General features: G+C 46.1%; 1 protein-coding gene across 1 annotated transcript; it reads right to left on the bottom strand.

Annotated features, from left to right (window-relative positions):
* Nucleotides 1-353,218: 353,218 nt before the first annotated feature.
* ARID3C (AT-rich interaction domain 3C) lies at nt 353,219-846,291 on the bottom strand. Its single transcript, XM_078674696.1, has 8 exons — nt 845,934-846,291; nt 828,765-829,298; nt 555,793-555,865; nt 382,178-382,361; nt 379,875-380,119; nt 378,439-378,723; nt 376,484-376,573; nt 353,219-358,891 (listed from the first exon to the last, which is right to left on the bottom strand). Exons 1-8 carry the CDS (start codon nt 845,970-845,972, stop codon nt 358,719-358,721), a joined length of 1,623 nt encoding a protein of 540 aa, XP_078530822.1. The 5' UTR covers nt 845,973-846,291; the 3' UTR covers nt 353,219-358,718.
* Nucleotides 846,292-1,153,433: the final 307,142 nt, after the last annotated feature.

Below are 1,153,433 nucleotides of genomic sequence, written 5' to 3'. Positions count from 1 at the left end.
ATAGAATGGGTGCTATCAAAATTGTGCTAGTAACACCACATATTTCTAGCACTTAGAAGCAGCACTATTACAATATTGCTAACCACACAACATTTTTTGTTATTTGCTCATACATAAGACATTAATAAATATACATTAAAGTCGAAGAGCTACTTTTATTGAGGGTGACCTACTATTTCCACTCAATAAAATGTGGGAGTGTAACAGTTTTTGGATAAACTTGTTTCCATGCACCCAGTTAACACCACCCCTACCCACCCAGGTGAAGTTTCAAATCTCCATGTGACCTGTGTGCAACCTCTCCTCCTACCTTCTATGCACATGCATGATTCACTGATGTGCTTGGGCATATATATTTAGGGTTCAGGGTCAGTTTTTAGTTTGTGGGTAAAGGGGTATATTTAAGGTTCAGGGTCACTTTTCAGTTTTTGGGGAAAGGGGTATAATTAATGTTCAGGGTCAGTTTTCAGTTTTTGGGTAAAGGGGTATTTTTAGGGTTCAGGGTCAGTTTTCTGTTTGTGGGTAAAGGGGTATATTTAAGGTTCAGGGTCAGTTTTCAGTTTTTGGGTAAAGGGGTTTATTTAAGGTTCAGGGTCAGTTTTCAGTTTTTGGGTAAAGGGGTATTTTTAGGGTTCAGGGTCAGTTTTCAGTTTGTGGGTAAAGGGGTATATTTAAGGTTCAGGGTCAGTTTTCAGTTTTTGGGTAAAGGAGTTTATTTAAGCTTCAGGGTCAGTTTTAAGTTTGTGGGTAAAGGGGTATATTTTTAGGTTCAGGGTCAGTTTTAAGTTTTTGGGTAAAGGGGTATATTTAATGGGTAAGGGTCAGTTTTCAGTTTTTGGGTAAAGGGGTATATTTTTGGGTTCAGGGTCACTTTTCAGTTTTTGGTGAAAGGGGTATAATTAATGTTCAGGGTCAGTTTTCAGTTTTTGGGTAAAGGGGTATTTTTAGGGTTCAGGGTCAGTTTTCAGTTTTTGGGTAAAGGGGTTTATTTAAGCTTCAGGGTCAGTTTTAAGTTTGTGGGTAAAGGGGTATATTTTTAGGTTCAGGGTCAGTTTTAAGTTTTTGGGTAAAGGGGTATATTTAATGGGTAAGGGTCAGTTTTCAGTTTTTGGGTAAAGGGGTATATTTTTGGGTTCAGGGTCAGTTTTCAGTTCTTGGGTAAAAGGGTATTTTTTGGGTTCAGGGTCAGTTTTTAGTTTTTGGGTAAAGGGGAATTTTTAGGGTTCAGGGTCAGTTTTGGGTTTTTGGATAAAGGGGTATTTTTTAGGGTTCAGGGTCAGTTTTCAATTTTTGGGTAAAGGAGATTTTTTGGGGTTCAGGGTCAGTTTTCAGTTTTTGGGTAAAGGGGTATTGTTTAGGGCTCAGGGTCAGTTTTCAGTTTTTGGGCAAAGGAGAATTTTTTGGGTTCAGGGTCAGTTTTCAGTTTTTGGGTAAAGGGGTATTTTTAGGGTTCAGGGTCAGTTTCCAGTTCTTGGGTAAAGGAGTATATTTTTGAGTTCATGGACACTTTTCAGTTTTAGGGTAAAGGGGTATTTTTAGGGTTCAGGGTCTGTTTTGTGTATATAAAGTGTGAGAATTTTTTTTATAAATATTACAAATAATTGAAAGATTTTTGTGAAAAAATGTTGCTCATTTTTATGCTAATAATAATTTTTTGAAATACTCAGCAAAAAATATACTACTAATATATGTTAATAATATTTATTAAATATATATAAATATTTGACAAATTTTACACTATAACATTATACTAAAGTAGCTATTCTAATTTATACATGGTCAGTCTTCAGCACCTTTCCAGATATTATTTTCACTTGAGTAGGAATAGTAAATAATAATTGGTCAGTGTCCAGCAACTTCTCTGATAATACTTTGACTGGAGTAGGAATAGCAATTATTAATTGGTCAGTGTCCAGCACATTTGCATATAATTTTACATTAGTGTGTTATTATATTACAAGACAATGCAAAATGGATGTTTTCAAAAAACTTTATTACAATTTTCCAATTTTTTCATGTGTAATACAATACAATCACTATCAAATATAACATAAACATTTTTGGAAATGTTGTATTTGCAGAATAACACATTATCATTTATGTACATGTTTTAATTTGTCACACAAAAATTTTTCACAACATTTTTTATGTCAAAACAAAATATTATTATCAATCACTTTCTGTAACAAGTATTTATATTAAATAAATAAAATTCAAGTTATTTTTCTGTTTCTTCCATTTATATTTAATAATGTTAATATTATATATTAATATTATTAAATATTTAATTTTAATATATAAATTTTTATAAAGTAACATGGCAATTATTATATTTGCTCAAGATATGGAAATACTAATTAAGACATTTTTTTTCACATATTTCTGACAATGTTGTTTTTAAATTATACATATAAATATATTATGTTGTTAACTTTATAACTGTAAAGGGGAATAATATGTTTAATAATAATATCTGGTATTGGTAAAAGATTATTTATGCAATTATATACTTTTATAATACTTAGACATTATTATAATTTTTTTTAATTAATACAAATAATAACAAATATATTTATTATTATTATTATTAATTAATAAACTTAAACATTTATCTTTTCTTTTCAGAAATACATACATTCAGAGAAATAAAAATACATTATTTAAGGGCATTATTTATATAGTAAATGGTTATAATTTTTATATTAATAATAATAAATAAGTTATATTATTTATTATTATTAATTATTTACAAAACAATTAATAATGTTTAGTTATAAACAAACACAAACTCATTCCTATAAATGTACACAAAAATAAATTTTTTACATATATCATTTCAAGTGTTACATAATTATTTAATATTATTAATATATATTAATTAATATATATTAATTAATATTAAAAGAAAATAAATTTTTTTTAACAGTTTAAATTATAATGAGTCTACTTTATTAATTTGTTACAATAACAATGTGTATGTATTATATTTTTATACTATAACATTGTATTTTCTATGATACCTTTTCAAAATTGGTTTAAGGGGACTACTTTTTTACCGCGTAAGGTTATTGCGCTTATTCAAGACTGGAGAAGCTCGCGGTTGGGAGTTGCTTCGTGTGGAGAGAGGTAAGGTAAATTTTATATACCATTTATGACTGAGTGGTAATGTTTGAGGGTATATTCGAACTGTGTAGTGTTTTTGTGTGTATGTATGATTTGTTAATGTAGCGTTTAGGTGTAATGTCGTCGTTATAGATGCGTCGTGTATGTTTTATTTTTTTTATTATTTTTTTTTTTTTTTGAAAAACCTTTATTTGAGTAAGCAAAAAAGTACAAGGATGGGCCTACAACCACACGGGCCGGCCGCTAAAAGAGGAGTAGACACATATCATATATGCCCGCAGAGGTAAAAGTCAATCAACAATGCAATACTCAGCTCTATTTACAGGACAAAAACAGATTTTATTTATATGAAAGAACAAACACACACAAAAGGCGAAAGTATAGTACCGAAGGTCAGCTCAATGGATGTAAGGGGGGGGACAGCAACAGAAGTACAGTAGCAAAACACTAAGCACTGAGGAGCTCGGAGGGAGGGGGGGGGAAGGGACCCAGAAGTCAGTACAAAAAGGGGGAGGGGGAGGGCCGGAGACACCAGCACAACCCCTATATGAAAGGTTCCAAGAACGCCTGCCTATGGAGACAGGGCAAGCCCAACAGTGCCCACAAGGGGAGGAGTACAAATGTCGCCACGGTAGTCGTTCCAGTGACCCCACATCTTCACCCATGCCCTGGGTCTGCCCCTGGCCACATAGACAGTTTTCTCACGGAACATGGACCAATCCATGTTATCCTCCCATTTCGAGAGGTCAGGGGGCCTGGAGGCCCCCCAGAGTTGTGCAATGTCTCGTTTCGCAACCATATATCCCAGGGTGGCCCATCTAGTCTGTGCCACCGAATAGTCCGTGGGCTCCCAAACATTCAAAAGACATCGACGAGGTTCCGGACACAAGGACACACCTGTCACCACAGCCATCACTTCAAGCACGGCCGCCCAATAAGCAGCCACCATCGGGCACTCCCAGAGAATATGTAGGAAAGTAGCACGCAATCCACACCCACGCTTACACAGTCCATCGGAGGAAAAGCCCATCACCACCAGTCGCGGTCCCGTCACGTACACCCGATGAAGGATCTTCAATTGAACCAGACGGAGACGAGCCGGGATAGCCACCTCCTTCGGGGAGGAGAGGGCTGATTGCCAATCCTCATCATCAAGTTCCAACCCATCTCCCATCCACAATTCCCGAAGTCGGGCCAATAAGTCGGACCGATTGTTAATCAACTTTTTATAGATCAGGGAAATAGTGCTATCAGGAAGATGTCCATCAAGGATACGGTCCTCAAGGGGGGAAGAGTCAGGTGGAATCTCACCAGGAGCAAACACCGAAGCCAGGGCGTGCCTGAGCTGTAAATAACGAAAGAATTCCCGACCACTCAGGCCATAGTCAGCCTGGAGGGCCTGAAAAGAACGCACAGAACCCTTAGAGTACACATCCCCCACCTTGGAAATCCCAATCATGTCCCAACGGTCGAAACCCTTGGAAGACCAAAGACCGCCCAGACGTTCTGAAGCATAAAGCGGCGTCGCCAACGTCAAGCGATCCTCCCAGCCCAAGCTCACATTCGCGGCACGCCACACCGTCAAAGCAGTCAACGTAGGTCCCACAAGATGGCGCCCAGCGGAGCGAGAATAAAGCACTCTGTTAAAGTCACCTCCCGGAAGCTGAAGTTTATCCATTTCAAACGCCGGATTACGACCTGGCGAAAACATAGCGTGATTGATGGCGGACAGATGGGAAGCCCAGTAATATCTCTTAATATCGGGGAGCGCCATGCCCCCATCATACCACGGGATGGAAAGTTTCGCGAGAGCAATGCGCGGACGCCCATCCCAAATAAGCTGCCTCTGAAGGCTCTCAATCTCCCGAAAATAGGACTTAGGGATAGGATCAAAATAATTCTGGAGAGCATAGAGAAACCGCGGCAATGACATCATCTTAAACAGGGCCGCCCGACCCAGGGGAGACAGGGGAAGTCTGCGCCAGCGGGCAACGTCCAAACGTAGCCTAAGTAACGGGGGAAGGAGATTACGATCAAAACGAAGGGACGAGTCCAAGGTAACAAAAACCCCCAAGTATTTGAAGCCATCCCTGGCCACCTGAAGAGGAAGTCTGCTCGGCAACGGAGGCAAGACACCAGACAAAACATACACACAGGATTTAGTCCAATTGATGACGAGGCCTGAGTTAGCGCCAAAGGACACAAGAACGTCAAATAAAACAGTTAAAGACTTGCGAGGGGAAGTAAGGTACAAAAGGATGTCGTCCGCATAAAGCGAGACGCGGTCTTCGAAGTCCGGGGCCCAGCGAATCCCTTTAAGGGACGGTTCCCACCGGAGCCAGGCCGCCAATGGTTCAAGAGCGAGCGCAAACAACAACGGGGACAGGGGGCAACCCTGACGGGTACCCCTGCCCAAGGAGAAGGGAGCCGACACTCTACCGTTTACCACAACTTGTGCCAGAGGTTCCGCATACAACAACTGAATCCAGCTAATAAACTCGCACCCGAATCCGAATTTCTCAAGAGTCGCCCATAGATAGGGCCACTCCACAGTATCAAAGGCCATAGAGGCATCCAGGGACGCCAAAATGGCCGGCTCAGTCAGAAGCCCCGCCCTCGCCATCACGCCGTGAAGGCGTCGCAGATTCAAAGCAGTGTTGCGATGCGGGATAAAGCCAGACTGATCCGGATGGACCAAATCCCCGAGAACCGAAAGGAGACGAGTCGCCAAAAGTTTTGCCAAAACCTTGGGTTCAACATTTAACAGGGATATGGGTCTATATGAGGAACAGAGGTCACGTGGTTTACCATCTTTAGGGATGACGACAATTGTCGCCAGGCGCTGATCATAGGGAAGGATGTTACGTTCACGAGATTCTAGAAACATGGCGCGAAGATACGGCGCCATCTTATCGGGGCGTAGCTTGTACAACTCAATGGGCAACCCGTTCGGGCCCAACGCTTTGCCCGAACGGAGCGAACGGATAGCAGTCGCTATCTCATCATTCGTAAAAGGGGAGTCCAAAGCAATACGGTCCAGGTCGGTGACACAGGGCAAAGTGATATCGCGCAAGAGTAAGCGGGAGTCAGCCACGTCCCTCTCAGACACGGGAGCATACACAACACGGAAATATTCCGCAAAACGATCAACAATGGCAATCGGATCAGTCACATTCTCACCACTCGCAGACTGAATCACAGGCACCACACGATTAACTCTTTCCTTCTTGTCCAACCATGCTAGGAGTTTGCCCGCCTTATCACCCACATCGTACAATCTGCCTTGTTGCTCACGAAACATCACCTTAGCAGCGTCTGTGACCAGGGATTTATATGCAAACTGTTTTAGACCCAGGGCATGGAGCTTCTCAGGCGTGACACCAGATTCCAACTCATCCTCCAAAGCAGAGATCTCCCCCTCAAGGTCCACCACCTCCCTCCTCCCGGCTTTCTTGGCTTCAACAATCAAGGAGAGGGCCTGTCCACGAATCACAGTTTTAAAGGCTTCCCACAGGGACACAGCCGAAGGGACCGACCCCTCGTTCTCCAGGAAATATGCATCTATGGACTTGAGCAAGAGGGTACGAGTCTCAGGAGAGGAAAGATACCATGGGTTAATTGGAGCCACTCGGCCCGCTGTCTCCACCCCAACCTCGAAACGAAGCCAAAGCGGCGAGTGGTCAGAAATACCCCTTGGCAAATGCAAAATCTCGCGAACCGCTGACGACTGGGCCGCGGGCATCAGGAAATAATCCAGCCGAGACAGACTGCCATGAGCCCCAGAATGGAAAGTGTATTGGAGCTGAGTGGGGTGCAAAAGTCGCCAACAGTCCACAAGGCCAAAGGTATCTAGAAACCCACCCAACCACTGCTGAGCCTGCGGAGTATCCCTAGGGGGATGGCGATCGTGAAGGCCGGAAAGCACCGAATTAAAATCTCCGGCCAGGAAGAGAGTACTTTCAGGGAGATCTAACAAAACACGGCCCAAATCAGTGAAAGTAGAAGTCTGTAAACCCGGGGGAACATAAACATTAAAGAGAGATAGGGTGCGGCCCTCATATCTACCCACCAAGACAGTATACCTCCCACGGTCATCCTGAATCACCTCGTCAATCGCTAGGGGGAGGGAGGTTCGAACAAGGATACCCACACCCCTAGATCCGGAGGTAAACCCCGAGTGCGCCACAAGGCGGTAGCCCCATCTATTCATCGCATTACAAACATTACCAATCAAATGGGTTTCCTGCATGAAAACAATATCTGGCGACAAACGTCGTATACAATTCAAGACCACACTGCGCTTAATACGATCTCCCAGGCCATTAACGTTCCAGGAAACAAATTTCAACCCCCTACCCCCCATCCCAACCACCCGAGCCAAGACCCCTCATCCACGAGCAAGACACCAGAAACAGCAACAGACACAGGAGCAATTCGCCTTGAAAACAACACACAAAAAAGAAAGAACTCCCCAGCCCCCCTCCCCCAAACTGAAAGGAAACACCCCCCACCCTGCACCCCTGCAAAAAGCTAAAAAGCCACCCCAACCTGCAGTGTGCCTGTCGCCCCATAACCCCTAGTCTACACAAAGACCCCGGAGGAGGAAAGGTCTCCGTTCCACCCGCCCCTGACAAACATCAAGAACGAAAAGTAACAAAAGAAAGATGAAATAATCACACTGCAGAGGAACGCCGGTCAACAATCCTGAAAATGTATTCAAAATAAAACATGTGAGCCAAACAGTCAGATCTCCACACCACCTTCGGCACCACCAGGGTGAGCGGCGGACTCAGTCTCAGGAGCACGGTCAGGCAAGGAGTCTAGCCAGTCATTAACAGCATCTGGGCGATCAAAGAAAAGGGTACGCTCATTATACTCGATCCGAAGTCTGGTGGGATAGAGCATAGCATAACGTAAGCCCCGATCCCGAAGACGCTTCTTGGCCCCACGAAACTCCATCCGTTGTTTCTGAACTTGTTGGGAAAAGTCCGGGTAAAAGTTCACCGTAGCATTCTCAAAGGCCACCGGGCCCTTCACCCGTGAGGCCTGCAGGATAGCGTCCCGGTCTCTATAGTGAAAAAGCTTCGCTACAATGGGTCTCGGCGGGGCTCCCGGCCGAACCTTGCCCCCTGGAACACGATGTGCGCGTTCCACCGTGAAGAACTTCGTAAGGCCGGAAGGGGCAAGATGGTTCAAGACCAGATCCTCAACCAGGAGATCCACCGAGTGGGGTTCAGGGTTCTCCGGTACACCAACCAGGCGAACATTGCAGCGACGTGCCCTATTTTCAAAATCCTCCAGACGTCGGGTCATGAAGTCGTGCACCCGACGGAGATTGCCGATTTCTGTCTGGAGCTCCGAGACGTCCTTTGTGAGGCTGGACGATTTAATGTCCAACGATTGCACCCTTTCATTCGTCTTGCCGAGATCAGCACGAATAAGATTAACCTCAATAGCCACGGTGTCAAGTTTATGGGCCAAGGCCTCGTACTGTAGGCCGGTGGATTCCCTCACGCCCGAGATGGCGCCCATGATGTCCTGTAGGGAGGGCTCCGCCGACTCTTCCAAAACTCGTTCGGACGCTGTACTAGAACCAGGCAGGGCAGCTCCGGGGGACCCCTTAGAATCAGTAAAGCGGTCCATGACATTTGATTGGACCGGGGCTCCGCGCAGTGGTGCCTTCGTCTTGCGCGTCTCTCTGTCCCCTCTGCCCGCCATTTTGAAGATGCGTCACAGGACAAGCCACCAGGGCCGACGGGCCCGACACCCAAAGCACAGGATCAAAAGTACACAAAAATGAGGGGCACAACTCGGGTAGAGGTCGCCAAGCCAGCAAATAGTCCGCAGGTAAACCCAACAGCCGATCCGCCTCCAGGTCTCAGCCGCAACTCGATAGTCACACCCGTGGCCCAAGTCGGAACAGAATCGAAACCGAAACTTAGGAAGGGGGACCCACAAGGCCAGATCTCCTGCCGTTGTTGTTCAATTCCAGGACGGCTACAGAACCGCACCCCGTCCCGGGCGCACCTCGAGGGCGGAGTCCAAAAGTTCAGACCATCATATCTCAGGAATAAGAGATCCAAATCAATTTCTGAAAGGTGCCAGGCTGATCAGCCAAACGTCCTCCACACGGATTCTCGTAAGAAATCAGGATTCAGTCAGGATAAAATGCCGGGGGCGGCGAGGGTCCGGAGAGCGCTGTGCTCAAGCGGCCATCTCGGATGCCCGCCAAGCTCCTCCTTCCGTCGTGTATGTTTTAGTTCTAGTGTTATTTGAATTGTTAGGAAATGTCTTCTTACATGGTTAATGTTAATTGTGAGTGTATTTACAAATTTTATGGGCTATTTGTGGGTGGGTTTCGTTATGTATGTTTTTTTACAGGTTCCGGTTCCTCGCATGAAAACTACATGGAAGGAAGCGTGTTTTTTTTCGGAGATACTAATGTATGACTTATTATGGTTATATTTTTACGTGTATCTCCTATTTTTCGTGTTTGCCAGGAGCGGATTTTACTAATTTTAACCTTTTTTCGGGATTTCTGAGGGTTTTGTATTGGATTGATACATTGGTATGCGTCACCGTTTTTTTTAAAGTTGTGTGTATATCACTTTAAATACTAAAGTGTCCACACTACTGTTTTCGGGATTTCCTGGAGCGTTTATTTTATTTTTACATAATTTTCGGGTTTTTGATGGTTTCCCATATTGGATTTTTCGTACTTTGTAATGGATTGTATTTTGCTTCATTACGTCTCTTTCATCTACAGAAATTGTAATTATTTTTATATTTCTATTTATTGGGTGGGAAATGTCGATCTTTATGTAATGTGTATGTGTGATGTAATTATAAATATTGCAAATTTGTTCAGAAATAATGTGCAAAATTTTGATAAGTTTGTAAAACAAATATGTCTTATTTATAATTGTTTAGAAATGTTTATGATTGTTATATGTATCATTATTGTAAGAAGATATTAGTATATTTAGTCGACATTTTTATAGTAGGGTTTTAGCTATTATTGCCAGATATTCTAATCCTCTAGTTGTAGGGTATAGTGTGACTTGACTTTGCAGTAGTCGGAACATTTGTTTAGTTTGTTTACTTAGTTTTGGACCAATTTGGGTCACAGATTGTTCCATTCTTAGTTCTTGATAGCTTTGTTCTTTTATCAAAGCTTCTAGTAGGTTATGGAATGTGGGTCTTGTTCTGCTTGTGGTGCTTGGAAAGCATTATGCCACCCTTCTACACTGTTGTTGGTTTTAGACTCTTGGTTTAAAGTACTAAGATAGACATTCCACCAAGGGATTTGGAATTTGGGTTGGCGTCGATGTCCAGATCTGTGCAACCTTCCCACCCAAGTATCTTCGAAATAATCCAGTAATGGGGTTAGTTTATCTTCATTCCTCTTTTAATATGTGCTGTCAATTAATAAATTATAGTCTTCCGCTACATCGGTAACAGGAACGTAGGCCAGTGCTATCAATTTTTTTATTTGATAGGCAAAGGTGCTATCTGTTGAGTACAAAATACTTAAAGTTGATTTTTGGAGATGTCTCCATATGCTCTGATTGAAATGATAGTAGCAACCCTGGATTGCTGTGTGGGGAAATAATTTCAAAATGCTATTAATCATAGCTAATTCGAAATCAATAATTATTTTTTCTGGAAAATAATTATTGATTTCATTTTTGAGAACTTCTAATATTTCTGTGTAAGTGTTTTGCTGTTTGTTTGGTAGCAAACAGTAAATGAAAGGGATGTTATAGTTATGGTATAACCCGTGGATGGAATGTAGTTGATAAAAAGGTTTTGGGCATGGTTTAAATGTTCCATCCATCATCCATTGGGGACACTGTTGGATTTTTCTTAAATTACTTGCAGTTGCAAACATTATGATTCTGTTTGTACTGCTTTCATTGTCAAAAAGGATACATTTGTCTTTATTGTGTGATGGACATTTCTGGTGAAATAATAATTTCCTCAAAAGTAGTAGGGTTGGGTGGGGTTGTGGAAGTGCGTCTTTTAGTGTATGCAATTGTGCGTTTTAGGGAGTCAATAGAGGGTAGTTGACCTGAAGCATGGGCTGGGACTTTTAACAGTTCCTCTTTAAGGATTTGTGTTGTTGGTCTATCACTTTGTGTGCTAGCAGTCTTTATACTTTCTAAAGCATCTCTTATTTCAATTTCTGTGACATTGGGGGGATGATTGTGTTCCCTGGTAAATAGCACATTAGTTTCCTCTGTAGTAGCCCTTCCATAACATTTGTTTGAGTAATATTTTGTACATTTCCAGAAAACTTTTCTACCACTTTGTCTTTCCTGGCTATAAACATAACCCATATAACATAACAGTAATTTATTTTTCTGTGACATAACAAATTCTGCACCTTCTGTCATTTTGTTTTACTTGTTCTAGGAAAGAGTAGAAAGAAACAAAATCAAATAACATATATTTCACTTAGTGGTGCTAACATAATTAATGTTGTATTTATACTTACGTTTACTAAAAGTAGTAATCACAAATGCAGAACTGTATTTTGAAGGACTTTCTTGTATGTATTTCTTTATTTACTGTTGGTATGAAAATATAGAAATGCTAAGTTAATGTTTATACATAACAAACGTTTTTCCTAGGAAAAAGCAGTTTTTTAATTTGCTTAGTACTACATTTGATGTGAACATTACATATACTTACTTGTTTAAATAGTTGAGTTGTAGTATTTGGTGGAGTACATCAAGGTAGTAAAGTTTAGATCTGTAGAGAAGATAGAATAAATACATGTCACATATGATAAAAATTATTTTGAAGCGTTGGGAAATTGGAAATATTTAAAAGTATACTAACTTCTAAATATGTACTTTTCTTTGCTGTAGGTAGAATAGATGTATGATGTATTCACAATATCTGTAGAGGAAATATAAAATACATAACATGGTGTTAAGAACATAGTTCTTGTTTTTATTGGAAGTTTTAGACAAATTGAAGTATACTTACATTTTTTACAAGGGTAGTCTTGTCTTTTGGTATAGTTGATGTAGGATGTTTTTATTGGATCTGTAGGCAAGATGTAATATGCAAGATATGTTGTTTAGAAATTAGCATTTTAAATATTGGTTGTTTACTAACAAAAACATATATACTTACATGTTTAATTAGTGTAGTTCTATACATTTGTAGTGTTGAAATCGGAAAATCGCTGAATATCTGTGAATAAAATGTTTTAAATTAAGTATGAATCTTGTGAAATACTGTTTAAAAACAGCTGTTGTTGTATAACAGACCATTAATATATACTTACAATCTTATTTTGCAGGGGAAGAAATAGGAGCATGTATTAGGAATTTTTTTGTAGTACTTTCTATCAGAAAAGTAGGAGGAGATAAAAATTAAATAAGTGGAAGAGTTAGGAGATATAAGTAAAATAATAGACTACTAATTTACATTGTTAAATAATGGAATGTAACTTACTTGAATGATTAGCTAGTGAGCTGGATCTTTAAAGATGTTTGTTCAGGAACAAAATCTTCAGAGTGTTGGCATCTTCTTTCTATGGAGTTAGCAGCAGCAAATGGTAGAATGCATTTATCCCTTTTATAGTATGTGTATTTTGTGTGCTTGGATTTGATTGGTTGTAGGATTAAAGGAAGGATTGTATAGGCTAGTTTGAATTTTTTTATGTTAATTGGTGTGTTTGTTGATGTGAGAATGGTGGTATGTGGTGCTTTCCGCATTAAAGCAGGTCAGTTGTTAAATAAAATAGATGTGTAAGTGTAAAAATATTATGAAAATTTTAGTTACATGTAAGGATTCTTTTTAAAATGATAGAACGCATTTAATATAATGTATAGCAATGATGATAAATAGTAATGTTATAAAAGTAACAGGTATTATATGTAAAATGTTTTTTGTATAGAGCAATGACTTTTATAGACCATTAATATGGTATTTTAGACATGAAAGGGTACAAAAAATAACTCGATATTTGTTTAGAAACGATATTTTTGTACTCTATATTTTAGTAGTCGATATTTTTGTAGTGTTAGGTGTAATTTCATGAACAACGATATATTAGTAGTCGATATTTAATAAGACGATATTTATGTACTCGATATTCTAAATACTCGATATTTTTTTGTCGATATTTTTGTATTTTGTGTAATAAGTATACAAAGTCGATATTTTTGTAGTCGATAATTATTCAACGATATTATTGCTAGTCGATAATGTGACCGTCGATAATATTTCAGTGATCCGTATGATTTAAAAGATTGCACTCTTGCTCCATCTATTATAAGAATCTAGATCAGGTTTAGGGTTTACATGACTATTGGCTTGCCTCTTAGTTCACTAATGGAATTGTCACAGCCACGTATGTTTCTAAAAACTTTTAATAAATTTCTGTCTATGTAGTGATATCATCAGATGGACTAAGGTGAAACGCTTCCTCATGTTAAAGAAATATATTTCTCAAATTTTTGAAGAGATTGTTTCATATTTTTACATGATATACAATTGCAAAAGTTTTCATGGCCAGACCTATAGCTCACCGTATGTTTGGACGCTCAGGCATTGCCTGGGGAGACCGGGCATGTTCTCCACGGGGCTGTGCAACATAGCCCAATGGAGAACATGCCAAGTGCGCATGACGGTTTGGCCGACCCTACAGGGCCGGCCAAACTGTCATGTGCATTTAGAGGAGTACAAACCACTCCTCCTCTGCTCTGGCGTCAAGGAGCCAGCCCCGCCTAACTCCTGAAAGAAAAAGAAAATGATATTTACTTCTAGCTATTATCATTTTCTTTTTCTTTTTTTCACTGCTGCAATAGCAGTCGGGCGACGCTCCTCCGCCTTAGCAGAGGAACCACCACTGATATTAAGGCAGACTTTTGGCTCTCGGTACAGAGATTGAGCAACACTTTACCAATAGATTCAGCCCAGCTTATTTTCCCTAAGGGACCGGCTAAGACTTCATGCATTTGGCACAACTCGTAACAGTGAAGTTGTTTGAGGTGGCGAGGCAACATGGAGGGAGGACTAGAGAGAAGGATGTGGGTGGAGGACAGGACACGCAAGAGACAACGGGGAAGCACACCAACAACGGAGGGTGGACGAGAAGAGCTGGGAAGGCAAATGGATAATAGAGGTTGGGCAAGAAAGTCTGGGGAAGCAAGATGACAAAGGAGGGTGAGCAGCATGAACTCAGGAAGCACACTGACCACTGAAGGCAGACAGGATGGGCTACAGGAACAAGCTGACAATGAAGGGCGGGATGGGTTGGGTTTTAAGCAAGTTGGCAATAGAGGGCAGGCGGGAGGGGCTCGGGATACAAGCTGACACCAGAGGGTGGGGGATAGCGAAGCAAGATGATAACAGATGGCAGGAGAGAGACGCTAGGGATGCAAGCTGACAATGGAGGATGAGTTGGAAGGGCTGGGGAAGCAAGCTGACAATGAAGGGTAAGTAGCATGGGACAGGGAAGCAAACTAACTACAGAGGGCAGGGTTTGGATAGGCCCGCTGACAACGACAGGCAGTCAGGATCGCCTGGTGAAGCAAGCTGACAAAGAAGAGTGTTTGGGAGAGGTTAGGGAAGTAAAGTGACACTGGGGGGCAGGCAGAAGAAGCTGGGAAAGTCCAGCTGAAAATGGAGGGGGTGCATTAGTAGTTGGGGAAGCAAGCAGACAACGGAGTGTGGGCGGGGGGACTTGGGCACCAAGCTGACATCGGAGGGTGGGTGAGAGAGGCTGAGGCAGCAGGCTGACACAAGAGGGTGGGGCAGGAGTGGTTGGGGCAGCAAGCTGACAATAGAGGGGGCGGTAGTAAATGGAGTAGTAATCTGACAATAGTGGGTGGGCGGGAGGGGCTGGTGAAGCAAACTGATATGGGAGGGACGGTGGGAGAGGCCGAGAAAGCACTCTGATAATGGAGGAACAAAGAAGGGCAGGCGGGAGAGGGGCTGGGGGGATGGGGTGGCACGCTAACAATGGAGGGCAAACAGGAGAGGCTGGGAAACAAGCTGGCCATGGATGGTGGGCTGGAAGGGGGATGGCTAAGCAAGTTAACAATGTAGGGTGGGTAGAAGGGGTAGAGAGACAAGTTGACAATGGAGGGCAAGCAGGAAGGGCGGTGGCAGCAAGCTGGAAAAAGAGGCTGGGCAGTAGGGACGGGAAGAAAGTTGGCAACAGAGGGCAGGGTAAGCAAGCTGACAATGGAGGTCAGGCAGGAAGGATGAGTGCAGCAAACTGACAACAGAGGACAGGTGGAAGAAACTGACAAGCTGACAACAGAGGGTACACAGGAGTGGCTAAGCAGCAAGCTGACAACATGGTGGGCCAAGGAGCTTTGGCAACAAACTTACAATGGAGGGTGTGTGGTAGGGGCTGGGGTGGCAAGCTGACAACAAAGGGAGGGTAGGGAGGAGCTGGAGAAGCAAGCTGACCATGGAGGGCAGGAGGAGTCTGGTTAGCAAGCTGACAACCTAGAATTGGTGCGAGAGGCTGGGGAAGCAAGCTAATAACAGAAGACGGGCAGTAGGGTCTGAGGAAGCACGCTGACAAAGGAGGGCTGAGGAAGGGGATAGGGCAGCAAGCTGACAAGGAAGGGTGGGCAGGCAGTGGCTGGGGAAGCAAATGGGCAATGGAGAGTGGGAGGGTAGGCTGGTGAAGCATACAGACTGGGAGGTGGTGGAGAAGCAAGAACGGCAAGGGAATGTGGGTGGAGAGGAAGCAAGAATTACAACTGAGGGATAGCAATAAAGAGGAACACAGAGGGGGGAGAAGTACACTTGGGAGACAGCTGGAAACAAAGACTCTCATAGAGTGTGGAAGCAAAGAATAACAGCATTTGCAATGCAATCGGTCTCGCATTTGTGAAAGTTAGAGGTATTGGTGTTGTAAATGTTGTTGTGTTTTTACTTATGTTTATTGTTTGAAGTGAAGTGGAGTTATGTTGCTTGTTGTGGAATTATGTGGTTTGATTTGGATTTGTTAGTTGTGGAATTGTGCAGGGTGAAATTGTGTAGTGTATTTGTATTTTTGAATTTTGTGGAATGGTAAATACATGAGGGCGAGTGTTTGTATGTGGCATGGAGTAGATTTATGTGGAGTGTAATTATGTGGTATGTAGTGGATTGTAAACATGTTGTGTGATATGGAATTGAGTGGCAAGGTGTGGAATTATGGGAGTGTAAATATAAGGCACATTGTTGAGTTGAATTGTGTTATGTAATTATGTGTTTTGGAGCTGACTGAATATATGTGGAGTGTAAATATGTGGCGTGAAGTGTAACTATGTAGGCTGGAGTGTAATTATGTGTAGTGGAATTATTTGGAGTTAAATTGTGTTGCATGGAGTGTAATGGAATTATGTGGCATAGAGTGGTATTATGTTAAGTGGAATTATGTGGCATGGAGTGAAGTGGATATTTGAGTAGTTGAATTTGATGCATTGTCATTATGTGGTATATAATGGAATAATGTGGGGTTGATTTGTGTGGTGTGGTATTATTAGATGGTGAAATGTGTTGTGTAGTGGAATTATGCGGTGTGCATTTGTGTAGACAGGTTTTCATTAATGGTTAGTAAGGCCAAAATAGCCTGCAAGGCATGTGCCAGGGTTGTATACAATGTGATAGACACCTACTTCATTAATGCAACCATTTTAAAACAGCGCAAGGTGTCTTGCTTGGTTTGCACAAATCTTTTTGTGGCCCCTGTATTTTCAAGAGTTATGTAGGAGCGAGAAGGGAATTTTACAACGGCAAATAACCATATACGTGCAAAACCAACCCTCTATGTAGGGGCAAGAAGGGAGATTCACAACAGCACAGAACCCTATATGTGCAAACACAACCAGCGTGTTACAGCGCACACACATAAGCTACTGCATTAGGGGATGGGGTGGTAAACATCATTGCTTCTACTTAAGACCTGGCAACCATTTTTACAATACAAAATGACATGAACCCCTCCCCAAAGTTTGGAAGAAGATTTGTAGCAACACATTATATTTTTCAAATTGCGTTTTAAATGGCAACAAAAAAAAACTATAATTTTAACACATGTTAACTTTGGTCTGATCCCGGCACAACCCCATTTCCTAGGTGTGGAGAAAGCCCATTGTAAAGAAACATGGAGATAAGTGTGACTAAAGCATATTATACCCTTCGGAGTCATGGGGGGGGCTTTAATACTTGCCAAATGGAAATGTAACAAGCCCACAGAAAGGAAAGGCAGACAACTGAATTGAGGGGGAAGAATGGGACACAGGGATGGAATTGAGGCCCAAAACATAAAGAGATGCAGGAACCGTTCGCGAAAAACAAGTGACCACAGGCAGAAGCATGTGGGCCAGGGAGGGCAAGCTTAAGTGGAGCCAGTGCACGATGAGGCGAGGAAGCAAACAGACGGGAAAATAGAAGACAACAGGCATGGGGCGCATACAACAAACATGAGTGCATATCGCGACACATAGGGTCAACTCAGGTGCTCAACAAAAAATACTCTGTCAAGGCCCCTGCTGACCCCCCACAAATCAAAGCATTGCAAATTAAAAAATGCAAAACTACTTCAGTCACAAGAAGGAGTACCCACTGCTGAGGAGGCAGCCAAGACGTCTACAGAGAAGACCACCCGGAGCTCATCCCCACACCCGCGAGCTGGTCAACATCACGCAATGCGAAAGCCACTGAAATGGATCCACACCCTGTGGAAACCAGAAGCGTCAGCCACTGCCTCCAGAGTTCACCACGCAGAGCCCCCCACCATGGTCCCAGAGCTGCCAAGTTCCGAGCTCCACCACATGCAGCACCTCCATGCCCTCGATGTGCACATGTGACACTCCAACAACGCTTGACACTTCCAGAGAGACACCCCAAAGCAAGCAGAGGAAAGCAGCCATGTCCATGCAATGAGACAACACAAGTGATAGACCCCTTTGTGAACCGCAGCGGACACCAAGCCCTGCCCTACCACATTCAAGACATGGGCTTTCGAGCTCCAACACACAAGTGGTGACGACACAAAATTCTGAACTGCCTGTCTTGAGTCCCATACACAGACTCCCCTCCAGCACAAAAAAATAGATTAGTCCTGCATAGCCGACCTCCACCACTGCTCCCTCACCAGGCAAACTCAATTGTCCTGGTCGCAGACACATGCAAGCAATAAAAATTAAGCACCTACTTGTGACTGAAATGTAGCAATGCCAGCACCGCCATTTGTGAAAAATTTGCATGGGCAACACACCAATACAGTTTTGCAGCCCTCTGGGACGCAAAACATCCCATGGCTCTTACAATAATGCATGCAGAAAAACACCCACCTCTGCATCCCGCATCACCCACGGACACCCGACATGGAATGCAGCCCACTGCAGTCATCGAAGTGCACTGTGAGAAACAAATGAAAGATGCCCATTGCATGTTGCCCACTTACAATCCACAACACTGGACAACTCATCCTCCTCTTATCCTCCGTGGTGAAATGTCCCACCTACAAGTCACCTGCAAACAAGGCGAGACATGCAGGACAACCCAGCGCCAGCCAAGAGAGCAGCACGTTCAGCTCGCCCATTCCACTTTGAAGCAGCCACACCGCTCCCATGCAGTGCCCGCGAGGAGAGAAGACAACGATGCAAAGCGCAACGCCCCCGAAGCGGGTGCCTTGCTGCCAAAACAAAAGCTGTGCAGCGTCCGAAAGCATACAGACACATTCTGTACAATTTAAACAGCAACACACGCCTTTTCTCTTTTCCTTCCCAAAAGTAATTTTAAAATGGCTGGCAAACACAAGAGCTGCAACCAATCAATACGTGCTCGCACACTTAAAGAGCAGAAGCCAAAATAATTAGCTAGGAAGGGAAACTCACGAACGTGCGTGAACACAAGCCCCGAAGCAGATACAAACAACAAAATAGAGTGCAGAAGGAGCGTAAATTAAAAAATGTATACGACCACATGTAGCAGGGGGAGTCGAAGGGAGGATCTAAAACATTGTACATTACAGCGTACCTTGCAGAGCAGCACATGCGCTGCCCAGGCTCGACCTAAAAGAGCAGCCTGAAAAATGAGCAATGAAAGAATACAATTAATGTGTCCATGTACCGAGGGAGGTACAAACACAAGAAAAGGAAAAAAAAAGTCACCAGAAACTGCAGAATAAGAAACAAGCAAATGAAAGTGACAATGAAGCCAAACAATAAGACATGAACTAAAAATGATGATGCACCATGCTCAAAACGGCTTCTGTCACACCACTGACTACTATGCTACAAATTCTAAATTTATTCTAATTTGCATTTGTTAAGCACACAATTACCCTAGAATGGAGTGTCAACCCCAACAAAACTTATAGCAGAAATGTAAAATAATGGTGCTGGAGGATGCTAAAGTAGGCATACTATGTGTACAGAAGCCGTATGTGCCAAATGTGTCTTATAAGTTGCACATGTTCGGGCTATTTATTTGGCTTTCCACACAGAGATAACTTCTGATTGTCGGCATGAACTGGCATAAATGTGTGTATGTACAAAAAATACACTTGTATATGTACTTTTATCCTACATACAGGCTTTTCGTGCATGTTTAGGAATGGGAAAAACTGACACATTTATAATTTACCTTCAGGAATCCTATTTGCTCCTAATTCATAATATATTTCTCGAATATGTTCTTTCTTCTTTCACCCTCCTGTGAAAACCGCAGCAATTAGTGCACGTTCCAGCACTTTGGGCCTGATTCACAAGCTGCATTTTTAGTTGTATTAAATCGTCCTACTGTAGTACTACTCAAGTGGTACAAAATGGGATTTACAAACCTACAACAGGACTCTACACCTCGTATCTCCTATCTTTTATGTGCAGAGATATCCGCCAATCAATCAATCAATAACGGCATTTGTATAGCGCGCTACTCACCCGGGAGTGTCTCAAGGCGCTGGGGGAGAGGGTTACGTCACTGCTCGAACAGCCAGGTCTTGAGCTGCTTCCTGAAGGAGAGGTGGTCCTGGGTCAGCCGAAGGTGGATGGGGAGGGACTTCCAAGTCTTTGCTGCAAGGTAGGAAAAGGATCTTCCTCCGGCGGTGGCTCGGTGGATGCGTGGTACGGAGGCGAGGGCGTGGCTGGTTGATCGTAGCTGGCAGGTGGGCATGTAGAAGGTCAGGCGGTCGTTGAGGTACTTTGGGCCCAGGTCGTGGAGAGCCTTGTGTGCGTGGGTGAGGAGCCTGAACGTGATTCTCTTGCTGATGGGGAGCCAGTGCAGGTCTCTCAGATGGCCGGAGATGTGGCTGTGTCATGGGATGTCCAGGATGAGTCGTGCGGAGGCGTTCTGTATGCGTTGGAGTCTTTTTTGAAGTTTGGCTGTGGTTCCGGCGTAGAGGGTGTTCCCGTAGTCCAGTCGGCTGGTGACGAGTGCCTGGGTGAAGGTCTTCCTGGTTTCGGTGGGGATCCATCGGAAGATCTTGCGGAGCATGCGCAGGGTGTTGAAGCATGATGAGGAGACGGCGTTGACTTGTCTGGTCATCGAGAGGGAGGAGTCCAGGATGAAGCCGAGGTTGCGTGCATGGTCCGTTGGTTTGGGAGTGGTGCCCAGGGCAGGGGGCCACCAGGAATCGTCCCAGGCGCAGGGCGATGATCCCAGGATGAGGACTTCCGTCAGTTTCAGGCGGCTGTTCTTCATCCACTCGGCAACGTCTTTCATCCCCTCGTGTAGACTAGCTCTGGCGGTGGCGGGGCCGTTGGTGAGGGAGAGGATCAGCTGGGTATCGTCGGCGTAGGAGATGATGTTGAGGTTGTGTTGGCGTGCGATGTCTGCGAGGGGGCTCATGTAGACGTTGAAGAGGGTTGGGCTGAGTGATGATCCTTGTGGTACGCCGCAGATGACTTTGGTGGCTTCGGATCTGAACGGGGGGAGGCGGACTCTCTGGGTTTTTCCGGCGAGGAACGAGATGATCCACTCCAGTGCCTTCTCTTGGATTCCGATGTTGTTGAGGCGCTGCACTAGGGTGCGGTGGCAGACAGTGTCGAACGCTGCGGAGAGGTCCAGGAGGATGAGGGCCGCTGTTTCCCCGTTGTCGAGCAGGGATCTGATGTCATCGGTGGCTGCGATCAGGGCGGTCTCGGTGCTGTGGTTGGCTCGGAAACCGGACTGTGAGGGGTCGAGGGATCCGTTCGTCTCGAGGAAGGCGGCGAGCTGTCTGTTGACGGTCTTCTCGATGACTTTGGCAGGAAAAGGGAGGAGCGAGATGGAGCGGAAGTTCTTGAGGTCGGTGGGGTCCGCTGTGGGTTTCTTCAGGAGGGCGCTGAGCTCGGCGTGCTTCCAGCTCTCCGGGAAGGTGGCGGTGAGGAAGGAGGCGTTGATGATGTCCCGGAGATGGGGTGCGATGATGGCGTCGGCCTTGTTGAAGACGTGGTGGCGGCAGGGGTCGGTGGGGGATCCGGAGTGGATGGAGTTCATCGTGCGGGTGGTGTTTTTGGTGCTGACCAGGGTCCAGTTGCAGAGGGTGGTGGTGGCGGGCGTTGGTTCGGTGGTTGGGTGCGTGGTCTGTGCGCCGAAGCTGTTGTGTATGTCGGCGATCTTGCGGTGGAAGAAGGAGGCGAGTGAGTCGCAGAGGTCTTGCGAGGGGGTGATGTTGTTTCCGGCGCTGGGGTTGGAGAACTCTTTGACGATGCTGAAGAGTTCCTTGCTGTCGTGGGCGTTGTTGTCCAGTCGTTCTTTGAGTGCTTTTTTCTTGGTGGCCCGGATCAGCTGGTGGTGCTTGCGGGTGGCATGGTTGAGGGCGGTCCTGTTGTCTGTGGTCTGGTCATGGTGCCAGGCTTTCTCGAGGCACAAATCTGCACACATACATAAATTTGAAAAAATAAATGCGAGAGGGACAAGGGGAGAGTGGTAGGAAAATGAGGAATAATTACTCAAAAATGGGTAGAGACATGGGAAAATTAAGGAAGGATTTGTGAGGGACATGCTAATATAAAACATACACCCCCAGTAAGATTATTGCAATTCACTAAATTCACTAGCAAAATTACTACAGCCCTAAAAGGGTCAGGCAATTGTAAATGTACTCCAGGCCAGCCTTGGAGTAAGTGAAACACCACACATTGTGAACCACTGGTGCTGCATCGCACTCCTATAGGAAAAATTGGAGGCAGGGAATTAAAATAACAACCCAGAGACATTAAGGATACATTAATTAATTTAGTTTGACATCATTTATTTATATAAAATATATTTTATTTTGTTGATTCAATTTTAGGAAAGCAAAAAAGTAATCAATAATCATATATATTTCTATACCTAAAACATATGCATGTATGTATGTATAGTTATATATACCAGCACCAACCCAGAACAAAATGTTCAGAGATAAACATGCCTCACTCATGATCATTTGATCAAGGCTCTCTTGAGATGAAGCGCATCAAGGGGAAATAAACACACTTCGCACTGTGTTTCCTGAGTGAGCATGTTTTTCTCTGAACATGTTGTTCTGGGATGGGGCACACTGAATTCACTGGGCTGTGCATCTAGTGCAATAAACGACACAGCCATTTGGGTCGGGCATCCGTTTGAGCAGTTGCTTTTTCATAATTATACAGAAGTATATACATTAATGAGAAATATATATAGACCTATTATGTAATATGTAATTATGCCTTGTGCATAAAGGCTTGAAGCACACCCGTTTCCTGATAGGCAGCCACTGCAGTCTTTCAATTTTCTTGGCGACAGATACAAATTTGAAAGTACCTGTCACAAGTTTTGCTGCCGCGTTTTGCAGGATCTGCAGTTTATTAAGGTGCTGCTCCTGAATATTCAAGTAGAGCACGTTGCAGTAATCCAGCCGTGATAAAATGAGGGATGAGACGACAGTAAACTGTCTTCCAGCAGGAATGGTTTAACCTTTTTAATCAGTTTAAGAGAGTGAAAAGTGGCTGAGGTCATGGCATTTATCTGATCCTCGTAGTTCAGTCTAACATCCATTAGGACACCCAGGTTTTTTGCCTTCCTCGTGAGTTCAGGGGGGATATCCAGTTCTACTGGCCATCAGTTGGGTGTCCAGAAATTGGCCTTATTTACGAACATAAGAATCTCAGTTTTGCCTGAGTCTAGTTTCAGACAGTTCTGTGTCATCCAGGTTTTAACTGCTTCCATGCAGTCATGAAACCTCTTGCTCATCCCTGATCCCGGTAGCAGTGACACTATACTTTGTTTGTCATCTACATATGAGGTAAGGCTGAAGCCATAGGATCTAATCAGGGGAGCCTAGAGTGCCACGTAATTATTAAAAAGGGTAGGGCTAAGGGACAAACCCTGCAGCAGTTCACATGGCAGAGAAAAGGGTTCGAAGTAGAATTTCCCTAGGGACACTATTTGTGTTCTGTCAGTTAGAAAGGCTTTTAATAACTTCCATGCCTTGCCCTGGACCCCACACTCTGACAAACGATCCATCAGGGGATCTTGGTGGACCGTGTCGAAGGCCGCAGAGAGATCCAGCAAGATAAGTGCAGCCTCACCTCCCTGATCCAGGATTCCCTGATTTCTTCCGTTGATTTTATGAGGGCTGACCTGTGCTGTGTCCTTCTCTGAACCCATATTGAGTGGGATCCAACACCTGATTCTTACAAAGAAAGGCACTCAGCTGGGAGTTTGTTACTTTCTCAACCACTTTCGCGAGCAGTGAAAGGCGAGAGATTGGCCTAAAATTATTTGGGTCCATCGGATTCAGGTTGTGTTTTTTCAATAATGGAAGTATTGAGGGTATCTTCCATATGCAAGGGAAGTCTGCTGACTCAAACATGGCATTGAATACGGAAGTGAGTGCGGTGGCAATGGATACCAGGGCTAAATTAACCACTGGTAACGGACAGGGGTCATAGGCAGACATTGATCTGATTGAGCCAAACAGCATTTTTGTGTCACTTGTGGAAGGTGGAACAAATTTATCGGGTGAAGCGTCTCTGGCTTGCTTGACTCCCATCATCGGGTTTCCTGTACCTCCCTGCAGGAGCTGGTTGAAGACTAGGAAAATGGCTTCCGGCTTCCACCTTCCAACTTAGCACTATTCTCGCTTAATTCTTGGCTTGACTCGATCTTAGTTGGACTTGGAGAGGCAAGCTTGGATACAGTTTTAAAGAGTTCTTTTGAGGAGTTTTTTGCTAAATTGATTTGGTTTATAAAGAAAAGCTTTTTAGCATTAAATGCAGACTGTTTATAAACACTAGGGCTTTGTTTATAGATTTCTGCATTCAGTGAAAGGCACTGTCTTTCAGTAATATGCTCTTCTAGGCGCATGTGCAAATGTTCAGTGTTCATGCCTGTGCTAAGAACAACGCATTTTTTTGTATTCAGTCGCACTGCCCCGACCTGGGAGCATCCAGTTAGGTGTGCACCATGGTGCAGGGACAATGCACCCGATGTGTAATTCGGGCACAGACTGGACAAACGAATCAGGTTACTAATATTGGAACTACAGGGCTTATTATAAGGTATTTGTTTTATGGGAATGTTGGTTGCAACAACAGTGCCCTTGATCCTCTCTGCAGGCCATCTATTGATTTTATAACGATGTTAAGCCCAAATATAGGAGCCGTAAGGATTACTGGTTAGTTTAGGCATTATCAATAAACTGTTTTGTGACGGGAGCACTGAAATCCATGAAAAGCGTTGTTTTTGGAGCAAATGTAAATAAGACATCTGCAAAGAATATCTCATTAAACTTCTCAGCTGTCCACCAGGATTTTTTGTAGCATCTTATAATACCATGGAAATTGGATTTGAGAGCACAGGCAGGTAGAGCCAGTCACAAAATGATGTAACCTGTTATTCTACCTTGCGTAGGGAGAGTAAGCTATAATAGAGGTGGGCGAGCCAACAAAGTAAATGGGAGAGCCGAGGCAGAGCCCGTGCACGAGCCAAGCCCTGAAAATATTTGCTATGTAAATCATTCAAAAAACACCACATACAATATAATAAATCCTCTTCAAAACTCAAAAAATTTATTTCTTTAACATGTGGCACTGACAAGTGCTTATAAAAAGCAATATTTTTGCACAACTGGTAGCAGGGCTTTAATTGGGCCGGGTCTCACTGGTGCTGAACACCGGCAGCTTTTTAAAGGACGCTTCTAAACAGGTCTCTTTCGGGATCTGTTTTGTGCCCTGGACTGCAGTGATAGCAGGCGCATCGATGTGCGCATGCTTACACTGCTCACTTCTCACTAGTGGAGAAGTTACGGCATTAAGTCATGTCAAGTGAGTGTTGTAGGGGAAGAAAAGTTCTCTTTTTGAAACTCAGGAGCAGCAACATTGTTGTGGTGTCACCAGGGCTTCAAGTGGACGCTTTTTTAATATAATATATAAGCCATAGTTTCTGCTTATTTGCCAATAGTCCTGGCTTGTTGTAGGTATGATGTTACTTGTTGTATCATGTATCTGGATACAATGACAGAAACAGCAAAATACCAGTCGGGCGGCACACTATGTTATGCACAGATTCGTTGCTTACTGTGCTTTTAAAGTACGGTCAAGAAATGGTCGTAGTAGATTTTTAAAGTTAAACATATAGAGACAAACAATTCACCACACACGATTCTGATTGTATTCAACAGAAAAGGGAGGAAATTTAATTTCCAAGAGTGATACATACATTAAATACAATTATGACTCAAAGCATTAATGTTACTGCATGTATCGGCTTAAATACATTCATAGTGCATGTAGTATTTACAGTGCTCACAGTGTGATAGAAGAAAGAAGGGGGTATTTGGGTGATAGGGATGAATTGGTGAGTGAGGGACAGGGTAAAGGTATGGTGACATAGGCACAATCACTGTTATGTACAATAAACCCTTTCCAGCCTTATACAGGTCTATAGTTCCCATATATACATAACTCATAGGCACATATTTATTGGCTTGTTTTGTTTCTATGAGTTTGTAGGTAAGCAGTAGATGGATTACGTGTTGACCCCTGTTGAGTAGAGGGTGATTTGCTCCTCACTGTGGGGTCTTCATCAGGACGAGTTCTGTAGAGTACCTAAAAGTAATGGGAATGATTTAGTGTGTGAAGTGGATGAGGTGAAAACAGTTAAGTAGGTGATCTGAGTAAAACCTACTTCTGGTAGAAAAGACAAGCAATGATCGATCCTGGTTGGGCACTCAATGGCTCCTAAACATCTGCAGTGAAATAAAATAAATGGTCTCACCAATGAGGTGAAAAAAAAGTCAGAAAACCTCATGGACCCTGTGTGCGGTACAAAGACTCACTCAGCTGAGAGGCTGTCATCCGGGGTAATACATTTCCCGACGTGAGTTGGAATCAGTCAATGGACAGGGTCTATGGGGAGAGACAGGGGGTTAAGATCAGGGACAAGTCTGTCTACATGGTGGAGAGAGAGTCAAGGTTGACTGGGCAAATAACAAACGGTGCACTCAGAGTTCCGAGGAAGGGCTGTCTAAAAAGAATAAATCAGCACTACGGGGCAGATTTATGTTAACTGGCGCATCCCTAGGGATGCGCCAGTTAATGTGCACCACAGCTCCGCCACCCATGGTGCGCCGCATTTACAATGCGGAGCACCATGGGGCAAAAACGGCACAGATGCGTGACGCATCTGTGCCGTTAAGGTGGCGCATTGCTGGAGTTGCGTCGCAAGCCCGATGCAGCTCCAGCAAGGCTCGGGGGTGCCCCATCTTAACAATGCTGCGTCAAGACCTACGCCTGCTTCAAGCAGGCGCAGGCTTTTGACGCAGCATTGGCCTGAAAGTGACTGAGTGAAATCTTTTAGATTTCACTCAGCCACTTTTGCGAGGCGCACCTGCCCCGGAACGCCCACCCTGCGCCGGAACGCCCACAAGCGGCGCAGGGCTTTACAACATGACGCATCTGCCTAGATGCGTCACGTTGTAAATCGTTCGTAGGGATGCGCCACGTTTACGCCGCCTTGCGTGACGCAACAGCGGCGTAAAGGTGGCTCAAGGGCCTCATAAATCTGCCCCTGAATATTTAAAATGACTAATGCAGCACAATTATGAGGGGCAAAATACGTTCAAATGCCAGAGATATACGTTGACAGGGATACGTCTCTGAGCCAGTAAATACAAAACAATGGGTGTGCTACACTGCAGTATCGACATTTAGATAATAAGGCTATCTGTGTATGACTACACTTCTCAAAGGCATATGTGATTCAATCGACAGAGGTGGCCGTGCATCAGAGTGTGTTATTACATAGAAAGCATAATGCGTGTTACTTTGGTATGCCGAGTACAGTGTTGTGGCGTCAGCGTGATGCATTATTCAGAAAAGGGGGGAAAGACAGAATCTGTCCATGACGTGTCACCTCTCAGGCAAAAAATGGTAAATGCCCTATGCATGCATGAAAAACAAATACGTTCTACATAGTTCCGTATCCTCAGCGTATGGGAAATATGGCCAATATGCAGTGATCTTAACAGAGCGTGTCCCCGGGGACACTGAAGAATGGGCTCTTACCTCTCTCTTTGAAGAAATCACCCTCTACTCAACAGGGGTTGAAACGTAGACCATCTACTGCTTACCTACAAACTCATAGAAACAAAACAAGCCAATAAATATATGCCTATGAGTTATGTATATATGAGAACTATAGACCTGTATAAGGCTGGAAAGGTTTTATTGTATATAACAGTGATTGTGCCTATGTCACCATACCTTTACCCTGTCCCTCACTCACCAATTCACCCCTATCACCCAAATACCCCCTTCTTTCTTCTATCACACTGTGAGCACTGTAAATACGACATGCACTGTGAATGTATTTAAGCCGATACATGCAGTAACATTAATGCTTTGAGTCATAATTTCATTTACTGAATGTATTACTCTTGTAAATAAAATGTCCTCCCTTTTCTGTTGAATACAATCAGAATCGTGTGTGGTGAATTGTTTGTCTCTATATGTTTAACTTTAAAAATCTACCACAACCATTTTTTGAACGTACTGTACTATTGACCCAGGCCGGGTAGTTTGATGGGCTTTACCCCATTAAAACTTAACACATACAGTGTTTTTAAGCCAAACCCTTAATTACATTGGCCACGCCCCTTTGAGAGACTCCCCAGTTTTTCCATCCCACTTAAAGCCCTGACTGGTAGTATGAGCTCACATATTTGGAAGTGCTTTGCTTTCATGGGCGATAATGAAGACCAAAGAACTTTTATGAAGTAAAACATTTGACCAAGATCACACATTTCAAGTCAGGAAGCCGCAATTTCTCCAGGTTTTTGTACAAATTAGCCAGTAAACGGGTATCTATTTGTCTTTCCTTATGTTAAGGCTTAGTTTTTACTTCTTATTTAAAAAACCTGACACAAAGTCCAGCGCTTTTCAGGAGACCCAGTCCCATGCATTGTTTATTTGCCCACAAGCAAAGGATGCTGCGCCGACACAGAGGCCCTAACCTAGTTCTCCAGTTCCATAGTTGGCAGTTCATACTGTAGCGCCACATTATGGGTAGGGAAGGGAAGCAGGTGGAAGCCACATGAAAACGTAGCGCGTTATGTGCTCGAGGTTGCAACAGGACCTTGAGCAGGCTCGAGCCTTCAGTGGCTCGTCCAACCTCTAAGGTATATATAATATACCACTGTGTGTCTCTAGTTATAGTTAAGTTCAGTAAACTATGGGCGCTTTTGATTTGCTAACGGCTGCAGTGCTGTTTGACTAATCTGCAAATGGTTTCTTGTGGGTATAAGTGTGTGCCTTTGTGTGTGAATGCACGCACCTGTGCGGATTTAGTGGTCAAGTATTTTTTTAGGTCTGGCGTTAGCACAGCCGCACACCAAGTAGTTCTCTTCCGTGCCTTAAACTACTATTGCATTGTGTGCTTTCTGAGTACAAAGAGTATTTTTGCTTTTAGCCAACATCATTTTATATTGTCAAGGGTCCAGCAGCTGCCTAACAAACGATTACAAAAATATAACAAAACAAGCATTGACAGGTGCAAAAATCAGCCGAAGCCAGACCTCTTGGCTTTGCCAGTGCTTGTTTATTTGGAGAACATTGTTGAAAGTCATGTTATCTGCCTGTCCAAACACAGATCACCTGTCTCCTCTCCTGGCACTTCCATTCCTATTAGAATAAACAGCTATTGATTTCCGTTCACAGTCGATGGGAAGATGCATTACCTGGAGGGATTTTATTGGCTATGGTCTTGGCTCCATTTATATTAACATTTTACGCCTATATAAATCTGTATATTGATGCGCAGAGACAAATCATCCAAGGTTTAAGTACATTACACAGTATCAAAGGAAAGATGCAACTCTTAATGCAACTTTTCTGCTGACAGCACAGAATGCTTAAATAGCCAAGGAGAGGAAAGGGAAGTTGCATAACTCCTGTCTTATCATTAACTGGTTGGACTTTGGGAGTGTGACAGGACAAACTGGCTGCAAATAGCTAATGCATGTTGTGCATGAATTTGTTCTGCATTGCAGCCCAGGAACATTGCTAAATCCTAGTATCATCATGTTAAATATGGAATTTCCGTACCTCTTGAATACAGTAGAGAACCTGAAAGCCTTAGGGTGGTCTTCCTCCTCCATTTTTCTGTGCCACGTTTTGCTGTCTTTAGGACTATGCACACTTTATCACTGTTCATCAGTGTTAAAGTGCTTGTATTCTCTCCTCTAAACATGGTAACATTGACTTATACCCAATGGGCATATTTCCTTTACTTATAAGTCCCTAGTAAAGTGCACTATATGTGCCAGGGCCTATACATTAAATGCTACTAGTGGGCTTGCAGCACTGATTGTGCCTCCCACAAAAGTAGCCCCTTAACCATGTCTCAGGCCGCCATTGCAGGGCCTGTGTGTGCAGTTTGCTGCCACTTCGACTCAGCATTTAAAACTACTATGTCTGACATGCTATTTGCAGTCTTTTGGCCTGGTCATACTTCCACATTACATTGGTCTTGTAGTCCTGGACTCATGTCCCTCAATTGTGTAATGCACACTCCTCATCTGATCCACAGGTGTGGCCCCTACAGTCTGTGAGTTTTTTCACTCGGGCACTGTGTCCCTGCAGTCAGCTATGCTAAAGGTTCTGGACAGCATATGTTACTGGGACTTTGATGTGTGCTTCGTGGGTGGGTCAATTGTTTGCACAAAGCCTGATCTCTGACATGTGATCTGTGTGTGCCTTAGATATGTGTTCCAATTGCTGGTCTGTCTCACCACATGTGTCTGGGGCATTTAAAACACACCCATGCAGCAGGTGAGTCCATTTAGTGGCCTCAGGAGTATGTATATCAAGTGTGTCACACTTCCATCGTTATTTTGCTCACCAAGCCACCCCAGTTCAGACATGGCCATATGCAAATCAGTCTTGACCCTGTGCCTCATGGGAACAGTCCAGCCCCAACTGCCAAGCCATGTCTTCCCTGGACTGGAATCAAGCATCCTAGGACCGGTTTCTGGCTATCAGCCGTCGTCAGCCAGGATAGCTTGACTCCAGTGGCTTAGTGAACAAGGGACCCACGTCTGGCCTCAGGAGTATGTATATCAAGTGTGTCACACTTGCCCAGACACCTGCCTACTGTCCAGGCCTATACACTGTTTCAGGTTTACCTGGGCATTCATGCCCACTCCAGGGCATTGGGAGACTCTGTACTCACACTCCTGTGTATCGACCTACTGATTGTGCTTAGTGAAATGTGCCATCAGGTGTCTGACTCTATGTCATTGTGGTGTGGCTTCCTTTTTGGGACAACTGGTGTGTCCATAATTTTTAGGGTCAGCAGGACATCTGAGATGTGACTATAGGAGACGATACCTGTGCACCATATAGGTGTGTGATCACTTGACTGTGCATAATGCTGTATGCAACAGTGAATTTCAGGCAGCTGTGTTTAATTCACAGCAGACTGTGAGGTGCTCATGTTCAGGGAGTTGTGTTTGCAGTCACTCATATGTCTGATTTTTGTGATGTGGGGTCATCATAGTCCAGAATATGTTTTTGGCAGGGGACGGACACGTGAATTTGTTCTGCATTGCAGCACAGGAACAGTGCTACATCCTAGCATCATCATGTTAAATATGGAATTTCCGTACCTCTTGAATACGGTAGAGAATCTGAAAGCCTTAGGGTGGTCTTCCTCCTCCATTTTTCTGTACTAATTTTTGCTAGCTTTAGGACTATGCACGCTTGATCACTGTTCACCAGTGTTAAAGTGCTTGCATTCTCTCCTCTAAACATGGTAACATTGACTTATACCCAATGGGCATATTTCCTTCACTTATAAGTCCCTAGTAAAGTGCACTATATGTGCCAGGGCCTATACATTAAATTCTACTAGTGGGCTTGCAACAAAACACACAAGATGATGGACGGAATGTTGCACAACGGCAAAACATTCACCCCCAGTCACAAATCTGGGTTTAATCCATCGTTATTTTGCTCACCAAGCCACCCTAGTTCAGACATGGCCATATGCAAATCAGTCTTGACCCTGTGCCTCATGGGAACAGTCCAGCCCGAACTGCCAAGCCATGTCTTCCCTGGACAGGAGTCAAGCATCCTAGGACCGGTTTCTGGCTATAAGCCGTCTTCATCCAGGATAGCTTGACTCCAGTGGCTTAGTGAGCACGGGACCCACTTCTGGGCATACCCTTCCCACATAGGGTGAACAGCAAAACACACAAGATGATGGATGGAATGTTGCACAATGGCAAAACGTTCACCCCCAATCACAGATCTGGGTTTAATCCATCGTTATTTTGCTCACCAAGCCACCCCAGTTCAGACATGGCCATATGCAAATCAGTCTTGACCCTGTGCCTCATGGGAACAGTCCAGCCCCAACTGCCAAGCCATGTCTTCCCTGGACTGGAATCAAGCATCCTAGGACCGGTTTCTGGCTATCAGCCGTCGTCAGCCAGGATAGCTTGACTCCAGTGGCTTAGTGAACAAGGGACCCACGTCTGGCCTCAGGAGTATGTATATCAAGTGTGTCACACTTGCCCAGACACCTGCCTACTGTCCAGGCCTATACACTGTTTCAGGTTTACCTGGGCAGTCATGCCCACTCCAGGGCATTGGGAGACTCTGTACTCACACTCCAGTGTATCGACCTACTGATTGTGCTTAGTGAAATGTGCCATCAGGTGTCTGACTCTATGTCCTTGTGGTGTGGCTTCCTTTTTGGGACAACTGGTGTGTCCATCATTTTTAGGGACAGCAGGACATCTGAGATGTGACTATAGGAGACGATACCTGTGCACCATATAGGTGTGTGATCACTTGACTGTGCACAATGCTGTATGCAACATGAATTTCATTCGCAGCAGACTGTGAGGTGCTCATGTTCAGGGAGTTGTGTTTGCAGTCACTCATATGTCTGATTTCTGTGATGTGGGGTAAGCGCTCCGCTCGCGGATTTTGCGGATTTTCGGTAAATTCGCGATCCGCGAACTCTCGCGAATTTAACGAAAATCCGCAATCCGCGAGCGGCGGATTCCTCGGTCAAAAGTTCAAGCCTAATTTACGATGGCGCCGGCAAGCTGCCAGCGCCATCCTCAAATAGTTACTTAATTAGCTTCAACAGGAAGCTCTAATAGATAAGATAAAGCAGGGGCTCGAGCGCCTGCTTTATTTTACCAATTGGAGCTTCCTGTTGAAGCTAATTAAGTAACTTTTTTACGATGGCGCTGGCAGCTTGCCGGCGCCATCGTAAATTATTTACAGCAGGGGCACAAAACGGTGGTGTCTTCTTGAATAAATATGAAGGGCAGGGTTCATTCTGGCACGACGGTCCTGGCACAAAAATTAAACCTCAACAGCAAGCACTTACAGATATCCGTTACGCATGTGCCCTAGTTGAAGCTTAAATTCAGTGACTCATTCATCGGCCTTTGCATCCTTGACTTTCACGAGCGCAATCCTCGTGCTGTTCCTGTGGCCAGGAGCTTGTGTATCTTTATCTGCTGCTCTGATATTTCCAGCCTCGACGGTTCGCTGGGCTTTAGCGAGTTCTCAATGTATTACGGAGCAATCATACATTTCTACATCCTTCCACTTGAAGTGTGCTTTTAAATATTACACCACACGCTAATCAAGTTGAACATGATAATGAGAGCACGTTCACATTGTTAAAGTAAATGAGGCAAAGCACTTAAAGTGGACGCACATTTGAACCACATTATATGCTCTTCAATATTGAATGGTCGAGGCAAAACTGTGTTCGTTATCGGGGGGTACGTGAAATAATGTGTTTCTCGTTATCTTGACTAGTATGACTGTCTTACTTTGAAACCCGTGCACGAAGCAGTATTTCATACAGCTAGTATAATTTATTTACATTTTACATTGATTTTTTACTTTTTTTTTATGGTGACTTTTCCTTCAAGTTTGGACTCCAAAACACTCGACGTGCAATTCCATGGCAACCTTCAGCTGGAGAGACCCTGCAATCGTACAGTTCAATACAACTTCATGAATAAAATCGGGTAGAATGAATAACGCGCAGTACAAACATTCAATTGGAAATAGGACGAGACTGAAACAGAACAAATCAGTTCTTTCCAATAATCCTTGCGCGACAGATATGCACCGTTAGAATGATTCCTCGAGAAGAAAGCAGTCAAGGAACATATGCCCTTCAGCTAAAGAGTAAACACCGTAGTGCAGATGTCCACGTTAGAGCTTCTGATCAACACTTTAGTTTCCCCTTTTCCTATGAAAAAGTAGACGTTCAGACTAGTTCTGCTTCTGTGTCTGCGATTTCCCTCCACAAAGAATCACGTACGGATGCAAAATATTTAGTTTGGAATCAAAGTGGAACCCTGTGTACAGAGGTGCAGATGTTTCATGAAGTTTTTTTTAAATTTTTTGTCTCGCATGGAAGCCCCGTCCGTTTGGCCCCGCCCACACACTCGACGAAGCCCCGCCCCCAAATCCGCCGATCCGCAAAATCCGCGGATTTTGCGGATCCACGATACGTGAATTCGCAAATTCGTGAATCGTGGATCCGCAAAATCCGCCCATGCTTAATGTGGGGTCACCATAGTCCAGAATATGTTTTTTGCAGGGGACGGACACATGAATTTGTTCTGCATTGCAGCACAGGAACAGTGCTAAATCCTAGCATCATCATGTTAAATATGGAATTTTCGTACCTCTTGAATATGGTAGAGAACCTGAAAGCCTTAGGGTGGTCTTCCTCCTCCATTTTTCTGTACTAATTTTTGCTGGCTTTAAGACTATGCACACTTTATCACTGTTTACCAGTGTTAAACAGCCGCGGTCGGTAGGGGAGTACCCGCCGGAGCGGTGACGTGGGGAGGGGGAGGGGTGGATGGGGGTTAGTAATGTATGGATAATGGAGATTTGCAGGTAAGTAAACATTTAAATAAATCAAACGAATTCCATTCCGCGCACTACATTGCATTTGGGGATGCAGTGCGCGCAACGAAATTCGTTTGATTTATTTAAATGTTTACTTACCTGCAAACCTCCATTATCCATACATTACTAACCCCCACCCTGCTCCTCCCCACGTCACCGCCCCGGCAGGTACTCCCATACTGACCGCTGCTGGTGTTAAATTGCTTGTATTCTCTCCTCTAAACATGGTAACATTGACTTATACCCAATGGGCATATTTCATTTAGTTATAAGTCCCTAGTAAAGTGGACTATATGTGCAAGGGCCTATACATTAAATGCTACTAGTGGGCTTGTAGCACTGATTGTGCCTCCCACATAAGTAGCCCCTTAACCATGTCTCAGGCTACCATTGCAGGGCCTGTATGTGCAGTTTACTGCCACTTCAACTCGGCAATTAAAACTACTTGCCAGCTGCAAACTTCTCTTTTATTATATATGTCACCCCTAGGGAAGGCCTTGGTAACGCGAGGGCCTAGGTGGTACGTCAGTAAAAAGTAGGACATGCACTTGTATGTTTTACCTGTCCTAGTAGTGACAAGCAGCTACATTCGTTTTTCATTGCTATGAGGCCTACTCCTCTCATAGGGTAGCATTGGGAATTCCTGAAAATACATTTAAGCTACAATTCCTGATAGAAAACAAGTAGGTTTTTCCTGTTACATATCTTTGGAATGGTAATGATAAATCCTTTTTACTGATAAAGTCAGATTTAACATTACTATTTTACAAATGGCACTTTTAGGTAGTGGACATTTCTCTGCTCTTACTGCTATGTGTGCCTTATAGCCTGTCTTTAATACACGTCTGGGCTAGGTGGCAGTTCCTTTTGTGCCTTCCTTCAAGACAGACACAGAAAGGGCTGGGTTTGATTTAGCACCCATCTGCTTTCCATTGGGTCTTTCTGGGCAGATGGGAGGAAGGACCTCACCCTGACACTCAAAGGGTAGTGGCCTGACCCCAAAGAAAGGTCTGCTAATCCCCCACTGGTAGTCTTGAGCAAGGGCTGTGTTGAAAGGGATACTGCTGCTCTTCTAAACCACGCTTTGGAGATTCGGTCACCTTAAAGGAACATTTGGGTATAAGCATTGAGTCTCTGACCCCATCAAATCAGACAATCCTGGATGTTGAACAGAACCACTGTCAGTGGATTGCTGTGCTGCTGCTCAAAAGACTCAACTAGCCTGCTTTTCTCGAAGGACTGTTTTCTTGCTTGTTGCTCTACGGTCTAATACTCCCTGACTGGGCTGGAAGGGGAGCTGGACTCTACCTTCCCTCCAAAGTTGATCTCCAAGGGCTTGTTGGCTTGTTTGCTCTTTCGGAAGTCTCAGGGACACAAAATATTTCCTACAGTTCTGCTGGTGCTGCTGCACTTTGCCTTCTGTGAGTCCTACCCGTGCCTGAGCGGCCGTCTCCAAGTTCAGGGCCTCAGAAATAGGTTCTACTGCTGAGGTTCTACCAAATCTGACAATAAGCCCCGCGAAGCCTCGCTACACAGAGGACAGCTCTCGGAACTGATGCTGGGCAACACAAAGCCTTGCCATGCAGACTGCACCCCAGGATCCAAGGTAGTGTGTTAAGTGGCCCACGTGATTCCCTGTAGTGGGCTCGTACTGCAACACGGTCTGCCTGAACTTTGGATTGGCATCGATCCCTTTTATTTAAAGTAACCTTTTTAGTGCTACCTGCAACTAAGCGCTTTACTGCATTTATTTCTTCAACATTCAATATCTCTACTTCTACTACATGGATTTGGGTCGCTTTTGTAGTTTAACTCAGATAAATATTCTCTATTTTTAAACTGTTGTTGAGTCTTTTTATGGTTTATTTACTGTGTTGTTGTATGAGTTGTTGCACCAATACTTTTCACGTTGCCTTGCTCTGTGCCAAGCTGCACAAGGGGGAGCACAGGATAATATAGGATTGTGTTGTGACTTACCCTCACTAGGATTGTGCCAACCTCTGCCAACTCAGTTTCAAACAATGAGGCCATAACAGCAAAATGCATATATTTATCAGTGTAAGTAACTATGGGGTCTATTAGGATGGCGGACGGATGGCCCCCACCGGCGGTGGCAACTGCCGGACCGGCGGCAGACATCCGCCTGCGATCGCAACCTGGAAAACCTGCGGTCCCATTAGCATGGCGGTGACGACCGAGGTGGTGAGATTTTCCGCCCGCCACTTTTCCGCTAGTACCAGTTCGCACGCCTGCCTAGCAGGTGGAACTGGACCACCACAATGGTGCCGGTGCAGGGCCAGGCTCCGCCGACTTGATTATGATGCCGGCGGTAGCCCGCCTTTCCATGGCGGTGGGACCGCCATGGAAAGGCATGCAGAGAATGTCTCTGGGGGCTCATTGCGGGCCCACAATGTGTTGGGGTGTGTGGGTGCACTGGGGGGTACTATGTCCCTGTACCAGGTGGCAGGCACTGTGCAGTGCCTGCCACGCAGTGCAGTGATATGCATGACATGCTCCTTTTCACATCCCGGAGGTGCTGCTGGCAGAGGCAGCACGATTACTTATACAGTTCAGTCCCATAAAAAGGTGGCTGGCAACAATTTGGTTAGTTGCATTGCTTCTCCCCTTTCCATCTAGTTCATCACCTGACTTCCCACTTCTCCACTTTGTTATTTTTCCTCACTTTAGGTTCCTGTGCAACCTTGAGTTAGAGAAGCTTGTTTCTCTCTGTTGGTTTGTCTGTAATTCCTGCTTTGAAAGCCGGGTCTGGCGGTTTAGTGGACTAATTCGTCCACTTTGGGGGCCTGTGTTTTACCTCATGGTCACAGGTACAAATCCCTGCGGGTCCACTGAGCCTTTCACCCTTAAGAGGTTGATAAAATGAGTAACATTGAGTTGGGTAAAAATAAGCATCTGTTATTCAGCGCTGTTAGACCTGTCTGCCCTTTGGGTAGTCCCTCCTAACTATTTATTTATTTTGTCCCCTTTTTGCCCCTCATAACCTTTTAATCTTTTTGTGTCCACTGGATTTTTTTTAATGGTGTTGTCCTAGGGGTTAGGTGCTCTTTGCCCTCATGGTCCTTTTTCTTGAGGCCTAGGTGTCTTTCCTGACTAAAAAATAGAAGGTACCTAAAATGGTGGCCATTAACTGCCATAACTGCCATCCTCTGAGGAAGTCCCATAGGATAATATAGGGACCTTCCAGAAACTTCTGGACCCTACTGGACCCTGAGTGGTCCGTCTATAAAAGGACAGGGGCAAGGTAGCCATTTTGTGTAGTCCAGAGAGCTTGAGGAGTGAGGCAGCGGCTGGTGAACCAGGTCCTCTCCGGAATGGAGGCTTTCTCCGCTGCTTACCTGGATGACATTGCCGTCTTCAGCAGCAGTTGGGAGGATCATTTGCATCACTTGCAAGCCGTTCTCCAAGCCCTGAAACAAGCTGGCTTGACAATCAAGGCCAGTAAATGTCAGATTGGGCAGGGGTCAGTTGTGTACCTAGGTCACTTGGTGGGTAGGGGAACAGTGCAGCCCCTCCAGGCAAAGATTGAGGCAATCATGGCCTGGGAACCCCCCAAGACCCAGACTGAGGTCCGAGCTTTCCTGGGCCTCACAGGTTATTACCGTCGCTTTGTGAAGGGGTATGGCACTATTGTAGCGCCCCTCACAGAGCTCACATCCAAGAAACAACCTCGACGGGTAGTCTGGACAGAGGCTTGTCAGCAAGCCTTTGAGAAATTGAAGCAGGCAATGTGTGCAGCACCGGTCCTGAGGGCCCCGGACTTCTCCAAGGAGTTCATTGTCCAGACAGACGCCTCAGAACATGGCATTGCGGCAGTGTTATCGCAACTCAATGAAGAGGGTCTGGATCAGCCTGTAGTTTTCCTATCCAGGAGACTACTTCCCCGGGAACAGAAGTGGAGTGCAAATGAGCGGGTAGCTTTTGCGGTGGTATGGGCTCTGAAGAAGCTGCGGCCATACCTGTTTGGCTCGCACTTCCTGGTTCAGACTGACCACCGACCCCTCCGTTGGCTGATGCAAATGAAGGGGGAAAATCCCAAGCTGTTGAGATGGTCCATCTCCCTACAGGCAATGGACTTCCGGGTGGAACATCGGCCTGGAGTGGACCACGCCAATGCAGACGGTCTCTCTAGGTATTTCCGCCTTAGTGATGAGGACTCCCAAGGGGTTGGGTAGCTCTCCTCACTTTCAGCTGGGGGGGACGCGTGTTAGACCTGTCTGCCCTATGGGTAGTCCCTCCTAACTATTTATTTATTTTGTCCCCTTTTTGCCCCTCATAACCTTTTAATCTTTTTGTGTCCACTGGATTTTTTTTACGGTGTTGTCCTAGGGGTTAGGTGCTCTTTGCCTTCATGGTCCTTTTTCTTGAGGCCTAGGTGTCTTTCCTGACTAAAAACTAGAAGGTACCTAAAATGGTTGCCATTAACTGCCATAACTGCCATCCTCTGAGGAAGTCCCATAGGATAATATAGAGACCTTCCAGAAACTTCTGGACCCTACTGGACCCTGAGTGGTCAGTCTATAAAAGGACAAGGGCAAGGTAGCCATTTTGTGTAGTCCAGAGAGCTTGAGGAGTGAGGCAGTGGTGAGGGGAGGTGGACGCGCAAGAAGTAGTTAGTTTATCAGAGAGATAGACAACCTCTTCGTGAGGACGTTTCTCCCCTAGCCCTTGACCGAGCCCTTTTGTTGGATTTCGACATCTGAGGAAGTCGGCTACGAAACTACAGCTGGCTCCTCTTGAGACCCTCTTGCCCCTGCTTTCCCAGATCCTGGCCGCTGACTGGGGCAATCCCCACTAGTCCGCCTTACCGGTGTAACAGAGGAGAAGGCAGGAATAAATTGAAGTGTCCTGTGCCGCCCGAAGAGTCTCTGAAGAGGAGGCGGGTGTCTGCGGAGTTGGTGCCGGGCAGGGCGCATGTGCGAGGGAAGTGCGACCGACTGTGGCGAGGAGCAAGGAAGCGCTGATCTTTGCGCAGGCCCAGAAGCGGTGAGCGATCGACGGAGCAGGAAGAGAGGCGGTGCTTTGCCGAGACACTGCTCTCCCGCGCCTGTGTAGTGGCGCAATCGTCGAGGGAGCTGCGGAGACAGCGCGAGTAACTGAATTAATGGCAGCCCCAGTCCGGCCTCCCCTCGGTGCCGGCTTTGAGAACTCTTGTCCTGGTTTCCGTGGGAGGAGCCGCCGGGAGAGGAGAGCTGGTTGACTGGTCTCGTACATTACTCAATTGGCCCCAAGTAAGGTGGAGAAAGGGGGGTTGTTGTGTGACTGAGAGATCAGCTGCGTGACCAGTAGGGAGCGCTTTCACGCCCCTAATTCCGGGGGTAACTGTAAGGCTAGCCCTGACAAAATTGAGAAAGATCGTGACTGAAAGTCATCAGGATTGAAAGGAAAGTTGAATAAGTGAAGCAGGGAAACGCTACAGTGCTGGATAAGAAAATTGAGCCCCTGTGGCTAATAAAGATGGGGGTTGAGGTCTGATGTTGTATTCTCTTTCAGAGGTGGAAGGGGAGGAAAAACTGTGACTTTATCTTGTTCAAACACATAAGCAAACTCTAAAGGAGCTGATTGTAGCATTGCATCTGGTATCTGAAATCCTGGGGTTTCTCACTTGATTGTGGGGAAGGTGTCACATGGTGTTTAAAAAGGTAACAGTCCAGGTTCCTATTGCCTGGATATACCCAAGGTGTTAAACCGGGGTGGTTTATGAATTAATGATTGACACTGTTCTTAGGTAAAGCCAGAAATGCCGGAGTAACAGAAGAAGGAGGGAGTGGGGAAGTTTACATAAACAAGGAGAGTAAATGCACTGAATTCATTGTAACTGTGATACTGATTTACATTTGAACGTAAAGTAGAGGTCAGCAACTAAGAGATCTTTTATAAAACAGCTCGTATTTTTCCAAACTTGGTGTAGTGTCCTTATTTTAGAGTGAATGGATGTTTTATTACTGATGGGTGTGACGCAAACTTGACACATGTCCTTGGAGTTAGGCCTACCCATTTAGTGCCAAGCTACCCTATATGACTGGGGTGTTCCCTAGGTCCAACAAGCGCCAAGATACTCTTCTGGGTGACAGCGCTTTATAAATACACGTTATGTTAATGTTCCCGTTCATCAGCATCCAGGGTTTGTCTGCTAGTTCCCGGTAGTGTGAGGGCTCATAGAAGCTACATCCATCTGCCTTTGAGTTTGGCAAGTTATGAAAACTTGATTTTCGCATATTGTCCATAAACCACCATATGTGTTTATAAATGTGTCTACTTTTCCTCACTGTGCCAATACTGACTCCCAAGATAATGTGTCCGAAGACTGAACCAACTCACACCAATGATCAGCTCTATTGTCACTATCTCACCCCCTTGCCCTTTCCCCTGTGTGTGGGAGGAAGAAGTGATTTTAACCACTTGCTGGAGAGCGGGTGGAAAGGCTGGAACTCTCAGCAGACATATCTCCTTCGGCCAAGCTTTGCATCTTCAGATCCCTACAATTGGTCAAAAAAGAAAATCTTACATGGCGCGATGTTACGTTGTATAGTTATCAGGATTTACCAAAGCTATTGCACACATACAGAAGGCCTTCCTAGCATGAGACCTACTTTGAACATCCATTATAGTTGCTCAACATTGTTATTTGAAAATTATGCATAATGGTAAAGCTATAGATCTTTTAGGATTCAGCAAAACAGAAAGATTGTTTACAAAACTAATAATAAGGAGGGTAAGATTGTGCCATACGCTATTTCATCTTACTCTCCGTACCTTTTGAGATGCTAATTCTCTTTCTTTTGTTGCTTTCAACTCGGTTTATGTTGTGAAGATGTTTACTATTCCTGTGTTTTTGTTTTTGTTCAGTTTGAAACTACCTCCCACTGAGCTATTTTACTTTCCTTATCTTTATTTTCATACCTGTGTTTCATTTCCACACTAAGGGGCCTATTAGGATTGCGGTTTTTCCGCATCCTCCGGGCCGGCGGAAGCCACCGCCGGCCCAGAGGATGCGGAAAAACCGCAGCGGACCCACCAGAGACCCACCGCCACATTAGGATGGCTGGTGGGTCCCGGTTTCCGTCATCAGCTATTCCGCCGCGGTTGGCTTACAACCGCGGCGTAAAAGCTCTAATATGGTGGAGGTGTCTCTCAGACACCGTCCACCATATTAGGAAATGCTTGAAAAGATGCTTTTCCGCGGTGGATTTTCCGCCGTGGAAAAGCATGTGGAACTTCACTGCGGGGGCCCGTTGCGGGCCCCCTAGGTGAAGGGGGGGTGGGGGGTGCACATGGGGGGTACCTATGGTACCCCCCTGCATTTGTATCCAGAGATCGGCAGGCACCGCGCGGTGCCTGCCGCTTTCTGCATACAAAAGCAAAGTATGCATTTTTTACATTGCGGCGGGTGCAGCTTGAAGCTGCACCCGCCGCAATGTTAAGGATAGAGGATGTGACCGCCACCCTGGCGGTCACATCCTAATCTTCACGGGGGGAACGCCGCTGCCCATGAGGTCGTTCCCCCCTACTCTATGGTGGCGGACGGACTCAGGTCCGTCCGCCATCATAATCGGCCCCTTACTTTCTATTCTTTATTTCTAGGGCAATTCAATGTATTCTGTTCTGGCATTTTATGCTTAATGTAATTTCTATGGCAAGTGAGGTGTAATCATACAAAGTCTTTGAAACACAAAAAACAACGGGTTGATAATTGTTACAACTGTGAGTTATACATGTCCAAGCGAAGAAGGTGTACTCCTAGCTTTCTCACACAGCGTGCTGCAGGAAGCTTGCCACCTTGACTGACACCTTGCAGAGGCATTGAGCGCCTTGCATGAAAGATTCACTAGAAGAAGGCAACCCAATAATCCCCAAGGAACTGGGTAATATAAGTTTAATAGAAAAATGCGCCTTGAGGAATTATTTCATATTATTACTCATTTTATATCAAGTCATATATATGTACATTGATTGAAAGGAACATAAGAAATATGGTATCTTTTGTTAGGCTTTATATCACACCTGGAACAAATATATGTCACAAATTGTTACAAAAATTAATACAAAGACTAGGCAACAAAAAACACTACTATATTCAATACATCTTTTAGTAGTGCATTATACCGTTGGTACAATATATTAAACATATATATACATAAAGTGCTCCTGAAACATCAGTCAGCTAATCCATCAATTCTTTTTACAGATCCTGTTGTTGGTGATTGTAAACCAAACGGTATATAGGCGTCGACGTTTCGGTCTTCATCGTACAATTCTCACCAAGACCATCCTCAGGACTATATGTTGCACAAGATATCTACAAAAATATACAATATATACACAATAAGTATATTAGACCCTACTACTTATGTCCAATATAATCGATTGTCTGCTAACATTAAACTAACCGTCACCACACCCAGTTTGACAATCTAAACTAATCTACATAAATCCAGCCCCATCGGGGTGTCCAATACTCACTGAACAGATATAAATCTCCCAAGTCTTCCAGATCGAATTCAGGCTTCTCAATAAAGACCAATCAAATTCAGACGTACTCCTGTATAAGTACAGAATCATAGTATGCCCGATCAGTATGTCCTTAGACCAGCTTATGTCTACCCATACAATACCACCGTAATACTGGGAGCATGGCTTACCTCCACAGTGTTGTCAGGGTAGTACGGTTCACACGGGTATAAGTCCGCTATATAATTTCATGTGCATACCGTCTTACCTACAAGATAAAAACAGGAGCGTCCACTATCAGATAATTGTGGAACCAACCTCAGGTTACAAAAGACACCTCTATTGCAAACTCGTGCCCAACAGTGGTACTCACTCGTATGCTCCGCTCACGACGGGAAACCTCCCTCGTCTTTCTCAGTCAGCGTCTACAATCAACAACTGCGAGAGAGTGATAGACATACTCACGTAGGGTTCACGCATGGGCATATGATTAGTAGCGTGCATGAACAGGCAGTGGCCATATTAGAAAGGTACAAGTGATTATCATAAACCCCTCATTCGAGTAGGAGCGGCAAAATTAAGAAATGTACATTAACCAGATTCACTATACAAATTCGCCAAAAATACATGTAACACAGCAATTGCCAAAGAAAATCAATTTATTTTTATTTTTCTTATATCTGATACCTCTATATAAAAACTGGTCAATACCAGTATATACATGGGACAATAGATGACTCCTTACCTAGGGCGTAACCCCTCTAAAAAGGACCAGTCAAAGAATACCTCAATATTTACAGTCGAAATTTCAGGTTCATCACAGCCAGAACTCTCATCATATGTATTATAAAGTGAAACAATCACAGGGTCGCTAGACTATGCCATTCCACATCATGATTTAATCCATGCTCCATCGTCCTACTGGTCCATATCCATCTGTTTTCTTTTAATGTTAGCAGACGATCTACATTGGTCCTCCTTTTAGAACCCTTGATGACCTCCAGCACAAACCATTTCATATCTTTCGGGCCATGTGATTTGTGAATGAAGTGTTCTACTAGGGGTGCTGTCAGTACCTTGCATCTAATTCGTGATTGATGCTGAGCTATTCTTTTTCTCACTTCCTGTGTGGTCTTCCCAATGTATGTCAAACTGCAGGGACATTGTATACAGTAAATGACGTTCTTTGTCAAACAGTTGGAATGATGTTTCAGCACAACTTGTTTCCCATTTAGAACACAAACTTTTGTCACTGTAGTAGTATCACATGCTACACACTGTCCACATGGGTAATGACCCACGACTGGTGCCAGTCCCCACTGACTATGTATGGTGTTAACGCATGGTTCCCTGTAGGTTTTCACCAAATGGTCGCGCAGGTTCCTAGCTCTCTTAAATGCAAAACGAGGGAAACTTAACTGTGGTTCAACTTTCTGTATCAAATACCAATTCCTTGATATGATCTTTTTAATCTGGTTGGACTCAGTTCCAAAGGTAGTAACACAGGCAATAGTGTTTTCAGCCTTATCCTTTCCCTTGTTCTCATCTAAAAGTGCTGTCCGATCGTAGTACCATGCACGTTTAAGAGCCCGTTTAACCAGTCTGTAGGGGTATTGTCTGGCACTTAATTTCAGTTGGAGGATTTTTGCCTCTCTGAAATAATCCTCCCTTTTGGTGCAATTGCGTTTGATTCTCAAAAATTGGCCAAAAGGGAGGTTATCGCGTAGATTCCTGGGGTGGTGGCTAGAATATTTCAACAGAGTATTACGAGATGTGGGTTTCGTGTATAGATTTACCACTAGATTGCCATTATCATTCGTGATTTTAAGATCCAGAAAATTTATAGAATGGTTACTGTGCTCAATAGTGAATTGTAGATTGTTATTTTGCGGGTCTGGGTCTCTAAGACTTTCTCAAGAATGTTTATTGCCTCATTCTGTGGAATGTTCGAGTATAAACTCTCAATATCCATTTTTAAGGAAATCAGCTATCTGTGTTTCTAGCTTTCTAAGAAACTCCTCAGCATCAGTAACATTCATAAGAGCGAACAACACCTCCCCGGAAGACCTATTGTGGCGGGGTGTGGGTCAGTTCTACAACCCTTGGCGGAGTATGTGGACTTTTTTATAAAACCTTTTGTGCACTTACAAAATCTTATACTAAGGATAGCATTAGTGTATTAAATGCTTTGGAAGGGGTACCATTCGATCCCAACATTAACATCCTAGTTACTATGGATATTGAGAGTTTATACTCGAACATTCCACAGAATGAGGCATTCAACGTTCTTGATAAAGTCTTAGAGACCCAGACCCGCCTAATGCAAGTACCTGTGGATTTTGTTATTAAATGTGCTAAAATAGCTCTTGAACGCAATTATTTCCTATTTAATGAAGACTTCTATGGCCAACGAAAAGGAGTGGCGATGGGAGCAATTTTCGCCCCGGATATAGCCAACCTGTACGTGGCAGACTTTGAGGATAAGATCATTTATAACAACAATCCATTTGAAACACATATAAAAAGGTACCTTAGGTACATAGATGATATCTGTTTAATTTGGGAGGGCCCAGAAGATCACCTATTGTCATTCCATGCATGGCTAAACGAGCAAAATAACAATCTACAATTCACTATTGAGCACAGTAACCATTCTATAAATTTTCTGGATCTTAAAATCACGAATGATAATGGCAATCTAGTGGTAAATCTATACACGAAACCCACATCTCGTAATACTCTGTTGAAATATTCTAGCCACCACCCCAGGAATCTACGCGATAACCTCCCTTTTGGCCAATTTTTGAGAATCAAACGCAATTGCACCAAAAGGGAAGATTATTTCAGAGAGGCAAAAATCCTCCAACTGAAATTAAGTGCCAGACAATACCCCTACAGACTGGTTAAACGGGCTCTTAAACGTGCATGGTACTACGATCGGACAGCACTTTTAGATGAGAACAAGGGAAAGGATAAGGCTGAAAACACTATTGCCTGTGTTACTACCTTTGGAACTGAGTCCAACCAGATTAAAAAGATCATATCAAGGAATTGGCATTTGATACAGAAAGTTGAACCACAGTTAAGTTTCCCTCGTTTTGCATTTAAGAGAGCTAGGAACCTGCGCGACCATTTGGTGAAAACCTACAGGGAACCATGCGTTAACACCATACATAGTCAGTGGGGACTGGCACCAGTCGTGGGTCATTACCCATGTGGACAGTGTGTGGCATGTGATACTACTACAGTGACAAAAGTTTGTGTTCTAAATGGGAAACAAGTTGTACTGAAACATCATTCCAACTGTTTGACGAAGAACGTCATTTACTGTATACAATGTCCCTGCAGTTTGACATACATTGGGAAGACCACACAGGAAGTGAGAAAAAGAATAGCTCAGCATCAATCACGAATTAGATGCAAGGTACTGACAGCACCCCTAGTAGAACACTTCATTCACAAATCACATGGACCGAAAGATATGAAATGGTTTGTGCTGGAGGTCATCAAGGGTTCTAAAAGGAGGACCAATGTAGATCGTCTGCTAACATTAAAAGAAAACAGATGGATATGGACCAGTAGGACTGAGGAAAAACAGCCCAATTTACAACCGATGCCCAGGCTGCTGGCACACGACGCCTCTTAGTTCCCATTTTGACCAGTTACCAAATAAAGAGACGGGCGCTGGAAGCGGGAGTGCAAGAACAGAGTTTTATTTCTCATGAGGAGAGCCTGTCATTTCGGACACACGCACAGTGTCTTCAAGAGGTGCTCTAACAAGTTTCTTTGAGGCTCCGTCTTTTATACACAGGTTTATGATGTACAAACATTCCTTACTGCAATAAAGGCCCTTTGAAGTACGAAAAGGCATGTTTGGAATCCCAGCTTCAGGCCTATTCCCATACCAGTCGTTCGGATGTCGTTTCCCCTCCCAAATGTAACATGTGATTGTAATCTTACAGCCGGACATTCCAACAGGACACGAGGGCAAGAGGGGGTGGTCAGATCTAAGGTTGGGCAGGCGATAAGATCGGGATCACGCTTTGCTATGCGGGGCCAGGGGGGTACATCCATGAGGCTTGGTTTTATGACTTGGGACCGGGTCGGGGGGCCAGGTGTAGCCGGGGGGGGGTCATCAGAAGAGGGGAAGGGTGTTCCTGGGAAGAATGCAGGGGGTGTCGGTTAGACAGGGGTGTCACTTTTAGAGCGGGGTCGCGCAGAGGGAGAGGGTTTTATGGCCTATGCATGAGAGACCGGGGGCTGTCGGGGATGCTTGCGAGGCTGGGGAGTGAGGGGGAGAGAGAGATGCTGGCTATCGGGAGTGGGCAGAGAGGTCTTGGTGCCTAAAATGGCTGTTGTATACGTGCGTGCATGGGCCTGTACTGGCGAGATGATGCGGGCAATGCTTCGCGGTATTCGTTCTGCTTACAGCGAGGGGTATGGTGAACACAAATGAACGCCGCTTATGTACATATACATTGTCATTTTCCACAGTCGCCGCTTTTTAACATAAGTTAGTTCATTTCCGTGTTTATCATAACTGACGGGGTGTACATATAGCCATGAGTGGTCAATGAAATAGCGTTTTGTCAACACTGGCGGATTGCATATAACCATGTGCAGTTGATACGACAGACGAGGTGCAATACAGATGAATTTACATTTGTCGTGTTATGTACACATTATGGAACCATGTTCTGACTCTCTCTCCGGCGGTATCAATGTACAGTTAAAAGTGACCGATGAAACATTTTGTAAGCAATACAAAGTGGTTGAGGGAGGAATTCAGTTCAATACAAGCAATTAGTCCGGGGGGGGGTAGAAAGTCCAGAAAGGGGAGGGGGGGTCTTCGCCAGAGTTTCTTTTTAGCAGCGAGCCATCACTGGTAGGTTCTAATAGTTCGTTTTCTTCCGTTGGCGCTGTTGAGCACCGGCGGTGGAGCTATAGGTCCAGCTCGGATCCATCCTTACACGTCGCAGGGTGCGATCTGTCCTCTGCTGTTAGACCACAGTCCTGTTTCCTAACTAATCTTTTTTAAGGGTGCCTCATGCTGGGCACCTGCATTTCGTTCTCCTTTCGTGGCAAACCCTATTCTACCTAAATGCTGTTCTTCTTCTCAAAGTCAAAATCCATGTGAAAGAAAGGGGGGATTGTCGGATAATCGAGGGAAGAGAGGGCGGAGTGGGATCAGATCTTTGAGACAGACCAAGGGAGCAAAGGGTAACGAGCAGGCAGGCCCATCAAATCGGGCTCAAAGGGGCGGGGACTTCTGGCACGCGTGGGTCAGCAAACAGAGGGCTTCAAGGCAGCCCTCCATCCTTTCATTTTCCGTGTTTGAGAGTGGTGCCTCGTCCCGCGTCTCGTTGCTCTGCAGCTCCACCTTTGGTCGAGGTCACATGTGCTTCATGATCTGCAGCTAGGCTGTGCGTCACGTCCGGCCCCTCTCCTCCGGTGATTGTGTATCTTTGAATGGGTACAAAACAAGTTTTTAGAGAACTGGCAGGAGAAGACATTTATACATTTCAATTCCTCCCCCAATCTTAAGTAGTTGGGGATGCGTTCATCGGTCACGGTCAGAAATTATCACTATGGAGTATGTATGCGGGCATTTCTACTGAGCTTGTACTAAGTCTATTTGGCGTTCATTCATGACGTATATGGAGAGAAGTCAGACTCTTATCAACTGCGTATTCCATCAAACACGAAATAGGATCCTTCGGTAGAGACTCGTCTTTCTAACCCAAGCCCTGGCAGTCTTCTATCATCATGAGAGAGGGACAGAGGCTAAACATTCTTTTCTCGGGGAACAACGGTTAATCAGGGTCATCAGTTATACTTCGGGGTATGGAGCTGGGGTCAGTCGGGAGAAACGAGGATGTTTTGGACATCCGTACTTGGGTGCAGAGAGGTGGGGCAATCTGGGCATTGGGGATTGTGCTTCTAACGAACTGAGAACAGAAGGCCACTGACATATAGTCCCCCTATGAAATAAAAGCCAGATTAGGGGACATCAGTCGTCTTACCTGTCCTTTCCTTCTTAGCCAATTCAAATTCCATCATTTTACAGAAAGGAGAGGTAGTAATATGGCAAGTTACAATTGTCAATTTTGCCGAACACCTTTGTGTTAAAAAAAACCAATTAGGCTTGTGCCGGCGGGGCACAACGTTACCACACAAAGGAAGAGGGAACAGGGGGACCCTTAGAGAGAGAGTCGTCCGCATTTTAAACGAACTATTCGGTACACGTACGACATGGAGAGAGAGAAAAAGAGAGAGAGAAACGTGTACAATAATAGGCCATTTAGTGCGCACACAACACAGAACAGCAGGGGTCAAGTTATATAGAAACACAGGCTGAGGGACGACGTAGATCCATACATTACATACACATGAATTCAGGCGGGGGGGAATAGTACATGCATTATATACAAGAATCCAAGACAAAACATAGAACAGTACTTGGTCAAAAAGATTTCTTCCTGCATGCTGCGCATCCTTAGTATCCTACTTAATTCATCTGGCTGCCTTTGCTGGTGGCCTCGGTTGCAAATACTTACACCCTTGTCAATTGTTCGGGAACTAACCTGGTCGGGCTAATACTCACGGTGGGATCTTCGAATCATTTTTTGCGAATGGGTATCCAGGCTGAGGCAACGGAGGGTGTCAGTCGGGAGAACAATGGGGCAGCTTTGAGTTTCATGTCTATGAGGGTGCAAGAAGGAGGTGGTAAATCTTAAACATTTGATAATATTCCTAGTCTTCCAGGAGGAGGGTACTTGGGTAAACCTCACCCCGGAATATTCCTGAACCCCTCCCTATTTAGTTACCGTATCAATTTACTCATGGGTGCACGTCATTCTTGGTTGCAATATTTGGGGTGCCGGTTGGAGTCATATTTCATCATACTGCAATAACCCACCAAGTTTCTGCTTCGGGTCACCCTCCCAGTCGCTGGGTTCAGAGAGAGAGAGACGGTCGTTTCTAGGTAAGGGAGTGCTACATCTTTGTTTGTTCGTCGTGTATAGGCACCATGTTCGGACCCCTTTTTCCCATTCCATCGGCCGTTCGATCATCACTTAAGTCATACATAAAACATTTCTCTTATCAATTCAAACGTGTGCAACGCGTATTCAGTCGAGCTATACACATCGGGGCATACACGCGTGCTTTCACATCACACAAATTCGTCACGTTCTCAGGGGCAGTCCCCATAAAAAATATACAATTTTCCCGTGCCGACCCATGGCGTATTGTTTAGGCCTTCTCCATACTTCGGTCGACGTTCCGATGTGTCCTGCAGAAAGAAGGGAAAAAGAAGGGGGTGGGGCAGCGTTTTAAAACACATCAGCGCGCATAAACCCGAAAATGCTTTTACTTACCACATACTAGACCTATCTCCGCGGGATGCAATCCCTTTCATCTTGGCGTTTAAGCCCAGAGGGACCGGTAGTGCGGGAGATATAATCTTTGATGGACTGTGTATTGCATAGATCGCCCAAGTGTGGTATTACGGATCGTGTGTAGGGAAGGGTCAAAACAAAGGGCAGTCAGTATAAAGTGGGGGGTGAACTCGTGCTCTCCTTCGAGGAGGAGGGATGGTCTACAGTGGTACAGGGTCGTTTTTGTTCACTAGGCACGGAGACTAGAGGGGCTAGGTGGCATTCCTTTGGAGTGGCTTAGGGGCATCTGAAACAACTTCCCTGATACATGTGGCACATAAGGTAAAGGCTAAATACCGGGACCTCTATCGATTGCTTTACGTTGCACAAAAATAAAAATATATAATAAAAAACATATACACAACAAACCTGGACCATTCACATTTGCAATATTTCTGTGTACTCTGCTTTTTAACCTTTCAGTAATCGAGTTGCTTCATTTCACCTGTATTTTACTTATATCGGAAACAGTGGCCATTTATTCGAAACTTACCAATCTAAGCGCTACAACTATGTTTGCTTTTAAAAAACTTTATTTAAAAATGTTGGCGCACAAATACAGGTCTACAACCACGTGGGCGAGCCACGGAGTAGACTGGAACTGTACCTGAGGGGATATTTATTTGAACGGAGTCGGTGACCGTTGATTTCATAAAGGTGCGACAAGTGCAATGAAAACAGTGACGCGTCAGAACTTGATATCAATTCATTGTCCGAATGTTCGATCAGTACCCATCCCCTCTCACCATGCGCTTCAAACATTGCATACATATCTCATGATATCAAGGCTGAGCAACCGGAACACAACAGGGAGTTGCGAGTTTCATTTGTACCGGTGCCATTTTGGGCGAGGTCGGGCAGGTCCAAGTATAGTCAAAATGTCTCCACCGACTCGTGGTTGGACCAGAGCCTCTTTCGGCAGTCCAAAAGTTTCGTTAAAGGGCACAGAAGGGGCCGCCGATAAGAACCATCAGTCAAAAGGGGGGAGGGAGGCAACAATCTTTCCTACCGGGTCATACTGGTGTTCCACCGGAACTGATCAAATTGGTAGTCGGCAGGATTTCGGTCATTCAAACTGAGGCTGGCGCCAGCATGAGAGCGTCGACGTCTCGTGGCTACATCTTGGTCGTTCCGCGGGCAATCATGGCAGTCATTCTCCATCGGGGGCCCGCGGGGGTCGGGGCCCCTGCGGCTCTCATAGAATCTTCAAAGCTGAGGAGAACGCCTCTGGACGGGGGGGTTCATTTTCTAGCTGGCAAGCGACCTGGCCATCTTTGCACGCCAGGTCCAATCTCGCAGAGTCGACCGTCATTTTACGAGTTCTGCGGCAACCGGCAGTCGTTGGATCGCAAGGGCAGATGGACTCCAGCCTGTCGGGCGTGGTGTTGCACCACAAGAGTGGACGAACCCTTGTCGGGTGAGTGGAGTGTTGGGGGTGCAGCTGAGAGGCCTCCACCTGGGGAGGTGGGAGAGGCTCGTCCGCGCCGCCTCTTTCTCCCAGTGCACCCCACGCCGTCTCCCAGCGCTGACTTTCGTGATGGCCGGACCAGGCGATGAAAGAGGGGGGGGTCGGAGGCATAAGCAAGACATCCCCCCCGTGGCCTGCAAGGCGTCAGAAGAAGAGGATGGGAATACCAGTACATTCCGGGCCATCCACTCCACGACTTCTCCGGCCGATGGCATTCGTGATGGCCGGACCAGGAGATGAAAGAGGGGGGGGGGTCGGAGGCATAAGCAAGACATCCCCCCCCCCGTGGCCTGCAAGGCGTTAGAAGAAGAGGATGGGAAGACCAGTACATCCCGGGCCATCCACCCCGTCTCCTCTCCGGCCGAGGGCGGCCAGCCGGGCCCCGCCCTGCACGTGTCGAGGCCTCGTCTTCCGGATGGGCGTGACCGTGGACCTGTTGCACTTCGGGAGCTTCCGGAATGGGGGTAGGTATCTGCTGACTTGTATCTGTCTTATGTTACCGTTATTGGGCGTGGCGGGCGGTGGGACAGACATGTTTGGAGCAGTGAGGGGCGGCGGAGCCTAGCTACCTCGTGGCTGCCGTGATGTCAAGCTTGACTTCTCTCACCACTTTCATGTTTCTTATTGCGGGCTATTTTTAACGTTTCTTATTTCTAGCGAAGTCAAAAAACTCATCAGTGGCCTACTGATTTTGCTCGATTTCTTTTTCCTTCCTTTTCTAGTGTGTTTTTGCGCTAAAGTTTCTGTTAACAGGATACGGTGATTACTTCATATTTTACATATGTCCTTTTTATTAGGGGCACCTTCCGGTTGAGCCAGATGGTCTACCTCTAATAAATGGTCCGGGTGGAACTAGTTTACCAATCAGTGGGGAGTAGATAGGCATGACAGATTACAACGGGGGACAAAGGTCCGCATTACCTACCCTTCACTACTTGCAAAGACTAGACAGAATATTTCTATTCCACGTTATTTGCAAACAGAGAATACCGCAAAAGAACTATTCCTTGAACAATAAATGTCCAGACAATCAATCAATCAGTCAGGAGAAAAACAGGCATGACGTATTACAACGGGGGACAAAAGTCCGCATTACCTATCCTTCGCTATCTGCAAAGGGAGACAGAATATTCCTATTCTTCTCTGTTTGTAGACAGGGAATATCTCAAAAGAGCGATAATCGATAAAAATCGATAACAAACAATCAGTGGGGAGAAAGATAGGCATGACGGATTACAATGGGGACAAAAGTCTGCATTACCTACCCTTCACTATCTGCAAAGGGAGACAGAATATTCCTATTCTTCCCCGTTTGTAGACAGCGAATGTCTCAAAGAGCAACAGAGCAACCAATCAATCAGTGGGGAGAAAAATAGGCATGACGGATTACAACGGGGGACAAAAGTCCGCATTACCTATCCTTCACTATTTGCAAAGAGAGAGGAACGTTCCTATTCGTCGCTGTTTGCAAACAGAGAATGTCTCAAAGAGAACCAATACTTCAAGTAGCAACCAAGGCTAAATGAACCAATCAATGAACAATACCAGTATTTAAATACCGATTCCAATATAAACAATCAATCAAACGTAAAGGCGTCCTACTTAACCGTACCCGGACCGGACCGTGTGGACAGTTCTTCGCCTTCCCTTTCCAGCGCCCGATCGTTCTCTTACTCCATGTTTTTACTGCAGCATTCCTGTGGGATCCCAGTCAGGACAGTAGGTCACTTGAGAGAGGTCCGTTCGGAATCGGTGAAGTTCATTCAATCGGCAGCTGGACGAGGGCCCTCTCAAGGCAGGTATACTCCGATCGTTCAGATGTTCACCCCATCGTCTGGACCTCTCTTACTGGACCTTATGTCGCTGATGGGCCCCGCGTTGGGACGCCAATTGAGGAAAAACAGCCCAATTTACAACCGATGCCCAGGCTGCTGGCACACGACGCCTCTTAGTTCCCATTTTGACCAGTTACCAAATAAAGAGACGGGCGCTGGAAGCGGGAGTGCAAGAACAGAGTTTTATTTCTCATGAGGAGAGCCTGTGATTTCGGACACACGCACAGTGTCTTCAAGAGGTGCTCTAACAAGTTTCTTTGAGGCTTCGTCTTTTATACACAGGTTTATGATGTACAAACATTCCTTACTGCAATAAAGGCACTTTGAAGTACGAAAAGGAATGTTTGGAATCCCAGCTTCAGGCCTATTCCCATACCAGTCGTTCGGATGTCGTTTCCCCTCCCAAATGTAACATGTGATTGTAATCTTACAGCCGGACATTCCAACAGGACACGAGGGCAAGAGGGGGTGGTCAGATCTAAGGTTGGGCAGGCGATAAGATCGGGATCACGCTTTGCTATGCGGGGCCAGGGGGGTACATCCATGAGGCTTGGTTTTATGACTTGGGACCGGGTCGGGAGGCCAGGTGTAGCCGGGGGGGGGGGTCATCAGAAGAGGGGAAGGGTGTTCCTGGGAAGAATGCAGGGGGTGTCGGTTAGACAGGGGTGTCACTTTTAGAGCGGGGTCGCGCAGAGGGAGAGGGTTTTATGGCCTATGCATGAGAGACCGGGGGCTGTCGGGGATGCTTGCGAGGCTGGGGAGTGAGGGGGAGAGAGAGATGCTGGCTATCGGGAGTGGGCAGAGAGGTCTTGGTGCCTAAAATGGCTGTTGTATACGTGCGTGCATGGGCCTGTACTGGCGAGATGATGCGGGCAATGCTTCGCGGTATTCGTTCTGGTTACAGCGAGGGGTATGGTGAACACAAATGAACGCCGCTTATGTACATATACATTGTCATTTTCCACAGGACGATGGAGCATGGATTAAATCAATATGTGGAATGGCATAGTCTAGCGACCCTGTGATTGTTTCACTTTATAATACATATGATGAGAGTTCTGGCTGTGATGAACCTGTAATTTCGACTGTAAATATTGAGGTATTCTTTGACTGGTCCTTTTTAGAGGGGTTACGCCCTAGGTAAGGAGTCATCTATTGTCCCATGTATATACTGGTATTGACCAGTTTTTATATAGAGGTATCAGATATAAGAAAAATAAAAAAAAAATTATTTTCTTTGGCAATTGCTGTGTTACATGTATTTTTGGCGTATTTGTATAGTGAATCTGGTTAATGTATTACTCGAATGAGGGGTTTATGATAATCACTTGTACCTTTCCAACATGGCCACTGCCTGTTCATGCACGCTACTAATCATATGCCCATGCGTGAACCCTACGTGAGTATGTCTATCACTCTCTCGCAGTTGTTGATTGTAGACGCTGACTGAGAAAGACGAGGGAGGTTTCCCGTCGTGAGCAGAGCATACGAGTGAGTACCACTGTTGCGCACGAGTTTGCATTAGAGGTGTCTTTTGTAACCTGAGGTTGGTTCCACAATTATCTGATAGTGGACGCTCCTGTTTTTATCTTGTAGGTAAGACGGTATGCACATGAAATTATATAGCGGACTTATACCCGTGTGAACTGTACTACCCTGACAACACTGTGGAGGTAAGCCATGCTCCCAGTATTACGGTGGTATTGTATGGGTAGACATAAGCTGGTCTAAGGACATACTGATCGGGCATACTTTGATTCTGTACTTATACAGGAGTACGTCTGAATTTGATTGATCTTTATTGAGAAGCCTGAATTCGATCTGGAAGACTTGGGAGATTTATATCTGTTCAGTGAGTATTGGACACCCCGATGGGGCTGGCTTTATGTAGATTAGTTTAGATTGTCAAACTGGGTGTGGTGACGGTTAGTTTAATGTTAGCAGACAATCTATTATATTGGACATAAGTAGTAGGGTCTAATATACTTATTGGGTATATATTGTATATTTTTGTAGATATCTTGTGCAACATATAGTCCTGAGGATGGTCTTGGTGAGAATTGTACGATAAAGACCGAAACGTCGACGCCTATATACCGTTTGGTTTACAATCACCAACAACAGGATCTGTAAAAAGAATTGATGGATTAGCTGACTGATGTTTCAGGAGCACTTTATGTATATATGTTTAATACATATTATACCAACGGTATAATGCACTACTAAAAGATGTATTGAATATAGTAGTGTTTTTTGTTGCCTAGTCTTTGTATTCATTTTTGTAACAATTTGTGACATATATTTGTTCCAGGTGTGATATAAAGCCTAACAAAAGATCCCACGTTTCTTATGTTCCTTTCAATCAATGTACATATATATGACTTGATATAAAATGAGTAATAATATGAAATAATTCCTCAAGGCGCATTTTTCTATTAAACTTGCATGAAAGATGGCAGGACTGCTTAATTTAGTACTAGGCAAAAGGTGTCAAACTTAGACTTCTTTGTGACGAGACCAACTCCATGCGTTTCAAGAAAGGGAAGTACCCAAGCCTTATAATATGCCCTTTCCAAGATGGTGATCGATCCATTGAATGATATCTGCAGTTCCCATTCCAAGATCAAAGAAAGTCTTTTCCTGTGATCTCAATTTATATTTTAATCATATATAAGAAGGTATTTTTAAGTGATAGATACATCACAACACATTTGTTTCCTTATTTTTCATTGAGTTTTCTAGTCCATTGCTACTGTTTTTGTCCCTGAGGTTGCTTCTAGCAGTTGGAGCGTCTAATGGATCTATTTCTGCATCCTTATACCGGGCTCTTTCCTGCTTCCAGGTGTCAGGTAAGTTTGGTGCCTTTCTAATGACATCAGTTGTAATGTTCTTTTTCAATCAAGAGCTATCAAATTGCGAAGGAGGTTTTTTACCCTTTGTGGTTTTTCTCATACCCATTAAGGAGACACTTGACACCTTTCAGGTGTTTTTTTCTGTGTAGGGTCACCATTCTGGCTACTGGGAGGAGTCACCCTTTCATCAGGCAACCAAGAAGAGAACTCAACAGACCTCTAAGAATTCATCTTTTGGTAGTAATGATATGTATTCTCCCACTGTTAGCCGTAAAAATTGGATTTGCCATCTTATGTCACAAAATTAATGTATAAGTGTTGTCACAGAGGCATAACCTGATGGTAAATGTTTGCTTTGAGATGTGCTGGTCAATAAAACTCATATTACTTTGCCAAATATGTATGGTCCCATCTATAAGAATTCCTTCTTTTGGGGTAGTATTAAGCCATTTTAATATATGTGCTTGATATTGTGAGTGTCTGATCCTGTTTTAGACAGGAATTCATGATGTAAATTATATTCCTAACTAAACCTATACAGCTTTCTTGGTTGCCATAAATGCTTGTTCACCCTCATGGAGAATCTGTAATACAGAAGGTAGTAATTTCTTTCTTTTCTCTTATCCAGTCAATTGCATTTTTACCAGTAAAGCCATCACAGCTTATTTGACAAAGCCAGAAATAGGTTCGATTTTCATTTAAGATCATGTTTGTTATAGTAACCTTGGACTACATTATTAAAACTAAAAAGCTAGTAAATGAAGATGTAGGGCCTGATTCACACATGTTACACTCTTTTGATTAAGGAAACACACTTGTGAGTAAGTTTACACTTTTGAGTAAGTTTACTACTTTTCAGTATTCACAAACGTCACTTTTAAGTATTCACTAGTAACTTTGTTGTAACTTACACCTTTGTAGTAGGATAACGGAAGTAGGGAATTAAAATAAAACCCCATTAGAAATAATGTTAAATATAATTTTAATATTTTGAATTGTAAAAATATAAATAAACATAAGTTAATTTTAAAAAAAGTACAAGAGCAGGTAGCAAGTCTTTCACTTATGTGGGCTCAATCGCATGGAATCAGCTACCTCTTGAGTTGCGCACAGTGAGTGATGTTGCAGTGTTCCAGAAAAAGATGAAAAGTTTTCTTTTTCTGCAGGACCAACTTCTGCCCGACCTATGGATTTGCGCCGGGACACTCCATGGAGTAACTGTGTGCACTATAAATTGCTTTGATCATCAAAAAATAGAATATTATAGTATTTAATTATTATAAAATATTTAGTAAGCTATTATTAATGTAAAGCATAATGTAACATTCATTTGTATTACAAATAATTACATTCATTTTAATTACTTCTATGTCTAATACATAACTAATTATATACATAACTTTTAAAAAGAAGATTTTTTTTCTTCAGGTGAGAATTTACTTTTTCCTTTATACTTACAAAAAAACATAATTTTATATATTTCAATAAACATTTTAACTCAAAATCAATGTAATATTGCTGTAGCATTTTTCAAATGTTTTCTACATTTAATGTACATACATGAACGGAATTTACAAAAATATTTAACAAACAAATATTTTAACATTTAATTTTAAGTAAATACATTTTTTACATTTTCCATATACTTTACGAAAAGAAGACTATAACGTCGCTCAATAGTATAATTTATTAATCAAATAATTGTTTCTGTCAAAGACACCATTATTGTATTGAAAAGTAATTTAATATAGTATATTCTGATGATACAAATCCATCTCAACAAGCTCTTGATGATTTTGTTTAGAAATATTCCTGAATTTGAATATGATAATGTAGTCATCTTTAGAAGAAATTTAAAAACTACTCAGTCAAAATATTCAAAGGCACAGGTTTTGGTGGTTTATCTCATTAATCTCTTGTATTCTTTTATATATGAAACTCGGACTGGCAACCGGGCTTTTTGGCATGCTGCCAAGCTGGGGGCTCTTTTCGTTGATGGGGACATGCGTGTGCTGAACGAAATTCATTTTACTTTGTTTATTTCGAAGCACACGCAAGTCCCCATCAACGAAATTAGCTCCCACCACAGTGACCACAGAGCCCCCAGCTCGCCAGCATGCCAAAACGCCCGGTAGCCAGTCGGCCCTGCTAAGATTCCCCTCAAATAATAAGAATCATAACACTAGTAAAAAGTACAGACCTACACCTTTAAATTACTGCGCCTGCAAAACTTTTAGAAACAAAATGGCTAAATAAGTGGAATCATATATTCTGATGATGCTATGATATGACTACTCTGGTTTTCTTAAGGGTCAATTAGCATATGATAATGCTAGAATGGAATGGAGAAATGTTATCCTGAGGGTCGAACAACTGTTGTTCCCATGGCAGCAATTTCATTAGACGCAGAAAATGTTTTTGACAAAATCCGCTAATCATTTTTTAAGACCTTACCTTGGTCCTAAATTTAACATGAATGTGTGCTTTATACTATTTCCAGGTGCCTGTCTGCACAAGTGCACTTTACTTTACTGGCCATTCTTTGCTGTGGTAGCCTGAAGCTAATAGCACCAATCTAGGGACTCAGAAGAAAGCAACATCCCTGCCCACTGTTGACTGACTGGGTGCGTGCTCCTTTGGCGCAACCCACCACCTTCATTTGAACACTCCAGCTGAGTCCTGAGCACTTCAATGTCTGGCTGAGCTGATGGAGGCCTGAAATTCTGGCCCAGTGTTTTACAGGTCTTTTCATTCGTAGTAACAATAATTAATTATTTGGTGCATACTGAACCTTAGTGTCTGATAATTGTCAAAAAGCTACGAGAGTGCATAATATTAGTGAGAGGAGGCTCAAAACAAACTATTAAACTTTCTATGGCTATGCTGGAAAAACAATCATTAATGAGGGCATAGCTGTCTATCAATCAGTATCCCGCTCAGAGATTTTCTGCAGCAGCAAATTTGAAACAGTGGGACTTTGCAGATAAGTTACGTGGCTTTGTGGAGCCCTCTCAGGCTCCTGCCTGCAGCCTTGCCCCACAGGGGAAATATCAGCCCCAAAAAAGTGAATATGTATTCTTCTTAGATAGGGCTTAGGAGACCTATATGGGTGCAAGACATATGGTTCACAACATATTTATGCTATTTGTTTATTAATTTAATCATAATGATTAGTTTTAATTTTTTTATATAATTTTAGTATGTTTTAATTTTTGGGGGTGTTGGGTTTCTTGCTAGATTGGGTGGGTATTCTTTTAAATTATACATTAATTAATGATGTGATTAATGTACTAATTTAGTATTTTTTAATCGGTATTCTGTACATTGTTTACTTTTTTTTTATTTTCAAATTACATTTTACTTTCGGGATAAAAGGTTTATTGGGGTATTGAGTGGATATTATTGTAGTTAGAATATATATGAATTAATAATATCCTTTTTACGTATTATTTCAGTTACGTTAATTTTAAAGTTGGTAATTTTTTATTTTTTCGTTATTTAATTATTTGTTGGTTTTTCATTTGCTGCCATTTTCTGGTACAAAGACTGCAAGGTAAGACCATTTAGAACTTTTTCAGAAGTGGGGTAGTTTCCACTAAAGAAGTGGAAACCCTAAAATAAAGTAATCAAAGGAAAAAGGATGACAGGTTCTCTATATTCAACACTAAAGACTGATTTAAGGGTGGGAGTCCAGAGCATAGAGATATGCAAACGGACGTATCCCCTAGCGATAATAGCAGCCTACAAGATATCAACAATTGTATTGTATTGCAGCATTTAATACCCCTATGTGGGGCACTGAAGTGCTTGCCTACATGTGTACCATTGTACACCGTATAGGGTGTGTGGCTGGAAGTGTGTTGTCCTTTGTTTTTTTTTAGTTTAGAAAGCTTTATTGAATCAAATAAGCCAAGTACAACATCAATACAGAAACACAATCAATAACAGAATAAGAAACGGAAAAATGGGATAATACAATATGAACGTGGAATATAAAAACAAGAACACCAAAAGGGGAAATATAAAAAATATACTGATGGAAAATGCTTTTTTAAATTTTAATGAATTAGGAAAGGAGAGAAAATGGGGAAAAAGAAAAGGAAAATAAAAGAGTGAAAGAAAGGCTAGAAGAAAGGGGAACAGAAAGTAGGAATATAGAAAGAAGGAAAGAAAGATAAAGGAGAAAGATGAGGCAAATCAGGGTAGGCGTCTGTAGAGAAAATCAGTTAAGGGTAACCATAACAAATCTCTTTTAATTAAAAGAGAGGTAGTCGTAGCATGTGCACGATCCAGTCTGTGATGATGACATAATAAGTTCCACCAGGCAGTAGAAGAGATCTTTGAGGTATCTTTCCAACTTGATGTAATAATCTGCAACAAAATGGCTATAAACAAATCTATAAAATTACGAACATTGCGTGAAACATTCCAAATAGGAGAGGAACCACCTAGAAAAATGTGAACAATATCAAAGATATGATTGGAATTTAAAATCTCATTCAGCTTACACCATATATGCTGCCAAAGGGATGCAACCAAGGGACATTGAAAAAACATATGAAACAAAGTGCCATCAGGATGAGAGCATGGCCAACAATGGCTGGAGTCTAGGACCTTGAACTTAAAAAGGTCATTTGGGGTAAGAAAAAGTTTATTATAAAAGAAATAAAGAATCTGAGTGGTGCTAGCTGAACGGGAAACAGTGTGAATTTTAGACCAGATGGATTCCCAAATTGGAAAGGAAAAATCCTGTGCTAGATCCTTTTCCCATGCAAGTTCAGGTTTGGATTTGGGGCGGTCAGGAATAGAACGGGAGAGGATCTTATAAATGGTAGCCGCTTTGTGTGGGGAGGTAAAAGCTAAGGGAGTGGAATCAGGTGGGACAATATCTGAAAGGGTGGCGTGGAATGAGGAGAGAGTAGATAGGGCTATTTTGAGATCAGGAAACTGGGGAGAATGGATATTTGAAACGAGGAGCAAATGGTAGGGAAATCCAGTAAGGAACTATCAACAAAGAGATCATCTAAATACAAAATGCCTTTGTCAATCCATTCCTTCCAGAAGAGAGCCGTGTTGTTGATCTTCAGAGAGTGATTGTACCATAACGGGATAAGGGAGTGTAAGTGTGCTTGAGAAAAAGAGGAGCGAAACAATGAAAGGGAAAGTGCCCTAGAGAGCTTAAAAGTGGGAGAAAGAAATCGTTTTGGGGGCTGAGATAAATGGATAGCAGCGAGAAAAGGGAAAGGCAAAAGATGAGCTTGCTCTAAAGCACTCCATGCAGTGAGAGGGGGGGAGGCGAATCAGCAAGGAATGGCCAGATTTGCTTCAAAGTGAAGGAAGAAGGAAAACGGACAAGATTGGAAAAATTTACGCCACCTAGATGCTTTGGTTGTTGAAGGCGAGATATGGATATCCTGGATTTACGGTTATTCCAGAGGAAACGAACGAGAATACGATTAATCTGAGTAAAAAAATAGGCAGGAAGAGAAATAGGTAACATAGAAAGGTAAACATTAATAATAGGGAGAAGCATCATTTTAACAGTTGCCCCCATCGACCCCATCAAGATAGGAATAAGGGGGACCAACGCTCTATTAGGGCAGAAAGCTTGGAGAGAATATCTTTATGATTAATGTTAACAGTATCTTTAATAGATGAAGAATATAGGACACCCAAACATTTAATACTGGTAGGATTCCATGCAAAACCGGAACCATGAAACATATGGGCAAGATAAAACTTGTTAAGAGGTAAGACTTCAGACTTATCAATATTTGACTTATAACCAGAGACTGAAGAATATTCGGTAAGTAAAGAAAAAAGTGCCGGTAAGGAGGTAGCAGGGTTGGAGATATAAAGTAAAATGTCATCAGCATATGCCGTGAATTTGATATCCAATGATTTGTAAACAAAACCAGAATAGGAGGTGTAAAGGCGAATTTTTTCAAGGAAAGGTTCTAATGCTAAGATAAAAAGGAGGGGAGACAGGGGGCAACCTTGTCTAGTGCCTCTATGCAGAGGAAAATAAGATGACTGAGCACCATTAACCCAAATAGAAGTAGAGGGGGACGAATATAATAATTGGATAAGTTTGATCATATGAGGACTAAAACCATGCCGGCGAAGGGCACCGAACATGAAATCCCAATTAACCCTGTCGAAAGCTTTCGCAGCATCGAGGGTGATAACAGCGAGAGGGGTTGTCATTTTGGAAGCTAGGTGAATAATGTTAAGGAGAGCTCTGGAATTATCCGTGATAGATCTGCCCTTAACGAAGCCTGACTGATAAATATTGATGAGGTCCGGAACAAAAGTAGATAAACGGGAAGCTAAGATTTTGGCATACATTTTACAATCCGTATTGATTAAGGAAATGGGCGATAATTTTTACAAAGGGAAGGATCTTTATCTTTTTTAGGGAGTAAGCATAGCATGGCTTGGGTAAAAGAGCCTTTAGATTCACCAGCAGAAAGAAAAGAAGATATCAAAGAAGAAAGGTGGGGTATCAGACAATTTTTGAACTGAAAATAAAAACGAACAGTAAAGCTGTCTGGACCGGGAGATTTGTCTTTGGGTAAAAGAGTAATTGCTTGTAGTATCTCTTTCACGGAAATGGGGACATCCAGAGAAGAGAAATCGATATTAGCGGAAGAGGATTTGGGTATATTGAGAAAAAAGGAATCTATTTGAGAAGGAGTTGGGGTAGATTCAGGTGTGTATAAAGAGGAGTTATACTGAACAAAACAATCAAGAATCTTATCATCCATGCAGTGACGAGTCCTAGAAGCGTCAGATATAACAGCTATTTTAGATTTTTGTTTCTTGATTTTAAGATAATTTGCAAGAGACCTGCCCGCTTTATTGCGCCCGCCGTACATCTTGGAATTAAATTTTAAGAGATGGTTGCAGGCAGAGTCGCAAGAAAATTTATTAAATTGAAGTTTAGCTTTGATGAGAGAAGAGAGAGCTTCAAGAGAGTTGAATGTGTAAAACATGTGTTAGAAATCTTTAATTTGTTTGAGAATAAGAGAGGATTGGAAAGGGCCAATTTCTTTTTACGCGAAACAAAATCAATAATAAAGCCTCTGGTTGAGGCTTTAAATGCATCCCAAACGAAATGGAATTGAGAAGTGAAATTAAGATTAGCATGAAAGAAACCATCCATAAAAAGAGTGAATTGATCGACAAACTGAGGGTCCAAAAGAAGAGAATTGTTGAAACGCCAACGGCGAGAACTGGGAGCAGGTGAGGGTAAATCAATGTCAAGGATGACAGGGGCATTATCTGAAATGAGAATAGAGCCAATTTCAACATTTGTCATGAATTGAAAAGTGTGTTGGGTGAGAAAAATATAATCTATCCGGGAGTGAGAAGCATGGACAGGGGAAAAAAATGAAAATTCCAAAGTATCAGGGTGAGAAAGTCTCCAGGAGTAAATTAAACCTCTAGACGAAATTGCTCGGTGAAAGGACTTTTGCATTGTATTAGAAATATATCTGGTCTGAGATTTACGATCCAGAAAAGGGTCCATTAACTGATTACAATCACCTCCAACAATTAAATCAACACTAGCATGAGAGGAGAGGAGTATGGAGAATTCAGTCCAAAAAATAGGGTCAACACCATTCGGACCATAAACATTACAAAAGGATAAATCAGTATCATTAACTTTAACATCTAAGTACAACAATCTACCATCAGAGTCAGAAATCTCATTTTTTAACTGAATTGACAACGATTTATGAAACAAAATAAGAACACCATTCTTATTGTGAACTGACGGTGAACAGAAAACATCACCCACCCATTGTTTACGCAGAGATGAAAGATCTTTTTGGGAGAGGTGAGTTTCTTGCAACAGAGCAACTTGGTATTTCAGTCTGGCTAGATGGGATAAAACCTGTTGCTTTTTATTCGGGTTACGGAGACCTTTAACGTTCCAAGAAATGACACGAAGACCATTCATTTAAAAATAAAAAAGAAAGATAAGCAGAAAGGTAGAAAAAATTGAGGAAAGAGAAGATAGACAAGAGCAGTAGAGAGATTTTCTAGAACGGAGAAGGAAGGAAAAATCTGAAAGGAGAGAGATAAACCAAAAGGGAGATAATGAGCCATTACCACAGGGTATGAAGAGAGAACAAATGAAAAAAGTGAGAGAGAAAAGAGAAACAGAAGTACATGAAAAATGCCATAAAGAAAGAAAAAGAAAAGGAGGGAGGGACATTAGAGGAAAAGAGAAGTGGGAGATTACAGCTCCCCTGAGAAATAGAGAAGAGAGAAGGATGGCAAAAAACCAAAAGGGTTTCAGCCATACAGAACAACTAACGTGAAGATCAGTAGAGTGAGAGCGGGAGCAACAGGAAAAGACAATCGCACAAAAAAAATGATGTCAAATGCATGGTCACAATAACATGAAATAAAGGAATGAAAAGGAAGATACAAATGAAATGAGAGACCAAACACGACGATATAAAACAAATGAAGGAGACTTACCAAACAATTGTGAAGGGAAGGCAGCGAACTGGGTGACTAAAACGAACAACAGCCCAGTACATTGGTGGGATCAAGGAACCAAAACACTTGAAGAGGAGACCTAGAAAACAAGGTAACAAAACAAAGGAATATTACAAGGAGGAACAATAAGACGTGGAGTTAAAAAAAAACAGAAACGGATTACAGTGAACAAAAACATTGAGAGGTTAAGAGTTGCTGTGTTCCATGGAATCTTCTTTGTGAGAGTGGATAAATTTGCGAAGGTCAGCCGGATCGTCAAAGCTAAATGTCCGTTCCTTATATGTAACCTTGAAAAAGCAAGGATGGATGAGGCCATATCTAGCGTTCATGGATCAAAGAGTAGGTCGTAAGTCCAAAAATTCCTTGCGACGTGCAGCAGTCTGCTTCGAAACATCTTGAGAGAAAAAGAGTTTGTGACCCGACCATAATAATTGTTTGTGCTGTTTGGCAGAGTGTAGAATAGTCATGAGGTCGGAGTAAAGAAGAAAATAAGCGATGATGCCTCTGGGCTTTGAGGAAGAAGACGAATTCTTGGGGCCAAGACGGTGCGCCCTTTGAATGTTCACATCCACATGCTTAAGCAGACCAACGATAGGTAGGACTTGTGACTTCAAAAATTGGATAATGTCTGACCCCTCCGAATTCTCCGGAACACCATAAATGCACAAATTATTGTGCCTATTTCGATTTTCCAAATCCTCAGAGGTTTTCTTGAGCATTTCAACATCCTTAGTGAGGCTATGTACCTTGGCGGCAACATCTTGAGCGTCACTAATTTTTTGTTCGACATCCGATACTTTCTTGTCCAGGTTGGACCATTTATCGTCCAATCTCTGTAAGGTGGTAGCAGTATCCGCCATAAAAGGGCGAATGAGGCGAAGTTCCTCCATAATATCCTCAAGAGTGACAGGAAATGGAGATTTGGAGGGAGAAGGGGGGTCTTTCTTGAGGCGTTTACCAGTTGAAGCTGGGTCTCTGTGTGTAGCAGAAGCTGCGGTAGAGGCTTTTGAGTTATGTGCGTGTTCCATCGTTGCAGTGCTGAAGGGACCAGCGTAGTGTGAGAGAAAAGGCAACTCTGCTTGATGCGCGAGCTGGGAAATCACATAATGAGCCGCATCAATGAGGCAAAAAAAACACCTTAAAAGAGGATAAAATACAACAGGAGGCAGGAAGTAGCGTAAAGATGGTGCCACAGATAGGTGGGTCACAAAGTGAATCCTGAAGCCAGTGACCGACACTAGAAGAGAGAGTCTAAGGTAAAAAAACGTTTCAGGAAACAGCCATGGACGAATAAGAGAAAACATGCCTCATATGAGCAATAATGAATGAAGAAAATGTGATTTGAAGGCCAAATCCAGGGAACTGAAACTATATAAAAAAAATCACAAAAAACGAGTGAAAAAGAAAAAACAAAATGGCGGCCATTTTCGAGGAGTCATCATTTTCTCATTTTTCTACATCAAAAGATGCATGTTGCAGTCTACAAACATACCCAGCAGCAGGGGGGTAATTCCAATACCGAAAACAGCAGTTTCTGCCCAGAAATGCTAGCTGGAAACGGGTCCTTCGTCGAGAAAGCGTCGCCGAAATCGCAGAGCTCAAGGGGGAGCGGCCATCTTGTCCGCCACGTCGCGCGCCCTCCGTGTTGTCCTTGTTTTGATCCTTTGTAGGTGGTGTTTCTATGTTGTGCGTGATGACCACAGAGCTGCAGTTATTATGGGACTAAGCGCTTAGCAGTGTGCTTGTATGAAGAAGTGTGAAAGAGAGGTGCACAGTTTATAGTTTTCAGTATGTTGGCGACATTGGTTTGCTCTGCAGGTCTGTTTATGGTATTTCTTTTGATGTAAAAAAAAATTACATCCATATTTGTAAAGCGCAAACTACTCACCCTTACAGGTGACAAGGTGCTGGGGGCCGTCGTGGAAATTAAGTGAGCTATTGCCCAGAGTCACATGGTGCTGAGGAGCTGCCGTTGGAGCTAGGGATCGAACCGTGAACCCTGTGCTCCAAAGTCAGCTGCTCTGGCCACCGTACCACACCTCTCCACATGTCCCAATGCTGTAGCTGATACTGTACAGGGGTATCAATACTGAACTATTTTGCTTAAAGTTTAGGGTCCTGATCAGAAATGGGTTGGAAAAGACATAGTGGAGACATCTGCTCGGATGGACTTGGGTAATAATATCCCATATCTGACTGTCACTGCGAGATGTCAAGAAGCGTTCATAGTATATGGCTTATGAGACCGTCTGGCATGTCACTCCATCACAGTGAAACATTCCCACACACACTACCAAAACTACCCAAGCACGTCATCATTAATATTAATAAAACTATTTTAATGACATGGGTACATAAATCAGCAATCGAGAGGCCAAAAATACTTGAATAATCTGTTTTAACAACATTCCTCTAAAAAAGTGCTGCTGAAAGAAGCAGGCCTGAGGAGCTGAAAGGGAAAAATGCATAAATTGAGGGTTGGTCAAAAATACTTGATGCAGGCAACACTGATAGGAAAAGACAGGGCAAAGAGCGTCCATGGCGCATTGCTCTAAACTGACTCTACTACTACAGCTAACCTCCAAGATAGGGTACCCAGAATGTTTTGTACTCTTCAAACAAGCAATTGCCATATTTTTTTATATCTGCAACAACAAAAGATTGGAATATTTACATTTATCTCAACAGTCGCTCTGGCCGCATTCCAGTCCAGCATATTTTGCCCACCGTGCCACTATAGACAGAGGTTCACCATATGCATATCAGTACCGATTCTGCTCATGGCTGGAGAGTGTCCCCTCCAGAAGAAACCACATGCAACCTCAGACTGTTTTTGCCTATTTGGAGCTCATGAGTAGGGTTGAGAAGCCTGAGTCATGTGGCTCAGTGAGCTATGTCTAGGTACCCCATTGGACTTGGGGTGTTAAATGCAACAACAATAAAGTGATGGATGAAATGCTTGAATTAATATTAGTCACAGGCAATGAGTCCAGCTACTTTCTAGTCCATTATTTTGAAACAAGAAACACCTGAAGAGTAGGAGTGAGTTTGAAGACACCGGCACTGAGTGCACAAGCCCAGATCAAAGACGAAAGCATTGCGCATTTGTTGTGAACACAGGGGTACTCAAAGTAGAGTCACAGACAGGCACAGTGGCGGCTACTGACACTAAAACTTGGTGAGCAGCGTGGTGGGTGTAGGAGGAGATAATACCCAGCACAGGAGATGCGCCGGGATTGGTCCGAGTGGGCTGAAATGCCACTCAGTTAGGGACAGGGAGCCTGTGCCTCTTCTCCCACCGGGCTGTGCAAGACAGCAGTGTTGGAGAAATGTAAGTGCGCATGTCGGTTTGGCCTTCCTAAGACAGCCGGCCAAACTGACATGCACACTTACTGTGCACGACCACTCCTCGTCTCTGGACCTGGCTGCTGCTGACGCAGAGCATGGCCCGCCACTCACTAGACTCAGCAGACTCAGCCGTGTAAGTGAAAAGTAAAATAGCTTCATTATCATTTTGTTTTTTATTTCATGGCCGTCAGCAGTGAGGCGATGCTCCTCCGCCATAACGGAGGAGCCGCCCCTCAACATGCAACAAAGATTAGGGGAGAAGATGTAGCCTTACGGCTAGAGCAGTCGACTTCGAAGCTATGGGAACCGGGTTAGAGTTTGGCAACAATGCTCAACACCCTGTGATTCTAGGCAAATCACTTAATCTCCCCGTGCCTAACAAAAATGAATGTGACCTTCTATAACGAAACTGGAGCTCATGTAAAGCGCACTGATATCCGATTTCTCAGGTCTAGTTTGCGCTATATAAATATATATACATATATATATATAACATTGATATGGTATCTGTATATAATAAATCCCCTTTTTTTGTATATATATTTGTATAGATAAAAGGAACGATGTCATTTCAATCGGGTAGCAAAAATAATGTTATGAATTTTTATAAAATTTGCAATTTGAAATTGAGCCCGTTTTGAATGTGAAATGCATATATTTTAAATCATTGTAGATAGCGATTTTAATATTGCACAATAGCATGTGAAATTACCTATCTGCAATAGTTGTTATTTCCTGAGTCTGTTTTCCAGTTCCATGTTAACTTACTGACCATGTGACTAGAGTAGGATGGGGCATATCATTTAAAAATGGCTACAACCGAACCAGTCTCTATGTGATCAAGGGCTCTCGAGCCCGAAACGCGTCATCTGTCGATTGCTGACATGGATATTTATGGTTGAATAAAGAACATCTTGCCTGAAAAAAGAGGTTCGCTTCTCCTTCTTCGCCGCCGAGGCTTTGGTGGAAGTGGTCGGAGTGTTTGCTCGCCATATAGATATAGATATATATATATATATATATATATATATGTATCCACACAATCCTCTCGCTCAACGAAGGGACGACAAGCCACACCAGCCAGGTACGATTAAATTCTTTTTATTGGGCACAAAATATATATATATATATATATATATATATTCACTGAAAAAAACATAGGTTTGACACCAGTTATAGTTAGCTGGAAATTTTACTCGCATAAAACCAATGAAATTCCCACGTTATAGTTAGTTGGACTCACTATAACTTGCGCGTGCAATGCACTGCTGATGACGTCACATATTACATCACTCATGACATGGTCAGTGACATCAGTCATGACATCACTGATGACACTATCCAGTGAATGTGTCTTTTAAAAAAAAAAATATGTGTTATATATGTATATGTAAAAGTTGATGGAAGAATAAATGTTTAAATAAGTGATTAATTGGATGGTTTTTTTTTTTAAATTGATTGGTTAACTGGTTTATTAAGTGTATCTTAGTGAATACATATATTAGAGAGTAATGTTTAAATATTTAAATATATGTATTAGTGTTTCACTTTGTGTATAAGTGGTTGCATGGGTTGGTGAGTAGCTACATGTGTATGTTTATGGGTTATTAGATGTTTTTGTTAGTATCAGTATGAGTGTTTGTATGGTTTGGTGGGGGTATTACTTAACACATAGATGCATGAATGACTGACTCTCTCTTTGTATGTGTTTTGAAGACAGCATATGTGCAGGGCTGTATGGGTGGAAGAGTGTGTATATGTGTGTGTTAGTGAGTGAATGACTGTCTCACTAGTGTCTTTATCAGTAACTACATATGTTTTAATCTGATATATGTGAATATTGATGTATATAAGTGAGAATATGTGAGAGAAAGAGATTGTAAGAGTTCCTGTTTAGATAAGTATGTGTTTCTATAAGTGATTGTTTAAGAGAGTAAGTATGTGTAAGTTTCCATAGAAGTAAGGTGGTTGTGTGTGTATAGCTGTATATGCAAATAAATGGATGTTCAATAGTTTATTTGCATGTGTGAATATGTGTGAGAGTATCTTTTGGATGACTGTCGGTGTGTAACAGGATGTATAGGTGTATCACTACATATCATGAGTGAGTATATGTACGAGTGACTATATAGAACTGTTGATCAATGAGTGGATGTGTATATAGATGGTGGAATTATTGAATTGGTTGTTGTAACTGGTATGGGTATCTCCATTTGTTTGAAATTTTTAGTTTCTATTTTTGAATATGTGTTTCAAGGGTTACATTACAGTGAAAAGAGGTCTGTCACTCTGTCACAAGGATGGTGTCATCAGTGATGTCATGACTGATGTCACTGACCATGTCATGAGTGATGTAATATGTGACGTCATCTGCAGTGCATTGCACGCGCAAGTTATAGTGAGTCCAACTAACTATAACGTGGGAATTTCATTGGTTTTATGCGAGTAAAATTTCCAGCTAACTATAACTGGTGTCAAACCTATGGTTTTTTCAGTGAATTTCATAGGTTTTTTAAATGTTACTTCCTAATTATAACGTGTTTAAAACCTATGTTTTTTTCAGTGAATATATATATATATATATATATATATATATATATATATATATAAAATTTCTATGGCAAAATGAAACCCCTCATTTTGTTCCTTTTCAAATTAAATGTATTAAGTGTTACCACTTTATTCCAATCAAGATGACTTTAGGTGTGCCATACTTTTGTCATAAGTAAGACTGTTAGCGTTCTAGTTGTTCTTTAGAACACTCTGGGACATTGTGTCATTGGGCTATAGTTGGGCTACATCTGGCTGATATTTGGGCTACATTTGGGCTCTTTTTTCTCTGGTGGCCATCTTGGGAGACTGCATATCAGAATTTTTTTAATGAAATATAAGAGGATTTGAGAAGTCACTTAAAATGTGCCCTAATTTTTCTTTCTTCAGCACTAATCATAATTTCTATGACAAAATGAACCCCCTCATTTTGTTCCTTTGCAAATTAAATGTTTTAAGTGTTAACACTTTATTCCAATCAAGATGACTTCAGGTGTGCCATACTTTTGTCATAAGTCAGACTGTTAGCGCTCTAGTTGTTCTTTAGAACACTCTGGGACATTCTGTCATTGGGCTACATCTGGCTGATATTTGGGCTACATTTGTTTTTTTTTGTCTCTGGTGGCCATCTTTGGGCTGCATTGGGCTACATTGGGCTACATTGGGCTACATTTGGGCTCTAACATATATATAGCCCAATGTAGCCCAATATATATTTTTTCAAAGTTAATTTTCTCAGCAACTACTGAACAGATTTACACCATTCAAAGAAAAGCGTAATCTGCGAGCCGGACTCTACCTTTCTACCAAATTTCTTATGAATCCATTCAGCCGTTCGAGCTGTAGCCGTGTGTAAACGTCCTATGGAAAATAACATGGGGAAAACACGTTTTGGGACCCCCTTTTATCTCAGCCCCCACTTGACGAATCCCCCCCAAACTTTCAGGGAAGGAGCGGAGCGGAGCAGGCCATCTTCTTTGAGAAATTCGCAAAGATTCGTCCACCGGCGCCAAAGTTATTCTCAATAGAATGTTGCAGATTTCCTATGGAAACTAGGTCCTAACTACTGTCATTGGGCTATAGTTGGGCTACATCTGGCTGATATTTGGGCTACATTTAGGCTCTTTTGACTCTGGTGGCCATCTTGGGAGACTGCATATCAGACTTTTTTTAATGAAATATAAGAGGATTTGAGAAGTCACTCAAAATGTGCCCTAATTTTTCTTTCTTCAGCATTAATCATAATTTCTATGGCAAAATGAACCCCCTCATTTTGTTCCTTTGCAAATTAAATGTTTTAAGTGTTAACACTTTATTCCAATCAAGATGACTTCAGGTGTGCCATACTTTTGTCATAAGTAAGACTGTTAGCGCTCTAGTTGTTCTTTAGAACACTCTGGGACATTCTGTCATTGGGCTATAGTTGGGTTACATCTGGCTGATATTTGGGCTACATTTGTTTTTTTTTGTCTCTGGTGGCCATCTTTGGGCTACATTGGGCTACATTGGGCTACATATATATTTTTTCAAAGTTAATTTTCTCAGCAACTGCTGAACAGATTTACACCATTCAAAGAAAAGCGTAATCTGCGAGCCTGACTCTACCTTTCTACCAAATTTCCTATAAATCCATTCAGCCGTTCGAGCTGTAGCCGTGTCTAAACGTCCTATGGAAAATAACATGGGGAAAACACGTTTTGGGACCCCCCTTTTATCTCAGCCCCCACTTGACGAATCTCCCCCAAACTTTCAGGGAAGGAGCGGAGCGGAGCAGGCCATATTCTTTGAGAAAGATTCGTCCACCGGCGCCAAAGTTATTCTCAATAGAATGTTGCGGATTTCCTATGGAAACTAGGTCTTAACTATAACTACCTACTGGCGACCGCCAGTAGGTAATATATATATATATATATGTGCTGCAAGGCTCGTCTTCAAGGGGACGAAAGGACGAGGAAGACCCAAGTTTAGTGCAAATTTTTAAATATTTATTTCTGTGCTTGCCATATTGTCACGACACGTTTCGGCAGATCCCTGTCTTGATCACATGACAACAGTGTCGTGAGATACACCTCTATTTAAAGTGACAGTGCGAAAATAGGCATAAAATAAATACTGTCAGTATTTTCTCACTTAACATTTCTGTAAAATACAAAGTCCAAGAATCAGTCAGTATTTCTTAATCAAACAATAATGTATAATACATAATATAAAATTGTTATATCATAACACTGGTTTAAAGTGACATCTGTGACTCAGCAGACTCAGCCGTGTAAGTGAAAACTAAAATAGCTTCATTATCATTTTGTTTTTTATTTCATGGCCGTCAGCAGTGAGGCGACGCTCCTCCGCCATAACGGAGGAGCCGCCCCTCAACATGCAACAAAGATTAGGGGAGAAGATGTAGCCTTACGGCTAGAGCAGTCGACTTCGAAGCTATGGGAACCGGGTTCGAGTTTGGCAACAATGCTCAACACCCTGTGATTCTGGGCAAACCACTTAATCTCCCCGTGCCTAACAAAAATGAATCTGACCTTCTATAATGAAACTGGAGCTCATGTAAAGCGCACTGATATCCGATTTCTCAGGTCTAGTTTGCGCTATATAAATATATATACATATATATATATATATAACATTGATATGGTATCTGTATATAATAAATCCCCTTTTTTTGTATATATATTTGTATAGATAAAAGGAACGATGTCATTTCCATCGGGTAGCAAAAATAATGTTATGAATTTTTATAAAATTTGCAATTTGAAATTGAGCCCGTTTTGAATGTGAAATGCATATATTTGAAATCATTGTAGATAGCGATTTTAATATTGCAAAATAGCATGTGAAATTACCTATCTGCAATAGTTGTTATTTCCTGAGTCTGTTTTCCAGTTCCATGTTAACTTACTGACCATGTGACTAGAGTAGGATGGGGCATATCATTTAAAAATGGCTACAACCGAACCAGTCTCTATGTGATCAAGGGCTCTCGAGCCCGAAACGCGTCATCTGTCGATTGCTGACTTGGATATTTATGGTTGAATAAAGAACATCTTGCCTGAAAAAAGAGGTTCGCTTCTCCTTCTTCGCCGCCGAGGCTTTGGTGGAAGTGGTCGGAGTGTTTGCTCGCCATATAGATAGATATATATATATATATATTCACTGAAAAAACCATAGGTTATACACCATATATAGTTAGGAATTAGCATTTAAAAAACCTTATTTTACTCACACAAAACCATTGAAATTCCATATATAGTTAGTTGCACTAACTATATATCGCGCACCCGCAATCCACTGCTGATGATGTCACATATTACATCATTCATGACATGGTCAGTGACATCACTGATGACATCACTGATGACATCTCAAATGACATCACTGATGACTCCACTGATGACATCTCATTTGACATCAATGACCACATCACTGATGATATCATTCATGTGACAATACAATGCATCTCCTCACATTTTAATATAACCTCTGTTTCACCCAGTGTTAAATACAGAGTATAATTTTTGAAACCATTGACACACTAATACTAGTTACTACATATGTACTCACTGATTCCTACGTCTACACACACATTCACTCATTCACCCATACAATCATTCATACATACAATCACTCATCTTTACAACACTATCATATGCACTCATACACCTATACAGACACTCACACTCTGCCACTCATCCATGGAGTTACTCACACACCTAGTCAGTCCTGTAAAGAATCAATCACACTTCCATTTTCTTGTCTATACAGTTAAACATAGAGCACCTTACATTTTCAAACATATACTAACACATACTTACCTTGTTATACAATCATTGATATAAGTACACATTGATCTGCACAGAGTCACACACCTCCCAGCCAGCCACACACACACTCAGTCTCCCATACAAATACTTGGACAATCAATCAATAACCCATATAGTTACTCATATAGCTACTGATCAACACATGCAGCAGTTTACAGAACAACAGACATAATGATGCACAAATTAAGACAGTTTAGTCACTAACCCATGCACTCAGTGAGATACATTTAATCACTCACTCATACAGTCAGTCATGCACCTACTAAATCCTTCGTCCAGACACTTATACATCCACTCATTCTTCAATATGTAAGACATATTTAAACTTTACAGAAACATAAAATCACTGGATGTTGTTATCAGTGATGTCATCAGTGATGTCATTTGAGATGTCATCAGTGATGTCATCAGTGATGTCACTGACCATGTCATGAATGATGTAATATGTGACATCATCAGCAGTGGATTGCGGGTGCGCGATATATAGTTAGTGCAACTAACTATATATGGAATTTCAATGGTTTTGTGTGAGTAAAATAAGGTTTTTTAAATGCTAATTCCTAACTATATATGGTGTATAACCTATGGTTTTTTCAGTGAATTTTCAAGGTTTTGTAAATGCTAATTCCTAACTATATATGGTTTATAACCTATGGTTTTTTCAGTGAATTTCAATGGTTTTTTAATAGCAAATATCTATAGCTGTAAAATGTATTCTTATTTAAATCCAAAAATATATTTTATATGTTTATTAATAATTTTTTTTAAATATTTTTTTTGTTTCGCTCCCGGTCCGCGGACCGGAAAGCTTCCCGTTAGCTCAATTTGATGCCGCGACCCGGTCCGCGAACCGGTAAAAAATCAACATAGTGACGGTATCGCGTTGCCGCGTAATGCGTCTTATGACGTACTGCGTTAGCGCACCCGGAAGTGCCCCGGGGCGCGGACCGAGGCGCGAAACGCAGCTCCCCGGAAGTGATCCGCGGCGCTTCGCGAAAACGCGACGTATCGCGTTGCCGCGTAATGCGTCTTGTGACGTACCGCGTTAGCGCACCCGGAAGTGTCCCGGGGCGCGGACCGGGGCGCGAAGCTTAGCGACCCGGAAGCTAACCGGGGCGCGTTCCGCAGCGCGTAACATGAGCGTGAGAGGTCATGTGACTTGTTAATAAAACTTTTCATTGGTTCATTTCACTTTTGGTTTCATAATGATGTAAGGCTAGGTCAGGTGACCTAAAAATAACACTTTTCATTGGTTGAGAAGTATTGTTTTTCCCAAATGATGAAAACCCCTCCTTCTTTCCTCACTCTGACTTTCATCATTGTGAGAAGAAGACCTATTTTGCTTGTTGGAAAATGGCTTCATTGGTAGCTTCAGCTGGTGGACCCCCACCACCACCTCCACCTCCTCATGGGAAGAGAGGACCACCTCCCCAGGTCATTACCAACACTGAGGAGGAAGATGAAGAAATGGATGAGGAGGGAGAAGAACCACAGTTCTTAGAAGAGGTGCCCCGGGTTTCCAGAAAGAAAGCCAGTTTCATCTGGCAGTTTTATTCGATCCCTCGTGGCCCAAAAAAAGTCAATGCGAGGTATGTCACCTGCCGCATATGCAAAGAACAATTGTCCAGAGGGACGGACAAAAAATATAGCTATGGAAATCACACAATGCACAGGCACATGACAAGGAAGCATCCACTAAATTACAGCCGGGCGGAAATAAGGGATATGCTTGACAATCCAAGACCAACTCCTGTGGCCAGACCAACAATACCGATTTCTCTAACACCAGAAGAGGCACGGGAAACTGTGCCAAATATTCAAGAAAATTTTGGGCACATGATTCACTTATGTATGCACTGTCGTGCATTATTAGTTTGTGGCAACATGAGCATCAATGCACTCAACCTGGCGTATGAACACCATGATTGCCCTAACCGCCCCCAGTAATTTTTTTTTGCTCCTGTTGAGCCCTTTTCAACGCCTGTTTTTTGTTGTTTCCCCCCCCCCCCCCAAAAAAAACAAAAAAAATATAAAATCGTTCAAAAAATACAAAAAAACAAAAAATGTTCAAAAAATAAAAAAAATATATAAAACAACAAAAATATTTAAAAAAAAGTTCTTTTCAGAACTACCTTCCCTTTCAAAAAAAATTGCTAGAATGTTTAGCACTCTGGCAAGCTCTATTTCTTTTGGTTCGCTCCCGGGTTAGCTTCCCGGTACGCGGACCGGGAGCTAACCAAAAAAAATAAAAAAAAATAAAAAGTGTAAGTATAAGGAAAGTAAACAGAGAGTGATGTTAAAAGAAAGACAGCTATAGGGAGTAAAGAAGAGATACTTATGTATGAAACTTATATAGCGCAGGACTTACCCTGGGGCATCTCCGCGCTTGCTTAGGGAACCCGTCCTGGTATTCCCCTGTGAGAAACCCCGGCAGGGTGTCCACAAGGTGAAAGCCAGGCATCCCGCCGCGAGGGGCCGATGTGGAGATTAAGCAAGCTATTGCCCAGAGTCGCAGAGTGTGACCCCGTGAGTCGAGTAGGCACCGGAGCGAGAATTGTCGAGACCGTGGAATTTATGAGCCCGAGCCCCGCCGAGGCGGGGAATCGAACCCTGGTCCACGGTCGATCTCAGATTCCGGGTCTGCCGCCTCTAACCACTGAGCCACACTTCTCATACTGTTTAATAGATCTATTTACCGAAGAAAAGACAGAAGAGGGTATAATTGTGAAAAACAAAATAGATAACGAAGTGAAAGAAAAAAAAGAGAGTATAACATTAACAAAGAAGAGTTTCTTGGAGAATGTGAGTGAATGTTCAAAATAAGATTAAAACATGAGGAATAACAGAGAGAAAAAATAGAAAACAGAAAACAAAAAATAACAGAAAAAGATTAATTGAAACAGCAAAGAAATGTAAGTAACATAGAGCCATATCATCAACATAGGCAATAAAAGTTTTGCAGCTTTTATTGGCAGAAATGTGTCGCTAAAGCTGCTTTTGTGGCAGAAAACTGCCGCTAAAACCACTTTTGCACCAGTTTTCTGCCAATAAAAAGAGCAATAATTTTATTGGCTGTGTTCATAATATTCCCCTTAGTGTGCTTCAACTACACAGAGAAAGCATTATGAACAAGTAGTGATAGAGTGATCAGTCAAAGACACTAAGAGTAATAGAGACGGAGTGAGTGAACAAGAGTGAGGAACTATGAGAAGAGAGGGACTGAGGAAAAGAGTGGAAGGAGTTGAGTAAGTAGGTAATAGAGAAAGGAATGAGGAAAGTAGCAAAGGCAGGAAACTGAGGGTTAAAGAAATGAAGCTGTGGAACTAATAGTAGGTGAATGTGATAGAAATGTAACGAAAAGAATACAAAACATTTACCTTATAATTGTCGTTAAATTACTCACTTTTTGTTTTTATACTTTCAATCTGTGAAAGAGAGAACAAACATTTGAAAAATATTAAAACATGTATTTAAAAATTAGAAAAGACAAGGGAAAAGATTGAAGGACAAACAGTTTTTCAACAACTTTGACACTTACAGAAGCTTCTGCTTCTCCAGGCCCCCTACACAGTCCTAAAGATATACATTTTAAACTAACAGTATCTTGATGCAGATGAAGTGAGGCCTATCTTAAAACATGGTGCATCTTTTGCATTGCTGTTGTTTCAGAAAAGTGTCGCAAGACACTAACATTTTAAATAATTGCTTCAGGATGCCAATAAGATGTCTACTATCCAGAGGTTTGTTTGAGGTGAGGCCTACTCAGGGTTGCAGATGAGATTTACACTTGTTGAAGAGTACAGAGGAGATAATACATGTGAAGGTCTACCAATGAAGTGAGTCATGTCCACTGCACTCTTCAACAAAGTCCAAACCTCCTATGTTTCCCTGGACAGACCTAAACTTGATCTGCACAATGTGATTCGTAATGATAGGAAACACAGGTGATGTAAATGAAATACGTGCAATTTATTTTGCTCATTTCACAATCACATCACTTGTGTTTCCTTTGCTTAGGTATCTCATTGTGCAGATGTAGTCCAGCATATGAAAGAATACGCAGAAGTGCAGCACTGCATGCAACAACTTTGACACTTACAGAAGCCTCACCTTCTCCATGCCTCCTACACAGTTCTACATATACATCATAAATGCAAACAGTACAGAATTAATTATACATGTTAAATGGTTTATTTTTGCTGTTCTCAGAATGTATCAAAATTCACTAAAAACAGTGACTTGAAGGTATTCATCATATAACAGCGGGGAAAAAAAACACAATCAAAATGATTGTGTTTAAAAAACCCATACAACATAAGAAATCAAAATTCAGAACTCCTTAAAGTTAACTTACTTTCCATGACGTCCAAGGATGTCCTATGAACAGCTTACACTCTTTTGTGCTGTTATTACTTTCAGCCCGCCACTTTCTGAAAGAAAATCTCCATCGTTTTTAAAAACACGTTACATGCAATAAATGACTTCTTGCTCTCTACCACAAGTTTCCACAAGGCCAAATCTGGTCAGAGCCATTTATAACTCTTGGATTTCTTGTAAGCCAATCCCGTCATTTGGCATTTCCGCAACTTTCAGAATTAAAATGTTGAAGATCATTTTCACAATCCTGGAATAGTAATATCTTCCCCTTCTTGCTCAGTCATGTTCTACATTTCCTATGACACTGATACTGCTTACTATGAAGCAGACTTACACTACCTCTATGACTACTACAATTATTTAATTCTCTACATCACTTTTAATCACAAAGCAATGTAAAACAGTAGACAGCATTGCAGACTTACATTCCCTCTACTCCATGTTTTGATTGGCTGCTTCAATTAGCTTATAAAAAGAAACAGTTTTTCTGAACTCATTCAAAGTGCATGTATTTCTCCATGACGTCCAGTCCTATGGTTAGAAGTTATGTCTCTGAACTACACTTATCCTCAAGGCCAAATTGTGTAGGAGCCATTAGAACTTCTTGAAATTCCACAGAGCACATCCCGAGATTATTTCCCTAAAATTTTGGTTTTAAAAACACCAGGTAAGAGTTTTTAAGGTCATACGGCAATTTTTTTTTTAAATTAAAACAGAATCATTGCAGAATGACCAGCCATTTCTAGACTTTAAATAAGCTGTGTAATGTCCTGATGTTATTGAAGGGCCGTCATGATATATAATTGCTACAGTTACAAAAGTCCTTCCTGATATTGACAACTGCGAAGCTACAAAATTTTTAATTAAAGTTGTCAATTTTGTTCCATCAGGCCTACATCGTTGGAACATTAAAATGACATACTGGCCATATGTTCGTATAAATAATGTGGACATCATTTCAGATTTACATTGGCTACACTCCATGTTGTGATCAGCTGCTTTTACTAGCTTATTAAAGGAGACTGATTTACTGTCTGGCAAAGTTAAATATATAAATCTTTCTGAGTCTACACTAGTAGTACTTGATACCATACAGTTCTCGCAGTCATGCTGCCATTGATAAGAAAGCCCAAACAGCTGATCTACATCTACACCTTCAGCATGTAATACATCAAGCATATACATTAAAAACTCCTAACAATCTTGCTGAATATTTTGAGAGAATTGTGTTTGGCCTGAACATCTGTCTAACAGATTTCGAATTTCAGACACACTTTCTATGTTTCTTCTATCAGTGCTACATTTCTCTAACACAGAATTTAACAAACTGCAAAATCTTTGATCAGAATTGACCACAATCTCTTCTTTTACATTTTCTAGAGAAAACAAAACATTAACCACTACATTAGCATAGCAGTTGACACCAGAACTGTTTTCAAATTGAAAACCAACAACATCTTCAACAGAATCCTTTTTGTTTCTGCTTGTAATTTTAGGTTCATCGACTTTTCGTCTTTTTGCTACAACCTCCCCAGTATTGGTCACATTTCTTCATTTCCGGCCTACCACACGTTTCTCAAACAAAGGATACTGAGGCAAATGTGGCGCATACTCTCTTCTTAACCTATTGTATTCCTTAACACAATCTAGATCAGCACAAATGTTTGTGACATCACACTCAATCAAGTACAATCACGATAAAGTTCTAACTCGTGACAATGCCACATATGCCATACCCTCCTTGAACACAGAACTGCCAATATTCACCAATGCACTGTCTACACTTAAACCTTGCGATTTATGGATTGTCACCGCATATGCCAAGCAAACAGGAAACTGCTTACGGCGAACATATAAGTCTTTTACAAGCAAAAATCTAGCAGAGCAACGACCAATTAGCTGTACTTCCTCAATGCCATCAAATTTAATTTTTAAAAATTCAATTCCATCTCTATTTCTGTATTTTACAAAATCAACAACATTACCCATTGATCCATTTACCAGACCTCTTTCAACGTGTAAATTCCTTCTTAAAATTATACGGCAGTTCAAGCACACATTCAGAGTCTTTTCAAAACCTGCAGTTTTAGATATACTCTTCTCTAATGAATCCAATTTTGTTTTCAGATTCTCAGACAAAATAATTGTTGATCCCATATGCTCTACTCTGTCAATAGCTTCCAGTTTCACAATCTCTTGCTTTTCTAAATGCAACATTTTGTTGTTGAATTTGGCACATTCTGCAAGAGTTGGCATCAAACATATTCCAGATTTCTTATCAGTAATTTTCTGAAAAATATTCTCAGGCACAACATCTTGTTCTGGATATAAATTTGACAGTAATCGTGCATGTAAAGCTTCTTTCCCATGCTCGGTCACTTTTCCAATTCTAACATCTTGTAGAATAGTCTTGTAAACTTCATCCTTCGCCTGACGCATATTTTCATGCAGTTCAACATAATTGAAGTTTAACCATATATTGACGTTGCCAATGCTGCCTAGGCACTTCCTGGTATCTTCATGCGTGAGCATTTTGAACACAGGTTGCCCTTTCACTGGTGTCAGCTGCAGAAGATCTCCGAAAACAATGATGTGTTTGCCACCAAATAACACATCATACTCTGTTTTGAGAACTTCTTGCATCCTCAAATGCACAAAGGCAAGCATGACATTGGAAACCATGCTTACTTCGTCAATGATAAGAAGTTTCATTTTCCTCAAGATTCTTGAAACTTCAAAACAAGCATCTCGAGATAGCTTGTGATATTGTAATTTGTTGTCATGCTCCACTGGCAGCATCAGTAAACGATGTAAAGTAATCCCTTTAATGTTATGTGCTGCCAGTCCAGTTGGAGCGGTGACAACACAAGACAGCGATGACTCTGTCCTTTCCTGCAAATAGCATGAAATTGCTTTAATGAGGAAACTTTTTCCAGTTCCCGCTTCTCCACTCACGTACAGTCGGACAGGCTTCAACGACGTACATGAGCACTCTTTCTTGTCATGACTTAATCCATGATCAATTTGCATGGTAACTTCGTCATATATTTTCCTCTGCTCAACGTTGAGTTGTCTTTCCAACTCTTCTAAGTTAACCGCATCCTCCTGAGCATGTGCCATGGCTCTTTCCACTTCATTCATGGCAGTGGCAGCTTCATTTTCGATAACAGGTCCTCCTAGTGGATCCTGACTCAATGAAGCAGAACTCTGACTGTCCTGAGAACTGTCTCTGGCAATCTCGGCTGCAATCGTTGCTTCCTGCTCAATTTCCGCATTCAACATTTCTACATATTTGGGAAAAGCAGGACATTCTATGGTCTCCTTGGCGGCATTGAAAGAGTCTTCGTAACAGAGGAAATCTCCAAGCAGTTCCTCTTCTGCACGCCAAGGCTTGAAAAGTTGCAAAAGTGCTAAATAGAAAAACTCCTTTTTTTGAGGAGATTCGCCACTCAATTTTCGATGGTTTACCAAGTGGCATTTTCTTTGCTTGACCAGACATCCCTCACTTCCTATTACAGCATACACTCCTTTCTCAGTATCTTCTTTGATGTTCCTCTTGAATATGTAATTTTGAAGAACCTCATACAGACAAACATTGTCGAGGTGACTGCTTCTATTTGGATAATATGTATCCAACATGTTGGTCTTCAAAATGTCGGTACTGTTTGGCTCCTTTTCCGCCAAATACTCAATTTCCCGCACAGGTTTCAGAACTCGATTACGCGTTGCAGCAAGACCAAGACTCGCCCAAACGATACTCCTGGACTTGGCATAGAGACTTGCTGAAGACAACCGGTCAGAGCATTCGTAAGCTCCAATTTCTCGATGCGACAACATCTTCAGACTGAAACTGTACAACTTCTGGCTGAGGCTCTTTTCATGGGAAATGTCCTCCCACATATCCTTCAATTCTGTCTTCTCTTTTTTGGTGATGTAAGACGTCACATACCGAGCCACAGCCATACAGTTATCAGTCACAAACTGTATATCCATGTTAGCATTCCACATGGACAAAATCACCGGGTTGTAGTCGTTGATGTACTTGGACTCTTCGTTCCTCTTCAAATTGTATGTGTTTTTAGGTGATTTCTTCATGACATTATGTCGCAGCAAAGACATCAAACTGTTTACTCTTCCTTTAGAAATCACCGGTCGTGGAAAACCGAAACGACATTTGGTGTAGAACTTGTCCTTGTTTCGGAATTTACGACGGCAGTACTTTCCACATCGATGGCTTTGGAAACGCAGAACTTTTTCTCTTAGGCTTTTCTTCTCCTTTGCGTTTGGAACAGCACACGTAGAATACTGTTGGATATAACTCATCACTGAGTCTTCTGGATCCGTTCCAAATTTAGGTGCATCCTTGATCCACAGCAACATATGTATATGAGGAGCACCTCTTGCTTGGTACTCCTTTCTCCAGAAGAAATCCAACACCTCTCCAAGAGGTGGATTCTTCTTATTCATGATGAAAGACATCATAGCTTCAAATCTATGATTGAAGTACCTACATACATTGACTGGATCCAAAGAGCACAGTTCTCCGGGTGTCTTGAATTCGATGTTATCTACGTTAGCATTTGCCTCTCGTAGAAATTCAAGTAAGTCTTCCCAGCCATACTCGGCACAGCTCAGAGTGAGGAACCATGTGGGAGTACCTAAGTTCCTCAGCATACATTTTAAATCACCATGACGACGGTACCAGTACTCATTAGTACCACGCTGACACGCCATGAGATTAATCAGGTGAGAATCCAAAATACTGTCTTGGACATTGACTTTATCCATAAAGTCACTTGCCGAGATGTTTTGCATGTGTATACCACTTTTCAAGATGTGGTTCACTGCATATGACAGTCCAGACAGATCGCTTTCAAACAGGAGATGAAACAAATAGGGAATGCATTGTCGAAACCTAGCATCTCCTGCATACAATCGCAAAGTCCGGTATTCAGAAGCAGGAATTTGATGAGGTCGCTCATCATATCTTCCTCCCTGACCTGTTGGAAAAAGCTGTGGGAAACACCGAGCTTCCAAACTTTCCTCCCAAACACTAATGGGACTCCCTTTGGCTTGTTTCATTTGAAACAACTCAATAGCATTCCCCATGACTTCCTTGGAATGCAAAGGATGAACACTATAATGTTCATATATTTCTTCACTAGTAGAGGGTTCTACTTTCTCAATTTGACCAGCACACAAATCGCTATCCTCTTCCTCACTTACTTCCTCTTCTGCAACATATACATTCTTATAGTATTTATTATTATTTTTCAAATACAATGTTGCCTTTTTAACTTTCCTAACATCTACTAAATCTTGCCATATTTTCTTATTCTTTGTCGGAACCCCATTAACTAAGATAACCAGAGGTTCCTCTTCCACTTTTTCTACTCCAATTGTGTTAATGTTTTTCTTCAAATCTAGAGGCAAATAAACAACTCTTCCCTTTAATCCTCTCTGTAAATCTGATGGAGGCAATTTCCCTGTCTTTGGCTCCATTCTTACAATAGCCTGAAAGGGATGGATACTTTGAATCAAAATAGATTCATAAGTATTTAAATCCTTCAATTCAGAAGGAATCTCAACCAATTCCAGATTATTATGAACTGCTCTAGCAGGCATCTGGTTTTGATTTAATTTGCAACAACAATAAGTACACACACGTTGATCCAATCCCAAATCAAAACAATTTTCTACCATCAAGTATGTTGCGAAATCCTTCCATTCACTATTATCTTCCCTTTCACTTTTTGCATATAAATCCACTAACTTAGTCTGATTCTTATAATAAGTGCGTCGACAACACACACAAGTGAAATTAGGCCTCTCACTTGATTTCACCTCAAACGTCGCAATTTCCCTCTGGAAATTATCTGTACTGGAAACCTGTACACTATCTTCCACATGACCCTCTTCTTCTTGCTCAATTTCAACATTCTCCTCTTTACTTCCAAAGTAACAAAACTCAATTTCTTCACATATATTCTTCACATCTATTTCAGAACCATGCAAAAGAGCAGCGCATAATTGTTTAAGCATAATTGCTGGACTCTTAGCCTAATACAACATTCTAACTAATTTCCTCACTTTATTATGATGCACTGCTAGCATCCTGAAATGATGAAAAACACTCTGGCATACTCTCCTGGAAAGACAAGCCAGTGAATGACCATGCAAACCTGTCACTTCTCTTACTCTGCAAGGATCTAATTCTTGCAACAACCTTATTTTCTGCTTCAAACTTTTCTTATTAAATGACCGTACAAAATCACAAAGCAAATTGATGGAATCCTGTCGCACACTGCAAATACTACTACACTTCCAGGTGTACACAGGACCCTTAGCACGTCTTCCTAAAACCTCATTACCTAACACCTCTTCTGCCTCTGTTGTCACAAGTTTTTCTTTTTCAACTGGACAACCATCTTTCACTTCATAAGCACGACCACTGGTGTCAACTGCATGCACCAAATCATTATCCTGGAAATAACTCTCCTCATTAAAACATGCCTCACAGCTTGAACTATGCATCCATTCTCCAGAAAAAACTTCACAAAAATTACTACGATTAACTATTCTCTTCCATCTACTATTTCTTTTGAAATCATAAATTGCCTTGTTTAGCTTCCTAATTCTATTGATTATCAAAATAAATAACTTACGTTTAATTTCAAATGCCTGATCAATAACTTTCTCAACTTTTTTTTTCTCTTATAAAAAACCAGTTTCTGTTGACCTTTCTTAATATTTTTTAACAAATTGCCAATTATCCTGTTGCGGAACATTCGTTTACGAATCTCCCTAAACTGTTGTTTCCTTCTACTATCATGCACAGAGTTATCTCTTGCTCTAGCAGTAACATTTTTGATTGGCCTTTCCTTTCCATTTGAATTCCTTCTCGTTTTATGGACTGAAACATTTTCTGTAGTAATATTTTTTTTACTACACATATTTCTTATGAAATATTTTGTGCTCTTACCCGGTGCTTTCTTCGTGACTTGACAAATCTTTTTGTTAGAGGACTGCTGCTTATTTTCTTTCACCTGCTGTCTTTGACGTTTTGCAGCCTTTCTCTGTCTTTCTATTGTTGGCATGGTGAAATCTTGAAATGATCTGCAGTTGAATCTGTGGTAAAATATAATAAAAAATGTTATTAACCATTATTACCAAACAGTAAAACAATAACAGTGATCAAAAACTTAACACACTACTTGACATTTTAAATAGAAGATTTTTTAGTCCTTGCAAATTTACAATACAGAAATAGCAGAAAAGAAATGACATTTATATTTATGTTACCTGTGCTATTTTATATGTGAATCTGATCTGATTTTATGAGCATATTTTAATATTTTATTGAAGACACTACACATAACCTGCTTTTGAAGGTGTCTTTATTTTTAAATTAAACGGTTTACCTTTTTACTTTTTATTAATTATAATTTTTAAAAATAAATGTTTATATTTCCATAGGCTCAAGCAGGTCAGCTTCCCATCCTATGTCATATAATTCGGACAAATCTGCATCCTCATCACGCTCTTCTTCATCCTCAGGATTTAAATCATCCAAGGGATCAACATCCACTGATGTTTCAATTACAAGTTCAATGATTAGGTCAAAATCAACTGATTGCAGATTGTCGCTCATGTTGAGGTTGTCTTTATCTTTAAAGAAAGATAACAACAATGAGATGTTGCAGAGTAAGAGACAAATCTCAGAGATTATAATAGTAAAATTGTTTAACAAGAGTAATATTTTGCAGCTATTATTTAGCCATGTCCAGCAATGCTGAGCAGGTGAAGACTATGTCTAAATTTTCAGTGAACAGGACTCATCTCTTCTTAACCTTGGATAAGCCTCACCGACTCTGTGTGTCCTGCACATACTTAAATGTAAAGGGGCAGATTTATGTTAAATGGCACATCCCCAGCCATGCACCAGTTAACGTGCACCACTACTCTGCCACCCATGGTGTGCCGTATTTACAATCAGATAGGAGAAAGCTTCGTCAAAACCCTGCGCCTGCTTTAAGCAGGCATAGGTCTTGACGCAACATTGTGGAGATGGGGCACCCCTGAGCCTTGCTTGAGCTGCATCGCACTTGCGATACAACTCCAGCAATCACTACCTTTACAGCACAGATACGTCACGCATCTGTGCCATTTTTGCCCCATGATGCCCCGTATTCTAAATGCAGCACACCATGGGTGGCGGAACAGCGGCGCAGGATGACTGACACATCCCTGGTGATGCACCAGTCATCATAAATCTATCCCTAAGCTTCTTATCTTGTTACAGATGAACCGCCATATGTAGCATGAAACTATTTTGCATTTCCTAAATAGCGAATTTTAAGGAATAAATAGCAATTCTTTACCATTCCTAATTTGCAATGAGCAAATTGCTAATTGCAAGTTACCCATTCATTTCCATGGGCTAGGAGGCTCATAGGAATGAAGGTTTAATTTGCGATTAGCAATTTGCTCATCACAAATTAGGAATTTTTCCAAGGGTGCAGGGGTGTCTCAAGAACACCCTGCTGCACCCCTGAAAAAGAAATTTGGGGGCATATGGCACACATACATGCCCTAAGGGCATGTGTTGGCGTCATATGGCACCTTTTGTTTTTTGAAAAAAAAGCTTTTTGAAAAGAATTCACAAATTACCACCAATTTACCACAATAGTTTCCAAATCCTTAATGTCATTTTTTACATATTTTTTGTTTGATACATTGCATTTAAGTAGTCACAAAATTTGCAAATCCTTCAGTGCAATTGCAAAATAAGGAATAGCAAATTTTGCTACTCCTTATTTTGCATCAAACTTGTTTGATACATACCATTTGTCTAATTAACATTCGCAAAGGCCGAAATTCGTAGAATTTTGATCTTTGCGAATGCTAATTAGCTTGATACATATGGCCCCAAGTGAGGCCTGTCTTGCGACATGGTGCATCTTTTGCATCACTGCTGCATCGGTTTCATGTGGTACGTTTTTTTTACACCATGACATATCTGCCTAAATGCATCAATTTGTAATGTTGTCGCCTCATAGCAAATCTTTTGCACCGCCGCTGCATCATAAAAGTGACGCACAGTGGCACAAAAGAGGCATACACCTATCATAAATCTGTCCCTAGCATTTTAAAAGATTAATCCAGGATGACGATAAGGTGTGGCCTATCCAGAGGTTTGTTTAAGGTGAGGCCTACTCAGGATTGCAGATTAAAGTTACGCTTGATGAAGAATACAGAGGAGATAATACATGTAAAGGCCTACCAATGAAGTAAGTAATGTGCACTTTATTGCGCCAGTCATCATAAATATATCCCTAAGCTTCTTATCTTGTTACAGATGAACCACCATATGTACCATCAAACTATTTTGCATTTCCTAAATAGCAAATTTTAAGGAATAAATAGCAATTCTTTACCATTCCTAATTTGCAATGAGCAAATTGCTAATTGCAAATTAGCACCGCCGCTGCATCATAAAAGTGACGCACAGTGGCACAAAAGAGGCATACACCTATCATAAATCTGTCCCTAGCATTTTAAATGATTAATCCAGGATGACAATAAGGTGTGGCCTATCCAAAGGTTTGTTTAAGGTGAGGCCTACTCAGGATTGCAGATTAAAGTTACGCTTGATGAAGAATATAGAGGAGATAATACATGTAAAGGCCTACCAATGAAGTAAGTAATGTCCACTTTATTGCGCCAGTCATCATAAATGTATCCCTAAGCTTCTTATCTTGTTACAGATGAACCACCATATGTACCATCAAACTATTTTGCATTTCCTAAATAGCAAATTTTAAGGAATAAATAGCAATTCTTTACCATTCCTAATTTGCAATGAGCAAATTGCTAATTGCAAGTTACCCATTCACTTCCATGGGCTAGGAGGCTCATAGGAATGAAGGTTGCAATTTGCGATTAGCAATTAGCTCATCACAAAATAGGAATTTTTTCAAGCGTGCAGGGGTATCTCAAGAACACCCTGCTACACCCCTGAAAAAGAAATTTGGGGGCATATGGCACACATACATGCCCTAAGGACATGTATAGGCGTCATATGGCACCTTTTGTTTTTTGGAAAAAAATGCTTTTTGAAAAGAATTCGCAAATTACCACAAACTAGAAGTTGGTGGTAGTTTCCAAATCCTTAATATCATTTTTTACATATTTTTTGTTTGATACATTGCATTTAAGGAATCGCAAAATTTGCAAATCCTTCAGTGCAATCGCAAAATAAGGAATAGCAAATTTTGAATTAAGGACATTTTAAGTAATTTCCACATGTGCAGTGTTTTCAAATTATGATTTGAAAATCGTTTTTGGGGAAAAGTAATGGTTTGCAAATTTATGACAAGGACATAATGGTGTATGCTTCTCTATAAGGCATTTCAGTGTCTCTGATGTCATTTTTCCCATATTACATTATAAGACCTTTCCCCATGGAGCACATTCCTTGTAAATATGCTCCCACCTGTGCATGGTGAATTTAGATTTTGACTGTTTGAGTCACATAGCCATGTTAAAAGTCACCCCAAAAAATTGCAAACGCTTTAAAAAAACACATTCATGTGTCTTAAGGACATTTTAAGTCAATTCCCCGTGGACAGTGTTTTGTAAGTGGCGCAAAAGAGGCATACACCTATCATAAATCTGTCCCTAGCATTTTAAATGATTAATTCAGGATGACGATAAGGTGTGGCCTATCCAGAGGTTTGTTTAAGGTGAGGCCTACTCAGGATTGCAGATTAAAGTTACGCTTGATGAAGAATACAGAGGACATAATACATGTAAAGATCTACCAATGAAGTAAGTGATGTCCACTTCATTGCGCCAGTCATCATAAATGTATCCCTAAGCTTCTTATCTTGTTAGACATCAACCGCCATATGTATCATATAACTATTTTGCATTTCCAAAATAGCGAATTTTAAGGAATAAATAGCGATTCTTTACCATTCCTAATTTGCGATGAGCAAATTGCTAATTGCAAATTACCCATTCATTTCCATGGAGCAGGAGGCCCATAAGAATGAAGGTGCAATTTGCGATTAGCAATTAGCTCATCGCAAATTAGGAATTTTTCCAAAGGTGCAGGGGTGTCTCAAGAACACCCTGCTGCACCCCTGAAAACGAAATTTGTGGACATATGGCGCACATAAATTTTAACAACATTCCTTTACCTCAAAAACGATTTTCAATTCATAATTTGAAAACACTGCCCACAGGGAAATTACTTAAAATGTCCTTAAGACACATGAAAGTGTTTTTTTATTGCCTTTCCAGCATGGTTGGGTCACTTTTAACATGGCTATGTAACACAAACATTTAAAATCTAAATTTCCCATGCACAGGTCGGAGCATATTTACAAGCAACTTGCGCCACAGAGAAAGGTCTTACATTAAAATGGGAAAAATAACATCAGGGACAGTCAATTGCCGTATAAAGAAGCATACACCATTATGTCCTTGTCATAAATTTAAAAACAATTCCTTTTCCCCAAAAACGATTTTCAAATGATAATTTCAAAACACTGCACATGGGAAAATTACTTAAAATGTCCTGAAGACACATAAAAGCGTTTTTTGATTGCCTTTGCAGCATGTTTGTATCACTTTTAACATGGCTATGTAACACAAACATTCAAAATCTAAATTTTCCATGCACATGTGGGAGCATATTTACAAGCAATTTGCGCCACATAATTCATAATTTTCTCCTAAAAGCACACTATTCTCTATCTAAATTAAAGAAATATTTTCTCACCTTAGCAAATACTTTGAGTTTGAAAACAGTCTCAGAAACACACCAATTTGTCTTCAGCAGAGCAAAAGGTATGCACTCCAGAGTCTGCAGCTATCAAAAGCACAGAAATGCTGTAATTCTTCACACATATCTCTCATGTCACCCAATCAAAACTCTTCCCTCACTTTTTTTCAAATGAAAACCCTTCCCCCCTCTGCCCTTTCTGCCTTTTCTGCATGGCAACCACCTCTTGGAAGACTTCTGGTGTTTGCAAGTTCACACAACTTTGTTGCAATTGAACTCTGAACTCTCAGTGCACCTGCATATCCAGTGCATTCTTTCATTTAATGATTTTTTATTGACCATTCAAAATACATCTTTCAAAGAACACATCCGTGCACCCTAACTTTCTGTTTTCAGCAATCAAAACCCACCAATCACTGTTACTGCTTCATGAACACAGAAACTCCACAGTTTTTTTCATTTTAAACTCTCATTTTTTCAACTGCCATTTCATTGCCACACTTCATCTGACTGCAGGAGAACCTTCTCTCACCATGTTTTCTGTCTGGATTGTTGGACATAGTTATATTCACTGGGCTCAAAGGTACGTTGAAAACAGGAAATTACCTAACCTCAATTTACAAGATGTGGAAATTAAGTGGTTTGGCCACAGAGGATTAAAATGTCACCAATTGATACCATTGGTGAAAACCTTTATGCATTTGCCCAAACCTGACCTGTTAATTGTGCACTGTGGAGGTAATGACTTGGGCACTTTGACTGGTGTAGGTCTGGAAATGCTTTTAAAGGACACCTTTGAGCAATTAATGGCACTTTTTCCTCAGACTGCCTTGGTATATTCAAATATATGCCAAAGACAGAAATGGAGGTGGTCAAACCAATTTTGTCCACAAATTGAGAAGTCGAGGAAGCATGTAAACAAATCTGTTTCAGCTTACATGAGAGACCATGGAATGGGCTCCCTGTACAACAATAACTTGCGTTACTACATGCAAGATATCTACAGAGGAGATGGAGTTCACTTCTCAGATGAGGGCAACAGAGTTTTCACTCTGAATTTAAGAATGTGCATTGGTACCTACTTATAAGTACCTAAATGTACCATAAACCCAAAAGCTCTTCTCAGAGCTACCCTACATCTGATCACTCACAATTATTATTTTACTCTAACATTTTTCACTAATTTTCAACAAAGTACGCTCCCTGGGGCGCTACCCGGTACGCGAACCGGGAGCTAACCTCGCGAATTTTTTTTTTTAAAATGTTTTTTTTTCGCACATATAAGCCTCCTCAGCCACCCTCAGAAAACCTAGGGGGTCAAGATAACTCTACCGTGCCCCCTTCTACCCATTCTGAACATTATTTGCCCTCCATCTTGTATCTTAATTCGACCGAAACACAAAATGGTGGACTCCCGGAACGCTTAAGGTTCGCGAACCGGGGCGCTCAACGGTACGCGTACCGGGTCGCTCCCTGGGAAGCGCACCATCAAAAAAGGTGGGAAAGTAGTTCACAGAAAAGCCACTGGAGACAATTTCACCAAATATAGATTAGCTCATACTACATACCAATCCCTACCATTTTCACAAATTTGATTGGAATTCCATTTAGTCATTTAGCCTGTAGACCTCTCTAAATACCCTGAGGTAAATTACTTCACAAAACACATCTGAAGTGTTGGAATTGACAACCAATGAAAATGTTACTTTCATTTTCTACTTTTTTTACCTGACATTTCATTGGTTATATACCTGAATATATATAAAGGAAGAGAAGAAAACACAGCCATTTTGACTACTACTTCTTGCTGTACATTTCAATAGTATTTTCACTAATTCCTTCAACTTCTTTCTAAAGGTAAGTTTTTATTTTTAAAACTGAAGTATATTGTGCACTATAAGTTAATATGGTAAACTTTTTCTGATAGATATATACTATCCCTCTGTAGTAGTTATAGATTTAGAGAGACTTCTCTGTTATAGTTATGGATGGAGTTAGGCTTCTCTTGTATAATTATGAATTTACTTACGTTAAATCACATACACTTTTTTATATTCCTACTTCCACTCTGATACTATACACTGCCCAAAGATAAATTCACTGATAAAAAATGCCTATCTAAAATTATTCCCAACATTGCCCTATCTCTACTAATATATATTTTTTTAATCCAAATTTCAGGCAAAATGGAAGGCGAAAACCAAGTTTCTTTTGAAATGGACCTGCAAGAGAGCAGCCAAGAATTGATTGATACAATTGATCAAATTGACATTGAATTTTTCGATGAAACTTGGGACAATGAACTACTGCAATGTGTACAAGCAGTAGATAACCTCCTTGCAAATGAGGACATTTTACACCCTCAGAGACTACAATGTATATTCCATGATAATTATGAAATTTCTGACAATGAAATGTTAGAAAGTTTAATAAATTATGAAACACAATCACAATAAAAAAAAATGCTTAAAAAATAAAAAAAATAAAAAATAATCAACAAAAACAACAATCAATTAACATACAGCATTTGAAAAGTCTATCATTCATTTTTCATTGCAGTACGATGCCCAGAACGCTTCCCGGTTCGCGGACCGGGCGCTCCCCACGCAAAAAAAAACAAAAAATTGTTTTTGTTTTTTTTGCCCCGCGGGGCCCTTTTAAAACCTCCACATTAAACCTAGGGGGTCAGGGAGGATCTAGTATGCCCCCTTATGGTCATTTTCGCCTTTGTTTTGGCCTCCTCTTGTCTCTCAATCCTACCGAGAGACAAGATGGCGGCCGCTCCGGACTGTTTAGAATGTTGACAGACACCGGAGAGCCAATCAGCTTAGCTACGCGAAGTTCCGGTACGCTTAAGGTCCGCGGACCGGAGCGCTGCCCAGAGCGCGCTTACAGATATATATCTTTTTTTAAACGTTAATTTCTCAAAATCCACTGGAGCACATATATTGAGACCTAGAAAAGGCACATCGGGCTACCAGTCCCTACAATTTTGCCAAGTTTCATGCAAATCCATTCAGCCGTTCGGGCTAAAAGTGAGGCCAACCGCCCTATGGAAAACTCAATGTTAAAAACACGTTTTGGGACCCCCCTTTTTTCTCGGCCCCCCTTTGACGAAACCCCCCCAAATTTCCAAGGGCTGCTCAGAAACAAAATGTTCCATTTTCCAGAAAATTTCAGCCAATTCCGTCCACAAACGCCAAAGTTATTAGACATAGAATTTTCAAAAATCCCATAGGGAAAAAATCCTAACTATATATACCTACTGGCGACCGCCATTAGTCAATATATGTATCCACACAATCCTCTCGCTCAACGAAGGGACGACAAGCCACACCAGCCAGGTACGATTAAATTCTTTTTATTGGGCACAAAATATATATATATATATATATATATTCACTGAAAAAAACATAGGTTTGACACCAGTTATAGTTAGCTGGAAATTTTACTCGCATAAAACCAATGAAATTCCCACGTTATAGTTAGTTGGACTCACTATAACTTGCGCGTGCAATGCACTGCTGATGACGTCACATATTACATCACTCATGACATGGTCAGTGACATCAGTCATGACATCACTGATGACACTATCCAGTGAATGTGTCTTTTAAAAAAATAAATATGTGTTATATATGTATATGTAAAAGTTGATGGAAGAATAAATGTTTAAATAAGTGATTAATTGGATGGTTTTTTTTTTTAATTGATTGGTTAACTGGTTTATTAAGTGTATCTTAGTGAATACATATATTAGAGAGTAATGTTTAAATATTTAAATATATGTATTAGTGTTTCACTTTGTGTATAAGTGGTTGCATGGGTTGGTGAGTAGCTACATGTGTATGTTTATGGGTTATTAGATGTTTTTGTTAGTATCAGTATGAGTGTTTGTATGGTTTGGTGGGGGTATTACTTAACACATAGAGGCATGAATGACTGACTCTCTCTTTGTATGTGTTTTGAAGACAGCATATGTGCAGGGCTGTATGGGTGGAAGAGTGTGTATATGTGTGTGTTAGTGAGTGAATGACTGTCTCACTAGTGTCTTTATCAGTAACTACATATGTTTTAATCTGATATATGTGAATATTGATGTATATAAGTGAGAATATGTGAGAGAAAGAGATTGTAAGAGTTCCTGTTTAGATAAGTATGTGTTTCTATAAGTGATTGTTTAAGAGAGTAAGTATGTGTAAGTTTCCATAGAAGTAAGGTGGTTGTGTGTGTATAGCTGTATATGCAAATAAATGGATGTTCAATAGTTTATTTGCATGTGTGAATATGTGTGAGAGTATCTTTTGGATGACTGTCGGTGTGTAACAGGATGTATAGGTGTATCACTACATATCATGAGTGAGTATATGTACGAGTGACTATATAGAACTGTTGATCAATGAGTGGATGTGTATATAGATGGTGGAATTATTGAATTGGTTGTTGTAACTGGTATGGGTATCTCCATTTGTTTGAAATTTTTAGTTTCTATTTTTGAATATGTGTTTCAAGGGTTACATTACAGTGAAAAGAGGTCTGTCACTCTGTCACAAGGATGGTGTCATCAGTGATGTCATGACTGATGTCACTGACCATGTCATGAGTGATGTAATATGTGACGTCATCTGCAGTGCATTGCACGCGCAAGTTATAGTGAGTCCAACTAACTATAACGTGGGAATTTCATTGGTTTTATGCGAGTAAAATTTCCAGCTAACTATAACTGGTGTCAAACCTATGGTTTTTTCAGTGAATTTCATAGGTTTTTTAAATGTTACTTCCTAATTATAACGTGTTTAAAACCTATGTTTTTTTCAGTGAATATATATATATATATATATATATTACCTACTGGCGGTCGCCAGTAGGTATATATAGTTAGGATTTTTTCTCTATGGGATTTTTGAAAATTCTATGTCTAATAACTTTGGCGTTTGTGGACGGAATTGGCTGAAATTTTCAGGAAAATGGCACATTTTGTTTCTGAGCAGCCCTTGAAAATTTGGGGGGGGTTCGTCAAGGGGGGGCCGAGAAAAAAGGGGGGTCCCAAAACGTGTTTTTAACATTGAGTTTTCCATAGGGCGGTTGGCCTCACTTTTAGCCCGAACGGCTGAATGGATTTGCACGAAACTTGGCAAAATTGTAGGGACTGGTAGCCCGATGTGCCTTTTGTAGGTCTCAATATATGTGCTCCAGTGGATTTTGAGAAATTAACGTTTAAAAAAAGATATATATCTGTAACAGCGGACCTGGCAGCGTCCCAGGACGCGTACTTTTCGCGCAACGGAGCTTTGTGAAGCGAAGCTGATTGGTTCTCCGGCGTCTGTCAACATTCCAAAAAGTCCGTAGCGGCCGCCATCTTGTCTCTCGGTAGGATCGAGAGACAAGAGGAGGTCAAAACAAAGGGGGAAATAACTATAAGGGGGCATAGTAGATCCTCGCTGACCCCCTAGGTTTGATGTGGAGGTTTTAAAAGGGCCCCGCGGGGCAAAAAATAATAATAATAATAATAATCGAACGGCTGAATGGATTTGCACGAAACTTGGCAAAATATTAGGGACTGGTAGCCCGATGTGCCTTTGCTAGGTCTCAATATATGTGCTCCAGTGGATTTTGAGAAATTAACGTTCAAAAAAAGATATATATCTGTAACAGCGCTCCGCTTCGCGTAACGGAGGTTTGCGAAGCTGATTGGTCATTCTGTCACTGGGCTATAGTTGGGCTACATCTGGCTGATATTTGGGCTACATTTGTTTTTTTGTGTGTCTGGCGGCCATCTTTGGGCTACATTGGGCTACATTGGGCTTCATTGGGCTACATTGGGCTACATTTGGGCTCCAACATATATATAGGCCAATGTAGCCCAATATATATTTTTCAAAGTTAATTTTCGTAAAAACCACTGGAGCATATATCTTGAGACATAGCAAAGGCACATCGGGCTACCAGTCCCTACAATTTTGCCAAGTTTCGTGGAAATCCATTCAGCCGTTCGAGCTAAAAGTGAGTCCAACCGCCCTATGGAAATGAAGGAAATGAATGGGTAATTTGTAATTAGCAAATAGCTAATCGCAAACTAGGAATGGTAAAGAATCGCTATTTATTCCTTAAAGTTCGCTATTTAGGAAATGCAAAAAACTTTGATGATACATATGGCGGTTCATCTCTAACAAGATAAGAAGCATAGGGATACATTTATGATGACTGGCGCATGACCAGGGATGTGTTAGTCATTCTGTGCCGCTGTTCCGTCACCTATGGTGTGCTGCATTTACAATGCGGCGCATCATGGGGCAAAAACAGCACAGATGCGTGATGTATCTGTGCCGTAAAGGTGGCGCATTGCTGGAGTTGTATCGCAAGTGTGATGAAGCTCCAGCAAGGGTCGGGGGTGCCCCTGTCGCAGGGTTTCTGTTCTCACACAGAACTGTGGACAAAGGATTGGAACCTCGGCGAATTAGGGTGTCCCAAAACTCACGTTAGTAATCAAAAACTCCTTAGCAAGCTAGGTACAGTGTCACATTGGATATAACAAACTCTCAATGTTTAGACAATCCAGAATATGAACTTATAGTACCTCAGGATACGTGGAACTCATGAACAGTCGGTCGTTATATATTTCTTAGAAACCAGAACATGGAGTTAAGAAGAACACATGTGTATTTGAAATGTTTATTTCCTAATGCCGTCTTCTCAGGCGTAGTATCTTAGATAATACAAGTACACATATTATCAGTAGCAAAATTACCAGCATAGTTACTAGTACATAAAAAGCGAATGGTGATAGTATGTTAACATGCTGTAAATGAATAAGAGTTAGCAACACTTATAAGCAGCCGCGGGCCGTGGAGGGAGTTACGGTGAGGCAGGGAGGCGGGGAGGGGGAGAAGCAGGGTGGAGAATACAAGTACACATATTATCAGTAGCAAAATTACCAGCATAGTTACTAGTACATAAAAAGCGAATGGTGACAGTATGTTAACATGCTGTAAATGAATAAGAGTTAGCAACACTTATAAGCAGCCGCGGGCCGTGGAGGGAGTTACGGTGGGGCAGGGAGGCGGGGAGGGGGAGGGGCAAGGTAGAGAGGGCTCCACCCTGCTTCTCCCCCTCCCCGCCTCCCTGCCTCACCGTAACTCCCTCCACGGCCCGCGGCTGCTTATATCTCACCCTCCCTAATACACATATTATATTATTTGCTAAGAAGGTCTCTTTGTGTTGGTTTAGGGCGTGCCCATACTTTAGTGTCTTAGATTTGAAGGAATCACATCAGCATACACCAGCTCTCTCTTCATGTGAACCGCATCAACTGTTGTGTATGTGTGTTCGGCAAAGCAATATAAAACCCGCCTCATGCCCAGAATTGGCAGAAGTTGCACTTATGTTATGAGTATGAAGTCGTGGAGATCAGACCTCATAACAATTCTGTATCGTGTTGTTCTTGAAACTTTAGCACTCGCTGTACAGATATAGTTTAACAAGCAAAGCAGATAGTAGAGCAATAACATATTATTCTCATGTAAACCACGATGAACTACTAGGTGGAAAGCTAAAGCAACAACTAAGTGTCGTGTGCAGAAGTTGCAAAAAAGGAAAAATGGCGTTTAAACCGGTAATGAGCCCATGCTAACTTAACACGGTGTAAAGATATCCAGGACCTAGATGACACCTCCCCATGATCCGGAAACGAACTGAATAAGATAATAGAAGTGCCATCTCATGAGAGCAGATTGCAAGTTTATATGTGGACGGTCCGCAAGGTAAAGCATTAAAAACTAGGAAAATTTAATGCTAAAGAAAAATAAGACAGCCAAGTACTTTATCGAGTCTTAAGCCAATAGGCAAGGTAAATAATAAAAACTTGACAAATAAGTCAATGAATTGTCAATGAAATGCTAGTACTCAGCATATCAAACATGAAAAAGGTCTATGACATAACTGTGTATGCAAAATAAGCTGCAACAGCCTCCAATAGGAAGTCACCGTCTTCATCCGAAAACAGTTCAGCCATCCAATTTAAAAGCGGAAAAGAACATACGTGCTCTCCCAGCACCGGATCCTCTATCACCATCAGAGGACAGCTCGGTGGGTTTTCAAGAAAGCTCTGTTCCAAGAAAGACTGTGCTGCCGCCAGTAAATTCCAGGGACCAAGTAGTCCATGCATCAATGCCACAGCCATAATCCTTTCGCCAGGACAAACCAACTCGTGAGTAATGATAGGAGTCATCAGCTGATTAAAGTCGACGTCAGGAGAAACCGGTCCGCAGAGACACAAATCAATGGCCCAATCGAAATCACAGGTCAGGCAGTGAAATACAGGCTGGACACAGGTGAAGTAGGAGAATCGAAAAGATAATCCATATGCCGTGCTTAATATCGCCAACGGCATTGTGCCATAATATTCTAGCATGCGATTGCGGAACAGTGTCAGCAGCTGCAGGGTGGGAGGTTGCATAGGAGGGACATCCATATTTAAAAATGTAAAAAAGCACAAGAGCGTCCGCTGGTAATGCAAGTAAAAATGCCAATCCACGAACCAGAGTGGAGAAAATAGAATGAAAGGAAGCAGGGATGACTCCAAAGATTTTCTCAAATGAAGTCACGAGACCACTGGTAACAACTTTAAAAAAGTGCGCCAGGGCCTTTGTGGAGGATGCGTTAAAGATAGTCGGAACCATCTTGCTGAAGTTGAAAGGCAAATCTGAATTGAAAAGGGTCTGCACCTCTGTACGGGTGTTCGCTATGTGAAGCACGAAAGTTTCACGGGCCGAACTCAAGGCCACCTCTCTCTGAGACAAAAGAGCTCTTATTCTTGCCATGCCGTTGAAATCTGTCCCAAGGTTGGTATTTGTGGCCAGATTGAAAACTCCCTATGTTCATGTGTGGGAGGAAATAGAACATTTCTGCAGCAAATAACCCGTTCACTTACTGTTACGATAAAAGGAATACTTTTAATTAACTCAGAACAATCTTCATTATTGAGCATCAAATAACTACCATTTTCCAACAACTTGAACGTGGGGATGATAGCAGGAACTGGCGTGCCTTGCAACACGCAAGCCATATTTGGTCGGTGTTTGTTGCATGAACCGTGTAACTGTATGTGCCTACACATTAGTGAATGATCTGGCGTCTCAGTGCATTCCTCTCCATTCAGATAAACTTCTTGATCATCTTTGAAACATCTGTATGTGTATGGAAGCGACCAGACCTCATGAAGAAAAGCACTACCTAAAGGTTCATAACGACCTATTGGTATATATTTCATACAATTTGAAAACTTATATAAAGCAAAAGGCAGCGTTATTAAACCGTGGATAAGGCACGTTGCCAAAAAACCCGCAATCCTCTGCTGATGATGTCACTGAGCATGTCATGAATGATGTAATATGTGACATCATCAGCAGTGGATTACGGGTAATAGTATCTCTAGTTTACTCCCCTATAGCTGTCTTTCTTTTAACATAAGTGTCTGTTTCCTTCCCTTATACTTACTGTTTTTGGTTCGCTTCCGGTTCGCGTACCGGCGAGCGAACTGGGAAGCGAACTAAGAGAAATAGAGGTTGGCACAGTTCCAAATATTGTACCAATTTTTTAATAACGGGGAGGTAGTTCTGAAAAGAACTTTTTTTTTATTGTTTTTGTTGTTTTATATTTTTTTATTATTTTTCGGAACATTTTTTTACTTTTTTTGAATTTTTCTGAACAGTTTTATATTTTTGGGGGTTTTTCTTGGAGGGGGCAATGAAAACGATTCATTGTAAAGGGCTCAACAGGAGCAACAAAACAAAAAAAGAAGTATTTATTATTTTGGGCGTTTCGTACAAACTTGCATATGATAGTCAATAGCTCTGTTGATCAGAGTGATGCTTCTTTCTCCGTAGGAAATGAATCCATCGCAAAATACGCAGATGTGTTTTACTTCACCAAATTTCATTTGTATATTTGGCACCATCTCCCTGCCCTCTGGTCCCGTTACTTCCGGTACAACAGATCTTCTGGCCATAATAGGGAGATTATCTAGGTCGTTCCGAAACTGTGCAGCACTGTAGTTGTTAGGATGCCACCTAGTCATATGGCGATGCATTGTGTAGTTTCCGAAACTGTATTTTTTCTCGGTTCCTCTGGACAGTCTATCTTGACATATAAGGCAAGTTACGTATCTTGCATTTACTTTTTTCTGACCTTTGGGAATTTTAAAAAATTGCCAAATGAAGTTTTCTTTCCGGTGAGACGTCCTGGGCTGCTCAGGCAAAAACTGCCTCTCTTCGTGCTCGTCGTCCTGTTCCTCTTCTTCCTCTTCTTGTTGAATTATAACTTGAGCAGGTGGTCCACTCTTCCTTGGATGTGGTGGAGGTGGTGGGGAAGCACCAGCTGAAGCTACTAAAGAAGCCATTGCTCAGTGATCACAAAGGGTCTTTCTCTCACAATGATGAAAGTCAGAGTGAGGAAAGAAGGAGGGATTTTCATCATTTGGGAAAAACAAGAGTTCTCAACCAATCAAAAGTGTTCATTTTAGATTATATGACCTAGTCTTACATCATTAGGCAACCAAAAGTGAAATGAACCAATGAAAAGTGTTATTACCAAGTCACATGACTTGCTGTGTTTACGTTAAGCGCTTTGCAGGGCCTCCCGGTTTGCTTCCAGAAACCTGCGCTTTGTGACTCGCTTCGCGTACCAGTTCGCTAACGTAGCACGTCAAATGACGTATCACGCGACAACGTGAAACGTCATGCGGACGGGAGGCGTCACGATGTTGTTTTCTAACGCGGCACTTGCGGTAAAGAAACGTTTACCGGCTCGCGGTCTATTTCGCGGCATCAAGGTCAGCTAACGGGAAGCTTCCCGATTCGCGAAGCGGGAACGAAGAAAAAAAAATATTTAAAAAAAAAATTATTCATAAACATATAAAATATATTTTTGGATTTAAAGAAGAATACATTTTACAGCTACAGATATTAGCTGTTAAAAAACCAATGAAATTCACAGAAAAAACCATAGGTTATAGACCATATATAGTTAGGAATTAGCATTTACAAAACCTTGAAAATTCACTGAAAAAACCATAGGTTATAGACCAAATATAGTTAGGAATTAGCATTTAGAAAACCTTATTTTTCTCACACAAAACCATTGAAATTCCATATATAGTTAGTTGCACTAACTATATATCGCGCACCCGCAATCCACTGCTGATGATGTCACATATTACATCATTCATGACATGGTCAGTGACATCACTGATGACATCACTGATGACATCTCAAATGACATCACTGATGACATCATCTAGTGTCTGTGTGTTTTTGTAAAGTTTAAATACGTTTTACATATTGAAGAATGAGTGGATGTATGGAAGACTGAGTGTGTGTGTGGCTGGCTGGGAGGTGTGTGACTCTGTGCATATCAATGTGTACTTGTATCAGTGATTGTATAAGAGAGTAAGTATGTGTTAGTATATGTGTGAAAAGTATGGTGTTCTGTGTTTAACTATAGATGAGGAAATCGAAGTGTGATTGATTCTTCACAGGACTGACTAGGTGTATGAGTGCATATGATAGTGTTCTAATAATAACTGACTGTATGTATGAGTAATTGTATGGGTGAATGAGTGAATGTGTGTGTAGACGTACGAATCAGTGAGTGCGTATGTAGTAACTGGTATTGGTGTGTCATGATGTCATCTGTGATGTCATTTGAGATGTCATCAGTGATGTCATTTCAGATGTCATTAGTGATGTCATCAGTGATGTCACTGAAGTATGGTGTTCTGTGTTTAACTGTATAGATGAAGAAATGGAAGTGTGATTGATTCTTTACAGGACTGACTTGGTGTGTGAGTAACTCCATGGATGAGTGGCAGTGTGTGACTGTCTGCATAGGTGTATGAGTGCATATGATAGTGTTGTAATAATGAGTGACTGTATGTATGAGTGATTGTATGGGTGAATGAGTGAATGTGTGTGTAGACGTAGGAATCAGTGAGTGCGTATGTAGTAACTGGTATTGGTGTGTCATGATGTCATCAGTGATGTCATTTGAGATGTCATCAGTGATGTCATCAGTGATGTCATCAGTGATGTCACTGACCATGTCATGAATGATGTAATATGTGACATCATCAGCAGTGGATTGCGGGTGCGCGATATATAGTTAGTGCAACTAACTATATATGGAATTTCAATGGTTTTGTGTGAGTAAAATAAGGTTTTCTAAATGCTAATTCCTAACTATATATGGTCTATAACCTATGGTTTTTTCAGTGAATTTTCAAGGTTTTGTAAATGCTAATTCCTAACTATATATGGTCTATAACCTATGGTTTTTTCTGTGAATATATATATATATATATAAAATTTCTATGGCAAAATGAAACCCCTCATTTTGTTCCTTTTCAAATTAAATGTATTAAGTGTTACCACTTTATTCCAATCAAGATGACTTTAGGTGTGCCATACTTTTGTCATAAGTAAGACTGTTAGCGTTCTAGTTGTTCTTTAGAACACTCTGGGACATTGTGTCATTGGGCTATAGTTGGGCTACATCTGGCTGATATTTGGGCTACATTTGGGCTCTTTTTTCTCTGGTGGCCATCTTGGGAGACTGCATATCAGAATTTTTTTAATGAAATATAAGAGGATTTGAGAAGTCACTTAAAATGTGCCCTAATTTTTCTTTCTTCAGCACTAATCATAATTTCTATGACAAAATGAACCCCCTCATTTTGTTCCTTTGCAAATTAAATGTTTTAAGTGTTAACACTTTATTCCAATCAAGATGACTTCAGGTGTGCCATACTTTTGTCATAAGTCAGACTGTTAGCGCTCTAGTTGTTCTTTAGAACACTCTGGAACATTCTGTCATTGGGCTACATCTGGCTGATATTTGGGCTACATTTGTTTTTTTTTGTCTCTGGTGGCCATCTTTGGGCTGCATTGGGCTACATTGGGCTACATTGGGCTACATTTGGGCTCTAACATATATATAGCCCAATGTAGCCCAATATATATTTTTTCAAAGTTAATTTTCTCAGCAACTACTGAACAGATTTGGGGGCGTGGCCTGGAGCCGAAGATGGTGGACGCGTAGTTCCAGAGCTCCGTCCACAGCCCAAAAATACTAGCAATATATCCTGCAGCCCCATGCGGCAGCCCATCTGATTTCTGCTCCGGAAGCCCCCGGGGGGGTGCTGAAAGCAGCGGTGAGGTGTTATTCCACTCGGCCAGCAGCGCGAGAACGCTGCGTCACCGGCCCTTGCAGCGGCCTTCGGGACGAGGCGAAGCCCCGGGCTCAATTGGGTGGCCTGCCCGACTCGCACTGCACCATCAGCGCGGTCCAAACGGGGCCCCTGATCAGAAGTGACTGTGGACTCCAGCGGAGGCTCCGGAGCACGCACGGACACCCTCACATGTCCGTGGCCCTGCTGCCTGCCTTCCAACACTGCGCACCTTCCGGCTTCCCTGCTGTGAGACCTGCGGGACGCGCGGGAACCTCACCGGATTGGTTTGCCGGCTCGCCCTTCGTCCTTGCGGCGTCTGCCCTCGGCAACTCTGGTTGGGCCTGCAGGTGCAGTGCTACCGCTCCCTGGACCATCGGACCGGAGTGCCCGACCCTGACTGGACCTTTCTGAGTGCACCGGGGCTGTGGTGTATTGACTGCCTCCGGCGCCATTTTGCCAGCTCAGCCGGGCAGTACCCTCGGCGCCCTGAAGGTGAGACGGGGCCTTGAACCGGGGTGTTGCTCCCCTCAGACCGGACATTTTACAGGGTGGGACACACCACTGAGAGCCGGAGGACCCGCACCGGCCCGTTGCGTGGAAGTGCGACGTGAGCAATACCGCCTGGCCATATACTCCCAGCATAGCTGCCCATCACGCTCCTGTTCAGGATTCCGAGTCGTGCCTAACAACACCTAGGGCCACACGGTCCCTATTCTTCTACTCCCTGGAAGCAGGGGAGACGACTGTCTGCTGCCCCCAGTAGACTTACAGGCTCCCCAACTACAGTGCAGCGCGCATAGACCATATATACGCTCTGCCCTCTTTGACCACTACATCCTGTATCCCCGGTGGCCGTGGACTGCGTATTGGTTGGTCTCCGGAGCAGGCAACGGCGTCCGGAGGTACCCACTGCTGCGTCACCCTGCACACGAGATCCATGGGCAAGCCCAGGGGCAGGACCCATGGCCAGGGAGCCGCGATGGACGTGCAATCCACGGGCTCTGAAGACCCACTGGCCTCCTCCAATGTGGACATCATCCCACCGACCGGAAGGGGCTCCCAGGATGCAAAATTGGACCTCATCCTAAACGAGATACGCGCGACGCGCGAAGCCTTGGAATCACGTATAGATACTATGGCGACGGGACTATCATTATTAAGGGCTGATCACAACAAACTGGCAGAACGGGTAGCGGAACAAAAGATCACACTGAATGACCTTGTACCGCAACAGACGGAACACTCCACTAAGTTGGAAGGTGTGGAGAAACAACTTAAACAACTGTGGGATAGGGTGGACGATGCCGAAGGGCGGGCCCGTCGCAACAACGTCCGCATCCTAGGTATTCCGGAAAGAAGCGAGGGGAGGAACCCTACCCAATTTGTGGAAGACTGGCTGCGGCAGTTAGTGGGCCAAGAAGATCTCACTGCCCTCTATAGTGTGGAACGGGCACACAGGATGCCGCCGCGACCCCCCAAACCTGGAGCACCCCCTCGTCCTCTGATCGCACGCCTCCTTCACTACAAGGATCGTGACGCTGTCCTGCGGGCAGCCAGGGAGAAGGCGCCGATACGTTTTGAGGACAAGAACGTCTCGGTCTACCCTGATTTCACTCCTACTGTACAGCGTGCCAGGTCCACCTTCATGAACGTAAAACGCAAACTAAGAGACAGAAACATGAAATATGCGCTCCTGTTCCCTGCACGGCTCAAAATTCTGCACGCAAACAGATCCCACTTCTTTGATTCGCCAGAAGAGGCAGAAGAATGGATGGAAGTCACCCTATCACCGCCGGCCTCACAGGACCCGTTTGAAGATCGCCAGGGCGAAAACCGTGGGAACCCTCCGACTCGACAGGACAAAGGCCCCAGCCCGGGACAACACTCTTCCCAGGGTGTACCAGCGCAGCCGCACCATTCTGGTGCCCTCACAGGCAGACACCCATCTTCATTACAGCGACAACGGCTAACGGAGGAGGCCTTGGCAGCGCACGACGCGGTAGCAGCTGCAGACAGGCACACCATCTCCACTGACACCCGTACTGAGGTGTCTGGTTCGGTCGACAGCTTGCCACTCTTCCCGAAGGTCACAGCCCAGATGGCGGAGGAGTTCTGAACTGCTGCAAGTATGCTCCCCTCCGGGTGGTAACGTATGACTGTCCCCCCCCCACTTGTATGGTAGGCGGTGGGTTGCATGAGGGGCCTATTTCTGGGTGGGCTGTTGAACTAATACAGGCCGTAGAGAGAGAGACTACTGACAGAGGCCTGTCACCCCCGAGATGCATACAAACTTAACTGACTTGTGCCCACGTTGGGCACCATGGTTTGGATCTCGGGCACGTTTGCCTGGGAACCCTTTTGTTCAGGGAATCCAGGGTTGTAAGACACTCTCATCCTTTCACGGAACCGGACTGCCATGGGTACCCGGGTTTCTCATCCGGCTGAGTCTCATAGATGGAAATGGGGCCGCTTAATAAATACCAAATGTGCACTTGGAACGTGCGTGGCATGGGGGCGGTTCATAAACGCCATAGGATATTAGCCCAACTTAACCGCAGGGGGACACAGATTGCTTGCCTCCAAGAGACGCATTTGAATGCTGCTGAGAACATGAAACTCCGAAAGAAATGGAGGGGACAGCTCTTTGCTACCTCCTATTCTGCGTTCTCCAGGGGGGCGGCGATCTGGTTCCGCGGCTCTGTCCCTTTCCAGTTGCTGGAACACAGAATCGATACTGAGGGGCGCTATGTATTTGTGCGGGGGCTGCTGGACGGGGAGGCTATTGTGTTTGGGTGTGTGTACTCGCCGAACTCGAACCAGGCGGAGTTCTTGTTGACAGTGAACGGGGTACTTGCAGACTGGGCGGATCATCAATTGTTGATTGGAGGGGACTTTAATGCTGTGCTTGATGTTGCTTTGGATAGGTCACATCCCCCTTTGCAGGCGGCTGAGAGTAAAAAACAGGCAGAGGTTTTAGCGAGATGGTCCGAGGGATGGGATCTGACAGACGTGTGGCGTAGTGCACATCCACGAGACAGGGAATATACCTTTTTTTCACCACCCCACCAGCTCCATACCAGAATCGACCACATTTTCTGTTCCCGTTCCCTAGCGGCTTCCATAGTCCGAACCCAACACATGGGGAAAACTCTGTCTGACCACAGTCCGGTAGAACTCACCTGGCAGTGGGGTAGGCGTCTGACCCCCATCCCAACTTGGAGACTATCTCCAGATCTACTTGAGGACTCTGTGTTTCGGGCCTCCCTGTCTGACACTATAGTTTCATACTTTTCCACAAATACTAACACGGCCAGCTCCCGGCTAGTGGAGTGGGACGCCTTTAAAGTTTGCCTGAGGGGGGAGGCAATGGCTGCTGGGACGGGTAGGAAACGTGCGGTAATTGCCCAATTGAAGGAAGTGGAGAACTCACTTGCGCCCTTAGAAAATGAGGCAGCTGGCACCAATGCACCCTTCACGCCACTACAGGAGGCTCGCATTAGGCAAGCGGAACTACTGGAAGACCTGAGGCTCCTAGACTACAAAGAGTACACGAACAGGCAGCATACACAGGCGGATAGGGCCGGCCCCCTGCTAGCTCGCATTCTCCGTGACTCCCCAATTCATCATCCCATCCTGAATATTCTGGATCAGGCGGGCACCCCAACTAACACCCAACTCGGGATTAATACGGCGTTCAAGGACTACTATATAACACTTTACAGCCCTCCGCAGCCCCTACCCGAAGATGCATTCGAGACCTTCATGAGGGACCTGACTCTACCTCAACTCACTGAGAGTCAGGCCAAAGACCTGAAACGCACCATTACGATCGCTGAAATTAGGCAGGCGATAAGAGCTCTCCCCAAGGGCAAAACCCCTGGTACGGATGGCCTACCGGCCGACTTTTATGCGACATTCGTAGACCTCCTGGCACCGCGCCTGCACACTATTTATATTGAGGCCTTACGGACGTCGTCCCTTCCACAGTCGTCAATGCAGGCGTTGATCACATCTATATTAAAGCCTGCCAAGGAAGGGCTGCAAATGGCGGATTATAGGCCACTTTCCCTCCTCAATACTGACTCCAAGATATTGAGCAAGGTACTGGCAGCGAGACTAGTGCAATACGTGCCGCAACTGATCCACCCGGATCAATGCGGTTTTATTCCGGGTCGTAGCACGGCCATGAACCTTAGACGTTGAGCACAACTGATGCTCGGAGGCGGTGGAGACGTACACTCAGAGGGCTGCATATCTCTGGACTTGAAACAAGCGTTTGACTCCCTTAGGTGGGACTTTATGTTCGCCACCCTGTCCAAATTCGGGATACCCTCTGAATTCCTTGACTGGGTCAGATTGCTCTATACCGTCCCCACAGCGAGAGTACGCACCTCTGGACTTATATCGGCTCCTATAGCCATAGCAAGGGGCACCAGGCAGGGCTGCCCGCTATCCCCCCTCCTTTTTGTCCTTGCCCTTGAGCCCATGCTTTGTCGGCTTCGATTGATGGCTCCCCAATATGGAATACGCAGACACGGGACTGCACATATTGTATCTGCTTACGCAGATGATATTATATTGTATTTCCGAGACCTGAGGGGAGACCTGAGCTCTGTTTCCCAGGTCTTCGAGGACTTTAGGGCGATCTCTGGTCTGACCATAAGCGAATCTAAGTCCTATGGCTACACATTTGCGGCAACGGGCTTGATTACACCCTTACCCTTCGCCCCTCATGCATTCCAGATGGCGGAAACCACCTTTAGATACTTGGGGATGCAAATATATAGGGAGTCCGACCTGATGATTGATGGAAACCTTGGGAGGGCCATCAGAGCACTGAAATCACAGATTCAATTCTGGTTGACACTCCCACTTTCCATACCCGGCAGAATAGCGATATCAAAGATGGTGATGCTTCCCCGTCTTATCTATTATTTCACCAACTTACCCTACCTGATCCCAGCAGCGACATTTAAGACCCTGGACACTCTCCTTACTGAGCTCATATGGGGGCACGGCCGCAGACGTATAAGCTTGTCTAAGTTGCAACTCCCCTCTGGCGCGGGAGGTATGGGCCTGCCGGACTTTAGAGCTTACAACTACGCGTGTCAGCTTCAATGGCTGGCTTACTGGGTGGCTGGCCGTAATCTCCAAGAGATCGACATGTCGGTGGAGGGCTACGGTGGAGGGAAATTGCACACACTACTCCTACCTAATTCGAACATACCGAGGGATGCCCCACCACTACTTAGACTAGCGATCCTTTACTGGCGGAAGGCTCTGAAATACACTTCGCCTAAGTCTTCCTATGCCCCCACTATCCCACTTCTGGGCATCCCATTGGGCACAGGAGCTCTCACGATGACCGCACTAACCACATGGCATGACGTGGGAGTATCGCATGTAGGTGACCTGTTTACAGACGGCCACTTGTTGTCCTTTGAAGACTTCAGAACCACACAAGGCATACCCGGGGGATCATTCCTTCTGTACGCCGGTCTTCGCAATTATATCACACATACATGGGCACCTGAGGGACAGGAACCTGACACAAACCCCCTCACTAAGATGCACTATCTAATGGGACCGGGTGCACATCTGACGAGATGGCTTGCTGCGGGCATCAGAGAAGGGAGGACATTCCCTCTCTCGTTTCTCAAGGAGACATGGGAGGAGGATATTGGTAGACCCCTGAGAGACAAGGAATGGGACCGAATACTGCAGTTTCCCAGGAAAGTAGCCAGGAACCCCAAGTTCAAATTCATACAATTAATGCTGTTACATAGGGCCTACCTGACCCCGCACCGCTTACATACGATGTTTCCCGATGCTAAAAGCAATTGCCCCCGCTGCGACACTGAAGATGCATCACTGATACACATGATGTGGCAATGCCCCAAGTTAGGCTACTACTGGACCACGGTCCATGCATCGCTTGAGAGCGCAGGAGCCCTGTCCCGATCTCCTACATTAGAAGGCACGTTATTGGGGCTGAGACCCTCCCAGCGCAGCAGGACAGTGGCGTCACGCTTTGCAGATCTGGCCTTATTATTGGCGAAGCGAGCTATCACAATGAGATGGAAGTCATCTAACCCACCCAACCCTGAATTATGGAAGGCAGAGGTAGTGCGCTGGAGCAGGGCGGAGGGAGAAGCGCTGCAACGCGAAGAATACAGAGGGTTGCGGAAAAGGCCGATCTCACTGGACTGGTTTGCCATGTTGGGGGAGTTTGAAACGGGGGATGATGGGGAGGAAGGGGATAACAGTGACACACCGAATATGGAATAAAATGTCCGAAGCCGGAATTTCATCTCACACACTGTCACCGGCTGTGTTGCAAGGTTATGGGTTGAGGACCGTCCAATCACTGGCTTGCTGCCTCGCACCGACTAAGTGTACTGAAAAAGAGACTACATGTTGTACTAATAAGGGTGACCCAGATAAATGTTCGTTCTATTCACTTCATTTGATAGCTGCAAAGAGAGTGTCGGGTGGGTTGTTCGAGGGTGGTGGGAGGGTTTCTAAAGATGGGGGTTTGTTTAACTGCGACAGTTCTGATCGCCATAAAATGTAAAATGTGAAATCGAAATGACAAAGCTACAGATTTGTTTTAAGCGGATATCTCCATGGTTTATTTTGATATGCTGAAATTGAAATGTGTGTAACTGCTTCACATACTTTGCTAATAAACAGATTTTCAAAAAAAACTACTGAACAGATTTACACCATTCAAAGAAAAGCGTAATCTGCGATCCGGACTCTACCTTTCTACCAAATTTCTTATGAATCCATTCAGCCGTTCGAGCTGTAGCCGTGTCTAAACGTCCTATGGAAAATAACATGGGGAAAACACGTTTTGGGACCCCCTTTTATCTCAGCCCCCACTTGACGAATCCCCCCCAAACTTTCAGGGAAGGAGCGGAGCGGAGCAGGCCATCTTCTTTGAGAAATTCGCAAAGATTCGTCCACCGGCGCCAAAGTTATTCTCAATAGAATGTTGCAGATTTCCTATGGAAACTAGGTCCTAACTACTGTCATTGGGCTATAGTTGGGCTACATCTGGCTGATATTTGGGCTACATTTAGGCTCTTTTGACTCTGGTGGCCATCTTGGGAGACTGCATATCAGACTTTTTTTAATGAAATATAAGAGGATTTGAGAAGTCACTCAAAATGTGCCCTAATTTTTCTTTCTTCAGCATTAATCATAATTTCTATGGCAAAATGAACCCCCTCATTTTGTTCCTTTGCAAATTAAATGTTTTAAGTGTTAACACTTTATTCCAATCAAGATGACTTCAGGTGTGCCATACTTTTGTCATAAGTAAGACTGTTAGCGCTCTAGTTGTTCTTTAGAACACTCTGGGACATTCTGTCATTGGGCTATAGTTGGGTTACATCTGGCTGATATTTGGGCTACATTTGTTTTTTTTGTCTCTGGTGGCCATCTTTGGGCTACATTGGGCTACATTGGGCTACATATATATTTTTTCAAAGTTAATTTTCTCAGCAACTGCTGAACAGATTTACACCATTCAAAGAAAAGCGTAATCTGCGAGCCTGACTCTACCTTTCTACCAAATTTCCTATAAATCCATTCAGCCGTTCGAGCTGTAGCCGTGTCTAAACGTCCTATGGAAAATAACATGGGGAAAACACGTTTTGGGACCCCCCTTTTATCTCAGCCCCCACTTGACGAATCTCCCCCAAACTTTCAGGGAAGGAGCGGAGCGGAGCAGGCCATCTTCTTTGAGAAAGATTCGTCCACCGGCGCCAAAGTTATTCTCAATAGAATGTTGCGGATTTCCTATGGAAACTAGGTCTTAACTATAACTACCTACTGGCGACCGCCAGTAGGTAATATATATATATATATATGTGCTGCAAGGCTCGTCTTCAAGGGGACGAAAGGACGAGGAAGACCCAAGTTTAGTGCAAATTTTTAAATATTTATTTCTGTGCTTGCCATATTGTCACGACACGTTTCGGCAGATCCCTGTCTTGATCACATGACAACAGTGTCGTGAGATACACCTCTATTTAAAGTGACAGTGCGAAAATAGGCATAAAATAAATACTGTCAGTATTTTCTCACTTAACATTTCTGTAAAATACAAAGTCCAAGAATCAGTCAGTATTTCTTAATCAAACAATAATGTATAATACATAATATAAAATTGTTATATCATAACACTGGTTTAAAGTGACATTTGTGACTCAGCAGACTCAGCCGTGTAAGTGAAAACTAAAATAGCTTCATTATCATTTTGTTTTTTATTTCATGGCCGTCAGCAGTGAGGCGACGCTCCTCAACATGCAACAAAGATTAGGGGAGAAGATGTAGCCTTACGGCTAGAGCAGTCGACTTCGAAGCTATGGGAACCGGGTTCGAGTTTGGCAACAATGCTCAACACCCTGTGATTCTGGGCAAACCACTTAATCTCCCCGTGCCTAACAAAAATGAATGTGACCTTCTATAACGAAACTGGAGCTCATGTAAAGCGCACTGATATCCGATTTCTCAGGTCTAGTTTGCGCTATATAAATATATATACATATATATATATATATAACATTGATATGGTATCTGTATATAATAAATCCCCTTTTTTTGTATATATATTTGTATAGATAAAAGGAACAATGTCATTTCCATCGGGTAGTAAAAATAATGTTATGAATTTTTATAAAATTTGCAATTTGAAATTGAGCCCGTTTTGAATGTGAAATGCATATATTTGAAATCATTGTAGATAGCGATTTTAATATTGCAAAATAGCATGTGAAATTACCTATCTGCAATAGTTGTTATTTCCTGAGTCTGTTTTCCAGTTCCATGTTAACTTACTGACCATGTGACTAGAGTAGGATGGGGCATATCATTTAAAAATGGCTACAACTGAACCAGTCTCTATGTGATCAAGGGCTCTCGAGCCCGAAACGCGTCATCTGTCGATTGCTGACTTGGATATTTATGGTTGAATAAAGAACATCTTGCCTGAAAAAAGAGGTTCACTTCTCCTTCTTCGCCGCCAAGGCTTTGGTGGAAGTGGTCGGAGTGTTTGCTCGACATATATATATAGATATATATATATATATATATATATATCTATATACATATATATATATATATGTATCCACACGATCCTCTCGCTCAACGAAGGGATGACAAGCCACACCAGCCAGGTACGATTAAATTCTTTTTATTGGGCACAAAATATATATATATATATATATATATATATATATATATATATATATATTATGCTCCTTTTTGCCCAAAGATTGGAAATGCACTCAGGGAACAGTGTACATCCTGCCATCCATCACTCTCGGGCTGCAATCCCTGACGCGTTTCGGAAGTAAATTCCTTTCTCAAAGGGTAAATGGCACACAGTTCTCTGCTTATTTTTCAACGCACTTTATTTATAAAACACCTTCTGATAGGTTGCGCTTCCACCTTCTGATAGGCTACTTAGATAAGTCTCTCGCCTTCTGATAGGCTACTTTGAAGAGTCACAAGCATATTGCCTGTTGGGAAATGTAGTCCCCAGTGGATGCAACTAACTCGGGGTACCTTCTGCATGCCCTCCAATGGGCCCCGAGGCGTGGATGGTAACAATCCTCGGTGCTGTAACCTCATGGAAATGCCGGGCGTATCCTCAGCTCCATGCCCGCTGTAATTTGGGTGGTGCATTTCCCACGGCGGGGCTGCCGTGTAACATTATGCTCCTTTTTGCCCAAAGATTGGAAATGCACTCAGGGAACAGTGTACATCCTGCCATCCATCACTCTCGGGCTGCAATCCCTGACGCGTTTCGGAAGTAAATTCCTTTCTCAAAGGGTAAATGGCACACAGTTCTCTGCTTATTTTTCAACGCACTTTATTTATAAAACACCTTCTGATAGGTTGCGCTTCCACCTTCTGATAGGCTACTTAGATAAGTCTCTCGCCTTCTGATAGGCTACTTTGAAGAGTCACAAGCATATTGCCTGTTGGGAAATGTAGTCCCCAGTGGATGCAACGAACTCGGGGTACCTTCTGCATGCCCTCCAATGGGCCCCGAGGCGTGGATGGTAACAATCCTCGGTGCTGTAACCTCATGGAAATGCCGGGCGTATCCTCAGCTCCATGCCCGCTGTAATTTGGGTGGTGCATTTCCCACGGCGGGGCTGCCGTGTAACATTATGCTCCTTTTTGCCCAAAGATTGGAAATGCACTCAGGGAACAGTGTACATCCTGCCATCCATCACTCTCGGGCTGCAATCCCTGACGCGTTTCGGAAGTAAATTCCTTTCTCAAAGGGTAAATGGCACACAGTTCTCTGCTTATTTTTCAACGCACTTTATTTATAAAACACCTTCTGATAGGTTGCGCTTCCACCTTCTGATAGGCTACTTAGATAAGTCTCTCGCCTTCTGATAGGCTACTTTGAAGAGTCACAAGCATATTGCCTGTTGGGAAATGTAGTCCCCAGTGGATGCAACGAACTCGGGGTACCTTCTGCATGCCCTCCAATGGGCCCCGAGGCGTGGATGGTAACAATCCTCGGTGCTGTAACCTCATGGAAATGCCGGGCGTATCCTCAGCTCCATGCCCGCTGTAATTTGGGTGGTGCATTTCCCACGGCGGGGCTGCCGTGTAACATTATGCTCCTTTTTGCCCAAAGATTGGAAATGCACTCAGGGAACAGTGTACATCCTGCCATCCATCACTCTCGGGCTGCAATCCCTGACGCGTTTCGGAAGTAAATTCCTTTCTCAAAGGGTAAATGGCACACAGTTCTCTGCTTATTTTTCAACGCACTTTATTTATAAAACACCTTCTGATAGGTTGCGCTTCCACCTTCTGATAGGCTACTTAGATAAGTCTCTCGCCTTCTGATAGGCTACTTTGAAGAGTCACAAGCATATTGCCTGTTGGGAAATGTAGTCCCCAGTGGATGCAACGAACTCGGGGTACCTTCTGCATGCCCTCCAATGGGCCCCGAGGCGTGGATGGTAACAATCCTCGGTGCTGTAACCTCATGGAAATGCCGGGCGTATCCTCAGCTCCATGCCCGCTGTAATTTGGGTGGTGCATTTCCCACGGCGGGGCTGCCGTGTAACATTATGCTCCTTTTTGCCCAAAGATTGGAAATGCACTCAGGGAACAGTGTACATCCTGCCATCCATCACTCTCGGGCTGCAATCCCTGACGCGTTTCGGAAGTAAATTCCTTTCTCAAAGGGTAAATGGCACACAGTTCTCTGCTTATTTTTCAACGCACTTTATTTATAAAACACCTTCTGATAGGTTGCGCTTCCACCTTCTGATAGGCTACTTAGATAAGTCTCTCGCCTTCTGATAGGCCACTTTGAAGAGTCACAAGCATATTGCCTGTTGGGAAATGTAGTCCCCAGTGGATGCAACGAACTCGGGGTACCTTCTGCATGCCCTCCAATGGGCCCCGAGGCGTGGATGGTAACAATCCTCGGTGCTGTAACCTCATGGAAATGCCGGGCGTATCCTCAGCTCCATGCCCGCTGTAATTTGGGTGGTGCATTTCCCACGGCGGGGCTGCCGTGTAACATTATGCTCCTTTTTGCCCAAAGATTGGAAATGCACTCAGGGAACAGTGTACATCCTGCCATCCATCACTCTCGGGCTGCAATCCCTGACGCGTTTCGGAAGTAAATTCCTTTCTCAAAGGGTAAATGGCACACAGTTCTCTGCTTATTTTTCAACGCACTTTATTTATAAAACACCTTCTGATAGGTTGCGCTTCCACCTTCTGATAGGCTACTTAGATAAGTCGCTCGCCTTCTGATAGGCTACTTTGAAGAGTCACAAGCATATTGCCTGTTGGGAAATGTAGTCCCCAGTGGATGCAACGAACTCGGGGTACCTTCTGCATGCCCTCCAATGGGCCCCGAGGCGTGGATGGTAACAATCCTCGGTGCTGTAACCTCATGGAAATGCCGGGCGTATCCTCAGCTCCATGCCCGCTGTAATTTGGGTGGTGCATTTCCCACGGCGGGGCTGCCGTGTAACATTATGCTCCTTTTTGCCCAAAGATTGGAAATGCACTCAGGGAACAGTGTACATCCTGCCATCCATCACTCTCGGGCTGCAATCCCTGACGCGTTTCGGAAGTAAATTCCTTTCTCAAAGGGTAAATGGCACACAGTTCTCTGCTTATTTTTCAACGCACTTTATTTATAAAACACCTTCTGATAGGTTGCGCTTCCACCTTCTGATAGGCTACTTAGATAAGTCTCTCGCCTTCTGATAGGCTACTTTGAAGAGTCACAAGCATATTGCCTGTTGGGAAATGTAGTCCCCAGTGGATGCAACGAACTCGGGGTACCTTCTGCATGCCCTCCAATGGGCCCCGAGGCGTGGATGGTAACAATCCTCGGTGCTGTAACCTCATGGAAATGCCGGGCGTATCCTCAGCTCCATGCCCGCTGTAATTTGGGTGGTGCATTTCCCACGGCGGGGCTGCCGTGTAACATTATGCTCCTTTTTGCCCAAAGATTGGAAATGCACTCAGGGAACAGTGTACATCCTGCCATCCATCACTCTCGGGCTGCAATCCCTGACGCGTTTCGGAAGTAAATTCCTTTCTCAAAGGGTAAATGGCAACGAACTCGGGGTACCTTCTGCATTTACTTCCGAAACGCGTCAGGGATTGCAGCCCGAGAGTGATGGATGGCAGGATGTACACTGTTCCCTGAGTGCATTTCCAATCTTTGGGCAAAAAGGAGCATAATGTTACACGGCAGCCCCGCCGTGGGAAATGCACCACCCAAATTACAGCGGGCATGGAGCTGAGGATACGCCCGGCATTTCCATGAGGTTACAGCACCGAGGATTGTTACCATCCACGCCTCGGGGCCCATTGGAGGGCATGCAGAAGGTACCCCGAGTTCGTTGCATCCACTGGGGACTACATTTCCCAACAGGCAATATGCTTGTGACTCTTCAAAGTAGCCTATCAGAAGGCGAGAGACTTATCTAAGTAGCCTATCAGAAGGTGGAAGCGCAACCTATCAGAAGGTGTTTTATAAATAAAGTGCGTTGAAAAATAAGCAGAGAACTGTGTGCCATTTACCCTTTGAGAAAGGAATTTACTTCCGAAACGCGTCAGGGATTGCAGCCCGAGAGTGATGGATGGCAGGATGTACACTGTTCCCTGAGTGCATTTCCAATCTTTGGGCAAAAAGGAGCATAATATATATATATATATATATATATATATATATATATATATATATATATATATATATATTACCTACTGGCAGTCGCCAGTAGGTATATATAGTTAGGATTTTTTTTAATAGGGATTTCTGAAAATTCTATGTTGAATAACTTTGGCGTTGATGGACGGAATTGGCTGAAATTTTCCCCTGAAAGTTTAGGGGGGTTTCGTCAAGCAGGGGCCGAGAAAAAAGGGGTGTCCCAAAACGTGTTTTTAACATTGAGTTTTCCATCGGGCGGTTGGACTCACTTTTAGCTCGAACGGCTGAATGGATTTCCACAAAACTCGGCAAAATTGTAGGGACTGGTAGCCCGATGTGCCTTTGCTATGTCTCAAGATATATGCTCCAGTGGTTTTTACGAAAATTAAGTTTGAAAAATATATATTGGGCTACATTGGGCTATATATATGTTAGAGCCCAAATGTAGCCCAATGTAGCCAATGTAGCCCAATGTAGCCCAAAGATGGCCACCAGAGACAAAAAAAAACAAATGTAGCCCAAATATCAGCCAGATGTAGCCCAACTATAGCCCAATGACAGAATGTCCCAGAGTGTTCTAAAGAACAACTAGAACGCTAACAGTCTTACTTATGACAAAAGTATGGCACACCTGAAGTCATCTTGATTGGAATAAAGTGGTAACACTTAATAAATTTAATTTGAAAAGGAACAAAATGAGGGGTTTCATTTTGCCATAGAAATTTTATATATATATATATATATATATATTACCTACTGGCAGTCGCCAGTAGGTATATATAGTTAGGATTTTTTTGAATAGGGATTTCTGAAAATTCTATGTTGAATAACTTTGGCGTTGATGGACGGAATTGGCTGAAATTTTCAGGAAAATGGCACATTTTGTTTCCGAGCGTCCCCTGAAAGTTTGGGGGGGTTTTGTCAAGCGGGGGCCGAGAAAAAAGGGGGGTCCCAAAACGTGTTTTTAACATTGAGTTTTCCATAGGGCGGTTGGATTCACTTTTAGCTCGAACGGCTGAATGGATTTCCACAAAACTTGGCAAAATTGTAGGGACTGGTAGCCCGATGTGCCTTTGCTATGTCTCAAGATATATGCTCCAGTGGTTTTTACGAAAATTAACTTTGAAAAATATATATTGGGCTACATTGGGCTATATATATGTTAGAGCCCAAATGTAGCCCAATGTAGCCCAATGTAGCCCAAAGATGGCCACCAGAGACAAAAAAAACAAATGTAGCCCAAATATCAGCCAGATGTAGCCCAACTATAGCCCAATGACAGAATGTCCCAGAGTGTTCTAAAGAACAACTAGAACGCTAACTCTCTTACTTATGACAAAAGTATGGCACACCTGAAGTCATCTTGATTGGAATAAAGTGGTTACACTTAATACATTTAATTTGAAAAGGAACAAAATGAGGGGTTTCATTTTGCCATAGGAATATATATATATATATATATATATATATATATATATATATATATATATATATATATATATTACCTACTGGCGGTCGCCAGTAGGTATATATAGTTAGGATTTTTTAGAATAGGGATTTCTGAAAATTCTATGTTGAATAACTATGGCGTTGATGGACGGAATTGGCTAAAATTTTCAGGAAAAAGGCACATTTTGTTTCCGAGCGTCCCCTGAAAGTTCGGGGGGGTTTCGTCAAGCGGGGGCCGAGAAAAAAGGGGGGTCCCAAAACGTGTTTTTAACATTGAGTTTTCCATAGGGCGGTTGGACTCACTTTTAGCTCGAACGGCTGAATGGATTTCTATGAAACTTGGCAAAATTGTAGAGACTGTTTGCCCGATGTGCCTTTGCTAGGTCTCAAGATATGTGCTCCAGTGGATTTTGAGAAATTAACGTTCAAAAAATATATATATCTGTGACAGCGTCCGGTTGTTGTGTTGTGTGGGTGATGTAAGTACCAACATGTAGGTACCAATGAAGAGTCTAAAATTCAATGTACACCGTCTCCTCTGTAGATATTTTGTATGTTCTAATATGGGTTATTTAAATGTAAATGTGTGGAAAAGCACTTCATGCTTTAAAGCAATTGTATTTTTGAACTGATTGTTCTTTCCTCTTAGTCCTCCTCTTTGTTTTTTTCCCCACACTCTTCTTCAGCATGATAGTTGATAAATGTGTTACCTTAAAAAATTTATATACATACAAAAATTATATTAAATACATATAAAATATATTTTTCCTTTAAAAGAAGAATACATTTTACAGCTTTTGATATTTGCTATTAAAAAACCATTGAAATTCACTGAAAAAAACCATAGGTTATAGACCATATATAGTTAGGAATTAGCATTTACAAAACCTTGAAAATTCACTGAAAAAACCATAGGTTATAGACCATATATAGTTAGGAATTAGCATTTACAAAACCTTATTTTACTCACACAAAACCATTGAAATTCGCATATATAGTTAGTTGCACTAACTATATATCGCGCACCCGCAATCCACTGCTGATCATGTCACATATTACATCATTCATGACATGGTCAGTGACATCACTGATGACATCACTGATGACATTTCAAATGACATCACTGATGACAACATCCAGTGACTGTATGTTTCTGTAAAGTTAAAATATGTCTTACATATTGAAGAATGAGTGGATGTATAAGTGTCTGGATGAAGGATTTAGTAGGTGCATGACTGACTGTATGAGTGAGTGATTAAATGTGTCTCACTGAGTGCATGGGCTAGTGACTAAACTGTCTTAATTTGTGCATCATTATGTCTGTTGTTCTGTAAACTGCTGCATGTGTTGATCAGTAGCTATATGAGTAACTATATGGGTTATTGATTGGTTGCCCAAGTATTTGTATGGGAGACTGAGTGTGTGTGTGGGTGGCTGGGAGGTGTATGACTCTGTGCATAGATGTGTGAGCAGTTGATTCACTAGATGTATGGGTTCAAAAGTGCATGTGGAAACAGCTGTATGGGCGGTTGACTGTGTGCATGAGTGTATTGGTGAGTGAATGGATATCTCAGTGCTACATGTCAAAGTAAGTACATATGTAAAACACAGTACATGTGAGAGTTGACATATATAAATAACTGTGCATAAGAGCCAGTGAATGTGTGAGTGGCTGTATGGATCATTGTGAACTTGTATCAGGGATTGTATGAGAGAGTAAATATGTGTTAGTATATGTTTGAATAAGTAAGGTGTGTATAACTGTATAGTTGAGGAAATGGAGGTGTGATTGATTCTTTGCATGACTGACTAGGTGTGTGAGTACCTCCATGGATGAGTGACAGTCTGTGAGTGTCTGTTTACACTGAGTGTATCTAAGGTTATATTAGAGTCTGAAGAGGTTCATCGTATTATCACATGAATGATGTCATCAGTGATGTGATCAGTGATGTCGTCAGTGATGTCATCAGTGATGTCATTTGAGATGTCATCAGTGATGTCATCAGTGATGTCATCAGTGATGTCATTTGAGATGTCATCAGTGATGTCATCAGCGATGTAATTTGAGATGTCATCAGTGATGTCACTGACCATGTCATGAATGATGTAATATGTGACATGATCAGCAGTGGATTGCGGGTGCGCGATATATAGTTAGTGCAACTAACTATATATGCGAATTTCAATGGTTTTGTGTGAGTAAAATAAGGTTTTGTAAATGCTAATTCCTAACTATATATGGTCTATAACCTATGGTTTTTTCAGTGAATTTTCAAGGTTTTGTAAATGCTAATTCCTAACTATATATGGTCTATAACCTATGGTTTTTTCAGTGAATTTCATAGGTTTTTTAATAGCAAATCTTTATAAAAATAATACATTTTAAATTGAATTTTATATTTTATAATTCTGTCATTTTTTTTTTTATATTCTTTTTGGTGCGCTCCCGGGGCGCGGACAGGTGAACGCATGGGTAAGCGCAATCTTGCGGCGCGCCCCGGGGCGCGTACTGATGCGCGTCCCGATAGCGCTATTGCCGCGAACGAAAACAACATCGTGACGTATCGCGTAGCCGCCACGCCTTGCGTCATAAGACACGTATCGCGTAGCCGCGAGATGCGTCTTATGACGCACCGCGTAAGCGCACCCGGAAGCGCATACGATCGCGCAACGTAAGCGCCCCAATGCGCTTACGATACACGCCCGGGACGCGCCCCGGGGCGCGTAGCGTAAGCGCGTCAAACCATGTGACTTTAAAATAACACTTTTCATTGGTTCAGAACTTTTTTTTTCCAAATTGTGTGAAACCCACCCATTTCTCTCACTATTGCTTTGTACTTGGAGAGAGCAAGAGCTGTTCTGTATACTCTGTTTATCTCCTACTTTTCTGATCTCCAGCAATGGCTGCAAGAGAGTCATCCAGCAGTGATTCAGACGGATTTTTAGATGAGGACCCTCCTCAGCAGAAGAAAAAAACCCATTTCATCTGGAAATTTTATGACATCCCTGAAGGACAAAAGAAAGTCAACGCTCCCAAAGTAACCTGCAAAATATGTGGGAGTAGTTTATCCAGAGGCAATCCTCTGAAAAAATATAGTTTTGGAAATGCTAATTTAATCAGGCATGTGAAAAGAAGACACCCTAACAACTTTGCCAGGGAGAGTGTCAGAGAGCTGGCACGGAATGTACCCACAGATGGCGGCAGCACCTCCACTGGTGGAGCAACACCTTCGGGACCACCCCGTGGAAGAATGGTCCCTAACATTCAGCCGGTGTTTGCAGGCATCAAATTTCTGTGCACGGAGTGTGACGAACTGCTCTGCTATGGGGAGCAGAGTGTTGAACTCATTGCCCTAAAGAAACAGCAACACCGCTGCTCTGCCAGTCCCTAAATTTTCAAATTTTTTTGCTCCTGTTGAGCAGTTTTGGAATCCTTGTTTTTGTTTTTTCCCTTGACAAAAATCCCAAAAAAATATAAAATTGTTTTAAAAAGTCTAAAAAAAATATAAAACAACAAAAACAAAAAAATATATATAAAACAACAAAATCAAAAAAAAAGTTCTTTTCAGAACTACCTCCAATTTATAAAAAGAAGCTTTTTTTTTTTTAAAAAAAAGTCTGTCATTTTTTATCTCCTGGTACGCTCCCCCGTAAGCTCCCCGGTGCGCGTACCGGGCGCTCCGTCCCAGCCCCCCCCCCCCCCCCCCCCGCGAAAATCAAATTTTTTTTTTTTTTCACCCGCGGGAGCCTTTTATGTCCCCCACATCAAAAGTAGGGGGTCAGGGGGGTGTACCCTGCCCCCTTTTGCTCATTTCCCCCCTTTGATTCTTGCCACCTCTTGTGTCTCAATCCTACCAAGACACAAGATGGTGGCCGCTGCGGACTGTTTCGAATGTTTACAGACACCCGAGAACCAATCAGCTTGCCGTGTGCAAGTCGCGTGGCGCGCCTGAAGCGCTCCCCGGTACGCGTACCGGGCGCGGCTCTAGATATATATCTTTTTTTGAACGTTAATTTCTCAAAATCCACTGGAGCACATATATTGAGACCTAGCAAAGGCACATCGGGCTACCAGTCCCTACAATTTTGCCAAGTTTCGTGCAAATCCATTCAGCCGTTCGGGCTAAAAGTGAGGCCAACCGCCCTATGGAAAATTGCATGGCAAAAACACGTTTTGGGACCCCCCTTTTTTCTCGGCTCCCCCTTGATGACCCCCCCCCCCAAATTTTCAGGGGCTGCTCAGAAACAAAATGTTCCATTTTCCTGAAAATTTCAGCCAATTCCGTCCACAAACGCCAAAGTTATTAGACATAGAATTTTCAAAAATCCCATAGAGTAAAAATCCTAACTATATATACCAACTGGCGACCGCCAGTAGGTAATATATATATATATATATATCAGTGCCTTAGGCAAGGCGGATGCCCTGAGCAGAGCTATTATCTGGTAAGGCCTAGATGAGTTATTTTATTGCAATGCTAATATTCCCATATTCCCATCCTGTGACTGAAATAGTTTGATGGACTGGCTCTGCGTCCATCTCAAATCATGTCAATGAAAGAATATGTGTGGCTACTGCCATGTGTGACTTTAGTTAATTGATTTGAACCCCATTTGCTTTCCGACAACTTTCCTGTTTTTTTTTTAAAGATCTTTAAGTTCACTTTCTTTCTCATTTGATACCGATCAATGCTGTTAATTCCCTCATGTGACATCATTTAGGGAGAATCAATGGGAGAAGAAAGAAGGCAATTAACGCTTATGGGGAAATTACATGTTTATTCTTTCATGACATCCTGTAACAGATTAAAAAAATCAAGTTAGTAAGAAAGAAAGCAGATAAAGCGATTCACATCTTCCTGGTGCACCAACTCAACCACATAACGCTCAATTGGAGTGCTGTAGCCATAACAAATGGATTAAGGGTTGCCGCAGAAATAACATAATCAATTTTCTGCAGTATAATTTAATGATTTAAGAAAAAGTAAAATGTGCTTCTCGTGCTCATCAGATGTTGGCTAAGCGCCTTTACTCTGTGAATAACTATATTCAGACTTTGAAGAGGTGATAACCTCTCTGTACATAGAATTAATACTCATATTGTGGCCCTAATGGGTATATTAAGAGCCTTTATCTTTTACATTTTCCAGGATAAGTAACATGCTTAAATACCTTTATTTAGAGATGAAGGCACCAAGCACGTCAAAGTGACATCGCACGTCATTTGACCTTTACTTTTGACTCACACACACATGTTCACACAAACTAAGACATTCATACACTCTCGCACACAAACACACTCACCCGCAAGCATGCATACAGCATATAATTAACAGCATTTTTTACTTACCTTAGCTTCCAGAAAGGTTTATATTCCAGCTAATGTACTCCATTTTATTACACTAATAGTGAATAATATTATTCACTTTTAGTGTAATTAAAAAATGGACAGAAACCAGGCAAGTGGAGCTCCAACCAGCGTCCATCAGGGAGAGCTGCTCCTGTGCTCAGGGTCTGATTTTGCCATCTTCGATGCCAAGGGGGGGGTGGGGTGGGAGAGGGGTTGTCTTTATGGGTCTCTTAAGTATGCAGGGGGCAGACAAACGCTCATCATGAACGCTGGAATACAGCGTCCATAGGACATAGGAAACCAAGCAGGAGCAAGGCAAAACCACAGCTGGTGGGTGAAATAGAACAAGGGAAGAATGAAGGAATAGTGGAAGGAGGGGCGAAAAGAATGCTGTATGGATGAATGAGTGAGTGGATGAATAAGTATGTGGATGAACGAGTGGATGAAAGGATTAGGATAATAAGTGGCTGGTCAGGTGAGAGGATGGCAGAGTAAAGGGGTGGATGAGTCTGTGAAAAGATGAGTGAATGAATGTCAGAGCGGATGAGTTCCATGGCAGAGTGGATGGATGAATAGCAGAGTTGATGGATGGATGAATTTCAGAGTATATGCATGGGTGGCAGAGTGAATGGATTGATGGCAGAGTGGATTTGATGCTTGGCAGAGTCAATAATGGACGGTTGGATAGAAGAGTCGATGGATGGGAGAGTGGATGAATGGAAGGATGTCAGGAAGGATGGATGGATAGGTGGATGTGGGTGGATGGCAGTGTGAATGATTGGCAGAATAGGTGGCTTTCTGAATGGCAGAGTGAATGGATGGTAGAGTGAATAAGTGGCTGGATGGCAGACTGGACGAGTGGATAGATGGCAAAATGGATGGCTGGATGGAAGATTGAAAGGTAGAGGGGATGGATAGATGGCTGGGTAGATGGATGGAAGGCAGAGTGAATGGATGATGGCAGTGTGGATTGATTGATGGCAGACTGGACGAATGAATGGATGGATGGCAGAGTTGATGAATTGATGAAGGGATGGCAGAGAGGATGAATTGATGAATGACTGGCAAAGTGGATGGATGGCAGAGTGGATGAATGGTAGAGTGGATGAATGGATGGATGGCAGGGTGGATGGCAGAATATATGGATGGATGGATGGCAGAGTGGATGGATGGGTGAAAAGTGGATGGATGGCAGAGATGGCAGAGTGTATGGATTTATAGAAGGGTGAATAGATAGATGGATGGATGGATGGCAGAGTGTATGGACAGATGACCGAGTAGATGGATGGATGGTTGGTTGGATGGATGGATGAGTGTCTAGATGGATAAATGATGGATGGAAGAGTGGATGGATGGCAGAGTGGATGGATGGCAAAGTGGATGGATGGCACAGTGGATGGATGGAAGGGTGGATAGGTGGATGGATGGCAGAGTGGATGGATAGATGGCTGAGTAGATGGATGTATGGATGGATGTATGGCAGAGTGAATGGATGGATGGTTTGATGGATGATGGCAGAGTGAATTGATGGATGGATGAACGCCTCCTCTGCACCCGACATCACCATCGCCATCCCAGACGGATACAAGATCACCCGGAGGGACCGCGTCAACCAGACTGGAGGACGCATCGCCATCGTACACAAGAACACCATCCGCATCACGACCGACTCCAACGACACCTTCTCCGCAGCCGAGCACCTCCACTTCCAGATACACAACGACCCAAAGACGACCCTCAGAGGCACCCTTGTCTACAGACCCCCGGGACCACGCACACAATTCAGCGAAGACATCACAGACTTCATCAGCCCGCACGCCCTCCCCTCCGCTGACTACATCCTCCTAGGGGACCTCAACTTCCACCTGGAGAACAACAAGGACTGCAACACCGCCGCCCTGCTGGACAACCTCGCCAACCTCGGACTCAAGCAACTGGTCCACATCCTCACCCACTACGCCGGCCACACGCTTGATCCTGTCTTCTCATCCAGCAAGCACATCACCTTCAGCCACTCCACCGGACTTCACTGGACCAACTACAGCTGAGTCCACTTCAGCTTCAGAAGAACCACTACCCACCACCACCCGCAACAGGTTCCTCACAGGAGCTGGAGCAAGATCACCGCCGAGCAGCTCACCACCTCCCTCAGCCAGAACCCACCCGCCAGCACAACGGACCCCAACGAAGGAGCCCGCAACTTCACACAGTGGCTGACCGCCTGCGCAGACGACCTCGCGCCACCTAAGAACCCTCCCAGCAGACCCAGAAGCAAGAAAGCCACCTGGTTCACCAATGAACTCAAGGACTCCAAGAAGAACTGCCGCACCCTTGAGAAAGCCTGGCTCCTCGACCAGACCACAGACAACATGACCACCCTCAAACAAGCCACCCGCAAGCACCACCAGCTTATCCGCGCCACCAAGAATAAATCACTGAAGGAACGACTGGACAACAACACCCACGACAGCAAGGCCTTCACAAGACCTCTGCAACTCTCTCGCCTCGTTCTTCCACCGCAAGATCGCCGACATCCACAACAGCTTCGGCACACCATCCACGCACCCAACCACCGAACCAGCGCACCCAACCGCCACCCTCCGCACCTGGACCACGGTGACCACCGAAGACACAGCCCGCACGATGAACACCATCCACTACGGATCTCCAACCGACCCCTGCCCCCACCACGTCTTAAACAAGGCCGACTCCATCATCGCACCCCAACTCCGGGACATCATCAACATCTCCTTCAACACCGCCACCTTCCCGGAGAGCTGGAAGCATGCCGAGCTCAGCGCCCTACTGAAGAAACCAACAGCGGACCCCACCGACCTCAAGAACTTCCGCCCCATCTCGCTCCTCCCTTTTCCTGCCAAAGTCATCGAGAAGACCGTCAACAGACAGCTTGCCGCCTTCCTCGAGACGAACGGATCCCTCGACCCCTCGCAGTCCGGTTTCCGAGCCAACCACAGCACCGAGACCGCCCTCATCGCAGCCTTCGACGACATCAGAACCCTGCTCGACAACGGGGAAACAGCGGCCCTCATCCTCCTGGACCTCTCTGCAGCGTTCGACACTGTGTGCCACCGCACCCTAGTTCAACGCCTCAGCAACACAGGTATCCAAGAGAAGGCACTGGAGTGGATCATCTCGTTCCTCGCCGGAAGAACACAGAGAGTTCGCCTCCCCCCCGTTTCGATCCGAGGCCACCGAAGTCATCTGCGGCGTACCGCAAGAATCATCACTCAGCCCCACCCTCTTCAACATCTACATGAGACCCCTTGCAGCCATCGCACGCCAACACAACCTCAACATCATCTCCTACGCCGACGACACCCAACTGATCCTCTCCCTCACCAGAGTCCCCACCACCGCCAGAATGAGCCTACACGAAGGGATGAAAGACGTCGCCGAGTGGATGAAGAACAGCCGTCTGAAACTGAACTCAGACAAGACGGAAGTCCTCATCCTGGGACCATCGCCCTCCGCCTGGGATGACTCCTGGTGGCCCCCCGCCCTGGGCACCACTCCCAAGCCAACAGACCACGCACGCAACGTGGGCTTCATCCTGGACTCCTCCTTCTCGATGACCAGACAAGTCAACGCCGTCCCCTCATCATGCTTCAACACCCTACGCATTCTCTGCAATTTCTTCCGATGGATCCCAACCGAAACCAGGAAGACGGTCTCCCAGGCACTCATCACAAGCCGACTGGTCTACGGGAACACCCTCTACGCCGGAACCACAGCCATGCTACAGAAAAGACTCCAACGCATCCAGAACGCCTCCGCCCGACTCATCCTGGACATCCCCCAATGCAGCCACATCTCCGGCCACCTGAGAGACCTGCACTGGCTCCCCGTCAGCAAGAGAATCACATTCAAACTCCTCACCCACGCACACAAGTCTCTCCACGACCTGGGCCCCAAGTACCTCAACGACCGCCTGACCTTCTACACGCCCACCCGCCAGCTTTGCTCTACAAGCCTCGCCCTCGCCGCCGTACCACGCATCCGAAGAGCCACCGCCGGAGGAAGATCCTTCTCCTACCTGGCGGCCAAGACATGGAACTCCCTCCCCACCCACCTTCGGCTGACCCAGGACCATCTCGCCTTCAGGAGACTACTCAAGACCTGGCTGTTCGAGCAATAGCGGACCCCTTCCCCCAAGCGCCTTGAGACCCTTCCGGGTGAGTAGTGCGCTATACAAATGTTATGATTGATTGATTGATTGATGGATGGCAGAGTTGATGAATGAATGGATGGATGGAAGAGTTGATGGCTTGATGAACGAATGGCAGAGTAGATAGATTGATGAATGAATAACCAAGTGGATGGGTGGATGGCAGAATATATGGATGATTGAATGGCAGTGTGTAGGGATGGATGAGTGTCTAAATGGATGGATGGATGAAAGAGTGGATGGACGGATGCATGCGTGGAAGAGTGAATAGATGGATGATGGATGGCAGAGTGTACGAATAGCAGAGTATGGATAGGTGGGTGGATGGATGGAAGACTGGGTGGATGTATTGCAGACTGTTTGGGAGGCAGATTGGGTGGATGAATGGATGAAATGGGGAAATATTGAACGATAGATGAAAGAATGAGTGGATGACAGAATGTGAAGGAGAAATAGTGGATATTAGCAGGCAGATGGAAGGGTGAAAGAATGAATAATAGATGCATGGATGAGAGAGACAAGGAAGCTTGTCTAGGGAGAGTAAAGCTCACTTACTTGGTGGCATCAGCCCTTTAGGTCAAAGTTTGTGCTATTTTGATTTTCTGGCTACTCCCTTACTACAGGGTCTCTAAATTGGAAATAGTAAAAGCCTATAATTATCTAGGGGTGAATATATCAAATAACGAAGCCTGGGCGTTTTTTAGATCAGTAGAATAGAGATAGTCCCTTCCTATTACAGTTTTATTTAAATACGAATTCTCCCAGTAGCGTTAATCGGGGTAGAATCTCATTAGATCAGTGCCTTGAAAAGTTATGTGTATATTGAATCAAAATTATGAAAAAGTTACTTAGATGAGGGGCCGGTCCAGCTCTATTAAAATGATTTGTTTAGAACTTTCATTAGCAAGTATTAATTTTAGAGCAAATAAACAGATTTTACGCTATGCCTATCTGCTTTTTACAATCTGAAAAACTGTCTTAAAAATACATCCTGCTAGTTGTTACACACAATTCGAATAAGGTTTACACATTTACAAAATCATTTCTTTACTGTGACCAGACATTACACTTTCGAGAGATGGGATATTTGCATGCAATTCGATTAAATCATTGTCTTTTAATTTAAAGAGCTTTCCGAAATTAAAGAGCAATCAAAATGATTGAGATCATTGTATAAAATGACAAAACAGCAGATGAATTGTATATTGCCTAGATCAGAATGAATGCAGTTTTATTTAAGAGTTTGGAGAATTTTTATGAAATTTAAATTTGGGTCGCTTCCTATAGAATCTGATATATGGGTATGTAAAGGGTCGGCACATGGCCACCCAGGTTGTCTTTCACTTACTGTTCTTTTGTCCAGGAATGGAAAAAGATCAGAAAAAAAAGTATCAAGACAATATTTGGAGAAAATGAATGTGAAACTTTTGAAGAAGCATTAATACGTATGATGAATCCTTCATCAGCAAATTTATTACCAGCTGAAGAGCTTTTTCACGACATTTTTAAAGGTATAAATGAAGGGAATTTATAGTTTCATTGGAATTCTTTATCAAAGGTATATTTGCATTTTTTTAAATGGTGGTATAATGGTGTATTGTGGCTATATGATGAATTTTTTTGTATGTTGACACAGTAGTGTTTCTGTGGATTCATTATTAATTTAAATGAATATTGTACACTCAGGCTACCGAGGACTTTGGGAGACAGTACTGTTTACTTTCAGACTCTTCACAATACCCTCTGTATTACATTAACACTCAGAGAAGTGAGCCCTCTTGTCAAACCCCACAGTAGATGACTGGCAGAGCTATTGACACCCCTGTTAAAACCAATAGGCTGAAAATAACCACTCTTACTGGTTGTCATCCCTTGATAGTTTTCTATGTGCACACGTACACTGTATATGGAGTATTTACCAGCCGTGGCCCGAGCAGGTAAGAGCGGTGGGGAAGGTTGGGGCGATTTCGATGAGCAATGACGAGGGGAAATTCATAATTTGTTTAATTTTCCGTCTGTGTCATCCGTCGAAATCCCACGTTGCCTGGCCCCACCCCCCCATCGCTCTTACCTGCACAGGCCGTGGCTGGTATTTAGCTGTCTGTTTAATAAAGTACTTCTGATGAAGTGCTAGTTGGGCATTGGTGTATTAAGTGTTGTATCACCATGCTAAACTCTAAGGGCCTGATTCATTAAGGTACTTACTTGCTGTAAAGTTTTGAGTATGGAATCTCTGCACTAATGGTGGAATCTACACACTTGGCGCGGAATCTCCGCTCTGCACACTCTCTGCTGTGCGCTATGCGGAGATTCGGCCATGAGTGCGGAGACTCCAAACTCTACTACACTTAAGTACCTTCATGAATCGGGCCCTAAGTCTCTAGCGCACACCTTCGCTCTAAGAAATTTTTGGAATAGTCTGTTTTGCTAACCTTAGGGTAGTAAGGGAGCACAGTACTCACAGATAATGGAGATTCACAGCAGCAGAACGATGCGTAATTCTCAACTCCCAACTGAGAACTCAACTCAGCCCCCAAACGGTAATTGAGATCTAAGTGAATTCCCATGGGGGAAAGTGGAGTGGGATAGAGAAGAGACTACCTAGTTTAGATCGTCTTAGGCTCTCCGCTACCTCTCTCCATTCTGTTCTTTTTCGTCTGACTGGAATATTAGAGTGTTACTGGATGAGCTGTCACATAAATAACACTAATTAACACTCTCCACACTTTCCCTATCTATTACCTGTTCCCACTACCCTCCTGTTTGCCACTCTTCTTACCCGCTAGACTAAGGTCAATTGCTCCTCTTCTTATGATGCCATGTGTAAAAGATACTTTACTGTATTTGTATGACTTTCTTCACAGCTATTCTTATTGGGAATTCATTAGACCTTTTTCACCAATCCAATAGTTCTTCTTGGTTATAAAAACATTTCAACTCAAAGTTTATCTTTTCTCTCTCAAAACAAGTTTTTATAATTGCATTACTCTATTTTTAGGTCTCGGCCAGCGTAGGCTGTGCACATGCGCAGTATTGCTGGCGAGACTTAATGACTTAGAGTGAGTTTCAGTAGTGAGGTTAAGCCCCGCCCCTCTTTTCCATTGGCTGGCGTCACCGTTCATGATAAACGGTGGCCAGCCATTGGAAAAGAGGTTTCTGTGACGTACTTCTTTCTATTTTAGCCCCGTCCTTTTCAGACAGGCTTCCTTGACTTACTGCTGTGGTAAAAGCTTTCTTATCTTCTTTATGAGGCCATCTGTTTCGCCCCATAAAGAAGATAAGGAACATTTTACTCCAGCAGTAAGTCGGACTCTAAAGGAGAAAGCAGCACGTCGCCTTTTTTTACACAAAGGTAGCCCCTCTACACGCGTTTCCTCTCTGTCTTTCAGCATCAACTCCAATAGCGGTGCTCCTATTTCATGGAAGCTAAGCACTCCAGACACGTTGATGAGGAAGAGTGACATGGCAGGAGTCCACCCTGCATCTGCCTTTTTATCTAGTGCGCGGGTGCCCACCCCGCAACCTTGTCAGCATTTTCGTGCGCGGGTGCCTACCCCACTTATTTTATTATTTATCTGTGATGGTGCCCACCACGCGACTTTGCCCGTATCTCTATTTAAATTTGAGTGGGTGCCCACCCTGCGTCTCACCACTGCAGCCCAAGCAAGGGAAGCTGTTGCCGGGCCGCTGCCTAACACGACCCGGAAGTAGAAGAGGTAGGCGGGGTCAGTGCCTAAGGCACGTCCGGAGCCTCGTGGGCGCCCACTCGAGGTCCCGGTCTCAGGAGAGAGGGGACCGGGTGAAGCACGGCGCACACATGAAGTGGGGCTCCCGTAAGTGAGAGAGAGCCCCGCAGGATCCAGCAGCAAAGACCGGCGAGGAGAGGAGACTGGCAGAGTGAGAGAGCCCGGTAAGTGTGGCTCGCTAGCGAAGGGGCAGTATGTCTAATTTCCGAGTCCCTGAGCGGGACTCCAACGCGCTGCCTACTGGTGCCCATTCCATGAGCGGCCCCGCCTGATAGAGGGGCGCTCCATCATGGCCCAATGTAGTTTTCTCACCTTGGGCGGCCCCGTCTTGCAGCGAGCCGCCCCCACGAGGCAGGCATTATCTTGCGCTAGGAGCCAGCCTGCTCCACCGATCTGGGGGCATACTTTTTTTAAAGCCCCGTGTGGCTTCCATGCTTCTGGCCGCCATTTATTTTAGAGTCCCCATGAGGGGCTTGGGCGCATAATCATTTCAGGAGCTAGATTGCTCCCAGACACATATTTGTCTCTTCACGAATGTGCTTTGTTAGACTGACTGCAGGCGAATCTCGGACAAGGTAATTGAATTCCCTTTTAGGATAGTAATTATTAACACTTTGGTTTTTATAATATCCCAGTATTTTTATTTTTGTAGGCGATCATCTGACACTACAGCTAAATCGCATTTATGGGTATAATCACTGATTCTACAAGTTAATTCCGTTTCCACTTTCTTTTAGAGATGGCCCACTTGTTGCATCAATTATTTGAACCTTTTCATGTATTTTCTTAACCACAGGCTGCATTCGATTCCCCGCATCAGTGATTTACTCGAGACATAGCCATATATTTAACTATTCCTTTCATCCAATGCATAGAATTCTTGACCCACCCCACCCCCACAGACTATTGCTTGAGCTCCTTAAATCTCATGACCACTGTAGGTAGAATGGACCTTATTTGGAGTGATTTTTTAACTCTTTTAGATGGCTACGACTCAATCAGTGCAAACAACAACGTAGCAGTTACATATTTGGCTAATCACCTTTCTCTAGTATACACACCTTCATATTTCATCTAATTTGGAGGCACTGTGTGATCAATTCAACACTGAGCACAGTCAAGATGCATTAAATGTCAAAGCTGTTCTATGCCTGTAGTACTAGTCACTAGTTATCTGTTTTTCAAAACCTTTCCGGTTATAGCAGTTGTGTAAGGCTAAATGAGAAGAGTTAATATAACACCCAGGATAATGTGCTGCATGGCTAAATACTTTAAAGTTTCCTAAAGGCGAGACCGCTGCATTGCAAATGCTTGTTCTTTTCAGAGACTGCGGTTCTTGCATGATACGTCCGATGATCTGTTCTACTTCTTCACAATGTGACCACCGAATTCAGGTAAGTGTTTCTTGACTTTATCTTCAGATTTTGCTTGTCTTAGGCTTAGGCTTTAGACAGAAAAAGATTTGGAACAGGAATCTCACTTAATCGGACACAAGAGCAAGACTTCAGAGTTTTCACGCTTTGTAAAACAAACTAATTGAATCCGCGTACTTGAGAGACACTAGCCTATTGCCAACAACAACTACATGAGTACACAAAGGACACTACACTATCAACTATCTGACTAATTCGCACATGCGTGAATATAACAACATGGCCGTTGAGGAGTCTGAGGTGAAGTGCGCGGCTCCAAACATTTTGCGTGCACTACACTGTTCTAGTCGTGGTCCTGAGTTGACATGGACGATCACATCACAGTTCTGAGATGTAAAGTAGTCAGATCCAATAGATATTTCCGCCCTCCAGTGGTGGACTGTGTTAAAGTCCTCCAAATTGTTCAGCAATGTGTAACAGATCTCTTTAGTTATTCAATGCCTGTTCATTTGGTGGTGTTTGTGGCTTTTTTGGCTGTGCAGTGCTGGTGGCTGATGATAGTCAATCTTCATTTCAGTTATGTCTTAGGTGAATTTATGAGATACAAGTTACAATTTGCTGCTGACTGCTGTGTAGTATGGTCTTATTATTAATGTAGGCCTTTACTGTTATATGTGCCAGTAAGAATGTAAGTAGTAACTTCGTTGTTTCAGCTTGGCACATATAAGCCATACAATGAAACATACAATGAAAGCATAAAAAGGCTTAAAAACATTAATCTAGTGCAAAGCTGATCATTATAAGATCATAAGCATGCTATCGTGCCTTGCGAGACTCAACCTGAGTGGACGAGTTTAGAACAAGTAGAATGGCAGCCTTCACTACTAATAAATACAATTCATAATGCCACAGTATTTGTACAAAATTGTAATTAAAAGGCTGGACACATCCTGGATAAGGGGATCAATCACTGGACAAGATGTACAAGATTGTGATAGTAGAATTTAAACTGGACAGGACATAGTATATACTGTTTGTGAATACTTCAAAGGAGTGTGAGTTAGCAGGCCACTGTGGAGTTCGTACTTGAACGTAGTTAATATTCCACCCATGGCTGGCACCCAATGTTGGACGCGGCATGCTTAATATTATACATTAATGATCATGCTAGATAGACTAACACAGAGTTGTCCTTTGCAACGCCAAACAAATCCTAACACACATTGCGACACTAGCCAAGGCAAAGAGATTTAAAACAAGGGAAAAGGGAAGTACCTAAACCCAGTGGGGGCTGCTTCGGGTCAGTACAGTACTGGTGGGGTGGGTAGAGAGGGGTTAAAAAATGAAAAGAAAATGTCACCTACCTGGTGGCCGGCCATCGCCTCTCCTCCATCCTCTTCTGTCAACCGGAAGCACACAGGCTCCCAGACTCCCCTAGCCAAACAGGACGCTGCTGTCACCAGCATAACAGCAGCTTCGTGATTGGTCTGAATGGCCTGGTTTGGCACTCAGACAGAAAGGGGGAGTGTTAGAAATAGGATCCCTGGGGGGCGTGGCCAGGCACCAACGAAGATGGCCGCTTAGTTACCGAGCTTCGCCGGGACGACTGCTGTCCCCACAAAATCCGTCCTGAAATCCTGGCTGGAGCGGCCCCAGGCAAGCGCACCAGCCCCCTTAGATGAAGCGCTGCTGATTTGCGCTTGGAGCGGAGTTCGTGCTCCCAGCGGGGACGGAACACCGTCATACTCGATGCTGCGGCCGGACCTGTGATCGAGACCCAGAGCCCGAGGACCGGAGCGGCGCGAAATCGAGGCCCCGGTTCGCGGCCTGCGTCGCGGCCCGGTCGGAGGGGGCCTAACATCCGGAACTTCGGCGAGAGGCGGCTCTGAGCTGCGCCGCTTATGGCGGCCTGGGAATCCTGTGTGCCCACCGGCGGAGGAGACACTGCGGAGCCTGGCAAGGTGCTGAGTGGGCCCAGCCGCCAGAAAGGGGAAGCCTCCTCCACAGAACTACCGCGCACGCACCCTGGTCGTGGCGCAGACCCTTGGGAGTGCGCCCACGCATAGCGACTGATCGGAGGGGAGGGCTAAACGGCCGGTGAGGCAAGACACGGCTCCCGAGCATTGCAAGACGTGGCCCGACGGAGGACCCTCACAGCCAGGCCCTGGATCTGCCCACGGTGACGCACTGCGGATTAGACGGTCAGTGAGGGAGAGCCGGCTGCCAGCGGTGGTGCTAGGCTGCTCCAGGGGCCGAATATACAGAGCCGGTCGGCCAGTGGAGCGACTACCTGACCGGGGCCTCCTATGAACATCGCGACCCTTCACGAGTCGCGGATCCCTGCCTGCTCCGCGGCCTACCTGGCCAGCCAAGTGACTTTGCCACGCAAAGGGGTGTAACGGCTGTCAGCCATCGACCTGTGTGGCGGGGCCGGAGGGTGTCGGCGCCGATATCGACGATGAGGCCTAAGGTGGGAACCACAACCCAGACGAACAAACTGGATAAATATGCGGTGGCGACTGGCCCCGCACAATCTGGAGCGAAGGGTGGAGGTACCACTGATGCAGCGGAGCCCTCATTGACCTCCATAATGGCCGCTATACAAACGCTCGGCACAACTCTAGAGACAAAATTGGACAAAATTACGATTGAAGTAAACCTGCTGCGCACCGACCTTGGCAAGACCACCGAAAGATCCAAAACCAACAAGACGGACATTGGGGCGCTCATGGCCTCCTCTAAACAGCTCGAGGGGCGGGTAAACGAACTTGTCCACCAACACCGCCAAATGGCCCTGAGGCTCGAGGACCAAGAAGGGAGGGCCCGACGGAGTAATATACGCGTCGTAGGTGTGCCGGAGGATTCAGAAGGGCAGAGTGCGGAGCTGTTTCTGGAAGACCTAATCCTACACCACCTTAGGCCTAAGAGACTCTCTAAGATTTTTACCATTGAACGGTCCCTAAGCCTAAGCCGGGGGCCCCACCGCGAACGATGATCGCAAAAATTTTGAACTACAGGGACCGTGATGCCATCCTCTAGGCTGCCAGACAACAGGGTGACCTGCAATATGAGGGAACTACCATTCGATTCTTTCCGGATTTCACTTTGCAAGACCAGCAAGACCGACGCTCATTCATGGGAGTGAAGGCGGCACTCAGAGAGCGAGGCATCAAATATATGATGTTCTTCCCTGCAAAACTCAAAATTATCTCGGGTGGTAAGTCCAGATTCTTCACCTCGCCAGCGGCGGTCCAGGAGTGGCTCGATGGGCTGGCGCCGGAGGCACCGGCACCGCAGGACCGCGACAATTGGAAGGAAACCAGGGCCCCCTCCCCTGGGTCGGCAGCCGGGAAATCAGCGGGGGACGAACAGAGCCAAAGGTCGTGGCGTTCCAGATCTTACAGTCCTCGCTGGGACTCACTCCAAGACAACACAGCGCGATGAGATCCAGACTGCTGAACCACGCATTGTCGAACAGTACTGAACAAGCATCCACAGTGGTAAGACCGCAGCATCTTCGGTGTGTGGGAAGTGGACGCTTTCGTCCTTGACTATTGAACTTAAAAAACTGAATCCCACTACACCATAGACTTAAGGGACCTAAAGTATGGGGGCCGATGGGCATGGCGGCTGGAGTTGGGGCTGGCCCACGTGCTCACTAACAGAGTTTCCTCGGGGGGGGGGTCCACTCTCTCCGGGGTGGGGTTGGGCGACAGGCGCTCTGCTAATTGGGGTAGTGGGTAGTTTGAAACCTACAGAGCAGGGAGCAGGGTGGGGGGGGTTTGTTTCAAAGAGGAGGGAAGGTAATGGGGGGGGGATCTGAAGGAAACCGGTTTGTTGAAAATGTCATTATTTGCATTAATCATGAGTGTTGGGGGGGTAGCTGGGAGGGTAGGGGAGTTGGGACGGTTTTACGGTCATGTATAGTTCGCACTGCCAGACTCGCCATGGACACCAGAATGCAGGTACAGGTTTCTTCGCATAGCAACGGTTATGGCTAGGAGATGGGAAAAAAGTCTCAGAGTCCTGAGCTGGAACGTCAACGGGCTAGGAGACAGGCTCAAACGCACCATAGTCCTACAATTCATAAAAAGATATCAACCGGACGCGGTGCTGTTACAAGAAACGCACCACATGGGGAACACATGTCAGGCCCTCAATAGGTGGGGGTACACCCTTGTAGTCCACTCAGGCTTCACCTCAGGCTCCAGGGGGGTGGGGATCCTGCTGCGTCGATCACTGCCTATCCACATAGACCACACTGAGTCAGACCCACAGGGCCGCTCTGCGGCAGTGTCCGGCAGATGGGAAGGTTATCGCCTGAACCTGCTTTCAGTATACATCCCACCGGGCCTCGAAACTCCCGCTTATATACACCTGGGCAAACTGCTACTCTCCCTCCCTGAAGGTCAATTGGTAATGGGAGGGGACTATAATGCTGTAGTGTCAGGTAACCTGGACAGGCGTCCCCCCAGAGACACACCACAAGGGCAGAAATGGCTGGCGAACTTCATAGAAGCCTTCGGGCTCACTGACATCTGGCGGCTGCTGCACCCGGCAGACACTCAATTCACCTTCTTCTCCGGGCCACATCACACATTCTCTCGCCTTGACTACATCCTCACTCTACTACAACACGACATGGTGGTACAAGAAGCGACACTCCTGACACGTGGCATATCTGACCATTCGCCAGTCTTCACGCATTTAACGTTTGGGACGCGACGAGAGGGCTGCATCGCACCGATCAGCGCTTGGCACTTAAAGAATGAGGAGACTCACTCACTACTTTGATGATAATGTGGGATCAGTGGACTCCCCTGTTACCTTGTGGGAGGCCTTTAAAACCGTGATCAGGGGGAGGCGCTGTCCACCATCGCGGGCAGGCGGAAAGACAAAGACAAGCAAGTTACCGCGGTGGAAGCGGACCTGGCTGTGCTAGAGAGGGAGACACATGAAACTAGGGCAACTGACGTACAGCATAGGATTAGGCTCAAACAGGCAGAATATAAGGCACTAGTTACACAGGAAGCTCAAACGGTAGCGAGACACAGGATTGGAAGGATATATGACCAAGGCGACAACGCTGGGAAACTTATAGCGTGGCTAGATAAACAACAACAGGCCAACAGAGTGGTCCCAGAACTCTTAACGGCCTCAGGGACCGTGGTAACTGAACCCCGGGAGATAGTGGCCGAATTTGCACGACACTACAAACGGGTATACAGCCGGGAGTCGGACCGTCCGGAGGACGACTCGGTAGCCCTCCTGGCGGACATCCGAATGCCTTGCCTATCGGAGGAAGACCGAGAAGCCCTTGAGAGCCCGCTCGAATCCACTGAGCTACAACGCCCAATTAGCGACCTCCGCCCGGGCAAAGCCCTGGGGCCCAATGGCCTCCCAATAGAGCTCTACAAATTACAGCCGGATGCCCTCAGCAAACACCTAACACTCATGTTCGAGGAGAGTAGAGAGAGGGGTCTCTTGCCACGGGACCAGCGCTTAGCAACGATAGTGGCAATACCTAAGGAGGGAAAACCCAGAGAGTCATGCTCCTCTTATAGACCGTTCTCACTGCTTAACGCGGAGTCCAAACTTTTGGCCAAAACATTGGCAAATCGTCTTCAGCCGGTCCTGTCCACCCTGGTCCATCCGGACCAATCAGGATTCATGCCCCGCCGCAACACAGCGCTTAACATTCGCCGTCTTAACGGGGTGCTGGGGCAGCGACACAGGCTGCTAGAGGATGCGGTGGTGGTTTCTCTTGATGCCACCATGGCGTTTGACTCCCTGGAGTGGCCCTACATGTTCGCGGTACTTCGTAAACTGGGCTTCGGCCCGAATTTTATATCTTGGGTGCGTCTCCTCTACACCGAACCGCTGGCCCAGGTGGTGGTAAATGGTAAGGCGTCCGAAGTCTTCACCCTTGAGAGAGGGACTAGACAGGGCTGCCCTCTCTCTCCCCTCCTGTTCGCGCTCTCCCTTGAACCGCTCGCGGCCTGGATAAGGCAAGATGTCTACCTTAAAGGTATAGCCTGGACGGAAGGATGGGAGGACAAAATCTCCCTATACGCCGACGATATCCTTCTGTACCTCTCCAGACCGAGTAGATCTATCGCGGCGGCACTCGACATTTTCGCGAGCTTCGGACGAAACTCCGGATTTCGGATAAACTGGAGCAAATCCTACCTTTACGTGCTACACGGAGACCCACCGACGCTCCCAGCCACTTGTCCTACAGCAGTGGCAAAAGAGGGCTTCCGATATCTAGGGGTCTTCATCTCCACGGATAAGACTCTGCTGTACGAACGTAATCTATTACCACCCCTAAGACGGCTCCAACGAGATGCCAAATCCTGGCAGCAACTTCCATTGTCATTGCTGGGCCGGGCGGCCCTATTTAAGATGGTGGCGCTGCCGAGGTTTCTCTACGCGTTGCAGAACTACCCTGACCTAGTCCCCAACTCATACCTCGCAGCAGTCGAAGCGGCGCAGCGGGACCTCCTTTGGGCAGGGGCGCCTAGAATCGCACTGCGCAAACTCACACTGGGGTGGTACGACGGTGGAATTGCCCTCCCTGATATCCGCAAATATTATTGGGCCGCCCACCTATCGGCAATCAACCAAGGGACATATAGTGACGGGAACGACCCCGGGTACGGGATGGAAAGATGGCTACTACCTGGGGGGAACTATGAGATCGCACTCTATTCCAAACCAGGTAAATATCGACTCACGGGACCAACACAACACTCAGTACAAATATGGCACATTGACCAGAAGAAACTAGGGTGGTCAGATGTCCTCACTATGTCAACTCCGCTATGGGCCTCCGAGAAACTTGGCACCCTGGGGCGCACCAAGGGGTTCCGTAGCTGGGACCTGATAGGGATCTCACACATCAGAGACCTCTGGGGGCCGCGGGGAGTCCACACGTTCACCCATCTGCAAGAAACGTACGACCTAGCCCATACCGAACACTTCAGATACCTGCAAGTGCGTCACTCCCTACAGGCAAACATTCCACCAGACACTACCCTACCTCAGGCCTCCCTACTGGAAGACAGATTGCTAGACGGACACATCCCAGAACACGCCATCTCTCACACATACAAAAAATTAATCAACAACCCCCCTGAGACACTCCTTCCCCTGAAAGAAAAATGGTTCGCTGACGGGCTGGAGATTGACGAGGAAGAATGGTCATATGCTCTCGCCTCCCCTAGGGAGGTAGCGATCTCGGCCCGATTAAGGTTAATCCAGCTGAAAATCCTCCACAGAGTGTATATTTCGTGTACCAGGTTGCAAGTGATGGGGAGAGGAGGAGAGGGGCTTTGTAGAAGGGGATGTGGAGGGACAGGCACCTTCTTCCATATTTTATGGGAATGCTCCAAAGTGCAGAGATACTGGAGACCGGTGGTGCAATGTATGCGGGAGGTGTGGGACGTAGAGCTCCGCCTGGAGGCGAAGAGATGTCTCCTGAACATTTGGGAGCCCACCGACCTGTCTTCAAAAGGGAAAACCTGGGTGACACTCGGGCAGATGGTGGCCAAGAGGAACGTTGCGAGACTGTGGGGGGCCCCGAATCCACCGAAACTGATAGACTGGCAAAGTGACATGGATTGGTGCATGCTGCAAGAAAAAACTGTATATACGGCGAGGGGGTGCCCCCGCAAATGGGGTGAAATCTGGTCAAGGTGGAACGAATTCAGGGGAAACATATGCGAGCCTCCTCATGTCTCGCAAAACGGCCCGGAGGACATAGACTGAGATATGTTTCATGTGGAGATAACCGCGAGAACTGTATAAACTACTGATGTATTACTAATGCTATCTGATTCGAGTCTGATGTAACTTACTACTGACCATGTTTGTTTCTTTACCTAATAATAAAAAGAATAAAAAAAAAAAAAAGAAATAGGATCCCTGGCTGGCCCGGGCTTGCGCCAAAGTCAGTTAGAGACCACCACTCCTAAGTCAGGGCAAGGGAGTTACACGCCAAAAAAAACCCTGCTCACCCTCTAGGTAACGTGGCGCGAGCAGCAAAGCTAAACTTGGAGGCGATGTGAGCTAAGTATTTGAGCACGCACCCCAGCAACAACACCCAAGGCACAACACAAAGGAAACTCCACACAAGGTTATATATAAAAATAGCCTTTGTATTATACCAAAACACATTAGATGAAAACACACACTTTACAATGTGCCAACAGGCACGGGCAGAATTTAAGGGGATATGTACAAGACAGGGCCACATGGACCACCGTCAGGAATCAGCACTTTTAGAACTTAGCACTAGGTAGAGTTAGCACTTGGAACATGGAACATAAATCACTGTAGCACAAAATAGAACATAAAGCACACAACCAGTAACCACTGGTAAAGGTTAAGTACCACCTACGCAATCCTAACCACCTTAGGAACAGGTCACGCAGGGAACCAGGACCTTACTAGCACCACCTGTACTAGCAAGAACAACCACCTAAGTATCACAATACCTGTAGGGGTATAAGCACATTACACATGAAGCATCACAACACATTCAGCGGTGTAAGGAACCAGGCACATGATGCATTAACAACACATTCAGAGGTGCAGGGAAGGAAAAGACATGATACCTAAAAACATTCAGAGGTGTATCAAAGAACACATTTGCGCAAAAATCACCTTAGCAAGTAAATCACAAGTTGTGCAAAACTCACATTAGTCACCACCTGTGACTGTCCCTATGCCAACTGGCCTTGTTGGGGCTAGGACGCCCTGTGTCCCAATGTCAGGGCCTAAACGTAGCAGCTGCCCACGAAGTGCTGGGCAGCTGGTGCAAACAATTGGGGGGGGGGCAACTTGGGAGCCTCGCAGGCTCTGACCAAACCAACTGACTGTCCCCTGAGCCTCTCTGGCTCAACCAACAAGAAATGTCCCCCTAGAGCCTCCGTGGCTCTGAACAACACTGTGGGGCAAGGTGGGAGTGGCCCGCTGCCTTCTGGGGCCGCTCTACCACTGAGCAACTGGTGCCCCCTGAGCCTCGCTGGGCTCGCAGAAACGATGGTGGCACTCCAGAGCCTCTCTGGGCTCTAAACAAGCGAATTGCCCCCTGGTAGGTGGAGTCCCCCCTCCTGGGACTCTGGAGAAATGTGCGCGTCGTTGGAGTCCCTCTCGGGACTCAGTGACCAAATGGGGGGGCTGGAGCCTCTCGAGGCTCTGAGGACAACTGTGCCGCCCGTTGGAGTCCCTCCTGGATTCTAAAAGAATGCCCCCGAGCCTCTACTTCTACAAAGAAGAATGCCCCCAGGTCGGAGCCTCTCAGGCTCGAAATGCAGACTGCGCACCTAATGCCCCCGGTGGAGTGAGCACACGGGGGGGGGGGCGGGCGCCGGCAATGTGCCCCGACACCCCCCTCTTCAACAAACTAGCACCACGGGGCCACAGGGCCTCGCACCCTCTCCTCTTGGCTAGATCCACTCACCGGCACTGTAGGCACTCTCTGCCGGTCCTGCGGCAGCGATGGGAGGACTCCGCCGGCGGTCGCTCTGGTGCCGGTCACCATGGGGCTCTTTAGCGGCTCTCCACGGGAGCTCCCGCTCCTCGGGGGCTCCCTTTCCAAACTTCTCCTTCTCTCTCCGGGGCTCTCCCTCGCTCTTGGGGGCCCCGGGGGGGGGGAGGAACGACCAGGCACCGGCTCTCTCTCGCTCTGCGGCTGCAGGGCGGGACTTCCGATTCATTGGTCTCGGGGCCGCGCTGCGATTGGCAGGCCGGCCCCAACACTTCCGGGTCGTCGCGGGCAGCGCGGCGGCCCGTTTTAGGCAGGCAGGCGGGGTATCAATATCCGAGGGGTAGGCTCCCTCGTGATTAAATAATTAAATACCGGCCCATGTGTGGCATGGGCAGCCGCTTAGGAGTTACAGAATCCCTGGCGGGGAATATCCGGGTGGGCACCGGCCTCAACGAACAAAGCGCTCCCAAGCGCTATAAAGGCCAGTACAGCGCTCCCAGCGCTAGAGGGGAATAAAAGAAAGTCCCTGTCGATATAAAGCGCTCCCTCAGCGCTATGGCAAAAAGTAAAACTCCAGCAGGGTCTGGAGGCAGGCAGGGGGCAAGGCTGGGCCCAGAGCCAGCTCACTGGGTCTCCAGGCAGGGAGACAGTCCAAGTGGCGGTCCTCCTGGCCCCAGCAACAGCAACAGCCCCTCAGGATCCTGGAACAGAGCAACCTCTGTGGGGACACAGCCCCATTTTTATACACCACATTCCTTTGTCTTTGTGCAGGGTGGGGGAGAAACCAGTCGCAGCTGGTTTTGGAGCACTCTGGATGTGCTCAATCACCCTTTTCATTCACTGGCAGGACTAGGGTCATCAGTCGCACCACAGGGGGTGGAGCCAGCATTGTGTGGGGGAAAACCCAGCCTCATTCAGGAACCAGGTGCAGCCCTCCCCTCACATCAGCATGCTAATCTCAGCACTCACCACTGGGCAGACCCATCCAGACATCCTGGATCCTGGCATCCCAGCCAGCTCCAGCCAATCACACTCCAGCACCCTCACAGCACACGTACAGCCATGTCTAGAAGTGGCACTTCCACACTAGACACATTCATGCCGCATACATCATTTCGCAGCATTCAATCACACGAGTCCGCACATACCAGACTCGAGCCTGTACACCCCACGCATCAGGAACTACCAGGAACACATACATTCCCCATGCATTCCTATGGGAGGGCAGGCCTATCTCACACACGCACTCAAAGTGCGCACGCACTTTACACTGGGACACAGTGAAAGTGCGCAGGACCCAAAAATCACCATCACCAGGTCACCATTAAAAGCAAAAAGTCTAGGGGTGAACCTGCCAGAAGGGCCAAGTCCAACACAACCCCCTTCCAGCCAAAACGAAGGGTAGACCAATCACCACCGTGATGGACTTCCTTGCTTTGGGCGATAGAACACGGACGCGGGCCCGCAACTGCAGGGACACCCTCCTGTTCTACGCCACGGTGAACCCCTGGGGTTCCTTCTAAAACTTCTGTAGGGACTAACTGGGCTACCCCACTGGTACTCTCCAGCTGTCCTCGGCCAGGACCAGGCCCTAGGCCACCCAGGTGCCACTGGTTCCTGCCTACTCACAAAGTGGGGGGTAGTAACCCCTGGCACATAGTAGCCACTCTCCACTCTTCCTGTCTGCAAGACAGGGCCAGACTGCCACTGGTTCTCCAGCCTAGGGTCTACAACCTCAGGCGGACCAGGAGTCTCAGGGAAGGCTCTCCTACCCCTACCTCTTCTCCTAGGGTTCCTCCTCCTCCGGCGAGGGGTACACCTAGAACGCCATTCTAACCCCGGGTTTAACCCCTCAGGTTGCACCGGGGTCAGAGGTGGGCTCTCCCACCCTCTGCACCCCCTTCCAGAGGTCTGCCCTCTCCCAACTGGAGAGGTTCCTCTGGAAGAAGAACCGGTCAGGACACTGGTTACAGTCGTCCTACCCTTCAGGTCAGGCTGATCCTGAACCTGGCCTCCCAACCTCTGGTCTAAAACCTTTGGTGGACTAATTGCCTGGCACTCCAGGACTTTTGGGGATTCACACGCCATCCCCCTGAGGCTGACACATGACCCATGTGTCGTGGGACTGTCTGTCTGGCGCAGATCTCCCGTCCCCTGTCCACCTGACAGGGCGCGAAGATCCCCCAGAACAGAAGTGGTGTCACCATGGTCACTACACGGGATCCTAGCCCAACTGGGTAGTCCCTGACCCACTGGTCCTTCCACTGGGGAACTCCCCCAATCACTCCTCACTTCGGACTCCTGTGCCCTCCCAACTGGAGTAGCACTGCCGGACACTGGAACCCCAGGAGCTCTAGTTACAGATGTTCCAGGTTCCCTAGACACTAGGAGATCCTCCTCAAATGGACTAACAGGACAGCCTAGGTCCCCAACCTGGTGTTCCCTAAAGAAACCATCCAAGTCCTGAGGCAGGGCTTCGTGCGTCTGGGGACCCTCGGTCGCCCACTTACTCCTGCTCCACTGAGCCAGGCAGTAAGCCCCTACACTCTCCTCGCTATCCTGGGACCTAGCTGGGCTACACTGAGCCTCCTTCACCACGCTGGGCTGGAAGATACCTGAACCACTACTTTTGGAATCACTCACTAATGACTCTAAAGAACCTCTAGCCCTTTCCCAGCGGTCTGCTTCATCTGCAAGCTCACATGCGTCAGTCAATCCACACCCCAACAGGTGTGTGCGCAACCCTGGTGAACAACAACTGAGCAGGTGCTCTTTGACAATCAGATCAAACAAGACGTCAAAATCATCTTTCGTGTGAACCTGTACCCAAGCCCACAGTGTATCACAACATTCAACCTCAAACTCCTCCCAAGACTGGTGAGACAGTTTCCTACTGTCCCTGAACTTCAACCTTAACTCTTCCTCTTGGGAAACAGGTACCAGACTGGGGGAACTGGGACTGGGATTTCCTCCACTGAAATCTATATAGCTGCCACCACTGGACTCAACCCGCCCTGGTGAGTCCAGAAAATTAAAATTGCGCGCAGGGGATAGTCTACCCTCCAGAGCTACTTTGCCCCTGGTGTAGGCCCTCTCAGCCTCCTCTATCCTCTCCTGCGCCAAGACCCTCTGAGTCTCTAGCTGTTGCTTTCTAACGCCCAGCTGGGCCATAGCCTGGGCATGCTCTAGCCTGAGCTTTTCTAAAGCCAGCTGGTGCTCCCTTTCTCTCCTCCTATCCTCCAACTCCTCTGGGGACAGGGAAAGGGATGAGGCGCTGCCTCCTACGCTGGACCCCGCAAGGGACTCCCTATCTATGGGGTCCTCACTATCTGCAGGTGTCCCTGTACTCTCATTTTCTTCCTCCTCTTCAGACTCTTCAAGGCTCCCCTCAGACCCACCACCCTCAGGGTGTGAGACCCGGGCCCTCTCCTCACTGTGCTCACGCTCCGAGTCATCCTTCTGCCATTGGATCAGGTTACCCCTAAGTTGGGACTGGGTGTCTGACTCATTCACTGCAATGTCTCTCTCTTTGCAAAACTCTCTCAGCTCATGCATAAACAGACCCCAGACATTAAAAGCAGACTCCATCTTGGCAGGATGCTCACAGACACGTGCAACACAGGGGACTTAACTGTCAGAGCTGAAGCAAGAGTACCAAATTTACAAAGATTCAGTGAGCTCCCTAGAGAACTCACCCTTCACTTGTCTAGTGCCACACACCATTCATTCACACCCAACCCCCCCCTCGGACTGGTAAGGCAGTTTCTACCACCCCTGACTTCTCAACCTGACCACACATGACACAGGGACCAAACTCTGGGCGCGGGGCGGGGGAACAAATGCACTGGACACTATTTGAAAATGACACTCTTAGGAGAAGAAAATGGAACTTCAAAAAAACAATAATCCCCAAAATGTGGTTATCTAAAATGCAGAGTTTTGTAGTGCGGCCAGTTGCCACTGTGGTACAACGCAAACACAAATCCGGATCCCACCGCTGCCACCAATGTTAGAAATGGGATCCCTGGCTGGCCAGGGCTTGCGCCAAAGTCAGTCAGAGACCACCACTCCTAAGTCAGGGCAAGGGAGTTACATGCCAAGATAACCCCTGCTCACCCTCTAGGTAACATGGCGCGAGCAGCAAGGCTAAACTTGGAGGCGATGTGAGCTAAGTATTTGTGCACGCACCCCAGCAACAACACCCAAGTCCCACCACAAAGGAAACTCCACACAAGGTTACATATAAAAATAGCCTTTGTATTATACCAAAACACATTAGATGAAAACACACACTTTACAATGTGCTAACAGGCACGGGCAGAATTTACAGGGGATATGTACAAGACAGGGCCACATGGACCACCGTCAGGAATCAGCACTTATAGAACTTAGCACTAGGTAGAGTTAGCACTTAGAACATGGAACATAAATCACTGTAGCACAAAATAGAACATAAAGCACACAACCAGTAACCACTGGTAAAGGTTAAGTACCACCTACGCAATCCTAACCACCTAAGCAACAGGTCACGCAGGGAACCAGGACCTCACTAGCACCACCTGTACTAGCAAGAACAACCACCTAAGTATCACAATACCTGTAGGGGTATAAGCAGATTACACATGATGCATCACAACACATTCAGCGGTGTAAGGAACCAGGCACATGACTCATTAACAACACATTCAGAGATGCAGGGAAGGAAAACACATGATGCCTAAAAACATTCAGAGGTGTATCAAAGAACACATTTGCGCAAAAATCACCTTAGCAAGTAAATCACAAGTTGCGCAAAACTCACATTAGTCACCACCTGTGACTGTCCCTAGGCCAACTGGCCTTGTTGGGGCTAGGACGCCCTGTGTCCCAATGTCAGGGCCTAAACGTAGCAGCTGCCCACGAAGTGCTGGGCAGCTGGTGCAAACAATTGGGGGGGCAACTTGGGAGCCGCGCAGGCTCTGACCAAACCAACTGACTGTCCCCTGAGCCTCTCTGGCTCAACCAACAAGAAATGCCCCCCTAGAGCCTCCGTGGCTCTGAACAACACTGTGGGGCAAGGTGGGAGTGGCCCACTGCCTTCTGGGGCCGCTCTACCACTGGGCAACTGGTGCCCCCTGAGCCTCGCTGGGCTCGCAGAAACGATTGTGGCACTCCAGAGCCTCTCTGGGCTCTAAACAAGCGAAATGTCCCCTGGTAGGTGGAGTCCCCCCTCCGGGGACTCTGGAGAAATGTGCTCGTCGTTGGAGTCCCTCTCGGGGACTCAGTGACCAAATGGGGGGGCTGGAGCCTCTCGGGGCTCTGAGGACAACTGTGCCGCCCGTTGGAATCCCTCCTGGACTCTAAAAGAATGCCCCCGAGCCTCTACTTCCACAAAGAAGAATGCCCCCAGGTCAGAGCCTCTCAGGCTCGAAATGCAGACTGCGCACCTAATGCCCCTGGTGGAGTGAGCACACAGGGGGGGGGCGGGCACCGGCAATGTGCCCCGACGCCCCCCTCTTCAACAAACTAGCACCACGGGGCCACGGGGCCTCGCACCCTCTCCTCCCGGCTAGATCCACTCACCGGCACTGTAGGCAATCTCTGCCGGTCCTGAGGCGGCGATGGGAGGACTCCTCCGGCGGTCGCTCTGGTGCCGCTCACCACGGGGCTCTTCAGCGGCTCTCCACGGGAGCTCCCGCTCCTCGGGGGCTCCCTTTTCACACTTCTCCCTCTCTCTCCAGGGCTCTCCCTTGCTCTTGGGGGCCCCGGGGCGGGGGGGGGGGAATGACCAGGCGCCGGCTCTCTCTCGCTCTGCGGCTGCAGGGCGGGACTTCCGGTTCGTTGGTCTCGGGGCCGCGCTGTGATAGGCCGGCCGGCCCCAACACTTCCGGGTCGTCGCGGGCAGCGCGGCGGCCCGTTTTAGTCAGGCAGGCGGGGTATCAATATCCGAGGGGTAGGGTCCCTCGTGATTAAATAATGGAATACCGGCCTATGTGCGGCGTGGGCAGCCGCTTAGGAGTTACAGAATCCCTGGCGGGGAATATGCCGGGTGGGCACCGGCCTCAACGAACAAAGCGCTCCCAAGCGCTATAAAGGCCAGTACAGCGCTCCCAGCGCTAGAGGGGAATAAAAGAAAGTCCCTGTCGATATAAAGCGCTCCCTCAGTGCTATGGCAAAAAGTAAAACTCCAGCAGGGTCTGGAGGCAGGCAGGGGGCAAGGCTGGGCCCAGAGCCAGCTCACTGGGTCTCCAGGCAGGGAGACAGTCCAAGTGGCGGTCCTCCTGGCCCCAGCAACAGCAACAGCCCCCTCAGGATCCTGGAACAGAACAACCTCTGTGGGACACAGCCCCATTTTTATACACCACATTCCTTTGTCTTTGTGCAGGGTGGGGGAGAAACCAGTCGCAGCTGGTTTTGGAGCACCCTGGATGTGCTCAATCACCCTTTTCATTCACTGGCAGGACTAGGGTCATCAGTCGCACCACAGGGGGCGGAGCCAGCATTGTGTGGGGAAAACCCAGCCTCATTCAGGAACCAGGTGCAGCCCTCCCCTCACATCAGCATGCTAATCTCAGCACTCACCACTGGGCAGACCCATTCAGACATCCTGGAGCCTGGCATCCCAGCCAGCTCCAGCCAATCACACTCCAGCACCCTCACAGCACACGTACAGCCATGTCTAGAAGTGGCACTTCAACACCAGACACATTCATGCCGCATACATCATTTCACAGCATTCAATCACACGAGTCCGCACATACCAGACTCGAGCCTGTACACCCCACGCACCAGGAACTGCCAGGAACACATACATTCCCCATGCATTCCTATGGGAGGGCAGGCCTATCTCACACACGCACTCAAAGTGCGCACGCACTTTCCACTGGGACACAGTGAAAGTGCGCAGGACCCAAAAATCACCATCACCAGGTCACCATTAAAAGCAAAAAGTCTAGGGGTGAACCTGCCAGAAGGGCCAAGTCCAACAGGGAGCATGTACATGTGAACTATTACTCTCAATTGGGGTGCCTCTTTGGGCTTGGCTCTAGACATGGGTTTTGGCAGGACATTTTTGGGGTAAAAGTTTGTAATTCTGTTTGGAGTTTATGCTGGAGCCCATCTAGACCTGAGCCGGTAGGCTGCGGACGCTGCAGCGGGAGAACTAGAACATGATTACTGCATATGAGCAAGGTCCAGGTCCAAATCTGTGGGACTGGAGGAGGAGGAAAGCTGATTGCCTGAGACTGACTGACTGAAATATTTTTTAAAGCGCTCGAATGCCGCGGCGTCTTGGTGCTATAGTACAATAGAGGCGGTGAGAGCAGGTTTAGGGCAGGGAGAAGAGCCAGGTTTTCAATGCCTTTCTAAAGCACATTTTGGATTTTTGTGAGCGCAACGCAGGGGGCAACACGTTCCATGATTTGGAGGCTCGGTAGGAAAAAGATTTTCCACCCCATCGGGCTCTCCTTATTCTTGGCTGACATACTAAGTCCTGGTTGGCTGATCTCAAGGTGCGTGATGGTGTGTATCGAGGAAGGAGTTTAGTGAGGTCGTCAGGTCCCTTGCCATGCAGGGACTTGTGGACCAGGCAAAGGGCCTTGAACTCTATCCTGCACCTAATTGGGAGCCAATGAAGTTCGCGTATGACTTTAGAGGTTGTGTGACGCTTTGGTAGGTTCAACAGGACCCTAGCTGCGGCATTTTGGATTGCCTGTAGCTTAATCAGTTGTTTTTCTCCCGTGCCCAGGTAGAGTGAATTGCAATAGTCCACTCGGGACATTACCAGGGCTCCCATCACCGTCTTTTTAGGTCTCGCCTGTCATTGCGCATGCGCATTGAGCAGAGCGAGACTATAGCGACTTAAACAGACTTTACCCAACTGGGCGATTTGGTGCAGTGCCCGTGCGCTTTTAGGTCAATGCGCAAGCGCATTGACCTAAAATGCACGTGCACACCATCAAATCGCCATCCCTTCCCCAGCAGCACTCCTCCCACTCCTTTGAAGTGAAGCTTCACTTCAAAGGCCCCTGCTGCTTCACACTCGCCGCTCTCCCTGCTCCGCCCCGTGTCGCATTTCTCCTCCCCCCTCCCACAGCAATGCCCTCAGTCTTGTTTCCCCCCCCACCCTTCCTTTGATGTCTGCCGCGCGTGGCCTCTGCCTGTCACCTCTCCGTCCTTCCCTGAGCTGCTTGTTATTCCTACTTTGTGCACCGTCTTTTTTTGTGCATGAACAGTCCTGCCGTGCTTTAACTCCCTCCCCCCTCACCAAAGAGCACGTATTTTTTTATTCTTTATTTTCCGTCTATGCCACTCTTACATCAGCATTCCACTCTTCCTCTGCCATACTTCCCTTTTCTTCCGTGCTTCTAGTTATTTTAAGGGGCGTGCTACATTTTACTTTCACTGCCAGTGTTTATTATATTTTGGGAATAACATCCCTCTACATTACTTCTTATTAGGCGCATTATCCTACTGTTGTCTGCTTTATCAACATGTGTTTAATGGCATCGCTCTCCATTAAGGATCACTGATCAAGTTCAGCCTCCTTCCTGACAGTCTGTTCTATGCACATAGCTTCGGTCTTCGTGTACACCCCCAGGCCATCATGTGGTTTGTGCACGAAGCCTAACTCTTCTTGTACTGTCTCCATACATTCTGTGCACACAGCCTGACTCCCTGTCCTGCCTTTATTTATTCCAGGTGTTTTCTGCATGCAGTTGGCCTCTCATGCACACAGCCTCACTCTTACTGTCAGCCTCCATACCCCCATGTGCTTTGTACACACAGCCTCACTCGTTGTGTACTGCCTGCATGCCCACATGCGCTCTGGGCACACAGCCTTACTCCGTGTTCAGACCCCATATCTTTCACGTTTTTTCACCACGCATTTTGACTTGTGATTTGCCTACTCGTACACACAGGCTCACTGTTCATGTTCAGCTTATATCCCCCATGTACTCTCTGCACACACACTCGCTCTTCCTGCACTACCTCCATGTCTTCATGTGCTCTTTGCAGACAGTCTTGCCCCATGTTCAGCCTTCATCTTTCCTAGGTCTACGCAGTTTGCTTTCAACGCACAGCCCACTGTTTGTGTACTGCTTACCCCCCTCATGCAGCCTCCTTCCTGACAGTCTGTTCTATGCACATTGCTTCGGTCTTCGCATCCACCACCACCACATCCACCGCATCCACCACCACATCCACCGCCACATCCACCGCCACATCCACCACCACCACACCCACCACCACTACATCCACCACCCCATCCACCACCCCCACCCCATCCACCACCACCACCGCATCCACCATCACCACCGCATCCACATCACCACATCCACCGCATCCACCACCACATCCACCGCATCCACCACCACATCCACCACCACATCCACCACCACATCCACCACCACATCCACCAACACCTCCACATCCACCACATCCACCGCATCCACCACCACCACCACATGTACCATCACATCCACCTCCACATCCACCACCACATCCACATCCACCATCACATCCATCGCCACATCCACTGCCACATCCACCGCCACATCCACCACCACATCCACCGCCACATCCACCACCACCACATCCACCACACCCACCACCACTACATCCACCACCCCATCGACCACCACCACCGCATCCACCACCACCACCGCATCCATCACCACCACATCCACTGCATCCACCACCACCACATCCATCGCATCCACCACCACATCCACCACCACATCCACCATCACCACTACATCCACCACCACATCCACCACCACATCCACCATCACCTCCACATCCACCATGACATCCACCACCACATCCACCACCACATCCACCACCACCACATCCACCACATGCACCACCACTGCATCCACCACCACATCCACCCTTGGCATCCACCACCACATCCACCACCACCACATCCACCGCATCCACCACCACCACATCCACCACCACATCCACCACCACATCCAACACATCCACCATCACCTCCACATCCACCATGACATCCACCACCACATCCACCACCACATCCACCACCACCACATCCACCACATGCACCACCACCGCATCCACCACCAACACATCCACCGCATCCACCACCACATCCACCATCACCTCCACATCCACCATGACATCCACAGCCACATCCACCACCACATCCACCAAATCCACCACCACCACATCCACCACATGCACCACCACCGCATCCACCACCACATCCACCACCACATCCACCACCACATCCACCACCACATCCACCACCACATCCACCACACGCACCACCACCACATCCACCACCACATCAACCGCATCCACCACCACCACATCCACCACATCCACCACCACATCCACCACCACATCCACCACCACTTCCACCACCACATCCACCACCACCACATCCACTGCATCCACCACCACCACCAGCACATCCACCACCACCACCACATCCACCATCACCTCCACCTCCACATCCACCACCACATCCACCACCACATCCACCACCACATCCACCACCACATCCACCACCACTTCCACCACCACCGCATCCACCACCACCACCGCATCCACCACCACCACATCCACCGCATCCACCGCATCCACCACCACCACATCCACCGCATCCACCACCACATCCACCACCACATCCACCTCCACATCCACCATGACATCCACCGCTACATCCACCACATCCACCACCACCACATCCACCACATCCACCACCGCATCCACCACCACATCCACCACTGCATCCACCACCACATCCACCACCACACCCACCACCACATCCACCACACCCACCACCACCACATCCACCACCACATCCACCGCATCCACCACCACATCCACCACATCCACCACCACTTCCACTACCACATCCACCACCACCGCATCCACCACCACCACCACATCCACCATCACCTCCACCTCCACATCCACCACCACATCCACCGCCACATCCACCGCCACATCCACCCCCACATCCACTGCCACATCCACCACCACATCCACCGCCACATCCACCGCCACATCCACCGCCACATCCACTACCACATCCACCACACCCACCACCACCACATCCACCACACCCACCACCACTACATCCACCACCACCACTACCCCATCCACCACCACCACCGCATCCACCACCACCACCGCATCCACCATCACCACATCCACCATCACCACATCCACCACCACATCCACCGCATCCACCACCACATCCACCACCACATCCACCATCACCACCACATCCACCACCACATCCACCACCACATCCACCACCACATCCACCATCACCTCCACATCCACCGCCACATCCACCGCCACATCCACCACCACCACATCCACCACATGCACCACCACCGCATCCACCACCACATTATTTACAAAATTAAAAGCCATTGGTATTTGTAATATCAATACATCTAGGTCACGTAAATACAACACACATTGCATTACAAATGCTATAGGTGTCACATTTGCAAAAGTTAAAACTATTGACATTGTAACTGACAAAGCTATTAATTTTGCTATTTTCAAAACCAACACAAATGAAAAAAGTGTCATTTATAATACCAATCGCTCAAACTTTCCTAATGCGAGACCTATTGCATTTCCAATGCTTGTTTAGTGTTGGTGGGATGTATGGTAAGATTTTTCTAAGAACCTTGATGGTATAGAAGCAGGCGGAGGTCACCTGGTTGATTTGCGCCTTACAGGAGAGGTCTTTATCTAACAAAAAACCAAGATTCCTAACCTTATCTGCTAGACGGGCAGGAACCCGCCTCAAGAGGCCACCAGAGGTCGCTCCAAACGGAAGGTTTCTGGCCGAACTCAATTACTTCGGTCTTATCCGTGTTTAACTTTAGAAAGTTATGACTCATCCAGCTTTTTACACCAAGGAGGCAGTTCCTGAAGCGTTCTGCTGAGTCAAGGGTTGCATGTTGGTTTAGACTTAATTCAACAGAGATCATACTTTGGGGTTGACAAATTCTGTCTTTTTTCGGAAGGTCCCTTGCCCGCAATTAAGACTGTGCCTTGTGTGCTCAAGTTTGGGGTAGCGTTGCGAGGGCAAGATGATGGGGTGCGAGCTCCATGTCCTGTGGCTTGGCTTCTGGCTAGTTGGATCGGACTCTCATTTTCGTTCCCTTCCTGATAATCCTCATGAATCTATCGGAAAGGACAGCTCTTATGATCTCAAGGGAAAACCTTGCATGATGGAGGATGGCCTTGTGTTATGTAGCTGGCAAGGGGGTCAGTGCCGGAGGAACCTGCCTACACCGTGGGTTACCGATCTGACAGGCAGGCCTTCCTGTCCAGCTGGATGTCTGCCCAGTTGCTGTTCTTTCCCCTGATGGGCATTGTCCCCTGTAACTGCTGTTTACGGTTTAAGGTAGGTGGATGCAGTTAGCTCGCTCCCCCAAGGGCACAGGCACTCCTTTTCTACCCTTCTTCTCTTCTCTTTTCCTTTCCATCCTGTTTTTTTTCTTTTCTTGTCCTCTGGATGCGCTCTCAGTGTAGGTGGCAGAGTCCAATAGCTGGTATGGTGGCTGATGAGATGGCTGGTAATATAAGTTAAATAGCTATACACTGTAGACTGTGCAGTTATGTTGTAGCTATTTTGCAGCTGATGGACCTTTTATATCCACACTTAGAGGTGAGGAGTGTTAGCATTTCATCAATCGATTTCAATTAGCAGTGTAACCCATTTGGCTTCACAATTAGGGCCAGGAATCTGTAACTATGGTTATGATGGTTTATTACCAATTAACAATCAAGTTATGGTACACTATCCTTAGCACCATGCTACAAAGGTATAGAATTACAACAGTAAACCCCAACCTCCAGAAGAAATTGAGGTGAACTAAAGTTGGGCACACAAGCAGTTCAGTCACAGCAATACGCAAGAGAAACACCAGAACTTGAAGCTCAGAGAAAAGTCTTACGTTTTCTATTCTAGCCATTAGTAAATCTAGATTTTGTAAATTAGAGTCCAAGCTAGGAGGATGGTTCCTTAGCACCTAAAGAATCGCAAAAATCAGGGAAATTCCATAAAGGAAACATATAAAAGGCAGGAAAAATTAGGTAGGAAGGTGTCAGCATTTTAAAAGCTCGGTCAAGGGTCTTCTTGTGTCAGGGTAGTAAGTGTTAGCCTAAGCCACACTTAGGAAAGAACCAAAGGGAAGCATAAAGGTCTGGACCTCTCAAAGTCTAAAGGGGAGTGCTCTGTAGGGTCTGGAAAGGTTCTGGAAGCATCCAAAAAGAGAGCTGAACTCAGACGGTGTGAAAACTGAGTTACAGCACACAAGAGTCTCTGGGCAACACCCCTCTGTACACATCATCAGGGGTCCACTGTCTTTCTCCATTCTCACATTGCAGACTGCAACATTTGCAAAGAATCCGAAACCAGACATGCGATCGACATCGTCTTCTCACACTCAGATTAGATGGTGACATTTCAGTTAATGCTATGGCTTTCCATGTTCTTTTGTCAAGGTCTTCTTCTCAGGCTGTCTCTCTGTCACTAGCACAGTAATTTATATATTCTCAAACTAACAATGTGTGTGAATACCTGCAAGAAATGTCAATTAGCAGAAAATGGAAAACAGGATTTTATGCAGCATGGTGAAATGCATATTATAATACAACAAGGGCACCCAAGTAAGGTCTGCCAGGGACCCTAGGAATCGATTATTTTGAACAACAACGGTCCCTAGAAAGGTTTGCGATAGGAAACAAAAGGCATAAATATAGACTCAATCAGTGCTTTATTAAATGGACTTTTCCAGCCATACAGAGGTCAATTATTTACTTATAAACAGATAAACAAAAGTTTAAACATTGATACATAAAATGGGACACAAGCCTGTGTCCTATTTAACCAGACAGGAACAATACAACAAGCATTTACAATGCAATGGTTTCGCCTTTGGAAAAGTTAGAGCTATTGGCATTGCTCACACACAGAGCCCCACACACAAATACACACACACACAGAGCCGGACACACAGAGCCAGACACACACACACACACACACACACACACAGAGCCAGACACACACACACAGAGCCAGACACACACACACAGAGCCAGACACACACACACAGAGCTAGACACACACACACAGAGCTAGACACACACACACAGAGCCAGATGCCCACACACAGCGCCAGATGCCCACACATAGTGCCAGACGCCCACACACAGCGCCAGACGCCCACACACAGCGCCAGACGCGCCCACACACAGAGCCAGACGCGCCCACACACAGAGCCAGACGCGCCCACACACAGAGCCAGACGCGCCCACACACAGAGCCAGACGCGCCCACACACAGAGCCAGACGCGCCCACACACAGCCAGACGCCCACACACAGCCAGACGCCCACACAGAGCCAGACGCCCACACAGAGCCAGACACCCACACAGAGCCAGACGCCCACACAGAGCCAGACACCCACACACACAGAGCCAGACACCCACACACACAGAGCCCCAGAGCATAATTCCAAGAGCCGCACGTGGGGTCAGTTATGTCATAGCGTACTTAGTAACATAGTACGGTTCATCCATCACAGTAAGAGACAGTGTGTTATACAGTCTACATAGTAAGGATACACAGGTGGGGAGGACAAGTTAAAAACGGGAGGGGGCCAAACATGGCTGGTTAACAACACACAAATGAAGCGTACTGTCGTTAGGCCTGACTTACCCAGAGCAAAAGGTGCGCTTACTCCTGTCGTCTCCCCGGCGTAGGACACCTCAAGGTGGTTGTCGTAGGGAAAGGGAGAGAGAAAGACATGGAGATGCACCTACAAACAAAAGTAGTGGGGGAGGAGGAGTGGCCCACTTGGTAAGGGAGAGAGTCTGGAGACCCTAAAGGTCAACTCACCGGACCCTGTGAGGTCAGGGGAAGGAAAAGGCAAGGAGGTGCCAAGCCCAAAGGGGTCACCTGCGTGTGGCTCAATCACTCGCCACAGTATCCAAAGGGCGTGGTTCCTTACACCAAGTAAGGGTAGTCCAAAAAAATACCGACATCGAGACCGTCACACCGGAGCCGAATCAGGCCAATGCCCGTCAGGTGACAGGATACGTCCCAAACCGTGCTCCGCCGCGCAGGCAGTAGATGGTGGCATCATGGCAGAGTCCCCCTCGAGCAGTAATTAAGCACGCCAAGGGCACTTGGAAAGAGACAAGCCCACACGCTCTGCTAGTCCGTAGGCAGTGTAGGCTCCGCGTCGGTAACCCCTAGACTCCGGAAGCAGTCCAGGGTAATACTGCTGCCACCCAGTATCGTGAAAGCACTCACCTGTTCTAATTAGAACTAGCACCGGCAACCTACCCACGCGCTATGTCCGGGTAGACGGGGCAATCCCTGGTACGTGGCACCGCAGTTTAAATGTGAGATGGAGATCGCGCCAAATCCCGCGGGACAACGTGCATCCTGAATACGTCATGGACGACGGGGAGTGAAGCGTACACAGGGAAAAAGGTTCAACATTCGGGCGGCCATACTGGAATGCTGGGATCAGTGCCTGGTGTGCCGGGGTGAATGCTATAAATAGCCGGAAAGTAGTGAGATATTATTAAGCCCCAAGGTCGGTGTGAGTATAAATCACAAAAGTTAATATACAGTAAGGGCTTGGAAAAGCTGGACGCTCAATGTCCATGCCAGGTAACGGGAAGTATAGTAAAATCCCGGGGGACAACGTGCGTCACGAAAACGTCATGGAATGGGGCCTTTAGCTGGTGATTCCAGCATCTAAAGTGCAAAGTTGCCCTCCACCAAAGCTATGTCACCCAGGCACTGGAGGAAGCAGATAGAGGTATGCGCAGCCATAAAGAAGGCCAAGACGACCATTGAGACCCGTGAGGTGCAGCTCAAGCCTACCTTAAACACGGACAGCGGGAGGAGGGCGGGCGGGCACACGGACAGCGGGAGGGGGGGCGGACGGCTACACGGACAGCGGGAGGGGGGCGGGAACGGACAGCGGGAGGGGGGGTCGGGAACGGGATAAAAACAAAAGGAAACAGAAAAAAGACATTAAGAGCGAAAACGTCAAAATACGTACACATACAAAGTGAAAACACATTTATAAAGAAAATGCTCCTTACCTGATCGCTTCGTGGGAACTCAAATCTTGCAGCCAACTCCAACAACAAACACTTGTAGAAAGAAGAAAACAGGCCGACTCGAAAAAAAAAAATAACACACACCCACCGCCGCGATGACGATCAGAAGTGGGTGGAGAGCGAAAAAATCGCGGGAACGCCCCCGAATCTGGTCCGGCCTTGACGGACAGATCCGGCTCCCAATGGCTAGCCTCCATTTATGGAGCTAGCCAATGGGAGCCGGGGGACGTTCCTGTAGCCCATATTGTAAACATTAGATTTCGCCTGCGCCGAAAAGCTGCGCAGAGCGCAGCCTTCGGCAGGCGAAACCTAAAAAAAGACAAAATAATGAAATAATACTATCACAAAATGTGCTGAATTACGCCACATAATTTGCCATTTCTTACCGCATAATTTACTCGACCCTACCGCATAATTTCGCCCTCCCCTGCTGCATAATTGCAATGGCCCTGATTATAACTCCACACTCCTTTTCTACCCTTCTTCTCTTCTCTTTTCCTTTCCATCCTGTTTTTTTTCTTTTCTTGTCCTCTGGATGCGCTCTCAGTGTAGGTGGCAGAGTCCAATAGCTGGTATGGTGGCTGATGAGATGGCTGGTAATATAAGTTAAATAGCTATACACTGTAGACTGTGCAGTTATGTTGTAGCTATTTTGCAGCTGATGGACCTTTTATATCCACACTTAGAGGTGAGGAGTGTTAGCATTTCATCAATCGATTTCAATTAGCAGTGTAACCCATTTGGCTTCACAATTAGGGCCAGGAATCTGTAACTATGGTTATGATGGTTTATTACCAATTAACAATCAAGTTATGGTACACTATCCTTAGCACCATGCTACAAAGGTATAGAATTACAACAGTAAACCCCAACCTCCAGAAGAAATTGAGGTGAACTAAAGTTGGGCACACAAGCAGTTCAGTCACAGCAATACGCAAGAGAAACACAAGAACTTGATGCTCAGAGAAAAGTCTTACGTTTTCTATTCTAGCCATTAGTAAATCTAGATTTTGTAAATTAGAGGCCAAGCTAGGAGGATGGTTCCTTAGCACCTAAAGAATCGCAAAAATCAGGGAAATTCCATAAAGGAACATATAAAAGGCAGGAAAAATTAGGTAGGAAGGTGTCAGCATTTTAAAAGCTCGGTCAAGGGTCTTCTTGTGTCAGGGTAGTAGGTGTTAGCCTAAGCCACACTTAGGAAAGAACCAAAGGGAAGCATAAAGGTCTGGACCTCTCAAAGTCTAAAGGGGAGTGCTCTGTAGGGTCTGGAAAGGTTCTGGAAGCATCCAAAAAGAGAGCTGAACTCAGAAGGTGTGAAAACTGAGTTACAGCACACAAGAGTCTCTGGGCAACACCCCTCTGTACACATCATCAGGGGTCCACTGTCTTTCTCCATTCTCACATTGCAGACTGCAACATTTGCAAAGAATCCGACGCCAGACATGCGATCGACATCGTCTTCTCACACTCAGATTAGATGGTGACATTTCAGTTAATGCTATGGCTTTCCATGTTCTTTTGTCAAGGTCTTCTTCTCAGGCTGTCTCTCTGTCACTAGCACAGTAATTTATATATTCTCAAACTAACAATGTGTGTGAATACCTGCAAGAAATGTCAATTAGCAGAAAATGGAAAACAGGATTTTATGCAGCATGGTGAAATGCATATTATAATACAACAAGGGCACCCAAGTAAGGTCTGCCAGGGACCCTAGGAATCGATTATTTTGAACAACAACGGTCCCTAGAAAGGTTTGCGATAGGAAACAAAAGGCATAAATATAGACTCAATCAGTGCTTTATTAAATGGACTTTTCCAGCCATACAGAGGTCAATTACTTACTTATAAACAGATAAACAAAAGTTTAAACATTGATACATAAAATGGGACACAAGCCTGTGTCCTATTTAACCAGACAGGAACAATACAACAAGCATTTACAATGCAATGGTTTCGCCTTTGGAAAAGTTAGAGCTATTGGCATTGCTCACACACAGAGCCCCACACACAAATACACACACACACAGAGCCGGACACACAGAGCCAGACACACACACACACACACACACACACACAGAGCCAGACACACACACACAGAGCCAGACACACACACACACAGAGCCAGACACACACACACAGAGCCAGACACACACACACAGAGCCAGACACACACACACAGAGCTAGACACACACACACAGAGCCAGACACACACAGCGCCAGATGCCCACACACAGTGCCAGACGCCCACATACAGCGCCAGACGCCCACACACAGCGCCAGACGCCCACACACAGCGCCAGACGCGCCCACACACAGAGCCAGACGCGCCCACACACAGAGCCAGACGCGCCCACACACAGAGCCAGACGCGCCCACACACAGAGCCAGACACGCCCACACACAGCCAGACGCCCACACAGAGCCAGACGCCCACACAGAGCCAGACGCCCACACAGAGCCAGACACCCACACAGAGCCAGACGCCCACACAGAGCCAGACACACACAGAGCCAGACACCCACACACACAGAGCCCCAGAGCATAATTCCAAGAGCCGCACGTGGGGTCAGTATGTCATAGCGTACTTAGTAACATAGTAAGGTTCATCCATCACAGTAAGAGACAGTGTGTTATACAGTCTACATAGTAAGGATACACAGGTGGGGAGGACAAGTTAAAAACGGGAGGGGGCCAAACATGGCTGGTTAACAACACACAAATGAAGCGTACTGTCGTTAGGCCTGACTTACCCAGAGCAAAAGGTGCGCTTACTCCTGTCGTCTCCCCGGCGTAGGACACCTCAAGGTGGTTGTCGTAGGGAAAGGGAGAGAGAAAGACATGGAGATGCACCTACAAACAAAAGTAGTGGGGGAGGAGGAGTGGCCCACTTGGTAAGGGAGAGAGTCTGGAGACCCTAAAGGTCAACTCACCGGACCCTGTGAGGTCAGGGGAAGGAAAAGGCAAGGAGGTGCCAAGCCCAAAGGGGTCACCTGCGTGTGGCTCAATCACTCGCCACAGTATCCAAAGGGCGTGGTTCCTTACACCAAGTAAGGGTAGTCCAAAAAAATACCGACATCGAGACCGTCACACCGGAGCCGAATCAGGCCAATGCCCGTCAGGTGACAGGATTCGTCCCAAACCGTGCTCCGCCGCGCAGGCAGTAGATGGTGGCATCATGGCAGAGTCCCCCTCGAGCAGTAATTAAGCACGCCAAGGGCACTTGGAAAGAGACAAGCCCACACGCTCTGCTAGTCCGTAGGCAGTGTAGGCTCCGCGTCGGTAACCCCTAGACTCCGGGAGCAGTCCAGGGTAATACTGCTGCCACCCAGTATCGTGAAAGCACTCACCTGTTCTAATTAGAACTAGCACCGGCAACCTACCCACGCGCTATGTCCGGGTAGACGGGGCAATCCCTGGTACGTGGCACCGCAGTTTAAATGTGAGATGGAGATCGCGCCAAATCCCGCGGGACAACGTGCATCCTGAATACGTCATGGACGACGGGGAGTGAAGCGTACACAGGGAAAAAGGTTCAACATTCGGGCGGCCATACTGGAATGCTGGGATCAGTGCCTGGTGTGCCGGGGTGAATGCTATAAATAGCCGGAAAGTAGTGAGATATTATTAAGCCCCAAGGTCGGTGTGAGTATAAATCACAAAAGTTAATATACAGTAAGGGCTTGGAAAAGCTGGACGCTCAATGTCCATGCCAGGTAACGGAAGTATAGTAAAATCCCGGGGGACAACGTGCGTCACGAAAACGTCATGGAATGGGGCCTTTAGCTGGTGATTCCAGCATCTAAAGTGCAAAGTTGCCCTCCACCAAAGCTATGTCACCCAGGCACTGGAGGAAGCAGATAGAGGTATGCGCAGCCATAAAGAAGGCCAAGACGACCATTGAGACCCGTGAGGTGCAGCTCAAGCCTACCTTAAACACGGACAGCGGGAGGAGGGCGGGCGGGCACACGGACAGCGGGAGGGGGGGCGGACGGCTACACGGACAGCGGGAGGGGGGCGGGAACGGACAGCGGGAGGGGGGGTTGGGAACGGGATAAAAACAAAAGGAAACAGAAAAAAGACATTAAGAGCGAAAACGTCAAAATACGTACACATACAAAGTGAAAACACATTTATAAAGAAAATGCTCCTTACCTGATCGCTTCGTGGGAACTCAAATCTTGCAGCCAACTCCAACAACAAACACTTGTAGAAAGAAGAAAACAGGCCGACTCGAAAAAAAATAATAACACACACCCACCGCCGCGATGACGATCAGAAGTGGGTGGAGAGTGAAAAAATCGCGGGAACGCCCCCGAATCTGGTCCGGCCTTGACGGACAGATCCGGCTCCCAATGGCTAGCCTCCATTTATGGAGCTAGCCAATGGGAGCCGGGGGACGTTCCTGTAGCCCATATTGTAAACATTAGATTTCGCCTGCGCCGAAAAGCTGCGCAGAGCGCAGCCTTCGGCAGGCGAAACCTAAAAAAAGACAAAATAATGAAATAATACTATCACAAAATGTGCTGAATTACGCCACATAATTTGTCATTTCTTACCGCATAATTTACTCGACCCTACCGCATAATTTCGCCCTCCCCTGCTGCATAATTGCAATGGCCCTGATTATAACTCCACATAATATTGTGAGTCCCTCTGGTGCCTCCAAGGATATCGTAATGCGAATAAAAACTTCAAAAATAAATAAATAAAGAGGTTAATGTTAAAGGACGACAGGGAAGGCAGAGGGGAATCAAACTATAGAGTGATTGGTTTTAGTTGGTTAAAAATGTTAATTATTCAAGCTCTCTGCCGCGGGCGCGTTAACTCACTGAACTGTCTTCCTGCGATTAAAAACTGTAACCTGCAGGGACACGCAGACTCCCCCCACCCGACCAGTGCATTAACCCCTGGCATGCCTCGCTATCCCCGCAGTAATGCCTCTCAATCAAACATCAGCTGCTTGGCACAAGCCGGGAGTGGCCGGATGGGGGAGGGGCGGGGTTGGGTCAGTGCGGGAAGGCTTCTTGACGGCGGATGCTGGGCGTGTGTGCAGTGAGGCTGCAACCGCTGCTGGGAGTGCACTACCACCCTCCTTTAAATCTGCCCCGTTCATCTTCCTCCTGCACACCCTATCCCCATCGAGCGTCTGCCCTGCTGTGCAGCAACCATCTCTTGCCAGTACGCCACCTCCTGCAAGCGCAAAGTACAACTAATATGACAGGGAAGGCAGAGGGGAATCAAACTATAGAGTGATTGGTTTTAGTTGGTTAAAAATGTTAATTATTCAAGCTCTCTGCCGCGGGCGCGTTAACCCACTGAACTGTCTTCCTGCGATTAAAAACTGTAACCTGCAGGGACACGCAGACTCCCCCCACCCGACCAGTGCATTAACCCCTGGCATGCCTCGCTATCCCCGCAGTAATGCCTCTCAATCAAACATCAGCTGCTTGGCACAAGCCGGGAGTGGCCGGATGGGGGAGGGGCGGGGTTGGGTCAGTGCGGGAAGGCTTCTTGACGGCGGATGCTGGGCGTGTGTGCAGTGAGGCTGCAACCGCTGCTGGGAGTGCACTACCACCCTCCTTTAAATCTGCCCCGTTCATCTTCCTCCTGCACACCCTATCCCCATCGAGCGTCTGCCCTGCTGTGCAGCGACCATCTCTTGCCAGTACGCCACCTCCTGCAAGCGCAAAGTACAACTAATATGTACTTCATCTACCACAGGCAAAAGCAAAGACGGCTCCGATGTAATAATGCCTCCTATTTTCTGCCAAGAAAATTAGTCCAGCTTTCTTAACCTTATACTAGCCCCTTTAGAGGGGGTCAGACAAGGATCTTTAAATGACACAAAAAAGGTGCATCAATGGTGCTTTGCACAAGTATGAAACAAACTGTATTTCACCAACTGCAGGACAGGAGTTCAATTTCCTGCAGCCTTTTCACAAGTTGGGGAGGGTGTGGGCGGTGGAGGTACCAGCGCTCATCACACCATCGCTGGTCTAGTGGCGAAACGCCTAGCTCCTAACTTTGGAACATAGGGACCTGGGTTCTAATCCTTGCTTCGGCACGTGACTGCAAATCGTGCGATTCTGAGCACATCAGACCGTTTCGATGTTCCTCCTCAGCAGGTACACGCTTCACACGTACCGACGGCATACAAGGCCTGCAGCCCCAAACTACACACGACGCAATCCCCAGCAGGCCCCTCCTACTCAGGAAAAGAGGAGGGCGCAGGAGGAAAGGATGCCACCTCGTGAGAATAAAGGAATCCCAAGTCTGGGTATCGGTAGTCACAACAGTGTACCAGTTCTCACGGTCGCGGGGAGATGTGGCCTAAAGGCCAGAGGTGCCTATTTTGCAACGGGGGATGCGGGTTCGATCCCCGGCGTCGGCTCCACCTCCTGAGATTCTGGGCAGAACACTTCATGGACCTCAAAATAAAAATATAACCTCTTGCAAAGTATGCTGGTGCTTATGTGACACGTTCTGAAGCCTCTAGGCCACGTTCGGCCATATACAACAACTGCAAAGAAGTGTGTCCCCGGCTGGGGAAGGAACTGGCAATGAAGTCTGGATGATGACAAGTCTCTGCTAAGAAGAGAGCCTACAGGATGCCGAAACTTTGTTGTTTTACAGTTTAGGGCAAAACCTAATACAAAAGAGGCCATATAATGGATGGGGATACGTTTTCAAAAGCCCTCGTACTGCAGTACTAAGACGATAAAAAAACATGTCAGGTCCCGGCCGGCCAGCCAATCACAGCGCGGCCCGGGGAATGACATCACGGGGGTGTCCCGGGCCGGCAGCCAATGACAGCGCGGCCCGGGACAAAGGGGCGGGACTTAAATAAAGTCCCAGAAACGCCCCCGAATCGCGTTTTCACCAGAAAGCGTGATTGACCGCCTCTGTCTCCCAATGGCTAGCCTCCATTTATGGAGCTAGCCAATGAGAGACAGAGGCGGAACCAAAGTCGATATTTAGGATCATGAGGTTTCGCCATGGGCGGGGCAACTGCTACGCAGTTGCAACGCCCAGGACGAAACCTAAAAACGAAAACAAAAGGGGGCTCAGGCAAAGCTCTTGCTTTGTTGCATAGGAACAAATAGCATTTTCAGACAACAAATCGCGTTAGACACCTTTACAGTAATCAATTGAAAAATGTTAAACGTATAAGGTGTTTTTAAAATGTCGACGGCGTTTCGATCCATGTGGTAATGTACGGATCATCATCAGGACATGGGATATTATCAGGGCTGGACTGGCTACCGGGCGTTTCTGTGTGCTGCCGAGCTGGGGGCTAATTTCTCTGCAGTGGGGGCTGATTTCGTTGATGGGGACCTGCGTGTGTTTTGAAATAAAAAAAGCAAAATGAATTTTGTTCAGCACACGCAGGTCCCCATCAACGAAATCAGCCCCCAGCCTGGCAGCACACACACCACCCGGTAGCCAGTCCAGCCCTGGATATTATGCCTGTACAGTAGAGCCTTAATGGAAAAATAGTCCAGAGGCAGGGATTAGGGGTCGAGCCGGGGACCGCTACAGCAGAAGAGGGATATTTCGACCTCGGTGGAATCTTGGGAGCCGCGTGTGGGTACTAAAGGGTACAATGGCTGATAGAGAATGGACGCGCTCAATATCACAATGCTGAACTCGGCAATGCGTTTTCGTTTTTGTATTGTTCCTGTCTGGTTAAATAGCACATAGCATGGTGAAATACAGGTGCACTGAGGACAACTTATAACTTTAACTCAATGGTGCACATTTAATATGCGTATGCACATTTAAACACATCTGAATATATTTTGTCACCATATTAGAATCACATTACATATAGCATACAGTAAATCTTAAATGTATGTTTATAACTATGTCTAGGAACTACATTGTATTGTAATATATGAAACATTACTGCCAGGGCACAAGTCCTAAAAAAAGAAGTGGGGGGACGCTGACGTCACAACAGGAAGTGACTGACGTCACAAAAGGTGGCTTGCACCATCAACTCATTGCCTCCCCTCGCTCACCCCTTAGATGCGATTGCATCAGAGAAGCCAGCACGTGAGCAGTATTCTGAATGAGCTCCGATCTCGCCCCAGAGAGGCCAAAGAGTGAATGTGTGGCTCCATTAGCTCCAGTTATCGAGCTCCCGGTAAAATAAGTGGGGGATGCCGTCCATCTGCGTGGTACCCCGACTCGAGCCCTGATTAGTGCACACATTACAGAAATCTTTTGTCATTTCTAGACTAATCAGATTCTACATAGCTAAGGATTTTTCTATTCGACCATCTAAACAATACATGTTGCTTAGTGTATTAAGGCACACCTTAAGTAAAGTGAGCTCGGTTTTAAAACGAGTACATGTCTACTAAGTAAGGATGGTTTATTAATACCTTATTCGATACAGTTAAGGCACAAAGTATAAGTAGATTCACTAATCCTACAATGGATGCACTTTAGAAATAATGTCAGGTGCAACACTTGTTATAATGTTGTTAGACCCCATGAGAGACAAGTGCACGTTCAGGTTATACATCTGTTATTAAATGTGATGTATTTGCGACGTGTAAAGGGTGGGTACAGCTATGACACAGTAGGTGTTACAAAGTGACCAGGTCGTAGTCGCTGCTTGGGCGGGTTTATAGAGGGCTAAGACCGCTGCCTCCTTCTAAATGTCCTTCAGAGGATGGATGTCGGGAGCTGCAGCTTCGGTGAACTGCGCTGGCCTCGTCCGGTGGGGGCAGGAAAATTAATCCAGGGTGGATACAGAGCAGGAGTCTTGGCGCTCCTAAACGAGAAAGTGTCTACCTTCGCCAGGTGGAACACTAAAACTAGCGCCTGAGTGCTCTCTAAGTCAAAGACCACCAGCCGGAAAAACTTTGAAACCAGAACTTACAAGGATGTGAAGTAAAATACGTTTGTTTTTCAAAAGTCCAAGGAAGTATAACTGTAGCAAGGTGCTCTGGACTTTCTTCCTTATACTGACTGATGACGTGAGTAAATGACTGAGTACTGGGTAGGCGTTGGAGTACGTAGGTGAATGAGTATGGACGAATCAGTGAATAAATCATATGTATAGATAGTCACAAAGGCAAGTGCTTCATTAATGCCAATCCAGACAGTTTTTAGTGTTCACACAAATTGTCACAAGGGGGTACCAGATTGCACCAAATTGTGTCAAAAAGACATTCTTGCTCAGAACAAACGAGCGCCTGGACGGTAAATTATAATTTTGCCTGCTTTTCCTAAAACCCTTGAACTGGAGCGAGAAGCCAGAGAGAAAATCACTACCGAGGGCCTGCTTTAGAGTTTGTCGGACCGTGACGGATGTCCCGTCCGCCGTGGACATAATGGACTGGTAATATGGCGGGCGGAATATCCGTGAAGTTTGTGACTGAGTAAACCGGTCTGCAAAACTCTACATTAGGCCCAATAAGTGTTGTATCAAAGGAAGCAAGCGAGAAAGGTTATCACGAGGAATGAGAAACGAGGAAAAATTTGCTAACCAATCCTAATGCAGAAGACATGCTTTATTTCTGCGTATTTTGCCCTTGTCGAGGAGAGATGACATTCTGGGTAGTAGAGACAAGCCCACTGGGATGTGCAAATACCATGCAAACACACTGTAATTATGAATAACAACACGCATGTATTTCCATTTGTGAACGGTGCCAGCGGGCCAGAGCGACGCAGAGGGGTGCCCCTCGCCTGCCGCCGCTAGAAGGGGAGCCCCGGACATCAACGGATTATAAAGAAGGTCAATTTTAAATTATAAAGTGATTTGTGAGGCCGGGTCACCACCTGCCGCATAATGAAATGACTATCACCATATGTGTCGCCGGGCGGCCAGGCTGCTTTGCAAGCATGGCGGGGCAGAGCTAATGTCCCCTTAAGCCGGTTATGGAAATCACCTGTCATGTCGCCCCTCCCCCCAAAGAGGGTCATTCGTCAGCGCGTGCCCTCGCCCTCCCCTCCTCGGATCACCGGGTGCTTATTTAGCTATTTATTTTTGGGGTGCTGTGAAGCCTCTGCCAGCCGTGCCCTCCCCCCATTGTTTCTCTGTCTGTTGGGGGGCGTTCCTCACAAAGACGCAAAGTCAACAACAAGGTCCGTGTGCAAAAGCTGAAATCCCTCACGGGCGGGCCACTGGCTTTCCCGTCGAGTGATGCATTCATTTCTGGGTGGTCGGTCGCCCACCCTGGCCGTGTATGTCCCCCTCCCCTGCTTTGCTTTCACCATCTATCTTGAACATGATTTACGTTTTTTAACTCTCTTTTTCTCCCTTTCCTCTCACTTCTTCTCTCACACATGTTCCATTTTTCCTCTCGCTTCTTCTCTCATGCGTGTTCCACCTTACCTCTCGCTTCTCACATGCGTGTTCCACTTTTCCTCTCGCTTCTTCTCTCATGCGTGTTCCACCTTTCCTCTCGCTTCTTCTCTCATGCGTGTTCCACCTTTCCTCTCGCTTCTCACATGCATGTTCCACCTTTCCTCTCGCTTCTTCTCTCACGTGTGTTTCACCTCTCCTCTCACTTCTTCTCTCACCTGTGTTCCACCTTCCCTTTCACTTCTATCATGGATGTTCCACCTTTTCTCTCACTTCTTACATGTGTTCCACCTTTCCTCTTGCTTCTTCTCACATGTGTGTTACACCTTTCCTCTCACTTCTTCTCTCACACGTGTTCCATCTTTCTTCTCACTTCTTCTCTCACGCGTGTTCCACCTTACCTCACACTCTCATGCATGTTCCACCTTTCCTCACTTCTTTTCTCCAGCATGTTCCACCTTTCCTTTCACTTCATCTCTCATGCATGTTCCACCTTTGTTCTCGCTTCTCTCACACGTGTTCCACCTTTAGCTCTCACTTTTTCTCTCATGGGTGTTACACCTTTTCTCTCACTTCTTCTCAGATGCGTGTTTCATCTTTCCTCTTGCTTCTTCTCACATGCGTGTCCACCCTTCTTCTCTCACCTGTGTTCCACCTTCCCTTTCACTTCTATCATGGATGTTCCACCTTTTCTCTCACTTCTTCTCACATGTGTGTTCCACCTTTACTCTCGCTGCTTCTCACATGTGTTCCACCTTTCCTCTTGCTTCTTCTCACATGTGTGTTACACCTTTCCTCTCACTTCTTCTCTCACATGTGTTCCATCTTTCCTCTCACTTCTTCTCTCACGCGTGTTCCACCTTTCCTCACACTCTCATGCATGTTCCACCTTTCCTCACTTATTTTCTCCAGCATGTTCCACCTTTCCTCTCACTTCATCTCTCATGCATGTTCCACCTTTGTTCTCATGTCTCTCACACGTGTACGGCCTTTAGCTCTCACTTTTTCTCTCATGGGTGTTCCACCTTTTCTCTCACTTCTTCTCAGATGCGTGTTTCATCTTTCCTCTTGCTTCTTCTCACATGCGTGTTCCACCCTTCCTCTTGATTCTTTTATCATGCATGTTCCACCTTTCCTCTCACTTCTCTCACGTGTTCCACCTTTCCTCTCGCTACTCCTCTCATGCATGTTCCACCTTTTCTCTCACTTCTTCTCTCATGTGTGTTCCACCTTTCCTCTTGCATGTTCTACCTTTTTTCCTCTTCTCCGCTATCTGATGATATTTCTGAATTTAGGACCCCACAGCAGTGGCTGATGCTGAGAAAACTTGAAGTGGTGTAGAGTACATTACCTCAGACATTGGTACAGAGCAAACAATCACCACAAGCGAGCCATCCATCCTCCACATATATTTGGGGTGTCAGGGATGCTGGCTCTACGCTGGGGGTCACCACCGTATGACAGCCACGCCCACCACATTCATGCACTGCTCACCATATGTCACAAAATGTCATGTTGTACCATCAACGGGTCTCTCATGCCCCCCCCAAAACATGTAGGGGATACCATAAGTCACAGAAGCCCACCCTAGGGCGGGATGTATCCATAAACCAGTGACTCCCCACTGTGGAAATTTAGTTCGTGTACTGAACATTATCTACGCCATCTTGCAGACTCACGTATGAGAATACACGACAGCCATTTTAGGTACCATGGTCTCCCTGTTCACGATCGCCCGTCAGCACATTTCCCTGACCATGCAAGCCTTCCCCGCGCACCCTGGCTGCCCCCGCGCTCACATGCACAAGCCATGAAACCCCCCATGACTCTGTCTCAGGGAATCACACCCCGCGCCTGACCAACACCTCCTTCCCGTCCATGAATACCCCTCTGTGGATAAACCCTTCCACCACGCTCGATTGTCCACACCAGTCCTTTCCGTCCATGAATACCCCTCCTTTGATGTCCCCTTCCTCTGAGCCTGAACGTCAGCACTGACTGCTGGTCATCCTTTAGCCCGAAGATACAGTTTATTGCCCATTACCGTACGCCCTCGCCTCTCCTGAAAGAGGCCACTATTGATCATGACATCCCCGCCCCCGGAGATTCGATCAGGCGCACACATTCCAAAGAGATCGGCAGAACACTCAGCTGCGTGATAGCCCCTCCCAATCATATGAGGGGAAAGGGTCTCTACTGTTGTCATGTGTTGGAAGGGGTTGGAACTGGGGGGTGTCGGAGATATCGTTCTGATGTCATTCTCATGCTCTACAATGTCCCTGTTGTAATAAAGGACGTTCACATGTCTTAAACCAGTGTATAAAAGACCAGGTCTCAGAGAGGTTGAGAGAGCACCTCGAGACGATACCTCGTTGTCCGATCTGATGTGTTCTACTCCGTCGGAATAAAACTTGTTTCCTGTCTTCCAGTCTCCAGCGCCTGCCTCTTTATTTAGTAACTTCGTATGGTATTAGAGGCGTTCCACGCCGGGCAAATTTAACTTAGGAAACAACTTCTGAAATCGCCTGACCATTGTAAATTGATCTTTATCAATTGGCGTCCCAAACGCGGGGCCCATCAGCGACACGTGGATCCAGTGGGAGAGGTCCCGACGACAGAGTGAACGACTGCAACGATCGGAAGAGCTCCTGTCCGATAGACCCTCGTCTGACAGCCGATCATCTGAACTTCACTGATCGCGAGCAGACCTCTCCCGAGTGATCTACGGTCCTGACTGGGAACCACCAGGAGTGCCGCGATAGCAACAGAGAATAGAGGATGATCGGGCGCTGGAAGCGGAAGACGAGAAACTGTCCATGCAGTCCGGGTAAGGTCGTGACACACGACAAATTGCGAAATTGATTGATTGATTGTTTGAAAATACTAGTATTACTTATTGACCGTTTCTGAGAAATTCTCTATTTGCAAACAAACACAGAATCGCCATACTCTGTTTAGTCTTTGCAGATAGTGAAGGGTAGGCAACGCAAAACTTTAACACGTCGTGTCTATTCTTTTTTTCTCCCCATTGATTGATTGATTGAATCGAGCATTGAATTGTTCGAAGTTGGTTCTCTTAAGGATCTTCTCTGTCTACAAACGGGGAAGAATAGGAATATTCTCTCTCCCTTTGCCGATAGTGAAGGGTAGGTAACGCAAAACTTTAACACGTCGTACTTATTCCACTCCTTCATTGATTGATTGTTTGCCCAAACATTGACTGTTTTGGGAATTGGTTCTTTCTGGAGGTATTCCCTGTTTGCAAATAGCGTAGAATAGAATATTCTGTCCAGTCTTTGCAAATAGTGAAAAGATAGGTAGTGCAGGCTTTTGCCCCCCATTGTAATCCGTCATGCCTATCTTCTCCCCATTGGCTCATAGTTGGGTCAACCCGGACCGCTTATTAGAGATGAACCATCCAGCTCCACTGGAGGGCACCCCTAATAAGGACATGTTTACTAAACAAGGACTAGTCGCTATAGCTTATAGTAAGTTATGGCATAAATATACAAAAAGGGATCCTAAAAACCAGTGGCCACTGATAGGTTCTTTTGATGAAAATAAAATAAAAACACTAGAAGCAGCTGTAAAAATAAATAAGGTAACGCCCACTATGCTTGTTAGTATTGGCATATGGCGCAAAGAAGCAGACCATCGCAAAAAAAAAGGAAGAAGCAAAAACAGTGAAAGAATTACGCAAAGCAGCCCATCTGGCTGCAAAAGAACTAGATGAAGAAATAAGAAGAAGAGAGGAAGTTAAACAAACGCAAGAACCAGGACTGACAGGTCAATGCCCTGTCAGGACCACCTCTGCGCTCTACCCGGAGATTCCCTCCAAACAGCGGGCAAATGACGAGTTACTGCTCGGTCCTCCAATTATCTACATGCCTCCTCCATATGCTCCCTGCCAACCTCTAGCACAACACTCACCAGTTCAAAGTGCAGGCATGGGTGACCATAGCGCTAGTGCCCCGGCTCTTACGGCCTTCACACCAGCCGCGTTGGTAACAACAGCAGATGAGCATGAGACCAACAGGCATCTAACAGCTAGACCAAACAGGTTGAGCAAAGATGAGCGGGATGGAATCGACCAAATAGCAAAAACCCTGGTAGAACGAAAAGAGAGCGAAGAATATACGATGAATATGCACAACTCGCATGCCGGTAGTCACAGACGGCATTTTATTTTACGGTTCAGCTACCACACCCTGAACGCGTATGAGGATAGGTACCAGACTAAGGGTCCTGCTAAAGTGACGGCTCTATATAGAAGGGTCGATGTCGGAGATGGGGCTGAAAGCGATGTGACGGACCTCTTCATGCAAACGCTTGAGGTCTTCCGCCACCTCGCGGAACAGAAACCAGAAGTCAAGATCACAGTCCCTGAGACGATTGGGCCCTCATTAGAAGCAGCCAACACCATGATGCCTATCAGAGAAGCCGCCCCCTATTGGGTTCCCCCAAGAGGTCAGGGAACGAACGATGATATCAACCATGTAGATGCCAAAGGGAGGGTTGTGTACAACTGGGTTTACCTACCATGGGATCGGCAAGATATTTTAACTTTTAGACAAACCCTGCCCGATTTAAGAAAGAACCCTACAGCATTTTATACTGAATTAGGCACAGCCTTGGGCTCAACCATAATGACTCTAGCGGACATGGATTTGTTTTTCGGGTTGTGTCTGCCGGCTGATGTGTGGAAGCAAATCCGGAGAGCCGACCACACAGATATGTTCGGACACACCTGGACAAAACTCGATGAACTAGATAGGCAGCGAGAGCCCGGAAAGAAACCTGTAAAAGACATATTGGAACTCCCCGACAAAATAGTGCAGAAGCTAAAAACGTTGATCCCAGAAAAGAAGGTAGACTGGTCGATAGTCACAGCCTGCCGCCAGAAACCTCAAGAGGACGTATCAGAATACTTCTCACGATTTGAAACAGTGTTCTCCGACTACAGTGGCCAAGACATGACCACCGCAACCGGACAACACCTATTCGTGCAGAACTACGTAAAGGGGCTATCGCAAGAGGTCTCCCAAAAGTTACAGACTAGCGAAAGTAGTTGGGGAGCCTCTAAACCTACAGCTATCCTTCAGATGGCTCAGTATTACGAACACCAAAAGAACGAGAACGAAAGGGCAACTGAGAAAAAGAAAAAGGACCTAAAGGAACGAGTAATGATTGCACAACTACAGGGAGTGACCACAGGGAGGGAACAGTATAGGGGAAATTACCAGTCAAATACCCCTAGGAATTCGACCCCTAGAGACCGCAACCCCACCCCTGGCGCTCCACGAACCGACCTTGATGAGAACCAATGTGCATTTTGTAAAGAATTTGGACATTGGAAGTCTCAATGCCTAGCCCTTCGGGAACTGATTAAAAATAAGGAGACAAGGGACATGGCAAATGGCCCCAAAACTGGAGGGCAGGGACGAGGACAGACCCACGACACCACCAATGACCGATCTGGTAAATCAAACACATTTGACCGCCCCCGACAGAATCAGTACCAGCAGTCCGATGGCAACAATGCTCACGACTCTGCATAGGACTGCCAGGGGCAAGGGAGGGATCCAGTCGAGCTCTGTGTTGACCAGCAAGGTCCTTATGTCACTGCTAAGGTCCTGGGTACAAAGTCTCAATTTTTGGTAGACACTGGAGCGACACGTAGTGTGTTATCAAAACGACTGATTCCAAGGGCGCCCTTGTCTGGCTCGCACATTACCTCGATAGGTTTCGATTGGGACGCACTCCACTAATCCCCTGTCGGTACCTATCTCCTTTGACCTAGGAAACAATCCCACTGACACAACGTTTCTGCTCTCCTCCAACTCCCCTGACGCTATTATGGGTATTGATTTACTGAAACATTTCCGAGCTACTATTAGGTGTTCCCCGGAAGGAGTCCGAGTCATCCTGTACGACAACCCGAACTTGACCGGACCCTACCCCGCACGACATATGTGCACTTTAACAGATGTTGACCTATCCTTGCTCGATTCGCTACCCCTGCACCTATGGGCCAGAAACGACTCGGATGTGGGACGAATGATGATCGATCCTGTACACATAACTGTTCGACCAGATGCAATACTCCCGAAACTCCCACAGTACCGGATATCGCCCGAAGGCGAGAAGGCGTTGGTAGCGATTATTCAGTCCTTGGTAGATGCAGGAGTGGTAGAGGACGTGGTTAGTAATGTCTGCAATAGTCCAATCCTACCCATTGTTAAGAAGCAAGGTGAGGGGGATGAGAAAGCGTACCGCTTCATCATCGACCTGCGAGAAGTCAACAAAGTGGTGGTGCCACAGTACCCCGTAGTCTCAGACATCGCCACCATTCTGACTCTCGTCCCGTCCACTGCCACCACCTTCACCGTTATAGATCTTAAAAATGCATTTTTCTCTATCCCCATCCATCCAGACAGCCGTTATCTCTTCGGTTTCACTTTAAAAAACCGTTCATACCGATTTTGTAGAGCTCCCCAGGGCTACACTGAAAGTCCCAGCATTTACAGCCAGGCCCTAAAAAGGCAGCTGGACGCCGTCCAGCTACCAGATGGAGTGGTGTTGATCCAATATGTCGATGATATCCTTTTGGCGGCCGACACCACTCCACTTGCAATCACAGCCACTATCCAACTCTTGCACTTTCTCGCGGAGAATGGCCACAAAGTCTCCAAAAAGAAACTGCAGTTCTGTCAGTCCCAAGTAACATACCTGGGTCATCTCCTGTCCAAAGAAGGGAGAAAACTTACACCCGACCGAATCCAAATCATCCTAGACACCCCTATTCCAAAAACACAGAAGCAAGTCCGTTCATTAGTAGGCCTTACTTCTTTCTGCCGACAATGGCTACCAAATTTCAGTCTCATTATAAAACCCCTACTTTCCCTGTTGACCAAAGATGTTCCGTTCCCACTCCCGTGGACCCCTGAATGCCAAGCATCCTTTAAGGAGTTGCGGGATGCCCTTTGCTCGGCACCCGTTCTAGGAACACCAGATTACTCCAAGCCCTTCTCCCTCTACACTCACGAAAGGGAGGGATGCGCATTGTCTGTTCTGACTCAGCCCATCGGCGCCAAACAGCGCCCTTGTGCCTACTTTTCTGCCACTCTTGATCCAGTCGCCAGAGCTCTACCAGCCTGCCTTCGAGCAGTAGCCGCTGCTGCTGTCTCTATCCGACAGAGTGAGGGAATTGTACTTTCGAACTCCCTCACAGTATTAGTACCCCATGCAGTTGACACGCTTTTGAACCAGACAAAGACTCAACACCTGACTAGTGCACGACTGACAGGATACGAATTGACTTTGCTTGCGCCCCACATCACCCTGAAGAGATGCACGACATTGAATCCTGCTACACTGTTACCCTTGCCTGAAAATGACCCCGATGTGCCCCCTATACACGACTGTGTGACCCTCACGGACGAACAGACTAGGAGTAGAGTTGACCTCCGAGACATTGCTTTCACAGACCCTGACGGAGAACTATGGGTAGATGGCTCTTGCATCAAACTCCCAGACGGCATCACTTCTGCTGCCTATGCGGTAACGACTGCTCGAACAGTAGTTGAAACAGCTTGCATCACACAACGATCCGCACAGGCAGCAGAACTAATTGCCCTCACACGAGCATGTATCATAGCAGCAGGAACCACGGCAAACATTTACACGGACAGCCAGTACGCCTTCGGGGTAGTTCATCATTTTGGGATCCTTTGGAGGGAAAGGGGATTCCTGACGTCCCATGGTACACCCATCCTTCACGGAGATTTAGTCTCCGCCCTGATTGAAGCAGTCCTTCTCCCCACACGATTAGCAGTGATCAAATGTCAGGCACACAAGAAGGTGACAGATTTAGTTGGACAGGGAAACGCACTAGCCGACATCACTGCCCGAACCACAGCTGAGAATAGGGCCACGACACGCATGTATGTGACCAGGTCACAAGCAGAAAAATGGGCCAACGCTAGGGAAACGATCAGGGATATACAATCGGCCAACACACCACACGAACTGACTGAGTGGGCACGGGTGGGTCTAAGGGATGACGAAGGCTGCTGGCGGACAAAGGACACAAACAAATGGTTACTGCCTGATGCATACTTGATCCCCATACTGACAATGGCACATTCCCCTGCACACATAGGTTCTGCCCCCATGATCGAACTCATTTCCAAAGTCTGGCACAACGGCAAGATCCCGACTCAGCCAAACGCCTAGTCCAACAGTGCCTTATCTGCTTACAACACAACCCCGGGAAAGGAACTGTAGTACCCCGGGGAGGGTTTGGGATCCCCGACCACCCCTTTGAGGTCCTCCAGATGGATTACATCCAATTAGAGAGGTGCCAAGGCTTGAAGTACGTATTAGTCATTGTATGTGCCTTCAGCAAATGGGTGGAAGCCTATCCGACCCGTGATAACACTGCCATGACTACTGCCAAAGTACTACTGAAGGAGTTTTTCCCCGCTACGGCCTTTGTCGAATTTTATGGAGCGACAATGGCCCCCACTTCATAGCTGAAGTTATCCAACTCATCCTGAAGGGGTTGGGGGTCAAACAAAGGTTCCATGCGGTCTTCCACCCCCAATCCGCTGGCCTGGTTGAACGACACAACGCTACACTGAAACTGAAACTGTCAAAAATAGTGGCCACCACAGGACTTAAGTGGCCAGATACCCTTCCACTGGCATTGCTATCGATGCGCTCCACCCCCACTAAGCATCACTTGACCCCCTACGAGGTTGTGTTTGGACAGCCTATGAACCTCTGGACTGCCCCCAAACCAACCTCCATTCATGACGTCCCCGACGTCCTGCTGTCAGATTATTTGTACAAGTTAACTAAGACATTGTCTGTCATTCATCAACAGGTGCAGCAGGCCATCCCCGATACTTCCAGGGGTCCCGGTCACGATATCCAACCGGGTGACTATATCTTGATCCGGAACTTTCAACGAGCGAAGAGTCTGGAACCCCGGTGGCCGGGCCCCTGGCAAGTACTGATCACCACTCGGACGGCTCTTCGAGTGGAGGGGAAAAAGAATTGGCTGCATGCGCACCACTGCAAGAAGATTTCCTCGACCCTGGCCACGACAGACAACGTCAGCACCCAGGAAGAGCTCCTGAACAAAGACCGACCGTCACTGAACTGCTATCCTGATACCGAGGCACTTGAACTTGCAAAACACTCTGATCCCACTGTGCCATCTCGAGAAGGGTATTTCCTGCGTCGAAAGGAGGGAGCTTCGGCTAAGTAGGCCACTGACTAAGTTAAAAATCTCAGAACGGTGACCCAAAGCAACCAAGGGTTACCTGGAGAGAAGCTAAACTAAGTCTGTGGTTCTGCCCACTACCGAGCACCTTGAAGATGAAGATGATGGAAGCGCCAGATAAGAAGATGATGGAAGCGCCAGATAAGAAGACGTCGAAAGCAACAGGAAATACCCACTATAGGAATCCAAAAACTGACAATTTGCACAAATCAAAGACAATTGCTTTCTTCATTATCTCCCTGTTCTGCCTCCTCCTCATGACTTCCTTCTGGATCCTGGAGGCAAGCACGCCCGCTCACCAGATGTTGCCAACAACTGTCCAGCCAACAACCGTGAAAGAGTACCACCTGATCACCCTTTCACCTCAGCTTCGAGAAAGGCGTAGGGAATTCTGGAACAATTCCTTTGTACAACTGTTGCACCAGCACAACCTTGCTGCAAATGCCACAAACTGCTGGATCTGTGGGTTGCTCCCACATGCTACCGGACACTCCATCCCCTTTATTCCTTCACCTTTCTCAGTTCACGGCTCTTGCCTCGCCTGGTTGATCCTCATGCAAGAAAGCCACAAGGACAATGCTGCTTCTGGTCAGACAGTGTCGCACTTCTACTATGGGTTCTGGCCGAACAACACAGGAAAGCCCTTTTCTCCCGCAATTTCAGGTTCAACCTTCCTTACGAACATCCCTGCCAACGAAAGGGTCGAAATGCAGGTGCTCCACAATCCAGCCAGATCCACCTTCTCCCACCTGCGGAAACAAACGGCTGCCACCCTGACTGCAGCCCTGTCTGTCATCAATGTCACAGGGCTTGTATGCCTCGAAGGACAAGGAACGCAGCTGGTGGGTCACAGCTCTTGCCGCATCACCAAAACATTGGCCTCAGCTAACACCCCCTCCTTTGTTGCTTTCCCGAATATGTACTTTGTTTGTGGCACCAAAGCTTACACGTGGCTCCCAAAAGGCTGGAAGGGTACGTGCTACATCGCCTTCATTCTTCCTCCCACGTATGTGGCTCCAGCCAACCACCACCGGCAAAAGCGCGCTGGAGATGTTGAACAAGCCGACTCCACCGGAGCACAGTTCCTAGATGCAGCAAAGGGACTTGTTCCTCTGTGGGGACCAATGGCAAATAGCCGCGCTATCCGACACCTGACTCAGGCATTAGAAACAACCATTAACATCACCGCTGGCGTCCTCGCCAACAACACGGCTGAGCTTCAGGCAGTCCGCCTGGTGGCTCTTCAAAACCGTCTTGTTCTAGATGTGGTTCTGGCCGACCGTGGAGGTGCATGCCGCATCATTGGCTCCAGCTGTTGCACCTACGTGCCAGATAACTCACCTTCAGTCTACAAAGCAATCGAACACCTCCACAGACTGTCCTCGGAGGTTCACCAGGAACAGGAAGGATGGTCGCTTGGAGGCTGGTTCTGGGACACTTTAAAGAACTGGGGATGGAGAGTGTTAACGTTTTTATTGATACCAATCATGATACTATGTGGGTGTTGTTTAGGTATTCAATGTTTACCATCTTTATGTGCACTCGTTTCCAACTGTATGTGCCCGAAGACTTTGAACTTTAAACCAGAGCACATGAGTCCCCTATACGAAATAGAAGTGCGTGGTCTCATGGGGATTGATCCGAACTAACAAGCTGGCGAGACATGTTAAAGGGAGGACTGTGGAAATTTAGTTTGTGTACTGAACATTATCTACGCCATCTTGCAGACTCACGTATGAGAATACACGACAGCCATTTTAGGTACCATGGTCTCCCTGTTCACGATCGCCCGTCAGCACATTTCCCTGACCATGCAAGCCTTCCCCGCGCACCCTGGCTGCCCCCGCGCTCACATGCACAAGCCATGAAACCCCCCATGACTCTGTCTCAGGAAATCACACCCCGCGCCTGACCAACACCTCCTTCCCGTCCATGAATACCTCTCTGTGGATAAACCCTTCCACCACGCTCGATTGTCCACACCAGTCCTTTCCGTCCATGAATACCCCTCCTTTGATGTCCCCTTCCTCTGAGCCTGAACGTCAGCACTGACTGCTGGTCATCCTTTAGCCCGAAGATACAGTTTATTGCCCATTACCGTACGCCCTCGCCTCTCCTGAAAGAGGCCACTATTGATCATGACATCCCCGCCCCCGGAGATTCGATCAGGCGCACACATTCCAAAGAGATCGGCAGAACACTCAGCTGCGTGATAGCCCCTCCCAATCATATGAGGGGAAAGGGTCTCTACTGTTGTCATGTGTTGGAAGGGGTTGGAACTGGGGGGTGTCGGAGATATCGTTCTGATGTCATTCTCATGCTCTACAATGTCCCTGTTGTAATAAAGGACGTTCACATGTCTTAAACCAGTGTATAAAAGACCAGGTCTCAGAGAGGTTGAGAGAGCACCTCGAGACGATACCTCGTTGTCCGATCTGATGTGTTCTACTCCGTCGGAATAAAACTTGTTTCCTGTCTTCCAGTCTCCAGCGCCTGCCTCTTTATTTAGTAACTTCGTATGGTATTAGAGGCGTTCCACGCCGGGCAAATTTAACTTAGGAAACAACTTCTGAAATCGCCTGACCATTGTAAATTGATCTTTATCAATAAGAGAAGTCTTGGGAGCCGACCAACACCCGTGGTGGTCACCAGATTAAAGAGGGGGTTGACCTGCTTCAGGGATGCCGTCATATTCCAAGCATGGCCATGAGGAAGGGGTGCTGCTAAGACGCAGCAGCGGTAGAATCACTTAATGTCAGTCCACATTTGGTCAGCTTGTTGACTCCCAAACCCCAAAGAGTCCAGCTCACTTATTCACCACTTCGACTTAGTTAAATGTAAAATTTCATTCTATTAACTGTCACGTAGTAATATATTTACAATTTTTAGGTCTCATCTGAGCCAATGCGCTTGCGTATTGCTGGCGAGATTATAGTAGGGGAAAAGAACAGTCTACCGAAACGGTGGATTATACACAGTTCATGTGAGACAGGTGTGTGCACAACGCCAGCCACGTCACACCACCATTTGTCTGTGCCTCGCATCAGACTTCAAAGGCTGCCGCTCCCCCGCCACCGTATCAGACTTCAAAGGAATGCGCTCCTGCTTCCCAGTCCCCCCGCACAGCAATGCCGAGAGCTTGTTTATGTTCACTCTCGCGGCTCCCATTTCACAGCCGCTGGTCATTACAGACCTTGCACTTTTATCCCTTCACTTAACGTTTCCTCACCAGGGCTTTAAAAAAAGAATAAATGTTTTAAATTATACTTGTTACCAAAGTTCGATAGCTCAGCATCAAGGGAAATTAATAAAATAAAATAAACCATTACCTTCCTAGACCCCCATGATTCAGGAGCACACCATGGGCAGGCTTTTGAGTAGACGCTACCATCAGACTCGGAGGAGGGGGGGGGGGAAATCTTCAAATCTCCACCTTCGAGCTAATTTTCTTTTGTCGTTCGGTGGGATGCTAACAAGAAAAACGATCGCTAGATGTTATTTTACGCCTTATATGGCACGCAATCGAGCTACAGAAATTGCAAACCCAGACACATATCAAACATGGTATCACTCTCATGAGGAAATAGGGACAATAAAAGTAAATTCCAGATCAAGCGGCAAATGGAGGCAAAGGACAGCAATGCAAGTCGTTTCGAAGCATTTATTTATTGACAAGTGAAGAACACACTACGAAAGTTTAAAAATATGCTACTGAAAGTATTACACTTGCACACAATTAAATTAAAAACTTCCCATTTAAATTTTTTCGTTGACGCAATTATTTTCTTTCTTTCTTAACTCAAAGCATATTCTTATGCTCAATACAGAAAAAAATATGTATTTGACTTTTATATTGTTTTCCGGTCTGATATAGCAGTGAAAACTCAAAAAATCACTATTTCAAATTGATTGGTTTATTTGTATTCACAGTGAGGGTTGCACGTCCCGCCAATCTTTTTAGTAAACTTAGCAGGATGCAAAGCGGCTGTTGTCCGGATATGTGCAGGCAACGACATTTACGCTTCCTCTACACTATTTTCCGATTACACCACAGCTTTTTAGGTCCCGCTGGAGCCAATGCGCTTGTGCATTGCTACGGCGAGAAATTATGTATGGGCTCCAGGAAAACCTAACAAGAGGGCTTTGGAATGCGGATTATGGCCCATGCATGTGCGTGTATGTGCGCCGGGCGCGCGCTCACCATTTGCTCCCCCCCCCCCATCAGACTTGAAAGGAAGCCGCTCGCACACCACCATTTGTCTGAGCCTCGGCACCAGACTTCAAAGGAAGCCACTCCCCCGCTCCCCCGCGCCCCCATCAGACTTCAAAGGAATGCGCTCCCTAACTCGCTGGCCTCGCTCTCGTGAGCCTTTATTTATTTGTTTTCATGGTCTGTTCTTCATCCATCTCTCTCTCTCCTTACCTCTGTTTCTCCCCCCTCTCTCGCTTTTAACCTTGTTTCCATAGGTTACTTTCCTTTCCCCATTCACTCTAATTTTTCCCCTCCCAATTCCTGCTTTCCTTTCTCTCACATGTCCCTCCTTTTTCTTTCCCACATTCTTAATTCACTTTCATTTTTCCGTGCTCTCTGTTTTCCATTCTGCTAAGCTCTGTACTTTTCTTTCATTTTTCGGCACTCTCTGCTTTCTTTTCTCCTAGATTCTCCTTCGTTTCCTCCCACACGCCGTCTTCCTTACTGCCATTCTTTGCCTTCCCTTTTGTCACATAAGCTGCCTTCTTTTTTCACATATGCTCTTTGCTTTATGTGATAACGTTTGCTTACTTTCTCCTAGTGTAACTTATATTCTTTTCTGTGCACTGTGCCCCAAGTTTCTCATGCACTCTGCTTTTCTTCTCCCATGATCTCTGCCTTCCTTTTTTCCATGCACTCTCCCATCCTTTCTCCCTTGCTGTCCGTCTTCATTTTTCCCATGCACTCTGCCTTCGTTTTTCACTCTCACTCTGCTTCCCTTTCCCCATGCCCTTCACCTTCCTTTTCCCATGTCTGCCTTGCTGTCACCCACAATCTCAGCCTTCCTTTCTCCCACGCTTTCTAGCTTCTTTTTCCCTCTCTCCCATACTGTCAGCCTTCCCTTTTTTCCATTCTGTCTGCCTTACTCTCTCTCATGAACACTGCCTTCCCTTCTTCCTTGCTCTCTCCTTTCCTTTTTCCCATGTCGGCTTTTCTTTCTCTCATGCTCTCTGTCTTACTTTTACCCTTGCTCGCTGCCTCCCTTTCTTCCACAACCCCTCCTTTCTATTTCCTGTTCCACGATACACACTGCCTTTTGTTCAGTCTTAAGGTCTACTGTTGCTTCTCTCATGGTCTCTCATCCTTTCTTCCATGCAGTAGGGTGTAACTTTCCCCTTAGTCTCTGCCTTCTGTTCTCCCATAAACAGTTATTAGGCCGTGCCTCCTGTCATAACTTCTCCCAGAATCTGCTCTCCTTTCTCCATTAGTCTATTTGTCTTCCATACAAATATTTTATTTTGCATACACTGTATCCCACTTTAACACATGCACTCTATCATACATTATCCCATACAACCTACCTTCCTTACTCCCATACAGTCTGTAGTCTTCTCCCATTCAACCAGACTTTCTTTCTCCTATATACGCAGCCTTCCAGTTTTTTACAGTCTCCCTGAATTTGCCTCATACATGATGCCTCATTTCTTAGGCTGTCCTATCTCCCATACACTATACCTCCCTATTTCCCATACAGTATGTGTTCCTTACTCCCATGCAATATTCTTAACTTTCTCTAACCTAATCCCTCGGGGACACCACCACATCACCCAGGGACACCACCACATTTCTCGGGGACACCACCACATCACTCGGGGACGGTAAACAACCTTTACAACGCAACTTTTACCACGCAGTGCCTTTACAACGCAACTTTTACAACGCAAACCATTACAACACATTGCGCTGGGGGCGCTCTAGGATAGGGAATGTGTTTAATGTACTATCCAACACCTTCCCTACTATCCACGGGGACTGGAGTTGGAATAGTAAATTAAACAATTCACTATCCAGCGCCTAAAAGCACTATGCGTTGTAATGGTATGCGTTGTAAAAACCGCGTTGTAAAAGCATGCGATGTAAAAGCATGCGTTGTAATGTCATACATCCCTCGGGGACACCACCACATCACTCTGGGACACCACCACATCACTCTGGGACACCATCACATCACTCTGGGACACCACCACATCACTCTGGGACACCACCACATCACGCAGGGACACCGCCACATCACCCAGGGACACCGCCACATCACTCAGGGGCACCGCCACATCACTCAGGGACACTACCACATCACTCAGGGACACCACCACATCACTCAGGAACACCACCACATCACTGGGGGACACCACCACATCACTCGGGGACACCACCACATCACTCGGGGGCACCACCACATCACTCGGGGGTACCACCACATCACTCAGGGACACCACCATATCACTCAGGAACACCACCACATCACTCAGGAACACCACCACATCACTCAGGGGCACAACCACATCACTCAGGGACATTACTCAGGGACACCACCACATCACTCAGGGACACCACCACATCACTCAGGGACACCACCACATCACTCTGGGACACCACCACATCACTCGGGAACACCACCACATCACTCAGGGGCACCACTCATGGGCACCATCACATCACTCAGGGACACCACCACAACACTCAGGGACACCACCACATCACTCGGGAACACCACTACATCACTCAGGGACACCACCGCATTACTCAGGGACACCACCACATCACTCAGGGGCACCACTCAGGGGCACCACCACATCACTCAGGGACACCACCACATCACTCAGGGACACCACCACATCACTCGGGGACACCACCATATCACTCGGGGAAACCACCACATTACTCAGGAACACCACCACATCACTCAGGGGCACCACTCAGGGGCACAACCACATCACTCAGGGACACCACCACATCACTCGGGGACACCACCACATCACTCGGGGATACCACCACGTCACTCAGGGGCACCGCCACACATCACTCGGGGACACCACCACATCACTCGGGGACACCACCACATCACTCGGGGACACCACCACATCACTTGAGGACACCACCACATCACTCGGGGACGCCACCATATCACTCGGGGACATCATCACATCACTCAGGGACACCACCACATCACTCAGGGGCACCACCACATCACTCACAAACACCACCACATCACTCAGGGGCACCACCACATCACTCGGGGACACCACTTCATCACTCTAATACACCACCACATCACTCTAATACACCACCACATCACTCAGCCCAACCACAGTATCACTCAGCACCAGAACAGCAATGTCCTTGCTTGCTACCAATAAGCATTGCCATAGCCAATAGGACTCGCATTAGGAAAGTGTAAGCTATTGGCTTTGTGAATAACAATGCTATTAATTTTTATATTTTCAAAGCCAACACATATTTAAAAAAAATGTCATTTACAATACCAATAGCTCACACTTTCCTAATGCGAGACCTATTGCATTGCACATGCTTGTTTAAAGGTGGGATCTTACTAAAACATTTCACACCTGAGGGAGTTTATAAAAAGAGTTTACAATGAGCTTGCAGAACAACAATACGTATAGCACGTGACGCATAAACGGTCCGATCTGCAGGTTAGTGTTGCCTACCCTAACAAGATAACTCAGTAATGGAAAGATCTGTTTCTGGCTTGCTAGTCACATATAAGTTAACCGTGGTTAGCTGGGTGGGTGGATTAATGAACTGGGTGAAGATATTTGTAACCTGAAGTTAATATGGTTAGATCCCATTAATGCAGAATGTCAGGTCAATGCACCTGCTGCAGGTAGCGGCTGCACCTTCCTATGCCCGTATGATAAAAAAACAGGTGAAATGAAGGTAGGTCTGTCAATTCCAGGCATTGATTACAAATAGGCCACATAACCCCTACCCCTCGGTAAACTCCTGCTTATACAGTAATCAGAACTATAGATTATGCAGAGTTTACTGCACCCCGTAATTACCAGTTGCAATAGACTCTGGAGCACACCCTAATGGGAATGCCCACAGCAACATCCATGGAACACCCCTTTCACGCAAAGTGCTGCGTGAAAAGGGGCGTATTTACAAGGACACGAAAAGCCATGCAGGATGGCTTTACGTGGCCTTGTAATTATGGGGCACCACACTGCGCCCCCGGTGTGTTAAAAAAAAGAAGCACCTACGGCGCAAAGAGTATTTAATCATGCCCCCTTTCATATAGCGTCGTACTCCCGCACATACGTCATGTGTTACGTGTCTGCACCAGACACTGTGTAACCTGCCCGTGGCAGGTTCAAGACCCAGTTAGATAGCTTAGGGGTGTTAATTTACCAGCTGTAGAGAGCTTATGTACCCTACAGCATACACATCCCCACCACAGTAGGGTACCTCAAGGTCCTACTGTCCCTACTGTGCGATCTAGATTACACTGTAAGTTAAAGGGGTTAATGCACCTGCTGCACAGATCTATATGTGACCTACAGAAGACAGGTTTCATTCCCAGTAAATCTGATACAGGCTACGCTTACCCCAGGGATCTGCATGAAACCTGCAGAACACTTGTTCACTGCATCAAGACAGTGCAGATTTTCACTCTTAACCATGGCTAGATTGGCGGTGCAGCACTAACAGCTGGTGCTTGAATTGGGAGTCAGGACCTAGGGGTCTGTATTAAACGTGCTCTCTGTTCCCCACTCCACTCTCAAACAAAATAAATGCACTTTCCAGTGTTTGGTGGAATGGATTAGGGCAATCGGCACAGGGGGGGGGGCATTTGAGGGTTGGGCCCACTCATAATCATCTTTGCCCCCCCCCCTCACCCCACCCCCAATGAGCCAGGAAGCTGGCCCAGCATTTACCGAAAAATCGGTTTATCTAAACAAACTGCATTCACATATGAATGCATACAATCCAATCAAAGTAAAATGTCAGGGAGCGCTGTGGCACCCCCAAAATAACCATTTGGAGGGGATTGTTCTATCGCTTACTTGGACCCAGCTTGCTGCCTTTGTTCTTGGTCACCGAAAACCTCCACGGCTCACCGGACCCGCTGCGCGGGTCCCGCAGCGCTAGTCCATCAGCGGGAGTCGCTGGGGGTATTGCCTGACTTGAAGGAGGTTCCTGGGCGGAATTTGTGCGGAGCAGAGCTGCGAGCGTGTGACAGGGACTCCGTATCCCAGGAGTCCCTGTGCGCCCAACAGTCTACACCTGGGCCGCTCTCCCTGCAGGGCACGCCCCCCGCCCTCAGTGCTAAAACCGGCTGCCTGCCTCTCCACGTTGGGATTGTTCTATCGCTTACTTGGACCCAGCTTGCTGCCTTTGTTCTTGGTCACCGAAAACCTCCACGACTCGCCGGACCCGCTGCGCGGGTCCCGCAGCGCTAGTCCATCAGCGGGAGTCACTGGGGGTATTGCCTGACTTGAAGGAGGTTCCTGGGCAGAATTTGTGCGGAGCAGGGCTGCGAGCGTGTGACAGGGACTCCGTATCCCAGGAGTCCCTGTGCGCCCAACAGTCTACACCTGGGCCGCTCTCCCTGCAGGACACGCCCCTTGTGCATCTTCACTCCTACTAAAGGCTGTCATTATTCCCACGGCGCGGGAGCGACCGGGAGAAGCCCGGGACAAGGGCGGGCCCTCTGTGGCCCCGAGAGGCCTGAGGAGACTGGACTGGGCATAACCCCTTGATTGTTTTTTTACTCGTGTCGGCCTTCAGCAAGTTAATCCTAATTTAACTTTTAAGCCGGTTGTCTCTTTATAAATGTCATTGCCACCTTCAAGTACAGACCTAGTTATGTCGGACAAGCCAGGGGGTACGTCTAATGGAACCTTGGACAATTATTTTACTAAGTCTGGGGGTGATGTTCCCAAGGAAGTTGTTTTAGCTGAACGACGAGCAGAACGCCGTCGTTCTGTAGAAAGTCTGAAGAATAGGTTAGTGTCTCAGTCACCTTCACCTCCTGTCTCTACTGCTGAAGGGAGCCAAAACGTCAATGAAAGCTTATTACTACTGGATAGTTTGCCTCTAGTATTCAGAAATTGTCCGTCGATATCCAGTACTTGCCCTAAGTCAAATACTAATGGCCTTTCGCCCATTAGCCATAATAGTACCCCTAGCATAACTAAGGCACCGACCACGCCCTTACCTATGCTATGTATAAATACACGGAACAGGGCTAAAAAAGTCACTCCATTACCTAGAAATTATGGCCCACCCCCTACCAAAAAAAGACGGAAAAGGGGGGAACTCTATCAACAAAAACTGAGCCATTCTGACTTTGGCAAAAAGACAAAGATTACTACTAGAAGTGATAAGGTCTACACAGCTGCACTTGAGGTTATAAACTCTATGCCCCTACCGTTAGATATTATGCAGACAGATAGGGAGGCTAGCATTGATACCTGCCCTGATGCCATTGTCCCTCAAACAGTCCAAAATTTTGTTACTTTGGATAGCATTGAAAGTTTAATTAGGAGCTATTCCCTAGCAATTTTAGAAAGATTGAATAAGGTGGAAGAAAGACTAGGGAAAATTGAGCAGGAACTGGGGAAAAAGGAAGTCCCTACTAGTACAGCCGCAAATAATGCTTCACAAACTTTCACATTGTCAACCCAACCCATCACATTTGTCCCGACTCCTGTTGTAAACACGAACATAATCAACTCAAAACCCATTGATAACAAAAACGATAGACAACACACTTTAGCTCTTAATTTGCCAAAACCCAAACTTGACCAGACTTCGGCTGCCCTAGTCAGTAAACCATCTAAGGGCCTAGGAGACACATCACTGAGGAGACCACTAAGGGAAGCAGAAGGCACTAGGCATACCCGGGGGAAACCAAACCGGGTGCCACTTCCTGAACTACCACCGGAAGCAGTGCCTTTTGTTGTAGTCCTCACAGGGGTCCCTGTGCTGGAAGAAAACAAACGGGAAGGTTATGTCCAACTAAAGAACAAGATCATCCACTGGCTTAGGCTCAATAGGCCAATTGCAAATAATATCAACGGCGACATCGCACACGTTCGCCGCACTCAGTGGCTGGGGGGCAGACCAAAGGATATTGAGGGTGATGTGGTTGTAGTGAATTTTAGGGACCCCAATGCTGTTCATTTTATATTAAATTGGCCCCCAGGCAACACTAACAATCGCATCATCCCCCGTCCACTGACATATTTCTATCCAAGATCAGTGGTTTTTCCAGCTCAGCACCAACCCCCTCATTATATGCAAACACAAGCTTATCCTTCAACCTCACAGGACGTCAGGAACCCTCCATATGTGCCCTATCCCTTGCTGGTCCCTGATCCCTATGGGTGGAACCTTGTACCAACTAGGTCCAATTTTACCTCCAACAGGAGAATGGACCACTTAAATCCTTTCACGCCATTGGAGACCATAAATAGGTTTGACATTTTCAACGGCCTAGATGATTGTGATTGACGCCCTGTGAGTCTAGGGGATGAAGGAAGTGGTATTTATTCCCTTAGTATGGATGGCATTTACATCGGAGCGGAAGGTACGGGGACTCCAGTGGCTAATTTTTCAACTACTGTAATATTCTTAAATAGCCCGATAATAAGTACAAAATCGGTAGCCCCGAGAATGATTGATAATAACCAGAGACCCGCGGGGTGCGATGAGAACCCAGACCCCTTAAGTATATATGGGAAAGGCTGTTCACGATACAACTCGACATTTACGGTACCCTCCAATGAGCCTGAAGATGGGGGATCCTCGGGTTTTTGTCATGACCAAGCTAAAGGAGTTATCCGAGGGTGCTCAACTGTAGTAAAATTACCATTGGCCGGTATGGCACCGAGGGATTTAAGTGTAAATGGGGAGAGTGGAAGAGGTCCTCATGCTCTAGGAGCAGTAGAGGAAACGTTGACATGTATGTCTACAACTGAGGAGACAATATTGGTGTCTCATCCTGTGTCCCTGGTCGATGTGGTGGAGCCCCTAAGGTTAGTCTCCTGGAATATAGCTGGAGTTTCAAAGAATTTAAGGGACCCCGAATGGGCAGAATTCATTGATACCAATGATTTTTGTCTGCTGCAGGAGACCTGGGAGGTGGTAACGCCTCATAGACTAGGATTTAAATCTTTTGGAATAGGCGCTACACCATCCAAGAGCGGAAGGCCCTCTGGGGGCCTATTAATCTGGGTGAAAGTTAGTTTGAGAGTACAGATTGAGGTGGTAGATGTAAATTCTCTTGACATATTAATACTAAAAATCACCACATGTGAAGGGAAAAAACATCTCCTGATAAATGTTTATAACAGACCAACACCTTTATCAAAAGAATCATCTACATTAGTCAAATTAGATTCTTTTTTAAATGGATTAGATGGTAAAGACGATCATGTTATTTTGGGTGGCGATCTGAATTGCAATTATGAACCTGTCCTGGGGTTGAGCGACATTTTCGAAGATGAAGACCAAGCTAATCAAATTCCAGCACTGGAGAATATCAAACCGGCCAAATGTTCGGTTTTGGCTGTCCAACTAACAAAATTATGTGCGGAGTATAGTCTCAGGGCCTGTAATGGACGACTCCCGTCTGACTATTCGAAAAAACCTACCTTCAGTAGAAATAATTACAGGAGCAATTTAGATTTTGTGATTGTATCTATTCCTATCTGGTTGAGTATTTTGGACTTTGAGGTAAAGACCAGGTTTGAAAGTGATCACTTTCCCCTGAGCCTTTTAATAGAAGCTTCCTTGTTTCAGGGAGCTGCAGGCACACCACTCGTAGATGTAAATAACGGAGATAACACTGAGATACACATCAGTAATAATAGACGTGTCCTAAAATGGCCTTTTATATTGGACCATGGTGAGATTCTGGCAGATATATACACACTTTTTGCAGGGACCTTTGGCCCATATATAGGCTCCAATGTTAGCGAAGGAAATCCTATCCACTTTATGTCACTGCACAAAACTTTTTTTAATGATCTAAAAATGTTAGTCACCAAAATGCCCAAGAAAAACCAACAAAAGATACAGAATCTGTCCCATAGCAAACCATGGTATGATAGAATCTGTAGGGAAGCTAAAAGGGTGCTTATATCGGCTATTAAATCCAAAACTCTATCCGATATAAAAATAGCAAGGAATAACTACAAGTCAGTACAAAAGGCTTCTAAAAAAGCCTGGGAGGAAGAAATATGGGCCAACATGCTGTTAGCGGTCAGATCAAATGATAATGTAGGCTTTTGGAGGTTGGTAGCTAATGGGAACCATGTAGGTAGAGTGGCTAAGGACGTCCATTTGGACGAGCTAACATGGGTTAACCATTTCACTAACCACTATAAAAAGTATGATGATGCCCAATCCGATGTGGATGTCCCACATCTTGTTTATCCAACTGATTGCCTGGACTTTACACTAGCCGAAACAGAGATGGCAATCAATCTAGTAAAGACTGGCAAAGCCCCAGGCTTGGATAAGATCCCCGGTGATTTATATAAACATGATTTAATAGTTTGGGCACCATATATAAATTACTATGTTATCCCTTTGCTTAGACTGCCCCGAAAGTTGGAGGGGGGCAGAAATAGTTTTAATTTTTAAAAAAGGGGATTGGAAGGACCCCTCTAATTACCGGCCAATCAGCTTGATGGATATTCTCCAGAAAATTTACTCACGACATATTTTAACTCGTGTTAGTAACTGGATGGAGGAGAATGCAATCTTAACCAAATTTCAAGCTGGATTCCGTTGCAAAGTAAGCACAATAGACCAGATATTTAGATTCTGTTGTCTCTATTGGAAATATGTACATATCAAAAAGGGCCATTTATACGTTGCTTTCGTTGATCTGAGAGCTGCGTTTGATTTAGTGCCGCGCAATCTTTTATGGAAAACATTGAGTGACGTAGGGTTGCCAAATAGCCTTCTGGTTCAGATAAAAGAACTGCACGAAGGGAATTTTGCGAAAATCCGATGGGGTCCAAGTGGGGAGCTGACCCAAAAAATTCCCATCGAGCGTGGCGTTCGCCAAGGTTGCGTATTGGCCCCCACACTTTTTTCCCATTTCGTGAATGACATCCCTACACATCTAGAGGGATGTACAAACGATTCACCAAAACTGAACGGAGATAGGGTAACATCACTACTGTTTGCAGACGACATTATCCTGATTTCCCAAACAAAGAAAGGTCTCCAGGCACTACTTAATTCCTTTAGTGATTATTGCAACAAGAAAGGACTGGAGATAAACGGGAAAAAGACGAAATGTATGGCCCTTAACCCACCGAAAATTGACAAAGGATGTTTAACACTGAATGGTGCTAAATTAGAATCGGTCCCACATTTTTCTTATTTAGGGGTCACCTTGGATTCTAATTTTTCATGGAGAGCCCAAATGGAAAAAAGCAAGCTGCCATTTAGCCAGAATGTAAAGCCAATTCTTAGGAAACAAAGTTTGAGTACCAGCAAAGCAGTGTCTCAGGTAGTTGAGCTTTATAAATTCAAGGTCCAACCAGCGGCATTGTATGGTGCAGAAATTTGGGGGCCAGGGTTAAAAGACACTTTTCGGGTTCTGGACAACAATTTCATGAGAAGTTTGGTAAGGGTCCCAATAGGCACTCCCTTAGTGCCACTTGAATTGGACCTAAATATGAAAAGAACTGACCATTACACCATAATCCGCCCACTGATGTTATGGGTTAGATTGTGGCGGGTGCCTGAGTTGCAGGATTACAGGGATGGTCTAAAAGAAATCATGGGGTATGATAACTCAACAACTATCCCATGGTTAAAACATGTCAAAATTTGGCTTACCAAAATAGGCTTAAAACAATTTTGGGAGAACCCAGAACACCTCCCGTCTAACCCAAAACTAATACTAAAAAGGGCCTTTTGGAGTTTCATGGACAACATGGCAACAAACGCCTCGGCTGCTGGAACCTTGGTAACAAATTTTCTCAGCTTCAAGGATGAGCCACTATTTGAGACTCTTCTAGATGAGATAGAGCCCCCACTTGCTAAAACTCTATTTCTAAAATTAAGATATGGTAATCTTTTGACCAAAGTAACCTTAGCACGGTGGTCAAGGAGGTCTAATGCTTCATCCCTGGAGGCTGACGAAATTTGTGCAATGTGTGATTGTAGCCAGATTGAAAACGAGACCCATATCTTCTTTTTTTGCCCCGCCTAAGCACTGGCTAGAATAAGATGGATCAAACCACTATGTCTATTGCTAGGCCTGAGATCATGCAACCAGGCTCTGAGAATACTCAAAACTAATACAAATCAAACAATAATATTTAGTGTTAGTCGATTTTTACATTCAATCTTTTTCCTAAGGAAAAAAAAGGGGCAACAGCTTTAAAATGAAGTATATCCTTAAAAACAGAATCAAAACATGCCTAGTAATTTCTGGGGGATATTTGGCTTATTCTATTCAACTGGATGTGCCCTGATTTAATTGTATTTAGTAATGTGTGGTTTTTTTTGTATTGATGTTAATATTAATGTAATGATGTGCTGTGACTCTTTTATGGCATTTATGCCGAAATAAAGAATTTGAATTTGAAATTTGAATGAGTAATAAAAAGGCCTTTTTTTGTTTTTTATGTTGTTACATTTACTATGTATTCAAAGACATAGGTCAAATATCAAGCTATGCCTCCTGACAAATTGCTACTTAATCTTTTAACATGGAGATGTTGTTTACTTTTCTTTCTCTGACTATAGAGTGGGAGAATGTTGTAATGTGAACTATGTGACAATCTCACGTGGGTGCAGGGGGGGACAAAAAGAAAGACTGTAGGATGTCATTTTTTTGAATATGCAGCCACATTTAAATACTTATAAATGAACTGTACAGTTATTTCAAAATATATCATCAGTAATGAAAGCACAAATTAAGCACATTTTGTTTTGGATTGCTGAAGTTTTATGGAAACAAAGATTTTAATAGATTCCCAAAAAATGTAGATGATGCGCAAATGATACATATAGTATTAAAATGTGTATTGTATTGTATTGCAGGATTTGGATAGCACTTACTACCCTATCTGCGGCACTGAAGTCGTTATCTACGTGGGCCCTATGGGATGTGTGGTTGGAAGGGTGTTGCCTTTGTTTTGTGACGTGGGAAGTGTTTCCATGTCGTGCCTGATGGCCAGCGAGGTGCGGTTATTGTGTTATGGGGCACAGCGGTAGTTCTTATGAAAAAAGGGTGCCTAGCTGATTAGTGTACTGGTTTGTCCAATCAAGAATTCTGTGGATAGTATCGTTGGAGTGAGAGAGAAGTGGAGAGATCTTCAGAGATGGACATAGTTACTATCTTCCCAAATCTAAGTGTCATTGTAAGATGTAATGAAGCGGCAATGTTGTATAGATATCTGGGACCTGCAGTGGTAGATTAGAGTCGTCTGATTGACCAGTAGTTTGTGATAGATCTCTTCAGTTATTCCATGCCTCTTCAAGTGCTAATGGTTGATTTATTGGCTGCACAATCCTAATGGTGCACAACTCTTGAAGCAAATGCACCTTACAGGAATGTAAGAAGTGTAAGTTACAGTTGGCTGCCGACCGCCGAATATTACTATTAATGTGGGCCAGAAATGCTACCTATGAAATTCCATGAAAATATAATATCCCGGCAAACCATAGGTCATCTCTCCTTAACTTACCAGCCTATTGAAAACATTTGCTAGTTGAGTTGTTTCCAATCTGTGGATTGTAAGCTGAAGATTGAGGTTGAGGGTGCAACTGTATTTCTGGGTTCTGTTGTTGGGATGTGAAGCGCTCTAGTTGTCTTGAAAATAGCTATGTTTTCAACTGTCTTCAGAAGTGTATATGCTTCTGGATACTTCAAATACTGGTTGGTAGTGTGTTCCAGAGCTTGGTGGCTTGTCCTGACAAAGCAGTGCCTTCTGCAGATTTCTTATGGTAAGGTGGTATGATGATAAGTGGTGTAAGCCTGGAAAGTAGTGTCCTGTTGTACTTGTATTGCTTGAATTTAACTTGTAGGTATAGCGGTTCTTGTCCTTGGGAGGTTCTGTGGACAATGCAAAGTGCCTTGAACATTGCTCTTCTAGCTATAGGTTGCCAGCGGAGTGATTGCAAGACTGGAGTCATGTGTTCTCTTGGGTGCAGGCGGAGAAGAAGTCTTGTGACACCATTTTGGAAGGGTTGTAATTTGCATATGGTGAATATGGGTGTGTCAAGGTATAGACTGTTTACATAGTCAGGCTTGGAGATGCTGAGTGTGAGGATGGCTTGCAGTTTCTGTTGGTGTCCAAGGTATGGGAATATGTGACGTAGTATTTTCACTGTGATGTTAAGATGTGGTACCAAGTATAGGTCTGAATCCATGGTTATCCCTAGGTTTCTAACCTCTCTTGATATAGTTGTATAGGCCTCATGTTCCACGGGCCATATGGCAATAGACTGATATTTTTGCCACTGTCCGCAGGTCATAATCTCTGTCTTTTCAGTATTGAGCTTCAGATGGATATTCGTTCATCCATGTGTTTATGGCCCGAAGGCAGTCATCAAGTTTTAAATTGTAGGGGTCTTCCAAGCCATCCATTCTAAAATGATGTGGGTGTCATCTGCATAGTTGAGGTAGAATGACTTAATCAGTTTAGTAAGGGGGTGATGTAGATGTTGAATAATAGAGTGGATGGGATGGATCCTTGAGGGACTCCATAGTGTTGTGTGTGAGGAAATTATGTGAGATGTGGTATCAACACTAGTTTGTAGTCACAGCTGAAAGGCCAAGAATTCAAGGGGCATTAGCTGAACTACCTTCTCACCTATTACATATTCCCGATACATTAATGGTTGTCACTACCTAAACCTACCAGCCATTCAGAAGCAATGTCCAATCAGGAAATCTACAGATTCCAAATAGTTTGTAAAGTTAATTTGCCTGCTGCAGAGGGTTGCAAATACCGGAACTAGCAGTAGTGTAAATCTGAAATGACCCACTATGAATGAATAATGAGTGAATGAATAAAGTATTTAATAAAGCGCACGGTGGCCAAACGGCTTCCTGGCGCTGGGGACCTAATCAGAGCTCAGCAGAGGGAACCCAGGAAAATTAGGAAGGGAATGCCTGAGAGAAAAGAAAAGTTTTAGGGCTTTGCGGAAGTGAGTGTAGATAGGAATGGAGCGGATGGAAAGAGGAAGACTGTTCCAGAACTGGGGGGCCAGGACTGAGAACCGAGTGCCCCCTGTTCTGGATTTACGGAAGCGAGGGATGTGAAGAAGAGAGAGAGAAGATGAGCAAAGAGTGCGGACCGGGGCATGAGAAGAGACAAGAGAAATTTTGAACAGGGGCGCAGAACGGAAATGAGCCCGAAAAGCTAAGCAGGCCAATTTGAAAAAGGATCTAAAGCGGACAGGAAGCCAATGAAGTGATTTGAGAACCGGGGTGATATGAGAAGATCTGGGGAGGGAAAGGACGAGGCGAGCAGCTTGATTTTGAATGGCCTGTAGGCGACGGGATTCGTAAGCAGGTATGCCCACGTACAGACCATTGCCATAGTCAAGGCGGGAAATGACAAGGGCCATGACTATGGATTTAAGTGCATCGGTAGAAAAAAAACGTGAGATTTTCCGGATTAGACGAAGAGAGAGGAAGCAAGAATACACGACGGAACTGATCTGACTGTGCATGGATAAGTCATGACTGACTTTAATACCAAGAGTGCGAACAGAGGAGACGGGCACCGGGGGGGGGACCAAAAGAAAGGGGCCAAAGTGCAGGGGACCAAGGATTGGAGGGGCCACCAGTGAGAACAAGTTCCGTCTTGTCTGGATTGAGCTTCAGATGGTTAGCGCTCATCCAGTCAGAGATAAAAACTAAAGTGGAACAGAACTTGGGAAGAGAATCAGGGGTAGAGGAAAGATCAAAGACGAGCTGGAGGTCATCAGCGTAATTGTACACAGAGACCCCCAGCTCAAGGAGAGAGGTGATGAGGGGGTGAATATAAAGATTGAAAAGAAGGGGGGAAAGAGAGGAACCTTGGGGGATGCCGCAAGTGACTGGGCGGGGAGAAGCAGAGAAACCGGAGAGATGGACTGCCTGGGACCTATCCCGCAGGAAGGACGCCAGCCAGGAAAAGGCCGTGCCCCGAATGCCCGCTGCGCTGACACGGTCGAGAAGGATGGAATGGTCAACCGTGTCAAACGCAGCGGACAAATCGAGAAGGACCAGGGCTTGGGGGAGGTTGGAGTCGGCCTTCCCCTTGAGCTCATCCAAGACTGCCAGGACCACCATCTCCGTGGAATGGCCCGGGCGGAATCCCGCCTGATGGGATGCAAGGAGGCCGTTCTCCTCTATATAAGAGGAGAGGCAGGAAGTAACGTGAGCTTCAAGGATCTTGCCGAGGTAGGGGAGAAGGGAGATGGGACGGAAATTGGAGGGAAGAGAGGGATCTAAGCAGTTTTTTTTTTAATAGGGAGAACTATAGCGGATTTGAAAGAAGAGGGAACAGATCCTAAAGCCAAAGACGAATTAAGAAGAGCAAGAGGGGGAGCAGGACAGTTGGTGAAGAGAGTTTTGAGGATGCGTGCTGGCGCGCAATCCGCAGGAGAGCCGGACTTGATTTTAACCAAAAGTTTTAAAAATAAGTCGGTGGAGATGGGAGGGAAAAGGGCAAAGGAGGAAGAGGGGCAGATGGAGGAGCAAGTGGGACGGGTTGAGGCACTGTGGGAATGTTGGCTTTAATCTTCACGATCTTGTCGATAAAAAAGTCGTTAAGTGAAGAACAGAGGGACTGTGAAGGAACTAAACTAGGAGTGGAGCGATCAGAGGTGGCAAGATTGTGGACCAGAGTGAAAATTTCACGGGGTTTGTTGGCCGCGAGAGCTACTCTCTCAGTGAAGTATGCGGTTTTAGCCGCTAGGATCGCTTTTTTATATTCAGTGAGGAGTGATTTGTATTTGACGCTCAAAGAAGGGCAATAGGTCCGTCTCCAGTGGCGTTCCGACCGCCTAAGGTCGAGTTTAAGTGTTTTAAGTTCTGGGGAGAACCATTTGTGCGCGTCATATGGACGGACCGCCTTGATCTTTCTGAGCGGGGCGACTAGATCGCACGAAGAGGAAAGCCAAGTGCCGATAGCGTTAACCTGAGATTCAAGATGAAGATTAGTGAGATTGGGGGCAGAGGAGGCCAAAGTGAGCGAGAGGGAGTCAAGGTCGGTCCGATTCCAGTTACGAGCTAAGATGTTTTTCGGACGGGGGGACTTATCGACCGCTCCCAGATGGATAGAGAAGGAGATGATAAAATGATCCTTCCAAACGCATGGGGATATGAGAGGAGGTGAGACAACGGGATGTGAGAACCAAATTTGGTCCAAGATATGACCCTGGGCGTGAGTAGGGACTGAAACATGGGATGTGAGGTTTAGGCATTGAAGAGTGCCCGAAAAATCTTTGGAGGGGAGATCTTCCCTAGGGTCGCCGGGCCAATAATTAAAGTCGCCGAGCAAAAGGACGGAGGAATTGTTGACCACGAGAGTGGCCATAAGGTCCTGAAGGGAGGCTACAAAGGAAGGCATAGATTGGGGGGGGCGGTACACAAGGACAACAGTGAGGGCGGCAGAAAGATTGAGAGAGCGAGCCACAAGGTAGTCCACATTGGATATGGGGGGATAGTTGAGAAGTTGAAATTTGAAGGACGACACAATGATCATCGCCACCCCTCCCCCCACCTTGCCATCCGGGCGGTCAGCCCGGAGGGCATAGTGGGTGTCAGGGAGAATGGCCAGGAGGTCGGGAAGGGAATCGGCAGTGAACCAAGTTTCGGTCAGAAAAAGGAAGTCCGGGGAATCGGTGGTTAGGAGGTTAAAGAGAGCTGTCTGGTGTTTGACAGCAGAGCGGGTGTTGAGCAATAAAGCAGAAGCTACAGTGGGGACAGGGACGAAGGGGAAACAGGGGACAGGAAGAGGGTCAGCAGCAGGTGGAGAGGGACTAGTATAAACTGGAGTCGGGTGAAGAGGAGAAGAGACAAGAATGCCAAGTGTGTGAAGGTGTTGCAAGAGTGATGGTGAGGGAGGGAAGACAGCAGTGAGAGCGATAAGTTGGGCTGGGGTGTATACCAGAGAAGGGGCAGGGTGCGTGGCCCCTGGTCCCGGCCCGTCGCGGACGGGCGCAGACGGGCTTACCTTAGGCGCGCCTTCGGCGCGCCCGCTGCGCGTACGGGGGAGACACATGATTTGTAGTGGCGTTCAGGGCGTGGCCTGGCGGAGGTGGGCGTGGCTAAGGGGCGGCTCGCTGGTGGCAGCGAGCGAAGGAAGCCTGACCCGCTGCAGCATCAACCTCGGCTGCGCGGGGGGCCACGAAGCAGGAGACAGGTCCCTGAAGGGGACAGAAGTAAATTTTTAAAAATGAGAGTGAAAGGTTAAAAATGCAGGGCTTCGCTGGTCTGAGCTCCCGCGGAAGGCAGGGGAGGATCAGGTGAGTTGAGCTAGTAATCAGCTCCTCCCTATAAGGACAAAGTGGGCGTGGCCTGGTGGAGGTGGGCGTGGCTAAGGGGCGGCTCGCTGGTGGCGGCGAGCGAAGGAAGCCTGACCCGCTGCAGCGTCAACCTCGGCTGCGCGGGGGGCCACGAAGCAGGAGACAGGTCCCTGAAGGGGACAGAAGTAAGTTTTAAAAAATGAAGCAAAATGAGAGTGAAAGGTTACAAATGCAGGGCTTCGCTGGTCTGAGCTCCCGCGGAAGGCAGGGGAGGATCAGGTGAGTTAAGCTAGTAATCAGCTCCTCCCTATAAGGACAAAGTGGGCGTGGCCTGGCGGAGGTGGGCGTGGCTAAGGGGCGGCTCGCTGGTGGCGGCGAGCGAAGGAAGCCTGACCCGCTGCAGCGTCAACCTCGGCTGCGCGGGGGGCCACGAAGCAGGAGACAGGTCCCTGAAGGGGACAGAAGTAAGTTTTAAAAAATGAAGCAAAATGAGAGTGAAAGGTTAAAAATGCAGGGCTTCGCTGGTCTGAGCTCCCGCGGAAGGCAGGGGAGGATCAGGTGAGCCTGCCATGTCCGAAATGGCTGCCATAATCGACGTTCTATCTTTCAAAAATAGTTTATTATCTTGAAAACCCAACCAGAGTCAACATGATGACGATTCATCCCCTTTATCCAATTATTGTGGAAACCATAATTAGGGCATCTAAGGCTGTAAGCAGTTTATTAAGTGATCTCTCTAGACATCGCTGCACAACATCGACTAATGTTTTCTGATTTTTACATATTGTAATCTCAGATCTGTGTAGTATGAATCTGTTTTTTGAGATTTATAGGCTCCTTTGAATTTCTGCTTTATCTTTATTTAATTAGTGGCCATAGAAAATAAATTGCTCTTACAAGGTCCTATGTCATTTTTGTACTCAATGCCTAATACTTGGTGAACATTTGGGGTACCGTTTTTAAGGGGAGAAGTGTTAAAATGATGGGCGGTAGGAATTTTACAGATCATCACAGATTCCAGAATTTTCCTTTACACAGATATGATGTAAGTTTGTGATTTAGCCAAAGTTTGGTGTTTAAAGGGCATTCTGGGTAAGAAAACATATTGGGATACATGAAACCCACACACTCCACAATTCCCTCGGTGCCTTGTTTTCAGAAATGTCTGGGCTCAGCAGTTTTCCCTGACGCTGATGAGCCCTGATCTAAATACCTCAACTATCCACGTGGCCAGAATTGATCAATTTGCAAAATCTTGATTTTTGTTTGAGACTTTCCTTTCACGGACAATAGCCCAGCCACACAAGGGGGGTACTATTGCTATTGGGAGAAGTGTGGCAACACTGTATGGTAGGATATTTGTGGATCCATGCAGATACTATTGATATGGGGTGCTTTCACTTTTGTTATGCTCTGACAACTGCATACACGGTGTGCTATACAATAAACAAAAAAGAAAATCAAACTCAGGACTCAAGTGCGACATTTCTGCATTTCCTCATGTCCTGACTTTGTGGTAAAGAAAAGATTCCTGGCGTTCTTATCACCGCACTTTGAAGGTAGTACAGTGAACATCAATTGGTTGTCCTCTGCCTTACAGTAGTTAAGCCCACCAAATCCATGTAGCAGGATGTTCTGTGCAACAGAATGGACAACAAGCTGCAGGAGTATGATGACCATTAAATCAATGGGGTATCACCCACCAAATCAAAGGGCCTGGGTATCAATGATATAAACAAAACAATGGCCCTAGACTATTGATTAGATTGACTTAATCAACAAAGCATTTTTGGTTTAGGAATGCGATTCAATCTGCATTTCAGAAATCAAGCTACATGGGAGAGAAGGTTATTAAATGAGCAATGAACACCATAACCACATTTCAAAATTGTATTTATCAAAAAACAAACTAACACAGTTATTTACAATATCAACAAATTATACTAATACACGGCGCAAGAACTAGAAGAATTGTAGTCAAGAGTGAGAAAGGGGTGCTCAAGTGAGAAGAAAGAAATTCAAAGGCAGTTATAACGTACAATTCAAATATTTACAAAAAAGAGAAAACAATGTCACGCGGTATTGTTTCCGCTCGTTGAACAAGCCTGTCCAAACTATTCAAAGGGAAAATGGGGGGAAAGGAGGGGTACAGGCACATAAATTAAAAAGTGTCGACGTTTCGACCCTGATGCTCTAGGGATTTTTGCTTCCTCGGCTGCGGGTCTTCATCAGGACGTAGGGGGAGGGGAAAAAAAGACCTGGCCGTGATCACACTTGCTGTCTGGATCAGCCACCAAAGCAGCTAGTCAGGTGGTACCTGCTTTCTTTTGGGAACAAACCAGTGGCAATTCCAATTTTACGCCATGTGTCTGTAATTATTCACACAAGCGGCGTTTAAACTCTTTCCCGCATTACCGGAGGGCCCTGGAGGCGCCGGTAGGATACCTTTGATCCACACGACATCGGTTCTACGTTTATACCACAAGTCCAATTTTAATATAGGATCATCTGAACCATGATTAGGTGAATCCGGATGTATGACGTTACAACGCATACTTTTACAACGCATACCGTTACAACGAATTTTTTACAACGCAAAAACTTTTACAACGCATACCATTACAACGCATGTTTTTACAACGCAAGTACTTTTACAACGCATGCCATTACAACGTAAGTATTGGTAAGTATATAATATTTTTTTTTGTAAATTAATTGTAATTAATATAATTTAATTTAATTTAATTTAATTTAATTAATTTAATTTTTTTTACCCTGTACCCCAAAAAACCCAAATTAACCCAACACCCTAAAAATACCCCTGTACCCCAAAAACCCAAAACTGTCCCTTAACCCTAAAAATACCCCTGTACCCCAAAAACCCAAAACTGACCCTGAACCCTACAAATACCCCTTTACCCAAAAACTGAAAACTGACCCTGAACCCTAAAAATACCCCTTTACCCAAAAACTGAAAACTGACCCTGAACCCTAAAAATACCCCTTTACCCAAAAACTGAAAACTGACCCTGAACCCTAAAAATACCCCTTTACCCAAAAACTGAAAACTGACCCTGAACCCTAAAAATACCCCTTTACCCAAAAACTGAAAACTAAAAAAAAACAAAAACATATAAAATATTAAATATAATTATATACTTACCAATACTTACGTTGTAATGGCATGCGTTGTAAAAGTACTTGCGTTGTAAAAACATGCGTTGTAATGGTATGTGTTGTAAACGTTTTTGTGTTGTAAAAATGTCGTTGTAATGGTAGTGCGTTGTAAAAGTTGCGTTGTAAAGGTTGTTTCCCGGTGAATCCTAGCCAGCTTGGAGGGAGTCGCACCTGACTAGCTGCTTTGGTGGCTGATCCAGACAGCAAGTGTGATCACGGCCAGGTCTTTTTTTCCCCTCCCCCTACGTCCTGATGAAGACCCGCAGCCGAGGAAGCAAAAATCCCTAGAGCATCAGGGTCGAAACGTCGACACTTTTTAATTTATGTGCCTGTACCCCTCATTTCCCCCCATTTTCCCTTTGAATAGTTTGGACAGGCTTGTTCAACGAGCGGAAACAATACCGCGTGACATTGTTTTCTCTTTTTTGTAAATATTTGAATTGTACGTTATAACTGCCTTTGAATTTCTTTCTTCTCACTTGAGCACCCCTTTCTCACTCTTGACTACAATTCTTCTAGTTCTTGCGCCGTGTATTAGTATAATTTGTTGATATTGTAAATAACTGTGTTAGTTTTGTTTTTTGATAAATACAATTTTGAAATGTGGTTATGGTGTTCATTGCTCATTTAATAACCTTCTCTCCCATGTAGCTTGATTTCTGAAATGCAGATTGAATCGCATTCCTAAACCAAAAATGCTTTGTTGATTAAGTCAATCTAATCAATAGTCTAGGGCAGGAGTATGATGGCTATGTTGCACTAACTTCTTTTTTCCATGATCACAGGGGGCTTTTCCAGAAGACGCTTAGGGTGGTAGGTTTCAGGGGCTGGGGAACAGTGAAAAGCACAGTGGCCAATGAAAGGTGGCAGCTGCTGGTAATGGACATACACAACCAAAGAAAAGTTTCCGCTGCCATAAACAGACTATGGAGAAGAGGGCTAGGAAGAGAAAAAAAATATTGAGAAGTACAGAGAGATAGAGAGGAGAGGGGGGAGAAAAGGAGAGGAGAAAGAAGGAAAGGAAGAAAGGAAGCAGTGTAAATAGAAAAAGCAGGAGAGAACAGGAGAGACAGAAGGGGGAAAATAGAGAGATGCAGCAGCAAACAGTAATGGTTAGCGTGGAAAATAGCAAGAATTTTCTAATTGTGATTCTTACTGAATCACAATTAGGAAACCGCAATTCCAGATTTAAGAAAACACACATCTTTAAATAAGGATTCTTAGTGGGTCGAAAATCTGTCTACCTCATGAATATTAATGAGGTAGGTTGCAATATGAGACCCATTTGGAATTGCAGTTATCACACATATGCTGGCCTGCTGAGGTCAGCAGGACACCATATCTGTGATTGCTTTCTAATAAAGCAAACTATTTTTTTAACGCAGCCGTTATTCCTTAAAGGAAAACAAGATGTGTTTAGAACAAAACAATGAAATTTCCAAAGATGTGTTTAGAACAAAACAATGAAATTTCCAAGTTTCATTTTTAGGTCTCGCCTACGTAGTGCGCATGCGCTACTAAGAAAAAGACCTTTAGCCATCGCTTCACTTTTGCAGACAAAAACGTGCATGTGTGGCATTGCTTTCAATGGCAACGCAGGAGCGAGCAGCGGCGCCATATGTTAGCAATTATCGCACCTTGCTGCTCGCTCCCGCAAGGGAATCCGGCACAGGCCCCCTCCCCCTGCTGCCGCGCGAGGCGCATACATGGTAAACTTGAGAGCTTTGCACTGGATAATCATTTCACCAGTCGAACTGAAGGAGAAAGCTTCAAAAGGCTTACTGTCACGCTTGAAAATTAAATGAAGTCACGCTCTCCAATTCAGTGTATGCCTACATCTGCATGTTGTTGCTATGTGTGTCGGAGCGTACCTGTAAAAACTAAGTGCCTTCTGGGAGTTGCAATCCTAGCTCACTTCAACTGACTCAACATGTTATGAAGCCAACTAATGCCATTTTAGAGTAATGGCTGTTGTCAGTTTCCATTCGCACACACTTCCAAGTCTCCTGAATGAGATGGGAGGTGTCCCCGCGTGCGGTCCTTACCTCCCACTTGCCATCGCACCACCTATGAAACCCGATTACGGTTGCCTTTCTTTTACCCCAAATGAAACTAAAAGCACGACACAGCTGTTAGACGGCCAGTTGTAATGATTGACAGACCAAGTTACGATCCTACTGGAGGGCTGGCTCTGCGATTGGCTAGAGAGAGCTAAATTATCCGGCCCGAGAAACACACCTGGTCCCACCCTCTGCTCTGCCGGAAGTGATCGTGCCCTCGCCCCGGAACAGATTGATGTACTATAATAAGTAGTTTTATATGTTCAGCTGTGTTCATTGAATCTTTGTAAGCTATGGTCCTTCTATTCTCACTGTACTCAGGCTCACTGACACCAGCACACGGAGCGTCACCGCCAGGAGACTGGTCAGATGAGAGGTGCAGCACAGGCGGACTTAATATAACCATTGGTACACGGACCTGAACATCACCTTGCTATAAGAAAACCAGTGTTTTTCAGTGTATACCAGGCTCTACTTGAAAGGGAGTAGTTAATCTAAAACTCCGTTCTCTCTCCATATTCCTCCATTGGCACCAAACCATGGGTTTGCCGGTGAAAATCCACATTGATGAAAGATAAGTCCCAGCCTCGAAGAAATTAATTTTCTGAGTGGAAGACTTCTCGAAAATGGTTTAAGAAGCAGATTTAAAAGCTTGATTTAAGGTAAAGGCGGTTTTGGGGTTCATCGCCTCGCCAGTCTAATGCCACCCTCGAAACAAAATCATACAATATATACATACATAACAAGCATTTACAATGCAATAGGTCTCGCAGCATTAAAGTTTGAGCTATTGGCATTGTATATTACAATGTGTTGCATTAATTTGTTATCAAACTCTGAATTGTTTTATAAAGATGATTTGCAAACTGTCAAATGTTGCTGAATAGTAAGCAACGTTGTGAATAATATTGTTTGCTAGTCATCCTTGGGTACCAGAGTACTTCACTTGAGGCAGAGGTATTATCTTTAGACTACAGGTGCCGGTGCCGCTTGAGCTAGAAACAGGGCCAGCCACTCACTACTCTGCACTCACCACTCTGCACTCACCACTCTGCACTCACCACTCTGCACGCACCACTCTGCACTCACCACTCTGCACTCACCACTCTGCACTCACCACTCTGCACTCACCACTCTGCACTCACTTCTCACTACTCACTGCTCTGACAAACATCTCTTTATGGTTCCTCTCAATCAAAGCAGCATCGAGGTAAAGTTGCACAGACAGTGGGTTTAAAAATAAAGCGCTTCGGACTTGCTATTCGCGGCTAAACGAGAGCAGTTGTTTCCCACCCATGCTGCAGGGGCTACAGAATAAATAACAGAATAAATAACAAAAAACAATCGTTGCTTCTAATTCTGATAAAATATATCTGTAAACTCCGATGTATATTAGGAAGAGTCCAGCCATGCCTTAGTATCAACGTTTAACAAAGTCATATTTTGTCAAATATGCAAACAGTGTTTTAAAGTGATAGGCAGCTAAAAAGAAAACTTAGTTTAGCAAATAGATGGTTTAATAGTCTCTCCCCTACAACTTTACTTGCATCTTGTAAAAAATAGATGGGTCTGCCGACTGGTGCATTAAAGACTTTTTTCAGACTTAAATGTTAGCAAACTTAACGAATTTTGAAAATTGGTGCGCGGGCTAAGCAGCTTACTGAAGAAAAGCACTCGTGTGTCTGTGTGCGTGCACGTGTGTATGTGTGTGGGGGGCTGTATGTGCGTGCGTGCATGGGCGCATGTGTGTGTGTCTGAGAGAATGCAGCGAGCGCGTTCGCGTGCGCGGGCTTGTTTGAAATCGCCTCCAAGGCGATGCGCGCGGCCAGGATTGTCTCCTGGAAAGGAGACACGGCCACAAAAAGCCAGTGACAGTGTGATGTACGCTCTCGCCCAAGCACGCCTTTGTAACTGTAATGAAAAATGCTTTGCAAACCATCAGCAATAACAAGCCCATACTAAATGAATGTCAGCGCTGCACACACACGCTTCCAATGCCATATAACGAGGTACAAAACAATATTCCGCCGTGTGATAAAATACAATAAGTCTCGCCACTGGCATCTCCGTGTGCACAATAAATTACAAAAGTTAGAGAAAAGACAGTGTCCCGCATTCTGATGCTTTACAAGCGCCTGGGCTCAATTTCAACTTTGCAACTCTGCTTATATAATTTTGTGCGACCTAATAATGGATTTTGTATACCACGTGCTTCAGTATTCCCAGCGTATGTGTGGTCGCTCGGGCGCTGCTGAGTCTGTGCACCATGTGATTTTCTGTGTCTATGCCCTAGCCCAGATTCTAGCGCCTAGAGTCTAGGCGCTTTCTCTGCAGGCCATTTAATGGAATGCGTGATTTTGCATAAAGCCCTCCTACCGCGCATGGCTAACTAACACTGGGCGGCAGTGAACAAAAGATCGAGGCACTCTTTGGCAGAGCCAACAGTTTTTAAGCTTACCCCCAACTTCCGTCTGTGTGCGTTTCATTACCATACGAAAGACAACGGCCAGCACTCCCCGCTCGTGTCAAAACAAACCGGAGAGCAGGCTATACTGAGGCGTCTAACGGTACTGCTAAAACAAGTAGCGTAACCAATTACAATTTGGGCACCATATGTTACGTTGTGAGTTCCAACACCAATTCAATAGAGCTAACCAGGGGGTAAAAAACTGTCTTGTTAATTCCAAACGGTCTTCGCGTTTCTTTCTCGTTCTGCTTCCCCCAACAGTTTCCATAACGCGCCATTAAAACACCCCCGTCGTTTGCCTGCTCCTACCTTACCTCACCTTTTCTGCACACACCCTGCCATTTTCTGTCTGCCCTAACTGTTGAATGCTCAATATCTACAAACTTCCCCGATGGCCTGGCCTGTTTTCTCTCCCCATTTATACTTTCATTACCTACTCCTTTTCCTGGCTTTCTGGAAGCCACTCGCGCCACCACAACCCGATGTAAAACTCGTGCCACCCACGCTTTTCTCTGCTTGCCTTCCATCCCTGCCACCACCAGCCGCCCACCTGAATCTACCTCCCCGTCCACATTTTCTTTGGTCTTTATTTACGGTAGAGATTATGCCTTGAATAGATGCATGAAAATCACTTCTTTCTCGTCCTGAGACTGAGTTGGAACATCCCACAGTGAATTTACGGTTAATGTCCCTTCGCAGTTAGCGTTAAGTTGTAACCTTTGCGTGAGTACCGGAGTGGAAAGTGGAAGTGGGGCAGGACCCTCTCATCGGATCGCTTCCAACCCAAGCAGATAACAACGGCATGGCTTGAGAGTGGCTTTCCTCGCCTCGAGGGCTGCAAACATCGCAGTGCAAGGGAAAGGCGGAAGGCCTGGGAGTCGTGGAAATGCGCTAAGGAGACCTCCATGGTGCACTTAAGTAGCCAGGCTCTGGGTGCACTTAAGTAGCCAGGCTCTGGATGCACACAAGCCGCCCACGCTATACTGAATGAAGGCCTATACTGCCCCTGAAGAGTAACAATTCGCCTGTAAACAAGGGCGGTAACTCGCATTGCAAGGCCGGCGGCAGTAAAGTGCTCCCGCTCTCGAGCCTGTTTACTTGGCCTGCTGGCCTCCACTGACCCTCCCCTCCCCCGTGCACCTGTGCATACTTACCCCGAGGTGACCCGCGCAGAGGCCGGTCCTTGGCGGGCTGGTCCGCGGATTTCTGGGCCCCCGCTCCAGCGGGCTGAGAGGGGAGGGGTCCGGCTCCAGGTGTACTCGCCCACCACTGCCCTCAAATGCATTTATGTGACCTCTCGGGGGCCGACACTGGGCCCCTCCCCCTGAGCGGGTCCCGCGGCGCGCCAGCCTAGAGGCGAAGGACGAGACACTGCCTCCTACGTAGAATAAAAGGCCTACCGACCTACTCCGTAGTGACAGCGCTTTCATTAGGTACGCACAAAGTGCATACTTATTCAAACACGGCTCACCCGCTGGCCGCTGCACGTTTGTTCTCTGTGTGTTTAGTCACGACTCCAACACTGCGCCCGCGCCTCCTGGAACCCAAAGCTCTCTTTGCCTCAACACTTCCACACACGGTTTTTACACTTCGAGCGTTTCTTCTAAACATGAGCGACAGGACGAGCGGATTATCCTATGCATGCCTATTGCAACACGTCTCCATTAGTACATATGTATACATTAGCCGTTTCGGGACACATACTAAACAGATTATCTCGGGGGGCGAAGGGGGTGCATTCAACGAGAATTCCAACCTTCATTTTCAGGCTCTTGGTTTTACGGACTCAGACGCTGCATTGTGGGAGTTGAAGTCTGTCAATAAAGCCCAAAGCTAAAAACACGTCGGTGTCAAAAGTTAAAGCAGATTTTCTAATCTTTTGAACTTTTTTTTTTAACTAACCTGCAGTTTGGGTCATAAACAACTACTAAATGATACGCGTGAAGTTAGGACACGTGAGCAGCCAGCGACTTCTCGGCGCATTCTTTTAAACCCCTAATCTACCAATCTTGGGGAAATTCTGCATCGTGCTAAAGGAAGTTTAACGGGCCAGAAGCGACCATGATGACGGTCCACAAACGAATACATTTTGAGCACCGGTTACTTGTAAGCGATAAACTAGGGATGGGCCTCCAACACCCAGCTACTCCACACACAGCTATACAAACTCCTTCCGCGATGTGTCCGGAAGTCAGGCAAAGTCGCCTGTGACGGGGGCGGGGCTGCGTCTGCACCGGAAAAGAAGGCAGGCGGAGTGAAAGCGTCTCGGGACGCCAGAAGGAGAGCGGAGTCCCTCTACATTGAACTAGTAAGTTGAAAAGAGGGGGGGGGGGCTCGGTGCACTCGTGTGTGTGTGTATGATGTGTGCGACGGCGTGTGTGTCTGTGTGTGTATGTGCATGCGTGTGTGTGGTGTTTTGAGCTTCCTAGGAGACAGCGCCTGGCCGCAGCGCTCGTTCACGAGCGCGGGCTCGTTTGAAATCGCCTCCAAGGCGATGCGCGCGGCCAGGATTGTCTCCTGGGAAGCTCACATGCCAACAATAGGGGCTTGGCGGAGACGCGCTTCGCGCGGCTAGCCGAGACCTAAAAACGGGATTTGGGCAGTCCTCTTCATCGATTTGAAAGTGCAGTTGTTATTCACATTTTGTTGTCGCTCACCGCAGCATAGAGCATGGTGCAATGGATCAGCCTACTTCAGCCCAAACACTATGAGTGTTGTCATTTTGTCTGATCATATGTGCATAGTAGACTGAACAAGCATTGGCATAGCCAATAGGTCTCGCCTTTGGGACCTTATAAGTGTTTAGACATGCAACACTTGATGTTGTTGCAGCAAGGATATTGTGCTGGATAACTAAACACTTGTAAGGTCCCAAAGGCGGGACCTATTGGCTATGTCAATGCTTGTTTAAGAGTAGGCAGTGGTCCAGTAGACAGTGTTCTGTCGGACCACAACCTGCTCTGGAAAAAAAATATTTTTTACATTCTCAAATGGGAAGGGATCCCTTGGGGACCTCTTCCTATTTGCGAATAGGTAACCATACCTTCTCGGTGTCAGTAAAGAATGAATGTTATGCAACCTGAATTTGGTTGAAAAACATTCATACATACCACTGCGATTCTGAATTTGGAAGGGACGTCCTAAACACACCCCTTCCAAATACCAAATTACTAAACCAAATTGCAATTTAGTATTAAGTTACTGATTCACAATTTAGTATATGTACATGTGGTGATTTTCCTCCTGGGCCCACTTTGGTTCTCCCTTTATTGCACGTATTAGCTGTTTTAGGCTCTCTCTGCTTTGCACAGCCAAACATAATAAAAAAAAAATTGTGACATGATATTATTTCAGAAATAAGCTGCACATATTATTTGTTATTTAGTGACACTTCTTGGGATTTCGTACACGGTCGAACAACATTGTGTACTGCTTTTTTGTGCCCGGTCAGCAACTTCCCCTAATGCTTTTAGACATAACACAGTAGTACAGCTGTGTTTTTCTAACACAATAGTTGTTATATAAACCATGGGGCAGATTTACAAGCCCCTTGCATTATTTTTGAGTCATTTTTAACAAGGGGAAAATTATGCAAAAGTGACACAAGGGGCTTGTAAATCTGCCCCATGTGATGCCCCCTCGGAGGGCAGAGAGGAGAATTCCAGCAGAGAGACCTGTCCTGGAATGGAGGCAGCTGCCTTGCGTAAACTGAGTTTACACCTATGTTGTGGACAACCTAACTACACACAACAGGTATGGGAGCCGGTGCTAACTCCAGAGATCACTAATATATCCGTGTGCTCACATAGTGAAGATAGGCCTAGATAGATATTAATAGTAATGTTGATTACGTTGCTTAGTTGTATTTGTTTACTTATCGCAGCACACCTGTTTCAAAATAGACTACGATAGTTTCAATAAATATATTGTAAACTTACTTTGTGTCTTTCATTTGTTTACTATGGACATGCATGAGTGAGAAATGAAAGGCGACGATCTGCTTCTCTGAAAAGGTTAGGAGTTCAGGTGAGTCACTGTGAGCTAGTCGGATTTGGGCCTACAGGTAGGAATGTGGATGAAACTCGGTCCCTACATTATGATGCCCCGTTCTCCCAAGGCACAATTCTGTTTCCAAGCAGAATCCCAGCAACATACATTAGAAATTGTTGTTTTTACGGTGGCAAACTGGCCGATTCTGCGAAACAGCCTGTTTCCTACTGCAAAAATGTTTGCTCATATGCCCCCTAAAGTAATATTAAAAAAAACACCCTGCATAGTAGTCTCAGAGTTCTACTAAGGTCCAACCATGTACATGATCCACATTGCTGTTTACAAATTGCTTAACTATGGCATCTCTTGTTATTTGTTACTTCATGTTCTAGCTGAGAAGTGCTGAGAAGTGCTGACGCCTTCTCCTGTAATGCATTACTGCCATGTCTACATTTGCGCATACAGTCGCTGGAAAGTCGAACTTACTTACTGAGAAGTCCAAGATCTATATGGAGGTGATTAGGCGTTCTATTGTATATTTAAATAAGGCAGCCTCTTGTCTGTTTCATAGCATTAAGCTTAACTTGTACCTTTAGTAATGATGAGCAATCCCTCTGCAAGTAAGTACTTTACATTTCTAGTACACATGGCAGACTTCCATGCTTTTTACAAATACCACTCATAAAAGTACATGCTCGTCCAAGCAATGTTAGGTGACACCCTCCATGTGCCTATGCAAGCAGAATCAAAGAGAGAGGTTATCACAGAGCAGGATTCTAGTTTTAAACTGTGAAACCACCACTCTTTGAAGGATATACTCTAAGCTCTCTGTAAATTCATTTTAAATTAGCTGTGAGTTAAATTAAACGTTCATGTATGAGGTTATTAGGAAATGCCACACTTTATGAATAAGCTTATATTTACTAATGTTAATTGGTTTACAGTTTATCCCTTTGGGTTTTCCAGATATGATGATTTCCCGATATAGAGTGTCCCAGGTAGGACATCCTCCAGTAATGTTGAGTGTCGAGCCTGGACATACACCACCTCGGGTAAGCAGGGTGAAAAGGAGAGCTCTGAGCTGAGGCCAGCTTATTTTCTTTTTTTTGAAGATCTTCATCAGGTCTGCATTTCACAAAGCTTGAACTCTAGGAAATACATAAAGTCAGCCGACTTTACAACCTTTACTCCTCTCTACTTTAAATCCTATCTAATTGATTGAGTTTAAAGTTGGATTGTGGAAAGTTGATTGAGTGTGCTTTAAGATGTACCTTAAAACATATTCCTTGAAGTAGAATCACACAGCGCACAACCCGAATAGCGAAATCAGAATATATATGGCACTGAATATTGAGGACAGAAAATTAAATCCAAAATATTGACAGGTAGGTGAGTATAGATTTTTATACCTTACTCAACGTAGATGAACCTACATGATATATATATCTTCAAGGGGCGTCGATGTGAAGTTAGGAATAGTAAATTTATACTTCCTTATATGCACTTATCTTTTGACTTTCTTTCCTCGATATTCTTGCTCCACGATATTCTGGGGGTGAATATTTAGTAGTACATCCAATCACACTAATAATGAAAAAAATCACCCAAAAACATTGTGTACTTTAAAACCTTGAATACTGTACCCTTTTCCCTACAATTACTTGGGAATGAATATATCAACAGTGCACAGCTTTAAAGTTTGTTCATAGCTGAGTTTGTTGGTTTCAAGCCAGTGGGCTGGAGGTCGACACACGGGACGCCGATTTTGCCATTACTTTGATTGTATCCAAAGCACATTAATTACGGAACCACCGTGACTTAAGCAGCAGTTTCCTGCACTAACATATATTGTTTCACGTTTACCGTGTGCCGTTCTGAAGATTTTCTATTAATACATGAATTTTAATCGGATATTTACTTCGGTGCCCAGCAACTGTATCGTTGAGACTGTTTTGGTTCAACTCATCATATAGTGTCACCTAGTATTTTGCAAGATTGCAGTTCCTGAGAAGTTTCTTAACTCGCTGGACGAGGGAGCGTGTTTTTTAGCATAGGAGGTACCTACCCCATGTGTTTACGCTTCAATAGAAACCTCTGAGAACTGTTGGGAAGACATTTCATGTAACCCTGATGAAGGTGGTTTAATCATGTGATCCACCGAAACGCGTCGCATTAACAAAAAGGAGGATTGTGTTTCAATCATTGAGAAAATAATTTTGACACTTCTGTTGAGTTTAATTTTCTGTATTTACCTCCTTTTACATTGATAGGAATTTATTGTTTCCTTACTTTTAATGTCCTTCCCTCTTTTTTAATTATTGTTGAATTATTGTTTTTAAACATTGCATTGTGTAATAAATTGTCCAGATCTTTTCATAATTTCATTTGTGTTTTGCCTCATAAGTACAGTATTTTTTAGTCTATATGTTTTTGGTTTTAATTCTGTATTGAATGTTTGTCACTTTAATAAGGTGCCCCAAAGGGAATTTTCCGCTTGACTGAATAGTCTCCTTGGTACCCCATCCCTTTGGCTGTGGGGTCCCTCTCTCTTTTATTAGTGTTCATAGCTGAGAGCCATGACCCCTAAAATATATTCTTGGCTATTTTTAAGAAGAAGAAAAAGTAAAATGTAAACAGGTTTGTCTGTCTGCAATACATTAGTATGAACAGAATTATGGATGGCCCTCGCTCAAACCCAAGTTCCTGGTTTCCTCATTACCAAGGTGATAGGTGCCTCTTCTGACTTCCTTCTGCATTGATGATGGTCTTGGGGACAGAAGACACAGTCCGGTGGACTGAAGACCTAGTTAATGGAGAATACCCGTCTCACATTTAAGTCTCCTTTTGGAACATTGCCAAGGCTTGAAGTTCCAATGGATTGTTTACCTATGCACGTAGTGATGCACAATCCTAGCAGTGCGAGTATTGGTCAGGCAGCCCAGCACCTGGTCAGGCAGTGTCACACCAATGGCGGCCATTTTACAACACAATGCAAAGGTCAGGAAGTGCAGCCACAGACTCATAGGCCAGTTAGCGCATTGTATCTGAAGGAGCGGCCATTTCATTTACACAAAAAATAATATCCAGTTTGCAGGGACTTTAGGGAAATTTGTGGATGTATCTCAGACAAAGTGTGAGAACATCCAGTGACTCAGAAATTATTAGTAATTTTACAGTTATTTCCCATTAAAAAAGAATTTTGTTTGAGGTTCATCTCACAATTTGTTGCTTCAGAAACAAACACCTTAGCAGCTCTCTATCTAAGTTCTACTTGGTTGCTAGTGAAAAGTGTGCTTCAATATATGAATAACATACTTCAGTCTGAAAACAAGGATAGTGCATTCTAAGAAAAGAAGTAAATATATTTGAGACTGCTTGTTCTGAAATTGTCTTCCTGAGTTACCAGGTGAACCACCATTAAGGTGGACAGAGTAGTAGAGTATCTTCTATTTACTTAAATGCAGACTTTATTAAGTTCAGGGCAGACAAGAAGAGATATTTATTTGAGCATTCGTTGATCATGGAAGGTCAGGAAACATTTGGGACTTGCCAATTACCGTCCAATGAGGGGGGGAACATTTAGCCTAATCTCAAGAAACCTTAGCGAGGTTGGAAAACCATTTCCGTTAGCTACTGTAAGGAAATAGACTCTTTGCAGGTTCCCCACTACCCCACACTTTTCGCCCTCAATTGGACTACTAGATGCTATTTTTTTGACTCAGAGAGTTCACTGTGGCCTGCTAACCAGACCTCAGTGCCAATGTTCTAATCACTTTCAAAGAATATGTCAAATTGGATACCCCCAATTGGCAGAGACTAACTTATTTATGAGTACCTAGTATATGGTACCCAGGGCATGTAAGGCAGGGTGTCCACCCAGGGCTATAGCACTGATTATGCCACCCTTGTGTGACAAAGTACAACATGGTTTCCAGCCTTTCACTGCAGACTGGAAGGGCAATGATCACATTACTAGTTTGACTTAGCCATTTAAACTAATGGCAAAGCCACCACTTCCCTAAACAATCTATGTTAGTCTCCCCTAGGGAAGGCCTTTCTGGCCCTGAGGCAGGAAGCTGTATATTATTAACTACGCCATGTATTTTATATATGGCCTGACAGAAGCACTTCCAAATAGTTGTTTTGCTATGGAAGAATTATTAGTCCCATTGGCTAACACAAGGTTACAGGCTGACCCCTCAGCTTGGCTAACTTCTGAATGGGACTACTTAGATGGGTACTGTATGGTATCAAATTCATCGTGGCATTAAACCCCACTTCATGTCCAAGTCAGATTTAATGTCACTATTAAAGAAATGCAACTTTTAGAAAGTTACTACTCCATGACCCGCTTGTCTAGTGGCCTCACACAGTCACTGGCCACCAGACAGCTTTCTGCCCTACATGGGAGTCAATCAATCAATCAATCAGAACATTTATAGAGTGCGCTACTCATTCGTGAGGGTCTCAAGGCGCTTGGGGGGGGGATGAAGCAGTTACTGATCGGACAGCCAGGTCTTGAGGAGTCTCCTGAAGGTCAGCAGGTTCTGGGTCTGTCGCAGGTGGATGAGGAGGGTGTTCCAGGTCTTGGTGGCGAGGTGGGGGAATGATCTGCCACCGGTGGACGTGGATGGTGGCGAGGGCAAGGTCTGCGGAGCGAAGCTGGCGGTTCGGGGTGTAGAAGGTGAGTCATTCGTTGAGGTATGCCGGTCCAGCGATGTGGAGTGCTGTGTGGGCGTGGGTGAGGAGCTTGAAGGTAGTGCTCTTGTTGATCGGGAGCCAGTGCAGGTCTCTCAGGTGGACGGTGATGTGGTTGTGGCGGGGGATTCCAAGGATGAAGTGCGCGGAGGCGTTTTGTATCCGTTGGAGTCTTTTCTGGAGTTTGGCCATGGTTCCAGCGTAGAGGGCGTTGCCGTAGTTCAGCCTGCTGCTTTCGAGGGCTTGGGTAACCGTCCTCCTGGTGTCGGTGGGGATCCATCTGTAGATCTTGCGGAGCATGCGGAGGGTGTTGAAGCAGGAGGAGGAGACAGCGTTGACTTGCTGGGCCATAGAGAGCGTTGAGTCCAGGATGAAACTCAGGTTGCATGCATGATTGGTGGGTGTCGGAACAGCTCCCAACGCAGCTGGCCACCAGGAGTCATCCCATGCAGAGGGGGTGGAGCCGAGGATGAGGACTTCCTTCTTGTCAGAGTTCAGTTTCAGACGGCTGGTCTTCATCCACTCTGCGACGGCCTTTATTCCCTCGTGGAGGTTTGATTTTGGCGGTGGCTGGCTCCTTGGTGAGGGAGAGGATTAGCTGGGTGTCGTCAGCGAGATGATGTTGAGGTGGTGTGCTCGGACGATGATGGCGAGCGCTGCCATGTAGATGTTGAAGGGGTCGGGCTGAGGGATGATCCTTGGGGTATGCCGCAGGTGATCGTGATGGCTTCGGATCTGAATGGGGGGAGGCAGACTCTCTGGGTTCTGCCTGTGAGGAAGGAGGTGATCCAGTTCTGAGTTTTGTCACAGATACCTGCGTCGTGGAGGCGTGTGCGTAGGGTGTGGTGGCAGATGGTGTCGAAGGTGGCCGAGAGGTCCAGGAGGATGAGGGCCACGGTTTCGCCATTGTCCAGTAGGGTCCCTGTGTCGTCGGTGGCGGCGATGAGGGTGGTTTCGGTGCTGTGGTTGCTGTGGAAGCCAGATTGGGTGGAGTCCAGGATGTTGTTCTCCTCCAGGAAGTGGGTTAGTTGTCTGTTGGTCGTCTTCTCAATGACTTTCGCCGGGAACGGGAGCAAGGAGATGGGTCGAAAGTTCTTGAGGTCCTTTGGGTCCGCCTTAGGTTTCTTGAGCAGGGCGTTGATCTAGGCGTGTTTCCAGCTCTCCGGAAGGGTGGTGGTCTCGAAGGAGCTGTTGATGATCTTTCGGAGTTGGGGTGCGATGATGGAGCTTACTGTGTTGAAGATGTGGTGGGGGTCGGGGTCGAAAGGAGAACCGGAGTGGATGGTGTTCATGATTTTGATGGTGTCTTCGTCGTTGACGTGGTTCCGGGAGAGCAGGAGGTCGGTGTGTTGGGTGGGTGTTGGGTCGGGCTGTCGGCGTCTGTCGTCGGTGTGTGGGTGTCGAAACTGTCCTGGATGTCTGCGATCTTGCGGTGGAAGAAAGTGACCAGGGAGTTGCAGAGTTCCTGCGACGGCGGGATGTCATTTGTGCTGGAGCTGGGGGAGCAGAGTTCTTTCACAATGCTGAAGAGCTCTGTGCTGTTGTGTGCATTGTTGTCGAAGAGTTCCTTGAAAGAGATCCTTTTGGCGGATTGGATGAGATGGTGGTGCTTGCATCTGGTGTTCTTGAGGGATGCGTGGTTGTCTGGTGTCTGGTCTTGGCGCCACTGCTTCTCGATTCTTCAGCAGGTTTGGTTGGAAGACTGGAGGTCGGCGTAGAACCAGATGGCTCTTGTGTCGATACACCTGTTGGGGGGTTTCTTGATTGGGGCGAGGGTGTTGCTGCAGTTGTCGATCCATTGTCTGAAGTTGTGGGCAGCTGCACTTGTGTCAGAGGGCTCGGTTGGAGTGTCTCGGGTGAGGGTGGTGAGGAGCTGGTCTTGGGTGACTATGTTCCAGTTGCAGTTGGATGTGCGTGGTGTGTTTCTCAAAGGAGAAGTGGAGGCAGTGGTGGTCGGTCCAGCGAAGTTCGGTGGTGTAGCTGAAGGTAATGTGGTTGCTGGCGGAGAAGAAGGGGTCGAGCGTGTGTCCGGCGGAGTGGGTGGGCGTCGTGATGAGCTGTTTGAGTCCGAGGTTGGCTAGGTTGTCGATCAGGGTTGTGGAGTTGCTGTCGCTGGGGTTCTCGAGGTGGAAGTTCAGGTCTCCGAGAAGGATGTAGTCTGTGGAGGCGAGGGTGTGCATGCTGATGAGGTCGGCGATGTGGTCGCTGAACTGTGGTCGGGGTGCCGGGGGTCTGTAGACAAGGGTCCCTCTGAGGGTGGTGTTGTGATCGACGTTAATCTGGAAGTGTAGGTGTTTGGCCATGCTGAGGGAGTCTTCGATGTTGGTTGAAATTCTGATGATCTTACTGTGGACGATGGCGATTCCTCCTCACGGATTGTTGTTTCGGTCCCTGCGGGTGATCTTGTAGCCGTCCGGGATGGCTACGGCTATGTCGGGCGCCGAGGAGGCGTTCATCCATCTCTCCAGCAGGAAGGCGACATCCAGGGACGTTGAATCGAGAAGGTCCCAGAGTTCGACAGCATGCTTGTGGACTGAGCAGATGTTAAGTAGTATGCATCTGAGACTGTTGTGGCCTGCTTTGGTGGGAAAGGCAGGACGTGCCGGTGTGTGCTGGCTGGTGTAGCTGCACTTACAGCAGTTGAAGGGTCCATGGGTGAACTTTGGGCTGGCCTGGAAGCAGGTGGAGGATCAGCCGGCGTTGAGTGCATGGAGGGTGTTGGCATTGTAGCAGCATCGGGTATTGCAGCGTACGCAGGGGCCAGGGGGTCTGGCGCTGGGCGCGGTCGAGGCACGGATGGGCGCAAATGGGCTTGCCTTAGGCGCGCCTTCGGCACGCCAGCGGCACCAACTGAGCGCGTCCAATGCAGGACTGCACAGCAGTTGCCATATATAGGGAGGGTGGCGGAAGCAGAGTTCGGGAGGCGGGAGCGGGGCTGAGTAGGGGCAGGGAGGCTGGAAAGTGGGCAGAGGTGAGGGGAGTCAACAACACAAGAGAACAGTGGCAAGGGGCCAAGGGGAAGTAATGAACCAAATACACTAAATTAAAGTAAATAGCCCAGAAGAACAAAACAGTGCGGGCAATGCAGGGGCAGCAGGGAAGCAGAGAAAAAAATGGACACAGAGCAGATACAATGCGAGACCTGGTGAGCAGCAGGCTCGGACCCTGTACGGCGGAGGGACTCTGTGCTGGTGCTGTGGACGGAGCGGCTGAGTGGTGTGCACAACTCCCAGGCTTAGGAACAATAGCAGTCTGCTACAGGGTGAGGTGTTACCTCCCCTTCGCAGGAAGCTACTGAGGGTGTTAGCCCAAATGGTGAGCTTCAAAGGCAAAGCTGCCTTTGGTAGGCAACTGGCGATCACACACTTGAGGGACAGCTCTTTTTTCAGGTAGATGAGCTGGCGGCTCAAACAATGAAGGGCGACCAGCAACTCCTAACATCTGAGGAAGAGTACAGGCATCTTGAGAGAGGGTAGAAAAGTACACTCTGGGATTGCTAGATGCCACACATATCCGGAAAGGAGGGGGCCTGGCAGACCATTTACTAGTGACCACATAATCTTCCCCATGGCACTTTCTGGGAATAAATATGGCACCCCAGAGCCCCTGGATCTCAGATGACGTCGGACTGGACAAGGACAAAGAAAGAACTGCCCTGCTAACCCCTGGACTTGGCGAAGAGAGGCTGCACCATCTGATGGACCGCACCTGAGGCACCTTGGCCTAGCAAAGAGAGGACTATACCTGTGGCTCCTAGCTCAGGGAAATGTTGTGCTCCAGGCCAAAGAAGTGAGTCCAAGGGTCAGTTTTTGATCTCCTGGAACATGCACAAGGGCCTCATAGCTGAAGTAGCGCAACTCAGCAAGTCAGTAAGCACTTCAGAAGAATCTCCACTGACTGCCGCTGAGAGCCTCAAGAGAACAATCCGCGGTAGCCAAAAGTTGCACGGAGTCAGCTGGACCTGGGAGTGCCATCTGATTCCACAATGGTCGCTCAAGAGGGAAACCAGCCTCCACCAAGGGATATCTCTGGGACAGCTTTGGACTGAGACCGGCGGCTCAGCTGCAGCTGACATTCTTGTGTCTCAAAGAGGACTTCAAGGGGCCCGACCTCAGCGGCCAAAGTCGCCCCACCTGCCCCGTGGACTGAGGAATAACTGCGATGGCATCCCCGACGACCGCAGAGCACGGCGACCGCACAGCACCCAGAGCATTCTTGAGCATCTTCCATCTCCTGCATCTGCAGCATTAGGACCACTCCATTAAAATCTATGGCGGTTGTGTGGTAAAGTTTGGAACTTGACTAGAAAAAGCTCTGGAGGCCATAAGAATGTCCAAAAACTAATTATTGCCCCCCCCAGACCTTCTCCCTTTCTGATTTAGTCACCAAACTGGTCTGGAGTAGTCGAACTTAACTCTTGTAAACTGTTCAAAACTGTACAGACCTTACAGTTACCAATGCTTGTTTGCAGTTAAACAAAGCATTCAAGTTTTCTTTAAAAATCTGAATCTTTGGAACCCTCCAGTGGACTTTACTCATTTTGGTCTCTAAAATTCATAGAAATATATTATTTTTATAAATTACTGTCAGAGTTCTCTAATGTGTGTGTCTTTCCTATTCCGTTGTTTGCTACTGCTAAATGCTATACACTAGGGGACAGATTTACAAGCCCCTTGCGCCCCTTTTATGCCGCCGTTGCGTCACTTTTGTGACGCAGCGGTGGCGGAAAAGAAGCGCCATGGTGCAGGGTACTTACAACGTGACGCATCTGGGAGATGGGTCACGTTGTAAAACCCTGCGCCAGAAGGAGGTGTTCCTGCGCAGGGGGGGGGGGTGTTCCGGCGCAGGAACGCCTCCTAAAAGTGGCTGAGTGAAATCTACAAGATTTCACTCAGTCACTTTGGGGCCCATGCTGAGTCAAAACCCTGCGCCTGCTTGAAGCAGGCATAAGGATTGACTCAGCATTAACAAGATAGGGCCCCCCCGAGCCTTGCTGGAGCTATGTCGCGCTTGCGATGCAACTCCAGCAATGCACCGCTTTTACGGCACAGATGCGTCACGCATCTGTGCCGTTTTTGCCCATTGATGCGCCGCATTGTAAATGCGGCGCATCAATGGTGGCGGAGGCATGGCGCACAATAAGTGACGCATCCCTGCTGATTTGCAGGGATGCGCCACTTATTGTAAATCTGCCCATCGGTTCTTTGTTCAAGCTCGAACCCTTAGATACACAGGGTTCAGCTAAGGTTTTACGAAGGAGCTTGACTTGCCCCAAGATTTTTTTGTGAGTGAATTACACGGTAAGGCAACACAGCCATACCATACAATACACCCAAATCCTCACAGCTATCATACTTAATAGTGAGATGTCACTATTTTTTCTCAAGGGAACAACACACTGGTGAATCTTTAAACATGTATGTAGTTTCACCCCGTGAACTGGAAGTAAAGTGTGAGTTTGAATCATTTACAGAGCAGTAAATAGGGGATCAGCTGATCACAAAGTGCTACAGCTAAAGAATTCAAGAAAAACTACTGATTTGTTAAAAAAAAAACCTCAATGTATGAAGCAGTGGAAATAGCAAACAGCACAGAAATCTGAAAAAAAGCTTCATAATAATTGATCAAATCATTTCAAAAGAGTGTGTGCAGTGTCAAAAATATGAAAGATAGCTTTAAATGAGAAGAAGTGCATGTTACTGAAGGGTTTCAAAGCAACTTGTTGCAACGTTTAAGTTTTACTAAACAAGGAAGAGGAACTGCAATAAGTCTGGGATGGTGGGGTACATTGGTAGGGTGTTCATAGCGAGTAAGCACAGAGTAGTGGTGAATATTGTTGCAGAGGACAGCAAGCCCAAAGAAAATGTAAAGAATATGATGCTTGGTGTGAAAGTGAGTGAAACTGATTTGTCACAGTGCAAGGAGCTTGTTGTTGTTTTTTTAATTGACGAGGTAAAAGCTCTACTAATCTCAGAATGTGATACCATTACTTCAAAGGACACACTTGATAATTAGAAGCTATTTAGAGAGCTCCAACCTCCAGATGTCAGTCCTGGGGGATATGGAGGTACTAAAATTTAGCTTTTGAGTTACATCGAAGGACAAGTAGCTTTCATACAAGTGACAATAGAGCTATTTGGGTGGATGGTCACCTGCTACCTCGAATAGATGAAATGCTAAGCATGCTTAGCAGTGCAAGTGGTATTTCAAAGTTGGACCTGCGGGTGGCCTATCGTCAGATTGTATTAAATAAAGAATCTAGGCATTTAACAGATATGGTCACCCCTGATTATGTCTTCCAGCTCTGTAGGAGGCTGCTCGAGGGCTTGGTGTTTCAATATCTGAGAAACAAAGTCCTGAAAAGTGTCTGAGGAGTTTTAATTCTTCAGGATGATGTTTTGGTATATGGCAAAGGTGTGAGTGGGCAAGTGAAACAGCTAAATGAAGTTTTAGCCAAAATGTACAGCAGGAGATTAAGGCAGAGAAAGGATAAATGCATCTTTTCCAGTACATTCACTGGGAATGGGAGCAGGGAGATTAGCCGGTAGTTTTTGAGTTTGCTGGGGTCGGCTGAGGGTTTTTTAAGTAGTGGTCTGACTCTGGCATGTTTCCAGGCATCTGGAGCTGAGTATGGTTGTGAGTTCCTGTCCTGGCCGATCCTTCAGTTTCCAAGGTTGAAGATGTGATGCGGGCATGGGTCTGTGGGAGCTCCCGAGTGGAGGAATTTCATGGTGTAGGTGGTGTCCTGGGTGGAGAGGATGTTCCAGGTGGTCAGAGTGGTTCGTGTTGGTTACAGTGGTGGTGTATTTGTCAAAAAAGTCCGTAGGTGTGGGTTAGACGTTTCTGTATATGACTGTGGTCTTGTCGTGGAAGAAGTGGGCGAGGTTGTGGCACAGCTCCTGTGAGGGTGTGATATTGTATCCGCTGGCATCCAGGTTGGAGAATTTCTTAAAAATGCTGAAAAGTTCTTTGGTGTTATTGGTGCTGGGTTTAATGCGTGCGGCAAAGGCTGTCTTCTTTGTTGCTGTCAGCAAGCAGTGGCAGAGGTTGAGGAAGGTCTTGAAGGCTGCCCTCTCGGAGGTGTCCGTGCTGGTGCGCCATCTCCTCTCCAACTGTTTGCTGTCGCGTTTCACTGTTCTGAGTTCTCTGGTGCACCAGCTGACATTTTGGGAGGATTTTCTCTGGATGTTGCTCTTGATAGGGATGATGCAGTCTGTACAGTTGGTGATCCAGTTGTTGAAGTGTTCACTCCCTGTCGAGGTTGGTGGTGGTAGCAGGGTTGGAGGTGTTGAGGGCATTCGTCCAGATTTAATTCCACCTCCGGTTGGGCTTGTTGGTCATCTTGGGGGTGGCAGTGCGGGGCTGAAGATTCTGAAGTGGACGATGGAGTGATTGCTCTGTGACATGGCTGTTTTTGACGCAGTTGCTGAAGGTGAAAATTGGGTCCAGCGTGTGTCCTGCAGTGTGTGTAGGGTCATGAACGATCTGGGTCACTCCGAGGCTACTCATACTGTCAAGAAGCTATGCTGTGTTTTTGTCGTTGGGGTGGTTGATGTGGACATTTAGCTCATTTAGGAAGATGTAGTCCTTGGAGTCTAAGGCTAGGGGCACTATGAAATCAGCGATTGTGTGGCAGAAGCTGGAGCGTGTGTCTGGGGGTCTGTATGCGAGGGTGCCTCTGATGGTTGTTTTGTCATCCGTGTGCAGCTTGAGCAAGGTTTATTTTGTGTACTGGTTGTTCTGTTCTTTGTTTTTTCTTGATTATTATGGACCACATTGCATAATAAAGTTCTATTCTTAATTTCTTCAAAGTAGGGTATTACTGTGTTATGTGTTTTAGTTTTTCTCATTCGTTATGTGTTTTCTCTTTCCTGTTCTTTTTTAGTTTTTATTCATGTGGTTAATTTTAATTGTCAAATCTGTATGAGGAATGAAGATGTGTTATGTTTGACGCTGTCATGTCAATTGCTTCTTCTAACATTTTGAGATAGCATTCCATGCTCTGGAATTGTTGCTGTTTGGATGTAGTCAGTTGAACAGTGACCGGAGAGACAGCAGCAGACACTTCTGTTTGGGGGCACCATAAATCTCTTTTCCACTTACCTGTGTGTGGACTAAATACATGCATTGATCTCTTTCTTTCTGCCTGCTGTGCTGGTCTAGAGAGTGTATGTGTGTGTGGTGGAGGTGAGAGGCAGCATGACAGTAAATAAAACAGAGGTGATGGCAAATGGTTCACTTCAATGCTTCAGGGGGAATCCTGCAGTCTCCGTGCTCCTGGTCCAGGGTTCTGATAGCCTACTGCAGTCGTGCCATTGAGCAGGGCATACATCAGTCATGATCAAACTGAGTTTTCTACTGATGTGGCCCAGGTTGGCTGAGTGTCAGTCCTTAGAGCGGTCTGTACCAGACGATTTGAGGCACTTCAACCAACACATGCTACCCACCCACTGCAATCATCTAAACCCACCACATAACAACACCGGTCTTCAAAGGACCCTTCCATAGACTCTCTCAAAGCAAATCCTCACAATCCTAATGGCCATTTTTTTTTGTTCGTTTTTTAAAAAACTTTTATTAAGATATATGCAAATATCAGGTACAAACAAAAGGGACAAGAGTCCCAACAGAGGAACCAGCCAGTATGACAGTATATCAATAAACGAAGCTTTACAGTACAGGACATCGGAATCACATGCCAAAAATAATACAATGATCAGGCAGCGCCAGCAGTCTAGGTAGTAATGACTATACACATATCAATCTGTAGTAAGAGCCATTTCGTATAAAGATAGGCACATTAAGCATCAGGGGCGAACAGTGAGCACACTTAAGCAACATCCGACAGTGCAAGGTTGTACTGGATGGAGAATATACAGAACTAAATGCAAATTAATCAAGCACATTTAGGCAACTCAATATTAGGCATCCACATCAGGACTGGGTGCAGGGGTCTCCGTCACAGCACGCGCCCAACACAAGAATGGCTCCCATATATCGAGCGGACGTGAAGCCGGGGGCATCAGCTCCCAGAATATGCCAAGCTGTGTGTGGCCATATGTCACATCAATTAACCAATCCTCAAACCTGGGAACCCTCTTTCTCCCCCAGCGAATAGCCACCTGTCGCTGTGCATACAGCAAAAGAAGAGCATGCAATTTGCGCTGATTTGGTGGCGTGTCCTTTACATAACCCAGAAGGGCCACTTCCGGGGAGGGGGCATCTGTTCTGTAAAACAATTTGGTTTACCGCAGAGAAAATCTCCAGTCAAAACGTATGGATTCTCAGACAGTCCCAATGAAAAAATTAACAAGCATTTGCAATGCAATAGGTCTCGCATTTGCGCGAGTTTGAGCTATTGCCATTGTAAATGACATTGCCTTTTATTTATGTGTTGATTTTAAAAACATAAATAAAAGGCATTGTTTTTTACAATGCCAATAGATTAAACTCTCGCAAATGTGAGACCTATTGATTTGCAAATGTGGAAGGGCGAGATTTTGATCGATACCTTATCACTATTGATCTAAACCTCGATCTGGTCGACTGAACCTTTGTTGCCTGTCATTGAGGGAAGAAAGTGCATCTCTTACCAAGTTAGTTCACCCAATAAAGGACCTCGCTCCAAAAGATCACAAACAACTTCTAGCTTTCAAAAGTTTATTGTAAGGTTAGGATAAGCTGCAAATACAGGCATCTCAGAATGAGATTCACGAGATACACAGGTCCAACTACATACATGTGCTCTCTGAAAGCCCTCAGACGAGCAACGGAAATTACCAGCACAAGTTCTAAGAATAATAAAGCTATCAGCATTGACGCATATTGAGATCTCTCCTTCATTTAAGTTGGAGGAAAACACACAGGTTAGGCTGTCCCTACCCTGCTCTAGATGGTATCCCTACTTAACCAAGTCTCAACCTAACAAAAGGTGTCAGCAGTGAATGACCCCCAAGGGAAGTCACTCACTCTTAGTCTCTTGGTGAAAACCTATAGTTCTCCAGTCATGACCCCTCTCTGCCTACCCATCCGCTCTCTAAAGGGTCCTCAGGCATCTGCTCTAACTCCACCCAGGGGTGCTGTTCCTAATACAAAAACAGTCAACAACATTTGAGACGCCCCTCGTGAGACGCCCCTCACGTGGTGTAGCTTCTGGCTTTTTCCATGCTGCTTTGTATTGGGCCTCATACGTTGGAGTTGACCTTGCTTCTCAGACTCTTCTCCGGCCCGCTGATACCCCTTAAACATTCCGGAACCCTCCTCCATGTCTGGGCCGTCTACTGAACAGACCTCTATTCATATTATTTATAATCGGATCCTCCCTTTTCTCTTGCAGACAGACATCTGCAGCCAAGAACCCAACTCTCATAGACTTCCAAAAAGGTTCGCAACATTTCTCGGCCCAGACCAATACGTGTAAATCAATGTTAAAACATTTCAGGCCTACAACATTTCTCACAATGATTATAGCATTCAACTTCTTCATTTAATTAAAGCATGTTAATACTCTTATTCTATTATTCAGTAAACACATCTATAAATCATGGCCCATTAATGCAATGACCAAAACATTAGTTCAATCTATGTCGTGGAAAGAAACACCTTCCCCTTCCCTTCTAGCTCTGGCCCTGAGGCCTACCACGTTCTGCGTTTAACCACATGCCATCTTACATTTTAGCAGCTACACGACATGGATTCAGGAATAATCACATCTAATAAAATCATATAGTGTCACACATTTCTGTATTAGTTCCATTTCTACTTAAATCTCTACATTAGCTATACATTCAGAATATAATTGCAGATACTACTAGCACTCATGGCATTTCTCCTCATGATTTGTGCTTACTACGGGTAAGTGTGATGCACTCATACATTTAGGTCAGTTTGCGCTCTCTCAGTTCCCCCCTTTGATGACCTCTCGGGGTCATCACTAACATTTAAACTGCAGTTATTGCTAGCATAACTTGTCTCTGCGTTTCCAGAGCCCTCAGACTCCTGTACTGATTATCTTGTATGGCAGCCAATCTCTGCAGCTGCTCTCTTTGGGCCCTTTCTGACCTTCTTGCTCTGTACCATTTGAATACCCTCACCAATCCCCACAATATGATCCCACAGATCAATATTATGATGATAGGTTTTAGTATATACCACACAAAGCTTTTGCCTAAGGTGGAGATCCACCCTCCAACTTCACTCATTCCGTGGCCCACCTTTTCCCAAACATTTTCTCTACTCAAGTCTTCGATCTCCTTGTGAATATCAGTTATGTTCCTAATAACTTTCTCAAGGGGCTTTGAATTGTCTGGAATGTAGGTACAACATTCCTGGACCTTCAAAGCCTTACAGACCCCGCCCTCTTTTGCTAGTAGGACGTCTAACGCAAGACGGTTCTGAAGAACCATAGCCCTTATCGATTGCATCTCTCCTTCTACCAGCATTAAGGACTGAGCAGTGCTGGCAGACAACCTGTCGACGACTGTTGCCAGTCGTCTAATTTTAACATCATTAAGGATTAGTCCCAAAAGAGGGAACATAGCTCCAAAGACATCTCCAACCATTTCTGCATCTCCTATATCTCTCCTTCCCCTCGATGATGTCTTGCCCTCGATGATCTCTAAGTCTTGTGCATGATATATTTTGGGGAAAACAATTGCTAGGTAACATGATCCATACCAGTTGTCAGGTAGTCTCACGTAGGCATTTCTTCCACATACAAAATACACATTTGGAATCACTTGCATTCCCTTCAGGAAATCTTTAGTATAGTACTCTATATTGAAAGCATGTTCACAACTGACTTCTCCCACGTATACATTTTCGTAATACGTTTTGGCTCGGTGAAGACATAGCTTTCCTTTCTGCGTCTTATCTAAAGCTATTGGACCACTACTACCCTTTCTCTTGTGTGCCTTCTCTTCCTCGGTCCAATCTGTTTTCCATTGTCCTGATTTTTTCAAAATCTTTTGTCTCCTGTAACGATCATCCACCTGCCCTATGAACTTCTTCTCGACTTCTGACACTTTGCATGTCAGGTTATTTCTACGGGCATGTGAAGTATCTAAGGTAATCCAAGGAATGAAGAACTTGGCCAGTCTGTCTTCACTCTTCCAGTAGTCCCATTTGTTCATCTGCTTATAATTTGGGACTTCCGGCAACACTGAATCATAGTTGGAGAAATAGTATTCAAAACTATCTCTCCCATAAAATATACTAAGCAATAAGCTACATGTAATGCCATATGTCAGCGGGAGGTGATGATATCTAATGCCTTCATCTACAGACGCCGGCAACTGCATGCAGACGTAACAGTCCTTAACCTCCATGGCATCCACGTATTCATATAAGAGTTTAGCATAAGCATTTGACCTAAAGTCTCCTTGGGACTCATCTACGTGTAACCTGCGGGCTTCTGCAGCTAATAACGCTTTCTCTTGAGTGTTTTCCCTTTTCTCACCAGCAACAGTGGGTGTAAGCGTTTCTACAGATTTCACATCAGTTACCTTCGCCTCTTCCTCATGTCCCTTTACATAAGAAATTGTTACCACTAAAGCTATTAATATTATCACTCCTACTATTAGTGTACCTATTATACATTTAGCTCTGCGGTTCTGGGTGCCGGCTTCCATTTCGTCAGACAATATAGCTCTCTCTTATCTTGGCACAAGTTCCTTTCTTCTCGTTCCTTTACAGTCTCTTTTTACTCCTTTTGTCTTTAGAATCCACACAACTGGAAGCTGACAACCTTCTTCGCAAAAAGTCCTTTAACAGTTCAATAAAGACAACCCTAGCCCTTCTCCATCAACTCAAGGGAAGTTCCCTAATATTCTCTGCTTCCTGGGCGCTAGGTAATCTTCTTTTTCTGCTCGCTTTATTTACAAAGTCCTTTAAGCATCTACTATCAGGTTTGTGCCTGCAGCTTCGATAGCAAAGTTCAGTATTTCCAAACGAAGATTGTGCTCTTCATGGGCTGTTATCGTTGTACCAAAGTCGGGGAATTGCAATTCTGAGAGAAACATGTGTTTTAACTTGCTGAGGCGGGGAGGTCTGGGGAGCATGAATGTTAGTGACCCTTCTTGTTCGACTCCGGGTACCAACAGTCGTATTTCCACGGTGACGATGGGCTCAGAACTGGACACCACCACCGCTCGAATCCTCCCTGTCTCCTGTTTCAAAGACATTTGTCGCCAGATATGTCCACTCAGGGGTGGAGTATCTTCTGCTTGGCGCACGCACTCTTCTTGACCTTCTTCGGTCCGGTGCTTCAGCGCCCTGAGCACCTTCTTCCGGGTCTGAGTCTTCTGATATCGGAGGAAGGGTTATCTCTGGAGTTGACCTCAGGCTAGAGCTCCTTCTTTGCGGCCAATTAGCTTCTCCACGTGCCCTTCTACTCCTTCTCCTTCTTGTCTGTTCTCGCTCTCTGTCAGACCTGTCAGTGTCTGACTCGTACTCCCAGCTACTTTCTCCTTCTGTAGCGTCGTCTGTTTCGCTGTTGTACTGACCGTCCTCAGCTTGGTCAGACTCGTTCCCTGCTTCCGCTGGTACCTCTTCAGCTTGGCCAGCCCCCTCTATGGCTTCTCGGTCCTCTGCTGGACGTCTATCCGAGAGAGGAGCTGTTTCTTCCCGAGGTGCTGGAACCCTTCGCGTATGTGACGCGTGGATCCAATTGGGCAGGCCTCCCACCTTCACAGCCGTATTCGCGATCAGGATGATCTGGAAGGGCCCACGCCAACGAACATCCAAGCAGCTTCTTCTCACATGTTTTTTCACCAGGACCCAGTCCCCAGGGTACAGGTCATGGCACGGGCCCTGGCACGATGGAACCTCGGCAGCCTGCACCTGAAGGGACACAGAATGAATGGCGTCAGACAGCCCCTTACAATAGTCCAGGATCATATCATCTGTGATATTTAACAGTGCAGTAGTTGGGACAGATGGCAGCCTCATTGTTCTCCCCATTAACACCTCATGTGGTGACAACCCCGTTCTTCTGTCTGGGGTACTACGAAGGCTCATGAGGACCAATGGCAGGGCGTCAGGCCAACTCAGGGTCGTTGAGGAACATACTTTTGCAATTCTGGCTTTGATCGTGCCATTGATCTGCTCCACAATTCCTGAGGCTTCTGGTCGGTAACTGCAATGCAATTTCTGATCTATGTTCAGAGCCGCACAAATCATCTTCACAAGCTCGCTGTTGAAATGCGTTCCCCTATCTGATTCCAAAGAGGCCGGCACCCCGAAGCGCGGAATGAGTTCCCTAAGCAGTAACTTGGCCACTGTGAGGGTATCGCACCTACGTGTAGGGTATGCCTCAACCCATCTGGAGAATACACAAACAACCACCAGGACATAGCGGAGGCGGTTGCACCTCGGCATTTCAATGTAATCTATCTGCATTCGATTGAATGGACCTCCAGACCTTCCTATGTGGCTCAGTGCAACTGGTGTTCTTTTCCCTACGTTCAACTGCTGACAGGTCACACAACGCTGGCACACTGCTTCTGCTGCTATTCTAAACTTAGGATTGTACCAGGTCTGTCTAAACACTCTCAGCATAGCGTCTCTCCCTAGGTGTACGGGACCATGTATGTGTCTGGCCATTGGGCTCACCATCTCATTGGGCAACACTGCTCTGCCGTCTGCTGAGACCCAAAAATGGGACTCACCCACTACACATCCTGCCTTTTCCCATGTTTCTTTTTCAAAATCAGGAGCATTTTCTTGCATGTTTGCCAGTTCGTCCCAAGTATCAACAGTTTCCAATATCATGGCTAATTCAGTCCTTACATTTATTCCACCCACTTCCACCTCTGTGAAAGAGTACCCTTGTTCTGCGCAATACCGCGCGACTTCGTCGGCATATCTATTGCCTTTCGAGACGAAGTCCTCATTCCTGGTATGTGCGGTGCACTTTACAACTGCGATACCTGCTGGACATTGCAACGCCTCTAACAACAGGCGCACAAACTCTCCATTGCGAATGGGAGAGCCTGAAGAGGTCATGAACCCTCTTTGAGACCATAACTGCCCGTAATCATGAACCACCCCATAACCATATTGGCTGTCGGTGTATATGGTGACTCGAATTTGATTGCTTGCCAAGCAAGCACGTGTCAAGGCAATAATCTCGGCTACCTGAGCGGAGTGTACTCCTTCCAGGCACCCAGCTTCCACCACTCCAGTAATTGTACAAACAGCGTAAGCTGCTCTCAACTGCCCAACTTCGTCTCTTACACATGAGCCATCGACAAAGAAAATTTCGTCTGGGTCGGTCAGTGGCTCATCTACGATGTCGGGTCTGGGTTTGGTGCATAGTTCAGTCACATCGAGGCAGTCATGGTCTGTACATTCATCATCATCCTCGATATCATTTGGGAGTGGCATCAAGGTGGCAGGGTTCAAAACAGAGCATCTCCTGAGGGTCACATTCTCTGCAGCAAGAATAACTTGCTCATAGCGCGTGAGCCTGCTGTTGGTCAGATGCTGTGTTTTGGTCCTGGTCATCAACAGTTCAACAGAATGGGGCACGCACACCTCTAACGGGTGCCCCATGACGATATTTTCACATCTCTCAATGCTGACACCCGTTGCAGCAACGGATTTGAGACATCCGGGCAACGCTGCGGCTACTGGGTCTAAAGTAGCCGAGAAATAAGCAACTGGTCTACGGGCATTCCCATGGATTTGGACTAACACAGACAACGCGCAACCTTCTCTCTCACAACAGTAAAGCAAAAATGGTTTATTGTAATCAGGCATTCCCAATGCCGGAGCACGACACAGGTCCTCTCGCAGCTGTAGGAATGCCATCAAACAGTCTTTGTCCCATGGTACCGGATCGCTCACCTCCTTATGCGTCAGTTTTTGCAAGGGCTTTGCTTTCAGTGAAAAGTTCGCGATCCACTGTCGGCAATAACCCACCATCCCTAGGAACATCCTGACCTCTCTCTGTGTCTTAGGCGCATTCATTTTCATGATCGCCTCTATCCTGTCTGGTGACACCTTTCGTTTGCCTTTCTCTATTCTGTGTCCCAAGTACTGCACTTCTGTCAGGCAGTACTGCAACTTTCCCGGGGACACCTTGTGCCCATTGGCAGCTAGGTGATTTAACAAAGCAATGGAGTCCTCCCTGCAAGCTTCTTCTGTTTCTGACGCCACGAGGAGGTCGTCTATGTACTGGACCAGAACTGACTTCTGGGGCAGCACTAGACTTTCAAGATTTTTCTTCAAAAGCTGGTTAAAGATCGATGGGCTCTCTGTATACCCCTGAGGAATACGACACCATGTTAGGACGCGACCTTCCAGCTTAAATGCGAAAAGAAAATGGCTTTCTTCGTCCAGAGGGATCGAAAAGAAAGCCTGACAAAGATCAATCACAGTGAACCACTCAGCTTGGAATGGAATCTGAAACAGTATCACTGATGGATTCGGTACCACTGGACAACACGAAACGACTATGTTATTAATCTTTCGAAGGTCCTGTACTATCCGGAATTTCCCATTTGGTTTCTGCAGACCCATAATCGGGGAGTTGCATGGACTACCCACGATTTCTTTCAGTATTCCCTGTTTAATCATGGACTCGATCACGGGTTTTATGCCTGCAATCGTTTCTGGAGTTAATTTATATTGGGGTGTTCTTGGGAACTCAGCATGCGGTTTCACTACAATTTTCACTGGGTCCACCCCTTTGACCAATCCAATCTCTTCCCCAGTGAAGTCCCATACTTCTGGTGCCACTGTCTCTCTCAAGTCCCAGGGGAGCTCATCTACTGTCAAAGTAGGGTACAGCTCCACGCATATTCTTGAGTTTGCAACTTTGAAGTCTGCGTCATCATCATTGGTCAATACCTCCACTCCCTGAGGTGTACAGTATATTGTACAATTCAATTTACACAACAGGTCTCTGCCTAGCAGACACACAGGACTTGAATCGCAAACCACAAACTGGTGCTCATCGCTGTACTTCCCTATTTTCACCTGTACCGGTTCTGTCAATTGGCTGGTTATTCTCCTGTTTGCGACCCCCACCACTTGTATGGTCTCTCCAGACATGGGCAGGTCTGGAACTGCAGCTGATCTGATCGTGGACCTAGTGGCTCCTGTGTCCACCAGAAATGTCGTGGGGCACCCTGCTACTTCTGCTTCGACATAGGGTCCCCTCTGGTCCACCTCCAAGGCTGCCCCGAGGGTGCAGTCTTCTCTTTCCACTCTCTGTCCGGTTAATGGGTCCACATAATAGCACTCTTCTCCTTCTACAAACAGGGGCATCTGTCTATAGGTCTTACCCATATTCCCTACTCGGGGAGGTTGCGGGAACTGGGCTCGGGGAGGAGCCCCCCCCCCTTTGAGCACCTTTCCCTGGTATGGCGTCACCCCTCTCGTAGGCGCGCTCTGGACCTCTTCCTCCTCTTCCTCTTGTTCTCCTATCTCTACATTGTAGGGACACTCGCGTTTCCAATGCCCCACCTCGTTACACTGGTGGCACCTAGTCGTTTTCTTCAAGGCAGCTATGTCTATTCTGGGTCTAAAGGTGGAACTCTCCTCATTGCCCTTGTTCTGACTATACTGCTTCTTTCCTCCTGTACCTGTTCCTTGCTGCTGTTGCTGCTGTCCCCCCTTCCCTGCTGCCTGCATCTGTACCACCATCAATTTTTCTTTTAGTTTCTTAGCCTTGGAGTCTATCTCATCACAGCAGTACCTGGCATATCTCAGTATTTCGTCTAGGGGTCTATTTTGCCAACAAATCAAGTGTTGCTGAATCATTAAACTAATATCCGGTCTCAGTCCCAGGACGAACTTGGACACAAATTGCCCTATGTCTTTTGGATCCATTACATCCAAGCCGCTATACTGTTTAAACGCCTTCAGCAATCTCTCATAATATTCGTGGACTGTCTCTTTGGGTTCCTGTCTGGTTCGGTCTATTTTGACCCAATCTATGTCTTGCATTGGCACTTTCTCTTTCAGCCAAGTCATCACTCTCTCGAATTTTGCCATCACAATCTCGGACGGCCCATTAGTCTTAGCATCTCTCTCCGGCTCCGTTGTGGGCCACTCAGCGCTAACCTTGCATGCTGTCCACAGATCTCCTGGTACTACAATGTCAAACAGCGTGTTCAGATCTATCCATAGGACCTTTGAGATTTTTACAAATCTCTCAACTTGCTTGTACCACTCCACTGGGCTTTCCCGCAATTTGGGGAAGGAGGTGGTAAAAGCAGCTAAATCTCCCCTACTCCAAGGGACATGTACATAATTCCCATTTGCGACTTCACGCAAAGGGTATGCTTCTATTCCCTGCAGCCTTCCTGGTGTCGTACCAAGCGTGCTTCTCCTGACGGTCCCTTTCTTGGACCACCTCTCTTCCCACTTATCTAGTGCCCTCCATGTCCTTATTCCAGTGATCAGTTCCCTTATGTGCGTTTTCAGCCCGATCGTTCTCCTCTCATCTAGGTCTCGATCTGTATAATGTAGCCTGTGGTTACCCTGTAATGCTTTGGTTCTTGACAGGTCCACCATATATTTGCCTGCTAGTTCGACTAACTTCTCATGGATTGCTCTCGCTTTTCGAGTGATGTCCTTTGCCATATACAGTATTTCATCCTGCTCATACATTTCCATTCTTTCTAAAGGCAGGGTACCATCTACCATGTCATCCAGGTCTGACCTTAAGCTGGCGACATCGAGTCTCTTGGCTTTTATCTCAGCTCGCAATATGTCTTTCGAAGGGGGCTCACTGGTCTCCCTACCATCCCAACTCCGAGCTCTACGTTTGGGCTCGGGAGAGTTAATGAGTGCTCTCCCTTGCTCCCATCTCTCCAGGTCCCATGCTCGGCCATCCGATCTCGGAAGGTGATGGAACACGGGCCTGTTACCCCCACTCTTGCTCTGCCCACTCTCTCCTGCTTCTCTCCTTTCACCGTACTCCTCTCTGTTATTTTCCCTCTGGTCGCTACTCTCCCTTTGCCTAGTATCGCTCAGTATCCGATACGATCCTTCCTGGTTCCCCATATTCCCTGGGCTGCGCTCGTTTCCGTCATCACAGGGACTATGGTGCGACCTCTCACAACTCCCATTCAGTTCTCTGGTGCCGGGCACACAGTGGGTACACTTAAAGCTGTTTCTGTACTCTTGCGTTCTCCTCTCCCCTTCACTGAGTATTGGGCGCGCCACCCCTCCACTCCCGGGGCCCCCGTTTTCCAGGTCCGTTCTATCTCCACTCCGGGCCCAATGGGTGACTCCCCTACTATCTCTCTCTCTCCAGTCCCACTCCGGGCTGCTCTCCCCAGCCCCGCAGTGAGTCCGAGCTCTGCTGTCTTGACTTTCCCTTTCAGCTTCTGCAGCTATGATGCTCTTGTGAGCCTCCACTGCCTCATCCCACTTCTTCATGTACTCATTTAGCTCTTGAAAGGATTTTCGTCCAGATCCCCTCAGATCCACTGGCCATCTAGGGCCCCCAGGATCCCCTCCTGGATCCCCTGCTGTGTGCATCGGGGTGCTCCACTCTCTGGGTATCGGCATCTGACTTGGGGAATTGATCGTATCGTTCCTCCTTGCCGTCTCTGCTCTTTCTCCGTCCTTCCGTACCCGTTCTTCCCCTCTTGCTCTCTCTGGGTCATATATCGATACTATAGGACCTATGGTAACAGGTACCTGTAGTGCAGCTGGTAATCCGTAGGATGTGGCGCACTCCGTTTCCGGCGCTCTTTGTACCACAAACCTCCCGACTACCTGTTGCACCTGACTAGGCTGGGACAGCTCTTTCTTTGCCTCAGGATCCCACTCTGAACTGGGAAGCGGTCCATGCTCTCCTGCATTGCCCCCCTTTTCTCCTTCACTATGCTCGACCTCTCCCCCTGCTCTATTATACGGGGGTGGCCTGTCTGTCAATAATCTGTTTATCAGGCTGTCCTCTGTTTCGCTCTCATCATCTTCTTCTAGGGGGCTTTTATTTCCGGGCACCTCTAACACCGGGTACAGTTTATTTACTTCCATGTTATGCACTCTCCATCTTTTAGCATCCGCATCCCACCTGGCATCCTGCACTGCCCTTACCGATCGTTTCACCCTTTCTTGTCGTCTGTTCATATTTTTTTCATGCGCTGCCCTAATCCATGCATCAAGGGCTTCAAACTGGGTCGGTCTAGGCAAGGGTCTCATTGAGGTCATGACTGATTTTAATCGATGTAACACCTCTAATCTGAACGTCCCGTACTTCGGGAACGTCAGTTCCTCATTTCCTTCCGTAATCTTACTCCACTCTGATATCCAAAGGATCGTATGCAGCCCAACATTCACTGCCATGTAACGAGCCGGCGTACCCTCCGGCGGGGCTTCTTCCCCTTCATCCGATCCCCGCTTCTCTTTTTTAAACGCCGCTCTCAGCCATTTAAAACACTTCATAATTATGCGCACAATATCCAGCCTCGCTACTCTGTTTACTTCCTGATGACAATCCACCAATCCTAACGCGGCTTTGCTAACTTGGCCTATCGCAGCGCGGTCTTTCTCCGGTCGGCCAATCCCAGCTCGACACTTTCTGACGTCTTTGCTAGCTGGCCTATCACAGCGCGGTCTTTCTCCGGTCAGCCAATCACTGCGCGACACTTCCTGACGTCACTTTTCTCCGCTTCGCAGCAGCACCCCTCCTTTCTCAACTCGTCTCCCGGTCATGCATGCGTCCCATTCATACACCGAAAAATGACTACTTCCGACCAAGCGGTCACTTCCCTCGACTGTACGTCCACAGTCTATATGTAATTGTCAACACAACTGACGAAATGTCTATCGTCTCTCTGATAGGTTGCTTACACACACAGTAACCTCCGACCAGCGTCCGTTACTCACGCACTCACTCTTACGTTCCCCCTATCTCGGTCTTTCGGGTGATCAATGGTACCTCATGACCCCCTTCACACTATTTGACAATTACTCTGGGTGTCCGATACACCCGAACCACTTAAGCTCTCCTTGCTCTTAAGATTTCCACCGGTTGCGCGCGCTCACAACCTGTTCCACAGTCACTCTACAGACATTCAACTCCGCCAGACATTACAACATAGATACAATACAAAAACACCGCAATCTAACACGCATGACCCTTTATACTCACTCTCGACCGATACTGCTGCTTTTTCTGTCTCACGTCATCCGGATCTTCTTCGGCGGGCGGTTCTTCCGATCATCGATCTCTAGGGGCCTTGGGGTAAGCTAACCTGGCCTAGGTCACCGTCCTCAAGAAGGCAACCATCCTCTATAGCTACCAACTGGAAGGGCGAGATTTTGATCGATACCTTATCACTATTGATCTAAACCTCGATCTGGTCGACTGAACCTTTGTTGCCTGTCATTGAGGGAAGAAAGTGCATCTCTTACCAAGTTAGTTCACCCAATAAAGGACCTCGCTCCAAAAGATCACAAACAACTTCTAGCTTTCAAAAGTTTATTGTAAGGTTAGGATAAGCTGCAAATACAGGCATCTCAGAATGAGATTCACGAGATACACAGGTCCAACTACATACATGTGCTCTCTGAAAGCCCTCAGACGAGCAACGGAAATTACCAGCACAAGTTCTAAGAATAATAAAGCTATCAGCATTGACGCATATTGAGATCTCTCCTTCATTTAAGTTGGAGGAAAACACACAGGTTAGGCTGTCCCTACCCTGCTCTAGATGGTATCCCTACTTAACCAAGTCTCAACCTAACAAAAGGTGTCAGCAGTGAATGACCCCCAAGGGAAGTCACTCACTCTTAGTCTCTTGGTGAAAACCTATAGTTCTCCAGTCATGACCCCTCTCTGCCTACCCATCCGCTCTCTAAAGGGTCCTCAGGCATCTGCTCTAACTCCACCCAGGGGTGCTGTTCCTAATACAAAAACAGTCAACAACATTTGAGACGCCCCTCGTGAGACGCCCCTCACGTGGTGTAGCTTCTGGCTTTTTCCATGCTGCTTTGTATTGGGCCTCATACGTTGGAGTTGACCTTGCTTCTCAGACTCTTCTCCGGCCCGCTGATACCCCTTAAACATTCCGGAACCCTCCTCCATGTCTGGGCCGTCTACTGAACAGACCTCTATTCATATTATTTATAATCGGATCCTCCCTTTTCTCTTGCAGACAGACATCTGCAGCCAAGAACCCAACTCTCATAGACTTCCAAAAAGGTTCGCAACATTTCTCGGCCCAGACCAATACGTGTAAATCAATGTTAAAACATTTCAGGCCTACAACATTTCTCACAATGATTATAGCATTCAACTTCTTCATTTAATTAAAGCATGTTAATACTCTTATTCTATTATTCAGTAAACACATCTATAAATCATGGCCCATTAATGCAATGACCAAAACATTAGTTCAATCTATGTCGTGGAAAGAAACACCTTCCCCTTCCCTTCTAGCTCTGGCCCTGAGGCCTACCACGTTCTGCGTTTAACCACATGCCATCTTACATTTTAGCAGCTACACGACATGGATTCAGGAATAATCACATCTAATAAAATCATATAGTGTCACACATTTCTGTATTAGTTCCATTTCTACTTAAATCTCTACATTAGCTATACATTCAGAATATAATTGCAGATACTACTAGCACTCATGGCATTTCTCCTCATGATTTGTGCTTACTACGGGTAAGTGTGATGCACTCATACATTTAGGTCAGTTTGCGCTCTCTCAGTTGCTTGTTTCGTGTGTTTACAAGAATGTGTCCAATTTAGTATTTTTTTCTACTTTAAGTCACATTTTTTGTTCAAATTAATGATTACAGTCCAGGCAACATCAGGCAGCAAGGTATGGTGTTTTCCTTATTCATTACACGCAGATCGATTATTTCGGCGTAGGTGTTTTAGCAAGGGCGCGCGTTCCCACTTAGTTTAGGATCTTGAATGGCCCTCTTTGCAATGCCAAAGACAGAAAGCTACAGACACACATGAGCGGTGTAATCACTAACAGCCGCGTTTATCTTATATTTACATGCTCAAGTATTCTAAAGCGTGCGCAGACACCTTAACTTTAGTAATCTGAACAACATTCCCCTCTGTCCTAGTGAACATGAGGCTAGACTAGCAAATGAACACGTCATAGGAGGCAGTGGCTTACTACTACTGCTACTGCTCCTACTAGTACTACTCCTACTATACCTACTAGCACTACTACTACTAGTAGTCTTACTAACAATAATAGCAATAATCATAATGCATATTATTATTATTATTTTATATGGCGCCTCTTGCCGCACTGCTGTCGCTTCATAGGGCTATAAATAACTGAAAGGTATTCGCAAAGTTACACTTGGCAGGTGTACTTATGTGGATGTTGTAGTCATTCATATCTTCCAACCTCTCCACCCAAACACACGTACCTTGAAAACACGCCCCACTCAGACCTGTGTGTAGCCTGAATGTCACGATCTGAAAACTCAGACTTTCACACTTCTGTTGATAAAAAGCGGGCCACTGCAATGAGCGATAATAGGATTTTCCTTTACCGCCTAGACACCGCACCCCCATTCCGTCAACTTTCACTGCCAAGAAGGTTACAGTGCCAGAATGGGGTTCAGGTCAATGTGCGTTATTAGAAAAATGCACACTGACATATTCCATATGTACGTTTCCATACTGCACCGTGCACATACTAATAGTGCTGCAAGTAAAAAAAAGAAAATAAACACGAGGGCTAGATACAAACAAGAACGAGGTTTAGGTAGCGTTCTAAAAAGCTACTGTAAGTCCCCTGCTCGACGTGTAGTCTTTATTTTTGTTATTTTTGAAATGCATGACTGCCGCTGTCAAAACGGGCGACAGCAACCTAACTCCGCCCTCCCCCCCCCCGTAACTGTCACACCTGGGGACAGGTTCGTTACTGATAAGTCTTAGTGGGACGCATTGACTGTAACGGGATCACACAGTAAGGCAACTCCGCTGTTACCAAATGATTAAGTTGTAGTTGGACAAACTCCCTAAGCTTCGAACGTCCTTATCTCTGAAGTGCTCCCTGCTGGGGTAGAGCGGCTCAGCTACTGCCCCGGCCTCCGCTCGCTCTGGGAGGGGGTGTGTGAGACGCGGTACACTTATAGGATTGGGCAGAGGGGGGTGGTAGGGTTGGGGGCAGAGTCACTCGCATACGAGTCCTCCGCCTGAACCGCCAGGCAGTTCCCGACGCTCCGGAGACCTTGGTCTGCATCAGCCCGCACACGGAGCTCCGAGGCGCGATGGGTGAGCTTCGCCCGCCTTGCGCAGTTTGCAAATAAATATCAGCGGCCTGAGCGGAGGCGCCACCGAGCGGACACTGCACGCAAGTGCGCGAGGCACCAACGGCAGCCCAGCAGCCGTTCCAAAGAACCAGCAGGTTAGGGCTCACCCAAAACAGTCATGCTTTCTGTCTCCTCGTTTTCCCAGGTGCAGACAGCACCTACTTCCTGTTTGGCCGGCAATGCTTCCGGGTCGCCGCAGGCAGCGCGGCGGCCCGCCCTGCACGGGGAAGGGAGGCAGCTTTCGAGGAGGACAGCACCTGGCCGCGAGCGCGTTCTCGTGCGCGTGGCCGTAACAAATCGGCGCGCGCGGCCAGTGCTGTCCTCCTGGGAAGCTGAGCCGTTAACAATAAGGTCTCTGGCGAGAGCGAGCTTCGCTCGCTTCTAGCCGAGACCTAAAAAGGATGCCGATGCATACCCACAGCGCCAACATCTATCATCCTCCCTAAGTTTCATGCGGTGTAGACTGACTGGAGTTCTATATTATCTATGCAAAAATGTTAAATGCACTAGGCAAAGTCTGTAATTTGGGGAAAGTTCAGTCAGCTGTCTACAGCAAAAGTCCCACTGCTCTTGCGTCAATTGAGGGTCCAGTTCATTGTTCCAATGCTGGAGGGACTTTGGCCGGATTACCGGGGCTGTATTTTGCATACTGGTATATAAGCGTGTGACTAGTTTGTGCGGGGATAGTGACTTCAGGACAAGCTCTAATGCAGATAGAGTAGGGGGGCCTCGGGAAACCCTGTCCAAAGCGCACGGCATGCAGTTTTTAATTTGTGGTATACAAACAGCTCAGCAAACGATATAGCGCGATCTTCAGTCCTGACTGGGGGGGGCCTGAACTCGCCATTAGGGTACAGATCATCAAAGGTGTGTAATGGCATGTTTTCAACTAGAGTCTTGCTCACCCCACCTTCAATGCATGGGAGCATGGGGTTTCGCACCAGTGGTATGTTTGGCGCACATAGAACAGGGATGTTAGCTCTCTTCCTGAGTGCGCTCCACGCCCAGCGCAGGGTGCCCGCCGTGTCCACATCCTCCCTCGGCTTCTGGTAAAGCGCCACCTCAAGTGGCACTGGTGCCACCGCATCTATCTCCACCGCCACGTGAGGCTGATAGGGCGTCTGGTGCACCCAAAAATGAAGAACTTGAGCCTGAGCGCACAGAGCATATAACTGCATGTCAGGAGCACCGAAGCCACCTTGCCTCAATGGAAGCGTCAGCAGGTCCCATGATACCCTAGCCTGCCCTCCCGCCCACACCAGGGATAGTAATTGCGATCTTAAGCATGAAAAGAAATGTTGTGTGAGGGGTATCGGCACGTTGACAAACAGGTACAGAAACTTCGGTAAAATCACCATTTTTGTCAGTGCTATCTTCCCGGTAATGGACAAGGGCAGCTTGGACCAGATTGCCACCTTTCCTTCCAACCACGTGTATGCTCTGCAAAAGTTCAAGTTCCAGATCTCCTGCAGGTTTCGGCTCAGCCAGACCCCCAGATATTTGACCGCCTCATCCTCCCATCTCAGTGGGAATTCAGATGTCACCTTGGGAGTGCCATCCGTCAGTGGAAACACTACCGATTTCTTCCAGTTAATGGAAACACCTGCCATCCCCCCAAATCTGATAAATTCTCTGAGGACCGGGTATAGGTTTTCTGCGGGATTGAGAATATATAACGTTACATTATCCGCGTATAGTGAGATCAGTAGGCTATGTGTGCTGAAACCAATCCCCCGTGCAGTATGATGTTGCCGGATTCTGGCAGCAAGTGGCTCAATGGCAATTGCAAAAAGCAGGGGCGAGAGGGGGCACCCCTGTCTCGTGCCCCGCAATACATGAAATGGTTCAGATAACAGACCATTGACCCTGATCCGGGCAAGCGGCTTCGTATATAGCAACCAGATGCGAATTATAAACAGAAGACTCAGTCCTATGCATGTGAGTATTGTGAACAAATACGGCCACTCAAGCGTGTCAAACGCTTTCGTTGCGTCTACAAAAATGGCAGCAGCATGAACACTCGGATGGAGGTAATGCAACACTGAGAATAATGTGTGCAAATTGTGCGACGTCGATCGTCCGGGGATAAACCCCGATTGGTCCTGGAGTGCAATTATCGGAAGGAGCGGCTGTATTCTGTTGGCCAACAGTTTAGCATATATCTTTATGTCTACATTAATCAAAGACAGTGGCCTATAGGAGTCCACCTCCGTCTCCGCCTCAGGCTTCAACAGCGTTGTAATTATTGCCTCCCTCATGGATGCTGGCAGGATGCCCGCCTCCAATGCCTCTTCGTAAATTGCAAGCAGTCTAGGGGCCAACTCTTCAGTGTACACTTTGTAGAAAGCAGTGGTTAGACCATCAGGCCCGGGGGCTTTGTTGAGTGGCAGACTTTTTATGACTTGTGCCACGTCCTCCAAAGTAATTGGGAGGTCCATATAGACCCTGTGTGGCGTTAAACCATACCAGGGAGATAGAGTCCAAGAACTCCCGTAGGCCCTCCGGACTGGAAACCTGCGTGGCAGTATACAAGGAGGAATAAAAGTTGGAGAACTCAGTGAAAACTTCTGATTGGCCCCTAATGGTGGCCCCACTGGCAGTGTGTAGCTCGTGTACGAAAGCAGTGGACCTAGGCGGACAAATCATCCCTGCCAGTGTACGGCCCGGCCTATCTCCCTCACCATATCTCCGTGCCTCGGCATACTTGCCCAAAAATGTTACCTCTCGCTGCGATTCCTCGTCAAACTCCAACAACTTCGCCTTGAGCAGCGCAGCCACCTCGGGGTCAGTCATAGAGTAGAGTTGTTTCTCGAGGTCCCTGATCTGACCTTCTAGAGCAGCTAAAGTGCCCCTAATAGCCTTAAGTACTCCAGCCTGCCTTGCAATACATTGTCCCCTAATTACAATCTTCAGTGCCTCCCATAACGATGCCTCGGTGTCCACAGACCCAGTGTTAAGAGCAAAATACAGGGAGCATGGTCTGACAGCGAGCGTGCCATGTGGACCACCTCAAGCGTCCAGGTGGCGACATCCCACGATACCAACCAAAAGTCCAAGCGGGACCAAGCTGCATGATGAATGGAAATACATGCCCCCTCCTTAAGCTCCGGGTGCCTGACCACAAAATGTCTAATAAATCCCCGTCAGACATAATGTCTCGTAATCTCGGGCTAGCTTGAGGGTGTAGGGTATGGGCCAAATCCTGTCTGTCGAGACCGTCATTCAGAATGGCAGTAAAGTCTCCGCCCCAGATTAACATGTGGCACCCAGTTGCTCTAATCCGTGTCCAAAGGTCACCAAAAAAGTCTGGGGTGTCGACATTTGGTCCATACACAGCTGCTAGTATTATAGGCAGACCTCCCAGCTGTCCATGCAAAATTACACATCTCCCTTCGGGATCAATAAAACCAGTCTCGTCTCTGTTCCCCAGTCTAAACCTTTTCGTATCAGTACCGCCACTCCCCGTGCATAGTTGGAATAAATCGCGGAATGCGTTTCTCCCCATATACTGCATCGCAGCCGCTGTGATGGCTTTACGTTAAGGTGTGTTTCCTGCATAAAGCATATATCAATGTGTCTTGTCAGATAGGCATGCACTAGTCTAGCCTTCCTGCCGTCGTTCAGCCCCCTAACGTTCCACGAGATAACATTCAATGTGGTATTATGTGATCTACTAAAAGGCAATTGCAACCAGCCCTCACTCCCGAACCTCGTAGCCTGCCAATAATCTAATGAATTACACCGAAGTGTCCTGTGTCGGCATGCTGGTGTAAAACCAAAGAACCAAACCGCCCCACCTCCCGCCATCCACTCCGACCCCCCCAATCTGGTTGTAGAATACTCTTCCAAGCACCAACACGTAACCACTGCAAACATAACATAGGGAGACTTCCCATGGGGGCAAGGTGAAGCTGGCTAACCACCCTGTCTGCACAGGGTGGCCGGGAGTAATGCGAATAGGCAATCAGCGATCACAGGTACACAGTAAAGGTTCAATCTGGTCGGCCCTCCACAGCCCCGGCACCATTAGATCTCTTGCCGCCCACATGCTTGGCAAATTTCAATGCAGATTTGGCGTCCGTGAAATAGTGTGCCGTGCCATCGTGTGAGACCTTCAGCTTAGCTGGATAAAGCAGGGAGTAAGGTATCTGAGCCTGCAGAAGGTGTTGAAAATGGCAATGTATGTGTACATAAGCGGCGTTCATTTGTGTTCACTGTACCCCTTGTTGTAAGCAGAACAAATAATTACGAAACACTGACTGTGTTATCCCGCCAGCATAAGACCCATGCACACATGTACACGACAGCTATTTTAGGCACCGTGGCCTCTCTGACCGTTTGCTAAACCCCCGACACCCATCCCCGCGCGCACTGCTCATGCATCGACCACAAGACCCTCTCCCTCTGCGTGACCCTTCTCTAAAAGTAGCACTCCTGCTTGACCCACACACCCATTTCCTCCCAAAGAACACCCTTCCCCTCAGCTGACAAACCCCCCCCCCGGCTGCACTTGACCTATCGACCCGGTCCCAAGTCCTAAGACCAAGCCTCGTGGATATACATCCCTCTTTTCCCTGCCCAGCATAACAAAACCCGTGATACACCAACCGAAGTGTCCGACCTTCCACCTGACCAACCTTTGACCTGATCATCCCCTCCTGCCCTCGTGTCCTGTAGGAATGTCCAGCTGAGAGATCACAATCTCTTGTTACATTCAGGAGGGGAGGATGACATCTGAGCGATTGGTATGGGAATAGGCCTGAAGCGGGGATTCCAAGCATGTTTTTCCTACTTCAAAGCGTCTTTATTATAATAAGGAATGTTTGTGAATCGTAAACCTGTGTATAAAAGACGAAGCCTCAGAGAAACTTGTTAGAGCACTTCCTGAAGACACTATGCGAGTGTCCGAAATGACAGGCTCTCCTCATGAGAAATAAAACTCTATTCTTGTATTCCTGCTTCCAGCGCCCGTCTCTTTATTTGGTAATTGTTCAAGATGGGAACTAAGAGGCGTCCTGCGCCAGCAGCCTGGGCATCAGGTGTATTATGGGCTGACTTTTCCACAATTGGTGTCCCAACGCGGGGTCCATCAGCGACATAAGGTCTGGTAAGAGAGGTCCAGACGATGGGGTGAACATCTAAACGATTGGAGTATACCTGCCTTGAGAGGGCCCTCGTTCGGCTGCCGATTGAACGAACTTCACCGATTCTGAACGGACCTCTCTCAAGTGACCTGCTGTCCTGACTGGAACCCCACAGGAATGCTGCGATAAAAACATGGAGAAATGAGGCGCTGGAGGAAGGAAGGCGAAGAATTGCCCACATGGTCCGGTCCGGGTAAGGTTAAGTAGGACGTCTTTACGTCTGATTGGTAGGATGGCTTATCCATCTGATTGATTGATTGATTGTTTTGAAATCAGTATCTAAAATACTGGTATTGTTCATTGATTGGTTCATTTAGCCTCAGTTGCTACTTGAAGTATTGGTTCTCTTGGAGACATTCTCTGTTTGCAAACAGCGACGAATAGGAACGTTCCTCTCTCTTTGCAAATAGTGAAGGATAGGTAATGCGGACTTTTGTCCCCCGTTGTAATCCGTCATGCCTATTTTTCTCCCTACTGATTGATTGGTTGCTCTGTTGCTCTTTGAGACATTCGCTGTCTGCAAACGGGGGATATTCTTCCCCGTTTGCAGATAGTGAAGGGTAGGTAATGCAGACTTTTGTCCCCGTTGTAATCCGTCATGCCTATCTTTCTCCCCATTGATTGTTTGTTATCGGTTTTTATCGATTATTGCTCTTTGAGATATTCCCTGTCTACAAACGGGGAAGAATAGGAATATTCTGCCTCCCTTTGCAGATAGTGAAGGATAGGTAATGCAGACTTTTGTCCCCGTTGTAATCCGTCATGCCTGTTTTTTTCTCCCCACTGATTGATTGATTGTCTGAACATTTATTGTTCAAGGAATAGTTCTTTTGAGGCATTCTCTGTTTGCAAATAACGTGGAATAGAAATGTTCTGTCTAGTCTTTGCAAGTAAGGAAGGGTAGGTAATGCGGACCTTTGTCCCCCGTTGTAATCTGTCATGCCTATCTACTCCCCACTGATTGGTAAACCAGTTCCACCCGGACCATTTATTGGAGGTAGGTCATCTGGCTCTGCCAGGAGGGTACCCCTAATACAAAAGGACAAATATAAAAATGCGGATTAGCCGCTGTATCATGCTAGCAAATAAAAGAGAAAAATATATATATATAAATCGTTAGTGAAAAGAAAAGGAATAGAGTGAAATCAGTAGGCCGCTGATGAGATCTCTTTTCAACCTCGCTGAAATGGAAACATAGGGAACAACCCCTCAGGAAATATGAAACTGGTGAGGAAAGCCGAACTTAACGCTATGACTTCGAGACAGCTTGGCTCCACCACCCACCCCGCCCAATTAACGACAAAACTTAGGCGAATAATAGAAAAATATATAACACTCTAGCGAAGTAACAGGTGAACACGTTTTATTTTTTTTAACAAACAAAAAAAAAAAAACATTTAAGCAACTATTTACATGACGAACTGCTGCAACGACAAACGAAACCCACAATGCATTTCGCCGTCTGCCTGACGCCGTTCCAGCCCTTCCTTCCCCAAAGTAGCAATGTTGGGCTACTTTGGGCTACTTTCTAGTAGTTTTTGGGCATTTTAAAGTCTACAAAAACCGTTGAGGGCGGTGGGGTGGAAGGACCACTACGCGAATAGCCCGAAGGCGGCGCCACATGCCAAGGCCTGTCCCCCGGATGAACCAAGGGACCCGTTCCTGGGGCCGTGGCGAAGAGCGTCCGGCCGCCATCAACCGGAGGCCCGGCCCGAAACGTACTAGGCGCCACTTCTTCAATAATGGCTGCGACAACACTGGGGGGGGGATGTCTTGCACATGCCTCCGACCCCCCCCTCGTCCTCATCACCTGGTCCGGCCATAACAAATGTCAAGCGAGACGCCGTGGGGTGCACCCGGAGGGAGAGGCGGCGCGAACGAGCCTCTCCCACCTCCCCAGGTGAAGGCTCCCCAGCTGCACCCCCAACGCTCCTCGCACCCGGCAAAGGGTTCGTCCACTGTGGCGATGCTGCGACACCTCGCCCGGCAGGTTGGAGCCCGTCTGCTCATTTGACCCCGCGATTGCCGGTAGCTGCCGAACTCTCAAAATGGCGGTCGACCTTGTAAGAGCGGGCCCAGCATGAAGGAATGGCCCGGTTGCTTGTTGATTCCACCATCATAAAAGTTCTCCTCGACCTTGAAGATTCTATAGGAGCCGCGGGAGTCCCCGACTCCCGCAGATACCCCCGATGGGGAATGACTGCCATAACTGCCGGCGGAACGATGAAAATGTAGCCGCGGGACGTCGGCGCTCCCATGCTGACGCCAGCCTCAATTTGAATGACTAAAATCCTGCAGACTACAGTTCGGATCAGTTCCGGTGAAAACGCAGTATGACCCGGTAGAAAAATGTTGCTTCCCTCCCCCTTTTGACTGATGGTTCATACTGCCGATCCTTTCTGTTGCCCTTTAACGGAACCTTTTGGACTGCCGAAAGAGGCTCTGGGCCGTGGAAATTTAGACTATGCCTGGATCTGCCTGGTCGCACCCAAAATGGCGCCGGTACAAATGAAACTTTCAACTCCTTGTTGTACTCCGATTGCTCAGCCTTGGTGTCATGGGATATGTATGTAGTTTTTAAACATATGGATTGATAACAACTGTGTGATGACACTGCTGGGTTTTTTGCAAATAAAATTGACTCTATCTACCAAAATATTGCTCAATTCACCACTTTGGTCGATATTAGGGATTCCTTTCCTAGCCTTCAGCTCGGAACAGCTGGACTTGGCCCTTCTGTACTGTCCTCTATCCCCGAGATCAGTTTGGAGGATGTCAACTCACTGATTGGGACGATTAAATCGGGCAGCCCGGCGGACCTTGTCCCCGCCCGAGTGATGCATCTTATAGGGAAGGTTCTTAGTCCCACTATTCAGACGGTGATTAACCGCTCTCTCTCTGAAGGATTAGTCCCACTGGAGTGGAAAAAGGCCCTGGTCAAGCCCATAAGGAAAAACACCTCCATCCCTTGGTCGGATATGACCAACCTGAGGCCTATCTCCCTTTTGCCGTTTGTCGGCAAATTGATGGAGAAACACGTCAATCTCCACCTCTCCAGCTTCATTGAACAGACCTGCTGTCTGGACCACTCTCAATCAGGTTTCAGACCTAGGTATAGTACCGAGACGGCTCTTCTTTCTGTCACGGATACTATACGTATGTCTTTGGACAGGGGTCTATCTGTGGTGTTGGTGCTGTTGGACTTGTCCGCAGCATTCGACACCATATCTCATACCATTCTCCTAAGAAGATTAAAGGAGATTGGCGTAGAAAAATCTGCCCTGGCGTGGTTCACCAGTTTTCTTGCAGAGCGTACCCAGCAGGTTAATATGGGCTCCTTTAGCTCCATCTCTACCAAAATTACCAGAGGAGTCCCGCAGGGCTCCTGTCTCAGCCCTACGTTGTTTAACGTTTATGTTTCCTCCCTGGCTGATATCATGAGGTCTTTCGGGTTTTTACCCATTTCATACGCTGATGATACTCAGCTGCTGTTTACTTTTAAAACTTTTACTCCCGAGGTAAGGCAAGCTTTCTCGAATGGCATGACTGCGGTCGCCAGCTGGATGGCCAGGAACTTTCTCCAGTGCAATGTGGGAAAGTCGGAAGTCATGCTGTTCGGGGAAGCAAAAATCCTGTGGACCCCTGACTGGTGGCCTACCAGTCTGGGAGAGGCCCCCTCCCCTAAACAGGTGGTGAAAAATCTGGGGGTCCGTCTTGACCATGACCTCACTCTTGTACATCATGCCAACACCACGGTGGGGTCTTGTTTCTATGTCATTAGCCTCCTTCGTAAAGTGTTTCCTCTTCTCCCTGACAGCACAAGGAAGACCCTGGTTCAGGCCCTCGTATTGAGTCGCCTGGACTACTGCAATGGTCTACTCTTAGCGGCCAATGAAGGCGTGCTAAACAAACTCCAAGTGGTACAGAATACCGCGGCACGCCTGGTGACAAATGCCCCCCCCAGAACACCATCCCTGCCCCTTCTTAAACTGCTCCACTGGCTCCCTATCCGAAAACGGGTGGAATTTAAGACCTGCTGCGTGGTGCACAAAAGTCTCCATAACCTAGGGCCGCCCTATCTGGCCGAAAAATTTGTCCATCATCGCCCCTCTCGTAACTTACGCTCCAGTAATCAGCTGTTACTGCAGATTCCCCGACATAATAAGACCAGACAGGGAGGACGTGCCCTTTCTGTTATGGGTCCACGTCTGTGGAACAACCTCCCCCTTTCCCTTAGACAGTGCTCTAGCCATTCAGCCTTCAGGAAGAGTCTCAAGACAACTCTGTTTCAGTATTAGCACCAGCTTGGACCTGTTTCCCCCTACAGCACTGCGCGGAGATACACCTTCGGGTGTGATTCCGGCGCGTTACAAATCCATAAATAAATAAATTAATTAATAGGATGTGTACTGATTATATGTTCCGACAATGGATTGATATAGGATGTATACTGTCAGTTCGGACAATGAATTGATATAGGATGGGTACTGATTATGTGTTCGAACAATGAAGGACAATGAATTGGCATGAGATGGGTACCGATTGAACATTCGGACAATGAATTGTTGTTAAGTTTTGGCGCCTCATGATTATTGCAAGTTCGAATTTTAACACTTATGATACTCGCCCACACTGAATTCTCGACATGTTTTTATTGCACTAGTCGTACTTTTTATTATAAAACAAACAACCCCCGACTCCATTAGGTTTTTCACTAATAAAGTATCCCCACATCTACAGTTCCAGCCTGCTCCGTGGCCGGCCCACGGGGTTATAGACCCGTATTTGTGCACCGACATTCTTATTAAAGATTTTTGGAAAAAACGTACGTAGTTGTCACGTGTAAATTGGTACGTTTTGAATAAATGACCACTGTTTCCGATATAACCGAATTACAGGTGAAATGGCTCAGTTCGATTAGTTAAGGGTTAAAAAGTATAATACGCAGAAATATTGCAAATATGAATGGTCCAGGTTTTTGTTGTATGTACTTTGCACATTTTTGTACGGCCTAAAGCAATCGCTAAAAGACCCTGGAATCCAGTCTATACTTTATATGCTACCTGTATCAGGAAAATTGTGCTAAAAATGCCCCTAAGTCGCCCCGAAGGAGTGCCACCTGGCCTCCCTACATACGGTCCGTAATACCACACTTGGGTGACCTATGCTATCCACCGGCTTCCGATAATCATCTCTCCCACACTAAAAGGTTCATCTGGGCTTAAATGCCGAGTTGGCAAGAACTGCATTCCGTGGAGATAGACCGAGTATGTAGTAAGTAAAAGCCTTTTCGGGTTTATGCGCGCTGATGTATTTTTAAAATGCTGCCCCCACCCCCCTTCTTTTTCCCCTCTTTCTGCAGGTCACTTTGGAACATCGATTAAAAATACGAAAAAGAAAAAGGTGATCTAACGGATGAAGAGACGGGAAAAAGGCGTTCGATTATGGTGCCTACGCACCCCGAATAATACAACCAAAAATAATGTGCACTCATGATTAAGCACTCTACACTTAACTAAATAGGGAAAGGTTTAAAGAATATTCTGAGGTGAGGTTTAAACTCTAGTACCCTCCGTTTGGAGGACTAGGAATGTTGTCAGTGTTTAGAAATTACTACATCCTTTCCACACCCTCATGAACCGGAAACTCAGAGCTGCCCTATTGTTCTCCCAACTGACACCCACTGTTGCCTCCGCCTGGAAACGCATTTAGCCCGACCAGGTTAGTTCTTGACCGGTTGCCAAAGGCGTAAGTGTGTAAAACAACAAAGACCAGTAAAGACAGCCGACAATAAAAGGAAAGAAAAGGGTAAAAAGAGCTTAGGATGCTAAGATACGCAGTATACAGGAAGAGATCATTATGGCCAATAACGGTTATATGTCTTGTCTTGGATTTTTGTATATAATACATGTACTGTCTCCCTCACCTGAGTATGTGTGTACGTAATGTATGGAGCTACGTCATCCCTCTGCCTGTGTTTCCGTATTACTTAACCCCTGTTGTTCTGTGTTGTGCGCGCACTGAATGACCCATTATTGTACACGTCTCTCTCTCTCTCTCTCTCTCTCTTTCTCTCTCCATGTCATACGTGTACCGAATGGACCATTAAGAGTGCGCTCTCTCTCTCTCTCTCTCTCTCTCTCTCTCTCTCTCTCTCTCTCTCTCTCTCTCTCTCTCTCACTCTCTTTTTCTCTCTCTCTCTCCAAAAGCCCCCTGTTCCCTCTTTCCTTGTATGGTGACGTTGTGCCCCCCCGGCACAAAACTTAATTGGGTCTCCTTGAACACAAAAGTGTTCGGCAAAATTGACAGGAACTAAAACAATTGTGACTTGCCATATTACTACCTCTACTTTCTGCAAAACGATAGAACCCGAGTTGGTAATGAAGGAAAGGACAGGTAAGACGACGGATGTCCCCTAATCTGGCCTTTTTATAGGGGGACTATAACGTCAATGGCCTTCTGTTTTTCGGTTCGCTAAAAATGCAATTCCCAATGCACAGATTACTTCGCTCCTCTGCACTTAAGTGCGGATGTCCAGAGTACCCCACTTCTCCCGATCGACCCCAGCTCCCTGTCCAAAGCGTCCCCGTTTCCCCCTATCAACCCCAGCTTCATGTCAGCTACCCTCGAAGCGTAATTGATGACCTTGATTAACGGTCGCTCCCCAAGAAAAGCATGTTTAACATCTGCCCCCTCCCCCTTCTTCATGACGATAACGCCCCTGCTTACAAGAGTTAGCCGACCCCGAAGGGAAATGTAAGATTGTTGATACTTGGGTTAAAGGGAAGGGCGAGTCTCTACATAAGGACTTGATTTTGAGTTTTGATATAATACACTGTGTATAAAGGTCCAATTTCTCTCCACATACGTCACGAATGACCGCCAAACAGGTTTTATGAATTCAATGGTAATGCCCTCCTACATACTCCATAAGTGATGACTTCTGACTGTGACCGATGAACTTATCCCCCACCTACATAGGATTGGGGACGGAATTGAGATGTATAAATGTCTTCTCCGGCCAGTTTTTCTAAAACTTATTTTTTTACCCATTCAAAGATACAATCACCGGAGGAGAGGAGCTGGACGTGACGCACAGCCTGGCTACAGATCATGAAGCACGTGTGACCGTGACCAAAGGTGGAGCCACCGAGCAACGAGACGCGGGACGAGGCACCACTCTCAAACTCGGCAGATTAAGGAATAAAGGGCCGCCTTGAAGCCCTCGATTTGCTGCCCCACTCGTGCCTGAAGTCTCCGTCCTCTTTGAGCCCGACCGATGGGCCTGCCTGCTCGTTATCCTTTGCTCCTTTTGGTCCCTTGATGTGCTCAAAGATCTGATCCCACTCCGCCCTCTCTTCCCTTGATTATTCAACAACATCACCCTTTCGCATAAACTTTTGACTATGGAATAAGGTTTTGCCACGGAAAAAGAAAGACACGCAGGTGCCCAGCATGAGGCACCCCTAAGACAATGAGTTAAGAAACAGGACTGTGATCTAACAGCAGAGGACTGATCGCACCCTGCAGCGTGTAAGGATGAATCCGAGCTGGACCTATAGCTCCACCGCCGGTGCTCAACAGCGCCAACAAAAGAAGACGGACTCCGTTAAAAAGACATTGTGACGAAAACCCCCCTTCCTGAACTTTCTACTCACCCCCTTGACCAAATTGCTTGTATCAACTTGAACTCCTCCCTCAGCCATTTTGTATTGCTTTCTAAAATGTTTCATCGGTCACCCATGTATCTAGTTTTCCAAAGCACTGATAAGACCCGAAGGTATCAGATTACTCTTACTGTATGTTGATGTCACCGAAGAGAAAGTCTGAACTTGATTCTATAATGTTTCGAAACCTCTTTTCTTGATTGACTTCGACTAAGTATTATGCCGATCTCTAGACTTGTATGAAGAACCCAACCAATGTAAATTAACATGTATTGTATTCTGCCTATCGCATCGATTATATAGAAAATGAACTTGCTTATGTAAAAAAAGCGGCGACTGTTGAAAATGGCAATGTATGTCAACATAAGCGGCGTTCATTTGTGTTCACTGTACCCCTTGTTGTAAGCAGAACAAATAATTACGAAACACTGACTGTGTTATCCCGCCAGCATAAGACCCATGCACACAGGTACACGACAGCTATTTTAGGCACCGTGGCCTCTCTGACCGTTTGCTAAACCCCCCGACACCCCTCCCCGCGCGCACTGCTCATGCATCGACCACAAGACCCTCTCCCTCTGCGTGACCCTTCTCTAAAAGTAGCACTCCTGCTTGACCCACACCCCCCATTTCCTCCCAAAGAACACCCTTCCCCTCAGCTGACAAACCCCCCCCCCCGGCTGCACTTGACCTATCGACCCGGTCCCAAGTCCTAAGACCAAGCCTCGTGGATATACATCCCTCTTTTCCCTGCCCAGCATAACAAAACCCGTGATACACCAACCGAAGTGTCCGACCTTACCACCTGACCAACCTTTGACCTGATCATCCCCTCCTGCCCTCGTGTCCTGTAGGAATGTCCAGCTGAGAGATCACAATCTCTTGTTACATTCAGGAGGGGAGGATGACATCTGAGCGATTGGTATGGGAATAGGCCTGAAGCGGGGATTCCAAGCATGTTTTTCCTACTTCAAAGCGTCTTTATTATAATAAGGAATGTTTGTGAATCGTAAACCTGTGTATAAAAGACGAAGCCTCAGAGAAACTTGTTAGAGCACTTCCTGAAGACACTATGCGAGTGTCCGAAATGACAGGCTCTCCTCATGAGAAATAAAACTCTATTCTTGTATTCCTGCTTCCAGCGCCCGTCTCTTTATTTGGTAATCGTTCAAGATGGGAACTAAGAGGCGTCCTGCGCCAGCAGCCTGGGCATCAGGTGTATTATGGGCTGACTTTTCCACAAAGGAGGCGCTTAGCTGGGAGAAATTCTCTGCGTGCCGCCTGTACCGCCGGGGTAAAATCTGGGTAAAAGATGTTATTTCCTTTATGATTTACTTGCCCCCTTTCCCTTGCCAGGCGCAGAATCCGATCGATGTCCTGATAATTTAGTAATTTAGCTAGGATTGGTCTCGGAGTCCCACCCACAGGGGGTTTCGGGCCCAAGGATCTGTGGTCCTGCTCTATCACGAAGACCGGAGACAGGTGAGGGTCAAACAGCTCATGTAGCAAGTCAGACACGAATACCTCCATTTTGGAAATAGCTGTGGTCTCCAGAATTCCAGTAATCCGGAGGTTATTCCTTTGAGACCGCGCCTCCAAATCATCATTTTTGCCCCTAATAACACACAGTAACTTATCCATTTGTAGCAATTGTTCCTTGGTTTCAGTCTGAAACTCGCGGAATTCAGTGTGTCTATTCTCCAAGCAGTCCAATCTGGTCTTGTGCGTGGTCACCTGCTTCTTCACGGAGTCTAACTGTGCGGTCAATGTATCTAGCTTTGTATCTATATTCCGCAAACTTGACCGCATTTCCAGGATTAGCAACCGCAGGTCTTCCCATTAGTCCTCTATCTGCGATACCTGGTTTGAGGCACCCTGTGTGTCGGGTTCAGATTCATTTTGTCTAGTAGCACGTTTATTCTCAAAGTTCAGCTTCGGTAGTTTGTTGTCTGGCTTGCCCATGGTTCCGACGAACAGCAGACCACCGAGCCCACGCACCTATGCAACACCTACCACCACTCAGGCGGCCACAAGATCGCAAGATAAGCCCAGCTTCAGAGGACAGGATACCTCCACTGTAACTTCACACTCCACAGTTCTTGGACATACCACCTATATAGGCCGACTTCAATAAATCAACATTCAGATATCAGCCTCACCTCGGGTAGCATAAATGTACCGCCAGTCCCAGCGCGCGCCACGTGTGCCACCTCCTCCGTGACCAGATGCGCAGAAAGCTGTCTCAGGCCTCACTTCCTCTTTACCACTATTTAGCCCCCAAGCTTAGCACCAGAGTCTTGCACACTTGATTGCAGTCTGGCGTACTCCCTCTCACGTGTGCCTTGGTGTAGTGCCCTTACTTATGCCTATCCATCAGGCAGCGCGTCCTCATTTATCATTGCACATACAGGATGACACCCGATCATCAGCACGAGTCCGGCTAACCTGAATGTATCTGTGCTGCGCGCTCTGCCCTCGTCGGCCTACGCATTAGGATTATAGTGCACCACTAGGCTCAGGCACCGACCTGCTCAGTCCACACCGTGCCCACAGTAGGTCGCCGTCTCCTCATGCCGCCATCAGGTTCGCCGCATCTCCCGGGAGTGCCGCAAAGTCCGCCACCGTCCTTGGACCACCGCTCCACTCTCTACCAGTCTCAGTGCCGTGCAAGCTCAGTAGGCCAACCGCCGAATGCCCCGGTCCTAGCACTAAGCAGAGCGCGGGGTCACCAAAGCACAGCACGATCCGCTGTCTCTGCCACAAAAGGCACGTAACGGATGGAAGAGCAGCCTCTCTGAAGGATCTTGGTAGCCCCGCAAAGCAAGGGGGGCGCAACGCGAAAGGCGCCTCGCGACCGCTCTGCGGCAGTCCACTCTCCAGGGCGCCACCTCACTTGACCGCGGCTCCGACTCTCAAAAGATGGCGCCCGCGGCCCAACTCCCAGCACTCGACCACAGCTCCCCGGCAGGCTTCCGATTCTCAATGAAGCCTCTAGTCCTCTAGCACCTGCCAGGATCTTCGTCCAAGCGGCCGCCGCCCCACAGCAACTAGCTCCGCTGCCCGCCGCCTCAGGTCCTCCAAGTGCGTTAGGCTGCTGCAGCCTCGGGCCAAATTTTCAGGTCTGCCCGGTTTCCGCTTGCACCCAGCCTCGAGGATGTTGCCGATGGTACACGCGACCGCCTGTATCTTTGGTAATCGGTGAACTTCGCTACCAACAACTACACCGCTGCAGGTGTCAGTGTCTCCTCAGCCTGGGGATATCTTCTTTGTGTCGCGATTGCCCCACCGTGTGCAGGAAGATGTCAGGATTGCTTCCCGGCCGGCGGAGCTCGCTTACAAAGTGGCCATTCCGCGGCTCGGCTAGCCACGCCCCCCCGATAGCCATAGTTAACCTCATGTCTGACATTAACCCCCAAATGCATTCAATCACCACGTACTAAAAGACAAAATTCACACCCACTCCCACTGAAGCAATGCCCCATTAAATCAAAACTCTCTGCATATTAAGACATCCAAGTACTCCCCAACAATAACCAACACATCTACATACAAGAAATTAATTCTGAAAACCTTAAGTCCATCAAGACTTTAACATCGTTTACCTCATCATCAGTACAAAGGTCTTCCTCAATGCCAATCTGGGAGCACTTTGTTTGCCACCCACATTGTTTTTTTTTTTTACTGACATATCATCAAAAGTAATCCCGGGTGGAGACCTCCGCTCCGCTCGCAGAGTGTGCAGAGATTTGCCTTCTCCGGGTTCCGCGGAGAAGGCAAATCTCTGCACAATCCACAGCGAAGCGTAGTTGGCCAGTCCCCGCCACCACCCCCCATTATAAAAAGTAATTAAAGATTATTAAAAAATAAAATTAAAACCACTTACCTGGCATGCGGCGTCCACGGGCAGCCCTCAGCCATGGTGCAAATGTAATATTGATGCATGTTGCTATGTTTGACGTTCACTCATTAGTCATTTCATTCAGAGAAAGTCTCGTATTTGTTCGAACATCTCCGAGGGACATTTGCAATGAAGGTGTTGAATAATTATTAAAGAAAATGAGATACTGCTTGTGTGTTAAGGTAATGACGTTTATTTTTTATTGTGTCCTGATTCTCTAAAGAAACTATACTTTTGCTCACATCACAATGAGTCTGCAGTGTTACTAATTTCCTATGCATTGTGTATAAAAGAACTGGGGGTGAGCCATAATTTTGACTAAGATTTTGAAGACCTTCCTGTGCTACTAAGTATGCTGTTTGTTTACTTTTTAGTGACTTTGCTGCCCACTGGAACTTAGGATAATTTCCGTTTTTCTTTTTTGCATACTCTGTATAACTTTTTATCTGAGCGCCTGCCTTCATGTCATATATTTATTCTGTATCACTCATTTCGACTTTTTGTAATAAAACCCTTTAACTTTTCATTGAGTTATAACACAGTTCTAGTTATAAAGGGCCAATGCACTCAAAAAGGAGAAAGGAGACTAAGAGGATAGGAGTCTGAAAAAGAAAGGTTTTAAATTTAAGAAGATTAGGGCATTGCCTCAGAGGGGTGGGGAGCTGATTCCAATACAGGGTAGCAAGGTAAGAGATGGCTTTCCCGCCCATCCTTGACTTCTTGACCCGGGACACCTGAAGAAGAAATTTAGATCCTGGTCGTAGCACCCTAGTGGGGGTTTACTGTTTAAGTTTCTCAGCAAGATAGACAGGGCCCATACCATACACGGCCTTAAGGACGATGCAGCAGATCTTAAACTTAATATGCTTGTGCACCGGAAGCCAATGGAGCCAATTACACAAATAAAATTTTAAATGGCACCTATTGTTTATATAATTATTTTACAGCACTTCTCATCCAAATGTGTGGTGTCAGAGTGCTTTACGTCAAACACAGAGGCAGAACAAACCATACAAGTGTGCAAATCAATGTACAGGAAATGTCACAAAAGACATTGAGGGTTGTATTGGGTAGGAATCACATATCATTCAATCTTGTAGACATTATATGTTAAGAGTGAATGATCGCAACCTCAAGTCCCATGCAGACGTCCATGCCATTCTTCCAGAGCCCAACAAGGGCGGATCTGTATTTTTCCACTACGGGTAATGTCTTGCTTAACGATGTAAGGCCAAAGAATAACAGGTGCCGCTTGTGTAGATTACCACCAATCCACTCCGTGCCATGGATTGGGAGTAGCTTTGTGGACAGGGGAACATCCCACGCGAGGACCTCGGCCAAGCATCCAACAACCCCCCTCTAGAATCCCGCTAGGGCCCTGCACTCCCCGACAGTATGTAGAAAAGTCCCATCTTCAGATTCGCATCTCAGGGACCAGAGGGACTCTATGAGACCCATATGCCACAGCCGATGTCTAGAAAAGTAGGCATGCTACAAATATTCAAATTGGATTAGGCACAGGTGCGAGGATATCGCCGCCCCACAAGGGGACTGCAGGGCCTCAACCCCCTTTGTCGTCGTCCAAATCCTGTATACCCCTTTGCCATGTCGTCCAAAGGCCCTCCAAGGTGGTGGTACTATTAGTAACTAAGGGTTCAGAGATCTGTGGTATTTTCTGGTTGCCTAGATCACCCATGAGAAGTTTCTCCTGCAACAGGGACTGGAGAGAACATATGTATGGGGTCATGTCGCCCAGAGTAGATATCCCAATCTAATCTCATTCCTGAAACCCCTGCAGCTACGCCACTTGGGGAAATAAGCATGTTACGCCATAGCGGAGTCTCATGCGTTAAGCTTCCCCACCACCCCAACCTGAAGAGGGACTGCCTCAACACCAGGACCACCACTTTCATAGCCGGGGGAAGGGAACCCACATCTGATCTGCTATATAGAAACCTAATCACAGAGGGATCACTTATCACCCAGTGTTCTACCTCATACACAGGGTCGTCGCTGAGGCAATACCACCATTCATTTATTACCAGTAAATGGGCGGCTGCATGATAGGATTGGATGTCTGCAGCTGCAATGCCACCGCAGTAGTAGGATTGAAAGCAGGTATGCAATGCCATGTGGCATGCACCCCCCACACCCCCACGATTGCACCCCCCACACCCCCACGAACTGACCCAGCACTGCAGTGATCTGTCTGATATTGGAACAGGGAAGGGGTATTTTTGCAGCTTTTACAGAAGAAGGGGCAGGCAGATCATTTTAAAAATAGTAGAGCGACCCTAGAGGGATAATGGTAGTTGAGGCTATGTTCTGACTTCAGTTTTCACGCGCTCCTTTAATGAAGCCAAATTATGACCCCATGTGATTGATGGGATATAAATTCGATGAATATATGTTATTGGCCTAATATATACAATATAACCTTATAACCGCACGTTAGCATTGCAATATTCACATTGTATTATTGTAGTTAGGAACGATTCACTCCCTGTCTGGTCAAACCTATTGGTGTGATCGGAGCCATGTTCTTTCGTTTCTCTGTTTCAAGTACTGTTTCCCTGAAATCACGTGATTAAGCTTTCTGCACGAAACCATGACTTAGCTGTCTGCCCCACTCGCTAGTTTGTAGCTCAGGGAAACCCAAGGTCACACCTGCCCTTTTAGTGGGATGCGCACATTCTAGTAGAGCCTGTTCTTGTCCTCCTCGAGCTTCAGATAGAAAGGGAGGCACCCTACTGACCTGCCCTCGGAATAGCTTAGGCCGAGCTGCTAGCAATCAATTGTGCCTTATATGGGTCTTCCTGTTGGCCCTTTGACAAACTGTATCTTTCCTTCTAAGGTGACATTGTGCTATGTGTGAAACATATATATGCTTGTATTACTTGTGTGAAGTCAGTCTCCTCTGCGCACCTCTGAGGGTCGTGCAGACTGAGGCTCCCCTGTCAGGGTTTGTATTATGGAATAAACGATTGAACCTTCTCCATTGCTGACTGAATTATTATTTATGGATAAGATATATGGGCTATTGGTGAGTATAGTCCATTAGTATAATATTTGGTTCCTTCAGTTGGCGACTCCGCCGGGACTCCGCGATAGGGTCGCCCCCTCCTGTAAACAGGAGTAGTGGGACAAGGAGGAGTTCTGGCCGAGAGGGTGGACAGAAAGAGGATCCTGATTTGAGACACCCGTTTGTGGTACGTAAACAAGAAACTCCACTCTCGAGCCCAGTATCCCTCCCAGCTGCTGAAGACCCTACGCCGGAGTCCTACGGGCTTAACCTTAGAGACAAAGAGACTGTGTCGGTCTGTATAGGAGTCGGCAGTGGAGAACTCGCAATCGACCTGAGTGCACCAGGTGAGTGAATTTTGATTATATTGGATAAGAAATACTTGGAAGAAGTGTTTCCTTGGTAGCGGTTAACTGCTTTTGAAGGTGGCTGGGGAAGCCGGACCACGAGGGAATCTGGGGGTCTGACGTTGCGGCGAAGTGGCTGCGCGGGTAGATACCTCACGGACTTGTTTGGTGAAAATTTGAGACCACACCTGGTGCCTTAGTGGAGTACGGAGTTACTCGCTCGGCCGAATCCTCTTCGGAAAAGCCCTGGGAGCAACTGGGTAAGCTAGGGTTCTGGAGCTACGTGCCCAGATGCCCGGCCCACCCAGAACAGGACCATGGGATGGCCTGTAAGAGGGTTCGTGGTTCGCCTATCAGGTGATCTCAGTACAGTCTGGTGACTGTTCCTTTTATGGTTGAATTTTGTTGATCTGGAATTCTTTTGAATCGATTCCCCGAACAGGAGTCGACGGGCTCTGTTGGTATTTTGAAGACGTCATTTGCATGGAACTAGTAACGGCCTTGCGACACTTTACAGCACTTTATTGTGGAAGAATACGAGAGTGTGAGTCGTGAGAAGGAAGCGTCCGAGTGTGAATGGTTTTTGGAGTATGTGAGTAGAATTGAGTAAATACCATTGAAATGCCTTGTTTTAGTAAAATATGTTTTGGATGCTGCTGTCGGCGAAGTACAAGGTTGGAAGAAAGACAGCATGCCCCTCCCGAAGGCAGCCCCAGTTTCGATATGTATGTAAAACACGGTCTCCAACCAATTTTATTTAATACGCTCTGGCATAAATATACTAAAGACAATTCTGATTTGCAATGGCCTCTAACGGGGTCGTTTGATGAGAAAAAGATCAATTACATTCAGAATAAGCTATTTATGAAGAAAAGCCGCCAGTCGATGTTTGACTCTTTGAACCTATGGTTGAAGGAGGCAAAACGACGACAGATAAGGGAAGAGAAATTAGGAAAGCTTAAATCAAGACAGACAGTCACGCAGAAAGCTGTAGCTTATGATAAAGCCAAGGTGGAGGAAAACATTGTACAAATGGATAGGCAGTTCCATTTAGAAACGGACAAAAGTTATGTAGCTCGACCTGATACTGGAGACGAGTTAGAGGATTTATTAGAAGCCAGACCACCTCCTCCTTATGCCCCTCAGGGCCTATACCCCGCCGTACCTTTGGTACGAGCGGACCAACCTGGAACAGCATCGGCTGTCAGAGCGACGGTGGGAACGGTTGCCACAGCCCCTGCTGACGGGTCAGTACTGAGTGCGTTACTTCCCCCTCCCACTCTCAGACAGACTACCTCACCCTTGATATCCTTACAGCCGGACGCGGCCGTTCCTGCCCTTCGCACCCCGTATTTCTCTCCCCTCCAATTCAGACCGCTATAGATCCCCGACATGCGGCTTGTCTGGATACCACGCCCAAGCACCTCAGGTCTTTTTTAAGTGATCAGCGAGTATATACAAGGTCGCTGTTGGGTATGGAAGAAAGAAAGGCTATAGTAATTCAGGCATCCCAGTGGATGCGAAATGCCATTTACACCTTGGAAGACGTTTGGAGTACCATGAAAGATTTTGTACCGGTTGCACAGCAACTGGCTTTGGAGAACATGGCGATTCGATTGATTTCACTATGGGAACAGTGTTTCGAGGAAGGATTTCCTCCTTAGATACTGCGTGATATAAGAGATCGAGCTCATAAATTCCAATTGCAGGCTGATGAGGTGTATCAGAATGTAGAAACTCTAGTACATTATCGTGAACGAATGCACCGAAAGTGTGCCGGTTTGGGAGCACAGCACCCCATGAGAGAGGTGCACCCCCTCTTTTATCCCGAATTACCAGAAATAAAAGATGCTAATAATGTGGTAACTAGGGCTCGTGTGGATGCTAGGCTTCAGGAACAATGGGTTTATACCCCTTGGAAACGAAGCGAGGTCCTCACTTTAAAAGCTCAGCTCCCTGATCCTCGTAAAAAACCTACGGCCTATTATAAGGAACTGACTGAGGTCGCCAATTCTGCTATCATGACAATACCTGATATCGAACTGTTCTTTGGACTTGTGATCCCGGTAGACATTTGGAGAAAAATACATGATACTGACCATGTCCCCGAATTATGAGGGACATGGGCTCAATTGAAAGCATGGGACAAGGAGCGCAAACCTGGGGAAAAACCTAGAGATGAGGTCTTGACCGTACCAGCTAAAATTGTTACCTATATGCAAACCCTCCTACCTCCCAGGAAAGTTGATTGGAACAAATTAACGACTTGCAAACAGAAGAAGGATGAAAGCGTATTGGATTTCTTTACTAGGTTTGAGAAAGTCTTTATAGATTTTAGTGGACAAGATCTGTCTACGGAGGGCGGAATACGATTGTTTGTTAATAGGTTTGTAACAAATTTGCTCCCCGAAGTGATGTCCCGCCTCCAAGCAGCCGAGAGCACGTGGACTACGGCTGCTCCGTCTGTGATTCTCAGTATGGCCCAATATTATGAACATCGGGAAAATTAAAGTAAAGAAAAATCAGAGAGAAAGACTAAGGACTTAAAAACTAGAGTCTTGTTGCAACAAGTTAGTAGAGGACAGAATGCTGGACGGGGAGTGCGTGGTTCATTTCAAAGGGGTGCAGTGATGGGAAGAGGTAGGGGAGGTCCGCCGAACATTGGTATAAATCAATGTTCATATTGCAAACAGGAAGGACATTGGAGGGCAGATTGCCCTCTGTTGCTAGCCAGGAATGGTCCTATTAGAGGACGAGGAAGAGGTCGAGGAAATATAGACCGGAATAGTATGCGACGGGAGGAAATGCAACATGAGGACTCTCGGAAGAATTATTTTGATATTCCCCAGAATCTACAGTATACAATGAGACTTACAGGGATGATGGGTATGACGGACAGGATTATGCATGAGATAGCCAACGACAGAGCGGGGGCCACATTACAGTACCAGTCGTGTAGTGTAGTTCCTACCATCCCAATAGGCTCTGCGCATTGGAATAATACCTACAGCAGTAAAGGCCTAGACCAGACGTTAACTAGGTCTACTACTGTCGATACTAGACTTAAAGTTTTGGGTTTGCCAGCTAGCTCAGAGTTCACTAGAAACTTTCTCGAATGTTCAGGAAGGACTTAACTTCCCTGATTAGACAAGAAGGGATTTAGTTTCTGACAACCATAGAACATGACAACTTTGCTCTCCCCTAATCAAGAGTATATCTTGAGAGTCGTGTGAACAAAAGGCAATTTATTTTACTCAGTCAGTACGTGCATTCTTAGTCTCATCAGATTGTAGAGAAAAGGAAGAGACGGGCGTGTTCAATAAAAAGGTGTTATTTATTGATCAGTCTCTTTTCTCATACAAGAGAAATGGATCGATATTATTGCAATACTTATAGCTAAGTAAAGTGCATACATTAAAAGCAATAGTATAAAATAATACTGTAAAAACATTGATATGGTTTCTAAGCCATAAGATGTTTTAAAATGAATAAAATATATTACATACACATATACATTTGACTAAACGTACTCAACTGGTGTTTCTAAATACGCCTACCCCGTGTACCTGACCTAAGCCTAATACGTGGGCGGGAATAGAAAGTTACAGTTTAAGTTAAGTTTGTTTTTGCCAAGTGAATAACTAAAGAATTCTCTGTGAGGGGTTATTCAGTTCTGTACCTGGAATCTAGGTTGAATGAGGGATGGTATCTCTCGTCTCTGGTCTCGATATTCCAGGCTGCCTGCGAGGGCTACCCAGAAACGCCGGTGCTGGATTTCTCGGCAGGAGAAAGCAGCTTCTCTCAGCGCGTCAGGAAGGCGGGGCTGCGCCAGCGGGGTCTGCTCTGCTCTGGGCTTCGGCAAGTATGGCTGCTCCGTCTCGTCACCACCGCGTGTGTTTGCATAGGGCAATATCGGTAATATTTATACCTTTAAGGTGCCGAGATTGACGTAAGGATGGACATAGATACGTCAATAAGGATGTCATACGACTTGCTCGTTAGCACATTCTTTTGCTGAAGTTCTCGGTGAAATCAAAACAATGGACGCAGGATTTTGCCCAGGTTGTCATAGGTTTGATTTGTTATGAGAACTCCGTATGCCTTATCAGGGGCTGGAGGAATATCGCTTGTCTAATTAGATCGCAAGCGTTATGACCTAATCAGATAACACGTTCCTGTGCCGTAGTGTGACTGCGTCAGATAACGGTATCTGCATCATGGGGGTTTTCTGCCTCATGGGCTGACTGTTAGTTAACTTGTTGGTTTGTTTAACCAGAATAGGGTCAGGAATAGGGGGATCGATTCAGAACCTATAGGAATACATCACACCCACTCCACGCTAACTATGGTCATATTTACTAATCTATGCATAGTAAAACATAGTACAACATACTATAGAGTATTGTGTATACCTTACCACCCCAAAATACATAAATGCATTTTGAAATTTTCAAATATACTGAAAAATTGCAGACATATGTATTGTATGCACTCAAGCTGTATAATAATGCCAAAGTAATCGCATTTGTATACATTATTGCTATTTGGTATATGAGAATTACACATGAAATGGCTCTTAATACAGAAAAAAAGTTCGAGACCATTCCATCACAGAATAAAATATTTATGAACATACCAGCGGGCAGCTAATGTCTATAAGCTATCTAAAATTTAGAAACCTTAGTTCTTTAAGAATAGTTCTTACTTTAAGCAGAAGATAGTGTCCCGAAAAATATGAAAAAATATTTTGGGGCTGCTGAAAAATTGCTGTCCGTGAACTGGAGGAAAAATTGTTCATGTGACTTTATTTTTAAAGTTGAAGGCCGAATTCAGGGAACGCCGTGTGCGAGCTTGTTCAAAAGTCTCTATTTCTGCTCTGGTGAGAACATCATATCATTTAGGCTTTCGAAAAAACTGTCAACAGCTTCCTGGGAAAGTTCCACTAACTCGGAAATAGGTGTAATCATGCATTCGTGCGCATGATTGTTTCCATTGACATTCTGATTTGCATTGCTGACAGAAGGTCGTACCTGATCGATGCTGCTTTCATCTTGAACTTCACTACCCATCAATCGTAGTGGTGAAGCTTCCACGAATGCCGTCATCAGGATTGGTAGCCTTTGAGGGCAGCACAAAGCATGAACCTTGATCGGGCTCAACAATGTTTCTGCATCCATTGGCGCATCCGATTGTAGCGTCAGACAGGTGTCTAACACGCATTCTTCTCCGCATAGCAGACACCTTAATACAGGTAAAACACATCTTTGCCACATTGGTCGAAATGATAGAAACCAAGTCATGTTCAGGTCTCTAAGCCGGGAGAGTCCCAGGATTTTTGATATCCGGTCCCGGTATCCAATGGCCAGGATTGTTTCTTCCCTTGTCGCAAGAGTTTTGTCTGTGACATGGGTTGCCATACCGAAAAATAAGGACCAAGAATAGGACTCCTGCAATTAGTCCCAAGATCAGGGGAAGTCCGCCAAAAATCGAATGGACGAAATCTGGAAAAATACCCAGTATGGCCTTGAATGGTGTTAATGCCATCGAAAATACTGTCTTAAATACCTTTGAGACCCCATTGGTATCAGAAATATTTAAGATTTCGTTTAGTATTTCTGCGAAATGTATGGGGGAATTAGTTGATAACAATGAATGTATCTCTGCAGTCGTCCTTGCGACTTGTAGATCATACGTTTCTTTTGATGACGTGAGCCTTGTAGGCGTCTGAAGAAGCACTGTTTTCATTCTGCTTAAAGTATCTATTCGAATAGAAGTAATTTTCAAATTGGGCCATGCCCTTGCCTCCCTGTCTGGAAAGGAGCTGGGGAACAATGAGCGTCCACAGCACTTGACCTTCGCAGTCGTAGTGACTAGATAAGGAGTCCCGGGCATAAGACTACAACATCTGCGGTCTACAATTAGAATGTAACTCCCATTATAGAGTCTTTGAAAGAATGGTTCTATTTCTGTTGCAGGTGCGCCTTGCTGGTGACATGAAAGGTTGTATGAATTCCCTTCACAGGCTCAATGCAAACTAATTCCGTTACACAGAAGCGTGCCGCTTAGTGACATCGCACAATTATTGCCACTAAGAAACACTTTCTGTCCTTCATTACTGACACATGCATGTGAATAGGGCAGGTTCCATGATGTTTTAATGTACCCCTTTCCCAATTTCTCGTACATGCCAGCCTGTATATATTTTTGGCAGTATTGAAACCTGAAGGTTGAGATTGGAATATTTATTATCCCATGTATTATCCATTCACTGACAGGTCGTTCTGACATTGTCACTGGTAATCTTTCGAGTTTTTCAATGCTCAAGATTGTATAATCAGCACCCTTTTGTGCCATACTGATTTGTCTATCAGTAAGGTTAAAGATTTGGAATAGTGACGTTGTGTTGATTAAACGCCAAGGCACATAGCCTGAACGCAGATTTTGTAACGTCCAGCCAAGCTGTACAATAGAGCGCAATTGGGACTGACCGTGTTGTAATAACAGTAAGTCTTGCGACAATATGTCGATTGCTGAAGACACAATGCTGTCCAAAGAAAAAATTCTGGAGGACAGAGTCATTAACCCATTGTCCACTACAGAAAGTGATTTTTCCAAATTAATACGGTCAATTTCCCGTATTCTCTCTGCTGTTTCAATTTGAGTAACCTTCCAGGCCTCATTGTATGCTGCATATACAGAGGCTGCTATGAAACGTTTTTGACGCTGTTTGCGCGGTCCCATAATGAAATCACGCAAGTCAGCACCATCAGTAAGTAAAGTTAGGTGTTGTTTAATTTCTGCTAGTGTGGAAGTTTGTAGCCATTGAAGGCATAATTTGCCCACACTGTAGGTGGTTATTATCCCTGGGTGATGTCTTTGGGGATATCTAGGGTCTGGCCTGGTCATTTTGAACCCCTGTGTTTTGTTCAGGAATCTATCTTGACAGTTATTTGTATCTGTGGGCCAGATCAACCACTGTTTCCAATCAGGATGTGTTCTGTTTTGGTTTAATACATAATTTACGTCTATCTCTTCATCTGTAGAGCTATTGCTGAACATTGTTGGCTTTGGAATAGACGGTTTATTTAAGTCTTTGATTTTGGCTAGGCCAAGACAGGTGGTTTGTTGAACAGTGTCATTTAAAAATATCATTTGTTCTGGGATCATGCAGGCTCTAAACATAGATTCTATGCCCTGCACTTGCCATTCTTTTGTACCCCAAACACTTTTCAATTCAACATTTTTGTCCCAATAATCAAAACCAAAAGTATTCATTTTTTCAAAGAATGAGTCTGAATATATCAATTTTGTGTTGGTTATCATGGTCTTTGTCCCTGTCTTGTTTGACAATTAAAAATAGAATGCTTCAGCATTACTTGTGTTAAAACCTGAAAAGTATGAATATTTGTCATAGAAGGTCCTTGAACTTCCTTTTGGAGGGGTTGCACAATGTTCCCATTGATTATAATTTAAAACATTTCTAGGTTGTGCAGATCTATGTAAAAAATGGTTACCATAGTGGTTATAACAGTACATACTATCATAATTTGTAGAACCCTGCAAATAATCATGTTTGGTAAATTTAGCAGACATTACTAAGTCAGACATCATATTATTAATGCTTTCGAAGTCCCAATCATCAGCAAATGAGCTTGGTTTTGCAAAGTCACTCAATGAGATCTTAATTTGGTGTGGATATTTCAGGATTTCGACCGGACCATAAATTTCATAGTCAGTGTTGTCCCAGGCTACCCCACCAGGTATCGGATTGGCTGTGAAGTTGACTGAAGAAAGTTCTCTTTTCTCGATGTGTGAAGATGTGTGTGGTTTGAGGATCAAGTTGATTTTCTGACTTGCTGTGTCCATTTTAGCATATTTTCCCTCAATGAAGCGTCCCAAAGTTAGTATCATGATGAGCCAAAGTATGAGGATAAATGCACCAAAACCCACCCAAAATTCAATCCATGGAGAAATCAGATATGTTTCTTTCAGTTGTTTCAAAAGTTCTTTAGCTTTATCTTTAAAGGTTTTTGATGATGGCTGTGTCTTTGATTCACTGAAGCCTTCAGAGGAATCATCGAAGTTTATGAAGTAGCCGGATGCAGTTCTGTCAATTGTTCCAATTGGTTCAGGATTTCTGTTTCTTGCATTTTCACTTGGTACTTCATTATAGATTGGTGTGTCTCTGCTAAATGTTTTTATTTGGGTTTTCAGAGGTCTGAGTTCTATTGCATTGTTGCATAGTCCTTGTTGTTCTTCTGTAGGCGTTTCGAATGTGATGAGCCTCTTCGTTAGGACCTCTGTACTGGTAGCAAACCTTGGTGTTCTGCTACTTATTGGGAGTCCACTTGGCCTACTGTTTGTTATCGGCCACATGTTGTGGTTTTACCAGGTCGATGGATACAACTCGGTTCTCCTTTTTTCCAGCAAGTGTCGGTAGTACAACTGATCTTGTCCCCTTGACAGACAAGACAGGAACTGCTTTTCTGTAAGAAGGCCCAAATTCCTTCTTTACCGCGATCTTTTCCCTGACTAGATCCCCGACTTTTGGAATCCAGACAGGTCTTGCTGGGACAGGTGGTGGTTCTTCAGTGGTTGTTGGCTGTTGTTTCAATTTTATGTTGCTCAGGTCTTTTCTTGTTTTGTTTAAGTCCTGCAAAATAGCCAAACGGTCTTTGATATCAAAGCTTTTTTCTTTCACCACTGAAGTCTGACTATCAATGTCAGAGATCAACATCCTAGTTCCAAATAATAATTCGTACGCACTGAATCCCTTCAGAGAATTTCTTGGCAAGTTATTTAGACTACGTTGGACACTTATTAGATGTTTGACCCACCCAGCTCCCGAACCTAATATCTTTTCCGTTATAGATTGCTTTATGCCTTGGTTTTTTCTTTACACCATCCCGTACCCTCAGGAAGGAAGTGAGAAGATTCCCGCTGGGCTATGCTCATTTGGTCATGTTTCCCCTCAGGCTGGAGGGCTAGAGTGAAAACAATGGCCAAACGTAGCATGCTCTTAGCGTATATGCCATTTAGACTCGCAAATCTTTGTATAACAGTCCAGACGTCAGCCGAGTGCTGGTGATCTACATTATAAGTGGAAACTAGCCTGTATATGTTAATCGCAAGCCTTCCTTTTTACTCTTGATTTTTTCTGGAGTAAAACGACGAGGTATTAAACTGTTTCTCTCCCCACTGCGATCTCTGTTGCAGTTTGGGCAGTTTTTTACAAACATGGTATGTCGCAGGCTCATGCCTGGCCACCAGTACCGTGATTGTAATTCTTCCAGAGAATCTTTTAGTTTGAGGTGTCTGAGACCCTCGCCCATATGTGCGTCTGCGATTAACAAGTTTCTCCTGTCCATGTTTGGAATCACTCTATCCCCCACTCCAGGGATTCGAGCAAAAGGGACGGAGTTTGCATCGATTATGTATGTATAATTGAGTGGATAGTTGATCGGTAACGCTGAGCAGTCGCCTTTTGATGACGTTTTCACCGCCAGTACTGTTTCACCGTCAATGTATTTTAATGTACGCTTTTTTCGAACTACGGGAGCCGATTTAGTGGCTGCCGCTGTGGCTGTCTCAGCCAGTGAATTCCCTGCAACGTGAACGCCATCACGCTGATGACTCAGTGAGTGTGTCACATGAGTCTTTGGTAGCTCTTTTTGTAAAAGAGCTATTTGTTCCCAAAGCATTTTCTGCTTTATTGTTGCATCTGTGTCATCTTTGTAACCGTTTTGAATCCATGTCTGCAAATCCTTGTTATATGATTTGACGCAGTAATAGGAATCTGACACTATAAGTGTCGGGAATTCGCGATCCGCATTATCTAGCGCCATTTTCAATGCCATTATTTCAGTCTGTTGTTCTGAATTAGTTTCTACTGCGTGTGTTTTTGTTAATAGAGGTTTTAGTTTACCTCCGCGCCACACTTCTTTTGTAATCCCACATGTGGGGTTGTATGCCTGTTCTCCCCAAACGGGGGGTTGAGCATGTCCGTCTGTATAAATTACACAGGCGTAATGTCGTAAAGGCAGAATGTCGATTGGCAGAGGATATGTTTCTTCATATTCTAAATTTTTTAATTCTTCTAGTTCTGGATCAAAGTAGTAGTATACTTTGTCCGTTGTAATTGAATTCACCCATTGTATCCATTCCGGATTCAATGTTGTTGTTGGTAAATTACACGGTGTTGTTAGTGCCTCAAAGGCTGATTCTGCTGTTCTGACTGTGACATGTCTACCGTCAGCTTGATCTTTTTCTCTAGCTATTGCGGTTTGAACAGCATGAACAATTTTTTCTTTAATGCTGAACTTCTTTTCAGCTTCTGTGTACAAGTGTGATTTGAATGCAATTGGTACCTTTTCTCCCTCATTAGAGGTCAGGTATGTGAATCCGCATCTCCCTGGGATGACTCGAATCACAAGATTGCGTGTGTTATCACGTGTTTCTAATTTTGTTTTAATTAGCATGTCTGTTTGTAGGGATCTCAAAATTTCTGTGTGTATTTGAGTCCAATTGGATCTTTTAAAATCGGGTTTTATCAGATCATAAAGGGGTTTGACCCTTTCTGCGTAATTTGCAATGTATGTTCTTCCGAAATTTAGGAAGCCTAGAATTGACTGTAAGTTTTTTAGTGTTCTAGGTGCTTGGAGTACGGCACATTTCTCTAGGAAATTGTCAGCCAGGCTTTTGCCTTCACTTGATAATTCATATCCTAAGAACAGGACTGTCAGATGGGCAATTCTGGATTTTTTAAAGTTGAATTTGTAACCCTCTGCTGCGAACCCAAGTATTATGGTGTTCACTCTTTTCAAGTGAGTCTCCAAGTCATCATCTGTTAAGTATATGTCATCGACATAAGATAATGCTTCATCATCATATAGTTGTAGTAATTCTGTTACTCTCGCTGAGAATACTCCCGGGCTGTTCTTGTACCCCTGGGCTAACCGACAGAATTGTTTTTGAGTGCCATTTATTGAGAATGCAGTTAAATATCTGCTCTCTGGTGCTATGTTTTGACAAAAGAATCCATTAGAGATGTCTAATGTTGTTTTGTATTTTTTGCGCACTATGTTATTCATTAGTGCAGCACTATGTGAGTTTTGCACTGCAAAAGTTTTGCAACATGTGTTAAGGTGTCGGTAATCCAAAACTAGACGATATGAGTTGTCTGGTTTGGAGACCGGAAACAAAAGGTTGTTCATTTGTGAGGTGCAAGTTTCAATCACCCCCTGGTATTCTAGCTGATCTAGTATTTCATTTACCTGTTTTTTAGCTTCTTGCTTAATTGGGTACTGCCTTTGTGCAGTTGGTTGTGATTTTAACTGGATTTTGTGAGGAGGAGAGTCCTCATCCCATCCCACGTGATTTTTATATAAAGCAGGAGCTAGAGCCACTGCCCACTTTCTAGCAAGTGTGTATTTTTTATGAATTGGAATTTGATTTGAGAAGGCAGGCATAATTATTTCTTCGCCATGAGGGCACTCCCTGACAAACTCTGGTGGCCAGTCTTTTTCAGCTAGAAGGATATCATAGCCCTTGGAGAGATTATCCCAAAATAGTCCCCTTATTTTTCTAGTCTTATCCCCCTCTATACGCAATGTTATTTCGTATATTTTGTGAGGTTTGCTAACTCTGGTGTCCGCAGTTTCCACTTGAAGATATTCATTCGTGTCCACTGTCTCCAGATGATTCATAAGGACTTTGCGAGCTATGCTCACTTCTGCTGCGCTGTCTAGCATTGTCTGAGCCCATTCTCCGTTTTTCAGTTGTGTCCTCAGTATTCTCGGCATTGTTAACTACCTTGATACTGGCTACCTTCTTTTTTGGAAATTGTAATTTCTTTTTTAGCTGAGCAGGTTCCTTGTCTTTGGACTTGGCGTGCTCTTCTCTTTGTTCTGATCGTCCTCTTCTTTCCGATTTCTGCGAGGAAGTCTGAAAAGATTGAGAGGGACGTGTATCAATGTCTTGATATCTATCAGGTTTTTTAATATTATCCCTATTTCTAAGGTTATATCTTTTCCCAGAGGGGTCACTCTGAGGTGACCTGTGTCTTTGGTTCGGAGATTTTTCTCTTCGCCTAGGAGACCTTCCTCGGGACTGGAATTTCTTTTCTTTAGGATTGGATTGTTTGTTTCCATCCCAGTTCTTTTTTGGTGATGTAGAATTATTATTAAAAAATATTTTTTCAGTACTTTCAATTAGTTGCGGTTTTACTGGTATTCCACCTAAACTATCTCTACCTAGTTCCTCATAGGATTTTTCTATGATTCTGGCAATTTCAGCTGGTTGGTCTGCTATATCTGTCTCTTTTAACCTCTGGCGGATCGCCACGTTTGCTGCTTCACCTTTTATGTTGGCTAATAATATAGCCGAGACCTGCTTGAAGTCTTTCAGTAATTTCATACCAAGAGTTAAAGCGGGTTCTGGACCATATTCATCTTGAATTTGTTTTAGCACATCTGGTATTACCGAAATGGATGGAACACCGTGCGTTTTTGTGTAGATGGAAGCAAAGACTGTACCCCAAGTGTCACAGTCCTCAATGTGTGGTGCGATTCCCATTGGAAGACAGATAGTCAGAATCCTGTGCTTTTCTAGCGGGGTAGTGTCTGGAAACACCGCCTCTATTTGGGTGATTTTCTGCGCTAGCCAGAATGGTATTTGTTCCCGTTTAGCCGGTACTTTACCTAGGCAGGACTGGATGTTCTGTGGTGTAATTTTATTTGTGTTCCCCTGGTGAGGGGTCAGCTGTGGGAGTTTAATCGCTGGCTGAATTGTTGAAGTCCGCATCACATACTGGACTAATTGTCTATGTATTTTTATTAATTGTTTTAGCTGTGTTAACAGGTTAGCTGCAGACATCCCGTCGATGTCTGGATGTGGTGTGTATCCGGCTAGGACCGGCCACGTTGCTCCTGGTCTACCTAAAGGACCGAGCCTGGTGATGTGATTATTATGTTTTAGGGCGCCATCAAATAAGAGCAAATGCTCTTGAAATTTGAGTGGTACTTCCACCTCCTCGAAAGGAGTGTACGTTTCAGGAGGTTCCTCTATTTTGTAATAGTGGAAGTACTTTGTTACAGGATTTGCTGCTGGAAAATTTATCCATGAATAGTATACCTCTGTCTGCCGATATTCGTGTGCCTCAATTACGAATATGACTGTACCACCTCTAGGTGTCAGTCCATTTTCTATAAGTTTTATGGTTATAGATTTCCTTTTGATGACCGGAATGAGTATTATATCCGGGTCTGCTTCTTGCATGGTAGCATCAGCTGCTGCGAGTTCAGTTGCTAATCTAACTGCCTCTCTTTCTTCATCACTGTCTACCATTTTACCGACAGGATGGTTATTTTGTTTGTTTGCAGATCAGGTTTCTTATGGAAACAAAGATCAGATGCACAATATTTTGGAACAGTGTATCCTTCAACGTTGACTTATACCAAGAACCATACATAGGAGTTCCCTCCTGCGAGGTCTGGCGGATATAACCTTTCACCCACTCCAGACGTCTTTGGAGTATTATGGGAAAAGGGGTCTGAGTGAGAAAGCACGACTGAGTTACTCTAAATGTCTTACGTTAGTTTTATCGCCCTTTCCAAACGCGTTGGGCGCCATGTAGTGTAGTTCCTATCATCCCAATAGGCTCTGCGCATTGGAATAATACCTACAGCAGTAAAGGCCTAGACCAGACGTTAACTAGGTCTACTACTGTCGATACTAGACTTAAAGTTTTGGGTTTGCCAGCTAGCTCAGAGTTCACTAGAAACTTTCTCGAATGTTCAGGAGGACTTAACTTCCCTGATTAGACAAGAAGGGATTTAGTTTCTGACAACCATAGAACATGACAACTTTGCTCTCCCCTAATCAAGAGTATATCTCGAGAGTCGTGTGAACAAAAGGCAATTTATTTTACTCAGTCAGTACGTGCATTCTTAGTCTCATCAGATTGTAGAGAAAAGGAAGAGACGGGCGTGTTCAATAAAAAGGTGTTATTTATTGATCAGTCTCTTTTCTCATACAAGAGAAATGGATCGATATTATTGCAATACTTATAGCTAAGTAAAGTGCATACATTAAAAGCAATAGTATAAAATAATACTGTAAAAACATTGATATGGTTTCTAAGCCATAAGATGTTTTAAAATGAATAAAATATATTACATACACATATACATTTGACTAAACGCACTCAACTGGTGTTTCTAAATACGCCTACCCCGTGTACCTGACCTAAGCCTAATACGTGGGCGGGAATAGAAAGTTACAGTTTAAGTTAAGTTTGTTTTTGCCAAGTGAATAACTAAAGAATTCTCTGTGAGGGGTTATTCAGTTCTGTACCTGGAATCTAGGTTGAATGAGGGATGGTATCTCTCGTCTCTGGTCTCGATATTCCAGGCTGCCTGCGAGGGCTACCCAGAAACGCCGGTGCTGGATTTCTCGGCAGGAGAAAGCAGCTTCTCTCAGCGCGTCAGGAAGGCGGGGCTGCGCCAGCGGGGTCTGCTCTGCTCTGGGCTTCGGCAAGTATGGCTGCTCCGTCTCGTCACCACCGCGTGTGTTTGCATAGGGCAATATCGGTAATATTTATACCTTTAAGGTGCCGAGATTGACGTAAGGATGGACATAGATACGTCAATAAGGATGTCATACGACTTGCTCGTTAGCACATTCTTTTGCTGAAGTTCTCGGTGAAATCAAAACAATGGCCGCAGGGTTTTGCCCAGGTTGTCATAGGTTTGATTTGTTATGAGAACTCCGTATGCCTTATCAGGGGCTGGAGGAATATCGCTTGTCTAATTAGATCGCAAGCGTTATGACCTAATCAGATAACACGTTCCTGTGCCGTAGTGTGACTGTGTCAGATAACGGTATCTGCATCATGGGGGTTTTCTGCCTCATGGGCTGACTGTTAGTTAACTTGTTGGTTTGTTTAACCAGAATAGGGTCAGGAATAGGGGGATCGATTCAGAACCTATAGGAATACATCACAGTCGACCAAGAGGGACCTTATGTTAAAGGAGAACTGTTGGGAACATCAGGAACATTTTTATTGGATACTGGGGCAATGAATAGTTCGGTTGCCCATACATTGGTCCCAGGGGCTGCTCTGTCTGACCAAAATAATGTCTCTGGAATACCTGTGGTAAGCCCCGTATCTAAGCCTCTGCCTTTCACTGTGGGTCCCATTTCTATACAATCACCTTTTCTTTTGACCTCTAATTGTGGAGAAAATCTCTTGGGACTGGACATCCTGAAAAGATTACATGCGCAAATGTATTGCTCCCCTGATGGTGTCTACTTAACAATGCAAAACCCCCCTTTAAATGCAACTCAGTATTTTGCTAAAAACGAGAACCTCCCTCCTGAATTCTCCACTATCCCTTCTACACTATGGGCCACGGGAGACACTGATGTTGGCTTGTTAAGAATAGCTACCGTGTCAATAACCTTGAAACCTAATGCCCAGCTGCCCCGCATTCCTCAGTATAAGATTTCCCCAGAAGGTGAACAGGCCTTGCTGCTCATTATACGAGACCTCATTAAAAGGGGGATGGTAGAAGAGAGAGCTGCCAACGTCTGTAACAGTCTGATTTTGCCGATCTTGAAGAAAACGCCAATTGATGGTGCCCCGGATTATAAAGATACATATCGTTTTGTGATTGACCTTAGAGAGGTGAACAACATTGTAGTCCCGCAATATCCGGTGGTGCCTGACATTACTGCGATTTTAACAATGATTCCCCCTACGGCTCAGTATTTTTCAGTAATAGATTTGAAGAACGCGTTCTTTAGCATTCCAATTCATCCTGATAGCAGACACGTCTTCGGATTCTCATTAGCTGGCCGAAGCTTTAGATTTACACGCGCACCTCAAGGCTATACAGAGAGTCCTAGCATTTATAGCCAAGCTTTAAAGACTGTTCTTGATGAATGAATTCTGCCCCCAGGAAACTCAATCATCCAGTATGTGGATGATATCTTAGTGGCCTCCGATACGGAAGAAGGTTGTAAGGAGGCCACAGTTAAATTACTGAATCATTTGGCTCAGAAAGGGAATAAAGTGTCCCTTTCTAAATTTCAGTATTGTCGACAGGAAGTGACCTACCTTGGCCACTTACTGTCGAAAGCGGGGAGGCGATTGATCCCAGAACGAATATCTGTAATTACTAACATGTCTGTTCCTCGTACTCAACGTGATGTTCGTGCTTTTATTGGCATAACCTCTTACTGTCGCCAGTGGATTCCTAACTATTCACTCCTCTCTAAACCCTTGTTGTATTTGACAACCAAAGATGTGCATGAACCCCTACCCTGGACGGATGAATGTCAAGAAGCCTTTGATTCTTTAAAATCTGCTCTTTGTTCTGCACCTGTTTTAGGTACTCCAGATTACCGGAAGCCTTTTTCACTTTATGTGCACGAGGTGGACGGTTGCTCACTTTCAGTGTTAACACAGTGTTTCGGCGGAAAGCAGAGACCATGTGCTTTCTTTTCATCTGTCCTGGATATTGTTGCTCGAGCCCTCCCGAGTAGCCTGAGGGCCACTGCTGCAGTAGCGATGGCCATCCGGCAATCAGAGGGGATAGTCCTGAATATGGATCTCACAGTCATGGTACCGCATGCTGTGGATATTCTTTTGAATAGAACTAGGACCCAGCACCTTACGAGTGCTAGATTAACAGGATATGAGTTGACTCTGTTTGCACCCCATATTACGATCAAAAGATGTGCCACTTTGAACCCAGCCACATTACTACCCCTTCCCTCAAATGATGTAAAGGACGATGTCCATGACTGCATATTTAAAACTGAAGAGGAAACGAAGGGGCGCGTAGATCTCTCTGAAACCCCTTTAACTGACCCCCAAGGAGAGTTGTATGTGGATGGCTCTTGTTTTAAGTTACCAGATGGCACTGCGACAGCTGCCTACGTAATTACGACACTAATGACTGGGGTGGAAACAGCAAGGATTTCTCATCACTCGGCTCAAGCAGCTGAACTAATAGCCTTATTAAGAGCATGTGAGTTGAGTGAAGGATTGAGGGTGAACATTTTTACGGACAGCCAGTACGCCTTGGGCGTGGCGCACAGCTTTGGGAGGCTGTGGCGGGAGAGGGGTTTCTTTACTACACATGGTCAGAAAATTTAGCATGGTCCTTTGATTGATCGATTGTTATTTGCCTTAACGCTACCAGAGAAAGTGGCCATCATTAAGTGTAGCACCCACAAGAAAGTTGTTGATTCTACTGGAAAGGGAAATGCTTTTGCTGACTCAGTAGCGAAAGAAACAGCCCAGACTAAAATGAACCCCATGTTCCCTATTACATCGGCCCGATGGGTAGCAGAGACATATTTGTTTGATAATACTATTGAAAGTGTGAGAGAACTACAGAAAGAAGCCACACTAGATGAAGTGCAGAGATGGGAACAGGAAGTAGGAAAACTTGATAAAAATGATTGTTGGATAGATCTCTCTGAGAAACAGCGATGGTTACTGCCCAATGCATTGGTATATGCTGTAGTGACTATGGCCCGGCCCACATAGGTACGAAAGGTATTTGCGCTGTGTTAGACCCAGTATGGAACAACCCAAATATTTCCAAAACTGCAGCACATATAGTGAAATATTGCCCGGTGTGTTTACGCTATAATCCAGCAGGTAGAGAATCTGTTCTGAGTGGAAGCTTTGCCCCGCCATCCTTGCCTTTTGAGGTAATAAAAATTGATTATATACAAATGGAAAGAGTGAATAACTTAAAGTACGTATTGGTGGTGGTATGTGCTTTTAGTAAATGGGTTGAAGCCTACCCCACCAAGGAAGCCACTGAGTTGCCACTGCAAAAGCCCTGGTTAAAGAATATCTGCCTCGGTATTGTTTGCCCCGCGTTATCTGGTCCGACAACGGGCCTCAGTTTAATGCTCTACTAGTCCAGAGTGTGTGTGAAGGGTTGCAGATCAAGCAAAAGTTCCACGCCGCTAGGCATCCTCAGTCGGCTGGATTGGTTGAAAAATATAACGGAACATTAAAATTGAAAATGGCAAAGATATGTGAAAGTACTGGACTAAAGTGGCCTGATGCCCTCCCATTGGCCTTACTGTCCGTAAGAACAACCCCCCATACTAGAACTGGATTGTCTCCTTACGAGGTGATCTTTGGTCGGCCTGCCAATGTGTGGGGAGTCCCCAGACCCCGATCCTTTAGGGATATTGATTACCCATTGATGACAGATTATCTGTACGCTTTGACTAAAGATTTGCGTTCTATTCATCAACAGGTATCGGACACATTGCAGCCCCAGGAGGGTCCTGGACATCGCTTGGAGCCCGGCCAGTGGGTGATGGTGAGGAATTTTCAACGGAAATCGAGTCTGGAGCCGAGGTGGTCCGAGCCCTATCAAATCATCTTGGTGACCAGAACGGCGGTGAAAGTGCATGGAAGAAAACACTAGATCCATGTGAGTCATTTGAAACGTCTCCCGCTGCCCCTGCCATTTGATCTCAGGAATCGAGAAGGAATTCCGAGTCAGGAAGGAGAGCTGAATCAAAGCTTTGTGCCCTTTTCGGACGCCCTAAAAATAGGGCAACCAAGTGAGGTGTTGCCCACCGTGGAAAGTGCGACCGCTCGATCAGCGGAGTCTGTTATTCCTAGGGCACCGCAGGTTTCGAATGCATCAGATACCCTTGCAGCGGAATTGTTTTCGGACCAGGAACAACCTGGCCGTTGTAAATACGACCTGCGGCCCCGAAAACAGCGCGGTACCCCAGCTCCCAATGGTAGGAGCTAGACAGAGACCTGAGTTGAGGAATATCGGATAGAGCTACTGGGGTACTGAGCGAGACACTGGACTGAACCCGCTGAGAGCTAAGGACACTGTGTTAAATAGCTCTGTTCAGAAAGAAAGACTGAGTTAAGGGCCCCGGTTGTACTACTGGAATATACAAGTTGGTTCTTTTTGATGAACGATAGGAGTCTACCTGTGAGACTCTAACGGACACAAGGAGAAGATCCCTTAGTGGGAAGAAGAACCCTCTGGTGGTGTGCGTGCTTTGTGGATACAAAGATTCGATTTGGACTTATAGAGAGAGACCGAGTTAGATTTGGACTTATAGAGAGCATGTTTCCTTTTGCTCGATTTGCAATGGAGGATGAACGATCACTCGCCCCTCGACGATATGTTGATAACATGCATCTGTTTTCCAGATGGCTCACCAGAGTGAAGGTGGCATTAGTTGCTTTCATTGTTATAATAACAGTGATTTTGATGTGTGTATTTGTGTATTTAGAATTCCAGCACCCTGTACAGAAACTGTTAGGAACTACCGTTGCCCTGGAGGAACACCTCTTTTATTCCCTGCCCCCTCATAAGGCTCGACATAGAGAAACTTATGTGAAAAATGCTTTTATTGAAATGTTACATCAGACCCATAGTACTACGAACAAAACTAATTGTTGGGTTTGTGTGTTACTTCCATCAGTAATACACCAGCATGAATTGTTTATTTCCCTACCGTTATCTTACTTAGCTAGCTGTGAAGCCTGGTTCCAATTATTGTCATTGATGTATTCTCATTATGTAGCTGAACCTAAGATATATACTGAAAGGGATTATGAGGCCATTTTGAAGTATATAGAACAGCATCAAGGATTTGATGCCGAGGGAAATGGAGGAGAGGGATCCCTGGATCCAAATGCTTGCATGAATGTATATACTGATTATAAAAATGTGACCTGGTTACAAGAGGAAATGCAGGATTTTGAACTTTTCAACTACACCATGTATTTTCAGCATTTTAAAGAACGAAATGTCACTAATGACAAAGACTTGCCGATCCCTATTATTAATACTACCTCCCCTTTTGCATACAGGGACGGGTTCATGTTAAGGTAGGGAAGAGTAGATGTAATTACACTTACACCTTGCAGACATACAGTACTCCTCCTATGATTACTCCTCCCGATGTGTATTTTGTGTGTGGTGAGAACGCGTATACTTGGCTTCCAAGAGGATGGGCAGGGCGTTGCTACCTCTCATTTCTCTACCTTCCAGTTTATATTGCCCCACCTGATTATCACAGGACACATCAATTGGTTCGAAGAGAGGTAGCAGCCAATCGAAGCATTAGGAGTTTTGATACTGAGAGTACCGATCAGACAGACACCTCCTTGCAACAATTTGAGGATTTTGCCAAAGGTCTTACCCCCTTTTGGGGACCTATTTTTAATAGCCGTAGTATAAGACGTTTGTCAAGAATAGTGGAAAATGTGGTTCAGACCACCACTGGGATCCTGACCAACATTACTGTTGAGCTTCAGGCGACGAGGCTTGTTTCGCTTCAGAACCGAATGGTTCTTGACGTCATCCTCGCAGATAGGGGCGGAGCCTGCCGCGTGATCGGCAGCTCTTGCTGTGTGTTCATTCCTGATTCGGCCCCCACCATTCATCTTACAATACAGAAACTACATCGGTTAGCCAGCGAAGCCCATGTGAATAATGGTACCTGGTCCCTTAGTAGTTGGTTTTGGGGTTTCTTAGCTACTTGGGGTTGGAAGATATTTATGATTCTGGCTGGAGCCTTTGGAGTCATATTTACTTGCTGCCTATGTCTCCATTGTGGCCCGGCTTGCTGTTCTTTCTGTGCAGCTAAAATAACGTTTGCCCTGAATGTCTCACGACAAGCCAAAGCCAACAAACAAATGATTCAGAAGGAGGTGTCAGATCTGATGCAGATAGACGAGGGAGTGTTTGTAGAATAAATCTAGTTATATTGGCTATAATAGGCCAAAAGGGCCGTCTGATGGGATATAAATACGATGAATATATGTTATTGACCCAATATATACAATATAACCTTATAACCGCACGTTAGCATTGCATTATTCACATTGTATTATTGTAGTTAGGAACGATTCACTCCCTGTCTGGTCAAACCTATTGGTGTGATCGGAGCCATGTTCTTTCGTTTCTCTGTTTCAAGTACTGTTTCCCTGAAATCACGTGATTAAGCTTTCTGCACGAAACCATGATGGCAGACTTAGCTGTCTGCCCCACTCGCTAGTTTGTAGCTTAGGGAAACCCAAGGTCACACCTGCCCTTTTAGTGGGATGCGCACATTCTAGTAGAGCCTGTTCTTGTCCTCCCCGAGCTTCAGATAGAAAGGGAGGCACCCTACTGACCTGCCCCCGGAATAGCTTAGGCCGAGCTGCTAGCAATCAATTGTGCCTTATATGGGTCTTCCTGTTGGCCCTTTGACAAACTGTATCTTTCCTTCTAAGGTGACATCGTGCTATGTGTGAAACATATATATGCTTGTATTACTTGTGTGAAGTCAGTCTCCTCTGCGCACCTCTGAGAGTCGTGCAGACTGAGGCTCCCCTGTCAGGGTTTGTATTATGGAATAAACGATTGAACCTTCTCCATTGCCGACTGAATTATTATTTATGGATAAGATATATGGGCTATTGGTGAGTATAGTCCATTAGTATAATATTTGGTTCCTTCATGATGACGGGACACACCCAAGTATTGAAAGCCATCTGCCGCCACAGTCGTACCCATAGCCCATGCAGTGTCTCTTGGCAAACCCCTCAGCGGCAAAAGCACAGATTTGCTGAAATTCATGTACAACCACAACGTCTCACCAAACACCTGCATAATCCACAGGTCCTCGGGTCTGGAGGTGGCGGGCCTGTGATGAAGAACAGGGCATTGTCCCCATATAGTGGTATACGGTCCGACACTTCCCTGGACCATTCAAATCTCCGGACCAGTGCATCTATCGTCACCCAGGCCGCTAATGGCTCTGTGGCCAAAGCAAACAAGAGAGGGGACATAGGACACCCCTGTCTGGTGCCGCAGCCAATGGATAGTGGGGCCGAGGCCATGCTGGCCACACAAACCCAGGCCGTCAAGTAAGTATAGAGTAATCCGATATAGGAGATAAATCTAGTCCCCATATTAAGTCGCCAGAGAAGCAAAAATAGATACGTCCAACTGACGAAATCAAAGGCCGTATTGATAATCGGCAGTAATATGGATGCCGGGCACCGCGGGCTGTCCACCAGGGCCATAGCTTTGTGAGCTTGTTGGCTAATATGACGGGCACCATGATGGGGCATAAACCTGGCCTGGTCTGGGTGAACCAGATCAGACATGTGGGGCATTAGTCTGTTAGCCAAAGCCTTTACCAGCAGCGTAGCCTCAACGTTTAAGACGGAAATAGGGTGATAAGATGCGTAAGCTTCAGAGGGATGACCCGGCTTTGGAAAAATAACTATCTCGGCATGTCACCAATTTTTAGGCAGGCGCGCTTCCTCAAGTGCTGTTTGAATCGAACCCAAATAATGGACTCCCATTAGGGGCATATATGTAGAGAGGAATTTGCTTGGAAACCTATTTGGGCCAGGGGCTTTGCCTGGTCGCAGCTCCGCCAGCACAGCCGTCAATTCCTGGATGATAAAAGCTCATCGAGCAGTGCTCTAGCCTCTTCCAAGAGGCTCCTAAGGGACATATCATTTAGGAATTTTTCAATTTACGCAGGCGTTTGGATCTCTCTCTCCACATATAGGGTCTGACAGTAGCCTGCAAAGCTGTTGGCTACTGCTCCAGTGACGGTTAGGAATTTACCCTGTTCATTGCGGAGGACAGGGAGATGGGCCGTCGTACTGGCATTTTGACACAATCTGTGTAGCATTCCCCCAGATTTGTCCCCCCAATGGGAATTAGGTAACTTTTGTGGTGTCTAAATTTTGTGATACAGTTTTGCTCCCACAACAGCAAGTCACTCAGATACCTAGAGAAGATTTGTTAAAACAAGGCAATACTTGTGTGTCTCCTAAGAGGCATCAAGGTCTTGTAGTGAGGAAAATTGTAAAGGTTCTATGTGCAGCTACTACAGGTCTTGATTATGAAAGTGATGATAGTACTTTGCATGAGCTATACAATCTATATCAGGCTTCTTCAACGAGGAGGTCAAGAACTACTGGTAGCTCTTCAGCTACCTACAATTAGTACTCTGGGGTACAGCCAGACCTACACAAGTAGAAGCTTTTGTTTGATTAAATTAATATATGAATACCAAAATTAAAAAGCATGTCGTGAGAGTCGTGCAGACTGAGGCTCCCCTGTCAGGATTTGTATTATGGAATAAATGATTGAACCTTCTCCATTGCCGACTGAATTAATATTTATGGATAAGATATATGGGCTATTGGTGAGTATAGTCCATTAGTATAATATTTGGTTCCTTCATGATGACGGGACACACCCAAGTATTGAAAGCCATCTGCCGCCACAGACGTACCCATAGCCCATGCAGTGTCTCTTGGCAAACCCCTCAGCGGCAAAAGCACAGATTTGCTGAAATTCATGTACAACCACAACGTCTCACCAAACACCTGCATAATACACAGGTCCTCGGGTCTGGAGGTGGCGGGCCTGTGATGAAGAACAGGGCATTGTCCCCATATAGTGGTATACGGTCCGGCACTTCCCTGGACCATTCAAATCTCCGGACCAGTGCATCTATCGTCACCCAGGCCGCTAATGGCTCTGTGGCCAAAGCAAACAAGAGAGGGGACATGGGACACCCCTGTCTGGTGCCGCAGCCAATGGATAGTGGGGCCGAGGCCATGCTGGCCACACAAACCCAGGCCGTCAAGTAAGTTTAGAGTAATCCGATATAGGAGATAAATCTAGTCCCCATATTAAGTCGCCAGAGAAGCAAAAATAGATACGTCCAGCTGACGAAATCAAAGGCCGTATTGATAATCGGTAGTAATATGGATGCCGGGCACCGCGGGCTGTCCACCAGGGCCATAGCTTTGTGAGCTTGTTGGCTAATATGACGAGCACCATGATGGGGCATAAACCTGGCCTGGTCTGGGTGAACCAGATCAGACATGTGGGGCATTAGTCTGTTAGCCAAAGCCTTTACCAGCAGCGTAGCCTCAACGTTTAAGACGGAAATAGGGTGATAAGATGCGTAAGCTTCAGAGGGATGACCCGGCTTTGGAAAAATAACTATCTCGGCATGTCACCAATTTTTAGGCAGGCGCGCTTCCTCAAGTGCTGTTTGAATCGAACCCAAATAATGGACTCCCATTAGGGGCATATATGTAGAGAGGAATTTGCTTGGAAACCTATTTGGGCCAGGGGCTTTGCCTGGTCGCAGCTCCGCCAGCACAGCCGTCAATTCCTGGATGATAAAAGCTCATCGAGCAGTGCTCTAGCCTCTTCCAAAAGGCTCCTAAGGGACATATCATTTAGGAATTTTTCAATTTACGCAGGCGTTTGGATCTCTCTCTCCACATATAGGGTCTGACAGTAGCCTGCAAAGCTGTTGGCTACTGCTCCAGTGACGGTTAGGAATTTACCCTGTTCATTGCGGAGGACAGGGAGATGGGCCGTCGTACTGGCATTTTGACACAATCTGTGTAGCATTCCCCCAGATTTGTCCCCCCAATGGGAATTAGGTAACTTTTGTGGTGTCTAAATTTTGTGATACAGTTTTGCTCCCACAACAGCAAGTCACTCAGATACCTAGAGAAGATTTGTTAAAACAAGGCAATACTTGTGTGTCTCCTAAGAGGTATCAAGGTCTTGTAGTGAGGAAAATTGTAAAGGTTCTATGTGCAGCTACTACAGGTCTTGATTATGAAAGTGATGATAGTACTTTGCATGAGCTATACAATCTATATCAGGCTTCTTCAACGAGGAGGTCAAGAACTACTGGTAGCTCTTCAGCTACCTACAATTAGTACTCTGGGGTACAGCCAGACCTACACAAGTAGAAGCTTTTGTTTGATTAAATTAATATATGAATACCAAAATTAAAAAGCATGTCGTGAGAGTCGTGCAGACTGAGGCTCCCCTGTCAGGGTTTGTATTATGGAATAAATGATTGAACCTTCTCCATTGCCGACTGAATTATTATTTATGGATAAGATATATGGGCTATTGGTGAGTATAGTCCATTAGTATAATATTTGGTTCCTTCATGATGACGGGACACACCCAAGTATTGAAAGCCATCTGCCGCCACAGACGTACCCATAGCCCATGCAGTGTCTCTTGGCAAACCCCTCAGCGGCAAAAGCACAGATTTGCTGAAATTCATGTACAACCACAACGTCTCACCGAACACCTGCATAATACACAGGTCCTCGGGTCTGGAGGTGGCGGGCCTGTGATGAAGAACAGGGCATTGTCCCCATATAGTGGTATACGGTCCGGCACTTCCCTGGACCATTCAAATCTCCGGACCAGTGCATCTATCGTCACCCAGGCTGCTAATGGCTCTGTGGCCAAAGCAAACAAGAGAGGGGACATGGGACAACCCTGTCTGGTGCCGCAGCCAATGGATAGTGGGGCCGAGGCCATGCTGGCCACACAAACCCAGGCCGTCAAGTAAGTTTAGAGTAATCCGATATAGGAGATAAATCTAGTCCCCATATTAAGTCGCCAGAGAAGCAAAAATAGATACGTCCAGCTGACGAAATCAAAGGCCGTATTGATAATCGGCAGTAATATGGATGCCGGGCACCGCGGGCTGTCCACCAGGGCCATAGCTTTGTGAGCTTGTTGGCTAATATGACGAGCACCATGATGGGGCATAAACCTGGCCTGGTCTGGGTGAACCAGATCAGACATGTGGGGCATTAGTCTGTTAGCCAAAGCCTTTACCAGCAGCGTAGCCTCAACGTTTAAGACGGAAATAGGGTGATAAGATGCGTAAGCTTCAGAGGGATGACCCGGCTTTGGAAAAATAACTATCTCGGCATGTCACCAATTTTTAGGCAGGCGCGCTTCCTCAAGTGCTGTTTGAATCGAACCCAAATAATGGACTCCCATTAGGGGCATATATGTAGAGAGGAATTTGCTTGGAAACCTATTTGGGCCAGGGGCTTTGCCTGGTCGCAGCTCCGCCAGCACAGCCGTCAATTCCTGGATGATAAAAGCTCATCGAGCAGTGCTCTAGCCTCTTCCAAAAGGCTCCTAAGGGACATATCATTTAGGAATTTTTCAATTTACGCAGGCGTTTGGACCTCTCTCTCCACATATAGGGTCTGACAGTAGCCTGCAAAGCTGTTGGCTACTGCTCCAGAGACGGTTAGGAATTTACCCTGTTCATTGCAGAGGACAGGGAGATGGGCCGTCGTACTGGCATTTTGACACAATCTGTGTAGCATTCCCCCAGATTTGTCCCCCCAATGGGAATTAGGTAACTTTTGTGGTGTCTAAATTTTGTGATACAGTTTTGCTCCCACAACAGCAAGTGCCTCAGATACCTACAGAAGATTTGTTAAAACAAGGCAATACTTGTGTGTCTCCTAAGAGGCATCAAGGTCTTGTAGTGAGGAAAATTGTAAAGGTTCTATGTGCAGCTACTACAGGTCTTGATTATGAAAGTGATGATAGTCCTTTGCATGAGCTATACAATCTATATCAGGCTTCTTCAACGAGGAGGTCAAGAACTACTGGTAGCTCTTCAGCTACCTACAATTAGTACTCTGGGGTACAGCCAGACCTACACAAGTAGAAGCTTTTGTTTGATTAAATTAATATATGAATACCAAAATTAAAAAGCATGTATTCGAGATGAAAATGTGTGCATTTTCAGAACTCATTTGCTGATGTTTGGAGAAAAATGGTTGAAATTAAAATGTAGGTGATTAATCTTGCAGCATTAGGGGAGGCTTATTAGTTATATTATTTGATGCCAAGGGCATTGCAGCTGTACATAGTAACCAGGTAGAGGTATTCCAAACTGGCAAAGCCTTTTTGACGTTACAACTAGTCAGCGACGGCTCCTCCATCATGGTGGAGGAGCATAGCCCCGCCCGCTGTGAGTGCAGCATGCACACGCATCAATAAAATGGTAATAAATACCATTTTATTAATGTGTCCCAGGCTCGTGCTGTTACAGCGCGAGGGCAGGGGCGGAACTGATTAGTGCACTTGCACTATTTATGCAGCCCCCTGCTACTGTGCACGTCAGGTTGGCCGGCCGCCTACAGCCAACCAAACTGACCTGCGCACTTCAGAGACTGCAATACCAGGGCTGAGAAACAGCTGAGGGTTTGCAGCCGCAGGCCCCCAGCCTCAAAATGAATGCTGGGTGAGCCTGCTCCAACCAATCCTGGAGCTGGTTGCTTTCGGGCTGTACAAGAGATGAAGTCCCTCACCTTCTGCCCGAGGCAGTGCCAAGGATGAGAGCACCAGGACACCCAGATGGAGCCGCATTCAGCGTGACCCTGTAGCCGGCATTTATGGTAAGTGTTTTGGGCATCGCACCCTACCATATGGTAATGTTGCCGGCTGCCGCTGCAACTGGAACCCTCACGGACGCACCAAGGTGATCACTGTGGGTAGCCTTGCATAGGGTGGCCACCAATGTAATCTTGCCTGATGCGGTCACTATAACAACACTAATAATATTAGTAGCACAGAATGATTTTGATTTAGCAGAAGTAGCTCTCATTACAGAAAGGGTGAAGAGCCCTGATATATGTATTTGTATCATGGACACCGGCCACTTCTTCTCTCAGATGTGAAGCCGAGCATCATGGACCCGACCAAGACAGACTCCATCTTCATCTCCATAGCAACATAAAAGTACTGATCCAGGACAGGCTTTCAGTGTGCAATGAGACAACTTCACAGCGCAGCTCACCAGGAGCGCCAAGTCACCAACAATCGCCAAATTCATTGTAAAGGGGCAAGTTACTGCTGCTTTCAAACCCTGCAAAAAAAGCAAGGTTAGTAGTAATTAAACAGTCTGGCACCCTCTAAATAAAAACGAATTGCTTATTTGAGTTTCACAAATTGTTCTTCATTTTTACTTGAGTTTTCATAAATTAATCGCTCTTTGTATTTTTTCAGTTGCTAATTGGTGCAATCTCCATAAAACTTTTGTATTTTTCCATTTATCAAATTCTGGAAGAAAGTGTCTGCAATTTTGTTGGCTAGCCTGTTAGTCTCCCCATTTAATGCTCTGATCCATAATTGCTATTTATACCTCTGAGCAAAATATTTGTCAATAATTGTACCCATGTAACGTTATGGCCCCTATCACACTATTTAGCTAAAACATGGAGGGGGAGCTGCATGTAGATTCAGGAGCGAGCTCAGTTTGCGCTCGGTGGGTTTGGAGGTAGGCCAAGATTCTCGGAGGCCCCTTCGTTATTTTCCCCATCTATTAACAATCTTAAAATGCAGCTGTTTGCTGGAGGAGTGGTGCACCAATCAGTAAATGAGAACTCACATTGTACAGCTGAAATCATGTCGTCAGTTCGCATCTGTGTTACCTCGGTGGGATCAATCAGACACAACATCGGACTGCAGACACCTAAGGAGCTATGAGGCAGCCTTCGAGGCGCTAGCACCGCGCAGCAGGAACAGCGCCTCTCAGGCATCAGGCAGCCCGCGCGAGGCAGGCGCTGCACACAATAGCCCGCGCGAGGCGACGGCCAGCAGTAATCACTTCTTCCCAACGCCTCTTTATTGAGGCCCTCGTGGTTATTGCCTCTCCATGGCGGCTGCTCCGTTATCAGCTGATGTGCACTTACAACACATAGATCCAGAAATCCATACCCGGGCCGGAGACACCGGCTCCTGACAGCCGCGGATAATTGGCTCAATAATCCGCCCCTCCTGCAGGCCGCGCAGATTAATAACCCGGGCTCTCGCGGGGCGCGCGGCGGCGGCGCGAGGGGGCACGTGACCTCCCTACAGAGGTCTTGTTTCCGCCTCTGTGGCTTGTCATGGCGACAGAACGTGCCTAGGCTGATCAGGGGGCTCGAATGAGCTTTTACATTCCATTGTAATCAGGGCACAAATCCTAGAAAAATAACTGGGGGAAGTGAATTCATGGCCTGGGACATCACAGTGCATGACATCCCGGTGCGTGATAACGCACGTGGCATCACAGGAACTGGCATCACAACCCAGGACCTCACAGGAAGTGACATCACAAGAAGTGACATCAGATCTTAAGACCTCACATATATTTAGCAGTTCTATCATGCGGCTATTGTGGACCCAAAGTCTACCACCCGCCACCTGAGATCAATCAAGTCCTATGCTCAAGACTTAGTGACTTTTTTTAATAATAAGATCTTCAAAATCCAGTTAAACCTGGTGGGTTTTAACAATCTGGATCATGTACTAGGGCCTGGAGACATAGCAGGGCCTACAGCAGGAACAAAGCGGACGCTTTTCCTACAACCGTAGACAGAGGAACTGAAGGCGCAGTTTGCAAACTGCAGCTCAGGGTCTCCTGATGACCCATTTCCACCACACATCCTGAAGGCTATTGCAGTCAATGTTGAACCCACTTACCAGGAGCTATCCTGTCTCTCTCCATTCAAGTGTTATACCAGGCTCCTTAAACAGGGCCAACGTAATGCCCCTTCTTAAGAAGGCACATGCGAAGCCTGAAGAGCTAGCGAACATCAGACCGGTTTCACTACTTCCAGCGGATACCAAGATTCTGGAAAAGTTGGTGAACCACCAGCTCACTACTTTTTTGACAGAAAATAAGCTCCTACACCCATCACAATTGGGTTAAGAGCACGACACAGCACTGAGACGGCACAACTGGAGGTCTCTGAATCCATTAAGTCCAGCCTTGATTCAGGACTCAATGTAGCTCTAGTGCTGTTGGGCCTGTCAGCTATATTACAAAAACAACGGATCTTGTGGACAATGTACAAATAAATGATATAAAACTGCATCGAGCAAATTCAAACCAGAAAATAGGATGTCCAGGGAGAAAAGATTATACACAGAACAATAAAGAGTCCAATTCTTACTCTAGACAGTTAATGTTTATATTTAAAATTTTCATAGTGCTCAGTGTCCCGTGTCAAAAGAGAACCACAAAAAAGGGACTGTGACATGATATGTTTTATAAAGGTTTCTTAATTATCTGTCAACGACCATACATAAATGCGCAGTGTCCTACAGAATCAGCTTTTAAATTCAAAGGGGCCAGAAATGGTTCTTTATGACATAAGTTGATGCCATTTCGACCCCAAAAACGATAAAGGGTCTCATCAGGACCTTAAAATAAGGGACATCTGGCGTTTCAATGAGTAGCTTGACCCAATGGGGAAGTGTACACCATAGAAAGTGAGAGTATTAAGGGAATGTTACTCACATAGGGCCCAGCCGGGCACCTAGTGTGGGTGGAGGGGAAGAAAACCAGTGAGCTGAAAGGATAGGCCGCAGGATGTAGGCTTCCACAATGGTACGGTGCCTCGGACACTGCTGTTGCAGGGTGTATGGTCCAATCTGGGCATCTGAATGACTCACAACTTTCCTTCAGTGCCCAGGTTTAGGAGGTGGTAAAATCATGTTTCTGGATTCTTGGCATGCTCAGGAAATTCTTGAACTTCTTTCCTCACGAATCAGAGGTCAAAGTGGTCAGGGCGCTGAGTTTATCTAGGCAGTGGTTCCCAGGGCCCAGGAGAGTCCATGAGGCCCTCATAACAAACACATTAGCCCCGGGAAGGCCTCCCCATTTATGAGAAGCCTAGCTGTTCCAGTCCCATCACTAGGTTAAGTAAAAACATGACCAAACCCACCCCCAGTCAGGTGAACCTTGTCTACCTCGTGGTACACTGGCCTCCTGAGGTTGATAAGTCTGTGCCTCACGAAATCCCCACCATTACCCCTGCATACTTTCGCCATGGAGGTGTTAATTTTTCTCCCAGCTCTCTCCAATGCCACATGGTCTAATGCCTGCATCCATTTAGGCCAGGCTTACACCTCAGACCATATAAAGTCCGCTTGGCGGACCAGCCTTGCGACTGCCGTCAGACCAGATATCATTGCCTCCAGTAAATCTTCTCCTCTGAGGTTTGCCAGATCATTTCCCCCTAGGTACACTAAAACCACATCTAACCTCTCTTCAGCGGTGTTCCGGAAGAGCACATCAACCCTTGCGATGGACAGAAGAACCCTGTCAGCTGTGTAATCCCCAGGGGTACAACTGAAGGGGGTTCCCTGAATTTGGTGATCTCAAGCATCGCCGTACCCATCTGAGATAGTGAGTTTTGCAACTTTATCCTTCAAAAAGACACATATCAGAAGCCATGATTTTCTAAGGATTAACTTGTGCACAAGGTTTTTTTTTTTACAAAATCTTTTTTTTATTGAAAACAAGGCGTGATCAATGACAATATCATGGTATACATACATTGGCAATTTAGTTACACTTCAAAAGTTTCTTAAGACTTAGCGGCCACAAAACAGTACTTTCAGTCCCCATTTACAATATCTTCTCTCGATCTTGGAGGTTCACAAATCTCTCCTCTGTGAATGTTCCATTGGCCCCAGACTTGCGACCATTTATTCGGGCACCCCCTGGTGGCTAACTTGTGCACAAGGTTGATTTTATGCTCTGGCTCGTGCCACTGGAATTATGCAGCAATGTTACTGGTTTTGTGGCCGTGTTGCTACGTTATTCTGTCATCTTGCCATTGTTAGCCCGGCCTGCCCTAGGCTTCCTCGTATTAGTATCTATGCTATGTTTCAATACTGCCATCGTCGACTGAGGGGGGCTCAGTTGACACTTTAGAACAGACCTGGCGCTGTGCGCTGACACCTTTTGTAATTTTTGGGAAGGCACAGGTTATGCATACTATAGTTTCTGTGGCCTGTGTGGTAACCCCAAAATGATAAGCCTATGAGTCGCCTAACCCAGTGGCTTTGGTTAGAGTACCTTCATGCAATCGCTCTGATGTACCCCATTGGGAATATTATGCTCCTATCCTTAATATGCACCTGTGATCCTGAGCAGGGGTTGCTGTCTGTGGATGCCCCCCTAGTTTATCTCTATTCTATGGGGCATTATGTGTAACATAGCTCCCTGACTGTACTGTCACTGACAGTACCAGCACTATGGGGCACCATAGCACTCCTACAAGTGTGACAATTCAGACTGTTCCAAGCCTCCAACGCCTTAAGAATGGCATGGGTGGCGGGTATTAGTCCTTTAATGTATAGTGGCTTAATAAACAACTGTTGTGCTCATCTCTCCATTGGGCAACAACGCCACCATGTAGCAGGCTGCTGTAAGTGCTGGTGCTATCTAAGCGCGGGTGCCATGCGGGGGAAGGGAGCAGCTCCGGGTCAGTCGAGAAGCCAGGTCTTGAGGCCCTTCCTGAACGTGTGCAGGGTCGGGGAGCGTCTGATGTTCACAGGGAGCTTGTCCAGGTCTTGGCTGCCTTGTGAAAGTGACACACGGGCGAACAGCCACAGAGGTTTCCCGCATGCCGGTCAGTGGGAGGAGCTGCAGTCAGCAGTTACTTGTGCTGGTGTTTGCCGGTACACAGCACCAGCACTTTATTCTAAGAGTCAGCACTTTTCTTGTCAGTCCACCACATGGGGGCGCTGTCTACCTATTTTCCACAGAGCTCATCAGTTTAGCAATTCAATATACACTAAAAATAAAAAAATAGCACGGCTAGGCCATTAGTACTGGCATTTTGCAGCACTGGTATTGGATGGCGCCAGTTGCAGTTGCATCCTAAGTGATACAGTGGGGCCCTGGCCCCTTTATTCGTTTCAAATTTAAAGACTGCAGTCAGGTATGCAACAGCGCAGAGGCCACATTGGTACAGCCTTTGAAAAGAAGGCTAGGACTCCTGTCCTCACCTTTCCTTGAACCAGAGGATAGGAGTTGTCATTTTAGATGCCTGCTTTACTAGCTCATCTAATCTGGAACCACAGAGTTTCTGCCACACAACTGGTGGTTTAGTAATGCAGCTGCCTGTGGCTATAATAATGAAACAAAAAATTGCCCAGCAACAAAATTGCCACCATGGAAATCCAAGCAAAGAAGCTCAAACAAATGTAGTCTTACAGAAAGCAGATCTATTTTTCAGTGATGTCCATTTTACTCCTCACAATCCTGTTCTTTTGTGAGTGTGGCCCTCATTAAGGATTTAGTCAATTAAAGTTTTAAAACAAAAATGCTCTTGGGGATTTGTCAGGTCCTTGCAAAAAGATTAAAAAAATGGCAAAGTAAAAAAAAGGCAAGACAAAAACTACAATGAATCCAGATTGGCCCACCAGCCATTTTACAGAAGTACTCTTCTATTTAGGCAATGCACATCGTATGATAAGAAATCATAACAAAAGAGATCAGAAAGTTCTCCTGAGTTACCTTGTGAACTCAGTAGAGCTGTGAACGTAAGTGGCGAACATGAACATGTTTATCGACTTAAGCATGTTGTTTTTGTTGTGTATACAGCAGAGGTGCAGGCTTTTTGTGTGTTTGTAGCACAATCTGACAAGTTAGTGGTCTGGAGGGGCAACAATGTTCACCAGAAGCAGTTGTGCATTTGGTCTAATAGTCGCACAGGGGCTTCTAGGCTCTTGTGCAAACCATTACTGGTCAGTGAGGTGTAACTGCCTTCATGGCCTTGGGAGTTGTGTTGCCAGCAGGGAGGAAACCTCAGCTTGTGGTAATTGTAATTTGAAATTGCATTTATATAGCGCTTACTACCCAGGACGAGGCGTAAAGCGCTTTTCGGCGAGTAGCACGCTACTCGGAAACCCAAAGGATTAGTGGTGGATTATCATAGGGAAATATAAGTACCACACCAGGAGTCCTGCAGTCTTCCATAATCCTTAGAGTTCCAGAATATGTTGTCCCTTGTGCTGGTGCTCTGATCTTCACTGAATCCCATGGTGAAATGATCTTCTGGTGTCAACGCTCAGCTTCTATTCAGTTGTTGAGGCAGGTGGTGGGCGGTCAGTCTGTCCCTTAAGTCTTGTCCAATACTTCACAACTGGAAGGAGACAAGCAGAATCAACGGAATCAGTGGCGGGTCCCTCGCTATGGGGGAGAAGCATCGCCCCCTCACCCCCTGCTGAGAGCCAGCTGAGGGAAATGGGAAAATTAAAATGATACATTTTTATTATCATTTTATTTTTCCCGTTCCCCTCTAGAGCCAGCCAGGTCTTGGTTGTCGTCACAGCCAGAGAGGAGGAGTAGTGCACACTGTAAGTGCGCATGACGGTTCGAAACCTTAATTCGCACTTGGTTTCTCTAACCCAGCTGTGTTGCACAGCCGGGTGGAGAAACAGCACAGGCTCCCAGACACTGTCTGAGCAGCAAATGAAGCCTCTCAGACCAATCCTGTTGCTTCTCTCATGCTATTGACAGCAGCGTCAGAATTGGGAAGGGAGCCTGTGATGGCATCCCAGGGACTGCTAGTACTCCATCAGGAGAGAAGAGGAGCGCCAAGGTGCCCGACAGCATCGGAAGGGGTGCATTTAAAATAAATTATAATTATTTCCCTAATTCCCCGTCTCTCCACCCCCTCTCCTTCCACCAGCTCCCATTCTCTTGAGTTTTGCACCAGCCGCCACTGAGCGGAATGCTTCTAAGTTCATTCTTCAGTCCCATGATTCCATGGTCCCCTAGTAGTTTCAGTGTGTCAGGACCATGGTGATGAGAGACATCCCCAGTGCTGGCAAGGGATGTGAACTCCTCCAGGCAAGCCTCTGCTAATGAAGGGCTGGTCATGGGGATTCACCTCGTCTTCTTCCACAGAACACAGCACATGGTTGGCATCATGGGTGAGCCATGCTTTTATCCATGAGCTGCATCTTGCAAGGCAGAGGGTCACCTGCCAGATCCTTGTCAAACCAGGATAGTAAACACAAAGGTGTCTTTTCTGCCCCATTGTATGATGTGTGGATCCAGGCCTGCGCTCCTCAGGTCTGCACGAGGAGGGTGGGTAGAGAGAAGCATCAATGAGTAAGGGGGAGGAGGAGACAGTTACCAGCACGGACTACACCTGTCTTCCGTCGTAGACCATTACCCTTTGGGCTATAGATATACACAAAGCGACCCAGTTAGATGTACCATATCCCCTCATAGGCACCCAATATGTATACCACGTGCATCTCATGCTTGTGGGATGTGCGGTGTCTCGGTTATAATCAACTTCCCAAGTGTTAACAGGGACCCTGCAGACTTCAGCGGTGGGATGCCCCATTGCTGAGGCAGCCGTGCGCTTTATAAGTATTTTAACATAACATTACGGTCAGTATGCAGTTCCCACAACATGATTTCAGAAGAAGGCCTCAACACATGCATCATGCTTAGCTGCCACCAACTGCTAGTCATTGCATGGCTTTGACAGGTAGACAGTGGTGTTCTGAGGTAAATAACACACTGCCTCTACCAGAAGCGATTAAATGAGGACTGCACAAGGACTTTAACTCAACACTCCCTCTCTCAGCAAGCTGGCCTTCATCCCATAAGACCTCTGCACCACTTTGTGTCCATTGCCTTTCCTCTGGCATTGCAACTTCATTTTAAGTGATTAAGGGACTTCCTTTTAGGCTGAAGCTCCTTTTGTACATTCATGAAGTACTGCCCTCCTGCTTCTAAGGCTTGGGCAGAGGGGGAGAAGGGGTAATAGTAGAATTGCACATTTAGGAGGTCCTGAAGAAGGCAAGAGGTCAACATCTGCAAGAAAATGATTCTTAATTCCATCTGCACTCTCAGATTACCCAGGTTCCACGGTAAAAATGGCAACTACCATTCTTCCAGAATCATTAAGGAGTCACAAAGTTAGAGACTCAAAATTTTTAATAGCAGTACTTAACCTGTATCCTTCCTAGAGGCGGCAGTATTTGCCACATAATGCCTGCCTCTGGTTAGACAATAAAAAGCAGGTCTTGTGGTAGGGAGGCAGGACTCTCTTTTCTTCCCACTGAAAAGGAGGGACTGGACCTTTCTTTTTTCTACTGTGTTAGTTCTTCTTGTTAAGTTCGGAAGGCCCAAGGCAAATAGGGAAATTATGATTCTGTCTGTGTCCATATCACATAAAACCGTGACCCTTGAGGTCATAACATAGTCCCAATTTAACAGTTATAAAGGATACAGGAGGCCCTGTTTTACCCTCTAATTTCCTACTTAAACTTATTTTGAGCTATGCCACATGACATGTTTTGTCTGGCGAGAGCGTCAGTATTGAAACCTATCGTTCCTGTGCTGATCTCTTTACCAAGTGAACCCATATAGCTCTCAGCAATGGCACTAACGGGGAAAGAGGAGCCCTTCATTGCAACATGGGTCCGCCACAAGTAAACTTGCTGCAACTTTGTTACCTAGAGACCTCGGGAGCCAAGCAGAGATAAGTACAGCGTTTATTTTGCAAAGTATAAGATAATAAATAAGGATCCCACACACAGCCTGTCCTCATGCATCGGATGCCCACAGAAGACTGAGCAACAATGAAAGCAGGGGATTGGGTTTTGATCAGAAATTGCACTAAAGTCAAGCGGGGTTAATCAAAATTTTCAAAACCAATCTTTTGTTGAAAGAGCCTCTAAAGGCTCCCTACTTACGAAGGACATAGGCTGGTGGAGTAAGAGAGATCTGGTCAAGATTACACAGGCAGCCTAATTTCAAGCTGTGTGAGGCTATAATGGCAACAATTCCTCTCTTGAAAGCACTCGGTGGGAAACAACTCAAGAGCATTCAACTGACAGCCAAGGGTCATCTCAGATTGATAATGCAAATGATTTGTTACTTACACAGAAGCAACCTGGTCCAGACATTGTTCCCGAACAATCTAATGATTGCAGTACATCCCATAACGCCAGAGCTGTCCGCCATACTACTATGCCGTCTAAATTTAAGGATTACTTATGTATTAAAAAAAGAATAGATGTAGAGAAGTAAATATTGTGTTGCTAAGGCTTATGTTAGATATTTTTATTTTATATTTTTTTCACACAAATTATTTAGCTTTGTGTTTGTCAAAAGCGAACAGTTTTGTACCGTGAGATATTGCAGTAATATATGGAGAGCAGGGTACCTGTAAGAACTTGTTATGAGCAAGCAAACTCCTGCTTTCTGGAGCGAGCTCACTAGTCAAAAGTAAATGCATTCCAGTTGCTATGTTTCCTTTAAAGTTCTTACTTTATGGCGTGTGTTGCTGTCCCACATCGGTTGCTCAGTCTTCATTGGGCATTTGATGAATGAGGACAAGGCGGCTTCTGGGCTCAAACTATCAAAAACGTGCTGCCCTTCATTTCCCAAATGACTAAACAAAATAGCAACCTTTCTTTTAGGCTCAAAGCCATCTGCTCCAACGGTGATTGAATAGTTCTAAAAAGATCTTAACAAAGCATTAAACGTAATCAAAGGCTTGTCAGGAAGTTGAAGAAAGGGCAAGATCTGAGCTAAATTGTTAGAAGCCATTAAAACAATTGTTTAAGATGCCCCATTCCAATGAAGATTTGTAATTACACCGTTCTGAGAAGTCAATACGTTCACTTGAGCCAATTCGAACAAAATCTCTCCTGTTTTAAAGAAATGTTGCTATAAACTTGCAATATCCAAAGAAATTTAGAACTGGCATTGAAATATGAGCGTATTGATACAACTTCGATAAATGAAGCAGAAACAGATCCGAAATGTCAGGAGGACATATGCATGTAGGGCAGCTACGTATTTACTTGTAGGACAGGCATATAATCTGAAGAAATTATATCAAGCACATACATGCGCGTGTTGGCTCGGTGGCTCACCCGTGTTGAGGAAGAAGCGGGCACAGAGAGCCGAAATGAGGAAGTGGGCAGAGCTGTGCTTAAAATAGCCTAAAAGTAGCCATGGGCTGTGTGGGCTTCAGGAAGTACAGGAGAAGCACTCACCAATGATAACGTGGGTTATCCGGAGTACACTGTAGACTCCAAATTCCCAAAAGTCTCAGATTTCTTGATAAATCGTCACCAAATGTTACATAGAGACTTCGGAAGCCAAGCGGAGATAAGCACAGCGTTTATTTAGTAAGTAGAAGGTAATACATAAGGAGCCCACACACAGCCAGTCCTCATGCATCAGATGCTCAATACAGATTGAACAACCGATGCAGGACAGCAGAGCGGGCCATAAAGCAGTAACTTAAAAGGAAACGTAAACACCGGAATGCATTTACTTTTGACAAGTTAGCTCGCTCCACAAAGCAGGAGCTCGCTCACTCATAACAAGTTCTTAAAGGAAGCACGCGCTCCATACATTACTGCAATGTTTTATGGTACAACAGACTTGTACCACTAAACCTAGACCAAACAGGCTTAGGCTCATGCTAGTGGAATCTACTTAGCATGGAAAAACAGATAAGTGCATTGTTGCAGAAACACCTTTTGTCAACTGATGCTGTGGGACCACAAGAGATTATCATCCCCACAGCTTTGAGGGGCTATACTTGGTTACTAAATGAAGGCTCATTTCCTCTAATGATGAAGCACTAGTTTGGTTTGGTTTCCTGGGGATCCCGTCAAAGAGGATCTCAGAGTAGAGAAGCATCCTTAACTAAAAAACAATCCCCACAAGTTCTGGAAATGTGTGTGTCGCCCAAGGTGTACGCTGTGTCAGATTTGATATTGAAGCTAAAATAGCATAGCACACCTTGGCTGAACATTTTAAACAGATATTGAACCACAAATGAATCAATCAAAATGAAAGTTAACAAATGGCAGAACCCTTCTCTCTACAGACTGACACAAAAAAGGCCCCAGGCAGAATATGATTACCCCAGAAGTATTGTTTGTTTTTTCTGCAATTATGGTGAGCTTCACTTTTGCAGTCTTATTTAATTTAGTTTACTTTGCTATTGTAATTCCCAAGTTCTTAGAAAAACAGTACAACTGTCCTGTTAGACAAGCAGGTCACAATGCACCATCCCAAATCACCAGAGCAATCAGCTTGATTAATCTAGACTGCAAGGTCTACACCACAGTAACCACGAGGATCCAAAGATGTGGATCAAATGGAGAAATGTTTAAGCTCCAAGGGAGCTGCTGTGAAGGCGTCTCTACCATCAAACAACTTTTTGGTTTACACTCATTTGTACAGAAGCCTGCAAAAAGGATGAAATTCTATATAGTTTTAAAACACTTTTAATCTTCATTTATCTAGTGAATAGAAGCAAATCATGGAAAAAATGAAGAAAATCAACTTGGAAGAACCTTTCTCAATATCATTCATGGCTCTGTTCTCCGAGACGTTGAACAAAGTGCGGATAAGTTTGAGCACTCAAAATACCACTAAATTTGGACCTTTACAGGGGGTTAAACAAGGCTGTCTTCTGGCACTGACACTCACTTCCCTATACATCAATGATTTACACTAGGACACATTGGCAACCTCCAAAGACTTTCCAATAATCCAAGAAATTGATGTTCCCTTATTGTTGCAAGCTGCTAATTCAGTGTTTCCTGCCCACACTCCTAATGTTCTGGAAGAGGTGAAGGTGTATCACTACCTCTGAATCCAAGTGGTGAACACTCTAAGCTGGAAAACACTCTTAAGACTGACTAAAGGCAAAGCAAAATGACACACTGTTCTCCGATTTGCCAGAAAGCATGGCAACGACTTATCTCTACAAGATGACAATGTCCTGAAGTCTAAGTACAGCAGTATTCTGACATGAGATGCGGAAATCTGAGGTCTAGACCCTAACACCCCAAGACTGGAGTTAGCGAAAGGGGTATATGGAAAAAAATGATGATGCCCAAAAAGCTTTTCTTCGTTTGCCGTACAGCCAGATCTCGCCATTAGAACAACTCACAGTAAGAGGATACAGAACTATCCAACAAGATATACTGCATCAAAGGATTACATCAGCCACTGACCACCTAGTAGACATAGCCTGGAGTGAATGCCGCAATCTCAATATATCCGCGTTGACACATCTGGAGCTACACACTACAGAAAGCAAAACCGTTATCTTTACATTTTTAAAAATCAACAGTGGGACAGCAGTAAAAGAAAATAAGTGTGACTTGGAAAGGTTGTAGTGTCTTGGTTGGTGGGACATTTGTGTCTGTGAATCGCCAACAACTATTCGCAATAGCAATGTGCAATGTGCTTCCGAATGCTAAAAATCGGGTAAGGTAGAACTTGGTATTATCAAGAATATGAACCTGTCATCTAAATCATCCAGAAAGTCTACAACATAGGTGAAATAGAGCAGGAGCAAGAGACAAACAACAGCATTTCTGTTCTTTCTTTGCGACCAAAAGACGACTGTAACTCATGTTGAGAGGGCATAGATCTAAAATAGGACAAAGGCCTCCTTGATTCTTTGGCACAAGTAATTGTGGGGGCACCAGCGAGTCCCTATGGCCAAGGCTGGGACCCTCTCTACGGCTCCTCTGGCCAGAACTGCCTTCACCTCGTGGAGCAAGAGGGAGAGTGCTCCTCTGACAGATGCTCTGATGTGGGTGGAAGGTGCAGCAGGTCTATAAAGAATGGTAGGGAATAGCCTCACTGAACGATCAGTAGGACTGACCTGTCAGATGTTATTCTTAACCACCTGTGTAGGAAGTGTCTGGTCCTGCCGCCCACATGGTGGTTGTGTATCACTAACGGCAAAAAAAAGAAAAGGGTCTTGAATGGTGATGCCGCAGGGGCGGGGGACTGGGAATTATGTTGCTTCTGATGGCTTGAGCGTTATCTGCTTGGCCCCTTCCCAAAAATGAGTATCACATCCAAGTGTACTGCCAAAGCACCATGCGAGTGCCAACTGCTCTGCCCAAGCGGCTGATGGTGTCCGGATGATGAAATCTCAGCATCCTGCCTATCCATGGTGATTTGAGCCAGGTTGGCCTAGATTTCTTTGGGCAATGCGGTAAAAATCACACCAACCATGTCTCATAAAGCATGGGTATTGCGCACCAGCTAAGAGATGGACTGACCGGAGTGCTGGACTGGCAGTGAAGAACACCCGCTTCTTGAATGCCACAATGCATTTTTTTACTCTCTGTCAGGAGGAGTCGTGGAGAAAGAACTAGGATTCATCCTACTGGTGGAAGCCTGCACAACCAAACTTTCTGGTGTAGGGTGTGCGGTCAAAAATCAAAGTCACCTAGCACCAGTCTGTGGTATTTAGCAACCATCCTGTTCACTTGACTTGTGGACAGTAACGGTGCTTGGACCAGGTGCCCATAAGGATGTCAGTCAGGGATTTATTAAATAGAAATAAGGTTTCTGCGGAAGTTTGTCCTGGCTGAAAACCTCTGCAACTATGTTAGTTTTAACTTATATAGTTGGCAGTTTCAAATCTAGTACCTCTGCTGCATGTCCATTACTACAGCTAAGCAGGGATTTTCTTTCGTTGTTGGTCGAGGGGGAGGGCACAACCCAGTGCCCAGGGAAGTGTCCAGCCCACTGGCCTCCTACAAGTTCATATACAAATTGTCATCATAATGGTGTTGGTGGAAATAATCCCCTTCATCTCCATCATCATCTCCAAAGGAAGGCTGGCCCAGGTTAGAGTCCAAACTGAAAAGTTGTTGGAGCGCTGTGGTGCAGCTCCAAGATAAATGTATGGTTCAGTTTGAGTCCGATTGAACTGGGACCGGGTACGTCAGTACGGCTTCAGGATGCAACAGTGGTCGGGGTTGAGATGAATTCTGCTCAGAGTTGGATAGGCCTATAGGACCAGGTCTTCCTCTGGCATCGGCAGTGTCGATTGCAGCCCCACCTGCGGTAACCCGACTGGAGGCCTACGCAGATCCTGTGGCCCAGAGGTGTGCCAGAGGGAGCCAGAAGAGTGCCAAAAATTCACAACATGGGCTCTCAATAGGACTCAATATCTTGCAAACACGCTAATGAGCCTGGAAACACAGGGCGCAATGGCATTAGTTGCAAGATCGGCTCCTCGGAAGGAACCCCGATGTCCTAATGACTTCTCGGGTTTAGAGTGGCACGTCTGAGTCCACTTGGCCTTCATGTACTTCAACTTGCCCGGAAGTCTTGTATCGTGATGAGGACCTTTCGTGTGAATGCAGGAATGGGTCCATGCCCTTGACTTTCAGCAGAAGCGTGGCTTCTGAGACTTCTCTCTGTGTTCGATCACGTTCTGCTTCCCTTTGTGTTCTTGGATCACCTTCGGGTTCATAAGGGAAGACTCCATGCAGGACTTTCAGTCATGAGCCGAACCCAGACACCAGAGGAGCTCCACATGAGGATATTATAAAACATTTGTTTGCGACTGCCCCTACACGGCTTAAACCCAGTTGTTTTAGGACAGGAACTAGGGCCAGACATACAAAGGGTTTTAGCAATTGTAAATCCTCAGCTTCAGTAACCTGGAGGGTTAGCGAATGCTAAAACCCTTTTCTAAATCAACCACGCACATTTAATGATTCAGAAAAGCATTTCCAAAAAAACATATCAAGTCAGTATTTGGAAGGGGTGAGCTTAGGGTGCCCCTTCGAAACACTGATTTGTTATGGTATGTATTCATGTGTGCAACAAAAATCTGGTAGTAAAATATTCATATTATAGTGACACCTCAAAGGAGTTGGTAATCTGGTCTTAGGCACCCCTTCCTATTTTGTGAATGTTAAAAAAAACATTTTTTTTAAGTTGAATGGTCCACTGGACCTCTGATTATTCTTTAAAAACGGTGAAACTTTTGTTTCTTTTTCTTTTCTTCTAGAGCATCCAATTTTCCTTTAAAGATAACAAACTGCATTAAAAACAAATGCTTTATTTAAAGTCAGTCAAAGACATGGTGGTCGGCTGACCCCAGCAGGCCACCAACGCTGTGATGGCAACAAATTGTTGTGGGTCGCAATTTGTGAACTACTTCATTTATGCTAATGAAAGAGGTATGTCAATCTGTGACCCACCGTATTTTGTCAATCCACCTATTAGTACATGGGTCAGTATTTAAAATACCAACGATGTGCAAATTGTAATCACCTTTACAGAATGCATTGTATGTACATCTGGGCAATAGTTCCCATGCACACTTAAAAAATACTTTTGCAAGAAAAAAACTCATCAAGGGACAAGAAAAAGTAGCGCGCGAGCTCTGGATCCATGTACAAAGGCTGGGAAAGAAAGGATCAGATGTTCTCGCACAGGAGTAGCGCTTATATGCGTCTCCACAGTCACTTCTGGGATGGAACGAAGTCAACGGGGAGCCGCACCGCACTATTTACCAGCCGACTGAAGCATTGCTGCTAACATCATCCAGAACCAGTCTGGTGCCTTGGGATATTCTAAAGGTGAGGAATCAGCAAACAAAATGATTTAACAGAAATAATCTTTCATAGTGGCTTCTGCAAGGCTTTGCTGGACTCCAAACAAAACAAATAAAAGACATCTAAAAGAGGCCTGAATACAGGACACCGCACCAGGTCACAAATTTGTCAAAGTGACTGGCATAAATAGGTTGCATAGAGGGACACCTGGCAGTAAGGATGACATCGATCCCTTCTGGAGGAAAACCAAATGTAGTCAATTGCCACCACTCCATCTCCAAGCATTCAGCTGTAGATTTCATAGATCTAGGTGGAGGACTATTAGACCTGTCAGTCTTGGGATGGCCTTGCCCCCATACCTTTTGCCTGCACTCCTATTTTTGCTAAATTTGTTTTTTTTAGCCTTAGGACTCTGTACTTTACCACTGCTAACCAGTGTTAAAGTGCTCATGCTCACTTCCTAAAACATATTAAAATTGTGTTGCACCTGATTGGCATATTTAATTTACTTTTAAGTCCCTAGTAAAGTGGTATACCATATACCCAGGGGTGGTAAATGACATCCTATGAGTGGGCCTGCAGTACTTATTATACCACCTACTTAAGTAGTCCTTTAAACATGTCTCAGTCGTGCCATTTCAGCCTGTTAGCAGTTTTAAATTGCCAATTCGACTTAGGATAACATTGAGTTACCTTATTACATTGAATAAGTGCTAACTTTTGATTGGGTTCAATAACTAATAAGGGGTTGGCCCTGTTTAACGTCAGCGAGGCTAGGCCACTATCATATCCAAGAAATAAACAAGCGCCAGCACGGATTCTGTTTTAAGAACAAAATGATTTCTATTTGTGATCACACAACTTAATATTGTGATCACTTTAATTTTCACATTGTACATCAGAAATTATCCATTCAACTTATAACGGTCAGTAACAGAGGAGAAACGTCTTCATGTAACTAAGCACACAATCATACATTAAATCTCCCACATCAAAGGGACATCAAATCATTGAAACTACACTAAATTGATAAACACAAGATAACACATGACAGAAAACATGTAAGATTCAATATACCAGTTCTGAAATGGAAAGAAACCAAAAGGGGCACATAGTGGAATGTCCTTACTCAGCTGAATTGGCTTGTAACCTAGGAGTGTTAACTTAACCTTTCTTTTAGTTTGAGGCCTAGCACATGGATCCGTCCATTCAATTTATTTTGCACCAATCATTCCCTGTCAGCCTATAATTCTCTTTAACACTCTAGGTATCAAGCTGCGTTTGACAAAAGCTGCTGATAATTAACTTTTGGATGTGGTCCTCTGTGTAGGACAGTGTATCCTGTTCTGATATTTTTTTTATTATAACTAAACTAGGGACTCACGATCTGGGCACGCCTAGTTCAATTATACACTTTTAGGAATTATTTAAGGGGGCTAAAATCACTAACCCCAAACGGAAACCCGAAAACCCACAGGGGTGGGCTCTGGCCCAATGTCCCAGCCTTTTTGAGGTAGAGCCAGCTCTGTTCTGCAGTCATGCCCTGATGACCTCGAATAATTCTTAAACAGATTATTTTTGATGTGTGTTTATGTTTCATGCAATATTCATGAAAAAGGTTCTTTTAGTTCAAAATATGACCTCACATATGAGAAAAGGGGGGGGGCTGGAGGGGGGGTGTCCCAGAGATTATTTGCAGTAATATTAGTAAACTGCTGCTGTGTTACAATATTTTTTTTAATGTCACTATCCCTGAATATTAGTTGTAAACACGTTTAGAATTTGGAAAAGTGTGTCTGTGCACTGTCAGAAACCTGGTCTAGGAAGGCAAGAAAGAGCTGAAATTGGATCATAAATTCAAAGTTGTTCCAAACAGAGGCCCTGAAAATAAGATTGACCCAGGGCCCAAAAATCCTTAAAATGTCCCTGTGCCAAACACCCAGTGACGATGTACACCGTTCATCGTAACTTAAAGGTTCTGAAATCAGCTAAGGCTCTATCCCCCTGGCACAGTGGTTAAGTTGTAAAAAAAAAAGAATACGTGCCGGGGCTCTTGTCAGGAGCAGCTTACACCAGCCCATTTCTCCTGTTAGCGCCACAAAAAAAGAACCAACTACTAACCATGAAAGTGGGGATGAGATGCGGCATAATGGCTAGAGCTCCCAACTTCAGAGCTGGGGAACCAGGTTCAAGTCTCGGCATTGGCTCAACATCCTGTGATTCTGGGCAAATCACTTAATCTCCCCAGGCCTACCATAAATGAATGTGTCCTTAAAAGGTGCTCATTAAAGAGCTGGTGTTTATGATTAAGTCCCAGTGCTGAGCACCGGAAACCACTGGCTCAAATTAAGCACTTCTCCGGCAGCTTGGATGGTTTCTGTTGTTTGCACACTATTCTTTGGTAATAACTTTCCGTCCAGCGTGGAAACATGCTATGGCTGATACGCTATCGTGGCCACGTCTACAACCAGAGACAATAGCTGATCCACCACCTTAGCGAGCCAAAACTAATTTCATTAATTGCATTCAAGCTCACCCTAGGGGCTCAGCCCGGCTAAGGCACTCTACCAAGTTGACGTCAAGGTTTGGCTGGCTGCTCATCCCCAAGGTGGACTAGAGCAGGGACTCCCATTGCATGGCAAACAAATGTACTTACCTACCATTGAATTGCAGCAGCTGGCCTTGAGTTGGTGTCAGGATTTGCCCCTCTCTGGGCACTATGTAATCTCCAAAACTCACTAGCTGATGAAACAGGAATTCTGGTGGGACACTATGGCTGCGGATTGTCTGGAATACATTTTAAGTTGTGGCGTGTGCGCCACAACCAAGAGTGAATGCAGAAAAACAGCAGGTTTACTGAACCCTTCGCCCAATCCACCTCAACCCTGACACTAGTTAATGCGAATCATGATTCGACACCGAAAAGGGACATTAAGCAGACGAAGGACCCCAGGTAGATGCAGTAGCTTAATAGGTTTCAGTCTGGTACCACATATTTCACAGATACCTTAGTAAGTTTTCTTTCTTTTCCACTATCATTTATAAGTAAGATGTACACATGGCATAAATACTAGAGGAATTAGTACAGACTTGAACATGATCTCTTCCCATAAACTGTTTGGTTGCGGCAGGAGCATATGGGCAAAGTTTGGATATCAGAGGGTTGACCTAACACTAAAGCAGAATTTGCGATGGGGAAGACTTACACATATGGAGATGTATGGGCATTAATGCTGGAATATAAGTTCTATCATGCTGATTGTTTCTTATTTCTTCTGCTATTACAATAATGGCTCTGCTGTAACGGAAAATGATGTATGGACGGTACCGAATGTAATAATATAAATGACAATAAAAAAGATAGGTTATAAAAGATTCACTCCCTTTTATGTCCTGTACGGTTTTCATCCCAGATCTCTCCCACTGTTGAGCATGTCTTCCTCTAAGAACGTATCGACAAATAAACAACATGAACTGTTACAGGATATGTAGACCAAAGTAAAAGAACAGTTGCCCCAAGCTCAAGTTGCTTGCAAAAAATGTACAGACAAAAATGATGAACTCTCCTAGAATTTACTGTCGGACAGACGGTGTGGCTATCCACCAGGCACTTGTGCCTTAAAGGACCCCTTAAATTGTTACCTCTCTTCATTGGTCCATTTCTCATCACTAAAATCTATGGTAAAACCGCAGTAAATTTGCCATTACCCAAAAATATGAAAATCCATCCCACTTTCCATGTCTCTCTGCGCAAACCCGTTCTTCCTAACCTATGTTCCAGGAAACCCCCAACTCCCAAAGCCGTTCAAGATCATCATAATAGACTCACGATTGGTACGTGGGAACTGTACTACTTAATTGATGATTGGAACGAGTCTGGTCCTCATGGAAGAACTTTGGGGCCAGCCACATATGTTCATACCCCTAGACTCGTTTGCTTGTTCCATAATGGAGAAGTGTGGCTCAATGGTTAGAGCAGGCAGACCTTGATGCAGAGCTCTGGCCAGGGACCAGGGTCAGTGGCGTCACTAGGGTTGGTGTCACCCGGTGCGGGTAACTCATGGTGTCACCCCCTCACGACTTACCGCATGGACCATCTCACCCTCTGCCTGCACCATCTCCCCTCTCCCTGCACCATCTCCCCTCTGCCTGCACCATCTCTCCCTCTGCCCGCACCATCTCTCCCTCTGCCTGCACCATCTCCCCTCTGCCTGCACCATCTCCCTTCTGCCATCTCTCCCTCTGCCTGCACCATCTCCCCTCTGCCTGCACCATCTCCCTTCTGCCATCTCTCCCTCCGCCTGCACCATCTCTCCCTCCGCCTGCACCATCTCTCCCTCTGCCTGCACCATCTCTCCCTCTGCCTGCACCATCTCCCTTCTGCCTGCACCATCTCCCCTCCGCCATCTCCCCCTCCGCCTGCACCATCTCTCTCTCCGCCTGCACCATCTCTCCCTCTGCCTGCACCATCCCTCCCTCTGCCTGCACCATCTTTCCCTCTGCCTGCACCATCTCTCCCTCTGTCTGCACCATCTCCCCTCCGCCTGTACCATCTCCCCTCAGCCTACACCATTTCACCCCCTGCCTGCACCTTCTCACCCTCTGCCTGCACCATCGCACCCTCTGCCTGCACCATCTCTCCTTCTGCCTGCACCATTTCCCCTCCGCCAGCACCATCTCCCCTCCGCCTGCACCATCTCCCCTCTGCCTGCACCATCTCACCCCCTGCCAGCACCATCTCACCTCATGCCTGCACCATCTCCCCTCTGCCCGCACCATCACCCCTCCGCCAGCACCATCTCCCCTCCGCCTGCACCATCTCTCCTCCGCCTGCACCATCTCTCCCTCTACCTGCATCATCTCCCCCTCCACCTGCACAATCTCTCCCTCCGCCTGAACCATCTATCCCTCTGCCTGCACCATCTCTCCCTCTGCCTGCACCATTGCCCCTCCACCTGCACCATCTCTCCCTCTGGCCGCAACATCTCCCCTCTGCCTGCACCATCTCACCCCTGCCTGCACCATCCCACCCCACCTGCAACATCTCACCCCCCGCCGGCACCATCTTACCCTCTGCCTGCACCGTGCAGGCAGGGGTGAGATGGTGCAGGGAGATTCCTAAAGATTGTCACTCAAATGGGTACGAAGAAAACTCCGTGCTCTATCGAAGCGCACAGCAAATATCCCCTAAGGTTTCAACACAATAATGAATCACTTAAACATAAATTCAACAAAGACTCTGTGAATCAGATTAGTAATTACATTTTTTGAATATATTCACAATTAAATCTTTGCGACAACAAAACAGTGCATGATTGACGAATCAAATCAGATTGTACAATATTATCAAGACATGATATAACGAATCAATCAATGTTTTCAGTTACGTATTTTTCAGTGACCAAAATGCAAAGAGCTATATCAAACGAGGATATCCTCGGGAAATACTGGGTTCTGCCAAGGACTGCGCAACTCAGAAAGCCCGCAAAAATTTTTTAGCATCGACATCACGATCCAGAAGCAAAAAAGAGACGTTATCGTGTAGAAGTGCAATCCCAATAAACTATTTTAAAGACAAGTGAAGACTGCTCGAGAGAAAACAAAGTCAAATTAGAAGAGGTATAATAATGCAATATATGGTACACACTCAAGCACAAGATCAAACGCTACGTAGACAATGGTGGCACTTGTGCAAGTATATCAAAGCAAACAAAATGCATTGCCATTACCAGGCCTATCGTGACTGCTCAAGGGGAAGGAAGAAAGCTTTGGTGCACCCCACCTGAAGAGGGCCGTGTTTTCGTTTGAGCGAATGTCCGGCCCAAGAAAAAAAAAAGCATGTACTGAATCTCTGATTCATTTGTGTGCCACTGCACTGCCACATTTTTATACTTAGTTCATGATTCATATATATAAATAAATGATATATTATTTCTCTCATCTCTCTCTCTCACGTCGCGTTCCAAATTTGAAGGGAAGACCAGTCACCAGACCATGACGGCGCTCGCGAATCGCGATAAACAGAAGATGGTGGTGTCGGTATTAATTCTCTTTCTTCTCCCGACGCAAGCACTCTCGTCGTCTCCTTACTGGCGGGCGCGTGACCGCCGTGATGTGTAAGGTGCGCACAGCGCGCGGGGGCTGTCCCAGGGCCATCATTGGCACTAGCGCTAAGATTGACAGCCCTGGGACCCACAAACTGCTGGGTACGCTGCATACGCCGTGCGCATCCACTTCGCACCAGACAGTGACGATCACTACATGCTGGTGCGTGCGTGCGTGGCGACGTGCTTCTCGCTGCAGTGAGTGAGTGCACACTCACTCACTGCACTGACTGATTGCAGTACAGTATTATTTTAATTTTTTGTAAGAAGGTGCGCAACTGCGCACAGCACACCGTGGTGGCCTGGCGTGCGCTTGCACACTAAAGACAGTGACCGAGCACTACTCTGGCCAGGCAGCTAACTAACTAGATTGGTGTCACCCCAGATGGGGTGACACCCGGTGCGGGCCGCACCCCCCGCACCCCCTTAGTGACGCCGATTCCCGCCTCGGCGGGTCTCCGGCTCATTAATTCCCCTGACTGGATATTCTCGCCTCAGTGCCTGTTCTGATCATGGGTCCCACGCTGCAACTCTGGGCAATAGCTTGCTTAGTCTCCACAACGGCCCCAAAAGCGCTGGGATGCCTGGCTGAACCTGGGGGGTGCCCAGGCGTGGACATTTCCCAGGAAAGCCAGGAAGGGTTCCTAAGCGGTATACGAACAGCGCCGGGTCACCTCCGGTGGAGGTAGCTGTGCGCTTTACAAATTCCGACATTTACATTTATAATCACCATCCCGATACGCTCAGCCATGAACCCGGGCCTTGGGAGGGGGATACTGTCAGGAAACCGCTCTGCGGGCCCCAACTCTCACCCTCAGAACTACCCGAACTCCCTATATCCCTTGAACCCTGGGGCCACTTTCTCTCTGTTCTGTTGGTCTCGCTTATACTGGGCTGCCCTGTGGAGACAACATCTGGGAAAAACAACTGCATAGGGATATGATGCATAAAGGCTATACACAGGGTGTATGAATCATTATTAGTTTAAAGTTGTACTTACCTCTGAAGTTTTCCTTACTTCGTGGACTCAGCAGGCTCTGCAGCCTTAACATCGTCAGGAGGGCTACGGCCGGTGCAGCGTCTTACAGCTTTCTAGATGGTCCTTTATGACTGGGGCACCACTTTTGGGATTCTGGCGGTCCTTTGCTGCTGTGGCGGCTGGGGCTGCGGTTTCGGGCAGTCCTGTGCAGCTGGGGCTGCACCGACGTCTCGCAATGGCGTCACAAGTCTCGGCAGCCATCTTAGTTCTGCAACACTATTTAAATCACACCCATGAACAGCGTGATGCTTTGCATTGAGTTTTGTTGGCAGGCGCAGTTTCATCAGCTTGAACCCTGAGGAACCTTGTCTGCTAAAACTTGTGTGAGTGCCAGAGGTTTGATTAGGAGATTATTCTTGTGAGTGCAAGCGAATTGAGAGACATCGATATTCCTACTTCCTAGTTTAGTGCACGGATGTGACACTTTTGGGGCATAACCCACAAGGTAGAGAACACTTTGGCCAAGTCGGCAAAATCTTACTCGAGATACTGTGGAACTCAGGATCACAGCCCGTTTAAATGTTATTGCATGTAGAACTACAAGTGTTGCAGTGATTCCCTTAAGGCATTATTAGTCTGTCACTGGTTGAGCATCTTTATGTGATGTGTCTTTTGTTCTTGTGAAGTAACATTAGCATTTTGACAAGAGAAAACCCTGATCCTCCCCAGGGATCAATGTGCAGCGAAGGTGAGGGCTATTGTATTTGAGTTGCCTCTTACGTCAAGGGTTGGACACATATGGAGTGTGATGGCTTTGCTTAGATAAAAGTTTATTAATTTCAATTTCTCACTTGAAAAGGCAGGACCAGACATGACAAGCTCTTATTGTGTACATGAACACCAAAACGTCGAAGGTTGAAAATTAAGGTTATATTAGTAGGCAAAAGATTCAGAGACAAGACTTGTGATCTCACTGTTTGTTTTCTCCGCTGGCATGCACCTGAAATTCCAATGACCGTCAGATGTTATCGATGGATTGATTGGTTCATGCTGCCTCTGCGACTAAACATGAGAAGAAGAACGTGTTCCACCTAAGTCCATCCGTACAGCCTGCATCTTCGTCCCGCCGAAGATTTTCGATTTCCAAAAAAGATACTAATTCAGAATGAAGGATTCTTCACTGCGACTTCGGCCAGCGGATCCCCAACACCTTCTAATACACCACCAGCTGTCTTGTCCTGCTGAATTTAACTTCTCAAACAATTTTTCTAGAACTTTCTTCTAAGCCCCAAAGTGAGCGGGGACCTTGTATCCAAACCGCGCTCCATCGTGGTCGGCCATTACTTTCAACTTTGCCCTGGTCTTGCACGACTAGATGTCCGCAGTTGGTGTTTTGATCTTTTAGGTGCTAGATTTTACTTTAAACTTAAAAAGTTCATACCTCCGGTTCTACTGGTTGGATTTTTGTTGTGTTGCTGTCAAATAATTTATTAAAATTTACTTTTTTATTCCAAATTGCTGTTAGATTTTTCTTGTGATGTGGTTTCACTTTATTACTGTTTGAATGCTGGATACATAGTTTAAGAGAATAAGATTAAAGGCCCTGCGGTGTGGTCACTAGATCCTTATTAAAGTCTGAGAGAAAAGGATTGATATCTATCCTCTAGGTATTCTATCCACTACTTTTCAGATGCAAGACTGTACATATTATATAGAGGCAATATGTACAGTCTTGCATCTGAAAAGTAGTGGATAGAATACCTAGAGGATAGATATCAATCCTTTTCTCTCAGACTTTAATAAGGATCCTTGTGACCACACCGCAGGGCCTTTAATCTTATTCTCTAACTTACCCCCGTCCCTGTATTTTAAGATAGGGGTATCTTCCTAATAATTTCTGCATACTACAGGATAAATAGTTTACACATTGCCTCAAAGTTACGCCTGACTGCTTTTATGCCAAGCTACCTGAGGGTTAAGGCACAGAATAATTGAGTGGCTTTATTGCTTCACTATGATAGGGAATGTGGCTGTTGTTTGAACATGGTTTCACCCCCCAACCAACAACCCAGTTTCTCACAAGGACCCTGCCCTGTTGCTGAGACATGAGGTCCTCCCGAAGTAGAAGCTTGATTGGAGAACAGAAACTTATGCTTAGGAGTTTTGAGTGCAACACTCTCCTGGACACTTAGGGGCCACCCAGAGGACTTCAGTCCGGTCATTCTTGATTGTCTTCAGAACGAGAGGCAGGAAAGGAAGTTGCAGAAAGGTATTCCTTGCTCCATTTCAGCCAGAATGCAACTCCTAACGAGTACACTTGTGAAAATTCCAATGCGCAAAACTGGCGAGATGGTGCTTTCTCATCTGTGGAAAAATTATCTAGCCAGGGTCTTCCCAATGGTGGAAGATGCCCTGTTCCACCTCAGAAGAGAGCCGTCACCAATAAATGCCAAATGATGTCTGCTTAGTTCATCTGCCCTGGAATTCAGGGACCTCTCCAGGTGATTACCAACTGGGAAGACACTCTTGCGCTCCAACCATCTCCAGAAATGCAAGGTCCCCTGGCACCGGACCCCACCCCGCCCTGCTTGTTGCAAAATCACATGGAGGTGGTATTGTCTGTGAGAACCTGCACCAGCCTCACAGGAGGAAGGCCTTTAGATCCAGATGAATGGCTCACATGTCCAGAGGATTGAAGGCGAGCCGGCCCTCCACCCCCAGGTGGCCTCTCCAAACCCAGCAGTGATGTGTCTATCACCCCTGTCAGCTCTGGGTGGCGAAGGGCGAGTAGCCTCCTGCAGGATACATTCTGGTCAGTCAACCACCACTATAAATGTTGAGCTGCCTCATTCAAGATCAGGGCGGTGTTGGTTCTGGAATTTGTTTTTATAATCTCTTTTTACTAAGTAGTTTTTCGTGATCAACAAAGTAACGTTTTAATTCAAGTAAAGGCATTGTAGGCTGCTCGCAAGGGCCCTGGCCTACGCTGGGGACCTTTTCCCATCCCCCTCTTCCCGTCCTGAAAGGTGCATGTTGCATGATGGGGGAATGAATGACAGCCCTCTTGATTCTGGGATTTTACGTTTCATTGTAGGGTCAAAGAAGCCTCAGAACGCCCTCACCTGGATCCAGGAGCGAGCCTGAAACAACAGAATCATGTATCCTGGATTTCCCTATTAAATGAAAGCATCTTGTAGGGAATCAGGTGGGAATTAAACTTATTTATGGAGAACTCCAATGATATCAGGAGTTCTGCCATTGACGAGAGGTGGTCCACAACTGAATGCGGAAAGCACCGCCTTCATCAGTCAGCTATCAAACTACCGGACTACAAAAACTTCATACCTCAAAAGATGGGCAGCAACCACCACAATTACTTTTATGAACACCTGAGGGGGACTTGTAAGACTGAAGGGGAGCAAGGCAAACTGAAGATGCTCCTGATCGCCACTGAACCACAAGTAATGCAGGACGGGTATATGGACGTACAAGTCGTCCTGCAAGTCCAAGGACACCATCCAGTCACCAGGGTCCAAAACAGACAATGTGAGCATCTTGAATCTGTCCTGCCAATGGAAGGCATTGAGAGGACGGAAGTCCAGATAGGCCTGAAGCCCCCAACCTTTCTCAGAGTTTGATACCTTCTCTATTGCACCTTTGGAATGCAAAAGGCATACCTCCTATAGGAAGATTGACAGATGCTCCTCTCTGGGAGGTTGTTTGAGTGAGGAGGAAAGACAGTACTGGGCATAGCCAATTTGAATATTTTGCAAGACCTATTTGTCAGACCGGATGGATTACCAACCTGTTGACCATGCTGTAGGGTAAAAGGAGCTGTAAGACTAGTGCCCCTACGGGTCTGCTCATTTTTGTGCAGGATCTGTGTACCTGAAAGAACTGGGTTGCCTGCTGCATCACTATTGTATTGTATTGCAGGATTTCTAGAGCACTTACTACCTTATGTAGGGTACTAAAGTGCTTGCCTGCATACGCAACAAACTTCTCCATGCAGGGTGTGTGGATGAAATGAAATGAAAAAAGACATTTATATAGTGCATGGCTACTCGGGGGCATCCCGGCTCTGGGCAAGACTAGAGACCAGTAGCAGAAAAACCTCGGGATACAGTAGTGTCTTCAGCTGCTTTTGGAAGGCAGGATGGCTAGATTGCCTGCGGAGATACAGTGGCAGTGCGTTCCTGAGTTTGGCTGCATTACAAGAAAAGAGTCGGCCGCCACTTCTGGCCCTTTTAATCCTTGTGACTTCAACCAGGTGAAGTTCGTCCGAGCGTTGTTTCCTGTTGGCCTTGAAGGGAGGATCATGATCGAGTTTATCGGAGGCCCGTTCTCTTGCAGGGACATATGGACAATACAGAGCGCCTTGAAGCTAATTTTTCCTTTCACCGGTAGCTAATGAAGGGAGCGAAGGGCAGGTTTTGCCAGGAGGCAATTAGACATTCCCAACAACAGTCTGGCTGCACAGTTTTGAACAGTTTGAAGTTTTGTAATTACTGCGATTGGGGCCCCTAAGTATAGTGCATTTCCATAATCTATCCTCCAGAGTATCAGTGATTGGACCAATATTTTTTTGGCCTGGGAAGGAAGAAGAAGCACTTTGCGAGCCATTCTGAGCAGGCCTTAACAAGTGGCCAGCATCTTCCTTGCTTTCACCCTAAATGTCAAGTTCTGATCTAACCAGATGCCCAGACACTTTATCTCGGTCTTAGGGACTGGGCCCGTACATGCTGGCCACATAGTGCTCAATGTAAAGCTTGAGGGATTGCCCAGTATAATGAGCTCAGTCTTTTCACCATTGAGGTTAAGGTGGGACGCCCCATCCACTTAGAAACTTCCTCAAGACATGAGTAGAGGACATTTGACAACTGCTTTGCTTGATTCAACGCAAAGACCAATTGGTTATCGTTGGCGTCGGTCACAATGTGGATTCCGAAAGGGGCCACGATAGCAGCCAGCGGGGCCATATACACATTAAAAAGAGTCAGGCTTAGCGATGAGCCCAGAGAGAAACCACACAGCAATGGCAAGTGTTTAGAAACTGTCTCCCATTTCAAATATCTGGAAAAATCTTCCCTCCAGGAAAGAGCACAACCATTGCAATGCAGCCCAGTAACTCCTATATTTCTGAGACTGTGAATCAGGATACAGTGATTCACTGTATCAAATGCTGCACTCACGTCGAGGAGTATAATGGCTGATGACCCTCCTGAGTCCAGGATCTTTCTGCTTTCTTCTACCACTGCTAACAGAGCAGTTTCCGTACTTTGTCGTGGGCGGATCCTGTTTGGGAGGGGTGAAGCAAATTGGGGTTTTTCAGTAATGTCTTTACCATGGCCCCTTTCCAATTGGAGGGGACTATTCCTGTAGCAAGGGAGGCTGTTGTCTTTATTATGTGATCCTATGTGGAAAGTGCTTCCATGTCGTGCCTGATGACGACCGAGGTGCCGTTATCATGTTATGGTACACAGAACTTAGCAGTGTGGTGGAAGATGTGGTATGAACGACAGACACACAATTTGTGGTTTTCAGTAAGCTGGCAGCTCTGCAAGACCTTTTACGGTATTTCTAATGGTCATAGTTGTTGGACGTGGCCCGTCTGGCAGGTCCACCCCTGAAGTTTTGTGCTTATTATATGTGTCCGGGGGATGGTGATTCCCCTTCTGAGTGTGTGTGTGGTGAGAGAGACCTGCCTCCCATAGGAATGCATGGGGGATGTATGTGGCTCTGGTAGTTCCTGATGCGTGGGGCGTGCCGGGCCGTGTTTGGTATGTGTGCACTCGTGAGGTTGAATGCTACAAGATGATGTATGCGGCATGCGTGTGACTAGAAGGGAAGGGCCACTTCTAGACCTTGGTGTGTGTGTGCATTAGGTGTGCTGGCGCATGATTGGCTGAAGCCGGCTGGGCCTCCCCCACCAGGCTGGCCCCACCCCCCTGGGGGTGCGTCCAGTGTCCCTAGCCTGGCCAGTACCAAGAAATTCCTTATAACCAGTTCCAGCTGGTTCTCTCCCTGCCTGCCCCTTTGGGAGACAAAGGGAGCTCCTGTATAAAAGGAGGGTGGGCCCTCTTCTCTCTCTCTTCTTCTTCCTGCTTGGGACCCTGCCTGGGTCGTGCTGCTGCTTGGGCTCAGGGAAGGGCGGGCCTCTCTGGGCCCTGCTCTGCTCCTGAACTACAGACTCCCTGGAGCTCCTATGGATTCTGCTTTCCATGCCCCTCGCCCGTGGGATCGCTTCCCTGCGGTCCTAGCGCCCTAGGGCGCTTCATCTAGGCTCCTAGCGCTCGGGAGCGCTCTCCTGCTGGCCTAGCGCCTTGGGGCGCTTCATTCATGCCCTCGCGCTGGGAGCGCTATATTCAACCAGACCGGCGTCTGCCCCGTGCTACCGAGGGTCTACAACCCCAGCGAGTGCCTACCTCGCTTTATGTCCTGCCTTTGTGCCTTACGAGAAAGCCTACTCCTCGTCGATTTCCCCCCGAGCTCACCGCCGCCGCCCGGGACCCTCGTGACGTCATCCCCGGGCCGCGCTGGTATTGGGCGCCGGCCCGGGATTCCCCTGTCACGTGGTCCCCCAGGCCGTGCCGTGATTGGCTGCTGGCCCGAGGGAAGGAGAGAGGCCGGCCGAGGAAGAGCGACGAAGCAGGAGCGGCGGGAGCCTACTCCGCGCTCCTGCAAGACCCCCGTGAAGCTACTGATCCCCCCCCCCGGGGCCCCCGAGAGAGAGAGAGCCCCGGAGCACACGACGGAGGCTGGCGCAGCCAAGGAGACCGGCGCAACAGACCCGGTGAGTGCAGCGGAGGGGAGGGGGCGTCGGGGCACATTGCCGGTGCTCGCCCCGCCCCTCCAACAACCCGCCTGTTGTGCCTCGAGGCCCGGAGGGGCCCCAGTGATGCCGGGTCCCCCGAGGGGGGCCCCGCCTGCCCACAGTTCTCTCTCTGAGCCCCGAGAGGCTCCACCATGTGCGCCCCTGTCTCTCTGAGCCCCGAGAGGCTCCACCATGTGCGCCCCAGTCTCCCTGAGCCCGAGAGGCTCCACCGTGACCCTTTGTTTACCGAGCCTGCGAGAGGCTCCACCACGTGCCCCCCCCCCCCTGTCTTCCTGAGCCCTGAGAGGCTCCACCACGTGCCCCCCCTGTCTTCCTGAGCCCGAGAGGCTCCAGCTGTAATCCCTGAGCCCCGAGAGGCTCCACCACGTGTCCCTGACCCTGCGGAGCCTGCGAGAGGCTCCACCATCGCCCCCCTGTCCCCCTGAGCCTGCAAGGCTCCGTCCAAGTCCCTCAGCGGCCCAGCACTTCGTGGGCCGCTGCCACGTTTAGGTTTGCCCCGGGCCCCTTTCAGGCCACTTTGGACATCGAGACTCTAAGGCGCCCTTGCCCCAGGAAGGTCATCTGGCCTAGGGGGTGCTACGGACTAATATCAATGTGATGCTGAGAATTATTATGTGTTGCCCTGCTGATGGGGGCCTCTGTTGTGTTATGTACCTTGTCCTTTCCCTCCTGAATACCCGATGTCTCATGTATGTGATCCCTGGTCAGAGTGAGTTCTACTGCTAGTTCTAGGAAGCTCCCAGGAGATATGTGTTCTAATGCCAGTTCCATCAGATGCGTAACACTGGCAGTGGTCCCTTGGCCCTGCCCTGTACCTTTTCCCTGGTAACCCCTGCCGTGCCTTGAGCACCTTGTAAAGTGCATGTTCCTATGTGTCCTGTCTAATACAAAGACTATTTTCATATATACTTCGTGTGGAGTTCCTTTTGTGGGAGGCCTGGGATGTTGCTGTTGGTGGGTGCGTGCGCAAATGCTTCACACATGTCCTCCGAGATAGGCCCGACTGCCCGCGCCGCGTTACCTAGAGGGCGAGCAGGGGTCGACTTTATATAGGAGTGGCGGTCTCTGACTGGCTGTGGCGCAAGCCCTGGCCGGCCGGGGGTCCCATTTCCTACACTGGTGGCTAGCGGTGGGATCCGGACTTGTGTTTGCGCAGTACCACAACGATAACTGGCCTCCCTACAAAAATTCTGTATTGTAACTGGTCGCAAAGAAAGGAGATTATTGTTTTTAGGAGGTTACTGAAATGTCCGTTCTGTGAAAAATGTGTTCTGGTTAGGTGACCCTAGCCCGGGAGGGTAGATCAACCCCCTAGTGCAATGTGTTTTCTGGATTCACCAGAAGGGTGGGATCCAGTGGTGGCAGCGTAATTGTGTTCAATGTGTATGGTCCCTGTCCCTTCCCTGGAGTAATGATACCTGCGCCACATGGGGTCAGGTCAGGTTGCTAAAAATGTCTGTGCTGTGGAAATGTTTAATGATCAATAGAAATACCTGTTCTGTGGAAAGTTTTAAAGGTTACTTAAATGTCTGTTCTGTGGAAAAAGTGTGCGTGTACACTGTTAGGTAGTTGCCCCTAGCTTGGGAGGGTAAATCATCTCCCTAGTACAACATGGTTTTCTGGATTCACCAGAAGGGTGGGATCCAGTGGTGTCTGCGTAGTTGTGTTCAAATGTGTATGGTCCTTGTCCCTCCCCTAGAGTAATGGTACCTGTGCCACAAGGGTCAGGTTGAGGAATCGGGGCGGTAGAAAACTGTCTTACCAGTCTAGGGGACGATGTGTGGATGAATGTTGAGGTGTGCTGAGTAATGGGGTGTAAGTTCTCTGGGATGGGGAGCTTGCTGAATCAACGATAATCCTGTCTTTCCTTACCCCGCTGGTTGTGGTTTAGGCGTCAGGTGTCGCCCTGGCTGAATTTATGTTGAGTTGTACTGAGACCTGCTGGCGCTGCCGCGGCTCATCTTGTGGTGTTTTAGGTGTCAGGTGTCGCCCTGGCTGAATTTATGTTGAGTTGTATCCCGGACAAGGAAGACCTGCTGGCGCTGCCGCGGCTTGCCTTGGGGAGAGCTGAACACTGAGACCTGCTGGCGCTGCCGCGGCTCATCTTGTTGTGTTTTAGGCGTCAGGTGTCGCCCTGGCTGAATTTATGTTGAGTTGTGCGGAGACCTGCTGGCGCTGCCGCGGCTCATCTGGTTGTGTTTTAGGTGTCAGGTGTCGCCCTGGCTGAATTTATATTGAGTTGTATCCCGGACAAGGAAGACCTGCTGGCGCTGCCGCGGCTTGCCTTGGGGAGAGCTGAACACTGAGACCTGCTGGCGCTGCCGCGGCTCATCTGGTTGTGTTTTAGGTGTCAGGTGTCGCCCTGGCTGAATTTATGTTGAGTTGTACTGAGACCTGCTGGCGCTGCCGCGGCTCATCTTGTGGTGTTTTAGGTGTCAGGTGTCGCCCTGGCTGAATGTAGGTTGAGTTGTATCCCGGACAAGGAAGACCTGCTGGCGCTGCCGCGGCTTGCCTTGGGGAGAGCTGAACCGTGAGTCCTGCTGGCGCTGCCGCGGCTCGTTTTGTTGAATTTATGTTAAGTTGTATCCCGGACAAGGAAGACCTGCTGGCTCGGCCGCGGCTTGCCTTGGGGAGAGCTGAACGCTTAGTTCCCAGGTGGAGGACCAGTGGAGGGAGGAAGCTCCAAGACTGGTAGGAAAGTGTGTTCTGAGGGTGTTTCTCCTGGGAGAACGCGGAACCTCAGAAGTAGAGGTAGGGTGGGGCATTCTTGCCCGTGACCTCTGGCAAACCTGAGGGTGCGGACCCTAGGTGGAAGGAACAGTGGTAGTCGTGGCTACACTGAGAAAGGGAGTGGAGAATGGCTATTGTGGGCCAGGGGTACCGCCCCCACTTCGGATTAGCGGGGACCAGGGGTATCTGGATGGCTTAGGGCCTGGTCCTAGTCATGGACAACTAAGGAGTACCAGGTGGGTAGCCTGGTTGGGCCTATGTCTTCATTTTATTTATTTTTTTATTTTTATTATGTTGTTTGCTTGAACTTTTATTAGTTTAGTCTGCGTATGTCTATTGGTCCGGCAGTGCGGGCCGCGTCCACGTCCTATCGCCCTGCCGCAGGGAAGTCCATCACGGTAGTGATTGGTCTGCCCTGCGTCTGGGCTGGGAGGGGCACATGTTGGACGTGGCCCGTCTGGCAGGTCCACCCCTGAAGTTTTGTGCTTATTATATGTGTCCGGGGGATGGTGATTCCCCTTCTGAGTGTGTGTGTGGTGAGAGAGACCTGCCTCCCATAGGAATGCATGGGGGATGTATGTGGCTCTGGTAGTTCCTGATGCGTGGGGCGTGCCGGGCCGTGTTTGGTATGTGTGCACACGTGAGGTTGAATGCTACAAGATGATGTATGCGGCATGCGTGTGACTAGAAGGGAAGGGCCACTTCTAGACCTTGGTGTGTGTGTGCAGTAGGTGTGCTGGCGCATGATTGGCTGAAGCCGGCTGGGCCTCCCCCACCAGGCTGGCCCCACCCCTCTGGGGGTGCGTCCAGTGTCCCTAGCCTGGCCAGTACCAAGAAATTCCTTATAACCAGTTCCAGCTGGTTCTCTCCCTGCCTGCCCCTTTGGGAGACAAAGGGAGCTCCTGTATAAAAGGAGGGTGGGCCCTCTTCTCTCTCTCTTCTTCTTCCTGCTTGGGACCCTGCCTGGGTCGTGCTGCTGCTTGGGCTCAGGGAAGGGCGGGCCTCCCTGGGCCCTGCTCTGCTCCTGAACTACAGACTCCCTGGAGCTCCTATGGATTCTGCTTTCCATGCCCCTCGCCCGTGGGATCGCTTCCCTGCGGTCCTAGCGCCCTAGGGCGCTTCATCTAGGCTCCTAGCGCTCGGGAGCGCTCTCCTGCTGGCCTAGCGCCTTGGGGCGCTTCATTCATGCCCTCGCGCTGGGAGCGCTATATTCAACCAGACCGGCGTCTGCCCCGTGCTACCGAGGGTCTACAACCCCAGCGAGTGCCTACCTCGCTTTATGTCCTGCCCTTGTGCCTTACGAGGAAGCCTACTCCTCGTCGATTTCCCCCCGAGCTCACCGCCGCCGCCCGGGACCCTCGTGACGTCATCCCCGGGCCGCGCTGGTATTGGGCGCCGGCCCGGGATTCCCCTGTCACGTGGTCCCCCAGGCCGCGCCGTGATTGGCTGCTAGCCCGAGGGAAGGAGAGAGGCCGGCCGAGGAAGAGCGACGAAGCAGGAGCGGCGGGAGCCTACTCCGCGCTCCTGCAAGACCCCCGTGAAGCTACTGATCCCCCCCCCCCCGGGGCACCCGAGAGAGAGAGAGCCCCGGAGCACACGACGGAGGCTGGCGCAGCCAAGGAGACCGGCGCAACAGACCCGGTGAGTGCAGCGGAGGGGAGGGGGCGTCGGGGCACATTGCCGGTGCTCGCCCCGCCCCTCCAACAACCCGCCTGTTGTGCCTCGAGGCCCGGAGGGGCCCCAGTGATGCCGGGTCCCCCGAGGGGGGCCCCGCCTGCCCACAGTTCTCTCTCTGAGCCCCGAGAGGCTCCACCATGTGCGCCCCTGTCTCTCTGAGCCCCGAGAGGCTCCACCATGTGCGCCCCTGTCTCCCTGAGCCCGAGAGGCTCCACCGTGACCCTTTGTTTACCGAGCCTGCGAGAGGCTCCACCACGTGCCCCCCCCCTGTCTTCCTGAGCCCTGAGAGGCTCCACCACGTGCCCCCCCTGTCTTCCTGAGCCCGAGAGGCTCCAGCTGTAATCCCTGAGCCCCGAGAGGCTCCACCATGTGTCCCTGACCCTGCGGAGCCTGCGAGAGGCTCCACCATCGCCCCCCTGTCCCCCTGAGCCTGCAAGGCTCCGTCCAAGTCCCTCAGCGGCCCAGCACTTCGTGGGCCGCTGCCACGTTTAGGTTTGCCCCGGGCCCCTTTCAGGCCACTTTGGACATCGAGACTCTAAGGCGCCCTTGCCCCAGGAAGGTCATCTGGCCTAGGGGGTGCTACGGACTAATATCAATGTGATGCTGAGAATTATTATGTGTTGCCCTGCTGATGGGGGCCTCTGTTGTGTTATGTACCTTGTCCTTTCCCTCATGAATACCCGATGTCTCATGTATGTGATCCCTGGTCAGAGTGAGTTCTACTGCTAGTTCTAGGAAGCTCCCAGGAGATATGTGTTCTAATGCCAGTTCCATCAGATGCGTACCACTGGCAGTGGTCCCTTGGCCCTGCCCTGTACCTTTTCCCTGGTAACCCCTGCCGTGCCTTGAGCACCTTGTAAAGTGTATGTTCCTATGTGTCCTGTCTAATACAAAGACTATTTTCATATATACTTCGTGTGGAGTTCCTTTTGTGGGAGGCCTGGGATGTTGCTGTTGGTGGGTGCGTGCGCAAATGCTTCACACATGTCCTCCGAGATAGGCCCGACTGCCCGCGCCGCGTTACCTAGAGGGCGAGCAGGGGTCAACTTTATATAGGAGTGGCGGTCTCTGACTGGCTGTGGCGCAAGCCCTGGCCGGCCGGGGGTCCCATTTCCTACAATAGTCTACCTAGCTGGTTACTGCACTGAGTTGTCCAAATCTGAGATTTTGAGTTAGTCATGGTTCTGAGCTAGCATGGTTAGAGAGAGCGAAATGGGGCGATATTTTGGGATGGGCATTTTTATTATCATGCTGTATCAGAGTGTCTTTGTCAGATGTAAAGTATCAGTCAGATTGCATGCAGATGTACATTGCTGTTAATGGACAACCCTTGTAGCAGATATGTCTTATGTGAATTTAAGAGGTATTAGTAACAATTTGCTGCTGACCCCTGCATATGTTCTTAGCATTATTGTGGGCCAGAATGTCAGTCCTCCTTAGCTCAGCTGTATTTCGAAAGCAGTTTGCTGGGTGAGTTGTTTCCAATTCATAGGCTGTAATCAGATGATTGTGCTCGAGGGTGTAACGGTTTTGTGGACTCTGTTGCTGGGGTGTGGATGGTGCAGTTATCTATGTAATAGCCTTGTTTTTAACTGTATTCGGATGCGCATATGCTCCTGGATGCTTCTAATGTTGGCTGGCAGTGAGTTCCAGAGCTTACACTTAAAAGCAGTGCATCCTACGGATTTCTTATGATAAGGTGGTGCAAACATGGAGTGCAGTGTTCTGTTTTGTTTGCATTGCTTGAATTTAACTTGCAGGTATAGTAGTCCCCTTCCTTAGGAGGTTCTGTGGAATGCAGAGCTGCCTTGGACACTGTCCTTCTAGCCAGTGGACTGATTGCTGGGCTGAAGTCATGTGTTCTCTTGGGAGGATGCGCACCACAAGACCTGCAGCAGCATTTCTGCTATTGATGTTGATACATTCTCTAAAGCGCGCAAATGCCAATGGTGCTTTTTGTGCTAGTACCTGCCGTACAGATTAAACAGGGGTCTAAGGGTGGAAACCTGTTATTTACCTTTTATAATGAGTATGTGAAGAGCTAGGTTCTAAGATGATTTCTGAAGCTTAGGAAGTTGGACTGGCCTCTACGATGTTCCAGTAAATTGTTCCAAAGATGGGCTGTAGTGTGAGTAAAGCTCGTGATGAGTTGATGGCCGAGACCTGCACAATAAGGCTCTCTGAAATGGGATTGCATTGTGAGCCTTCCTCGGGCTGGGATCACAATCTATTACTCGCTTATCTACGTACAGAACAGTGTCTTAGCTGATCCCAAAAAATATCCACCTAACAGACTGAAAGTCTGTTTTCCACGAAGACCTCTGACTCTACGTCAATAGAATGTAGCTATTGCTTGGAAGGTGATATTGGGCTGGGACCGCCTCGCTAAGTGGCCACAATCCCCTGGGGTCCAAAGGTAGCTTTGCCTTCTTGAGGGAAATGAACAAGCTAACCAATTTTTAGATAGATATTTGTGAATTTTATTAGTAATATAGTAGAACTTAGTTGCATTCTCACACAATCATGCTCTTTCAAAGGAAAATATGATTCCAGCTTTTCGAGAAATTAAGTATCGCGTGCGAATTGTCAAAGCCATGGTTAGCTGAATATCTAAAAAGGCAACATTGTTTAAAATAAAATAATGCTCATGTGAGCAAATTGTTATCTTTGCAGACTGCCATTCTTCTCTTTGTGCTGTAGCGGATCAGTCATGCTATTTGACAATTGTGTTTCGGTTGTACCCCGGGCGTTAACTACTCCAATATGCGAGATATAGTATATATGCCGATGTGCAGAGTGTAATTTATGGTATTCGGGGAGAGGCCTAGACTTGAGAGCCAAATCCTGAAGTGGATCATGCAGTTACCCACCCTCCCCCAACAATAGTGATAAACATCATTGCTCTCCGGGTCATCTGACTGTCCTGTTTAGGTAGGTTGTTATTTTTTTCTGAAGTTGTTATAAAGCAAGGTGTTTAGCTAAAAGGACACAAGGGTTTAAAATAGTGCAGTAAACTCAAAATAGCTAAGTCTTGAGTGTGGATCCAGTTGTCTTCTGTTGTTATGTTGTTCTCGAATAGGCTAGCTTTCTTTTTTGACAATAGGCGAAGTTGCACTGTGGTAAGAACTGTATGATTTGACTTTGTTAGTACATTTTTCCAAATAACTTGCTATTGGGCCTAATTAGTTTAATCAGACAGACATACATATTTAGCATTCCATATTGTCCATCTTTAGTGGAATATAAATAAACCTGCAGATTGGATTAATAACAATTCAGAATGTACTCGAGTAGGATAATCTCTGGACATTTCTCCTGCTTTGTGGGTTTGGATTGGTTCTAAGAAATTCCCACTATTAACACACCTCTAGTGCTTGGAGATACTGAAACTCCTTGCTAACCACTATTTTCTATGCTAGCGACTGTTTCTATTTATTTCTATTTAATTCATTTATAGAGCGCAATAGCTGCCCAGCCAAGAGGCGTCCCGGCGCTAATAGCAGAATTGGCAACATCAGCGCAGGAAGCAGGTTACACAGTGGGAAAAAGAAAGGTTTTGATAGGTTTCCTAAATGCAGACAAGTTGTCAAGCCCTCGAATATGGGGTGGCAGAGAGTTCCAGAGAGTCACCGCTCTATACCGGAAGGAACGGCCTCTGTTCAAAGGGCTACAGATGTTAGCATGTGCTTGTTAGACCTGTCTGCCTCTGGGAGTGTCCTACCAATTATTATTTATTTTTGTCTCCCTTGGCTTCCTGATGTTTCCTTCTTTTCTTGGGTCTACCAGGATTCTTTTTCAATGTTGACAGGGGACTGGGTGTTCCTTGGCTATGATGTTTTTCTTTTCTTACCTCTGAGGCCTAGTCAGCCTCTTGAAAATCTAGGGCCGCCTAAAATGGTGCCCAGTAACTGTCACAACTGTCACCGCGTGAGGTCACCCCATTGGACTTCATGGGGAAAGTTCTGGAACCTCCTAGTAGGTTCTGATGGTCAGAGGCTAGCTTATAAAAGGCCGGTGACAGAGCAGCCATTTTGTGTAACAACAGTAGTGACCAGTGAGGAGGGAGGCAACTACAGGAGGAGGGCTGTGCACTGGTGGGGACAAGATCGACCCGTGGGCCGGCTGTGAACCTGCTTGGATGTGACCACTCTTGAGCTGACCGAACCCCACTGAGGCAGAGATCCATTTGTGCACCAGAAATCTATTTTAGCATCTTAGAAGCACTGAAAAACCTAACGGTGTGAAACCAGAGAGCAACGGGGGATTGAGCACACCTCAGAAACCCCCCCCCGACCAAAAGTAAACTCGTTCTACCCCATTGGTGGCGCTGCAGGAGAAAGAACCAAGAGAGCTGTGAGCGCAGCCTGGTGAGACCAACTCACTGTGGGAAGAGCGGCGGAGACTGCGGCAGCTAATCTGACAGAAGTTGGCCATCGCACTTTGTCGTCCCTGAAGCGGCGTTGATGGAGCGGAGGTCCAGCTGTTCCGCGCTGACGTCGTGAGAGGAGGCGGACCAGCGTTGGAAGAGGCCGGGTGCGAGGAGGAGCGTCCGTCCGGAGGTATCGTCAGCGAGCGGGAAGAAGGCGGGTCCACGTCGAAAGAGGCCGGGCGAAGGCGTCACTTCCTGTGGTGATCCCCGCGGCTGAGGTGAGAGCAGCGGGCGCTGTGCCGCGCCTCCACAGCATCGAGGGAGAAGACAGCTGATCCGAGCGAGCCGGCGACGGGGAACCCAGACCACTCCCAACCGCTTCCCCAGTGCAGCGGCAGATTGAGACTTCAGCAGAGTTAAAGTAAGCTGGGTCTTGTGCGGGCAGAGGGCAGAGGCAGCACCAAGGGAAGCCAAACTTTGGAGGGTGTCAGACGTGGACAGAGCTCATTTCCCAGACCATTGATGACTTTAAAGTGCCTAATGACATACGAATAAACAACCTTCACAATGGAACTGAGTAACTATTGAACTGCCAAATAAACAGAAGGGAAAGCTAAACATGGGGAGTAACGAACCATAATTAGTGAACAGTCTGGTAGAAGCACGAGAGAACCAGGCTGCAGTAGGAGTTCAGGGTGGTATGAAGAAGAGAACAAACCAGGCATTAGCGTGTTACTCGAGCTGTCCAAATCTTATTCTAGAAGGAGGGGAATTTAAGTAGGGTTAAAGGAAGTGAAATTCTAACCTACTTATTCTTTTCTAGTGGTGCAGCTGTGAAAAGTACCGACAGAGTTAATGATCTTTTAGCCTGTGTGTGTCCCTGCTCGCCTGGGGTAATGTATTGACCAACTATCGTGAAGAAAGCTTCAAATTGAATAACCCTTGTGCATTAAATATTGTTCCACTCTCATAAGGCAGGGGGAGAGGCAAGTTACCTTGTATTGTGACAGGGAAATGTTCGGGATGGTGATGTAAGAATATGAAATGTGATCATACTGTACCAAATTGTAAGGGGTTGTACTCAAAGTGAAGCAATTATTCAGAACCACAAAGAAAACAGATGCAATTTTTATAAAGTACGAACCGTATTTTTCTAAGAACTGGTGTGGAGTCTTTATTTTAGTGTTGAGTCATTGAGTTACTTGGAGTGGTTGTTAAGCATTACACGCCAGCCTTGGGGGTTTTAGCACCTCCCCGCTCTGTGCCAGGCTACCCTATGTAGTTTAGGTTTCCTAGGTCTAACAGTGCTCTGTTAACAATAAATGCTGCATACTTTATATTCGTTTTGCACTTGGCTGTATTTTCACTTATGGTATATTTGAGTTGAAATATTAAATGCAAAGTCACTGGAATTATGTGTCAAAGAGAGCCAAATTATGTGGCAGTGTTGACTAAATTATGCTGCAAGAAAAGGCAAATTATGCGGCATAATATGTCACATTCTGTGAGAGTATGATTTTATTATTTTGTAATTTGTACACTTTTGAACACTGGGCATCAATACAATTTAAATCTACATATATTGGAAAATACAGGGAAGAGGTGTGGCGCAGCAGCCAGGGCGAAGGACTCCGGAACCCGGGGGCGTAAGGTTCGATCGCTGGCGGCAGATCAGCACAGCACCATGTGACTCTGCTCACTTGATCTTCCCGACTGCCCCCGCGCCTTGACACCATCGGGTAATTGTTTGCGCTTTACAAATACTGGACATTTATATTACCTTCCTTATACATGTATACCTTACACGTACTTATGTTTCTTTATATTCATTACTTTAATTCTCATTCAGGATCTCCAGTGCACTACCCTATATATCACACTATACCTCTCAATATATTCTCCACCTCCAATCTGACTGATCCCAAACCCCATGCTACTAATATGATGCACAAAATAATCCTTTCTAGACTCTTCCCAACTCTCCTTGCTTCGTCTCATACCTCTTTTACTATTGAAATCTCCCAAACAAGTCTTTCTAAACCTTTCCCCGTTGATTCTCACCCTCCACCTCCTCTTTACTCATGCCAAACCTTGTCCTACTGCTATGAGACCCCCCAAAAAACACTTCTAAACCCTTCCTTCTTCTATCCCTCCCATATCCTTTTTAATCCAAATAACAGACTAACATGTCCACCGCTCAAATTAATTTCATATTTGCCTGTACTAATTCCTCATTAATCCTGTTTGGGTTCTGGAGTAGCGTGCTACTCGCCGAAAGCACTTTGACACCTCACCAGGGGTAGCAAGCGCTATATAAATGCAAAGCCTTCCCTCTTCTATCCCTCCACTATCTTTTCAATCCAAGTAACCAACTCATATGTCCACCGCTCAAATTATTTTAATATCTCCCGGCTAATTATTTTTGGGTTCTGGAGTTCTGTGCTACTCACCGAAAAAGAACTTTGACACCTCGTCAGGGGTAGTAAGCGCTATATAAATGCAATTACAAAACAATACAAAATACAAAATACAATTGTTAATCTGGGTCATCAGGCACAGCTCTAGGGTGTCTGGCCACCTGTCTGTTCACAGGCAATCAAGAACATAGTTTCGACCAGGAAGCCATCACAGTACCTGTAAGAATATCACTAAAAAGAAGCAAGGGCTCAGATATTGCTGGCCCAGGCTGAAGGATTTACTTCAAAACATTTCTTTTAGTCTCAGTTGCGTGCAGCTGTAGCTCTAGCACCTCAGTTTCCATCTGAACCACCACTGCAAATAAAGCACTCTCTGCCGTTGGTGGCCCATGTGGCAAGTCCAGCTCTGTCTTGGGGAGGTGTCAAGCCCACTGGCATTCTGTAAATCAAGGTATAAGGCATTATCATTGTAATGAGTGGGGTGCAAGCCATCCTTCTCACCGTCATCAGCGATCCCACCATGCTCTGGCACAGGATCAGAGTCAGAACAAAAAGATAATGGAGCTGCTGTGATGCAGTAGATTTAGAGGATTGGCTGCATGACAACCAGTTGTGCTTTTGTAATTTTGTAGCGCGACATCCACTGAGCTCGAGCTGAGCTCGTTTTAAGGATCTGACAGAGGTGTCGACACGGGTCATCTTCTGGCATCGTTGTTAGAGGTGTTGGGAACTGGTGTGCATCATGGGCCCAGTGTGTGGTAGCAGGTCCTGAGTGGGCAGAAGGTGCTGGGTGAGGACCCACCATCAGTAGCTCGACTGGAGGTGCATCAAAGGGAGCCAAAAGTAGACTAAATATCTGCAGTAAGGCCTCTTAGAATGTCTCAATCTGTGCAGGGTCGACGACGGCCTGGGAAACTTGGTGTGTCGGGATCAGCTGAGGAATCAGCTCAGTGACCATATTGTCAATGGAGGGCGACTTGAATCTTGAAGCCCTCTGCTCCTGGTAATCAGAGTGGTAAATTGGGATTGAGTTCCGCTTCACAGTTTTATGCTTGCATTTGGACTTGGGGTTATTGGAAGACGTTGAGCGGAAAGTGGAATAGTCACAACAATGTCCTGAGATCGGGTTGGAGTGCAGGCCCATGACTTGGAGCAGAAGGAAGAGAGACCTAGACGAAGGCAACAACTACTTCTTGTGCTCAAAGATATAGTGTCACCTCCTGGTCTGAAATCGCCTTTGGATGTATGAGGGTGCACTTATTACACAATGCAAGAGTTGTGTGCTCCAGAATTTAAGACCAATATAATGGTACAGTTTGAATCCTGACCGTTTCCGATTGGTGTAGGCAAGTGCCCCATTTTGACAGTCACCCCTACTTTTTGCCTGGTGTCCGATGCAATTTTGACAGAAGTGCACTGGGTTCCTGCTAACCAGGTCTCCAGTACCAGATCTCTTTCCCTAAACTGTGCAGTTGCTCCCTCAATTGGCAATCCCTTTAGCACTCCCTGTAAGTCCCTAGTAAGTGGTTCCCCTTGTACCTAGGGCAAAGCGGCTAAAGATGTTCCCCTAGCGCTGCAGCATGTATTGTACCACCCTAAGGGACCCCTTAGCACCAACATGCTAACTGCCATGGCAGACTGCGTGTCATGGTGCAGATACAAGTGAAAACACAACATGGCACACATCCCTGTGTGCCATGCCTGCAGACACTGCATGCAATTTAGGTAAACCACCCCTATAGCAGGCCGTACAGCCTTAAGGCAGAGTGCATTATACTCCATGTGTGGACACATCTGCATGAGCAAATATGCCTCCTGTGATGTTGAAGTCAATTCTTAGATATCACAAGTGACCAGGGTAGCCATTCAAGAATGTGTTGGACACTGGTAAAAACGAATTCCCAGCTACATGATGGCGTCACTGAAATCTATGGTGTTTGGTATCTAACACCTTGTAATAACAAACACACATTGATTCAGGTGGTGGGTTTATTAATACATGCACCCAGAGGACACCTTAGAGGTATCCCCTGAAAACCTACCAGCCTCTAGTGAGCTGGCTGACTGGCGTCAACCAGCCTGCCATCACAGAGTTCTGACCCCCTTGTAGGTGAGAGTGTACACTCCATGAGGGCACAAACAATGCCTGCTCCAGCCGGAGGTGTTGTCATCTCCTCCAAGCAGGATAGCTAAGTAATCAGCATATCAAGGCAGGATGCTTCAAAGGCCTCTACCGCCTTGTATATGTGACCATGGCTGCCCCAGACAGGGGAAATGCCAACCCTCTGCCCTGGGCCTATTTTTTTATTATTCAAAGTTTTATATAGCGCGAACAAGATCCTTACAGATATCAGAGCGCTTCACAAAGACAGGGTTGGGGCAGTGCGAATGAACAGAGATAATGGGAGCAGTATAATAGTCACTTAACATGGTAGAATAATAATAACATACATAAAACATATCAATATACAATCAGGTAAACAAGTAATATAAGACGGCACAAGTCATTGATCCCACTACAGAGGAGTTCAGGTACACCCTGGGTGTGTGGATGGCTTATACCAATGTCTTAGTATAGAGAGAACATTGAGTGGGGGCATCAGGGGAGTGAATCAGTAAACCAAAGTGTATCATATATTGGTCGGTAGTAAGAGAGTAGCGTAATAGTGTCCCCATCAAGTATAAGTATAGTGCCAAAGGACAAGGTGAAGAGTGATACAAAGCAATGCAGAGTCTCTGATCCAGCACCTATAAGGTTCAGGAGATCTTGGCCAGAAGGATGGTTTTCACCTCTTTCTTGAAGAGTGCAGTGGAGGAGATAAGCCTGATTTCAGGGGGGAGCGCATTCCAGATCCTGGGTGCCATTCCTGAGAAGGAGTGCTTGTATGTTTTCTCTTTCCGCAATCTACGAGGTTTCAGGAGTAGATTTTTTGTACTTCTATTGGATCTCGAACCTCCTGATATAGACAACTTTTGAGCGAGGTAGTTGGGTGCATTGTGGTGCACAGCCGAGTGTGTCATAACTGCAATTTTTAGCTGTATTCTGGCTTCAAAAGGCAGCCATTTTAGAGACTTTAAGTCTGGGGATATGTGAGAATGTTTTCTTGAGCCAGTAATGAGTCTCACGGCAGCGTTCAGGGAGGCTCTTAAGGGTGCTGTTGTGGATAGCGGGAGTCCGCAGAGGGCCACAATTCCGTAGTCTATTCGAGGGATGACTAAAGCTTGTACAGCAGTTTGGAAGTCTTCGGCAGGGAGGAAGGGTTTAATTTTCCTCAGTGTGTTGATTTGGAAATTAGCTGCTTTTGTGGCTTTGCTAACGTGCTGCTGCATGTTGAGCTTGGCGTCGAGTGTGATGCCTAGGGATTTCGCCGAATCCACGATGGTAGGTTGGACATTGAGAGCTGTAAGGTTATTGAGCCAGGTTTGGGTGGTGGAAATTTTCGCCGGGGGTGAGATGAGTAGGAACTCAGTTTTCAGAGCATTTAGTTTGAGGTGATTATCGGCCAGCCAAGATTGAGTGTTAATAAGCTTGGAATTCAGATGTTTGATATCTTCCGGGGATTGTAGCTTTAGGTAAAGTTGTGTGTCGTCGGCGTACATATGGAATTGGACATTGGAAGCTTGGAGCAAGGTGGCGAGCGGTTCCATGACGAGGTTGAACAGTGTGGGGGAGAGGGAGGATCCTTGTGGAACACCTAGATCTGCAGGCACAGGTGTAGATAGCACATTGTCGATCTTGAACTTCTGAGACCGGTTGTGAAGGAAGGACGAAAACCATTTGAGAACAGTTCCCGATAGACCCATTCTAGTGCTTAGCAGCTCCAGCAAGTTCTCATGTTTGACCGTGTCAAATGCTGAAGAGAGGTCAAGAAGGATGAGGAGGCAGGAATCATTGCGATCAAGAATTTGGAGGGCGTCATCAATTATGTGTGTCATAGCTGTTTCCGTGCTATGTTTCGCTCGGAAGCCTGATTGATGAGGGTTGAGGAGGTCAAATTGATCAATGTGTTTTGTTAGTTGGAGTTGGACACATTTCTCCAGCAGTTTGGCCAGGGTGGGGGTATTGGTGATGGGCCGGTAATTGTTTAGGTCAGACGGATCAGCTGTAGGTTTCTTGAGTATAGGCGTGACTTGCCCGACCTTGAGGGAGTCTGGAATGAGGCCTTGTTGTAGGGAGCTGTTAACGATTTTGGTCCAGAGAGGGAGAAGCAAGGGGATGAAGTCTTTTACTGCATTAGCAGGTAGAGGGTCTGTGAGGTGATTCGAGGGCTTCAAGGTGCAGAGCAGTTTGTGTATTGCTTCTTCCGAGTAGGTATCGAAGTACAGCCAAGATGCCTTGTTTTTAGGTTGAGTGTTAGACATTCTGGTGTGGTTGGGGAAACGGCTTACATCCATGATGAGGTCATTTCTTATGTTGTCAGTCTTTAGCTTAAAGAAAGCAGAGAAGGCTTCACAGTGTGGGGTGTCGCTTGTTGTGCTGTTTGATTGTAAGGGTTGTATCTTTGTTTGGGTCTTGATTAGTTCGAACAGCTTTCTTGGCCTGTTTTTTGCTTGGTCCAGCTGGCGGCTAGAGAAGTCCGACTTTGTGCGCTTTATTTTCCTGAAGTAGGCATTTCTCTTGTTCTTAAGCCTTTTGAGGTGCAGTGCTGAAGGGTCAGATCTCCAGGTGCGCTCTGCCATTCGCATAGTACGCCTGTCGTCATTGAGTCTATCGTCATACCAGGGGTTAGAAGTTTTGGTGGAGACTCTCTTCAGTTGCAGTGGGGCGACTTCATTGACTATTGTATTCATAGAGACAAGGTAGTGGTCGGTCAGTGATTGAACATCCGAGGCACCTGAAGGGGGAAGGAGGAGATTGCCGATGTGGGGAGGCAGGGTAGAGGGGTTAAGATTCTTCATATCCCTTTTCCATGTTTTGGATTTGATTGGTTGAGTCGGGTTAGGTTTAACTTTTTCATTGATGAAGAAGGTGATAATGTGGTGATCTGACCAGTCGCAGGGTTGGATCGCCTCTAGTTGTGTGGAGTTCTCTTTGGCAATGATGAGATCGAGTATCGAGCCTTTGTCGTGTGTTGGTCTATCGCATATTTGGGTGAGGTCAAGCGCATTAAGGAAAGTTTTGAGACTATTCACCACTGTGTCTTTCTGATCGTTCCAGTGGAGATTGAAGTCACCCAGGTAGACTTGGGTGGTCTGCCGACCGGCACTGGAAGTGATCATGTCCATGAGTTGTTGGGTGAATATGAGATTGTCACCAGGCGGGTGATAGATGAGATGTAAAGCACAAACTTGTTTGCCCTCGCTGATGATGTCGAGGCAGAGGAGTTCACAGGAGGAAAGGGAGGGGGAGTTGACTTTAGTAACGGAGAGGTTGCTCCTAAAAATGCATGCAATTCCCCCGCCCGTCTTGCCAGGAGACCTGTCCAGCCTAATGATGTGATAATTGGGGGGGACTAGTATGTCCATAATCGGGGTAGAGGCTTCAGTAAGCCACGTTTCCGTTAGAATGGCTAGGTCCAGATCCATAGCTGAGACGAGATCAGCGATGTCGGAGGAGTGTCTCTGGGCCGATCTGCAATTGAGTAGGATTGCTCCTAAAAATGCATGCAATTCCCCCGCCCGTCTTGCCAGGAGACCTGTCCAGCCTAATGATGTGATAATTGGGGGGGACTAGTATGTCCATAATCGGGGTAGAGGCTTCAGTAAGCCACGTTTCCGTTAGAATGGCTAGGTCCAGATCCATAGCTGAGACGAGATCAGCGATGTCGGAGGAGTGTCTCTGGGCCGATCTGCAATTGAGTAGGATGCATTTGAGTTTGGGAGAGAGAAGGGTGGTCGAGCTTTCTAGTGTGAGCTGAACTTTTCTGAGGTTGTTAGGGACGGAACCTCTGTTGTTGAGTGTTGGGAGCCTCAGAGGGTTTGTAAGAATTGTGGGTATGGGGATGTGTGTGTTGGATATGTGTTTTACCGGACCTGGGCCATAAGAGCGTAGGAGAGAGCATAGGTCGCGGTCCGACAGTGGGTTGAGGAGACGACGGGGGCGGTGGGAGTTATTGCGAACGGGGATAGTCGGCCATCGCGTGTGTCTTGGAGGCGAGGGTATGTAGGGAGGGTGCGTCGTTTGTAGGGTAGAGGGATGGTGGGAGGTAGACTGGGCTGTGAGGAGAGAAGGTCTTTGATTGCGTGGACATCTTTTTTGATTTGTAGAATATCCTCTTTGACTTGTTGGAGGGTGGATAAAGTCAGGTCAGGAGGTGGATTGGGGATGGGGTTGGTGGTGAGAGCCATTGGTGACTGGTTGAGTAGTGAGCTGGAAAGCAGGCAGGGTATCGAGGGGGGGGATATACTAGCGTTGTTGGAAGGTTCTGCGGTGCTAATGAGTGGGATGGCATTCAAGGTGTGGGCGTGTTTGTGGGCGAGGGGTGTGGGTGAAGTAGGTGAAGGCGGTGGGTGGGAGACGGTGCCGGTGAATAGAAGAGTGAGTGGAGGCTAAAGACAGTGGGGGAGACAGGAGGGTAGTGAGGGCTGAGAATAGGAGGTGGGAGAGAGGGGGATGCTAAGGAAGGGGAGGCGGTATGTTCTGTATGTTTTGTTGGGAGGGTGAGAGTTTCGTGGGTGGGAGTGGGGAGGGAGCTGGGGAGGGAGAGGTGTCCGCCGTGGGGGGGATGGGAAGGGGGGGTGGATAAACTCCGAATGGTGGTGTGTTCAGATGGTGGCGTGTTGTGGGTGAGAGTTGTTACGTCAGGTGTGAGAGTGTCGTGGGTGAGAGTGGGGAGGGAGCTGGGGAGGGAGAGGGGTCTGCCGTGGGGGGGATGGGAGGGAGGGTGGATAAACTCCGAGCGGTGGTGTGTTCAGATGGTGGCGTGTTGTGGGTGGGTGATATGTCAGAGGGGAGAGGGATGGGGGTATGAGTGGGGGTAAAAGGGGTCATGTTAGAGGGGCGGCTAGTATATGGGGTGGGGAGATTTGTGACTGTGCTTGGGGAGTGCGGGGCGTTAACAGCAGGTGGGCCATTTACTGGGGTGCTGGGGGTAGAGGTGTTGTAGGTGGGGGCTGCGACATCAGGGGTGATAGTGCTGGTGGAGTTCTGGGTGGGGGTCCGCAGCTTGGAAAGGTGCTCTTTGAACTTGGGGAACAGGTTGTCTCGTAGTTCCAGGTTCTTGTCCGTGGATTGAATTAGGACAATCCCGTTATTGTAGATAGTAATGGTAGTCCTGCCAGGGAAGAGGTGGGAAGGTGTGATAGAAAGAGTTAGGCCATGAGTTGTTTTCCTGGTGGTGGAGACGGTGAGTAGTGTTAGGAACGCTTTTCTCCATTGGGCTCTGCGTGAGGTGTGGAAGATGATATCAGTATTTAGGGCTCCATTGCCCGGTGAGAAGTAGGTGTCGGCAAAGGGTGTTTCAGGGTGCGACCTCAAGAAGTTATGTTTAAAACGTTTAGTGGCTTTTTTGGTGAGGGTGGAAGGGTAGTTGATTCTATAAGTGTGTTTGCCGTTGGGCTCCATTTTAGAAAGGCTGTGATGTTGGGTGTAGGAGATAGGACGACAATAAATAAAACTGTCAGCCGTTGGTTACAGGGCAAAGGAGTGACACTAGTGAGTGACCAAAAGTGTAAGAGGTAGAAGTCAGTGCATCCAGGAACAAACAGTGCGTAGGTGCAGCTTACATAATGTATCCTATATACGAGGTAGCAGTCAGCCTACACCATGTATAAAATATGTGAGGTATATGTTAGGTGGAATCAAATTTACACATCAGAATGTAAGAGGTAGAAGCGGTGTAGTCTAGGTGTAGAAAGTGTCTGGGTGCAGCTTACATGACTAAAAGAGGTGAATGAGGTAGTAATAATCAGTGCAACATCGTGAAGTAGCTTACATCGAAGTACCAAATAAATGAGGTAGTGAACAGTGAATGATAGGGATAAAGGTGAGATAGGTGCAGCTTACCACATATACAGTATAAAAATAGGGCTAAACTACTAATGAATTACTGAATCCAATATATGTGCAAACAAATTACTGCAAGAACAAATATGACACTAGAATATGAGGTAGCAATCAGTGCACTGTCGGTGAGTAAAGTGAAGATGGGTGTATGTTACATAAGATGTAGAATACTGATAGTATTTCCAATGGTCCAATAGCTTTTGTTGTGCATGAAGCAGGGAGGTGTGGTGCACTACCAGGCCAGTCACACCCCTAAGGTGAGCTGTCTGATGTGCCCCAGTTTAGGAATATTCTGCCATCTTGGTGATGGTAGAATTAGGAACTCTGGGACGGGGTTATGCCCACTTCCCACAAAAGTGGTCAAATAGGGGGTGTAGTGACCCCAAGGGTAAGTAGCCCATCCCCTTAATGCTCCTAAATCAAGTATTTAGGAGACCCACTGGTACCAGGAAAGCAGATTCTGAAGACCTAAGAAGAAGGAGGACAGTAGAGGCACGATGAGCAAGAGCTGAGGAGCAGCAACTGGCTTGGCACCAACCCTGCGGACAATTGCACCAAAGGCGACTCGTCCTGCATCTGCTCTGCCTTCAAAAGCCTTGGAGGACTGCCAGCACTTCAAGGAGCAACCAATATCTCCATTGCAGTCGAGGAGCTACTTACCTGCACCCTGCAGGCACCCAAGAAGAACTGCACCCGTGACCCCCAACCCGAGTCGAAATGGGCCAATGGTACCCACGAGGTCCAGAGACCCCACAGAGTCGAACCCCACCATGGGTTTTCCCAGACTGGACCCCTAGTTGCCACCTGCAGCCTCTTTGTGCAGGCCCCCTCAACCGCAAGTATATCCTGCAGCATAGACCCGATGCCAAAGAGCACCACTGCACCCATGCCCCACAACCTTAGGATAGGCGTAGTGGACCGACAGTGTCCATGTGTGCCTCAGCATCTTAAGGACCGAGCCCCTGTGGGTTCAACCAGACTGGCCCCTCAGTCCCAGCTTGCAGCCTCTTTTTAACTGGATTGTTTTTGTTGGACTTGGCCTTTTCCCCAAAAAAATTTCGCTTTTGACCCCCTTGTCTGAAATGTCTCCCCCATGGGATTAAACCTGTATAGGCCATGAGTGGTGTGAGACACCTTGTTAAAAAGGTAATGTCATGTAATGGTGTGAGCACTTGTAAATTTCCCCATTTTAAAAATGCACCTGACTAAAATGTACTGTTTTTAAAATGGATGCCATGGCCATGGGTTTTGCCACTGTACTGCCATAGGTCAGCAGTCTAGCTATTATTACCCAGCTACCCCTAGCTTTTGGAGGGAAAGCCTGGCACCCAGGGTGCTCACCCCCTCCCCTTGAGCCAGTTTAGGCTAGTTTTGCCAACATTCTAGAAGGTACTGGCACTGCCAGGGAGGAGGGTATAAATAAGAGGGATGTGCCACCAGAGAGTCAGTCAGCGCTGGGACAAGAAAGAGAGGGGACCTGCTGCGAGGAGCTACCGCCACATGGGCCTGTGAGCTGGGCCCTGCACCCCTAAAACCCCCTACTCTACTGTCCCCTGGGCCCCTGATAAGGGAGGGCCCTTACCCAGGTCACTGACGCTGTTTGGACCTGGAACTGCGCCAGCGCAGTGTGACAGAAGCCCCAGGAGGTGAGGAGTGTGCCCCTGAGGAGCGGGTGTGGGACTGTCTGCCCCCCCCAGGGTGAAGCTGTGACCCCTGTGGAAGTGCTGAGTCGTGAGGAGCTGCCCGGGGAGGATTGTGCCCCCGAGGAACTGTGTCTCTTAATCTGCCCCTGGACTGCCTATCAAGCGCTGTGGGGAGAGAAGCGCTGAGGCTGGTGTGGCCCCCGGATTGCTGTTGGCCCTGGAAGTTGTGTGGGCCGAGGGAGGAGCGGAGCGCTGTGAATAGCACCGTTTTCTAAGGAGACTGTGGCAGCCTGTGAACAGCGCCGTTTGTGGAGGCGCACTTCTGTGGTGAAATAAATAATTAATTACAGGGAGCCTACCCCTTAATGCAGCCGGGATCACCGTCGCAGCCCGGGCGCTGAGGAGACTGTGGCGCTGCTCGGAAATTGCGCCTGGGGCCGTAAATCACCGCCGCGGCCCGGCGGCTCCTTGAAGGGATCCCCTTCGTCGTGGCTATCGTCGCGGCGGCCCCCGGTACCAGAAGAGGGCCGCCGAAGTAAAGAAGGGGCCGCGCTAGGCCCTGAGGCCGAGGCACTCGCCTCACGTGACGGGGGCGCCCGGCCGCGTCATCGGCCCGCCCCCGCCAACGCCGCGTAGGGATTGGCTGCCGGCCGGCAGCCCGAGAACAGGAGGAGTCGAAGCCCCGGGTGCCCGTGAGGTAGGAGGGGGACCCGGGTGAAGCGCCGGTGCGGGGCCCCCTTGTCGAGGGGGAGCCCCGAAGCAGAAGCGACTGGAGCGGGAGCCTACCCCGCCGGTCTGTGCCCCTGAGTGAGGGGCCGGTAGGATAGGCGGGGCCGGGGCACACTGTCGGTGCCAGCCCCGCCTCCCCAAATGAAGCCGGGAGGGAGCCTTGCCTTCGGAGAGAGGCCGTCGAGGGAGGCTAGCCGGAGCGGGTGCCCACACTGCCGGTGAGTCCCCCGCCCAGCCCCGGAGTAAGGAGAGGCCTCACGGAGACCACTTTGAGAGTCCCGGGCCCCCGTGAGAAAGAGGGACCCGGGCGGAGGCAACAGAGAGGCTACGGGGTCACCAGTGAGCTGAGGGAAGCCCTGCATAGAAACGGGGCCTTCCGGAAGCAAGTAGGAGGCCGCAGAACTGCCCCTCCCCTCAGAAGGACTAGAGACTGGCCCCCGTTGGCCCCCTTAAGGTGCTGGAACTGGGCCCTGTGCCTATTAAGGATTTAACCCCGCAGTGGGGTACTGGTTGTACGTACCTGCCTCTAGGCAGGACCTAAAGAGAAGTTGTTTAGGCCTAAGGAAGTGTTCACCTGTGCCTAGGAGATGCCTATTCTGGCATAAGGAAATGTTAGTTCAATGCCTACAGATCTACAATGTCCTGGTTACTGCGACTACTGAAATGTTTTACAGTTAACGAAAGGTTATCCTCATTTAAGGCACTGCTAAATGAGTTCTTCGTGAATGTATTGCTTACCTATGCTTTCTTGGTAAAGAAATGTTGCCTGAAGCCTGGTGATTGTAAATACTTAAGGAAAGGTGCCTACTTACCTGATGTTTCCTGCCTGTTGGTTGATATTACACTGATTCCAGGCGTTTATACAAATAAGGATGTGGGGTTTCCGCAGATGTTATTTACCTGCCTAAGTGATTCTAACGTACGCAGTGGTGAGGTGCTCAAGGTGTCAGATATCCCCTGTGAGGGTGATTTTGTAAACAAGGCTTTTGTGCCCCAGTGCAGGTGAATGTGCCTTTTCCTACAGGTTGGCGCCTGGTGCGCCCCTATGTTGGCCTGACGTGTTATTCCAAGCCCTTGGTTATGCCCCAGGTTAATGGGCCAGCCGTGCTGATTTATTACAGGTGCTCCTGTTTATGATGTGCCGTGATGCCCGGATGTTTTTCCCTTACAGGGGTTGGGTTGGCGTTATCGTGCATGATGTATATCTATGCTAATGTGGTATTTTGCAATTACAGCCTACCCCTAAGGATGAGAGTCTGAGTTGCCCCCCCCCAGATTGGCCCCAGATCTAATGTCATTTTAAACATCCTTCTTTATTTGCAGCATGGACTTATAGACTCAGCCCTTACTTCCCATGTAAATAATCCCCCCTTTATACACTTGGCTCTGGCGCCAATTGGCGCCCTGTTGTGACACTACTGTTTTGCATTTTATTTTGCCTTGCAGGTTGGAAACACTACTAAACTACTTATCTTTTTCCAACTCAAACTGGTGTCCTGCCTCTTTTGTGCTGTGCCTGGTGTGTCGTCTGTGGGTACTGCGTGAGTGCTTCACATGTCCTCGAAGTTTGGCCTGCCCGCTTGGTTCCATGCTACCCCCTTGGAGATTTGGGTAACCCCATTTCTTACATTGGTGGCAAGCGGTGGGATAGGACTTGTGTTTGCGCAGAACCACGGCGGCCACGGGTTACACCACAAGTAGAGCTTTGAGAGAATTCAGAGCCTTGTTGTGGGGATTATTGTTGGCTGAATATTGATTGTCAGATTATTACTTCCTCCTGAAAGGGTTTTTGTGGAATTGTGTCCCCTTGTTCCGCTGGGAGGGTGTGTCCCGGGTGTACCTCGCCACGATGGGGTTGGTTTTGGACGAAATGGACCTGATGGAGTACACCGAGCAGGAAGTCATAGATTTCCTCAAGGAGAGAGGGATACCCCCAGTAGGAAACATTAGGAGAAAGTTGTTTCTCTATGAGGCCCTCAAGAGGGGAGAGCCCTTAGAGATTGGTGGGGACTTGTCTGACTACCCTCCCGAGTTTTTGAAGGGTCAGTGGGTTAGAGGCCAAAGAGAGGGCTCCCCATCCAGAACCCTGGGAAGTAGTTACCCCGATGAAGAGGAGGAAGAGTTTAACAGAGCAGAGACACCAGTAGCTGATGAGGACACCGTAGATAGGGAGTCTCGCACTGGGTCCTGTCCCGGGGGCACTGCCCCATCCCTTTCCCTGTCCCCAGAAGAGTGGGTAGATAGGAGGGAAGAAAGGGAGCATCAGCTGGCGCTGGCAAAGCTCATGCATGCCAAGGAATTAGCGCAGCTGAGGATTCAGGAGCAGAGGCTAGAGACAGAAATGGTCCTAGCCCAGGAGAGGATGGCGGAGGCGGAGAGGGCTTTCGCCAGAGAGAGATCAGCTCAGGTGGGTAGGTTGTCCCCTGAGAGTGGGTTGTGTAGTCTGGATTCACCAGTGAGGGTGGGATCCAGTGGTGGCAGCGAGTGTAGGTCCAGTGCAAGGAGTCCCATTCCAGATGCCCAGGAGACCGTGCCTGATTCCCAGGAAGAGGGGGACGGGTTAGTGTTCAGGGGCAGGGGAAAACTGTCCCACCAGTCCTGGGGGGAGATTGAGGAGGAGTGTTGGACTGCATTGGAGGATTGGGTGGTGAGGAGAGCAGTAGAGGATTGGGAAGGGCTGTGCCATGCCGTTATTCGGGAGCACATGCTGAGGAGTTGTGTCCCAAGTCTGCATCACCATCTGTTGCAGTGTAGGTTCTCAGACCCCAGGGAACTTGCACGGGAGGCAGACCTCTGGGTAAGTGCCAGAGCGTCTGGGAAGACATGCGGGAGCGATCCAGAAAGGAGTGGTGCAGGGATCTTCCGACCCAGTGTGGCGGGAGAGGTGAGAAGCCCAGCTAGGTCCCAGGATAGTGGGCGGGTTGTAGGGCCTCACATCCCATCTATAGGAGGGAGTGAGACGGGGAGGTGTCCCGAGGTGCCCCAACTGCAGTCACAGGGCCTGGAGAGTTCTTTAAGAGAACCCCAGGTTGGGAGCCTAGGCTGTCCCGGTGTGCCTTCTCATGAAGGAAATCCCCTAGTGTCAGGAGAACCCGGAGTATTAGTAACCAGAACTCCAGTGGTTCAGGGGTCTGACCAGTCACAGGGTTTAGATCCTGGACTGGGGTTCCAGGTTCAGGGGTTGCCTGTCCTGGATGGTGGGGTACCTGTAACCCAGGTCCCTACCAGTTTGACTCCCAGGGGTACTTCTCCCGGTGGGAGGGTGCGGAACTCTGGGAGGGGGTGCAGAGGGAGCAAGGTCTCTCCTCTGTCACCGGCTCAGCCAAAGGGCACAGATCCCGGGTTGGGTGGCCAGGTTGAGGGTTTTCCGGACCTGGCGGGTGGGACATCTGTGTTCAGAGTCCCCCCAAAGTTGACTCTCAGGGGTACTACTCCGGTTAGGAGGGTGCGGAACTCTGGGAGGGGTTGCAGGGAGAGGGAGGACTCGCCCCTGTCACCGGTGCAACCTGAGGGTTTCGACTCCAGGTTGGGGAGAGAGTGGTTGTGTGAGGGTGTCCCCAGGAGAAGGAGGTGGCGGAACCCTAGGAGGGGTAGGGGGAGGAGAGCCTCGCCCCTGAGAGCTGGTCAGCTTGAGGGTGTAGACCCCAGGTGGGTGGACCAGTGGCAATTTGGAAAGAGGAGAGTGGTCCAAGAGTATCACAAGCCTGAGGCTAGAGCCTCCCACTCTAGGAAGGAACAAGGGCCAGAGACTTCTGGATGGCCTAGAGGCCAGACCTGGCCACATCCCACTAGGGAACATCAGTGGGGTGGTTTTGTTGGTGAAGGGAGGGTTGCGAGAGAGAACCATTGGGTTCCAGAGTGGAGAAGAGACTGCAGGTGCTCCTGTAGTTGCCAGCCTGCGTCCACCTTTTTCCGCCCCAAGCAGGGAAGTCCATCAAGTTATTGATCGGTCTACCCTGGCTTTTGGCTGGGGGGGAGCTGTGTTGGACTTGGCCTTCTCCCCCAAAATGTTTCGCTTTTGACCCCCTTGTCTGAAATGTCTCCCCCATGGGATTAAACCTGTATAGGCCATGAGTGGTGTGAGACACCTTGTTAAAAAGGTAATGTCATGTAATGGTGTGAGCACTTGTAAATTTCCCCATTTTAAAAATGCACCTGACTAAAATGTACTGTTTTTAAAAATGGATGCCATGGCCATGGGTTTTGCCACTGTACTGCCATAGGTCAGCAGTCTAGCTATTATTACCCAGCTACCCCTAGCTTTTGGAGGGAAAGCCTGGCACCCAGGGTGCTCACCCCCTCCCCTTGAGCCAGTTTAGGCTAGTTTTGCCAACATTCTAGAAGGTACTGGCACTGCCAGGGAGGAGGGGATGTGCCACCAGAGAGTCAGTCAGCGCTGGGACAAGAAAGAGAGGGGACCTGCTGCGAGGAGCTACCGCCACATGGGCCTGTGAGCTGGGCCCTGCACCCCTAAAACCCCCTACTCTACTGTCCCCTGGGCCCCTGATAAGGGAGGGCCCTTACCCAGGTCACTGACGCTGTTTGGACCTTGAACTGCGCCAGCGCAGTGTGACAGAAGCCCCAGGAGGTGAGGAGTGTGCCCCTGAGGAGCGGGTGTGGGACTGTCTGCCCCCCCCCCCAGGGTGAAGCTGTGACCCCTGTGGAAGTGCTGAGTCGTGAGGAGCTGCCCGGGGAGGATTGTGCCCCCGAGGAACAGTGTCTCTTAATCTGCCCCTGGACTGCCTATCAAGCGCTGTGGGGAGAGAAGCGCTGAGGCTGGTGTGGCCCCCGGATTGCTGTTGGCCCTGGAAGTTGTGTGGGCCGAGGGAGGAGCGGAGCGCTGTGAATAGCGCCATTTTCTAAGGAGACTGTGGCAGCCTGTGAACAGCGCCGTTTGTGGAGGCGCACTTCTGTGGTGAAATAAATAATTAATTACAGGGAGCCTACCCCTTAATGCAGCCGGGATCACCGTCGCAGCCCGGGCGCTGAGGAGACTGTGGCGCTGCTCGGAAATTGCGCCTGGGGCCGTAAATCACCGCCGCGGCCCGGCTGCGCCTTGAAGGGACCCCCTTCGTCGTGGCTATCATCGCGGCGGCCCCCGGTACCAGAAGAGGGCCGCCGAAGTAAAGAAGGGGCCGCGCTAGGCCCTGAGGCCGCGGCACTCGCGTCACGTGGCGGGGGCGCCCAGCCGCGTCATCGGCCCGCCCCCGCCAACGCCGCGTAGGGATTGGCTGCCGGCCGGCAGCCCGAGAACAGGAGGAGTCAAAGCCCCGGGTCCCCGTGAGGTAGGAGGGGGACCCGGGTGAAGCGCCGGTGCGGGGCCCCCATGTCGAGGGGGAGCCCCGTAGCAGAAGCGACTGGAGCGGGAGCCTACCCCGCCGGTCTGTGCCCCTGAGTGAGGGGCCAGTAGGATAGGCGGGGCCGGGGCACACTGTCGGTGCCAGCCCCGCCTCCCCAAATGAAGCCGGGAGGGAGCCTTGCCTTCGGAGAGAGGCCGTCGAGGGAGGCTAGCCGGAGCGGGTGCCCACACTGCCAGTGAGTCCCCCGCCCAGCCCCGGAGTAAGGAGAGGCCTCACGGAGGCCACTTTGGGAGTCTCGGGCCCCCGTGAGAAAGAGGGACCCGGGCGGAGGCAACAGAGAGGCTACGGGGTCACCAGTGAGCTGAGGGAAGCCCCGGGGAGGGCGAAGACCCTGCATAGAAACGGGGCCTTCCGGAAGCAAGTAGGAGGCCCCAGAACTGCCCCTCCCCTCAGAAGGACTAGAGACTGGCCCCCGTTGGCCCCCTTAAGGTGCTGGAACTGGGCCCTGTGCCTATTAAGGATTTAACCCCGCAGTGGGGTACTGGTTGTACGTACCTGCCTCTAGGCAGGACCTAAAGAGAAGTTGTTTAGGCCTAAGGAAGTGTTCACCTGTGCCTAGGAGATGCTTATTCTGGCATAAGGAAATGTTAGTTCAATGCCTACAGATCTACAATGTCCTGGTTACTGCGACTACTGAAATGTTTTACAGTTAATGAAAGGTTATCCTCATTTAAGGCACTGCTAAATGAGTTCTTCGTGAATGTATTGCTTACCTATGCTTTCTTGGTAAAGAAATGTTGCCTGAAGCCTGGTGATTGTAAATACTTAAGGAAAGGTGCCTACTTACCTGATGTTTCCTGCCTGTTGGTTGATATTACACTGATTCCAGGCGTTTATACAAATAAGGATGTGGGGTTTCCGCAGATGTTATTTACCTGCCTAAGTGATTCTAACGTACGCAGTGGTGAGGTGCTCAAGGTGTCAGATATCCCCTGTGAGGGTGATTTTGTAAACAAGGCTTTTGTGCCCCAGTGCAGGTGAATGTGCCTTTTCCTACAGGTTGGCGCCTGGTGCGCCCCTATGTTGGCCTGACGTGTTATTCCAGGCCCTTGGTTATGCCCCAGGTTAATGGGCCAGCCGTGCTGATTTATTACAGGTGCTCCTGTTTATGATGTGCCGTGATGCCCGGATGTTTTTCCCTTACACGGGTTGGGTTGGCGTTATCGTGCATGATGTATATCTATGCTAATGTGGTATTTTGCAATTACAGCCTACCCCTAAGGATGAGAGTCTGAGTCCCCCCCCCCCCCCCCAGATTGGCCCCAGATCTAATGTCATTTTAAACATCCTTCTTTATTTGCAGCATGGACTTATAGACTCAGCCCTTACTTCCCATGTAAATAATCCCCCCTTTATACACTTGGCTCTGGCGCCAATTGGCGCCCTGTTGTGACACTACTGTTTTGCATTTTATTTTGCCTTGCAGGTTGGAAACACTACTAAACTACTTATCTTTTTCCAACTCAAACTGGTGTCCTGCCTCTTTTGTGCTGTGCCTGGTGTGTCGTCTGTGGGTACTGCGTGAGTGCTTCACATGTCCTCGAAGTTTGGCCTGCCCGCTTGGTTCCATGCTACCCCCTTGGAGATTTGGGTAACCCCATTTCTTACAGTTTTCAATTGTAACAAATGGGGCACCAGACGCTGATAAGCACCTCCACAACCGGACATCTACCGAGGTGACCTGTTGGTGCTGCCTTGGACTTTGCCTCATACGTACCTTTACTACAGAAGATCAGTTCTGTAAGTCGCTGCTAAGTACCCAGTATGCAGTGTATGTGTTTTCCCCATAGGATAACATTACAGCGTTAGAGACAATACAAGTGTTCTTTAAAATTGCTATTTTAAAAATTACTTACCCTAAAGAACAAGTTACTTACCTTCGGTAACGCTTTTTCTGGTAGATACTATATCTGCCTGTGGATTCCTCACCTTGTGAATACCCCTTGCGTCAGCAACATTCGGAAATTCTTTTTTCGTAGCCTCGCGCCGACGTGGACTCCTGACGTCATAGAGACACGACCTCGCTCGCGACTCCACTGACGTCACCGACGCCTATAATAGGCCCACGCCGGCGTGATGACATCAGTTCCGCCCTTTTTTCCGTGCCATCGAGGCACACGGACAGACCAATGACAGTAGAAATATACAAGTATACATAGTACACAATAATCAAGGCAAAACACACAGTGTTAAGCAAAAGCAGGAAAGCAATTGGAACATTTCCTTGACAACAAAATATATATACATTACATTACAGTAACTCTGGCAAAGAAGAGTGGACAACGGGGAGGCGGGTGGGTCAGTGAGGAATCCACAGGCAGATATAGTATCTACCAGAAAAAGCGTTACCGAAGGTAAGTAACTTGTTCTTCTGATAGATACATCTGCCGTGTGGATTCCTCACCTTGTGAATAGAGTCCCACAGCAGTCCCCACTCCCGGAGGAGGGTGTCCACTCTTCTAGACCAGGAAATCCTGAAGGACAGAGCGTGCAAAATGACCGTCCCTCCTCACCTCGGAATCCAAGCAGTAATGCTTCGCGAAAGTGTGGAGGGAAGACCAAGTTGCCGCTCTACAAATATCCTCTACAGGCACACCTCTAGCCAATGCAGAGGTCGAAGATTTAGCTCTAGTTGAATGAGCCCTTATACCCTCTGGTGGTTCCTTACCGGCCAAAGAGTAGCAGATCTTTATGCAGAGGACGATCCATCTCGATAAAGTTCTTTTATGGACCGCTCTTCCTTTCTTGCAGCCAGCAAATCCAACAAAGAGCTGGTCTTCCAAACGAAAGTCCTTGGATCTGTCCAAGTAAAAGGACACCGCCCTCTTAGGGTCCAGACGGTGCAGTCTCTCTTCCTCCTTAGAAGGGTGAGGGGGAGGATAGAAGGAAGGTAAAGTAATGGACTGTCCTAGGTGGAAGGGAGTTACCACCTTAGGCAGAAAAGCAGCCCTGGTCCTGAGAACCATTCGATCAGCATGTATGGACAAGAAAGGGGGCTTGTGACAAAGAGCTTGAAGCTCACTTACCCTCCTTGCCGAGGTTATTGCAACGAGGAAGACCGTTTTAAGGGTAAGAAGCCTCAAGGGACATTTGTGGAGAGGCTCGAAAGGAGCACCCATCAAAAAGGTCAAGACCAGATTCAAGTCCCACTGAGGCACAATAAAAGGGACAGGAGGAAACTTATTAACAAGGCCCTTTAAAAACCTTAAAACCACAGGTGACTTAAAAAGAGAAGGCTGGTCAGGCAAACAGAGAAAAGCTGACAGCGCAGAAAGATAGCCCTTCACTGTAGCAACGGCAAGACCCTGTTGCGCCAGAGAAAGGGCAAACTGGAGAACGTGAGACAAATGGGCCTTAATAGACCTTTCCCCACACCACGAGACAAATTTCGCTCATCTATAAGAATAGATGGACTTAGTGGAGTCACGCCTGGCTGACAAGATGACATCCACAACGTCAGGCGGGAGGGAAAAGGAAATCAGGTTGCCCCGCTCAATCTCCAGGCATGAAGGTGCAATGTCTGGAGGTGGGAGTGTAGAACCTGCCCCTCCATCTGAGAGAGGAGGTCTGCCCTGTGAGGGAGACGGAGCGGCGGGTGAGAGGAGAGGTGGAGAAGATCTGTATACCACACCCTTCTTGGCCAATCCGGGGCGACCAATATGACTTGGGCCCGGTCTAGGCGAATCTTCCTCAGAACCCGAGGAATCAAGGGTATGGGGGGAAACGCGTAAAGGAGTTGACCTTTCCAACTCAACTGAAACGCGTCCCCCAAGGCTCCTTGCATCGGATACTGGAGACTGCAGAAAGACAGGCAGTGCGCATTCTCGTGAGTGGCGAACAGGTCCACCCGAGGAGTCCCCCACATCCGAAAGAGGTCGTGAACCACCTCCGGGTGAAGCCTCCACTCGTGGTCGGCAGAGAACTGCCGACTGAGACTGTCTGCACGAACGTTCAACACCCCGGCCAGATGATTTGCCATTAGACAAATCTGATGGTCCTGAGCCCAGGACCAGAGACGCAGAGCCTCTCTGCAGAGACACTGCGACCCCACTCCTCCCTGCTTGTTGATGTACCACATCGCAGTCGTGTTGTCCGTTAGGACCTGAACAGACTGACCGCGAAGGGAAGGGAGGAAGGCCTTGAGCGCCAAACGTATCGCCCGCAATTCTAGAAGGTTGATGTGAAGCAACCTTTCCTCTGGAGACCAAAGGCCCTTGACCTCCAGATCCCCCAGATGAGCACCCCACCCGAGAGTGGATGCATCCAATATCACCGTGGCCACCGATGGGGGAAGTTGAAAAGGCTTTCCTTGGGACAGATTGCCTTCCACGCCCCACCAAGACAGATCCGCTGCAGCTTCTCTGGAGATCCTCACTGACTCCCTGAGGTCTCCGCTGTGCTGATACCACTGCTTGCGGAGGCACCACTGGAGCGCCCTCATGCGCCAGCGTGCATGGTTGACCAACAGAATGCATGAAGCCATCAGACCGAGCAGGCGAAGGACCTTCAGGACTGGAACGACCGCTCCATTGTAAAATAAAGGAATCATCTCCCGTATGTCGCGAATCCTTTGAGGGGGAGGGAATGCACGACATACGGTTGTGTCCAGTACTGCACCTATGAACAGGTTGCGCTGGGAGGGCACCAGGTGAGACTTGGGTACATTTATTGAAAAACCCAACCTGTACAACAACTGGGTTGTCTCCTGCAGATGATGAAGCACAATCTCTGACGACTCCGCTTTGATCAGCCAATCGTCTAGATACGGGAATACCGGAATCCCCGATCTTCTGAGATGCGCCGCCACCACTGCCATCACCTTGGTGAAGACCCGAGGTGCAGTAGTAAGTCCAAACGGAAGGACCGCAAACTGGTAGTGTTGTGACCCAACCGTAAAACGGAGATACCTCCTGTGCGACTTCAGGATTGGGATGTGAAAGTACGCATCCTGCAAGTCGAGTGACACCATCCAGTCTTCTTCCAGCAGAGCCTGAAGAACCTGAGCAAGGGTGAGCATCTTGAATTTCCCCTGCTTCAGATAAAAATTCAAGATCCTGAGATCCAGGATCGGACGAAGCCTGCCATCCTTCTTGGGAATCAGGAAATACCGGGAGTAGCATCTCTGACCCCTTTCCTGCTCTGGAACCACCTCTATCGCACCTTTTCTCAAAAGTGTTTGGACTTCCTCCTGTAGGAGTAACAGATGTTCCTCTGAGCAATATCCCTGGCAAGGAGGGTAATTGGGAGGGAATTCCCGAAAGGGAAGGGCATACCCATTTTCTACGAGATTGAGAAACCAAAGATCTGATGTAACCGATTCCCAATCTCGTAGAAAGTAGGTAAGCCGGCCCCCCACTGGACCCACATGATCCTGAATGGCGGATCTAGGGCTGCTTTTCTGTGGCTGGGGGGTTGGAGGAGGTGGAGGAGGAAGAGACCTGACGACCTCGAGGACGTGATCTCTGTTTCCCTCTGTAAGACCTATACAAGGTATTCTGCTGCTGCTGTTGTTGCTGCTGCTGCTGAGCGGGTCTATACGACCGAAAGGAAGAGCGACCAAACCCTCTAAACTTTCTGGTCGTAGAACCCCTGACCTGAAGGCCAAGAGATCTAGCAGTTGCCCTGCTGTCCTTGAATCTCTCCAAGGCCGCGTCTGCCTTCTTTCCAAAAAGCCCCTCGCCATCGAAAGGCAAATCCAATAATGCAGACTGCACATCAGCTGAAAAGTCAGATGACTTCAACCAGGCTGAACGCCTCGTGGCAACCGCCGTGCCCATGATCCTTGCCACAGAATCTGTTGTATCAAGTCCACTTTGGATGACCTGACGAGCCGCTGCCTGAGTGTCAGATAAAGCCTCTTCAAAGTCCTTTCTACTAGCCTCAGGAACCTTAGGGACCAAAGAACTTATAGAGTCCATAAGAGCATGGATGCATCTTCCCATGAGGCAAGTGGCGTTAGAAGACTTCAAAGCCATGCTGGACGAAGAAAAAATCTTCTTCGCGACCTGATCTTGTATCTTTGCCTCTTTGTCGCCAGGCACCTGCGGAAAAGCCCCAACAGACTTCTTAGAGCAAGCGGCCTGAATTACCAAACTTTCAGGGGAAGGATGCGAAGATAAGAAAGCAGGATCCTCAGGAGCCACTCTATACCTCCTAGCCACACTTTTTGCAACTGCAGGAGCAGAAAAAGGCTTTTTCCAAACTTCCATTATAGGATCCTTTAAGGCATCGTTAAATGGGAGCAAAGGTTCTACTGACGAACTAGGAGAATGGAGAACCTCTGTCAACAAATTCGATTTAAACTCGACAGAGGGCAAAGTCAGACCTAAAAGTCCTGCTGCCTTCTTCATGACAACATGATAAGGTTGAACATCTCTGGAGGGAGAATCAGGTCCAGAAGGCAAAGACCACTCCGGAGAAAACTCAAGACCACTAGCATCCGCCAGATCTTCGAAACAATCCCCTTCCAGTTCACCTTCCTCCACCTCAGAAGATGAATCATTAACTCTCTGCTCCTCCAGAAGTCGTTGAGCCTCTCTACGAGATCTCATTTTGACTCGAAGTGCAGTCGAATCCAACGCCGAATTCGACGGCGCCGGAGCCGACTTCGGAATCGAATCCGAGGGCTTAGAAGGCTGCCCCATAGAATCCAAGGGAGTCGGTGACGCCGGGACCGGAGTCGTCGACTTCGGCCGAGCCGGCGTCGACACCGGCGTCGACCTCGGTGGAGCTTGGTACTGCCACAACGGAGTCGGAGCCGGCATATACGGCATGAAGGGTGCTGGAGCATATGAGTGTGGAACACCCAAATTGAAAGCCATTGGACCCATGGGACCCGAAGGTGCTCCAGAGGGGTACCACGACCTCGAGAAAACACCATACATCGCGTTTAAAAACGCAGAAGGGTCCTGACCTGGAGTCGGGAATGGTGGATGCTCAGGCTGACCTCGAGGTACATTAGAATCTGTTTCCTCAACAGGATTCGAAGCCCCTTCCTCAACAGGAACTCCATCGGTGTCTTCCGGAGCCGGAGATGGAGCCGGAGACGGAGCCGGAGACGGAGTCGGAGTCGGATCTGGAACTGGAGTCGGAGGATGGACCACTGACTCCGAAGGTGAAGCCTCACCTTCCGACTCACGAGGAGGAATCACTTTCGACTTCATCCTTTTGGGAGACTTTGATCTGGAATGATGACGTGATCCGTGTCTCCTCTTCTTATGCTTCTTGTGGGAACCGGAAGCATGACCGGATGATGACTTCGAGGCCGACGCCTCTCGAGACCTTGACCTGGATCTCGACCTCGACTTCTTCGGATGCTTTGAGGATCTTTTAACCTTACTTGCTTTAAGTTTGGCAACAAGAAGTTTAGATTCCCTCTCACGAAGAGCCTTCGGATTCATCTTTTGACATGATGAACAATCATCGACGTCATGATCCGAGCTTAAACACCAGATACAGTCTTGGTGAGGGTCCGTAACGGACATCATCTTCCCGCATTCTCTGCAAGGCTTAAAACCGGTCTTCTTTGTCGACATGACAATATCTGAGAATGGAGAATCGAAGAAACGAAGTAACAATGTACTAAGGCTACAGAGTATCCCGAAACCGTTAGCGTCGACGACGCGGAAAAAAGGGAACTGATGTCATCACGCCGGCGTGGGCCTATTATAGGTGTCGGTGATGTCAGCGGAGTCGTGAGCGAGGTCGTGTCTCTATGACGTCAGGAGTCCACGTCGGCGCGAGGCTACGAAAAAAGAATTTCCGAATGTTGCTGACGCAAGGGGTATTCACAAGGTGAGGAATCCACACGGCAGATGTATCTATCAGAAACGAAGTTCTTGGTGTCTAAAAATCTATAAAAATAAGTGTTATTTTTCTAAATTGCTGTGGATCTCCTTATTGAGTGTGTGCATCATTTATTGACTGTGTGTATGCAATAACATGCATAAGGCTCCTCCTTGATGAGCCTAAGGCTGCTCGACCACACTACCCCAAAAAGAGAACATTGGGACTGTTCACAACCTGGAAGCATGTGGTGGCCGTGCTCTGAAAAATGTTCAGATTCAGTCTGGGGCATGGGGAATATTCTAGGGCGAGGAATCTGCAGTTAGATGTATCAGAATTCATAATATCTGCATAAACTGGGAGGTCAGCATTAGAAATAAAGTGTTTAGGTTCAACAGCTAACAATGTATCCAGATGACCACATGTTTTAACACAGACAACAACCTGACATAGCACACAGTTCCTGTACTACTGATCAATTACTCTTCCATGTTGGATGCCAGACTCAGTGTGATGTGGATGAAAACACAGCATGGTTTTAAGAGACCTTCCAGCAGCTAATTGCTAATGGGTGTACTGTTAACGGAAACAATCATCATAAGATGCAATAACAAGAGAACAACTGATTTGTACAGTGAAGAAGCAGCATTTTATTGTTCAAATGCATCAAAAACTCAGAAGAGCTCAGTGAAAAAGCCTCTCGCACCTTTTTATTTTAAATCTTTTTTCAATATTTTAAGTCCCCTGAGCACCACAATCCAGCCTTCACTTAATGCACTGGATTAATCAAAAGAAATGTACAAGAAAGAAGAAACATAAAAAAAATCGTCAAAGCTTCATACACAGCTAGCAAAGCCTATAGAAATCCTACAACCTACCAGCAGAGCATTGCAAAATAAGAAGACCCTAAACAAGAGTAAACAACATACATACAGAAGTAATATTGTCATTATCTGGTTTTGTTTCTTTGTTTTTGGAACAATGTGCTACAACTTTCTTTACAAAGTTTCATTGAAAATGCAATTCGCATTTGATCTTTGGTACAAGAGTTAATATTTCTGCCACCGAATCTGTAGTCCATAATTTTGTCCTTGTCAAGTGACACAGTTTGTGATAGGATGGCCGAAGGCTGCGTGCCCCGCCCCCCTCCATAGGGCGCCAACTTGACACACAAGGTCCAATGTTTGCTGTGGCCTACAGGAAGTATAAGTGCGATGGCGCGTGGTCAGGGCGGTACTTTCTGTGGGCAGCTGACCGAGCATAGGTTCTTACCCAAGAGGGCGTGGCTTCACTCGCTGGCCAGACCTTTAGCGAAGCCATGGGGCGTGCTGTATTTCTTTTTCACTTCTGTTTTCCTGAGGCAAACAATCATAATGCATCCTCCCCTCCTCAAATCCCCCGCCACCAAATGGTAGAGCTCTGAAGCCGGGGAATACAGTGTTTTCTGCCCTGAATATCAAAAGCTTCTAGAGAAAAAAGAATCATAATTCAAATCGCAGACGAGAAATACAGTGATCTAAATTTCACCAATCCTGCAGTATGAGGAGTTGTTGACAAGGGATTGTGTATATTCTTCTAATTACATTAGCAACAAACAATAATTCTGCACTTGACAATATCTTAGATTTGCTTTCCCCTGACCTGTTTTTGCAGAAATGCTGCAGCCTAGCGTCCTCCTATGTATCTTGTGCCATCACTATTGGCACGTCCTATATATAATATATATATATATATTTATATTTAAATATATAACAATGAGGTAGACATGATTATTGAATATTCCCTTCTTTGGTACAACACAAAAGAAAGAAATCCAGTGATCTGAGGGAATAAAACTATTTGACCTCCCAGATGGCTTTCCACCAACAACAGAAATGTTTAAATTAAATATACGCCGAGTTGTGTGAGGTATCTGTGGTTCTTCTGCTCCCACTTCGCTTGACGTTGGCATCGGAGATCGTTGAGGTATCTTCAGGCTGTATTTGCATTAAACTAACGTGAAGAAGCCATCAGCTGAGACACGAAACAGCTGAGGGCGCCTTCCCCGACACTCACTGGCCAAGAGTTGGGAAACAAGTGGTAGGTCATCAGTGGTCCCCAAGCCTCCCCCCGCCCCCATTCCTCTGGCTCCCTGCACCATGAGATCTCGACAAGGCTACTTGTGTAAGAATCAATATTCCCCATCCTCAATGACACTCCCCTTCCATGCCATACCCATTTCAAAAATAAATATTTTCACAGCTTTCGCAAGTGCATTCACCTCAAAAAGACTGAGTGGTCCTACGCAATGTCACATGACCCCTCATAGACACAATGTTCCAAGTAAATTATTCAGCACTCTCTGCCTGTGCTCCTGTCAACTCCCAAGGAAGGAGTTACAGGTAGCCTGGTGGGGGTCGATATGGACGCATTGATTGCAAAGCTCAGGGGCTCTGGAAAGGTCAGGAGCCTTCTTTCATCCCTCCAGACCACTCTCTTTGCTTGAACTAGCTGCCTCATATTCAATACGTAAACCGTCCAACTACAGCAAGCTTGTTCTTCCAGAGACAGCCCGGCTGTACCCAATCCCTCGGTGGCAAACACGACACACGACGAGTCTGGGATCAGCCCCAGTTGCACCCCCCTCAATGAGAGGGAAGACGCCTCATGGTACTGGTGGCTTCTCTTGGTATCTTCTAAAGCCTGGGACCGCCTAGGCTCAGACCTTCTTCGTATTTGGTCATAATAGACACCACGTTAGTCCTGGCTTCAGGATTAACTCTATACTGTGACAGAGAATACTTTACTCGGTGTCACAAGAATGTGCAGCAAAATCAGGGTTCATTCTCAAGTAGAGCCTCATCTGTAGCAGGGTGCGCCTTTCTTGGTAGCAGTAGAAAATCAGTAACACTATATCCCGCCTTAGGTTAAACTGTTCTCTGTCATACAGAAGGCTTTACTATGCTCCTGGGTAAGATCTAGGGTCTGCCTGGGCTCAAACCAAAGTTTAACTCTGATCTGTAACACAGGACTCTCTTGGCACCAGATGAAATCAGCAGCCAGTCTGGCATTGGCCTCAGGTTTGCTCCTCCATCACAGCAGGGACGCCATGTGTAAACGAGATGTCTCAAAGAGATGTTAAGCTGCTGAACTGTGTTTAAGCAAAGCTTTCCTCTTATTCTTACTGCGAGGATGTTTAAGTAGAATCAGGGACTCGGAACAATACACATCCTGGACTGTAACCTGTTCTGAAGCAGTTGTAGTCAACTTTTGAAGGGAGTGCACATGTGGCTGCCCATTGATGTGCTTCTTTCTATCTCTACAACAGGGAAAGCACGTGAAGTCAAGTGGCCACTGCCTTACCAGTGCTTGCCACTTGGGCATGCATCAGGTATGCAGTCTGGTGGTCAAATATAGTCAGTCTCTCGCCATCAAAGACTGAAAGCATGTCCAGAGTACACAACAGTGCATTGTGTTAGCTGGCTTTGATTTCAAGGTGCTCCCTCATCAACTGGAGACCATTGACACTTATCGCATGTTTTATGGAACTGGCATCTTCGTTGGACTGAACGGCAATCTATGGTTCTTCAAACCCCACGCTTAGTCACTATTTAAAAGATGCTGATAATTTTTTTTGGACTAGAAATCTCATCAGACTTGAGTTAAGCCTGACTCTTATAGCTTAAGATCTGTATGAGCATACTGGCTACAACAGACAGATTCCAAGCTTGAAATGTAAAATCTGCAATAGCAGAGCAGTGCTATACATCTTCCTGGGTTTTATCCAACGCCATATTGAAATAAAGTGCCCTTTTTTGTTGTGGGTGCACCAATCCACCACGACGGAAATCAGAGAAACCATCCATACCACGACAAGGCCATGCAAATGACCAAACAATCGTAATGCAAATGCTGCTACCGTAAAATACAGTGGCCGCCAAATGATTAAAAGCCAGGATGTTCAGGCTAGCTTCAATATTTTGCCCAGGAAACCACTCGTTATTGTTCACCATAACCTGCAGGTTGCCTGAATCTTACCAGGCATGACGCTCATCACCGATGTTCTACTCCAGATTACAAGATACCAAACCTATCGATAACTGAAACATGGAAACACGTGGTTGGACGACCGATTAAACCTAGTTGAAATTGTGAGAACATTACTTCAATAGTCAACTTCAACAATCGAGGCTACCAGACTATTCGGCACCTGATTTCTTCACTGAAGTGGGATTGTTGCAGGAAATCAGTGTCTTAATATGAGACCAAATTATGTTATTAATGTAGGAAAGTGCAGAAAAGAGGCAACTTCATGAAAAAGTTATTAAAAAGTCAAACTCATTAAGTGGCTACTCAAATATCCCTTGGTTTTACTCAGGGCACAGCAATCATTGGAAAAGACACGGCTTTTTGATAGCTGCGACACGAAATACATACTACAGTCTCCACTACTTTGGCATAACTTTGGTGCCATGAGCACAAAAGGCTACTGATGTCCACCAAGAAGCATTCATGAAGAGTGGTGAAATCTCTTGCACCTGCTGTATCATATGTTCTTCCTACAATCAATGCGACATTTCTCAGGAAGGTCCAAACCTCAACATTGACTTGCATGCGTGGTTGTGGCGAGTCAGTGGTCGCTTACCGGTTTTCCGGATTGTGCCACTTTAGATCTCCAGTGATGCCGGCCACTGGGCCATGGGATCTAAAGTCACCTAACAGAGGAGCTCCAAAGCTCATGGTAACCTCTCCCAGGGCCCAATCACTACTCAAAATGTAAGGGTCCACAGGAAACTAAGATCTTTAATATATTTTCTGACAATAGTGACAGGTCTTCTCCTCTTTGGTAGAAGCTAGGAGTTGCACTGATCGTGAGCCTCCGTTCATCGCGGGCAGTCCTCCATCTTCTTTTTGCCCTCGTTGGCTACACAGTGCACATGATAATCTTTGGGTTCAGGGCAGTACAAAATCTTCCAGAGAGTACGTCACTAGCCTGGAACCCGAAGAAATATTATTTGGTTTGCTCTGCTGCACATTTCCAAGATTGTGATTGCTTCTGGGAGAATTGGGATAATGTAAGGCCTGCTGCTGACCGGTGAGAATAGATCAACCAAAATGTGCATGTGGCTACTGTGATGTCCGTACAGTAGTAGTGAGGTGAGACGGATCATAAATGGATGAAGCACAAGAGGGGGGGGTTGAGGGACTGATTATCAAGCTTAGGGCGATGGCAAGGATGCGCTTTCTTGTGTGCCAAGATATTGAGTTATGTAGAAGAAGGAGCTATTTCCATTTGGGTGAATAGGGTTTAATGCCAGCATGTAGAGGTAGCAAGTGGAGGTAGCAGGGAGGTAGCCATTTTGGACAGGCCCTTCATTCTATGTAGTGAACAACGATTATGAACACTGTGGGGTATTGGAAGCATGGTGGGAAGGATTGGTAGTGAACCTCTGATAAGGGTGTGTGTGTGTGTGTGTGTGTGTGTGTGTGGCGGTAGGCGTCATGTGTGAAGCATCAGTGTCTTCAGTGCTAGGAAGGATAAGGTATGTACGGTTTGCGTTCCTGTGGAAAGAGAGCACTTTTAATTGTGAGTTGTAGGAGAGAGGTAAGTCTATGCATGTGGTCCACAGCTGTGATTCTCTGGACGTCAGTACAATAGTTGTTATGATGATATGAATGTTTTTGGTATTCAAGATCAAGGTGTGATTGTTATAAGTGTGCTACAAATGGGCAACTTTTCCCATAAATAGCTCAGAGGTCCTGGCATCCCTCTTCTGCTCTGGTACAGAATTAATCCCTGGCATTCAAAATCGTGTAGAAAATCATCCCATTCCACAGCCAGGTACAAAGGGTGGCATTTCCAACGCAGGCTCCCAGACATGAAAATGGCCGCCCCCTCAGCACGCCTCGTTTCCAATACGGCTGTAGGGCCAGAGCCAAACTGCAATGTGGAGGGCCAGAATTTCCAGGAAGCAATTTTCATTCCTTTCGCTTTGTTATTTAGTTTTTCTTTTCCTGGAAAGATGCCCACTTCTGTGGGCCACTGGATTCCTGCATGATGGTCAACTGCTTTTTCTGTGTTCTCAGGAGAGCGATGGAGGCGCTGGAGAGGGAGCAGGCGCGGTGGGGTAACCACCCATATTCTCCTTAAGGCGACGAGCTGGCCGGAGTGTGGTTGTGTGAGGAGGACAGGTGATGGTTTGGAGCTGTTGCTGGACTGGCCCTGCCCTGGGAGCTGTCGCTGCCGCTGTGGCTGCTGGTACTGCTGCTCCCACCACCGGATGCTGTTGGTACCACAGGCCTGCGAGCGAAGAGGACACCTGCAGAGGGAAACAAGACAGCATTATTTCTGTACAATACTATGCGGTCTGTTCTTTTGTGTCCCAAAATCGTGAGCATGGGTCCTTCACATTGAAATATCCCTTCCCCTGGACTATCTTAGTATGAAGAAACTTTTATCAATCAGCATCAGTACGATGAAACCTCTCTGGGACTTACTGCAAGTCAGCTGGTAAAATGCAGTGATAATACTGGGCCACTATTAGTAACTACTAGTAGTTAAATGGTGGTATTACCACCCTTTTTAGCGGCAATTACAAATATGAGGTCTGGGAATAACATGCAAGACACTCTATGACTCGGTTGTTTACTTCATTATTTTCTTGAAGTCCACAATCTTTTCTGAACTGAGAAGGTGGAATTTATGACCCAGAAAGGCATGTAGCAATACAGAGTGAGGTACTAAAGGATGCAGTAACACCACTGTGCAAGACTTATAATCATGTTGAGCGGTAATACCATTAAAATGCAGTAATACTTCTCCGCACTACTTGTAACAAGAAACTATGAAGAATAGCAGCTATAGTAAAATGTAGTTTATGAAACTGCTGCAAAAATTAAAACACTCACTGCCACTGAAAAAGAAATGTGACATAAACGTAAAGTGAGAATTGTCTAAAAATGGGAATGGTGTTAGGGTTAAACTAAGGAGTAAATGCCGGATTAAAGATGGGTATAGGGTTTAGATTGGGCATAGTATGGGTGAGGCGGGTGTAGCTGATTTTCTTAATTAATTACTTTCTTATGGCTGTGTTGCTAGTTCATCTAAATTAAATGTTTCTTCACAGTGGGCTCACACGATGGTATTTCTACATACAGGTTTAATAATTTGTTAACACAGATCCATTTCAGGATTAATTCCTTGGCATTCCACCATTTAATCTTTAGAAGCATAAATGATGTGGAACAGGCCCAAACAACTTACATTTTGGATAAGAAACACAATGGTACAAACATACTATATGTATATATATATATACATATATAGATATATATATATATATCTATAGATATATATATATATCTATAGATATATATATATATATCTATAGATATATATATATATCTATATATATATATATATATAACAAGACCCCATGACACAAAACAATACATATATTTACATCATTATATATTTCCTTGGTATAAAAAAATTCCAACAAAATATATTAACAGTGATTTCACGCCACATAACCACAATCCCAAAAATATTGTGTTGGTTCTAATCAACAGGTCAGTCCATTCTTCAATTAATTAGTACAATTTTCAAGACATAAATGCTAGGTCTAGAGCACATTGTTGCAAAGGGGTATTAGTTTAACAACTGCTGCAAATCATACCCCTCAGTTGGGATGGGGTGAAGAGGAATGTTGACGATTATTAAGCATTGCATGTCAGCACATTTCTTGTCATGAGAGTACCCGTGAAGATTGCCCCCACTTCCAGCTTCCGCCATATAATGATCATGTTCCACATCAGCCACCATATCTGCTCTCTAGTTATCCCATATCTCCAACAGGCACTGCTTGTTTCGAGTAACACTTAATAATGAACTAGACCCTTCAAATGATAATAGCTGATCTTGTGATTCTCCAAAAAGATGTATACCTATTCCAGGGTTGCTCTCAGAATGTTCTCTTTCGGTGTAGGTATAGCTTTTTTTCTTGTAACAAGGAGAGGATTACACTACAGACTTGTGACATCTCGCCACTAAAACATATCCTATAGTTCAGCCTCTGAGAGTAGCAATGTGTATCAGTTTCAAAGTGTTCCATGGGTCCACTCAGTTTTTTCTGGCACTCCAAGTATGCACAGGTGTTTTCTTCTTGCTCTCCATTCTAGATCTTATGCTATTCTAGGGCATGACCAGATCATAAGTCAGCAGCCTGGATGAAACATCTAGGACAGGTGAAATTTGCTCCTGGGTACATACGATTTGGACGAGAGGGTTTAAGATAAGCTTTATGAAGGATCATATATTGGATATTTTTTAAAAGAGCCTTCCTCAGAACAGTCTTAGGGGACTCCAGGGCACAAGACCACTCTGTATCGTGAAGAGGTCTTGTTAAGTCTTCCTTAAAGAGGCGATGAAAGTAAACCAGAGAAATGTCCATTTGTTCCCTAATGGCTTTGTATAGCCTTGCAATGAGATATCGGCCACCCTCCATGAGATATAGACTATGTATCACCGCATGGGTAGGCGGATCTTCATCCAGATCTCTCCATAGTGATTGGAGGGCCACCAGTAATTGCCAATATGTTACTAACTGACCCAGGGGAATATTATAATCCTGATGAATTTCTTCAAATGTGACGATCTGGACATCTTGGAAGAGATCTCCCACCGTTTCTAAAGATTGTGCATGCCATTCCGACAGCTGCTCATCCGTTAGTGTTGCTAAAGGTCCTGGTAGAGCCTGGAGGGGTATTTTGGGGGAATAAGGGCTGATTTTACTCGTAAGCTGTAGAGCTCTAGTTCTACATTTTCCATGTAGGGACCAGGAGTGATTTATCATGATAGTGGGGTGTAAGAGCTGTCACATTATACAGGAGGGGAGTGGACGATCTCCTGTGCTTGTCTCGTAGAGGTTTATTCCTGCCGACCATCTGGATACCCATTTGAGTTGTGCTGCTAGGCTGTTCTTGGATAAAGAGTAACCAAAATGTGGCAGCAGAATGTTATTAGAAGCTCTCAGATTCTGCATGGCTGCATCTTTACTCATTCGACTTTACAGCCTTTGGCTTTGATTATATATGGATAGTGCAGTCTATGGCTCCATCCCACGTTTCTTGAGCAGCAGACTAAAGGGGTGGTTACCTTCACACTAGCGCAGTGCTGCTGATGTTCTACCATGCCAAATTCCCCAGACCCAGGAAAGGAGGATGCATTTTTTAATGATAAGATGCGGATGATCTTATCATTAAAAGGGGTATGCTCAGACATGAGTCCCTTGCTCACATTGCCACTGGATTCAAGCAAGCCTGGTTGAAGACGGCTGAAATGCCAGAAACCGGTCCTAGGAAGCTTGCTTCCGGTCCAGGGAAGGCATGGCTTGGCAGTTCGGGCTGGACTGTTCCCATGAGGCACAGGGTCAGACTGATTTGCATATGGCCATGTCGGAATTGGGGTGGCAGAGTGGGCTAAAGAACGGTGATGGATTAAACCCAGATCTGTTGACTGGGTGTGAGTGTTTGATTGGTTCAGATGCTCTGTCCATCACCACCCCCTTTTGTACCGCTTTGTGCGCCATAAGTTGGCAGGGTATGCTCAGACATGAGTCCCTTGCTCACTTTGCCACTGGATTCAAGCAAGCCTGGCTGAAGACGGCTGAAATGCCAAAAACCGGTCCTAGGAAGCTTGTTTCCGGTCCAGGGAAGTCATGGCTTGGCAGTTCGGGCTGGACTGTTCCCATGAGGCACAGGGTCAGACTGATTTGCATATGGCCATGTTGGAACTGGGGTGGCAGAGTGGGCTAAAGAACGGTGATGGATCAAACCCAGATCTGTTGACTGGGTGTGAGTGTTTGATTGGTTCAGATGCTCTGTCCATCACCACCCCCTTTTGTACCGCTTTGTGCGCCATAAGTTGACAGGGTATGCTCAGACATGAGTCCCTTGCTCACTTTGCCACTGGATTCAAGCAAGCCTGGCTGAAGACGGCTGAAATGCCAGAAACCGGTCCTAGGAAGCTTGTTTCCGGTCCAGGGAAGGCATGGCTTGGCAGTTCGGGCTGAACTGTTCCCATGAGGCACAGGGTCAGACTGATTTGCATATGGCCATGTCTGATCTGGGGTGGCAGAGTGGGCTTAAGAACGGTGATGGATTAAACCCAGATCTGTTGACTGGGTGTGAGTGTTTGATTGGTTCAGATGCTCCGTCCATCATCACCCCCTTTTGTACCGCTTTGTTCGCCATAAGTTGGCAGGGTATGCTCAGACATGAGTCCCTTGCTCACTTTGCCACTGGATTCAAACAAGCCTGGCTGAAGACGGCTGAAATGCCAGACACCGGTCCTCGGAAGCTTGTTTCCGGTCCAGGGAAGGCATGGCTTGGCAGTTCGGGCTGGACTGTTCCCATGAGGCACAGGGTCAGACTGATTTGCATATAGCCATGTCGGAACTGGGGTGGCAGAGTGGGATTAAGAACGGTGATGGATTAAACCCAGATCTGTTGACTGGGTGTGAGTGTTTGATTGGTTCAGATGCCCCGTCCATCACCACCCCCTTTTGTACCGACCTGCAGAAAGGAGACAGGATTCTAGATAATGCTTCAATAAAGACACCGCCCAGAAGGAATGGAATGCTAACGGAATGCTCCATGCAACAGGAGACACAGAATTCTAGAGTAGGCTTCATTTAAAGGACATGTCGAAGAGACTGCTAATGGAATGCTTCCAAACAGAGCGGAGACATAGGAAATCCTACTGCTTCCATGGAAGGACAGATTGAAGGGACTGCTAATGGAATGCTTCGTTGTAGACGTGAGACTGCCTTGTAGATAATATTTAATAAAAGAGACTGTTTTCAAGGAGAGGAGACAACGGGAAATCTAAAGAATGCTTCTTTAATAAGGGCGGCTCTCGCAGACTGCTAATCCTATGTTTACCTTGCAAAAATGAGGTGGGAAATCTACAAAATACTCCATTAGAGAGGCCTCGTGGAATGGAATGCTTTCTTGCAGAGAGGACTCTGGGAATTCCAGGTAATCCTTCATTAAAGGAAGAAGCCTGAAGCAAAGGGACAAGACTCAATGAAAGGAATGTGTGTCTGATAATGTGAAATGTGGATTAAATATAGTGAGAAGTTGGTATCAGGGAACGTAGACGCAACGTTCAAATGAAGAAAGAGCAAGGCTACAGCCTCCAAGTCCAAGGATGCTGCAGACCCTTCACTTACTCCTACAAGAGAATGTTTCTCTCTGGTACTAGTAACCCAAGTGCGGCAAATCACATGCATCAGTTTGCAGCAATGCTCACATATGTAAAAAACAATTTCCTGTCGTGTGCGTCTTGGGGATGGTGTTTTGTCTCTTCTCTGCAGTGGGCTGCTGATATGCAAAACGTCTGTCTTATGTAACTGTATTTACTTAAATTGCAGGTACTGATTTCTGTAAATATGGTATCTGCAACAAACACACGTTGTGCCTTCAGTTTAAAAAAAGATAAAATGGCTTTACGCCGCTCAGAAGCCAGTGGAGGCTTCCCCACAGTAAAGTGGACGTCTCTGTCAAGCTATAAAGCCCTTCCCTCCAGTCTCATAAAGGAAGTGGCGTTCTAATCTGGCTCTAAATCCTGCCTGCACACTGGTCTTAGATATGTTGCCTCAAGTTATGAAGCTCTATCCAAAGCCGGGAGTCCTTGATATCTTACAATCCCACATTAATTTGGGCTGTAATCCTGCCTAATTCTACAGCCCACACAGCTTTCTTCAAATGAAGTGGGTAGCAGAGGTGGGAGAGGGAACTAACAGAGAGGAAAGGCTCGGAGATACCAATAATGGTGGAAGTTATGGAGGAGACTTATTGGTCAGATATGTAATAGAAGGGACAAAATGGGATTGTGACTATTGGACAGGGATAGGTACCTCCAAGGGGTAATAAGAACTGACAAAGCCAGCAAAGCTGGGTATAGTGTGCCTGTGCATGCAACATAACGCACGACGACGAAGCATTACCTGCACAGTGAGGCATCAACTGCAGTGTGGTGCTGCAGCATAACTTCCACTGTTTATTGCTGCAGTGATCTTCGGCAGAATCAATTTCACTGTCAGCTTCAAATGCTGTGGTTGTAGGAAGATCCGCTTGTAAGATAGGCTGCAACAAACGTTCTGATGCAGTGTGAAGAACCGCTTTCAAGATGGAAGAAGGGGGCGTGGGTGGTGTCAGTGGTTAGAGTTAAAGCGGCACTTTCCGTTTTATTTGGCTGAGACTGTCAGGATTGTCCCCGGTCAGCGCACATCGGCATGGAACTACATTACCCATGATGCCAGTGAGCTGACAGGAAGTCTTTAAAACTGCTCAGTGCGCGCGTGAGGTTGCGCGTAATTCATCTGTTTGGTGCCGTCGGAGTGGCGAGAGTTTCCTGGAGCTGGGGTTAGCGAGCCAGGAGTTGTTTGCTGGGAAGAGTCGCTGGTTCCCCGTGAGTACGGCGAGGTGCTCGGCTGAGTGCCCCGCCTCTGTAGCGCATTTCATTTGTGGACTTTGGAATGCTCTTGATCGCTACTGTGTGCATTGTCCTGTAGCTGCATTGCGGGTTATTGCGAGCGTCCTGCCGCATAACACCGTACCTCATAAAGGACATTGGAGTGAGAGTGACAGTACAGCGGGTTACCGCGGGTCAAGGAGACCGCGTAACGCCGTCTGTTCCATTATTACATATTGGGAATACTTTCTGTATCAAAGACTTTACAGCGGGTTACTGCGAGCGGCTGCAGCGTAACACCGTCTGTATTTTTGGATTTACTTTTAGTATATTGGTGGCGGAGCCTGGCGGCGGTCGCAACTGCAGGCTGCCGTTCTTATGGTCATAGGAGCTTCCTGTTTTTGGTACTTTAAACCTTATTCTTTCAGCTGTGAAAACAACAGCGTTTTTGATTCCTTTAAGGCTGTGCTTGCTAAACATATACTACACCAGGGGGGAACAGGATCCACGAAGTGGGAAGTCATCCGATTGAGTACTTCCTACCTGAGTTGCTGTCTTGTCTTTCATAAAGTTCCTGTTGTTGCATTTATCCTGCAAGGTTCAAAGGAGTAAATGCAGGGTAGGGCAAATGCTAAACACATAGTGCTTCATGGGCTCCTGTTTAATGATTGATGTTTTATTTACAATGTGCTCTGCTTTCCTTATTAGATGGTGTACAGGGGGTCTGTGATGTTTTCTTAAAGCCAATTGCAGAGGCTGCACAGGTATTATTGATGTTATGTATTTTAGCGAGAATTGATGAGAGTAGTTTGTGTTCTGGTATTTCATGGTTGTGCTTCTGTCATTTCAGAGCCTTTGTCCCTGCTGACCCCTCCCCTACCTGGTGCCCCTCACTTGATAACTCGAAGACCCTGGGGGGGAACCCCATGTCAGGGTACTTGGTGATGTCAGGAGATGGTCCTTTATTCTACTGCCGCTGAACCCTGCGAAGCGTATCCTGACAGAGACTTGGGTGAACCAGCAACTGCTGTTCTTGGTACCAGGGTGATCTAAGCTGCGGCGTACGCTGCAGTGCCCGAGTGAGAACCAGCTGCAGTGTGTGCTGCATCAGCAGCACAGTACCAACCACCACAGCACTCAGCTACACTGTGGTTTGGGGTGCTGAGCCCTGCCATCTGAACAGTAGTATGCACTTAAAGATGGCAGTGGGCACATAACTGCAACATCAGCTGCAGCGTGCGAAGCAGCGCTAGCAGCAGCACAAGCATGAGTACCTTCTGCAGTGAGGGGTAGCGTGGGCAGCTATTAGTACCTTCTGCAGTGAGTGGAAGCGCGGGCAGCCATGAGTGCCTTCAGCAGTGAGTGGAAGCGCAAGCAGCCATGAGTACCTTCTGCAGTGAGGGGTAGCGTGGGCAGCTATTAGTACCTTCTGCAGTGAGTGGAAGCGCGGGCAGCCATAAGTGCCTTCAGCAGTGAGGGGAAGCGTGAGCAGCTGCGAGTACCTTCAGCAGTGAGGTGCATCGTGGGCAGCCACGAGCGCCTTCTGCAGTGAGGGATAGTGTGGGCAGCCACGAGCGCCTTCAGCAGTGAGGCGAAAGCGTGGGCAGCCATGAGTACCTTCTGCAGTGAGGGGAAGCGTGGGCAGCCATGAGTACCTTCTGCAGTGAGTGGAAGTGTGGGCAGCCACGAGTACCTTCTGCAGTGAGAGGAAACGTGGGCAGCCACGAGTACTTTCTGCAGTGAGTGGAAGCGTGGGCAGCCAAGAGTACTTTCTGCAGTGAGGGGAAGCGTGGGCAGCCATGTGTACCTTCTGCAGTGAGGGGAAGCGTGGGCAGCTACAAGTACCTTCTGCAGTGGGTGGAAGCGTTGGCAGCCATGAGTATCTTCTGTAGTGAGGGGAAGCGTGGGCAGCCATGAGTACTTTCTGCAGTGAGGGAAAGCGTGGCAGCCATGTGTACTTTCTGCAGTGAGTGGAAGCGTGGGCAGCCATGAGTACCTTCTGTAGTGAGTGGAAGCGTGGGAAGCCATGAGTACCTTCTGTAGTGAGTGGAAGCGTGGGCAGCCATGAGTACTTTCTGCAGTGAGGGAAAGCGAGGCAGCCATGTGTACCTTCTGCAGTGAGGGGAAGCGTGGGCAGCTACAAGTACTTTCTGCAGAGAGGGGAAGCGTGGGCAGCCATGAGTACTTTCTGCAGTGAGGGGAAGCGTTGGCTGCCATGAGTACTTTCTGCAGTGAGGGAAAGCGTGGCAGCCATGTGTACCTTCTGCAGTGAGAGGAAACGTGGGCAGCCACGAGTACCTTCTGCAGTGAGGGAAAGCGTGGCAGCCATGTGTACTTTCTGCAGTGAGGGAAAGCGTGGGCAGCCATGAGTACTTTCTGCAGTGAGGGAAAGCGTGGCAGCCATGTGTACTTTCTGCAGTGAGGGAAAGCGTGGGCAGCCATGAGTACTATCTGCAGTGAGGGAAAGCGTGGGCAGCCATGAGTACTATCTGCAGTGAGTGGAAGCGCGGGCAGCCATGAGTACCTTCTGTAGTGAGTGGAAGTGCGCGCAGCCATGAGTACCTTCTGCAGTGAGGGGAAGCGTGGGCAGCCATGAGTACTTTCTGCAGTGAGGGAAAGCGTGGCAGCCATGTGTACCTTCTGCAGTGAGGGGAAGCGTGGGCAGCTACAAGTACCTTCTGAAGTGAGTGGAAGCGTTGGCAGCCATGAGGACCTTCTGCAGTGAGGGGAAGCTTGGGCAGCCATGAGTACTTTCTGCAGTGAGGGAAAGCGTGGCAGCCATGTGTACCTTCTGCAGTGAGTGGAAGTGTGGGCAGCCATGAGTACCTTCTGCAGTGAGTGGAAGCGCGGGCAGCCATGAGTACCTTCTGCAGTGAGGGGGGGCGTGAGCAGCCATGAGTACCTTCTGTAGTGAGTGGAAGTGTGGGCAGCCATAGGTACCTTCTGCAGTGAGTGGAAGCGTGGGCAGCCACGAGCGCCTTCAGCAGTGAGGGGAAAGCGTGGGCAGCCATGAGTACCTTTTGCAGTGAGGGGAAGCGTGGGCAGCCAAGAGTACCTTCTGCAGTGAGTGGAAGTGTGGGCAGCCACGAGTACCTTCTGCAGTGAGAGGAAACGTGGGCAGCCACGACTACTTTCTGCAGTGAGAGGAAGTGGGCAGCCACGAGTACTTTCTGCAGTGAGGGGAAGCGTGGGCAGCCATGTGTACCTTCTGCAGTGAGGGGAAGCGTGGGCAGCTACAAGTACTTTCTGCAGTGAGGGGAAGCGTGGGCAGCCATGAGTACTTTCTGCAGTGAGGGGAAGCGTGGACAGCCATGAGTACTTTCTGCAGTGAGGGAAAGCGTGGCAGCCATGTGTACCTTCTGCAGTGAGAGGAAACGTGGGCAGCCACGAGTACCTTCTGCAGTGAGAGGAAGCATTGGCAGCCGTGAGTACCTTCTGCAGTGAGGGGAAGCGTGGGCAGCCATGAGTACTTTCTGCAGTGAGGGAAAGCGTGACAGCCATGTGTACTTTCTGCAGTGAGGGAAAGCGTGGGCAGCCATGAGTACTTTCTGCAGTGAGGGAAAGCGTGGCAGCCATGTGTACTTTCTGCAGTGAGGGAAAGCGTGGGCAGCCATGAGTACTTTCTGCAGTGAGGGAAAGCGTGGGCAGCCATGAGTACTTTCTGCAGTGAGGGAAAGCGTGGCAGCCATGTGTACTTTCTGCAGTGAGGGAAAGCGTGGGCAGCTATGTGTACCTTCTGCAGTGAGTGGAAGCGCGGGCAGCCATGAGTACCTTCTGTAGTGAGTGGATCGTGGGAAGCCATGAGTACCTTCTGTAGTGAGTGGAAGTGCGCGCAGCCATGAGTACCTTCTGCAGTGAGGGGAAGCGTGGGCAGCCATGAGTACTTTCTGCAGTGAGGGAAAGCGTGGCAGCCATGTGTACCTTCTGCAGTGAGGGGAAGCGTGGGCAGCTACAAGTACCTTCTGAAGTGAGTGGAAGCGTTGGCAGCCATGAGTACCTTCTGCAGTGAGGGGAAGCTTGGGCAGCCATGAGTACTTTCTGCAGTGAGGGAAAGCGTGGCAGCCATGTGTACCTTCTGCAGTGAGGGGAAGCGTGGGCAGCTACAAGTACCTTCTGCAGTGAGTGGAAGCGTTGGTAGCCGTGAGTACCTTCTGCAGTGAGTGGAAGTGTGGGCAGTCACGAGTACCTTCTGCAGTGAGAGGAAACGTGGGCAGCCATGAGTACCATCTGCAGTGAGTGGAAGCGCGGGCAGCCATGAGTACCTTCTGCAGTGAGGGGGGCATGAGCAGCCATGAGTACTTTCTGTAGTGAGGGGGGGGCGTGAGCAGCCATGAGTACCTTATGCAGTAAGATGAAGCGTGGGCAGCCATGAGTAGCTTCTGCAGTGAGGGAAGTGTGGGCAGCCATGAGTGCCTTCAGCAGTGAGGGGGAAGCGTGGGCAGCCTTGAGTGCCTTCAGCAGTGAGGGGGAAGCGTGGGCAGCCTTGAGTGCCTTCAGCAGTGAGGGGGAAGCGTGGGAAGCCATGAGTACCTTCTGCAGTGAGGGGAAGCGTGGGTAGCCATGGGTACCTTCTGCAGTGAGGGAAGTGTGGGCAGCCATGAGTACCTTCTGCAGTGAGGGAGTGTGGGCAGCCATGAGTGCCTTCAGCAGTGAGGGGGAAGCGTGGGCAGCCATGAGTACCTTCTGCAGTGAGTGGAAGCGCGGGCAGCCATGAGTACCTTCTGCAGTGAGGGGAAGCGTGGGCAGCCATGAGTACCTTCTGCAGTGAGTGGAAGTGTGGGCAGCCATGAGTACCTTCTGCAGTGAGTGGAAGCGCGGGCAGCCATGAGTACCTTCTGCAGTGAGGGGGGGCGTGAGCAGCCATGAGTACCTTCTGTAGTGAGTGGAAGTGTGGGCAGCCATAGGTACCTTCTGCAGTGAGTGGAAGCGTGGGCAGCCACGAGCGCCTTCAGCAGTGAGGGGCAAGCGTGGGCAGCCATGAGTACCTTTTGCAGTGAGGGGAAGCGTGGGCAGCCATGAGTACCTTCTGCAGTGAGTGGAAGTGTGGGCAGCCACGAGTACCTTCTGCAGTGAGAGGAAACGTGGGCAGCCACGACTACTTTCTGCAGTGAGAGGAAGTGGGCAGCCACGAGTACTTTCTGCAGTGAGGGGAAGCGTGGGCAGCCATGTGTACCTTCTGCAGTGAGGGGAAGCGTGGGCAGCTACAAGTACCTTCTGCAGTGGGTGGAAGCGTTGGCAGCCATGAGTACCTTCTGCAGTGAGGGGAAGCATGGGCAGCCATGAGTACTTTCTGCAGTGAGGGAAAGCGTGGCAGCCATGTGTACTTTCTGCAGTGAGTGGAAGCGCGGGCAGCCATGAGTACCTTCTGTAGTGAGTGGAAGCGTGGGAAGCCATGAGTACCTTCTGTAGTGAGTGGAAGCGCGGGCAGCCATGAGTACCTTCTGCAGTGAGGGGAAGCGTGGGCAGCCATGAGTACTTTCTGCAGTGAGGGAAAGCGTGGCAGCCATGTGTACCTTCTGCAGTGAGGGGAAGCGTGGGCAGCTACAAGTACTTTCTGCAGTGAGGGGAAGCGTGGGCAGCCATGAGTACCTTCTGCAGTGAGGGGAAGCTTGGGCAGCCATGAGTACTTTCTGCAGTGAGGGAAAGCGTGGCAGCCATGTGTACCTTCTGCAGTGAGGGGAAGCGTGGACAGCTACAAGTACCTTCTGCAGTGAGTGGAAGCGTTGGCAGCCACGAGTACCTTCTGCAGTGAGAGGAAACGTGGGCAGCCATGAGTACTTTCTGCAGTGAGGGAAAGCGTGGCAGCCATGTGTACCTTCTGCAGTGAGGGGAAGCGTGGGCAGCTACAAGTACCTTCTGCAGTGAGTGGAAGCGTTGGCAGCCGTGAGTACCTTCTGCAGTGAGTGGAAGTGTGGGCAGCCACGAGTACCTTCTGCAGTGAGAAGAAACGTGGGCAGCCATGAGTACCATCTGCAGTGAGTGGAAGCGTTGGCAGCCACGAGTACCTTCTGCAGTGAGCGGGGCGTGGGCAGCCATGAGTGCCTTCAGCAGTGAGGGGGAAGCGTGGGCAGCCATGAGTGCCTTCAGCAGTGAGGGAAGCGTGGGCAGCCATGAGTACCTTCTGCAGTGAGGGAAGTGTGGGCAGCCATGAGTGCCTTCAGCAGTGAGGGGGAAGCGTGGGCAGCCATGAGTGCCTTCAGCAGTGAGGGAAGCGTGGGCAGCCATGAGTACCTACTGCAGTGAGTGGAAGCGCGGGCAGCCATGAGTGCCTTCAGCAGTGAGGGGGAAGCGTGGGCAGCCATGAGTACCTTCAGCAGTGAGGGGGAAGCGTGGGCAGCCATGAGTACCTTCAGCAGTGAGGGGGAAGCGTGGGCAGCTACAAGTACCTTCTGCAGTGAGTGGAAGCGCGGGCAGCCATGAGTGCCTTCAGCAGTGAGGGGGAAGCGTGGGCAGCCATGAGTACCTTCTGCAGTGAGTGGAAGCGCGGGCAGCCATGAGTACCTTCAGCAGTGAGGGGGAAGCGTGGGCAGCCATGAGTACCTTCTGCAGTGAGTGGAAGCGCAGGCAGCCATGAGTACCTTCTGCAGTGAGTGGAAGCGCAGGCAGCCATGAGTACCTTCTGCAGTGAGTGGAAGCGCGGGCAGCCATGAGTACCTTCTGTAGTGAGGGGAAGCGTGGGCAGACATGGGTACATTCTACAGTGAGTGGAAGTGTGGGCAGCCATGAGTACCTTCTGTAGTGAGGGGAAGCGTGGGCAGACATGGGTACATTTTACAGTGAGTGGAAGTGTGGGCAGCCATGCCGGTAGAAGATAGGGCTCCAGCGTCTCTTGTCGTGTGCATACTGGGTGCATGGTGGGTTGCAGTGCTGGTTTCAGCAGCGTGTGAATTGCGGTCTGCACGGTTTGTTGCACTATATCCTGCAGAGCCAGTTGCAGTGAGGTTTACCGTGGGAAGTCAGAATTTAACTCAAACGTATTGGGTTCCTCTAGTGTGGGCAGAAGAAATAACAAACACATGAGGAATCTAGCTGTGGTCAGGTCTTAATCAGAGGAATTACCGGGTAGCTGAGGTCTAAAGCGAGCTTGGACCAAAGAAACTTAATATTACATGAGTGCCTCGAAAGAAGCGTATGATTTAAGATAAGTCTTTTTTTGCCAGAATATAGTTTACGAGTAGATTACGATAAAGTGTGAAGTTTGATCATAAGCGGACTTTGGCAGCGTTCTTCACTTTGAAGGTTCCCGTGTTTAGGATTAAAGGAATTTGGTAATGACAACGTTAACAGGAAACGATTTGGTGACCCCAGGAAATGCCCCATGGCCTGCTCTGATGCCCCCTCGGGCCAAGACTCGAAGCCAAACAAGAAACAAACAGGCACCTTTGTAAGACTTTGATCTTGAAATGTAGTTAAATCTTTAGCCATGGACGTGAAGTCACCAAAATGCCAGGAGTAGCAGAAGTGAAATCGCACGCCATTTGACTTACACTTTGACTCACACACACATGCTTACACATACTAACTCATTCATTCACACACTCTTGCACACATAAACACACTCTCAACTGCAAGCATGCACACAACATACATTTAACAGCATTTTTTTTTACTTACCTTAGTTTCCAGATAGGGTCATATTCCAGCTAAAGTACTCCATTTTTTATAACACTAATAGTAAATAATATTATTCACTATTTGTGTAATTTTAGAAATTGGACATAAACCAGGCAAGTGGCGCTCCAACTAGCTGGGTTTCAAGCATTGATTTTGCCACCTCTGAGGACAGGGGTCGCAAAAGCAGTGCCGGGGTAGCAAGCGTCAAGCTAGGGATTGAAGGTGCTACCCCTGGCAACCCCTAAATGACGTCCATGTATTCAGCCACTTATAAATGCGGCTGTGGATTTTAATTGGTTCCTCCCAGCAGGCAGAGGAGAGGTCTCTCCACACTAGGGAACCAGCACATCCCGAGGTTGCTTACCACAGGCAGTAGGAAGAAGGCAGTGGGGTAGAGAAGGGCTGTTCCACCAATGGGAATCCCGAGGGAAGAGTACTGGTGACTCCAGCAGGGCAGTACTGAGGGAGGCGAGTGCTGTCCTGATGAGTTAATCCAGTCTGCCAGCACTGGAGGAGGTGAATGTCGCCCATCCAACATTAACCCACCCTGCTGGTACTGAAAGAGAGTAGGTAAAATCCGTATTTGTAAAGCGCAAACTACTCACCCTTACGGGTCTCAAGGCACTGGGGGCCGTTGTGGACATTAAGTGAGCTATTGCCCAGAGTCACATGGTGCTGAGCTGCCGCCGGAGCAGGGGATCGAACTGTGAACCCTGTGCTCCAAAGTCAGCTGCCCTGGCCACTGCACCACACCGGTATCGCTCCCCTTCCAAAGCCAAAGGAGGCAATTGGAGATCCAGTGGGGAAGTACTGAAGTAGCCCAGTGTAACCCTACCGGCATGAACCCAGTCTGGAAGTACCGAAGGAGGGGAGTATCCGTTCCAACTATAACCCAGTGTGGCAGCACTGAAGGAGGCGAATGTCGCCCTTCCAACAGTAACCCAGCCTGACAGTACTGGAAAAGAGTTGAACCCTTCCAACAGTAACCCAGTCTGCTAGTACTGAAAGAGACGGGTGCTCCCCTTCCAAAACCAAAGGATGGAAGCGTAGATCTTCCAGAGTTAATCCAGTGGGGAGATACCGAAGCAGGCCAGAGTAATCCTTTCAGTATTAATCAAGTCTGGTAGTACTGAAGAAGGCAAGTGTATCCCATCCAACCTAACATTAATCCAGTCTGGCAGTACTGAGAAGGTGAGTGTATCCCTTCCAACACTAACCCAGCCTGACAGTACTGAAAAGTAGTTGAACCCTTCCAACATTATCCAGTCTGGCAGTCCTGAAGGAGGAGAGTGTAACTCTTTCAAATTTAGAGCAGCCTGGCACTGGACTGGTACTGCAGGAGGCAAGTGTAGGCCTTCTACCATTAATACAGTCCGGCTGCTCTAATAGAGGTGAGAGTAGGCCTAGAAACATTAATCAAGTCTGGTAGTACTGAAGGCGGCAAATGTAGCCCTTTCAACATTGATCTAGGACTGCTGTTACACGGTAAGGTGGGCTTTAAACAAGATGTCCCAGAATTGAACAGCAGTTACATTGTAAGGTAGGGTTTAAACAGAACGCCTCTCAGACAAGGACTGCTGTTCCACTGGTAGGATTTCAACAGAAGGACCTGAAGACTAGAGCCACTAGAATACGGTAGGGTGCACTTTAAACAGAATGTACAGTAAGGTAAAGCTGCCAATCCTCTTTATGATCATTTTGAAGGAGATGTCCTACAGTGATATTACAATATCAGTGGCGCCCTAGCCTCGACACAGTTTTACCACTCCTGTACAGAACAGAATTTACCGCTCTGCTTCATGGCCAAAAAATGAATTTTCAGGAGAACTGTAACCTCGACCTTTATATTGGAAAGGGTTTCCCTGAGTAGAATTTGCCGTAACTTGTACCAGGGCCTAGTTATGCTGAACTTTCGATGGTAACTTGAACAGGTGTTCAGCTCCCTTGTGCTGCAACTCACGATTCTTCAGGTCTATCAGGCTTTCGAGCTTCTAAAGTTGTACTGCGATTAATGTTTTGGGGGTTCAGGCTTTGAGGGCCCTCACCGTTGCTCTAAGTGGGCCAGGGCTGAGCCCTGGCAAAGCAAACATCTGACATTAATTCAAGGCACCATGCGGCCCTTTATTTCTGTCCTTCTCCGTCTGGAAAAAAAAATACTGCACCTGCTTGCCTGTCCCATACCACAGCAGCAACGCAACGTCACCGAAGTTCCCTTTGTGACACTGGAACCAAGAAATAAAATTGATACCGCTGGCTCTCTCTGGTGGCGACTGCAAGAGTTCAACGTGCGGCTTACTTTTTAATTTAACTTATAGAGGTTGCTTATTGTTCAGCATGGTTGGTGATATGTTAAGCATTCAGTGATTATCTTGTTGGTTTTAGTTATTCTTTGCCTAGTCGAACTCAATGAATTGTGCAGGTTTCTATTTCACTTTTCTTAGGATCCTCCTCTTGTGTTTCTTAGATACTTTACTTAAACCACACCCTTTTTAGAGCACCCACACTCCATTTTATTCCCATTTAAAGTACTGCTTCATACTCAATAGTAGAACAATGCTAGCCTGAGTGAACGCCCTCTTGCAGCAGCCCCCCCCCGCTCTTTTAGCATCACCCATAAGAAGCCCACTCCTGGCAGCCCGCAGAAGCAAATAACCAATGAAAGTGCAGAGTAGCCGGACTACTTCCTGAGAAAAAGGTACCAAAGACCAGCTCATCATTTCTAGGCTTGTAACCTATTCATTAAATTGAGCCTTTGAATTATACTGTTTTAGCTGCTCTGAGGCCTAGCTTCACACTTTTAGAATCCCCGGATGATGTCTCAGAAAAGTACCACATTGAAGGCGTCACCAGGGGAACCGGGTTCGAGTCTCGGCAATGACACTGAACATCCTGTGATTCTGGGCAAATCACTTAATCTCCCCGTGCCTACCAAAAATGAATGTGTCATCCTCATGTAACGTAACTGGTGCTATGTAAAGCGCTCTGATACCCAAAACCGGGTCATGTTTGCACTATAAAAAACTCTGTAAAATAAATAAAAAATAAAATCTTTCTGACTAGGGTTAGGAAAGGTTTTCAATTCCAAGGGAGCGGTGTGCGATACTGTGCCTGTGTACAGACACAGTTTATGCAGTTAAACATATAAACATGGTACATCTAGTAACTGAATTTCAGGCTAGCTAAGGTTGCTATCCCACAGCTGGAAGGTGCCCAGTCAGAATATCGGACCGAAAAGAACATAAGACTGAGGAGGCCTTGCTGGGACTTGAATCAGCTGACAACAAATGACTATCACTTCACTGCAGAAGGCCCTCAACCCACTGAGCTATCATAGCACTGCAGAAATTTCCAATTTGGGATCACTGCCGTATTGCAGAAGCAGCCATAGTTGTGAATCGCATCACCTGCCATTTGTTGCTGCGGTTGTTTTTTTACTGAGCACTGGAAAGGCACCGTGTTCGTGTCAGATGGGTCTGTAAATGTTAAAGACGCAGACATTCTACCTGCCCCAAGTCAAAACAAACATTTCTGTCAATCAACTCGTGCTTTTTTTCTCGTAATGAAATAATGGTTTCTATGGCAATAAATAAGCAGTTTTTGCTTTTTAAGTCGGAGAAGCAGTTTTGAGATATTTCGCTTTTTCCCACCACCACTCCCCCCCCCCTCCCCACCCACAGGTCTATCAGCCAGAGCACTTCATTACGATGGATTTTATAGTAAAGACATCACACTGGGAGAAGGACCCGGGCATCCAGACACGGACTATAAATTATTGGATTACCTGCCTGCAATTGCATCGGAAAAGCAGCCTTCTATTTACCTGTGTAGACAACCCCATTTATTTCTATTGACATGTTGATGCTGCTAATGCTGTTGGTAGACAAGTTCAATGCAGTCTCTTGTCTGTCATCTGTCGAGAGGGAGAGAAAAGGAAACACCAATATCAGCGATAAGAGAAAAGAAGAACAAGAAGACAGCACGGCTGCAAAATAAAACTTCTGCTGATGGGCTAGCCTGAAAGGAGGGAAAAGGACCACCTGGTGACATTTGGCTCCTTACAATGTAGGTATAAACGTATTTTTTCTCAATCAATGGTGCTGCTAGCTTTAAAAGGGTGTCCAGCATAGGCCCTGGAGGTTCACATCGGTGACACGTTATCAGGACAACCATTCAGTATGTAGATTGGAGATTCAGATCCATGCTCATTAAGCATGTACACTGACGTAAGTAAATTTATGTTACACACATATATTTACAATCTGCTATGGATCTGGTCCTCAGTTGGACAACCATGAGATAGAATCTTCCCCTCTTTGAACCGTGATAAAGATACAGCTTTTCCTGCACAATGTGTCTTCAATTTTGCCAATTTTTTTTAACTTAATAGAGTGGCAAAAACTGTTCAGGGTTTCCAATAAGTAAGCATTGAACCCAATCCTAGACCCGCACCCTTTGAAAATAGTTTTACCGTGTGAGGAGAGAGTGGTTCCTTGAAGGGCCAGGGGATAGAGTGGGGCTAGACTTTGAACCCTCGCCACCAGGCCAACCATGGCGGGTTTGGTGTCCAAGGAGAGGGGGCAGGGCCTGGAGCCCGGCACTGTCTGAGTCGACCCTGCCACTCTTCCCTAAAAACATATTACAAACATTTTTGAGGCTACCACCAAAGACCTGGTGAGGTCCCTGATAATGTCGGCTGCATAGATCCTTTTCACAGTGAGCTGGGAATTCGCTCTCTCCCAGGGTTTCCAGCTCACATTGTGCACGCTATTTGATATTAGCTCTTCATCGGGAGACTTGTGAAGAGAGCGGATATCGTGTGACACACAGTGGCACCGTGCAAGTTGGCAGGGATGCAACCTAAGGGATCTCACACTACCTGTGAAGGGAGCAAGTAGAAAATCCAGAATGGTTTTTTTATTTGTATTTTGGTGCATGTAATCTTATTTTTTTAACTACAAGTGCAGGACTTTTTGTACCAAGATGCAAAGAGAAAGTTGGAACTGTATCAGCTACCTCACACTACTGAACTGAAAAGATGCACGAAAGGGGAATGCTAAAGATTTTGTCGACAACAGAAACGAATACCATTTGTTTCACATGATCTATTGTGACATTAAATGCTTTGACAGACTACAACACTGTGTGATTAACTTTCATTCCTTTCACAATTGCCTGAAACTATAATATCAGCTTTCTCAGCCAAAGCAACACACTGTACTGTCACAATACCTTCTTTCCCATTATCATGACCCCCTGTCGCTCCTGTGGTCGACAGCCAGTATACCATGGGCCACTGGAATTATGTGATTGTGTGGCTGCTTTAATTTTCGCATATTTGTAGATTTGTAGATTGTAATTATGTAGATAATTCATCATCTGCTGCATAATCTGCCGATTTTAAATACAAAATATTGTTTCTAGCTCAAACGGTTCAAGAGTGAGTAAAAATGCAGCAACACGTCACTGTGTAGTGGAAGTCCCTTTGCAAAGGTTGACTGGTCACCTTTCTGTAACTTATTGCGGCATTTCGGTGTTAAACTGTGACTAATGAGGTACAACTAATGCCCTGACAGTGTTAAAAAGCTTAAAAACGACAAAATAACAAAGTAATACTATCACAAAATGTGCCGCATAATTTGCCTTTTCTTGCAGCAAAATTACTCAACACTTCTGCATAATTTGACCCTCCCCTGCCACATAATTCCAGTGTCCTCGAGTATACCTCATGACATTGCGAGTACTGCTTAGTCGCTGCTCCCATTCCCTACATCTCACCTCTGTTGTTGATTTTAATGCTCATGGGGAACTGGGAAGCCATGGCCAGCAAGTTCTGCTGCAGCGCATGCTGCATGAACCGCTGCTGCTCCTCCGCCATGAGCGCCATCTTCTTTTCAGGAGGTTCTCCCGACTCCAACTTCTCTCGTAGCTGCTCCATGGCCGCCGCCTGCGCTGCCTGAGCCGCCTGCACAGCCACCACCTGGGCGGCTTTGATGTGATGGCCTGCCAGATTAACAGGGATGGAGATTCTGTTCTGGATGGCGGCCGACAGCATGCCCTCTTCTGCGAGTAAAGACAACCACAAAAAGCGTTTCAGTGAAGAAGGGCAGAGCAACAAGTGAGAGATCCGACAAGCATCATTACAACAGCTATGAAGGCAGCAACTGAGAAGACATATATTCTCTGAAAAAAATATGTGTGGGGAAGTTAAAATTAAAATGGGTCAAACTGTGTCTGAAATAGGTATTCAAACATTATACGCAGAGAGAAAATTGTGAAGGCTATTTCCTCCTACTTTGCTACAAAATTGGTGGGAGGTAAACATAAGGATGAAAAAAATATATTTTTATGGAATGAGGGGTCAACCTTAACTACAAAGAAGCACATGTGTCTTTGTAACAAATGCGTTATTTGGAACAAGAGCAGTAAAGTTGGGTTTCAAGTTAATATCCAAGTAGAGAGTAACTAACTTGAAAAGTCACTAACTTGTGCCTTGCTCATTCCAGTTAGAATCACTACTAAGGGCGGTGCAACTCACAGGAATTTCTTCTACCTATGACCTTCATGCAAGGCACGGAGTTCTCGGGACAGAAAATTGACCATTTCCACTACATTCAGGGACCTTTGCATTTTGCTTTTCAGCAACAAATGTCCACTTTAAGGGTTTGGTGTTGAAATGTAAAAGAGAAAGCTGGATAGTCAAAAAAAAGACCCAAGGCAGCTCAAACGGCATTCAAGTGTGATGATAGTGAATCAGATGCACTAGTTGATACACGGTGGACCCCACAGCCAATGATCTCTAAATGTGGTGGATGATCCTCCACCAGAAAAATTATCCATTCAGAGTTCTTTGGCACACTGTTGCTTAATGAGAATATTGTATAGAGGCATATGGGCAACTAACTGATAAATTAATGGACTCGCTTCAACATCCGTCAGAAAAATGGATCACCTTTCAGTCAAAATCCTTGAACAATGTAACTTAAAGGTGTTCTTTAAATGTGTGAAAAACAAGTCAGCATAATTTGAAGTTGTGACAAACAAAATACCCTTCAGCACTGTACATTTTAGACACACTTTGGGGCTCTCTTATATACAGGCCTCTGGTTCATGTACTGCAGTGCCTATTTAGTTTGGGTCAATACCAGGTGTATACTCTGATCAACTCGGAAGGGCACACGCATGTGTGCACACACACGCACTGTATCTCTCACCTTTCTTGATCGGCGTCATATGGCTGTACTGCCCTCCATTGTGCGTCGTAATGGTGAGGGATGACATGGGGATCTTTGGGGAGCTGAGCATGGTGGGCGTGCCTACTGGCGAATAGTTGAACATTGACGACCCAAAGCTCTGCCGTCGACCTTCTCTCCTGTTGCTGTCGATGGCAGCCTGCAGTTCTCCCGGTGAACTCAGCCCTCGCTTTTCACATTCGTAAGGGTACAGGTATTTCATATATCTGAAAGACAGCCAGAGTATAAGTGACTAGGGATCCACGCAGCAGCGGCGCAGATATTAGTAGCTTGTGTACTACTGTGACCAGGGCATGGCGGAGGCACTGGGTTGAGAATCAGGATTCTTCAGTTCATGATCACTTTCCATGAAGACACAACTTTCCAGACATGAAAAGTTGCTGCAATGTACACCTTGAAGCTTCTGTACCCTTGGACTACTAAACCAGTCCCGCCGTGTACACTCATGCCTAGTCTGCAAGTAGGCACAAGCTTAGAAATAGGTGCCTGTTAGTCTGATGAAAAGAGGAAACAGATTGATACCCGTATTCACTTACATGGATTGCTCACAGACTAAGACTTAGTTTCCCTACAACCTCTGTAATTTTAGCATCCCATTGCTGTCGAAGGCTATGCAGCGAATCAGACAATCATGTGTTTGTTTCTTTGAGTTAACAGCAGTTAATTAGACCAATCAGCATTGACTGGAGCATACACAACAGGGGACCTGCACCGAGAGTTATAATTAGTCTGTTCCATGGAAACCCTTTGAGAGAAATACTCACCCTAATGTGACAGAAAAACAGATCCAAAGTGGTATTTCATGTTCCGCTGTAAGTGAGGGCTGATCACTTTTGATGGGGAATGTAGAACCACTCTGGTAGGACTGCACAGTTGAGAAAACATGTGATGTTTGTATTACCCAGATCTGGTTGTTAAAAATATTATCAACTGCATTTCCTGAGATGGGTGCCTTAACCGTAACATTAGCTCTCTCTTGGACTGTCACACTGTGCCATCCTGGAGTACAGATCACAAGATCCCAGTTAGTCCTCCTCCTACTTATACAGCGCTCCTTTCACTTCCTTGCACCCCGGATTGGGCCATTTAACTTGCCTGGCTAGACATGTCCACTTAACCCAAGTCTCATCTTCTACACAATATCACATTCCCAGCTCTACTGCTATTAACTAAAGCTATGGGCCTGTAGGCTGGCCTCGCTCCTTGTAAATGGCCATCTGCTTTATTTATCCTGTGTGTCAGACATGACTTCTACTCCAATGATACTTCGTGATCTACCCATCTATATAGATAGATTGATAGATCTATCCATATTATATCTTTTCAGAACAACTTGCTGCAGCATAGATTCAATACCTCTATTTCGGGCAGCAGGGTATGCTGAATAGACCTTGGAATCTGCTGCCACCTACACCTCTGACATCTGCTTGACTACAACATTGGGCGTGAAGGCCAATAGGGCAAGCCAAGATCAACTGCTGAGTCTTGAAGCCAATAACTTTTAAAGTACCTGAAAAACCTAATGTAATCTCCTCCTTAAAGGAGATATCAAAACAATCATTAATAATGCAAACTATTTCCCCAAAATTGACAAATAAAAAGTGAAAACTTATTTTTCTATCTTGATAGGAAATGTCACCATGCCTATGGCCCATAAGGAAGCAACACAATTTTCCACCCAGCTGCACCAATATATTAACCATCACCACAGAGGAAAAAAATATTAAATTCAAAAGGTTACTTGGGGCTCCTAATATCTTGTGAGTTCTTGAAAATCCCTGACCTATCCGCCTCCCCCTAAGCCAAGTCTTCAGTGAACTTCTCCTCATTCCTCCCCATTAAAGAGAAAATTTAATTTATAATCTTTGCCCTGTGAAATTGCCTCAAGCCTTAAAAAATACTTTACACCCCCAACTGTAACCTGAACGATTCTTCTCATTAATGTTAATCGAGATCTAACCTTTCTGGGTCCTTTGCATGCACTATTGCATTTGTTTGTGAAAGAATGACACCCTCTGTACCACTCTCTCCTTAAAAGATGTGCTTACATGTCGTGCTTAAGGTCCTTCCACCGAGGCCTTTGTGGGCCTATGTGAAACATCCTCCCTTGTGAACCACAATTTTATCTAAAACTCATATTAATGTGGACTACAAATAGACCTACAGAAGAACAGTCACTAATGGCTGGTTTCTGAATACGAAACACAGTGAGCTGGGGTCTAAATAATGAGACACGCACAGGCGTAATCCCAGCAGCTACTTACTGCGTTCTGAGTGTGAAGGCGGCACTTGTGATGGAAGTGGGCAAGTTAAGACCCTTGGTGATCTCTCGCCAGATCTTCTTGTTGATGACCTCCACCAGCCCACCCTTCTCCGTCACCAGTCGGTAGAGGCTGTAGAGGTCCAGCACCTGCTTGGCCATGATGGGGATTCGATTCACTGGGGTACCTGAAAGGACAAGAATGTGACATGTCACCTTAGGAACGACAGTATGAAGACCAGGACCTGAATCTAACAAGCACTTGTTCGCTACAGTCCAGTCAATACAGCGGCAGTCCCTGAAGTCTATATCTACAGTTAAGCCTGCCACTCCTGGGTACATATTTCTTATACATTGCTAGCTGAGCTCAGTCACTGCTGCCAGTAAAGTGTGTGCATGGTACTGATTCCAGATCTCGCATGTGTCCTAAAAACCGACCACCTACCATCACAGTACCTCTAGTGAGGGTCTCTATTCTACATGAATCAGTGTATTTGGGGAAAGGTTTGCACGGTCCTAACTCAAACATCTATTTGTAAGGAAATGAATGAGTATTCTGGTATGGAAGCCCCATCTCCAGCGCCATCGTCTGTGTGAACTTCACATCTGTCTGTGTTCTGTATGTGCATCTACCAGTGTACATCTGTATCACACCTGAAGCCCTAAAGGCTGTCTATATATCATCTTGAATATCTTGATAGTGCTGGTGAAGGCCTGTTCCTCCGACACGTCACATTCCCAGTGGGATATGAATCACAGATTTCTAGATCCTGGTGTTACCACCTAAAGCACAGTGCTGGCACTTCAAACAATGCAGCAGAAGCCACTTCTTCTACACAACCTTATTGTGAAAAGTATATTAGAGACACAAGAGGAAAACACAGCGGAACAATGAGATAAAAACTCTGAGTAGTTTTGTAATACCACAGGGTGTGAAGGATAGAGATAAATAGCATAGCAGCAGCCACCACGCCAGGCAGTAATCAGTAAGGCAGGACATCATCTACAGCTACCACCAAGTCTCTGCACTTCTGCATAGCTACTTCTTCCTCCTTTGCATAGTTGTTCATGTATGGAAAGTGTTGTCCATTGATATGTCAGTCTGTCCTTCGACCTGTGTAACTATGTATCTGTCCACTTTCGGGTGATCGAACTTGTGAGTGCAGTCTCGACCAGCACCATGGAACCCATCACTGTGCGCTACCACCTCATTCCTGCAGGGGTTCAAGATCAGTGAAATGAGTGACAGGTCAATGTCACCCTCGCCGTGACGTTTTGCTACTCAGGGCTCAGTCCGTTCAAAACTGAAATCAACCCTTATCACGCCTGTTGTCAGCAAAGTCTATCCCATCATACAGAAATAGTAAATATATTCTGCTTCACGCTTCCAAGGACCCTTATCGGGCAGATTGGGTTGCAGTAATGTCAAGTGCCTTCCATCTGCTCTTCCACTTCAACAGCTGACAGCCCTCAACTAGATAAATCCTGCATGGTGGTCATCAATAAGTCAGGGAATTGAGAAGGGATTTGCTTCACCCACATCACAAATGGGTCTCACACTTCAATCCAAGGTTTAACAAATCTTTGCGAGGAGCTCTGTCCATCAAAAATGATTTACAGGACAATGCAGCGAGACAAATCAATGTATCGAAGTTTTACAAGAGGACACAGCTCTCCTTCAGTTTAGAAGTCTGAACCACTGGCATTTCAAAGCAGTTCCAGATTTTACTAAAAATATTGCAACAGATATTGCTGTCAGGTTGCAGATCCATCTGAAACCAACAGAGGGTAAAGACTGTGCACCTGGGAGCTAGGAATGGAGGTCTCTGCTATGGATAGATACAGGTGTCTCCACCCCGGGTGCCCCCTAAAAACTAGTAAATTCGGAATGAACAGGCCATAGTCGTTCCCGATAACATAGCATTTAGACATCTGGCACCTACAGTTAGGGTCCTGCAACAGTTTGAGAGATGCCAACAAATCAACAGGGACACGACAGTCTGAGAGAGCCCATCAAACATATATGATCGTCTGAGTAAATCATCTGCAACTGCCTTTTCATAAACCGTACCCTGACATGTAGAATATGGGAGGATGCTGCGAGGAGTATTTAATGATATGTCTGATAATATGCCTGGTGTTGTGACCCAGAAGGGCATCACTGGTCTACGTGGACTGAGAGACTGCCTCCCATGAGGACGCTGCTGCTGCAGCTGCCCTTGTTGTTCTGCACCAGCCTCTCCTCTGGCCTCCATAAGATTAGGAATAAAGTCTGTATTTGCAAGGAGTTACTGGCAGTCATGCAGATGTGACAGGTTTGTGTGTGTGGCTACCTTAAATTAGGTGTGGAGCTGGATCACACCCTGGTGCAGTGCACAAAAAGCATTTGCGAGTCCAGCCCAGGCATTATGTAGAAAGACAGCTACAAAAAACGACTCGCACTGAGAATAAGCATTATTGATATTGAACTTTTGGATTACAATTAAATAGGAAAGATTCACCTCCCAGTGCCCCTACCACCCCGGATTCATTTTCTGACTTATTTCAGAACACGTCACAAATAATTTGAGAAAACATTTGCAAACATTGTTCGCTTAACCAATTAAAGTCAATTACCGCGACTACCTCAATTTCTGGGTATATGTGCTCAGTGCACATACTACACCCAACCGTTTATTGACAGTAACTGCACTGCTCGCGCTCAGAGATGGCCTAAAACCAGCTGATGCGAGGTTACCTGAGGGATACTGCACTCAGTAGGCCACAACTCAATATGCACTCAACAGTGTGGTATTCCATGACATGCTGTTAGAACTCGTGAGGTCAGTAATGATGCTAATGGAATCTCTGTGTGGGGTTCGAGAATTGTGAGCCGGGCTGCTGTTGGAAGAAGACGTGCTTCTTCCTGTGGTTGTTAAGCTGTTCTGCCTCTCAATAAATACTCAAGCTGGAACCCACTATCTACGTGTGTTGATTTACAACACAATTACTGGCGACGATCGGGATCAGCAATTCCTTGGAAAAGGAAAGTAGAATCTCGGCGGAACAGCGTTCACATGTAGCTGCCACCTTTATATGAAACTGAGGACTTCCTTACCGCATTGGGTAATGTACTGCCACTCGAAATGAAAAAAATAATTTTTTTTTCTTGTTTTTGCCTGCGCAGCGGAGTTAAAATCGTTTTCACCCGCTTACCTGCTACCGTTGAGCCATTCAAATAGGCTGAGCGTTCCAAAGCGGTCCAGGACTCGAGGAGCTCATCTTTGTCTGACGCTCGTTCCTTCTTGCCGCTGCAATCCAGCGCTAAGCATTGTGGGCATTAACCTTCAACCCAGTGACGCGCTGACGTCACAGGCGTGCCGCCATTTTGAAATTCTTCGAAATTCATCAGAATAAACAAGGAACTCACCGGCCATCATAATTTTACATCTCCTTAACTATTTATATACTTTTCGTGTGGGCAGTTACTCAACAGCGGTTAAAAGGTACATTTATCGTTTTTCTCACATACTTGTGAAATTCAATTTATTAATTTCAAATTCAGGAAAAGAAATGTCGAACATTGCTGCCCCCCCTCATTTCCTGCAAACAGCAGGAGATCCCAGCATCGACTGGGACTTGTGGTTTCCCATGTTTATGGCATATGTAGATGTCCTGGAAAAGGAAGGGTGTTCTGCTAAACGCAAATTAGCACTTTTGCGACACTGTTTGGGAGGGGCAGGAATTAAAGAATTTGACAATCTTCCTCCAATTGAAGATGCTGGTGACATTGATGTTTTTGAAAAAGCAACCAGACAAATGAAAATTCGTTTTGGCAAGAAAATAAACACTGTCATGGAAAGGTTTAAGTTTTATTCTCGCATTCAAAAACAGGACGAGTCCATAGAAGACTATGTTTCAGCACTACGCTCCTTAGCCTGTAATTGCTCTTTCGAAACAATTTCCTATGAACAGGTTCTTAGAGACCAAATAATGATGCGAACAAAGAGCAAGAAAATTCAGGAAAGACTTTGGCTTGGAACAGAAACTACCCTTAATGCTGTCATCAACATAGCCAAGGGTATAGAACAGTCAGAGCTGTTTGTATCAGAAATTAGAGGCTCTAATATCAAACCCTCAGTTCCTGAATCAGAAGTGTCCTTGGTTAAAAATCAATCTAACCCTAACATCATTGTGAATGACAATCAGTCTAAACTGATTTCTCAAACCGCTTGGACTAAAGCTTGGGAACAAGATGACGTTCTTAAAGATGTAAGACAGTTTTTAAAAAATGGTTGGCCTGAAGAGAGGAAACTCAGTGGCGAACTAGCTTCTTTCTTTAAAGTTAAGGATGCGTTGATGGATGACGGTGCCATGATTTTTAGGGATGATAAGATCGTTCCTCCCTTAGGTATACGAGATATGATTTGTGATCTGGCCCATGAAGGTCATTTAGGGATGTCTTCCACCAAAAGAAGGATTAGAGAATTCTATTGGTGGCCTAGTATGGACAACATGATTTATAAATGGGTGAGGAATTATTCTCCTTGTTTTTTGAGCGATAAGTCCGTGAAACCCATTTCTGTGAGTCCCACTCCTGTTGAGTTTGCTCAGGGTCCGTGGCGCAAACTAGGTGTGGACATTATTGGCCCTTTTAGTTATCAGTCGGGCAAAGAGATGTTTGCCATTGTTCTGGTTGACTACTTCTCCAAGTGGCCAGAATTGAAAATTGTGGAGAGGGTCAGTTCTGATGTTATTGTTGATTTTCTCAATGAAGTTTTTTCCAGAGAAGGTCTACCTGAAGAGCTTGTCACTGATAATGGTCCCCAATTTGTCAGTGATATTTTTTCATCATTTATCTCCAGTTGTGGTATCAAACATAAAAGAGTTTCCAACTATTTTCCTCAAGCCAACGGACAAGTTGAACGTTTTAATAGAGTAATAAAAGAGTCTTGTCAGTTGGCCTTGCGTAGTGGTTTGAAGTGGAGAAAAGCCCTCCAAGCGACTTTATTGACGTATCGTTTCTCCCCCAATACTGTTACTGGATTATCACCTTTTGAAATGTTGCGCTGTAGGAAACCCGGTTCGAAGCTTATGCCATGGTGGTTACGTACTAATAAGGGTGATTATCTGGAATTAGATTTGGAAGCTGTCAGAGAAAGAGTCAATAAATACCAGGCTAAGGTGTCTCGTATCCCAGCACGTAATGTATGTTCACCCAAATTGTGTGTTGGTGATTTTGTGAGGGTGAAATTTGGTGGACTAGTCCGCAAGGGTGTGGTTTGAAGTGGAGAAAAGCCCTCCAAGCGACTTTATTGACGTATCGTTTCTCCCCCAATACTGTTACTGGATTATCACCTTTTGAAATGTTGCGCTGTAGGAAACCCGGTTCGAAGCTTATGCCCAGATGGTCCGGTCCTCTCAGAATTATTGAACTTTTCAGTAAGGCTGTTAGGGTGGAGGATGGGAAGATCTGGAATCTTAGACGTGTATCTGTGTGTAGGTCTGATGACTTGAAGCAATTATCTGAACATAAGTCCACTGATTCTAATTCTTTCCCTTTACATTCTAGTGTTTCTCTTTCTAATAATTCACATTTGGCGAACTCTGAGCTTTGTGGTACTCACGAAGCTTTTGATCACTTGTCTGTGAATAAGAATGTTAACCATGACAACACTACCAATGATGAAGTTCTTAATGGTTCTAATTTTTGTGAAGATGCAACTAATGTTGTTCCTGTGGAGGTGGTTCAAGATATTGTTTCGGACAATATGGACCATTCGGATTGTGCACTTCCTGTCTGTGATCAAAGGCCATCTGTTTCACGTTGTAGTTCACGTGTCAGATGTCCTCCTAGGAAATTCAAGGATTTTGTTCGATTCTGATTTTATTTCTCTGTTTTTTTTTGTGTTCTGTTTGTTTGTTTTTTTGAGGTTTTTTTTTTCTAAAGGGGGGGGAGGTGTGTGGTATTCCATGACATGCTGTTAGAACTCGTGAGGTCAGTAATGATGCTAATGGAATCTCTGTGTGGGGTTCGAGGATTGTGAGCCGGGCTGCTGTTGGAAGAAGACGTGCTTCTTCCTGTGGTTGTTAAGCTGTTCTGCCTCTCAATAAATACTCAAGCTGGAACCCACTATCTACGTGTGTTGATTTACAACAAACAGCACTTGATGCATTAAGTTCATATTGCAGACTTGGCCATCTGCACAAACCCATGACGTTCAACTTCTGCTTCCTCGTCTTCTGTGCACTTCCATCCTTCTCAAGCTAAGACAGTGGCCAAAAGGGATGCCATGGCATACGCGGGTACAATGACCAACATGGCTTCTCACTGGTTATTTAGAGATCACACACTCAGCACTCTCTCGACTCCAAAATGGCAGGGTACTTTCTCGATTACAAAATGGCAGGGTACAGTTCCCCCCTTCCTCCCCAATCCCTGAGTATTCCCACAGCACAACTGCCAAACAATTCCTTAACAACCGCAAACCATAAAACAATCTCAGTTCTACAGACAGGGGCGCCCATGCCTACCGCCCTTGACAGGATCCAGTAAGGGAAATGCGCAGCCGTGGGAGGGAGGGGGGCCTCGCATCGCAGGTTCACTCCCCACCCTCCCTGGACTCACTCAGGACTCAATGGTTCCATCAAACATTTTCACCGGCCCAGCGCCGAGTTTTTATACCGCCCTCGCCCTGGTAATGAAAACTCCGGCTGCATCCATAGCTTGGCGCTGTCAATCAGAGCTGGGGATGTGTGCAGAAGTGCGCTCTTTTGTGTGTTTTGTACAGAAGGCCTGACCCGTGATAATTAACCCGTGCGTCGCCTCTGCGGCTTCATTGTGCTGCAGGATTGATGACAACTGCGCTCGATCGGATGCAGGGGCGAGTGCCGCCCCGATCTCAAACGCCGCACCCCGACAGGAAGAGACGGCGGTGCCGGGGAGCGAGGCAGGGGCGAGCCGCGGCCTTTCCGCGGCAGTCCACCCCGCGCTCGCTTCCTTGGCAAGGTGCGTCTTTTTCTGCTACTGGAACAAACACATTAGAGCTTCCGTCGTTAAATACGTTTCAGGGTTTGTAAACACCACAAAGCACGACCCGGAACTAGTCAGACTTCCTCTTGTGACGTCATGCGACTTCCACCGCGCTCACCAGGTTGGTGTGCTTACCTCCAATCCCTTGTCTGAGGTCAACACTCTCACAACTCCCATTGGCTGCTCTCCCCTTGGTTTCGCTCTCAGAATTGTACCAGCGGTGGCAAAGCCAATAAGTCTGGGCCTTATGGAGCATTTGGACTTCTGAGTGAGAGCAGAAGCCAGCACGAGCAGACAAACGGCTACAGTTCTAAACGAGTCCCTAATGCAGTTCAACGCAAGCACTCACAACAAAGTGGAAGGATACATCCAAAACAGCCTATATCTGAGTGTGCAATACTCTACTGGGCCCAGTCAACACCAATGGAGTCAATGGCTGAAAGAGGCTGCTCGAAGAAAGTCAATGGTTAACCGAGGCGGACTAAAAGTCCACCCTACGTATATTGTCACTAAAAGGTCTGTTTGAAAGCTGGGCCTTCTGCCACCACTCCCAACAACTGACTTCCATTATTTTGTCATGCAACCCATTTTCTCCAAAACTATTATGAATAGAGGTATTTAGACTTGCTAGAAGGTAGAAATACTTCCAAAACCCTTTGTAATGGGTTTAATGATTTCCTTTCTGAACACATCACCTGCAGCTATGACCAGGAGTGCTATGGAAGGGACAATAGTTATGATTGGTGGAAAGCAATAGGCGGTTTTAAAAGCCTGAATGAGGCTAAAGCAGAGCAAATACCCGAGGATGGAAACCAGGATCAAACTGGCTACAAGGGAGTAAGAGGACCTTGCATTAATTGCATGAAGACATCATTGATACAGTGCACTACCCAAATAGGGTAAGTGGGCACATGAAGACGGGGGCATAGGCCATCCTGGACAGATAGCAAGAGATGGACAGTGGCAGCATCCTAAACAAGATAGACAGAGGACGTTCACACATACCAAGAATGATTAGTAGTGGTACTCTTGTCTACGGTCAGCTCAGAGTGCTATTGTGAGGAATATGCTAGGAGGTTAGCTTGTGATCTGGACTATGCAGCAGGATGTATGAGGGACCCTCTCTATTAACCTATGGGCAAGAGGAAAGTAATTTACTAAAAGCTGTCTTTGTGCAAAACATTAAAAAAAGAGGTGGCACAAACCAGCAGGACACTAAATGCTTACCTGACCATAAAGTCTCTGGGAAAATGTCAACACCGATACAAAGGAGTCGTAAGGTTTCAACTACACTACCATATATAAAAAAAACAGAAACACTTTGATTTTAATTTTTTTTCCAATTTATGTATAAAAAAATCTTTTTTATTCAGTACACACATTCTGATTTTTATAAATAAAAAAGAAAGAAGTGTACAGTGACGGGGTCCTACCTTGAAGTCTCCAGGGAAACATATGGTATGATTGTGAGCAGAATGTGTATTGGGTATGAGATCTAATGAGCCATATCCAAAGGGAGCTTCTTTATATGAATCGATAGTCTAGTTGCACTGAGAGACACCAGATGGGGGCTAAACCCCTGCTGGTGAAGACGGAGGTATCAGTTGTGTCTCCCTCTCCTTAAAACATTTAATCATTCTGCATCTTTCAGGGATGTTACCTGTTTTCACATCGTGCAACTACATAAACACTGTGATGATGCAGTGACTGCCACCAACATAGGCAAAAGCAAAAACGTTGGACAAACAGGAAACAATGAGAGTTACAAGGCTGTGGTAAGGCTATGTCTGCAAATCCAACTATTCTACATTCATTAGTGTGATTTATCACCATTCCACACACTAATTTGCTTCTAGATGAATTGACACTAGGGGATTGGTAGGTGGAGTGACGGATCCAGACTGACAGGTTGCCATAGGCAGAGGGAGGTTTCGCAGCCTTTTTGGTAGGTGTAGTGTTTTCCACCTCTCATAAGGTTTTAAGAAAATAAAGAGAGTTTCACAGTTTAGTACTCATAAAATAGAGGAGATGGCAGCCTAGGAAGACATAAGATCAGGTGGGGCTGTTTGTGAATGTATTTATTTATTTATTTATTGAAGTTTTGTACAGCGCTGGCTGGACCCGAGGGTATCAGAGCGCTTCACAACAAATACAAATATGCAACAAGGAAAATGAGGAACAAAACAAAACCAGGAGCACGAGCAGGAAAATAAAGACAGCACAACAACATCTTGAGCGTAATGTGGGACGGAGATCAGGAGTGAAACATCCGGCTCTATCATTATCTATCACAGAAAAGAGGGATCAAGGTGGTTCTGTACACCAGGAGGAGGGCTTTCTATACTTTCCTTTTGCTGACCAGCAAAGTAAGAGTTCTTCTAACTCGATTCCATTGCTTTTCCCTGCTTACCTCCTTATCTTTCTTGCCTATACATATCTTTAATACTTTTCAGTGCTTTTCATTTTTAGGTGCCCCCTAACCCAAATAGTCTTGTAGGGTTTCTTGAGCTTTTCCTTGCCGAGTCAGAATAATTGGGACTTATAAATCACTACCAAAGGTGCCTCCCAACTACAAAAAGGCTGACTTTGTCAAAGGCTAAGAGGTAAAAGTGGGGCGCAGTGAAGCATTTCACTTGGGATGCTCTTTGCCTAGCATAAAAACTGCAGAGAACTTCAATAGTGCCCTTTTTGTTTTGCATTTTTTCCCAATATGGCATACAAAGCATCTGAACATTTTGGATCCAGCTGACTGTGCCTCAACGATGAGGCAATAACCTGAAGAAGGATACCTTCTCGAGGTACTAGGTTAATGTGGTGATATATTAGGGATAAAGTACCCCTGCTATACTTTATAATGATTTTGCAAGTCACCAAGGAGTTCCATATAGCGGACAAGGAGTTCCATATTGAAGAACAAGGAAGAGTTCCTTTACACGTTTATGGAACTCTGAGGTGATTGCAATATCCTTATCTTGTACGCCAGGGGGTACTTTATCCCATATAATACGTGGTCACACCATCACCTTTGCCACAAACCACATAAAAACTTGGTGTGTAGCTCTTTCATATGAACAAGCAAGCATAGTTGCAAACATGAAGAATACAAATAAAGCCTGTTGTGCAAAATTATACACATCAAAAATCTGTTTGATATTTTTTGTAAACAGATATTAGAAACAGTTCAATTAAAAAAAGATGCTGTAGCTCGGAATGTGCAGAAACATGCAGAACGATTCTAGCTTTTTCTCTAAGGAGTGCAAAAAATAAACATATTATTTCTGCTTTTCACTGTAAGCTATTAAAATAGAGCAGAAGAAAGAAAGGGAATGTTTCGTTTGTTGCTTTAAACAGCTGCTCCGTGACCTGACCTGCCTTTCACCTGGGCGGATGGCTCTGGCAGCAGGCACTGTGGCGTCAGAACTCGACTGTAATAACTTATAATAGTTGAGTTTTGGCGTCTTTTCTTTATAATCACGACTAGGTGTGTCACAAGTCTCCAATTATAAGGAAATTATTGACTGCCGTTTATACAGGAATTAAAGAATCCCTTGAATTAAATGTCTATTAGATCAAATTCCAGTCCAACGACAACCCCCAATGGAAGAACTAGAAGTAAGATCCCTCAAGATATTGCGTAAAAGTGGTAATCTATAAAGGTCATATCCAATTCCAACTTAAGGACACGAGCAACAGAAGAACAGAAACAAGTACTCGAGGCATTGGATAAAAGAGGTGGTCAACACCAGTCATTGCCAATTCCAAACCAAGGACAAGGGCAACATAAGAGCCAGACTAAGGATCCGAGGTACTGGATAAAACAGATAATAGACACCTGTTATATCGAACTCAAGCAAGAGATAAAGGGAAGGATGGTTCCTAAATGGCACAATCCAAAAAAGGGTCACAGCAAGATAGAAAAAATTGGCTGTTCTGTGCGACAAGCCTTCCCACCAATGAAGTCTTAGTGGTTATTTTGGATTGTATTATCTGATAGTGCATCACAGCCTTGTCCACATGATTCTTCTCACCGAAAGATGCTGATATAATAACCCTTAAACACAGTGTGGCACATATCAACCTGGCATAATAAGCACGGGTGCGAAGTCCTGCTAAGGGGAGGACCCGCAGACTTGTTCTGCTGCAGATTAGTTCCTGCCTCCCAGCACCTCTCTGATTGTTTATTTCGGTTAAATTGCCAAAACTGGAGAGTAATATGGAAACAAGAAAAAGTGTAGTGAGAATGTGTGGTGATAGGTGCAGCTTCCTTCTGAACTTTTCTGACAGGTCTGCTGAAGGCCAACAGTTCACATTTCCTTTCCAATTCACACTGCGCCCTACGAATGAGGAACCCAATAATAATAAGGTTATTCCCTTGATATGCAACAGGCTTCTACAGAAAGGTCACCGATATTAGAGATCAGACAACCTTAATAAGAGGCTTGAGAGGCTTTTCCCTTTTTAATGAACAATACCTAGCTTTGGCTTAGTAAGCCTCTAGAACCTACGAATATGCCATGGAGCGTGAAAGCCACGGTCAGAGACAACGTAGGGAAATTTGAAGGAATTTGGGCCTATTTTTTTACCAAAGCTCACAGAAACTAGGCTAGTAACAAATATGGGGGAAGGGTAGGGTGTGATTTTTCCCATTTACTCGTATTGAAATGGAAGCAATTTCAGGTGGGAGAAACCTAAACGAAACCTTTTTTTGGCTTTAAAAACCAGGAGACTTCTGCCTGGACTTGGCCATGAATGCCAGTGCCCCAAATGCAGTGCATATGAAGAGGTTCCACTATTTTTACCTTTCTGAGATGCATGACACTTCCAAATGTAAAGCCAAGGCCTCCAGAATGCTCCAGGCAGTCGTCACAACACGTGGTGGCACGTGGTGGCACGGGGTGGCGCTGCGTCAGACTGGAAGGCGTCGGGTGGCTGACCCTCGGCACCAGCCCCCACCGCCCCATCTGCATAAACAGGCCTAGGCGATGGCTTTATGGGCGCCTAACCGCAGCTGTCACTTTTACTGCACAGTAAAATGTGGAATTTATCACCAGCCTTGTTTACAGGAACTATGTAGCCAGAGGATTCTTACAAAAAAACATAAAATAATAATTAGGAAGAGGCCGTGATAGCAAAAGGGGCCTCAAGCACCTACGAAAACTGACTGAATTCTAGCATAATGCAGCCAGCTTACTAACAGCCAGCTCCCCTCAGTCTTATTACAGACGTGAAACCAGAGACTGATACTAAAAGTGTGGGGGCCCTACTGACGGGCGCAGTCCAAGATATCACTGAAGTGTGTGATCAATTCAGCAGAACTGAGATAAAGGGCATATAGTGAAAATGTTGCTGTAAGAAGAAAGTCAACAACTTATTTTTTTCTCGAAAACACACCCACTCGTCAAACAACATGTATAAACAGATTCATTATAATTGATGCATTTACTGCAACAACAAAAAAGTATCTGACAAGTATATGGGCAGTAATGGCCTCTGTAGTATCGCGGGAAGGGGGGTGTTCAACCTAACGCCCCTAATTGTTTGCAAGAAACAGAACAAGATGGCTGATCAGGATAGTTAAAGACAGAGTATGGAACTACACAGCCAAAAAGTGCCGTGCAACCAAGGGTTTAGATATTACCCAACAACTTACGTATTTTTTGAAAAAAGCTTTTGTATTATTTCATGAAAACAATGGCATCAAATAAACACTCCATCACAACAGTTGGTACAAAAACATGAACGAATATATACAACAATGTCACAATCAAGGCAACATACAATTAAGGAAAACAATGTAAAAAAAACATATAATCAAATTATTATAATGACACCAGCTATTGTCTGGGATACGGAATCAATAGCACATAATTGCAAGTTAAACACTTTTTTTACATTTCATAAACGAAATAAACCAGTCCTATGATAACAAAACCTGTGAACAGGACGGAACTAAGATGGAATAGCCTGCCTGTCACACAACACCTGTGAATAGTAAGTTTGTAAGAAATTACAGATAGGGCCCACACATGTGGTATGAGTTTGTCCCTAGCTGCACCCTTTATTCTTGACACAGGCTGGGGGTCAACGCGTTTCGAACCTTGTTTAGTCTAGGTTCTCCTTAGGACGAGGACTGGGTAAAGATGTTCCTGAAAGGGAATTTAGGGAGGGTGTCAGAAGATGTATAAAGAGTATATATTCCTAGCAAGGTAATCCTCTCACTAGCTACCCATGCATAAATGAAATTACTTTCTCAGCCAACACATTGGCTGCGTGGAGAGAAGTGGACAGACCACAGGATTTATTCTGCAAAAACAAGAGTGGAGGCTATCAGCATATGCGTGTCACCATATAAAGCCTGCACGGACGGGATAAACAAATAAGGAAGGTACCTGAATGTTGTCTCAAAGATGCCAAAATCAGGGCGCCTGGGGTGATCTGTGTTAATCAGAAGGGGCTCACATTCTCAGTTCTATGTATTTTTAAGTTGCGGAAGGCTGGGGAACAAAAGTACAGAGGGCGGTAAGTTTGGCGCTTCAAAAACTCGAGGAAAGGATTAAAACCGGAGGCGTTTCCTACCTGCACAAGTTGTGCACTGTACGGAGGAAACGGGCCGCAGTCTGCTGTGGAACGGCTCGGCGGGAATCAATCTCTCGCTGTTCAGCTGGGGACAAACACAGTCCGTGAGATCATAAAAATTGAGCACGGGCTGTGCCGCGTTGAAATTGGAAAGGGCAACAAGCGGCGGTTGACTTACTTGCAACCTTCCAATGTCAGAGTCCGTGATTCCTCATGTCTACCGGTCAAGTCAGAGTAATGAGTGGGCGCCGCCCTAGTGAGGGCTACTTAAAGGCACGGCAGCTTCTGCAAGAGGACATAGTGCAAAGGATCTTGGTCCTTGCAGTCCATTAAATGAAAAGGATTATTTATTAGGGAGTTTTAGCAGATCTGGATGGCTAAGGTGTGATCGTATGTATGGGGTACCACCGTGTGCTTTGCTGGCTATGAAAAAAATAAAATGAAAACAGTCAAACATTTGAAATTTACAACACGTTACCCAAGGCGAACTCGAAGAAATATCGGAACAGATACAGTCTATATGCATCATTCCTATTAGTATTACATATCACAGGCATTTCAAAGATTCGAAGCAGTAACGCAGATTGATCCCTATACACTATGAGATTGTCATGCAAATAACAAGGCATTTCAAAAATTCAAAACAATAACGAATATTAGCCCCTAAACACTGTAGACTTTATCATTCAGATAACAAGTGTTACTATCCCCGTCTGGCCCCATAGAGATTTCCATGTGAAAAAGAAATGTAACACAAAGGTGACAGCAAAATAATAGAAGCATTGATTAGTGAGGTATGGAAGCAGCAGCCACAGCGTCACAGCTCAAAGCAGGTCAATATAGATTGCACATGCAGTGCAAGAGCTAATCGGTAAAGTCAAGATCCCAAGTTGGAAAGTTCAGACATTTCGTTTATTCCTGTGTTGGAAGTGTCAAATTTTAAAATAAGATACGCTTCTTTTTGTGACAAGCGTACATCTGGGTCACCACTGCCACCTCGGATCACTGCCAACACGGTCCATCGCATGTCATTCACTGTGTGATTTTGTTGTAAAAAATGAGCGACCAAAGGTGCTGTAAGGATCTTGTTGTTTATACGGGACCGATGTTGTATGATTCTCTGGCGCACCTCCTGCGTGGTCTTGCCGATGTACAGCTTTTTGCAGGGGCAATGGATTGCGTACACCGTATATTTGGTCTTGCAGTTGGTGTCTTCTTCATGGCGCCAGAATTTGTTCCCATCAGTGAAAAGTGAGCCTTCCAATGTGATGTGGCAGACAGTGCATGTACCACACCTGCGATGTCTGGTGTTGACCCGAAGATGGTACTCTGGGTGTCTTTTTTGGCCGGCGGCCTGGTGGAAGTGATCATTTGGCCTATACTCCGATTCTTTTTTAGGGCAAACAATGGTGTGCCAGCATCCGGTAGGATTTCCTCAACTAGATGCCAGCTCTTTCTGATGATTTTTTGTAGTTCGCTGGTATGGGGTCCAAAAGTGGAGACACACACCATCCTCTGGGTGGAGGTTCTCAATCTTTTCTCAAGGAGGTGTTCCCTCGGGGTCCATCTCGCTCTCTTCATAGAGTGTTTAAGCAACTTCCGCGGGTAGCCTCGGTCCTGTAGTTTGGCCGTCAGTGCCTGCCCATGGATCTCAAATTGTTGTGTTGAGGAGCAGTTCCGCCTAACCCGAAGGTATTGCCCATAAGGGAGATTATCCCGAAGGCTCCTCGGGTGGTAGCTCCTATAGTGAAGGGCATTATTCTTATCCGTTTTCTTTTGGTATAATGAGCACGTGAGTTCTTCATCTCTGACCATAATCTCTACATCCAAAAAGGGCAGGGATTTGGTACTGTGGCTCAAACTAAATTGGATGTCTGGGCTCCTGTTATTCAACCATGTATGGAACTCCTCCAGGAGCGCTTGAGAACCATTCCAAATGCACCAGACATCGTCTATATATCTGAGCCATTGCTCTAGATGAGCATTGTAAGGATTGTCCTTGTACACGTACTTCTCCTCATATTGGCCCATATACAGGATGGCCATTTCAGGCGCAAATGGACAGCCCATGGCTGAGCCTTTCACCTGTAGGAACATCTCGTCTTCAAATGTGAAGAAATTCTTTTTGAGAGCCAATGTGGCAAAGGAAACAATCAGTTCGGTAGGGACTCTGTGGGGACGGGGTCTGCTTTCCAGATAGAGTTCAATCACATCCAGACCATCCTGTTGAGGTATCTGTGTATAGAGAGAGCAGACATCCATGGTCACAAGTAGTTGGGAAGATGAATCAAATTTGCGTCCCTCCACCTTGTTGATGAAGTCCATGGTGTCCCTGAGGTATGATGGAACCTGGGCCACCAAGGGTTTCAAGAAAATGTCCACGAATTGTGCAATGGGCTCCAATACTGAATCGCACCCAGACACGATAGGGCGTCCTGGAGGTAGATTCGGGTCCTTATGTACTTTCGGCAGAAAATACAGATGGGGAGTTCTTGGGTATTTTTTTACGAGATATTCAGATTCTCTGGGTCCTAGTATTCCAGACTCCCTAGCCTTATTGACAAGTTTCGTGACTTCATCCAATATTTGTGCGGTGGGGTCTTGGGTGATCCGACGATACCACTCCTGATTATATACATGATTTTTCCCTTCAGTTCTGTAGAGATCTTTAGACCACAGAACCACTGCTCCTCCCTTGTCCGCTGGACGTATGATCGCTTCCTGTTGGTCCTTGAGTTGGTGTATAGCCTCTTTCTGTTTTTTTGTGATGTTGGCTGGTACGAATGGGCGTTTCTTTTCAAGATTATTCAGTGAAGACATGACAGAACGTTCAAAAGCAAGGATATTCTTGGACATGTTGTGGTTGGAGGGGCAGAATGTGGATTTATTCCTCAGACCAGATGCTTCACATGATTCCTGGTCCGGCGAGTCTCGAAAGAACCATCTGAGACGAATTTTACGGAAGAATTCCATTACTTCCACTTTGATTCTTGTGAAGTCCATAGCGACCCCGGGGACAAAAGAGAGACCGAGTTCAAGCACTTCCTTTTCGGCTGGTGATAAAACTTTGCCAGAAATGTTGATAATGGATGAAGGTTCTATGACTTGTAGTGCTGGTTGCGGGTTGTCATCTCCCACTGGGGCTTGAATCTTGTTCGTTTCTGCGGTTGGCCCTGGCCTAAAAAAGGCCTTTTGGGAGTATTCCTATTATGTTGGTTCCTATTAGACGAACCCTCACCAGCATCAGAATCTTCCATTGACTCCGAGGAAGATGTCTCGGAGAAGGTGGTGAAGCGTTTCTTCGATCTGCCTTGATTGGAATTCAGGTATCTCGTGGATTCAGATTTGAAATAAAAATCATCCTTGAGGTACGGGTACACTGTCTCGATGTTGAAATTCTTTTGGTCCTTCTCGAATTTTGAAGTTTTGAAGTTGATGGTATTGTCTCTGAAAGTGACTATCTCCTTTTCGATCTTCTCTAGGAGAGCTTTCGCCTCACTTTCCGTATGGTTTTCTTTTATTGCTCGTAGTTGTTCCTCAATTTCCTCCTCCTCCTTTTTCAGAATCCTTTGTGCAGTTTCTACGGTGTGCACCATCAGATCCCTGCTGCATTTAGTGCTGATGAAGCTGAATCCTTTGCGGTAGACTGGATCGTCCGTGAATATAACTGGCACATTCTTGATTTGAAGCCCCCACGGGATAGTACCGGCTCGGAGATTGGCCAGTAAAAAGTGACCGTGAAGCTCAGTTCTAACATGTTTTTTTCGAAGTCTGGTTAGTTTGTCACTGTAATTGAGCTGTTTTGCTGTGCTGCTGAGTTTGACAGAGGAAAAAAGGGTAGAGTCAGAGAGGAGTTTTTGGATGTGATCCTCACTGAAAGATAGAGTGTCCTTTTCAGCCATGTTGGATAGACAGAAAGACCTGAAGGCACTTAATGCATGAAATCGACCACACTTTATAGTAGTAGTTTTAACATTTGACACTTCCAAGACAGGATTAAACGAAATGTCTGAACTTTCCAACTTGGGATCTTGACTTTACCGATTAGCTCTTGCACTGCATGTGCAATCTATATTGACCTGCTTTGAGCTGTGACGCTGTGGCTGCTGCTTCCATACCTCACTAATCAATGCTTCTATTATTTTGCTGTCACCTTTGTGTTACATTTCTTTTTCACATGGAAATCTCTATGGGGCCAGACGGGGATAGTAACACTTGTTATCTGAATGATAAATTCTACAGTGTTTAGGGGCTAATATTCGTTATTGTTTTGAATTTTTGAAATGCCTTGTTATTTGCATGACAATCTCATAGTGTATAGGGATCAATCTGCGTTACTGCTTCGAATCTTTGAAATGCCTGTGATATGTAATACTAATAGGAATGATGCATATAGACTGTATCTGTTCCGATATTTCTTCGAGTTCGCCTTGGGTAACGTGTTGTAAATTTCAAATGTTTGACTGTTTTCATTTTATTTTTTTCATAGCCAGCAAAGCACACGGGGGTACCCCATACATACGATCACACCTTAGCCATCCAGATCTGCTAAAACTCCCTAATAAATAATCCTTTTCATTTAATGGACTGCAAGGACCAAGATCCTTTGCACTATGTCCTCTTGCAGAAGCTGCCGTGCCTTTAAGTAGCCCTCACTAGGGCGCCGCCCACTCATTACTCTGACTTGACCGGTAGACATGAGGAATCACGGACTCTGACATTGGAAGGTTGCAAGTAAGTCAACCGCCGCTTGTTGCCCTTTCCAATTTCAACGCGGCACAGCCCGTGCTCAATTTTTATGATCTCACGGACTGTGTTTGTCCCCAGCTGAACAGCGAGAGATTGATTCCCGCCGAGCCGTTCCACAGCAGACTGCGGCCCGTTTCCTCCGTACAGTGCACAACTTGTGCAGGTAGGAAACGCCTCCGGTTTTAATCCTTTCCTCGAGGTTTTGAAGCGCCAAACTTACCGCCCTCTGTACTTTTGTTCCCCAGCCTTCCGCAACTTAAAAATACATAGAACTGAGAATGTGAGCCCCTTCTGATTAACACAGATCGCCCCAGGCGCCCTGATTTTGGCATCTTTGAGACAACATTCAGGTACCTTCCTTATTTGTTTATCCCGTCCGTGCAGGCTTTATATGGTGACACGCATATGCTGATAGCCTCCACTCTTGTTTTTGCAGAATAAATCCTGTGGTCTGTCCACTTCTCTCCACGAAGCCAATGTGTTGGCTGAGAAAGTAATTTCATTTATGCATGGGTAGCTAGTGAGAGGATTACCTTGCTAGGAATATATACTCTTTATACATCTTCTGACACCCTCCCTAAATTCCCTTTCAGGAACATCTTTACCCAGTCCTCGTCCTAAGGAGAACCTAGACTAAACAAGGTTCGAAACGCGTTGACCCCCAGCCTGTGTCAAGAATAAAGGGTGCAGCTAGGGACAAACTCATACCACATGTGTGGGCCCTATCTGTAATTTCTTACAAACTTACTATTCACAGGTGTTGTGTGACAGGCAGGCTATTCCATCTTAGTTCCGTCCTGTTCACAGGTTTTGTTATCATAGGACTGGTTTATTTCGTTTATGAAATGTAAAAAAAGTGTTTAACTTGCAATTATGTGCTATTGATTCCGTATCTCAGACAATAGCTGGTGTCATTATAATAATTTGATTATATGTTTTTTTTCCATTGTTTTCCTTAATTGTATGTTGCCTTGATTGTGACATTGTTGTATGTATTTGTATATATTCGTTCATGTTTTTGTACCAACTGTTGTGATGGAGTGTTTATTTGATGCCATTGTTTTCATGAAATAATACAAAAGCTTTTTTCAAAAAAGACATAAGTTGTTGGGTAATATCTAAACCCTTGGTTGCACGGCACTTTTTGGCTGTGTAGTTCCATACTCTGTCTTTAACTATCCTGATCAGCCATCTTGTTCTGTTTCTGGAATTATTGAGGTCCAGGTTGATCAGTAGTAGGACCCCACACCTCTATTTGTACATTGCCTAATTGTTTGCAGGCATGGTTCCTGCTTAGGTCACCTGACCGAGGGAGTATAAATACACAGAACAAGCCGCGCCTGTCCACCGGTTGCCTCGGCAAGCAACCAAAACCCTTTCGCTGTCTGATGGCATAATCGCCGTGGCAGGCACCCAAAACTCAACACTATCAGAAGGCACTAGATAGACAAAGACGAGACTCTCTGAGGAAACCTGCTGACAATTCTGCAAACTCAATTGACCGCTACCCGCGGTCCATCACTGAGCTGACCATGTTATACAACCTCAACTGTGACAAAGCGTCACACATCAATAAGACAACCTAAACAAGGACTAAAAAAATTCGAAATGAATGTGGAGTAATGAGGCTACTGCCTCTGTATCCAAAAACACACCACTGTCAGAAGGAATCTGCCAGACAAAAACAAGACAGACGCCTGTCCACCGGTGAGGTGCGACTCAGACTGTGCCACATTATTGTATTCTTCCCCGCTAGGCCCCCAACATGTGCAACACACACCGTAACGAGTGTCCGCTGGCCGCGCCCCCAGCTGCCAGTACCGTGGAGGACGCAACCAGGCTGGGTCGGGGCGAGGGCCGGGGGTTGAAAGTGAGTGTCAGCGAGCACCATATTCTCACTTCCGGGGTCTCTTCACAAGCCTCCGCGTGCTGACATCCTATAGGTCAGGGCGAGATTGCTAGGGGCAGGACTGGTCTCCCTCACAGGCCATCATGCTTGGTGGGCAAACGACTAGTCATCCGAACCAGCCAATTAGGCCGAGTAAGAGGGGCGTGGCAACCAATGGACATGGAGGTGACGTAGCTGCAATAACCAATAGTAGTAGATGGCGCACAGTCCGCAAGAAGGAGCGTGTGAGGGGGAGCATACAAGAGCCCCCGGGAAATTATGGAGTGATGGGGTCAGAAGTGAAACGGTGTGCTTTTGAGTGTCTCCCATATTAATAACGCAATTTCAAAATAAAGTCATGACAACAAATTAAGATAAGAACATAAAATTAAGCCCTAAAACATAAGGCGGGTTAAGTTATTCACCACCCTATTTTCTCCAATTACATTTATTGCTGGCCCCTTTAGAAGACAATGGAGGACCAGAAAGATATACAGTTTGGCAGAAGGCATGGATGCCCCTTTTCACCTTCGTTCTACAGTGTTTTTGTGCCGCTGGTGGAACTAAAAGTATCAGTGTCGATTTTCATTATTCTAACAGCCTGTGTATAGGCTCACCACTTCCCTCTGCAACTATTCTTTTGCAAATGCATTCCAATGCTGGCCTTTTCCATGAAATGTATTTTATCGTGTCAAACATTTAAAAAAAAAAACTAATAATACATTAGAAAACGATGACCCTATAATCATGATATTTTTCTTCTAAATATTTTCAAATTAGAAACAGTGGTTTCAATATGCTTTTCTGGGATTTGACACATGTACCGATACTGTACTTATAAAGTATTCTACAATGAAGAAATAGATGTTACAGCCTGTACGAGCCTCGAGAATAGCTACAACCTTCTGACGAAGACCCATAAGAAAGCCAGGCAACCAACATTAAAGAATTATCTTAAATTCACAAAGTAAGTAAGTATGAAGGATACGTAAATATTGGGATAAGGCCAGGGGTGCATTTGTCGAAGCAGAAATATAAGTTACCAGTTTAGTGATTACACTAAATTTTGTGTATTACCATTTAGGACATTGAAACAGAACCCTCCTTCCACGTTTATGTTATTTTGTTTGTGGGATTGGAGATGGAATAATAAATCTACACAGACCCTTCCCCCCCAAAAATGCATTTTCCATAATGTGTGTTGGACTGGAGTTACAATGGTAAGTTTGAAATTTGACTCCTCCCCCACACAATACGTGCACCTTTAGAAATGTAAGTGGGACTGAAGTTAAACATCAAATCTACCCAGCACCCCAAAATGCGCAATTTTCTCACACTAAGCGGAACATGTGTTAGAAATGTAAATCAGATCTGCTAATGTGTGTTGGAGAGGAGCTACAATAGTAAATCTAAACTACCCTCCCTCTAAAATATATGTACCCTCTGCAATGTTTGTGAAATTGGAGGTAGAATAGTAGATAGCACCCCCTGGTTTATTCACTTTCCCGAATATTCGTAAGACTTGAGACAGAATAGAAACTTTCATCACTTTAGTTTATGCACTTTCCTCCTTTTCATGTTGAACCGAAGTTAGAACTAAATCTCATGAAAGCTATACCTAAACATTGTATTTTCTTATCAGTGCTCATTGTTAGCCACACTCAGCTAACTACCCCAAAATAAGCATGTACTATAAAAAAGACATAACGTAAAACGTGTAATATGGCCCTATACTATATTCCCATCTCAGGGTTCTGGTGACACTTACAAACAACTTGGCCTTCTGCCTCGTGGTTTATGGTGTCACCAGACCTTTCAAAGGCAATAGTGGACCACATTACATGTTATCTCTCTATTTTATATTGTGGGTGATTTTATTTAAAATAAACAAATAGTGTAATGTAGGATTTTTTTTTACATTTTATAATTAGAAATATTTTAAACAAATGTTTCTACAATTTATATTGTAATATTAAATAAACCTGTGAAAGTGATGCGTAATTAAAAAATATAATGTACTTTTACAATAGTGGATCTTAACCTGTAGTCTGGGGACCTCGGGGGTACGCAATACCTACTTGGGGGATCCGAGATTGCTTAGAAAATGAAATATTACCAGATAAAAAATTGTATATAAATAAAGACACATATTGTAAATTTAAACATAATTTTAAAATGTCCTATAAATGTGAAGGAATCTGAAATTGGAGGCAAAAAAATAAGTTAGAATCCTCAGATTGATTCGTGGAAGCAGTGCATCAAAAACATGCCATGAGTTGACTCAATTAAATTTAGAAAAGCTCCAAACTTCCTATTAAAATTAAAACTTATATTTTTTTATGCTTGTAAATTAAATTAAGTATTTATTCATTTGTGTATGTGTTTGAAGAATGTTTCTGAATATTTTGTGTATTGTTTTGCTGTTCAAATTATTGAAAATGCATAGGCTGAGGTTCCCGTCTTCCAGTAATAACTCGGGCGTTTGGGTCCCAGATTCCAGTAATGATTCAGTGGGGTCCAAAGAAGTCATAAGGTTTGGAACCACTGTTTTAAATAAATATTTAACATTTTAAAAATGTTTTTTTAAATTGAACTGACAAGTATGTATTTGTTTCTATAGAAAATCTTATAATAAATATTGTTATAAATAATATGTTTATTTTAAGTTAAATAGTATTATTTAGAATTTGTGTACAATATTAAAATATCAGTGTTTTTGTACCCTATGTATCTGTAGAAGGTAGGTTTGGGTAAATTTAATGTTAGTCTTTTAAATACTATAATTTTGTATTAGCTAATTTGGTAGTAGATGTTTGTATGCTTACCATATATTTTCCTGTCAATTTTGTTCTGGTCAATGTTTTAGTAAATTACATTATAGGTATGTAAGTAAATATTTTTTAAATCCATATTTTTCAATCATAATATTTTTGTGGTCAGTATTCAGATAGTCAACCCTGAATAGAGTTGCCACCGTTATTCATCAGTACAGTCATTCAAAAAATGTTTACAGTTAAACATTAAATCATAAAGCGCTGATAATGGAGATGGCAATCTTCATCTAATGAACAAATATTGGCAACGAAAAATACCTATGTAACTACGAAGGTAGTTTTACTCACTTGCGACTATAGCTTAAAATTAATATTTAAAAAGGAATAATAAAGGTTACCAAAGGGGATCATTTTATTGAATTATGCTTGCTGTGTATACCTACCACAAGGATGTCTACAAATGTTACTTTGGCTTGTAACATTATGCATTTCAGACTGATTGTGAACACCAACATCCACTAAACAACATGTTACAGTCAGAATTTCTTGGAAAATACATTTCCTTTAATCCGCAGATATATTTTTGCTCTCATGTTTGTAAAGTTTTCATTCCACATACTGGTTTTATTGTTAAGACAGTAAAAAGCACCAATGAATTCCATTTTGATAGCTTTGAGGACATGCATTCCCCCAACCCATCTTTGGGTGTTTGGTGTGCCTGCTGTACAATATTACAATATTTGTGATTACGTACTTTGGGAGTGAGACAACCCATACTGTTGGATCCTTGATGCAGGATAAGCCACTAATATGCGTTTTGCTCATGTGGCCAGGTAGAGAGAATTCGGAGCAAATTGTTGGAAAATCATTACACTGTTTGCAAGTTGTTGCATTTAAAAGGAGCTGGCCATTGAAATGCCCTGAAGTAGTAGTTGAAATAACGAGTTGCTTTGCTCTGTAAAGTGGAGGGGAATGCCTTCATCCACTTCTTGTCCCTCTTTCATCATTCTTCACCCCTCACAGTCATTAAGACTCACCTGTTCTGTCTCCAGTCAGCTCTTCTCCCACGCCCCATGACCTTTTTACAACATGCACCTTCTGTCCTCCTGGCTCCAGCAATTCCATTCCAGCTTGTTCTCTTCTGTGCCCCCCTCCCCTCCTTCAGTTCTCCTTTTTACCTCCCGTATGTTTCCATCCTCTCCCCTCCTGGTCTTTGGAGTTGATGCCCCCCCCCCACTCCTACTTATCATCTGTACTCTTCCTCTTTCTGTAGCAATCAAGGTACTTAGGGGCAGATTTACAAACCCCTAGTGCCTCTTTTATGCCGTCGTTGTGTCACTTTTGTGACGCAGCGGTGGCGCAAAAGATGCGCCATGGTGCGGGGTATTAACAACGTGACGCATCTGGGATATGCGTCACATTGTAAAGCCCTGCGCCATAAGGAAGCGTTCTTGCGCAGAGGGGGGGCGTTCCTGCGCAGGAACGCCTCCTAAAAGTGGCTGAGTGAAATCTCAGTCACTTTTAGGCCAATGCTGCGTCAAAACCCTGCGCCTGCTTGAAGCAGGCGTAAGGGTTGATGCAGCATTAACAAGATAGGGCCCCCCAGAGCATTGCTGGAGTTGCGCGCGCTTGCGACGAAACTCCAGTAATGCGTCACTTTTACGGCACAGATGCGTGACGCATCTGTTCCGTTTTTGCCCCATGGTGCGCCGCATTGTAAATGCGGCGCATCCATGGTGGCGGAGGCATGGCGCACAATAAGTGGCGCATCCCTGCTGATATGCAGGGATGCGCCACTTATTGTAAATATGCCCCATAGATGGCCACGTTACATGACAAAATGAGTCAAAAACCAGCCCCATCCAATGCATTCTACTTTTCTTGTACGTCAGCACTATTAGCTAAAAAATGTGACCTAAGCTACCTCAATGATGGGGTCCCTTTATTATTTTTGTGCATCTCATTAATGGCTGACAATGGGGCTAGGGCCACAGTAAAACAGCGCTATTTTCCCAGCATCACACAATTTGCCCGAATTGTGCACTGCTGGGAAAAGAATGCCATCTTGTGCACCGAATCTCTTTATCGGACAATTCTGAGATGTTCCCATCACTAAAGTAAGTTTTGCCTGATTTACTAATCAAATACATGTTTTTAATTAATCATGTTGTAAGCCTTTTTGTAAGCATTCTTGCGTTGTGTATTCTGTCAACAGCAACCCTTCTTACATCAAAGACAGACCAAACATGCAGTTATCTCCATTTCGCTAAAAAAAAGGAAACATGTCTTTTGTTGTACTTTGGTTCACCAGTTGAATGCAGCCTTTTAATTAGCCTATTTACAATTGTAACTGAGCTACGGACTTGCTCCTGTGACGTCACTTTCGGTTTTAGGGATGGCAATGACAGCTCAGAAAATGGAGGTCAGCCTGTGTAAAAAGTATATGTAGTTTGACTACCGAGGAGAATCTGTCTCCTCCATTGATAAGGGTGCTATCTCAGGTGATGGTCGCTCGCTCAGCAGCAAGATGGCGCACATTGCTTAACAGGTGCTGCAGGGGTTGCGTGAGGGCCAACACCAAGTACCGCACTCCAGTTGTCCACCTTGCGGTGTCCTTAACTGGGAACAAGCTGATCAGTGGACAATCGGTACATGTTACACTTTATGTAGGTGCTGGCGGTAGTGGTAAAGCCGTTGCAGTGCTTCTCACACAGGAGTAAGGCAGCGGGCAATATAGAATCAGGGGAAAGGACTCAACGCTGGCCCCTGCACAGCCATCCCATCATCGTCGCCAAATTTGTAGAAAGTTCACTCAGGATGAGGTAATAAGTAAATGTATTGATAACGGAGTCCTCTACACAGCTGCATAACATTTTATTTACACAACGGTGTGATATACGAAAAACTAGACACTCATCACGTTTGCACAGTCGTGTCACCACCATTCTTTGCAGCCTCAGGTTCAATGACCTCCATTGATTCCGCGACATTGTGTGGAACCGCGAGTGCCAAACTTTGAGAACTCACACTTTTGGGGGTTTGTGGTTGTAGTACACGGCCTGTCACACAGCACTCGTGCTGACCCTGCAGAACAGGCTGGAGAGGCCCTTTATTCGAGGCTCCTGTCACTGTATCCAAAGGCTGGACCAGTGGGGGCGGGGGACACAGTATTGATAACCCATACATTTCTTTTTGAGAGAGTGTCAGGAGGTGCAGTAGCTCTTCTCTATCAAACGAAGGATCACTCGAGTGTGCCCGCGCCGCGCACCTAATTTATGTCCTAAGCATTGGCTTGGCCACTTCTCATAAAAGACTGAAAAATGATGGGCTTTTGTTTTTCCTCTGATTAGTTCGTTTAAGCTGTTTTTTGTCACTGTGCAGAAGAGAAAAAAGCCATTCAATTTCTCTGCGTCCCTCTTTCTCCCCAGTAACGATCGTGCAGCTAATTCCCAGAGTGGATTAATTGCCTTTGTATGTCCCCCCCTCGCTTGTCTTGAACTGCTGGCTGTAGTTAATATTGATCCAACCGCACAGGCATTCATTTCAGACTGGAACTATTCTTTTTAATGTATCAACAAACACTTGGGCAGGGAATCTGGTCAGGATCCGATGCATTTGTGCGACTCAGGTAGAGTAAACCCCCTGCCTCGTCCATGAAATCTGTAACCTTCTCGCCTTCGTAGTAGGTGCCGGACTACACGGAGACCCACTTGGATGAGATTGGATAAAACGCCTTTGTCCCACAGAGATGAAATCTTAAACACTCCATGAGGAAACCTTCCATTTAATACCTGGTACGGTAGCCTCTTCCGAATTGCGTTAAAATCCAACTGAGGACCTAATGTGATGCTTAAGACCTTTCGGGCTCTCAGACAAATTCTAAGGCTGGTCTCCTTTCTGCTGATCAGGACATGGGAGATTGCTAGGTGCTAAACCCACCTTTGGTCTGGTGCAAGAGAACCTTTTGAATCTCGAGGCCAAAAATCCAACAGAGAATCGTGCTAAGAGGCTGCCCTCCCTACCATTGACCAGAAAGTTAAAAATGGCAATGCCATCAGGAAGGTCAGTTTTATGTGCTTAGATGAACCATCTGAAGAAGTCGCACTTAGGACCCAGATGCTGAAGATGCCTCCTTCTTCAGGGCAGGGTTGAAGACCAGTCTTCTCCACAACCACACGATGAAACAGAGAGCAGGAGTGGGTCACGCAAGGGCATCCAAGGTAGAGGACCCGGTCATTTATTTATGGATGTATGGGTGACTAGATGAAAGAACAAGGGATAGAGGAAGTGGCCAGAGGAGTGAATAACAAGATGAATGAGTAACCAAATGAATGACTAGAAAAAGGAATGACTTCATGAATAAGGGAAAAGAGGACTCAACAAGAAATAAATTAGCACAGAGGACTTGCTGGAAGAATTATTGGCCGGTTTAAAGAACGGGAGAAAGAGATGAAAGAAATGAACATAGACCAGATGTTTGAGCAGCTGGATGAATTAAGCTACTTGGCGTTATTACAGTCTACGGTGAGTCACAGGAGTGTGGGCTAAACGATAACTGCACTATTACCTCGACCTTCTGCATGATTAAACACACTTCCCCTGACGTCAGCTGACTGTGGGTAGTCTTTATCGTGCTCCAGTCTTGAAGACTGACATACACCTGCAGGAAAATGTGCTAGAATGCCAGGTGCCATCTGCAACAGGCCAGCACTGTCTATAGGAGTAAGATCCACAGCTTAACAGCACATCCCATTCATAAGATGGGTCCATGATGATCCCCCCCAAGAATGGCGAGCCAAAGTTAATACCTTCAAAGAGGGCAGCAAAACGCATTTCTGATGAGGAACTAGAACTACCTCCGTTTTCCATCTTAGCCATTGCAGTTTCTGTTTGGCTGTGGCTATACATTTGCTCACCTAACGTTTTAATAGGAAATTCCAGCTCAGGAGCTGGTCCCCAAATTTAAGGACCACCACCATTCTCAATATGACACTGTTGTAATGTTCCCATACATTGTCTTCATTACATCATTTTAACATTCCTTGGCGATTCTTTCCCTGTTTTTTTGCTGAAACCAAGAACTTCTGGAATCAAAATGGCCGCCAGAAGTTCTGCTTCATTTGTGCTGAGGTTCAATCCCTGCAGATCAGAGGCAGCTAAAAGCTTTCCTTCTAGATGGACGCCAAACTCCTCCTGTCCAGTTATCGTTCCTGAATGAAAAGCACTAGATGGTAGCCGAGCTCCTTCTGCCTAGTTATTGCTGCCTGCGTGAAAAGCACTGCGGGGCCAAGCTAGCATTACCGTTAGTGATTTATGGACTGGGACATTCATTCTTCTCAGAATTGTACTCAGTTGCCGTTTCTGGCCTGAGGGTCTGACCTCTGCATTGACTGCGTCTCGCAATACCTGTCGGTGACATCAGTTCAGATGCACATTGCAGCCTCCCACTACATCATGGGACTGTTCAGAGTCGAACAGGTTCTCTCAGTTTAATACGACGGCTGCTCAGATTCTGCAGGCAGTGAAACAGAGGTGCCTGGTAGGTACACAAGGATTACGACAACCTCTGAGGTAAGTTTTTGTGTCACTTTCAGAGCAGGTGTCAGTCTAAGAGAGCAGTGGATGCCCCTGTATAAAAAAGATTCAGAAGCTGCATTGTACCTTATAACAAGTTATAAAGGGTCCATTATTTTCTACGGCATTGCACTCTATGAAAATATCAGGTGATGGCAGAAACATGGTTTTGTTCATTACGGTAATTGAGAGGAATTGAATGTCTCACATCCCTGTATCATTCAGTCATTTATTTTTTTCCAATGTAACTTATGTTTTTCCAACTGTTGCAGCTGAGAGTTAACACTTGGCAGCCGCCATCTTTACACTATTTTGCTTGTTTCCTGGGCTTCACAACATAGCAATGGTGCTGGTATATTTGCTGACATGTTTACTGCCCCTCTGAGGAATAAAGCGGCCCTATTCCTATACCGTTTTTCAGATCACATCTATCTTACACCCCTCATATGGGTTAATACGCCAACCTTTCCAGGTTTAAGTTACCGCAGTTTTTCTATGAGTTGCTGTGCCCGACACCAGTCTTAAAGAATAGCTCCTCACTACTGTGCAGAGAGAATTGAGGCTCTAGATCAGGAGAGCTACAGGATTACATGCCAGGTTAGCACCTGAGATCCAGCACCCACCAACAGCTTCTGCCAGCCAAAATCTAAGCAAAATAAACATAGGGAAAACCATCAGTGTTAGGAGCTGTCTCTCCAATAAGTTCCATGTTTATCTGCGTGCAGCGCCAAAAGTTAATTTCATCAAGACCTCCAACATAATCCTGTGAAAGTCAGGAGCTACATCAGAGCTTCTACGCATGAAGACTAGGTACGGTCAGGTTTTTTCTCAGATGTATTACTCATAAAACTCATATGGTTGTATAGAATATAGCACTAAACGTCGCCCCACACTATATCACTGTGTTCTGCAGCTGGAAATACTTGGTTATGGAGTAGTAGGAGTCCACGGGCTGTGAGTAGTAGATATAGTACATGGCCCGCTAGAAGGGATGACCGCCCTCTTCAGGTATATGACCCCGATGTCAATGTTAGACACATACATCTATAGGATGCTTGTTACACTGCTCATCTCACTGCGGGAACAGATCACCTACTGATTTATGGTTCAAATCTATTGTATTTTCACACAAAAATAGCACCTGATAGAGCGATGCGACGCTCTCTGAGTGAGCGCCTACTGATTTAGAGAAAGCACACACAGCACAGTACAACGCAGGGCACGGCAAGTCAATCCTTGAGTTCTACAGCTACACAAGGCAACACTCATCTAAGACGTCCCAGACCTCTGGTCCGTAAACCTCTCCTGTAGACAGACCCGCCACTAATGGAGAGGACTGAGCCCACATCCAGCCATGCCCTGCTTCCATGCTCACAATCTTCATAGAAGGTGGAGGATCGGCCACAAGGCCGCCCGTAGGTGCTCTGCAAAGGACCTAAATAAATTTGCAACACGCAGCACATTCCAAAGTCCCAGCTCAATACAAGAAGCGGTAAATTACAAAACAACAAAACATCCCTGGTCACTGACAAATGGCGGAGGCAAAGCCATCCCATACATCGTCCTTTATTCCAGCTCTGCTAAACGCCTTTATTAGACCTCGCTGTCCAGGATGATACGATTCATTGCTGTAAGTCCTTTGTTACCAATCGCTGATCGAACCTACATAGAACATTAAGACTGATCTTCCTGGTCTTGAAAGGCTCGGACGTCCGACTTTGTTTTCTCCCCATCGCTCTGCTTAACCCAATGAAAGTCATTCTCATCAATTCTGGCGGCAGCTCCTCGATCCTAACGGGGCGATTGCTGGTCCCCCGTCTCCGTGACAAAGGGACCTGTCTCCTGCACCTCGGAGTAATAGCATTAAGCGCATTTGCCTGCAAATCATTTCGGGGTCTATTCACGAGATAGCTACAGAGGGCTGCGCAATTAGCCACAAAATTGATTTATCAAGAATAATTATCAAAAGAGCCAACAAGGCCTTTTCTTTCAGAACTTTAAAACCACAGATGGAGATACATGTTGCCCTTCCAGAGAAGGTTCAAGTGGAATAAGCTATGTCTGAGCTGAAATAGATGCGCATGAGGTAGGAGCTGTAAAAGGCATCTCTCTTTTCCAAAAGGATTCTGAAGCATAGAGCAAAGCACCAAGAGGAGAAGTAGCCTGTAATGTAACTGGTGCTCATGGGAAGCGCTCTGATACATTCGGTCTAGTTCGCGCTATATAAAAATCCACAAAAAAAGTTAGCTCTATGGTGATCGGTAGCGAGTGGCGTGGCCTTATTCCATCCACTGAAATAGCCTACAACAGACAGCTAAGGCAGATTTACTGCCTTTCTTTCATTAATTTTACCGCACCAGGCACTTCTTATGGGGGCTGGACTGTTTGCACTTAAAAACCTTTCAAATCATGAATAAGTAAAGCCAAGCCTATTACAGAAAAGAAGAAGATGGCGGGCAACTTGGGGAGGGGGTGAAGGCTCATTTTTTCCTGCTTTGTTAATTACTAGATCCCGGTGACAAATGAAACAAAGCCTAATTGCTTGGACAAGCGGCCCCCGGAACAAGGGTTAGATTGCATTAGGGCTGACAGCGGTCACATCAGTCCCACAACTCACCGTGCATCAATTGCCAATATTCTATGGGTAACCCCCAAAGGCTTATCAATCTCCAAGTGAGCCCACTCCAGCAGGCAGGGACAAACACCACAGCAGGAGGATAGGGAATGACAGCCAGTGCCTCAAACTTTAGAGTCTTTTTTAATCGTGTTTCTTGCCAATTTTGGATAATTAGAGAGTAAAAAAAGTGACTTATTCAGAGGAAAAGCTGATTGGGCCAGAAACTCGCAAGCAATTTGTCCTAATAGTCAGCAGAGCACTGTTAATCACGCCGCCGCGCTGCTCCAAAGGGCGAATCCGCTTCCTTTATGAAAATATGCTAATTCGAGCTACGGAGGGCGGGCCCAGAGGAAATAGGGAGCAGTTGTCTTCCTGTTGTGCTAAAGAAAGAAGAGGGGTTGACACAAATCACCTCACCCAGGCAGACGCAGGAGGGTACTTGATTTATTTATTGCCCGTCTACAGGTGCGGGGGGATATATATGCATCTGGAATTCGCTTCAGCAATACAGAGGATATGTGACCAGCACGTATACAAGCTCTATAAGGCAGCGTTTACCTACAACCCCTTGGTAGTGAAAGTCTGGTTTCGAGCGGGTGTTGTGTGCCACAAGCCCCACCCAGGCTCCCAGTGATGGCCAACCTTCAGTCATGCATGCCGTGGTTGGGTATTCACCGATGCCACACCTTGGCTGGTTCCCAGCAAGACTGGCCTGGCCTGCTTCGGCCTTCACTGTCCTCCCTCCTTCATGCTCTACAGACTCAATTCAAATGAAATTTATCAGCCAGCCAATGTGTGCAGTCCAGTGCTGCAGAAGTTAACACCGGACCTACATAGACGTTTCACCGCCGCCAGGGGTGCAGCGTGAGTAGTGGTGGGTCGGCAGCTCAGTAACTGGTTACGGTTTGTGCAGGATGGCTACTGAGGACCATCAGGAGAGCACCTGAGGATTCCTAAGAAAGCCAACATGCTATTGCGCACATGCACGCCAGCTCAGAACCATGCGTGTGCCCAGTCACCTCCAAGGTGTAGGAGAGTCTTCATCTGGTACATATAGATCCCACTTTGTCACCCCTTCAACACACTTCTGCGTGGATTCACTCTCGATGGGTAAGTACTCCCGCCCCAGTACACTTCAGTGAAGGCCCCACTCTGCTACCGCTTCCACCCCCCAAGTCTCTGCACACATTCATCTTCAAGGAGCAGGCTTGCCACTGGAACAGGTCTGAAGACCTCCCTCTGCAACGACTTTCCACTAACAAGCCTCTGCATAAAGCACTACCACTGCTTCGTGCCCACCCTCCATCAAACCATAAGCCTCTGTGTAGGTAGGCATGTGGACAACTTGCGCTGCCACTGCTGCTGGGATGGTGCAGTGAGCTAAAAAACGGTGATGGATCAAGCCCTGATCTTTTGACTGGGTAGGAGTGTTCTGCTTAATTCAGATACTCTGTCCATCACCACCCCCCTTTTTGAATCGTTTTGGCCACCACAAGTGTGGAAGGGTATGCTCAGATGTGAGTCCCTTACTCACTGCACCATCAGGATTCAAGCAAGCCGGGCCGAAGACGGCTGTAGTGCCAGAAACCGGTCCCCGGAAGCTTGTTTCCTTTCCAGTAAAGAATTGGCTTGGTAGTTTGGTCTGCCCTGTTCCCATGATGCACTGGGCCAGGGACAGACTAATTTGCATGTAGCCAGGTTCTGAGCTGGAATGGTGCAGTGAGCTAAAAAACGGTGATGGATCAAGCCCTGATCTTTTGACTGGGTAGGAGTGTTCTGCTTAATTCAGATACTCTGTCCATCACCACCCCCCATTTTGAACTGCTGTCAAACCAGCAAGGCTCTGCGTACACCAACCTTTCAGGGAGCAGGCTTACCCCTTAGTGCATGTGTGTGATGAACCTACTCAACCACAGCTTTCCCCACAAACCTCTGTATATGCGTACGCCCAGCCATTGGTACACATGTATGAAGTAACGACTTAGCCACTGCTTTCCTCTCTAAACCCTACATAAGCATACAACAATCCCTTAGGGTACAAGGCCGCCACTTGGAATACATGTGTGAAGAACTTACTCAGCCATCGCTTCCCCCACAAACCTCAGCATAAACGTACAACAACCCCTTAGGGGATAGGTCCATCCCATGGATCATTTGTGTGAAGAACATCCTCAGCCACCGCTTTCCCCCCACAAACCACAACTAAAGCCGAGTTGAGCGAACCTGCAATGGGCCGAGTAGATAATGAGCCTGGTGCTTGCAATTGAGCAATGACTTCTTTATATGTCAAAGTCTGGAAACCCTTCTCTCGTTGGGGATTGGGGCCCTGAAAGTTGAGAAGTAACTAGTTTAGCAAGCAATATTTGGGATACAGTTTGTAATAGCATGAGGGTCATTTATGGACGTTTATAGGCCTGGGTTAGCCTGCTACTCACCAAAAAAGCACTTAAAACCCACATCAGGGGTAACAAGCGCTATATAATGGCAAACCTTTTTCCCTATTCTATCCCTCCCCTACCCTTCTCAATACAAATAATTGACTAACATATCCACCACTCAAATTACTTTCATATTTCACTATACTAATTTAAAACGAATCCTTTATGTGGTCCAGAGTAGCATGCTACTCACCAAAAAAGCACTTCAACACACAATCAAGGGTTGCAAGCGCTATGTAAATGCAAACCTTTTTCCCTCTTCTATCCCTCTGCTATCCTTCTAAATCCAAATAACTAACTAATATCCACCACTCAAATTACTTTCATATTTCACTACACTAATTCAACACTAATCCTCTATGGGTTCAGGAGTAGCGTGCTACTTGCCGAAAAAGTGCTGTGACGCCTCGTCAGGGGTAGTAAGCCCTATATAAATGCAATTACAATTACAATACGTTCAGTTGTAGGAGCTTTACATGACTACATTTAGTGGGTCCAGGAGCTGGTACAGTAACCATGGAGGACATGCCCCCAACAACACACCTGAGGTATATGGTCCAAAATAGTTGGCACTCTTAAGGTTTCTGCATCTGACTCCACATGAGCCAATTGGTGTTTCTAAACCTCTGCTGTTATTTCCATCCAGTCTACACCTTTGCTCAAAGAATTGGGCGACATCCCACGCTATTGGTGGTCCCCAGTCTACTTGTTGCCCTGCACAGGTGAGAAACTAGATGTATCCTACATATGACAGGGACCTAAAAATTGCAGCAGTGCCTTCATGCGTTAGTGATGGGTTCTGGGAGGAAGGCATATCTGTAAGACGCTGCAGTTACAACTCTCATATTTAGGTATTCTGTTTCATGAAGCTGGCACATGGGCAAGTGCCATAAAAGCAAGAAGATTTATGTTTTGTAAATCAATGATGGCCTTAAAAAAAAATCTAAAAAAATGGGGAAAAAGCCAATTGTTGAACTTTAATTTTTTTTTAATGCTACATGTATATCAATTGCGGTCTATGGCGCAGGTATATGGGGATATGCCAATGTAAAATCCACCCAGCTTGCAGAAAATATGTTTCTGAGATACATCTTCGCTGTACCTGAGAGTGTCTCTAGTTACATCTGTCACACGGAACTCTGCCAACCATATATTGAAGACACAATTAGGGCCCAGCCAATACTTTTGTGGCATAGGGTCTGGACTACCGAGGAGTGCGCATTAAATCGCACTTTCATAATGGATGTGATAAGTTTAGATCATGCGAGCAGGATAAGATGGCTCGCTTACGTAAAAGATTTCTTTGTGAAAATGGGCTGTCAGAATTATTATGATGATCCACTCTCAATGTGCAATATCCCAAGGAAGATATTGAAAAATCAGTGTATGAAATACCTGGAAGATATAAGAGCCAGTGAGGAAATAAAGAAAAGGTCAGTATTAGCACATCAATTGATATTGGCTATGGGCAAATTACAACCATATTTAACCCTTTCTATGAGTGAATACGAGAGGTTCGTTTTAACACGTTTTAGGCTAAACATTCTTTTTAGAGTCCTTAGCTTCCCTGTTATGAACATCTGGACACGAGATTTAATTAAATGCCCGTCTGATGATCTATCTGAACAATCGGATATTCATATTTTATTTTTCTGTAAGTTTTATACATTTCCTCGAAGGAGACTGATTGTCCCCATACTGAAGGAGATGGAAGTTAATCGCTGTCATCCCCCCTTTTTAGCAATGCAGAAATTAGATGCCATATTGACTGTGGCATGTATTTCGGAATTTTATAAAAATGTTTTTAGATTGCGGAAATCAATTTGTATGTGAGAATTTCACTTTTAATTATTGCTCATGTGATTGTCCACTTCTATAATGTAATCTTTCTGTTCGCTGTATTTTTGAATAATGACATTTTGTGTGTACTTTTATGGTTATCTGCTTCTAACCGAATAAAGTTATAAATGATTGAAAAAAAAAAACTCTCAGAGGATCAAACTAAGTGACAATCTTAAACCCCAGCATGTAAACATGGGACGACTGACAAACATGGCACTTGTAGTAGTGACAGAATGTGATTCCCAAGGCCCAGTCTCACTCCAACAATAATGTAAAAAGTGTTGGGAGCTTTTTTTCTCTTTCACTTACATTCTATCAAATATTTGGGAAGAAAAAAAAAAGAACGAGGAACTAATAGGTTCATTTTGCTCATTCTTAATTGAGACAATTCATATTTTATTCACAGCTCTGCAATCAAAAAGTAAATCAGCGGCAATAAAACGAGAAGACATGATCCAAGGAAAGTGATATTTGGGCAATTATATCGAAAAGCATCAGCGCCTGGAATGTTTTAGACCCCTTATTAATTACAATGCATAAATCAATGCAATCAGACACCGAACCTGGTGCACGGATTCCTGAGAAAGCAAGCACAGCAACAAAGCCTTGTACAACACAAACCACACAGGAGATGCTCCACCCATGAGAAGTGGATTTCTTATTGTTAGAGGGATTCCTGGTGGTGACTGGACGCCCAGAGTCTGGACAAGCATATACAAACGTACGAGTCACATTTAATTATCTAATGAATGAATACTGAATAAAAATGGGAACCCAGTTTTCAAGAGCACTTTAGGATGCCTTTTGAATCGGCTTTCCTCCTCGGGGCCAGGATAGCTCTAGGCTGCACTGAGCAAGATCAAGTCAATGGGTCCCTTTGGGGTTGTCTAGGAGCTACTGCTTAAAGGGCTGAGTAAATATCGTCACAGTTTCATGCTGTCTTCCATTGGTCGGTATCAACCTGATGGGGCAAAACAGTCAGTATTAATGTGCTTTATTTTCTTGCTGTAATATAGTAATCGCACAAGGACTGTACAGACACCATCTGCTATTGGAAAATTGATTGTGCTCCCCTCTGATGGTTCCTCTATGATTTGGAGACCTGCTTGATGTGCAAACTTAGTAAAATCTTCCTCATTGGCTTATTTCTCCGCAGGGGGAGCCTCAACTTTCCCCTGTGAACTGTTCACACGGGTTCACCCACCAATCTTTCTAATCTCACACACCTGAGGTTACCAGCAACTTTTCTCGAAGATCTTCAATATCTTGCTTCAAGATAGATGAAACCTTTGTTCAAAACAGCTCAGAGGCCTTACAACACTTTAAAACAGCCACTGTAGTAATAGGGACCTTCATTTCAGTAAAATGGTCTGTGCAAAGAAACAAGACAACAAGAAAATTGAAGCAGTCCCTAGGGTCTGTGGTGCACAACACCTATGATCTTCTGGGACCGGGAACATACTTCACCCTGCAGTAGCATCTCCAATGCACTACCCTATATCTCACCATATACCTATAGCAATATATCCTCTACCTCCACTCTCGGACTCATCTCAAACCCCATTCTTCTACTATGATTCCCCCCAAAAAACTTTTTAGACTCTTCTCTCCTCTAACCCTCCTTGCATCCTCTCATACCTCTTTTACTATTCAGATCTCCCAAACATGCCTTTCGAAAGCCTTCCCTCTGACTCTTCTCCCTCCACATCCCCATTACTCATCCCAAACCTCATCCTACTGCTATGAACTCCCCCCCTGCAAAACAATAACCTTTGTAGACTCTTCATCTTCTATCCCTTCACTATTCCTTTTCAATCCAGTTACCAGACTAACATGTCCACCGCTCAAATTAACGTCATATTTCCCTTTACTAATTCCCCACTAATCCGCTTTGGGTTCCAGAGTAGCGTGCTACCCGCTGAAAAGCGCTTCAACACCTCATCGGGGATAACAAGCTCTATATAAATGTAAACCTTTCCCTCTTCTATTGCTCCATTATCATTTCCCAATCCAAAAAACAGACTAAAATGTCCACTGTTCAAATTAATTTTATATTTCCCTATACAAATTCATTACTAATCGTTTTTGGGTTTCAAAGTAGCACGCTACTCATCGAAAAGCGCGTCAAAAGCTCAACAAGTGTAGCAAGCGCTATATAAATGCAAATCCTTCCACTATCCTTTTCAATCCAAATAACAGACTTACATGTGCATCGCTCAAATTAATTTCATATTTCACTATACTAATCCTTTTGGGTTCCGAAGTAGCATGCTACTCGCCGAAAAAGCGTTTCTAAGTTCTTTCAGGGGTAGTAATCCCTATAAAAATGCAATTACAATTACCCAGAGAATAATGACATTCTGCACACGTGAAACTCAGTACTATATACGATAAGGTAAAGACATTATCAAATCAGCAGGTACATTTTCCATAGAAGGAACAAATGTGTTTCTATAAGAGGGTTATTTCTGCTACTCATAGATACACTCCATGGAAATAAACAACAAATTAGTTATATTGATGGCTGCCATAAAATGAGAAAAATAGTCCCAATATCAGCCAATATCGATAGAGTTGATTAATGTCATTATAACTTCACGACTCTTGCTGTAAGTCTTTAAACTGAGGCTCATTAACACAGAATTTTCCATTCTACCTGATCACAAATCTTTGATTTATTTGTTTACGACTAAGGACACTGGTAAAGCTAAATTTAGGATCGCCAGATGGCAGTATAGACTACAGGAGCTTCAGTGTTGTGTGGAGTAGATTCCTGGCATGAAGTACATATTTGCTGATTGATTGTTGCAATTACTATTAAATGCAATGGTTATTGTAGGTGAGAGTAAGGAAGATGAATTGACCACAGTAGAATACCTTTCTGCAATCACGGGCAACTCTATTTTGGAAAGTGAATGAAGAAGACAGGGTTGTAGTGCAGGTGATGGAATACGTCAAAACAGGTTAGCTTTTGTCAAGGAAAGTTGAGGAAGATGGGGCTCAGTACAGAATGTTGCTGTAGAGTTATCTGTCATGAATTGTTTCATGATGTGTTCCGACCTTTTATGTGTCCCCACTGAGCTGCAAAATAGATGGACAGACATACTCAAGAAGGACATGTAACAATGAGGGCGATGAAAAGAAGGATTAGAGCCTGTATCGGACAGAAGTGTGGAGCCCTGTGTCAGGGAATATATCTCGTGTGGCATTAGCGACAAATCCCATGTAACATGCCCAGGGCAGGAGAAGTCATATCAGTACCAAATAAACCTTAGGCAACATTGGGTTTGGATGTTACGGGTCCTCTAATGTGTAAGAAGGAAGCAAATATGGAGTTCTGGGCATCGACTATTATTTGCATTGGCTGGATGTGAAGTCTTTAAGTTCTGTTAACAGTTACATAGTGGTTAAGTTCTTAGAGACTTTACTTACAAAACAGGGGATTCCCAATGAAATTCTCACTGATAACAGAGTGCAGTTCACATCTTATAAGTTCAAGGAACTCAAAATCCACCTGTGTATCAAGCATATCACTACATCGCTGTACCATCCCAGGAATAATGGGCTGTTGAAAGGTACAACAAAGTAATAAACGATAACTTAAACCGACTTTGCCAACTGGTTTGTCACAGGAATTAAGGAAGTGGTTATGGACTATTCCCACCACACCCACTGTGGAAACAAGTTTCTCCTATTGTTCTTTTGAGTGGTCCAGTGCCCATCACAAAATGTTACAGCCTTGGATGGGAAGATCAAGCTTACCTATGAGTTTATCAGATAAGTGAATGTGTGCCCTAATGAAATACGCAGGTGTTGGTGAAGAGAGTCAAAGGTAAAGTGCAGAAGAAGGTGATGTGATGCAAGTTTAGTTGCTAGGTTTCATTGCAGAGGTTTTTCTGAATTCCCCGATCCAAAAAAAGGACAGAGACTCTGTGGTCATACTTGACATTGGAAAATTGTGGAACAAGGAAAGATTGTCCATACCGATTATGAAAGGTATGATCGTAGAGGCAAAAAGGAGCAACAGGACTGTGTAAGTCAGCATCATAGTTTATGGGCTACGACACCCAGCTCGTCCTCTCCCTCACAGAAGACACTGACACCACCAAGACCAACTTCCAACACCATGACCAACATCACCACCTGGATGAAGGCCATATGCCTAAAACTCAACTCGGACAAAACAGAGTACTCATCAATGGAAACAAGCCCCCAGACCTCCCCCCAACCATGGGACAGTACTTGACGGTCTACCGCATTCGGCACCTTTCCCACCCCCACCGGCCATGCAAGTAACCTCAGAATTGTTCTGGAATGCCAACTGACCATGAAGCAGCCGATCAAAGTAGTCTCCCCTGCCTGCTTCCATACCCCACGCAAGATCTTCCGAAGGATTCCCATCTCAACCATGAAGATCGTCACCCAGGCCCTCATCTCCAGCCGACTAGACTAAGGCAACACACTCTACGTCGTAACCACCTAACAGCTCCTGAGCCACCTCCAGACCATTCAAAACTCAGCAGTTAGATCGTCTACGACCTCCCCCACCTCAAAGCCCTCCACTGGCTTCCCATATGGGAAAGAAGCCTCTTCGAACTCCTCACTTATGCCTACAAAGCCCTCCACAATTCAGGACATGCGTACATCAACAACCACCTGACATTCAACCAGCTGACCAGGGTACTCTGCTCTTCCTAGCTCACCCTGGCCCACATCTCCCGCATCCACCAGGCAGCTTTGGAGGTTGTTCCTTCTCCTACCACACTGCCAAGTCTTGGAATAACCTCCCCTCCACCAACGCACCTCCCCCTCACTGGAGGAGTTCAAGAAGTAGCTCAAGACCTGGCTCTTCGACCACCACAGCCACCAAACTGAGGCTCATAGAACCCCAGCGCCTGGAGACCCACGGGGTGACACGTTGCACGTTACAAGATCTTATGATTGATTGACTGATTGATATCTGAGGGAGCATTTCCATCTGAATTAAGGAGGCCTCAAAGAAAGACAAGGACACCATCAAATTTCTTGATTTAGTATAATTTTGCATTGTGTTGGGTATTTTTAAGGTTATATTCTTTTCTTTTTAGCAGTTTCCTTTTATCTTTGTTTATATTGGTTGTTTATTTTTAATCGATTGTAAATGGGACACAGTTATCGGCGCTGTTCTAACTAAAAAGAACCTGGTTAAAGGCACGATCACTGCTTAACAGGGACTGCTGGCATCAAGTGTAAAGAGATCAATGTAAATCACATAAGCAATGAAAACGTAAACATTTGTAAGCGTAAACGAGCATAAAATTGAGGTCTAAATGCAATGGGTGTAGTGCAAAAAGTATTAGGAACGGTACAGTGCTGGATATCTGAGATTCAACAAAGCAAGTAGCATTGCTGTGCAGGAAACTGGAGGGAAGGGGGAGAAAGTGTGAGTGCAGAAAAGAGAACGCTAATTTTGTGAGACAAGGGCCAGAGCAGAGGAATGGTTTATGCCATTAGGCAGATAGCTAGGTAGGTGGAGGGCTTACAAAGACTGGATGGTCTTTAAAACACCGTGAGTATTGCAAGGAATGGAGCCAGTTGGATGTGACTTGGGAGGTCATGACAATGATCGGTTGAGGGTGTCACATTCTTGGAAAAAAAAGCAACTTTTCGACACAGGAGTTTCTGGACAACGAATACAGTGACTGCCTTCTTCCTTCAATATAGATAGTAATCTTTTGACAACATCTAGGGAGTCTGGGGTCAGCTGTGTTGAGTGGGCGTTGCTGGCCAGAGCCCTGTCTGCACTCTAGGTGCCCTGCAGGTGGCAGCCTGCCTGCCCAGGATCCTCAGGTGATGAGTCAGTGTTGAGTGGGCGTTGCTGGCCAGAGCCCTGCCTGCACTCTAGGTGCACTCCAGGTGGCAGCCTGCCTGCCCGTGATCCCCAGGTGATGAGTCAGTGTTGAGTGGGCGTTGCTGGCCAGAGCCCTGCCTGCACTCTAGGTGCCCTGCAGGTGGCAGCCTGCCTGCCCGTGATCCCCAGGTGATGAGTCAGTGTTGAGTGGGCGTTGCTGGCCAGAGCCCTGTCTGCACTCTAGGTGCCCTGCAGGTGGCAGCCTGCCTGCCCAGGATCCTCAGGTGATGAGTCAGTGTTGAGTGGGCGTTGCTGGCCAGAGCCCTGCCTGCACTCTAGGTGCACTCCAGGTGGCAGCCTGCCTGCCTGTGATCCCCGGGTGATGAGTCAGTGTTGAGTGGGCGTTGCTGGACAGAGCCCTGCCTGCACTCTAGGTGCCCTGCAGGTGGCAGCCTGACTGCCCGTGATTCCCAGGTGATGAGTCTGTGTTGAGTGGGCGTTGCTGGCCAGAGCCCTGCCTGCACTCTAGGTGCCCTGCAAGTGGCAGCCTGCCTGACTGCCCGTGATTCCCAGGTGAGGAGTCTGTGTTGAGTGGGCGTTGCTGGCCAGAGCCCTGCCCGCACTCTAGGTGCCCTGCAGGTGGCAGCCTGACTGCCTGCCCGTGATCCCCGGGTGATGAGTCAGAGTGTTGCCTGCAGGATCACACTTGAGAAGAGCCTGCACTGAGTCAAACACTACTCACACAGATCACTAGTCTGCACATCAGAGTCTGTCGTCGATGACTCACGGTGTACAGTGCATTCACTTCAGGCCTCTTATGTCACCTCAGTTAAAACCAAAGAAGTTCCACCATGAGTAACAATTCCCATCTCTCTGAATCAGTCCAATTTAATAGTGATGCCTTTTTACTATCTTTTGAGACACATGTATAAAATACCACAGTCTCAGATACATTCCTCCACGGGTCCACCTTTGTCTTTTTATGATATGGGAATATTATAGTGGCTTTTTTTGCCCATGTTTCTCCTGTCCCCACCGGACATCGTGGTTGTCTCAGCGTTTACAGATGTGTTCCACCCTGCAAATTGTGCAGTTTCGTTTTACTGTGCTGTCCTACGTCACTTCCGTAATCGCCGTTCTGCGTTCATCTCTGTGGTGGCCTCTCTGCTCCCCTTCTGTTGTGCCACAAGCAGTAGTGCTGCATTACTCAAAGACCTTAGATGCAGCAGTCGTGTGTTATTAAAGCCATTTTTAATAACTAGCAGTGTCTGCATCGATACGTTTGCAGAGATGCTGCCTTTAGCCACACCTCAGCGATGAGGCCAAATGAACTGAATCAGGAATCGACAGTTTTCACACTCAGTCGAGATCGAGTAGCTGTTTTTGAGTCCAGCCGAGACTGATTTTCATATGATTAGTCCATGTATAAAGAGGCACACATGAGCTACATGGAGGGGGGGGGGGGGGGGGGAGTCAGGGGGGTCAGGGTAATTGATCCCATGGGGGTGCCATGCTATGGCCAAGAGACACATCTTGCTGATAACAGTGCTTTTGGCCTGAATAATATGTTTGGCAATCATGAATTTGATTCCTTCTTTAAAAGGGGTACCTGAACTTAACTGCAATGTTGAAATATGTTTAGACATCTTTAAAGATTGCCAATTTAATAGAATCATTGGGAAAACTTCTAGGGGGGGCGATGATTTTGCTTGTTTTTCATAGGGGTGGGGCGGGGCATTAAAAGGTTTGAAGACTACTGATGTAGATTTACAATTTTTTTTTCTATTTACCTCGATGATATGTTGTTAGTTGATACTGAGGAGGCAATAGTAGCCCTATTCAAGAGTAAACCTTCGATACTTTGGTAGAACACTGTTTAAAACAGTGGATTGGTGTATGCCTACAGTAAGTATCAGTAATAAATCCATTTTTTGCTGCCTGGTAAAATACCTAGTACCAGGTGAAAGCAGAAAAAGTGCATAACAGAATAAAATGAACCATCTGGAGGTACAAGAAGGGCTGGGGAAGCAGAAAACACACGTGGAATCAAACAAACAGCAGGGTCGTGGATGAGCAGTGCAGAAATAAAGTTGTGTAGAGGAGGAGGGCCACCCTGGATTCGGACCAGGCCAACACATAAGGTCAGAAAACAGACCGGGGAGGGCCAGGAAGATCAGGAGAGAGGTGGAGGAAGGAATATACGCATGAGAAGTGTCTGAGAGTGGCACAGACTCCCTATCACCAGTAACAGGTGGTGGCGGGGCAGGAAGGACCAGGGGTGGTATCTGAGAGCCATGGGCCTGAGGAACCGCGTGTGGCAACTGAACGTGAGCACAGGTAGGGCCACTGACAGGGGTAAAAGGACAAGAAGGTCCACCAGTAATTCCTTGAGATGGAGGCGGCACTGACCACGAATGTAGATGGAGGGATACGGGCAGGAGCAACGAAGGTGGGAGGGACCCATATACGTAGCATCCTTGCCAACCCTATTCATTTAGGATGTAGGATACAGCTTTTCGATAAACCCCTAAAAAAACACTTATAGTCCTTTTCAAATGTGAGCGCCCCAAAAATATTAAGAGGTTGTTTCAAGAAGCTCAGTTTCTCCTAGCTGCTGTCTAACTACTTGATGTTACTCTCAATACGGTTGATGATGCAGTGCTTTATTTGTAAATGAATAAGTGCTAGGGCCCAAAGTTTTGCACAGAAGCTCACAGAGGGCACCATCGAAGGTCAGTGGTCCCATGTACTAAAGCTGAGCAGTCTTGATTGCACATCATTCCTCTTTCATCGACCACCAGACACTACCAGACCCTTTAAATCTATCAATCAATCAAACAATGCATTTATAAAGCGCACTACTCACCCGGAGGGTCTCAAGGCGCTTGGGGGGGGGGGGTCCGCTACTGCTCGAACAGCCAGGTCTTGAGCTGCTTCCTGAAGGCGAGGTGGTCTTGGGTCAGGCGGAGGTGGGTCGGGAGGGAGTTCCAAGTCTTGGCGGCCAGATAGGAGAAGGACCTTCCTCCTGTGGTGGCTCTTCGGATGCGGGGGACGGTGGCGAGGGCGTGGCTGGTCGAACGAAGCTGGCAACTGGGCCAATAGTAGCATGAAACATATCCTTCCAGCCTGTACCATTTTGCTCTGGGACACTTCAAGAAAGAGAGCTACACTTGACTGTAAAATAGCCACTGGCCGACAGAGGATGACCACGTTGGAAAGACAGAAGGGGACAGTTTTGTAGTGGGCTCTGAGGAGAAGACGTACTGCCTTGAGGGGGATTTGCTTTCTTACAAGCATTCAGTTTACTTTCTTGCTTGCAAACCATACCTGAACTTCTTTAGACCTATCACTACTGTAACTGCCGTATTTTGTAGACGCTGAAGCTTGGCAATGGTGCCGCCAAGAAGCCCCGGGTAAACGGGATTGCAATAATCCAAATGAAAAAACGACACAGGCATCCAACAATTGACCAAATGTCTCTACAGCAAGGAAGGGACAAATTTAAGGAGGCTATATCCTTTGGACCAAAACTTCAGTATGTGGGAATAAACAATAGCTGCTGGTCAAACAGGAGCCCTATGTTTTTTTTATTGAGGTGTATCCCCAATTGACAGAACTTAGGGTACAAGAGATCCGGGTCCCCTCCTATTACAAACACCTCGGTCTTGTCTCGGTTTAACTTTATGAATGTTAAAAGACATTCAGTTTTGGATGCTCTAAAGACAATCTTTAACCATGCAATGGAATGTTCTAAGAACTAGTCAAACTTCAAAAAGCTGTTTTGTGTCATCTGCATAACAGATGGTGTCAAAGGATTGAATGTAAAGATTAATTTGCTGGGTCTGGCTTGACAGTATGCCTGTATGTATGTATATGGTATTTCTATAGTGCAAATATAGTAAAAAAAAAAGAAAGGCAGCAGAACGCTGCACATGGTCAAAGACAAGCATAAAGTCAACAAGTAAGAGGAGATGCAGCTGATCTGAGGATGGTTAATGCATTGTGATGTAGTGTTCTTTAAAGAGGTGCGTGTTCCATTCTTTCCTAAATTGGAGCTACGCTGGGGTGGTCCTGATGGAGATGGGCAGGGCTCAAGTCCTAAAGACTGAAGTGGGGAGGGGACTCGCCATGTTAGGCAGACTGGGTGTGACATCACAGCGCGTGGCACCACAGGAAGTGACATCAGCCCGTAGCACCACAGGAAGTGACATCACCACGTGACGTCACTTGAAGTAACATCATGACACATGACACCAGATCTTAAGACCTCAAATATGTTTAGCAGGTCTGCCATGAGTACATTTTTAATAAATTAGATTTTGCATTATGGTAGTGCCAAAATATTGATGCAAACATTTTTTTAAGCCCTGCCACAAAGACACTATCAACAAAGAGAAATGTGGCGTAAATGTGTGCTGCTAAATTGGTTGTAATACTGTATTTTAAAATATCGTAAGTGGTTAATGGACCTGCTGCAGAGATCTTTGTGTGCCAGCTAAATTTAAGGGAATAATAATAAAGGTAAGATAACACTGTAAGATAACGTATTTGCTGGAGAGATCTGTGTTTTGCCTAGTCTTAATTTTGAATCAAAGTAGCATAGAAGGTTAATATGTCACCTGCATAGCACATTATTTAAAACGCAATGACAGATTTTAATTTTGTTTAACTGGGTGAGTGGGTTACTGCTTTTAACACGGAGATCCTTTTGTTACTTGCAGTTCATAAATTAATATAGCAGTGAGCTTTGAAGGACATGTGGCTCCTACACCTTGTAACTCTCACTGTCTTATGTAACACATCCGTTATATTGATGGACACACATATGATTTATTGTCAATGTATAATCTGTATGTGTGATGTAGAGCGCGCTGACATTTATGTAAATACTGGGGCGACCAACAAATCTGACATTCTAACAGTGTAGGTAGATCTCTTCTATAAGGGAACTGAACAAAGTCAAAAGCATTTCTTTCTCAAGTATCTGTGAAGTGATAAGATAGGAGCCTGTTTCCTCTCCATTGCATCGAGGTGTGAAGCTCCCGATAGCTTACAACCAGAATACTCCTACAAAAAAAGAGGTCTAATGGCTCCTTAACTCCGGCTTTTGTTATGGGTGAAGCTGGATTCTGATAAGCCCCCTCCCCGCCTGCACGTTGCAGCTGGGTACTAAAGCAGACAACATGCAGGTGTTGCTGAAAGTGTCCCAGTTCAGCATATTTCCATGAATTCCAGTAGAAGTATGAAAGGATTGTGGCACTCTCTTGAAAGTGGCCAGCTTTGCAGCAGGGTAGACGACGTCTAGCCTCTAAAAATAGTGGGTATACAGCGTCCACCTGCGTCTGCTCTTGACTCAAGCCCTGGATATCGGAATGTTGTTCTGGATCTTGGATGCACAGATTGAAAAAAACCTGCTGTCTTGGGTTTTCTCTTTTTTTAATGTTTTACACTTATAAGTTTGCAGTCTGATGGTGTCCTGGCTCTGGGTGTGCCGAGATCCATCTGAGATGATGAGCTTGTCCACACAATAAGAGGAGGTACTCGTCATGATAGCTTTGTAAATGATGCAGATGGTTTTGAAGATGCTGTGGGCCGGCAAGGTGAGCCAACGGAGTTCCATCAGAATGGGGCTGATATGATCATATTCCTTTAGGACCGGTAGGAGACATGCAGCAGCATGTACAGTGCCTCTAAGGGGTGATATCCACATAAGCACCTTTCCAAATCTTCTCTTCAATAGATGTGCGCGTCTGCCCGACTGGTCAGGCTCTGAGCGCAGGTCCCCCAGACCAAAACTCGGCAATGGCTGTAACATACCTGACAGCGTAGTTTCCTTACGGGGAGGTAAGGGCCTGGCTGCTGCCGGCACCGTCTAAGGCCCACTACATGCGAGGTTCCCGCCACCACTTGTCCTCCCTGCATTGCCGGACCAACTACCACCCCTTCCTGCCTTTGTACTCCTGGCATTAAGTAAACAGTGGTTCTGCCACCTATTAGCTTTAGAAAGCGTGAAAAATTATTCATAAAATTGGTCCCTCTATTAAGATGGGACTAGCATTGAATGAAGCATATCCAATTTATGTCCAAACAAATGACAATCATGTATCTGAATCAGTATATGATTTTATATTAATTAAATGGAAGAAATGTACTCAAAACATGAGAACAAAACAAATATATGCACACACAGATATACGCTTAGATATCGGACTCTGACCAGACCTTGATCCCATCGGCCTATATGGTAGCCCCAGCTCCCTCTCTGGCTTGTTTTTGCTCCCTCCCTCCCACCCCTCCTACCTCTACCTCAATCCTCGTAGCCTATGGATTGATTCAAAACTGTTTTTCCCAAACTTTGAGCCCTGAGCAACATGGCTGATGCCCGGTGGAGTTGCTAGACAACTAATGAGGAGATTGGCCCTGGTTTCCCCCTCGACCGACACCTACCCAGCTGGACATTGGACACAGTTCTTCCTCGTCTCCTTCCTATGGCTCCCTCCTCCCCATCTTTCCTAACAAATTCTCTCAACCTCCTTGTTTGTTTACTGTAACTTACTACACTATTGTAATTGATGTAATTTGTAACACAATGTCCCTTTGTTATAGCGCTCTGATACCTCCGGGTCTAGCTAGCACTATATAATCCTTTTGATGTACCATTTAATTGCAACAATACTCTGGTTAAGCGCTCTGATACCTCCGGGTCTAGGCAGTGCTATACAACCTTCGCAATTCAGTAAACTAAAACTGGTCTTCCTGAACGCTGACACCTGAACAATATGACTGATGACCGGTGGAGCTGCTAGACAGCTAATGAGGAGATTGGCCCTGGTTTCACCCTTGACCGTCACCTACCCAGCCGGACATTGGGCACAGTTCCTCGTCTCCCTGCTATTACTCCTCCCCCCTCCTACGAATTCCTGAAACTTTGTTTTGTGTACTGTACCTTACTATGCTCTTGTTTCTGATGTAACTTTACCACAACGTTCCTAATGTAAAGTGCTCGGATACCCTCGTGGGTCAAGTTTGCGCTATATAAAACTTTATAAATAAATAAATACACTCAAGACACACGTTTAAACACAGTGTGAAATATATAGAAAAGTGATTCAACCCAACTAGCAAATAGTCTAGTTATTCTGTATTATTATGGGTGATCATTGACACTAGATGGCATACGTCGATGTTTCGACCCCTGGACAATAGAGTGTTAATGTTATCGTCTGGGAGGGTCTTCTTCAGGACAATAGATAAGGTCTGTGTGTGGTGTTAAACACGGTTCCAACTGGATACCAAAATTAGAAGCAGCTTCCAGATTTACATTTGGATGCTTAGAAGGCTTGAGCGTAATAAAAGGCAAGTTGTTAGCCTTGATGCCCAAAGCTAGATGTGTCTGGAGGCGGCAGGCGCCAACATACATCCACATTGTCATGAAGTAGAAGGGAATAGTCTATGGATACCCCGAGCGCCAGACGCCGGAGATTTGAGGGCACACAGTGCCAGTGACGTATCCATCAGCAGGAAATTGGTGAAACTTTTGGATCAGGTCAACCATCTCTAGATTTTCACAAGTTGCAGTGCTGTCGTAAACCATAATTAAGTGTATATCTGTGTGTGCATATATTTGTTTTGTTTTCATGTTCTGAGTACATTTCTTCCATTTAATTACTATAAAATCATATACTGATTCAGGAGTACATGATTGTCATTTGTTTGGACATAAATTGGATATGCTTAATTCAATGCTAGTCCCATCTTAATAGAGGGACCAATTTTACGAATAATTGTTCATGCTTTCTAAAGCTAATAGGTGGCAGTGTTAAAAGTTAGATTGAGAATGTCAACATTATCGGCACCATCTTGCTCTCCTTGGGCCCATTCGTGCGCGTAAGCGGCAGGCATTTTGTACACCATGGCCTCCCTGCCCCTCGCCGATAGCCAGCGTCTCTCTCTCTCTCTCTCGACCTCGCAGGCAACCCCCCGCGCGCTGACAACCCCCCCTCCACTCTCACATGTCTTGGGTCATAAACCCCTCTTCAGCGCGGCTCTGCCTCGGAACCCCATCCTGTTCCCAGCGCGACACTTCCCTTCATTCCTTTCATGGTCCCAGGCCCTTTGATGCAAACCCCTTTTCCTGTGTGCCCGTTTGTCTTCCTCGTTCCCAGGCCACCACCTAAGCTCTGCGGGTACTGTTTATTGCTCCCCCCGTACAGTAGGAAGCTTCCCTCATTAAAGGACCCTCGAGTTGATCAAAGCCCCCACCCTATGAGATCCGATCAAACCCCCCACATTCCGTGAATCGGCGGAATGTCCCGCTGCGCGATAATCATCACCTGTTGTGACCGGGGTGGGGACTTCAACTGTAACTGTGTGTGGGAACGGGCCTGAAGGGGAGATTCGGAGGATATCCTTTCCGTACATCAAAGCATTACCAAGAATGTGTTGTATGTAATAAAGCAATAAACCTGTGTATAAGAGGCCAGGCCTCAGAGATGCGGGTAGAGCACCTCGTGACGATACTTGCTATCCGAACTGATGTGTTCTCCTCCGGAGAGATTCTGAATAAAAACCCTTGTTTCCTGCCTTCCAGTCTCCAGCGCCTGCCTCTTCATTGATTAATATCTTGTGGGTTTAGGAGGCGACACCGCCGGGCAATACTTAAGGATCTTTTAATCTGGTTGGTAGCCTGACCCTTAACAATTGGCGTCCCAAACGTGGGGCCCATCAGTGACTCATGGATCCAGTGGGAGAGGTCCTGACGACAGAGTGAACGACTGCAACGATCGGGAGCGCGCCTGTCCGATAGACCCTCGTCTGACAGCCGATCATCCGAACTTCACTGGTTCCGAACAGACCTCTCTCGAGTGATCTACGGTCCTGACTGGGAACCATCAGGAGTGCCGCGAGGAATACGAGGAAAAGAGGACGATCGGGCGCTGGATTCGGAAGACAAGAAACTGTCCATGCGGTCCGGGTAAGGTCGTGTAAACACGACGAATTGCGAAATGGTTATTTGAATTGTCCAGAAAATACTAGTATTACTCTTTGTTAATTTATTTGGAGATCCTCTGTCTGCAAACGGAGAAACAACAGGCTCTCCCTTTGTAAACAGTGGAGGATAGGTAATGCAACTGTCGTGTCTATCTTTCTCCCCCACTGATTAATTACTTGAAACTGAACTATTGTTCACAGACTGTCTTCTGGAGATTCTCTGTCTGCAAACAGGAAAGAGCCCCTCTCCCCCCCCCTTTTTACAGATAGTGAAAGGGTAGGTAACGCAGACCTTTGCGAGCCTACTTATTCTCCCCACTGAATTGTTTTTTTATTTTTTTGATATTGGTTCATGAGGTATTCACTGCCTGCAAACAACGTAGAATAGAAATATTCTGTCCAGTCTTTGCACGCAGTGATAAGATAGGCAGTGCTGACTTTTTGTCCCTCGTTGCGAGCCGTCATGTCTGTCTTCTCCCCACTGATCGGTAGCCTGTTTAGCCCGGACCGCTTATTAGAGATGAACCATCCGGCTCCACCGGAAGGCACCCCTAATAAGGACATGTTCATGAAGCATGGATTGATCGCTATAGCCTATAACAAACTGTGGCATAAATATACGAAAAAGAATGGAGAAAGTCAGTGGCCACTGATAGGATCCTTCGATGATGACAAAATAAACACGCTAGAAACAGCCCTAGGTAAAAATAAGACAACGCCCACTATGCTTGATAGTTTCGGCATGTGGCGCAAAGAAACTGAACAACATAAAAGGAAAATTGAGAGTAGGTTGGAAAAAGAGCTGCGAAAAGCAGCCCACCTAGCTGCTCAGAAGCTAGAAGGAGAGATAAAGGAAAGAGAGAAAGCCAAACAGAAACTAGAAATGGAAACATCAAGCCAGTGCCCGGTTAGAACGCCCTCCATGCTCTACCCTGATTTATCCTCGAGACAAAAACGAGCGAGCGATGATCTGCTGTTAGGCCCTCCGGCCATCTACATGCCCCCTCCATATGCCCCTTCCCAACCCTTAGCACAACACCCACCACCCCCAGGTGCAAATGAGGGTAGTGCCACAGCTTCGGCCCCCATGGTCTCTGTGCCGGCCGAACCCCTTGTACCAAATACTCCGCAAACAACAACGTTGGGCGACCCTGAGACCCGAGGGGCCGGTTCCGCAAGAATAAACAGACTAAGGAAAGATGAGCGAACAGGGATCGATAAGATAGCAAGGACACTGGTAGAAAGGAAGGAAGGCGAAGAGTACATCACGGATATGTTTAAATCATATACGGGGAGTCACAGACGGCACTTTACTGTACGACTGTGTTACCTTGTCTTGAACGCATACGAGGACCGATATCGAGACCAAGGTCCCGAGAGCCTAACGACTCTGTACCGGAAGGTCGATATCGGGGATGAGGGCGAGTGTGATGTGACGGACCTCCTTACGCGCACGCTTGAGGTTTTCCGCCACCTCACTGAACGAGAATCGGGAACTAAACCCACGACATCCGTGGCGACCGAACCACAAACTGAGCAACCTAGCACCATGATGCCAATACGAGAGGCTGCCCCTTACTGGGTTCCTCCACGAGGTGCAGGGACTCACGATGATGCAAACCACCAAGATGCAAAAGGAAGAGTAGTGTACAACTGGGTCTACCAGCCATGGGACCGACAAGAGATTCTGACATTCCGAAAATCTCTGCCTGACCTACGTAAAAACCCCACTGCCTTCTATACTGAATTGGGTACAGCCCTAGGTTCAACGATTATGACCCTGGCTGACATCGACTTGTTTTTTGGGTTATGTCTACCAGCTGATGTGTGGAAGCAAATCCGGAAAGTCGACCACCTTGAGCTGCTCGGACATACCTGGACACAACTCGAGGAAATTGACAAACAACGGGTACCGGGACAAAAGCCTTTGAAATCCATTTTAGACCTCCCGGATAAAATCGTACAGAAATTAAAAACCCTGATTCCAGAAAAGAAAGTGGACTGGTCGATAGTAACGGCCTGTCGCCAGAAACCCCAGGAGGATGCATCGGGATACTTCTCCCGGTTCGAAACGGTGTTCTCCGATTACAGCGGCCAGGACATGACCACCGCAACCGGACACCATCTGTTTGTCCAGAATTATGTTAAGGGTCTGTCATCCGAGGTCTCCCAGAAACTGCAGGCTAGCGAGAGTAGTTGGGCAGCCTCCAAACCTACGGCTATCCTCCAGATGGCCCAATATTATGAACATCAGAAAAATGAAAACGATAGGGCAACCGAGAGAAAGAAGAAGGATTTGAAAGAAAGGGTGATGATAGCCCAGCTGCAAGGGGTGACTATAGGACGAGACCAATACCGGGGAAACTATCAGACGAACGCCCCTAAATCCCAAGACCGTACTTCGACTCCCCACAGTGGACGTACAGACATTAGAGAGGACCAGTGTGCTTTCTGTAAAGGGACTGGCCATTGGAAATCCCAGTGCCCAGTTCTTCTGGACATGGTCAGAAACAAAGACCCCAAGGACATAGCAAATGGGCCGAGAAATAAGGGACAACAGCGAGGGCCCCCAAATGACACGACTAACGACAGATCAGGTAGACCAAATACATTTGATCGACCCAGGCAGAACCAATACCAGCAATCTGACTATGATGACACCCACAACTTTGCATAGGACTGCCAAGGGCAAGGGAGGGATCCAGTCGAGCTCTATGTTGACCAGCAAGGCCCTTACGTCACTGCTAAGGTCCTGGGTACCAAGTCTCCATTTCTGGTAGACACTGGCGCAACACGTAGTGCGTTATCTAAACGACTGATTCCGGGGGCACCCTTGTCTGGCTCACTTATAACATCGACAGGTTTCGATGGAACGCCCTCCACTAACCCTTTGTCCGCCCCGATCCTCTTTGACGTAGAAAACAACACCACTGACACCACGTTTTTGCTTTCCTCCAATAGCCCTGACGCCATTATGGGACTTGACCTATTGAAACACTTCCGAGCGACGATTAGATGTTCTCAAGACGGAGTTCGAGTTTTTCTTTACGACAACCCTGTCCTGCTTAGACATTGCCCTCCCCGACGCATGTTTTCCATCACCGACACTGACACATCCCTACTTGACACTCTGCCTCCATATCTATGGGCCAAGACGGATTCGGACGTAGGGCGCATGTTGATCGACCCAGTGCACATTACTGTCCGACCAGACGCAACTCTCCCAAAACTTCCACAATATCGGATATCGCCCGAAGGCGAGAAGGCATTGGTAAAAATTATTCAGTCGCTAGTCGACGCCGCAGTGGTGGATGAAGTAGTTAGCAACGTTTGCAACAGCCCTATCTTGCCCATCATCAAGAAACAGGGAGAGGGAGATGAGAAAGCATACCGTTTTATCATTGACCTTCGAGAGATCAACAAAGTGGTGGTACCCCAGTACCCTGTGGTCTCGGACATCACCACCATCCTGACTTTGATTCCTTCTACTGCCACCACCTTCACTGTCATTGACCTCAAAAATGCATTCTTTTCCATCCCCATCCACCCAGACAGCCGATACCTCTTCGGCTTCACCCTAAAAAACCGCTCATATAGGTTCTGCCGAGCACCCCAGGGCTACACAGAAAGCCCTAGCATCTACAGCCAGGCCCTCAAGAGACAACTAGATCAAGTCCAGTTACCCGACGGAGTGGTGTTAGTGCAATATGTCGATGACATCCTCTTAGCGGCCGACACCACTCCATTAGCAGTCACAGCCACCATTCAACTCCTGCACTTCCTTGCGGAAAATGGCCACAAGGTCTCCAAGAAGAAGTTGCAATTCTGCCAACCCCAGGTCACTTACCTAGGCCACCTTTTGTCCAAAGAAGGAAGAAAACTCACTCCTGATCGAATCCAAACCATTCTAGATACTCCTGTCCCTAAGACCCAGAAGCAGGTTCGCTCCCTATTAGGCCTCACCTCCTTCTGCCGACAGTGGTTACCAAACTTTAGCCTCGTTGTGAAACCACTGCTTTCTCTGCTAGGTAAAGACGTCCCTTTCCCACTCCCTTGGACCCCTGAGTGTCAAACCTCCTTCACGGAACTACGAGATGCCCTTTGTTCAGCCCCCGTCCTAGGTACCCCTGATTACAAAAAGCCCTTCTCCCTTTACACTCACGAAAGGGAGGGGTGCGCTTTATCTGTCCTGACCCAGGCCATTGGCCCTAAGCAACGACCGTGCGCTTACTTCTCTGCCACTCTTGACCCTGTAGCCAGAGCCTTGCCTGCCTGCCTTCGAGCCGTAGCTGCTGCTGCGATCTCTATCCGACAGAGTGAGGGGATCGTACTCTCGAATTCCCTCACGGTATTGGTACCCCATGCAGTCGACACCCTCCTGAACCAAACCAAAACGCAACATCTGACGAGTGCACGACTGACTGGATACGAACTGACTTTGCTTGCACCCCATATCGCCCTGAAAAGATGCACCACACTGAACCCGGCAACTCTGTTACCCTTGCCAGAGAACGATCCCAACGTGCACCCTGTACATGACTGCGTGACTCTTACGGACGAACAGACTAGAAGTAGGGTTGACCTCAGAGACACGGCTTTCCCTGACCCTGACGGAGAGCTGTGGGTGGACGGTTCTTGCATCAAACTCCCCGATGGCACCACTTCCGCTGCCTATGCCGTCACCACGGCCCGAACTGTAGTTGAGACAGCCCGTATCACGCAACGATCTGCCCAGGCGGCGGAACTGATTGCCCTGACCCGAGCCTGCATCCTGGCAACCGGAACTACGGCGAACATTTACACCGACAGCCAGTATGCCTTTGGGGTGGTTCACCATTTTGGGCTCCTTTGGAGGGAAAGGGGATGCTTGACCTCACACGGCACCCCCATTTTGCACGGGGATCTAGTCTCCGCCTTGATCGAGGCTGTCCTTCTCCCCAACAAGCTTGCAGTCGTCAAATGCCAGGCACACAAAAAGGTGACAGACATCATTGGGCAGGGAAATGCGCTAGCCGACATCACTGCCCGAACGACAGCTGAAAATAGGACGACAACACATATGTACGTGACCAGGTCACAAGCAGAAAAATGGACTGACGCTAGAGACACTATTAGGGACATTCAAACGGCTAGCACACAACACGAGTTGACTGAATGGACACGGGTGGGATTAAAAGACGATGAAGGCTGCTGGCGGACAAGAGACACAAACAAATGGTTGCTACCTGATTCATACCTGATTCCCATACTGGCTATGGCACACTCCCCTGCCCACATAGGATCAGCCCCCATGATTGAACTTGTCTCCAGAGTTTGGCACAATGATAAAATCACAGACTCCGCCAAACGTCTGGTCCAACAATGCTTGATATGCCTGCAACACAACCCCGGGAAAGGAACTGTAGTGCCCCGGGGAGGATTTGGGGTCCCAAACCACCCATTTGAGGTCCTGCAAATGGACTACATCCAGCTGGACAGGTGCCAAGGCCTGAAATATGTACTTGTCGTGGTGTGCGCCTTTAGCAAATGGGTGGAAGCATACCCAACCCGTGACAACACTGCTATGGCCACCGCAAAAGTACTGTTAAAGGAGTTTTTCCCCCGTTACGGCCTTTGTCGTATTTTATGGAGCGATAATGGCCCCCACTTCATAGCCGAAGTCATCCAGTTCATCTTAAAGGGGTTGGGCATCAAGCAGAAATTTCATGCAGTCTTTCACCCCCAGTCCGCTGGACTTGTTGAGCGACACAATGCCACACTAAAGCTTAAACTGTCCAAGGTAGTAGCTACCACGGGTCTGAAATGGCCAGACGCCCTCCCACTAGCATTGCTATCGATGCGTTCCACCCCCACCAGACATCACTTAACCCCTTATGAAGTTGTTTTCGGCCGACCCATGAGTATCTGGTCTGCACCAAAGCCAACTTCCTTTCATGACGTCCCGGACGTCCTAATGTCTGATTATCTGTATAAATTGACTGAAACTCTGTCTGTCATTCATCAGCAGGTGCAGCAGGCCATCCCCGATGCTTCCAGGGGTCCGGGTCACGCCATCCGACCCGGGGATTTCGTGCTGATCCGAAACTTTCAGCGGACGAAAAGTTTGGAACCCCGGTGGACGGGCCCCTGGCAAGTGTTAATCACCACCCGGACGGCTCTTCGTGTGGAGGGGAAAAGGCATTGGCTGCACGCGCACCACTGTAAGAAGGTCTCCCCGACCCTGGCCACGGCAGAAAACATCGGCGACCAAGAAGAGCTCCTGAACAAGGACCGACCGTCACTAACCTGCTATCCTGATACCGAAGCACTTGAACTTTCTAAATTCTCTGATCCCACTGTGCCATCCAGAGAAGGGTATTTCCTGCGTCGAAAGGAGGGAGCTTCGGCTAAGTAGACCACAAACTAAGTTGAATCTCGAAACGGTGACCCAAAGCAATCAAGGGTTGCCTAGAGAGAGGCTAAACTAAGTCTGTGGTTCTGCCCACTACCGAGCACCTTGAAAATGAAGATGATGGAAGCGCCAGATAAGAAGATGATGGAAGCGCCAAATAAGAAGATGATGGGGACAACAGGAAATACCCACTACAGAAACCCAAGAACAGACAGACTCCACAGCTCAAAGACAATTGCACTCTTCATCGCAATCCTTTTTTGCTTTCTCCTCATGACCACACTCTGGATCGTGGAAGAAAATGCACCTGCTCATGAGACATTCCTGACCACTGCTCAGCCTATCACCACGAAGGAACATTATCTGATTTCGCTCTCTCCCCAACTCAGAGAGAGGCGAAAGGAGTTTTGGAATAACTCTTTCGTACAGCTCCTTCACCAGCACAATCTCGCCACCAATGCCACCAACTGTTGGATCTGTGGGTTGCTACCCCACGCCACTGGACACTCGATACCCTTCATCCCCTCACCCTTCTCGGTTCATGGCTCCTGCCTTGCTTGGCTGATCCTCCTGCAAGAAAGCTATAAGGACAATGCCACCTCCAGCAAAACCGTAACGCCTTTCTCCCACGGGGTCCGGCGAAACAAAACAAAGACACCCTTCTGCCCACAGACCTCCAACGACTCCATCCACATGGACATCCCTGCTAAAGAACGAATTGAAATGCAGGTGTTCAACAATCCTACCAGACCCACCTTCTCCTACCTGCGGAAACGAACGGCTGCCACTCTGACTGTGGCCCTATCAGTCATCAACGTCACAGGCCACATGTGCATAGAAGGACATGGGACACAGCTGGTGGGCCGCAGCGCGTGCCGATTTACCCGAACTTTGGACACTGCGGATCCACCTTCCTTTGTGTCGTCCCCAAACATGTATTTCGTCTGCGGCACAAAGGCCTACACCTGGCTCCCCAAAGGCTGGGGGGGCACTTGTTTCATCTCCTTCGTCCTTCCTCCGACTTATGTGGCCCCAGCGAATCATCATAGGCAAAAACGAGCCAAGGACATTGAGCAAGCCGACTCAACAGGAGCACAGTTCCTCGATGCTATGAAGGGACTTGTTCCTCTTTGGGGCCCGATGGCAAACAGCCGGGCCATCCGACATTTGACTCAGGCAGTTGAGACAACAATGAATATCACAGCTGGTATCTTTGCCAAAACACCGCCGAACTCCAAGCGGTCCGCTTGGTGGCCCTACAGAACCGCCTTGTCCTAGATGTGGTTCTTGCGGACCGTGGTGGAGCATGCCGCATTATTGGGTCCAGCTGCTGTACATACATACCGGACAACTCGCCCTCAGTGTACAAAGCCATCGAACATCTTCACAGACTCTCTTCGGAAGTCCACCAGGAACAGGAAGAATGGTCGCTTGGTGGATGGTTCTGGAACACCGTTAAGAACTGGGGCTGGAGACTGTTCACCATTATCCTAATTCCTGTAGTAGTAATATGTGGCCTATGCTTAGGAATTCAATGTCTGCCACCCCTGTGTTCATTATGTGCAAACTGTATTTGCCCTAAGGCCGTGGACTTTGGAAACGAACGCATGGGAGCATTATATGATGCCGAGGTTGGGAATTTGATGAAGATTGACATTGAGTAGGCAAGTTGGCTAGATATGTTGAAAAGGGAGGACTGTTAAAAGTTAGATTGAGAATGTCAACATTATCGGCACCATCTTGCTCTCCTTGGGCCCATTCGTGCGCGTAAGCGGCAGCCATTTTGTACACCATGGCCTCCCTGCCCCTCGCCGATAGCCAGCGTCTCTCTCTCTCTCTCTCTCGACCTCGCAGGCAACCCCCCGCGCGCTGACAACCCCCCCTCCACTCTCACATGTCTTGGGTCATAAACCCCTCTTCAGCGCGGCTCTGCCTCGGAACCCCATCCTGTTCCCAGCGCGACACTTCCCTTCATTCCTTTCATGGTCCCAGGCCCTTTGATGCAAACCCCTTTTCCTGTGTGCCCGTTTGTCTTCCTCGTTCCCAGGCCACCACCTAAGCTCTGCGGGTACTGTTTATTGCCCCCCCCCGTACAGTAGGAAGCTTCCCTCATTAAAGGACCCTCGAGTTGATCAAAGCCCCCACCCTATGAGATCCGATCAAACCCCCCACATTCCGTGAATCGGCGGAATATCCCGCTGCGCGATAATCAACACCTGTTGTGACCGGGGTGGGGACTTCAACTGTAACTGTGTGTGGGAACGGGCCTGAAGGGGAGATTCGGAGGATATCCTTTCCGTACATCAAAGCATTACCAAGAATGTGTTGTATGTAATAAAGCAATAAACCTGTGTATAAGAGGCCAGGCCTCAGAGATGCGGGTAGAGCACCTCGTGACGATACTTGCTGTCCGAACTGATGTGTTCTCCTCCGGAGAGATTCTGAATAAAAACCCTTGTTTCCTGCCTTCCAGTCTCCAGCGCCTGCCTCTTCATTGATTAATATCTTGTGGGTTTAGGAGGCGACACCGCCGGGCAATACTTAAGGATCTTTTAATCTGGTTGGTAGCCTGACCCTTAACAGCAGAACCACTGTTTGCTTAATGTACGAATCCCCGGGTTCTGCACTCAACCGGGTTACCCCATTGCGTTATACTGACTTTGTCCTCCTGGCAGCATACAAATGCCATCCACATGCGCCACCAACCTTTTGGCCCTTTTGACATGGTTGGCCTCCGCCACCCCTGCCAATGCACCATGCAACACTGGTGCGGACCACAGGCCTGCCCTTGAAAGCCAAGGCAATACACTGGCCAAACTTGCCACCAAATCTGGCTGGCCAACTAAGCACCCTGGAGCTGCCACACTAGAATGCCCAGTCTGTCCGCCGCTGCTGTTTGCTGGTCACGTGACCACCGTAGGGAAATTGACATGGCCTTCTCCAAAACCGATCCTGCTTACGGCCAACACCACTGCAGGAGCACTATGCTTTATACCCACAACCAGCGCTGACTCGAGCCGGCAAGGGAATTCCAACCCCTTCCGCCATCTTGCCCCTGCCCAATGCCACGCCTCTTAACCAGAGGAAATGCTGCCCAGGGTGCTACCCTCGGCCTATGAGGCCTGTCCGGCACTGCTGGCTCGACTGGGTGCCCTCCTTGAGGGCTCTGTGCCAGCAACAATGTCAGCCTCTCGTCCATTGCCTCCATCCTGCGCATCATCTCTTCCATCTGGCTAACCGGGCGTGCCCTCTTGGCACCCTTCTTTGGCCCCCCGGGAATGTTTGTAAAAGCACTAATCTGGGAAAAAAAATTGGAGCAGTCAGCAACCACAAAAACGCTTTCCAAAAGCACATATAAACCTAAAAAACCGCTCCGCCCAGCTGTGGCTTGTCCCTGGAAATACTCAACCACTAATATTTTTAAACAAAACCCTAGCCACAAACTAACTAAATGTCACACGAGTTTTGCAGTCAAAAATGGCTGTTTGTGGCCCCTTCCGAAACTAGCCCAACTGAAATCCCCAACCATGGCAACCAGAAAATACTGCACCAAACAGAAACTTTGATGCACCCAAAACCATGCACGATTGCTGCCGCTGCCCTCTACTAGTTTGGGCCCAGTAAAACAGAAAAGTCAAGTGCACAAAACACAAGCCCCTCAGAAGAGATCACCACCGCAGCCCTCTCGCACTCCTACCAACAACTACCCACAAGACCCATACGATCTCACCACCGCGCCCTCTTTACCTTTGAGCCCCATCCCGCGCCTCCGAGAGCCGGCACAGAGAGTCCTAAAAAACTCCTGGGCCAGGCAAGTAAAATCTGAGCCTGCGCGCTTCCCGGATAAGCACAACGACAGGAGGGGGCCCACACCCTGCCGCAAACAGCACATTGCTCCTGGGGTGATGGTGACGTCTTTTCCACTAGCAGGATTCAAGAGACCCACGTGCGGCCGCTTAAATAGGGTCGGGGGTCAAACACCCCTCGCCCCGGAAGCACCTTAGTAGTTCTGGGGCAGCGCGTGCGCAGACCAATACGAGCTATACTCCGCCGGAAAGACGGGGCGGCCTCGCCCCTCCGGCTTGCTGGTCCCCGGCTCCCCTGCCATACCAACAGCTCTCCCTAGGTGGGGAGAGTCTCGGTTAGATGGGGAGGCCATAGAGTAAGGCATTATGGTTATTCAGATGGGAGAGTATGAGGGTTGTACTGAAGTCAATTTCTGGAACAGTTTGAATGTTTTTGTAGCTTTGTTGTAAGTAAGTATTGAACTTGTAGAGCGCGAACTTAGCCCAAGGGCGCCAAGGCGCTATGTTGTAGAAGAGAGAGTTGGTACTAGGCCGATTGGTGACAGTGCAGCTGCCATTGGTACCAATTCTTTAAAATGTACTAAGTGGGCTTTGGCTCTACTCAGTGCAGTATCAGTCTCTCACTTCATGCTACTGGCTGTTTGGTGTATCACTCCGCCTCCTACCAAGTGCTTGCACTACTCTCTAACTTCATGCTACTGGCTGTTTGGTGTATCACTCCGCCTCCTACAGAGTGCTTGCACTACTCTCTCACTTCATGCTACTGGCTGTTCGGTGTATCACTCCTACTCCTACCGAGTGCTTGCACCACTCTCTCACTTCATGCTACTGGCTGTTTGGTGTATCACTCCGCCTCCTACAGAGTGCTTGCACTACCCTCTCACTTCATGCTGCTGGCTGTTTGGTGTATCACTCCGCCATCTACGTAGTGCTAGCAATGCATTACATTTACATCTCCAAGGTACATTTTATTTACGCACAATAAATTCATCATCTCAAAGATATACTGTATATAAAAAGTAACTATTTTTGGTATTTTACTGCAAGAGGCTTTTCTTTATTGTTTTAGTGAGGACTCAAAATGCAATTTAGTCCTATTGGCATTGCAACACATTTTTTATGTCTCGCCTGTCGATGCGCATGCGCATCGAGCTTGCGAGACTATGGGGGCTTAAACAGTCTTTAACCAACTTGCAAGGAATCGTGGCGATTCCTTGCAGTGCCCGTGAAAAAGCGCGTGCACATGCCCCCAGCCGCCTGCCTTGCATGTATTTTCCCTCAGCCTCCCTCCCGCGGGCAGCTTGGCCTCGGGTATTCACCCCAGCGCGACTTCTCCTCCCCCCTAATTACATGCCTGCTGTTTACTTCTTTCACGGCCACTCTCTCGCACATCAAAGGCTGCTCACACACACCATATGCTTTCACGGCCACTCTCTCGCACATCAAAGGCTGCTCACACACACCATATGCCAGCTCCCCTCCCCCACCCCCCACGCCTCGCAACAGACTTCATTGGAATGCGCTCCATGCATTCTCCCCTCCCTTTCAGCCTCTTTCCCAGCTCCAAGCCGGACCCTCCTTTCTCACCTCCTCTTTCTTTATTTACAGGGAGAACTTGTATTTTTCCCCGAGGCAACCAGTTCTGACACTGCCCGTCCCAGCACACACCAACTTAGAGCTTGACTTGTACTGACGCTGTCACCCCAGCAGACATGCAATCTGCATCAAGCATCCATATGCATCAAACATCCACAAGCAACAGACATCCACAAACATCAGACATCCACAAGCATCACAAGCAGCAGACATCCACAAGCGTCAGGCATCCACAAGCGTCAGACATCCACAAGCATCACAAGCAGCAGACATCCACAAGCAGCAGACATCCACAAGCAGCAGACATCCACAAGCAACAGACATCCACAAGCATCAGACATCCACAAGCATCACAAGCAGCAGACATCCACAAGCATCAGACATCCACAAGCATCACAAGCAGCAGACATCCACAAGCATCAGACATCCACAAGCAGCAGACATCCACAAGCATCAGACATCCACAAGCATCAGACATCCACAAGCAACAGACATCCACAAGCATCAGACATCCACAAGCATCAGACATCCACAAGCATCAGACATGCTTAGCATCAGACATCCACAAGCATCAGACATGCTTAGCATCAGACATCCACAAGCATCAGACATCCACAAGCATCAGACATCCACAAGCATCACAAGCATCAGACATCCACAAGGATCAGACATCCACAAGCATCAGACATCCACAAGCAACAGACATCCACAAGCAACAGACATCCACAAGCATCACACATCCACAAGCATCACAAGCATCAGACATCCACAAGCATCAGACATCCACAAGCATCAGACATCCACAAGCAACAGACATCCACAAGCATCAGACATCCACAAGCATCAGACATCCACAAGCATCAGACATCCACAAGCATCAGACATGCTTAGCATCAGACATCCACAAGCATCAGACATGCTTAGCATCAGACATCCACAAGCATCAGACATCCACAAGCATCAGACATCCACAAGCATCAGACATCCACAAGCATCAGACATCCACAAGCAACAGACATCCACAAGCATCACAAGCATCAGACATCCACAAGCATCAGACATCCACAAGCATCAGACATCCACAAGCATCAGACATCCACAAGCATCAGACATCCACAAGCAACAGACATCCACAAGCATCAGACATCCACAAGCATCACACATCCACAAGCATCACAAGCATCAGACATCCACAAGCATCACAAGCATCAGACATCCACAAGCATCAGACATCCACAAGCATCAGACATCCACAAGCATCAGACATCCACAAGCATCAGACATCCACAGCATCAGACATCCACAAGCATCAGACATGCTTAGCATCAGACATCCACAAGCAACAGACATCCACAAGCAACAGACATCCACAAGCATCAGACATCCACAAGCATCAGACATCCACAAGCATCAGACATCCACAAGCATTACAAGCATCAGACATCCACAAGCATCAGACATGCTTAGCATCAGACATCCACAAGCATCAGACATGCTTAGCATCAGACATCCACAAGCAACAGACATCCACAAGCAACAGACATCCACAAGCATCAGACATCCACAAGCATCACAAGCATCAGACATCCACAAGCATCAGACATCCACAAGCATCAGACATCCACAAGCATCACAAGCATCAGACACCCACAAGCATCAGACATCCACAAGCATCAGACATCCACAAGCATCACAAGCAGCAGACATCCACAAGCATCAGGCATCCACAAGCGGCAGGCATCCACAAGCGTCAGACATCCACAAGCATCACAAGCATCAGACATCCACAAGCATCAGACATCCACAAGCATCAGACATCCACAAGCATGAGACATCCACAAGCATCAGACATCCACAAGCATCAGACATCCACAAGCATCAGACATCCACAAGCATCAGACATCCACACGCATCAGACATCCACAAGCATCAGACATCCACAAGCATCAGACATGCTTAGCATCAGACATCCACAAGCAACAGACATCCACAAGCATCAGACATCCACAAGCATCACAAGCATCAGACATCCACAAGCATCAGACATCCACAAGCATCACAAGCAGCAGACATCCACAAGCATCAGGCATCCACAAGCGGCAGGCATCCACAAGCGTCAGACATCCACAAGCATCACAAGCATCAGACATCCACAAGCATCAGACATCCACAAGCATCAGACATCCACAAGCATCAGACATCCACAAGCATCAGACATCCACAAGCATGAGACATCCACAAGCATGAGACATCCACAAGCATGAGACATCCACAAGCAGCAGACATCCACAAGCAGCAGACATCCACAAGCATCAGACATCCACAAGCATCAGACATCCACAAGCATCAGACATCCACAAGCATCAGACATCCACAAGCATCAGACATCCACAAGCATGAGACATCCACAAGCATGAGACATCCACAAGCAGCAGACATCCACAAGCAGCAGACATCCACAAGCATCAGACATCCACAAGCATCAGACATCCACAAGCATCAGACATGCTTAGCATCAGACATCCACAAGCATCAGACATGCTTAGCATCAGACATCCACAAGCAACAGACATCCACAAGCAACAGACATCCACAAGCATCAGACATCCACAAGCATCAGACATCCACAAGCATCAGACATCCACAAGCATCAGACATCCACAAGAAACAGACATCCACAAGCATCAGACATCCACAAGCATCAGACATCCACAAGCAACAGACATCCACAAGCAACAGACATCCACAAGCATCACAAGCATCAGACATCCACAAGCATCAGACATCCACAAGCATCACAAGCATCAGACATCCACAAGCATCACAAGCATCAGACATCCACAAGCATCAGACATCCACAAGCATCAGACATCCACAAGCATCACAAGCATCAGACATCCACAAGCATCAGACATCTACAAGCATCAGACATCCACAAGCATCACAAGCAGCAGACATCCACAAGCATCAGGCATCCACAAGCGGCAGGCATCCACAAGTGTCAGACATCCACAAGCAACAGACATCCACAAGCAACAGACATCCACAAGCATCACACATCCACAAGCATCACAAGCATCAGACATCCACAAGCATCACAAGCATCAGACATCCACAAGCATCAGACATCCACAAGCATCAGACATCCACAAGCATCACAAGCATCAGACATCCACAAGCATCAGACATCCACAAGCATCAGACATCCACAAGCATCACAAGCAGCAGACATCCACAAGCATCAGGCATCCACAAGCGTCAGGCATCCACAAGCGTCAGACATCCACAAGCAGCAGACATCCACAAGCAACAGACATCCACAAGCAACAGACATCCACAAGCAACAGACATCCACAAGCAACAGACATCCACAAGCATCACACATCCACAAGCATCACAAGCATCAGACATCCACAAGCATCAGACATCCACAAGCATCAGACATCCACAAGCATCACAAGCATCAGACATCCACAAGCATCAGACATCCACAAGCATCAGACATCCACAAGCATCACAAGCAGCAGACATCCACAAGCATCAGGCATCCACAAGCGGCAGGCATCCACAAGCGTCAGACATCCACAAGCATCACAAGCATCAGACATCCACAAGCATCAGACATCCACAAGCATCAGACATCCACAAGCATCAGACATCCACAAGCATCAGACATCCACAAGCATCAGACATGCTTAGCATCAGACATCCACAAGCATCAGACATGCTTAGCATCAGACATCCACAAGCAACAGACATCCACAAGCAACAGACATCCACAAGCATCAGACATCCACAAGCATCACAAGCATCAGACATCCACAAGCATCAGACATCCACAAGCATCAGACATCCACAAGCATCAGACATCCACAAGCATCAGACATCCACAAGCATCAGACATCCACAAGCATCAGACATGCTTAGCATCAGACATCCACAAGCATCAGACATGCTTAGCATCAGACATCCACAAGCAACAGACATCCACAAGCAACAGACATCCACAAGCATCAGACATCCACAAGCATCACAAGCATCAGACATCCACAAGCATCAGACATCCACAAGCATCAGACATCCACAAGCATCAGACATCCACAAGCATCAGACATCCACAAGCAACAGACATCCACAAGCAACAGACATCCACAAGCATCACACATCCACAAGCATCACAAGCATCAGACATCCACAAGCATCACAAGCATCAGACATCCACAAGCATCAGACATCCACAAGCATTAGACATCCACAAGCATCACAAGCATCAGACATCCACAAGCATCAGACATCCACAAGCATCAGACATCCACAAGCATCACAAGCAGCAGACATCCACAAGCGGCAGGCATCCACAAGCGGCAGGCATCCACAAGCAACAGACATCCACAAGCAACAGACATCCACAAGCGGCAGGCATCCACAAGCATCAGACATCCACAAGCATCAGACATCCACAAGCATCAGACATCCACAAGCATCAGACATCCACAAGCATCAGACATCCACAAGCATCAGACATCCACAAGCATCAGACATCCACAAGCATCAGACATCCACAAGCATCAGACATGCTTAGCATCAGACATCCACAAGCATCAGACATGCTTAGCATCAGACATCCATAAGCATCAGACATCCACAAGCATCAGACATCCACAAGCATCAGACATCCACAAGCATCAGACATCCACAAGCAACAGACATCCACAAGCAACAGACATCCACACCCTCACTCACCCTCACCCTCACTCACCCTCAACACCTCATCCTCAACCCCTCACCCTCACTCACACTCACCCTCACTCACCCTCACCCTCACTCACCATCAACCGCTCACCCTCACTCACCTTCACCCTCACTCACCCTTACCCTCACTCACCCTCAACACCTCACCCTCACTCACCCTCAACTCCTCACCCTCAACCCCTCACTCACCCTCACTCTCACTCACCCTCACTCACCCTCAACACCTCACCCTCACCCTCACTCACCCTCACCCTCAACTCCTCACCCTCACTCACCCTCAACGCCTCACCATCACTCACCCTCACCCTCACTCACCTTCAACACCTCACCCTCACTCACCCTCAACCCCACAGCCTCACTCACCCTCACTCACCCTCACCTCCTCATCCTCAAGCCCTCACCCTCACTCACCCTCACCCTCACTCACCCTCAACACCTCACCCTCACTCACCTTCACCCTCACTCACCCTCACCCTCACTCACCCTCAACACCTCAACCTCACTCACCCTCAACACCTCACCCTCACCCTCATCACCCTCACTCACCCTCAACTCCTCACCCTCACTCACCCTCACCCTCATCCTCACTCACACTCACCCTCACTCAACACCTCACCCTCACTCACCCTCACTCACCCTCAACACCTCACCCTCTCCCCTGCTGCACTCTCCTGCTCTCTAGAGATGTGGCATAACGACCAGAGCTGCCATATAAGTCACGTAAATACAAAACATGTTGCATTCCAAATGCTATAGGTGTCACATTCGCGAAAGTTATAACTATTGGCATTGTAAATGACAAAGCCATCAATTTAGCAATTTTAACAACCAAAAAATAAATAATATATGTCATTTACTAGACCAATAACTACAACTTTTCTATTGCGAGACCTATTGCATTCCAACCCCACTCATCCACGCAACGCCACTCACACACGCAACGCCACTCACACACGCAACGCCACTCACACACGCAACGCCACTCACACACGCAACGCCACTCACACACGCAACGCCACTCATCGACGCAACGCCACTCACACACGCAACGCCACTCACACACGCAACGCCACTCACACACGCAACGCCACTCACACACGCCACTCATCCACGCAACGCCACTCATCCACGCAACGCCACTCATCCACGCAACGCCACTCATCCACGCAAGGCCACTCATCCATTTGCAAAACAAAAAAGGTCAAACTCTTCTATTGCGAGACCTATTGCATTTTCAATGCTTGTTTTACTTTGTAAATGTCTCTTCTGCACAGCACCCCAAAACCATTAAGTCATGGAATCATTTTTAAAACTTCGTAAAATAAAGGGGGAAACACCTCAAAATAAAGCCTACAAATTAAATAAAACAGCCTACTTGCTGCTCTGAAATGCACACATTGCGGCTGCTGTTGGACTTGGGTGGCCACAGTAGCTTGTTCGACTTAATGGAGAGAGAGTGAAGGATAGACAGACAGACACACACACATTCAGGTGGTGGGCTAGAGAGAACACGCACATATACCCAACATGTATGTGCCAGTCAAACTTTACAAAGACAAATCTATTTAGACACAGACTGTTTCTGCTTCAAATCTACTCTTCAGTGGGTTACAACTTTGTAAACATCGACCAGACCATCACGAACAGGGCATGTATTTATTTATATGGTCTGCAGGATGCCACGAGACGCTCTGAGGTGGCATCCGAAAGCCACCGGATGTCTTCGTTCCTGTATAATTAGCCATTTTATAGATCTCATTACAAACGGAAATAATGTACTCACTATGGAATGTCTATTTTATTGAAAACCGTGTTTTTTCGCCGCAGCTGCATGTATGCCAAGCACGTACAGCCAGTGTAAATACATGGAAGACACGTCAACGCATGCAACTGGCCGTCAAACCCCAGTGCCACGTCACCGCTGCCCTCTCCACACAGATGTCGCCAGGCCCCCAAATCGCGTGAAACAGGCGGGCACATTTTGTTTGAAAAATGACACTTCTGCCGCCTTTTGTGGCCGGGAACCAGGGTCCACTTGGCAGCCGATGATTAATGAGGCTAGGGGTCATAGGTCGCTGACCCCAAAGCGCCTAATGGGGCTTGCCCGAAACCCCCGGCGCTGGTGGAAATTCACTTTCAAGCTGCTTGCCTCTTCCTCTGGCCCATGTGGGCAAACACTTGACTGCTGAGTAATTCAGCCTCGGATTGGACTAAGCAGCTCCTCGGGAAGGGGAGAGGGCCGGGGTAACCCGAGCCAGCCCGGGGACAAACCTGGGGAGAACCAGGCTGAAAGAGTAACCTAGGAACAGGGCCGCACAGGGCCCGCGGCCTAATTGGATGTGACAAGCAGAGATGGATGAAAGGGCTCTATGGCGCTAAGTAGCCCCCTTCATCACAGCCAAGGAGACCCGCCCTGTGCTGGCCAATGGGGGGCGACGTCTGATCGCGGACTGCTGAGATCTGCCGCTTATATGGCTGTATAATGTACAAAAATGCATGCAAAATCATAAAGTCAGGGCTTTCAGTGGGCCGGGTCCTGCCGGTGCTCAGCACCGGCAGTTCTAAAAGGCAGGTGCTGAGACGGGTCCCAATCGGGCTCTCCGTTTGTGCCCTCACCATCCGGGTGGAAAACAAATCTTCACTCTATGCAGTGCCACCCTTCAATGCCTTAGATGTAACTTCAAAGAGACTTGCTATAATATTTTCCCAGTCTCGTAAAGTAAGAATGTATTCGAAGCCATACTTGTTACTTATTTATCTTATGCAACGAATAACCATTGACAAAGCCAATAGACCTCGCTTGTTGGAGGTATGATGTTACTTGTTGTATTATATGCCAGGATGCAATGACAGAAGCAGCAAAATACCAGTGGGGCGGCACACAAAGGTAAACAGATTTTTAAGTTTGGGTGTTTTCAAGCCACGCACTTCATTTTATCGACCACGCCCCCTTGAGAGACCTCCAGCTTTTTCAGCCCACTTAAAGCCCTACAGTAAGTTATTTACTTCTCCATCATGTTCCCATATGTGCTGGTCCTGGCAGCACGCTCGTCAACTTGTGTGATCGCGTCCATCGTTTGGCGAACACTCTCCATAAGCATTCTGGTACTTGTAGTGTTCAACATTATCAGATGAATACTGCTAAGATGAAGGGGAGCAGGGTTGGTGCCACGCAGGCATCGTGAAATACTCATGTCATATTTATTAATGTTTGCTGTTCAATACGGTTTGTTTAACACGGGAAATATCTTGTGCTCGTCTGACCCTTTCTGCCAGACACCCGAGAAGAGTAGCAGCAACTTTTAGATCATTGGCATTTTTCAATCAATCATAGCATTTATAAAGCGCACTACATACCCGTGAGGGTCTCAAGGCGCTGGGGGGCTGCGCTGCTACTGTTCGAAGAACCAGGTCTTGAGGAGTCTCCTGAAGGTTAGAAGGTCTTTGGGCTGCCGCAGGCGGAGGGGGAGGGTGTTTCATGTCTTGGCGGCGAGGTGGGAGAATGATCTGCCGCCGGCGGTCACTCTTCGGATGTGGGGGACGGTGTCCAGGGCGCGGTCTGCGGAGCAGAGCTGTCGTTTTTGCTCAATAAGAGCCAGGAAACAAGTTCACATCCAGAGGGCTCAGGCACACCTGTTTTATTTGCAACTGCAGGCTCTGGTAGTCCCAGCAAATTGGCATTAAAGTTCTATTTGGCAAAGTTGCCAGCACCACTAAGCATTCTGGGACTTGTAGTGTTGATTGTTCTCAGTCTAGGGAGGAGTTTATGAAGTCATACAGTCATTGGAACATAATTTTTCTAGCCCAGCAAGCTCTGGGACGTGCTGCATATATCATGCTTCTGGGGTAGGGACAAGACTGGTTTGTATTTTACTGGTTCTTGATCGTAACAGCAGGGCTTTAAGTGGGCCGGGTCTTACTGGTGCTGAGCACCAGCAGTTTTTTTTAAGGGTGCCTCAAAACGGGTCTCCATCGGGCTCTGTTTTGTTCCCTGGCACAAGCAGTCCCGGACTGCAGTGACAGCAGGCACATCGATGTGCTCGTACTCACTCTGCTCACTTCTCACTAGTGGAGAAGTTACAGCATGACGTCATGCCAGGTGAGGGGAAGGGAAATCTTTTTAAAGGAGTCATTTTCTCCCTGGATTTCCATTCTCTTTTCAAAACGCAGCAACATTGATGTGGTGCCAACAGGGCTTTAAGTGGAAGCTTTTTCAATATTATATATAAGGCTCCCTGTTTTCCGTTTTTACTGATTTTTACAGGTAAATACAGACAAAAAACCATTTATTATCCTGTCTGTATTTATTTTTGAATGTGGATAAAAACGGAAATTGGGTTGTTTTTGAGTGATTCTGAATGATGTCAATCATGAATGCCAGGCCAAAAGCTGTGCGAATTAACAGGCAAGGGGATGACAAAAATAAAGGAATTTTAGTAAAGTGCCTTAAACAGCATTAGATTTCCACATCCATGATACTAAAATGTGCATGTTTTCTTATAAGTGCATATTTTGTCATCTGAGTGTGTATATATATAATTTAAAACTGTCAGGCGTTCAGGCACGAGTGTACATTAACCTGTTAAATAAATGCAGAAATATACACATTTCAGCTTCATATATTCACAAAATCTAAAATAAATATGGATAAATACAGGTAAAATTAGCAAAAAATAAATAAATACAGATGGGAATGACAAAAATATATATACCATAACACCGGGAACCCTAATTATATAAGCCATAGTTGCTGCTTATTTATCTTAGGCAAATAACAACCGTTGACAAAGCCAATAGTCCTGCCTTGTTGTAGGTATGATGTTACTTATTGTATCATATATCTGGGTGCAATGACAAATACAAGTCAGGCGGTACATTATGCTAAGCACAGATTTTTAGCTTATGTGTTTTTAAGCCACACCCTTAAATACACTGACCACGCCCCCTCTAAAAAAAACACTGTTTTTTCATCCCACTTAAAGCCTTGCGTAACAGCACAGCGAGCTACAAAGGTAGCGCACTAAAGCTATGCAGAACTGTTGATTCTGTGTCTACACACCTCGAAGCATGATTAGACCCATCACGTGTTTTTGCCAGGATTACATTTGACTTTATCCACGCAAAAAGTTGGAGACAAGGGAATATTGCTTTGTGATGTAAACTGAGATGCTACAGTTGTTTATATTTATGTCAATGCACAGCCTGACCTGTTTGGTGATTCTACACTGATTTCAACAAAAAGATTCATAGATATGTTATTTTAAGTAACTCTAAAATACCAAGTGGCAAGAGTCCTGGACCACAGTGGACAAACCCTCAATACCGCTGGTCGTCTCTAGGAACTGCTTCCGGAATCTGGGAGAAGAGTTCGGATTAAGTGGTGCAGGCTGATGGATCGAAGAGTCGCTGGAGCTGGCCAGTTCTCCCCCAAGGCATGGCCATCTTGAAGGAAGAACTTTCATGCCTTTGGGTTTAAGTGCTATATGAATGGTTTAGGTTTGGATCTCAGGTGTCTGCTGGTTGGAGCCATCTTCATGGATCTCAGGATGATAGCCGGGCTGGTCCCCTCACACTTAAGGGTACTACAAGTATGCAGGCAAACAGATCCAGAGAGAGGTTGTCTCTCAGCTTGAAAGACGTGAACATCTCACTGAGCCCCCGCTTTGGAGTACCGGTTTAGATTATTCCAGGTACTGGCTACAAAGGGCGAGTCTACATATCACATGTGCCAATCAGGGGCACCTTCCCAATCAGGAAGAAGCGTGCTTTGTATTTTTAGGCATCTTCCAAACCAAAATAGAGGGAGTTAGCTAGCACAAGCAAGCCAACTCCAGCTAGCCAACTCCGGCTATCCAACTCCCGCTAGCCAACTCCAGAACGACAAAACATCTACTGCCCAACAATGCCTTAGGGAAAATGGGTTTGGCCAACATCAACACACTGCTTGCTATAACTTCAACACAACACCAGATTCTGTTCTACGATGGGATCCTTGACACCTAGACGAGAAGACACAGAGTCAAAATGATGCATTCATGCCATACCAATGGCAGGATGTGAATGAATATGAATAATGTCCCATGACATATCAACGAATCCTGGCTCCCTAGAGTGAGCTACAGATTCAGCAGGCATTATACTTTAAATCAGTGGTTGAAATGGCATTAAACCCTTCCCTGCGGGGCTAATTCCCCCACGGTGGGGGGGGAGGTTTGAGCGCGGCACCGCGGTGCTCGTGACAAGACCAGGTCGTCATGAGTCACGGTGGAGCTGTGCTCATGACGGCCTGGTTTCGTCACGACCCCGCCCACTCATTAATTCTCCTGCACAGGCGGGGAATTAATCGCGTGTGGGCGGAGAGGCGGCGTTATGACGCAACCAGCCCGTCATGAGCACAGCTCAACTGTGACCCATGACGGCCTGGTCTCTTCATGAGCACACAAGGGGTTAAAAGAGTGCTTCTCAGAAGTGCCGGCACTCTCCCATTAAAATGAGTGATTTCTCACAAAGAAGTGCAGGTATTTTCGCTTTAAAACTGAAAAAGTGCAAGTACTCAGTACCTGTGAGTACCTGCCCATTTAAAGCACTGCTTTAAAGGTAACTTATCTCTGTCATGCCGTGGGTGAAGGGCAGAGGCTCATAATATTTGACTGCATGGACTTCAATCAAAGAGCCACTAGGCATTCCGCCTAGGTATGAAAGACTCCCATCAACTAGACAGTCTCCTCATACCCAGCCGAGGTAGGGGTGTCACTCAAAGAAAAGAGAGGGGGCACATTTGGAACGCTGCCCCCTCAGCATAAGCAAGCTATGGCTCTGGTGTCCTGCATCAGAACTGGCACACTCCCTGTCTCTAGTGCTCTTGAGACCACCATGGTGTAATAACACCCGAGTATTGGCAGGGATAAGCTCTTAAAAAGAGAGGATTGTTGCGGCCTGACAGATGTCAATGAGTGGGACTCCACGTCCCAAGCCAGTAGTAGCTGCCGTAGCCCTGGTGGAGTGGGCATGCAGTCCCACCGGAGCTTCCTTTTTTGCTAGGGAATAGCAGATTGTAATGCATAGGACAACCCATCGAGAGATGGTGCGTTTTTGCACAGCCCGACCTTTCTTGGCACCCACATAGCCAACAAAGAGTTGATCGTCCACCCAAAAGTCTTTTGTGCTGTCTAGATAGAAAGACAGCACACATTTTGGGTCCAGACGGTGGAGTCTCTCCACCTCCTTGGAAGGGTGTGGAGGTGGGAAGAAGGTAGGCAAAGTTATGGTCTGTCCTATACGGAAAGAGGTAACCCTTTGGGAAGAAAAGGGCCTCGTGCGAGGGACTACTTGGTCTGGATGAACAGCAAGAAAAGGAGGTTTTGAGGACACAGCTTGAAGCTCACTCACTCTGCGAGCAGAGGTGATGGCAACAAGGAAGGCAGTCTTCAGAGTAAGGAGTCTGATAGGGCAGTTATGTAGAAGCTCGAATGGAGCACACATAAGGAAAGTCAAGACAAGATTCAAGTCCCACTGGGCATTATGAAGGAGGAAAAAGATGAGTAATGCCCTTTGGAAATCTATTTACAATAGGGGACTTGAAAAGAGAAGGCTGATCAGGAAGGCTAAGAAAGGCAGATATGACCGAAAGGCAGCTTTTAAGAGTGCCCAGGCAGAGCCCTGCTGGGCTAAAGAAAGGATGAACAAGAGTAGTGTAGAGTAGTAGAGAGGGGCAGCCTTTGGTGTGAACCAGGCCACAAACATGTTCCATCTACAGGCTTGTACAGACTTATTTGAGGGACGCCTGGCTGCCAAGATAACATTACAGACTTCGGGTGGACCGCCAAAAGCTGTCAACTGCCGCCGCTCAAGCCCCACGCAAGGAGGTGGAGGCTGGACAGGTTCGACTGGAGGACCGTCGCCTGCTGTTGCGACAGAAAATCCACCTGAAGAGGCAGTCTGATCGAGGATTGATGGCCATGCTCAAGAGATCGGGGTACCAGACTCTTCGTGCCCAGTCCGGAGCCACAAAAATGACTTAGCCCCTGTCATGCCTGATCTTCTTCAGCACTCTGGACAGAAGTGGTACAGGTGGAAAGACATACACGAGGCCGCAGTTCCACTTATGATGAAAGGCGTCATCGAGCGAGTACCGCCTTGGAAATTCCAACGTGTAGAACTGCAGACACTGCGCATTCTGTTCGGTGGTGAACAGATTCAACAAATGCTCTCCCCACTTCTGAAAGAGACCTTGCACCACCTCCTAGTGAAGAGGCCATTTGTGATCCATCATGCACCGATGGCTGAGCTCATCCGCCCTGGTGTTCAGAGAACCTGCCAGGTGTTGGACTACCAAGGACATGCCCTAAGGTTCCAGTCATGTCCAAAGCTGAATAGCCTCTTGATATATGGTCCCCAACCCCAAACCGCTTGGTTTGTTGCAATACCACATGGCGGTGGTGTTGTCTGTTAACACCTGCACTGCTCTTTCTTTGATAGAGGGAAGGAATGCCTTCAGTACCAGATGAATCGCCCGGAGCTCCAAAAGGTTGATGTGGAGGCCGGACTCCTCCAGAGACCAGAGATCTCTGATCTCCGCCTCTCCCAGGTGGACACCCCATCCCAGGAGTGACGCATCGTTCACTACTGTCAGCTCTGTTTGGGAAAGGGAGAGGGATCTGCCACAATCTTGGTTTGTTAACCACCTCTGCGATTGACGTGCAGTCTCCTCCAAGATCTGGACAACGTCAGAAAGATTGCCCTGATGCTGCGCCCACTGTAACTTCAGGTCCCACTGCAGAGCCCGCATATGCCACCTAGCATGATCCACCAGCAGGATGAAGGAGGCCATGAGGCCCAGTAGCCTCAGGGTCATTCTCACCGAAGTACGGGATAGAGGTTGAAACATCGGTATCATAGCCCGAATATCTGGGGCTCGCTGTTCGGGAGGATAAGCCTGAACTGCTGCGATGAAAAGGAGCTTCTGAGAGAGAGTCAGGTGTGACTTCGGCATGTTGATAGTGAACCCCAGCGAATGCAGGAGGCCCGCTGTAGTCTGGAAGTTGGAGACGATAGTCTGGGGCGAGTTTGCCTTCAACAGCCAGTCATCGAGATAGGGGGAAGACTGGAACCCCTGATCGGCGCAGATGAGCTGCGACCACCGCCATCACTTTCGTGAACACCCGAGGGGTGCTGGTAAGGCCAAAGGGGAGCACAGTGAATTGAAAATTATTGTGGCCTACATGAACCGTAGGTAACGCCTGTGGGCTGGCAGGACGGGGATATGGAATTATGTGTCCGGCAAGTCCAACGCTACCATCCAGTCTCCGGGGTTGAGGGCAGATAGGACCTGAGCCAACATGAGCATCTTGAACTTATCTTATCTTATGTGCCATTTGTAGAGCGCGCTGACGCCGAGGCTTCCTGGCGCTAGAAGACAGAATAAGTGAGGGGAAAGCAGAGTAGCGGGGGTCAACGAAGGGGAGGGAAGAGGTGAGTTTTGAGTACTTTTCTGAAATTCAGAAGAGAGGATGAGGATTTGATGGAGAGGGGGAGGGGGTTCCAAAGTGCAGGGGCTAGGTAGGAGAAGCGGCGGCCGCCGAATTTCTTGGTTTTAATTCTGGAGGTGGCAAGTAGATGGTGATGGGCCGAGCGGAGGTCACGCTGAGGACAGTAGGGGTGGATGAGAGATGTTACAAACTCAGGGCAAGAACCGTGGAGGGTCTTAAAGGTGAGACATGCTACCTTGAAGGCAGCCCTTTGGGCTATAGGGAGCCAATGAAGGCTATGAAGCAGGGGTTTGGCAGATTGCCATCTTGGGATGTTGAAGATTAGGCGGGCCGCTTGGTTCTGGACAACCTGGAGGCGGTGAGTCAGGGATGAAGGAAGTCCATGGTAGATTGAATTAGAGAAGTCAAGACGGGAGAGCACGAGTGAGATTACGACTTGGGTCAGTGCCGCAGAGGGAAGAAGGTAGCGAACTTTACGGATCTTCCGGAGCTGATACATGCAGGAGGATATTACAGCTCCCACCTGTGCTCTGAGAGAGAGCTCAGCATCGATGATCACACCCAGGCTTTTAACAGTTTTTGCTGGAGTTGGAGGGGGGCCCAGCTCCGACGGCCAGAACTGTGGGCCCCAATGGGCGTGACTGAGTCTCGGGAGGAGGAGCTCAGTCTTCCCGGGGTGCAGTTTCAGCTGGTCCTGGTTCATCCAGCCCTGGATGTGGATCATAACTGCGTGAAAGGTGTTAATTGCATGAGGTGAGTTGAGCGGGAGAATGAGCTGCAAGTCGTCAGCATAATTGAAGGTGACAATGTCCCATTTTTGAAGGGATTTGATCAGGGGCCGGAGGTATAAATTGAACAGGAGCGGCGAGAGGGAGGAGCCCTGGGGGACTCCACAGTGCGTGGGTGCCTTGGTGGCGGTGTAAGGTCCGAGGCGAACCGCCTGTGTTCTCCCGGTGAAAAATGACTTGACCCACTCAAGCGCGGTGCCCTGGATGCCAGCCTGCTCGACACGGTGGAGAAGGATGTCGTGGTCCACCGTGTCGAACGCGGCCGAGAGGTCCAGGAGGACGAGGGCTTGGGGAGAGCCCGCGTCCGCGCTGCTCCTGAGTGTGTCCAGGACTGCCAGAATGACGTGCTCCGTGGAGTGGGCAGGTCTGAAACCGGCTTGGTTAGGCTCGAGATGATGGGATGATTCAATGAAGTTTGACAGGCACCGAGTGACGTGTGCCTCCATCAGTTTTGAGAAGTACGGGAGGAGGGAGATGGGCCGGTAGTTCGAGGGCTCCGCGGGGTCAGCTCCAGGTTTTTTGAGGAGGGGCACTAAAATAGCCTCCTTAAAGGGAGTTGGAACGGTGCCACTGCTGAGTGCCCTGTTGAGCAGTGGTAGGATACAGTCTGGTAAGCGCAGGCATATACTCCTCAGGACTGATGGCGGGCAGCAGTCCATCGGGAAGCCTGATTTCACCCGGGTAGCTAGCTCTGCTAAGGAGATAGGATCAAGGAGTGGGAAGGAGGAGAAGGTTAAGGGATTGTTAGGGCAAGAGACCGGTGGGGATGACTGGGAAGAAGGAGGGATAGAGTTTTTGATTTTTGTGATTTTATCCAAAAAAAACGAGTTGAGGGTGTCACTAACCTCCTGAGTGGGAGTCTGGGCTGGAAGAGTCCTATCGTCAGTAGTGAGTTCGTCCATGACTCTGAATACCTCTTTGGATTTGTCAGCTGCCGACGAGATCCTGTGGGAGAAGTGTTCTATTTTAGCTAGGCTGATGGCAGCTTTGTATTCTTTGCGCGCAGCTAAGTAGGACTTCTCCTTCTTGGTTCCAGAAAGTAGTGGGAGTAGCAACCACAACCTAATTCTGGCACAGGGACGCTTTCCATAGCTTCCTTGGCCAAGAGATCTGCAACTTCCTGGCAGAGACGGGCCAAGTGATCCTCTGACTCGCGATGGAAGGATGGTGGCATGGAGGGAGGGGTAGTCTCGAAGAGCAGGGAGTAGTCCCTTTGGAATATCTGCAAACACCACCTGTCCAATGTGATGGTGTGCCAGTGGGAGAGGTGATGGCGAATCCTGCCACCCACTCGTCTCTGGTGGCCCTGAAATGTCAGAATAGGAGGGTTTAGAGGCTGCTGCCGGGGTGTTATGGGTGGACTGGTCTGCCCTCTGGTCCCCAGACCCACGAGGTCGATGGGTCCCACATCCCATGCACAGGCGGGGCAGCTTATATTAACCGGTGGCTAGACTGGGCTGAACGTGGTGGGGCACCCCTTCCGTAGCCAAGAAGGGGCGAAAAGCAGACTGCGTGGGGCGAGAGGTCGCTGCGAGGCCCAAGGACCTAGCCATAGCCCTACAATCCTTAAAGCGATAGAGCGAGGAGTCTGCCTTATCACCTAAAAGGTGACGGCCATCAAAGGGCATGTCCAGTAAGGTTGCTTGGACATCCCCAGAAAAAGCAGACGTCCTCAACGGCTAGTGATGTGGAAACTGTTCTGCGCAGTGAGTCGGCGGTATACAGCCAGCATCTGATAGTGAATTTTGCTGCATATCTACCCTCTGCCACTGCGCAGGTGAGTACGGCCCGGGCCTCCTCCGGGCCCTGCGACAGCACCTGCACAACCATATCCCACACTGTATGGGTACAGCGGCCCAAGAGGCATGCGGTTTTCACAGACTGCAACGCTAAGCTGGCGGAAGAAAACATCTTCTTCCCAAGATGGTCCAGCTTCTTGTATTCCCTATCTGGAGGAGCAGTAGGGAATGCGCCCTTAGAGGACGAGGCTTGGACCACCCAGCACTCGGGTATCGGGAGAGGAAAAGTGGGTCGCCCCGAGGCCAGGCAGTGGTGCCTGGCAATCATCCTGTCCACAGGTGCCCCTGTGCTGGGGTTGGACCAAGTGCCCAGAAGGATGTCCGTTAGGGCTTTATTGAAAGGCAGAAGGGGTTCAAAAGAAGCTGCTGCCGGTGAAGCACCTCTGTCAAGAGGTCTGTCCTGACTGCCACTGTAGGAAGCTCCAGACCCAAGGCCACAGCTGCCCTAAGCAACACCACTGCATATGACGAGCCCTCCTCCATAGCCATGGTAGGGGGAGAAAGCATGCCAAGGTCTTGAGAGGTATCCAGGCAACTGGCATCACACGGTCCTCTTGCCAGTCTGGCTCTTCAAGTTGGTCAGCTAAAGGATCCACAGACCCCTCCGAGTCGTCCTCACACTCCTCTGGTCACCAATCAGGCCGAAAAGGAACACCAGGGATGGACAGTGGCACAAAAGTGCCCTCCGGTGCCGGTTTCGACACCGACCGACATCGGTACGGCGTCGGGTCCAAGTCGGGGGTGAGGCTGGGGTCGTCACCGGTCTGGGGCACGACCATCACAGGGATGTAGTCATCAGGATCGGCGCCGGGGTAGGTACTGTAAGGTCGACCGGCGTCAATCTGGATCGAGGCCTGGATCCTCCGGGTTTGGAGAATGTGTAGCACAATCTGATGTTAATAGATGGCAAGAAATACAGCATAAGGTGTTTTAGGAGTGACAGGTTGTCACGTGCTGTGTATGGTGTGGTGGGACAAAGCCAAGTATGGTATACTTTTGGGAGTGGTAGGACAGTGGTACAGAGTCTGTTTTGAAAGGGTGACGAGGGAAAGGAGGCTTGGAGAAGGGGGTTTGTTGCTGAGTTGATCTGTTGAGGCAGGCCAATGGCTAGGGGCTTTGTTTGTGGGGATGGCAGAAGGCCGATTCTCGCATTTGTACCATGGTATATGAAAAGAACTGAGGTCTGGGGGAATTTTTGGGCTTTGCTGGATGCTGGAGTGCTAGGAATAGTAGCAAAAGTGTAACTTTTGGGAAGGATGCAAGGGAGGGCATCTCGCTGGGCATGGGCAGCTTTAGAGGAGTAGAGGACATCAGGTATGGCTTTTTAGGTTGTATGGAGGGGTGTGGATGTGAGGGATCTACTTCTCTCTCATAGACCAGTTAAATGGGCAACATCTGGGTGGCATAATCATCGGAAAATAAGTCTTTGTAATTGTAAATTGTATTTATATAGAGCTTGCTATCCCCAGACAAAGCGTTCAAGCACTTTGTGGTGAGTGGCACATTACTTCGGAATCCAAGATTAGAGTTTAATAGTTAGTAGATTAGTAATACTTTTTTTCATTAAGTATTAGTTGTTTTTGTTGAGGAAAAGCCCAGGGCAGAATAATTGGTGTGCAACGAGATTGAATCGTCTGGAAACTACACGCACATATGTGAAAAGAAGGCAGAAGAAACAAATGCTGCAAAAAAAATGTGCATGACATAAACTTTCCTTTTCATATAACAAATGTTAGCGCCCCCTGTAGCAATATCCTGCAGTATTTGAGGAGTCATTGTGCAAGCTCGACATGAGGAGGGATGTCGATCTGACTTGATGCATAGAGCCATAAGATTTGTCTTGTGGTCTCTTCTTTCCTTTATTTCTTGCTTTTGAGTTTGATGTAACACATTTATGCGCAAGTCCTAGGTTATTCCCACCTGATGTACCTAGATATCTCCTGGGCCTTTCATTCCCTGTTAGGATCATGAAGTCTGAACTATAATCTACATGGATGCACGTGACCATTGCATTACAAAACTAAAGCCTGAAGGAAATGCAACTGCACATAAAGAATGCACCAACCAGCAGCTAATATAGATATTTTGATAAACTGTAACTATTTTTTCTTTTTCTAAACCCACTAACTTTGATGAAACTTTCCGTCGGGCAATTAAAATTCCCACGGCCATTGGCCAGGCCGTGGTATAAGGCGGTGGCCTGGGTGCCACATCTATACAGCCAATTAGAGGTGGCAGACCAGTCTGTAAGGATGATCGAGCAGGTGTGAATGCTAAAGAAGGCCTGGTCCCAGGGTGGCATTCTATGGCCACAAGGTACAAAACGAATTAGAAAGGTGACACAGAGGAAGCAGAAATAAAGTGGTGGAAAATGAGCCATGTAAACACACGTGTGTTAATATTTGGTGTGCTGTGTCAGTTGTACCTGAGATGTCCGCAGACAGGCAGCAACATGGTCCCCAATCACAAGGCTGGGGTACAAAGTAGAGCTGGGATGCTGCAGCAATCACGCTGCCTACAAGAACTTTACCCACTGGAGTAAGGATGACACATTTGGAGCATTAATGTACATTCACGGATAATGCATAGCCCACCTCTACCAACTGCAGGGACGACGAGTAAAACTGACCTCTACTACGCAATGTAGCATGATCCTTTGGCTTAATTTAGGTCCTGGATGAGAGGTCTAATGTAGGTGCTGCCAGGAGATTCCCTGATCCAGGCCATGGTTTCGGTGTGGGCCTCCACCCCGGCCTGGGAATGGTCTTCGGCAGAGTGGGAGGGGGGGGGACATGCACCTCAATCAGATCCATTCACCACTGAAGAAGCAAATGTAATCTCTTCTGAGCTGATCAGGCTCAATTAAACCCTTGGTAGACGTTGCGCGTTAATGTAGAGGCGGAGCTCCTGAAACGTTAGCCGCCGCTACTATGCAACTCAAGCAAGTGCATTAACTGCTGGATAAACCTGTTTTAGAAGTTGGACTGGCTACACCAGGAAACGGTTGCCAGTGCAAATATTTATATTCTGCATTGTCCATCATCCCGCCACCACTATATATTAAAACATTTGTGTGGTGCGTAACGACAAACACAAGCACACAACTGGCTCTGCGGGTAACAAAACATAAAGGCGAGGATTCTGATAAATTGGCCTGTCACCAGGTCAGACACTTTCCAGGGATTGCTGGCTCTTGCTTTATCCGATTAACACGGGATTAGGAGGTGAGGTTTATTTTGCGTGAGGGTTGTGTGTTGATAGACAGCGTCTGTGGTTTCCCATGAGCCACTAAAGGCATTAAGGTAGTCTGATTTGCACGTCATCTCAACACCGAAACTGAGGCCCAGATCTAGACTCGATGTATAAACCTAGACTGATCAGAAGGAAATGACACCAGCAGAATGATTATTATTATTTGGGGATTTATACAGCTCAACAACTACTCCAGGAGTGTCCAGGCGGTAACAGAAAAACTCTAGCACAATTAATAAAAATGTAAAAGGCAGACCCAAAGAGCCAAATATTTAGAAGCTTTATGAAAAGCAGTGTCCCCTGTGGCCCGTGTTTTAGTGGAAGAGCATTCCATTCCTTAGCAGCCAAGTAGGAATAAGAGCTAAAAAACAATGTTTTCTTCTGAATCGAGGGATGACCACCAGCAGGGAACTGGAGGACCGAAGTGACCTAATCGGTTGTTACAACATTGCAACCAGGCCTTTGGACCTAACGCGTTCTTTTATAGACAGCCATTGTAGATGTTTTAAAGCTGGCTGAATGTGAGCTCTCCTGGGGAGACGCAGTAAGAGTCGGGAGGCACCATTCCTAGCTGCAATCTCCTCGGAAGGTAGGCAGGCAGCTCCCAGTAAAGTGAGAAGAAGTTGTGTATCGTCAGTGTATGAGACAATTTGTACACCAAACGATTCAATCAGAATCACTAAGGTGCTCATATAAACACTGAACAGTGTGGGGCTCAATGCAGATCCCCGGTGAACTCCAAAACTCAATGTCTTGGGTTCTGAAGCAAAAGGGGCCAACCAAACTGATTGAGATCTCTCCACCAAGAAAGATCCCAGCCGTGCCAATGCAGGATCACCCACGCCTACCACACTGAGACGCTGCAGGAGAGTTGAATGCAGCACATAGAGACCCTATGTGCTGCATAAGCAATGCCAGAATGCTTTCACTTCTTAGGACGTTTTGCACTGCCAACTGCCCACTGCCCACGACTTTGAAGCACCTTCCCCTGCAGGTCAAGCTCTTAAGATACAACGCATGTTCACTTCCCGCTGTTGACAAACTCCAAGCAAGATACAATGCATGCTCACTTCCTGCTATTGACAAACTTCCAGCAAGATACAATGCACATTCACTTCCTGTTATTGACAACCTCCCCGCAAGATACTATGCATGCTCACTTCCTGCTTTTGACAAACTCCCCGCAACATACAACGTATGTTCACTTCCTGCTATTGACAAACTTCCAGCAAGATACAATGCATATTCACTTCCTGTTATTGACAACCTCCCTGCAAGATACTATGCATGCTCACTTCCTGCTTTTGACAAACTACCCGCAAGATACAACGTATGTTCACTTCCTGCTATTGACAAACTCCCTGGAAAAAACAATGTGTGCTCACTTCCTGCTACTGATAAACTCCCTGCAAGATACATGCACTTTCACTTCCTATTATTGACAAACTCCCTGCAAAATACAATGCACGTTCACTTCCTGTTATTGACAAACTCCCTGCAAGATACAATGCATGTTAACTTCCTGTTATTAACAATCTCTCCCTTCATGTCGATGCTTTTGTAGCTGGATATTTTTACATAGTGTTTATTTTTTAAGTCTGTTTCTTAGACTGTGTTTTCACATGTTCTGGCATTCTCACAACTATGCAGCATTCAAACCTACACACAACTATGCTGCAATGGACGAAGCGATGCTCACCCACTGCTTACAAGATATGAAGGCTACTTATTCTTTTACACACTGGGAAGTAATTCTATATGATTATGACTACAGTTCCCGTATATAAGCCCTCTGGATGTTAGTCGACCATACACGTCTGCTCATATTTGATCCGCTCATGGACACCAGTGGATCAGTAATTAAAGCATTGGGCAATAGCTTGGCGAGTTAATGTACTCATTGCAGATGTGTGAGTAATCTGATGGTCGCACGTCTAAGGCTAGCTAAATAACTGTTCTGTCTCATCTTTTATTTCAAGAAAAACAAGGGTAACCCTACTCGCACGGAACCAGGGCACATAATTTATTACAAAAACAATGGTTCTTGTGGACAATGTATGAATAAATGATAAGTAACTGCAAATGGCAAATTCAAACTGGAGAATAGGATGTCAAAAAGGAGAAATTGTTATAGAGAGAACAATGAGAAGTCCAATTCTTATTTCATACAAGTAATGTCTGTATTGACAAATAATTTGTACTCAGTGTCCCATGTGAAAAAGAACCAAAAAACAGAAGGAAATGAGACACGTTACTAACTTTCTATTGTATTGTGTCATTTGCTTCTTTTTCACATGGGACACCGAGCAAAAGGTATTTCTCAATACAGACACTACTTGTATAAAATAAGAATTGGCCTCATTGTTCTGTGTATAACTATTTCTCCTTTTTACACCCTATCTCCGGTTTGAATTGGCTATTTGCAGTTACTTATAATTTATTTGTACATTGTCAACAAGAACCATTGTTTTTGTAATACATTATGTGCCCTGGTTCCGTGCGAGTCGGGCTACCCTTGTTTTACTTGAGATAACAGATGAGGCAAAAGCAGGGATGTATGACGTTACAACGCATACTTTTACATCGCATGCCTTTACAACGCGGTTTTTACATCGCATACCATTACAACGCATAGCGCTTTTGGGTGTTGGATAGTGAATAGTTTAATTTACTATTCCAACTCCAGTCCCCGTGGACACTAGGAAAGGTTATTGGATAGTAAATTAACCTATTCCCTATCCTAGAGCGCCCCCCAGAGCAATGCGTTCTAATAGTTTGCGTTGTAATGACCGCGTTGTAATGGTAGTGCGTTGTAAAAGTTTCGTTGTAAGTGATGTTTCCCCAAAAGCAGAGTTATTTAGCCTGCCTTCGACTTACGACCATCAGATTACTCACACATCTGCAATGAGTACATTAACTCGGCAAGTGATTGCCCAATGCTTATATTTCTGAGCTGCTTATTATTTATTTGTACATTGTCCACAAGAACCATTGCTTCCGCTTCATCTGTGGCAGATACAATGGGCACCAATGAAGTAAGACCTGGCATCAATGTCTGGAGATAACTCAATATGTGAAGTGGGCGGTCGGAGCGCAGCACTAGGACTTCGCTGGACCCACACCATCCATCAGCCATCTTTTTAAGGTGGGCGCCAGTGAATGCGTTGATTCATGTGGGGTGATACATCTTTGCAAATATATAAATAACTATCAATAATTTCTACTTTAGTTTGATACAAAAAAAAGGTTGAGGTCATTCCATAGATTACCACATACGATTCTTATCAAATCTTAAATTTCTGTGCCCTCTTTAATACCATCATTACATTATCGGAATTGCTTACTGCCAGAACTACCATTGTGCCACGGATTCCTCAACATGGCGGCAATTGTCACCATTGTGCCAAGGTTAACTTTACACCAAGTGTGGACTCCACCGGTCAAAAAATACGACAAAAAGGAACCATGAACAGTACAACGCGTCACAAACGAGCACCAGTTAGCTGTGAATGTGCACAATAAACTAGAAACGACGACCCTTCTGTCAGGACAAGCATTATGCCAAGAACAGACGCCCGCTATACGCTTCCAATTATCAACTTGGCGCCAACTGGGAACTCGGGCCCGCTGCAAATAAGGTGGTCTGTGCCGGTCCCCGGGACGCTTCTCGTGGGGGTGAGGGGGGCAGGGTTAGTGTCAGCTGATGACGCGGCCGGCGCACGCCTCCTCCCATTGGGTGGAGATTGGATATTTATGCTGATGCCCCGAAAGCTTTTCAGGTGCTTCCGGGGCAGTAATGGCAAAACGGATCCCAGCTCCTGCCGGGACCTGCTGGAACTAGTTCCTTTTTCTACCTCCACATAAAAGGGGTGCAGAGCGGTGGCGCGGCCTCTGCTGAGGACTCCACAGGCCTCGGTCCAGAAGTTTTTTCTTTAATCCACTCTCTTTTCTATTTCCCACCCACCATCCCCTGAGGCAGAAAATTCACTGAATGTTCAGGTGTAGACCTGGTTTAATGGTTTCTCTTTCAGATCGAATGGTACTGGTTTTCCCTTTCAGGTATTGTGATGTTTTGCCAAATAGGTCATAACGGTATAAATAATGTTTTGTATTACAGGGCGACGTCATTTTGCTTTGTCGTATTTTATGTTTAAGTATCCTTGGTCTGCGGTAAGGTCATGATTGGTCAGTCAAATTTTCCATCTTTTAGTAGGCATACATTATTAATGGGGACGCCTGGGGAGGACAGTGGTCTCCCATCACACTCCAGGGGGCATTTACGGCCGGTAGGCTGAAGGGTGTGGGGGTAGGGAGTTCTGCTTCCGGCAGGCCTTTTGGGTCAATCCCTGCACAGGCACATGAGCGCCAAGTTGGCATAACAGTCAGTCCCTTGGAAGTAGTATTGGAGGGCGTAGGGGGTGCTAGAGGGAAGGAACCTGATGGGCAACCGGGACTCCTGAGCAAGGTCACTTCGGTAAGAAGGGGACCTAGTAAGTAGTTGGGACCAGTCATGACCTTGCACGTAGGCTCACACGGGATACGAAGAAAAGAAAACTGTAAATATTTCAGTTTTTAGGTTAGGTATGGCTATGTATTAGATACGTGTTTAGGTTAGCCATGAAGAAGTGTAAATACGTTGCTTATGAAAAATGTTGAAGTTATGAATATGTTTGAGTTTTCTGCGTATCACAAATATTTGAAAATTTGAAAACTTTAAATATGCTTTTTAATTTTAATAGAATACGGCAGGAGTTATCTGACCCCTATTCCAAGACCTGTGTGGATGTTGATTTATTGGCTATGCCTTGAGGTAAAGTGGTACAAAAGGGGGTGGTGATGGACGGAGCATCTGAACCAATCAAACACTCACACCCAGTCAAAAGATCTGGGTTTGATCCATCACCGTTCTTTAGCCCACTCTGCCACCCCAGTTCAGACATGGCTATATGCAAATCAGTCTGACCCTGTGCCTCATGGGAACAGTCCAGCCCCAACTGCCAAGCCATGCCTTCCTTGGACCGGAAACAAGCTTCCGAGGACCGGTTTCTGGCATTCCAGACGTCTTCAGCTCGGCTTGCTTGAATCCAGTGGCAAAGTGAGCAAGGGACTCACGTCTGAGCATACCCTGCCACACTTATGGCGGCCAAAAGCGGTACAAAAGGGGGTGGTGATGGACGGAGCATCTGAACCAATCAAACACTCATACCCAGTCAAAAGATCTGGGTTTAATCCATCACCGTTCTTTAGCCCACTCTGCCACCCCAGTTCAGACATGGCTATATGCAAATCAGTCTGACCCTGTGCCTCATGGGAACTGTCCAGCCCGGAAAGTGGGAGATGGTAAATACCCAGTGGTGGGAATTTGAGGGTCAACCTTATGGAAGGGGACAGGGCCATACCGGACCATAAGCACCATGACAGGGGTGCCCACAGAGATACGGCCATTAAGCGAGGGCCAGCACACCCCTTCACTTCAAGGTGCTGCTGCGCAGCGCGCGGATCCAGCGGGGAGGGGGGCAAATCTAGCAGTGACATTTTTACATAAAAAGACTCATTATTCTTTCCAAGTGAGCTGAGGGGGATCAATGCTATCGGTGGACGAGGAGCGCTGCAAACCCCTCGCCCAGGAGCTGCCCGCCTTATCTCCAGCCCGGCGCCCGGCTGTGAATTTACTGCCAGCCATTGACTCTCACAAAGGGGGCTGCAGGGCGAGGGGGCGAAGAGTGATTTATTTTACCCCGTTCTCGGTTCCACACGAAAATAAGATGCAAGGAAAACTGCTGCTTAATTAGCCCCTTATCTGCCTCTCTGTAAATGAAGATTGAGGTAATTACCTTTGCGCACAGACAGATAATAATGAGCTGGGAGGGGGGGACGGGGGGGGGGGGGGGGGTCATGCCTCTGGCCCTGGGGGCTCGTGGCTTGCGAGCCGCCGTTTTGGGGTGCTGAGGAGGGGAGAGGGTTAGGATGAGAGGTCAGTGAGGGGTGGTAGTGAGAGGGTTTTTTGCCGCTTTTATTTAGCACGAACTCCACCAAAGATAATGGAGCATCAGTTACAATACACTTCCGGGTTAGGAGGTGCTGGAGGGTCAGTGATGAGTTAGAAGGCGTGAAGCCAGGAGGGGAGTGCGTAGAGCTAGGAGGTTACAGAGTTAGAAGGCGTGAGGTCATGAGGGGAGTGCCTAGAGCTAGGAGGTCACAGAGTTAGAAGGCATGAGGTCAGGAGGGGAGTGCGTAGAGCTAGGAGGTCACAGAGTTAGAAGGCGTGAGGTCAGGAGGGGAGTGCCTAGAGCTAGGAGGTCACAGAGTTAGAAGGCGTGAGGTCAGGAGGGGAGTGCGTAGAGCTAGGAAGTTACAGAGTTAGAAGGCGTGAGGTCAGGAGGGGAGTACGTAGAGCTAGGAGGTTACAGAGTTAGAAGGCGTGAGGTCAGGAGGGGAGTGCGTAGAGCTAGGAAGTTACAGAGTTAGAAGGCGTGAGATCAGGAGGGGAGTGCGTAGAGCTAGGAGGTTACAGAGTTAGAAGGCGTGAAGCCAGGAGGGGAGTGCGTAGAGCTAGGAGGTTACAGAGTTAGAAGGCGTGAGGTCATGAGGGGAGTGCGTAGAGCTAGGAGGTTACAGAGTTAGAAGGCGTGAAGCCAGGAGGGGAGTGCGTAGAGCTAGGAGGTTACAGAGTTAGAAGGCGTGAGGTCATGAGGGAGTGCATAGAGCTAGGAGGTTAGAGTTAGAAGGCGTGAGGCCAGGAGGGGAGTGCGTAGAGCTAGGAGGTTACAGAGTTAGAAGGCGTGAAGCCAGGAGGGGAGTGCGTAGAGCTAGGAGGTTACAGAGTTAGAAGGCGTGAGGTCATGAGGGGAGTGCGTAGAGCTAGGAGGTTACAGAGTTAGAAGGCGTGAAGCCAGGAGGGGAGTGCGTAGAGCTAGGAGGTTACAGAGTTAGAAGGCGTGAGGTCATGAGGGGAGTGCGTAGAGCTAGGAGGTTACAGAGTTAGAAGGCGTGAGGTCAGGAGGGGAGTGCGTAGAGCTAGGAGGTCACAGAGTTAGAAGGCGTGAGGTCAGGAGGGGAGTGCGTAGAGCTAGGAAGTTACAGAGTTAGAAGGCGTGAGGTCAGGAGGGGAGTACGTAGAGCTAGGTGGTTACAGAGTTAGAAGGCGTGAGGTCAGGAGGGGAGTTCGTAGAGCTAGGAGGTTACAGAGTTAGAAGGCGTGAGGTCAGGAGGGGAGTGCGTAGATCCAGGAGGTCACAGAGTTAGAAGGCGTGAGGTCAGGAGGGGAGTGCATAGAGCTAGGAAGTTACAGAGTTAGAAGGCGTGAGGTCAGGAGGGGAGTGCGTAGAGCTAGGAGGTCACAGAGTTAGAAGGCGTGAGGTCAGGATGGGAGTGCGTAGAGCTAGGAGGTTACAGAGTTAGAAGGCGTGAGGTCAGGAGGGGAGTGCGTAGAGCTAGAAGGTTACAGAGTTAGAAGGCGTGAGGTCAGGATGGGAGTGCATAGAGCTAGGAGGTTACAGAGTCAGAAGGCGTGAGGTCAGGAGGGGAGTGCGTAGAGCTAGGAGGTTACAGAGTTAGAAGGCGTGAGGGCAGGAGGGGAGTACGTAGAGCTAGGAGGTCACAGAGTTAGAAGGCGTGAGGTCATGGGGGGAGTGCGTAGAGCTAGGAGGTCACAGAGTTAGAAGGCGTGAGGTCAGTATGGGAGTGCATAGAGCTAGGAGGTTACAGAGTTAGAAGGCGTGAGGTCAGGAGGGGAGTGCATAGAGCTAGGAGGATACAGAGTTAGAAGGCATGAGGTCAGGAGGGGAGTGCGTAGAACTAGGAAGTTACAGAGATAGAAGGTGTGAGGTCAGGAGGGGAGTGCGTAGAGCCAGGAGGTTACAGAGTTAGAAGGCGTGAGGTCAGGAGGGGAGTGCGTAGAGCTAGGAGGTTACAGAGTTAGAAGGCGTGAGGTCAGGAGGGGAGTGCGTAGAGCTAGGAAGTTACAGAGTTAGAAGGCGTGAGGTCAGGAGGGGAGTACGTAGAGCTAAGTGGTTACAGAGTTAGAAGGCGTGAGGCCAGGTGGGGAGTGCGTAGAGCTAGGAGGTTACAGAGTTAGAAGGGGTGAGGTCAGGAGGGGAGTGCGTAGAGCTAGGAAGTTACAGAGTTAGAAGGCGTGAGATCAGGAGGGGAGTGCCTAGAGCTAGGAGGTTACAGAGTTAGAAGGCGTGAGGTCAGGAGGGGAGTGCATAGAGCTAGGAGGTTACAGAGTTAGAAGGCATGAGGTCAGGAGGGGAGTGCGTAGAGCCAGGAGGTCACAGAGTTAGAAGGCGTGAGGTCAGGAGGGGAGTGCGTAGAGCCAGGAGGTCACAGAGTTAGAAGGCGTGAGGTCAGGAGGGGAGTGCGTAGAGCCAGGAGGTCACAGAGTTAGAAGGCGTGAGGTCAGGATGGGAGTGCGTAGAGCTAGGAGGTTACAGAGTTAAAAGGCATGAGGTCAGGAGGGGAGTGCGTAGAGCTAGGAGGTTACAGAGTTAGAAGGTGTGAGGTCAGAAGGGGAGTACGTAGAGCTAGGAAGTTACAGAGTTAGAAGGTGTGAGGTCAGGAGGGGAGTGCGTAGAGCTAGGAGGTCACGAGTTAGAAGGCGTGAGGTCAGGAGGGGAGTGCGTAGAGCTAGGAGGTCACAGAGTTAGAAGACGTGATGTCAGGAGGGGAGTGCGTAGAGCTAGGAGGTCACAGAGTTAGAAGGCGTGAGGTCATGAGGGGAGTGCGTAGAGCTAGGAGGTCACAGAGTTAGAAGGCGTGAGGTCATGAGGGGAGTGCATAGAGCTAGGAGGTTAGAGTTAGAAGGCGTGAGGCCAGGAGGGGAGTGCGTAGAGCTAGGAGGTTACAGAGTTAGAAGGCGTGAGGTCATGAGGGAGTGCATAGAGCTAGGAGGTTAGAGTTAGAAGGCGTGAGGTCAGGATGGGAGTGCGTAGAGCTAGGAGGTCACAGAGTTAGAAGGCATGAGGTCAGGAGGGGAGTACGTAGAGCTAGGAGGTTACAGAGTTAGAAGGCGTGAGGTCAGGAGGGGAGTGCGTAGAGCTAGGAAGTTACAGAGTTAGAAGGTGTGAGGTCAGGAGGGGAGTGCGTAGAGCTAGGAGGTTACAGAGTTAGAAGGCGTGAGGTCATGAGGGAGTGCATAGAGCTAGGAGGTTAGAGTTAGAAGGCGGGAGGTCAGGATGGGAGTGCGTAGAGCTAGGAGGTCACAGAGTTAGAAGACGTGATGTCAGGAGGGGAGTGCGTAGAGCTAGGAGGTCACAGAGTTAGAAGGCGTGAGGTCAGGAGGGGAGTACGTAGAGCTAGGTGGTTACAGAGTTAGAAGGCGTGAGGCCAGGTGGGGAGTGCGTAGAGCTAGGAGGTTACAGAGTTAGAAGGGGTGAGGTCAGGAGGGGAGTGCGTAGAGCTAGGAAGTTACAGAGTTAGAAGGCGTGAGATCAGGAGGGGAGTGCCTAGAGCTAGGAGGTTACAGAGTTAGAAGGCGTGAGGTCAGGAGGGGAGTGCATAGAGCTAGGAGGTTACAGAGTTAGAAGGCGTGAGGTCATGAGGGGAGTGCGTAGAGCTAGGAGGTCACAGAGTTAGAAGGCGTGAGGTCATGAGGGGAGTGCATAGAGCTAGGAGGTCACAGAGTTAGAAGGCGTGAGGTCATGAGGGGAGTGCGTAGAGCTAGGAGGTTACAGAGTTAGCAGGCGTGAGGTCAGGAGGGGAGTGCGTAGAGCTAGGAGGTTACAGAGTTAGAAGGCGTGAGGTCACAAGGGGAGTGCATAGAGCTAGGAGGTTAGAGTTAGAAGGCGTAAGGCCAGGAGGGGAGTGCATAGAGCTAGGAGGTCACAGAGTTAGAAGGCGTGAGGTCACAAGGGGAGTGCATAGAGCTAGGAGGTTAGAGTTAGAAGGCGTAAGGCCAGGAGGGGAGTGCATAGAGCTAGGAGGTTAGAGTTAGAAGGCGTGAGGTCAGGAGGGGAGTACGTAGAGCTAGGAGGTTACAGAGTTAGAAGGCGTGAGGTCACAAGGGGAGTGCATAGAGCTAGGAGGTTAGAGTTAGAAGGCGTAAGGCCAGGAGGGGAGTGCATAGAGCTAGGAGGTCACAGAGTTAGAAGGCGTGAGGTCACAAGGGGAGTGCATAGAGCTAGGAGGTTAGAGTTAGAAGGCGTAAGGCCAGGAGGGGAGTGCATAGAGCTAGGAGGTTAGAGTTAGAAGGCGTGAGGTCAGGAGGGGAGTGCGTAGAGCTAGGAAGTTACAGAGTTAGAAGGTGTGAGGTCAGGAGGGGAGTGCGTAGAGCTAGGAGGTTACAGAGTTAGAAGGCGTGAGGTGAGAAGGGGAGTGCGTAGAGCTAGGAGGTCACAGAGTTAGAAGGCGTGAGGTCAGGAGGGGAGTGCGTAGAGCTAGGAGGTTACTGAGTTAGAAGGCGTGAGGTCAGGAGGAGAGTGCACAGAGCTAGGAGGTAATGGAGTTAAAAGGCGTGAGGGGACTGTGTGTTACTAGGAGGTTACAAAGAAAGAGCGTGAGGATCGCATGAGTTCAGATGGGGACTGCATAGAGCTAGGAGGTTATGAGGTTAGAAGGCATGGGAATGGTGTAAGGGGACTGCGTAAAGCTAACATGTTACGCAGATAGAAGGTGTGGGGATGGCGTGAGGTCAGGAGGGGACAGCGTAGAGCTAGGATGTTACGGAGTTAGAAGGCGTGGGGATGGTGTACGGTTGGGAGGGGACTGAGTAGAGCTAGGAGGTTACAGAGTTAGAAGGCGTGGGGATGGTGTGAGTCAGCAGGAGACTGAGTAGAGGTAGGAGATTATGGAGTTAGAAGGCGTGGGGATTGTGTGAGGTCAGGAGCGGACTGTAGAGCTAGGAAGTCATGGAGTTAGAAAGAGTGGGGATGGCGTGAGGTCGGGAGGGAACTGTGTAGTGCTAGGAGGTTGCACGGTTTACAAGGCGTGGGGTGGCATGAGGTCACTGGAGGACTCTGTACAGCTCGGAAGTTACAGCATTAGAGGGTGTGTGGATGGTGTGAGGTCAGCAGGGGACTGCCTAGAGTTAGGTTATGAGTTAGAAGGCGTGGGGATAGTGTGAGGTCACCACAGGAGTGCCTAGAGCTAGGAGGTTAGGGAGTTAGAAGGCATGGGGATGGCATGGCTCCAGGAGAGGACTGGGTAGTTAGGAGGTTACGGGGTGAGAGGGCGTGGGGATGCTGTCAGGTCAAGATGGGATCTCACAGAGTTAGGATGTTTGGAGTCAGAGGGCGTGGGGATGGTGTGAGGTCAGCAGGGGACTCGTAGAGTTAGGAGGTTAAGGAGTCAGAGGGCCTGGGAATGGTATGAGGTTAGGCAGGGACCCCGTAGACTTAGGAGGTTAAGGGATTGATGAGGGGTTAGAATAGATGTAGACGAGCCAACAAATTAACAGGGAGAACCGAGCCAAAGCAGAGCTATGGCACTAAGAGCCTTTGCATCAGCCAGTTCCTGAAAATATTTGGCATGAAAATCCTGACAAATATCATGATTCTTATTACACAGAGAGCAACATATTAGTTTATTAAATGAAACACACAAGATGTTTTTGTACAACACACATCCTGAACTCACATATCTGAAGGAGCTCTGATATGTGATAATGAACAGAAAGGAGGCTCAGTGACAAAGTATTTGCCCAGGATCATATATTTTGATCAAGCAGGGAAGCAGAGATTGATCCCAGATTTTCCAGTTTCACGCTGTGCAATTTAGACAGTAGGGCTAGGAGGGGATGGGGAAAGTTTAGGGTTAGGGTGGTGTAGGGGAAGGAAAGGATGTGGAGAGTGTAGAGTTAGGAGGGTTTAGGGAGAGTGTAGGGTTAGGACGGTGTAGGGGAAGGAGAAGAAATGGAGCTCTTTGAGGTGGGCCGGAGGCGCGCCGGATGGGGGAGTGGGAGGAGGTACCTTGACGAACTCCAGAGCATGGCCCTTTGCTACAATGATTTATTTTATATGATCTTTGCACTCCCTGTATTCAGAAATCAAAACATTATCATAAACAATGTATTCAACAGATGCGTGCTGTTGTTCTCTTTCTTTTTACAATATGTTCATTTGTGTGAGTATAACTTTATTGATACATTGTTGAGAATACTTTTTGTTTCTAATTTGAGCTAAATTCAGATACGTTAATTCCAGCTGTGCTCCTGGCATACGGATGGTTTTCCATCTGCGCATTTTTCTTCCTTTACTACAATGTCGAGAACCCAACGGTCCGAGGTGATTGAGGACCATTGAGAAGAGAACAGGGAGATTCAACCTCCAACTTTTGGGGGGAAAGGCAAGCCATTGTCTCTTGGAAGTGGATCCTCTATAGGAAGACTTCCCCCGGTAGGATTTCGAAGACTGCTGACGGGAGGACTGCTGTTGTTGGGAAGAATATCGTTGATTACCCTGGTGGTAGGAGCGGTGTTGAGTGGATCCACCGCGAAAAGTAGAAGAGGTGCCACGTACGCGTGCACCACGAAAAGGCTGCTTACGGAACTGTAAAGTTCCTAAGGAACGAGCAGTGTGGATGTATGTCATTACCACGCATGCTTTTACAACGCATGCCTTCCTACGCAACTTTCACAACGCAAGTTGTTACAATGACTTGCGTTGGGGGGGCTGGATAGTGAATAGTTTAATTTACTATTCCAACTCCAGTCACCGTGGATAGTAGGGAAGATTTTGGATAGTAAATTAACTATTCCCTATCCTAGAGCGCCCCCCAGCGCAAGTCGTTGTAACGACTTGCATTGTAAAAGTTGCGTGGTAAAGGTACTGCGTTATAAAAGTTGCGTTGTAAACGCTGTTCCCCAGGAGTGTCAGTGTCCTTCTTGATTGTCTGCAGTGCCTCGTCGACATGTGCACCAAAAAGCGACTCACCGTCATACGGCATATCCAGGATCTTCACTTGTACCTCCTGGCGAAAAGAGGTGGAACGTAACCAACTTTGCCCTCGCAAACCAGCTGCCCTGCAAGCTGACGGAAGTTAGTACAAGCGATGTTTACAGCGCAGTCTATAATCTCCTCCAACGTTCTCTCTCCTTCTTGAAGAATTTTCAAGGCTTCCGCTTTGGAGGGCTACGGGATGAGGGCCACAAGGGCAGACATGTCTGACCACATCTGGCGGTCGTAGTGCCCTAAAATGGCTTAAGCATTCGCCGCACTCACCGTAGTAGAGGCCATCGTTGAAAATGTGCACCCAATAGCGTCAAGGCGACGACCTTCACGATCTGGAGGAGCCGTAATGGGAGAAGTCGGGTTTCTGGAGCGACACTGAGCAGCCTGGGTGACCACCGAATCTGGCTTTGGCTGCGCAATAGGCACGCTGGGAAACCAAAGGGCGCTTTATATTTTTTCTTAAGGCGAGGCAGTTGCGCCAGAATGGAATTTGGCGACTGCATTCATTTTACCCCCTCACTCCAGATGAAGTCGATGATGGGGACCGTATGGATTTGTTTAAACGGTTGATTTTTTAAGTCGTAGAGAAAACAGTCCTCCTCTCTCTGGACTCTTGGCAGCTTAAAGCATTGAGCCGCTCTATCCATCAGTTGATGGAAACTTGCAATGTCCACCGGAGGAGAATCCCCTGGTGTCACAGGAGGGGGGGACGGCGTCTGAATTTGGCAGTCGTCCCACTCAGCCATATGACTGGCGTCATCATCATCATCGTGAACCTCACCATCCTCACGTTCTGGATGAACATCATCATCGTCATCGGCATATACTGTAGTGTGTATCTGAACGGACGTCTGAACTTGAGGAGAAGGCGTAGGTGGTTGTGGTAGCGGAGCAGCAGCAGGAGCCGCAGCAGACGCAGGTGCTGTAGGCACTGGCGAACCCTGTTGAGATGTTGGGAAACGCCTATTGTAATCCTCCAACATGTGCTGGAGATTGGAGATGAGCGATAGAGGCAGTGTTGCAGTAGGAACCTGCACGGAACGTTCCTCCTGAAAATAATGATCCTCATCGTCCTCACCATAGTCTTGACATTTAATAACCAAATCAGAAGGACTGCGTGCGCTCTGAAGGTATCATCCACATCGTTCTCAGAACCAGAGTCCTGCTCGGAACCGGTGGCAAACAAGGGCGAAGGAGGCTGTGGGTCACTTGGGATGGACAGCTGGTCAACAGGCATCTTGCAACGTTGGTGCATGGGGTCGACGGTGGAAGAACCAGACCCGGAGGAAGAAAGCGGCACCATCTGCAATGAAGCAAAAGAAGATGCAATTGTCGTCGACGAAGTCGTCGTCGGAGCAGACGACGATGATGGCATAGGAGTTGACGGTGCCGTAGCTGAAGGATCCGCCGTCAAAGGGGCCGCCGTCGGCAAGGCCATCGTCGACGGTACCGCCGTTGACGCAGCTGCCGTCGCCGGAGCACTCGTCGATGGGGCAGACGACGAAGAGGCTTTCTTAACAACTCCCGTCGACGAAGATTTTGCTGACGAGAGTTTTCTTCGTCGACGACGAGGCAGTAGGTATCGTCGAGTACACAGTCTTAAAACTGAGGGATACCTTCGTCGACATGGATGACGTCGCTGTTGCAGTCGTCGACGAGCCGGAAGCAGATGTCGTCGTCACAGTCGCCATCGACGAGCCGGAGACGGCAGATCTCGTCGTCGGGACGATTATCGGCGCTCCCGTCGACGATGTGACATGTTTTTGGGCAGAAACATGTTGGGAAGAAGCAGTAGACGCCTGAGAGTCAGATCTCGTGGGCGTGGCAGGAGGAGGTGAAGACACCACAGGAGCCACAGAGAGAGAAAGTTTTTTCTTTTTCAAGAATGGAGAAGGCAAATCCTGCACACTGCTACGTTTTGAGGCTGCTTTAGAAGGTCCTGACGCCAGGCTTTCTGCGTCAGAAAGTGCTGAATCCTTGTCCTGAAGTCTTTGGAGCCAAAGGAGGAGACGGCCTTCCCTGTCTTTAAGGGTCTTAGTTGAAAAGGTCCAGCAAATTTTACACTTGCCAACCTTATGGTCCGGATAAAGACAGTAAATACACTTCTTGTGGGGATCTTCAGAGTACAGGCGCAGCTTCCCACAAGAAGAACAAGATCTAAATAAAGACTTCTTACTTGAAGACATGTTGAAAATCACAGGAACACCAGAAGAAGTTGAGAAAACTGAGCAGAGCTCAGGGAGACTCCCTTCACACGACGTGCGGTAGAAAATCTCAGGGACTGAGCTCTGAGGAGAAGGTTCTGGAAGGGTGCTTGCGCCTGATTGGCTATAGTTTGGACTAACATAATGACAGGAATATGTTACAAGTGTTTTTTTCTCTCTACCATGTATTCCTATGTGGAAATTAGGTCTTGGTATTTACTACCTTTTTTAGTGTGTATTTTGTGTGTTATGTTTTTACATACATATGTTATTAGTATTTTATTGCTATTTTATTTACCGTGGGACTCCCACTTCGACGACGGGGAATATTCAAGCATGTGAATCTATGAAAGACACCCTAATACTGGAGAAAAAAATATAAATACCATATAACCGGGAGCCTTAATTATTACCCATCTCAAAGTTACACCCTTTATTAGATGGATTAAAAGGCACTGTACTCCTAAGCTAACTCATTATTTGACCGTGCAACCCACTGAGCTACCATACTGGGTAAGTATGAACACATTGCACATTTTCAGCTCCACCGACTACTTTTCCCAGACTCAGGTATTATCCTTTTTAGACCTGGTATTAACCAAGGCCTTTTCATTTTAAAACAGTACAAGCATAACATATTTATAGGGGCTTTCAGACAGGCCTCTTCATCCATTGGCGTGTTATTGTGTCATTCACATCTTTCTTTAGCCCTCTAGTGCACACTGCATGGGCCAATGGGTCAGCCCACTTCAGCCACTGGCTAACTTCACTGTGAGTGACAGCAAAAAAACACATTTTTTTTGCTTTTAACCAATTTCTTTTTTTAGATTAACGAGGGGTCTGCAGTGTCACCAAAAATAACGTTTTTCAAAAACCATGACAAAACAAAAAAAGCATTGACAAACCAATATGTTAACGCCAGGCCTATTGGCTTCGTCAATATTTGTTCAAGATAGTAAACTATTCAAGGAATAGCACAACACCTCCGAATGCAGGAAACACCACCACCTAGTGATGGCATCATTGGTGCCCTGCATTGGCTTTGGGCATCCAAAACAAAAAGTGCCATTCCACAATCTATCGAGGATACTGTCCTGCAAAAATATAAATTGGAGAATATCGGTCTCACTATGTTGGTAACTCCGCAACTCCACACCTTGAAGAAAAATGCAGCTAGTCGATGTTCTGTAGAGAATACTTTTGCAGGATGATACAGAGAACCTGATATTCTGGAAGAGCACCAGCGTCACTGCGCATGCACACACTTAGCAAAGGAAATGGCAATATTAATTCTACAAAGAGCATTCAGCTTTTTTATTGCAGCCGCTGCTGGGGAACGTGACCACTTTGTAGGTAATAGATGGCAATATTCCGCAAATTAACATTTTTCTATTTGTTGAATGTGGGATAGGTAAGCTCTACCGTGATTCGTACAGTCATGAGACATTAAGACATCTCTGGCTTTCGGTGACCGTCTTGGGGGCTCAGCGCAGGAGTATGTAACATCAATACACATTATTTGCACTCTCCACCTCCCCGGGACTGCCACTGCACTGTGTGAGTGTATATTTAATGTAAGACACTGTCTGTGCGCATTTCACAACGCAACCAACATACATCATCATCGTCATATCCCACCCATGTGAAAATACTCTAATGGACCATTTTCAAAAGATGTAAAGCATCTCTGTGACAAAGAGTAGGTACCACAATTACCCCCAAGTCTCTGGTCTCCAAGAAGAATCCCTTGAGCAACCTTGTAAATTCCTGCATGAAGAACTCACTGCAGGATAGAACTGCCTGCGTGCCACAAGCGTGTGCCAAGTTATGCTTCTTGGCTTATTTGTATACTGCTTTAAGCCACCGGAAGACCATGGTGAGGAAGAGAAGAGAGTTGGAGAAGGAGAAACGGGGAAAGGAGGAAAAGCTGGTGTTAATGATGGGACTGAAGCCGTCTTCACCAAAACGCTAATATCCCAGTGCTAATATCCCAGCCGATGGTGCCAACTCAATGCTGATGGTACTGTGCCAAGGAGACTAATTTAGAAACAGTGCTTCTGTCATCAGAAGGTGAGAGAGTGGCACCACCTCCTTCGTCACACCAGAGCAGAGGTGGAGAGGTCCTCTGAGATACCCAATCATTCTAGCTGGATTTGCCCACTAAGACCCAGTTCTGAGTCGCCTAGTGACAGAACTTACTCGTCAAGCGGTGATTTTCGAGGTAAATGGGATAACCCTCATCTTTGAATTCTTTACCAAACAAATCCCATCTGTGAAACCCAAACAGGATTTGTCTGAGGAAATTATGTGGACAACAGGGCACAAACACCGATCTTCAAGCTTACACCGCATCTCGAGGCTGAAAACATGTAATAGTGTTGCAAAACCAGCACTATGTAATTTCATCATACAGGCCTGGCGCTGAAACTCGACGTCCCGTGTTCTTCACTATGACATTGAAACTAGATGGACGCTTATGATATTTTCTTCTTGCATGATCTTAAAAGTGGTGGAAAAAACTAGATTTTAATGTAAAATCCCAGCTTCAGAAAAGCTCCTGAACTGCAGGTAGGAATAGTAATGTATTGCGTGAGAAAAACTTTGCAAGTTTGCAAACTCCTTACGATTCAGACAGATCTCTTCAAATCTGCCAGATGCTTATTTTGCAGTTAGACAACTTACACCATGAGAAGGCGAGCAAAGCACCTGGAGACGGCTCCTAAGAGCCAGCACCACCCCAGCAACTCAGCCGCCCACCTGTCCCCTCCTGAGCCATCGAGTGATGCTTCTGCATCCCGAAGCCAGGCCCAGATGGCAGAGTGTGATGAGGAAACACAAGCTCGATCAATGTGCTATCGATTACCCTGCTGAGCTTATCTGTATTGTCACTTCAAAGACTGGTCCAAATCGTTATTTTTGTCAATTAAGTTCATTAGTGTTTTTGGCCACTGTGAGATAGGTGTTGAAGAGCAGAAATGCCACACAACACAATATAATACACAGCAGGAAAGGTGTCCAGTGAATCTGCACTTCTTACTGGAAAATGAGTACTTTCTCTAAGTTGGTGACAGCATAAATCCGCATAGGGGAGAAGTTTATGGCAGTACTGCACCATGCGTCAGTATGGGAGGGACTGCTCGGTTATCTATATACATCCATGACTTACGAGTGGCCATAAACACTGACGACAGGGTCCATATGTTAATTATTCTGATACAATTGGCGACTACCAACGATTCTCCGCTGAACCAAAAGCTTGAAGGTTCTTGCACTACCCCACGCACATCAGCAATATATTCCCCATTACTCACTTTGCAGAACTCAAACTTTCTGACCAGGCATAGCACCAAGCCTGGGACTGCAGAACGCCTGGTGTGAGCATTCAAAACATTTTGACGAGGTTGGCACCTGTGTGCCTGTTAAGAAACGAGGGACTTAGACTGGGCGGCTTCAAAAGAGAATGCCCTACCAGGTACAGGCGGCTTCTAAATAAGTGGAAAGAGTTAACACAGACACACATCCGAAGTGACAGCAGCAGGACTTTCAAAATGCTCATATGAAATAACACCACAGTAAGACTGGTGTGAGAACTTGAATATTCACTCACTCATCCACCTACATTCTTCTCATTAGAGCCGAGTACCTGCTCCAGAGATCTGTCTATAACGTACATCACTAGTGCGTTGTTCTCTAAGCGGTGAAAGTCTGCCCTGCTGAATGTGTTTTACAGGGAATGGAGGACAGCACTTGCTGTCTTCTGAGAGAGCCAAATTTGCTTTCCTCTGCAGGAGAAAATCTTGCCCTGCTTCTGCCGAAGGTGAACCTGTTCTATGAAGAAGGGGTGTTTCACTACTGTTGTCCTATCTTACAAAAAATATATATTCAATGGACATACAGAACATGCCATTTAAACCATGAACTGTTTCATAATTTTCAATATGAGATGCCAGACCTGTAGTCCTGAGGAAGGCACCTGGCCCCGTAGGGCAATATTCGTATCCAAAACATGTTGACGGAAAAAACTGAAGCAGGGCCCATCAACCCTTTTAGGTAGGGAGACACCAATAAAATATTCACATACAATTTTCATATAGGTCTGACAATTTGACAAAGGGAGAGCATAAATAGCAACATAACAGACATAACCTCACCTAGAGTAGGGAACAAATAACTAGGAGTCTGTACAACCAGTGAACAGTATCTCCCGAATGCCTAACATTGCTAGATTTGAAACCAATTAATTAATCAGACCAGGCTAGGTAGGTGAGGGTTCATCATCTTATGTACGCAGAGGAATGTATGGGCATTTCATAAGAGAGGTGGCTGTTTGTGTCTGTCTATGAGAGCGTACAACAGTCCTTAAACTTCTCTTACTCCATCTGTAGTGTGCTAGCTACTGTGTGGTACCTGTCCTATTTGTGTGACAGAATTGTGTGACGTTTCTCATGTTATTTCCCCCTGTCCTTTATTTGTTCTATTTCTTTGCGTTGGGAAGATCATGCTGCTGCTGTCCATGTTGTACCTGTCATTTTGTGAAGGCTGCTATACAACATTTCACTATGCAAAGTATAAAACGATTTGCTTTGCCAATGCTTGTTGTAATATATGAAGTGAATAAAAGACTGAACCCTTATAAAATATGCGAGCAAAGTTTACTTTTGGTTTTAAATGTAAAACAAGCAGTTTTTTTAAATGGACTAGATGACGTTGTAACATTTTAGAACATAGTTGACACATAGCTTCTTGTTATGGATAATCAGGGCCACTGGAATTTTTTGATTCTGCGGCCGCTGAGATTTTTGCATAGTTATGGATTTGTCGCATTTGTCGCATTTGTCACATAATCTATTCTTAAAAATGTTTCTAGCTCTAATGGATCAAAAGTTACAAAAATATGGCGACTCTGGATCCTATGCACCTGAAGCCTTTTTGCAAAGGTTGACTTGTCATCTTTCAGTTACTAATTTCTGTATTTGAGTGTTAAATTGGTACTAATGAAGGGGAACTCTTTTCTCAGACACTTAGATAAAAAATTACAAAATAAGGCAGTAATACAAAGTATCACTAAATGTGCCATATTACGCTGCATAATTTGCCTTTTCTTGCTGCATAATTTAGGCAACCTTGCCGCATAATTTAGTCCTCCTCTACTGCATAAACCCTGTGTACAGTACCTTTGGCCAATTCTGACATTCTGGTCCACAGCACTTTGCATACTAGGGTGCTGAATCCCCTTGTTGGATGCAAAACTGAAAGCCGCCAATGCAACATGCTTTTTGCTGAAAAACCAAGACTGGCAGTTTGCATCATAAATGTAGCTCCTCACTTGCTGCCTTTTTTTCTTGCAGGTAATCACGGGTTGAATAGGCCAATGAGTGACAGGACTGAGGAAGTCTTTCAAATGCAAATGTGAGCATCTAACTGCTAACAGGTTAACATTAACGCTGCTTGGAAAAACAAACAGACATGTTAACTAGATATTTATGTGAACAATGCTTGCAGCAGCAGCTGTCTGTATCTGAAGAGACACTGAGAATGGAAAAATAGTGTGCTGGCACCCATCTTCCCGGTCTAGAGGTTGGTGTGATATAGGTGGAGCGCATGCAACACAGCTGTAATGCTTTGTATAGAGATCTCACTGCCAGGGGCCACATCTGTGACTTAGCATTGGCATTTATAGGCATTTCTTTCCGTCACCTACAGACAGCTTTTAGTTGTCTGTTTCTAAAAAGATCAAAAACTTAGAGGCTTTGTCCCAGCCCATTGCTTACCATTGGAAGGCTTTCTTGTCACTCATTTGCTGGCTTTTTATTTTATGGCTTGCCACCTCCTTCCTTTGTTTGTCCCTCCCCTGTAACATTATTCTTTACCATTCTTTTGATTGGATGACTTGCATCCTTCTGCTGCTCATATTCAAAGAACTTTTTTCTTTTGCTATCGTTATTTCAAGTAAGTGAATGTGTTTTGCGTTCTATACCCCCCTCAAATGAAAGAGCCCCCTAAGACCATGCGCTCAGTGTTTGTCCATCTTCCAACATCGCATACATTGTTTACCAACCCCACATTTTTTATTTTCTTTTAATTGATTACCCCTCTCAGTCTAAAGCTGTTGCTCTCCCATTTGCTACTCCATTGCTCAAGGAACATAATGGAGGCGGAACATGAATCAGTGGGACCACGGCCACAAGTCAGAGGTTCTCTCAGCAATAACATCCAACAACATGACCTCACCGAGGGCACCTGGAGCTACAAGTGAGGTAACAAAAGGGAGACAGCGTTAAATATTACATCAAAGAGGGAATCAGGAGCTGAAAATAAGTTTACAAACTGCATGGGTATTAAATTATCAGTTCACTAGAAGTCAGATATAAAGTCATTAAAGATCCGAATATGAGTTAACAAATTGTGTTATCATCCACAAATGAAGTCCTGAAGGGCACTGGGATCCACAAATGAGCTCACAAAGGGAGGAGCCATCCAAATATTGGATCACCAGGATCTCAAATGATTCCATACGGATTAAACGATAGGATGACTGGAATTCAAAAACAAAGCCAAGTCAAGAAAGAATGGGCTTCAAATATGAGGCTGCAAAGGGCACTCGTAACCATAAATGGAATGCAGAGGACCCTAGCATCCACAAACTAAGTCAAAGAGGGCCCCAGCATTTGTAGAGGGCCCCAGCATCTACAAATGAAGTCACAGTGGGCCCTAGCATTCACAAATTAAGTCAAAGAGGGCCCCAGGATCCGCAGAGGGCCCAAGCATCTACAAATTAAGTCACAGTGGACCCTAGCATTCACAAATTAAGTCAAAGAAGGCCCCAGCATCCGCAGAGGGCCCCAGCATCCACATAGGGCCCTAGCATCTACAAATGAAGTCACAGAGGGCCCTGGCATCGACAAAGGCCCCTGGCATCCACAAAGCGCCCCAGCATCCACAAAGGGCACTAGCATTCACAAATTAAGTGAAAGAGAGTCCCAGCTGCCGCATAGGGCCCTAGCATCTACAAATGAAGTCACAGAGGGCCCTAGTATCCACAGATGGCATTGAGGTCACAAGTGACAATGTAATCCACACATGAGGGCACAGATTGCACTGTGATCTGCAAATGAGGTCACATATTACTCTGGGATCTACAAGTGAGGGCGCAGATGGCACTGGGATCTACAAATGAGATCACAGATGGCACTGGGATCTGAAAATAAGGTCACTGATGGCACTGGGAACCCACAAATTAGGTGATAGATGGCACTGGGATCTGCTAATGAGGTCACATATTACTCTTGGATCTTCAAGTGAGGGCACAGATGGCACTGGGATCTACAAATGAGATCATAGATGGCACTGGGATCTGAAAATAAGGTCACAGATGGCACTGGGAACCCACAAATTAGGTGATAGATGGCACTGGGATCTGCTAATGAGGACTCAAATGACCCTGGGATCCGCACACGAGGTCACAAATGACACTGGATTTTCAAATGAGGGTACAGAGAGCATCAGGATCCGCAGATGAGGTAACAGCAGGACCGCAAATGTGGTCAGAAGGAGGACTGGGGTCCACAAATACAGCCGCAGAGGACAGCGGAATCACAGAGTAAGAATACAAGGAACTCGAAAAAGTAACAGGTGTCAATGACAACCCCAATGCCTCCTGTGCGGCTGCGCGAGGGTTGCACGTGCTGCTGCGCGAGGGTTGTAGCGCGCGGGTCGCTGCCAGCTCCGGAGCCTGGAAGGGAGGGGCGGTGGCGCGAGGCGCCGTCGGTTCCGGGTGATCCAAGATGGCGCCGGTGTGAGGAGAAGCTGGCGAGGCAGGCACGGGGGCCAACGCCAGCCCCCGCCTCGCTGCGAGGCCCTTAAATCCAAGCTGGGCTTACATTTTCCTGTTAATTAGCAAATCATTAACCTCTGCCCAGGGTTTATTCACTATCGAGCGGTGGCTCATTAATCCAAAGGGCGGCGAGGAGGCCTAATTAAGAGGGCGCACAGAGCCGGCCCGCGCGGCGGTGCATAAGCATTTCTGGGCGCTTTTAATTGTCGCCGCGGAGGCGGAGGTGCGGGGGGAGGTCACAGGTTAAAGCCTTCATCGACCCACCTCAATTGCTGTATCTCTCTATTTATTCACCTGGCGCTGATAACAAATCTCGCCACTGATTTCCGATGGATGGGGGTGCAGCCGCCGCCGCCACGGGTTAACCCCTCGCTGCCTCTGCCAGGCCAGCCTTGAGGCGAGCAAGCAAACCCGAATGCAATTTATTCAACGGCAAGACAAACTTTCAAACACTGGGTTTTATGACTGAATCCCTAAATCTGAGATGAAGGCTTTCTGTAGGAAATAATGTATATACATAATTATTCTCAGAGTCGCTATGCACCAGTGCTTGAAATGGAAAAATAGAAGTGCATGTATTGTGTACTACAGCACCTGCTTATTTCTAAGAAGTGACGATATTCTCCAATTAAAAGTAGTGCATTTCTCTTGAGAAGTTCCGGTACTCTCCCTCTCAAAATAAAAAAGTGCCGGTACTCCGTACCGGAGAGTTCCGGCCCATTTAAAGCACTGCAATGCACGAAATAAAGTTGTACAGCATTATAAAGAAATATATTAAGTTTAGTTACATACTCAAGCCTCCAGTTTGCTTGTTACTATATCAATGTCAACTCCCAGGTTCCTATAGGCTCTACAAATGTACACCAAGAGGACTGAGAAACAAGGAGTAACTCTGTGCCCAGGCTCACACAGCTAGGGAAAGACAGAACAGGTTTCAAATACTGGCGATCTGCAAGGCACCACGAGCCGCACAGAGTCCATTTCCGAGCATCAAAATCTATATTACATCTATAAGTGGTTGGAAGTCAGGTTGTCGTCATTAGATTCCCATCTCCCTCGATAAGGTCGCTGCTTCAGTGGGCCAGGATAATTTAAGGAGCAGTGGTAATTTTCTCACAAATTCATCAATAAAGGTCCCTATTACATATATATCTATATACACATACATACACACATATACTGCACTGTGATGGTCACCAGTGTGCAGTTTAAAATTTTTTTGTTTCCCTAATAACTTTTTCTCCGTTTGACAAATCTTCACAAAACTTTTCCCAAAAAAATGTTATCCACCCCAGCTCCTTTCTGTAAAGTTTTGGGATGATTCATAAAGTGGGAGTTGAGAAAAACATGTTTTCTCTTCCATACAATTTTCCATAGAAATTTTAGACAATGATACAAAAAAAATGGCTGAATAGAATTATACCAAATTTGTCAGAAATCTAGATCTTTAGCCAGAAATTGTGCTTTTTTTATCTTGAGTAAATGTGTACTGTAGTTTTTGAGAAATTAAGGCTAAAAACAGAGCCATCTAGCCCTGCAGGAGCACCGTGGTACTGAATAAAAAAATTCAAGCATTCTGATTGGCCGAGGGGGCTTTTTTCCCCGGTCAGCCAAATTGCCCCACAGGACTGGTACTGTGTAGGACTGGTTCTGTGGGAGCAAGCACTCTGACTGACTGGCTGCAGCATGAACAAAAATTACAGGACTCGGTCCTGGTGTCCTCCATGTAGATAAAAAAAACCTAGAGAGGGGCAGGATAGGAATACCCTGATCTCCTAGGCCTAATGTGGCTCTAGAGTTAACATTTAAAAAAATGTAAAACATTTTGGGTCGCCACATTCCTGCAGTATTCCAGCAAGTGCCAGCAAAGCCCACCAAGGGCTTCTAATACAAAAAAAAATGTGGGGTGGGGATTTGTCCACCTGTCGGCTGCGGGTTGGCCGTCCGCAGGGGGTTGAGTGTAGAGCTAGGGGGTTGAGTGTAGAGCGGGGGTGGGGTGAGGGGGGTAGGGCACAGGCCAGGCCATGCGGCCAACACGCAGCTGCACTTGGGCATAGGATTGGCTGGTTGTGGGGGGTTGGACGCAGGGCCTCACCTCCCTGTGGCCAACTACCTACGTGCACAGCCAAATTCTGTACATGGTGAGGGGTTGGCTGCAGACATATGGTTATAAGATCTTACACTAGGGGTAAAAAAATAACAGGAATTCACTGAAAAAAACAAAGGCTAAAGTGGAGTTATACGTAAGGCAGTAGGTTTTAACTTCCATTAATAAACCTTACAAATGGACTCAAAAAACAAGGGTTAAAGTGGAGTAATACACAGGACTTTCAGTAATAAAAAGAACTACAGTTTTAAAACCATAACAACACTAAGGGTGTACGAGAAATGGAGTCACTGCTTGTTAGGAGAGGCCACCTCACCCTTTCCATTGCCTCTGTACGTACCTTGCTGAAAGGCTTTTCTTGCTGGAAGTATGGTCTTTGACTGTAACCCCTGCACCCTTGTCTGTAACTTCCTCTATTAGATGGTTTGTAAAAAAAGGAGTTTTAGTGAGGGGGATTTTAAGGTGCCCATTAACTTAGAGATGTATTTGGTGTACGGGGGCATGATAAAGGCCATCACTTTTTGTTTAACTTGATGCTGATCTTGCATCTAGACGAACATGCCTCGAGGACTTGGGCTTCTTATGTTTTGGCTTTGAACTTAATGCCAGACTGCGATGGGAGCAGTGCTCTGCCTCCACAGCAGGTCTTTTAGGAGCTCAAGACTGACCTGCAGCAGTTAACCAGGCATGAGGTCTCAACTTCAAGTTCTTCAATCTCCCGCTCGCTGTCGTAACATCTGGATAAGTAGACTTCTACCTCTTCTTGCTCATATCTTGTCTGTAACTTCCTCTATTAGATGGTTTGTAAAAAAGGAGTTTTAGTGAGGGGGATTTTAAGGTGCCCATTAACTTAGAGATGTATTTGGTGTACGGGGGCATGATAAAGGCCAACACTTTTTGTTTAACTTGATGCTGATCTTGCATCAAGACGAACATGCCTCGAGGACTTGGGCTTCTTATGTTTTGGCTTTGAACTTAATGCCAGACTGCGATGGGAGCAGTGCTCTGCCTCCACAGCAGGTCTTTTAGGAGCTCAAGACTGACCTGCAGCAGTTAACCAGGCATGAGGTCTCAACTTCAAGTTCTTCAATCTCCCGCTCGCTGTCGTAACATCTGGATAAGTAGACTTCTACCTCTTCTTGCTCATATCGACTGTTACTCATTGGTCAGGCCTACTCTTCTTTTTCTTGTGCCCCCTCGATAACGCTGATGTCTTGGCTATTCTCAATTCCGATGATGTTGGGTGTGTCTGTTAGGCTTTCTTGCTGAACGTTGTAATGCGCCCAGCATCTTTTCCTGCAGTGTTCAAGGGTTTACTTACAACAAGATGCGTGACAGGCCTCACAGTTTGACTCTTTGTGGTCTGGGAAAAGGCACAAGTTACATGCATTCAGGCAGTTGGTCCAGGCATATTTAGCATTACACTGTAGGAGTTTGTGACCATGCCTGGCTACACAGTCCATTCCCGCAATTCGCCTTGAGACTTCTGGTATGAAACATTGAGTTAATGGTGTCTGTCAAGTGTAGTCAATGAAAACAGAGATGAAGATCGAATCTGTTCAATGCAAATTACTTTTATTCTTCTCTAGAGCTGCTGGACCCAAAACAGAACCCTGGCCAAGGTCACTCACCATGATTACATGCTTGGAGCAGGGTCCTGAATGTCTGAGCCGGATGGCGGAAGAAAACAATCTGAGATGGAGCTGTGGTGCTGATGCATTCTGTAGCATAGGAGGAGTCACAACACATGTTGTGACTTGAGTTTGCATGTCAAACAAAGTGCAAATGCCTAGGCTCAATATTAGATGGCAGGAGTATCCAGAACATGTATATTTACAGCCGCACATACCACAAACAGATGCACACATAAACACACACGTACGCCTGAGTTATTTATTTTATTGATTTCTGGCTATGTAAAAGGAAGCACCAAAAGTTAGGGTGACTGCCTCTTGCCACCTGGTGTGTCACTGATCAAAAAGTACCCAAACTAGACGTTTTGTTTTCTCTGTCAATTGGTTGTGATCAAGGTACAGTTTTGTGGCCTAGATTGTGTAGCACAGGGTACAAATATAGATGGCGATAACCTTTAAAACTTGCCTCTCAAACTACAGGAAGAATACCAATGCAAAGTTCCCATTCCAGTACCATTACAGTGCAGAGCGGTAACTCCAAAGTGCAAAGAAAAGGTGGTATTATAGCTTGTACCCTGAGACATGTTTAATAGTAGTGCAAATCAGTGTTTCCACATCCTATTTTTTTTTTACTTAAACATTTTATTAAATCAAATCACAGATTTATCATTGTAAAATCATAGGACATATTGATTAGAAGATACTGTATATTTACACTCACATATTACACATTATAGGCAACCAGGAGTTTTACTGTTCTGTTCTTTTGTGCACTGCCATATCGTCTGTTGGTGACGTGTAAATATCGCCCATGAACACGTTGAAACCCCTCCATTTCCGATCCCATTTCTTAGGGCAGCCTCGCATTTTATAGACCTCCTTCTCTACGATCATGCAGCAATCCATTTCCGCCATCCACCCAACCGTTAAAGGCCGTGTGTTGGAACCCCAAGGCATTGCAATAGCTCTCTTTACTAATAGGTACCCAATGGCACCCATTGTTGTTCTATTTCAGTCAGATCAGTGGCCTCCCATACATTCAGGATCCCCAAACTTGCAGTCAAATTTCCGCATCCTATTCTTGTTGTAATTCCTCACTGTTAGACAATTTTTCACCAACATATTTTGCCAGGTTTTTGTTGACAAGCAGAGAAATAGTGTAGCGCACCACAGCAAATCAGTTTGCGTGAGAAAACATTGGAAGTCAGGTCTTCTCACCGACCATGGGAACCATCTCCGGCCGACACCTCGCATTACTAGCCAAACCAGGATTACTTCGATCCTGAAATGGGGGCCTTAGTGTTAGTCTTCGCACACTGACCTCAAGAGTTGGACAATCTGGCGCTGTCAAAGATTCTGGTGTGCATGGTCTTAGTTAGCTCCATATCCACTGGCGGCGCTTCTCGCAGGCCCCTGAGCCGGTCTGTTCATTGGTTCTCTTGTGGTATGTGGTTGTAAGTCTAGTTTGTTAGAGATGACAATGGATGCAACGGAAACTTATTAATTCTACGGATTCTCCTCTTCTCGTTAAACCCCATCCAGACCCATTTAGGACTGATTAACAAAAGTGAAGGGGGAAATAGTCACACATGCTTATGTTTAGAGAAGTGTTGAACTTTTATGGGATTCACAATTAATCCGATGAATACTCCTTGGAACGTGCGACAGTGTTAATTTCCTAGCAGTACTCGTGTATAAGGGGGCAAATTCTGCATATGTTTCTGTACAGAAAATATATTTCCTTATAAATAAACCTGTTACACCCCCATTGAAAAGGGGATGTCCCCTCCCCACTTTGGAAATGCACTTACTCCTGCCTTTGACAGGAGTAATTCTTCCAATGTCTGACAAACTACCTGCAAAGGGTAAATGACTACCCGCAAACAACCAAGTTGGGCGAGTACCTACCTCAGCAGGTAAGAACTTGCTGGATCGCTTATGAAAATGCCATGATCCTAGACTTGTGAATGCACCAGTTCTATTACTTGCAACATTTCCAAATTCACAAAAAGCATTTACGTTGGTAAAGTGTGCCAATCTAGGTTCTGCGAATCAGGACTGTTATTTTGCACTCCCAAATGGACTTCTTCGTGCACCCAGCTGAATGAATCAGACCCCGAGTGGGCACCTGTTTAGCTGCCGAAATGGTACCAAGCATCTCCCAGGTGCCCAGGCCAGGAATGAGTCACCCTCCCACATTCGTGAGAAAGGGCACCACTGGTGGGCACTGCACCAACAGACGTGCCCCAGCTGGGCCGCCATCTGCATTCCTCTTCCAAAAATACACGCATCCTTCCTCAGCCCCACCGGAGGGGGCACTTTATTGGGCTGGGGAAGGGCTCGGACGTATTTTCACATTTGAAATCAAGTCTCCGAGGCTCGTTTATGACTTCCTGCCTTTCTACCGCCTATCCTGTCCATAGGGCCCGCCAGACACACTTCCTCCTCCTCAGAACAAAAAAGCCAATCTTTGCTCCCTTTCTGATTTCTGTTTTTGTTTAAGACGGGGTGGGGGCAGAGGGAAGGAGGGAACAGGAATCGGCTTATTGCATCCGGCATTGTATCAGGAGGTGCAGATGTTGCATCAAGACAGGCACCGGGGAGGAGCCCTAAGAGCGGGGTCTGTAAACAGTGGGGGGATCATGTTTAACAAGGAGCACTGGACACAGAGCCCCTTTCATACATGATCTTGAGTTTCGCCTGCAGATCCCAGAGGGGCTGGTACATCTGCCACCCTTCCTCGGCCATGGAATAACTTAAAGCTCAGTTCAGAAGAGTGAACGCTGCAGGTTCCCTCTTGACATACCCTACTGCATGGATCAGGTGTCTGGATCAACAGCACCAGGGGTGCACCGAGCTGGCCCGCGTGAGGCAGATGTGTGGAGGATTTTCAAAACATCCATCTCAGATATAGTAGCATGGAATCCATTCTGTTGTCAATGGTGAGCCTAGACAGACCCTCTAGGTGAAATGTCTGTACATTTCCACACTGCTCCCAACTCCTGGCCACTTTCTAAGGGAGATCCCACACACGGAGTCCTTCAGCTTCAGCTGCGAAGAGCCTGTCCCCCTCCAGGACTCCATGGGCCTGAGTTAGAGTCTGTTGCATCATCAGCGGAGTACCCTTTCCGTCACACTGAAGGTCTGTCTGTCTGGTTTGCAGCAGGAGGACCATGAGTATGCCAGCGATAAAGACTCTAACGCCGACGCACACGACGGACGGATTGAGTAAGGGGTAGTCAGAAGCTTGCCCCTTCGCCCGCCAGCTTGATTTAGAGTGGTCAGTTGAATAGACAGTTTTTACTCTCCTTTACCGCAGTAAAAAATGTGGTTTTAAAGGACAATAAAAATGTTAAATGTCCCCCACACCATGAGAGTAAACTTCCATGGTGTCGGGGTCATGAGTTTTTTTCCTCAAAAATAAAATCCCTCTTTGGGTTTTTAGATTAACAAAAGCTTGTTAAAAGTTTGATGGATGGTACAGTCACTTTTAATACACTGATAGGAACCGCCGTGACTGAGGTTCCTGCCAATGTTTGCAGTTAACCCCAGGGCTGGTGTACAACTCTGAATTTGGCAGGCAGAGGATCCACCATACCAACAGACTTACCTCCAGCCACCAAACTCCAAAGCGCCCCTTTGTCTTGAGGGAGTGGGGCCTCTCGTGTATCCAGACCTCTCTCGAATGCATGGAACCTGTGGTGATTTTCATCCTTGGGCCAACTGATGTACTTAGCGCAAGGGACGTCTGACACCTCAGAAACCTCCAATAATTAAATTAAACTGAGGTGTACAAATACAACTGAGAACAAGTGATGACATTAACAGGCTGTAAAGTCCAAAAAGTCCATAAACAAGTTTTAAAGAGTTTTCCTGGGTATGAAACATGATGTTCAAATTCTGCTTTGTTGTTGAAGGGTCAAATCCCTTTGCATAGGAGATCTCTGGAAAATCATCCCTTTCTCACAGACATAAAACACGATGTCCATGGATTATGGATTGTTCAGTGCTCCTTGCTCGGTCTCATATGGTCATTGATGTTTTCGGCTTCTCATCACAGTACCCTTGAAGCTCAATTTGTCTCCACACAGACTGCTCGATGCACCCTGCTGCTTCTTGGAGTTTCCTTGACGCTCCCAGTTACTCTACAAACATTGGATCCCTTCATGTGTCTTCTTGGTCTACCTCATTCTATCCCCTTCATCCTACGGAATCTTCAAAGGCCCTTGGATCTCCTCACAGTGTCCTCTCAGAATCACTTCACAGAAAGCCTGAAGCTCCCAACAAATCCCCACAGATTCCTTCATGCTTCGTGCTTCTCTATGGTTTACTTCATGTCCCCTGCTTCATCTTATAGCGTCTTCGATAGTCCTGGATTCTCCTCACAGGTTCCTTGCTGCTCAGAATCTCTTCCCAGATAGCTCAATGCTCTTAATAGGTCCCTACAGGTGCCTTCGTGCTCTGTGCTCCCTTTGGTCTACATCATGCTATCTGTTTCATCTTGTTACTTACTCAACAGTCCAATATTCTCATTTAGTCCTGATCCAAATCTCCTCACATATAGCTCAGTGCTTTTATCCGATCGCCACTGATTACTTGATGCTTTGATTATCTTCCAGTTACTTAATGGTCCATTCATCTCCTTAAAGAGTCCTTCACTTCACAGACTCCTCCATGCTTCTTGATACTATGCACAGATTCTTTAAGGCTCTCTGCTCTCCCCACAGGCATGTAATACTCTCTGCTTCTCTTCAAAGACTAAGTGATGTCCCTTGCTTCGCCTCATAGGTTTACAAAGCCCTTTTTCCTTCTCAGGATTATCCTTACATATGTCTTGAGTTTCCTTGAAGCAACTCGAAATTTGAAGCATCTCTGTGCTTACTCTCACAGACTGGGAGGAAGCTTAATGCTCTCTACCACTCCTCACAGATACCAAGACGATCATCTTTGCTCATCTTCAGACATGTCTTCATCTTTCAGCCTAAATTCCTTTAGGCTCTTTGCTACACAGATTCTTTGTTACTCTCTGCTTCTAAATGTGCCCTACTCTGAGAAACGTTGATACTCTTTGCTACTCCTCACAAATTCCGTGATTCTCTCTGCCACAACTCACAGGCTCTTTCATGCTCTCTGCAGCTCCTCAAAGGGTTATTGATGTCACTCCTCACAGGATCCTTTATCTTGATGCCCTCTGCCATTTCTCACTACTATCCAAGAAGCCAGCACAGAATTCACAGCACGGAGGAAATATGCTGAAGTCAGTCCGTGTTCGTAGTAATGCACAGTCCATGTTTTGAGGGTGCTTCAAACTTCTTCACACTTTGAGTGAGCCCTACATGCACTCTGTTGGAAGACAGGTAGACTACAATAACAAGGCTTTTGAAATCTAGAAGTGCTGGCAAATACCTGATGTAAAATAGAGGTGAAGGAGACATGCCTGAACAATAGTAGTGAGATGAATTGTGAGTGTGCACATTTCCGGCTGTGTGCACAAGAGATGGCTAGAAAGTCAGGTCCTCTGAAAACAAATGCAGCTCCACATCAGAACCTCTTTTTTACTTCACATCTGTTGCATCCAGGAGGACATGTCAATAAGATGGTGTCATGTTGGTGGAGTCAATCTTCACACAAATATAACTTGTGTAAGGACAGCGGAAAATTGTATCCCACACCTTGTAACTTTGGTCAATGGGCTAACAAATATTCTGAAAAGCAATGCTCAGAGACGCGCAAGTAGAACAATGCAAGTAAGAAGAAGCACAACTCTGGTATTAAAACTTGCAAAGAAAGAAGGGAATACAACTTATGAGATCCTCTTTAACACTGTGTCCCAGAATTAAATGCTGCAGAAGGAGAACACAATGCTAACCGAGCGGCTGGGGGAGGCATCCACTTACCTGCAGACGCTGCCACAGACGCTGCCATAGACCGGACCTCTTCTTCTGGCCGCAGGGGCACCTGGAAAGTAGCCGCCACCGCCGAGAGTCATTTCCTGAACAGCTTGCACGCGTCGCCGCTCCGGGACTTCAAATCCCGGCAGCCTACGCGGCGGCGCGCTTGACAGTGACGCGAGGGCGCCAGGAGGCGCACAAAAGCGCCGCTGACACCCGCTTCGCGGGACGCCCGGACGAAGCCCGGACAAAGGGCGGGCCGTCTGAGGCCGTCCGAGGTTGGCCACGGTTGGGTTGGGCCAGGGACTCTGCTCTAATTACTCCATCTACAGCGTATAAGGCAGTCCAGGCTCACTAAGTTCCAGGTAATTAGTAACCTTACTATCTGCCGTACTAATTTTAGTCACAAGTGGATTACTGTTGCCAAATGCCTGCAAAAAAACAACCCACATCTTCTAATACAATGGAGAACTATCTTGTACAGGTTGTGGCAAAAATCAACACTGATAGAAGGACCTCACTGGGTTTGGAATCACCACTACAATCACCATTAGTAGACATAGAGAACGAGGATCCATTTGCCTTGTTAAATAACAGTCTCCTTGGTGGGGCACATGCCTCCCTCCAGGATTCAATCTGTATTCAGCCTAGCGGCATTGTTGCTAATAGAGAAGAAAATAGTGACACAGATGCACCAACTGTCCTTTCTGTACACAGCGAGTCTGCTATTTCTACCGCTCCCCCCATCCCCGCACCTAGGGTTTCTGGGGGTAAAAGGAAAGCCATACAAAAGAGAGGAGGCTTAAGGTCATCTAAAAACAAAGTTGCGTCGCCACCAAGGAAATCTACCGATGATGATGAAGAGGACTTGTCTGGGGAAACTTATGTGACTCTTTCCGACGATTTATTGCAAAAACTATGCTGTCTGATGGATACAAAAATTAAAGGGATGGTAAAACCCCTGATCAGTAAAATTGATAAATTAACTGCTGAGGTAAGCAAACTGGAGGGTCTATTGGGGAAAACTTTGGGGGAGGTGAGAAAATTACCAGAAGCCATTTCAACATGTGTCCAGCCTCTGTTGTCAGAAATTAAATCTAACCACTCTAATGGATCGACTTCTGTTGTTACACAAAATCCCCCGTTACCCTCACTGGCAAACTTACCTGATAGGCCTTCCGGAGATGTTTCATCTGCTTTACCTTATGGGGAATCAATTGCCACGAATGGAGCATCAGAGCTCGTCGTTGAAGCCTCACCACTAGTTCTCGTTCTTGCTAATGTACCCAAACTAACCCCCGGTGATGTTGAGTCGACTGCGTCATTACTCAATAAATCACTGTCATGGCTAACTAATAACATGGCCATAACACCGTGGGGCAAGGAGCAACTTGCGGAAGAACTGGTGAATGCACGAAGGGTCGAGTGGATTGGGAACAGGGCAAAAAAATTTAAGGGGGATTGCGTTGTACTTAACTTCTCTGACCCCGAGGTCCTGCCAAATATTTTACCAAACCTCCACCCGCCCCAGAAAAGATTTACCCCTATTGTTCCTCTGACTTTAGATTTCTTTTATCCTAGAAAAGGTAGAGGTCCTAATTGCAGCACTCTCAGAACAAAATGGAACGTTGTACCCAAGAGGGGCAGCAAGAACTCTGATCTTGCTGAGTGGGGTCTGGGAGTGGAAAATAGATTTGCTGCACTTTCCAACCTAGACGCTTGTGATTGACTATCGTGCACCCCTTTTACTGTGTTGCAAGTTCCTATGGCTGCAAACTATACAGTGGTTTCGAGTTGTCCTAAACCTGTACAGGATGTGCCAGATATGACTGTATCTAGAGCTGGTGTAGTTATTGCAAATCCTAATGAAACTGGCAATGTTGTTCCGTTGTCATCAGGGTCGGATTATCGCACTTGTCCTATAACAGTAAACACAACTGGGAATTTATTGTCTTGGAATATTGCGGGGCTTTGTTCTAAAATGGATTGTGGTACATGGTCTGGCTTTGTCAGCCAATATGATGTTTGCATTTTCCAAGAAACCTGGGCTGTAGATCCTGTATTTGCTCTTGGTTATCTGAATTTTTACCTCCCAGCCACGAAGGGTCCTAAAGGGCGACCGATGGGGGGTCTTACGATATGGGTGCGCCAGGCTCTCATAGTTGAAGTGAGAAACATTGAGCTTCATCAAAAAGACATTCAGCTCATTAGATTAAAGGGTAGCTCATCTACCTCCATGGACATCTACAATGTATATGCCAGGGGGGGAAATGCAAGAAAATCTGAGGTCCTTTTGTCCTTGTACAACTTATTAGAAACTCACTCATCAGGGAATAACGTATTAATAGCCGGCGACCTAAATCGCACTTTTGAGCCTTTAGACACTGGCGATGTACAATTGGGTATGGAAGAAGACATCCTATGGGATATCCCCGCTCTCACTGTAGTCCCAATAACTCGTTGGACTGAGGACATTCTTGGCCTAAACGCTATGTGTTTTGAACATGGGTTAAGGGCCTTGAATGGCCGAACAAAGTCTGACAGAATACCAGCTATGACCTTTAACAATGGAAGAAATAAGAGCCGTATTGACTACGTAATATGTAGTATGTCTCTATGGCCAAAGGTCATTGATATGGCTGTGCTGGAAAGGTTAGAGAGCGATCATGACCCTTTATGTGTCCTTCATAACTGGTGGAAGTCTGATGCCGTTTTAAATACCTGTGTTGAACCCCTCCCGCCTTTGATTATACCCACTAATGATATGCGCAGGCTGAGGTGGACCAGTGTTAAAACCGATTTGCTGGCTTTGGGAAAAATTAATATGGCAACTGATAAGGCCATTGTGGCCCTTGAGGGCGTGGTCAGGTCACCTTCCACCCAGAACATAGTTACTCAGGTCCACAGTGACCTTTTCAAAGAAATACAATGCCATTTTTTAAAATCGACTAACAACAAAAAGCCAGGGAAACCTAGGCCAGCCAAATGGTATAACCAAGACTGTAAGGGGGCCAGGGCCCGTTTATGGGCCGCGATTAAAAATAAAAACAGGGAGACCATTAGGATGGCGAGGGCACAATACAAATCTTCAATAATTAAGGCTAAAAAAGATTGGGATGAAGCCCATTGGAATAGGTTACAGAGTGCCAGTGACCAAAATAACTCTAGGTTATTTTGGCATATAGTTAAATGGGGCCATGACAGGATTGAAGATGCCTCTACAAATAATGTCCCCCAGGACGCTTGGGTTAAATTTTTTAGTGAACAATACGCATCGAGCAACCCGGCCACGGATAGCGTTCGTGTACCCCATGAAACGACGGAAGCTGACACCTTTACGCAGCACGAAATAATGATGGCACTTAAATCTGTCCATCAAGGTCGTGCTCCTGGCATCGACGGTGTACCTGCAGACGTTTTTTTAAACGATACTGCAAGGTGGTCTAAATACATCCATCTGCTAATCAACCACATCGCCAGAGGTGCAGATATCCCTGTGACATGGAGGGGTGCCGTCATCATCCCGATATATAAGAAAGGGGATCGTGCTCTGCCTAGTAATTACCGTCCGATCAGTTTGATCGATACTGTCCAAAAGATAGTCGGTCGTGTAATTGTTAATAGGCTGCTTGATTGGGTTGAGGATAATAACATCTTATCCCCCTTCCAGGCTGGCTTTCGCAGGGCAACCAGCACTGTGGACCAAGTCTTCCGTCTTCAGCTGATTCAGTGGAGGACCGTGGTGCTAGGCGGAGGCAGCCTGTATGCAGCATTTGTTGATTTGCGGGCTGCCTTCGACCTGGTCCCAAGGTCAAAACTGTGGGAAGTTCTTGTGACACTTGGGGTCCCCGGGGAATTGTTGTCCTTAATCATGCGGCTGCATGAGGGCAATTATGCCAAAATTCGCTGGGGTGGGTATGGTAATGACACCGTTGAATTTCCAGTTGAGCGTGGGGTTAGGCAGGGTTGTTCAATGGCGCCTACCCTGTTCACTCTTTTTATTAACGGTGTGGTTTCTTCTATGCAGTCCCAGGCAGTTGATGCTCCTTCTCTTGCAGGTGAAAAAGTTCCAATTTTAATGTTCGCCGATGATACTTTAATTTTATCAAAAACACCAGCAGGGTTGCAAAAAGCACTGGCAATATTTGATGATTTTTGTGTAGTTCATGGATTGGAGGTAAACGGGTCCAAGACAAAACTCATGGCCTTCAATCCTCACAGAAATTTTAAATCTAATATTTCGTTGAGTGGCCGTACCCTGGAGGTAGTTAAATCCTTTACTTACCTAGGGATACATATTTCCAACGATAACAGGTGGCGGTCTCACCTTAATATTGCTATATTAAGGCACAAGCAAATAGCTGGCACAATTATTAAAGAGCAAAGGAAATCATTCACCAAGCCCATCAAATCACCTTTGATAATCTACGAGGCAAAAGCAATAGGGTCTGCCCTGTATGGTGCGGAACTATGGGGGTATGAAAACCTTCAGGAGCTCCAAACCTCAGAAAATAAATTTTACAGGAATCTGATAGGTGTCCCTCAGAGCAGCCCGCAATTGCCTCTAAGATATGAATTAGGTAGGAGAGCAATTTCTGATAAGGCCAAACTACGTCCGATTTTATATTGGCGTAGGCTTTGGACCACGCCAGAGCTCTCTCACTATGCGAATGGGTTTAAAGATGTTGCCACAAGCGATTGCTACAACAAAATTAAATGGTTTAAATCATTGAAGATTGCCTTGTTCGATATAGGACTTAATGCCCTTTGGGTTGACCCAGCCGGGGCCCTATTCCCTTCTAAGTCTACCATAAAAAGTATCTACTGGGAACATGTTGTTAATAAAAGTACGCTTAGTTTAAACAGTGGGTCTATGACCAGCAGCTACCTAGAGACCAAACTGTACCCAAATTATGAAATGTATTGGGATTATATATTAAAGCCCATGGACAGGAAACTGCTTTTCCAACTGAGGGTTGGTTCCTTGCCATTATCCAACTTAACATCTAAATGGAAAGCAGGGGGTGTGTCAACCTGTCCTGCCTGTGGGGTAGGCAATGAGACCCTTGGTCACTTTCTGTTCTCATGTTCAAGGTACTCTATTCCTAGGAGAGTTTGGTTGGCTCCAATGTGTAGGAACCTAGGTACAAAAAACAGCATGGTAGCATTGCGGATTTTAAGAACTACATCTGCTAATTGGATTATTATTGCCATTGCAAAGTACCTGGGGTGGGCTTGGGTTTTAAGACAGAGAACGATTAGAGGGCAATAACTCAATCTGTTGTTTACAGGATTGTCAGTACATGTCTATTCTCTGTAATAATTTATGATATTTTCAGAGACTGCTAGGCTTTAGTCTATTCTCTGGAAAAATGATCATTTGGTCAGAGACTGCTAGACTTGTATTTATCTTTTAGCATTTATAACATATTCAATTTTAACGTATCATCGGTTAGAAATTTTATGATAAATCTTCTTCTTTTTAAACATTGCTTATTTATGATCACTATTTTGGCACTTTTTCATATCTATCCTGCTTTGATAATTTTCTTATGTATTATTCTAAATATTAACTGTGTGCTTAATGTCTAATATGACGTTGTAAATTTAATTGTTTTTTTATTATATGTATGTTTGTCTGCTTTTATGAGTAATACTCGAAATAAAGCACTTTGAAATTGAAATTGAATTGACCACCTGTTAGGGACTGGACAAGAGACTCAAACCTTCGCCTTGGCCCCCAGCAGAAGGTGTACCAGACGATTTTTGTCCCACACACCAACGGGACTGTGACCCGGAGGAGGTTCCTGTTTTTATTTACCACCTGTTGGAACCTCAGGTTGGAGGATGAGGGACCGAGACCCAAATAACAGAGACGGCCGAGTCTCGAAGTAAGGAGAGCAGGGCGGGAGCTGCAAGGAAAGAGCGCGCAAACAAGGAGGAACTGAAGCCCGGACCAGGCAAGGGCAGGGCAGCTTCAAGAGGAGGTATTTTTCTGTCACAATCGCAGCATCGCATTTCACTCAATTAAATACCGGACTCATTCCGCTGACAACAAATAACAGAGATGGTTGGAATTCCAGCCGCCTGCCTCGAGGGAAGCTGTCCTGCTGCTGCTGTCAATAATGGGGTCATAAAAACGGACAGCAATGCGATTTATCATCTTTCATCTCGTGGCAGACTCGCGCCCCTATATCATCCACAAAAGGCATTGAGTGCTCTGCCATCAATAGAAGCCAGGGGGCGTGGATTGGACTCCAGTCACCATAGATGTGGTGTGCGTGAGTAAAGCGAAGGAGGGGAGCATTGGACCGCCCGACCCAGGACAGGCCAACTCATAGTCACCAGGAGATGCTGGGTTTAGAAACCCAGCGATCTGGTTCAAGCCCCCTCTCCGCCAGCCCACCTGGGGCCGAGTCTCAATGTCACTGGTTTATGAGTGAAAATGTATGCTATGTATTCACAAAACCTGGATATACACTTGGAAATACACATATATTAACATTCAGTGTGGATAATATACTCCTGTGGGCAGCCAGGGGACACTGAAGAGCGGGTATGCCCTGGAAAGTGGGTGCACCCACAAAAGAATAAGCAGTTTCTGAGCATTCATGAACCTTTTCGATGGACAGTCTCATCTTAGAAACGGCTGGAGATTTACTTCCAACAAAATCCAAAGTAAATGAGCCACCCACCGTGGGGCAGGGAGGAAAACACCCACAGCACTGGTGTGGGCCTATGGCAGAGGTCTCTTCATGTGGAAAATTACACGAGAGTACATGTCACATATGTTCACTTGTACTGGTTCCTCTCATGTCACTTATGTTCACTTGCACTGGTTCCTCTCATGTCACTTATGTTCACTTGTACTGGTTCCTCTCATGTCACTTATGTTCACTTGTACTGGTTCCTCTCATGTCACATATGTTCACTTGTACTGGTTCCTCTTTTGTCACTTATGTTCACTTGTACTGGTTCCTCTCATGTCACTTATGTTCACTTGTACTGGTTCCTCTCATGTCACATATGTTCACTTGTACTGGTTCCTCTCATGTCACTTATGTTCACTTGTACTGGTTCCTCTCATGTCACATATGTTCACTTGTACTGGTTACTCTCATGTCACATATGTTCACTTGTACTGGTTCCTCTCATGTCACTTATGTTCACTTGTACTGGTTGCTCTCATGTCACATATGTTCACTTGTACTGGTTGCTCTCATGTCACATATGTTCACTTGTACTGGTTCCTCTCATGTCACATATGTTCACTTGTACTGGTTCCTCTCATGTCACTTATGTTCACTTGTACTGGTTCCTCTCATGTCACATATGTTCACTTGTACTGGTTCCTCTCATGTCACTTATGTTCACTTGTACTGGTTCCTCTCATGTCACTTATGTTCACTTGTACTGGTTCCTCTCATGTCACTTATGTTCACTTGTACTGGTTGCTCTCATGTCACTTATGTTCACTTGTACTGGTTCCTCTCATGTCACATATGTTCACTTGTACTGGTTCCTCTCATGTCACTTATGTTCACTTGCACTGGTTCCTCTCATGTCACTTATGTTCACTTGTACTGGTTCCTCTCATGTCACTTATGTTCACTTGTACTGGTTGCTCTCATGTCACTTATGTTCACTTGTACTGGTTCCTCTCATGTCACATATGTTCACTTGTACTGGTTCCTCTCATGTCACTTATGTTCACTTGTACTGGTTCCTCTCATGTCACTTATGTTCACTTGTACTGGTTCCTCTCATGTCACTTATGTTCACTTGTACTGGTTGCTCTCATGTCACTTATGTTCACTTGTACTGGTTGCTCTCATGTCACATATGTTCACTTGTACTGGTTCCTCTCATGTCACTTATGTTCACTTGCACTGGTTCCTCTCATGTCACATATGTTCACTTGTACTGGTTCCTCTCATGTCACTTATGTTCACTTGTACTGGTTCCTCTCATGTCACTTATGTTCACTTGTACTGGTTCCTCTCATGTCACTTATGTTCACTTGTACTGGTTCCTCTCATGTCACTTATGTTCACTTGTACTGGTTCCTCTCATGTCACATATGTTCACTTGTACTGGTTCCTCTCATGTCACATATGTTCACTTGTACTGGTTCCTCTCATGTCACTTATGTTCACTTGTACTGGTTCCTCTCATGTCACTTATGTTCACTTGTACTGGTTGCTCTCATGTCACATATGTTCACTTGTACTGGTTACTCTCATGTCACTTATGTTCACTTGTACTGGTTCCTCTCATGTCACTTATGTTCACTTGTACTGGTTCCTCTCATGTCACTTATGTTCACTTGTACTGGTTGCTCTCATGTCACATATTTTCACTTGTACTGGTTCCTCTCATGTCACATATGTTCACTTATACTGGTTCCTCTCATGTCACATATGTTCACTTGTACTGGTTCCTCTCATGTCACTTATGTTCACTTGTACTGTTTCCTCTCATGTCACATATGTTCACTTGTACTGGTTCCTCTCTTCTCTGAGCCTATTCAAAATGGTATGTATTTGCCACTAAGCACTATCATACCATGGCTGCCCATAATATTCCAGAAGCGACCTCCATTAGGTCATAATGTAAGGGGCAGCATTATAGCAGGCGTGGGTACTGTGGCTGCCAATGATGTCAAGTATTGCCACCTACTGCCAGCTCCATGAATATGCAATGAGTCCCACAATAAGCCAGAAATGCCCACCATTGTGTCAGGGTGAATATTATCACAAAACTGGCTGGTATAAGGACAATATGAGGGAATGCCTATCAGTATGCTAGGGTCATCACTTTGAGTGGGTATAATGTCATGGACATCCAAAGTTGTCAAGAGTTACTACCATGTACACCTCACTGAGTAGAGTCAAGTGAATCAGTACCCAAGCATACGTGCTTGGGCGACTGGAGCGAGAGAACGGAGGGGGCCATCAGGCAGTAACGGGAACATTGGCACATGGGAAGCCATAACAAAAGAGAGAATGTGGCCAAACGGCTAGGGCGGTCAGCCTCGGAGTAGGGAACCAGGATCGAGTCTCAGCAGGGACGCTCAATATTCGGTGATTCTAGGCAAATCACTTAATCTCCCTGTTCCTAACAAAAATGAATGTGTCCGTCTGTAGCGTAACTTGTGCTCATGTAAGGCGCTCTAATACCTCCAGGTCTAAATTGAACTATATAAAACTCGACCCCAAAAAAACCCCACAAGCAACAGCCCCTATCAATGGATGGATAATTTTGTTAAATTTCTTTCCTTGCTTGAAAGGCTATCAAGAAAACTCTGTGTTTACTTTATCTTTAGCAAAGCATGAAGAGTTCTACCTCCTGCACACCAAGAAAGTATTTAGTTTTAAATTGACAAAGCACGAGATGTCCTTTTGTAGAAAGAAGGAAAATAAATGTGTTTCTAAAGTACAACTAGGCAGTGACATGGAGGCACAGCCTAAAAAAGCTACCAGGTGCAAAAGCAATTTGATGAGCAATTTAACACGTTAAATTGTGCCCTGTGCATAATTACCTAGTATATGTTGAAAATTCTCAAAATATAAATCTCCGCCTAAATGTAGGAGTACACCCAGGGGAGTTGATTTTCAATTTTTCTTGCAAATCATAAAATTCTTCCCTTTCACTTCAGAACCTCAGCTTAAATACAGGCGTGCACAGTACATCCCGTGGCATGAAATGTCTGATAAATGTAAACATTTTCTCAGCACTGCCATGCATCACTCTTACATTGTTTCGATGTGACTGTTCCTAGTCAAAGCGGCAAATGACCACGGTCCCAACTAACCCGTCACCGTCTCCGGTGGAGAGTCATTATTAGCAGCATTTGAAAATACAGATTGGAAACAAATTGCCAAAATATCTATCACTCTTCTGTATCTACTTACAAAAATGTGATTGCATCTAACCCAACTAAAAAGCACTTGCTCGCGATTATCCTGGGGCTAGAGTTAGAATGGGTGGGAAATTACTTTGACAAGATTTAAGAAATTAGAACCTGCAGTATTTTATAGGCTATATCTGTCTATGGCTGATATTATGAGAGATGTTTTTATACTTTCACATACAATCCCTATACACTGTATCAGGCACGATCCATCGACTGTTTGGACTGAGTTTAACTAGTCACCTCCCATATTTCTTCTCACATCCTCCAAAAGGGACCAGGGGCAGACACTGGAATCTCCAGTTACTCAGATTACATTTTTGCTTTACTCGTCCGCCATTACACGTTTCGGTCACTGCCATGACCTCACTCGCACATCGCGTCCATGGCGATCTTACATAGTCATGTGTCTAAGAAATGGAAAAAAGACTCTGCTCGAAAAATATTTTTTCTAAGACAATACACAAAATATTCCTGCATTTTACAAACATTCGTTAAATTCCATCATATGTATTGTAAAAACATAACAGACTAAAGATTTTCTTAATGTCTTGCATTTACACCCTGTGTAATATAAAATGTTTGAATACATCTATCCGCACAGTCATTTGTTCTGTGAACTCATAAATAAAACTGCAAACCGCCTAAATGCATGAAGCGGAAAAAAAAAGTTATTTTATCGTGTGACTTGCGGCATTTCTTTTTCAAAGAAACTATAGAAAATCCAACGAATCTGCGGGTGGATGCTACTAGATTCATGTGACTGCACGACCATGTTTAAATGCACCGTATCATTAAGCATCACATCAAATAAATCCTTTCACAGTATAGATGTTTGTACATCATCTTCATATGTCACATTGTTATCACATGATTTTTTGGGTTTATCCGGCCAATTCTGCAGGATATTAATTCACAAACTAGATGTAATGTTATTATAGGGTGACCATTCCATATCATATACTGACTGTAGTTAATAAGAGCATTTAACAGGTAAGTCCTATCACTGATGAAAAAATTAAAGGAACGAGTATAACTCCTCCTCAATTTCAACCCATTTGGGAATTTGGTATTTAAATTGACTATATCTGCACTTCCATTGTCTTTCAAGGTTCCCTCTCCTCACAGGTTTTGGGACGGCGTCAATCACATAATAAAATACCCTACAGCATTACTATGTACATCATGTACATGTCTGGCCATTGGGTGTTCCTTATTCCTGACTGCTCTCAGGTGTTGTAGTACCTGCAGTGCACCTGTAGGACCATGCTCCCAAAATGTGACATACCATATTTACAAGACTGCACATATACTGCAAATTCTGTCTTGCAATTGAAGATGCCCTTGCTCTTAATAGGTCTAGAACTGAAAGGTGTTATGTATTCCCTGGTGTTCACACCCTGAGTGCACACTTAGAATGTGTAGCACTTACGGAACCCATTGTTTTGTTGCAGCCATGTTCTATGACTCTCTATCTCAGGGCTACTGCATACCAATGCATCCCTTCATTGAGGATGCTCTTCTGAAGGTCATCTGCGGTGCCTTAGCTTAGCCATTACAGGTCCCACCACTGTACCCCCAGTAACCAGGTATGGTTATGTTATGTTGTTATTTAATTTTATAAGGTGCACAGCTACCCAAAGGTTTCCCGGCGCCGCCTGCAGAGGTCAGAAACAAATACAGAAGGTCTTCAACATCCTACGAAAGTGCACAAAACTAGGCTCATTTCTTAAAGACAAAGGAAGAGAGTTCCACAAAGCAGGCCCTAGATAAGAGAAGGAACGACCGCCTTCTCTAGATAATCTATATCTAGGGACCGCAAATGTAGTCTGACTAGCTGAACGAAGGGAACGAGGATGAACGTACAATTGAGCAATAGATCTCAGATATAGGGGGGGCTTACCCATTTGTATCCAATGTCGCTGCATGATTTTTTTGATGGCCCCTTCCTGTTCACTATAAGTCGTTATCGATCTAATACAGTGTTTTTTTCTCTTTTGTTTTCCTTGTGGAAAATAACTGATTGTCTACTCTTCCCTTGAACTTTACGGAGGGCTGTCTCTAATGTAGTGCTAGAATACCAACACTGCTTGAATTGTTCATTCATTTCTTTCTTGCAATCATTCCGGGCTTCTAACAGACTCAGACTGCTATTTGTTTTTAATCTAGGCGATTCCCCATAGTGAATGCTGGCTTTTAAATGAGCGGGATGTGTGGAAAATGACTAAATCGGTATACATAAGCGGCGTTCATTTATGTTCGCCATAGCCAATGTTGAGCGTAACGTGAAAATCATGAAACGTTGGCCACACCATCTTGTCCCTTTTAGGCCCCATCGCGAAAGTAGGTGGCAGCCATTTTTGCGTCACGACCTCTCTGCCCACTGCCAATAGCCTGTGCGCCTCTCCCCCCTCACACCCCAGCCTCGCAAGCATTCCCCCGCGCCCCGACAGCCCCCGGTTTCTCCTGCTTGGACCATAAGCGCACCTCTAGCGCGACCCTGTCTCCGAGCCACATCCCGTACTGAACCCCCTCGCTCTTTCATCTCATTCAAAGAACAGGCCCCTTTTGATAACCTCTTCCTCCCTGCCCGATTGTCCAGCCCGATCCCAGGCCATCACCTAGCCTGACAGATGCAGTTTATTGCCCCCTACAGTAGGACCTCGCCTCACATCAAAGGAGCGGTGGTTAATCAATACCCTCACACCTCCAGATCCGACCGATCGCCCACTTTCCCGTTCCCAGCAGAATGTCCAGCTGCGCGACAACCACCACATGCTGAGGTTGAGGTGGGAACTCTACTGTAAATATGTGTGGGAACGGGGGTGAAGTGGGGACTCCGAGGATGTCTTTCCGTACATCAAAGTATTGACAAGAATGTGTTTTATGTAATAAAGCAATAAACCTGTGTATAAGAGGCCAGGCCTCAAGGATGCGTTTAGAGCACCTCGAGAAGATACCCTGTTGTCTGATTTGACGTGTTCTGCTCCGTCGGAATAAACTCCTGTTTCTTGCCTTCTGTCTCCAGCGCCTGCCTCTTTGTTTGGTAATCTCGAATGGTATGAGAGGCGGCTAACGCCGGGCAAATACTGAAGGGTTCTTGGTCGAACATGGCCCTACCTTTCGACAATTGGCGTCCCAAACGTGGGGCCCATCAGCGACGCGTGGATCCAGTGGGAGAGGTCCCAACGACAGAGTGAATGACTGCAACGATCGGGAAGTGCACCTGCTCGATAGACCCTCGTCTGGCAGCCGATCACCTGAACTTCACCGGTTCCGAGCAGACCTCTCTCGAGTGATCTACGGTCCTGACTGGGAACCATCAGGAGTGCCACAACAATTACAGAGAATAGAGGACGATCAGGCGCTGGAAGCGGAAGACGAGAAACTGTCCATGCGGTCCGGGTAAGGTCGTGCAAACACGACGAATTGCGAATTGATTGTTTGAAAATACTAGTATTACTCATTTGATTGTTTCTGAGAGATTCCCTATTTGCAAACAAGCACGGAGTCGCCATACTCTGTTTAGTCTTTGCAGATAGTGAAGGGTAGGTAACGCAGGCCTTTGCCCCCGTTGTAACCCGTCGTGCCTACTTCCCTCTCCATTTGATTGATTGTTATCCAAGCATTTACTGTTTTGGAATTGGTTCTCTTTGGATCATTCTCTATTTACAAAAAAGCACAGAGTCGCAATACTCTGTTTAGTCCTTGTGAATAGTGAAGGATAGGTAACGCAGGCTTTTGCCCCCGTTGTAATCCGTCGTGCCTATTTTTATCCCTCATTTGATTGATTGTTTGACCGAACATTGATCGTTCGGAATTGGTTCTCTTTGGGTTATTCTCTATTCACAAATAAGCACAGGGTCGCAATACTCTGTTTAGTCTTTGCGGATAGTGAAGGATAGGTAGTGCAGACTTTTGTCCCCTTTGTAACCCGTCATGCCTATCTCTGCCCCGTTTGTTGGTAGGTGGTTCAGCCCGGACCGTTTATTAGAGGTAGATCATCCGGCTCCGCCGGAGGACGCCCCTAATAAAAAGGACATAAATATATATAAAAAAAACGCTGTATCGTGCTAGCAAACAAAAACATAAAAATCGTTAGGAAAAACAAAAGGAATCGAGTAAAATCAGTAGGCCACTGATGGGATCTCTTTTCTGACCTCGCTAAAATAGAACATTAGGAACAACCCCTCATGAGAAATATGAAACTAGTGAGAAGAATCGAGCTCGACGCCATGATGGCCGCAAGACAGCTCGGCTCCACCGCCCACCCCACCCAAATAACGACAAACCCTATGCAAACATTATAAATATATACAACACTCCAGCAAAGTAACATATTAAAACTTTTTATTAAACAACTATTTAAAACTTTTTATTAAACAACTATTTACATGGCAGCCGGCTGCAACAACAAACCCAACGCATTCACCGTCTGCTTAACGCTGTTCCTGTCCCGCCTTCAATGTTGGGCTACTGTGAGCTACTTTTTAGTAGACTTTGGGCTATAAAAAGTCTACAAAAGCCATCAGCCGACGAGGTAGCGGCCCGTTGAGCGAATAGGCCGGAGGCTACCCAACGCGCCAAGGCCTTGCTGGCAGCCATCGGCCGAAGAGGTCGTCGGGTGGATGGCCCGGAAACACCACAGCCACGATGTTGTTGTACTGGCCTTCCCATTCGTCCGCCCTGAGGTGGCATCCGGGCGGCGTGGGGTGCGCTGGGAGGGAGAGGCGGCGCGAACGAGCCCCCCCACCTCCCCAGGTGGAGGTGCCTCAGCTACACCCCAGCGCGTCACTCGGCCAACTGAGTTGCGCCCGCTCTTGCGGCACAGTGCCTCGCGCGGCCAACTGAGTTGCGCCCGCTCTTGCGGCACAGTGACCCGCTCGGCCAGCTGAGTTGCGCCGCTCTGGCGGAACAGTGTCTCATCCACCATCCAACTGAATTGCACCCGCTCTTGCGGTGCAGCGACAGACGGCCGCTACGGAGCTCACAAAATGGCGGCTGACACCCCGGATTTGGGCCTGGTCCATTGGAGTGGCGCTGGGCCGCCTTGGAACTCGGATGCTTGCCTGCTCGGGCATGAGCCCCACTCTTGAAGACGTCCTCTCAGTTTTAAAAATTCTTCAAAAGTCACTGGCCCTCGGCTCCCGCAGTCTTCCGGTGGGGGCCACCGCCACTGTTGCTCGACTATCCCCCATGGATATGCCACTGCCCCGGGCGACCGCCACCTTATCCACATCTGGTATCGAAGGAAAGACTGATTCAACGTATCAGTGAAGGGATACACCTGCTGTCCCGCTCTCCGGAGTGGCCACAACATTGTCACAAGATGGTGGTGCTCTCATGCTGACACCGGCCTTTGTCCGAGTTACTAAGAGACACTGTTGACTGCCAACTCGATCAGCTCCGGTGGGACCTCAGCGTGACCCGGTAGGAAAGATTTTGCCTTCCTCGCCTTTAAGCCGCAGTCCACGCTGCTTGTCCTCTCTGTTGGCGCTAACGAACTTTTTGAACTACCGAAAGGGATTCTGGTCCAGCCACTAGTTGTCGGAGGCATTTGGACTATACTCTGGACCCACCCGGCCACGCCCCAAAATGGCGCCAGTATAGGCGAGACTTGCAACTCCTTATGACGTTTTAGTTACGTAGCCTTGATATTATGGGATATGTATACGGTCCTTGAGCACGTGGCGGGCGGGGAAGGGTACTGACTGGGCATGCGGACAACCCTACTGATATTGGTTCTTATTCGCTATTGATTATTGTATTTTCGAAAGTAATGCTACTCATGATGCTCGCCCATGGTATGCGTATAAACGATTTTATTGTAGCTGATCTTGTTTTACTTTCCATTATAAAATCAACCTTCATTGATCTTGCAACCATTTGTCTCGTTTGAGTTTTTACAAGTAAAATGAAGCAATTTTGGTTATGAAAAATTAGAAAGGCACGGTACATACGAACAATGCGAAAAGAATAGTCAAGATCTGTCGTATTTTTGCATTCCTGCAGCATAAGCAATAGGTAAAAGATTTGGATATTTAGATATATCTATGAATAGGACGATAGACCAGTTCCTCTGGGCTGCAATGCCGAGATGCAAGGTACTGCTTCCCAAAGAAGATAAGTTAGGCACGTGGTAGGTAAAAACATTTTCGTGTTTTTGCGCGCTGATGTGCTTTGTACGCTGTCACCCCCCCTCCCCCTTCTCTTTCTCTGCAGGTTAATATCGGAATTTCAGCTGGAGTATGGAGAAGACCCAGAATGCACCGTGTTGCACGCAGAAAGAAGAAGAATTGTATGGTATGAATGCGCGCGTGGGCCCCGATTTGTGTTGTATGAATGCTCATGTGTGGTGCACGTCTGGGTTGACGGACGAATGTTTTTTCGTATGACTGAGGTATGGATCGAGCGGTTGACGGAATAAGAAAAACCAACCTCGAACATGATACCTGCATGGGAAGGACGGAAAAGAATATAGCACTTACTCTACCTAGGAACGACTAGCCTATTATTGTACACGTCTCTCCCTCTTTTTATGTTGTACGTGTACTAATAGCCTATTCGGTACGCACGACGCTCTCTCCCTCTGAGGGCTCCCTCGCTCCCTTTTGAATAAATGACGACACTGTACCTCGCCGGTACGGGAATAATTGGCTCTTAGACACGACAGTGTTTGAACAAATTGACAGAAACAAAACGATCGTATTTTGCCATATTACTGCCTCTCCTTTCTGTAAAATGATGAAACTTAATTGGCTGAGAAAGAAAGGACAGGTGAGACGACTGATGTCCCCTAATCTGACCCTTAACAAGGGAACTATATGTCAGTGGCTTTTGTCTTAAGTACTTTGGTAACACCACCCTCATCTTTCGGATTACCACCGCCCATTGTACAAAAATAGAATGTCCGATACGTCCCCGTTCCTCCAGAATGGTCCCAGTTCTGTACCAGCCGTCCCAGAAAATCTTAAAGACTGTAGCTATAGTCCCATGATAACAGCATTTCACATTCTTTATAAATTAACAGACCTTAAAGAAACATATAACTCAACAGGATTTGTTTTAGACAAACGCTAGTCTCTACTGAAGGAGCCGGTTTGAATTCGATAAACTATGTAATTTTAGATATCAGACTTCTTGCCACGTTCGCAAATATAATAATTGTTTGAAAATGCCTGCAAAACTACGCCGCTGCAATGATTTATGACCGATAAACGTTTCCCCAACTACTTCGGGTTGGGAGAGAAATTAAAGTGTGTAAACGTCTTCCCCTGCCAATTCTCTAAAAATAGTTTTTATACTCATTTAAGGATAACGTGCAGTCGTCGGAGGAGAGGGGCCGGATGTGACGCACAGCCTGGCTGCAGATCGGGGAATATCTATGACCTCGACCAAGGTGGGGCCACAGAGCAAAGAGTTGCGGGACAAGGCACCGTTCTCAGCGTGGAAAGTGAATGAAAGAAGGGCCGCCCAGAAGCCCCTGCACGTTGATGAGCTCGTGCCGAAAGTCCCAGCCCTTTGTGCCCGATTGATTGGCCCGCTTGCTTGAAATTTCAGCCCTCCTTTGTCCGTTTCAGATCTGATCCCACTCCACCCTCTCTTCCCTCGGCCTCCCAAGGCACGCCCCCATAACCCCCTCTTTTTTCATATGGAATTTTTTTAACTCGACCCTGAGGACAAACACAGGACTGTGGTCCAAGAGCAAAGAATGGCCACCCCCTGCAACGCGAGACCTGAAGTAGAGCCGGACGCGTAGCTCCACCGCTGGTGCTCAACAGCGCCAACGGAAGAGGAAGAACGATGAGAGCCTACCAGTGATGGCTCGCTGTAAAAAGACACTGGACAGACGAACCCTTTTTGAACATTGCCACCCCTTGACTGTCCCTTGTCAAGCTGAATTTCTCTCCCAACCGCTTCGTATTGATTACCACCCAATTGAGTTTTCATAACCTTACATCGGTCACTTTTCAATTGTACAAGGAAGGCGTTAACTCTATACCATGATGATTGTAGAACACCAGTTATGCACATGAACATGCTGTTTAGTTTTGATCCCCATGGAATCCAGACCTCAAGTGATAATAGTCCTTATTCTGCCAGAACATTTTCTGTATGACATCATGCTTGTATTCGAGCGAATTTCCTACATCGTCTAAATAATGTCCCCGTCTCCAAGGTCTAACGTATGACACAGCTAATGTAATTTTATATGCACTGCCTCCTCGCCTATCGCATTGACTACATGTGGTTATGTACGATTCTGTCAACATTTATAGTAGGATTATTTCCATCTGCCCGTAGTGCATACGGGCTACCAAAGACCCCAATAGACAGCCCGGCCACAGCTTGTGCGTCCTTACCTCAGACATGAACAGAAATGAACTAACTCATGATAAAAACTGAAGACTGTGGAAAATGACTAAATCGGTATACATAAGCGGCGTTCATTTATGTTCGCCATAGCCACTGTTGAGCGTAACGTGAGAATCATGAAACGTTGGCCACACCATCTTGTCCCTTTTAGGCCCCATCGCGAAAGTAGGTGGCAGCCATTTTTGCGTCACGACCTCTCTGCCCACTGCCAATAGCCTGCGCGCCTCTCCCCCCTCACACCCCAGCCTCGCAAGCATTTCCCCGCGCCCCGACAGCCCCCGGTTTCTCCTGCTTGGACCATAAGCGCACCTCTAGCGCGACCCTGTCTCCGAGCCACATCCCGTACTGAACCCCCTCGCTCTTTCATCTCATTCAAAGAACAGGCCCCTTTTGATAACCTCTTCCTCCCTGCCCGATTGTCCAGCCCGATCCCAGGCCATCACCTAGCCCGACAGATGCAGTTTATTGCCCCCTACAGTAGGACCTCGCCTCACATCAATGGAGCGGTGGTTAATCAATACCCTCACACCTCCAGATCCGACCGATCGCCCACTTTCCCGTTCCCAGCAGAATGTCCAGCTGCGCGACAACCACCACATGCTGAGGTTGAGGTGGGAACTCTACTGTAAATATGTGTGGGAACGGGGGTGAAGCGGGGACTCCGAGGATGTCTTTCCGTACATCAAAGTATTGACAAGAATGTGTTGTATGTAATAAAGCAATAAACATGTGTATAAGAGGCCAGGCCTCAAGGATGCGTTTAGAGCACCTCGAGAAGATACCCTGTTGTCTGATTTGACGTGTTCTGCTCCGTCGGAATAAACTCCTGTTTCTTGCCTTCTGTCCCCAGCGCCTGCCTCTTTGTTTGGTAATCTCGAATGGTATGAGAGGCGGCTAACGCCGGGCAAATACTGAAGGGTTCTTGGTCGAACACGGCCCTACCTTTCGACAGATGGAAACTATCGGCATAACAGGTGGAGCTACTAGCCGTCTTTTTCCTAAATAATTGGGTCTGCAACTTTCCCTGCCTTACTGAAACTAATAGATCAAGGAGTTCTATCTCAGTGGCACTGATATTTCCTGCACAGTGCAAACTTAAATCATTTAGATTCATTTGCTTAATGAATTCCATAAATGACTATTGGAACCCCCTCCAAATCATAAAGAGGCCATCTATAAAGCAGAGCCATGATCCGTGATGAGTATCTGCTCCTCCCACCAGCAAAAATACATAGCTGGGGTGAAGCCGGTACCCATCGCTGCCTCACGAGCTTGCCTGTAACTTGATTTTTTTAAAGGAAAAAATTGTTATAGAGACACCATTTGATTATAGACACTAGCTTTCTGTGTGTTTAAACAATCTCATTGGTCTAGTCTGTAAGAAATGCTCAATCGCCCTGATCCCATCTGAGTGACTGATGCTGGTATACAGGGCTGAAACGTCCAGTCATCAAAATATAATTATTAGTCCAGGGTATGTCATAGATATGTTTTAAAAAAGCCCCAGTGTCCTCGATGTATGAAGGTAATTTTTTAACATAGCTTTGTAGATAACTGTCTATATAGATTGATGTTTTCTCAAACAGACTTTCATGGCGGAGATGATTGGATGCCCAGGTGGTACTTTTTCATCTTTGTGGATCTTTGGTATCAAATAAAGAGTAGGTGTTTTGGGAAAAGTCATTCCGCAAAAAACCGTACCCATAATGACTGATTAACTCCAGATTTCCCCATTCTGCCAACCTGGCATGATAGCGTCTCTTCACCTTCCGGATATTTTTCATATCGCTGTTTGTCATAACAATTTATGTCATTACGTTGTTTGAAAGCTTCTGTGGTGTACATTTTAATGAGCCCAAGAACTATATTACCTCCCTTGTCAGAGTTTCGTATAGCCACTTGTTTATGGTCACTGAATTTCTTGATGAGATTAAAGTATGCTCTTGTTCGAAAATGAATTCTCCCTTCTTTGCTGTTGATTTGCTGGTACAGAAGCTTGATTTCACCCACCATACACTAATGATACTCATCTATGGCTACTCTCCGAAGTGTTGGTATGAAAGTGGAGACTGGCCTAAAGAGCGAATCTGTACTGCTATAAATAGCCGTCCTTAACTCTTTCAATGCTTGTCCAACTTCCACAGGTTGTGTGATGCCACTCACTTCATTTTTAAGCTCTTGTAGCTCCTTGAGTAGGCCTACGTCTGATATTTGTAGCTTTGTTTCAACACCCCAAGACGTTTTCCTCCTGCTCTCTTTTTTCTTTTTCATTTGGTGCTGTTTTGCCAGTTTCAGTTTCATAACAAGTTTGTACATGTCAACTCTAGTTTGTGCGTAGGTCATCTTGCTTGTGGGGCAACACGATAATCCGAAAGATAAAATCTGTTCCTCCAAAGATGTCAACTTGATATCAGATAAGTTGATAAGAGTCACGGTATTATTTGATTTGACTTTCTCCTCCATCATTGTTAAATTGTTGGCCCCTTTGCCTTAAGGTTTGCCTTCTGTCCCTGCCTAAAAAAAACAATTTGTCTGCCATAGAAAGTTTGTTTGCCAATGGTGCCCCTCCACCTGCACCCTTTCCTGCTGCAGAATCAGTTTTGTACTCCGAGCTGCATTCGGAGCCAATTTACCCCACTTTGTTCTCTTGTAGAACTCAGTTCCCTTCTACCAATCTCTGTTCTTTTATACTGTTAAACTTCCTCACAAATGTAAAAATGTGCCCTTGTTCATAATCTGTTTTTATCTCTTTGGGACTTGTGCGCCTTACGTTCTTTGATGACTTCTTCCTGTTTTTTTAATCATACCACCATCTCACTTCTCAATGTCAAAATCAGCTCCAGCTGCTCATGATCTTTCGATTCCTCATTTAACTCCTCAATTTGAGTTTGGCGTGCACTCCAGTTGATTTCTGCAAATTTAACAATTATTTTCATCAAGTTTATTGATGCTTCGATATTACTCTCATCCCATTCCTTGAGAATGTCCACATTGGGGCTCTCGTAGATTGGTGCCACGAGAATCCTTAATCCCCGGGGAATCCGCCCCCCTTCCAAATATTTGGAAACTGATTTAATCTCCCACCATGTTGCCTGTTCGTTTTTCATAAGCTTTTCCAGCTAGCTCAATTTTGTCCTGACGTCCATTCCGCCTCCTGCTGGGGTGGACCACTGTGAAGGACCACTTTGAACAGTACTGGCTGCATTGTCAAACAAAATGGTTGCTGCGGTTTCCCTTTCGTGCAGCACGTCGGAAGATATTGTGTACTTTAATCACAACTCTGAATGCTAGTGGCTTCAAGGAGAAATCACTCAACCCGCTACTGTTTGCACTCACCCTGCTGCAGTTTGCACGGCTTGGGTCCTCCGACTCGCTCCTGCTGCTGTGCCAGGGATTCAGTTTCCATGGCGGGGGTATCGCGGCTTCTTCTTTGAAGTCAAACGCTGTGTTTGGACATGCTACACTGGTATAAGAGGCACAATAAAGAAATCAAATCCATGTGAGAAAGGGGTTATGGAAAGATGAGAGGCACTTTTTGGAGGGTGATAGTGAGGGAATCATTGAAAGGCTCCAACAAAGAGTGTAGTATTCCGGTGCACTGCAAAGTCATCACTTACTATGTTTTAAAGTATAATGAAAAATGTGTTGTAGAATGCGCCATCTTTGCCCACATTTTCTTGAGGGGAGAACCCTCCCTAAACCCTCCTTGTAGCGGTCAGGCTCATTTGCTGCACTCACTATGCACTGTGCGGGGCTGAGGTCAAAATTTGAAAGGGCTACTTTGGGCACCCAATCTGGCCCTGCTGGCAGCCAATCAAAGCCACACCTACTGGCTTTGCTGGAGCTGGTTTGGACCAAGATGGCAGGCTGCCACTTCCCTTGGTGGTGTGAGCATTGCCACTTTAGCAGTGCAACTCACCTTTCACATCCAGTGACTTGGAGGGGTGCTGTCCTCTTGCTTTGCTGCTCTAAACGCAGCCCTGCAAAGTAACATGCATCAGGCATTAGATTAACGCATTTTAATGTGGTGGTCCGCATCATTGCATTAAAATGCATTAATCCTCCATTTTTAGCGTATGTTTGATCACCTGCACGCTGAGGGTAAAGTAGGTGAGTGACCACAGCCGGAGTCAGAGCTGCATTTACAGCAGTGCGGCATCTGAGTGGTCAATTAGGTTCCTGTGGCTTGGCGGCTCTGGGGTGACAGGGGCAGAGCCCTTGAGTCGGCCCCGGAGCCACGTCCTACCGCCTCAATCATGTATTGGATAAAAAGGTAAAAATTCTTAAATTCATTATTTGTATGGACACAAGCTATTCCACGCGTAAAAGTGTCAAATAAAAAAGACAAGCAATGTCACAAAGCAAGATATTGCAAAAACAGAAATCCGTCATGAAAGGGAACCAAAAAGTTGGTAATGGTATTTTTCTGGTGCAGTGTACTACAAGCACTGGATCAGCAGCCTCGCTTCTCTTCCCACATAGCTGGCGGTTTATATATCACCTAGCTTATGCCCTCTACGTCCTCTGTCAGTTCCAGGTGCGCAAATACATCACATTTCTAACATTTTCAGAATAGGTAGAGTCGCTGGCGCTGTGTGCGGTACTTCCACCTTTGAAACCTCGTCATCTGACCTCCAGCCTGAGTGATTGGCAGCAGCCTGAGAGATGTCGCTTGTAGCTGATGCCTTTGTGTCCCAAAGAGCAGGTACTCCTAGACCCAGCGGCTGCTCATAAACCCAGCGGCTGCTTGTAAGCCAGCGTCAGAAACAGCTCTCCAAATATTTCTGCACACATGGAGCATGCGTTGATTCAGCATCTTCTGAGGAGCTTTTTCCGGTCCTCCTTACATTTCACACAGGTATGACAAATCCCATACAATGGTTGCTCTGCTTGAGGAGGGCTTAACCTCTGTAATTGTCTTATAGTGACACTAGACGCTGTAACACAGTAATATCATTCTTTCTGTTCACGAGCAGACACAGTAACAGCTTTGGGTATTCTAGAAAGCCAAGCTGATCACCATACCTAAAACCCAAAGAGAGGAACATCATTTGCCCCTGAATCCAATACATGAGTGCTATTTATTTACTTGATAATGCGCACCCAGTCACTTCTGTCTTGCTCCGTCAGGCGAATACATATATTTGTGTGCCAGCATTTGTACGCATCATATCAAAGTTTACACTTGTGGCTTTGTGAATACTTTTACATTGGTCCCGGCTTGTGCCTCGCAGCCCACTGTCGCTGCAACTTGTCTGGTCAGTTCGGGCAAGGAGCACATGGGTGCAGAACAGGTATCAGACACAGCAGTGGTCAACCCGATGCCAATTTCCTGGGTGGGACGCAGACTCGGGCTACCAAGTGATTCATAGAGAAATGGCCTGAGATACCTCCTCTTAGAACTAAAAAAGCTCTGGAGCTTCAGGCAGCCAAGGTCAGAGCAGAACATTACTAAAGCGCTAGTGCTCTGTGACCAAATTGGTGCAGGTCCAACATTCAGCGTGGATGGGGCTACTTAGTTAAGAGCCTGGTGTTTGTAGTAGCTCTGTAACAACCAGAGCCTGCTGGTGTAATATGTTGCAACAGGTAGCAGCACGTCGACCAGGGAAGACACCCCTCCGCAGTGCTCGGTAATCATTATTGTTAGGGTTGAACAGGCAATGCTATAGTCAAGTCTAATTCAGCATCCCGGCAGGCTGTAATGCGTGCCACACTCTCCTGATATCGGATACTTTACAGTAGTTTTAAGATCTTTTAAGATCTTCTTGGAGTTTCTTGTTACTCAAATGGGTGTAAATTCTGATATTTCTGTTTCCCTCATCTTCATTTGCTTGAGAGAAAGGATCACACTCGTAGTCGTTGAAATGTCACTCATAATTACAGTGCAATTATGAAAATGTCACACATAGCAATCTGAAACCTTGACAGCTCTGTGATCAGCTGTTTTATCTGATGGCACGTCACGGCGTGGCACGCAGGCGCACAGCAAATCCCGCCCCCGGGGGACTGCAGGGCAGTGTGGCCGCTGCTCCCGGGGGACTGCGGCGCATTGTGGCAGGCGCCCCCGGGGGACTCCCGCGCATTGTGGCAGCCGCCCCCGGGGGACTGCCGCGCACTTTCACCCAGGGCCTGCCGTGTCCTCGCGCTCTCATCCCGCCCTCCCCGAGGAATAAATAACCCGTTCTCTTTCATACTGCTGGACGAACTTTCAGACCTTCGGCCGAGTTTACAAACTGACACCAAACGGCGCTCTAGCCAGAAGCGGTCTACGTGTACTGGAAAATATTGTAAAATCTGTAGAAATATTAATTGTAACGGGAAAATGTTTAAAAAAAACGGCAGTGTAAAGGGTATAAAAACCCTTGAATAGGACGTGAACACCCGTATTACTGATTCTCTAATGAATGCGCAAAATAACGAAACAAAATACATTACACTGCAACCACTGTATTTATTTATTTTCAGCATTCCTGAATGTTTATAAGAAACATAATTAAAACATTTAAGTGTCATTGATCTCTTCACAAAATGTGTGTATCCTGATGTCAATGTGGAGGTTCCCTACCGTAAACCTGCCTGCTCTCAGATCAGATATCTCACTTCTCCGCCGCTGTGCTGGGAAAGCACACACCGGTTTGCAACATTCAGGCACACAGCCTAGCAGAGGTTGACATACTGATTCTGGGTAGCTGACTGTCTAACAAAAACTCATCAAGCAGGAGCCCGATTCTTAACCCAAACATGCAATGCAGCAGTCATATGTTAAAAACAAGCACTGGCTAAGACAGTAGGTCTGCCTTTCCCTAGGCTGCAATGTTTATTTTTGTCAAACATATGCAATAGGCATGACAATTTAAAAAAGTTTTTAAAAAGCTGTCTGATTGTGACGAAAACAAAATACTAAGAAAAAGTCTCACTGCAAAAAGCAGAAAATCAAAGCAGAATTAGCCCATCAGCCTTGGCACTCAAGTGGGATACTTATAAGTTGGATTGCACATGTGCACAAGCCAATTGCTTTCATTCACAGTAATGAGAGCCAATGGCGGAAGTGGGCGGACCCACTGCTCCATTCTGTGGGGAGAGAGGAAGCAAAATGGATGAAGACAGACAGAATCAAAAGCCTATTTATGTATGCATGCATATTTATTGTGAATTTTAGGAAAACATGCGGCTGGAGAAAAAGCTAAAGCTGTCTCTAGGCAAGAGCTAAAAAGCTGTATGAAGCATACCCCTAAGTTCATTGCAGCTTCAGTGCCCCCTGCTTCTAGGCTCTACTCATTCCTGCTTTCATTTTTAACTTTTACATACTTTTTTCTCTGCCTGGAAATTCTGGCACAAAATAAAAAAAATCTGCAGAACATTTTCAAATCATTCCAAATCTGCATGGAATTCTAAAAAATTTACAACATCTGGAAAACTTACAAATGTATGTTTTCCACAGGTTTAGCTAATGCCTAATTGCTGGCACACGAGATGACATCTGATCATAATTCATAGCCTGGTCTGTGGGCTTCATGGATAGTTACATCCACTGCAGATATCTGTTGTAGACCCCATGGACACAGGCCCAAATCCTCGTGGGTCCACTCAGCCACATTCACTCCTACAAGGTAGATGAAATGTGTATCTTTAAGAAGGATAAAAATAAATATCCATTATCAGTCAAAAGCGACAAAATCTGGCAAATGTGTTCTCTACAAATACTCCACCATATTTTATGTTGTGCTCAAGGAGCAAGCAGCCCTGAACTAAAATAGCTCAAGTGTAAACATGTACTAACTTGGTTGTATTATCACATCGTATGATGGATACAATCATGCTTGGAATTCTCACTGTATCATTCTGTAATCTGGCGCATTTATAGATTACATTAGATGTTGCTTTACATTACTGTTCACCTCTGTGTTCATTCATAGTGCAATGGTAGTGACACAGTCAAAATACACCCGAAGATGGCTCCCCGCCAGAGACTGGTGCTTGACCTTCTGACTTTGGCCCCTTCCCCAAAACATCAGGTCTCTGTAAAAAGTCTTGGAGGCCACATTGCTGCATCACTACAAATAAAGGAACAACATCTTCTCCAATTACTGCCTGCTGTACCTTTCTGATGATGACTCTTCATTTGCGGTAGTCTTGACATTGATTGGATTCAGATTGACTGTGTAACGAGGGCCTATCTGCAGAGGCTGGAATTAATTCTGTTATTCACTAGAGGTGGGTGAGCAAATGGAAGCTTGAGCCTAAGGCCTGGCTCTGGCTCAGCTCAAGGCCCTGCCGGAACCTCGAGCCCGTAACGAGCCGAGCTTTAGAGTGGCTTCTGTCTGCCACCCCACTTCCACCCAGAATGTGGCATTACGGCTAGTGCTGCCAACTTTGGAGCTAGGAAACCAGGTTTGAGTTTTTGCGTATGGCTCAGCATCCTGTGATTCTGGGCAAATCACTTAATGTCATTGTGCCTTTACAAAATAAATGTGACTTAGTGTACTGTAATCAGTGCCCATGTAAAGCACTCCAATACCTTCAAGTCGAGTTTGCAATATATTAAAACTTCAGAAAAGGCACACAGGGGGAAAACAAGACGTTTACATACACAAAAATACAAATGGATACCAATTTAGTGGCTGATTTGTACAAAATGAAACCAGAATAAATTGTGAATAAGTGCTTAAATTGTGTGATCCTAGGTAAATATTTTATTTCAGCAAAACTCCTTTTTCTGCATTATGGTTTAATAAAGCACTTTCAAACATGTCAGTTCTGAATACCAGTTGTGCAAAACCTATTGTGTCTGACTGAGGAGAGTGTCATTTTGCTCGAAAATAATCTGGGCCATGTACAGGGTTTACAGAACAACCGTAGTACCTCCTAGTTCATCAATAGTTCATGTTCAAAGGCGTGTCATATTTGATGTGATGTTTGTTACATTCACGGCTTGGCTCGTGAATAGGCTCTAAGATCCGAGGCAGACCCATGGCTCGGCTCCGGCTCGCCTTTCCCTGTTTATTTTTAAGCTCGCCCCCCTCTATTATTCCCTCCACATTCCGGGCAGATTGTAGTGGTACTGTATCTTTTACTGTGCCTCTTTAGTGTCAAGAGACCCTCTGGGTGACAGTCCGTTTCATAAATGTTTTATAGCATAACCACAATAAAACACAAAAGGGAACAAAAATATGAGTCTCAGCAAAGGGCCAAGACGTCGTTTCTGACACAGATCTCCAGCTTAGCTAATGCAGAGAACACAGAGGGTATTCAGTCTCAGTTCCCTTAAGCCCCTGCTTCAGACCCCCACCCCACCCCGCCTGGCAAGGCATCCCTCTTCGGAAATGTCTCAGCAGGTGCAGCACAGGGGTAAGAGTGCGAGAGGGGATTACTTATATCCCTATCACTGTGTAACAACTACTGTTGGCGCACCAGCCTTGAGCTGCACCTGCATTCAATCAATCACCCTTCCCATGATGTCTGCAGAGTGCAGACTCTGCAGAACTCGTCTAAAGTGATACTTCAAGCACACGACCCATTGCAAGGGGGCATGCCTTAATATACTGCAACAGCTGGGATGTGAGAAGATGGGTGATGGGGGGGGGGACCAAAAAGACTACCAAGAAATTAACAGAACTGAACGTCAAGACCTTGCAGAAGGCCTGTGGTAAGGACATTTAAATACAAGTGCCAGGGTAAACTTCAAGTCTGGCCTGGACCACTGAGAACGTTGTGACTCTCCAGCTGCACCTTCTCTTCACCCTCTGTGGAATGGTTTAGCCACCACCACACCAGATCGCCACTGCTCTCGGTGGCCTGCAATCCAACTGATGATGCTTTGTGGTCTCTGATGAGAACTGTCAACTTCTTCATACCAAGAGAAAGGGTGTTAGTCACCACCGCGCTAGGTCACTACTGCTCTCGGCAGTCTGCAATCTAACCGGTGGTACCTGTGAGAGGAAGGGTCTTAGCCTCCATCAAGATTCCATGTTGCACCTGCCCTTCGCGTTTGATGGTGCTAGGTGGCCTCTGACGACGGATGCCTTCTCTTCACACTGAGAGGAAGGATCCTAGTAACCATCCCCATGCCAGGTCGCTACTGCTCTCTACCTAAGGGTGCTTGGCGGTTTATGATGACAAATCCCTTCTCTGTACACTGAGAAGAAGGGTCTTAGCAACAAGTATACAATGCCTCTACTGCTCTTAATTGTTTGCAATATAATCAACTGTGTTTGGTGGTCTACAATGCAGGGGCGGCTCCTCCGCTAAGGGGAGGAGGAACGTCGCCCCTCTGCCTTTCAGCATAGCACAAAAGGAAAATAAAATGATGATAACGCAATGTTATCATCATTATATTTTCTGTGCTGGGGCAGTTTTCTGGGGGGGAGGGGTTGCTAGGCTGCGCAAGGGGTAGGATTGGTGGCACCCTCCTAAGTGTGTATGAATGTCAGGGGCCAGCCAAACATTCATGCAAACTTTGCATGTTGTCCACCCAGGCTTCATTACAGCCTGGGTGGAGAACATGCCAAGGCTCCCATTCCCCATCTAAGTGCCGACCGGCACTCAGACCAATCACAACGCTCCATTGCAGCGTAGTGATTGGCTTAGGGGTGAATATCCTGCTTACTGTTCGAACAGAAGCCAGGAAGAGGATGGAGGAGAGGCGCCAGCCAGCCCACAGGTAAGTGATCTTTTTTTTTCTCCCCTCCTTTCCCACCTCCCCGCCCCACTACTGCTTTGCGGGAGCAGCAGCAACTTCTACAATGACAAATGTCTCGAATGGATCTAACAAAAAAGAATCCATAGACACCTCCCTACACACTTATGAAACCAAGAACAATATAAGTGAGTGAGTGTTCGTATTTTATCAGAGTATATTTAGGTTTTAGCACCTCTAATCCCACCACGGATAGACGACGACTATCACTGTGTCCAGGCCAGCTCGAGAATCAGTATTTGGCTGGTGTTAGATCGGAGGTATGTTATTTTTGCAAAAAATGAAAATGGATGGAAATTATTGAGTCAGCGAGCGCCTGAAGAGAGTGTACTCCGTGAGCTGTGAGCTAAATAAACAAGTAGATTGAGGGTCCTATGGAAGAGCGCTTCATTTTCCCAATGGTCAGCCTGTCGAGCTAGACTACCGTCCCACTGCGCAGTGGCCCTTAACTGAGGCGGTCACCAACAAACCACAAAGGCCAATTTCCTCTGGGTGCCATCATGTGTACATCTATTCAAAAGAATGAAGACGTATTTTACATCAGGAGCCTTTTGGTAATTATTTTGTCATTTACTTAGTCCCAGCATTTCGAGTGGGCAGTGCTTTTAGTTGTTATTTGAGAAACCCCAACAGACAGGCACTAGCGGACAGAAAAGGGACAGGTCTCAGAAGTGCGAGGCACAAACCATGCGCAAGAGCTCGGAGCAGCTTTGGATTGGTAAAGCGGGCACTCGGGCAATGACAGAGGGGCCAGTATCCTTGTTCCAGCTATGGGCTGCTTTTTTGAGCAGCTTGGGGGGCCGATTTGGGTGGTTTCTGGGTTGTTCGATGCCGCCAGCAGCCCAATGGGTGCCTGAGTGGCCTTTCTGGAGTTAGATGAGCGTCCATTACCTCCCTATTATCAACGGCAGAGGTGTCACTCCCTTTCTCTCGCTGGGCTGGCCATCAATATGCCTACTGAGCGGGGGCAGGGGCCTAAGCAAAAGTGGCCTCACTTGTTTTCAGGTGTGTTTCACCAGTGCAAACCAATCTGTGCATTTTTTAAGACTCCTGCCCCCCTCCCTATAAAATTTCGCCAAAGCAGTGTTTTGCGGGAAGCTAATATGCAAATGTGGGCCACTTTTTTTTGCGTGCCCGGTCCGATTTTTTATCCCAATCCAACCCTGGCTCAGAGGCAAGTCAACGGACTGCATTTTCTCACTGCTTCTCTCTTTATTTTTTCCATTTCCATTTTTTTCGTGCAGATCAAGGCGTTTAGTTTCCTTTTCTACACCTGAGGACATACACCTTTAAAGAACACTACTTCGCAACGCAGTAACAGATCATGTCCGGTCTCAGACACAGCTTCCCTTCTAGTAGCTCAACTATATCCTTGCGTTGGCCCTACTTCGCAACGATAACAGAGCTTTTCCTGTCTCGGATACTGCTTCCCTTCTAGTAGATCTACTATATCCTCGCATTGGCCCTACTTAGCAACGCAGTAACAGATCACTTCCGGTCTCAAATACTGCTTTCCTTCTAGTAGCTGAACTATATCCTCGCGTTCGCCCCGCGCAGCACTCTGCTGCATTGCACTATGCTAGGTTTGGACGGGACCATAGGGTAATCTTGCAGTGCCTGAAGGGTTGGTGTGATAGGTAAGTGTATAAGGCTGTTTTTTTTTTACTTTTTGTGGGTCTGTTCGACCGGTTTTTACAGTTGACTACTCTGATATTACCACAAACATACCCTGCAGCAAGCACAAATGCATACAGTCTCCCACACCTTGGAAAACACCAATATAGCTTGTGGAAACAAGTTTAAAACTACCCTGATATGAAAATTTGGCTCAGTTTTTTAGATATCTGATTCCCTAATTAGGGAAGGGGGGGCACTTTTAATTTGGTGCCAGGGCCTATCACACTCCAATCCCCTGCCCCCTCAGTTAGTGCAATTCATGCCATAAGATCTGCAAAATGGGTATTTTCACAGACATGAATTCGCCATATGAAACATTGCAAAAATAATTACGTGCAATTTTTTGACGATGAGAGCTTTTTTTTCCTCAAAAGTGACCTGATTTGGGAGAAACGTAAAACATTTCTCTGGACAAGGATAATGTAGGAAAATACAGGCATTTCATTCCAATGACATGTTCCACAGACGCAACAGTCATCGGTTGGCTTCTATAATCTGTTTTTAACAGGGACACACGCAATTCTAATTATGGGTTGCTGATAAAGCGCCCATCTCACTCTTTGACAGAGGAATCCGATTTTGTGAGCCAAATGGCCTTAGTTCAGCTGTCTCCCACCTAAAATTAGCTCCACTTCAACATAAATGGGGAAAATAAATCTCCCCGATTTTTTTTTTAATCCCCCTTTCCTCTTTCCAAATGTTGGCATGAATGTAATACTATTCTGTACACAACTACTGTCACAATATCAAAAATATTCAAGAAGGAACTCCACGAGAGATGGGGGCACCTTGTATCATGTTCCTAAAATAACAAATCTTAAAAAGTTGTGGATGTTGAGATATTGTACTTTTACACTTCCTGCTGTAGGCACAATGTGTGCAGAAACAGACCCGCTACCTGCCACTCATTGAAAAAAAACAGACAAGGGACAATAACAATATTTTCATTGACGTATGAACTACATAACGCGACATAAGAAGCTGCCTGTGGCTCGGTCTGTTCCGGGACGCGGCGGCGGACAACGCTCCGCTCCAGTAGCACATCTGTGTGCTGCCTGGCTTCTGAATGGTCCTTTCATACTTCTTTCATATTCACTTGCACTGCTTCTACATTGGCTTCCTGGTATATAAGATCTGGAGGTTCCCCTGGAAGACTTCCATGTCTGTCGACAAGAAGGGACCTCTCTAGGAGGTCACTTCCTCCATCGGAAAGGCCTGAGAGTAGATCAGGATCAAGACACTCTCCACCTACAGCTGGCCTAGCTTGTCTCGCTGCAGCCGCCTTGTTCTGTGATCTGCAAGGGAAGGGTGGTCATCTTGTTTGATATCCAACTTTCCAGGGTCATGGAAGGTAAAAACTTTGAGCTACCGCAGCAGACCCACTAGCACAACAACATTCTCAGGAATATGACCATGGGGGAAACCAAATGTAAGCATGTACTTTATTTACATCAATAACCACAGCGCAAGGGATAGAACCCTTTACAATTTAAAGGTCACACTGACAGTCATTGCAACTCATGGTGCGGTGTAGAGCCTTTCAAAATCTAATTAAAAGAGGGGTCTCCCAACTTATTTACTAAATAAATATAGTACAATTTTGCTTTTTCAAAGCAGCATGCAGATACATGACATCAAGCCGTTTCCCAGTTTATGGGGATTTATGAGTCATTCAGCACTATCAAAAGTGAAGCTGCATGTGAACAATGTCATCCAGGATAAGGAGTAGTTTGACTGAGAAGGGAAGTTAGGCTCCAAACCTGCTCCGACCCTTCTACTAATGATGATTGTTCCGTCAAAACATAGCACAGAAGTTCGAGTCGACAAATATTAATGCACATTCACAGTCATTACTTGAAAGAAAACACCTTACAATAATAGTACAGTAAAAGTGAGTATGAACAGTGGTGACTTTAGTGTCGAACTCAACCCTCGATTATCTATTGCAAAGAATGACAATTACAGCAGAGTCTTTATAAATGGTTCACAATCAGCTCAACAGAATAGTGATTTTCTCTAAGAGTGGCCGCCCCATGTGTGGCTCAGGAGCGGTCCACACTGAAGTCAATGGGGGAGCAAAGGGGGTATTGAGGAAAGAAGATATAGATATCAAAATCCAAAGGTACCAATGAGGGACTGAGTACTAAGCCTAGAAATGTCTTTAACCCTTATTGCTAGCTCTGATTTAAGCTAAAGCAAAGTTACATAAGCTTGATAATGGTCCCGATATCCCCGCTCCTACTAGATGCAGCAAAGTTTTAAGACAGAGGGTCTCCCAGTGACTTGCTTTACTGTGCCACTGAGGTACTGGAATAGTAAATTAGCATCCCAGTAGGCACAGTGAGTCACATCCTAATATTGTGATGTATTTGGGAATGAGGGTCAAAACATGTAGCTGTATCAGGGTAGCCTTGCAGATTATCTCCCTGTAAGGGTTAGTGTCTTCCTGGATTTCTGGACCAGTCGCCTTGTCTCCACTGTTGCTAGCGACATGGGGTAAATGACCCTGGGCTCAAGGGGACTGCCTCTAGAATCTCAAGGTTTTTCAGTGTCATTCCTGGAGGGCCGGATCCATGCCAGATTTTTTGCATATCCACATGCAGATAAATGTAGTTATATTAATCTAGCATGGATCCGGCCCTCCAGAACCCACGTTGGAGAAACCGTGCTCCAGATGTCACTGGGAGTTTTCGATTCGTTCTCAACACTTGTCTGAAAACTGTTTGGTTCTGGACACAACACTTAAATATCCCTGCATATTAAAATGTAAATGCCAAATTGTGCACATGATCTGGTATCCTCTCCCAACACCCCCAATAATATACATCCCTCGTTCCTGATACAGACTTGCATACATACAAGGCTCTCCTTGCATTATCAGCTTCCCAGACATGTCAAAGAAATAAAGTTAAACAGATTTACAAACAGCTGGATATTTTGGCCCAGACACAAAATGTGTTGCACTATTAAAATGAAAGAGTAGGTATCTATAGAGCTGATTTGGTGTGTAGTGAACGTATGCAGCCGTGATCAGTCGCCACCACAGCAGGAAGAGGAACCAAGAAATGGCTTTTGAGTTAATAACCTAACGACTCTGTAAAACTACTCCTGAAACCTGACCTCAATAACCAATTTAGAGCGGAAATGGCTGAAAAGAAGAAGTTCTCTGTATAAAAATAAAATACGGAAATAGCGAACAGGTGTTAATTTCTGTAGTAAGGATAAAAGAGGTAATAGATTAATGTGACGAGGATAGTGGAAGGTGAGGAAAAGGAGGCTAGAAGCAGGCCTACAATCTTGGAAATATTTGGCACTATTGGGGGGTGGGGGGGCTGTAGTTTCAGAGAGGCAGGGTCTGGGGATGGGGTGTGACTTTCACATTCTGACTGCGTGAGCTACAGTGAAAGCACACTGCAGCGCCTGGAAATGGGTTGGTGACTCTAATCCTAGATTCCTAGATCACCTGGGGCCCACCGTGTAATATCAGCTTAACGCGAGATGAAACCCACTCTCAATAGTGGTTCCTAGATCACCTGCGGCCCACCCCGTGATATCAGCTAAACGCGAGCTGAAACCCACTCTCAGTAGTGATTACCAGCTCACCTGGTGCCCACCGTGTGATAACGCGAGCTGAAACCCACTCTCAATAGTGGTTCCCAGCTCACCTGGTGCCCACCGTGTGATATCAGCTTAAGTGTGATATCAGCTTAACGCGAGCTGAAACCCACTCTCAGTAGTGATTACCAGCTCACCTGGTGCCCACCGTGTGATAACGCGAGCAGAAACCCACTCTCAGTAGTGGTTCCCAGCTCACCTGGTGCCCACCGCGTGATATCAGTGTAACGCCAAATGAAGCACGTAAAGAGAGCCAACATTGTCTGACAGACGGTTGTACCTACGAGTTGGCAGATCTGTGCACGAGCAGCACAAAGACCTGATAAGTTTGTTCATGCTATAAACTGACACTGGGAGGTAGCAATGAGGGGACACTTTGACCAAGCAATGTAAAGTGCCACTGAGGTGACACTGCGAAAGGATAATGTCAGGTGACACATTACAAGGAATAACAGGAGTTGACTTTGCAACATTGCACAGATTTTGCGTAGTGCTGTTCCTCTAAAATTCTTGGCCTCTAGGCGCTGAACTGTCAGGTAATTGTGAGGCAACACTGATGTGTCTCTTGGACAACGTGAGGTGACTCTGATATCAGACTTGGACGGAACAATATGATGAGGCACTGAAGTTACACTTGGAAAGGGTATCGACAGGTGCCATTGTTATGTTACATTACACGTTTTTGTTTGGCAGTGCTCATCAATTAAGGTCTCTTGACGCGCTACCATGAGGTAACACTTGAGAAAGACAACAGCAGTTGGCATCGAGGTGCCATTGGGAAGGAATAATGTGAGGTGACTCAGTAAGTCATATTACACAGTTTTGTAGGGTGCTGTTCAAGACAGTTTCTTGGCCTATGACTGCTGTATTGTGAGATGTCTGCGTTGAGAAAGCTTGCAGGGATTCTGCGACAGCATGGATGTTAAGATTCCTAGGTCGCTGTACCTTGGAGAGTAGCGAGCTACTGCTGCACGTGAAGAAAATTTCCGTAAGAAGAAACGTCCTCATGGAGACCCTGGCCATCGTAATGGTCCTCATGGAGACCCCTGAGCATCATCTCTGGTCCTCATGGAGACCCCTGAGCATCATCTCTGGTCCTCATGAAGACCCCTGGGCGTCGTCTATAGTCCTCATGGAGACCCATGAGCGTCATCTCCCGTCCCCATGGAGACCCCTGGGCGTCGTCTATGGTCCTCGTGGAGAACCCTGAGCATCATCTCTGGTCCCCATGGAGACCCCTGGGCGTCGTCTATAGTCCTCATAGAGACCCATGAGCGTCATCTCCGGACCTCATGGAGACCCCTGGGCGTCGTCTATAGTCCTCATAGAGACCCATGAGCGTCATCTCCGGTCCCCATGGAAACCCCTGAGCATCATCTCTGGTCCTCATGAAGACCCCTGGGCGTCGTCTATAGTCCTCATGGAGACCCCTGGGCGTCATCTCCGGTCCCCATGGAAACCCCTGAGCATCATCTCTGGTCCTCATGAAGACCCCTGAGCGTCGTCTATAGTCCACATGGAGACCCCTGAGCGTCGTCTATAGTCCTCATGGAGACCCCTGAGCGTCGTCTATAGTCCTCATGGAGACCCCTGGGCGTCATCTCTGGTCCTCATGAAGACCCAAAGGGCGTCGTATATAGTCCTCATGGAGACCCATGAGCGTCATCTCCGGACCCCAGGGAGACCCCTGGGCGTCGTCTATAGTCCTCATAGAGACCCATGAGCGTCATCTCCGGTCCCCATGGAAACCCCTGAGCATCATCTCTGGTCCTCATGAAGACCCCTGGGCGTCGTCTATAGTCCTCATAGAGACCCATGAGCGTCATCTCCGGACCCCATGGAGACCCCTGGGCGTCGTCTATAGTCCTCATAGAGACCCATGAGCGTCATCTCCGGTCCCCATGGAAACCCCTGAGCATCATCTCTGGTCCTCATAAAGACCCCTGGGCGTCGTCTATAGTCCTCATAGAGACCCATGAGCGTCATCTCCGGTCCCCATGGAAACCCCTGAGCATCATCTCTGGTCCTCATGAAGACCCCTGAGCGTCGTCTATAGTCCTCATGGAGACCCCTGAGCGTCGTCTATAGTCCTCATGGAGACCCCTGGGCGTCATCGCTGGTCCTCATGAAGACCCCTGAGCGTCATCTCCGGACCTCATGAAGACCCCTGGGCGTCGTCTATAGTCCTCATAGAGACCCATGAGCGTCATCTCCCGTCCCCATGGAAACCCCTGAGCATCATCTCTGGTCCTCATGAAGACCCCTGGGCGTCGTCTATAGTCCTCATGGAGACCCATGAGCGTCATCTCCGGTCCCCATGGAAACCCCTGAGCATCATCTCTGGTCCTCATGAAGACCCCTGAGCGTCGTCTATAGTCCTCATGGAGACCCCTGAGCGTCGTCTATAGTCCTCATGGAGACCCCTGGGCGTCATCTCTGGTCCTCATGAAGACCCCTGGGCGTCGTATATAGTCCTCATGGAGACCCATGAGCGTCATCTCCGGACCCCATGGAGACCCCTGGGCGTCGTCTATAGTCCTCATAGAGACCCATGAGCGTCATCTCCGGTCCCCATGGAAACCCCTGAGCATCATCTCTGGTCCTCATGAAGACCCCTGGGCGTCGTCTATAGTCCTCATAGAGACCCATGAGTGTCATCTCCGGACCCCATGGAGACCCCTGGGCGTCGTCTATAGTCCTCATAGAGACCCATGAGCGTCATCTCCGGTCCCCATGGAAACCCCTGAGCATCATCTCTGGTCCTCATAAAGACCCCTGGGCGTCGTCTATAGTCCTCATAGAGACCCATGAGCGTCATCTCCGGTCCCCATGGAAACCCCTGAGCATCATCTCTGGTCCTCATGAAGACCCCTGAGCGTCGTCTATAGTCCTCATGGAGACCCCTGAGCGTCGTCTATAGTCCTCATGGAGACCCATGAGCGTCATCTCCGGACCCCATGGAGACCCCTGGGCGTCATCTATAGTCCTCATAGAGACCCATGAGCGTCATCTCCGGACCCCATGGAGACCCCTGGGCGTCGTCTATAGTCCTCATAGACACCCATGAGCGTCATCTCCGGTCCCCATGGAAACCCCTGAGCATCATCTCTGGTCCTCATGAAGACCCCTGGGCGTCGTCTATAGTCCTCATAGAGACCCATGAGCGTCATCTCCGGACCCCATGGAGACCCCTGGGCGTCGTCTATAGTCCTCATAGAGACCCATGAGCGTCATCTCCGGTCCCCATGCAAACCCCTGAGCATCATTGTGGTAAATAGTTATATGTATTTTATCTCTCTACCACTGCATCAGAATGTCCTGTGACATCATGGAATGTTAAGTGCCTGACTCTAGCTAGAGAGTCAGTTGGTCATCTCAGGCTGAGGAGCTGGAAGCTCTCTCCTGGTGGGGTTTTCTACTTATATCTTACTATCCTGTAACCTGCCACCTAACTACTTATTAATAAAGAGGGATCTACAACTATACCTGGACTACACATCATTGTTTGTGTACCACAGTTTGGCGACATTTCTTGGACTAACCTACGCTACAAAGAAAGAAGATAGAAATTCACCTATAAAGAAACCAAGGACTGTTCTACATTCAAGTAAGTCGATTTCCTGGAGATCAGAGTAACGCCCAGTAAACCCCACCAGTGTCCTTTCAACTCAGGACAGCCTGCACCCTGGGCGTCTGTGTTGTGAGAGAACTAACTGCCATTTCTTTATCATATGAACACTAACTGTTTCCAGCTACAAGAGCCACTGTTTCAGCAGGCCTGATCACCCTGTTGTACATTTCGGCGTTCTTGTTTACATTGACAATTCGCCTTTATTACAACCACTGTGTTTTGTGTATTTTTAGACAGTGTGAGCATTTATTTTCAGCACTATTTGTGTTTGATCTTATGGTGCTACCCTGGCGCTGGCAGTACACTCTCTCAAGCACAGCAACCTGTGAAGTCTGTGAAGTATCGTTTTTTTTACATCTATATGGACAGTGTTTTACTTTGACCTGAGTGTTAATTCAACTATTCAGAATGTCGTGGGGCTTTGGCCGTTCTCACAGTTAAAAATATCAGTGACCCCTCCATTTCTGTTTTGCCGACATCTTTCAATTTGGGAAAAGTGCACAGGGCACACGTACAAATTTGAGGCTATGTGTGACGTCTCTCCGTCACTGTTGTGCCGGCATCTTTAAATTTAGAAATGCGCACGGAGCGCTCCCATCACTTTTGAGCTGACATGTTTAAATTTTCGAAATGTGCACGAGCTGCGCACTTCTTACCTCTCCAGAGCGGCAACCGTCTTGACTCTATGACGTATGTCTTCGTGTGTACTGCTTATGCTGCCTTGACGAGTTTTGGTGCAGCAGCGTGCCTTAAGCCACTCGGTGAGCGTCAAGCGGAGCGTCATGCTGTCATACCGCCTTCGTGGATTTACATGTCAGCCTGCGGCAGCTTCTCACACAGGCGACAGCAGTTTTGGTTCTATGAAGCTGCAACCTTCAAGCTACGTGGTCGTTTTCCCATGTGGACGTTTACCGCTCTGCCTTCTATGTGGTTCAACTGTCCTTTGCAGAGTCTGTGCAGAGTATGTGGATGTTTTAAACTTTTGACGAACTCCTCTTCTGGACTGTCGGAGTCACTATGCAGTCCTCACACATCACTCAGTTTCTCCTCTTCGCAAATGCTGGCACATGGACAGTCGATATCTCAACGTTGGATGTTCTTCTTCAACAATCTGTCTTCCCTAGGTTGGATGAATCAGTTCCTTGAGTGGAGGATCTTGTGGACTACTTTTCTAGACTTGCCTGCACGTCACCCAGTCTAAAGTCACGCTTCGAAGTTAATGGACAATTTCAGCCAAGAAGACCTCGGGTGAGATATCGCTCACCGGAGCTGAATTCTATTGTTTATTATTATGCTTATACTTCAACTTATTTATTTTTCAGCGTGTGTGTGAGTTGAACATAATGGATTATTATCTTTACTTTTGAGGGGTTGTTGTACGTCATTGTGGAGAAATTTTTAATATCTCTGTGTATGTTGTGGGTGAGTGAATGTTTTGAGCTTTAAATTTCCTAAGACAACGTCTTAACCCTACGGTGTACCCTTGTTTAGGGGAGGGTGTAGGGCTAGTCAATACCTTATTTTGAGACTAGGGTGATGTTGTACCTTAAGGGGTACCCTATATGTACATATAGGGGACGTTGTGATTTTAGTCACACAGGAAATGTATCCTGTGTTTCACCCTGCTTGTGCAGCTAGGGTGTTTGAGTCTAATTAATACCCCATCCATGTACTTAGGGTTGGTACTTATGGTGTACCCTTACTTAGGGGAAGTTGTGGGGTTATGGTGACAGTCAGTGACTACATTTTTGTTTCCTAGGGTCTTATTGTCAATTTATTGGAGAAGTTACGTTACGCACTTTCACGTGGTGTACCCTTTTATTAGGGGAGGTAGTCTACATGTAACCCCTTCCTGAGCTGCTTGGAAGTACGAGGGAGTAACTGCTGTTTTCCGTTTGCCGTTTTCTGCCTGCTGACCACTGCTCGCCGCTCCCGCTGCGCGGGAGACGCTTCGCCCTTGTGTGGAGAAACTGACCTGCCGACGCTGACTGCACGAGCCGGTTGAGGGAGACCAACATCAGAGGAGGCTGCAGGGGTAAGCGCGCAGGGACTCACTATCCCAGGAGTCCCTGCATGACCACGTGACATCGGTCAGCGCCCCCCTGCGTGCCCCGCCCCCACTGCCATCCTATAAAACCAAAGGAGAGTCCGTCTTGCGGGACGCAAGCGGGACGCCGGGCGAAGCCCGGGCCAAGGGCGGGCCCGTTTTAGCCCGTTCTAGACTGTGAGAGACTGGACTGGGCCACCCCTCTTTCCTCTATCATTTAATCTACCTGTGGTAAGGCGACATACTTTTATATCTAGTGTAATCGGCCTACTATTGTTATAACTACCACTAGGGTAGTGCGGCTTACAATTGACTGACTATTATGTCGAAGCAAAAAACGCCTGCCACGCCGGCTAATACAATGGATAATTATTTGGTCCAGGTAGTGGCAAAAATCAATAATGTTCGGAGGTCTTCATTTGGAATTTTGGACTCGCCTCCTTGTGCCCAAATTAACCAATCAGGGGTATTTCACTCCCTCAGTGATGAAACTATCCCCACCGATCCGATTGAGGACCTTAATGATTGCTCCACAATGAATGTATCTACGGCCTCTATTGAACAGCAACTTGACCCTTTTGTAGATCTAATTAATTTAGAAGAGCCAAGTAATGCTAATACAGTCATTGAGCTAGTGTCACAGAGCAATTCCCCTCCCACCCCGGTCCCTGCACCAAGAGCTAAAAAAGGGATCACTAAGGCACCACCTAGAAGAGGGGGCTTACGCTCTTGTAAAAATAAACCTGCAACTCCACCTAAAAGAGCAAAGAAAAGGGCGGAAGATGGGATAAGGGAAGAAGAATATGAAAGCACAGATGGGGAAGATACCCTTTTAAATAAGCTTATGGGCATACTAGAGTCCACTTTATCAGGGCTAATGAAACCCCTTATATCAAAAGTGGACCAACTAGCTAATAAGGTCAATAAGCTAGAGACCCTCCTAAGGAAAACTAATGAGGAGGTGGGGGAAATATCAAACTTAATAACAAATAAATTTGAAAACATAGAGGCTGCAGGGAAAACACTCGGGGGGAACATGAATGTAGGACCACAAGTTCCATCTGAGCAAACCCATCAAGTCAGCTCTAGGCACAGTGACATCCCTGACACAGCTTTAATTTCAGATCCAGTACAAGCAGTACCCAATACCACTCCTGAGCTTCCCAGCCCAGAAACCGGCCCAGTTGAATTAATCGTAGAAGCCTCCCCCTTGATTCTAGTACTTGCAAACACACCACCGTTGAATATAGGACAGATCGAGTCTTCAGATTCCTTAAGAAATAAGGCTCTCCAGTGGCTTAGTAACAACATGCATATATCTCCCTGGGGCAAGGAAAAATTATCTGATGATTTGCTTACAGCAAGAAGGGTTAAGTGGATAGGCACCAAGGCAAAGAAATTCCATGGGGATTGTGTGGTTTTGAACTTCAAGGGCCCTGAAGTATTGCCTGATGTTCTACAGAACATCCTCCCTCCACAACTTAGAACAGCAGAAATAGTACCACTGACACTGGATTTCTTCTATAGTAGAAGAGGTCTAGTAGCTAAATCTAGCATACTGAGAACAAAGTGGACAGTTGTGGGAAATAGAAGGGCCAGGACCAACAAAGTATGCGAGTGGGGGCTAAACTTGGATAATCATTACTCAGTGTTAACTGACTTAAACGAATGTGATTGACTCGTATGTGCCTCCTCCATTCCTTCTGAAGTTCAGTTGGATCAAGGATATGCTAAGATCTTCACTTTAGATGAGCCTTTACCACACAAACTGTCTCTGGCCTCTAATGTATTCACCACTCTTGTCCCAGAGGAATTAAATAGAGTTCAGACAGAACAAAAAAGAGCATTTGAGGTAACTGAGAAGTTACCAACATTGAGTGGAGTCGTAGCCCCAGGCATAGATTTTGTAGAAACAATAAATACCCTTGATATTGTCCAGATACGCCACCAAAAGGCCACAACGCCTTTAACCATTATCTCTTGGAATATAGCGGGAATTGTAAATAAGCTAAATATCCCAGATTGGGTCGACTTTATCGACCACTACGATATTGTTATGTTGCAAGAAACTTGGTCGCTTACACCATGTTTCCGGCAAGGGTATTTGAATTTTTACGTTCCGGCTGTAAGAAATCGAGTGGGTCGTCCCTCTGGGGGCTTGTTAATTTGGGTACGCCAAACTTTGAATAGTGTGGTCAAGCAAAGGTCTATACCCTCCAATGATATTCTAGCACTGGACATTAACTGGCAAAATGGCCAACAATTGGCCCTGTTTAATCTCTACTCCAGGGGAGTTGCTAGGGGCAAACCATCAGAGACCTTAACGACCCTTGAGCATCATGTTGAAATGCTACCAGTGTCAATCCATATAATAATAGGTGGGGATTTTAATACCACCTTTGAACCCATGGGCGAGGAGGATAGAATCCTGGCAGAAGATGAGGATATCAAGTGGAGAATTCCTCAACTAGATATCCCAGTAATTAAAAAATGGAGCACAGTGGCAATTCAACTGAAAAGCTTTTGTCTTTCCAGAGGGCTCAGAGCAGTAAATGGGCGGGTACCGTCAGACTCTATGGGGAAAAATACTTTTGATAATGGTCGATCGGCCAGTAGAATAGACTATATACTTCTGGATGTAAGAGCCTGGGACAAACTGGTAGATATGGAAGTGAAGGACAAAATAGAAAGTGACCATAATCCTTTGTGCCTGACACTCCATCCCTACCATGAATTGCCCGACCACCCAAGAGGGGATCAGATGGTTACACAAGACCTTGTAAGCTCAAATAACCTCCGCCATTTGAAGTGGAGTATGCTCCTAGAAGATATTCCAAAAATAGAGACCCTAAAGGAAATAGTGGTGGAAGAAGTCTCCAAGATTAAGTCCCATTATGGGATGACTGACTTCACAGACTATATGATGGCTGCTCACGAGAAACTGTTTACCAAAATTCAAAGTTTTTTTGTTAAATCAGTAGCCCCAAATAAAAATAAAAAGGTACAAGAGATTAGAGGGTGGTACGATAAGAGCTGCAGGGTAGCAAGAGATAACCTTAGCATGAAACTAAGATTAGGAAGTGCAGAAGCAGTAAGGCTTGCGAGAAACCAGTATAGGCAGGCTCAAAAAATAGCAAAGAAGCGCTGGGATGAGGAGTGTTGGCAAGAACTCAAAGAGGCGTGTGCCTCCAAGGACTCAAAGCGTTTCTGGGCCTCAGTAAAATGGGCAAAGGGTGGCATAGCACTCCAGCCCACCAATTATGTCCCAAAAAGCAATTGGATAGAATATTTTCAACCACAGTATGCTCGCAATCCCATGTTTAACATTGATTGTCCTCCTCAACAAGTCTATTATAAATCACCTATATTTGTTGAAAGGGATGTGAGCATTGTACTGGATTGTGTAGCAGGGGGTAAAGCTCCAGGTATGGATGGAATTCCGGCAGATATTTTTCTATCGGATCGGAAGTCCTGGTGTAGCTATTTTGCAATGCTGGCTAATGCGGTGGCTATGGGTGGGAAAGTGCCTGCTTCTTGGAAGGGTGCTGAAATTATTCCCATATATAAGAAAGGTGATCGATCCCTGGCTAAAAACTATAGACCCATTAGTCTGATTGATACAGCGCAAAAACTAATGGGCCGATTAGTCCAAAATAAACTGCAGCAATGGATTGACGAAAAAAATATTTTGTCATCTTATCAAGCTGGGTTTCGTCCCTCAACTAGCAGCGTTGACCAAGTTCTCCACTTCTTAACCATCTACTGGAGAAACGTTACTCTAAAGCAGGGGACATTGTATGCAGTTTTTGTGGACCTAAAAGCCGCCTTCGACTTGGTCCCCAGGGAAAAACTCTGGCAGACCTTGGCGGAAGTAGGCTTAAGCCAGGAATTGCTTACACTCCTTGTTCGTCTCCACGAAAACAATTTTGCAAGAATAAGATGGGGCAAACAAGGAGAAGTAACTGATCCCTTTCCGGTAGAACGTGGGGTAAGACAAGGGTGTGTCCTAGCACCAACCCTTTTCTCTATTTATATAAATGGTATTGTTGAACATCTAGAGAAGATTGCTAGTGACGCCCCAGTAATTGCTGGCTCTCGTGTACCAGTCCTCATGTTTGCGGATGATACACTCTTACTTTCCCGCACCCCCAGTGGGCTCCAAAAAGTGGTTGATGCCTTTGGTGAATTTTGCGATGGGAGGGGCCTTGAATTGAACACTACCAAAACAAAATTCATGTGCCTCAATCAGCAGTCCACCTTCAAAGGTGTAATAAAATACAAAGGGACACCACTAGAAAGAGTGGACTCTTTTTCTTACCTAGGCATCACCCTCCAAGAAAACATGAGCTGGAAACAACATATAACCACGACCTTATTAAAGTTTAGGCAGCTAGCAGGCGCAATTACACTAAAACACCGCTCCTCACTGACAAAGCCAGTAAACTGTGTGCTGGAAATTTATTCTATGAAAGTCCTGGGGGCTTGCTTATATGGCTCTGAACTATGGGGGTTTTCAAACTTGAGAGAATTGGGTCGAGCTGAAAACAGGTTTTTACGAGGGATCGTGATGGTCCCCCAAAGTACACCGACAATCCCGTTAAAGCTGGATTTGGGAAGAAAATCCATAGAGGATATAGCGAGGCTACGTCCTCTCCTATATTGGAGACGGATTATGGTGACCCCAGAATTAAGCCACTATGCAGCAGCATTGAAGGATGTCATCAAATTCGACTGCTTCCATAGTATTCCATGGTTAAGGGAGCTCCGGGGACTCCTTATAAAATTGAAATTGGACTATCTGTGGGAAACCAAAGATGTAACTTGCTTCCCGACAAAGACAAAGTTAAAAGACCTATATTGGGAAATGGTATATCTTACAATGTTTAGTGACAGTACAAGTTCAAATTTAACATCCCGCTTCTTAAATATAAAAATGTACCCCTCTTGCGAATCTTTTTGGGATATTGTTGAAAAACCCTATGATAGAAAACTTTATTTTCAATTTCGCATAGGTACACTTCCGCTGAATGCGTTTAAGAAGCACTGGTCCCCGGCATGGGATGATCATTGTCACCATTGTAATGAACAAACTGAACACATTTCCCATTTTTTGTTCTGTTGTCCTCTGTACTTGTCTCCCAGACGTAAATGGTTAAAACCTGTGTGCTCAATCGTGAGAACCCGTAGCCAATCTGAAGCCCTCAGGATACTTGAAACAGATTGTTCTACATTGCTTGTGGTTGGGGTAGCAAAATTTTTGGCTTGGTCATGGCTCATTCGCACCCGATCGTTATTGGCAATTGCATCCTAAAGGAATTATGTATTTTGCACTTTGTCATATGGATTAGTGTATTTTATCCTAGAAAATCTATTTTTTCTTTTTTTAAGAATTGTGATAATCTGATGTAATCAGATGCATTTTTATCATGTATTCATTCGACATTTAATGTTTAATATGTATTTTTAGAATTATTTTTATATGTAGTATTTATTGTATTAGGGTTAGGTGAACGCTTTTATGACAAATGTCGAATAAAGCTTTAAAATGAAATGTAACTAATTTCTTAGAAAGTTTCAAAGATTAGTATCTTTGTGTACCCTTTTTAGGGGAAAGTGGTGTGCATTGTCAGCGCCGCCATTTAGTGATGTTTTCTTGAACAATTTCTACATTGTTCAATGGTGTACCCTTTTGTTAGGGGAGGTCTATGTGTTAGTTTAAGTTGCATCACTCTGTGTGGGTAGTTGAGGTGCGTTGTCAGCGCTACCTCTAAGTGTAGTTGCTCCACAATTGCCAGTGTGCGGCTACTGTGTGCTTTGTTCCAGAGGCGTTAGTTTCCTCTGGTGTACCCATTCCTGGGGAGTTGTTTTGTTCCACAGTTTAAAGATTGCCTTTCGCAAAGTTTTTTTTTGTGTAGGTTACTAGTGTAATTTTTTGTGCTTATTTCCATCTGCACTCATTTTGTCATACAGTTGTTACACCCTGCTTGATTTGCCAGGATCGCTACCTTGTTTTTTTTTAAGGAGGGTGGATGGGCATGTTATGTAATTTGCATTTAATTCATCTGTGCATCTTATGTTTATCTTTCAACATGCCTCTTTTTATTGTTCTTTGTTTATGCTTTCATGCTTGACTTTCCTGCTTTTCAAATTGTCCCTTTTACTAGCTCAGAAGTCTACAGTCTTCTCTGAATCCTTCTACTCCGTCTTGACTTCTTTCTTGCTGCTGTCTGTTAACGGAAGAGGATGTGTGGTAAATAGTTATATGTATTTTATCTCTCTACCACTGCATCAGAATGTCCTGTGACATCATGGAATGTTAAGTGCCTGACTCTAGCTAGAGAGTCAGTTGGTCATCTCAGGCTGAGGAGCTGGAAGCTCTCTCCTGGTGGGGTTTTCTACTTATATCTTACTATCCTGTAACCTGCCACCTAACTACTTATTAATAAAGAGGGATCTACAACTATACCTGGACTACACATCATTGTTTGTGTACCACAATCATCTCCGGACCCCATGGAGACCCCTGGGCGTCGTCTATAGTCCTCATAGAGACCCATGAGCGTCATCTCCGGTCCCCATGGAGACCCCTGGGCGTCGTCTATAGTCCTCATGGAGACCCATGAGCGTCATCTCCGGTCCCCATGGAAACCCCTGAGCATCATCTCTGGTCCTCATGAAGACCCCTGGGCGTCGTCTATAGTCCTCATGGAGACCCATGAGCGTCATCTCCGGTCCCCATGGAAACCCTTGAGCATCATCTCTGGTCCTCATGAAGACCCCTGGGCGTCGTCTATAGTCCTCATGGAGACCCCTGGGCGTCATCTCTGGTCCTCATGAAGACCCCTGAGCATCATCTCTGGTCCTCATGAAGGCCCCTGGGCGTCGTCTATAGTCCTCATAGAGACCCATGAGCGTCATCTCCGGTCCCCATGGAGACCCCTGAGCGTCGTCTATAGTCCTCATGGAGACCCATGAGCGTCATCTCCGGTCCCCATGGAGACCCCTGAGCATCATCTCTGGTCCTTATGACGACCCCTGGGCGTAGTCTATGGTCCTCATGGAGACGCCCAAGCATCGTCTCCGGTCCCCATGGAGAACCCTGAGTATCAACTTCCCTCTTGATGGAGACCCCTGAGCATCGACTCGGGGCATTCATGGAGACGCCCAAGCATTGTCTCTGGTCCGCATGGAGAACCCCCGAGTATCATACTGTGAGTAAAACCACGAACATAACTACTATATAAAACTCTTTAAATAAATAAATACTGCAGGGGACACTCCTGTCCACCCTGTCCCTCTAGCCTTCCATACAAGGCCACACATCTGAAGGGGGTAGGGAGGGGAGGGGCTTTAGATATTCTCTCTCTTTCCTCTCTCGGCTCCCACAGCTTGTCGTCAGTCCAGCAGCAGGTATATATTATTCGGACTCGGATTTCCCGCGTGGAGGATGGAGGGCCGCGTGTTCCCTCACACACAAAGGCGGGCCTGTCCCCAAACCTCCCCACAGAGGGTCCTATTTCAGATTCCTCCAGTCTGCACCAGCAGGGAGCTGGAACCCCGTTTTCTTTCCTGTTGGCCCCACTCAGAGGGTCACTCGAGGTGATGCCAGGGGAGTGCTGGAGGAGGCCTTTTGGTGCAATAAATCCAGGCCCCGGCGGCAGGCGGGCCTCTCTGGGCCTCAGCACCACCACCGATTTCAAAATACAACCCCTCCGAACCAGCGAACAGTGGCACAACTCAGCTCTGTGAGGGAATGGGGTCAAAAGCGGGCTCCCACGCCTGCTGGCAGAACATGCCCGGCATTGTTTCCATAGAAAAGCATAAGCTCCTCTGTCAGCAGCCATCTTAGTCAACTTTCCAAACTGAAGCCACAAAATTAAGATCGCGCCTCTGTGGACCTCATGAGTCGAGTCGATGACAAGATAACTGCATTAACAGGCACTGGATGACCTACCGGGACTTTCAAATAACAAGCTGTATCGAGCAACTACCACTGGCAAACTCTTATGACGTTTAAAGAAGCTGCAAGTACATCCTGTACAATATTAAAAGCGGACAGATGCACAAACACGACCAAATGTATGCACGCAAACAGCCAACACCAGATACACACTCCACACAACACACTTCACACATACACACCACACAGACGTACAGGCACAACATATGCCCACATGGCACACGCAGGCAGACCACAAACGTGTGCGCACACACACACTGCATGAATGAAAAGGAGCACAAATGACTTGTCCTTGGCTGGAATTGAGAAAGAGGGTCCTGAAACCTCAGACTCTTAGTGGTAGCACATCCCTTGGCCTCCACTACACCCAGGGGTCGCAGACGCTGCTGCACGGGCCACAGATGCCAACAGCACACAACTACCGAGTGGACTTCACTGTTGGGCACCTACTTACAGGGACAGCCCCTCCCACCTCCCTTCACCGCCCCATGCCCAGGATAACACACCTAAGCCCCAGTCATGCTTCTGCAGGAGCCATACATAGTGAGAATGTCCTTGAAGTGGCATGCCCAACCTTTACCTTTAAACACAAGCGAGAACATCAATTATTTAGCAAAGTCAGAATCTATTTTGATTTCCTAGCAAAGAAAGAGTTTCTTTCTGAATTAAAGGTCCATGGTCTCTTTGGCCAGCAGGAGCAGGAAGACACCTGCACCGTTGCTTGCGTGAGGGTCTCATTCCTTCTGTGAGGGTCTCATTCCGTCTGTGAGGTTGAGGTGTGGCGCCGCGGCCAGGGCGACTGACGCTGGAATCTGGAGACCACGGTTCGATCCCCGGCTCCGGCGGCAGGTTAGCCCAGCACCATGTGACTCTGGGCAATAGCTCGCTTAATCTTCCCAACGGCCCCCAGCGCCTAGAGACCCTTACGGGTGATTGTGCGCTTTATAAATGTGGACTTTACTTTACTGCTTCTGTGACGGTCCCATTGCTTCTATAAAGTTCCCATTTCTTCAGTCATGATTCATTTGCATCAAGGATGATTTTCATTGCTTGTGTGAGGGTCATCTTGCATCTATGAGGGTCTCATCCCTTCTCTCAGGGTCCCATTGCTGCTGTAAGGGTTTTCTTTCTTTTTGAGGTTTCCACTTTGACCGAGGGTCCAATTGCTCCTGTGAGGGTTCCATATTGCTTCTGAGGCCCCACTGGTAAATGTTTCCACAGACTGTGTCACGGCTCCATTGACTGTGTGTGAGTCCCTTGCATGTGTGAGGGTCCCTTGCATGTATGAGGTCCTCTTGCATGTGTGAGGGTCCCTTGCATGTGTGAGGGTCCCTTGCATGTGTGAGTCCCTTGCTTGTGTGAGGGTCCCTTGCATGTGTGAGGGTCCCTTGCATGTGTGAGGTCCTCTTGCATGTGTGAGGGTCCCTTGCATGTGTGAGGTCCTCTTGCATGTGTGAGGGTCCCTTGCTTGTGTGAGGTCCTCTTGCATGTGAGAGGGTCCTCTTGCATGTATGAGGGTCTTATTTCTTCTCTGAGGGTCCCATTGTCTCTGTAAGGGTTTTCTTTATTTTCAAGGGTTTCATGCTTGACTGAGGGTCCAATTGCCCCTGTGAAGGTTCCATATTGCTTCTGAGGCCCCACTGGTAAATGTTTCCAAAGACTGTGTCACGGTTCCATTGACTGTGTGTGAGTCCCTTGCATGTGTGAGGTCTTCTTGCATGTGTGAGGGTCCCTTGCTTGTGTGTGTCCCTTGCATGTGTGTGGTCCTCTTGCATGTGTGAGTGTGAGGCTCCCTTGCATGTGTGAAGTCCTCTTGCATGTGTGAGGGTCCCTTGCTTGTGTGAGGTCCTCTTGCATGTATGAGGGTCCCATTTCTTCTCTGAGGGCCCCATTGTCTCTGTAAGGGTTTCCTTTCTTTTTGAGGGTTCCTTGCTTGACTGAGGGTCCAATTGCTCCTGTGAGGGTTCCATATTGCTTCTGAGGCCCCACTGATAAATGTCTCCATAGACTGTCTTGCTCGTGTGAGGTCCTCTTGCATGTGTGAGGGTCCCTTGCTCGTGTGAGGTCCTCTTGCATGTGTGAGGGTACCATGCTTGTGTGAGGGCCCCTTGCATGTGTGAGGTCCTCTTGCATGTGTGAGGGTCCCTTGCTTGTGTGAGGGTCCTCTTGCTTGTGTGAGGGTCCTCTTGCATGTGTGAGGGTCCCTTGCTTGTGTGAGGGCCCCTTGCATGTGTGAGGTCCTCTTGCATGTGTGAGGGTCCCTTGCTTGTGTGAGGGTACTCTTGCATGTGTGAGGGTCCCTTGCTTGTGTGAGGGTACTCTTGCATCTATGAGGGTCTCATCCCTTCTCTCAGGGTCCCATTGCTTCTGTGACGGATTTTTTACTTTCCGAGAATCACAATGCTTGTATGGGGGACCCATCTCGCTTCTGCAGGAATCTCACTGCTTGTGTAAAGGTACGATTGCATGTACGAGGATCCCGTTGCTAGTGTGAGGGCTCAATTGCTCCTGTGAGGGTTCCATATTGCTTCTGAGGGCCCCACTGATAAATGTCTCCATAGACTGTGTCATGGTACCATTGACTGTGTGTGAGTCCCTTGCATGTGTGAGGGTCCCTTGCATGTGTGAGGTCCTCTTGCATGTGTGAGGGTCCCCTGCTTGTGTGAGGGTCCCTTGCTTGTGTGAGGGTCCCTTGCTTGTGTGAGGGTCCCTTGCATGTGTGAGGTTCTCTTGCATGTGTGAGGGTCCCTTGCTTGTGTGAGGGTCCCTTGCTTGTGTGAGGGTCCCTTGCTTGTGTGAGGGTCCCTTGCATGTGTGAGGTCCTCTTGCATGTGTGAGGGTCCCTTGCATGTGTGAGGATCTCTTGCATGTATGAGGTTCCCATTTCTTCTCTGAGGGTCCCATTGTCTCTGTAAGGGTTTTCTTTATTTTCAAGGGTTCCATGCTTGACTGAGGGTCCAATTGCTCCTGTGAGGGTTCCATATTGCTTCTGAGTCCCCGACTGGTAAATGTTTCCAAAGACTGTGTCACGGTTCCATTGACTGTGTATGAGTCCCCTGCATGTGTGAGGGTCCCTTGCATGTATGAGGTCCTCTTGCATGCGTGAGGTCCACTTGCTTGTGTGAGGGTCCTCTTGTGTGAGGTCCTCTTGTATGTGCGAGGGTCCCTTGCATGTGTGAGGGTCCTCTTGCATGTGTGAGGTCCACTTGCTTGAGTGAGGGTCCTCTTGTATGTGCGAGGGTCCCTTGCATGTGTGAGGTCCTCTTGCAGGTGCAAGGTCCTCTTGCATGTGTAAGGTCCTCTTGCATGTGTGAGGATCTCTTGCATGTATGAGGTTCCCATTTCTTCTCTGAGGGTCCCATTGTCTCTGTAAGGGTTTCCTTTCTTTTTGAGGGTTCATTGCTTGACTGAGGATCCAATTGCTCCTGTGAGGGTTCCATATTGCTTCTGAGGCCCCACTGATAAATGTTTCCAAAGACTGTGTCACGGTTCCATTGACTGTGTGTGAGTTCCTTGCATGTGTGAGGGTCCCTTGCATGTATGAGGTCCTCTTGCATGTGTGAGGTCCTCTTGCATGTATGAGGTCCTCTTGCATGTGTGAGGGTCCCTTGCATGTATGAGGTCCTCTTGCATGTGTGAGGTCCTCTTGCATGTGTGAGGATCTCTTGCATGTCTGAGGTCCTCTTGCATGTATGAGGTCCTCTTACACGTGTGAGGTCCTCTTGCATGTGTGAGGATCTCTTGCATGTCTGAGGTCCTCTTGCATGTCTGAGGTCCTCTTGCATGTGTGAGGTCCACTTGCTTGTGTAAGGTCCTCTTGTATGTGCGAGGGTCTCTTGCATGTGTGAGGGTCCTCTTGTATGTGCGAGGGTCCCTTGCATGTGTGAGGTCCTCTTGCATGTGTAAGGTCCTCTTGTATGTGCGAGGGTCTCTTGCATGTGTGAGGTCCTCTTGCATGTATGAGGTCCTCTTGCATGTATGAGGTCCTCTTGCATGTGTGAGGGTCCCTTGCATGTATGAGGTCCTCTTGCATGTGTGAGGTCCTCTTGCATGTGTGAGGTCCTCTTGCATGTATGAGGTCCTCTTGCATGTGTGAGGGTCCCTTGCATGTATGAGTTCCTCTTGCATGTGTGAGGTCCTCTTGCATGTGTGAGGATCTCTTGCATGTCTGAGGTCCTCTTGCATGTCTGAGGTCCTCTTGCATGTATGAGGTCCTCTTGCACGTGTGAGGTCCTCTTGCATGTGTGAGGATCTCTTGCATGTCTGAGGTCCTCTTGCATGTCTGAGGTCCTCTTGCATGTCTGAGGGTCCCTTGCATGTATGAGGCCCTCTTGCATGTGTGAGGTCCTCTTGCATGTATGAGGTCCTCTTGCATGTGTGAGGTCCTCTTGCATGTGTGAGGATCTCTTGCATGTCTGAGGTCCTCTTGCATGTCTGAGGTCCTCTTGCATGTCTGAGGTCCTCTTGCATGTCTGAGGTCCTCTTGCATGTCTGAGGGTCTCTTGTATTTGTGAGGGTCCTCTTGCATGTGTGAGGGTCTATTTGGATGTGTGAGGGTCCCTTGCTTGTGTGTAGGTCCCTTGCATGTGTGAGGTCCTCTTGCATTTTTTGAGGTCCTCTTGTATGTGTAAGGTCCTCTGGCATGTATGAGGTCCTCTTGCATGTGTGAGGTCCTCTTGCATGTGTGAGGTCCTCTTGCATGTGTGAGGTCCTCTTGCATGTATGAGGTCCTCTTGCATGTGTGAGGTCCTCTTGCATGTATGATGTCCTCTTGTATGTGTAAGGTCTTCTTGCATGTATGCGGTCTTCTTGCATGTGTGAGGATCTCTTGCATGTCTGAGGTCCTCTTTCGTGTCTGAGGTCCTCTTAGATGTGGGAGGGTCCATTCGCATGTGTGAGGGTCCTCTTGCATGTATGAGGGTCCCTTGTTTGTGTGAAGGTCCCTTGCATGTGTGAGGATCCCTTGCATGTGTGAGGTCCTCTTGCATGTATGAGGTCCTCTTGCATGTGTGAGGGTCCCTTTGCATGTATGAGGTTCCCATTTCTTCTCCGAGGGTCCCATTCTTTCTGTAAGGATTTTATTTCTTTTTGAGGGTCCCATGCATGACCAAGGGTCTAATGTTCTTCTATGAGGGCCCCTCCTTGTGTGACGGTTCCATTGATTGTGCGAGGGGTCCCATTTCTGTTGCCAATTAAAACCTGTAAATTCCGTATTTCACACCAGTCTGGAAGAGGGATGTTTCAACTCACATTAGGCTAATGAGATCGGCCATAAAAACGTATTATGGACGAAGAAGTAAAACATTAGGACACACCTACAACAAATGACTAAAACACCTCTCAAGCTGTTCACAGGGCCCCCTTTTATTACAATAAAAGTGTTGTGTCAAGCTTTATAAACAAGTAACGTTTGCAAAACGAACAAAGCAAGAACACAAACACAGTCCCAAAATATGATCTGTAGTAACTAAAATCCTACAGCCTCGTTTCACTCTCCCTTGTGCCCACATTCATTCTTTCCTGTCCTTCCACTACAGCGCTTTGAAGCAGCTAAAGGGCAGAGGTGGCGTAAGCACTGTACATGCGAACAACGTGATATGACATTCTCACCCCCCCCCCCACATGTAATCAACTGCTATCAACAGATTTAGACATATTTAGAACATAGGTAAAATGATAGTGGAGTGGGTTGATCGCCTGTTGCTGAGATCTGCATATATCTTGCAGGCTCGAACCCTGGTCGGTACACTCACTCACCTCCCACAAAGTAATTAGCACTTGTGGTCAAGGTGGTAAGTCTTAATTGGAGGTCACTGAATCTTCAAACATACACACATATTCCACTCTTGTAGTCCCCCGGAGGTGCGCGAGCTCAAGGCAGCAAGCGCCGCGGAGGCGGAGAGGGCCTGCAGCCAAGGAAGCGCTAGCCTGAGCATTATTGAGATGTTGGAGCCGCGCCTGACAAGGCCTCTCCGCCGCCTGTCAAGATGTCACGTTGCTGGAGGCCTGCACGGGAGGCTCGTGGCCGGAGGAGCGTGCGGTACCGAGGGCCGGTGGACGGCTGCCACGTTCCTGTCTTCATCATCGGAGCATGATGGCTCGCGGCATGTGGCTCCGGGGTGGGGGGTGAGGCCTGCGCCCCCCACGCCGAGGGATCTCCCGCACACAGGTCTTAGACGCGGACAGGGAAGCCCTGGCGCTCCTCACGTGCCGAGAAATGCCGGCGTCGTGTGAGCCAAGAAAGAATTCTAAGGCGCCCCTAAACAAACACCGCAGATCGGGCTATCACTTAAATTCATGGCGTGTCTTTTATTATTCCAACAAAGACGGCCATACAAACTGCTAACAGGTGTTTCATTTCACTGGACTTTTCCAAGGCTTTTTAATTCACTGTTAAACTTGTCAAATACATAACATGTCATTCCACATTGTCCGATGATATAGTGTCACGCATCATGTCACGCCCAGAAAGGCTATTCTGATGGTGAATTATTATGGTATGGAGCACCTTCTCAAACGGAGCTGAAACCTCGACACAGCACTATGCCTTTGGCAAGGGACAGGAGGGGGGAGGTAGCATCCATGATGACACTGATCCAGGAGAAAAAGACGCAAACCATTACCAAGACTTGTTAGTCAATGGCGGCAAGAATCATTCTCAACCTCCGACGTCACACTCACATCGCACCACCCCCCGCAGGAGCTCCACGGCCTCCCCATTCACAAACGAGCACAATTCAAACTCCTCACCCACACTTTCAAGGCGCTATGTAATGCTGGCCCAGCATACCTCAACAATGCATCCGTTCTCACAAACCTGCCACGCACCTCCGCTCGTCCAGCCTCCTACTTTCCCACATCCCGTGCACATGGAAAACCAAGCCTCCTCCCACAGTGCTCCCAATGCGCGCAACGACCTCCTGCTACGTTGAGGCGCCTCCTGCACACTTCTACGTTTCAAGTAGTCCCACAGGCCCTAGGTGTGCCTAGATGAATTGAATGAATTGAAAGGAGTTTTATAGAGCGCGAACAGCTGCCCTGAGGCGTCCAGGCGCTAGATGCTCACCTCCTCAGTGCCAGGATACCCCCCTGGGTGATAGTGCGCTCTACAAATCTGCATAACATAACAAGCTTGGCAGGCCTGACTACTGAACAGACTAAGATCAAACAAAACAAGCATTGGCAAAGCAAATCTGCCTCACTTCACCCAAGCTTATTGGTCTCCGCACTCTGCTACTGACTTAGCCAATACTGGATGCTAATGTCCTGGCTGAAGCACAACTCTTTGCAGTAACATTAGAGGAAAACCTGCCCGTTTTAAAACATCTGCCAAAGGCAAGGCAGTAAGAGTGGCCAGCATGGAGTGGACGATGGCTGCAGTGGAGGGAGAGAAAATCAGGCAGAGGTTAGAGAGTGGGAGAGATGGACAGAGAAAGCGCGGCACTGAGCCACGGCTATGCTTGGTGTTGCAAACTAAAGGGGGGGAGGGAATTGAGACGGAGCAGAGGAAGTTGGCAGAGTAAGGGAAAGAGTAGAAGCATGTGCTATAAGCAGACACAGCCAGAGGAAGGAGCATAATAAACACCCATTGAGTGCCAATTGAGAAATTAAATAGGAGCAAAGACGTGGGACAGAAAAGAAAGCCATCGAATCACGCGCAGGGGATGACCCAAGACGCCTCTGTAGTATTGCATGCAACAGTGTGTTTGACAGATAGCTGAAGGTGTCTTTAGCAAGACTGCAAAAAAAACAAAAAAACATTCAGGTGCATTCAATTACCCAGAAATATAGCAATAACCTTAAAAACATACAGGCATAAAACAAGAAGTGGTACAGAACATGTGTCGTTAGATCCCCAAACCTCCCTGAAATGGATCCCTGCATCTAGAAATAGGTGTTACTCTGATTCTCAGATGAGCACATCATGTAAACTAGGTAACAATTCTTCTCTCAGTTTCTCTTAAAGCCATTTTTCAACGGTCACAGCTGGACTGGTTTAATAAATAGGAAAATAATTAGATTGCAGTCTAATTAAGGCCCTGAAATAAGCTATGGAAGAGGTCCCTTGTCCTTTGCCCACTCCAGGTATAGCAGGCAGCACCAAAGAGCCAAGGACATTAGTGGGATAAACAACACCCTGGTTTCCTCCAGTGTGAGCTTAGAGTGCGTAAGAGTGGAAACACAAGACCACTCCTTCACCTTCCAGCAGGAGTGTCTAGAGCACACTCTCCCGCTGTGAAATCTTACAACAGACTATCAGACATGCAGACAGGGCGCGGCCGAGATACTCAAAATGTCTTGTAAAGTTATCTGCCTGGTGGGCTCATAATGCACATCTCATACCATGTGGAATACTGTCAATTATTTTTTGAGGTGAATATATTTTTTTAAGATTTTCTCTTATACAACTGTTGCATTACACACACAAGAATAGCAGGGGATGTATTACTTGAGAACAGCAAAAGACACAAGTTGTATGGTTACAAAAGTAGTTTGGGCATATCGGGCACAATCTTTGAGGTGGGCGGCCCCTCCTCTAATGGGTATCATCTGAACCTCCCGATGTTGTCACAGTTACATTACTTTGAGACAGCGGATCCTCTCCCACATTTGTAATTCTGTGGTAGCTCAGCCAGAGGCCCTATATCCTAGCAAATTTCCTTGGGCACCCTCGCGTAATGTACGTCGCTTTCTCCGCTATCATATAAAGGTCCAGACCCATTTTCCATTCATGCAATGTGGGTGGAGTCGGTGCCACCCAGTGTTTTGCCAAATCTCTTCTCCCCACAAATATTCCCAAATTAACAAAAAGTAGTTTGACCCTTGGAAGATCTATCACTGTAGGTATTCCTAGCAGTCCATTGGTATCAATGTGTCTAGTATGGGGCTGAGTTCCCAGGTGAGGGCTGACCAGTAAGCGGCAATTACCCTACAGTGCCATAGTGTATGAAGATATGTTACACTTTCAGTGTGGCATCAGAGCCATTGAGGTGTTGCCCAAGACAATGTAAGCGGTCCCTTTTGTAATATGCCCTATGTAGGATCTTAAATTGTATCAAGCGGAGGCGGGATTTTATCCCAACTTCCCTGGGGAGCATCAGTGCCACCTCCCAATCCAGGTCATCGTGGGTCCCTAGTTCTCCCTACCATTTAGCCCGCAGGCTCACTAATGTGTCTGGTTGATTGTTGATCAAAGTCTTATAGGTTCATGAGATCACATTTTCTCCAATTTCCCCCATAAGAAATCTCCCCTCCAACGGTGCATATTAAGGCAATGCTTTCGCCTCAATCTGTTGTGCCTTTCAGGCATGAGTGACTTGTAAGTATTTATAATACTGTGTCGAGGTTAGTTCAAACTCTTTCTGTAGAAAGTCGAACAAAGCAAGGGCCACCTCCACCAGCGTATCTCCTACCTTTGAGATCCCCAACGTACTCCAGTGCTTGAAACCGTGCAGCTTTGCATATTATTTTATTCGCGTTCCAGCCTATAGCGGGTCTCCCGCGTCACACGGTTGTCCCAATGCATTCCCCTTTTATGCTTTTTTCCACGCGGCTATCGCCACTTGCGTTGCCAGGAGCAGCTCCTTCGTGCCTTTCACCCGCATAAGTAGTGAATATGAGAATAGGAACCAAAAGAATGCTGTCAATTTAATCAAAAGAACTCACTCATCATCCTTGCCAATGTATCTTAGACTGTACAAAGCTGTTGACTCCAATGATAATGCATTGCATCAAACAAGATCTAAAGCATGTAATCATAAACACCTTGGTCCACATTTCAAAACGTTTACACCTAAAATTGGACTTTTTGGTGAGGGGCGTGGTGGGGTATTTCTTTGAATGGATTAAGGCCCATGGTTTAAATGCTGCTCTACTTCCCTTGGTACATGTTGGCATTGCCGCTCGCTATTCATGTGTCACAAGAAAAGAGCGAAGGACTGGCTCCTCCTTGCTCTGCTTTGTCCCCTCGCAGCCACGTGCCCTCAGCAAATTCAACTAAAAGTCATTCCATTTCAGCCCTAAGAAGCTGCCTGTGCTCTGTGGAGGTATGTATGGCGAGAAGTTTACTTGGTCTGCTTGCTCCTCGCCAGCGCACGCAAGGGGTCCTTCTTTCTTTCTTTTACATTACAAGCCTCAGACTGGCGTTGGAGTCCAAGAAGGGGGTATGCGCAGGCTAGATCCACATCTTCCTCGGGTTGTTTCATAAACCCAAAGACAAACCTTTAGCATTAGAAACTATTGTAATCCCTTTAATCATCTACACAGTCCCCAATTTCGATTCACAAAATGACAACTCTCTTTCTTAAAACTAGTATAGAACAACCCAGGCAGACTATCAACACGAGTAACTCCGCGGATATAATGACCACAATACGATATGGTGCTCAGATTCAATGCGAATACAACAGGTTTACTATTGTAGGTGGGTACAAGGTGTGAAGTGACCTGAAATTAATCTTTAACCGTAAATCATGGAAAAGAAACAATGGTTGGGGCAGTTTTTTGTGATGTAAGTTTTTAGGGTAAGCTCCACACCCGATTGCTTTGGCCATGTAGTAGAGGCCAGGAAGGTGGCTGGCTAGGACTTTGTGGCGCTCACAAGAAGGCAGCATGTATGTATTAGGTCTCAAGATGCTAATAGACCACAATGTAAAAGATGCTGGGGTGATATCATGACTCCATGATCTAAACATTTCAAACCCACTCTTCCACCTTCCTAATTTAGTGCACAATTATTTTACAGAAATCGTATTAATTCGTGCTAAAGTTCTATGGCTCTTCAATGGGATGGACACACAACACATAACCAAATGTGGTGATTGCCTGTATACAACAGATGATAGTTAACCTTTCAACAGAAAAAATGGACTAGTCGTCAAATTGGTAATGAGCTAAAGGTTTAACCAGTTGACTTTAGTTGATAAACCGAGACAATGCTAAAAGCTGTGCCCGGGGAGCTCAGAGCTGGCAGCATGGCACTCACCCCTCTTCTGCATGTAACTGAAGAGATCGTCCAGGAATTCCTTCCTCTTCGGGTCATCATCAAGCTCGTAAAGCTGGAAAACAGAGATAAAAGGGGCTAGTTAGTGGCACTGACATTAAATATGCATAGAAAACCGAGCACAGCTGGCATGTCAATGTTGTCGGTTTACAAATGTACCCAATACAGTGATCAGAGTAACAAAAGAACATGCAGCTTCAATACACCTAACAATGCAATCAGGTCTATAAACATCCAATCCAAATGACTACTAACTGGACAATCGATGCGTCCCAATCAAGTCTAATCTTAATTATAGCCCCTGGAGTGATCAGGAGGGGTCTCGAAATAACAAAAAATGCCATCTTGAGGTTTTAAGAATGTCCAGCCATAATCACAACCAATAACATGAACAGGGATGACAATAACTCTAAGACCAAATTAAAAACAGGCGTACTGGAATAATGCGGCAGGGAGGGACAAATCATGCCGCAGAGTTGAGTGAATTATGCTGCAAGAAAAGGTAAATTATGCAACATAATGCAACCCGTTTTGTAATAGTATTAACTTAATTATTTTGTTATTTTCACGCTTGTTATCATTGTCTGTGACATGGCTGCTCCTCATTAGTACCAAGATAACACCAAATGTAGTAATAAGCAACACAAATCTACCCAGTGAGTCTTTGCAGAGGGCCTTCCTCAGTGCTGTAATGCGTTTTGTAGCATTTTAGTAACTTGTGAACCGTTTCAGCTTGAAACTATTTTTTTTTGTGGTTAAAATTTGCAGATTATGCTGCAGATGATGGAATATGTGGCACAGGCGACAAATCTATGATTGTGCGCAAATCATTGCAGCCGCACAATCCCATATTTCCAGTGGCCCTGGTTATAACCAACAGTGCAATTCGGTAGAGTAATAGTAAACAATATTGTGCTAGGCGGTGTAAGGAAAATCTAGTCCTACTCAGAACTAATCAGAGGGGTTTCAAGATCGCCCAGACCTAATGATCATGAAGAATCTCGCCCGTGAACCCTGAGAATGTGCTCTCCTCATTAAAACAGCGACATCCAGTCATCCCAAGGAAGTGAAACAGTAAGTATGCCCAAGAGCCATTGTAGATGTCTCTAAAGCTGCAATCGTAACCATAACCAGTAGCGTGGTCAGACAATTTGAAGACATTCATTCCATTCTAATCGTAAACACAAAAGTGGAGGGTCTTAAGACCACCCCAATCTAATCATGGCCAATATTCATCAAAGTTCTCAGGAACACTCAGTCTTATTAATAAACAAAAAAAATAACCTCATCAAATGTTTTTAAGATCCTCCAGCCTGAAACATAGCAAGGGCTCTGCGGAAGGTCTGGTACTACCCGTGTGCCAAAAAATGTGTTTAGGGGATTCTAAGAATATCCACTCTTCACCGTACTCAGTAGCACAATAAGCGGAAGGTGTCAAGAATATTCATTCCATATAACCTGAAGGGCAGTCAGAGGGTGTGAAGAACATGGCGTCTTTAGTATAGGCAACACTTACTTAATACAACCAGCAACAGTCAAAGAGCATCAAAAACTCACAGTTCTTAGTATAACCAACAACACGGTCAAACAGTGTCAATACTACTCAGGCCTGAATATAAACAAAACACAGTCAATGAATGCCAGGGAGGCACAGGCCTTAGCATTATCAACAACAAGTCACATGGTGTCAATAACACCCGGTTCTTGGTACAAACACCAACTCCTTAAATAAGTGTTTAGAACATTATAGCCGTGGTATATCCTACAACAGAATCAAAAGGTGTCAAGTACATCTGGTTCAGTACTTAGTATGCCCAAAAAAACAACCACATGATTTCAAGAAGGCCCCACCCGATGAAAGGAAACTGGATGACCACAAAGAGATGAAAGAAAGTCCATTCACAGTCATAAATAAGATCCCCGCCCATGACCACTCAGCGTCGACATCCGAAAGGTTTACCCCACTCTCTTTAGGTTTTATGGCTCAAAATTTAGTTTGTGCAGTTGTAATGTTTCAGTCACATATGCGGAAACAACAACAACCCCTGGATGTTGCAGAGCATATGACCAGTGGACCCAAGCAGTAACGTAGGGCCAGATGTATGAAACATTTTAGCATTCGCAAACCCAAGGAATCAGTAAATTAGAGGGTTTGCGAATGATAATGCCCTTTTTCTTATGTACTAAACATATATTGCTATTTCAGAAAACGTCTTTCAGATTTGCTAAATGTGTTTAGAAATAGATACTGTATCGTATTTGTAAGGGACATCTCTTCCAAATACCAATGCAGTGTGCAATGTATCAATGTTTTGCAACTGATATATGACTGGAAATCATTAAAAAGTTACAGACTCCTCAGCTGGAGTGGTAACTCATTCGCCTTGAGAGCTCTTTATTTAAAAAATGTTTTTAAAAAGCTTGTTGGAGCATAGTAGGCTCTGTGTCCATGAGATCCACTGCCAAGCCTCAAACAAACTTAAAGCAATTACTGGCAAAGCCAAAAGGTCTCGCCTTAGGGACCAACTGCCTTTTTGGCAATCCAGCACAATGCTTTTGCCGATGATGTTTAGCATCGTTAAAAAAAACAAGCATTTGCAATGCAATAGGTCTTGCAATAATTAGGTTTGAGCTATTGGCATTGCTAAATATTGCAACACCAATTGCAACAAAAGTCTATCAATTGTAGGCCAAAAAATGTGTATTTATTTCTGTAGCAATGGTGGCATGCTGCACTTTAGATGAATATGTTTACAAATAAAGTGTGCCATACTGCAATTGCTACAATAGTTAATTGTGGATGCGTTAACAATTGATGTGTGCACTGATGGCTGGTGGTGTGTGTGCCTGGTGGTAGTGTGCACTGCCGGCTGGTGGTGTGTGTGCCTGGTGAAAGCGTGCACTGATGGCTGTTGGTGTGTGCCTGGTGAAAGCTTGCACTGATGGCTGTTGGTGTGTGCCTGGTGAAAGCGTACACTGACGGCTGGTGGTGTGTGTGTGCCTGGTGTAAGCGTGCACTGACGTCTGTTGGTGTGTGCCTGGTGGTAGCGTGCACTGATGGCTGGTGGTGTTTCTGCCCGGTGAAAGCGTGCACTGACAGCTGGTGGTGTCTGTACCCGGTGAAAGCGTGCACTGACGATTGATGGTATCTGTGCCTGGTGAAAGTGTGCACTGACGGTGTGGGTGTGGTTGTGGTGTGTGGTTGTGGTGTGTGTGGTTGTGGTGTGTGTGTGGTGTGTGTTGTGACGTGTGTTGTGACGTGATGTGTGTTGTGGTGTGTGTTGTGTTGTGGTGTGTGTGGTTGTGTGTGTGGTTCTGTGTGTGCTCGTGGGTGTGTGTGTGGTTGGGTGTGATTGTGTGGTTGTGTGTGTGTGTGGTTGTGTGTGTGTGTGGTTGTGTGTGTGTGTATGTGCCGTGTGACCCAGACCTGGGCCTATTGCACAGGAGCTTCTGGCAGGTGATGTGAGAGAGATGAAGAGTGGAAGGTAATGCAGAGCTACAAAGACAGCAGTTTATTTTAAAATCAGAGTCCCAGGTAGCCCACCTTTCTCAGTCTGGCACAAATGCAGTGAAAATGCACACCTGTCACTGAAACTCATTTATTATGGTGTTAGCACAAAACAGTGCAACTGATGAGTTGATCTACCAACCGTACCCATGCACACTGTATAAAGGGCAGAGGAGAGAGGGTCCCTCGGCCTCTGACCCTCAACGCTATCCTAATAGTACAAGAGGTTGTACCCTACAAATAGGACATGGGCAGGTGTTTCACTAAGAAATGACCACTGCTGATCAGGTTCCCATTACTCAGCTCATCCTATTAATGAAACTGGAATCAGACCTCTGGGGCCCCCTGCACCCATGTCCATATTCGCCTGGATGCTCTAGTGACAACCCTGCTGACATGGCTATAAGAAGTTTGGGGGTTAAGGATGTTTGTGTGAATTTCACTATACAGAACAATAAGGGCAAAAGTCGTAAAAAAAGAAGTGGGGCGACGCTGTTACGGGAAGTGACGTCACGACAAGAAGTGATGTCACGAAAGGTGCCGAGCTCCTCGTCCCAGAGAGGCCAAAGAGTGAAGCCCAGCTGTTTGGCAGGGGGGACGGTGTCCCCCCGGTAAAATAAGTGGGGGGATGCCATCCACCCGCGTGGTACCCCGACTCGAGCCCTGAGAACAATACATGTTAAGGTCACTTGCCCAAAACCCATTGCAACATTTTTTTTATTTCCACCTCTTTCCGTTCCAAAATTTGGATATGAACAGCTACTTTTTTGTAATCTCAAATCCAGATCATACAAAGTTCACTAGAATGTGCAAGAATCAGAATGACTGAGAGCAACGCTGAGTATCAACAGCAAGTGGTGTCCCGCACCCTATTCACTCTGCAAGTTGTGAGGAGGACATTGTGCGCCACGGCAGGGCCAGCAAAGATCAGACGTCGGAGAAGAGGACTGTTTGTAATACAGACTGGTGGTAATGTAGGATTTAGTAAAGAGAAATGGATTCCTTCTCTTCACTGGAAGGTCGAGGTAGAGACTGCAGGTTCCCAGGGACTCCATGCTTTAGGCCTAAACAATCACTTTCAGGCTCGAAGTAATATGGATGTGGGAGCCCTTGCTCTGCTCAAATGAACGAACTGCACTTAAATAGTAGAGTATAATAGTCTTTAAAAACTAAATCCTGAAACGGAATAGGATGTCCCTAGTGACACAGAATAATTGTAATTGTAATTGTAAAATGCATTTATATAGCGCATAAATCACCCGAAGGTCTCAGAGCACTAGCAGATCCACAAGACAGAGACAGTGAGCAGGTGACTAAAAGAGCCAGGTTTTAAGGTTCTTACGGAATCTCAGGTGGTTGGGTTCTGTCCTAATGTGAAGGGGCAGGGCGTTCCAGACTTCAGGAGCTGTTTTACTGAAGGCCCTATCGCCGTTTCTGACAGTACGAACCTTGGGAACAGTTAGAAGTAGTTTGCTAGAGGATCTGAGTGTGCTGGCCGAGCTATGAAATTTGAGCTTTTTTTCCAGATATATTGGTCCTTGTCCGTGGATAGTTTTGTGGACTAGGCAGCATAATTTGAATTTTATGCGTTTCTTTATAGGGAGACAGTGCAAGGTCTTGAGGCAGGGCAGTGATGGGGTGCGGGGGGAAGGTTGAGCACCAGCCTGGCTGCGGTGTTTTGTAATAACTGTAGTCTCGCCAGAAGATTTTCATTAATAGAAGACAACAGGGCATTCCCGTAATCTATACGGCTGACAATGAGACCTTGGACTACGGGAATGCGTGAGGGGAGGGGAATCCATTTGAAAATAATCTGGTAACTTTGTCCCATCAAAGAGTACTCGAAGAGCTGTGGATTCAACTTTTCACACACAGCCTGTTGTACAATTCCAATTCATAATACCAAGCAAGGTCCTATAATCTTTGATAAGGGTACCAGGGTATCGAAAACGAAATATTGTGCAGCAAAACAATAAGAAGAAAGATTAATGGGCTAAGCATAGGTTAAATGAGCAAGTGATAACCATCTGTAACGCTCTTTCTGGTAGACAGGGGCAGGCCCTCCACTAAGGCGCAGGAGCGTCGCCCCACTGCTTTTCAGCAGTGCCAAAAAGGTAAAATTAAAATAACAACACAATGTTCTTATCATCTTAATTTTCCCTGCTGAAGCCAGTTTCGGGGAGGGTCTTGGCTGTCATCACAGCCAGCAGGGGGAGGAGTGGTGAGTGCACTTAAGTGCGTATGATGGTTTGGACGGTCGTCTTGGGCCGCCCAAACAGTCATGCACACTTAGCATGTTCTCCTCCGGCTGCATTGCACAGTCTGGGTGGAGAACATGCACAGTTCCCACTCTCTGTCTGAGTGCCGAACCATGGCACTCAGACAAATCGCGACGCTGCTCTCATGCAACTGACAGCAGCGTTGTGATTGGCGAGGGGAGTCTGAGAGCCTGTGTGCTTCCGGTTCACAGAACGGGAGGATGGAAAGGACAGGGCAGAGAAGAGGGGGCGTGCAGAAGGTAAGTGATCTTTTCTTTTTTTTACCCCTCCCTTCCCTGTCTCACCACTACTGCCGCCACTGCTGGTAGACTATCTAGCCACCGAGTCCACAACTTTTAAATATTCTCCAGGCATCACACTGGATCCAGAAACTGTTCAGTATTACCTGGGCGAGATGTCAGGTGGCACTGTGCAGCTCTGCACGGACGCCGTTACACTCCATAAATTACGTGCTGAGCCCATATAGGCACCAACTTGGCATGCGGACATCAGTTGCTGTCCACACCCAACCGACTTACAGCCCCATGAGTGAATAGTTTGTGATCAGTGTGCAGATGCCGATCACAGAACAGGGACAATGAGAGGATCAGTGTGGAATCTGCGGCTAGATAGAGTCTATACCAGAAAGAGCATTATCAAACGTAACTTGTTCTTCTGATACTTTGAGTCACAGATCACTTGTTGAATGGATATCAAGGCAGGTCTGTGAGAGGACTCAAGCCAGAAATTCCTGCAGGACCAAGCCAGCAAAGTGCTCCTTAAGGCGAACCGGTAGTACAGACCACTGTACCTCGTGAACATATGGTGGGACGCCCGCGTAGCTGCCTGGTATATGTCTAGGACAGGGACTACATGTGGTAGCAACTTTGGCACTGGTAGAATGAATATGCAGCCGAGCCGCAGGCTGCTTTATAGCCAATGAGTAGCAGATCTTAATGAACAGAACGATCCAGAAGGAGATGGTTCTCTTCTGCCCAGCTTTGCCTTTTTTCGTACCAGCTAACTCCACACACAAGAATCAATAATCTGGGGGTCCTGATGGACAACTCACTCTCTTTCGAGCTTCATGACAAAAAAGTAGCAGGTACATGCTTTGGCCACCTACTTGGTCTGAAACCCTTCCTGGTTTTTTTTACTCTTCCACCAGACAAGTGATTATTCAATCGGTGGTTCTGTCACGTCTCGACTATTGTAACTGGCTGCTATTGGGCGTAAATAAAACTGGCACAAAGAGACTCCAAAGGGCACAGAAGGCGGCCGCCCGCATTGTTTTTGCCCTCCCTAAGCACTGTTACACCTCCCATCTCCTGTACCATCTACATTGGCTGCCTATTGAACAGAGAATTCAGTTCAAAGCTCTCTGCTCCACCCATAGATCCTACACGGCCAGGGTCCCCAGATACTGAGGGGCTCTGTACATTTCATGTCCCACGAGTACTGCGCTCCACTGACCTGCATCTGGCCTGCACTCCTAGGGTGCACAGGAGCAGAGCGGGGGACGCTCTTTTAGGTCTCTGGCCCCTGCCCTGTGGAACTCTATTCTAGAGTCAGACCCTGAGCATCAGGGGACAGGGCGAGAATCAGACCCTGAGCATCAGGGGGACAGAGCTAGAGTCAGACCCCGAGCATCAGGGGACAGGGCTAGAGTCAGACCCTAAGCATGAGGGGACAGGGCTAGAGTCAGACCCTAAGCATGAGGGGACAGGGCTAGAGTCAGACCCTAGGGCTAGAGTCAGACCCTAAGCATGAGGGGACAGGGCTAGAGTCAGTTATGTTATGTTATGTTATGTTATATTAAGTTTATATAGCGCACGGCTACTCTAAAAGAGTGTCCCGGCGCTTTCCACAGGCAGCTCGATGTGAGATAACACAACAAAGAACAACAGATAAACACGCAAAGAAAGAGACCCACCAGAAAAAGCCTAGAGATTAAAAAGCCAAGTCTTCAGGCTCTTCCTGAACTGAAGCAAATTGGAGGTGCTGCGAAGCGTCAGCGGAAGCGAGTTCCACAGCTGGGGGGCCTTGAAGCTGAAGGAGCGCCCCCCAGTGCGGGCCTTCCTCACGCGCGGAACCACAGCATTAAAGAGAGATTCAGACCGCAGTGAGCGGGCTGGGCGATAGAAGGCCAATCTTCGCCGCAGGTATCCTGCACCTGAACCAAACAATGCTTTGTGCATCAGCGTCAGGGATTTAAACATGATCCGCTTCCGGATAGGCAACCAATGTAGCCTGTGCAACAACCCAGAAGCTCGTGCTCGCCTGTGCAGGCCAAAAATGGTGCGGGCAGCAGAGTTTTGTGCCACCTGCAGGCGCTGGACCACATAATCCGGAAGGCCGAGGAAAAGGGCGTTGGCATAATCCAACCTGGATCCAATGAGCGCCTGCACAGTAATCCGCCTATGCTCCACAGACAGCAGTGGTAGGAACTTGCGAAGCATCTTCAGAATACCGAAACAGGTGCCAGCCAGCCCCAGGACCTGAGCTCTGAGTGAGAGCCTGTTATCCAGCTTGATACCAAGATTTTTGGCAACCTGTGATGACTGTGCAGGAGGACACATATCAGATGGCCACCATTGCCGCCAATCAGGGTCAGTGGCACAACCAAAGAATAAGACCTCCGACTTGCTGGAGTTGGCCTTTAAACTATTCCGCTGGAACCAGTCGAAGACCATTCCCAGACAGCCCCGAATACTCTCTCCATCAAATGCCTGGTCTTTACCGCAAGTGAAGAGGAGTTGCGTATCATCGGCGTAGGACACGATCTGGGCCCCACAGGCCTCCACCGCCGCCGCCAAAGGGGACATGAAGATGTTAAACAATGTCAGACCCTAAGCATGAGGGGACAGGGCTAGAGTGAGACCCTAAGCATGAGGGGACAGGGCTAGAGTCAGACCCTAGGGCTAGAGTCAGACCCTAAGCATGAGGGGACAGGGCTAGAGTCAGACCCTAAGCATGAGGGAACAGGGCTAGAGTCAGACCCTAGGGCTAGAGTCAGACCCTAAGCATGAGGGGACAGTGCTAGAGTCAGACCCTAGGCATCAAGGGATGCTACAGGAAACGTCCACCCGGTGGAAGTGCAGGTCAGCCACGGGCCAGACATAGAGATGCTGCGGGTGCTTGCAAGGGCCGGAGGAGGGGGTGCGGCAGCATTGTATCAGGCGGCGTGGGGGTGATGAGTGTCTGCGTGCATAGAAGCGTCATGTAAACACGACTGGCTCACCAGCAGCCGCTCTTCTAAGGGAGATGGACTCCTAACAGGGCTGCTGCCTTCGGACGCACTGACGCCCCGTCCTGGAACACCCCCTCCAGCTGTAACGGACACCTTCGTTTTCCCTACGCACAATTACATTTGCTCTGTCTGTCTTATAAATTATGCACGCACATTTTTTCTGCAGATGAAGTCACGCACCTGCTCATTAAAACTAATCAGCTGCCGGCTCTCCGCCGATGCTGGGCAGAGGATGTGAGTAAACCGTGATCTGTCATCTATCCGGGATGCGTCCGGAGCCCTCCCTGCCGGCTCCCTTACAGGCGCAGCCACGTCACATAGCGCCGACCCGGCACAGGGCAGCACAGCGCTGCATGTCCGCGCCGCAGCAGGTGACTCATCGAATCAGCACCATCCAGGGTGACCGCCTGACCCCAGACCAGGACACCTTGCTTCCAGCCCGGGTCTCTCCTGTCACGGGTCACCGTTCTCAGCAGCGGGGGTCCAACAGGTAGTGCAACTCGTGATCATAGCTCCCAGAAGATTTTAAAATGTCAAATGAAAACCCGGAAATGAAACGAGTGTCGTGAGGACTTGGAGCTGGGAGCCCTTCCTTTGTACTAGGAATAGATCCCACAGAGCCTCTTAAAAGGCAGATGTCACTTAGAGACCCCTGCCTGGGAGAGGTCAGATATGTGCAGACCTTTACACCTTCAATACGCCCACCCCAGGCGCCCGTGAGCCAGCAGGAGCCAGGCTAACACTGCCAGCAATGGTGGGCCCAAGCCCTAAAACAGCCCTGCTCTCTGCCTGAACCTCACCACAAGTCCACATCCTGTCTGACGTCATACTCTTATTTACTTCAGATCACACCACAGCAGATCTGGTATCTGCCTTAATCTCGCCACAGATCCAGAGCTTGCCTGACCCCAGATCCACCTTCCTCACCTTCACACCACACTACAGCGAACGTCCTCTCTACCTTAATCTCACCACAAGTCTACAGCCTGCCTGACCGCACACTCCTTTCATCTGCCTCAGACCACACTACAGAAGACCTCCTATCTGCCCTAATCTCACCACATACATATACAGAGCTTGTCTGACCCCCCACACCTCCCTCCATCAGCCCCAGAATCCCCTACGGCAGGCCTCCTCTCTGCCTTAATCTCACCACAAGTCTACAGCCTGCCTGACCTCAAACTCCTTTTACCCACTTCAGATCACACCACAGCATAGACCATCTCTGCCAATCTCACCACAGATCCACAGCTAGTCTGACCCCAGACCCACCTTCCACGCCTTCACAACACACTAAGGCAGACCTCTTTGTCTTAATGGCACCACGACGTCACAGCTTGTGATCCCAGACTCCACTTCCCCCTACATCAGGCAGTTTCCATACCACACAATAGGCACCTCCTTTGCAAAGTCAGCAACTAAGAACAGAAGGCGAACTGGTGAAATGGTGCAGCTAAAGACAGGCTCGTGTCTTTGAAATACCAGCAGGTCAGAGAAGAGCTTTGGTGCATTCTCTAGCTCGTTGACAAACTGGTACTGGGTATGGGATCTGTCTCTAACACCACAGGTTGGACTGGCACATACATATCACTATTTCTGCTATTCAAAAGTTCCCATAGGTATCAGACAATTGGGCAAAGGGCCAACAAGCATTTGCAAAGCCAATAAGTCTAGCCCTAAATGAATACAAGGAATTAATAAAAAGCATGTAAGCGCACATTCATGATTCCAAAACGACCTGCGCTCCTCTTTTTTTTATGTACTGATCTGAAATGGATCAGTAAATGAAACAGAAAGCATTTTTGTAAACTAGTTAAAACAAATTTTTTAAGGGGGAAGCAAGGGGAAATGGGTAGGGGAAGGAGAAAAGAAGCACATGACTGACAGCAGGGGTAAAGCATGCATGTGAAAAGATCAACAAGGAGCACAGGGTGGAAACATACGGATGAGGAAGAGCAACATGGAGCACAACGGGGAGAAGCACGCAAGGAACACAACTGGAAAACACATGCACTCCCATGGAGTGCTTAAGCAAAAGGAAAATAGCAGTTCCCTAAACGTGAGCAGTGGAAGGACACAAGTAAAGAGGATGTGCTCCAGAGGAGGGACAAACACATGATGGACAAGGCAAGCCATTGACTAAGAAGCAAGCAAATAAGAGTGACAATGAAGTAAACTAAGAGAAAGCAATGGACTGGTTTTAAGTCCCCTATAAGTTCTTGGTAAGCTGATAATACAGCTTTTTCAAGCAGAGCGTTGCATTGTCTTGTAGACTTGACACAAAAATGGCCATGCGCCCTTTATAGTAGTATGTAATTGTTAGACTGAAGTTAGATGAAAAATGTTGTTTAGTTCCCATTGCTAAAATAACCTTCTACCAAGTCTGAAGCAGCATGGACCGCGCTTGAGTAAGGGGGAACTTTCAAGTTTTATTGAGCGCTATTCTGGTCTGTCTGCTGATCATGCACCTACTTCCAGTAATTCAAATGTGAATTTCTAAAATAAATGAGTTATATTTATTAAAATAACTATGGCTCTGCTTGTCGTTATCATTAGGCTTTGCACAGAGTCACCCCGACAGGATGAAATCAACATACCTGGGCTACAATTAGGTGAAAGTCACGATATGCAAACGTCAAGTGTTTCATATGTCTCTCTATACTTTGACTTAGCCAGGTTAAATGGATTAAAAATGTCTCAGGTAAGATAAATGAAACACACAGCGGTAATGCGAATGACCCAAGATCACACAATGTGCCCATTCGGTGGAATGCTGGGGTTAGAATTTAGGACTTCTGGTTCCACAGCTGACAGTCTAGTCCAAGGGTACTCACAAACATTTTACCAGGGACCACAAAGTTTGATCTGTGATGTGACCACGGGCCGCTTTGATGCCAATAGGGTGGCAGTAAAGTGAGTGCAGGGGAAGCAAAGCATATACTTCCAGTGGCTGTGAATGTGAAACCAGAAAGCTTAGGATTAATCCCAGCTTCGCCACTTAACCAAATTGTGTGATCCTAGGAAATTGTTCCATTTCAATTCCCTCCTTTTTCTTCATTATCACATGCAAGAGGAACCAAAAATACAGGATTTCAGGATGTACGCTGTACAAAACTTTCATTGTGTTTGATTTAATGAACTATAATGTTGCTCATGTATAATAGGAACCTAGGTCACCCAAAGAATGCACATAACTCACTTGGCTCTTAGTTCAATCTTTGCATTGTTGTCAGGGTAGGGGAAAGAATAAATGTTTCTAAATGTATTGTTAAAAACTACCACTTTAAAAAAATATATATTTCTCAGTGCACTTTTGCTGAAAGAGGTCTTTAAAAATGAAGGTGTTCCTACAGTTAACCAGTGCAGGCCACAGTAGCGGCTGCTACCAGACGGGGGAGTGAAGGAAAAAAAAATTAAAGGACTTACCAGAAAGGGATGGACAGCTGCCTCTCCTCCGTCCCCTTCATCTTCCGGTCCCAGTCCTCGCCATCAGCAGCAGCAGGAAGAACCCGGGCAGCAGCGCTGTGATTGGCTCCCCACAGCCAATCTGGGGAGCTTGCAAAGTGTGCGTGACTGCTTGGCCGACCCAAGAGGGCCGGTCAAGCAGTCATACGCACTTAAGGAGTGCAAACCACTCCTCCCCCTGCGTTGCCCAGCCCCACCCCACGAGCCAATGACTTCTATAGGAAAACTACAATGATAATAATGATACGTTATCATTGTATTTTTCCTTTGGAGCAGTGGGGCAACGCTCCTCCTGGCAGGACACACTATTGACTTCCCTTATTTAGCTTTAAATAACCTTTAAATAGATGCTTGCCTGTTTATAGAACCTCTTTTTAACCCTATCCCTGCTGCCGTCGGCCATTGGCCGACGGCAGCACTACCTCGCTGGTGCTGCCGTCGGCCATTGGCCGACGCGGCTCCACCCGTTTTGCGGAAGTGCCGCACTTCCGCAAAGCGGGCGGCGCAGCCAACGGGTTAAAGTTAGTGCTGAGTGAGTAAGCAGAGTGCTGCTGTTAACCAGGGGCCACCTGTAAAGGTCAGGAGGGCCACCTGTAAAGGTCAAGAGGGCCACCTGTAAAGGTCAAGAGGGCCACATGCGACCCCCGGGCCGTCCTTTGCGTATCACTGGTCTAGTCCAACTCACTGCACCACGCCTGCCGATGCCCAGGAGACCCTCTGGAAAGACATATTGTGTTAAAACACACACAGTGGAAGCCACTCTGCCATGCTTAGCTGCCCAGAGTCCCAGCTCCAGCCCGACAGCGCCCTGGCGCAGGGGCACACAAAGCTCTGCATCCCCAACCTAGGGCATCGCTAATTACTTGGGGTCAGAGGTGCTTCGATCGATGTGCAGGAAGACAACCTAATCAATAGGCTGATGGGATTTACTGCCAAACAGGAAGCTGAATGTTACCTTTGATTGTTACTGTGGCTGCGGGTGCTGTGCTTATTTACAGGCTCTCCAAGTGGGAGTTTGGTCCACAGGCGCTACAGGTGAAGAGCAGATAGAGGATCTTGCCTTTCTTTCGGTCAAGGAAGCACTCTGTTCATCCACCATCCCTGGCACAGCATTTTCTAGAAATGCAACTTAGCTTCAAAAATCAGAAGCCTGGCGCGAGAGCATTTAAAAGCCTTTGAAGTGCTTGGTACAGTTTCTTAGGAGACTAACGGCTGCACCACATGCCAGTCCCACTATGTGTATGACCCTAAATCTTGAATCCGTTTCTTTTTCGCAACTAAATGTACACTTTTCATACTGAAAGCATCACGACAGAGAAGAGAGACGGTAAAAGTGTGAGAAGGGCGACCGTGTGCGAGAGTGGAGATAACAAGAGGGCCTCTGAGGAGGACAGGTCAGAGGGTGTAGCTTCTTCTTGGGGATGCCTGGGTCGAAGGGGCCTCTTAGAATGGCTTCCAGGTCAGCGCGCAGGCGCGGGGACGTAGCCGTGCGCGGAGCAGGGCATTCTGGGACACGCCGGCCCTTCTTGAACACACGGCCTTCAGCAAGCCTATCTATGTGACACCCAGCTCCAATCAAAGCATTGCCTACTAACGTGGGTGCTTCCGAATTCACAGACCTTTGGGAGGGAATAAAACCTCACTTGGGTTCAAGCTCTTATTACAGCTCCTGCGACAGCTGTAGCACCATATTGAGAAATTTAACAATTTTAGCAGAAAGCATCCTAATAGACAATGTAAAATATACTTTTATGCCCAATGAGCCACACTCTTTAGCAATTGTGGTCACTTTTGTCATGGGCTTGATGAGCTTTCTATCCAAATCAGAAATTAAGCTTTGTTATCAGATTTGGCTGCACTTTCAATGATGCGGCCTCATCGAGACTGGGGGCGTTAACGTATGGGCTTTCCCTGGCCATCCTAGTTGGGTCTGGCCCAGTTCTTCAAGGGACTTGGCTTAGCCTGCTGATGGGGCCTGTCTGTGGTATCTAGAGGGCTCCCAATGGAGCCTGGCTGCACCTGCACTACTTAATGGCCACTTCTGTTATTCCACAAGGGGACAGACCAAACTTCTTTATCGCACCGGGCTGGGCTTGCTAATGGGGTCCACATGTGCTACCTAAACGGGTCTTGGTCCGAGGTTCCTCATGGGTTCTGGCCAGCTTCTTTGTGGACCTAATGAAGCCTAGCTGTGCTACATAATGGGGCTAGCTGTGCTACCTGGTGGCTCCTGGCCCAGTCTCCTGCTGCCGTCTGGCTCAGCTTGCTAATGTGGTCAGGTGGTGCTTCATAATGCGTCATCTGCTTAGGTGAAATGATCCGGCCAATGATAGGCATGGCTGAGTCAGGCTCTCACTGTTTTCCCACCACCTCCATGGTGACCAGGTCCCACCCCTTCCTCCAGACTGGCGCTTCTATTTTAATGATAAAATAAAGCCTCTTCACAACGGCTGCCCATGCATTATTAACGCCTTCCTCTCTAGCAATCAATACAGACAGTGGCCTCCTCATCATTCTGCTTCCCTTGTCCACCCGGCTTCATGAAACTTGCAGCAGTGACTTCATAGCATTAATCCGGCACCTGTAATCTGAACGGGGTGAGGGTGTGCGCGCCAGCCAGCAAGGCACATAAGCCACACCCTCCTTCCTTCCTGGCCTCTCACCCGGCCATCAAACTCGTTACAAATGAACAGCTCAGATTTCCCAACACCCTCAGGTCTCAGTCTGCGTTACAAGTAACGGTTATATTTATAACGTTACTAGTTGAAGGAGCGAGTAGTTAGGGTTGTCACACATTTTTATAACTCCTAGCACTGACCTTGGGTTTATTTTCTTATGTCATTAAATAAATTAATATCTTGCAGCAAATGTTGATTGAATAATGGAAGAAATCCGGACTTTCTGCTGTAGGTTATGTGTGGAGACTTCTTACAGTTTAAGGGAGTATATCAATCCATCTTTTATTGCTTTAAGTTAATAAAACCCATCACGATATTACCATATACATAAGGCTTCATAAACTTCAGTTTAAGTGAGTGCTGGAAAAACAATATTTCTGTTTTATTCAAAAAAGGAGGCAAGTATGGTTTAACCAGCAAAGATGCCATAATACATTTTGCACCCATGGAGGCAGACTGCAGGAGTGAACCCTAACATTTCCAGCAGCTCCTAGATTACCATTCCTGTAGATTTTTGAGGCCCTGGATTACGCTTTCATCGTGGTGGAGTCACATTGACATCACAACTGATATTTTACCTAGAGGCTTGAAATCACTTATCCAAGGAGGGCACTACCAGGTATGTACTGAGTGGAGTCAGTGGCCCGAGGGACAGCGCCCTTCCGCTTGGATAACATTTCCATTGTAAATCAGACCCATAACAACTTGGGATGCAATTCTCAAACTGTATATTACATGATGCGTTTTGTATGGTATGATTTAGGTTGAAGGGTACAGGAAGTAAGCCTATATGTTTTTTCTTTGACAAAAGTTCTGCCATTATTATCCTATTGATATGTATTGTGATGAATACCTAGTTTTGAGGAGGTTACTGAAAGTTTGATAACATATGTAAAACTTTATTGGTGGTGCCAAACTAATTTTAGTTTTTGTGGCAAGTTCTAAGGTGGTTCCAACTTGTGAAAATGCTGATGCTCGTCAGGGATTTGATGAACTATCTTTAAGAGAAAATGGGTTTCTCTCAAGATTTTCTAATGAAAATTATGGTTAGTGGTCTAGAAGCTAAAATAAGTACACATTTCTATAAATTCTAAAACAGCCTCATCATCCTTGTTAGAAAAACGTCAGGCACACTGACTGAAACATACCCCTGCTAAGGACCCAGCCATCACTTGATTCCCCAGGTTTCTGCGATAGTATTACCACAAAGTTCTAATAAACAACTAGAGCACTACAATTCTACATTCAGAATTGAGGCACTCCTGAACGCCATGTTACTGGTAAATGTAAAGCCTATACTATTTACTAGGCTGGGGTAAACAAGCATTTAGGGGGTAATGTCAGATTGAAACTAGCTGTTTAAAAACTATCCAGAGAACAACTGTTATTTACTCATTTATTGAATATTTTTTAAAGAGCTCAAATGAGTTTGTTTAGCAGAGCTGTCAGGTTGCAAAATACCTTTTGAGAGCTTACCTAGAGATTAAAGAGGCTTACAGCTTTCTGAATGCTTTCTATTGGTTGACTTTATTGTACCCCTCGTTTGCTTGCTTCTGTTTCAATGGCTTTCCTTGCTCCAGCTTGTGAATTTTGTGTATGTCCCTCTTCCGCAGCATAACCTTTTTGCCATGGCTGTGATCTGCTGGCTTCTATGCTTCCACTGCTCAAGTTTAAGGAGCTCATTCTCTCTTTGCGTCATAGCACTGCATGAGAGTGCGCTAGTTTTCCCACTCTCTCTTTCTCATACCACTGCCCTATTTCCCAAATAGAATGCCAGTCCCTTGGTTGTTGTCTCCCTCGTGTGCTGCAAGCTGTCACGTGTGCTTCTTTCCCTCGCTAAACTCCTCCGTGCTCTGTGTTGATTTCTCTCTTGTGTGAAGCTTTTCCCCGCCATTCACTTCATCTCGCTTCCCACCAAGCCTCTCACTGTTGATTTTCACCCTCGCACCTTCCCCTTGTGGAATTTATGCACCTCCAGCCGCTCTGTCCTTTTTGTTTAGCCATGCAGCAAATTACTGCCGACACCTCCACCTTCAAAAAGAGCTTTTGCGCTATTTCAATTTCAAATATTTCTTTTAATAATACATTGATCAATCTCAGAACAGTAAATTAAAAAATATATATTGCCCCTGTCATTTTGCCACATGCATGCATGGTGACACTTGCATGCACCTTCAAAATTACATGGGCAATTGCTACACCATCACCGCCCTCCCCCCTTTGTTTTTTGCTTATGGCATTATGGCTTAGCATTTTCCTGGTCCAATTTGTTTAAAAGGCGAGAGCGGTTGGCTTTAGAAATGCTTGTTCTTTTTACTTCTGCTTTGTTTAGTCAGTAGTGGCACTGGCTTCAACATTTTAATTGTGATGTATACATAAGGAAATAATATATAACTCAAAATATATATTTGTTATGAAAAAGACTGTTTACATTATACACCACCACATACAAAGGTAATTAGGACATTTTAAAATATGAAACATTGCGAACGAGACATCTATTTTAAAACACTGTAACTGTCATGGACTACGTACTTTTCATGGACTGGAAACACTAACTTCACAAGAAAAGAAATAACTTTGCGAACTTGTTGATTTCAGGAGCTTGTAAAAACAGATATATGAACCATTTCATGTACACATCCAGACTTCTGGAAAGGAAAGTGAATGATTTTAAAGGTGTCTTCAGAAACACTCCAAAGAGTACACACAGTCTGTAAACTAGATGAACACTCTAGATCTTTATTCAATCAATCAATCATAGCATTTGTAAAGCGCACTACATACCCGTGAGGGTCTCAAGGCGCTGGGGAGGGGGGAACGCTGCTACTGTTCGAACAGCCAGGTCTTGAGGAGTCTCCTGAAGGTTAGGAGGTCTTCGGTCTGCCATAGGCGGATGGGGAGGGTGTTCCACGTCTTGGCGGCGAGGTGGGAATGATCTGCCGCTGGCGGTCACTCTTCGGGTGCGGGGGACAGTGGCGAGGGCACGGTCTGCAGTGCGGAGCTGGCGGGACGGGGTGTAGAGGCTGAGTCGGCTGTTGAGGTACGCTGGTCCGATGTTGTGGAGTGCCTTGTGTGCGTGGGCGAGGAGCTTGAAGGTATCCTCTTGTTAATGGGAAGCCAGTGCAGGTCTCTCAGGATCAGGCGTGCGGTAGCGTTCTGGATGCGTTGGAGCAGTTTCAGGAGTTTGGCCAGGGCTCCTGCGTAGAATGCGTTGCCGTAGTCCGGTCTACTGCTGACGAGGGCCTGGGTGACCGTCCTTCTAGTTGTGGTGGGGATCCACTTGAAGATCCTGCGAAGCATGCAGAGGGTGTTGAGCAGGAGGAGGAGAAGGCGTTGCCCTGCTTTGTCATGGAGAGTGTGGAGTCGAGGATGACCCCTAGGTTTTGTGCGTGGTCGTGGGTGTAGGGGGTGCTCCTAGTGCCGTCGGCCACCAGGAGTCGTCCCAGGCTGGGGGGGGTGGAACCGAGGATGAGGACCTCTGTCTTGTCCGAGTTCAACCTCAGACCTCTGTTCCTCATCCAGTCGGCGACTGCCTTCATTCCTTCGTGGAGGTTGGTTTTGGCAGTGTGGGGGTCCTTGGTGAGCAAGAGGATCAGCTGGGTGTCGTCAGCGTAGGAGATGATGTTTAGGTCGTGCCGTCGGGCGACGTGGGCGAGAGGTGTATATGTTAAACAGCGTTGGGCGTTATTAGAACTCTGTGGTTTTCATAGGGAGCTTTTAGGGAAAGAAGGTGCAGTGATATGTGGGTTGAAAATGTACTGAGGCTTGCCTTTGTTCCTACTTATTAATCCCCTGGACTAGCCACTTGCCAATTAAAATGTAGTATTTTGGATGTATACAGCTGTCTGGTTTACCATATGAAATATCACTGAGTTTGTATACTGGGTGTTATGCATAAATCAGGCTGTTCATTCATGTAGCAAAATCTCAGAAGCTAGAAAATAGCCTCTGCATGCTTCAATTGTACGGTCACGCCCTCCTCCCTCACTCTCTGTGATTCTAAAGAAGACACACAGCCTTCTCCTGCTCCCTGGGAGCATCTACCCTCCTTGAAAGTAATCAACAACCCCCTTCAACACACTGAATGTGGCACAGCATGTCTCCCAACCAGCTCGCTTTGAAGGCTACATCCTCTACTTCACCTTCTGAACATCACCAACCATACAATGCAAGCCACCCATAGTCCTCGACTGGACAAACACACGCCACCCCCTACTACCTGCTCAGTATCCAACCAACAAATCAAGCTCAACCCAAAGAGAAAAACAAACCTTCAGATCCTTAAATACATCTCCACCACCAACCTAAAGCACAAACTCATCTCTCGCCTTGGAAACTTAAGGGTAAATTGGCTGAAACAACTAGGGCACACCTGGCTTAATTACATGAATCTTGACAGCTTTGAACAAAAACTATTACCAAGTTACTTGGATTCACCCTAGACATAAACTTCACGTTCAAGGGCCATATTACCCAGAAAATAATGGTGATGTGGTACCAGCTCTTTCTAGTAAAGAAATAAATTGAAATCAGTTCACCCTTAAAGCAACTTTAGAACTAATGTTCAAACCCTTGTACTCTCACATCCTGAAAATGGCAGGGTCCTGCTCTATGGCCTTACAGACTGCATACTGGCACTCCTTAAGGGCATTCTGCACGCTGCAGCACCTGTAATCCAGATACTGAATAAATATGACCACATCCTCTATACAGATGGAAATTCACTGGCACCCCTTGGTGGCCAATATCATTTTCAAAACCAGCTGCATCATTTCCAAAGCCATAACGACCAGCACCCACACCTATATGGCTAATAAGCTCACCATCTCTATTGGCTCTCTGCATACCCACAGCCAGGACGCTAACAGATTAGAGGCCGAGAAGGATGGAAATAAAAAAAACAATGCAGCAGCCCTTCTCCATCTGTGCAGCCAAGACCTGAAACAACATCCCCGTGTCTATCAGAACCACCCCAGCATGCTTTAATTTAGAAGAAAAAAAAAGCTTAAGATGCAATTCTTTAAAGGAAACTACAAAACGATGGTGCAATGGTCCACCCTTTCTCCCTGAATTCAACTAACTCTCCAGTCATTAGTCGACTGCATCTTTGCCTCTGACCCTGTACAGCCCTGCACGTCCTGTTTCTGTCCCTCCCCTGAAGCATAGTCTCATTATCATCACCTTGATTGCCTGACTTGTATCCTTCCACTGCTCACATTCAGGGACATTTTTTCCTTCGGCATTCTATGAGTGAACTTGTTTTCTAGCTATCTGTCTTGCATGCTGCTTCCACCAAACACTGCTCTCACTCACTCCCATGCTGTGCTGATCTTTCCTTAACACCTCTCCCCAAATGTGTCCACTGTTTTCCCCACCTGGCTTTTACAGTTTTTTCCAAAGGCCTCCATTGCTCCCTTGCCCCTCTCCCTTGCTTTCGGAACTCCTCCTGGCATTATGTGACCAAGACCCGTCCAGCTCGAAACACGTTGTTTGTGCCTGGAATAAATGTCATCTTTGAAACCTTGGATCGGAGTGGCTCGTGCTCACTTTATCGTGAATGCTTGGTGGTGGATATCACAAAAAAAAAAGGTTAAAGTAATGTTATAGTTAGGTGATTTATGTCAGTGACAAAATTAACGTTTTGAACTTGAAAAAAACAGTAATTCAGCAGCTATAGTTAGCAGAGTTAAACTGTAACTCGTGCCCCTTTCATGCACTACTTATTACCTCACATATAACATCACTCATGATATGTTTAAACATTTATGACATCTCTGAAGGCAACTCAAATGACATCGATATATATTATTTGGTGGGCTCACCAGCAGCTTTCAGCTGACAAGCTGCTCCGCAGTGTTGAACACACTTTTGCTCCACTCATTTTTCATTTTTTAAATCCCGCATAATTCCTTAGTTGAGTGTATGCATGGTGACGCAGAGCGCACATACGTCATCACGCATGTACGTGCTTACGGAATGATACGGCCATCAGTAGAGAGCGCAATCGCACGTCTTTTGATGCTAAATGCAAAGCCAATATATAGGTCAATAAGGCGATACTTATTGGCTTTGCCAAAGCTTGTTTTAAAATAGCCGCCTTGGGAAGAGCTGGTACTTTCACCGCAGCTCTTGAGCCCGCCAGAGGTGGCGCTGTTACCACAGAGGCGCGCCAGTCACTGCTCACAGACCGCAGCGGGGGAGGCGGGATGTGGCGCGGGTCTGAGCAGCGCTGCTATCACCCTCCACGGAGCGTCGGTTCCTTCCACCGGGTCTGACATTTACGTATTATGTTTACACATCATGTGCACACAAATTATTTTCACTGTCACTCGAAATCTGCACGTGGCCGAGACGCTGATGCACAACCGGGGAGTCGCGAGGTAGTGTAGGCCTGGCTATGCTTCTCGCGAGATTTCGATCCTCCAGGGAAAAGCTTCAGGGGCCTCGTTATGTGTGGGAGGAATCATACAGTGCATGGGACGCATGAGTGTGGAAAGGACATGCGGCTACACACACGCCAGTTAATACTGATGGAGAGTTGGATGGACGACTACAGCACTCTCGGGGTAGTGATGACAGGGCTTCCCTCAAACAGGGCCCTCTGTTATGGCTGTCTCGATTCTGGGAATTGGTTCTAAGTCGAAAGGTGGTGCGTTACAGCCGGTGGCTACATTTTATGTACCAAATAACCGGATGAGGTCTGTCTTTTTTATTAGATCTAAATGCTACCACTTGCTTAAAAAGCGTGCATCTCGACTACAAAACTGTATACTCAGGGCTTTAAGTGGGATGAAAAAACTGGGGGGTCTCTCAAAGGGGCGTGGTTTTAAAACACTTACTTTCAAAATCGGTGCTTAGCATAGTGTGCCGCCCAACATGTATTTTGCTGTTTCTGTCATTGCATCCAGATATAAGATACAACAAGTAACATCATACCTACAACATGTCAGGACTATTTGCTTTGTCAATGGTTATTAGTTGCATAAGATAAATAAGTTGCAACTATGACGTGTTACATATAATATTGAAAACACTTCCCCTTAAAGCCCTGGTGACCCTAACACAATGTTGCTGCTCCTGCAGTTTAAAAAAGAGAAGGGAAATCCAGAGAGAAAATGACTCTCTTTAAGGATTTCCCTTCCCCTACAACGCTCACCTGGCATGACGTCATGTCATAACTTCTCCACTAGTGAGAAGTAAGCAGTGTGGGCAGCGCACATCGATGTGCCTGCTATCTAGAAACGGGTCTCTATCGGGCTCTGGCACCCTGGCACTTTTTTCCAGACTGCAGTGACAGCTGTCACTGCAGTCAGGCTGCGAATCGCCTGTGCCAGGGCTCAAAACAGAGCCCGATAGAGACCCGTTTCGAGGCCCCCTGGAAAAAACTGCCGGTGCTCAGACCCCTTGAGACCCGGCCCACTTAAAGCCCTGTGTATACTTTTCCACAAGCGTGATCTCCCGTAAACAACGAATGCTGGGCCACACCATGGACCTTCACAAACATTTCACCAGGAGCCATGACCGACGGCCCACCTATTAAGCTGGAGTTTAGCTTTAAAGGTAATATCTTACCCGAAAAGGGCTGCATAATACGGTAACAAATTCTCTCTCTGAAAAACTACATAATATTTAGGAAAGCACCTAAAAGGTTGCATGGTAGCCTGAAACGTGCACCTTTATTCCAAAGTTTGCACTGCAGCGTGAGGCCCACTTCGCCAGGACAGTATGAACTGTACTCTGATAGTGCCTGCATATTATCCTAAATTATCGTTTCTATTGTAAGAGGCAGAACTGTATCCTGGAAGTGTCTGCATCTAACCCTAAATGGCACCCTAAGAATATAAATTGTACCCCGATAGCAGCTGTATCATACATACCTTGAAAGATACATCTGTACTGGAAATGAAAAAAATACTCCAGGATCCCATAAATTGGAAGTCAAGAGGTGGCAGCAAAAAAGAACGGAGTTGTGAGGATCGAACACTGAGAGTAAACTCGTACATTATTTAGAAACTCTGCCCCCAATGAAAGAAACAAGGACAAACATGATAGTAATGATGTTTTGCCTTACCAAATATGTCACAACCTGAAGTTTGAAATGAAAAGTTTACTAACTAACCAGTAATTATATATGAATTTTAAGTCACAAGTGCTCATGTGTTTTTAGCGGTTAACCCGCTCTTTGTATGATTTAAACCAAATCAAATAAAGTATTTTTTTTTTATGTCACAACCTGACTGTAATTTAAAATATCCTACGAGTTTAAAGCATCTGCTGCAGAGATCTTTGTGTATCCAGCAACTTCTAGAATACAATAGCATTAAGATAGCTCTAATGGTTTATGCACTTGATGGAAGCTCAATAACAGCTGCCGGATCTTGAATCTACCTGGATTGCCCTCTGTTCCTGCACGGTACCATGAAAGAATCGGCCACTTACCTAAAGGACTTCAATGTGCTCAAAAAGGTCAGCATCCTCCTGTGACAGGACCGGTCTCTTCCTCTAAAAGCCTATATTTTACCATGAATAATCCTGCCTTCACTCCAACAGCCTGCAGTGTACTCTGAAAGAGTCTTCCCTTACCATTTCTAGCACCTGCATCTGACCCTGAAAGACCTTACCCCTTTTTCCTAAATGCCTAAAGAGTTCTATATGTACGTCTTGGGCTAGGTGTAGGCCTAAAGCTCAGTTTAGAGTCAACAGAGCAAATACTGGGCTAATGTCTGAGAAAGACCCACAAGTAGAGCAATCGATCCTACAGCAGAAGAGTTGAAGCCTGGTACGGGTCAGTATTTGTAGGCATACACCTCTGTGACTTATTACTCCTCCAATAGCTGGATAGAAGAGTCCAAAATGGTAGATACCTGTACCATGAGGTCTGGGGAAATCCAACCAGCGAAGCTTTTCATGGCAGGTAATTATGTCCTGGAAAACGGAGGTAAAATGTAAATGTAGTGCTTATATAGCGCACGTATCACCCCCGAAGGGGTCTCAAGGAGCTGTACACATACCGCTGTGGAACCCTTCCTGGCCTTTCCCTGTGAAGTGCCCACTCTTGGGCACCCCCAAGGTGAAGCCAGGCATCCTAGCGCTGTTGGGGCAGTTGTGGAGATTAAGCAAGCTATTGCCCAGAGTTGCACCCATGATTAGAATAGGCACCAAGGCGAGAATTATCAGGTCCGGGGAAATTGAGCCCAAGACCCGCCGAGGCGGGAATTGAACCCTGGTCCGGGCCAGACCTCTGCATCAGGGTCTGCCGCTCTAACCATTGATTCAGAAAAGGGGGTGGTCCATCAGGATTCAAGCAAGCCGGGCCGACGACGCCTGAAATGGCAGAAACCGGTCCCCGGAAGCTTGTCTCCTTTCTGGTGAAGAATTGGCTTGGTAGTTTGGTCTGCCCTGTTCCCATGATGCACTGGGCCAGGGACAGACTAATTTGCATACAGCCAGGTTCTGAGCTGGGATGGGGCAGTGAGCTAAATAACGGTGATGGATCAAGCCCTGATCTTTGGACTGGGTAAGAGTGGTCTGCTTAATTCAGACACTCTGTTCATCACCACCCCCTTTTCTGAATCATTTTGTCCACCATAAGCGTGGAAGGGTATACTCAGACATGAGTCCCTTGCTCACTGCTCCATCAGGATTCAAGCAAGCCGGGCCGCCGACGCCTGAAATGGCAGAAACCGGTCCCCGGAAGCTTGTCTCCTTTCTGGTGAAGAATTGGCTTGGTAGTTTGGTCTGCCCTGTTCCCATGATGCACTGGGCCAGGGACAGACTAATTTGCATACAGCCAGGTTCTGAGCTGGGATGGGGCAGTGAGCTAAATAACGGTGATGGATCAAGCCCTGATCTTTGGACTGGGTAAGAGGGGTCTGCTTAATTCAGACACTCTGTTTATCACCACCCCCTTTTCTGAATCATTTTGTCCACCATAAGCGTGGAAGGGTATACTCAGACATGAGTCCCTTGCTCACTGCTCCATCAGGATTCAAGCAAGCCGGGCCGACGACGCCTGAAATGGCAGAAACCGGTCCCCGGAAGCTTGTCTTCTTTCTGGTGAAGAATTGGCTTGGTAGTTTGGTCTGCCCTGTTCCCATGATGCACTGGGCCAGGGACAGACTAATTTGCATACAGCCAGGTTCTGAGCTGGGATGGGGCAGTGAGCTAAATAACGGTGATGGATCAAGCCCTGATCTTTGGACTGGGTAAGAGTGGTCTGCTTAATTCAGACACTCTGTTTTCTGAATCATTTTGTCCACCATAAGCGTGGAAGGGTATACTCAGACATGAGTCCCTTGCTCACTGCTCCATCAGGATTCAAGCAAGCCGGGCCGACGACGCCTGAAATGGCAGAAACCGGTCCCCGGAAGCTTGTCTCCTTTCTGGTGAAGAATTGGCTTGGTAGTTTGGTCTGCCCTGTTCCCATGATGCACTGGGCCAGGGACAGACTAATTTGCATACAGCCAGGTTCTGTGCTGGGATGGGGCAGTGAGCTAAATAACGGTGATGGATCAAGCCCTGATCTTTGGACTGGGTAAGAGTGGTCTGCTTAATTCAGACACTCTGTTCATCACCACCTCCTTTTCTGAATCATTTTGTCCACCATAAGCGTGGAAGGGTATACTCTGACATGAGTCCCTTGCTCACTGCTCCATCAGGATTCAAGCAAGCCGGGCCGACGACGCCTGAAATGGCAGAAACCGGTCCCCGGAAGCTTGTCTCCTTTCTGGTGAAGAATTGGCTTGGTAGTTTGGTCTGCCCTGTTCCCATGATGCACTGGGCCAGGGACAGACTAATTTGCATACAGCCAGGTTCTGAGCTGGGATGGGGCAGTGAGCTAAATAACGGTGATGGATCAAGCCCTGATCTTTGGACTGGGTAAGAGTGGTCTGCTTAATTCAGACACTCTGTTCATCACCACCCCCTTTTCTGAATCATTTTGTCCACCATAAGCGTGGAAGGGTATACTCAGACATGAGTCCCTTGCTCACTGCTCCATCAGGATTCAAGCAAGCCGGGCTGACGACGCCTGAAATGGCAGAAACCGGTCCCCGGAAGCTTGTCTCCTTTCTGGTGAAGAATTGGCTTGGTAGTTTGGTCTGCCCTGTTTCCATGATGCACTGGGCCAGGGACAGACTAATTTGCATACAGCCAGGTTCTGAGCTGGGATGGGGCAGTGAGCTAAATAACGGTGATGGATCAAGCCCTGATCTTTGGACTGGGTAAGAGTGGTCTGCTTAATTCAGACACTCTGTTTTCTGAATCATTTTGTCCACCATAAGCGTGGAAGGGTATACTCAGACATGAGTCCCTTGCTCACTGCTCCATCAGGATTCAAGCAAGCCGGGCCGACGACGCCTGAAATGGCAGAAACCGGTCCCCGGAAGCTTGTCTCCTTTCTGGTGAAGAATTGGCTTGGTAGTTTGGTCTGCCCTGTTCCCATGATGCACTGGGCCAGGGACAGACTAATTTGCATACAGCCAGGTTCTGAGCTGGGATGGGGCAGTGAGCTAAATAACGGTGATGGATCAAGCCCTGATCTTTGGACTGGGTAAGAGTGGTCTGCTTAATTCAGACACTCTGTTCATCACCACCCCCTTTTCTGAATCATTTTGTCCACCATAAGCGTGGAAGGGTATACTCTGACATGAGTCCCTTGCTCACTGCTCCATCAGGATTCAAGCAAGCCGGGCCGACGACGCCTGAAATGGCAGAAACCGGTCCCCGGAAGCTTGTCTCCTTTCTGGTGAAGAATTGGCTTGGTAGTTTGGTCTGCCCTGTTCCCATGATGCACTGGGCCAGGGACAGACTAATTTGCATACAGCCAGGTTCTGAGCTGGGATGGGGCAGTGAGCTAAATAACGGTGATGGATCAAGCCCTGATCTTTGGACTGGGTAAGAGTGGTCTGCTTAATTCAGACACTCTGTTCATCACCACCCCCTTTTCTGAATCATTTTGTCCACCATAAGCGTGGAAGGGTATACTCAGACATGAGTCCCTTGCTCACTGCTCCATCAGGATTCAAGCAAGCCGGGCCGACGACGCCTGAAATGGCAGAAACCGGTCCCCGGAAGCTTGTCTCCTTTCTGGTGAAGAATTGGCTTGGTAGTTTGGTCTGCCCTGTTCCCATGATGCACTGGGCCAGGGACAGACTAATTTGCATACAGCCAGGTTCTGAGCTGGGATGGGGCAGTGAGCTAAATAACGGTGATGGATCAAGCCCTGATCTTATTTATTTATTTATTTATTTATTTGGGGCAATTTTTAGAGCGCGCAAATACCCGAGGGTGTCTCGGCGCTGTGTCACAGAACTCTCCGTAGGAAAGGAAACTAGGCATGGAATAGCCATGTTTTCAGATTTTTTCTGAACTTAAGCAGGGTAGGTGCACACTTAAGGTGGAGAGGGAGAGTGTTCCACAGTCTAGCTGTGGCAACGGTGAAACGTTTGTCTCCCCAGTTAGCCCTTCTTGTGCGGGGGACTGTTAGCAGATGGGCAGAAGATGAACGCAATGTTCTTTGCTGTTCAGGTGGGCGAAAGGCTTGTTTTAGAAATAGGGGGCCATGGTTATGAATGGCTTTGTACGCTATGCACAAGGCTTTAAATTTGATGCGGCTCCTTACCGGCAGCCAATGCAGCTGTTGGATGTAGGGGGAGACAGATGCAAATTTAGGAATGCGTAGCAGGGTCCTAGCTGCTGCATTCTGTACAGTCTGTAATTTATTAAGGACCTTTTGTTGTGCATTTAGGAGTAAGGCATTACAATAGTCAGTCTTGGAAAAGACTAGCGTGCTGACTAAAGTTTTGCCTGCGGAAGATGGTAGGTAAGGAATGAGTTTTTTGATTTTTTTTAAGGTGTGGAAGGCAGATGAGACCACTGAGTTTGCGTGCTGCTGGAAGGACAGTTTGTTGTCGAAGATGACCCCCAAGTTTCGTACCTTGACCACTGGTACTGGAGGTTGTCCCAATTGTTGGGGCCACCATTGAGGAGACCAGGTTGGTTGTAGTCTCCCGAATGTCATCACTTCTGTTTTATCAGAATTTAGCTTGAGGCAGTTTGATGACATCCAGGAGCTTATTGCTTCCATGCCAGATTGGAAGTTTGACGCTACTGTTTGGCCATCATCGAATACGGACAACACCAGCTGTGTGTCGTCTGCGTATGTAGTGAGAGAGATACCATGGGACTTGATGACCCTCGCTAAGTCAGACACATATATATTGAACAGTGTCGGGCTTAGCGAGGATCCCTGTGGTACACCGCAAGGCAGGGAGAAGGTCTGGGAAGTGTATTGTCCCAGCTTCACCGTTTGTGGGCGGTTTGACAAGAATGAGGCCAGAAGCTCCTTAGCCTTGTCCCTTACTCCTATGGCCGCGACACGGTCGATCAGAGTGGCATGATCGACCGTGTCGAAGGCTGCGGACAGGTCTAAAAGTATGAGGATTGCAGCTCCTCCATTGTCCATAATGGATCGAATCTCGTCCGCTGCCTTCAGGAGAGCTGTCTCTGTGCCATGTCCCTGACGGAACCCGAACTGGGTGTCATCCAGTAAGTTGTTGTTGTGGATGTATGTTGCCAGTTGCTGGTTCATGATCTTTTCAAAGATTTTGGCCGGAAAAGGAAGGCATGCAATAGGCCTGTAGCTGGATGGGAGAGACGGGTCTAGACTGGGTTTTTTGAGTAGCGGCTTGATAATGGCTTCCTTCCATACTGAAGGGTAGGTGCCGGATGTGAACATTGCGTTGCAGATCGTAGTGAGTGACGGGGCAACAGCTTCTGGGATAAGGTTGAGAACAGCAGGAGGGCATGGATCAAATGGGGATCCAGATTTGGTTCTGGCGATAAGGGGTTGAACCGTATCTTTCGTGATGTTTTCGAAGGCTGGGAAATTAGGAGTGTTATTTGTCGTAGGGTGCTCGGTAGGGGATAAGGAAGGGTCAGGTGCAAAAGTGGAGAAAATGGCTCTGACCTTATCTTCAAAAAATTTGGCCAGTGCATCTGAGAGGTCCTGAGATCCCTCTGAGGGGGGTGGAGGAGGATTGGACAGGTATGTTACTACCTGGAACAGTTTTCCTGATGAATTTTTGGCCTGGTTGATTTGGTTGGTGTAGTAAGTCTTTGGACTGGGTAAGAGTGGTCTGCTTAATTCAGACACTCTGTTCATCACCACCCCCTTTTCTGAATCATTTTGTCCACCATAAGCGTGGAAGGGTATACTCAGACATGAGTCCCTTGCTCACTGCTCCATCAGGATTCAAGCAAGCCGGGCCGACGACGCCTGAAATGGCAGAAACCGGTCCCCGGAAGCTTGTCTCCTTTCTGGTGAAGAATTGGCTTGGTAGTTTGGTCTGCCCTGTTCCCATGATGCACTGGGCCAGGGACAGACTAATTTGCATACAGCCAGGTTCTGAGCTGGGATGGGGCAGTGAGCTAAATAACGGTGATGGATCAAGCCCTGATCTTTGGACTGGGTAAGAGTGGTCTGCTTAATTCAGACACTCTGTTCATCACCACCCCCTTTTCTGAATCATTTTGTCCACCATAAGCGTGGAAGGGTATACTCAGACATGAGTCCCTTGCTCACTGCTCCATCAGGATTCAAGCAAGCCGGGCCGACGACGCCTGAAATGGCAGAAACCGGTCCCCGGAAGCTTGTCTCCTTTCTGGTGAAGAATTGGCTTGGTAGTTTGGTCTGCCCTGTTCCCATGATGCACTGGGCCAGGGACAGACTAATTTGCATACAGCCAGGTTCTGAGCTGGGATGGGGCAGTGAGCTAAATAACGGTGATGGATCAAGCCCTGATCTTTGGACTGGGTAAGAGTGGTCTGCTTAATTCAGACACTCTGTTCATCACCACCCCCTTTTCTGAATCATTTTGTCCACCATAAGCGTGGAAGGGTATACTCAGACATGAGTCCCTTGCTCACTGCTCCATCAGGATTCAAGCAAGCCGGGCCGACGACGCCTGAAATGGCAGAAACCGGTCCCCGGAAGCTTGTCTCCTTTCTGGTGAAGAATTGGCTTGGTAGTTTGGTCTGCCCTGTTCCCATGATGCACTGGGCCAGGGACAGACTAATTTGCATACAGCCAGGTTCTGAGCTGGGATGGGGTAGTGAGCTAAATAACTGTGATGGATCAAGCCCTGATCTTTGGACTGGGTAAGAGTGGACTGCTTAATTCAGACATTCTGTTCATCACCACCCCCTTTTCTGAATCATTTTGTCCACCATAAGCGTGGAAGGGTATACTCAGACATGAGTCCCTTGCTCACTGCTCCATCAGGATTCAAGCAAGCCGGGCCGACGACGCCTGAAATGGCAGAAACCGGTCCCCGGAAGCTTGTCTCCTTTCTGGTGAAGAATTGGCTTGGTAGTTTGGTCTGCCCTGTTCCCATGATGCACTGGGCCAGGGACAGACTAATTTGCATACAGCCAGGTTCTGAGCTGGGATGGGGCAGTGAGCTAAATAACGGTGATGGATCAAGCCCTGATCTTTGGACTGGGTAAGAGTGGTCTGCTTAAGTCAGACACTCTGTTCATCACCACCCCCTTTTCTGAATCGCTCTAACCATTGAGCCACACTTCTCCACACTTCTTCACAGGTGATGACAGTAGCACCGGTAACGAGGTAGCAGCTTCACCAGAGAGCTTCCACTGTGTGAGATGCAGCTAGCCATTTGGTGCTTTGAAACAGCTTGATATTAAGAGCACTTGTGAGCAAGTAAATTGTGCTTTTATGCAGTAAATTTACAGCATCAACCACTAATGTCAGAATAGTTAGGTGTCCCAGAATAAATACGTCCCAGGAAATACTGGGACCAATCAACGCTTCTGAAACGTATTGTAGCAAGTTCCGAGTGTCCTTAGAGTTCAATAAAAAATTGGAGGTGATTAATATGAGCATAAATGATCTTGGTAGATGCAGAGAGGCTGTGCTTCTCGGGGAGTATTGGAGGCCATCAATGCAGTGCACCTGTCCTGCTGCTCAGGCAAGGCTGGGCACACTCGGTGTAGGAGTTGAGAGCGGATTGGTAAAACTACCCTGCACAAACTCTTAATAGCTGAAAAAACCACCTACTACACCAACCAAATCAATGAGGCCAAAAATTCCCCAGGGAAATTATTCCAGGTGGTAACATATCTGTCCAATCCTCTGCCACCCCGGTCAGAGGGATCTCAGGCCCTTTCAGATGCATTGGCCAAATTTTTTGAGGATAAGGTCAGAGCTATTTTTTCCACCTTCTTGCCTGACCCTTCTTTAACTTCTATCGGACAATCCACCGCCGATAAAACCCCAAAATTTGTAGCCTTTGAAAATACCTCGGTAGAAGTCATCCAACCCTTGATCGCCCAAACCAGATCTGGCTCACCTTTAGATCCGTGCCCTCCAGGCGTTTCCAACCTCATTTCAGAAGCTATTGCGCCGTCACTAACTACCATTTGCAATGCAATGTTCACATCCGGCACCTACCCTTCGGTATGGAAGGAAGCCATTATCAAACCTTTACTCAAAAAGCCCAGTCTAGACCCTTCCCTTCCGGCCAGCTACAGGCCCATTGCATGCCTCCCATTCCCGGCCAAGATTTTTGAAAAAATCATGAACCTCCAGTTGTCAACCTTTATTCACAACAACAACCTACTGGATGACACCCAGTTCGGGTTCCGTCAGGGACATGGCACGGAGACTGCGCTCCTAAAAGCTGCGGACGAGATACGGTCCACTATGGACAATGGAGGAGCCGCTATCTTGATACTTTTAGATCTGTCCGCAGCCTTCGACACGGTCGACCATGCCACCTTGATCGACCGTGTCGCGGCCATAGGGATAAAAGGCAAAGCTAAGGAGCTTCTCGCCTCATTCTTGTCCAACCGCCCACAAACGGTGAAGCTAGGCCAATACACCTCCCAGACCTTTTCCCTGCCTTGCGGTGTACCACAGGGATCCTCGCTAAGCCCGACACTGTTCAATATATACGTGTCCGACTTAGCGAGGGTCATCAAATCCCACGGAATCCTCCTCACTACATACGCAGACGACACACAACTGGTGTTGTCCGTATACGACGATGGCACAGCTGTAGCTGCGAATTTCCAGACTGGAATGAAGGCAATAAGCTCCTGGATGTCATCAAACTGTCTTAAACTAAATTCTGATAAGACAGAAGTGATGACATTCGGGAGACTGCAGCCAACCTGGTCTCCACAATGGTGGCCCCACCAGATGGGACAGCCTCCAGAACCAGTATCTAAAGTACGAAACCTGGGGGTTGTCTTTGATAACAAAATGTCCTTCCAGCAGCACGCCAACTCGGTGGTTTCATCCTCCTTCCACATTTTAAAAAGGATCAAAAAACTAATCCCTTACCTACCATCTTCTGCAGGCAAAACCTTAGTCAGTACCTTAGTTTTTTCTAAAACTGATTTTTGTAATGCCCTGCTTCTCAACGCACAACAAAAGGTCCTTAACAAATTACAGACAGTGCAAAATGCAGCAGCTAGGACCCTGCTATCCATTCCCAAATTTGCATCTGTCTCCCCCTACATCCGACAGCTACACTGGCTGCCGTTGAGGAGCCGCATCAAATTTAAAGCTTTATGTATAGCTTACAAAGCTATCCACAACCACGGTCCCCTATTCCTAAGACAAGCCTTCTGCCCGCTCGAACACCTAAGGACATTACGTTCATCCTCGGCTCACCTGCTAAGAGTCCCCCGTACAAGGAGGGTTAACTGGGGAGACAAATGTTTCACTGTTGCCACAGCCAAATTATGGAACACTCTCCCTCTCCACATCAAATGTGCTCCAACTCTGCTCAACTTCAGAAAAAAACTGAAAACTTGGTTGTTCTCAGCCTAATTCCCCACCTATCCGCCTGGGAGTTCTGCAACAATAGCGCCGAGATACCCTCGGGTATTTGCGCGCTCTAAAAATCGATAAAATAAATAAATAAAAATAAATACCATAGGAAATAGTCCACTGTGCAAGTGCTCCCAACTAACATCTGTGAGTAACTTGCAATGTAAACACTAAAGTCCCAGCACGGCTGGCATAACTCTTCATCAGTGCACTGAGTAGCACTGAACTGGGTGACAGAGTGACGCATGCAGTCTGCAGATCTACATCACTGTGGTAAAAGCACTATAAAACAAGTTATCTTTATTACATTCTGTAGGCAGGGCCATGGCACCAAATAATAATCGGATGATCCATCATTGCATACAATTCCACGCTGCAAGGAACAGAGGCACATGTATGTAACAGTCAGGCTAGCAATGAGTGTCAATCGGCCATCAAAGCCATCCTGAGCAAATGGTGCATCCAGAGAAGGCTCTTGCAAAGTGTGATGGACAAAACATTTGCTAATCAAATTGTATTCAAAAGCACTACGTGTGAAATATATACAATCGCTCTCTTGACACTACAGCCGAAAGCAATTGGAAGTACATTTTATATTCAAATAAAGTGAAGCTGTCAGGGTAGTGGGCGGGCACCGGTATTTTGGATGGTAGCCGCAGACGCCATGACAGGTGGTTCATTTGCCTACCTACTACAGGCTCTGCTTATTGAGTGAATGTGCGTGTCAACTACTTTTACCACAGAAAGATGAATGACGCGATCTGGACACGATATGGAAAAACATGTAAATGTGATTCCACAGAAACAGGAGCAAGGTGTAAAAACAATAATGAAAAATACATGACAAATAGGGATCACAAAGTGTGAAAATGTCAGTCTCTCTTCTCTTTCATTTATAAACTTCGTCACGAGTGTCCCTTTAGAATTGTTGCACCAACAAACATTTGACATTTCTGGCTGTGTACAACTGATTATTTATATATGTCATTATAGGTAATTGATTTTTATGCAGACAATAACTATGAATGGCCAGCCAGGAGCATTACTCAAATGAACTAACATGTCAATACAACTTAAAAGCAGAGTGCAATTAAAAATAAGCACTGGCAAATCCAAAGGGTCTCTCGCCTGTACGAACTATTGGTTTTGCCAATGATTTTTGTGGATGCTACACAGCATTGACAAAAAAAATACGTAAAAAGGAGCAGTGATGCATGCTGTCGTATGTGCATGAATGCATGGTGATAGAGGTGCACGCGTATGGCATGTGCACGTACCAAGTGACACAGGTGCAATTATATTTCTATTTATCTTTCGAACATGGAGGATGCCACTTTCAGCAGTCAATATAAAAAATATATTTTTTATTTTCACTAAAGCACTTCAGAGAGACTCAGAAGCAAATAGCAGCTGCCAGGCCATGGAAAAAATATTGCATGAGAACAGGAGGGGTGGGGAAGCTACAAAAGAGAAGCCAAAGAAAGCAGAGGGGAGCGGTTTAAACAGGAAATGGATGGGAGAGCAACAGAGGAGTTTCAGGTGGCTGAGGTGGAGAAGGAAATAAAAATAAACAAGCATTTACAATGCAACAGTCTCGCCTTTGCAAAAGTTAGAGCTATTGGCATTGTAAATTACAACATTTTTATTTATATGTTGGTTTTGAAAATAGATAAATAAATGGCATTGTCATTTACAATGCCAATAGCTTAATCTCTCACAAATGCGAGACCTATTGCATTTGCACACACACGCACACACACACAGCCACACACACAAATACACACACACACAGAGCCGGACACACACACACAGAGCCAGACACACACACAGAGCCAGACACACACACAGAGCCAGACACCCACACAGAGCCAGACACACACACACAGAGCCAGACACACACACAGAGCCAGACACACACACAGAGCCAGACACACACACAGAGCCAGACACCCACACAGAGCCAGACACCCACACAGAGCCAGACACCCACACACAGAGCCACACACACAGAGCCCCAGAGCATAATTCCAAGAGCCAGCAAAGGTGAGTGTGTGGAGGGAGTAAGGGGTCAAAACTAAGGGCACAAAGCGTATCTGTTTCAATGCGCATATAGGTGCTGCCGCACGCAGTGAATTCCGGCGCCACCCACGCCCCCCAGTACCTTTCTGCAGCTCACGGGTTGCCACCCGCACCCGGCCTGCATCCGCCTCTGCCACCATTAACCTGTGCTAGGCCACGCCGCACTCACCACCTCCGGCGCTGGGTACACAGGGGTCCGCCTTCACTGCAGCCGCCGCAGTCACCAGCTCCAGACTCCCCATGCTGGCAGGACCAGTGCACCTCACGTAGGCCCGGGCTCTTTATATGCTATTTATTCCCTGCAGTCAACGAGGCGCTCGTGTGGCCTCCAGAAGCAGTTCCTTAGCCCACTCCACACTTAGACCGCACGCCCAGCTATGACCGCCGGGGGGAGATAAGCCACCACAAGTATTTTCGGAGCTCACAGGCCCTTTTAGCTATCGGATCACTCACCCCTAGGGATGGTACATACAGTTGTTCCTCGCCGGCACGCCAGGCGGACTGCAAACACAATCAGGGCTATCCACGCCCACATACCAGCTCCTACGCTATCTCACCACTCAAAGCCACATACCAGCTATAGGCCTCCAGGCAGCCAGGACTACTTGTGTTCTCCGTCCACCTCTGACGCAACTCATCCAGCGCTCTCAGCAGTCTCTACGACCAGAGGCAGGTTCCCGCTCCCAGCTCAGACGTGGGGGGGGGGGAGATTACTGCTCACCTCAGCTTGTATCTTCATGCAATCTCGTACCCCCGATCCAGGCCTGGCAGCTCCAACTCGACCACAACTCCCCCTTGCCTTCAGCTAACAGGTCCAGCGCGCATACTGTGCTCCCGCAATCGTCACTCGTACTTGCTGACACAACAATGTTCTCGTCAGGCACCCCTGCCATTTCTGCACCAATCACACCCGGCACAGGGTAGGGGGGTCCGCAACCCGCAGGCTCTCGATCCCAGCTCCGACGTGGTGGGGGAAGGGGGTTACTGCTCACCTCAGCTTGTATCTTCACGCAATCCCGTACCCCCGATCCAGGCCTGGCAGCTCCAACTCGACCGCAACTCCCTCTTGCCTTCAGCTAACGGGTCCAGCGCGCATACTGTACTCCCGCAATCCTCACTCGTACTTGCTGCCACTACAATGATCTCGCCAGGCACCGCTGCCATTTCAGCATCAATCACACCCGGCACAGGATGGGGGTGGGGGGGGGATTTCGCAGCCCGCACTTGCAACACAGGTTCCTAGCGTCTCCGGCCACACAGCACAAGTACGGCAGCCGCCATCTTGCCATCGCAATACGCCTCCGGCTTCAATTTAGTTAACGGGCTTATCAGGGTCGATCGCCCTCCGCTCCAGGGCTCAAAATGGGAGAAGAGCACACAGCAATTGAAAGAGGCGAAAGCAATAATAAGGGATGAACAACAAAGCCAAGCCCAGAGACAGCACATTTTTGTGAAATGAGCACTGGTGATAAATGTATGGGAGTGTACATGGAAAGGAAGTAGAGTTGAAAAAACGAGATGGTGAGGAATCAAAAACAGAAAAATACTGCATGCAGTCTGTCTCAGACCCAGGCCAGACTGATAGACACTCTATTCCCCAGGGCACAGCCGCAGCACTGCCTGCGCCCGCGATCATGCCACCAGCTGCTTCTCATGATGAATGCGGCGGCCGAGGCCATCAGTGATAGATGCGGGTGACCAGCTAGGCCTCCCGCCGGGTATTTTTGCGCAGACAGCAGCGCCGCACCAGAACTCGACTCTCTCAGATTGAGTCTCCCGCGCCGTTTCTGAGCCAAACCGTCACTTCCTCTTTCCGGGACTCGGCAAATTTGTAACATTGTAGCCACGGAGACGACAATCGCGCAGCCCACCCCTGCAAAACACACGTCCAAAATGGCAAAAACATGCCAAGACAAAAAAAAAAAAAATAACATCCGCCCACCGCCGGAATGACGTCACAAAGGGGCGGGATGAGAAAAATTCGACAGAACGCCCACAAATCGCCTCGCACAATGACGGACGCCTCTCTCTTCCAATGGCTAGCCTCCATTTATGGAGCTAGCCAATGGAAGACAGAGGCGGGACAAAGCCACATACTATTCTCAAAAGATTTCGCCTGCGCGAACGCTGCTACGCAGCGGATCGCCAGGCGAAACCTAAAAAGCACATGTGGGGGAAAGCAATGGGCAAGCTGAGCGGAGGAAAAGCAGCTTGGAGCGCATGGTGAAAGGGGTGTTTGGAGGGGGGATGGCACACGAAGGAGAGAGCAAGAACGCACATTGGGTGCTTAAAGTAAAACAAAAAAAAGTAGTTTCCTGAATGCGAACAATGAAGCATAAAAGTCATCCAGTGAAAAGGATGATATAGAAGCTATGCTCCAGGCAATGGACTATGGAAGAAGAGGAAGGAAAGCTACTGAATAAGAAACAACAATAACAAACAAATGATAATGACAAGAAAACCAACCATTGGTATGAAATGGGCTGGCCCTAAGCCCACTCTTGGGTATTGTACACAAGAAGTTTTTCAACAACGTAAAGCTTAAAGCTGTCAGTAGGAGAGACCGAAAAAAGAAAAGTGAAAGTCACGTCTCTAACCCTAACCTTACAAAGGATGATGCAGAAAGAAACTTTAGGTGACTAGAAGCTACTGGTTTCAAAGTCAAAAGGTGTCCATGCCTAGTTAGGCCAGTTTGAGAAACAGCGATAAATCTGAACCCCAGACAACTACGCTGTCTCCCTGTCTGGTTTACGGACTACCTGGACTTTTTGACTGAGTGGCTCCTTTTCCAGCCTCAAGACCATTTTTTTGTTCCTAGTCACATTTGTCTTCCATTGTGAACGATTTGAAAATATGCAACAGACACTAATCTGGTCACTTTAGAGTGACCTTTGCACCAGTGGCACAACTAGTGGCCACACGAGGACCTCCAAAGTAGGTCTAGGAGAGTTGGGGCGCTAAGTTATTTTCAGCACATCCAAAACATATACATTACATGCAGTTCCCATTTACATAATGGGTTGCAATCCTGGAAATGAAGAATGGGCCTCACCATCCTGGGTCTGTTCTGGATACATAGAACCACTTCATTCTGAAAGAAGTGGGTATTGGTAGAGGCCGTCCAAATTCTTGGAAAATATGCATTAATTAGTAGAAATATTTTCAATGTCCGTGGGAGAAAAATGTGTGGTCTGTAGAAAGAACATAAGAAATTTACGAAAGGACAGGGAAAATGTATATTACAGTTTCTCAATTTAAGGCCAAAAATCATGACATAAGCCACATCAAACGATACCCATTCTACTTATTTTCATTATTTCCGAATGTTTGAAAAGGTACTGTATCTTTAAATATCCATAGTTTCCCGGTACCAGGGTCTCTGTAAGGTCAAGCCGCCGACCCTCCAGGAGCGCACACTTCCATGCCACAAGTAGTCAACGGGTTAGTAAATGACACTGGTTGGGCGCCTTCTCCGCAGACTCCCTCTGCAGGTCACCACTGGTCAGTACCTGAGTCCGTGCTCTCAGTATTTCCAATTTATGGTGCGAGCAGTTTCTCTAGGTCTACTCGCGCGGCCCCATCATTTCTCCTTCCCTTTGGACAATGAGACCGGAGCCCGATCCCAACAGTGCCGCTATCTTGAGGGACATGTCTTTTTTCATGCCACAAAGTCAGACTAGAGCCATCATCGGTGATCAATGATCAGTTAACAGTTCTAGGTCATGCTCATCCTCACTGTGCGCCTCCACTGCTCCGGAACCTGCCAGAGTCACAGAGGAGGCCTAGCATTGAGTCTTCACACTGTGCTAGGGTGCAGCCGGACCGCCACAGCTCACCACCGTGTTAGGCTATTGGTGTATGGGAGAACATGCAAATGTGCTATCCCCCTGGCCTGGCATGGCATGACATGACAAGGCATGCCGCTGGCGGGTCCAGGCTGTACCGTTTTAAGACTCATCAGACAGAAGCTTCATCCTGACAAGATGAAAATAGTGCCTGATCTAACAATTCCCTTTAGTAAAACAGGATCGCCCTACTTTGATTTATATCAAATTGTATCCTCACATGTTCACAGTAGAGCAACAGCAGATGCTCAAAAACTCATACATTAAACAAATCAATGCTAAGCAGATGGCCCTTGTACATGGCCAATAATGTTAAATCTAATCGCAACCAATGCCTGCAGCCGGCTATAGCACCAACATTTAACAGCGCCTGGCCAAGTCCAGCAAGTTTAACAGCGCCTGGCCAAGTCCAGCAAGTTTAACAGCGCCTGGCCAAGTCCAGCAAGTTTAACAGTGCCTGGCCAAGTCCAGCAAGTTTAACAGCGCCTGGCCAGGTCCAGCACGTTTAACAGCGCCTGCCTAGGTCCAGCACGTTTAACAGCGCCTGGCCAAGTCCAGCACGTTTAACAGCGCCTGGCCATGCCCAGCACGTTTAACAGCGCCTGGCCAAGCCCAGCACTTTTAACAGCCCCTGGCCAAGTCCAGCACATTTAACAGCGCCTGGCCAAGTCCAGCACTTTTAACAGCGCCTGGCCAAGTCCAGCACGTTTAACAGCGCCTGGCCAGGTCCAGCACGTTTAACAGCGCCTGGCCAAGTCCAGCACGTTTAACAGCGCCTGGCCAAGTCCAGCACGTTTAACAGCGCCTGGCCAGGTCCAGCACGTTTAACAGCGCCTGGCCAAGTCCAGCACGTTTAACAGCGCCTGGCCAGGTCCAGCACGCACATCGTAGAATGGAGGAAAACAGCAGTGCACCTAAGAGTGGGTGATGTGTGGTGATTTTGCCAGTTATCTTGAGAAGCACCGTAGCTAGTAGTGGCATCATTAGATTTTCATAGAGTTGCAACGGATCAGACCCCAAGCTACTGGACCAACCCAGAAGGGGCGCAGCCTGACCCAATATGAAAGACTGATACCAAGACCCCTGCTATTTCATTTTGATACTTTTGTCAGTTGGCTGATATTTCCTCAGTAATTGTTTACTCCTTCTGAACCCCGCCTTCTGTTTTCTATGTACCCTTTGTGCAGTATGACAGCACATAGTAACTACAGCTTTGTGTGCACCGTGGGGTGCCACTTTATAGAACGAACCATTCATATAGGATTTCACTTCCAAAAATAGGATTATATTCTAAAACGCAGTCGAAACAACAGAATGCTGAAAAGGCACTAGTTCCCAGCTTATTAGAGTGACGCAACAGAAAAACAAATGTCTTCTCTAACCCTTTTCGACCATAAAAACTCCTGTGAAGCTCTGGCTGACATCTTAAATTTCACAAATTATATTGCATTCCTAAGGACAAGCAGGCATGACGACAGGATGAATTAAATGGCCCCATTGCATGTGACCTCTCAACTTACGTCGGTTTTATTTTTGGTCATGGAATGTGGCTCTATAAATTGCAGTAATTTAGCTGTGCAGTCACGGGGTTTTCATCATGGGAAGCCAGAACACAGAAAAAGAAACAGTTTATTTATTTTTCGTTTTTTACAGGATTCTTTCAATAGGCTTTGCCGCAAAGCGGGCTGGACTCGGACACAGCCTGTCCCAAACCGCTCCAGTCTCAGAATCAGAGGGACCATCTCTGAATTCGATTACAAGTGGTCCCAACATTCATGTACTATAATAGTGAAATTTATACTACTATAATAAAGGAAAAACTTTAAGCCTTTGAGGCGGGTAAACTCGGGAACCACAGCGCCAATCCACACACCCGATACATCGTTGGAATCGTCAGGGTGTGTAGATGGTTATAGGCTATATAAATTAAAAAAAAAACATTAAAAAAATTTAAAGTAAAAAAAAAAGTAGTCCCTCCGAAGTAGCGCCTGCCGCGACGTGCGTGCTCACGTCAGGAGCGCGGGGAGGAGCGGCGTCCAGGAGCGCGATGAGGAGCGGCGGACATGGCACGGGGGAGGAGCGGTGACGTGAGTAGCAGCGGTCAGGCCAGCGGTGGTGCGAGCAGCGGACAGGTGGGAGGCGTGGCGTCTCAGGTAAAGGGACCCATGTCGGGGCAGGCGGGGGTCGGGGCAGGCGGAAGACAGGCCGGGCGGGGGCATGGGCTGCTGCACAATGTCGGAGCGGGCGGGGGTCAGGGAAGCCTGTTGCACCCGGGGCAGGTGGGGGACAGGCTGGGCGGGGGCCCGGGCTGCTGCACAATGTCGGGGCGGGCGGGGGGGCGGGGAAGCCTGTTGCACCCGGACAAGGTCGGGACGGGCTGCTAGTATATACAATAAACCCAATACTCCTAGCATAGCTGCAAGCAGAAAGAGAGTGCGCCACACGAGACACGCTCAGTTTGCGGGGTGCTGCCTACATGTAACAACAGAAGCTCTTCTGGAGGTCCATTTGGACTCTTTCTTAATGTCGGTAGCATGGTCCACCCACCCCTGAAACCACGATGAAAATGTAGCTTTCCTAAGTCATGACTCTGGTCCGCATTCCATAGTCTTGCGATCGAACCATCAGACGACATAGAGGATGTAACCACGACCAAGTTAAAGGCCTGTGTTGGCCAAGGCTGTTTCTATCACAAACTGTGTTCTCATTATCAAATCTCAACACACCTGGAGTGCTGGCCGAGAATAGGAGCAAACCAAGTTCATGACTATAACGTTTGCTACCTGCACTGGTGCATTCTGGGAAGGATGCATCATTGAACTGTGTGCCAAAAAATGTTTCACTTACATGTTCCTCGCTTCTGACTATTGTAGTGCCCTCCCCTTGGGCTACCAACAGAGCGATGCGTTCAAGAACACATGCTCCTCCCAATCACAGCCATGATGACATGCACACGTGCAGGATTATCAGAAAGGCTCTTTGCTTTAGAGGCTGCAAGAGAGAAACACTCCCTTTTCACCGGATTATTGCAGCTGGTTTGAACTACTACTGCTGTGAGCCAGTGCTGCAGACGGAACTACCACAATCAACAGCCAGGTGCTGCTGCACTGCTTTTATAGTAAACTGCATTAGTACAAAGGCAATTATACCAACACACGTGTGCAGGTTTCATGTATTAAACTGGACTGGCAACTAAAATAAGCTTCTAGAGCTATACATTTTGCAATCATCGTGAAACTGCTTTGGTCACAACTTCCTACATATTCAATACTTGTGATTTCCTGCATGTTCAATACTTGTGAAACTCTCTGGTTATGGCTTCCTACATATGCAGTACTTGTGAAATCGCTCTGATAACTACTTCCTAAATATTCAATAGTTGTGAAATCGCTCTGGTCATAACTTCCTACATAGTCAATACTTGTGAAAACCCTCTGGTCGCGGCTTCCTACATATTCAATACTGGTGAAATCGCTCTGGTCACAGCCTCCTAGATATCAATACTTGTGCAATAACTCTAGTCACGACTTCCTACATATTCAATATTCGTGAAATCGCTCTGGTCACGACTTCCTATATATTCAATACTTGTGGTGATTTCCTACATATTCCGTGCTTGTGGAATCGCCCAGGTCACGGCTTCCTACATATTAAATAAATACTTGCGAATAGGTCTGGTCACAGCTAGCCGCAAATAACAATTTTTCAAAGTTTAAGATCTCTTTCAACTAGTGTGGCAACAGCCAGGGTGCTCACAGCCGTCCCTAGGCATACAAAGATGGCTGCCACGGACTCCAGCCCTGGGAGCCATCTAAGCTGGTAGCTGTAATGATGAACGTTCACATAATCCATAACATCCTGCTGTGGTGTTGCCATGACAGCACCCAGAGAAACATGTCCGAAAGGGCAAGAGAGAAGTGATGCACTACCATTTATAATGCAGCCCCACCTTCGAACCAATAACCCAAAGATTGTTTCACAAAGAGGATGAATGAGTGAGTTCACGAGAGTCCTGTTATGTTCTTTAGACTTAAGGTCACCTCCTTAGAATCAGTTTAGGTTCTTCTGCCACTGTGTGGCCTTGTAGGGCCTCTGGCACTCAGAGATCATTGGTTCGGATAAGAAAATGCTGATAAAAAGACAGGACTGTTTACAAAGGGACTCGTGTTAGGGTGTGGCTTGCCTACAGACAATACGATGCAACCCCGGTCTGTCCCATGGTGTGCCCCCTCCACCAGGCAGGTGCCTGCCGCACTGGAGGCCGAAGCACCACCAGGGCTCCAGCCATAAATCCACTTCTCATTGTGCATTTTTAGTGCACATCATCGAACCAGGCCATAAAGGGTGAATGGGTGGACTTTATGAGGCAATAACCTGGAAGCCTCGAGTGTCCCCCCCCTCAGAAGGAGGGGATTTATTATTATGAAGACAATGCAATTATGAGCAAGTGGGTTAATCAGTTCTGAGTGACGAAATCAGGCAGAAATAAAAGGAATAGGGAAGAAGATGGGACAGCCCTCGGTTAACTAAAAAAAGGAAAGCGATGATTGGGGCAGACATACAGGCAAGAAAAGCCAACACCAACAGACCCACCATTTTGAGTGCACCATGGCAAGCAGTCCCTTCTTATAGCAGGGCAGTCCTTGCTGGTACACAGGCTCACTCTTTCATTGCCTGGCTCTGCCATGTGATGCGGTACAAAAGGGGGTGGTGATGGACGGAGCATCCGAATCAATCAAACACTCACACCCAGTCAAAAGATCTGGGTTTAATCCATCACCGTTCTTTAGCCCACTCTGCCACCCCAGAAATCAGTCTGACCCTGTGCCTCATGGGAACAGTCCAGCCCGAACTGCCAAGCCATGCCTTCCCTGGACCGGAAACAAGCTTCCGAGTACCGGTTTCTGGCATTTCAGCCGTCTTCAGCCCGGCTTGCTTGAATCCAGTGGCAAAGTGAGCAAGGGACTCACGTCTGAGCACACCCTGCCAACTTATGGCGAACAAAGTGTGTCATGTGATGGGCAGAAATGTAGCACAGTTGCAAGTAGCACATATTGGTGACACACTGTATGTAATAAGGTGTGGGTTTTAAATCCATCTGTCCTTGTGGCACAAGTCATGCCAAGAAGTCAGCTGATGAGCATGAATGTAAATGTAAATGTCGGAATTTATAAAGCGCACAGCTACCTCCACTGGAGGTGTCCCGGCGCTGTCCGTATACCGCTTAGGAACCCTTCCTGGCTTTCCTAGGAAATGTCCACTCCTGGGCACCCCCCAGGTGCAGCCAGGCATCCCAGCGCTTTTGGGGCCGTTGTGGAGACTAAGCAAGCTATTGCCCAGAGTTGCAGCGTGGGACCCATGATCAGAACAGGCACTGAGGCGAGAATATCCAGTCAGGGGAATTAATGAGCCGGAGACCCGCCGAGGCGGGAATCGAACCCTGGTCCCTGGCCAGAGCTCTGCATTAAGGTCTGCCTGCTCTAACCATTGAGCCACACTTCTCCACAAGATGGGGGGTGACAGACTTTATGGTAGATCTGAAACACACCCACCATGTTGTCTGAGGACCCTGGGTTCTGTTGCTTCCGACAGTTCTAGAGGTTTTTTTTAGGGAGCAGAATATAACACAACAGTTATCACAATCAGCAAAATTAATCAGCTGTCTGGGGAATTCATTTGCAAAGGGGTCTTTTTTTATGTACTAGTACAAAAAGACAACGTTTTAAATAAAGTGCAATAACGAAAACTGAAGACCCTAGTACTCTTGGTCACCAAGCCATGACCTGAAACCATCTGTGTGCTTCACAAAGTCTGTGGACATGACACTCTGCGGTTGATGAATTCAGCATTGTCCAATTTACCCAAAGGCGGACTCCATCGATGTGCAATACATATTCGGTATCGAAGCCGGTAAACTCTGGTTCTTATTAAGAGATCCTTGTTTAACAGGGTCATCAAATCGTGCTGTTTTGAATCAATCCCCAGACCAGAGATTGACCTATGTTGACTAAGATAGCACTGTCGCACAATGAATCTGGTTCCAACCTCCACACCGCCTACCACAAGTACTGTCTCATGGTTGGCTCGACCAATGCCATCACTGGAGAGTCACAGAAACTATGTTGTCTGGTCTAGTCACTGAAGGTGACAATCCAGAGGCTTGGGCAGGAGAAGAGAACATGCATTTTCCACAAGGTAATCTCGCACCGATTCACCAACCTATATTTCCGTTGCTTCTTAGATAATTTTGCAAGTAAGCAAACTCCTTCGTTAGCACTATAATGAGTGTCATTTTAACTCATTCAGAAGACTCAAACGATAAAACTACACTGGAATCAAGCAAGATGCAGATGTTTCCGATAAAGTGAAACCAAATACCTCTTAAGTTTGTTCTAGATATGGATAATACTGTAAGATTCTGTGCTATTGACCATCCATGACAATTACTGATTAGACATACCTTTTTAATTCTTAACATATCTTATTTCTTTTTCCTTTCTTACTTACTATGATTACCAACACGTCCAAAGGGATACCGTTATACAGCTGTAAGCTGGAAGCTCCAAATACTGCCAAATACAATATGATTTTATTTTCTAGTGGTGAACTGCTTCGCCTGGCACAGTAGAACAGCGGGACACCGGGAATTAGTTTGCGGGGAGAATGAGGACGCACATGTTGTATTTTTTACAATGGAGATGTTGAGTTGCAGTGGTTTACCATGAAATATAGCTCCTCCCACATAATGTGAAGAAGAGCCCGGAGTCTCCCATATTCTTTGGCCTTGGGCCAGAATTGGGGCCCCTTAAAGGATGTGGGGGCTCCTCAAGGGTGGGAGGAATCATTGCGCCGCAGGGGGTGCAGCAGCTTACATTACTCCCCTGTGTTGCAGTTGTAAATGTAGCTCTATACGTGTTGTGTTGCATTGTTGCAGTTATGCAGTGATATAATAGTAATACACAGTAATATGGACATGTTGTCACAAATAAGGCACTGAATGCCTGAAAGAGCCGAATAAGGAATTAAAATTCAACCTGCTGCTTTCAAAAAAGCTTCGTGGCTAAAAGCAAGAGAGACACACAAGCTCGTTGTTCTGGGTCACAAAAAACGGAACTGTAAACCAGGTTTGTACTACTTTTGACTCACAAATCTTGGCTTTTAATTCCATTGATGTACATACAAACACTTGGTGTACTGTGCAAAGATTCTGTTTCTTCTGTCATTGGCTGAAGCGTTGCTCCCAAAAGAATTCAGACAGCACCTATATTTTAAACTACAAATTTCAAGCAAGTAGGGCAGCACCAGCAGCTAGGTCACCCCAGTCCCCTTTTCACTTCACAAAGAACTGGAGAAATTTTAGGTGTAGATGTAGAGGGGTGGTAGTATTTTGGTCTTCTAGTCTTAGTCCATCAATTATACTTGTGGTATTTTGGTACTGTACTTGTAAAGCTGTAGCTGCTGCACTTGGAGTGTGACACAACCAACGAACACTGCCGCTAATGTAACGCAACAGAGCACTACCAGTGATGTAACACAACCAACGAACACTGCCACTAATGTAACACAACAGAGCACTACCAGTGATGTAACACAACCAACGAACACTGCCACTAATGTAACACAACCGACCACTACCAGTGATGTAACACAACCAACGAACACTGCCACTAATGTAACACAACCGACCACTACCAGTGATGTAACACAACCAACGAACACTGCCACTAATGTAACTGAGCACAGTGCTGCGACTAATGTAATACAATCAATGAACGCTGCCACTGACATAACCAACAAGCGCTGCCACTGACATAACCAACAAGCGTTGCCACTGACATAACCAACAAGCGCTGCCACAAGCCCTGCCACTGACATAACCAACAAGCGTTGCCACTGACATAACCAACAAGCGCTGCCACAAGCCCTGCCACTGACATAACCAACAAGCGTTGCCACTGACATAACCAACAAGCGTTGCCACAAGCCCTGCCACTGACATAACCAACAAGCGTTGCCACAAGCCCTGCCACTGACATAACCAACAAGCGCTGCCACAAGCCCTGCCACTGACATAACCAACAAGCGTTGCCACAAGCCCTGCCACTGACATAACCAACAAGCGCTGCCACAAGCCCTGCCACTGACATAACCAACAAGCGTTGCGACTGACATAACCAACAAGCGTTGCCACAAGCCCTGCCACTGACATAACCAACAAGCGCTGCCACGGACATAACCAACAACCGCTGCCACTGACATACCCAACAACCGCTGCCACTGACATACACCAACAACCGCTGCCACTGACATACCCAACAACCGCTGCCACTGACATACACCAACAAGCGCTGCCACTGATACGAGACCAACCCAGGCTTAAAGAGACGTGAGGAGAGCTGGCAGCAGTCAAAACTGCCACTAATGGACCACAAATGTTATGTGACACAAGAAGAATGACAAGAAGACCTGGGAGGAATGAATACTCTACACCAGTGAAACAATGGTCATGCCAACTCGTGCACAGGCGGATATGTACAGACTTGCTCCCAATCAGAACATGTGTACACTGAAAACACGCCATGTAGTGCAGGGAGGAAAGGAGTGTGAACACGAGGAGGTCACAGCGCAGACCCCAATGGCAGAGCGTCTTACTCGCATCACAAAGGAGGGGTAGAGGAGGTTTTAAGTTCTGCAGGGGTTGGCTCCCCTACTTCGGGTATCACAACACAAAAAGAAACTCTGGGGTCTAGACCCAAGGGTTTCTTTCTGTGTTTTGAGCGTGTCTAACTCTCCAAACGTTAACAACAGGCGTACAGGGGGAGTTTAGGCCCAATGCTGTGAGTCACACATTGCTGGGCCCAAGCTGGCTGCAGAAAGCGTAGTGAATACCCAACCACGCTAGCCTTCGTGCACCATGATGCCAAGCTTTAATGCTCCTTTTCAGAGTGTATCACCTGCCCATAAAGTACGTAAAGGTAGTAAAAATTAAAAACAATTCAAGTGAGCGCCAGAATGTGAAATATATTAACTTAAAATATATATATATATATAAGCTTCGAGAATAACAGAAGGCCATTGCAAGTTACTGCCACTCCCCGTCAACTATATGCATCTTATTTGGAAAACTGCACCAAAAGAAATAAACGAAACTGTGGCAGCTATGGAAAGCACCACGAAGGCATTGGCCTCGGTGGGCATGCAAAATGTGATGCGATTCCGTTCAACGATTTTGGGGTTTTGAGAAACACCTTGCCAAAGGAGCACATAGCCTCCAGTAACCTACTGATCAATTTGAGCAAAACTTCAGAACTGGACAAAAGAAGGCTAAATATTTTGGAAGGTTTCACGCAGATTTTTTAAGCTGTGCAAAAGCTGTTTGCAAAAATAAATTTCTTTAAATGTAAATTGGTTGCAATTACTGTGCAGTTATGTTTAGAATGTTTCACTCAACATAGAAATGAAATTCGCTTTTCTAGTTAGATATGCAAACAGTGACGTGTGCCTCTCTCCTGCAGGGCTCATGACGTCAGTAATGACAGCTCAAATGACATCAGAGATGACCCCACTGATGACATCATGGGTATCCCCTCAGAAGAAGCCCAAGGTGTGATCCAGTGTGTGCACGAGATGAGAACACAAGATCTAGGACTCACCTGTAGATCTTCAAGGAGGCAAACCACGTCTCCGGCTGCCCACAGGCCCCACTGGGAGGAAAGGATGAGACCGCCAAGTGTGGTTTAAGGTTCTACTGTTGACATAATATCTACTAAACACAGATGTGTTTGCACAAGGGACTGGTCAGAATAATCCAGACTTTCAAGCTCTGCCAATTTTTTTGCAAATTGGTCAAGTGGGACAAAGTTATAAGGCGGGGTTGACTTTAATTTGCTGCAAGCAAAGTCACACGATGATTCCTGCTCTCTGCTAGAGCACAAACTGCTCCAAGGAGTCCCACCCAGCTCTGCCTGGGAGCACCGCTTGGACAGCAGAAGAGGCTGCCATTGGTGTAAGCCTTTCACAGGAAGGGGGACCAAGGAGAGAGCGTTGGAGAAGGAAACACTAGAGGGGGAGTGAATCAAAAGATTGACCGGCCCCGGAAATTAAAATTAAAAAAAGCACTGGCAGAGTCAGTAAGTCTCGACTTTCAATGACATTACCCAATGAGGAGGGGTTACTGAAAGCCCGTGTGTGTATGTATGTATATATATATTCACTGAAAAAACCATAGGTTATAGACCATATATAGTTAGGAATTAGCATTTACAAAACCTTATTTTACTCACACAAAACCATTGAAATTCCATATATAGTTAGTTGCACTAACTATATATCGCGCACCCGCAATCCACTGCTGATGATGTCACATATTACATCATTCATGACATGGTCAGTGACATCACTGATGACATCACTGATGACATCTCAAATGACATCACTGATGACATCACTGACGACATCTCAAATGACATCACTGATAACATCTCAAATGACATCACTGATGACATCACTGATGACATCTCAAATGACATCACTGATGACATCACTGATGACATCATCCAGTGACTGTGTGTTTCTGTAAAGTTAAAATGTGTCTTGCATATTGAAGAATGAGTGGAAGTGTAAGTGTCTGGACAAAGGATTTAGTAGGTGCATGACTGAATGTATGAGTGAGTGATTAAATGTGTCTCACTGAGTGCATGGGTTAGTGACTAAACTGTCTTAATTTGTGCATCATTATGTCTGTTGTTCTGTAAACTGCTGCATGTGTTGATCAGTAGCTATATGATTAACTATATGGGTTACTGATTGATTGTCCAAGTATTTGTATGGGAGACTGAGTGTGTGTGTGGTTGGCTGGCTGGGAGGTGTGTGACTCTGTGCAGATCAATGTGTACTTGTATCAATGATTCTATAAGAAGGTAAGTATGTGTTAGTATATGTTTGAAAATGTAAGGTGCTCTATGTTTAACTGTATAGACAAGAAAATGGAAGTGTCATTGACAGGACTGACTACGTGTGTGAGTAACTCCATGGATGAGTGGCAGACTGTGAGTGTCTGTATAGGTGTATGAGTGCATATGATAGTGTTGTAAAGATGAGTGATTGTATGTATGAATGATTGTATGGGTGAATGAGTGAATGTGTGTGTAGACATAGCAATCAGTGAGTGCGTATGTAGTAACTAGTATTGGTGTGTCAATGGTTTCAAAAATTATACTCTGTATTTAACACTGGGTGAAACAGAGGTTATATTAAAATGTGAGGAGATGCATTGTATTGTCACATGAATGATATCATCAGTGATGTGGTCATTGATGTCAAATCAGATGTCATCAGTGATGTCATCAGTGATGTCATTTGAGATGTCATCAGTGATGTCATCAGTGATGTCACTGACCATGTCATGAATGATGTAATATGTGACATCATCAGCAGTGGATTGCGGGTGCGCGATATATAGTTAGTGCAACTAACTATATATGGAATTTCAATGTTTTTGTGTGAGTAAAATAAGGTTTTGTAAATGCTAATTCCTAACTATATATGGTCTATAACCTATGGTTTTTTCAGTGAATTTTCAAGGTTTTGTAAATGCTAATTCCTAACTATATATGGTCTATAACCTATGGTTTTTTCAGTGAATTTCATTGGTTTTTTAACAGCTAATATCTGTAGCTGTAAAATGTATTCTTCTTTAAATCCAAAAATATATTTTATATGTTTATGAATAATTTTTTTTTTAAATATTTTTTTTTCTTCGTTCCCGCTTCGCGAATCGGGAAGCTTCCCGTTAGCTGACCTTGATGCCGCGAAATAGACCGCGAGCCGGTAAACGTTTCTTTACCGCAACTGCCGCGTTAGAAAACAACATCGTGACGCCTCCCGTCCGCATGACGTTTCACGTTGTCGCGTGATACGTCATATGACGTGCTACGTTAGCGAACTGGTACGCGAAGCGAGTCGCAAAGCGCAGGTTTCTGGAAGCAAACCGGGAGGCCCTGCAAAGCGCTTAACGTAAACACAGCAGGTCATGTGACTTGGTAATAACACTTTTCATTGGTTCATTTCACTTTTGGTTTCCTAATGATGTAAGACTAGGTCATATAATCTAAAATGAACACTTTTCATTGGTTGAGAACTCTTGTTTTTCCCAAATGATGAAAATCCCTCCTTCTTTCCTCACTCTGACTTTCATCATTGTGAGAGAAAGACCCTTTGTGATCACTGAGCAATGGCTTCTTTAGTAGCTTCAGCTGATGCTTCCCCACCACCTCCACCACATCCAAGGAAGAGTGGACCACCTGCTCAAGTTATAATTCAACAAGAAGAGGAAGAAGAGGAACAGAACGACGAGCACGAAGAGAGGCAGTTTTTGCCTGAGGAGCCCAGGACGTCTCACCGGAAAGAAAACTTCATTTGGCAATTTTTTAAAATTCCCAAAGGTCAGAAAAAAGTAAATGCAAGATACGTAACTTGCCTTATATGTCAAGATAGACTGTCCAGAGGAACCGAGAAAAAATACAGTTTCGGAAACTACACAATGCATCGCCATATGACTAGGTGGCATCCTAACAACTACAGTGCTGCACAGTTTCGGAACGACCTAGATAATCTCCCTATTATGGCCAGAAGATCTGTTGTACCGGAAGTAACGGGACCAGAGGGCAGGGAGATGGTGCCAAATATACAAATGAGATTTGGTGAAGTAAAACACATCTGCGTATATTGCGATGGATTCATTTGCTACGGAGAAAGAAGCATCACTCTGATCAACAGAGCTATTGACTATCATATGCAAGTTTGTACGAAACGCCCAAAATAATAAATACTTTTTTTTTTGTTTTGTTGCTCCTGTTGAGCCCTTTACAATGAATCGTTTTCATTGCCCCCTCCAAGAAAAACCCAAAAAAATATAAAACTGTTCAGAAAAATTCAAAAAAAGTAAAAAAATGTTCCGAAAAATAATTAAAAAAATATAAAACAACAAAAACAATTAAAAAAAAAGTTCTTTTCAGAACTACCTCCCCGTTATTAAAAAATTGGTACAATATTTGGAACTGTGCCAACCTCTATTTCTCTTAGTTCGCTTCCCAGTTCGCTCGCCGGTACGCGAACCGGAAGCGAACCAAAAACAGTAAGTATAAGGGAAGGAAACAGACACTTATGTTAAAAGAAAGACAGCTATAGGGGAGTAAACTAGAGATACTATTACCCGTAATCCACTGCTGATGATGTCACATATTACATCATTCATGACATGCTCAGTGACATCATCAGCAGAGGATTGCGGGTTTTTTGGCAACGTGCCTTATCCACGGTTTAATAACGCTGCCTTTTGCTTTATATAAGTTTTCAAATTGTATGAAATATATACCAATAGGTCGTTATGAACCTTTAGGTAGTGCTTTTCTTCATGAGGTCTGGTCGCTTCCATACACATACAGATGTTTCAAAGATGATCAAGAAGTTTATCTGAATGGAGAGGAATGCACTGAGACGCCAGATCATTCACTAATGTGTAGGCACATACAGTTACACGGTTCATGCAACAAACACCGACCAAATATGGCTTGCGTGTTGCAAGGCACGCCAGTTCCTGCTATCATCCCCACGTTCAAGTTGTTGGAAAATGGTAGTTATTTGATGCTCAATAATGAAGATTGTTCTGGGTTAATTAAAAGTATTCCTTTTATCGTAACAGTAAGTGAACGGGTTATTTGCTGCAGAAATGTTCTATTTCCTCCCACACATGAACATAGGGAGTTTTCAATCTCGCCACAAATACCAACCTTGGGAGCAGATTTCAACGGCATGGCAAGAATAAGAGCTCTTTTGTCTCAGAGAGAGGTGGCCTTGAGTTCGGCCCGTGAAACTTTCGTGCTTCACATAGCGAACACCCGTACAGAGGTGCAGACCCTTTTCAATTCAGATTTGCCTTTCCATTTCAGCAAGATGGTTCGGACTATCTTTAACGCATCCTCCACAAAGGCCCTGGCGCACTTTTTTAAAGTTGTTACCAGTGGTCTCGTGACTTCATTTGAGAAAATCTTTGGAGTCATCCCTGCTTTCTTTCATTCTATTTTTTCCACTCTGCTTCGTGGATTGCCATTTTTACTTGCATTACCAGCGGACGCTCTTGTGCTTTTTTACATTTTTAAATATGGATGTCCCTCCTATGCAACCTCCCGCCCTGCAGCTGCTGACACTGTTCCGCAATCGCATGCTAGAATATTATGGCACAATGCCGTTGGCGATATTAAGCACGGCATATGGATTATCTTTTCGATTCTCCTACTTCACCTGTGTCCAGCCTGTATTTCACTGCCTGACCTGTGATTTCGATTGGGCCATTGATTTGTGTCTCTGCGGACCGGTTTCTCCTGACGTCGACTTTAATCAGCGGATGACTCCTATCATTACTCACGAGTTGGTTTGTCCTGGCGAAAGGATTATGGCTGTGGCATTGATGCATGGACTAATTGGTCCCTGGAATTTACTGGCGGCAACACAGTCTTTCTTGGAACAGAGCTTTCTTGAAAACCCACCGAGCTGTCCTCTGATGGTGATAGAGGATCCGGTGCTGGGAGAGCACGTATGTTCTTTTCCGCTTTTAAATTGGATGGCTGAACTCTTTTCGGATGAAGACGGTGACTTCCTATTGGAGGCTGTTGCAGCTTATTTTGCATACACAGTTATGTCATAGACCTTTTTCATTTTTGATATGCTGAGTACTAGCATTTCATTGACAATTCATTGACTTATTTGTCAAGTTTTTATTATTTAGCTTGCCTATTGGCTTAAGACTCGATAAAGTACTTGGCTGTTTTATTTTTCTTTAGCATTAAATTTTCCTAGTTTTTAATATTTTACCTTGCGGACCGTCCACATATAAAGTTGCAATCTGCTCTCATGAGATGGCACTTCTATTATCTTATTCAGTTCGTTTCCGGATCATGGGGAGGTGTCATCTAGGTCCTGGATATCTTTACACCGTGTTAAGTTAGCATGGGCTCATTACCGGTTTAAAAGCCATTTTTCCTTTTTTGCAACTTCTGCACACGACACTTAGTTGTTGCTTTAGCTTTCAACCTAATAGTTCATCGTGATTTACATGAGAATAATATGTTATTGCTCTACTATCTGCTTTACTTGTTAAACTATATCTGTACAGCGAGTGCTGAAGTTTCAAGAACAACACGATACAGAATTGTTATGAGGTCTGATCTCCACGACTTCATACTCATAACATAAGTGCAGCTTCTGCCAATTCTGGGCATGAGGCGGGTTTTATATTGCTTTGCCGAACACACATACACAACACTTGATGCGGTTCACATGAAGAGAGAGCTGGTGTATGCTGATGTGATTCCTTCAAATCTAAGACACTAAAGTATGGGCACGCCCTAAACCAACACAAAGAGACCTTCTTAGCAAATAATATAATATGTGTATTAGGGAGGGTGAGATATAAGCAGCCGCGGGCCGTGGAGGGAGTTACGATGGGGCAGGGAGGCGGGGAGGGGGAGGGGCAGGGTGGAGCCCTCTCCACCCTGCCCCTCCCCCTCCCCGCCCCACCGTAACTCCCTCCACGGCCCGTGGCTGCTTATAAGTGTTGATAACTCTTATTCATTTACAGCATGTTAACATACTGTCACCATTCGCTTTTTATGTACTAGTAACTATGCTGGTAATTTTGCTATTGATAATATGTGTACTTGTATTATCTAAGATACTACGCCTGAGAAGACGGCATTAGTAAATAAACATTTCAAATACACATGTGTTCTTCTTAACTCCATGTTCTGGTTTCTAAGAAATCTATAACGACCGACTGTTCATGAGTTCCACGTATCCTGAGGTACTATAAGTTCATATTCTGGATTGTCTAAACATTGAGAGTTTGTTATATCCAATGTGACACTGTACCTAGCTTGCTAAGGGGTTTTTGAGTACTAAGGTGAGTTTTGGGGCACCCTAATTCGCCGAGGTTCCAATCCTCTGTCCACAGTTCTGTGTGAGAACAGAAACCCTGCAACAGGGGCACCCCCGACCCTTCCTGGAGCTTCATCACACTTGCGATACAACTCCAGCAATGCGCCACCTTTACGGCACAGTTACATCACGCATCTGTGCTGTTTTTGCCCCATGATGCGCCGCATTGTAAATGCAGCACACCATAGGTGACGGAACAGCGGCACAGAATGACTAACACCTCCCTGGTGATGCGCCAGTCATCATAAATCTATCCCTATGCTTCTTATCTTGTTCGAGATGAACCGCCATATGTATCATCAAAGTTTTTTGCATTCCCTAAATAGCGAACTTTAAGGAATAAATAGCGATTCTTTACCATTCCTAGTTTGCGATTAGCTATTTGCTAATTACAAATTACCCATTCATTTCCTTCATTTCCATAGGGCGGTTGGACTCACTTTTAGCTCGAACGGCTGAATGGATTTCCACGAAACTTGGCAAAATTGTAGGGACTGGTAGCCCGATGTGCCTTTGCTATGTCTCAAGATATATGCTCCAGTGGTTTTTACGAAAATTAACTTTGAAAAATATATATTGGGCTACATTGGCCTATATATATGTTGGAGCCCAAATGTAGCCCAATGTAGCCCAATGAAGCCCAATGAAGCCCAATGTAGCCCAATGTAGTCCAAAGATGGCCGCCAGAGACAAAAAAAACAAATGTAGCCCAAATATCAGCCAGATGTAGCCCAACTATAGCCCAGTGACAGAATGACCAATCAGCTTCGCAAACCTCCGTTACGCGAAGCGGAGCGCTGTTACAGATATATATCTCTTTTTGAACGTTAATTTCTCAAAATCCACTAGAGCACATATATTGAGACCTAGCAAAGGAACATCGGGCTACCAGTCCCTAATATTTTACCAAGTTTCGTGAAAATCCATTCAGCCGTTCGATTATTATTATAATTTTTTTTTTTTGCCCCGCGGGGCCCTTTTAAAACCTCCACATCAAACCTAGGGGGTCAGCGAGGATCTACTATTCCCCCTTATGGTCATTTGCCCCTTCGCTTTGGCCTCCTCTTGTCTCTCGATCCTACCGAGAGACAAGATGGCGGCCGCTACGGACTGTTTGGAATGTTGACAGACGCCGGAGAACCAATCAGCTTCGCTTCACAAAGCTCCGTTGCGCGAAAAGTACGCGTCCTGGAGCGCTGCCCGGTCCGCTGTTACAGATATATATCTTTTTTTAAACGTTAATTTCTCAAAATCCACTGTAGCACATATATTGAGACCTACAAAAGGCACATCGGGCTACCAGTCCCTACAATTTTGCCAAGTTTCGTGCAAATCCATTCAGCCGTTCGGGCTAAAAGTGAGGCCAACCGCTCTATGGAAAACTCAATGTTAAAAACACGTTTTGGGACCCCCCTTTTTTCTCGGCCCCCCCTTGACAAACCCCTCCCAAATTTTCAAGGGCTGCTCAGAAACAAAATGTGCCATTTTCCTGAAAATTTCAGCCAATTCCGTCCACAAACTCTAAAGTTATTAGACATAGAATTTTCAAAAATCCCATAGAGAAAAAATCCTAACTATATATACCTACTGGCGACCGCCAGTAGGTAATATATATATACATTATTAAAAACAAAAGTTGGATAATGTCAGACCCGAAAACCTAAAAGTTGCATGTGAATAAGAGTTCCAACTTGCTGTGCTTGGCATCATACAGGTGCATGCAAGTCAACAGACCCGATTCCGGCGGGAGGCTCCGGATTTTTTTAAAGCCAAAAATGCCTTTATTTTAGCTGCTCCCGTATGTAACTGCCTTTAAAACAATATAAGTCAACGGGGAAAATGCATTCCCCCGATTTTTATTTTAAACTCTCCCACTTGATACTTGTAAAATGCTGGCATGTGTGCAGGTGTGAAGTCGCGGAGCAGCATCTGAGATCTTGGGTCTCAGAAACCCGAGCTGCCCCCACCTCTCTCCAGGGACCTGCCCCGCCCCCGGGAAGGCCCTGGGCCAGGTGAGCGTGGTGTCAGCAAACAGCACTTACAAATGGCGTTGCAGTGCAGGTCCCAGGAGGCCAGGCCGGGCTGCCCTGCCGGCTTCTGTTTCCTGTTTCTTATTGATAAAAGGGGTCAAAGGGCAGCTCTCCTCACTTTCTTGAATGCAGGGAGGGTGCACTACTGAAGGTGGGCACGCAGAAAGCATCCCCGGCGTGGCCGGCAGGTGTTGTGCAATCCACACAATCGAAGGGGGGTGGGGGGTGCGTGCTTTGATCTCTGGCCAGGTCCTATATGTCAGACCCTATGGCTTTCCACCTCTGCATCAAATATTCATTAACTCCCTTTATCTCCGAGAGGTCAAAGGTTCTTCCTGGAGGCATTTCATTGGAGGGGGTGGGGGGATCAGCTGCTGTAGTTAGCCCCCAGGGGCTGCGCGCATTTGTTCAATTAGCGCTCTCCTCGGTATTAATTTCTCATTTCTGCTCTAAGCCCTATCATATGTGAGGCCATTAAAGAGCCGTAAATTGTTCCTGTCGGAGGCCCCAGCGCCGGAGACGCTGCGCTGCTCATTAGACCCCATTACCTCCGGCTCCGGGTAGGCCGCATAACGCAAGGTGTGTAAACAGCAGGGGCGCGCCCCGCACCCCCTCCGAGTGACCCGAATCAACAATATGCGAGCACTACAGCCCCCCCGACAGGGTTTGGACCCCCGTCCTTCGGGGACTTCGCCTCAACCCTCCAGTGATGACTCTGCGCCCAGAAGTCATGCGCTCTACTGGCTCAAGTCCCCCCTCACCCCCCCCCCCCCCCCCCGAATATGCGCTCTCCCAGGGGTTGACTCCCCATAGGTGGCTGCCAACCACCCACACCACAAACGTGCCGGCAGCATCATAATTAGGGCTCTCGGTTTTATGTTATTTCTTTTTTTAACATTTCCGTCTGTATTTATCCATATTTATTTTTGGGCCATTTTATCTGTATTTATACATATTTATTTTGTGTTTTGCGTATAAATGTAGCTGTAAAACTGTACATTTCCATATTTATTTAAATGATAGACGCACAGTCATACTTTGACGTCTGTTGTGTTTTAGCTATTTAAGTTGCCAAATATTACATAACAGTACATCCACTGGCAAATATTAGCACTATACCACAAATGTATGTTGACAAATGCAGTTATTTAAAGAAATGTCATCCAGTTTTTTAATTTCCCATGCTGTCCATCTGCTCAGCTTGGGCTAAATTAATTAAAGACAGCAGGGATAGTCACTGAAAAGAAGCACGTTTTCTGTATTTATCCATTTTTAAAAATAAATATCTGTAAAAACGGAAAACAGGGAGCCTTAATCATAATGTGTATTTTCACCCAAGGGTATCATGGCACTGAACAACAGATGTGTATTGTTACCCAACTCAACTGTACTCATTTTATCGACCTATTTATTTATTTATTTAATGCAATTTTATATAGCGCAAACATTACCCGAAGGTGTCAGAGCGCTTTACATAAGAACAAGTTGCGATACATAAGGATTTAGGATTAGATGAGTTACATAAAAGATACAAACAGAAAAAAATTGCAAATGTACAAGTGGTAAAGTCACACAAGGAAGAGATACAACCAGAAAAAATTGCAAATGTACAAATTGTAGAGTCACACAAGGAAGAGATACAAACAGAAAAAAAATTGCAACTGTACAAGTTGTAACGTCACCCAAGCAGGAGATACAAATGGATAAACTATAAGAGTCACATAGGAATGGTAGAGAGTACAGGTCTACTGCATATACTAGTGGTTAGAGTTATCTCTATATACATGTATACAAATAGTGGAATTTCTCAGGTCAAGACCCCAAAAAAAACAGGAGAGCAGAGTTCTATTAAGGGGGTCAGAGGGGGACGTAGTCACAGCACCAAGGAAGGGTGGGAGGGATACAAGGGTATGGAGGAAAGGCAAATCAGAGGATCATCAAGGGGGAAAAGAGGGAAAAGGGTAAAGGACAAGGGAATGGACAAGATGGCGGGTCAGGGTCCAGAGAAAAGCGGCCGAGAACAGAAGCAAAATGGCGGGCAGGACAAAAGCAGAGAAGTCCATGAGTGACCTAGTGAGTTCTTAAGCTGCAACGGAGTCAAGGGAAACCGTTGGGTCCTCGATGCCGTAGCAGTGGTCGGACCTTCCACTGGGCCCCCGCATACTAGTCCGGCGGTTTATCCTGTCCTATCTGTATTTTTTAAAGGTTGTCCTATATTCCTGTCTTTATCTGCACAATAACCCCCCTCTGGGACATCAGCAGCAAACCTCCAGTGACATCTGTACATTTTACAGGCTACTGACCAACCACCTTCAATAGAGGCACCCCAAAACCCTTCAGAGTCTGTCCTCAATCTCCTACTGAACCGTCTCAGGTTGCCCCTGTATGCACAGGCAGTCATGTGGGAATCTCCTGACCATTCCAGTCAAACCTTCAGAGACACCTTGTACATTTCTGTACAACACTGGTTCTTGCAAAGGGACACAGCAGGCAGGCTGGTCTTGTGAAAGCCAGGATCCACTCACCACAGTTAAAAGGGCCTGCTATAAAAAGGGAACATGGTGGAAAATGATGAGCGGACACTGTCAATTAATCTGACACCGGGCAATGTGGTGGTCAGAGAAAAATGAGACGTGCTTACGCAACCAAAGATTGAATCCGAAGGTGTTGAGAGAGAGAAGCTGGACAGATGGAGGGCAACCAAGCCCTTGCCAGCGTAGAACTGAAGAAGGAGGGAGGGATAGGAAAGGGCAGCGATAGGAGCTGCGCAAAACAGAAGAGTGTCGACAGCGCAGTTGCAGAACAGATGACTCAGGAGCAAGCAGACTCAGATGAACAAGATCGAACATTTATTGGCCATGGACCCGGAAACATTGCCACCAGTCCATAAAATCTGGCTTGGATGACCCAGCTGCAAGGCTGAACTAACGAGCCGCTGTGTCTAACAAGAATATTTACAACAAGGGGTGGTGAGGGACAGAGTCTCTGAATTAAGCAGAATACTCTCACCCAGTCAAAAGATCAGGGCTAGATCCAACACCGTTTTTTAGCTCATTGCACCATCCCAGTTTCAGAACCTGGCTGTATGCAAATTAGTCTGTTCCTGTCCCAGTGCATGATGGGAACAGGGCAAACCAAACTACAAAAGCCAATTCTTACACTGGGAAGGAAACAAGCTTTTTTTTCCAGTAAAGAATTGGCTTGGTAGTTTGGTCTGCCCTGTTCCCATGATGCACTGGGCCAGGGACAGACTAATTTGCATGTAGCCAGGTTCTGAACTGGGATGGTGCAGTGAGCTAAAAAACGGTGATGGATCAAGCCCTGATCTTTTGACTGGGTAGGAGTGTTCTGCTTAATTCAGATACTCTGTCCATCACCACCCCCCTTTATGAATCGTGTCTAACAAGAAGACATAGTTAAGAAGTGCTGGGTGCATCTGCCTTGCTGATATTCTGTTAGCTTGGCGTCACCGAGCAGGTGGTTCCTAGAGACACACAGGTACTAAAGAGAGAGGAGAGCATCAGAACTTTAATTGGCTCCTTTGCTGCTTGAGGTCACATCATTGACTACACCAATCTGCAGTAACCATGGATTGGGCAGTTCCATCACAATACTGTGCCCAAAGCATGAACCTCACATTTTCTCTTCCACATTGCCCCTAAACGCCTCTGCTGCTTAGTCATACACTGTACTGTGTCGCTAACTTGCCTGTTCAGGTATTAGACAAATGGAGAAACGGTGATTTAAGGACACCCTCAAATTTAATATAACCCCAAGAGCTCCATAACCTAACAGAACATGTGTATTTGTAAGGTGCACGTTCACGAGGAGGCATCTTGACGCTAAACAACAGAGCTCCGATTGGTAATCCCACACTAAAAGATATTGGCCTCTATTTATGTGGTCCATCAGTGACTTCTTACTACTCCGAACCTCCCTGTGCCCCATTCTGATTCCTTTCGTTTAATCTTCCATGCCTTCCGCTCTGAGACTCAAGCAGACTATCCCTGCCCAGCCATGATCCCAGCTGCTCCGACTGGAGCACACCAGCAGTGAGTGACCGTAATCTTGTTAGTCAGTCCTATGGCCCACCTGGCTATCTGCATCCTTAATCTTGACTTTATGAACTCTAAACTAACTAGCTATGTAATGCATGTTATGTAATGAACTCCTGCTTTGCTTCACTCACCCATCACCCCTCCAATCTGATTGCGGACTTCTGCACCTTTTGGTTTCCCATAACTATTCAGCATTTTTAGTAGAATGTTATTCATTATTAACAACTGCAACAACATTAACTATTTTCTGCTAGAATTATTTATTTTATTAATATGCAAATTCAACAGCCCATGCAGTGCTTCTGGATAATTTAGTTTGTATTGCGTGGCAAGTTGTTTGTGGCATCACAAACCGGCAGCGTGTTCCAAGGCAAGTTTTGCTTCTTACAAGTAACAGCACGATGAGAGTGGCCAGTTATCCATTTTAGTCTATACATCTGCGCCAACATCAAGGGAGGTTCGAGGCCTTACAGGAAATGACTACAACTCAAATGTACATCTGTCCCAGTGTGGAAAATTAGTACGGTTTGGTAAACATTATCTGCGCCATCTTGCCTTTTCCCCTGATGCCACACTTTTTGTCATGCGCACCCGCCATTTTAGGTGCCTCGGTCGAAACCACCCTTTTGCATGCCACTGGCCCCCAGCATAGCCCTTCGTCCTCACAAAGCCCGCACGCTGACAAACCCCCCTCGCTCGCACATGCTTTGGGTCATAAACCCCTCTTCAGCGCAGCTCTGCCTCCGAAACCCGTCCTGTTCCCAGCGCGACACCTCCCTTCATTCCTTTCATGGTCCCAGGCCCTTTTGATACAAACCCCCTTTTCCTGTGTGCCCGTTTATCTTCCTCGTTCCCAGGCCGACACCTAGCTCTGCCGATACTGTTTATTGCCCCTCCCCGTACAGTAGAAAGCTTCCCTCATCAAAGGACCCCCGAGTTGATCAAAGCCCCCACCCTATGAGATCCGATCAAACCCCCACATTCCACGAATCGGCGGAATGTCCAGCTGCGCGGTAATCATCACCTGTTGTGACCGGGGTGGGGACTTCAACTGTAAATGAGTGTGGGAACGGGCCTGAAGGGGAGATTCGGAGGATATCCTTTCATACTTCAAAGCATTACAAGACTGTGTTACCTGCAATAAAATTCATTCAACTGTGTATAAGAGGCCAGGCCTCAGAGATGCGGTTAGAGCACCTCAGGACGATACCTGCTGTTTGAACTGATGTGTTCTCCTCCGGAGAGAATAAACCTTGTTTCCTGCCTTCCCGTCTCCAGCGCCTGCCTCTTCATTGATTAATATTTTCGTGAGTTAAAGAGGCGATACCGCCGGGCAAATATCGATTGTCCATTGACCCTAGATTCAACACCAGTGACACACTCGCCTGACGATGGCAGACCACCACTGCAGGTGACTTTTGTCAAGACCTGGGGAAGTTTCTTCATGGTGAGGGATGGGAGGTGCAATAGAGGCTGATTTTTAGGTCTGATGTCAAGCAAGTATTTGATTTTGCTAAGATTATATTGGTATAATATTCTTACTTGCATCATCTTTCAGACACTCTATGCTTTCATTGGTCTGATGTTCAGGCCTTCAAGTTTTTCTACCTGACAGCACGCCATGCAACAATGGTTCAATCAGCCATTAGTTAACTCCGCTGTGACAGCATTCTACTCTCACCAAAAAAAGCGGTTCCATTCAAGTGCCAGGAACTACTAGGCCAATTTGTGTTTTTTGAGACTCAGAAAATATTATTGCTTTTAGACATTTTTTTTAGCATTTCAAGTGCCCAGCAGCTTCCACAAAAACACAATTTTACAAAACAACATGACAAAACAAGCATTGACAGAGCAAAAAAGATAGCAGTCAAAACCAGACCTATTGTCATTGCCAATGCTTTTTTGGGCCCTGAAGGGAATGTGAGGAAGCAAGCCACAAGGATGTTCAGGGTGGAATAGTCCCCCGCAAATGTAAAGGAAATTGAGCTTTGGCCTTGGAAACCCTGAAAGTTATGCCCTGTACAAAGACAAACATGTTGTTCAGGTAAATTATGGGCAGCGATAGCTACCCCCGTGTTTCGGCTTTTAAAACTCCACATGCAAAAAGTATCTTTTGCCAGGTTTGTGTGGTTGTTACTGGCCTCTCCTTGTGGTGCATGTGTGTTAGGTTTGCTACAATGGAAGACATGTCTTTAGGTCAAGTATTTGCACCTTGGTACTAGAACAAAGGTAAACAGACTGAGGAACAAGTTCAAAACGCTATTTACCCCGAAGAGGTGAAGTGACTGCGGCCTGCAGCACCATATAAAGGTACGAGGACGACAGATGTAAGGAGATGGCAGAAGAAATGCAGGTGCTTTTCAAAAGAAGACACTACCCCTTGCAGATCGGGAGAAGTGGCAGGCTACTGTGCACAACAAGAAGGCAGAGATCCTTGCGCAGAGCCAGCTGTTTAATGAGATGTCCAAAGAAGGCCCAGGAGGGACGATACCTGCCATATTTTCATGATAGCAACGCGAGTTACGTGTACGCTCTGTGAGTGTCAACTACTGATCTCACTCACAGTCAGTGGTTACCCCGAGATCCTGCTATTTCTGCGTCCCTCCTGGACCCGCGTTGGACACGGCTGCAGGATGCACAGGCCTCGCCATGCAGCTCCGACCTGACTGTGCAGAGACCTGCCGGGGCCATCAGCCCGCCCCTGCAGCCGCCCGCCCAGAGATGGCTTTAATGTGTAATCGAAGCCCCCGGCCCGTGCGCGCGCGCGGGTGGGACATTCCTGCCGCCCGACACCACAATAATGCCTCTTCACGGCGCCCTCCAGGGCCGGCCCCTTCCCCGTGCCCCCTGCCCCTCCATAATGGGCTATTATGCGCGTCGCTCGGTAATCCGGCCCCCTCTGGGCTCCCAGGGCCAGAGGCGCGCGGGCGATAAGTGTGAGAAAGATTGAGGGAGACATGCCTTCTTGTTAACTAAACACATCTCATTATATCGGCTTCCGAGGCAGCCAAGCAGGGCAGCCGCTAAAGGCCGGGCCGGCTGCCAGCTGGAGCCGCGCCAGGGCCGCCCCGGCCTCCGTCGTCTAATTGACTCCTCGCCCGGGCTCGGCGCACTTTCGCTCTCGTCCCCTCCTGGGCGTCCTCTGCGGAGGCTTCTGGGTCCGGCCCTCACCCAGCCCTGCATCTGGTGTAAGGCGCCAGGTCCTGTGTCAGGCACTCGTCCTGTCCTAGGTCTGGTGTGAGGCTTCTGGGTGTGTGACAGGCACTCGCCCTGTTCTGGGTCTGGTGTGAGGCTTCTGGGCCTGTGACAGGCACTCGTCCTGTCCTAGGTCTGGCGTGAGGCTTCTGGGCCTGTGACAGGCACTCGCCCTGTTCTGGGTCTGGTGTGAGGCTTCTGGCCTGTGACAGGCACTCGTCCTGTCCTAGGTCTGGCGTGAGGCTTCTGGGCCTGTGACAGGCACTCGCCCTGTCCAAGGTCTGGTGTGAGGCTTCTGGGCCTGTGTCAGGCACTCGTCCTGTTCTGGGTCTGGTGTGAGGCTCTGGGCCCGGTCCTGTGTCAGGCACTCGCCCTGTCCTAGGTCTGGTGTGAGGCTTCTGGGACTGTGACAGGCACTCGCCTGGCCTTGGTTCTGGTGTGAGACTTCTGGGTCTATTTCAGGCTCTCGCCCCGTTCTGGGTCTGGTGTGAGGCTTCTGGGCCTGTGTCAGGCACTCGCCCCGTTCTGGTTCTGGGTGGAGGCTCTGACCCCACCCAGTCCTGTGTCAGGCACTTGCCCTGTCCAAGGTCTGGTGTGAGGCTTCTGGGCCTGTGTCATGCACTCGCACTGTCCTAGGTCTGGTGTGAGGCTCTGGGCCCGGTCCTGTGTCAGGCACTCGCCCTGTCCTAGGTCTGGTGTGAGGCTTCTGGGCATGTGACAGGCACTCGCCTGGCCTTGGTTCTGGTGGGAGGCTTCTGGTCCTATTTCAGGCTCTCGCCCCGTTCTGGGTCTGGTGTGAGGCTTCTGGGCCTGTGTCGGGCACTCGCCCCGTTCTGGGTCTGGTGGGAGGCTCTGACCCCAGTCCTGTGTCAGGTACTTGCCCTGTCCTAGGCCTGGTGTGAGGCTTCTGGGCCTGTGTCATGCACTCGCACTGTCCTAGGTCTGGTGTGAGGCTCTGGGCCCGGTCCTGTGTCAGGCACTCGCCCTGTCCTAGGTCTGGTGTGAGGCTTCTGGGCCTGTGACAGGCACTCGCCTGGCCTTGGTTCTGGTGTGAGGCTTCTGGTCCTATTTAAGGCTCTCGCCCCGTTCTGGGTCTGGTGTGAGGCTTCTGGCCTGTGTCAGGCACTCGCCCCTTTCTGGGTCTGGTGGGAGGCTCTGTCCCCAGTCCTGTGTCAGGCACTTGCCCTGTCCTAGGTCTGGTGTGAGGCTTCTGGGCCTGTGTCATGCACTCACACAGTCCTAGGTCTGGTGTGAGGCTCTGGGCCCGGTCCTGTGTCAGGAACTCGCCCCGTTCTGGGTCTGGTGTGAGGCTTCTGGGCCTGTAACAGGCACTCGTCCTGTCCTATGTCTGGTGTGAGGCTTCTGGGCCTGTGTCAGGCACTCACCCTGTCCTAGGTCTGGTGTGAGGCTTCTGGGTCTGTGTCAGGCTCTCGCCCCGTCTGGGTCTGGTGTGAGGCTTCTGGGTCTGTGTCAGGCTCTCGCCCCGTCTGGGTCTGGTGTGAGGCTTCTGGGTCTGTGGCAGGCACTCACCCTGTCCTAGGTCTGGTGTGAGGCTTCTGGGCCTGTGCCAGGCACTCGCCCTGTTTTGGGTCTGGTGTGAGGCTCTGGGCCTGTATCAGGCACTCGCCCTGTTCTAGGTCTGGAGTGAGGCTTCTGGGTCTGCGTAAGGCCCTTGCCCCATCCTGGGTGTTGTGTGAGGCTATGGGCCCGGTTCCGTGTCAGGCACTTGCCCTGTCCTAGGTCTGGTGCAAGGCTTCTGGCCCTGTGTCAGGCACTCGCCCCGTTCTGGGTCTGGTGGGAGGCTCTGGGCCCTGGCCAGGCACTTGCCCTGTCCTGGGTCTGGTGTGAGACTTCTGGGCCTGTGACAGGCACTCGCTCCGTCCTGGGTGCAGTGTGAAGCTCTGGCCCGGTCCTGTGCCAGACGCTTGCCCTGTCCTAGGTCTGGTGCGAGGTTTAGGGGCCATCCTGGGTCTGGTGTGAGGCTCTGGGCCTGTGACAGGCACTCGCCCCGTCCTGGGTCTGCTGTGAGGCTCTGGGCCTGTGTCAGGCACTCGCCCCATCCTGGGTCTGGTGTGACGCTCTGGGCCTGTGACAGGCACTCCCCCAGTCCTGGGTCTGGTGTGAGGCTCTGGGCCCGGTCCTGTATAATATGGGGATTCTCCAGTTAAGTTAGAGAACGTCCTCATCTGTAATAAAGGGACTAGCATTCTCTATTACAGATGAGAGAATGTTCTCTAACTTAACTGGAGAATCCCCATATCCCACACAGGATTAGCGGGTAAGCTATGTTGTAACTTGCCTATAACTTATTAATGGAATAGACCGTTTTATGCACAACCCCGACAACTTCCCCTCCCCCTTTTACCCAGTAGGTGTGTGACATTGGCACCACACCTGCACTCAGGTTCCCCTTCTGTCCTGAGGAAGACCCGCAGGCCGAGGCCCACAAATACCCCTTGAGCCCCAATACGGGTCGAAACGTCTACGACCACATTCATCCTACCTGGATCACGAATCCCTGATTGTAACGTGCCACACAAGATTTGCATTGTGTATTCTAGAATCAATTATAGCATTGACATTGTACTATGAGAATGTGGCCAGGCATAAAAAAGACTGAGAAGTTTGGATCAGTCTAACAAATGAATTTTTGTAACCTTTTCTTGTATCACATTGTCTGATTTCTACTCACCTTCCCACACTAAGAGCACTCCCTCTTCGTGCACGTTCTCTTGGAGGAACCTCCCTCCCCCCCTTTTCCCGCCGTTCGTTTGAAATTGTCAAATTGCAATAAGGCAAACACTGTTACGCCCATTGTGATGAAATAAAACCTGTTGTAAATCAAATAATTTGTGGTTGTTGCATCTTGATAGACTGTTTTGTTAAAGGTACCATGAGCCAATAGGTTACAGGCCCAGAAATAATATGTTGAATAATTTATTGTAGGCTGTGATTTGTTTCACCTACCGAATAAGGTCCAGGACCATTGTTTTTCGTACCACGTATAATGTCACCCCATTTTGATAATGGCTACTACGCAAAAGGTACTGATCAGCAAGGGTAGAGGGGTCACACAAGTTTGCAAAGTAAAAAATACCAGAACCTTCTATGTTTAGGGTAGATAAAAGTGGGCAAGCCGCTGAAAGGTTGAGCCAGGCTTGAACTAGATACTTGGGTCTGGTTCAGCTCGAGGTCCGCTTGGAACCTCGAGCCCAAAATGAGCTGAGCTTTTATGGGAGGCAATTGTTCTCATGACTTAAGATGCTGACCATGTGTCTTGTAGAACCAGCCTGGTCTCAGCTCAGCATCCGGTGAATCTATGCCTATTTGTTTACCAATAGCACCGTCATCAGGGTGGGGGCAGGTGAGTTACAAGGCCGGCTTCTGAAGAGACACTCGAGGTAGAGAGCTGCTTCAGCGAGTTACAAGGCCGGCTTCTGAAGAGACACTCGAGGTAGAGAGCTGCTTCAGTGAGTTACAAGGCCGGCTTCTGAAGAGACACGCGAGGTACAGAGCTGCTTCAGCGAGTTACAGGGCCGGCTTCTGAAGAGACACGCGAGGTAGAGAGCTGCTTCAGTGAGTTACAAGGCCGGCTTCTGAAGAGACATGCGAGGTAGAGAGCTGCTTCAGCGAGTTACAGGGCCGGCTTCTGATGAGACACGCGAGGTAGAGAGCTGCTTCAGTGAGTTACAAGGCCGGCTTCTGAAGAGACACGCGAGGTACAGAGCTGCTTCAGCGAGTTACAGGGCCGGCTTCTGAAGAGACACGCGAGGTAGAGAGCTGCTTCAGCGAGTTACAAGGCCGGCTTCTGAAGAGACACTCGAGGTAGAGAGCTGCTTCAGCGAGTTACAGGGCCGGCTTCTGAAGAGACACGCGAGGTAGAGAGCTGCTTCAGCAAGTAACAGGGCCGTCTTCTTAAGAGACACGCGAGGTAGAGAGCTGCTTCAGCGAGTTACAGGGCCGGCTTCTGAAGAGACACGCGAGGTAGAGAGCTGCTTCAGTGAGTTACAAGGCCGGCTTCTGAAGAGACACGCGAGGTAGAGAGCTGCTTCAGTGAGTTACAAGGCCGGCTTCTGAAGAGACACGCGAGGTACAGAGCTGCTTCAGCGACTTACAAGGCCGGCTTCTGAAGAGACACGCGAGGTAGAGAGCTGCTTCTCAGTGAGTTACAAGGCCGGCTTCTGAAGAGACACTCGAGGTAGAGAGCTGCTTCAGCGAGTTACAAGGCCGGCTTCTGAAGAGACACGCGAGGTAGAGAGCTGCTTCAGTGAGTTACAAGGCCGGCTTCTGAAGAGACACTCGAGGTAGAGAGCTGCTTCAGCGAGTTACAAGGCCGGCTTCTGAAGAGATACTCGAGGTAGAGAGCTGCTTCAGCGAGTTACAGGGCCGGCTTCTGAAGAGACACGCGAGGTAGAGAGCGGCTTCTCAGTGAGTTACAGGGCCGGCTTCTGAAGAGACACGCGAGGTAGAGAGCTGCTTCAGCGAGTTACAGGGCCGGCTTCTGAAGAGACACGCGAGGTAGAGAGCGGCTTCTCAGTGAGTTACAGGGCCGGCTTCTGAAGAGACACTCGAGGTAGAGAGCTGCTTCAGCGAGTTACAAGGCCGGCTTCTGAAGAGACACGCGAGGTAGAGAGCTGCTTCAGTGAGTTACAAGGCCGGCTTCTGAAGAGACACTCGAGGTAGAGAGCTGCTTCTCTGAGTTACAAGGCCGGCTTCTGAAGAGACACTCGAGGTAGAGAGCTGCTTCAGTGAGTTACAAGGCCGGCTTCTGAAGAGACACGCGAGGTAGAGAGCTGCTTCTCTGAGTTACAAGGCCGGCTTCTGAAGAGACACTCGAGGTAGAGAGCTGCTTCAGTGAGTTACAAGGCCGGCTTCTGAAGAGACACGCGAGGTAGAGAGCTGCTTCTCAGCGAGTTACAAGGCCGGCTTCTGAAGAGACACGCGAGGTAGAGAGCTGCTTCTCTGAGTTACAAGGCCGGCTTCTGAAGAGACACGCGAGGTAGAGAGCTGCTTCTCTGAGTTACAAGGCCGGCTTCTGAAGAGACACGCGAGGTAGAGAGCTGCTTCAGCGAGTTACAGGGCCGGCTTCTGAAGAGACACGCGAGGTAGAGAGCTGCTTCTCAGCGAGTTACAAGGCCGGCTTCTGAAGAGACACGCGAGGTAGAGAGCTGCTTCTCAGTGAGTTACAGGGCCGGCTTCTGAAGAGACACGCGAGGTAGAGAGCTGCTTCTCAGCGAGTTACAAGGCCGGCTTCTCAAGAGACACGCGAGGTAGAGAGCTGCTTCAGTGAGTTACAAGGCCGGCTTCTGAAGAGACACGCGAGGTAGAGAGCTGCTTCTCTGAGTTACAAGGCCGGCTTCTGAAGAGACACTCGAGGTAGAGAGCTGCTTCAGCGAGTTACAGGGCCGGCTTCTGAAGAGACACGCGAGGTAGAGAGCTGCTTCAGCGAGTTACAGGGCCGGCTTCTGAAGAGACACGCGAGGTAGAGAGCTGCTTCAGTGAGTTACAAGGCCGGCTTCTGAAGAGACACGCGAGGTAGAGAGCTGCTTCTCAGCGAGTTACAAGGCCGGCTTCTGAAGAGACACGCGAGGTAGAGAGCTGCTTCAGCGAGTTACAAGGCCGGCTTCTGAAGAGACACTCGAGGTAGAGAGCTGCTTCAGCGAGTTACAGGGCCGGCTTCTGAAGAGACACGCGAGGTAGAGAGCTGCTTCAGCGAGTTACAGGGCCGGCTTCTGAAGAGACACGCGATGTAGAGAGCTGCTTCTCAGCGAGTTACAAGGCCGGCTTCTGAAGAGACACTCGAGGTGGAGAGCTGCTTCTCAGCGAGTTACAAGGCCGGCTTCTGAAGAGACACGCGAGGTAGAGAGCTGCTTCAGTGAGTTACAAGGCCGGCTTCTGAAGAGACACTCGAGGTAGAGAGCTGCTTCAGTGAGTTACAAGGCCGGCTTCTGAAGAGACACGCGAGGTAGAGAGCTGCTTCAGTGAGTTACAAGGCCGGCTTCTGAAGAGACACTCGAGGTAGAGAGCTGCAACTCAGTGAGTTACAAGGGCGGCTTCTGAAGAGACACGCGAGGTAGAGAGCTGCTTCTCAGTGAGTTACAAGGCCGGCTTCTGAAGAGACACTCGAGGTAGAGAACTGCTTCAGCGAGTTACAGGGCCGGCTTCTGAAGAGACACGCGAGGTAGAGAGCTGCTTCAGCGAGTTACAGGGCCGGCTTCTGAAGAGACACGCAAAGGTAGAGAGCTGCTTCAGCGAGTTACAGGGCCGGCTTCTGAAGAGACACGCGAGGTAGAGAGCTGCTTCAGTGAGTTACAAGGCCGGCTTCTGAAGAGACACGCAAGGTAGAGAGCTGCTTCTCTGAGTTACAAGGCCGGCTTCTGAAGAGACACTCGAGGTAGAGAGCTGCTTCAGCGAGTTACAGGGCCGGCTTCTGAAGAGACACGCGAGGTAGAGAGCTGCTTCTCAGCGAGTTACAAGGCCGGCTTCTGAAGAGACACGCGAGGTAGAGAGCTGCTTCTCAGTGAGTTACAGGGCCGGCTTCTGAAGAGACACGCGAGGTAGAGAGCTGCTTCTCAGCGAGTTACAAGGCCGGCTTCTCAAGAGACACGCGAGGTAGAGAGCTGCTTCAGTGAGTTACAAGGCCGGCTTCTGAAGAGACACGCGAGGTAGAGAGCTGCTTCAGCGAGTTACAGGGCCGGCTTCTGAAGAGACACGCGAGGTAGAGAGCTGCTTCAGCGAGTTACAGGGCCGGCTTCTGAAGAGACACGCGAGGTAGAGAGCTGCTTCAGCGAGTTACAAGGCCGGCTTCTGAAGAGACACGCGAGGTAGAGAGCTGCTTCAGCGAGTTACAAGGCCGGCTTCTGAAGAGACACTCGAGGTAGAGAGCTGCTTCAGCGAGTTACAGGGCCGGCTTCTGAAGAGACACGCGAGGTAGAGAGCTGCTTCAGCGAGTTACAGGGCCGGCTTCTGAAGAGACACGCGAGGTAGAGAGCTGCTTCTCAGCGAGTTACAAGGCCGGCTTCTGAAGAGACACTCGAGGTGGAGAGCTGCTTCTCAGCGAGTTACAAGGCCGGCTTCTGAAGAGACACGCGAGGTAGAGAGCTGCTTCAGTGAGTTACAAGGCCGGCTTCTGAAGAGACACTCGAGGTAGAGAGCTGCTTCAGTGAGTTACAAGGCCGGCTTCTGAAGAGACACGCGAGGTAGAGAGCTGCTTCAGTGAGTTACAAGGCCGGCTTCTGAAGAGACACTCGAGGTAGAGAGCTGCTTCTCAGTGAGTTACAAGGGCGGCTTCTGAAGAGACACGCGAGGTAGAGAGCTGCTTCTCAGTGAGTTACAAGGCCGGCTTCTGAAGAGACACTCGAGGTAGAGAGCTGCTTCAGCGAGTTACAGGGCCGGCTTCTGAAGAGACACGCGAGGTAGAGAGCTGCTTCAGCGAGTTACAGGGCCGGCTTCTGAAGAGACACGCGAGGTAGAGAGCTGCTTCAGCGAGTTACAGGGCCGGCTTCTGAAGAGACACGCGAGGTAGAGAGCTGCTTCAGTGAGTTACAAGGCCGGCTTCTGAAGAGACACGCGAGGTAGAGAGCTGCTTCTCAGCGAGTTACAAGGCCGGCTTCTGAAGAGACACGCGAGGTAGAGAGCTGCTTCAGCGAGTTACAAGGCCGGCTTCTGAAGAGACACTCGAGGTAGAGAGCTGCTTCAGCGAGTTACAGGGCCGGCTTCTGAAGAGACACGCGAGGTAGAGAGCTGCTTCAGCGAGTTACAGGGCCGGCTTCTGAAGAGACACGCGAGGTAGAGAGCTGCTTCAGCGAGTTACAAGGCCGGCTTCTGAAGAGACACTCGAGGTAGAGAGCTGCTTCAGCGAGTTACAGGGCCGGCTTCTGAAGAGACACGCGAGGTAGAGAGCTGCTTCAGCGAGTTACAGGGCCGGCTTCTGAAGAGACACGCGAGGTAGAGAGCTGCTTCTCAGCGAGTTACAAGGCCGGCTTCTGAAGAGACACTCGAGGTAGAGAGCTGCTTCTCAGCGAGTTACAAGGCCGGCTTCTGAAGAGACACGCGAGGTAGAGAGCTGCTTCAGTGAGTTACAAGGCCGGCTTCTGAAGAGACACGCGAGGTAGAGAGCTGCTTCAGTGAGTTACAAGGCCGGCTTCTGAAGAGACACTCGAGGTAGAGAGCTGCTTCTCAGTGAGTTACAAGGCCGGCTTCTGAAGAGACACGCGAGGTAGAGAGCTGCTTCTCAGTGAGTTACAAGGCCGGCTTCTGAAGAGACACTCGAGGTAGAGAGCTGCTTCAGCGAGTTACAAGGCCGGCTTCTGAAGAGACACTCGAGGTAGAGAGCTGCTTCAGCGAGTTACAGGGCCGGCTTCTGAAGAGACACGCGAGGTAGAGAGCTGCTTCAGCGAGTTACAGGGCCGGCTTCTGAAGAGACACGCGAGGTAGAGAGCTGCTTCTCAGTGAGTTACAAGGCCGGCTTCTGAAGAGACACTCGAGGTAGAGAGCTGCTTCAGTGAGTTACAAGGCCGGCTTCAGAAGAGACACGCGTGGTAGAGAGCTGCTTCTCAGCGAGTTACAAGGCCGGCTTCTGAAGAGACACTCGAGGTAGAGAGCTGCTTCAGCGAGTTACAGGGCCGGCTTCTGAAGAGACACGCGAGGTAGAGAGCTGCTTCAGCGAGTTACAGGGCCGGCTTCTGAAGAGACACGCGAGGTAGAGAGCTGCTTCTCAGCGAGTTACAAGGCCGGCTTCTGAAGAGACACGCGAGGTAGAGAGCTGCTTCTCAGTGAGTTACAGGGCCGGCTTCTGAAGAGACATGCGAGGTAGAGAGCTGCTTCTCAGCGAGTTACAAGGCCGGCTTCTCAAGAGACACGCGAGGTAGAGAGCTGCTTCAGTGAGTTACAGGGCCGGCTTCTGAAGAGACACGCGAGGTAGAGAGCTGCTTCAGTGAGTTACAGGGCCGGCTTCAGAAGAGACACGCGAGGTAGAGAGCTGCTTCTCAGTGAGTTACAGGGCCGGCTTCTGAAGAGACATGCGAGGTAGAGAGCTGCTTCAGTGAGTTACAAGGCCGGCTTCAGAAGAGACACGCGAGGTAGAGAGCTGCTTCAGTGAGTTACAATGCCGGCTTCTTAAGAGACACGCGAGGTAGAGAGCTGCTTCAGTGAGTTACAGGGCCGGCTTCAGAAGAGACACGCAAGGTAGAGAGCTGCTTCTCAGCGAGTTACAAGGCCGGCTTCTGAAGAGACACGCGAGGTAGAGAGCTGCTTCAGTGAGTTACAAGGCCGGCTTCTGAAGAGACATGCGAGGTAGAGAGCTGCTTCTCAGTGAGTTACAAGGCCGGCTTCTGAAGAGACATGCGAGGTAGAGAGCTGCTTCTCAGTGAGTTACAGGGCCGGCTTCTGAAGAGACATGCGAGGTAGAGAGCTGCTTCTCAGTGAGTTACAGGGCCGGCTTCTGAAGAGACACGCGAGGTAGAGAGCTGCTTCAGTGAGTTACAAGGCCGGCTTCTGAAGAGACACGCGAGGTAGAGAGCTGTTTCTTAGCGAGTTACAGGGCCGGCTTCTGAAGAGACACACGAGGTAGAGAGCTGTTTCTTAGCGAGTTACAGAGCCGGCTTCTGAAGAGACACACGAGGTAGAGAGCTGTTTCTTAGCGAGTTACAGGGCCGGCTTCTGAAGAGACACGCGAGGTACAGAGCTGCTTCTCAGCGAGTTACAGGGCCGGCTTCTGAAGAACAACGCGAGGTAGGGAGCTGCTTCTCAGTGAGTTACAGGGCCGGCTTCTGAAGAGACACGCGAGGTAGAGAGCTGCTTCAGTGAGTTACAAGGCCGGCTTCTGAAGAGACACGCGAGGTAGAGAGCTGCTTCTCAGTGAGTTACAGGGCCGGCTTATGAAGAGACACGCGAGGTAGGGAGCTGCTTCAGTGAGTTACAAGCCCGGCTTTTGAAGAGACACGCGAGGTACAGAGCTGCTTTATTGAGTTACAATGCCGGCTTCTGAAGAGACATGCGAGGTAGAGAGCTGCTTCTCAGCGAGTTACAGGGCCGGCTTCTGAAGAAACACGCGAGGTAGAGAGCTGCTTCTTAGCGGGTTACAGGGCCGGCTCCTGAAGAGACACGAGAGGTAGAGAGGTACTTCTCTGCGAGTTACAGGGCCGGCTTCTGAAGAGACACGCGAGGTAGAGAGCTGCTTTAGTGAGTTACAAGGCCGGCTTCTGAAGAGACAAGCGAGGTAGAGAGCTGCTTTAGTGAGTTACAAGGCCGGCTTCTGAAGAGACACGCGAGGTAGAGAGCTGCTTCAGTGAGTTACAAGGCCGGCTTCTGAAGAGACACGCGAGATAGAGAGCTGCTTATCAGTGAGTTACAGGGCCGGCTTCTGAAGAGACACGCGAGGTACAGAGCTGCTTCTCAGTGAGTTACAGGGCCGGCTTCTGAAGAGACACGCGAGGTACAGAGCTTCTTCTCAGCGAGTTACAGGGCCAGCTTCTGAAGAGACACGTGAGGTAGGGAGCTGCTTCAGTGAGTTACAAGGCCGGCTTCTGAAGAGACACGTGAGGTAGGGAGCTGCTTCAGTGAGTTACAAGGCCGGCTTTTGAAGAGACACGCGAGGTACAGAGCTGCTTTAGTGAGTTACAATGCCGGCTTCTGAAGAGACATGCGAGGTAGAGAGCTGCTTCTCAGCGAGTTACAGGGCCGGCTTCTGAAGAAACACGCGAGGTAGAGAGCTGCTTCTCAGCGAGTTACAGGGCCGGCTTCTGAAGAAACACGCGAGGTAGAGAGCTACTTCTCTGCGAGTTACAGGGCCGGCTTCTGAAGAGACACGCGAGGTAGAGAGCTACTTCTCTGCGAGTTACAAGGCCGGCTTTTGAAGAGACACGCGAGGTACAGAGCTGCTTCAGTGAGTTACAAGGCCGGCTTCTGAAGAGACACGCGAGGTAGAGAGCTGCTTTAGTGAGTTACAAGGCCGGCTTCTGAAGAGACACGCGAGGTAGAGAGCTGCTTCTCAGTGAGTTACAGGGCCGGCTTCTGAAGAGACACGCGAGGTAGAGAGCTGCTTCTCAGTGAGTTACAGGGCCGGCTTCTGAAGAGACACGCGAGGTAGAGAGCTGCTTCTCAGTGAGTTACAGGGCCGGCTTCTGAAGAGACACGCGAGGTAGAGAGCTGCTTCTTAGTGAGTTACAGGGCCGGCTTCTGAAGAGACACGCGAGGTAGAGAGCTGCTTCAGTGAGTTACAAGGCCGGCTTCTGAAGAGACACGCGAGGTAGAGAGCTGCTTCTCAGTGAGTTACAGGGCCGGCTTCTGAAGAGACACGCGAGGTAGAGAGCTGCTTCTCAGTGAGTTACAAGGCCGGCTTCTGAAGAGACACGCGAGGTAGAGAGCTGCTTCTCAGCGAGTTACAGGGCCGGCTTCTGAAGAGACACGCGAGGTAGAGAGCTGCTTCTCAGTGAGTTACAGGGCCGGCTTCTGAGGGCTTGTAGTCCAGGTGGCAAGAGGGAGTGCTGCCTGTGAGAGACCGAGAGAAATGGCATCGCATCCACAGGGGCAGCCTGCAAAGAAAGACACGAGCCCTCATTACAAGTTGTGTTGGATAGCTTGTGATATTTACCAAACCTAGTCAATGCCATTACCGCGGGTGAGGTATTTAAAAGTAGTAGTAAATGCTCCCTATTCCAAATGTTACCTTAAAAGTGTTGCATAAAATGCATGCAGTTTCCACGTTTAACACACTAAATTCCCCGTTTTGCTTTTTCCCTCAATTAATTTTTGTCAGGTTTCAAGTGTGAGAACGATCACACAACTGGTAATTCCAAGCAGGGGTCAGAATGTAGCCTCGATGTGTAATGAGGGTTTTAGGAGGGGCTTCTCCTCAGAGAAGCCAGCAGGTGCCTGGAGTGCACACTGCAAGCCTCTGGCGATGACAGCACACTGTGCGAGAACGGCCATGTGCTGTGCTCAGGGAAGAGCAGGCCCTCAAGTGGTTACAGGGAAATGACTGAATTCAGAACTCTGCAGACATGCATGTAGCACCTTCTGGTCCAAGCCCCACAGAGGAGACAGCTATCCGTTCTTCCAAAGCCCATAAACTAGCATAATCCAGGTTATATAAACCCCACAATCACTCTTCCGCTTTCCAGTAAACGTGTCACTTCCCCTGTTCAATAGACTCAGGTCCGCAAACCCTACGAAAAGACGAGAAGTCACTGAAATAGAACGAGAGGCACATCACAGCGCACTAGGAAAAAGAGTGGAGAACAACCCTGAAGGAATCGTGGCATAAAAGAAAACCCAGAGCTGACATTCCACGCAAAAATGGTTGGTAAAAATAACTTTTAAAAAAGACCCAAAATAAAAACAATCCAAATCTCAAACCTACAAAGATGTATGCCTACTTTTAATGCCTAAATCCACCCAAACATGTATACCACATATTTGGACAAAATACTGAGTTCTAAATACAGGGATGAAGAAATATGAGAGTACAACAATATTGTGCTGCAAAAATATCGTGATGTAGCAATATTGTTGTAAAGAATATTGATTTTTTTTCAGGTAAATAATATAGTAGTTAAGAATATCGGTTGTTAATATAGCTTTCAATAAAATAGTTGTAAAAAATATAGTTTTTTTATTATCTAAATCTGTTTCACTTCATATATTTATTTAGTGTTATTTTTTGAATAATTGTTAATAATTTTAAATATAGTTTGTAATTTTAAGTGATTTAATTTACAGTGTCGTAGCAGGTTGCTAGGTTTGTAAGTGTATAGGATGGGAAGTTCATTAAGTAATAATTAACAATGAATTATTAATTTATTATTAATCTAATAGATTTTTTTAATGATGTAAATTGTGTAATAATTAATTTATTTTGTTATATTTTAGGTGCGGGCTGCTGTATTTATAGGGGTATAGTGTGGGTAGTTAAGTAACAATTCATTAACAATTATTAATCTGTTTGAAACAAAAGAGACAGTGGAACCTTCCTGATCACAGCACCTAACCTGAATAACTCTTCATCATAACACTCCCTTTCTATTAACTTAGGGACTTGTGCGCACACTGATTGGCACCCACCATCACAATGCTAGTTCAAAAAGAACTTTAACAATATACAAAAATGCACAGGTGCACAACACAAAATCAACCAATATACTAAATTCAAGCTATAATAAGCACAGGAGTAGATTCCCTCAATTTTGATTTCTTTTATTCCAAAATGTAGTAGAAAAGATAGTACAGCCGACGCGTTTTGTCCCACTTGGGACTTCTTCAGGGCGGTTTTTGATTCAAGCAATCGTGTTGGTAGGTCCTAAAAAATCGGGTTGTCGTGCCGAACCAAAATCTTGGGTCTTGATAATGGATATGTGATATAAGTATCCAAGATGACCAGAAGATAACTGATCAGGGCAAAGGTCAGTCTGAGATTCAGAAATGTGAACTGCGCCAATCCTTCAATATAAAAGAGGGGGTATATGCATCCCGAAATTCCAAGTCAGGAATTGTGGCACAAGGGCCAGCGTCGATTGCTGGATATGTAAAAAAGAGGGTTGTCACCGGCAAGTTAGAGAGCGCGCAGCCAAATTTGGTGACTCTATAAGAAGAAGGGTCACTATTTGCCCGTTAATGGAAAGAAATGTCCCCCATCTGATATCAGCAACCGGCTCGTGATATAATAGTCACAGCCCGACACGTCCCCCTCTACGAACACCAGCAGTAACAGGTTCCGTGCAGCAATTAAAAAGTAATTAAAAGTTATGTATTATTAATTATGTGAATTGTGTAATAACTTTATATTTTAGTTATGTGTGGGGTGTCTGGTTTGTAGGGATATAGCATGGGAAGCTAGGTAATCTTGATCAATTATTTATAACTATTTAATTGCATTACGTAATACTGATTTATTTTAGTAATATTTTAGTTGAAGGTTGCGAGGTTTGTACGGGCATAGGGTGGGGCGTTTATTAAGTAATAAATAATGAATAAATGATTAGCTAATTGATTATCAATTATGTAAATTATGACAGACTTTTTTTATTTTTGTTAAGTATGAGCTGCTAGTTTTGTAGGGGTATAGTGTGAGAAGTTTAGTAATAAATAAATTAATTACATTTTAAATATATATTTACATATATATTGTTTAATTAATAATGGTCATATTAGGATTTTTATAGTTGTCTGACTTAATAGGGTTAATCAAATATGTAATGTTATTGAAGTGAAGTTTTCTCCCTACTGTTGCACAGACTGGTGTGAGAATAGTAAATGTAACCCCTCCGAAGTTTAAAGCTTTCCCTACTGTTGCACATACTGCAGTGGGTTTAGTAAAATTTACCTCTCTGAATTCCAACACTTTTTCTACTGTTGCACAGCCTGGTGTGGGAATAGTAAATTTAACCCCTCTGAAGTCCAACACTTTCCCTACTGTTGCACCGACTGGAATGGTGATAGTAAATCGTATTACCCCTCCGAAGTCCAACAAAGTACTTTCCCCACTGTTGCACATACTGAAGGGGGAATAGTAAATCTCACCCCTTCAAAGTCCAACACTTTCCCTATTATTGTGCTGTTTGGAGTGGAAATAGCAAATGTAAACATTCTGAAGTCCAATGCTTTCCCTACTGTTGCACACACTGGAGGTAGAATAGTAATTCTTACCCCTCCTGAGTCCAATACTGTTCTTACTGTCGCCCTGCTTGGAGTAAGAACAATAAATGTAACCCCTATAAAAGTCTACGCTTTCCCTACTTTTGCATTAACTGGAGTGGGAATAGTATATCTCTTATTTCTAGACTCCAATCATATTCTTGATATTGTTTAAATATATTCAATAATATTATTTGTTTACTTTTTTGCTTATATATAATTTATTTATATATATAAGCCCGAGGCATCCAGCTTTTAAAACCTGAATCCTGAAATGTTGAAGGAGTGGGCTGAGAGTTATTTGGAAGCATCAGTGAGGGTTGGTACAGATTCCAGTAAAATGTGCTGAGAAGGCTGATCACATATCCAACAATAGATTGAGGCATTAGAGACGGAGTTAGCAGCTCACCAACAAGAGGAACTATTTCAAAATATCAGACGGACGCAGACACGCGGCTCATAAAACATGAAGACACCATCAACAGTGAAAAGGGCAAAAATTCAAGAGGGATAAACATGATTATGAGCATGGACAAATATTCACGTTTGCAAGACTATTTGAGCGTATAAAGCGGTAATTGCAAGTAGAAGGAAATAGAGAAAAACAAGAAAGACGCCCTAACAGTACTGAGGCAGAGATGAGCTCTCAGTTGAAGACTGATACGGATGAAAAGTGCGCAAGCGCAAGGAGCAACTGGTGGCACAATGACAAAATCATTATCCATTACAGATTAATTGGATTTTTTTAAGGCTGGACCGTCGTCAGACCTTGCGGCCAAGAAATCAAAGGCCTCAAAGCACAAAAACAAAAAAAGCGAGGCATTGATGTTAGCGGAAAAGACCCAGGGCAGCAGAACACAACTACAAAGAAATCATGAAGGTCAAAATCAAACGAAAAACAAATGCAAAACTATCATCTGTTTATCCGACCTCATGCTAACTCAGGCTTAAAGGATGTTTTGTTGCTTGGCTGCCATTTTGTCCTGAATTCCCTTTATATTATGCGCAAACCAGAAAGATTTATTTACATTCACGAGGAAGTTAAAGTTGCTCAAGGGGCACGCGTTAAATAAAAAACTGAGGCCCAATGACACACTGGGGTGAAAACCCAAGAAGGGGCTATGACTATTGCTGACTTATCATTGATGAAAACACTCAGGTATAAGTGATCAAACTACTGACTCGGACATAATCCAGGGGCAAAATCTAGACGTTTGGGGAGCAACATCAACTCCCTTCAAACTCCCATCAAAGATTTTACCCATCACACCAAAGGATACCATTGATAATTTTTATGACCTCATAGTGGAGGGAGTAAACAAAAAATCCATGTGAAAGCTAATAATGATGTCAAAAAGCCAGCCTCTGTCATAAAATATAGGAATCTGGACACTAAACTGCAACAGAACAAGCACATAGTTGTGAAAAACTCAGACAAAGGCGGGAGTATTGTGCTGAGGCCACTGAGCATGTATCTACAAGAAGCGCATTATTATATTATGATAATAGATATGTGAGATGAAAACGCAGCATGTTATCCGTTATCTCTCAACCAAATAAAACAGGGCCTGAAGGTTGACAAAATGATGGCCGAATCACACATAATGAATATATGTTTTTGCGCAGTGAAAATCAAAGAACTACATTTAATCCAGAAGGTCCAGAAGAATGCAACAACACCTCCAGGGCGATCTATTATTTCTGCACCTGGGAGTCTAATGGAAAACCCCTCAAAGTACATTGACTTTTTCTTGCAACAACATGTAAAGAATTTGCCATCCTTTGTAAAGGACAGTGGGGACTATCTACGGTTGATTTATGATATCCCCATGGAGGATGACTATGTGTTGATGGTGCTTGATAGCACCACATTGTATACACATATTGATAATGAGGATGGCCTGACAGGTCAGTTTATACAAACATATACAGATCCTCATCACTATGGCCAGGAGATGTTTAGAATGCAACTTCTTTCTTTTTCGGGGGGGGGGGGGGAGGGGGGGTCTGTTCCAGTAGCTCCACGGGACTGCAATTGGCACCTGTTTAGTCCCCAGCTTTGCATGCTTGTATGTAGGCTGGTGGGAGGAGCAGGTTCTTTGCGGAGACCACGGGGAGGTGTGGGATGACCACTTTGTAATATGGCCTAGGTTTGTAGACGATTTACTTGGGGTATGACAGGGTTCAGTAAAATCTGCAGAAAAATTTGTAAGGGAGATTAACATCAACACTCTGAATATTAAATTCACCCCTAACAATAGTAGAACTAGTGGGGCATTCCTTGATCTGGAAGTTTGTGTACACAAAGGCAAGTTGGAAATGCTTCTCTATAGAAAAGACACTGCAGGTTACACAAAACCGTACATGCATCAAGTTTTCATCTGGGGTACACTAAAAAGAGCATTCCATACGGGGGAAATGCTTTGTGCGAAGAGAAATTGTAGCAGGCCAAATGAAACACTAAATTGTCAGGAAGAATTGAAAGAAAGAGAGGGGATATAGTCTCCAAAAGAAAGAGGGAGAGCAAAAATCAGCAACAAAAAAGATAGAATATATATTTTTATAATAAATATATTTTTAAACAGTGTTACATTATATATACATATATATATATATATATATATATATATATATATATATATATATATATATATATATATATATATATATATGTATATATATATATATAAACATACACATATGCATTTACATAAGTATTTATTTATGTATAGTATTCAATATTATTTAAATGCATTTAATTTACATTATATTAATATCATGTTAAAATAGTTAAGCTTTACTATTTAAAAAAATATATATATAATGCTATTTTTGTATGTCTTTTAACAATATTAGTGTAAAACAACATTTTATTTTCAATATTTTTGTACTTACAATTAGAAGTATAGAGACACAACATTTTTGACACAATATTTTTGTGACACAATATTGTTGTTTTTGATATTCTGTCAGTCATCCCCTACTTCAGCACTGGGGTTATTTACTATTTTAACTCCAGTGCTTGCATATTTTAGGCATACATTTACTAACACCATTTGAGCTGGCTTTCTTTTCACCTGCTGCTGGAGCTGTACAATCCCTTCCTGGGTGGCTAGTAATCTAAGCTGGTTGTGGCGGTGTCATTGCTAGCCCCGGTTTCTCTGGTCCTTAGTGATGTGCATACCTGGGACACGGTCGCCACATTTTTGCTCAACAGGACTGTGGCTGCTTTCCAATTTTTCAAAGGCTACAGTTTGTTAGCATTGGGTTTGCTTACTGAAATGAGGTCTCCTATCGCTATACTATGGAAGGGATCCACGAAAAACTCGGACCTGGCATGTCTCCAGCAACACCTATATCAACAAAATGGCACAGTTCTTCCTGCGGAAGGGGCTTCGCGCCAGTGCGTATCTGGTGTCAGTCTGTTTTTACGGTCACTTTGGTGCAAAGCCAGGGCCTGTAGTTCCTCTATGGGTGGGTGAAGGAGATGGAGAGAAGAATCAGAGTTGCTTCCTAATTCATCAAACACTAAATCTAGACTTTGCTTCACAGTGCACAATTGCCACTGCACACAGCATATATGGTTACCATAGCTTTACCTTGAAAGACCCCATTTCTCGCTCCTCTTTTTATCATAAAGAACCATAACTCTATATCCATTGCTACGCAGATGACACTATGTGCAGCAGTTTTACACATTAAGTAATGACATAAAACGTAGGTTCTGTGCAAAGTTTAATCCACTTCAATTTCCAAAAACTACAAAGGATCCTTTCATCACCTTCTGGAAATATTAAATACATGTGAAAAATCGCTCATTATATAATTTGGCTATACATTCAGAACCAAGAGTTTATATGTCTTCTGCAGGTAACCGCAATCCTCAGCGTTAGATTATTTTGAGCCATAGAGGTTTTTATAAAAGTGTTGTGGCTTATTTAATTAAGGGTGTGACTTAAACACTAAACTAAATTTCTGTGATTCCCATAGTGTCCCATCCAACCTGTATTTTAGTTCCTCGCTGTGCTTTCTGTTATTGTATCCAGAGACATAAGACAACCACTGACATACACCTAATACTACCAAGGACTATTAGCTTTGTCAATGGTTGTTAGCGGTTTAAGATAAATGAGTGCTAACAATGATTTTGTTGTAAATAATTAATGTTTAAAAATGTTTCGATTCTGAAATTGTGAAACTGAATTGAACATTACTGATGCATGTGAAAGGGTAAGTGCTCTTAAGAGTGTTTTAATCACTCCCATCATGTTCACACTATGTAAGATATGTACGCCCTTTTTTCGCCCCACATCTCCTGAGCCTGTATATTTTATACCTCATATCTTCCCTCCACAGCACTCTCTTCTCACTCTGTCCTGAATGCACTTTCTCGCATCTCCTTTACCAGCCCTCTCACACAACACACCTGTAAGCACTGCATTATATCAATATTTTGACAACTGCGTACCTCTTTTACACACATTTGCACAGAATAACAATCGCAACTGGAATACATCACAATTGCTCTGTGCACTGTGCAGAGAGGCCAAAGATTGGATGACCATGTATTCCTAACATCTTTTTGACCAGCTGGCATGCACTGTGACAAACTAGCACTGCCTGCAGCCTCAGCTCCAGAGCTCTCAATCATCCGTTAAAAACACCTGGGGTTACTTGGTTCAAAGTATGCACGGTATAAGAGTAATGTGAGAAACACGAGAGAGAAACCCCCTCAAAGCTACGAGGGCAGGTTAACAAACACGAGCAAACAGTAAAGGTTCTCCTAGACAGAATATAAATGCCAAGAGCAAACTGTGCAAAAACGTCTTACACAACAAATAAATCTACAAACACGTATCATTTATTGAATATAAACACAGCTAATGAGAAAAGTCAAACACACACGTTAAAACAACATTTATACCATTTATACACACATCATGATTCAAAAACATAAAAACTACACACTACTGACACTCCAATCGAAAACGTAAATAAATACATGTATTATTAGCATTTTCTGTCACACATCATCAGATAATAGATCCATATATATTAACAAGACTTTCTAAAATCCAATGTGGCGAGAAATACGCCTATTTTACTTGTCGATGCATTTTGGGTGCTAGAATTACAACCACCTTCCTCACAATTGATATTTATGTATATTTCTTGATTAGAATTTGAAAAACAAGACTCTACCAGCCTGAGTAGACCTTTCATCACGTGTAAGGACAAAACCTCCTTACAAAGGAGTAGGTTGGGTTCAAGTACAACTTTTTCCTGATGTAACATACAGTAGGACCCAATATGTTCTGTTTTCATACTTTTTTAATTAAGAATTTACAAAGAAAAATAAATAGGTCTGGTCTTATTGTAAATGTATGCCACACAAACAAAAGAACAAAAAAGAAAATACAATCTCTGACGCACAGCAGCTATGTACATGCGAGAAATAAAAACATAAAAAATAACCATTGCACACAACTTTAATACAACAGTACAAGTACTCTGTAGTGGGCAGGTGTGCATAGAAAAGGTATGGACATTCTTTTTTGTTTAAGTGCACCTAACAGGAAAATATAATTGATAGCAGAGCAAAGAAAGGGTACCATTTGCTTTGATTTACTGTAACCTGAAGACACAGTGTAAACATACACAGATGACTAAAAAATAGGAATGTATAAAGGAAGAAAAAAGCATGGTCAAAGTTCAGTACTAGCCACCTAGCACTGGCACTAAAGTGCACTTCTTTTTAGGTGGATGTGCTTGTGATGAAAAAAAATCCTGTAACTCACAATGCAACAGAATAAATTGTTGAAGTGGAGTGGCCTGGTCCATTGTCCCTTGTTTTATGATGTGGCGAGTGATAGCAAAATATGAATGACAATGGAACGAACTAATGGATGAGGAGGGCCAACCAGAGTTGGACTGGCCTTTAGGGCAACCAGTCAGTGCCTATAGGGCAACTAGGCAGTGCCTATCATTATGTGTGTCGATTATTTGAGGCCGTTTGCCCTTTTTTATGGGTTGATGAGGCGGTTACTGTTGATTTCCCTGATATTACCACAAATATTTACTGTAGCATGCACAAATGCATGCAGCTCTCCCACTTTGCAAAACATATATACAACACTTCTCTACAAGTTCGAAACTGCACTATTTGCATATGTGGGTCACTTTTTAGGGCATCGGATTCACTAATGAAGGCCACTGTTCATTTGGTGCCCAGGCCTATTTTCTACCTCAGTATGACCCTGGGGCTGACCCATATTCAATCATCTTTATTTTAAATACATTAGAGTTATGGTTAAGGATTAGAATAAAGGTTAAGGTATGTGATGAAATTAACAAGGAGAAGAGGTAAGGGTATTCAAATAAATGGGGTTCTGGATCCGACTGGGGTTACAGTAAGTGATGGGATTAAGTTGAGGTTAAGTTTACATGAAGGGGTGTGGTTGGGATGGGGTTTGGTTACAGTAAATTTAGTATTACAGAGGGATTAGATGGTTAGGTTTAGAGAAGGAGGTTTAGGGTAAGGGTTAAATTGTGACCAGAGGTGCATGGGAGGTCCATTTTGACTTTTACCACTACATAGTTGCACTTCGAAGTAAAATACGTGTAACTCAAAATACAGGTAAACAAGTGTTCAAAACAACATTCTTGAATGGGACTTCTACATATAGCCGGAGTAACAGGGGTCCTGGTCCAAGTCCACATGGCAAATTGGACTTATGTTTTTACCTCTACCTCCAGTGCCTGCAAGTGCACATAATGTGTCTATTCTTCTGTATCTGTTCCCCAAGACCCCTCAATTATCCGCCCCAACTGCTAAGCATTACAAGAGCTTCCGGCATCCCTGCATCATACCTATGCAGAACACATTTGGCTCACTGTAAGGTTCAAGTGTATGAACACACTAAGTCGTGCAAGGGTATGTAGCAAGTGTTTGTGGCGACTTACTTTGCATTATCACATTTCATAAAATAAGGAACTTGGGTTGCAAAATCTGGGGCCCTAACCCTCCCTGATGCAGACAGCAAAGAGTTGGTATATATATTATCATGCCAGCTTTCAGGGATTCTAGCATTGCCCCACCAGCTTGCATGTAAAGATTGCCCCTCCCCACCACATTGTGGCTTCCGCCCACAAACCACACGCCCGTAGCTTGAATTTCAGCTGATGCTAATTTCCCTTTTCCTGGAAGAGTTTAGGGCCGGATTGCAAGTGTCCCTTATAGGATGTGATATTTATTGCATGCGATACAATCTGACACAAAGGCGTTCGTAATTGAACAGATGTGATAATTATCGTCTATTCCAGCTTTGTGAGGAATAACATGTGAGTTAACACTCCAAAATCCTCATGCTCCGGTAATGCGGCTCCAGCTTAAGCAATGGCCTGCTAGGTCTCGGCAAGACAACGCATGCCTTGTCTCTTAGAGACATATTTTTTTACAATTACTGTGTGTTTATCCATGGCATGCATGCATCATGCCTCTTCTTGTGTTTGGCCCTCCCCTAGAGCATGGACCAAGTATTTGTGTCCCTCCACTGCTCCCGGTTTTGGAGATACCCCTTAATTTGTTTTTAAGCACTCCATATGAGTGCTCATGTTTTCACTCGTTTTGTCCCCTCCCACTTGCCCTCCAATTGTGTTGCTTCTTTCCACCTCATTCCTGTTTCTTTTTCCTCATCCCACTCGCCCCCATCCTTGCTGCTTCTTTCCCCTGTCTCGCACGAGAGCATTCATGCAGAGAGGATGTGACATAACAGGCAAAGCTACAGACTTCGGTGCAGATGAAACAGGTTCCAGTCTCGGTATTGGATCAGCATCCTGTGATTCCGGGAAATCACCTAATCTCACTCTGCCTACCAAAAACGAATGTGTCCTCGTGTAATGTAACTGGTGCTCAGGTAAAGCGCTCTTGTACCATTGGGCCGATTTGTGCTTTCTAAAACTGCAACAAAAAAATGGCATTACACTAGGACGCCTTCAGTTTTAAATCTCGGCTAGACATACTGTCTCATCACCCCTTGTGCTGAGTTCATTGTCCAGCCCGTCCTCGTGCACAAAAAGCACTGTGATGTGGCCAGCGCTAGCCGCGTCATATTGCTTTTGCTGAACAGCAGATGTGCTGCTATACAACATGGCTAAAAGACATTCACATTGACAACACCAAAAGATAGGCATTGCTGAGGCCTATTGGCTTTGCCAATGTTTGTTTTTAACCAGTCAAAGAAACGGCACCAATACCAGTACTGATATTTGTTCACACTATCATTCACTACTGAGATAACACACGTGTTATGACCTTCTGACATTTATTGTTTTCTTTTTCCCTTCAAAACCTTTTTTTTTTAAATAGTTTTTTTACTAAATTAACATAAATAACCCGAACAAACATTAACAATAAATAGAGTAAACATCAGTGACATTCAGAAAAAGAAAGGTAAAAAACCACATTGTTAACATAAAATGAATCAACATTTTCAAAAACAACCTCAATTTGGCCTAGGTTCTGTTGTTTGCAAATTGTTTACAACAATGCCCTTGGAGCTTCCATAATTATATAAATTCTGCTCCTTTCAAGTGGGCCAACACCAAACAGTGTCCATACTGGTCTCTGAGATCTCAAAACCCTTTCAAAAGCAGTTTTTTCAGAGCACTATTGTTTTTAAGTAGTGCCACGCTGGTCACTGCTGAGCTCACATCTCCTCTGGGAAGTGTCGACATGCCTACACTGTTACAAGGTGTCTCACCCTGACCTCCATTCCTTTGTCAAAATGATGACAGGGTGTGCTCTCCTGTGTTCAATACACAATAAAACATCCGCCTGCTATCTGGCTTCTGTAAATAGTTTATAGACAACACATCAGAGCACAATACCTCTTCTCATTGAACACAATGTGCAACTACAATCGACCCATTTTACACACACAATCCAACAATTAGCTAGCTTCTCCGCCATCTTGGATCTGTACCTAATTCACATCATACAACTAAAGCCAACTTACATAAATATAGCAGGAAAACATGACAATGTACCACTATTTTCCATCTCCATTGGATGTTAGGAAGTATCTGTGACATGAAGTATTCCAGAGGAGCAAGCGCTGCTGAGAAACAGCACACAGCCCAAATCAAGCAAAAAAAGATGCAGTGTGACTGATATGAATCCTTATGCAAAAGCACGTTAAAGGACTGAAGGCCTCGTAAGCAGGTCACGCATACAGTTGCAAAACACACAGCATTCAAGTAGGTGTGCACCATTGCTAAAGGCACTCTTTCAACCACAGTCCATAATATCTGCACAAATACACTCTTATCGTAATAAAACGCAAGAGTCGATTCCTCTGTATAAATCTGCATACCCACAGTCCTTTGCGATCTCACGCGCACATTCTTGCGACATAGGAAGAAGCATTCACAGTGCGTGCTTACAGCAAGCTAGAGTTTCAACTTGTCATAAACCAGTGGGAACTGGTCAAGCAGGAAGTCTGCCTTCAATGTAATGTTGCATGCAAACTCCATGTTGGCATGCCTATAGATGCTCTGTGGGTAATGTTGTAATGGGTAATGTTGATGACCCCAGGCAGCGTGCTACCACGTGCCTCGAGGGAGACGCTTGCATTCAAGCTAGCTTACTCCTCTCCACTTCTTTATGTGCCAGGATCAGAAATCAAAACCATCCTGGTTTCTGCAGATTAAGGCACGCAGGAGTCCACGGTATGGCGAGTTCTCATAATCGGACACAAGCAAATGGTACCCAATTAGGACCAGCCTATTTTGAGAATTTAAGATGGACAGTGGAAGATGATGGTTGCAGCTCAACTCATGAAGAAACTCCAAGCCATCCGGAACACAGCAGCCAGGTTCAACCCTCGACATCCCCAGACGGATGCACATAATCCCTTAGGGAAAGTCCACTGGCTACCAGTCATGAAGAGATGCCAGTACAAACTACTCACCCACTCATACAAGGCACTACACAAGTAAGGACCTGTGTACCTCAACCAACGTGGGACCTTTCACCAGCCCCCCAGGAAACTCAGACCTGGATCCCTTGGCCTAGAAGCTACCCTTTGCATCTGCCAGACATACAGCGGAGGACGCTCCTTCTCCCATCTGGCAACCAAGACATGGAACGACCCCCCACCCCTGCACCTCAGAGCCTCACCATCGCACCAGCAATTCAGGAAGGACCTCAAGACCTGAATGGCCTTATCCCACAGCGCCTCAAGACCCTCATGGGCGAATCAGTCATGCTCTACAAATCCGGATTGATTGATTGAGATACTAACAGAAATAAACACATTCCTGGTCAAATTGTACCCCAGGTAGCAGTGGATGGTAATGAGCTCACAGAAGAGTGACACAGGTGGTTTGTCAAACCCGGCTAGACAGAGCATCTTCAAACCAAATCTACACAACTGACATCCGCAATCATTTTTACAAAATAACCTGCAATGCAAAAGGGACATATGTGTGGGCAAAGAGCAGTACTGCTGCTGGTGTGCGCAACATGGAGGGAAGGTGCGCCAAGCACAGCTCAAAGGAGAGTTCCATCCACTCCCTCCTGAGTTCATGTTCATCAGTAAGAGACTACTCTCCATCGCGAAATGTTGGTTTAGTCACTTGTGGTACAAACATTCAAGAAGGATGAAAAATCCATGATTTTTTTTGCAAGGAATTTAGCCAAATTTTAAGGTTTTATACGGTTTTCTTGAGATCATCTATATCTGTACACCATGCACCTAATATTTTCATATTTTTGCCTTCCATTTTTATAAGCAGCTTTATATACCAGAGCAGGATGAAACAGTCGTGAACATTGCAAGAAAAGACCTTTTGTGCTGCAGGGTAGTGTTTTTTAGATGTGTCAGGTAAGATCTTCTTTCTATCGTTGCGCAGAAGTGACAGCTCTCTCACTCATCGTATTGCAATCTGAAACACTCTGCGCCGAACACTGCTACCAAACCAAATGAAGGCCGCCCCAGGGTGCCATTTTCATACACATAGTGATAGGCATGTGAACCGGGGCTTAACCCCCTGAAGAAAGCAACAGGTTTGCCTGCATCTCCTTGTGGGCAACTGATGATGTGGCCCCAGTCGGACTTATCATGGACGACGAGTGTGCCTGGATCCGTACTAGCAACACATACAAATATCATGTGTACATTGAAGGCCAGGCGTGCTAATGTGGCAGATTCACTGGAGTCAACAGTTGTACATGGTACGACAGTCCAGATGATGGGGGGCACAAAATACATAAAGATTAAAAAAAGGAAAAGTGAATTGCCAAATTCCTGATAGCGTAAGGCGTTAAGAGGACACTTCCCAGGCAGCTCTGTGTTTTTTGAGGTGTCAACCTCTTACGAAAGCTCCCAAGGTCCCCGAAGGCTTCACCAGGAGCAGGTGGGAGTCAGAGACCACAAGTATGGGATATTGGATTGAACTCCGACCACATCACATTCTCAGCACCTACTGTATTACACTTCTGACTTACAGCTGGGCCAAGCGGCCCCACGTGCAGCCGCTATGGGCACCGCCTGTGGACAGAAGGGCTTCTCTCGAGGAGCTATTAATAAGGAAGATGAAACCCAAGCTGGGGGATTTACTGGCTCACGGTTGGAAGCAGGGGGTTCAGGCAGAGTGCACTGCTGCCGGCATACGCAGCATGCGCTTCACTATTTTCACTACTGAATTGTGAGATACAGCCCTTTTGGTGCATCGCAACATGCCTGCCCCTTAAGGCACAAGAACCTCGAAGTTGTACTAGACCAATCTGGGGGTCCAGGAGGTAGATTCCATTGACCACTAGAGGACAAATCAAAAAGAAACTTAATCAAGAACTAAAAACAACACTCAAAGCATCTAAATATAGACACCCTGTGAAGTGGCTTTGATTTCTAGCTGCCACTAAGGATGCCAGACCTTCATTCACCACCAGTGCATTCACAACATTAGCAATTTTTTTGCCTTTGGACTAATACAATGTGAAGTAAAATGTTGAGCTGCAAGACTTGGAACTTCTTTTGCCCATCTCTTTTTAGTTCGGGGACAGGCTGAAGTCTCAGGTAGGTGTTCCACTGGCAGAATTTTACCAAAACCTACAGCAGTAGCGGAAGTCACATTACATGCCATCACATACGTTTTGCCTCCACAACACAAAAGTAATCATAGGATGTAGATATAATCTTACAATCAATTAATAACTAAGGAACACCATAAAAAATATTACAGAAGAAAATAATTGGCCACATGTGATAACATTTTTAACAGGGGGAATATCTTACTATTACTGTAACATATTTTGAAATTGAGTCAACTTCAGAGTGAGGCTATCAGTAGAGTCCGATTCGATACTCTAACCTTTGCCCCAAATAGCGAATCCACATTTGTCACTTAAAAATCATTATCAAGGGTGAGCCGAGTACTGAATGAGAGCCGCTTTTACTGAATAGGGCATTGAAAAAAGAAAAATAGAGCCAGAAAAGTACCCCCACATATTTAAGAAGCACACGCGGACGGGCAGCAAGAGTCGCTCCGCCAGAATTTTTAATGGAGCCAATGGTGCACTAGATAATAATCCACATTTGTATAGCGCACAATCACCCGTAAGGGTCTCTAGGCGCTGGGGGGCCGTCGGGAAGATTAAGCAAGCTATTGCCCAGAGTCGCATGGTGCTGGGCTAACCTGCCGCCGGAGCCGGGGATCGAACCCTGATCCCCAGATTCCAGCGTCAGTCGCCCTGGCCGCGGCGCCACACCTCTCCCCCAGATTGAACTCTTCGAGTCTACCAGCTAATTTTAGAAGGCAATGTTAAATGCACCGAGGACAGACGTAGAGTACTCCTGTATTCTGCATTTAAGCCAGGCATTACAACTGTAACTAGCATGAGCTACATTTCCAACAGCAGAAAGCTAAATACTATACCATCTCGTCGCCACAGCCTGACACGTTGCCAGTCTAGGGAGGATACTTACCCACCAAGACATCGAAATTCTTTGAAGGGGCCGGTATACTTTGCCCACTACGAACAATGTAATAGCATGATTCTCTGGATTGCACCATGTGGCTCTTAAGAGGAGAAATGTTGTTCGCTCGTTGGAGGGACCTTGCCATTCATGCAGATACAAGTGAAAAGTTGGAGGGACATGGCATACACCCAGAATATCCGTCGATGAAGAAGTTCCAATAAAGAATTGAAAGGTGTACAAATGGTCAAAATCAAACCTACATTGTTGAGCAGACAAAGTCAACCAGACGGCTTTTTGTGAGGCTCTTGGTGAGCTCATTTGTAAATCCTCCTTGCATGAAATACTGAACGCAGGAGACTTTAATATACATAAGCTGGACAACCTGGCAGATACAAACCCAATGGTCAACACTTATTCAACTAGGGATGTTGCCAGTTGACTGCTATCTCACAACCTGATATCCTGCGAACAGTCACCACGTCCACTGGGAACCTCCCACCAATGGTTAAGGAGATCTCCACTACAGACTATACCGTTGCAAGTTCCCTCCTGAAGAAACTCTCCCAGTGCACCATGCAGGCTCGCACAGAAAGTGGCCGTAACCCAGCAATCATCCAGCTTGACTTGGAGTATCAATCACCCATTCAATTAAAAACTCTGGCCTTTCAACTGGTGAGAAAATGAACGCGTTAATACGAAGACTCAAATGGAATAGGTTCTACTATGTCTCTATGTGCATTCACTCTCAATTTTTAAAAAGCAAAACAAATGTTGGCAATATAATAATGACCTAAGCAACAGACCCATTCTCAGAGAAAATGGCGCCTCCTAAGGAAAATGGATTGAGCATGTCATCACACTTTACACCAAAGCGGACACACAAGGCCACAAAAATAGTGGTTTTAGGAACCGAATATCAGAATCAGAACTAGATATATATTCAAGTGTGGTCTTCAAAAAGACAGCTTGGCGCACCCAACCACCTGCCAGGCTCCCTCTTCAAGTCAGATGTTGACTTTTGGGCGGATCTACTAACCCCACTTTACACTGCTTGCTTTCAATCAGCCGACGTTCCTCCCTTGTGGAAAGGATCAATCCTTCAGCCAAGATGCAAAAAAGGGGACCCCGCGATCCCAATCAACTATCGTTTGATCGCACTATTAGATACGGAGGCTAAAGCCTATGCTAAAATTCAACTAAGGGAGTCGGAGACATGAACATTCAGGGCCAAGATTATCCCCTTCTATCAAACAGGATTTAGAAAACACTTGTCCACCCTGCACAACATGGTAGCCCTGTCTTACCTGGTTGGCCGCACCCTTAGGCCACCTTTATTTACTTGTTTGGTCAATTATGCGCCGAATTTCAATGGTGTCAATTGAAATAAACTATGGACAAAATTAGCAGATTGAGGAATTCCTTCCATTCTGTGGAAAGCGATTATTTAGCCCCATACAAATACATTAGAGCGAATGAAAATTGTACGTGAGAACTCTGTCACATAGCAAATTACAACTAATCAGGGCGTAAAACAAGGTTGTGTCCTTCCATCCATGTTGTTCAACTTGTGCAATGCTGATTTAGGACGATCACTTGAAAAGGCTAAGACTTTTCCACCTAGGATTGGCTCAAGTACACTTCCAAAAATTCAATACGTGGATGATTTTCTGATTCTGTACCAGACTAAGGTAACCACGTGTCATGAACGCATCAAACAATTATAATGAACATTATAAGCTACAGATTCATGTCAATAAAATTGACTTAATGATCCTTAGGAGGTACATAAATAAAGCAAGGCTCCGACGGAAGACGAAAAGTCTAACCATCACGCGGACAACAAGCTATAATATAACTCACTAGGTATATCTATTTTAGACACTGGCGAGCCCAGCCTCCAGATAAAAAACACAGTAAGGAAGTCTGCTGGGTCACAATCGCCCTATGTAAATTAAACTCTCAACTCTTTGTACCTTCAGCTGAAGCTATGACTCCAGTTACATGGGCCAAAAAATACTGACACTCTCATATGGCCAACCAAGTTTATCCAAGGAAGCTCAGTACCACTCTAGACCATACAATGCTCTGCTTACAGGAGACTATTCCATCTCCCGAAATACACCCGCCGCTCATTACTCCCCCTAGAATTTGGTCTAACTGAGCAAGATCTCGAATGCAAGGCATCTTTTCTTACATATTATTATTCAGTACCGCAAGCCAAACCGGGCTCTCTGAAGACTGCCCTGCAAGAGATCTTCGCCAAGTCAGCCAATCTTTGATCATAGTATCTAAAACAGGCGACTATAGACTTACAAGTGGAGGCAAATGTGTTAGATGCTGCATTATTACCATACTGAAGGTTAAAATCCATCCTGACGAAACAGGCCTGATCTCTCTCGAGGCATGTAGAATTTAACTGGGTTCAAGCCTGCAATTACGCCGCCCCAAAGGGAAAAGCTTATGAAGGAATAGGAATGCAGTCCTCCTGCACTCAGTAAAAAGAGAATGAGAATTCTCTACGCAAAACTGATGGCCTTACCAATCACAGAATTTCGCACTAGATTAAGATCGTACTATAGTATTGGCCCTTGTAGACTTTGCAACTACAAGAGAGAGACCAGGCTACAACTACTTTGCTGCTGCCCGGAATTCCTTCATGCACAACACACTTTACTGAAGCCAATGTTTTTAAAATCTGAGATTGTCACCTGCAAGGACGCTTCGAAACTTTTGTGTGACAACTTATGTTCCAATGAACTTGCTGCTTCAAAAAGTTCATGGATTTAATTTCCAGTGCCATTATTCGGAGAGCGCAAGCCACAGGCTAATTTTGATCACGATGGAGCCCGCACTATTTAGTATATGCTTTTTTTTATGGTTTTACTTGCTTTTAAACAAAACTTGTTTGCACCACTTGAATCTTGGGGATTTCCATTACCTGTTTTATTAAGTAATTGACTTCCTGTGCAAGAGATTGTTTGTTGGTGATTTTATTAGTCTTTTACGTATATGTATCAATTATATCTAATTGACACGTTAAAGAGGGTCATATCACACTCGTGATGCTCTGAAGGGATACAGGGAGACCCCTGCTCGTAGCATCCTAGTCAGCAGCAGGAAGCTACAGAGAACCGCCTGCAGTCTTACTGTCCCAGGGAAAACTTGGCAACAGGAGTGTTCATCATATTTTCAGGAGAGACGAATCCAGGCCAGCTTTCAAGAATCACCATACGTAAATCAATTGAGTTTACATTCAGGATATAGAAAGTGTGTCAAAAATCCAAAATGAGCTCAGATCCTCTGGGCATGTGTTGGCCAAGCCTGCTTTACTGCAATATCTACTTCGTTTACACAGTGGACGGTCCCCAAAAGCAAAGGATCGCTGCGCAGAATAAATTACATTTCAAACAACGAAAAGTACAAAAATAAATAATTTAAACCTACAGGGGAAACAATTATACAATAGAATTAAATGAGTTTAATACAATCGGGTGGGGGCAAAACACTAAACCTTCCAAACAGGCACTGCATTATTAATAAAAAAAAGAACTGCACAATTGTATCCAAATTGACAATGTAAAGGAGTCTACAATTGTAAAGACTGCCACAATGTGAAAATGGATGTTTGTACAGACATTTGATATATATGCTCATACTAGATGAAAATTATATGTGCATAGCTTCTCTATAATTGTGCCCAGTGTGGGTATGATATACAAAATATGGTTGTGTATAAAGAATGTGTGTAATATTTCTTGTACATTCTGGTACCCAGTTCCTCCTACCCTCGTCTGGAGACCGCCTTTGTGGAAATGTCTACATGAAATCCAGCGTAAAGCAGATGTGACATCTCACGCCATGTAGTCCTGACAGCAGCTGTGAAGGAGGCCACGGCCGATTTATGAAGAGCTCACATTCAAATAAAAGACGTGAAGGGCCCAGCACATGGGATACATTAAGGAGGGCTTTAATTAGGCACCCTGCAAGAAGGGCAGATTCATGCCGCCTACCCAGAGCCTCAGGAGGGGCGAGGGCAGAGATCAAGATGGCGGCATGTTTACTTTGTAAGCAGCCTGGTACTGTTAATCAGAGTTTGCATCATTCAAAATACAGGGAGGGCCCTTCCCCTCAACCACTCCCTACTGAGGGCAGCCATGTTCTGCTTGTGGCCTGGCTGTTGACAAAGTGTGACACGTCGCTTATATAGAGACAAAGAAATGCATATTAAAACACGAGTACAAATAAACTTTGGCACATGTAGGTTCCTGGGCTGCCACACAGTGCTTCGAGAACATACGCACTGACGCCTACGTCGCAGACTGACAGACGCCTAGGATAGGCACTCCGTGAAACAATGACGTGGTAGTAGCTTTAGCCCTGGTGCAAAAAGTTGTCAGACCCTCCCGGGTTTGCTTCTTGACTACTGCGGAGCAGATTTTGATGAAGAGGACTGTTCGAACCGGCAGGTCCTGTTCTGCACAGCCTTCCCTTTCTTCACCCCAGAGAACCCGACAAAGAGCTGATCGTCCACATAGTGTTCCTTGGTGCGATCAATGTAAAAGCTTAGAGCCCTTTTGGGGTACAGCCAATGGAGCCACCCTTCTTTCCAAGGGTGAAAGGGAGCAAAGAACACAGGTAGGGTGATCAGATTGCTCTATATGAAAAGGAGTCACAACTTTTGGCAAGAATGCAGTCCGATTCGTCAGCACTAACCTGTCTAAGACAAGCATTTACAATGCAATGGTTTTGCCTTTGTTAAAGTTAGAGCTATTGGCATTGCTCTTGACATTATTTTTATTTATGTTTTTTTTTTACATAAATAAATGGCATTGTCATTTACAATAGCAGGGCACAGGGAAGGGGGCGAGGAGAGACTAAGGAGAGCTGCGGGCTCAGGGAAGGGGGGGCGAGGAGAGACGAAGGAGAGCTGCGGGCTCAGGGAAGGAGGGCGAGGAGAGACGAAGGAGAGCTGCGGGCTGTTGTAATGCTTGCATGGATGAGTTGGTGGATGCATGGATCATGCATGGATGGGTGTATGGATAGATGCATATATACAGCCAATCCCTCAACAATTTATGCAATCCACCAACCCATCCATGCATCCACCCATACATCCATCCATCATGCATCCATCCACCCACTGCGTCCCACTCCGACCCCTCTAAATATAACTAATTTTTTCTGTATATAGAGATGACTGTATTCACTAGTATATGCAGTAGACCTTTCTACTCTAACATTCCTAAGTGACTCTTGCAGTACATCTATTCATATCCCTTCCATATGTATATAGAAATATAACGAGAATCAACAGTCTCTTCTTTGTGTGACTACATCTAGTACATTTCAATTCTTTTTCTGTTTGTATCTTTTACTTAACGCATGTAAATCAAAGTCCTTAGGTTTGGCAACTCGTTCTTATGTAAAGCGCTCTGACACCTTCGGGTAAAGTTCGCGCTACATAAAATCACATTAAATAAAACTTTACCCCACAAATCCAACCATCCATTTGTGCCTAGGCTTACATTTGTGCCTAGGCTTACATTTTACGGCCTCGAAGCACACCGAGAAGGGACAGTTTACTAAGTCGAGGCTTTGTAGGGTGCATGGCAGGGGACAGTTTTAGGCGCCAAGGGAGGGTAGGGAGCAGAGTCCGAGTACTTCACGGAGGTAGGGGGCAGTTTTTTATGGTTCAGGGCAGGGGGCTGCGGTACTTTTTGAAGCATGGCCTTATTTTAAAAGGCTCAGTTCAGGTGGAGGAACGGCACAAAACACCAGGCAGACAGAGGGCAGAAGGACACAAAAACGAGGGGAAACAATTATAACTGAGGGCAGATTGGCACAAAAAACTAGGCAGACAGAGGGAAGAAGGACACAAAAACGAGGGGGGGTGATTCTAACGGAGGGCAGAACGGCACAAATCACGAAAAAGTGCAAGCGATACCTTTACAATAGCACTTCACCAAATACCACCTAGTCGTAAAAAGAAATGTGTACAGTTGTTTTACTGTCCTTCCATTATTTAGCACTAAGGCAAAACAGGATTGATGCAGTTGTCACACAAATATGATTGCATATGCATCAAGAAAGTATTTACTTATGACACAAGCAGATTAAGGAAGTCTGACTAATACTGTGTGAGGATAGTGGCAAGACAGAAACCGTGCATTTTAATATATCCGTGCACATTCTTTACATAAACTTGAGACAAATCCGTAGGTGCGCCAATTATGAGTGCATCGACGCGTTTCAAACTCATAAATGAGACTAAGGAACAGTCTTAATCAGCATGAAAAGGCTTCAGGGTGTAACATCTCTGCTGTCAGCAAACACAATTAAGGAGCACTCAACATGACCTCATATACAGGACGATGCAGGAGGAACAGAGTTTAAATGGTCTCAATGAGTGATGGGTAAGCATGGTAGCATACTTCTATTATACGTTAGAATATGGTGGTCCAAGAAGCTGGTGCCTCCATTGAGCCCGCCCAACCTGAAATGTAAGACCTATTTGCTAACATGGTGGGTAGGAATCAGAGTGCTGCATAATGACGAATGCAAAAGTTACACAACGACACAGGCAGTTACGGATATAAATTACAACGACAAATATCACTTGTTCGTCAAACTGCTAATTAGACGGACTACATTCATCACGAGTGTGGAAAGAATCAGAGAAGGTAAAATCAAGGGGAAAAGATAGTTTCATAGATGTCACATGAAGGTAGCTGATGGATGAAGGAACTGAGGAAGGAATGGGGAGGAAAAGGGTGGAATGGAATGCAGGGGGAGGTAAAGTCAGAGAAAAAGATATATCCGGTCCAGTTTGGGGGTCTCTTTGGAAGGGTAGGTTCCGCTCCTTCTCAAAGGTGCCTATCGGGGAAGAGGTGCAAATGATAGGAGAGAGAGAGAGATTTCCAAATTCTGTCTCCACTCCAGAAAAGGACTGTGCCACAGTCCCCGTGCTGCGAACCGACTGAGCTCATAAGCTACATTTAGTTAAGAGTATGGACATTGTTTGGGGAAAGAAGATGGAGGGGGAGTTATGGGGGTAATTTCGGACTTGCAATTAATGCACATTGGTTTGGTCCGTTTGCGGAAGAAAACCACTACAAGTTAAAAATGCCTTATGGGGGCTAGATATTTTTTGGGAAGAGCAGTCAGCGGATAATTCACATTGTAATCATCTTGAAAGCAAGAGATTGGACAAGGATTTGGAGGGCCTGTAAGGGAATATATCAACGAAGCCTTCAAAGAAATCTTACCTAAAAGTGCAGATTTTTTAGAAATCATTCAGTAGAAACTGCACATGAGGTCTTTTGTCCGGGATGAAACCCTGACAATGACTGCCTGTTAGCAATCCAGTTCGCCATTGGATTCAGGCCAATATTGTACAGGTGAGGTCGAGGCGAGAGGGCTCGATGAGGAGAAACTCATTTTGAAGGATTGTGTTTCAAGGGGTGGCAGGTCGGACAGTCTTGCAATTGCTGCAGGTTTATGAAGAAGTTCTTCATAACTTCTCAGGAGAGGTTATGTCAAGACTGACGTGTGTCTCACCAGCATACGGACGGAGTAGTTAACACAGGCTCTGACTATGTAGCATCATTCTGATTGCCGGGCAAAGTATTCGGTCAGAAAAGCAACCAAGTAAGGATGAAATGCTGAGATGGCTCACACCTGATTCACAATTGTGTCTGCACTGGGACAACCACCCCACTCACCCCGTGCAGACACGTTATCTTGGCCCACTGCGGCCACTCTACCCGGTCCGTGCCCAGCCCGCCCATCACCCCCAGAACCGGCCCATCTTTCACGCCCGTCACAATTCGTCCTCGGGACTCCAACTTCGACTCAAGAGACGGACATCTTTACCCCCTGACACTGCGCTCCACCCCGTGACCCTGCGCGTCACCCCGTGGTTCTGCGCTTCTTTGGTATTAATAGGAAAAATAGGGAAATTCTATGGTAAAGGGGGCGTGAATAATAACAGAAAATTCCATTTAGAATCATTGCCTACATTTACTAAACCGACCTGGAAAGAACCCAAACTTGAGCAACTTACAAAATCTTTCAATCCAATAGAATGCATTCGAGCCTTTCCACTGTGTTTGACACGTGATGCAGAATTTAATCCAGAATCAGGTGTTACCTTACTATTAGGAACTGTAACATTATCACTACGATTTGTACAAAATCATTGTCAGTAGACTGCGTTCTACTTCCAGGAACACGCAAAATACTTTGAGATTTTCGACTGTTACTAACTTTACTTTCATAGACACAGCACGGGTCGTTCTAGAAGTGCTGGGCCCACGTGCAACCCTGGCTCAAATTAAGCACTGACTCATGCGCTCTCCTCGGTCTCCTAAGCTGAATCTCCTTCACTCACTCTCTCGCCCCCTTGTTCCTCCCACTCCACCCACGGATTGTTCGTGTTTGGCTCGCCCCCACTCTGTGTGTCCTTCTGTCCAGCAGTTCTCAGAGAAGCCCAGCTGAGGGCCCCTAGGACGTCAAGGGGTTGAACACTTGAGTTGTAATTCTTTGATTACCCCCGTCGGTCTGGCTCCTGTGTAAGGCGCTTTGCTTCTCCTGTAGGTGTGGGAGGACACGTGTGAGACTCTGCCCCAGCTCTTCTAGCCTGGTCTGACCTGAGGGATGCCCGGAGCTCAGGGACGCCTGGAAGTCCCTCCACCGCCCCCCCCCCCCCAACAACCTGTCGGTCTGGCTCCTGTGTAAGGCGCTTTGCTTCTCCTGTAGCTCTGGGAGAACACTTGTGAGACTCTGCCCCAGCTCTTCCAGCCTTGTCTGACCCGAAGGAAGCCCGGAGCCCAGGGATGCCTGGAAGACCTCCCCACCCCCCTCCCCCTCTTGTCGGTCTGGCTCCTGTGTACGGCGCTTTGCTTCTCCTGTAGCTCTGGGAGAACACTTGTGAGACTCTGCCCCAGCTCTTCCAGCCTGGTCTGACCCGAAGGAAGCCCGGAGCCCAGGGATGCCTGGAAGACCCCCCCCACCCCCCTCCCCCTCTTGTCGGTCTGGCTCCTGTGTACGGCGCTTTTTTTCTCCAGTAGCTCTGGGAGCAGAAGTGTGAGACTCTGGCCCAGCTTCCAGAGAAAAGAAAGGCAAGCTCTCCCCCTGATCAGCACTGGTGCCATTTCTAAATGTAACACAAACAGCAACCCGAGCAGAGCGGGCCAAGCACTGGAGGACACCACAAACCCTCCGAGTGAACGCTGCACCCAGCACTCCACATGGCCCACTCCCCACGGCCCTACGCACGGGAGACGCTGCGTGCACTCCACGTGTTCTTTTCGTCCATGGACCTATCAATAAAACGGGGGGGGGGGGGGGGGGGGGGGAAGGGGTGTTTTTTTCAAAGCTGCGTTTGAGAAACTCTTCAAAAGGCACATAATGAAAAACTGAACACAATTAAAATGCAAACATTGCAGTGTTAAAAAGGAGTCATCGGATAGTGTTTTTAGAAATACGTTTACCAAACTAAAGAACTAAATAAACAAGGACTCACCTGGGGAACAACGGAGGCCCAGCACGGAGGGGGCATTTCGGCAACCCCACCCACGGCCGCATGACGTTGCAGAGGGAAAAAATCGCGGGAACGCCCCCAAATCTGGTCCGGGATTGACGGACAGAGCCTTCTCCCAATGGCTAGCCTCCATTTATGGAGCTAGCCAATGGGAGGAGGGGGCGGATACCCGACCCCACAGAGAAAAACATAAGATTTTGCTAGCGCATGTGTACTTCGTACGCATTGGCTAGCAAAACCTAAAAAAGGTGGTATCAGGCCGGTGCACGAAACGTGCCTGGAGTTCACTCGTGCAACACGATGATGCCATTGTGATGAGGGAGACAGTGTTCAGACTTAAGGGACGCAGCAAGCAACTGTGCACTGGCTGGAAGGTCATACATTTGAGACACATCAATACCAAGTTAAGACCCACTATGGCATCACAAATGGCTTGGAAGTGAACTTGTGTGTCAAATCTTTATGAAATAGCATCACAACACATGATTCAAACAAGAATAGTTTGTGTGGTAAATGCAGAAATTTGAAAGGGTCGACTAATGACCTTTAATAGTGCTCACTCGAAGGCCGTAAAATAAACAAAGGGATGTACGACAGCAGTGGGGGTAAAGGATCAATTTTATGAGCACCACACCAGGTCACAAATTAGTCCCAGTGCTTAACAAAAATGGACTTCTTGGAAGGGTGCCTGGAGCCACCTCAGACATCCGGGTCAGACGCAGTCAATTGCCACCACTCAGTCTCCAAGCACATAGGTGTAGATTGCGTAAATTCAGGTGGGGGACATTGCTTTTGTTGCAATAGAACATCCTCTGGAAGTGGCAGAAGTGGCGGCGGGACAGCTGCTCATCCCCAGAAGCTCCAGGTATCACACTCTTCAGGCACATTGAGCGCCATTAGGTTGACATTGGCCTGGTCATTCTTGATCTTTTTCAGAACTCGGGCAGGAAAGCATACAAGAATCCCATGTTACATTCCAGCTCGAATGCATTTCCTAACAAGTGTTCTTGCAGAAAGTCCAACATGCAAAATTCTAACAATGCACATTCTTGACTGTGGAAAAAAGATGCTGCCAAGGTCCTCCCCGCTATTGCCCACCATAGGATGTGGAAGCAATTTGTGATCTGCCAAATGCCGCCTGTTGAACTCATCCACTCTGACATTCAAGGACCCTGCCAAGTGATTCACAATCAGGATAATGCCCTGGAGCTCCAATCAACTTCAATGGTGCAGAGCCTCTTGGCACAGGGCCCTGGGAGGAAGTCCTGGATCCTGCCCCCCACTGAATGGGCATGCGCCACTAAGCGCAAACTAAAGAAGTTTGGTGGCTGTTGCAACAGAGCAGGAAGGGAAATGGGAGGACTGATACCCCAGCTGGCCTGTGCACTGCCTACCTAATCCATGCCCGGCGGCCTCAAAAGGACCCGGGTGACTGATGTACTGGTTGCAGAGACTGTCCTTGCCTATACACCAACCCTCTGGAATAGGCCATGTACTTTTTGAGTTGGTGTGGAAACTGCTTGGCTGGTGTCAGTAGACCCAGGGAGTGCGCCGTGGCTCTTCTTTCCTTAACCGCATGCGCGCTAGCGGTTTTCCCGCTGCGCGCTGCGATTTAAAAAAACAGCGTTACGTGACGAGCTCAGCTCGTCATCCGCGTAGCGCAGGTTATGCCCATGACGAGCTGAGCTCGTCATGAGCGTAGAAGGGGTTAAAGATCTCCCATGCAGAATAAGCTGTTTAGAGTGGCTTGTACATAGCCAAAAAATCATGGGGAGCACATTGATATGTTTCGGCAACACACAACACTGGTTGGTGCCAACTGCCCTCTCCAGGTAAATAGTAGTATCTAGGCCAGTGACAATAACATATTTGGCTGCATCTGCTCCATCATGAATTGTCTGAGCCAGGCCCTAAGGTCTTCTAGGACCGCTAGCAAGTTCCCTGTTTCAAAGTCCCAGTGCGGACACATGTAGCAGCCTAACAGAGAGACGGAATTAACCAACTGCAATGCTAGACAGACAGAGGAAACCATACACATGCCAAAAGCCTCAATGCTGTTGGATTCCCTATCCAGAGGAGTTGTAGGAAATGTTTTGTGGTTCACGCTAATGGTTGAAGCCTAAACCACAAGGCTATCTGAGTAGGATGTTTGATAAGAAAATCAAAATTGGCAGGTGCCGGTCTGTGATGGCTGGCAACCTGCCTACTCACTGGTGGGCAGGAGCAGGGTTTTGACCAAGTGGTCACCAATGCGTCTGTGAAGGCCTTGTTACAAGGGAGCAAAGGTTCAGATATGGCCAACCTAGGCTGCGAAATTTCTAGAAGAATGTTTGCTTTGTTCTGGACTGACAGTAGTTGTATGTAGGACCTCAGCTGGCTGCCAGACCATCACTGCAAAGGAGGCACTTTATTCCACTGGTGGCCGAAATGGCGAGTCAAACCTTGCCTCAGAAGAGATATCAAGCACCCTGGCCTCTTGTAAATCCATGTAAAAGTAATCATCTGTGTAATGAGGGCGAGAAATCCCTCTCCTTCTCCACGATCATCATCCCCATCCAGGGATGTCTCTAGTTCAGCATCAGAGCCAAAAAGTTAATGGAACCTCTGCTGCCACATAAACTCTGATAGAGGTGGGAGTCACAATGTATGATAACCAGTTGCACTTTTGTAATCTCGTAACATGAAATTGGCTGAGATCGATCTGAAGTCGGTTCGTTGTCTGTCCAACATCAAGCCCGGCACAGATCTTGTAGCCAGAACAGATGCCTATACCCGAGTTGGAATATGGGGCCTGGGATTCAAAAATAGGATTGCCAGCAGCAAACAGACTGCGAGTCCCTCCAGTTCCTGGAGGCCCAAGGGTTTACCAAAGGAAACCAGAAGCACACAAGAAATCTGCAGCATTGCCTCCTAAAAGGCTTCTATCTGCTACCATGTCGCTGATGCCCTGAGAAACTCAGGCACACTGGTATCAGCTAAGGAACTGGGTGTGTGACTGGATACCTTGAGGGTGAACAACTTGCATTATGGCTCTCTTGCGGATTCTCTTTAGGTTCAGAGAGGCAGGATGGGGGTCAAGTCTTGCTTTTTTGTGTTTGCCCTTGGACTTCGGCTTGGATTTACGTCAGGTTTGCGAGCACATTGTTTACTGCTCGCAGGAACAGTCTCAGAAACTGGACTGAGTCAGCACCCTCAATCTAGGGTGCTAGAGGGACTTGCATAAAGTTTGCAACTTCTACTTGTGTTCAGCAGCATACAGCTGCGCCTACCGGACCCGGAAATCCCTTGGATACATAAGGGCACATTTATCGCACGTTTTGAGTCGCTACCCAAGCACCAAAATCAGAGATGCACCTCGCTTCGGGTAAGTTACTGACATTTGTTTTCTGCAGTCATGGCATAATTTCAAACTTGTAGATTTGGGAGGGGACATCAATAACTAGCACACTGGAATTCAATTAGGAGTCATGGGAAGATTGACAAGATTGGGAGCGGAGCACCAGATCTGTTTAAGAAGGCATGGAAAGAAAGGAATAGGCGTCAACATACAGGACTGCACTTACACGTGGCTATACTTCTGAGGCGGTGCAGAGCCAACGCACAGCGGTACCTATCGGTATGTGTGGGAACACTGGTAAAAAAAAGTTTACAGATCCAATCTGGCGCCTAGGGATACTTTATATTGAGTAATTTGCAGTTAGGAGTATTCATCAAAAATTGAAAGAGCCAAGTAGATCTCTGTTACAAAGTGACCAGTATTTCTAAAATATCAAGTACTGATGACTTCAAAGTAGCTGGTTGTGAACTTCTACCACTGTCATTTGTGCATATTTTGATTGAAATACTCTCCTCACTATCTCCAACTCATTAGGTGTAAATACACACACTAAGGGTTCAAAGAAGCTATACTAACTGGTACAAAACAGAAGCATTTCTGGTTTTACTGTGAAGTCCCTGGAATTATGATAACATATTCTGAAAAGAAAAGACAAGGAGGGATGCAAAGCAACCCAACAAACATGCCTTTGCTCAAGAGCCACTGCTCCAATTTTTAAGAACATACTCTCAAGCAGTGCACCCGCAGAAGCAAGGCTATTCGGGATATGCCTCAGACTGAGGCTTCAGCGTAGGATGCTTGTTGAAATACAGAAAGACCCAACCTGCTCTATCTCACTCGGGTCATCTATTCATTTTTACATGTTGGAGAAAGGCATTGTAACAGAACTAGGTGTGGTCAGGTGGCTGGGATTACTTAATCTGATTACACATGTTACAACGCATCCTACTGCAGAGCACATTGGTGTAATCATGGCATTGTGATTTCTCAATTAATCAGGATTTATAAAGCACGGCTAATCACCCTATAGGGTATCCAGGCGCTTGCCTGCAAATGAGGGCATCAGCAATACTTCCCTGCCCTGGTGTGCCTGAAAAAATAACCTCTGTCTAAGCGACACCACTTCACTGACCCTCCACCAGAGTTCACAATGAGAGTGCTCGCTACCTGAAGTGCTCACGTTGATTTACTGTCCCACTGGCGTCCAAACACTCCTGTCGCTCTTATGCTGCTCCCTTTTGCCCTACCTCTAGGCTTAATTCTGCTCTCGAATGGAGTTGCCTCCTCCTCCATGTGCTCACAAGTCCACTTCAAAGATCCACAATGCGATGCTCTCTCGCCCCAATGCCCCTCAGTAGTGCCTCTGTGCTGCTCTTGTGCTCCTTATGGTGCTGCCAGAAAATAAGGCTGTGTTAATGTTGTGAATGTATGACTGATGTTCCCATCAGTCATCCACCATCTACTTCATCCACCACTCATAGACTGCCCATTCTGTAATCTCCCTGCCAGGGGCAGCTCCTGGCACTTGACTCAGTTCCCCAGATGACTTCTCAGACATGGACACATCACAACAACGGTGCCTCTAGCACTGAACACAAAACCCAAGGTTCTGCCCACAGAACTGAACTCAAAATGGCAGATGTGGCCTTGAGACCAGGACACAACATTCCAGAGTCATCATCCAGTGACCCGCACAGTACCTCATTCGAGATCTGTTGCTAGACTTGCACTGTAGCAATACAGTGACCCGCACAGTACCTTGTTCGAGATCTGTGGCTAGCCCGACACCAAAGTGATATAGTGACTTACACAGAACCTGGTTCGAGATCTGTGGTTAGCCCTAACGCTATACATAGTCTTCCATGTTTTAGGTAAGGACACCAGCTCTCTTTCCTACACACTTAGGGATGATTAGGAGTGGCTCGGAAATTGCAATCCCTGCACAAACACCTGTTTACACAAAGACACAAGCATTGCAATTATACATGGTGCAATACTTATCGTACCTTCTAATTATCGGGTTCTATAGAAACCGCTCCCCATGTTAAATTACAGCAGGCCAAAACTGGTAAAATTTAAGGAATCAGAAAGGCCTGAAAATATCAGGACCTGCGGATTATGGCATTATTTTGCTTCTTCATTTTCAGGGCAGAAGTCATTAAATGCAGAAGTATTGCTCCTGATAAATTCAGAACACAGGAGAATCAGATTTTATGGGAAGTGAAGTATTTTGTGTGCCGTTTAGGGGCACCCGTAATCGGGCTCAAAATGTTTTTGAACCAGCTTCCAGGGGTCTGTATTTTTGGGCTGTACAAAGACTGTCAAATCGCTCTTCTTGGGTGATCCCCGCCGCCAGACACTAGGAGGCCCCGCAGTGCACTAATGTGTAATTTTCTGAAATATATCTGGAGATGAAGGAAGGGGAAAGATAGGCCGCACTCAGAAATACCAAAGTGACAAACCTTTTCTCGCGCTCATTCCAGGGTCGTATCATTGCAGCCCCCAGGCTCGAAGTGAGACATCAAACGTGCCGTCGTGTAGAAAGGATCGGAGAATGATTGCACTTGTCATGACACGGGGGGGGGAGACACCTTGTCATGTTCAGCCGCCTCGAGCCAGAGAGCTGCCCTGGAAGATACACGGGCGCGCGCCATCAGAGCGGCAGAGGGGGCTGGAGAGATGCACGGGCGCGCGCCCCAGGGGCTGGAGAGATGCACGGGCGCGCGCCCTCTGAGCGCCAGTGGCTGAGATAAGAAGAGGCGGGAGAACTGAGGGCATGACTCGGTCTGCGAGACACGTGTGCCTGCCGGCTCATCTGAATCTGCACACACGTCTCTCCGACGCCCCTTACTCCGTAAACTGCAGATAAACGCTGCCAGACCCACCTTCCCTCCGCGGTGTGAGCTGAAACAGCAAGAGGATCATGTGAAAATGAACTGCAACACTATATCTTGGATAAATACAGACCCAAGAAATAAAGTACAAAATGGGCATCTAAAATGCAATCTCCTTGACAAAAAGTTATTTTGCATCTACCCAGTTTGAGAGTCACTGATTAAAACCTGGCTATTTTCTGAATGGGATGCAAGTTCGCCGGTTCCAGCTTTCAGGACAGGCTTTTTAGCTGGCGCCAATATGCTTAGGGTAAAAGAGCGCTTCACAAAATCGTATCATATAGATATCATATCGTACCGTAATATGCTAGGCCAGGAGCTCGAACCAGGGGTGGCCTTAGGCATGTGCAAGCTGTGCACCTGCACAGGGCCGCCAAACCCCAGGGGCCGCCACGCCAATATATATCTTTAATATAATAATCCTCTGAGGATGGATACATATTTGTGCGGCGGCCCCTGGCAGGGATTTGGCGGCCTCCGGCTCTTTTCCACTTCAACGTTTTATTAAAACACCTTCCTGAGCTCCGGGGGGCTCTGCCCCGCCGGCCCCCTACCTACGCTCCCTGCCCAGGGCCGCCCCTGCTCGAACAATAAATTACTAATTTACTTAATTGCGTCCAAAAATATGCGGTATGTGAGTTTGGATTTATGAATGAAATACAGGCCGAAATTTTGTAAGGATATATTTATGAAAGCTTGATATATTGGCACAATATATTTTGAGGATCTGTGTTTTTGCCAAAGATGGCTATGCAGTCAGTAGTTCCGTGTGAACAACGAAAGTGCTTAAGCATAATTGATGTGCACAAAAACTGCCCAGGGCACCTTCAAATGGCAGATCATAAGTCACACCATCACCATCAGTGGGTCTTGCTTGGCGCAGCCAGGATTGCAAAAGAAGCAGAATACGCAATGGCCTGGGAGGAGAAGGGGAGCGGGCACTGAGATATTGCAAACACCCAAAGAGTTGAAAATTCGCATTGCTGACTCTTGCCATGGTAACTGTACACCTAACCATAGTGATAAGAGGCTGGAGTACAAATGCAATCAGGGTAGGAGTGACCCCAGCACACTTATGTTTCTAGGGGGTGTAGGTCAAGGGATTGATCCATATGACAAAATATGATAAGTATTTTCCATGCGGAGATAAAGAAATATGCAAATGCATATTTCCCTCATCTCAAATTGGGCAAATTGTCCACCTACTGACAATCCACGTGAGGAGGTTAAGGGAAAATGGACATAAACCTGGAAATGGATGATTTTCTAAGGTTTAAAGTGCATACACTTTGTCATTTTTGTAAGCCTCTAAAGTTGGGAAGATTAACGGAAATCGTCTGTATAAGCCTAAGGTGTCAGTAGATGGCACCGTCGGCCTCCATTACAACTCCGTTCTGCCTCTGGACTTTGTACAAAAAACACTATGTGAGCCTTATTGTGCACAAAGTCCACGCTATAGAATGGCTAGGTGAAGAACCTGTAGTGAGACAGAGAATCCGCCAGAAAGAGCATTACCGAAGTAAGTAGCTTCTTATTCAAATGAATACTTCTAACAGCAGAGTCCTCATCTTCTAAATCAGTACCAAAGCAGAGCCCATAATACAGAAACATATAGTTTTGCACCAACAGAAAAAAATTATAATGTGAAAGGGTCCAAATCAAAATGTAGAATGTTACATTTCTTGTTTATTGTGCTTGTATGCAGAAAAACAATATAGCCAAGGGGTTTTGTTCACCACTGTGAAATTCTTCATTGCAGTTTTGTTTAACAAAGACAAAAATGTACCTAAATAAATCTCTCTACTTAAATAAAATCACAAATACAATACATAATATGCCAAATCTACAATAAACCCAAAATAAAAGGACCAATAACCAGTTTCCAAAACAAATGGAGGGTATTTCTCCTTTAAAATTATTATGCTACCACCCACATTGATACAAAAGATAAAATGGATTCACAGAACCGTCTTAAAACCACATTAAAAACAGTCACTGTGCATACTGGAGGAACAAGTAAGCATGCGGGAGACAGCCATTACAACGCGGGCTTTACACCGCGCTACCATTACGACGCAGCCATCACAACGCAAGTCGTTTCAACGACTTGCGCTGTATGGCGCTATATACTAAGGAATAGTATAATTTACTATTCCAACACCTTCCCTACTGTTACGTAGGCGGGAGTTGAAATAGTAAATTATACTATTCCTAATTCCAGCGCCTACAGCGCAAGTCGTTGTAACGACTTGCGTTGTGATGGATGCGTTGTAATGGTAGCGCGGTGTAAAGCCCGCGTTGTCATGACATACATCCAAACATGCCCCCCATGTGCCTCATGTAGTACATAACACAATTATATCAAACGCATCCAACCAATTATTCTCAATATTTGATATACCATTTACGAGACTTTATAGCATACATCAACAAAAGGAGAGTTACCAGATTCCATAGATCAGAAAATAAATGAACAGAAGCAGAGCCCTCTCCAAGGAGGTACGTTTGAGGAGTGAACTTACATCAGAAGTCCTGCAGGATCAAGCTGGCAAATAAACGATCCCTGCAAATCCATGCTGCAATCCCTAGAGAAAGTATGGACAGATACACCTTACTGCATGGCAGATGTACATGACTGGAACACCCCGCGCTGCAGGAGGAGTGGTGTTACTCTAATGGAGTGCATCCCATGGCCCTCACACCAGGGCATAACACAGCTTGATGCAGATGACAATTCATTGCAATGGGATCCATTTCTGGACCACCATTCCTTTCTTCCACTGGCACTAAGCAGTTGTTTATCAACACAGTACTCCCTATATCCAATATAGACGACAAGGGCATACTGTGGATCCAAGCAGTGTATGTGGTGGAGAATAGACAGAAGGGAATGTGATGACCGCCCTACATGGAAAGGTGACACAACCTTTGGAAGAAAGGATGCACAGGTCCCAAGTGCCAGCTTGTCTGACAGAAAGATTCTATGTGGAGGCTAAGGTTCAAAGCCTACAGCTCGCTGACATGACACATGGAAGGGATAGTAATGAGAAACACAGTTTGCAAGGTGAACAACTGCAGAGTACTGCTGTGGAGAGGCTTGAAGGGAGCACACATCACAAAGGTTAAGACCAAACTAAGGTTCACTGCAGCATAATAAAGGGAGCAAGAGGAAAATATGTGAAAGACCTTTTAAGAAACACATGACAAGTCATTATTCGGAGCGTAACATCATTCGCATCACATCATTAATCAAATCACTACAAAAAAAGAAAAACTTCCAGTAACGAAGAGAGCCCCATGATAAACTATTTGATGAAAGCCCACACAACCTCTTCACCCACACAGGTTATTATCACCTGTCAAACACAGAACATGCAAAAGGCCCGATACATAAATGGTCACTAGCTACAAGACACATCAGAAATGGCACACAATCTCTCTCTTGGCTTATTCAAAGCCTGTCACACAGAATCGGTTCATGACAAACTGTACTGCCTTGTAACTGCTACTGGCGCAGTGAGTTGCATCCAGATATATAATAGGTCACCCCTAGGGCCTAGCGGTGTGCAGGTTAGGGTACCTATCTCATACGGAGGTTCATGTACGGGATCCCAAACTGAGTGACAGGTATGGGACCAACATTAGTCCTCTTTGCCCTCCTCGAGATGAGCTCATAGTCATGATGTCGAGAGGCTAGCCTACTTTCCAAGAAAGTCTCTAATATCTGAGCCCATATCCACCATTTTGGAACAGTTTCAAAGGGACTACTCCAGGGAGTGTGGGGGATACAGAAACGCTTTGAAGCACCACAGGCCTTTCGCTGAGGGTCTAGGCCACAATCAAATAGCACCAGTAGATAATGCACAGGGGGCAGGCACCAAGTGTGGAATCCAGCTACAGGTTGTAGGGCAAAGGAAGCGGAGTACTTCTACATCTCATGGCTGGCAAAGAGAGGCCCCTGTATCATGTACATTATTTGTTTCTTGACGTATGGTCTCTATAGTTATGATTCATTCTAATCATCTTCTACAGCCAGGATTGGAAGCATTCAGGAGCATATGCACCTTAGAAGGCAGATGAAAACATGGTTATTTCCAAGATACCTATATCATCCCACAAACCTGGGACAGAACCCAGGAAGGTAATCACATCTCAAGTACAATCTGCAGTTTATAGAAACAGATATGGAACAACCCAACCAGCAAATTACTTTTGATATCCACATAAGCGAAAAAGGCCTGAACTATGGCTAGCTTGAGAATTATAGAGTAATGACAATTTGTTTACAATCCTTCTGGCCCACACACCTGCTAATAAATTCCATAACAATCAGCAGTGCGCCGTCAAATGTAGCTTAATCCTCTTACACATATAAGACATAACATTAACGCTGCTTGTCCATCACTGAGTACTGTAGCAGCACAAAACCCTACTACAGCATGCCTCGCAGAGCGAGCAGTGCATGTGCGCTGTCGCTAGGCTCGACCTAAAAAACAGCGTTTGATCCTGTAATACCTCAGGGAGAGGGATCACTATATAACAATAGAAACAACATACACCCCCACCATGAACTCAAACCATTAGTGTTCAAGCAGCACAGGAAAATGTAATCAAGTGCCTGTATATGTATCCCTTTCATATATGTTTATGCAGTTAAAAGGTTACAAGCACTCTAGTTACATTTGACACTAGAAAAGGGAGATTTTCAGTATTCAGGCATCGTCTTCCAACCAAAGATATCTGTCACATACTGCCGTCCAATCGGAGGCCTCTAATCTAGTCCACCACAGCAGGTCCCAACTAGCTGCACACTAGGGTGGTATCAAAGCCCATCCCAGTAGATCCCTCCACCACTGATCTCTCCAATCATGCCTGCTCAAGACCAAACCTTTAAACAAACCATCAGGTTCCACAATCCAGGACAGAAACCAGCTAAGTAGACTATGTTCGTTAGATATATTTTAACAGACCTGCAGAGCTGCTCAAAGCAGCCAGGTAACAGAATACCATCATCTGCTCATCGGTCTCTCACACCTCTTCATCACCCACACTGCTGAGCGCTGCGTCCCATAACATGATAACCGCTACTCACTGCTCATCTTGAACAACATGAAAACATTTCCGACATTGAATCTTAAAACAAAGACAACACTCGTCCAAGCATCATGGCGTGTTGCTCATGTAGGCAAGTGCCTCAGTGCCCCCACAAAGGGGTAACAAGCACAGTATAAATGCTACAATACAAAACAAAGGAGTTGTAAATACTCGTGGATGGCCTCTTTCTAGAGTGACCAGAGTGTGACTACAATTTTTAGTGGAAGTCACCTAGGGCCCGATGTAGGTAATTCTTATTTACCACTTCTTAAATACCGAATTTTAACGATTCGGTATTTAAGAAGTGGTAAATATGAAGGGGGGAGATGTAGGTATTTCAGAATCTGTAAATACCGAATCGTTAAGATTCGATATTTACCGATTCTGTAAATACCGAATCGGTATTGCCCATTGATTCCTATGGGCTTTGAAGCCCATAGGAATCAATGGGAAATACCGATTCTGTAATTACAGAATCGGTAAAATTACAGAATTTGCAAGGGTGACAGGGTGTCACTTTGACACCCTGTTGCACCCCTGTTCCTGGCTTGTGTGCCATGTGACACACAGACATGCCCTTAGGGCATGTCTGTGTGCCACATGGCACAGGCGTACATGCACAGATGTGCATGTACACTGGAATTCGTTATTTACCATGGAATAGTATTCCATGGTAAATAACGAATTCTAAAGGCCCTGTAGCACTGTTTAGAGTGCTACCTACATAAGAAAATACAGATTCGGTAATTTTACCGATCGGTAATTTTACAGAATCTGTAAAATTACTGATTCGGTAAAATTACCGAATCTGTATGTTTTTCAAAGCCCTACATACCAATGTCCAAATACCGGTCGGAAACGGCCGAAAATCGGTATTTTCGGCCGTTTCCGACCGGTATTTAGACACCTACATCTGGCCCCTAATGTTCTAAAAGTGGTCCAAGGAGCAAGCAGTAGGGAAGGGATTGAGTATGGATGTATGATCACAGAAATGTGACTAGTACGTTCTCTGATTTCAGTTTGTAGCAAGCGAGGAACATGTTAATTCTTTTCTTATTTATTACGAAAACATGAAAGTGAAAGATGGCGAATTTCTACATTAGAAGCGGCTTCCTTCCTTTATTTTCTATAATTATTTTAGGTTCCTCTTTTGGATCAATCCAGCAGGAAGTGCGCTCTGAACATGCTGTGTGTAGTAGAATCGGTACATAGCTACAAATAAGTACCCCTGCTGTGCAAACTCCCAAAATACCTGCACCAAAGCAGAAACAGAACTGCACTGAAGCAGAATCCCACACTGCACTGAGGAATGCTTTAAATTGCACTGAAGCAGAATCGTAAAATGCATTGAAGCAGAATTGCACACTGCACGAGGCATGCTTTAAACTGCACTGAAGCAGAATCCCACACTGCACCGAGGCATGCTGTAAACTGCACAGAAGCAGAATCCAAAACTGCACAAAAGCCTGCCTTAAACTGCACTGAAGCAGAATTGCACACTGCACGAGGCATGCTTTAAACTGCACTGAAGCAGAATCCCACACTGCACCGAGGCATGCAGTAAACTGCACAGAAGCAGAATCCAAAACTGCACAAAAGCCTGCCTTAAACTGCACTGAAGCAGAATTGCACACTGCACGAGGCATGCTTTAAGGTGCACTGAAGCAGAATCCCAAACTGCGCAGAGGTGTGCTTTAAACTGAACTGATGCAAAAACAACAGTTGATGGACAGAATGCAGAACAATGTCATACATTCACCCCAGTACAGAGATCTGGGCCTAAATCCATCGTTTTTTTGCTCACCATGCCACCCAGTTTGAACCCAGCCATATGCAAATCAGTCTTGACCCTGTACCCCATGGGAACAGTCCAGCCCGAAATGCCAAGCCAGGTCCTCCCTGGATTGAAAACAAGCATCCTAGGACCGGTTTCGTGCTTTCAGCCCTCTTCAGCCAGGATAGCTTGACTCCAGTGGCATCGAGAGCACGGGACTCACGTCTAAGCATACCCGTCCCTTAAATTGAACTGAAGCACCAACCAAAACTGCTCGAAACAGAATCCCAAACTGCAATGACATATGGCCAGGTACGGCCAAGTGCCCTTCCTCCCTTAACTCCCACCATTGGGTGAAGGTCTCATTTCCCGGTGCCCAAATTGTTCACCGCCCATCTTCCCCCAAAGCAAACAACTTAGTTAACACCAAGATTTTGATTAAGGGTCATAAACCCCGGCCGTATTTATTACAAACAATACTCAAACATTGGCCGTATTTATTACAAACAATACTCAAACATTAATATATTTACATTATATACACAACACGCAGAAAGTCTAGTCCGCTACATTATTGGCTAACCTTAACATGTTTTCTAATACATAGACATTTCTATCCTAAGCTAAACATTCAACAATTACATTATCTTTCTGCGTATCCCTGTTTGAGCCTACAGCAAGGTCAATGACTGGCCCCGGATCCTGATCAAGCTATGCCCAAACACCTACCTGGGTGCCCTTGCGCAGGGGGCCCCGTTCACTGGGATGATACCCCCCCCAGCACCCCCTGCATCCAGAAGATTATCTCCATAAGGGGCCCATGCAGTTATGCTCAGCTTACTTGCGCCCTTGTGCGCGTGCGGGGTGGCCAACCAGCCTACAGGAAAGCGTAACTCCCCTCCCCCGCACCCTTCCGGCCTACTGGCTGTAACTGCCCTTGGAGTTCTATGGGAGACCATCCGTTCCCTCCCCCTAGGGCGTCCCCATTTTACAATGGCGCTGCCCACTAAGGTCCTTAAATTTAAAATCACCAATTATGACTTTACCGCTGACCAAGGAATAGCATCTCTAAATACGACAAATTTAACTCCTACAATGAATACAATGAAGAACCTGTAAATGAAAAATATTATCTGACATAGAAAAAAACACATGAAAAAATAGCTCAATAACTTCTGCTTTAGGGGCTGGTGGGTGGGTGAATCTAAGGAGACCTCCGTGTGAGGTCCTGTGCTGCACTGTAGTCGGCTGTGGGGGCCGCGAGGAAAGACGACGTCCCCACCGCTCCCCCGTGCCGAACCGCCAATGAGCAAGGGAGGTAAGGCGCCGTGTCTCTCTTGTGTGCGGTGCACCGCGACCTCTCTGCTGCCTCTGCGGGGGACCGGCGCGGCCGCCATTGATTCGGCGTGTCCGATGCGTCCCCTGCCTCGACAAAAGGTCCCAAATTGAAATCTCAATTTGCATGGAGGTATGGTTCTTATCTGCACAAACTACAACAAGCATTTGCAATGTAATAGGTCTAGCATTTACGTGAGTTTAAGCTACCTAAACTCGTGTAAATGCGAGACCTATTGCATTGCAAATGGTTACATTTAAAACAGAGCACAGCGCCACTTCAAAGACACTGCGCTCGGTTTCCTTTTATTTATTTTTTTATTTTAACACTGAGCGCGGTGTCCGTGAAGCGGCGCCATGCTCCGTTTTAAAGTAAAACATTTTATAAACTGAGCGAGGTGTCCCTGAAGTGGACGCCGCGCTCATTAAAGTAAAAAAGTATGCAATTTAGAGTGCATAGAGCTGCAGCCCCCATTGTCCCCATCAGTGTCCATTTTCAAAATAGTACCCACCCACCAGATAAAGCCCACCTTGTAACTAGCCAAGTAAAAGGTTCAGTCCTTATGGGCGTTAACAAATGGAGACAAGGCGGTACCAAGGCGGGACTAACAAGCCTCAATCAATCAAAACCCAGCATTTTCGAAGGACAATGACACAAAGCCAATGACAAATATGGGCGGAGAGTGGAGAGTGGACAAGGCTTCCACAGCATACCCTACAATAGCTTGCCTCGCAGAGCGAGCAGTGCATGCGCGCTGCCGCTAGGTTCGACCTAAAAAACTGCGTTTGATCCTGTAATACCTCAGGGAGAGGGATCACTATATAACAATAGAAACAACATAAACCCCCACCATGAACTCAAACCATTAGTGTTCAAGCAGCACAGGAAAATGTAATCAAGTGCCTGTATATGTATCCCTTTCATATATGTTTATGCAGTTAAAAGGTTACAAGCACTCTAGTTACATTTGACACTAGAAAAGGGAGATTTTCAGTATTTGCAGAACACAAAACACTCGGGCGGGGTGGCAAGGGACGGCAGTAGCATGGTTCGAGGCAACCAGCATTGGAGATGGACGGGCTGGACCAGGGTCACATCCCACAGTTAGCCAGTGAACTGCTGCCTGCCGCCTTCCTGCCCGTATCCTTGGCCGGAAGCTTGTCACTGGTAACCTGGGTAATACTGAGAGGGGGTTGTGTTCCCTCTCATCTCTTTAGGATTAGGACTTGTCTGACTGATGCATTCAGGATTCCTTTTAATTTTTCAAAATATGTTCACACTTGGGTAAAGCAGACCGACAGGGTCGGACTGACACAGAAAATAGTCCTTGGGCCCAAAATAGAAGGAGCCCCTATTAGTGATAGAGAAAGCTAAAAAAGTGGCCATGTTTTCAAATTGGAGCAGTTTTGAACTTGTAAAGACACGCTGTTGAAGTGTATTGCAGCTTGCTGTAAGCAATTTTACTTTTAATAGCAGGGAAAATCAGCTGTATAAAGCGGCCAAGCAGACGATAAAACAGGCCAACAAACAGCTAAAAAACATTCACCAGTCAGACCAGCCCTATATGCAAGAGCCACTGGAATTATGCGGCAGGAGAGGGCCAAATCATGTGGCAGGGTTGAGTAAATTATGAGGCAAGAAAATGCAAAATATGCGGCATATTTTGTGATAGTATTACTTCATTATTTTATTTTTAAACTCTTTAACACTGTCTAGACATTAGTTGCATCACTTTAGTACCAGTTTAACACCAGAATATAGCAATAAGCCACAGAAAGGTGATCACTCAATGTTTGCTGAGTGCCTTACACTGCACGGCAACACGTGTTGATTCATTTTCAGTAACTTTTGAACCGTTTGTGCTAGAAAATATTTTTTTTGTTAAAATATGCAGATTATGCAGCAGATGGTTAATTATGTCATCTGAGGATGTGTATACACAGCGATCCTGCACACACTGAATGGGGCACCTGAGGTCGGGCAGCCTGCAAGGTGCCCCCCCTGCATGTTTCAGCCAGTGGAACAATCCAAGGACTCAGTGGGTCCTTGATTGGGCAGTTCAGGTAGTGTGTGTGTGTGTGTGGGGGGAAGGGAGGGGGGTTAAAGTGACAGTTGCAGACAGGCTGAGGCGACAGTTGAGCTGCGCTGTGGTCCCTGCCATGGTGTTGAGGTCTTGCTAGAATAGTTGTTCGCACTCAGGCGAGGATCTAGGGTTTTTTCCGGTTACTTTGGGATTATTGTAGTATTCACGGCGGCTTGTTAGACAGACATATTTTGGAAAGAGTTATGGGTAGTGGTTGGGCTGCTTTGCTGCTAATGGCAGGTGCCAGGCAGGCCCAAGGCTCAGGCATTGAGCCCAAAAGGGTTTGGGGACATCCTGGGGGACCTTGGCACAGAGAGCGGATGGGAGCAGCTGGGGTCAGGTGCTGACGGATATCAGTGAGAAGAGGGGTATATTATTGTGGCTGGGGGGGCTTAAGGGTGGGGGATAGTTTATTCGATGTATTAGTGAGGCGGGGATTATTCAATTTGATGTAATGTTGAAATAAGTTCAACTGCTTCCCTGTGCTAATAAAGCGGCCTTTTACTCTGATGGAGAGGCCTGTAACTCTCTTATATTGTCCGATCTAAGTCCGCGGTTGTCCTCAAGACTCGCGCTACGGCAGCCACCAGGACAAGATGGCGGGGATTCATCTGGTCTCGTGACACCTCCAAGCTAATGTTGAAGCTATCTAAATACTGCCAGCAGCGCACAGAGGTATATATTTGTATATGGTACACAGACACACAGCACACATTGCACGCAATAAGTGACCCACTGAATAAACAGCCGCCTCTTCTTGGACACCAGCGGCAGGACTCCCGACTACAACCCACAGCCAAATTCTTGGCAGGTTTAATGCTGCCCTCATTTGATAAGTAAACAGAGGAGTGGACGGCTAATGTTTATACTATAAACAGATCCCCAGACTCCTCTTAGACTTCGTGAGGTCATCTGTTCAAACAGCATCTCCTCCCTAAAGGAAAATGACACGCACACGTAAAGCTGAGACTGGCATGAGGGTGTTTGGTAGGAGGTTTCCTTCCATGTGGTGGGCAGGGTGGGAGAAGGGCGTTAGTTGTTGCTGAGGCAGTCACCACCCAAAGCAGTCCTAACGGCTACATGCAAAATATCTCTAGACCTTCCCAACCTTCCCTACGAGGCACTTCCAGCTCGTAACTGGAGAACTTCAAGCCTTCCCAACAGATGCATACTCAAGGAACACATTTCAAGCCCTACCTGTTTCAAAACCTCATCCATTATCAAGGATTTCAAAATGGCCACCATAACCACCGGTTTCAAAATGGCCACCATACTCGCCCGTTTCAAAATGGCCACCATTAACACCGGTTTCAAAATGGCATCCATGATTACCTTTTCCAGTAGGAGAGCTCCACCTCAAAACTGGCCATTCTAGAAATGCTCTGAATTTACTATAGAAATGTTCAGTCGCATCTAAAACTTGATTTGAAACCTTCTGCCAGCACTTACTGGAGCCTGCGGTATTTTTGTATCTCAAGAATGTCACTTTGAACACTTACTGATTATGGATTTATCAATTTCGCTATTTCGCACTAATCTGTTCTTTACAGCACTAGAAAGTAATCTTTGTTGAGAGACTCGTCCAAGAAACTTGAAACAATCATGTGTGGGTGGGCCTTAAAACGTTGAATCCCAAGAGAGGTCTCAAATGGTGTAATAAGAGTACGTTATACATCCAGTGGTGTTTTGGTGGGAGTTGAATGCTTTGTAGAGTAACCGCAGTACCACTTTAAATAATGATAACAGCAACAATAATATTGCCAGTGTACGTAACTTTCAGAACTGCTCATATTCTACATGAGGTTGTGAGGGTGCCTGACATTTTAATGACGTCACTTTGGCTGCCGTGGCTGTAACAAGGAGGCTAGCTCCTGTAACATCTTTGCAGCTCAGGAGCCCTAGATAAACCCACTCTTTCCTTCCAGATAGATATCTGCAGATAGGTTTTCATTTATCATGTGTGATTGGTACTACCCTCTGTGTAGCACTGTCATACAGTGTGCCGATGCCCTTTGGAACGATGCCCGCTACTGATAAATCTTTGCCATAGGTGCACACATATGGTGGAACAGAGCGGACATTGACAAGCGTTTTTTATGAACAGATAACAACTTAACAAAATAAATTACATGCAAGGAGGATAATAATCTACCAATCAGAACTTGGGATTGGCCCAATGTGTTGAAACCTTCAACCTATGTCCTTCCCTGCTAATAAATCAGATCAAAGGTTCCTCGACAATGCCGCATGGCTTGATAGCAACGGGCTGCAATCTTATAGCTAAATAAAGATGTTTATGATCCCGCTATCAGAATTTCCTCATATAAATGCTTCTCCGAATCTTGATAACCAAAGAGTAATCAACAAACTGTAGGAGGCCCGGTGAATGTGCCGGTGAGGTAGTTCAGTGAATTAGGAGCTTGCTGCTGAGATCTACATGCCACCTGCGGGCACGGGTTCAAACCCCGGCAGGGATATGGTAACAGAATATAGGTGTGAGAACATAGTCTAATGTAAACATTATGTTCTAAAAACAATTTACAAAATATTGCCGTATTGGTGTTAATTATAGAAAATACACACCCAATGAGATGATGTGTATTTGTATAGCCTACAACTCACCTGGGAGGGTAATGTGGCGCTGAAGCAGGAGCTGTATGGGCCAAGCCGGGGCTAAATGGAGAGACATATCTTCATTTTCTTGCGGAATTCAACTGAGGAGGTGGCTGGTCTTTCCAGGCTTTAAAAGTGACGTAGGAAAAGACACAACCACTGGATCTGGTCCTGCTTATGGGGGGGGTGAGAGTGTGTGTGTGTGCAAGACAGAGTCCGGATTGGAGTGGAGTGGATTGGAGTTTGGTGGGCTTGATGGATTGGACTAAGTGGGGATGTCTGCACTGGGGTGGATTGGAGTAACGTGGGGTGGATTGGAGTAGAGTGGGGTAGAGTGGACTGGACTGCAGTGGAGTGGAGCGGGTGGAGTGAACTGGATGGGATGGAATGAACTGAGGTGGATTGGGGTGGAGTGGGGTGGACTGCAGTGGAGTGGGGTGGAGTGGGGTGGGGTGAACTGGATGGGATGGGGTGGAGTGGGGTGGGGTGGGGTGGCGTGAGTGGAGTGGATTGGATTGGAGTGGAGGTGTTCAAATTGCAATGGGTGGCTTGGATTGGATTGGATTGAGGTCTATTGGAATGGGATGGGGTGGATTGGTTTGGGGCGAGGTGGATTGGAGTGGGGCAGATTAGAATGGGGCAGATTATTTTGGATTGGAGTCATCAGGCAGATTGGAGTGAGGTCGATTGATTTAGATTGGAGTGGGGCAGATTGGTTTGGATTGGAGTGGGGCTGGTTGTTTTGGACGGTAGTATGGCAGATTGGTGTGGAGTAGACTGGACTGAGCAGATTGTTATGGACTGGTGTGAGCTGGATTGTGGTGGGGCAGACTGGAGTGGGCGGGTTGGTGTGAGGTGGATTGTGGAAGGGTAGATTGAATTGTGGTGGATTGAATTGGTGTGGGATGGATTGGAGTGGGTTTGTTGAGGTGAGGTGAATTGGACTGAAATGGGGCAGATTGTTTTGGATTGGAATGGGGCAGATTGGATAGGGTGGACTGGAGCAGGTAGATTGTTTGGAGTGGAGTGGGACAGTTTGAAATGGGGCACACTCTTTTGAATTGGAGTGGGGCCAACTGGAGTGGGGCAGATTGTTTTGTATTGGAGCGGGGCAGATGGGTGTGGGGTGTATTGGCGCGGGCAGATTGCTTTGGATTGAGTAAGGAGGGTTGAATTGTGTGGCCTTGCTTTGGCATGGATTGGAGTGGGGTGTACTGCAAAATTGTGTGTTAAAGCATAATTTCATAAATTACACGTCACAAAGTCGCTTAGCAATAACATAATTTGCAAAGTGAGGAAAGACTTGCCAAAATAAAAGAAAGTTAACTATAGAAAACAATTTTTGCAATTCTGCTTGTCCAGCTGGGCACATTTTTGCCAGTCTTGCGTCTTCTACTTGCCGGGCACTAAAATTTAAAAAGAACAAAATAGTACCCCAATCATGTCGGGAGCAGCCGACGGGCACTAATTAAGTTGAATCACTCAGTGCTTGGTCCGTGCTCCAGAGAGGAACGGCAATGACAATCCTTGATGAATTGCAAGGCTGTAAAGAAGAGTGCCATGCAAACCAACAAATGGTAAGCAACGGGCGGGCTCCAAGCCCTTTTTGGATACAAGTGTGTCTTGTGAGACGCATGCCTTAGCACATGCTCTTGCAGGCTCGACCCCAAAGAGGAGCAACAAAAAGTCAAGCTTATGTGCCTGTAAGACGCACAATAACACCATTGAAATAATACTGCGTCCTACTAGAAAATAACTTTCCGCTGCCACGTGGCAGTTGTTACCCCACGCAAGTCGGTCTCCCTCTGCTGTGTTTGAATGCCCTCTTCATCGATCACAAACACCCCAGGTTTGTAAACTCGCTCGAGACTCAGTCCATTGACAGCAGTCATCTCTGCTCTGGGCCCATTGGTGCCTGGGCCAGCCAGGTCAAAAGTGATCTCTTGCACGCCCGGAAGAGATTACCCCACGTGACGTGGCCCTCGTGGAAGATGCTTTACACTACCCTGACTCGCGGTCACCCTGGTTTTCCGCGGTGGTCGGTAAAACTCGTATTTTTGGCCCGCAAACGACAGTAGCATTCTAGGGCGCCTATAAAAATCTCTCTCTGCTGCCACGTGGCACTCGCTGCCCCGCGCATCTCTGTGATTGCACATATTTGCAGCCAATCCGGCTCCGAGGTGGCAGCAGAATGTGAGGCATAAGCAGGCAGGTTCCGGCCCCATTAAAAACCCTGCTGACAAATGGGAAACCGGATTCTCCGATGCATTTACCCGGCCATCATGGCGCGCGGAGGCGCATCGCTCAAGTGCGCTGGAAGATGGGAATTTGACCTTATCGACGATCCAATGAGCATTAACTGTCCCCGGTAATAAATGGAATGGATACAAGGAGAGAAGAAAACGTAACACTGCGGAAAATCAATCGCTTCCGCCGGCTGATTGCGCGGCCGAGGCGCTGGGTTGACGAAGGGTCAGGCACCTGACACCATCAATGCCAGCACGAGAGATATTTATACATCTGAATGTGTAACCTCGAAGCTTGGCAGGCGCCCGGCCTGGAACGGGGCCAGTGCGCGCACGCCACGGGGCCCCAGCTGCCAGCGAAGTGCACGTGTCAGCGATCTGCTGATGCCAGGCAGCTCGAGGGCGACAGACGCGGGGAGCAGGTGGCACCGACGGCCGAAGTGCCAGGAGCCTTCCCGCGGACGCTCCGTGTGATCTTCGACCGAGGGTCCGGGATCCTGATAATGCACGCAGACTGGAGCTGGTACTGTGCACATATGCACAGTCTCATCGGTTGCATACCTCGAACATCGTTTCACAGTAGTGCTTGAGGCACAGGCAACGATCTGACAGTAAACCAGTTAATATGGTGCTCGTTGTATTGGCCTCGGAGAGATGAAAGGTTGAGTCTGTCTGAGTGGATTTGAACCCGTGAACTGTCATTTCCATCCCTACCGTAGCAGCACGCACATTCACCCACCGAGCGGTACACATGGCGCGTGCTGCAAAGATTGTACAGTTAGGATTTCATTCATGATTTTTCCACAAACCAGAGACACACTGGGTCGCTTTTGTTTCCCCTGCGCGGGGTAAAGGTGGCCTGGTGGGCGCCTCTTCCCATCTGTAGGCGCCCCTCTCTAGTATGCGGCTGACTGTTATCTACGGGCACAGAATACGAGCTTTACCATCCACCTCTGAAACCCACTGTGACAGCGAGTCAGGGCCATTGTCACCTGGTGTCATCTCTTCAGGGCACGGACGGGCGTGACGTGCAAGAGATCACTTGTGACCTGGCTGGCCCAGGCACCAATGGGCCCAGAGGTCAGATGACAGCTGCCAGTGGACTGAGGCTCGAGCGAGTTTACAAACCTGGGAAGTTTGTGATCGACGAAGCGACAATGTAAACACACCAGAGCTAGTGTCTCTGTAGACGACCAGTGCAGGGAAGTCCTGGAGAATACTCTGGCACTTTCGATGATAGACGGTCTGTACTTCGGTAGAATTCATGCACCGGGGGTGTATAATGGGGACCCGGCCGGTGTGCCCCAGTCTTTAAAGGGGGCAGGCCTAAACTCTTGTGTGGCAGTCTTTAAAGGGGACAGGCCTCAACTCTTGCGCGTCTGCGCCAGTCTTTAAAGGGGACAGGCCTCAACTCTAGCGCGTGTGCCCCAGTCTTTAAAGGGGGCAGGCCTCAACTCTAGCGCGTCTGAGCAGTCATTAAAGGGGACAGGCCTCAACTTTAGCACGTGTGCACCAGTCTTTAAAAGGGACAGGCCTCAACTCTAGCACGTCTGCGCCAGTCTTTGAAAGGGACAGGCCTCAACTCTAGCACGTCTGTGCCAGTCTTTAAATGGGTCAGGCATAAACTCTTGCGCATGTGTGCCAGTCTTTAAAGAGGGTAGGCCTCAGTTCTTGTGCGTGTGGACCAGTCTTCAAAGGGGACAGGTCTAAACTCTTGTGCATGTGCGCCAGTCTTTAAACGAGATAGCCTCAACTCTTCTACGTGTGGGCCAGTCTTTAAAGCATACAGGCCTCAACTCTTTCACGTGCGACAGTCTTTAAAGGGACCGCCCTCAGCTCTAGTGCGTGGGCGACAGTATTCAAAGGGATGGGCCTCAACTCTGCTGTGTACACAGGCTATCAGTCACACACTAGGTGTGTCTATGAAGATTAGAATAATGAGCGCTAATGGTGTAAGAGGACATGGCTCACTAGGACACAGTTGTTATTCATGCCGTGAGCGTGGATGTGGAGATCAGGCCCACGTGCACTACTCTTTAAAGAGTCCAGGTCTCCTCGGTGCTGCGTAAAGTAAAGTAAATGAAATGAAATGAAAGCAGGATTTATAAAGCGCATGGCTGCCCGTGAGCGTCCCAGCGCTGGTGACAGAGGTAGTAGAGGCGAGGAGGGAAGTTAAGGAAAGAGCCAAGTTTTCAGGAGTTTTCGAAAGGTGAGAAGGTTAGATTCAGCGCGCATGGTAATGGGGCAGTGAGTTCCACAGCTTAGGGGCGTTGTAGGAAAAGAGGCGGCCCCCTGTGCGGGCCTTTTTAGTCCTGGGTATATGGGCCAAATGGAAATGTGCTGAGCGTAGGTTTCTGGGGGATTCATGGCGTCTGATCAGATTTTTTAGGATGGGGGGCACCTTGCCATGAAGGATTTTGTGGGTCGCGCAGAGGGATTTGAAATGTACTCGCTCCTGAATGGGCAGCCAGTGGAGCAGTCTGAGGGCCGATTTTGCAGAGCTCCTACTGTTGGTGCCTGTTAGGGGCCTGGCTGCAGAGTTTTGTACCACCTGTAATGTGGCAATTGCTTGTTTGGGGGCACCAAGATACAGCACATTGCCATAATCCAATCTAGATAGTAGAAGGCTCTGGATGAGGAGCTTCCTGGAGTCTTGGGGGAGCAAGGGAAGGATTTTACGGGTAGTCCTGAGAATGCCGTAGCAGGTCCCTACTGACTTCCTGGCTTGGGTAGTGAACGATAGGTCCTGGTCGAGCCACATGCCCAGGCTCTTGATGGATTGTTTTGGGGTCGGGGCAGGCCCCATACAAGGAGGCCACAGGGCCTTTGGAATAAAATGAGATTGGTTGCCCAATACCAGTACCTCAGTTTTATCACTGTTGAGTTTGAGATGGGAACAGTCCATCCAGTGTGAGATATCTTGGAGGCAGGAGTAGAGGTTATCAGGGGGACGGTTGAGCTGGCTGAGAGAAACAACAAGCTGAGTATCGTCAGCGTACGTCACAAGTTTGACCCCATGGGGGGTGACTATTTCCTCCAGGGCGGACATATAAACATTGAAAAGGGTAGGGCTCAAAGAGGAGCCCTGGGGGACTCCACAATATACAGGGGTGGCACGAGATTTAGAGGTTCCCTCAAGGACTTGGAAGGAGCGATTGTGAAGAAAGGATTTCAGCCAAGATAGTGCGGACCCCGAGATTCCAAACTCCCTGAGCCGGTGAATCAGAGTAATATGATTCACTGTGTCGAAGGCTAAACAGATAGTCATTCATGCTTTGGGTGAGTATATGGAGATCAGGCTTGTGTGCCCTAGTGTTTAAAGAAGCCGGATCTCAGTGTTCTTGCAAGCACAGGCTGTCATTCACTTCCTACGTGTGTATATGGAGATCAGGCTCATGTGCACTAGTCTTTAAGGAGTACAGGTCTCATTAGTGCTGCACACACAGATAGTCAGTCAGTCAGTTACAACCACTTTATACGATTAATAAAAATCATAAAAGTATACTAAAACATGTTAAATACATATTAAAAACAGTATAAAAGGTCAGATTAATACAATTAAATTCATGATCCCCACACAGATAGTCATTCATGCTCAGGGTGTGTATAAGGCGATCAGGCTCGTGTGCACTAGTCTTTAAAAAAAGAGTCCATGTCTCATCGGAGCTGTGTATACAGATAGTCATTCATGCCCTGGGTGAATATATGGGGAGCAGGCTTGTGTGCATTAGTCTTTAAGGAGTCCAGGTCTCATTGGTGCTGCACACACAGATAGTCATTCACGCTCAGGGTGTGTATAAGGCGATCAGGCTCATGTGCATTAGTCTTGAAAGAGTCCACGTCTCATCGGAGCTGTGTATACAGATAGTCATTCATGCCCTGGGTGAATATATGGAGAGCTGGCTCGGTTGCACTAGTCTTCAAAGAGTCCGGGTCTCAGTCTTGTTGTATGCACAGGCACAGTCATTCATGCCTAGGGTGTGTATAAGGCGATCAGGCTCTTATGCACTAGTCTTAGAGCCCAGGTCTCCTCGGTGCTGTGTGCACAGATAGTCATTCATGCCTAGGGTGTGTATATGCCGATCAGGCTTGTGTGCACTAGTCTTTAAAGAGTCCAGGTGTCAGTCTTGTTGTATACACAGGCTTTCATTCACTTCCTAGCTGTGGGTATGGAGATCAGACTCGGGTATAGTGGAACATGTCTCAGTGGTGCTGTGCGCGCAGATAATCATTCACGCCCTGGGTGTGTATAAGGAGATCAGGCTCTGGTATACTGGACTCAGTGGTGCTATGTGCCCAGATAGTCATTCACGCCCTGGGAGAGTATAAGGAGATCAGGCTTGTGTATATTGGAACATGTCTCAGTGGTGCTATGTGCACATATAGTCATTCACGCCCTGGGAGAGTATAAGGAGATCAGGCTTGTGTATATTGGAACATGTCTCAGTGGTGCTATGTGCACAGATAGTCATTCACGCCCTGGGTGTGTATAAGGAGATCAGGCTTGTGGTGCGGTGCGCGCAGATAGTCATTCACGCTCTGGGGGTGTATAAGGAGATCAGGCTTGTGTATATTGGAACATGTCTCAGTGGTGCTATGTGCACAGATAGTCATTCACGCCCTGGGAGAGTATAAGGAGATCAGGCTTGTATATATTGGAACATGTCTCAGTGGTGCTATGTGCACAGATAGTCATTCACGCCCTGGGTGTGTATAAGGAGATCAGGCTTGTGGTGCGGTGCGCGCAGATAGTCATTCACGCTCTGGGGGTGTATACCCAGGTCAAACAGGATTACTTTAGAAGCCATCCCAGATTCATTGGCTGATCATTCAACTACACTAGAAGTCATTTTCACATCATCAGACATCATCAAGCTCTTGAAGTCATCAGCAGAGCTGAGAAAAGTGAGCCTGATGATTTGAGGATGATTTGAAAATGAGTATCTGATGACGCCAAAAAATGTGATTATTCCTGATGAACAGAGGATAAGCAGTTGATGACTTCTCAAGATGAGATGCTTCCTGATGATTTGAGGATGCTTTAAAGATGACTATCTCTTTACTTCATAGGCACTCACAACATTAAACTGGGCCTGGTTTTTTGAGGAGGGCTTGCTTATTACTTTCTCTGAAATGGTTTAATTTTTGTTACAAAAAATAAAGCCTTATAGATAATTTCAGAATTATTTGTTTATTAGTGAACAACGAATACTGTTTAGATATTTCACAAGTATTCATTTCCATACAAATAAATGGTGCTTCATACTAATAGGTTCTTCACACACCAGTAAGTAGAGTGTAGCATGCTGCCTTATTGAAAGTGGTTATTTAATATTAACATTGAACATTTATGACAAGTCACTAATGGGCAGTCTCCCTACCCTAACTTTTACTCTGATATTCTGTCTTTGCTTATCTCTACTCTTTTTTCTGTTTTATTCCGTAGCTTCATTGCTGAGTTCATTTATCATCACACAATGTTTTCTCTTCTGGAATGAGGTCTTTTGAAGCTTCAAAAGGAATAAAAGGGTGATAAGCATCTGGCCTCACAGCGCTATTTCTTTAGTCCAAATGCTGTACTTTTGCACGGTATTACACAGTCGATGGCAGTTTGTTTGCAAAACTTTCTATAAGAAATAGGTGCAAATACCTAGAATTATTTTTTCCTGAGCAGGTGCAGGGGGTTTCTTTGGTTTGTTCCCAGTGAAGAAGCTGGCTCAGAAAGAACCAATTATGCTACAGAGGGACCCCAATGCTGTGGGCTAGCACCGCCTTACCCCATTGCATCAATACTTTGTTTTCCCTTAGCTGTGGGAAAAGAGAGCTCTGTGGCTTAGAGGGACACACATGTCTGATTGTCATGGTGCATTAGACTGCTGCAGGCTATTGGTAGGCTGGAATGGCATGCTACTCATAGCACACTTCCATACATCGGAAAATTGCCTGTCACTGCAGTCGCATCAAAAGGAGGCACAGGCTGCACCATGGCTGCATTGAATTCCTTTCCTCAGTCCTTGCCAATGAGCCACTCCGCGCCCAACATGTAACCCTATACTGACTCACGGCAGGCTTAGGGTTCCATACTGATAACTAAATGCCCGACAGCAGCAGAATCTCAAAGTCGGATGTTTACAATCAATCAGCAGGCAAGTGATTAGGCTCGAAATAGGAAGGGCTGGCATAAATGTATTTCCACTCAAGTAAAGAGCCCCAATATCTTTGGGACAAGTTTATGCTATATAAATAACTGGAAACACAGGGATATTGACCTCTGCCTGTCTTTTGGTACAGAAATGTCATCAGAGCGAGGCAGAATTGTTAATCGGTTTATGTTTTAAAACTTTCACTTTTAAAAGATAATAAATAATACGATTCACTAAGGTAAATCTATTCAGCCTCTAAAAAAATACATTCACTTGAACTATATGACACAATATTTTATTATATCATGATATTTCTTGTCTGCTAACATACAATTAAAGATCGCAGAGAAGCACTGCTGAAGAGGCCGGAGGTGAGGATGCAGTTGAAGAAGCGGGTGCTCTTTACAGCCTGCCAGCACTCTGCTGCATTAATGAATTCTGCCACAGCCTCAGCAGTGTGTGTGCAGACCTTGCAGCAAGCGAAAGTCGCTCCCGGTAAGTACTACTATTACGGTGTGCTGACCGCGTGTGTAGGCAGTGGCCACAGTAAGTTCCATTCATAATTCTAATATCAGACTGATTGACATGTCTGCTGACTCATCCTAAGACTCGTGCCGTGGTGTGCTGGGCTCAGCTGACTGCACTAGCAGCTGAGACCCTGCCACACCGGCTGCCTCGATCTGTGACTGACCTGGTCAGTGGCCTGCAGACTTCCGTGCACTGACAGAACTGTTGGGGGGGACGCACCTTCTTCTTTCATTCATTTTACGGCACCTTCCGCCATAGCATCGCACTGTGCGCCAGTTTCTGTCTCACCTCACTGGACCGATCTGTGCAGTTTAAGAAGCGTTCTTCAGTGTACACTGTACACGTTTGTTGCGCATGACTGTCCCACACTCCGTACCCTTTGCAGTCATGCGCTTCTGGCCCCCCGCACTCCCCTTGCTATTAATCCTCGGGAGACGGCACACAAACTAACGCCATTAAAACCTTATAGTGTCTAATGAGAAACAATTAGGTAGCAGAAGCACTCGGATTGGTTTGGGGACAGTGTGGCCGTCGGCGCTGATAAGTTTCATTTTAGCGCATCGCTGCTCAAGGAAATTTAGAATGTGCACTACCATGACGATGGAATCTGTCTGTCTCGCAGCCTAACTATTGATCTAACAATGTCTCTGTCTGTAAATCAGTCTCTTTCTATGTCTCCTCATTAATCCATCTCTGCCCATTATTGCCCGTCGATCTGTCAGTCCCGATTGTGTAATAAGGTAAACACAACTACAAGTCCCAGAATGCAATGTTGAAGTGCCTTGTTATGCACTTCCGTTGGCGCCGGAAGTGATGTCATGTCGGAGCGTCGGGCACTCGTTGGGTCAACACGCATGGGTCAGCAAGATATTTACAAAGTGGACATGGCGCCTGTTCAACCTCTTCCTCTAGATTATTGCAGATGCCTTCAGTGCTTCTCGACCATTTGCATGTTTGTGTGGGAGAAACCTTTATCGGGACAGGAGTAAGATCGAATTACTGCTTCACAGGTAATTGAGGGACATGTGTTTTTGATGGTTCAGGAAGGTTTCGCTTTGTTTAAATCAGCCCTCTAATGAACAAGCATTGGCATAGCCAATAGGTCTCGCCTTTGGGACCTTATAACTATTTCTTTATGGCTAAACCCTTATAAGGTCCCAAAGGCGAGACCTATTGGCTATGCCAATGCTTCTTTTAATTCCGGGTGCTTTTTTATTGTGAATGGTTGCCATGCTTTTGAATTAATCGTGGAAATTGAAATAACCTTAAACTTACAAACTTCTGAGCGAGGTATTTTTTTTGTTTTGATCTCACATTCATTTTTTCCAATTACATTCTTTTTCATCTCTATGCGTGGAATTGTTCTGGTAATACATTATTTTTCATGTTGTAAGCAATGCTCCAGGTGTCATTACAGTTTGGCCTGAGAATGGGCTTGGTGGCCTCTGAATTAATGGGACCCTTAATTTGTATAAATGTAATTGATGAGTAATCTAGTGAATACTTGCTTTTACGATTTTATAACGCTGCAATTTGAACTCTCGTTGAACTCCGTGCTTTCAATTTACTTTCCATCACATTCATAGATGCTTGCTCAATTTCTTCCGAAAGCTGCTGTAAAAGGCACTGTTTGGTGTCACCATTCTAAGATTTTATTGGAGCGGAGCCAACTTAGGGGTGTGTAAGGGGTATAATTTGCCTTCCCCAGCTATAAGCGAGAGCCGGTCCCACACACACAGGGCCTCGAGCTTGGTCGGGGTTGGGTGGAGGAGGCCTTAGGAGGAGCAGAGTGGGTTGTTAGGGCGGGGGATAATGCAGGACTCTCCTCTGGGAAGGGGTTAAGGGTGCATCAAAGGTAGTGAGTTCGATGGGATACCACTCCCCGATACCAGCAGTCTATGAGGGTCCCTCTCAGGCCCTTGCAGCACCTGGAGTAGCAAGAAGGACTGCTGTGATGCCCCCTTTGTACCTCAAACTGTGAAAGCTTCTGTGTATTTAAGGTTCTGCACGTTCTAAAAATGTACAAAAGTAGTGAACTGGATTACTTTTTAAATACACACAACCCTAACACTACAGCAAACAACGAAGTATCCTTTGTAGCTCAAACCGGATTGGAATATATCCTAAGAGACCTGCAGCACTGCATGTGAACACGAGGCTTGATTGCCTTCGCTTTGGAAAACTGCAGCCCAGGGACCTCTTAGGCACGCTGGTTTCAGACTTTGTCCTATGAAGATGCAAAGCACATCCCTCCAGAGGAAGCTTGGCCTCATTGTAACAGGTGTATTTTCAATGCACTGCATGGATTGTACCAAAGCTCACAAGAGCTGAAACTAGTTGTAGCACAAAATATACAGAGGCATAAATTATCGGTGGTGCACATGGTGCATCGGCACCAGGGCCTAGAGGTTGTGGGGGGAGGGCTGCCTATCGTGCACTGGTTGCTACAAAGTCAAATGTCCCCAGTGCTACTGATGACACAGAAGACAAGGGTGTAGCTACCAGTTGTGCAGACTGCGCTGTGGTACCAAGGCCTAGCGGGGTGTGTGTGTGTGGGGAGGGGGGGGGGAGGGGCTACCCAGTACTTGTTGCAGATAGACTACAGGCCACTTGCTCTGAATGACAAACACTTGACCTGCACTATATTCAGTCTTGGGGTGGAAAAGTGAAAGGGTTAGGGAGGACAAAACCGAGGATAATCAAGAAATAGACCGATTCAAAGAGAAAGGAAAACATGAAAGGAAAGGAAATGGTGAAAGAAAAAAAAGGAGGGCAATAAGTAACAGAAAGGGAGGACAAAAGAGTTAGCAAAAAAGGAGAAGGAAGAGAAAGGGCCCACAAATAATGAGGTCAGAGAGAGAGCAAGAGGAAGAAGATGGAAAATGGAGAGCGAAGCAAATAAAAGATAGATAAAAAAGTACCAAAATACACATACAACAATAGGTGAGTAGGAGAATGAGAACAGGTAGATTAAGAGGAAGTTGGCGCGAGAAAGGTATGATGCACGTTGAAGACTGAGAATATAGGCGGCTTAGGGTGGAGAGTAAAAGGAAAAAGAAAAGAATGGATTTAAGGGGTGCGAGGAAAGAAAGTGAGAGAAGGCAATAAGGATAAATGTGAATCTGGAGAAAAATAGAGGAATGCATAGGCAGCTGAAAGGGTGAAAAGATAATGCGAGAGGACTGAAGATAGGAAAGAGGAAATGGCAAACAGAATTACTTGGAGACTCGACCCTAACATTAGTGCAGCAGGTACAGTGACACCAGGGTCCAAGGATGTGATGGGCCTTTTGCACCCAAATTATGTCACACAGCTCTACCTATGCACCTCAGTCCTGGCCTGCAGCAACCACCCCCACACACAGCTCTACCGATGCACCTCAGTCCTGGCCTGCAGCACTCTATCTATCGCCCCTCACTCTATCTATCTATCGCCCCTCACTCTATCTATCTATCGCCCCTCACTCTCTCTATCTATCGCCCCTCACTCTCTCTATCTATCGCCCCTCACTCTCTCTATCTATCGCCCCTCACTCTCTCTATCTATCGCCCCTCACTCTCTCTATCTATCGCCCCTCACTCTCTCTATCTATCGCCCCTCACTCTATCTATCTATTGCCCCTCACTATCTATCGCCCCTCACTCTATCGCCCCTCACTCTATTTATCTATCGCCCTCACTCTGTCGCCCCTCACTCTATCTATCTATCGCTCTCACTCTATCACCCTCACTCTATCTATGACCCTCACTCTATCTATCTATCGCCCTCACTTATCTATCGCCCTCTCTCTATCGCCATCACTCTATCTATGTATCGATTGCCCTCACTCTATCTATCTGTCTATATGTATATCACCCTCACTCGATCTATCTATCTATCACCCTCACTCGATCTATCTATCACCCTCACTCGATCTATCTATCACCCTCACTCGATCTATCTCTCCTTCGATCTATCTATCGCCCTCACTCGATCTATCTTTTGCCCTCACTCGATCTATCTATCGCATCACCACAGCATCACTCAGCACCACCAGAGCATCACTCAGGGGCACCACAACATCACTTTGCGCTACCACAGCATCACTGAACCCCACAGCATCACTCAGCTTCACCACAGCATCAATCTGTGCAATCATTCAACAACAACTGGTTCAAATATGTTCTCTCAATGTTTCAAGCTGTATTACAAATGTCACAAAAAGATGTTAATATTTCACTTCTGTTGTATTTTCGTCACAATAAAATACACTGAACATAATCTTCACAAAAGTTATTTACAAAAGTTTAAGCTATTGCCATTAGAAATTACAATAGCCTTTATTAAAGTATTAATTATAAATTAAAAAAAAGCTATTGTTATTTGTAATATCAATACATCTAAGTCCCGTAAATACAACGCATATTGCATTGCAAATTCTATAGGTGTCCCATTTGCAAAAGTTAAAACTATTGGCATTGTAAATGACAAAGCTATTAATTTCGCTATTTTCAAAACCAACACATAAATACAAAATGTGTCATTTACAATACCAATAGCTCAAACTTTCCTAATGTGCCACTTATTGCATTGTAAATGCTTGTTTTTGTTAGGCAGGGTGAGATTAAGTGATTTGCCCAGAATCACAGGATGTTGAGAGTCTTGCCGAGACTCGAACCCGGTTCCCCAGTTTCAAGATCGACCGCTCTAGCCGTAAGGCTACATCCTCTAAGTCTAAGGATATATTATGTAGTGGTGATAACGATTATTTTGTTTGCATATATAAATAAATGAATGTTGATAACTGCAGCCTGTCCTAATAAAGGAGCCTTTTATTGCTATAACACGCTTGTGGTTGGCTCTTTATTGCACGAGGAGTATAGTTCCGGCACAAACCAAGGCGCCAGAGCAGAAAACGATTTGGGCCAGATAAGGCTCAACATCCTGCTCTCCCACCACTAGAACCTGCACTTCTTTGTTTGGGCTTCCTTAAATCCTAAACATGGATTCGGGATCACTAGCGCCTAGAAGTGGGTTTAGTCTCCAGCAGCACCTCGATGCAGGTTTCCAGAGGTATAAACAGATAGATGGGCATTTCTGCAGAAGGATGCTCGGGAGTCTTGCTGTGTAAATGAGCCTTACCTACTGTATAAACTACACCATGAATGCTCCGCATTGCACAACCTCTGGGATTGTTTAATAAGTACTGACATTCAGTGTTCCTCAAATATGTAAAGCGCTCCGACACCTTTTCCCAGAGCCAAAGCGTTACCTAAAGAATAAATAAATAGCGACCATCAAGGGACTCTGGCCTGGCTGCGCCTCCTAGTGACAGGAACCGGTTCGACCAGTCCTTCCCCGGTGAAAGGTCAGAAAGAGTGGTTGGCCGTGAGTTGCCAGAAAACAAGCAGAAGCCCCAATAAACTGCCTGTAAGCCAGATAGTGCCAGCAAGTACCTGTTGAGCTGCTTTTACCGCACATTCAAAGGCTGTACCAAAGCCAGCCAAGATAAAACCACAAGGAAAACTGGCATTATAGCAGCGACTGGCATGGAGAAGAGTCATAAAATAGAGGGAACATGCCTTCACGGCGCACGCACCATTTGTCAGCCTGAGTGATCACTTTCACGGCTGCTTTGATGTTTTCAGTGAGCCGCACAGCCATTTTTGCAGATATGCGGTCCTGATGAAAACACCCCCAAGTTTGGGTGTTTGAAACGCGTAGACCCTTTCACGCGACCTTAGGTTTCTTTGAAGAAATTACAAACAAAAAGTTAATTAAAATCCACACCAAGGTCGCTCTTCTTTGAAATTTGTTTCGAATTCTGATTCACTTTTACCTCAATGATGATTCTATGTATATTGTGTAAATAGGAGTACGAATGTGATTTCTGAATGGTATGAGTGGGAAAGGTGAAAGTTGTACAGTGAGTTAATTTGTATTTGTTATGTATTGAATCACTATTACAATCTGTGTCTTTTGTGTTCATATGTATACAAAAAATGTAAAAAATGTTTTGATGTTATATAAAAAAAAGGTGACATATAAAGATTAATTTCAGACAGAATAAGTAGTCTGGTCTATATAGTGTTTAAATTCACTACATTGGTATGAGCATTTGAGAATTTATACTGCAGTACTGGTATTTTTGTTTTGTTAATAATTAAAAACTGAGAACATCAAAGCGGCAGCGAAAGTGATCACACACACCCTGTACTGCCCCCCTCTCTAGCCTGTTCCTTCTTCCTCCCCATTCCCTTTGTTGCTTCCCACGACCAAGACCCACGCCCTCCTTCTCTCTAGCCTGTTGTTCTCCCTCCCACTCCACCCTTTGTGTTACTTCTGCCTTCCCAACCCGGCCCTCTGTTGCTCAACCGCATCAGTGAATCAATTGAAAAAAAACCCATTGTTTATGCCATTTTGTAGGCTGGCGTATGTGGAATGCTTGCTTACACTAAGACGCAACCGTTAAGACATAATGCCATTGAAACATATATGCAGCAGCCTGAATCACAGAAACATCTGTGTTGCAGCCTGTACCAGGCAAACATCTGTACTGCAGCCTCAACCCCTTAAACATATGTGCTGCAGTCTGCACCCTGAAACATGTGCTCAGCAACACCGATAAATGCGTCTCCCCACCTAGTGACATGTCACTACCATGACCCCCCACTAGCCTCGCTCACAAACCTCCTGTCCACAATACCTGGACTGTATCCAGGGCCACTGGAATAATGCGGAAGAGGAGGGTCAAATCATGCGGCAGGGTTGAGTAACTTATGCAGAAAGAAAAGGCAAACTGTGAAGCTTAATGGGGCACATTTTGTAACGGTATTACTTGATTATTTCGTAATTTATGAGTCGAGTCTGGGCAGTGCATGCGCTGCTCTGTGAGGCATGCTGTATTCGGGGACTGGAAGCTCCACACATTTTTAATTGGTTTGTGTCATTGTTTACTGTAAACTGTGGCTGTTCATTGGTCAATAGGCATCGTATCCCTCCCGATCTTCCCTGTTATATGTGTTGTTACTCTGTAGGCTTTAATTACGGTCTCCGAACACTAATTTCGACATGCTCTCTCCTAACTTTTTTTCTTTTTTTATAGCATGGGCTCTGGCATTGGAATTCAATAGGTCTCGCATTTGCGACAATTTAAGCTATTGGCATTGTAAATGACTGCCTTTTATTGATCTGTTTTAAAAACAACACATAAATAAAAGGCATTTTCATTTACAATGCCAATAGCTCTAACTCTCGTAAATATGAGATCTATTGCATTGCAAATGCTTGTTAATACATCCAGTCTTCTTCAGCCTCGCCTCTTCTCCCTTTCTGTGCTTCTCATACCCTTTCCGTTCATCTCCCAATTTTGCTTACTTCATCTACTTAACTGCTGTGACAAACCCCAGCAAAATCGACACAATGGTTATCATCGATGGTTTTGGGAAATCCTGCAATATATTTCTACATAATGTAAATCATTTGTATATTTTTTATAAAGTGTTTGTTTTTTATTTCGTATGGTTAATAAATATGCATTTTTGGTTGGGCTTTGCAGCGCGCAAGCGTTGCTGCAAGCAAGACCTTCTGTAATCGATACAACTGCTTTATTCCTGGCTACAATTGGTTTATTCGAGCGTTTAACTTCTTTGCTGACTCCTGTCTTGTGTTCACAGTCAATGCCTCACCTCCTTTCCTCTTTATATCCAGCCCGTGTTAAATAAGGGAAACAAAAGAATAACAGTAGTTTTTCCACTCTCTGTGGATCCGATAAATCAGATAAGTAACTGTCCTCCTAACCATATATAACATCATCATCCTACCATATATCTGACAGATGAGGATTCTGTGGTCAAATATATCTTTCTTCTCTCATTGTATTCTGTACAGGACGAGAGGCTGAAGAAACTCTGGCGTGAAGAAACAGAGCTAAACAAGCAGGTACCTCCAGCGAGTGAACATGGATGCGGACAGGAACTCTGAAGAAGAGATCAACGACCTGTAAAAGGAAGACCCGCGTGAAGGAGCCGTAACATGTCAGAGACGTCCAATCAAGGTACCATGAATTCCCGACTGCGGGACAACAGGACCCAAGGGGGTAAGTTGACAACACAAAGGGAGTGCGGGAAATGCTAAGCAGATCTGTGACTGAACGTGAACCACGTTCTTGTCACTGACTGACAAATTTATCCACACTTGACTCCACCCAGCTCCCTGTCTGCAATAGGAGCTGGCTTGACTGACAATGCCCGCACCCTGCTCTCCTTGAGCCTTGTTCTGTCTAATGCTGGGTGTTTAGGGCCTTGGTTTTTGTGAACCAGCTTTTGCGTAATAGATTATGGTCATCTTAAGTATTACCTGTTTTAGATGTTGAAAGGAGGATGTAGAATGGCTCCTTGTTCAACGAATTTGAAATGCTTTGATAGTTATGGAACAGATAGATCACTGGTATCCTGGAAAAGCTATCAATCTGCCCTGATAGTATTTCCAGAGGCATATTTGTTTGAATGAGTGGTGAAGGGGCTTGGTGCCACAGCCATGCAACTGTAAAGGGACAACATTGAATCAGTCAACTGTTAAATGCCAAACGTGTCACTTCCCCAAGCTGGAAAAGAACACATAGGATATCTCTCTCCTGTCTGGATGTCTTGGACGTCTATTTCCGACCTGCACCATCACTTGGCTATGTGAAAGCCACTGCAACCGTGGCTGTGCATTGAGATTCAGTCTTACAAAAATGTTTGAACCCTTGCAGCGATATTACCTTTTTTATGCTACCTTAGCAAAAATAATAAAGTATGTCCATGTGCTAATCTATAGTGAACTCCTAGTTTTTCCAGGTTTTTCTCAGCCAGTAAGACTAAGCAACTTACAACCTGAAAAAAGAAATGGCAACTGGTGACCTGACATTATATATCCATTGTCCATGGTCTGGAACACAGAGCTGTGCCCTGTTCCTTACGATCATGAGTCCATTAAGTTATGTGGTGAGTGCCCCATTCCGCATGGCGGTGAACAATGCCATGGGGCAAACTTGCCTTGTTTTGCTCTTACTAAGCATGGCCTCATGGCTCTGTTTGCACTTGTCAACTGGTATTGGAGGATTCTGTTGCCCAAGCATAACCACACTCATCCACTACTGGCACTATTTCCACTCTGATTGATTTAGGACTATGAAAATGCATGAATATACATACAGTGTTAAAATGTATGTTTGCATATGGGGTCCTGGTTCATATTATTGTACACGGGCTCCTTCACACTTAACAGCCATCTGCAAAAGAGCAATGGGGGAGGAGTTGTAACTCATTGAGAATTTGCGCAACAAATTACATGCAAATCTGGCGCTTAGCCTTGAGTTGGGATTTAATTTCAGCTCTCCCAATAATTTGATCAGTTGCCCGTTTCCTAGCATTAGGTTGTAAGCTCCTATTTGGATTTCTGGTCAGTATGGTAATTTTTTAGACTGCTTTCCAAATAAGAATACTGTAATAAGTAGAGTTCCGGCTCTACATGGCTGCCTCCATGATGGTTTTGTAAATTAAATCTGGTATGGATTGCTTTCTGTTTGCAGATGAAGCGTGACAGCGTCTGGTGAACAGCGTCAGTTTCTTCACTTGGAAAGGTGAGACTTCTTTCTTTACCTCCTTCCCACCTCTTCATCAATGCCTTGCTCTCACCATTACCTCATTGACCAAGTAACTGTAATGTTAAACTTAGGAACCCTTGAAACCATATCTCATCGGGCACTCTATATGAAATAAAAGGATTGGAACATTTTATTGGCAGCCCAGTCCTATTAAAAACCTAAAATAGTGGTGTTAACATGATACTTATGTATTTTAATTTCTTTTTCCTCCAGACTCTATGAAGTCTATGTGCAGGGATGAAGGCTGGCCATCACTGGACAACAGAACTATGAGAAGGAAGCTGGCTATAATGATTTGCAATACTGGAAGAGGACTAAAGAAAACTCTGAATCTAAAAACAAAAATTGAAGTTGCTGGCTTTCATTAAGCCTTTTTGTTCTTTTTTGTATTATTCTGGCATTTTTCCCCTTTTGAACAGTGTCCTGGACTTTCTCTATGTTCTCTTGTTCAGTATCCTGGCCCCTATGAGGCCAAAGGTGTGTTTTAGATCAATAAAATTACATCTTAACACATCCCCTTTGATGCTTTTTCATTTAACCATTACTTTTTTCAGTCTTTTGCCACTGGTCACCACATTAAACACCTTCAGCTATGCTCTGTACCTCAAAGTAAGGCAAGTCCCAGTGAGTCAGGAGTATGGGAGTAGCTGCACAAGTTGTTAATCTTATCTGAATGCAAAATATAACATTGTTGAAGCCACAACTTTTGTATGCATATGGTCTTGCTACAGCACAAAGCTAGCCAGAAGGAATCTTTCTAAGATTTATTTTGTACAGTGCACCCATCTCGCAGTAGAGTTTAAAAAATAATCTTTCCAGAGTAGGAGAATATGGATGTTATAATTGGGACCAGATTTATGGAAGTATTGTTTTTGGTTTGCTTACGCTTTATAATGCGGACTTGACACACAATCTTTTCAGGATTTATAAACCAGAGAAAATTGGTATTTGTTACAACACTCATCCACATGGGAAAAGTTTTCAGGTTTTTCTAGGCATAGTATTTTTTGTACTGCAAGGGTGCCCTTCCAGTAAAAAACCTAAGCTAGACACCTTTGCACCATAGTGCAAACACATGTGCATGGTGCTCGACTGCCTAATGGTGCAGTGGTGCAAGGGAGAGGGGTAGACATGGCACTTTCCTGCTCTCTCCCTGTGATGCAACGCAGCAAATTTGGGTGTTGTGCTGCGTTAAGTGACACTTTTGTAAATCTAGGCCTTACTTTAGAACTCATGGCATTGCAAATAATTCATGGTATTGTATAAAGAGGGCATATTGCATCCAAGAGGCCTGTTTTTGACAGGAAGGTTCATTGAGGAGGTGATCCTCTAAATATTTCCCTACCACCAAATCCATATTCCTAAACTAATAGTGGGACCCTGCAAGGGAATACTGGCAGTCGGCTAATGTGCTTGTAACATGGAATTTTTAAGGTGTAATCCAGCCTGTAATGATTCATTATTGATCCACAGCCACTCTAAGTTATTCATTAAATCACCTGGGAGCTATCTACACTTGGCCTGCCGTTGGTATAAAAACCGGCAAGAGTTTTTCATAGCCATCTTAAAGCCCTTATGTAGTCATTGTCTAGTAATCCACGCTCATTCTGTAGTTGTCCTAATATAATCCTAAAGAATCTATGCTCATTTTTGAGTTATCATTACATTTTATCCTTGAATAATCCACATTCATCCTGAAATTATCATGGGGTAATTCCAGAGTAAAAGCGGTAATAGGATCATCCAGGAATAATCCACAATCATCCTTAAATTGTCTGGAGCCCATCCTGGAGTAATTCACACTCATCCTAAAGTTGTCAATTAGTATTCGTGGAGTTGTAAAAGGTAATCACTCCCTGCCAGTGGAAGTCATCAGAACACCATCCTAGGATAGTTTTTGTGATTACAGTAAGAGAGTCATCAGAACACCATCCTAGAATAGTTTTTGTGATTACAGTAAGAGTCATCACGTTTACATTTTTTCCCCTGTGGGCAGACTTCAGGATGGTTTGGGATGACGTCCCCAGATAATTGCAGGAGAAGTCATCCAATGACTTCAGAATCACTCCAGGATGATCTTCCTTTTTGACCAGGGTAAGGAGATCAGGCTCGTGTATACTGGACCATGCCTCAGTGGTGCCGTGTGCACAGGTTGTCATAGCTGCAATAGGGGCCCAGGTGTGATGCCATAGGGTCTGCATGAGGTAAGATGGCCTCACCCTTCCCCCTACAGGGGCCACCAGATTCAGCACCTCTCTTGGGAGTCACAAGTTGTGTAAGCCCTGCCAGGGACGCAGAGGCGCGCTGTATCGTAAACTATGGTACATTTATTTGCACTTTGATTAGCACATTCCATTAAACATTAACTTCAGTAAAACAGAATCCACCTAAAGCCGGTGTATCTTTATTTAACAGCAGTTAATGATTCCACTTACCGAGCCAAAACCACGGGTTCAGAGGAAACATGTGAAAATCAACTTATTCTCTCAGGGATCCTGGATGTTTTAGACAGGAACGAAAATGTCAAGATGAAACCCAGAACAAAGCTCGGGATTCTATGCATTTTAGGACCTCCAAACACGCCTGTGTCTTTGCAACAACTGCATGTCTTGGTGACGGTATCCTAATACAGCGGCCATCTTGGAGGAACCTCATGCATTAGAGCAGTACAACCTTTTCATCAGGGTTTTATGTGGGATGAAAAAAGAAGGGGGCTTTAAAGGTGGAGTGGCCTATATATTTAAGGGTGTGGCTAGAAGAGAAAGTACATTTCTATGATTCGCACAGTTTGCCACCCAACTAGTATTTTGGTTCCACTACGAGCTTTCGGTTATTGAATCCGGCTATATAACACAACTGACATACACCTAAAACTAGCCAGGACTATTTGCTTTGCCAATGGTTGCTCGCTGTTTATGATAAATGAGTAGCAACAATGATTTTGTTGTAAATAATATTGAAAATGTTTCGACTCAGAAACAGACTGACTGTAAATTAAATATTTCCAAGGCCTGTGGAAGAAGAAGTGGTCTTCAGAGCGCCTCAATCACTCCTGTTATGTTCACTCTGTTATACATGGACGCCCTTTTTCAAGCCACATTTTGTCCATCTGCATACCGTGCATCTCTCTTTTTCCTCTTCAGCATTCTTTTCACACTCTCTTAAATGCACTTTCTTGCGTCTTCTTCACTTGTCCACCCTAAACAAACCCACCCACTAACCTGTAAGCACTGTATTTTCTTTTACTTTTGCCATTTTAATATTTTGAGAACTGTGTACCTCCTTTCCACACACTTGCACAGAATCCTAATTAGAACTCAAATACATGACCATTGCTCTGTGCGCTCTTCAGAGAGGCAATGGATTGGATGACCACATTATGATTTGTTAAAGTTGCTTACTGAGCACAACTTATCACGCTGAGTAGAGTCTCTTGGTTCTATTGCAGCTCTACAGGTCTTTCGGACGGAGTATAAAATAGCTACATGAATCTAGTAAAGATTAAACAGCCAGGTTTTTAGAGATATTTAAACTGTTTAAAATCAGTGCAAAAACGTAGATGAAGCAGAAGCGGATTCAAGTGCTGGGGTGCTAAGTGTGAAAAAAAATGGCCCATACCTTGCAAGTGCGGATGCGCTGAGGATAAAACTTGGATGGCCCCCTTGGTGAAGCACCTGCTGCACTGAAGTAGCTTTATGTCAGTAGAACAGCGGCCATCTTGGGAAGGCATATACTGCACCCATGAAGCGCACCACTTTTATCTTAATGTGCAGCGGACATCTTGGCAAGGCATCTGCTACACCTCTGAGGCCCACCTCTTATATCCTAGTAGCAAATGTCATTTTTACCAGACTCATGATACAACTCAACAGCAGATGCACTCATTTTATAGACAGCATACTCTATCTAGTGAGCTATAATTAGGGGTGGGTGATAAATTCCGCTCCGCCGGCGGAGATTGCAGAGTTTTGCCCACTCTGCGTTACAACTTTGCCAACCGGTGTGTGGCAGAGTTTTTCCTCACAAGTGGCTCACCACTGTAGAGTTGGCGAGTGAGAATTGGCAAAACCTAGCGAGATTTTCGGGTGCTAGGACGGCACTCTGCAAGACATTTTCAGCGCGAGCGGTCGTGGGCAGTCACGTCTGTTTGCGGTAAGAAAGACGCCCCTTTGAGTAGATAATCAACGTCGGCAGCAGCAAAGAAGCAGCGCCCTGTGGCCGGTCGTGCTGATTTTACAACGCTGAACAAGCTCCTGGTGCTAAAAATCAGAGTGACGTCCCGATTCTACCCACCCGCAGAACTCTGTGTAATCATTATGTAACTTTGCAGAATTCCACGGAGTGAGACTCCGCAGGTTCCCCCACCCAGGGCCGGCGCTAGGCATGGGCAGTGTGGGCAGCTGCCCAGGGCCTTGCACTCAGCCTACCAGCATAGGGCCCCGCACCCGTGGCCGCGTGTCCTGTTGTTTCCCTAGAAATCAATTTGTACGAAAGGTGTCTCCCTGCAATTCAGGTTCAGGGGACTCCCCCACCCCCTCCCTGGGCCTCTCAGGGATGGTGTCTGGAGGCCTTGGGGAGGGAGACGCTTCCTCTTGTCCCTATTGCAAGGATACCCATTCAGAGACACTGCGGGATGTCCACTGTCCAGCATATTACCGCCCCCATAGTTTTAACTTTTAGCCCACAAGCAATTCTCACACCTATCGGGCTGAGGGTGTGAGAATTGCTTTTGGGTTGAAAGTTAAAACTGTGGGGCGCTAAAATGCTGGACAATGGGCCTCCCGCAGTGTCTCTGAATGGCCTCCTTTCAAGGGGTCACTAATTTAAATCAGAGGGGCCTCGCACATTCAATTTTGGCCCAGGGCCTCGCAAATCCTAGAACCGGCCCTGCCCCCACCCCTAGCTATAATGCTCTGTTCTTGACTGTGTGCTCTCCAAGGACTGACGCCCCTGCCAGCACTCAGTGCAGAAACAGAGACAAGGCACTGACAGACAGCACGAAGGATGCAAGGGTGGGCGTGGCCAGGTCTGGGCCCCACTCCGAGAGTCTCCACGCCCTAGGGCCTCTCTCACTTATCTCCCCCTCTCCCCCCAATAAAACCAAGAATGTCCTGCCTCTTCACGCAATTAAAATCCTGCTGCGTGGAAGCGGGAAAAGCAGAAACAGGTGTGTCCTCAAAGCTCCGGTATCTATTTTTCCGCCATTGATTCAACCCTGACCGTATATCTGTGGGCGTTCGCCTCCTCCGCCCGCATCAGGGGCTTCGCTTGCGGACATCAAACAGGGTTCAAAGGTCGTCTTTCAAGTACAGACAACGGCTGAGTGAAATAACAGGAGCAGGGCACATCCAGGGATCCCAAAATCGGACCGACCCAGACTTCTAAGGCGTTAATCACGGCACTGCCCCTCAGAACCCCACCCCAGCCCCAAAGAGGCAATGTGTGAAGGTTATGACACCGCCGGCGGGCCTGGCCGAGCAGACACACACAGCATTCATGCCCAGCAGTGGGCCGGCTGCAGGCCTGTCCAGAGGCCGTTTTATTTATTTATTTTATTTATTTATTTAATGCGTTTTTATATAGCGCGGACTTTACCCGAAGGTGTCGGAGCGATTCACAATAGGAACAGTAATGAAACATGAGGAAAAATTACAAGTCAGCATGTTACAAGAGCAAACGTTACGTTACATAAGGCAATAGTGACAATTGTGCATGTATCGAGAGCAAACACAATGCAAGAGGTAGCAAACGATACGTTACAAGAGGAAAAAAGTGACGTGTGTATGTTACAGAAGTGTACAAAATACAAATAGAGGTATAATACTGCACTAAATGGCAGATACTCAAAACACAAGAACAAACGTTACGTTACATGAGGCAATGGTGGCAATTGTGCATGTATCAAAAGCAAACAAAATACAAGAGGTAGCTTCTATTTCTATACGATTAGTCCTAATATTACAATCCCATGTTTATCGTGTTAATTGTTCTTAACCATTTTTGCACATTCTGGCAGGGATCTTATTGGGGTCATGCCATCACAAAGTAATTGTATTGTATTGCAACATTTACATAGCGCTTACTACCCCTAGGTGAGTTGCAAGCGCTAGTTATAGCAAATAGTGCTAAACCAGGTAGGTCTTAAAAAAACAATCATTGATTTTAGCCCACAACCGCATTCAGGGAAACTTATGCGAGCAGCCTAAGAAGACGTAAAGCCTCGTGCATGGTTTAGAGGCGAATAGTGAACAAAAACCTCCGACTTGAAAAAGAAGTGCCCAGGGCGAAAATCCACCCACCCAGGCACAGAACGTGAAAGCAATACCCCCTACGTTCCTGCTCTGTTCTTGATGAATAACGGCACTTAAAGTAATACACGTATTAACATACACTCCCACTGCATAGTAAGAATAAACTAGGGTGACCAGGCGTCCCGGATTTGCCGGGAAATTCCCGGGTTCCATTAGTTTTCCAGGTAGATTTGGTTCATGTCTCGGTTTTTAGAGAGGGTCAGCTGAAAACAGTAAGATTCACTTTTAAAGCAGGGCTAGTCAGCAGTTGTTATAAGTAAGTAAGCACGTTTATTAACAGGTAAGATGCTGGTTTCAAAAAGTTAATTTGATCTATTTGCTTTGTGCGTCTTCTGTGTTTCTAAGTTGAAGAGGGCCACTAGGTTAATGTAAAATCGTAGTCCTTCCTCTATATTTGCGAATTGTCCCTGGTTTTGGATGACAAGAACTGGTCATCCTAGAATAAACCCCAATACACCAGTTCCCAAAGGGAGCTCCGCTCTTCCTTCACAAAACGGAGGGTTCTCCCCTTATCAGCGTTATCACCCAACTGCAGGACGTCCCAAGCAGTGTGAGCAGGCGCACGAACACGCCGAGCTGTGTCACCTGCCTGCAATGACGAGGCACTATGTAGCTTTAAAATAACGGGGCCTTGCGAGGCCAATCAGGTGCGAGCACCACTCCTGGCTGTGAGAGGCAACCAGCGAATAGTCCCGCCCCTTGACCCTGAGACCAGTAATTGTCACCCGTGGCTACCCTCAGCCCCTGACTGCAGTCCTGTTAACTTGAACAACATCCTGCCAATGCCAAGCTTGAGGCCACCCCCATGCCACCCGCCCCGCCCCCGTGCTTCATGTCCAGGACCCCCTCCACCCCCGTGCCACCCGCCCCACCCCTGTGCTTGATGTCCAGCACCCCCCACGTGCGGCCCACTCCGAAAGCGCCGCCCAGCAGGGGCAGAGCACGGACATGCCCATCCCGGGGCGGGTCACCTCGGAGCCCGGCCCAGCCTCTCCCGCCGGCCGCCGGAGCATCCCTGGGACGGCTTTCATGTGGAGACACATCTGTTCCTCTTCAGGCTCGGGCCTGCAGATCGCCCGGACCCCTCGGTTGCCGTGACAACATTTTTATTACTCTGGGGCCAGGAGTAATTTGGGTTTATTCTGCGAGGTGAAAGGTCAGAGCTTCTGTGCCGTGGAGAGGAGCTTCGCATCTGGACTGCTTCTGGATTTTGGAAATACAACTGGTAGCCTCGTGGCAACCATCGGCTATTAGCTGATGGAAAAAGCTTTGTAGGCTAGACATGTCTCCAGGCAGTTCCAAACACTGCACGCACGTTTAGACCTCGTTGCTAGAGAGCACGCGCGCACTAGAAGCGAAAGGTGCGAGGTAGTGTTTAAGGGGGCCAAGACGGTCCACTATTGGCACGCTTCGAGTGATCTTGGGCTAATCACCTTTTCTCTTCCTCACATTGTTTATTTTTCTCTGAAAGTTATATTTGCTTAAAAACAGGTTAAACACCACACAAGCCACTGGCAACTTGAACCGAATGCACATCAAGTAATGGGCGGAACCTGCCAAGGGAATGCAGCGGGCACAGGGATGCACATCAAGTAAAGGGCCGAACCTGCCAAGGGAATGCAGCAGGCACAGGGATGCACATCAAGTAAAGGGCGGAACCTGCCAAGGGAATGCAGCAGGCACAGGGATGCACATCAAGTAAAGGGCGGAACCTGCCAAGGCAATGCAGCAGGCACAGGGATGCACATCAAGTAAAGGGCGAAACCTGCCAAGGCAATGCAGCAGGCACAGGGATGCACATCAAGTAAGGGCCGATCCTGCCAAGGGAATGCAGCAGGCACAGCGATGCACATCAAGTAAAGGGCGGAACCTGCCAAGGCAATGTAGCAGGCACAAGGATGCACATCAAGTAAAGGGCGGAACCTGCCAAGGCAATGCAGCAGGCACAGGGATGCACATCAAGTAAAGGGCGGAACCTGCCAAGGCAATGCAGCAGGCACAGGGATGCACATCAAGTAAAGGGCGAAACCTGCCAAGGCAATGCAGCAGGCACAGGGATGCACATCAAGTAAGGGCCGATCCTGCCAAGGGAATGCAGCAGGCACAGCGATGCACATCAAGTAAAGGGGGGAACCTGCCAAGAGAATGCAGCAGGCACAGGGATGCACATCAAGTAAAGGGCCGAATCTGCCACGGGAATGTAGCAGGCACAGGGATGCACATCAAGTAAAGGGCGGAACCTGCCAAGGCAATGTAGCAGGCACAGGGATGCACATCAAGTAAAGGGCCGAATCTGCCACGGGAATGCAGCAGGCACAGGGATGCACATCAAGTAAAGGGCCAAATCTGCCACGGGAATGCAGCAGGCACAGGGATGCACATCAAGTAAAGGGCCGAACCTGCCAAGGGAATGCAGCAGGCACAAGGATGCACATCAAATAAGGGGCGGAACCTGCCAAGGGAATGCAGCAGGCACTGGGATGCACATGAAGTAAAGGGCCGAACCTGCCAAGGGAATGCAGCAGGCACAGGGATGCACATCAAGTAAAGGGCGGAACCTGCCAAGGCAATGCAGCAGGCACAGAGGTGCACATCGAGTAAAGGGCCGATCCTGCCAAGGGAATGCAGCAGGCACAAGGATGCACATCAAATAAGGGGCGGAACCTGCCAAGGGAATGCAGCAGGCACTGGGATGCACATCAAATAAGGGGCCGAACCTGCCAAGGGAATGCAGCAGGCACAAGGATGCACATCAAATAAGGGGCGGAACCTGCCAAGGGAATGCAGCAGGCACAGGGATGCACATCAAATAAGGGGGGAACCTGCCAAGGGAATGCAGCAGGCACAAGGATGCACATCAAGTAAGGGCCGATCCTGCCAAGGGAATGCAGCAGGCACAAGGATGCACATCAAATAAGGGGCAGAACCTGCCAAGGGAATGCAGCAGGCACAGGGATGCACATCAAATAAGGGGCCGAACCTGCCAAGGGAATGCAGCAGGGCACAAGGATGCACATCAAATAAGGGGCGGAACCTGCCAAGGGAATGCAGCAGGCACAAGGATGCACATCAAATAAGGGGGGAACCTACCAAGGGAATGCAGCAGGCACAAGGATGCACATCAAATAAGGGGCCGAACCTGCCAAGGGAATGCAGCAGGCACAAGGATGCACATCAAGTAAGGGGCCGAACCTGCCATGGGAATGCAGCAGGCACAGGGATGTACATCAAATAAGGGGCCGAACCTGCCAAGAGAATGCAGCAGGCACAGGGATGCACATCAAGTAAAGGGCCGAACCTGCCACGGGATTGCAGCAGGCACTGGGATGCACATAAAGTAAAGGGCGGAACCTGCCAAGGCAATGCAGCAGGCACAGGGATGTACATCAAGTAAAGGGCCGAACATGCCAAGGGAATGCAGCAGGCACAAGGATGCACATCAAATAAGGGGCAGAACCTGCCAAGGGAATGCAGCAGGCACTGGGATGCACATCAAGTAAAGGGCGGAACCTGCCAAGGCAATGCAGCAGGCACAGGGATGCACATCAAGGAAAGGGCGGAACCTGCCAAGGGAATGCAGCAGGCACAGCGATGCACATCAAGTAAAGGGCGGAACCTGCCAAGGCAATGCAGCAGGCACAGGGATGCACATCAAGTAAAGGGCCGAACCTGCCAAGGCAATGTAGCAGGCACAGGGATGCACATCAAAAAGGGGCCGATCCTGCCAAGGGAATGCAGCAGGCACAAGGATGCACATCAAATAAGGGGCGGAACCTGCCAAGGGAATGCAGCAGGCACAGGGATGCACATCAAGTAAAGGGCCGAACCTGCCAAGGGAATGCAGCAGGCACAGGGATGCACATCAAAAAGGGGGCGATCCTGCCAAGGGAATGCAGCAGGCACAAGGATGCACATCAAATAAGGGGCGGAACCTGCCAAGGGAATGCAGCAGGCACAGGGATGCACATCAAAAAGGGGCCGAACCTGCCACGGGAATGCAGCGGGCACAGGGATGCACATCAAATAAAGGGCGGAACCTGCCAAGGGAATGCAGCAGGCACAGGGATGCACATCAAGTAAAGGGCCGTACCTGCCAAGGGAATGCAGCGGGCACAGGGATGGACATCAAATAAGGGGCAGAACCTGCCAAGGGAATGCAGCAGGCACAGGGATGCACATCAAAAAGGGGCCGATCCTGCCAAGGGAATGCAGCAGGCACAAGGATGCACATCAAATAAGGGGCGGAACCTGCCAAGGGAATGCAGCGGGCACAGGGATGCCCATCAAGTAAAGGGCCGAACCTGCCAAGGGAATGCAGCAGGCACAGGGATGCACATCAAGTAAAGGGCCGAACCTGCCAAGGGAATGCAGCAGGCACAGGGATGCACATCAAGTAAAGGGCGGAACCTGCCAAGGGAATGCAGCAGGCACAGGGATGCACATCATATAGGGGCCGAACCTGCCACGGGAATGCAGCGGACACAGGGTTGCACATCAAGTAAAGGGCCGAACCTGCCACAGGAATGCAGCGGGCACAGGGATGCCCATCAAGTAAAGGGCCGAACCTGCCAAGGGAATGCAGCAGGCACAGGGATGTACATCAAGTAAAGGGCCGAACCTGCCAAGGGAATGCAGCAGGCACAGGGATGTACATCAAGTAAAGGGCCGAATCTGCCACGGGAATGCAGCAGGCACAGGGATGCACATCAAGTAAAGGGCCGAATCTGCCACGGGAATGCAGCAGGCACAGGGATGCACATCAAGTAAAGGGCCGAACCTGCCAAGGGAATGCAGCAGGCACAGGGATGCACATCAAGTAAAGGGCGGAACTTGCCAAGGGAATGCAGCAGTGCCGCACAATAAATGTTGCTTGTAGAGTTTTATGTATTTACAGATCTCAGCTTATCTTGCTGTCGCTAATAATCAGAGGCGCGATGCATGCTTAGTGTAGCTTGACCACAAGGTGTAAATATTTGTTGTCAGGCTCATATATTGTAGAAACAGAAGGCCCGCGATGAACCATTGGTACACACAGGATGGTACCTGCAGGTATGCCTCAAGTCTGGAATGATAACACTTCTAAAGCGCCCAGCGAGCTCTCTAGGCACGGCCGTCCATACCCTCTAGTGATTCCAGGCCTTTCTTGAAGGCAGGCAAGGAGGCCAGTTCCCCCCACCCTCCTCTGGGCCACTTCACTCATCGAAGCACCTGTGCTTCCAGAACATGGAAGATCTCAATAAACAGAGGTCTTCTGGGCACTCTGAAGGATGCTAGCTTTGACCAATCATAATGGAATTTATTTTATGGACTCAGACCATGGAAGGCTTAACAGACCACCAGGATCTGAACCTGTGACCATGGGGTCACATGCAGATGCATGCCTCTCTTGGAACCTAACCAGGATCCGAAGGTTCCTGAAACGACCAATCAGGAGAAAGACAGCGCTTATGGTGATGTTTGAAGACATTCACAAGGTATCATTAGATCCTAGTTAGTGTGTCCGTGAAGGGCTAAATTATACACCACAGCTGACTAAATTTATGGCAAAAAGAAAAATTATGGTGCATATTATGCAGCGGTTCAGGAAAAAATTATGCAGCAGGACTTTTATGTGAAAGGAAAAGTCAGTCAATTTTGTGGCCAATTCTGAGGCATTCTTAGGAAATTTTGGCATTTTATTACACATAGATACTGGTACAAAATGGATCCCAATGTTTTTGGAATTATAGCTGTTTCTTAAGGACAGGAACCTGATCTCAATAGGACAATATTACAATTTCCAATCACTAAAAACAAAGACTTTTTCTTGCGCAGAAGCATAAGGACAAAATATGTCAAATACTAAATTTCCCATTTTGCAGTGGAAAATAGTTTGTATAAACCTTTACAATGCTCTTCAGGGAAAAAAACTTCCATCTACAAATGTATTTCAATAAAATGTGAACATGCTTATCCTGCTCATGTCAATAACTAGATCCCACAGAGCTCAGTTACGCCCCTAAAAACACTATTTTACCCTACAAATGTATTTTGTAAGGGTCTTATCAGAAGGTGCATAGAACAAAATACCTTATATCTTAAAGTGAGATGTCAAATGTTAAAGACTCATACATTTGAAGTGCCCTCTTGAAAAAAACACCCTTCTGAAAACTCGGTTAAATATGAACTGGTTAATTGTTGACAACGTTTTCATAATGCAGCATCCTCTTTACTCACCTAAATAAAACATATTTTACATACATACTTAAAATTTCGTTCCTGTTATATACCCCTTACACTTTCTTTAACGCATTAACACCATCTAGTAAAAATTCTGACCTTCAGTGCCTGAAAGCCCCAATAAGCAGTCAAAAGGTGACGAGACAGTTTTTAAGAAGAGTGGGCGCTAAATTTAATGCCGATTGGTTTGAACTAGAAATTATTGGTTTTGTTGAAATCTAAAAACTATACAGCACATTTTTGATTTTGTGGCCAGTGTGAAAATTCCACAAGCATGCAGAACACTGCAGTTGTGTAAGGAGGAACATTCCACTGGCTCTGTAAGAAACCCAGAAGCAATGTCGGGAGTTCCTATTATGTAGTTGTGGAACTGCCCTGCCCAGGGCTCCTCCGCAAGATCCCTGTTAGGAACTGTTAGTAACTGGGCAGCTGCAGAGCTCTCTATCCATGGTAAGGAGGTGCCATACGGAACCACTGCCCCATCATTTCCTATGAGAGAGGGCTTTAAGTAAAACCACCGGAAGTCAGAATATCACGTTTCGAGTATTGTGCTACCATTATATTATAGCAAAAATATCGGAATCAAAAATAAAGGAAACACGATAAGTATATTCAGAACATCTCATCTGCATAACTTGACAATAAATATTGTCAAAGTTCCTACATCTGTAGTTAGGTGTATGATAAACCTATACTTACCTACCTTGTCAAGAGAAAGAGAGAGTGTGTGAATGTATGTGTGTAGCCCTCACACACCCTCTCAAGAGCTGTCTTCACTGCTTGACCAGCCTACCACAGACAGTCAAGGTGACTTTGGAGACACAACCTACTGCCCCCCACATCCTGATGAGAAGTGGCAAATGCAGTCCCATCTTTAATACTTCTAGGCGGTTCCCAGAAATGTATTATCTTGGAAAAGGCTTGGTGTGCTGTTCTATACCAAACTGTACACTCTGTAAAGAGTGACTTTCGCATACTAGCCACTCACAAGAAGCACTGTCTGAAAGAAGTGATTTTAGAGTGAACCCGGGGGTCAGCGAGGACGAGGCTTGATTTGGGCACGGGTTCTTGTAGCTGTGAAAAGAAAAAAAGGATTTCAACTCCTTTGGAATCTGAGGTGGCTGGTCTATGGCTTTATTCCTCAGTAACTACACTTTCACGGAGTAAGCTTCACCTGCTTGCCAGCATATGTTCCTTCCTGGTACGTCTGAATTTCTGTGTTGTTCTGTTCAAGACTTTCCCTTTTAGAATTCTTTGCTGCTAGTGTGCACAGAGGTGTGCCCTATGACGTGCATGGATGTGTCGCTCAATGTCAGCCAGTACATGTTCCTCAGGAAAGGATTGTGGAATCCAATTGGAACGTGGACGTTCGCACTCCTGGTGTGATTGGGTAATCAAAAGTAGAAATTGTTCATGGGTGTCTTATTAGTGAACCCTCCTGAGTGTGAGGGTGAATGAACAAAAAGAGCAAGTGTTGTCTCCTGTGAGAGTAACGTCCCCAATGGGCACACCTTCAATAAATTTCAATACATTTTACAAAATGTTTCTTATTGGTCGTTTCATACAGTTGTGCTTTTATTTTGTTTTCGGTTCCATACTATTGCTTCCATAGTATGTAAGGCTTGCATGCTTATTCAAACATTTCTGCCCAATGCATTTCGGGCTTGCCCTTCATCAGGGGACTTAAATTCTTTATGGTTTACACGGTAACTGACAGTGGATGGGTCGTGTCACGGCAAGAAATGCGTGTGAACATCTGATTAGGGTGAGGTGAAAAGCGGCAATATGCGAAGTGTAGCCGAGGTCTCATGGTGTGCTGTTAGGCGATCGCGAACGCGTTGGTGTGTGTATATTTATTGAAGGTGTGCCCATTGGGGACATTACTCTCACGGGAGACAACACTTGCTCTTTTTTTTTTTTCCTCAGGGAAGGATGGCATCTCCTCATTCTGGCTAGGCCACCTGATTGTGTATGCAGTGCATGGGAGACTGTCAGTACCAGCCTGAAAAGCCAGCCTAATCAGACTTTTGTACAGAACAGAGAAAATGAGTGCAGATATGAGGCGGTACAGGCAGACCAGTGGAGATGAGTGCTGATATGAGGAGGTACAGGTAGACCATGACGAGGTACGGGCAGACCAGAGGAAATGAGTGCAGATATGAGGTGGTACGGGCAGACCAGAAGAGATGAGCGCTGATATGAGAAGGTACGGGTAGACCAGAGGAGATGAGTGCAGATATGAGGAGGTACGGGCAGACCAGAGGAGATGAGTGCAGATATGAGTAGGTACGGGCAGACCAGAGGAGATCAGTGCAGATATGAGGAGGTATGGGCAGACCATGATGAGGTACGAGCAGACCAGATCAAATGAGTGCAGATATGTGGAGGTACAGGCAGACCAGAGATGAGTGCAGATATGAGGACGTATGGGCAGACCAGAGATGAATGCAGATATGAGGTGGTTCAGGCAGACCAGAGATGAGTGCAGATATGAGGCGGTATGGGCAGACTAGAGGAGATGAGTGCAGATGAGGAGGTGCAGGCAGACCAGAGGAGATGAGTGCAGATATGATGAGGTACGAACAGACCAAAGGAGATGAGTGCAGATATGAGGCGGTACGGTCACACCAGAGGAAATAATTGCAGATGAGGAGGTGCGGGCAGACCAGAGGAGATGAGTGCAGATATGAGAAGGTACGGGCAGACCAGAGATGAGTGCAGATATTAGAAGGTACGGGCAGACCAGAGATGAGTGCAGATATGAGGAGGTACAGGCAGACCATGATGAGGTACGGGCAGAACTGAGGAAATGAGTGCAGTTATGAGGAGGTACGGGCAGACCAGATATGAGTGCAGATATGAGGAGGTATAGGCTGAGCAGAGATGAGTGCAGGTATGAGGAGGTACGTCAGACCAGAGGAGATAAATGTAGATGAGGAGGTGGCGGCAGATCAGAGGAGATGAGTGCAGATATGATGAGGTAAGGGCAGACCAGAGGAAATGAGTGCTGAGATGAGGAGGTACGGGCAGACCAGAGATGAGTGCAGATATGAGGCGGTACGGGCAGAGGTGATGAGTGCAGATATGAGGAGGTACGAGCAGACCAGAGGAAATTAGTGCAGGTATGAGGAGGTAGTGTCAGAACAGAAGGGATGAGTGCAGATGAGGAGGTATCGGCAGACCAGAGGAGATAAGTGCAGATATGGGGACGTACGATCAGACCAACAGAGATGAGTGCAGATATGAGGAAGTACGGGCAGACCATGAGGAGGTACAGGCAGACCAGAGGAAATAAGTGCATATATGAGGAGGTATGGTCAGACCAGAAGAGATGAGTGCAATCCTGAGGAGATAAGTGCAGTCCTGAGAGGATTGCAGATCTGAGGTGATGAGTCTGAGGGAGAACCGTTCAGAACGGAGTCAACAAGTGTAGGTTTGAGGAGATGAGTGTGGTCCTGAGGAGAAAAGTACAGTCCAAAGGAAAGAGTGCAGACCAGAGGAGACGAGTGCAGACCAAAGGAAATTTGTTCAGACCAGAGGAAATCAGTGCTGAGATGAGGAGGTGTGGGCAGACCAGAGGAGATGAGTGCAGATATGAGGAACTACGGGCAGACCAGAGGAGATGAGTGTAGATATGATGAGTGCAGTCCTGAGGAGATAAGTGCAGTCCTTAGAGGAGTGAAGATCTGAGGAGATGAGTCTGAGGGAGAACAGTGCAGAATGGAGACATTGAGTATGGGTTTGAGGAGATTAGTACAGTCCTGAGGAGATAGATCTGCAATCCTCTCAGGACTGCACTTGAGGTGATGAGTCTGAGGGAGAACAGTTCAGAACGGAGACAACAAGTGTAGGCTTGAGGTGATGAGTGTGGTCCTGAGGAGAAAAGTACAGTTCAAAAGAAAGAGTGCATACCAGAGGAGACGAGTGCAGACCAGAGATTTGTTCAGACCAAAGGAAAATAGTGCTGAGCAGAGGAGACGAGTGCAGAACTGAGACGAGTGCAGGTTTGAGGAGATGAGTGCAGTCCCGAAGGCAAAAGTGCATACCAGAGAAAGAGTGCAGACCAGAGGAGACAAGGGCAGACCTGAGGAGATGAGTCAGAGGGAGAATAGTGCAGAACTGAGACAAGTTGAGGGTTAAGGAGAGGAGTACAGTCCTGAGGATAAATGTGCATACCAGAGGATAAGCGTGCAGATCAGAGGAAACAAGTGCAGACGAGAGGCGATGGGAGTATATATGAGAAGATAAGTGCAGATTTAAAGAGATGAGTGCAGACCTGAGGAGTTGATTTCCATGCTGAGGAGAAGACTGCTTCGAGGACTGACCCCTCGGTTGGGTACCACAGATATGGATAAAATGTATTTAGGGATCTTAAAGTGAACCACGCACTAACAGTTTGCCTTATTAATGTGAGGCAGTAGTGTTAACAGCGCAGCCAGTGCTACATTCAGGCGAATGTAGGCAAATGCCTAAAGAGGCTACCACAAAGGGGAACAGAATGTACAAATAGACTAATAAAAACAGAGATCAGCTTATGTCATGCATATTTGTAGAGCATGTTATCACCCGGGAGGATATACTGGCGCTTGGCAGGTGTGAGTCTAGCCACACTTAGGGCCTGGTGGGACTACTCGAAGCGCCAGGTCTTCAGCTTTTTGCAGAATTCAAGAAGTGAGGAGGAGGCCCTGCTGTGTAGTGGTAGGTAGTTCCCCGCTTTAGGAACGATGTAGGAGGGAGTTTCGACCGCCAGATATGCTTTTCTAAATGCATGGGATGTGTGCAAGTAGGGGTTCGGTCTGGTAGAGGCGTCTGCAGGGCTTTAAGTGGGGAAAACAAACTAAGGGTGCTCTAAAAGGGGTGTGGCAAATTTCTTAAAGGGGTGTGGCCTATCCGAGTAGGGGCATGGTCTAAATCAAGATAACTAGCATTGTGTGCTTAAGAAAATCACGAAGACGCATCCAGCAAAGGATAATAAAATAGGCAAAAAGGTATATTTATTAGGTAGAAGCCATAAAATACCAAACACTTTAAAAAACATGTAAAAATTATTTACTTTACTTAGAAATCTATTGCAGAATTTCCCAAAACCCTTGAAGATATTCACTGTGTCTATTTTGCTGGGGTTTCTCGCAACTATTTTCTTCAGCAGACCTTCTACCTTTTGCCAGCCAACTCTTTACATACAGCTTTGCGTCAAATGTTTCAAATGGAGGACCATTGATTTTTACCCATAAGCATGAATAAATGGTCTCTACAAAAAGAGAGGCCCTTGCTGGACAAGCAATTAAGTTCATTGCTCTGAAACCTCTCTCGCAATCCGCATTACTTGCTGGCAGGGTTTCCATGCAAACTACTAACTTTTTTAATGCTTCAAGGGTTTTCTTTCCACCAAAATCTTTGAAAAGTCTAAAAGCTTGGATAGTATGTCTTGCTGGCAGCTGAAACTCTGAACGCAGTTTCTGGATATCTGTTTCACCATAAAGAATGCATTCATCACCAGAAGGCAAGTTGCCTGCATCTAGCACACTGAAGCAGGCTATAAGTTCTTTCTTAGAATCTGGGGCACAGCGTTTATTGATATTTACAGACAGACTTTGGTAAAACTGATTTTGATTAAGGGCAACAGAGTTACTTCTACTGTGGAAAAGAGGAACATTCTTGAATTTGCCCTCGTCAACAGCTCTCTGAGGCGCAGAAGCAAACTCCCCTCGCGAACCCTTCATTGCCCTAAATATATGTACTTGATTAACCAAAAGTCTGTGGGCATTAACAATTGTAATGTCCCTCCTCTGTAACAAGAGTGATAAGTCTTTGAGCTCTTGAAGTGCATCATGCATTACCACCAAATCTCTGATAAAAGAATAGGATGCAAGCTTCTTCAAGAGACCTTCATACATACTCCGGTCTCTTGGGGGTCTGGATGGGTCTTTAGAAGCATTGTCAAAATGTTTGCACAAGGCAGGGAAGCAGTTCCAAACAACTTTCACAGATCTGTAACTGGATGCTACCCATCTAGTATCAAGCTTTTTCCCTATCTTCTGAGCTTTATTTTATTTATTTATTTAATATACTTATAGAGCGCAAGCCTGTCACCCAGAGGGCATCCTGGCGCTTTGATCAGAGAACCACGCACTAGACTAGAGCAGTCGCGCAACCATTACTTAGGAAAAAGATGTGTCTTTAAGGCCTTTCTGAACGGAAGATAGTCCTTGTAACTCCTAAGAGTGAGCGGGAGGGAGTTCCATAATTTAGCTGCAGCCACCCTAAAAGAGCGGCCGCCCATCCTCACTCTTTGAAACCTGGGCACCACCAGAAGGTGAGCCGATGACGACCGCAAAAGCCGTGGGGCCGAATACCATGCAAACATATTTTGCAGCGGGATAGGGCCCAAAAGGTGTACAGCTCTAAACACCAAACATGCCGCTTTAAACTGGACCCGTAGATCTACCGGGAGCCAATGCAGATCTCGTAGCGCAAGAGTGGAGGAGCTAGACCTGGGTCGAGAAAGGGCCAATTTAGCGGCCATATTCTGCACCCTCTGAAGCTTCCCAATCAAGTTTTTTGGGGCCCCCAGGAGGAGTCCGTTGCAATAATCAAGCCGACTTAATATAGTCCCACGGACTACTTCCGGCCTGGCCTGAGCAGGGAGCAGAGGCAAAACTCTACGTAACATGCGAAGCAGCATCATACATGTTCCCGTGGTTTTGTTGACATGTAGGTCAAGTTGTAAATTAGGACCAAACATAACCCCTAGATTACGTGCTGACTCCGATGCCAGCACTGGTTCGGAAAAGGTGCTCGGCCAAAAATCCGCGGGTAGAGCCCGCGGAATACGGTCAGTAGAACAGTGGAGCACCTCCGTCTTCGAGCTGTTGAATTGCAAGGAGTTGGCTCGTAGCCAGTCCGCTGTGGCTGCCATACAGCGATGGAAGGTGCTCAGCGAGACTGCATTATTCCCTTCCAAGGAAAACACCAGCTGAGTGTCATCGGCATAATTAAATGCCGAGACCCCAAAAGATTTTATTAGCTGGACTAAAGGGCGGAGGTACAGGTTGAACAATATCGGGCTGATGGCCGAGCCCTGTGGCACCCCCTGTCCTATTTTCCTTGGCTCCGAGCTGAAAGGCGGAAGTGAAACCAGCTGTTGCCTGCCCTCAAGATACGAAATCAGCCAGTCTGTAGCCCCCTCACTGATCCCGCACTCCTCCAACCTCCGGACCAGGGTCCGATGGCAGACCGTGTCGAACGCGGCCGACATGTCGAGCAGCACCAAAAAGGCTGCGACCGCAGATTGTCCAACACGGTCACCAGTGCGGTCTCCGTCCCATGTCCAGGTCGGAAGCCAAACTGGGCCTCGTCGAACCACCCGATGTTTTCCAGGAAGCCGGAGAGAGAGCGAGTTACCCACTTTTCCAAGATCTTGATCGGAAAGGGAAGCAAGGAGATCGGCCTGTAGTTGGAGAGACAAGCCGGATCCAAAGTTGGCTTTTTTAGCAGAGGCGACACCATTGCTAACTTCCAGCTTTCTGGGACCGACGCCGACTCCAAAGATTGGAGACAGATCGAAAACAGAGGCGGGAACAGTTCTTCATGAAAGGCCTTCCAAAACTTGGGGGGCAGCGGATCAAGCGGAGACCCCGATGACACCGAATAAGCAGTCTTACAGAATTCTTCAAAGGAAGGGAGGGGGAAAGAATTCAACCGAGGTAGCCTAGGTGAAGTGGTCGGGGTACCCGACCCGAGGGCCATGGTAGCCGTCTGGGGTCGACTGGGTGAGCTGCCCGGAGCTCCCAGATCAAAGACACCAGTGCTCGTCTGGGGTCGACTGGGCTGCTCCCCCGGAGCTCCCACACCGACCGGCTGGGGTCGACTGGGTGAGCTACCCGGAGCTCCCAGATCAGAAGCACCAGTGGGCGTCTGGGGTCGACTGGGCTGCTCCCCCGGAGCTCCCACACCGACCGGCTGGGGTCGACTGGGTGAACTACCCGGAGCTCCCAGATCAGAAGCACCAGTGGGCGTCTGGGGTCGACTGGGCTGCTCCCCCGGAGCTCCCACACCAGCCGGCTGGGGTCGACTGGGTATGCTGCCCAGAGCTCCCACACCAACCGGCTGGGGTCGACTGGGTGAGCTACCCGGAGCTCCCAGCCCCCTGTCAGCAAGACTGGCAGGGCAGGCCTCCGCAGATGCGGGATGTGTTAGGCCCGCCAAGATCTTAGCGGTCTTCTCCTCGAAGGCCAAAGCCAACGAGTCGCACAAAGCCTGAGAGGCCCGCACGGAGTTAGCCGCACAAACCGGGTGGGACAAGTCCTTGACAATTTTAAACAGGGCTTGGGATTTATTAGGCGCCTGTAGCAGGGACGTTTGTATAAAGGTCGCCTTAGCCTGCTTGATCTGATCCTTATAACCTCTCAATGCGAGTCTAAACAAGACTTTGGCCGAGGGGGAATACTCCCTTCTCCATGCTCTCTCTGCCCGTTTACAACTCAGTTTCAGGTGTTGTAACTCCACCGTGTACCAAGGAAAAGCCCGATTCACCCTCGCTCTAGCTTTTCGAAGAGGCACAATATTATCGAGTGACTCGGTGATGGACCGGCAGAAGGAGGAGTAGCTATCTTCCACTGAGTTCCTCAGGCGAAAATTGGCAGATATCAAAGGGGGCAGAGGAGCTAGACTGAGCAGTCGGGACCAAGGTCGACCCACTTGCGAGAGTCCTACCCCTGCAGCCTCTGGGAGATTATCCCCTAAGCATAGGGAGAAGACCACAAGTGCGTGATCCGTCCAGCATTGGACTGAGATGTCAGTAATCGCAGCCAGGTGGGCGCCCGCAAAAATAAGGTCCAGCATGTGACCGCCCCTATGAGTCGCGGAGCCAACCAATTGTTGCAGATGGATGTCGGCCAGGGCTTGGCAGAGTGAAGTAAACGCTCCATCTAAAGGACCCCCCTGCCATAAATTAAAGTCCCCCAGGACTAGCAGGTTGGAATGAGTGTTTGAGAGGTCATATACTAAATCGAGGAACTCCGGCAGGGAAGAGGCCGAGCCCGGTGGCCTGTAGCATAGCACGCCGGATATCAGTGTTCTCTCTAGGTTACTGAACGAAAAGCCCATGAGCTCAAAGCCCGAGATTTCGCAGATTTTAAGCTGGGAAACATCCAGCTGTTCGCGGAAGATGATACCGATTCCGCCGCCACGGTTCAGTGGGCGCGGAGTATGAATAATTTTGAAACCCGGGGGACAGGCCAAGCCTAGTTCAACTAGGCAGTCCTCCCGAGTCCATGTCTCCGTCAGAAACAGCACATCCAGCCCAGAAGACTCGACAAGAAAGGCGATCTCCGTGTGGTGCTTGCAGAGCGACCGCACATTAAGCAGACCACATACGAGTGACTGGGGCGGAGGCCGAGCTGTAGGTCTCCGTGTCGAGGGGTCGTGAGATGGTCTCAGAGCCCGCAAGTCTGAGTGAGAGTAAGCCAGACGGGGAGAGAGCAAGTGGCCAGAGGTAGCGGCCCTATGCGCGTCCGTTGCGCGAACGGGCGCAAACGGGCTTACCTCTGGCGCACCTCCGGCGCGTCCCCTGCGCGCCGTCGCTGCGCGCCTGTCTGGCCGCCATCTTAAGAAGCCTGACCAAAAGGTCACGTGGGTCCTGGCAGGGCGAGTGGCTCTCCCTCAGCAAAGATGGCGCTCCCTCAAGAGAAAGCTTCCCCCAATCCAAGATGGCGCTCTCCAATCGGCGCGAGGAGTATACAGTGCCCCTGAGTCCCTTCTACCCCACAAGTGTGGGTGTGCAAGCGTATTAAGTGCGGGTAAGTTGCTCCCTCAATTCCCACTAAGCGGAAGACAAGAAGAAAGAAATATTACAGGCTAGCGCTCAGCGCAAATCACAAACAAAAATTTAAAAGGTTAAAAGCAAGGTAGCTATTATGTCTGCAGCGCGAGTGCAGCGCGAGTGCAGGGACTAAGATCTAACAGAGCGAGGAAGGAAGTGCTACTTATAGTACCTCCGCCTCCTATGCGTGTGAGCTGCACACATAGCTCGCTGGTGGCCAGATTTAGCTCTATCTGGTTTTTTTGGTGACATGCTGTATGTGGCATACAATGAGTCCATGAAAATCTTGAAGTGATTGACCCAGGCAACCTCATCAACTGTAATTGCTACAGCAAGTTCTAGTCTGTGAGCCAAACAGTGCCATGTCAGTACAAGATTTGGAGAAGAGAAGGGAAATCCCGAGATAAAGTGTCTCTCTTCAAAGGATTTCTTGAGGCCGGAAAATAGAGCCCCCTAGAGACCCTTTTCGAGGCCGCCCCAAAACAACTGGGAGTGTTCAGACCCCGAGACACCCCCAGAGACCCCCCCACTTAAAGCTCTGGGAGTCTGGAAGGTTGGTGAAAACATGCAATTGTTGAGGTATGCTGGGCCAGCGTTATGTAGCGCCTTGAAAGTGTGGGTGAGGAGTTTCAATTGGGCTCGTTTGTGGAGGACGCCCCAGGAAAAATAGCACATTGCTGTTAGGGCATTCCCCCTACCCTGTACCAATGCCACTTTGGGGCCAATGTGTTATATAATCTGCCCACTCTGCCTCCTAGGTTTACCCACAGCATGTACCTCCTGTGGCCACATCAGCAGCACAGCTTTCCCTCTCACACAGATCCCGTGGCCTGAACCCTGGGCTGTGGTGCGCTCACACACCCCTCCATCTAGGGGACCCGAGGGCGGGGGACGGTGCCAGTGTGACCGACAGAAAGGAGATCTGTGGCTTCATAAGCGACTCGCCGACGGATTAATAAAGTCTTCACGCGGCGACGTCTGCCTCCAGCAATTACCGAGCTACCGGGGAGCGCCCCCGGGGGATTTAATTACCAGCAGCCAGGCAAGTATTGCATGACCTTGTGTGCAGTCTCTGCAAAGCGAGTGTCAAAATACATCTCGTTTCAATTAACTTTTAATGGCTGCGAAAGCTGATTTCTGCCGTTAATAAGTTAATGTTTAAGTACCTGCTTTTATTAATGTTCATCAGTTTAACCGAGAGCTGCTTGGGCGGTGGCGGGGGCAACTGTCCCCCAGTGCTTTTGGCCCTGTGCCTGTCTGCCTTTGGGGAACTGGGGCAAATCGAGAGCCTGTGAGGGGGTCTCTGATGCAGAAATCTCTGGATGATGTGCAAGTGACAGATATTATCTGCAGTGTTATGAAGTGCCAAGACTGTGACACTGGGCCCCTGCTCTCAACTGACACTTAGTGTGATTCTGGGCCCCTCTGCCATTTTGTCCTTTTGGAGAGAAGATGGAAGCATCTATCCTCAGCCTTTGATAGACAATGCTTTCGAGAAGACCTGTAGTTTGTGCCCAAAAGGGTGGGTATGGAGATGAAAGGCCCTGCTTTCCCTTTCTATGGCTACCAGAGACTGCTTGAAGAAGGCTGCAGGGGGGTCTCTGCAAATAAAGCTGTGGGCAGAGCACCTCCCTACAGGGCTCAGCCTTCTGTTTCTTTCATGTGTGGTGAGGCCGGTAACCCACACAAAAATGAGAGATGACTACAGAGCAAGGAACACTATTGAGCAGTGGTTCTCAACCTTTTGACTTATGAGGTCCCCCAATTAATCATTACTGGAACCCGGGACCCCCCTTGAATGATTATTGGAATCCAGGGAGTGTTAGCCTAGGGCCCCAGCCTAGGCATTGTCGATGATATAAACAGCAAAACAATGCACAAAAAATACAGGAAAAAAACATTTAAACAAATACAAAAATGATTACACATTTGATTCAATTTACAAACATATAAATAAAAAAAGTTAAAAATGTACATTTTAATATGAAGATTGGATCTTTTCTAAATTAATTTGAGCTGCTTACTTATCATCCATACTATATTCTGTTTGGTGCACGTGCACTGCTCCCACAAATCAATTTGAGGGTGCTAATTTAGTTTTCAGGGTCCACTTTCAAATATTTTCAAATGTGCAGCACATTTAGCGTCTTTATTTATATACACTTTATTAATCTGTTAGTATTCTTTTATTTTTTTTACGTAGTCGTAGACCCCCTGAGGAGGCTTTTGACCCCCATGGATCCCTGGACCACGGGTTGAGAACAAGAGGACTTGTTTTGTTACTATCTGACTTGGAGCCGGGGTAAATATCCTCTCCAATCCTAGCCAGTTAATCGAGCTCCGAGGAAAAGATGCCAACCCCTGCACCTCAAATTGTCGGAGGACACAGACTGAACGATTCCCAATTACCGATTGAAGTGATCTCTCTGTTACAAGCTAGAGAAGTCAGTTGTGTTAGTACCTCAAACCCTTACTAACTCACAGTAGGAACTATGAGGACCCATGCTCGGACTTTATGAGCATGAAATAAATGCGAGATGCCTAGCGCCCTAAGATTGATACCAAGTCAGAAAATATCCATCAGACCACTGCAGCCGGGCCCATCACAGGAAAGGGGCAAGAGCAACAGTTCAACGAGACCATCAGAGGACCACCTCACTATAGTCTGGGTTCTCATGTGACCTGGACACCCAGCATGGAGGACTGGCAGGGAACCGAGCAAGCCCCTGTGTTATGACTTCCTGGCAATCACACGCCCATGCACCAACATAATACTTTTTATTAATCAATAAGTAGGTGCCTTCTGATTTCCACAGTCCCACATGTTTCCCCTGTGCAATCTTAAGACCAAACCCAGAGTTGTGTAAGGTGTTCCAAGCCCAATCCTGGGAGTCCTCCAACGAACCCTGATAAGCTCTGCAAATTCATCAATGGGATGGCCTGATGTCCTCCAATCAGAGATCAGCAATGAGAATGACATCCAACTGTGACCTTTGAGAATCTAGTGTAAAAGATTAGGGAGAGTGTCTCACAAGATTCCAGAGCTCAAGGATATATTGAATTTTAGATTACTATTAGTTTGAGTCCTTGAATCGTTGTTCTAGCTATGCCCAAACTGATTTTCGGCATCATATGGTGTTATAATGTAACCCAGTGCTTTTCTCTGTGAGAGCCAGCCTTGCCGCAGTGAAAAACAAATTTGGAGATTTGTACCTGCCAGGATATTTAATACTTAAGTTCATATATCCAATTTTTTAAATGCCAGGCACCCTGCCTTAGAGGCTTTTATGGCCTACCTTTGGGAAGATATACGTTTTAAAAACGAAGGTTTAGACATGGTAAAAGGTTTATTTTGCCAGGTCGAAATAGCAGCTTAAAACTGCACAAACAGGCTGCATGGGCAGGCCTGGAGACATGTTTTGCATGTGTAATATTTGCTGTAGCTCAATTGCAGTATTTAATCTATAGGTCCTAGATGCATGTAGTACCATATACCAGAGACGTATAAGTAAATAAAACATGCCAATTTACCTATGTTTATAAGGAAGAATGCAAGCACTTTACCTCTGGCTGGCAAGTCCTAACGACAGCAACAATGCGATTAGCAAAAGAAATGTCAAAACATGGGGTGACCCTACAGAAAGGGCAAATTAACAACACCAACCTGCACCTTACCACCAAACTGTGCACCACAGCCCCCAGCTCATTACTCCAGCACTTAGCTCTGTGCTTCAACAGCAGTTCTAGTACTCACCACCCAACTGTGTACCACAGCCCCCAGCTCAGTACTTCAGCACCTAGCTCTGTGCTTCAACACCAGGTCTAGTCCTTGCCACCCAGCTGTGCACTACAGCACACTGATCTGTACTTCAGCACCTCGCTCTGTGCTTCAACATCAAATCTAGTCCTAACCACCCAGCTTGGATCACAGCACCCTGATCTGTACTCCAGCACCTAGCTCTGAGCTTCAACACCAGGTCTAGTCCTCGCCACCCAGCTGTGAACCACAGCACCCTGATCTGTACCCCAGCACCTAGCTCTGTGCTTCAACACCAGCCTGCACCTCACCACCCAGCTGCGCCTCACAGCACCCTGCTCTGTACTCCAGCACCCAGCTCTGTGCTTCAACACCAGCCTGCACCTCCCCACCCAGCTGTGCGCCTGCTGTAAACCATCTTTTTCTGATGGATTTTTCGAGATATGCAGAGAGAACATGCAGACCCCCCGTCCTGTGAGGGGCACTGCTCCTCTGCCATGGCGGCCATGGTGCCCCTGAACTACCCTTCAATGCATGTCCCAGCAGCAGTCTTGAACTCTGCAGTGCCCCCTCCCCCTCCCTGTGCCGCGTTTAATATTTAACATCTCTTTATAGGCTCTTCATTTAATATGCACTGATAATGCACACATTTCTCTTTCATTCCTACAGATCATTAAACCTGGCCACCTCGAGACGCGCTACCCTGCCAGCTATGCTGGTTTTAGTCGCACACATTAACCCACTGTTGGTAAAGGCAGACATTTGCATCCCCGATGTCCTTGGCACGGATGTCTGCCCCCATGTCCCTCTCATGCAGCTAGGATGCTCAAGGCGCTGCTTACCTCGGAGGCCAGCAGCAATGCAGCACTTTGTGGAAGTTTTGGGGGACGCATCAGAGTTAAGATATGATTCCACAGCCTGTAAGTGGTTTTTAGATATTTACATTATAATGGCTTTACACAAAGAAAAGGCTGCATCCTCTGTACAATAAGGGGGCTGAGGCTCATAAGGCCCACATTTATTTTCATTGATTTTAAAGTGCTTTTTTCAACCTTTTAAAGCAGCAGCAATGACTTATTGCAAGGGAAGAGCCTGTTTGAGTGCGGAGGTATATTTAGATCAACAACTCAAAGACTTTCTACTGGTCAGACCAGTCAAAAATTAACTACTATTTAAGCCAGTGAGCTATACCACAAAAGTAGAAAGGATCGGCTTGATATCTCCAAATAAAACATTTGAAGAATCCAACAAAAGCTTTTTAACAAATCTATAGTCGCCTGTGTTCCATTGGGAGTGGAAATGGCATCGCATTTCATATTGGACGTGTCCTTTTGGGCGAGTTAAGGCTGCTTTGCATAAGGATTGTCCAAATCTGTAATAGCGCTGATGAATGTTAAAATAATTGAATGGAATGTGTGTGCTCAGTACCAATGACACAGGTTGTCATCCTGTCATCTGTTTTAGTCAACAGAGCTAAACGTGGGGTCATCGTCCACGTGACACTCGGAGCTGTCATTAGATCAATCTCCTATGGTGATATGCAAACTCCTATGGTCAAGTCACAAACTTAAATATCAATAGAGATTTATATTTAACTACGGGTTGGTTTAGTTACCATAACCAGGCCACACTAGGTCACATTTTGAGAAGTGCATGTTTAATTGTTGTGCACAAGATTTTGATGTAATTTGCCTTTCAGGAAATAATTGAAATTCAGCTCCAGCCATGGTCTGCCTCTGCACATAAAGTAGCATTTTTAGGTCGAGCCTATGGGAGGCTTCTTGTGAGCACTCCAAACTTCCCCAAAACTGTTCTGCGTGAGTTTGGTATATTTTTTAATAAGTCCACCAGTGGTCATCAATAAAGGTTCTTTGGACCACTGCTGTATCTTTTTTAATCCACTCACATTTACATTGTTTGCACTGCACTTTCCTGCCCTGTCACTATACGCCTAGTCTACCAACGTTTGGCTCATTGCCAGAAGAGCTGAGGTGGCATAGGGCGCCTTTGGTTTTCCAAATGATGACACTGGCCACCAAGGGCAGTTGATGGAAATCCTTATTTTTCTGCCCTCCTCGGGGTTTCTCCTGACATGTAGTCCTTGAATGTGGGTCGTTTTGCTTACTTCTGTTCTGTGTGTATGGTTACATATACCTTCCCCTTTTTTTATCTAGACCATCAGTTTTCTTGTGTTATTTATTTGAGTTTGGTATATCCCACACATTCTATTGGCCTTTGCGTGTGGTTATCAATAATGAAAGCGTATTTGCTCATGCTTAAATGCAGTTGACAAATATTTTCTAGGAGTACTATTTCTTGGCCTACTTATGTAAATTCTTGTGAATTCATGAAAGCTGCAAATCTGCACTTAATACAAGGACATATACCATGGGTGCACTTTTGAGACTTTCATGAATAATTTTATACTGGAACCACTGTCAGTATTGCAGTCCGAGATTACAACATTTACTTGCTAAAACGCTCACCCTAATAATAAAGGCTCTACATTAATGAACCATCAATACAAATTTGAACAGCATTAACACATGCACACACATATTACCTTAACTGCAGACAATGCCCTTCCCTGATCCATAATGTGGTATTGTAAACTGGCAACCAAAGTTTTTATGCTGTAGGAGGTTGGGCCTACTTGTCCCCAGGACAAAATGCACAGGAAAACTTGTTGCCGTTGACCCCAAACAAAATGTCCTCAGCATCAGGCTATAGGAATTCCACCTCTCAGAAGTATATCGCAGTATTGCGTTTATTAATGAATTTGTCTTCTGATTCTATTTACTCTCTGGAATGATTCATTTGACATTTGAATAACTCTACAAAGTGAGAACTGGAAGAAGCCTAATTGTGCACATTTTTGTGCAGTTGTTTAGGCTGATTATTTAAGCCCAAGATTCTCCCTTTCCCACAAACTGACCTTCCTTATGTTCATTGAGTGGGGGCATCAATAGTCCCCAACAACGAGAAAGGTACAATAGGAGCTGAACCGAGTGCATTCTCCTCTTGGTTTCCCTTAGTCTTACCTTGGGAATATCCCAGGCTCTCCTTAAAACTTAAGGATGTAGAGGATAAAAAAAAGGTGTAGAGGATGGTGGCAGAATGGCCATCAGAAAGATGGTTAAATATGCTGATCTGCTGGACACATCAAGTTCGGAGACATGAGAGGGACTGGCCTCTGAGCAACTCTCTCTTTCTCTACATCTCACCGCGGGCTTCAGTGCAGTGTCCGCTACCTTCTCAGCTCTGCACTACCTGTGCCGGTACACATCGTAAATTCTACAAGTAAATTCATAAGTAGAGTCCTCAACTCTCAACCTCTCAGATTAGCAAATGCTGTGGCCAGACCTCTATCAGAACTGGGAGCCTAATATTACCTCGAAGGCTACAAGCCCATCCAAGCTGTAGTAATGCGACTCATGTGAATGAGACGGAATACCACGTCCTCCCTGAGATAAGAACCTTGCTCTCTACTCCAACAAGCACCACTTCTCCAGTCGTCAAGGCACTTTTCATGCGTATAGCTTAAGAGTTTTATATAGCGTGAACTCCACCCAAAGATATCAGGTATCAGGTGCTTTACATGAGCACCAGTTTTGTTACAGACAAACACATTCATTTTTGTTAGGCATGGAGAGATTAAGTGATTTGCCCAGAATCACAGGATGTTAAGTGTCCATGCCGAGACTCGAACCAGGTTTCCCAGCTTCAAGGTCGACCTCTAGCTGTTAGTCTACATCCTCTAACCAAGTACGGCTACATCCTCTCCCATAAGTAAATCCTGTGCATTCTTTTAGTCCTGCTTAGTCACTTTGCTTTAAAAACGAGCAAACAAAACATAATACATCAGTCTGCTCAAGGTATAAAGAGATTCATGGTGCAGTACCAGACTCCAAATCAACACCAGCAGTGTCCGTCACTAGGGGCGCACAAAGGCACAGCCCATTCATTCAATATTTATATCTCTTTTGACACAGCTGATGCTGGATTGGTGCCATATGAATGCAAGACTTGTGTTGTATGAATAGACTGATGAATCAATGAATGACCTGTCCCACGTGATTGGGACATCAAACTTAGATAAATAGAAGACGATTTGGAGAGTTAAGCGCTCTATATGTCTTATAGAAGGAAGTTGGAAAATGGATGAATAAACTGATTGATTGAGAGATGTGCGTTGAATAAACAGATCGTTGTCGAAGTTAGAATAGATGGATAAATTAATGAGTCATTAAACTGCCTATGTGATTAGTAGATGGCTTTTGGGTGCTGAACATAACTGGAAGGATGGATGAACAGCAATGCGAACCATGGGCAATGTTGATCAATTATTATGTACTAATCCACACTCCCACACTTAATATTTAGCACACCATAGCATCATGTACTTGATAAACCGATGCTTTGACTAGGCAATGAACAAATATAGGCTCATTCACCTGGATCATGCTCCAATTTCCCTTTATGGTGAAGCCAACTTTCCAACATCCAGAAAATCTCTCTGCTGCTACCAGTGCTTTAAATGGGCCGGTACTGAGTACGGGCACTTTTTTTTATTTTGCGAGGGAAAGAACCGGGACTTCTCACGGGAATCATAATACTTTTAATTAGAGAGTACCTGCACTTCTCAAAGACAAGCAGGTACTCTGCTACAGAGTACCGGCAGTTCTATTTTTCCATTTCAAACACTGGCTGCTACGTACTCAGACAGCCCTTTAACCTCTACTCCAGCCGATAACCCAGGCTCCAGAGACTTCGTGTTTCTATTGCAACCTGCCTCCACAAATGACCACTTGGCTACTCTTGGTGAACCAACCAATCCTTGGAAGTGCTTTGAAGCATCCATTGCGCTGTAAGAACGCTATACAAAACAATCACTAACATAAAATAAAATACATTTTAAAATGCTGTTTTTTTTAGCTTAGTCAATGGTTTTGACAGGTTTTGAGTTTTGATGACTTTTGTCAAGTTTTGTTGCTTTTTGTATGGCACTTTCTTGGCACTGATCGTCTCACTGCCCCAACAAGGACAGGACAGGGTCGTAACACAGGCCCCCGCGGATATTATTGTGATGCCTTCTTGTTCATTTTGAACGGAGTGGGCCTGTCCTTGTAAGCATACTCATCGGCGAGAGATCAGGTGAATTCTGGACCTGAGACATATGCTACAGGAAATTCTTCATTCCCTTGCTCGTGCGCCAGTTTCCACGGAACCTATGCTTTGAAACAGTCTTCTGGAAATACCATGAACATCTAAAAAGTTGTCTCTTTATATCTGTGTGTTTACAATACTATCAACAACGTGGGATGTTGTAATTAAGAAAACCAATTTAATGAGGCACAACATAAAATGTCTTTACCTTTGGATAGCAATTTGCAGGTAAAACCTCATACAACACTCCCACGACCTCAGCCCCTCAAGTAACGCACTCAATTCGAGTCTGCAGGAGCACAGACCCACAAGGACAATCATGAAAGAATAATTGATACAACTGAGTCACTCCAAATAACATTACATACACACCAACAACCAAAATCACCCATCACTCTTAAACCTCCTCCCTCTCTACCTAGCACTCCCAAAAACTACAGACCAATATGGCTACACATACACTTACCCAACTGTCACATAATATCGCTATCTCAGCGACAAATCAAAGACATTTCTTCACTAGTACCTTTCATTACAATTTAATGCCATCACTGACACTTGGATTGACCCTAGAGATGGAGACATCCATTCATGCCTGTACAGCTAAAACATTCCTCCATTAACTACTACCCACAGATCACACTACTGCAGTTTTTAACTAGTGGGCTTCCACTAATATTCTTGCGAAATTCGACATGGCTTGGTTTGGAAAAGCAGAAGTGTCCCAAGTGGTCTTCGCCCTAGGAAGTCTCTCAAATTTGGCTCCTCCTCTTGGATGTCAGCTATTCTGAAAACATAGAAGTAGACAGGATATACTCCAGCACCAGCTCAAGCTGGTTTTGTAGAAAATGTAAGGGACTCTAAGTACACGTTGCTTCGGAGAAGAATGCAAGACAGTAAACACAGTTTATAGGCTGTGGTTGATTGATGCTTCCTGGAATTGGAACCAATAACAAAGGTGCAGTATTTACATAATGAAAAAATTCTGCACATCTTTTTAAAATAAAAAAGAACAAAATATTATTATGATGATAATCTCTTCTTATGCCTTCTGCTTTTAATACAAAGCCTGAAGAACAAAGTCAGTGAACTCCATATCGCACATGCTTCTCTAGGAGATGGGTTGTGTTTACCCACTGAGCTATTTTACATGCTTAATAGTTTTGTTTGCCTGCTGCAGAAATAAGTGTACAACTTCAATCTTTTAGCCTTGTATGCCCTTTAGGCAACTCAATAAGGCAGCAGGACAGTAAAGAAATACTTCCTTAACAGAAAACTGGCTTTCTACCTCAAATTAATCAGTTAGCCACACCCTTGGTAGATAATGGCCTTTCTAGACAGTAAGATACAAGAGCTTTTTATACTATAAAATCCACAGCTTGTGGATGGACAGAACCTATTACATTAGAACTACACCCTTACTGGCAAGCAGAACATCTGAAGGGAAAAAAACATGCACCAGGTTGCAGCACATACCATGTAGTCCAAGGCAGCAGCCATTCTACATCAGGATATGTGTAAAAAAAAAAAAACACAGACACACAAAAAACACGCTTTTAAAACTAGAGAAGTTTTTGATACAAAATCTGATAAAAACTCTCTTAGGAAATTTAAAAAGCATGTACCAGGATGCCGCGCATGTCCTCCAAGGGGGCAGTCATTATGCACAACACATCATGCTGGAAAACGTGATTTTATGGACAGATAAGTATATGATGCAAAGTTATGGGGGAATACGCTCTTTGCAAATATAAATTAGAAGACATTTGCTTAAGCATAAGATATTTGATCAATTACGATGCGTTTTAGTGTTGATTTTAGTAATTATATAAACGAATGTCTGCTGATTAATCAGATGCTTTTTCATGATATTAGCATTTCAAGATCAAGCACTCTCAACCATACATTTCAGATAGAAGAATCCGAAATACAAGATTTATTAAATCTCTATTATGATGAAATTCTTGCCGGTAACTGGAAAACTGTCTCCAAACTGTCAGTACACATGTGGTGGGCTTTGTAAGTTTTGGTAAGACAGGTAACTCTTTTCTTTATCAGATGTCTTTGTTAGTGCACTGAAGTACCCAATTTTAGTGTCTTATTTGTTCACACTGGAATTCTATACTGAAGGTTTTAATTTGTCTTATTTATTTATTCTAATGGAATCTGTCTTACATATTAAATTTACTCATCTCATTCATGTTCTGATTTACACAAAATCTGTTGGATATTTGCCCAGTCTACAAGGTCACCCTGGATTTGTTTTGCTAAACACTACTTTTGCTAGCTATAGAACTCTGTGCACTTTACCCTGCTAACCAGGGGTAAAGTGCAATTTCAACCTCGCAAAATAACTCCTTTTTGACAAGCCTAATCCTTCCTTTTAAATAGTCATCCTTATTCACCATTCTTATGCATGGTGAATGGCATTTCATGGCACAGCATGTTTAATAATAAGCATGTCCTTACAGTGAAAATGCCCTCAGTTATTTTCACAACTGCAGGGTAAGCTTTTCAATAGCATAGCACTGGAATACAATATTTAGTTTAATAAATGTTATCTCCACCCATGAAACAGATAAAAAAAAAATCGACTTTGTGAAATATTTATTCACTTGTTAAATCAGATTTCTAGTAGATAATTTGGAAAGATTACTTTTAAAAAGTCACCTATGCACTGACTGAAGTTCCTCGAAGCTATATCCATATTTTGCTCTCTCCCTTCTGCCAGCCAATAATTAGTATTTCAATGGGTGTGAACTTGATTCCAGAACAGGGATAAAAGAGCTTGCATGTGGGGAGGTGGTGCTGTGCCCTTGGCAGGAAGGCTGGTGGGCCATGCACAACTTGATAAACTTCAAAGAGGCATATCCTGTCACAAGCAGATGTTGCTAACATACAGGCCTGCACCCTTCTTTTGTACCCCCAACCAGACCGATTTTTATCACAGTGAACCTCTTCTTGACACCACAGTGTCAGATCCTGCTGTAGTATAAAAAACTGCTTGACAGGTCTGCTGGAGTTTATCATATGACATTTGGGGCACACTTTAAATAATGCCAAAACAGCTTGAGTATATCCACTGTCTGGTTGCTGGAAGCTCAGCTTTGTCCTACCAGATGTCTATCTCTGAGTTTATTGGGGGTATAGTGACAGCCTAAAACTGGATGTTAGTGTTGGATGACTCTAGGATTACCATTGTATAGTCCTCACACACAAACCCTCAGAGCCCAAGTTTAATGTGGCCGAAGGCTTCAGGCATCTTGCAAATGCTGAAGGTGGACATGTTTAGACCCAGGAACCTTTAATTCATTGGTTAGGGCACCCCAGGGGTCATTTCCACCGACAGGCTTGTGCCAGGCTTAAATGTGGCATCTCCAGGCACCCAGAATACTCATGGACCTGTGGAAGAAAAGAAGAGGTCTGAACTTGCAGTTTCAGACCTGAGAAGAGCCTAGAAGTCTGGACCAGCTCTCCCTCTTGTACTCCAAGGTACATAAGACTGACCTCCTGCTAAAGCTACAGGGTCATTACAAACTACAAAAAGCCTTTATCTGCTACTACCAAGCTGATCAGTGGCGACTGGACCCTCCTGTTGGCCACTCCCAGCCACCCTGTGAGTCTGTAAGAGTCTCCGCTGAGGTCCTGTAGGACTTTAGAAGGATAATTCTGTGGTGGATTGGGACTCATAGGACTAAAGTGAGGAGGTAAAATCTTTGACCATTACAAACCTGGTTAGTGTATCTGACCTGCACTCTATTCCCGTAAGCATCAAATTGTGTCTAGGTCCTGTTCTACTATGCCCACTAACTATCATTGGCACTTTGTGCGTATTGGCGCTATTTCTACTTAAAACTTTAAAAATTCATACCTCTGATTCCCCTTATTGGTTTTTTCCCATTTTGTTTATTAGATTTTTCACAATTTTTCTAACTCATTTAGGGATGTTTATTGTTTTGCATTTTGACTTTGTAACTGTTTTAGTATTGCAAAAATACTTTACATATTGCCTCGAACTTTAGCCTGTCTGCTCTTTACCATAGCTACCAATGGGGTTGATCTCTGGTTTATTTAGTGACTTTAGTGGCTCACCCTGACAAGAATTGTGATTACTTGAGGTGGGCGCGTACCCGCCTCAACTAATATGCAATTTATTAAAATAGTTTGAACTCTGACATTTAGATTGTGTCATATATTTTGAATGGGTTGTTGCTTATTTTATATGCACGCTGTGTTAAACATGTATATTTGGTCTGTGTAATATATTTAAAATGTATTGTAGCATATTTTATACGTTGTAGAAATGAAGGCGTGTTCTTGGAGAATTCATATTATCTAATATTTTTGTCTGTTTAATTATGAGATTTAGTGACAATATTATTATCATAAATTCCTGACTTCTAATATTTTATGTATGTTTTTAGCGTATGGCTGTAGTAGTATATAATGATATAGTTAACATAAATAGTGTAGCGCTATGTTGGTCTATAAATATCAGACTTTATGTTTAATTTCATTAATGGCACCTTATAGAGGTAATAAATAACTTAAAAGTATCTTCCACGGATGTAGATTTAAGAACTATTTTTTTTTCACCTGTTTGCCTCCCTTTCAGTGAGATCCCTCGCACAGCAAAACCCGCCGAGATTTATGTCCACAGACGTCTTTATCAGCTTATTTCCATTTACAATTGCAAACAGAACGAGCTCAGCAAAAGCCACTGATCCTCAAGCATTCAACGTATCTGCCTTGTTTCCCACAACACCGAGTTTTGCTTGCCACGGGAAGACCAGTGATGAGTCGGTGTCTATAAAAAATGTATTCGCAAAAACAGAAATGTTTTGTCTGGCGAGGGGGCAGGTCGGTTTCTAGATCTTTTGAGAAAATGTAATCCCACAGATTTCATTACTTGAGCGAGTTTATTAAATGTTTGTTGCGCCAAGCCCAAGGTAGGCGGTAAACATTGCCAGGCAGGCCGCGCCTCAGCCCTGAAATACAATATTGTGTACATTGTATAAATAAAAGAGGAATGCCAAGCAGGGTCGGGCCGGGCCCCAGACAAGTCCTGAAGTGCTTCCCCAATCGTGGTTAATGAGGACTAAGTGGGGGGAAGGGAGCAGGACAGGAGGGGGGCTCCGCCAGGTGTCCCCGCCACCGCCCATCCTCCACATTCCTGCCTACAGAGGTTTAATAAAGCCCTCCAATCCACGCCAGAGCTCCCTGGAAGTTTAATTAATGATGAACTCGAGGCGTGGGATGGATGGCAGCAGGGTGAGGCCTGCCACCGGAAGTGCACCCTCTGCTTGATGTTGACGCTGGGAGATGACGCAGGCTGCGTGGCGCGTGCTGCGCAGCCGTGCCTGGCCTTAGGGTGCTTGTGAAGGGCCCTTAGAAAAGACACAGGGGCTATTTCAGGCCGCGAAATATGTATTCGATGTACGCAAAGTTGCAGGGCCGAGCGGTTCGAAAATTACGTGAATTGTTTTTCAAAGTGCAAAGCTGCTAAAGGTTTCTTTAATACACAAGAGGGGTTAGTGAGCCCTGTACAACAGCTGGAACGTTCCCGCTGGCAGTCCCCTTTAAAAAAGCTTTTCTCCCAGAGGGAGCCAAAGCCACAAACACAGTACCGCCGGACATTTCCGTCTGTATTCATCCATATTTCTTTTTTGTCAACTTTATCTGTATTTATCCGTATTTTTTATGGTTTTTGGGAGAAAAATAAAGCGGAAACTGGTATATTTCCACATTTATTTAACCAATAAATATGCAATCGTGCTTGAATGCCTGCCTGGTTTCAGTGATATGAATACCCACAGAAGATACATCTATGCACTTATATGAAAATATGCAGATTTCAGTATCAGCCTTGTGCATATCTACAGCTGTTTAAGCCTCTTTATTAAAATTCCGTTTATTTTTTTACCCCCCTCTTACCTATCAACCTACACAGTTATTGGCCTGGCAGTCATGGCAAAGTGTTTTTAAGATATATCAACAAAAGGAGGGACAAAGGGCTTATTTAACGAGGTCCAGTGCACGTGCCCCGGAAGGACTGCGATACAAATGGAGTACAAAGTTCCTCAATGAAGGTATGTTAAACGGTAGAGAGCATGAGGGAGTTGTGTGGTCAAGCAAAGTCTGGAGAGTGAGTGTAGTAAGGAGGAGGGATTCTCCTTGTTGGAATTAGGGCTCACATACACCTAGCAAGTTAGGTGGCATGCTTCATCATTTGAGCCTGCCCCTCGCCAGGTCGGCGATGCAATTCCTGGCGGGCACCCGGAACCGGGGCTCTTTGTCAGGGATCTTTTATTCCTGCTGGTAGGTGCGTGGGGGTAAGAGACCTAGTGTACGTGTAGATGTAAGGGGATAAGTGAAGTTAAATAGGTCAGTTGGTCCTAGTCAGGTATTTATTCCAAAGGTAAACTGCCTAATTAAAAGGAAAGAGAGGGGCAACCAACTAGTAGTTAGGTGTCTAGTAGTATGTGTCCTACTCTCGGGTGATCAACATGTTTCGTGTCACAAATGTTAAATTAATCAGGACACTTGGACACTTCTTCAGGATCAAGGTTGAAACTATCTACACCAAGGTAGGTGAAAACTACCTACCCTGTATGTTCTTGATAGATCAGAACTGTTAGCAAAGTTTGCTGGCAACAGTCGTCGGCGGTTCTGTGGACGCCAATTGGGTCCAGGCGTGTAAGACGCTCAATCTCGGAGACCTACCCTGCCGCCGACACCGGTACCGGTACTTATCCCCTTACATCTACACTTACACTAGGTCTCTTACCCCCACGCACCTACCGGCAGGAATAAAAGATCCCCGACAAAGAGCCCCGGTTCCGGGTGCCCGCCAGGTATTACAGCGCCGACCTGGCGAGGGGCAGGCTCAAATGATGAAGCAAGACACCTAGCTTGCTAGGTGTGTGAGAGCCCTAATTCCCTCCTTACTACACTCACTTTCCAGACTTTGCTTGACCACACGACTCCCTCATGCTCTCTACCGTTTAACATACCTTCACTGAGGAACTTTGTACTCCATTTGTATCAAAGTGTATTTAGAATCACTCAAAAAGCACCCAATTTTCGATTTTATCCACATTTAAAAATAAATACAGACAAGAAAATAAATGGTTTTCTGTCTGTAATTATCTGTAAAAATCACTAAAATCGGAAAACATGGAGCCTTAATAATAATACAAAGTTATCTCATACATGCCAACATACCCGATCAAGCGTGAGACTCACGATTTTTGAAGAAAAAAAAATTGCCTTTATTTTAGTTGCTTTCAGTTTGAAATTGCCTCTGCTTTAATACAAGTTAATGGGAAAAATACATTCCTCCGACTTTTTTATTTTTTTCAAAATCATATCTATTCTAAAATAGTGGCCAGTAGTCTTGTTTGAAGTAGAGGAGTAACTGACCGCCACTTCTCTCCTACATTGGTATGGTCCCCCAGTGGCGTGAGCCCAGGTATAAATTAATGTGCTAGCCACGGAAGAGCTAGTCCCCCATTGCAACGTGACCCGTTCCATCCTTTCTGCGGGTTTCTCTTTAATGCTCGCTGGACGGCCTACTCTGAATCCGAACAGTCATCTGCATAGAGAAGCCAACTGAGCTTCGACACTGTCACTTAGTGTTGAGGGCACCAGTGACCAATGGCAGGAAAAACAATTTCCTGCAGTCTGCACTCCAATCTAATTTTGATAGGAAGGGAACTCCAGGTACAGGGAAGAGGGGTATGGTGCAGTGCTAAATTTGTTAAAGGATAAGTACCTCATATGTCCCAACAGACCAAATTCAGATGAGAAATGTCAGATATTTTAAATCAAAAACTGATTTATTTTAACTTTTGCAAAAATGTCCCCGTTTCTAGTTGTAAAATGTTGACATGTATGGTACCTGTAACCATTTGCCTCAGTAGCATGCAGCCAGTGCAATCGAAAGCCAGGTGCACTGAATACCAAGTGCTAAGTGTAGTCTTGATTCCACCTCATGCCTCTTTCATCCATCACCAGATCCTCCCTGCTCCTTAAGCTTACTCTTTCAGATCCTTGCTTTATTTCTTTGTCATAATTTTTCCATCTTTCTCTTACTCATACATGCCAACAGACCTAATTCAGGCAAGAGACACCAGATTTTTTTAAGCAAAAAAAGGGTTTTGTTTTCGCTGTGATCTACCTAAAATTGCCTTGCTTCAATGCACATCAATGAGGAAAATAAAGTCTCTCAATTTGTTTTTCAAAATCTCAGTTTTTCTAGTTGTAAAATGTTAGCATGTATGCTTCCTCCATCTTACCCCCTTTTGTGTTTTTCTGGTTCCTGCTCTCGGTCAAAGCCAAATAAGTTAAATTTGGGGCTGGTCCTCAAAAATGAGTGACAGTAGACCCCACCAGCAACCACCGGCTCAAATGAATTATAGGCAAAGGCATATACATTATTTCTCTGTGGAATTTAACTGCCCAACTTCACTCGCAAAGTGTCAAACTTTCACCACCCTCACAACTCATCACCTGCCTGTGCTTTCACTGCACCTGACTATATCAAACCTGTCAAATTCAAGATTTATTTTTATCGTGTGTGAGCACAGGCTGGGGCCTGGTGAGGGGAAACCCACTCTCAGTATGGCTTTCCAGCACACTTAGGGGGTCATTAGGATGACGGGCGGACATAGTCCGCCCACCATCCTATCGGAATTCGGGACCGCCCGCCATAAGGGCGGGTGTCCCGTGGGGGGTATTAGGATGCACCCGCCACAGTGGCGGGTGCATCCTGCATTTATAACTTTGTGGCGGGCGGGCTCTCTGCACCACCCTCCACAATGCTATAAATGCATATATGTATTTGCATACACAAAGCGGCAGGCACCGCGCGGTGCCTACCGCATTGTACATGCAAATGCAGGGGGGTACGTACATGCAAATGCAGGGGGGTACCATTGGTACCCCCCATGTGCACCCCCACCCCTCCTTCACTTTGGGGGTCCGCAGGGGGCCCCCAAAGTGAAGACTGCATGCCTTTCCGTGGCAGCATCGACGCCACGGAAAGGCATCTGTTCTGGTCCATCGTAATATGGCTGGCTGTGTCTATGGTATAACGTGTTTCGTCCAGGATGGACATCATCGGGGCTCAAAATAAATTTGTTGTGTTTCATCGATAAGCGGAGGCCTGTACTCAGTATTCAGGTTCAGTATGTAGTTACCTCCCCAATCGATATGCAATCTCTAAATGACTGCATACAAACAAGTAGTGTGATGGCCTGTACCGAGAAGATCTCGGATTCACATTGAATTGATAAAAGTCTGTGACTTGCACTGAATCTGGTGTGGGAGTCAGCAAGAAGGTGGGTTCCTTCAATAAATGCTTATAATTGAGAGGAGACTCATGTTTTCCATTTTTTTTACTTGTGAAAGTAGAGTTCAAAATTTTGAATGACACTGGAGTGCAAGTTTGTAGGTATGAAAAAACGTTTTTTATTACAGATTTTAAATCCGGTGTCCTGCAAAATCTAGTAACAACAGTCTTAGGTGGGGTATAGGTGTAAAGTAGGGAAGCCAGCCAGATGTGCAACTGACACATCTCTTACATTTCTATGTGGATGGAAGACAAATGGGTAAATCTGAAAAAGAACAATGACAATGTCTCTAAACTCTGGGTCGAAGGAGATTGGGCGAACCCACACCCAGGGGACCATTCACTTCTGCTTTTTGTCAGTGCATAAATCCAATTCACCATCTCACTCGTGTGTGTAACTTCAGTCTAAATAGGATAAAAAGTGCATCTAGGAGAAGTGGAACTAAGCACACTTGTGACGCCTGCTGGAGCTGGGCTCATTGCAGTGCATTAGTCCTTCAGGCTCCTGATGAAAGCTGCCCTCCCGTCCACTGGTTTCCAGGAGACAGGTTTTTAGTAAGGAATGTGTCACGCTTGGGTTAAAATGCTATTTGTCTTTCACATGTGGGCACCAGACTCCTGCCTCTGTTTTTCACATCTCATTTGGCCAGCTTGTTAGATGCCCAGCCACACAAAGCGCTCTCACATTGACCCATACGCACATGGCACGTACATATACATACTAAACACAAACACATTACGCGCACACAGACAGGCCCCACACACATAATGCACATTTTCACAACACTAGCCCACTTTTGCATAAAAGATGATGTGCTAGGCCTTTCCATCTACCGATTCAAACACCGCTATGACCAAGGCAGCAGCATCTAAACCACATCAACACACTTGATGATGAATAGATTTAACCTACCATAAGTCAGACTCATCTCTGAGATGCAGTCCTCGACACCATGGTTTTGGAGGTACAGAAAAGCAGTTAGTGCTGCAAGGCCAACTAATGGCAGAATGTGCACTATTCAGATCATTTGAACGCAGCATTACAGACCGCATGGAGGTGAAGGGCAGTTACTGAGGGCATTGAGTATCTTGTACAGGATTCCTGGATGGAGCAGGAGGATGAGGAATCAATGCATTAAAGACAAAAACAACCCACAGTGATCTGGGGTGGTCCCCATTCACAGAATAGGCAAACTATAGGAGGTGGCATGGTTCACTTGGGGCATCCTAGTTTCTGAGGATGTAGATTTTGACCACAGTGGCAGCACCACCAACAATCTTGTTCAACGCTTGCCGGAGATCAGTTTGCAGACGGAGGGTGCAAACAGTGCAGCTCCAGTTCACAAAAGTGGGAGCACAGGCGTGCCAGGGAACCACAGACTTGTAACTGCAAGGGCTGGCAACACTGGACATGGAAGCTGCAAACTGGGGCGCTACCATTTTGGGAAACTTTCTAAAGAACAACAGCCTAATCAAGTATCTTTTAGAGTTATTTTTATAATGTTTAAAATAAATATTTCGAATGAAGCACAAAACGTGCATTTTTTCAGCAAAGTGTATAGACTATATACTTTTCCACTCTCTCAACACAACGGAATCTCTGCTGGGGGCACACTCTCCACTGACCAGGCCATGCCTCAAATGCTTGTGCAAGGTGCACCACTCTACACGTCATAAAAGAACTTGTGCCTTTCTAAAACCAGCAATATATGTTTGCGCCCGACTCCTAAATGTAGTGCCTAGAAACGTTTTTCCATATTACAATCTAAGCAGATCACCTTTCCCAGGAGGATGGTGGGAGGTCAACCCAAAGCAAGACATTCCGTAAATGCTCATCAGACAACGTGCTACGCATGAACATCAAATGCCAACGCTCAAAATTAGCCTCCTTGTGGTTTTCCTCCAAACTCTGGCTTTGGCCATGGCGAACAATGTGTTAAGAAAGATATTTTCGGTACTCACTTTTCATTTAATAGATTTAAATCTCACTTCTGTTTAGTGTTAGACTGGATGGCATACCCCTGGTAAGGCTCAGGAGCATTTGAAGCCCCTCTGAAGGTCGGCAAGGTCATAAGAGTGAAAAGTGGGTGAGAATATAGGTGAAACACATGGTGGGGAAAAAGGATAAAGATTACGATGTTTAGGACCACAAGAACCAGAATGCACCTGGTGCTCACAGTCAACCAATATCTGGCTTTAGTACTCCCTTGGAAACTATACAATAGTAGTACTGAAAATCTTAATGAGAAATGTGTTCCTCCACTCGATCAAGGGAGCGGCGAGGTGAAGAGGCTGGATTTACTGTTTTCTTCATTGACACACCTAAACGCTAGGATCTTACAAATTGTTCAGGTTGTAGTACTGCCCTATGATTACGAAGGTTTATCTTTTAGATGCCCGAAGGGGCTTACAGTAGCTCTCAGAAATTCCAAAAATGTAACAATTCGAGTTGGAAATTGCCCCTAGCACGACGCGGGAGGGGACAAGGCTATTTCAGGTGAAAACAGTTCCTTTGAAAAAAACTCATTTAAGATATGAAAAGGTTACAAGCATTTTGTTGACTCACGTCCACAGCTAAGTGTGAGTGAAGGCGTGAAGTATGGAAACATAGATGTTGGGAACACTACCATCTTACAAATCCCTTATCTGGCACTTCTGCTACCTGGGTGATCCATCGGGTTGAACTGATACCAATGCTCCTATGGGCTGCCATGTCCGATACATCTTAATTGCAAGGGTTTTTTATTTATTTTAATACTATGTTCCGGCTGCCCATGCTTTCTCTTTTGATATCTGCATGGACGACCCGACGAGTAGTTAACAAGCCTGGACAAATGGGAGGATTTCTTTCTCCCATGGACCCAGGACCAGATCCTTGCCTCTTCTACATCACAATGTGACAGAGCCTCTTGAGGCTGAGTTCAAGAGTTTACTATTAAACCAAGACACAGTGAGACGTCAGAATGCTCGGCTATTCACAAGACAGGACTAGAAGTACAGAAATAGCATGGAAGAAATAGGTGTGTATCCACTGACAGTATCACAATGTTGGCAAGAACATGAGGCCTAAAAGCAAACTGTTGTGCTCAAAATGTCAGCATAACCACTTCTGATGGACATTCCAACTGCAGGGACTGACATTAGCATTTTGTTGATGTAAAGGTCAACGCTACACTATCTTGTAAAGGTTTTCCCTTGAATACTGATTTTATTCTTTCCAGTTAAAGACAACGTTTTATCTGGGCCAGGTCTAGAATAAGTATTGCCCCTCCTAATGTATTTTAATAAAGTAGACAGTAACAAAAAAAACAATAAATCTATAAGGGAAGCGGAAAGATGCCTACAAGACATTGGTAGATGATCTAAATCCTTTCGACTACATGAAGATATTCATCTGGCACATTAACAGGGAAAGTGGACTCCTGGGGCCGTATTCCAGAAGGTGCTCTGGGGCGTGGGTGTTTGCACCCGTTTAGCGCACCCCCGGGGCACTTTGGTATTATAGAAGGGGGCGAAGATGCTTGTGCATCCCATTCTATAATACCGATAGCGCTGGTACACTTAATGCGTCAGCCCTACCTTCAGAGGGTGTTTCCTCATTTGCATAGTGGCGTGCCCTTTGCAAATGAGAGAATTACTTTGACTCTGTCCCGCCGCCATATTACAGACAGGGACGCAGAGCTGCCCTCTGCAGGGGCTAAAGGGGTCCCATGGACCCCACCAGACAAACCCTTGCAAGCGGGTGCAGTCACTGACTGCATCCCCCTGCAATGGGATCTCTAATCCCCTTTGATCGTGCAGGCGGGTGCCGCCTGCACAGGGAAAATACAGAGCAGATGCTCTTTGTTTTCACATGATTGCGCTGCCCCTAGGGCAGCACGAGTTCGCGGCTGTCCTGGGGGCAGCACATTTACCATAACAGGGCGCATTAACATGGTTTGCGCGCTTCGCACCTTTTGAAAGGTTTACGGGAGCTAACAACGATAAAGTGCAATACGGCCACTAGAGATTTGAGTGTCCTGACTTGGTCCCATCAAATCTCATTGACCTCTGGGGTTCCCCCCACCCCCAAGTCACCTCATAATGTTATCTTTCATAGTACATTGATGACTATCCGTCCTCCACACTACATTCTTAATAACACCCACAGGTTAAATCCTCAAGGTATAAAAGACCAACAGCTGACGTCTGCCAAATCGGGTAAAGATGCAAGTAAGCCACTTGAAACCTATATAGGCCATGCCTATTGGGCCTCAACAGCCTCTTCAAACTGGTCAGAAATCTAGATTATATGTTTAACGTTCACCTTATTTCAATTTTCCCATTAAATCATTTGAAATAGTCACAGTATATCCAAACAAACAGTAGGGTGTATAAAGTTTTCTGTTCTCATAATCCTACTTCCTCCATTACCATTTTTCTCATCTCACGACACCCCGCCATACATCATTGTCACATTTGCATCAATAGCTTCATTGCATCAATACATTCTTAAGTTACATTTAGGACACGGAATAGCCTACAAACTATCCTCGCCCTGGATCTTCACTTGCAGTCACATCATTGTTTAAATGGATTATAGATGTGCATCATGAAACATATCTTTTGACTTGTACGGATTGGAAATAGCCCCACTGATGACAAGGGTCTTTCCAAATTAGCGACAGGGCCGTCCAGCGTAATTTTATATTCTGTTATCTGGCTGTCGGAAAAAGAGCATTCAAGGATTGTGGACAACCTAGAAGGGTAAGCTACCTCCACTACCTGCTGTCAATGAGCTCTAAAAAACAGACTAAATGCCTTCAAAATGAGAACAGTACCAATTACAACCACATATATTGACACAATGAAAGCACATTATCCACCAGGTGCAAAAGAAGTCTGGAATCCATCAGGAAAGTTGAGCAAAACACGCCAAGGGGAAAACACACCAACAAGAGGCTTAGGAAGAGAACTGAACAGAAATAAGACAGTTTTGCTGTCAGTTTCAGGTTTTATCAGGAGTAATGTGTCCACTTCTGAAGGCCACATTTCTATAAGGAATCAGTGTAGAGCAGCGGTGTAAGTGCATTAAAAAAGAATGGGAACGGTGAAGCTGCAAACCGTGGGGGCAGGGGCGGTGAGCGTACGGGCGGAGTAAAAGGTGTGGCTAAAAAAATAAAATATTCTGTACTTTCTTTGGTCTTTCACAATCAGGCAGCCACATATAAAATAATGTGCACCTATATTGAAAAATAAATGTAAAAAGTTGTTACTCATTGGTAAATGCACTATAGTAAATTATGAAACCTCTATTGGTTAATGCACTCCAGAGGTCTGTGTGTAACCAGAAAGCCAAAGAAAAAATCTTGGTTGGTGCAGTGAAGAATAGTGACTTGTGTATTTTTTGTAGTGCTAGGAGGTCACAGCCAATGACAGAAAGCACAGTGAGTATGTAAATAACTATTTTAAACTTGCACTACACACAATGTATGATAGGCTGTATATGGTCATAGACGAGCATAAAGCCAGAGAATAAGAGGAGCTGGATTAAGGATTGGTTAAGGCACTATTTAGTGGTCTTCCTCTACGAGGCCAGTCTTTAACTCATTTCTAAATTGAAGCAGAGCTGAGGTGGTCCTGATGGATACTGGGGATGTTGTTCCAGACCCTGGGTGATTGGATGGTTAAGGCCTGCTGTCTTGTTTTTTATTTTTTACGCTTCTTAGTCGCAGTATCCAGGCTGCGGTTGTACCGACATCCACTAGAGATGGCGAGTTTGTCGGTGAGATAAGCAGGGGTGCTGGTCGTGAGAGCTTTGTAAATGATGTCACTGGTTTTGAAGACTGTGCGGTCCAGCAAGGGGAGCCAATGGAGTTCCATCAGGATGGGGATGACGTGATCATATTTTCTCAGGCCCTACCTAGGTGAGACATGCTGCAGCATTCAGGATAACCCTTAGCCAGCGTGGTGTCTAGGAGGCCATGGTGCAGGGCATTACTATCTCGATGCAAGAGTACGAATGCTTGAACAGCAGTTCTGAAATCCCTTTCTGGAAGAAATAGTTTGGCTTCCCATAAAAGTGAGAGCTTGTACCAGGCTGTGGGGTTTTTTTACGTTTTTTTTAGGGTGAGATTGGTGTCCAAGTGACTCTGCATTCAGTGAAAGTTAGGGTTTGAAGCTATCAAGGTTCATGTAATTGAGGCAGGTTTCTGTTGTACCTTATTTACTGTTGTTAGCAAATAACAGGAATTCTGTCTTGGTTGGGTTGCTCTTTAGGCAGGCGCTGGACATTCAGGTCTGGATGATGTACAAACAGTGTTTGAGGCATTGGCTGTTGTTGTAAGGTAAATTGTACAGATGACTAGAGTTAGCCAGGAGGTATAATTCAAGTAGAGCGTTTATTAATAAGTTGTTACAAACTTCAACAGGACCTCCTTGAGACCTCTTTGAAGTTTGTAACAACTTATTAATAAACCCTCTACTTGAATTATACCTCCTGGCTACCTCTAGTCATCTGTACAATTTACCTTACAACAGCTGTCTTAAACAGAGGAGACTTTTGAGTTGTGTTTCATCCGCATATCGGTGAATCGTGATGTTATCTGAGTAGACCACCAAGCGGCTCATTGTAAAGATTGAAGATGACAGGACATCTTAGGTGACAGGGATATTTTGTGACCAGGATGGGCCCACATGAGCAAACTGGTGTTGGTTGGAAAGGTAGAAGAAGCAGTGACAAGCATTGCCAATGAATCCCATTGAAAACTCCAGGGTGCATATGAGGGTCAACTGGGTGTGACTGGCACTTCGTGAGGCCTCTAAAATAGCTGCAGCATTGGTATTGGTTGGAGATCTGGTCTTTGTGCACAGTGTATGTTTGACACCAGACGAGGCCTCTGCCCTAGCTACACCATGATTGGCACTGGCGTGGCTGGCTGATCTGTTAACTGTGCGAGCTTGGCAAAGTACGAGGCCTCTGCCACAGCTGCACCGTGGGCGCGGCTGAATGCACCCTGTGGTTAGTGGCTGGGTGGTCAGTGCTCTGTGCACACTGTGTTTGACACCAGACGATGCTTTTGCCATAGCTGTACCATGAGTGGCACTGGCTGGGTGGTGAGTGCCTGCTGCGCACTGTGTGTGTTGAGTACCTGGCGAGGGCTCTGCCGTGCCTGCCTGCACCGTGTAGTAAGGAGCAGCCTTGGTGGCTGCTGACCCTGCACTACGGCTTCCAGCATGAATGATCAGCTGATCCCAGGCTGCTACTTGCAGGAGAAGGGCTTTCCCCGCGAGTCCCTTTGGGGGTTGCTGTGTAATCCCCAGCACGCTGCGGCGCGGGGGGTCTCAGCAACACTCCAGCTTCCACCAGCGCCTCCAATCAGTCTTTCGGGCAGGCGGGCCTGCGCTGGGAGTGAAGCCCCGCCATTCCCCTGTTATTAGTTCATAGGTGAAGAAGACAGGAAGTCAATGAGGGGATTTGTTCAGGTTAACCTCCCTGACCCGCCATCTCCGTCAAGCTCGACAACTGCTCGCTCGGTCCCTCCTTCACCATGGAGCGCGTCCAGGGAACCGCCGCCTCTTCGCCCAGGGGACAGGAAGGAAAGCACGGCGGCGTCCCGGGGACCCCAGCAGGCGCGAGGGGCGACGTCAGCGTCCTACGTTAAATAGGGGGAACCCCACGCAGGCGTGAGGGGCGACGTCAGCGTCAACGTCCTACCTTAAATAGGGGGAGCCCCATGCAGGCGTGAGGGAGCGACGGCAGCGTCAACGTCCTAGTTAAATAGGAGGAACCCCACGCAGGCGTGAGGGGCGACGGCAGCGTCAACGTCCTAGGGGGAACCCCACGCAGACGTGAGGGGCGACGGCAGCGTCAACGTCCTACGTTAAATAGGGCAACCCCACGCAGGCGTGAGGGGCTATGGTAGCGTCAGCGCGGTGCGTTAAATAAGAGCCCCACGCAGGCGTGAGGGGCGACGGTATCCACAGCGTCACCGCCTTGCAGCTTTAAATAAGGGATCTCCAGGCAGGCATAAGGGGGTTAAGGTAATGCCAACGACACCACTGTGCGCGGAATAAGGGGACCTCAGGTAGCCTTAGGGGGCTCAGCTATCCATCGCGTGCGTTGAATATGGGGACCGCATGGGGTGACCTGCACAGTGAGGCACTCAAGGAGATATAAGCAGTGAACTGAAAATACCACACACGTATGTCTTTGAGCGTAGTTCAGGGAATTTAAGGAGCATGAAAAAAAAAACATTTTTGGCAAGATACATTTAAAGAAGACAAATAATCGGTATAGATGGAAGAGAGAGATGGTGTGTGTTATGATGTGTGCATGGTGTGTGGCTCGTGATGTTCTCGTGGATGCCTGTGTGCGTTCCATGTTTCTTTAGAGTGTTAGGCTGACGGCACTCGGACAGTGTCAGTTGCACTGGACTGTCGAGGTGGTCGGATGCCCGGCTGTGTTCTTCATCGCTTAAAGAATAAATCTACCTGTTTGTCATACGCACTGACCATAAACCTCTTGTGAAAATTTTGTCAGCTGGAGGTGCAAGGAAAGGTTCTGCGCGTTTAGCCAGATTCGCAGCTAGGTTACAGGAGTTTCTTTATGAGGTGGTCTTTATTCAGGGGTGGCGCAACGTCCAGGCGGATTGCCTGTCTCGGTTGCCTCTTGATTGGCAGTGTGTTGATGAAAATTTGTTGCAGAACTTACACAATGAGGAAGCTGTTGCTTCGGTGGGTGATGTTTGTGGGGGTTCACTGGGTGTTTTCTCAAAAGCCCAGTGGGTGTCAGAAATGGAGAAAGATTCGATGTTGCAACGTCTCATTGTCTTAATAAAGAATGGGGCTTCACGTGAGAGTTCAGTTCCAGTTTCTATCAGGCCTTTTTGGAAAATTTTGGATGAGTTATCGGTCTCCTCCTCTAATGTCATCATGAGGGGTGATCGGTTTGTGCCTCCTTCCGGTCTCAGGTTTCACATCTTCAATCTTGCGCATGAGGGCCATTTGGGTCAAGGTTTGACCTCTAGAAGGATCAAACAAGAGTTTTGGTGGCCAGGGTTGGATGAGCAGATTAAAGGCTGGGTTCAAGATTGTAGTGCCTGTAAGGACAGTGAAAAAAGGCTGAAGGTCGGTTGCCAAAGTGTTATGGGTCATATTGTTGATCCTGGCAAACCATGGTGCAATATTTGTCTGGATTTTATAGGTCCTTTTTCTGAATTGTCAGAAGATATGCGTTTTGCCATGGTGGTTGTGGACGTTCATTCCAGGTGGTTATGTGTGGAATTTATGCGCGACATCACTACTAAGTCCACAATTCTTGTTCTTGAAGATCTCTTTATGCAAGAAGGCGTTCCCCAATTAGTTGTGACGGATAATGGCACTCAATTGACCTCCAATGAGATGGAGTGTTTCTTTGACAAATGGGGTGTTAAACATTCTTGCACGTCATTGTATAATCCCATGGGAAATGGTATAGTGGAAAGGACCAATAGAATGGTTAAAGGCACCATTCAATTGGCTTTAGCTAATGATTTGTCTCCTAAGAAAATTGTTCTTGATATGATATGGGCGTATCGCACCACTGTTCATGGTGTCACAGATAAATCTCCCTTTCAGGTCATGAGAGGACGTATTCCTGGCTCTCGGCTGGTTCCGGGTTGGCTTAAGATTTGGATTGCATCTGATGGTAAAAGTTCTCCTGTTGTCTTAGGAGATAAAATTGAAGTTGGAGATTGGGTGAAGGTTAAGTCTGGTAGGGTCAGAGCCGGTTTAACCAAGTACAGAGGTCCGTTTCGCGTGATAAACGTTGGAAAGTTTTTTGTTGTCTTGGAGGGTGGTGACAGATGGAACTTAAGGAGAGTGGCTTTGTATCAAAAAGGTGGTTCTGTCAAACAGGTGGTTGAGGATGATGGTTGTTCTGGAGCTTTGTTGGAGGCTGGTTGTTTTTCAGATCCTGCTTGTAGGCTTACCTCTGCTGAGGGTTTGGGAGCTGGTGCAAGTTGTGGTGGTGGCAGTCTGGGTGTTCAACTAGATTCTGGGCCTAGTCTAGTTGCTCAGCAGGATGCTGAGCGCAGGGTACGTAAAACTCCTAAGTATCTCAATGATTATATTGTTTATTAATTTCTTTAAGTTTTTTTTTTGTTTTTAGTAGGGAAGAAGATGTGTTATGATGTGTGCATGGTGTGTGGCTCGTGATGTTCTCGTGGATGCCTGTGTGCGTTCCATGTTTCTTTAGAGTGTTAGGCTGACGGCACTCGGACAGTGTCAGTTGCACTGGACTGTCGAGGTGGTCGGATGCCAGGCTGTGTTCTTCATCGCTTAAAGAATAAATCTACCTTATTCTGCACTAGTGTCTTCGTTTCCCTGCACGATTCCACACAACAGTGAACAGGTCACATCTGAGATTATATGGTAATTCAAACCAGAGTCAAGCCCTGATAAACTTGGTGCAGGCGTGTAGATGGAGAGAGAGGAGGAGGTTACAGCAGCACCCCAAAAGATGTCCCCAAGCATCCGACAAAGCAGATGCAGAAGTCACTCTCTCCTACCAAGCAGCAAAGACATGGCAGAGGTAGCGGTCACTCTTTCTCCTACCAAGCAGCATAGGCAACAAGCTCCCCTTTCCTCTCCGGACATCCCCATCTCTTCCAGAGTTCCAAACCCCCCCGAAGACCTGTATATTCGGCTAACCAACCGAACCCTGCCAGTGCATGGACACCCTCACGGATGACAAAAAGCGCTCTACAAATCTACTGATTGATTGAGGGGCTGGAAATCATAAGAATATTCATTAAAGTGCACAAATATGAAGTGCCTTGTGGCGTATCTGACGTCAGTTGGAGAGAAGCAAGGTAAGAGGAGGAGGGGTGGATATGGAGAGGAGTGACGGGACGTTCCAAAGCGAGTGAACACATGCACAACTAGCCTTTGCTCAGAGCACGCCTTGAGTGAAATCAATTTTGGTGGCCTCTCACACTAGGCCTCTTTGACTGTGTGATCACAAACATGGGAGGGGTAGGATAAGGTGAGGGGCAAGAGAAAGGGGAGGCATTTGAAGGCAAGAAATCAAAATGCAGATGGGGCAAAAATTGTGTTAAATGCACTTTTTTTTGCCATGTTCGAAGAAGGCTGTTGTAGGCACCCTTCTAAAGGTCTACGCCTAGGTCGTGGGTCCAGTTTGCACGTGCGAAAGGCCAGCCTTGCGCACATGTAAGGAAGGACAGGCCATGAGCTTGAGAGGTTATACATGTGCACTGATGGGAAGGAGGAATGGAAGAGATGTTAGAAGTGCTAAGTATAGCACAGGGGACTACTTCCCTCTCTGAAAGCCGAGTGCTACAGGACTCGTGACCAGACAAGGATAAAAACTTTAGAAAAGGTAAACGATTGGAACATGTTATGGCACCTGAGTGGAACTTTTCAAGGGAAAATGCAAGATGACAAGCAACAATGGCTACAGGGGACCCACCGAAACAAGCCAATGGGAGAAGGGGGCTGCCCAAAACAAGCCAATGGCTGAAGGAGGCAAGCCCAAATTCCACAAGAGACTTTGACTTTGCCTGACCTAAAAAGGGGCAGAGAGAACACACGCAGGAGCAACAACACTGAGAAGCTGGAGACCAATCAGAAGTACCAGCATGAGAACATTAGGTGTTATTGGCATAATCTGAAAAAATAGAAAACTGAAAAAAAACTGCATTCGTAGAAATCCAGGCAGAGGATAGAATATCAAAAGAAAAAAACCACTAAGGCTGCCATTCGTGGTACATAATAAAATTGCTTGTCCTCCTGCAGGATAAGAACTGGGAAGCAAAAGTATCGGAAGCCCATAAACTCCATCTGATTGTGTGAAGACCAAAGCATGTGTTTATACCCACCTATGCATAGACGTGTTTTGACATAGTTCCTTCCCATCTGTGTTCAGTGTAAGACCCTTTCAAGCACACCTGGACACTTTTTACAACAATGTCTCCAAGACTGCTGAACAGATTTTGTATCTATCCCTCCATTTGCAGCAGTATATACTAGTACTGATAGGGTGTTGGCCCTGTGGGGCTGTTAATGCAGTCATGGATCAGTCTGCCTCACTGTGGTCAGGAGGTTCTTCTCGCAGTAGGCTGTAAACAGCCATGTTCTAAACTCCGGCTCAGTCTGCAGCAGGCCCCATGAGCACCAGGCCTGTGTGCCTGCACTCATGGCTCCGCCTGCCTTCTCCTCCTCGTGTGGTCAGGAGGTTCTTCTTGTAGTAGGCTGTAATCTAGGTTAGAAAGTTATGGTTTTCCCCACTCTTTCATTATCCTAAGTTTGTTAAAAAGGGTTTGTTTGGGTAGAAATAAATTTTTATTAGTAAAGGCAATGCCACTGTGCTACGTTTGTGCTTCTTCAGACCAATGACTCCATGTGGATGGCATGTGAACCCTGTAGTCCTCTTTGTCTTATGTAATACTTTCTATCCACTGATCAACACACGTGATTCATTGTCTCTGTATGTGTGAGATGTAAAGTGATCCGACACCCTACACTGGTAGGAGAGGAGCTATAAAACAAATAAAATACATGTGAGAGGCTATGGAGAGATGAGAGGTACTGTCGGATGGTGTTATGAGGGAATCATTTAAGAGCCCCAATAAAGATTACCGTATCCTTGTGCTTTGTGTAAGGACATCATTTTTTTATACTTTAAAAATGAATACTATTGAATTTATAATGACACATCTTTGTAGAATACACCCCTCCTCCCCTGCAATGAATTGGGTGGAGATCTCCCCCACCTCCCCCCCCCTTCCACTCCACACACACACAAATAAAGCTTCCTTGTGGTGGTGAGACTAGCTCGCTATGCACCTTGTGGGGGTTGGTCTGACAACATTTACCAGGGCTGCTTCGGGCTCCCAGTCCGGCCATGGCTGTCCTCCTCCAGGGCCCTGTTCCAAACTTTGGCTCACTTTGCAGCTGTGCCCAGGGCACACACTCTGTGTGCCTGCACTCTGGGCTCCGCCTGCCTCCTCCTCCTCCTCGCTGTGGTCAGGAGGTTCTCAACGGAAGCTGTACACGGCTCTGTTCCAGGCCTGGCTCGGATCCACTATTTACTGGGCGCAGGGCCAGCACACTCGCACTCGGGGAATCCCCGACACCTGCCAACTCCGGCATCTGCCAGATTAGCTGTTCACTCTTATCCTGCGCAGCGTCACGAGGCAAGGCCAGAACAGTGAGGCGCTATTCCCTACAGAACACCTGCCCAAGTGCTTTAGTGACAAATGTTTTACCACTCGCTGGAGAGATGAGTGGCTGCGGCAGCCCTGCAACCTTCAAAACTTTAAGCTACAGACCGCCCGCGCCTTAACCCACTGAGCTGATTTACAACCGAACTAACCAGCTACACAAAGCAACACTCAGTCTCGCTTGGCAAGAGATCCAAGGCGTGGTGCATGCGTCACTCGTATCTTATAGCACCCCACTGCAGATGTTGAGGCGCTATGTATTTATTCATGAGTAATTAACCTGACCCCGAGTAGAAATACTTTCAGAGCCACATATGCAGGACATAAAGCATGGCCAATAGCTTTGGAGGCCCGAGGTCACAGGCAAGCAGGGACTATTGGTCTAACGGTTACAAAGGCCTTTTACCGTTGTGGCCAAGGACCACCTTATTCTAGAACCCAAAACGGGGCAGCACGTACACCCCTTGAACACTTGACCCTCAGGGAACTCAAAAGAGCAGGATGAGGCTGTCAGGGAGGTGTTGTGGGCGGAATTCAGAATAATAACAAATCAATATCCAACAAGTGCTTTGTCTTTTTTTTTTATTATTAAAGTCATTTAATCTAGACCTAGAAACATAAATATAGCAGAAGCAATGTCATGCAAGTGTGGAAAGTGCTTCAAATCCTCGCCAGGGGTATAAGAGCTATATAAATGCAATTTCAATACAAAGTAAACGCTTCACACCAGAACCACTTTCTCCCTACTGTCTTGTAAAATGGTTTATCACGATGAACAATCCTTTGCCTAAAGGCAGGGCCACTGGAATTATGCAGCAGAAGAGGGGCAAATTATGCGTCAGGGTTGAGTCAATTGTGTGGCAAGAAAAGGCAAATTATAAAGCATAATAAGGCACATTTTGTAATAGCATTACTTAACTATTTCATAATTTTTTTTACTTGGTGCCACTATCTTGGCATATGTTGTACTTCAAAAGCACTAGTTTAACAGCCAGCAATAAGCAACAGAAAAGTGACCAGTCCAACTTTGCAAAGCACCTTTCTGCGCGGTTACATGTGTCACTGCATTTTTAGTAACGCTTGAACCGTTTGAGCTAGAAACAAATTTTTTTTTGTTGTCAAAAGCTTTAGATTATGGGGCAGATGATGGATTATGTGGCCAATCAATAATTATGCGAACATCGCTGCAGCTCCACAATCGCTTAATTCCAGTGGCCCTGCCCATAGGCCAGGACAAAGGGCTTTGATTCCAACATAATATTATTAGCCCCTTTCTCAATAGTTCTTTGTGATAGTGTCTTCTGACAGCCAGTTGCCTTTGGGGGTATTTCCTTATAGCTTCAAGGCTTCCGTGAGTGTAGGAGGATGCTAGTAAGCAGCTAACGTTTACTGTAGCTCTTTACTGACATTGCAGTGCGCACTACCGTGCCTGCCTTACAATTAGGAAGTAAGTGCTGTTGTACACAACAGAGAAGATTCCTGGGGACAGTGTGCTGAGGTACAGATGTATGTGCTTGTCACTGCCTCCACCTGCCTGATGTCCAGCATCGCACTACTCTCTCTAGCCTCTGCGCCACCTCCTCCTACCCATCACCATTTACGTAAATAAAATGGAGCCCATCCCCCTAAAACAAGAGGGCACTCCTTCAAGAGCGTATGGGGGTAAAGAGGAGGATGTGAGTCTTCAGGGAGGGGGTGGGTGGCTAAAGATGGTCTTTGGTGCCTGCGCCCCAGAAACCCCAGTGTAGCAGTGAAGGGGCTAAAACAAAAGTAGCAAAATAAATATAAAACTGATGAACGTGGTGGGGGAAGGAGGGGGTTAAAGCTCTGACACCTCAAAGGCTTATATTTTTTACCTGCATCACAGCAGCAAGCTCTGCTGAAGTGGGCCTGCTGAACATTGCCAGGTTTTCTTGGCCTCACACACATGGTGGGGTTGGGGATGGCACAGGCTCAACGAATCAGGGCTTACAAAGAAATATCTCTGCAAGCACTGGGCATTTTGGGTTTGGCTTGCAGGGCTTTGAAGCTTAGACCACACTGCAACCCCAGCAAACACACCTAGGGGAGAAACAGGGCAGGTAAGCACAATGTCTCGTTGAGGGTATTGTATTGTAATTGTAATGATATAGCGCTTACTACCCCAACGAGGCGTCAAATCGCTTTTCAGAGTTGCTCGTTGCTCCTGAACTCAAAAAGGATTAGTGAGAGGGCAACCAGGGCGCCACAGAGTGATCACCGAGGGTGGAGGGGGATAACCACCGGTCCTTGCAGGACTTACAGAATCTGTAGATATGAGTCTTAGATCCCGTAGAACGGCTTCCACAGATGGCAGGCCACCGAGCTACGACCTCCTCAACTAGGCAGCTTTGTCTCCTGCAGGGAACATCTTAGAACTCCTTCCACTGTAGTTGGCTCAGTCCCTAAAGGACAGAGTCAAGGAGCCCTTCCAGCAGAGTTCACCATCCCCAAGATGTGTTATGTTATATGAACTTGTACTGCGCGCAGATACTCCAAGGAGTGTCCCGGCGCGAGCCTGAAAAGGGTCAGAATCAGACACGAAAATGTGTTGTGTGCCAAGGGAGCAGACACAGCTGTAGTGCTTCCTTTTTGGTCAATACTATGTTTCCCCCCAGTGTTTATCACCGGCTGGCAGATGTTAACGTGAATTATGGGTCACATCTCTCTTCTGGGTAGGCCCTGGTTTTGGGTGTTGGTAAGTTTCACAAAGACTGCCCCAGCCATAGTCTTTTGATCTGCAGAATCAGCAAGAAGAGGGGAAATTGGGTAAGAGGCGGTGCGCCCTTACAGGCGATAGAGAAAACGAAGACATAAAGAGGGAGAGGCATTCCCACCCAGCCACTACAGAAGCAGTGACAAATCCATGGAAGGAGAAGCAGGAAGTATCCAGGGGCTGCTGGTCCATTCCACATGGAAGAGGAGCGGGTAACTGCAGCTATAGGGGCATGGCTCACATATAAGGGGAGGGTGTGAATGTTCCCTGGCCTTCTGCCAATCAGCAAAGAGCTGAGAAGGCTAATTTTTGTCTGCATTTTGTCAGCCATTCACACAAAAGGATTTCCAAAATTAATCTCTGCACTCATACATTAAAGCACAACACACACACCATGCTCACCATGCCTCATCTATGCACAGTAAACAGTCACTCACGCTCCACTCATATCCCACATGGATGGATCAGCAGCCCTGGCGGACAGGGGCTAAGTAGACCTTGCAGCTGTAGGCATCACTCCAACTGAAGGCGACAGGTGAAAAGAGCCTGTTGCTCCCACTATAATTAATGCTGCACCCCTGTCAGTCACTCTCAGCCTGCTGAGAAAACAGCAGCCACGAGTGCATTTTGGCTGTTCCTCCTAACTGCTAAGACATGCTCGGGGGTCTCAAACCATTAAGGGGAAACCCTCTGTGAACATGCATGACTGTTGTAAGAATGGAGGAAAAAAAAACTGCAGAAACATGATGTGACTTTACTAGCAGACTAACCACACTGCAGGGTGCCCGATCTACAGAGCCATGCAGTGGATTCTTATGTCCGAACATGAGAACATGCACAGCTTGGAAGGATTACGTATTGGATAAGTGAAAAGTCATGATATATGGTGAAAGAGACAAACAACAATGAGATTACAACGGATTATATCACATAAATATAATTTTGAGGGTGGTGAGAAGGTTGTGAGTCATAGGCTGACTAAGGGAAGGTTGGGTCAAAAGAAGTATTGCCACCCATCCATAAATAGAGCGAAAAATGACAACTCAAGGCAATAAAACAATTTTGCCTTTGGAGTGCTACAGGTCATCTAAGAAAATGACAATTTTCGAACCTTTGACTTGTATCTTTGATGTATTTGTATAGCGCAAACCTACCTGAATAGCGACGGACCACTGTACATGATGAAAGGTAAAGATAGAGTAAGCAAGTGACTGGAGGAGCAGTAGAGTTCTGAGAGTAGAATTGGACTGTTACAGTGGTAAAATGTATTGTCGATTTATATTGCATGTACTACTCCTGACAAGGCACTCAAATCCTTTACAGAGAGTAGCAGGCTACTAAGCAACACATGGTTAGTGTTTAATCCAGTGGTTCTTGTTGCTGATATTAGTCTGGTTTTAAGAACATACTGGGAGGAGGCATTTTGAGATTGCAATGCAAGATTGATGCCAATAATCATATTAAAAGACCCTCAGGAAGCTTTGAAGGGCTCTCCGGTATAGTCAGGGTATATATTAAATGTTTGTCCTTGGAGTTAATTTGTAGTAAGAAAACAGTACTATTGAATTACCACTTTATGTACTACAATATGCAGTCTGTGACTGATGCCCTGCGTTTACAAAGTGGTTAGGCCTCATCTCTGTATGCCAATACTTGTTTGTTTTACAAATTTGGCCAATCTACAATAAATGTTAGCAATTTTAGGTTTCTGATGTCCACCATCTTGCCCCACCAGCAAGGAGCGGACTAGTCACAAATCTTTTTTTTTCCCAAAAACCCTTTATTTAAAAAAATTGCACAGCACACTTACAAGATTCCACCATTGCAATGAATGAAGCACAGCATGATAATGCAATACAGTGAAGACATTCATAAACTTAAGGCACATTGGGGACAATGTTAGGAGACAATAACCTGTAAGCACAGAGGGAGTGAAATATACCTCAGAAAAGAGCGGCATCAATAAGACTAGTTACAAAGCTTCACAAGTACTCATTTGAGCAGACTGTGTATCGTCTGTAGGGAGAATCAGCTAAAACTTCTCTGCTCAATAGCCTTGAGTGTTCTACCAAGAGATGTGTCTTCAGCTCTTGTGATCTGGTGTTACTTTGAAGTGTTGCTGTAAGGCAGGGACCTTACCTTGCCTTTTGAAAGCTTGCACTTGGCAACCAGGCTGATGGATGAGATGGCATAGGTGAGTTTTGGGAACAATCTCAAATGTAAGGAGAGTGTTATCCGCAATCCATCAGGACTTAGGTTCAAAAGAAGGGCACCCAGCAGAGTGATAGATCTGAAATGGGAAAAGCGCAGTATGGTTTGGGAGTGATTAAGGGGTGGTGGTTGCCAGAAAGCAACGTACTAACGGGGGTGTAGCCAGCTAAGTTTAGAAAGTGGTGAGGTGCCACAGATGGAAGAACATTGTACCCGCAGTTTTTTTGACTCACAGATAGCCCAGTATCAGTCAGCATCAAAGATAGATGTTTAGGTGTTGCAGATATGGTTGTGAGTTGGTAGCGGGTGGAAGAGATATGTCTAGAGAACCAGGGAGACTTTGCAATGAATTGGATTACCTTCTCTAGGGGGGTAATATGAAGACAGTGTGAACTATCTTACTACTGGGGTGCTGAAGGAGGAGTTGGCTGTCTGTTCAGGGAAATGTAGGCAGGTATTACCGAAGGTTAGTGTCTGAAAATGTGTCTGATTATATGGGATGGGGTGAAGGGCTCCGCTTACAGGCTAGAGTAAAACAGCATAAAAGGAGAGAAATTGATAACTTGGTGGGTTAGCAGGGTTCATCATGGGCAAGCCAAGGTCCAAGCAGTGTCAAATGTCAGGCAGCTATGATCTGTGAAAGTATGACAAGTATTGACGAAGGAAAACAGATTTAGGAATTATTTGCTCGGGGAGAGTGGGCACTGCTACCCTAGACTTGGGTGACAATAGGGCCAGCCAGTAGCCACCTGGCCATTTATTTTGCAGAGTGGTTCACGCATTGGGTTGCAGCTTTGGTCGACAATAGACCCGGACTAAAAATAGGATTGTGCATGCACTGGTTAACTGAAAGCTTCTGACAGCTCTAGTACAACGGCATAGCTTCCACACTACAAAGATAATCCAGATCACAAAGCAGCAGAGGTGGAGAGAATTTCCATCAGCTTATCCACTACATAAAACAGATTTCCACTCGGGGACGTGAAACATTTCTGACCCACACCATGACAATGACGAGAAGTTAAAGAGTGTATGTGGGGGAGGTGCAGTTTGGTGCTGATAAGTGCAGTCAAGGCTGGTGTTATAGCAAAGCAATGCTAGGCAGCTGCCTACGACCAGTGGGGTTATGTAAAATGATACCACCCCCAAGAATATAAAGAGGTGCCGTGAGTTTCCTATATATCACAGACACTCACTGGTCTTGGCGTAGAAGAGCCCCCCCAAGAAGGGTTGGGGCGTTCCCCTTCGCTATAGGGGCGGTTACGCACCTGCTGCGCGGTGGATTGCAAGCCGAGCATAAACCACAAGGCGAGGACCCTCCCAGCACACTCCGGCAGGGCTTGGCTGATACACCACACCCCATTCCATGGCCTCCATGAGATAAACCCAACCCCGTGACCCAGGGCCCTGCAAAGCGCGCCACCGCGCAGAGGTTGTATGTGGTAAGTGCTGGCCTGACAAAGAGCTTTACGCTGACCTGGGCAAATGTCAACTTTGGATTCAGGAGAACCAAATACCTCTCAAAGACATTCATTGAACTTGGATTGAATGGGGCCCCCTTGAAGGGTTGTAGACCCCTGGAGGGTTCGGGCCTGCCTTATGCTCCAGCCTCCCCTGGCCATGGTGGGCCAGTGCTTCCTGTAAAGTGCCATAATTCCCCTATATCTGAACATACTATTGCTGCCGGTTGGGTCCGCGCCCAAACCCTTTCCAGTTCCCAAGCACAGTGTATGGCACGTGCCCCCCTCTCTTGACCTGTTATTTGTGGCACACGCGTCCTTCTGCCGTGGTGCTCTGCCACTGTGCACGCCCCGTGGGCACGTGGGCCACAGACGGCCGGCTCCCTCTATTGTCACCCTCTAACAAGGGGCGCCATTTCACGCTTGTCGCGTCGGAGACACGCAGCATGTTCCGGGGAGTGAGAGGGCGGGAGGGTCGGTGACCTTTCACCCGCCCTTTAATGCCGCTATCAGTCTGTGCAACTCTGCATTCTATCGGACCATGTATGGAAAGCGCTAGACCACACTGGGGGTGCAGCCCCCCCTTCCTCGACCTGCTAATCAGCAGCCACTCACTGGCAGCAGCGTTCAGGCGAGACTGCCTCATTTGCGACCTTTAGTGGAGAGATATAGCAATATCCCGTGAACTGAGACTCTTGTGAAAAGCATACAGACCAGCTGCAAGACAAGCAGGAAAAGAACAAGGAAAGCCAACAACAAGAACCAAAAGACTAACCTATCCACCACTTAAAATTTTACTTGCATGTTTCACTATCCTAATTCAACTCTAATCCTCTATGGGTCCCGGAGTAGCGTGCTACTCGTCGAAAAAGCGCTGCGACGCCTCGTCAGGGGTAGTAAGCACTCTAGAAATGTAAATACAATACAATACAATACAACAATAACAAGTCCCAAGATCAGGCCCACTTGTATTATGTGACAGAGAGGGCCAAATTCTGTGGAAGGGTTAAGTTAATTATGCAGCAAGAAAAGGCAAATTATACGGCATAAAGCAGCACATTTTGTAGTACCATTACTTCATTATTTTATGATTTTTAAACTTGCAACACTGCCTGGACATTGTACGCATCTCATTAGTTCCAGCTTAATACCCAACTATAGAAACAAGCAACAGAAAGGTGATCAGTCCAGCTTAGCAACGTGTTACTGCTTTTTTACTAACTTTTGAACGGTTTATGCTAGAAACAATTTTTTTGTTAAAATCGGCAGATTGTGCGACAGGTGATGGATTGTGTGGCAAATGCGGTACATCTATAATTATATGAAAATCGCGGCACAATCGCATAATTCCAGTGGCCTTTCCCAAAATACACCTGCAATTAAGTGGAATGCTCTTTAAAGCGGTTCCACTTACTCCAAAATCCCGCATGCCCACTACTGTATTCAGTCTTGGTCAAGTAGAATTTTATCTGTAGCAAGAGTTTTTGTGATTCCCTAAGTTAACTCCTAAATTTGTAGGCAGCGGGCGAACCGCGTCCAAAGAATACAAGGATAACTCTCTTAAATCGATATAGGGTCATCTTACAAATTGAGTTAACATTTATTGTGGGAGTCGGAGTGCACACGCTACATCATCATTCTATGTTCTGAGTCTCTTTATCAGTATTCTATAAAACTCAATAACATTTGTTTTCAAAAATAACATTTATTTACAGAATTACCAACATTGCAAATTGAAGGTTAGCACTGCAATTCTAAAAAGCAGCAAAAAATACAAAAATTCAAGATGAAAGCTCCTGGTAACAATAAAGATAACAGTTGGATCTAAGCAACCACGCAGCCATCCGCAATGCGGGGGTGATCCTGATTTACCGTCAAAGACCCGTATCACTGCCCGCATCCTGAGTACCCCAAGGGTTGCAGTGGAAGATTCAAGGGTGAGAGCCCCTGCCCTAAAAGTAGAGTCTGACCCAAAGTCCCACAGCTGGTATAAAATATGTCAGACATTATTCTTCAAACACCCACAAATATTAATGTTCAAAACAAGAAGAGACAGATTGCTACTACCGCACCTATCCCAGTTCACCCTGCTAATACCTCCAGAGGAACAGGAATAACGAAGGGTAACATATTTATGGATTATTTATTTATTTTTGAGTTTTATATAGCGCTAGCTATACACGAAGGTATCAGAGTGCTTTACATGTTATGTGCATAATTTTACTCACGTTGCATGTGAGGATTCATGAGGGTAATAAACAGTAAACAAAAGAGTATAGAACAATACAGCAATTAAGGTAGTAAAAAGTACTTAATTATACAACATTTGGGTAAACGGCGTTGGTGCCAGGTAAGAGATTGAGAGAGTCAGGCGATCACAACGAGGATTTTGTTACTGGGGGTTGGATCTTAGGGTAACATAGCTCAGCTTGAGAGCATGTTGAAGTAAGTACCTGGGTACCTAATGCAGAAGTAAAAATACATCTTTAACAAGCAAACTAAAGGCCTGGGTGGGTGGGAAAACAAACATTCCAGTGAGCAGAGCTCATATGCAGCAGTCTTTTCGGGACAAACAGGAAAGAGGGCAACTACCTCCAGGCGAAGGGTTTTACAAAGCGCTCCTCTAACCGCACACTGAGTTAGGGAAATTGACCAAAGACTTCCGGCCAACTCTCTGATGATCCAGAAGTAGCAACTAAAACCGAGAATGAACAGCTAGTCTGTGTTGCTCAATAACCACCATCCCAGCATACTGCAAGGCTCAGCCGCCATGTCACTACCTATTTAAATACCCCCCCATTCGTGAGCGGGCTTCCATATGATATACCTTACATCATTATTGACTTCTAAAGCTAATGTACAGTATTGTATAGTCCAGACTCCTACAGCTGTACACCTACAGCACACGGACCCTTAAGGGTCTGTACGACTCCTAAACCTTATAGGGTCTGTGATTCCTAAAGTGAATATGTCGGCTTTACATGGTAGCGGTTACTCCTAAAGCTAAAATACTCCCCTTTATAGCACCTACACAACTCCTATATTCAATTTACTACACCATATGGGGCCCATTGCGACCCCCAATGCTAATATGTTCCACATTACAGTGTATGTGACATCTAAAGTTAATTCCCTGTAGCATCAGTCTAATTTTTAGCTTCTGTGTCACTTCTATAGGCTTAACGCTGTTCCTCAAAGACTCTGAGTGACTCTCGTAGCTGGCGAGTGGCAGTGCTCATAGGTGGGGCCCCTGGAATGATGCAGCAGGGTTGAGTAAATTATGTAGCAAGAAAAGGCAAATAATTATACACATAATGTGACATATTTTCATATTGTTTTAATTATTTTGTCATTCTAAAACTTGGTAAGACCGCCTGGGCATTAGTTGTATCTCATCAGTGCCAGTTCAACACCCAAATATAGAAACGAGCAACAGAAAAGTAACCAGTACAGCTTTGCGAATGGCCTTCAACTGCGCGGCAACACGTGTCGCTGCATTTTTTTGTAACTTTTGAACCATTTGACTTACAACCACAATGTTTTTGTTAAAACGAGGAGCAGATTATGTGGCATGTGATGGTTATTTGGGTCAAAATGCGTCAAATCTATATTTATGCAAAAATCGCCAGGGCCGCCCAATGACATAATTCCAGTAGCCCTGCTTATAGGTGTCAAACCCACACTACACAATCAATTAAATACAGATTCTATAATCTGACACAGGAGGTTCGTGTGAGGGCTGCCTTCGTCTGGTCAGCCACCAGTCCAGTGTCCCTCCCGGCCTGCACCGCAGCCCTCCCGGAAGTGGGGTCTGCAGATCTGATGACTCACTGCATTAAAGTGCAGCTTCTAGAATAGCCGGGAGCACCCGCCCCCTCGCCACATAAAGCCGCATCGTCGCCATGAATCAGTGTCGCTTTGGAGGGAGGGGTCGCATTGTCACGATGCGAGGGGAGCAGCTGGGCCCCTGACAGGAAGCAGGGAGTGCCGCGGCAGTAATGGCCTGGGGACATAAACCGTAACATTTTATTGGAGGGCTGGGGGGATGGAGACGATTGTGCGTGGGTGTGTGGTGGGGGCGGCGGATTAGGGCGGCCTGAAGAAACAGAGCAATTTGCTTGGCTTTTCAGTATTTCGAACCTGCCATAAAACTGGAGGGCCCAGTATTTCGTCTCATAAACAACACTTCCAGGGGCACCATGGGAAGAGGGGCTCAGTAACCACCCCGTACCTCAGAATGGGATCCACCCATCATCATCACCGGGCCTAGGGGTGATCACGCGCAGGCCACCGCGTCAACCTACGAGCCTAAAATGATAACTGGGTGTGGCAGTGCCTCGAATGCAGCTTCTTCTTTCAAGGCGCTTTCCCTAAATCGGACCTTTCGGAGAGATTCTCCTCATGCCATCTAGACCCTCCCCCCTACAAGCTAGTTCTGTTCCTCTGCAGCAGGTCCCAAGGTTTACACTCATGTGATGGAGGGAGGGCTCTGAGATCTGTCAGTAGCCCTCAAACTCTAGAATCATCTCCCCACAGTCAGCCGAGTCACTTCTCTTTCAGGAAAGTTCTCAGAACATGTATAATATCCTTATGATCATTCGCTGCCCCCTTTTCGGAGAATACTGTATTTCGAATGCCGTGAGTCCTTGTTTACGCAATTTTACCTGCGCACTGTAGTAACACATATGTGAATGAGTATTCAGGAATACAATTACTCTAAAACATGTTATTGGGCCAGATTCATCTTCGCTGATTTGCCATGTGTGCGTGTGTGTGTGTTCTCTCTCTCTCTCTCTCTCTCTCTCTCTCCCTCTCTCTCTTTCCTCCCTTCCCCCTCTCCTCTGAGTAGTTATGTTTCAGCTGCACGTTCTATTCAACATGCACACAAGCATCTTTTAATTTGGTCGTAACTTTTCATTTGACCCCGGGTATGAATCTGCACAATAGCCTGTAGATCAATAGCTTAGTTAGCTAAGGTCCGGCATGCCAATATTCATGCAGACACGTGCTAGGGAAAAAGTTCAAAGGTGGGCTCAGAAAGAAGTGTTTACAAATTTTAGCCCTGAAAGGCAACTTTGCATGATTTACAAGAGGCGAAAAGAGGCATAATGTCCACCCCCTCGTCAACAAGCATAACAAATAGCACCTTACAATATGCACAACTATATAGACTGTTTATTACATGCTGTTTTGTTAACTGAAGTGATAATAAACAAACATATTTAACCCAAACAAGGCAAATTAAGTTACACTGTGAATTGAGTTTATTAGTACAGTTGTTTGAAAAAACAAGCTATTGTGTCATATTTATTGTCACATTTATACCATGGCATACATATATTTTTATAAAGAGAAACCATAACTGGTAACTGTGCAAATTCATCTACTATTGCCCTTGAGGGGTTCTGGTAGCATCATAACCTAGCAGTCTGAAGACTGAGTGGTTTGCAATTAAGCATCCCATCACTTACAATAACAATTTTTTAACTCTTTAAAAAAGAAAAGCTGGTAGAGTGGACCATGGTGAAAAATCCCAGCTGAACAATTAGACATGTTTGTAAAGAAAACAGTTTCTGACTTTTCAGACATCTAATACATTTATTCCAGTGGATTCCTGATAAATTGTGGAGCTAGTTACTGGTGTTTAACAGGATTGCTAAACTCTTTTTGAGAAAGTCACCCCCTTTAGTAAATGTAACCAAGTAGGTGATAAAAAAATCCCTGGCAGGGATCCTAGAAACATTTTAGTTGGTACACTAACCTTTTATGGGTTCCGGAATAGTGTACTACTCTCCGAAAAAGCGCTTTGAGGCCTCGTCAGGGGAAGTAAACGCTATATAAATGCAATTAGAAATACATTAATCCCCAGGAAGTAAAAATCTACTTTCAAACCTACTATTGGAGACTGGACAATGGATATAACACAGCATTAATTGAGGGAATATATTTCTATAGTAAATACAGGAAGATTGTTCTGAGATCATAGAAAAACAATGCTTTAAAAAAATCAATTTATGACCTGATGAAACTAAACAAACTTCCAGTTATGGTTGTTTTACTCTTTCTCTGGAACTCAAACCACCTGACAAATGTATGTCATGTTGAAATACTAGGTTCTTACATTATTAATTTATTTTTGTTAGTTGTACGTATTATCCACCTTGCTTCTGCTTTCCAAGTTTTATCAAATGTATATTTACCTTATTTTAATCTCTAAAATGTTAAAATTGAATGTGTATGCATTTAGTACTGGATTTTTTGTTATGCCTGGCCAAAAAGTAATAATATTAATAACAACAATAATAACAACTAACCCCTTCAGTGCGGGTGTCAGCCAAAGGTCAACACCCGCACTACCTCTCCAGTGCATCTCGCGGCCATTGGCCAACACTGGGGAGGTGTGTAAGGTATCTCTGGTGCAAAGATAGTCCTTTGTTTTATTTTATCCTTTGGCCGCTAGGAAGCTGTAATACCAAGCCACAAACTTGTCCCAGAGTCCTGCAAAAAGGATTTATTAGAAGGAAGTCTTGCTGCCAGGACAACATCCACCACTTCAGGAGAACGAACAAATGAGGCTCACATCTCCTACTCAATCTCCACACATACAGGTGTTGATTGCGCAGGCATGGGTGGAAAGCCCTGCTGCAATGACAGATGATCCTCCTGAAGTGGCAGCCTGATCAGAGTACAGATTATTGCGCACAGAAATTTCTGGAAGCTACACTCTCCTGGTCCAATCTAGAGCTACTAGTATAACTTGGGCCAAGCGTTCTTGATCTACTTCAGAACTCGGGGCAGGAGAGGAATACAGGAATCCCGAGCTCCACTATAAGCGGAAAGCATCTCCTAGTGACAGCCTTCTTGTGAACTCCAATACGCAAAATTATTGGCACTGCACATTCTCAGTCGTGCTAAATAGATCAAGATACTGGTTTAAGAAGTCCTGAATCACCTCCGGATGTAGTTGCCATTTGTAATCCACTGAGGCATTTAAATATCTTACCAGGTGGTGTACAATCATGGAAATGCCAGGACGATTCAGCGCAGACTCTTCTGTAGAAGGACAGGGGAGGGCGACCTCGGCATTTTGAGGGTCCATATAGAAAGCGTCATCATCGTATTGTGGGGAAAAATCATCCCCGGGTAGTATTGACACTCAAGCGTACACCTTGAGAGGAGGATGTTGGATGGGACCGAACAGAGCAGGTATGCAGTCGGGGTGATAGGTATAAAAGGGAGAGCTGGTAGAAATTTAGGGGCAGCTGGAGAATTACGGGACTATTTTTGTTTACAGAGGGTTGGTGGAGACACGTTTAAATATTGTTTAGAACACAGAGAGGCTGGGTAGCGCACATGTTTTGTTAAATCAAGGATCGATGTACAGGGTGATTAACACAGTATTGTAGGTTAGATGTAGTTGGGACAGATTAATGTGGGGCATGCAAGGGAGATTTATGGCGATTGGTATGGGCATTTGAAACATGTTTATGGGAAGGGAAGAGTACGGTTTATTATTTAGTATTTGGTTGCAGATTTGGTGGATTAACCATAATAAATACAGGACTGATACATGTATTTTTTATATAAAATTGCAGATACCCCTGAGGAAGTTTTAAAAAGAACCGAAATGCATTGGGTGCTATATGTTCGTAATTATTTGGATGAATCTGAAACTTCTCATGTTCATGAATAGGCCTGGATGGGCAATTCTGGAATATATAAAATGCATAAGTTTACAGACGTTTCATTCCTTTGGCGTGATGCATGAACTTGGAAAATAATTTGTGAAATAAAAAGGACAAAAATTGGATTACTGCGGTTGAAGTGTATTAAATGATTACTCACGTGTATAAGGCTGTGCAACCCGTTTATGATTCGCATCACTGCGCGTCATCATTTGGTCTTTGTCGAACGTTTCAGTGCTAAAGGAACGGAGCACTGTCGGGTGTATGCACGCCAAAATTGATAAAACTTTGATGGATATCAAGAATAAAAATGAAGGGTGTGCCCCAGGCCTTTGACTATTTAAAAAATCATCCCCACCATCACCAAATACAGGTTGGATCTTATCAGAGTCCAACCCAAAGAGTTCCTGGAGTACTGAAGGGCGGCCTATAGGCAAAGGCATTGTATTATCGGAAGAAATGTGGGACTGGGCTCTAGAAAGTGAACTTGTGCGCTGCTTTGTTCGATGGCAGAATGGATTTGGTTTTGCGTCAGACAGAACTATGGGCTCTACATTCTGCTCCAGCGTCCGTGTCAACAAACCTGGTGTGGATCGTGGGGCCGGGTGTGCGATTGGCTAAGGAGTCGGGTCTGACCCCTAGCAGGTTTAGGAAGCATAGCCTGCGCCAAGGGAGGACTACTGGCAGTAATTTAGCTAGAGGCTTCCATTAGTGTGTGGGGTTTGGGGGCACACCAGAAGGAAAAGGTAATGCAAAGATACAAAGCATGGCATCCTTAGATGCCTACATTTTTTACAAAATCACCACCGAACCTGGATTTGGACTTACGCAAAAACTTAAAGAGTGAGATGAAGATCTGTTGTACGACTAGGTCTAAGAGTGACAACGGGTCAGAATCCTTGACTTCGAGCGGGAGAGGTCTTTACATGATTTCTGATGATGTTCAGCTCTATACAATGTGGTCCGACAATACACATCAAAGGCTCACCTTCAGGGGATCTATCATGACATTTGTTTTTGACAATCCCTAAGAGAATTGAATCCTGTTATTTTAGGAGTTGAAATTTCCTTTGCACACTGGAAAAATGTTCTGAAGAAAAAGAGCTTGTCAACTGAGGAGGAAAAAGAGGAACAAGTTTCAAATCCACGTACGAAAGTGCATAAACAAAAGTGGCTCATGTCAGCATGCATGTGTAAAGCCTATATACGGCAGCAGTTGCCACTTCCGTGGTGGAGCAAAGTCGATGAGGAGCTGCACAACATCACCTACCAGCATGCAGGGGCTATGCACAAAAATCTTTTGGATCTAGTCTGGCACCTAGGGATATTCTCAAGGTGAGGAATCTGTGGTTCGAAGTACCCCTCAGAATTATGTTTTTATTTAATTAGTGGAAATCCCTTTGTTTATTTTACTGTGCAAATACATCTAAAGTTCAAAGCCCATTTCGCACAACTGTAAGTAGCAGGTGCCGTTTATAACAGGTCAACTAGAATGTCGGTGTTTTTTGTGATATGTTTACTGCGTCCCCTCTCCGCATGCCTTTCGAATTCACTGGTTGCTCAGAAAATCTGTCAGTTTCTGTATGGGCCAACCAGCTTCCAATTGCACAGGGAACACTAGTCTCACTATGACCTGGAAGTAGTACACACAATAACAATGCTGAATTGCTTGTACAGTCAAGCTGCAATGGATGTTCCTTCTCACTGTCATCACTTGCTGTCGCTCCTCCTCTCCCCCTCAATGAGAATCCTACTCCATTACTGCTGCTTATGAGCTGCCATTAAGATTATTATTTCAAGTGCGCTGCCATTATGTATACCAACAAAAGGGATTCACGCGACAATGAACCTTCTCTACACTGGGTACCTCTCTGGAAGGGCGGTCGCGGTCCCTAGGCCCAGACTGAATCACCACTTCAACCCATGAACGAGGGAACAGCTGCCCTTTCTTCTCTACAGCGCAGAAGAGCCCATGCAAGCAACATGGATTGAGACAACAAAGTGGAAGAGAAACGGATAAAGCAGTACTAAGGGCTCCTTAAATGACGTTGGACAATGCCCAACAGAAAGAAGGAACAAAAGAACAGAGGTCACCAACTCAGAAGTCAAGGTGCCGCCACTTTCCCCAAAGATGCAATACAAAGGGGCTTCTGGGGAGGGACAAATGGCAGCCATCGGTGAGGGCAGAGGGGCTCACATTGAGAGCCACATAAACCGGCCTCCCTGGTTTTATTGGGGCTAGCTGCAGCTCCCTTTGATACTTGGACCCCCTGTCCTAGACTAGACAGGCAGCTGCCAGCACAAAGGAAGAGAATGGGCCAGACTCCCAGGCCTACTGGAAGTGCTGGCTGCGTTCTACATCTGTGGGTTGGGTAGGAGGTGGCTCGAACAACAGAGTAAATGCTGCGTAATGCTTCAGCTGGCTCTTTCGGAAAAACAGAATAAAAGAGACACCATCATGCACCACTATCAACATCAAATGCGCAACACAGCACCACCCCACATTGTTCAGTGAAGCCACATACAGCCTCACAGAGCTACAAATAAAAAAAGTATTTCAACTTTCCTGTACGCCAATGAAACACATTAGACAGGGTTCAAGTACATTAACACATACCCCCATGGACACCATCTAACGATAATCCCTGAACCGTAAAAGGTACTTAGACTCTATACGCACAAAAGGATCGTACACGACAGCAGTGCACTATACAAATGCTGGTAACATATGGCAACTCATAAATGCATTGTGTTAAATGTATTTTTAAATCGGCCACAATGTGATTATGAAGAAATGCTGCACAGAAGACTATTTGCAGTGTGTAGGCCTGATGTGAATTGAATGATACAATAAAGAACAAATAACAACACATAAGCAAAAAAGAATGAAGAGCAAATGTACCACTATACGCCTTGAAACAGATGTCATGTTGTCACAAGTCTAGTGCGGGTATCTTATCCTGCCCTGTAATAAATGTATTTTTCAAATGTGTTTAATGTAGCTGTATGTTCCTTATTATGAATTGAAAGAGTGGGGAGAAGTAACTACAGGTCTGATTGTTCTCCCAATATGTGGCAGGAAACAACTGGAGATGCCTTGATCCCAGTTGTACCAATGTCCGACTGATACAAGGCAGAAATAGAAGTGTGTTCTGAGTTTTTCATATGATTAGACGTGAGCCTGAAACATGTCCGACTACGAAACCTAAGAATGTAGGCAGTACCTCCTATTGCCTGATCACGGCCCCTTCTTTAGAGCTGCGCTTGTTCTCCACCCCAACGTTTTTTTGAAGCTCCCACAGGAAGAGTTTTGATCCGGGCCACGGGAGTCTCATGAACGGGATAGGAATCTAAGTTGTCAAACCTGTGGCTGCAAAAGCACAGTCACACCTAAGTCAACAATAGTTTGAGTATATTTAAAAGCCTTGGACATGGCCATCCTAGGCCTAATTGTAAGTATCTTGTAGTCTTGGTTGGACAGACATATTGTGGTGGGATGAGAGATCCCTCTAAAAGGTATCTCCCACATGAAAGGCGTGGGTGACTCGGGCAACCCCTGAGGTGGCAAGATGTCAGCAGCATCACGTCTGCTTTCATCCATACCTGCAACCGACCGTCCATCTCCAGGCAGTAAAACCCCTGCAGATAGTCTCTGAACCAGCCCAATGTATTCATGAACCCATCGGACCTACACGGAGTATGCGGCAAGAGGATGAAAGTCCAAGTCAACCATACACTGTGTCATACAGACAGTGAATCTGTAATCTGAATATTGGTCCGCACCCACCCAGAAGCTAGGAGGCCGGTGAGGACAATCCATCAAGCCTTGAACCACCTGTCACCTACCCAGATGTGCGGTATGGGGACATGATCAGCAGCAGTGGCAGATTTATAGGGAACATCCGCCCTTTACAATTGTGTGTGGTGTTGAATGCTCCAAGGGGAGTCAAATAATGACCTTTATTTTTGGCTACCTGGATGGCAATTTGGTGTGGCCACCCTTGAAAAGTTCTTGAAACTCAGATCTGGCACCAAAATACACGCCCCCCCCCCCCCGAATTTACTTGACAATAAAATTCAAGGCTAAGCAGTGCTGCTCTCGTTGTATGCAGAACATGGAGACAGATTGCTCTACAGGGAAATAAGGAGTATCGTCCATAGGACTGGCAGGCTGGACAGAGGTGGAGTCAGTCACATAACAACCTCAAACTACTTCGGAAGGGTGGGTGTGAGGCATCCTCCCGAGTTATTGTCGGCCAGTATCAAGTACCCATCACCTTTTTGTTTTTTAACACTACCTACCTCTGTTCAACAGCCACATTTGTGATTGACTGCTACAGTCAATACATGGTTGACTTGATTTCAACTTGTATGGCACTGTGATACCTGGGTTTTCATGTGCTGAATACGTCAGCGGCCAGAGGCAATTGATGCTCTGTGACATGGTGTAATGTTTGCATTTCATGACATTGTGAGGGTTTAGCCTCGCCTTATTCCCTCACTAGATAGCTCCACCTTTAGATTGTTTTTCTTACTTTTATGCAGGCTACCCATCATCCTTAGCTCCCATTTTGCACACATTCCAAGCTCATCGCATTATTTGTTCGTGCCACCTTTCCTGCTGCATTATTGCTCTAAAAAATGAATGGCAAATGTTGGTTTAAATTTACCACAAGGAATATGAAGTTGACTTGTTTTAGATATCCAACGAGCAGCGCCCTGAAACCCGGATGGGTGGTGTGTGTGCTGTATCATCCAGTGAATAAAGGGCAGGCCCCGTCCCAGTCTGTGGCCAGACTACCTCTGAGCCGCTTCACCTCTGTACAACATCAGACTCCAGGACAGCACAGCCAGAGGCTGATAAACAGGGCAGGCGGGAACAGTTACACTGAGAGGAGCAGACAGCAGCTGTCAGCACAGGATGAGAAGCTGTGTCCTTTCACAGTTAACTACTGCCTGGCAGACAGTCAGTCCTGCAATGAAACTAAGAACTGTCCACAGACGGGCACGCTGCACAAACCTGCCGCAGCCCGGCTCTCCAGGTGAAAAGGCCCGTTTGCACCGAGGTTTGGAAGGAGGCTGCAGTGCAGCAGCAGCAGCCGACGGGAGAGGCCCCGGGGGAGGCCCTGTCTCCTGTCCAGGTTTGTCATTAGAACCCAGCTCGTCTTCCTCCAGTTGAAATGTTTTACTGCGCTTTCATCCCACGGAGCCCTCGGGGCCCTGCGTCACCATAACATCTCTTTACCATGCGGGAAATTATTTAAAGAGCAGATTAAAGAGGCCTCCAGATGTGCCCTGTTTGTGTCTAATGTGCCTTCTGGTCTGAATCGTCTTAGTCAGGCTCTTTCCAGCCAGCGCCTTCTTTTTATTGAAAGAGTTGTGTCTGTGCACTTCCTGTCTGCACGCGCCCAGAATCAATGCCACCGGTTTAATGGCGCAATCTTCTTGCCAGGCCTAATTCAGAAATCCATTTGAGCACCTAAACTCCGCATGGGCTGCATGATTTTTGAATGCGTTTTAACATTTTATATTTACGATACGAAAATGTAGTTTGGAAAGTTACTCTGTAGTAAATGAGCTCCCTTGTGAGGGGAGGGGGGGTGCGTGCCACAGAAATGTGATGTTCACTGTTCACACAAAAACCTATGACTGAGGGTATTCACAAACTTCGCCGAGGCACACCTCCAGTCTGGATACGGTTAGAGTAAATCCATATACAGGGTGGGAAGGAGGAAGGAACATCCCATAACTAATGGAGGTATAGGGAAGGCCAATTTGGGATTTTTTTAAAAAAAAATTACAAAATATAATCCTTTGGAAAACGCAAGCATAAAAAGTAGAATTCTTATTAGCCTTTTTTTTTTAATTGCGCCCTGCATGGGGTTGTAAGACTAGCACACACTGCTACCAGAACAGCACTTGGACATCCGGAGAAAGAGAGATTGGGAAAGATAAACAGGGAGGCGGCATCCGCTCCCACTGCAGCCCTGGCCGCACTCAGAGGAAGGAAGCTAAAAGCGGTTGTAATTTCTTCCTGAATCCTGAAAACCTTAGACAGCATCCCTTCCACAAAAAACATGGCAGGGTTGGTTGGCATCCAATGTGCACCCCTATTTATTTTCAATTTCTGCCCGAAAAATAAGGCATACCCCTCTCCCAAGCTCGAGGCCGGGCCTGCAGCGGGTCTCTGTCCTGACAGCAGGCATCAGGCCCTCCCCTCCCCCGCTCTGCTCTGGAGTGACTTTATTTAACAGTCTGTAAGCAGCGTGAGCCGTAAATGGGCTGATTAGAACGGCTTTAAACAGTAATCTGATAAGGTAACAAGGAATCTGAAAAGAGTTAACAAGATTCCCACAGGCCCAGCTGTGCGGCAGCAGGGAGGGGGCAAACCCCAACCCCACCCCCCCTGCAGGCCGGGCATGCAACTCGGGCTAGCACCGCCTGCCCACATTTGTCCAGCATGGCGCTCGGAATAAATGGACATAAAAACCGAAGTTCAGGGGGGCGGGGACAGGAGGACAACAGAGGCAGGATCGAAGACAGGGAATAGCAAACGCAGGCCTTCATATGGAGGTGGTACTAGGAAGGAAGCCCAACCTTATATTCTTTTGCTCTTAGGGCATGTATGTGGGCCACATGTGCACACATGTTAATTTCAGGGGTGCAAAAGGGTGTCCATTGACACCCTTGCAACCTTGAAATTGCATTCTCAATTTGCGATTCTCTAATTGAGAATCGCAAATTGAGAATGTCTTCCCATTCATTCCTATGGGCCTTCTAGCCCATAGGAATGAATGAGAAGGTATTCCTTATTTGCGAATCTCAATTTGCGATTCGCAAATAAGGAATGTATAGGCATTTATATAGCGCACTACTTACCCATAGGGTCCCAAGGCGCTTTGACCGCTGCGAAACCCTTCCTGGCTTCCCTGAGAGATGGTCCCTTAATGGGTATCTCCAGGGTGAGACCAGGCATCCCCGGCGGTCTGGTGGGGCCGTTAGTGAAGATGAGGCAAGCTAATGCCCAGAGTTGCCGAGTGTGAACGCTGATCAGAGTGGGCACTGAGGCGAGAGAATTATCGAGTCCGCTGACCCTGGTCCCGAAACCTGCCGCGCCGGGAATCGAACCCTGGTCCCGGGCCGTCCTCTGCTCTCGGGTCTGCCGCCTCTAACCAGTGAGCCACACTACTTCACTAAGTGGGAATAAGTGGGATCCGCAAAAGATTTTGCTAATCCTACCTACATTGCGTTTTGCGATTCTCTAATTGCGATTCCCTAAAAATCGCAATTTGAGGATCGCAAAACACACATTACCTACATATGGCCCTAAGTGATTTGTCCATAATCACAGGATGTTTAGCGTAGTTGCCGAGACTCGAACCCGGTTCCCCAGCTTCGAGGTCGATCGCTCTGGCTGTAAGGAGATATATGGCCAGCTCCATAACAGAAATATACCCTAGATTTCGTGTGTGGGGAGGGAGGGCGGCTAAGACTGTGCCAAGACTCCCACGAAAGAGTGCCTGGCCTCCCCACTACACTAACACAGGACTGTGGACAGAAGAAAATAAACATAAACAGAAGACTATGTACGAAGCATGGCCCTTGTACACATAACCTACGCGCTTACTACCCCTAACGCTTATTTCTTATGTAACAAGTGTAATGTTAAAGTGATATTACATCTAAATCAGAGCTCCTTGGGGGAGCGGAAGAGGGCATAGCAGGCACCAGGTACGGATTTCTACTAATTCGACACTGGGTGTTATTTGCCGGTAGTAATGATAATTAAATGGTGGGGTATAGAAAACAAGCAGGATGCCACTGAATGGCCAGGCAATTATAGAGTTCAGGGGGTATGACATCAGCAGGGTACTAGCGACCAGAAATGAGGATCGAACTCCAGTGGGGCAGAATTCGATAGGGTGGGAACATTTCCCCAAAAAGACCAGTTGGTCTTTTGTAGGTTGAGCCTGAGCCAGCGCGCGTGCGCTGCTCTGCAAGACTTTTTGTAGACGAGTAGCGAATAGAAGCCTCGCCCACTCTCCACCAATGTTTGCCATTGGCTTGTGTCCTGATCTGTCCTAAATGCTGGATTATTCATCAATAGGCTTGTTAGTCCCTCCTTAGTACCGTCTCCTCTTAAGTTGTCACCTCCTATTGCGACTGGCCCCCTTATTTCGAGTTACACAGTACATGTTATTTACACTGTGAGCACTATTTTCTTTAATGAGGTTCTCCTACTGCCTTCTTTACTCCCTCCTCCCTCCCGTTGTCCTTGCCTTTTCCCCCGCCCGCTTTCCCGATCCTTCGCCCCTGCCCTTCCTCCTGTTGTCCATGATGACTACCATTTGCAATGCAATAGGTCTCATTGCAAATGCTCTGTTATCATATTGAGACATGATTCCAGCCGTCCGCGTCTCATCGAGGTGCTGTGTGAAGAGAAGACGCTGCAGATGGGTTCTTTCCTCTCCTCTAGAAGATGCATTATTGTTTGAAAAGAGGGTTAGCGTGTCAGAGTGCAGACAGAGGCAGAGTCCTCACGTGACGGTCCCGCTGTTTGGGTGCGAGAGGCGAGTCCGGGGATAGAGCGAGAATTTGCCCTGCCTAAGAGGACGGTGCTAGGCTCAGACAGAGGTAAAGATGTCTCTGAGAGATCGGGGGGGGGGGGGGAGGAACACAGGCCCCTCCGATGTAGTAGCAACCCCAAAGATGCTGCTCTGCCCCCACCTCCTCTTCCTTGCAGTGACCACTCCAATGTCCTTACAATGTCGTAACTGACTCACAAGCCCGGGCGGGTCCCTGAATAAAGCAGCTCCAGCCCCCCCTTCCGGTGTGCCAGCTTTCCAGTGTGGACGACTTTCTCTCCGCTCCCCATGGAGCTCCCAACCCACACTGACTTATTCGCAGAATTGAGGCGCGATCCCCACCTCCAAACCGTGTGATGCAGCTGCATTATTAGCAGGTGCGCGGTTGCTGCGTACCCATAGATATGCACTAGCTCTGGTCTCTGTACCCCAGCGCACAGCAGGTTGGGTGACTGGGAACCGTAGCTAGAGCGAGAGCAGGGGAGATGCACTGGAGAGAAGCTATGTTGTGCATCAGACAGAGCCTGGGGCCTTCCACAGGGAGAGAAGGAGCACTGTAAGGGAGCAAGGGGACAGCCTACACAAAGGACAAGGAGAGACTGCATAGAACAAGCATTTGCAATGCAATAGGTCTCGCGTTTAACCAGGTTTGCGCTATTGGCATTGTAAATGACCATGTCTTTTATATATGTTGTGGTTTTTAAAACATGAATAAGAGCTATAGTCATTTACAATGCTACCAGCTTAAACTCTTGCAAATGCGAGACCTATTGCATTGCAAATGCGTGTTTAAATCTTGGTGGTTCATTCTCCAGGGCGACCCGGACGCGAACAGACTTTTCCCCACTACAACTCCACAAAGCAAACTCTTTTCCCATTTCCTCCTAGCAGCAAGATTGAGTATTGCTCAGATGTGGAAGCAACTATGGGGGGGGGGGGGGTATGGTCTAAATACGCCATGGAAAAACTCACCGCAACACTATGGGACACAGTTGCTGAATTTGACGCAACATGACATACCTTCACCACTTATTTAAAGCGCCAGCAAAGGACAGGGGGTCTTCACCATACCATGTCAGAGACATTAAAAGAATCAGAAATATGGACAATGTCTGGCCCTGAATTGATGAGTGACTCGCTCACTGACAAAGAGTTGTGAGACTAGTCATTCATAGCCCGTGGTTTGGCGCTGCGAGGGATGAGCCCTTTCCCCAAATTAAGTTATGCTGTTTTCATATTAGAAGACTATTTGTTTGAAAATACTACTATAGAGCGACAACCACATTTCTACTGCCCTGCCGCAACACCCTGCCTTTATGTTGGTCAGAGAATATGTTGAAGTGTGTCATGTTCTTCAACTGTAAAATGTTAAATAAATGTGTTAAAAAAATATTCTTGGTGTTTCAAGGAGCAGAGAATCTGTGTTTCTGAGGGAGTGAGTCCCTCCATAGTGGGCTATTTTTTCTGCAAAAGAATTCGGTGTTCCACACTGCAGGGCTTTGTGTAAATAGAAGCTGGTTTAAAGAAGCTTTGTTCTTCAATTGAGAGCTAGGTCATTTAGTGATATCAGTGCTGGTGTGATGTGGTCAAAACACAAAGTTGCAGAGACCAATTGTGATAAGTAGCAGAGTGTGGCTTTCAGAGAAGCCAAATGAATTTTGGGGAAAACTGTGAGTAGCGTGGCTCCATAGTCCAACCTGAAGTTGAAAAGAGATTGTATACTTTTTAAAGTCTGGTTCTGGAATTAAAGATTTGATGCTTTTTAGGCGTTTGAGCTGATATTGGGCAACTCTAGAGGATATGTTGATGTAGGCTTACACATTCAGATTCTTGTTTAGAGCGACTCAAGTGATTTGGTGCACTTTATGATTTTCAGGTTGTAGTTTCAAATGTTGCAAGAATCTAGGGAAGCTTGTACTGGGGACAGGCTATGAGAAGGAGAGATAAGGATAAATTCTGTATTCCTTTAAGGATTGCATATCATCAAGCAAGGACACTTTCAAGGAAAAGTTGTATTTCGCCACCGTAAAGAAGGTAAAAGAAGTTGGATTGCTTGAGATTAGTGGCTCGGGGTTCAATGTAGAAGTTGAAAAGGGAGGGGGAGAGTATGGACCCTTGTGGAACCCCGTGAATTATGGTGATTGTTGTAAATAGTGAGTTGTTCAGCTTGATTAATTGAGAGCGTCTGTCGAGGTAAGAATGGAACCAGCTTGCGACATTGAAGCAGGCCGTTTTAGTTGACAGTATCAAATGCCACCGACAGGTCTTCAATGTTGAAGAGACGAAAGGCATTGTCAACAGTTTGTTACGGCCCGGTCTAAAGCTCGATTGAAGCTTGTCAAGTAAGTCATGCTCTTCAATGAATTTCTTAAGTTGGACAGAGATATATCTTTCCAGGATTTTTGCCCAAAAATACAGGTTGGTAATAGAGCAGAAACTGTTAAGGGTTTCTGGATCGGCATGAGTTTTTCCACCAGACTGTGAAGTGTTCCATTTTTAGGTAGTCGGGAACCTTAGAGAGTGTGGGGGAGGTATTGATTAAATGGGTCTAGTATGCGGTGACGGGGTGTTGACAGATTTAACTGAGTCAGTGATCATCCTGATCTCAGTCCAGTAAACATTGTTTTTTATTTTATATCGAAAAGTGTGGTCATCTTCCAAATAGAAAGGGGGGGTCATTGTTTTATTCTTCTGACTTTCTCAGAGAATAATTCAGCCTGCTCTTCACAATTTTCTCTGGAGGAATTGATTTAGCTTTACTTTATTAGGCCTGATTGTTGTTTGATGATGTCAGACAGTATTTTTGGAACGGTTTCTGGTCTGGTCCCATTTTATTCTGAAAAAAATAGGCTTTTGCTTCAAGGAATTTGTTTTTACATTGTCTCCTTGATTGGCAAATTGAGAGGAGACTCAAAGCAGACGAGTTTTATCTCCATCTATAATCCTATGGGCGAAGATGTCTTCCGATTTCATTTAGTTCTAAAGAAAACCATTGATAGGTGTTCTTCATTTTTTTTTCTCTTAAGCTTTGAGGGGGCTAGATATTCAATTTGGTTCTTCTTGGTGATGTTGTAATGATTGGTTAATAGTGTTGCCGGGTGATCCTCGACCAGAAACTGTTGTAAACGTCAGTTTTCACTGCAAGGTCATGTGGGTTTATGCGCCTTGTGTCTCTTATCCATTTATTAAGTCTAACTACTTGGCCTTTTGAACGCATTCTCATTAAGGAGAGGTAGAAATAGATGAGGTTGTGGTCACACAAGTAAACAGGTTGTAAGGTGTTAATAGGGATGTTCTCTATCTTGGCAATCACAAGGTCAAGTGTGGCTACCTTATTATGGTCGGTTAGTTGCAGAGTTGTGAAAGGTTATTATTTGTTAAGAAGATGTTCAGGTGAGTTAACTGGGGATCTGATTGATTGTTCCAGTGTAAGCTGAAATCATCTAAAAAGATGATATTCTGTGATTCAAGGCCTTGCCTTGAGATACACTCCCTGAGTGGGAGATCACGTAAATATTGTTGGGGTTAGAATCTGTGCAGTTCGGCCTCCCAGGCATTCAAATGAGAAGTATTTCCTAATCCCCAGAAATCTAAGCTGGATAGATATTCTGTAGATGGCAGGGACTCCAGTCAGCCATCATGGTCCAGATGCAGGATGCCGAAGTCGGAGAGGACCAGTAAGTCAATAAGAGGGGATGTGTGTTAAGTGAGTTGGGTATCTGAGAGGAAAATGGTGTCCGATTCATAGATTATGATAGACACTGCAATCTCAGTTAAGTGTTTGGTAACAAAATGACAGCTATGAAGGATGCATTTCAGGTTTGTGTCTGCTCAGTGGAAATGGAGTGTGCTAGATGAGCGGGAATTAGGTTGCTGGGGTTCGGTCTAAAAGATTTCTGAAAAGATAATAATTTCCTAAAGTTTTCAATTAACTGGATGCTGTTTGAGCTTGAGTTAAGGAAAGAGGAACTCGTAAGCTTGTAGGATATGAGTAAACTGTCAATGTTGATGTTTGAGAGTTCATGGAGAACTCTTTCCGGGTGGAGTGTTTTGTTGCAGTTAGATACGGGTGGCCATCTAGGGGACATATCATTAGTGTATAGGAAAGAGGGAACACGAGTAGAGAGGAACTGTTCTGTTTTAGTGGAGGCAGCTTTGGCTGTTACGAAGTCTGCAGACAGAGTTGACGATGGTGAGCAGTGAATCAAGTTTGGTCCTAATGTTCTCGATGAAAGAATGGGATGAGAGCCTGGGCAGAGTAAGTCGAACAGGTGCGTAGTGGAGTGGTGCGTGGGGAGTGACGGTTTCTCTTATAGCTGGCTGAGGGCTACATTTTTTGGTTGGTAGTGTTTGTACTGTAGTATGATCGGAGGGCAGGTGCCTGATTTGTGGGAGAGGTTCACAACGTAACTAAGTGACATAACGGTAGCCTTTTGGTTAGTAGAGAGAAACAGTATTGTTGAGGGATGTAGCAGTAGGAAAGCAATAGGGTATGAAGACAGTGGTGGGGTAGGCTTGCAGGGGATAGGAGGGACAATAGCAGAGAAATCAGGTAGAGGAGTGGTATTTTGTGTGTGGTAGTGATAAGAGGAGTGGATGGTATATTGAAGGGGGCGGTTCTGCACATTGGGGGCAAATTAGATGGACTAGTGATGTCAGCAACTGACCTCCAGCATACTATAAGGGAGTGTTAAGAGTGTGAGCAGTAGTGTTAGGAAATAAAGCAATGTTAAGAGGGTTGAGGGGATGGGATTGGGTGATGAGGGAGCCACTTTAGAGGATATCTGGTAACGGCCACTGCAAGTGGGTCCCATTTACAGTGTTTTGAGCCTGGGCCTGTGCATTAATGGTTAAGGCTAGGATTAGTATTTTTGATGAGGCGAAGGTTGACCTATAGTAGGTCGAACTTTTGCAGGTTGATGTGCGAGGCTTGTATCATTATGTTGTCATTGTTGTGGATGGACACTGAGACTTCTGTATTGAGATTAATTGATGGGTTAATTTTAAATTAGTGACTTTAGAGGGGGGGTTCCTACAAAGAGTTACATTTAGATGGCTGATGAAGAAGTTGGTCAAGCCAGCAGGTTCATTGGGAAAGAAGATATGGATGGCCTTTAGGTGTCCTTTTTAAGCACAGACATATTAGTCAGAGGAGGGTTTCTGGGTGTTACTTGATAAGCCTACTCAGAGTGGCGTTTATAGAGAGGCTTGAGGGGTAGATTATTTTGTAACAATTCAAGCCTGTTTGGCAGATATGGTCTTAACATGCTGAGGAAGTAATGACAATTTTTTTCTCTTGTGCAATGGTTTGCTGAAGAAATGAAACATTTGCTCATACCACAATGAATCTGCAGAAATATTGATTTAATTTGCAAAAATAATGTATAAAAACCCTCGATTCTAGGGATCAGCCAGAAGCCTTTCCTATTTTACTAGGGACGCTGTCCATTTTCCTTTCGATTTTTGCTGCCCATTGAGACTTCGAATATTTTCTGATTTTACATACTCTAAATGACTCTGCATTTGACAGCCTTTATGGCACTGACTATGTATTTTTGAATCTTTTAAATAAAACCCTTTTGCCTTTCATTGATAAAGGACTCAGCTATTGAGTCGGCCCAAATTATTCTTCAATTGGAATTATTTATTGAAATTGTATTTTATTAATTCTGATGCTTGGGGAGGAGCCTTTACGCAGGGACACGTTGCCGTATGAAATGGAGGTTCAACAACATCTCTGATCCAGTGAAATGTGGGAGATCTGATTGAGGTAAAATTTTGAAGTGTCTTATTTTTCGGGTACAGAGTTTTGCTCCCGCACAGAAGCTAATCTTTACAGATATCTGGTAGGGACAGTAACCAAACAATACTTACGATGAACACTCAGAAAATGGAGTCCCAAAATAAGTTGTCAGGGCATATTCTTTATAGAGATTTAATAAACAAAAATGTCTGCTGCTACCGAATTTCAATGTGACCCCCTTCTGCCCTATGGACATTTGCTCTTGGGGGGTTGTCAACGATAAAAACTTACCAAAATTGAATACATTTTTTCACCTAATCTTTTGTGCTTCTATAATCCATAATAAGACCCAACTGTACAGACTTACAGTATAGCCTTTCTGCCTGTACTGGTTGAAATAAAATCTACTACTCACCTACTATCTATGGGCAAGTTGTGAATCAAGCATTCCTGCTTGATGGGGAGTGAAAATACCAATGGAAGGGGCTTTAATACCCAGAATTTGGACGATAATGAACATGTGTAGCAAAGCAACAAGCAGGGGCTTCCAAATGATTAAAATTGAAAAGCCAAACTTCAGAAACCTCTATGGTGTCAATCCAAGTATCGCACTAATCCTGATAGACTTTCCATGTGGGCAAATTGTGCGTGTCACTGTTGGCCTGTGGGACTTTTGTTATGGAAAACCCTGATAAAAATACAGTGAGTTAACAGTGCACATTTCCGATTTGTAGGTGTAACAGGGGAAAACTGTGCGATTTGCGCATGGTCCTCTGTCTGAGGATCAAAACTCATAATCGTGGATAAACAGAGCGCCCACTGACTACCAGGCACCACAGTGTTGGTATCTAGCAGCTGCTCAATGTGTATCCGGAACAGACCATTACAACTATGACGAGAATGCCGAAAGGAGAAATATATAGTTTGGCTCTTAACATGTGACGCAAATATCCCAAAACAATTATGAGATTTGTTTTTACAAGACACAGCATTTTTTTTGAAGCGTGTTGCAAAACCTCCCGCGAGGAATACATTGTGCAATGATGAAGGGACAAGAACAATGCAAAAAAAGTGCAGCTGCTTCGAAGAAAGAATGTGCAACAGAATTTTCTCTCATATTTCGTGCAGTTCCTGTTTGCAGTTGTCACTCAACAAGGGAAGCTTGTGCCATTGTGTACAAGTTGACATTATGATGACGCCGAGGGTGTTTTGCAATCTCTTGCAACGGAGGCCAAAGGTTGCTTGCACTAGCACGAAACGCGTCCCTGCAGCTCCAAGTCTTGTGCATGACAAGCTATTCACATACTAGACCACACTGGGGTACAGTGTGGAGACTCCAGCTCAGCTCGGGTGAACTGAAGTCTTCGGCTCCAGTCAGTTGCCAGATCCATAAAGGTGATATGTGGCGCACATTCATTGGTCGGGCCTTGCAGGGTTTCCCTTCTCGCCCTAGTTTCAAGGTTGCAGGTCAGACCGGAGTCTGGTTTGGGGAGCTGTAACTTGCACTTCCGCCTGTCTGTCCTCACTTCATGGGTGTCAATAGCCCTCCATGTGCTGAGGTGAAGGGCAGCAGGCTACCCAGGACCCTCTGCGCCCCACAGCGCGCCTCACCGCCTCACCGAGGAGCGCACATCTATCGCTTCGTTCTGTTGATAGTTGAGGCGAGAGTCCGCGAGGGCCGGGGTGGAGGGGGTGCAACAAGTGAGGCGGAAAAACGGGAATATTCACGACAGTTAGATAAACACGCCACGCCACATACGCCTCAACTCATTAGCATGGGACGCATGTCAACAGCGCGGACAAAGGGAAAAGCAGCGAGGGGAGGGCTGGGTACACAACACCAGAAGAACCGGATTTGAGCTCCCGCGTATCAGGTTGTGCATTAAAGGTCACTTCATTGGAAACGTGAATATCAAGCCCAAACAAGGTCCTGAACTAAGTTCCAGGGTCATCCTTCAGGTTACTAACATCTGAACCGGAAGGCATAACAAAAAATAAAAAAAATGAATGTGTCCTCATGTAATGCAACTGGAGCTATGTAAAGGGCTCTGATACCCGAATCGGGTCAAGTTCGCGCCATGTAAAACTGTAAAATAAAGATGAAAATAGGTGTCAGAGTCTACATCCAACATCTTGAGGCCTTCCTTCAGTGACAATGCTGTCAGCTAAGGCTGGAAAACTGATGTTTCAATAAGGGGCATGTCAAGACTTGAAAAAAAAATGTAAATCAATTGATGAAAAGCACCAAGCGACACTGTTGCGTCAAAACCAAGTTTACCCCTCAACCACCTCTTTCTATTGCTAAACCTTAGACACTTGACTTGACTCGTGCTCCAAAGTAGGCCTTGCTCCTGTGCAGTCACTGTTGACATCAGCACCCCAGAATCTGGACCCTTTAGCCACTGGCTCAGTTCTCGCTCATCTGCGTTAGCAGGCGCTACTCATCATTGCAACATTCCTTCAAGGAGAGTCCAGTATCCCATAATGCAAGCACTGCAGTCCAGAACCAGCTCTAATGCTTATCTCCAAACTAATAATCAAGCCCTCACCCCACTTGCACCCATGTTTAGTTTACCCCAACTCTGCTGAGCTGACCCAAAAACTGTCCAACAACCCTCATTCCAGGGGAGTATGAGATGCAAGCGCCGTGTAACATCAAGGCCTCTGGAGCATGAGTGTGCTTCTCTAAATAAGAACTGGGTCAACAAAGGGGGTGTGACGGTGCCCCAGAGCGAGGCTGTGAACTTAGAAAAGGCTGTTAGGAAGCAGCGTGCCAAACATGCCGAGCATGTTGTGTGACCGGCAAGGGGAGTTTTACCAGTTCTAATAACATTACACCAGGCATTGTGTGTGTTAATAAATGGACTGGTGAGACGCGCACTTTTGCAAGTATCCTGTGTATAGGACATCCATGGAATCCAGCGACAACTGTCACTCAGTTACTGTTTTTACCAAAGACCAAATTTCACAATGATGTCATCCAAATCAATTCCCAACACTGGAACATATCAGTATAGTGATGCACGACTCATATAGAACACTCCCTATTTCCTATGCCTTCAGGAGTAGCAGACAGGCACTCGTACGTGAGCCAGGCATCGCCAGTTCGACTTTCAGTTCCCACAAGCAACAGGCTCCAAGGTCTGTGCAGGTACAAGTCTAAAGAAGAATTATCTATTTGAAGTTTACCCTCCTACGGTCTAGTTCGAGGGCACATGGCTGCTATTCATATTCTGGGTTTTACGTCAGCCTAGCAAGTAGATATGATGGCATCATGCTTGATTCGAGCTACTGATAAGAGCAGATTTACACAGGTCCTAGTATAGAAGCAAACAGGGGGGTGCAATTTGTTAAGCTGCACTTTATCACTGTAAAGAGACAACCATTCCAGAAACTGAAAGGTTTAGCCTTAGAGGAAATAATTACTCCAGTGGTTGGACAATAAAATCCATTATAGGATAAAATCACCTCTCCGAGCTATCTAGGAGGAGGTGAGCACTCCTGACAACATTTATCTAGGAAAAGACAGCCATTATAACAAAAAGTCCTCTCAAAGGGGATAAATACTCTAGTCGGTATCTACCTGACAAGATGGCCGCTCTCTGTGGGAGGTTATAGCTAAGGCTTGGAATTCCTTGGCTTTAGCTATCCAATCGCACCCAAACCTTTTAATTTTCAGGGAATACCTCAACCACCCATTATTTTTAGCCTTATCTGATTATGCCATTAAAGTGCTACCCTTTGCTGCTTCTTTTTTCTTTTTACTTAGAAATCCTTGGGGATGATCAACTTTAAGGTATTTCTCGCTAAAAGCTGGGACACTTCATGAGAAGCAGTTGTTTGAGCCCCATAAATGGCTTCAATCAAATACTCAGTCCAGGAGAAGATAATGATTTCATCCGAAACCTATCTGTTTAGATGACAATAATTCCAATCAAAACAAACTTAAAGGAGATACGCCCAACCAGTATCTATCTAGAGGAGTAGTTCTTAACCTTTTACTTCTGTGGACTCCCAACTCATCATTACTAGAATCCAGGGACCCCAACAAATCAGTATTGGAATTTGAGCACCCTCACTAAGTCATTACCGGAAGCCAGGAACCCACCCTAAGCAATTTAGATGATTTGAACCCCAAAACAATACACACAAAATAGACACAAGCATTCATAAAAAAAATCACAACATTCTTATATATTTTATTTAATAAATAAACAAATATTTTTAAAAAGTCAAAACTTTCATTTTTAATCGGAAAATTTGAGTTTTTCTAAATTCAATTGAGGATACATATTGTTCTTATTATATTCTGTTTGATGCACTGCTCCCACAAATCAATCTATGGCTACCAACTTAACTTTACCCTTCAATTTCAAGTTCCTTCAAATTTACAGAATATTTAGAAATTTCCAATTGTACACTTTGCCTTCTTACTTATATGCACTATATTATCTGTTAATATTATTTGTCTAAGCAGTCATTTACCTCCTGAGTTGGCATTGCGGACCCCCAGGGGTCCCCAGACCACAGCTTAAGAATCGTTGATCTACAGGCTAACAAATCCAGCGCTAACTCTGTCTAGGACACACGTTCTTCACCGAAGGCCTATCTACAACTAGATAAAGCTCACTCAAGCAATGGTCACTTTGGTCGAAATCACGACTACAGACAGTATTGTACAGGAGGAGAACCCCATAACAGCCAAGTATTTTCTTGGCCCTCAAAAGATGGCTATCCCATCTGTCTTTTACGTATTTATCAATAGTTTTACCAGAACACTAAAGGGTCTGAATCGACCTACCTTATAGCTCTCTAAGCGGAGAGATAGGGAGGCTATACATCTGCTTGAACATGAGGCTTGTTCGTGATCAGGTGCGAGAAAGCCAGCAATTGGAGAACCTACTTGGTGAGCTGTGGAGCTAGTTATATCTTTGTACAGGTGAAACCAAAGGCTCCTCCAACTATATGCTCAGAACCTAAAACATCATCCTTCTGCACACCGGACTTGCCCTATCCCACCAGCAATTCAAAAAAGAGATGATACATCTTTAAGGAACACCTCTCTCCTACCACACACAACCAATACAGAAGAGACCTCTGCAGTTCCCTCCTTGTCCCAAAATCTTGAACTGCTTCCCAACTTCAATGCACCTAAATTTAGACATCTAAGAGAGGAAATGCTAATTTTCTGCTTTAATTGATTAACTTGCCACTCCATCAGCATGGACCTTCCTTGGGCGGCCATCTTGAGAACTGTGTGCCCTAATGCGTCATATAGAACAATGATGGTAAAATGTGCACCTGCATTCTTGATATGTTTCCGCCTCACTTCTATCAAGAATGAAATTCCTGGCTATGTCTGTCTTTAAATAGACCACCAGATTTGCCTACTCGTGTGTCTGTGTGGGTGGGGGGAGGGAGGGGTGGGTGGGTTAATTGATGGGTTGTGTTGTGCCGAAAAAGCCTAGAGCACAAAAAGTTGCCCACATGAATCTTGGAGCCAAAGTCCATGTCACCCTCAGCAGTGGTAACCTGATTCCGGAATCCTAACTTTCTTTCACTCTTGAAAGATCCTGCCTGAAGGCAGAAAAGCTGAACAGTTCCCAAGTCTGTAGAACAAAGGAAAAACATACATTCCCATGAGTGCTAGAGCAGTGATAAGCACTGGCTATTTGAGCAAGGCGCAGCATGTTATGATCAGAAATATTTTGATTTTTAGGAAGAGCAAACATTAACCTTCCTGAGATAGAGGATGCAGCCTTCGCATATCCTGAAAGCCACATCATACAGTGCTGTTGTCACAAAGCCACACCCGCATGCAGCACGCAAGGTTTATAACCACTCACAGATCCGAACAAAAACATGGCAATGTAGGTGTGTTTGCATAGTTTCTACACTTTCATATCTTTATTACTGCGTGAAACAAGGCACAAGACAACACATTGCTGTACCACTGCACCAAGAGTCAACGTGGCCTCTGCAACCTAATATAAAAACTCTTCACCGCCAACCTAAAACCATAGCAAGAAGGCCTTGTGGCTAGTCACTGGGAAGAGTCAGTGTGCAGACTAGATCTGAGCGTAGATCAAGGTTCCAACGCTCAGGCTCCTGCTCACTGTGCAGGCCACAAACCATTCGGCTTCATCCAAATGAATACCTCTCTGTCCAGTTTTGTCAAAACTGCCAAGTTGGCAAAAGCCAGCAAATAAACAGTTAGCTTAAGGTCAGCTGATTGCTGTGGTGCGCTGCACTATGGCTCTGCTTGCGCAGCAGAATGCAGGCCTTTTTCATAGGCAGGGCTGAGCTACGCCTGCAGCCATGCAGTGTGCGCGGCATCACTGGAGGGCCAGGTGGGCCATCCAGAGGCTTACAAGAACACCAGCACTCTGGGCACACACCATGGCCACTGGCTGCAGAACCAGAGCCATCAGCCACACTGCTGAGAATAGAAACTGCTTCATACCTTCTAGAGGCTTATAGGGGCAATAAATTCCAAAACACATCTCTACTGGCCATTTTCCCTCTTCTTAAGGTGGAGGGCCTTATTTACAGGTGTGCGGCTGCAGGACATCTGCCATAAAGCAGCAACTCTGTTATCCGCTGTGTTAAGAGTGCATCGGTGTCAATGGCACTCTAGGTACTACTGACTGGACACTTTTTGTGGTTGTTCCGCTTCATCAAACGTTCAGCAAGAACCTCAGTTTCTGTGAGCCTCCAGCTCCCTCTTTGTTCTCACCCTGTGATAACTGCTAACCTTGTGCTACAGGGATACTACTTACCCTTAGGACTGTTTCTGAAGTGCTATGATTCTGACAACTAGAAATGGCGGTGGGCATTTCCAAGACTGGCACCTGCTGACAATTTTTAAGTAATCTATGCCGATAAGTCCTTTACCTACATTAGTTAAACCTCTCCGCTGCAAATTACTTCTATCAAGGAGAAACAGAAGGGTAATAGCAAGTTGTATAATACATGGTACAAAAAATGGGTTTAATCCTTTAACTTACAAACCGATAAGATCCAAAGAGATCAGCTGTTGCCAGAACCAACTGCAATACTGCACTACCTAGAGAAGAGGTCTACTGTATCGATCCAGAGGTCTTTTTGCTAACCATACAAGATATTCACCACAATAACACACTGTACTGACCCACAAAAGCAATTATACTGCATTACCGAATGAATTATGTCATTAACCACTCAGAGACCTCAATGCTTGAACCCACAGCAGCACTATCTCCCTGTGTATTAGTGAGTAATATTACAACAACCAACTGAACACTCTCAATATCTGTAGAAGATGTTCACTGTATTACTGTACTGGGCTGTCTCATAAGCAAAGAGCAGTCTAATAGCACTGACACTCTTAGCTTTCTTCACCAACTAAAGAGGACTTAACCGCTTCGGCGCTGATGACGAGCTCAGCTCGTCATCAGTTGCGCCGCTCGCACGCTGATGACGAGCTGAGCTCGTCATGTAACGCGCGTTTTAAAAAAACACCGCGTACAGCGGGAAAAGCCGCAGCGCGCATGCGGTTAAGACACATTACCTCACAAACTATAGAGGAATCGGCAGTAAGTCACAGCATTACAGAGAGTTTCCACTGTATTATCCCACTGAGCTATCTGTCAACACATCACTGCACAATGGCACTGGCAGAGGGATCTACCTCTACTGCCCTGCACTGTTTCACTACCTAAATATAAATCCCGCTGCATCAGCGACATCTTCAGCGCTGTGCCAACTGTACCCATTAGCTGTGCAGGGGCTCTTCTGAAGAAATCCATTTTCTACCTCATTAAGAGAGGAATCTGTAGTAACGAATCTACAAGGAGTCGACGTCGGGTGCTGGTTTGAAGTTTGGAGTCTGGAATACTAAAGAATCACAAAGAAAGAATCTACTGGGCTGTCTCCGTAACTGAAGGAGTCCCACTATATGGACCCCATGTTTCCTAGATGGCTAGAAGGGAATCTATCATCAGCCGTCCTCTGCGGTGTCTCACTGAGTAGAGGATTCGCACAGCACTAATCATTGCAGGTTTGGTAATTGCAGTATGCACTCACTGCATAACCCACTGGTCTATCTCGATATTTACTCCTTATTGCTTTTGCTATTTGTCATTGGTGAATACTAACTGTGGCCGCCTCCTAGATTACCTCCTATCTGTTCAGGTGCCCACAGCAGGATTCCTCAGGCAGCAGAACACTTGTCCTGAAGCTTGGGAGATTACTATATGTAGCAGGAAGCCCTGTGAGTTACTGCAGTGTGATTACCCGGTGGGTTAGGTAGCGAGAGCCTTATACAAACAGATTTCTTAGTGGATTATTGAAGTGACGCACCTCTATCCCAATTTTTAAAAATGTTCTTCATTGAGTTTCATCAAAAAGGAATAAAGCAGCAGGAATATATTTTGTACATCTCGCAAACCAGTCATCCATCATCGGTCACACTATTCATGTAAATGAAAGATTTGCAACCATATTCCATGTATTTATATTTGTAAGCAGGCGCTTCCTTTAGTTATCTCTTTTCTTCGCTCGTGTCTATCTAACTCTAGTTCACCTGCATCCAGGTAGAGGATACAGGTTCTATCTGGAACCACTCTCTGAATGCAGCGGTACTCACAAACTCTAGCCATCCTTTGGTGATAAATTTCATCATACCAAAGGTGGCTCGTTTTACTACTTGAGAGGCTTAGAGGAGAAGGGGAAGGGTCATTCTAAAACTGTGCCCACCATTATGCTCCCACTGGGAGTCCATGAGGTTCCCTTGAGCTAACAACACTCTTTTGAGTAAGGGCCCTCTATGGTTGAAAGCAGGGAGCCTGAAACTGTGGAATAGTCCCTGTCCTTCAACTTCGGTCCTGGGCGTGGTACTTGCAGTACAGGACACCCCTGTAAAACAACTCTTTCAACTAAGGCCATCACTAACATGGGATTGCGAAGAATATCAGCGCTAGCTCCAAATTACGAATCTGGCTGGATTTAATAGATCATGTTTCTACAAACTATCACTGTTTTGTATTCCTGTTTAAATGCCCTAGGTGACATAAAGTGTGTCATACAAAAAAACTCACTACATTCACCTACTAGGGTAATCTCATAAATGTAATGCAAAAACATCACAACCTAAGCAAACAAGACCATTTCCGTGACTATGGAGAATTCAGTGCGCATTACATCATTAGGACATACAAAACCCTACACAGTAACTTCACTGCATTTAACACCCATTGAACAATCTAGCTTGCTTTCTGCATTTCTTCCTGATTCTGTAATTTCTATTTGGCTTATAGAGGTTATTCTTATCCTTTTGATTTCTGCAGACCCTACTGAATCACAAATGAGAGCCAGAGACCCCCCAAGCCTTTCGATGATGTAAATCTCATCTATAATACACAAAACATACCCACTTATAAAAACTCAGCACATTTGTTGTGCTCTGCAACTGCTTGTTTCAATATGAGAGTGACTACACACCTGTATAAAACCCAGGTCATATTCACAAACCAATAAGTAATTAAGTGATATCATAGCTTTCAGCAGAAGTAGTAGTAACTGGATGGACAATGGCCTGGGACAGACTCAACGCAGCAATCGAAGTTGGTATGGACAACGCTGGAGTCCATGCAGGGCCTTTGTGTCTAAAGGGGGAAAAAGACAGTGATCGCGTAAAAGCTAGAAAACCAGGGGCTTACTATGCCAGAGTACATGCAACCTACTAGGAAGAGGACTATGAATGTGTGTAAGCATTTCCCCTTTGCTGAAAAGTGCAGGCATGGAAACTTTCCACTACGTACATACTGACCATATAAAGCAGTGAGTGGGAGAACGTGCAGCCTGGAAGGGCCTATTGAGCTATCTACTTGTGCATACATGCATGAATCACTAAGCAGTTAGAATACTGTCTTTCCAAGTGTGCAGATGCATATGGTTTGCTAGAAAATCATAAACAATTCGAAAGTGTTAGAAGGTGAATGCAAGCTCGGGCCTAAGTATGTTTTAATGCCAGCAGTGACTGTTCACTTTCACACATGCTCCAATCTGAACTAGAAATTGGCTCCTGACTAAACAACGTTTCTAAAATGCTTAGGAGTCTTTTTTAGACATATCAGTATTGATTTTAATACAATGTACAAGCTGTGTTACATAAGAAAGTGAGAGTGACAAGGTGTAGGAGTTGCATGTCCTTCATACCTCACTGTGCTATATTAGGATTACAATTTATGAACTGCAAGTAACAAAAGGATCCTTTTCTTAAAAGCAGTAACCTACCCATTTACATGAAATACAAATCTGTCGTCTGCGTGCTACATAATGTGCTTTGCAGGGGACATTTAATATCTATGTAACTTTGATTCAAAATTAGGACGAGGCAAAACACAGATCTCTCCAGCAAATACATTATACTCCAGAATGATTTGAACATTATTATTCCCTGAGATTTAGTTGGCACACAAAGATCTCTGCAGCAGGTGCCTTAATCCCATAAATATTTTAAAATATAGACATTGAAACCAATTAAGAACAGAATTACTGCCATGTGTGTTCTTGTTGCCAATTTTGTGGCAGGGTTTACAAAAAATAATCTGCAAATTGAGGCCCAGATTTTGCTTCGGGGTTGAATCAATATTTTGGCACAACCCCAATGCAAAATCCAATTTGTTAGATATTGTAATGCGCCCAAATGTACTCATGATAGACCTGCTAAACCTATGTGAGGTCATATATCTGATGTCACTTTCTGTGAGGTCTTTAACCAAACCCCCACATGTCCTCAGTAGCCTGCCTCACCTCGGGGCTAACGACAGATAATCCCTCTCCGTGCGCACCTGCCCATGCATTTGAATACTCTGCAGATCTACATTTAAAGCAAGCTCCGGGATGTGGGTTTTCATCTTTCCGTCTCACAGCTGTATGGAAAGCGGTTCCCCAGGCAGGCAGCCAGGCCAGGCTCAGTGTGGGGTTTCTTTCGCGTGTTTGCGCTCTGCCTCCATTCAGCCAGTCTGCTGCGGAACTGCTGCGTAATGCAGCTGGCTCCCTGCCTGAAGGGACAAGCGCTCGAAAACGGGGCTATCCCAGGGCATTTCCTATTTTGTTTCATACTGGGAGAGCGCCAAGGGCCTGGCTTCCACCAGCCTGCCTCCTCTTCCTGGGGCGGCTGCTTACATAATGTTACTTCACGTTCACGGTGCTTTCGGTTTTTCTGGCACGCTCGAGAGGAAGAGAAACGGAGCCAGCACGCAGTTACAAGTGTAATTTACAGCTGAGCTGTGTTCACACGCAGTGCGCGCCGGCAGCCATCTTGGAGGCGCTCCAGGCCGTGCGTAATCTTGTGTTTGTCTTACTGTAGGGCCTGTACTGTAAGAGAGGCTTGAACTCTGCTAGAGGCCTGCCTGCAAACAAAGAGAAGCAAGTAAACAGGCTCTCTGCAATCCCAGAAAGGAAAATACTACAACGTTTGTCTTGGCACACTGGAAAAGGACTGTAATATCCTCAGCTGTATTGAACAAACACTGTCGGCCAGCAGCTGGTCTTGCCTTTGTGACCTCTAGGCTTTAGCTATGGTTTTAAGCCACGCTGCACAGCACCCTCAATGCTGTGTGGCGTAAGTAAAACAAAAAAAAGCTTCGGAAGCAGCGTCATTTTGTAAGTGAGCGTACCATACATGTGCGTACACCAAGCATCCGCGCACCTGCAGCGTAACGCAGGGCTGTTTTTTTTTAGCTACCGATCCGAGTTGGATCGGTAACTCAGAAGAAAAGTAAACGCATAACTTTTTGGGGGGGAAGATGGAAGCGACAAGGGTGTTGAAGAAAAACAGGGGAGCGTAGAAGCAACATAGAGCTTGAAATAAAGCAACACAGGGTGGTGGGGGAAGAAACACTGAGGGCACGTGGGGCGGCAATGGGGAGAAGTACATAGGCAAGTGCAAAAGGGAGGGTGGCAGGGATAAACATTCGGGTGACGGAGTAATGCAAGTGCAGAGGGAGAGAGGTACAAGAGGGAGACAGCTTGGAAACACATACACTTTCATGGAGTGCTTAACAAGCATTGGCATAGCAAAAAGCTCTTGCGTTTGGGACCTTATATGTTTTTAGCCATGCAGCACATTATCCTGGGTGCTGTGCCACCAAGGATTGAAGAGCTATACAATTACCACACACTGGGTCATGCAGTCTGATTTAGGCATACATGCTTACTTCGGGAAACATTTATGGACACATTCCAAGGCTTTTTAACGCACAGACAGAAATACAAGAGCCTTGATTCAAGTCAACAGCACTATAGCATTCTGTGTGCGACTGCATCACTAACGTTTTAAACAGCCAATGAAAATGTAAAAAGTGAAGTACTTTTCAAAGGCGAGACGTCTCATCCCTCCTCCTCAGGCCTCTATTCACCAGGCGCCCTTCTACAGAATTTTCAAATTTTCCATTCAAAACACTGCTTGCACCAACCATTTACCAGCATGGGCCAGACCCAGGCCTCTGTCCCAGCCCCCCGGATATAGGAACACTGGACACAGCAATAACAAGAAAATGCTTCCATTTGTCAGGTAGAGGGGAAATAATGAATAAACAGGGACGGCGTCAGCAACACTTAATCTTCGTACAATTAAAACAAAAAAATCCACCAGACCTTGTGTAATATAACTGGTTCATTTGTAATGTTAGAAATGGGGCTTCTGGTCGGCCACAACCCACCACTCTAGTCAGGGCACGTAAATTACACTCCAAAGATAACCTTTGCTCACCCTCTGGTAGCTTGGCAAAGAGTAGGCAGGCTTATTGTAGGAGGCAATATGTAAAGTATTTGTGCAACACACTCACAGCAACTCAGTGAAGCATCACAAAGAGACACTACACAGGGTTAAGAGATTAATTAGATCATCCATGCGCAATTTTATAAATAACTTAGGTCAAAGCAATAGTAAGTAAGATGGATCCGGAAGGCCCCCTTCAGAAAGGATGCAATTCAGAGGCAGTGTTGCTTACACTAGTAGCCAAATGTTTATTTTAGCATTTCAAGCATGCGATGCTTTGCCTAAGAAACTGGTGTACTTCTATTAGATAAAATATGGCGTTTTCAACTTCACAGGGAAAACAATACCTGAGGATGCAATGAACGCCTATTAGACAACTCATTGCAGTTTCAGTGAGCTGGGGATGGTGCTGCCGTAGTCCATAGCCCTCGAACACGAGGAGCACGGTTCAGGGAGATCGAGCCCGCTCCAAGTCAGTCCAGCTGGTTAACCACTGGTAGGAAATCTTTGAGCGTCGGAGCCGCGCCTGGACTGGCTAGTGAAGCCACAAGTGAGGAACAGTGAAATTCTGCTGCGAGGAGCACAGTAAACTGATGTCAGGACCACCCGGGTTCAGGTTGTCCCCAGCAGTTAGAAGTAGGCACAATTGAAAATGGATTGCGGTTGTCCCTGGCTGTGAGGGGTGTAGGCTAGAATCCTTGGGACCACCGGGTCCGACTATCACGAGCCGGTGTGCTCCTTTTAAGAGAATTAAGTTCCTGCCCGGAAAGTCACAGTGGGAGTGGGGACGATGTACTGCTGCTGGGTAAGATACTGGGACAGCTCTGTCTGAATGGAGAACTACAAAGTACGCAAACACACGCTACTGGTTGGAAAATGAAAATACCATCCGAAATCTGAAGCGTGGCGTCCAAATAGCGAACACCATGCTGATACACAAGCCAAAGCAAACCCAAAAAAATACTGCGCCAGAAGGGAAATAAATGAAAAAATGGAGTAAGACCACATGTAACAGGGGCATTCTCCTTGCAGGGTCCACAACACAAGACTAATTAAGCATATTCACCAAACAAAAGCATGCATTTATGAAGGGCAGTAATAGGAACAAATGGAAAAGATAGGAGGTGCCCGAAACCCACATTGTAGACACAGCATGTCTTCAAAGAGACAGTGCATACGCTGCCTAGCCTAGACCTAAAAAGAAGCAGTGGAAGCAGAGATGCCAGCCAATTCAAGAGATGGCAACCATGCATTACGCCATGGGAGAGACAAACACAAGATGGGACACGAATAAGAATCAGGCAAATTAGGATGCCAGGAAAACCAACCAATGGTAAGCAATTGGTGAACTTCAAGTCCCTCTATGTTCTTAGTAAGCTTTCCAAAAGACAGTGCATGCACTATCTGGTAGGCTTGACCTAAACACGCTATTAAAGAGAAAATGAAGTTGCCGAGCTTGTGTAGTATAGAAGAGAAACTGTTACATACCTTCACTGTGTCACTATGGGAATATGGAAAAGGAGGAAGTTCATCAGGAATATTTGTTGGATACCCCCTACATACTCAGTTGAAAATCATATCATTTAAGTTTTATGAGTGATTATGTTTTCTTTCTGTTCATTGTAAAGCATTATCAAAAACTAAAACAACACACAAAAATTAAGATGTAAAGTAATGTTGCAACAGGCTACATATCACTGACTGGTAGCATCTCATTGTCCAGACTTTTCTATTTGACTTGAACCAGATGATTTAGGAGCCGTTTTTAAGAGAGAGTAGGGTGAGGTGAGAATGTGTGTTGGGCAAGGACAAAGTCTCTTCACTTTGCTCACCCAAAATTGCAGCATTAATTTACCTCCTATACTATGTACAGAAAAGGACATGTACACGCTCACACACACATATATCCATACACGCATGGAAGCTGTAAAAATATTGATTTGCTGTTTCTTGGAGCCAGGGCCATGCTACATAAACCCTTCAAATACAATAAAATAAAATAAAATACATTGCTTTTCTCTTAACCCTGTGGTCTGTATACTTTCATTTAAGAAGTAAAAAGTGTAAAATAATGTTAGGTTAAATGTCAATAAGGTTGTTTAGTAAAAATTGCGTGGTTGACTGAGGTAGTGTAATGGTCAACGCCTCTTTTCACCTAGCAGAAATCTTAGTCAGTGACCCATACTAAGGCTTTATACACTGGCTACAAATAACTGTCCACAGGCAGGGGACAACACCAATGCCCGCAATACAAGTGAGAAACCGAAGAAACCCCTCAAGCCCAGTTTCTGGGCCACCCACCCTCTACACAGGAAGGCAAAGAATTGGCCAAGCCAAACAGTTATGTGTTCTCAGGCCGTATTTATTACAACAACAAGATAGTATTCAAACATTTGGATACCATCACACAATGTACATACATAAATTGGAAAAAGTGTTTGAAGAACTTCTATACATTGGAATAACCTAACTTCATTTTTGAAGAAATGTTTGGCCACCCGCTGGTCATCAGAGCACCGGCTACCTGACTTGGGAGCCAAAAAGCTAGCCACTGGGTACCCCAGATATACTCTTTACAAGACAAACTCCCCAGCCTCCTCACAAGGAGAGGAGCCAAAGACCATCAGCAAGTCAGCTGAGCCCCTTAACCACCCATGCCAGAGCAACCCAAAGAGTGATCCCCCTGGCACCCTTCAGGAGATGGGCCTGGGAAACCAGGCCAGGTCTTGGTCTCCTGGCAAAAGCTCCAACTCCCCACAATCCCCAGGGCAGTGCCATAGAGTACCCTGAGAGCCAAGAACAATAGCTGTAGCGCACATCCCTTGGCCCTGCCTTACCTACCTTAGTGTTTCTGCCCCTACTTGATCAAAGCTTTAAAGCCAAATGTATCTGGAATTCGCCTGCCTTCTTGTTCCAGCTGGCAAGGTGTTTACTTGCTTTGTGGACGTCCCCGCAATAAATACGACAAATCATGAGCATGCACAAAAAGGAAACCAAGATGGAGCAAATTAAAACCATGTTCATCCAGGGACAGGTGGTCGGGTGAAAGAAGATTGAGTCCAGCGCAGCAGGTTGCATCGGCAGTCGGCAGGGGCACAGCTCTCCAGGAAGCAATGTGGATGCTCACAACCCTCCCTACCTGGGCCCCAACCCACCATCCAGGTAACCTGCTGACACTAGGTGGCCAACGAGCGCCAAGCACACTTTCCCAGGCAAGGCAGGAAAGGGTGCAAATTTTAAATCCAAACACAGAGCAGCAAATGTCACTGGTGCGCCCCTCACCTGGGTCAGGTGCCGGCCCAACCTGGGGCCGAGGGCCGCCATTATGGCGTTGCCCCTCTATTCATTCTGCGGACAAGTAATTGTTTCCCAATCCTATACTCCTCTGAAGGCAAAGGGACTCCACCAGATTTCCTTAATAATTTTACTTATAAACAAAACAGGATAATTTCTAGTTCCCGGCCCAGTTTCGAGAAATCTGGAAGGTGAAAAGTGAGCCTTTTAAACTATTTTAAAAGTTATACTAGGGATTTTAAAAAGCCACAAAATAACACACACATATAAAAGCGTGGCTATAAAAAGCATTCCATGAAATTATGATGTCAGGCTACATACAGCGAAGACACAAAAGAATCTACCCACTACACAACATCCGAATGGGTTGATTTTTCATTTGCAAAATGTCTCACTTTCATCAATGGGAAAGTAGCAGGAGCTTCACGAGTGCCAAATCTAAATCCACCTGATCCCACCTGCGGGGGGCTGAATCCACCTCACGGGACACTTACTGACCACTAAACTCTTAGGCAAAGGTCCCCTTCGTGTGGGACGAGCGGCCAGCGATATGCTGTGCCTAATCATGCTACATCTGAGATGAGGTGATGTAGGAGAGCTGCTATAGACCACACAGCAAGCCGAGCACCACCAAACCACACTCTCCCAAACAACCATTAACTCTTGATTTGCTGAAGGTGACAGCCATGAAAAGCTACCTTCAGGGCTTTAAGTGGGATGAAAAAACTGGGGGGGGGAGGTGTCCCTCAAAGGGGCGTGGCTAGTGTAATTAGGGGCGTGGCCTTAAAACACTAACGCAAAAAATCTGTGTTTAGCATTGTGTGCCGCCCGACTTGTATTTTGCTGTTTCTCTCATTGCATTCAGATATGTGATATAACAAGTAACATCATACCAACAACAAGTAAGGACTATTGGCTATGTCAATGGTTATTAGTTGCATAAGATAAATAAGCTGCAACTATGGCTTGTTACATAATATTGAAAAAGCTTCCAATTAAAGCCCTGGTGACCCTTCCACAATGTTGCTGATCTTGCGTTTCAGAAAGAGAAGGGAAATCCAGAATGAAAATGACTCTTGAAAGGATTTCCCTTCCCCTCCAACGCTCACTTGGCATGACGTCATGCCATAACTTCTCTACTAGAGAAGTGAGCAGTGTGAGCAGCGCACATCGATGTGCTTGCTGTCTCGAAACGGGTCTCTATCGGTCTGTTTTGCGCCCTGGCACTTTTTTCCGGACTGCAGTGACAGCAAACTGCTGTCACTGCAGTCCGGAAAAAAAAGGACCGCCTGTGCCAGGGCTCAAAACAGAGCCCGATAGTGACCTGTTTCGAGGGCCCCTTTAAACAAGCATTTACAATGCAACGGTCTCGCCTTTGCAAAAGTTAGAGCTATTGGCATTGTAAATGACAAACGTTTTATTTATGTGTTGGTTTTGAAAACAGATAAATAAATGGCATTGTCATTTACAGTGCCAATAGCTTAATCTCTCACATTTGTATGTGCTTAGAGGGCCTGCCTCACAGGTGTCTTTGGTCAAGCGATTTACTTCTCCTTCCTTATTGTGTATTTGACTAATTTCCCTCACTATAGCAGTTTGCGCGGTTTAAATTAGTAGGTGCTGTCATTACCATACTTCTGATTACAACTACCACACGTGCTTCTAACAAAAAACTATAGAATCTACTGAGAACTATAAAATCTAATATAGGAAAGGCTGGTTAAATGAAAGGCAGATGAAGAAATGTTGAGCCCCGTTTTAAGGTAATCTTTGTACTCAGATTTGCAATCTAGCTAGTACACCACTCAGATTCTTAGCGGGCATTTACACACTTCAAACATTGTTATTTTATAAACTCTCAGATTATACATTATGAACTCAAGAGTACCAGTCATGGGTTACAACAATTACTTCTACTCAGTGCAGTTACAAAAAGAATCCGCTGGCCTATTGAACGAGATAGAGAGGGGGCTAAGGAAACAAGGGCAGAGGGAGAGAGACACCCCTGGAGGTCAGAAGAGGGGCGAGAGAGAGGGGTAGATGGATACATGGGCAGAGAGAGACACACACAAGGATTAGAAGGGGAGCGAACGAGAGAGACAAGGAAACAAGGGCAGAGAGAGAAACGCATGGAGGTCAGAAGGGGAGAGCGAGACAGGGGAGGTGGAAACAAGGGCAGAGAGAGACACACAGGGAAGTGGAGCGAGATAGGGAGTGGGAGGGGAACAAGGGCAGAGGGGGAGACACGCATGGAGGTCATAAGGGGAGAGAGAGACAGGGCAGAGAGAGTTCTAATTTTTCTGCAGTTATATCGTTTACAACCTCCAACGAGTTGATTTCTTGTCAAATATTTGGGAGAACCAGAGAGCGTAACTTCACATACAAATAATCTAAATTGAATTCATTTACGTTTTGATTTTCAGTGCTTTAAACAGTATTCACGCTCACAGAGTATCTTTTTCTACTACTGAGACGTGTTGGTACTCTCCCATTAAAAGCATTGCACCCTGCTGAGGAGAGCGGTACTCCACATTTTAAGTTAAAAAAGTGCGCATACCCAGTACCTGACAGTGCGGGTCCATTTAAAGCACTCGCGACTTTCCTGAAAATGTGGCACAGCCAGGTATGACCCTCATGGGCTAAGAGGACACAGCCCCGACGGACAATCACGGTGCCCTGATGCTGCTGGGAGACAACTCACACCACTGTCCAAAGCGCCTAATACAATTGTGGCAGCAACAGGTCTACAAGAAGCACTTTCAATTTTAAAGGAATTAGTTGGAGACCCACAAAGCCAACCTCAAGCTTTCCGATCTCTTCCCAGCCATCACCCGACTCTCGGACAGCCCCTCGAAGCCGGCGCCGCCGTCCTGTTTGTAAACACAACGCATAGTCCGTGACCTTCCTCCCTTGACAGCTCTACAGCTACGGAAGGTGTGGCGGCCAGACTGAGAAGGCGTGGTTCCTTCCGGCTCGAGAGTGACTTTCTGCAGGAAGTAGATGATGATTGGACGCCAAGGGTGATGTAATGAATATCTCAGGTTGCCAGGTGACGCAACGTTACCGGGGTCACGGCGACACCCACAGGTATTGTGAATGACGTCATGGTTCAATTTGACTGAATCGATTGGACAAGAGGAACTGAACCTAAGTCTTTGTTTAAAAAAATGTAGGCCCAGGAGGCAAACGCACCGGCTTCAGAGACGACTTTGAAAGCCAGACGCAGATTCCGGCGATGCCACACTAGCCCTTCTGCCGCCAGGCAGATACAATTAGTAAATTCGTTTATGTGGTAGTCACCCCTGTTATTTGCTGCGGCTGTGAAGCTTCAAGGCTTTTACTTTAAGTGCTAATTTAAAAAAAGTTTTTGTGTTATCCACAAGGGTATGGCTAGGCATGTCAAGATATCCAGTGCTTGAAATGGAAAAATAGAAGTGTAGGTAATCTGCAGTTAAAAGTATTACATTTTTTCTAGAACAGTGCAGGTAGACAGCCTCCTTCTCAAAATTAAAATAAAAGTGCCGGTACTTAGTACCAGCCCATTTAGAGCACTGGAGATATCACAATAAAAACCCAGAGTCCAAACTCTGATCCCTTCCAGCGCTCTGGGAGGACGGGCAGGGGCTCGGAAATGAGGTGACCCTGCGTGCTGGTCCAAGGCAAGCACGTGCGTGGACGGTGACCTGGGAGGTGATCCTGGGAGGGGAGGAGTTAGTTTGCACTGACAAAGGAAAGGGCCGGAGGGATGAGCTCATTCTCAGCGCCGTCCGTGCAGTGCGATTCAGAAAAGGGGGTGGTGATGAACAGAGTGTCTGAATTAAGCAGACCACTCTTACCCAGTCCAAAGATCAGGGCTTGATCCATCACCGTTATTTAGCTCACTGCCCCATCCCAGCTCAGAACCTGGCTATATGCAAATTAGTCTGTCCCTGGCCCAGTGCATCATGGGAACAGGGCAGACCAAACTACCAAGCCAATTCTTCACCAGAAAGGAGACAAGCTTCCGGGGACCGGTTTCTGGCATTTCAGCCGTCGTCGGCCCGGCTTGCTTGAATCCTGATGGAGCAGTGAGCAAGGGACTCATGTCTGAGTATACCCTGCCACACCTACAGTGGCCAAAAACGATTCAGAAAAGGGGGTGGTGATGAACAGAGTGTCTGAATTAAGCAGACCACTCTTACCCAGTCCAAAGATCAGGGCTTGATCCATCACCGTTATTTAGCTCACTGCCCCATCCCAGCTCAGAACCTGGCTATATGCAAATTAGTCTGTCCCTGGCCCAGTGCATCATGGGAACAGCGCAGACCAAACTACCAAGCCAATTCTTCACCAGAAAGGATACAAGCTACCGGGGACCGGTTTCTGGCATTTCAGCCTCGTCGGCCCGGCTTGCTTGAATCCTGATGGAGCAGTGAGCAAGGGACTCATGTCTGAGTATACCCTGCCACACCTATAGTGGCCAAAAACGATTCAGAAAAGGGGGTGGTGATGAACAGAGTGTCTGAATTAAGCAGACCACTCTTACCCAATCCAAAGATCAGGGCTTGATCCATCACCGTTATTTAGCTCACTGCCCCATCCCAGCTCAGAACCTGGCTATATGCAAATTAGTCTGTCCCTGGCCCAGTGCATCATGGGAACAGGGCAGACCAAACTACCAAGCCAATTCTTCACCAGAAAGGAGACAAGCTTCCGGGGACCGGTTTCTGGCATTTCAGCCGTCGTCGGCCCGGCTTGCTTGAATCCTGATGGAGCAGTGAGCAAGGGACTCATGTCTGAGTATACCCTGCCACACCTATAGTGGCCAAAAACGATTCAGAAAAGGGGGTGGTGATCAATCATTTTGTCCACCATAAGCGTGGAAGGGTATACTCAGATGTGAGTCCCTTGCTCATTGCACCATCAGGATTCAAGCAAGCCGGGCCGACGACGGCTGAAATGCCAGAAACCGGTCCCCGGAAGCTTGTTTCCTTCCCAGTATAAGAATTGGCTTGGTAGTTTGGTTTGCCCTGTTCCCATCATGCACTGGGACAGGAACAGACTAATTTGCATATAGCCAGGTTCTGAGCTGGGATGGTGCAGTGAGCTAAAAAACGGTGATGGATTAAGCCCTGATCTTTGGACTGGGTAAGAGTGGTCTGCTTAATTCAGACACTCTGTTCATCACCACCCCCTTTTCTGAGTCCGTGCAGTGCGAGGCAGCTGCCACGGGCTTCAGTGGGAGGCAGCAGCCACGCGCGACCCAGGCTGCGCGAGGCAACACTCCACGCGCGTCCCAGGCAGCGTGAAGCAACGCTCCACGCGCGTCCCAGGCAGCGCGAGGCAACAGTCCACGCGCGTCCCAGGCAGCGCGCGAGGAGTAAAGGGAGAGAGTAGGGGTGCATATAGTGGGGCATTAGAAGTCAGGAGAAAGTGCTCGCAACAGAGAGAGCGAGACGCCGCAGTGCAAGGACACGGAAAGAAAAGAGGAGAGAGAAAGTAAGAGGCAGAGAAGGTGGAACTCTAGCAAAGGGCACGGAAATGAAAAAAGAGATTGCGAAGAAAGAGAGAGTGAGACAGTGACAGACTGGGGTAAAGCGAGAAGAGAAGGGAAACGGAAGGCGAAGTAAAGGGAAAACTAGACAGACTGAGTGAGAAAAAAGAGGTATGGGCTAACTTGAGAGGAATGGGAAACAGAAAGAAGAACAAGGTCATTTTGGGATTCGGGGGCGTGTTTTTCGTGCTCTCCCCTTCCCATTGGCTTGAAGGTAAAATTCCAGCCAATGGGAAGAGGAGAGGGCGGGACTTAAAAAAAGACCCAGAAATGCCCCTGAATCGCTTTGTGATGGGGAAAGAGTGATTGACAACCAATCTCTTCCAATGACTAGCCTCCATTTATGGAGCTAGCCAATGGAAGACAGAGGCGGGACAAAGCCCCACACTGTACATCAAATGATTTCGCCTGCGCGAGCACTGCTGCGCAGTGCTACGGCCAGGCGAAACCTAAAAACTGCTGGTGCTCAAACCCCTTGGGACCAGGCCCACTTAAAGCCAAGGCTATCTTACGCCTCACTGCTGGGGAAAGTATCCATTGAGGGTCTACCATATTTCAACATTCTAACTAGGGCTGGGTTGAACTCCTGGGGTTACCTAAAAACTTTATGAGAGTCCGCTGAGATCTGTGAGGGGGGGAGGTTTTGGCCGTAGCACTGCTCGCAGTGATGTTTACTGCCAGGAGCTTGTTCTGCGGTGTAAAATGAGCGCAAACAGCACCACACGGCACACCAGTGGGTGCTGGTTCTTTGATGCCACCCAAATAGATGTTCTACTCAAGCAGCAGCTTTCTCGTGGAGCGGCACCTTTCTCAACTCGAACAGTAGCGATCTGCCGCGATGGCCTTTGTTGAGAAATCTCACAGAGAGGCATTCTAGCGCTCAAAAATCATGATAGGGGGCATAAAGTCTCACTCGCGTTGACCTAACATTGGCTAGCCTTGCACGGGGAAAAACTCCACACGTGGCAGCTGGCAGAGTTTTCCAGGAACTCCGCGCTCCAAGCAGAGTGGGCAAAACATGAGCCTTCCCATGTAACCTGTAGATCACAGATTTGAGTCTGTCCCTCAGAGACATATAAGTAGTGAGGCACAACATATTAATGGCCTGTGCAGACCAGGCTAAGGTCCCTTCTGGGGGGCTTCTCGTACACGTACTTACAATGATAGGGGTGTCACTCCCTCAGTGGGTTCCCGGCCAGGGACATGACCCCTCTCTCTTGTTTCGGTTTACAAGGCTGTCTGGATTACAACTCACGGTTACGATAGCAGGGGGGGGGAGTAGAACAGGCTTCTCAAGCTGCAGTGTCTGGATTTCCCATTCAGTCAGCTCGTGGCATGTGCTGGCCTGGGAGAGGGTTTATTTATGGGCGTTTTCACCCTCCCCTAGCGGTGGTATTTCCTACACAGCCTGACACAATGGCACACAGGGAGTCCTGCGGATACAGCAGCCAACAGAACTGATAAAGCAGCCCCCAGGCAGACAGTACTGTGGATTAATGCCCCCTCACCAGAGCAGGCGTAGCCATGCAGCACTTCATCTAGAATGACCATCCCAGAATTATAATGTGGACCCAGAGTAATCCATGAACACAAGACAAGGATCAGAACAGAGATGACAGGGGCTCTGGAGGAAGCAGTGCAGGAGAAATGCAGTGCTCCAGAGGAGCCAATGCTGCAGGGAGCCCTGCAGGACAGGGGCAGCGCTGGAAAGGGGCAGTGCATGAAGGGAGGCAGTGCTGCAGGAAGCCCTGCAGGACAGTGGCAGCGCTTGAAAGGGGCAGTGCATGAAGGGAGGCAGTGCTGCAGGAAGCCCTGCAGGACAGGGGCAGTGCTGGAGAGAGGGGCCGTGCTCGAGGGGAGCCAGTGCTGCAGGAAGCGGTGCTGGTGAGGGGCAGTCCTGTAGAAAGCCAGCGTTGCGGAGAGGTTATGTAAATTTGATTTGTAGATCACCAACTAGTGAAAGTGACCCGGAAGTGGTCATTTTGAAACCCTACAAAAGGTAAAGGGGAAAGAAACAGTCACAACAACATAGGAAGAAGTGAGAGTGAACGAGGCCTGGGACACCACAAACCGGAAACAGTGGAAGGATGCCTTCCAGACGAAGATCTGAAAACTGCCACACAGCCAGTCTGACGTGCACCCAGCAGGCATCAAAGATGGCACCCAGATCGCAATAAGCATTCAGCATGCTTTTTAAGCCTTGAGTGAAATAACAGGCCATCACAAGGCCCAGTCCACATACAGAGCCCCTCCCCCACTTACAGCCCCTGCAGCTGTCTGGCATTAACCTCCCTGGAAAGAGATCTGGAAGAGCCAGCTTCACCCACAGAAGACTGGGGCAGATCAAACACGACCATAAATGGAGTAAAGAAATCCCAGCGAGACCGGGTGTCATAAGAGGGGGTGGGAGGGATGGGGCGAGCAGGGTAGACATAAACTGTGCTATCCGCTCCCCAGCACTTTCCTGCTGTGTTCAATTCAGTAAAATACAACCTCACTGCTACCGAGGAGGGGCAAAGGGTGGGTATCCAATGTATGCACTGAAAGGGAAACATTCACCAGGACCACAACTCCGAGTCATAAAAGGAATGCAGAAAGGCAAACTGTTTATCAATGGCAGTGGCGAGCCTCTCTGGCCTGTCTCCTACAATACTGCTCCCCACTTCCCCGTTAAACTGGTTCAATTCGGAGTTTACTGATGCCCCCCCTCTTGAAGGCTCTCACTTGAAATTGTTCGGCCCGCCCGGTGGCCAACAATGAAATAAAACAGCAGTTTAAGGGGACGACAAATTCAAAAGCCTTAAGTTTAAATCACTTTACTCGCATTTCACTATTTATAAACAAAGGTCCTTATACTTAAAACTATATTCTTCAGCTTCTGGCAAGAACTAGAATGTGTTTGCTCCTCCCCCCGCACCCACAAACATATATTTGCATTTGATTTGCAGGTTTAGCAAAAGACGGAAGTAGCAGAAGACGGAAGCTTTGGAGGTGACCCCCCTTAATTTGCATTAAAAGTACTCAGATTTCCCCAAATCCAATTTTTAAAGAAGCAAGGAGTCAATATTATATAGTGGTCTGAGAAACTTTGAAAACTGAAAAAAATATACAAATATTTATAAGTTGTCATCCCCTTAGCTATACTGAGTCTTTTCATTCTCCATTGATCCTTGTTTGGTAGTTTGCTGGACAGACCTTCATTTCACTGGTACTTTCTCTCTCTGCCTCTGATAACGAGCATTTAAAGACAAAGTTAATGTCGGAATAGCATTTTCACATCAGTGCACTGTAATAATAGGTTCAGCAGATTTTTAGCCCAAAGTGGAAGGATTTTTGCTTTTCGCCATAAAAATGCTGGTACACGCCCCCAAAAATGTTGTGGAACAAGTCATTATCCCTAATTCAACAAGGATGGAACGAGCGCGCGGCCTCGCCCCCGTACTCCAAAACTGTCTCTCTGGCATGGCCTTCCTTGTCATCACTGCAAGAAGGAGGCAGCTTCAGTTTCAGACGGTGGAAAAAGAAAACTAGGATCTTCAGATTAGAACTTTCCCACCTCTTGGAACCAAGGACAACTCATGGCCTTGGAAACAATCACATGTACATTCCTTTTATTTCGGAGTACTAAGTAGAGTAGACTTACGTTCCCTCGTTACCCTTCTCTGTCTCCACTGTATGAGACCCAAAACAGCTCTCTCAGGCTGCCCACAGTAAACCTTCTTACACTGCAGGCTGTCGTAGACAGAGCTGAAGATTACTTTTTAGCTGCAGGACAAGACAGACAGAAGTTTCATCAAAGGACCTTACAACCTGTTACACACTTAATCCTGAGAGCTGTGAATTTTCTGCGGCAAACATGAAAATACTCGGGCATCTTGGAAATGAAGATAATGTTTATCCCCGCTTTCTCAACCTGCCCTTCAGCTTCCACCTGTCATTTCATAGCTTGGAAGGGATGGTGTTCACGAGGGATGGCCATGGCATTAGAGTGGTAGTCCTAACTGATAACATGCATACCATATCTGAGGACAGAGACAAGTAGAAAGTTAAGTCATTTTCTGACTTGATATTAAATGTACTCAACGCAGTCTGAGTCTAGATTGACTGACGGCTGAGAAGGAGAAGCTTTAAGAATGGCACAGGTGCATGGTGCGCTTGCTGAGAACTGTTGACTCTTCAAGAACCCTGGGGTACTGAGCGGGTTCTCTTTTCTCTCCAACAGATACCAAATGGTGAGGCCGGAACTCTTTATCTGCTGAATGAATGCAATATCTTCTGACATACCACAGGGTTCAAAGTAGTCGCTACTCTGATTAAACTTCATACGGAGGTCATGACTCTGGTGTGTCCATCCACCACTAAGCAGATGACACTCCAAAAAAATGTCTGGGAACATCTTTACTCTAAGCATCTGCCTGGAAAGTCTTTATAACTGGATGTCAAAAATTTCCTTAGGCTCCACCTACAATTTCACACCCTCCCACAAGAGTAAACTTCACCTTCCAATAAATGATTCACTGAAACTGGTTTGCTTCTTTCCTTCGCTCACTGTAAATCACTTGGCTCCACTCTAGTTCCAAGCCTACCACTCATATCGCACACCAACCGGGTGGCAAAGCCAGCTCCTTCAAAAGAAGTCATGCAACTCATGTCTGCAGACTAGTGAAAATAGCAGTGCACACTCCAGGCACCAGATTAGACTTCAGTAATGCAGTCCTAGCATCAGCTCTTGTACGTTCATAAGAATTCTTCACCCAGGGGCCAGACGGGTCACTATCTCGAGGGGATGCAATTACTTCTATATTTCACAATCACCATTGGCTACCTATGAATGCATAGATCACATTCAGAGTACGGGCCCTGCATACAAAGCCATTCAGCAAACCTATAATCCTGGCCTATTAGAGCTTCGGTTTATTTTTAGTGGTCTAGAAATACCTGACGAATGGTGTCCTATGGGGTGCTACCATAGAGAAGTGTACTCCAACGTACGCCTCTCCCGAATCCTCATAAATAACTGTGGTCCTCGCTTCTCGCACCTTCCACGGTGGTCGAACAACTTACAGTGGTGTGAAGCACATGGGTGCGATAGAACAGCCAGGCTAGGTAGTTGTAGGAAGAGAGCCCGTCAGTGGCCTCTGGCGCCTTGGAAGCAATCCAACACATTACATAACATGAGATAATGCAGTGCACCAAGGCCGGCAAACGGAAGAAACACAGTCACTCATTTCGACACAACGAAGATCCGCAAAATAATGTTCACTCAGCTAACCAAAGCCACTGGAAACAAGGGCTCGACCTTCTGTGCTTGCCAGCGGTTCCTTTATAGACAGGACTTGTTGCCGACACGATGAGGGCAAGAAAGCTCAGTGGGTTTCTGTGCATGCGGCAGATGTGTGCCTAACTGGCAGGGCAGAGGCTTTAACTCAGGCATGGCCACCTCCCCTTACATCAATTAAAACAGTTCCTGTAACAAGAGCACACACTTCCTGGATGGACAGATAGCTGTGTGCTATCCAACTTGTTGAATCCCGAGTAAATGCCACCAAAGCAAACGAGAGAGTGCAGTATTATTTGTTTAGAAAAGTATCAGAACATCATACAAACTTTCAGAGATCATGCATTCATTCTGCTAACTCATTTCAGCATGCCAGCTTTCGAGAACACAACAACCACATTGCTTGAGGTGGCACACAGTTTTTGCAAGGCAGCAGTTAAAAATATGATTTAGCCTAATAAGGCATCCCTACACCACGAACTAGTCATTCTATACTTTGTTACCCTCTGTATCTCAGCTCTTTGATGGCTCTGCAGACTTCTTGGCAGCAAGCCATAGTAGGCCTGTGGGTAGCGGCAGCACATTTGAGCATGCCCACACCTGGGGGCAGTAGTACCAGTGTTGCACACGCATGACGCACAGGGAAGGCAATGACTCAGATACCATCTCCAGACAAGGCCCACAGATTGTTCAGAGATGGTTAAGTTATGTCTGCAGACAAAAACTATTTTCAGTTTCAACCCAAAGTCAACAACATCACATTTAAAATTACGAACAAAATGTTAGGACAAGCACTTTTTGGCAAAAAAAACCAAATACGTTAATCAGCCAGAAATTCTGATTTCGCATCAGAAGGTAATTTATTTATGGTTGTTAATAAAGACGTCTATTGAACATCGTTTGGCTGAAATAGTGTCCAAACTTTGATTACTGTTGCATCTATCAATTCTTTCGTTTGGGAGCTGGTCGGACTGTTGACTGCAGGTTGCATGTCCCTGGTAGAAGTTGTAACTGTCTCTCCCTGAGTTTGTCATTTCTTTTCGTCCTCCATTGCCCACCTCAAGTCTGAGCTCGTCCTCTCGCAGCTGATAGACTGAGAAGGCCTTGGCTAATGCTAAAAGTTACAGGTATGACGAGGCCATGCTGTCTGCTTGGGTTATGAGTCACAGTTAGGGGGTGCCCTTGCTGGCAAATGGGCAGCCCTAGCAGCTACAGGTAGTAGAGCGCATAAGGCATGAAATAGCCTCCACAAGCCTTTACGCATCATACAACAAGTCTCGTCTAGGCTTTATCAGAAGCAGAACAGGAACAAGACTAGGAAGCTGTCTGCTTGATTAGCCGCTACAGGTAACAAGCATTAGTAGGCACCGGCTGCAGGGCTGCGAGACAAGGCCTACACAGGTCTAGGAGCTACAGGCAGGGCTCGAGTCGGGGCACCACGCGGGTGGACGGCGTCCCCCCACTTATTTTAACGGGTGCTCAATAACCTTAAACTGCAACTGAGTGCAAGCCACCTTTCGTGACGTCACTTCCTGTTGTGACGTCAGCGTCCCATCACTTCTTTTTTTAGGACTTGTGCCCTGGCTACAGGTAACACGGATTGGCCGTGGATGAATGGAATGCTGCTAGCTGCAGTTACCAGACCACAACAATGGGAGCCCCACTCACAGCATTCCACTGAATAAGTCATTGCTGGTCACACACATACCTCTCAAACGCCCGCACAACCCACCAAGTCCTCGATTTATCAATGCTGCCTCCGCATTCCGAGAGAAGATTCAGCTGTCTGGTTACATCCATACTGTACCTGCCTGATGCTTATGCAAGGACCTTTGCATTAGAGCCATGTGTATGTTCAAACCTGCTATGGGCTTTGTAAAATGGTTTCTATGCAATGCCTCCCCTTAGGGCATCTGTGGGCCACTCTGGACAAACACTCTTGAACTATTTAAGAGGACACTTCCTGCAAGTGTAAACAAGTCTTCAAGAGAGGCACTCTGCTAGCAGGGCTTCAGGCCCTGAACACATGGCATGCGTTCTAGAGGAAAGCTGGGCCTTTTGAGTCCAGACCAAATGATGCAGGCTAGAGGAGCCTTCCAAGTCCCAGACCCAATGCTGCAGCCTATGCGACTCTTTCGGAGTCACAGACCAAATGCTACAGGCTAGAGGAGCCTCCCGAGTTCCAGACCAGATGCTACAGGCTAGAGGAACCTCCCGAGTCCCAGACCAAATGCAGCAGGCTAGAGGAGCCTCCTGAGTCCCAGACCAAATGCTACAGGCTAGAGGAGCCTCCTGAGTCCCAGACCAAATGCTGCAGGCTAGAGGAGCCTCCTGAGTCCCAGACCAAATGCAGCAGGCTAGAGGAGACCTCGGAGTCCCAGACCAAATGCTGCAGGCTAGAGGAGCCTCCTGAGTCCCAGACCAAATGCTGCAGGCTAGAGGAGCCTCCTGAGTCCCAGACCAAATGCAGCAGGTTAGAGGAGACCTCGGAGGCCTAGCCCAAATGATGCAGGCTAGAGGAGCCTCCTAAGTCCCAGACCAAATGCAGCAGGTTAGAGGAGACCTCGGAGTCCTAGACCAAATGCAGCAGGCTAGAGGAGCCTCCTGGGTCCTAGACCAAATGCAGCAGGCTAGAGGAGCCTCCTAAGTCCCAGACCAAATGCAGCAGGTTAGAGGAGACCTCGGAGTCCTAGACCAAATGATGCAGGCTAGAGGAGCCTCCCGAGTCCCAGACCAGATGCAGCAGGCTAGAGGAGCCTCCAGAGTCCTAGACCAGGCGCTACAGGCTAGAGGAGCCTCCTGAGTCCCAGACCAAATGCAGCAGGTTAGAGGAGCCTCCTGAGTCCCAGACCAAATGATGCAGGCTAGAGGAGCCTCCTAAGTCCCAGACCAAATGCAGCAGGCTAGAGGAGCCTCCGAGTCCCAGACCAAATGCAGCAGGCTAGAGGAGCCTCCTGAGTCCCAGACCAAATGCAGCAGGTTAGAGGAGAGCTTGAAGTCCTAGACCAAATGCTGCATACTAGAGGAGCCTCCTGAGTCCCAGACCAAATGGTGCAGACTAGAGGAGCCTCCTGAGTCCCAGACCAAATGCAGCAGGCTAGGCGAGCCATTCTGAGTCCCAGGCCCAATGTTGAAGGCTAGAGGAGCTTCCTGATCCCTAGATCAAATACTGCAGGTTAGAGGGCCATCTGAGTCCTAGACAAATGCTGCAGGCTAGAGAACATCTGGTCCTAGACTTAATGCTGAAGGCTAGAGGAGCTTTCAGACTGCCAAACCAAATACTGCATGCATAGAGGACCATCTGAGCCCTAGACAAATTCTCCAGACTAGATGAACATCAGGTCCCAGACCAAATGCTGCAGGCTAGAGGAGGCTTCCGACTGCCAAACAAATACTGCAGGCTAGAGAAACCTTCCCAGTTATTAAATAAATGGTACAGGCCACAGGAGCCTTCCTAATCCAAAACTTTACCTGGCTTGACTTTAACCCCTTAGCTGCGGCGGCTATTCCGCCGCAGTGCTACGGGGTAGTGGGGCCGCTCGGCGCTCCCGTACTCATGACGGAACCGCTCCGTCACGAGCCTCGGGTGGGCTGTGCTTGTGACGGAACCGTTCTGTCACCAGCACAGCCCACCCGAGGCTCGTGACGGAACGGTTCCGTCACGAGCACGCAACGGGTTAAACCTCACCAGGACACCATGCCCCTCATTGAGACTGCTGCACTTTTTGGGAGCACAAAAATACGTGGCAAAAAAAAATATCACTGCATGTTGCAGTTCCTCTCTCACCAAAGGTTTTTGACTCCCATTTATATATTCTAAGACATGAATGGGGAATAACCTTTGTGACATGCACAACATGTGAAAAGTGCACGATATCCCCATTACCAACTTGTTATCCACAAGCAAATTCCTCCTGAATTTGAGTGGTCCAAAAAAAACAACAACAAAAAAAACTAGTATGAGCTGTGGTTTTGCTCTAAATCAAAAATCTGCCAGAAATATTGTGTGCATTTACCTGATTTCTAAATTACTGCAGAACTCAGTAAGAGCCCGCCAGTATTTCAGAAGCATCAAAAACACGCTCATTTAAAATCACTCTCTCTAGAAGGTTTGAGTGAACTCGGCTCACTTAATGTCCTCATTAGACTACTGACTTTTCTACATAATTTAGCTGCGTAGCATCATTGATAATGTGTGTAAGAATTCTAAAGCATTAAAAAAGTGACCAGATACACAACTGATGTGCAGCTTACGCATCACCAGAGAGGCCAGGTGTACAAAGCATTTTTCCGGTCACAAAAATGTTTTTTCAAATGTACATAATGCATAATGTGATTCAGACTTGTGAACTTGTTACCGATTTGCAGACGTTTTAAGGCATGGGCAAAGTGGGCTCTGGCCCAGGGCCCCAGCCTTTCAGGGGGCCCTCTGACAGAGCCAGCTCTGTTCTGCTGAGTCTCTTTCTTTGATGATTGTGAATCATTCTTAAACAGATCGTTTAAAATACTGTTTTCTTTATATTTATTTTTAATATGGGTGATGTGCAAGAGTCTATGACAGACATTTCCCAGAGAAATGTTGTTTGCTTCATGCAATACCCATAAAAAAATTGTATGGATAAAAACAGGACTTCACATATGAGAAATGGGAGGGTGTCACAGAGATTATGTGAGGTAATATTTGTAAGTTGCTACAGGGTTACAATATTAACCCCTTCGGAGCTGCGGACGGCCCCTGGCCGTCCCACGTGACGATGGGTGTATGTGGAGGACGGCCGGAGACCGTCCGAACCCCACCCACTGATTAGAATGCCCGCACCGCGGCGGAATTCGCACCGCAGTCAACGGGTTAAAAACACAAGTCACTATCCATGAATATTTAGCTGTGAACACATTTAGAATTTGGAAGAGTGTGTTCGAGCATTGTCGGTGACCTGGCCAAAGAGAACATGAAAGAGCAGAAACTAGATCATAAATTCAAAGTTGTTCCGAACAAGGGCCCCTAAAATACATTTGGCCCAGGGCCCCCAAAATCCTTCAGATGTCCATGATTCGGTATTTAAAAGGGGCATGTTTAGGGCGTCCCTTCCAAATACTGAATTGGTATGGAATCTATTACTGTTTTGTGACTGAATTCCGGTCACAAAAAAGTAATACTTTGCCACCAGTTTAAAACTGGTAGTAACCCATTTGCAAATGGTTCCCCTTCCCTTTTCAGAATGTAAATAAAAATACTTTTCAAGAGAAGGCGGTGGTTCCACGGACCATTTCAAGGTTTTTTTTCCCTTTTAAAACACTTCCTGTTTTCCTTTATGGAAAACACGCTGCATTAAAAAAACAAAATAAGTTGCTTTTTTAAACAGCAATCACAGACTGCTGCATGGCTGTCATTCCTGATGGGTCGCACACTGTGACCTACCTTAAAATAATATTCATGAGGTAGGTCAATTTGCAACCCACTAGGAATCTCTAAATGAGTTTCATACATTAGGAATCCCGATGTCCTAACCAGGCCCGGACTGGCCGTTGTGGGCACCGGGCAATCCCCCGGTCGGCCGCATGGGTGAGGGCCGGTTTTGGGCCCCAGGGGGCCGTTTTTGTTACAGGGCCGTTTTTTGCAGCATAGCTGCAAAAACGGCCCTGTAACAAAATCGGCCGAAAACCGGCCCTGGCAAAGAGTGCGGTCGCACCCCCAGGGAAGAGGTGGGGGCCGGCTGAGCACTTTGCCAGGGCCGATTTCGGTTCCCAGTCCGGCCCTGGTCCTAACTGCAATCAATACACAGCGAATTGCAACTAGGAAATTGACATTCCTAACGCTTGTGCAGCTCACCCGATCCGATGTTCTGAGCATGCTGCACAAGGACATTAGGAATGTCGATTTCCTCGTTGCAAGAACCATCTGCGTTTGTCGCAAGTATCATTCACAGCCTTTTCAAGCCATTTTTTAAACAGCAGCAGGATCAGATTATGAGCTTTTCCTCCTGGGATCTTCCAAATCCACACTCCACCTCTTAGCACAGGAACACACGCTGTGCTGTAGTGGGCATGTTTGTGAATGGTCTAACATGGCAGGAATGTTCATTCAAGGGGCCTAAAACAATTCACATTTCATTTTTTTCAATGTAAAAAGGTTTTGAGGCAGATTGCTTCCTGTATTTTTTAAACTGTGGCTTTGAAAAAGTTCATAAAAAACTATTGGTAAACTGTATAAAAAAAAAGACGTTATTTTTTAAATGATCTCACCAAAAATAACAAATAATCAGGAAACAAAAAAAAACTACATACAGCGGAAAAGATCACAGAACCAATGTAATTCTTAAAGCCGTTAAAACTGAACTCTATTTATTTTTTGGAGAGAACCACGCTCTGCATTCAATCCGTAGGGTACTTTATTCTCCTACCAACCCCATCCCCCCTACGAAAACCTGGTAATCCAGAAAAATATGTAAGTATACATGTATGTATGAAGAAGCTGCCCGTGGCAAGCTCATGCAACAGCCCTGCAGCACCCTGGGAGGTCCTCAGGCGGATGATGTTCCAGAAACAGTCAAAACCCAAAGGCAATTGAGGCCCGAGGTGCATTCAACTGTCCATGATCAGTGGCTAGAACTGCCAACAGCATAGATCTTGTATTGTTATGAAAGTGGACTACAAGAAGGTGTCATACAGGAAACAGCTCCATAAGGTGAAGGCTGTGCCCCATGAAACAATTACTTCTGTTAGAGTTTGAGCCAAAGGAAATGATTCCTAAGGTGATGGTCACCTCAACTTCCTTAAGATGGATTTTCACACCACAGGAGTACAGAGGCTAAAAAGACCCATGCTGCACCGACGGTCTTCATTGAAAAGATCCATCAATACAAAAGGTTTCCTAGAAATGTGCAAGAGTATTAGAGTATATCACCAAAGTTTTATGAACAGTACATCCATATAATATGCATGGCATTATCATGCAGATAAGTAAATTGCCAGCCCGAGAACAAAGTTGCGTTGCACACAAAAGATTATGCACAACTATATTTGTAAATATATTAACAGACATAACAAATAGCAATCTCATTATAAAAATATAACATCAGATAGATGAAAAAAACTAAATAGTTATAATAATTTTAATAGTCAACTACGTATCACAAGGCTAACAGAATTCTCACACCTACTCTGTTATATTTTTATATCAATATGCCATGAATGGAAACGTTTGGAAAGTCATACACCCCGGACTACCTAAAAATGTCATGCCGGGCACTACAAAAAAGAAACAAAACCTCTTGACGAGTCATAGTGCAAATACTTGACAATCGTCACATGTAATAAATGGAATACTATATTTAACTTATTGATGTTTTAGCTTCTAATCATTACTTAAACTTAACAAAGGCCTTCGCCAGGACTAAACATTAACCTCATTCAAATTCATATTAACCAGTACTGAAGTTGTTATTTCAAGCATGGAGGAAAACAAAACCATGTTCATGGGTATGAAACGAGTCTTTCCAGTAAACCCACATTCTAAGGAGGAAAATACTTTAGTTATCTGCAGTGAATGAGTGTCAAAGAATCGGGACCTGGTGTATTAAACCCAAAGCATGAAATACTTTTGCAAACAATTCATCCCTGTCGAAACTTCCACAAAATCTTCATCAATGGAGGATCATTTGTCAAGTTTCTGTTAGAAAAACAAGCGCAGGTGGGGTTAAGCTGCATGGTTGCTCAAGAAACTTGTCTCGTGCTCACGTGGCTAATGGTACATAATGTGCAGTTTGGCGAGCTAAGAGAAAAGCAAATTACATTTAAATAAGGGTTGTGAGAATCAACAATAAAATCATTTCATCCTTGTGTCTTTCAATAAAAAAGATATGTGAAAGGAGTTAAACTAAGCACATTTTCCAGTAACACTTTTCCAGGTATATTTTCGTTATAAACGTTCACATAAAAAACAAGCATTGGAAATGCAATAGGTCTCGCAGCATTAGAGTTAGTGCTTTTAGAATTGTTTATGGGTTTTTGTGTAAATCTTTAGCATTTTTGTTTCCTGTAGCCAATGCTAAAGAATTAAAAAAAAAGCCATAAACATTTCTAAAAGCTCTAACTCAAATGCTCCGAGACCTATTGCACTGTGTGAGGGTGAGGGGTTGAGGGTGAGTGAGGGTGAGTGAGGGTGAGGGTGGGTGAGGGTGAGTGAGGGTGAGTGAGGGGTTGAGGGTGAGTGAGGGTGAGGGGTTGAGGGTGAGTGAGAGCGAGGGTGAGTGAGGGTGAGTGAGGGTGAGTGAGAGTGAGGGTGAGTGAGGGTGAGTGAGGGTGAGTGAGGGTGAGTGAGGGTGAGGGTGAGTGAGGGTGAGTGAGGGTGAGTGAGGGTGAGTGAGGGTGAGTGAGGGTGAGGGTGGGTGAGGGTGGGTGAGGGTGAGTGAGGGTGAGTGAGGGTGAGGGTGAGTGAGGGTGAGGGGTTGATGTTGAGGGGTTGAGGGTGAGAGGGTGAGTGAGGGGTTGAGGGTGAGTGAGGGTGAGGGTGAGTTAGGGTGAGGGGTTGAGGGTGAGTGAGGGTGAGGGGTTGAGGGTGAGTGAGGATGAGTGAGAGTGAGTGAGGGGTTGAGGGTGAGTGTACAGCCTGCTTCAATAACCACGTTTTCAGGTAGTTTCTAAACTTCACACTTCCATACAGGGAGAGAAACGAAACAATTCAGAAATATTCAGAATATTGGAAGAGCGGAAACTGTGGAGGCTGGGAGGGAGGGGGGAGGCGGGGTTCGAAAAATGGTAGACATTGTGAGAATTGGCAGAGTACTACAGAGAATGAGAAAAATAAATTGTGGGCGTGGAGGGTAATTGAAGAGCGCAATCGGAGAGGCAAAGAAATAATGACTAGAACTAAAGCGACCAAAGGAATTAAAATGAACGGATTAAACAGATATGAAATAAGTGCATCCATTGCATGTGCTTGTACTATCAAATTAACTGTGCAGTTCTACGCTGTTCCCCTGTAAACACTTGTAAAGCACGCAAAGTCCTTCTTAGATTTAAAGATTTACTTCTCAGCACGAGCTTTTCTTGGTCGCAGTTTTCGATTTTCTGTATATTCTGATATTTCGATCCATTAGCTATTTCTGGGAGAGTCCAACAACATATGACAGGCTGTGAAAGGAAAGTAAAAGTTAAAGAGACAGAAAAGCACGAGACACGGAGAGAATTTCGCGTGAACTAAATCCCGCGGGATCCGAGTTTAAGAGGGCCTGCACGAGGAGAGCGAGCCGAGCCGTTCCATCTGAATGGAAACACTTCTGCAGTGCTCTGAAGCTGGCTATAAATATTTGAAAACATCAAAGGCGGTTGTGTTAAATTAAAAATGCTGTCGCACAGATAGGAACTAGCCGCGGGGGCTGCCAGCTCCGACATGTGAGCCTGGGATCAGACACAAAGAGGCAGAGCAGCAGCAAGGCAAGAAGAGAGCCGGGGAGTGAGCGAGAGAGAGAGCGACAGCAGAGGGGAGAGCAACGGAGAGACGTGGGGAGAGACCAGGGGTGAGGGGATACAGCAGGGGGGGGGGGGGGTGAGGGGATACAGCGGGGGAGGCAGTCACAGCACGCTAGGAAGAGGATAGACTCAGAGCTTCATATTGTCTGTTTGGTCACGGATTAGCAGCGTAAACTGTGAATAATCACGTTTTTATCGAAAAAACAGTGGTGTGGAAAAATGTATATTTACGACTTGGCTCTGATTTTAACATGGCCATAGCAAATAGTTAAGGCAGCACAGTATCCCATGCTTTCTAGCGGCAGGCAGGCAGGGGAGGAGAGGAGGAGGGGGGAGGAGAGTAGGGGAGGCACGGCCTAGCGGCCGTGCAATCAAGTAGTGAGGGGGCGGAGCTGGGGGAGGGTGCGAGAGAGAGTAGGCAAGGCTAGCGGCAGGCAGGCAGGGGAGGAGAGGAGGAGGGGGGAGGAGAGTAGGGGAGGCACGGCCTAGCGGCCGTGCAATCAAGTAGTGAGGGGGCGGAGCTGGGGGAGGCTGTGGAAGAGAGTAGGCAAGGCGACACGGCGGGAGGGGGCGGAGCGGGTAAACAAAGACGGACATGCACGCGCCCGTGACTTTTAAGGTCAATGCGCATGCGCATAAGCTTAATGCGCATGCGCATTGACCTTAAAAGTCACGGGCACTGCAAGGAATCGCCACGATTCCTTGCAGTGTGGATAAAGAGTGGATGAGCCCCTATAGTCTCGCTTGCTCGATGCGCATGCGCATCGACAGGCGAGACCTAAAAACAATCAGTGGTCAACATGTTTTGGTCTTTCTGTGAGCCATATGTCTTAAAAAAATGTTAAAGGGTATTTTATGGGCAAGGCAGGGGGGAGGTGTTTCCTTAAAAGTCACACTTCAATGCAGAAACCCTCCCTCGGCCATATGTTCAAAAGATGTGTCCTTTATAGTTGACGTCGCTGGGTTGTGAGCAACCACTTTTTTTCTGGACAGTTTCTTGAGAGAGGGGGCCTGAAAAGAGGACAGTAAAACGAAGCAATTTAAAATAAAACTCGGTTAAAATCTCCAGTTGGCAGCAGGATTATTTTAAAAACTCACCGACAGATTTGTGTAGGGTTGATATAGAACCTCACAGTGTGCCATTGAGCTTCAAGCACTCATGGGATGATAATGACTTTATTCACAAAAGCTCACGGAAATACTGGCCCGTGGTTCATTTCATTGTGATAATCGCAATTAGAAAGAAAGTTGTACCGATTTTAAAGTCACTGTGTCAGGAAGACTTAAAATAGAACTCATCACAGTGTGGACGTGTTTTTTGAATCCTCACTGGGCATCGGTGGGTTTGCTTTAAAATTTCACGACGAGAAAGAAGGTTTGCTTTGAATCGGAGGTGTCCTAAATTGGGCCCACAATTCAGGATCAAACAGGGAGTTAATAAACTGATCTCATTTAATTAATTGTATCTGTAAAGATCACACATGGATCTCTGGAAGATCTGTCATGGCGTGGGCCCTGGTGGGCCAACATTTCTTAAAATCTCTCAGAGGAATAAAAAGATTGGGTAGAGTTTGCTTAAAATCTCGAAGGACGTCAGGAGAGTCTGTTGGTGAGACCGGTTACATGTAATGTATCAGTGTGTCGACGGAGTCGGTTTGAAGCCACTGACTGCATGTGGACACGATTCATACACCAGGCCTCAAGGCGCTAATGCTGCAGAGCTAAACACGAGGTGCTGCATTGTCGACAGTAACACAGCAGTTATAGCATGCAATAAAAAGGCATTCTTCAGCCGGAAACATTTCACACATAAAGAATGAATTTAAATATCTGGCTTTAATCCTCCACGCTTATTTACATGCTCAGAGGAGGTAAAGGCGGCGCAATTCTTAACCCCAATAGCAGGCTGTGAAATATATTTCAAAACATAGAAGATCACTCTTCCGTGCGTGAAAGAAATAAAAAGAAATTTGACCACCGGACACAATTTGGTGTATATAAATTCAGGTACACATAAAAAAATAAAAAACACCGAGCCTGGCAGATAGTGTGCTGGTTGCACTGTATTCACTAGAGCACAGACTTCTGGAGACATCCGAGAGGCTGGGATTCTTGAGAACAGAAACTGCTCGACGCTAGCAAGGTATGGCCTGTTCATCAGGAAGGCATCTGTCTCTTGTGTGTCTACTCCTCGAGGCACGGCTGTCTCCGTCTTGGGGCACCGTCTGTAATCCGGCCTTCACCCCTTATCCCTCCACACATCTAAACCAAAACAGCCCCGTGTTTGCACTTCTTTCTTTGGGGATAAACAGGCTTCGTTTAAATCACAAATCTATCACCTGCTCCGCTTCCTACCTCGCTAAGTGCCTTTCATTGTGTTTTCCCGCCTCCTCCACTGCGAAACAAAACACCAGGAAGTAAGTGAGCCTTGTTGTCAGCCGTGGTCGCCCGGACTAGAACCAGGGTTCCCCTTTATGAATATACACTTTTCAGGTAGCACGTGAGGTAATACTGGCAGGATGTGTTTTTTTGCTAAGTCTGCAATCAGACTTGCACAAACAGATGGCAATACGTGCTCAGTAGCACATTCTTCCGTTGTTAAAGTCCTGATTCTTACATTATTTTGCGCAGCTTGGTTTTTAAAAAGCTACAGTAAATGTATATGCCACTTTGTGCCCGGATCTTCCTACTTGCAATTCAAGTAATTGGGACTGGCAGGCTTGTCCAAATGCAGACATTTTGAAAGCATAAAGACATTTTCATCATTACAAATTTCTTAGTATGGGTCGGTAACTACGGTGTGGGTAGACCTGTAATAGTTCGGAACGGCAGCAAACTTACGAGTTTCTGAGCATCCACTGACGAGTTTCAAGAGATGATGCACTCTGGAAAAGCACAAACATTTCCACCATTTATAGGCTGGAGGGCGTAAATTCCCAGAGTGGAATGGGGTGACAACGTCAACAAAATCTACGAGGGTCTGGGAATAGGAGGATTTCTTCCCAGAAACAAATATTTTCCCACTGAGAAGCGAGGACAACACATTTGCAAATTTATACGTGCATTACATTTTGCAATGCTGAATTATACACCCACAACAAAATTTACGAGCATAAACGGTCAATTGTGACGGCTCTTGGAAAACTAAGAAAATCATAAAAGTTGAAAAATAATTCCAAAAGTATGGGTAATACTACAGGAGCAAACTGCAAAATGTTTCCACCGGTCTTTTGGGAACTTTCCCGTCTGTCAGGGAGGGTCAAGCTCCGCTCCACAAATTCACGGAACATCCGGTGAATGATGATGTCATTCGTACCAGGTCTCAGAAGCCCATCCGACGTCATCAAATACTCGAGCGGGCCTATTGTTAGTGAGTGTCTGAAATACAGGGCTGGGCAAACGGAATTGTTTATCTCTTTACACTAGCCGGCGATCCCTTTAATAATAATTGTTTTAGTCAATTTGTTGAGATACATGTCTCTGCTAAATTATACACCTCATTTCAAAATACCTCTGGGGGCAGCAGCCACTGCTTCTGTGTTAACATGCGTTCCTTGCTGGTTCGTGTGCTGGACATTTAAGGGAAGAACGATTACGGCTGGGGCTGCTCCCACCCTGATAAAAGGCCCGTGGAATGACTCGCCTTATCTAGGCCTGCAGGGACATGTGCAGTCCCTGCAGTGACTAACGCCGCGCGCCGATAGGATCACTTGAAACACTAGATTAAAAGGGCTCACGTGGAAACCGGATCTGCGATCACCCACATGGGGAGGGGAGCACCTGTTGTGTGCCCTAAGACAGGCATCCGGGAAGGATGGGGGAATGGCAGCGCCCGCTTTTTAAAGCAGGCCGAGCTGCGGACGAAGAATGTGGCACCCTTCACATACATAAACACGGAGAGAGGGCGGTGGGGTGGGGGAGGGGGCTCGACTGCCAGAGTTTACAACAAAGAGAAACCTGCCCTCCAGAGAGGCAATCCGCCTTTACTCTTCCTAACGTGTGCGTTTTTTACCGGATATTCATACGAATTCTCTTCCAGACGCGTGTAAATTATGCACATCAAAATACACTCCATTAACCACGGGCTAATGTGATTTGTGCTCATATTTGATAAGATGTAGACTGTAAAACCACCTTTTGCAAAAATTAACTCTAAAACGCAGCTTTACCAAATTGTGGACCCAATATAAAGTCACAGAAAGGTCTCCCCACATCTATTTCCACTATGAACCACTTACCACTAACATACGCTAGGGATAGGGGTAGCATAATTAATGTACCTACACCTAATAAACAGTTAATTTGGCTACATTTAGTAATTAAATGTAGGGTCAAACATTTGTAGGACCATAACATAGGTAAGATCGAAATGTTGGCAGCTGCAATTTTGGAGGTTGATTTTTTCAGAATAAATTTTTTGCAGTCAGTCTGCCAAGCGCGAATATCATGAAGCGCGCCCTTAGGACCCGGGCACCCCGGGCCACGCCCCCGGTCACGTGATCTGGGGCGACCGGTCGCCCAATCGGCACTCGGTCGCCCAAGTACTTCCGGGTCAGGCACACGTATGTCCGGCTGGGGGGGCAGGGGGCGGAGACCTTTGCCCTATTTAGGGTCAGGAACCCTGGCTTCTGTCTCTCTTTGCCCTCTGCCACCCCAGCTGACGACCTCGCCGGGCGACTCCTTTTTCCACCCCCTACCTTTTTACTTGTAATTTAAATTTAAATTGTCCCTTCGTCCCTTCGGCGCTCGCACCCCCCGTTGGATTGTCGAGGGAGTGCGAGGAGCGGCTTGGAGGCGGCGCTGGTGTTCCGGAGCCCGGCGGCGAGGCTCGGCGGCTGTGGAGAAAGTCGGCGGGAGATCGGCGCGCTGCGACGGAGAGACGCCCATTATTGCCAGGTAAGGGGCCGGGAGTTCTGGGGGGCCTGCTTGCAGCCGCTGATTGCGGGAGGGGGTTCGCGGGTTTTTTGGTGGGCTTACTTCCGGTGGTTGGTGGCTGCCGGTGGGGCTCCTGGGGTCCGGGTACCTTGTGGCAACGTGGGCGGCTCGGCTGGGGAGCGGGGGTTGGTATTTGCACGGGAGCTGGGTCAGGTGCGCAGGGCAGCAGTGGGGGACTTAATTGGAGCGCCCACTTCAAGGAGTCAGTTTCCCGCGCAATTTGCGTTGTTTTGAAAGCGGCTGTGTGGGGAAATTAGTTATCTAAGGCATCTCGGAAGCACAGTTTCCCGCGCAATCCCGCATTGTGATAAGCAGAGAGCGATGCCTCCCAAGAAGGTCAGCCATAAACGAAAGGGGAAGGACCCCGAAATTGCACAACTATTGAAGCTAATGCTGGCGAAGCTAGGTGAGGATCAGGAGAGCGCAAGCGATAGCGATGTCTCCCAGGAGGAGCCTGAGCAGGAGGTCATTAGCGAGCGACCGCGTAGGGAGGGGGTGCCACCAAGGGCTGCTTTTCCCCCCTTAGTGAAGAAGCCCAGGGCTCAGCAGAAGCGTAAGGGGAGTGCATCACGTAAGAAGTCTCATGGCAGGGTAGCTGGGGGCGAGAGACCAGTCGGTCCCGCCCCTCTTCCGTTTGAGGAGATACCTGCTACTGCATTGGAAGATTTGATTCCTACCCCCCTCATACCAGTCTTACCAGGTGGGGACCTACCGCTAGGAGCGGGACCTACGGGGGGAACTCCAATACCTGCAGTAACGCCAGCTGACCCAGTGAGTTCAGCATTGGCAGAGATTAAGGACGCACTAAAAGCATTGGCCCCGGTGAATCCGCACCAGGCTGTGATGGGAGTACCACCCCCTCAGCCAGTGGTAGCGGCAGCAGGCGCGCAGGACCCGATGGCGGGGCTCTTAGCATCTGTAGCTAGTCTAGTGGGACAACTAGCACCCCCGGCGGCGGGGCAGACTCCCAGCACAGTGGCAGCAGCCCCGTGGGCACCAGGGCAGACAGTGGAACAGGGGGCGCTGTTAGAAATCCAGAGGCAATTGGCACTTGTAGTTGAGGCGCGGAGTGCGAAGCCCAGTGCGACTACAGGAGCGACACCAGCTATAGCGACAATGCCTATTGGAGGTAAGGCATGCGAGGTGGCGGCCAAGGCCGGGGAAGCAGGGTTAGTGGCGGGGGTGTGTCACGGGAATGTGTTATCTCAACCTGGAATGTTAGCCACGCATGTGTCCACGGAAATGAAAGAAAAAATCTGGAAAGGGGCGTATGTGGATATATTTGCGCTCATCAGACCTACTAGGAGGGACCTGGAGTTCAGGGAGAGGGAAGGAAAAGAGGGCTCCTCCAAAGACAGGAGGCCGAGGGTTGAGGAGTCTCTTACTAATTGGCTCTTTGGCTTTCATGTGTACACGACGGTCTTGTTGGAGAAAAGGCCGGAGTTGGCGATTCCATTGGTTTTCTACACAAATAAGATTGTGAAAGCGCATGCGACTCATGGGGGAACAGCATGGTTGGATTATGATAGGGAATTCCGGTGGGCTAAAGAGGAGAACCCGAGTATTGGCTGGGACCAGGTGGAAATTAATGCCTGGCTTGAGAACGTTAATGGTGGGGGGCACCACACCAAGCAGCCTTTTCGGACTTCACAGGGTGGCCCAGGGGAGAAGAAGGGGGCTTGCTGGGCATTCAATAGGAAGTCATGCAATTATCCCACAGGCCAGTGTAAATTCAGACATGTCTGCTCCTATTGTGGTCACTCCTCGCATCCAGAGTCTAAATGTAATAAAAAGTTCAAAGAACGCGGGGGGGCTGGGAACAAGGAACGCAAGCCTCCCCAGCAATAGGCTTCCTCTCCTGTAGACATAGGGAAATTGATTTATTGGCTCAATCAGTACCCAGATAGGGCAGCAGCCAAGGTTTTGTTCAATGGTTTTTCTGTAGGTTTCCGCATTCCCGCCCTAGGCGTTCCTCCTGTTGACCGATGCAACAATCTCATGTCAGCTAGAATGCACCCAACAATAGTAGCAGCAAAGGTAGAGAAGGAAGTGGCCTTGGGTAGGGTGGCTGGCCCTTTCCCCGCTCCTCCAATGGCAGGTTATGTTTGCTCCCCCCTAGGAGTAGTACCTAAAAAGGATCCTGGGCAGTTTAGGATGATACACAACCTCTCAGCTCCGAAAGGTTTCTCTGTGAATGACTGCATTGACCCAGCCTTGTGTTCTGTGACATACTCATCCTTTGATGCTGCTGTGCAGCTGGTGAGGGAACTGGGGCCGGGGGCTATGTTAGCAAAAACTGATATCGAGTCTGCCTTCCGTCTGTTGCCGGTGCATCCCGAGGATTACAAACTGTTGGGTTTCCAGTTTCAGCAGCAATTCTACTTTGATAAGTGCATGCCCATGGGTTGTGCTGTGTCTTGCAAGTATTTTGAGACCTTTAGTTCCATGCTGCAATGGGTTTTTTCGCACAGGACAGGTTGTGTCAATGTGGTGCACTATCTAGATGATTTCATGGTGATGGGTCCGGCGGAGTCAGGGGAGTGCGCTAGAGCACTCAATGAACTGGTGTTGATGTTCCGGGAGTTCGGGGTCCCCCTGGCCCCCGAAAAAACAGTGGGCCCGGCCACGTGCATGTCCTTTCTGGGGATAGAAATTGACACGGTAGCGGGGGAGTGCAGGCTGCCTGTGGACAAAGTTCAGGCCTTTTCCCGAGCGATTGACGCCACTCTGGCGGGACCTAAGGCTACTCTTCACCAGCTCCAGGTACTTGTTGGCCAGCTCAATTTTGCCCTAAGAATCATTCCCATGGGGCGCCCTTTCTCTAGATCCATAGCCAGGTCAATGGGTGGGTTAACGCACAAACACCACCGTGTTCGGCTGAGGGCAGAGGTGAAAGAAGATCTTAAGGTTTGGCGCAGCTTTCTCAGCGAGTTCAATGGCAGGGTGGTGTGGCCTGCCCCTCCTGTGTCCAGCTCGGAACTCGGCCTGTTTACTGATTCGGCCGGCAGCATCGGTTTCGGGGCCATTTTAGGCCCTGCCTGGTGTGGAGCAGAGTGGCCAGCAGAGTGGCACAGGACAGGACTGACTAAAAACATAGCATTCCTAGAACTCTTTCCTATTGTTGTAGCTGTGACAATTTGGGCCGACCGCTTTAGGGACAGGGCAGTAGTATTCTGGTCGGACAACATGGCTGTGGTGGAAGCTATCAACAGGCAGGGGGCCTCCTGTGTGCATGTGCTGAGACTGCTGAAACAACTGGTGTTGGTATGCTTGAGGCTGAACTTGACTTTCAAGGCGGCACATATACCGGGAGTTGACAACAATGCTGCTGATGCTTTGTCTCGTTCCAAGTTGCAGGAATTCCGGAGGTTTCACCCGCAGGCAGAGGAGCGAATGACGGAGTTCCCACCATCACTGTGGACAATTGGTGCCCCGCATTAGCGGGGCTGGTAGGTGCTTCCATGAACGATCGCACCAAAAAATCTTACCAAAGGCATTTTAATTCCTACAGGTCTTTTGTGGAGGAGGCTGGGTTGCCTCAATTGTTTGCCCCAGATGCTATTCATGGGTACCTACAGACATTAAGGGATCAGGGCAGGGCTGTCTCTTTCGTTAAAGCTAACTTGTCAGCAATAGGCTTCTTTGCTAAACTGGCAGGAGTTCGAGACCCGGGTGGCTCTTTTTTAGTCAGAAAAGCTGTGGCGGGCTGGGCTAGACTTGAGGGACCTAGGCGGGATTCTCGTAGGCCCTTGACCATCCCGACCTTATGTGCTATGGTGGACCTTTTGCCCTTGGTCTGTGATTCCCCCTTCGAAGGCACCCTGTTGGGGGCGGCCTTCACTTTAACCTTTTATGGGGCATTCCGTCTGGGTGAAGTGGTAGGGTCCTCTAGAGTAGACCAGGAAGGGGGCCTTCAACACAGGGACATTTGCCTATCACCGAGTAGTTTGGCGGTGACTTTAAGGAGATCTAAGACCGACCAATTGGGAAAAGGGGTCACCATTCGTCTGGGTCCTGCGCCAGGGGTCTCGGCCTGTCCGGTAACCCGGATGAGAGCGTATCTGGCCCTGCGCCCAGTAGGGAGCGGGCAGGCCTTGTTTGTTCATGAGAACGGGGACTGTTTGTCCCAGTTTCAGTTTAAGGCGGTCCTGGGATTGGTGCTAGCGCGACTGGGTCTGGGAGATGCAGGATACTCTTCTCATTCATTTAGGATTGGCGCAGCTACCTTGGCCGCAGGGGCGGGCCTGCAGAGCGATGCGATTAAAAGGGTGGGGCGCTGGTCGTCCGATTGCTATCGCAGATATGTGAGGCCTGAACTGTTGTGATGATTGATCAATGATTGACTGTGACTTGTGCCTGACTTTTCCATTTCTCTTCTCTGAATTAGTATGCCCGCAAAACTGGTGTGGGTGTTGGGGCACTCGTTCGTGCGTCGCGCTACGGTGCGTTTACATCAACGGCGAGTGGTGAAACCGGCAGACTTGGGCGGGACCGAATTCCTGTGGCGAGGCATCGGGGGCATGCGAATTCGTCACCTGAGGCGGCTCGTGGAGGAGTTAAGAGATCAAGAAGGGCACAAGTCCCCAGACTGGATTATCCTTCACTTGGGGGGGAATGATATGGTTGATCGTGGTCGATTGGCAGTCAAAGAGGCGTTGCTGACAGAGTTTGCGTGGTTAGGAAAGATCTTCCCATTGGCCAGGATTGCTTGGTCAGCAATGATAACGCGCAGGACATGGGGCCCAGGAGTCCGCGCAAGGTCCTTGAACGTGTCAGTAAGGCGACTCAACGGGGAGATGGCAAGGTTGTGCTCAGTCAAGGGCCGCTTGTGTCACATTCCGCACCGGATGATCTCGGGAGAGGCTATGTACCACAACGACGGGGTGCATTTGTCGGACTTGGGCACAGACACATGGATAAAAGGACTTTGGTCATTTATACAGAGCGCAGGTGGGGAGGGTGGCAGACCTGAGGGCCTTGGCCACCCTTGTGGCGGAAGAGAGACCTGCGATCAGTGACATTGACTAACACAAGGGACTGCCTTACGGACTCCATAGGCCAGCACTGAGGGGGGAGACGGTAAGCTCTTCGCTGGGAAGATGTGACCACCGGCTGGGGAGGCTAGGGCGACAGATCACGAGCCTCCTGGGTCCCTGGGCAGTCCGGTGGTCGGGGAGTGGGCCCTGGAATTGGCGGACAAGGATCAGAGGGTGGGGCCCACTTCTCTTTGACGCAGGCGCGGTGCACCTGGCGTGGTAGGCTCAGTGCGAGATGCGAGCCAGAAGGCCCCTTGGTGCTGGGGGGCGATGAGAGAATTTGCATTTATGATTTTTGCAGTTATGAAGATGAATATTAAAAGTGTCTGTGATGATGATGATTATGCATGTTACTTTGCTTTTGTCATGTTTATGATATGTTGAAATTAAACATGGCCTTTTTATAACCCACTCAATGCTTTGAAGGATTCAATTGTGGGTTAGTGTGTCAACTAGGGGGGGCGGGGCCACGCTGGGGGGATCCGGGTCCTATGCCAAGCGCGAATATCATGAAGCGCGCCCTTAGGACCCGGGCACCCCGGGCCACGCCCCCGGTCACGTGATCTGGGGCGACCGGTCGCCCAATCGGCACTCGGTCGCCCAAGTACTTCCGGGTCAGGCACACGTATGTCCGGCTGGGGGGGCAGGGGGCGGAGACCTTTGCCCTATTTAGGGTCAGGAACCCTGGCTTCTGTCTCTCTTTGCCCTCTGCCACCCCAGCTGACGACCTCGCCGGGCGACTCCTTTTTCCACCCCCTACCTTTTTACTTGTAATTTAAATTCCCACCCACCATCCCTGTTGCTTAAGAGTTGGAGGGGGTGGTTTTTTGGCGGAAGAGAGACCTGCGATCAGTGACATTGACTAACACAAGGGACTGCCTTACGGACTCCATAGGCCAGCACTGAGGGGGGAGACGGTAAGCTCTTCGCTGGGAAGATGTGACCACCGGCTGGGGAGGCTAGGGCGACAGATCACGAGCCTCCTGGGTCCCTGGGCAGTCCGGTGGTCGGGGAGTGGGCCCTGGAATTGGCGGACAAGGATCAGAGGGTGGGGCCCACTTCTCTTTGACGCAGGCGCGGTGCACCTGGCGTGGTAGGCTCAGTGCGAGATGCGAGCCAGAAGGCCCCTTGGTGCTGGGGGGCGATGAGAGAATTTGCATTTATGATTTTTGCAGTTATGAAGATGAATATTAAAAGTGTCTGTGATGATGATGATTATGCATGTTACTTTGCTTTTGTCATGTTTATGATATGTTGAAATTAAACATGGCCTTTTTATAACCCACTCAATGCTTTGAAGGATTCAATTGTGGGTTAGTGTGTCAACTAGGGGGGGCGGGGCCACGCTGGGGGGATCCGGGTCCTATTCAAAATCCTGTCTTCAAATTGCAGTGGATTTATAATCTGTAAAAATGACAGGAGTGGTGCACTTTCTGCACCCCCTGGGCTTACCTGACCTACCTCGGATAGGTAAGGTGCCCCTCCCCCAAAGCGTTGAAACTGAATTGTCACAGGTTTGTAAACTTACGCCTCAGAGGGCAACAACGTAGCTGCACCCTTGCACCTTGAACCCTCTTCAGACACACCCCTGAATAAGACCGTTTTCCAATTTAGATCAACACGTATGCATCTATAACAGAAGCCTCCAGTGGGTAGGGCAGGGAACACACCCCTCGAACATGATTTAGAGTAGTGGTTCTTAATCCTTTGATTTATGTGAATCCCCATTTAATCATTACAGGAAACTGGGGATCATCAGTGACTCATTGGAACATAGTGAGTCATTACTGCAAACCGTGCCCCCCACTCTAAGCACTTTCGAGGATTTGAATCACAAAACAATGCACAAAAAAAGAAAAAAAATCCATCAAACAAATGCCCAAATGATAATTCACAAACAAATATAACATGTTTTTTTTTTACTTTTAATGGGTAGGATGGAGCTCTTCTAAATTCAATTGAGGCACTCATTGTCCATACTATATTCTGGTTGTTGCAGTTGCCATGCTCCCACAAATTAATCTGAGGATACCAACTTAATTTTTAACCTTTAATTTCAACTTCCAATGCATTTAAAGAACGTCGAAAATGTTTACATTTTACATGTTTTTTTTATTTATATACACTTTATCAATCTGTTAATTAGGGCTCCTGTTTTTATGGTATTTATTTTTTAAACATTTTCGTCTGTTTTTATCCATTTTTATTTTTTAGCCATTTTATTGGTATTTATCCATATTTATGTTATGCTGTTAAAATTAAAGGAGTCGTGAAGTGGCAATTTCCCACATTTATTTAACTGATAAATATGCACCCATACTTTGATGCCAGTCACGTTTTAGCAAATTAAGCAGGGAAATATAGCAATACACTACTCTGACAGGTAAAATTTTGCATTATATACAAATATATGTTGCATATGGCTGTATGTAAGGGAATCGCATCCTGTTTTTAAATCCCCATGGTCTCTTTCTGCTTAGCAGTTGGTCTGGGATTACATGAAGGACAACAAGGATCGTCACTCATAAGAAGCACACTTTTCTGTATTTTTCTGCTTTTAAAAATAAATACAACCAGGAAATAGATTGGTTTCTGTCTGAATTTATCTGCAAAAATCAGTAAAAATGGAAAACTGGAAGCCTTACTGTTAATATTATTTAATTATCTAAGCAGTCGCAGACCTTCGGAGTAGGCTTTGCGGACCCCCAGAGGTCCCTGGACCACAGGTTAAGAGCCACTGATCGAGCACTTAGCAGCGCTCCCCCTCCTGAACATCACAGGAGGCAGCACCGCTGAGTTGCAGACCCTTGGAGTGGCAGATAGCCAAGCCAACATCAGAGTTCCAGACTCCATCAGCCACACAATGTAACTGACAGCACGAAGCCCCATGCAGCAAAGCCACCTGTGAAGCAGGCCACAGTGCTGTCAGTCACACTGCGCGTGTGTGCGCGCATGCTCTGGGCTGAGAAGAAACAGCAAAGTAGCTCAAGTGTAGATGTGAAAATGTGCAAACATGATGAAAATATTCAGATGACCATGTCTGGTGTTGTAATTATTGTAACTGTTATAATCAGATTACTATGCCTAATGTAGTAACCTTTATAATCAGATGGTCATGTCTGATGTAGTAACTACTGTAACAATTATGTTGTTTAGCAGCTCGGAGAGGTTTTCACTGATCAGAAGTAGGTCTCACTACAGAAGAGGTTGGAGACTCCACCTCTATAATGTATGCATCTTGAACCCCGTACATTAACCGTCAATTCAGCTTTGTGAATCAAATTTATGGTATACATCTGTAAATTAAGGCTTTCCATAACCTCCTTAGTGTATATTAATATATTGGCGTGCATACTAATAAAATACAAGGAGCTACCTCTTGTGATAATGGTGACAAAAATAAGACACATGACTACAAAAAAGAGCTATACATCGGGATATCAAACATGGCACAGTGAACACCCCTTGAGGAACACTTTACAGTCGGTGTTAGGAATCATGCCGTTAGCCTCTGCTCTTTGCTTGAGAATGTCCTTGAGGTGGGATAGAGTTGTGATGGTAACAGCACATGCCGAGAACCCCTCGGGACCCCCACTCCAGACACAATAATAGAAAGCATGCTCCTGATCTATCCCTGTTTGACATGTACTTGTGGTGCAGTGGTAAGGGCCATCCATTGTCATATCAGATTAGATCCGACTGTTAGTGGAAAAAGCACCACTTGGATTTGCGTCCCTTGTAATACTGCTGCCTATCACTTTAATGAAATATAGCATTTGTGCTTTTGGACGCATTTTCCTGTAGACTGTAGCTGGTAGTAACCAATATAAGCAAAACGGTGAATAATACAATATTAACGTGCATGACTGGTGAACAATATTTGTACATATTGCTTTTTTTCACCAAGGTGTAATCTAGAGACAGTAACCTGCCCGTTCAAATGAGAAGAATTTTTTCGCACTTGTGTCTCCATCATTACCCAGTCTGAAAATCTAGTGGGTTCAATTAAAGCAAAGTCTGTAAGTCCCAGAATGCACACAATACTGACCCTTTATTCAGAGAGCAAACGTGTGAGTTGTGGGAAGAGTGGAGCTCTGGTGGTTGCAGAGCACTCTTATGGGCACAATTACAGGTGCAGTAGTAAGACAGTATGCTCCTGAGTGTAATTATGACCACTCCAGGGCAAACATTTACACGCCAGGCTCTGCTGTACTGGTAAGAGTGGAGATATGATTGGTGCAAGACACACCTGGGGGAAAACATGACTCAAACTATATTACAGTAACTTCTATTGGCACACACTATTGGCATAGTAATAAATAGTATACTCATGAGTTCTGGAAAGATGGATTCAAGATTCATTTACAATCATAGTATTGGTAAGCTTGCGAGTTCTGGTAAGCATGAGGAAGTGGTCATTGCAGGAAACTCCTAGCGGCACATGCTACAGGCACAGTATGAAACACTGTGCTGTTGGGTTTTAGTAAGAACATAGTTGTGATGGTTGCATGTCGCTCCTAGGCACACAATACAGAACAGTGTTTAGACAGCAGGTTCATGAGGTCTTGTAAGACTATAGTTCTGGTGACTAGTTCTGGTGACTACAGGGCACTTACAGTGGCAGTGGGCACACAGTACAAGCTCGGCATCACATTTTAATGGCAGCAGGACACTCACTGGGCCCAGAGTACAATCTCAGTACTGAACTCAATGCTCTTGGTGGCACCGGGATTCTCATGGGGCACATAGTACAAGCTCAGAATTGAACCCCTTATTCTTGTATTTAGAAAGGAGCGGGTGGCGATGGCATCAGGGCCCTCAGAGTGGCACAGAATACAAGCTCAGTATGAAACAGTGATCTTGTATTTTGGAAGAAGTGGGTTGTGATGGTAGCAAGACACTATGGCACAGGGCAGAAGCTCCACACTGAACACAGTGATCTTGTATTTGGGAAGTGGGTTGTGATGGCAACAGGGCACTCACAGTGGGCAGTGCACAAGCTCAGTATTGAACCCATAGCTCCTTGCATTTTGGAAGGAGTGGGTTGAGCTGGCATCTGTGCACTCACAGTGGCACAGAGTATACAAGCTCAGTATTGAACACCTTGCATTTTGGAAGGAGTGGGTTGTGCTGGCATCAGGACACTCAATGTGGCACAGAGTATGAGCTCAGTGTTGAACCCCTTGCCCTTGTATTTTGGAATAAGCCTGTTAATGATGGCATCTGGACACTCACAGTGGCTATTGAACACATTGGTCTTTATTTTGGAAGGAGCCTGTTAATGATGGCATCTGGGCACTCACAGGGACACACGGTACATCAGACATGTAAGGTTCGTCCTACCTGCTTGAACTGCTCCTCGTAGGTCCACTCGTGGTGCCCCTGCGCCCCCGGGGGAGAGTGCGAGTGTCCGGGCATGGGTGTGCCGGGGGTGCGTGGGGCCCCCTGGGGAGAGTCCGAAGGCTGGGCCCTGGGGGGCGGCAGGTACCGGGGCGGCGTGGGCTCCTCGGCCCCGGGCTCCTCTTCCTCGTCCTCCTCGTCGTCGTAGTCCTCCTCTTCCTCGGGGGCCGGGGAGGCCTGCCGGGCGGGCGGCACGATGAGGCCGGGCCTGCGGGGAGGCCCCGCGGCCTGGTAGTGGCGCAGCGCCAGGGCCTGCTGCTGCTGCTGCTGGAGCCGGGCCTCGAGTAGGCCTCGCAGCTCCCGCTCGCGCCGCTCCCGCTCCAGCCGCGCCGCCTGCTGCCGCTGCAGCGTCTCCATCACCGCCTCCAGCTTCAGGCCGCCTCCCAGCACGTTCACCCCCACGCCGGGGCCGGGGGCCGACGAGCCCCCGCCGGGGGCGGCCGACACCAGCAGCGGGCCGCGGGACGAGAAGGAGCCCTGTGAGGAGAGAGAGGGAGAGGGTTACTGGAGGGCCTGGCGCAGAGTCAACACTGAGAGGGCCACAGGAGGACCACAGAGGCGGGGGAGAGGGGGCCACAGACCCGGGGGAGAGGGGACGAGTGACCAGGGAAGGGGAGAGGCCCTGTCACCGTTACTGAGCCGCGGGGGAGGGTTACCGGAGGGCCACGCGCAGAGTCAACACTGAGAGGGCCCCAGCGCCAGGGGAGAGGGGACGAGTGACCGGGGAGGGGGAGAGGGCCAGGGAAGAGTCACAGTCAACGTTTCAGAGCCCCGGGGAGGGTTACCGGATGGCCTAGTTCAGAGTTACTGACAGGGTCACTGGAGGGCCTAGCGTAGAGTCTCTGAGAGGGTCAACGGTGGGCCTGGCGTAGAGTCTCTGAGAGGGTCAACGGTGGGCCTAGCGTAGAGTCACTGAGAGGGTCAACGGTGGGCCTGGCGTAGAGTCACTGAGAGGGTCAACGCTGGGCCTGGCGTAGAGTCTCTGAGAGGGTCAACGGTGGGCCTGGCGTAGAGTCACTGAGAGGGTCACCGGAGGGCCTGGCGTAGAGTCACTGAGAGGGTCACCGGAGGGCCTGGCATAGTGTCACTGAGAGGGTCAACGGTGGGCCTGGCGTAGAGTCACTGAGAGGGTCAACGGTGGGCCTGGCGTAGAGTCACTGAGAGGGTCACCGGAGGGCCTGGCGTAGAGTCTCTGAGAGGGTCAACGGTGGGCCTGGAGTAGGGTCACTGAGAGGGTCAACGGTGGGCCTGGCGTAGAGTCACTGACAGGGCCACAGAGCCCTGGAAGAGAGGACGAGTGACCGGGGAGAGGGAGAGGCCCTGTCAGCTTTACTGAGTCGCAGGGATAGGGGCGGGGGGTTGGGGTTTGGGGGTTACCGGAGTGCCTAGAGCAGAGTAACTGACTGGGTCACCGGAGGGCCTGGCATAGAGTCACTGACAGGGTTCCAGGAGGGTGTGGTGCAGAGTCACTGAAAGGGTCTCCGGAGAGCCTGACGTAGAGTCACTGAAAGGGTCTCCAGAGAGCCTGGCGTAGAGTCACTGACAGGGTCACTGGAGGGCCTGGCGTAGAGTCACTGACAATGTCACTGGAGTGTCACTGGAGAGCTTGGCGTAGAGTCACTGACAGGGTCACAGAACCATGAGAGGGGTTAGGACCTGGGGAGAGGCACTGTCAACGGTACTGGGCCACAGAAGAGGGTTGACAGAGGGCCTGGTTTGGAGTTACTGACAGGTTCACCGGAGAGCCTGGCGTAGAGTCACTGACAGGTTCACCGGAGGGCCTGGCGTAGAGTCACCGTCAGGGTTACAGAGGGTACAAGTGGCCAGTGAAGGGGAGAAATACTGTCAGAGTTACTGATCAACGGGAGAGAGTCACCGGACGCCCTAATGCAGAGTTACTGACAGGGTTACCGGAGGGCCTGGCGTAGAGTCACTGACAATGTCACTGGAGGGCCTGGCGTAGAGTCACTCACAGGGTCTCCGGAGGGCCTGACGTAGACTCACTGATAAGGTCACAGAACCATGAGAGAGGTTAGGACCTGGGGAGAGGCACTGTCACCGTTACTGAGCCACGGAGGAGGTTTACCAGAGGGCCTGGTGCAGAGTTATTGACAGGTTCACCGGAGAGCCTGGTGTAGAGTCACCGACAGGGTTACAGAGGGTACCAGTGGCCAGTGAAGGGGATTATGCCAGGGGAGAGACACTGTTAGAGTTACTGATCAATGGGAGAGGGTCACCGGATGCCCTAATGCAGAGTTCCTGATAGGGTTACCGGAGGGCCTGGCGTAGAGTCACTGACAGGGTTACAGAGGGTACTTGTAACCAGGGAAGGGGAAAGGACCAGTGAACAGGCACTGTCAATGTTACTGAGCCCCAGGGGAAGGTTACAGGAGGGCCTGGTGTAGATTTACTGGCAGGGTTACCTAAGGGCCTGGTGCAGGGATCCTGACAGGGTTACCGGGGGGCCTAGAGAAGAGTTACTGATAGGGTTACTGGAGGCCCTGCCATAGTCACTGACAGGGTTACAGAACCATGAGAGGGTATTCGTGATCGGGGAAGGGATAGGACCAGTGGAGAAGCACTGTCATCGTTACTGAGCCACGGGAGAGGGTTGCCAGAGAGCCTAGCCCAGAGTTACTTATGGGCCGACAATAGAGTTACTGACAGGGTAAGAACCAATAGAGAGGGTACTAGTGACTGGGAAAGGCGATTAGTGACAGGACAGGGAGAAGATGTCAACTTTGCTGAGTCGCGGGACAGAGTTGCCGGAGGGTCTGGTGCAGAGTTACTGATAGGGTTACCAAAGGGCCTGTTGCAGAGATACTGACAGGGTTACTGGAGGGCCAGGTGCAGACTTACTGACAGCATTACAGAAGAGCGTGAAGCATAGTTACTTACAGGGTTACAGAACCACTAGGGGAGAGGCACTGTCAACGTTACTGAGCAACAGAAAAGGATTATCATAGGGCCTAGTGCAGAGTAACTGACAGGATTCCCAGGGGAAAGAGGGGGGGGGGGCTAAAGCAGAGTTACTGACAGGGACCTTAGGGCCTAGTGTAGAGTTACTGACACTGTTACTGAAAGGCGTAGTACATAGTTATTGGCAAGCTTACTGGAGGGCCTAGACCAATACTTGGGATGGGGTACCTGACAGAGCCTCAAAAAGAGGACAGGGATGATTGACTAATAGGGTTACTGAGCCAGAGGGACTGAGTTAAGGGGGGGGGGCTCTGATGGAGGGTCACTAGCAGGTTTTTAGAACCATGGGTGATGGGAAAGGATGTGGAGTGAGTGGGAGGAGGATTATTGAGACAGGCTTCAGTGATTCACCCATGGGCCACTGAGCTAGGAAGTAGTTTATCACAGGGCCCGGTGGAGAGTCGCTGGCGTGGAGAGGCCAGTACTCCTCTAGGATTACTGAGAGTACCAAAAGAGAACCAATAGAGCACACAAAAGGGTTACCCTAGGGCCTGGTGGAGAACCATAAAAAAGGTAAGGAGTCATGGAAGAGGATAACTGATGAGGAAGAGTGTTTTACTGCGAGGACACTGGGGCGATTCACTGGTGGGGTTACTGAGTCAGGCAGAGGGTTACAGGAGGGCCTGCTAGAAATTCACTTACAGGATAACATAAGGATGCCTGACAGACTGAGGTAGAGAGACAGAGGGCTTGCTTGAGACCACCTGACAGGTTTACCTTGCCATGGGAGTGGGTACCTGTTCGGGATGAGGGGCAGAGGATTACTGAGAGACCCAGGAGTAAGCATTGGAGGGTTTATAGAGTCACGCAACTGGATTCGTTGAGGGCCTGATGGAGGTGCCATAGGACCCGGATCCCCCAGGGATTCATAGGGTACCTTATGCAGGTATATATGTAGGTGGTGAGGGGTCCTGCCACACCTAGGCAGTGGCGTCACTAGGGGGGTGCGGGGGGTGCGGACCGCACCGGGTGACACCCTCCCATGGGGTGACACCATCTGAATACGCTGTGTATGTAACACAGCTCTGCAGCCTCGCCTCTGCTGTGTGTATGTTACATGCGTTGTAATGGTTTTTGCGTTGTAAAATTTTCGTTGTAATGGTAGTGCATTGTAAAAGTTGCGTTATAAAGGTAACATACCGTTTAAACTTATCCTCAGTGTCGTGCGCACGTTTCAAAGCACATTTCATGTGTTTATTTGACTCTCTCATACACGCATACTCACAACACAATATAGTCTTGCTTGTGAACTCTAATTATATAAACCGACAAGAAGGAAGAGTGTGCGGCGGCGGCGGTTTCCGGTGATATGGATGGAAGAAGTCACTTTTTCAAGTGAAGGCCAGTAAGAGTCAGCCTTTTGTTTTTTTCAGATCGGTAAGTTATGTAACCTGTCATTAAGAATTACAGCACTTGGAAACGGTAGAAAAAGTTTCTTTTTTTTGTGCGAAAAAAGAGATGGTATATGCCATATACTGTAAAGAAAGCATCATATAATAATAGTGTCTAACCGTACTGTTTTGCTCACTAAGAAAGTTGAACATTGCAGAGAAGTTTTGCTTTTCTTCGTTTTTAATTTTATTTTCAGGAAGAATCGAAATACATTAAGGCGACTTTATTTCAGTGACTTTGAGAAAAGGCGAGAACTGTGAGGGAGAAACCATGGGGGGGTGAAGGCGATGAGGAAAGGGGTAAAAGAGCAGCAGGCGGAGGAGGGAGTGCAGGCGGAGGGGGGAGTGCAGGCGGAGGGGGAGGGATGGTACAGGCAGAGATGGAGAGGTTGCAGGCGGAGGGGAGATGGTACAGGCAGAGGGGAGATGGTGCAGGCGGAGGGGAGATGGTGCAGGCGGAGGGGAGATGGTGCAGGCGGAGGGGAGATGGTGCAGGTGGAGGGGAGATGGTGCAGGCGGAGGGGAGATGGTGCAGGCGGAGATGGAGATGGTGCAGGCGGAGATGGAGATGGTGCAGGCAGAGGGGAGATGGTGCAGGCAGCGGGGAGATGGTGCAGACAGAGGGGAGATGGTGCAGGCAGAGATGGAGATGTGCAGGCAGAGGGGAGATGGTGCAGGCAGAGGGGAGATGGTGCAGGCAGAGGGGAGATGGTGCAGGCAGAGGGGAGATGGTGCAGGCGGAGGGGAGATGGTGCAGGCAGAGGGGAGATGGGGCAGGCAGAGGGGAGATGGTGCAGGCAGAGGGGAGATGGTGCAGGCAGAGGGGAGATGGTGCAGGCAGAGGGGAGATGGTGCAGGCAGAGGGAGAGATGGTGCAGGCAGAGGGAGAGATGGTGCAGGTGTAGGAGAGATGGTGCAGGCGTAGGGGAGATGGTGCAGGCAGAGGGAGAGATGGTGCAGGCAGAGGGAGAGATGGTGCAGGCAGAGGAGAGATGGTGCAGGCAGAGGAGAGATGGTGCAGGCAGAGGAGAGATGGTGCAGGCGAAGGGGAGATGGTGCAGGCGGAGGGGAGATGGTGCAGGCGGAGGGAAGGATGGTGCAGGCAGAGGGAGAGATGGTGCAGGCAGAGGGGAGATGGTGCAGGCAGAGGGTGAGATGGTGTAGGCTGAGGGAAAGATGGTGCAGGCAGGGGTGAAATGATGCAGGCAGAGGGGACATGGTGCAAGAAGAGGGTGAGTTGGTCCATCCGGTAAATTGTGAGGGGGTGACACCATGAGTTACCCGCACCGGGTGACACCATCCCTAGTGACGCCACTGCACCTAGGGAGTCACTGGTAGATCACTGGGGTGAGTGTCTTAGTCTGAGGGGTCACTTCAGAATGTGTGAGTGTTATTGACAGCAGCAGGCAGGCGGGATTAGGGCACTGAAATGACATGAAAGAACCAGGAGCAGAACCGTTTTCATTTTTGTTTTTATGTTTTATATAACGTGCTGTTCAACATTCTTTTAGCTCCTGCAGAGAAGGAATGGCTGAGCATTTTTTTGTTTCTTGAATCTCTGCATTTCTCAGCGCTTCTTTGTCCATCGAGTTCCTGTTTTCTTACCTGGCAAGCTCAATTTCCGTGCTAGGTATGTTGAATGTCGAGGTGCAGAGCTATTTGATGTGAAGCATGCAGACTAGGAGAAGGGGTAAAAGTCTAGGCAGGTGGAGAGAGTAACCAACAGGCTATGGAAAGATGGGTAAGTGACCAAGTGAGCAGAGAGACTGTCATGGGAGAGTCACCAGCCGGACCAGTACAGGGAGAGAACGGAAGTCAAGGACTGCTTGCGTCAGAGCGAGAGTGACAGGGAAGAGCTGCATGGACAGGAGACGCTGGTCACTGACTGAGTTTTGACAGTGGGTGAGTTACTAACCGAACTGACAGAGAGAGAGAGGAGGGTGTCAGTGGCAGAGTTGTGAATCAGTGGCTGCATTAGGAAAGTTCAAAGGTAGGCATATTGCCAGGACATGGGTGAAGGGAGGGTCACCAGCAAAGCCCTGGGTGACAGTCACCTGCGGCACTACAGAAGTATTCATGTATACGCATACTGCCAGGACATGGATGAAGGAAGATGTCACAGGAAGTGACAGGGATCAGTGACTGACAGTGACTGGGCTGGGGAACAGTAGGGAAGGTCACCGGCAGAACGCATTTGACACTCTCCATCACCACACCCTACTTCAAAGACTCCAGAATCTCGGAGTCCATGAAAATGATTTTAAATGGATTTCTTTTTATCTCACAGAGAAAGTATCATCTATCTACCACTGTTCACATCACATCCTCACACACAATACTATATATTCCCTTGATTATTCAACTTCTACCTAGCCGCTTCACAAAGCCTGATTAAATCATTCAACCTCACCCGTTACAACTACGAGATGACACTGATATAATTTTTTTAATGGATAGTCCGGAAGACCTCTACAATTCAAAACTTGATTACTGCCTTCATGCCATAAACACATGGATAATGAATAACCATCTAAAGCTCAATACTGAAAAGACTGAGATTATGAGCTGCTGACAAAGGCAAAAATACTGGCCTCAACTCATCCGAAATGCTGCTGCAAGGTTTCTTCCCTGCCTGCGCCCAAGAGAACACATGACCCCAGTCCCGTTATTGCAGCACTGGCTACCTCTGGCTAGAAGGACAATGTTCAAAGCACTCTGCACTATCCACAGAGTCACCAAAGGAAAAGGACCGCTTGCAACACTCATCATCACACCATTTTACCATAAGAAATCGGTAAGAGGCACTGCTTTCCCAGTACAAGCCGCCAAGCTGTGGAACTCACTACCAGCCAGCATTAGAAGCATCCAGGGTCATATACACTTGTGAAGACAGGTTAAATATGGTTATTTTCTAGATAACTGCACCAACCCATCAACAGAGCCCAGAAATACAGGTTGCACCCTCAAGCTCAATCCTTACAATTTGCAGATTGGAAACAACCCAACTAGTAAACTGTTTAGATATGCAGGTAAGCTAAGAAGGGCTGACCTATGGTTTGCTGTTGGATTATATAGACATGAGGTTTAATAAATAATTTGTATGGCCCACAATAATACTTAAATCATAATATGCAGTGGTCAGCAGCAAATTGTAAGGTCTATCTCTCGGAGTCACAGAAGACGTACCTGCTATGAGGGTTGTCCATCACCAGTACTGCACATCCATAAAACTGACATCACCAAATGAACAGGCATGAATAACTGAAGAGATCTGTCACACACTGCTGGACTAATCAGAGGGCTTTATTATATAGTCCAGCACTGCAAGTCCCAAATATCTATACAGTCTGACCCTTCTTTATCTCTCACAATGATACTAAGATATGGGATGATGGTAACAATGGCCGTCCCAAGAGATCTCTCCACGTCTCTACCGTCAACCATGCCAACTCTTGAACAAAACTATACACAAAATCTCAGGGTGTACAAAACAGTGCGGTAACCAGCTGAGACAACTCTAATTACAACAAATACCATATAACTATCAACAGAGCTGTTCAAAAATACCACTATCGTGAAAGCCATAAAACTGCGTGCCTGTCACACTTCATCATCCACCACACTGCTGTGCGCTGTCTGCGTCCCATCACAAGAAAACTGCACCTCGGTGGTCATCACGCACAACATGAAAACACTTCCCACGTAGGATCAAAACAAAGACATCACGCTTCCAACCACACAACCAACACAGTGTAGCATGCTACTCAAGTAGGCAAGCGCTGCAGCACTCCACATAGGAGTAGTAAGCGCTATATAAATGCTGCAACTCAATACAATTCAACTGTGGTTGTCAGTCTTACTGATGACATTAGAAAAGTTTTCATGGATAGGCATATTGCCAGGAAATGGGTTTAGGCATCAACCCCAGAGCCCCGGGTGGCAGTCACTGGCGGCACTTGTGGCATTTTCATGGCTAGGCATACTATCAGGACCTGGGTGATGGAAGATGTCACTAACAGTGCCAGGGCTCAGTAACTAACAGTACAGCAGGGGAGAGAAAGCAAGGGGGTGAGTGAACCAAAGGGACAGTGCAGCTGGTCAATGACAAGACAGAGGAGAGGGGGCCTCTGACAGTACAGTAAAGAGGACAGTTACTAAGCAACCCACCAACCAACCCGTGGCGGTCAGTACCAGTGACTCACTGATAGTACTCCAAGAGAGAGCAGTAAAGTGAAGTGGCGCTGCTCGCTTGGGTGAGGACATAGAGGGGAGAACAGACAATGATGGGTGAGAGGGTTACTCCTAAGATCGGTGCCAGGCAAAGGGATACCCTGTACTGGCGAGTGCGGCATTAAAGATAGAAGCTAGGGTTCCTGGTCCAGCCAGGTGAGAAGGGAGGGAGATGTCGGGAAGAATTACTGACTAGACCCGGAGAAAGAGAAGGGTGCGCTGGATACTGGACTTGAAGGGTGAAGAGAAAATAATATTTTTGGGGTGAGTGTGGGGGCAGAATGGTAGAAATAAGGGGCAATACGCGAGGGAATTGTGTAGCCATTAAGACAACTGGCGAAGGGCGGACATGGCGAAAAGAGATGAAATGTGAAGAGAAAAAAATGCGAGAGCGAGGAAACAATGGACAGAGACAACAACGTACGAGCGGGCAAAAATACGAAAATAATATGAGAAAAAAAGAGCAAATGGAAAAGAGAATGTCTGGAACGAACTAGTCAAAGCAGAGTTAAATGCGGTTAATAAACGAAAAGTAAAAAGTGAATCGTACACGTGTTAACAAACGTTGTATACGAAAAAAAGGCAAACTTCTGTGAGGATCGACAACAAGGGAACAAAAAAATGTGTCCAAAAAGCGGAAAAGACATTTAGAACGAGAAACCCCTAGTGAGACTAACAACATATGCAACTCGGGCATATAAAGAACTGACGACAAAAAAATATAACAGAATACACGCGCTGCTTTAGGAGTACGCAGTTACTCGAGACATTGGAATCAAAAGAAGAAAAGTTACAAACAGAAAAACGCACCCATGGAAGAGAGAACGTGTGTAAGAAAATAGCAAACACCATGGAAGAGAGAACGTGTGCAAGAAAATAGCAAACACCATGGAAGAGAGAACGTGTGTAAAAAAATATAGCAACGTGCAACTGCAATAACAGCACAATCGGAGGGAAAGGAAACGGTAACACAATAATAACGAAAACGCGTGAGAAGGGCGCGAAAGAGTTAAGTAAAAAATAATTCGAGAATGAGAAAAAATGTATGGGACAATATTCTGGAGGGGGAAGGAAAAATGGGAGAAGCAGACAACCATCATCATTGGCTGTATATTAAAAGAAGAAGGCGCAAAAGGAAACGCGAAGAGCTGGAAACACAAAAGTGGAGTTCGAAAAATTGCCCAAAAATTCAAATATTCCGAAAGATGAGGTGCGGGGTCTGTACAACGGCGGAGCACCGGTCGCTGTAAACTCGATTGCGGAGGAGCCGGGGCTGTGGGGTGAAGAGTGGAGGCATCTCAATTAGGTCGGTAGGCACCCCAGAAGAATACGGGTACGGTGGCCAGAGTGTCTGGGTGGGGTAATATGCCGGGGGTGAGGCCCATACTTTCTACTGCACCCTTCTCTGCCGGGAAGCTCACTCCACTGAGCTGAGTCTTCCCTTTATCCGTTACCCCTAAAAAGCTCCTCTTTTCCACAACCTGCAGCTTCCACTTCTCAGGCTCGGGTTTTGCAGAAAACGTTTTTTCCAACACCCAAGGCCCTTGTTTTAATTTACGTTTTAATAATATGTTAGTAAGAGTGTAGGAACAATGATGTGCATGCTTCAAGGGGTGATAATAGTGTAGGAACAATGATGTGCATGCTTCAGGGGGTGGTAAGAGTGGAGGAACAATGATGTGCATGCTTCGTGGGGCGGTAAGAGTGTAGGAACAATGATGTGCATGCTTCAAGGGGTGATAAGAGTGTAGGAACAATGATGTGCATGCTTCAGGGGGTGGTAAGAGTGGAGGAACAATGATGTGCATGCTTCGTGGGGCGGTAAGAATGTAGGAACAATGATGTGCATGCTTCAAGGGGTGATAATAGTGTAGGAACAATGATGTGCATGCTTCGTGGGGCGGTAAGAGTGTAGGAACAATGATGTGCATGCTTCAAGTGGCGGTAAGACTGGAGAAACAATGATGTGCATGCTTCAGGGGGTGGTAAGAGTGGAGGAACAATGATGTGCATGCTTCGTGGGGCGGTAAGAGTGTAGGAACAATGATGTGCATGCTTCAAGGGGTGATAAGAGTGTAGGAACAATGATGTGCATGCTTCAGGGGGTGATAAGAGTGTAGGAACAATGATGTGCATGCTTCAGGGGGTGGTAAGAGTGGAGGAACAATGATGTGCATGCTTCGTGGGGCGGTAAGAATGTAGGAACAATGATGTGCATGCTTCATGGGCGATAAGAGTGTAGGAACAATGATGTGCATGCTTCAAGGGGCGGTAAGAGTGTAGGAACAATGATGTGCATGCTTCATGGGCGATAAGAGTGTAGGAACAATGATGTGCATGCTTCAAGGGGCGGTAAGAGTGTAGGAACAATGATGTGCATGCTTCAAGGGGCGGTAAAAGTGTAGGAACAATGATGTGCATGCTTCAAGGGGCGGTAAAAGTGTAGGAACAATGATGTGCATGCTTCAAGGGGCGGTAAGAGTGGGGGAACAATGATATGCATGCTTCGTGGGGCAGTAAGAGTGTAGGAACAATGATGTGCATGCTTCAAGGGGCGGTAAGAGTGGTGGAACAATGTTGTGCATGCTTTATGGGCGGTAAGAGTGTGGGAACAATGATGTGCATGCTTCAAGGGGCGGTAAGAGTGCGGGAACAAATTCTGTACATGCTTCTTGGGGCGGTAAGAGTGGGGGAACAATGATGTGCATGCTTCATGGGGCGGTAAGAGTGTAGGAACAATGATGTGCCTGATTCGTGGGCCGGTAAGAGTGTAGAAACAATTATGTGCCTGCTTCGTGGGCCGGTAAGAGTGTAGGAACAATGATGTGCATGCTTCGTGGGGTGGTAAGAGTGTAGGAACAATGATGTGCATGCTTCAAGGGGCGGTAAGAGTGGGGGAACAATGATGTGCATGCTTCGTGGGGAGGTAAGAGTGTCGGAACAATGATGTGCATGCTTCATGGGCAGTAAGAGTGTGGGAACAATGATGTGCATGCTTCGTGAGGCGGTAAGAGTGTAGGAACAATGATGTGCATGCTTCAAGGGGCGGTAAGAGTGGGGGTACAATGATGTGCATGCTTCGTGGGGCGGTAGGTGTGAGGGAACAGTGATGTGTATGCGTCGAGGGGCAGTAAAAGTGAGGGAACAATTATACCCATGGGTCGAGAGACAGTAAGAGTGAGGGAACATTGATGTGCATGCTTCGAGGGGCGGTAGGTGTGAGGGAACAGTGATGTGTATGCGTCGAGGGGCAGTAAAAGTGAGGGAACAATTATACCCATGGGTCGAGAGACAGTAAGAGTGTGGGAACAATGATGTGCATGCTTCGTGGGGCGGTAGGTGTGAGGGAACAGTGATGTGTATGCGTCGAGGGGCAGTAAAAGTGAGGGAACAATTATACCCATGGGTCGAGAGACAGTAAGAGTGAGGGAACATTGATGTGCATGCTTCGAGGGGCACTAAGAGTGTGGGAACAATGATGTGCATGCTTCAAGGGGCAGTACGAGTGGGGGAACAATGACGTGCATGCTTCAAGGGGCGGTAACAGTGGGGGAACAATGATGTGCATGCTTCAAGGGGCGGTAAGAATGTAGGAACAATGATGTGCATGCTTCGTGGGGCGGTAAGAGTGTAGGAACAATGATGTGCATGCTTCAAGCGGCAGTAAGAGTGGGGGTACAATGATGTGCATGCTTCGTGGGGCGGTAGGAGTGAGGGAACAGTGATGTGTATGGGTCGAGGGGCAGTAGGAGTGAGGGTACAATTATACCCATGGGTCGAGAGACAGTAAGAGTGAGGGAACAATGATGTGCATGCTTCGAGGGGCGGTAAGAGTGTGGGAACAATGATATGCATGCTTCAAGGGGTGGTAAGAGTGTAGGAAAAATGATGTGCATGCTTCAAGGGGCGGTAAGAGTAAGGGAACAATGATGTTCATGCTAGGAGGGGCGGTAAGAGTGTGGGAACAATGATGTGCATGCTTCAAGGGCGGCAAGAATGGGGGAACAATGATGTGCATGCTTCGTGGGGCGGTAGGAGTGTGGGAACAATGATGTGCATGCTTTGAGGGGCAGTAGGAGTAAGGGAACAATGATGTGCATGCTTCAAGAGGCGGTAAGAGTGAGGGAACAATGATGTACATGCTTCGAGGGGCACTAAGAGTGTGGGAACAATGATGTGCATGCTTCAAGGGGAAGTACGAGTGGGGGAACAATGATGTGCATGCTTCAAGGGGCGGTAACAGTGGGGGAACAATGATGTGCATGCTTCAAGGGGCGGTAAGAATGTAGGAACAATGATGTGCATGCTTCGTGGGGCGGTAAGAGTGTAGGAACAATGATGTGCATGCTTCATGGGCGGTAAGAGTGTGGCAACAATGATGTGCATGCTTCGTGGGGCGGTAAGAGTGTAGGAACAATGATGTGCATGCTTCAAGCGGCGGTAAGAGTGGGGGTACAATGATGTGCATGCTTCGTGGGGCGGTAGGAGTGAGGGAACAGTGATGTGTATGGGTCGAGGGGCAGTAGGAGTGAGGGTACAATTATACCCATGGGTCGAGAGACAGTAAGAGTGAGGGAACAATGATGTGCATGCTTCGAGGGGCAGTAAGAGTGTGGGAACAATGATATGCATGCTTCAAGGGGTGGTAAGAGTGTAGGAAAAATGATGTGCATGCTTCAAGGGGCGGTAAGAGTAAGGGAACAATGATGTGCATGCTACGAGGGGCGGTAAGAGTGTGGGAACAATGATGTGCATGCTTCAAGGGCGGCAAGAATGGGGGAACAATGATGTGCATGCTTCGTGGGGCGGTAGGAGTGTGGGAACAATGATGTGCATGCTTTGAGGGGCAGTAGGAGTGAGGGAACAATGATGTGCATGCTTTAAGAGGCGGTAAGAGTGAGGGAACAATGATATGCATGGCTCGAGGGGCAGTAGGAGTGAAGCAACAAATATACCCATGGGTCGAGGGTCAGTAGGAGAGAGGGAAGAATGATACGCATGGGTCGAGTGGCAGTAGGAGAGAGGGAAGAATGATACACATGAGTCGAGGGGCAGTAGGAGAGAGGGAAGAATGATACACATGAGTCGAGGGGCAGTAGGAGTGAGAAAACAATGATATGCATGGGTCGATGGTCAGGAAGAGTGCAGAAACAATAATATCCATGGGTCGGCCAATAAGAAGGAGAGAATAATGATATGCATGGTTCGAGTGGCAGTAAGAGTGCGGGAATAATAATACGCATGGGTTGAGGGGCAGTGAGGGAGCTAAGATATGTGTGGGTCGAGGGACAGTAAGAGTGAGGGAACAATGATATGCATAGGTCGAGAGAAAGTAGGAGTGAGGAAACAAAGATATGCATGGGTCGAGGGTCAGGAAGAGTGCAGGAATAGTGATACGCATGGGTCGAGGGGCAGAAAGTGAGGGAGCAGTGATACGCATGGGTCAAGGGACAGTAGGAGTGCAGGAATAATGATATCCATGGGTCAGGCAGTAAGAGGGAGAGAACAATGATATGCATGGGTCGAGGGGCAGCAAGAGGGAGAGAACAATTATATGCATGGGTCGAGGGGCAGTAAGAGTGCAGGAATAGTGATATGCATGGGTCGAGGGGCAGTAAAAGTGAGGGAGCAATGATACGCATGTGTTGAGGGGCAGTAGGAGTGCAGGAATAATGATATCCATGGGTCAGGCAGTAAGAGGGAGAGAACAATGATATGCATGGGTCAAGGGGCAGTGAAAGCGAGGGAACCAATGATGTGCATGGATCGAGAGATAGTAGGAGTGAGGAAACAATGATATGCATGGTCGAGAAGCAGTATGAGTACGGCAACAATGAGATGCATGGGTCGGGCAGAAAGTTTGAGGGAACAATTTGATGCTTGGGTTGGGGCAGTAAGATCGAGGTAACAATGATATGCATGGGTCACAGGCAGTTAGAGAGCAGAAACAATCATATGCATAGATCAAGAGGCAGTAACAGTAAGGGAACAATGATATGCATGGGCGAGGGCAGTAAGAGGGAGGTAACAATGATATGCATAGGCCGAGGGGCAGTAATAGTGAGGGAGCAATGATACCCATGGGTCAAGAAGCAGTAAGAGTGAGGGAACAATGATATGTATGGGTGTGGAGGCAGTAGAAATGTGGGAACAATGATATGCATGGATCTAGAGCAGTAGCAGTGAGGGAACAATGATACGCATCGGTCAAGAGGCAGTAAGAGTGAGGGAACAATGATATGTATGGGTCAAGAGGCAGTAGGCGTGTGGGAACAATGATATGCACGGGTCGAGGGGCAGTAAGTGCGAAAACGATCACATGTATGGGTCGAGAGGCAGTAGGACTAAGGGAACAATGATATATACATGAGTTGGGGCAGTGACTGAACAATGATACGCATGGGTTGCCAGGCAGTAGGATGAGGAAACAATTGTATGTATGGGTGTAGAGGTAGTAACAGTGAGGGAACAATGACATGCATGGGTCGAGGGGCAGTAAGAGAACAGGAACAATGATATGCTTGGGTCGAGGGCAGTAAGAGTGAGGGAACAATTATATGTGTGAGTCAAGGGTCAGTAGAAGTGAGAAAACAAAGATATGCATGGGTTGAGGGGCAGTAAGAGTGCGTGAACAATGATATGCGTGGGTCGAGGGGCAGTAGGACTAAGTAAACAATGATATGCGTGGGTCGAAGGGCAGTAGGAGTGAAGGAACAATGATATGCATGGGTCAAGGGGCAGTAAGAGTGCAGGAACAATGATATGTATTGGTCGATGGGCAGTAAGAGAGAGAGAAAACAAAGATATGCATGGGTCAAGGGCAGTAAGAGTGCAGGAACAATGATATGTGTGGGTCAGGGGCAGTAGGAGTGAGGGAACAATGATATGTGTGGGTCGAGGGGCTGTAAGAGTGAGGGAACAATGATATGCATGGGCCGAGGGACAGTAAGAGTGCAGGAACAATTATGTGTTGGCATCAAGGGGCAGTAGCAGTGAGGGAACAATGATATGCGTGGGTCGAGGGGCAGTAGGAGTGAAGGAACAATTATATGCATGCTTCGAGAGGCCGTAACAGCGAGGGAACAATGATATGCGTGGGTCGAGGGGCAGTAGGAGTGAGGGAACAATGATATGCATGCTTCGAGAGGCCGTAACAGCGAGGGAACAATGATGTGCATGAGTCGAGGGGCAGGAAGATTGAGGGAACAATGATATGCACGCTTGAGGGGCAGTAGACTTGTGGAAACAATATTATGAGTGGGTCAAGGGGCAGTAAGAATGCAGGAACAGGGATATGCATGGGTTGAGGGGCAGTAGGTGCAGAAATAATGATATGAGTAGGTTAAGGGGCAGCAAGACTCAGGGAACAATGAATGATACGCATGGGTCGACAGGCAGTAAGATGGAGAGAACAATGATATGCAGGGTTGAGGGGCAGTAGAAGTGTGGCAACAATGACATGCATGGGTCAAAGGCAGTAGAAGTGAGGAAACTAAAAGATATGAATGGGTGTAGAGGCGGTAATAGTGAGGGAACAAAGATACGCAGGTGGTAGCATGGCAGCGGGAGGGAGGAGACCATGATATGCTTGGGTTAAGATAGCCTGAGTGAGACCAGGACATGCATGGGTGTGGGGGAGGGTGCCAGGAGTGAGACCAGTGTGTGCATGGGTGTGGGGGAGGGTGCCAGGAGTGAGACCAGGGCGTGCATGGGTTCTAACAGTAGAAGTGGGCGGGGAGACTGGGATAGAACACACGTCCTCGGAACCAGATGGAACTTTAGAAAAGTGACACTCAACTAGCGCTGTGTCCCTTCACTCCCTCCCACGCCCCACATGTGTCGATTTATGGAGTGTGGCGGGAGGGATCCAGGCGCTGTCCGTGGGCACGGGGAGATTAAGTGATTTGCCCAGAATCACAGGGTGTTGAAGGGACGCGACACTCGAACCCGGATCCGCGGCTCCCGAGTGGGCAGCTCCGGTCGCTGCACCCATCTGGGACCTTAAGTTGCTTGCTGTCTTTCTGAACGACCTACTCTGAAGCACTCCAGAGATCTTGTCTAAGTCAGGGGGCGATGACACAGTTGTGAACTCGCACACACGCGAAGAAACCCGGAGAAATATCTAGCAGGACGATTACAAATTCTGATTAAAGCCCTTTATTTAGACAGCTGAGTGTGGATAAAGTGACCCCCAAATAGAGCAGGGGGTCAATGATCTGACACAGATCCAGGCGCACCTCAGAACCCCCCACCCCTGAAAGTGATCGGCAGCATAGCTCTCCCATGCAGGACGAGGTGGCTTCTCGGCGCTGCGCAGCACAGATCCACGCGCACTTCAGACCTCCACCCCCATCAAAGTGATCCGCAGCACAGCGCTCCCATGCAGGACGAAGTGGCTTCTCGGCGCTGCGCAGCACAGATCCACGCACACTTCAGACCCACCCCTTCAAGTGATCAGCAGCAGCACAGCGCTCCCATGCAGCACGGGGTGTCTTCTCGGCGCTGCGCTTACCAGGGGAGACTTGGTGGCCAGGGTGGTGTTGTCAACCATGCTGCCGCCGCGTCCTGTGCCCGCGGCTCCCCCGGCGCCCTCCTCCTGTGCCGCGGTCCGAGGGCCCGGGGGCGGGGGGTCCGTGTGCCCGATGTTGCCCGGCTGGGGGGTCCCTGGCGCTCCGTGCCGCTGCGCTGTGCCTGCGGTGCTCCGGGGGCGGCCGGCGGGGGTGCTGCCTGCTGGGGGTCCCGGGCGGTCCGTGCAGCCCCTCGCTCACGCGCAGTGCCCGGATCTCACTATCTCGCCGGATTGTCGTTGATCTCTCTTTGATTCTGTTGCCCGGAGCCCCGGAGGGTGTTTTTTTTTTCCCTCCCCCCCCCCTGTTTTTCTCTTTTTTTTTTTTGTTTGCAACAAGTGGCAGGCGGCACGGCGGCGGAGAGTGGCCGTGCACAGGGACCGGCCTCTCTGCTGCCATTTGCTAACAACACGTCAAGGGAGTGCTCGGGGGAGGGGTGGAGGGCGGCTCTGCTCACAGGGGCCAGAGAGGGCGCTGCCGACCACAGGCTGCTGCTGCTGGAGCCCACGGGAGGGAACCCCAGCACTCCCGGGGATGGGGCTCGGGTGGAGGCCTACTGTGTGGGGCGCTCACAGGCGGCTGCAGGGCGGGGAGCCCATGGGAGGGAACCCCAGCACTCCCGCAGGACGGTGGGGGCGCCCGCGCACACGCCCGAGGAAGGGGTGTGGGCGCTACCGTGCACCCGTGCCGGCCCCTCACACCACCGCTGACGGACGGTGAACGGCTACTGTGGGGGCGCCCCCACGCACGCCCGAGGAAGGGTGGGGGGCGCTACCGTGCACCCACCCTACTGGGCACCACTGCCCGGTCATTCCCGCCACTTCTGGCGGGCGGTGAAGAACTACTGCGGGGGCACCCCACTGCACGCCCTCACAATGGGGTCTACTGTGCCCCCCTGCCAGGGCGTAGGATGGGGCGGCACTCCACCCTCAAAGGATGGTGATAGTCTACTGTGTGGGGCGCCCCCCTTGGCTCCTGGACTAGACATCACCGAGGATGGGGGGCTACCGTGCACCCCCGCCCGGGCGGCACACTGCTCGACTCCCCTCCCCCTTCCACTTCTTCGGAGTTTACGCGCCCCCCGCCGCTGTAGGATGGGGTCCCTGCGAGCGCCTCCGGGGCAGAGAAGTGGCTGCTCCCGTGCGGTGGGTGGGCAGCCACTGGGGGTGGGTTGTGTTGAACCCTCAGATCGTGTCTGTGCTGGTGCTCCCCTAAGAGATATATATTTTGAGGGGGGAGGGGGCTACAGTTCCCATATACTACCTTATTGGCGGGGGACGGGGAGTTGTTGCTGGGGGCGATTTTTCTCCGATCACAACCGTCCACGGGCCACGGGCATCCCTGGGTGGAAAAAAGCGCACCCCAAAGGTGGCCATGGGCTACCGAGGCTGGTCATTGGCGAGCGTTTATTGTTGTCTTCTGCAGCGCGGGACCCATGGACTTAAGGCGCTTTATGTGTAACGAGAGAAGTAAGGAACAGTAGCTACACTCTCATAGCACCGATGTCAGATTCAGGTATACAGTGGCGTCACTGGGGTTGGTGTCACCCGGTGCGGGTAACTCTGAGGTATACACAGGCGCAGCGTGGGCTAATAGGGAGCTACAGACGGGACTTGCTGTATGGGGGGTCTGGGGAGGGGTGGGGGCATTTCGGGCCGATTGGCGGTCTCAGGGTGGAGCGTTAGTGCTGTGGGGTCGGCTGATTGGGGCGACTGCGCTAGTCCCGAGTCCTCACTGTTTCGACATCTCTCGATATGCATAATTAGCGTGTGTTTACGCGGACATTTTGAATTTCTTGTAATCTGAGTTACTCCTTTAGTAATAGTTTGTTTTCAGATTGTTTGCAACGTCTGTATAATACATGGAGGATACTGACTGGTCAAGTTCCATATGGAGCGACTGCGTCCCAGCAAACGTCACCGTGCTCCCTGCTTCCATGCAGCGGTCAGAGCTGCCGACTTTGGAACTGGGGAACCAGGTTCAAGTCACGGCGCGGGTCAACATCCTGTGATTCTGGGCAAATCACTTCCTCTCCCCGTGCCTAACAAAAAATAAATAAAGTGTCCGTCTGTAATGTAACTGGTGCTCGTGGAAAGCGCTCTGATGCCTGCCGGTCGAGTTCACGCTATATAAAACTGTAAAAAAAAATGTCAGTGGGACCTCACGAGAATCTGGGGCGTCACTCGCAATCTTGACTGCGTTGGGGGCCACCCAGCCGCCACGTAGCACAATGCTAAAACCCTAAATGAGAGCAAAGCAGCTGCAAGAAAAATAATTTGGGTTAAAAGTCAAAGAACGATAAGTGGAAACAATGACTGAGAAAACGTGTACTTTGAGTGAGAACTGCGAAAAGTTATGTGACGTTTATGTGCTCGTTAAGGAGATGTTGGAACTTGGGGCATGGATCTTGGATTCTGCCCTGTACCATCCGCACTAAATTCTGTCAATGACAGGTTTATTCCCCGGAATGGGGAATAACTACATAGATCCAGTAATACCGTTTTTTTGGGCAGTTTCAGGGAGACACCCTCTGACATGTTCTCCCAGCACAGGGGTCGGACATGGACAGGCTGCTTCCCGCAGGCCCTGCTCATGTAGCATGAAAGAGGGGTCCCGTGTCTTCCGGGCCACGTGGAATTGCAGGGCATGGAATTTCTGCTCGCCTTGTTGTTCTCGCTCCAGGTGCTGGGCCCCCTCTCCTAACGAGGGCCGCAGTGGGAATCTTTTGAAGCATTACACACCCCTTATACGTTTTTCTCTATTACATCGGGAAATGTAACTTACTATAACTACACGCTTCCAACTAACTCTTAATTGTAACCTGTTTGGCATCCTGGCCTTTGAACTATCCCCTTACTATCCTTACCCTAAGTTTCCCCTTACCATATCCCAGACCCCATCTCTCTTCTCAGCCTCTACCATAGACTTATATTCATACCATTCCTACACATCACTATTACCCTAGACTCCAAATCCCAATTATATGGTTACAACTATTCCGTAATGTGCAACTAACCCATACCCCAAACCTAGTGTAAGAATTTTCATTTACTAACGTTCACCTCATTCTTTCCTATTTGTTAAGCTAATCCTTTCTGTTTTTCTCACTTTTTTGTTTTTCTCTATTTTCATTTCTTGTGTTTTCGTACTTGCAACCTCAAAACAAATCATGACTTGGATGCCCATGTATGGTAACAGGTAACAAACAGTAAGCGGCATTGGCAGTGAGGGGGCGAGAGGGCCCAGAATCAACCGTACCTCGCTGTGAGCGTCTGCATAATGCAGATAATACAAGTCACCAACAGTACACACAGGCCTCAGTCCTGGGGCGAGAGCCCTCCATAAAGACTACAAGCCAGTGTTGGAAGGATCATATTTTAGGAATTCAGCCTGCGTCCCGCAGGTTACAAGCAGATCTTTGCTACAGGCGCCCCATCTCCTGAGCTATCTTGCAATCTTTCTGGAAAGACAAGATGGACACGTTAAAAACAAAGCTCCAGGGGTTGCTAAATTTACAGTGGAGTAGGACAAAGCTACTGGAAGGCCATTTCAATTGGTTACTGTTTAAACCTGCGTAAATGAGCAAAGTTTGCCTGCATTGTCATGTAGAACCAAGTGAGTAAAGAAAAGTTTGAACACATGTGCAAGCTTATTATGCAGCAAACGTGATGCTTGCGAACAGGCCCAAGACAGAGATAAGACATGTAGAGCATGGCGTCCATTTCTCGTCTGCGTTTGTGAATGAGGCCTTCCTGCCAGAATCCAGATCCGAGTATATAGACCCTAGGGATGCCAAGTGTCATGCAGCAGCCTTGCCCGCGTTTTCAAGTCTGGGGGAGTCACAACAGACCATTTGCATGCAATGTCTGTCTCATCCACCACAATACTCGTGCAGAAATGCTCTAGTTCCAACATTTAGTAGAATGTTGAGCAGGGCAGATTAACAAGTGAGCCTAAGAGATTGACCTAGCCCTTGCATCAGTGAGTGAGCCATGCCTCACTAAAAGGTTTTTATCGCAGGGCATAGCCAGGCCATAGGCAGGAAGTACCCATCTGCATTATTACATCTTAAGTTCATCGGGTGAGGAGTTATGTTGGGCACTCCAGAGTTTCGTTCATGCTGAGTAGATGAGTTGGAGGTAATTGGACTGGATTGATCTGAATTTGGCCGAGATTGTCATCTTTCTTGAGCCATCAATGAATCTCGTAACTCCTCGTCAGTGAGCAGGCCAAGGTCTGCCTCCCACAGTGTGGAAAAGGAACGAGAGGTGTTAATTATAGGTGACCAAGCTACTCCATGCTTGGTCGTTTCACCCATCAGTAGTTTTGGGTTCTAGGTCATCTTTACAAAGATAGTGAAGAGAAAACTCTAGTTTATGGAAACGAAGGCTTCCACGAAGTCTGTGATAAGTAGGGCGAAGGGCCCCCTCAAATGGTGCACCAACGCCAACATTTTATGGAGTCTCCAAATGAGACACCTCCTAGACTGGTTCAGCAATAAGCCCCTTTGTCCTGGGTCCACCAGAGAGTAAGACAGTTTGTGAGAACTTTAGCAAGAAACGCAACCTCTATATTTAGTAGAGAGATGGGTCCGTATGAGGCACAGGAGTCCGTGGCTTGCCGGCCTTATGTATAACTGTAATCTCAGCCTCCCCAGGTCAGATTACAGCTGACAGTCAGCGACAGAGCTCTTGAAAAGTGCAAACATATGGGATTAATGCACCCAAGAAGCACTTTATTCTCAAAGCTCCCATGGTTGAAGATGGCCAGTTTCCTATCTCAGCTCCATAGTGCGTCAGCACTGGCTTTGTCTAAAGAAAAACGCTGCACAGAAATGTTTGCAGATACAGAGGGGGTGGAAGAGTCTTCTCCTACGTCACAGCAAAGACCTGGAACGAGCTCCGGGTGAACATCAGACGCTCCCCTACTCTGCACACCTTCAGGGAAAGCCTCAAGACCTGGCTTTTCGGCTGACTCAGAGCTAAACCCCCTCCCTCTCCCAGCGCCTTGAGACCCTCACGGGTAAGTGGCGTGCTTTACAATCCCCTGATTGATTAATTGAGAAATATCAGATGCAAAGTCCCGCAGTGCCCCCACCTGGGGATGGCTGCCCACCACACACAGGTTTGGTAATAATCATCAAACGGCCACAGGTGCTACCAATACTCTGTGATTGGCTACTTTTAAGCACTACGGCCAGTCCAGTGAGGTGTCTGGAGTTGACTCCTTTAGCCTCTTCGAGGCTCATGACGAGCTCAGCTCGTCATGAGCCTTGGAAAGCTCAGGTGCGGGGAGAATTCCCCTCCTGTGCTGAGCGTTCCACAGGAGGTAATGCACCTGTGACGAGCTGAGCTCGTCATGAGCACAGGAGCGCCGTGCCTCTTGACGAGCTCAGCTCGTCATGAGCATGCGGACGCTGTGCGCACCCCCTTCCCCCCAGCACTGCGGGGGAATAACCCCCGCAGCGAAGGGGTTAGTGAGGCAATTTTAGGGCGTGCCCGTTTTGTTTCTCCTGTGGTAGATGTGGTGCTATGTCGTCCGTCACGACTTCAGATCTTGGTTTAGAGAAGTCTGCCATAGGAGAAATGTGTGGCGGGCAATCTGTGAAAGTAGTTCACAGCGTGTCTGTGAGGAGGGCATGGTTCCTACATTAATGTAAAGTGCCAACGCCTAACATCAGCTGGCCCATAAGCTTGGCATCAGTCAGAAACCATGCAGTAAATCTCCACCCAGTCCATTCCTTTTGCCCACCAAGGTGCATCATGAGTGCCTTTGGTGAATGGTCCGCCCAGCAGCTGGCAAGAATATGTGTATTAACAACCCGTCCAAGGTTGGAGAGCGGCCTTTGGAAGTAGTCTAGCCTAGAAAGGGATGTATGAAGACAAGAGTAAAACTTGAACCGTCATTCATTACAGTGAGAGAAGCCCCAAAGGTCACACAGGTCCCTTTATAATCAGCAAGTGCGCCCATCAAACCTATTGGTTTTTACCAAGGCTTGTTTATAGTTTAGCATGCTGCAATCTGGCTTTTCTTCTACAAGACTGCGAAGCAACTCCAAGCCTAAGCACTTTGAACTCTGGTGGAAGCGGGGTCCGAGCAAGCAGCACCGAGGAGAAGTTTGGTGAACCCCCGCTGTTTTTTTACATTTTTAAATAAAAAAATGTCTCTCTCTCTCGCTAGTTTAAAAAAAAATCTTTTTTTCTCAACAGTGTTTTGTTAAATACGGACTAAAGAAAATAAATCTGCTTCGAATTTTACTTACTTCTACATTGTTTGACCTATCCAGACGTACAAAAAACGGACATTTTGACTCGAATCTGTGTCCCGATTTTTGACCATCTGTCCGTATTTTTGCACTGTCCAGAATTTGCCTCCATGCCAGGGGGCTCACCGTATCGCCCACCGTGACCTGTTTCAGCTCGTTGGCGTTCCGCGGTGGTGAATCTTTTTTTTTTTTCCCCTTCAGTATAATTCATTCCGTGAATAATGGTTTTGAATCTGCCTCACGTCTGTTGTGACTAGCCATGTGGTTTTCTAGCCAGTGAACGTGTCATGGAGCTGGAGGACCAGCGCCCTCTGCAGGCAGAACATGTGAAGAGCAGCTCGGGAAAGGACCGAAATACACGAGCAGAGAAATATCTCCCAATAGGAGGCGGGCGCCGTGGGACTGAGTTCAATTCTCACCAAAATCGTTATTGTAAAATAAATGAAAAACAGTTACAATGTTTAAAGTAAGTAAATTACACCCGGCCGGCCCCTAGATGGAGCAGAGCATTGAGATATAGTTCGTGACGAATCTGGTCACACAAATATATTAACTTCGGATCCCTCTTAAATATGCAGGTCTGAAGACGCAGTTATCACACTGCAGTGCGATTTAGTACGCATCACAGATTACACATTTCATCTGATTTCAACACAATTTCAACCAGCCTCCGGTTGAAGCGAATGAGTCTAAACATGTATGCACTGAATCATACTCCAGTTATGCTATCTTTCAGTTTCACGCTTGGAACGGCTGTTTTTAGAACTTTTGTCATATTTCTAGGAATTTCTTACATTTTTTTTTCGATTAGCACCCTTAATATTAATCATAATGTCTTTACTGTCTCCAAAAGTAGACAGCTTTTTTAATTGGGGGTTGCATTGCCTGCTAGTGTGCGTCATCTTGACGTCATATCCGTGTTCCCGTTTTTTCCAGTCATTGACAGCTGTTTGCATGCAATTTATATATAAATGCTGTTGGAACGGGATGTTCAATGTTTGTGCTTCTCTCTGACGTATCAAGTGCTCCGATGTCCTCTGCCCGAACACACATACAATACAAATGTCCCACTCAATCAACTAATGACTGGTTACAAATGACTGGCAAACAACAACCTTGCAAGGGTACATACAACGCCTATTGCATAATTGTTTTGTCTGGTGCATTGGTCCTGAAATAGGCGTGCCTGGCCTATTTCCACTGCCATCTATTCTCTCTGATTCTTTAGTTCCCATCAAAAGCAGAAATTCTACTCTCTTTAGGGTTCAATTCACAAAACCTTTTATGGGTGTAAACCAGTCCTTAATTTGAGCCGGTGGTTTCTGGTGCTCGGCATTGGCACTTAATTGGCAAAACCAGCACTTATGACAGCCTGCCACATGGTGGGATGTTTGTCTCATTTAGAGTGAGCACAACAAAAGCTGTTTACTAATTCAATATACATAAAAAATGACTACCACCTGCCGCCCAAGCTAATCTCTAGTTTTGGGGGCCTGGAATAGTCTGAATTGTCACACTTGTAGGAGTGAGATGGCTATCAGCTGATTTGGCGTTGTCATTGGTAGCGCTGCTAGCAGGGGCAATGTGTGGCTGCCTCCTGATGAGGGCTCTGGCACTTAAGTTTTTGCAAATTAAGCACTGGTGTAAGCGTACGATTATTTCTGGAAATGGTTTGAGATTTATTCCAGCAAAGTACCGCTGTAACTCTGCACCTGAGCTCGTAGTCTTGCAAGAAGAAAGGATCTCCCTGATTTCATGGGGGAGTATGGGAAGGGGCTCTCACAGAGAAAGGCATTTAGAAGAAAATATAGGAACAAATGGTGCATTTGCACAGTGGGCTGCCTTTTCCTAACAGGTGTCATACTGTGAGTACAGCTCCACATCGGGGAAGTTACAAATAGCACTTATTTCCACTAGTGCATTTGGAAAGCTGTGGCTGGTGCAGTAACGTGTGTGAGTTCCTAGAAGTACGCGTATAGCTGCAGCTGTATGAGTATTCTATATGGATCAGGCACACACCTTTCTTCTTTCTACTTTAATGAGACCCTCTCATGCACTTACTTTGACTTATGATAGCCTAATCATATTTCCCTGTCGCTACATAAAAATTAAATCTGATATGCTAGGACTCAAATAGCAGACTGTCATTATAAAAATAAACTGTTTCTTTCCTTCCCAGCTTGGGTCCTACATTTGAGCTTAGCGTTCTGTCCTGGGCCTTAACGTGGGACTTTCAGATATCTATATATATATCTATATTTTGCATCAGCTTCTTCTTCCCACGATTCTCGTAGATAAAGACACGGCACAGCAACAGAAGCTTCTCCACGATTTTATTTACACACCGTGTGCAAAGCAAAGTGCATCAAATGGATGGTCTACGCGTTTCGGCTTCCTGCCTTCAACTGGACCATAGAGTCCCTTGGTCTAGACCTGATTTAAATACAGTGCTGTGTATAAGTACCCTCTACCATTTCCATGGTCATCTAGACCTTCAACCCTGCACAGTCTATTCTTGGCTAGCACATACCTATTGCCATTTTGTGAGTATTTACAATTATCGTGAAGTACGAGTTTAAACCTTTACCATAATCAAAAATAAAGTATTTACAATCTCACAATTATCTGCTTTTTCTGATTCTTCTCTATGTATAGTAAACTAATTCATTTCAGTAAAGTACTCATTTTTAAATTATATAACAGGGAAGGTGAATTCCAAATTCATTGTTGTTGTAAACTTCCCAAATATTTAACCAAAATAGAAATAAAATTAGAAAAGGTTTCCTAAATGTATATATAACATTCCAAATTGTAATCAATATTAGATCTTCTATTTACAATTATATACATTTTTAAGTAATTCTCAACCCTTGGCCAATCTTACTTGATTCTTAGGATATATGAAAACATAATATCTGTAAAGTACTATATCAAACCGTTCTATATCCCTTATTTCAGTTAATTATTACTTTTTACCTTCCCCAATTATGTCCTATACCTCGAAAAAGAAGAATTTTTTGAGATTCGTTAAACTTATACTGGCTTCTAATATGTGCTATATCCAACATCAGACACATCATTATATACATTATATACATTAATCCACACAGTTCTATAGTGAAGGATTCCAGTCCCGTACTTTCATCAGTTTGTATCTATGTAATTCTACAGATGTACATGTAATTCGGCATCCAGATTATGCCCAAACGGCACCTCAGTTCCCATACTCAATATCATCCTAGATTCCAGTCGTCTTAATTGTACAGTTTGGTCACCGCCCCTCTCAGAGATTTTGCTCAGCTTGATCCCTGAGTATTTCAATAGGGCGGGGTTGCTCTGATGATATTTAGCAAAATGTGTGGCCATCGGGTAGCATGGGTCCTTGTTCTTAATGGCCCTTAGATGTTGGAGTATTCTTAATTTTAGTTTGTTCACAGTGCTCCCGATATAAAACTTGCTACAAGGGCACTGTAGCCTGTAGACCACACACTTTGAGTCACATGTAATGTGGTCCTGAATTATTTCCGTTTTGCCGTTTTGCAATTTGTAATTTTTGATGTTTGTTCAGTGCTCACAGGCCTTGCATTTGTGACATCTCCAAAACCCTGGTGTTGTCAACCACGCCTGTTTCCTCTCTTCCCGTAGTTCCAAATGACTTTGTGTTAAAATGTCCCTTAGGGAAGAGGTCTTCCGATATGTGATACTTGGATGTTTTGTCAAGGTCTCTTTTAATGTATCGTCCAAGAGTAGGACTTGCCAATGTTTCTGAAGGGCTTTTTTCATGATGGTACTCTGATCATTGAAGTCCATAATGAGTCTGGTTACCTCCATCCCTTGACTTATCTCATGTTCCTGATTGATCTTAGGCCTCTTGTTTTTTGGAGTTAATAGATCAGTCCTGTCTTTTAGATGCATCCTATTTCGTGCAGTAGAAATTACTTCCTCAGGGCACCCCCTTTCTAGAAATCTTACGCTCATTTTGTCAATTTCTTCTGTTAAATCTTCCTGTTCGGAACAATTTCTCTTCGCTCTCAACATTTGGCCATATGGAATACTCCATTTTAGTCTCATGGGGTGTCCACTATTTGCATGTAGAATGCTATTATATGCAGTCGGTTTTCTGTGGATTTTGGAGCAAAGTTTATTATTTTTCACAGAAATGTCCACATCTAGGAAGATCAAGGAGTGAGGACTGATTGTTGAAGTGAATCTCAAGTTGTATTTATTATTGTCTAGAGATCCAACAAAAGTTTCCAGCGAGTCTCTGTTTCCGTCCCATATGACAAACAAGTTGTCTATGAAACGACACCAAAGCCTAATTTTTGGCCCCTCTGGATTCTCTTGATCTCTTGTTATCACTTCACTTTCCCAAGCCCCCATCAAAAGATTTGCATAAGTGGGTGCAAATGATGTCCCCATAGCAGTCCCCTGTTTCTGGAGGTATGTCCCCCCCCAAAAACAGAAAAACATTATGGGTCAAACAATAGCGGAGCATGTCAAGTAACATAGTTGTATGTTCAAGTAAGTTCACAGAGCGCGCTTCCAGTGTTTTCCTTACCACCCCAATACCGTCCTCGTGGCGGATTGAGGTGTAGAGCGATGCAACATCAATGGTTGCCATTAGATAAGTTGGTCTCCATTCACATGTGGAAATTTTTTGTAAAAAGTCCATTGTATCCCTTAGAAAAGAGGGTAAGTTTGTTACATAGTTCATAAGAAAAATGTCTATAAACCTTGATGTTGCTTCCAAAAGTGATCCTATCGAACTCTCAATCGGTCTTCCTGGTGGACATTCAAGTGACTTATGAACTTTTGGTAAAAAGTATATGGTTGCCATGATTGGGTTGTCTGTTTTCAGGTAGCTATACTCGTCAAAATCCAATAGACCCCTGTCTTTCCAGTTCAATAACATGGAGTGATACTCACATGTCCATTCTTCCATGGGATTTTTTTGTCAATTTTTCATAGTGTTCTTGAACTTTTAATTGTCTATTTGCTTCCTCAATATAACTTGAGACATTTTGTATTACGAGGTTGCCCCCTTTATCCGATGATTTAATAATTATCGATGTATCATTTTTCAATTCGGTCATGGCTTTATACTCTTTTGGAGAGAGATTTTGTTTTTGTTTTTTCATTTGCCCAATTTTTACAGATTTATCTGCAATTTTAGTTATTTCCTCGACCATCAGTTCTTGAAATAAATCCACTTTATTACCTGGTGGAAGTTGCGGGCAAAATTTTGAGTTTCTTTTCAACCCGCTATTGCCTCCTCGGTTGTCGCTATTCCAAGAGTCTTACAGAAGTCGATTTCCATTTCTGGAGATATTGTGTTGTCCTCTTGGCTGGTTGAGGGGACTTCTTTAATTGACGCAAGTGTTATATATCTATATATATATTTTTTTAGAACATATTTTTATTGGCATTAATTAGGGTTCATGGCATTTATATTTTTGTAATTTACGTCTGTATTTATCCATATTTATTTTTTGCAAATTTTATCTGTATTTGTCCATATTTATGTTAGGTTTTGTGAAAAAATGAAGCTGAAATGTGTATATTTCTGCATTTATTAAAGCATTTTTTTAACCAGTTAATGTGCACTCGTGCCTGAACGCCTGACTGGTTTCAATGATATATACATACTCAAATGGTAAAATATGCACTTGTAGGAAGATATGTAAATTTTAGTTTCAAGGTTGTGCAAATCTACTGCTGTTTAAGGCTCTTTACTAAAATCCCTATTTTTTTTTAAATCCCTTGCCTGTCAATCCGCACAGCTATTGGCCTGGCAGTTTTGACTGACAACATTTAGAATCACTCAAAAACAACCCAATTTCCGTTTTTATCCACATTTAAAAATAAATACAGACAGGAAAATAAATGGTTTTCTGTCTGTATTTAACTGTAAAAATTAGTAAAAACGGAAAACAGAGAGCCTTAATTATAATAATACAAAAATGTCTATAAGAGCAGGAATCAGTACGTGTGACACACATTTGATTGTATCAGATTACATTTCCAATGCTACTTCGATTCAATTGATAGTATGAAATGGAAAATGACATATCCTGGCGTCCGAGTGGGTCTCAGATATACTAATGGTAAAAGTTGCTGCTGTTTCTTAATACTGTTACTACCAGTAATAATAGCAGTATAGTAATATAAAAAGGAGTTACTATTGCTAAATTCAATGTTACTCGATTCTTTATTGTATGTTTTTATAGCTACCATGTTAACCTAAATTACAAATACCTCTGTTTAAGAAAAATAAAACCTAAGTCTGAATAAAAACAGAATGGGGTAATACCATTACCGCACAATATCCTTTTCAGGCAACTGTAATTTTTCCCACTGTAAATGCGAAATAAGGTGCAGTAACGGTCTTAGCGACTAGTGTTAAGGAACAGGACCCCCAAATCTGTTTTTCCCCAGGAAAATGCCTCCAGGTTTAAATTGGAGGGACTTCTGTGTACAAAAAGGCCAGATGCAAGCACAATTTGTGTGTAGTCCGTGATTTGAAATAGACCGGTGCATCTTATTTAATGCTATGTTAGCCCTCAAAACGAGGTTGAAAATGTGACCAACCTTGTTTACAAAAATAAAGCTTTGTTAATGTTTACACCGAATAAGTGAAAACAACATGAAAAAACTCAAAGATTACCAAAATACCATTGCCTTACTCCTAAAGCAATGTATGTCACCATAAGAACATTTTGTTACCTATCTGTTTTTTGACGTGTATAGCAGCCTTGCGTTCTTATTGTACTCTACGAGATACTGCTGCGGTCCGTGCACGTAACCGCGGTGGGGCCACGTCAGGGGAAGGGGGAGGGGATTTCGAGGGACCATTCAGAGGGAAAATTAAATAATTTCCCCTCTGCATCGTCCCTCAAAATCCCCCCCACGCGACCCCACATCTCCATCACTGTTACCTGCACGGACCGCGGCAGACAAGATATGGGCTTTGGGTAAGCCTCCTTTAGCCATCAGCTTATTTTGCTTTGAGACCTTCCCCTATTGGCTTGCGACTTTGTCAATCACACCTTGCATTATTTTTGTATCACTACTTTTCTGTTGAATGTGTCTTTCTTTCTCATTGAAATACATGAGGGACTATATGACAGTCTGCAGGTGGCCCAATGGGCGGAGACAAACCTGAAAATATATGCTGCAGAAAAGAGGCATTGGCTGACTTTTGGGCTTTTTGAGCTCTTGTAGTCAACTCTGCACTGCACTAGCATAAAAAAGAAAAATAAATAATGCTTGTTGCTGATGCTGAATAGCATTCCAGCAAAAAACTTCTGGCCACAACACAATCACGTATGTGTGCACACAGTCAATTGTCATGTTCATCTTGGTGCAGTAAATAAAAATGTGCGCTAAAGTACAGCATAGAAACAAGAATTGGAAAAGCCTTTGAGACCTGCTGGCTTTACCAATACTTTTTAGCGATGCTAGACAGCACTGTTGATATTCATGAGGTAGGTGGCAAATTCTGACTGATTAGATGCTGTCACAGAGATGGCAGCCTCTTGAGTTCAGCAGACCACCATGTCTGAGATGCATTTAAATAAAGTAAACTCTTTTTTTAATTTAGCCTATTTTCCTTAAAGTAGGGCTAGATTTAAAAGAAAGTATTTTTTTCAGATGGTTTGATAGTTGTTTGAAGAAGACCGTCAATGAACAACTGACCCGCTACCTAGAGGAGAACAACATCCTAGACCCTTCCCAGTCCGGGTTCTGCAGCAACCACAGCACCGAGACTGCCCTCATTGTTGCCACCGATGACATCAAGGCCCTGCTGGACAATGGAGAAACGGCAGCCCTCATCCTCCTGGACCTGCCAGCCGCCTTCGACACGGTCTGCCACCACACACTACAAACACGCCCCCACAACGCCGGGATACAAGAGAAGGCCCTGGACTGGACCACCTCCTTCCTCTCCGGCAGAACACAGAGCATCCACCTTCCCCCTTCCGCTCCGAAGCCACGAGATCATCTGTGGCGTACCTCAGGCTCATCCCTCAGCCCAACGCTGTTTAACATCTACGTGGCAGTGCTCGCCCACGTCGCCCGTCGGCACGACCTCAACATCATCTCCTACGCCGAAGACACCCAGCTGATCCTCTCCCTCATCAAGGACCCCCACACCGCCAAAACCAACCTTCACGAAGGAATTAAGGTAGTCGATGAATGGATGAGGAACAGCCCACTGAAGCTGTACTCGGACAAGGCGGAAGTCCTCATCCTCGGATCCACCCCTTCGGCCTGGGACGACTCTTGGTGGCTGACCGCACTGGGAACTGCTCCAACACCCACTGACCACGTAAGCAACCTAGGGGTCATCCTCGACTCCACCCTCTCCATGACTAAACATGTCAACGCGGTCTCCTCCTCCTGCTTCAACACCCTACACATGCTCCGCAGGATCTACAAGTGGATCCCCACTGAAACGAGAAAAACTGTCACCTAGGCCCTCGTCAGCAGCAGGTTTGACTACGCCTTTGGCGTAAAGAAGCCAGACAACGAGAAATTAAACAAGCTAAAAGAGATAAAAGAGAAAAGGATGTATCAATAATGCAAGCTGCTAGGCAGTTTAAAGAAAACGAAGAAGATAAAGCAATTGAGGTGTCAGATAGGCAACATAATATGGCTATTGATAAATGTTATCCAGCTTTACCATCTCTTTGAGAATGCAACGAAGGACCCTGAGAAGGATCCTTTGATGTCACATTTGTTGAGATTACCACCCCCTTATGCACAGAGTGCTACGGCACCTCCGCAACCTCCAGTTGCACAACCTCTTGTTGCTGTTCAGCTACCGGTTCCTCCTCAGCTGGTTCTTCCTCCTATGGCGCAGCCTCCTCTGGGGCCGCCGACTTTGCTATCGGTTTTGTCTGGAACTACTTTGCCTTATTCTCCTGTACCTTCAACTTCTCTTGCTACTAACCCTACACTTCTATCACCTCAAAATACTTTGTCTCCTGTCCTTATGACAGCTTCTCCTTCTGCTCGACAACGAATGACTGATACTGGTCTTTTGTCTCCTTTCTTTGGGTCATTTAGTATGACCACTGTTTCTGCACGTAAACAAATGCGTAGTCCGCTACCTGGTCCCGAAGAGCGGGCAGTGTTAGATCTCTTGGCTCGCAGATGGGTTTCGAATGTTTCGAGGTATAACTTAGAGTCAGTTATGGATGTTTTCCAGCAGTGGGAAGCACCCAAGCAAAGGTATGTTTTTGAAGTTATGTGTACTTTCCTTCGTGAGGAATGGGAAGATAATGATTTGGGTTCAGTCCCAGTGGAGTTGCTAAATATACAGTCCGAGTTTGAGAAAGTTGACGATAGTAGGTCCCGGAATTGAGAAAGCAGTTGCGATGGTACTTGCGTGTAGAAGTGATTTCCCTTCTCGGCGACTATTTGAGCCTGATTCCGCAGTTAGGAGAAAGGTGCGACAATATCCAATGAGAGAGGTTCCCCCAATTTGGAGAGAAGGGGACGCAAACACTATCCCACCTGTTCTGCCTCATTTTCAGAGAGTATGGGTACATGTTCCATGGAAGAGAGTAGAAGTTTTGGCCCTTAAACAGTCTTTACCTGATCCCCGTAAGAATCCAGCTGGCTATTACAAAGAATTGTCCCAGACAGTTGACGCATGCTTCAAAAATTTAGCCGATATAGACATGCTGTTGGGTAACGTAGTTCCTCAACCTTTGTGGGCAAAGATTCGTCATGAGGATCATGCGCCAGAGTTAGGTGATACATGGGCTAATATTACTGCTGCGGATGTTAGACAGGTTGGTGGAGCTAAGCCTGAGCCTCTAGTTGCAGATTTACCTGGCAGAATTATCAACCTTATGAAGACAATGATGCCGGCTTTACGAGTGAATTGGGACAAGTTAGCAGCATGCAAACAGAAGAAAGATGAAAGTGTGTCAGATTTCTTCACTAGGTGTGAAGAAACATTCATAGATCATAGTGGTCAGGACATGAGTACGGAAGGTGGCCAAAGATTGTTCGTAGATACGTTTGTCTTTAATTTACTTCCAGAGCTTTGCAACAAGTTGAAGGACTCTGAGAGTTCGTGGGCTGTTTCTTCGTCGGCTCAGATATTGGCGACTGCACAGTACTACGAGAATAGGGATAAGGATGAGAAAGATAGAGTAGAGAAGAAGACTAAAGACTTGAAGACAAAAGTTCTTTTGCAGCAGGCGTATCCGCCTCACTCGAATCAGCAAGAGTCACAGCAACGTCCACAGTTTCAGCAACCTCCACAGTTTCAGAGAATATCACAGAAGCCTGAGTATTTTGCTCCAAGACCACCTTTGGGTCTGAATCAGTGTGCGTATTGTAGGGAGGAAGGTCATTACAAGAATGAGTGTCCTGTTTTATGACAACGTACAAGTGGTATGTCGGGTCTGAGAGGTTGTGGTGGTTTCCAGCAAGTATCTAGAGGTAGAGGACGTGGTGCGTTTCCTCAGAACGAACGTTCTTTTCCTCCTCAGAGTTCAATGAATTATTTTGATCAGCAGAATGTACAGACTGGCAGATCTACGCAATACTACACTGACGATTATTATGTTGTAAATGAGGGTACTAGTTATAATGATTGCTAGGACAGCCATGGACAAAGAGAGGGAGTAGTGTCAGTTTCAGTAGATCAGAGTGGACCTTATGTTGCAGTAGTTACATCAGGTGTAGTAGAGCCTTTTCTTTTGGATACTGGTGCAGCAAAGAGTTCTATCATGCACTCTAAACTCCCTGGCGCACCTTTGTCTGGCTTAACGAATGTTTCGGTAGGATTTTCTGGCGCCCAGGTACATAATCCAGTTTCTAGTCCTTTGTCTCTTTCCATTGGGCCTTGTGAATTGGAAGCACCCCTTATTCTAACGACAGGTTGTGGTGAGAATTTGTTGGGTTTGGATTTGTTAAAAAGATTGCATGCGACATTGTATTGTTCTCCTTCGGGAGTACATCTTACATTGGGTAAGAAAGTGAACTCTCCAATGTATTTATATAAAGATCGACTTCCACTGGAATTGCGTTCTCTCCCTGATACTCTTTGGGCTACTGGTCCTAATGATGTGGGTCTTTTGGAGATTCCACCCTATGTTGTTACGCTCAAATCGAATGTTAAGTTGCCACGTATTCCCCAATATCGGATTTCGAGTGATGGTGAAAGAGCGCTTTTAGCGATTATCTATGATTTGATTGAGAAAGGTGTGATTGAAGAAACGAGAGGTAATGTGTGTAACAGTCCTGTTTTGCCTGTCCTGAAACGCACTGACTCTTCTCAGCCACCTGTTTACAGGTTTGTGATCGATCTTAGAGAGGTTAACAAGATTGTTGTGCCACAGTTTCCAGTTGTTCCGGATATTACTGCTTTGTTGACTTTGATTCCTGCTTCAGCTGCCTGGTTTTCAGTCATAGACTTGAAAAATGCTTTCTTCAGTATTCCAACTGCTGAGGAGAGTAGAGATATTTTTGGCTTGTCTTTAGGAGGCCGAAGCTTCCGGTTTAAGAGAGCTCCCCAAGGCTATTGTGAAAGTCCCTCCATTTATAGTCAGGCTTTGAAAACTCAGCTCGATACTCTTGTGTTACCTGCTGGTGCTGCTCTTATACAGTATGTGGATGATCTGTTAGTGGCCGCTGATGATGAGAAAACTTGTAAAGAAGCTACTCTTTCTTTGTTGCGACATTTGTCGGACTTGCATCATAAAGTGTCACCTTCTAAGTTGCAGTATTGTCGCCAAGAAGTGACCTACTTAGGTCATCTCTTGTCAAAGGAGGGAAGAAGGTTGACCCCAGAACGAATTCAAGCGATTGCGCAAATGACTGTACCAAGCACACAGAGAGAAGTGCGTGCTTTCTTGGGTATCACGTCGTATTGTAGATAGTGGATTCCAAATTTCTCTCTATTGGCGAAACCTCTGTTGGCTTTGACTTGTAAAGATACACCGAATCCTCTTCCGTGGTCTGACGATTGTCAGAAAAGTTTTTCTGAATTGCGTGATGCGTTGTGTTCTGCTCCAGTGTTGGGTACTCCTGACTACAGTAAGCCTTTTTACACTCTATGTTCACGAGAGAGAGGGTTGTGCATTGTCAGTTTTGACTCAACAGTTTGGTGATAAGCAGCGTCCATGTGCGTATTTCTCGTCAACTTTAGATCCGGTAGCTAGAGCGTTGCCAAGCTGTTTGAGAGCTACAGCAGCAGCGGCTGTTTCCATCCGACAGTCTGCTGGATTGGTGATGGATAATACGTTGGTTGTGATGGTTCCACATGCAGTGGATACTTTATTAAATCGAACCAAGACTCAGCACCTTACTAGTGCGAGGTTGTCGGGTTATGAGTTGACGCTTTTGGCTAGTCATGTGCACATCAAGCGGTGTAATGTATTGAATCCAGCAACATTGTTGCAGATTTCTGTGGATACAGATGGTCAGGAACAGCATGATTATTTTTTGAGGACAGAAGAGGAAACGAAGGGTAGAGTCGATCTGAAAGACATTCCTCTTTTGGATCCTGATGGTACGCTATGGTTGATGGGTCATGCTACAAGCTCCCGAATGGTGATACGACTGCAGCATATGCCGTGACAACATTATGCACAATTGTTGAAACTGCACGAGTGAGCTATAATTCGGCACAAGCAGCGGAATTAATTGCATGAACGAGAGCGTGTATTCTGTCTGAGGGAAAGAGAGTGAATGTGTATACCGATAGCCAGTACGCGTTTGTTGTTGCACACAGTTTTGGACGCTTGTGGAAAGAAAGGGAATTTCTCACATCTCATGGGACTAAGATTCAACATGGGCAGTTGGTGAATGAGCTTCTTGAGTCACTTACTTTGCCGAAGCAAGTTGCGATTGTGAAGTGTAGTGCTCACCGGAAGGTTACGGATGATGTTGGTCGAGGTAATGCATTTGCGGATGAAGTTGCGAAAGATGTGATGAGTCGAATGTATGTTGCAGGCCCTGCGAGATGGATTGGTGCAGTAGGAATGTGTGAAGATACGATAGAGAGTGTGAAATCAATCCAGGCTGAAGCCACTGAAAATGAAAAGAGTGTGTGGAGAGAAACTACGGGTAGATTGGATTCGACTGGTTGTTGGGTTGAGTTATCAGAACACCAAAGATGGATGTTGCCGGATGCGTATGTGCTTGCGGTGGTTACGATGGCACATGGGTTGTCTCACATTAGTGCAAAAGGGATTTGTAAGTTGTTGGCTCCAGTGTGGGAGAATGGTGGAATTCCCAAATGTGCGAAGAATGTGGTCAAGAATTGTATGGTGTGCTTGATGTATAATCCTGGTAAGGGAACTCCAACTCCAGTTGGTCACTTTGCGCCTCCGACGTATCCATTCGAGGTTCTGCAATTGGATTTTATCCACATGGAAAGATGCAATAATTTGAAATACTTCCTTGTAGTTGTTTGTGCCTTTTCTAGATGGGTAGAGGCATATCCCCTAAAAGATAATACTGCCTCGTCCACAGCTAAAGTCTTGCTCAAAGAATATTTCCCTAGGTTCGGATTGCCAAGGATGGTGTGGAGTGATAATGGAAGTGAGTTTGTGGGGAACATCATGAAGAGAGTGTGTGAGGGTTTGGGCATAAGACAAAAATTTCATGCTGCGAATCATCCCCAATCAGCTGGTTTAGTGGAATGTTATAACGGCTCCCTGAAATTGAAAATGGCCAAAATTCAGGCGAGTTCTGGTCTCCAATGGCCCGATGCTTTGCAGTTGGCACTTTTGTCAACTAGAACTACAGTGCATTCCCGAATTGGGCTTAGTCCATGTGAAATTGTTTTTGGACGCCCGGCGAATGTGTGGGGAGTTCCGAGGCCAGTGAAGTTTAGTGACATCGAGTATCCTGTGTTGGTGGACTATTTGTATGATCTGACGGCTAAATTGCGTGTCTTGCATCAACAGGTTCACGATAACTTGCCACCAGCATCTGTGGACCCAGGTCACACCATCAATCCCGGTGACTGGGTCCTCGTGAAAAACTTTCAGCGGACCAAAAACGAGCAGCCCTGCTGGACCGGCCCCCACCAGGTGCTCCTGTCGACAAGAACCTCGGTGAAGGTCTTCGGGAAGCGGAATTGGGTCCACGGCGTACATTGCAAAAGGGTGCCTTTACCTCTGCCGTACGACCAGTGGATCCGGGAAGGTATTGGTGACTCAGAGACAGAACAAGTGCCGAAGTTCATGCCGTTTAGCGATGCACATCTAGTATGGACAAAGTCTGAACGAGAGGACGACGATATTTTGCAAGCAGCTGTACCTCCGCATCTGAGATTGGACACCACTGAGCCTGAACTTCTGTTTAAAGATCAGACAGTGCCTGGTAAAGGCCGTTATAATTTACGACCGAGAAACAATGGACAAATAAAAACATAATTTTTCCTTTTGTTTTTGGAGAACTGCACTCTCTCATCCAAGAAACTGTTTTGGCCTATTTTTCTTTTTCGAGCTGCCTTCCGAGCTCAGCTGTAGGGTCGCGGTATAAAGACTTGGGATTGCAGCCGTGTAGACACAAGGTCGACGGTTCTGGTTGGTCCTAGGGCGTTCCCTGGACTGACAGACGCATTCCTTAGCGGAAGAAAACCAACTGCCGCGAACAGCACGGTTAGAGGATGGAGTTTTTTGTGATGGAGAGAGCTGCCGAGGAAATGAACTTTAAAATGAAACTGTGTAAATTAATGCATAGCAAATGTTTTCTGATAACATGTGTTCTGATGTTTTTAAGCATGACATTAGCATTGGTGGGTTGGATTGTTTTCACTACCCAATTGACTTCTGCATCCACCTCCCAACCTACGTCTTTTCCTACTACTACTTCTTTGTATTCTTTTCATATCTTACCTGAACACGAGCAGATTAGAAGGTCGGAATTTGTGAATAACTCTTTTGTACAGCTTCTGCATCAACACCAGTTGGTAGTGAACACCACTAATTGTTGGGTGTGTGGTCTTATGCCGCATACTACGGATAGAGGTATTCCCTATTTGGTTCTACCGTTTAGTCAGAATGGGTCTCTATGGGCTTTCCAAACGATGTTTATTTATGCCATCGAAGTCTATCCCCTGCGTTCCATGAGAGATAACTCAAGTAATAAAGCCTTGGTGAAGGGAATTACGAATATGAGTAGAGATATCGAAACATATAGGACTATTCCCAAGGATGAGTTACTAGCATATGTTGGTTGGAATGCAACCGGATATAGTATTAGTCTGGGTGAGAAGCAGAGACGGAAGAGGTCACCTCCGATTCGGATCGTACCACACCAAGGTCATTTTTGTTTGCAAGGTAATGTCAAGAATCCGAGAGCTCAGTTAGGAAAGAGTGTATGTACTCAGATGTACGTTTTTGCGTCTCAATCTTCCCCACCGTTTTTAGCAGCTAAGGGCACGTATTTTGTCTGCTTCAACAGAGCATATACATGGTTGCCCCCTGATTTTTCGGGCACATGTTATGTGGCGTATTTGTTGCCCCCTACGTACACTGCTGGTGCAGATTACCACAGAACGAGAGTTGTTAGAGGTGTCTTCGATCAGGAAGATACCGCTGGACAAGAAGTGGGAGACTTCTTTAAGGGTTTCCTGCCGTTTTGGGGACCTATGGTTAACAGTAGGAACATACGCCAATTGACAAGAGTGGTTGAGTCCACCGTAAATGAAACTGCCGGTGCCCTTAGTAATTTGACTGCTGAGCTTCATGCGGATCGTCTTATGACGTTACAGAACCGTATGGTTTTAGATGTCATACTTGCAGATCGAGGTGGAGTATGTAAAGTGATCCAATCGAGTTGCTGCGTTTTCATTCCAGATAATGCTCCTACAGTATACGAGGCTATTTCCAGACTGCATAAGATCTCCGAGTCTATACATGTGGATAAAGGAGATTGGTAGTTGACTGGATGGTTTTGGGGACTGTTATCCACTTGGGGATGGAAGATTCTGATGGTCATTGGTACGGTTTTAGCGATTATTTTTCTGTGTTGTCTTTGTGTACAGTGTGGTCCTGCCATATGTGGCCTTTGTGCTACTACATGTGTAAGGAGACCGCCTGCTCGAGAGAAGTACAGAGAGATAGAATGATGCTCCAGCAGCACCTAAATGACCTGATGAATATTGACATTGATTCAGATACAGACTGAGTGATTGCCTATGTAAGGGCAAAAGGAGGGTCTGAGGTTCTGTGAATTCTGAACCCGTGGGTTCCATTTTGTATATGGCAGCCATTTTGTGGTTGCCCTCACATAGGCCGATGACTGTGACTGAACTAGTCTTTTAAGGACATGTACACCTTAGCTCGAGTTCGTGCTGACTCCTGTTTGACCTGAGTGAACTGACCCTGTTGCCTATAGCTGACCTTGTTAAACCAGTTCCTGCCCTTTAGCTGATCAAGATTAAGGATCAGAGCACAGGATATCATAAAGTTTTACTGCACACAAACATGCCTTATCCTACCTCTATCTGTGTCTGTTTCTTCTTTTATGGTCTATTTACGATATGGGTTGTGGTACTTTTTATTATGGGTTTGTCCGGCTTGTCTAAAGAAGAATGTTGGGTTTGTTCAATGATTGATTATGGGCCGGACAACTGTAAAATGGGTTTGTCGTCATGCAATACTTTCGTTGTGGAAACATGTGATTGGTTAAACTGTAAACAAGCATAATGTTTGGCATAAAAAGGGATGACTTGCTTTGTAAAGTTGAGCAGTCTCCTGAGAACTCATACCTTGATGATTTCTAGGACTTCTGTTACTGGCTGCAGCCAATAAATTTGATCTTTGACGCCACTCAGAAGTATCTCGTGTCTCTGTATTCTAAGACAGGTGAACCCGAAGACTTTGGGCGTGCCCCTGGCGCCGCTGGGTTCTAAAACCCGGTTCTTCAACACCCCGGGAGAATTTTAGAAAACAGCAGTTGAGTGCCAATTACTATTTTAAATGATTTTGTGGTTCAGTGGTACTACAATACCACTTAAAATAGTCATTGGCACTCAACTGCTGATGACTAAATATATATGGAATAAAGTACCCCCTGCCGTTCACCCTAAGGATATTGCAAGATACCAAGTAAAGGAACAGGCCAAAATGTCAATGCACTCTGAGGTACCGTGTAATTTTTATGTAGAGCTGAGGGTATTTTATTCCTTATAATACATGGTCACATCATTACTAGTCTCACAAACTTCTTAAATCCTTGAGGTCTTGCTCCTTCATATGAAGGTATGGTGCAGATACAAACAATAAAAGAGGATATGTTGCATGAAATTAAACCCGCCAAAAAGCTTTTAGTACTTTGTTGAAAAATATATTAAAACCAGTTTAATGTAAATCATGGTAAAAGGGTACTGTAGGTCAGAATGAGTAATAAAATGCAGAGAGGCTCTTTCTATCCCATAATGAAATATCAATAAATGAAAACACTGAGGAATATCTCTGCATTTTGCTGATCACTATTTATTTGAGAAAAACAAGTTGTAAGAATGAAAAGCCAGTACTCTCTTTTGTCATTTAAACGGCAGCTGCAATGATGCTCTGTGACTAGCCTTTCACCTTGGCTGCTGGTTCTAGCAACAGGCATTATGATATTGCAACTCAACTGTAAAAGGCGATTACAATTGAGCAGCTTTATCATTTTCTTTTTACAGGTGATCGGAGATGTCACAGCTCAACTGTAATAAGCACATTAGAGACCGGTTTTCATACTGGGAAGGCAGGCTTCCATGTTTATGTAGAGAGAGAGGGTATATTATGCTATCAATTTCGATTATTGAGTGTGAGAGTGTTAAAAGCAAAATGACAATCGTGAACATTACCTGCGCCATCTTGTCTGGTGGAAATTTCTATGTGCACATAAGTTGCAGTCATTTTAATCTATCGCAGCCATTTTGTACTCTGTTGGTCACCTTTGTTTCACCCTGCCCTTACTAGCATCCCTCTGACCGACCTGGAATGTGTGCTGGGGGCTATAAACTCTATTGCCATGACAAACCTCAGCGGCAATTGCTGCCACAAACTCTTTTTTCCTCTCATTTCTGTTTACAGGCAAACCCTTGGACACTCTACCTCTCACTGCACCTAGTTACACAAACAGGTTCCAAATACCAAAAAGACTCTTGCAAACATGATTTATTGCACTGCAAACAGTAAGACTTGTTTTTACCAACAATTGGACCTGTTTTTATCAACAGAACGGACTCTTATATCTGGCCGGTCTCACATGTTTTAGACCCTGAAGCAAGGTCCAGCTGCAAGATAAGATTGTCTGTTTCACCTGGGTGGGAAGAGAATTACTGTTGGGCTTGTGTGGCAACCTGCCCGGGGCGGGGACTCCAAGCTTGTGTAACCATGTTGATGAAACAAATGCATTGTGTAAAACCTGTATAAAAGGAACTGCCAAAGGAGTTATCAGCAGAGCACCTCCCTCAGACATCCCGGTGTCTGCAGTTGACGTGACCTCCTCATGAGAAATAAACCTTTTTCTTGTCTTCCAGTTTCCAGCGCCTGCCTCATTATGTTGATAGTGAACCCTAAGTGAATTAGAGGTGGAACCCTGCATCGGGCAGCATTGAGGGTCTTAGAAGACTCGCTGCCTTTCACAAATTGGCGCCCAACGTTGGGCCCATCAGCGACGCGTTCGTCTGGTAGAGAGGTCCTAACGACGGAGTGAATGACTAAACGATTGCGGTATACCTGCCTGAGAAGACCCTCGTCTGGCTGCCGATCGACTGAACTTCACCGGTTCCAAACGGACCTCTCTCGAGTGACCTGGGGTCCTGACTGGGACCTTAGAGGAACGTCACATTGATTGTTGGAGTGAGAGGACAACCAGGCGCTGGAGGGGAAGAACTGTCCATACGGTCCGGGTAAGGTCGTGAAAAAACTACTTGAATTGATTGATTGATTAATAGTTTGATTGAAATACTAGTATTCTTTTTTATATTGAGGTATTTGAGACATTCCCTGCTTGCAAACAACGAAGTATAGGAATATTCTCTCTCTTTGCAGACAGCGAAGGACAGGTAGTGCAGACTTTTTGTCGAAATTGATTGATTGAGGGGGTGAAAACCATCAAAGCCTCATTAACAAGTAAAAGGTCTTTAAAGACCTGTGAAGTGCTCGGGTGCGGGTGTGTGGGAGCCCAGGAAGCGTCTCATCCCGGGCTGACACACGCGACGGTGGGGGGGGGGCGGTTTTAAGCCCTTTGACTCCAATGGGCGTTGCGCGCCTGAATATATATATATATGTATATATATCCAACAAGTGCAATCACCCAGGCTCCGACCACAGCGACCCAGGAAATTACGCAGATCCAATAAGTATAAAGCACAGATTTTTTATTTAAAAGCTGAACCAAGCAATCTGACGCGTTTCGGGCATTCGCCCTTGCTCACAGTACGATATGTATATATATGTGTATATATTAAGTGCTCCCGTTACCTCTCACACAAGCATAACCAAAGAGTTGCACAATATTTACTTTTTAAATTCACCCCGACAATCGGTAGTGTAAGATGTGTCTTTGAACAGAGGCGTCATATTTAACCTTTCAAAAAGCAGTGTAATGTCCCACTGTTTCCTTATTTATTCAGGGTATGCCAGGATGCACCTGTCACACCCCCAGATGCATTGCCACTCATCACAGAGAACGTCACTGCCAAAATGATTTTACTAAAACAATTTAGATGTGGAATTCACATAATGTGCCTGCTACAAAGAAGGTGTACCATGCAGATCAAAGAACTGAGGGGCATATGTTCAAGGAAGTTTCGGAGTGAGGCGTTAGCAGTCATGGGTTAAGGCCTCTCTCCGCCACTTCAGAAACGGAAGGCTGCACCATATTTGCACAATATGGTGCAGCCTTGCGTTTCCCCTGCGCTGGCGCTACACTTAGCAGTGTAGGGCCAACGCAGACACCATTGCACCATAGTGCAAGGGGGTCTGCGTGCAGGGGAAAGATTGCTTATGTACAGGAGGGTGACCTTCCTGTACATAAACAATCTTTAAATGCCATTTGTCACAATTCCATGTGTGCTGCTTAATGCAGCACACACGGAAAACACAAAATGTTTTTTTTTTTTAAAGATTACAAATACAAGGCATTTTGCTTTTTCCATGTGTGCTGCACAAGGCAGCACAGATGGATGAAGCAAAAATGAGGATAAATAATGCATTTCTCCTAGTTTCGCCAGCTTAAGACCAGGTTTTCCCTGTTCTTAATTTTAATACTGCCTCCCCTTTACTCTGCCCTTGTAAATAGGGCGCAGTATCAAAATCAGTGCCTGTTGCAGTGGAACGCCCACCGCAACACCCACTGTCCGCCCTTTCACGCAAACCTAGCATGAAAGGGGGCCTTATTTACAAGGCAGCGTTAAGCCAAGTTAAGTGGCTTAACTCTGCCTTGTAAATACGGCAATGCCCCTATCACCACCACAACGTCGTAAAAAGTGGCGGTGTGGTTTCTATAGGGGCTTGTACATGTGCCCCTAAGTATGATGAAACTATGAGTAGCACTATTAAAAAATTATATGCTTGCCAGAAAGGTACTATAGAGAGATGAGGTGCATTGTTGGTGAGTGGTAGTGAGGGAATTCATGGAGAAGTAGGAAACACTCATTGTTTTGAACATTATCTGCCGGATATGCCCCGGGATATGCGGGTGGTGGTCGATTATGTAGAGTACCAGATTCCAGAAATTTCTCTCAGGGGGTGGGGGGGCCCGACATCTAAAAAAATTCAGCTGGGGGGGGGGGCTCAACCTTCAAAAGTTTGAAGACCTCTGCTCCAGATTGTTTGACTGTAATTGTTTTGGACTGGACCGCTTGTTAGAGGTCAATCAGCCGGCGCCGCCAGAAGGCACCCCTAACAAGGACATGTACGTAAAGTATGGATTAGCCACCGTAGCTTATAGCAAACTATGGCATAAATACACTAGGAAGGACCGGGTAAATCAGTGGCCACTGACTGGATCTTTCGATCCCGATAAAATAGAAACGTTAGAATTAGCGCTCCACAAAAAGAAAACTAGACCAGCCATGTTTGACAGTTTTGGGTTATGGCGAAATGAGGCAGCTCAAAGAAAGAAAAGAGACGAAGCTAGACAAGATAAAGAAACGCGAAAATCAGCTTACCAAGCCTGTAAAAGGTTAGAAGAAAAACTAAAAGAAAAGGAAATCGATAAAAAGGATCAGGAATCAAAAATATCAGGTCAATGCCCTGTTAGAACGCCCTCGACTCTTTACCCCGAGTTACCAGCAAAACAAAGGGTAGATGATGATTTATTGTTAAGTCCCCCAATCATATACATGCCACCCCCTTAAGCCCCTACTCATCCCGTAGTACAACACCAGGACCACCAAAGTATAGCCGGAGATGGCACGATTGCCTCAGTTTCATATCATTCAGGCAGCCCTAAAACACAAGTCAAAGTGCTTTCTATTTATATTTACTGCTCAGAGTATGCACTGATAAGTGCTGAAAATAGAGCTTTAGGTGACTGCTTATTTTTGTACCGCCTGGGACATCAAAATAATGAGCTGGCAACCCTAATCATAAAACTGGAAGTTTGTTGCAAGATCAGCCCAGTATTTATTTCCTCCACCCTCGATCCCTGGTTAATGCCATAATAGCAATAGCAATAGTTTAACATATCTGAAACCCTGCGCTGTCGTAAATAGCATGCTGAGTTACTGCAAGTGTCTGGAAATGCACCCTGCATTCAGACAACTTGCTCCTCATTCTCGCCCTTCACTTTCATGCTCACCCTGCACTCACAGCGATCCCAATTCCTTCACACTGACCCCCATGCACTCACACCATTCACCCTGCACTCAGTGATCACTCTGCGCTCACAATGCACTTGCACGGTTTTCCCTGTACCTCATCCTGCAGCCACACAAGCACGCTACCCACCCTGCACTCATGTGACACTTCACTCACCTGTCCCCCTCACTGCTCAATCTGCAATCTCACTTGAACAAGCCCATCACTAACCATGCATTTGTTAGTCCCACTCTGCACTAACATGCACACCCAAATTCATATGGTCACCTCACTCACCCTGCAGTCACTCCACTTACCCTACTCTCACACTGTTGCATACCTCACTGTGCACTCACATGAGCACTCCTGCCACCCTCACAGCACAGAGAGTTAATGTGCCTGCTACAAAGAAGGTGTACCATGCAGATCAAAGAACTGAGGGGCATATGTTCAAGGAAGTTTCAGAGTGAGGCGTTAGCAGTCATGGGTTAAGGCCTCTCTCCGCCACTTCAGAAACGGAAGGCTGCACCATATTTACAACAATATGGTGCAGCCTTGCGTTTCCCCTGCGCTGGCGCTACACTTAGCAGTGTAGGGCCAACGCAGACACCATTGCACCATAGTGCAAGGGGGTCTGCGTGCAGGGGAAAGATTGCTTATGTACAGGAGGGTGACCTTCCTGTACATAAACAATCTTTAGATGCCATTTGTCACAATTTCATGTGTGCTGCTTAATGCAGCACACACGGAAAACACAAAATGTTTTTTTTTTAAAAAAAAGATTACAAATACAAGGCATTTTGCTTTTTCCGTGTGTGCTGCACAAGGCAGCACACATGGATGAAGTAAAAATTAGGAGAAATAATGCATTTCTCCTAGTTTCGCCAGCTTAAGACCAGGTTTTCCCTGTTCTTAATTTTAACGCTGCCTCCCTTTTACTCCGCCCTTGTAAATAGGGCGTAGCATCAAAATCAGTGCCTGTTGCAGTGGAACGCCCACCGCAACACCCACTGTCCACCCTTTTACGCTAAGCCTAGCATGAAAGGGGGCCTTATTCACAAGGCAGCGTTAAGCCAAGTTAAGTGGCTTAACTCTGCCTTGTAAATACGGCAATGCCCCTATCGCCACCACAACGTCGTAAAAAGTGATGGTGTGGTTTCTATAGGGGCTTGTACATGTGCCCCTAAGTATGATGAAACTATGAGTAGCGCTATAAAAAAATTATATGCTTGCCAGAAAGGTACTATAGAGAGATGAGGTGCATTGTTGGTGAGTGGTAGTGAGGGAATTCATGGAGAAGTAGGAAACACTCATTGTTTTGAACATTATTTGCCGGATATGGCCCGGGATATGCAGGTGGCGGTCGATTATGTAGAGTACCAGATTCCAGAGATTTCTGTCAGGGGGTGGGGGGGGGGCGACATCTAAATAAATTCAGCTGGGGGGGCTCAACCTTCAAAAGTTTGAAAACCTCTGCTCTAGATTGTTTGACTGTAATTGTTTTGGACTGGACCGCTTGTTAGAGGTCAGTCAGCCGGCGCTCCCGGAAGGCACCCCTAACAAGGACATGTACGTAAAGTATGGATTAGCCACCGTAGCTTATATCAAACTATTGCATAAATACACTAGGAAGGACTGGGTAAATCAGTGGCCACTGACGGGATCTTTCGATCCCGCTAAAATAGAAAGTTAGAATTAGCGCTCCACAAAAAGAAAACTAGACCAGCCATGTTTGACAGTTTTGGGTTATGGCGAAAAGAGGCAGCTCAAAGAAAGAAAAGAGACGAAGCTAGACAAGATAAAGAAACGCGAAAATCAGCTTACCAAGCCTGTAAAAGGTTAGAAGAAAAACTAAAAGAAAAGGAAATCGATAAAAAGGAACAGGAATCAAAAATATCAGGTCAATGCCCTGTTAGAACGCCCTTGACTCTTTACCCCGAGTTACCAGCAAACAAAGGGGAGATGATGATTTATTATAAGGTACCCCAATCATATACATGCCACCCCCTTAAGCCCCTACTCATCCCGTAGTACAACACCAGGACCACCAAAGTATAGCCGGAGATGGCACGATTGCCTCAGTCTCCACCGCCTCTGCTCCCACCGAGTCACTCACACCAAATGCCTCATCAAAGGATACAGTAGTAGAGGTAGGATCAAAAGAAAAAGGAGCGTACAGGGTCCCTCGATTAAGTAAAAATGAGCGAGCAGGCATTGATAAAATAGTTGAACCCCTCATAGATAGGAAGGAGACAGAAGAGTATGTAACTGACATATGCAACTCCTATGTTGAAAACCGCAAACGATACTTTATTGTACGTCTCTGTTACCACACTCTTATTGCATATGAAGAGAAGTACCAAGATGTAGGGCCCGAGCAACTAGTGGCTCTCTATAGGAAGGTAGACACCGGAGATGAAGGCGACAACAATGTTACAGAACTCTTTTCATCCACACTGGAAGTATTCCATCACCTCGTGGAACAAGGACGGATAGATAAGGACAGGACATCTAACAGGACCCCTGGTGGAAAAACCAGATAGCATGATGCCGATAAAAGAAGCTGCCCCTTATTGGGTACCTCCTAGAGGACAAGGGACTCGTGATGATATGAACTATCAAGACGCTAGAGGAAGGGTGGTCTATAATTGGGTGTATCAGCCATGGGACAGACAGGACATTTTGACGTTCCGTAAATCTTTACCGGATTTAAGAAAGAACCCCACCGCCTTTTACACCGAGCTAGGTACCGCTCTGGGATCAACAATAATTACACTTGCCGACATAGACTTGTTCTTCGGGTTATGTTTGCCAGCAGATGTGTGAAAACAGATTAGGAAAGTAGACCATACCGAACTGCTTGGTCATACCTGGGAACAGCTCAACACACTAGATAAACAGCGGAACCCTGGTCAAAAACCGGTTAAAGCAATATTGGACCTCCCTGACAAAATAGTACAGAAAGTGAAAACGCTGATCCCAGAGAAAAAGATAGACTGCTCCATAATAACCGCGTGCCGCCAGAAATCACAAGAGGATGTCTCAGAGTATTTCTCCAGATTTGAAACAGTGTTCTCTGATTACAGTGGACAAGACATGTCCACCGCAACCGGACACCACTTATTTGTGCAGAACTACGTCAAAGGACTACTGCCAGATGTATCCCAGAAATGACAAGCCAGCGAAAGTAGTTGGGCAGCATCTAAATCCGCTGCCATTCTCCAAATGGCCCTGTACTATGAGCATCAGAGAAATGAAAATGACAGGGCTACAGAAAGGAAAAAGAAGGACTTGAAGGAAAGGGTAATGATAGCACAACTCCAAGGGGCGAATACAGGAAGGGAGCAATATAATGGAGGATATCAGCGGGATACCCCTAGAGTACAGCCACCTAGAAGCAATTCATCGACATCATATGTAGGACGCCAAGACATAGGGCAGGATCAATGTGCATTTTGCAATGAATATGGACATTGGAAAACCCAATGCCCGGCTTTGTTAGGAGCTGGTAGGGGCAGAGGGGCGAGGGAAATAGCAAGTGGACAGAGGGAAAGAGGACGTGGGAGAGGGTACGCGAGTGAAGCAAGCGAGGAAAGGCCAGGAAGAGTGAACGCATTTGACCATGCCAAACAGAATCAGTACCAACGGACAGATTATGACAATACGTACGACTTTGCATAGGACAGCCAGGGGCAAGGGAGGGATCCAGTCGAGCTCTATGTTGATCAGCAAGGCCCTTATGTTACCGTTGAGGTCCAGGGCACAAAGTCGCCATTTTTGGTAGACACGGGAGCAACACGTAGTGCACTATCCAAACGACTGATTCCAAGGGCACCCTTGTCAGGCTCACATGTGACCTCAATAGGATTTGACGGTACGCCCTCCACCAACCCTTTTATCCCGACCGATCCATTTTAACCTTGACAACAATAGCATCAAAACGACATTCCTCCTCTCTTCTAAACACCCCAGATGCCATTATGGGTCTCGACCTTTTGAAACACTTCCATGCGACTATCAGATTCTCACCAGACGGAGTGCGTGTCATCCTGAATGACAACCCCCAGCACCATAGAGAGAACCCTTCTCAGCACATGTTCCCCATCTCCACGGCTGACACATCCCTACTGGACACTTTGCCAACACACCTATGGGCTAGGGCTGATTCAGACGTAGGGCAAATGATGATTGACCCAGTACACGTGACAGTACGACAGGACGCAACCCTACCGAAAGTAACACAGTAAAAAATATTGCCAGAGGGTGAGAAGGCACTGACAGAGATCATACACTCTTTGGTAGAGGCAGGGGTGATAGAGGAAGTAGTGAGCAACGTTTGTAACAGTCGCATACTACCGATTGTAAAGAGACAGGGAGAGGGAGACCTGCGGGAGATAAACAAAATCGTAGTGCCACAATACCCAGTAGTTTCCGACATCACCACCTTCACCGTAATTGACCTCAAAAACGCATTTTTTTCCATACCTATACACAAGGACAGCCGCTATCTATTGGATTCACCATAAACTCCTGTTTGTACAGATTTTGCAGAGCACCTCAGGGGTACACTGAGAGCCCAAGCATCTATAGCCAGGTGCTTAAAAGACAGTTGGACGCCATACAATTGCCAGATGGAGTGGCACTAATACAATATGTAGACAACATCCTTCTAGCAGCAGACACCATACCAATAGCCATCACAGCCACCATCAAACTACTCGATTTCCTTGCTGAAAATGGTCACAAGGTCTCCCGAAAGAAATTGCAGTTCTGTAAATCACAAGTGACCTATTTGGGTCACCTTATATCAAAAGAAGGGACGAAATTCATGCCTGACAGGATCCAGACAATTCTAGACACCCCTGTCCCCAAAGATCAGAAGCAAGTCCGCTCTTTGATAGGTCTCACCTCATTTTGCCGACAGTGGTTACCGAACTTTAGCCTCATTGTCAAACCCCTTCTCTCCCTCCTAGCTAAACACATCCCCTCACCTCTCCCCTGGACCCTCGAATGCCAGTCAGACTTTAAAGAACTACACAATGCCCTTTGTTCCGCACCTGTCCTAGGAACCCCATATTACTCCAAACCATTCTTCCTCTACACGCACGAGAGGGAAGGATGTGCATTGTCTGTCCTAACACAATCAATTGGTCACAAGCAACGCCCTTGTGCATATTTCTCTGCCACCCTCGATCCAGTAGCCAGTGCACTGCCAGCGTGCCTGCGCGCTGTGGCAGCTGCGGCAGTATCAATACGCCAGAGCGAAGGAATAGTGCTCTCCAATCCAGTCACTGTTTTATTAACCCATGCAGTCGACAAACTACTAAACCAGACCAAAACCGAACACTTGACTAGCTCCCGACTGACAAGATTTGAGTTGACCCTGCTAGCACCGCTCATTACACTAAAGCGTTGCACCACCCTCAATCCAGCCACACTGTTACCCATACCCGAAAATGATCCTAGCATGACCCCACTACACGACTGTGTGACACTAACCGATGAACAAACAAAGAGCAGAATAGATCTCAGAGACACCGCCTTTCTAGAACCAGATGGAGAACTATGGGTGGATAGTTTGTGCATCAAACTCCCCGACGGCACCACCTCAGCTGCATACGCTGTCACCTCAGCCCAAACCATTCTGGAAACAGCCCGTATTCCCCAAAGTTCAGCCCAGGCTGCAGAACTAATTGCCCTCACACGAGCATGTATCTTAGCGACTGACACAACAGTTAACATATACACCAACAGCCAATATGCCTTCGGGGTGGTTCACCATTTTGGGATCTTATGGAAAGAAAGAGGGTTTCTGACTTCACACGGTACACCCATCCTGCATGGAGATTTAGTCTCCGCCTTGACACAAGCAGTCCTCCTCCCCAAGAATTTAGCAGTGATAAAATGCCAAGCACATAGGAAGGTGACTGATCTCATTGGACAGGGAAATGCACTAGCAGATGTTACTGCCCGAGCCACGGCCAGGGACAGAACTACGACACAAATGTATGTGACCAGGTCACAAGCTGAACAATGGACTGACTCTAGGACCACTGTAAGGGACATACAGACTACAGGCACACAAGACAAATTGACCGAGTGGGAAAAGGTGGGACTAAAAAACGAGGAAGTTCGCTGGGGAACTAAAGACGGAAATAAATGGCTGTTACCCAATGCCTACCTCATCCCCATATTGACCATGGCGCATTTACCAGCACACATAGGATCCACCCCCATGATTGAACTAATCACCAGAGTATGGCATAATGTCAAGATAGCAGAATCTGCAAAACGCCTAGTATAACAATGTATAGTCTGCCTACAACACAACCCAGGGAAGGGGACAGTAGTACCACGGGGAGGGTTTGGATTCCCTGACCACCCCTTTGAAGTCCTTCAAATGGATTACATTCAACTAGAAAGATGCCGTGGTCTAAAATATGTCCTGGTAGTTGTGTGCGCTTATAGCAAATGGGTGAAGGCATATCCCACACGCGACAATACCGCCTTAGCCACTGCAAAAGTATTGCTGAAAGAATTCTTCCCCCGATACGGCCTTTGCAGAATTTTATGGAGCGCCAATGGCTCCCACTTCGTAGCCGAGGTGATACAGAACATACTGGGAGGGTTGGGGGTAAAACAAAAGTACCATGCCGTCTTCCACCCCCAATCAGCGGGCCTGGTAGAGAGACACAATGCAACATTGAAACTAAAACTAGACAAAATAGTTGCCACGACCGGGTTGAAATGGCCGACGCCCTCCCATTGGCATTGCTATCGATGCGCTCCACCCCAACCAAACACAGACTGACCCCGTATGAGGTGGTCTTCGGTAGGCCTATGAGCATTTGGGCGGCACCAAGACCCACCTCCATTAACGATGTCCCGAACATATTAATGTTGGATTATTTGCATAAATTGACATATGAGCTAACAATTATCCAGCAACAGGTGCAGCAAGCTTGCCTGACGTATCCAGGGGCCCGGGACATGAAATAAAGCCAGGCGACCATGTATTGATTCACAACTTCCAAAGAACGAAGAATCTGGAGCCTAGGTGGACAGGCCCCTGGCAAGTCCTGATCACCACCCGAACTGCCCTCCAAGTGGAAGGAAAACGAAACTGGCTGCACGCTCATCATTGCAAGCGAGTCCCTCCAACCTTGGCAACATGTGAAGGGGTGGAGGTGCAAGAGGAAGTACTCGCGAAGGACCGACCAGCTCTGAGTTGCTACCCCCAAGAAGACACCCTCGAACTATCAGAATTTCCTGACCCCCATGGTGCCATCCAAGAAAGGGTACAACCTAAGTACCTAAGATCGACGAAAGGAGGGAGCTCCAACGACCAGGCCCCTAACTGAGTCAAGGTCTCAGATCAGTAGCAGTCAAAACAAGGAAAGCGCCAGATAAAAGTCTGTGGTCCTAACCGTGTTGAGCTCCTCGAAGATGATGGAAGAAACTGAACACCTGCAAAGCTACCGCAAAGACACCAAGTCTGCTAACTTGCACAGCACAAAGACAATTGCACTTGTAGCCGCATTTCTCACCTGTCTCCTGCTAATGGTCGCACTCTGGATCATTGAAGAGAATGCACCCGCATACAGAACATTGTCACCCCCCATGCAACCAATCACCAAGAAAGAACACTACCCGGAATCACTACCGCCACATCTCCGAGAACGACGCAAAGAATTCTGGAATAATTCTTTCGTGCAGATGTTGCACCAGCACCATCTTGCCACCAATGCTACCAACTGTTGGGTCTGTGGGCTGTTACCAAATGCCACTGAACATTCCATCCCTTTCATCCCTTCACCCTTTTCCATTCACGGATCTTGCCTTGCCTGGATAATGCTCCTACAAGAAAGTTACAAAGACAATGCCACTTCCGACGGAACAATCACCCAGTTCTACAACGAGTTCTGGAGAAACAAAACAGAAAGAACAGCCGCCCCCTTCTGCCCTAACACCTCCAATGCGACATTCCCGATGAATGTCCCCTCCAAAGAATGAGTGGAAATGCAAGTGTTCAATAATCCTAACAGAGCCACATTTTCCTACCTGAAGAAAAGAACTGCTGCAACACTGACTGTGGCCCTATCTGTGGTGAATGTCTCTGGCCTTGTATGCATTGAAAATTGCAAAAAACACCATTGATGGACAGAATGTAGAACAATGTCATACATTCACCCCAGTACAAGGATCTGGGCCTAAATCCATCGTTTTTTTTGCACTCCACACCACCCTGGGTTAGATACTGGCTATATGCAAATCAGCTCTGACCCTGTGCCTCATGGGAACAGTCCAGTCCGAACTACCAAGCCATGTCTTTCCCAGACCGGAATCAAGCATCCAAGGACCGGTTTCTGGCTATCAGCCTTCATCAGCCTGGATAGCTTGATCTTTTGACTGGGTGTGAGTGTTTGATTGGTTCGGATGCTCCGTCCATCACCACCCCCTTTTGTATCGCTTTTGGCCACCATAAGTGTAGCAGGGTATGCTCAGACGTGAGTTCCTTGCTCACTTTGCCACTGGATTCAAGCAAGCCGGGCTGAAGACGGCTGTAATGCCAGAAACCGGTCCTCAGAAGCTTGTTTCCGGTCCAGGGAAGGCATGGCTTGGCAGTTCGGGCTGGACTGTTCCCATGAGGCACAGGGTCAGACTGATTTGCATATAGCCATGTCTGAACTGGGGTGGCAGAGTGGGCTAAAGAACGGTGATGGATTCAACCCAGATCTTTTGACTGGGTATGAGTGTTTGATTGGTTCGGATGCTCCGTCCATCACCACCCCCTTTTGTATCGCGATTGTATGCATTGAAGGCCGTGGGACTAAGAATGTGGGTCACATCACCTGTAACGTTGTAAGGGCTTTGAACACTGCCAACCCTCCAGCGCTTGTTGCATCACCCAATATGTACTTTGTTTGTGGAACCAAATCCTACACCTGGCTCCCAAGAAACTGGGGGAGCACGTGCTACATCACCTTTGTTTTGCCACCAACCTACACAGCCCCTGCAGAGCATAATTGAGAAAAGCGTTCTAAAGACACTGATCAAGCAGACTCTGCCGCATCACAGTTCCTCGATGCAGCAAAAGGGCTCGTCCCGCTATGGGGTCCGATGGCAAACAGCCGAGCCATCAGACATCTGTCTCAAGCGGTAGAGACCGCCCTGAACGTAACTGCTAGCATCCTCACCAACAACACTGCTGAGCTCCAAGCGGTCCGTCTGGTTGCCCTGCAAGATCGTATGGTCTATGGTCCTAGACGTGGTACTAGCGGACCTTGGAGGAGCATGCCGCATCATCGGTGCCAGCTGCTGTGTATACATTTCTGATAATTCACCTTCTGTCTATGAAGCAATCGAACATCTCCATAGACTGTCTTCAGAAATTCATCAAGGATCAGAGACTTGGGCAATTGGAAGTTGACTTTGGGGCATCTTGAAGGAGTGGGGTTGGAAAATATCAATGATTCTCTTGTTCCCAGTATTGACAATATGTGGTTGTTGTTTGGGTATACACTGTATACCACCTTTGTGTTCTCTTTGCATAACTACCTTGCACCCTAAAACTATGGACACTCAGCTAACAAAAATGAGAGTAATATATGATCAAGAGATACAGGACATTATGGAGATCGAAATAGACTGACAAGCTGGCTAGTTATGTTCAAAGGGGCCACTGTTAAAAGCAAAATGACAATCGTGAACATTACCTGCGCCATCTTGTTATGTTATGTTATGTTAATTACTTTTATACCGCGCACAGCTGCCCCAGCAAAGGGGCGTCCTGGCGCCCAGAAAGGTAAACACAACATTGCATATAGCTGCCAAATCAGATGTATTTATTAAAAAGTACTGTTTTAATCGCACGTCTGAACTGGAGAAGATCTTCCAGTGCTCGGATTTCCGCAGGGAGGGAATTCCAGAGTTTTGCGGCTACCACTCGGAAGGAGCGGCCGCCAGTCCTACTCAGCAAAAAACGTGGGACCACAGACAGGTTCTGACCCATCGATCTCAAGGGTCGGGAGGGAACATATGGGGTCAGAAGATTCACCAGTATGGGTGGGGCTATACCTTTTAAAATTTTAAAAGCCAGGCATAGCACCTTGAACTCGATCCTCCTGACTACAGGAAGCCAGTGGAGCGCCTGCAGTGTTCTTGAGACCGAACATCTCCTAGGCAGGCCGACCACCGCTCTTGCCGCGGCGTTTTGTACTCGCTGCAGCCTTTTTAATTCCGCCTGGTTGGTCCCTGCTAGCAGAGCACTGGCGTAGTCTATCCTGGATAGCACTGAGGCCTGAACCACGAGCTGTCTGGTGGGGGCATCAAAAAATTTCAATACCGGCCTGATGCCTCTAATGACACCAAAACAGGTAGCGGCTACCCTCTCAGTATGACAAATAAAGCTCAAGGAGGGATCCAGCCAGACTCCAAGGTTTTTTATCTCTGTAGCAGGAGTTGGGATCATTCCAAGCTCAGGAGGCCACCAGAGGTCATTCCACCATCCAGGTTGCTTACCAAACACCATGACCTCTGTTTTCATAGTGTTCAATTGGAGACAGTTCTGATTCATCCAATTGGCTGGTGGAAATTTCTATGTGCACATAAGCTGCAGTCATTTTAATCTATCGCAGCCATTTAGTACTCTGTTGGTCACCTTTGTTTTACCCTGCCCTTACTAGCATCCCTCTGACCCTCTGACCAACCTGGTATGTGTGCTGGGGGCTATAAACTCTATTGCCACGACAAACCTCAGCGCCACTTGCTGCCACAAACTCGTTTTTCTTCTCATCTCTGTTTACAGGCACACCCTTGGACACTCTACCTCTCACTGAACCTAGTTACACAAACAGGTTCCAAGTACCAAAAAGACTCTTGCAAACATGATTTATTGCACTGCAAACAGCAAGACTTGTTTTTACCAACAATGGGACCTGTTTTTATCAACAGAACGGACTCTTAGATCTGGCCGGTCTCACATGTTTTAGACCCTGAAGCAAGGTCTAGCTGCAAGATAAGATTGTCTGTTTCACCTGGGTGGGAAGAGAATTACTGTTGAGCTTGTGTGGCAACCTGCCCGGGGTGGGGACTCCAAGCTTGTGTAACCATGTTGATGAAACAAATGCATTGTGTAAAGCCAGTATAAAAGGAAGAGCCTAAGGAGTTATCAGCAGAGCACCTCCCTCAGACATCCCGGTGTCTGCAGTTGACGTGATCTCCTCATGAGAAATAAACCTTTTTCTTGTTTTCCAGTTTCCACCGCCTGCCTCATTATTTTTATAGTGAACCCTAAGTGAATTAGAGGTGGAACCGGGCTACATTGAGGGTCTTGGAAGACTCGCAGCCTTTCATCAGGAGGAGCCATGACTCTAGCGGTGAAGCCTCATGTTGACCAGGAAGCCGCTGAAATACATGGGATTGCTTTTGTTTCCTTCTGGAAGAGGCCTCACCTGGTACTTCGGGGTGGACTGTTCCCATGAGAAGCAGGGTCAGTACTGATTCACGTATTGTTGGCCTCTGTCTATAGTGACAAAGTGGTTGAAAAAGGAAGTGTTGAAATGCTACCCAGGGAGATTGCTGATGGTTTGGACTATTTGCAAGCATTGCTCCCATCTCTTTTTGTATGTTAAATGCCTCTGTTAAACCACACAGAATTTGAAATTCTGTGTGGAATACCAGACAGTAAAGCCAGGTCCATTTATTCACAGTTGTTCCTCCTTTCATGGGGTTTAACTCATAATTGCAGAAAAGCCATGCGGAGAATCCTGCTTTCATCTGCAATTTTGGCATCCCATAATCTCTTTATGGATTTCCACAATACTCCTAAAATAGTCCAAGATCTATTCCATGAGAGGCAAAGTCAGCCCTTGGTTCTTCTCTATTAAGAATTTGGAACTTTACTGAAGCACGACCTACTCTGTTTCACCATTATCCACAATCCCAGCATTTGTCAAATCCTTGGAAAACATGGATTTTTAGAACTTTAAATACAAGCATATTTAGGTCACCACAACATTGACCACTCTTTAAAATTATTTTTTTTTTACCACTTTTAAACAGTGATTAAATGTGCAATGTGGGCCAACAGCCAAGGTACCAAGTAGAGGATACGCCATAAGAGTACAATTACATCGATTCATATATAAACACTATTTGGTGGTAATAGCGGTCCATACATGTTACAGAGTGTCAGTGAACCCACTCTAAACACAGTTGTTGAAACCGACCCACCCTCCATCCCCAAACCCACCCTCATTCCCTGCCTCACATCAGTTTTGTGATCACAGTGTTGTTTATCCCCCCTCCGCAGAGTAGGGAGATGTCCTCTGCGTTATCTCAGAGAGGCTTATAACCCAGTGCCCCCCACATGCATATCTAACAAGGTTTAGGTTTCCCCTCGGACGTGGTTGGAAAGTAAGGAGCTCTCAGGGAATCAGTCATTAGTAGTAATGGGGTACCCAGTAACCCTCAGAACCTGAGTGTGGAAGCTAAACAAAAACAGTGGTTCGGTCCGGAATCACAAATAATTTGAAGGTCTGTAATTAATACATATTGTGAAACATATCCCATGAAGGATATAAGGAGACACACACTACCAAATTTGGTTCTAAAGGTAAATCATTAGTATAAACCTTTTTATGAATCAATCCACAAATTATAAATAGCTGCCCGTAACAAAGAAACACATAGACAGTGTAAACACTTAGTGATCGGTCCTGACTGGTGACATGGTGCTGTACAGAGATAAAACTAATGAATGAAATGGTTTATACTAATGATTTATCTTTAGAACCAAATTCGGTAGTGTGTGTCTCCTTATATCCTTCACAGGATATGTTTCACGATATGTATTAATTACAGACCGTCAAATCCTCTCAGGGAATCAGTGGCAGGGTCTTTCAGCCAATCTACTAAGGTGTCCCACGCCCTGGCTTAGTCAATCGCACCGCGACTCCTCCTCACCTCTTGGAACGGTATTGTGCTTTCATTACCAGCCCAGAGAGTAAGGACCTCTCTCCATTTATGTACCTGAGGGCTTGCGGTGGCTTTCCATTTCTGTGTAATCTCCCTTTTTGCAAGCACCAGGACTAAATCTACCTACTTGGTAGTCACTTTATATTTGGCTGGCCGAGGGAATCCTCCCAATAAGCACACGAGTGAGGTGCAAGGAATCGTTCCTCAGTAACCTCGTTTTTACATGCTCTTACTCCCTCCCAATAGTCACGCAGGTTATGGCTGCTCAACACTATGTGGAGGTTTTCTGCTTCTTGTTCCCCACATCTGGGGCAGTCCACAGCTCACGCACCAAATGTTCACATGATTTTTCCAAGGGTAAGGTATGCCCTATGTGAGAAATAAAAATTGCTTAGCTTAAATCTGGCATTGCAGAAGACTGTGTAACTGTTAGCTAGGATTGAAGTCCATTGCATGTCTAGGGTTGGAAGTGCAAGTCTTCTTCCCATTTCAGGTGTAATTCTTCCAAGGGTGTGTTGATGCCTGACCTTAGTGCCTGGTACAGAAGATTGATTGATCGAGTTTTGCCCATAGTTGTACTGAGTACCCGGCTGCTGCGATGAACCGGGAGCTCTGCCATCCCATTGCCCCAGTGATTTTGCACGGACTCACCGCTGCGCAGTGCAACACATAATTGCCCACTTACCCTCATTCTAGTTCCTTGTTACTGGTTACATTCTTGCTGCTGGTTGTAACACTCTTGGTTCTGCATAACCCTTTTCATCAACCTGTTCCTATCCACATGCAACTCTAAAGCACAATAAAGAAAGTTTGGTGTCATTTTTGTGTCTGACTCCCCTTCAATAAGGGATATAAAAGCAAGGATACCTGTAAGTGTACCGAAAGTAGTGTGATATACCCATACCGCCTCCTTGTTCTCTCTTGGTCAAGATGTCGCTTTACGACAGCTAACTGAAAACAATTATTCACCACGTGATTTATCTTTTCAACTAACCGGTTTGTTTGCGGTTAATAAAACAGTGTACTGTTGCTGTACCTCTTTAGCCTTCGGAACACATCAGAACTACACTACAGTGTTCCTTAAAAGGACCAACAGAAACTCCTCCTCCAGGAAAGCATATTTAATAAACCTAATTACCACTCCTGTTGTAAGTACATTCACCACCTTGGCAACAATTATGTTATGTTGAATTTGTAATCAGACATATTCAGAGTTTCTTGGTGCCAGCTAACAACATAGTACAACTAACCGTAGGCATACCACATAAAACAATCTGCATAAAATACTTAGTCATGGTACCAATTTTTCCAGTTTTTTAGGAAATTATTGATGTGGTAATAAGTGTCAATTTTGCACTGCGGAAAATGCTGGCTTGACGGGGAAGCTTAAGGCAAAGGACTAGGAATACCATATGGCAGAGGTTACTCTCAACCCTTAAGGAGGAAGATTGAGAGTTCCACAACGCAGCGGCAGCAATTGAAAATGTTGTATCTACATAGGCGAACCTACAGAATCATGGACAGTGAGGAGAATCTGGGAAGAGGAACTAAGTGTACGCATGGGGGAAAATGTACCAGTTACCAAAGTGAAACTATTGTGATATACAGCTTTGTGAACTATTGTTAGAGCCTTAGCCCAGTTCTGGTGCATATGGGCAGCCAATGAAATTACTTCAGAGCCAGGTTAATATGGGCCTGATGTGGGACATTGGGGATAATCCAAGCCACGGTATTCTGCTCCAATTGATGCTGTTGTAGTTATTTATCAGTAAACTCCAAAGTTGACTGAATAAAAACATTTATTACTGAGATGTGAACTTTTTTTCAGTGTAGGGGAGAATCATTTTTAGAATTTGTGGATGACAGAAGCAGGTAGTGGCCACTTTGAAATCTTAGGGGTCATGGACAACTGGATACAAAGAGGACTCCAAGATTCCAAACTGCCTTGGACGGAGGGGGAGGTGGTCCATAGTCTGTGTCAAACTCGACAGACGTCATTGGATGAGCATGCTGTCAGAAGGTTGTCGGTCTTTGATGAACTGAGTGTAAGAAAATTGACAGATATTCAGTTTGGGGACTGGAAATACACAAGACGGAATGAGGAATTGAGAAGATGAGTTGAGCATCATCTGTGTAGATATAGAAACTTGCGCTGATCTGATGAAGTTAAGTAGCCAGAAGGTCCGAGTTCACTGCATCACTGCTCTGTTGTGCGAAACGCCATCCGCCGCTTCCCGCAGCCGTAGCCCAGCCCTACGCCCACACCTACGCCATACGTCAGCGTCAGTGCAAGCACTAGCACTATCGCATTATCACGCTGATGCCAACGAGGAGGAGGAGAAGACGAGGATGAACAACGAGCAGAGCCTACCGGCAACGGCTGTAGAACCGCTCCATATTGCGATTCAGGCACGGGTTCGGGCTCGGGAAATCCGGCGCGCACAGCAGAGGTAAGTTCAGAGTGTGAGAGAGCCTGAGAGTGCCTGGAGTATAGACCGTTGGATGAATAACTGGTTGAATTGCAGCTGAATGAATGAAGTACGATTTATATCGCGCTACTTAGCCCAATGGGCTGCACCCCCGAACCTTCAAAAGAGCAAGAGCTCTACTATAATATCGCGGAGCCTGGAACCCCAGCGCCAAGTAGCAGGGATGGCCCCTAAGAAATCTAAAAATATTCCAGGGCACAATCTGAGGACAAGAACAATTCCAGCAAAGCCCGGACTCTCAGAAGAAAGTGGAGGGAGTCTTGAGTTGAACCCAGAGAAGGGAATAAAGAAAAGAGCAAAGAGATATATGGCTGCCAGCAAAAAACAGGGTAGCATTGCCTCAAAGTCAATAAAATAATTAGTGGGGAAACATTTAAAAAAAGTCTTCTCACCTGCAAAAGCCCTTGACATAGAGATAATAGAGGCAACACCACTAAATGAGAGCGTTAGTTGAGATGGGAATGGGAATATCTCCCTACCTTTTGAAGAGCATACAACTGAATCGCAAATCTTGGCCAACCAGTCTCTACAGCTCTTACTGGACCATAGGGTAATATCGTCACCACGGTTGTCCTCCTCACCACAAGGTCTTTTTACCTATGACCCAGAGATAGATCCTCGGGCTAGTCCGATCTCAAAGGAGGACACAAGGATAGAAGAAGAAGGCTCACTGAGTAGTGAGTCAAGACTGAGTAGAAGTGAAAGGCAACGCCCGCTTGAAGACCAGAAAGCTGTGATAGAACAAAGCGTGGAACTGAATTTAAACCTGGAGTTGAACCTGGAACTTTCGGCAATGCCCGCTTCGTCAATGCTGGACCTAATGCTAATACTACAAAGAACTCTACAAGGACTTTTAGAAGTCACATGGTCAAACAATGATATTTTAATCCCCTGGCTGCGGCCGGAATTCTGCGCCTGTGCGGCACATTCCGATCGCGGGCGTGATCATGACGGCTCCCGGCCGTCATCAGCACACGCCCACCGTAACTGATGACGACCGGGAGCCGTCATCAGCACCGAAGGGGTTAAAGCGCAAAAAACTTATTTAGCTAAGATAGAGGGAGAGCTACAGGGGATTAGATGCCAAATGCCATCTATGGTAAGACCAGTCCCAGACCCCAATCCACAGCCTCTGGTAAAGGAACAGGCTGAAACAGCTGACCTACCAAAGGAAATACATGAGATATATGGTATGTAACGTTTACAACGAAATTTTTACAACGCACTACCAGTACAACGCAGGTATTACCACGCATACCATTACAACGCATTGCGCTGGGGGGCGCTCTAGGATAGGGAATACGTTTAATTTTCTATCCAACACCTTTCCTAGTGTCCACGGGGACTGGAGTTGGAATAGAAAATTATACTTACCACTATCCAGCACCTCTAAGCGCTATGCGTTGTAATGGTATGCTCGGTAAAAACCGCGTTGTAAAGGTATGCGTGGTAAAAGTATGCGTTGTAACGTCATAAATCCGAGATATATATTACAAAATGGCCAATGAGAGTAATAAGAAGAGGAAAGGCGTCTAAATTCGGGCAAATAAGGAACCCACAAAAAAAAGGGGAGTGTTAAGATAGTGAAAAGGCCAAAGGTGGCAAAAGTGAGTGGTGAGGAAAGGATACAAAAACCAAAGGCGCTCAAGCCCACCAGGTGTATAACAAGGAAGAAAACCCCAAAGAAGCAAGACAGAAGCAGGCATTTAGATAGAAGTCTAGGTACGCAGAAGAAACTAGTTACAAACAAAACTCCAACACACTCTAAAAAGCCCGGTAGTCAGCCAGGTCTTGGCTAAGGGGGAAGACTACAACCCAGGGTTACCCGGGAAGTAGGAACTAGCAGGCCGATCAATCAGAAAAATAAGGCCCACATGATACAACATCTGGCATTAAATGGGGTAAGGAAGGAAGGTAAATAGAATGAGTGGCAATATTTTGAACCAATTCCATTAGGTAAAGGGGGTAAGAAGCTAAGGAAGAGATTGCCACTAAATAGGTCACAGCTCCTGCAAGTATTTGTCAAGTGCCCAAATTTGAAAGGTATAGGATCAAACGACTTAAGACAAGTGGGATTTAGGCAAAATAAGGAAGGAAAGGAGATGACCAGAGTATTGATGTACTTGGATCTGGTGAAGATTATGATTGAGAAAGCAGCAAGTGAGATACAGAAAGAGGGGATACGGATAACATCTAATGAGGAAGCACAATTGGAAGTAGAAGGGATAGAGCGGCAAGGAATAAACTTTTTAAGGTGCCATGCAGGTTTAAGTAAGAGGCAGGTAAGGATAACTGACCCGGAAGAAGATCAAGAGGAAGCAGCTCTCTTGGGTAATTTCAATATAGTAGCAAACAACTGCCGTGGGGAGGAAGGCTTGTTAGATGACGTTGAATAGGTAAAGGGTACGCCGCATGGCATAAGAATAGCTTCCTGGAACATAAATGGCCTCGGAGATGAATATAAACAAGAAAATATAAGGGATTTGGGAAAAATACCGAGATCATTTGTATCCAGGAAACTTGGCTATGTGGCAAGACCCCGACATTCGGCGGTTTTTGCCAGTTCAACCGCTTAGCAAAGCAGCAAAGATATGGCCGCCCAGTGGGGGGTATAATGACATTGTTGTCAACTAAAATAGTGAAAAAGGTGACCGAAATACCTGTAAAATGTAAATGGTTGCTTGCATGTAGGGTAACTTTATCTGCCATTGATAAAAAGAATATGATAATGCTTTTAAACGTGTATATGCAATGGGGTACTACAGAGGAATACGCTGCCGAAATGGGGCATTTTAAAGAAGATATGAATATAATTTGTGAAAAGTATGGTATGGATCTGTTTATGTTAATGGGCGACTTCAATCATAAATTACACCCCAAGAAAGTAGATTGTTGGTTCCAAGAATTGCTGGAGGCCTATGATGTTACACAAACAACTTTCCCAGATTTTGTAGCTACTTTTAAGGATATCCAGATGGGAAACTAATTGGGGTCTAAAAGCCTCTTTTGCCTAAACGGAAGATCAACCCTAGACTGCCCAGCAAAGAAAACGTTTAAAATGGGCTCACAAAATTGTCCAATTGATTACGTTTTTACGACACCCTGGAGTTTCCAATTAATGAAGGATTTTAGGATTTCTAATAGATAAGGGAGTGATCATAACCTTTTAGAATTGGAACTCCTAGAGGAACATTTGAAGCCCTGTATCAAAGTTATTGAACAACAGGTGGGATACCCCAGGCAAATCACAACTAGGCTAACGGAAGAATATATTGCTCGGCTAGTAAAATTGCAACAGAATCTAGAACTGGGCACAGTAAGTGATCAGTGCCTAGATTGGTATGTGCTCAAAATTGAAGAAGTGGTCCAATCCCTCAGCGATGGTCTGAGGAGTGATAAAATAAATGATAAAAATGAACCAAAGAAAGCCGGAGAGACAAAGACGGTGGTTCACAAAGGAATGTTTGGAAAAGAAGAGAGAATTGAGGAGAATAGCACGTAGTCTAAGCATAAAGCACGATCAGGGCAGGGGCGAGGTGCTCATGAAATTAAAAAGAGAATATTCTATACTAATTAGGAGGGCAAAAAGAGAGTAATTAAGAAGACTGTTGGTCAAAGTTGCTCGAGGCAATAGAAATAAAGAACATTCGCCAGTTCTGGAAACTAGTTCATTTGGCAGCAGACCATCCGGTGGCCGAAATGAACTGTGTGGTAGAAGAAGCAGCTTGGGAGGAGTATCTGCGGGACTTATATAGCCCAGGGAGAGATCCAGAAGAGGGTTCGCAACCGGATTGGAGCGGTCTGGTGGCAGATTTAAAACACAACTTTTCGGTCTCAGAAGTAAAAAATACGATAAAAAGTCTGAATTTAATAAGAGCAGCTGGCCCAGACAACCTCCCTGCGCTGATAATCAAAACCCAGATGGACTGGTGGGCAGAATTCTATGCTAAAATGTTCCGAGCTATTCTAGATACTGGGAGGGTCCCTAACAACTGGAAGGGGGCAATAATAAGTCCAATACATAAGAAAGGCGATATGCAAACCCCAAAAAACTACAGATTAATTAATTTGATAGACATTGGGGAGAAGATCTTCGCAAAAATAGTTTTAGGTAAACTAAAAAACTGGGCAGACCAGAACTCAGTTGTACCGATTGAACAAGGGGGATTCAAAGAAGGTCATTCCACCATAGACCACTGTTTCGCCCTCTGGGCACTTGCCCGGAAATCAGTGGAGCAAAGGGGGAAAATGTATTGCTGCTTCAATGATTTTCGGGCAGCCTTTGACTTAGTGGACCGTAAGAGCTTATGGGAGTGCTTGGCAAAGTATGATATACTGGAAGGCCTACTGGCTATTCTAAAGGAACTGCATAGAGGGAATTGGGCCCAAGTAATTAAGGTCATACAAGGGTCATTGACACAGAAAATAGCCATAGGAAATGGGCTAAGACAGGGTTGCGTCGTGGCCCCCCTCCTCTTTTCAATTTTCCTAGCTGATCTACCAGCAGCCCTGGAAGTTGAAAGAAGTGCAGGCCCCAGAATGAGTGGTAGGAAAGTAGCAAGTCTCTTATATGCTGATGACCTAGTGATAATTGATCAAACGGAACTTGGACGCTAAAGGAAATTAAATGCTTTTAGAGATTACTGCGAGGCAAAACTTTTAGTTGTAAATATGGACAAAACAAAGATTTTATGTTTTGGCATGAGAGACAAAAATTGTAGCTGGTATTTAGGTCAAAAGAAATTAGAAATCGTAAAAGAATATAAATGCCTGGGCCTATGGTTTGACAGCTCCTTAAAATGGTGTACCCACTTAGAAGTCCAAAAAGCAAAAGCTTTTTCTTCTGTCTGTGGGCTGAAAAAATTCAATAAGGATTATGGAGACATGTCGCATAAACCAATGATAAAAGCTTATGAAGCTATGATCCCCCCCCAAGTATTGTATGGAGCAGAAGTTCTCCATTTAAGCGGTAAAAGAGGGTGGGATCGGGAGGAAGGCAAGGCCCTAAAAATGCTAATGTCCCTACCAAGCTCCGCAATGATACACCCAATTAGAATGGAGTTAGGAACGATAGCATGGAGTAACCAGGTCCAAATGTCCCTGGTAAGATTTTGGAAGCGTCAAAACCCATGCGGTGCGCAAAAAGTCTCGCATTGGTGTAGTGAGGAAATCCGGCACAGTAACCTAAAATGGGCAAAGGAAGCGAGAAGGAAAATTCAGGCTATAACAGGGAGCTTAAATGTGAGCACAAGACAGCACCCCCTGGATGTAGATTTACCAAGAGCTTGCTCAGGTACCAAGGCATGGAGCAGTCAAGGAATCAAGACCTAGAATACCAGAGTAAGAACATATCTGTCCAATTCATGATAAAATCATGGGAAAGTGCAGCATGGTGTCCATATCTAGAAACTCTGCCAAACCCTGGGCTTAGATTCGAAATCTTGAAGATACAATTTGGTATTAACCCATGGCTAATGGAGGGGGAAATAAAAGCAGAAATGTTATATCCAGATGGAACATGCAAATGTGGGCTTGGGACTAAGTCTGAATCCCTGCACATATTGTTAGATTGCCTTGTGGTTTTAGACTTGAGAAAACTGTTTTTACGCCAAGTATTCTTAAAATACGGAATAAGGTCACGAGCCCAAGCTATTGTGTTACTGACAGAAATGACAAGCTGTGACATCGCTATTGCACTAGGAAACTATCTGAAAGGTATAAACTGTTTTGTAAGGGATAAGTTAAGCAAGAGCAGCACTTTTACTCACTCTCAAAATCTCCCTACTCCGTGCATATAAACACTTAACACCAAAAGAATAGATATAGATTCAATGGTTTTAAACTACTGCTGTTATTGAAGAAAGATTGGGATAAAGTAACCTTTTTTAATTAAGGCTCAATGATATCACTGTTTAATTAGCTTTTTATGTCAATTTAAAATTTCTTAACTGTGTTTATAAAATTGAAAACGTAGCGGCGGATAGGGGAGAAGCTGGATACTGATTCATTACATATGTACTAAGCTACGCTGGTTTTAAGAAATTGTGTGGTTTTATCTGTTTACGAGATTTTTGTGTGTATGATTTTATGCATTTATTAGATCTTTGGAGTTTAAATACTATGGTCTAAATAAACAGAGTTCTCTCTCTCTCTCAGAAGACTCAGTACCATAGTAAACAAAAAATGTGGCAGGGCCCCTACTCTGTAGGTCAAAAGGCAGAATTGCAACATCCTGTATGCCATTAGATATGAAGAATGTGATCCAGTCAGTGGTTAATTTGAGCCAAACAGGTGATAAAAGGGTGATAAAAGTTAGATACATTTGCACAAAGGTGGTGGTTTCCATTGATTCCCGAGTGGTGGTTCTGTAAGACATAAAATCCCACTAAGGTAAATCTGTGGGTGAAGCATTGGGAGACCATACATGAGGCTGTGAGGGACCTCTAGCTCTGTGTTTGTGGCACATTGGATCAGTACTTTGACAGTCAAGGCTGAGGACATTTATCTTTGAAATGAAGGGAGGGAATCAACTTACTTAAACTAAGAGCCAAAAAGGCACAATGATTGATTTGAATACCTTATGTCATCAGGTGGCCTGAAAGGAAATATCACCTGGGAGGAATTATCACCATGACAAAGGCTGTAGCCAATGACACGGCGGCTGCTAACACCTGAACAAACATTTACTGAGCGCCCGCCCTCTACGGTCAGCTCTAGCAGAAGAAAACTGGTTCAGAGCCACAAATACCATGTTGGATAAAGGGCTGAGTTGAATCCACACACTGTGGTAGTAACATGGGATGGCTGAAACCAGGAAACAAACTCTGAGAACATTATGAGATGTTAATTAACAAAAGGTCAAACAGAATTTGGGCACGAGCAATGAAACACAACTATGTCCATCCAACAATTTAAGGGATGTACTAGATTGGAGTGCTTAGATAAGTCCTTCGACCTCAATAGTCTGAAGCTATAACTTGCCCTCTGAGCCAGAATAACGTGTTCGCCCAGTCTGCAAGCCAAAGCTACCAAAACCGAGCAAGCTCACATTGAGGACAGAAAGATAGTGTGTGTCTAGCACATGTGTATGGTGCATATCTCTTCAAAGAGATCACAACTGTGTTAAAATAATTGGTGCATGCCAGGACGAATTGGCCAACTGCATACAACATATATATGATGTTAAACTATTCATTATCAGACTTTGGGCCTGGATTTCCTCTAATAATGTTGTCAGCAATTAATGGAAAGAGAGAGCAAGGTTGGGCTGCACACCGGTCTGCTCTAGCAGTGTTGGCAGTCATTGATGTAAAGTTTAGAGTATGGTTGGGTTACACACCGATCTGCTCCAGTAGTCTTGGCAGTCATTAATGTAAAGAAAGAGTAAGGCTGGGTTGCACTGAGGACTGCTCTAGCAGTCTTGGCAATCATTGATGTAAAGATAGAGTACGATTGGGTTGCATGTTGGTCTGCTCTAGCAGGGCTGGCAGTCATTAATGTTCAGAAAGAGTAAGGTTGGGTTGCACCAAACCCAGGTCTTCTCTAGCAGTGTTGGCAGTCATTAATGTAAAGATGGCGTTTGGTCGGGTTGTACACCGGTCTGCTCTAGCAGTCTTGGCAGTCATTAATGTAAAGCTAGAGTAAGGCTGGGTTGCACACCGGCCTGCCCTCTCAGTCTTGGCAGTCAATGATGTAAAGATAGAGTAAGGTTGGGTTGCACACTGGTCTGCTGTAGCAGTGTTGACAGTCATTGATGTAAAGATAGAGTACGGTTGGGTTGCACCAAGGTCTGCTCTAGCAGTGTTGGCAGTCATTAATGTAAAGACATAGTAAGGCAGGGTTGCACACCAGTCTGCTTTCGCGGTGTTGGCAGTCATTAATGTAAAGACATAGTAAGGCGGGGTTGCACACCGGTCTGCTTTCGCAGTGTTAGCAGTCATTAATGTAAAGACATAGTAAGGCGGGTTTACACACCGGTCTGCTTTCACAGTGTTGGAAGGCATTGATGTAAAGAGAGGGTAAGGCTGGGTTGTACACTGGTCTGTTCTAGCAGTGTTGGCAGTCATTGATGTAAAGTTTAGAGTATGGTTGGGTTACACACCGATCTGCTCCAGCAGTCTTGGCAGTCATTAATGTAAAGAAAGAGTAAGGCTGGGTTGCAATGAGGACTGCTCTAGCAGTCTTGGCAATCATTGATGTAAAGATAGAGTACGGTTGGGTTGCACCAAGGTCTGCTCTAGCAGTGTTGGCAGTCATTAATGTAAAGACATAGTAAGGCAGGGTTGCACACCAGTCTGCTTTCGCGGTGTTGGCAGTCATTAATGTAAAGACATAGTAAGGCGGGGTTGCACACCGGTCTGCTTTCGCAGTGTTAGCAGTCATTAATGTAAAGACATAGTAAGGCGGGTTTACACACCGGTCTGCTTTCACAGTGTTGGAAGGCATTGATGTAAAGAGAGGGTAAGGCTGGGTTGTACACTGGTCTGTTCTAGCAGTGTTGGCAGTCATTGATGTAAAGTTTAGAGTATGGTTGGGTTACACACCGATCTGCTCCAGCAGTCTTGGCAGTCATTAATGTAAAGAAAGAGTAAGGCTGGGTTGCACTGAGGACTGCTCTAGCAGTCTTGGCAATCATTGATGTAAAGATAGGGTACGATTGGGTTGCACATTGGTCTGCTCTAGCAGGGCTTTCGCAGTGTTAGCAGTCATTAATGTAAAGACATAGTAAGGCGGGTTACACACCGGTCTGCTTTCACAGTGTTGGAAGGCATTGATGTAAAGAGAGGGTAAGGCTGGGTTGTACACTGGTCTGTTCTAGCAGTCAGGGCCGTCGTTAATGTACAGATAAAGTTGGGTTGCACTCTGGTCTGTTCTACCAGGGCTGGCAGTCATTGATGTAAAGATAGAGTACGGTTGGGTTGCACCGAGGTCTGCTCTAGCAGTGTTGGCAGTCATTGATGAAAGATAGAGTATGGTTGGGTTGTACCCTGGTCTCCTCTAGTAGGGTTGGCAGTCATTGATGTAAAGATGGAGTACGTTTGGGTTGCACACTGGTCTGCTCTCGCAGTTTTGACAGTTAATGATGTCAAGATAGGGTAAGACTGGGTTGCACCGAGGCCTGTTCTAGCAGTGATTAATGTACAGATAGAGTAAAGTTGGGTTGCACTCTGGTCTGTTCTACCAGGGCTGGCAATCATTGATGTAAAGATAGAGTATAGTTGGGTTGCACAGAGGTCTGCTCTAGCAGTGTTGGCAGTCATTAGTGTAAAGACATAGTAAGGCAACGCTGTGCACTGGTCTGCTCTAGCAGGGTTGGCAGTCATTAATGTAGAGATGAAGTACGGTTGGGTTGTACACTGGTCTGCTCTAGCAGTGTTGGCAGTCTTTAATGTAAAGATGGAGTAAGGCTGGGTTGCACCAAGATCTTCTCTAGCAGTCTTGGCAGTCATTGATGAAAGATAGAGTATGGTTGGGTTGTACCCTGGTCTCCTCTAGTAGGGTTGGCAGTCATTGATGTAAAGATGGAGTACGTTTGGGTTGCACACTGGTCTGCTCTCGCAGTTTTGACAGTTAATGATGTCAAGATAGGGTAAGACTGGGTTGCACCGAGGCCTGTTCTAGCAGTGATTAATGTACAGATAGAGTAAAGTTGGGTTGCACTCTGGTCTGTTCTACCAGGGCTGGCAATCATTGATGTAAAGATAGAGTATAGTTGGGTTGCACAGAGGTCTGCTCTAGCAGTGTTGGCAGTCATTAGTGTAAAGACATAGTAAGGCAACGCTGTGCACTGGTCTGCTCTAGCAGGGTTGGCAGTCATTAATGTAGAGATGAAGTACGGTTGGGTTGTACACTGGTCTGCTCTAGCAGTGTTGGCAGTCTTTAATGTAAAGATGGAGTAAGGCTGGGTTGCACCAAGATCTTCTCTAGCAGTCTTGGCAGTCATTGATGAAAGATAGAGTATGGTTGGGTTGTACCCTGGTCTCCTCTAGTAGGGTTGGCAGTCATTGATGTAAAGATGGAGTACGTTTGGGTTGCACACTGGTCTGCTCTCGCAGTTTTGACAGTTAATGATGTCAAGATAGGGTAAGACTGGGTTGCACCGAGGCCTGTTCTAGCAGTGATTAATGTACAGATAGAGTAAAGTTGGGTTGCACTCTGGTCTGTTCTACCAGGGCTGGCAATCATTGATGTAAAGATAGAGTATAGTTGGGTTGCACAGAGGTCTGCTCTAGCAGTGTTGGCAGTCATTAGTGTAAAGACATAGTAAGGCAACGCTGTGCACTGGTCTGCTCTAGCAGGGTTGGCAGTCATTAATGTAGAGATGAAGTACGGTTGGGTTGTACACTGGTCTGCTCTAGCAGTGTTGGCAGTCTTTAATGTAAAGATGGAGTAAGGCTGGGTTGCACCAAGATCTTCTCTAGCAGTCTTGGCAGTCATTGATGTAAAGATAGAGTAAGGTTGGGTTATACACTGGTCTGCCCTCACAGTGTTGACAGTCAATGATGTCAAGATAGGGTAAGACTGGGTTGCACCTAGGTCTACTCTAACAGTGTTGGCATAATTAATGTAAAGAAATAATACGGCGGAATTGTACACTGGTATGCTCTAGCAGTCTTGGCAGTCATTGGTGTAAAGATGGAGTAAGGTTGGGTTGCACACTGGTGATGTACAGATAGAGTAAGGCTGGGTTGCACACTGGTAAATGTGGGTCATCGGGCCTCATGGAGGAATGGCTGAGGTGCCCCTCTAGTCACACATACTGCAAGGTGCATCCCTCGTGGATCAACTAGTGCTGCTTGCCGGGAGGTAGGAGCAAGCTTCGCTAGCTGATCCACAAGGGATGACCCACGTTTAGGGTACCTAGCGGCCTAGGAGTGTATGACACAAACTTATCCCATGTTCTGTCCTGATGAATGCCACTGACTCTTTTGAGCCAAGAAGCAGAAACATGTTGACGGTTTGAGAGGTGATGGGGTATTGGTTCCCCTAGTCTGCACACTGATTATTAACACCAAGTGATATCACTTAAATTAAAAGGGAGTTTGATGCATCATATTGGTAAACAATTTCTCAGATGGTTTTTCCTGTGTTTAACAAATATCTCAAGCTTCTACATAAAACACTTCTGTCAGTTGGAACCATCAGTCTTAGTTGGCTCATAAAACTGCAGTAAGATGTGGTTATATTACTTATGGCACAGACTCCCCTGAGGTTATGCCATGGACCCCGGCCCCTCCCAATCCTTCCTGTGTTGTGTAACACTGTCTAGTGTTTACTTCCTGTTCGCACCCTGGCTATTCCTAGTTTTTTGTGCCCCCCCTCCCACAACACTGTATTGTGGTTTTTCCTCCACCCAGCCTCTCCAATCCCCTTGTTGCCAGGGCATCTATATTGCCCCTCTATGCTGTACTAACCCAGCCAATGTTCTCCTCTGACTATACCTCCCTCGCTCTACGGCTAGGTTCAAAGTTTACACATTCACACAAGTATATACCTTCCTTTAATTAGCGCCATGAAACAACTATGGGAACGCTTGAACACAAGAATGACAGGGCATCAAACAGGATATGGCTGGTTGATTCTTTAAGGAAATTGTAGGCCGCAACCTTACAGTGATTCCAAAAACTGCCTTGGTGGAGCTCACCAACAGTAAAACATTATTTTATCTGAGGGTCTAAAAATCCTTGCACTGAAGTTGAAACAGGAGAAAGACCCTGGTGTCATTTTATCAATGATATGAGTGTTTCTAAATTGTTTGTCAAGAGAATGCTTAAACCAGCAGAAGAAGGAAACTGTGCTTGCACAGAAAAAACACACTGTTAATTCCTCACTTTTGGAAAGACAGGACACAGTGGATGCTGGAATACATATATACAGGGCCAGATGTACGACCCTTGTAAATTGAGCCTCGCAATTTGCGCTCTATTGCGAGGCGCAAACTACGAGGCACAATTTACAATGTACTACAGTATCAGAGAGACTGATTGCGATTCCCAATGTGGTCGCAAAATGCGAGGCTCATGAATATTAATGAGCAACTCGCAATTTGAGACCCCATTGGGAATGGCTGGATCTCCCAGGGATGGTGGCCTGCTGGCCTCTGGTCAGTACAAAGTTCACAATGCGCCCCCCACACAAAATTGCAAAAATGCTTCACCCCCACATTGACATTTTTATGCTTTGGGCAGGAACTGAAATTGAGCTCTTGGATTTCTTGAACTCTTGGAACTTGGTGAACAACAGAGTACAGTTCACGTGGAACTATGATAGAGAATGTATACACTTTTTGGATGTGAAAATTGAGAGAAAGTTAGGTGCTGTGACCACGACTATCTTTCGCAAACCAACGGATCGTAATTCCATCTTGCATTACCTAAGTTTCCATCAACCTAGGTTAAAACAGAATCTACCCCGTTCGCAGTTGATGCGTGTCAAACGCATAGTATCGTCAGAGGACGAGTGTCAACAGGAGATGGCAAACATGATTAGCAGGTTTCGTGACCGTGGTTATCCTCAGGAGACATTGGATAAAGCTGTCATATCTTGTAACAACATGAAACGAGAAGACCTTCTACGGGTCAAATCTAAAGTTGAAAATACAAGGATGGTAGTGGTGTCTAAATATTCAATTTTGAGTGGTTTGTTCAAGAAAATCATCCTGAACCACTGGTCGCTGTTGAGCTTAGAGCCTGATTTTCAAGGATCTTTTGCCAGTCTACCACTATTTGCCTTTACGAGGGGACGGAATCTCAAAGAGATTTTGTCCAAACCAAAAGAACAGGATCACCAGACAACATATAAAGGCTTGAGACCATGCTATAATTGCAGCAACTGCAACAATTGTATACAGGGCAATGTCACTAATCACCCCATGCGGGGTCATTCGATCAAATTGAGAGTCAATGCCACATGCAACTCGACTAATGTGATTTATATGCTGAAATGTCCCTGTGGCAAGAGCTATGTGGGACACACTGAAAGAAAAGTGAAAGTACGTCTGTTGGAACACAAAAGCAACATCAGGACTGGAAACATGAAATCATCAGTTGCAGCTCACTTTGTTGAACAGAAACACACAGTATCTCAGTTAAAATTTCTTGTTTTGGAGCAAGTCAAAATCACACATAACAACAAAAACACTCTGCTTAAGAGAGAGAACTTCTGGATCCGCTACATGGCGACGATGCAGCCACACGGTCTCAATGACCGAATGGAATTTCTGTGTTACATCTGAACTTATCATTAATTTGTGTATCATCTTTCTTCATGATGTGTTATAATTGCGTTTTTTCAACCATAGTACCAATATTGGCGTAACAACTGCTCATTTCAACTGATTTTAGCTTCACATAATGTTTATGACATGGGTTTTTGCATTGTATGCTTGATTTAATTGCACGCATGGTTTATTTCAAACTTTCACGGGTGATTTATTTTTCACCACTCTAAGATGGCGCTCAATTTTTCTACACTCTGCTGGGTTGGAGTTTTGTCCTACTTTCTTTTCTATTCTGGGACGTGGTTTCACGCTGCATGCATATCAACATGCCGGCCGCCGCGTTTATCGAGGCTGCCAGCTGAGGATCCAGTGAGCAGGCACACGTATTCCGTGGCATGTAAGTACCTCGTTCTGAGGATACTAACAACGGTACTATTAATTGACGGTCCATTTAGTTTAATTCACGGGGTTACTTAGACTCCTTAGCTTGATTGTGGGAACGGTGTTCACGCTGCCCGCTATTTAAATGTTCTTTTCACTTTTTCCGTCACAGGCGGTCACTCGCGGTGCTCATTAAATTCAGTTGCGCACATGCTTGTATACTTGGCATCATCGTGTTGTGATGTTTATTACTTTTTCGTTTTTGACCCGTTTGCATGATTGTTTGACCATGATTTATATGTTCCTGAGCACGCAGTATGATTCTATTTATCACAAATGTTGAATTAATCATTTACACGTGAGGCTATGGTGGCGGACACATCGTTGTATTACATGATAGTGATACCATTTTGCTTTCCTTTATGTTCTTAGAGCGTTCCCCTGAGGAAGGGCGTAATTTTAGCCCGAAATGCATTGGGAGTTATGCTGGGAGTTATGTTAACGATTTGATTTTGGAATAATGTCAGATTCCAGACATTTGGAGAGATTTATGATTTACTCAAAATACTTGGATTTATGGAATAAATCATTGATGAACTGAATTAAACATTCGTGGTGATTACACTTTGGAGTGAAAGTGATCAGGTTATATATAAGACAGCATTGTCTTCTTGGAGCTGTGCACCGGGAGTCTCCTTCCAGTGGGGGGAGCTGTGTATTAGTCTTTCACTTTCACGCTGACCAGGCCAGTCGGCGTTATCCTGGGAAGCACGCATAACTTTACAATTGGTTTACCTACAGTCATATTCAGCTGTGCAAGTCTGCTTCTTTTCTGTTTCTTCACAATTTTCTGAGCCACAGACTTGGCACGCGATTCGTTTGCAACAATGAATTATGAAGCTATATCCAACATTACTGAACTTAAAGCGGATACTTTTGCTTTTACGGCTGGAGATGCCGATAAAATTTATGGCATGATCCAGGAAGAGGTAGCAACCGCTGCCAGCACACGCAGTGCAGAAAGCAACATCAAGCAACTGCTCTATCTACTCAAAAAGGAATGCAACCAGAAAATGCACGCAAGCACCCTGGTGCGGTACCATCGCGCCCAGCGGATCCCGAGGGGTCTTCGAGTACCTCTCAAACCCTTGCTATGCAAGAACAATGTTAAGTTTGTTGAGAGGTGGTACGCCATCCTCAATAAATGTTCGCTAGACCTTATCCTCCTCATAGTGGAGGAATTATCCAAAACTTTAGCGGATTTGGCTGAGGAAATCAAAACCATACGCACGGAGTTGGACGATGCCATGGACCCCACAGAGCTAGCTAGTATGCTAGAGGATATCACGGCACAACTTGATAAACATACACGTGAAGTACAAGAACGCAAGTTCCGGAAATTCAAACGGGATACTATTGACTACAAGCTCGGCGAGGTGTACACTTGGGCAGAAGTGTACGCCCGCCGACGCCCCAACAGACCATATAATCCCTATTCAGAAAACGAAACTTCATCATCTGATGGTGAACCTAGAACACAGAAAGTGACCACATCCAATGTGGAACAACAACAACCTTCGACTTCTAATGCTGCGGTTCATTTTTTAGATCCAGGCCAGGCACAACTTACCGAACCAGGCGGGGCAAAACCCGCAGGGGTAGAAAAAGAAAAATCCAAAGGGACCAGGAGCAACCGTCGGAAGTGACTGAGATAGGTAATTTAGTGATTAACATCTCGTCGATTGATATCGATGAATCACAAATTCGAGTACTGCAGAAAGGTCAATCGTTTGTGCCAACCACAAACACGAACACATTAGAATTGGAAGTCAGCACTTTCAAGTTGCTACCTAAAATTCGTTTGAGACATTACTTTGATAATGTCGTGACAAGCACTGCACAGGATGAAGACATGTTACGGGGATTACGGCCACATAGTACCTTCATGGCTCCCGTGAGCCACAAGATTATTGACATGTTCGAAAGTCTAGTCAAGAGGGATATCTCACGACTCCCTTTTCAATCCCGGATGAAACATGAGAATTTGACCAAAACTGAAAAGAACATTCTACAAAATATAGCGAATAACAGTGCTATAGTGTGCCAAACAGCTGATAAGGGTGGTGCCCTTGTGATAATGGATTCTTCCTATTATACTGAACAAGTTAGGGCACACATTTCTGATTCGAACACTTATGCTTCCCTATCAGTGGACCCCACCAATGAGTTTGCAGCCATTCTCATTGACAAGATCCAACAGGCTTTTGACAACGGCACAATAGATGATCGTGTGAGACGTTATCTCACCCCTTTGAATCCTAGACCACCAACATTGTATATGTTGCCGAAGGTGCACAAGCACCCAACGAAACCACCTATGAGACCCATTGTTTCGACCAAGGGAAGCATTCACGAAACAACAGGCAAATTCCTGGACAGGTATTTGCAGACCTTTGTATTAAAGACAGGTTCATATGTCAGAGACACCACTGACTTCCTCATTAAACTACAACAAGCAGTGAGATCTTTGGACAACCAGGAGTTGATACTGTGCACAGTGGACGTTTGTTCACTGTACACATGTATACCTCACGAGCAGGGCATACAGGCTGTTGAACATGAATTACTCAATTCTGATCTAGATGAGGATCTAAAAGTGTTCTTGTTAGAAATATTGGTTTTCACCTTATATCACAGTTATTTTACCGTGTTTGATGAATGGTTCCAACAGTTGTGTGGGACAGCCATGGGAAATTGCGCAGCTCCTGCGTATGCCAATCTCTTCATGAAATCTTTCGAGGAGACTCACGTATTGAATCAACCGCTGTGGCTCAACAATGGCAAACTCTACCTGAGATTTATTGATGACATTTTTATGCTTTGGGCAGGAACTGAAATTGAGCTCTTGGATTTCTTGAACTCTTGGAACTTGGTGAACAACAGAGTACAGTTCACGTGGAACTATGATAGAGAATGTATACACTTTTTGGATGTGAAAATTGAGAGAAAGTTAGGTGCTGTGACCACGACTATCTTTCGCAAACCAACGGATCGTAATTCCATCTTGCATTACCTAAGTTTCCATCAACCTAGGTTAAAACAAAATCTACCCCGTTCGCAGTTGATGCGTGTCAAACGCATAGTATCGTCAGAGGACGAGTGTCAACAGGAGATGGCAAACATGATTAGCAGGTTTCGTGACCGTGGTTATCCTCAGGAGACATTGGATAAAGCTGTCATATCTTGTAACAACATGAAACGAGAAGACCTTCTACGGGTCAAATCTAAAGTTGAAAATACAAGGATGGTAGTGGTGTCTAAATATTCAATTTTGAGTGGTTTGTTCAAGAAAATCATCCTGAACCACTGGTCGCTGTTGAGCTTAGAGCCTGATTTTCAAGGATCTTTTGCCAGTCTACCACTATTTGCCTTTACGAGGGGACGGAATCTCAAAGAGATTTTGTCCAAACCAAAAGAACAGGATCACCAGACAACATATAAAGGCTTGAGACCATGCTATGATTGCAGCAACTGCAACAATTGTATACAGGGCAATGTCACTAATCACCCCATGCGGGGTCATTCGATCAAATTGAGAGTCAATGCCACATGCAACTCGACTAATGTGATTTATATGCTGAAATGTCCCTGTGGCAAGAGCTATGTGGGACACACTGAAAGAAAAGTGAAAGTACGTCTGTTGGAACACAAAAGCAACATCAGGACTGGAAACATGAAATCATCAGTTGCAGCTCACTTTGTTGAACAGAAACACACAGTATCTCAGTTAAAATTTCTTGTTTTGGAGCAAGTCAAAATCACACATAACAACAAAAACACTCTGCTTAAGAGAGAGAACTTCTGGATCCGCTACATGGCGACGATGCAGCCACACGGTCTCAATGACCGAATGGAATTTCTGTGTTACATCTGAACTTATCATTAATTTGTGTATCATATTTCTTCATGATGTGTTATAATTGCGTTTTTTCAACCATAGTACCAATATTGGCGTAACAACTGCTCATTTCAACTGATTTTAGCTTCACATAATGTTTATGACATGGGTTTTTGCATTGTATGCTTGATTTAATTGCACGCATGGTTTATTTCAAACTTTCACGGGTGATTTATTTTTCACCACTCTAAGATGGCGCTCAATTTTTCTACACTCTGCTGGGTTGGAGTTTTGTCCTACTTTCTTTTCTATTCTGGGACGTGGTTTCACGCTGCATGCATATCAACATGCCGGCCGCCGCGTTTATCGAGGCTGCCAGCTGAGGATCCAGTGAGCAGGCACACGTATTCCGTGGCATGTAAGTACCTCGTTCTGAGGATACTAACAACGGTACTATTAATTGACGGTCCATTTAGTTTAATTCACGGGGTTACTTAGACTCCTTAGCTTGATTGTGGGAACGGTGTTCACGCTGCCCGCTATTTAAATGTTCTTTTCACTTTTTCCGTCACAGGCGGTCACTCGCGGTGCTCATTAAATTCAGTTGCCCACATGCTTGTATACTTGGCATCATCGTGTTGTGATGTTTATTACTTTTTCGTTTTTGACCCGTTTGCATGATTGTTTGACCATGATTTATATGTTCCTGAGCACGCAGTATGATTCTATTTATCACAAATGTTGAATTAATCATTTACACGTGAGGCTATGGTGGCGGACACATCGTTGTATTACATGATAGTGATACCATTTTGCTTTCCTTTATGTTCTTAGAGCGTTCCCCTGAGGAAGGGCGTAATTTTAGCCCGAAATGCATTGGGAGTTATGCTGGGAGTTATGTTAACGATTTGATTTTGGAATAATGTCAGATTCCAGACATTTGGAGAGATTTATGATTTACTCAAAATACTTGGATTTATGGAATAAATCATTGATGAACTGAATTAAACATTCGTGGTGATTACACTTTGGAGTGAAAGTGATCAGGTTATATATAAGACAGCATTGTCTTCTTGGAGCTGTGCACCGGGAGTCTCCTTCCAGTGGGGGGAGCTGTGTATTAGTCACCCCCACAAATGCCTACTTCTCCACAGTGGAGTACATACTTTCTGCTCCCTTGAGGGTTTGTGACGCAAAGGCAGCCACCCTTTCTCTTCCTTCATGTTCTTGCATAAGCACTACCCCAACCACTAGCATCAGTTACCACAATAGTTCTATCATTGGGATCAAAAGGCCTCAAAGTCACCGCTCCTACTATAGCTTTTTTTACCATTTCAAAAGCCAGCTGACACTCTTCAGTCCATTGAAATTTTGTACCCTTTTTCATCATTTCCCCTACTTGATGTACAATGATGTACAAATTTAGCTTAATACACAGCTAAACCGAGAAATTACCTTAGTTGGTCTTTATCAGGCAGAGGAGGGGCTTTCTCTATAGCTTCAACTAGGTTGAATTTGGGTCTTATCTCCTCATAAGTTAACGTGTGTCCCAAGTATTTCACATGTGGACTACTGAATTTGCATTTTTGCAGACTAATCGTGAGGCCAGCCCTTTCCATTCTATTCAGGACATCCGTTAATACATTGTCATGTTGATTTTTGTCCTTTCCCCATATCAACATATCGTCCTGAAATACCAAAACATTCGACACATTTCTCAAAACACCCTGCATTACCCATTGGAACACAGCAGATGCAAAAGCCAGTCCAAAGGGCATGTGAATAAATACCTGCGCTCCCTCAGGTGTAATGAATGATGTCAAATGTCTGGATTCAGGTTGCAACCGTACTTGGTGGTAAGCGCTGGAAAGGTCTAATGTGGTGAAGTATTCCTCACCCCCGACACACTCACCAGCATTTCATTAATACGGGGCAAAGGATGTCAATCAATCCATATGCATTAATTTGAGTCTCAAAAATCCACACACATGCGGATATTTCCATTTGGTTTGCACACAATCACCATGGGACTTAACCATTCTGAAGCCTCTGTTGGCTCTATCAAATACTCTTTGCACAGCGTTTGCAATTCCTCTTTTAACAACCCTCTAAGGGCCATCGGCACATTGTGTACTTTGTGCACCTTGAGCGAAGCACCCTTTTTGAGTACAATGCAATGTTCACATTTTTTTAAACATCCTAACTCATTCCTAAAGAGATTAGGAAACTTTGTGATCCAGTCATCCCCACTTTGAGACTCCATCAATAACACCGGTTGAGGATGGTTGAGACTGAGAATCATGCCCAAAGTTCATTGTTCTTTCCAACCTAAAAGTGACCTACCTTTTTCAACTACATAAATGTTGCCACATGGTTTTTTGTTTTGAAACTCCAAATTATCTCTAAAATAACCCAAAACAGGTCATTTATTGCCACAATAACCTCTGGTTCAACATCAGTGGGGCTCAATTTGTCAGTGACGAAACCTTCCCAAATATGCTTATCAATAAGAGTGAAAGGCGAACAAGAATCTGTCCATAGATGCACATCTCTATCATTTATGCATATGGTACATTACGGAGGATTATAAGCATTGCAAATTTACACAGGTTGATTGATTGTTTGAGTATCAACACTGTTAACACTTCAACATCTCCCTTATCACTGAATCTTGATTCATCTTCAGAATTAGATGTTTCTGGATTTTTCCCCACATTCACCGACTGCTTTGCTTTAGAGTGTTCAGCCATTTTACAAACTCTTGAAAAAAAGCCAACCTTCTCGCATTTGAAATATCTACTCCTGATAGCAGACACATGGTTGGTGTCGGCAGAGTGCTTAATACTCCCACACCTGAAACACATTTTCCTCCTTCCAGTATCTTGTTTTTATTACCACTTTTCACCCCATCATCGACTGTACATGCATTTTTCCTTGTTACATTCACTTCACAGACTTTATCAGTCTCCAAATTATTTCTTGACCCTTAGGGTCGCTTAGTTCTTCTATGTACTAGGACGTGTTTTCTATGCTCCTGGCCACTTCTACAGATTTATCTAAAGTAGGATTTTTAGGCCCACTAACTTTTCTTTAATCTTCAAGTTATTGGCTCTATTTATGAATTGATCTCTGATGATCTCGTCTCTGAGATTTTCATACTTACAAGTGACAGCTAGTCTTCTCAAAGCAGCTACATATTGCTAAATTTTTTCACCTTGAACTTTGGAATGGGAAAAAAAGTATGGGCCTGATTACGAGCCTGGCGATCTGCCGACTGCCAGACTTACAGTGGCGCAGGAGTGGCGGTCCACCGTATTACCGATTCCGACTTATAAAGTCGTATTGGCGGTGAACAGCCTGCTACGCCAGGGAACAGTTGTTCCCTGTTGGTGGCACATGAGCGCCACAATGCATTTTGCTGAGCAGGGACTGGCACAGTCCCGCTTAGCTTATTTTTAGTTCAACAATTTCATGGGGGAGCTCCGCCATGAAAAAGCTAGTGGTGCAAGAACAAAGGGGGTCCAATGGGGCCCCCATGCCCCCCAGGCCATGGTGATACATTCAGGGTGTTCCCCACAGTTCCAGCATGGCATGGACGACACCGTCCATGCCATGCTGGACTTGTTAGCCATTCGCATTGCGGTGACTGTTTCCAAAGCACCACCATGGGAAAGGCCAAAGAACCACTGACCATATTACGAGTTGCACATTTTCAACTCGTAATACGGTCAGCGGTCTTTGCGCGGCTTTTTGGCAGCGGAAGCGGCATTGTGCCATCACTGCTGCACCAAAGTTGTGATAAGGCCCTATGTCTTTCCACCACTATGCTTAATTTTGTTCCATAATTTTCCTCCAGCGTTGCTAGAGCACATTCATACACACCTTTCCCATCCTCATCTGAACTCGCATCAGCATTCCTTCTTTCTTGCAGTGTTTTTTGCAAAGTTTTAAAGACTTTTCTACCATCAACCCCCAAACTGTGTTTAAGGATTGCTAAATTCCTCTTTGCTACAAATACATCCCCACCTATGGCCTCTAAATAAGTCATAAGAATCTCTTTCCAGTCCGCCTACCCCAAGCACAGTGGACCTAACTCCTGTAAAAATGTAGGAGGAGGAATGGATTGGAATACCATACTGAGATAATAGGATAGAAATTAGTACCCAGTACCGAAATTCCCTAGTAGAAGTATGACAAGAAGTTAAGAAGTTGTTTTTAGTGTGCTTGTCACAGAAAAAACAGTTTGTAGACCAAAACACAGTAATGCCAGTCCCTGTTTATGGTGTGCCTGTCACCTCAACGACAGGAGAGACCGAATGCATAGTATATCAATGTTATGTGCCTGTGACCAAAATCAACAGACTCAGGCTCCCAGTCAGCTACAATATTAATCCTCAGCCAGGGGTTGCCAAAACACGTTCTGGTGAAATGGCAGAACCAGGAATCCTGTTGAAAAAATGTTTCTTCTAAATTGGAGTATGGTCAGTGTCCTCTCATTGTCCTCATCATGGGCATCCCATCCTCGTCGCCAATTTTGGAAAGACAGGACACTGTGGATGCTGGAATAGATATTTATTCAGTTCAGTACAACGACTCCCAGCAAGCCTCTCTGGTCCTCAGCAACTGCCTCCAGCTCCTGGAATCCCCAGGCTGGATTCCAGTAGTGGAAGCATCCTGCTGCTAAGGAACACATCGGGTTGTCAGGGCAAGTAACGTAATAACCATAAGTATATAACACTAACTTAAAACGCTGTATCCCAGTTGGAAGGGCACATGGATTACACCTCACTCAACACTACCCATCTGCTGATTACGTAAAGGCATTATCAGACTTGATTTTTAATGGTGGAATCAAATATCTGCTCATGCAACTGTTTGAAGTAAATTTCTTTCCCAATCACTGAGGTTCGTTTGTATAAGTCAATACAAGCGCTTTATTATTTTGATACCAGGACTAAACATGTCTGTGATTGTTAACATTATAGAGAGATGATTAGCCTTCCTAACAAAGTCATGTTTAAAGTGACTGCTTGCAGTCTCTGAAGCTATAAGTCAGTCAGCTGCACTAATTTGCATACTCACTGTAAGAAAGTAGGCACTGATTTTATGGTTCCCCCAACTTTTTGCCTGGTAAACTAAGCAGGTTGTGACTAGTCTGACTGGGATCCTGCTAATCAGGACCCAGTCTATCTACTTTCTCCCTTAAAGTGGTGTGGTTAGTACTTAGGTCCATCCAAGAATGGATACTGTGGTACCCTTAAAGGTCCCTAGTACTAAGGTACCCAGGGCACAGGTACCACAGAGGTCCGCCATGGGCTGAGGCATGCATTATGCCTCCCATGGGAAACCATTCAAAATGGAATTACAGGCCTGCCATTGCAGCCTGTGTAACCTGCTGCTAGCACCACTTACTAAAGATATAGTTTTCCTATATCTAGGGTCACTGCACTTAAACCCTATAAGTCACCCCAATAGCAGCCCTTTGCAATCCTGAAGGCAGGGTGCTTGGTTCTAAGTTAGAGGGTACCCCTGCATGCATGAGAAGGACAACAACAGAGCCTACGGAGTCCATTCTTTAGGGTTGTCATTGAAGCAGCCATATACCATATAGAAGGGCACTGCGTAATTACACGATGACCATCTTGAAAATGGCTGAAACGAATCCTAACATGTTTTTTTATCAAACATGTTGGAATCATACCCTCCATACTGTAAACTATGTGGGAGGTATGATTCCAATCACTGAAAGAGCTCTCCTTTAGGCTCTCGTTGTTCCCGGTACCAGCCATCTTGACCTAGACAGCACACAATGGTTGCTGCCAACCAGCGAGCCAATGTTGAACTCCTGATGCTGAACCAAGTTCGAGCAGGGGAAGCCAGAACAATAGACATCCCTTCACAGGGAGGTGTGACCACGTCCCAAACAGGATTTAGTATATTGGGACGGGGTGGGTAGCGCCACTAAGTCTGCATGAGGGGCACATTTGATGTCCCTTTGCATTGTCCAGTTCAAACCAGCCCTGGGAGCTGTTGGCTCCTGCTCTGGTGTGAAACTGGACAAAGGATATGGTAGTAATCCCCCCCTGTCCAGACCCTCCCCTGGGAGGGTCCCCTGAAACGTCCCAAACCTTTCCTAAGGGTACTTAAGGGCTTACCTGTGGGTGGGTCCCTAGATTCTTCATGGGACAAGATTCGGATCAGACATCACTTCTTCTACCGTCTGGGCACTCTGGACTTTACTGGACTTTGTTTGGGCTCGACTTCGTCTCCCTTCCAGTCTGCTGCATCATCTGTGCCTGTGCATCATACTGGAACCCTCCAAAGCCTGTGGGCATCAAAGAGACCTGAAGGAATCTCCCTTGCATTGAAGGAGTCACTCCCCTGCACTCGCAGGCACCGCAACTAAGTCGACCGGTCTGCTGATCCTGAGCTCCTCTGGACTCCGGAAGGTTCTGCAACACATGTGGTGGTTTTCTACAGCTCCTGAGGCCTGCGCTCTCACCAAGTTTGAGGCCGTATCCCTCTTGGGGGTTGCAATAACCGAACCCCTAGGCACTACGTCAACTTTCAGTTGCAAAGGCTTGTTGGCTTCCTTCCAAGAAGATCTTCGGGCTCCAATTAGCCCCAACCTCGAGCACCTCCAGTGACCAGACTCTTCAGCCACACGGCATCGTGTGCATCATGGCCTGCATCTTTAGGTGAGCTGCTTGAAGTCCTCTCGCAACTCCAGTGTCTCCGGCCTGTGGTTCCATTCGAGGGCCACCTTTGATTCTTTTGGGCTCCCCTGATTGCTCGGGGCCTGCCCTGACTCCCCTGCTTTTGGCGAGTCCCCTGGACCTTGCACCTTCTTTGATTTCTGCATTGGGTTTGCCAAGGCTTGTTGGTGCTCTCGCCAGACACCGACCCCTCAGCGCTTGACATCCGACACGGGACAGCTCGTGCACGGCTCCTGGTCATCCTCAGCATCATCTGGTCCTCACAGCTGCAGAGTCAACATCACTTGTCATCCATCCTGCAACACCCGACATCGGAGGGCATTCGTCTTCCAAGTCTCCTGGTCACTCCTGAGTGACATAGACTCTGTCCCCTCTGGTTGCAGGTACCTCTCATCTAGAATCCACCTTCAGATTTCACCAGACACTTTCTCCTTCTTCAGCAGCAGCACTTTCCTGAAGTCCTCCATTGGGTTTGACTGCGGTTTCCAACACCACTTCACACGTATGCACTGGCTCCCTTGATGTAAGTAACGTGGGTACTAGGGTATCCAGAGATGGGGTGGCTCTCTAACCTTGTCTTCCACAGGGTTTCTTCAGGGTCCAATAGGAAGGGTCCTTAATCTTTAAAAATCCGACCGCGACTCACCCGTAGAGTTGTTCGGAGCACGCAGTCGTGTTCCTACACTGCACACGCTCTCTGTTGGGTCCCTATCTACTCACTTGAGGTGGTTCCATGGGTCCCCAGCACTTCTTTGTCCTCTTGACCTTGTCTTGACTCGAGCCGTAATTGTTATACCACTTCCTTGGTATATGGTTTGGTCCTCCCCTGGAGTTCACTGTGTATTTCGTGCTATTTACTGTATTTCTATGCAAAGTATTGTGTGCATTGTGCTTATCTCAGTGTAGGATATATCTAAACGTGTTAAAGAGTATTCTATAATAAATACATATTTTTATAAATAGCTTGTGTGATTCTTTTTCACTTAATCTATATACTATAGGATTGCATTCTGGTAAAGCAAGCTGCTTTACACTCCTTCTGGACTAAGCCTGAAGGCTGCTCTCCATAGCTACCACTTAGAGAGCTTTCTAAGGTTGTCTAAGACCTCTCAAATCACCAAAAGGGTTGTCTGGACTAGTGCAAGGTGCCCACTTACATTAGTGGACATCATATACCAGGTCAGTTTCTCAAACTCACGTTTACTTCTTGTACTTTAATTGTGGCTACAGTTTTTCAATTGTGGGCGTGAGAGTGGTGTAGGTGTGTAAATGATTATAAAACATTTTTTTCAACTGCCTGATACAGAGGGAATACTTTCTATGTTTTTATATACACTAAAACATTCTGGTTGATTGGCAAGTCATTTTAGTAGTTTATGTATGTATATATGATAAACATTCACTTTTTATCAATACTGAGTACATCGAGTCAACTGTATACACCTTTTGTGCACTTATGACTGTGAATCACAGCCACACTTGCCCCCATCTGACCTCTTTTTAGGATTTGGAACTCACCTTGAGTGCGCTGAGGATGAGTTGCCAATGGATCCCGCCACAAGTCGGGTAAGCTTTGGAGCAATCTTTCCATTATTACCGTAGCCACAGCATTTGTATAAACTATATTGACTGGCACATCATTCAAGGAGTGTTATTGTAATGTCTTTCATGCTTGTCATTAACTCATTTTTTGTTTATAGGGACGTCGGTTGTCTTGTTCCACACTGACTAAAGTTGGTACGGTGTCAAGTTTTCACTCAATTTTCTTTTCATTCAGTCCTGAAGAAAGCCACGGCAGCTCTGCGGAGGGCACCTAGGCTGAAACATGTCGACCCTATGACCACACTGAACCATGCGAGGTTGCATTTTTACATGCATGGCTCACACGCTAATTTTAGCCCTGACCCCTGGATGTTCCATTATAATTGAGTTTTAACATACCAGGGAGTTAGTTTTAACTCACATTCACCACCTTCACACACTCCCTCCACACCCGGCTCATCTGAAGGTTTTAGTATATCTCGTGTCACCTACAACTAAAACATCCCTGAGCTCCTCCCTCACACGTAGGGGGTTGTAGACCGCACTGCGACCAGGCTCGCATTGCGAGAAGGTTCCCGATGATGAAGCATGCCACCCACGGGTGGGTGAGGGAATTCTTCCTATAAAAGGGAACCCCCCCACACTCCCCTTCCTTTTGTCCTTGACCCAGGGTGGTTTGTTTTGTGCCGTTAGATTACAATAGAGGGGAGTCGTCCTCTGCTGGTCGGTACATCTCCTCAGGCCTTCTGTGTGTATACAGATTGGCAATATCTAACATGACTTCATAACAGCGGAGCTTCTGATAAATGTAAAAGGCTTTCCATGCTGAGATCAAACAAACCGACCTCAAGAAATGCTGGTTTTCTACCGAAAAATCCTGGAGGTGTCTTTACCTGCGGGGGCGTGGCTAGAGCCCTAAGAAGAAGGGGGGCGTTGCTAGCGCCCTAAGAAGATGACGGCTAGTCCCTGACTCTCCCAGGATAGCGGCGACGGCGGTGGCCTAGACGCGGAATATAGTACATGCACGGATGCTAAAATGAAGGACTAAGCGTCGGAAACCTTCAGGCTTGAGACGACTCATCCTTATCGCGGTGACCTGTAAGCAACTTTTTTCTTTTATCACACTGTGGAGCGACTTCACTGAATAAACGGCCGCCATTTTGTTTCTCACCTGTGGAGAGATATTTTTGCACGCTGACTGAAAAGTCAGTACTCCTTGGCTTTTTCTTACTTAGGGCTGTTTTATTTTTGATAGCGCTATCCTTCAATGAATAAGCTGCGCTTTGCTGGATATTTATAAAATGAAAGTTTTCTTGGCATTTTGATTTTCACAACTGACAATTTAAAATTAATGGCATCTTTTATCTGCTTCCTTTTAAATGACAGAGCCTGCTTTATATAGACTGCGCCAGCTGTCCTCATATGCCTCAACACCGTTTGTATCCTCATGCTTCACCTCCTTGCTATTTGTGTGAAGCTTTGCTGCTTATGAGAAATTATCATAATTGGAAATTGCCTGTCATGGTGTGAACTTCTCTCAGCCTTCTTCAGCACATTTGAAGTAACACATTTTTCTTAAACACTTCTTCATATATATTGTGCTGAGAAGTCATTTTTGGGCATTGAGGAAAAACAAGGCGTACATAAAAAAATTACTTTTTCAGTCGTGCTGGTGTCATTAGCCTTCTAATTACAATTTTGCTCAAATTCATGGGCAAATTAGCCAAAGCTTCTTTTCAATCAAAATCCTCGACATGCAAGCTCTCTATTCATTCCAATTTCCATTACAGCTATCTCTCCACGAATGCTTCACCTAAGGGCGCCTCAACATCTGTTACTTCTCTAGACTCTGGTGTGAATAAAGCACCAAGCAAACATTTGAAAAAGGTTCCTCCTTCTCCCCCTAAGCAACCTTCCTCATTCTCGATGGACTTATTGCAGGAAGAAATTGGGGCCTTGCACCCCTTTGTTGAGGAAACTAACTCTGAGCTATAACTCCATACTGCTAGATGGTTAGTTTGGAAGACAGGGTCACCACAATGGAACAGAATAGCGCCTCTTTAAATTCCTCCACCATCAAAATGGAATCCTTACACTCTCAAGTGTCAGTGTTACACAAGCAGGTTGAAAATTTAGAAAATAGGAATAGAAGAAATAACCTTTGCACTTATGGCTTACCGGAGGGAACGGAACCAATTGCTTTCTTCAAATCCTTCATTCCAAAAATCCTTAAGTTGCCAGAAGATACTCATCTCAATATCCAGAGAGCTCATCGACTTGGTCCGGCACCTTCAATGTCTTCTCACGCACGCAGAAAACCGAGAGGACTGATCCTTTATTTTTTGGAACACTGACTTAGTCAAGATTTTATCAGCTGCCAGAGCAATTAACCAAAGTAATTGGTCAGGCAATCCCTTATTCTTTTCTTAAGATTACTCCAAACCAACTGCGGACATACGTAGGGAGTTCTTAGCAATGAGACCGCAGCTCTGTTCAATAGGTGCACGTTATGGACTCTTTCATCCCTGCTTGTTTAACGTTACAATCAATAATAAGACTACCACATATGAAGACCCGGTGAAATTGAAAAGCTTTCTGAATTCTTATCACGCTGATTTTATGGATACCTCCTCATCATACCAACAGTTAGATATTTCAGAGTTTGACATGTAATCCTTTTTCTTACAGGATTTAAGTTGTTAATAACTTTATATGTCTGCAAATAGTTGATAACATTGTTGGCTTCCACTAGTATTTTGGATTCTAGAACTAAGCTCCCTTTTTCTTCCCCATAGGTTATGTCTGCGTGATTCACTTACCCCGTGTTTCATTACCCGTCGGTTCTGTTCTCCTTCCCACCTTCCCGTTTGGGGTCTAGACACGTCATTGTTCTGTGTGGTCTCACTACCCCTCACCTTTCATATGTCTTCGATTATTTTTAAGTCTCTAGTTTTGATCTTTTTTCTTCGCCTCTGCACTGCTATTATTTTCTTTTTTCTTTTCTCCTTTCTTGTAGCTTTCTCTTACTCTTTTCTTATTGAAATACTCACTCTTCCTTCTTGTTGTTCTCTTGTATCTCAAATGTTGCTTATTCACGCAGATCCTTACTCTTCTTTCTTTTTTCTCTCAGTTCATATGTTTCAATTTACATATAGTCGGTTTGTTATTTGGGACACTTTTTGTTGTCCAATGATTTGTTTTGATGTGTGTCCATTATTTATCTACATTCTCGTCATATGTCTTTAAAACTTGTTTCATGGAATATCAGAGGTTTACATTCGCCCATTAAAAGACAGAGAATTCTGACACATTTAGCCAAATTGAGGGCAGATATAGCATGTATACAGGACTCTCATTTGACGGCTGAGGAATCTCTAAAATTAAAAAGAGGTTGGGTGGGGGAGGTATTTTTTTCTCCAGGTAATGGCAAACGTAACGGAGTTCTCACTCTCTGCCGTAAGTCCCTTCTTGTTAAATTGTTATCTCAATGTGCTGATAAGGATGGCCAATTTTTGCATGTTAAATTGATGATGAGGAGTGCTCTGATCTCTCTACTTAATATTTATGCGCCCACCACTGGAGATTCCTCTTTTTGGACATCCTTAGCTCAGCAAATTATACACTCCTTTGATGATAAATTTATTCTCATAGGTGATTGCAATCAAATCTTTGACCCGTTCTTCGATCGTAACGCTACAACCTGCTTTGTCCCCCACAGGTCTCATAAACTTTTCACACAAACTATTAAGCAACACAAACTTATAGATGCCTGGAGACTCTGTAATCCCACAGTAAAAGAGTATACCTATTATTCTCCGGCACATCATACTCAATCACAACTAGATTCTTTTTTACATAACATTTCTCAATCATTAATGACAGCGGATATTGGTTCTATCCTAATATCTCATCATGCTCCCATTTCCATTTAATTGGACATCTTACAAAAACCCAGCTCAACTCGGAAGTGGCGTTTTAATAATGCTCTGCTTCTAGATTCAACCTTTACTTCCTCCTTTATTCCTTTTTTTCATGAATATTTTCTCCTGAATCAATCTGACGCTTTGCCTTTTCATGTGGTTTGGGATGCTTTTAAAGGAACAGTTAGGGACTTTGTCATCAGAAATGTTTCTAAAAAACTTAAAAAGGCACAGGAACTCACCAAGACCCTCTTAGCCAGGATAAAGAGATGTGAGCACTCCTAATACTCCTCAAAGTCAAAGGCTTGTTTGTTGGAACCTATTGATGCTAAATTCCAGTTTAATAAGGAAACGACTAATAATGTTTCTACTTATTTAATAAAATCTAGTGCAAAATGTTATGGTGACCAGAATAAAGGTGGGAACGTATTAGCTAACTCTTTGAAAGTCAAGCAGAACCAGCTCAACATAGAATCTATTACGGATGTACATCAAACACTGAAATGTAAAGATAACGATATCTTTAATTCATTCATTAAAACTTTATTTCGGCAATCAGGCCATAAAAGTGCATAAAAGACAGTTCCCAAATATTACATAGATTATACAATGATTTCTTTTTCATACTGTATGCACAGTTGAGAACCCACGTTCTCAAATTCAGTTTTCTAAAAAGAGCAAGACAATCATTGAGCTAAAGTTTAAAAACGAAAGAGGGGTTCCTCAAATTGATCCTCCCCTATAGAAGTTTTAAAAGTCCTCTCCTGGTGTGCCACATGGCATTTAAAAACCGAGATACAGCAAATACAATAGGAGGATCAGTGTCATATTTTAAAATTCCAAAAGCCTCTGCACATCGGGTAAACCCTACATTTTTACATAATTGGATTACCCAGCGCTTACGCAGTAACACATAGGCCGGGCAGAAAAACAGCACATGCAGATCCGTTTCAGCCGTTAGTTTACAGCTGGGGCACACACTCGAGTTCTCTGGAGCCCATGAACTAGTGTACGCTGCCAAATGTAGATTCCCCATTCTAAATTGCACATACAATTTCCTAGCCAAAGGTGGCTGGATCACATCCAGAAAGGGTTCCTTCATGTACACCTCTTTTACTTGTAAGAACTCCATTGTCAACCTGCCCTCTTTAGCGCTCTCCTGTAAAGACAGCAGATTGAATTGCCTGTAATGTTTTACAAGATCCGCCCTGGATATCGAGGGAAAGGATAACTCCGGAGACGACCAAAGCTCCGGTCTCCCAAGCATATTCGAAAGACTCCTGATATGGGCCAGCCATGGTATTTTGCAGGAATTAAGTCTAGGGAGGAGCTCCTTCAGCTCTTCTTTGAACGCATTCAGCTCTGGAGTTACCCAGAGCCTCTGCCAAAATGTCAAAGGCTTGAGGGCAATCTCTTCATCGATTGGCCTCATACCCAAGTCCATGCGGAGGGGGACCAAAGGGGTGCTTTGTGGTAGACCTATGAGCTGTCTCATTAAGTTATTTTCTAGCTTCACAAGGTCCATGGTGGAACTGTGTCCCCAGAGCTCCGCCCCATATAATGTGGCCCCTCTTGCTTGAGCCTTGTACATCTCCACCACAGGGGCTGCTGGCTTAAAAGCAGATGTTCTCAGCATTTTCATTATCCCCCCTGCTGTCTGGGTGAGTCTAAGCCGTGCTTTGGACATCTGGAGGCCCCACCCAAACTGCTCGGACAATGTAATACCCAGATAATCAAATGTCCTTACTTTGTCTAGGGGGGTGCTATTAAGAGAGGGGTTTGAATGGGTGCTCTTTGGAGGGTTAAAGACCATGAATTTGGTCTTAGATCAATTAATCTCCAAACCTCTCGTATTACAAAACTGTGCAAAGCCATCCAAAATGCGTTGAATGCCTAGGGGTGATTTGGATAATAACAAAGTATCATCCACGAACATCAGCGCCCGTATCGTCCCCGTGGCAAGCTTTGGGGCATCAGTTTTTTTATATTATTTTAAAAAGTAATAAGCCCGTTAATGTAGAGACAGAATAGAGTAGGGGCTAAAACACAACCCTGTCTCACCCCCTTTCTAACAGGGAAGCGCGAAGAGAGTTCCCCATGTTTTCCGCATCTAACTTTTGCATAGTATTCTGTGTGTAGCCTCACCAGCACGTTAAGAAGGTATGGTGGAATATCAAGCTCACCTAGGACCTACCACAACTTCTTTCTAGGCACAAGATCGAAGGCCGCCTTCAGATCAACAAATATAAAATAGAAACTGCCACCCTCCATCTTCACCGTTTTCCAGACGAGTAGCTCCGGTCTGAATATCTGGTCCACGGTGGACATACTTGATCATAGCCGGCCTGGTAGGAGCTCAAAATTCCCTGCTCCTCCATCCACCCCTGCATTCGGATCAATAGGACCCTGCCCATCAGCTTTTGGGTGTTATCTATTAAACTGATGGGTCTATAGTTGGTGGGAAGAAGAGGGCAACCCTTTTTATGTGTGGGTACTACCTCCGCACCCTTCTAGGTATCTGGGGCATCCATGCCCTTCAGAATAGCGTTACATATGGCACACAGGTGTGGGGCCCAAACAGTGGACTCCTCCCGGAAGATATCTTTAATGAATTTCTCCAATTTTATAAAACACTGTATACGTCAAAAGTCCCTTCCTTAGACCATCATATTTCTCAATGTTTAACCAAAATTCAACAACCTTCTGATACCAGACCAGACTTTACACTTTTAGAGTCTGATTTAACACAAAAAGAGCTTCTCACTGCTTTACAAACACTCAAGAATGACAAAGCTCCTGGCCCAGGCGGTTTTACTGTTGAGTTTTTTAATCATTTCGCACATTTATTACTTCCTAAATTACATACTCTCATACACACTTTTCTACAATCAAATGAATCTCTAGGCTCCTTTTCAGATGGCCTAATTTGTCTTATTCCTAAGGATGGTAAGGATCCAAAATACTGTAAAAATTATAGACCTATATCTTTAGTCAATATTGACTATAACATGTTTTCAAAAGCCCTGGCTTTATGTTTGGAATCCTACTTCTCCGATTTATTAGGAAAGGAACAATCTGGTTTTGTCAAAGGGCGCCTAATCACAGAGTACAATCGTTTATTTTTTGATATCCTGTCCGAAGCCTCACATATCCCACATTCCTTGGCAGTAATAGCTTTATACTCAGAAAAAGGGTTTGATAGAGTGGAATAGCCTTACCTTTTTCACGCACTTAAATGGTTTGGTTTTCCAAAAATGATTTTTAATTTCCATTTTGTACTCTAACCTACAAGCAGCAGTATGTGCGAATGGTGGTATTTCTTCTCATTTCAATTTAGGTAGAAGCGTTCAGCAAGGCTGCCTGCTATCTCCATTCCTTTTTAACCTAGCCCTAGAACCTTTTTTGTTAAGAATTCGTCAAAATGAGAACAACTATGGTTTTATATTTAAAGGGACTCCAATCAAAATGGCAGCTTATGCTGATGATGTTGTCTTATTTCTCTCGCAACCACAATCTTCTCTCCCTGCTTTTCTGCAAGAGGTTGATTCTTTTGCAACCATCTCTGGTTATAAATTGAATATAGATAAATGCAAAATATACCCCTTACAAAATATACTTTCAAAGCAGATTTTGCCACCTCAGGTTTCACATGGAGTCCCAAACATATTAAGTATTTTGGCATACAGTTTACTCCCTCTATTTCAGGAACAAATGGAAAATTGTACACAGAGCTTGTCCTCTTTAACCACGAAATGGCACCCTCTTTGTAGTGTGGCTCCTATATCCCTGATAGGCTCTGCGCATTGAAATAATATACACTAAAGTTGTGGCATAGGACTGAGGTCAGTATGCCTCTATCATGTACATTAAACTTAATTACTTGTGTGTGCCAGCTAACTCAGAGGTCACTAGAAACTTCTAGAATAAACAAGAAGGGATTAGTTTCTGACAACCACATAAACATGACAACTTTGTTTCCCTTAGAATCGGAACAGTCTCAAAATCGCGGAAACAATAGATAACAGTTTCACTCAGTCAATCGTGCATGCTTCGTTTCTACAGAGTTCACACAGAAATATGTAGAGGGGTGTTTCAATAAAAAGGGTTTATTGAACAGTCTTATTTCTTGTGCAAGAGATATGAACTGCTACAATTGTAAGACAGAATGCGAAGTTTAATACATGCCGCTTTAGCAGTAAAATTAGATAATACTGCAATAGCATGGTTTGTAGCTATGACATATATTCATAAATCGGGAAACCTATATACTGTATCTAAAACGACACACAACACCCACTCCAGTTTTGTATGAATGACATTACTAAATTCGAAAAATGCTAAACATATCTAAAATATAGCTACACATGAATTGCTAAAAACATGTCTAAAGTACATTGTATAAAATGCATTAAAACTGTTGCTATGCATAAAAAAGCAATGTTGCTCTACATATTAAAGCAATGTTTCATTCTAAGCATAAGTTGGCATCGAATGCTAAATGAATGAACATACATATATATATATATACACACATGATGAAATGGCTTGTAAATACAGAAGAAAAAAGCCAAAACCATTTCATGTCAAGTTACATAAAACAATCGTTATTGACAAGGTGATATATTGTCTTTTTTCAGCAAGATGAACAACATAATCCCCCCCAAAGTTGCGTGATATATTTTCTTTGAAAAGGTTTCAAAGAATTCTATTCTCTATGAATAGTACTACTGTAAGCAGATTACTTTGCCAAAAAAAGAAAAATACAAATTTGGAAGAAAAAAAAATGTAATCATAGGAAAAGTTCCAAGTTTAGTCTTTGTTTTGAAAAATGAAGGCCAAATTCAGAGTCTTCCCGGTACACTGTGTGCTGAATCAAAAGTCTGTGTATGGGGATGGAGAAAACATGAAATCTTCTAATCCTGTCGACAAAAAGTCATCCACCGTTGTAGGTGAAAGTTGGATTACCTCGTTTAGAAGACTAACCGCACATAGAGGAGAAGCATTGCCTTCAGCATTGGTCGCATCAGCAATGTTCGTATCGGATGTTACACGCGTGCCTTTTGTTTCCTCTCATACCTCAGCAGTAGCAATTTGCATCTGTGAGATCTCAATGAATGCCGTCATCAGTATTGGTAGCCGCTGGGGACAACACACAGCATGGGCCGTTACCGGGTCCAGCAGAGTATGGATATACCTAGGCATGACTGATGGGAGTGTTAGACAGATGTCTAGCACGCATTCTCCACTGCAAAGCAGGCAGCATAGAACTGGTAAGATGCAAATTTGCCAGATTGGTCTGAATGACAGAAATCATGTGGTATTTAATTCTCGTCAACGAGGTAAGATTAAAATTTGGACGATGTACTCACAACCCTTCATCTCCAATGGAGCTCTCTCTATGGTGCTTGGAGTGGCGCGGGTGATTTGGCTCGCCATATCGTAGCAGTAGGAGAAAAAAATAGGATCCCTGCAACAAGTGCTAAAAAAAGTAGTGGCAGTCCACCAAACACAGAGTGCACGAAGTTGGGAATTATTCCGAGGACTGCTTGAAAAGGTGCTAACAGTCCTGAACACACGTTCTTAAATACATGTACAATACCGCTCGTATCAGACATGTTTAAGATACGTTCCAACATTTCTGAGAAATGTATAGGGCAGTTTGTATTTAAAAGGGCTTGTATCTCGGCTGAAGTCCTTGCGACTTGTAGATCATAGGTTTCTTTGGACGAGGTCAGAGGCACTGTTTGTTGTAAAAGAATGGCTTTCATTCTGCTTAGAGTATCAGTTTGTATAGTAGAGATGTTCAGTGAAGGCCATAAAGGCGACTCCCTGGCTGTCTCCATTTGGGTGAACAAGACATGCATACAGCAAATGACCCAGGATGTAACTGTTACTAGATATGGGATACCTGGTAACATGCCACAGCAGCTGTGATCATTCAACATGAGGTAACTTCCATTTGAAGTTGTCCAAAAATTTGATTAATCACTGCAGCCGGTGAACCTTGCAGGTGGCAGGGTACGTTTGTAGTGGAACCATTACAGGCCCGTGTAAATTAATACCCTGGCATAGGAGAGAACCGCTTAGTGTGTTTTCACAGTTTGTACCGCTAAGAAAAACTTCACGTCCCATCGGTGTGTGTAAGGTAAATCCCAGGATGTCTTGATGTATCCTTTACCCAACCTTTCATATTTGCCTGCTGGTATATGTTTTAGGCAATACTGAAAATGGAAAGTTTTAACAGGCAGAGTAATTTTACCATGTGCCATGATCCACTCAGTAGCTGTTTTTTCTGCCACCGTGAATATTAATTTTTCCAGTTTTTCAATGCTCAGCACCGTATAGTCTGCTTCCCTTTGTGCCAGTTTGATCTGTTTATCAGTGAGATTGAATTCTGAAAACAGTGATGTAGTGTTGATTAAACGCCAAGGCACATAGCCTGCACGCAAGTTTTGTAGCGCCCAGCCTAATAGCATGATAGAACGTAGTTGAGACTGACCATGTAGTAACATGACCAAGTCTTGTTCCATAATGTCTATGGCAGAGGATACAATGCTGTCCAATGAATATATTCTGGACGACAGAGTTGTTAACCCATTGCCTACTACAGTGAGAGATTTCTCTAAATTAATACAATCAATTTCTCGTATTCTTTCTGCAGTTTCTGCTTGGTTAACCTTCCATATTTCATTATAAGCAGCGTAAATACCGGCATATATGAAACATTTTTGACAAGGTCTGTGCCTTCTTTAAGTAAAGTTAAGTGTTGTTTCACATCCACTAGTGTAGCTTTGTGTAGCCAATCAAGGCAAAGTTTCCCTACACTGTATGTTGTTACTACCCCTGGATGCTGTCTTTGAACATAGCGTGGGTCTGGCCTATTGATAGTGAAACCCTGTGTTTTGTTCAGGAATCGATCTTGACAGTTGTGTGTGTCTGTGGGCCAGAGCAACCATTTGTTCCAATCTGGATCTGATCTGTTGTGATGCAAAATAGTACGTACGGGAGAACAGCCATTACAACACTGGATTACCCCGCACTACCATTACAACGCGGGGATTACAACGAAAGTCATTACAACGACTTTCGCTGGAGGGCGCTGTTGGATAGGGAATAATTTATTTTCTATCCAACACCTTCCCTACTGTCAATGTGGGCTGGAGTTGGAATAGAAAATTAAACTATTCCACTATCCAGCGCCCACCAGCGAAAGTCGTTGTAAGGACTTTCTTTGTAATCCTCGCATTGTAATGGCACGCGGGGTAAAAGACTGCGTTGTAATGACATACAACCGTACGTACGTCGACCTCCCCCTGAGTAGTGCTATTACATGCAGGTGCAGGTATGGACAGAGTGTTCATGTCTTTGATCTTGGCTATCCCAAGGCAAGACATTTGTTGGACAGTGTCATTCCAAAACATAATTTGCTCAGGAATGATATAGGCTCTAAACAAAGCTTCTACCCCCTGCACGTGCCAATCTTTTGTACCCCAGACAGATTTTATCTCAATATTGTCTTTCCAAAAGTCGAAACCCTGTCTAGACAGTTGGGCAATAAAGGCTGCAGAATAAATCTGTTTTGTATTGGTTAATATATTTTTCGTTCCTATCTTGTTCACATTTTAAAAGAAAAAAGTTTCTGGATTTGACAAGTTAAACCCTGAAAAATATGGAAATTTCTTTGCAAAAGTATTTGAGCTACCCTTTGGAGGTGTAGGACAATGTTCCCATTGGTTATACATAAATATATTTCTAGGTGATGCAGTTCCATGCAAGAAATGATGACCATAGTGGTTGTAACAATACATTTATTCATAGCCTGATGAACCCTCCAAATATTCATGATTTGTGAACACTGCAGACAGTTCTAGATCAGACATCATGTTATTAACAGGCTTGAAGTCCCAATCATCAGAAAAGGTACTAGAGGTAATAAAGTCACTGTGAGACGGCATCCCGACAAACCCGACCAGTACTCCGCCCTTCCCCGAACTTACCTCCTTCACCGCCCCCGGGACTGTCTCCCCGGTCTCATTCTACCACCATACGGACTCGACCTGAGACGCCAGCAACCCGCCAGAGAGTCACTCGCTTCTTTTCCCCACAGGGACCAACCAGAACAACGGGCCAGATCGCCTCAAATATCGCGGACACCGGAAACCCCGCCCCTATGGCAGCGACAGCACCGGATAAAAAGGAGAACCCGGAAATGCAAGTCGTCGGAGATTTGTGGCAGAAACCTCGGACTGGTGGACGCGAAGGAGAAGACGAAGGTGACGGAGAGCAGTCGGCTGAAGCAGACGTGTGGACCGAAGAGTGGTGGAGTCCACAGGAGGTGGCTGTAGAGCGGCCGTAACTCACCTGGAGAGTTACGGCGGACCGCGTGAGTGCCCTTAACCTCAGTTATTCTACTCACTAGGAGTCCCCTGTATAGTCCTTGTAAATTCCCCTTCTCTTTAGAATTCACGTCCCCTGCACTGTAATATAATCGTATAGCACTGCACAGTTTTGAATATCCCCCTTTGTTCACCTCCCGACCAAGCACCCTTTTTCTTCCTCCAGCCCCGTATCCCTTCCTCCCGGGCCCTTCCTTTCCTCACTGTCTCCGTTTTCCGATCCTTCCTCACACACCCGGGTGACGGTGGAGATAGCTGTGATCCTACAACTAGGATAGGACTAACGGTCCCTTTTGTTTCTCTTTTGCTCCCTGCCCTCCGTGGATCCTCCCCATCGCCGGACCCTCCGTTGGACCCGCCGAAGACCAACAGCAGCAACATCGGCCCGGAGTGGATCCAGCCCCGGACTTCCTCTTGTTTTCCTTGTGTTCTACCTCTGTGACATTGCTAATAAAACCCCTACTATAGCACACTACATACGGCCTCCTCGCTTGCTTTTCCGGCCCGCTGTACACCCACCATCACATTTGGTGTCAGAAGTGGGATCAGCTGGAAGCATGGAGGCCGTAGTGAAGAAGATGGCGGAGTCCCAGGAACAGTTTGCCAAGTTGATGGAGCAGTTCCTAAAGACAGCCGAAGACGACAGGGGCCAACTACACGACGTCCTAAAGGGTCAAGGGACCGTCCATGGAGAGACCATGGAGAAGTTAACAACGGCCCTGGGTCAGCAGAGACCCCTAGCCTCCCTCCCTTCCGTTGTGCTGCAGAAGTACGTCCCGGGGGAAGACCCGGACTACTTCTTTACTAACTTTGAACGCCTCGCCCAAGCCGCCAATTGGCCCGCGGACCGTTGGGGGCAATATTTGGGTCCCCTTCTCACTGGCGACCTGCAAGCCGCATACCAGCAGGCCAACATACAGGGCACCACCCCGTATGCAGACATCAAAAGGTGCGTGTTGGAACGGCTTGGGATCGACGACGATACCTATAGATTGAAGCTACGCCAGGCCAAAGAGAGGCCCCAAGAGAACCCACGGGCCCTCTCTTTTCGAATCAAAGATCTTGCAAACCGATGGCTCTGGCCAGAAAACTCAACCAAAGACGAGATACTTGAGAAAGTCTATTTGGAACAGTTCCTGAACTCTTTGCATCCTGCCACACAGCGGTGGGTGAGACAACATTCCCGACTCACCCTGGAAACCGCCATTGAGATTGCTTCTGCCTTCAGCCGGGCACAGGAACTCCAGCGGGGCAAGGACGAACATCCGCACCGGTCCTTGAACGCCGGTACCTTACGGCCTCTCCGGCCCCTTCTACAGCGACGACCAGACCCAGCACCTCTGTTGCCCCCCCCGGTTCTGTTCCGTCCCCCTAATCCAGGACCCCAGTGCTTTGCCTGTGGTGGGTACGGTCACATCGCCCGGATGTGCCCGCAAAAGGAAGAGCCTATGGAGGTCGGGCTCGTAAGGAACTATCTATGCAACCCTCCGGGCACCACACCCCCGGCTTTCCATTATCCAGTCTCTATCAATGGCCAAAGAGTTATGGCCCTTGCCGATAGTGGCTGCCGGCAGAGCGTCCTGAGGCCTCAAGATCTGGCTCACCCAGTCATTCCTACGGGGATGGTTGCCATTCAGTGCGTCCACGGGGACACCAAACAATACCCCACTACCCGGGTGCATGTCCAGCACCGGCATGACCCCGGGACCTCCCTCACCATTGGTATGGTTCCCGCTCTCCCCGAACCGGCCATTCTGGGGAGCGACTATCCGGGACTGCCTACGCTTCTCCAGGACACCTCAGCCTCCTTATCCCAGTGGTGGAAGGACGCCCCATATCCAGACCAGAACCACCCCACAACGATTCCGAAAACCCACAAAACCAGAAGCCAGAAGAGAAAAGAGAAGAAGGAATACGTCAGCGCGTTCCCCGCTTTTTCTGACGACCATCCGTGGCAAACGGATAGGGAATTCCGAGCGGCCCAGCAGGAGGATTCCCTTCTTCAAGAAGCGTGGGGAAGGGCCCTCGATCAAGAAGACCCTTTGCAAGTAGGTCCCTACTTCTTTAAGAAAAACGGGTTACTGTATAGAAAAGGAGGGCCCCAACAGAACGCCCAGTTGCTTATCCCAGGTCCCTTCCAGGACAAAGTCCTCTTTCTTGCCCACAGCCACCTTCTGGGAGGTCATTTCGGCGACGAAAAGACCAGTCAGACCATTTTAGAGAAATTCTTTTGGCCCGGGGTGTACCAGAGGATCAAGAACTATTGTCGGGAATGCATTGTATGCCAGAAAAACAGCCGATATAGACCACCCAGAGTGCCATTGCAACCCCTCCCTCTCATAGATGTCCCCTTTAGCCGAATAGGGATGGATATCATAGGACCTCTCTTGCCCTCCCGTAGCGGGTGTCGCTATGCCCTGGTCATAGTGGACTACGCCACCCGCTTTCCTGACGCCATACCCCTGAGACAACCCACTACCCAAACGATAGCCAAAGCCCTGATCTCCCTGTTTTCCCGGGTAGGGTTTCCCCGGGAAATCCTGACCGATCAGGGCACGCCTTTCGTTTCGGCCTTGATGAAGCAAGTGTGCGCCGAATTGGGGATAAAACAAATTCGTACTTCGGCGTATCATCCGCAGACGGACGGATTGGTGGAGCGATACAACGCCACCCTCAAACAGACCCTCAAGAAACTCCTGGGCCTGGAAGCTAAAAGGTGGGAGGACCTGCTGCCCTTAGCCCTCTTCGCCATCCGCTGCAAACCACAGAGCAGCACAGGCTACTCACCGTATGAGCTACTGTATGGGCGTCCTCCGCGAACCCTGCTAGACATGGCACAAGAGGCCTGGGAGGCCGAACCGGATCGCACTCGTCCGCTCCCGGAATACCTTGAGAACCTGAAGACTCACCTCTCCATGATGCGGGATATAGTGAGACAGAATCTCGAGAATGCTCAAGATAACCAAAAGAAGCAGTACGATAAAGGTACCAGGCCCCGTGAATTCGCCGTCAACGACTTGGTACTCCTCATGATGCCCTCATCGGACCAGAAGCTCCTGGGACAGTGGCAAGGGCCTTACACCATCCTCAGAAGGGTGACCCCAGTTACCTATGAGGTTGAGATGGACTCTACCCGTGGAACCTCCCAGATATATCATGTAAACCTGCTAAAAAAGTGGGAAGGACCCCGCCCCGTCCTACACGGAAACCCCGCTCACCAACGTCTCTCTTTTGACTCATGTATTGATCCGGACCTGACGTTGATACAAACCCAGGAATTAAGGTTAATGTCTGGCATCCCTGAATACGGTCTTTTCCTCCTCTCCTGGTCGAACCAACATCACAGAGCATGCCATAGAAACAACGCCAGGAAAAATAGTCCGCTTAAGGCCCTATAGACTTCCCGAGGCACGCCGAGAGGTCATACGACAAGAGATAGCCGACATGCAGAAAATGGGAATCATAGAACCCTCAGTGAGCGACTGGAATTCCCCAATAGTCCTTGTCCCCAAACCAGATGGATCGGTCCGTTTTTGTATAGACTTTAGGGAGGTCAACAAGGTCTCTACCTTTGACAGCTACCCCTTACCCCGGGTCGATGAAATGATCGAACGGATAGGCAAAGCAAAGTACATATCGACCTTGGATCTATGCAAAGGGTATTGGCAAATACCCCTCAGGGAACAAGATAAAAAGAAGACCGCCTTTTCCACCCCTGAGGGGTTATACCAGTTTTTGGTTATGCCCTTTGGTCTACACGGTGCCCCCGCCACCTTTCAGCGCGCTATGAACTGCGTTCTGAGACCCCACGCACAATACGCTGGCGCGTATTTGGATGACATCATCATCTTCAGTGACAGCTGGCCCCAACACTTGAAACATCTGTTTGACGTCGTCACCTCCCTGGGGGCCTTTGGGTTTGCCATTAACCCCGCCAAAACAACCCTGGCGGCGAAAACGGTTAAGTACCTGGGGTACCTTCTGGGAGATGGCTTAATCCGACCCCAAGAAAGCAAAACAGCAGCTATCCGATCCCTTCCCTTCCCGCACACCAAAAAGGATCTTCGAGCCTTCCTAGGTCTTCTGGGTTATTATCGACGGTTTGTGCCAAACTTTTCCCAGAGAGCAGCAGCCCTGACGGATCTGCTGACGAAATCAAACCGATCCGAGGAGAAACTACGGAACCCCTCTCCCGAAGCCTGGCAAGCCTTTGCTGACTTGAAAGAAGCCCTGACATCCAGCCCTATCTTAATACCCCCCGACTACTCCCGGCCTTTTATCCTACAAACGGATGCCTCCGATCATGGGTTAGGGGCGGTGTTATCCCAGAAGGATTCCCAAGGTAACGAAAGGCCTATTCTGTATGTCAGCCGCAAGTTGTTTCCCCGTGAAAAGCATTACGCAGTGGTGGAGAAGGAAGCACTGGCCATCAAGTGGGCGGTAGACCATCTCCGCTATTATCTGGAGGGCAGAGACTTCGTCCTCTACACGGACCACGCCCCTCTGGAGTGGATGGCCCGGAACAAAGGTCAGAACGACAGAGTCCTCAGATGGTTTCTCTCCCTGCAGCCCTTCCGCTTCACTACCAAACATCGGAAGGGATCCGAACAGGGAAATGCTGATTTCCTTTCGCGATACCCTGCGTCTTCCCCCCCTACAGGAAGGACAGCTAGGGAAAGGGGATGTGAGACGGCATCCCGACAAACCCGACCAGTACTCCGCCCTTCCCCGAACTTACCTCCTTCACCGCCCCCGGGACTGTCTCCCCGGTCTCATTCTACCACCATACGGACTCGACCTGAGACGCCAGCAACCCGCCAGAGAGTCACTCGCTTCTTTTCCCCACAGGGACCAACCAGAACAACGGGCCAGATCGCCTCAAATATCGCGGACACCGGAAACCCCGCCCCTATGGCAGCGACAGCACCGGATAAAAAGGAGAACCCGGAAATGCAAGTCGTCGGAGATTTGTGGCAGAAACCTCGGACTGGTGGACGCGAAGGAGAAGACGAAGGTGACGGAGAGCAGTCGGCTGAAGCAGACGTGTGGACCGAAGAGTGGTGGAGTCCACAGGAGGTGGCTGTAGAGCGGCCGTAACTCACCTGGAGAGTTACGGCGGACCGCGTGAGTGCCCTTAACCTCAGTTATTCTACTCACTAGGAGTCCCCTGTATAGTCCTTGTAAATTCCCCTTCTCTTTAGAATTCACGTCCCCTGCACTGTAATATAATCGTATAGCACTGCACTGTTTTGAATATCCCCCTTTGTTCACCTCCCGACCAAGCACCCTTTTTCTTCCTCCAGCCCCGTATCCCTTCCTCCCGGGCCCTTCCTTTCCTCACTGTCTCCGTTTTCCGATCCTTCCTCACACACCCGGGTGACGGTGGAGATAGCTGTGATCCTACAACTAGGATAGGACTAACGGTCCCTTTTGTTTCTCTTTTGCTCCCTGCCCTCCGTGGATCCTCCCCATCGCCGGACCCTCCGTTGGACCCGCCGAAGACCAACAGCAGCAACATCGGCCCGGAGTGGATCCAGCCCCGGACTTCCTCTTGTTTTCCTTGTGTTCTACCTCTGTGACATTGCTAATAAAACCCCTACTATAGCACACTACATACGGCCTCCTCGCTTGCTTTTCCGGCCCGCTGTACACCCACCATCACAGTCACTTAATGAAATTTTAAACAAGTGTAGAATCTTCAAGAGTTCCGACGGGCCAAAAATGTCATAATCAGTTTTGTCCCAAACTATACCATCTGGTAAAGGAACGGCTGTGATGTTCACTAATGACAAGTCTCTTGCTTCACGATGGGATGATTTGTGTGGCTGGAGAAGTAAGTTCACTCTTTGACTTGCTGTGTCCATTTGAATATATCTTCCATTTATCAGCATACCCAGAGTTATTACCAGAGCTAACCAAAATTCAGGAAACCTAGAATCGACTGTAAGTTTTTCAGCATTTTTGGAGGTTGGAGCAGTGCACACTTTTCTAAAAAGTTGGCTGCCAGGCTTTTGCCTTCACTTGATAGTTCATATCCTAGAACAAGCATTTACAATGCAATGGTTTTGCCTTTGTTAAAGTTTGAGCTATTGGCATTGCTCTTGACAATATTTTTATTTATGTTTTTTTAACATAAATAAATAGCATTGTCATTTACAATGCCACTAGCTTGATCTCTCGCAAATGACACACACAAACACCCACAGAGAGCCCCCCCAATACACACTCAGAGGCCTCCCCACACACACCCACACAGAGCCCCCCACACACACACCCACACACTGCAAGCCCCCAACACACTGCAAGCCCCCCAACACACTGCAAGCCCTCACACACTGCGAGCCCCCCCACACACTGCGAGCCCCCAACACACTGCAAGCCCCCCCACACACTGCAAGCCCCCCACACACTGCAAGCCCCCCACACACACTGCAAGCCCCCCCCACACACTGCGAGCCCCCCCAACACACTGCAAGCCCCCACACACACTGCAAGCCCCCACACACACTGCAAGCCCCCACACACACTGCAAGCCCCCACACACACTGCAAGCCCCCACACACACTGCAAGCCCCCCCCATGTCCCCCTCCAAAACTGGCTTCTAGGAAACACCCCCGGGCCTGCAGGAGAGCGAGCCAGAGTTTATTTATTCAGTCAGCTCGACAGGACTGAGAGCCCAGAAAAACAAGCCTCTGCCTCGCATTTGGAGAATCAGTCGCTTCTCCGGCCCTGCAATACAGCCTTAACTTTACTGCCGAAAAGAAGTACTTTCGGTTTGCAACTGCAAGTCAAAAGAGAATGGTCATCACAGCTTCTGGCGGGTTCCCATGAAATCGGAGAAGATGAAGCCATCTATCTCTCAAATTTCCACAGAGAGCAGCGTTTTCTTCAGAAGGCCCTCGAGTTAGAGAGAGTTCTGGTCCTTTTGAATACATTTTGTAAACATACTTCATGCAAAACAGACCTTCAATGCAGCAACAGAGAGGAGTTTTCCATTGAAGGCCTTAATTAAAACAGTTCCTGGCATCCAACTAGTCCCAGAAAACATGCATACAGATATACCCACAATTTTAAGTTAGAAAACCCTCTGCTTCACAGCACACTTCGGTGGCAGTTAAAGAAGAATTCTAATATGCATACCTGCCCACCCAGAGCAGATTTTCACTGTGTGCAAGAAGGCACAGGGCCTAAAGTCAGCCAGGGCCTGAAGACCTATATAGGGACACGGAGGGTACGAGCAGTGGCCCCATGGAAAGGGGCGGGGCTTTGTGACCCACTGGAAAGACAACCACTCCCATCCTTCCCAAAAACCCCAACTCCTTTGTCTCTGGATATTTTTTGGAAATCGTGTACACTGCAGATTATCACTGTAGAGCCTCCACAGCTGACTTGGAAACTCAGTTGGTGCACAGGGTTTCCTAGTGCCCCGCGTGTTATCGGCACTTCACCGGGTGACATGTCTTGTGCATTTTTGTTTCACAGTGCTAGCCCCATCCCAGCGCTCACTGACACGCTATCGCTCAACCCAAAGAGTACAGACAGAAAGAATGACACACTGCCGGGGGGGGAGGGGCCGCGATTGAAGCGAGGGGAACGGGGCGTCTCAGTCGGGGGGGGAGCCTCGGAGATCAGCTGAGAGCCCCCCGCTGCAATTTGCAATGTCAAACATTGTTTTTTTAAAGCCTCGCATCCGATGAACTGTGTTTAAACGCCGCCCTTTTTTACGTAAAAACCCCCCACATATGAAGCAATCACTAGCGACGTAGGCACGTGACTGATTAAAAAACACACTGTCGAGAAAAACGCACTATTTACAGGAAAACACTCAGCACTGCACTTTCCGTTTCGTTTCTGAACCTGCCGTTAAAGGGTGCCAGGGGCCCCTCGGCTGCCCGACGGAGACCACACAGGATGGGAGGGCACGGAGGATGTCCACTTGCATGCCCCACCGCCCCCGCCTGCTCGAGAACAGAACACCCCCCAAATGTATAAAGGAAGGGCCATCCAAACCAGGAGAGCGGGAGGGGGGAGAGCGGGAGGGGGGAGAGCGGGAGGGGGGACGGCGGCGGGAGGAGGGACACGGACAACCTGAAAACTCACCGGACTGCTCCCAGGAGGCGGCGGGGGCGCTTGCGGTGTCCTTCCTCTGCCGGGGCCTGGGCTCTCTTCTCGGGTGCCGCGGGCGGGGCTCTCCTGCACCGGGGCCTCGCTGGCAGCCGCACTCCTTTCTCCTGGCATAGAAAGACCGGCGCCGACTTCCGGCTTGCCTGCGGCCCGGCCGGACCAGATTCGGGGGCGTTCCCGGCTTTCGGCTGACGTCGCGTGACGTCGGCAAAAGCCAAAGAATCGCGGGAACGCCCCCGAATCTGGTCCGGCATTGACGGACAGGCCCCTCGTCCAATGGCTAGGCTCCATTTATGGAGCCAGCCAATAAATGACGAGGGCCGACCCAAACCCCACTACAGTTCTCATCAGGTTTTTCGCCTGCGCGAAAAAGATGCGCAGAGCGCATCTTTTCGCCAGGCAAAACCTAAAAAGGACATTTAGATGGGCAATTCTTGATTTTTTTAAATTTAATTTATAACCCTCAGAGGCGAAGCCCAATATAATGATATTCACCTTGTTCAAGTGCCTGTCCAGGCCATCGTCTGTCAGATAGATGTCATCGACATATGACAATGCCTCGTCATCATAAATTTGTAGTAACTGGTTTTTTTTTATTGGTTTTTTTTGTATCCTCATATGTTTGATCAGTATATAAGTGGAGAAAGAAGAGATAGCCGTATAGTTCCTCACTTCCCAACCGAGAAAATACCTGCACTTTCCGCTTGGGTGGAGATGGTAGCCATCACGGGGTTCTCTTATATATAGGCTTTACTCTTTCCTCCTTTTCTTTTTACAGGATTTTGGTTAATTCTCATGCTAGTGTCACCAATCCATCTTGGTGAAAATCCTAGCTGTATGAGATTACCCTGTATTTACTGATGCTTAATCATTGGATTGGTAATGCACAAAATAGGGAAAAAACATAGAAATAAAGGATGGTAACAGTTAAAACTGTACGTAAGTATGTGTGTCAAAATTAACATTTATTCCGTGTCTAACGGGGTGCCTGGATCAAATTATCAAGGATTAAGAGAGGTGTTAACTAGTGGCTGGAAACCAAGTTGGTAAAAAAAGAGACTCTCCTGAAATGGGGGAAAAGAGATTTAAGATATTGAGATAGACAGTAATTTTTGACCCAATTATCCCAAATACTCCAGTGTTTCGTTCTCTTATTAGAATGTATTGCTCTGTCCATTTTTGCAATGCTATGAATTGAATTTAACTATTCGTATTCTAGAGGAGGGTTAGGTAGAATCCACTTAATACAAAGTTCTCTTTGAGCTAATAAAATTAAAATGAATATAAGAGCTTTTATTGATTTGGGGATGTTAATAAGGGATTCTTTCTCCGGAATCACCCCGAATATAACCAGTGGAAGACTCACCTTTACTTCCTGACACACCAACTCTGACAGAACTTTACCCACTTTCTGCCAGAATGGCTGGATGGAGGGACACCACTGGAACATGTGTGCTTCGTCCACATTGGGTTCACCGCACTTCTGACAATATCTCACCGATTGTTGGCCCATCTTTGCCAGTCTTCGTGGCGTCCAGTAAGCCTTGTGAATCGTAAATAGATGATTTTTCTTTAAAGGCGCGAATTTCACGTAGTACCATAATAACAATGTAGATACTTGCCATAATGTTTCGAGATCAATCTCCGGTAGCTCCCTCCTCCATGTCTCCGTGTGCCATGTAGCGGGGTCTTCTAGAGAATGTACCATTGACCAGTACCATACTGAAACCTCTTTCTGGAGACCCGGACGTAAAGCTATTTTAGCCTCATAAAGTTTGTTTTGGCATCACGCATGACTCAAAGTTTTAACCCAGCCTAATAGCTGGCAATATTTAAAGCGAGAAACTGCCGCCGTCTGAGATCTCTTGAAAGTCCTGCCAGGATATTAATTGAGTGCCTTCCAGTAACTGGCCCCATCTACTTATCCCTTTTTCCCTTATCGGGATTGCAAGACCGTCTTGTAGGCACTTTGGGGTACCTGGAGAATTCCATATTGGGGCGTAGTGGCTGTAATATGGGATCTGAATGATCTTCCTGATGTGGTACCACATTTCACATGCACATTTAAGAGTCTTTATTCTAATTTCTTTGAAGAATTTAGGGTCTCCAAACTTATAAAGAAAGTGATTGGATATATCTGGTGGACCATATGTCAAGGCACGGAATAAAGGGGAGATATTGTTTGAATCCTTTAATAACTGTCGAAATTTTTTCAAGTGAAACGCTCTCAGATAGCATAGGAGGTTTGGGCTTGCTATGCCCCCATTTTCCTTTTTCTCCCTGCATTTCTTTCATGCGATTCTCGGCCTTTTGTTTCCCCGAATTAAACTATTAAAAAGACCTTGAACTTTCTTGATCCAATCGGGTTTAAATTCTAACGGAATTGAGTTAAAGATGAAGGTATACTTGGGAAGAATGGACATCTTCAATAAATGTGATTTCCCTAGGAAAGATAACGGTAACGAGTCCCACTTCTGCAATTGTTTTTTAATTTTAGATGTTACTGAGTCGAAATTCACTTTTGCAACCGAGTCTAAGTTATGGACCAACTCAATCCCCAAGTATCTTATCTTATTCTTAATAAGGTCGCTATTCCAGCTAGTATTTCACTGCATGATCTCTGTTTTGGAGGGGTTTACCGCGAATCGAGATAATTTACATCTTAATTGCTGACCCAAATACTTCCCCCATATTAAAATGCTTGATTACCTCATATAGGAAGGGCCAGCTTACCCTATCAAAGGCTTACCCCGCGTTGCACGTTATTATAGATAGTTTTTTTTTGTACTCTATAGCTAAGTCGATTGCTCCAATTAAGTCATGTGTCAAGTCCTCTAGATGCCTCCCCTTCATAAAACCCTTCTGGTCATTGTGAATAATTGAACCAACTATTTGCTTCTACCTTTTATTAAGGATCTGCGTGTAGATTTTATAGTCGCTGTTAAGCAGTGATATTGGTCTATAAGATTCACATACTCTAGGGTTTTTGTTAGGTTTAAGTAGAATGGTAATGGTTGCCTGATCCCAAGAAGGGGGGTATCTTGTTTTAAAATATATGTGGAATTAAGGAGGTCCAACAAAATTGGAGATAAGACTTCCCTCAGCAAAATGTAAATCTCATTGGGGATATCATCCGGGCCAGCTGCCTTGCCCTTTTTCAAACCTCTGATTAAGCTATAAACTTCATCCAGGTTTATGGGAATTGCTAAATCCTCTTTATTTTTGTCGGATAGCAAGGGAATATCTATATCGCTAAAAACACATCTATCTGGTCTTTATTAAGGGATTTGTCCTCTGTATAAAGGTCCTGAAAAAATGGACAAATTCCCGCTCTATGGCTCTATCTTCAGTGATGATGTCACCCATATTCTGATTTTTCAGATCCGTAATATTGTTCCTAGTTCTATCTACTTTGGCCTTCCAGGCCAAAAGTTTACCACTATCCTCCCCATATTCATAATTTGCCAATCTGCTTGCCTCCCATCTCTTTTTTATTCCAAGTTCTAAAAAGTCTGTAAGATTTGCTTTAGCCTTAACAGGTTCTACTTCTAGTAGGGACTTCGTTTTGACCTCTGAGGTATGAGTTAGCTTCCCTTGAATTGCTTTTATCTGCTCTTCTAAAGAGGAGAGTTCTCATTTCCTTTTCTTATTTTCTAAAGCATTGTGACTAATCAGCATGCCTCTAAGGAATGGCTTACATGTGTCCCAGACCTTATTTAACGGGGCTGTGTCAAGGATAAAAAGAAAAAACCTTTGGTTTGATTTATTATTTTCTCGACAACTGACGGGTCAGAGAGAAGAGACCGATTTAGCGTCCAACACCTCTCTAAGAGGTTATTTCTGAGTTCTAGATGTAACAAGGTTGCTGAGTGATCTGATAAGTGTTCCCGGAAGGTGGGTGATTTTTCTAACTACAATAGTTATACTTGTGGACATCAGAAAAAAATCTATTGTGGATCGATGCCCGTATTTTTTATTATGGAATGTGAAGTTCCCTGGAGAGTTGCTCAACGTCACCCTCCTTCCTGAATTATGTAGTCTCCAAATATCTATTATGCCAAGATCTTGGATCATAGCATTCAAGACTGATCATTACAAAATTTGGAGGTAGTATCCTTATCTGGGTCGCGAATGACGTTAAAATCGCCGCCCATATTAATAGTATCATCATATTCAAGTAAATGGAGCATTAATGAGCAGAGAGGAAGAGGGTCATCTATGTGAGACAAGAATTAGCCACATGCCCTGCCTTCTTACCCTAACAATCACCTATCTACCCTGACAGTCAACTTTCACTTCAGCTATAGTACAATGGATTGATTTTTTAAATAGTATCGCAACCCCCTTAACTACAGCTGTTTGGGATGTGAAAATACAATGCTCAATCCACGTTTGAGTTTTGATAATATCCAGCCATTCCTCTTTTAACAGATGGGATTCTTGAATGAATATTACATCTGTCTCACACAGCTTCAAATATTCTAATGGGAATACTCTCAGGCCATTCACATTCCAGGATAGAATTCTTAACACCTTTGCTGCTTGACAGATCCTTCTCCTGTGCTGGGCTATAATGTTAATGGGTGTGGTCATGACGAGCTCAGCTCGTCATGAGCACCCTAGAGGTATACCTCATGACGAGCTGAGCTCGTCATGAGCTCGTCATGAGCATCGAAGGGGTTAACTAATTACTTTTATCTGATCCTGCCATAATAGCACCTCCTACTTTCTCTTAATGATAACATACAACATACAGTTTCCTTTAAAAAATAGCAACCCTTGTTTTTTGACCTAGCGTAAAGGAAGAGAGAAAACACAAAAACCAACTCAACTGTCTCAAACATTAAAGGATATTTTTTTTAAATGTTCTTCTGAATGCTCCCACACCCAATGTGATTCGAATATTTCTCAGGGTTTTACCAGTGACCCACCCCACCCACCCTGGGGAACCCTCCCTGATTCCTCGAGGTATACTAACACCTCCTATGAGCTCTCTCATACCCCGGTGGGACAACTGCTCTCAATTATACTGCTGTCTGTGCCTTTATCTGGTCAATGAATGATTTTACATCATCTGGGGCTCTGAAAGTATGCATTTTATTGTTCATCATGACCTTTAGCGTGGCAGGAAAATGGATGTTGGCCGTGGCACCTTGAACTCTTAGGTCCTGGATGTATTTCCCTAATTCACACTGCCTATCTAACGTTTCGCGAGAGACATCCGATCTGATGCGAAACGACCAATCCTCCTTCTTGTATGTCCCGGCTTTTAAAGCCGCGGCGAGGATGGTTTCTTTTAACCTGTAAGTTTTAAAGTTTACTAAAATCCTCCTGGCGGCTTTCCTTCTGGGACGTGCCACGAACGGGTCACGATGAACTCTCTGGATGTCTTGTTCTGTGACATCGGAGTCTAATTGGGGTTTAAACTCTTTAAGAAGGGAGCTTACAAAAGCCTTGATATCACCTCCTTCCTTCCATTCGGGAACATTCAGAATTCTAATATTGTTCCTCCTTGCATTATTTTCTAACGACTCCAGCTTGTCTCCGAGCTCCCTTTCACTCTTCTATAAGCTTCATGATCTCTTCTTGGTTAGTAGCCACTGTGATTGACATCTCCTTTTGTGCTATTTCCATTGTTCCCACTCTGTCTATTAAGCTGTTAATTTTCTCCTCCATGGTTTCACAGTACCCTTATATTTTCTTTTGGTTAGACTCTGATGTTGAAAACCTTTCTCTTATTTCTACGAGTAGTGCCGCCATAGAGTTTTCTGGCTCCTCCGGACTCGACCCCTTACTGGTTGATGGTAGCGTGACTGAATTTGATGGCTGCTCAGAGTCTGAAAAGGAGCGTTGGATAGCATTTGGGTTGGCTAGGGGTGAAATATTATCCCCTTCAATGCTTAACACAGGGTCGTATCTGTTCTTTAACAGTTGTAATTTTAAAGAGGGCTGATTAGAGGCAGCATCAGAGGCAGCATCCGGAGTGACACCCGAGGCCATTGCTCCCTTTACGTTTGTATTGTCTAGTTGAGAGTCACGAAACCCTGTGGGAGATTCTACCTGGCCGCCTTGTGTTTGCTCTTTTAATTTAAAGTATGAGTGGAGGGAAGGAGTAACTTTTATTTTAGTGGGGTTCTTTCTTGACTGCTTCTTTCCACTTAACAGGGGCTTGGAGCCGTCTACCTGCTTTCTGCTTCCTTTCACTTTCGCCACTTTCTGCTGTTTAAGTGTGGGGTTTAGAAGAGTTCAGGAGGGGCTTGACGGGGAACATGGCGGCTGTGTGTTAGTCGCTGTCGAGAGCTCTCTCCGATGGTGGGCCACATAATCTGAGCGCACCTCTGTGCTCTGTGGGCTACATATCCAGGGTATCTCCGGGTATCGGTGGATGTCAATTTACCTCAATCTCGGCTTTTTTTCTCTGTCACAGTCACTGTTTAATCACCTGGTTCTTCCGTGTTCTACCGCGGTCTGAACTTGCAACGGAGAGCTGGGAGGACATTGGGTGGAGGCGGCAGTGCGGCTCAGATGGAGCCGTCGTGCCGCAGCGAGAGTCGGATTCCCGCGGGGGGCAGCGGGGACCCGCTTGCTCGTATTGTCAGCACGCCAATATTAGAGGCTCACAAAACAGGGATACGACCACGAAGCAGCTCGTGTAACTGGATATACATGAATGCGGTAAGGAGGAGAGGGGGCACATTACAAAAAACAGATATTGATTCCGACACTGGAAGATCCTAAACAAAAGATTATTGAAGTTTGTGGGAAAAGGGGGAAGCAGTGTAGCCCCTCAAGGTCAGAAGAAGAGATAAATAGATATACGCTGCTACGGATCAGGAGACTTTGGGGAAAATGTGACTGGCAGACCTCACTAAGTAACACCACCACGCATACGAAAGGGCAAACATCACCATTTTAATCCCAATCTTTAATGCCTCCAGATGTTCTAAACCCCTGTAGTAACTTTGTTACCCTTGCTGAAAATAACCCCGGGCTGTTCTTGAACCCTTAAGGGAGTCGGCAGAAGTGATGCTGAGTCCCCATTATTGAGAAAGCTGTCAAATATCGGCTTTCAGGTGCTATGTTTTGACAAAAGAAACCGTTAGAAATTTCTAATGTGGATTTATATTGTTTACGCACAATGTTATTCATTAATGCTATACTGTGCGCATTTTGCACTGCAAATGTTTTACAACAAGAGTTTAGGTGCCTGTAATCCAAAACTAGACGATATGTATTGTCTGGTTTGGAAACAGGAAACAAAGGATTGTTCATTGATGAGGTGCATGTTTCAATCACCCCTTGGTATTCAAGTTGATCAAAGATCTCCCTGACCTGTTTTTTAGCTTCATGCTTAATTGGGTACTGCCTTTGTGCAGTAGTTTGATTTTTTAACTGGATCTTATGGTGAGGTGAGTCCTCATCCCATCCTACATGATTTATGTATAATGCTGGGACATGGGCAACTGCCCATTTCCTGGCACAAGTATATTTTAAATGTACTGGAACATGGTTGGAGAAGGCTGGCATAATGATGTCTTCGCCATGTGGACACTCCCTGACAAATTCTGGTGGCCAGTCTTGTTCTGCTAGAAGTATATCATAATCCTTTAAAAGTCTCTCCCAAAGAGTGCTTTCACTTTTCTTGGTATGTCTCCCTCCATCCCGAGTGTTAATTCATATAACTTTTGTGGACAACTAACCCTGGTGTCAACAGTCTCTACTTGTATGTACTCATTTAAGTCCACTGTCTCCAGAAGTTCCTTCAGGTTCTGGCGAGCTATTGTTACTTTTGCTGCACTGTCCAACATTGTCTGAGCCCATTCTCCGTTCTTGAGTTGTGTTCTCAGAATTCTCAGCATGTCTGTTCTTCAGACCTGCTACCTTCTTTTTAGAAAATTGAGGTTTTGATTTGTTTTTCTGAACGTGTTGATCGTCTTTGGACTTCACGCGTTCTTCTTTTTGATCTGACCGTCCGCTTCTTTTGGATGTCTGTGATGATATCTGAAAGGTACGAGAGGAACGTGTATCAGTATCTTGATACCTATCAGGTTTTCTCAAATTATCCCTATTCCTGAGGTTACACCTCCTTTTAGAGGGCTCCTTTTGAGGAAACCTACCTCGGGATAGAGAACGTTACTCTTTCGAATGTTGTTTGTTATTTTCCCACTTCTTTTTAAAAGAGGTAGGATTTTGTTTAATAGAGTCCTTCTCAGGACCTCCAGACAGTTGTGGTTTAACTGGTTTCCCACCCAAACTGTCTCTGCCTAATTCTTCATAGGATTTTTCAATTATTCTGGGTACATCAAATTCCCTTCATTTCTGGCGGATTACCACTAATGCTGCTTCTCCTTTAATATTAGATAATATTATTGTTGAGACCTGGTCGAAATTTTTCAGTAACTTCATACCTAAATTCAGAGCAGGCTCTGCCCCGTATTCGTTTTGAATTTGTTTCAGGACATCAGGTATTACCGCAATAGACGGAACACCGTGTGTTTTAGTATAGATGGCAGCAAAGACTGTGCCCCAAGTGGTGCAGTCTCCCAGATGTGGTGTTATCCCCATTGGTAAACAGATTGATAGAATTCTGTGTTTCTCATAAGGGCTGGTATTAGGAAATACCGCTTCGATTTGAGTAATTTTTTGAGCTATCCAGAATGGACTTTATTCACGTTTTGTGGGCATTTTACCCATGACTGCGTGTAACATCTGTGGAGTAATTTTTAGAGAATTACCCTGGTGAGGGGTTTGATTTGGAGTGGATAATGGTAGTTGGACTGTAAAAGTCCGCATTACATATTGACTAATTGTCTGTAAATTTTTAATAACTCTTTTAGTTGAGTAAGTAATTCCTCATCTGACATTACTTCGATATCAGGATGAGGTGTGTAGCCGGCTAAAATCTGCTATGTTGCTCCTGGTATACTTAGTGGACCAAGCCTGGTAATGTGATTGAAATGTTTTAGGGCGCCTTTAAACCAGAGCTGATGCTCCTGGTATGTGAGTGGAATTTCAACATCCTCGAAAGGAATATATTCCTCAGGTGGTTCATCTTTTTTGTAGAAGGAAAACTATTGTGTTACTGGATGTGATTCAGGGAATACTATCCATGAGTAGAATACCTCTGTCTGGTGAGATTCATGTGCCTCTATCACAAAAACTGCTCTACCACCTCTAGGTGTTAGACCATGTTTTATAAGTTTTAGAGTGATGGCTTTCCTTAAATTTGGATGGATAGGAATCGCATCCGCATCGGTTTCATTAAAACCTGTTTGATTAAAAGCTGCTACGACTGGATCAGCCGCAGCTTCACCGGTCATGGTATTATTATACCCGTTTTGGGACATTGTTTAATGAAAACTGCAGAGCAAGTTTCAAGGAAACAAAGATAAGGTGCACAATATTTTGGCACACTGTATCCTTCAACGTTGAACAAACCAAACAGCTAATACATAGGATTTTTATTCTACTCAGCTATGGCGGATATTATCTCTACCCACTCTAGACGTCTTATGGAGTTTTATGAGTAGGGGTCTCTGAGAAAAGCACAAATTAGTTACTTCAGTATCTAGCGTTAAATTAGTGCCTTATCAAAACGTTGGGCGCCATGTAGTGTAGTTCCTATATCCCTGATAGGCTCTGTGCCATGTAATAATATACACTATAGTTGTTGCATAGGACTGAGGTCAGTATGCTCTATCGGGTACATTAAACTTAATTACTTGTGTGTGCCAGCTAACTCAGAGGTCACTAGGAACTTCTCAAATAAACAAGAAGGGATTTGTTTCTGACAACCGCATAAACATGACAACTTTGTTTCCCTTAGAATCGGAACAGTTTCAGAATTGTGGAAACAATAGATAACTGTTTCGCTCAGTCAATCGTGCATGCTTCGTTTCTACAGAGTTCACACAGAATTATGTAAACAGGCGTTTCAATAAAAAGGGTTTATTGAACAGTCTTATTTCTCGTGCAAGAGATATGAACTGCTTCAATGGTAAGACAGAATGCTAAGTATAATACATATAGCGTTAGGAGTAAGATTAGATAATACTGCAATAGCATGGTTTGTAGCATGACATATATTCATAAAAATACATACATAAATAACTCAGGCTAAAATGTGACTATTCATCTGGTGCTTCTAGCTAGTTCTACCCCAGTGTACCTAAACTAAGTGTAGTACAAGGTAAGAAGTAGGTGCTGTTTTTCTAAAGTATAGCAAGCTATAGTTTAGTTTTTTCAGAGTTGCCAAGAGTCCCTCTAGGTTCTAGTCTACTCCATACCTTAGAATGAGAGCGGTTGGAATCTCTTTCCGGGTCTCGATCGCTAACACCCCGTAAGGGGAGTCAGAAACACTGGAGCTGGATTCTCTGCAAGGAGGATGACAGCGTCTGGTCAGTGCATCAGGCAGGGACTAGAATTCCTTCCGAACTTGCCGTGGTGAGCCGCAGCCGAGCCGTGCAAGTATGCAGTCATGCAGATGGTAGGTAGCCGTGTCATGCCATGGCAAGTGAAGGTGTTTAGGAATGCCAGTATTGACGTAAAAGTCGGGCAGAGGAACGTCATAAATGAACCCCAAAGGAATAGATGTTCATGCATAACAAATGAGTTCTTGGAGAAATCAATAATCCAAGCAATGGGAAGTCCTAAAGGCTTAAGAGTCTGGTTTTCCAAGAACTCGTTGTGACGTGGATGGATGGATGTAGGTGGCCATGCCTGTATTTTGTTAGCATGGATAATGCCTAAATAAGGGTTGCATTTCTATGCCTAAATACGGGCAATGTGAATTGTGCCTATATAAGGGCATAAATCGGGAAACCTATATACGGTATCTAAAACGACACACAACATCCTTACCTATCTTGATGGGGTCGCCTAGACACTATAAAAATGATGCTATCCCCTATAATACTTTATACAATTTCCAATATCCCACTTTCTATTCCCTTCATTTTTTTTTGAAAATTCAACTCTATTCTATCTTCTTTCTTGTGGAGTAATAAAAAATCATGTATGTCCATATCAAAATTGACTCGTCCAAAATCGGAGGGTGGTGTCAACTTCCCTGATTTTCCTACTCATCATAAGTCTTTTATACTTCGCCAAGCATAGAGATGGCCCTCTGAGTCTCTTGCGGATTGTCCTCTCTGGGCTAGACATCAACAGTCCTTCATTTCTCCCTTCTCATTTCAAGAATACTTATCCTTCACACGTAAATTGCAATCTCTATCCACTCCTATAATTAAACATACTTCCAAAATCATGCCATTAATCTCTTCTTCAACCCCCATAGATCGGAGCTCATTTCTCAACTCCACCATATGGTAGAACACTAGCATATTAATACGTAATAAACCTTTATATTGGAAATCCTGGCGTCAACGAGGTTTAATTTGGGTACATCAATTATATGTACAGAATGAGATTATGTCTTTCTGAAAGGCTAGTAGTTCTTTTGTACTGCTTGCATTTTTCCACTCTAAATATACTCTCTTAGTACAAGCTATCCAAGACGCCCGCACCCATTTCACAACAACCTCACGTCCTTCCACTGACCCTATGGTTCCTCCTGTCAATAAACGACATACTCTTTTACTTAACAATCCTAGGGCCTCTTTCATATAGAACTATTTACACAATTCACTCAATTAAAGGGAAAAGGCTAAAGTAGAGTTATCTTGGAAAAAAGAATAGAGGTTTGTTGGCCCATAGAATTATGGAACAAGATTTGGATTAAAATTAGGAAATCCTCTAGAGCAGCGAATACCACACAGACACTCTTTTTTTATATATAACAGACTCTTACTGTCCCCACTTACTCTAAATGCAAGACATGCTGATCTCTCAGCCGTTTGCTGGACTTGCTCCTTGCCACATGCTGATCTATATCCTTTACTTTTTACATGTGTACCTGTTCATAGCATTTGGAAAAATGTATGGTCTCAAATTAACTTGATCTTTAATTCCAGATGCCCCTTTTCTGCTTTTCATATCTTCTTAGGAAGTTTATCCCCTATTTGGGCGGGACGTGAATCTAATGTAAAGATAATAGAATTGTTGCTAGCAGTTGCCTTTAAACAAATAACCAAGAATTGGAAAGACTGTACTAAATTGTCTTATCAAGCATGGTGGTATGCTGTCTATTACAACCATAGACTGGACACAACTTTTGTATCTCCTTTACATATGGCATTGAAACGTTCAGATTTACGGCTATCTGTTACATTGTTTATTGATGTTAGCGCCCGATGCTCTATGTCTTTGAATCCCTTACAGCAAGAAGTGTCTAAACCTCCATGACTTCCCTCATTTTAACCCCTTGGGCGCGGCCGTGATTCTGCGCCTGTGCGGCAGAATCGCGAGTGGGCGGGTTTATGACGGCCCCCAGCCGTCATCAGCACACGAGCCCCGTGATGCATGACGGCTGGGGGCCGTCATCAGCATCGAAGGGGTTAATATTATATTATAAAGTCATATTTTATTTTATGTTACGATTTTGGCATAAAATGTAATTCTCCTTTATTCACCGACTAGCTGTATATTACTGTTTTTCTCCTTTTGTATTATATGCTAAACTGACTTACACACTTACTTTCTTTACTTCTCAATTTTAGATTACTTTATTTATGTAATCTTTCTTTGTTATAATATCCTCTGTATTACTATTTTACTTTCCCTCAAAAAACTTTCCTTTTTTTAACTGAAAAGGTGTCTTTACCTGCAAAATGAATACCCGAACCCGGAAGCAGTGCTTTAGAGGCAGATACCACCAGGTAGGTCGCTCCCCCTCCGCACAGCACCGCCTGTGTGTCCCCGCCCCAGCTGCGGCTGCTGAGGAAGTTCGAGGCGCTCCACCACCCGCAGGCTACCACCTGCGTCTCATCCCTGGTGGCCAGTGGTAGGCCGTAGGTAGGTTTCTTCATCCTCCGCTTTATTGCTTTTATTGTATTGCCTGTATTTTCATTGTTGTGTCTGTGACTGCTGTTGTCTATTTTCCCCCGCTGCCTGTACGTGGTCCGTGCTCCTTTTTCTTCCCTCTGTTCCCCTCGCTCTCCCCGTGCTCTCTCTGCCCGGTCTTTTCTTCTGTACCCCTCGCTGCCCCTGTGTCTCTGCCCGGTTTTCCCTTCTGTTCCCCTCGCTGCTCGGTGCCTCTCTGCCCATTCTGCCTTCTGTTCCTCGCTGTCCCTGTATTTCTGTACTCTGTATTTTGCCTCTGTGCCACTCGTTTTTCTGGTATTTCTGTGTCCTTTTTGCCTAATGTGCCACTTGTCTTTCCCTCCTTTTTGTGTCCCTTTTGCCTTCTGTTCCATTCGTTTTTGTGCCCTTCTGCCTTCTGTGCCACTTGATTTTCCCTCGTTTTTGTGCCCCTTTTGCCTTCTGTTCCACTCATTTTTTGTGCCATTCTGCCCTCTGTTCCACTCTTTTTTTGTGCCCTCCTGCCCTCTGTGCATCTCGTTTTTCCCCTTGTTTTTGTGCCCCTTTTGCCTTCTGTTCCACTTGTTTTTATGTGCACTTCGGCCCTTCGTTCCAACCGTTGTTTTTTTTCCCATCTGCCCTCTGTGCCACTCTATTATCCCTCGTTTCTGTGCCCCTTTTGCCTTCTGTTCCTCTCGTTTTTTGCACCCTTTTGCGCCTTCGTTGTCCCTCACCGCCCTCACCGCTGCGTCCCCTGCGGCCCCACCCCCCTGACTGCCCACTTCCCATTCGCTACCCCCGCCACCCACCTCCCAGCTGCTCCTCCCTCCCACCTCCCCATATATGCCGACCCGTCGGCGCCCGTCCACGCCTGGACCGCGCCCAGCGCCAGAATCCTTGGACCCCGCATCCGCCACGACGACCGCCTCCACTACGACGCCAGCACTCTGCACGCTCTCAACTCCAGACGGAGCTACCCCTGCTTCAAGGCCGCCCGAAACGCACAGACGGCCCCTTCACCTCTCGGAACTGCAGCTACACCAGCCTCAGAGCCGACGAACCACCTGCCAAGAAAGACCCCCACCACCTCCGATGCATACTACTGAACACCCGCTCCGCACGCAAGCATGCCGTCGAGCTCTGGGACCTGCTCGACACAACATCCCCGGACGTCGCCTTACAGACAGAGACCTGGTTTAACGACTCCTCTGCATCCGACATCGCCATAGCCATCCCAGACGGCTACAAGATCACCCGCAGAGACCGCACCAACGGAGTTGGAGGAGGAATCGCCATTGTCCACAAGAACCGCCTCAGGGTCTCGACTAGCACCGACGACGTGCTCAGCACCGCCAAACACATGCATTTCCAGATCCACACAGATCCTAATTCCACCCTCAGAGGCACCCTCGTCTACCGACCCCCTGGACCCTGCCCCCAATTCAGCGACTCCATCGCCGACTTGATCAGCACGCATGCCCTAACCTCCACCGACTACATCCTCCTCGGAGACCTGAACTTTCACCTTGAGAACAACAACGACAATAACTCCACAACCCTGATCGATAACCTCGCCAACGTCGGACTGAAACAACTTGTCACAACGCCCACCCACTCCGCCGGCCACACGCTCGACCCGTCTTCTCCTCAAGCCCGTACGTCTCCATCAGCCACACCACCGAACTCCTCTGGACCGACCATCGCTGCATCCACTTCGCCTTCCAGAAACCCACCACACACCACCGCACCCAACAGATCCCCCGCCGCTGCTGGAGCGAAATCACAGAAGACCAACTACACGCAAACCTCGCTCTCAGCCCACCCACCGAACCCTCCAACACTGACGACGCTGCCCACAGCCTCAGACGCTGGATCGAGGACTGCGCCAACACCCTCGCCCCGCTGAAGAAACTCCCCCACAGAGACACCAGCAAGAGGGCCAGCTGGTTCACCCCAGAACTCCTAGCCTCCAAGCAAACCTGCCGGAAACTAGAGAAGAAATGGCACAGTGAACAAACACCGGACAGCCACGCAGCACACAAGGACGCCATCCGCAACCACCACCACCTCATCAGGGCGGCCAAGAGGACCTCCTTCAAAGACTGCCTCGACAACAACATACAAAATAGCAAGGAGCTCTTCAACATCGTGAAGGAACTCTCCAACGCCAGCTCCAACACCAACGACATCCCGCCGTCGCAAGCCCTGTGCGACTCCCTCGCCACCTTCTTCCACCGCAAGATAGCAGACATCCACGACAGCTTCAATACCCAGACAGCCCCAACAGACAGCAACACAACAGACCTTCCGTACACCATCGACCACGACCCCCTGCTAGCCTGGGCCAGCGTGAGCATCGATGACACCATCAAGACCATGCGCACAATCCACTCCGGCTCTCCGTCGGACCCATTCCCGCACCACGTCTTCAACAGAGCAAGCAGCTCCATCGCACTCCACCTGCGCAACATCATCAATCTCTCCCTCGAGACCGTGACCTTCCCAGAGACCTGGAAACACGCCGAGATCAACGCCCTACTCAAAAAACCTAGGGCAGACCCAAGAGACCTCAAGAACTTCCGGCCCATCTCTCTGCTCCCCTTCCTGGCCAAGGTCATCGTGAAAACAGTCAACAGACAGCTAACCTGATACCTCGAAGAACACAAAATCCTGGACCCTCCCCAGTCAGGGTTCCGCAGCAACCACAGCACTGAGACTGCCCTCATCGCCGCCACCAACAACATCAGGACCCTGCTGGACAACGGCGAGACCGCAGCACTCATCCTCCTAGACCTCTCTGCCGCCTTCGACACCGTCTGCCACCGCACACTCTGCGCACGCCTCCACGCCGCAGGGATCCGAGACAAGGCTCTGGATTAGACCACCTCCTTCCTCTCCGGCAGAACACAGAGCGTCCGCCTCCCCCCATTCCGTTCTAAAGCCTCCAAGAATATCTGCGGCGTACCCCAGGGATCCTCCCTCAGCCCGAAGCTGTTCAACATTTACATGGCCCCGCTCACACACGTAGCCCGACAGCACAACCTCAACATAATCTCCTACGCCGACGACACTCAGCTGATCCTCTCCCTCACCAAGGACCCCATCACCGCCAAAGCCAACCTCCACGAAGGAATGAAGGTCGTCGCCGACTGGATGAAGACCAGCCATCTGACTCTGAACTCGGACAAGACAGAGGTCCTCATCCTCGGCTCCAACCCTTCAGCCTGGGACGACTCCTTGTGGCCGACGGCACTGGGGGCAACCCCGACACCCACCGACCATGCACGCAACCTAGGAATCATCCTCGACTCAACGCTCTCAATGACCAAGCAAGTCAACGCCGTCTCCTCCTGCTTCAACACCCTCCGCAAGCTCCGCAAGATCTACAGATGGATCCCAACAGATACAAGAAAGACAGTCACCCAGCCCCTCGTCAGCAGCAGACTCGACTATGGAAACGCCCACTACGCGGGAGCCCCGACCAAGCTCATCAAATGACAACGCATCCAAAACGCCTCGGCACGACTGATCCTCGACGTACCACGCCACGGCCACATCTCCCCCCACCTGAGAAACCTGCACTGGCTCCCCGTCAACAAGAGGTTATTCCTTCAAGCTCCTCACCCACGCACACAAGGCACTCCACAAGACTGGCCCAGCCTACCTCAACAGACGGCTCTCCTACATCCCCATCCGCCAACCTCTCACGCGCCACCGTCCTGCGCATCCGAAGAACAATCACTGGTGGGAGATCCTTCTCCCACATCGCCACCAAGACATGGAACACCCTCCCACTGAGCCTACGACAGACCCAAGACCTGCTGACCTTCAGGAGGATACTCTAGACCTAGCTGTTCGATCAGTAGCACCCACCCCCCGCGCCTTGAGACCCTTGCGGGTATGTAGTGCGCTTTACAAATGATTGATTGATTGGTTGAAATAAAAAGGTCCAGTAAGTACTCAGACATGTAGATTTTAGTGCAAAACCCACAAAAAATCCACACGTTTTTTCCCATTTAATGAGATAAATTTCTACTAGAAGCTATTCATTGCACGTTTTAAATTTCAAACTCAGTGTTTTTGTATTTAAACGGGTGGTGTAAGTAGCACCCGTTGTCCGAAGCACAAAGTTTTCTGACTCATCTGAGTTTTTTTCCAGGTAATTATCAACTGGTCAAACCTGTCAATATTTACCGTGTGAAAAGGCCCAGTAAGTACAGAAACTTTCAGATTTTGGTGCAAAACTCACCAAATTCCACAATTTATTCCTCATTGAAACAGCAAAAACGTCTATTAGGTGTTTTTTTTTTATTGGAGGGTATCGGTATTTTAAGGAGTGCAAACACCCCCCTTTAAAAATAGCACCTGTTCTCTAAAGCACTTGTAAATAAGGCTTTACTAGAATGTATAATTTTGTAGCAAACTCTTCACGCTTGCAGTTTTACTAGGTAAATGTTGCCAGGTCAAACCTGCTGAAATTTAATGAATGAAAAATCTCCAATAAATTACGGGACATACAGTTACAGTGCAGTGGGCACAAAAGTCTGCATGGTGTTCCCTGTTTTATAGGGTGAACTTGTAATAGGTGGTAATTATTGCAGCCCTTAAATTGTGATCCCTGGGTTATCCGATGGATTTCAACATGTGATAATGATCACCCCTGGAGCAGGACATGCGTTTTAAAAGTCATTTATAGTATGTTTAGGTTTAGTTAGGTTTAGCATTAGGATTAGGGGTGGGTTGTGGGCCAGGACAAGTGTTAGGGAAAAAGCTAATGTTAGAAAACGGCTTGCTTTTTTAAGTAAGGAAAGATCAGATGTAGGGTTAAGGTAAGTGTAATAGCAAAGGGTAAGCTTCAGAGAGAGGGTTTGAACTAGCTTTAAGCTAGGCCTAGGTTAGGCTGAAGGTAAATTTGAAGGTTACAGTTAAGAACAGGGTAAGTGATGGGGCTTAGAATTCGTATTAGATGTTGGAACGTAAGGTACTTTACAGCATGGTTAGGTGTCTTTGAAACACAAGCTATTTGTAAACATAAAACGTTCTCAAACCTTTGAGTTTTAATCTTTTTAACAGTCACATCCACGACATTTATTTTCAGACTACATATAACTCCTCTCAATCAGGTTTTTGGATTACAAACTAATTAATCCCACACATCGCATATATTTGCAAACTATATGGTATGTGTTTCACAGTCTGTTTCAAACTTGTCTGTGCCTTCTAACCCTGTCAATTTGTAGTTTTAACTTAGATTCATACCTGCCTCATTGACATTTTCTCTGACTCTGTAGCTCATAATTTTCTCGCTCCTGGTTTTCTCGGCAGCATCCTTAGGTATTCCTGAAGGATTGCTTCTCTCGTCAGTACGCACACCTGGAAATCCGAATTTCAGAACTCTAGGTATACAGAATTCACCTAGGGGCTGGATCACGTGACATGCACTCATTTAAGAAGCACTGGTTACATACATTTCCACAGTATTGTAATATCGTTATTCCGCAGTGACGCAGATGAGGGAAATATAGGCACACTGTGAGCTCCGTGCCCCAATGAAACCCGACGAATTCCTGAGAGGAAAGGGACGTGATGTTTCATGCTTCCGCCCGTGATGGCGAATGATCGCGGCCTGTCATAACACATGCGGGTAACGCGCAGGGCTGCGGGCCCTTTCCAGGGCTGGAAACCGCGCCTGCAGCCGCCCCCTCCCCCGCCCTTCGCACAGGCAGCCATTTATGACGGGAATCGGATGAAAACATGCGAATGTTATGTCTGTGAAGGCCCTGGAGGAATTAGGTCTATGGGCGCAATTCCGCAGAGGCTGCTATGCACCTTTTTAGACTTCTGACGTCATTCTGCAGAGTGAGGTAAAGCCAGGGCCACTGGAATTATGCGGCACGGGAGGCGAAAACTATGCCGCAGGGTTGAGTGAATTATACAGCACAAAAAAAGCCAAATTGTGCGGCATAAAGCGCCACATTTTGTAATTACTACATATTTTGTCATTTTTACACTTATTAACATTGTCTGGGCATTGGTTGCACCTTCCCCTTTTCTGACTTGGGACACTGACACTCGTAACCTCATTGGGAGGGAGGGCGAGGGGTGGGAGAAACGTAGACCAGAATTGTTTTGAGTGTGAAAAAGGCCGCTTTATTAGGAAACAGGTGCACATTACAAATATAAAACCTTGGCAACGCCTTACAAAACTATCTCTCACTAAATAAATAATTAACTACAAACCCCGCCCCCCACCCCCTCCCCTACAATTCTTTGACCCCTCCCCCACCCAACAGTACAGCATTAAAACATTACAACAACATTATAAACATAACATCATCAATAAACATTACGTCATTAATTCAATCATTACGTCATCATTTAACCCCTTATTCATCAAAACCCCAATCACATATTGAAAGCCAGGCCCTCTTTAACCATAAACCCTGCCTGACCCTTCACTCCTGCCAATACCCCCCAAAACCTGAACGGTCAAACAATGACCAACTTCCCCTGAACCTGTCAATCAAAGAATCAATCCAATACTCATCAAACAATCTACCATAAACAGCACCGGGGCAACCAAAAACCCCGCCAGCACCTGTTCCTAGCGACAATACAAATCACAAGAAAAAAAACCCTGCACACCTATATCTAAGAAAACAGCCTTTAAAATTAAAATTATCAATAAAGAGGGGAAAAAATTCTAACGTAACAAAAATTCGGAGGAAGGAAAAACCCAGGAGTATGAAGAATAATAATAAATGGGAGGGAGGGAGGGACAAAAACTCTAACAGCCCTCCTAGCCACCAGGTCACCAAACCTAAAATGGTGGCTAGGGGGCGGGGACAGGCACATTTATAATTGGGCTGGCCAGTCCTACTAGGCCAGCCCAAATCCAGAACATTCTGGCAGCTACGATGAGAAAAACCCCTCGTGACCCTCCCAAACAGCCCGGGGGAGGAGACCTCCCTTCGGTCAGCTCCCTCCCCCAAGCCCCCCTTGGGAGGGAGGGCGAGGGGTGGGAGAAACGTAGACCAGAATTGTTTTGAGTGTGAAAAAGGCCGCTTTATTAGGAAACAGGTGCACATTACAAATATAAAACCTTGGCAACGCCTTACAAAACTATCTCTCACTAAATAAATAATTAACTACAAACCCCGCAGCCCACCCCCTCCCCTACAATTCTTTGACCCCTCCCCACCCAACAGTACAGCATTAAAACATTACAACAACATTATAAACATAACATCATCAATAAACATTACGTCATTAATTCAATCATTACGTCATCATTTAACCCCTTATTCATCAAAATCCCAATCACATATTGAAAGCCAGGCCCTCTTTAACCATAAACCCTGCCTGACCCTTCACTCCTGCCAATACCCCCCAAAACCTGAACGGTCAAACAATGACCAACTTCCCCTGAACCTGTCAATCAAAGAATCAATCCAATACTCATCAAACAATCTACCATAAACAGCACCGGGGCAACCAAAAACCCCGCCACCCAGAAAGGTAGGAGGGGGAGAGAAACTACACCACCTCCCTTTCTGCCCCCCCCACCGGTAAACGAAAAACAGAACCGAACCAACATTAACGGTGCATAGCTAGCGAACGCGCCAAAACCTCACGTAACTCCAACAAGTATAGGTCCATACCCACTCTGGACAGGTGAACACCATCATCTCTGAAGAATTCCACAGTCTCAAACTTAATTTCCCTATGGGAAATCCTGCTAAAACCAAGACCACGTCAGCAGCGCGAAACCTCTGAGTTTACTTTCTTCCTAGCCCTGTCAACCGCCTTGGGGTTGACCGCTCCTCTCCAGATCCTACGCGGTATCAATTCAGTCCAATAGACATGGCACCCAGCCCAAAGCTCTTTGATAAGGCCCAAATCCTTCTTAATAGCTCGAAGTAACACTACACCTTTGGTAGCACAAAGATCGTTTTCCCCCAGATGGATGACCAGAATATCAGGACACAGCCCGCCCACCATATTGTTGTTAAGACAAGGGATTAACTCTCTCCAGAGCATCCCACCTTTCCCCTTCCAAACCACATTGAACATACTAGCGTTAAAACCCAGAAGTTCTCCAAAATAACTCTGTGCTGCCTGGACTCGGGCCCACTTCACGAAGGAATGCCCAACTATCCAGACCGTCACCACCGGAGAACGAGGCCCAGCAACAGAACCTATAAAAGAAAACAGAGTTAGAGCTCATGGGAAGGAAGATGACGCATGCGCCTCCTCCGCTTGACTTCTCACATAGCGCTGAAAGCAGTTTGAAGACCAACGCCCCAGCCTCATGATATCCCTTTGAGTCCAACCTCTGTTAAAAGCTTCAGTTGCAGCCCCAATCCGGAAGGAATGTGTCCCATATAAGCTCCCATCTAAACCCAAGTGTTCCAAAGCTTTGCGCAGAACCATGCGTAATTGGTATGCTGTAACCAGGGTGCCATCAATATGCTGAAAGACGAGTGCATCATCACCACCCCCGCACAAAGAACGCCAGCGCCGCGCTAGCAGTAAAGGGCAAGTAATCCTAGGAGCACACGCTTGCAACCACACACCCTTTCCCTTCTTAGTCTGATCAGTTTTGGAGCTGGCTAACCATATATGCACCCCCTCATCAGAACAGAAAACATCCCGCCAAAATAGGCCACACTTGCATTTCGAACCCAACAACTCCGAAACCCTAAAAGCTCCAAAAAACATGAAGGCCATTAACATGGAAAATAAGCATGACTCAAAGTCATCTGAACAAACCTCAGGGAGAACAGTTATCAATCGAGCCAGGATCTGCCAAGATAAAGGAGCCCTGAGTCTACTGGTGTGCCCCTGTTCTCTGGCCCAACCCTCAAGCATCCTTCTGCCCATCTCCCCGGCCGACGGAGGATAACCCCATAACAACTTGCCCATCAATGCTATCCCCGCTAATTTACCGGCGATAGTCACCTTAGTCAGCCCTTTGTCCATGAGATCCAAAATGAAATTCACTACATCCTCCGAACGACGCCAAACCTCCTCACGCCTACAAGCGCCAGACTCCAGAAATTCCCTCCAGGCCAGAGAATAAGCAGAACGCGTAGACACAGACAAAGAACCTACCACCAGTTGTAAGACCCGACGTTGCCTACGTGCCACAGATGAATCGGCATCGGGGTCGGTGCTTGGTCTGCCTCCCTCGCCAGTCCACGGAATCTGCCCCACTGTGAACGAGACAGAGCATCCGCAATGTCATTGTCCACCCCAGGAATGTGCAAAGCACGAAAGTGAATGTCGTGTTTCAAACAACCCAGCACAAAAACTCTCATGAGCTTCAAGACCTGTTCGTCCCTGGCAGACTGTCGATTAACAATTTGCACCACAGCCATGTTGTCCACACGAAAAAGCACTTTCTTATGTGCCAAGACCTCCCCCCACAGTGTCAAAGCCACCAGCAAAGGAAAAAGCTCCAAAAAGGTAATGCTGCGACCACCATTCAACCACTCATCCGGCCAACGTTCCGCACACCATCTTCCATTCCAATACAGACCAAAACCATCACTGCCAGCTGCATCCGAAAACATTTGCACATCCCATTGAAAGTCAACGTCCCTAAGCAAAGGAACACCATTAAAGGAAGAGAGAAAAAATCTCCACATCCTCAAATCCTCCTTGACTCCAGCAGACAATCGAACCCTATGGTGAGGCAAATGTTGACCAGCAAGAGCCCTGCTGTCATGAATCCACTTACCCCTAACACACAAATCCACTTACCCCTAACACACATATCCTGAGACATGTGCTGATTTCCCCCTTGGAAAAACCCACCCCTGTCCCGTGCTCCACGCACGCTTCATGTCAGTGTGATTAGGTGCTTACGTTTATCTTTCTGCCTCATTTGATGTTTCCTAAGGTTTTGTTACACTTGACTTTACATGTGCTCTTTTGTACTCTGCCTCGTTGCCTTATATACTCTACTTTGTTGCCTTATATACTTGTGGAACATTTGAAGCTCATTTGATGTGCTGGGGATGCTCTGCCTTTGGCTCCGTGAAAGACACCGCCTTCGCGAAGGTCTTTCTGAGCTCTCCCCGCATCCCTACACGCAGCCTTTTGGTGCGCGCTTGAACTGGGACTGCATTCTGCGTCCCCGCGCACATTACCCAAACGTGACTGGGAGCGGCTGGGTGCGGTCGGGTATTTAAACCGCACCCAGCCTTCTAGAAGGCGCTTTGCCTTCCGGTTTTCTGCAGAGAAGGTCGCGTCGTTAGGAGAAGACTCACCTGAAGGAGGATACATCCTGGCAGGACTCCACTGCGGTGCTTCTTCTCTTCTGGAGTTTTGAAGTCTAAGAACTAACTTGAAAGCTAAGTACATTTGCTACTTTTAAAGGCGCCCTTCGCAAGAAAGGTTAATTTTTGGGACAATTACTTGGAGAAAGCCTTCATGAAGAAGGAGATTTCGGACATTCAAGGCCTAACAGTATTTTGAGAACTAATTGCTTGTTCACTATGTTTGTAAACTGCTAAAAGACTTGAACTTAATGTTTTTGAAATTGTGAAGATATTTACAAGAAACTTTAGATTTTGTTTAAGAAATGTGGGATTTGAGAAAGATGTCTAGGAAAAGGTGTGTCTATGTTTAATGCTTCTTTTATAGCGCAATTAACAAACAAAAGAACAGAAACCCCGAGACCAAGAGACAAGGTTAATACCAAGTAAGTTTAGGAAAGAGACAGAAAGATTGCAAAGGGCATCTTAGAATAGTAAATAATCTTTCCTTTCTTTATGTACATTTTCAGACGAACGAGAGCTGACATCTCGCCGGACTACCGACTACCCTAGAGGACATCTGACAACTTAATCACCACAACCCTACAACCCTATCAAGACATACTGGGCGGAGGCCTTCAACTTGCTGATCGCAGGTAGGGGAATCTCAGAACAGCTAACTAGATTAACGGAGTTCTGATTGAATAGAGATAGTGGCGAAGGGGGCTAGAGGGTTATAGGAAAGCTCATTCCTAAAACGGAATATTAATATCTTGGTGCTTGTTGCTTCGCAGGTCGACAGCAAGAATCAAAGTCTTCTCTTCAACGCCCAGTACCGGCCCTCCTCCCTAATTTCTAGTTTAAATCTTGCTGTTAATATCTAATTCAGTAAGTTTTAGTTAGTGGTTTGGGAAGTTGGTCCCTTGCGTCCCTGCGAAATCATCCGCGTCATCCAAGAGACCTTCGGTCAAGACAAGGTAAGGGACGACGTGGTTAGCTTTGACAGAAGGCAAAGCCCACGTAGATAATTTCGCCCGGACGCAATGGAGCAAGTAAACATGCTGGATTTAGCAGCAGTTCTAGACGCTATTAGGCAGGATAATGCAGCCTTACGTAGAGATTTATCCTCTCTTCAGGACTCAATTCAGCAAAGACCGACCACTTTTCTGAATCCTTCATCCAGTACTGATGCCAAGACTCAGATTCAAGTGGTAACTCCATTCCCCACTCCTTTAGCCCCACCAGAAAGATTTTATGGGGATTGTAATAAGTTTTCTGTATTTTTACAGCAATGTCACCTACACTTTATAGCCAAGACTACAGCGTTCCCGGATGATTCTTCTAGAGTAGCTTTTATGTTGTCCTATATGGGTGGAGATGCTGCTCTCTGGTCGGTTCCTTTAGTAGAAAGGGACGACCGGGTTTTGTATAATTTTAAGGATTTTGAGAGAGCTTTAAAGAAGATGTTTGCAAAACATCTTTTCGTTCAGTCCGCAGACAATGAGCTTCTAAGTTTAAGGCAGGGATCTTCTGATCTGATACACTACATATCTACCTTTAACCGTCTGGTTTTAGAGGCTGACTGGCCATACGACAAAAGAGTTTCTATTTTTTACAGAGGTTTAAGAGAAGATTTAAAGGACATGATTACCCAAATTCTTGAACCCCCTGAAGACATAAACGAGTTCATTGACTTAGTGGTGAAACTTAATCATCGTATTTCTGAACGAAAGGGAGAAAGAGGGAAAACTGAGCATAAAGTGGTTTTCTTTAAGGAAAGGTCAACCCCGAATCGAGAACCAGGTCCAAGATCAGATTCCGTCGAACCCATGCAAATTGGTTCGATTCGTGGACCCTTAACTAAGGAGGAGAAGGATAAAAGACGACGTTTAAACCAGTGTTTATACTGTGCAAAGACAGGACACTTCGTAAAAGAATGCCCAACTCGACCTAACAAGTTTAAAACCAAAACTTCCGAAGTGGCCATCACACAGGAAAAGTCGGAAAACTAGTACACTCGGTAATGGGAGAGGTCAGTTTATCGGGTGGTCTTTTTAGTTTGGCCTCAACTCTTCCCCCTGCAGGTGTCAGACACTTTTCTATCTTAGTGGAACTCCGAGATTTGCTTCCTACATCTCACACAAGAAAGGTGGAGGCCATTATAGATTCTGGGGCTACAGGTAATTTTATTGATTCCAACTTTTTTTTACAGTTGGGTTTTCAGTCAGTGATTAAAGAACATCCAGAAACAGTTAGAGCAGTTGATGGCAAGGAACTGACTTCAGGGTTGGTAAACAGACAGACTGAACTTTTAGAGATGGATTGTTCTCCCATACATCGAGAAAGAATACAATTTGACATAATTGATGCCCCTCAATTCAAGATGATTTTAGGGATACCTTGGTTAATAAAACATAACCCAATCATAGATTGGGTAACCAGGTTAATTACCTTTAAGTCAACCATTTGTACAGAGCAGTGCTTCCAAATCAATAGGTCCAAGGACATAGTTCAAGGATTTGATTTCGGAATTGAATCACCCAATGTCCTGCTTTTGGAAGGGGTTCCATCGGTTTATAGCGACTTATCAGATGTGTTTGACAAGGGAAAAGCCAATACTCTACCACCACATAGAGATTTCGACTGTAGAATAGATCTCGTGCCTGGAGCAACCTTACCCTGCAGTCGCATTTATGCTCTTACAGAGGCAGAGAACATTCACCTGAGAGTATACCTTGATGAGTATCTAGCAAATGGCTTCATTAGACACTCTAAATCTCCAGTATCATCAGCTCTTTTTTTCATTCCAAAGAAGGGTGGGGAATTGCGCACGTGTATCGATTATAGGCAACTAAACAACGTCACCATTAAGAACAGGTACCCCTTACCCTTGATCCCAACACTTTTGGATCAGATAAAGAAAGCCAAGATTTATACAAAACTGGACTTGCGAGGAGCTTACCATTTAGTCAGGGTAAGAAAAGGAGACGAATGGAAGACGGCTTTCCGCACTAAGTTCGGTCTCTTTGAATACCAAGTCATGCCTTTTGGACTTTGTAATGCTCCTGCCGCCTTCCAGTTTTTTATAAACGAAGTGTTGCATGAATTTATTGACATCTGTTGCGTTGTATATATTGATGACATTCTCATCTACTCAGACACTGAAGAAGATCATGTACAACAGGTCCGCGCCATTCTTCAAAAACTACTCTCCAATTCTCTTTATGTAAAATTAGAAAAAAGTCTGTTTCATGTCTCCAAGGTGGACTTCCTGGGTTATATAATTAGTCCCGAAGGTATTGAAATGGATCCTAAAAAGGTGGAAGCGGTGACAACCTGGCCCAGTCCAACTTCTGTGAAACAAATCCAAAGCTTCCTAGGTTTTGCAAACTTTTACCGCAGATTTATCCAGAACTTTTCTCAAATAATTACACCTATAACCAAGTTACTGAGAAAAGGAGTGAAATTCTTATGGAACTCTGATGCTGAAGAAGCCTTCCAAAATTTGAAGAAAAGATTTACCATGGCCCCAATCTTATGTCACCCAGACCCCAATCAACCATTTATTGTAGAAGCAGATGCATCTCAATATGCATTGGGAGGAATTCTTTCTCAACGAAGTTCCGATACTGGCCAAATGCACCCTATAGCTTACTTTTCCAGGAAACTGTCTGAAGCTGAACAGAATTATGCCATTGCCGATAAGGAATTATTAGCAATTAAGGCGGTTTTTGAAGAATGGCGCCACTACCTGTTAGGGGCTCGTCATCCTGTAACAATTTATACTGATCATCGTAATCTTCAAGCTCTAAGATCCGTGAAAGCTTTGACAGCTAGACAATTACGTTGGTCTATGTTCTTCAATGACTATACCTTTGTGATTACTTACCGCCCTGGAAAAGAGAACTTGAAGGCGGACGCTTTGTCTAGAATAGGAGATAAAGACCCTGAAAAACCTGAAACTATCCATCCTGTAATCCCGACTTCTTGTTTTCAGGGAAGTTTAACCACTAGTAACATTATTAATGATATTAAAGAGGCTTTGAAAGATACGGATGTAGAGAGGCTGAAAAGAGATCATCCTTACCTCCTGGAGAAAGATGATTTGATGATGATACATGGTTTGATTTACGTTCCTACTGAAAAGATACAAAAATCTATAATTCAGCTTCATCACGATACCATGTTATCTGCCCATCCTAGTATCTTAAAGACCATGGAACTAATAAGACGAACCTTTTGGTGGCCTTTGATGTTCAAAGACATTCAGTTGTTTGTAGAAACCTGCAGTGTTTGCATACAACATAAGATTTCTCATCAAGCTCCTAGTGGGTTGTTAATGCCTCTGCCTATCCCACCTCAACCCTGGCATACTATATCGCTAGACTTCATAGTTGAACTACCTGAAACCAAGAAGGGATTCAATACAATTTTAACTGTTGTGGATCAGTTCACTAGAATGGCCCATTTCGTTCCATTGAAGAAACTTCCCACTGCATTAGAGCTGGCTCATCTAATTATGTCACATGTGATCAGATTACATGGAATCCCATCTGTGGTCATTTCGGACAGGGGCTCCCAATTTGTTTCTAAGGTGTGGCAAAAGTTGGGTACGTTGTTACAAATGGATGTTCGTTTGTCTTCTAGTTACCATCCCCAAACAGATGGTTTAACTGAGCGGACTAATCAGACTATCGAACAATATCTTCGATGTATGTTACCCAATGTTCCTGATGAATGGTCTGATCTCTTGAGCCCCTTAGAGTTCGCTTATAATAACTCTGAACATTCATCTATCAAAATGTCTCCGTTCTTTTGCAATTTCGGTTTCCATCCCAAAAGCATTCCTGAAAATTCTTTAAACCCTGATTCAGTACCTGCAATTTCTGATTATGTATCTAAAGTATTTTCTATCCAAGAAGAGGCCAAATTCAACTTGGCTAAGGCGAAAGAAACTCAGAAAGAGTCCAAGGACAGACATCGATCTGAACAACCGCAATACCAAGTAGGTGAAAAGGTTTGGTTGAGTACAAAAAATTTGAAACTTAAAGGAAATAGGAAATTCAATCCGAAATTCATTGGTCCCTTTCCGATTGAGAAAATAATAAACCCGGTTTGTGTAAGGTTGAGTCTCCCTCAGAAGTACTTGATACACCCGGTTTTCCATGTCTCCCTAGTTAAGCCATTTCATCCTCAGACCCGCATCTCCAAATCTCCAACCCCCATCATGATCGATGATCACCCGGAATTTGAGGTTAAAACTATCTTAGACTCCAAAAGAGTTCGCGGAAAACTGTTTTACCTCATAGATTGGAAGGGTTATGGTCCAGAGGAAAGGTCTTGGGAACCTTTAGACCACCTAAAAAACTCCCCTAGATTGATCCGACTCTTCCATCTAAGACATCCTGAGAAACCAAAACCCATTTCAACAGTTCTGGGGGGGATCTTGAGGAGGGAGTACTGTCATGAATCCACTTACCCCTAACACACAAATCCACTTACCCCTAACACACATATCCTGAGACATGTGCTGATTTCCCCCTTGGAAAAACCCACCCCTGTCCCGTGCTCCACGCACGCTTCATGTCAGTGTGATTAGGTGCTTACGTTTATCTTTCTGCCTCATTTGATGTTTCCTAAGGTTTTGTTACACTTGACTTTACATGTGCTCTTTTGTACTCTGCCTCGTTGCCTTATATACTCTACTTTGTTGCCTTATATACTTGTGGAACATTTGAAGCTCATTTGATGTGCTGGGGATGCTCTGCCTTTGGCTCCGTGAAAGACACCGCCTTCGCGAAGGTCTTTCTGAGCTCTCCCCGCATCCCTACACGCAGCCTTTTGGTGCGCGCTTGAACTGGGACTGCATTCTGCGTCCCCGCGCACATTACCCAAACGTGACTGGGAGCGGCTGGGTGCGGTCGGGTATTTAAACCGCACCCAGCCTTCTAGAAGGCGCTTTGCCTTCCGGTTTTCTGCAGAGAAGGTCGCGTCGTTAGGAGAAGACTCACCTGAAGGAGGATACATCCTGGCAGGACTCCACTGCGGTGCTTCTTCTCTTCTGGAGTTTTGAAGTCTAAGAACTAACTTGAAAGCTAAGTACATTTGCTACTTTTAAAGGCGCCCTTCGCAAGAAAGGTTAATTTTTGGGACAATTACTTGGAGAAAGCCTTCATGAAGAAGGAGATTTCGGACATTCAAGGCCTAACAGTATTTTGAGAACTAATTGCTTGTTCACTATGTTTGTAAACTGCTAAAAGACTTGAACTTAATGTTTTTGAAATTGTGAAGATATTTACAAGAAACTTTAGATTTTGTTTAAGAAATGTGGGATTTGAGAAAGATGTCTAGGAAAAGGTGTGTCTATGTTTAATGCTTCTTTTATAGCGCAATTAACAAACAAAAGAACAGAAACCCCGAGACCAAGAGACAAGGTTAATACCAAGTAAGTTTAGGAAAGAGACAGAAAGATTGCAAAGGGCATCTTAGAATAGTAAATAATCTTTCCTTTCTTTATGTACATTTTCAGACGAACGAGAGCTGACATCTCGCCGGACTACCGACTACCCTAGAGGACATCTGACAACTTAATCACCACAACCCTACAACCCTATCAAGACATACTGGGCGGAGGCCTTCAACTTGCTGATCGCAGGTAGGGGAATCTCAGAACAGCTAACTAGATTAACGGAGTTCTGATTGAATAGAGATAGTGGCGAAGGGGGCTAGAGGGTTATAGGAAAGCTCATTCCTAAAACGGAATATTAATATCTTGGTGCTTGTTGCTTCGCAGGTCGACAGCAAGAATCAAAGTCTTCTCTTCAACGCCCAGTACCGGCCCTCCTCCCTAATTTCTAGTTTAAATCTTGCTGTTAATATCTAATTCAGTAAGTTTTAGTTAGTGGTTTGGGAAGTTGGTCCCTTGCGTCCCTGCGAAATCATCCGCGTCATCCAAGAGACCTTCGGTCAAGACAAGGTAAGGGACGACGTGGTTAGCTTTGACACCTGCCTAATCTACGACAAAAAGTCCTTCCTGCTCTCACGACCCTACAAGCAAAGTTGAGATGGCCTAGCAACACCTGAACATCTTTCACCAACACTTTCCGTTTTGCTAACATAGTGTCCAGCAAATCCAGCATCTTCACTTTCTTATCCTCAGGCAAGCGAGCCCGCATTGCCACAGAATCAAGTTCAATCCCCAAAAAGGACAAGACTGTGTCAGGACCTATAGTTTTCTCGGGAGCCAAAGGAACTCCCAGATCCTCCATGAGCCCTTGGAAAGTGTCCAGAGCAGACTGGCACTCCGCGGAGCCCGGGGACCCGAGAAAGAAAAAGTCATCCAGGTAGTGCGTTACCAGTGAGTGACCAGACTGATGAGTAAAGTACCATTGTAGAAAAGTACTGAAGCACTCGAAAAGAGAACATGATATAGAGCAACCCATCGGCAAAGCCTTATCCACATACCATTTTCCTGAAAATTGGATACCCAGAAGACACCAGTCTTCCGGATGGACAGGCAGCAGCCGGAAAGCAGACTTTATATCACACTTGGCCATCTCAGCAGCTGCGCCCGCGGTCACAACAAGTGACATGGCCACGTCAACTGATGAATAAGATACTGAAACAGCATCTGGATCAATAAAATCATTGACCGACGACCCTTCCGGCCATGATAAGTGTTGTATAAGCCTGAATTGTCCCGGATCTTTCTTCGGGACCACTCCAATAGGTGATATTATTAAATTAAGGATCGGCCAATCGTGAAAAGGGCCAGCCATCCTCCCTTCGTGTACTTCCTTATTCAACTTGTCTTGTACTACTGTGCCATGCTCAGATGTAGATTTTAAATTAGCAGACCATCTTCTTTGTCTAGGACCTGTGTAACCTAACTTGAAACCAAATTCAAAACCATCCAACAATGTTTGTTTCCCAGCTGCATTATCATAGTCATGAAGTGCAAGGCGCAACTTTTCCAACTTAACCGGTGTATGAGCCCTTGGACCCAGAACCCCGATTACCTCTGAATCCCCTACCTCCTGCAGAATGTTGGGACGTCCCCGAACCCCCTGCACCTGACTGAGTCCCCTGATGATCCCCTGCTGGCTTGTTCTCCCAGCATCTAGACAAGGGGTGTCGCTTACCACAACCTGAGCACTCATGCCTGAATTTACAGTATTCCCTAGTACAGAAGCCTTTATTAAACTCCCAGCATGTGCCGACTGCAGGCTGTGTGTTTGAGCTACTTCCCACCCCTCCCCTGGTGGGCTTGCCCTGAAAGGGCCGGTATATTATGGGGAGACCACTTGCTGTAAAAATCGTCTTACCCCCCGAAGCCGACCCCATAGTGTGCTGCCATAAATCAGTGTCCAGTTCCCCCCACTTGGCCTCTGGATCCCAAGCCATCCTAGCCCAGAACTCCTCATCATATTGGGACCAAGCAAACCCCCCCCCCCAGTAAGCTGCGCCTTGCGTATAACATCCATGTATTTAAAAAGGGACACGCTGCGCTCTGGGAATTTCTCACAATACACACTTGCATAAATTAGGAAAGCAGCTGTCCAATTTTCAATGGTTAAGGGAACTCTAGGTCGTTTTGCCAGTTCAAATTCTTCCTCCTTGGACCCTTCCTTGGACCGTACTTCTCGGTGCAGTAACTTAAGGAGTTCCACATATTCACCCTTCCAAATTCTTTCTTTTGTACTCAACATTAAATGTGCACCCAAAGGCTTTGTGACTCCCATATAGGGCAATTTTTTAATTGTCAATTCTTTGCTGGCCAATGGCTCTTTTGTAACACCTGAGGCCTCTGTACCAGTACTACTTTCAACTTTACCTGCAGTGTCCAGCACCTCATCAGTGCCCACAGCAGTGTCTTTCACATAACGTCCTTTTTCCCACCGCCCCTCACCCACCCCAACAGTCTCAGTCCCACCTGTGCCCACAGACACCATAATTGGTTTGGCCCGTGTAGCTAGCTGCTCACCTGGCAACAAAGAGACCACTCTCGCCGGCCCAGCCTGTGATGCCGATACCACTGTATCTCGTCTTGGAGGCGCCCTGACTGACGGGCCGCGTTCTCGTCTCTCCTTGACTTGCTTTTGCACCACTGGAGCCTGAAAAACACTTCCAACAACATGAGAGGGCACCCCCCTTTCCACGTCCCGCAACTCTCCTTCTTCGGGACTATCTTCATCGTAATCCAGAACCACTGAATCAGGTTCATCTGGAAACACCACACCACGGGTCTTACCTAACCCAACATCAGCCATATTACATTTTAAGTTTTGTGTAGAAAATCCATGAGGGGGAGCAGACTGTACACGCCCGTACCTCCCCTGGCGCTGACTCTGCGGCTCCATAGCCGCCGGTAAGGTAGGACACCTATACCTGCTACTCGATGGGGCCAGCGGGGTCACGCCGGACCCTCGTGTGCTGGCCGCGGCGGGCTCCCTCGGTGGAACAGAGAGGGCCGCGCTAGGCATTCTCCTCGCTTCACCTTGGCGAAAGTGGACTGGACCGCGCCCTGCCAAGTCTGGACCACCGCACCTATTCCTATCCTGAAAAGAAAAAGTTTGGACTGGTGTGCTAGGGTCCCTGAAAACAACCTCTGATATAGACCTTGTTCCCTGCAACTGAGAACCAAGAACCATCCCCTGAAGTCTATCCAAAGAACGCCCTCTAATGCCGCCCCTCAAAGGCACCCCTCTGACCGGAGAGTCGCCTATCACCTCTTCATCATCACTCTCATCCAAGTTAACCCCCCTCACCGCTGAAGAAGAAGCCAGAAAAGGGGGCCCTGCACCCCAAACATGACCCTCACCATCCGTCTGCAAACCACGCTGCGCCAAACCCGCAGAACCAAAATGCTCCCAACCAGGAGAACCATACATGAAAGAGGGGCCTCCCGCACCCCCAGACCAATAAGGAAAAGTCTCCCCAATGCCCTGCCCATACCCACCAGTGACCTGTGTGAAAGCCCTGTCATGTACCGCTTCTCTGTCAGAGAGACCAACACCCCCCACACTCTTTAACACAGGAGGACAGTCCCCTGAAGAATGACCCAAAACTGTCCCTCCAACATTAGCAGCGGAAGAAAACGATCTCTGGCCTACCTGTGACCGACCCCTGCACTCCCACTGACAACGGTCATCCACATCCAACATACCAACAGACCCTGTATCCCCAGGCCTTGAGACAGTGAAATCCAAAGGAGCACCAGAATTGGAACCCCCCACTCCCATTTGAGCCCACTCCCCTTCTCCCCTGGAACCCCCCCCCCACAGACAAGGCAGCACCCACTGAAGAACCAGGGGTAGAAAACAATAAAGGACTGCCCACATTCCCATCCACCTCCAACTGACCCTCACCCCCATCATGAGAACAAAAGGAATGACCAGCTTGATGCTCAAAAACCCCAGAGCCCTCCACTCCACCTGTTACAAGGTTGCCCGAGACCTTTCTACCTGCAACCTGTTTCCCTGGCACTAAATGACTAGAAGGTAATGGTAAAACCTGAGTGCCTGCCTCTAAGAGAAACTGCGATTCAGCAACCACCGACACAGAAGGATTCCCACCGGGCTGAACGTATTCCTGGGGTAAACCTTGGAACTCAGTAACTGGCACCGAGCCTCTGCGCGCTCCACGCGCCACAACCACAAGCTCCGGCTCCACCCGGCGCTCCAACAATGGGTCCGAGGCAGAGCGCTTCTTGCTCCCTCCCTGCCCCCCCTCCCCCGCCTGCCCGAGACCTTCAAAACTGAAGACAGCTCTTCCCCGGGAACCACACTGCCCGCCCGCATTACCGCCGGCAGAAACAACGCGCTTCCCGCCTCCCCCGCATGCCCCGAGGTAGCACAAGACATCGCCGGAGCTCCCCCCGCTTCAAACGCTACTCGCGCGTGTCCAGCATGGGCTGAACGCATCTCCCTAGCGCACACCGAGGGAGCGCCAGACGCCGCCGGAGCTCCCACCTCCCCAACCGCCACACGCGCAGCACCAGAAGGGGCCGGTTTCCGTGTACGGGACCGGCCCCTCTCACTCACCTGCCCGGAGCGTCTCTTCTTCGGTGAGGAGCACGTCAACACCGCGGCAGCAACACCCGAGGAGGCCTGGCGCTGGGGGCGCGCCGGCCCCCCTCCCACCAGTAAATCCATGCGCCCTGCTTCGGACAGAAGCCTCATCGCTTCAAGGACTCGATAATCTTCCATTATCACAATGAAACAGCAACAATAAACTCAAATAATACCACCTGAATGCTCTCTAATTAATTACCACAAAAACGCTAACAGCCCTCCTAGCCACCAGGTCACCAAACCTAAAATGGTGGCTAGGGGGCGGGGACAGGCAAATTTATAATTGGGCTGGCCAGTCTTACTAGGCCAGCCCAAATCCAGAACATTCTGGCAGCTACGATGAGAAAAACCCCTCGTGACCCTCCCAAACAGCCCGGGGGAGGAGACCTCCCTTCGGTCAGCTCCCTCCCCCAAGCCCCCCATGTCGAACAGCAACTTTTGCATTTTAATAACATCATCTCCAGCATCCTGGATGAAGCAGCACCCCTAAAGCCGGTTACCCATGCCCACAAATCCTCTCCCTCTGAATGGTATTCCCCTGCCCTACGCACCGAAAAGAAGGGGTGCAAGAAACTAGAACGTACTTGGCGACTTCTCCATCAAGAACAAGATAAAGCTATGTACAAAAGTGCGTTAGCATCCTACCATAACAACATCAAAAACGCACGCAAAATCTACATTGCACACCAATTGGAGCAGGCAGGGTCTAACTCCAGGACACTATTTAAAATAGTTAAGGCCTATTCTAACCCTAATGCATGTGATACTGCGGAATCCCACTCGCAGTCGCTATGCAATATTGTTGCATCATATCTCACTCAAAAAATTGACTCCATTTATCAGAACATCATTGCTGTCAATACCATTTCCTCCCCCTCTATTATTAGCCCCTCTGATACACACGTCACCTCCGCTCAACTTCACACATTCCCTCAACTCTGTCGGACGGAAGTCACATCCCTCCTTGAGACAATCAACTCTGGCTCACCGATGGATATCATTCCCGCCAAGATTTCTGCCAAATTTGCTGAACAGCTGGCCCCCCATTTGCTCGATCCTTAACAGCTCCCTAAGCACTGGTCACCTCCCCCTGCATGGAAAGATGCCCAAATCAAACCTATACGCAAAGACCCCAAGGTCCCCACTACTGACAGCAGTAACTACCGACCTATATCTCTTCTACCCCTACAGACCAAGCTTATTGAGAAACACATCAATAGACACTTGTCCGATTAGTTGGAGGCTTCCCAACTTCTTGATACTTCTCAATCTGGGTTTCGGGCTAAGCATAGCACTGAATCCGCCATTATTGAGGTCACTGACAACATTCGCATGGCCATAGATAAAGGTCAAGCAGCACTCTTGGTGCTGCTTGACTTGTCAGCGGCGTTTGATACTATCTCCCATCAGATTGTACAGGACAGACTCCATGACATAGGTGTTCAAGGGATGGCACTGAAGTGGGTTACCAACTTTCTGACAGACCAAACGCAGACCGTCACAATGAGATCCTTCAAATCCACCACTACTAAGGTTAGCAAGGGGGTCCGCAGGGCTCCTGCCTGAGCCAGACCGTCTTTAACATTTATGTCGCCCCTCTAGCCAGACTCATGAGATCTTTGGGATTCACCCCCATTTCATACGCCGACACTCAGCTCCTACTTACATTTGACAAAAACAGACCTGACATCGAACGCATGTTCTCTGAAGGCATGAAATACATCGCTGCCTGGATGCGGGCCAACTATTTACAACTCAATGCTGGCAAATCTGAAATCATGCTGTTTGGAGGAGCTGACACTTATTGGTCACTTGCCTGGTGGCCAAAAGAGCTGGGGACTGCCCCAACCCCTAGAGAAGTGGTCAAGAACCTAGGTGTCAGGATTGATCGCAAACTTACCCTTGAGGCACACGCCAACACTACTGCAGGCTCATGCTTCTACATCCTCGGCCTCCTGCGAAGGATCTTCCCCCTTTTACCCTCATCTACCAAGAAAACGCTTATGCAGGCCTTGGTACTTAGTAGACTTGACTACTGTAATGCCCTCCTATTCTCAGCTAATGAAACTGCCATAAATAGACTTCAGGTGGTGCAGAATACTGCTGCCCGACTCACTGTTGACGCCCCCTCTAGAACACCTTCGGCACCCCTACTGAACCAACTCCATTGGCTCCCAATAAGAAAGAGGGTAAAATTCAAAATAGGCTGTATTATTTATAAAGCCCTTAATCGTCGAAGCCAATCGTATCTCGCTAACAAGCTCTCTTCTTACACCCCTGCACGAACTCATAGGTCCAGCACGGAGCACCTGCTCAGCACCCCCAGAGTCGAAAAGGCACGCAGCGGTGGCAAAGCATTCTCTTATCTCGCCCCGGTATTTTGGAATAATTTGCCCGGTCATCTACGTTCTGGATATAATCTGGCCCAAATCAGAAAGCTGCTAAAACCCCACCTTTTCTAATGTTCCCCTGGTCTCTGATGTTCCCCTCCATCCCAAGCGCCGAGATACCCTCATGGGTGATTCAGCGCTATATAAGCCTATAAACTTCAAACTTCAAACTTCAAACTTCAATGTGATGTAGTGTTCTTTAAAGAGATGGTCCTTCCAATCTTTCCTAAATCGAAACAGCGTTGGGTGGTCCTGATGGATAAAGGGATGTTGTTCCAGATCTAGCTGAAAAAGGCCAGATGTTTTCATTTCTTACACTTCTCATTCTACAGTCTGATGGTGTCCTGGCTGCGGGCGTGCTGAGAACAATCCAAGATGGTGAGCTTGTCTACAAGATAAGCCTGGGTGCTGGTCTTTATAAATGAGTCAGCTGGTTTTGAAGATGGTGCTTTCCAGCAAGGGGAGCCAATGGATCTGTATCAGGATGGGGTGATGTGATCCTATTTCTTCAGGTCCTGATTTAGTTTTGCAATAGCATGTAGGACGCCCCTAAGGTGAGCCATGGAGTCCATGGAGTAGGGCAATACCACTCTCCAGATGCGAGAGCGTGAAAGCTTGAGCAGCAGTTCTGAAGTTGCTTTCTGGAAGAAATGGTTTGACTTTCTTTACGAGAGTGCAGATACCAGTCTTTTTTGGTTTTTTTTGGTAATGTGTTCCTTGCAGATGAGGTTGGCGACCAGGGTGAATCTCTGTAGTCTTGGAATCCTCTTCATTTATGAACTGTCTTTCTTCCCTCATGTGATGTACATAAAATGGCCAAATCTGCATTTTTTTCATCATGCCCATTTCCATTTGATTTTGTGAGTTTTTTTACTTTGTTTTTAGCAGGTTTGTTCTTCTCCTGTATTCATCACCCCCTCCAGCCTACCCAATCTCGACTGCCAATCCGCTAGGCTGGGTGTCGTGACTAGGGACTTAGAGAGGCCATGCTCCCCACTGCTCTCTAAAATTTCCACCTTCTACCAATCTACATAATCTCTTCTCCCAAGGCATCCATGTGAAGGTTGAAGAGGTTAAAGTTGTCTTCTATTTTGTCTTTGCAATATAGGACTCATGTGGCTAGGAAGGGATTTAGCCAAACCCCCTGCATTGTTCTACCACGCTGATCCTTCCGTGATCCTCTCCCATGCCCCGAACTCTCTTTCCAGAGCTAACCTTATCCCCCACATATTTCCACCAATTGTCATCACCAACTTCTTGGGTTCCCTGATAACAGTCCACTCTGTGCTGCGTCATCCTCACTCCTAGGTGGACCCTTATACTTTGTGTCCTAAAGTGAATTTCGTGGACTGCTCTATTATTGCTCCTGATGCGGTCTTAGACCCATGCACTGGACTCATCTGTCCGGATGCTGTAACAGTGGATCCAGAAGGTTGGGCCTCTCTTCCCTCTGGGTGGAATGTGTCTGGTTGATATCATGTGGTTTAATAGGGTCTTTAGGGGAGTTGGGCCTCCTGGGCTTCGAGGTGGACTCCTGGAGGCTACTGAACTGTGCCTCCAAGAAGGTTGGGCCTCTCCTGCTTGTGGGTGGCCTCTATGTACAATAGACCATAGTGGACTCCGCTGACCCAAATGCTTATCTCTCCATGGTTTCCACAACTGTAGTTCATTGACCTCTTTAAGAAGGTAGATATGTGTAACTTCCATTGCCTCACTCTGCCACATCTCATGCTTATGTGCAGTGGTGTTCTCTGCACTATGATTGAAGCACATCCTTCTTCTCCATACCCTTCACCCAACACCTTCCATGGAGACCAAGCTACATCCAATTATCTATCAACAAAGTCCTTTGAAAGGGGGCCCAGGAATAGGATTAAAACCAGAGCTCTTCATTACCTCGTCCCTCATCACCTCGTCACCTCATCAGGGGTTTGAAGCACCAGGGAGTTTGAAAAATCTGATGTGACCTGCAATTCACAATTGTGTCTTCGGGAAAAATCAACGTATCCTCCATCATTTAAGGGCTGGTGAGTTGTATAACAGATCAAAGTGTCTAAAATCAGTAAAAGTGTGGCTTTGCAGCATTATTTTAAAATCAAGTTAATATTATCGCCTTAGTAGCAAAAGGCTAGCCGAGGTATACAAGTATCAATAGGTATGTATAGTAATATAGTAAGCTATCCCCGGCACCATTACGTGAATCAAGGAAAATATAGTTATGCATTTTGATGATTGCTTTAATTTGCTTTGACAAAAAAAAAGGATTGGCAAAGCCAATTGGCAGGCTGGTGCGATGGTTAACTATATATATATTTTTATTGCACCATATGCCATAAAGTAAAATGAAAAAACATAAAAACATGCCCCCACTTAAACGTGGTAGCCATGTCTTTGCAATACAAAATTACAATTAAAAAAGAACCACTGTTTATACATTTAGGAAATCAGTACTGGTGCTTCCTAGCAGACAGGTGTACTTAGCACATTAAAGTCAAAGTCAAATAAACTTTATTCGGTTTTACATTGGAAAACCATACAAGTTACCTGGATACAGGTACATAAAAACAGTAATACATTAAAACATGATTTGAAAAGTCAGAACCTCTTATACAGTTTATAAAAAGGACTCAATACCCACCCACCCAAATTTATTCTGGCCTTAAAGTGCATGGTACCAGAAAAGTATGACGTCCAATTGAATTTACTTTATACCGCAAGCTAAATCAGCTGAACTAATAACACATATCTAGATCATCCAATGTCTACACATCCATACAGGTCCTAGATTTCACAGAAGCTTTAAAAAACCCAAATATAAAATTAATGCAGTCCTCTTTCAGCAGTTGAAGATACATAAGGGCAGGACGGGCCTGTCTAAAATTCATTCTTTTTAAAATAGGAACTAGAAAGTGCCTTCAGAGGGTTTCATATAATTTATATAAAAACATAAAATGCAGTAGATCCTGCGGAGACTGTCCGTCGCAGCCACAGGGAGCTAGCACTTGACCTCTGCTGTATCCCTTAGGCCTGGCTAACACAAGGTGGAAGAGGTTCATCCGAAACCTAGTTAATAAAAACTTCTTGTGAGTTGTTAGACACCCTATAAGATAAGGTACCGTTTTCTGAGTTGTTTTGAGCATTAAAAATGTACGAACACTGGGTATCAGCATCTCCTGCGCTTCCCTGTCCACTTTCCTTGAGGTCAAGAAGGCTACCCTAATTAATTCCACATCCTTCTTGACAATGGATTCAGGCTTAAAAAATAAATCGCCGCGCCCCACCCCTTCAAAACTGCTTTTAATGTACCTAAACCAAGGAATTCGGGATGCATTGTCGAGAGACATGCACTCTCTTAAAATTAAATGGTTGAGAGTTAAATCTGTTCAGCCAGCACCTCAACCAAAAAAGCAGGGGCACAGTGCAACGACATTGTTAAATAGGGAACCCCCAGTTCCTCATGGGCCACTAGGTTAGAGGTTCCATGCGGAACTCACAATAGGCACTTCAGGAAGTCATTCTCCGCCAACTGAAGGGAATCCGCAGCAATATATCCTCAGATTTCACTACCGTAGGTAGCTATACCCATGCTTTTGGCTTGATAGACTTTCAACATAGCTCCTGTTGGTTTCTTCCCTATTTTAGAGGCACAATTAAAAATTGCCCCGTTTACCCAGGCCAGGTCCCCCTTTTTCCTAGAGATTAAAGGACGCCATTTGAATTGGTTGTCAAAAAGAACCCCTAAATAGGGAAATACATTAGTACAGGGGATCTTAGCGGGGCCAACACTAAATTGGAAACTCTTTTTGGTTTGTTTCCCCACTTTCATTACATAGGATTTCAAATTATTTATTGCCAAGTCTCGATCAGTCATGAATCTAGAAAATGCTGTTAAAAGAGATTGAAAGCCCATTGCAGTCCTGGATATAAGGACGGCGTTGTTTGTATATAGCAGGACGGGAATACCACGCCGCCCTACACAAGGGTGATCAACTCCAGTTGCTCTTAGTACAGTATCCAAATCATTGATGTAAAAATTAAACAAAAATGGAGCCAAAATGCATCCTTGCCGTACTCCCCTCTTAATCTCAAGGTCCCTAGTGACCTGCAGATCCTGAGAAAACCTGACATTAGCCTTGGTTGATTTATGCAGGTCCTCTAGGAAATTAACAATACTGTTATCCACCCTCATTGCCCTACGTAGCACATCATAGAAAAAAAACATTCTTTATTGGCACAAAGAAATGTTACCATTGCTTTGGAATTATGGTAACATAAAGACAAACACAGGGATGGCTAGAAACGCTCAAAAAGGCTAAAGAATGGAAATAAAAAAAACATTAGCGCAGTAAAGTATTGTCCTATTAGCCCTGGCACTGAAGTGATCTTGTTTTTTGGCTGGTTAGCACATGTAATCGCAGAATGTCATTACTCACAGTGCAAGGGAGCCAGTGGCTGATGTCTGCTGTCCGATTGCCTTATGCCCCATACTGTGTGGGCAGAAGCTAAATGTGAATGGCAGCTGAACGGACCAATGGCTGTAGAGTGCATAGCCAAAGCACCTCTTGGTATGTATATATGTTCATGTATGTCTAAATGTTTGTATGTTAGATTTTCATGAGCATGGCGGGAACCGCTGCAGTTGTCTCTAGGCCAGACCTAAAAAGGACAGAGACGACACACTGAAATCCAGTAAGAAGGCCTATGAAGTGAAAATGTTGCTGATTTTCACTTACAAACCCCCAATCACTACACAATATCCAAAGTACCCAAAAAATTGTAAAACTTAAAAAAAAGTAAACAATTTCTCCCCAAAAATAAATCCAACTGACTAATTCTGTATTCTTTCTTCTTCATTCATTTCTCCTTAACACCATTAAAACACCTGTAAAAAAATTATATATTTTTTCAAAATAATTTAAAAATAAATATGTAAAGCGTCTTATTTTTCTTTATAAACCTATTTAAAAAAAATATTAATAAATAACACCCATTCCAGTGTGTGCATCTGAACACAACCTGTGTGGGAATATAAAGCTGTTTTAAAATCAAAATACATAACTTACTTTTTCTTTAGACAACATTGAACTACTTCCTCCCTCTTTCCTTAAGATAAAGTTAATAAACTATTTGTTATTTTAGGTACATTAGATTGTTCTTACCTCACCACAGCACCTCTGTGCTTCCAAATTTCGCTGTGATGCTCCACCAACTGTAGAAACAGACGCTCAACCAAGAAAGCAAACCAGAAAAAGAAAAAGAAAAAAGGACATATTCTACCCTTGAAAATAATGTAAAAGCATGGGTTAATGTTTAAAAAAATTATTAACATTTTAATCAATTATTTAAAAATCATTATTTAAAAAACTAATTTTAATTAAAAGTGTTGTGTATAATTATTGAATATTTTTATATATTTCTTTCTCCAATGCTGTAGTAATGGCTACATTTCTTTTTTTTACTATTATTTATCATATTATAGTTATAATAACATTTATATTCTTATTTATTCTATTTATACTTAAAATAAATTGTATTAATTTAAATTAAATAATTAATACATATTGTAATTAATACCTAAGCATTAGTAGACTTCCCCACTCATTATGCCTATATCCATTATATCCATTATATCCCACCCCTGAAACAATATTTTGCATATTTTTTAAAACTATGCATCGATTTTATATATTTGTAAATTAATTTGCATTACTAATATACATGTATTATATTTAATACCGAAGTATCAATACACACATACACCAATTACCCCATTCCTTACCTTCCACTCTTATAGCGTTATTTTGCATAATTTAAACTAATATGTATCACTGGTAATGTAATTTTAATTATTGTAAATATTTAATGCACAGGCTTTAAAATTAATACCCTAGTATGAATACACTTCTCCACCTATTAACCCTGAGCTTCTTTCATCCCACATCTTAATCATTATTGTGAAAAATGAAAACTTTTATGCATTTCTATTTCATTAATTTTAAAATAATTTAAACATATTATAAACAAGTTATTTTGTAAATACTCTTTACGAATAAAACCCTAACATCCAACACCTAAAATATTATTTTAAATATCGTTATCTAAAATGCTATACTGTTCAATTAGTTTCTTAATTATGTCATTTATTGATAGTAATTTATTTTAATAATCTATTTTTAAAAAATGCTAAAGAAAGCCATTATACTCGCCTACACTTACCATTATACTTTGGCAAAGGCATATGCCTGGTTACGGCATGCATTGTAAAGTCATACATGGTAAAGACATATGCGTTGTAAAGACTTTGGGCCTGATTACCATGTCGGTCAGACGAGCATTCGACCGACACCGTAGTGGAATAGAGCCGCCTAACTATTAGTCGGCGGTTCCACCTTATGCTTTAGGATGCGACCATCCTATAGGTGGTTCAAAACTTCAATTTTCCTATTGCAGCTTGTGCAGATGCCGGAAAAGGGCCACAGCACAAGATGCAACGGAAAAATAGATGTGTACCAGCAAAGTACCAGGAGGGAAGGAGGCCCTGTTAGTGACACCGAAAGTCAATATCCGCCTGCCTTTTCATGGCGGATGGACTGCCATGAAAGGGCATGCGGAAAGCGACATCGTAATCCCGACGGCGAAGCCGCAGCTTGCTCCACTTCCATTTTGGGATTACTATTCCGCCCGCAGCCTTACAACCTTGTGTTTATCACACCTCTAAATATGTAGGGCTGCGGAAGTTCTCGGTCGTCCGGTGCCAGATCCTATAAATTAATTTCACCTTCTCAGTTGTAAGACTCAGTTACTGACCGATGGTTCAGTGTGTTACCAGCACTCTCCAGTCCTACACAAACTCATACCGTTATCTCACCACATAATTTGTTACACTAATTCCAACTTCTGACCAGGACAAGCTCCATAACTGCTAGTAGGGTGCTCCTTAGCAATTCTGTTTGCCCGTACACCACTTTGTCACAGAATGTTAGCCCCAAACCTCTGAGATTGCAGATTTGAAGTGCGCTAATCACATGGTTCTAAATGGCCAAGCTGATATGTGTCTAGCTTCCTTGGAGGAGGGTAGTCAGTGCTCCCTGTGCCAGTGGATTTATTACCTGACACCTATACACTACCCATGAAGCCAGTCTACCAATAAGCTGGAAGATGGTGTCCTCTACAAGAAGGAGCCGTCTAGTGACATTAGTACTTGAGGAGCTAAGGATGTTGAAGGATTACCTCTACTAGGGATACAAACAACTGTGCCACTGATGAAATTCATAGGATGGTTGACATCGGTCAGTCAGTGGTGCTCGTCGTCTTCGACCTGGTGAGCCACCACGCCCTGCTCACTAAATTATCCTCTGTAGATGTTAGTGGACTAAAATCATACCTACAAGATCGCTTCCAGGCTGTGACTCTGGCCATTCTGCTCTAGTTTCAGACCAATTCTACATGGAGTCCCACGGGGCTCTTCTTCCCTCAGTCCAATTGTGTTTAATGTCTATATCGAGCCACTGATCTCCCTTATTACAACCTAAAAGATCACGGTTATCAACTATCCAGATGATATTCAACGGATTTTATCACTTAACAACAATCAGCCTGACTCTATTAGCAACTTTCAGGCCTGCATAACGGACATTTCAAATTGGATGAGTGTAAATTCTCTGAAGCTAAACACAGGTAAAACAGAGCTCTTTGCGGCTCCTCTGGGACGGTTCCGGTGCCGCTGACCTCTAATTTTTGGCTTTTCCCTACGGAGACTCCTCTTGGTTCCTCACAGAAGGTGCGGAACCTTGGAGTAACTTTAGATGAACATCTTTCTCTTGGAAACACATTAATGGAGTAGTAGGGGTCCGCTTTGCTCTTTTTCGGAGCCTTCGAAAGCTTTTGCCAATCTTCCTGCTCAAGCCAGATCTCTGATTGCCAGGTGAGTCGTGTTCAGTAGACCGGACTACTGTCATGCCCTTCTTTTAGAAACTCCTAACTATCTGATTAAGAAATTGGATAGAATTCCAGTTGCCGCAGCTAAAGGGATGCTAACTAGATCACAGAATTCTTCCGCCTCCAGTGCTCTTAGGGATCTTCCCTGGCTCACCATTGAACAAAGGACCCTCTTCAAATCGCTTTGCATTGTTTTCAAAGCCCTCCAGAATAAGGGCCCAAAGCCATTGCAGAACAGACTGAGGACATACGCGCCAGGAAGACCGCTACACTCAGCTACAGCTAATCGTGTTCAAGAACACAGATTCAGTAGAGGGCGTCAAGTGCGCAAGCCTTTTCCAGTAGCGGCTCGTAGTGGGAGTGTTGCGGGGCGGTGGGCGGGGTAGGGGAGGTGCAAGGTGGGGGGGTAGTAAATGAATTGCATTGCACGCGCTGCAACGCAAATGGCATTGCAGCACGCGCAATGTAATTTGTTTTATTTATTTATTTATGTACTTACCTCCGGTCGGCCGTATGCCGGAGTTTACTACCCCCGACCCTGCCCCTCCCCCTCGCCGCGCTGCCCCACCGCCCCGCAACACTCCCACTACAAGCCGCGACTGGCCTTTTCTATCAAAGCTGCTGAGGTGTGGAACAAGCCACCGCCTCAACTAAGATCTCAGGCCGACTTGCTTGAGTTTAGGAAAGCCCTAAGACTTGGTTGTTCCCAAAATAATATTGATCTGATGACAGCTACCTCCGAACCCTTATCTTCTTTTACCATCTCTGCACCTTACCATGACTTTAGAAATTATAGTGCCATGATACCAGTCTGGTCACAGTTCGCTCTATAAATATATAATAGAAATACAAATATGAACAGCCCTTCGTTCTCTTCCCCGTGAGCATTGTTATTCCCTGCTCACCATCCAAAGCAGCTTGGAAAACATGCACTACAATGTAGGCCATAGACAACAGTGCAGTCCAGCTCTGGGGCAAGGATATTTAGAACCCGAGGCAAAATTGCTTTTTGCCATTTGGCCTCTCCCATAGCAACAATACTATATGTGAGGCCATGTGTTGCAATGTGGCACCCACGTGTTCCCTTTCTGGTCGTGTCCTAAGGCAGCTGCCTACAGTGGCCTAAATGTAGCACCAGCCTTGGAGGAGGCGGTCATTGTTTTAGCTGTCAAGTGAACTGTATATGGCCTGGTGCCAAAGGCCACCAGGACTCCAAACACGCACAACGAAATAAATGCTCCTTTTAAACAAACTGTAGTGTATTTTATCTCATATACTTCATAAACCAAAGTTCATATTGTTTCAGTCATTATATATTACAATCATATAAATTTCATCTGTATATCAAAACATCAAAGCATCATTTGTTAAATCAATGAAACTGCAAAACATATTCAAAACATAACAAAAACACCCAATGCATTTCGGGGCCCTGCCCCTTCGTCAGGGGTCTGTGTAAGAAAAGAAGAAAGAGAAAGAAAAAGAAAACCGTATTACTTTTGGTATCAAGGGGGACAAATGTATGTACACTAAGACTTTCGTTTTTGACGTCTAGCTTACCTAGTGGTTGTTATTTTGCGCGTTGCCAATAATGCTAATAGGGCGCGTAATCCTCTTTTTTTGATGTTCTATAGGAAAACCAATGGAATTATTTGGTGCGAATGGTTAACTAATAGCAAATGAAATGCCATACCTGGAGTAAATTAAGGAGGCTCACCTGAATATGGGAGACTGTGTCCAATCTGAAAAACGCGAATGGACATCTATAAGTATGTTTCTCATGAATGCTAAACAAAGATAAAATAAATAAAACGAGGAAATCGTGCATTTACCTGTGGGGTATGTGTAAGTTCTAACCCCCAGACAATCAATCTTGTCTCCAGGGTTGCCTACAAGACAATAGAATTGAAATATTGGAACTAAGTAAATTGCCAAAGGTTAGCTGCCATTATTACCGCTTTAAGCAGGCACATCAGCTTACCTGCGGGGAGAGTGGTATTACCGGTCCCGCTTTACAATCTGAAGTACACACGTCCGTTCTGCATGAAGAGAACGCGTGTTACTTACATTTCATGAGCGCTCGTTTTAATGACAAAAAACGAAAAGCGGGAAAACAAAATTTCTATTTCTTACCGATTACCGGCCGGGATGTTTGTGAAATTCAGCTCAATCCTAAGTGTGCCGAGTGGACCGCGGGTACTCGTTAAGTCCCTTTTCACTGTTCATTAGTAGCTCCAACATTAAAGTAGGACTAGGAGCAAGGAGTGTCGGCCATTTTAGAGTGGTGTTTTAGCAAGGACTGCTTAAAGTGAATGTATACGAAAAAGTTGTAAGAGAAAACAATTAAAAAAAGGGTGAAAAAAAGGATAGAAAAGTAAACATGAGGAATGAAGTCATCTCCCCGCCAATGCCAAATAATTCCTACCTATTTACAAACTAAATGTCGCCATTTAGATAATTATAGCAATCACATAATAAAATGTGCATGAAATTACACGTGTGGATTTCTAACTATGTTGTTATTCAGAAAGTTAATGTTTGATGATGAATGTGTGTCATCGTGTGCGAGTTTCCCTAGGGTTCCGAGTTAATGTACTTTAAAGGAAACATGCCATGTCCATTTTGTCATTAAGCCCAAAGGGGGTCAGTGTTTGTAGTTTACGAATCCAGAAGGCCTCTTTTTGAAGTAGGATCTTTGAGTTATCCAAACCCAAACGTTGTGGGAGTAATTCAATCACCTGAAATCTTAGTTGGGCAATAGTATGGCCAGCTTCCCACCAATGTTTTGCGAGTGGTGATGTGTAATTCTTATTCCTGATGCGGCTCTTATGTTCTGACAGTCGCAATTTCAACTTGCGCTCAGTTTTGCCGACATATAGAAGGCCACATGGGCATTTGATTGAATATACAACAAACTCAGAATTGCAGGTTGTGTTGTGCCTTAGTTGAATTTTTTCGCCTGTCCGAGGGTGTAGTAAGACGTTTCCCGGTATTATATTATTGCAATTTTTGCAATTATAACAGCGAATGGTTCCTTTGTACACTTCAGGTTGTTGGGTGGTATCCATATGGCGACTTGGTTTATTGAGCAGTTCTTTAAGATTCTGGGCTCTCTTGTATGCAAACAAGGGTCTTTCACTGAATAAGTTGCCAAAGTCTTTCTCTACTTGAATGATCTCCCATCTTTTCAAAATGATTCGCTTTATATCTCTGGAGGCAGTGGAATATTTCGACACAAATACCATTCTTTTATTCTCAGTTTTGAGTCTTTTTTTCAAGAGATCTGCCCTTGGGATAGCCTTGATATGATCCACATGTGCATCCAGTAGTTTCCGCGGATAACCTCTGTCTAGATATCGTTGCTTTTGTTCTTCAATGTGCCTATCACAGCTGGTTTTGTCAGAAGATATTCTTTTTATTCTCATGAATTGTGAGACCGGTAAGTTATTGACAAGATTTGAAGGGTGAAAGCTTCCATAAAGGAGTGCAGTGTTTCTATCTGTAGGCTTTTTGTAGAGGGTTGTATTGATGGAATTTTCGCTGAGTGCAACCCAGACATCCAAAAACGGTAAAGCTTCCTTACTGATATTGTGCGTGAATTGTATCCTTGGGTTAGCAAGATTCAAACTCTTGATGTTTTGGATTAGATCCAAGACTGGTCGTTTCCATATGATGAAGACATCATCTATGTATCTCTTATAATACACTAGGCCTGCTTGCCAAGTGCTATCTTCCAGAATGTAATCGAGCTCAAATTTCGCCATGAAAATGTTTGCGTAAATGCAGGCCCCTGGAAAGCCCATGGCTGTTCCAGTGAGCTGCAAGTAATACTCTTTTTCCCATGAGAAGTAGCTATTGGTCAAACAAAATTCTAGCAACTGCAGAATTAAATATTTCAACTCATCCGGCTTGTCATCTAGGAGTAAGGCCCACTCAATTGCTTCTAAGCCTTCCTTGTGAGGAATCGATGTATAGAGGGCCATGACGTCGATTGTACATAGAGTCCAATTTCCTGTGTCTGTCGTGTCAATGGTTGAAAGACTTCGTAAGAAATCTGAAGTATCTTCCAGATAAGTCGGCCATTTTTTGATGAAGGACTGCATATGTGCATCGATAAAGATGCCCAGATTCTCGAAGATAGAGGCACATCCCGAAACTATCGGTCTGAATGGGGGGTCTTTCAAGTCTTTGTGCACTTTCGGCAAGAAATATATCCTTGGTCTCCTTGGGTATATTTGCCTCAGATAACGCTTGGTTGTGGTGTTTATCCAGCCTAGTTCTTCAAATTTGTCTAATAGTCCATCTAGGTTTTTGGCTATAGCATTGGTTGGATCTTCGTCCAGTTTGGCATATGTGTTTGCATCTTGCACATGTTCTAAACCCTTTTTCACGTAGAATTCCAAGTCCATTATCACGAGGCTTCCGCCTTTGTCTGCCTTTTGGATCATAATCTCTTTGTTGTTAGCCAGTGCGTGTAAAGTGCTATATTCTGCTCTTGTTAGGTTATTTTTTTTTTCTTGTATTGAACTTTACTCAAATCCATTTTGACGAGTAACTCAAATGTGTCAAGGCTTTTATGAGAAACTGGAGCCATGAAGGTACTTTTAGGTTTAAACTTAATGGAGGTGTTATCTTCATTTTCGATGGGATTAAGCACTGTGAAAAAATGTCTGAGCCTTAGGACCCTCATAAATTTGTAAAGGGCTATTTCAGTCTCAAGTTGGTTAGTATGATAGGTGTGGACGAAAGATGTACCTTTGTTAAGCAAATGTTCTTCTGTTTTTGTTAGTTGGTAGCTGGAAATATTAATTACGAGGCTTTGGTCTGGCTCCTTAGGCCTAATTTCTTCTTCTCTACCTCCTTTTCCTTTTCCTTTTCCTTGTCCTCGTCGCGTCTTCTGTCGCTCGTTGTAGGTGGTATATCCGGAGGTTTGGGTGGTGTGATGTCCTTGTCTAAAAAAGAATCAGATGTTGAGGCTGTCGCATCTGTTGTTATCCCTGTTTGATCTTGCTGACTCGACATCGACTCTTGTTGTTTAGATGTAGACTGTTGTTGCTTGCTCATGGGTTGCCTAGTGGCGCTGGTGTCACTATCTGACACTCCACTCTCTTCTGATGATGCTGTGTGTTGTTTCCTGGTTGTATAACGCCTTTTAGCATAAATTTCAGCCCATGTATATGCTTCATTCAACTTGTAGTCGATAGTGTCCCGTTTGAATTTACGCAATTTGGTCTCTTGTAGCTCCTTCCCGTATTTGTCAAGTTTAATCTCAAGTTCTTCCAGGAATTTACTCCATGGTTCTTCCTCTATTCTTTTAGACAATTCGTTTTTAACGTTGAAGATCTCCTCCTCCAGCTCTTGGATTGTCTTGGCCAGTTCTTCTACCAACAACAGTATGAGATCTAATGAACACTTGTTGAGAATCTCAAACCATTTCTCCATGAATTGTGGGTTATTATTTAATCTGTATAACATAGGTCTGATTGCTAGTCGTAGGCCCCTGGGGATCCGTCTCACACGATGGTATTGAATTAGTGTGGACGCATGTAGACGTTGGTTCAATTCACGTCGCGTCAAATATTCAAGTTGTTTTAACTGTTGCGCGGTTGATCCTCCTTGAGTATCAAAAGTTTTGGTTTCCTTTATTAGTTTGTAGATTTGAGAGGCTTCTTCTGCAGAGTATCCTCTAATGTTAGCTCTGTTGTCTGTGATTCCGGCTATTGATTCAAACGACATTATACAATGGTGCAAGCTCCCGTGTGGCAGTAGAACTATAACAATGTATGAAAGGGGGCTGCACTCAAATATTCCAACTTAGTACAAGTTTAAACCAGTGTGTGTGCTGTGTTAGGATTAGTGCCTGCACACTATGAATATGAACTGTATATGGCCTGGTGCCAAAGGCCACCAGGACTCCAAACACGCACAACGAAATAAATGCTCCTTTTAAACAAACTGTAGTGTATTTTATCTCATATACTTCATAAACCAAAGTTCATATTGTTTCAGTCATTATATATTACAATCATATAAATTTCATCTGTATATCAAAACATCAAAGCATCATTTGTTAAATCAATGAAACTGCAAAACATATTCAAAACATAACAAAAACACCCAATGCATTTCGGGGCCCTGCCCCTTCGTCAGGGGTCTGTGTAAGAAAAGAAGAAAGAGAAAGAAAAAGAAAACCGTATTACTTTTGGTATCAAGGGGGACAAATGTATGTACACTAAGACTTTCGTTTTTGACGTCTAGCTTACCTAGTGGTTGTTATTTTGCGCGTTGCCAATAATACTAATAGGGCGCGTAATCCTCTTTTTTTGATGTTCTATAGGAAAACCAATGGAATTATTTGGTGCGAATGGTTAACTAATAGCAAATGAAATGCCATACCTGGAGTAAATTAAGGAGGCTCACCTGAATATGGGAGACTGTGTCCAATCTGAAAAACGCGAATGGACATCTATAAGTATGTTTCTCATGAATGCTAAACAAAGATAAAATAAATAAAACGAGGAAATCGTGCATTTACCTGTGGGGTATGTGTAAGTTCTAACCCCCAGACAATCAATCTTGTCTCCAGGGTTGCCTACAAGACAATAGAATTGAAATATTGGAACTAAGTAAATTGGCAAAGGTTAGCTGCCATTATTACCGCTTTAAGCAGGCACATCAGCTTACCTGCGGGGAGAGTGGTATTACCGGTCCCGCTTTACAATCTGAAGTACACACGTCCGTTCTGCATGAAGAGAACGCGTGTTACTTACATTTCATGAGCGCTCGTTTTAATGACAAAAAACGAAAAGCGGGAAAACAAAATTTCTATTTCTTACCGATTACCGGCCGGGATGTTTGTGAAATTCAGCTCAATCCTAAGTGTGCCGAGTGGACCGCGGGTACTCGTTAAGTCCCTTTTCACTGTTCATTAGTAGCTCCAACATTAAAGTAGGACTAGGAGCAAGGAGTGTCGGCCATTTTAGAGTGTGCCGATTGCTATAATTATCTAAATGGCGACATTTAGTTTGTAAATAGGTAGGAATTATTTGGCATTGGCGGGGAGATGACTTCATTCCTCATGTTTACTTTTCTATCCTTTTTTTCACCCTTTTTTTAATTGTTTTCTCTTACAACTTTTTCGTATACATTCACTTTAAGCAGTCCTTGCTAAAACACCACTCTAAAATGGCCGACACTCCTTGCTCCTAGTCCTACTTTAATGTTGGAGCTACTAATGAACAGTGAAAAGGGACTTAACGAGTACCCGCGGTCCACTCGGCACACTTAGGATTGAGCTGAATTTCACAAACATCCCGGCCGGTAATCGGTAAGAAATAGAAATTTTGTTTTCCCGCTTTTCGTTTTTTGTCATTAAAACGAGCGCTCATGAAATGTAAGTAACACGCGTTCTCTTCATGCAGAACGGACGTGTGTACTTCAGATTGTAAAGCGGGACCGGTAATACCACTCTCCCCGCAGGTAAGCTGATGTGCCTGCTTAAAGCGGTAATAATGGCAGCTAACCTTTGGCAATTTACTTAGTTCCAATATTTCAATTCTATTGTCTTGTAGGCAACCCTGGAGACAAGATTGATTGTCTGGGGGTTAGAACTTACACATACCCCACAGGTAAATGCACGATTTCCTCGTTTTATTTATTTTATCTTTGTTTAGCATTCATGAGAAACATACTTATAGATGTCCATTCGCGTTTTTCAGATTGGACACAGTCTCCCATATTCAGGTGAGCCTCCTTAATTTACTCCAGGTATGGCATTTCATTTGCTATTAGTTAACCATTCGCACCAAATAATTCCATTGGTTTTCCTATAGAACATCAAAAAAAGAGGATTACGCGCCCTATTAGCATTATTGGCAACGCGCAAAATAACAACCACTAGGTAAGCTAGACGTCAAAAACGAAAGTCTTAGTGTACATACATTTGTCCCCCTTGATACCAAAAGTAATACGGTTTTCTTTTTCTTTCTCTTTCTTCTTTTCTTACACAGACCCCTGACGAAGGGGCAGGGCCCCGAAATGCATTGGGTGTTTTTGTTATGTTTTGAATATGTTTTGCAGTTTCATTGATTTAACAAACGATGCTTTGATGTTTTGATATACAGATGAAATTTATATGATTGTAATATATAATGACTGAAACAATATGAACTTTGGTTTATGAAGTATATGAGATAAAATACACTACAGTTTGTTTAAAAGGAGCATTTATTTCGTTGTGCGTGTTTGGAGTCCTGGTGGCCTTTGGCACCAGGCCATATACAGTTCATATTCATAGTGTGCAGGCACTAATCCTAACACAGCACACACACTGGTTTAAACTTGTACTAAGTTGGAATATTTGAGTGCAGCCCCCTTTCATACATTGTTATAGTTCTACTGCCACACGGGAGCTTGCACCATTGTATAATGTCGTTTGAATCAATAGCCGGAATCACAGACAACAGAGCTAACATTAGAGGATACTCTGCAGAAGAAGCCTCTCAAATCTACAAACTAATAAAGGAAACCAAAACTTTTGATACTCAAGGAGGATCAACCGCGCAACAGTTAAAACAACTTGAATATTTGACGCGACGTGAATTGAACCAACGTCTACATGCGTCCACACTAATTCAATACCATCGTGTGAGACGGATCCCCAGGGGCCTACGACTAGCAATCAGACCTATGTTATACAGATTAAATAATAACCCACAATTCATGGAGAAATGGTTTGAGATTCTCAACAAGTGTTCATTAGATCTCATACTGTTGTTGGTAGAAGAACTGGCCAAGACAATCCAAGAGCTGGAGGAGGAGATCTTCAACGTTAAAAACGAATTGTCTAAAAGAATAGAGGAAGAACCATGGAGTAAATTCCTGGAAGAACTTGAGATTAAACTTGACAAATACGGGAAGGAGCTACAAGAGACCAAATTGCGTAAATTCAAACGGGACACTATCGACTACAAGTTGAATGAAGCATATACATGGGCTGAAATTTATGCTAAAAGGCGTTATACAACCAGGAAACAACACACAGCATCATCAGAAGAGAGTGGAGTGTCAGATAGTGACACCAGCGCCACTAGGCAACCCATGAGCAAGCAACAACAGTCTACATCTAAACAACAAGAGTCGATGTCGAGTCAGCAAGATCAAACAGGGATAACAACAGATGCGACAGCCTCAACATCTGATTCTTTTTTAGACAAGGACATCACACCACCCAAACCTCCGGATATACCACCTACAACGAGCGACAGAAGACGCGACGAGGACAAGGAAAAGGAAAAGGAAAAGGAGGTAGAGAAGAAGAAATTAGGCCTAAGGAGCCAGACCAAAGCCTCGTAATTAATATTTCCAGCTACCAACTAACAAAAACAGAAGAACATTTGCTTAACAAAGGTACATCTTTCGTCCACACCTATCATACTAACCAACTTGAGACTGAAATAGCCCTTTACAAATTTATGAGGGTCCTAAGGCTCAGACATTTTTTCACAGTGCTTAATCCCATCGAAAATGAAGATAACACCTCCATTAAGTTTAAACCTAAAAGTACCTTCATGGCTCCAGTTTCTCATAAAAGCCTTGACACATTTGAGTTACTCGTCAAAATGGATTTGAGTAAAGTTCAATACAAGAAAAAAATAAATAACCTAACAAGAGCAGAATATAGCACTTTACACGCACTGGCTAACAACAAAGAGATTATGATCCAAAAGGCAGACAAAGGCGGAAGCCTCGTGATAATGGACTTGGAATTCTACGTGAAAAAGGGTTTAGAACATGTGCAAGATGCAAACACATATGCCAAACTGGACGAAGATCCAACCAATGCTATAGCCAAAAACCTAGATGGACTATTAGACAAATTTGAAGAACTAGGCTGGATAAACACCACAACCAAGCGTTATCTGAGGCAAATATACCCAAGGAGACCAAGGATATATTTCTTGCCGAAAGTGCACAAAGACTTGAAAGACCCCCCATTCAGACCGATAGTTTCGGGATGTGCCTCTATCTTCGAGAATCTGGGCATCTTTATCGATGCACATATGCAGTCCTTCATCAAAAAATGGCCGACTTATCTGGAAGATACTTCAGATTTCTTACGAAGTCTTTCAACCATTGACACGACAGACACAGGAAATTGGACTCTATGTACAATCGACGTCATGGCCCTCTATACATCGATTCCTCACAAGGAAGGCTTAGAAGCAATTGAGTGGGCCTTACTCCTAGATGACAAGCCGGATGAGTTGAAATATTTAATTCTGCAGTTGCTAGAATTTTGTTTGACCAATAGCTACTTCTCATGGGAAAAAGAGTATTACTTGCAGCTCACTGGAACAGCCATGGGCTTTCCAGGGGCCTGCATTTACGCAAACATTTTCATGGCGAAATTTGAGCTCGATTACATTCTGGAAGATAGCACTTGGCAAGCAGGCCTAGTGTATTATAAGAGATACATAGATGATGTCTTCATCATATGGAAACGACCAGTCTTGGATCTAATCCAAAACATCAAGAGTTTGAATCTTGCTAACCCAAGGATACAATTCACGCACAATATCAGTAAGGAAGCTTTACCGTTTTTGGATGTCTGGGTTGCACTCAGCGAAAATTCCATCAATACAACCCTCTACAAAAAGCCTACAGATAGAAACACTGCACTCCTTTATGGAAGCTTTCACCCTTCAAATCTTGTCAATAACTTACCGGTCTCACAATTCATGAGAATAAAAAGAATATCTTCTGACAAAACCAGCTGTGATAGGCACATTGAAGAACAAAAGCAACGATATCTAGACAGAGGTTATCCGCGGAAACTACTGGATGCACATGTGGATCATATCAAGGCTATCCCAAGGGCAGATCTCTTGAAAAAAAGACTCAAAACTGAGAATAAAAGAATGGTATTTGTGTCGAAATATTCCACTGCCTCCAGAGATATAAAGCGAATCATTTTGAAAAGATGGGAGATCATTCAAGTAGAGAAAGACTTTGGCAACTTATTCAGTGAAAGACCCTTGTTTGCATACAAGAGAGCCCAGAATCTTAAAGAACTGCTCAATAAACCAAGTCGCCATATGGATACCACCCAACAACCTGAAGTGTACAAAGGAACCATTCGCTGTTATAATTGCAAAAATTGCAATAATATAATACCGGGAAACGTCTTACTACACCCTCGGACAGGCGAAAAAATTCAACTAAGGCACAACACAACCTGCAATTCTGAGTTTGTTGTATATTCAATCAAATGCCCATGTGGCCTTCTATATGTCGGCAAAACTGAGCGCAAGTTGAAATTGCGACTGTCAGAACATAAGAGCCGCATCAGGAATAAGAATTACACATCACCACTCGCAAAACATTGGTGGGAAGCTGGCCATACTATTGCCCAACTAAGATTTCAGGTGATTGAATTACTCCCACAACGTTTGGGTTTGGATAACTCAAAGATCCTACTTCAAAAAGAGGCCTTCTGGATTCGTAAACTACAAACACTGACCCCCTTTGGGCTTAATGACAAAATGGACATGGCATGTTTCCTTTAAAGTACATTAACTCGGAACCCTAGGGAAACTCGCACACGATGACACACATTCATCATCAAACATTAACTTTCTGAATAACAACATAGTTAGAAATCCACACGTGTAATTTCATGCACATTTTATTATGTGATTGCTATAATTATCTAAATGGCGACATTTAGTTTGTAAATAGGTAGGAATTATTTGGCATTGGCGGGGAGATGACTTCATTCCTCATGTTTACTTTTCTATCCTTTTTTTCACCCTTTTTTTAATTGTTTTCTCTTACAACTTTTTCGTATACATTCACTTTAAGCAGTCCTTGCTAAAACACCACTCTAAAATGGCCGACACTCCTTGCTCCTAGTCCTACTTTAATGTTGGAGCTACTAATGAACAGTGAAAAGGGACTTAACGAGTACCCGCGGTCCACTCGGCACACTTAGGATTGAGCTGAATTTCACAAACATCCCGGCCGGTAATCGGTAAGAAATAGAAATTTTGTTTTCCCGCTTTTCGTTTTTTGTCATTAAAACGAGCGCTCATGAAATGTAAGTAACACGCGTTCTCTTCATGCAGAACGGACGTGTGTACTTCAGATTGTAAAGCGGGACCGGTAATACCACTCTCCCCGCAGGTAAGCTGATGTGCCTGCTTAAAGCGGTAATAATGGCAGCTAACCTTTGGCAATTTACTTAGTTCCAATATTTCAATTCTATTGTCTTGTAGGCAACCCTGGAGACAAGATTGATTGTCTGGGGGTTAGAACTTACACATACCCCACAGGTAAATGCACGATTTCCTCGTTTTATTTATTTTATCTTTGTTTAGCATTCATGAGAAACATACTTATAGATGTCCATTCGCGTTTTTCAGATTGGACACAGTCTCCCATATTCAGGTGAGCCTCCTTAATTTACTCCAGGTATGGCATTTCATTTGCTATTAGTTAACCATTCGCACCAAATAATTCCATTGGTTTTCCTATAGAACATCAAAAAAAGAGGATTACGCGCCCTATTAGCATTATTGGCAACGCGCAAAATAACAACCACTAGGTAAGCTAGACGTCAAAAACGAAAGTCTTAGTGTACATACATTTGTCCCCCTTGATACCAAAAGTAATACGGTTTTCTTTTTCTTTCTCTTTCTTCTTTTCTTACACAGACCCCTGACGAAGGGGCAGGGCCCCGAAATGCATTGGGTGTTTTTGTTATGTTTTGAATATGTTTTGCAGTTTCATTGATTTAACAAATGATGCTTTGATGTTTTGATATACAGATGAAATTTATATGATTGTAATATATAATGACTGAAACAATATGAACTTTGGTTTATGAAGTATATGAGATAAAATACACTACAGTTTGTTTAAAAGGAGCATTTATTTCGTTGTGCGTGTTTGGAGTCCTGGTGGCCTTTGGCACCAGGCCATATACAGTTCATATTCATAGTGTGCAGGCACTAATCCTAACACAGCACACACACTGGTTTAAACTTGTACTAAGTTGGAATATTTGAGTGCAGCCCCCTTTCATACATTGTTAGCTGTCAAGTGGCCATCCTTCGGCAAGTCACTTTTTATTTCAGCTAGTGGCAAGTTGAATTAGATGCCTTGTAGATGTGTTTTTTAAAAACATTTTTAGGTATGAACGTGAAACAGCAGCATGCAAAGAACTGTTTGTTACAAAGCCAGGGTGGCTGAAGTTGTGACTCCTGAGACCTGTCCACTCAGGAGCTGTCCTACTGCACCATCCTTGGAATGGAAAATGGCGCCTGCAGAATCCTTGGAATGGAAAATGGCGCCTGCACCATCCTTGGAATGGAAAATGGCGCCTGCACCATCCTTCCAATGCTGTTACTTCCTGTCAGGATGACATATGACATGGAAGTGTCAATGTGTCTGCCACAGGCTACACAGAGCTATAGTTTTATTTATTCGACGGCCGGACAAATAGTAGATAATCTTCACCCAGCCGGCTAAATAGCCTCTTAGCAGCAAAGATAATATAAAAGGGGCATTTCAATGGAAGAGGAGATGGCGTCTGAGTACAATGAGACCCTGCTGTTGGCACTGTTTCCCTTTAAGACGAGCCAGCCTTGAGAGTGTGGCTTTTCTCGGATTCCCAGAAGCAGACACTAAATGCTAATGTGGTCATTTGAGACTAAGTTAAACATACAGCATTTCTGGAAATGCAAAAAGGGCCTCTTTCAATTAGAGCGGCGCAAGCCCAGCATTCCGAGACCGACATGTCGAAGCATTCTCCGGACAAGCCACATCTGCATTTTATGGCAGCCTGGGTCTGTGTCTGGCTACTGTGTCTTATCTCAGATCCGACAGGTGACTTGAAAGGAAACCCGGATCTTTAGGAAGAAGCAGGGCGCGTCGATGAGCACAGGAGCGGCACAGGAGAGCAGGCTGAGGGTCTGCCAGCTACAGGCCTCACCTGATGTACATGCTGCTTCAGGGATGGACTACAGGGAGCTGCAGGCTACAGCAGTATGCAAGCATAGAAAACTACAGGCTGCATCAGTGCTCGAGTACAGGGAGAGACAGTCACAGGAGAGCAGGCTGAGGGTCTGCCAGCTACAGGCCTCATCTGAGGTACAGGCTGCTTCAGGGGTGGCCTACAGGGAGCTACAGACTACAGCAGAATGCAAGCATAGAACATTTCAGGCTGCATCAGTGCTCGAGTACAGGAAGAGACAGGCACAGGAGAGCAGGCTGAGGCACTGGAAGCCACAGGCCTCACCTTAGGTACAGGCTGCTTCAGGGATGGACTACAGGGAGCTGTAGGCTACAACAGGAAGCAAGCATAGAAAACTACAGGTTGCATCAGTGCTCGAGTACAGGAGCAGACAGGCACAGGAGAGCAGGCTGAGGGCATAGGAGCTACAGGCCTCATGGATCGACTACAGGGAGCTGCAGGCTACAGCAGGATGCAAGCATACAAACTACAGGCTGCATCAGTGCTCGAATACAGGGAGCGACAGGCATAGAGAGCAGGCTGAGGCACTGGAAGCTACAGACCGCATCTGAGGTACAGGCTGCACCAAGGTACATGTAAATAGAGCATCAAGCTACAGCACTACTCACTTAAGAATAGAGAGCTAAAGGTCTCATCCCAGGCACAGACTGCACCAGGGGTCATGTACAGCGAGCAACAGGCTACAGCCGTACTCAAGCACTGGAAGCGACATCTGAGGTACAGGCTGCAGCTGGGATCAGGAACTGTGGGCTATAGACTACAGAAGTACTAAAGCGTAGAGAGCCACAGCCCTCTTCTGCGGTACAGGCTGCAACAGGTATCAGGTACATGGGGCTACAGACTATGAAAGCTTAGTGAGCTACAACATAAATAGAGTACAGCAAGCAAGAAGCTACAGCAGGATTACATACTAGGAGCTACAGGTCGGATCCCAGTTATTGGCGGTATCAGGGGTCGAGTACAGGGAGCTACAGGCTACAGAAGTACTTAAGGAAAGAGAATTACGAGCGGCATCAAACTCAAGTACAGGAACAGCAGACAACAGCACTCCTCGAGCAAGCACAAGCACATTCGAGTTACAGGCTGCATCAATGCTCTAGTACTGGAACTACAAACCCCAGCAGTACTTGAGCAAGCTCACATACACACAGTCACATTCAATCTATAGGCTGCATTGGGGATCGAGTAAAGGGACGTACAGGCTACAGAAGTATTCAATCCTAGGGAACTATATGCGGCATTGGTACCAAAGTACAGGTTACGGCAGATCACAGCATTGTTGAATATTAGATCGTAGAGTGAACATTACCAGCGCCATCTTGTCACATTTCAGACCTTTTGCGAACACGTAAGCGGCAGCCATTTTAGAACCTCTGGCCACTCTCACGACTTTGACGATTGCCTGCATGTCTCCCCGGCTTTGCGATAATCCCCCGCGCGCTAGCAACCCCCAAGCATCTGTCGAAGCCATAAAACAGCTTCAGCGCGACCCAGCTCCAGAGCCACATCCCGTGCGGAACCCACATACCCTTTCATCCCTTTCACACAGACAGGTTTCTGATAACCCCCTTTCCCCTGTGACCGATTGTCCGAGCTGATCCCAGGCCATCACTTAACCCTGCGGATGCAGTTCATTGCCCCCTACAGTAAAAACTCACCTCTCTTCAAAGAGGCTGAGATTGATAAATGCTTTCACACCACAAGATCCGACCGATCACACATATTCCTGTTCCCAGCGGAATATCCAACTGCGCGATAACCATCATGCTGAGATTGGGGTGGGGACTTCTACTCTAGATGTGTGTGGGAACGGGCCTGGATGTGAGATTCCGGGGATGTCTTTCCGTACATCAAAGCATTGCCAAGAATGTGTTGTATGAAATAAAGCTATAAACCTGTGTATAAGAGGCCAGGCCTCAGAGATGTTGGTAGAGCACCTCGAGAAGATACCCTCTTGTCTGATTTGACGTGTTCAGCTCCGGAGCGAATTAAACTCTGTTTCCCGCATTCCAGTTTCCAGCGCCTGCCTCTTTATTTGATAATCGTCAAAGTGGTTTAGAAGCGGTTAACGCCAAAACTGCATATAGAAAGGTAACCTGGAAGAGCTGTTTTTCCACAAATTGGCGACCCAAACGTGGGGCCCATCAGCGACACGTGGATCCAGTGGGAGAGGTCCTGACGACAGAGTGAACGACTGCAAGGATCGGGAAGAGCTCCCGCCTGATAGACCCTCGTCTGGCGGCCGATCATCCGAACTTCGCTGGTTCCGAACAGACCTCTCTCGAGTGATCTACGGTCCTGACTGGGAACCCTTAGGAACGCCAGGGCACTAACGGAGAATAGAGGACGATCGGGCGCTGGAAGTGGAAGACGAGAAAACTGTCCATACGGTCTGGGTAAGGTCGTGCAGCACGACTCTCTTTGTTTGTTTAATTGTTTGAAAATACTAGTTAATATTTATTGATTGAATCACTTAACCTCGGTTGTTAAGCGACATTGGTTCTTCTTGAGACATTCTCTGTCTACAAACGGTGAAGAATAGGAATATTCTCTCTCCCTTTGTGAATAGTGAAGGATAGGTAGCACAGACTTTTTGTCCATATCAGTAAGGGCTGATAATACGCCGCACCTATCTTCTCCCCACTGATTGTTTGGTTCTATTGGTTCTCTTGAGATATTCCCTGTTTGCAACTAACGAAGAATAGGAATATTCTGTCTAGTCTTTGCAAATAGCGAAGGATAGGTAGTGCGGACCTTTGTCCACCATTGTTTGTAGTTTTTTGACCGCTATACGTCATGCCTATCTTCTCCCCACTGATTGGTAGTTGGGTCAGCCCGGACCGTTTATTAGAGGTAAATCATCCAGCTCCACTGGAGGGAACCCCTAATAAGGACATGTTTACAAAGTATGGATTAGTCGCCGTAGCCTACTGTAAGCTATGGCATAAAAATACCAAGAAAGATCGAGAAAGTCAGTGGCCACCGATGGGATCTTTTGATATAAATAAAATAGAAGCACTAGAGACAGCCCTTCTTAAACAGAAAACCACGCCAACCATGCTCGATAGTCTCGGCATGTGGCGGAAAGAAGCAATGCAGCGTAAAAAGAGAGACGAAGCAAAGGTAGAAAAAGAAATGCAAAAAGCAGCCCACCTGGCTGGTCAAAGACTAGAAGAAGAGATTAAGGAAAGAGAGAGGATAAAACGGGAGTCCGAAACATCGGGACAATGCTCCGTTAGAACACCCTCCACACTTTACCCTGAGCTACCACCGAAGCAAAAGGCGAACAATGATTTACTCCTAGGTCCCCCAATCATCTATATGCCCCCTCCATACGCTCCCTCCCATCCTATAGCTCAGCACCAACAACCTCCGACCCCTAATGAAGGTAGTACCAGGGCCTCGGATCCCACGGCCTCTGCGCCGACCGAGCCTCTCGTACTAAACCCCACATCAACTGAAGCTTCAAACCAGTCTGAAGCTGTAAGAAAGGAAACTACGAGAGCAAGCCGCCTGAACAGCCATGAACGGGCGGGCATTGACAAAATTGTGAAGACGCTAATAGACCGAAAAGAGACGGAAGAATATATTTCAGATATATGTGGCACGTATGCTAGCAGCCATAAACGACACTTTATTGTACGATTTTGCTACCATACCCTCACAGCCTATGAGGAGAGATATCAGGATAAGGGACCTGAACGCCTTGCAAACTTGTATCGAAAGGTAGATGTAGGAGATGAGAGCGAGTGTGACGTGACAGAACTCTTCTCGCGTACGCTGGAAGTCTTCCGCCATCTCACTGAACAAAGACCGGTAGCTAAAAACACGACTCCTGTAGTGACCGAACCCCCGATAGGAAGAGTTGATACCATGATGCCGATAAAGGAGGCCACTCCCTACTGGGTCCCCCACGAGGTCAGGGAACTCATGACGACATTAACCATCCGGACGCAAAGGAAAGGGTAGTTTATAACTGGGTATACCAACCCTGGGATCGACAGGACATCCTGACATTCCGAAAAACCTTACCGGACTTACGAAAGAACCCCACAGCCTTTTACACAGAACTAGGTATGGCCCTAGGTTCCACAATCATGACTTTAGCGGATATCAACTTGTTTTTTGGGTTATGTCTACCAGCTGATGTGTGGAAGCAAATCCAGAAAGTCGACCACCTTGAGCTGTTCGGACATACCTGGAAACAACTTGATGACATAGATAGGCAACGAGATCCCGGACAGAAACCCTTAAAGGCCATTTTAGAACTCCCAGACAAAATTGTTCAAAAACTAAAGACACTGATCCCCGAGAAAAAGGTAGACTGGTCAATTGTAACGGCTTGCCGTCAGAAACCCCAAGAAAATGTCTCCGAATACTTTTCCCGATTCGAGACGGTGTTTTCTGACTATAGTGGTCAGGACATGACCACTGCAACCGGACATCACCTGTTTGTCCAGAACTACGTTAAAGGTCTGTTACAGGAAGTCTCACAGAAATTGCAGACTAGCGAGAGTAGTTGGGCGGCCTCCAAACCCGCGGCTATCCTTCAGATGGCCCAGTACTATGAGCATCAAAAGATTGAAAATGACAGGGCATCCGAAAAGAAGAAGAAAGACCTAAAAGAAAGAGTTATGATTGCGCAGTTGCAGGGAGTGACGATAGGAAGGGAACCCTACAAAGGAAACTACCAACCGACTGCCCCCAGAAACCCACCTCCTAGAGATAACGCATCCACATCCTATGCTGGACGTAGGGATTTGACCGAGAACCAATGTGCATTTTGTAAAGGGATCGGACATTGGAAATTCCAGTGCCCGATTCTGTTAGAAATGATCAAGAATAAGGAGACGAGGGACTCTCTGAACGATCCAAGAAATAGAAGACGAGGGCGAGGGTACACGAACGACAATAATGACAGGCCTGGTAAAGCTAACACATTCGACCGTCCCCGACAGACTCAATGCCAACAGTCTGACCACGACAACACATACGACTTTGCATAGGACTGCCAAAGGCAAGGGAGGGATCCAGTCGAGCTCTATGTTGACCAGCAAGGCCCTTACTTCACCGCTAAGGTCCTAGGCACAAAGTCTCCATTTTTGGTAGACACAGGAGCAACACGTAGTGCTTTATCCAAATGACTGATTCCAAGGGCACCCTTGTCTGGCTCACATGTAACATCGATAGGTTTTGATGGAGCGCCCTCCACTAATCCCTTGTCCACACCAATCCTTTTTGCTTTAGGAAACCACGCTACTGACACGACATTCCTGCTGTCCTCCAACACCCCCGACGCCATTATGGGTCTTGACTTACTGAAACATTTCCGAGCCACCATTAGATGTTCACCGGACGGAGTCCGAGTCATCTTGTACGACAATCCCAACCAGCTCAGACTTTGTCCCACACGACACATGCTCTCTGTCACTGACGCCGACATATCATTGCTTGACACCCTACCCCTGTACTTATGGGCAAAGACCGACTCAGACGTAGGACGAATGATGATTGACCCGTGCACATAACAGTACGACAGGACAGACCGCTCCCAACACTCCCACAATATCGAATATCCCCTGAAGGCGAGAAGGCACTGGTAAAGATTATTCAATCCTTAGTAGATGCAGGAGTGGTAGAGGAGGTGGTCAGCAACGTCTGTAACAGCCCTATCCTGTCGATCATCAAGAAACAAGGAGAGGGAGATGAAAAAGCGTACCGCTTCATCATCGACCTCCGAGAGGTTAACAAGGTAGTCGTGCCATAATACCCTGTGGTCTCCGACATCACCACCATCCTGACCCTGATCCCGTCCACTGCCACCACTTTCACTGTCATTGACCTCAAGAATGCCTTCTTCTCCATCCCCATCCACCCAGACAGCCGCTACCTTTTCGGATTTACCCTAAAATCCTGCTCGTATAGATTTTGTCGAGCACCCCAAGGCTACACCGAAAGTCCCAGCATCTATAGCCAAGCCCTCAAGAGACAGCTAGACGCAGTCCAGTTGCCAGATGGAGTGGTGTTAATCCAATACGTAGATGATATCCTCTTAGCAGCCGACACCACTCCCCTTGCAGTCACAGCCACCATCCAGCTCCTACACTTCCTTGCAGAGAATGGTCACAAGGTTTCCAAAAAGAAATTGCAGTTTTGTCAGCCCCAAGTGTCATACCTAGGCCACCTTTTATCCAAAGAAGGGAGGAAACTTACGCCCGACAGAATTCAGACCATTTTGGAAACTCCCGTCCCTAAAACCCAGAAACAAGTCCGCTCCCTGGTAGGCCTCACCTCCTTCTGTCGACAGTGGTTACCAAACTTCAGCCTCATTGTCAAGCCATTACTTTCCCTCCTAGCCAAAGATGTCCCCTTCCCACTCCCTTGGACCCCCGAATTCCAAGCATCGTTCAAAGAATTGCGAGATGCCCTCTGCTCAACTCCTGTCTTAGAGACCCCCGACTATTCCAAGCCTTTTTCCCTTTATACTCACAAAAGGGAGGGATGCGCCTTGTCTGTCCTGACACAATCCATCGGCTCCAAGCAACGCCCTTGCGCCTACTTCTCTGCCACTCTTGACCCTGTAGCCAGAGGTCTGCCTGCCTGCCTTCGAGCCGTAGCTGCCGCTGCGGTCTCCATCCGACAGAGCGAAGGAATTGTACTCGCCAATTCCCTCACCGTGCTGGTACCCCATTCTGTTGACACCCTCCTGAACCAGTCCAAAACCCAACATCTGACTAGCGCACGACTGACTGGGTACGAACTGACTTTACTGGCACCCCACATAACTCTGAAAAGATGCACCACTCTGAATCCAGCAACCCTGTTACCCTTGCCTGAGAATGACCCCAATGCCGCTCCCCTCCATGACTGTGTGACCCTCACTGACGAACAGACCAGGAGCAGAGTAGACCTCCGAGATGCTGCCTTCCCAGAACCCAACGGTGAGCTATGGGTGGACGGCTCATGCATCAAACTCCCTGACGGTACCACTTCCGCTGCATACGCTGTGACCACAGCACGAACTGTTGTCGAAACAGCCCGCATCACACAACGATCCGCTCAAGCAGCAGAACTGATTGCATCCTAGCAGCAGGGACGACCGCTAACATATACACAGACAGCCAGTATGCCTTCGGGGTAGTTCATCACTTTGGGCTCCTTTGGAAGGAGAGGGGATTCCTGACCTCACATGGCACACCGATCTTACATGGAGACCTAGTCTCTGCACTGACCGAGGCAGTCCTCCTCCCAAAACAACTAGCGGTAATCAAGTGCCAGGCACACAAGAAAGTTACTGACATCATAGGACAAGGGAAATGCACTAGCCGACATCACTGCACGAATGACAGCTGAGAATAGGACGACTACCCGCATGTACATAACCCGGTCTCAAGGAGAGAAATGGAAAGACGCTAGAGAGACCATAAGAGACATTCAAACGACTAGCACACCTCAGGAACTGACTGAATGGGCGCGGGTGGGACTAACAGATGATGAAGGCTGCTGGCGAACGAAAGACATTTACAAATGGTTGTTACCCAATTCCTATCTGATCCCCATACTGACCATGGCACATTCCCCTGCACACATAGGATCCACCCCCATGATTGAACTCGTCTCTAAAGTTTGGCAGAACGACTAAATAGCTGTAGCAGCAAAACGCCTGGTTCAACAATGCATGATATGCCTGCAACACAACCCGGGGAAAGGGACTGTAGTACCCCGGGGAGGGTTTGGGGTCCCCGACCACCCCTTCGAAGTCCTCCAAATGGACTACATTCAGCTAGAAAGGTGCCATGGTCTAAAATACGTGCTGGTTATTGTGTGTGCGTTCAGCAAATGGGTGGAAGCCTACCCCACTCGAGACAACACCGCCATCTCCACTGCTAAGGTGTTGTTAAAAGAGTTCTTCCCCCGCTACGGCCTTTGTCAAATTTTGTGGAGCGACAACGGCCCCCACTTCGTAGCCGAAGTTATCCAACTCATACTGAAAGGGTTGGGTGTAAAACAAAAGTTCCACGCGGTCTTCCACCCCCAATCAGCAGGCCTAGTGGAACGACATAACGCCACACTGAAACTCAAGCTAGCAAAAATAGTTGCCACCACAGGACTGAAATGGCCAGACACTCTCCCACTGGCACTGCTATCTATGCGCTCCACTCCCACCAAGCACCACTTAACCCCCTATGAAGTTTTCTTCGGCCGGCCTATGAACATATGGGCCGCGCCGAAGCCGACGTCCATCCATGACGTCCCAGACATCCTAATGTCTGATTACTTGCATAAATTGACGAAAACACTAACTGTTATCCACCAACAGGTGCAGCAAGCCATCCCGGACACATCCAAGGGCCCCGGGCACGACATCAAAACCGGCGACTTTGTACTCATCCGGAACTTCCAGAGGACAAAGAATCTGGAACCCAGGTGGACGGGCCCCTGGCAAGTCCTGCTCACCACTCGAACAGCACTCCGGGTGGAAGGCAAGAAGAATTGGCTGCACGCGCATCATTGCGGCGGATCTCACCAACCTTAACAACGGACAAAAACGTGGACACTCAAGAAGAACTCCTGAAGAAAGACCGACCAGCCTTGAGTTGTTACCCTGACCCAGAGACACTTGAACTAACTGAGTCTCCCGATCCCACTGTACCAACCAGGGAAGGGTACAACTTGCGACGAAAGGGGTGGGTTCCTGCAAAGCAGGCCACTAACTGAATCAACAATCTCAGAACGGCAGCTAACACGACAAAAGGCTCCCGGGAGAGTCACCGACAAAGTGTGTGGTTCTGCCCGCTACCGGGCCCTCCTGAAGGTGATGGAAGCCCTCGACATGAAGGTGATGGAAGCAACCGGACGTCCGAAGATCAACTACAAGAATCCAAAGACTGAAAAACTGAATCGAACAAAGACAATTGCCCTCTTCATCTCTTTTCTCTTCTGTCTCCTTCTCATGGCCACCCTCTGGGTCGTGGAAGAAAACGTACCAGCCCATGAGACTCTGATACCTACCATACAGCCTACCACCAAAAGAGAACACTATCTCATTTCACTTCCACCCCAACTCCGAGAAAGACGTTAGGAGTTCTGGAACAATTCCTTTGTGCAATTGCTACACCAGCACAACCTCGCTGCCAATGCCACCAACTGCTGGATCTGTGGGCTGCTGCCACAGGCAACTGAACATTCTATCCCCTTCATCCCTTCGCCTTTCTCTGTTCATGGGTCCTGCCTTGCCTGGCTGATGCTCCTGCAGGAGAGCTACAAGGACAATGCAACTTCTGGCGAAACCATTTCACACTTCTACGATGGGTTCTGGTTGGGAAAAACCGGAAAAACCTCCACTCCCTTTTGTCCTCAAACCTCAAACGCAACACTCCAGCTGAACATTCCGGAGAAAGAACGGCTCGAGATGCAGGTTTTCAACAATCAGCCAGACCCACCTTTTCATATCTACGCAAGCGAACTGCTGCAACTCTGACTGTGGCCCTATCTGTGGTGAATGTCTCTGGCCTTGTCTGCATCAAGGGCCTGGGGACCAAAATTGTGGGCCACAGCTTCTGTCCTATCAGAAGAACTCTGAACACTGCTGATCCCCCTTCATTTGTAGCATCCCCGAACATGTACTTTGTCTGCGGCACCAGAGCCTACACCTGGCTCCCTAAAGGCTGGGGAGGCACTTGCTACATCTCCTTTGTCCTTCCTCCCACCTATGTGGCACCGGCAGCATACCACAGGCAGAAGCGCTCTTTGGACATAGAACGAGCAGATTCCACCTCTTCACAGTTCCTTGATGCTGCGAAGGGACTCATTCCTTTCTGGGGTCCGATGTCAAAAAGTCGGGCCATCCGTCATTTGACCCAAGCAGTCGAAACAGCATTGAACGTCACAGCCGGCATCCTTGCTAACAACACAGCTGAGCTGCAGGCGGTCCGCCTCGTGGCTTTGCAGAACCGCCTTGTGCTTGACGAGGTGCTGGCGGACCGCGGAGGGGCATGCCGCATCATCGGTGCCAGCTGTTGCACCTTCGTCCCAGACTACTCACCTTCTGTTTACAAGGCAATAGAACACCTCCACAGACTATCTTCGGAAATCCATCAGGAACAAGACGGCTGGACACTCGGAGGATGGTTTTGGACCACTTTGAAAGACCGGGGCTGGAAATTGGTAATAATTGCATTGGTACCGATTCTTGTTTTGTGTGGGTGTTGTCTGGGGATACAATGCCCTTGTGCTCTCTGTTTGCTAATTCATTATGCCCCAAGACTTTGGACAATCAATTTGAGCATATGAAAATATTGTACGAAACAGAGATCCACTACATAATGAACATTGACATAAATTAACAAGATGCCGGGGTATGTTCAAAGGGTACACTGTTGAATATTAGATGTATAAGAGGCCAGGCCTCTGAGATGTTGGTAGAGCACCTCGAGAAGATACCCTCTTGTCTGATTTGACGTGTTCAGCTCCGGAGCGAATTAAACTCTGTTTCCCGCATTCCAGTTTCCAGCACCTGCCTCTTTATTTGATAATCGTCGAAGTGGTTTAGAAGCGGTTAACGCCAAAACAGCATATAGAAAGGTAACCTGGAAGAGCTGTTTTTCCACAGCATTACTCGAGCAAACACAACGACTACCACTTCTTATACTGGGGTGCCCCTCCTAATATACTCCAAATACTTTGACAGCTTCACACGAATGAGAGGCATATGACTGAAGTATGTCTCCCAATTTATTTATTTTTCTTTTTAAAATGTAGACAAACACTAGGAAACACAGTCACATTCATGCTACAGGCTGTGGTAGTGCTGAAGACTAGATTTAAGGGGTGTAGTAGTACTCAAGTTTGGAAACTACCCCAACATCCATGCACCAGTCTGCATCAAGGATCAATAACAGCTAACAACAGGCTATAGCAGTTCCCAAGCAAAGAAAACTGCAGCCTAAGTCAGGGACCGAGTGCATTGGGCTACAGCAGTACCAAAGCAAGGAAAACGGCAGACTGCATCAGGGACTGAGTGCATGGAGTTACCGCAGTACCAAAGCAAAGAAAACTGCAGGCAGCATCAGGGAAAAGCAAAGAAAACTGCAGGCTGCATCAGGGACCGAGTGCATGGAGTTACCGCAGTACCAAAGCAAAGAAAACTGCAGGCAGCATCAGGGATCGAGTGCATGGAGCTCCCGCAGTACTAAAGCAAAGAAAACTGCAGGCTGCATCAGGGACCGAGTGCATGGAGTTACCGCAGTACCAAAGCAAAGAAAACTGCAGGCAGCATCAGGGAAAAGCGAAGAAAACTGCAGGCTGCATCAGGGACCGAGTGCATGGAGTTACCGCAGTACCAAAGCAAAGAAAACTGCAGGCAGCATCAGGGATCGAGTGCATGGAGCTACCGCAGTACTAAAGCAAAGAAAACTGCAGGCTGCATCAGGGACCGAGTGCATGGAGCTACCGCAGTACCAAAGCAAAGAAAGCTGCAGGCTGCATCAGGGATTGAGTGCATGGAGCTACCGTAGTACCAAAGCGAAGAAAACTGCAGGCTGCATCAGGGACAGAGTGCATGGAGCTACCGCAGTACTAGAGCAAAGAAAACTGCAGGCTGCATCAGGGACCGAGTGCATGGAGCTACCGCAGTACCAAAGCAAAGAAAACTGCAGGCTGCATCAGGGATCGAGTGCATGGAGCTACAGCTGTACCAAAGCAAAGGAAACTGCAGTCTGCATCAGGGATTGAGTGCATGGGGCTACCGCAGTACCAAAGCAAAGAAAACTGCAGTCTGCCTCAGGGACTGAGTGCATGGGCTACCGCAGTACTAAAGCAAAAATAACTGGAGGCTTCATCAGGGACTGAGTGCATGGGGCTATCCCGGTACCAAAGCAAAGAAAACTGCAGGCTGCATCAGGAACCGAGTGCATCGAGCTACCGCAGTACCAAAGCAAAGAAAACTGCAGGCTGCATCAGGGATCGAGTACATGGAGCTACCACAGTACCAAAGCAAAGAAAACTGCAGGCTGCATCAGGGATCGAGTACATGGAGCTACCGCAGTACCAAAGCAAAAAAAAACTGCAGGCTGCATCAGGGACTGAGTGCATGAAGCTACAGCTGTACCAAAGGAAAGAAAACTGCAGGCTGCATCAGGGACTGAGTGCATGAGGCTACCGAAGTACCAAAGCAAAGAAAACTGCAGGCTGCATCAGGGAGTGAGTGCATGAAGCTACAGCTGTACCAAAGCAAAGAAAACTGCAGGCTGCATCAGGGACTGAGTGCATGGAGCTACCGCAGTACCAAAGCAAAGAAAACTGCAGGCTGCATCAGGGACCGAGTGCATGGAGCTACTGCGGTACCAAAGCAAAGAAAACTGCAGGCTGCATCAGGGATCGAGTGCATGGAGCTACTGCAGGACTCGAAGATAGGGAGCTACAGGCTGCTTCAGGGATCGAGTGAATGGGGCTTCAGCTGTGCCAAAGCGAAGAAAACTGCAGGCTGCATCAGGGACCGAGTGCATGGAGCTACCGCAGTACCAACACCTCCACAGACTATCTTCGGAAATCCATCAGGAACAAGACGGCTGGACACTCGGAGGATGGTTTTGGACCACTTTGAAAGACTGGGGCTGGAAATTGGTAATAATTGCATTGGTACCGATTCTTGTTTTGTGTGGGTGTTGTCTGGGGATACAATGCCCTTGTGCTCTCTGTTTGCTAATTCATTATGCCCCAAGACTTTGGACAATCAATTTGAGCATATGAAAATATTGTACGAAACAGAGATCCACTACATAATGAACATTGACATAAATTAACAAGATGCCGGGGTATGTTCAAAGGGTACACTGTTGAATATTAGATGTATAAGAGGCCAGGCCGCAGTACTAAAGCAAAAATAACTGGAGGCTTCATCAGGGACTGAGTGCATGGGGCTATCCCGGTACCAAAGCAAAGAAAACTGCAGGCTGCATCAGGAACCGAGTGCATCGAGCTACCGCAGTACCAAAGCAAAGAAAACTGCAGGCTGCATCAGGGATCGAGTACATGGAGCTACCACAGTACCAAAGCAAAGAAAACTGCAGGCTGCATCAGGGATCGAGTACATGGAGCTACCGCAGTACCAAAGCAAAAAAAAACTGCAGGCTGCATCAGGGACTGAGTGCATGAAGCTACAGCTGTACCAAAGGAAAGAAAACTGCAGGCTGCATCAGGGACTGAGTGCATGAGGCTACCGAAGTACCAAAGCAAAGAAAACTGCAGGCTGCATCAGGGAGTGAGTGCATGAAGCTACAGCTGTACCAAAGCAAAGAAAACTGCAGGCTGCATCAGGGACTGAGTGCATGGAGCTACCGCAGTACCAAAGCAAAGAAAACTGCAGGCTGCATCAGGGACCGAGTGCATGGAGCTACTGCGGTACCAAAGCAAAGAAAACTGCAGGCTGCATCAGGGATCGAGTGCATGGAGCTACTGCAGGACTCGAAGATAGGGAGCTACAGGCTGCTTCAGGGATCGAGTGAATGGGGCTTCAGCTGTGCCAAAGCGAAGAAAACTGCAGGCTGCATCAGGGACCGAGTGCATGGAGCTACCGCAGTACCAAACCAAAGAAAACTGCAGGCTGCATCAGGGGCCGAGTGCATGGAGCTACCACAGTACCAAAGCAAAGAAAACTGCAGGCTGCATCAGGGACCGAGTGCATGGAGCTACAGCTGTACCAAAGCAAAGAAAACTGCAGTTGAGGTTCTGTGAATTCTGAACCCGTGGGTTACATTTTGTGTTTGGCAGCCATTTTTTGGTTGCCCTCACATAGGCCGATGATTGTGGCTGAACTAGTCTTTTTAACGACATGTACACCTCAGCTCGAGTTCGTGCTGACTCCTGTTTGACCTGAGTGAACTGACCCTGTTGCCTGAAGCTGACCTTGTTAAACCAGTTCCTGCCCTTTAGCTGATCAAGATTAAGGATCAGAGCACAGGACATCATACAATTTTATTGCACACAAACATGCCTTATCCTACTTCTATCTGTTTCTGTTCCTTCTTTTATGGTCTGTTTATGATATGGGTTGTGGTCCTTTCATTATGGGTTTGTCCGGCTAGTGTAAGAAGTAATGTTAGGTATTTTGCATGCTTGCAAAAGCAAGGACTGCCCCTTACTTTATGCTGAGTTTTGTAACCCTGAAGCATATATAAGACCTCTGTTCTCTGTACTCCTCAGACTACCTCATTCAGTTGCTATGGCTTCTGTGTGCCGTGGCCTCACTTATTAAATTTAATAAAGATGTCTTTTCATATTTTCAGCTTCTGTGCCAAGTTCTTTTTGTTAGTAAGTATTCCCTGAGAATGAAGATTTCAGTTCTTCAAATGGCGCCCAACATGGGACTTCATCAGAGAAATGACTTTCTGTGGGAGTGATCTTGTCAGAAGACTGAAATCTACTGAGGAGAACAGGACGGGACTCTACTACTCTGTGCACAGGAATTCTAGAGATTCTCTGTTTCTGCAGCCCAGTATATTTCTGCTCTTCCTGATTTTGATCCTCCACATGATGTCACTCCTGACTGAGAACCTTTTTGGCGTGAGTATTCTAAAAAAGACCGTTAGGTCATGTAGAACTTGACAGTTAGAATTTGGTTAACCTTTTGATTAGTAAGAATAAGAAGTACAAGTGGGTCGCTCCCACGACTTTGTTTGGTTTCTTGGTTTTGATTTGGTTATTGCAATTACCAAAGGTTTTGATTTGGTTAGTGCAATTACCAAAGCTGAGGGTCTCGTATATTTGCGAGTATATCGTTTTTGATAACTCCTTGAAGTTTGAAGCTAGATTAGTGAGCTATAAGATGCCTGGTCTTAGCAAATTTAGGACTGTAACTTTGGAACTTCGGCATTTGTGTTGGCCAACTTTGGATTTGTATAGGTTTGTATATGCGAATTGCAATTTGTGTAGAACAGGTAATGAGGAGAATTTTCTCTATTTGGTTTAGTTGAACGGTGCACGTACGAAAAGTACATTAAGCACTACATTGATTATAATATTGTATATTTTGCAATATTTTTGGCATGCCTGTTTAAAAGCTCACATAAGAAGAATGTGTGACTTTATTTGGAAGGTACCATAGTGTGATGTGAAGTAAATTAGCCGGCATCCCTAGAGGGAATATCTAAATAGGTTTAGATTTATAAACATATTTCTTCCTTGGTGATTTTGTATCCCCAGGGAATTAAAATATGACATAATACATATAAGGATCCTTTGTTCTGCGCAATGTTATTAAGGAAGATATGCAGAGCGATTTTTTGGTGTTCTGCTAGCCAAAGCTAGTGAATTGAGTATATTTTCGCTTCTTGGACATACATCAGTCTGTTGGGCTGTTTTTGCAGTCTTTTGAAACACAATTGAGAAGCGTTTCTTGTAAATATGACTTACAACTAGTATTTACAAATGGTTTGGTTTAAGTACAGTTTGTGGGCTGTCCTTTTTTGTTCTGAGTATTGGTTTGTGAGTTAAATGTGTGTTTAAATGTCTATGTGGTTTTCCCATTAGTGCAATTTCTGTAAGTGAATAGCGTTGGCGCTATTCACGAAATGCATGGCTAAAGTGCGCCGTATTGTGTGTCCTGAGTGTTTCACCCCTTTCTGTTTATGTCTGAAATAAGGTATGCAGCTTGCTTTTATATGTGGTATTATCAAAAATGATTGGGTTTATTAAAAAATAATTATTAAATTATGAAAAATAATTATTAAAAATAAGTGCTACAAAATTTGTTTTTTACTATTCATGAAGCTTAATACTCATACTATGACCTCCTAGCATTATAATTTAATTTGAGTTGTGTTGCACTGCATAATGAGGACATTAGCATATGACATCTCACTTAGCGCAGGCGTAAAAAAACCTCATTTTTCTAAGGATTTACATGAGATATGTCTAATGTCTAATATCTGTAATGTGTAAAGAACATTCTGAGGATGATTAATATGTAACATACTTATAGGATATTTATTTTTAAGTGCCCCAAATATCAAAGTCGATTTTGGGTATTTTTGCCATTTATAATAGCTTTAAAGTGCTTTTAGGCTTCAGTGAATGCATACATTTAGGTATAATACAAATTTGCAGGCTGTCCTCATTTGGGGTTTGCTTTTAAATGGCCCAGTGAGATTCATTTAAGGTTGATGAAATAAGTACCATTGCAACAAGCACTTGTTCTAAAACTGGTATGTGTGTTATTAGGTTCTGTGAATTATTCACAGTAAATGTTGTTTAATAATCTGGAATCAGAGATAATTTTTTTAGCGCCTAAAAAGGAGACATTATTTTTCAAAATAGAGTGAATTATTGCAGGTTAGGAGGAATAAGGAGGGCCTTTTGCCTTTGTCAGCCTCAGAATGAGCAGAGGGTGGGGGCTAGAAGAAGCTGCAGCTGGCTCAAGTCGCGCTGAGATGCTATCTTTGGTTTACCTGTAAACAATGGAAGGAGGCTGTCATGTTGACATTTGTAACCTTTTAAATTAGGGACTTGTCTCTGTGAAATGCAGAATGACCTTGCTAAACAGGCCTCTAAAAGGAAGGGTTTCTGGTTTCTCCACAAAATTAAAGAACTTAATTCCAAAGGGAAAATATGAAAAAGGTTTCATTGAAAGTCCCAACACATGCTAAATGCTCTGCAGAAATGATATATTTGTATCTCTGCCTCTAAAAAAATAATGTCTGCTAGTTGCTTTTATTTGACCGAAAATGAAGCATTGCATTAAGTCTTAGACAGAAAATAAGACAAAGCTTTTTATTGAAATTTTGAAGGCTACATGCCTAAGTGAGAACGAATTGTGGCGCAAGGCTAACATGGAGTGTCAGTGAAAGAATTTTACTTTTGGAAAGTTAAAAGGGCTTCATGTTGCAAGGTGACTGACAAGATGGTAACAGTTAAGTAATGGAAATTTATTTTTGTGTCTGTTAATGTGTATTATGTTTTGGCTTCTGATTAAAAGTTATAATTGATGGCTGTTTGTTATGAGAAATGTCTCTCTTTTGTGTGTTGTGTATTTTTTTTTTTTTGCTTCTGCCCACAGATCATTCATGGATTGTTCTGGGTGATTTTAAGGCTGACAAGACACGTGAGTTTGGTTGGTTGAAATGAGATGTGTTTTTGCGTAACTCCTTTGGAAAGAAATGTCCATGCGGTTTTCATGTTTGTGTATTTGGTTCTATCATGAATTGTTCTTGCTGGTTCTGTGTGTCTGAAAGTTGTATTTGACAGCAGATATCCACTAATTGGTGATCTACTGTCAAAAAGGAGGGTAAGGATTTTAAACCTGACACAGTGTTATGCGTCACCGCTCATTTATATATGCTATTGTTTTGTCTATGTTTTTTGTGCTTGATATACAGCAAGTATATCTGATGGCTTGACATGTCCGTTTTGTGCGTTTTTTTGCATGTTTTTTGTTTTATGTTGTTGTTTTTTATACTATTACAAGTTTACCTGTGTTGTGAAGGGATATACATGATGATGTGTATCCTGCAAACAGTTGGGTAGATTTGCTTTGACACTAACTTTCACAGAAAGACAGACAACACTTCATCAGTGTATGTCAAATTTGGCTATAATGGTATTTGAACAAAAATAAAAAAGATATACAGGAAACAAGGTTTTACCTACAGTCACGTTACTGCCCCCTTTCCTGTAAGGAACAGGCAGCTCTAAATTTATGTATCCTGAATTGGACGTAAGGGTAAATTATAGATCTGTGACTTTTGCGCATGGTGACCTAATTTTTATATTACATTAGTCAGTTTTGTTCTGCTTCCTGAATAGTGTATGGCTTTGTACCATAAAGGAAACAAGGCTTAATTGTTTTTTCTTCTTCCTCCCTGAAAAAGGAACTGGAGCATTAGCTGAGATTACCGTATATGGTGTAGAGGCCAGCGGTAGAGCTAACATTCATGAACTATTTTGATTTTTGTGTATCACCCCCCACTTTTGGTGTTGTGTCACATGCTTGACTATCACCCAAGAAATTTCTTGTTCTTCCTATAGATTTTTCTTTCGTCACTTCTCCCCTGATTGATGTTGCATCGTGTCTAGTAATTGGGGATTTTAGCTGTGTCCTAGTGCCATTTTCCCTTTTCTATATTCCTTTCACCAGTTAGCCTTCTTTTATTGTTATTATTGTATTAGGTTCACACTTCCGGATTGCAGTAATGTACTAGGAACCCCATATTATGTATAATTCCCTTTTGTATGACCAGACCTTTTTTTTTAAAGAATTTTCTTTAGGCCTACTCTGATGTTTTCCAGTCTGACCGTCATGGTAGTGATGGACTGGTTAACTGACTCAATGCTAATATAAGACAAGTTTCCAAATTTTTGATCATTAACTTGTGTATTGCATAGTGCACTTGATGAACAGTTATTAAAAGGGAGGTATCTACATGTCCCTGATAATCTGTATCATGTGATTTATCTTTTTAGATGTTCTAGATAAGGAATTTAGGAACACCTAGACTTAATCATTGATAGAAAAAAAGTGTTTACCCCATTAGACGATGTCACTATGTGTGAGGACATCCATTTAGATAAAATTCTCATATAGTTATCTACCCTTAGATGGTAGAGGATATGCTCTCACATGGAAACCCAATTGAAGAAATTAGAGGCACTGTTTTGCTTATTGCCTTTGTCTTGGTATTCTATGAGAATGACAGTGTATTTTAGATCACAATAGTTCCATGGCGTCTAGCCACTCCTTTGAAGAATGCAGGCCACCTGTTTGCAGTCCCTTTGTTAAATGAACTGTTTTTGTACTGAATTGAAGGAAAATAACAACTATGTCATTTCCTACGTCACTAGGTTCTGCGGGATTAAGTCATAATAACCTGCGGAACTCACCCCCAATCCCATTAGCGACAGCTAACAGATGAAAAGTCCCAGCACCCAGACAGCGATCGCCAGCGTGCCATCAATAATATCACCAAAGTATTGTGCTTGCTTCATCAGAAGGCGTTGAACATCAAAAAAGAAGGAGGAGCTGGTTTTGCCACAGAACCAGAGTTTCAGTGCAGAAGAGCGAATGAATTGAGGCTTCAGTCTTCCACTTGTCATGTACTGGTAACCTCTGACAGTGTGCAGTCCCTTGAGTCCCTTGGCCTGAGTTTTGGCCACACACACCCTTTTCGTTTGCTCCAACGGAAGTGCAGTGCACCGGAGGATTCGAGATTGGCAGAAGGCATTACATTATGGTGCCCATGAAAGAGCAGCCTGAGCGTTCTCTGACACTGAGTAATTAGTGTTGGAGCCTGAGAATGTAGGCCCGGATCTGCATAAAATGATCTGTGCCCTTGATCAATGGAGAGCACACTATCTGTAGTGCCTGCGCAGAGAAGAGATATTGGTGCACTGCATTGAGACATTGAGACTTTCGAATGAGCTATAGTGTTTGCCAGGAGGGCACTCCAACGGATACTGAGAAGGACCATTTTTATGAAAGGCCTGAATGAAGAGGCCCATGCGGAAGAAAACAACAGAAGAAGATTTGATGAACAATAGAAGCCTGCCGGAGAGGCTTGGATGGACTCTGGGTATTTCCCGTGCGATAATTAATTAATATGAGTCCTTATGAATTTGTAACACTTGTATATGTCAATTTTTATTCTGTATGTACAACTAATCACAACTGTATATGATTTATGATGTTATTATGATGCATTTGTTTTTAATTGATTGAGATAAAGTTTTTTTATTTTATGATTGGTTTATGTCACTTTTTTATTGTCTCATATAGTTTGACTTATGTGTTTAAGACTCTATATGTGTTTTATTGACGTGGAATTAAATATATATATGTTTTAACATACACATTATTTCTTGACATTTCCTTATCCACTGGTCTTAGACGTGTTGGTCAGTTACTTTACAGATAGCCTAGGTTGTTCTACCCACATTATTTCCCGTGCGATTGCATAAAAATGGGTGTTAGGAGACTGATTTTTGCTGTTGTGCTGGCAATGTTTTAAAGTAGTATTCTGATTAGTAAAAGCAGAGTAAAGTCCATTCCCTGTGGAAGAGTATCCCTTTTCACCTCAGAGCATTGATGAGGATCACCACTGTTTCACCTGAACATATAATAAGTTACTGAAATGCATAGGAGCCATAAAAATGTTACTAGATAATTTTAGGATTTGCTTTCTGCTTAGAGTTGTGAAAAATGATAATCTTACTTGTAATAGTGGTCATTACTTTCTCCTGTTGTCTATATGTTCTTAATAACGTGTTCTCTAGTGTTTTTAAGCATGACGTTGTCTTTTGTGGGTTAGATTGTTTTTGCTACCCAATTGACATCTGTACTCACCTCCCAACCTATGTCTCTTCCTACTACTACTTCTTCGCATTCTTTCCATATTTTACCTGAACATGAACTGGTTAGGAGGTCAGAGTTTACTAATAATTCCTTTGTACAGCTTCTGCTTCAACATCAGTTAGTAATGAACACCACTAATTGTTGGGTGTGTGGTCTTATGCCACATACTACAGATAGAGGTATTCCCTATTTGGTTCTGCCATTTAGTTACAATGGGTCTGTATGGGCATATCAGACGATGTTTATTTATGCCAGCGAAGTCTATCCCTTGCGTTCCATGAAAGATAACTCGAGTAAAAATGCCTCAGTGAAGGGAATAACGGATAATATTGATATCGATTCAGACACAGACTGAGTGATTGCCTATGTAAGGGCAAAAGGAGGGTCTGAGGTTCTGTGAATTCTGAACCCGTGGGTTCCATTTTGTGTTTGGCAGCCATTTTGTGGTTGCCCTCACATAGGCCGATGATTGTGGCTGAAGTAGTCTTTTTAAGGACATGTACACCTCAGCTCGAGTTCGTGCTGACTCCTGTTTGACCTGAGTGAACTGACCCTGTTGCCTGAAGCTGACCTTGTTAAACCAGTTCCTGCCCTTTAGCTGATCAAGATTAAGGATCAGAGCACAGGACATCATACATTTTTACTGCACACAAACATGCCTTATCCTACTTCTATCTGTTTCTGTTCCTTCTTTTATGTCCTGTTTATGATATGGGTTGTGGTCCTTTTATTATGGGTTTGTCCGGCTTGTGTAAGAAGGAATGTTAGGTATTTTGCATGCTTGCAAAAGCAAGGACTGCCCCTTACTTTTATGCTGAGTTTTGTAACCCTGAAGCATATATAAGACCTCTGTTCTCTGTACTCCTCAGACTACCTCATTCAGTTGCTACGGCTTCTGTGTGACGTGGCCTCACTTATTAAATTTAATAAAGATGTCTTTTCATATTTTCAGCTTCTGTGCCAAGCTCTTTTTATTAGTAAGTATTCCCTGAGAATGAAGATTTCAGTTCTTCACAGTCTGCATCAGGGATTGAGTGCATGGAGCTACCGCAGTACTCGAAAAAAGAGAGCTACAGGCTGCATCAGGGATCGAGTGCGTGGAGCTTCCGCAGTACTCGAAGATAGGGAGCTACAGGCTGCATAAGGGATCAAGTGCATGGAGCTACCGCAGTACCAAAGCAAAGAAAACTGCAGGCAGCATCAGGGATCGAGTGCATGGAGCTACCGCAGTATCCAAGCAAAGAAAACTGCAGGCTGCATCAGGGACCGAGTGCATGGAGCTACCGCAGTACCAAAGCAAAGAAAACTGCAGGCTGTATCAGGGACTGAGGGCATGGAGCTACCATAGTACCAAAGCAAAAAAAACTGCAGGCTGCATCAGGGACCGAGTGAATGGAGCTACCGTAGTACCAAAGCAAAGAAAACTGCAGGCTGCATCAGGGACCGAGTAAATGGAGCTACCGTAGTACCAAAGAAAAGAAAACTGCAGGCTGCATCAGGGACCGAGTGCGTGGAGCTACCGCAGTACCAAAGCAAAGAAAACTGCAGGCTGCATCAGGGACCGAGTGCATGAAGCTACCGCAGTACCAAAGCAAAGAAAACTGCAGGCTGCATCAGGGACCGAGTGCGTGGAGCTACCGCAGTACCAAAGCAAAGAAAACTGCATGCTGCTTCAGGGACCGAGTGCATGGAGCTACAGCAGTACTCAAATATAAGGAGCTACAGGCTGCATCAGTGCTCCAGTAATGGAACTGAAGACCAGAGCAGTACTCGAGCAAGCACATGGACATACTGTCACATCCTAGTTACAGGCTCTGTCTGGGCCTGAGTAACGCGCACAGCAGTATTCCATCCTGGAAACACCAGCCCCATTCATGCATCAGTGCTCGAGTACAAGCATCTGCATGCCAAGGCAGTATTTGTGCAAAGGGAGCTATAGGCTGCAGTAGTACTTCAGCACAGAGCGTCAAGGTTGTGTCTGATCCATAGGCTGAATGAACTGGTGCTTCAGGTTGATCACTGCTCAAGTACAGGAAGCTACTGACTAAAGCAGGTTTGCATCAGCAAACATAGGGACCTAACCAAGTTGTTTAAGAGACTGCTTAATCTGCTTAGTGGTTTTGTTTGGAAATTGTTTGCAGCACTCCATTTTGGCTACAAAAAGTACTATGTTTAAGTGGCAGAAAGCAGGATTCATTGGCTTTAGATGTGGTTCTTACCTGCAAGGTTAAAGAAGACCTACAAAGTGTGGATTGAGCCTGGTTGTATCCAAGGAGATTCTGACATCAGGAGTACCTCCCTGCCCTCTGCACACCAGCCTGTGCTGCCTAATGTCCCATGCCTCTTATGTAAGTTTCTTACTGGTTGTTACATCTGTGATCTGACTGGCTCCTAGGGCTATTCTATGGGATTTAGGGTTTAGGGTTTGAGTGCTGATGGGCTAATAAGGCTAGGGTTATGATTGGTTCATAGGCTAACGTTTCTATTGGAATTAGGGCTTAGAGTTTGAGCTTTGATTGGCTAATAGGGCTAGGGCTGCGATTGGTTGATAGGACCAGGTTCCTTTTGGCTGTGATTGGTTGATAGGACCAGGTTCCTTTTGGCTCCAGGGCTTAAGGCTAGGGTTCTGGTTGGTTAGGACTAGGGTTCCCATTGGCCAAAGGCCATCTGACATAGGGCTACTTGACCTTAGGGCTCATGGTGTCTCAGCCCAGGTGTCTAGGCTAAGGGCAGAGAGGATAAGGGAATTTGTCTGTTCGGGCCAGATCAAACCCAGGGCCAGAGATTCTGCCTTTTTTCCATTTACCAGCAACAACATTAAGCCATCCACATCCATAAGTATATTAATACACTCTCAGAGAATGCACACTACTCTCTTACCACAAACAAACCCTATCCACATGTCAATGTCTCAAGAACCACTACAAAACCCCACAATCCACTTCTTCCCCAACTGCCACACAATGGCTCCTTCACTCTCACACAAAACACCACTATATTATATACCACTATCAAATCCACACATCACCCACACAACACAAACCCACATTATACTTAACCTTAATCCTTTCAAACACACCATCACTGTTCATTTAAAACACCAGCTCTACCCTCTACTTACACCTAACAGACCCCTTTCTGTCACCACCAAACCTTCACTCAACCTTCCCTCATATCATCCTCCAACCACACCCTCCTCCTCTTTCTAACAAAAACACCCAACCAAATAATCTTTACTCTCCACTTCACCACACATATTACATCTTCCTACTACCAAATCCAATTCAAACACTCATAACCCCTGTCTAGCCCCTCTCACACACTACATACGCTCTCCTCCAGTGCACATCACCACCCCCTTTCCAACTCAACTTCTACTCACCAACATACTTTACATTCAAATCACTCATAGCAATGCATTACATCAATATCTCATCTCAGTACTCCACAAAAACAAAACATTTCACACAAACACACCAGCACATCAAAATCTCACACACCCACAACTTCATACTATATTCCGTCACAAAATAGAAACAAACACTCACTCCCACCCTTCTAACTATGCAAATAGTACAAATCCGAAATCGTCTTTACTCCCAAATCTTCTATCTTCACTAACACCTACCACAAATACCCCACCACAGCAACACTTGTTCACCTACCCCTCACCTATTGCACAATTTAAAGCTTTAAAACATGACATGTTCCTCCACCCCTAACCCATACACCCTCCACCATGAACAGACACAAAAAAAATAATCAACATACTAGTCTTCACAACTTTTCATCTCCATATCTATTACACTACAAGGCAATTCTACAAAAACAACACAGCTCACTAACTCACTCTCAACCACCATCTCCTACACCTACACACGTAGAACCCCCCCAAAATGCCTTCTAAACTTAATGGACAAGGATTACAGTATGGACAAACAACATGATGTCTATCTTCATACAGTTAATGTCAACACTAATAATACACCTGCTACAAGTTCAAATAGTACTACTCACTTCTCTAGTAAACAAAGTCCCATTACCATCAAAATACTATCCTTAGACTGCCTACTAATAAATGCCCGATCACTCTCTAAAAGCAAGCCCCACATCTATGACCTACCCACTGACACACAACCTAACTTACTCTTCATCACTGAATCAATGGTTGGTAGGTGACTTGGCTCCAGTGGAGCATGAAGCCGTTCCTCCAGGCTATCAAGCTGTCATGCAAAATCACATAGGCAAACGAGGTGGACTAACCGCGTTATATTCAAGGAAACAATAAATCTCAACAAAGCTGACAACATTTCCATACAAGGTTCTGAGGCCCTTGTGACCAGATGCAATCCTACACCAACGAACTCATAAGCAGGTGTTAGCAGGGACTGCGTTCTATATTCTCTTAGATAGGTGCATTCATTTAGTGTTTAAGTTTCCTGCGTGCATCATTGCACTGCGATCAGGCTCTGACAATAAGCTCAACGATGGCACCTTTTGGGTTGGTCTGTATCCATATCTGGACTTCAACCAATTATACACCAGTTCTCTGATATAAACAATCTTTATCTATGTAGTTCCTTATTGGCCTGACCTGGGACCAATGATGTTCTGGATCTCTCCTATAACCAATCGTGACCTCCTTAGCTCCTAGTTGCCCTGTGCCCACTTCTGGACTGCAACCAGTCATCTCTGACCCAAACAATCCTTATCTGTGTCGCTCCTCCTTATCTGAGCCCACTTTCGGGCTGTAACCAGTAAACTGTGATAAATATAAAATATCCTCATCTCTGTAGATCCTGATTGGTCTGTAGCCACTATCAGACTGCAACCACTAAAATGTCAGTCTATGCCCTGCAGCTAATTAAACTGCAGCTTTACAATCATTATTATTTCACGGCTGAGGACATCTATGACCTCCATCCATGAACATTGTCACCGTCAGGGTGAAGGAACATGCAATATGAATGACCTATCTAGTGCATAGTGTAACCGAGTAACTAGCATGCAGTGACCATGGGGTCTCTGCATAAGTGATGCAGCTGAACAATGACCTGTGGTTTGGATATGGCCTCTTTCAGTCCAGGCTCCTCTCTGAAGAATATGGCTTCCTCCCAAGGCTTCATGTAGCTACACAATGTCAGATATGACTTCTGTATCCTGACCTCAGCCAAGGCGATGGCCTGCCCACACCCGACTAAGATGCCTCCTGTTGGTTGATACATTCAACTGTAGTATACCACACACATGCACACTTCTCTTTGCCCGCATTTGCCCTGCTCAGTTGCCCTCCAAGCTGTCGTGCCCTAGACTGGGTATGTATGGATGCCGCCGCCCCCTCAGAAACTCATGTCTCTGCTCTTCAAACAACACTATGCTGCATAATGTTCCACTCCCCGGACCGGTGTAGCATTGTCTCATCCATGCTGCCCCGCTGTCCTCCTCTCCCTACTATTTACTTCCTTCCTCCCCCTTCCTGACTACCATAATTCCCTGGAAGTGTAACCCCTCCTTATTGTACAGTACTCAGTTGTTCTGTACCTGGGTCCCACTCCGGAAAACCACATACATACATACACACATATATGCATGCATATATAAGATGCCGAAGTGGAATACTGCCCAGCAGCTCAATGGCCTCTGTATATAGCTGGCAGGATGGACCCTCGTCGCCATACACATTGAGACGATCTGAGAGGCCAGACCAGGAATGCTAGTTCATCTCTCTTGCTCTGTACTTGCTAGGGAGGCTCATCAATGACGCTGGTTTATTAATAAAAATACCTTTCATGGAGTAAGGTGCTCTGCGACAGACTACATCATGCCAACTCCACAGGGCATGGGACGAAGGGGCACTACACAATCCTTGTAGAGATTGCATATTGGCGTTTGAACCTCAAGAACCAAGCTTTACTGCAAGAGCGCTGATTTCCAAGAATCTCTTTTTTTTAGGTCTAGCCTTTGAGACTGTTCATTGTTCAAAATAGTCATATATAATACAAGCATTTACAATGCAATAGGTCTCGCAGCATTAAAGTTTGAGTTATTGGCATTGTGTATGACAATGCCATAGTTTCTCCTTGATGCAAAAGTCAGGGGAACAGGGCAAGGACCTACATTAATGTCATGGGGCCACATCACCCTGAACACTATTCCTGCATCATTGCAGAAACAGTTCCCATGCCTGCACTCCCTAACTGCATACAACAGCCCTGGCTAAGCATACCACCAAGCCCTGGCTAAGCATACCACCAACATGTAATTGTGCACACACTTATATCCATTAAATTCTGGCTGAAAGGCATGCGCTTGGGTGTAAGGAAGAAAAACACCCTCCAGGCTGCAGTCCCCGGGCTGCTCTGGGATGCACACTCCTATGCTCACAGCACCCTACATGCAACATAAAAACAACACTTTGTGCATTAAAATCACAGTCTCACAAAAAAGCATAAGTCCAACATTATAATACACACGTGGTTGGCGCCGCGCTCTGGAAAAGTAAACACAGACCACTTACCTTGTTCAACAGACCAGCTGGCGGAGAGTGGACAGCGCCGCCCCTCAGCCCGGGGAGGGTCAGCCAGCGCCCAGGTCCGCGCGCCCCAGGTCGAGGAGCAACAGAAGGAAGGGAAATTTGGCGTTATCTGCCCAGTACCTTAACGCGGTCTTTGTGCAGCGCCTCAGAGGGCTCCAAAGCGCTGTAAATTCAACATGAAACAGAGGGAGTACTGTGGAGAGGCAACCAACAAACAGGAGAAAGGAACAATCGGCTGCAGGCTGAGGAAAGACTGGATAAGATCCTCGATGGGGAATATACACAAACGCATACACACACACATAAACCAACTGGGACACACAGTCCGAATGCACTCCCTCAGACAGGCACACAACTAGGCAGACAGAAAGAAATACACAAACGCACGTAGAGGTATGTACAGTCGAACACACGGACAAACACACACGAGACACCCGCAATACCTCACACCCAATGTGGCTGGCTAGAACTGTCTCCTCTTAATGGTCCCCACGAACTTTGGTAAGAATCAGTCAATGGGGGGGGGTGGGGGGGCAGGATGAGGGGGGCAAGGGCACAAGCCTGGGGCAGTGTCGATCACACTGAGGAACACATGCCACAGGGGGTGTGAGGGTTCATCACACTTACTCACACATGCCAGCAGGGGGTGTTAGGCCAGTGAAAGGGGGGGAGGGCAGGGTCCATCAGGCTAGATCACGTACACAGGTCGGGGGGGGGTCCAGCTGGCGGAGAGTGGACAGCGCCGCCCCTCGGCCCGGGGAGGGTCAGCCAGCGCCCAGGTCCGCGCGCCCCAGGTCGAGGAGCAACAGAAGGAAGGGAAATTTGGCATAATCTGCTCAGTACCATAACGCGGTCTTTGTGCAGCGCCTCAGAGGGCTCCAAAGCGCTGTAAATTCTACATGAAACAGAGGGAGTACTGTGGAGAGGCAACCAACAAACAGGAGAAAGAAACAATCGGCTGCAGGCTGAGGAAAGACTGGATAAGATCCTCGATGGGGAATATACACAAACGCACACACACACACACATAAACAAATGGGGACACACAGTCCGAATGCACTCCCGCAGACAGGCACACAACTAGGCAGACAGAAAGAAATACACAAACGCACGTAGAGACATGTACAGTCGAACACACGGACAAACACACACGAGACACCCGCAATACCTCACACCCAATGTGACCGGCTAGAACTGTCTCCTCTTAATGGTCCCCTCGAACTTTGGTAAGAATCAGTCAATGGGGGGGTGGGGGTGGGCAGGATGAGGGGGGCAAGGGCACAAGCCTGGGGCAGTGTCGATCACACTGAGGAACACATGCCACAAGGGGTGTGCGGTTCCATCACACTTACTCACACATGCCAGCAGGGAGTGTTAGGCCAGTGATGGGGGGGGGGTCCATCAGGCTAGATCACGTGCACAGGTCAGGGGGGGTCACCAGGGCCGACGAGTAGAAGGCGGAAAAGCAGAACACCCTGTTCTCCATTATCGTGGCTGTGCGAGGACTGCTCTCTATTGAGGATCACAGAGGAGTGTGGGGCTAGCCGGGAAGAGGCGGCTAGTTAAACAAGCGCTCTGACACCTTCGGGTAAAGTCTGCGCTCATCACTGAGCTCGCGCAGCAGAGGCCACCAACGTCATCAGCTATGCCAAGAAAAGAAACAAGAAAGGGTGGAGGGGGCAGGGGAGGAGGGGGCAGGGGAGGAGGGGTCCGGGGAGGAGGGAAGGGCCAGAGGGACTTGATGGGAGTGGTGGGGGGGAGGGGGAGGGTATAGAGAGGGAGAGGAGGAGAGACAGGACAGGGGGAAGCAGCAGAGACACGGCGGGTAAAATAAACAAACAAGCCTTTCACCGTAACACGGCTGGCAGGGGAGGGGGCGGAGAGGGGAGAGGTGCGACACGGCAGTAGGAGGAGGAGGGGGGAGGAGAGTAGGGGAGGCACGGCCTAGCGGCAGGCAGGCAGGGGAGGAGAGGAGGAGGGGGGAGGAGAGTAGGGGAGGCACGGCCTAGCGGCCGTGCAATCAAGTAGTGAGGGGGCGGAGCTGTGGGAGGCTGTGAGAGAGAGTAGGCAAGGCAGGCGGCTGGGGGCATGTGCACGCGCTTTTAAGCTCAATGCACATGCGCATTGAGCTTAAAAGTCACGGGCACTGCAAGGAATCGCCACGATTCCTTGCAAGTTAGATAAAGTCTGGATGAGCCCCTATAGTCTCGCTTGCTCGATGCACATGCGCATCGACAGGCGAGACCTAACAAGTTAGATAAAGTCTGGATGAGCCCCTATAGTCTCGCTTGCTCGATGCGCATGCGCATCGACAGGCGAGACCTAATAAATACATGGAAGAACTTTAAGTCTGCAGTTTTCATCTGTTGGTCAGTTAAATTGTCATTCACATTTTGCTTCCTCCCACTACAGTATACAGCTTGGGATAATGGCTCAGCTCACTTAAGCCACCCATCCCTTAATTGTGAGGGGAGGCATTCTTGTGTTTACAACATGCACATCCTCCTTGAATGTAGCCCCCCTCGGTGCCGGGGCCGGTGGGCCAATGTGTCTTCTTTAAACAAAAAAAATAACTTTTTTAACTTTTCCAAACTTTTGTTTTCACCTTTACCATTCTAAGATGGCTGACTTGTCACTTTCTACACATTGGTAATGTTGTAATGAGAAAAAAGTATTCAAAGATGGCTGCCCGTGCATGCACTCCGGCCATATTTCTGCTACATAATTTCTGCCACAATCATACTGTTCATCAGAGCCCAAGCTTGTCATATTGCAGTTCTACCTCACACTTTGGGCCACTTGTTCACAACCACAAAATGTAACCATCTCCTCTCCCTCTTTGGACAAACACTACTCAGTGGAAACCAAGGGGCATATTATCAAGAGATGTATTGCCCCTTTTTCGGCACATAGCGCTGAGAAATCGGTGATTTTATTATCGCACAATTTACAAGGACTCGCTACCATGCAGTAGTGCGAGTTTCCTTGCGATAACAACCGTTTTTTTCACCACTTTGCATGTCAGCGATAGACATTGCTAATGACAAGCAAAGTGGGCGTACCTTAGAAATACTACATGACAAACCCTCGCTACCACAGCTTTGCATTATTTACAACGCTGCACCGGTTCCGCGAAGCGATGTCAAAAGTAGCGCTAAGCCCCCTTTTTCGCAGGTATTTAACTCCTGCTAATAATCTGACTTCACCATACTATGAATGGGATGTGGATTGTAAGGTTAAGTCCACATCTCCCGATTACCAAGCATTTCATTAGCGCATTTCCCATTTCGCTGGATTACATACGCTAATGATGCTTATGGCCGGCTATCCCAGCGTTTGAGAAAAGCGTTGCTAATATAACGCTAACAGGGCGATGTAATACGGCGATAGATGGCAATAATTAAAAACGCGCTAAACGCGTTCTCCGATAATTATCGAGGATGGTTGTTAATATGCCCCTAAGTGCTTGGCTGGATACAGTAGCTGGCAAACCCAGAGAAAGTGTCTGTAGATGGGTGGGAGCCAAAATATAGTACAAAAAAATGTAGTAGGACATAACTATACTGCCCTAAAGACCATACACAAACATATTGCCCTAGTGTGTGTTAATTTTATGGGGCGTATTTATCTTCAAGTTGCGTCACCCTTGCTCCTCCTTTGATAATGTTAAGTACGGCGCATTCCTGCCCTCTCATGCAGCGCAGCAAGGTGGCTTGCTGAGTTGCACTACGTGAAAGCTTGATAAATGTGCCCCCATATTATTAGTTCCGATGCCAGAGGACTTTCTGTATGGGATTTTGGTAACCTACCCTTTATACCCCAGCCCTGGCGGCCTCCAGACCGCCTGCCCTCGCGGCCACCTGCTGAGTGTGAGTGCAGCCTCACACAGCTGTCCGATGGGAGGGGGCAGAGCATTCCTTTCCCTGGGGTCCTGTTGATCCTGAAGGCACTTGTGTAAGTTCAGCAGTATTTTGAAATTATTTTGAATATAAATATTTATAGCGCCAAGTCCAACACCTCAACCCTCCCTAATGCCTCTCACTCCGGAGGAGTACACAGGGAGGTGCGTACATTTAGGAGATTAATTTGAAAGATTGAGCTTTAGCAACTCTAATAATTAAAACTTGAAGCAGTCCAATGATGTTAATAACTGGAGCTGATTAACTTTCCTGAAAGGTCAGCACATCTTGCTTGTGCAGGAGTGGAAGTCAGTAGCTGCTCAGAAGAAGGGGTTGGTAATATGTCTATGATGCAATAAACCGCTTTTGGGCGGTTTTGTGTGTAATAACATAACATGCTGGTGCTAAAGCTTACCATCACACCACTTCAATGCACATGTCTTATTGGCCTCAGAAGGATGTAAGGGTGTGTCAGTGCTGTCAAGGGGACTTACAAGCTGCATACGTTGCTGCTGCAGGGACATAACCGGCGGATCTATCTTTGATGCTATCTATCCTCTCCTTTTTAGGTTCAACGAACTTTGGGGCATATTATCAATAGACGGCGATAAATATCGCAAAGCGCGCTTAGAGCTTTTTTATTTATCGCCGTCTATCGCTGGAATTTATCACCCGGTTAGCGCATTATTAACAACGCGTATCACCGAGGCGATAAAAATCCAAGCGATAGCGGCTTTATCGAGGGGATATCGCTGAAAATCCAGCTAAATTACTACATATTTGGCAAAAACATTCTTAATAGGCCATGGTGCACTTAGCCTTATGATCCACATGCCATAGGAGAACCAGGGTAAGTCAGCATTTTATCAGACGTTAGTTTTTGGCGAAAACCGCGGATCTGATTAAATGCTGTGGGCCGCCTTGTAAATAATGCGATGTGCACTTAGCAATATTTTACATGTCTTTCTGTGTGAGGTACGCCCAGTGACGAGATGCAAAGTGAGGCGTCGGGAAAACGGCTGCTAACATGCGCTAATGCATGTTAGGACCGCCTTGTAAATAGGGCGAAAAGATTATCTCTGCTTTTTTGGCTTTTAAAGCTAAAAAAGTGGAGATAAGGCCCTTGATAATATGACCCCACATTGTAAAGGCATGTTTGCTAAAGGGATATACGTGGAAAATTACCACTACCCCGACCCCCACTCCTCGCCCTAAAATCCTATTCCCCTACCTCACCTCTCCCCTCCCTGAGCCCTAAAACCGACCCTGCCCTGCCCTTAAATCTACCCCTTCCCCTCCCCCTACCCTGAGGCCTAAAAACCCTGCCCCTACCAAAAACTCCCCCGACCCCAGGTTCACGCAATAGTTGTTACGCTTGGAAGGAAATGGCGCATGTAGTACAGCCCGCGTTGTATAGGCCGTTTCCTTCTCAGCAACTGCAAAAAAATGCCAATGACTTATGCATGGGGATTTTGATCACAGACCCCTCTGCTTACGAACCTAACCCCCTCAGGAGAAGAAAAGTGCCCCCAAGTATGTACTGTGTTATGAGGCAAAAAGTTGTTTCCCCTCCTCTTCGTTCCTCTTTCTTGTATTTCATAGGCTTCTAAGTGCTATTTTTGTACATGTTTTGTTTTCCACTGTTAGTTTAAATCTATTTCACAGGTGCTATACAGCGCTTAAATGTTGATTTGCCGTTTGTGATTCCCCAGAAGTCACTTTCATCTTCCATATCTAGTACAAATCATCCCTTCCATAGGAAGGGGACTGGAGACATTGCACAGAAGTAGATAAAACACAAAAGCAGATGGAGTCTGTAATGTGAAAACCAGACAGAAAAAGAGGGACTCATTCGTAGCTCAGTCTCCCAGCTCTCCCTCATGAGGGAGATCATTAGAAAGGTCAGATATTTCAAATAACCCACCCCTTTGATTGGGTGGTGTGTACCACAGGATGAGGCCAATAGTTAGAAACATGTGCCCCCAGATGCATCAAGCATCCATTTTGCGATTCCTTATTAACGAAAAATAAGGAATCGCTAATAAGGAATAGCAAAACGCTATGCAAGAAGAAATCACTTAAAACATAGCGATTTCTTAAAATTCCTTAATTGCGAGTTGCAAATTGCGAGTCGCAATTATGGAATAGCTCCCCATTCATTCCTATGGGCCTAGAGGCCCATTGGAATGAATGGGAAGACATTCTCAATTTGCGAATCGCAATTAGCGAATCGCAAATTGAGAATGTGATTTTAAGGGTGCAGGGGTGTCCAAAGGACACCCTGTTGCACCCCTGAAATTGATCTGTGCACATATGTTGCGCACACACATGCCCTTAGTGCATGTGTGTGCGCAACATGAAACTTTGAAAAATGCACTTTAGTGCATTTTTAAAAGTTTTTGCAAATTACCATGAAATCGTTATTTTTAAAACTTTAATGCATTGCATTTAAGGAATCTCAATTTGAGATTCCTTAAATGCAAGAAATCGCAATTTTGTGATTTCTTATTTTGAGATTTTTGCATTTGGGATGATGCATCCCAAATGCAAAAATACCGGTCGCAAAGAGGCAGTTTCTGAAAATCTGTCCCTTTGCGAGCGGATTTTACCTTCATGAATCTATGCCTTAGTCTGGAAATTATTTTAATTGACAAAAGTTTAATTTTCGAATGTTGAATATTATTACAGATTCTTGTTACAGCATCTTGGCCTCCAAATTGGCTAGGACTGTAGTTAGAATAGTAAATATGCATGGGGTGTGGCCAAAGAGAGGCATGGATGCAATTATCTCGAGCTCAGTTCTACCCAGGTTTGATCTACTTTGTTTGCCATGTCTTCCACCGGTATGGGCCTCTAATCAGGGGCGGCTCCTCCGGTAAGGCGGAGGAGCGATGCCCCACTGCAATGTTACTATCATTTTACTTCTCCGTGCTGAGGCCGTTTTGTGGGGCGGGGCTGGGCTAGGCAGCCCAGTGGGGAGGAGTGGTCACACCCTCCTAAGTGCGCATGAATGTTTGGACGACCCTCTCTCATGCACACTTTGCATGTTCTCCACCCAGGTTGCATTACAGCCTGGATGGAGAACATGCTTAGGCTCCCATTCCCCATCTAAGTGCCGTGAATGACGGCGCTCAGACTAATCACAAGGCTGCATTACAGCATTTTGGTTGGCTTTGGGGAGCCTGGGTGTTTCCTGCTTCATGTTTCAACAGAAGCCATGAAGAAGACTAAGAGGACGCAAGAAAGGCGGTTGCAGGCCAACCGGCCGACCGGAAGGTAAGTGATCATTGTTTTAACTCATTCTCCCCCTTCCACCCTTCCCTTATGGCTGAGATGCTTTTCATGCAGTTGTGGAGGTTAATCTTCATTGTAGTGGGGTCGGCTGAGAGCGATAGGATGCGCTGCCGTCGGCATCGGAGATGATGCTGATGTTGTGCGATCTGACGATGTCTGCGAGTGGTGACATGTAGACGTTGAACAGTGTAGGGCTGAACCTTGGGGAACACAGCATATGTTGTGCTTGGATTGCGATGTGAAGGAAAATAGTTGGACTTTCTGGGTGGTTCCCCCTTGTGGAAGGATGCCACCCATCTGAGCGTGTCGTCTGTGATGCCGATCGAGTGTAATCGTTTGATGAGTGTGTAGTGGGAGACTGTAACAAAAGCTGCGGAGAGGTCAAGTAGGATCAGGGCAGCTGATTCCTTGAGGTTGGAATCAACACCCAGTGTGCACCACAGGACAATACCATACTCCTGGCTCTAACACGAGCATCCCATAGCCTCCTACATCACACTACTGTGTCCCAAGGGCTAAAGGTGTGCTCTTCCTGCCTCCATTTTTACTGAATACTCGCTTGTGCAGCGGAGTCATTAGTGGAGCCGGCTCTCTCTCCTGGGTGTAGCGTGGCCCTTCCCCCCCGCTTTGTGAAAGCCATTGCTGGTCCCTGACCTTTCATCCTGATTGGTTATCCCACTTACCACTATTTGTGACGAGTCTGGGTGAGATGTATCCCAACCACTTGAGTGGTTTGGGGTACGGTCCCCACTCAGGCCCAACTGTAGTGTGCACCATCTTCTTGCTCAGGGGATGCACTGTTGCACTGGAGCTACCTGAAAGAACCTACGACAGGTGAGCTGTGGGGTCTGTGATGTCTACATTGCTGGACGTCACTAGATTTCCTCTGGTCCGCTTCAGAAACTACTGTCGAAAAGCTTGTATGTTCCCTCTTTTACCCTGGAGCACTTACTGAGGCCTCTGTATCCTTTCTGTGTGATCCTTCATCTCTGGGCTCATGGAAAACAACAAAGATGATCTGTAGACTTCACAAGACAACAGAGTAGAGAAGGGCCCGAGGGGAATTATTATTATAGACCTAACAGCATCTTGTCCCCCAACTTTACATACTGAACACACGGAAGATGCCACAGGTCTTTAGCAGAATCCAGACAATCTAAGGAATCTATAAAGTATTCCGCAGGAGGAGCTGGAGTGACAGGATAGATAAAGAGATACAGAAAGTGGAAAAAGTACCCATCAGCCCACTCAATAGTGGAAGCTCGTCATTTGGGATTTCAAGTTTGAAAATCTGGTGTCCAACAGGCACTTCCTCAAGTGAACATTGAGGCTAACCTTGGACCCAATGGTTGAACCCTCAACCAGAACAAATGATAGCGTATGAGGCTGATAGGACTTAGTTGCAGTGCTCAAAGAAATAGATATGTGGAAAAGAAGGAAAATGATCCAAGTGATTTAAAAATGCCTATCTTGACGTCAACAAGAAAACTTTATTGAGTGTGCCCATCAAGATGGTATGGTTAAAACAGAGTGATAGTAGCAAGAAAGATGGTTTGCTAGTTACCATAGATGTTCTCTGGTCAACATGTTTCAGCCTTCAGAGGCTTTCGTCAGGACCTATGTATCCCTACTGCAACACTTACTTCATGTATTGTGAAAAAAGAAGAAATACCAATATTTTCGTGGGTGGTGTATCCCCTCCTGTCAACAGAGAAACAAAGAAGAAAAAAAGAGAGAAAAAACAGAAACATACAACAGCGAATTATGTACATTCTTATAATACGTCCATAGGTAGTCATCAACACCTATTTGGCTGCCATAACTTGAGCCCACATTGCGTACTGCATTTTTTACCGTCCTTATTAGTTGGACTAGGACACTGTGATTATCTGCTAAGACACAGCACCAGTAACCATCGACCATTTGTTAAGACACAGTACCAACCATTATCAACTGACAGGACTTCCAGATTGTCCCATTTATGACGTATCTGTAAGCTGTTATTAACATCCAGTGGGTTGACATTAACTATACACATACTGCGCACTGTGCGTTACGTATACCTAGTCCTTATGAATGAAATTAAGGATATTGTGAACAAAATGTACACATTGGCACAAATACATGACATTATTTAACATGAATTGTATATACCAAAACGATAAAGTTTGGTTTTTGGAAACATTGAGAGAACATCTATGGTAACTAGCAAACCATCTTTCTTGCTACTATCACTCTGTTTTAACCATACCATCTTGATGGGCACACTCAATAAAGTTTTCTTGTTGACGTCAAGATAGGCATTTTTAAATCACATGGATCATTTTCCTTCTTTTCCACATATCTATTTCTTTGAGCACTGCAACTAAGTCCTATCAGCCTCATACGCTATCATTTGTTCTGGTTGAGGGTTCAACCATTGGGTCCAAGGTTAGCCTCAATGTTCACTTGAGGAAGTGCCTGTTGGACACCAGATTTTCAAACTTGAAATCCCAAATGACGAGCTTCCACTATTGAGTGGGCTGATGGGTACTTTTTCCACTTTCTGTATCTCTTTATCTATCCTGTCACTCCAGCTCCTCCTGCGGAATACTTTATAGATTCCTTAGATTGTCTGGATTCTGCTAAAGACCTGTGGCATCTTCCGTGTGTTCAGTATGTAAAGTTGGGGGACAAGATGCTGTTAGGTCTATAATAATAATTCCCCTCGGGCCCTTCTCCACTCTGTTGTCTTGTGTAATTTTGTGCAGCCTCGGCTGCGGGCCCTATTTTTCCTTTTCTCTTATTTTTCTAGGTTCATGAAGGCAATATAGTACATCTTGCCTTGTAGTTTATCTTTTTCCAGTGATACTATGGCAGACTTTGGTGGCCTAGGTTATGATGACGAGATCTTATCATCCATTCTAAGTGAGAACCCTAGCATGCTAGATCAATTACCAACCACAACTCCAACGATAGTAGGAGATTGGGAAACAGTACTCAATCTCAAGAAAAGTCTTTCCCGTACATCAGTGCATGGACAAATCATGGCAGAATATTTACATGGTAAATGCGCACCCACAGGACTGATAGTAACCAACGCACCGAGGCTTTTCCTGACGGATAAAGCTTTTATTAAAGACTGGTCACTAATAGCGTGGCGTTGTACTAGAGACTGGCTCATTCTTATCATTACTACGGCCAAAAGAATAGCAGATGCCATTCTAGTTGAGATTCAAGTCCTAGAAGGGCAGATAAAGACCACTCTCACGACTAAGAAGTTTGAGAAACAACAGGAAGACTCAAATAAGGCCAACAAAGAATACAGGGATCCAATATTCTTTGCGAAGATAGAGAAGTTTAAGAAGGATCTAGAGAAGTTCTCACATGAGAAGATATATCCATATACGAGCGAGAACTATAATCCCAATGATTCAAACAAACCGAGACAGACGACTGGTTCCTCTTATGCCACTTCTTCAGATTCTGAATCATCTGATACTGAAAAGGGTAACACCAGTCAATGGAGAGGAAAAGGCCGACAAGCTAGAGCGAATCGTAGATACAATGGGCGAGGGAATATGTATCAACCAGGACCATGGTGGCCACCAGCCCCATGGGGCTATCCCCAATTTCCCCCTCCAATGTCATATTATCCAATGCAGCCTCAATATTTTGATAGCCAGGCTTTTTTAGGGCAGGGCCGAGGCTGGAACCGGGGCAGGCGGAGAGGTCAGAATCAGGTCCAGTGGGCAGACGAATCAGAAAACCCAACACCTCGCAACAAATGAGGTCAGACTCAACAGGTACTGAGCCGGAAGAAGATCTTGTGGTGAACCTGAGTTCTCGATCACTGACCGTGAATGAGTGCAAGTTGCTCAATAGAGGCCATGGATACGTACCCACTAACAATGGAGACTCCTTCCAGATTCGAGGTGAAATTGAGAGATTTTTCAGAACTATAAGGCTTCACCATCTCTTCAGACATAAGGACTCCGAGGATTCAAACGCTGACAAGAACACAGGCTTGAGGGTTAAATCCACCTTCATGCCCCTACTCCAACAAGTACCTGCTAGAGTAGGCGCTTTCGAAGCAGCGGTATTACACGATTTGAAGTCACTTGATTTCTCAAAAGGAGACAACTATCAGAATCTGTCCAAGGCAGAGAGGAATGCTCTCGTTACTTTGTCGAAGGACACCAACATTGTAATAAAGCCAGCCGACAAGGGGGGTGCCATAGTGGTCCAAGATGCGACCTCATACAGGACTGAGTGCCTCAGACAACTGGGCAACACCCTCTTTTATGCTCCTCTGGATGAGGACCCGACTTTGAGATTAACAAACGAGATCAAATGTCTAGTGGAAGAAGCAAGCAGTGAGGGTTGGATCACAGCACATGAGGCTGTTTTCCTAGTCACTAAATTTCCCGTTATTCCATCATTCTATACCTTGCCCAAAATACACAAACCAACGAGACCACCATTAGGGCGTCCGATCATCTCGGGCTTAGGGTCTCTTCTTGAACCCTTGTCCTCCTTTGTGGACGTGTTTCTTAGTCCATTGGTAAAGAAAATGCCATCGTATCTGCAGGATACGAAAGACGTACTTCGCTTACTGCCTGAGGTACAGTTTGATACAGACACAGACATCCTGGCATCCCTGGATGTCGAATCTCTGTATACCTGTATACCCCAATTGGATACCCTCGAAACAGTACGAGAACTTTTGGAGGACTCATCCCCAGATACCATAACACCGATTCCTTTTATAATGGAACTGGCGAAATTAGCAATGACAAATTTTTTTTTTGCCTTTGATGATGATCTGTACTTACAGATATCAGGTACCTCAATGGGTAGCAAATTTGAGCCCAGTTTGGCGAATCTATATGTTCACCAATTTGAAACTCAATGTGTCCTTACTACCACCAATCCACACCATCAGCAGTTGATGGTGTGGAAAAGGTACATTGACGACATTTTGCTAATATGGCGTGGAGATGAAAAATCTCTACTTTCTTTCAAAGACTGGTTGAATGGCCAGAATCCGTACCTGAGGTTCACCCTGGATTACAGTAAGACGACACTTCCGTTCCTGGACCTTCGGATTTTCCCTAAAGATGGGCATCTAGCCAGTTCATTGTACCGTAAACCAATGGCACGTAATTCGCTGTTGAGATTTGACAGCCATCATCCTCGGTCTCTTCGTGAGAACCTCCCGTTTGGGCAGTTCCTGAGGGTCCGCAGGAACTGCTCAGACAAAGTGGACTTTCAATCTGAAGCAGAAGACCTATCGATGAAACTGCTCACACGGCAATACCCAGGGACTTTGATTAGAAAGTCCAAGAAGCGGGCAGAGAACAATCATCGAGAGGCACTTCTAGCACCCCCAGTAATAAAACCACCCCTGGAAAGACTGGCATGTGTGACTACCTTCAACACCTCGTCATCTAAGATTCAGAAAATAATACGACAAAGATGGCGTATTTTGAATAGCACCGGAGAAAACATCCCACTGCCCCTTTTTGCGTTCAAGAGGGGTAGTAATCTCAAAGACGATCTGGTGCACACGAGACCACGAGTGACCCCTGAGATACCTACTGCCACTCTGTGGGATCTTCCTCCAGTGCAGGGACATCATCCCTGTGGGAACTGCTCAGTCTGCCCACAAACGAGAAAGACTCTTCATGTTGACATTGGCACCACCAAACCGTGGGTATTAAAACGCCATACCAACTGTAACAGTGAGAGAGTGATCTATCTTATCTCCTGCCCGTGCAATCTGAGATACATAGGAATGACTACGAGGAAGATCAAGCTACGTATACAAGAACATAAGAGTACGATCAGGCGTAGTAAACAAGCGACTCGCCTCACTTCGCATTTTCTCACTGAAAAACACCAACCAGATGAACTACAGTGGGTAGTGTTAGAACAGCCCTATATACCCCAGCATGTCACAGATGTCTCCCAATTTCTACTACGGAAAGAGCAAAGATGGGTCCACAAATTGAAGTGTGATTCAGAGGGACTGAATGATGACATTCCTTGGTTACAGCTATGAGATGATCAACTGCATATCTGTAAATGCTGAAATTTCAGGGTCTGTCCATACATTGGGGGTATCCAGACACAGTGCAGCGTTTGTTGCTGTGTCTAATTATGAGTCACTGGGATCAACTAACCGGTCTACACAATACTCTCCTGGTGTGCATTTCTGTCTCTCTCTTTTGTCTTTTTTGTCTTTTTTGTCTTCAAGGCCTAGGGGTTATGACTTGAGACTTTGCTACTGAAGAATGGTTGTCACCTTGGGAACATGTTAGGCCCTAAAGTCTGATCAGCCGTCTGATTGGTAGATATCAATGTCACCGGTAGGACCATTGTGCTGTCCCACTTATAATACGTCCATAGGTAGTCATCAACACCTATTTGGCTGCCATAACTTGAGCCCACATTGCGTACTGCATTTTTTACCGTCCTTATTAGTTGGACTAGGACACTGTGATTATCTGCTAAGACACAGCACCAGTAACCATCGACCATTTGTTAAGACACAGTACCAACCATTATCAACTGACAGGACTTCCAGATTGTCCCATTTATGACGTATCTGTAAGCTGTTATTAACATCCAGTGGGTTGACATTAACTATACACATACTGCGCACTGTGCGTTACGTATACCTAGTCCTTATGAATGAAATTAAGGATATTGTGAACAAAATGTACACATTGGCACAAATACATGACATTATTTAACATGAATTGTATGGCTACATCATATTTTACGCAAAATATATACCAAAACGATAAAGTTTGGTTTTTGGAAACATTGAGGGAGCTCAGTTACACGAGTTTTTGTTTGTGTATTTGAATTGTGCTTTCGCGATCACTTTAGACCAATCAGGTTTTTCCTTGGTCCTTTCCCTTTGCGGTCCGCCTGCTATAAGCTCATCCTCTTTAACAGTGAACGGAGCGCAAATCGTCATCTATTTGCACTGCCGAGTATTTCCTTTTTTCAACGCAGACCAATCAGGTCCGCTCCTTTGCACGGGTCCACATCGGTCCGCTGTTTGGGAGTTGCTCTGTTTCGAACAGGAAACGGGGCATGTGTTGATATGTACTTTTCATAGTATTTCCTGTTGTTTTCTCGGACCAATCAGATCCGTTTTTTGCTTGGGTCCCACAGCGGTCCGCTGGCTGAATGCTGCTATTTTTCTAGAGGAAATGGAGCACACCTGTACACCTTGACATTTGCATGCGCGGATTTGCCGTGTTAGAACGTATGATTGGCTGACATTAGCACGTTCTTGTTAACCTATCAGAAAGCAGAGAGGATGTGTCTCTCTCTGGTCCACCGTGTCCCTTCTTAAAATCAGCGATCTTCACTGACACGCTACCTCCCCCTCGGCTCAGTGTAAGCCAGAGGTAACGACGGAGAGGTAGGTGTCCAGGAAGGGTCGAGGTGGACATAGGTTCTTGCGTTGTGTCACTTGTTCATTTTGTTTGTTGGGGATTTGTTAAGGAGATACTCAACATTCCTTAATTTTGATGATAGCGCTTAAGTATGCCTGTTCCTTGGGTTAATATGGGCCATTAAAAGAAGACCTCTAAAATGAATTTAAAGGCACACTATACCAGTATGCTGTGACTGACTGTCTGTGCAGATACATTTCTAACAATGTGTGCCAATCTTTGGTTTTTAGCTTTTTTGTTTGTTAGCTAAATGGAAAGAAACACCTGAGGTAAACCAACATATTACACATACATATACATACCTCTGTTAAGGTGTGTTTCGGTCACCTGCAGGGACGGAGTGATCTAAAATTTAAAAAAAAAATTGTTGAGTTTTTATTATAAATCTCTCATCATTGGCTGCCTTGGTCACCCACCTGTATCTTATCTGGAAGATAACTAATTGAAAAATGAACCTAAATAAACTATAACACCACTTTGAATGAATCTCTTCTAGTGCGTGGCCTCCTTTAGCCTGAGCTGTCGCCAGGTGAGGCGAGGTTCCCGATCCCACAAAGTTGGGTAAGTTGTTAAACAGAGCATACTGTCCAAATGTACATACACACAAATGTTACTAGAATGTACATAATTCGCTGTTGTATGTTTCTGTTTTTTCTCTCTTTTTTTCTTCTTTGTTTCTCTGTTGACAGGAGGGGATACACCACCCACGAAAATATTGGTATTTCTTCTTTTTTCACAATACATGAAGTAAGTGTTGCAGTAGTGATACATAGGTCCTGACGAAAGCCTCTGAAGGCTGAAACATGTTGACCAGAGAACATCTATGGTAACTAGCAAACCATCTTTCTTGCTACTATCACTCTGTTTTAACCATACCATCTTGATGGGCACACTCAATAAAGTTTTCTTGTTGACGTCAAGATAGGCATTTTTAAATCACTTGGATCATTTTCCTTCTTTTCCACATATCTATTTCTTTGAGCACTGCAACTAAGTCCTATCAGCCTCATACGCTATCATTTGTTCTGGTTGAGGGTTCAACCATTGGGTCCAAGGTTAGCCTCAATGTTCACTTGAGGAAGTGCCTGTTGGACACCAGATTTTCAAACTTGAAATCCCAAATGACGAGCTTCCACTATTGAGTGGGCTGATGGGTACTTTTTCCACTTTCTGTATCTCTTTATCTATCCTGTCACTCCAGCTCCTCCTGCGGAATACTTTATAGATTCCTTAGATTGTCTGGATTCTGCTAAAGACCTGTGGCATCTTCCGTGAGATCTGTAGACTCCGCCCGAGCTGCTCTTTCCTCCATACTTTTTGCACCATAGGTGAATCCGAATAGAATCTTCAAACACATGCTCTTCAGAAACTCACCTTCAAAGAAAAAGTTCTGGACACTGGACCTGAATCCAGAAGTTCTCGCCTCACCATATCCCGCCCACAGTATAGAGAAAATACAGATTAAAAGATGTCATGAACACCCTTGTTGCAGGCAACATGATCTTTACCCATGAGGTTGATGACATCACAGACCAATTTATTAATCTCCGGGCTGGGGGGGTGAGTATGAAAATGCTTTTAGGATTATTGAAATGGGTGGGCAATCCTGAGCATACAAAGCATTCAATTAAAATCCTTGAGAGAATTCTCAAAACTGTGACTCCTATTAACCCCTACTGGGCAGCACAGAAAATTCTCTCTAACTCCATAATGTTCATGTCAGTGGCTTTTTTGAGAGTCTGGTGTTGTGACTAACTTCTGCTATACAATGTCTTTGCTGGCTAGGCGCTTACTCACGCCTTCATCATCCACTGGGTTTATTGAGCACCCATTGGTCCTTTTAAAAAGGATGACTAACCATCTTTAGTTCTGCTGTGCTTTATAACCTTCTACAACAGAGAAACTGTCCTCAGAGCTGCGAATGCTCAGAAACTGTGGGGGATTTTACCAAGGAATAGCGATATTTAGCGCATTTTTTTATTGCTGCCTATAGCTGAATATGTTAGCGGAGAAACCATGCTGTTAGCAACGTTTTTCTCCATTGTGCTAAAATATCCAGCGATAGCGGCGAAATGCGTGAATATCGCTGAGAATACAGCGATATTCATGCATTAGCGATGAAATGCTCTTAGCCATGTTGTCCATCTCCCATTGGATAACATGTCTAAGAACTGGTCTGAGCAGTTGTTAGTATTTGGAGATATTCGCGCTTAGCGCGAATATTTCCATCGCTACGCCTGCCTTGCTAATAGGCGTTAGCGACGTTAGCGACTGCTTTCAGTCGCGAACTGGTTGGGTACGCCCACTTTGTATGTCATTAGCGATAAACATCGCTGACACGCAAAGCGGGCCCCAAACCGCTCGCTATCGCCTAAAAGCTGTCTCTAACATCAGTTAGGGACAGCTTGCTAATAGGGCAATAGAATTATCGCCGCTTAGCGGTCGAAAACGGCAGCTAAAGCGGCAATAATTGCCTATCGCCCTGCTTGATAATATGCCCATGTGCTTCACAACTGAACCCCGTTCTTGTCCTTCCCCAGCTTCCCCCAGGCTGTTCAAAAGGAGCACCATACCTTCCTTAAGATGAAGAAATGACGCAGAAAATGTGTTGTGATGTACAACAGGCTGATCTTTGCCATTCTCCAGGCACAAGTTGGATTCAAGGCCTCTTGTCCCTATTCCTGCTGAGGATTTCTCCTTCCTTGAAGACACTGATCCCATGAGACCCTCTTCTCTATATGAGTGAAATGTGTCTCTAACCCCCTACACGGTGAGCTGTGGGAATCTTGAAGCACAGGCTGCTCTTACCCCAACCTTACCACAATGCGCTAGAAATTAGGGCGTTTCATTCTAGTGCTTGTGGGTCCAGATGTATCTTGTGTGGAACCTGCTGTTGAATTATATCCCTAAATACAAGTTCCAAAGTCTCAGTTGGAGATCAGAACATGGGTCCAGGCTTGACCATAGCTGACCAATTTTGATAGAGAGGCTCTTGAATTTTCTTGCATCCGCCACACCCACATCACTGCCCACCTGAAGGACCTGCACTGGCTCCCAGTCAAGGAGAGGATCACCTTCAAGCTCCTCACCCACACCCACAAAGCACTACACAACACCGGCCCAGCATACCTCAACAAGCGTCTCACCTTCTACACACCGAATCGCCAGCTGCGCTCCACCGACCTCGCCCTTGCTGCCATCCATGCATCCATAGGACCTCCACCGGCGGCAGATCCTTCTCCTACCTCACGGCCAAGACGTGGAACACCCTCCCCACACAGCTGCGACAGACCCAGGACCTGCTGACCTTCAGGAGACTTCCCAAGACCAGGCTGTGCGAGCAGTAGCTGCACTCCCACCCCCGCTCAGCGCCTTAAGACCCTCACGGGTGAGTAGTGTGCTCTACAAATAATTCATTGATTGATAATTGCCCTTTAAAAACATTGATGTCAGCAGACAACTGTTCTTGCCCTCAGTTGCACCCAATGGTCTGGATGCCAAGCAGCATTGTTAACTGCCAAGCCAAGAATTTGGGACTAGCCCTTGGCACCCTGAAATCCTCCTTATTAGTTTGGGAGGAACCCCTGTTTATTTTGGATAATCTTTCTTTTTGGGACTGATTTGTGAATTTTTAACTACTGAGGCTTGTAAATAGTGAGGTGCTTAAAATTGAATGCAGGGTTCCTGAGAAAAAGCACACCAAGCTTGAGACATTGTAATGTCTTGTCTGACACCTCAGCTCCATTGCCTGAATACTGTAAACACAGGCCCTAGTAAAACACTGGCAGCTAACAAGCTCGCCACCTGGCTAGGTTAGGCCAAGGAAGAAACACTGCTATTTTTACATGTAAACTTTTCTTAAGTTGCCTTCTCCTCCTCACAATGACTTTTGACACACATTAGCTTGCGTGGCAGTGCAAGGATTCATTTCTCTGAAACCATATTGCTTACAGTTCCACTTCAGACGTATAATATCATGACACATCAAACATTCAATACAAGGCCAGAACAGGGGCGGCTCCTCTGCAATGGCATAGGAGCGTCGCCTTACTGGCTCAGAGATAGCACCTAAAAAAATAAAGCGATATTTCATTATCGTTTTATTTTTAAGCAGCTGGCTCAGGTAGCGTGTGCATAAGGGGAGGGGCCTAGGCAAGGGAGGGAGGAGTACGAGTGCTATGTTCACTCTCTAAAGTCGCCATGTGTGTTTGACTGGCCGTCTCAATCCAGCGAAACACACATGCGCACTTAGGTTTCTCAAACCTGGCTGTTTTGAACAGCCAGGCTGGAGGAAACTCACAGACACCCTGAACTGAGCGGAGCCTCTTTACTGCCTGCTCAGGCCAATCACTAGAGCAGCTTGGGGATTGGACAGGTAATCTGTGACGTAGTCCCAGTGTCTGCTGGGACAAGGAATGACCAACACGGAGGCGCAAAGCGGGAGCTAGTCGGTGCAGGTAAACTTAACTTTTAAAATGTTTTATTGTTAATAAAGTCCCCCCCTCGCTCCTCCCTTCCCCCAGACACACACCTCACCACTTTTTCTACGTGTTGGCCACCGCTGAGCTTGAACACACATTGTACAAATGTTGTTATATGTTATTTCATCCATGAGTCCACATTGTTAACACGGAGACAATAAACAATGTCAGCTCAGCTGGAGCATCGTCACATCGGCATGGATACTATTGTTATAAATACAAATGTATTTCCGTGTTTAAATTAGAGAAGCACTCTGCTGTCATTGTGAGGTTGGCGCTGGTCGGAGTATCAGCTCAGCTGATTCCTGTTTACCCTCTGCAAGGAGGGATGTCCAATTTGTGACCAAGACGGGGACCTACATACCTTGTCTTCAGGAATGAGGGTTAGATCATCAATAGGGGATTCTTGGGAGAACATCCGCCCTAGGAGACTAGGTTAGGGAATGCATAGTACACTACACACAGTACTTATATGCCAGCATATATACACTGTTTTAGCACAATAGTGGCATTGTTAATTCTTTTCACGGTCCTTATATTGCTAATCACTTTCCTCTGCTGCCGTCTATTAATCATTACAGCGCTTATATTCTATACAAGAATCAGAAGGGTTCAATAAATATTGAAAACCTCCCTTTGTAAATGTCTTGTGTATCTCTCTGAGCGAGCACAAGTGACTGAGTGAAAAGATTCTAGATCTGTTACCACGATTCATGGGGAGTCAGGAATGTCCTGCTCTGAGGTTGCCCAAACCATTTGTTACCTGACTAGAGTTAGGGGCTTATGTGGTGGCATTGTGATCTAGCAGCCAACATGTCCTGAGGGGGTGCATAGAACCAGTCTGGCACTATCCCAATGTTTATGTTGTCCAACAAACGAACAGTCCCTACTGAAAAGGGAAACCATATGACACAGTGACAGCAAAGTGTCTGCCATAGGTTCACATTGGTCCTAGGAACCCAATGTATTTCTTTCATGGCACCTTACCATGAAAGCTCTAAATAATTACATATAGCTTCAAGGACATATTTTGATACTACAAGTTTCTAACCACCTACTGTTCACTTTGGGAGACGGACCTCGAACCTTGCGGATGTTGGGACAAGATGGAGAAGTCATACGGGAGCCCTAGACGTTGGTCCTTAACCATCTATCATAACGGGGACTTCTTCGCTCATTTGCCAGTGCAAAGACTCGCCATAGGTAAAAGGAGCACACGGACCAATATAGATTCTATTAAGACTCCCGTGGTACCCTGCATGAGATAAGGGCTGTCTTGTAAATTTTCGGTTCACCGATACTTCGTGGAGGTCTCTGCGCCTACGGACTCGCATATATATCCGGATATTATTGGTGAATACTGTTCAGGAACTTAACTTTGTCGGACTACATGAGACACTGATACAACTTTCAAGCCTTGAGAAAGTCTTTCTATGAAGAAACACGTGTCAGCTGTCTATGTACTGCAACTATGTGTCAACACTGCGGGATATTAATTTCTTGATGCTCTTGTCATATGGATTGATTCTATCTATGTTGCACTTTTGTAATTAAATACATTACTGACTTTCATTGGTCAGTTGTTACTACTGATGTTGTGCTCTGTCTTCGCATTTGTATAATTTGATGTGTATTGAGGAAGTATTCCTCACTGTATTGAGTGACACTGTAGATGGCACAGTGTCGACATTGAGGACGCTAGAATACGCTCTGGAATACTCATGTGCAAACTACAACAGAGGTGCTGACTGTTCTGTCGCATTAACCATTGCCTTCATTCAATTATAGTATAACATTTCTAAGACCGTCTGTGTTTTTTGTATTGCTTTAATGTTAATACAACTTTGCTATGCGCAAATACTAGGCACCATCCTTTAAACCCCGTAGCTATAATGGAAACTCATAGCTCTGATGGCTTTGACTTTGGTGAGTGTTCCAGAGTATCTGATTGATGTTTGACATCTCACCCAGGCTACTCTAAGAGTCTAAAGAATACACAAGGAGTGACTTGGTTGTTCAGTTGTAATGAGGCCCTGAGACCCCAACCATTGATACTACCATGTTACAACCGACTGTTCCAAACCGCAGAGAACAAGCTGTACTTACCTCAACGTCCATGTAGCGCATTGAGATATGATGAAGTGTGGTCAGATTGCCATTATTGGATCTGACTTCCCAAAAAGACAGGCCAGATACACGTTTGCTCACACAGTAATTACAAATGGTGTATTCACTCATAGAGACATCCTCTGAGACATCATCGAAGTGGACGAGCTGCCAAAGTCCAAGCCAGAGGAGACACAATACCTCCCACAACAAAACATTACTCATGGAGCACTGACTTTGCAATGTCCATTACACATGATAGGACGAAGTGTCAAAAGGTTAGACCCAATGAGTAAGACGTTCAGACAGTTACAAAAGTAAGAGCTGCAGACTACCACCATGAGGCATTTGGGACAATTACAAAACATCATCCTGTGTGCACAGTAACCTCAAGTCTGACTCATGCACGTATAGATGCACACCTTCATGTCCATGGATGACAGAATGGGCTTTGGACATTTAGTAGCGGTGCAAAGAGTGAGCTGATGCCACCATCAGCACAAATACAAAAAGAGAGGAGTTGGCCTAACGGCTAGGGCGTCGACCTCGAATCTGGGGAACTGAGTTTGAGTCTCAGCAATGACGCTGAACATCCTGTGATTCTGGGCAAATCACGTCCTCTCCCAGTGCCTAACAAAAAGAATGTGTTCTCATGTAACACAACTGGTGCTATGTAAAGTGCTTTGATACCCAATACCTTCGGGTCAAGTTCGTGCTATGTAAAACTCCATAAAAAATAAAATTAATAAAAATTAAATTGATTGATGGAATGCTGAACAATGACAAACACTCACCCCCTGAACAAAGTTCTGGGCCTAAATCCATTGTTTTTTGGCTCACCACCCCACCCCAGTTTGGACCCAGCCATATGCAAATCAGTCTGGATCCTGCTCCCCACGGGAAGTCCAGCCCAAATAGCCACGCCAGGCCAAGCCAGGCTGTTTTTTCTGGTCCAGTCCTCCGTGGACCAGAAAAAAGCTTCCTAGGACCGGTTTTGGGGTATCACCCATCATCAACCAGGATAGCCTGAATCCTCAGTACTGTGAGTGAATGTTTGACATTGTTCAGCATTCCGTCAATCTAATTTTTTTTGCACCCATCAGCACAAAGCACATGGCTCAACTAACACTGTTTGTGTTTAGTAATGTTCATAGCCAGTAATAACAAGACAAATGAGGCCATGAGAAAAACAGGGCACACAGAGGTACTTGTCACCTGACATCAGACAAGGGGGGTTGCTGCTATTGTTAGTACAATACAAGCAACAGTCAAGGTTCTTGGTGTAAGCTTAGCAAGCATTTGGGAGAGAGTTACATTTATAAACTTAGTAGTATACAACATCTCAGTTGAGTATGGCAATGGTTACATGTTGCTACACACTGGCAATGGTTGCTGCCCTGGTGGCGAGTGCCCTAAGCCCAGTGCGCAGTGACGCCTGATGCTTCTCCACACGACTACTGTTGGGTGGATGGGTTGCCTGGCTGACCTGGACAGTGAATTTACAGCTATTGAGCACGTCGCTCTGTGAAGCGGAGACAAATTGAATCCGGAGCTCTGGACTTGCCATTTCGACAAACGGCATCCATTTATTTTCATAATCCTTCCCACTCCACCATAGAATACATAAACAGGTCATATGTTATCATTGTGGGCAACTTCCTGTGGTAAAAATGGACCATGCTATGTATGGTCTTGGACTACTTTGTATCCATGTTGAATAGCACCTTTTTATAGCCTTACTAGCTTACCCGTCGCGCGTTGCTGCGATCTCTGAAGAAAGGAAATTCAAGGAAACTCGTTATGATAACATTCAATTTACATTGTGTCATTTTTATTGAAACTTATTCATTTTAATATGGAAAACATTTCAAAGTGTCGTTTTAATTCTATTTATTTATTCGAGTGCTTGTGGATACACGATTTTTTGTTTTTCCATCTGGTGCATACATCAGTATTCGAAAGATTATGAGGGCCCTGGGGGGCTGATATTTAAAAAAAATGTATGCCAGAAACCTTCGCGGGAGTGTACTCAACAACTTCCCAAAGTTTCCTGGCGATCAGATGAATGCTGTTTTAATTCTATTTATTCGAGTGCTTGTGGATACACAATTTTTTGTTTTTCCGTCTTGTGCGTACATCAGTATTCGAAAGATTATGAGGGCCCTGGGGGGCTGATATTTAAAAATAATGTATGCCAGAAACCTTCGCGGGAGTGTACTCAACAACCTCCCAAAGTTTCATGGCGATGGGATGAATGGTGTTTTAATTCTATTTATTTATTCGAGTGCTTTTGGATACACGATTTGTTGTTTTTCCATCTGGCGCGTACATCAGTATTCGAAAGATTATGAGGGCCCTGGGGGGTCGATATTTATAAAAATGTTATGCCAGAAACATTCGCGCTAATGTACTCAACAACTTCCCAAAGTTTCATGGCGATCGGATGAATGGTGTAGTAATGCATAAAGGACAAACAGACAGACAGACAGATAGACAGGCATACATTCGTTTTTATATATATAGATTTGTACACAGTGAACTTGCAATGATTGTACGGGGTTCCCATGATAGTTTATGGGTGACACCCTTGTGCCTCTTTGACTTTTTAGACATGTTGAGGGATATATACAATAAAATTGCAGAGAGTGGTGTTACTCCAAAATTAGTAATGTCGCACTCTGACATTTTTTTAACACAGGGACGTGCTGTATTTACAAAAATACTCTGCACCACTGCGTTTTGCCTAGCGCTGGTGCTCAAAAAGCTGCCTAGAGCCACCACGGCGGTCCTATGGACCAATGGACCGCCGTTGTCATCATAAGGCCCTTAGAGAGTTGCACAATAGCAGAGTACTCAAATGTTATACCGATGGGGTTTACTCAAAATATTACTCCTAATAACATGGGTGACGACCACGCCATAAAATTAAAAGGCTAACAGTTGCTGGCAGCTGATCGAAAGTGGTGGGGTACAGACATTTTTAGGTAAAAGCCAACCAGACAGTGCAGCTGTCTGGTTTAGTAAAGACATCTTAGGGACATTCAGAAAGCTTCCCTGTGTATGTCCTCCACCCGTTGCTTACCATTGGCTTTGTAGTTTGTAACTCACATTTTCTAGCTTTCTATTTGCTGGCTGTATTTGTTTTAGGCTTTGCAGCGTGAGGTTGTCCCTACCAAGGAGCAAAGCCTTATCACACTACCTTTCCTTGTATTCTTCCACTAGTGCCCCTTTCTGTAATCAGGCCTGTAAATCTTGTTCTTATCTTGTCACATTTCCTGTGCATTATTCAAAGACAGAGATCAAATGTCAGACTCTGTCTTCAAGGGAGCTCGGTGTTTACTTTTCTTTCTCCGACTTTAACCCCTCCTGTGCTCATGACGAGCTCAGCTCGTCATGAGCCACGGCGGTCCGGAGCGCATGACGAGCTGAGCTCGTCATGACTGCGCCCGTATAATGGAACGCTCGCACGCTGGGCTGATTCCCCTGCTGTGTTGAGCGTTCCATTAAAACAGGCGCGGTCATGACGAGCTGAGCTCGTCATGAGCACCGGAGCGTCGTGGCTCATGGCGAGCTGAGCTCGTCATGAGCACCGGGGCACTGTGCGCGGCCCCCCGCCCCCAGCACAGCGGGGGGAAACAGCCCCGCAGTGAAGGGGTTAAAGTAAGAGGGTTTTTGATAATCTTGCTGGATACTGGAAGTAGGAAATGTTTTTTTCTACCACACAACAATATATAAATGAACTGTGCAAGTGTTTCAGAGTATATCAGAATTAGGAATGCACAAATGAAGCACATTTTTTGTTTATTCTGAAGTGTGTTGGAAATAAATACTTTATTATGATTAAAACAAATCAATACACTAGGTGATGCCACTTACACACATTATCGTAGGTGAGTTTTATAGTTTTATTAGTAAAATTGTATTTCTGTTCGAATGTAATGGTCATTTCAATTGAAAATGTGTTATCTGTAATGGCAGTGTGCTACCACACTGTGCATACTCCACCCTGCACCACGCCACTGCACTCTACTCTGCACACCCCACACCAATCCATGTCACTGCACTCTATTCCATTCTGCATCAATGCACTTTACTCCGCTTTACTCTATGCCTTTCTAATTTACTCTGCACCACTGTACTCTCTGCCAATGCACTCTGCGCCACTCTACTCTACACCACTGCACTCTTCACCAGTGCACTCTACACCACATTGGTCTAGGCCACTCCAATCTATTCTGTATAACTCCACTTGACGCCATTCTGAAGTACTGTACTCTACACCACCACACTCTATGTCAGTACAGTCTAAGGCAATGCACTTTATTCTGTAACACTCACCTCTGCACCCCTGCACTACACGTCAATCCACTGTACACCCATCACTTCACTCTACATCACTTTACTCTACGCCATTACACTCTACGCCACTCTACCCTGTACCACTACACCCCACTGAACGCTATGCCACCGCAGTCTACACAACTGCACTCTATGCCAATGGACTCTACACAACTGCACTCTACACAACTGCGCTCTACACTGCACCGCTGTACGGTATGCTACTGCTCTCTATGCCAATCTACTGTATCCCACTTAACTGTACGCTAATGCACTCTACACCGCTCTGCACCACTGTACTCTACAACACTGTACTCTGCAACACTGCACTCTATGCCATCAAACTCTGCGCCACTGTACTCTGCACCTCTACTCTGTATCAGTGCACTCTACGCCACTGCACTCTGCATCACTCAACTCTACACCACTGCTTGCTGCACCATTCTATGCCACTGCATTCTCTTACACTCGACAACACTCTACACTACTGTGCACCATTCCAGTCTGCACCACTGCACTCTACTATGCACCACTCTAATCTATGCCACTACATTCTATGTCTCTCTATTGTACGCTGCTGAATTCTATGACACTGCACTTTACACCACTGCACTTTATGCCACTGTACTCAGCAACACTCTATGCTAATGCACTCCATGCCAATCCTCACCACTGCACTCTACTCTACAGCACTCTTCGCTATGCCACTGCACTCTATTCCACTGCAATTTATTCTGCAGCCCTGTACTCAACACCACTTCACTCTATGCCACTCCACTCTACGCCACTCTACAGCACTACTGCATTCTATGCCAATGTACTCTACACCACTCTACTCTGCATCACTCCACTCTATGCCACTGTACTCTGCAGCACTCCACTCTACACAATTGCACTCTATGGCACTATAGTCTAATCTGCACCACTGCACTCTGCACCACTGTACTTTATGCCACTGCACTCTACTATGCAACACTCAAAATGTTGTTCATGTGTTAAGTAGGGCACAGGCGTGTGTCCCACTTTCTGTATTGTTGTGAAAAAACCTTTTCTATTGTCAAAGAAAGTAAATATTAGACCTCTGTCCGGCTGGACATGTCGATTCAATATAGCAATGACTGAGTCTATATTCATTGTCCTATAATTCTTCCCTCCCCAGGGGCCACTATTGTTTAAGAGGAGAAAGCTCTAATGTACATCACTGCATTCTACGATGCTGAATTCTATGCTGCTGCTCTCTACGTCACTATTGTCTGCAACACTCTACACAATGTACTTTTCACAAGTCCACACTACTTAATCCCACTCCATTGTATGTAACTATACACAACTTCACTCTATGCCACTCCAATACACAACACTCTATGCCACTCCATTCTACAACACTGAATTTCACTCTTCGCCATTCCACTCTACGACACTCCACACCCGTCTCCTCTAACGTTTAACCTTGCTTAACAGCAGCTACACTGGTGTACAACATGGCTAAAACACATTAGCAAAGCGAATAGCTCTTGCATAGGCGAGACCTATTGGCTTTGTCAATGCTTGTTTAAACGGGTGCCCAAGCTGTGGCAGCTGTGTACTAGCTCTTCCATGTGGACCCATGTAGTTTTCAGTGACAGGAATTTCTTGCCATTCCCGGATGCAAGGTGCATGCAAAGCACAATTGTGGTATGCATGACTGGGTGGCTACCCCAGGCTGGGGACCAGTGACACATGTGTAGGCTCAAGACTTTGGCTGCCATGTTAGACAGCACAGTCTTAAGATAGCTGCCTTCTCTTTCCACCTGCAGGACTCTGCACTGCTCACCCTTTTCCTCCCAACCCTATACATGCCACGGTAATGTTGTGTCTGGTTCAGAGCCACAACCTCTAAATGGAGCAGAGAGAGAGTCTTTGCCCTCACCTCATTGGTTCAGACATGTTATGACAGGTCTCCCTGTGGACTGCAAGGACGTGTAAAGACGCTGTGTAGCACCGTGTCCACTAATACCCAAACATGGAAAATGTGCCGACTGTCCAGTGAACCCCTGGGGGTCAGTTGTGACTGAAGAGGGCTGAGGTACAGAAAGAAACATCTGGTCAGCTGAACTACTGCATGAGTAGAGTCCACAGTCCTTGGTCAAAGCTAGAGGGAGCAAGCCATCAACATGGAACCAGACCTATGACAACATTATGGGCTGTTAGTTACCAAGAGACCGAACTGAACTTTGAGCACGATTCATTTGAACCTAATTGGATACCTTTAAAATTGAAGTCTTGCACCAGTTGTGAATGGCTGACTGGATCCCCCGCTACATGAGGTCAGCAGGATCTCTACATCCAGCCAGAGAACTAGACTTGAATTGTGATTTGGTCTGGAAGGTGCTGGGGACACAAAGCCATCGTATTTGATCTCCTCCTCTGCGGGGGTTCCCCTTCGCTTTTTCCCCCACTGTGAGAGCGGGTTTCCTTTTCCTCTACCCCTATTGATGCTCGTGTTCTTCTTTTTCCCCATTAAAGTTGTTAAGTAGTATTTGTATCCTACTTGCCTTCTTCCTGTGTCTGTTCTTGGAGATTTTTACTCAGCTGTTCTTGGTATTGCTCCTCATTTTTGGGGGGTTTCTCCATAGTGACCTGGTCTACAGATGGATTATGGGTTTGCATTCTACCTTGTTGGGTTCCTTCTCCTGCATGGTGATTTGACTGTGTATTTTTTCTTGTACCACTCTTGTTATGGAAAAGTTCAATAAAGAATTGAAAGCACAGACTTGAAAGGGACTTCGAGAGACAGATGGTATCAGAGCAAGGAGACTTTTATAGCGTGCTACCATAACATCATAGCAGAAATATTAAGAAGCACAAAATCGACAAAGTATTCATAAGTGTAGATTTACTCAATATTTTGACAAACAATTGTGTGCTGTGGACCTGCATTATCTGCTCAAGTCGTAGCTGTCTACAATCTGCTGTGAGGGACAGGATCAGAAGTGTGTTGTACTCCTAGCACTGAAGACTTGTGTGTGTCACTGCCCAGCCCGCAGTCTTGCAGGGTGAGGGGGTCTTGTCTGAGAGGGAGTGCCTCGGCTGAGTGTCATCGGCGTATGAGAGGACTTTGATATTGTGGGAGTGCATGATGCTAGTCAGTGGGATTGTGTATGTGTTGAAGAGTGTTGTGCTGAGAGGACATTGACACTAGGTGGCATATTTACAAGGCCTCACCGTTGCATCACTTGTTTTGATGCTCCGGTGGAGCAGAGCCATTTTTCATATTTACAAGGTGGCGCTAAGCCACTTTGAGTGACTTAACGCAACCCAGTAAACATATCGCTTTCTGCCGCAGTCCTCTATGGCAAAGGGGCGTGCAATGGGTGTGGCTGTGGGTATTTCACCGCAAAACCTATTGCTTTTTGATGCTGCCCCATATTTACAAGGCTGAGACAGCGCCAAAAACAAATGCCAGGGAATACCAGGTGTTAGAATGGCGCAACGAAGACTAATTATTAATTTCTCTTTGTTTTTTGCTCTTTCCATATGTGCTGCATTCTGCAGCACGCAGAAGCAGGTGCTAATCGCTATTATTGATTGTTTATGTGCAGGAAGGTATCCCTTCCTGCACATAAACAATGTTCCCTGCAGCGCAGGCACTGTTTCAACATGGAGGCAGGGTGCCTGCAATGGTGCTAGGCAGCTTTTTTTACACCAGAGCTAGGGAAAACACAGGGGTGCGCTGTATTCTTGTGAATACGGCGCAACTCTGCGTTTTGAAAATATAAGAGCGTGACGCTGGCAAATGTGGCGCAACTCCCTGCTCTGAAATTTTATTGTAAATTTGCCCCTAGTATTTTTATGTGAACAAGTTTTTATTTTTTACTGTAACTCAAGTTCTTTCTAACTTTCTCTAATTAGGTATCTCCTCCCGCTCCTTCTACACACTTTGTAAAGTAGCAAATCCTAGGGCCACATACTAAGTAAAATAAGGACACAGACACTAATATAGTTCGTGCATAACTAGCCTGGGCACGTGCCCCGGCCCATTTTATTGGCACTGTCTCCTGACTGGCGACGCCCATGATGGATGGGTGTGGGGTGGGTGTTGACACTGCCCCTAGAAAGGGGCTGCAAAATGCTGTGTCCAGCAGGACTCCACAAACTCCAATATAAAAACATGTCTTTCATCAAATTTCTACGTCTGTGTGCCATTCGCAAAGCACATGCAAAAGTGGGCTACACAATGCCTCAGACTATTCACCTTCCGGAAACTACTCAAACCGAGCTTATTTATAAGCCCCTTGTGCCACCGGTGCATCATTTTTGTAATGCTCACAGTGCAGGTGTAGAAAATAAGACCATAAATATGAACATTGCCGGTGCCATCGTGCTTAGCGAAGGCCTTTACGTACGCGTAAGCAGCAACCATTTTATACATCGCGGCCATTTCATACTCTGCTGGTCACCTGTGAGTCACCCCGACCTCGCTATCATCCCCCCGCGCTCTGACCAAGCCTAAACACATGTACCAGGGTCGTAAAACCTTGTCAGCATGACAATGCCCCGGAGTCACTTCCCGGACCAAACCCACTTGTCCTTTCATCCCGCGCACGGGCAGGCCCCTTTGATAACCTCCTCCACTGCACCTGGCCACTCAATCCGGTCGCAGGCACTAACCGACCCCTGTGGACATAGTTTATTACCCACATACGACAGAACTTGCTTCACCACCAAAGAGGCCGGATTTTTTTTTTTTTTTAGAACAAAATTTTATTGTTTTCTTGAGTAAAAGAGGCCGGATTTTAATCAGTGACACGACCCCTTAGATCTGACCGATTCCACATGTTTTAGATCCTGTCGAATGTCCAGCTGCGAGATAGCGATCATCTGTTAGATCTGGGTGGAGGGATGATTGCTGCGGGGTTTGTGTGGGAACTAGCTTGAGGCGGGGATTCCAAGGATGTTTGACTATGCAATAAACTGATGCCAGGAATGTTTGACCATGTAATAAACTGACGAAAAAACATATAAAAGGCCATGCCACAGAGATGCAGTTAGAGCACCTCCTGACGATAGCCCTGGTGTCTGATGTGATGTGTTCTCCTCTAGAGAAATAAACCTGTTCTTCGCCTTCCACTTACCAGCGCCTGCCTCGTTATTTTGATCGCTAATCTTAAGGTGAATTAGAGGTGATTTGCACCAAGCGGCATCAAAAGTCTTGGGAGTCTCGCTGCTTTTCATCACAGGCGCCTGCTCCATATTTACCTAGCAGCACTAAGCCACTTTTTTTTGGCTTAGTGCTGCCTTGCAAATATCGTTCCATTTAACGCAGTTTTCTGAGGCAGTGCCAACAACTTACTCCTACCCAAGGGAGGCGCAAGGAAGGCAGAACAAGGAGAAATATATTTATTTCCCCTCATTTCTCCATTCTGCAGCACACATAGAAAGAGGAAAAATGTTTCCCTTCCTGCACAAAAATATTCATCGCTGCAATGCAGGCACCCTTGCCCCATGGTGCAAGGGTTCCTGCATCACACTGCAACCTGTTGTGCACCGCCGCTGGAGAAAAGAGTAGGCATGCACCTTATCTTATAGATACTTCACATTCCTGCCCTTTTCTTTTGACGTAGGTCAGCGCAGCAAGCTTCCATCCAGTCCTGCCCTACTCCAAAATCTCATAAATGAGGAGCCTAAGAATATTGCGCTGAAGCAACCCCCCTTGTGGCCCCGCCCACGCTACACCATTGGGAGAGACTTTGGTGTGTGTAGACTGTCCCTGCTTAAAGCATGAGGTTCAGACAGACAGAATCGAGCAACCCCATGTGGCCAGATCACTGCTTCTCACTGTCCCAACCTCTTTCACCCTACCCTCCTCTCCCACCCGTACCACCAAAGACCATGTTAAAAATAAAAATATTAAAATGCAACTTTATTTTTCATTCAAATCGACACGTTTTAAAATGACTGTATTTCATAATATAAGTGCCTCTTTGACGTCAAAATAATGTTTTTCTCTGTGTATTTTTTCTTTGCCTGGCATTCGATATAGCAAAGTAATCCTCCCAGACCCCTAAACATACATCTTAAACTCATATCCTGTTTTGTACGAATTCACTGGCCCAATGTGCTTTCAAATTCACAACTTGCAATAAATATCCCCTAAAGTGCGCATCAGCAGGCTGCCAAACGAGGTTTTTTTTGTAAAAGTCTTTAACAGATGTCTCAGGATTCCCAGATCCATGCGTGAGTAATTTATCTAGTCAATTGTCTTTCCATGAATTTTTAGCTTTTTCACTCGCCCTGTCTGCTCCATTGTAAAATCAGCACTACAAAAATGTAAAGAAAACCTGGACTGGATGAGCAGCTCGTGCTGGACCCGGGGGACATGAGAACTCAGCCTGAGTTCAAATTTGTGAAAGCGAGATCCTATTTTTGGTGACCAAGCCTTCTTTGTCTCCCAAACAGGCCACGTGATTGTGCCTAGTTATCCACAGTGCAGTAGGTACAGTGGCACCATGGTTGAAGGGCAGGGGCGTCATGAACCCCTCAAGTTAGCAGGTCCAGTGGCAGGGGAAGGGGACGGGGGGGGAGGTTCCTGGGCCTCTTGTGTCTGTAACTGGGCAGGCAAACGCTCATCATTAAGGCTGGAATACAGCATCAACAAGAGACCCAGCAGGAGCAAGGAACACCGACAGCTGGGTAAGTAGAACAAGGAAAGAAAGAAGGAAGGAATATTGGAAGAGAGGGTGAAACGGAGGAAGTATGGATGAGTGAGTGGGTGGATGAATGAGTATGTGGATGATGAAGTGGGTGAAAGGATGAGTGAATGATAGTTAGATGGACAGGTGATTGGATGGCAAAGAAAAGGGATGGGTGGATGGATGAGTGAATGAATGGACATGGTCATCCACAGACATTTTTCCAGGGGGGGCTAACCTGGCAAACAAAGGGGCGTGGCTAATGTTAACCGATAGGGGCAGGATTAAAATGGCAGACAATCAGGATCGGGTAATGCACAGGCCAAGCTGAGAAAAAAAAAGTGGTGAATTCTGCATTTGAGACTGGACAACAATTAGAGCACACTTGTAAACCCTAATATTACCCCCTGGCCCCTTAAAACTCATACATTCCCTGATCCCTAAAATGTCCCCCCTTGCAACCCAAAACCCATACCCACCCAGAACCCAAAAATTGTCCCTGGCACCCCAAAACCCATATCCACCCTGAACCCTAACATTTCCACTGGCACCCCAAAACCCGTACCCACCCTGAACCCTAGAATACCCCTGGCACCCCAAAACCCATACCCATCCTGAACCCTAAAATTACCCCACTGGCATCCCAAAAGCTGACCGCTACGGGGTAGATTGACAAGCCAACTGGCATGGGTGCAAATTCAGGACAGTGAGTGTAAAAATTCAGGACAAAGGGTCAAAATTCGGGACAAAAATTCAGGACAACGGGTCAAAATTCAGGACAAAAGGTAAGGTTTACAGATACATCAGAGAAGGTTGTGCAATAGTATATAAGTAAGTAAATAGACAACTAATAAAGTACAAGTGAAAATAATTTTATATTAGGTTGAGACAATTGTGCACTTCATGCTTTGTCAGTACACGCGCAGCTTTAAGCAAATGTGCAGGTCTTTTTGTGGTAACAAAACCGCCCCCACCTTTCCAGCTCCCAAAGAAAGTACCTGATGCCCGGTCCGGCCAGTCTGGCCTTGATACCACCCTCCAATGGCGCCCCTCATCTTCTCATAGACCCTCACTCATGTGTATTTAATTTCTTCTATAGTGCTACTCATCCCAAGTATGTGGGGCAGAGTTTTGGAGTGCGTTACAACACACACATATTATAAAGAGACAATCACTCGTATAAATGGGAAAGTCAATGTATAGGAAATGTTGCATAAGATAATGGGGCTTACAATGTGTAATCATACTTTCATCCATCATTCAGTCTTTCACCATTCATTCTGTACTTCCATCTGTGTGCCCAACAATGTCCATATTCATCCATTTACAAACCTATCCATCACGTTTCCTTCCATCCATCATTTCACTTATCTATCCCTCAATCCACCCTTTTACTCATCCATCATCCATCCATCCACCCTTTCACCCTATCCATCCATACACTCATCCATCCACTCTTCCACGCATCCATCCATTAGCTCATCCATTCTGCCACTCACCCGTTCAGTCATCCATTTACCCATTCCCCTTCCTCTTTCAATTCCCCTTTCACTTAGCCATCCATCCTTCCATCCACCCACCCATCCATCTACTCATCCACTCATGAATTCATCCATTGTACCTATCATTCATCCATCCTTTCACTCATCCATCCACTCTTTCACTCCTTCACTCATCGATCCATCCTTTTGTCCATCTACCTGCCCTTTCACTCACTCATCCAGCCTTACATTCACCCTTTCACTCATCCATCCATCCATTCACCCTTTCACTTATCAATTCATCAATCCACCCTTTTACTTATCAATTCATCAATCCATCAATCATTTCACTCATCCACTCATTCACTCGTCTGTAATCCACCCTTTCACTCATCCATGCATCCATCATTTCACTCATTTATCCAGCCATCCATCCACCCATCCCTTCACTTACTTACTCACTCACCTTTCCACATTAATTATGAGACCTATCAAGAACTACACCCTTGCTGTAGTTCCTAAAGCAAGGGGAGGGGTGTAGCAGGTTTCACTATGCCCCTGCACATAGGCAATCTGAAAAAGTGGAAGGCATGAGTCATGCATGATGCACAGTGTCTTGACGTGGGGCGACTGTGACATGGTGTTGTTTCCAGAGCTTTAAGTGGGATGAAAAAACTAGGGGGGTCTCTCCAAAAGGGTGTTTAATGTAATAAAATGTGTGGCCTAAACACATAAGCTAAAAATCTGTGCTTAATATAATGTGCCGCCCGAGTGGTATTTTTGTTGCTTCTGTCATTGCATCCAGATATATAATACAACAAGTAACGTTACACTTGGAACAAGTAACGTTACACCTACAACAAGCCAGAACTATTGGCTTTGTCTATGGTTGATAGTTGCATAAAATAAAAAAGCAGCAACCATGGCTGCAATACTATAACTATAATCCTTTCCTTTCAATTTCCTTCACCGCTTTCCTTTGGCTAACTGGATTCTCACCTAGCAGCAGCATGGGCGTTTTTGCACTTCCATGTGACAGAATGCCCTGCCCTGGACTGAGGCTGTAGGAGGCCACCACATGCTGTGCCAGCCCAGACGGCCCATTGTCATTCTGTATGTGGCAATCAGCCCCACACAGAATGATAATGGGCGGGTAGGGCTGCTCTTGTGCTCAGAGGAGTGCGAGGCGGCCCCATCAGGGAGCTGAGGCCTTTTGCAGGGGAACAGCTCTGTTCCCTGCAATGCCTAAAATTAAGGCTGGCTGATGTCCTGCCTGAGAATGAGCCCCGGAGTCAGGCCTCCCTCCGGGATGCATTTGTGCACATGGGCGTGCGCAGGGGGGGGGCAAGGAGAAGCGCTCCAGGGGGGGCAAGAGCCCCTCCTTGCCCCCCCCCGCGCGGACGCCCATCTGAATGGATAGTTTTATGGGCGGACGAAAGAGTGGCAGACTAAAGGGATGGATATATGAATGGGTGATTAAATGGAGAGGTGGATGGGTAGGTGAAAGGATGCAGAGTAAAGTTGTGGATGGATAGGCGGATGGATAGAAGAAAGGATGGCAGAGCAAAGCGATGGATGGATGAATGGGTGGGTAGATGGATGGATGGTTGGTTGGACGGATTGATGGACGGATCGACAGGCGAAAGGATGGCAGCGTAAAGGGATGGATGGATGAGTGGGTGAAAAGATGAGTAAATGGATGACAAAGTCGACAATGATTTATGGATGGCAGGGTGGATAAATGGTAGAGTGGATGCCTGGCTGAATGGCACAATGGACGGATAGATGGCAGAGATGACATATGGATGGCAGAGTGGATGGATCAATGGCAAAGTGAATGAATCATGGTAAAGTGAATAATGGATGGATGGCAGAGTGGATTGATGCATGGCAGACTGGATGAAGGGATGGTTGGATAGCAGAGTGAATGGATTAATGGATGGATGAATTGGTAGATGGATGAGTTGATGAATAGATGGATGGATGGTAGAGTGGGTGGAGGAAGGATGGATGAATAGCTAAACGAGTGGATGGTAGAGTGAATGGATGGATGGCAGAGTGTATGAATGAGTGCATTGATGGATGAACGGCAAAGACAATGGATAGATGGCAGAGAGGATGAATGGCAAAGTGTGTGGATAGATGGATGGACGGATAGCAGAATGGATGGGTGGATGGCAGAGTAGATGAATTGATAGCAGAGTGGATGGGTGGATAGATGGATTGCAGAGTGGATAGATGAATGGATTATGGAATGATGAATAGATGGCATAGTGGGTGGAGGTATGGTAGGATTGCAGAGTGGAGGGATGGATAGATGGATGGATGGCTACATGGATGGATTGCATAGTGTCTTGATGGATGGTTCACAGAGTGAGTGGGTGGATGGATGGATAGCAGATTGGCTGAATGAGTGGATGGCAGAGTGAATGGAAAGATGACAGAGTGGATGGGTGGATAGATGGATGGTGGCAGAGTGGCTAGATGGCAGAATTGATGGATAACAGAATGTAGGAGTGGAAGTGTGGGTGGCTGGATGGATAAAGGATTGGTGGATGGATGAATGATGGGTAGATGGATGGATGGATAGATGGATGGCAGAGTGTCTAGATGGATGGTTCACAGAGGGAGTGGGTGGATGGATGGATAGCAGATTGGATGAATGGGTGGATGGATGAGTGGATGGAAAGATGGCAGAGTGGATGGCTGGATAAATGGATGGCAGAGTGGATATGTTGATGGATTATGAATTATGAATTGATGGCAGAATGGGTGGATGGATGGTAGAGTGGATGAATGGATGGAAGGACAAGTGGATGGATGGATGGTAGGATTGCAGAGTGGATGGATGGATGGATGGCAGAATGTAGAGATGGATGGATGGGTGGCTGGATGGATATATGGATGGATGGCAGAGTGTCTAGATGGATGGCTCACAGAGTAAGTGGGTAGATAGATGGATGGATGGATGGATGGATAGCAGATTGGATGAATGGGTGGATGGCAGAGTGGATGAACAGATGGCAGAGTGGATGATGGATGGCAGAATAAATGGACGGATGAATGGATGAATTAGAAAAGATTGACTGATGGATGAAAGAATAAATGCATGATGGAATGTAAAGGTGAAATAGTGGATATTAGCAGGATATCTCATAACAGAATCAGTTTCAATGCACACAACAGCAAAGAACTCCTCACCATCATTATCGAGTTTGCCAGGCCCAACAGTGAAATCACAGACATCCCTCTCTCCCAAGACCTCTGCAACAAGCTTGGCGCTTTCTTCCACCACAAGATCAGACAAATCTACGACAACTTCAACACCCTAGACCCTGCCACTACACCCGCCCCCACACTGCATCTCAACAGACCGTGCTCTGCTGGACCCTGCTCACAACAGAGGAGACACTTAAGAACATAAAGAGCATCTACTCAGGAGCCCTGTCGGATCCTTGCCCGAATAACATCTTCCACAGAGCAGCTGCCGCCATGCCCCCCCCAACTTCACCACACCATCAACTGCTACATCAAAACTGTAATCTTCCCCGATGACTGGAAACATGCTGAGATCATCCCCATGCTGAAGAAGCCATCCTCAGACCCGAAGGACCACAAGAACTTCAGACCCATCTCCCTCCTCCCCTTCCCAGCCAAGCTCATCAGGAAGGCCTTCAACGCACAACTATCCGCCTTCATAGAAGTGACCCACGTCCTGGACACCTCCCAATCTGGCATCTGAAGCAGCCACATCACGGAGCCCAAGCTCATTGCTGCCACGGACGACATCCGCTCCCTCCTCGACTGGGGCGAAACCTCAGCCTTCATCCTACTGGACCTCTCGACCGCCTTCGACACCGTCTCCCATCGCACCCTAATCACGAGACTCCATGACGATGGCATCCACGACAAGGCACTGGACTGTATCCACTCCTTCCTCACCGGCCATACTCAGCGAGTCAGACTACCCCCTTTCCTCTCAGAACCTTCAGAGATCAGTTACAAGGTGCCTCAGGGCTCATCCCTGAGCCCCACTCACTTCAACGTCTATATGGCCCCCCTCGCAGCCATCATCAGAAGCCACGGACTCAACATCTTCTCCTACGCCGACAACACTCAGTTGATCCTCTCCCTCATCAATGTACCCACAAGCGCAAAGAAGCAACTTTCACAGTGTAGTGAAGGCCGTTGCCACCTGGATGAAAGACAGCTGCCTCAAGCTCAACTCGGACAAGACTGGAGTACTCATCCTAGGACCCGCCGCCAATGCCTGGGACGACTCCTGGTGACCAGCCGTTCTGGGACCTCTCCGACCCCAACGGACGACGCTTGGAACCTCGGCATCCAACTGGACTCATCGCTCACAGTGAACCACCAAATCAACAAAGTTACCTCAGCCTGCTTCCACACTCTCCACCTGCTTCGAAAGACATTCACATGGATCCCCTCAGAATCCAGAAAAACGGTCACCCACGCACTCATCACCAGCAGTCTTGACCATTGCAACGCACCCTAAAAAAACGACAAAACGTCCAAACAACCTCAGCCAAACTCGTCCTTGACTTCCCCCACTGCAGGCACATCACGCAACACCTCTGACAACTCCACTGGCTCCCAGTCAACAAGAGAATAACCATCAAGCTCCTCACATATGCCTACAAAGCTCTCCACGACGAAGGACCAGCATACCTGAACCACCGCCTCGCATTCCACGTACCCGCCAGACAACTCCACTCAACTCAACTTGCCCTAGCCTCCATCGCCAGGATCCAGAAGACCAGAACCGGTGGGCGTTCATTCTCCTACCTCGCCAACAAGACCTGGAACACCCTGGCCCTGCATCTCAGGCAATCCCCGTCGCTGACCCAGTCCAAGAAGGATCTCGAGACCTGGCTCTTCGAATGATCTTAGCACCAGCGCGCTTCCACCCCATAGCACCTTGAGACACTCACTGGTGAGTAGCCGCACTTTACAAGCTATTGATTGATTGACTGTAGATGGAAGGGTGAAAGAGTAAATAGATATACACATGGATGGAAGAGACAAGGAAGCTGTCCGAGGGAGGGTTCGGCTCACTTGCTTGGTGGCATCAGCATTTTAGTTCAAAGTGGGGGCATTATTAATTTCCTGACTTCTCCTTGCGCAAGGGTATGAGAAGCCCCTCGCAATTATGACTGTTTTTGTACAGATGGTGACTAAAGCCCATTTTCTTTGCTAGTGACTTTGCATAAAATTGAATTTGTACCGAAACCGCCATTCCTTTTTAAAACATCAATTCCGCCTGTCTTTGCTTTACATTTCGGCATCATTTATACAGCTTGCAAATAAGGTGAGACGTGATTGCTGTAGGTACTTTTGTTTCCAAAGAGGGAAAATACTAGCTTTTGCTGAATCCCCCTTTTTTGTTGACCTTCACTTCAAAATACCGTCCATATAATCTGGCAGCTGGCCGCCCCAGTTGTGCCTGCTTCATTTTAAGGGGGGTTTCTAGAGGTAGGGCAGTTCTCTGTCGTTACATCCTGGTCAGTTTTTGCACTCATGCAGTATTCCCCGCTGGGCTGGAGGCACAGCCTTTCTACAGTATTTTGCCCCCTTCTGCGCACCGCACTGCCGCCATCTGTAAACAGAAGCACGCACAGGCCCTGCCCTGCCCTGCCTGCTGCTGGGATCATTCCAGCGGGGCAGAGAGCAGCAGGCAGCGCCAGCGGGCCGATCCCGGCTCCCGCCACCAGCAGCAGATCGCAACTGGATACCCGCCAATAAGAATGCGAGGAATCTTGATGAGCCTCCCGCGCGAGCTGGAATGTGAAAGTGAGAAGCGCTAATAAAAGTGCAATGCTGCTGATTTATTACTGATCGAGCAGCAACAGATGAAGAGGGGGACGGAAAAAGCCGTGTTTGTGCCGGCGGTTCACACATAGCAACACGAGCCCCCCGGGACCGGCACGGCGCTGCTGGAGGAAAGTGGGGCTCGCACTTAAAATCCGAAGGGGAGGGGACCTGTGTGGGGAGTGGGGGTGGGTTGGGGCACAGTCGGTGGTGCGTGAGGGTTCTGAGATGGCGGGTCACCTGCACTGCTGTGCTTGCTTCTGGCAGCCAGAAGGAGCGAGAGTCGTGGTTGCCGTGCCCGGCTATGTCGACTGGCTCCTGGCTGCCCCAACCCTTCTGGGCTTTCAGAGCCCTTGACCTGTGGGGAAAGTCCTCCAAGGCCAGTCTGCCAGATTTGCTTTGCTCGTTGCTTCAAGCTCGTCCAGTTGTCCGTGTGGCAAAGCTCCCTGATCCCACATCTCTGAATCGAGGCGCTTTTGTTCCATATGTTTGTTCTGAAATATTCCGATCTAATTATGCACAATTATATTTTCGAACGACATATAATATGCAGGTCAAGTCTCAATTAGCCCCCTGTAAAAAAAAAATTAAGGAAAATAAGCATTGGCAAAGCCAGTAGGTCTGGGTTTTATGTTCTATTGGCAACATTAGCACTTAGAGCGAGACACATGGGAGGAAGCCAGCAGGAGTTAACAAATTAGTTCAGTGTAAGCACTCCAGCCAAGGCAGAATTATATAACCAAACATCCAATAGTGTTAGGGGGGGAGAAATGAGACATGATTGACAAGGTGTCATGTCAGTATCTAAAAGAGTCTGGTCAAAAGGGGCGGTGCCAAAGACTTCTCTAAGTATATTTTGAGCAATGGGTCTGTAACAGCTGCAGTCAAAACCCAGAACTGAAAAAGCTTAATCGCAAAATAATATCATATGTTTTGGAATTCCAACCTTCGTGCTTTATCCCAGGAACTGATATAACACAACAGATGCAACTACTGTATATTATACCGTTTATCTGTAAGGACATGAGTCAACAGCTGACAACACCAGCTGCCCGTCGAGTGCATTTTTTCTTTTTTTACATGCTGTGTAAGTGTATCCGCCTTTTTTTGTCTTTTATAGTTTAGATTGTGAGGCCCCTTCTTCCAAACTACAGATAGAGGGCTCCCACTTTTATTGGAATTCATTCAATAGAAAACACGTATTTAAGCGTGGATAGACATTTTATATTCAAAATAAATTAATTGGGTACTAAGTACAACTATAAAGTATATACATATAAAAAACATAAAGATGAGCTTAGGGTTACTGTGTCCTGGTAAATACCTTAAACATACCCTGCCAAACTGAATTACAGTAAGACAGTTCTTTAATTTTTACAAACATGTTTTTGTTTTACATAACGCTGAATGAATTCACAGCACAATAGACCTGTGTATGACTGTCCAACGAGTGAACGTCTAAAAAAAATCTTCCTGCACAGATCCACACAAATCTGATTCAAGATAGACTGTCTTTTTCATTATTCAGACAAATTCTTTAAAAAATACGGGGCCAGTCGGTACCAACAAATGGTACATATACCTTGTCTATGTATTGCATATTTATTAATTTATACTTTTAAAATTCCCTCTAGCCTTTATTTTATAAACAGCTTTTTAGGTACTATCTGTCTCCTTGGATTATATGGTTCTGTGACCTCAGCATTTAGCACCTAATTATGAATCTGTGGCACTTTCCACATAACCATAGTTTCCAGATTTCAACAAAAATATTTTCTTAGAAACAGATTTAGACTTACCAAAACACTGGGAATGGTTTGCAACGCAGCTGCTGACATTTTGCCAACATTAACGTTTCACCCGTAGTCTATTACACTAACATTAAAGAGCTGCATAATTTATCTTTTCATGCCACATAACTTTGACACCCGGGCTGGGTGGTTTTGTCATCCTAGTGCCGCATTCATTTCTGTAGCCCATTTCTGGGTGTACTGTCATTGACTAGTAGTTATGCAATTTTATATTTTCATACAGACAGAAGGAGTGGTTTTCTTGCATAATTATAAAAACTATCCGCCTGATTCATCAAGCTAAATTGCACTCGCAAAGGGCAAGATTCTCAGAATCTTGCCTTTTGCGAGTGCAATTTTTGCATTTGGGATTCATCATCCCAAATGCAAAATTCGCACATTTGCGAAGAATTGAATTTAAGGAATCTCTATTTGAGATTCCTTAAATGCAATTCATGAAGCATTTTAAAATTGCGAAAATGCAATTTTGGGACGCTATTTACCGAGAGTTCAGACCTCTCGGTAAGTAGCAAAAACTTAGAAAAATGCATTTAAATGCATTTTTCTAAGTTGCATGTTACACACACACATGTCCTTTGGACATGTGTGTGCGCAACACCAATTTAGATTACATTTCAGGGGTGCTACAGGGTGTCCTTTGGACACCCCTGCACCCTTAAAATCGCATCCTTATTTGCGATTTGCTAATTGCTAATCGCAAATAAGGAATAACTCCCCATGCATTCCTATGGGCCTGTAGGCCCATAGGAATGCATGGGGAGTTATTCCTTATTAGCGATTAGCAATTAGCTAATCGCAAATAAGGAACATGTAGGAATCGCTATATTTATAGCAATTCCTACATGAATCCCGTTTTGCAAGTCCTTAATAGCGATTCGTTATGAATCGCTATTAGGGGCTCGCAAAACTGGAGAATGATGAATCAGGCTGTAGGTTATTCAGACACAGGCACCCCTAAATTAATACTTAATTACAATCTTAATATAATAGTTTAAGAAGGCACTAATAAATTGCATTCTTGCTAAAAATGTCCTTATTAGGTTGAAGTCTACCAGACAGTGCAGCTGTCTGGTTTGCTAACAACATCTTGGGGACATTGTGAAATCTTCCCTGGGAATGCTTTCCACCCATTGCTCACCATTGGCTTTGTGGTTTGTAACTCACATTTGCTTGCTTTCTATTTGCTGGCTTTATTTGTTTTGCACTGTCCAGCTTGAGTTCATCCCTTCCCTTGAACAAACCCTATTTACTGTATTTTTCAACCAGTACTGAATTAATTTCGGTAAACAGGCCTTTAAATCTTGTTCTTATCTTGTCACATTTGCTGTGGTTTCAAAGACAGAAGACACATCAGGGTCTGTCTTCCAGGGAGCTTGGTGTTTACTTTTCCTTGTTTGACTTCAGAGTTAGAGGATATATGAGACAATCATGCTGGCTACTAGGGATGTGCTGTACAATGTTATTTTTTTTCTAACGCAAAATAACATTTAAATGTCTGTAAATTAACTGTGCACATATTTCAGAATACGGAAGGCACAAATTAATCACATTTTTTCATAATTCTGAAGTGTGATGGAAACAAATCTTTTAATATGATCAAAACAAAATAATACACTTGGGGATGACAATCCCACACATTATCATTTGTGTGCTGTATACTTGTACCAGCAAAATTGTATATCTGTGCAAATGTAATGGTCATTTCAATTGAAGATGTGTTGTCTGTACTGGCGGTGCGCTACCGCACCATACATACTTCACTCTACACTACTCCACCCCACTGCACTTTACTCTGCACCACTCCACACTACACCACTCTACTCTGTACCAATGCACTCTAACCCACTCTACTATGCCCCATGCACTCTTAGCCATTGCACTCTATGCCAAGCCACTCTAATCCACTCTGCAACTCTGTACTCTACAACACTGCACTCTTTGACACTTCACTCTACTATAAAGCAATCTACTCTATGCCACTGCATTCTATGACACTCGATTCCACTCTAGGCCATTCTACTCTATGCCACTGCACTCTATGCCACTGTAACCTACTCTTCCCCACTCCCCTCTGCCTCACTGCACTCTACACCACTGCACTATGGAACTGCACTCTACGCCACTGCACTCTATGCCATTGCACTCTATGCCGCTTTACTCAAAACCAAAGCACTGTATGCCACTATACTCTACACCAATCTACCTTGCACCACTGCATTGTTTGCCACCATACTCTACTCTTCAACAACAACAATATGATTCATAAAGCACGCAGCTGCCTCCGAGGAGGCGTCGTGGTGCTAGAGGTTCTATGGTGCACTAAAGGATTGAACACAACCGATGCGGGGTGCCTAACACTCTATGCCACTCTACAACATTGCACTCTATGTTACTTTACTCTGCACCACTCTACGCCACTGCACTAGAGTGGCTGAGGTTGTTAGGTATTGGGGTATGACCATGGTGTCTTATGCCGATGACACCCAGCTAGCGGTTACAATCAGCGGGGATGCGGATGTGGATGCCCCCAGATTCCAGAACGGACTTCGGGCGGTCGCCAGCTGGATGACCTCCAACTGTCTCCAGTTGAACGCAAGTAAGACGGAGGTTATGATCTTTGGCAAGCATACGGAACTCTGGGGAGACAGGTGGTGGCCTTCGGACCTGGGCCCTACACCTACCCCGGTCGTTGAGCTAAAAAATCTTGGGGTGTGGCTCGATCCTACTCTCTCATTCGAATGCCATACTAAGCGCACGGCGGCCTGCTGCTTTGGTATCTTGCGTGGATTACGACCCGTATTAAAAAATTTTGATGCGAATACCAGGCAACTCGTGATCCAGGCAACAGTGATGTCGCGGCTTGATTATGCCAGCGCCCTATTAGTGGGCCTAAACCAGGCTGAAATCATCCGCCTGCAGCGTGCTCAGAACGCAGCGGCGAGAGCTGTCGTGGGCCTGCCTAGATTTTGCTCTACAACCAATACTTTGCGCACGTTGCACTGGCTTCCGATTGCTCGAAGGATCCAGTTTAAGGTCCTTTCTGTTGCTTACAAAATTATCAAGGGATCGCCTGCCTTGATTCTTTCCAACCTTTTGTCCCGCTATGTCCCGGGGCGTGCCTTAAGATCTTCTGACCTGGAACTTGCTGTCGTCCCCCGGTTTAAGCGCTGCCGGGCCGGCGGCCGTTCATTTCAAGTGCGCGCTGCAGTGTTAGGAATTCTCTTCCCTTTGAGATTCGCGCCCTTAGGGATCTACTCTCCTTTCGGCGAGCTGTAAAAACTTTTCTGTTTCCTTAGTTTTCCTTCTGCCCCTTCTTGTTCTGTTGTGTTGTGTTGCTACCTTGGCGGGCGCCGGGACGCTCCTTCGCTGGAGCATCTGTGCGCCTAATAAATGAGTCTAACATAACATAACATAACACTCTACACTAATGTACTCTACGCCATTCTAATTGACACCCCTGCACTCTACAACACTCTACTCTGCAATATTGCTCTTACTGCTAATAAACTCTACAACACTCTACTCTTCACCACTGCACTCTATTCTGCACCACTCTACTCTGTGCCAATTCACTCAATGCCACTGAACTCAACGCCACTCTGTTCTACACTCTATGCCACTGCACTCTATGCCATTGCACTCTAATCTGCACTACCCATTTCCATGCCGCTCAATTGCACCCTACGCCAATGCACTCTATGCCACTCTACTGAGCATCATTCCACTCTATACCACTTTCATCTATTCTTCACCACTACACCCCACGCCACTGAACTCTACACCACTTTAGTCTATGTTACTGCACTCTACACCACTCTACTCTATACCTCTACATCCTACCCTTCACCACTCCATTCTACGCTGCACCACTCCAGTCTACACAAATTCACTCCACTCTGAAACAATCTACTCTACACCACTGAACTCTACGCCTCTGCATTCCACGCCACTCTACTCTGCAGCATTCCACTCTATGCCATTGCACTCCATGCCACGGCAATCTACTTGCCGCCACTCTACTCTACATCACTGGACTCAACACCAATGGATTCTACACTACTTCACTCAAAACCAATGTACTCTACGCCAATCTACTCTGCACCATTTTACTTAATAGTACACTACTCTACAACGCTCCACTTTACAGCCCTCCACTCTACAATACTCCACTCTATAATGCTCTACTCCATTAAACTCTACTCCACTCTATGACACGCTACTACACTCTATGCCAATCCACTCTACAATACTCTGTTCCACTCTATGCCACTCTACAACACTACTCCACTCTACAATGCTCTACGCAACCCCCTCTTCACCACTCCATGTCATGTCACGGCACTCTATTCTACAACACTCTATTTCACTCCATTGCGCCACTCTACGGAACTCCACCCAATGCCATTCCACTCTACTGTACGTTACTCGACTCTACAACACTGTACTTCTATACTCTACTTCACTCTATGCCATTCTACTCTTCTACACTACTCCACTCTGTGCCACTCCACTCTATGACAATCTACTCCACTCTATGTCACTGTACTCTACAGCACTCAACCCTCCTCTGACACTCTACTCCATTCTATGCCACTCTGCTTCACACCTCTGCATTCTACCCATGACCACTCCACTCCACCCTGCACCACTCCACCCTTCCCTGCTACACTCCACACCACTTCACTCCACTCTGGAACAATCTACTCTACGCCACTGCACTCTACGGCTCTGCATTTTACTCCACTCTACTCCACTCTGTGCCATTGCACTCTACGCCACTGCAATCTACTCAGCCCCACTCTACTCTACATCACTGCATTCTACGCCAATGGATTCTGCATGACTTTACTCAAAACCAATACACTCTACACCAATCTACTTTGCACCACTGTACTTTGTAGTACACCACTCTAAGACACTCAACTCTATGACACCCCACGATACGCCACTCTATGTTGCTCTACTCTATGATTCTCTGCTCCATTAAACTCTATTCCACTCTACAACACTCTGCACTGAATTCTATGACACTATTCAATTCTACAACGCTCTCACAACTCCCTCTTCGCCACTCCTTGACACTTTACTCCACTCTATTCTACAACACTCGGCTCCACTGTACGCCACTCCACTCTGACACTCTATGCCACTCTACTCTACAACACTCTACTTTAGTACTCTACTTCACTCTATTCCATTCCACTCTATGCCACTCCACTCTGACACTGTATGCCACTCCATTCTACTCTACACCACTCCACTCTGACACTCTATGCCACTTCACTCTATGCCACTCTACTCTAACCACTCTACCCTACAACACTCTACTTCAATACTCTACTTCACTATATACCCATTCCACTCTATGCCACTCGACTCTACTCTACACCACTCAACAACACTCTACATCACTCTATGCCAATTCCACTCTCCTACACTACTCCACACTATGCCACTCCACTCTATGACAATCTACTCTGCTCTATATCACTCTACTCTACAATACCCTACTTCACTATATACCCATTCCACTCTATGCCACTCGACTTTATGCCACTCCACTCTACTCTACACCACTCCACTCTACAACACTCTACATCACTCTATGCCATTCCACTCTCCTACACTACTCTACGCTATGCAACTCCACTCTATGACAATCTACTCTGCTCTATATCATTCCACTCTACAAAACTCTACTTCACTCTACGCAACACCCTCTACACCCCTCCACTCTGCTCTACAACACCCCACAACACTCTATTCCACTCCACACTACAACATTCTACTCCACTCTGACACTCTACTCTACTCTACTCTGGCACTCAACTTTACTCCACTCAACAGCCTTCCACTTTACGACACTCCACTCCCTTCATGACACTCCACAGCACTCAAAACCACTCGACTCTATGCCACTCCATGATCTTCACTTCAGTCTACTCAGTTCTACTCCACACCACTCTACGTCACTCCACATCACTCTACGCCACGACTCTTTACTGCACTCCATAACTCTCCACTGAACTCTACTTTAAGACACTCCACTCTACTACCCTCTCCTTTAACCCACTAACTTTTAGCAATGCTGAACAGCAGTCACGCTGGTGTACAACATGGCTAACACATATGAGCAAAACCAATAGCTCTTGCATAGGTGACACCTATGCTTAGCAAGCATGGCTTTGCATGGCTTTGTTGGTTTAATGGTGGTACTGATTTAGATGGGCCGATGCTATGCTTTGCCAATGCTTGTTTTTTATTGGCTACGGTTTTGGGTAACTGTGCATATGACACTCATTTTGCTGCGAGCTACGAGGTTGGTGATTTTATTTGAAGACATTGAAATTTCTCATCCCGACACTAACCCTTCAACAGTAAAATGAAATCTTTCTGAAGAGAGGAAATTAATATTGCCCACATGCAATTTAAATGAATAAGAACTCTGCTCTACAACAGGAACTGTTATATGTTAATGAGGGCAGGTTCCGTGGTTTGATATTCGAGTACGAACTGACAAACCTGCATTCTCAATATTTTGAGGAGACATTTTGAGTACTAGTCTGGGACTGGTTGGCCGTTATAGACTGGGAAGAAAAAAACGTTTTACTTTCTTTGATGTCCACACGTTGACATTAAGATTTTAAAGTGTCTGGACACGTTTTTATATAAAGCCTAAAGAAGGTGGTTTGGACCTATCATTGCCACCGAAACGCGTTGCTTCTTGGTCTTCGTTTATATCAGGTTGGTTTATACATTTGCTGTGATGCTATTGAAAAAGTGTTTTTCATTTATATAAAAGTTTTTTTAATTGTGAATGAAATGTTTATGTTGATTTATGAAATTGTGTTGTATCTTGTCCATAACTTGTTTTGATGCACATTTTATAGAACTTTTGGTTGTCAAACCACATTTTAATACATGTAGTTTTGTTGATTGTACTTCATAGATTTTTTAATGATTCGCATTCACCTGGTGAATAAAGCATTCCTGTATCGTCCTTTGGCGACTGTTATGGTCTTAATATAAATAAGGTTTGATTGAGAATTGATTGTCCTAGTACGTGACTGTGGTTTGCTAAAGGGAGCTTTTTTTCAACTTAGTACAACATGACTAACACGTATGGGCAAAACCAATAGCTCTTGCATAGGTGACACCTATGCTTGGCAAGCATGGCTTTGTATGGTGTTGTTGGTTTAATGGTGGTACTGATTTAGATGGGCCGCTGCTATGCTCTGCCAATGCTTGTTTCTTATTGGCTACCATTGAGGGTAGCTGTGCAATTGACACTCATTTTGCTGCTGGGTCTGGCAGTCCCATATCATCAAACAATTTCTGGTCTCTATTGCACGCTGCACCGACTCCAGGTGCAACAAAGAATATTGGCATTAAAATGTACCCTGGAATGTCTCCTAAAATTCAGAAGCTATTACTCACCTTTTCCTATTCACACACAAAAATCACCATTCCTAAAGCACACGTATTGTCTCATCTAGGCCACTACAATGCTGCTACCAGGAGCTGCCCAAGTCCTGCTGGGTTGACCACAGTAGTACATAATCTGCGTAAACTGGAATGCAGATACCATGTAAACTCCACTTCGCTGTCCCCGACAAGGCTTCCCATTCAGCACTGGTCGTTAGCACACTCCGGCTCAGATTTACTAATATTTGACGCAACGTGGTTTCTGCACTGCATTGTATCAAAGGGAGAGAAAAAAAATACAGCATATCTACTAAGATAATGCATGTATTATTTCTTCCCCGGAGCTGGCTGCCATGTGCGATCACGCACACGCCTACGCCATGGTGCAAGGGTGTGTGCATTCTCTAAAACATAGGGTTTGTACTGGACGAGACCCTTTCAGTACATAAACTATCCTTTAAGGCTTTTCCCACTTTGTGCGTGTGTGGTACAATGCAGCACAAATGCAACGTTGGAAAAAGAAGGGGAAAGTAAAACATTTCTCCTCGTTACACCTGCCTTGAGGAGGCTTTAGGTTTTGGTGCAAATCCCTTTCTAGGAATGTTGGTAGACAAGGATTTGCATCAACACCCGTTGGTGTCTGCATGGGAACAACCACGTACAACCCATCGAACGCCCTGTTTGACGCAAAGTAGCACCTAGCACAACTTTTTTTTTACTTATGGAACTTTCCAATGCAAATCTGTTTGAGTTGAATAGTAAATCCAACCCGAACACTTTGCACCTTTTTAGCAAGTTCTGGCCTTTTTGTCTAATTTGTGCCAAAGGGAAACTGTAGGGATGAAAAAGAACCTGTTAGACCGAGGTTAAGAGCGAGAGGTGTGGGGGACTGGGAGAAAGAGGCCCGAGGCAGCATGAAAACTGGGTATTATTGCTGTTCAGCAACCTCAGCTTTGGTGGAGACCTCCTAATTAAAAAAAAATATATTTTTAAGAAATTAAGCACGGGGATACAGAAGGAGGTGCCTCAAGGTCGAACTTAATTTCTTGCCTCAATTCCTCTCAACATCAGCCTGGCCTCATACTTCTTGCCTCTGCAGTAAAGCACGTTTCTACATCATGGTCCCTCACTTCGAGCCGCCCTGTGTCAGGTGCAACCCCGAAAATGGGGATTAACGTGGATGTTGGTGCTTACTGCCCCGAAATCTGCATCTCCTAGTAGTTACCAGGCACTGTTTCCTTAGCAAGTTTGACCTCCCAAAATGTATCCCGAGAGAAATGCCTGGTGTGATATCATAAGCCAAACTCATAATTGTGATATGTGCGGTAAATCTCAATTTATTGGGCCACTTGTAATGCCACTGCTGCCGGAAGTCCTTGCCAAAATGTTTAAATAAACATCTGGATAATCTTCAATAACCAGACGCAGAGCTGTGACATCACTCGGCGCCGTCCTTCCATAGTGCCAAGAAGTCTAAGAGCATTTTTCTTACCCTAAAAACCACTTCCGGTAAACACATAAGTACTGAGTGGCACAGGTAGTCGTTTCCAGACTGCTTTGCCATCCTGATTTTGAGTGTTCTGTCTACACCTGTTCAGTACCTGTTAATAACCGGATTTCTTTAATTTGCCTACATTTGTGGACTGTAAAATGAAGCAGCAGGCGAGCCTGTGATTATAAACAGCTGTTAGGCGCTTTAGTGCTCCTCTGCAGTGTTATTGCATCTAATTGACCAACATTAAAGAACTATGCCCTGTAATTAAGGCCCTATTGAAACATCTCGGAATGTTTCAAGCATCAAACAGCTCAGACAAGTCTTGGCAGGCACCAGATTCTGCCAGTGAAACATGAATTTACAGTTGTTCAAAAGGAAAAGACAAGCACGAGCAGAAAGATGCAGTGAGCAATAGTTATAAATGCGAAAAGTATAGTCACAAATAATCTTCTAACTCAACTAGCCTCATCAAATCCAAACCACTAACACATTTAAACCAATAATATCTCCTGTCCCATTTAAAGTTATAATACGTCCAGTTCCCTCCAAATTAATAACACGATAAGCCCCTCTGAATTAATAATAACAGCTCTAGCCCTAACTCCGTCTAAACTGATGACAAATCCAGCCACATTTAAACTAACAACATGTTTTTTAAATTCTCACCTAGTAACACCATTAGGTCTACTTTACCGAGTATACGTCTAGCTTCATCTAAACCAATAGAAGATTAGACCCCTCTAAACTAACAATAACACCTCAGCGACAGCCCCATCTAAAGCGATAAAGTGCTAAGTCCGATCTAAACCAATGACACCATTAAACCCACAAAACCAAGGATACCTCTGGCCCCATCTAAAACGGTACCGCCATTAAACCCACAAAACCAAGGGTACCTCTAGCTCCATATAAACCGGTACCACCTTTAACCCACAAAACCAAGTATACCTCAAACCCATCTAAACCGGTACCACCTTTAAACCCACAAAACCAACTATACCTCTCTCCCATCTGAACTGGTACCGCCCTTAACCCCACAAAACCAAGGGTACCTCTGGCCCCATCTAAAACGGTACCGCCATTAAACCCACAAAACCAATGGTACCTCCAGCCCCATCTAAACCAATGACACCGTTAAACCCACAAAACCAAGCATACGTCTATCCCCATCTAAACCGGTACCGCCATTAAACCCACAAAACCAAGGGTACCTCCAGCCCCATCTAAACCGGTACCACCATGAAAACCAAGGATACCTCTAGCCCCGTCTAAACTAGCACTGCCATTAAACTCAGACAACCAATGATACCTCTAGCTCCATCCAAACCAGCACCACCATTAAACCCACAAAACCAAGGATACCTCTAGCTCCATCTAAACTGATACCACCATTAAGTCCACAAAACCAAGTATACCTCCAGCCCCATCTAAACCGGTACCACCATTAAACCCACAAAACCAAGGATACCTCTAGCCCCATCTAAACTAGTACTGCCATTAAACCCAGACAACCAAGGATACCTCTAGCCCCATCTAAACTAGTAATGCCATTAAACCCACAAAACCAAGGATACCTCTAGCTCCATCCAAACTGATACCACCATTAAAACCACAAAACCAAGGATACCTCTAACCCCATCTAAACTAGTAGTGCCATTAAACCCAGACAACCAAGGATACCTCTAGCCCCATATAAACTAGTACTGCCATTAAACCCACAAAACCAAGGATACCTCTAGCTCCATCTGAACTGATAACACCATTAAAACCACAAAACCAAGGATACCTCTAACCCCATCTAAACTAGTACTGCCATTAAACCCAGACAACCAAGGCTACCTCTAGCCCCATATAAACTAATACTGCCATTAAACCCACACAACCAAGGATACCTCTAGCTCCATCTAAACCAGCACCACCTCTTGCATATCCAAAGTGATAGTTCATCTAGCCGATGTAAACTAATAATATGTCTATCTCTACCTGCACTGATACCATGACTAGCTCCACCAAAGCCATTAACAGGATTATGCCTAGATAAACCACAATACGTCTAGCAGGATTGGTTTTGTGCAGGAAGGGGCACCTTCCTGCACATGAATGATCCTCTGAGGCATTTTCCTCTTTCTATGTGTGCTGCAAAATACAGCACACATAGAAAGAGTTAAAGAAAATCAAGGAGAAATAAATATATTTCTCCTCATTATGCCTCACCTGGTGAGGCGTAGCATTTTGACATATTCCCAGACCTACCAATAACAGTATATCTGGGAATGCGCCAAAATCCATGGGTGGTTCCGTGGGAACACCCACGCTCCAGCCATGCTCCACCCATGGCTCGCCTCTCTACAGCAGAGTAATGCAAAGCAGCGATTTGTACTGCCTTGCGTTATCCCAAATTAATCAAGCCATGCAGGGCCATGCAAGGTGGCCATGCGTGGCTTGATAAAGGTGAGGTAGGTTTTGCTTCCCCATGCGTGGCGCATGGGTGACACAAAACCCTGGATAAATATGCCCTGTACTGTTTTGTGAAGAGGTGGGTCTTCAGAGACTTTCTACATTGCAGGAGGGCTGCAACATGTCTGATACTGAGGGGTGATGTTGATCAAAATCCAAGGAATATAGCTGGAGAAGATCTTTCGTCTGGTTTTTTCTCTTTTTTCAGTTTTTCTTTCTTTCTTTATTTTATTTATTTATTTAAGGTGTGAAGTGGGGCATTATTGTTGACCTTGTAAACGTTGCAGCATATCCTGAAGGTGATGCAAGCTTGGAAGGGGACCAGTCTAGTTCTTTCATGGTTGAGTGATGTGGTCGAACCTCTCCAGCCCTTTGATACAAGGAAGAGCAGAATGTAGGGCGCTTTCAGTGGGTTCCGTGTAGCGTTGGGATGGGCAGGTCAGATGGGAGACAAGAAAACAGGGGATAAGGGAGCCATGTTTATGCTTGATGGGTGGTGGGATCATCAGAATTCCAGACTAGCAAACAGTCCAGAAGGAATGCACACAAGTTTTGTACGCATATAAAAATTACAGCTTATGTCCCCAGCCCCCCTCTCCAAAAATAGTCCTGGAGATGATCAGATTCACATGCAACACTTAATTGGCACAATATGGGGCTGGTACAAGCACATTTCCGGGGAGACTTTTAACTCCCAATCCATCAATGGAATGCTGCTAGTGATGGTGCCTCAATCTACATGTGAGTGGATTAGGGATTAGGGCTTGCAAAAGTGTTCTAAGCTGGGTCCCTATAGGAACTGCATCCATTTCTTTAGGAAATAGAGCTGCTACTTTGCTGTCTTGGTTTTCTTAGCAATTTGTTATATGAAGGAGCAGTGTGTGTAGAGGATGAAGCTAAGTGGTTTCTTTAATGTTGGATATTTTGGAAAGTCATGCTTGGATTTCTAGATACTTTTTACTCTTGGAGAAAAGGAGTCATTTTGTCGTGATTGGGCAAAATTTTATGTAGGCGATAGGCATACAGTTCTGAACGAGATAGAGGCAGAATTTTAGCAGACCAGGTTTAAAAGCAGGACATAAACTGTCCTAAAATATGATCGAGTGAGCTACTACTTAAAAAAATCAGATAGTCTGAAAGCACAGTGAAACACATCAATCAAAAATTCATCATTTTATTGATAAGTGACAGAGCTGCTCCAGGCTGCTAGCTTATTGAACCCCTTAAACTGAGTGGTCTCTCACACATCTTCAGCCATCACTCTGCTAAGTACTATTGGTGGTCTTCACACACTACTTAGAAACTTTTAGAAATGGGGTCTCTAGTTGGTGGTGGCTTGTACCCTGTCCAAGAAGGGACCCTCACTCAAGTCACAGAGCAGTGAGGCATATCCCAGAGGCTATCTGTTAAAAAAAAAAAAAAAAAAAACCACACACACACACACACACACACACACACACACACACACACACACACACACACACACACACACACACACACACACACACACACACACACACACACACACACACACACACACACACACACACACACACACACACACACACACACACACACACACACACACACACACACACACACACACACACACACACACACACACACACACACACACACGCGCGCGCGCGCGCACACACACACACACACACACACACACACACACACACACACACACACACACACACACACACACACACACACTGAAAACACTACAAAAGGACTCCACACCCGTTTAGAAAAATAGCCAATATTCATCTGAATAAAACTAGACCAATACTGCGGTGTGGTGTTGATAAAGAAGTCGACACCCAAAGGACGATTGGTCAAAAGTCAAGTAGTGCTGCGTTGACTCCACCGCATTGAAGCAGATGCTGCGTCAGAGTCAGGGGGCTATGCATCAACAACTTCATGTAGCAGTGGTTCTTCAGACGCGATGTGACGTTGGGCCTGCGTTATAAGCCACGGTTGCTGCGTCAATCGGGTACCACGCTCTGGTGCAGGCATCAGTGATGAGCCGAGTTTTGGCGATGCTGTCCCGGTTCAGAACAACGCTTGGAGTCAATGCATGGATTTTCTTCTTGGTATCACCAGAACTCACTTCCAAATGCCCAGAAATGAATTTGGCACCACTTGGCAGAGTAGGACTCACAGCAGGAGAGTCCAGGTGATTGTAGGGGAAGTCTTTGAAGGCCCTGAGACTTCTTAACAGGAGATACGCTCAAATCAAGCCCTTTTCGAGAACCTTGGAAACAGGATGTAAAAAAAAGCATAGCCCAGTCCTTTCACTACCAGGACAAAAGCAGCAAGCCAACACAGCAAAGCAAACAGCAAAATGGCAGTCCTTCCTGACAGCAATCCAGCTCTTCTTCCTGGCAGAATGTCCTCCATCCAGAAGTGTTCTGAATATATGGTGTCAATGGCTCAGCACTTGTACCCAATTGTACCCAATTCAGCCTTTGAAGTAGGTAAACTTCAAAGAAAGGTATTTGTAGTGCACAAGACCCTGCCCTTTCTTGCCATGGCTCCAGACTCTCCACAGGGGGTGGAGTCTTTTTTGTGTGAGAACAGGCACAGCCCTAATCAGGTGTCAGTGTGGACTCCTCCCGCCACTCTAGCTCAGGAGGACCCATCAGCCTGGTGACGGGTCACCAGGATATGCAGGGCACACCTCAGCTCCCTTTGTGGACTGTCTAGAGTGAATGCACAAACAGCCCAAACGTCATCCTGACCCAGACATGTATTCAGAAACAGACAGAGACACAGAATGGTTAAAGTAAGAAAATGCCAAATTTATAAAAGTGGCATTTTCAGACTTGCAATTTAAAAACAACATCACAAAAAGATGTGCTTTAAATCGTGAGTCCAGAGACACCATACTCCAATTTTCTATCAGCTCCCAATTGAAAGATACACTTGTAGAATTGGTTAGCTCCAATGCTAACCTCTGGTAGAAAAATGCCTTGCTGTATTAAAACACGAAATTATAAGTATTTCCCTACCGGGACATGTAAAACACAACAGTACATGACCTACCTTTTAAATACACCACACCGTGCCCATGGGGCTACCTTAGGGGTGCCTTACATGCAATAAAAGGGAAGGTTTGTGCCTGGCAAGCGGTTGCACTTGCCAGATAATCCATTGTATTCTGCATCATTTGCAGGTTTGATTAAAAACAGAATCTTTGTTTCTAGGTCAAACGGATCAACATTTACCATCATTGCAGAGACATACACAAAGGAAGGACTTTTGCAAAGATTGACTGGTCACCTCTCAGTTGCTTATTGCTGTATCTGGGTGTTGAACTAGTACTAATGAGGTGAAACCTTTGCTCAGACTATGTTAACGTGTCAAATTGACAAAATAATGAAGTAATACTATTACAAAATGTGCCGCGTTACGCCACATAATGTGTCTTTACTTGCTGCATAATTATGTCTACCCTGCCATATAATATGGTCCAACCCTGCAGCATATTTCCGGTGGCCCTGATTATATCACTTCCTAGTATTGTTTATATCCACAGCAAAGTGACAGAATTAGTAAAGAAACCCATGATATTTTGTTCAAAGCTGTTGAGCGATCACTGTCCGATGAGTTGCGGTCTGGCATGTCCTTCCTTGGGAATCTGTTTTTCTCTAAGGTCCAGGGACTTGCCCATCCAACCCCCTCCCCACCCCGCCTAGGCCCTACAGTAGGACGTAGCTGACATGACATGAAGCTATTGACGTACAGTCCAGAAAAAGGCGTAGAGATGTGTTCACACTAATGTTATTTAGCAGCAATATTTCCGTAATCGTGGAAATCAATAGGGAAGAGAGAAGAGCTGTCTCACGGTTTGATTTTCTAATTTTAATGGAATACTTATTTACTTCCCCCGGCGTGTTCATTGGATTTTCATTACACTGTATTTCGCTGTAAGTGGAGCCGTATTGATAGGCGCTGCTGACTTCAGCGGAGCGCCTGTGGGCACAAATTACTCATTTTCATTCACTGCGGGTTATGCTAAATGACTAGAGATGCGGGGTGAGTAGAGGCCCTAATCCTCCTTGTTTATTATTTATAGTCTTGTCAACTGACTATCAGACTGAAAACAAAATGGCGGCACTGCCCTTTCTTTCCTCTCACACGGGATATAGGCTTCCCCTTCGGTCTCTTACTTCCTGTCATCCCAGATTCTACATTTAGACCCAATCGAAATTCGTCTGGCCTTTCACTGAGGTCTCTGCTAGTTATATCATTTCATCGAAAGGCAAGAGGCGACATCTCACATACTTTGAATCCTCACAACAATGACCGTTGGCCCTGATGATGTCACAGGAAGACCTGAAGTCATCACAGGAACGGACGCCAGGTATCCTTAGACCCTGATGACATCAATGTCAGTTACGCTTCTAATGGGGAAAAAAGACTAGCCCCTTCCATGCTCGTGACGGAACCATTCCGTCATGAGTCACGGTTGGGCTGTGCTGATGATGGAATGGTTCTGTCACGACCACGCCGGCGATTGGAATGTCCAGCACAGGGCTGGAAATCCTGCTGCACGCATGCGGCTAGAATATGTTTCAAATCAATAAATTCACAGAAACGTTAATGAAGTTGATAGATCTTTAGGTGCCACCCAAATATTATATACAGTGCTCTCCTAATATTCCAGAGGCACCAGTGCATCCTTTCAGTCCCCATAATCGTGGCCATCTTGATCCTGCGCAGTGTGGGCCTAATGTGTGTTGTGCGTGTGTCTGTGTTTCTTTGTTGCATGGATGCGTCTTCGTGCACAAAATGGCGGCTTCCAATAGAAGAGTGAAGGTCATTTCAGCCTCTCTTGTTTTGGGAGTTGCAGCTGGGAGACCCAGTAGTAATTTTATAATTGCCTGGTTTCTGGGCATGAACACACACCCAGTCCATGATCTGTCTGGCCACTACACCTGAACAGAGCTGTATGTTTGCCGGTTTCAGGGCAGGTTCTGTTCTGCCAGCAAAAGATGCCTACAGTTGGCAAGTCTGGTTTTATCGCTCAGTCTTTCCTTACCTCTAGAATAACAGGTCTGGGGTTCCAGGGTACATCTCAGGTTTGGGGACTTGCCCACTTCCATTATCCATAGTTTCAGATTAACGACAAGTCCTTAGCAGCCAGGTCCTTGTACTTGATTTGGACTTTGAGGAGCATCCGCGGAGAGCAGACAATGTCCAGATACTGAATTGGGTGGTATTTCTCCTTGACTCTGGGAGGAAGGCTAGGACCTGAGTGATAAGCTGCATGCCCAGCTTCACGTGGAGCTAGAAGGGTCTGAGAGGAGAGAGAGAGACAAGCCCCACCTGACTGAGACCAACATGGGCCACTAACTGAAGGAGGCACCTTGCCCAAGAGCCCGTTGTCAAGGACCGATACCCTCATGAGGATGATACAGACAAACCCCTATAAAATGTTTTCTTCCTAGTGAGCTATCTTTCTTGTGAGCCCTATATGCTGTCTTACTTATGAGCCCTGTATTGTTCCCTTTACCTCTCCTCCTTACATACGTCCTACACGCCAGTACAGTGCGCTTCAGTGTGTGACAGCGGTGGACAGCAAAGTTCTAAGGAAAGGTCTTTCGAACCCATTTTGAGGTTAAATACCGAGTGAGACACAATATCTGGTAGCCTTATGACCACATAGGCTAATACTTGGGTGCTGCAACCAGAGTGCATGATCTGTTTTAGGGACTCACCTTGGTAGGCAGGCAGCAAATGAGTTCTGGATACCCACATGCTCTGTATGTATAACACTGCAGGGAAGATGTGGGCGGGGTTGTACATTTCCACCATATCCGAGCCTCTGATGAAAGGTTCGCTAAAGGTGTTGCAGAACGCTTCCACCATAGACAACTTAAATAGTGTTTACTGCCTATCTGTCTGGAAAGATGAAACATTCAAGTCAATTTGATGTTTAAAGGTATAAGGAAAACCCAAAACCAGATCTGTGTGAGCTGGTTTGCAGAACGTGGTTTAGAAACCAGGGTGGCAGATTTATCAAGGGCTTGCGTTGGCAGTCAGTCACGCAAGGAGATGCAAGGAGACGCAAGACAACACAGGCCTTAAAAGAGATTTCCTACGCCTCTGTGTGGCATAGTAAATCTGGAGAAATGCAAGACAGTGCAAATTGCTGCCTTACATTTCTCTGCCCTGGGAAGGCATTCCATGGGTGGAGCGGGGGTGTTCCGGCACACCCACCAATTGATTTTAGCACATTCCCAGATTTACTTACACAAGTAAACCTGGGACTACGTCAAAATACTACGCCTTCCCAGGTGCGGAGTAACAAGGAGAGATGTGTTTATTTCTCCCTCTTTCTATGTGTGCTGTATTCTACTGCACACAAAGACAGAGAAAGAAAGTTCAGAGGATTGCTTTTGTGCTGGAAGGTACAGTGGAGTGGCATACAGTGTTGTAGAATCAAGTAGCATAGACTGGAGTACAGTGTTGTACAGTAGAGTAGCATTGAGTGGAGTAGACTGTGGTAGAGTGGAGGGGTATATACTGGAGTAAAGGGTCGTAGAGCAGAGAAAACTCGAGTGCCATAGACTGGTGTGGCGTAGAGTGCAATATTGTACAGTGTCGTATCATAGAGTACTGTGATGTGGATTGTCATGGCGTAGAGTGTTGTGGCATACAGTGTCATGGCATACAGTAGGATGGTGTAGAGTGGAGTTGTGTACAGTGGAGTGGCGTACAGTAGAATAGCTTAGAGTGGAGTGGTGTACACTGCAATAGTGTATAGTTGAGAGGTGAACAGTGGATGGGCGCTGGGTGTAGTGGCAGTCAATGGAGTAGCATAGAGTGGAGTGGCATAATGGAATATCACATACTGGAGTAGCACAGAGTGGAGTAGCATACAGTGGAGTCGCATATAGTTGAATAGCGTATAGAGGAGCGATGTAGAGTGAGTAGCATAGAGTGGCGTAGAAAGGAGTAGTGTAGAGTAGAATTGCATGGAGTGGAGTAGTATACAGTAAAGTGGCATACAGTGGAGTGGGTTAGAGTGGAATAGCATACAGTGGAGTGGTGTAGAGTGGAGTAGCTTAGAATGGAGTTGCATACAATGGATTAGCGTAGAGTGGCATACAGTAAAGTGGAATAGCAAACAGTGGAGTAGCATACAGTAGAGTGGAATACAGTGGTATACCATAGAGTAGAGTGCATAAAGTGGAGTGGCACAGAGTGGAATAGCGTAGAGTGGAATGCCATACAGTGGAGTGGTGTAGAGTGCAGTGGTGTACAGTAGAATAGCATATTGTGGAGTGGTGTTGAGTGGAGTGACATAGGTTGGTGTGGTGTAGAGTGGAGTGGTGTACACTGGAATGGCGTACAGTGTAATACCATAGATTGGAATGGCGTATAGTGGTGTGACAGAGTGGAATGGTGCACAGTGGAGTGGCTTACAGTGGAGTGTCATAGAGTGTAGTTGACTGTCGTAGACTGGAGTGGCATGTCGTAGAGTGGGGTGACTTGTCACATTCAGTAAAGTGGAGTTGTGTGTCGTATAGTGGTGGAGTGTTGCATCATACATTGGAGTAGAGAGGCATGTCATGTTGTAGAGTCTAGTGTAAAGAGACGTAGTGTGAAAATGGCTGAATTGGTGTACATAACATTTTTCTGGAGTGTAAAATATGGTTTGCTGAGTAACGAAAGTCAGCCACTAGCTGCCTTACATTTCTCAAGATTTACGAAGCAATGCAGGGCAAAGCGTGGTGGACTTGCTTTACTTGATAAGTCTGAATTAAGTATTGCTAGGCTTTCCTGTTTTCAGTTTCTATTTTTGGTAAATTCTGGTGGGGGGTTTTCAGTGTTTTCCAGTGATTTCAATACCTTAGAAAAACAGTGGTTATCAGTGGTTACACATTTGTGCGCTATTAAAAGCAAAAGGAACAGTGTATTGCCAGTGTTTATGGAAGTTTTTACTTTTATTATTGCTTGTTTTCTGCACTGATAGTGCATGGTATATGGACAGTTTACGTACAGTGTATGAGGTCCACATTTATTTTTACAAATCAAACTTATCGTAGTACATAATACAATACTTCATTGAGTCTTTGGCCATGCAGACTCGCTCTTTCCTTCTTGTGAGAAGTTGGCCTGATGTGCAGTGCTCACTATTCTAGTGATCACTATATATCAGTCCAAACAACCCTTATTGATGATTGGTTGTAAGTCAACCTTATAGACCAGCTATCCTAGTAGCATGGATACGAGCAGTCTAAGGCTAAGACTCTAGAGGGCGTGTTAAGCCAGCTGTTTTACCATCACATTACCCCTTGAACACCCAGTGAAAGGACACCACACAAGTGTTATGAAAATAAACAATGTATTTATTAGAATCACAACAACCCTGTACTCTTTATGAGGACAGGGTGCTAAGCACACAACAAAACTCTTACGAAAATACTTAAGTTAGCACGTTATACACAAATGCCCGAGGGGCACGAAAAACCATATACTTTAAAAGTGGAATGCGAATTACTAGCAGGTAAGTAACAGTTCTAATAGGCTTTGGAATCGCTAGGACTGGACTAGGGAATCGTTAGATTACTACTAGGAGACCCAGGGGACTCGGGTGCAGAGTGTGCACTCTCACGCGGGATGCGGGACAACGTCTATGGAAGCTAGAATTCACAAAGTTAGTGTTCACGGGCGAACCCGACCTGGTAGGGAGAAAACGACAGTGGATCCTGACCCTAGGATAGTGAGGCTATGCTGGGACACCGAAGTGCCGAAGTTACCTAGCCCAGGGGCTGCAGCTGCATAGGTCTGAAAAGACGTCGGGGATCTCGTTGCCGGACCAGGAGCCTGGAAGGAAGAAGTTGCTGGCAGGCGACCAGTGAAGGAAAGTTCGATGGATCCAAGCCTGGATCAAGGAAGAAGAAACCTGAAAGCAGAGGGGACCAAGTTCTTGAATCACTAGCCAGTGATTAAGTGGGCACCAGGATGGCACCGGGCGAAGTCACCGCAGTCAGGTGAGTGGGCGCTGCTGGGCTCTGCAGTCTCTCGGACCAGGAGGCGTTGTCGGCGACCAGGATGGAGGTGCGAGCTGTCCCACGGAGGATGAAGTCGTTGGCGTCGAAGTTACCCAGGATTGGGCAACAAGCCTTGGCTAATTCAAGCCCACGCGGTGGACTCAAAATGGCGTCTTGAGTGGACCAGGAGGGTCCGGGGTGCTCCTCTTCTGGGAGGGAGCAAGGGCCAGTCTGGAGCAACCAGACCAGCAGCAGAAATGTCGTCGGGCGTCGTCAGGGAGGCCACAAGCCAACGGGCTAGTAGCCAAACAACGCGGTGAGCAGCGGAAAGCAGAAGGGCCCCACGCAGATCGTGGAGATGCTGGGGGGCTGCTCTTCGGTGCTGGAGCTGCTCAGGGTGGGGGCTTCTCGGACCCCAAAGCACTCACCAGGAATTCACTCGGCGGGCTTGCTGGAAAGAAGTCGTGCAGTCTTGCAGATGGCCGGTCCCTTGAGGTCTCGTCGCACCCACGGTTCTCAGCTGGGCTGTAGAGGTGGGTAGAGGTCAGAGGTGCCAGGGAAGCCGGTTCTCGTCGAGCTGGGCAGTCGGATTCCGGAGGAAGGACTTACAGCAGACCGCAGTGTTCTTAGATGGTGCCTGCGGATGCAGGGTGACTACTCCTTAGTCACAAGGGAGAAATCTTGGGAAGAAGTCTTGAGTTCCTTTCGCAGAAAGTAGTTTCAGGATTCAAAGATGATCTGATTTGGAAGGGGGCCAGTCTCTACCTTTATCCTGTAAAAAGGGGCTGGCACGCGACTAAGTCCTGCCCTATGGGTGGGACTAGGAGGGGGGTGGTTACACCCACTTCCTTGGCGGGCTTTTCCCCAGCACAGGGTCTGGAGTGACCCTGGAACTGGTTCCAGCCAGCCTATGCACAGTGAGCACCGGGGTGCCACGTGCAGTCACCTTCCTCTAAAGCCCTGCCTACCTACAATACACAAAACCCTGTCTGGGACGGTGCTGGCACCGCCCCTGGCAGGAAACCCTTTGTCCTTATCTCCTGCTCTGGGAGGACTCCCAGCAGCAGGAGGGCAGACTTGTGTCTCGGTGGCAGCATCCATTTTGTGGATGCTAAGGCTCTGTCTGACTTTTAACCGGGTTATAGGTTACATGCATGTCGTGTCCCTCTAGAAGGGTGGAATGCTAACCCCGTCGCCAGAATTGGCGAGGGGTTAGTATTCCAATTCGTATGACACCTTACTCGACATGTTTTGATAAAGCGATACCAGAGTTGGCATTTAACCGCGAGGATTATAATGCACTTAAGAGTATATGGTATGCGATATCATGGAAACGGCTAAGGGATAGATCCCGAAAGCCGCAGACAGGCTCAGCTCATGCCAGAGCACCATCTCACACGATTCCAAGCACTCTGCCTTCAGGATTGTTAAGGCCTGCCATAGGAGTGACTGATAGGAGATCTGTGTGTCCATTTTAGGGTTAGATATAGGTATACTATATCTAAAGCAAAGGGTGAGTACACCACCTTGCCCCAGCTGTCGTGCAGCCAGTTGTGTCAGTTTTAGTTAGTCAATCCAGGGGTGGCATAATACATGCTTCAGCCCCTGGGAGACTTCTGGGTACACCTCAGCCCTGGGTACAGGGACTTGGAGAGGGCCCAGTGCCAATTCAGTACCTGAGTACAATTTGGATAGAGAGAACAGCTAGGCTGTGGGTCTGATTAGCAGGCCCACAGCCAGGGAAAGTCGTAAACCAGTGCAGCAAAAAGCAAAAATCTGGGTGATCATAGGATTGCAGACCCTACTCTCCTACATGACCCCCCCCCAAACTTTGGGACAATAAACTAACCTTGACCAGGTGAGTCTTCTTGCTCTAAGTGGAAATACCTGGAGAGCCCATCAGCATTGCTGTGATCAGTCCCAGGTCTATGCTCCACTGTAAAATCCATCCCCTGTAGGGAAATGGACCACCTAAGCAGTTTGGGGTTTTCACCCTTCATCTGATTTAGCCACAAGAGGGGCTTATGGTCTGTCTGAATGGTGAAGTGAGTGCCAAACAAGTAGGCCCTCAGCTTCTTCAGGGCCCAGACCACAGCAAAGGCCTCCCTCTCAATAGCTGACCAATTTTTCTCTCTGGGTGTCAACCTCCTGCTAATGAAAGCAATAGGCTGATCATTACCATCAAAATTCAGTTGAGACAGAACAGCTCCCACACCCAACTCAGAAGCATCTGTTTGGACAATGAATGGCTTGGAGTAATCTGGACTCTTGAGGATAGGTGCTGTGCACATGGCCTGCTTTAGGTCATTGAATGCTTTCTGACAGCTTGCTGTCCACTGAACTTTCTTTGGCATCTTTTTGCTTGTCAGGTCATTAAGGGGGGTCACTATGGACCCATAATTTCTGACAAACTTCCTATAGTACCCAGTCAGGCCCAAGAAAGCTCGAACCTGAGTCTGGGTGATTGGAGGAGTCCAGTCCTTGATGGCCTGTATCTTACTCTCCAGTGGCTGAACCTGGCCTCCACCTACAAGGTGGCCCAGGTATACAACCTGTGACTGCCCTATCTGGCACTTTGTGGCCTTGATAGTGAGGCCTGCCTTTTGCAGGGCCTCTAACACTTTCCTCAGGTGGACCAGGTGATCCTCCCAGGTGGAGCTAAAGACAGCAATATCGTCAAGATAAGCTGCACAGAAGTCATCCAGCCCAGTGAGGACTTGATTCACCAACCTTTGGAAGGTGGCAGGTGCATTTTTCAGTCCAAAGGGCATTACCACAAATTGATAATGCCCTCCAGGGGTAGAAAATGCTGTCTTAGGTTTGGCTTCCTCAGCTAACCTGATTTGCCAATACCCAGCTGTCAAATCAAATGTGCTTAAGAAGTTGGCAGAAGCCAATCTATCTATAAGCTCATCTGCTCTTGGTATTGGGTGGGCATCAGTCTTAGTGACTGCATTGAGGCCTCTGTAGTCTACGCAAAACCTCATCTCTCTCTTACCACCCTGGGTGTGAGGCTTTGGCACTAGAACTACTGGGCTAGCCCAAGGGCTATCTGAGGGCTCAATGACTCCCAGTTCCAACATTTTCTGCACTTCAGTTTTTATGCAGTCTCTAACATGATCAGGCTGTCTGTAGATTTTACTCTTGACAGGCAGACTGTCTCCAGTGTCAACATCATGGGTACACCAATCAGTTTGGCTGGGTGTCAGAGAGAACATATGTCGAAAGGATTGCAGAACTTGCCTGCAATCCTGTTGCTGATGTTCAGTGAGGCTGCCACAAAAGACAACACCATCAACTGACCCATCATCAGGATTCTGAGTGAGCAGGTCTGGGAGAGGGTCACTCTCTTCCTCCTGTCCCTCATCTGTGGCCATGAGCAAGCTCATGTCCTTCCTGTCAACATATGCTTTGAGCCTGTTAACATGGAGCACTCTGAGAGGGCTCCTGGGAGTTCCAAGGTCCACCAAGTAGGTAACCTCTCCCTTTTGCTCAATGATGGTGTGGGGCCCAGACCATTTGTCTTTCAGAGCTGCTGGGGCCACTGGCTCCAGCACCCACACCTTCTGTCCTGGCTGGTACACAGTCAGTACAGCCTTTTGGTCATGCCAAGCTTTTTGAAGTTCCTGGCTGGCCTCAAGGTTTTTAGATGCCTTTTCCATATACTCAGCCATCCTGGAGCGGAGACCAAGTACATAGTCCACTATGTTGGTTGCAGGCTTTTTGAGAGGTCTCTCCCATCCTTCCTTCACCAAACACAGGGGTCCCCTTACAGGATGCCCATACAGAAGCTCAAAAGGGCTGTAGCCAACCCCCTTCTGTGGGACCTCTCTGTAAGCAAACAAGAGGCAGGGGATCAGGACATCCCATCTTCTCCTAAGAGGTTCAGGTAGTCCATGAATCATCCCTTTCAGGGTCCTGTTGAATCTCTCAACAAGCCCATTGCATTGTGGATGATAGGGTGTGGTGAACTTGTAGTTCACACCACACTCTTTCCACATGGCAGTCAGATATCCTGACATGAAGTTTGTACCTCTGTCAGAAACGACCTCCTTAGGGAAACCCACTCTGGAGAACACTCCAACTAGGGCTCTTGCCACTACAGGGGCTGTAGTGGTCCTAAGGGGAATAGCCTCAGGATACCTGGTGGCATGGTCCACCACCACCAGTATAAACTTGTGTCCTGATGCTGTCTGGGGTTCCATTGGACCAACAATGTCAATCCCCACTCTTTCAAAGGGAACCCCCACCACTGGTAGTGGTATGAGGGGGGCCTTTGTTGTGCCACCTGACTTACCACTGGCTTGGCAAGTGACACATGAGCGACAAAACTCCTTGGTATTCTCATTCATATGGGGCCAGTGAAAGTGTGAGACAAGCCTGTCCCAAGTCTTTGTCTGACCTAAATGACCTGCAAGGGGAATCTCATGGGCCAAGGTGAGAAGGAAACCTCTCAGAGACAAGGGGATGACCAGCCTCCTGGTTGCACCAGGCTTGGGGTCTCTTGACTCAGAGTACAGGAGTCCATCTTCCCAGTATACCCTGTGGGCACCTGTGGCATTCCCTGCAGCCTCAGCAGCAGCCTGCTGTCTGAGGGGTTCAAGGGAAGGGCAGCTCAACTGTTCCTTCCCCAGGTCTGCTCTGGAGGGTCCCCCTGAGCCCAGAAACTCAACTTGATCAAGTTCAAGCTCTTTAGGCTCAGTTTCCCTCAGCTCTGCTAGATCAGCCTCCTCAGAGACTTGATCCTCAACCTGGGGCAAGGGGGAAGGCAAAGCCTTACCCTTACTGCTCTTCTTCTTGGGAGGTGTCTGGTCCATAATTTCAGGATCCAGCACCTGTTCAGTGGGGCATCTTCTGGCCTGTGACCTAGTCACAGCAAGCACATGTGCTGGCAAGCCTAACATCTCCATGTGAGTCCTCTGCTCCACTTCTGACCATTGTGATGACTCCAAATCATTGCCCAACAAACAATCAACTGGGAGGTCTGAACTGACTACAACTTTCTTTTGTCCCTTCACTCCACCCCAGGAGAAAGCTACAATTGCCACACTATGACTAGTAGTGACATTGCTGGCATTGGTCACCAGGAAATCAGTACCTGGCATGATCTGTCCAGGGTCCACAAAGTTAGGTGTCACCATGGTGACACTGGCACAAGTGTCCCTATAGGCCTGAGCCATTTTGCCATTAATCAAAGGTGTCTGCCTGTATTTGCCCAAAGTATTGGGACTTATTTCAGGGGACATATCCACATCCCCTGTACAGACAAGGACAGCCTGAGTGAGTGTGCCAACTAAGTTGTCAGACCCCTCAGTACCCAAGGTTAACCCAACTAATGCCTTGGGAGTGACACTACCACTACTGACTGTACTAGGGGGTGCAGTTGCTTTAGGAGCTGTAGTGGTAGGAGTTTGTCCTCCTCCTCTTTTGGTGCACTCACTAAACCAGTGAGATTTACTTTTGCAGTACTGGCACCACCTTTTTGACTGGCCTTCCTGAGTCTTCTTTTTCTGGGAAGCCTGACCCCCACCCTCTTTGGTTTGTTGGGGACCTGGTGAAGACTTCTGGTCATTTTGCTCATTCTTAACATTACCCTTCTGGTCTGCTTTCTTCTGACCACCCTGGTTCTGGTTCTGGTTCTGCTTGATCCTTGTCCTGACCCATTTGTCTGCCTTCTTTCCCAATTCTTGGGGAGAGGTCAGATCTGAATCAACAAGGTGCTGGTGCAGCAACTGGTTCTGACAATTGTTTAAAATTTGTTCTCTCATCATTAGATTATACAATCCTGTGTAATCTGTAACCTTGCTACCCAGCAACCAGCCCTCCAAAGCCTTAGTGGCACAATCCACAAAATCAGACCAGTCCTGAGACTGAGTTTTCTGGGTGTCTCTGAACAGCAACCTGTACTGTTCAGTGGTTAAACCAAACCCATCAACCAGTGTATTCTTCAGGACCTGGTAATTGTTAGCATCCTCCACTCTTGTAGTGAGGAGCTTATCTCTACCTTTACCATCAAAGGAGAGCCACAGTATAGCTGCCCACTGACTCTGGGGAATGTTCTGCACAGTGCAGGCCCTCTCCAGAGCAGCCATCCATTTCTGGATGTCATCCCCTTGCTTAAAGGGGGGCACTATTTTAGTCAGGTGTTTAGTATCTAAACCCTTCTCTCTATCTCTTGGGAGATTGCTGCCACCAGTGGGAGCTAGCCCACTCATCTGCTGCTCTCTTGCCAGGGCAAGCTTCTCTTTGGCCAGGGCAATTTCTTCCCTTTCAATCCTCAGTTCAGCTTGTCTCATCCTAGCTTCATGCTCCTTTCTCTGAGGGGAAGTAAACCTCCTCTGTGGAGGATTCCTTCTCCCCTGAGAAGAGGCATTAGAGTGCAGAGATCTATTGGAGTCCCTAGAAAGAGATCTATCTCTCCTAACTCCAAGGTTAGGCCCACTTCGGGTTAGTACTGGGGGGCCCCCAGATCCTAGCCCAAGTAAGTCTAAGTTGGTCCTAGTTAGCCTTCTGACTACCTCAAGACCCTTGTCTACCTCATCCCCAGAGAGTACCTCCTCATCCTCCTCCTCAACTGCTGAATCAGTGTTGGGGAGGTCTGGATCCCCAGAGGTTCCCTCTAAGGCTGGCATGCTCTCATGTAACTGAGAGAGCTTTCTGGCATCATATGTCTCTAAGAGACCTATCAGAAAGGGAAGGGTGGGGTTAGACCCCTGCTTCAGTTTCCTGGAGACACAGAGTTGCCTCATCTCCTGAAAATTGAGAGCTGCATATCTTGAAGTGACCTGTGGAGGGTCAACACTGACCAGGGGAGTCTCAGTAGAGTCCCCCTGAGTCGACATGCTTTTCTAGTGAGGTGTAAGTGGTGCACTTACCTACACTATATGTTTGCCTACTGATCCCTTGCTAGAGTTGTAGTTTAGGGTGTGCTAGGCCCTAGGAGCTACAACAGCTGGTTCAGTAGAACTCAGAGTATTCTAAGCTAAGTTATATGTACCTTTAGTACTTATGTGATCTTTCACAAGATATTCTTAGGGCATGTGTGGTAAAACAACAGCAAGCTCAAATCCCAACCGCTGCTCACCAATGTGAGAAGTTGGCCTGATGTGCAGTGCTCACTATTCTAGTGATCACTATATATCAGTCCAAACAACCCTTATTGATGATTGGTTGTAAGTCAACCTTATAGACCAGCTATCCTAGTAGCATGGATACGAGCAGTCTAAGGCTAAGACTCTAGAGGGCGTGTTAAGCCAGCTGTTTTACCATCACATTACCCCTTGAACACCCAGTGAAAGGACACCACACAAGTGTTATGAAAATAAACAATGTATTTATTAGAATCACAACAACCCTGTACTCTTTATGAGGACAGGGTGCTAAGCACACAACAAAACTCTTACGAAAATACTTAAGTTAGCACGTTATACACAAATGCCCGAGGGGCACGAAAAACCATATACTTTAAAAGTGGAATGCGAATTACTAGCAGGTAAGTAACAGTTCTAATAGGCTTTGGAATCGCTAGGACTGGACTAGGGAATCGTTAGATTACTACTAGGAGACCCAGGGGACTCGGGTGCAGAGTGTGCACTCTCACGCGGGATGCGGGACAACGTCTATGGAAGCTAGAATTCACAAAGTTAGTGTTCACGGGCGAACCCGACCTGGTAGGGAGAAAACGACAGTGGATCCTGACCCTAGGATAGTGAGGCTATGCTGGGACACCGAAGTGCCGAAGTTACCTAGCCCAGGGGCTGCAGCTGCATAGGTCTGAAAAGACGTCGGGGATCTCGTTGCCGGACCAGGAGCCTGGAAGGAAGAAGTTGCTGGCAGGCGACCAGTGAAGGAAAGTTCGATGGATCCAAGCCTGGATCAAGGAAGAAGAAACCTGAAAGCAGAGGGGACCAAGTTCTTGAATCACTAGCCAGTGATTAAGTGGGCACCAGGATGGCACCGGGCGAAGTCACCGCAGTCAGGTGAGTGGGCGCTGCTGGGCTCTGCAGTCTCTCGGACCAGGAGGCGTTGTCGGCGACCAGGATGGAGGTGCGAGCTGTCCCACGGAGGATGAAGTCGTTGGCGTCGAAGTTACCCAGGATTGGGCAACAAGCCTTGGCTAATTCAAGCCCACGCGGTGGACTCAAAATGGCGTCTTGAGTGGACCAGGAGGGTCCGGGGTGCTCCTCTTCTGGGAGGGAGCAAGGGCCAGTCTGGAGCAACCAGACCAGCAGCAGAAATGTCGTCGGGCGTCGTCAGGGAGGCCACAAGCCAACGGGCTAGTAGCCAAACAACGCGGTGAGCAGCGGAAAGCAGAAGGGCCCCACGCAGATCGTGGAGATGCTGGGGGGCTGCTCTTCGGTGCTGGAGCTGCTCAGGGTGGGGGCTTCTCGGACCCCAAAGCACTCACCAGGAATTCACTCGGCGGGCTTGCTGGAAAGAAGTCGTGCAGTCTTGCAGATGGCCGGTCCCTTGAGGTCTCGTCGCACCCACGGTTCTCAGCTGGGCTGTAGAGGTGGGTAGAGGTCAGAGGTGCCAGGGAAGCCGGTTCTCGTCGAGCTGGGCAGTCGGATTCCGGAGGAAGGACTTACAGCAGACCGCAGTGTTCTTAGATGGTGCCTGCGGATGCAGGGTGACTACTCCTTAGTCACAAGGGAGAAATCTTGGGAAGAAGTCTTGAGTTCCTTTCGCAGAAAGTAGTTTCAGGATTCAAAGATGATCTGATTTGGAAGGGGGCCAGTCTCTACCTTTATCCTGTAAAAAGGGGCTGGCACGCGACTAAGTCCTGCCCTATGGGTGGGACTAGGAGGGGGGTGGTTACACCCACTTCCTTGGCGGGCTTTTCCCCAGCACAGGGTCTGGAGTGACCCTGGAACTGGTTCCAGCCAGCCTATGCACAGTGAGCACCGGGGTGCCACGTGCAGTCACCTTCCTCTAAAGCCCTGCCTACCTACAATACACAAAACCCTGTCTGGGACGGTGCTGGCACCGCCCCTGGCAGGAAACCCTTTGTCCTTATCTCCTGCTCTGGGAGGACTCCCAGCAGCAGGAGGGCAGACTTGTGTCTCGGTGGCAGCATCCATTTTGTGGATGCTAAGGCTCTGTCTGACTTTTAACCGGGTTATAGGTTACATGCATGTCGTGTCCCTCTAGAAGGGTGGAATGCTAACCCCGTCGCCAGAATTGGCGAGGGGTTAGTATTCCAATTCGTATGACACCTTACTCGACATGTTTTGATAAAGCGATACCAGAGTTGGCATTTAACCGCGAGGATTATAATGCACTTAAGAGTATATGGTATGCGATATCATGGAAACGGCTAAGGGATAGATCCCGAAAGCCGCAGACAGGCTCAGCTCATGCCAGAGCACCATCTCACACGATTCCAAGCACTCTGCCTTCAGGATTGTTAAGGCCTGCCATAGGAGTGACTGATAGGAGATCTGTGTGTCCATTTTAGGGTTAGATATAGGTATACTATATCTAAAGCAAAGGGTGAGTACACCACCTTGCCCCAGCTGTCGTGCAGCCAGTTGTGTCAGTTTTAGTTAGTCAATCCAGGGGTGGCATAATACATGCTTCAGCCCCTGGGAGACTTCTGGGTACACCTCAGCCCTGGGTACAGGGACTTGGAGAGGGCCCAGTGCCAATTCAGTACCTGAGTACAATTTGGATAGAGAGAACAGCTAGGCTGTGGGTCTGATTAGCAGGCCCACAGCCAGGGAAAGTCGTAAACCAGTGCAGCAAAAAGCAAAAATCTGGGTGATCATAGGATTGCAGACCCTACTCTCCTACACTTCTCATGTAAACTTTTATCTGTGAAAAGGCCCTCTCAACATTGGCACTTGAGACGGGCAAAACCAAAATAGCCAGTGCACAATTTGCTAACTCAGGCCACTGGCATAGCTTTCCATGCAAATACTGATGCACCTGAAGATTTTGATTCTCTGTGACCGGTCCTACAACATATGCGTTGAACTGGGCACATATGCCCTCAGAGTTATTGAAGCGGTCATAAATGAGGCAGCACTTTTGAAACTTCGGAGAAAATTTCCCTTTTCGGAAGGGATCTATAACTTGTGCAGAGTACCACAGTGAGGCTTCATTGACTTCAAATGCCATGGTTGGTGAAGGGCTATTTCTCATACATTGTAAAATAAAAATTCCTGAATTGCTGCTCAACATTTCTTTGCTTACCAAGTGGCAAGCACTCTAACATGGAACATGTTGCAGTGCCAAAGTCACTAAAAGTGTCACCCAGCTTACTCTCAAGGAGATGTTTCAGATCTACACGAACACTTGGCAGACAAGGGTATTTTCAGACTCTAGTACCTTTGTTGTTTTTTGGAAATTTCGCAAAACTACTGCGGCCACAGATATCACTAAGTTTAGATGCCTTATAATATTTAAAATACTCACCCGAGGAACATCTGCGCACCATAGTTTATAATCCTGCCAAATTTCATACATCTGACTGAGAGTTTGACTGCTACGCTCGAGTACAAAGTCTATGGAAAATGCATCGGTTCCAAAAGCGTTTTGGTGCCCCCCCTTTTGCCTCCCCACCCATGACCAATCACAACAAAACAGTGTATAATCCGCCAATATAGAAAAAGGAATAGATCTGCAACGGTTTGTGGAGATTCGTCAAATGGGCATAAAATCTGAGCAATTCCGAGCTCTGGCAACCATAACATCTAGCAACAGAGTGGCTATTGCCATTCTGTGTTTTTTAACATGTTTGCAATGAAAATATAAGAAGAAAAGAATATTCCTGGTGTGCACTTCATTTCGTGGTCGCTACGAGATCACTGTTGTGGAATATATATATATTACCTACTGGAGGTCGCCAGTAGGTAGTTATATCCATAGGAAAAGCGTTTTTGATTTACCAAATCATTGGCACCAGTTGACGAATCTTCGCAAACTTTTCAAAACTAATGGGGTGCTCCGGTCAGCTCCTGTCTTGAAAGTTTCGGGGTAATTCGTCAAGCGGAGGCCAATAAAAAAGGATGGTCCCAAAGCGCGTTTTCTCCATGTTAATTACCATAGGACACTTTAGACAAACCTACAGCCCTAACTGCTGAACGGAATTTCACCACATTTGGCAAAAAAGTAGGTCTTGGTCTGGAAAGCATGCTTTTTTTTTTTTTTTAAAGGTGTAAATTCGTTCAGTAGTTGCTGAGAAATTCAAAAAATAAAAATATTAATATCTGAGCACCATGAGCTTCACTCTGATTGTCTTCCAACACTCTAAACCAGAATGTGTTGGCAGTCACCTTGTGACTCGGTAACTGAGTCACATGAAAAAGGTCAAACAAGGGGGAGCGTGGCTTGGGGCTGATGCGGATGGTTGCGTGAGCTGAGAGCTCTGCCCTAACTCCAATATTTCTCCTGCTCGGGGGGCCGATAGCGCCCCAAAAGGGAATATCTGCTGATGTGCCGCATCGTCTTGAAGGTGCCTGCGGCGGTTGCCTGGGGAAAAGGCATTGTCCCTGGGAACCGGAGGACGCACTCGAGCGAGACCCCAGCTGCTTAAGATGGTGCTGAGCTGAGGGGTGAAGAGTCGCTCAGAAGCAGAGTGCAATGGACAGCTGATGCGGCAGCTGAGCGGAGGATCAGCGGGCAGAGACTCCTAACCCCAGCGAAGTGGATCCTGGAGTGGGGATCCTGGTACGGAAGCGACCGCGGCAGAACACAGAGGTCACCCCCCTACTACCGCCCCCTTCCTCCCAAAGGTGTAAGTGATGATTGAAGCGGCGGCAGCGAAATAGAGAGACAGCGGGGGAGGACCAGGTGAATCGTAGTAGAGATCTCCCCTCGCTGTCACTGGGAATCGCGGAGGACACAGGATGCTGGCGGGGAATGCGAGGCTGCCATTTTGGGGTCTCTAAGGTGCAGCAGGAAGAGGGCCTGAGCAACACCTGGTCCAGACACCATTTGGGCCTGGGGCGATGCAAATTATGGAGAGGCCCCTGTGGGAGCGGCCCATACAGGAGTGGGCAAGCGGTTAGCGGACCAAGTGGGACCCCCCTAGACGCTGCAACAGGAACCTGTGGAGCTAGTTAACACAGCTCTTTGGGCGGTGTGTGGAGGCAGCGGAGAGCGGAGAGTTCAATGAGAAGGCCCTAGGGCGGTGAGAGGACCACCCGGACCGGGCCCCTGGGCTACCCCCTGGTAGGGGAGGGGCACTGGTAGACCCCACTTTTGGCATCCAGAAGATTGCGGCTTGCTCCTGGTCGCAAATGAGTACAGCCCTCTATTTAGGTACTGGGAGCAGGACACAGAGGCTGGACTATACGAGCTAAGGCCAGAGTGCGGGGATTGGTGGCACTGGACAACGGAGTGCGTCCGAATGGCCTAGTGTGAGGGCTAGGCGTATTGGAGAATGGAGCCGAGTAAGTGGTCACTTTGTACTTCAGGAGACGGATGGGGTCCAGCACTTAGGGGCCACTGACCAGCAGGGGAGTGGCCAGGGGAGAGCTCTGTGAGTCTAGCAGACTGAGTGGTGACTGACTGCTGCCAGAGATTCTGGTGGGGATGCCCCAGGACAGGAAACGTTACGAAGAATTCCGGCGAGAGAGGAAGACTGGAGAGGGCATGGTAAACAGCCGAGCAGGCTGTAAGACTGGTGGACAGGGCAATAATGGGAAAACCGAGGGGTAAGCAGGGGGGTGCACCCCCGGAACATGAAGAGGAAGCAGCAGATCGGCGAAGTCAGAGGTGTTGGGATCGCAGCCTGAGGGGATGATGCAACAGCAAGTTGATGTGATCCTGAAGGCCATCACGGACACTAGAGATGCTCTCCAGCAGGACATAGCACAGGTGTCATTGGGGCTGGGCCTACTCCGGGCGGACCACACAAAACTGGCGTACCGGGTGAAACAGACTGAGGCCACCTTGGAAGTCCTGGAACCAGCACCCTACACCCTGGAGACACAGATGAGGGAAGTGCATCACCGGTTACAGACTCTGGAGAAGAGGGCGGAAGAAGCGGAAGGGCGGAATAGAAGGAATAATGTACGGGTGGTAGGACTGCCGGAAGGAGTGGAAGGAGACAACATGGTGGATTATTTGGAGACCTGGTTGAGGACAGAAGTGGCCCCGGAGGGTTTGTCCCCCTTCTTCATCTTGGAGAGGTCTCATTGGGTACCAGCACGTCATTTGAACCCCGGGAGAACACTCAGGCCAGTGGTAGCACGCTTGCTCCACTACAAAGATAGAGATCTGCTTCTGAATAGGGCACGCTCTGTGGTCCCCTTCGGGGTGAATAATAGTAATGTGACGCTATTCTCTGACTATACCTTCGAGGTGCAACGACAGCGGGCTTCATTTCTTGAAGTCAAGAAAGCACTCCGTGCGGAAGAATTGCAATACTCGTTGATGTTCCCGGCGCGTCTGATGGTGGCCATGGACGGTAAGACGTACTTTTTCAGTACTCCTGAAGAAGCGTGGGACTGGCTGGAATCCTACAGGTCAGGGCAGGAAGAAGCTGGCTGCGGCCCGGAGGCTGCCGGGGGGGCATTGCGCCCTCCCCAGCCATGACATTCTGGAATAAGGCGGTTTGGATCTCAATAGCCAACATTATCTCAGACGGAGAAAGAAAGGATGGCGGCACTTCAAGCAGTGATGGAGATATCACAGGAGCAGGGATCAGAATCGAAGGGGGCGACTGATACTGAGAAGGGATCAGCAGGGACGGCATCAGAAGAATCGGATGCGGCGAGTGTCACCATGCCTCATGTCACACCAGGGACTGCTGACGAGATCGCTGATGCATAAAACAGTGAGACTGTCTCAAGGACTGGAGGGTGCCTTTGCTTACTGACAATCCTGTGTCACATTGTGGGGTTGGTGAGATGGGTGTCGGGGTGTCGGGGTGTGGGTGAGGGGTTGGGGGGTGGTGCTCTCTTAAATCGGGGTGCTAAGGCGGGAGCTGTGGCGTTAGTGGAAATGGGGTATGGCGCGAGATGGTTGGGCTTTCCTGAATCGGAGTCGCTAGGCCCTTGGACTCCTAACCTCCTTTTTGTTTTGTACTTAGCGGGCCCTGGTAGCTACTAGGGAGGCAATTTATTAGTGAGTTTGGATGGGTGCTGAATTGTTAGGACCTGTTCTGGGGTGGGATTGTTGGGGAATGTTATATATGTTGTATGGGGATGTAGGGGCACCCAGTGTGTCCATGGTCAATGTACAGAGGTTCCAAGAGGTAGAAGATCGCTTTGGGGACATTGCTCGACTTTAAATGCCTAACGTGGAATGTGAGAGGGATGCATACATTGGGAAAATGCCAAAGAGTACATGCTTATTTGGTGCAGAGGGGGGTGCATATAGCCTTTCTGCAGGAGACCCATATTAATCGAGCGGAGGGCAGGGAACTGCAACGAAGATGGCGGGGGCAAGTATATTGCACAATATATTCAGCGTTTGCTAGGGGGACACTAATATGGGTTAGAGCAGGGGTGCCCTTTCAGATGACCCGCCAATTTGTTGACCCAGAAGGGAGATTCATAGCGGTGAGGGGGCTACTGAATGCCTTGGATGTCACATTGTGCAGCATATACGCCCCTAATGTCGATCAGATGGCTTTCTTTAATAATCTGTTGGGAAAACTGGCACCTAGTACTTGACTGGCCCTGTGATTTTGGGAGGGGATTTTAATTCAATAAATGACGTAACTATGGATAGGTCGCATCCACCGCTCCCGGAGGCACCTGTACACAGAATAACTAAAGCTAGAACGGACTGGCAGGAAAGGTGGGGGTTTGTAGATACATGGCAAATGCAACACCTGGAGGACCGTGACTACTCCCTCTTCTCTGCATTGCATGAACTACATGTGTGCTTGGATGCAAGATTGTGTACACCGGATGTGCATGCGAAAGTACTTAATAGTGAATATTTGGCGAGAACAATATCGGATCATAATTCATTATTAATCACGGTTAGCTGGGCTCAGGAAATGACCTGCAATACCAATGTGGCGATTACGACCAGAGGTGATGGAGGACACTGTCTACCGTAAGGATATAGAATCGGGAATTGAGCAGTATTTTGCTGAGGGGACAGCCTCTAGTGTAACGACAGAGTGGGACGCCTTTAAGGTGGTGGTGAGGTGAATGTGCATTGTCAATGGCGGGTGTGAGGAGGACATTGCTGTGAGATGTTGAATCGGCAGAACACGGCTTGCAAAGAGCAGAGACAGAGGAGCCTGAGAAGCCAGAGGCGCAGGAGGAAGTGCCAGGGAGGAGGTGGCGACCCAGATAGTGAGATTACGTAGTTATGATTATAGGGCGTACCTAGCACGGGCGCATGCAGAACGAGACAAGGCGAGCACGTTGCTGGCTTGGCTAGCTAACCCGGCACCCCGGGGCACACCTATCCTGGTGTTGAACTCATCGTCGGGTACTCCGGTATACACTCAGAAGGAGATTAACGGTTTGTTTTTGGGGTACTATGATGAATTAAATAGAAGCCGGTTGAGGGGCACTGATGATGCACTAGAGGAATTTTTGGCTGATATAACATTGCTACAGCTAGAGGAGGAGCAGGCGGATCTCTTGGGGCAGGACATCATGCTAGGGGAAATACACGGGGCCATTAAACACATGGCGTGTAACAAACCACCGGGCACAGATGGCCTACACATTGAGTTTTACTCGACTTATATTGATGTACTAGCCCCAATATTGTTAATGGTGTATAAAGAGGCGCAAGCGGGGGGAGGCTCCCAACCTCTATGAGAGAAGTTATTATTATCCCGCTTCCAAAACCGGGAAGGGACCCTTTAGGTAGAGCGGCGTATCGCCTGCTATCTATGCTGACATCTGATTATAAGATATTGAGCAGAATTTTGGCGACTCAGCTCCTCTCCCACATGGTACATCTGGTACATCGTGACCAAGCAGGTTTTATCCCGATCCGGAATACGCCCTCTAATATAAGACGCCTTATCTGCATACTGGATGCAGACCATACGGAAACCCCCAATGCGGCGGTACTATCGGTCGACATAGAAAAGGCATTTGACACCCTAGAGTGGCCCTATCTGTATATCGAGTTAGTGCTGCATTTGGCCATGGGGAGGCGTTAATTAGATGGACGGGTTTGCTGTACGGCGCTGCGACAGCAAGGGTGCGGCGGGGATGGCGATATCCTCCCCCTGCTCCATAGGTCGAGGCACACAACAGGGATGTCCACTGTCACCATTGTTGTTTGCGTTGGCAATTGAACCGTTAGCTGTGCATGCCAGAATAGGGCGGCACTACCAGGGACTGGCATAGAGGGGCGACAAACAGCATATATCTCTATACGCTGATGATCTCATTTTCCTGGCCGATGCAGAGGAAGAGTTGGAGGGGGCGACAAACCTGCTGTGGGTGTTTGGAGGGATCTCAGGTCTGGGGGTCAACTGGGGGAAGACATGCCTCTTCCTGGTGCTTCCGACAGAGGTGGGCTCTGGGCAGGTAGCGGGAATTCGGTGGGAACCAAGTTGCTTGCCATATCTGGGGTCAAATATATACCATGCGTCCGCTGACTTGCTGGAAGGGAATGTAGGAAGGGCACTACGCGGGATGCGAGGAAACCTGGCGTTTTGGAGTGCGTTGCCCCTGTTGGTAGCTGGCGGGGTGGCGCTCCTGAAGATGGTGGTGCTCCCCCACCTGCTATATTATTTTAGGACATTGCCAATTTGGCAACCTTTCGGCAGCTTCGATCCATGGTTAGCGTTTTTTGTGGGGAAACGGCAGAAGAAGGGTGGCTTTGCCTATAATGTGAGGCCAAGAGCGGGTGGTGGACTGGTGGTGGCAGATTTTGAACTCTATTATCTGGCAGCCCAGCTACAATGGCTCACTCAGGCGGTGGCTCGGGAAATTTCAAAGCATAAACTTAAAGTTTAGCATCTAATTCTATCCCAATCAGCTGCACTCTCTGCTCCTGTCTGTGTCTAAAGAGCAAAACAGCCCGCCCTTCACAAGACCTCAAAGGAATGTGGCCTGCCGAGCCAAAATATGACGTGCAAGGACTCTTAGAAAAATAAATCACCAGGGAACCCCCACCTGACTCTCCTCGGACGCCCAAGGCTGCACCGTTGACGATCTCGCACCTAACCCATAGAATGTCTGGTCTAATCTATTCCTTCTCTCAAGAGCTCACACGCCCCCCTGAAGCCTAATGAGCCTAGTAGCCAAAATGAGCAAGAAGCCAACCCCGCCTCCAGAGAGGTCATTATTTATACTCTAATTCTTGGCAGACTACACAAAAATGTTTCATTGTTCAGGAAAACTTGAACGTGATTGGTCAGTCATGATGGCAAGAGGTCTCAGAATCCTGACTCATTCTAAAATCCTGACTATACCAGTTTTAACAAAAGAAGCATACGTGAGTAAATACATTTATATTGTTTTTGCAACATTTACTAGGAAAAATGTTTCATTCTAATCCTCCCTTCCTGTCACAGTGCAGCAGGATGGATACTTTAACTAATACTGGTACATTGGCACAGTCACAAAAATGTACAGTTCAAAATGGCCTTGACTCCTTCGTGGTTTGAGGAAAGCTGCCACAGCCTGCGCAAGCACTCTTCTCTGAAAATGCAAGTCATAGTCTTGCTGGATTCACAGGCAGCCATTTTTTCTTAGGCCCAAAAACAAAGCAAACACAAAGAGAATATTTTTTTTTTTCAGTTTAATAAGGTTTTTATTTTGTTTAAGAAAAATAGTACAGCAACATATAACAGCATGACATAGAACAGAACCAATATGAGAAAATCATGAAAGAAAAGTGGAGATGAAAAAAGGTTCAGATAAAATATGAAATGGAAGAAAATAGTAGAGAGAAAGAGAGATAAGAAAAGAAAACAGAAAAAGAGGAAGAGAGAGAAAAAGGAGGGAAAGGTTAGGGAGGGGGATAAGAGGATAAGAAGGTAGAGAAAGGAAGCCAGGTAAGATCAGATTTAATTTTTAAGGCGACAGAAGAAGAAGAAGCAATTGCAATTCTGTGCTCATCACATACAAAATTCCACCATGTATGCACAAATTTCTGTGGAATAATAAAACACCTCGTATTGCCTTACATAAACTTACACGCCCAAAATCTGAAGGTGGGGTCCGCTTTCCTGATTTCCAATCGTACCATTCTGCCTTTTTAATAAAACAAGCCTTCTCATTGGCGTTCGATTTCAATGATACCCCTCTACCCAGATGGATTGCTGTCGAAAGGTCCTTGTTCTTTCCAACAATCCCTTTTCATGTCAAATTGTTCATTTTTGACTATACACCCTGTTCTGAAATACTCACATACTCTAATGCACAATATATTCTCGAAAGACTCGTCCCCCCTACAAACTTTTCTTTCCTCTAGCGTATGGTATAACAAATATCTTAAGTACAAGGGTAAATCTTTCTATTTCAAGTATTGGAAAGAAAAGGATATTATATTTGTGTACCAATTTTTTTCTGAATCATCCATTATTCCATTTGATGTCCTGCAAACTATGTTTGATTTACCTGCACATTTTCGCAAAGAATTTGACATTATTACTTCTGCCATTCTCTCTCACCTATCTACCCTTCCTACTTTTGATATCCTTCCTTCCCTTACTCCTTCCACTCCTTTATATCCTATGTTTACTCAACAAATACCCAAAGCTGCTCTAATTTATAAACTGTTATTAGAGAATGTTGGCATTAGGCCTAAAACTGTTACTGAAATTGTTTGGGAAACTGATTTATCTTTCTCGTTACCTGTTGATGTTTGGGATCGCTTATGGTCTAAACTGTTTAAGACTTCGATTTCAGCTCGTATTACTCAGTCACTTTTTTTTCTTTACCATAGAGCTCTTATTACCCCCGTAAGCCTAACAAAATTCTCCCCTTCCTCCTCACCCCTTTGTTGGTCATGTTCCTCTCACTCAGGCACTCTCAAACACCTCTTATTTGATTGCCCATCAGTTCTTACTTTTTGGAACGCAGTTTGGAAATATTGCATGCGTATTTTTCATTTCTCTGAACCATTTTCATCGTTGCATATTTTTTTAGGTTCCCTATCAGATGCTCTGGACTTACATTCGTATAACGCTAAATTGTTTGATCTTCTCATTGCAACTGCTTTCAAAGTAATTTTGTCTTGCTGGAAGGATAACTCTAAATTGTCGGTGCATACAAAGAGAATATTAATTTCATGTAAATCAGCCCATTATGTTTCCCTCCCTCATACTAATACCCCTTATAAATGTTTACCTAGCCAAGCTATTATTTTCAAGCAGCTTTTCTATTATTTATGACAACATGCAAAATAAATGTGCAACATAGCAATATTATGCATTTAGTGTAAAATTTAAAAGCACACACAGTTAATACCGCACACACAGTTAATGCAGCGCACACAGTTAATGCAGCGCACACAGCAACATGCTTTAGTGTTTTAGATAGCTTTTCATGCAAAAAAAGCATTTAGCCCCATGTGTAGTGTTTGGTGCATTATTAATTCACACACATTATAAAAAGAGGTGTTATTAACTGAAAATGGTTATCAAAATATGCAACAAGTCAAAGTTTTTTAAGACAGGAATAGTGCATTTAGATTACAAGGAATGAGCTGGGAAGAGAGAAACACATGCTATGAATCTTCAAAGCTAAAAAGGCCACTTTTCCCTACACTGCAAAAACACATGTTAATTCAGCACAAGCATTTCAGACTGACTAGGCCTTACTTTCATATTTTTCATGGGCCATGTGTTTTAACTTGCACCAAAATGTGCGTGGCAATTTAAATGCAGTCTGTCTGAAGCACAATAATAAAACAATACCTGACTCCAGATGAAATCTGCTCCATCAATCCACCCTTCTGATGATTCAAATCATATTAAAATGATTTATAATTCATCACACATATTTCATTTCACTAGTGACATATCGTATTGCAAAAGCTGAGCATATAACAATTGTACTTCTATTTCTAAGGCAAACACAAGTTTGGTCTGTAATCAGATCATATATAGCCAAACTCAAAGTTTTAGTGCAGAGTTCAGTAAATAGCTTCTTGGAACAGTTAGTCTTCTTTAAAATAAGTAAAAATAATAAAAGGAGAATTCAACAGGAGAGTTTTGGGATTTCTTTGCTCTTTGTCAACAGCTTGCCATCAGAATGGCTCATACAGTGTGGCATTCTGTACCTTTTCCCTGCAAATTAGACTACTTATGTGCTGAGAAACCCTGACAGAGCACCATCAATCCTTTTGCACTTTTTCAACCAAGGCCTTTCACTCTTATTTTCACTTTGATCAGATTCAGATGTTTCACCACATCATCTCTCAGATCAAAGTCGTTGCACCACCCATTATGCAGATCTTGTGTAGCAGCTGCAATCTGGTGAGAAACTGCACACTGTACATTAACCAGACCTACACAGCAATGGCTAGTGTTCTCATCAGTGTTTTCCACAAGTGCATTTGCAAATGTTTTTTCAAGCCACTTTGGTGATGCTGAAAAACAGTCTTTTGCAAAACGTAACTCTGTGCTGCCATTGTGTTGCTTTATTATGCTTGACACTTCAGGCAGATAGCTACAATCCACTCCTTGTCCAATCTGTTGTTCTGCACTCATTATCTTTGAGACCACATTATGATCTGATTTCAGAGAAACTGGCAATCTATACCTGGGCATCAGGTTTTGCAATAACACATTTGCCACTTTGCAGTTGTCACTTTTCTCAAAAACAGTCCTGATACAACCCTGTTGTGCTGCTTCAAAAACATTTTCTTGAGCCTCTGGTAATTCAACTGTGAAGATTCCATTGAATGTATATGCTAACAGAACACAAATTTGTGCAACTGAATTAGCATTTCTCTCTCCCATGACAACAGTGATTCCCAATTGAGCAGATATACTGCATGTTATGGTAAGGGCAATCAATTTCGAATTTTGGGCTGAGGTAACTACTGAGAGCCATGAAGCTTTGACCACATAATGTATAAGGAGCACAGCATGTGCTGCTTTTAATGTGTCACCTTTCAAACATGGGCCATCTACAAAATGGACATTGTTGGGCTGACTCAGACGTTCATCCTTAAAGTCTGAATTTGGCTGTATGCATATTTTCACGATATTTAGACACTCATATTCAGTGTCATCACAATCCAATTCATTTGCTGACAGTTCTGTGAAGTTAGGGTCAAAGGTCATTGGGCAATACATCACAGACCTTTGAACACAGTCATCTTTTTCAATAGGCAATGTGAGAGCACAGCCCTCCCTCTCCCTGCAAATGAGTGTATTTTCTTTCAAATAAACTTTCATTCCTAGTGCTGGGGCACGACATTCTTTCTCTTTCAACTCTAGGAATGTTTTTGTGCAGTTGTTGTCCAATGGAAGCGGATCAGACACACAGTGTGTCAGCCTCAGTAAAGGCTTAGCCACTAGGGAAAGGTTTAGTAACCACTCTCTACAGCAGTTAACCATTCCCAAAAATGTCCTGGCTTCTTTCTGAATTTGAGGTGGATTTTTCTTGGAAATTATTTCCACCCACTCTGGTGACACTTTTCTACCTCCCTTTCCATATTTGTGTCCCAGGTATTCATCTTCTTTTTGACAGTACTCCTGACTATTCCCATGCAATGGCACTGTGACATGAACTTGGCAAAAATCAATAAAAGTAAGCCATTCTTCAGTGTTAGACCTGTCAGCCCTTTGGGTGGTCCCTCCTTATTTTTCTTCCCTTTTTACCTTCCATTTTTGAGTCCACTACATTTTTTTTGGTGTTGACCTTAGGTCTCTGGGCGCTCCATTGTTACTAATTAATAATGAGGCACAGATACTCCTTTAAAATGGAGGAAGAGTAGGAGATCCTCTACAAAATGGTGGCCTGCCAACTGTCAAGATTTACCTCACAGCTTGGGGCCATAGGGTGACATGAGGGGTTCCAGAACCTTCTGGTCCACTCTGGACACTCTGGACCCAGGCTATATAAGATGGAATGTTGGGCGGCCATTTTGGAGAAGCTAGGTATGGAAGAGGGAGAGAGGTCAACTGGGAGTACAGGCTGTGGAGGTACAGGCTGTGGAGTGAGGAGGCTGGCACATGGTGGAAGGGTTGACTGCCTTCAGGGGGCTGCTACTCTTTTATGTGATGCTACCCCCAGCCCATTGATCTGGCCCCGTGAGGACATTGACGCTTAAAACGACAATACAACAAGTTCCATAAGTGGAAGACCAGATTGAGGCCTAAGAGAACTTGACCAGCCTGGTGAGGGTGAGTGGGGCCGCCTTCCGAAAGGGGCTGAACCTTGGTACAATCGTCCCCTGTGTTAATTGCCACCCCGCACCCATCTTGACCCGTCACCTAGTTGCCCAGCTGTGACCCGCTGAGCCTGTCACTTTGTGACCTCGGACTGACCTGATTTCCCGGCGCTCTTGTGTCCTCACCACCGCTGCCCCGGCGGGTCTTCTGAGGTGATAGCGGGATTCCGGTATATCGGAGCAGGCAGCGCTCTGGGCGTCTGGATCCGCTTGGCCTGGCGGAGGGGAGAGGAAAGAGTCCGGGGCTTTGAGGAACACCGACTTCCCCTCTGAAGAGAATGAGGGGAGTCCCGTCGCTGACAGGGTGTGCGTGACATTGAGGAGGCAGTTGCCAGGCAGCGGACGCTGGAACAGAGTCCCGCCCCGGTGTTGACAGGAGGGAGCGGGGCGGGCTTGAAGGAGGCACGCCTGGCTGGAGGGAGGAGCTGCCGAGGAGGTGCGCCTGATTCCCAGCGAGAACTCCGCTCCTAGTGTCGAGAAGGGAGTGGCCTGGAGTAAGGAAGAGGAATTGTTGTGGAGGCGCGCCCTGCCTCCGGTGGGGGTTCTATCATCGGGGGCTCGCCTCTAGTGTTAGGAGGGGAGTACAAGCGAGGAAGCCCTAACCCCTTCCAACCACCATCCATTGGACAGTGTACAAGAACTTCCCCGACAGAAGTAAGCAGGGAGTTAAGTCAAAGGGGACAGGTGGGGGAAAACACGACTCCGGAGTTAATTATTAAACCACAGGAGAAGTGTACTTTTTCCCATGTGATTTAAAGCTGTCCAGGAATCAGGGCATTGCCGATTAAACTTTAGGCGGCATGATTACTCTCGAAGACTCATGTACTCTTGCCTGATTTAATACATGACTGTTAATGCTCTGCTAAAGCTAATGTATGCCATGACCACCTAGGATGAAGATCTTTCGTTATTAATTTTATGCATGAGTAGCTTGATGTATATTCCTGCTTTGCCCATTGTTAGGCACTGCTCTGTGTGACAATTGATTTACCCAAATGTGTGAACCAAATTAATGAGGTGTCTTGTTAATTTGCCTTTAAGCTTTCTTAATCGCTCCTAAAATTCAAATGAGGGTTGGCCTGAAATGAATATACATTTTAACCTGTTGTTAGTGATGCAAATGAGTAAGGTTCACCAGCATGACATGAACTGATGCAATAACTTGTGTTTTGGGAGACAGAAAATCTAATGTGAAGTATTTAAAATGATGAAACGTTATGGCTGATACAACTAAAAACTAAACTCAAAGGAAAGATAAAGCTTTTCTACTTTTTCTAAAAAGACGGTGTGGTGTAATTTTTCTTTTAACCCCCTCCATGCTGCCGTCGGCCATTGGTCGACGGCAATGCTACCTCGCTGGTGCAGCCGTCGGCCAATGGCCGACGCGACTCCGCCCATTTTGCGGAAGTGCCGCACTTCCGCAAAATCGCGGGCGCAGTAGAGGGGTTAAGTAGAGGTGCGCTGAGTTGCTGTGGTGAGTGTGACGCAAGTACAACAATATTGCCTTGGAGTTAGGCCTTCCCACTTTGTGCCAGGCTACCCTAGGTGGACCGGTGACCCCGGGTCCAACATTCAGCACATGGAATGTGAAAAAATATATTGGCTGGATTTGGTACCACAGAACAGCATGGAAAAATTATGCTTTTAATCTCCTGCACTATTCTGTTCTTTTCATTCATTTTCTCTGAACCTGTTATCAGAAGGTTACATAAGCTTCCAATCAATTCCATCAAAAATCCTTTTATTGGTAAAATTCCTGCAACTGATGGTTTTCTTGAATACATGTTATTTGGTTCTAATTTTAATAAGACATGTTCTGCACATTTTATTAACCTGGCACCCTTCTCTGTGAACTCTCTTATTTCTGTGTTTATTATTTTTTCCAAAGCCGAAGGTAATTTTTCAACTGTCTTTTCTGAAAATAATGCTACAGCTGTCTCTTGATGGGCCATTTTAAAATGAACATCCTCATCAGGAATGTGAAAATGAACATTATCTGGTGTACAGTAATCTGTGCTGCTTAATTTGCAAAACAATTGTTTTCTTGCTAGTCCAGAGTCACAGACAACAGTTTTGCAACTTTCCTCAAATGGGCCTAATTTTGGTGCAAATTCTTCTAAAACTGGGTTTGTAATTTCTTTGTTTAAAACACCTGCAACTAAATCTGGACCTTCCATTTCCTTCACAATGGACTTGGTAAATTCAGAATGGTGAGGGTTAAAAATCTCATTTTTAAACACTGCAACCTGTTGAACTGGGTTCTAATTTTGTGTCTGGAAATAATTCACATTTGCTCTGGACAATTTATTTAAATTAATGTTATAATTTTCCATATTTTGTGGGGCCATCTGTGCTTGACAAATTCCTGCCATTGCTACCTGTTTCTGAACTGACATTTGCATTTCCTTAGCTGGCATATTTTGCACCTGCATTTCTCCATGTTTTTGTGCATCATGTTTACATTTATATTTCTTCTTCCAATGCTCAAATCTGTTATAAAGATGGCAAAAGGACGCATTTTCCAGCAGTACAACATCCATACCTGAATTTTCACAGACCAAAACACCTTTACTTCCATCCTGTGTTCTTTTAATCTGTACCCAATCAACATCCTTTGCTGGCACTCTGCCCTTCAGGAAAGTAATCTCTGCTATGTTTTTCTCCATAACAACAGAAAATGATGGTGCATTCATGCAAACCCTTTTCATGGTCTCTTCACCCAGCCTTTTCACAACTTTAAATTCAAACCACAATTCAGTCTGCATGGTAATGCAAAAGAACATTTCCAAATTAATGCACAACTCCTTTAAAATTTCAACAAATCCATCAATTTGTGGGTACCAAAGCATAATTCTGTCTCCCAATTGTGGGATTATGTTCAGAAATGCTGCAAGTTCACTTTTATTCTGTGGCATAGGAACATGCACTTCTCCCACCTTTTCTCTCAATGAGTAAGCAAAAGCTTCTCCCTCATTCTGTTTATTATTTTTCTCAATTATATCTGGTGGCTTCTTTTCCTTATCCAGTTTCCTTGCAAGGTCTGGTGGTTTCTTTTTCTTCTCATGTTTTCTTGCCCAATTGTCTCCTAATTTCTCAAACCCATTGCATTAAAAAATATATTTTAATTCTGCAATGTGCCATTGCATTCCTGAAGAACACATTTTCTCATTTGCCTCATCATCCATGTATACCCTGAAACTTTTCTGAAATGGAAAACTTCCTGAAACATCAGTTTCATATTTTTGAGCCAAATCTGTCAGTCCATTATGTGTAGTTAATGCACATGCAGCTGTTTCCTTACTCAGGGAAATTAATTCTTTTTCCTGACACTGGTTCACATTTTCATTATTTAAACAGCAGGGATTGTTAATTTCTTCATGTTCACATGTTGAATGTAAAACACTAAGGTGTTTCTCTTTTTCATGGCCTGTGTTAATATGTTCTCCCATGTTCTCTGTATTTTTTATCACTGCTGCTTCCTCAAAGCAGGTTTGAAAAATCCCATTTTCAAATATATTTATTTTATCCTGGGCTGCAGGTGTTGTAAATACCATTTTCCCTCACCTTTCAGTGCTTGGGGTAATTTCTGTTGAATAATCTGTGTATTCTGAGTTTCTGAAATAAACCCTGCCATAATCACTCCTTCTGCAGCTCTTTGAACCTTTTCAGTAGGGACCATATTAATTGGGACAGTCATACTTTTTCTAGGCATTATCTGTGCATCTGAAGTTAGCAATTCTTGGACTGAATCAGGCACATTTGAAGCAGTAACACCTGGAGGTATCACTGTCAGTGCTGAATCAACAGGTAATGGTTCAATCTGAAATTTCTGCACAGTTCTCTCAATCTGTTTTTCTGCCTGTTCAACAGAAGCAGTAGCCCCTGTACGGGTACACTATTTTCAGTATTTTTCATGGGAACCACATAAAGTGGTGGACATTCAGTTAACAATGCATCAATTATTTCATCACCTGAATCATTATTTATTTGAAGCTCTTTATCATCATAAATTCCCTTCTCCTGTATCTGGTGCTTTACCTTTTTATCCTCACTTGCTTTCTCTCTTGCTGCTTTTTCCCACATGCATAGGGCCTCAAATTGTGCAGCTTTAGATGGTGTCTTTATTTCACATAAGACTTCCCTTAAGTTGTCAATGATTTGCAATTCAAATGTACCATCTTTTGGAAACCTCAAAGCACCCTCTTTTTCAGTAATCTTGAACCATTGGTGAGCCCACATACATGTATTTTGTCCCAAATTGGTAGACATAAAATGCACAGGTGTTCCTTCAGGAGCATCACCAATAAAAAACACATTTTTCACTTTACCTCCTAACAGCTTCTTTAAACCTTCAAACATTTTAATTTTTGCAATAGTTCAATGCAATTTCTTTTTTCCAAAGCTGTCAGTCTCAATTTTAGTCAGTTTTACTCCTACCACTGACCCTCCTCAAAATCTTACTGCAATATTTCTCTTAATCAATAACTCTGTTAGTAACAACATGAATACATTCGCTACTCTGTCTGTTGTGCTAAATAAAGGATAGATTTATATTCACTGCGAGTAACACATTCCGCTTACTCTTCACAAAATAAGAACTTCCGTTTAATCTTCAACACTACAGGTAAATCCCTTCCGCTTACCTTTCACTCAAGCTCAGAAGAACCTGCTACTCCTTTGGACTTATCCTATAGGATATATCTTAAGCCAAAGTTTCACCAGAGAACCCTTTTGCTATCAATCAAGCTCAGAAGAACTTGCTACTCCTTCGGTGTGACCCTTTCTAGGTGATATCAGACCAAAGTTTCACCAGCGAACTCTTTGCTGTCACTCAAGCTCAGAAGAACCTGCTACTCCTTCAGTGTGACACTTTCTAGGTGATATTACACCAAATTCCAGCAGCAAACTCTTTGCTATCAATCACTCACACTTTTACACAGAAAATGGTCCCTAATTTAACATGCCAGCCCTACCTAGCTTCTCAGTGTTATTCCAACAGACGAGTAACCTCAGTGCAGTGTGGCTTCCATTTACCACCCGCTATTCCTTTCCGGGGATTCTCCCACAGGTGTGCAGACCTGTGTTTCCAGACAACATAGAACAAGACACTTACTTAACATGGGGGGAGGCCCTGGGGACCGCCACCCCCCAGGGCCGGCTCCTGCAATGTCCCGGGGTGCCCAACCCGGGACATTGCCATTTGCAATGACAGGCATTGCAAACTCTGCTTTGCTTCTTGGAAGCGAGGGGAGGAAACCTGCTCTCGCTTCCAAGAAGCAAAGCAGAATTGTTCTTGAGCAAGGGGAGCTGCATGGCAGCAGCTCCCCTTGCCCAAAAGCAATGCCGGCTCCCGCAGGAGGTGGGGAGCTGGCTAGCACCGTGGGGGCTTTGGGGCTCCCCCCACAGTCCCAAAAATGAGGCTAGGCTCTGGGGGATGGGGTCCTGGGGTTAGAAGTGGCCCAGGGGAGGGGGGCCACGAGGCTCCCCTCCCGGGACAAGAATGAAAAAAAAATTGAAAAAAATGAAGGCCGGCCCAGGGGGGTTGGGTCCCCGGGGCCATAATTGGCCTAAGGAGGGGGGCCACGCAACCCCCTCCAAAAAGAAAAAAAGAAGGCTGGCCAGGCCCCAGGGGAAAGGGTCCCCGGGATCATAATTGGACTCAGGAGAGCAGCCCCCTCCAAAATTGAAAAAAATGTAAAGGCTGGCCAGGCCCCAGGGGATGGGGTCCCCGGTGCAGAAGTGACCCATGGAAAGTGGGCCACGCGGGCCCCCTTCCATAAAATAAAAAAAAAGAAACTGACAACTAGCCCCTCCCTGCATGACTCTGCAAATGCGCCCCTGGGGCGGTCTAAGTTGGGGATTAAGTCCCCGTCATTCCTGAGTGAACCTGGGGGCCAACTAGCCCACCTGGAACTTCAAGTAAACCCCATACAGTGGGATTGCTGAGAGGTGGTCCGAGGCCACACCCCTTTTTACACCACTCTGCAAACACGCCTCTTAGCGCATTGCGGGTAGGGCCATGATATCCTCTTGTGTCCTGAGGACCTCAGAACACAGGTGGACTTCATCCTCCGAGCAGCAGTGTGCCAGGAGGTGCATATGCAGAGTGGTGTAAAAAGGGGGGTGGCCTCGGACCACTCTCATCAACCCAACTGTATGGGGCTTACTGGAGGTAACAGGAGGGCTAGTTGGCCCCCAGGGACCCTCAGGAGGAAAAGGGACTTAATCCCCCAACTTAGAACATGCCAGGAGGCACGTTTGCAGAGTGGTGGAGAAAGGGGACGTCGCCTGTGTCCACCTCTCAGCAATCCCACTGTGTGGGGCTTACTGGAGGTAAGAGGTAGGCTAGTTGGCCGTAAAGGACCGTCAGCAGTGAAGGGTACTTCAATCCCCATCTAAGAGCGTGCCAGTCAATCAATCAATCACTGACATTTGTAGAGCGCGCTACTCACCCGGAGGGTCTCAAGGCGCTTGGGAGGGGGGGGTGCTGCTACTGCTCGAACAGCCAGGTCTTGAGCTTCTTCCTGAAGGAGAGGTCGTCTTGCGTCAGGCGCAGGTCGGTCGGGAGGGAGTTCCAGGTCTTGGCGGCCAGGTAGGAGAAGGATCTCCCTCCTGTTGTCGTTCTTCGGATGCGGGGGACGGCGGCGAGGGCGTGACTGGCTGATCGGAGGTGGCGCTTAGGAGTGTAGAAGTTGATGCGGTTGTTGAGGTAGCTCGGGCCTTGATCGTGCAGGGCTTTGTGTGCGTGGGTGAGGAGACGGAAGGTGATTCTCTTGTTGACGGGGAGCCAGTGCAGGTCTCTCAGATGTCCGGAGGTGTGGCTGCGTCGGGGGATGTCGAGGATGAGTCTGGCTGAGGCGTTCTGGATCCGCTGGAGTCTCTTCTGGAGCTTGGCGGTGGTTCCGGCGTAGAAGGCGTTGCCGTAGTCCAGTCGGCTGGTGACGAGGGCCTGGGTGACCGTCTTCCTGGTTTCGGTGGGGATCCACCGGAAGATCTTCCGCAGCATGCGCAGGATGTTGAAGCATGACGAGGAGACGGCGTTGACTTGCCTGGTCATGGAGAGGGAGGAGTCCAGGATGAAGCCCAGGTTGCGTGCGTGGTCTGTCGGTTTGGGTGCGGTGCCCAGGGCGGGGGGCCACCAGGAGTCGTCCCAGGTGGAGGGCGAGGAACCCAGGATGAGGACTTCCGTCTTGTCTGAGTTCAGTTTCAGGCGGCTGGTCGTCATCCACTCGGCTACATCTTTCATCCCTTCGTGAAGGTTGGCTCTGGCGGCGGCGGGGTCGTTGGTCAGGGAGAGGATCAGCTGGGTGTCATCGGCGTAGGAGATGATGTTCAGGTTGTGTTGGCGTGCGATGGTCGCGAGGGGGCTCATGTAGATGTTGAAGAGGGTGGGGCTCAGGGAGGATCCTTGAGGGACGCCGCAGATGACTCCGGTGGCCTCTGACTTGTACGGTGGTAGACGGACTCTCTGTGTTCTTCCGTCGAGGAAGGAGACGATCCATTCCAGTGCCTTCCCCTGAATTCCGACGTTGCTGAGGCGCTGCACTAGGGTGCGGTGGCAGACAGTGTCGAAAGCCGCGGAGAGGTCTAGGAGGATGAGGGCCGCTGTTTCCCCGTTGTCCATTAGGGCTCGGATGTCATCGGTGGCAGCGATGAGGGCGGTCTCGGTGCTGTGGTTGGCACGGAAGCCGGACTGTGAGGGGTCGAGGGATCCATTCGTCTCGAGGAAGGCGGCCAGCTGTTTGTTGACGGTCTTCTCGATGACTTTGGCTGGGAACGGGAGGAGCGAGATAGGGCGGTAATTCTTGAGTTCGGTGGGGTCCGCAGTGGGTTTCTTAAGTGCCAGGGAGTGCGTTTGCAGAGTGGTGGGCAAAGGGGGCGTGGCCTGCTATAAGAACTTAGCAATCCTGCTGTGTGGGACTTACTGGATGTAATAGGAGGGATAGTTGGCCCCCAAGGATGTCCTTGGGGGCCAACTACCCCTCTTGTTACCTCCAGTAAGTCCCACACAGTGGGATTGCTAAAAAGTCTTCGGAAGCCATACCCCCCTTTCTCCACCACTCTTCAAACGTGCCTCCTGCCAGACTACAGGTTGGGGGATGAAGTTCAATTTACTCCTGATGTTCTTTGGGGACCAAGAAGCCCTCTTGGTACCTTCTGTAAGTCCCACGCAGTGAATTCTTGAGCACTGGTCGGAGGCCCAGCACCCTTTCTCCACCACTCTGCAAACGCGACTACTAGTTAAAGAAGTTTTTGCAATGTAATAGGTTTCGCATTTGCGAGAGTCAGAGCTATTGACGTTGTAAATGTAAAAGTTTTTTACTAATGCTTTTTGAAGTGGAGTGGATGTACGTTGTGTGGAGTGGAATTATGTGGTATGTCGTGCAGTGAATTTATGTGGATAGAAAGTATGTGGTATTTAGTGTATAGGAATCATGCGGTTTGGGATTATGTGTTATGGAGAGTAATTATGTGGTATTGTACTCTATTTTGTGGAGTGTTACCTCAGGTTAAGTCTTCCTCGTTTACATAGAATCTCGACTGTGAGACAAAAAAAATAAGGAATCACTGAGGAGTACTTGTGGACCTAGTCAGCTGTATGAGCAGGGCCACTGGAATTATGTGACTGTTTGGCTGCACCGACTTTTGCACAATTTTATATTTTCTGCATTACCCACATAATTCATCATCTGCTCCCTAATCTGCAGATTGGAAGAAAAAACGCCTTGTTTCTAGCTCAAATGTTACCAAAAATGCAGCAACAAGTGTTACAGCGTGGTGGAAGACCCTTTGCAAACCTAGAATGGTCACCTGTTACTTATTGCTAAATGTGGGTGTTAAGTTGGTACTACTGGTGTGAAAGCCACTCTTGCCTCCTTCTGCGCCTCTCTTGCCTCTTTCTGCATTTCTGTTGCATCTTTCTGCACATTTATTTCTTTTTCTGCACTTCTCTTGCCTCTTTCTGCACGTCTCTTCTACTTTCTGCACCTCTCTTGCCTCTTTCTGCACCCCTCTTACCTCTTCCTGCACCCCTTTTGCTTTTTTTTGCACCTCTGTTCCTTCTTTCTGCATTTCTTTTGTTTCTTTCTGCACCTCTGTTGCTTCTTTCTGTACCCCTCTTGCCTCTTTCTCTACCCCTCTTCCCCCTTTTCTGCATCTCTTTTGCTTATTATGCACTTCTTTTGCCTGTTTCTGTACCTCTCTTGCCTCCTTCTGTACCTCTCTAGTTTCTTACTGCACTGCTTTTGCCTCTTTCTGCACCCCTCTTGCATCCTGCAGCTCTGTTGGTTCTTTCTGCACTGCTCTCGCTTCTTTCTGCACCTCTTTTGTCTGTTTCTGTAACTCTCTTGCCTCTTTATGCACTTCTCTTACCTCCTTCTGCACCTCTGTTGCCTCTTTTTTGCACTTCTCTTCCTCTTTATGTACCCCTTTTGCCTCTTTCTGCGCCTTTGTTACTTCTTTCTGCACTTCTCTTGCTTTTTCTACACTTCTCTTGCTTATTTGTGCATCCATCTTGCCTCTTTCTACACACCTCTTCCTTCTTTCTGTACCACTCTTGCCTTTTTCTGTACCTATTTTGCTTCTTTCTGCACTTCTCTTGCCTCTTTCTGCACCCTTCCTGCATCTTTCAGCACCTCTGTTGCTTCTTTCTGCACTTCTCTTACTTCTTTCTGCGGCCCCGCGCCTCCTTCTGCACCTGTGTTGATTCTTTCTGCACTTCTTTTGCTTCTTTCTGCACTTCTCTCTCCGCTTTCTGCGCCCCTCTTTCAGCACCTCTGTTGCTTTTATCTGCATATCTCATGCCTCTTTCTCCACCCCTCTTTTCTCTTTCTGCACCTCTCTTGGCTTTTTCTGCACTCCCTGTTCCCTCTTTGTGCACCTTGCTTGCCTGTTTCTGCACCTCTCTTGCCTCTTTCTGCACCCCTGTTCCCTCTTTGTGCACCTTGCCTGCCTGTTTCTGCACCTCTCTTGCCTCTTTGTGTACCTGTTGCCTCCACTTCTCTTGCCTCTTTCTGTACCCCTCTCGCCTCTTTCTGTACCTCTGGTGCTTCTTTCTGCACTTCTATTGCCTATTTCTGCACCCCCTTGCTTCTTACTGCACCTCTCCTGCCCTTTTCTGTACCTCACTTGCCTCTTTCAGCCCCTCTGATGCTTTTTTCTACAGATCTCTTGCCTCTTTCTGCACCCCTCTTTTCTCTTGCTGTACCCCTCTTGCCTCTTTCTGCACCTCACTTGCATCTTCCAGCACCTCTGTGGCTTTTTACTGCAGATCCCTTGCCTCTTTCTGCACCCCTATTTTTTCTTTCTGCACCTCTCTCCTCTTTCTGTACCCCTATTGCCTCTTTCTGCACTTCTCTTCCTTTTTTCCACACCTCTCTTGCTTCTTTCTGAACCTCTTTTGCTTTTTTCTGCACCTCTCTTGCCTCTTTCTGTATCTATGTTGCTTCTTTCTGTAGTTCTCTTGCTCTTTCTGCACCATTTGCACCTCTGTTACTTCTTTCTACACTTTTCTTCCTTCTTTCTGCACCCCTCCTGCCTAGTTATGTACCTCTCCTGCCTCTTTGTGCACCCCTCCTACCTTTTTCTGCACCCCACTTGTCTCTTTTTGAACCTCTGTTAGTTCTTTCTGCACTGCTCTTGGTTCTTTCTGCACACCCATACACACTTACCCACCCATGCAACCCTTCAGACATGCAGTCTTGAACCCATACACCCACTGAATCTGTGCACAGAGTCACACCCTCCCCACCCACCCACCCACACAGACACTCAGGCACCCATACAGAGACTCAGACAACCAATCAACCCATATAGACACTCATGTAGCTGCTCACCACCCCATGCAGCTGCTTACACACCAACTAATAGACTGATACAGACATTCACACAGTTTAGTCACTAACCCATGCATTCAGTAAGACATGTTTAATCACTCATTTATACAGTCAGTCACGCACCTAATAAATCCTCCATCCAGATACTTATACACCCACTCATTCTTCAATACACCTTGGCATTTATATATATAAAACATATTTAAACTTTACAGAAACATAGTCACTGGATGATGCCATCAGTGATGTCATTTGAGATGTCATCAGTGGTGTCATCAGTGATGTCACTGGCCATGTCATGAATGATGTAATATATGGCATCGTCAGCAGTGTATTGCAGGGGTGCGAGTTATAGTTAGCTCAATTAACTATAACTGCCGAATTTCTCTGGTTTTGTACGAGGGAAATGCCCAAGTAACTATAACTTTCTTTAAACCTGTGTTTTTTTCAGTGAATATATATATATAGACATTATATATATATATATATTCACTGAAAAAACTATTTTGTAGTGAGTGATGAAAAGTTATACTAGTGTATGATCAGTTGTAGCAGATTGTCACGTGGATGATGTCATCAGTGATGTCATTTGAGATGTCATCAGTGATGTCATCAGTGAGGCCACTGACCATGTCATGAATGATGTAATATGTGACATCATCAGGAGTGGATTGCGGGCGTGCAAGTTACAGTTAGTACAACTAACTATATCGGAGGAATTTCAATGGTTTTAGACAAGTGAAATATCCAGCTAACTATAACACCGCTGAAACCTATGTTTTTTTCAGTGAATTTCTAAGGTATTTTAAATGCTAATTCCTAACTATAACTTGTCTGAAACCTATGGTTTTTTCAGTGAATTTCAAAGGCTTTGTAAATGACAATTTTTAAATGTATTAATTCTTATATTATTTTTTTTATACTGATTTACTACATTTTTTTAAAACTATTTATTTTTAGATATTTTATTTTTTAAATTACATTATAATTACATTATACATTACATTACAAAATATATTTTCTCAGAATGAATTACTTTAGTTTAAATACTTTGCAAATAGGCAATAGTCTTTTAAGTACAGTCGTTACAGTTGATGCAATGGGCAACACAATTTCAAACACAATGCAACATTGAGCTCAATAGGAATTTCTAGTTAAATGCAGTTAGTTACTTTATGGATTACTTTTATAACCACTGCACTGGATCCTAGATTCAGTCCTGGGACATCTCCTGTAAACAGTTGAGTAATAGCGTTTTGGTTACAGTAGTGATTTTTAAGGAATATTATTGTATTTTAAAAGTTGACACTTCAAAACTTTTTCACATAGAAGCACCAATGTTATCCTATGGGAGGAAATTCACTAAGCAGGTAAGTAGTGTTATCGTTACTTTTTCTTACTCAGTGGTGGATCCTGGATCCAGCACTGGTGCATCTCCTGTAAACAGTTGAAAGAATGTTTTTAAGTCATACAGGCGATTTTTAAGGAATATTTGTAGTTTCTGAAAATAGACACTTAGAAACTTTTCAGGTGAATACCAGACAATGGATTCCTATGGAAGGAAATACAAGTTACTGGTAAGTACGGTTTGAATTACTTTTCAGGGTCAGTGCTGGGCTAAAAGATGCAGCACGGGGTTCTCTCCTGATAACAGGCAAGTAAATCGGAATTCGTTGTTCGGATGATTTTAGGTGAATATTTTCAATTTCCAAAACTCCACACTTAAAAGAATTTCAAAGTGAAACCAGTCAATGTTAGCCTACGGAAGGAAATTCAAGTTACTGGTAAGTATGGTTAGAATTACTTTTCAGGATCAATACTGGGCTCAAGGATGCAGCACTGAGGTCTCTTCTGATAACAGGTGAGTAAATCGGAATTCGTAGTTCGGCTGATTTTAGAGGAATATTTGAAAGTTTCAAAAATCAACACTTAGAAGAATTTCCAAGTGAAACCAGTCAATGTTAGCCTATGGAAGGAAATTCAAGTTACTGGTAAGTATGGTTAGAATTACTTTTCAGGATCAGTACTGCGCTCAAAGATGCAGCACTGAGGTCTCTCCTGAGTAAATCGGAATTCGTAGTTCGGATGATTTTACTGCGGTCCGATATATGCAGAGCCACTTTCTTACACCATCCCCTCCCTTCACCACTGTGCAAACATGCCCTGTGGCACGTTTTACGTTGGGGAAATAATTCCCCTTCAATCCTGAGGGTCCCTAGGGTCCAACTAGCCCACTAGGTACATCCAGTAAGCGCCACAGAGCTGCGTAGCAGAGAGATGTAAAAAGGGGCATGGCCTAGAGCACCTCGCTGCAACGCAGCGCAGTGGAGCTTACTGGAAGCACCTAGTGGGCTAGTTGGGCCCCCAGGGTCCCTCAGGATTGAAGGTGAATTTTTTCTCCAACTTAAAACGCGCCACAGTGCGTGTTTACACACGTCACCTCAGGCCCGTCCCCTCCCTTCACCACTGTGTAAACCCACTGTAAGGATTGGCCGTAGCGCAAGCATAGAAATCGCCACTAACCTTATTCAGATGACCAGCAGAAACGATGTCTGATGATAAGCCCCCTAGTCCCGCCTAAACACGAACCCAACAGGGAAGTAACCAACTCTCTGTACGAACACGTGCCCAGGAAGGAAAAGGGGAAGTGGATAAAATAATAAACAGGTGGTAGATGGTTTTCTGAGGGTCCCCCTGAGTACGGTTCAATGGTCTGCAGGATATCCGTGGGAACGTCCACACTGCATAAAGGAAGGACAAAAACAGAAGGTTTATATCAGCCCTGTGGAGAGCGATAGTAAAGCTCAGAAACCTTCTCTTACTACTCACCAACGTATCATACCACCCAATCAGGGAATATTGGCATCGGGCCTTAATACAGGAAAGACCTTCTCTTGACAGATCTATGCCGCCCAATGACAGAGGAATAGAAGCACGAGTCCAGTAGGATTCAGTTATAGTTGTTACTGCACAACTCTAGTCACTGTTCTTGTTTGTGCGGCTCCTTTGTTAAAAGTCACAAAAAACATACGGTGGTCTCAGTTACAATCTCCCCTGTGACTTCTCAACACAGTACTAGGGTATTTAGGAGGAAAGCAACTCTCCAAACAAGTCTCCTGCTAAAAGCGAAGGGAAATGTCGGAGAGCGCGTCTTTAACAGCAGACTTCAGCTGCTGTTTAGAAAGTTTCAGAATGATTTGTCAAGCGGGGGCCGAGAAAAAGGGGAGGGGTCGCAAGACACGTTTTCTCCATGCAGTTTCCCATAGGGTTTTTAGACATGACTAGAGCCCAAACCACTGGACGGAATTACACCAAATTTGGCAGAAAGCTAGATGTTGGTCCAAAAAGAGTCCTTTTTGTAATGTGGTGTAAATCTGTTCAGTAGTTTTGGAGTTATTAAATAAAAAAGATTTATGTATATGTAGGGACAGGGATGCTCTGCGATCCGACAGATCTCATGGTGAGATCTGATTGGCTGCCACCACTTCAGCCAAGAAGTGGTTGCAGCCATTTTGGGACTCGGACTCGGTCTAGTCCTAAGAAAAAATGTTTTAAAAAACATAATGGGGGAGGGTAGGAATACTCTGACCCCCCAAGCCTGTGAAGGGGTCCCACAGAGACCCCGCCTGGGGCCAAGAATGCATTTTTCTGTTTTTAATTTGCTGCAAATTTGAGGATGATCCACGGGAAAATTACATTTCCCATGCTTGTTTTTTTTGCCCCCCAGGTGGGCCAGGCCATGGGGAGAGAAATTTAAAGATTTGGGGGAGGGGAGCATGCATGTTCCCTCTCCCCAGGCCAATTTCGGTTCAGGTGACCCCATGCCTGGGGCCCAGCCGATAGTACAAAGGGGGCATGCATAGAAACTCTTCCCAGGCCGATTTCGGTCCTGGAGTCCCCATCCCTCAGGGCCCGGCTTTCTATATATATTAGGAAAGGGGGCCACAACCACCCCAGGCCTATTTTAGCCCCAGGGACCCCCTCCCAGGGACGTGGCAATAACTTGATAGGTGGGCACGCAGCCCCCATCCCTGGGCAGATTTCGGCCCAGGGCACCCCATCCACAGGGCGTGGCCAAAATTAGAAAGGGAAGGGGACACGTGGCCGTCGCCTCCTGGAGCCATTAATGGCCCTGTGGCCCCTATGCCCCTGGACCACCTCCAGGTGTGTGCTGGGGTGCCTACCCCCGTGACATAGTGGTATCCCTGCCTGCACTGCCACAGGCAGAGAAACCTGTGTTTGCTCTCGCTTGGCGGGAGCAATTTTAAAGCTTCCGCCAAGCAAGAATAAACATGAAGTCCGCTAACAGCTGACGGGAACTTTACAATTGCTCCCACCAGCTGGGAGCGGTCTTCATTGGCATTGCTTCTGCCTGGAGGGAGCAGCTCTCTTTGCTTGCTCCCTCTGGGCATAAGTAATATCTGTTTCTCTACCCATAGGAGTGCGGGCAGGGAAACAGAAGTTTGCACCCACTTAGCAGGAGCATCTTTAAATCTCCCGCCAGCTGAGAGCAGACTTGCCTCCACCAGGTAGGAGAAAACAATGTTTCCTGCCCCCGCTAATGTAGGTAGGAAAACGACTTTGTCCGTGGGGACAAAGTAATTTAGCTGGCCCAAGGGGAAGGGATGGGGGCTGCATGGCCCCCTTCCTTAAAATTAATGGTGCGCCCTTGGAAATAGGGTCCGTTGAGCCTAGATATGTTATGTTGTGTTATTAGATTTTTTAAGCGCAACAGCTGCCCCAGCAAAGGGGCGTCCCGGCGCTGCCAGATCGAGAAACAAAAACAGAGGCCATCCAGAAAACTTCAAGGGGAAAGACTATGGTGATGGAAACAGAAAGGTTTTAATGGCCTTCCGGAAGTCTAGCATATTCTCAATGCCACGGATATAGGTCGGCAGAGAGTTCCATAATTTAGCTGCCAACACCTGGAAAGAGCGGCCACCCATGCGACACAGTTTGAAGCGCGGCACCTTCACCAAATGTTGCCCCAGCGAGCGCAGACTACGCTGCGGGACATGCCAGGTCAACAGAGGGCACAATAAGGCCGGGCCCTCGGTCTTCAGAATCTTAAAAGCCGTCACCAGGGCTTTAAACTGGATCCGAGATGAGCTCGGTAGCCAGTGTAGTTTTTTTATTATAGCTCTGACAGAGCACCATCGAGGGAGCCCTATCAGAGTTCTCGCGGCCATATTTTGAACTCTTTGCAGGCGTAGGATCTCAGATTTATTAGCACCCAGAAGCAACACGCTGGCATAATCCAAGCGTGAGGATATCAAGGCTTGCATGATGATCTGCCGCACCGTTGGTTCAAAATATTTCAAGATGGGTTTGAGGCCTCTCAGCAGACCCCCGCAGGTAGCTGCCACTCTCTTCGTGTGGGTCTGGAAGGTTAGTGAGGAGTCCATTCAGACTCCCAAGTTCTTTACAAGAGTCGTTGGTATTGGCATTTCGCCCAGCGATGCCGGCCACCAATGCTCAGACCAAAGGGCGGTGTTCTTCCCTGCCAGCAAGACCTCAGTTTTGCTGGTGTTGAGCTGCAAATAGTTGTCCGTCATCCACTGGGCAACAGCTGTCATTCCATCTCTAAACCTGGTAGCCGTGTCAGATGGCCCTTCAGATAAAGTGATGACCAGCTGGGTATCGTCTGCATACGATACCAGCGTAAGGCCCACTTTTTTGCTACATCGGCCAGGGGTTGCACATGCACATAAAGATTGAAAAGGGATGGACTAAGTGCAGAGCATTGTGGGACCCCCTGACCGATAGGATGAGGCTTAGAGATGAATGGTGTAGCTGAGACCCGAAAGGATCTCTCCTCAAGGAATGATCGAAACGATTCTAGGGCGGAACCCGTAATCCCTATCGCTTCCAGTCGAGATAGCAGGATGTCATGAGGTACCGTGTCGAAGGCAGCACTGAGGTCTAATAAAATCAGAGCTGCACTCGGACCGGCATCAAGAATCATCCTAAGATGTTCAGCTGTAGCAAGTAGGGCAGACTCGGTGCTATGTCCCGGCCTAAACCTGTTTTGAGACGGATCCAGGATATCATTGTTGTTCAGATAACGGGACAGCACTTCACTCACATGGGCTTCCGCAATCTTTGCAACCCACGGAAGGAGAGAGATGGGCCTAAAGTTTTCTAGCTTAAAAGGGTCTAAAGAGGGCTTTTTAATAATGGAAGAGACCCAAGCCTGTTTCCAGGCTCTAGGTACTTTAGCAGAAGAAAAGGATAGATTAATGATGTCGCCTCTCCTGAGCCTTGTAAGGCTCTGGGGACCCCATTCACCGGGGCTATTTCTTTCTAAGGAGAAAAAAAGGGGAGCACATAGCCCCCCTCCTGAGCCTTTGCTATGTGGCTTACATTGCAGGTTTTATTTACAGGTCTCATGATCACTTTTCCTTGTGTGACTTTTGTGAGTTGAATTCGTGCCTTGGCCATAAGTAAGGGCACTTGCTGTCACCACTTGTTTATATTCTTATCCCTGCTTGCTAGCCCTTCACTGACCTACACAGGGCCATGTAACTATTTTACTAATTACTGCACCATGGGACCTTTTAAGAAATACCTGGCCATTTCACAGGGGTAATTTGAGCATTAAGTGTTGCACCTAGCTGTGTCACATTCTTGAGAAACTCAAATTATGTGCGTTACACCACAGTATGCATCCTTGGATTTGGCATGCATTTCTCATGGACTGCACATATCTATCGGGTTACTACTTCAACTGTCTGCAAACCTCTGCAGCCTCTCTGCTTAACTCATTCTAAGCCATCACTTTCTAACAATTGTTGCACCAAGATATCTACATGAGTTTACCAGGATAGGCTGGAATTCAATCCTGCCACAAAGTTGCATTGCCTCACAGTGTGTGTCACAAAGTATAGATTTGAATTCAATCCTGCTACAAAGTTGCAGTCCCTCACGGTGTGTGCTACAAAACATTAAACCATAAAGTTTCTTGCAAATAAGATATACATGTTAAGAAAAAAAAATGTAACGTTCTCTATCAATTTTGTTTTCTTTTCTCCTTTCCTTTTTAGGCCTTGTGCCTAGCGTTGCAGTGCGCAGCACTGCTCACGCAGCGCGATACATCATGTAGGGGGTTCAGAAAGCTGAGTACACGCTTGTGCGTGTGCTTTTGCCGGCTGCAATTGACTTTTGCATGCTTTTTTTTAAAAAAGCCAGCACACAATTGGGCAAAGGCGGGAGCATGTCCCCCCTTTGCTCCGCCCATTCCCATTTGTGTCTGTTATGCGCAGCAGCGCGCGATCGCCTCGCTGCCGTGCTCCTTAGCCCCCGCTCCTCTGTGGTGCGCGCGCACCTCTGGTTATTTGTGTGTTTACCTGGTATGTTTATTTTTTATGTATTGTGGTCATACATACTTTATGCCTGGTTTCGCTTTCACTGTTATTTTCAGGCACTGTTGGTTAATGGCCGCATTTGTTTGTTTATGTATTGTGGACATACATACTTTATCAGCACGTTGCCCATTATGCTTTCATTGCTGTCTCTTTCTCTTCTCCTCCACCCCACTCTCTGTACTCTAAGCCCCCCCTCTCTTCTACCCCTCCCACCTCCCTTCCAGTCAGTCACCTGGCTCCAGCTTCTACGCAATTTGCTAACCTGCACATATTTCTATTGAGGTTACCAGTGCTAATGTGTGACAGCCAACCCTACTGAAACGCGTTTGTGCCGCAGCGAAGTATATTAAGACCCACAGGATGGAGTTTCAAGTTAACGGGCAATTATAATGTCTATGGTCTCACGGACGGCCTGTGGCGCCACATTAAGCAAGCCGCATCCTACAGATAATGCCCAAAACTCCAGCATAGAGCACAGGCAGTAAAACGTTTAACTGCATCTAGCTTTAACATATGACGCACTGTTTTTCATCTATTTTCACTTTGATTGAAATTGCTGGGACTTAAGCATCAATGCCCCATTGAGTTGTAAGATTAGAGGTGATTTTATGTTCATGGACTGGGGTTACTCTTTTATGCTTCATAGTAAAATAATGCGATGGGCATCATTAAAACCTAGACTAGTGACAAAGAATGAGGAGGGCCCCTCTTTTTCTGGAGGGTGGGGGAAGCTAAACTTATTGTCTAGCGTCTACTACCCACTACGAGGCACTGACTTGCATGCACTGCAGGTTGTAGGGTACTTCTTGGAGGCCTTATGTTAGTGACTGAACACGTGCGAAGATGTTTGTGGTAGGGACATGCTTGTTTAACTTGAGGCACTATTTTACTAATTACTGCACCATGGGACCTTTTAAGAAATACCTGGCCCTTTCACAGGGGTAATTTAAGCATCAACGCACAGTTACATCGATACACGGCCTTATAGTCCACAACTACTGCACAGCACCTCTGTGCCCACCAGGGTATTCATGGTATGTGACACTGATGCGATCTCCTTACACACAAGAGAGGCAATAGGAGTCCAGCGCCGGCTAGCCGGCCCACAGGACCCACCAGATGACTGATAGTCTACTGCAACTGTGCACCCTTCAAAAACCAACCCACGGGCAGTGGACATTGAAAACCCTCCAACCCCCTATGTGCACATCATGGTGACCACGGTGTATGCCATCTTGGCACCTCAATGCTCTCACCAGTCCTTAGCCAGTGATAATTATGCCCACCAGAGCTTGCCACCCCCTGCATGCCCACTGTTCCCAACACCGGCCACCACTGAGCAGGGTGACGACACAACTGCCCATTCCGCGCGTTCATTTAACGCTCCGAGTGCCCCGGCATCAGTCTTTACAGGGCACAGTGCATGCCACGGGCCTTGTTAGATCCCCGGGTGCTGTAGTTTTAAACTGGACGATTTTGGGCGGTTACATAATGCGTGTACCTACAGGTTTTCTTCTATTAATTGATACAGGGTGATGGGCAGAGACCTGAAGCCCAGAAATTGGTATGTTACCACCTGTCCCCTTATCGCCCCCTCGCCTGGGGTGTGGTGTGCGTCTAGAGTCGAGGAGCTGGAGGGTTAATGCACGGGGTGGCCAGTCTGCTATTTGAACGGTTTGTACCCCCAGGACATGTCGTGGTTATTTAGCGAGGTGTGTTTGGTGCTCGTGTTGTTTATTGCATTTTGTGTGTGCCTGAGTCGGCTCTTATTAACCACATCGCTGCGGCGGCTATTCCGCCGCAGCGCTAAGGGGGTGGGGGGGCCGCGCGGCGCACCCATGCTCGTGACGGAACCGCTCCGTCACCAGCCGTGGTTGAGCTGTGCTCATGACGGAGCTGTTCCGTCATGGCCCGCCCACTTAATAGAACGCGCCGCACAGGCGCGAAATCAGCGCCGCGCAGGCACGTCGGGTGGGCCATGATGGAACCGCTCCGTCATCAGCACAGCACCACCGCGGCTGATGACGGAGCAGTTCCGTCATCAGCACGGAAGGAGTTAAGCAGCTGGTTTGTGTAGTGTGTACCATGCCTGCGGGTATATGCGTGTTATGGTGCAGGCGTTCACTGTAAGATGCTGCAGGCTGTTTAATGTGTAATCTGCGATGTCCGTCAGTCCTTCAGCTGCTACAAACAATGCAATAGGTCTCGCATTAACGCGGGTTTGAGCTATTTTTATTGTAAATGACATTGCTTTTTATTTATGTTTTGGTTTTTGAAACATAAATAAAAGCCATTGTCATTTACAATGCCAATAGGTCAAGCTTGCGTAAATGCGAGACCTATTGCATTGCAGATGCTTGTTCTTCTTTTCTTGTTGGCTTCCCAGTGTTTGTTTTTTTTCTTTCTCTTTTCTCTAAATGCAATATGTATGTTGTTATTCACATTGTTAATAAAACAGTTTTCGGTTTCTCTATATAATTCAATTTTCAGCCTTGAAAACGCCCTAGGCGTCCTTGACCTTAGAGGGCGAAACACGTGTTCGCTGAGTTCTAATTGTCGCTCACTACTGTACAAAGTATTTGTTGGATAAAGGTTTGAACTCAAGCACATGAGGACTAACGTATTATTAAATTGGAAACTTACAATATTAATGGATATATGTACATTAAGGACACCTGTCAATCATATGAATTATTTGACTTTTCCAGGGAATTGAGTCAATTACAAAATAGTACTGCATGTTCTGTATTTGTCTCACACCTGTACTGAGTACAGGGGTTCAGAGGTGCTGGGCTTTCACATAGGTTGACGCGTTAATAACCGATTGATTCAGCAATGGACTGTTATTTGACACAGGGAACAAGCAAATAGCCCTTCCCTTTCTTCTAATCTTGTCAGAGCAGCCTGGAATTATTTTAAATTGTAACAGTGCGCATCGTGTTTGTGTCCCATTGACATTGTTGCTACGTCATAGTGGTTAATTAAACAGATTTAGGCATAGATTCCTGACTCCCTTCGGTGCCAGCGAGTCAGTGTTCTTTGATCTCTGGGTACCCTGAGGCTTAACTCTTGGCAGTCCGGCGCCTCAAACACACCTGGTTGGCAGCGCCGGTGTAGCGGAGGGGGGTGGGTGGGGGGGGGGGGGGGGTTTGGTGAGGACGGGTGGCTGGGGGTGAGTGGGTGTGACACCCACAAACCTAGTGATCTGGGAGGTTTGAATCCATGCAGAGGCTGTCACGAATTAGGCACGTTTTCATGACAAAGAACCTGAAGAAAGGTACCGAAATTGTCTGCGCTAAAAGAGTGATTGTGTATGGTTCATTGTCACCTCACAGTTGACCGCGGTTCTATTTAGCTATGATTTATTGGGCAAGATTGGAGCCGGCGGTTTGTCTTGCTTCTGAAATTTAGTGGGGTTTGTCGGTTAAAACACCCCAGTGAGTTGACTGCTAGCTGCTGAAATCTGTTAACAATCTGCCGATCTCGACAGGTTTAGTTTTGGCTACTATTCAGTATGATCGCCGAAAGATAAAATACATATAATAAGTTAAAGTTGTAGGTTTCTAGCTAGAGTTAGTGTACACCTTTGCAGCTACTACCATCTAGTGGTCAACTCTGGAAATAGCACTCTCAGTGCATAATCCCACTAAGCAACCGAATGCCGGCACAATTGAATGTCTTCTTAGAAGGCATCAAAAAGGATCGGCACAGAGTTCAAACCGGACATTGAATAAGCTTTCCAGGATGTGGGGGGGTCTGCGGGCTGTAGTAGTTCCACAGGGCTTTGAGGGTATGCTACGTGCCTGTTTTTATGGTGTCGAGAGCTATTTGCAGACACTAATCTGTCTGCTAGCTTGACAGATGGCCACCAGAGACATCGTTATAGGGCATAACAGGTCTGCCGCGTATCTGATGCAGTCCTCTGTTTCGTGTACCTCGTCTTTATCTTCCAATGTGGCAGCACGAGGATGCCGGGAGAGGTGGTCTGCTGGGTTTTTGGAGCCCGGCTTGTACTCTAGCTGGCAATTGTATTCTCGTAGCTGGAGCATCCACTCTTTAAGCCGCAGAGGGAACTTGGATGCCTTACCCCTAAACAAGGGTATCAGAGGTTTGTTATAGTGGTGACGGTAAACAGATGCCCATAGACTTAAAATGGCGACACCCCCAGTGTATCACATTTGCTTCCTTCTCGATATGAGACTACCTCTTCTCAGGCTCAGTGAGGGACCTTCTTGCAAAGGTTGCAGGGGTCCACTCTTCTCTACTCTCTTCTCTACCCTATTGCCAAAGTAGCAACGTTTTGGTAAGGTCTCGTAGGGGCTAAGTTAGCATTGTGAGGTCTTTGATAAACCTGCCATTGTAATTTACCATGTCTAGGAAACTGCGTATTTCTGATACGGACGTAGGTGGAGGTGCATCTTCGATGTCATGCACTTTCTCCGGAATGGGCACCACCCCTTTAGAGGAGAAGAAGTAGCCTTAAAAATGCAGTTTTGGTTTGAGGAATTCACACTTGCTGCGATGCAAAGTAAGTACAGAATCTTGGATTCTTTGGAGAACGTCTCTTACCCGCCTGTTTTTCTCTGGGGTAAAGATTGCATGTATCATGATATCGTCACTGACATTGACAACTCCTGGGAGATCATTGAGACGCTCTTGAATGACATTCTGAAAAACGTTGGCGGGTCTTGATATTCCGAAACGTAAACACTTGTAACGCCTTAAGCCCACATTGTTGAAAAGGTGGTTATGTATCAGGACTCTTCTGCTAATTTCAACTGATGATAGCCAGACTGCAAATCTAGTTTTGAGAACCATCAGACCCCACTTAATTTACTGATCAGATAATCTATAGTGGGGGTCAAATGCCGCTCCTTGTTGATGGCAGAATTTGGTAAGTGCATGTTAATGCATATGCGTACCTCACCAGGTTGTATGAGTTGTCTGAACACTATGATGGGAGACACACACGGGGTAGGTCCTGTCACCTTTACAATGTTGCCAGATGCTTCAAGCTTGTTCAGCTCTTTCTCGACCTCGGGTCTCAAATGGAAGGCCATCCACCTGTTTTGGAGGGCAATGGGCTGCACCAAGGGGTCTATGTGTAGCTTTATTTCATGGTCCTTTCCGAAATCCAATGCCATGAAACACCTTGGAAAACTCTTCAAGTATGTGCATGATTTCCTCCTAATAGACCCCAAATGCAAGTCACTATACCAAGGGCTTCTGCAGCTCGGCATCCCAGCAGCATGCTGTGGCCTTCTTTAGCCACATAAATTTTGGCCAGTATTGAGGGTGACCCATAGCTGAGGATCACCAGGAACTTTCCTCACATGATCAGAGGCTGGTCCAGTCCATAGGCAAACACTGTAATCCTTGATGGATGTAAGCGCGAGGGTAGGTGCATTGTCTGGTATGTTATCACAGACATTACATTAATTGATGCCCCTGTATCTTCGACTGCTAGTATCGATTGAGGGCCCACCTGTATTTGGCATTTAGATCCTCAACGCAGTGACGGTGACGCCCTACCAATAGTAAAGCTTAAATGGATTGTGTGTTCTTCATTGTCATCTTCATCCATGTCACTGTTGCGCTCTTGCACACACGGGACAGCATTGACTGTTGATCGCGAAACTCCTCCTGTGCTGGATCGATGTACCTTTATGAAGTGAGTAAACTTTACACATCCAGCACATTCCTTTCCTTTTGCCGGGCACTCCACTGGTCAATGCGTGGGCCCCCACAGTTTCCATGAGACCTTTACGGTGGTCCACCTTTCTTTGGCCGGCTTGGGCCAGGCATTGGTGCAACAACATTGACTGGTTCTGACGTTATGGGTTTGTTGAGTACGGCTTCCATGTGGGGCAGCACTTGGAGTTTCTCAAAGAACTATATCAGGTAGATGGAGTGCTGCAGCTAGGTGGCTTGTTCTAGAATGATGCTGGTTCTTTTATTTCTATATAGGGAACTCACTCTCACTTGTAAATTAGGCCGGTTCAGTTCTTCAAACTGAGTATTCCCTTTTTCCTTCCTTTTTATGTTTTTTGTTGAATAGACTGCTCAACTCACCTAATCGCAGCCAGCAGGGGCCGTGAACCTGATCCCTTTTATAGGGCCTTCTGTCCCGATGCGAGGTTGGGTTGACGTGGGCTTGGAACAACAGGAATAAAGCAGGGGCGGGGCCTGGCTGCCAAATTCCTATTGCACGAGCACCCCGCACTAAACCAGAGTGTGTGGTTGCTGCACAGCAGGGCAGATGAGGATCCCGTACTTGTCGGCAGTGTAATGTCAGCGTCCTTGGTGGACAGCAGTGCGCTGATCAGAGGGCAATCACGTGGAGGGAGGGTGGAAGGCGTAGAACAGAGACCCAGAGGACACAGTGGATGGTCTCAACAGTTCCGGTGCAGTTGGTCTCTTTGACCCCGCCTGGCCGTCCCTGCATTTATTAACTCCAGATCAGGTGGTACAGGATCATACCAACAGGTACAAAAAGATGGATGAGCACATCTAAAACCCCCCATGTTCAAATACACAAATAAGTAGGTCCATAATCTAGTTGAACAACTGGACCGACATTACAGTATACTCTGCAAATGTGGGTCCTTTTTTTCCGACATCCATGGGATTCTAGGGGTACCCAGGGTTTGTGAACTCCCCTGGAGGGGCCCAAACAATTAGCCCAAATACAGCTAAATGCTGTTTTTTGAGGAAATATTGGGCAAAAAGTGCTGCAGAAGAAAGTGTTCGATTCTTTTCCTAAAAATGGCATCAATGAAGGGTTTGTGGTGCTAAAATCACTACTTCCCAGCTTTCATGAACAGGCAGACTTGAATCAGAAAACCAAATTTTTAACACAGTTGTTGCATTTTACTGGGATATAGAGCATTTTTCCTATTTTTTATGTGCTTTCAACCTCCTTCCACTTAGTGGTGGTAACGGGTGGGAAACCCATGGTGTATCCCTGACGGCTATACATTTCTGAAAAGTAAACAAAATTCTAAATTCAGCAAGGGGTCATTTGTGTGAATCCTTCAAGGTTTTCTTATAAAAAGTAACAGTTGAAATAACAATACATTGAAATTGAGTTGAAAAAAAAACGGTGTCTGCATTTTTATCTGTAACTTCAAACTATAGCAACTTTTCAAAAGCAATATATCAATATATCTGCTGGTTCCTTCTAGTTACGAGGATTTACAAGGCTTGTAGGTTCACCAATAACCCAAGGTACCCAGAGCCTATAACTGAGCTGCAACTTGCAATGGTTTATCATTGTGTAATGGGTGTACTTCAATTAATTTGGTAAAATATAAAGAGGGAAGAATAGGTATCAAGGAAACCTATGTATTTACGAAATGGGCAAACGATATGGAGTTTAGAAGTAGTGGTTATTGGCACATCTCTGAATTTGTGGGTACCCATACTGTTAAAATCGATAAACTTTAGGTGTGCATAAGCGGCGTTCATTTATGTTCACCACAGCCATATTGTTAAAAGTAAAATGACGATCATGAACATTGCCTGCACCATCTTGTTTAGTGGGAATTTCTATGTGCACGTAGGATGCAGCCATTTTATCCATCACAGCCAATTTGTACTCTGCTGGTCACCTTTGTTTCACCCTGTCCTTACTAGCATCCCTCTGACTAACCTGGTAAGTGAGCTGGGGCTATAAACTATTGCCACGACAAACATCAACACCACTTGCTGCCACAAACTCGTTTTTCCTCTCATCTCTGTTTACAGGCAAACCCATGGACACTCTTACACAAACAGGCTCCAAATACCAAACAGACTCTTGCAAACATGGTTTATTGCACTGCACACAGCAAGACTTGTTTTTGCCAACAATGGGACCTGTTTTTATCAACAGAACAGACTCTTAGATCTGGCCGGTTGAGGTTCCGTGAATTCTGAACCCGTTCCATAAAGGTAATGGTTTCGTTATGAATTTGATATTAGCGAACCGTAACTAGTTAGTGCGGCAAGTGTGAGTGTTTTCGTCATGTTAGACTGATGGATTCACTACGTATTTAGGGATTTCGTTCTGAACCTTTGGGTTCCATTTTTTGTATGGCAGCCATTTTGTGGTTGCCCTCACATAGGCCGATGACTGTGACTGAACAAGTCTTTTAAGTACATGTACACCTTAACTCCAGTTCGTGCTGACTCCTGTTTGACCTGAGTGAACTGACCCTGTTGCCTGAAGCTGACCTTGTTAAACCAGTTCCTGCCCTTTAGCTTATCAAGATTAAGGATCAGAGCACAGGACATCGTAAAAGTTTTATTGCACACAAATATGCCTTATCCTATTCTCACCTGTTTCTGCTCCTTTCTTTATGGTCTATTTACGATTGGGTTGTGGCCTTTTTTATTATGGGTTCGTTTGACCTGTCTAAAGAAGAATGTTGGGTTTGACTGATGATTGATCATGGTCTGGGCAACTGAAAAGTGGGTTTGTCGTCATGCGATACTTTAGCTGTGGAAACATGTGATTGGTTAAACTGTAAACAAGGAATGTTTGCCTGAAGCATAATGTTTGGCATAAAAAGGGATGACTTGCTGTGTAAAATTGAGCAGTCTCCTGAGAACTCATACCGTGATGATTTCTAGGACTTCTGTTACTGGCTGCAGCCAATAAATTTGATCTTTGACGCCACCAAGAAGAGTCCTGTGTCTCTGTATTCTAAGACAGGTTGAACCCGAAGACTTTGGGCGTGCCCCTGGCGCCGCTGGGTATTAAATAACCCGGTTCTTCAGTTGGCGCTTCCAACGTGGGGCGACTTCAGCGGTACCGGTCCAAGCCTGAAGATCGTGAGGAGCGTCGTGAGGAAATTCTGGAGGACGGCCACCACTTCATCCACCCCGGCATGCCGAATGTGGACTGAAGGTCTTTTCTGCAAGGTTTCCCGCTTTCCTGACGGCTACGAAGGACTGCTGCCCTGACTGTCGCCCTGTCTTGGACCCATTTGTGATGCTTTGTACGGCGAGACGATAGAAGGGTCTTCTGGTGGCGTGACTGATACTTCAGTTAAGTATAAGTGGGTCGCTCCCAGTCCTTAGTTTTTGGTTCTTTGGTTCTTAGTTTGTTTGGTCTTTAGTTTTGATTTGAAAATTGCAATTTCCAAAGCCGAGGGACTCGTATATTTGCAAGACTATCGTTGTAGATAATCCCTTGAAGTTTGAAGCTAGATTAGTGAGCGAAGATGCCTAGTCTTAGCAAAATTAGGAGGATATTCTGTTGTGGTTGTAACAGGGATTCCAGATTGGAGGATTCATGTCCGATACCTCCAGTTGGAACTCCGACTTATGAGCTCTATTCTAAACACGGCGCGGGCCCCATTACGTTTAATGAAGTATGGGTCCACTACACTAGAAAAGATGGTGTCTTACAATGGCCTCAACATGGTAGCTTTAATACAGAGATTTTAGACAATTTAGAAACTAAATTATTTAGGAAGAAAGCCCGGCCGGCAATGTTTGACTCCTTTCGCCTTTGGCGTAAAGAAGCCAGACAACGAGAAATTGAACAAGCTAAAAGAGATAAAAGAGAAAAGGATGTATCAATAATGCAAGTTGCTAGACAGTTTAAAGAAAACGAAGAAGATAAAGCAATTGAGGTGTCAGATAGGCAACAAATTGTGGCTATTGATAAATGTTATCCAGCTTTGCCATCTCTTTTTGAGAATGCAACGAAGGACCCTGAGAAGGATCCTTTGATGTCACATTTGTTGAGATTACCACCCCCTTATGCACAGAGTGCTACGGCACCTCCGCAACCTCCAGTTGCACAACCTCCTGTTGCTGTTCCGCCACCGGCTCCTCCTCAGCTGGTTCTTCCTCCTACGGCGCAGCCTCCTCTGGGGCCGACGACTTTGCTATCGGTTTTGTCTGGAACTACTTTGCCTTATTCTCCTGTACCTTCAACTTCTCTTGCTACTAACCCTACGCTTCTATCACCTCAAAATACTTTGTCTCCTGTCCTTATGACAACTTCTCCTTCTGCTCAACAACGAATGACTGATACTGTTACTGGTCTTTTGTCTCCTTACTTTTGGGTCATTGAGTATGACCCCTGTTTCTGCACGTAAACAAATGCGTAGTCAGCTACCTGGTCCCGAAGAACGGGCAGTGTTAGATCTCTTGGCTCGCAGATGGGTTTCGAATGTTTCGAGGTATAACTTAGAGTCAGTTATGGATGTTTTCCAGCAGTGGGAAGCACCCAAGCAAAGGTATGTTTTTGAAGTTATGTGTGCTTTCCTTCGTGAGGAATGGGAAGATAATGATTTGGGTTCAGTCCCTGTAGAATTGCTAAATGTCCAGTCTGAGTTTGCGAAAGGGACGATAGTGGGTCCCGGAATTGAGAATGCAGTTGCGATGGTACTTGCTTTAAGGAGCGATTTCCCTTCTCAGCGACTGTTTGAACCTGATTCCTCTGTTAGAAGAAAAGCGAGACAGTATCCCACGAGAGAAGTTCATCCTGTATGGAAGGAAGCTGTTCAGGCTAATGTAAATCAGGGTATTGTTGCCACACCGGGTCATTTTCAGCGAGTATGGGTACATGTCCCTTGGAAGAGAGCAGAGGTCTTGGCTATTAAGCAGACCTTACCTGATCCCCGTAAGAATCCTGCTGGCTATTACAAAGAATTGTCCCAGACAGTTGACGCATGCATCATGAATTTGGCAGACATAGATATGCTGTTGGGTAATGTAGTACCTCAACCTCTATGGGCAAAGATTCGTCATGAGAATCATGCGGTAGAATTAGGAGATACTTGGGCAAATATAATTGCTGCGGATGGTAGACAACAGGGAGGTGCTAAACCTGAACCTTTGGTTACGGAATTGCCAGGTAGAATTATTAATTTAATGAAAACAATGATGCCAGCGTTACGAGTAAATTGGGACAAGTTAGCAGCATGCAAGCAGAAGAAAGATGAGAGTGTGTCTGATTTCTTCACTAGATTTGAAGAGACATTTATAGATCATAGTGGTCAGGATATGAGTACGGAAGGTGGGCAAAGATTGTTCGTAGATAAATTTGTCTTTAATTTGCTCCCTGAACTTTCTAATAAGTTGAAAGATTCTGAAAGTTCTTGGGCTGTTTCATCGTCGGCCCAGATATTGGCGACCACACAGTACTATGAGAATAGGGATAAGGTCGAGAAAGAAAAAGCAGAGAAAAAGACAAAAGACTTAAAGACAAAGGTTCTTTTACAGCAGGCGTATCCGCCTCGCTTGAATCAGCAAGAGTCACAGCAACGCCCACAGTTTCAGCAACCTCCCCCATTTCAGGGACCGCAACAGAACGCTGGGTATTTTCCTCCAAGACCCCCCCTTGGGTTTGAATCAGTGTGCGTATTGTAGGGAGGAAGGCCAATATAAAAATGAGTGCCCTTTGTTGCGACAGCGCGCGAGTGGTATGACGGGCCCGAGAGGCCGTGGTGGTTTTCAGCAAGTATCTAGGGGTAGAGGACGTGGTGCGTTTCCTCAGAACGAACGTTCCTTTCCCCTACAAAATTCTATGAATTGCTTTGATCAACAGAAAATTGCATCTGGACAGTCGACTCAGTACTATGCTGATGACTATTATGTTGAGAGTGAGAATGCTGACTATAATGATTGCTAGGACAGCCATGGACAAAGAGAGGGAGTAGTGTCGGTTCCAGTAGATCAGAGTGGGCCTTATGTTGCAGTAGCCACATCGGTGTGGTAGAGCCTTTTCTTTTGGATACTGGTGCAGCGAAGAGTTCTATCATGCACTCTAAATTCCCTGGTGCACCTTTGTCTGGCTTAACTAATGTTTCAGTAGGATTCTCTGGCGCCCCAGTTTGTAACCCAGTTTCTAGTCCCTTGTCTCTTTCTATAGGGCCTTGTGAATTGGAAGCACCTCTCATTTTAACGACAGGTTGTGGTGAGAATTTGTTGGGTTTGGATTTGTTGAAAAGGTTGCATGCAACATTACGTTATTCTCCTGCGGGAGTACAGCTTACATTGGGTAAGAAAGTGATCTCTCCGATGTATTTGTCTAAAGATCGGCTTCCACCGGAATTGCGTTCTCTCCCTGATACTCTTTGGTCTACTGGTCCTAATGATGTGGGTCTTTTGGAGATTCCACCTTACGTTGTAACGCTTAAAGAGAATGTTAAATTGCCGCGCATCCCCCAATATAGGATTTCTAGCGATGGTGAAAAAGCGCTTTTAGCGATCATCTATGATTTGATTGAGAAAGATGTGATTGAAGAAACTAGAGGCAATGTGTGTAACAGTCCCGTTTTGCCTGTCCTGAAGCGCCCTGACTCTACTCAGCCACCTGTTTATAGGTTTGTGATCGATCTTAGAGAGGTTAACAAGATTGTCGTGCCACAGTTTCCAGTTGTTCCGGATATTACTGCTTTGTTGACTTTGATTCCTGCTTCAGCTGCCTGGTTTTCGGTTATAGATCTGAAGAATGCTTTCTTCAGCATTCCAATTGCCAAGGAAAGTAGAGATATTTTTGGCTTCTCTATAGGAGGCCGAAGCTTCCAGTTTAAGAGAGCTCCCCAAGGCTATTGCGAAAGTCCTTCTATTTATAGCCAGGCTTTGAAAACTCAACTTGATACTCTTGTGTTGCCTGCTGGTGCTGCTCTTATTCAGTATGTGGATGATCTGTTAGTGGCCGCTGATGATGAGAAAACTTGTAAAGAAGCTACTCTTTCTTTGTTGCGACATTTGTCGGACTTGCATCATAAAGTCACACCTTCTAAGTTGCAGTATTGTCGCCAAGAAGTGACCTACTTAGGTCATCTCTTGTCAAAGGAGGGAAGAAGGATGACCCCAGAACAAATTCAAGCGATTGCGCAAATGACTGTACCAAGCACACAGAGAGAAGTGCGTGCTTTCTTGGGTATTACATCGTATTGTAGACAATGGATCCCTAATTTTTCATTGTTGGCGAAGCCTCTGTTAGCATTGACTGTGAAAGATACTCCGTATCCTCTTCCTTGGTCTGATGAATGTCAGAAAAGTTTTTCGGAATTACGTGAAGCATTGTGTTTGGCTCCTATGTTGGGTACTCCAGACTATAACAAGCCTTTCACGTTGTATGTGCACGAGAGAGAGGGATGTGCGTTGTCAGTGTTGACACAATCTTTTGGGGACAAGCAGCGTCCATGCGCGTATTTCTTGTCAACTTTAGATCCGGTAGCTAGAGCGTTGCAGAGTTGCTTGAGAGCTACAGCGGCAGCGGCTGTTTCTATCCGACAGTCTGCTGGACTGGTGATGGATAATACGTTGATTGTGATGGTTCCACATGCAGTGGATACTTTATTAAATCGGACAAAAACTCAACACCTTACTAGTGGAAGGTTGTCGGGTTATGAGTTGACACTTTTGGCTAGTCATGTGCATATTATGCGATGCAATGTATTAAATCCAGCAACATTGTTGCCGACGTCTGTGGATACAGATGGTCAGGAACAGCACGATTGTTTTCTGAGGACGGAAGAGGAGACGAAGGGTAGGATCGATTTAAAAGATTCTCCTCTTCCGGATCCTGATGGTACGTTATGGGTTGATGGTTCATGCTACAAGCTTCCGAATGGTGATACGACTGCAGCATATGCCGTCACGACATTAAGTACAGTTGTTGAAACTGCACAAGTGAGCTATAATTCAGCACAAGCAGCGGAATTGATTGCATTAACGAGAGCGTGTGTTTTGTCTGAAGGAAAGAGAGTGAATGTGTATACCGATAGCCAGTACGCGTTTGGTGTTGCTCATAGTTTTGGACGTTTGTGGAAAGAAAGGGGATTCCTCACATCCCATGGGACTAAGATTCAGCATGGAAAGTTGGTGAATGAGCTTCTTGAGTCACTTACTTTGCCGAAGCAAGTTGCGATTGTGAAGTGTAGTGCTCATCGGAAGGTTACGGATGATGTTGGCCGTGGTAATGCGTTTGCGGATGAAGTTGTGAAAGACACAGCAAGAAATCTGATGAGTCGAATGTATGTGGCAGGCCCTGCGCGATGGATTGGTGATGTTGGAATGTGCGAAGATACAATTGAGAGTGTGAAATCGATACAGGCTGAAGCTACTGAAAGTGAGAAGAATGTTTGGAGAGAAACTACGGGTAGATTGGATTCGACTGGTTGTTGGGTTGAATTGTCAGAACACCAAAGATGGATGTTGCCAGATGCGTACATGCTTGCAGTGGTTACTATGGCACATGGTTTGTCTCACATCAGTGTGAAAGGGATTTGTAAGTTGTTGGCTCCAGTATGGCAGAATGCTGGAATTCCCAAGGGTGCGGAAAATGTGGTCAAGAATTGCATGGTGTGTTTAATGTATAATCCTGGCAAGGGAACCCCAACTCCAGCTGGTCACTTTGCTCCTCCGACGTATCCGTTCGAGGTTTTGCAATTGGATTTCATCCACATGGAAAGGTGCAATAATTTAAAGTATGTCCTTGTAGTTGTTTGCGCCTTTTCTAGATGGGTAGAAGCATACCCCCTAAAAGATAATACTGCCTCGTCCACTGCTAAAGTCCTGGTCAAAGAATATTTCCCTAGGTTTGGATTGCCAAGGATGGTATGGAGTGATAATGGAAGTGAATTCGTGGCGAAGGTGATGAAAAGAGTGCGTGAAGGGTTGGGAATTCGTCAGAAATTCCACGCTGCGAATTATCCCCAATCAGCTGGTTTAGTTGAGTGCTATAATGGCATGTTAAAGTTAAAGCTGGCTAAGATTCAAGCGAGCACTGGTCTTCAATGGCCTGATGCTTTACCGTTGGCACTTTTGTCAACTAGAACTACCGTACATTCCCGAATAGGCCTTAGTCCCTATGAGATAGTTTTGGCCGTCCGGCAAATGTGTGGGGAGTGCCGAGGCCAACGAAGTTCAGTGACATCGAATACCCTATGCTAGTGGACTACTTGTATGACTTGACGACTAAATTGCGTGTCTTACATCAACAGGTTCATGATAAATTGCCGCCAGCTCCTGCGGACCCAGGTCACATCCTCAATCCCGGTGACTGGGTCCTGGTGAAACATTTTCAGCGGACTAAGAACGATCAGCCCCGCTGGAATGGACCGTACCAAGTCCTGCTATCTACGAGGACTTCAGTAAAGGTTTTCGGGAAGAAAAACTGGATCCACGGCGTACATTGTAAGAGGGTGCCATTGCCTCTGCCGTACGACCAGTGGGTCCGTGAAGGTATTGCAGATTCAGAGACTGAAAGGGTGCCGAAGTTTGCACCGTTTAGCGACGCTGAGTTGGTGTGGAGAGGCTCCGAGAAAGAAGATGACGATGTCCTTCAAGAAGCTGTGCCTGTGTCTCAAAGATTAGACACTACTGAACCTGAACTGTTGTTTCAGCCTCAAACGAGGCCTGGAAAAGAGCGTTATAATCTACGTCCTAGAAACAATGGACTAATAAAATAAATTAATTCCTTTTTTTTTATTTTTGGAACTGAACTCTCTCAGGAATTGAACTCTCTCAGCCAAGAAACTTTTTTGGTATATTTTTGTGAACCACCATCCGGGTTCAGCTGTAGGGTCACGGTGCAAATACTTGAGAGTGCAAGCCGAAGACGCAAGGTCAACGGTTCTGGTTGGTCTAAGGGAGTTCCCTGGGCTGACAGAAGCATTCCTTAGCAGAAGAAAACCAACCGCCGTGAACGGCATCGGTTAGAGGATGGAGTTTTTTGAGATTGAGAGAGCCGTTGAGAAAATTAATTTTAAGAAGAAACTGTGTAAAATTATGCATAGCAAATGTTTTCTGATCACATGTCTTTTGATGTTTTTTAGCATGACGTTAGCTTTGGTGGGTTGGTTTGTATTTTCTCCTCAACTGATTTAGGCACCCATTTTGCAACCTACGACTTTACCTGCTACTACTTCTTTGCATTCTTTTCATACTTTACCTGAACACAAACAGATTAGAAGGTCGGAATTTGTGAATAATTCCTTTGTGCAACTTCTCCATCAACACCAGTTAGTAGTAAAAACCACTAATTGTTGGATGTGTGGTCTTATGCCACATACTATGGATAGAGGTATTCCTTATCTGGTTCTGCCATTCAGTTACAATGGGTCCGTGTGGGCATATCAGACGATGTTTATTTATGCCATCGAAATCTATCCCCTGCGTTCCATGAGAGATAACTCAAGTAATAAAGACTTGGTGAAGGGAATTACAGATATGAGTAGAGATATCGAAACGTATGAGACTATTCCCAAGGATGAGTTACTAGCATATGTTGGTTGGAATGCAACCGGATATAGTATTAGTCTGGGTGAGAAGCAGAGATGAAAAAGGTCACCTCCGATTTGGATTGTACCCCATCGTGGTCATTTTTGTCTGCAAGGGAAAGGCAAGAATCCGAGAGCTCAGTTAGGGAAGAGTGTTTGTACTCAGACGTATGTCTTTGCGTCCCAAACTTCCCCACCGTTTTTAGCAGCTAAGGGCACATATTTTGTCTGCTATGATAGAGCATATACATGGTTGCCCCCTGATTTTTCGGTAACATGTTATGTTGCATATTTGTTGCCTCCTACGTACACCGCTGCCGTAGATTACCACAAAACGAGAGTCGTTAGGGGTGTCTTCAGTAAGGAAGATACCACTGGACAAGAAGTGGGAGACTTTTTCAGGGGTTTCCTACCGTTTTGGGGACCTATGGCAAACAGTAGAAACTTACGGCAATTAACGAGAGTCGTTGAATCCACCATAAATGAAACTGCCGGTGCCCTTAGTAATCTGACCGCTGAGCTTCAAGCGGATCGCCTTATGACGTTACAGAATCGAATGGTTATAGACGTCATACTTGCAGATCGAGGTGGGGTATGTAAAGTGATCCAATCGAGTTGCTGCGTTTTCATACCAGACAATGCTCCTACAGTATACCAGGCCATTTCTAAGTTACATAAGATCTCTGAGTCTATAAATGTGGATAAAGGAGATTGGTCGTTGATTGGATGGTTTTGGGAACTGTTATCGACCTGGGGATGGAAGATTCTGATGATCATTGGGATGGCTTTAGCAATTCTTTTCCTGTTCTGTCTTTGTGTGCAGTGCGCTCCTGCTATATGTGGCCTCTGTGCTACTATGTGTGCAAGGAGACCTGTCCCAAGAGAGGTACTAAATAATAGGATTATGCTCCAGCAACATCTTGATGATCTGATGAATATAGACCTGGATTCAGATTGACGTGAGTTTAGGTTATTGCCTAAGTAAGGGCAAAAGGAGGGTCTGAGGTTCCGTGAATTCTGAACCCGTTCCATAAAGGTCATGGTTTTGTTATGAATTTGATATTAGCGAACCGTAACTAGTTAGTGCGGCAAGTATGAGTGTTTTCGTCATGTTAGACTGATGGATTCACTACGTATTTAGGGATTTCGTTCTGAACCCTTGGGTTCCATTTTGTGTATGGCAGCCATTTTGTGGTTGCCCTTACATAGGCCGATGACTGTGGCTGAACAAGTCTTTTAAGTACATGTACACCTTAACTCCAGTTCGTGCTGACTCCTGTTTGACCTGAGTAAACTGACCCTGTTGCATGAAGCTGACCTTGTTAAACCAGTTCCTGCCCTTTAGCTGATCAAGATTAAGGATCAGAGCACAGGACATCTTAAAAGTTTTATTGCACACAAATATGCCTTATCCTACTCTCACCTGTTTCTGCTCCTTTCTTTATGGTCTATTTACGATTGGGTTGTGGCCTTATGGGTTCGTGTGACCTGTCTAAAGAAGAATGTTGGCTTTGACCGATGATTGATCATGGGCTGGGCAACTGAAAAGTGGGTTTGTCGTCATACGATACTTTAGCTGTGGAAACATGTGATTGGTTAAACTGTAAACAAGGAATGTTTGCCTGAAGCATAATGTTTGGCATAAAAAGGGATGACTTGCTGTGTAAAATTGAGCAGTCTCCTGAGAACTCATACCGTGATGATTTCTAGGACTTCTGTTACTGGCTGCAACCAATAAATTTGATCTTTGACGCCACCAAGAAGAGTCCCGTGTCTCTGTATTCTAACACAGGTGGAACCCGAAGACTTTGGGCATGCCCCTGGCGCCGCTGGGTATTAAATAACCCGGTTCTTCAGTGTCTCACATGTTTTAGACCCTGAAGCAAGGTCCAGCTGCAAGATTAGATTGCTGTTTTGACCTGGGTGGGAAGAGAATTAATGTTGGGCTGGTGTAACCATGTTGATGAAACAATGTTGGGCTTGTGTAACCATGCTGATGAAACAATGTTGGGCTTGTGTAACCATGATAATGAAAAAATGCATTGTGTCAAACCTGTATAAAAGGAAGAGCTAAAGTAGTTGCCAGCAGAACACCTCCCTGAGACATCCCGGTGTCTGCAGTTGACGTGGTCTCCTCTTAAGAGTAATAAACCTTTTATTTGCCTTCCAGTATCCAGCGCCTGCCTTGTTATGTTGATAGCGAATCTGTTGTATTTCTATCTAGGACCCTAATTCAATATTCCTAATTTATGCCCTTGTATGGCTATAATAAATAATATCCTTATAAAGGCATAAGAATCAAATCCATATTTAGTTGTAGCCCATGCAGTCAAATTAAGCAAGACTACTTCCCCAGACTCCTAGAGAGTACAACGCGTTTTTTAAACCAAGCAAACCTCCAGCAACCTGGGAAATCCCCATGCTTCTGTTTTGATTTGTCCTAGAACTCCTGTGAGCACTGAAAGAACGGCCAGTTCTTAGTGACATCTTTATTGACGTCTTATGTACAACCTTACGTCAAACCCGGCACCTTTCAGGTATAAATATACCAACGTTGCCTTAAGCAAACACACGGTGGTTTGGAGCAGAGCGGCTATCTACTTGCCCGAAAGCCCAGCTGATGCGAGAGCCCACGGACGCCGCCCCTCCCCTTTGACGCACTGAGAGAGATGCTGTCTTTTTCTCCAGCCAGAAAATCCAGCTCCGGTGTTTTTAGCCGCCCTTGCGGGTTGCTGGGATATCGAGTCCTGAGAAAGAGATACCAGACCTCCTGCTTTCTATTACCCAGGTACGGAGCTGACTAAACCCTTAAAGAGAATTCTTGACTCAGATTCTTGGCAAAACCAACTTAACTTAAACTGCTACTTATTTACTCCTTCCCACGTATTAGGCTTGGGTCAGGTACACCGGGGTAGGCGTATTTAGAAGCACCAGTTGAGTACGTTAGTCAATGTATTTATGTATGTGTATATTTTATCTATTTTAAAGTATCACATGGCTAAGAAATCATATCAATGCTTTTACAGTATTATTTTATAATACTCCTTTTACTGTACGCACTTTACTTTACTATACGTATTGCAATTGTGGCAATTCATTTCTCTTGCATGAGAAAGAAGATTGCTCAATAAATAACACCTTTTATTGAAAACGCCCGTCTCTCTATTTCTCTGCACTCTGGTGAAACTAAGTATGCACAATTGACTGAGTGAAATAACTGTCTATTGTTTTCACACGACTCTGGAGATACACTGTTATTCTGAGGGACCAAAGTTGTCATGTTTTATGGTTGTCAGAAGCTAATCCCTTCTTGTCTATCCAGGGAAGTTAAACTCCTCCTTGTTTATTCGAGAAGGTTTCTAGTGACCTCTGAGCTGGCTGGCAAAACTAATTAAGTCTAATATAGTCAGTAGAGACCTAGTCGACCTCAGTCCTACATCTACACTGCTGTTTATATTATTCCAATGCGCAGAGCCTATTGGAAATATAGGAACTACACTACAAATCCAAAGTGAATTAAAGGTGACCCTGCACCGGGCAGCATTGGGGGTCTTAGGAAACTCGCTGCTTTTCACAAATTGGCGGCCCAACGTTGGGGCCCATCAGAGACACGTGGGTCTGGTAGAGAGGTCCTAACGACGGAGTGAACGACTAAATGATTGGAGTGCACCTGCCTGAAAGAGACCCTCGTCTGGCTGCCGATCGACTGAACTTCACCGGTTCCGAACGGACCTCTCTCGAGTGACCTGCGGTCCTGACTGGGACCTTACAGGAATGCCGCATTGATTGTTGGAGTAAGAGGACAACCAGGCGCTGGAAGGGAAAGATGAAGAACTGTCCATACGGTCCGGGTAAGGTCGTGAAAAAAACAACTTAAATTGATTGATTGATTGATAGAAATACTAATATTCCTTTTTTGAGTTATTTGAGACATTCCCTGCTTGCAAACAACGTAGAATAGGAATATTCTCTCTTTGCAGACAGCGAAGGACAGGTAGTGCAGACTTTTTGTCTAAAATTAATTGAGATAGTCATTTTGACCGCTAAATACGTCATGCCTGTTTTCTCTAGATTGTTTGATTGTTTTGGACCGGACCGTTTGTTAGAGGTCAGTCATCCGGCACTGCCGGAAGGCACCCCTAACAAAGACATGTACGTTAAATATGAATTAGCCTCGTGAAAATTAATGGATTGATTGTTTGAACAGAAGTTACTATTTGCAAATAGTAAAGGGCAGGTAATGCAGACTTCTTGTCTAAATTTAGGATTAATTGAGAGATATTTTAACCGATATCCATCATGCCTGTCTTTTCTAAAGTTGTTGAAAACTGGTTGTTTAAGCTCGAATCGTTTGTTAGGTATAAAGTACGGCATTTGTCCCATAATGTATGGTTCATTGTGGAACACATACACAAAGAAGAAACTCGATTTTCAGTGGCCAGTAGAATGAGTAATTCAATTCTAAAAAGTTAAAAAGATGCAGTACGCAGAAACAACGCTAAAAGAATATTCAAGATATATTTTATTTATTTGCACTTCTACAACATAAGCAATTTGTATGATCCTGGCGTTTAGATATGTCAATGAAGAGACTAGTAAATTCAGCCTCTTTTACTTTGCAGCTCCCTTGAAGGAGCAAAAGCACACATTTTTCTCATTCAACATTTTGGTACTACTATTGTATAGTTTCCAAGGGAGTACTTTAGCCAGATATTGGTTGACTGTGAGTCGCAGGTGCATTCTGATTCTTGGGGTCCTAAACATCGTAATCTTTATTTTGCACACCATGTGTTTTACATACCTTCCCACCCACGTTCCACTCTAATAATCTTGCCGACCTTCAGAGGGGTTTTTCAAATGCTCCTGAGCCTTACCAGGGGTATGCCATCCAGTCTAACATTAGAAAGAAGTGAGATGTAAATCTATTAAATGAAAAGAGAGAAAATATGTTCCCTAACACATTGCTTGCATAGCCAAAGTCAGGGCTCGGAGAAACATCACAAGAAAGCAAATTTTAAGTGTTAGCATTTGATGCCCATGCACAAGTTACATGACCTGAATAAGCATTTAAGGAAAGTCTTGCTCTGTTTTAACCACCCACAACCTCCTAGGAAAAAGGTCATCTGTTTAGATTGTAATATGGAAAAGCTTTTCTAGGCACCGCATCTTAGGAGTCAGGCGCAAACACATATTGCTGGTTTTAGAAAGGCACAGCCTCTTTTATGTCATATAGAGTGGTGCACCCTGCACAAGCATTTAATTCAGTGGTTGCGGACTCCATGGGTAGGTCTGCCAGCCCTGGCAGTTACAAATCTGTGTTTTCCAGGCACAGCTGTGCCCCCATGTTTGTTTGAACTGGAGCTGCACGGTTTCCCCCATCCGTCCGCAAACTAATCTCCATGCAAACATTAAACGAGTTTGTTAGTGGTCTTGCCACTGTAGCCAAGATGTACACCCTTAGAAACAAGGATGCACCCAATGAAACTTGCCACCTACTATAGTTTCCCTATTCTGTGAATGGGGACAGCCCCAGACCACTGTAGATTGTTTTTTTTAATGAACGCATTAATCCATCATCCCCCTACATTATACTGAATACCTCTGGCATCTGACCTTTTCCTACACGCGGTCTGTAATGCTGCACTTGAATGATCCATGTAGTGAATGTTCCGCCATTAGTTAACCTTGCCGCACTAACAATCTTTCTGGGCTTCAATACCAATGTGGCAAGGACTGCATCTCAGAGATGAGTCTGATTCATGGTGGGTTAAAAATCTTCATCACGTGCATTGATATGCTTTAGATGCTGACCCCCCCCCTTTTCTTTAGGTTATAGCGGTGTTTCAACTGAAGGTTCAACTGAAGGTTGGAAAGGCTTAGCACACAGTCTTTTAAGCGAAAATAGGCTAGTGTTATAAAATTATGCATTGTGTGTAGGGACTATCTCTGAGTATGTGAAATGTTTGTATAGTATGTATGTGTACGTGTCATGTGCATATGGGTCAAAATGAGAATGCTTTGTATGGCTGGGTTGCTAACCAGGTGGCCAATGGGATGTGAAAAACAGGCCCGAACCTGGTTCCCACATGCGAAGACAAATAGCATTTTTATTAAAATGTGACACATTTCTTACTAAAAACGTGTCTCCTGAAAGCCAGTGAATGGGAGGGCAGTTTACATCAGGAGCCTGAAGGTTTAATAATGCAGTACAATGAGCCTGGCTCCAGCAGGTATCACAAGTGACCTCACTTTTCCTAGGAACACTTTCTATCCTATTTAGCCCGAAGTAACGCACACTAGTGAGAATGATGAATTTGATTTATGTACTGACCAAATGGAGAAGTGAAGGGTCCCCTGGTTGGGGTTCATCCTAACTCCCTCCACCCAGAAGTTAGAGACAATGTCATGTTTCAGATTTACCCCTTCTTCTTCTGTCCACATAGAAACATAAGAGCTGTACCATTGCACATCTGACTGGCATTCCTACTTTATACCTATACCTCAACTCGGACTATCGTTGCTAGATGTTGGGGGACACCACTGTGAGTATTAGTACAACTGTGCTTGTGTCCAGCCATTAAAAAAAGTAAGAAGTTCACCTGCTTAGGTCATCTACTGGTAAAAAGGGGGGAAGGAAGGAGCCTGGCCCCTGAGTAAATTAAATGAACTATGAGATGCGCGATGTGCATGAAAATGTCCTTTTGTGCAACTAACACTGCGTTTTTCTTCAGTTTCTGAGCTTGGTACATGTATTGTCGCGTCCTATTATGTAATGTGTGTATACAAAGACTGTGCGTTTTATGTTTTCCTTTGGCTTATGTGCTTATTATGCGAATTGTCCTGTACTGTTCTACGTGGCAAGTGCACTGGATAGCTTGTTGTTGTGTTGTGCTCTCTCTCTCTCTCTCTCTCTCTCTTTCTTTGAGCCTACCTACGCTGTCCAGGAATGACCATGCTTGGACCAATTCCATAAGACAACTGGGTGGATTCACTCTTAGCCATTCACTTCACGGAATGCTGTGAATACGCTTTTGAATAAATTAAGACACTGTACATCACAAGTACACGTCTAATTAGCTTTAACACAACAGTGTTTGAACAAATTGACAGGAACAAAATACCATATTATGCCATGTTACTGCCCCTCCTTTCTGTAAAATGATTGAATTTAATTGGCTGAAAATGAAAGGACGGGTAGACGACTGATGTCCCCTAATCTGACCCCTAAAAGGGAGCTATATGTCGGTGGCTTTAGTTTGAATGCCTTAGTGGCACGACCATCATCGTTCATGTTACCACAAACATTTCATATAAGTTGTAGGGACATCGCAAGTCCTTCATTAACTAGTGAAGTAGCTAGGTTGTAAAGGATGATGTAAAAATAAGAATAATGTTTACAGAAAATGATTTGAACTAAACTGAAAGGAATGTTGTAGTAAGCCCTGCTGAGTGGGTACTAAGGTCAAGATGTTTAGTTAAAAGTAAGGAACATTGACAGCGCTCAGCCTGTGTACTTTATGGTGCACAATACTAGGAGGGGTACCTGTATGCCCATGAAAATAGCGCATCACACTTTTTATTTTGGTTAGCAGATCTTAAAGAAAATATAGCCCTGCAGGAATTTGTTTGTAACAACAGGTTTTTGCTGGAGAAGTCAGTTTAAATTTGACAGGCTATATAATTAATAATTTTACCAAATGACCACAATCATAAACGTAAAAGGAATGGACACAAGAGATAAAACGTATGCTGGAAATTCCTAGAGGTGTTTGCAGACCTGCACAACAGTGAAGGTTCATGAGTGAATAATATACACAGATGTAAAGATTCAGAGTATTCATATTATCTTCCTTTTAAGTAAATGATACATATTTCCCCAGCTGCTTGGGATTGGGAGAGAAAACTAAATTGTGTAACGTCTTCCCCTGCCAGTTCTATAAAAATTTGTTTTATACTCACTACTAGATTCAGGACGCCCTCCAGTCATTGGAAGAGAGAGGTCGGACGCGATGCGCAGCCTGGCTGCTTGTCATGAAACGCCTATGACCACAACCAAGGTGGAGCTGCAGAGAAAAGATATGCTGGATGAGGCACTATCACCGACAAGAAGAATGAAAGAGAGAAGGGCTGTCCAGAAGCCCCCAGCCTGTTAGTCTACTTGTGCCTGAAGTCTCAGCCCATTGGGCCTAATTGGTGGGCTCACTTGTGTGGAGTCTCTGCCCCCCTTGGTCCATCTCCAGTCTGACCCCACTCCACCCTCTCTTCCTTTGACTCCCCAAACCCCCTTTTTTACATGGGGTTTTAATCCACTTGATGAAGGAACAGTGCACGAAGATAGAATAGGGTTAGTAGGGATGGACTTCACGGATCAAGAATAGTGTGCGGGTACCCTGTCTAAGGTACCAGCAATAGATTAGTTAGTGAACAGGGCAAAGGGACTGTGATCCCAGAGAAAGAACGACCTTGCCCTGCAACGTGGAATCTGGATCCGAGTTGGACGCATAGCTCCACTGCCGGTGCTCAACAGCGCCAACGCTAGATGTACAATGGGAGCCTACCAGTGATGGCTCACTGTAAAGGACACTGGAAAGAAGAGCTTTGACAAATATCATTCCCTGACCATCAATTATATTAGGTTGAATTTCTCTCCCAATCACCTTATATTCATTATGACCCAAATGGACATGAAAAAGGTTTTCCTTTGAAATTCCACATCAATTGCATCCATAGTGTCATTGTATTAATATTAGCATGTACTCATGTAGATATGCCCTCACCTGTGGTACAGTGCACCTTGCCTTAGGGCTGTCAGACATGCTAGAGGGCTGACTTACCTATAGCTTCAGGCAGCGCTGACTGGCATGGCACCATGTTGGTTTGCTGTTTTTTACCTCACAGGGGCAGACAAGCTGGGAGGGCAGTGGCACGGTCCTAGTGAGGGGGTGCTAAGGGACCCTCTTCAGCTTCCAGGTACTAGGTACCCAGGATATCACTTTCTATGGTCTTACTGGGGCAGTGTACCGATTGTGGATAGGTTTTTATGGAAACAACACTGGTATTGGGAACTTGGACAGCAGGGACCCAGTACTCTCCAGTCAAAGTTACATCAAAAGGCAGACAAAAAGTGTGCAGGGGTACTGCAACAGAACTCAATTTTCTTACATAAGCCCCCTCCCCATCCTCTCCAGCCAACAACCGACCAAGCTCAGCTACCATCTGGGAGAGCCTACCTTGTAGGTCAGGCGAGGACAAGTAGGGATAATGGCTGGGTTGTTGCAGGGCCTACTCTGCCTTACATCCTTCTGTCTAGGCCAATCCTTTTGGGGGGCGGCTTAGCTCAACAGTTTCATGACCTAACTTACAATGCTTCTGTTCTAACTCTTTAATTTCTTTACCCCATCTTTTTAGTTTGGGATTAGAGGTGTCCACCTCTGCAAATTGTAACTTAGCTAGGGTAACACCCAGCTTACCCAAGAAGGTGCCCACAACTTGAGCAACCCCACAATGACCAACAGGATAAGGGGGCCTAATTTGCTATTTGACCTGGGGTCAAGCCAGCATGCCAAGTACAGTGCCGCCGTAAAGGCTTACACCCAGCAGAGGCCACTGACAGCTGTCAGTGCCCAGAACCACATCTTTAGCTCTTCACTGATAGGTGTTGGGGCTAACTTACAGGTAGGCTGTGGGGTTTTAGGTTTAAACCTATAATAACTGATAAAACCCCACTGAAAGAAAAATAGCCCTCACCGGTAAAAACATATAAACACTGAAAAAACACCTGGACAACCACAAACTAAATGCCATTCAAAGAAAGGAAAAAAAAAGAGAGTCATTTTTTTCTTCCTGAAGGGGTCAATACAATGTAACTTTGTTATACAAGTAGCAGTACGAAAGACTGGCTAGCATTATTCTGCTTGAGTTTTGTTCTTTAGGGATGCTACTAAAATATTGTTTCTTCTTCCTTTTACTTTTTCAGTTTTGTGGCCTTTGGTCTAAAGATGCAGGGTTTAGTTTCATGTTTTAGGTCTAGTTTAATTATTTTATAAACTATAGAGAATCAGGAAATATCAAACTCATATTTGATATTTTGGCTGCATTTGATTTTTTCACCGAAAGGTAAAGTGGCTGTTTTCATATAAATCTTTTCTAATATGTGTCATCACATTTACCCACAGAGAATGGGTAAAAGCCCTTAATACATCAGACCATAGTTTCTAGTGGGTCAGTATTGATAGTAGGTGAATTGCCAACACCTCAGGCTTTAAACATTCAATGCAAGGTATAGTGACAAGTATATATATCACCAAGCATCTGGGATAGTGGTGAAAACACGACACCAGACTTTTGGAAAACATGGAACACAGTGGCACTTGTAATGCTCTGCAAAAAAGGTTCTTTCCAAGTTCAACAAAGATTGGAGTTATATTGTTTGTATTTGTAGTGATTCAGCTACGTATATAAAAAAGTTGTGTTATGACCTGTCAAAATTGATACCCGAGCTGAAGTGATTCCCTGTAGTAGATCCTTGCCACTTGTTAGATGGTATGATGAAATCATCTTTACAATCTTAAGAGTTAATGAGGGATGCTATTGACTTTTTAGTCCATTCTGGTGCACTGGTTTCTAATGCACAGGAACTAAAACGCAAATATTTATAATTTTGTGCTTTATGTGGCATCAAAGAAAGAGTCATCTCAACTGTGTCCCTTAGCTGATAGTTCTCAGCCCAATGGGCTAAGAATGCTGAGAGGGCCTTTTCACAGAAGTTTACATGGGAAGGAAAGAGCGAGCACACATTACCCAAAGACTCACTGAAGAAGTATTGTATGGTGTACTACAATAAGATTTATTTGCAAAAATCTATTTGGACCTCATATACACTATAAGTACACTGTCTATATACCACGTTCTTTCAGTGCAGAAAGCAAACAATAATAAAAGCAAAACGTTCCATAAACACCGGAAAAACACTTTTTCTGTTGTTTTTAGTGGCGCGAAAATGTGTAACCACTGATAACAACTGTTGTTTAAGATATTGAAAACACTGGAAAAAACCCCACCAGAATTGACCAAAAATAGAAACTGAAAACAGGACAGCCTACTTACAGGGGTCTTTGGGTTCAAGTTGGCAGCATATGTGACAGCCAGTGTGATTGTGGACTAGCACACACTCACAAGTAAAGGGGGTTGCAGGTATACCCACGGAGGGCAACAACCCGATACATAAAATATATAAAAAATAGATAACCATTGGTGCAGAGTGGAAAATTGACCCTTGCCCTGATGAAATTTCCGTGAGTTCCCCTTGGCAATGAAACATGTCGTTTTTTAAGGGAGTAGACACACGGCACAGAATAAAGCAATATAGCCAGTGTTGTCTAGCTCAGTTTTAGATTAGGAATGGCGGTGTTTCAGTTAAGATCCCGCCACTCCTTACAGGGTTGATATTGCCTCATACCCGGATAAGCCATCTGGTTCACTGTCAACACGTGATACCACACTTAGCACTGTGTCTTTTTTTTACTTTATCACAATTTTTGTTTTGGGTTGGCAGTCGCTGATGATGGGAACCTGAGGACGCAGGCGAGTACCAGTCTGCAGACTCCCATGGTGTTACTCCCAGAGGCACTGCCAACTGTTTCTCACCTTTTTTTCCTTTTCCTTTCCTACTTATGTTTGGTCATTTCACACTGGTGGGTGGGATAGACCAGGGTAGACAGAGCTCACAGACACAATTGTGTTTTTATTAACTAGCAGGTGATCCAGGTCCCTCCTGAACAGACGGCATAAGAATAACCGCTGTTCCGTCACACAAAGTTGAGTGACTGTACATGTTTGGAGGGGTCACCTTCTGAACAGGTCCATTGTTGTTTATGATTGTGTGAGTGGGGGGCGACTTGTTCTTTACCCCCTTCAGCTCCTTGATGTATATGGGAGGAATTCACCACTACCAACTTTGGAGCTCTCCCTTACTGGTGTAGAATCTCCTTCGTCCATCAGAACTATGGCTAACAGTTGTCCACCTTTCCTACATTTTTTCATTTTTTCTCTTTTGTGGTTTACCTACCCAAGTTGCAGGTTAACCCCCCCCCCCCCCCCCCCCGCAACTACCCCACCAGTTTTCTTGGGTGAAGCCTGGCTCTGGACCAGTGTCTCACTTTGGCTCCGACCAACCTCTGGGTGATCATTCCCAAGGAGACAGTCAAGGGGGAGGTCTTTACTGACTATCACCCTTCTTCAAATTAGGGACCCAGCTATTTCTAGGGGCACTACAGCCACAGGCCTAATAGTGACTTCCCCTGGGATAGCCCTTACGCATTTTGTTTCCCCTGGCACATGCTGGTTTGACAGTACCAACCTGTCATGCACTACAGTATGACTGGCACAGGTATCTCTCAGGGCAATGGCTGGGATTCCATTCACCAGGAGGTGGTGTAAGTGTCTATTCCCGTCTGGAATCTCCAACTCACCTTGAGGGCCCGCTTTCCAGTTAAAGGCTAGGAGGACCTCCTCATCTGGAGAATTACCCCCAAAGGCTACACTGGCTACCCCTGGAGCTACACTAGGGGCTTGGTTTTTAGGACAGCTAGGGTCCTTGGTGTGGTGTCCTGTCTTTTGACAGTTGTGACACCAAGCCCTATTGGGATCCCAATTCTTACCTTGGTACCCAGTTTTCGTCTGTGAGGTGTCTTTGGGCCCATCCTCCTGGGCAGGTTTTTGGGGGCCTACATTGGACTCCTTACTTTTATCTTTTTCAGAGTGATCCATCTTTTTCTCATGGGAGGCTGTATGGCCACTTTCTTTTGGTCTGGCTCTCCATACCTTGTCTTGGACACTCTGGTTCTTACAAAATAACCAGCCTTCCTCCCCAACTCTAATGGGTATTAATTCAACTTTTCCTGCACACAATTACTTAACAGATGTTCTTTCATTATCAAATTAGAAAGCCCATGTAGAAAGGTAGGATCCTTCTAGCATTGTTACCACCACTTTTTGCCTGGTGTCAGTATGTTCTTCACTAAGTCTACTGGGATACTGCTATTCAGGACCCCGGCAACTATGCTTCCTCCTCTAAATTGACATGGTAAGTACTTTAGTACCTCCACAGTTGGCTACTGGTGTACCCTTTTAAGTCCCTAGAATATGCAACTAAGGTACACCAGGGGTCACCTATGGGCTGCAGCATGTATTGTGCCACCCATGAGTGTCCACTTAAACTGTGACTATAGCCCTGCAATTGCTGCCTGTGTGAGTTGGTGCTTTTACCTCTCATGCCAGATATACATTTCCTTATATCTGAGGTCACTACATTTAAAACCTATAAGTCACCCCTATGGCAGGCTCTTCAGTCCTGAGGGCAGGGTGCTTGGTTATAAGTGTGAGGGTACCCCTGCATGAGCAGGATACCCCTACAACCCTCAAAGGTGATTTCCCCGGCATTGTAAGTGCAGTAAGCCATTTGTATTAGACATATAGTGGATAACAAATATAGTGGCTGCACTGAACCTAGGCATGTTTGGTATCAAACATTTTGGAATCTTACCCCAACACCTATTATGGTGTTGGAAGTAAGATTCCATGTAATGGAGGGCTCCTTAAGAGACCCCCCCCCCCTGTGCTCTTGGTAACAGCCTCCAGGATCTCTCCCCTACAATACCAGAATCCTCACCACATATTCTGCACTGTGGGCCTTTATCTTTGGTGAGCTGCTCGAAGTCCTCTTGCAACTCCTGTGCCTTCAGCCTGTGGGTCCTCCTGAGGGTCTTCTCTGCC

The sequence above is a fragment of the Lissotriton helveticus genome, chromosome 2_1 (genome assembly GCF_964261635.1).
Source record: "Lissotriton helveticus chromosome 2_1, aLisHel1.1, whole genome shotgun sequence".
In the NCBI taxonomy this organism is placed as follows: domain Eukaryota; kingdom Metazoa; phylum Chordata; class Amphibia; order Caudata; family Salamandridae; genus Lissotriton; species Lissotriton helveticus.
Note: the sequence above shows the minus strand (reverse complement) of the source record. Positions and strands in the feature narration are given on the sequence as shown.

What these genes read in the sequence shown, in the direction of transcription:
- ARID3C (XM_078674696.1), bottom strand. Translation starts at nt 845,972, where the DNA reads ATGGTTGACAACACCACCCTGGCCACCAAGTCTCCCCTG. An exon ending in GCCTTCACACTCAGAACGCA is followed by an intron (nt 380,120 to 382,177) that starts GTAAGTAGCTGC and finishes GCTGTCTTTCAG; the next exon opens with ATATATGAAATACCTGTACC. An exon ending in AAATGGGGTTGTCTACACAG is followed by an intron (nt 358,892 to 376,483) that starts GTAAATAGAAGG and finishes TTCCCTCTGCAG; the next exon opens with GTGTCCTCTTCGCTCGCAGG.